The 1,153,433-nt window shown below is 35.0% G+C and overlaps 1 protein-coding gene across 2 annotated transcripts; it reads left to right on the top strand.

The window, feature by feature from the left end:
- Window positions 1-362,326: 362,326 nt before the first annotated feature.
- On the top strand, window positions 362,327-880,319 carry SPOCK3 (SPARC (osteonectin), cwcv and kazal like domains proteoglycan 3). Of its 2 annotated transcripts, XM_045985852.1 has the most exons (12): window positions 362,327-362,465; window positions 362,746-362,934; window positions 533,516-533,524; window positions 533,629-533,674; window positions 587,830-587,944; window positions 683,196-683,319; window positions 702,718-702,832; window positions 824,449-824,568; window positions 868,055-868,276; window positions 873,161-873,223; window positions 875,654-875,791; window positions 878,621-880,319. In XM_045985852.1, exons 2-12 carry the CDS (start codon window positions 362,746-362,748, stop codon window positions 878,791-878,793), a joined length of 1,314 nt encoding a protein of 437 aa, XP_045841808.1. In that variant the 5' UTR covers window positions 362,327-362,465; the 3' UTR covers window positions 878,794-880,319. The 2 variants fall into 2 exon arrangements, with proteins under 2 accessions (XP_045841808.1, XP_045841815.1); XM_045985859.1 differs by lacking the exon at window positions 533,516-533,524.
- The last annotated feature ends 273,114 nt before the right edge of the window (window positions 880,320-1,153,433 follow it).

Here is a 1,153,433-nt window from a genome sequence, read left to right as displayed (position 1 = left end):
CTAATTCAGTTTAAGAATATCAACACTCATTTAGGTGTTTAGATTGTGTATTTTAAAATATCACTAACTCACTGCTTTAAAATCACTGAACAATCTCTATTTAGAGTGTTGTACTTATGAATTCATAATTTTGTGAAGGCCTTCTCAATATTTATATGGCCTCTAGTTATGATTCTTTTGCTATGGGAACACTTACTCTTAAAATTTTATAATACAACAGAGAATGATATCCTCACAGCTATATTAGCCACTAGTTACTAGGTGGGACCAGAGTAGAGGAATTAAAGTAGTTAGCTCTTGAATCAAACTGACTAAGCATTTGTTCTGACATTTCTCTCCTATCAGAATGACCTTGAACAAGTTAGTTAAACTTTCCATCATATAGTTGCTTCATCTGAAAAATGAAGATAAAAATATCCTTAAAGGATTATAATTATATTTCAATAAGATTATATGTGTGTGTGTGTGTATATATATATATATATATATATATATATATATATTCCTTAGGCAAGGTGCTGGCACATAGAAAACACTCAACAAAGATCAGCTATTAATAAACATTATTATTGTTATTGTTATTACACTTAAATGTAAGCCAGTTTGTTTTCATATAACCTACCTTGAATAAATAGTTTTATTCAAATTTCAAAATTATACCCTTGTCAAATAAAGACATCATCAGAGAGAACATATTTTTGAATCTTTCTTTGTTTTTTGGATGTTTTTGCTTTCTTTATTCTATAGTGCAACCTAGATCAAAGAATAGAATATAAATGTAAGTGAATTACTTTAATAATTTTCTCAATTTCCAGTAAAATGGTTACACTATTAGATGCTTATTAAATGCCACAGTTTCTTCTAAGTGCTTTTTGTGGTACTGTTATCTCCATTGTGTAGAATAGGCAACTGAGGCACAAAGAAGTAACGACAAAAGTCACATAACTAGGGGTGCCTGGGTGGCTCAGTCATTAAGCCTCTGCCTTCGGCTTAGGTCATTATCCTTGGGTCCTGGGATCAAGCCCCGCATCAGGCTTCCTGCTTGGTGGGAAGCCTGCTTCTCCCTCTCCCACTTCCCTTGCTTGCATTCCCTCTCTCACTCTCTCTCTCTCTGTCAAATAAATAAGATCTTTAAAAAAAAAGAAGTCACATAACTATTATGAAGTAGAATAGTTTGCCACAGTTTGCCATCTTTTTGAGCATCACAATAAACTGTTTTGTATGTAATTTTAAAAAAGATTTTATTTATTTATTTGTTTGTTTAAGAGATAGAGCAAGAGAGAGAGCAAGAGAGCACAAACAGGGGAGTGGCAGAGGGAGAGGGAGAAGCAGGCTCCCCACTAAGCAAAGAGCTCCATGTGGGATTCTATCCAAGGATCCTGAGATCATAACCTGAGCTGGAAGCAGACACATAACCAACCGAGCCACTCAGGCACCCAGTTTTGTATGTAATTCTAATACAATCTTAAATCTTTTAAAATTATAAATCAGGAAAAATTATGTATTATTATTTTATCATACTATATAATTATTCACATTGGAATAAATGCAAATGATGAGAAATCAACACAAATGAAAATTATTACATATATTTAATCCATCAGTGAAACAAAAATATAGGAAATGTCAAAATTTGAAAAACATTCTCATTAAATAATTAAAATATAATTATTAAAATTTTCAAATGAGACTCTGTGTTTTAAGAAAACAAGTAATTTCAGGGGTACCTGAGTGGCTCAGTTGGTTAAGTGTCTGCCTTCAGCTCAGGTCATAGTCCCTATGTCCTGTGATCTAACCTTACCTTGGGCTCTGCTAAGCACGACATCTGATTTCTCCTTTTCCCTCTTGCCACTCTCCCTGTTCATTCTCTCTTTCTCTCTCTCTCAAATAAATGAATAAATAAAATCTTTAAAAATAAAAAGAACACAAGTAATTTTTTATTTTTCTGTATTTATGTATACAAACATGTATATAATTCATATTTATATATGTGTGTTCATATCTATCTATCTATATATTTTTTTCTGGCTATCTCCTTTTAAAAATGCTATAACAAAATTACTATTGTTTTTTTAAATTATTTATAATAATTTTGTTTTATTTTAAAGGGATAGCCAGAATTTTATATATATATATATATATATATATATATAAATACAAATTACATATATATTGTATTAAAACAAACCTCAAAAAAATAGTGTTCTCTTATTTAATTCTAACTTGCAAACCTAGAGTAACTACAATGGTTACTATTGTGTTTCATTACAAATAAATACACTTTAAAAAATATGTAATTTTTTATATTTAGAATTAAATTCTTTTTCTTTTTTCTTTTTCACCAATTGGCAATGAAAAATTGAAATCTACACAGCAATCTTTTTGAGGGCTTTTTAAAATTTTCACTCATGTAAAAGTAGATTTATTAGAGTTGAATAATTCATTAACCAAGGCAATAGTAAAATAATTAAGTTGACAATGTATCAGAAAAATTGTTATCAGAAAAATTATCAGTCATTTATTATATCAGTTTGTCATATTTCTCATCATTTTGGCATATCACTTGTTGATGATCTATTCTCTCATAGTGCAAAAACTATAATACTTTGTGATTTAAATAACTTTCATCATAACAGCATGAAGTTTTATCAACCTTTTATATCAGCAATACAAAGGTACATTTTGACATGTGCTAATTTGTTTAAAATACCATAGTTAAATTACTACAAAGGTACATTTTGACATGTGCTAATTTGTTTAAAATACCATAGTTAAATTACTTAAATAAAAGTTAAAATGTTTTTATTCAGTTTTGCAAGATTATTTGAATTGCATTCTTTGAGAAGAAAAGGATTCTTTAGAGGTTATATATTTTTCTGTTCTTACTTTATGTTGTGTATATAGTACCTATTTTATATTTTTGTTTCAAGAAATGACACTGAGTTTGGAAAGTCATCCACATCTGAGAAAAATCAGGTACAGAGTTATGAAAATCCAATTCACAATGACATCATCATAATGATAGCAACATTAATGGTATAGTGATGAATAGAAAAAAGTCAAGAGGATATTTGAAAGGTTGAAGGTTAAAATATAAGATTTTTAAAATGATGCCCATATTTCAGCAGCCTATTCCAACATCTTTATTTTACAAATAGGAAACCTGACACTGGTTGTGGTTTATCATGGTTCATGGCTTATGAGTAAATTTTATTCTTCAAGTTATTTATCTCTGTTCGTACAATTAATGATTCTCTTTCACCTTGACAATGCCTAAACTGTACAACAAAAATGGTTGTATGGAACTGAATTAAGAATAACTAAGCAGATCCCAAAATACTACTTGGGAAAAGAAAGAAAGTTTTTCCTATTCTCTACCTCCCTCTAGGCAAGAGTGGCAACAGGAAGAAGTTTGACATAGAATTCCAAGTGAGTGGTGATATTGACCTGCATGAGACTGATACAAATTATATGGAAAGAAGGGATGAATCTGAGATGTGGTCGTGAGGTAAAAGAAGCAGGTTTGTTGGCACAATTGGACGAAGGGGAGCTAAGGAAAAGGAGGAATAAAAGATGATAGGCTTCTCTCATTTGGCATGAGAAATTGGTACCATTTATTGAGACAAGTAGACTCTACGTGCAGTAGTTTCAGAAAAGGAAAGAGTTCAATTCTAGTCATAATTTCAGAAGTATTTGTGACAGTAAAATAGAGAGGTCACTTAAGTAGTTGGATGTAGAAGCCTAAACCACAGAGAAGTGGTTTGTATGCAGAGCATCTGTTCAAGTATCACTATCCTAATGATATGATTCAAATAAATGGAGGTAAATATGATCAATCAAAAGAGAAAATACAGATTGTTCCCCAAATGAAAGTCATAGTAATGATGTTATCTTAATAATTTAATAATATATTAATATATTACATTAGTATTAATGCTGAATATTAATTTATATGTTTATAAAATGATGGTATTAACTATAATGTTAATATATTAACATTAAATACTTATTAATATTTAATTAATGTTAAAACTGCAATAATTGATATAGCTTGGTGGAAATTCAAGGCTCTAAGGATAAAGAGAAAATTTTTAATATCTGCAGGGTAGATTAATATATGTCAAAAAGCTTAAGGAAATGATTTATTTCCAAAAGAATATGGATCAATTAAATTAAAAATTAAATCTATGAGAGAAAAAAACTCTAGACCCCAATAATCTCAGGTATACAAATTTCATAGTAGAAAAACATTCATAAGTACATTTTACATTGACTAAGGTTTAATCCATTTTTAAAAATGAATAGTCATCACTGTATCTTTTTTTTTTTTTTAAAGATTTTATTTATTTATTTGACAGACAGAGATCACAAGTAGGCAGAGAGGCAGGCAGAGAGAGAGAGACAGGGGGAAGCAGGCTCCCTGTTGAGCAGAGAGCCCGATGCGGGGCTCGATCCCAGGACCCTGGGATCATGACCTGAGCGGAAGGCAGAGGCTTCAACCCACTGAGCCACCCAGGCACCCCTCATCACTGTATCTTATCTCATAATTCTCAATTGTTTTACCAGAAAAACAGAAATTTAAGGAAAACTGACAGGTACAAAATTGGAGTGGAAGATTTAAACCACATCTTTGCCATCAAATACTGTATCGAACCATATGAAATTGCCAATATTTGACTATTCTGATCTATAAAACATGACAAAGTAATCAATTAAAAAGAAACATTACAGAGTTTAAAGAACACATTTAAAACTCCACTCTATTTAAAAATAATAAAGAGGGGCACCTGGGTGGCTCAGTGAGTTAAAGCCTCTGCCTTCCTTCGGCTCAGGTCATGGTCTCAGAGTCCTGGGATCAAGCCCCATGTTGTGGGGCTCTCTGCTCAGCAGGGAGCCTGCTTCCTCCTCTCTCCCTGCCTGCCTCTTTGACTACTTGTGATCTCTGCCTGTCAAATAAATAAATAAAATCTTTAAAAATAATAATAATAATAAAGACAAAATCCCTGCTTTCATTGAGCTTACATTCTGGGAACAATAAATAATGTTGACCTAATGGATGTTAAAATGGATTAGAGAAAGATAGAAAGATAAAGCTTTCTGAATTTCTCCATATTTCTGTAAGAAGACCTGGTCTCCTCAAATGTATATGATATAAAGATAGGGAATGTTTGCTTTCATTTTCCCCAGAAATACTTCACACATCACATACCATTAACATTATTTGGTGATCATTTGTCTAGTTTATTTATTTTATCCAAAAGTATAAAAAAACTTATCTCCCAAATAGTGCCAAATGGTTACAACCCAGATTAGGTAAATTCTAGCATGCCAGGGAGACTGGAACATTATCTTTATAGCTATTTACATGACATAAAGGAGAAAGGCCTTGAATAGGAAACCATCGTTAAGTATGAAACGATTAGACATAGAGATTGTCTGGTCCCTGGATAGATTTTATTTATTTAGATGATAATAGTTAAGATTCAAGTCCCATACATTTCAAAGGAAACCTTTTCAGCAAGAAAAAGACAGCTGTCTCCTTCTTTTTTATAAGCAGAGAATAATAATTTTTCTTCATCTGTTGCCTATGGGGCATCCAAGTATCATGTAAAACAATTGACCTGACACTTACTTAATTGCCCTAAGGATAAGGAGTAGGGCAAGTGGAGGGTCAATGAACTGTTTACAGTGAGCTACTTAATAAATTTCTTTTTCACCTGGAATACCTCATGTGATCCTGAGATAGAAACTCAAGAGACTCCACAAAAAAAAAAACTGCTTGGTTTGCTCCTTTTCTGCTTCTCCTCTTGCGAAAACCTGCACCTCCACCTTATACATGCCTTATAGTACAGATAAAATATGTGTTCCTTATAATGGTCAAGGAGTTAATAATTTCTTTGTAGTCTTCCAGCACAATTAAAGACATCTAAGGAGCATCCAGGAGACGTTGCCATGTATGTTTCCCAGTGCTAGTGACTCCAGATATTTTGACAAGAAGACCCCTGGATCCAGACCTAAGTGACTTATGGACACCTGAGCATTTACCCTTGTTTTGACCAGTTCCTGGATTCCTGAGAGGAATGTACACCAGAACACAATCCTCAGTAAAAACCCTATACCTGAAGTAAAGATGAAACTCTCCTTCTCCAAGACGCTGTTTATATCTGCACTCTCCATGTATCTTCAATAAGCTCTGTCTCACTTTCTCTTGGCTCATGTTTGATTTTTATTCTGGACAAAGCCAAAGACCCTCTTACGTGATCCTGTAGGAGCCCTTCTGGGTCCTCAGACCCAGTCAACCTGTCTCAATCATTGAGAATAAAATTAACAAATGCAAATATTAAAACCCAACAGATAGCTTTGTATCCAACAAAAACATACATATCACTTAAACAACTATGAACTATTAAAAATAAATAAATGTCAACAAATTCTGAAGACAGCTATTATAAAATTTTTCCCTTTACCCAAGCGCAAAATAGAATCAATAAGACACTGATTGAATAAATTCTGAAACATCAATACAGTGGAATATGAACCATATTTTTTAAAAAGTCTTTTATTTCAAACATTATGTAGAATTTTTATAGACATACAAGTATAAGGAATCATCATGTACCTAGTATGTAGCCTTCAAAACATTAACCCATAGCCAGTCCCGCCCCTTCTGTAAAGAATTAGGGATAATAACAGTATCTAACTCCCAGAAATGTCATTTAATCTAAGATGAGGTTGCTGTAGCTGGTACTGTACCCACCCCAGAGGATGAATTCTGGATATTAACTTCTTCTGCTTGCCCTGGCACTCACAGAGCTCATCCAGGTTCCACCAAAAGGCATTACCAACAAGGCACCCAGAGGCACATTCCTTCTCATAAAAAGCTAAACTTTTCTGGAGCAGGCAGTACGGAGTAGTGAACTGGACAATTATTTCCATTTCAGTTATTTTCTTTTTATTCATGTAACCAACACAAGATGTTTTCCTTGTATTTTTTAGGTTCCTGGTGTTAAAGAATTCTTAATCTAGTTGATCTTTGAAAGTGCGTTTCAGAACTTGAAAAAAAAGGCTCTAAATTAAGTGCCCACAGCAGTCACTCTGCAGTAGTACTAGGTTATTCGACAGAAATGTTCAAGATGACATTAACATTAGAAGCCCAAAGATGATTAAAATTCACATTTCTCGGGTGCCTGGGTGGCTCAGTGAGTTAAAACCTCTGCCTTTGGCTCAGGTCATGATCCCAGGGTTTTGGGATCAAGCCCCACATCAGGCTTTCTGCTCAGCAGGGAGCCTGCTTCCCCCCTCTCTCTCTGCCTGCCTCTCTGCCTACGTGTGATCTCTATCTGTCAAAATAAAGTTTTTAAATTAAAAAAAAATTCACATTCGTTATTTTGGAATAAATCCTCTCAGTATAATAATTTTACTCTAAACTTTTAAACTTGGTTGGTTTATATAAAACATCAAACTGGTAATAAAGAGCATTTATGTTTCCACATAAATAATGAAAGTCATCTTGTATTTTTATTTAATATGAAATATGTAAAAAAGGCTGTGAAATGATTCTTCTGGCCACAGTCATAATAATTTTTAACTTCCTTTTAAATATATATTTAAACTAATTATACATATATGAGTATGGTTAATTTCATTAAGGTTAGCTCTTAAAATTCATGTTAGAATAAACCACATATTATTAGTCAAGTCAGAAAATGATGTAGGTCTAAAATAATGTTATTTATAATAATCAAAACTGAGAAATTGACTCAAATATTCTGAAAGAAAACAAATAAAAAAGCACAGCAACAAAGAAACAAGGTAAATAATCATTTCCATCAAATGACCTGGCCTTTGCAGGAGATTAAGTTTGTCACAACTCTAAATTAATGATAATTTATTATTGTGAAAAACAAAGCTGCATTAGAGAAACCATTAAAAAGTTTTCTAATGCTCAGAGCATCACTCTCAAGAATTAAAATCTCACGTCACAAGACCCAACATATTCATTTAAGAGAATTGGTCTCCATGCTTTGTGAACTTTCTAAGCAAGCACAATCAATTGAGCAAAGCAGTAGAATCAATGTACTTTCTGTATTAAAAAGGGGTTGATTATAATAACTAATACTTTACATGATTTAAAAATTTATTAAAAGTCTTTACCTATAATAACTTAATTATTAATAATAATCTATGAGCCAATATGTTTTAATAGAAAACTTTTTATTTACCAATCATTTATGGCTATTTTTTTTAAATATTTTATTTATTTATTTGACAGACAGAGATCACAAGTAGATAGAGAGGCAGGCAGAGAGAGAGAGGGAAGCAGGATCTCTGCTGAGCAGAGAGCCCGATGCGGGACTTGATCCCAGGACCCCGAGATCATGACCTGAGCCGAAGGCAGCGGCTTAACCCACTGAGCCACCCAGGCGCCCCATTTATGGCTATTAAATGTTGTTTTGCTCAAGATAGAAATCAAAGTGTTTTACAATTAGCCTTGTTTTCCAGTCTTTATTTTTTCTCCTCCCCCACCTCTACATGCCTTATTTATTAACAAGCCACATCTTTTGTTTTCATTGTTTTTGCAAAAGACCCTGCACTCTCCTACATCCAGAGTCTTATTTAAGCTCTCCTCTCCGAGTTCTCTATTCCTGCACCTGCACCTGTCTTTAAAGCCTTATAAGTCCTATAATTTTCCAATAAACGTTTTAAGATCTCTGCCAGATTTATATTCTCACAGTATGCTTGTTTTGGAGTTATGGGAAGCAGAAATCAGAGACAAACAAGATTTTACTATTGTCCTAGAAATTATTTAATTCTCACAATTAAGAACAAAAGCTATTAAATAATCTGCCATCGTGAGCAAAGATTTCCCTATAAATAACATTTATCACCTCCTGTAAAATTTATTTGAAAAACATGGGTTTGTAGAACTAGTCTACCCCAAATTCTTATAGCAGTCAATTTAAGTTTGATAAGTCTGATAAGACAATAGGAGACCTTCTGAAGTATTTCAGTTTAGGTGAATTATATATATTGTCTTCCCTCACATCTCCCTGGTGTAAGAAGCAAAAATCCTTTTGTCTTCCAAGAGAATAATATATTAAGATTCTATTGTAAGACATAACTGCATTTCTATTTCCATCTGTATGCCTGTCTAGCCAGTGACTTATTAATAGCTATTAAATAATTAGGGTTAAAAAAATTGCAGATGATGGTGTCAGGTGATGGACAAGAGATAGAGAGTTAGGACTTCACCCTTGCATTAAAGTCCTAAGAGGTTTGGAAGACAGATTCTGTACCTAGATGAATGCTCAAGAATTAAAAACAATTGTCCAACTGTGTTGTAGAGGGGGGAAAAAATCACGTAAACTAATAAAATGAAGTAAATTGATGCAAGCATGAATCAGGGAAACAAATGACTAAATTTTACAAAGATATGCCACCTAGGGAGGTTGTTGGATACAGACTCTCATCAATATTTATCCTTTTTTAAAGATGTATTTATTTGAGAGAGCGAGAGAGACCAGTCACATGATGGGGGAGTGGGCGGGGAAGCTAGTCAGGGAGTAAGGAGTAGTCAGAGGGAGAGAAAGGATCCACAAGACCACTCACCGCTAAGCATGGAGTCTGTTGCAGGCTTGATTGCAGCACCCTGAGATCATGACCTGGGCCAAAACCAAGAGCTGACTATATAACAGACTGCACCAACCAGGTGTCCTGTATTTATTCTAAATATTCAATTACCTACTTAAAAACATGTTGGAAATGAAACTTCATTTCTAAGGAAATACATGCATTTCTTTTGAATCTTCACTTGAGAAATCGTTTATGACTTTGATCTCCATTTTAGGAAGTAAAGAAACTTTTATTGAATCCATACTAAATTGCAGATATTCTTTTCTAAATTTTCTGAAATACTGTTGGTGAAGCAAACAGCAAATCTCTGAAAGCCAGAAAGAAAACATGTATTGCAATCTGACCTCTAATTACTTCTCCAAAGATGCATGCCTCTAAACTTTGTGAAAAAACCTCTACCTAATGCAGCTAGTAATTTGCCACTAAACACAATTTCTAAAGATGGCAATTTTGTCATATTTTCTAAACTTGTCTCAAGTTGATTCATGCCTCCAGACTCTTTCTCACACCTCTCACACCATTCTTTCATCAGTAGTATGAATAGAGTGGTCAGCAAAAAAACAGTTGCTTCCTATATTAGTTTTTCTGTCGTTGCTATGACACATTACCATAGACTTAGTGGCTTAAAACAACAAAAATTTATTACAGTTTTATAGAACTAAAGTCCAATATGTATCTCAATGAAATAAATTCAAGGTGTTAGCATGGCTATGCTCCTTTCTGGATGCTTCAGAAGAGAAATTGTTTCTTTTTCATTCAGATTGTTGACAGAATTCAGTTTCTTGTAGGATCAAGCTATCATTTATTTGCTGACAAATATAAAGCCATTTTCAACTTCTGGAGGCTGCTGTAGTTTTTGTCTGTGGCCTCCTACTCTGTCTTCACTGTTAGCAAAACTATTCCTCTCATGTTTTGAACCTATCCTGTTTCTCCTCTTTTTTAAAAGACTTTTTAATTTATTTTAGTGGCGGGTCAGAGGAGGGACAGAGGGAGAGGCAGTGAGAATCTTTATCCTGCTTCTTCTTTAGTCTCATCTATCTTACCTGATCTGGAAAAGATACTACTCTCTTATGGCTCGGATGATTAGATTAGGCCTGCTCAGATAATCCAGGATAACTTCCTTTTCTATAGATAACTCCTATCTAAGTAACAGCTACAGGTTGCTAGGATTAGGGCATGACTTTTTTGGAAGTCATTATTTTGTCTATTACACTGGCGAAGGAAGAAAACTTCTAACAATATTTAATATGCCATTACAATAGCTATTGACACTATGATGAACACACAAAAAAGGACAAATTATGAAAGCAGAGCAAAATTTGTTCAGCACAGAATCTAACCATAAGATAGAGCATGAAATGCACCCAGAACTGATACTGATATAGAGGCACATTTCTTTCTTTTTTTTTTTTTAAGATTTTATTTATTCACTCGACAGACAGAGATCACAAGTAGGCAGAGAGGCAGGCAGAAAGAGAGGGGGAAGCAGGCTCCCCACTGAGCAGAAAACTTGATGCAGGGCTTGATCCCAGGACCCTGAGATCATGACCTGAGCCTAAGGCAGAGGCTTTAACCCACTGAGCCATCCAGGTGCCCCGAGGCACATTTTTATGTACTGGCTCCCTGGTAATCTTGATGGCATGCTTCTCTCTTCTTGGATTTCTTATCTCCTGTGGCATTTTCACCTTTTTATATCTTGTGTAAAAATTTTTATTTCAAATAATCTGAAGCGATTAAGTCTAAGAAAAGCTTTCAAGAATTCCAAAACAAGCCAAGTTTGCCAGAAATACTACTATTGATCATGTTTTCTACCAAGAATTCACTGAGGGTTTTTGTTTGTTTGTTTGTTTTTTCAATGATTAGGAGGATCACAGAAGCATATGCAGTGTAGATGCCATTGGGATGTGAGAACATCCAGACATTATCACATGTCAAATGATTTCCAAGGTGAGAGATGGTAATCTCTTTCTGGAAGTCTTTTAAATATAGTAGATTAAATAGGTCAAAGATGCTGATCGTAAACAGTATTTGAAAAGTAATAATCCATAAGTACTTAGCAGGTTGGAACAGGAAAGCAAGGTGTGGAGTAATGTGAGAACTAAAGGAAGAATAAGAATGTATAAATGCCTTTCTCCGATTGACTTATTTCACTAAGCATGATACGCTCTAGTTCCATCCACGTCGTCGCAAATGGCAAGATTTCATTTCTTTTGATGGCTTCATATGATCTCCCTGATATGAGGACATGGAGAAGCAACATGGGGGGGTAGGGGGATAGGAGAAGAATAAATGAAACAAGATGGGATTGGGAGGGAGACAAACCATAAATGACTCTTAATCTCACAAAACAAACTGGGGGTTGCTGGGGGGAGGTGGGATTGGGAGAGGGGGAGCGGGCTATGGACATTGGGGAGGGGAGGTGAACCATAAGAGACTATGGACTCTGAAAAACAACCTGAGGGTTTTGAAGGGTCAGGGGTGGGAGGTTGGGGCAACCTGAGGGTTTTGAAGGGTCAAGGGTGGGAGGTTGGGGGAACAGGTGGTGGGTAATGGGGAGGGCACGTTTTGCATGGAGCACTGGGTGTTGTGCAAAAAGAATGAATACTGTTACGCTGAAAAAATAAATAAAATGGAAAAAAAAAGAATGTATAAATGCTACCTTTATTTCAAAGAACAGGTAGAGTTGGTCATATTATTTTGCTTGTATTGCAATTACTTAAGGCTAAATGTTTGGTTGTTTCAAGTGTTAGTGATTTTAATGACTTTGTATTTAACAATGAATTGAAATAAACACAGCACAAAAGTATGCTTAAATTTAAGTGTTCCACATTCAACAGAATTTTTTTTTTCATTCAACAGAATTTATAAGGTTAAAATCACAAATGAGTATTTAAATTATTCTTCTTTTTAAGATTTTATTTATTTGACAGAGAAAGATCACAAGCAGTCAGAGTAGCAGGCAAGGGGGTGAGCAGGCTCCCCACTGAGCAGAGAGCCTGATGTGGGACTCAATCCCAGGACCCTGAGACCACAGCCTGAGCTGAAGGCAGAGGCTCAACCCACTGAGCTACTCAGGCACCCAGTGTTTAAATTATTCTAAAAGAGATTCATTTTCTTTTTAAAGATTTTATTATTTATTTGAGAGAGAAAAAGAGAGCGGGAGAAGAGGATCAGAGAGAGGGGGACAAGCAGACTCCATGCTGAGCATGGAGTCTGATGTGGGGCTTGATCCCAGGACCATGAAATCATAACCTGAACCAGAATCAAGACAGATGCTTTACTGACTGAGCCACCCAGGTGCTCCTAGGATTCATGTTCTATAATAAATGTTATTTTGGGGGAAGAGCAAAATGGCAGAGAAGTAGGAAACATAAATATCACTGGGTCCCAGGAGTTCAGCTAGATAGTTATCAAACCATTCTGAACACCTATAAACTCAACAGGAGATGGAAGAGAAGAAAAGCATTCTAGGAACAGAAAAGCGACCATTTTCTGGAAGGTAGGATGTGCAGAGAAGTGAATCTGAGACAATACAGGGGAAGATAGACCACAGCAGGAGGGGCCGGCTCCTGGCAAGTGGTAGAGCAACAGAGCACAAAATTGGAACTTTTAGAAGTCTCTTCCATTGAGGGATGTTATTCCAGAGGCTAAGTGGGAGCTGGAGACCTGTGGGGACAATGTGGTCTCAGGACCCGAGGGGAGACAAAAAGACCAAGGGTGTCTGAGTTTGCCAAAGCTCTCTGGTATCAGAGCAGGGAAGCCAGCTGCAGAGATGGAACTGAGGTGTGGGCTCTCAGCTTGGGTTACCTTAAACCATGATCTGAGGCACAGTCAGGCCACTGCTCTTCTAGCAGTGATTCCACAATTGGCAGATCTGGGGAGACTCACCTTCCTCCTCTGGGAGGAACAGCATGAGAGCATGCTGCAGGAATTAGCTGGGTTTGGAGACTCCAAACAGGACCATGATCCAGAGATAGAAATGCTCAGTCACAGGCTGGGTGAACATGGAGCATGGCTGGAGGCCAGGGAGACAGGAGGGATTCACTGCTTTTCTCTGAAGGTGCACTAAGGAATGTGGCCCTGAGCTCTCAGTTCCTATGGGACAGATCACTTGCTAGGACAGTGTGGTCACAGGACCCACGGGGTCACGAAAAGACCAGGGGTGTCTGAGTGTGGCAGAGTTGTCAGGTATCAGAGAGGGAAAGCCAGCTGAGGAGATAGGCTCTCAGCTTGTAGTTACCTTAAGCCATGATCCAAGGCACAGTCAGGCCACTGTTCTTCCAGCAGGGAACCCACAAATGGCAAATCTAGGGAGACTCACCTTCCTCCTCTGGGAGGAGTGGCAGGGGAGCATGTTACAGGAATTGGCTGGGTTTGGAGACTCCGAACAGGGCCATGCAGCAGAGATAAAAATACAGGTAATAGACTGACTGAGCATGGAGCATGGCCAGAGACCAGGAGGGATTGACTCCTTTTCTCTGAGGGTGCACTGAGGAGTGCAGCCCTGAGCCCTCAGCTTCTACACAGCAGCCGGATATTGGGAAGCCACCATCTTTATTCTCCGCCTCCAAAGCTGTATGAAAGCATTCATGGAACAAAAGTTCCTAAGAGCAAAACTGAGCAGATTACTTAGACTAGCCCCAAGCAAGGGTGGTGCAATTCCCCCTCCAGCAAAGACATTTGAGAATCACTGCAACAGGCCCCTACGCCAGAAGATTAATAAGAACATCCTGCTAAGACCAAGTTCACTAGTCAATGAAAACTACAAAACTTCAGAGCTATGGGAATACAACACATAGAATTCATGGCTTTTTCCCATGATTATTCAGTCTTTCAAAGTTAATTTTTTTTAATATTATTTTTTCTTATTCTATTTTCTAAAATTTTCCTCTTTCCTATTTTAATGTTTTTTTAACTGTTTTATCTTTTCATTTTAAAAAGCTTTTTAAATTTTCATTGTTATAGTAATACTCTATTCCTTCATTGTATTTAACCTTATTTTTTGTCTACATGTAGGTTTTTCTTTCTTTAAAGTTTTGGGATACAGTTTCTTTCAAGAGGTCAAAATACACCCTAAATCTAGTGCGTGCTTTTGTTACAATCTCCAGCCTGATCACATTCTTTCCTCTTTTTTTTCTTTTTTAAACTAACTTCTTATCTTACCAATTCCTTTTTAAGAATCTTTTAATTTTCATCTTTATACTCATATCCCATCCCTTCATCTTGTTTACCCTTATTTTTATATATATACACATTTTTCTTTCTTTAAAATTTTGGGAGGCAGTTTCTTCTAACAGAACAAAATGCATCCCAAATCAAGTGTGGAGCTCTCTTCTCTTTTATGTGTGTGTGTGTGTGTGTGTGTGTATATATATATATTTTTTTTTTCCTTATTTCTTCTCCCCCCAGTTTTGGGCCTCTTCTGATTTGGTTAGTGTATATTTTTCTGGGGTCATTGCTATCCTTTTAGTATTTTGTTCTCTCATTCATCTATTCTTATCTGGATAAAATGACAAAGTGGAAAAACTTACCTCAAAAAAAAGAAAAAAGAGCAAGAAGCAGTAGCAATGTACCAATGGCTAGGGACCTAATCAATATGAACATTAGTAAGTTGTTCAGAACTAGAGTTCAGAATGATGATTATCAAGCTCCTAGCTGGGCTCAAAAAAAGCATGGAAGATACTAGAGATCCCTTCCTGGAGAAATAAAATCCCTTTCTGGAGAAATAAAAGAACTAAAATCTAACCAAGCTGAAATAAAAAAAAATCTATTAATGAGGTAGAGTAAAAAATGGAGGCTTTTACTGCTAGGATAAATGAGGCAGAAGAGAGAATTAGTGATATAGAAGACCAAATGATAGAGAATAAAGAAGTTGAGAATAAAAGAGATAAACAACTTCTGAATCACAAGGGGAGAATTTGAGAGAGAAGTGATACCATAAGATGAAACAATATTAGAATAATCAGGATCCCAGAAGAAGCAGAAAAAGAGAGAGAGGCAGAAGTTATATTGGAACAAATTATAGCAAAGAATTTCCATAATTTGTGGAAGGGAATAAGCATCAAAATCCAAGATGCACAGAGAAAGCCCTCAAAATCAATAAAAATAGGTCAACACCCCATCATCCAATAGTAAAACTTAGAAAAGTCTCAGTGACAAAGAGAAAATCCTGAAAGCAGCTCGGGACAAGAGGTCTGTAACATGCAATGGTAGAAATATTAGATTGGCAGCAGACCTATCCCCAGAGACCTGGCAGGTCAGAAAGGACAGGCATAATATATTCAGAGCACTATATGAGAAAAAATATGCATCCAAGAATACTATATCCAGGGCTGTCATTGAAAATAGAAGGAGAGATAAAAGGGCTCCAGGACCAACAAAAACTAAAAGGATTTGCAAACAGCAAACTGATCCTACAGGAAATACTGAAAGGGGTCCTCTAAGCAAAGAGAGAGCCTAAAAGTAACAAACCAGAAAGAAACAGAGACAATATATGGTAACAGTCACCTTATAGGCAATACAGTGGTACTAAATTCATATCTTTCAAGAGTTACCTTGAATGTAAATGGGCTAAATGCCCCAGTCAAAGACACAAGGTATCAGAATGGATAAAAACAAAACAAACGAAACAAACAAAACAAAAACAAACTAAAAAAAACAAGACCCATTCATATGCTGTCAGTAAAAAACTCATTTTTGACCCGAAAACACCTCCAGATTTAAAGTGAAGGGGCAGAAAACAGTTTATCATGCTAATGAACATCAAAAGAAAGCTGGGATGGCAATCCTTATTATGTCTCTCTCCCACACCAAGCCAAATAAATGGAACTATCTGCTGTATAAACCATTTAAATGATATAATGGATTTTCTGATGTTTTCTTTTTCAAGATTAATGCTGTTTCATTTTTCCTGATTTCATCTGTTTAAAAATGTACAGGTTAGGTTAGGCCTGAAAGGGGCACAGAGTAGTATGGTCACGGATTAGGACTGGTTCTGTATCTCACTTCGTTGAAGATGGTCAGTCCATGGAGTCAATTAATGATCCTATTCTTTTGCTCCATTACTCACCTCTGTGAGCCTTTTTCCTATGCTATTTTAGATTTGTGGCTACCACGCACAAGATTTGTAAAGGAAGAGAATACAAAATAAAATTCACTATTAACGTTATGATTAGGAAGTAATTAGAAAGTACAATTCTGAGTTTCAGTCTTAATTCAACCTATAAATTAATTCAGTAAATCTGCAATAAATGGATTACCTAGTACTCTTATTAAAAATAACACATCAATTTAAATAAAAAATGGACCTCATTATTCTTTATTTGTTCTTTGACCAGTACCAAAATTACAAGTTCCTATCAGAAAAAGACAGGTGGCTATTTGACAGACTGGTCTACAATATCACCACTGCACAAAATTCTCAATCTTTTGATATACTTATCCATCACTGCCAAGCTCTGGAATAATGTGATTGCAGTAATAGAACGAAATGGTTGTGCTCTTGAAGCAGTAGGTGGCTTTGCCTAGTGTAGATGAATTACTGCCAAGGAATACATTGGTCATGCACAAAGTAACTGTATTTTGCTTCCTCAGATTTAGTTAAACTATACTCTGAATCAGTGGTGCTCAAAATTGCTCCAAAGTCCCATCAAATACAGCAGCAATACCAATACAAGTTTAACTCAGCTTGAAATTTGCAAACTGAAGTTAAAAGACTGCTTATGAGAATGGGATTATTTTAAGAATTTTTTTCCTGGTAAATCTTTAAAATATAGTTTAAATGTTTTTAATGTTTTACTAAATACCATAAAAGTAAAAAGTTTGTCTCTCCCCTATTGGTATATAAATTGAGCAATATTTATTTGTTATTTCAAAAAATATAACAAATGCTTATCAGACAATTTTCTGCTCACTGTTAACAAGGAGGACCAAGTCTTGCCCCTTGAGAGACTTATATCTTATGGGGGAAATATACACTATACATATTATTAATTAAAAAAAAGATCTAATTCCCCCCCAAAAGATAATTTTTTAAAAGATACAATTTTAGTTGGAAAAAAAGTGTTATATGAAGACAAAACAGAGTAATGGTTAAAAGTGACATGGGTAGAGAATGACTAACTGAGGAAGTAACATTTGTTTAGAGACCTAAGAAAGTGAGAGCAGAGCCATGCAAATATGAAAAGGGAGAATATACCAGGGCAGCAAGTACAAAGTTCTGTTGAGAAATGACTTTGATTTGTTCAAGGAATGAAAGGACAATATGATGCAGCAAGATGTCTAAGAGATTAGAAAGTGATATTGATGGAAAACAGGACAACTTTCTAAAATTAAGAGATTTTTCAACAAATGAGCTGAAAGAAATATCTTTTAAAGAGTAGGGCAAGAATGGAAGTATCCTTTCATTGATTTAAAAAAGAGATAATAATTGTGAGGAATAAAAGGACAGCAGTGGAGGCAATGAGAAATATCTGAATTTGGATTTATTTTAAATGTTTCAACAGATTTTGTCAATGTTGAGTATGAAAAAAAAGGGGGAGAGTCAATAATGACACTCAAATTTAAGGGCTTTTTTATTTGGGTAAACAGTAATGTCTTTGAGGACAATGAGGGATCCTGGAACAGGAACAGGTTTGAAATGGGGAAATTCATCATTTATACAATACACTCACCTTGAAGATATTGTGGGTTTAATTCTGGACTATTTTTTAAAATATTTTATTTATTTATTTGACAGAGAGAGAGGTCACAAGTAGGCAGAGAGGCAGGCAGAGAGAGAGGGAGAAACAGGCTCCTCACTGAGCAGGGAGCCTGATGCGGGGCTCGATCCCAGGACCCTGAGATCATGACCTGAGCCGAAGGCAGAGGCTTAAACCACTGAGCTACCCAGGCGCCCCTAATTCTGGACTATTTTAATAAAGTGAATATCACAATAAACCAAGTCAAATGAATATTTTGCTTTCCTTGTGTGTATACAAGTTACATTTAACAATACTGTAGTCTATTAAGAGTACAACATGTCTTTAAAAAAAGGAATGTACATGCTTTGATTAAAAAAATACTTTTTGCTAAAAATTACTAACCATCACCAGAGCTTTCAGCAAGTCATAATCTTTTTGCTGGTGGAGGGACTTGCCTCAATATTGATGCCGAAGGGTGGTAGTGGCTAAGTTTGGAATTGCTGTGACAATTTCTTAAAAGAAGACAACAATGAAATTTGCTTCAGTGACTGATTCTTACTTTGACTTCTCTGTAGCATGCAATGCTGTTTGATAGCATTTTACCCACAATAGAACTTCTTTCAGAATTGGAGTCAATCCTTAAACCCTGTCACTGCTCTTATTGACTAAGTTTATGCAATATTCTAAATCTTTGTTGTTACTTCAACAATCTTCATAGTAGCATCACCAGGAGTAGATTCCACCTCAAGAAAACATCTTCTTTGCTCATCCATAAAAAACAACTCTTTATCCATTCAAGTTTTATCATGATCTTGTAGCAATTCAGTCACATATTCAGGCTCCACTTCTATTTATCTTACTATTTCCACCACATGTGCAGTTACTTCCAGTCTTGAACCCTACAAAATCATCCATGGTGTTTGGAATCAACTTCTTTCAAACACTTGTTAATGTTGATATTTTGAACTCTTCTTAGGAATCACTAATTCCTTCATGACTTCTAGAATGGTGAATCTTTTCCAGGGGTTTTTAATTTGCTTTGTCAATATCCATCAAAAGGATTACTATCTAAAGCAGCTGTAGCCCTACAAAATGTATTTCCTAAATAATAAAACTTGAAAGTTGAAATTACTCCCTGATCCATGGGCTGCAGAATGGATGTTACATTAGCAGCCATGAAATTAAACAACAAATTAATCTCATCTCCATCAGAGCTCTTGGGTGTCCAGGTGCATTGTCAATGAGCAATCATATTTTTAAAGGTGTCTTTTATTCTAAGCAGTAGATCTCAACAGCAGGCTTAAAATACTCAGTAAACCATGCTGACAACCAATGTGTTGTTATTCAGGCTTTGCTGTTTCATTTACAAAGCACGGCAGAGTAGATTTAGCATAATTCTTAGGAGACCTAGGTTTTCGGGATGGTCAATTAACACTGGTCTTAACTTATAGCCATTAATTGCATTAGCCCCTAATAAGAGAAGTAGCCTGTCCTTTGATGCCAAGCATTGACTTTTCCTCTTTACCTGGCACCCAGATAGCATCTCCCAATATACAGTTCTTTTATCTACATAGAAAAATCTGCTGTTCTGTGTAGCCACTTATGTTAGCTAGATCTTCTATACAATTTAATGTAGCTTCTCCATCAGTGCTTGCTTCTTTAACCTAACATTTTCTTGTTATGGAGCAGCATAAGCTTAAGCTTAAGGAAAGCAGATCTTTCCTTAAACCTCATGATCAGACCTGTGCTAGCTTCCTGCTTTTCTTCTGCAGCTTCCTACCTATCAGCCTTCCTGGGATTAAAGAGAGTCAGGTCTTGCTTTGTCTTATGGGAATGTTGTGGCTGCTTGATCTTCTATCCAGACCACGGAAAATTTCTCCATATCAGCAATAAGACTTTGACTTTCTTACCATTTCTGTGTTCCCTGGAGTACCTTTTTAAATTTTCTTCAAGAACTTTTACTTGACATCACCACATTGGTGCAAGTGACCTAGCTTTTGACCTATATCATCTTTTGACATACCTTCTCACTAAACTTAGTCATTTCTATCTTTTGATTTAAAATGAACACTGTTATACACAACTAATGAATTGTTGAACACTACATAAAATATTAATGATGGGCTACCTGTTGGCTAACTGAACATAATAATAATTTTTAAAATTGTTTCTACAACCATGAAAAAAAATAAAATAAAATGAGAGATGTGTGACTCCTCCTTTCAGTTAAACACTTAGAAGCCATTGCAGGGTTTTTATTTGGCATGGTTTCAATATTTTTACATCTCAGGGATTAGGGTGGCTCAAGAAGACAGAGAGATGGGGAAAGAGTCAATAAAGCAGTCAGAACATATAATATTTATTGATTAGGTTTACCATTTTATAATGTATCAGTTTGTGGTGCTCCCCCCAAATTATGATAATAATATTAAAGATCTCTGATTACAGATTGAGTATAATTATAATGAAAATTTTTGAAATTTTATGAGAAATACCAAAATGTGACACAGAGACACAAAATTAGCAAATGCTGTTGGAAAAATAGCACTGGTAGGCTTTCTCAGTGCAGTAACAACAAAGCGCAATAAAGGAAAGCTTTATCATAAAATGAGGAATGCCTGTATATAGTGTTCTTATGATAAAAAATAAACATACACAACGATATAGCCAAGAGGTTTAGAAAAGGTACTAGCAGCCCTCAAGATGTTTTAAATAACTGGTGCACTATTCTGACAATAAATATTTAAGAGAAAAATCAAATAATACAAATAACAAAAAAAACCTTTTACATCTTGAAATATCAAAATGCATTTACAACAACACTATGATAAAATCTCAAACAGATTTTTTTTTTAAATTAGAGACAAACTATAACTTCAAAAAATATCAAAAGTTGAGATATCAACTAAGATAGTATTTGGGAGGCAAAGCTTAGCTTAACACCAGTGTTCCAAATATCAAAGACTCAATCCAACTGTCAGTATTGACATTTCTCTTGTTTATTACACACTGGCAATGTTTAAATCTTATATTAGAAAAACAGTGGGAAAATTAAATTAATAAACTAAGCAACCACATTAAGAGACCATTATGCTTCTTAATTTATAAAAAAAAAATGGTGCTAGTTTTTTTTTTGTTTTTTTGGTCAAATTTAAGTGTGTGAAATGGTATTTCAGTATTTTAGGTTGTATTTCTCTGATCATATTTAATCCTCTTTTAGTTTGTTAATCAGTTTTGTGTGTGCCTTCCAAGACCTATGACTGTTTTTCTATTAGATTATCTTTTTCTCATGGATTCTTAAAAGTCAGTTATGTGTTTTTTCAATTAAGTAATTCCCCTACTTATTGCTTTTCTTTCCATTTTTTCATGTTGTCATTTGGCATAAAGGCATTTTAAAATGTTTTATTTAGAATTAATTATCTTCCTTCTTTTCAAATAACTTAAGAAGCTTTATCTCATTGCTATTTAAAAATATTTCCTCATATTTTTGTGCAACATTTTATTATTTTGTTTTTCATATTTAGTCATTTTATATATATAGAAGTTTTTGGTACATGATGAGAGCCAAATTCCAAATTTTATTATTTTGTAAAGGGTAACCACATGCCTTTTTGTGATATGTATTAAATAGTTATCTTGCCGCTATTTACCTGTAAGGTCACTTCATAATATACGTATCTTTCCAACATATGTGACAAATGTTGAGGCTCACTATTTTTGTTTTTATGATGAGTAATTTACCATTTCAAATGCCACCCTTTATAGTTATCACTATAACTCTAATCAAAGTTGTCACTTGAACTCCAATCAAAAATGTCTCTAGACATGGTTAAATGTGCCCTAGGGTGGGAAAATTACCCCTGGATAAAACCACTTTCCTAGACCAGTTAATTTAAAATTATAATATTAGAGCAGTTGAAATGTTGTAAAATTCTTTGCTGTTTATTTTTATGTATCAACATGGCATGTTCATGAATGTCCAGAAAAGCAATGTAGATGTTGATGTTAGGGTTACAAATATACTTTAATGAGAAGGCAAATTCACATATGTGGAATATGTAAAAAAAAATAATGAGGTTGATTGTATATCCTACTGGTCCTGTTTTTCTGGTGAAAATCTGGCTAATTTCTTCTATACATATTCATAAGAAATAATTTTTTTGTGAGATGAGAGGAAGAAATGGCTTTTCCAGTAAAAACTATTCTAAAGTACAGTGATAAGTAGTTTAATATTGAAAACAAGACTGACATTAATAAATAAGATGAAATAGTTGCTGACATTTTCTTTTTTATAAATTATTTCCTTTATATGCATAAATTGTTCTATGTAGAAAATCCCCTTTGTGAGTGGTGCTTGGGGTAAATTAATAAATCTGATTTACTTATAAAGATCATATCTTTCCTAAATGATCTTCATTTTGACAATAATTAATCTAAATTGTTGAATATTTGTTTCCCTTTTCCGTCAGATTATTCTGTCACTAAAACTGAGTTAATCACTAGGACCAATAAAGTCATAGATTTCTCAAAGTCATTATATAAGACAGCCAATGGGAACAAATCTGCAAAATAAGTTTAGGGAATTTCTGGATCTTCCCTCGTTACTTCCTAATTTCTCCATGTTCCCTTTACCTTTTAAAAGATAGTCTAACTAAAATATATTGTACCATTATCTATACATGTCATTGCATTGCCATGACTAATAACTGACACCAAAATTTTGAATGATCATCATTTATAATGTTTGGAGATTATATTTGAGTAGAAAGTCTTAAATTAATGTAGTCTTAAAATACTGGTTTTGCAATTTGTTATCTGTAAGCTTGAGAAAATTATCTAACTTCTCTGAGCCTTGGTGTATTAATTTGTATAAAACCTAAATTATAACTGCACATTTTCAAGGAGAGTCACTGCAAGTGATTTCACTGAAAGTGAAAAGATGGGAAAAGGTATATTATACAATGAAAACAATAGGAAAGCTGAGGTAGCACTACTTTTATCAGACAAAATAGACTTTAACACAAAGACTTTAATAAAAAACAAAGAAGGGCATTCTATAATGCTAAAAATATGAAGATATGAGGATATGACATTTGTATTTGCAAACTCAACATAAAAGCACTCAAATATTTAAAGCAAATATTAACAAAACTAAAGGGAAAAACTGATAGCAATACAGTAACAGGGAATTTTCATACCCCATTTATGTCAATGGATAGATCATATTAGATAGAAAATCAGTGAAGAAACAGTGGCCTTACATGACACATTTGATCAGATGGACTTAATAAATAGATACAGAACATATGTTTATCCCATTCAAAAGAAGCAAAATATACATTCTTAAGTACACATGGAACATTCGCCAGGGTAGATAGGCAACATTAGGTCACAAAACAAGTCTCAATAAATATAAGAATATTTAAATAATAAAACACATTTTTTCCAACCACAGTGGTATAAAACAAGAAATCAGTTGCAAGAAGAAAACTGGAAAATTAACAAATACATGCAAATTGAACAACAAACTACAGAACAATCAATAGGTCAGCAAAGACACCAAAGGGAAAATTAATTTTTAAAAAACCTTGAGTATTTTTGAAATGGAAATATAAAATTACAAATTCTGTGGGATGCAGCAAAAGCAGTTCTAAGAGGGAAGTTTGTAGCAGCACAGGACTACCTCAAGAAATAAAACACATCTCAAAAATATAACTTTATACCTAAAAGATCTAGAAGAAGAAAAAAGAAAGCCAAAAGTCACTAGAAGGAAGAAAATAATAAAAATCAGAACAGAAATAAATGAAATATAGATTAAAAAATAGAAAAAGTTGATGAAACAAAGTCTGGTTCTTTGAAAAGATAATGTATTTTTTTTAAGAAATGTATAAATTCCAACCAATTCCAACAAACGAAAAAGAATATACAATGGGGGAAGTACAGTTGCTTCAATAAGTGACGCTGGGAAAGCCACATGTAAGAAAATGAAATTAAACACTATCTTACACCCATACACGAAATATTATGCAGAACAGATGAAAGATTTGGATGTAAGACTTGAAACTGTAAAACTCCTAGAAGAAAAACATAGGCCATAATCTTTACATCAGTCTTGGCACTTAATTTTTTGATCTGACTCTAAAGCAAAGGCAACAAAAGCTAAAATAAACAAGTAGGACAATATCAAACTAAAAAGCTTCTGCAGAGCAGTGGAAACCATCAACAAAATGAAACTCAACCTAATGAATGGAAGAAAATATGTGTAAATCACAAATACCAGAAGGGGTTACTATTCAAACTCTAAAAAGAACCCCAATAAGTCAATGGGGGAAAATCTGATTAATAAATGGGCAGAGCCATCCAAGCCTCCCTCAAAAACATTGAAAAATCCAGAATACACCAGCTGTCTCTACACCTTAAAGAACTGGAGAATCAACAACAAATCAAACCAACTCCACATGCAAGAAGGGAAATAATCAAGATTAGAGCAGAGATCAATGAGATAGAAACGAGAGATACAGTAGAACGTATCAATGAAACTAGAAGCTGGTTTTTTGAAAGAATCAATAAGATCGATAAACCATTGGCCACACTAATCCAAAAGAAAAGAGAGAAAGCCCAGATTAATAAAATTATGAATGAAAAGGGAGAGATCACAACTAACACCAAGGAAATAGAAACAATCATCAGAAATTATTACCAACAGTTATATGCCAATAAGCTAAGCAACCTAGATGAAATGGATGCATTCCTGGAAAGCTACAAACTCCCAAAATTGAACCAGGAAGAAATTGACAACCTGAATAGACCGATATCTAGTAATGAGATTGAAGCAGTGATCAAAAACCTCCCAAAAAACAAGAGCCCAGGAACCTGACAGATTCCCTGGGGAATTCTACCAAACTTTCAAAGAAGAAATAACACCAATTCTCCTGAAGCTGTTCCAAAAAATTGAAGCAGAAGGAAAACTTCCAGACTCTTTTTATGAAGCCAGCATTACCCTGATCCCCAAACCAGGCAAAGACCCTACCAAAAAGGAGAATTTCAGACCAATATCACTGATGAATATGGATGCTAAGATTCTCAACAAGATCCTAGTATCATTGATACGTTCTACTGTATCTCTGGTTTCTACCTCATTGATCTCTGCTCTAATCTTGATTATTTCCCTTCTTGCATGTGGAGTTGGTTTGATTTGTTGTTGATTCTCCAGTTCTTTAAGGTGTAGAGACCTATACTCGAGGAACTACAGAACACTCATGAAAGAAATTGAAGAAGACACAAAAAAATGGAAGACTGTTCCATGCTCTTGGATTGGAAGAATAAACATTGTTAAAATGTCTATACTGCCTAGAGCAATCTATACTTTTAATGCCATTCCGATCAAAATTCCACCGATATTTTTCAAAGAGCTGGAGCAAATAATCCTAAAATTTGTATGGAGCCAGAAGAGACCCTGAATTGCTAAGGAAATGTTGAAAAACAAAAACAAAACTAGCGGCATCATGTTACCCGATTTCAAGCTTTACTACAAAGCTGTGATCACCAAGACAGCGTGGTACTGGCATAAAAACAGACACATAGACCAGTGGAACAGAGTGGAGAGCCCAGATATGGACCCTCAACTCTATGGTCAAATAATCTTCGACAAAACAGGAAAAAATATACAATGGAAAAAAGACAGTCTCTTCAATAAATGGTGCTGGGAAAACTGGACAGCGATATGTAGAAGAATGAAACTCGACCATTCTCTAACACCGTGCACAAAGATAAACTTGAAATGGATAAAAGACCTCAACGTGAGACAGGAATCCATCAGAATCCTAGAGGAGAACATAAGCAGTAACCTCTTCGATATCAGCCACAGCAACTTATTTCAAGATATGTCTCCAAAGGCCAAGGAAACAAAAGCGAAAATGAACTTTTGGGACTTCATCAAGATCAAAAGCTTCTGCACAGCAAAGGAAACAGTCAGCAAAACAAAGAGGCAACCCACGGAATGGGAGAAGATATTTGCAAATGACAGTACAGACAAAAGGTTGATATCCAGGATCTATAAAGAACTTCTCAAACTCAACACACACAAAACAGATAATCATATCAAAAAATGGGCAGAAGACATGAACAGACACTTCTCCAACAAAGACATACAAATGGCTATCAGACACATGAAAAAATGTTCATCACTAGCCATCAGGGAGATTCAAATTAAAACAACATTGAGATACCACCTAACACCAGTTAGAATGGCCAAAATTAGCAAGACAGGAAACAACGTGTGCTGGAGAGGATGTGGAGAAAGGGGAACCCTCTTACACTGTTGGTGGGAATGCAAGTTAGTGCAGCCACTTTGGAGAACAGTGTGGAGATTCCTGAAGAAATTAAGAATAGAGCTTCCCTATGACCCTGCAATTGCACTGCTGGGTATTTACCCCAAAGCTACAGATGTAGTGAAAAGAAGGGCCATCTGTACTCCAATGTTTATTGCAGCAATGGCTACGGTCGCCAAACTGTGGAAAGAACCAAGATGCCCTTCAACGGATGAATGGATAAGGAAGATGTGGTCCATATACACAATGGAGTATTATGCCTCCATCAGAAAGGACGAATACCCAACTTTTGTAGCAACATGGACGGGACTGGAAGAAATTATGCTGAGAGAAATAAGTCAAGCAGAGAGAGTCAAGTATCATATGGTCTCACTTATTTGTGGAGCATAACAAAGAACATGGAGGACATGGGGAGATGGAGAGGAGAGGGAGTTGAGGGAAACTGGAAGGGGAGATGAACCATGAGAGACTATGGACTCTGAAAAACAACCAGAGGGTTCTGAAGGGGCGGCGGGGGGGAGGGGGGGGTGGGAGGTTGAGGAACCAGATGGTGGGTAATAGTGAGGGCACGTACTGCATGGAGCACTGGGTGTGATGCCAAAACAATGAACACTGTTATGCTGTAAATAAACAAATAAAAATAAATAAATTTAAAAAAATAAAATAAATGGGCAGAGCATCTGAATAGATACTTCTGCAAAGAAGAAATACAGATGGCCAAGAGGCATACAAAGATGTTTAATATGCCTAATTTGAAAAATGCAAATTAAAACTACAAAGAGATACCACCTCACACCTGTTAGAATGGCTATTATCAAAACTGTAAGAAACTACAAGAGTTGGTAAAGATGCATGGAAAAAGGAACCCTCACACACTGTTGATGAGAATGTAAACTGGTGCAGCCACTGTGGAAGACAGTATGGGGGTCCTCAAAAAATTTAAAATAGAGCTACTAAATAATCTAGCTCTTCATTGGGATATTTATCCAAATAAAACAAAAACACTAAGTTTCTCTTTGAAGATGGTGACTTAAGACCCCAAATTCACCTTACCCATGAAATGCACCAAATTGCACCTATTTTTTTAAAAAGATTTTATTTATTTATTTGGCAGAGAGAGAGAGATCACAATTAGGCAGAGAGGCAGGCAGAGAGAGAGGGGGAAGAAAGTTCCCTGCTGAGCAGAGAGCCCGATGCGGGCCTTGATCCCAGGACCCTAAGATCATGGCCTGAGCTGAAGGCAGAGACTTAACCCACTGAGCCACCCAGGTATCCCTAAATTGTACCTATTTATAGAGCAATTCTCCTGAAGAATAATGAAGGGGTGACTGAACATCTTCTGGATGACAAAAGATAGGATAGCAAAAGAAAACATCAAGAAAGACAAAGACACAGTAATGAATCCCTAGCACCAATGCTGGAAACTGCAGTGTGGAAGAACAGTAGCAAGTGATGTGCAACAGATTTTTCTTTGGGCACAGAAAAGGAGCCATATTTAAACGTTTATTCAAGATTTATAAAAGATTCAGTTTATAAAAGATTCAGCCCTAGAATTCTACCAATTTGTGGAGGAGCTGCTGGAACTCTCTCTGGGTCAGAGGGACCAACAAATGACATGGTTTATGCTCCTTCTCTACCTTAAAAGTGAAGACTGGAAGAGGGTCCAGACATCATTGCTTATTTGCCACTTTAGTGAGCCCACACCAGTGCTGAACCCTCTGAAGCACAGAAAATAGGTCATGGTTTTAAAGACCAACTAGAAGATTGAAAATCAGCCCTGGAACTCTGCCAATGTCAAGGTTGCTGATGGGACTCTCTCAAAATGGAAGATCGAGTAAACATGGTCAACACTACCCCTCCCCCTTGAAGGCCCAATTCAGTGCAGGGTTCAAATATTCTAACAAGTCTGATACCTCAGTGAGCCACGCAGATCTATGTGTCTGTTTTTGTGTCAGTACCATACTATTTTGATTATGAAAGCTTTGTAGTATATCTTCAAATCTGCAATCATGATACCTCCAGCTTTGTTCTTCTTTCCCAAGATTGCATTGACTCCTTGGTATCTTTTGTGGCTCCATATAAATTTTGGTCTCATTTTCTCTAAATCTGTGAAAAATTATGTTGGAATTTTGATTGGGATTGCATTGAATCTATAGATTACTGTAGGCAATATGGACATTTTAACAACATTCTTTCAATCTCACAGATTTAAAGCAAATGATAAGTGTTGACAAGAATATGGAGAAAAAGTAACCTTCATGTCCTGTTGGTGGGAATGTAATAGGTAAAGTCAATGTGGAAAACATTATAGAAGTTCCTCAAGAAACTAAACAAACAAACAAAAGCACACAATTCAGTATTTTCACTTCTGGGTATTTACCCAAAGAAAACAAAGTGGTAATTGTATAAGATATGTGCACCGTTATGTCTATCACAGCATTATTTCTACTAGCTAAGGTATGGGAACAGTCCAAGTGTCCACTGGTAGAAATGAATAAGCTATATGTACACAATGGAATATTGTACAGCCATTTAAAAAAGATGAGATCTTATCATTTGTGACAACACGGATTGACCTAAGGGGTATTATGCTAAGTGAAATAAGTCAGGTTGAGAAAGACAAATAGTATATGATTTCATTAATATGTGGAATCTAAAAAAACAAGTGAATAAATAAAAAGGAGTCAGACCTTAAACAAAAAGAATAAACTGATATTTGCCAGAGAGAAGGGGGTTAAGAAAATAGGCAAAATGGGTAAAGGGGGGTAGGAAATAGAGACTTCCAGTTATAAGTAGGATAAATGGCACAGCATAGGAAATATATTCAATGATATAGTAATAGTACTGTATAGTGACATGGTAACTGCACTTGTGGTGAGAGTGGTATAATATATAGAGATGTTGAATCACTGTGTTGTACACCCAAAACTAATGTAACATTGTGTGTCAGCTTTACTCAAATTAAAAAAAGAAAACAAAAACAAAAACAAAACACTAATTCAAAAGGATACATACTCCCTTATGCTCACTGCAGCATTATTTACAATAGCCAAGATATAGAACTAAGTGCATATCTTTGGATGAATGAACCAAGGAGAGGAAGTATATATACACACTTAAATACTACTCAGCCATGAAAAAGAATAAAATCTTCCCACTTATGACAACATGGGTAAACTTTAAGTAAAGTTTAAGTAAAGTTAAGTAAAATAAGTAAAACAGAGAAAGGCAGATACCATATGATTTCACTTAATGAATCTAAAAGTCAAAACAAATCTCATAGATACAGAGAACAGATTGATGGTTATCATAAGGGGAGAAGATTGGGGCAGGTAAAATAGATGAAGGGGTTCAATTGTATGCTAAAAACTGGTAACTATAAACATTGGGATATAGATGGCCCTTCTTTTCACTACGTCTGTATCTTTGAGGTAAATACCCAGTAGTGCAATTGCAGGGTCATAAGGTAGCTCTATTTTAATTTCTTAAGGAATCTCCACACTGTTTTCCAAAGTGGCTGCACCAACTTGCATTCCCACCAGCAGTGTAAGAGGTTTCCCCTTTCTCCACATCCTTTCCAACACTTGTTGTTTACTGTCTTGTTAATTTTGTCCATTCTAACTGGTGTAAGGTGAAATAAGTCAAGCATAGAGAGTCAATTATCATAGGTTTCACTTACTTGTTGAGCATAAAGACCAACACAGAGGATATTGGGTGAAGGGGAGAAGTGAGTTAGGGGAAATTGGAGGGGGAGATGAACCATGAAAGACTGTGAACTCTGAGAAACAAACTGAGGGTTTTGGAGGGGAGTGGGTGGGGGTTGGGAGAGCCTGGTGGTGAGTATTAAGGAGGGCACGTATTGCATGGAGCATGGGTGTGGTACATAAACAATGAATCTTGGAACACTGAAAAAAATAAAATTAAAAAAGCAAACAAACAAAAAAACCTTGGTAACTAGACTTGTGGTGATCATTTTGTAGTGTATACAAAAAACCATTTTTATGTTGTTATACATGAAGCTAACATAATGCTGATATAAATTTTACCTTAATAAAAAGTTTCTTTAAAAAACATTTATTATCTATAATATATTACATGCAGGGTGCTATCTTGGTGTCTGAAAGTATAATGTTATGTAAGAAACATATTACAAACCATGATAAATATACTCTATACAAGTTTAAAAATAGCATTTTAAATATGCATTGGTATATGTAGAAATTTGCTTTGTCACCTGGGTCAAGTTTGGCTATAGAGAATGATATCCATATCAATTTGAAACAGTAACACTGGCTTCAAAAGACCAAGATTTTAATTAGTAAGCTAATGCAGGAGCATCTGTATGGATCAGTTGGTTAAATGTCTGCCTTCAGCTTAGGCCATGATCCCAAGGTCCTGGAATCGAGCTCTGCATCGGGCTCCCTGCTTAGCAAGGGGTCAGCTTCTTCCTCTTACCCTCCTGACTGCTTGTTCTCTCTCTCTCAAATAAATAAATAGAATCTTAAAATATAAGTAAGCTAATGCAATGCAATATGCCTATGACTTTCCAAAATTAAGGTGGTAGTATGGGAAAAAGTGTTATGCCATATAAATAAAATTTATTATTATGGTCACTGAATTTTTGAAAAATATACAGGCAGCTATGACTAATTATTTTCCTTAATTTTATGTATAAAGTTATTCCCTTTTTCTGATTAATGGTCTATTAAGTAAAAAAGTAAAAATAAATGTTCCTGAGGTCTGTGGGTTTCTATCCTCTTCTTCATTAAACTCCACTTGGCAGGGCAAAGAGGAAGATGAAAGTCCTGAGAATGGAAAGAAGTTGTTCTGTCTGAGGATGCATTTGCATCCATCTTGTGATTGAATCTAGTTAGTTTAAATTATTTCCATGTTTCTCAAAGGAATTTCAGTAAATCCAAACAAAATTCTGGCCAATGTCTTAATTTTGGCAGCAAAATATTATAAAATATTAGAAGTCTTCAGCCAGTTGAAGGGACTGTATGCTAAAATACTTTTTACTAATAATTACCAAGTGCTAAAATGTAGGAAAGTTTTTTTTCTGTTAGGATGTAATATCAAGATGTGTACTGCACATGAACAATGATTAAGAATATTAACTAAGTTCTGCACTAAGAAACTGGTTGTCCATAACAAATGCATATTTCAATCATACAGTGGAAGGAAAGACCCTTGGAGTTCTCCAGATAAGCTCTGTAAGAATCAGTTCAATTATATTATTTCATAGAGAAAATGGGCACTGAACAATCTCAATTGCAAAACCCCAGGTGGTACTACCAAGTAAAATTACCACTGACTGCATTCACATTTTAACATTTATCTCAGAACCATCAAGTAGTCAACCAAGGAGTTGTCTGACAATCATCCAAGAGTTAAGCAGCAGATTTGTTAAAATTTCAAGACCTTACAAATAGGAATAGGTTAGTGTATAAATGTTACTATAAAGGTTGATTAAATATTTGCAGTATGTGTATGCATAACTATATACATATCAGTTTGAGCTTAGGGAGAGAAAGAACTTCAAGCAGACTCTCCCCTGAGCCCAAAGGCTGATGCAGACCTCCATTCCATGACCCCAAAATCATGACCTGAGTCAAAATCAAGAGCCCAACTGACAGAATCATCAGGCACCCTTATTTGATCATTTGTAACATAATTTCACCTCAATATTGGAAAATCATTTCGGTAACAGTCACAAAAGTAAACAAATTATAATAATGGCAAGAAAAAAATGCAGATGTTGAAAACCTGAAATAGGATACCGTTCAGTTAACTCTTTTGCATCTGAGAACATTTAACATTTAAGAATTTAGGCAGTCATTTTGCCACACAGCCTTCCTAGGTGTAGGACTCATAATTCAAGGCAACAATTTCATCTTCTGACTCACTTTCACCCACATGGAAATTAGTTATTTTGAAGACCTTGCTGAAAAACAAGTAATGCAGTTTAAAAAGGTATTGCTAAAATTTTACTGCTTTTTTGAGATGCTTAATTGATCTAGAAACCTCTCTTATGGCATCCTTTTAATATCTCTTCTCAGCTGTAATACCAGGACAAACTGCGCTGTGGTGTTGAACATAAACCACACCACCACATCAGCCAGCTCACTAATGCTGTATACCTATCTGCTAATCCCTCAAATGATTTAGATTTACTAAGACTTAGGTGATAGAAACATCACTATCTTTTCTAGAAGAAGGAGCCATTCATTCATCTATGAAAAAAACACATAAATTCCTGATGACATGATATGGAACACCTTTTCCTACACTTAGTTATCATTTGTATGTCTTCTTTGCTATCCTATCTGTGAAGGTCTTTTGACCTATATTTTAATTGGACTTTTTTCTTATTTTTGAATTATAAGGTTGTTTATATATTTTGGACAACCATCCTTTATGAGATGTGGCTTTTGCAAATATTTTCTACTAGTCTGTGGTTTATCTTTTGTCAATATTGTCTTTCACATAGCAGAAGTTTTAATTTTAATAAAGTCTGGATTATCAATTATTTTTTTCATGGATTGTATCTTTGGTATTATATCTAAAAACACATTATCATATCCAACATCATCTAGATTTCTCCTGTGTTATCTTCTAAGAGTTTTATAATTTTGTATTTCATTTTAGGTCTATAATACATTTTAATTTCTGTGAAGGCTGTAAGGTCTCTTGATTCTTTTTTTTCTATACAGATGTTCAATTTTTCTAGCACCATTTGTTAAAGAGACTATCTTTGTTCCACTTTATTACCTTCGCTCTTCTGTCGAAGATCAGGTAACTTTATTTATGCAGGTCTATTGCTGAGCTCTCCATTCTGTTTCATTGATGTCTTCATCTATTCTTTCACCAACATCATAATTTCTTAATTGCTGTATCTTTATGGTAAGTCTTGAAGTTGAGTGTGGCATTAATGTTCCAAACTCATTTTTCTCCTTCAATATTTGTTGGTGTAATATTACAGAGTTTTTGCTTTTTTTTATTTATTTAGATTATTTATTTATTTATTTATTTGACAGACAGAAATCACAAGTTGGCAGAGAGAGAGTGGGGAAAGCAGGCTCTTCACTGAGCAGAGAGCCCAATGCAGGACTGGATCCAAGGACCCTGGGATCATGACCTGAGCCGAAGGCAGAGGTTTTAACCCACTGAGCCACCCAGGCACCCCGAGTTTTTGCTTCTTTATGTAAACCTTAGAAGGAGTTTGTTAAGAGGTGCCAGGGTGGCTCTGGCAATTGAACATTGGCCTTTGGCTCAGATCATGATCCCAGGGTCCTGGGATGGAGCCCCACATCACGTTCTCTGCTCGGCAGGACCCTGCTTCTCCCTCTACCTCTGCCTGTCACTCTGCCTACTTGTGCTCTCTCTCTCTGTCAAATAAATAAAAAAATTTAAAAGAATTAGTCAATGTCTATAAAATTAGTTTTTTAAAAAAATATTCTTCTACATGAAATACAAACAACAGCTTTTTGTTTTCATGGAAATGTCAGCAAATTTGGAAAACTTTTCTATTAAAGAAAACTGCCTGACTAATCTTTAAGTTTTACAATTACTAAAACTATTTTATCTGCAAATCACCAGCAAACATCTATGTAGAAAAAATAACCATTCTCACTCTTCATGTCATTAGCAATAATTATTTTATAACTGCATTTTGTTCTATATGTTATGGTTCTATGTAATTATCTAAATCTGAGAATTTGTGATTTCTGGATATACACTTTCATTCAGTGTGTGTATTGTGTATGTGCATAGACAGATATACACACACACTTCTAATTTATCTAAATTATTCCTAATTGATATTAATTTTATGATCTTTCTATTTTCAAATCAACTAAACTTTTAATATTTTCTTATAGAAGAATATGGCAATGAATGCATTTAATTTGTTCTGATATTTTTTGCTGCTTATCATTTCAGCCACTTTGATATTTTTTTCAATGGTATGTTTGTTTTTTTAAGACACTAATAAGGTTTGTAAGCATTGTTCACTTTAAACTTTAAAAAGTTTAAAGTTTATACTGGGTTAAGTATATTACACAGAAATTTAAATGTAACTGAAAATCATCGCAGATGTTTGTCTTTAGATTTTAGATCCTTAATTTTACATGTGTGAGCCATGATGAGTTCATAATAGTCTTAACTGATCTCTCTTAACTGAGAGATAAAGAAAGTAATGCATTTCCAATAATCTAGGTGACATATCTATATATTTTACCTATGTATTTTCTCATGTGAATTTATCATAATTAACATATTTCATGGATGTCTGAGAACAGTCCCTTTTGGGTATAGAAATGCAGCTCTGCCATTTTTTCTTTTTTCTTTTTTTTTTCTTTCTTTTTTCTTTTTAAAGATTTTATTTATTTAGTTGACAGACAGAGATCACAAGTAGCAGAGAGAGAGAGGAGGAAGCAGGCTCCCTGTGCTGCAGAAAGCCCGATGTGGGGCTCGATCCCAGAACCCTGGGATCATGACCTGAGCCAAAGGCAGAGGCTTTAACCCACTGAGCCACCCAGGCACCCCCATTTTTTCTTTTTTTCGTCTGCCTTACTTTTCATGATCACTAGCACTTTCATTTTTTCATTTTTGTATAGTAATTATATGTCATGTGCCCTTTTTGCAAACACTGATTGAGTCAAAACTAGATAAATAAGAGTCATAAATTTATTTAAATCAGGCACATATTTATTAAATTATGGTACAATCACTGGAATTAAAATCTTGAATCCAGGAGTTACTGACAACCATTTTTCATTATAGGATTCACTCTTCCCTCAGAAAACCTTGAGTTTTCTTACTGACATGGGATTTTCTGACATATATAAGAGGAATGATACCTCTGATTAAAATGATTGTAAACTTTAGCAGCATTCAATGTCTTATTTCTATTTATATAAAAATATAAACCAATGAGGGGTACCTAGGAGGCTCAGTCATTAAGCATCTGACTCCCAATTTTGGCTCAAGTCATGGATCTCAGGGACATGAGATTGAGCCCCATGTCAGGTTTCATGTTCAGTGCTGGGTCTGCTTGAGATTCTCTCTCTCCTTTTGCTCCTCCTCTCTCGACTCTCAATAAATAAATAAAATCTTTAAAATATTATATTTATATCCATATCGATGATCTAATATTTTCTTCGATACTTCAGTATGTAAAAAAAGGATCTCCTTCCCCATATTTCCATAAGTGTTGAGACCTCTTATGGAGGGCCTATTTGAGAAACATTAAGCTAACATGAGACATTTATTTAGTAATATATATTTGGTGATTTTATTTTGTTTAAGTACCAGACTTTACTTTCAGAACAAGTAAGATAACAAGCCATAAAACTTACAGCTCACTGTCAAAGATACTTAGAGAAAAAGTATGAAGGTAATCATAGTATAGAGATGAGAATAGGGACCAAATGATGGGATAACATAAGAGAAAAATTGGCACATCAGTTAGGAAAAGATGGTCTTTTGAATGAGTGTTGTTGGGTCAATTTGATGTCCATATGAAATCAAAACAAGATAACCTTTACCCTTATATCTCAGTGTATGCAAAATCATTTCCATGCGATTTGTAGATGTAAATGTGAAAAAAATCACACAATAACAGATCTACCAAAACCAAGAGAGTATCATCATTACTTTTGCATGGAAAAAAGTTTATTAAACTGGTTCACAAAAACACTTAAGCAGAAAATGAAGGGATTAAAATTTTGACTGTATAAAAATTTAGAACTTCTGTTTATCAAAGGACACACTAAGAAAGCAAGACAGAGGGGTGGGACTTAATATGACTACTAACTCATAGCTAGACTGCATAAAAATTTCCATTAATCAGTATAAAGATAACTAAGTAGAAAAAAAATTTAAAGAAATAAAATTATATTGAGACTTCAGAGAAATGCAAATGTAAACCTCAATAAGATACTGCTACATAGTTAACAAATGGGTTAAAAAAAAGAGACAATAGGAATATGTTGCTGCGGCTGAGGTCGAAGAGGTTGCTGCCTGTGTTCTCCTCAAGGATTTTGATGGATTCCTGTCTCACATTGAGGTCCTTCATCCATTTTGAGTCTATTTTCGTGTGTGGTGTAAGGAAGTGGTCCAATTTCATTTTTCTGCATGCGGCTGTCCAATTTTCCCAGCACCATTTATTGAAGAGGCTGTCTTTTTTCCATTGGACATTCTTTCCTGCTTTGTCGAAGATCAGTTGACCATTGGTTGAGGGTCTATTTCTGGGCTCTCTATTCTGTTCCATTGATCTAAGTGTCTGTTTTTGTGTCAGTACCATGCTGTCTTGATGATGACAGCTTTGTAATAGAGCGTGAAGTCCGGAATTGTGATGCCACCAACTTTGGCTTTCTTTTTCAATATTCCTTTGGCTATTTGAGGTCTTTTCTGTTTCCATATAAATTTTAGGATTATTTGTTCCATTTCTTTGAAAAAAAATGGATGGTATTTTGATAGGGACTGCATTAAATGTGTAGATTGCTTTAGGTAGCATAGAAATTTTCACAATATTTATTCTTCCAATCCAACAAAGAATCCTAAAATTCAAAGGAATTTTCCTTTGAAAATTCAAAGGAATTTTCAAATTCAAAGGAAAATTCAAAGGAATATTGAAAAAGAAAGCCAAAGTTGGTGACATCACAATTCCGGACTCTAAGCTCTATTACAAAGCTGTCATCATCAAGACAGCATGGTACTGGCACAAAAACAGATCCATAGATCAATGGAACAGAATAGAGAGCCCAGAAATCGACCCTCAACTCTATGGTCAACTAATCTTCGACAAAGCAGGAAAGAATGTCCAATGGAAAAAAGACAGCCTCTTCAATAAATGGTGCTGGGAAAATCGGACAGCGACATGCAGAAAAATGAAATTGGACCACTTCCTTACACCACACACGAAAATAGACTCAAAATGGATGAAGGACCTCAATGTGAGAAAGGAATCCATCAAAATCCTTGAGGAGAAGGCAGGCAGCAACCTCTCCGACCTCAGCCGCAGCAAATCTTCCTAGGAACATCGGCAAAGGCAAGGGAAGCAAGAGTAAAAATGAACTATTGGCATTTCATCAAGATCAAAAGCCTTTGCACAGCAAAGGAAACAGTTAACAAAACCAAAAGACAACTGACAGAATGGGAGAAGATATTTGCAAATGACATATCAGATAAAGGGCTAGTGTCCAAAATCTATAAGGAACTTAGCAAACTCAACACCCAAAGAACAAACAATCCAATCAAGAAACGGGCAGAGGACATGAACAGACATTTCTGCAAAGAAGATATCCAGATGGCCAACAGACACATGAAAAAGTGCTCCACGTCACTCGGCATCAGGGAAATACAAATCAAAACCACAATGAGATATCACCTCACACCAGTCAGAATGGCTAAAATTAACAAGTCAGGAAATGACAGATGCTGGCAAGGATGCGGAGAAAGGGGAACCCTCCTCCACTGTTGGTGGGAATGCAAGCTGGTGCAACCACTCTGGAAAACAGCATGGAGGTTCCTCAAAATGTTGAAAATAGAACTACCCTATGTCCCAGCAATTGCACTACTGGGTATTTACCCTAAAGATACAAACGTAGTGATCCAAAGGGGCTCATGCACCCGAATGTTTATAGCAGCAATGTTTACAATAGCCAAACTATGGAAAGAACCTAGATGTCCATCAACAGATGAATGGATAAAGAAGAGGTGGTATATATACACAATGGAATACTATGCAGCCATCAAAAGAAATGAAATCTTGCCATTTGCGACGACGTGGATGGAACTAGAGGGTATCATGCTTAGTGAAATAAGTCAATCAGAGAAAGACAACTATCATATGATCTCCCTGATATGAGTACGTGGAGATGCAACATGGGGGGTTAGGTGGATAGGAGAAGAATAAATGAAACAAGATGGGATTGGGAGTGAGACAAACCATAAATGACTCTTAATCTCACAAAACAAACTGGGGGTTGCTGGGGGGAGGTGGGGTTGGGAGACGGGGAGGGAGTTATGGACATTGGGGAGGGTATGTGCTATAGTGAGTGCTGTGAAGTGTGTAAACCTTGTGATTCACAGACCTGTACCCCTGGGGATAAAAATACATTATATATTTATTAAAAAAAAAAAAAAGAATATATACTCAACTTTTGTAGCAACATGGACGGGACTGGAGGTGATTGTGCTGAGTGAAATAAGTCAAGCAGAGAGAGTCAAGTATCATATGGTTTCACTTATTTGTGGAGCATAAAAAATGACATGGAGGACATTGGGAGATGGAGAGGAGAAGGAAGTTGGGGGAAATTGGAAGGGGAGGCGAACCATGAGAGACTATGGACTCTGAGAAACAACGTGGGGCTTTTGAAGGGGCAGGGTTGGGAGGTTGGGGGAACCAGGTGGTGGGTAATAGGGAGGGCACGTGTTGCATGGAGCACTGGGTGTTGTGCAAAAACAATGAATACTGTTACGCTGAAAAAATTAATTAATTAAAAGAAAAGACAATACAAAATTTTGGAATGATCGTGAAACAATCTCAGCTCTCATGAATCTGTGTAAATTAGTACAAGCACTTTGAGAAGTTACTTTGGACAGTTCATACTAAATAGGAACACTCATGTGTCCTCTATCCTGGTGATTCAACTCCTAACACATACGCAGCCTGTATGTTTGTTCACCAAAGGACATGTAGAAGAAAGTACACAATAGCACTATTCATAAAAACAAACCAAATACCTATCTAGAATTAAATAGAAAACTGAATTTTGTTGTATTCATGCAATCCAAAACAGGCAGCCTTTGCTTTGCATGGTAATGAAAGATCATAAAAGGATCATGAAAACTGCACTGTGCAACATGGTCATAATTATCAATAAGAAACATTAGAATTTTTTCATGACCTTTACAAACTTGTGTCAACCTTTTCAAATCTTACTGTTGAAACAGATAATCATGTCAAAAAATGGGCAGAAGACATGAACAGACACTTCTCCAATGAAGACATACAAATGGCTATCAGACACATGAAAAAATGTTCATCATTGCTAGCTATCAGGGAAATACAAATTAAAACCACATTGAGATATCACCTTACACCAGTTAGAATGGCCAAAATTAGCAAGACAGGAAACAATGTGTGTTGGAGAGGATGTGGAGAAAGGGGAACCCTCTTCCACTGTTGGTGGGAATGCAAGTTGGTGCAGCCACTTTGGAAAACAGTGTGGAGATCCCTTAAGAAATTAAAAATAAAGCTTCCCTATGATCCTGCAATTGCACTACTGGGTATTTACTCCAAAGATACAGATGTGGTGAAAAGAAGAGCCATCTGTACCCCAGTGTTTATAGCAGCAATGGCCATGGTCGCCAAACTGTGGAAAGAACCAAGATGCCCTTCAAGGGACAAATGGATAAGGAAGATGTGGTCCATATGCACTATGGAGTATTATGCCTCCATCAGAAAGGATGAATAACCAACTTTTGTATCAACATGGACGGGACTGGGAGAGATTATACTGAGTGAAATAAGTCAAGCAGAGAGAGTCAATTATCATATGGTTTCACTTATTTGTGGAGCATAACAAATAACATGGAGGACATGGGGAGATAGAGAGGAGAAGGGACTTGAGGGAAATTGGAAGGGGAGATGAACCATAAGAGACTATGGACTCTGAAAAACAATTTGAGGGTTTTGACGGGGCAGGGGGTGGGAGGTTGGGGGAGCCAGATGGTGGGTATTACAGAGGGCATGTATTGCATGGAACACTGGATGTGGTGCATGAACAACAAATTCTGTTACACTGAAAATAAATAAATAATTTTTAAAAACGCTCGCTCAAAAAAAAATCTTACTGTTGGTTACATATACTTAAACAAATGAAACAATAGTAAACTAATATTTATTGGTCCACTATAAATTAAAATATTGGATATTGAGAATTATATTTTATGTGTTCTAAAAAGCTTATCAAGTTCTTTGAATAGTGCTTCTTCTCATCCTGTAAGTTACAATAGAATGTACATTGTCATACTTCTTTCTATCAATAGATGAGACTTTCAAATCTTTTATCCTTTGAGTTTTCAGTGTCATGATATTCATCTGAGAGTTCCTTTAATGTGGAGATTCTGCTTTGTCATTTCCTCTGGGACATCTTCATCCTTTCACAACCATTTTCCTCATTTATGTCAACAAGTTCTCCTTTATTAAGTTCCTGTGGCTGTAACAGCAGAAGTGTCATTTTTCAAGCCAGCTATTCATGCTACAATTCTATTAACATTCTATTTGAATTCTGCAAAGTTATCTTCCCCATACAGTGAAGATTTCTGCCATACTACATGCAGTTCAAAGTACAAATGTGTTAGCTTTATGTTGTTACACTAATGAAGTATCACATGTTTACTGACTTGAAATAACACAGACTCATAGCATTGCAGGTTAGGAGGCTGACACAGATCTGACTGGGTTAAGCTCCAGATGACTGCAGTGTTGTGTTCCTTTCTGGAACATCTGGGAGAGAATCTGTCTCCTTGCTTTTTTTTTTTTTTTTTTTTTTCAGCTTCTAGAAACTGCTAATATTCCTTGGCTCAAATCTCATTTCTCTGTCTTCAAAGCTAGAAACACTACATCATTCTGACCATTCTCCTATACTTCCTCTGACTATAGCCAGGAAAGATGATCCACTTTTAAGGGCTCATGTGATGAGATTGGGCCCATCTGGATAATTTGTTTTTAACCCTTCTACTTTCCTCTCAGGAAGACCCTATGATTACATTAGGCCCAGCTTGATAATCCAGAATATGCCCTCCATCTCAAGGTCCTTGATTTAATGATATCTGCAAAGTCCCTTTGCCAGTTAAGGTACATTATCATTAGTTGCAGCGATTGAGACATTGACCTCTTTGGGGGCCATTAATTCTGTCCACCTCAAGAAATAAGTGCTCCATTTCAATTATAAGCAAAATTTCCATTCCTAGGGCAATTAAGACATTAAAGAGACTACCGTTTTAAAATATATTCATCAGAGGTGCCTGGGTAGCTCAGATGGTTAAGTGTCTTCCTTCAGCTTGGATCATGATCTCCAGTTCATGGGATGAGGCCCCATGTAGGGCTCCTGGCTCAGCAGGGAGTCTGCTTCTTCTTCTCCCTCTGCCTCTCCCCCTGCTCATGCTCTCTCTGAATCTTTCTGTCTCAAGTGAATAAGTAAAATCTTAAAAAATAAATAAATAAAATGAAATATATTCACCATACTTTTCAGTATGGTCTGTATTATAACTCCATGAAAGTCTAGTTTTCTTCCTGTAACTGGTTTGCTGTTCTCATTTTCAGATCTTCCAATGACCAATTTTTCTTCCATAATTCTGACATTTCTTTCCTTTGCTCCTCTTTTTCTTTCTTGGACAATTTCTTATCAGTTTTATACTTTTTCTAATATGTTACATGTGTTTATCACTTTGAGTCAATAAGACAGCACAACTGTGCACTTTGCTATCTGCGCATGAACCAAATAACAGATGCAGTGACCAATCACTTGACAAACTTTGAAAGAAAGACATTAATGGTCAGGGACCATGATGTACAACTGCTATTTACAAATCAACCTGCAGACTGAAAAGCCAGCAGTGAAGTTTCTATTTTATGCAACTACTCACATTTAATACACCATGGAAACTAAATTTGAATTATATCATTGGGGACTGTTGTTATTTAACCAAACTGTGGTAACAAACTTGTGCATATCAGAACCATGCAAGACAGAATAACCTGAACTATATCGTTATGACAATAAACAAATATTACATGTAAAAAATTTAAGAGTCACACAACGAAGCATTCTGTCCAGAAAGAGATTACATTCTCAGATTCTACTCAGATAAAATACAGGAGATGGGGACCTCTTTTTGGTAATAGTCATCAGGATAGGTTTTATCTTAATGGTGAACAGTGGGTTGTAACTTGAAGTTGCATGAGAGAGCTTAAAATATATTAATTTGGTGTAGATTACATGGGTATGTTTAATGTGAAAAAATCTGCTGACCTCTTAAAATTAGTACACTTCTCTGTTTATTTTTATACTTCAATAATGTAGTTCATTTAAAGTTACACAGACCATGTCAGTAAATGAGAACGACTACTGGACTTGGAGTGAGGAAAATGGAATTCTAGTCCTAACCTATCAAACTTATGTCTGACTTTGTAAAAACCAATGGATTGGTCTGGACTTCTGGACCTCAATGGTAAAAAGTAATTAAGGAAAGAAAGAATTTGGGCCAGGTAATCATAATATCACTTCCAACTCCAAGTTTCAGTAATTCTTTGACTAAAGTAAGATGTTAGCTAATAATATATTATCTTTAGACTGGAAGACAGTTTATACAATGTGATAAGAAAATATTTTTCACTATTCACAAAAGAAACAATTATCAGGAATATTTAAAAACAGATAACTTTGATGTTTATACTCTTTGATGTAAACTCTCATAATGGGAATGAAAGGTTTAAACCGTTCTACCTCAAATATAAACAGTAAAACAACTTTGTCCAAATTTGACATCCCATCATCTATTAAATGCTTTTGTCCCATATATGCTGCAAACCACCATAAGTTATAGGCCTTGTTTGGCAACCACTATAACCTGAGTTATGAACAAAAGTTTACATTTTTTAATATCTGGACATAAAATGTGTATATGTGTATATATACATAATGTGTCTATTTAAATGTATGTGAGACTATAACAATTGTACCTGCAAAGGGGAGGGGAGAAGGGCTATAATAGTATTTCACTATACTGAAGGAGTAACTGTATAAGTGTAAAGGTTTTTAGCTTTGACTCCTACTGTGGTCACAGAAAAAGAAACCTATTTTTCATTCCCAGCCAGGAGAAAAAAAATAAATAAGAAGGACTCTGGCTTCTCTGCTATTTCATTCCCTCCCCATGTCCCAAGGAGCAGTGATATATCTGTCTGGTGTGTTTGGAGAAGAAATTGAACATCATGCTTAGTCTTTTTTGGTTTGCATTTTCGATGCAGATATACTTTTAATGTGTTCTCTGCTTCTCCATTTCAAATTTGCTCTAAAGTAGTCTCTACCCCCTGGCTAGGCCTATAAGATTAGAGAATGTCCATCTAGTTCAGGGGTGGTTATTATCAAATCTCTCTATAGATAGGAAACCATATTCTTAATCTGCTTTATTACTAAAAACCACTTATTAGCATTTGGATCTCCACATTTTTCTGTGCCATATTTCTCAATGGTTCTGAACTAAGGATGACCAAAAAAAGTATTATCTATTTACTCTGTAGATCCTCAACATTAACAAATTTTCCAAATTATACAAAAAAGATGGATGGTTTATTGCACAGATAAAAGCTACTTATAACTTCAATCAAGAAAAAAAATTGTCCATGAAGCTATGCTTCTCATATATTTGAATTATTATTATTATTCCTAAAGATTTTATTTTTTTAAAGATTTTATTTATTTATTTGACACACAGAGAGAGACCACAAGTAGGCAGAGAGGCAGGCAGAGAAAGAGGGGGAAGCAGGCTTCCTGCTGAGCAGAGATCCCAATGTGGGACTCAGTCCCAGGACCCTGAGATCATGACCTGAGCTGAAGGCAGAGGCTTAACCCACTGAGCCACCCAGGTGCCCAAAGATTTTATTTATTTATTTGACAGAGACACAGTGAGAGAGGGAACACAAGCAGGGGGAGTAAGAGAGGTAGAAGCAGGCCTCCCACTGAGCAGAGAACCCAATGCAGAGCTCGATCCCAAACCCTGGGATCATGACCCAAGCTGAAGGCAGGCGCTTAACAACTAAGCCACCCAGGTGCCCCTATTTGAATTATTTTTGAGAAGGAAACATGCCTGTTTCCTTTTTTTTTTCCATTTTATTGATTTTTTCAGCATAACAGTATTCATTCTTCTTGCACAACACCCAGTGCTCCATGCAAAACGTGCCCTCCCCATTACCCACCACCTGTTCCCCCAACCTCCCACCCCTGACCCTTCAAAGCCCTCAGGTTGTTTTTCAGAGTCCATAGTCTCTTATGGTTCGCCTCCCCTTCCAAATTTTTTTTTTTAATAAACATATAATGTATTTTTATCCCCAGGGGTACAGGTCTGTGAATCGCCAGGTTTACACACTTCACAGCACTCACGATAGCACTTACCCTCCCCAATGTCCATAGCCCCCTCCCCCTCTCCCAATCCCACCTCCCCCCATCAACCCCTGTTTCCTTTTATATTTCCAATTTTCTCAGGGTAAGTTCTATGGGTATGTGTAAATATATTATTTTTATTTTATCAAAAGTATCTAAAATAATGTCATATCTAAATAAATGTGTAAGTAATGATAAATATCTCTTTATTTTTGCTTTCCATTTTTTAATATTCGTGGAGTCCAATTTTGCATAGGAATCTAAAAGTTTTAAAAGCTTTTATTCTGAAAGGAAGATGGACTGGGTTCCTAGGATCATTTTGTGCCACAAACATAACTAGGTAACCACCCTAATTATACCATAAATCAACCTAAGGATTGACAGAACAAAGTCCACAACTAAAAGGAGAGAAGCAGCCACACTGAAGAAGGTAGAAAGTGCAGAGATGTGGTTTAGAGAAGAGGATCACAGGTGCTATGGAAGAGAGAAACTGTGGTTGCAGAGAAGGATAAGAGAGAGGAGAAACCAGGGGAAAACACAAGGAGAATGTTTCCCCAAAGCTACTGGCTTGGAAAAGGAAGTCTAAATTTTATGAGTTCTTGCAACCAGGAGTGCTTAAAGTCTAGAGTTTTAAAAGTCAGTGAGTTTGGCTGGGAAGAGACCAGAGGTCACTGTGCTGATCCCAAAGAGAAGGCAGGCAAACAACTTAGGGGCAAATGGTATGGAAACTGAATTGAGGAACTCCTTTGGGCATACAGTTTGGAGATTACTCACTATTTTAGGAGTGCTTCCTTGAGAGGCAGCAACCACAGAGATGACTCCCTAAGAACAAGGAGTTGGCTGATGCCATTTCCCTCCCCTGACCTTCAGCTTAAACACAGAGCCACTGAAGGTAAGCAGCACAGCACTGACACTGGCTGCCTAACTTGTTTACACTAAGACCCAACCCCTGTACTCTGGTGAGACTGCTCTTCTCAGTCATACTTGCCTCAGTCCCAGCGTGACAGACCCCTCCCCTAGAACACCAGCACAACCCCTTCCCACATCACATCTTCCAACTAGAGTGTTCTGTGGGGCCTCAGTTATCGTGGAGTTGGTGTTAGGTCCCATTTCACAAGCAGATCAGAGCAGACCTACTTAAAACTTGCCACATTCAGGCCAGGGACCAAATACTACTCACAGCAGATACAGAAATCCTCTGTAGATGACTGACTTAAAGGATGGAGCAGTTATAACACAACACCAGAGTACACACAGAACACACTGGAGGCACATCCTAAAGTACCAGGGCCTGGGCACTAAATGACCTCTTTTTCATAAAGCCGTAACTTTGAGAAGAATGAGACGTAAGCTCTTGCAACATACAGAGGAAAGCAGAGACTTAGCGAAAATCGCAAGATTGGGGAATTCATCCCAAGTAAAAGAATAAAATAAGGCCAAAGCCATAGAGGTAAAACAGATATAAATAACATGCCTGATGGAGAATTTAAAGAAACAATCATAACGGTACTTAGTGGACTTGAGAAAATAATAGAGAACATTGACGAGACCTTTACCACACAGATAAAAGAGTTAAAAAAGAATATATCAGAAATGAAGAATGCAATAAAGAGATTATAAACAGGCTTGATGCAATGAATGGAAGGTTGGAAGAAGCAGAAAAATGAATTAGTGAACTAGAAGTCAAAATAATGAAAATAATGAAGCCAAAGAAAAAAGAGAAAAGGAAGAATTATGCAACATAAGAATAGAGTTAGGGAGCTCAGTGACTCCATCAAACATAATAACATTCATATCATAGAAATCCCAGAAGAAAAAAGGGAGAAAAGGGGGTAGAAAATTTATTTCAAGAAATAATGGAAGAAAATTTCCCTCATCTGGGGAAGGAAACAGACATCCAGAAGAGGAGGCACAGAGAACTCCTATCAAAATCAACAAAAGCAGTCCAACACAAAGACACATTGTAATTAAACTAACAAAATATAGTGATAAAGAAAAAAAAAAACAACCAAAAACCAAAATCAGCAAGACAAAAAAGTTCTTACCTTACAAGGAAAAACCCATAAGTTTAGCTGGTGACTTTTCAACAGAAATTTTGCAAGCCTGAAGAGAGTGGCATGACATATTCAAAGTGCTGAATGGGAAAATTTGCAGTCAAGAATACTCTGGATAGAGTATTCCAGCAAGGCTATATCATTCATAATAGGAGAGATAAAGTCTTTTCCAAACAAACAAAAACTAAAGGAGTTCCTGAATACTAAACAATCTCTGCAAGAGATATTAAAGGGGACTTTTGAGTGCAAAGGAGAGACCACAAGTGACAAAGACAAGAAAGGGTCAGAGAAAATCTCCAGAAAGAATGACAAAACAAGTAATAAAATGGCAACAAATATTTATCTATCAATAATTTCTTTGAAAGCAAATGGACTAAATGCCTCAATTAAAAGATAAAGGGCATCAGAATGGATTAAAAAAACCAAACTATACCCTGCCTAAAAGAGATTCATTTTAGACTTAAAATCACCTGCAATTTGAAAATGAGGTGGTAGAGAAATATTTATCACACAAATCAATGTCAGAATGAAATCAGACTAGTAATTCTTATATCAGAGAAACTAAACTTAAAAATAGGCTGTAATGGGCGCCTGGGTGGCTCAGTGGGTTAAACCACTGCCTTTGGCTCAGGTCATGATCTCAGGGTCCTGGGATGAAATCCCACCTCAGGCTCTCTGCTTAGCAGGGAGCCTACTTCCTCCTCTCTCTCTCTCTCTCTGCCTGCCTCTCTGTCTACTTGTGATCTCTCTCTGTCAAATAAATAAATAAAATCTTTAAAAAAATAAAATAAAAAGCAGACTGTAAGAAGGGACAAAGAAGGACATTATATTATCATAAAAGGAAGCATACAAGAAGATATAACAATTATAAATATTTACAAATCCAACATGGGAGTACCCAAATATATAAAACAATAATATATAAAACAATTAATAAACATAAAGGAACTCATTATCAAACTCAACACGCAAGAAACAAATATTCCAATTAAAAATGGACAGAAGGCATGAACAGACATTTTTCCAAAGAAGACATATAGATCGTCAACGGATACATGAAAAGATTCTCAACATCACTCATCATCAGGGAAATACTACAAGTCAAAAGTACAGTGAGATATCACCTCTCATTTGTCACAATGGCTAAAATCAACAATTCAAAACACAACAGGTGCTGGCAAGGATATGGAGAAAGGGGAACCTTCTTTCACTGTTGGTGGGAATCAAAGTGGTACAACAACTCTGGAAAGCAGTCCTTAGATTCCTCAAAAAGTTAAAAATAGAACTACCCTATAATCCAGCAATGCACTACCTGGTATTTACCCAAAGGATACGAAAATAGTTATTTGAGGGGATACGTGCACTCATTTCTTTATAGCAACATTATCTACAATAGCCAAACTATGGAAAAAGTGTGAGTGCCCTTTGATAATTGGATAAAGAAGAAATAACACACACACATACACGTACACACACAAAGTGGAATATTACTCAGTCACAAAAAAGAACGATATCTTGCCATCTGCAACAACATGGATGGAGCTAGAGAATACTACACTAATTAAAATAAATCAGAAAAACAAATACCATAAGATTTCACTCATTATGTGGAATTTAAAAAAATGAACAAAGAGAAAAAATAAAGAGGGAGGTAAACCAAGAAACAGACTCTTAACTATAAAGATGGTTACCAAAAGGGAGGTGGAGGGGTAAATAGGTGATGAGGATTGAGGAGTGCGCTTGCTGTGATAAACACTGGGCATTGTATGGAAGTGTTGGATCATTATATTGTATCTTCAAAACTAATATTATAGTGTATGTTAACTAACTGGAATTTCAATAAAAACTTTGAAGTATAAAGTTTTATTCTAAGTTTTTGATCAAATATGTATACAAGAGAGTGGTTTTCAATTTTTTAATATTCAAGAGTAGATTTTGAGTCCATGTTGTTCACATTTTATAGGTACATTTATACATTAAAAAAGATATTACTTATAATATGAACTTTTGCTACTGAAAATTATTGAGAGACAATCATTTCTAATATTAAGTATTTCTATGTATTTACTAAACTCAAAAAAATTGAAAGAAATGACCACTTGAATAAGAAAATAGAATGAAGATTAAAATGGCATTAAATAGGTAATAAAATTTGGCTTATATTTTAGATATATTTATTGATTTGTATTTATGTAAGATAACTAAAAATTAAAAATTTATGGAGTCTGTCACAAATAAAAAAGTTTGAACACAGATATTTTAAAGTATAAGGCAAAAGTTATCCTAGACATATGACTAGGATATAATATAGGGATAAAAGTAATAGCATGTGAATATCATTAATAAATTCACATATGAAATTCGGATTAAATTTTCTATTGATAAAGTTCTGTTGAGCATTTCATATGTTCTCTTCTTTCTGTAATTTCTGTGTTACCATCCTCTAATGAATTCACTTGATGGTTTTCTCCACATATTTGTTTCACTGATAATTTAAATTTCATATTTTCAAACCAAAGAAAACATTTTTATTCTTAAGAGACACCATTATAAGTTTTCAGGGCTAACAATACAACACAATTATTGAAAACCAATAATATGTCACTTGAGTAATTTAAAAAAATAAATTGGATTCCCTATGATCTTGCTTATGGATCATACATAAATGGCATATGTTTACTTCTAAATTACTAAGATGATATAAATTGTATATCCATCATAAGGAACAAACCAGTTAGTTGTTTAAAATATTTTTTTTCAATATTTTAACATAACAAGAAATATCAACCTATTTTAATTTGGTTATTCCTCTTTACAGATAATCCAGAACATGGAGTCAAGCATGGAAAGTGTGGTATACAGGTCAACTCCAACCTGGCTGCCCAGCACTGCACAACAGCAACAAGGTTTTTGATAGGCCCAAATTTAACACAGGGAAAAAAGATACACTGAAACAAAGCTTCTTTTCACTTTTGTTCCATGGTGTTCTCTATAATGATATTTAATATTATATGGGATATGGAGCATGTAGTTTTTCAACTTAACATAACATTTTTCTCCCACTATCTTACATATAAACATTGGTTAAGTACAAGTACTTACTTAATACTCTTCTCAGAGGACACTTATTTAGGGAACTATAAAAAACACATTTTGGTAAAGTAATATGATCCTATTAAATTTTCTTTACTTCAATTTTGCTTCTATTGGGATATTAATGATTGGTGTGTGTTTTCAATATTATGCCATTTTGATATCATAAATAATTATATAGTCCCTTTATTTTCTGATATGTGTTGATTAACATAAATAATGTCCAAGGTTTTGTCTTAATCATGTAGGTAATATTTGCCCATTTGATAAGATTAGAGTATACTATACTTAGAATAGTATAACATCACACTGACATGTTGTTTTCCCAAACAATAAAAAGGTGATTTTATAAAAATATATACTGTAACTTATTCTTTTTAAGATATAAAAATGCATACTGTTTGAGCTTATTTAATTAAATTGCCTATATACCTAAATTACTTTTTAATAAAAAGAAAGTCATGGATCATTTAAATTATTTGCTACATTCATTGAAATAAGTTACTCAATAGTACCTTTTCAAACATTCATTTTGCTCTGACAGTGGGAATAAAATATTAGCTTTTTAGAATGGTTTTTAATGTAATGGATTTGTTATTTTTTTCTGTTTAAAATGCTATTCACTAGATGCTTACAAGTATTAAAATTCCATGAAGACTTTATTATGAGAAAAATGTTTCTGCCTCATTCTCATAAGAAACCATGCTTACATCAGCTACCCTTAAAAAATAATCTATTTGTTCATTTCAGTATCAAATTGGAAATCGTCCATCTTACAGTCTCTGCCAACTAAATGTGTCCTCTCTCTTAAAATTTCAATATATGAAAATCCAATTACTCTTTATTTTTCATGCCAAGCTCCTGTCTGTTTTTTCTTTCACTTATTCATATCCATAGGGTGACTATGTATTATATTTCAGAGTGACAGAAGAACAAATATCATCCTGTTTAATAGTCATTTTTAAATATGCTGATACTTTCCCCCCTTATTCCCTTGTTATAACAAACAGAAAAGATCTAGAAGCTAGGAAGGATCCTGCAATTTTTTTTTAAGAATACTTTGGGTGTAAATTCAAAAGCTGGGGGTGCCTTGGTGGCTCAGTGGGTTAAGCCTCTGCCTTCAGCTCAGGTCATGATCCCAGGGTTCTGGGATTGAGGCCCACATTGGGTTCTCTGCTCAGCAGGGAGCCTGCTTCCCCCTCTCTCTGACTGCCTCTCTGCCTGCTTGTGATCTCTCTCCCTGTCAGATAAATAAATAAAAATCTTAAAAAAAAAAAGAGGGATGTTCTCTCATAGGATATATCAATGTTTTGAAAGGTGCTGCACATACATATTCCCAGAAAAATGAAAATTAAGCATTTTTATAAATCTCAAAAGAGAAGATGTTATATCAACTTAAGTATACTAAGTTAATATTTATTACATTTTTTAAAGCCTATAAGTGTTTCAGATAAACCATTAGAAATAGCATCCTTTCTATGCAGATTTAAATTATGATTTACAAATTAGGAATTAAAACCAATGTAGTCATCAGCAAAATGGTGGAGTAAGAAACTCTGGTATTGTGCTTGTCACAAAAAAAAATATAATGAAAAAACTGGAAAACCTGTTAAAATCACTATTGGGAAATGCTGGAAACTAACCAAAGTCTTCTGGAATCTGGATGGGGCTTATTCAAGAAAAATGGAATCTTGGTAAGAACACTGATATTTGTAGCATTTTAACTTAGCTCATTCCTACCCTGTTCACAACTTAGTAGCCTTGAAAATAACATCTTACATTCCCAGTGGTACCATAAAGAACAGAACAAAGCTTATTCACAAATAAGTGCAGTTATTTGTTTTGAATTGTATCATGGCTCCTTATAAGACTGATTCAAAAGGCTTCTCTTTATTTTACCTGACTCAGAACTTGCCCAGTGCTATAGCTGATATCAAAACAGAGAGGGAAATTTGCATATATTGAAAATATTTACAGGTAAATGTTTCACTTGCTGCTGCCTGAAGTTATAAACAGTAATTGAGGCAAACAATAACTGAAATCTTGGAGGGACAATCTGGAAAATAAGAGGTTTGTATATACTTTAAAAAACTCTTTAAAAGAGAATCTGATTTCCAAATTTACCAAATTAAACTATTCAAAATGTCCAGTCTTCAACCAAAAAGTATGAGGCATGCAAAGAAATAAAATGTGGCTCATACACAGGGGAGAAGAGTATTCAATAGAACTATCCTTGGGGTGCCTGTGTGGCTCAGTCAGTTAAACATCTGACTTTGGGTCAGGGCATGATCTGAGGGTCCTGGGATTGTGCCACAGATTGGACTCCCCACTCAGTGGGGAGTCTGCTTGCTCCCTCTGACCCGCTCCCCACTCATGCTCTCTGTTTCTCTCTCTCAAATAAATAAATAAAAATCTTATTAAACAAAGAACTAACCTTGAGGAAGTTCAGTAGACATTATAGATAAAGCTTTAACTCAGACATTTTAAAAATATCTTAAAGGAACTAAGAAAACGATGTCTAAAGAACTAGATGAAAGTATTAGTACGATTTCAGCAGGTAGAGAATGTTAAAGAGATATAAAAGATTCATATAAGAATTCTGGCACTGAGAAGTATGGTAACTGATATGAAAAATTCAATAAAGGGGCTCACCTTTATCAGCAGATTCAAGAAGTCAAAACAAAGAACTAACAAACTTGAAAATACATTACTTGAGATCATAGAGTCTGAAGAACAAAAACAAAAATGATGAAGGAAAATGAACCCAAAGAGACCTGCACACCAAATTATGCATAATAGGAGTTCCAGAAGAAGAGAGAAAGGAGCAGAAAGAATATTTTAAGAAATACTGTTCAGAAAAATCCCACACTTGATGAAAATATTTAATTTGCATATAAAGAAGCTCAGGGTACTCGGAGTAAAATAAATTCAAGATTTCGATAACTAAGTATACTATTATCAACTTCAAAAGACAAACACTTAAAAGCAGCACAAAAGAACTGAATCATCATATACAAGGAATACTCAAAAAAGATTAACAACTGATTTACCTTCAGAAAACAAGGAAGCCAGGAGGCAGTGTATTGACATATTTAAAGTGTTGGCAAGAATAACAACAATAATATTAATATAGCCAAGAATTGTATAAGTGGCAAAACTATCTTTCAAAAATGAAGAAACTAAAACATCTAGAGTTTGTCACTAGAAGACATGCCTGATAAATTCTAAAATATATATATATTTTTTATTTTTTTATTTTTATTTTTTTAAAGATATTATTTATTTATTTGACAGACAGAGATCTCAAGTAGATGGAGAGGCAGGCAAAGAGAGAGAGGAGGAAGCAGGCTCCCCACAGAGCAGAGAGCCTGATATGGGGCTCGATCCCAGGACCCTGAGATCATGACCTGAGCAGAAGGCAGAGGTTTAACCCACTGAGCCATCCAGGTGCCCCTATATATATATTTTTAAAGATGTGTTTATTTGGGTGCCTGAGAGCTCAGATGGTTAAGCATGACCTTTGGCTCATGTCGTGATCTCAGATTCCTGGGATGGAGCCCCACATTGGGCTCCAAGCTCAGTGGGGAGTCTGCTTCTCCCTCTCCCTCTATGCCTCTCTTCCTGCTCACGATCTCTATCCATTTCTCTGTCTCAAGTGAATAAACAAAATCTTTTAAAAAAAGATTTATTTATCGATCTTAGAGAGAGCACACAGCAAGGAGGAGCAGAGGGAGAGAATCTTCAGTCTCCCCACTGAGTGAGGATCTGGACATGGGGCTCAATCCCACAACCCATGAGGTCATGACCTGAGCTGAAACCAAGAGTTGGACATTCAACTGACTGAGCCACTCAGGTTATCCCTAAAGGAACTTAAGGCCGAAGTGAAAGAGACATACCCAAATCTTTTTATTTTATTTTATTTTATTTATTTATTTGACAGAGAGAAATCACAAGTAGATAGAGAGGCAGGCAGAGAGAGAGAGAGGGAAGCAGGCTTCCTGCTGAGCAGAGAGCCCAATGCGGGACTCGATCCCAGGACCCTGAGATCATGACCTGAGCCGAAGGCAGCAGCTTAACCCACTGAGCCACCCAGGTGCCCCAGGACATACCCAAATCTTGATGAAGAAATGAAGAACAAATGTAAAGGTAAGTGTCCAGTAAATATAAAAGGCAGCACAATGCATTTTTTGTTCATGATTCATTTTATTATTTTATCTGAATTAAAAGATAATTGCAAGGAGCAATAATTATATATCTATGTTGGTGACTACACAATGTATAAAGATGAATCTGGGGCAATAATTACACCAAGAAAAAAACAAACTATATAAAATCTAAAATGATCTTATACTATTAAAATTAAATCAACATCAGTCTACATTGTTATAAATTAAGATGCCATTAGTAATCCTAAAGGAAAACACAGAAAATTCAAAAGTTTCTTAATAGCCATGATAAATTAAAACAGTACACTAGAAAATATCTATTTAACACAAAATAAAGCAATAAAGGAGGAATGAGAGATAGAAAGAAAAGAGACATATAGAAAACTAAGAGCCAAAATATGTCCTTTCTTATTAATTATTGCACTAACTATAAATAGATTAAACTCTAAAATTCAGAGATTAACAAAATAGATGAAATCAATTGAGTATATGTCGTTTGCAAGAGAGTTAATTTATTTCTTAAGGGACTTACTTTAGATTCAAAGACACAAATACTGTAAAAAATATATATTCCATATCAGTAACAGAAAAGATCTGGAGCACCTATATTGATATCACACAAAGTAAACTTTGATATAAGAAATATTACTAAGGAAAAATAGTTCATTGTATAATACAAGGATCAATTCATTAAGAAAATATAACTATAACCATATGTGCAACAGCAGAATTCTGAACTATATGTAGAAGAAGTTGACAGAAATTAAGGGAAAATAGATAATTCAATAATAATAGTTTGAATTATTAATATTATTTATTCAATAGGGAATAGAAAAACTAGAATAAAAAACAGTAAGAAAATAGAAGATGTGAAAAAACTAAATACCAACTAGAGTTAACAGACACATATAGAGCAATTCACCCAAGCAGAATATACGGTCTTCTAAATTGGATGTGGATCATTCATAGGATAGACCATATGTTAGGCCATAAAAAAGTCTCAATACATTTTAAAAGTCTGAATTTATACAATTGCTCCCTTGCCACAATGGAAATTAGAAATTAATAAAAAAATGTGGAAAATTCACAAGTCTGTGGAAATTAGCACACTTCTAAATAATCATGGGTCAAAAAAACAATCATAAGACAAATTAGAAAATACTTAAAAATGAACAAAAATGAAAACCATTGGGGAGGGGAGGCGAACCATAAGAGACTATGGACTCTGAAAAACAACCTGAGGGTTTTGAAGGGTCAGGGGTGGGAGGTTGGGGCAACCTGAGGGTTTTGAAGGGTCAGGGGTGGGAGGTTGGGGGAACAGGTGGTGGGTAATGGGGAGGGCACGTTTTGCATGGAGCACTGGGTGTTGTGCAAAAAGAATGAATACTGTTACACTGAAAAAATAAATAAAATGGAATAAAGGCCCGGCAAAAAAAAAAAAAAAAAAAATGAAAACCAAAATATTAAAAAAAAGTATGGGATTCATTAAAAGCAGTGTTCAGTGGGAAATTATAACTTAAATGACTACATTTAAAAAAAACCAAACCCCTAATCTTTTACTTCAAAATAGAAAAAGAACAAACTAAACCTAAACAAATATAATAATATGAATAATGAATAATGAAGAATAGAAATACTTGAAATGAAAAGTAAAGAAATAAAATCAACAAAATCAAAGTTAGTCTTTAGAATTCACATTTAGCTAGACTGACTAAGAAAATTAGAGAGGACTCAAATTATTAAACTAGGAATGATAGAGGACTGCTGAAATTAAAGAAATAAAGATTATAAGAGAACATTATAATCATATACCAACAAATTTGATTAAATAGATTTATTTCGAGAAATACAAGCTACAGAAAGTGACTGAAGAATAGAAAATCCGAATTGATCTATAACAAGCAAAATGATGGAATAAAAACCAACCAAACAAACAAACAAAAAACCAAAAAACAAAAACCTTCCCAATAAATTCAAGTCCAGAACAAGACGCCTTCACAGGTGAATGCTTTGCCTGTTATTCTTTCTCAAGCTCTTAAAAAAGAAGGGGGAAAAAAAAAAAGAGGAAAGGCACTCTTCCTAAACCATTCTATAAGTAATACTCTCTGTATTACTCTAATACCAAAGCGAGAGATAAATATCATGAAAAAGAAACAAGACCAGTACCCTTATAAATATGTATGTGCAAATTCTAAAAAAATACCAGTGAATTTAACAGCATATAAAAATAATGATGCACCATTGTAACCATCCCTCAGAACAACATACTGCTTAAAATATAACTTATGAAAAATTATACCAGTTACCAAGCATGCTTAGATATAGCCCTAAGAAAAACATGTACTGTACTGGCAACAGGCCTCTGGGGGAGAGGACGATGTACATCCTTGAAGCCAAGCAGCTGGGGATGCCCCGCCAGCCCAGGGCAGAATGGCCACCTGCTTCATTTTTCCATTATCTTCCCTTGCCCAGAGAGCATCAGCAGTTAATCAGACAATCCTTTAGTTTGGGCTTGCTCACTATAGGTCATGTACTATGTGACCAGACATAGTTTGCCTTTCTTCTTACATACCTACAAGATTCATGGTCAATGTGTAATTTACTCCAGCTTCTTTGTTGGTTGTTACTCACTTTCTAATAAATATGAGAGTGAGGAGTTGTTTGGGGTGACAGTCTTTTCTACTGTTGCCCTCTGCTCCCATTCTCTTGCAGCTGACTTGTTTGTGCCTCATTCTTCTCCAGTGCACCATCAGGAAGTGTCAAACCATGTCCAAGAAAGATTTATCATACAAATGGAAGGTTTGCTTAGCATATGAAAGTCAATTAATACTATATAGCATATTAATTAAAGGGATGAATCCCACCTATTTATATCAATAGATGCAGAAAAATTTAACAATTCCAATACCTTTTCATAATGAAAACAGTCAACAAAATAAGAACAATAGGAACTTGATATTTTAAAATCTTGAGCTACATTAAGAATGACATAATTTAAGGTATATTTTCTTCAACTGTAGTAGGCTGCCCACCTATCTCATCTCAGGAGAACTTCAGGGAAATTTGTGAAAAAGTTTACCGGGTTTTAAGGTAATCCACTTCTCATTTTCTCTCCTATCTTTTATTCAATCCATTATTCCGTGCTTCTGATCAGCTGCTAGCCCTGTTATTCTCCCTACCAAGTTCAGGAATTTCTTCTCATCTGCCACTTCTTAGTCCCATGTTTGTGCAAAACTTTGAGTCAAGTCTTTTCTTACAAGTTGGTATTTATTTATTTTTTTTAATTTTTATTTATTTATTTTTTCAGCATAACAGTATTCATTGTTTTTGCATAAGTTGGTATTTATAAGTGCCTTTTGCAATGGATATTACTTGTGGCATTAGTACTCAGATGGAGGAGATGGTAAGAAATATTCATAATATCACTATAACTTACTTGAAAGAATAGAATTGAAAGTACAAAAATCACATTTATAGAGTGAAATGTGTACGCTTTACATTTAAATGTAACTGTTTATTAAATAACCCTCTACTTTCAGTGATGGGTAACTAACTCATTTCCAAAGACAGCCATTCCAATTTTTTTGAGTTGTATCTAGTGCACTTTTCAATTAATCATACTTCTTTGGAATAAATAGTTGAATTTATTATGAATCTATTTCTATGCATTGTTATTCAATATACGCTTTTCTCTTTCGCATACGAGGTTAACATGGATGACTTTATTGTATCTAGATATATGTACCTATATTTTATTTGCATCTTGGTATTATACATATTTGTACCTATATAAATTGTTAGAGTGACACTCTGGTGCATTTTTATATTTATAGTGCTCCTTTCTTGCCTCCACTATCTAGCTTATAATATTTTTGCTTTTTGAGTTTTGAAATTCTACATTATCCACATGATACTTAGTATACTTTCTTGAACATGTGTATTTGTTAAGTATCATTTAATTTTGTGATTAAAATATTATTTTCTTATGATTCTTTAATGAATAACTCACTATTTGGAAGTACTAGGGAAAGTGTTACTTCTGATGATATCATTAATATTTTAGTATGCTGAGTTCATGTTGCCAGCCATTACATATCAGTGAGAGACATTGGAGGGTAGTGTGTAAGGTACACTTAGAAAAGATTAAATTTTTTAAAAAGTTACATGAAAAAAAATGAAAAAAAAAGTTACATGAAAAGAATTCAGTCCACTTTAAATACATAAATGAATATAGTGACTGTGTTCACTTTTATATTATATTTTAATCCAGAGTTTTAACTACTACTAATTATATGATATTGGACAAATTTCTCAACCACTCTCAACATCAGTTCACTTATAAAGTGATAATCAAACTATTCCACTGAATTATTTTAAGAGTTAATTAAATAATATATGGCTAGTTTGATACATGGTTATGTGCTAAATATGTTTAATGAAAGCTTAATATCTTTATTAATTACAAATATAGCATTACTCTTTAGAAAGGAGTGTTAACCACTGAGTACCTAAATACAACTGGAAGACCTCTATTAGATATCCAACTTAAGGGAGAAAGTTTTCTAAATTTAGTTTGATCTTTTTTTACACTTTATCACCATCATTAGAAATTTTCCTGTTTCATTTTGTATATAAGTTTGGGTGTATCTTGTTGCATCATCATTCTCTTGTGCCTTCTCTGACTTTAACCTACAAATTATATATAGTTCAATGTAGTTGAAATGAGAAATTTATGTAGCTTTAAAGTTTCATAAAGTATTTATTTTGAAAGGATAAATAACCACCAATGAATTACATGACTTCAAAGTACAACGTACAATTGTCATACAGGCATAACTTCTTTTACTGTTGTTTGCTTTATTGTGCTTCACAGGTACTGCATTTTTCAGATACTGCAATTTTTACAAATTGAAGGTTTGTAGCAACACTGAATCAACCAGGTATATCAGCACCATTTTTCCAACAACATTTATTCACTTCATGTCTTTGTGTTATATTTTGATAATTCCCAAAATATTTCAAAATATTATTATTATTATTGCTATTGTTGTATTTGTTATGGTGACCTATCTATTCCCTGAGACATAACAATATTGACTTTAGGGCAATTAACAACCTTACGATGACCTCAAAATTTCCAAGTGAAAGGAAGAGCCTCAGTGATTTCCTCCTATATCTCTTATTCTAATAATTCTATTTCATCTTATTAAAGTCTCTAATCTTTTGAACTGATCAGCTTTTCAATGTCTATCACTGCTGAAAGAATACAAGTTATCTTCCAGACTAAGATAAATTTAAAATGAAAAAACACTAAAAATAATCAAAATTATCTAATTATATGATGTGTATTTATTAATAAATAAGCTTTACTATATAAACAACCTACATTACTGTCATTTTATATCTAAAAATATGTTGATTTTCTGCTAATTAAAAATAGTATATGCTAGGGGCGCCTGGGTGGCTCAGTGGATTAAGCCGCTGCCTTCGGCTCAGGTCATGATCTCAGGGTCCTGGGATCGAGCCCCGCATCGGGCTCTCTGCTCCGCAGGGAGCCTGCTTCCTCCTCTCTCTCTGCCTGCCTTTCTATCTACTTGTGATCTCTCTCTCTGTCAAATAAATAAATAAAATCTTTAAAAAAAAAAAAGTATATGCTAAAATATACTTTCATGCTACAGATTCATGTATTTGAACCATTTCCATAGATGTAACTATTTCTAAAATTCTAGTATTTATCCTGAATAATTTACTTATTAAGTTAACTGTTTTTCTCAAAATTGTATTTATTACTAATGAATTTGAAATTATTAACACTTTCAAATGAAGAATCTCTCTAGAATATACCATTTTAAATTGAGAAAAAAAATTCTTATGTGTTTAGATACTGATAAGTGAAAAATGAATTGTGCTGAATGAAGGTCATATGTGATTTTGCTTTTTTAATTGAGATATACAGAATTCATAGATACAGTCTTTTTTTTCATAAGGAGAAAATTCTATAAGGATAGGTCAGACTGTTACTTAATTTATAAAACTCCTAGAACTATCTTTAATATTTTTCAAAAATTAATTACTGACTTATAAAGAAAGTAAAGAAACCTAGAATTAAAGATTACTCAAATCACAAATTAAATTTCACAAGTGAAAAATATGTTCAGATCAATATAGTCTTATAGAAATTTTTTTTTAGAATTCTTTAATGTTTTCCAAACCTTTCAATACTCAGTTCACCTTCTATCACTTCTTAAACTTTAGTTAATTGAAGTTATTTCGTTCATTTGACAAATATGTATAGTGTAGTAGGCACTGGAACAGAGCAGTAAACAAAATAAAATAAACCAAAAATCAGTCTTCATGGAGCTTGAATTCTTTTTTTTTTTTTAAGATTTTATTTATTTATTTGACAGACAGAGATCACAAGTAGGCAGAGAGGCAGGCAGAGAGAGAGAAGGAAACAGGCTCCCCGCAGAGCAGAGAGCCTGATGCGGGGCTCGATCCCAGGACTCTGGGATCATGACCTGAGCCGAAGGCAGAGGCTTTAACCCACTGAGCCACCCAGGCGCCCCTGGAGCTTGAATTCTTGTAAAGAAAACAGAAAAATAATAAGTGATTAAGTTAACAATAAGTTAATTTGTAAATTAACTATATAAAACAATAAACTAATGAAATATATGCATGTTGAATAGTGATAGGCATTATGGAGAAAGATAAAGTGGGAAAAGGGAAGAATAAATGAGAGTGCTTAGTTTGCAAAAGCAGATAGGAATTCCTCCATGAGAAGGTCACATTAAAGAAATAAACAAAGTGAATGAGATACAAAGCAGAGTATCAAGTGTTGAGACACAGAGGCAAAACTATGCCTGGCCATGTACAAAGAATACAAAGGAGGCTTAGGTAAGCAGAACTGAGTAAATGAGGTGTGATAGGAACCGGTGATAAGGACATAGAGGAACTGGCAGTTAGCATTCCAGACATTGACTGTTACACTGAGTAAGATGCTAAGCTATAGTAAAATACTGAGCATAGGTGCAACATGATCTAACTCTAGTTTTCCTTTCTTCATTTTTTTCTTTTTATTAAGACTTTTTTGTTTTGAGTTTTTTTTTATTTGTTTTTTTAAGAGTAGTTTACATTCATGGAACAATTGAACAAAAGGTATAAAGATAACTTCTCACATTATCAACATTCCTCACTAGAATGGTATAGAATGGCCTAAAATCATAATCACCCAAAATGCATACAGTATGACTCACTCTTAGAGTCGTATATCCTATGGGTTTAGACAAATGTATAATGACATGTATATATCATTATGGTATCATACAGAGCATTTCACTCCTGTATAAATCCTCTGTGCTTCACTGATTCATCCCTCCCTTCCCCTTCTACCTCCTAACCCCTGACAACTACTCACCTTTTTTATTGTCTCCATAATCTTGTCTTTTCCAGAATGTCACATAGTTCAGATCATACGATATGTAGGCTTTTCAAACTAGCTTATTTAACTTAGTAATAGATGCTTAAATTTCCTTCATTTTTTTTTTCAGCGTAACACTATTCATTGTTTTTACACAACACCCAGTGCTCCATGCAAAACGTGCCCTCCCTATTACCCACCACCTTCATGTTTTTTGATAGCACATTTCTTTCTAGTGCTTAATGGTATTCCGGTTGATACCTTCCACTGACTGCAAAGAACATCTTAGTTGTTTCCAAGTTTTGGCAATTATGAATAAAGGTGATCTAAACATCCACGTGCAGGTTTTTTTGTGGACATGTTTTCGGTTCCTTTGGGTAAATATCAAGGAGTGTAATCGCTGAATCATATGGTAAAAGTAAATTTAGTTTTGTAAGAAATCACCGAACTGTCTTCCAAAGTGGATTCCAACTTTAGTTCCAATTGGATCATTTTCTTTGCTGCACTGGGATATAATGTAGAGTAGCAGAGGTGGAAACATGAAGACCAGAGACTAAGTTTTAGAAAGATGGTAATAGCTTGTACTAGATTGGCAGCAGTGGGATGACAAAATGAGAGTCTGCCTTTATATGATACACAGATGCAAATTCAGTATGAAGTTAATAAAGCTTTAGGGACTCTCTTCTATAAAGACTTTTTCCAAAGATTTGTATTATGAAATGTATATGTTTCTGGCTCCTATCCAGAAGACACGGTGTGTATATGGGGGGAGGGGAAATGGTGGGCCAGTGGGCAGAGGATGAGGAGTGGAGGCAGAAGGAAAAATGGGAGAAACAAGGTTTGAGCCTGATGTTAGTCAATGAAAAAATCTTTCAGCATGAGATATGCAAATGTTTAAGCATAGAATTTTGTTCTCATTGATATCTAGTCAAAACAGAAGTTGCACGGGTTCTTGGAGTGGTTCTTGATCTCAGTGCAGGTCATGACCTTAGGGTTATGAGATTGAACGCCATATTAGGCTCTGCACTGGGCATGGAGACTTCTTGATATTTCTCCTTCTTCCTCTGACCCTCTCCCACCCCTCTCTCTCACAAAAGAAAATAACAAAAACAAAACAAAACAGAAGTTGCCTCCTACCAGAGAAGCATTTGTTTAAAGCTGTATACCCAGTTATAAGCACAGCTGTAAAACAAACAAACAAACAAAAAACCCACAACTTTTTCATTGTTTTAAATGTCGTTTGGTGGAAGAACACAAATTAGAATTTTCCATGATTTCTGTGTTTGTAGGTAAGCAAATTAACAAGTACAATTGTGTTTAAAGACATGTTTATGCTTTCTCATGAAATACATTAATAATAGTAACAAAATTCATAGTGCAATACTGAAGTAAGGACTTCACTGAAAAACTGGATACTGAATGCCATCCTTTTAAAAAGTACTTAAAATTAGGTGCCTGGGTGATCTCAGGGTCCTGGGATTGAGCCCCACTTTGGGCTCTCTGCTCAGCAAGAAGCCTGCTTCTCCCCCACCCCTGCCTGCTTCTCTGCCTACTTGTCAAATAAATAAATAAAATCTTTAAAAGAAAAAGCACTTAAAATTATTAGTAAATTGAACTTGAAATGCCCTGAAATCTTAAGTGTCTACATGTAAAGGAAAATTTATTAAGTGTATTACAAAATTCAAAGATTATTCCAAAGTGATCTAATAAACCTAATATTTATATAGCATTGTCAAAACTAGATTATGAAGCTGAAATTTCACAAATTTTATTTCCAAACTGAAAATGATTTTAAACTTTCAATCGTTATGTGAAAGAGTAAATTGTCTTTTCTTTTTAAAAGATATTAAAGTCATCACATGAGAAGATTATCAATCAGCACACAGCCAAATATGTAAGGAGAAAATACTATAAAGATAGATCAGGCTATAACTTAACCACATTATTTTATTTGATAATATTTGTTATCCAAATTTTATAATATATTGTAGTTTCTTTTCTAATGAAACCAAATACTTACATTTATACTTAATTTTATTTTCTAAAATTTACATTCTGATCTTAAAAGGCCCTTCTAAGTTAAAAACACTTCAGGTTCTGCAAAACCTGGATCTTCACCAGTCATTTGGAGGCAGAACTGATAAGATTTACTGTTGGGTTGAAAGTGGGGCATGAGAAAAAGAAAGGAATTAAGAACCCTCTCAAATGTTTTGGTCTGAATAACTAGAACGTTGGAATTATAATCTATAGATATGGAAAAGACTGTAAGAGGAGCATGTGTGAGGAAGTAATCAAGAGTTAAGTTTTGGACATGTTATCTTTAAAAGTGTTATTTGTTGTGGGAATGTCACAAATGCAGTTTAGGGTCCAGGCTGAACACATAAATTTAAGAAGCAGCAACTAATAGATGGCATTTGAATTCATGATATTTGATAAGATCCATAACAGATATGGAACAGACAGTTGGATCTATGAGTCTGAATTTTAGGGAAGAGATATGGGACAGAGTTAAAAATTTGAAAGTCATCAGCAAAGATGCTTCTTGTTAAATGTGAATGAGATTACAAAGAAGTGAATGTGATAGAAAACATAGATAGTCCAAGGACTGAGCCCTGAGCCATCTACCATGTAAAGGTGGAGGCAATGAGGGGAAACCCACACAAAGATGAGAAAAAGTAGTGAGAGGAGACAGAGGAATAAAAGGGTTAGTGGTGGGGGCGCCTGGGTGGCTCAGTGGGTTAAAGCCTCTGCCTTCGGCTCGGGTCATGATTCCAGGGTCCTGGGATCGAGACCCACATCGAGCCCCACATCGGGCTCTTGGCTCGGCAGGGAGCCTGCTTCCTCCTCTCTCTCTCTGCCTGCTTCTCTGCCTACTTGTAATCTCTATCTGTCAAATAAATAAATAAAATCTTTAAAAAAAAAAAAAGTTTTGTGGTGTCCTGGTGATACTCTATACATACCAACAGGGTATGAAAAAACACATTGCTCCCTTAATGAGGCTCTGGGGAGAGCAGGGCAGATCTCGTACACTGATATGAAACAATTTGTAAGATTAGAGAAAGCAGACTAGGTAGGTGTTTGTTTGTTTGTTTTTATTATGGCTACAAGGTAGGTCCAGGTTTGAAACACTCAAGTGCACCAAAGAAGGGAGCAGGTGAGATTTCTTATCAACTTGCCTAAATGTGGGGGGAAAGGAATGAGGCTTAAAAGCTGTCATCAATATGAAAACATGGAGTCAAACTCCATGACAGAGTGAGGGCAAAAATCTGACCAGAGTGTGGGGCACCTGGGTGGCTCAGTGTTTAACCCACTCCCCAGAGTCCTGGGATCGAGCCCCACATCGGGCTCTCTGCTCAGCAGGGAGCCTACTTCCCTTCCTCTCTCTCTCTGCCTGTCTCTCTGCCTACTTGTGATCTCTCTGTGTGTAAAATAAATAAATAAAATCTTAAAAAAAAAAAATCTGACCAGAGTGGCTTCAGGAGAGAAGGCAAGGAGAGAACTAGGAAATAGGAGGAGAATTCAAATTGTCTGAGAATGGAAGGATAAACAGGAGTGATGCTGGTACTTGAAACTGGGTCAAGATGGAAGAAGTAACAGATATTGATGGGAATTGTTAGAAAGAGAAACTAAGTATAAAAGACAGGAGACAGAACTTCTTGTAAAGACAGAAGGGGAAGTCATCTAAGTTCTATGGCAACTGGATAGAAAGCAGAGTGTGACCTTACAGCAGGGAGATATTTAGATTAGTCAATGACAGCCTGCAGAGACTTGTCTGCTTGCTTCAGTTTTCTCAGGGAAATAAGAAATGACGTCATCTGAATGCAGGGAATGGGGATAAGACTCAGAATTTTGAGGAGAAAAAAACCGAGCGATGGTCATCTCCCCTTGAGCTACAGCTACATTGGAATTCACCCAGCCAATACAAAGAATGGTCTGACACTGTGAAAATGTCTTGTCCCAAATGTTTCTAAATTCCTCTGTGTACCATAAGAATAGTCATTCTTTATGGAATATGTTCCGAATGTAGATATTGAAAGGCAGAAGTGCCTACATTTGTATTTTTTAAAAACTTATTTTTTAAAAAAAGGAAAACTACCTTGCCACTTGTAAATATAAAAAGACCCTAGAAGATTTTATATAATATTCTGCAAGTTTAATCTAAATTGATCTCCACGAAAAAAAATGCATGAAATATTTAAAATGCAATGCCTCAAGGTCACCACCAAGCATTTTTGTATTATGTAGAGGTGCTACGTGCTTCTATACAGCATTTTTAATTTGCATGTTTGTTAACCTCCTGACACAAATGATTCTCTGGCAGAAATATCTTCAATTTCATGCAGTTTTAGAGAGCCATTTTTTCCCATGCATTATCACAATCTTCTGATTAATTGTAAAGTACATCATGAAAGTAATATAAATGTGTACATAATATATATGTACATACATACATATATTTAAATATCCATCATAACCCTAAAAGAAAGAGAGGCATAGGATGTGCCCATTTGAGAATGCTAGAAGCATCCTGTGTAGTGGATATCAAGAAGTCATAAATTTATAATATGAAGCCATTGTGGCTTGAGGGATAAATATTCAGTACCTGGTATTACCTGATAAGGTCATACATATGTATAGTCCCATTTTATGTGATAATTACTGAATCTATTTTAACATCTGCTTTTACCAGATAAACCGAATTTATTATTTTGAATAAGGCAGTCACAATAATTCATAGCATTGCAAAGACTTGGCAAATAAAGGGGTCATAAGAAAGAGGAATGGAGAGTATGAAATTTTGTTAGAAATTACAATCAATATATAAAATGACATTTGTCTTTTTAATATAAATTTTTAGAAATTATCAATTGTATACTTAAGCTGTATGTTCTCTAGGGGGAAAAAAGTTAAAATAAAGCTCAGTACAAAGGTATTTGAAGGATTTCTGAACTATCTATTTTAGTCCTTGAATTTTAAGCTGACTTTTATCATATTTCAAAATAACTGTGCGTCTTCTCTCTACACTTACCAACAAATAATTAAATGTTTCCCTATTTCTTGTTCTTCTGACTACCATATAACAGTGAATGATAAGCTAACAAGTGTATTTTAGTAATGAAAAAGATAAGCTAAAAAATAATGTAGCTAGTTGTTCAAAGATATAGGTGTAATAAATCCACTTTCACATCTATAGAGTTCCCCTGCTTAAAATGATCAACTTTAAGTTGAATTGTTAACTGTATCATAGATACTGCATTGTCTTTCCTTGATATATTTCAAGGCCTCAGATTTACCTCACACTATCATTGTCTTATATATTTTGAATGAAATCAGTGTCTTCTTACTGGCTGACCTATACCAACATTTGAATTCCTACTTTTAACAGAATTGTCATTGCTTTTCAGTGTTGTTGAGATACAAAATTTGGGGGCGCCTGGGTGGCTCAGTGGGTTAAAGCCTCCGCCTTCGGCTCGGGTCATGATCCCAGGGTCCTGGGATCGAGCCCCACATTGGGCTCTCTGCTTTGCAAGGAGCCTGCCTCCCCGCCTACTTGTGATTTCTGTCTGTCAAATAAATAAAATCTTTAAAAAAAAAGGATACAAAATTTGAATAAATGCATAAACAGGAACACTAAAAGAATTATAAGAAATAAAGATGAAAATTTAATCCTGAGCTAGGGATGCACAATCTGTCCTTAAAAAGAGAGTATAATATCATGAAGAAATAATGAATTGTATACGTAATGTAAAAAAACCTACATAATAAAAACAAAGTTCAACAGAAAACTAGAAAGGAACTTAAAAGAGGTATGATAACCAAAATATATAACCAACATTATTTACACAATTCTTAAATACTATTAAATAATGAACATCCAGAAGTTAAAAAAAAAAGAATTAAAAAAAGCATTAAAAGAAGTAGGAATCTCTCCTGAATATCAAAATATGTTCAATCTTCAATTCATCAAAGAAATAAATTTTAAAGTAAGAATGGAGTAGTATTTTCTATCTCCTCATTTACTAACAATCTTTAAAGGTGTAAATTAAAATATGCAATGTTCGTTTGGGGTCCAATTACATACTACTAATGGAATGTCCATAATGTTAAAATTTTTAGAAAAGTAATTTGTCAATAAGTCTCAGAATCCTTTGGTCTAACAATTATACTTGTTAAATTTCATTTCACAGAAAAAAAATCAAAGATACATACAGTAATTGTATCTCCTGGTAGTTTTTAAAAATCTGTACAGAGAGACCTCTCTCTGTCTCTTCTCAGTTTCTCTCTCTTTCTTCCTCTATTTCTGTTTCTCTATTTCTGTCTCTGCCTTTGTGCCCAGACACACATACAATTAGCTGTATATATGAGTATTTGCATATAATACACCAGATTAACATTTTTATCTATTTGAAATATATAATGTATACACATACCCATAAAATAGGTAAATATGTTTTATGTTACTTAAAACAAGAAATCTAACAGTTTTGTCTACTTTGTTAAAGGATCTTTCCACCATCCTCAAAATTCTGTATTTCTTTTATCAGCATCAGTTAGTGCATCCAACATTTGAATACTGTTTATTGCTTATTCATCTCATATATATTTTTTTAATCACCTATTGCATGCCCGACACTCTGCTGGATTTTGGCAATAGAGTATTAAATTAGGTAAACAGAATTCTTGCCCTCCTGGATCATACAGTTCAGTGTGAAATATTGCTATTGAATAAATAATTACAAGCTCAAGGACTTCAATGAAGGAGAAATTCAGAGTGCTACAATATCATTAAATAAGCATAGCTGATGTAGTGTTGAGGGATAAAATAGAATTAAATCAATGAGATGTGAATAGTGGAGGATTGGGAGGTAAAACTTTCAAAGGATGAAGGGTATTACGAGAAAAAGGAAATTCTACGCAGAGAAACCAACCCTTGGTTTCAGGAGTATACATAAAGAAAAATAAAAGGAGACTGGTATATTGAATATTACAAAGGAGGAGAATGCAAGACCTGGGTCATAATGAGGAATTTGTAATGAAATTCATAGGAGGATTATACATAAAAGCTTAAATATATAAAAATTTTTATTATAAAATATTTTTCCAGAATTTAAGAGACCACTATGAAGTTATCACAGTAGTCCAAGGGAAAAATTATTTTTATTTTTGCTAGTGTGAGAGAAATATGAATGAAGAGATGTGGAAAGATATAAACCATACTCTAGGGGAAAAAAAATGATACTTGCTCTTTTTTTTTTATATAGATTTTATTTATTTGTTTGACAGACAGAGATCACAAGTAGACAGGCAGAGAGGGGGAAGTAGGCTCCCTATTGAGCAGAGAGCCAGATGTGGGGCTTGATCCCAGGACCCTGGGATCATGCCCTGAGCCAAAGGCAGAGGCTTTAGCCCACTGAGCCACCTAGGTGCTCCTGATACTTGCTCTTAAACGGTGAAGATGGCTAAAGGAGATTGGTACATCAAGGAGGAACCTCATAGTTTTCTCTTGAGCAACTGACTATCAGTGAATGTGCTTTACTGAAATGTAGAAGATTTGGGTTAAAGAGTAAATATGAATAGTTCAATTTTGGACATATTAAGTCTGAGAAGTTTATGAAACAGCTAAAGAGAAATAAATGTAAAGATAGAGTTTCTAGAATGCAAAAAAACAATGAATTGGAAATATGTATCTGTGGATTTATATTAAATATCACGTATATGGATAAGACAATCTAAAAAGAAACAAAAAGCCCAATCTTTAATAATTAGATCATATATTCCTTCAATTTAGGAACTTATAAAAATATAGAGACCTAACCTCGATCCGTTGAAAATCTTCAGTTAGTCAAGGTTTTGTGGACCAAGAAAACAAAATTTTTAAAAATCCCCATACTTTAAAAAATGATCCCAAATATGTAACAAAAATTCTAATATTTTAAAAAGAATTTAGCCAATTCTCCATAACTGAGACCTTTAATATTTCTCACTCTCAAACTGATAAATAAAAAAAAGATAAAAATTAGCTAGTATTTCAAACAAATACATGAGATAATTAACAAACTTTCAGTATGTATGTATATAAAATCTGAACTCCCCCAAGTAGAATAAGCAATTGTTTTTTGTAGTACTAAATATTATTTTTGAATTGAATCAAAAATAAACCACCAATACTCAAATTCCAAATAGTAAATATCATAAGAACCTGTTCTATGACTACAGTGTAATAAAATTTAAAAAGCAAATCCAAAGGTATTAAAATTTAAAAGTTAATCACATCTAATTAACTTTTGCATTAAAGAAGCAAATACAATAGAAATGATGAAATATTTAAGAGTGAAAATCAAAAATTCCTACTAAAAATAGATAAGATAAAATTCCAAACACTATTTACAGGAAAATTCATAACCTTGGAAATATCAGAGATGTACAATCATACTGAAAATAAACACTTAAAACAGGAAGATAGGAAATTAAAAAAAAAGAACTAGTAATTTCAACGAAAGTAGAAGAAAGGAAAATTTGAAGTCCAAGTAAACATTAATAAAATAGAAAATAAATAATGGAAAAAGACTGATGAATAAAATTAAAAGTTAGCTCTTTTAAAATACAAATGAAGTAGATGCAGATCTAGATAGACTTGTTTAAAAAATGTCCTAAGTAAACAATTTTTCAAATTTGAAAAGTGACAAGATTTATATTTAATAGAGATTTTTAAGGATCATAACAGAAAAACAAAAGATTATAACATAATACTACAAAAAATGATATACCAATAAATTGGACAACCTAGGGGAAATTAGTAAACTCCTAGAAATATACAACTTTCTAAAACTGAATAAGAACTAAACAATCTAAAGAAACCAATAGCTAGTAAAAAATATATATAAATAAAAATATAAATAATAACAATAATAATAATAAATCAGTAATCAAAACTACCAAAAAACAAATGTCCAGAACCAGATGGATACACAGGTGAATTCTATTAAACATTTAAAGAAGAACTAAAAACTGTTCTCCTGAAACCATTCCAAAATATAGAAGAGAGTGGAAAACTTCCAAATAGATTCTGTGAGGCCACCATTACCCTATTATTAAAACCAGATAAGACATCACAAAAAGCAAAATGGGCCAATAACCCTGATGAACATAGATGCAAAAAATCTTCAACAAAATATTAGCAAACTACATTTAATAATTTATTAAAATAATCATTCACCAAGATCAAGTGGGAATTATTCCAGGGATGCAAGGACAGTTCAATATTTGTGACTCAAGCAACATGATATACCACATTAAGAGAACAAAGGATAAAAATCATATGATCATCTCAATAGACTCAAAAAAAGCATTTGAACAAAATTCAACATCCATTCATGATAAAGTTTCTCAAAAAAAAAATGGGTTTAGAGGGAAGGTACCCCAACATAAAAAGGACCATAAATGAAAAACCCAGTTAGCAACATAATCAATGATAAAAAACTGAAAGCTCTTCCTCTAATATCAAGAGTAAGACAAGGATGTCTACTCTTGCCACTTTTATGTAACATAGTACTGGAACTCCTAGCCACAGCAACTAGATAAGAAAAAGAAATAAAAGACATCCAAATTGGAGAGGAAGAAGTAAAACGTTCACTATATGCATACAACATGATACTATATATAGAAAACCCAAAAGACTCCACCAAAAATTCATTAGAACTAATGCATGAGTTTTATGTGGTTACAGGATACAAAATTTAATATCCAGGGGTGCCTGGGTGGCTCAGCAGGTTAAACATCTGCCTTCAGCTCGGATCATGATCTCAGGGTCCTGGGATTGAGCCCCACATCCAACTCTTTGCTCAGCAGGGAGTCTGCTTCTCCCTCTCCCTCTCCTTCCCTGTTCCTGCTTCTAGCTCACTCTCTGTATCTCAAATTAATAAATAAATCTTTTTAAAAATTTAAAGAAATAATATCCAGAAATCAGGTGTGTTTCTATATGCTAAGAATAGAATAGCAGAAAGGGAAATTAAGAAAATAATTCCAAAAAAAAAAAGAAAAAAAGAAAAAAGATAGGAATTCCTACAATTTCACTAGAAAAGAATAAAATACATAGGAATAAACTTAAGAAGGAGAAAGACCTGTATTCTGAAAACTATAAAATATTGATAGAAAAATTAATGATATGAACAAACTAAAAGATATTCCATGCTCATGGGTTAGAAGAATTCATATTTTTACAATGTCCATAATACCCAAAGCAATCTACAGTGTAGATCACTATCAAACTGTTCTATTTGTGAGGGAATGAGCAAAATGGGTAAAAGGAAATATAGGGATCCAGTTATAGAATGAATGAGTCATGGGAATAAAATGTATAGCACAGGGAATATAATCAATGCTATTATAATAGCATGGTAGGTGGCAAAAGGTTAGCTACACTTGTGGTGAGGATAACATAACGAATAAAGGTATTGAATCACTATATTATATGCCTGAAATTAATGTAACATGTGACGATTATGCTCAAATAAAAGATCATAACACTTTCATGCAATATATGTTAATAATTTTTTAAAATAGTGGGATAGATGGTATATTAGAAATAAATTACCAAGGTGTTAAAATATTAATAATGAACATATATAATTCATAATAGTAATTTAAAATAATGTCATGAGTCCTAGAGGGCATTTTCAGAGAGTTTGAGCAAAAATATCAAGACCACTAGTTCCTTCTAAAGATTTCCATATGTTGGGAAAATTGGGATAGCAACCCAAATCATTTTAATAACTTTTTAGAACATTAAAAATCACAAATGATAAAAACAGTAAAATAAAATCAAAAAGTAACACTGTTGTGTCAAAATAGATGAAAAACCCTAAATGAAGTATCAGCACATCACTAAAGTGATATGAATGAATGACCTACCAGCATAAAGAATTCTTCAGAACAGAAGGGTTCTTCGTGTGTGTTTTTCCCCACTGCACTTTGCTTTAAAAGACTTTTAAGGAAATAGGGTATAAGACCCTGCTCTATGACAGCGATGCAATGCATTTAGAATCTGTCAGGATCTGACATGTCTGGATTTCAGAATTTAGGCGAGAGACACTAGCCCTTGAGCTGTGAGTTTTATAAACTGTATGATTTGGGGTAACAAGCCTATTCTTTGGCCTGACAGAGCTTTGTACTGGCTGGGAGCTTTATATTCACAGCTGTAGGATATGGAGGAAGCTTGGCTTCTATCCTTGTTCTCCCACTTCAGCAGTCATGGTTGGGATGGTACCAACCCCTTTCTTCTGGTGTTTGGGGTCTACAGCCTAAGTCCTGCAATTGCATGTGCATGGACAAATAGCTTCCAGTCCTTATCTGCCGCATAAACATTCTACCAGGATTGATTGACTTCAGCACTTGACTTTTCCTGATTTCTGTTAAAGAAAGTTTGTATTTCCAAATTATTGTCCTCTATAAGAGCCAAACTCCTTTTATAGATGCCTGTTTGCAAGTGAGTCTTTTTAGATAAATTAACCACTACCTGTCAGTCTATCACCCTTCTTTGAACTGATGGACTCTGCATCATAGCTCACTCTGTCATCCCCTATGGTACCCTGCAGAAAACATGGAAGAATGCAATTATTGGCACACAGGAAAGGGAATATTATGGTTAATACCTGAAGCTTTCTCAACAATATGAAATAAGACCATATCTGATACTATAGTGTACTATAACCACATTTTATAAGAAGTTTGTTTTTTCACATGAGGGCCAGAGGGTAGTTATGAGAGGTTGCAAGGGGGCCCTAAATAACTTGGAATGACTGAGTGATCAATATTTCAAAATTCTCCTAAACTTCAAAATCTAGGAAATTCTTGTCATCCCATATAGTGGGGGATCTGTCCAACATAACATTGTAGTTAGTTTACTATTTTTGGCATGGGTTTGATTCAAAGGAAAGAGTGATACTGCCTAATGGAGTATACTAAAAAGCTGGTAAGATCTATAAGCAGAGTTGAGTCTTTAAAAGATACTGGAATGGCTACAGCTCTCCCCCTGCCTCATTTAGTATCTAAGGAAAATACGTCATCATAAAATAGTAGAAAAGGCCAGGATCTATGAGGATAGACCAACAAATCCAGGGTAACCTGTGTGACAATCTTCTTGGGATAATCCAAATGTAAGGCAGTTAAAATATGTACAACGGTCTTTCCCTGGCTTTATGGTTTTTAGCAAACATCAATTTCTTGAAGTATCATAGCTACTGATTCACTCCTTAGGTGATCACCCTGGCAAGTTTCTAGAAATTGGAGGCACATTCTTCACTCATATGATTTTTGGTAGTGAGATTTCATTTATTTTGTACCACACTGGAGCAATAACAACCAGCATAGTGCTTATGAGTCACTCTGAGTCACCCACCCAAATGTTTGAATTTGGAATGAGTATCACAAGAGAAAATGTAAAGTTATAAGTGTAGGCTCAGGCTGGAGCCATGATAGATAGTCAGGAGAAAGCAATACCTTCAAGTTGATATTACCTACTCCTTAACACATGATAAAATCCAATATTCCCAAATGCCTGAGAGATCAGATTGGAGGAAAAAAAGAAAAGGTGGAAACCTTAACGTATTTCTATCACTCCAGCCTTTTACTATCTCCCTAGTTTTCTACTCTTGACTCCCCAAAATGTGGGAGAAAGCACAAGATTACATGCAAAGAATGACTTTATGCAGAGTATGTATATTATTAGCCCAGTGGAGGAACGAGTTGCCAATAGAAAGCAAACTTGCATTTGCAAAGCACAAATGCTTCTTGAGGTAAATATTCCCTAGTTCTACTGCCCTTCTGCTTTGTAAGTGATGGGAACAGACTAGTCATCTGACTTCGTCTGTTTGGGTGATATCTACATATCTCAAGAGTAAGCAGAGTTATCTCTCTAAGGCTTCAATTGTGTGTGTGCACACACGCACACGCGCACAAGTATATGCACACATACACTTGCTTCCACAGTTGAGTCTTCATCTCAACATGAGTTATCAGATGACTCTGGACTTCTGGACTCTTGGCATAATTGACTTGAATCATCTTGGGGACTACAATAAAGACATATATATTTGAACTAAGCTAAGCTCATTTATACTAGATATAATTTATGGGTGTGAAGTGATTTTTCAGATGCAGTTAAGGTCCCAAATCAGGTGACGTTAAGTTAGGGATACTTTCCAAATGAGCTAATAACATGTACCCTTTAAACCTAGGTTTAGGGATCAAAACTAAGAAGTCAGAAACTTGAAGTGTGTGAAGTATTTGATATGCCATTATGATCTTGAAGTTAGTGGGTGCTATGGGGCAAGGAACAGAGGTAGGTTCTAAGGTCAAAGAATGGCCCCAGCTCACAGCCAGCAAGAAAATGGGGCCTCCATGTTACAACCTCAAGGAATTTACTTCTTCCAAAAACAAGAATGAACTAGGAAGAAAATTTCTTCCAAGTCTCCAGACAAAAAAATCATCCTAGACATCTTGATTTTAGTCTTGAAATCTCCTGAGCAGCAAACCCAAATATGCCATGCTGATTTGTGATGTACAGAACTGTGAGCAAATAAATGTCATTTTAAGCTACTAAGTCAGTGGTAATTTGTTAAATAGCAATAAATACCTAATGAAATATTGTAAAAACAATATTCCCATTCAAATTTCATAATTAGGTTGCAGTTCCAATAAGAATGCAGGTGTACAATTTAATAGTACTTGACGAAATTAATTCTAAAATATATGGAGGAAAAAATCTAGGAACAGATGAGATAATTGGATAAAAAAAAATCTTCCAGTTATTGAGATTTATTCTGAAACCATATGAATATTATTCTATTGGAATAATAAACAAATACATTGATGTGGTATGACAAAGAGCCTCCAAAGTAACAAACGTGTATATGAAAAATTGGTACCTGCAGGATCAGCATAAAAATAAGTGGGAAAATCATCAATTATAAAATAAATAGTATTAAGACAACTGGATTTCCAAATTGAAAAGAATAAAATTTGATTCCAACCTTATCCAACACACAGTAAGAATTTCTAGATATTTTAAATATTTGTATTTTAGAAGTAAACTTTTGTAACTGTTAGTAAAAATTTAGATAAACTTTGACCTTCATTAGGACTTCAGCAGGAATTTTTGAAATTTGTATGTAAAGATATTTAACAACCAGCAATTAGAGAAATAGAAAAGAAAATAACAGACTGGGTGCCTGGGTGGCTCAGTGGGTTAAAGTCTCTGCCTTCAGCCCAGGTCATGATCTCAGAGTCCTGGGATTGAGCCCCACATCAAGCTCTCTGCTCAGCAGGGAGCCTGCTTCCTCCTCTCTCTCTGCCTGCCTCTCTGCCTACTTGTGATCTCTGTCTGTCAAATAAATAAAATCTTAAAAGAAAAAGAAAATAACAGACTACTTTTCATACATCAGATTACAGAAAAAGCCTACAAATGCCATGAGATGAAGTCTTAGGGCTCTGCTAAAACAGGAAACACTGACATAACATTTCTGTGATGCAATGACATATATTCTAGTAAAATTAAAAATGGCTAGGCCTCCTGACCCAGTAATTTCTCTCCTAAATTTATAATTTGAAGAAACATTCACATCTACTCAAAATCTTATTTTTTTAAAAGATTTTACTTATTTATTTGAGAGAGAGAGAGAGAGAAAGCACAAGAGGGGCATGGGGGAAGGGAAGGAGAAAGAAGAGCTCTGAGCAGGGAGCTGGATGGAGACTCAATCCTAGGACCCAGTGATCCTAGTGACCTAAGCTAAAGGCAGATTCTTAACTGACTGAGCTACACAGACACCCCCAAAATCTTATTTTCAAGAACAGTCATTGCACTATTTTTTCTCAATAACCCAAATATTATAAAACAAAGGAACACACAGAATATTATATACGTATAAAATGGAATATTGCACGATAAAAATAAATTGAATCTCCATGATTCAATATGGACTTGGTCTTAAAAATAAATTCATGAATGAAAAGCATAATTAGGACTACTTGGAGAAATGGTTGATTTTAGGACTGGCGCATATAAATATAAAATAATCTTGGGATATCTTGCAATGTCAGAAGTAAGGAGGTGCTAGGAAAAAAAAACCACCAACAACAAAAAAAAACATAATAATGAGGTCATATCAAAGGAAGGTAAGAGCCTTGGGAACTTCAATGGGAGCTGAATAGCTGCCATTGAAGAGCCAAAGCTTGAATAATGTGAGCCACCAAATACATAAAGTTGTTTTGGATTATAACCTAAAATATAAAATAAGTATCCATGAATGCATACTGACATAAAATGTTTGAATAACTAAAAATAAGAATGGAAGAGAAGAGACAAATATCATTTGCAGAAGATTTTAAAATAATTTATAGATTCTGCTCTCATGGAGGAAGAGCATAACTCCCAATGTAAACTACATGCTATGTACTCTAAAGAGTACAGTATGAACAAAGGGTGGGGAGTAATTTGACAGTGGAGAAATCTAATAAATACCCTTTACCACATGGTCAAGACTAATATCATTAGTGGTAAGTCTATTGGACTTATTTATTAGATAGCTGGTACCCTTGATAGCATGTAACAAGAAAGGTATTTTATGATCTTTCTCCCCAAAACCCATCATCCCTTTCTAATCGTGAAAAAAATAATCAGACAAATGTCATTAGAGAGACATTTTACAAAATACCTGATCAGTACTCCACAAACTTGTCAAGGTCATCAAAATCAAGGAAAGTCTAAGGAACTGTCATGGCCTACAGGAGCCTAAGGACACATGACTACTAAATGTAATGTGGTGCTACAGACCAAATCCTGAAAAAAAAGGAAAGGATATTAGGTACAAATTAAAGAAACCTGAATAAAAATATAGACTTTACTTAATAATAATGTATCAATATTAGTTTATTATTTGTAATAAATGTACCATACTAATGTAAATAGGGGAAACTTGGTGTGGGTATATGATAGCATAAGGTATATGGTAGTATAAAGGTAGTTAATTTTTTTTTAAGATTTTATTTATTCATTTGACAGACAGAGATCACAAGTAGGCAGAGAAACAGGCAGAGAGAGAAGGGGGAGCATGCTCCCTGCCGAGCAGAGAGCCCAATGCGGGGCTCGATCCCAGGACCTTGAGATCATGACCTGAGCGAAAGGCAGAGGCTTATCCCACTGAGCCACCCAGGCGCCCCAAGGTAGTTAATTTTTAGAAAAAAAAAACATAGCTACTTGTTTAGGATGATTCCATTTTTCAAAAAGATGAAAGATAAAATTTTAAAGGTCATTAAATCTGGGGATATGTTATTATATGTAATATCACACTGTACATTCTTAAAAATATTATTTTTGATGTGTTTTTTTAATACTTTAAAAATCAAGTTCACATTTTAAGAAAAAGGAACTCTACCAAATATTCTTTGATTAGATCAGATTGAATAATCACTTACATGAACTATCACAGAACTGCTGACTTGACTGAATATGATGCATTTTTCTCTCCTTTCACATCTATGGATTTTAACTGAAGTAAGGAAGTCAAAGAATTCTATTGATTGTTTTGTTTTATAAGTAATAGTTGTAATACCTTGACAAATGGAGACCTGCTGCAATCCTGATTGCTTTGCAGAATCTTTTACAAGTAAACACTTTAGTTTATAATAAAGCCCCTGAAACCAGGCAACAGAGACTGCAGGTTTTCAGATCCCAAGTGCTAACAGGTAATTTTTACTTATAAAAATACTTCAAGCAGCTGAAAGCCTACTACTCTATGATGATTGGGAAATACTATTAGCATGTATTTATGCTATATTATAGATAACCTGCCTAATTTCCTCCACTTTGTCTCTACAGGGTTCAAGCCTGCAGAGTGTGCAAAAGCAAAAGTGCTCTTTGTTCTCTTCCTATACTCAATGCTCAAACTCACTTTGTACATGAGGACAGCAGAGAACAGCTCCATGGATAATAGACAAGCTTGTCGTTTTCTAAAAGTTCCTGAAAGCCTTTTCTAAAAAGGGTAGTGGTAGCAGGGTGCCTAGCATTACAGGGGGAAAAAAAAACCACACATACACAAAGAAAAAAAAAAGAAAAAAGAAAAGGTAGATATAAAGAAAAAGTACAAGGAGTCTAGAGAATCAAGAGAAAGAAAAACAACAGACTGAGAGTACAAAAATGTGGTTATCCAGACACTAAAAGACGACTCTGCAAAAGTGATAATGTGTTAATTATTTAAGACTGCCCTAAGTGGTCCTGACAGGTAATTATTAATGACATTCTGTGGTTACGGCCCCATCGGGAATACAGATAAGCTGAGGCAAATCATTTGTCTAAGAACATCTGGTTAAAGACTATTGTTCTCTGACCAAATTAGAAACTAGTATTAATTAAAACCAAAGGGATGAATGCTTCTTTACATTATCAAAGTAATGCAATAGAAGGCGGAATTTACTTCATTGGTTCAACCTCATCTTCCATTGCTTGGTTTTAATGAGAAAGTAGCTTCAAGAATACATAAGGATGTGAGGGGGTGTGCATTTTCTAAAGCAAAGCTTTGTCTATTTATAAAACCTGAAGAAGAAAAAAAAACTCCTTTTTTACCCGCAATGGTTCTTAATTTGCGTGTGTGTGTGTGTGAAAGACCCATTAGGAAATGTAATAAAAAGTACATGAACTTTCTTTGCTGACCAGAAAATGTGTGCACATACTGACCTTTAGTATTTTACAAACATGGTGGCGGTCATTCACTCTCTGAGGTCCAACAAGCAGTCATGGGTTTAGAACTTTTTTTTCCTAATCATTTAAACACTGGCAACTGTTAACAATTATATAAGGTGTAAGTGTTTCTACAATCTTAAATAAGAACAATTGTGAAAATAAGCACAATGCTGCATATTTTCTTAAAAATTTGCATGAAACATTTACGCACAGAATAAATTTAGCACTTAAGAGGTAGGACATATATTGGTTTTGATGGGAAACATTATGGCAGCTAACAGCTTTAAAGTGTGGAGGGAAATTGTTTTCACCTTAAATATTTTTTTCATCTTAAAATGATGTGATTGAGAGCAAAGGGTTTACTAATTTAGAAATATAATCAAGAAAATATATCTAGGGATATTTTAAATAATGTCCAGAAACATATATAAGTCATATTTTTAATATATTTATATAACAACAAAAGACAAATCTCTTAATTCCATATAAAGAATTATTACAGGAACATAAAAATCAAATTCACAAATGAAAGATGTAGATTACTAAACCAAAGCAGAAACAACATATTGACACCACTCTTTGTACGTGAATATGCTTATGCCTACAAATAGACCTATACTAATTGTCAATCTAAAAATTGTTGCTTTGTTGCATAGTTCAGAAAACACTGAACATTCCTTTATTTCTCACTTGACAGATACATATGGAGCTCTGGCCATCTTCCAGGGATCATGTTAGGTGATAGGAATACAGTAGCAAAGGAAAAGGCACCATTCTTTTCTTCATGGAACTCTCAAATCCAAAGGGGGCAAAGTAGGGGCTTCCTGCCTTTCTGACATTCTCTTACATAGTTTCCCTTTTTTGTCAATTCTACACATAAACTTTCTTTTAGATCCTTGTCCTCTTTTTCCTGCCTTCCAATATTTTATATTTGATATTCTTTGGAAAATTCTTTTGTGTACTCATCACCAGCCAGCACCTACCAGTTCTCTTCTAGATAATTCCCAACTTTTTTCAGGGCCCATTTTGTTTTTAACTCAAGGTAACTTGAGATTTTGTAATTCCCCAATTTTTTTCTTTACTGTTCAATGTGTCACAAATTATTTACCTCAAATCTGTGCTTTTTACTTACTTCCGTTAAGATAGAGAAACTGAAGGGACTCCATTCTAGAAAGACTCTATTTCTGCTGTTTCTCTGTTAGACCCCATTTACTCACATTCTATATTTCATCTTACATCTGAGTAAACCGAAGAAGCAATGTTCCCACTCCAAGAGGGAAGCAAGAAAATTAGTTATTCTGGGTTTTGTCCTAGGCCCCAAACACCTGACAAGAACTATATCCCAAACACGTTCCAAAAACATTAACTTTAAACAAACTTTAGTGGACACTGGCATCAGTACCCCCTTACCATTAGTGATTTACAGAGTGACACCTATTGTTCAACTGACACTAACTTTTGATTGGACCCTCCCCTGGATTCCTGGAGGAACGTGTATCCTAGATTCCTTTCCAATATAAACTCTTAACCCCAAGTGATGATGAGTCACTTTTCCTTTTCTGAGTCTCCCAGACACTCCAACTATTATGCTCTATCACTTATGCTATTCAATAAACCTTTTATATAGAGTTTATTGAATTTATATAGCTGCTTTATATAAATTTTCTTCTTCACCTTTGAATTACTCATGTATAGTAATACTTTTTTTTTTCGTTCAATGGGCTACCTATTAGAAATATGTGAAGATAAATAGGTTGCATATGTTAAACTTCCTCCTGGCTTGTGTTTGATTTCTATCATGTGGGAAGCCAAGAACTCTCTTGGCTGGTCTTGTGGAACCCCTACTGAGTCCTCAGATCCATACTACTTATGTCACTGTAATCGATAATGACATGGATTCCAAAGCCCAACACATTTCCAGAATAGAGTAGATGGTTGATAAAAATTTAGAGAATAAGTAAATAAAGATAGGAATAAATGAAATGTATTACTGAAAGAATAAAATTTGTAGGATTTTCAAGTGCTCTGTGACAAGAGTGAGACCTATAAAGGGAACATGTAGGTCTGCAGCCAACGGTAGATGTCACTGTCATTACGGGCAAAAACCAAGTGGGTATGGTGTATAAACAATGAATGCTGGAACACTGAAAATAAATAAAATAAAATGAAATGAAAAAAAAGACAAGTGTAATGTTGCATATAGGAGGTCACATGAAAAAGTGATTGCTTCAGACTCTCAGCTCATGCATTTCTCCATCCATTGATAATAATATATTGAATGTCCAAGAAACAGTAAGACTTTGCTCTACATCTGTGTTTTTTGTTATTTCCTAGTATATAGTATAATGCTTGACATATATTAGGGGCTCCATAAATATTTGCTTCTTAAATGGGTAAATGAATGTCCTGAGCTAGAGCCACAAAACTGAATAAAATGAAATAAATTCTAAGATCAGGGTGAAAGGGATTCCAAACCCATACTTCCTCAAATGTAAGTGTTTTAGCCAAAATAATCCATGTTGAATATTTATATAGCATAAACATGTTGGCATTTTTAGAACTTAGACTTTCTTTTCCCTTCATTGGATGTCTTCATTAGCTGATTTATTTCTAATTTTAAATCTATTGAAAATACGTACAAATTAGGAGCAATATAGAATTGCACATTTGCAAACATTTAAAATCAAAACAGAAAAACAGTCATCATCTGTTCCTTTCTCATCATACCTTAATTTGATATGCAAATTAGCATGGGTTCTGCCCATATCTAAATTTTACTTGGCAATTTGCTAATTCACTTTACAAAATACAGCACACAGACACAGATATTTATACATAAAATTATACTAAGATATTTTTATAATTTCTAAGATTTTATTAACAGATGTTGAAAGTGTGATGATTTTTTAATACTCCAAGGTAACCAACCATTTTATTCTAAAATGTTTTCTAATCTTTTCCCTGATTACATGTTTGATTTTATTCCAACAAAATGACCTCATTTTCCTTTTATCTATTTTATATACAAGGGATGAAAAGTTCAATTTAATAACCATAGACTTTTTTAAGGAAGAGGAAATAAAACCCCCAAATAACTTCCTGAATATGAAATCTCCCTGTAATTATCCCTCATGAATAAGGTAATTAGCATCTTCAAACAACATATTAACCATAAAGAATTGGTGGCTATTTGCTGCTTTCATACATGGTTTTATAAGGCAGGGTTATGGACAAATATAATCCAAATTTTTAGCAGAAAAAGTTTAATTATATCAGTTATTTTATCAGCTGCTTTATATAAATTTTCTTCTTCACCTTTGAATTACTCATGTATAGTAATACTTTTTTTTAATTAAATGGGTTACCTATTAGAAATACGTGAAGATAAATAGGCTGTATATGTTAAGCTGTTGATACCATAACTGAAATACATAATTCAAACATGATTTGGCATCATATGGTCTTTTAAATTTATCTAAGCAATAAGAAGTATCAATTATCAAGGACATTTTTTTAAAGGACTAGGAAAAGTCGCTAGTCCCTTAAAAATGTGTAATGATGTGTCTTTACAATTGGCCCCATCTATCAAAAAAAATAATTTAGTTCAAATTGCTTTTATACTCATTTAAAAATTAAAATTAAGTTAAAAATGTTCTCTGCTCCCAGAACATCAGATTGACTCAGAGTCATAATTCTCTGTACTTAACTCTTTAGCCTTTAGGAATATAAATCCTGTACCTCAAACTTGATCAAGAAAACTTGTAAGAGCTCAATGTGATGTCTGAAATAGTTTGTCAGAGGAGAGAGAAATACTTTAACAATAAGATATCAATCTGCCGTTTGACTCCACTTTGACCTTGAACGACTTTTTTAAGCTCTCTTAATTTCTACTTTCCCTTCTGTAAAATGGACACATTCATAATAAATTCTTCATAATGTATTTCTGAGAATTATTTAGATGATACATTTAATGTATGTAGTCAATGCAGTGACTGGTCTATGATAATCACTAGATGAAATTTAACTTGACTTAGCAATAGTATTGTTAAATTAGTTAAATAAGGAGTCTCTAAGACTATGGACTCTGAAAAACAACCTGAGGGTTTTGAAGGGTCAGGGGTGGGAGGTTGGGGGAACAGGTGGTGGGTAATAGGGAGGGCACGTTTTGCATGGAGCTCTGGGTGTTGTGCAAAAACAATGAATACTGTTATGCTGAAAAAAATAAATAAAATGGGAAAAAAAAAAAAAGGAGTCTCTAAGACCAAGCTGGTTCTAATGTCCCAGCAGCCTGTGTTAGCAAACCAACCTTAAGCCTATAAATGCCTGAAAATTAAGAAATCAAAACCTAAAGAGGTACCTGGGTGGCTCTGTTGGTTGAATGTCTGACTTTTGATTTTGGTTCAGGTTATGATCACAGACAGGGTCCTGAGATTAAGCCCACATCACGCTCCACCCTCCAAGATGGAGTCACTTATGCTAAACTCAATATTCATAAATCAAAACTGAAATATATTTTGATGCTTTGCTCTTCCAGGAAAAGAAGTCTTAGGATTACCAATAAATGCTTGCCTGCTCAGCACAAATGACGTGACCTAGCTCCAAGACTTCCATTTGCTCCATGTATGGAAAGCAACCCTACTTTAACCAATCAGGAAATTCCCAGTATAACTTCTTGTTCCTGTTCCCTTTGGTCTAGAAAACCCCCTCACTTTGCAAAGCTTTTGTTGTGAGTTTCTTTCTGCTTTCTAGACTGGATATCTCTAGATTTATGAATCATAACTGAATATTAACTGTGAAATTTTCCTTTACCAACTCAAGGATTAACTGTTTTATAAATAACCAAAACAATTGTCACCTTTAATTTTAATATTTGAATTTCAGAAAAAGGAAACTGCGATATTCCCTTCCACTACAATATCACTGCTATTACTCTGAGGTTCTCTATTGTATTCTATTGTATTCCTATGGTCTGCTTCTGCTGGATATATAATACCACACTGTCAGAGTAAGTACCTAGGTAGTCCTTAACATGATGCCTGGAGACCGGGAAAAGGAGAGTCATCACACACTAGCCAGCAAGTTAGAGACCTGTCTTGGCAGCATTCCAGAAACAAAGCCACAAGAAGCCAGATAAAACCAGACAGACGCAAGACAAGGAAGGCCAGAAACCCTGACCAAGTAAGGAAGGAAAGGCATGAAACTCTGATTCCAAAAAAATTCCTGCCCTGAGTAATAAATATTCACCCCCTAGTTAACAACTGTCAATAAAGGATAGAGACCCAAACCCTGGGGTCAGCTGTCCCTGGAGCTTGCCCACCCTCACATCATGAGAGTGTACTCTCTCTTTTATAAACTCTTCCCTTGCACCACTCAACTACTGTCTGGTCCATCCTTGAATTCTTTCTTGTGATGAGGCTAAGAGCCTCTGGTGATGTCCTGGGGTGGGCTGGGTAGAGACCTCAGGGCCTTGGGTCTCTTCAGTTCACTTGGAAAAAACACTAGGCTCATTCACAGACACTGGCTTACCTTTTCCCTCTGTAAGGACTAAAATAAGAAATAAAGATCCTTTCACTCTGATTTTCTGTAGTAATTCCTTACAAAAGATGGTTGTGTACTACAGACATTTTCTGATAATGTAAGGACAACACAGAGGACTCTAGCACAGGGGAAGCATGCAAATTAATAATAACAGATTTTCCTTGTAGAGGACTCACCTTCCATCTCCAGAGTCTTTTGACCTCTGCCCCATTTTTTGGAAGTGCAAAATATCTCACACTTTCCTATGTAGAACAATTTTCCTTCCAAGGACTCAGCTTGGGGGGTTACTTTCATATAGGCAAAAACTCATTAAAGTTTCCGTTAAGCAGAGATTAATTTACTGTAGAACTCCAACTTTAGCAACATAAAGCTCTGGTAAAAATATTTGAAAGTAAAATTCCCCTTTAATCTAGCAGCAAAATTTTCTAAGCATCATTCCATTCTCTGCTGGGTTATCTAAGTGAAAGGGAACAGAATTAAATTTATCCCTCTCTTAATTTTAATTATGGTACTTATATGGCAGAGCATCTTACTTCACTTCTGTTACTGTTACTCTAAGTCACATTACAAAATCATAGCTATTTATATGATGTTTAGAGAGTATAAACCATGGAAAAATACAGAAAAGAATAATCAAACAAAAGACCCCTTGGCTTTTTTTTCTTTTTTTTTAATTATTATTTTCAATTTCAAAAAGAACACGTTAATCCATAAATATGAAAATCACTCAAATTATCTGTAATCCACCTCTTTAATTCCATTCCCTTTCTTGGAAATAGTTTTATTCAAGACTACTGCAATGGGGCTTTACAGTAGGAAAGAGAAATCAGGCTCAAATCAAATGCGACATAGAAAAGTGGGAATTTGTAGCCAAGGAGCAGAATGGGGATAGGTTGGTGGATGGAAAATTATTTTCTAAAAGGAAACATGAAGGTAAGAAGTGGATTCTGATTAAATATAATTTTTATATATATTTTAATGGGGCACCTGGGTGACTCTGATGGTTAAGCGTCTGCCTTTGGCTCAGGTTGTGATCTCCAGGCCCTTGGATGGAGCCCCACATCAGGGTTCCATCTCAGCGAGGAATCTGTTTCTCCCCTTCCCTCTGCCTCTCCCCCTGCGTGTTCTCGTTCTCTCTCTCTGATGAATAAATAAAATCTTTAAAAAATAATTTAAAACATTAAAAATCTAAAAATAAGAGATTTTATTTATTTGAGAGAGACAGAGACAGGGAGAGCATGAGTCAAGTTGAGGGGCAGAGGAAAGGGAGAAGCAGACTCCCTGCTGAGCAGGGAGCTCAGGGTACCCTGGGATCCTGACCTGAGCCAAAGGCAGATGCTTTACCAACTGAGCCACCTAGGTGCCTGACTAAATGGAATTCCTGCTGAAGGCAAGCAAGTGTCATCAGGTATCACCCACCTGGGGGATAGAGGGGATGATAAATTTGGTCATATTGAAGGTTATTAGAATATTAAGGGTGGGAGATTCTGGATAAACTGATTCAGTACAGTAAGATTTTTGGTAAAGTTTTTCTCTTAAGGACTTGCTCAAGAATAGAGTCTAGCTGAAAAAGAGCTCAGATAAACCTGAGTAGAGTTTGGTCAAAGAGAGAATCTGCCAATCTTTTTATTTATTTGGTCATATTTTGTAAATTTTACAGTATTATCTCTAAATTATTGAAACTAAAGTAGTAAAAAGAAATGTTACCAAAGATCAATTCCACTTTCTGTTTTCCAAGCTGATTTTCTATTTTTAAGTAACTATACCCCCTTTCAGGTCCCTTGGAATGGACTGCTTCATGAGTCAGGAGGAGAGTTACTGAAGGCATTAATGGGAAAGACCACTGGAACTCGCAGGCTGTCAAGCACTGGCTAAGGACAACTCTCCATGGGTTGCACTATGATCCTACTGTTCATTCGTGTGAGTGTTGGGTTTAAGTCACTCTTCTACAATAGTCTGCTAATAGACACCGAACCTTGAATCTGATAGATGTGCCTTCCTCTGTATTTGACCCAGAATGTCTTCATCCACCCTCTCCTTATGCCATTTTTTTCTTCTTGTAGAATTTCCTTTTATCCATTTTCTCTAGTTTCAAAATTTTCTTCCATAGCTAATGTACTTCTGACTACTTAAAAAAATCCAAGAAGCCTGGCTTAAATTAGTGTTTTCTCTTGAGACTTTCTAAATAGCCTTCACTGTCCCTCTAGTTCTGCCTCCTTTCTTTGTAACTGTAATACCCATGTTGCATAAATATGAGATTCTTAGATATAAATGGAACTTCCCTAAATTATCACTTCCTCCTGCACAAAGAAGCATGGCTACAATACATTATAAATTAGATATGGTGGTATTTCATTATACCTATATAATGTATAATATAATTATTATTTAAATTTTTACATATTTACCTAAACTTAATTTTCTAATTAATGAGTTTCAAACATGTTTGTCAGATATTAATTAAGCATAATAGGCCAGATTTTGTGTGTTGATGTGAATCATATTAATTATCACCTAATTGCAAAACCACTTTCTTTTACCTTATAACAGCACCATTCCACCCACTACCATGCAATGAAACTAGATAAAATTATAGCATTAAGATTAATCTTATGGCATATTCTATTTGCCTCAGAAATTTATGACCATTACTCCTTTGACTGTTCTCTAATAAAACATTATTGTATTCTTTTAAGATAACCAAGTCTATGAATTTATTCTGCAATTTCTACTTTCTTTAGACTGGGTTTTCTCCAATATTATTATTTTATATAAACAAAATAAAAAAATAAATGACCATGACATAATAAAGCAATGTTTGTATTATTCTTATGTATCATAATTTATTCACTGTTTGTTTTGCTATGAAAACTTATAATTCTACAGATGAAAATGATAGGAAACATTAGGTAAGATGTGTTTCCAAAGATAAATATTCTCAAACCACTTGCTTCTCCTCAACCACTGTCTTTGAACTGATCCCTGCATAACTCAATATCACTGAAGAGAGAAGCCTCACAAGAAACTTAATTGCTCAAAATATGAATGATGCTAATAGATGGGAGAGGAGGGGGTCGTGTTAAATCCATTACACTTTCAAAAACATTAGATGCTGCCAGGAAAAATGCTCCAGAGACACATAGGACAATAGTACTTAGTTCATAATGAGGTTCCTCTGAATCAATTCTGTATCGTTTCCATATAAACTGTAGAGAGATTGCATATTAAAAGATGGGATTGACACTCAGCAGAACAGTGACAATAGTGTCTCATCCCTCCAGTCTTAATTTATTGATACTGACAATCTAGTTCCTCTACTAGGTGTCTCAATATTAATAAATCTTAACCCCTAAATGTGCCCACCGGTTACATCACATGCTCTACCCTAGTAATCCTTTCCTCTCTTGTGATTCCATTATTTCCACTTATTCATAGAAGTAAGAACAGAAAGAGGTAAAGAATGAATATGTGACATTAATCTCCAATAGTTTCCCAGTTCAAGACCTTAAACCAACCCCTATTTTAAATGAGAGAATTTGAAAGAAGTAAAAAAGTTGAATGCTAACATAGCCACAATTCAGTATGATTATCTTTATACCAACATATTTATGAAAAGACAACCAGTTTTGTTAGCCAACTTACCCAAAGGGACTTCAGTAGAATGTTTGATATGTTCTAGTTATAACCTTATTGATGAGTCAAACATTATCTCTATTTACACAGGGAAAAGCAAACTGGAATTACTTTTTCAACAAATATTTATTCAGTGTAGGCTATTATCCAGTATTGTACTAAACACTGGAGACTCTGGAATCAAAAGAATAGTCTAAAATCTCTGTCCTTGTAGTGCTTATTTTCCAGGGTGTGTGTTTGTAGATGGATATATATGTGTCTGGTAAGAGGGATGGGACTTGGGGAGAGAGACAGACACTAAATGAGATAAATACACACACAAATATGTGCATATGTATACCCATATATGTATATTATATGGAGGTAAGTGCTATTTAAAAAATCAAGCAAAGACCTAGAAATTATGGAAAGGAAAAGGTTTGGGGAGGAAGCAGTTTTAAAATAGGCCTTTATGTAGATTTCACTGAGGTGACATTTAAATGAACACCACGAGGAAATGAGCTGTAGAGGTAACTGGTGAAAGATCTTTCTGACTATAATAATTGAGATCATAGGTTATAAAGTATAACTATGTGAAGAGTTCAGGTAGGATGAAAGGCAAGATCATTAGAGGAGAATAGCCGAGGGTATTGGAGGGCTTTGACTACCTCTCATGTTTAATAGTACACTATTTTCCTTTTAGAAAAAACGTGGTTACCTCATCATTAGACACAAAAGTCATGTGGAATTGACTTCTTTCACACATATAGGTATGGTCCCTGATTATGATCATTCTTGAGGCTATAGTGTTTTCATCTCTAATAAGAAATAATGTAATGAAAGTAAATATTTTACATTTACATTGTGGGGACAAAGAGATGCTTCATCCTTTTCCACAAAACTATTACAAGATATATTTCCCTGACCTGGATTCTATGTGTAAGATTACTTGAAGAAACTGGATGGCACTACCATGAAGAGCCAGCATGAAGTTTCAAGTACGTTAGTGACATTCTAGGAAATAGAAGACCTATTATTGAGTTCCTAGATCAAACCTTGTTTGAAGAACTACCTGTGAATATTTGTCTTCAGAGTTGTGTATATTCTTTCCATGAAAAAGCTAATGCGAATCTTTAACAATTCATGAAAAACTTATTCTGCAGAATCTGGCTATAGCCTCTGAAAAATAGCAAATGACTTAAACTAAAGATTGAAGATGGTATCAGAGACAGACTTAAAGAAGAATATTACAATGTGTGATTTGGAAGGAAATTGAAACTTAACATTGGGCATATTTGGAGATAAAAAATTTAGAAGCAGGTTGAGTTAATGATAATAAAAGAAATAAAAGCTTTAACTAGTTTTTTTTTTAAGATTTTATTTATTTATTTGACAGAGAGAGATCACAAGTAGATAGAGAGGCAGGCAGAGAGAGAGAGAGGGAAGCAGGCTCCCTGCTGAGCAGAGAGCCCGATGCGGGACTCGATCCCAAGACCCCGAGATCATGACCTGAGCCGAAGGCAGCGGCTTAACCCACTGGGCCACCCAGGCGCCCCAAAAGCTTTAAGTAGTTTTTGATAAGAGTTCAGGACACAGTACCCCAAAATGTGGCGCCTTTAGTATATTTTAAAGTGAAGGAGTTTAGCAGCAGAAGAGAAATTTCTACTTTGATCTTCTCCCCGTCCTATTCCTTGGAAAAGATCATAAATCCAGCATGTGACATCATCTGTCCTGTATCTGAAGAAAAAGACCATCCTTATCTTCAAACCCAAAAGAGCCCTGAGAATAATCCAAATAAAGAGGCTTTAGTAGGTTTCTCCTAGTTTTTCCTTGACCTATTATTTTTCTCCATAACTGTCAACTCTTCATCAAACCTAGCATAAAAATACTTGGGTTTGAATGTCTTTATGTCTTCATTTCCTTATAAAGTCTTTGGTGTCATGTAAAACTTATACCAAATAAATTAGCATGCTTTTCTCCTATTGATATGACTATGTCAGCTTAATTTTCAGACCTAGTCAAGAACACTAAAATGGTCAAGGAATATTTCCTCCCTTATGTTGATATATGAAAAAATTAATATTTTCTTTCCATTTGTCCAGTCAATTAATTGGATGTTTGGACAGCAGAAATCTGCTAATTATTTCCCTACCCATGGATTTTTCTTCCTTTCAGAAACAACATGGAGTGTAGTGTTGTAATATGCTAAGTAGAAGTGAGTATGAACAAGACAAAATTCATGCTAGATATCATGAATAAATCCCAGAATAGTTATGATGATATGCTTATCAGAGAAAATACTAGCAAGTGACCTCAACTGAATCCACAATTTTGTGGGCACCTCTGCAATTATTCCCATGTTTTATTGTAAAATCGGCCTTGTTGCAAAGTATTCTTTTAAGACTAACATTTTAATTCAAATCATTTCTTATCTGTTGTTACTTTCACTGCCTGCAATTAATGGTATGCTTTGTTCAATATGTGTAGTTGATAAAATAATCCATTGTTTCATTATAAACAATTCACAAATCCTTAAAATCTGTTAGAAAGTGTGAAAATAATTATTTTATCCAAAAAATTAAAAATGATTTCAAATTTGAATGCAAGAAATAGAAAAATATGAAATATTGTCCTCTACAGACCATTTTCTACTTTTGGAATTAAATTTTAACATTAACAGTTTACACTGACACAAGGTATATAGTCAAGACTTTGTTATATTGTCAGCAAAAAAAAATTATGTTAAACTTATTTAAACAATAAAGGGGTGCCTGGGTGGCACCCCAGTTAAGCATCTGCCTTCAGCTCAGGTTGTGATCCCTGGGTCCTGGGATGGAGTCCTGATTGGTCTCCTTGTTCTGTGGAGGGCCCACTTCTCTGCCTGCCCCTCCCCCTGCTTGTGTGTGCTCTCTCTCTCTGACAAATAAATGGATAAAATATTTTTAAAAAGTAGAAGTGCTTTAATGACAAAAATATATATTTATTTGGACAAATAATAGTTCCGAGTTTTTTTAGGGTTTTTAAAAATGTGAATGATTACTCTTTAAGAATACACTCTTAGATATTTCAAAGAGATTTATAGGTCTGTTTTTCACAAATGATTTTTGACAAAAGAAGTTTTACCAGATTTGCTTATAAGTAAGTCCTACAGATAACATTTCCTTTAGCCACTGTTCCACTCCCTTTTTAACTAGTTTGTTTTCTCATCAAGCCTTTTATCAAGGACAGAAGTAGCAGCTCAGGTTCAACCACCATGAGCTGAGGTCTGTTTCTGGGACTCTTCTGCCAGCCCCAACCCAAGGCAGGGGTTATAGAAAGGAAGGGCATATTAAGATCTTCAGAGGGGATTTAAGGTGATACGAACAAATAAACAAGCAAAATAAAGTGGTACAAACAAATCTTCTGGCCTTGGCCTTAGGAGAGCTCGTGAAAGTCTAGAGTGGTAGAGGGGAAAAGGGTGGAAATTAAACTGAAGTATACAGCTGGAAAATTTCCTCTAGATAAGTCTAGTGCTTCACTACTTTCTCATCTCTTCTGTCCATACATGAACCACAGTATTCATGGAGCAAGACTGTTTCAGTAAATATGAAACTCTGCCAGCTAATTTTTTCCTGCTTTTCAGAAAGCTGACACTAAAATATCTTACATATATTCACTCTAGGCACTGGTGTGCATAGTTCTCACATTCAGTGCATTTGCTTTCTTCTCACAGCTGATTTTCTACATAAAATATTTCTATGCTGTCAAATAAAAAAAATTGAGCATAGAAATGAGAGATTTTATTCAGAAGGATGATTGTAATAAGGAGAGAAGGAGTGTTGCAATCAGGGAAGGAAGATCACTGCAACAGGAAGAATGATCCCACATGAGATCTGAAGGCATCTCAGGAATCAGACAGAGAAAAATTCTATTTTTTTTTCTTGCTTTTATTTACTTACTTGAGAGGGAAAGAGAGTGAACACAACCAGAGGTAGAGGGGAGAAGCAGAAGAAGAGGAAGAAGCAGGCTCCCCACTAAGCAGGGAGCCCAATGCTGGACTCCATATGGGGCTCCATACATGGCTCTATCCCAGGAGTGGGGATCATGACCTGAGCAGAACGCACATGCTTAACTGACTGAGCTACACAGGTGCCCTGACAAATTCTCTCTCTCTTTTTTTTTAATGAATTATTTATTTATTTATTTATTTTTAATTTATTTGACAGAGAGAGATCACAACTAGGCAGAGAGGCAGGCAGAGAGAGAGGAGGAAGCAGACTCCCTGCAGAGCAAAGAGCCTGATGCGGGGCTTGATCCCAGGACCCTGGGATCATGACCTGAGCTGAAGGCAGAGGCTTTATCCCACTGAGCCACCCAGGTGCCCCCAAATTCTCTTTTTTTTTTAAATTTTTTTTTTATTTTTATTTTATTTTTTTTATTTTATTTATTTTTTCAGTGTAACAGTATTCATTCTTTTTGCACAACACCCAGTGCTCCATGCAAAACGTGCCCTCCCCATTACCCACCACCTGTTCCCCCAACCTCCCACCCCTGACCCTTCAAAACCCTCAGGTTGTTTTTCAGAGTCCATAGTCTCTTATGGTTTGCCTCCCCTCCCCAATGTCCATAGCCCGCTCCCCCTCTCCCAATCCCACCTCCCCCCAGCAACCCCCAGTTTGTTTTGTGAGATTAAGAGTCATTTATGGTTTGTCTCCCTCCCAATCCCATCTTGTTTCATTTACTCTTCTCCTATCCCCCTACCCCCCCATGTTGCTTCTCCATGTCCTCATATCAGGGAGATCATATGATAGTTGTCTTTCTCCGATTGACTTATTTCACTAAGCATGATACGCTCTAGTTCCATCCATGTCGTCGCAAATGGCATGATTTCATTTCTTTTGATGGCTGCATAGTATTCCATTGTGTATATATACCACATCTTCTTTATCAAATTCTCTTTTATAGGGAGAAATAAATAAGGCTAGAGGAAACAAGACATAGGGGAGTGAGATGAAGAACAGGTGACTTGATTGGTTGATCAGTGCTACAAACAGAGCAGCTAATCATTTATGAGGCAACAAATGGGGCTTTGGAGGGTCTGCCTCTGCCTTTGTCCTAAGTAAAAATGGAGACATCTTCCAGTCTTATCTAAGTCCTATCTATGGAAAGATAGATAGAAAGAGTGATGTTTTATAGTTAAGCTATTTCCATGAACTCAAAAGTGTTGTGTGTGTGAGGAGGTGAGGAGAGGAAAGAGTTATTCTAAATTGTCACTGTTTTCCAGGAATGCAGGCCTCAGGTGAAATTCAGCATTATCAATTGGGGATGGAGGAGGAAAACAGACAATTGAAAAGTAAGATAATCCATCGATGGGCAGAGTTGTTGGCAAAATGTCTCAGAAGAATCTTTGCTACTTATCTACCAATTATACAACCTACAGTGAATGCTAGCAATAACAAGAAAGAAAATCAGCTGCATAAACATAAAATCCTTTCCATAGAGACAGAGAGTGTAGTAAATGATGTGGAGGAGGAAGAACAGGATTAAAAGCTCTCCCTGACCCCTCAGTCCTAGGACTGACATGTTTAATTTGGGAATCACACAAACTCTGTGGAGTGAATCTCATTTACTGGATGGTTGGAGAAGGCAAAGAATCTATGAGTACTTGTTCATAGACTATAGACCTCTAAAAAACTAACAGTGTTTTCCTAGAGAGGAATACCTTCCTTCTATGAAAATTCACAGTAGTTTGATTCATTGGAATCTGGAGTGATAATTCAAGCCTATGCAAAGTCCACTAAGCCCATTTCCTCTGACTTACTAGTTATGCTATAAGTCTCCAAATCAAATCTCTACATTTCTCTTAAATCCCACAGAAGTGTTTTCTAGATCTTAAAACAGTTAAAAGAAATCTTCTACATCTGTTTTTCTATTAGATTATATTCATCCCCACCCCTGGCTGTCAACTTCCCTCATTTCATGCACTTTAAAACTGCAGTCCTAGCAGCTTATGGCTTGGTGAGCATGTCAAAACACGGTTATGTTTTCAAAAATTAAATTTGAAACCTCGCTGAGCTCTAAAATATCCTTTGACAAGGACATGGCTATAGGATATTTTCCCCTCTGAAATTTCAGAAAAGATGTTTATTTTTATCATTAACATTGTTCATCTGTCCATTCATTCTTCCTCATTTATCAAAAACTGTATTGTGTACTAAATGCTAAGAATATAGAAAGGAAATATACGCCCTCCTGCCCTCAAACACCTGAAAGTTTACTAAAGTCACAAACACAGACACACACAGAATTACACCACTGTGTGCTAAGATCTTAATGTTTGTAAGCTCAAGTATATGGGGGGAAATGTGCTAATTCAAAGCTTTACATTTTAACATGCCACTTAAAATCCATGACAAAGTACAAATTAATCATTTTTATTCTTTTATAAGGTTCTTAAAGTGATTTATCCTTAACAGAAACTATAGATCAGAAATACAGGAAGAGTTTGGCACAACGTGACCGCTATGATGATTAGCTTAGGTAGGGAAAATGCCATTTAGAATTTAGTAAGTCAGGGCCCGGGGATGCTTACACCACCTGTCATTCTCTCTTAACAGCTCTGAACTTGGTCAACTCTACTTAGAATATTATTGCACCATCTTTCAATCTCTGCCTGCAGTAGCTTAACACAGTCACTGACACTTTTTTTTCCTCCCTGCAATCTAAGTTGGTATGGACAAGCATTTTTGAAGGCAGCCCTAAGGCAAAGGAGAGTATTTATATCTACTGCCATTCAGAGAATAACTGAGCCAATAAAGCATTTGATAGATCTTGCACTTTTCCCATTATGTTTCTGAGCTTCCTCTCGGTATTCTATGAAAGACTGTAGGTGTTCTTAATCAAGAAAAACAACATATTTCTTCCATCATTCTGTATTTGCTATGTTTTCATTTACACAGATTTCATGTCAAGTGATATTGAAGTTTCAAAAATATTTTCTTTATCCACTGAAACATGTACAATGGTTCTAATGTATTGGTATTCACTGACCACATTTAATTAATTTTGATAGACTAGGAGATGCATTGTGGCTTTGCATATAAATGTTTTCTTTCTTAATATAAGACTACATGAAATTCAGGCATTGCCGGTGCAGTTAAAAAAGCAAGTACCTAGCAAAGCTCCAGTGTGAATATAAGAATCCCAATTTCTTTATAGTTGAAAACTATGTGAAATGCTGAAGTGTCCAAGATACTAATTGAATTTCATTATTTCAGTATGGAGAACTCTATCTCTAAGGCTACCTGACAGTCCCAACTCTTGGTGCTTCGAGAACCTCTCTAAGATAGATTTGTTAGATAATAGATAGGTAAAGGAAATAAAGGGAAACTAGATATTGAATCTGTCAATATCTACAGAGTACAAACTACACACAGAGTTTGATTTAAGCAATTAAAAATATCTTTTGGTTAAAGAATTAAGTAGGGAATCCGTTACATTCTCATCCATTATGTTCTCTCACACCTGAAGTAGAAACTAATTCAGGGCTATTGAAGGGGGGAACAAGAAATAAAAATGGGCTAAGTCATCAAGTATATCATGGAGATGAATGTACTAAAGAACTCACATCTTTCCACCATGAAAACATTTTTAAAGATTTATTTATTCATTTTTGAGAGAGAGAGAGAGAGAGAGAGAGAGAGCAGGGGGAGAGGCAGAGGGAAAGAGAGAGAGAGAGAATCTCAAGCAGATTGTCCACTGAATGCAGACCCTGACTCTGGTCTTGATCTCACAACCCTGAGATCATGACCTGAGCCAAAATCAAGAGCCTGATACTTACTGACTGAGACACCCATGCAACCCTCCACTGTGAAAACATTTTAATTCATAAATCTGAGATGCTATATCTAGGATCAAAGCAAACAGTGTTTTAGGCAATATTCATTTCTTCCTTTACTTTTATCTCATCGTAATGTGAAGATTCTGAAACATAGTATATGAGGGTTCTTAATAAGATTAAGTCTTTCTATTGATTACTAGATGACAACTCTCCCCTTTAATATATCTACATCTCACCAGAATCTGTAACTGCTGTTTTTACCTAAATTACTCTTTATTTGCTAAGATTATGGAAGACAAAGAAAAGAACTGACCCTGTCTGATGATAAAGTTATGTTTTTTATTGCTCCTGAGAAATGGAAGATGCAAGAAAATCCCTTTCTTAATGTTATATACTTCATTTGGAAAATGATTATTTAGATTACTAGGGAAATTGTCTAATATGCTAACCTCATATTCTGAAATTTTTAGCAAGCATAACTTAAAATATATGAATTCACAGAAACCACATGCCTTCAATTACAAGTCACTGCAGCAGTGATAAATCCTTCATACAGGAATTGCTTGACTGATGCTCTTCACGGATAGTTGGCAGGAAGATAAGAAGAGGGATAACATTTCCTATACTGGTTTTAGTAAACTGATAAATACACAGGAATGTGACAAGTGATCTACACAATCAAATCTATCAGACTGCAGAAAATTGAAACTAACCTTAAAACAGAAGTAAAGCTGGAAAATCCTCTTGAGTTTGCTGAATTCAAATATTCCTTTTCATGTTCTCAGACTTGTAAAAATTAAAATATTATATATTAGTCTAGAAACTCTGCTACAGTTTAATTTATTACAAGCCTTTCATCTCAAGAACTAGGTTATTTTTAAATGCAAACATTAAATAATGCAAAGCATGCCACTAAATGGCCTCACACAATGAAAAAAACTCAAGCTAAAAAAAAAAAAAAAAGAAAGAAAAAACTCAAGCTTATCAGAACAAATAGATTACATAGTTTGCTCCTTTATCATTGTTTTACTATATCTAAAACATTGAGCTTAATGATCCAGTGTGATTCCTTGGACCTAGCAACATAAAGAACCCAGCATCACCTATGTGTCCTAATTTCATAAGGGTTAATAAAGTCAAGGTCATGGAAACTCCTGGAATCCTTTATACATGATATGTATTCATTCACATTGTGTAATTTTTTTTTTCAAACTGTGAACAAAGAATTGTGAAAGATCCTATAGTCAACGCCTTAAAATCACTATGGCAAATTTGAACTTTTTAAAAAGAATAATTAGAATTTGAAAAAAATAAAAAATATGGGTAATGATGAAAGATGATGGAATAGAGCTAATTTAGTCCAGAGAAAATTATGAACCTAAATTTAGCCAACTTCTGTAAGCCAGATGCCACAAACCTAGTAAAAAGAGTGAAGGCAACCTTCTCATATAAGATCATGTATTAATTCATCTCTGAACATTTATGGACACTATATGCATCAAAGATCATTAGACAGCAATGTTTCTGAATGCTTCCTTTTTTTTTTTTTAAGATTTTATTTTGACAGAGAGAGATCACAAGTAGGCAGAGAGGCAGGCAGAGAGAGAGGGGGAAGCATGCTTCCTGCTAAGCGGAGAGCCCCATGCGGGGCTTGATCCCAGGACCCCGGGATCATGACCTGAGCCGAAGGCAGAGGCTTTAACCCACTGAGCCACCCAGGCGCCCCAGAATGCCTTCTTTTTGTCTAAAGAAAAGAACATGCTTACTATTTCCTACCTTCCTTGATTTTTTCCCTTTAGCTTCTCTGCCTCATGATATCTGCCCAATCCCTCCTCTCCAGTCTTCCCTATGGACTAGCTATATTTTTATACATTTAGCAAATACTAATTGAGCACTCACCATACTTCCTGGTCAATGGCAATGCAATACTGAGCAAGAAAATGCCCCTGCACTTGTGGAGCTTACATTCAAGTGGCAAAGTTGAAAAAAAATGAACAAGTAAACTTATAATTTTGGAGCAAGGAGCGCGATGTGGGACTTGATCCCAGGACGCTGGGATCATGACCTGAGCCGAAGGCAGCCACTTAACCAACTGAGCAACCCAGGCATCCCCTTAGGGATAAACTTAACTGAGGAGGTAATAGAACTGTACTCTGCAAGCTAGAAAATGTTGATGAAAGAAATTTAAGATGACACAAAGGGAAACATATCGCATGTTTATGAAATGAAAAATATTGTTAAAATGTCTATACTACCCAAAACAATTTACATATTTAATGCAATCCCTATCAAGATACCAACAGCATTTTTCACAGAACTAGAAAAAACAAACTAAAATTTGTATGGAATTACAAAAGACCCCAAATAGCCAAAGCAGTCTCGAAAAAGAACCACAAAACTGGAGGTATCACAACCCCAAATTTCAAGATAAACTACAAAGCTGTAGTAATCAAAACAGTACAGTACTGTCACAAAAATAGATCAATGAAACAGAATAGAAAGCCCAAAAATAAACCCATTATATAGCCAATTAACCTTCAACAAAGGAGGCAAGAAAATGCAATTGGAATAAGTCTCTTCAGCCAATGGTATTGGGAAAACTGACCAGCTACCTACAAAAAAATCTTCCATCATACCAAAAAAAAATAAAATCTCAAAATGAATTAAAGACCTAAATGTGAGACATGAAATCATAAATATCCTAGAAGAGGGCACAGGCAGTAATTTATCTGACATTGCCAATAGCAACATTTTTCTAGATAGGTCCCCTGAGGCAAGGGAAACAAAAGCAAAAATAAGTTCTTGGGACTACATCAAAATTAAAAGCTGCACAGTGCAGGAAACAAAAAAACTAAAAGGGAACCTATGAGATGGTAGAAGATACTTGCCAATGATATATCTCACAAAGTGTTAGTATTCAGAATATATAAAGAACTTACACAACTCCACACATGATGCACACACACACATGTAATCCAATTAAAAATTGGCAGAAGCATAAACAGACATTTCTCCAAAGAACATATTCAGATGACCAACAGACACATAAAAAGATGCTCAACATCACTTATCAGGAAAATGCAAATCAAAACCACAATGACATATTACCTCACACCCGTCAGAATGGATAAAATAAAAATTGTAAGAAACAGCAAGTGTTCGTGAGGATGTGGAGAAAAAGGAATCCTTGTGCACTGTTGATGGGAATGCATATTTCTACTATAGAAAACAGTAGAGAGAAGTTCCTCAAGGTGTTAAAAACAGAACTGTCTTATGATCCAGCAATTGACCTACTGGGTATTTACCCCCCCAAAATGAAAACACTAATTCAAAAAGATATATGTGCCCCTATGTTTACTGCAGCATTATTTACAGTAGGCAAATTATGAAAGTAACCCAAGTGTCCATTGATAGATAAATGGGTAGAGAAGTTATGGAATATTTTTAATCCATAAAAAGAATGACATCTTGCCATTTGCAACAACATGAATGGATCTAGAAAGCATAATGCTAAGCCAAATAAGTCAGAGAAAGACAAATACCATGAGTTCAATCACATGTGGAATTGAAGAAACAAAGCAAACCAACCAAGAAAAAAAAGAGACAAACCAAGACAAAAACAAAAAGCAAAACAATACAAACAAAAAACTCAAAAACCAAACCAAAACAAAACTAAAAACTATTAATTATAGAGAAGTGATAATTACAAGAGGGAAGATTGGTAAAGGATAAGTGATATAGGTAAAGGGGATTAAGTGTGCACGTCTCATGATGAGTACTGAGTAATACACAGAACTGTTGAATCACTATATTCTACACCTGAAACTAGAATACTGTATGTCAATTATACTGGAATTAAGTTTTTAAAAAGAGTGTTAAAGGGGCGCCTGGGTGGCTCAGTGGGTTAAAGCCTCTGCCTTTCGCTCAGGTCATGATCCCAGGGTCCTGGGATCGAGCCCCGCATCGGGCTCTCTGCTTGGCAGGGAGCCTGCTTCCTCCTCTCTCTCTCTCTCTGCCTGCCTCTCTGCCTACTTGTGATCTCTGTCTGTCAAATGTATAAATAAAATCTTAAAAAAAAAAGAGTGTTAAAGACATAAAGTACGACTGTGGATTTGTTCTGTCTCTTTCAGTTCTTTCAATTTTTGCTTCATGTATTTTGAAGTGTTATTGTTTTATGCATACTTATTTCTATTTCATGTCTTGGCAAATTGACCATTTTATTAACATGTAATGTCCCACTTTGTCTTTGGCAATATATTCGCTTTTAAGTCTATTTTCTCTGATATTAATATAGCTATTTCAGCTTTCTTTTGTTGAATATTCACATGGTATATAATTTTCTCTTTTTATATGTAATCTACCTATCATTATATTTTAAATATGCTTCTTGTGGATTGAATATAATTGGGTCATGTTTTTAAATATTTTTCCAAAGTTCTTACTTTAATTAGTGTGTTTATACCACTCACATTTAATGCAAAAACTGATATCATATGATTTGATCTGCCATGATTTGTTTCCTTTGATTTTTAACTCTTGTTTCTTCTTTCCTGCTTTTATTTAGGTTACTTACCTTTTTTTTTCTATTTTGATTTATCGGTAGTATTTTGAGTATATCTCTGTATATTTAATGGTTTCTTTAGCAATTACAATGCACATAAGTAACATATCATAGTCTATTAGTGCCAACACTTTTTCACTTCAAATGAAATCTAGAAAACTTACCAACAGATCCCTTGGCTTTTCTTATTCATGACATTACCTTAAATATGACCCATGTATACACTGAAATATCAGACAATGCTGTAATTTTTGCCTTGTACTATCAAATATAATTTTAAAAACTCAGAAGTCTATTTTTTCTTTCTTTTGCTCTTTATTTTTAATGTTCCCAGTTTCCTACTTTTACATTTCCTTGATGCTTTAACAAATTCCCTTAATCAATTTTGTAGAGGAAGTTTACAGATGATGCATTATCATAGATCTCTTTTTTTTTCTTTTTTAAATTAATTTTATTTTTTTCAGTGTTCCAAGATTCATTGTTTATGCACCACACTCACTGCTCCATGCAATACATGCCTTCATTAATACCCACCACCAGGCTCACCTATCCCCCCACCTGTCTCCCTTCCAAAACCCTCAGTTTATTTCTCAGCATCCACAGTATCTGATGCTTCAACTCCCCCTCCAATTTCCCTCAATTCACTGTTCATTTCCTTCTTCTAACGTCCTCCATGTTATTCCTTATGCTCCACAAGTTAGTGAAACCATATGATAATTGATTTTCTGTTTGACTTATTTCATTCAACATAATCTCCTCCAGTCTCATCCATGTTGATACAGAAATTGACTATTCATCCTTTCTGATGGAGGCATAATACTCCATTGTATATATGGACCACATCTCCTTTATCCATTCGTCTGTTGAAGAGCATCTTGACTATTTCCACAGTTTGGTGACCATGGCCATTGCTGCCAAGAACGCTGGGCTAGAGATGGCCCTTCTTTTCATTACATCTGTGTCTTTGGGGTAAATACCCAGTAGTGCAATTGCAGGGTCATAGGGTAGCTCCATTTTGAATGTCTTAAGGAGTCTCCACACTGTTTTCCAAATTGGCTATACCGACTTGCATTCCCACCAACTGTGTAAGAGGGTTCCCCTGTCTCCACATCCTATCTGACACTTGTTTACAGTCTTGTTAATTTTGGCCATTCTAACTGGTGTAAGGTGGTATCTCAAAGTTTTTTTTTTGTTTGTTTGTTTGTTTGGTTTGTTTTGTTTTTTTCTTTTTTTTAATTTCTTTTCAGAGTAACAGTATTCATTGTTTTTGCACCACACCCTGTGCTCCATGCAATACGTGCCCTCCCTATTACCCACCACCTGGTTCCCCCAACCTTCCACCCCACAATGAGATATCTCCTCACACCAGTCAGAATGGCTAAAATTAACAAGTCAGGAAATGACAGATGCTGGTGAGGATGCATAGAAAGGGGAACCCTCCTACACTGTTGGTGGGAATGTAAGCTGGTGCAACCACTCTGGAAAACAGCATGGAGGTTCCTCAAAATATTGAAAATAGCACTACCGTATGACCCAGCAATTGCACTACTGGGTATTTACTCTAAAGATACAAACATAGTGATCCGAAGGGGCACGTGTACCCGAATGTTTATAGCAGCAATGTCTACAATAGCCAAACTATGGAAAGAACCTAGATGTCCATCAACAGATGACTGGATAAAGAAGATGTGGTATATATACACAATGGAATACTATGCTGCCATCAAAAGAAATGAAATCTTGCCATTTGCGACGACGTGGATGGAACTAGAGGGTATCATGCTTAGTGAAATAAGTCAATCGGAGAAAGACAACTATCATATGATCTCCCTGATATGAGATCATAGATCTCTTTTAACAGAGAAGGTTTATTTCAAATTCATTCCTAAAGGATAAATTCTTGATTGAAAGGTTTTTGTTTTGTTTTTCCAATCCCCCCCCCCTTTTTTTTGGCCTCCTTTGATGAGAAATCTATTGTCACTTCCTTATCTTTCTATAGGTGAGGTCTTTGTTATCCTCGGTTCCTTTCAAAACTTTCATTGTCTTTAGTTTTCAGAAATGTGATTATGTTATGTGTTAACCTAGATCGCTCCATAATTGTTCTGTTTGGATTTTGCCCACCCCCTTGAATTTTTAGATTTGGATATTTTGCCAGATTTGGGGGTGGGAGTGAGGGGTTGTACCACTATTTCATTTCTTCAAAACAAATTTTTTAGCACCACACTGTCTTTTCTTTCTGAGACACTAATGACAAGAATATGGTCCCACAGGTGTCTGATCTCAATGCATATTGTTCAATCTATGCTTTTTTGCTAAGACTGAATAATTTCTATTTCTTTATCTTCAAGTTCACTGTTATTTTTCTCTGCCCTGGTTATTCCACTAATGAGCTCATCTATATTTTTTCTTTTTCAGTTATTGTTTTATTAAGTTCCATTTTTTTTAAATTTGGTCCTTTATTATTTTTTTTTCTTGGAACTTCCATTTGTTTTAAGAGTGTTCATAATTATTGAAAAATTTTTATGATAGCTCTTTTAAATATTTATCAGATAGTCCCAACATTGTGTTATCTCAGTGTTACTATTTACTGATTTTCCTTTCTCATTTAATTTGAGACTTTCCTTATTCATGTTCAGGTGAATAACTTTGGATTATATCCTGAACATTTTGGCTATTATGTTATGAGATTCTAGTTCCTATTTAAATCCTACACTTTAGGAGGTAGTCAATCTGTTAAGGTCAGGACATACATCTCGGTTCAGTTGTGCTGGTTGTGGTTTAAAGGTCAATTTAGTTTTCAAAGTCTTTGCATGCTATCCTACTCTGACCCAGTTGTGTGTCACCTAGAGGCCAATCTGAAACCTGGGTGTTATTTCATAAAGTACTTCAGTCTGCAAACATTTGTTCTGCTATGTCCGAATGGTTTTACAAATAAGCCACACAAATTCCTACCAGACCTCCATACACAGAGTTAAAGAATCCTTTTTTCTAGCTCCTTCCTCTCTGTATTCTTGCCTAAATTCTCTAGCTAGGAACAGTAAAGAGGTGTGTCTTTGTTGCCTTTCATTTAGGAAAGCCAATAGGGTTCCATCTCATGGTCTCTGCAGTGAATGCTAGATATGAGAAGGAAAACCAACCATTAATGTTGTATGGGGAAGGTTAGCAAGGCTGTACTTATAAGTCTCCATGGTTACAGCACTCAGTGGGGAAACAGAGGGACAAAGCTTTTTGCATAACATTATTCTGAAATGAAGCAGATGTAGTCAAAAAGGTTTTGTCATGTAAGGCTATGCTTCTTTTTCCAAGTCTTTTTCTTCTCTTTTTAGAGGCTTCTCATGAATGTTTTATATTTTCTGGGGTTTTAAGTTGTGTTTAGTGGGGAAAAAAAATGGATGGAATATGCTTGTTCCATCTTGTCCAGAAGTAGAAATCTCATCTGCTCTCCTTGTCTTCCAAAGAAACTAATACCAATAACATTCATTAGGTTGACCAAGCCAGGAACTGAGTTTGAGACCAGGTCCTACAATCCTCTAGAAGTTGTGATTTTTTTCATCACCAATGCCATTGACCTAGTTTAAGTACTGTCCATTGTTAATTATTTTTTGTACTGATAACTGAAAAATTTTCATGGATGTTCTCTGCCTCTAATATTTTTCTATCTTTAGTCTATTCCCTATTCTCTAATCAGAATAACCATTCCAACCTGAAAATCTTCACATATTAATTTACTTAAAAATTTTCAACAGTTTCTGATTGAATTTAGGAAAACTTCTCCTTTTTACATGGTCATTTGCCATCTGGTCTTTCCAACTTCATCACTCTTGCTTTTATACATTCTGTTTCCACTACAGGGAGCTTCATTCACTTTCTAACAGGCCATGCTTTTGCTTTTCCTAGCAACTGTCCACCATTTCACCTGGATGGATATAACTCATCCTTAGGAAAAAATAAAATAAACTGTTCTTAAGTGTTCCCTCTTACTGTTCCTTAAAGAACTCAAAAAGTAGGGCACCTGGGTGGCTCAGTGGGTTAAAGCCTCTGCTTTCGGCTCAGGTCATGATCCCAGGGTCCTGGGATCGAGGCCCACATCGGGCTCTCTGCTCAGCGGGGAGCCTGCTTCCCTTCCTCTCTCTCTGCCTGCCTCTCTGCCTACTTGTGATCTCTGTCTGTCAAATAAATAAATAAAATCTTTAAAAAAAAAAAGAACTCAAAAAGTAGCACTCTATATTAACCAAGGTTCTACCTTCTCCAATAGACTATAAATTTAATGAGAAAGTTACAATTTCAATCTGTTCATCAGTCTCTTTCCAGAACCTGATACATTGTACCCTAAAAAAAAAAAAAGAAAGAAAGAAATGGTTTGAAGGAATGAATGTTTGTATCAAAGAGCTTGAGTCTGGGTGACTGAGCAGATAATGGTATCATTATCTAAGGTAGAGAACCCAGTAGGAGATCTGATTTCCTGGCAGATGATTGGAGTAAATCCTTCTGGAACTTAATGGCTTTGTGTGGCAATAACACTTCCATTCTCTCTCTCTCTCTCTCTCTCTCTCTCTCTATATATATATATATATATACACATATATATATATAATTTATGAGGGTATATGGGTGTGCCTGAATGGTGGTTTCCTACATAAACAAGAGTATAATGTGCAACTAAGCATAAGATGAGGAGATAGAACTATTTTAAGTTCTTGAGGAAGAAATACTTCTGGTGATATAAAGTCTGAACGTGTTTAGTTGAAAAATATGTGCTATTATAAAAGAATTGAATATAGACTTGTAACTCTAAATCCAAGAGAGCAGAGGGAATTTGCAGAGGTCAATAACACATGAGGAAATTATGGCCTCTATAAATGAGTGGGATTACTGAGTGAAAAGTATTGTTTGTCCTTAGGCCTGAGGTTTCTACAATTCAGTGTTTCTTTGGGGTTAAATGCCTAAAACCTAAGGTTAACAAATCTTTACTAGTTTTTAATATATAACAAACAGGCAATATGATATAAAAGAAATCTGAGAAATTAATTATTTTTAATATAAATGTATAAACATTAAAATAGAGCTGTTGGTTGCTGTATTGTCCCTTCTTTGTGATAATATCAAACAATTTATATGGAAAGTACAGTAATGATTTAAAAAAAAAAAGACAAATGAGACTTCCAGTGTCCCTGGCATATAAGGGACTTAGAAGTCATCACTCCAGCCTGCCAAGTAAAAAGATGAACTGAAACAAGTTTTAGTTTCCAGAGCCTCAGGTTTCATATACATATAGTAAGATAGAAATACTTTTCCCATGACAATGCTTGGACTTCAGCTTTATAATAAATGTAAAACATTTACTACATGTATAGGTCAAAATAATCATAAGCAATCATAAACAATAATAGAAATCAAAGAAATCATAAGAAAAAATCTTAAGCTCATTTAAGGGGCTATGACAGAGGGAAGCAAAATTTCTTTTGTAACAAGTATTTTTAAAGTGAGACAGGACACAGTGAGGCTAATTTCATGGAATATTAAATCACTGAAAACTGTTCAGTCCTATTCAGAAGGTTTATGTGCCCCTAACAAGCTTTGTATCAAAATGTTCAGACTCATTTTTTTAAACTTTCTTTCATTTCATTTACTTTCTTATTTACAAAGATTAATTTATTCAAACCAGAAAATATATAAGATGACAAGTTTCCTTCACATTTTGAAGTTCATTTTTTAACGAACATTTTTTAATAAACTCATCTCATAGTCATCTAATTCTCTCAAGGGATAAAATATTTGTTTGTTGTTTTCCAACCCCACAAAGTTAGAAATTAAAATACTGAAAAATGAGAAGCTATAAATTGTGGCCTATAAAAATGATAATCCTGTAGCTTCTGGTTTTGTTACTCTGTAGAAAACTAACCAACTTTCTAATATAACCTAAAGGTAGTTAATCTAATTTAATCTAATATAAAGGTAACTAATCTTTGAGTTAAAAAGTCATTCTTACTGGGGCGCCTGGGTGGCTCAGTGGGTTGGGCCGCTGCCTTCGGCTCAGGTCATGATCTCAGAGTCCTGGGATCGAGTCCCGCATCGGGCTCTCTGCTCAGCGGCGAGCCTGCTTCCTCCTCTCTCTCTCTCTGCCTGCCTCTCTGCCTGCCTCTCTGTCTACTTGTGATCTCTGTCAAATAAATAAATAAAATTTAAAAAAAAAGTCATTCTTACTTTTGCCTTCTTTCTTTAAAGAGTTATTTAGATACCCATAAGTGTGATCTACCATCTTTCTGCTGGTTCATAATTAACAAATAGAGAAAAGTTTTGATCTGAGAAAAACTTAAACAAACAAGAAAAACCACTGAACAAAACAAACCTTTTGAATATTTTTCATTTTCCCATCTTGTCTACTACCTTCTCTTTAACTTCTCCCTCCTTCCTTCCTCCTTACCTTCCCTCTTTCCTTTTTCCCCTTATTCCCTCTCTCATCTTCCTTTCCATTTACTTCCTTCTTTCCTGCTCTTTTCCTTTATTTTTTTCTAACTTTACCTATTTTTGACCAAGCTATAGAGTACTACCAATTTTTTATGCTCTAACAATATTTGTTATCTCATTATAGCCTTGCTATCATGCAGCATGAAGTGCTTGTCCCTCATCTTATTATCTTACCTCTGGAAATAACAGATAAATATAATAAACTATTTAACTTTATAAATTATGAATATTGATTATATTTACTTATCTTGAAAAAGTAAATTAATGAGACATTCAGGTAACCTGGGAAATAGACTCTAAGACCCTTTGCATACAGAAACAAATAGCACTTGTGAAAACTGAGGAAAAAGAATTAAAAAGAGAAAGAATCTGAATTGCAGTTTACTATTTTAGACATTACATATAAATGAAATTGTATCAAAAAAGAAAAAAACGCTGATGCTTCAGATCGGAAAATAAATAATGAATCTCAGTAGGCAGTGAACTTTTTTGTTAGTATCATGAGTTCTTATATAACTGGTTGTGAATGTGAATATTACATTGCAGAATAGGATGCTGCATTACTGGAATACCAATTTAATGCAATCCTCAGTACAAAATCTGGTTTCTGACAAATTTTACTCTTTATATAGAAATTTTACTTTTTATATTATTATTCTCAGCAATGGCTTTGCCTTAAACTGCATTATGAGGGACAAAACTGAAAAAAGAAACAAAATGTTAAAAATGTTTTGCTAATATAAAATTCAGTTTCTAAAGTCCAACAGCTAAAACAAAACACATTCTAAAACAGAAAAATAAAAAAGCATAAACTAAAACCAAATGTTGCTTTGCTAGTAGTGGCACTCATAAGATACCCAAGAATGTAACACTTTTGTAAACTTAACTTGGATTTTAAGGGTCTAACCACTGGGTCATGCCCATGTTTCCTTATTTTTCCATGACCAATATTAGCATGATCCACAAAGCCTAAAATATTTATTCTCTAGTCCTTAACAGATATTGACTGCTGACCATGAGTTAAGACTAAAGGTTTATGAGAGCCTCTGCTTTCTCATAAGCCTAGATTAAAATCATGGGAATTCCTACCCTTCTGGTTAGCTACATGATTCAGAAGATAAAAGTACATATAGACAGTATTGCAGTCAAGATCACAACAAAAAACATAGGTCACTTAAAATTACTTCAAGAGACTTTAGCAATAAAACATGTATTTGCAAGAGTGTGAATGGATATTAAGGAATTATAAAGAATATATAGTAATAGGGGAGGACCACCCCAAGACCCAGAAGTAATGAAGGGAAGAAGCAGTTACCAGAACACAAAAGAAAGAGACTTTTTGAGAAGATTGCCTTTAGAGAAATAGTAATCTTTGGTCCCGGAACTCAGTAATCCTGAGGTACTTCTCAGGGAAAGAACCAGAGCGGTAACACCCTGACCTCACTCTCTCCCTTGCTTGAATCTCTTATTGTGATATCCCACTGGAGATTGAAATGGCAGCGAGAGGTCACAGAAACCAGGTCTTCAGTTGTAAACCAGGTCAGTGTCTTAGGGCATAGGGCCAAATGAAGAAGGGTGAAAAGTAGATCAAGGAGAAGAAATGAGAAGACAGAAAATATGGTTAGAATAATATGAGTGAGTTTTCCAAATAGGTTGGAACACCTGACCAGGTATTAATAAAAATATACCATTCAGTGACCTTTAATATGACTAGCACTGTGTGTGTGTGTGTGTGTGTGTGTGTGTGAAGAACAAGATAACAGCCAAGAATGGCTGCATTTACCCCAATGTGTAAGTACATAGGCTTATACATGCCTATATAGAGGGAAATAATAAAAAAAGTAATTTAGCTGGGGCGCCTGGGTTGCTCAGTGGGTTGAGCTACTGCCTTCGGCTCGGGTCAGGATCCCAGGGTCGTGGGATCGAGTCCCATATCGGGCTCCTTGCTCAGCAGGGAGCCTGCTTCTCTCTCTGCCTCTGCCTGCTTGTGTGCGCTCTCTCTCTGACAAATAAATAACTAAAATCTTTTTAAAAAAATTAATTTCGCTATTCCCCCTAAATACGCAAATTCCTAATATGATTTTTTTCTTGGTTCTCTAGTTGATTTAGAAGTTTACTGAATACTTTCAGAAAACATCAGAGATATTAATCCCTCAGTATGTTTTTTTTCCAATTCTCTATCTATAAACCCTTTACTGGAAAAATTTTCAGTAAAAACTGTAACCAAATTCAAACAATGACATCAAATTTTGGGGAATAGCTTTGGTCCAAAATTATCTCCAGAGGTTGCAGCAACTACAAATTATATCAGCAATTTCTAAAATTCACACTTTAATTCATATATTTATTCCATGAAAATACATTTAACAATTAAAGTCATTTGCTTAGAAGCACAAGTTTTACCTAATCATCTCTTTTGTTAGTCATAGCATCACAAGTTTTGTTTTATTTTGTTTGTTTTGTTGTTTCTGTTTTTGTTTTGTTGTGTTTTCCCTCCCAAGTATTTCCTCTGTAATTTCATAGAGTCAGGGAAATTTCTGAACAACTTTGTAATGGGCAAAAAAGATCGCTGGACTCTGAAAAACAACCTGAGGGTTTTGAAGGGTCAGGGGTGGGAGGCTGGGGGAACAGGTGGTGGGTAATAGGGAGGGCACGTTTTGCATGGAGCACTGGGTGTTGTGCAAAAACAATGAATACTGTTACGCTGAAAAAATAAATAAAATGGTTAAAAAAAAAGATCACTGGGGAGCTATTTTTGTTTTTTTTTTTATTTTCTCTGAGACATTTTGCACATCTGTAAATTGTAAAAAAACCTGATAATATTGTAAAAATTTTGCCCATAAATATGAAAATAAACTCTGTCCAGTGGAAAGGAACTGATTATTCCCTGTGGATATTGACCAGTTTGGGTTCTATTTATAAATTCATCTCAGAATTACTGAGTTACTTACATAAGTGTGGTTATTTGAATTCTGCTTGAAATCAACTGTAACATTTTGATGTTTTCCTCATTAATTATTGAATGAACAAAAATTTTAACTTGTGTATGTTTCCTATTTGTATGAGAGTAATGATTTCACCATTTTTTTTTCTTTACTGATACCATGCCTAGAGCCAAGGGTCATGATTTAAACAGAAGAAGTCACATTGGTTTCTTAAGAAACCTTAAAAGATATTGCTGATTCCCTAGAGTGTGGAAGAAGGATTGCTCAGCAGCAGTTCAAATAAACATCAATTTAAGCACTGTAGGCTTTATGTGTCAAGTTGATAAAGGAAACAACTTAAAAAGACAAACACATACAATGCTTCCTAACTTGATCTGTGATTTTTATGATCAACTACGGTATTTAAAAAGCCTGCTGTGTAGTACACTGAAAATACCTTAGAGAATGACAGGGTATGATTTCTGTTCTTTTTTATGGCAGAGAAAAAAGTAATTTTATTGTTGTTTGAATATTTTTATACACATCCTTCACGCTTGGGCTCCCTTATCATGAAAATTGTGGGTTTCCTACGGTTGCATACTGTTATCGGGTTAAGGACAAAAGGTTTACATCTCATGCAAGATTAACTAGGTTTTGCCAATTTTAAAGGTATCATCTATATCCTGTAGGCTCAGAGAGAATTTGGCAGCATCGTCAATCACGTCCCACTTTGCCTGTATACTAGTATATACAAATAATCTGAAGGCAAGCATGCATTGTGTATAATGAGAGAAATGTGGAGATTTTTCCCTAAATTTTCCAATTCCATGTGAAAATGAACTCACAGTTACCTTTGATAACAGCCCAAAGCTTCAACCTATTGAAGTTCTCATCCTAAAGTAAATACATATGCATATATATATATTTATTGGTGTTCTTTGGTATGGAAATTAGGCTTACTGCTAAAAGCTATTGTTATATGAGATGTGCAATTAGAAATAAAAACTAATGTATCTAAAGATTGCTTAGTAAGTGGCACTGTGGTTCAAAGAAAACAGTATGTGATTAGAATTTAGATCTACTAACCCTTTTGACATATGAGAAAATGTTAAGGAGAAAGGTGATTATTAAATGTTAACATTAAATCTAGTTAGAAAATTCTACAACAGTCAGTTAGAGGTATAATGCTAAGTGAAATAAGTCAGTCAGAGAAAGACAAATATCATATGATTTCAATCACATGTGGAATTTAAGAAACAAAACAAATGAGCAAAGGGGAAAAGAGAGAGAAAGAGAAACCAAGAAAAAGACTCTTAACTATAGAGAAACAACTATAGTTACCACAGGGGAGGTGGGTAGGGGGATGGATGAAACAAGTGAAGTGGATTAAAGAGTGCACTTACCATGATGAGCACTGAATAATGGATAGAATGTTGAGTGACTATATTGTATGCTTGAAACTAATACAACACTGTATATTAATTTTAAAACATTCCACAATTCAATTAGACATTTCTAAATCCTTTATTCATCCTCATTCCCTATAGACCCTGAATCTTTGAATTTATTCTCATGGGTTGATGAAAATAAACACAATCAGGGGTGCCTGGGCTGCTCAGTTGGTTGGTTAAGCATCTGCCCTCAGTTTAGGTCATGATCCCGAGGTCCTGGGATCAAGCCCCACATTGAGCCCACATGGGGCTACCTGCTCAGCAGGTGGTCTGCTTTTCCCTCTGCCGCTCATTCCACTCATCCTCTCTCTCTCTCTTTCTCAAATAAATAAATAAAATCTTAAAAAAAAAATATGGTCCCAATGCTTCTCTTCCTCTCCTTTTAAAAAAAATTTATTTATTTTAGAGAGAGCATGCATACACATGCACAAGTTGGAGGAGGGGCAGAGGGAGAGACTCTTCAAGTGGACTCTCTGTGGAATGCAGAACATGAGCCAGGACTCAGCACCACCACCCATGAGATCATGACCTGAGCAGAAGCCAAGACTAAGACGTTCAATCGACTGAACCACCCAGGCACCTCTACAAACATTTCTCTTTTAAACAAGTTCTGACATATTACTACTGACAAAAACAAACAAACAAAAACCCAAAACTATCTTATTACAAGGATTTCATACTTTGTATGATTTGGGATATCAAATCTTAAAATTAAGGCCGTATCATTTAAACCATACAAGATACACTAAAAATTAATGATAAGATCTACACCTGAGAATCCAATACATATATTAAAATTGAATTTTAGAAAAATCTGTAATTAATCCCCAATTTAAAAGTAAAGGAAGAACAGAACAATAATAATAATTAAAAGTCAAAAAAAATAAATTAAAAAATAAAATAAATAAATTTTTTTTTGTCAGAATAAGACTTAACAGCTAGTTGCTTTAGGATAGGACCAGTGACCTGTGGTAACTTTTTACTATGTTGATTTTAGTGAGTCCCAGTAGCTATGTTGATTTTAGTGAGTCCCAGTCAGCCCTGGAATGTTGCCAAGAAAGCTAAAGTGTTTAGAGGCTGATAAACAGATAAATAACAAGCAGATCCATTGATCTTGATGCTAATTACTAAACAGTTTCTTTACTTGGGTCAGATTAATAGTTTTTCTCAAAGTGGAAGACTGTCATTTAAAATGATACTAGCCATGGGGTAGTCCAAACTTACAAGGCATATGCTTACTAGTAAGCAAGTAGATATTACTTTATCAGCTACCAGTTAGATTTCATGCAACAGAATATGTCTGGAATGGATTGCTTCTATTTGTGAAATGAATTTAAAAAGTTAGCAAGAAGTTAATTTGATAAAAAAAATGAATGATTTAGAAAATATGCCATTGATCCTTGTTATATGTTGACATATTTTCCCATTATCTTTTTGGATGGGTCATCAAGGATAATCAATGGGTTTCTATTCCCAGGGTAAAGTGAATTTGCCTTCATCAGCATTTATAGTGTTAAGATGATGTGATTTGTGCTATTTGATTGAATATAAGGCTAAGCATAAAATGCAGACATATTTTAAATACTACTCCTTACTTCTCACAGGTTACTTTACACTAACATATAGATTTAAAAAAGTATAGGAAAAAAAATACTTCATAGCTTCTAAACCTTCCAAAATAATTTTAGGTTTGAAATCTGTTGGGGTAATAAAAGTCTGCATTAATCTTTTGTGCATTGACCAAACTTATGGTACAGGACTTTTATACACTTGTTTCACTAATGTACAGTGATACAATAAAAGATCTTGAGAACTACACATTCTAATTATGTCAGCTAGACATCATGTTGACTTCTTTTCAGTATCATTTTGGTCTCAAGATTACTTAAAAGATTTATCTTGTGTCAGGTGAATAAGATCTTTGATTTTCATTCTTAATGTGTTTCTACTTTGCCATTCACTTTTATGAACTGGGCACTGTCCATTTTATTTATTTATTTATTTATTTATTTATATTTTTTTAAGATTTTATTTATTTATTTGATAGAGATCACAAGTAAGCAGAGAGGCAGGCAGAGAGAGAGGAAGGGAAGCAGGCTCCCAGCCGAGCAGAGACTCCAATGTGGGGCTTGATCCCAGGACCCTGGGATTGTGACCTGAGCCCAAGGCAGAAGCTTTAACCCACTGAGGCACCCAGGTGCCCTGCACTGTGCATTTTAATATAATAGAAATTTTTGAAAGTAGCATCACTTCCCATTAGCCATGAAATGCCCCAGGATTTCCTTGTTTTTCCAAGTAGAAGGTCTATTTCTGCTGTCAACGAAACTTATTCTTGTAGTAAACTACAGTGTAATGAGAAGATATTCTGGGCATGGGAAATGTAGGTGTGAATCTTACCTGATGGGACAGGGAGGTGACATCAGAGAAGCAGTGACTTAATAAAAGTTTAAAATTTTTAATATCACCTACTATCAGCTTTTCTCATGTTACTCTAGAACATCCTTCAGGCAGTTTATCTACATCATGTTTAATAATGGATTGACTTATAATATTACCCAACATTCTACATTCATATCACACATAGTCAAATCCCAAACTATTATCATCCCTTTGGGGGTAAGGGTGGGGAGCTGTGTGTTGGGGAGTGGGAGTTACTTGTTTAAGGTCCTGAATTTACTTTGAGTAGTCCTATTTCACTTTATTTCTATTTACTAATAACATCTCCATATATGATATGTACAGAATGACAATAGTAACAATTTTATAAGATTGGATTATACTTATCTACAAGTTTTGAAACATACAGAATGAGTATAAACTATAAAAGCAAACTTTTGTGTATTTGAATTAGCATCCAGATCCATCTAATATGCACTAATTGAAAACAGAAAGCAAATCATGGAATTGGTATCATCAGATATTCAGTACAGTCAATGTATGCTCTGTGTTGTAAAGGAAGCAGTGAAAGAGTAAGCATGGATTTTTCTGTGACATTTCATTGCCTGTCCCATTATTTCCTTCTAATCCTTCTCTTGGGATCATTTACTCCAAGTGTCTATCAGATGAGAGTAAGGAGTTTGGGCAGCTTTTCAGACTGACACCACTTTTTATTTAATGACAAACTGTTCTTTCCACGTTGTGAGATAATGCATCTTCCATCAGGGACATGGTGATTGAAAACTGTTTAATGGCCAGATATGTAACCGCAACCAATGATTTTTTCTCCTAAAAATCTATTCCCCATCAGCAACATGTAGCATGCCTCTATTTTAGAAGCCTAATAGTTGCAATCAAATTTTCCCTAAGGTACGATGCCAGCTACTCCAATTTATACAGATTATAACTGACATCTCTTCTATTCCTTCTCTGATGGATGGGCTGCACTGCAGGAAGGGTCTGGTTGATAGAAGTTGTGATCACCAGGCCAAACTCCATCCTCCCCCCCAACCCCCAAAAAATCTTTAAAAAGTCTGTAAGTGGATTATAGTAAGGTGGTAGATTTTATGGCTGATGGGAAGGATTGATGCTACCCAAGAGCATCCAATTTAAAGAAACAACAAAAACACATCATCTGTGCTTATAGCAAGCTTATTTCTAAACTTTACATGACTCACCAAAGCTGGAAAGCCACTTGCTAGTGTGTTTCTCTCTTTGTTTATAATAATTACAGTTCTGATGTGATACATTATCTACATATTTGTAAACAGATCGATATAAGGATGTCCCTGTGAGCAAGAAGAATGTCCCTACAATGCTATAGGCTTTGTCATATATCTACTATCTCTACTGTATAGCCATTTCATATGTTGTCCTCTGTTCCCAAACCCAAAATGCTTCTTCCTGATACTTACACTCAAGTGATTAACTTCTTTGTTTATTCATTAACAAAATTAAAACTGGATAAATCTTTCATAACTTCCTACAATCACATCTACTTACCAGCTTGCCTCTGAGTCCATATATTATGCCCTTCATCCTATTGTTTTATGTCTGCCTAAAGCAATCTGTATATGTGCTGCCGAAGCGAGCACTGCCTAAAGCAATCTGTATCAGTTATTAGCTATAGCCAAAATGTGTATTGTGCCTAGGTTTTCAGTCCTCTTGCTTACTCAGGAGCATTGAATCAAGACTTTTGCCTATGTTATGCATCATTAATGTGTTCCCCTACACTGGATTATTCAAATCAGCATATAGTCATGGCTTAAAATTTTTAAAAATGAGTAAGTGAATTTTAAAAAATGAATAAGTGAAAAAACCTCTCTGGACCCCGCATATGCTTCAAATTACCACACCGTCCTCTTACTCCTTCTCAGCCCTGTCTCCAGTATAAATCTTCATTCATCTCTAAAATATCTTAATTCCACTCAAGATTTTTCTCTTGTTATTCTAATGAAATGGTTTCTTCAGAGTTCCAGTCACATGTATATCCTTAAATCAAAGACAACTTAACTGATCTCATCACACTTGACTTATTAGCAGCATTTGGCTCAATTTATCTGTCCTTTAATACTGTTTTTTCACTTGACTTCAAGGATACCATGCTTCTTGAAAAACAAAGAATGCAGGGCCAATTATGAGAGCATGGGAATGTTAGGGAACAGATTTTTTTAAAGCTCTTACATTTTGTGTTAAGAAGCTTGAATTTGGGTGCCTGGGTGGCTCAGTTCCTTAGTGTCTGCTTTCAGCTAGGTCATGATTCCAGGGTCCTGGGATCGAGTCCTGCATCAGGCTCCCTGCTTGGCAGGAAGTCTGCTTCTCTCTCTCCCACTCCCTCTGCTTCTGTTTTCTCTCTCTGTCAAATAAATAAATAAAACTTTAAAAAAAGAAAAGAAAAAGAAGCTTGAATTTATCTGTAAACCTCCTGGAGCCAAAGCAAACAAAAAAAAAACCCAAAAAACAGAGGGGTTTTAATATTGTTCCCTAAAATTTACTCTCTCCCCTGTAAAAGAATTATACATCTTTATTCTTTGCCATAAGAAGCAAAGTATCTCTTTCTAGATAAATAATATTTCTATATCCATCTTTATGTTTGGTCATGTGACATACCTTGACCAATGAAACAGAATTAGACTTGAATTATGTCATGTTCAAGCAGAAGATTTAAATGTAATTATGTGTTTTGCCTTGTCCTATTGCTTTGAGTTTTTGTTTTGTTTTGTTTTGTCTTTTGAAATGAAAACAGCATGTCCCTGGGGATAGTTATTTCTTTAGCCTGGGTCCTGGAAAGGAAAACACATGGGAGAGGGACAACAAGAGCCCAGCAGTCATAGCCAACTTATAGATCTATAAGCTAAAATAACTTATTATTAAATCACTGCATTTTGGAGTTAAAGACAAGGCTTAGGTGTTTCCCAGAGTAAACTTGAAAGAACTTGGTAATTAATCATTTGAAATATAAGCAAAGGGGAGTAAAAGATTGTTGTTAGGGGAAAATAAAGTTTATTTCAGAAATGTATAAGCACAGTTAAAGATAAACAGTCATCTCTCTCTAGAAATTATATTGAAAGCAGAAAATCAATGGAAGCCAGAAAAACAATGACCATGGAAATGAACACTGTCATTCTCAACACAATGCAAAACTATGGTTGAGAAGAAAATAAGATCCTTGGAGACATATATTTAAATCAACAAACTAGTAACATTACAGCTACTAGCTACAAAATTATTTCTAAAACAACTTCTAAATTTAGGCTGAAAAATGGCAACAGTTTACTGCTAACATTATTGAAGAAATGAAGCAACATTTGTGCTCAAAATTTTGTTAGAATAATATGTAATTTAGAGCTGAAAAATATGAACTTGTCTTTGGGGATTATACATTGTTCTTCTATAAATCTAATAGCCAAGTATCTGACCAAAGTTATTTGGAGAATCTGTTTAACTATTTCTAAATAATGTGAATGACTGGCTCAATATCAGAAACCAGAATGCAGCTCTTTGAAGAATAATTAAATTATTTCCTTTTTGCCTATTTTTAAAAAGTCAAAATGCATAAAGCATATGAACTAATCTTATTTAAACCTGACAATAACCTCATTTTACTTCCTATGCTTCATTTAATCTTCATAATAACCAAAAGTAGATTCTATTTTTATTTTCCCCAATTTTAAAATTGAGCATAGGTAATTTTCCAAAGCTCACACAATAAGATGGGAAGCTAACATCAAACCTAACCTATTTGTTCACTACACAAATGTTCAGCTTCAATGAGAACTATGTAGGCATTTAACCATGAAAATATTATAATTTGCAATTTACGGATTCTAAATACTACATATCAAAAGAAAAGTACCAAATGCAAAATTATGATTGATAGAGAATTTATCTCAGCATAAGCTGAAGATCCATTATTTGAATATTAAAGCACAAAGCCAAGCTGGAGTTCTATAGAATTGCTTAGAGAATAATTTCACCAGACATTTGCCCCTCCCCCCCCATGTATGCTTGCAAATGTGCACCTGTGCATGCACACACAAACACTGTTATCTCATGGCCAATTATTTCCTCATAATTGAGTGGTTACCAAACATCTCTATGCTATTATAATATTACTCTGCCTCCTTGCTATATATAATTTTTAGCTCCAGGATATATGTGAGGCCTATGCCACAACAGAGTATAGCTCTTAGATTTCTAGACCTGAGAAAGTTACTCAATCTTACTTTAGAACTAAAGTATAATTTGGACAACTTAGGGAGTATTGGTGCCATAAGTCTTTCAATGACAGACTCAGTTAAGGAAAAAACAAACAAAAAAACAAATAAGGAGCTTGGGAAAATAACAGAGTAAGAGAATCCTGAGCATGAAGTCCTATGTTTTCAACAAGTTATCATCCATATCCAAGTCAATAAAGTGGAGAGTAATCCAAAGACTGGCAGAATTATTAAAAAAAAAAAAATCTCCACAACGAAATTTAGAGAAGAAGCTGCATGGAAAGGTTAGAAGGGTCATGAATACAGAGGGAGGCTGCCCAGGAAGGAGGGAGCTTCTTGCATGGAGAAGATAGAGAAATGGGCCCTTGCACCAGGGAGCTAAAAGGAGGAAGAATAACCCCTGTAACTTTTGGCTTTAAAAACCAGAGGACCTGAATTCCATTAGTTTGTAAAACTAGTGGAACTTGGAGTTTTTAATGTTAACTGACTCAGCACTCAAAGAGCTGAGGGGTGAGTGATAGCTGGGTCACTTCCTTTATAAAGAGACAGCAGCCTATGCAGATAGGCAACATAAAAGGGGCAGTTTATACAACAAAAGGGGCTAACTGGAGACAGATCTGTTCATGATGACTTTGGATTATGCTGGGGGGCTGTTAACTAACCTGCTAATGGTGTACCACACCATGTGTCCTCCTGAGGACTCACCAATTCCAAGACTGCTAACCTCTGCCCTGGGGCTCAGGACAAATTTTTTGAAAGCTATGCATGTGCCCTGCCCAGCTTCCAAGTGCTCAGCTGCTACCATGCATCATGCCTAGTTATGAAGCTGGGCTCAACTACCACATGGTGCCCCGCCTTGTGCCCCTGAGCATACTGGAACACAGCCACCATCCCATTCAGGGGATCTGGCTTAGACTAGTGGTCCAATGCAAATTGTACTAACACTATTGTTCTGCTCCCAAGTTCCCTTGTCAGCGTGCCCCCTCAGAGTTATCCTGCCTGGATCCCACTAACACCACAGAGAACAAGCACAACCCACAATAAGCAGAAAGGCAGTGCAGAAAACTACTCTGAAAGGAAACATAACTCAGACGCATCAAAAGGATATAAGCAGCATATATAGGATACTTTCCAGAAGTGTCAGATTCTGGTGAATAGGGAACACTGCACTTCAAGGCACTCTAGGACCTTTTTTTTTTTTTTTAAATAAAATCACTACTTTCAAGAGAAGACAAATCTGACTTTCTTAACACAGAGAAACAGATGGAGAGGCAGACAAAAATGAGAAGACAGAGAAACTTATCCCAAATGAAAAGAGGACAAAGCCACAGCCAAAGAGCTAAGTGAAACGATGTAAGTAACATGCTTGATGGAGAACTAAAAGCAATGATCATAAGGCTACTCTCTGGACTTGAGAAAATAGGAGAGGACATCAGTGAGTCCATTAATATGGAGATAAGGAATAACAGCAGAGATAAAGGGCACACTAAGTGAAATGAGAAACATACTTGGTAGAATGAACAGCAGGATGGAAGAAGAGAAAATGAATTAATGACAAAAGACAGTACCAGAAAGTAATCAAGTGGAACAAAAGAGAGAGAAAAGAATCATGCAAAACTAGAACAGACCTAGGGAACTCAGTGACTCCATCAAATGTACTAATGTTTGTATTATAAGTGTCCCAGAAGAGGAAGCTAAAAAAAAGGAGGCAGAAAATTTATCTGAAGTAATAATAGCTGAAAACTTCCCTAAGCTGGGGAAGAAAATAGATATCCAGATCCAGAAGACACAGAGAATACCCCAACAAAGACAATAAAAGCAGATCCACACCAAGATAAATTGTCAAAATACAGTGATAAGGAAAAATTTTAAAAGCAACAAGACAAAAGAAGTCATTAGCTTACAAGGGAAATCCTATAAGGCTAGCAAGAGATTTTTCAACAGAATCTATGCAAGCCAGAGTGAATGGCATGATATATTCAAAGTGCTGAATGGGGAAAATCTGCAGCCAAGAATACTCTATCCAGCAAGGCTATCACTCAGAATAAAAGGAAAGAAAAAGAGTTTCCCTGACAAAAATTAAGGAGTTCATGACCACTAAACCAGCTCTACAAGAAACATCAAAAGGGACTCAACTATAAAGAAGAGACCAAAAGTTACAGTATAGAGATAGGAAACAGTAAAAATGAATATTTCTGTAAATAAATAGTCAAGGAATTCACAAAAAAGGATATAAAACATAATAACATATACCTAAATGTGGGGAGAAGAGGAAAAAACACGGGGTTCAAACTTAAACAAATATCAACTTAATATAGAGATAATAACATAATATACAGTACATGCAAAAGAGGTTATATGCATCCCTAATGGTAACCATACGTATTAAAAAACCACTAATAAATATACAAATAATAAAGAGAAAGCAATGCAAATATATCATTGGGAAAATCATCAAAACATGAAAAAAAGAACAAGAAAGGATTAGAGAAAATCTTCAGAAACAAACACAAAACAAATAATAAAATGGCAATAATATACCATTAACAATAATTACTTTGGGTGTAAATCAACTAAGTACTCCAATCAAAAGACAGTGTGACAAAATAGATGAAAGAAAGAAATGAAAAGGCACAAATACTACAAACAAACAAGACCCATCTATATGCTTCCTACAAGACACTCATTTTAGACCTAAAGACACCTCCAAATTGAAAGTGAGGGGATGGAAAAATATCTCATGCCAATGGATGTCAAAAGAAAACCAAAGTAGCAGTAGATAGATATATCAGACAAAATAGACTTAAACACAGAGACTGTAAGAAGAAACAAAGAAGGACACTACATAATAATAAAGGGGACTCCAAAAACAAGATATAACAATTGTAAATATTTATGTACCCCATATAGGAGAACCCAAATACATAAAACAGTTAATAACAAATAAAAGGGAATTAATTGGTAATAGTACAATAATAGTAGGGAAGTGTAACACACCCCTACATCAATGGACAGTTCATCTAAACAGAAAACCAGTAAGGAAAGAATGACTTTAAATGACACACGAGACCAGATGGATTTAACAGGTATATACAGAATATTCCACCCTAAAACAGTAGCATGCACATTCTTTTCAAGCACACCTGGAGCATTCACCAGAATACATCACCTATTTGTCCACAAAGTAAGTCTAACAAATTTAAAAGATCAAAACCATGTCCTGCATCTTTTCTGAACTTAATGCTATGAAACTAAAAGTCAAACACAAGAAAAAAATCTGTAAATATCACAAATACATAGAGGTTAAATAATATGTTGCCAAGCAATGAATGGTCAACAAGGAGTTAGAAAAATAAAAAAGTACATGAAGTAAAATGAAAATGAAAACACAACGTTTTAAAACCTCTGAGATTCAACAAAAGCAGTTCTAAGAGGGAAGTTTATAGAAATACAGGCCCACCTCAAGAAGAAAACTGTCAGTTTAATCTGGCATCTAAAGCAGATAGAAGAAGAACAGCAAACAAAATCTAAAACTAGCAGAAGGAGGAGAATACTAAAGATTAGAACATAAATAAATAATAGAAATTTAAAAACAAAATAATCTCACCCAAAAAATAAAAACAAGGGAACAGATCAATGAAAACAGGAGTTGATTCTTTGAAAAAAAAAGTCAATATAATTGATAAACCTTTAGCCAGACTTATTTTGAAAAATAGAGAGAGAAGGGACTCAATTAAGATTATAAATGAGAGAGGAGAAATCCAACACCACAGAAATACAATTATAAGAGAATATTATTAAAAACTATATGCCAACAAATTGGACAACATAAAAGAAATGGATAAATTCCTAGAAATTTACAAACTATCAAAACTGAAACAGGAGGAAATAGAAAACATGAACAGACCCATAACCAGGAAAGAAATTGAGTCAATAATCAATAGACTTCCAAAAAACAAAAGTCCAGACTGGCTTTACAGGCAAATTCTATTTAATATTTAAAGAAGTCTTCTCAAACTATTCCAAAGAAGACAAAAGGAAGGAAAACTTCCAAATTTATTCTATGAGGCCAGCATCATGTTGATACCAAAACCAGATAAAGGGACCACTAAATAGGAAAACCACAGGCCAACATCCTTGATAAACATGGATGCAAAAATTCTCAGTAAAATAGTAGCAAACCACAATCAAAAACACATTAAAAAATCTTTCTTCATCATCAAGAGGGATTTATTCCGGGTTGCCTGGGTGGTTCAATATTCACAATCAATGTAATACATCACATCAATAAAAGGAAGGATAAGAAACATATGGGTATTTCAATAGGTCCAGAAAAATTATTTGACAAAGTACGTCTATTCAAGATAAAGACCCTCAGCAAAGTAGGTTAGAGGGAACATACCTCAACATAATAAAGGTTGCCTATGAAAAAACATACCTAATACCATCCTCAATGGAGAAAAACTGAGAAATTTTCTTCTATGGTCTGTAAAGACAAGTATGTCCACTCTCACCTCTGTTATTTAACATAATACTCGAAGTTTCAGTTTCAGCAACCAGATAAGAAAAAGAAAGAAAAGGCATCCAAATCAGTAAGGAAGAAGTAAAATTTTCACTATCTGCAGATGACATGATACTATATATAGAAAACCCTAAAGATTCCATGAAAAAACTGCTAGAACTGATAAATGAATTCAATAAAGTCTCAGGATACAAAATCAATGTATACAAATCTGTTGCATTTCTACATATTAATAATGATGGTACAGAAAGAGAAATTACTAAAACAATCCCAGTTATATTACACCAAAAATAATAAAATACCTAAGAATAAACTTAAGAAGGTGAAAGACATGTACTCTAAAAACTATAAAACACTGATGAAAGAAATTCAAGACAACACAAAGAAAAGGAAAGACACCCTATGCTCATAGGTTGGAAAAACAAGTATTGTTAAAATATCTATATTACTAAAAGGGATTTTCACATTTAATGCAAACCCTATCAAAATACCAACTAGAGCAACCAGTCCTAAAATTTTTAGGGAGCCAGAAAAGACCCCAGATAGCCAAAGCAATCCTGAAAAAGAAAACCAAAACTGGAATCATCACAACTCTAGATTTAATTATATAATAAACTCTTAGTAATCAAAACAATGTGGTACAGGCACAAAAACAGACACATGGATAAATACAGCAGAATAGAAAATCCAGAAATAAATCACAATTAAATAGCCAATTAATCTTCGACAAAGCAATGAAGAATATACAATGGGGAAAAGTGTATCTTTAACAAATGCTATTGGGAAAACTGGACAGCAGTGTGCAAAAAAAAATGAAACTAGACTATTTTCTTATACAATACACAAAAATAAACTCAAAATGGATTGAAAACCTAAATATGAGACCTGAAATTATGAAAATCCTGGAAGATAACACAGGCAGTAACTTCTTTAACCCAGCCATAGCATTTTTCTAGATATGTCTCCTGAGGTGAGGGAAACCAAAGCAAAACTGAACTACTGAGACTTCATCAAAATAAAAAGCTTTTGCACAGTGAAGGAAATGATCAACAATATTAAAGGCAACCTATGGAATGGAAGAAGATATTTATGAATGACATATCTGATAAAGGGTAGTATCCAAAAATATATAAAGAAATTACAAAAATCAACACCCATCCCCCAAAAAAATCTTGTTGAAAAATGGGTAGAAAGCATGAACAGATATTTCTCCAAAGAAGACACCAGATGGCTAACAGACATATGAAAAGATGTCCATCATCACTTATCATCAGGGAAATGCAAATCAAAACTACAGAGTCAGAATGCCTAAAGTCAACAACATAAGAAACAACAGGTATTGGAGAGCATGTTGTAAATAATGAACTTACACACTTCTGGTATGGTTGAAAACTTTTATATCCACTGTGGAAAACAGTAGAGAGTTTCCTCAAAAAGTTAAAAATAGAACTACCTTATGATCCAGCAACTGAACTACTGGATATTTACCCAAATAATATAAGAACACTAATTTAAAATGTTACATGCAACCTTATATTTATAGCAGCAATACCTACAATAGCCAATTTATGGAAGAGAGTGTCCATCAACAGATGAATAAAGAAGAGGTGGTATATAAATGCAATGGAATACCATGCAGCCATATAAAAGAATGAAATCTTGCCATTTCCCATGACACAGATGGAGTTAGGGAGTATAATGCTAAGTGAAATAAGTCAGATAAAGACAAATACAATATGATTTCACTAATATGTGGAATTTAAGAAATAAATAAGCAAAGGGAACAAAGAAGAGGAAAAATCAATAAGCAGACAATTATACACAACAAACTGGGGAGGGGAGGTTGGTGACCAAATGGATTAAATAGGTGATGAGGATTAAGGAGGGCACCTTTCTTGATGAGCACTGGGTAATTTACGTAATTGTTGAATCACTCTATTGCACAAAACTAATACAACACTGTAAAACTAATATAAACTAAATACTAATACTAAACTAAAACTAATATAACACTGTATCTTAACTAACTGGAATTAAAATTAAAACTTAAAATAATACAAAAGTGTTTTAAAAATTTTAAAAACTAAGCAAATTAAAATTTCTCAATTTGATGAATGTGATAACATATTTAATGATAAAGAATTAATGTTTTCCCTCTATGATAGTGAACAAGCTAAGAATGTCTTACCTTCCAACTTACTGATGTTCATAACATTTTGAAATGTGTAAATATTTAAGATGGAATATTTGATGAATAAAATGATGGACAGATGTGAAAAGCAAATTCAGCAATTGCAAATTATAGACTCTAGCTGGTAGATATGTGCATGTTCATTCTGCAATTCTTTCAACTTTTCTCTATGATTGAAAATACTCATAATAAAATGTAGGGGAAAAGATCTGCAAAGTCCTACATTTAAAAATAAGAAATATTTTGTTAAAAAAAAAAAGGAATAAAAGCTAGTCTACCTCAGAAAGAGAATGAAACACAAACAGAGAAAAGAGAAGCCCAGGTGGGGTTCATGTCTCTGATTCCAGTTCCTACATTTCCTGTGGTTTGTTCCACAGTTGCTTAGATTCCTTGAAGAAATGAATTCCACTTTTTGATTAAGCTGGTTTGAGTTCACATTCTATCACTTTTAACCAATGTGTTCTGAACTAAGGCAAAATTTTAGACAGCCCTTATTTTAATTTAATGAAGTTATCTCTAAAACATTTATTACATACACATTGCAGGGTGGGCTCAGAAACTAGAGGACAGAGATAAAGCATCGTGTCTTTCGCAATGGAGAGAAGAGAGAGATGCTGATAAGGAGAAGCAAATGGTTTTTCCATAAATGTATAGAAATTGTTACAAAGAATAATGAACTTTGCATACTTCTAGTCAGTGGTTAGATTTAACAAACTCCTTGGCATCTTCCAGGGTGAATATTCATCATAATCAATGATGAATTGGCTTTTTAAAAAAGTCTATTAATAGGAAATAATCATAAAAATGTCAAGATAAAATTCTCCATCACTTACCCACAGAAAAGTTTAAAATGCCAAACAAAAATTAATCTCAAGTGCTCAGTCAGTAATTAGGAACAAAGGAAATGAACAAAGGAAATGCTAAAACCATAGCATTTATGTTGAGCCTTGAGATGATTAGAAATCATTAAAGTTTTATCTCCCTTCCATAAACTAAAATTTGAACAAACATAGTAAAGTATGTATGTATGTATGTGTGTGTGCATGTCTATATGTATGTGTTTTATATGCCTATGCTCAACTATAATCATCCTCAATTATTAAAATTTATTTTTTTTAAATTTTCAGTGAAATTTAATAATTCTCCCCATACATTTTTTCTTTTTTGTTCATTGCTCTATCCTTCACAACCAAAAATTATTCCTGATGGTGCAGGTATCAATAAAGAATCGCCAAACTGACAGATTCTATTAACAGAAATGATATTAAATAATGTTGAAATGAGATTTCTCAAGAAGCAGTGAAAGAAATAGATAACTGCCACAGCAGTTCATGGAACATTTCTCAGGATCTGGTTTCTAAAATGTCCAATGTCTACCTGAGTAGATTATAAGGTTTTATCTAACAAGTCAAAATTTCGAGCTTCTTTCCTATCTATACACTCACATATTCTGACCAATCTATGATCCCAGCAAGAAGGAAAAAACAAAACTGAAATAAAGAGGAATATAATAAAAATGAATAAATCAGTATATGGGATAATGGTGGCAGAGTGGGATTTTTCAGAAGGTGATCAATTTCTGCTGATTTGTAAGCACTCTTGCACACACATGAAATGCTTACCTATGACAAATGTTTAACATATTTTCCTTTTTTCTATTTCTTTCTTCTGAATTATATTTTCAGAAATTAGTTTACAATGGAAAAGAGAAATTAAATTCCCCAAAGAAGTTTTTTTCAGTATAGATCTGTGAGCCATATTATGTCAGAACAAGGGAGAAAACACATATTTGGATGAGGATGATTGGTAGTATTAGGACAGACTGTGTAATATAAAGGAATTTGTCATAGAAACAAAGTTTTGGCTTTGGTCAAATATATGTATGTTATATTTATTACTGTATTATTTCTATATTGTATATAGAAATAATCTCCTTATAAATAATCTCCTTATTAAGTTTTATAAAATAAGGAATCAAACAGTTGAGAACTCAGCAAGCAAATAGCTTTGTTTAAAAAACATTGAATGTTTTTGTTAAAAGTTTACTTTGCTGTGCAAAAGCTTTTTATCCTGATTAAGTCCTAATAGTTCATTTTCCCCTTGCTTCCCTTGCCTTTGGCGATGTTTCTAGGCAGAAGTCCATCAACAGATAAATAGATAAAGAAGATCTGATATATATATACAATGGGATACTATGCAGCCATCAAACCCCCCCCCCCAAATCTTGCCATTTGTAATGACATGGATGGAACTAGAGGGTATTATTCTAAGTGAAATAAGTCAACCAGAGAAAAACAATCATCATATGATCTCTCTGATATGAGGAATTTGAGAGGCAGGATAGGGGTTCCTGGGACAAGGAAGGGAAAAAATGAAACAAGATCGGAATGTGGAGGGAGAAAAACCATGAGACTCTTAATCTCAGGAAACAAACTGAGGGTTGCTGGGGGGTTAGGGAGGGTAGGCATAGGGTAACTGGGTTATGACATTGAGGAGGGTATGTGCTATGGTGAGTGCTGTGAATTGTGTAAGACTGATAATTAATAGGACTGTACCCTTGAAGCAAATAATACATTATATGTTAATTAAAAATTTAAAAAAAATCGAAAGAATGGTTCATATAGAATCCTTGGATTCATCTCTGATTCAGACTTGATCTTTCACTCAGAAACATATGCTCACTGAATGACACAACATGCTAATTATTTAACAAAATAAAGTTATATTTAATAAGTCCATACATAGTTTAAAAAATCTATTTGGTAATCAGATACTAGTACTTGTATTTGATACTTTGATTAAAACGTATTTGAAACTTTGGTTAAAATTTAAAAGCAAGGTATTTTTATCTTTTCAAATCACTTTTCTTATAATGTTTATTATAGCATAACAATGTGAAGGTTTTCTTCAAGAGAAAACATGTTACTGAACTATTTGTGGATATGTTTTTCCCAGAAGAGTACGAAGTGCTCTAATATTTGTCCACTGAGAACTCAGTAGTCCTCCTGATAGTACTGAAGAAAGGGAAAAAAAAAAAAGAGTATATCAGTTACTGATGAGATTTGTTGGATTTGATCCAGGGTCTATCAAAGAAAAAACAAACAAACAAACAAAAAACCAAGAAATTATGATGAAGTAAAAGGAGAAATGTGGAGTCAAATTAAAATTTACCTCCAAAGTAAACTGGGATTTAGCACCACATATAATAAATAATGCTCAGGATTATTACTCTTACGTAAGCTAAATATTTCTTTTAAAGTATTACAGTAAATGTCAAACCCAAACTTTAATGTAGATGTTATAGGCCTCTATTAGTTATTTATTTCTGAGCACTTTGTCCTCTGATTCCAATCATTTGTATCCCTCCCACAGGCAAATATCTTTACCTTCTCTCAAGATTCCCCAAATCTCATCCCTTTACAGTATTGGTTCAAAGTTCATAATCTCTGTCTCAGGCCTTGGTGGGGATGAGGTATCTGGGGTGTAGATCCTTATGCACAGTTTCTAGAATGTAGTTCTCACTCTCTAAATCTGGTAAACTAAATAGACATGTTATTTGCCTCCCACACACCAAAATAATGGGACAGGTACAGGATACTTGTAGACAATCCAGTTCAAGAGAAGGGAGACGGGAGGCAAAAAAAGTCACTTCATGGGACACCTGGTGGCTCATTTGTTTAAGGGTCTGACTTGATTTCAGCTCAGGTCATGATATCAGGGTTATGAGGTTGAGCCCCATGTTGGGTGTGGAGCCTGCTTGGGATTCTCTCTCCTCTTCTCCCTCTGCGTCCTCCTTCCCTCCCTCTCTCTCAAAAAAAAAAAAGTCACTTCATACTAATTCTGAAGTCTGGCTGTGTGGGCACATGCTGGAAATTGCTTGATTAGGTTTCAAGAATGGAAATAGCTCTCCATGGCCCAGGCTATGCTCCTGGATTCTGGTTTTAGCTGAGTCATCCCTTTGCTACCCACCCCTCTGTGAAAACTAGCATTGGTTTTCAAATGAGTAGTTTTATAAGCCTACTACCTTTTAGTAGAATTTTATGGGTCTGAAGACCACTTTTTTTTACTGTTCAGTTAGAGACATTGTTTAAAGATAATATAAAGACATTATTACTATATTGTGAATATAATTCTCTCAATATCATTGTAGCCCTTCTATAGCTTTGAAGATTATTCATTTAGATGTCAAAAGACACAACCACAAGTCTCTTTGTGATAGGCTCTTCTCTACCTTGGGCTCCTGTTGAGACTGTTGTGGTATAACATTGTTTCTTAGATTGTTTTCTTGTTTTGTTTTGTTTTTTTAATTTCAGAGGATCTGTTATAGATACCCTTGATCTCCTGAAAAAACATTTGGTTTGATACCACCTTTGGCCTTTCTGACATCTTAACAAAAGCCTTTATAATCACATCATAAGCTTAATCTCTAGACCATGTTTCCTGGAAATGTTATGATTTCAACATTTTCTCAGAAACCAATTCTTAATTTTGGTATCATTTTTCATATGAAAAGTTTCCTATTTTCATATTTTACTATAAATAGCACAAAGAAATCAAGTGTCATATTTCCTTAGAAATCACCTTTGCTAGATTACCCAAGTAATTGGGCATATTTTTACTTCATATTTTAGTGTACACAGTAGTGTTGCTAATCTTTTTTATTATATCAGATAGATTTTTCTTCCTACAGTTTCCAGTAACATATTTCTTACTGTTTTTTTGTTGCCTCAAGGATATGATCCTCAATGACCTAGAATTCTATGAACAGCCTACTGAAGGCAACTTAGACTTCTTCCAGCATACTCCTCAAAATTATTCCAAACTCCTTCCATACTCAATTCCAAAACCAGTACCACATTTTAGGTATTTATTATGGCACCACTCAATCTGCCTCTACTTCATATTGGTTATTTATTGCCTTATGAAAAGATACCACACACCCTAGCCAATTAAAATAAGCAAACAACAAAACAAAAACAAAATGATTATTTTCTCATTGTTTTTATGGGTTGGGAACCCAGATATGACTTAGCTGGCAATTCTGTGTAGTCTCCCCTTATCTGCAGTTTTACTTTCCAAGGTTTCAGTTACCCGGGGTCTAGAAGTAGATGATCCTCCTTCTGACTATTATCAGAAAGTCAATAGTAGCCTAACACTACACCCCAGTGCCTACATGATTTACCTCATTTCATTTCATTACATAGGCATTATATCATATCACATCATCATAAGAAAGATAAGTACTCTAGAAGACATATTGAGAGATACTCCACATTCATATAACTTTCATTATAGAATATTATTGTAATTGCTCTATTTTATTATTGGTTACTGTTGTTAAACTCTTACTGTACTTAATTTATAAATTAAACTTTATCATAGGTATGCATGTATGCATAGTAAGAATATAGTATATACAGGGTTTGGTACCATCTGCAGTTTCAGGCATCCACTGAGGGTCTTGGGATATATCTCCTGCAGATAAAGAGAGACTACTGTATCTTGAAGTGTGCAATGAAAATATCAATTAGGGCTGTGGTCTCATCAGATGACTTTATTGGAAAAAGTGTTTCCAATCTTATTCACCTGATGATTTGCAGGGTTTAGTTTAGTTATTTTCAAAACATCTCAGGCTAAATTGAGGAGCACCTGTCTATCCTGAACCACAGCCTGAAAATCACTGCAGTATTCCATTCACCCAAACAATAAACACCTGTGTATTTAGTCATGGAGTTAGTGACCTTATGGCAAGGAAAAGTGAGCTTGGCAAAAAAAAAAAAAAAAAAAAAAAAAAAATTGCTATTGCCTAGCAGAGTCCTGATGATATCTTTTTAAGATGATTATGAAGTAATTCTGTTAGGAAATTCTTAAGTAGATAAATGTCTGTTCACTCAATTATGTATCTTTTAACTTAACTGACTTTATTTAACATTTTATTACTAGGATTTAACAATGAAAATAGAAGCCACTCTAGTTATTCTGGGTGTGAAGATATTCAATACTGGAAATTATATAGCTTTTCAAACCACTGGGAGTGTGGGAGAACAAAGTTTAAGACACTTTTCAGGAAATTCCAAATTATAGTGATGCCAAGGTAACCATCACTAATAATATTAGCCACTTTCAGCTCTGAGGTAAACAGTCCTCAGGAGAATGCTTCAAGCCATAGATATGTGCTCTCTCTCAAAGCCTACAGACCTTCTAACTAAAGCATAGTGGCACTGCTTTTCTTTAATGTCCCCCAAATTTTGCCCCATTGCCTCCACAAATAGAATATAACTAAAGCTCCATACCAAGGAGGTCTTGATATTATAGTTACTCGATTTCACCTCCTTGAAATACAAGGGATAACTTAGAAGAGTGCATTTGGTAGTTAGTAGCAATGAATCCTATCCAAGAGTACACACTTAATTCCCTTGGCATTCTTATACATCCTCTATAGAAAGTGAAAAACAGGGGCACCTGGATGGCTCAGTCTGTTAGGTGTCTGCCTTCAGCTTAGGTCCTGATCTCAGGGTCTTTGGGTCAAGCCCCACATTGGGCTCCCTGCTCAGCGTAGGGCTTCCTTCTCCCTCTCTCTCTGGCTCTCCCTGCTGCTTGTGTTCTCTCTCTCTCTCAAATAAATAAAATCTTAAAAAGCAACAACAAAAACAACAAAAAAAAACCCAAAACCCAAACCCAAACAAACAACAAAGGGTGAATTTCAGAAACTATGCTGGAATACAGATTTGAAGTTTAAAAAAGACGTAAGTAGAAGATGTAGAGACTACATGTCATCTAAGCAGTTTTACACAATGACATTCAAATTCTGATTAAATGAAATGGAATTTTGTACTCTGTTTCCTTCTTATTAAGATAAATTTAAAGGTTAGCATCCCATTGGCCTGGCTCTTTAATTCTAGATCTGTTGGGTCTAGATTTCCAGAAAATATGCTGGGACAATACCCTGAATTCACAAAATATTGTCTTCTAGATGATGTCAACCCGTATTTTAATAAGCCATTACTTTATTCTAAAGGTCACATGTTTCTGTATGTTAAGGTCCATATTAAGGCTGGAAAATATCATACTTACTCCATTGCCTAACATTTCTTACTGTTATGTGATTTTCTCATTCAGAAGCATCACTATGTATAATACTATAATAATTTGCAGTAAATCAAACATAAGTCTGGAAGAAACCTGATTGGCATAGGAATAAAATATAAGTCCAGAATGCGTTAACTTAATTGAGGATAAATTACTACCTTTTGCTTTCTGACAGAAATCTAGTATACTTTACTTAACATTAGGTTCCTGGCTAGTTCCAGTAAAGAATAGCCATTCTGGAAGCTGAGACAAACTGGGCATTTGGCAGTGATGAAATCAGCCTTGGTGAAGTGAAGACCTTATTATCAAGTGATGTATGTTTTTCATTCTTATCTGTAGTCACTTAGTTTGAGAAACAAAATGACCATGCAATGAGGAGCCAAGGAAGAGTAGGTTTACTGAAATGTACAGAAAAGTGATGGATAATAAACAGCCTGCTCGGTAGTAAGGCCCCTTTGGTAAGCACTCCTATGACGCATATATTAACTATGCCTATTCTGAAAAGTCAATTCACTGTGTTTTTCTATATTTTCATTATCAATTTTCTTATCTGTCCTTCCAAGTCCTTGGTTATCAGAATAAGTGTTGGATTCTTGCATCTAACCATCTCTATTTCCATGAAAAGTGGAAAACAAGATGCTCTAATATCTTCTCATGTGGAAGATTTACTTTTTCTAATGTCCCTTAATTTAATTATCCCAAATGGAATTGTAGTATGGTAATAGATCATTTTCAATATATGCTAGCTTATCATCCAGAACTTTCTGAAAAAGGGGCTTTTTTTTCCTTACTCATTTAACTGATGGCCTAAACTTTTTATAGACATATATGTACATGTAGAGATAGAGACTACACTGGGTCAATAGTTGAACCACAGGGCATATCAAGAAATTTTTATCCTGAAATTTACTTGGGTCTGAAGTAACTACTCAAGCTAGACATCATACATGTTAGTTATACTTAAGCAAGTTGTCTCTGTTATTTAGGACTCTGTGGCTAGATGTGTCTGAAGCCACCTGTTTCATTTTGGGCATTTCTGGTCACGTGATCATATGTCACCAAAGAGTCCTAATTCACCCTCTATTAGATCCTGGTAAAAACCCAAAGAACTGATTTGTCAAAGATGTTACTTTTTTTTCTTTTCTCTTCTTTTGTTGTTTTTTGTTTTGTTTTGTGTTTTCTTTCTTTTCTTTTTTTATATTTTAATTTAATTTAATTTAGGAGTGAGAGAAAGGGAGCAAGCATGAGTGAGGGAGAGGCAGAAGGAGAGGAAGAGAGAGAATCTCAAGCAGGTTTCATGCCCAGCACTGGGCCCAATGAGGGTCTCAATCTCACCACCCTGAGATCATGACATGAGCCAAAACCAAGAATCATATGCTTAACTAACTGAGCCACCCAACCACCCCAAAGATGGTACTCTCTAAAGATGGAATGGCTGTGCTTCAAAACCTAGTGTCATTTTCCATCTAATGCAGGCTGCCATCATTATTGTTCAGCATCCCAGCGGACCACAGATACCTCAAGCACACAATATTACTGGGGCACATTGGTGAGTTGAGGAACAACTTATTCTTCAGGGCAGATACCAACTGTGTAGCCATTTCTTTCTTTGCATCTCCACAAAAGTTGGTAAGTTTTGAGCCAAAAACTAAATTAGGTCAAAGCAGAATTCCAAAATGATACATATTTATTAGCAGTAGGTGATTCAAATCAATAAAGGGAATATCACAAAGCAATAATGTTGATAAATTAGAAAGATAATTACAGTAATAGAACTTGAAAGAGGAGAAACAAAGTAGGATGACTTTAGGAAGTCATTTAGTTTGAGTAGGATATATTAAGGTCTATAATAAAGGTCATAGCAATAATAATAGAGGAAATGAGATTCAATTGAGAATTTTCAACATGAACAATAGCTTGGGTTAGTGACTGATTTGTTAGGAAGAGAAAGGACTTGAAATGATGCTCAATTTTCATGTTTTAGCAATTGGTTGAGTAAACGTACCCTTAACAAAAATATGGAATGGAGTAGAGTCTCTGCAAAAGGGATGAAAATGAACAGAGTTAAATTTTTTAACAGGCTTATTTTGAGGTGAAGCCTGTGAGATAAGAAAGGCTGAAGCAGAAAATAGAAGCTTGAGCTACTGATTCAGAAGTCATAATATTTGACTATTGGTAATTAAATCCACTGAGGCTGATAATGTACCCTTTAAGACTGAAAAATAGAGCTATTGATGCACAACTATCATTTAGCAACAGACATATGAATATTTGTCAGTTGGTCACCTCAGTCTATGAGGATCTATAGTTTCAAAATGTATTAATATTAATCTTTAAGACATTTATTTGAGAGACAAAAAGAAAGAGCACACATGTATGAGCAGGGGGAGGGGCAGAGCAAGAAGGAGAAGCAGACTCCCCACTGAGCCAGGGACCCTGACTTGGTGCTCAATTCCAGGATCCTGGGATCATGACCTGAGCCAAAGGCAGATGCTTAACTGACTGAGTCACCCAGGTGCTCTTCAAGATGTATTAATATTCATAAGAGTATGTCATAATAATTTTGCTCAAGTCAATCATTTTATATGTTATAAAGCAAAGTTTTCATGAGATTACATAATGTATTCTAGATAGCAGTGGATAAAGCATAATTAGAACCTGATGTGTCTTGCTCCTAGTCTAGTGTTTATTTAATTATACCACTTGCCCTGCAAGTTAGCAGAAAGTCATTGTCGTAGTGACTCTGAGTTGCAAGAAAAGCAGTGTAAAAGCATTCAGAAAGAGTGAATCAGGATGAAATAGAAAATATAAGCAGACCAATAATGAGTAAAGAAATTAAATAAGTAATCAGAACCCACCTCACAGAGAAACCCTAGAACCACATAGCTTTACTGGTGAATTCTACCAAACATGTAAAGAATTAGCACCAATCCTTCTGAAACTCTTCTAAAAAAAAATGAAAAGGAGGGAAACACTTCCAAACTTAGTCTATGAGAATAGCATTGCCCTGCCATCCAAGTCAGATAAGGATATTATCAGAAAAGGAAACTTTGAGCCAACATCCTTGATGAACATGGGTGCAAAAATTCTTTTTTTTTTTTTTTGAGTTTAGTATGTGAAAGAGATTTTTTTTTAATTTCTTTTCAGCATAACAGTATTCATTGTTTTTACACCACATCCAGTGTTCCATGCAATACATGCCCTCCCTAATACCTACCACCTTGTTCCCCCCAACCTCCCACACCCCGCCCCTTCAAGACCCTCAGGTTTTTTTTCAGAGTCCATAGTCTCTCATGGTTCACCTCCCCTTCCAATTTCCCTCAACTCCCTTCTCCTCTCTATCTCCCCATGTCCTCCATGTTATTTGTTATGCTCCACAAATAAGTGAAACCATATGATAAGGGTGTAAAAATTCTTTTTTTTTTGAAGATTTTATTTATTTATTTGACAGACAAAGATCACAAGTAGGCAGAGAGGCAAGCAGAGAGAGAGGAGGAAGCAGGTTCCCTGTTAGGCAGAGAGCCCGATGGAGGGCTCGATTCCAGGACCCTGGGATCATGACCTGAGCCAAAGCCAGAAGCTTTAACCCACTGAGTCACCCAGGCGCCCCAAGGGTGCAAAAATTCTTAACAAAATATTAGCAAACTAAATTTCAAGAACTCATTTAAAGAATTATACACCGTGACAAAATGGGATTTATCTTTGTGATATAAGGACAGTTCAACATATGCACAATAATAAATGCAATACATCACATTAAAAGGATGAAAGATAAAAATTTCATGATATTTTTGCACTAGATATAGAAAATCACTTGATTATTGTGGAATAACCTAGCTTATCCTGAGAAATAAATATGTATATAAAGTAAATTTGGAAAACAGGTAAAAGTTGGAAGAAGAAAAAAATAACATACATAGTATGTTCAGAAAACTTTTATTTTTGGTGGCAGTTGATATGTTTGTTGTTGAAAATTCAGAAAGAACTTCCCAAAAGAAAATAAAAAATAAAATGATTTATATTCCTACTTCCCAGACATAGTCACTGCTACCATGACATATATCATGAAAGTATATGAAGTTTTCAATAGTAGAGTTAGAATTTGCATATTGTATTGCCTGCATTAAAAAAAATATAATAATCTCAATACAATGTATCTTTTATTCTTATGACAAAATTATAATTTTTTATGAATTTTTAATTACAAAATCTCATTGTATAAAATTGAGTTGCTTATTGTATTACATACTTACGCTATATATTTTTTGTATATTTGGGAAATTAATTATTCTATTTTTATGTATGTTGTCTAGATTTTCTCCCAATGTATGATTTAATTCCAAACTTTGGAGTTATGCAAAGTTATAAAATTATTTAAAATTTGAAGTATATGAAGTCTTTTATGTCATATATTTTTAAAATATTAGTAGAGTCTTTGGATTTTTTTCTTAAATTCTTCCAGGCTCCACATCTTTTTAAAATAAAAATGCTCCATCCAATTACAACAACAACAACAAAAAAAAAAAAAAGAAAGAAAGAAAATGACTTGATAAAATACATATTTTCATGATATAAACCTTCAACAGATTTTGTATAAAAGGAAGCTACCTCAACATAACAAAAGCCACATGTGACACAGTCACAGCTAGTGTTCTCTTCAACAGTAAAAATTGAAAAGAATATTCCTCTAAGATCAGAAAAAAAAAAGGGGTGACCTTTCTCACCACTCACCACTCTTATTTAATATATCACTCAAAGTACTAGCCAAAGCAGTTAGGTAAGACAAAGAAATAAAAAGTCATCCAAATCTGAAAGGAAGCAATAAAATTGTTTTTGTTTGTAGATGATATGATCTTATACAGAAAATCCTAAAGAATACCTAAAATGCTGTTGGAATTAAAGTAAAAGTAAAGTAGAAAGATATAAAATCAACTTATGGAAAAAGTTGCATATCTATACTCAAATAACAAAACATCTCAAAAAGAAATAAAACCTATCTATTCATAATAGCATCAAAAATAATAAAATAAATAGGAATATATTTAATTAAGGAAGTAAAAGATCTATATAATAAAATCTTTAAGAATTTCATGAAAGAAATGGAAGCCATGAACAAATGGAAAGATGTCTTTTCTTCATGAATCAGAATAATTAATATTGCTAAAATGTTTATAATTCCTAAAGCCATTTACAGATTTAATGCAATCCGTATCAAAATCTCAATGGCACTCTCCACAGAAACAGAATAAAAAGCAATAATAAGTTCTATGGAACCATGAAAGACCCCAAATGGCCAAAGCAATCTTGAGAAAGAAAAACAAAGCTGGAGACATCACACTTCCTGATTTTAAACTATACTACAAAGCTATAGTAACTAAAACAGTGTGGTACTGGCATTAAACTAGACACATAGACCAACAGAACAAAACAGAGAGCCCAGAATCAAATACCTGTATTTACAGTCAGCTACTCTTAAAAAAGAGAATCAAAACACCCAATGGGAAAAAGACATTTTCTTCAATAAATTGTGTTGGGAAAACTGGTTAAATGTACAGCAAAATGAAATTGGGCATTTGTTTTACATCACTCACAAAAGTTAACTAGAAATAGATCAAAAACTTAACATAAGACCTGAAAATATAAAACTCCTAGAAGAAAACACAGAGAAGAAAGTCCTTGGCATTGATTTTGGCATTGGATATGAGACAAAAAGCTCAAACAACAAAAGCAAAAATCAGTAAGTGAGACTAGATCATAGATCATATTTAAAAGCTCCTGCATAGCAAAAGAAATAATAAGATGGAAAAAAAAACTTATAGAATGAAAGGACATTTTTTCAAATCACACTGGATAAGGGATTAATATCCAAAATATATAATTCATACAACCCAAAATCAGCAACAAAAACAATCAAATTTTTAAAATAGGTAAAGAACTAAATAAATATTTCTCAAAAGAAGACATATAAATGACCAATAGGTACACACACACACACACACACACACACAAAGCTTAACATCACTAATCATCAGAGAAATCCAAATCAAAGCCAATATGAGATACTACCTCATACCTCATACCTGTTAGAACCATGCCTACCATCAAGAAGATATAAAAAGTACTGGCAAATATATGGAGAAAGGAACCCTTGTACACTGTTGGTGGGAATGTAAATAGGTTCAGCCATACAGAAAACAATATGGAGGTTCCCCCCAAAAGTAAAATAGATCTACCATATGATTCAGCTGTTCTACTTGTATATAGCCAAAGGAAATGAAAACAGGATATCAAAGATATATTTGCACCATTATTCACAATAGTAAAGATACAGAAATAACCTAAGTGTCTGCCAAAAAGTGCATAAATATGCAATATACATATGCATATATGTGTTATATATATGATATAAATACACGTATGCAAACATATATATATGGAATATTATTCACCCACAAAAAAGAAGGACATCCTGCCATTTGTTATACATGGATAGACCTTGAAGATATTATGCTAAGTGAGACAAGTCCAACAGAAAGACACAAATACTATAATGATATCAAATACTATATATCAAATGCTGTACAATATCAAATACTATATCAAATACTATAATGATATTATAGGTGCCATCTTAAAAAAAAGCAAGCTAGTAATAGGACAGATTTTTTTTTCAAGATACAAACTTAAAATGAATACTAAATAAGCTCCAGAGAACTAAGGCACAGTATCACTAGTATAGATTACAATATTTTATTAACATACTCAAACATGATAGAGTAGGCAATTAACTAGATGTGATCAGAGAATGGGACTGTTCCATAGTTGAAAAAGACAGAAACAACCAACCACCTCCAGAATGCAAGCAGCTGGGAAAAACCTCCAGGAATATGCTGTACTCTTCCCTATAACCGCTGCCCTAAAGTAACCTCTAACTTCATTATAATACATTTATATCATGGTTTTGACCCTCTTTGGGAGGATGACTGCCATGACAGTTCCAACAAGGACTACATAAGGCTATAATCACTCCCCACCCAACCAATGGGAGGAGTCCCCTAGAAGATTGGAGGCAATCTCAGAGACCCATAATCCTTGTAATTACAAAAAACAAAAACAAAAACAAAAACAAAACCAACAACATAATGTGCGGTTGCCACCTCTGCCCACTCTCCTTCTCTGAGAGTGAACTTTTGCTTTGACCACTATTAAATTCTTGCTTGCTTAAGACTTTGGTTCTGAATTCTTTCTTGGTGGAACTCAAGAACCTGAGGCCAGGGAACAGAACTATCTGCTAACAAACATGTTTAGAGAGTACATCTTAATTATTTTAATCACCAAAGAGAAATGACAATTATGAGGCACCACAGAGGTGCTAATTATCACAGCAACGTCAATTTTACAATATATAAATGCGTCAAATCACAATGTTGTAAACCTTAAATTTATAACAATTGTATATGTCAAATATACTTCAATTATTTTTTATTTATTTTTAAATTAAAAAAAAATAAATCATTTAGACTCAAGCCTGTTTTATGTTAGCTGTATCATGCTGAGAGAGTGCCATGAAAAGCATGTTCACAATGATGGTACAGCTAAAAAGAAAAGCACAGGCCTAAATTGGGGTCACTTAAGCCAAGTAATTGATTTGGGACTTAATACCTAACCTAATTGCACTTTATACCTTCCCCAGAAATGTAGTCTTAACTGGTCGGTCAGGTATTTTCTGATAAGCACCAATGAGGTAATCTGTCACATGGGCCCTTCCACCGTCCTAACCAAGATAAAGTCCTCTGAATAAAACTTCCTGCCCTTGCCCTTCAGGGAATCTGACCTTCCTGAAACAATTCTGTCTTTCCTTTGGCTAATAATATCTTGTCCCACCCTCCCCTCCATAAAAACCTTCCATTTTGTGAAACTCCTTGGAGTTTACTAGATAGGATTCTGTTCCAATTCATGAATCATTTAATAAAACCAATTAGATCTTCATATTTATTTGGTTGCATTTTGTTTTTTCAGCAGTACCAAAATTAAAACTAATCACCTATAACCACTGTCCACCTTTAAACCAAGCTAACTCCTTTATTATTTTATTTATTTCTTCCCCCGTGGACTTATTTATTTTCAGTCTTTAACAACATAAATACATAATTTTATTTTCCATTTGGGTTATACCTAAGTGCCTCAGTGCTTAGAGCTGGATATATCTTTTCACTTTAACCTGTACTTATTCCTTAAGGACTAAAGTATTTGCTGAAGCTGCAATTCAGTAATACCATATTTTTTTAAAGTTAATTTACTGAGAAAACATTCAGAAACATATTTTTTTTCTTTTTCAAGAGACTCCTTTATTCTTTTATGTTTCTATTAATTCAAAATAATTTTCTATGTTTATGACAGATGGCTTAGGAACACCAATCATATTTCTGCAACAACAATCCACAGAATTTAAGTCCCAATTCAATAACCCACAGGGTAAACTATAAGGTGGTTCTTCAAGCTCTTAAGGTTGTTGTCAGCATGATTGCACATTATATTGGAAAAACTGGTTTATAAGGTGAAAAAATGTTACACAAGGAAGGATTGGATACTATTTCTCTTCCCCTGTTCTTTGCCTTTCTTCCAATGCAGCTATTTTTCCTATAAGTCAATAAAATACCACCTTTATCTCTCCGTATAAAGAACACTTTCAGGGATGCTGTTAGTATATGTTTCTGAAACACTAGAAAAAGGATTAAGTCACACAGAAAAAAAGAGTGTGGCTCAAGAACTGAATTTATCCATGTTGAGAAAAACATTTTGAAGGGCATCAGAAAGCAATGATTTACCAGATATTCTAGGTCAGCTTTTTGCCTACAGGGTAGAAGCAATTTTTGCATATCATTAAATTTGTTTACATTCTGTTCTCTTTGTCATGTCCTCTCACAATGTCCTTATACTGGTTTTATCCTGAGAAAACTGTTGAAATTGTTAAATATACAGATTGCTGCATTCCCCTTCCACAGATTCTGGTGGAGTGGATTCGGGGTAGGTACCAGAAATCTATATCACTGATCTGCCCCAGATGACTCCAATGCAGCCAGTAGATGAACCAGGAAGCAGAGCCCAATTAGAGTTACCTTAAAGTCTGGTCTTAGTAAAGTCATAAAAATAGACCTAAATTTTATTTACTACTCAATTTATGGATTTAAGTCAGTTATGAGACCTACTTATTTTCATGCAATTCCTATACTAGTCTATGAAATTTGCTGAAGTACTTTGTTTCCCTAAGGGACCTGACTCAAATAGCATCATTACAACTGCTTCCTCCACCCCAAATTTTATCTCTTCAAAAATCCTTTTTATCTGAATTAGACCTATCATGCCCAAAGTTCTTATTCATTAAATGTTTCCTTTGTGTTATAGTAAATGAAAGTTGAATTTTGAGAAAGTATTTTCGAGAAATAAATTTTTTTCAACATATAGTTCATGTTTTGCTAGAGTTTCCTCATCTACCCTGTAGACAATGTGCTTAGTATTTACCATATCCTGTAGTGTTCATGTGGAATTGGCTTTCATGCAGTGTCCCTTAGGAGATACATACAAATGACCTCATTAATGATTTGGGTGAAAAGGGCAAGGAATATATCTTTAATCTAATCTCTTAGTTTTTGCACAGAACCTATGAGTTTTACATCACACTGACTTGGCGAGGAATAAGTCTGTTGTAATTTACAAAGTGTTTCCAATATTCGATCTTCTGAGAGGCAGTTATTATTGCCAATATCATTTTACGATAGAGAAACCTGCCTCAAAAGTGATTCTCTGGAAAAGCTCACACAAAATCCTAACCCACCACTTCTCTTTTTTTTTTTTAAACCCACCACTTCTCTTATTGATTTTGCCTAGTGAGTATGCCTGTTTGGTGATGCAGGTGTTTGGGGCTAATAGCCTCTTTCCTTCCTTTCTTTACTTTCCTTTGCCATGAGCCCAGGAAACTCATTTGCAAATGCATGTCCCCACATTCTTCCACCCAGAAAAGGAAATTATGATATAAATGGGATATTCTTAACTGAGTTAGGGAAGATTAGGTCTTTAGGATTCTAATTTTTCTTAAATATCCTTGCCGGGACACACACAACCGTCTCCATCTTTTCCACAGCTTTATTCCTGAGTGGTACCCAAAAAGACTACTACAAACACATACGCTGTGTAGTGTTTAGGACATGAATCTGTATAAGAAGAAACTTCTGTGTATTTAGTAAGTTGTTGCCTTTGCTTACACAAGACTTAATTAAAGGTGTACCACTAATAGCTAATTGGGTCACTAAGTCATAACTTAAAAATAGAAAATATCTAACTTAATTTAAAATATAGTCAAGACATTATCCATAAAAGAATGGATAGGAAATAATGTAATTTGATTAGGTTGAGTCACAGATTGAAATCAATTAAGAAGAATTAAATACTTATAGATTGCATTGATTCTCTGGACTGTCAATTAAAAAACCAACAATTGGAGCACCTGGGTGGCTCAGTAGGTTAGGTCTCTGCCTTCGGCTCGGGTCATGATCTCAGGGACCTGGGATAGAGCCCCACATCGGCCTCTCTTCTCAGCAGGGAGCCTGCTTCCCACCTTTCTCTCTCCCTTCCTCTCTGCCTACTGTAATCTCTGCCTGTCAAATAAATAAATAAAATCTTTAAAAACAACAACAACAACAAACCAGATGAAAACTGGATCTTACATTTTCCTGAATAAAAACGGACAGCCCTAAAATCTAAATATTTTGACTTAAATAACCACAAATAAAAGCAGTACCCACAATCACTTAATCCCAAACCTTTTATCAAATATAGAGTAGAGCTGCCTACCTTAACTAAATTAATCTCTACTATATGCTATGACCTTTCCTATCCCTTTTTATTATGAGATTGCCCTTAGTGAATTTTTTTTGATGTGCCTATACCTTTCAAACTGCAGAGGGGGAAAAAGAAGAAGAACCTAAAGGAAAAGGTCACAGCACAGCACGGTGTGCAGCTCCAATTTCAAGGGAATATGAAATTCAGATACTGAGTAGCTCTGGATCGCTTCCATGAAGCTGTCAGGAGAAAGCTGCAGCCTTTAATGATCACAGGCCTCTATGTTCAATTGAGTGTGACTCGATGAAGCAAGAATTCAAACTGAGTCTCCATGGCGAATTGTCTGCTGATTGAGATGTAGCTCAGTGAGAGGAAAATGTTCCCAAGGGACTGTGATTCTATTGAGAAAGCAGGAGCAAAACCTGATTTCAGGCTTCGGAGTGTACTTCAATTTAGGCTCAGTGTAGGATTCTAATTCAGTAAATAAGGAAAGAACGGGTTGAAGTTTTAAAAGTGTTTTCATTTTCTTGTTTATTAGATATTCCAAATATTGCTGAGGAACTATTTTTTATTTCACAATACCTCAAAAAAATTACCTTCACTTCAGTAAATCATGGCATCTTTATCAGCTTCTTATCTTCTACTATACCTAGATTTTCAAATAGTACATATTACTTAAGTCAAAATAGAACGATTCGTATTGAAATAAAAGCAGGCCAAAAAGTATAATTCTATCCAAATTACTTTTTGTGCATATGTAATAAAACTACATTTTATCACACAACCTAAGTATTGGGTTACAAAATGCTATGAAGAATGTTTAAGCAGAAAGGTATAGAAGTCATGTGATCCAACCCATCCATTTCACAGACGAACAAATTGAGAGTCTATAGTATATATAGTATACTCCAACTGGCACATTAGCATGTTCAACTTCTCTCTTTTTCTCTTTTTAATAAGAACTCTCAATTTTAATAATGAATAATTTTGTGATTATATGATAAAACTTCTTCCTTCTAGTGTGAAAGCTCAGTGAAAATTTCTGTGATTTCTCAGATCATATTTCTCTGCTTCTTAATATTCACTATATTGATAGTATGGCTATATCATGGGTCCTAAATTTATATTTGTTCTGTTAAGTTACTGGGAAAAACAAATATAAGATCTCATAACTCCAATTTCAAATTATCACTAGAGAATCTTGCTAGAACACCTAGATTCAGTTTTCATCAAATCCTGCTAGAGGACTGGACTACATAGTGTAAAAATTATTACCAGCAGAAAAAAAAAATATTACCAGCGTTCCAAACTTGAAGCTACAAAAGCAAAGCAGTGAGTTAAAATGAGTTCAAAATGTACACAAAAGGGAAATTACAAACCTCCTCTTCAACTGTATATGTTCCTTGTGATTTTTACTTCTTTGTAGACAAAATTGCTATTTTTTTCAAACATACCTAGACATAAGCACAAAGATTTGCATATAGAAGGCATTCCCTCAATAGTAAATTTAGTACTCTAAATTTAGATATGTAATAAATAGTAGAATTTTAAAAACTATATCTTTACTTTTATTATCTTCTTTTCAAGGTCATTGTCATTATCTTTACTAACATATAAATTAGAAATAAACTTTTATATATCTATAAAAAATCTATGGAGGTTGAGAGTTAAGATGGCGGAGAAGTGGTAGGCTGAGACTACATCAGGTAGCAGGAGATCAGCTACATAACTTATCAAACCATGGCAAACACCTACAAATCTAACAGGAGATCAAAGAGAAGAAGAAGAGCAATTCTAGAAATAGAAAACTGACCACTTTCTGAAAGGTAGGACCCGCAAAGAAGCGAATCCAAAGCGACAGGAATATAGACTGCGGGGGGGAGGGGTCAGCTCCCGGCAAGTGGCGGAGCAATGGAGCACAAAATCAGGACTTTTAAGAGTCTGCTCCACTGAGGGACATCACTACAGAGGCTAAACCAGGGTGAAGCCCACACAGGGTCAGGGTGGCCCCAGGTCCTGCAGTGTCACAGAAGGATCGGGGGTGTCTGAGTGTTGCAGAGCTTGCAAGTATTAGACTGGGGATACCAGCTGCAGAGACAGGGCTGAGGAGTGAGCTCTCAGCTTGGGGTTACCTTGAACCGGTTGCGGGCTGGGTGAGCTCAGAGTTTGGCCGGATGCCAGGGAGACAGGAGTGACTGGGTGCTCTTCTCTGAGGGCGCACTGAGGAGTGGGGCCCTGAGCTCTTGGATCCTCTGGGCCAGAGATTGGGAGGCCACCATTTTCATTCCCGTCCTCTGGAAATCTACAGAAAGCGTTCAGGGAACGAAAGTTCCCGAAAGCGAACATGAGCAGATTACTTAGCCAGGCCCCTGGTAAGGGGTGCAATTCCACCTCGGGCAAAGACACTTGAGAATCACTACAACAGGCCCCTCCCCCAGATGATCAACAAGAAATACAGGCAAGACCAAGTTCACCTATCAAGGAGAGCAGCAGAATTCCAGAGGATGAGAAAGGAAAGCACAGAACTCATGGCTTCCTCCCCATGATACTTTAGTCTTGCTGTTAATTTAATTTTTTTTATTTTATTTTTTTTCTTCTGCTAAATATTTTTTAACTTTTACACCTTTCTTTTTTAACGTTTTTTAACCAGCTTATCTACTTATCTAATATATATATATATTTCTATTTTTTATATTTTTTCTTTGTTTCTTTTTTTAATTTTTTTTTTCTTTTCTGCACTACTTTTATCCCATTTCTCTCCCCCACGATTTGGGGTCTCTTCTGATTTGGTTGAAGCACATTTTCCTGGGGTCTTTGCCACCATTTTAGTACTTTATTTGCTCCTTCATATACCCTTATCTGGACAAAATGACAAGGCAGAAAAACTCACCACAAAAAAAAGAACTAGAGGCAGTACCAAAGGCTAGGGACCTAATCAATACAGACATTATGTATTAGGTAATATGTCATATTAGGTAATATGTCAGATCTAGAGCTCAGAAAGACGATTCTCAAGGTTCTACCCAGGCTCGAAAAAGGCATGGAAGATATTAGAGAAACCTCTCTGGAGATATAAAAGCCCTTTCTCGAGAAATGAAAGAACTAAAATCTCACCAAGTTGAAATCAAAAAAGCTATTAATGAAGTGCAATAAAAAAATGGAGGCTCTTACTGCTAGGAAAAATGAGGCAGAAGAAAGAATTAGTGATATAGAAGACCAAATGACAGAGAATAAAGAAGCTGAGCAAAAGAGAGACAAACAGATACTGGACCACGAGGGGAGAATTCGAGAGATAAGTGACACCATAAGATGAAACAACATTAGAATAATTGGGATTCCAGAAGAAGAAGAAAGAGAGAGGGGAACAGAAGGTCTATTGGAGAGAATAATTGGAGAGAATTTTGTAATATGGCAAAGGAAACAAGCATCAAAATCCAGGAGGTGCAGAGAACCCCCCTCAAAATCAACAAGAATAAGGCCACACCCCATCACCTAATAGTAAAATTTACAAGTCTTAGCGACAAAGAGAAAATCCTGAAAGCAGCCCGGGAAAAGAAGTCTGTAACATACAATGGTAAAAATATTAGATTGGCAGCAGATTTATCCACAGAGTCCTGGCAGGCCAGAAAGAGCTGGCATGATATATTCAGAGCACTAAATGAGAAAAACATGCAGCCAAGAATACTCTATCCAGCTAGGCTATCATTGAAAATAGAAGGAGAGATAAAAAGCTTCCAGGACAAACAAAAACTGAAAGAATTTGCAAACACCAAACCAGCTCTACAGGAAATATTGAAAGAGGTCCTCTAAGCAGAGAGAGAGCCCAAAAGTAGTAGATCAGAAAGGAACAGAGACAATATACAGTAACAGTCACCTTACAGGCAACACAATTGCACTAAATTTATATCTCTCAATACTTACCCTGAATGTTAATGGGCTAAATGCCCCAATCAAAAGACACAGAGTATCAGAATGGATTAAAAAACAAAACCCATCAATATGTTGCCTACAAGAAACTCATTTTAGAAGTGAAGGCATCTCCAGATTTAAAGTGAGGGGGTGGAAAACAATTTAACATGCTAATGGGCATCAGAAGAAAGCTGGGGTGGCAATCCTTATATCAGATTAATTAGATTTTAAGCCAAAGACTATAATAAGAGATGAGGAAGGACACTATATCATACTCAAAGGGTCTGTCCAATAAGAAGATCTAACAATTTTAAATATCTCTGCCCCTAACATGGGAACAGCCAACAATATAAACCAATTAATAACAAAATAAAAGAAACACATCAATAATAATACAATAATACTAGGGGACTTTAACACTCCCCTCACTGAAATGGACAGATCATCCAAGCAAAAGATCAACAAGGAAATAAAGGCCTTAAACGACACACTGGACCAGATGGACATCACAGATATATTCAGAACATTTCATCCCAAAGCAACAGAACACACATTCTTCTCTAGTGCACATGGAACATTCTCCAGAATAGATCACATCCTAGGTCATAAATCAGTTCTCAACCAATATCAAAAGATTGGGATCATTCCCTGCATATTTTCAGACCACAATGCTCTGAAGCTAGAACTCAATCACAAGAGGAAATTTGGAAAGAACCCAAATACATGGAGACTAAACAGCATCCTTCCAAAGAATGAATGGTTCAACCAGGAAATTAAAGAAGAATTGAAAAAATTAATAGAAACAAATTAATATGAAAACGCAATGGTTCAAAATCTGTGGGACACACCAACAGCAGTCCTAATAGGAAAATATATAGTGGTACAAGTCTTTTTCAAGAAACAAGAAAGGTCTCAAGTACACAACCTAACCCTACACATAAAGGAGCTGGAGAAAGAACAAGAAAGAAACCCTAAACCCAGGAGGAGAAGAGAAATCATAAAGATCAGAGCAGAAATCAATGAAATAGAAATCAAAAAACAATAGAACAAATCAATGAAACTAGGAGCTGGTTCTTTGAAAGAATTAATAAGATTGATAAAACCCTGGCCAGACTCATCAAAAAGAAAAGAGAAAGGACCCAAATAAATAAAATCATGAATGAGAGAGGAGAGATCACAACTAACACCAAAGAAATACAGACAATTATAAAATATACTATGAGCAACTCTACGCCAACAAATTTGACAATGTGGAAGAAATGGATGCATTCCTAGAGACATATAAAGTACCACAACTGAACCAGGAAAAAATAGAAAACCTCAACAGGCCCATAACCAGTAAGGAGATTGAAACAGTCATCAAAAATCTCCAAACAAACAAAAGCCCAGGACCAGATGGCTTCCCAGGGGAATTCTACCAAACATTTAAAGAAGAAATATTCCTATTCTCCTGAAACTGTTCCAAAAAATAGAAATGGAAGGAAAACTTCCAAACTCATTTTATGAGGCCAGTATCACCTTGATCCCAAAATCAGACAAGGATCACATCAAAAAAGAGAATTACAGACCAATATCCTTGATGAACACAGATGCGAAAATTCTCACCAAAATACTAGCCAGTAGGATTCAACAGTACATTAAAAGGATTATTCACCACGACCAAGTAGGATTTATTCCAGGGATGCAAGTTTGGTTCAACATTTGCAAATCAATCAATGTGATACAACATTAATAAAAGAAAGAACAAGAACCATGTGATACTCTCCATAGATGCTGAAAAAGCATTTGACAAAGTACAGCATCCCTTCCTGATCAAAACTCTTCAAAGTGTAAGGATGGAGGGCACATACTTCAATATCCTCAAAGCCATCTATGAAAAACCCACTGCAAATATAATTCTCAATGGAGAAAAACTGAAAGCTTTTCTGTTAAGGTCAGGAACACGGCAGGGATGTCCATTATCACCACTGCTATTCAACATAGTACTAGAAGTCCTAGCCTCAGCAATCAGAAAACAAAAGGAAATTAAAGGCATCCAAATCGGCAAAGAAGTCAAACGATCACTCTTCACAGATGACCTGAAACTATATGTAGAAAACCCAAAAGATTCCACTCCAAAATTGCTAGAACTTGTACAAGAATTTAGTAAAGTGTCAGGGTATAAAATCAATGCACAGAAATCAGTTGCATTTCTCTATACCAACAATAAGACAGAAGAAAGAGAAATTAAGGAGTCAATCCCATTTACAATTGCACCCAAAACTATAAGATACCTAGGAATAAACCTAACCAAAGAGGGTAAGAATATATACTCAGAAAACTATAAAACTTACTCATGAAATAATTGAGGAAGACGCAAAGAAATGGAAAAATGTTCCATGCTCCTGGATTGGAAGAATAAATATTGTGAAAATGTCTATGCTACCTAAAGCAATCTACACATTTAATGCAATCCCTATCAAAATCCCACCCATTTTTTTTCAAATAAATAGAACAAATAATCCTTAAATCTATATGGAACCAGAAAAGACCTCGAATAGCCAAAGGAATATTGAAAAAGAAAGCCAAAGTTGGTGGCATCACAATTCCGGACTTCAAGTTATATTACAAAGCTGTCATCATCGAGACAGTATGGTACTGGCACAAAAACAGACACATAGATCAATGGAACAGAATAGAGAGCCCAGAAATAGACCCTCAACTCTATGGTCAACTAATCTTTGACAAAGCAGGAAAGAATGTCCAATGGAAAAAAGACAGCCTCTTCAATGAATGGTGTTGGGAAAATTGGATGGTCACATGTAGGAAAATGAAATTTGACCATTTCCTTATAACACACACGAAAATAGACTCCAAATGGATGAAGGATCTCAATGTGAGAAAGGAATCCATCAAAATCCTTAAGGAGAACACAGGCAGTAAGCTCTTTGACCTCAGCCGCAGCAACTTCTTCCTAGGAACATCGCCAAAGGCAAGGGAAGCAAGGGCAAAAATGAACTATTGGGATTTCATCAAGATCAAAAGCTTTTTCACAGCAAAGGAAACAGTTAACAAAACCAAAAGACAACTGACAGAATGGGAGAAGATATTTGCAAACGACATATCAGATAAATGGCAAGTGTCCAAAATCTATAAAGAGCTTAGCAAACTCAACACCCAAAGAACAAATAATCCAATCGAGAAATGGGCAGAGGACATGAACAGACATTTCTGCAAAGAAGACATCCAGATGGCCAATAGACACATGAAAAAGTGCTCCACATCACTCGGCATCAGGGAAATGTAAATCAAAACCACAATGAGATATCACCTCACACTAGTCAGAATGGTTAAAATTAACATGTCAGGAAATGACAGATGCTGGTGAGGATGCAGAGAAAGGCGAACCCTCCTACACTGTTGATGGGAACGCAAGCTGGTGCAACCACTCTGGAAAACAGCATGGAGGAGGTTCCTCAAAATGTTGAAACTAGAACTACCCTATGACCCAGCAATTGCACTACTGGGTATTTACCTTAAAGATAAAAACGTAGTGATCCGAAGGGGCACGTGCACCCGAATGTTTATAGCATCAATGTCTACAATAGCCAAACTATGGAAAGAATCTAGATGTTCATCAACAGATGAATGGATAAAGAAGATGTGGTATATATACACAATGGAATTCTATGCAGCCATCAAAAGAAATGAAATCTTGCCATTTGCGACGACGTGGATGGAACTAGAGGGTATCATGCTTAGTGAAATAAGTCAATTGGAGAAAGACAACTATCATATGATCTCCCTGATATGAGGACGTGGAGATGCAACATGGGGGGTTAGGGGAGTAGAAGAAGAATAAATGAAACAAGATGGGATTGGGAGGGAGACAAACCATAAGTGACTCTTAGTCTCACAAAACAAACTGAGGGTTGCTGGGGGGAGGGGGGGTTGGGAAAGGGGGGTGTGGTTATGGACATTGGGGAGGCTATGTGCTAAGCTGAGTGCTGTGAAGTGTGTAAACCTGGCGATTCACCGACCGTACCCCTGTAGATAAAAATACATTAAAAGTTTATAAAAAAAAATCTATGTATATTTGTGGATAACTGTATAAAGTCTGCATGTGTGTAAGTGTTGAATTGCTATATTGTACACCTAAAAATAATATCACACTGTTATTTTTTTTTTAAAGTGTGTGTGTTGGGGCACCTGGGTGGCTGAGTGGGTTAAAGCCTCTGCCTTCGGCTCAGGTCATGATCTCAGGGTCCTGGGATCAAGCCCCACATCTGATTCTCTGCTCAGTGGGAAACCTGCTTTCCCCCTCCCTCTCTCTCTGCCTGCCTCTCTGCCTACTTGTGATCTCTGTCTGTCAAATAAATAAATAAAATCTTAAAAAAAAATAAAAATAAAAATAAAAATGTTTGTGTGTGTGTATATGTATACATACAAATGTATATATATGTGTGCATGTGTTTAAAAAATCAGCATGTGGGGATATATGTATGAAATAAAAATATGTAGCTCAAAATAGCATACAGATAAAACATAGATGAAAAATCAGTAGATGTGAAGTGCATACAACTTTTGGTGTTCAATGCAGATTTAGGACATATACAAAAAAAATTGTCTTTAAGCCTACAACTGGCCCCTCTTTACAATATTTATGTACTTAATTTCTATTGTTATTCTAAAAGTGATCACAGTGCCAATTTAGGAGAGTAATAAATTTTAAATCATCTGATGTTCTTTTTACATTGAATGTATTTTGCACTTATAGAAATATATTGCTAAGAAAGAGCTTCTACTCAAGACTCAGTAGGAGACAAAATTCTTAGGTGACAAAAATTGGGTAAAAAATTCCCCACGTACTTTTCCTGCATCATTGCTTAAACCTTTTTAAAGAAAAACTATGAATTTTAATCAGAAAGTTTAATAGATGCAAATCAAGAAAATGAAAATTAAAAAAGCAGTTAGAATAACATTGTTACATAGGTGCTAAAATAGCAGCGTGATTAAAAAGGTTTCTTAGTATTGCACAATGGATAAAGAGTTGCTTAATTATTGACAGATACCCATACAGCAACACACATTTTAATAAGATTTAAATACCTAATGACTGTCTTTGGTGCAGCCAAAGTGGTATGTTACCTAGTTAAATTCCTTTAAACCCAATAAAACTTGAAATTGTATTAATTGTCTTTGATAGTCAGTGTATTTGAAAAACGGAATAATTAGGCACTCATTCTCAAATTGTAAATGTACTAAAAACAAAACAGAACAAAATTTCACAATTAATATTTCCTATTATTTAAAATTACTCACTTTTCCATTCCTTGCCTCCAATTCAGGTGATTATATTAGAATTTTTTTAAATTCCAGAATTAAGACCCCAAAATTTATTTCCACGTTGGTTTAAATCTTAGTTTGGAGTTTTAAGAGTCATAAAATTATATTACATAGCTCAAAAAAAAATATGTGAGGCAGAAGTGTCAAGGGTGACATATTGTTAGTTACTACTGAATTTGCTTCTGTGTCTAATCATGTGCACCAGAAATTTCATCAGTGACTCCATTCCCAGTTATAAAAGCAATGTGCATGAACATCCCAAGTCTTAATCATCACGTAACAAAAATCATTATGTGAGGAAGAGCCCTGCTTTGATCATAAAATTATAATTTTTAACATGAAAATCTAATATTTATATTTAATAGTCAATCATTAAGCAGATAAATAAGTATTTTATAAGGGAAATACAGTGTTTTCAAAAAGGCAAAATTGTAACTGACTTACTTTATAGCTAGATGTATTCATTAGGAGAAATATTAAAAATATTTATACTTAAAAGTGTTTATATATGATAACTTTGGGGCCAGAATGATGGTTTTATCATAAGTATAACACTAGCTTAAAAAAAAAAAGAAAAAAACTCAAAAAACCTTACAAATGGCTTGCTTGGGAATGGAAGACATTAGGATTTAGGGCTGGGACTAGAACGTAGAATCAGTCTTAAGTATGACCTAATAAAGTACAAATTCCCAGTATCTTTCAATATTTCTTTGTGTCTGCCATCCACTGGTTTCCTTCTAATGTTGTTGTTGTTGTTTGTACCCTTTTGTCTTTAATACTTTTGAGACATAGGGACACCTGGTTGCCTCAGTTGGTTAAGCAGCTGCCTTCGGCTCAGGTCATGACCCCAGTGTCCTGGGATCGAGTCCCACATCGGGCTCCTTGCTTGGCGGGGAGCCTGCTTCTCCCTCTGCCTCTGCCTGCCACTCTGTCTGCTTGTGCTCACTCTTGCTCCTCTCTCTCTGACAAATAAATAAAATCTTAAAAAAAATACTTTTGGGACATAAATAAAATACACCAATCTTACATGTGAATACACCCATGTATTTATCATCAAGATCAAGATATACTATTTCCAGGAGGATTCTTCATTCCCCTTCATCTCTTGAAACCTCAACTTTTCCTTACCCTGAGGTGACTACAATTTTGACTTTTATCACTCATTTGGTTAGTGTTGCCTCTTTTTGAATATTTTATAAATGTGAACTTATAAAGAGTACTGTTTTGTCTGACTTTTTTTGCTCAACATTATGTCTATGAAATTTAATCATGTTATTGTGTGTATCCTTTTTTTTTTTTTGAACTTATAAATTGAAAAAACTGCAGTCAACCTAGTAGAGTGCTCTAAAACAATTATTGCCAAGCAGACTGTTTTATAGTAGGTAGAAGTGGCTGTGCCTAGCTCACACACAAGTTATGGACTTTTCAGGGAAGGATGTAACATTAGACAAAATAGTTCTTTAGTTGAAGCAATCTCCAAAGGAGATGTCCACTGAATGTACCTCATACCACTGGGCAACAAGACCTTCCTTAAAGAGAAATCTGGGTGGTACATCTCGGTGTCTACCACAGATGATAATTTCTGCTCTATGATAATTTCCCAACATCATCCTCATGGATTCCTAGATCACCTGATGAGTACTCAAATCAATCCCCCGCTCCAAAAAAAAAAAAAAAAAAAAAAAAAAAAAAAAAAATTCCACCAAGCTTGACTGAATCCATTTGCTCAACTTCAATGTTACAAGGAGTTAAGTTCCATGTTAAGTTCATGTAAATATTTGTTAAAATAATTGCATTTGTTAAAAGAATTGTATATATTACAGTACAAAAAGAGAAATATCTTTACCCATATCCATGGACCACATCCTCATCAACTTTTACATTTTCATTTACTCTCAGGAAATACATGATTTTTAGGCATTAAAATACCCAGTCCTATGTAAAATTAAAAAATGAAACAGACAAACAAACAAAAAAGAAAAACAAAACAAAACAAAAAACTAAAAAACCTACACTCTCAGTTTCAAATATCCTTCTTCCCTAACATGGTCTTCCTTTCCCCTGGGAAGCCTGTAGGTATCTAGGCACATGATCCCTTTCTCTATATATCACCTGTAGTAATCTGGAGATGCTGAACTGCCATTTCTTATAGAAAATGCCACTTTGATGCTTACAACATATACCTTGCCTTCTTATCTAAATATACATGCCAACATTGTTCTGCTGCTATCGGCCTGCGTCTAGGAACAAGAATCTCTTGTGTGGGGTTCTTTTCAAAATAGCTCATAGCTGATCTTATTTCTCAGGGCCTATGTCTGGCCCCTGAATCCTTAAGCATTCTTTCTTGATCTTCTGTCCCAAATCAGATGCCAAGCTAGAGATTTCAAAGTGAGTCAGATATCGTTCCCTGAACTATTCCATCTCCAGGGCATTCATGCCAAAGTCCACAAACAGTTATCATGAACTTTCCTTCATGTAACTTAAAGTGATATAGATTTATCTCCAAAAGCACGGTAGGCAAGTAATTCCTCTGAAATAAATCCATGCTCTATAATCTCCACAAATTTTGAATATACGTATATATGTTCTGAGTTGGATAATAAACTAAAGGTCATAAACCAGTTTCAAAATATTTTATCAAGTATGACTTAGGGGGTGTAGCACTCATTTTACCTTTCCATAGGAATCCACTGGGATCTCTGACCAATCTTTTAACAACAGAAAAATTCTCATTTAACATATTTGCATATACAGACTATCTTTTCCCAGCTCTGGAGATTCAACATCATCCTTATATTGTTCTTCTGCCGAAGAGGAAAAGTCAAGTCAAGAGAAGAGAATGACCAGGATTTCACAAAGGGAAAATGTCAAAAGAATTAAATTCCAAAATAAATTACATATAAATACTTTGATGGTTCTATATCTCTTGTATAAATACCTAAATGTAGTATGTCAACTATATTCCATGTAATTTGTCCTATCTGATCCTACACTATCCTTGAAATGTGGTCTAATAAATATCTCCATTTATAGGAAACTAAGGATCCAAGATTTGTTAAAGTTCTATAGCAAGAAAATGGTGGGTCACATTTCAAATTCATGTCTATCAGAGTCCCGAGACCATGCATTTTCAAGGACATTTTTCTAGTCAATACTTGTTTTTGATTGTCAATAAACAGAGAAGTTAAAGATTCTGCTTAATCTACTTACACTCACTTATAGATCTAGGTTATTAGAGTCACTTTTTAGTTTTAATGTAACTCCTATCATACAAGTAATAAATGTTCAGTGTCTGCATGAAAAAAAATATCCAAGATTGAAATGGGCAAATTCAAAGAAGATTCTTTGGGTGATAAGACAGATCTTAGTATTAATGATTCTACAACACAGGTATTAAATCATAGTTTGTGTTTGTTCTAATAGGTGGAACTTTATGTACATATATATGACATATATCAATGTACATTATAGAACAGATATATATGTGTGTGTGTGTGTGTTGTGTGTGTGTATGTGTGTGTGTGTGTATAGTACTTGTATAACATTAGTGTATATATGTGGATTTACATAGAAGGACAGTAGAGGGAGAGAGAAAGAAGACACACACATATATAAAAAAGACACAGGGATGTCTGGGTAGCTCATTCAGTTGAGTGACTGACTCTTGATTTTGGCTCAGGTCATGATCTCATGGACTGTGAGATCAAGCCCCACATGGGGCTTTACACTTAGCAAGGAGTCTGCTTGGGACTCTCTGCCTCTCCTCTCTGCTCCTCCCCCCATTCACACATTCTGTCTAAAGTAAATAAAGATAAAATCTTAAAAAAAAAACATGCATTTGCACAAGAAATCAGAACACAAAACTGACGATAGGCAACATTATTTAAATTGATTAAATGAACAGGAAAGTGGTGTTTATTTAGACCACCTCTAAGTAGCCAGTGATTCTAGCCACAATAAATATGTTTCAGGGACTTAGTATATAATGAGTGAAAAATAGAACCATTCTCTGCCTTAATGGACAGAGAATCCATTCTCTGTCTTAATGGACAGAGAATCTTAACTTTATTAGATTCAACACCCAAACAAGTTATAATAAGTATTTTGGTTTAGGTTCATGGTGGCTGCCTCCTCAATGCTTACCACTTAACTTGTGTTAGCAATTAAAGATAATTAGCAAACCCTCTGTTTCAAGCAATTGTAATTAAACTTGCTTAATACTTTCCAAAATATTTAGCAATTTACTTTGTATTCCTTCTTCTGTGAAGAGTCAATCTTAGGTTAGAGAGAATATTCCCTCAGTAGGCAAATAATTCCTTAAGATGAATCTACAAAATGAACATTTAGTGACTAAGGCTATGAAATTAATCAACTAATCTAACTTAAACACTTGTAAAAGCCAATATTATCTTAGAGATCTTAAGACTGGTGAATGTTTTGACTGTCAAGAACTCTTGGATTTCATATCACAGTTATGAAACTTAAAAATCTGTTTATCATTTGGAAGAGGTCAGATTGCTCACATCTTTGGAATATCTTAGTCAAACTTTGGTTGGAAATTGAGTATGCTGAGAAGCTGAATGAGAAAAAGTTACAGTATCTCAGCCTGGACCTAGTAAGAACCTAAATATTTTATGTTATGATCTTAAACAAGCTCAAAATGACCAAGAAGCCAGGTCACGGCTGCTGCTGCTCCTGCTTCTGCTGCTACCACCAGTTGAAGAACCTCATATTGGCAGCACTGATTGGCAAGGCAAGTCTGTTGCAGCAGGGCACCAGCCAGAATGAGCCTTAGAATGAGAACTTAGCTTGCCTAGTGACAGGCTGGAGAAGTTTTGATATATGGCATATAGGTACACTATAACCATGGGGACACTGACCAATGGAAGATGGAAGACAGATTTTAGCAGGAAGCTTTAGGATAAATTCCTCTCCCTCCCTTATTTAGAAAGGGCTTTTTTAAGAAATGGTACTCCAGGGTTGGTTGAGCCTGGTGATGGGTATTAAGGAGGGAACAGATTGGATGGAGCACTGAGTGTTATATGCAAACAATGAATCTTGGAACACTACATCAAATACCAATGATGTACTATAAGGCAACTAACATAATAAAAATTAAAAAAAGAAATGGTACTCCACTTGGTCTCTGTAAAGATATACAGGGAATCAGCATTTGACTACTTCTTGCTGGGATGGAATCTTACAAGATTATTTCTTAAAAGTCCCTCTTAATTTGGTGAAGACTTACCCAGTCTGCCTTAAATAAAACATGTTCTACCAATTTTCCCATAACTAAATCTACCCTCTTATTTATTATTTATTTTTTTTAATTTTACTTTAAAACTATGGGTAGAATGCTTACTGCATGCTAATAACTATTCAGAATATAGCACCAAAAATGACTGAAAAAGCTTCTGCCCCCATGGAGCTTACATTTTTATGTTAGAGAGTAAAATAAACAAGTGAATACACATACATTTCTGTAGCAATAGCAGGTAGCAATACGTGTTATGAAAAAAAATAAAGAAGGGGTGAGGAGGATGCATTGACTAGGGAAGACCTCTTCAAGGACCTGACACTTGACCATAGATATAAATGAACTGAAAGTGTGAGGTGAACAAATGATGGAGGAAAATGACATTCTGGAGGGAAGAGCTAGAGCAAAGGCTCTAGTAGGCTTTGTAGAGTAGAGTAGAGCAAAGGCTCAAAGTAGGTGCATGACCAGCAGTGCACAGCTACACTATACTTTCAGTGTGGCTAGAAAGTAACTGAGTCTGATTTTCTTGTTTAAAGAATGCAGGTTACCCTCTAAGGGCACAAAAGAAAAAATACAGACACAATAATAGCATGTTTTCTACACAATGAAGGATTATTCATGGGTCCCTTAATCTTTGCCAAAATGAGCTTTACATATCTTAGAGGCAGGGCAAACCTTTAGTGATGTGAGACCATGTGTTTGTAGTTACCTAATTAAGCCTCCTTCCTCCAAAGTATTCATTGTATCACACATTTTGTGAATGAAAAAAGTTATCATGTCCTTAGATATCACAAAAGTATTTCTGGTTATTAAGTGTTTAGGGTGGTGACAAAAGTGTCTTTGGTTATTAATTTTTAAAAAGTCTATTAAATCTTAATAGATTTTTTTGTAATAGATTAAAATGTATTAAATTTATGGACTGTTCATTTAACAGTGTCTTGTGAGAGAATGTGAATATGGTATCAATGGATATATGAGTGATTTAGAGATAACAAGAAGAGAATATATAATACATATATATGGTCATATTTCCTCTTTGGCAATAATAATAGTTTAGTTGGTCCCCAGTTCATATTACTATCTATTCAAACTAAGTTTTTTTATTCAACAAATATGTATTATTTGGCTACTCAGTGTCCTGCACTGTCCCAGATTCTTTGGGCACATTAAAAAACAAATGACAAGAAAGCTCTCCCCTCTCAGAGTGAATTCCCTGTTTTGTACTTTTAGATATATATGAAATTTTAGTTGGAATGATAATTTCTTTTATAAAGTAGTAACCATCCTGAAAAGGCACCAAAAGACTACTTTGGGCACAGGGATAAGGAATTAAAACAGCTACCATGGGGATCCTTGTGTGGCTCAGTTGGTTAAGTCTAACTTGATCTCAGCTCAGGTATTGATCACAGGACATGAGTTCAAGCCTCACATTGGGCTCCACTCTGGGTGTGGAACCTATTTTTTAAAAAAGGGGGGGAGGAGGGAGGAAGAAAGAATAGGGAAAAAGACAGCTTCCATGGACGTAACAGTTCTATTTTTGTGTTATCTATTTTTTAGGTCAGTAGCAATTATAAACACAATTTTTAATAAAATGGTATGCCACTAACAGCATTTTTAATAAAACACCATTTATATCATTTTTAACAAAATAAAATACTTTTAGAGATAGACCCATTTTGACTTTTAGTGTACTGGGATTATAAATAAAATATGGCTCTTATACATTAAATTTGATTAAGTGAGAGGAACTAATGAATAAATAGTTACATTAGAATATGACACTTTGCTGTTTTCCCATATTCTTTCACTAAGCAAATATATTTTGGGCTCTATGGTTGGGAAAATAAGAAGCATGGAATCCATTTACAAGGAATCCATGAAATAAATACTTGAAATATCTCAAGAAGATTATATAGAACCATATTATCAATGCATCGTAATAATATAGAAGTGAGTGATATAAGGGAAAATGCTCAGAGCATGTGATATTTAAGCCCAGTTGTCAAGGGCAGGGCATTTATCAGGTAAAGAAGGGGAAGAAAAGCAATTGCAGTAGATGGGATATCATGTAAAACAGGGAAGAAAAAAGGATTATGGAGTTCTGGAAATGGCAGGTTTGTCAGTATGGCTATAGACAGTGAGTGGTTTTCAGCAAGTAAAGATTTTCCTTCTAATAACAGTTGGGTGAATAGTTTAGAGAGTGCTTGACAGAAGGAAGTGAAATATTAGGGACAGTTTTTATTAATAATCCAGAGAAAAAAAATGTGATGCCCTGACTTATTAAAGGTAAAGTATTAAGAAAAAAAAATCTCAAGACATAGTGTAAGTGAAGGGTCGATTATTTTTGGTGACTGGTAGGAAATTGGTAGGTGAGAGAAAGGAGGTATCAAGAAAGACTCTATGTTTTTAGGAAATATTCTTCAAAAAACCAAAAGCAGGAAATCATACTTTCCTGAGACATGAAATTTCAAAAACAGCACAGATTTTGGATATACTATATATTCACATTGGGAGATTGGAGATAGCTAAACATTAATAGAAAGCAGAAGAAGAGAAGGAAAGTGTGGTCGACCATGTCAAATGCAACAGAAAAGACAGATGATAAAATGTTTGAAAGCAGCCTCTCCATTTCCTAAGTAGAACACTTTTTCATTGACCTGGGGGGAGGAGTTTCAATGGAATGGTAAAGAAAATTTATTATTGTCGTGAATTCAACTTAACAATCTGCAAAATACACATTGTTTTGGAAGCAAAAGAGTTTAATGGTAAGCAGGAAATGTATATTCTAGATACTTGATTTTCATTTAAATATGGAAGAGATAGATTTATGTTGAGGGGGAAAAAGTAGTACAGATGTGAAGATAAAGATAGGAATGAGAGTAGATGAGGAAAAGGGCTTTGAAGAGATAGGAAATCATTCAAAATATTATGGGAACTTAAAAGGAGGAAGGTACCTCTTCCTGGGAGAGTTACAAAATGCTTCATGGGTAATGACCCAGGCTACTTATCATATTTAAAGTAGTAACTCATGACATATTCAAGTCTACGTTCTAGATGCCTTTTCTCCCTTTTCATATAAAGGTATAAAATATTACCAAGGTGGGGTCTCTCTTCTGTTGTTCTCTATGTTAGTGTATCCAAGCCAGTGTATCTGGCCTAAACATACCTATTTATAAAATAATGAGAGATTAGAAGACCTGTGAATGATTTAAGTTTCTCTGCTGTAAGTTTTACTCAATAGATGTTATTTTCTATTTAAAGATCACATTGCTAGTGGTGTGTGTGTCTGTCTACCTTGCTCAAACATATTAAAGTTTTACTAATAGCAAAAAGATGGATGAGCACTAAATTGAAGAAGAAGGTTAAAAAATAAAGGTAACATTTTTTGTTTCTTTACAGAATGGGCAAAATGTGAGCCTAGTTTTAGACCTTTATATGACTAAATTTTTCTTAGAAATGCATTGCAATTCACTCTAATCCCATTCATTAAGCTCCTGCTGCTCAAATAAACTCAGTCATACTATGTACTTGAAGGAAGAGCTCCCTCAAGAGGATTTTTTTTTTTTAGAATAGTATCTTCAAGATGTTAATTAGTGTCATCTCAGAAAACTATGAGCAAGAAAATCAGACAATGCTAGGTTAAACAGATTTCATGGTCTTAAAAAATTCAAAGCATCTATGTTGGTTTTAAAACACATCTGCATATTCTTTGATCAGCTTTTCATTGAAAGAAGGAATCTAACCATCCTCCTTTAAATATGAGTTGGCCTAAACAACTTAAATTAAACCAGTAATATGAGGTGGAAATGATGATACATGATGTCTGCCAGGTCATAAAAGCTGCTAGGTCATGTAGATTTCACTGATACTCTCTTTACTCTTTGGGTAGTCATCTTTGAATTATGGCCACCATACTATTCAAAAACCAAACAACCACACGGGAAATCCATATATTGGTGTCCCAGCAATAGCTGCAACTGAGGAACCAGCTGACAAACACATGAACTATGAGAGATACCATCTACTAAAAGTAAAGTTTGTTCTAGTTCCCAGCCTGTGCCCAGATCCAGCTGATGCCCAGTGAGCTGTCCTTTTCTTAAGTTGCAAACAAAATTAATTCATCATGGATTTAAACATTAACTTTTAGAGTGTTTCTTCAGCAATAAATACTAGAATTTCCTTCCATTCGCCAATTATACAATGAACTTCATGAGAGGAATACACTATACACTGCCTTCTGAAATTATTTTCTCAGATCTTTTTCTGTAAGCATTGCATTTGAATAGTGTGCCTACTTTGGGCAATATTTAGCATCTGTCCATATTTTTCTCAGAAATTTTTAAATTCATCACTTTTTTAATTTGAACTTTTGCATAGTGTTATTCAGGATATTTATCTTACTATGTCTGTGGTTTTTCTTTTGTGATTGTTGAGAACTAAAAGACAAAAATATCACACTTTCTATGGAACCATAACTACCATTGTACTGAATATATATATATTTATATATAGAGAGAGATATAGATATATATTTCTTTTTTTTTTTTTGCTGAGTTGGAATTAAAATTGACATGTTGCCTTCCTTTGTTATTCTGATTTCTGAGAGAATAATTTATGGGCAAAATAATTCAAGAAATTCTCAGACACTATATTTTAAGCAAAAACATTCTCAGTAAAGCTGGCTATTTGAAGAAATTCCATGAAAATTTTATCTTCTCTCAAAAACTATCTTTTTTTTTCCCATCTCTATAAAAGCTCACATCACATTCCCTTATTCATATAATTTCAGTCTTATTCTCCCTTGGTTATCAGCAAGTTTCTACCTTCACATTTATATATTTCCATGAAGGTATATGTATTTTTTTCTTCTGCCTCTCCTCTTAAGAAGTTCATTTCTTTTGAAAATGGAATACCCATAGTGCATTGCCATTTTCCAATCTTGATTTCCATTTCACAAACTTACAGTGATAATAATAAAATTGTATTTACTGTTCTGTTTTAGAGTCTCAATTTAAGCCTACTTATTACTCATCCTCACTGTGTTGTATTACAGATACTGAATCCGTAAATATACTGAAATAATAACATCTTTAAGCCGTGGTACTGAAATCCAATTTCAACTCGCAGATGACATTTTCCAAAAGAAATACCTTCTTCTACAATTTTTCTTCTGTAGTCCCATGGCTCTAGAATAATGTGTTATGAGGTTGAGGGAAAGTTTCATTAGATTTATTGGGTTTCTAGATTTAAGACAGAGTAACAAAACAAAAACACTACTTATTAGTTTTATGTTTTTCTTTCTTTACATAGTCACCGCCCTACCTGTAGTCAAATATTGTAATTATAACATTTTAACAGTTTTTATATCTGTGCAAATTCTTTATGAATATATATATGCAATTCCTTTTAAAAGAGTATCAAACCTAGGCAAAAATCCTTTTATTAGTAACAAGGACAACTTTTATCTCCATGCTGTTATTTTTGTAGAACATCTATGAATAAAACAGGAACAAAACATACTCTGAAGGAATATAGAACTAATCGTTAAAATCAAGATAGTAAATTAGATTTTAAGATAATTCAATAAATTAGCTGAATTTGAGTTAGGGGAAGATATAATTATAATAAAACATGTATAGGATCCCAAAATAATAATCTAACATTATTTTTTCAGTTTTTAAAGCATATATAATATTTTTCTAGAAGATATTCTGAATATAAGAAAATTACTTTAAGAAATATTTATTTGATATCTATTCTAACAGTTTAGACAGAGGAATTGGAACATTGAATAGAAAAAAAAAGTTACCATCCTTAGAAAAAGTAAAAGCTACAGACATTATATGTGTAAATGGGAAACAAATAGTATAATTTCAGGAAATGTTAAGTGTTAAGAAAAAAATATGTCAAGAATTAATGAATGATCAAGAGCTAGGTTGGCAGTTACACATGGGTTGGGGAAAGAAACAGACTATTTAGATGGAAAATAAAGCCCATTGTAGTAGTAGTAGCAATAATAATAATAATAATCAATAATATTTGAACTTACACTTGAAAAATGTATGAAACCAAGCCATGCAATGACCCAGACAAAAGCATTCTTGACAGAAGAAAAGGCATTCAAAAGGCTCAGAAAAGAGAGTAATCTTGAATAATGAAGAAACCAAAGAACAGCAAGTCTTGGCTTCAGAAGTAGAAGGAAAAGAGCTAAACCAAGCATGACGTTGAGTACAAAGCCCACAGTCAGAAGATCTCAACTAAATCTTGCTCCACTATTTCATAACACTAAGCAATTTATTTAGTCCCTGTAAACTTAGTTATTTAACCTATCAGAGTGGACTAATAGTACACCTGTCTCTTAGAATCACTGTAAATATTGAATGACTAATATACCAAAAATCCTCAGAAGACACTAGGAGTTGTAGGAAGGTCTTCCTCTGCTGCACTTGTGGTAGATGAGGTCAAAGAGTCAGGTAGGACAAGATTACACCTCACCTTGTAGGCCATATAAAAAGTTTGAGTTTTGTTCAAAATGTAATGGGAACATTAAAGAATTTCAAGCAAGTAACAGATGTGAACTGATTTATAGTTTTGAAAAAAGCAAAACAAAACATTTTTTCTAGTAGAGTGGGGCATGGGAGCATGAGTAGAAACAAAGGAACCAGTTAGCAAACTATGTCACTAATCCCAAACAAAAGGAGGCTGGGATGTGCTATATAGCGAAATTAAAATGCTCTTTTAGTTTTGGTTTTCTTGACCCTAATTTGCCTGCAGACATGAAAAATATCTCCAGGACTTCCAGATGTTATGGTACATTAAAGAACCACCAACCTTTAAAGGCTAAAGAGAGATCTTGATATTAGTTCTGCATCTACTATTACTACAATGTATTAACTTGAGTGATATTTCTAACATCATGTTTATACAAAATCAGTTACTAAACTAGGTGATAATGGCAGTTACATCTGGCTCTAAAATTCAATGATAAAGGTTATTTAGAGTTTTGGAAAATATATTTTAATATGAAAAGAGAAATGTTACATCCTATTATATAAAAAAAAATTAAATGGGGTTCTTAGGTCATGCAGTCAGACCTCTTTGGTTTTGGCTCAGGTTATGATCACAGGGTCATGAGATTGACCTCACATCAATCTCCACACTCAGTGGGAGTCTGCCGAGATTCTCTCTCCTTCTCCCTCTACCTCTCCTACTGGTGCTCTCTCTCTCTAAAATAAACCTTAAAAAAAATAAAATTATCAGTCCACTTAAATTTAGTTATTTTTTCAAATGAATTTTATATGAATTTTGAAATTGAAACTTATGCCAAATAGTAATTTGTAGTACCCCAGTGAATTCCTTATTTTTAATAAGATATGCATAATTCCTTAATTTTAGGACAATGGATTAGGGTAAAATACTAAACACTTCCAAAATTGGCATTTAATGAATTGTTCAATTACTTTCAGAACTATGCAGATCATGTATAAAAATATTTTCAGAATAAAAGCATCTCAAGAGTTCACATACATAATTTCTTCCTGTAGACCACAGTCCCTCACTAGCATTTATTCTCTCTCTGCTTTTGTATCAGCTTTCTCCTCTGTTTATTTCTTCATCCCTTACATATTCTTGTTTATAACCAACAACCAATCTTCTATACCAATTCTGTCCTGTTTTGTCTCCAGACTTCTCATTTGGTCCTTAAGCATTAAGGCATTTTATGGAAATATAGAAGCACTGCAAACTTAGTAATAAAAATAATTTTAAAACTTGTATGACTTAGAGTTGGAATTCCTTCTGAGGCTTTAAATTTCCTGTTTTTTCTGACTAAACTTCAATAGCAAGGATTTTTCACAAAAATGTTGCTATATTTCATTTGTTGCGTGCTTTTTGTTTTGTTTTGTTTTTGTTAAATGATAACATTATCGATTTGTAGCTATAAAGTTCTCAAATAACAGGCACTTGCTATTTAAAATATTGTATTTCCAAGGAGTATTTTTAAACCAGCAAACCTAGTATTAGGCTAGTTTAATCTCTATAATAGTCGCTGAATAGTAATTTGCCCATAGTTCTATATAAAATACAGAATGCATTTTCTTCCAGTGATATCATGTAACTTGATGGGTGTTAGAAAATACTCAATGGTTAGTTTTACTTAAATATGGTATAAATTTTCTTTTTTCTTTTATCATTTTTATTGCTTTGTAAATGATAATGTTAATTATATAGGTAATTTTAATTCTTATCAAGTACATTTTTAGGTAAACATCCATAAGCTTTTCACAATGTGTTTAAGCAAAAATATTCTTGGAGAAAATGCTAGACACTCTTAATATTAAAAAAATTGACTGTGAAATATAATTTATGAGAAAGGAAAGGAAAAGCATAGTTTCAAAAACATACTCCAAAGATTCTCTAGATATAATTAGAATGTTTCTTATACTAACAGAAAGATGGAGAAAAAAATGATACCCATTTTTGAAATGCTTCTGAACTAAGATAATACTGTTACTGTTATACTCCATAGAATATTTGAAATTACATGTGCTCTCAAATTACAATATATGCAAGAAAAAATTAAATGGTGCTTATTATTATGTTGTCTTGAATATGATGAGGCAATTTTGATCCTTGCCATGAAAAGAGTATTTCTGTGTATATTAACATTAGTCTTATAATGAGATGATAGTTACCTTCCCATTTCCTGTATTTTCTTTTTCTTTGTTAAAATAGACTGTAAGAGGAAAGAGAAGAGAGGACTCAGAAGCAATTTTGTTAAGTGTTAAAAACAATGCCATCTGATCCTCCCCAGTTTAGGTGATATGAAGACATGGGGAAGTAATAGAGGGATGCTGGTAGTATTTAAGATAGACTCTTGAAAAATTAAAGTTAAAACAAAATACAGACACAGGTTTTATCTAGAAAGCCTGTAAAATATTCTCCCCATGGGGCGCCTGCTGGGATCAAGCCCCACATCAGGCTCTCTGCTCCGCGGGGAGCCTGCTTCCTCCTCTCTCCCTGCCTGCCTCTCTGCCTAGTTGTGATTTCTCTCTGTCAAATAAATAAAATATTAAAAAAAAATATTCTCCCCAATATTTTGGAAAATTGGCTCTAGAGGTCTATCTAGTTTTAAAAGTGAAGTTAAAACAGTTAAGGTTATAGGTTAAGCCTTTTTTTTCCTACCAAATTTCTCTATAAAACAAAATATTCTTCTACACTTTAGTTATCAAATTAAATTATAACTGTTTAGTAGGGTAGTATTCTTTAAGGAAATTACTTATATTCATTATATATGATGAAAGTTTGCTTTCAACTTTGAATCATATTTAAGCTGATTAATGATTTTGATGTATCTATTGAAAAAAAAAACTCTCATAAATACTTATTTTCCATAGCTGGCAAATTAGAGGTATGCAGCAGTTTGGTAGATAATCTTTTAAACCAAAACAATTACTTTGAAAACAAAGAAATCATATGAAAGCTAAATATATAAAAAAAGTATAGTTCTTCAAGTAGGTACAAAAGTTTATAATGAAATCCTCTGAGCAGAGTATAAAGAATGAAATTTGAACACATGTTAAAATGGTGATAAAGGCCTATGTATTCATTTAGGGAAAAGAAACTTGAAAAACATTTACTTTTAAATCAGCATTTCCTAAGTTGGCTCATTTGCTTGGATTAAAAATTACTAAAGTATTTGGAGCATGAAAAATACACAAGGTGCAAGTTTCAGACTATGTTCTGAGGTGAAATGGGAACAAAAGCTGACTGTATTACTCTTCAATATCTGTAGCTATGCATTAGTGCAAAATTGTCTATATGCAAATAGAGTTTTGTTATCTGAGGTGCTAAGCCTATAGACTATAAGATTTAGAAAAATACATGTATAAAAACTCTTGTTCAACTCATAGCACTGTCAAACCAGTCACCAGACAAAGTTAAACAGAGAAGGGAGAATTCTGTCAAGGCAATCTCAATAAGCACAAACAGCTCTCTGAGCTTAACTTTGCCAAAACAAAAGACAGGAGAGTTTTTAAAAGGGTGTAGGGGGAATCTTAAGTCCTTTGTGTTCTGTAGATGGCCTTTCCAAAGGAAAAACAAAACAAAACAAAGCAAACAAAAAAACAAACACAAATTGGGGCACCTGGGTGGCTCAGTGGGTTAAGCGGCTGTCTTCGGCTCAGGTCATGATCTCAGGGGCTTGGAAAAGAGTCCTGCGTCGGGCTCTCTGCTCAGCGGGGAGTCTGCTTCCCTCTCTCTCTTTCTCTCTGCCTGCCTCTCTGCCTACTTGTGATCTCTCTCTCTGTGTGTCAAATAAATAAATAAAATCTTTAAAAACAAAAATCAAACAAACACAAATTGAATCTTATCTTCATGACAGGAGGCAGTTTTCCAGCTTGAAACAAGGAGCCCAGGAAAGTTGGGTTCTTGCCTACCACAGATACTGGGAGCACTATCTGCCTTGATGGTTTCATTTCAAAGGGATGGCTCTTAGGTCATTGAAAAAGACAATACTGGATTGTAAAAGTGGCTAGAGATTTCAGAAAATTTACATCTCAAAGGGACAAAGAAGGAACTTAGAAGGCTTCTAAGTTAACTGCTCTAAGAAAAAGGGGATCAGGGCCTAAAGTAAGGAAGGATCTTGTATAAAGTTTAGTCAAGGACAATGTTAAGGGCACCTTGGTCAGCATACACACACACACACACACACACACACACTCTCTCTCTCTCTCTCTCTCTCTTTTTCTCTCTGTCTCTCTCTTTTTCTCTCTGTCTCTCTCTCACATACTGGCATAAAAGTGATAGTGATAACAGTAAGAGCAGGAGAATGTGGCATGTTAATTATCTTATTTAGTAATCTGATTTGATCCTCAAATCAACCCTATACTCCCTTCCCTGTCATTATTCCAATTTTAAGATAAAGAACCAGAACTGCCAGGTTGGTGAACAGGTAGAGATGCGGAGAGAACAGTGGCCTGGAGAGGGCAAGGAAGTTGCATGCCTTTTCTGCAGACCTCACCTTCTGTAACTCTTTCACTTAACTGTTCCTCAATTATATCCTTTTATAATCAACTGCTGTGATTGATCTATGAGCTTTATGCTAAGGTGGGGCTTGACTCTAAGATCAAGAGTCACATGCTCTACCAACTGAGACAGCAAGGTGCTCCTGGGGTTCTCACCAGTTGATGGCTCCGGGGCTTCTGCTGCTACAGGTTGCTAGGAAGGAGAGTGCAGTAAGAATAAAATGATGGTGGTGATGATAGTGGCAAAGTTGGTGGCGGCTGGACTGGAAGTGAGGGGGCAGCAAGTTAGTGGAGATGATCTCAAACACAGCAAGCTTGTTTGCTTTTACTCTTCTTTCATGCCAGAAATTCAATGCTGAATTAAATGTAGCCATTGTACTCAATAGTCATCCTACCCTAATGAGTGAGTATTGCTTGGAGAAAAGCATTCAGAGGATTTCCTGTTAGAGCAGATTTCCTGTTAAAGCAGAATGGCTGTTTGAAAATTCTCAATTAGAAATAAAGCTAAAGAGATGGGGAAAAGAATAAGAATCCTGAAGCTCGGGTACTTTAAGTAACTTGGAGAAAAGTGCTAGAACATAAATTCAAATCAAATATCTTGGTTTCTTAAAAGTAGGTACTGTCAGAATGCTCTTGACTCAAGGTTGTGTTTGTTCTTTATGTCCCTCTCTGGGGGTTACTGGGGCACGTTCCTCAGTGATGAAAGTCGTAGAATAATACTGGCTACTTCTATTCAGCCTAGCACTTTTGAAACTTTATTCAGTGAAAAAGAGATGATACTGAGGCATTTCTCCCTTTTGTGTGAAAGAAGGAGGATATTCATTCATACTCACAGGGAGACTTTCCCACCATTTTGTATCTTCTTACTCCTGCCTGTGGGTTTTTGATATGTTTATAAAGGGAAAAGAGTACTTTTCTTCCCTTTCCTCTAGAAAACGTGAGGCTGGAGGGTGAAAACAGAAGCATAGGCCTGAAGTGGAAAGGGCCTTATAAGATTAATTTTGCTCATTTTATTATATTAACGAGGAGACAGGTGGATGAGCCACAAACAGTTTTAAAAAACAGTGCATGCATTAAACACACCTGTAAGCCTCTTTTAAAGCCTTCTGTACTAAGGTAATATTTTCATAACTCCTTTCTACAATGCAAAAGCCTCACCTTAGTTTAGCCAAATTTATTTCCATTTAAAAGCAAGAAAAGTGTAGTTTTTTGTGTTGTACAGCTTAGGTCAAATGATGCAGGGAATTAGGGCTTAGAGCAGGTGTACAGGAACAATAGGGAGTTTTCCATTTAATAGACTTTCATTTGCTCTGTTCTATATCAGAGAGATATGACATCTCCCACCATGACTCTTAGGGCTTTATTCTAACTGATTCTAGCTAAATTCAGCCAACTGAAGATATTGCTGGGAGATTAGGTAATTGTAAATTTTTCACAGTTCTGGAGGTTAGATACCCACAATCAGGGTCAGATGAAAGCTTTCTTCCTGGTTCATATCTGGAATTTTTTCCTGTGTCCACACATGGTGGAAGGGACCAAGCATATTTCTTTCTTTCTCTCTCTCTCTCTCTTTTTTTTTTTTTTTTGTGGTGGGCAGAGGTGGTGACTGGGGTGGGGGAAAGGTCTCTGGCAGGAAGGGAGAATCTTAAGCAGGCTCCATGCCCAGCACAGAGCCTGGCACATGTTCGATCCCATAGCCCTGAGATCATGACCTGAGCTGTAATCAAGAGTCAGATGCTTAACCAACTGAGCCACCCAGGCACTCCAGTCAGTGTTATCTTTTAAAAATCAGTTCATGTTATTCTGCCATTCAAAACCTTCTATCACTCAAAGTAAAAATCTAAGACTGGTGAAAGGTCTTCAAATGAAAATTGAGGAGGTAACAAGTTGTTTCACCTCATAAAAGGTTGTTGTCAGATAAGTGGCATTATTTCAAATAAATTGGGTGAAGAAATTTCCTAAGTTGTTTTAATATCTTTTGTCCTAGCTGAGAATGGTCTTAGCTTTCAGTCAACTTGAAGTCCTTTTCCAGCCCAAGTGAGAGCTTAGATCATTCTCCTCAGGGGACCTAATCAGCCCAGAGGCATATCAATATTTGTGATGTCATATATTAAGTTGTTCAGATCTTATGTTTCTATTCAGATCTTATGTTTATTCTCTTAGTCAAATGACAAGTTTTGGATCACTTACTGGGACTAGCAGCTGCATAAGGACATTTGGACTATGGAGATCACATATTTAAATACTACAACATAGATTATGAAGATAAAAATTATGAGTTTATAGTTCATTTATAAGCAGGAGCCCAGAATTCCCAAACTAAACCGAGAGTACAGATACTATCTCTAATCCAAAGAATCTATAGAACCAGATACTGGACACGTTAGCAAAATCACCTGAAATTTCCTCATTTTTACATTTGTTCCCTGAAATATTTTGGTACATATTAAAGTCCCAAAAAAGTACTGTATTGTTGTAAGTACAATTGTTTTTTCCTCTAAATAGTACATATCACCTTTATCTCTAGCAACTCGGCTTTGAACCACTAACATTCATGAATCACATGAAACTGTTACATGAATAATTCTATGGCCTTTATGATATTATTGGCATACCTGGTAATTGCTGAACCAGAGACTATGGGAATTTCATGACTTTTGGAGTCTCTTATAAAATGTGAAATGGAGTGGCATGAAGATAGAGGACAGCAGACCATAATTTCCCTTGGGTAGTAATTTCTTAGACCCTAAGTCAAGGTCTGGTTTTTATTCTTTTGAAAAAAAATTATTTAATTTTTCCACCAAAGAAAAGTTAAATTTTTTGGTTAGCCAAAATAAAGTCTGAAATAACAAGTTTCCATGTTTCAAGCAGGACCCAGCAGGCTTTTTTTTTTTTTTAACAGCCACATTAGGGTTGTCAAGGTGGGCCAAAGCTAAGGTAACCACCAATAATTCTTTCCTGTTGGTATTCACACGACTGTACCCTTGAGTGAGGGCAGTACCTGTCATCCTAACCAATAGACAATTGCAGAAGTGACAGTATGTCTGTCCTTCCTTCCTGTGATTATATCATGTTATTATGTGAGACTCCATTTTAACAGACAGGAGCTAGAGACACTCTTTGCATGCTTGATGAAGCAAGCAACCACACTGAAGTCAATGTGGTAAAGAAATCTGGGCAGCTTCTAAAAGCTGCAAATATCCTCTTCTAGGGTTGGAGTATGGCAACCTGCAAAAAGTAGGGACCCTCAGTCATATTGCAGAGATATGAGTACTACCAACTTATTTAACTTGGAAGTTGATTCTGCTTCCAGTCAAGCCTCAAGATGAGAATACAGGCTGGCCAATACCTTCTTTGCAGCTGTACCTGGAATTCTGAACCACAAAACCAAGATAACAAATTTGTGTTATTTTAAGCTATTAAGTTTGTGGTTAATGATGAATTATATCCCATTGTATAAGCATATAAAAATCTATTTACTGATGCATCTTTTAATGGATATTAGTTGACAGACTAGGTTGTTGACACTTTTGGCTATTATAATTAAAGCCTCTGTGAATATTTGTATGAAAAATATGTCTTCATTTCTTTTGGATATAGTAGATTGGCTGAATTAGATGGTAAGTGGAAGGTTAATTTTTTTTGTTATTGTCGTTAAGGAACTTCCAAATTACTTTTCAAAGTGATTATGCTATTTTCTATTATATTTTTCCAGGTTTCATCAGGAATAATTGGTACACAAAAACTACACAGAATGTATACAATTTGATGAATTTCAATATATGTATACACACAATATATGTATACCATTGTTTATTACCATAGTCCATGTAATATATATATATATATATATATATATATATATATCTCCAAAAGTTTCCTTGTCTCCCTTTTTTGGGGTGAGGACTATTTGTGGTAAGAACACAAGATGAGTTTTACCCTCTTAATAGAATTTTAAATACACAATATATTACTACCAACTATGGCCACCATGTTGTACAGCAGATTTCTGGCACTTACCCTACCTTGTGAAACTAACTTCATACCCAATAAAAAGCTTCCCAACCTCTCTTTTTTATTCTCTGGTAGTCAACATTTTATTGTCTACTTTTATACCCTTGACTATTTTAGATGTCTCATATAAAAATAATCATGCAAATTTGTCCTGCTGTGACTGGTTTATTTAGTATAATGTCTTCTATGTCCATACGGGAAAACATTGCTGCAAATGGTAATATTTCCTTCTTTCTTAAGGCTGAGTGATATTCTATTATGCATATAGGAAACATTTTCTTTCTTCATTTATCCATCAGTGGACATCTGAGTTGTTTCCATATGTTGGCTATTGTGAATAACGCTGCAATGAGCATGGGAGTTTGGTTATCCCTTCAAAATGTTGATTTCACTTTTGGATATATGCCAAGAAGTAGGATTGTTAGATCATATATGACAGTTCTAGGTTTTAACTTTTTGAATAAACTCTATACTCTTTTCCATAGCATCTGCACCATTTTGTGTTCCAACAGGGTTCTGATTTCTCTATATACTCACCAATACTGTTTTTTTTTTTTTTAAGATTTTATTTATTCATTTGACAGAGAGAGAGATCACAAGTAGGCAGAGAGGCAGGCAGAGAGAGAGGAAGGGAAGCAGGCTCCCTGCAGAGCAGAGAGCCCGATGCGGGGCTCGATCCCAGGACCCTGAGATCATGACCTGAGCCCAAGGCAGCGGCTTAATCCACTGAGCCACCCAGGTGCCCCCTGTTGTTTTTTTAATGGCCATCCTAACTGGCGTGAAGTGCTATCTCATTTGGTTTTGACTTGCATTTCCCTCATGATTAATGTTGTTGAACATCTTTTCATGTACCTCTTGGCCATTTAGGGTCTTTTTTTAAAGGGCTGTACCATTTTATATTTCTACCAGTAATGAATAAAAAGTTCCAGTTGTTCCACATCCTTGCCAATACATGGTATGGTCAGAATTTTTAGTTATACTTTTTCTACTATCCGTATAGTGGTATCTCATTGTAGTCTAAATTTATATCTGTCTAATAAGAAGGTTGTTAGTGAATGTCTTTTCATGCGATTTCTGGCTATTTGTATTGTTTGATGTCAAGATCTTGGCCCACTTTAACTGGGTTGTTGAATTATTGTAATCAAATATTAAGAGTTCTTTGTGTATTCTGAATGTAAGTTCTTTATCTGTTAAGTGATTTGCAAATTTTTTTTACAGTTTATGTCTCACATCCTTTTTCAAAGACCAGAAATTCTTAATTTTGATGTATCCTAGTTTATCAGATTTCTTTTATGGATTGTGCTTTGGTATTATGTCTAAAAATTATTTGCCTAATCCAATGTCACAAAGGTCTTCTTCCATATTTTATTGTAGAAGGCTTTTTTTTAAATTTCATGTTTTATATATTTAGGCCTGATACACATTTTGAATTACTTTTTGGATATAGTATAAAGAATAGGTAAAGTATTTTTTTAAATATCTGTACTCAATTTTTCTAGCAACTTTTTTGAAATGCTTATTCTTTTCTACATTAATTGTTTTGAAACAATTCATAATTTTGTAAACAATTGTTTATGAAAAAAATCAATTCATTAACTATGTGTGTGACTATTTCTCTCCAGAGAAATAGTCCAGAGTTCTCTCCAGAACTCTCCATTCTGTTCTATTGAAATTTTTGTGAATCTTTACAGCAGTACTACATTGTACTGATTACTATAGCTTTGTAATCGATCCCCAAATCAAATGGTGACCATCAACTTCTACAAAGAAAAAAAAAAAACTACTTGTATTTTGATTAGATTATATTCAAACTTGTTAATAGATAACACTTGATATATTGACAATATTGAGTCCCCCAATCCATGAACACAGTATTAGTCTCCATTATGTAGACTTTCTTTTATTTCTCTCAACAACATTTTATAGTTTTCTATGTGCAAGTTTTCTACTTATTTTGCCCTATTTTCAAATATTGCTATGGGGCGATACTGTTTTTTTGTTGTTGTTGTTGTTTGTTTGTTTGTTTGTTTTATTTGTTTTAGATTATACTAAACTCAGTAACAGTGAATAGGGATCACCCGGTGATTTATTTTTTGCCAAAATATTTTTGTTGGGTTGCTACTTCTGTTAAGTTTTAAGCTCTATTGAAGAAGAGTGGGAGCCTGGCAGGTAATAGGATATTAATAAGATATCTTATATCAAAATAGTAAGGTAGACATAGCAATGATATGTGTCATAACATTCACCAAAATATTAAGACTTCTTAGAGACTATTTTGTGGTTGTTTATGTGTACTTTGAAAATATATGTATTCCGTTGTTTGGTTTTCTCTTTTATACAATTAATTACATCAAATTGTTTCATAGTAATACTCATGTTTTTTACTGGCTTTCTATTTACTGATTCAATCAACAAATGAAAAAAAGTTGTTAAAATCTTCAAAAATAATAGTGGATTCATCAACTTCTTGTTTTAGTTTTATCAATTTTTGTTTCATTTGTTTTGAAGCTTTGTTATTATGTGTTCATCTATAATTCTTATGCCTTTTTGCAGACTGACTTCTTTATCACTATAAAATGCCTCAATTTATTTTGTTAATCTTTGATAATTTTAAGGCTATTTTGACTGGCATTAATATAACCTTTCTAGCTTTCTTAGAATTGGTATATGCATGGTTTGACTTTTCTGTTTTTTTACTTTCAACCTACAAGTTTATTGATATTTAAATGTGTTTCTTCTATATAGCATATAGTTGGGTCATCTTTTGATATCCTGTCTGATAATATTTTCAAATAATCAAAAATATTTATGTATTAGTGATATGTTTGGACTCAAATCTACTATCTTGCTATAGCAGTTTTATATGTCTACTTCACTTAGTGAAAATGATATTATTCTACAAACCTTTAAGAAACAATGTCTTTTAGAGTCTGGGCCATGATGCTAAACACTTTGTCATAGTAAAGTGTTTTAGTGAAAAAGATTCCTTATATGTATTATTATTCTTAATAAGTGCAGAAAAAGCATTTGACAAAATACAGCATAGTTCCATAATAAAAACCCTCAAGAAATTGAATACACCTCAACATATCAAAATATACCTCAATGTATTAAAAGCTGTATATGAAAACACACAGCTAACATAATTCCCTACAGTGAATGATTGAAAACACTTCCTCTAAGATAAAGAAGAATGCAAGGATGGCCATTTTCACTAGTCTTATTCAGTATAATGCTAGAAGTCCCACCTAGAACAATAGAAATAAGAGGCATTCAAATTGGAAAGAATGAAAATTGTCATTAGTTCCGTAAAGTAGCAGGAAAAAAAAATCAACATACAGAAATTAGTGGCATTTTTATACACTAACAACAAAATAGCTGAAAAAGAAGAAAACTTTCCATTCACAATAGCATCAGAACAAACAAAACACTTAAGAATGAATTTAATCCAGGAGCCAAAAGATTTATACAATGGAAACTAATAGACTTTGATTAAATACATCAAAGAGGACAAACAAATGGAAAGATTTCCTGTGTTCATGGACTGGAAAAAATAAAATGAAAAAATTAAAATTGCTAAAATGTCCACATTACCCAAAACCATCTATAGATTCAATGTAATGTCCATCAAAATCCCAATGTTATTTTTTACAGAAATAGAAAGGACAAAGAAAAATTTGTGTAAGACCATAAAGGCCCCAAATACCAAAAGTAATCCTGAGAAAGAACAAACCTGCAAACATCACACTTCCTGATTTTAAACTTATTATAAAGCTATAATAATTAAAACAGTACAGTACTGGCATACAAATAGACATACAACATTTAAAAATAATACATAGTCAGGTGTAAACCCCTGCATATCAACTAATATTTAACAAGGTAGCCAAGAACACACAATCTGGAAAAGATGGTTTCTTTAACAAATGCTGTTGGCTATTCTTGGTAGCCAGGGAAAAATAAAATTGCACCTCTGTCATACATCATTCATTAGAGTTAACTCAAAATAGATTAAAGACAAGCATAAGACCTGGAAACATAAAACTCCTAAAAGAAAACCTAAGAGAGACTGGGGGAGAAGTGAATCTAAAACGACGGGAAGATAGACCGCGGGGGGAGGGGCCGCTCCCAGCAAGCGGCGGAGGAATGGAGCACAAAATCAGGACTTTTAAAGGTCTGTTCCACTGAGGGACATTGCTCCAGAGGCTAAACCAGGGTGAAGCCCACGCAGGGTCAGCGTGGCCCCAGGTCCCGCAGGGTTACAGAAGAATCGGGGGTGTTGGAGTGTCGCAGAGCTCGCAGGTATTAGAATGGAGAAGCTGGCTACAGAGACAGAGCCGAGGACTGAACTCTCAGCTCGGGGTTACCTTGAAGTGGTCACGGGCTGGGTGAGCTCGGAGTGCGGCTAGAGGCTAGGGATACGGGAGTGATTGGGTGCTGTCTTCTGGGGGCGCACTGAGGAGTGGGGCCCCGGGCTCTCGGCTCCTTTGGGCCAGAGACTAGGAGGCCGCCATTTTCATTCCCGTCCTCTGGAACTCTACGGAAAGCGTTCAGGGAACAGAAGTTCTCAAAAGCGAACCCGAGCCGATTACTTAGTCCGGTGGCCCTTAATCCCGCCTCGGGCAAAGACACTTAAGAGTCACTACAACAGGCCCCTCCCCCAGAAGATCAACAAAATATCCAGCCAGGACGAAGTTCATCTATCAAGGAAAGCAGTTTCAATTCCTAAGACAGCAGCGCAATTCCAGAGGAGGAGAAAGCAAAGCACGGAACTCATGGCTTTCTGCCCATGATTCTTTAGTCCGGCGGCTAATTCAAATTTTTTTTTCTTTTTTTCAATTTTTTTTCTTTTTTTCTTTTTTCTTCTTCTGCTAAATTTTTTTAAATGTTTACCCTTTTCTTTTTTAATGTTTTTTGACTAGTTTATCTAAATATATATATATTTTCTTTCTTTTTTATATTTTTTCCTTATTTGTTTTATTTTTTAATTTTTTTTTCTTTTTCTGAACCTCTTTTTATCCCCTTTCTCCCCCCCACAATTTCGGGTCTCTTCTGATGTGGTTACAGTGCATTTTTCTGGGGTCTTTGCACCCTTTTAGTATTTTACTTGCTCCTTCATATCCTCTTATCTGGACAAAATGACAAGGCAGAAAAAATCACCAAAAACAAAAGAACAAGAGCCAGTACCAAAGGCTAGGGACCTAATCAACACAGACATTGGGAATATGTCAGATCAAGAGTTCAGAATGACGATTCTGAACATTCTAGCCAGGCTCGAAAAAGGCATGGAAGATATTAGAGAAACCCTCTCTGGAGATATTAAAGCCCTTTCTGGAGAAATTAAAGAACTAAAATCTAACCAAGTTGAAATCAAAAAAGCTATTAATGAGGTGCAATAAAAAATGGAGGCTCTCACTGCTAGGATAAATGAGGCAGAAGAAAGAATTAGTGATCTAGAAGACCAAATAAAGAAGAATAAAGAAGCCGAACAAAAGAGGGACAAACAGCTACTGGACCACGAGGGGAGAATTCGAGAGATAAGTGACACCATAAGATGAAACAACATTAGAATAATTGGGATTCCAGAAGAAGAAGAAAGAGAGAAGGGAGCAGAAGGTCTATTGGAGAGAATTATTGGAGAGAATTTCCCTAATATGGCAAAGGGAACAAGCATCAAAATCCAGGAGATGCAGAGAACCCCCCTCAAAGTCAACAAGAATAGGTCCACACCCCGTCACCTAATAGTAAAATTTACAAGTCTTAGTGACAAAGAGAAAATCCTGAAAGCAGCCCGAGAAAAGAAGTCTGTAACATACAATGGTAAAAATATTAGATTGGCAGCAGATTTATCCACAGAGCCTGGCAGGCCAGGAAGAGCTGGAATGCTATATTCAGAGCACTAAATGAGAAAAACATGCAGCCAAGAATACTCTATCCAGCTAGGCTATCATTGAAAATAGAAGGAGAGATCAAAAGCTTCCAGGACAAACAAAAACTAAAAGAATTTGCAAACACCAAACCAGCTCTACAGGAAATATCTAAAGGGGTCCTCTAAGCAAAGAGAGAGCCTAAAAGTAGTAGATCAGAAAGGTACAGAGACAATATACAGTAACAGTCACCTTACAGGCTAATAATGGCACTAAATTCATATCTCTCAATAGTTACCCTGAATGTTAATGGGCAAAATGCCCCAATCAAAAGACACAGGGTATCAGAATGGATAAGAAAACAAAACCCATCAGTATGTTGCCTACAAGAAACTCATTTTAGATGCGAAGACACCTCCAGATTTAAAGTGAGGGAGTGAAAAACAATTTAACATGCTAATGGGCATCAGAAGAAAGCTGGGGTGGCAATCCTTATATCAGATCAATTAAGTTTTAAGCCAAAGACTATAATAAGAGATGAGGAAGGACACTATATCATACTCAAAGGGTCTGTCCAATAAGAAGATCTAACAATTTTAAATATCTATGCCCCTAACATGGGAGCAGCCAACTATATCAACCAATTAATAACAAAATCAAAGAAGCACATCAATAATAATACAATAATATTAGGGGACTTTAACTCTCCCCTCACTGAAATGGACAGATCATCCAAGCAAAAGATCAACAAGGAAATAAAGGCCTTAAATGACACACTGGACCAGATGGACATCACAGATATATTCAGAACATTTCATCCCAAAGCAACAGAATACACATTCTTCTCTAGTGCACATGGAACCTTCTCCAGAATAGATCACATCCTGGGTCACAAATCAGGTCTCAACCGGTATCAAAAGATTAGGATCATTCCCTGCATATTTTCAGACCACAGTGCTCTGAAGCTAGAACTCAATCACAAGAGGAAATTTGGAAAGAACCCAAATACATGGAGACTAAACAGCATCCTTCTAAAGAATGAATGGGTCAACCAGAAAATTAAAGAAGAATTGAAAAATTTCATGGAAACAAATGATAATGAAAACACAACTGTTCAAAATCTGTGGGACACAGCAAAGGCAGTCCTGAGAGGAAAATATATAGCGGTACAAGCCTTTCTCAAGAAACAAGAAAGGTCTCAAGTACACAACCTAACCCTACACATAAAGGAGCTGGAGAAAGAACAAGAAAGAAACCCTAAACCCAGCAGAAGAAGAGAACTCATAAAGATCAGAGCAGAAATCAATGAAATAGAAACCAAAAAAAACAATAGAAAAAATCAATGAAACTAGGAGCTGGTTCTTTGAAAGAATCAATAAGATTGATAAACCCCTGGCCAGACTCATCAAAAAGAAAAGAGAAAGGACCCAAATAAATAAAATCATGAATGAAAGAGGAGAGATCACAACTAACACCAAAAGAAATACAGACAATTATAAGAACATACTATGAGCAACTCTACGCCAACAAATGTGACAATCTGGAAGAAATGGATGCATTCCTAGAGACATGTAAACTACCACCACTGAACCAGGAAGAAATAGAAAACCTGAACAAGCCCATAACCAGTAAGGAGATTGAAACAGTCATCAAAAATATCCAAACAAACAAAAGCCCAGGGCCAGACAGCTTCCCAGGGGAATTCTACCAAACATTTAAAGAAGAAATCATTCCTATTCTCCTGAAACTGTTCCAAAAAATAGAAATGGAAGGAAAACTTCCAAACTCATTTTATGAGGCCAGCATCACCTTGATCCCAAAACCAGACAAGGATCCCACCAAAAAAAAGAACTACAGACCAATATCCTTGATGAACACAGATGCAAAAATTCTCACCAAAATACTAGCCAATAGGATTCAACAGTACATTAAAAAGGATTATTCACCACGATCAAGTGGGATTTATTCCAGGGCTGCAGGGTTGGTTCAACATATGCAAATCAATCAATGTGATAGAACACATTAATAAAAGAAAGAATAAGAACCATATGATACTCTCCATAGATGCTGAAAAAGCATTTGACAAACTACAGCATCCCTTCCTGATCAAAACTCTTCAAAGTGTAGGGATAGAGGGCACATACCTCAATATTATCAAAGCCATCTATGAAAAACCCACCGCAAATATCATTCTCAATGGAGAAAAACTGAAAGCTTTTCCATTAAGGTCAGGAACATGGCAGGGATGTCCATTATCACCACTGCTATTCAACATAGTACTAGAAGTCCTAGCCTCAGCAATCAGACAACAAAAAGAAATTAAAAGCATCCAAATTGGCAAAGAAGAAGTCAAACTATCACTCTTCGCAGATGATATGATACTCTATGTGGAAAACCCTAAAGACTCCACTCCAAAACTGCTAGAACTTGTACAGGAATTCAGCAATGTGTCAGGATATAAAATCAATGCACAGTAATCAGTTGCATTTCTGTACACCAACAACAAGACTGAAGAAAGAGAAATTAAGGAGTCAATCCCATTCACAATTGTACCCAAAACTATAAGATACCTAGGAATAAACCTAACCAAAGAGACTAAGAATCTATACACAGAAAATTATAAAGTACTCATGAAAGAAATTGAGGAAGACACAAAAAAATGGAAAAATGTTCCATGCTCCTGGATTGGAAGAATAAATATTGTGAAAATGTCTATGCTACCTAAAGCAATCTACACATTTAATGCAATCCCTATCAAAATACCATCCATTTTTTTCAAAGAAATGGAACAAAGAATCCTAAAATTTATATGGAACCAGAAAAGACCTCGAATAGCCAAAGGAATATTGAAAAAGAAAGCCAAAGTTGGTGGCATCACAATTCCGGACTTCAAGCTCTATTACAAAGCTGTCATCATCAAGACAGCATGGTACTGGCACAAAAACAGACACATAGATCAATGGAACAGAATAGAGAGCCCAGAAATAGATCCTCAACTCTATGGTCAACTAATCTTCGACAAAGCAGGAAAGAATGTCCAATGGAAAAAAGACAGCCTCTTCAATAAATGGTGCTGGGAAAATTGGACAGCCACATGCAGAAAAATGAAATTGGACCACTTCCTTACACCACACACGAAAATAGACTCCAAATGGATGAAGGACCTCAATGTGAGAAAGGAATCCATCAAAATCCTTGAGGAGAATGCAGGCAGCAACCTCTTCGACCTCAGCCGCAGCAACATCTTCCTAGGAACAACGGCAAAGGCAAGGGAAGCAAGGGCAAAAATGAACTATTGGGATTTCATCAAGATCAAAAGCTTTTGCACAGCAAAGGAAACAGTTAACAAAACCAAAAGACAACTGACAGAATGGGAGAAGATATTTGCAAATGACATATCAGATAAAGGGCTAGTGTCCAAAATCTATAAGGAACTTAGCAAACTCAACACCCAAAGAACAAACAATCCAATCAAGAAATGGGCAGAGGACATGAACAGACATTTCTGCAAAGAAGACATCCAGATGGCCAACAGACACATGAAAAAGTGCTCCATGTCACTCGGCATCAGGGAAATACAAATCAAAACCACAATGAGATACCACCTCACACCAGTCAGAATGGCTAAAATTAACAAGTCAGGAAATGACAGATGCTGGAGAGGATGCGGAGAAAGGGGAACTCTCCTACACTGTTGGTGGGAATGCAAGCTGGTGCAACCACTCTGGAAAACAGCATGGAGGTTCCTCAAAATGCTGAAAATAGAGCTACCCCATGACCCAGCAATTGCACTACTGGGTATTTACCCTAAAGATACAAAAGCAGTGATCCGAAGGGGCACGTGTACCCGAATGTTTATAGCAGCAATGTCTACAAAAGCCAAACTATGGAAAGAGTCTAGATGTTCATCAACAGATGAATGGATAAAGAAGATGTGGTATATATACACAATGGAATACTATGCAGCCATCAAAAGAAATGAAATCTTGCCATTTGCGACGACGTGGATGGAACTAGAGGCTATCATGCTTAGTGAAATAAGTCAATCGGAGAAAGACAACTATCATATGATCTCCCTGATATGAGGACATGGAGAAGCAACATGGGGGGTTAGGGGGATAGGAGAAGAATAAATGAAACAAGATGGGATTGGGAGGGAGACAAACCATAAATGACTCTTAATCTCACAAAACCAACTGGGGGTTGCTGGGGGGAGGTGGGATTGGGAGAGGGGGATGGGGTTATGGACATTGGGGAGGGTATGTGCTATCGTGAGTGCTGTGAAGTGTGTAAACCTGGCGATTCACAGACTTGTACCCCTGGGGATAAAAATACATTATATGTTTATAAAAAAAAAAAGAATTTGGAAGGGGATGCAAACCATAAGAGACTATGGACTCTGAAAAACAACCTGAGGGCTCTGAAGGGTCAGGAGTGGGCGGTTGGGGGAACAGGTGGTGGGTAATAGGGAGGGCACGTTTTGCTTGGAGCACTGGGTGTTGTGCAAAAACAATGAATGCTGTTACGCTGAAAAAAATAAATAAAATGGTAAAGAATCTTTAAAAAAAAAAAAGAAAACCTAAGAGAGAATCTCCTTGACATTGGTCTTGACAATAATTTTTTGGATAGGACACTGAGAGGACAAGTAACAAAGCAAAAATCAATAAGTAGGGCCAAGTTAAACTAAAAAGCTTCCCCACAGGAAAGGAACAATCAAAAAAATGAAAAGGCAACCTTCAGGGGCACCTGGGTGGCTCAATGGGTTAAAGTCTCTGCCCTTGCTAGGCTCAGATCATGATCCCAGGTTCTGGGATCGAGCCCACATCAGGCTTTCTGTTCAAGCAGGGAGCCTGCTTCCCCCCGTCTCTGCCTGCTTTTCTGCCTACTTGTGATCTCTGTCTGTCAAATAAATAAATAAAATCTTTTTTTAAAAAAAGGCAACTTTCAGAATGGGAGAAAACATTTGCAAACCATATATCAAATAGGGGGTTAATATCCAAAATGTGTAAAGAACTTATACAACTCAACAACAACAAAAATTCTGGCTAAAAAATGACAAAGAAACTAAATATATATTTTTTCCCAAAGAAGATATCTAAATGGCCAACAGTTACATTAAAAGATGTTTAACATCACTAATCATCAAGAAATACAAATCAAAACCACAAAGAAATATCACCTCACATCCATTAGAATGTTTATCCAAGGAGATAAGAAGTAAGTCTTGGCAAGGATGTGGGGAAAAGGAAACACTTATACACCATTGGAGGGATATAAATTGGTACAGCTATGTTCTTCAAAAAATTAAAAATACAACTATCATATGATCCATCAAACCCAACTTTGGGTGTATATATCCAAAGGAAATGAAAGCAGGATATCAAAGAGATATCTGCATTTCAACGTTCACTGCAACATCATTTACAATAGCCAAGATGTGGAAATACGGAAACAATCTAAATGTCCATTAATGGATGAATGGAAAAGTTATTTATATACATATATATATATATATATCATACATATATAAAAGATAATATATAATTATATCATATATAATTATATCATATCATATATAATATAGGTTATATTATATATACATATATATCATATATAATTATATATTATCTTTTATATATATTATATATATATATATATTAGATTATTTAGCCATGAGAAGGAAAGAAAACCTGCCATTTGGAGCAACATTGATGGATACCAAAGGTATATGTTAAGCGAACTATTTCAGACAAAGAAAAACAAATACTATATTCTATCACTTATACATGGAATCTGAAAATGCAAACTATAGGAATTAAAATGGTGGTTACTAGGCACTGGGGATAGAAGGAAATGGGACTGGGAAATGATTTTTAAAGACATAAACATGTAACTAGTAAGTAAGTTCTGAAGTTCTAAAACACAGATAACAATTATAATCAACAAACCATATTAGAAACTTCAACGCTGCTGAGACAGATTTTAATGGTGCTCACCTCAAAAAGGCAATTATAATAATGGATATGATAGAGGTTAGCTAATTCTATAGTGCTAATCCTATTGCAATATATAAATGTATCAAATCAACACATTTTATGCATCAAACTTCCACAATGTTTTATATCAATTATATCTCAAGAAGAAGAGGAAAGAAGGAGAAGGAGGAGGAGGATGACAATGAAGAAGATGACAGTGATGACGAGGGGGAACAGGAGGGGGAGGAGGAGAGGGAACAGGAGGGGGAGGGGGGAGAACGAGGAAGGAGAAGGGGAGGAGGAGGAGAAGGGGAAAGGGGGAAGGGGGAAAGAGAAAGGAGAGGAGGAAGGGGGGGGAGGGGAAGGAGGAGAGGGAAGAAAAGAGAAAGATTTGCCTCCTAGCAACCACTGCCTGGACCAGACTTCACTATCTTGGATGTGTGCCTTGCTCCCCTCTTTCTGCCAGTTCTAAACCCAATATGGCTGAGATGGAGAAAATTTGATAAGTGAAATTAAAGAGAGAAATACAAGAGAAAAATCCATTGCCTCCAAAAGAAATGATGAAAAGGAGAAAAATCTGGCGAATTGTTGTGAGGTGTGCACTGCCCATCTGCATTGTACATTCCACAAGCATTCCCTTCTTATTTTACTTCTTTTAGCTGTTTAACTTTGTAAGATGCAAAGAGGTTGGATCGGGTTTACATGACTGTGATGTTCCTTTCTACATCAAAGAATCAAGAAAAACTGACCACGAAATCCATGCTTCCCTCTCCTGAACGCCTGCTTGGCTGGTAGGGAATGAAAATAACTTGCTTGCTGGTGTGGGAAGAAGCTGGGTGAAATCTAGAGTAAAAACCAAGGTGGTCAAAGGTATCCTGCAGGCTGTAAAATGCAGTTTAAATCAGAATGTCATATTTTCATTCAAATGATTTTAGTTATTGGAATGCACATTTTAAAATATGCAAATAAAAAGTTTTGAAATTTGGAAAAAATTTACTTATCCAAGTTATGTCTTGCTCCTATGATCTAGTATTTCCTTGATCCAATATACCGAAGTTTTAAAAATCATTTCCGGAGCTTTCCTACTCTTACAATCAAGTCTTGAGACTTCATTCTCAGATTTTCTATCCTCCAGTTTTGTAAGATACAAGTCTTCGTAAATATTGGCAAAAAGTTCACCTCTTTCAGCTTTAAATTAGTGGATAATCAACTCTAGCCTCTTATTGTATTTTATTTCTTAAATACATTACTGATTCTCAGAAAAAGCCATCAAATTACATGTCTTTGTAATTCCTACTTCTCAATAACTTCCTAAGTACTTGAGATATGGCATGTAGCAGTGTATTTCCTCCCACCAATATTCCTAGTTTACTAAAAGCAAAAATTTTAAACATTATGGCAGCTATCCAAATTTCTACCTACTATCAATGGTGGGGTCCTCACTACCAGATGGCCCCAGTCACCAATTCCAAAACTATGTTATTGAGTCAGCTCCTATAGACCATTTCTTTCTGGGATCAATCTGTCAGGTTGGCTTCCCTGGGAAACAGAATCTGAGGCAGACATTTGTTTTCCAGAAGCATGTTGGGGAGTGTGCGTAGGAGCAGCACCTGTGAGGGAATGTAAAAATGGATTACAAAAGGAAGAGATGATTCAGTTGCAACTGGGGTTTCATCTGATTCTATGTGGAACCCTGGAGCTAAGATGACCATTCAGAGTTGTCCCAAATTGAGGTTAAAGGCTGAGTCTTTGCATCTTCACATTGACAGTCACTGAAATTGGATTGTCTCTAGGAAAGGACATAACCTTCCTTGGGTAAGTTTCCTTCCACCAAAGGAAATGCCTGGGGAGAGATTTAGCTGTAAGTGATCAGCAGGCAATAAATAGTCCCAGCAGTGAAGGGAACAATTTTCTCAGTCCTGAAAGTGGTGATATGGGGTTATATCACACCCTACACCTCACTTCCATAGTGGACCAAAGGATAGAGTGGGAAGGAAGAGTTACAGAATCATTCCCTAGGAAAGCAGGAAAACAGTCTCACTCTGAACAGTAATAAGATTAAAAGTCTTTTTCAATGCTCATTTGAGATTGTGGATCAGAGTGCTAAAGTGAGACCAGTGGCTCAGACAAGGTTTTAGGAAAGGCCTTATAGTTTTACCAAGGTTAAAATTTTGCTAGGATAGAAGGAATAAAAGAGAAACAGGCAAGGGAGTCAAGGGTAAGTGTAAAGGAATGATAACGATGGCTCACCGAAGCTCACAGAATAAGGAGTACATACAGCGGGGAAATGGAGGAGGTACTTCAGGAAAAATGGTAGAACCAGCAAGTGTTTGCTAGAGTGTAACAATTATGAAGATTTTCTGTCTTTTAACTTTGAAATCACTGCTTCTCCCAATTCTTCATGTGTTTTCTTTCTCCATTTCTATTTTGTGTCACCAGCAAATTAAGGTTGAATGAAGTTATGATTTTTCAGTTTATACCAATTTCTCTAGACAAATATTAACATAAGTAAACAGATCATATTTTAATTTTCCCTGCCCCACGTTCAGTGGGAGGCTTCTAGTTACAAATGAAATATGTAGGAACAACTTATATTGTAATATTCAAAGTTTAAAGGGAATAAATGAAGGCTGAAGCTTTTTTATGATTCTTTGTTAAGTATATTGATAAAAATATTTCCTCATATGAAAACTTGTATCTTTTGCTATAAATAACACTTTATTTTTAATTGTATAACTTGGTATTAATTTTACTGAGTACAAATTATCCATTTTTTATGTTATGACATGTAGCTGCTATAGTTAATATGGCATTTGCAGTATTTTATGCAGTATTTAGTATAGCAGTACATTACCCATAGGTTGATTTCTATATTATCTAGCATTGAAATGGAAATGTTATGGAATTCAATGAACTATTGCTTGATATGCAGGATGAATTATCTCAGATTTATAATAATTTATGTCATAGGTCTCCTACAACAATTTGAACAGTTAAGAATTGATTATAACTTTCTGAGCTTTTCTTTTCTTTTTTTTTTTTTTAACCAAATACTGTTATTGCTGACCTCTTTATGTGTAGTAAAAGAAATCTTTTTGGGTATTTTCCTTTAGCCTATGATTTGAAATACTGGCTATAAGCAAGAAAAAGTTTGCTGTTTTCATGAAGCCCTCCCCATTCCGTGCTTCTAGAAACACCATACAAGAATAGCATTAATTTTTCATGAGAAACTAAAGCAACTCTGCTTGTTCATTCAAGATTCAGGACTTTCAGGAAACCATGATCCATGACATTTTTTTTTTTCTAATTTGGAAAGCAATGGGAAGAATACATAAATGGACATATTTTTATTGAATTGGGTGTGTATGTTACATTTCTATGCAGGTTCAGTTCTTACAAGTTAAGGCAGAGGTCTAGTAATCAGTTTTAGTGGAAGAATGATATTTAGCATTGGTCTTTGACCTCTTCTTATTCTTTCTGAAACATTGTACCTTCTGAACTGATTATAGTTGACCCTTGAACAATGCAAGCGTTAGGGGATCCACCCCCTATCCCCATGTATAGCCTTCAATTCCCCAAAAACTTTATTAATAGTGTGGACCAAATCCTTACTGATAACATAAACTGTCAATTAACACACATTTTACACTTTATTCTTACAATAAAGTAAGCTAGAGAAAAGAAAATGTTTTTAAGACAATCATAAAGGAGAAAAAATACCTTTATAGTACTGTAAAAAATATATACATATAAGTTAACCTATGCAGTTCATATCTAAGGTACTAAAGGTCAACTGTGTAGGTCATGAGGCATGAGTCCACAGGTCAATGATCAGCCTCAAAAACAGTTTGCTCTCTCATATTACACCTAGTCTGTAAGATTTCCATAATGGAAACCTTTTGTCACTAAGGATAGGGCAATTTTAAATATATCAGAACCCCTAAGTATATTAATTAACCAAAGAATACCTGTTCAACTTTGTTCATTCTATGCCTGCAATAAGTTTGTAGTAAAGTATTAATCAAGGTGTAAAGTTCATCCATTAGTTCCTGTGTTTCTCTATGTGTTTCTGCATGTCTTGCAGAGTTGCTTTCTTTTATTTTTATTACTAACCTCATTTCCTCAAATAAAAACTATAGAAAAAAACCCCAAAACCCTTTGATCCAAAGGTAAAGCTGTTGAAAAAACTGAAGTTGATTACTCCTCAGAGCAAAGAATCCCATTTTCCAACCATAAATGGACCAAAAAAAAAAAAAATGCCCACATCTCTGACCTAGTGCTTTGAATTTTTAATGATGACAGTTAACTAATAAAAGTTCCCAAAGATAGCAAACACACAGTAACATGCTGGAGGGTCTCTTTAGTCAGATGTGGAGACAAAACACCTGTGAAAGAAGTTTTTCTTTAATACTATGAAGGATATGATCTTTAAAATGTCTACAAAAGTAGATCTTTAACTACATGCTGAGAAATAGAGGGTAGTATTTACATTGCAAGTCCTTCTATTCATGTAAGTAGGGAAAAGTGGGGAAGTCTAGGGTTATCATGATTGGTTACACAAAGTTAAGAATAGTGATTTCCTTTAACCATCTCAATGTGTTCTTAAAACCATTTATTGCATGGTTCTGTCTGGAGAATGATTAACCATGAAGAAAGTAAAACAAGGGATAATTAAGAACCAAAGACTTATGGAAATGAGTTAAAATGATAAATTCAAGGAATATTGGAAAACTGGAAAAATGTGTTTAAACAAAGTGTTTGAATGGTACCATTTAGGAATAAATATGACTAGAAGACATTTTAACACATTAAATCCAAAAGAAATACATTTTGCAAGTAAAATCTCTTATTGTATTTAAAATTACAATTGATACCTTAAGGGAAATGTTCCTGACTTTCAAACACTTGACTTTCATATAACCTATACTTTCACATATTAAATTTTGATGCCTAAAATTTTCCCATTTATACAGTGTTGTTTTTCATACATCATTTGACCAAATAGTTTCAACCATGCCTGCCAACGTCTGATGTTGGAGGAAAGGTTCAAGTCGCATCCAAACCGAAAAATGGAGTTTGTCAACTTCCAATGTGCCCAACAGGTTGTGCTTAGTGTAAGCATTTCTGCACCCTCTACTTGCTGCTGTGTGAACCATAATTTTATATCATGATTTTAATTAGTTTTGACTCTCTCATATATAATTACTCTCAGAAATACATCTATAAGTGATTCTTCAGATAGTTGTTCTTTTATTTCATAAATACCAATCAGAAACCACCTCTACCTTAGAAAACAAACCCAAGCTAACTTGATTCATATTGTTATTTATCTTAGTAAAGGCATTTCAGGAAATTTATTTATAAACTTCATTAAAAGATTTTCAATATAAGACCAATCACAATTCCATCTTATACCATAACTTGCCTTTCCTGATTTCAATAGCCTATCATTCATCTGAGAAGTTACATAAAAATATCCACAGAATCTCCAGAATATCTGTTTTAATACTAATAGATTGTATGCTATTTTAAAAATCACAACCTTCTAAATGTTGAAAAACAAAAACAAAACTGGCGGCATCACGTTACCCGATTTCAAGCTTTACTACAAAGCTGTGATCACCAAGACAGCATGGTACTGGCATAAAAACAGACACATTGACCAGTGGAACAGAGTGGAGAGCCCAGATATGGACCCTCAACTCTATGGTCAAATAATCTTTGACAAAACAGGAAAAAATATACAATGGAAAAAAGACAGTCTCTTCAATAAATGGTGCTGGGAAAACTGGACAGCGATATGTAGAAGAATGAAACTCGACCATTCTCTTACACCGTACACAAAAAGATAAACTCGAAATGGATAAAAGACCTCAACGTGAGACAGGAATCCATCAGAATACTAGAGAACATAGGCAGTAACCTCTTCGATATCAGCCACAGTAACTTCTTTCAAGACATGTCTCCAAAGGCAAAGGAAACAAAAGCGAAAATGAACTTCTGGGACTTCATCAAGATCAAAAGCTTCTGCACAGCAAAGGAAACAGTCAACAAAACTAAAAGGCAACCCATGGAATGGGAGAAGATATTTGCAAATGACAGTACAGACAAAAGGTTGATATCCAGGATCTATAAAGAACCCCTCAAACTCAACATACACAAAACAGATAATCATATCAAAAAATGGGCAGAAGATATGAACAGACACTTCTCCAATGAAGACATACAAATGGCTATCAGACACATGAAAAAATGTTCATCATCACTAGCCATCAGGGAGATTCAAATTAAAACTACATTGAGATACCACCTGACACCAGTTAGAATGGCCAAAATTAGCAAGACAGGAAACAACGTGTTGGAGAGGATGTGGAGAAAGGGGAACCCTCTTCCACTGTTGGTGGGAATGCAAGTTGGTGCAGCCACTTTGGAAAACAGTGTGGAGATTCCTCAAGAAATTAAGAATAGAGCTTCCCTATGACCCTGCAATTGCACTGCTGGGTATTTACTCCAAAGATACAGATGTAGTGAAAAGAAGAGCCATCTGTACCCCAATATTTATGCAGCAATGGCGACGGTCGCCAAACTGTGGAAAGAACCAAGATGCCCTTCAACGGATGAATGGATAAGGAAGATGTGTGGTACATATACACAATGGAGTATTATGCCTCCATCAGAAAGGATGAATACCCAACTTTTGTAGCAACATGGACAGGACTGGAAGAGATAATGTTGAGCGAAATAAGTCAAGCAGAGAGAGTCAAGTATCATATGGTCTCACTTATTTGTGGAGCATAACAAAGAACATGGTGGACATGGGGAGATGGAGAGGAGAAGGGAGTTGAGGGAAACTGGAAGGGGAGATGAACTATGAGAGACTATGGACTCTGAAAAACAACCAGAGGGTTTTGAATGGGTGGGGGGGGGGATGTTGAGGAACCAGGTGGTGGGTAATAGGGAGGGCACGTACTGCATGGAGCACTGGGTGTGGTGCAAAAACAATGAACACTGTTACGCTGAAAATAAACAAATAATAAAAAAAAATTACAACCTTCTGCTTCAAGCCCTAACAAAAACAATGTTCAGCAATTGGCTTCAAATAACAATATCTTTCCTTTGGATCACATTAATTTTAAAGAATTCCTAGTGTTAACACCCACTCCCAGTGTTTTAGAAAGGAAATAGATTTTTATAAAATAGTTCTTTATTATTATGCTATCTTAATAGAATGGTTCCGACCCCTAAGAACTTTCATTCTTTCCTTCTGATGTTGAATTCATTTTCCTCCCTCTGTCTCTTCTCCCCAGTTTCACTTTAGATACAGAATTGGTATTCTCTAAATCCTTTATAAAATACTGATGTATTATTGAACAGCACAAGTTCTCAGTAACTTAGTAAATTTAATCTGCAATGCTGGGTGACAGAGGAACTGACAATAGGAAGTAAGAGTTAATCAAATGTGCCTTGAGCTTTTTGGGAAAATCTCTACATGCTATTTGTATTGATAAGAGTTGAGGAAAAGCACAAAGAGTTGAGAGAGAAAGAAAGTGAAATGGGGAGAGAGGTTTCTACATTATGGCTTCATTCTAAATAAATAAATAATGATCTGGTGTTGGGCTCAGCTAAACATCTATGAAATGGAGATGGAATTAGTAACACTGACCTCACAGAATTGTTCTAATAATTAAATGAGTTAATGCTATAACCACTTAGGATAGTGTCTGACACATAATGCACAATAAATGTTAGGGATTATTTTTTTGTGTGTGTAAATTCCTATTGGCTTACCACCTATAAAATGTCCAAGTCAGAAAAGGCTCTATAAGGTCACCTATCATAACTACTTAGCCAAGACTGAATCTTTTCCCTCAATATTCCTGTCAAGCAATCATTTAATCTCTGCCTCTACCATTTGTTCTATTCATTTCTCATATACTTCTGAGAGTCATCATTATCCCAGCCCCTCTTTCTTGATCTTAGTCTACCCATGAGCACCCCATTAGAATGTATGCCTAAAGCAAAACAAAAATGCCTCACAATGAAATATCAAATAACTAACTACTAAGTTCAGTGTTCTGAATACTGCTTCCTTTTTTTATTTGTGCAGCTTAAGATAAATTAGACTTTTGGGAGCTATAACACACCATTGATTCCATTTCCTATTCAATAAGCTGTTTCTTTGACAACTTTTCAACAATTAAGTTTGTGATGGACAATATGCCAAGAAGTAGGATTGGAAGTCAATGTTCTTCTTGGGGAACCCAGTCTTGTAAATGAGCTACTTAGAAATGCTGCTGAGGAAATCACTAGAAGTCGTCTAAAATCCCATCTTTTTCATGAATATTAGTAAGACATCATCTCACTAAATTGGTTTATCCTTCACTTTAAGAAAAAAATACAAACACTACCTATAATTTGAGTTAATAATTTTGGCTATGGTCGAGTTTAATACATTTATCTATCTAGGCCAGCAGAAACTTATCTGTTCATTTGGTATATTAATTCTAATATCTATTAGTTTTAATGTTATCTATGTCTTCACTCAAGCAATTAATAAAAATACTATTGCAAGGTAGAATCTAGTCCTGCTCCCTTACCCACAATTTTTCATCCTGAAGCCAGAGTGATATTTTTGACAATAATATTTATCTTTTTATATAATAGGACATTGATAAGAATTGTATTTATTTTTTTGTGAATTGTGTCTAGAATTGGGTATTTGAACTTCAGAGAGATTCACTGCTACTATTTGGAGCTAGTCAATGTTCTGTGGATGCCAGAACTCATCAATCTGCCAATATGCCACCCTTTTCAAGGAAAGAAAGAGGATTGAGAAATGGGATGGTTGTCAGCCTTGTGGGTAAAATGTGCGACATTGTGAGAATTCTCTCCCTTCTTCAAGGGGGAGGCAATAAAGGTATTTTCCCCTTCAAGTCAACTGAGTGGGGGATTCCAAGAAAATCCTTCCTTTAGAGGGATAAAGTGGTATCTCATTCTCCTGATGGATGCTACTGATATGCAGAACCTATAGATCTACCCTAATGCCACCATAAGAGTTACACATAGTGAATTCATAAAAGAACATCTTGAGAGCCTCAGAAAGTGGTGGTTTGTGTTAATAAGGAGGGGTGGTGGCATGCTTAACAAAAGATCTCTGAATTTGGGGACACAAATAAACATCTGAAACAGCCTTCTAGAGTCTCTGAAGGCAGGTGGTATTCTTCAGTGATACATAACAATCCTCTTTATTTTTCTTTTGGTTTTATTTTTTAAATTAAATTTAATTAGCCAAGGTATAGTACATTAGTAGTTTTTGATATAATGTTCATCGATTCATTAATTGAATATAATACCGAGTGCTCATCATACTAATCCTCTTAAAAAACAAACAAACAAACAAAAAATAAAGCACAACTATTTCATTTCTGTTTTCCCCTGCCTCAGGTGATATGCAAAGAGGTCTTGACATCTTTGTGTCTTTCTCCTAGCCCAGTGAATGGTGGTGAGCAGAAGCAATGTGTCTACACAAGCCCACCTTGGAGAAGGGATGAGATATAAACATAGCAGGGAAGGACAGAGGGACACATGAGATAACTCTTTAGGAAGAGGAACATAAGCACACCAACTCAGATACTACAGTATAATCAGAGCCACCTCCATTACACAGATACTAGGTGAACCAGAGGAAGACCCTAGACTTCTTTTTACCTTGGGTTTTCAATTCCACATAAAGAGGCATCTTTTATCTCATATCTTTACTCTCAAACTCAAAGATAATTATGCCTAGAAAACAGAGCAGAAGACAGGACTTTGGAGTCTCACCACACCTTCTTTCCTCTACCCCAAAAAGCCACTGACACTTCAGTAACTGTCTCTTGGAAAGAGGTAAGATTCGTTTTTAACTGAAAGTAAGACCCGATTTTGAAATAACAAGTCTGAGAATGAAATAACAAAATTATATTCTCCCAATAAATCAAAGTGAAAAGGTAATTGCAGAACCAGAAGAACAAAGTGTTATGAAAGATCCAGGCATCCAGTTGGAGAAAGGAACAGTTACTAGAAGAAATAAAAACATAAAATAGCTAAGATTAGTTACACATACAATAGACACTTAACAAATGGATTTTATCTGGAATGCTGGTGTCTACAAAGGGGTTATGGTCACATTGCCCTGGCCTTGGGGTGAGTATATATTGGGATTTTTTTGAAAGAAAACTGACAAGTAGTCAAGTCCTAGTGTGTACAGAATTCCAGAGCACTCATTATCCTATAGATTAGACTAAGACTTGCTGGAGAGTTGTACTGTTAGCAACATTCCCGTAGCAAATTCCCATTACCCCCATATTTTTGGGGAATTTGGAAGAATACTTATGCCTCTATGTAACAATGACAGCACTCTAGCAGCCCAGGGAGGTGGCTTTATTAGAAAGGGGAGCCTCTGGAGCTTAGGGCTGTCATCAGACAATTCTACCCAGGAGTTAACTCAAAACTCCTGAGTCAAATCCCTGCTAAACTCTCAAAAGAGCAGGGGAACCATGGCCATCAGGTCTGTCACACCATCTGCCCTTATGTATTTACATTTTATTGCTATGCTATACCTGTTTTCTCTGATCTGCTGTTCTAGTAACCCTACCCAAAAAAGAAATGAGGTTAGTTGACATGAATTGCACTTAGGTTGCCCATACTAGGTCTTAATGATTAGGCCTTCTTCTCCTAGGTGCTCACAAATCATCTGCTTAATAATTGAATTTAGAGACACTTGGGGAATTGATGTCAAGGTCACATACATGCAGTTTACATAATGTACCTGCTTTCCCCTTCAGAGGATCAGAGCAGCCAACTTCCAGACCCTCTCCTGTTTGCTACCACTCATGCAGAGCCCCTGCCAGTAATCTCTCAGGTGAAATGTTTCAGTGCCCTGAACAGTCCTTGCCTGATCCTGGAGAATGGAACTAATTTAAAGTTGCTAGGGGGGTTCTTAGAAACTCCTCACACATCTGAGGTTCAAATTTATTTCCCCAGTGTTCATTCAAACATTTTTTGGTCAGAAATTCATTCTATAAAAAGAAAATGGAAGCAAAATCAATGCGTTGATATTCCTCTGTTGAAGGAGAGCAATTGTACATCTTACATAATCTGCTGATGCACTGAGGCTTGATGATACTCAATTATGACAACTTACGCTCTCTTCTGCATGAAACATTGCTACTGAGCGTCCCCTTATTACTTAGCTTCGAGAGATCTAACTCATCCATTAGAGCCCTGCTGAGATATATGCAATGTCTAACATTTTTTTAAGAACAACAACAAAAAAGTACAAACGTCAAGCCAAATTTCTAAAATCCAGTTTCAAGAGCTAGAAATAAGTCTTAGAAATACTTGTACTGAGACAAATAATGTATCAGAATCAGCCTTTTTTTTGTTTAAATTTGTCTCATTTTATATCTCACTTCTTTGAGTACCTTATATTTTAACATTCAAGATCCGGCCTTAATATATGTAGCTATTTTAATTCTATTGAATGAACTAGTGTATTTCATCAACAAGCAATGCAAAACCCTATCGTGGAGAAATTTAAATAAAGATGTTTTATTTTAAAAAGTCTTAAATTAAAATTATAAAAATCTCCTTTATTATTTGTAACTCCTTCCTAGATTTTTTTACTGCATATCATAGATTTTTTTAAACTTATTCTTATACTTCACGCATATGGTTCTTTTTTTTTCCTTGGTACAATTTCTTATAATATTTCAAAATGCACCATACTGTTTGGTAAATAGAATAGTTTGTTTTTTGGTTTGTTTGGTTTTTACTTTGTGACACCCAGTGTGAGGTGATTACAGTAGACTGACTTTCACTCATGAAAGCTCCAGGTATTAAAATATTTCCCAATATCAACTTAATAGGGTGACCAACAATGATAGTGACAATGGCCACTCATTCCTGTCTGTACTCCTTCTCACTCTCACTCCCAGGAGTAAGTAAGTATTTGTTGTAGGTCAAATATTTTTCAAGTTATACACCTAGACTAAAAAGTTTTAAAATGTTATTGATCCTAAAAGAACTGCAGCTTAAAATTTTTTCTAAAGTTTTTATGATTAATAAACCTGTTGATTAGCAGCATCAGTAGTAGTAGTAATAGTAGTAATATATAGGAATAGTCTTTTTTTTTTTAAGATTTTATTTATCTATTTGACAGACAGAGATCACAAGTAGGCAGAGAGGCAGGCAGAGAGAGAGGAGGAAACAGGCTCCCCGCAGAGCAGAGAGCCCGATGCGGAGCTCGATCCCAGGACCCTGGGATCATGACCTGAGCTGAAGGCAGAGGCTTTAACCCACTGAGCCACCCAGGCGCCTGTAGTCTGGTTTTTCGTATATTTTTCATGACTTAAAAAATATATCCTAAATTTAAAAATTCAACAAAATGAGTAACACTGTACATAACAGATCTTAAGGTTTTAGTTAGTCTGAACTAATAATACATCAATAAATATTTCAGGGGTGCCTGGGTGTCTCAGTGGGTTGAGCCTCTGCCTTCAGCTCAGGTCATGATCCCAGGGTCCTGGGATCAAGCCCTGCATCGGGCTCTGTGCTTGGCGGGGTGACTGCTCCCCACCTCTCTCTCACTGCCTGCCTCTCTGCCTACTTGTGATTTCTATCTGTCAAATAAATAAATAAAATCTTAAATAAATAAATAAATAAATAAATATTTCAATAAATACTTCAAAAGTTAGGCAAATAAGACAGATTAAGGTTATATATTAATTATAACTTTCATGCGTATAATCACCTACAAAGTCAAACTGCTATCCTGTGAAAATACATATGGAAATATGAAAACAACATAAGCATATGGCTTCTGAAAATATGTGAGACAGTGGAATTGAAAGATTTTTTCCTAATTAATAATAAGTAATAACATGTGTCTATTTGTATTTTCTTGATTTTTAAGCCACACATGCAAAATTCTTGTCAGTTATCCAATAACAATTTAAAAATACCAAACAAATGAAAGACAACTTGTTTTTGAACAATTAGGCTAGATATTTAAAAGATCTCAGAGAGGCATTTATTTAAAAGATTGAGAAGGAGCACATACTACATCATTTAAATTTTCCAGGTGAAATTTGTCTGGGACAAAGCAGGATAAATGGAAACCTCAAAATTTTACTGAGGGGAAAAAATCTTCACTATTTAATTACTTATAACTTGCTTTATTCCAAAACTCCTTGAGGAAGAGTATGGTGCCATCTCTACAACATAAGGACAAATGACTTATGACGTAGTTTGTTCCATCTGGAAAGAAAAAAAAAGGTTCTCATAAATAGATTATAAAGTAAAAAATAAAATTGTACTGATTCATTTGGAAGTGTATGAACTTAATATAGTTCCTAGAATTTAAAAAAAGTTTACTGATGTAAATGGTACAACGGTATAAATAGAGTATGGTGATTGCAACACTCGGGAACATAAATTTTACAGATGTAAACTCCCTCCTATGCAGTCAACTAACATTTAATAGGGAAGCCAGGGATTTCTAGTGAGAAAGAATAGTCTCTTCAATAAATTTTGCTGGGAAAGATGGATAACCAAATTTTAAAAAAACAAATGAAATTGGACTCTTTTTTTACACCACTCACAAAAATTAACTCCAAATGATCAAAGACTTAAACATAAAACCTGAAAACATGAAATTCCTAGAAGAAAACATAGGGAAGAAGCTTTTTGACAGTGGTCTTAGTAATGATTTTTTTTTTATGAGATACTAAAGAACAAATGACAACAACAAACTGAACTAATGGCACTACACCAAACATCAAACTTCTGCATATCAAAGGAAATCCTCAACAAAATGTAAAGACAACTTACAAGATGAGAGGGAATATCTGCAAACCGTGTATATGATCAGAGATTAATACCACAAATCTGTAAAAAATTCCTACAACCCAATAACAATGAAATCTAATTAATAATGGTCAGAGGAACTAAAAAGCATTTTTCCAAAGAAGACATCCAAATGGCCAATGGGCACATGAAAAAGTGCTGAGCATCACTCATCATCAGAGAAATGCAAATCAAAACCATGCTGAGATATCACCTCATCCCTGTAAGAATAGCTATCATCAAGAAGGCAAGAGAGATGGGGATGACTGGGTGGCTCAGTCCATTAAGGGTCTGCCTTTGGCTCAGATCATGATCCCAGGATCCAGGGATAGAGTCTCACATCAGTCTCCTTGGTCAGCGGGGACCCTGCTTCTCTCTCTGCCTGCTGCTCCCCCTGCTTATACTCTCTCTCTGACAAATATAAATAAATAAATAATTTTTTTTTAAAAAAGGAAGACAAGAAATAACAAGTGTTGGTGAGGATATGGAGAATAGGGAAAACTCGTGCCCTGTTGCTGGTAATGTAAACTCGTTTAGCCACTATGGAGAATAGCATGGATGGTTTTCAAAAATTAAAAATAGAACCACCATTCAATCCAGCAGTGCCACATATGGGTATATATGCAAAGGAAATGAAAACATGTTACCAAGAGACATATGCACTCCCATGTTCATTGCAACATCACTCACAATAGCTAAGACATGGAAGACGTAATTTGTTTCATAAGTGTCGGTGAATAGATGAATGGATAAAGATAGTGTGGTATATAGATACACAATAGGATACTAATCAGCCAGAAGAAAAAAAATCCTGCTATTTTCAACAATGTGGAAGAACCTTGAGGACGTTATGCTAGGTAAGAAAGTAACACAGTAAAAGACAAAGACTGTATCATCTCTCTTATATGTGATACCTAGTGAAATGGTGGTTTCTAGAGTTTGGAGGTTAAAAGAACAAGACAGATGTTGTTTAAGGTTACACACTTGCAACTGGTAGATAAAGCCCTGGACCTAATACAGAGCACAGTAATTATACACAATAAAACTGTGTTATAAACAGGAAACTTGCTAAGTAGGAAGATCAGAATTGTTCCCAAAACAACAATAGAAGAAATGATAATTATGCAACATAAAAATAGTATTAGCTAATGCTGTAATGCCAATCATACTACAAACAATCAATACATTTTACAACCTTAAACTTACACATGATGTTGTATACAAATTATATCTCAATAAAAAAATAATGACTTGTTCCTACAAAGGGAATTTCTATAATCTGGCATCTTAATTTATTCTGACATAGTTACAGAAGAATTCATTGTTTCTTTACAAAATATCGGTGCTTTGTTAAGACAAAAACAATCACAAATGTATACTTACAAAAAGTATGAAAACTAAAAGACCAGAGTAAAAATAGTATATTTGAAACTTTAATCAGAAATCACCTTCTGAGGGACGCCTGGGTGGCTCAGTGGGTTAAGCCGCTGCCTTCAGCTTGGGTCATGATCCCAGGGTCCTGGTCGAGTCCCGCATGGTCTCCTTGCTCGGCAGGGAGCCTGCTTCTCTCTCCACCTCTGCCTGCCTGTGTGCTCTCTCTCTCTCTCCTTCTCTCTGACAAATAAATAAAATAAAACATTAAAAAAAAAAATCACCTTCTGAATCAGTTTACTATTCTAAAAAGCCAATATAATTATTTATGAATTACCTCAGTAATTTCTTATGTTAAATGTACAAGGCATATTGATTACTCAAATGGCTTCTCTCTAATAAGAGAGAATTATTATTATGTTATTATGTTATTTATTATTCTTTTTTTTTAAGATTCTTTTTTTTAATTTAGTTATTTGACAGACAGAGATCACAAGTAGGCAGAGAGGCAGGCAGAGAGAGAGAGGAAGAGAAGAAGGCTTCCCACTGAGCAGAGAGCCCGATGCGGAGCTCGATCCCAGGACCCTGGAATCATGACCTGAGCCGAAGGCAGAGGCTTTAACCCACTGAGCCACCCAGGCGCCCCTATTTATTATTCTTAAATGGAAGAAATTGCCACAACTGAAAAGATCTAAAAGTACAATCTAAAATTTATAAGAAGGCACACAAAGAAAGTCCTGAAGCGTCTGTAAATATAAGTGTCACAGAATACACAGAACAGGATCACAAACATCATCAACACAGTTTTCCTACTTTGCAATTATAAGTTTGTAGCATTTATAATTTCTCAACATTTTAAAATATATCAAAATAGGAGAACATGAGTCTTGTGCTGTCTTTTTGTATTAGTGTAGTTTTAAATAGAGTCAACAAATGTATTCTAAAACTTTTACAAATCTAATTTTTATTACTGAAATCAAACAATAATAACATGAAAATAGTTACATGAAACATAAAATCAATATAGTGACAAATTTTCTGCTACTTTAGATTATCTTTTCAAATGTTCTGATATGGACAATCATGAGTTGACTCTTTTCTGGTAAGTACATAAACATCTACACTCTTCAGGGAGATTTTTCTACAGGAAAATAATGAGGATTGCCCTTGATTTTGTATTGCATATTCCCCACAATTGCTATGATGTTAAAAAAAATACACACACATATGTATCGTGTGTGTGTTTTGAGAATAAATTTAAAATTACATCTGCATATTGCTTAAATTCAAATTCAGCCTCCACAACTGTGAGACTACTCTTCAGTTTTTTAATTGCTGTTTCCTGTGTTTTATATGCTATAAAATGAGAATAACTTTAGAAGTCCTTTCATGTGGTTGAGCTTCAAATGAAATGACACATGTAAAAGTGTCCAAGTCAAAGACCGGCAAATAGTGAGCAATTAAAATATTGCCTGTTCTTATCTGTTCTGATTTTTACCTATATATTGGATGACCTCTGTCCCATACACCAAGAGACAAAGAGCAGAATTCAGGGCTTGTGCCTACATCTTTGGGGACACATAAGAGTAGAGGGCTTCAACTCTTTTGTGGATGAGTAAAAAACAAGAGGAAAAAACTCATCATGAAGATGAGTAAACAAAAATAATAAATAGTATTTGGAAAATTACTATGAATGGGAAAAAGGGAGCCTTAGTATATGCTGTTCAGTCTGCCTGGAAAGATTTTTCACTATATATTCTTATGGTATGCTTTCTTTCTTTATTATGGTCTCTGTTAAATATCACCTTCTCAGAAACACCTTCATGGGTAATCTCATCTACTGCTACAACTTTCTTTCCCCTTATCTTGATTTATTTTTCTGCTCTCCTATTAGTTATAACTACTTGGCCAGTTTAAATCTATTAGTTATGGCCATCTTGGCTATCTATCTATCATCTGTCTATCTTGGTTTTTATTTATTCCCACTAATAGATGAGCCTTAACAACAGTAACTGTTTTCTTATTGTTCAATGTCTTACTGTATCTTTACTGTTCAATAAAGAGAAGAGCATCTTCACAATGTAGGTACATAACTGTTTGAGTGAGTGGATTAATGTATACTGTTTGAAAGAATTATATTAGTCAAAGGCAATAGTTCCTCTTAAGGCAAGTCTCTGACCAATGTATACATCGTATAGGGGTATTTGCAACTGAGTATCACTAAAATTTACTATCAACTATAGGACAAATTTTGTGTTATAAACTGCACATGTATTATATTTCTTCACAGAGCCCCAATGAAGCAGGTAACATTTAGATTTCCATTTTGTCAGTAAGAAAATGCAGCTTAAAGAGGTTGAATAACTTGTCCAGTTAATGATTGAAAAAGTCAGGATAATACTTTGTGCCCAATTTTACTTCATTGATAAAGAGATACCACAATTCCACCCTACATATAGAAGACCTACTCAAAGATCACATCCTTCCATGATGGATCAATAGCACCATTTTCAGGTACAAAGCCAAAAATATTATAAAGCACACTTGAAACCCTGACCCACTTAATGCCAGATCAAGGAGTTATGCATATTAGCTAATTAGGAACTAACTGTAGGTCTTTAAATCTTCTAAGTAATGTATTTTATATAGAAATTAGCAAAACCATTGCCAAATTACAGGTTCATTTGGCTGAATGTTATATTTTGCTATTAATAACCAGTGTTCCAAGTATTGAAAGCCTTTAAAAATCAATGAATATTGCTCCTGTGTAAACATCAGGCTGTAGACCACATACAACTACATCATAGATTTTTAGTGAGGTGGTAATTGTGGACAAAACTGCAATGGCAATTTACTCCACAGTGATGTATTTTCATAATACCTGTGCTCACTGAGAATTCTTACAATCTCCTCCTCCCCACCCCGAGAAATAGGAGATTATGGATTGGATTATAATTGTTAAGATTTTATTATCATAATCAGCCTTGCTTCTATTTATAGAACAGGTGTTTCTTACATTCAAAATACTATTGGCCAAGAGAAACTGATAACCATTTTGGCATCTTATGAATTGAGTAAGGAAGTGTTTATTTCTGATTCTCATTATGAAATGTGAAATTTGTGCAATGCAGTTATCAATACCATCAACAGAAATTCTACAATATGTACATATTATCAGACACTGGGACACATGTATAGTTTGTAGATTGAAATTATCTCTAGGGTGCCTGGATGGCTCAGTGGGTTAAGCCTCTGTTTTCTGCTCAGGTCATGATCTCAGGGTCCTGGGTTCGAGTCCCACATCGGGCTCTCTGCTCGGCAGGGAGCCTGCTTCCTCCTCTCTCTCTCTGCCTGCCTCTTTGCCTACTTGTGATCTCTCTCTGTCAAATAAATAAATAAAAATCTTAAAAAAAAAGAAAAAGAAATTATCTCTAGAAGAATGGCATAGGTAAGCCAAAGGTTGAAAGTATGTCAGCTGAGGTTGGAGAGATATCTTAAGTAATTATAATTATTTTCCTTTCTTTGAAAAATATTAGATATATGGAAATAGTGAATAGGTTCAAGAATTAAGTCTGTTACTCATGATCTCTGCAGAAACAGTTTTTCTTTACCAATTATTAATTCTCCCTCTCCCCACTACCCCCCCAACTGGCTTAACTACCACATGTAAACTCAAACCAAGTTTCTTGTTTTAAGTACTATTTTAACAGCCAGTGACAATGTTGATGACTTAAATCCTTCCTAAGCATTTCCTTTCATTGGGTTTTCTAATGCCACATCATACTGATTTTTCTCTTAAAGGTGTAGGTCCTCCTCTTCCTCTTTTGAAGTCATGCCTTTGTTTACTGAGTCATTAAGTGCTGACATTCCTCAGGTTTGGGTCCTAGAACTTCATTCTTTTATAATTTTCAAGAACCATGATATCAGAATATACCTATAAATACACTATACATAAATGTATATCTCTAGTCCAGAAATTTTCTATCAGCACCAAACTCATATTACATCTTTTCATAGGCAATATAAATTCTTTTTATTTCAAAAATGACTTTATGATCTTACTTTCAAGTCTCATCAATTTCCAGTGATACTCATCTTACTAGATTGTGTAACACTCAATTCTGTGATTCATCATTCTTTTTCTCCTCTAATTCCCTGTATTTCATGTATCCCTGAATATTGCCAATATTATATCCTACATCTTGAATATTTTCACTTGGTTCCATTCCATTCACAATCATCATAGCTAGTCTCTTTCCTGATTTATCGAAATAGACTCCAAACAATTAGCAGCCATGACTGCACTGTCCCTTCCTCGAAGCTCTTCTCTACAATGCAACAAAATTATTCCTGAAATCAGGGCTAATAAAGCTAGTACCTTGCTTAACCCATTTCAGTGGCTTCCCACTAAGCTTCATTCAAAAAGGGAATAGGTATTTCAAACAGAGATGATTAATTCAAGAAATTGTTTATTGCCATGATTGAAAGCTAAAAGATCAAAAATTGAGATGATCGAGAGTTTAAACACGGGAAAAATCTACCATATCCAGCATTAAGGAAACAAAAGGGAAAAGTATTATAAGAATTTAAGGACTAGGAGGAGGGGTACTATTGGGATCTTGATCAGATTTCTGAGGAAGCTTCATGCAGCTGGTGCAGAGTGGCAATAGAATAGTGGATCCTACTGCTGCTGCCACAATGTGGTTGGGAACTAGGAAACAGGAAGAAAATCGTAACTTTCTTCTTCCTATATTCCAATTTCCCTCTAGCCTGTTTTGTTTTTTTTTTTTTGAAGGTGAGACTTTTTTTTAGTGTTCCAGGATTCATTGTTTATGCACCACACCCAGCGCTCCATCCAATATGTGCTCTAGACTGCTTTCTTAATGGTAGAGTTTAATAGACTGCAACCCCCACCCCTAGAACTATGTCTCTGTTTATTCTGATTGCTACATCTAAAACAGCATAGACTGAATGGCTTATAAACATCAGAAATTTATTTCTCACTGCTCTGGAGCTGGAAATTCTAAGATAAAATTGCTGAAAGATTCAGTGTATTTAAGGACCTGCTTTCTAGTTCACAGAGAACCATCTTCCTGGTGTATCCTCAACACAATCGAAGGGGAGAAGGAGCACTCTGGAGTCTCTTTTATTAAGACACTAATCTCATTCACTTCTTAAAGGTTGCATCTCTAAATACCATCACATTGGAGGTTACAGTTTCAACATAGTAATTTGGGGGAGGCAGGGGATGACACAAATATTTAAGCTACAGAATTTTCCCCCTGAATATCAAAATTAATGTCCTTCTTACATATAAAATACACTCATTCCATCCAGTAGCTTCCAAATTCTTGACTTATTCCAGCATCAACTCAAATTCAAAAACCCAAATTTCATCTAAATCAGGGACACCTGGGTGTCTCAGTTGGGTGAGTATCCAACTCTTGGTTCGGGCTCAGGTCATGATTTCAGGGTTCTGGGATTAAGCATCACATGGGCTCTGTGCTTAGCACTGAGTTTGCTTGATATTCAATCTCCCTCACTTCCTCTGCCCCTCCCTGTGATTTCCCTTTCTCTCTCCAATAAATAAGTCAATAAAATCTTTAAAAATAAATAAATATCATCTAAATCACATGTGGTGAGAGTCAAGGTGTTTCTCATCCTGAGGTAGAATTCCTCTTTACCTGTGAAACCAAATAAATTGTGTGCCTGGTAGAGGGGCACCTGGGAGGCTCAGTCAGTTAAGCGTGACCTGCCTTTTGTTCAGGTCATGATCCCAGGGTCCTGGGATTGAGCCTCACATTGGCCTCTCCGCTCAGCAGCTCTGCCTGCTACTCTACCTGCTTGTGTTCTTACTCTCTCTCTGTCAAATAAATAAACAAAATCTTTTTAGAAATTTAAAAATAAAATTAAATGGTAGGAAAGGCATTTTTTCTGCCCCTCTCCCCATAACCCACATTGCCTATTCCTCTTCCCCTTCTCACATACAACCCACTTTGCAACAAACACATACTGTGGGCCTGTGATGGGCCTGAAACCCTTTATGGCCTTCAAGGTCATTCTTCCATTGTCTTGGAGAATAGCTCCTAGTTTCTGTTGAGATAGTGGATTCACACTAATCTATCAAGTGTTCCCTCTGAACAAGTTTTCTTATTTTTTTTTTCAGTATGTCTAGCCTGTGAATTTTCCAAATCTTTAAATTCTGCTTCCTCTCTGAGTAATAGTTCCATCTTTAAATCAGTTTTCTCTTCTTGCATTTTATTGTAAGCAATCAGAAAGAGTGAGACTTCACTTCAATAATTTGCTTAGACGTTTCCTTAGCCAAGTATCCAATTTTATATCTTGCAAGTTCTACCTTCCACAAAACACAAGACATGAACATAACTCAGGCAAGTTCTTTCCCATGTTATAACAAGGATCACCTTTCTTCTAGTTTCCAATAACATTCCTCATTTTTGTATGAGACCTCATCTGAATAGCTTTTACTTTTCATGCTTCTGTCAACATTCTATCCAAGATTACTTACTCTCCAACCAGAGAGAGGCTTTCTCTCCAGTTCTTTTTTCTTCTGAACTCTCACCAGAATCACCTCTTATGGTCCATTCACAACAATGTGGGGTTTTGTTTGTTTGTTTGTTTTTGTTTGTTCGTTTTTTAGCATGCACAACCAAAGTCTTCCAGTCTCTATACACACTACCCAATTCCACAACCCCTTCTACGTGTTTATTACTGCAGTCCCCCCTTTTTGTTACCAGTTTCTATCTCAGTCTGTTCTGGTCGCTACAACAAAAATATCAGACTGGGTGTCTTATAAACAACTTATTTCTCACAATTCTGGAGGCTTGGAAGTCCAAAATCAAGATGCTGACAGATTCAGTGTCTGGTAAGATCCCAACCTCCTAGTTTAGAGATTGGCCATCTTCTCCTTGAGTTTTCATATGGTAAGAAGGGAAAGGGCACTTTCTGGGGAATTATACTAATTCCATTTATGACAGCTTTATTTCTATGACCATTATGATCACCTCCCGAATTCCTTAACTCCAAATACTTTCACCAGCTAGTCTCCAGGACCCGACCTTTACTGCATATCTGCTTGTATTCACCAAATTTAGTCCTACATTTTCCCTTAAGCTTTAGTTTCCAGCTTCTCTCTTAACTCAAGCACGAGGCATGACAAGTACAGCAACCATGATGAAAATTGAAACTTCCCATCCAGCAGTAATGACTGCCTGGACATAGAGTGCCAACCAGGCCAGACCACCCAGACCAGGTTGAATTTAACCCTCAACTCATGCCTGTGAAAATATACCATGGAGTGACTGGTGGAGTGATGGAGAATTACGTTTATCATCTCCACCCAAGGAAGAACACAAGCCTCATGCACATAACATATAGGCATACATGCACATGGCCATGTTTCCTTAAGATACATGTGCAACCTTATGCCCACCTCTACATATGATGATAAGGCTCCCCTTTCTAAATATTTATACTAACCCTGAATAAAAGGAATCCATTCACCTTTGTTCAGGGAGTCACAGCTTTGGAAGTTATTCACTGTGATCTCCCTATCTGCCATAAATAAAGCTTTATACAACTCTACCTGGTGTGTTTCTATCCTGTGCTTCACCAAGATGAGAACACAGTTTAGTTACAATACCAATCTGCTGAGGGAAAAAATTCAACCTATGAATTTTATGGCAGGGGGAGGGTGGAGAGGGAGGAACAAATATTCAATTTAAAGCAGACCCTGAAGGGAGACTGAGAAAAATGGTACTTTTCTTGAGAAAAAATAGTATAAACTGCCTACTTGTGATTCTGAAAAGAAATTTCAGTTAAGTTTTTTAAGAGCAGAACCAAACACAAGAAAAAAAATGTGCTATTTATAACATTGACTAAAACTATGGTTACTACAGGAACTGCCAACTCTGCCTTTTTTATCACCAATTTAAGTCATTTCTTTCCTATGATAACTCAGAGCCAAGTTTGGAAACCATAAGAATTAGTCATATTAGTTCTCTTGACATATTTTTTAATGTGATTAAATAATCATCTAGTGCCTTCCAATAAAATAAAATTGAACCTAATGCTTACATCTTACTTTATATGGTCGTATAATGCAGTTTTCCTTCAGCAGGTTACTACAGGGCAAAGGTAAAATTTCCTCATTGAGAGATAATATAGTTACTCTAAATTTCTTGGAGCTGTACTTTAGTGATATATGACAGTTTTCATTAGTAGAAGCAGTGCCTAATAGGTACAAAAATTAAATTGTTGCAGTCTAAAATTCTCCTTGATATCATTAAAATTTAGTTGGAGAAAATTTTAAGTGGGATGAAAGGCAAAATTATGCTGGAAGGTGATATTATTAATAACATATTCCTCATTAGAAAGTCAGGAAAAATGTCATAATTATATATTAAAACCAGTTTAAAGATGTTCCCTTTAGTTGTACTGCCAAAGTACAAAAAGATATAGAAACTAATTGTACTCAAAGCAAAATGTGTCAGTAGGAAGGTTTGTCAAAAGGAGATTTATATCTTCAGGACTTATTCAAAAATTTAATGAAGGATTACAACTGGGACTTACAAAAAAATAAAATAAAATAAAGCACTCTATGTGGATTTAGCCTGAGAAAAACCATTTTAGACTGGAACACTGATGATTTAAGGATTTTAGTATTTAAGCTATTCACTTTTTTGTGTGTATTAAGATTATTTTATAAGACTTTTATTAAATTTTGTCTGAACCATTAAGGAACCATTTGTCAAAATGATTTTTCAGTATTGTCTAGATATGTAGTGATTTTCTATTTCTCTCTTTCTTTTTTTTATAACTTAAAATATTTTCCTTTCAGTTTACATCACTTTTTTAATGTTAAAGCTATGAAAGAAATTATTATCTTAATTTTTTTTCATTTTTTAAATTTATTTTCAGTGTTCTAGCATTCATTGTTTAGGCACCACACCCAGTGCTCCATACAATAGGTTCCCCCCATAATACCCACCACCAAGCTCACACAACCCCCCACTCCCTCCCCTCCAAAACCCTCAGTTTGTTTCTCAGAGTCCACAGTCACTCATGGTTTGTCTTCCCCTCCAGTTTCCCCCAACTCACTTCTTCTCTCCATCTCCCCGTGTCCTCTATGTTATTCCTTATGCTCCACAAGTAAGTGAAACCATATGATAATTGACTCTCTCTGCTTGACTTGTTTCACTCAACAAAATCTCTTCCAGTCCTGTCCATGTTGATATAAAAGTTGGGTATTCATCCTTTCTGATGGGAGCATAATACTCCATTGTATATATGAACCATATCTTCTTTATCCATTTATCCATTGAGATTACCTTAATTTTTAAGACACAGTTTTATTTTTCATGACTCCAACAATCAGTTCACATAAACATTACCTGTCAGTTACTTATGTTAATAACATTATGGATATTTATTAGTATTCTGATTAAAAATATTAAAAAATGGTAAGCACTTTACAATCTTATTATTTGCTCTTGATTATTTAGAAACATATTTTTATTTTGAAAAATGAGATTTTTTTAGAGGAAATGGTTTAAATTACTGTATTTTATGAGTACACAAATGTACATTAGATACTAAGGAAGTAAATCAAACAGGATAAAATTTCAGTGGTAGACTTACTGGTTTGGTGGCATGTAAAACTTTGAAACACCAATTACCTATGTATCAGATTTAGGCTCATAACGTGATTTAATACAAGGACTGAATTTTCCTCTATTTCAGTGTGAAAAACGAAGTATTCCATATTTGGTTATTTGTGCTATTGTCATTTCTTCCGTATCATTGCTTATTAGAAGATGACACTCAATTTGCATTTAAAAATTTTAAGACTGATTTTCACTAAGTATGAGACATCTGCAGACTCTCTGCTGAGACTTTCAGTACTGCAAACAATCAGAGTAGACATATTCTACATCTGCCATCCTTTAGAATCTAAGCTGCTGCAAGAAAGAAAATGCATTTCTATTTCATAATGAAAAGGAAGTATCTGAATGTCAACTAGTACACACAAAAGATTGCTATCTGAGTTGCTAAGCTTGGATTGTTTGACAGTAAATGTTTTAGCAGCTAATTCTTATGAATTATTGATGTTCTCATCATTTAGCAAATGGATCACATCACTATAGTAATTAGCACCCTGCCTCTTCTGCTTATCATACTTAATGTGTCATGAAAGAGCTTAGTTTAGGACTTTAAAAAAAAGATGAGATTTGTTATATTTCATTCCTAAACAGAAGATACTAAATCTAGGTCTTAGAGATAATATTCCACAGGTTAATGTTATCAATGGGGTATGTATGGAGCTACTGTTTTTCTTTCAAATATTGCTTTGGAAGAGTAATAGTAATCTGTTAATTTGGGGAGATTCAACTTTAACATGTTCCCAAGTTAGCAAAAATCAGATCACTTCTAATTATGCAACTGATTTTAGTCAAGCAGAGGAAAATTATTTTCAAAAACAGTTACTACTCTATAACCAGGTTTATATCTATCATTATTCTTTATTACTGATAGTTATAATTGAAAATATTCTACTTTAAAAATACCTTAAATAATACCTTAAATAAATGTTAAATACCTAAAGATAATAATATGTATTATGGGTAGGATTCTTTATTTTTGGTTTTTATCCCTAATTTGTAAAGTAGCAATACTATCAGGATTTCAAGCATCGTTGTTACTCGGATTACATTTAAGACTTTTCAAGAAGACAATAATATAGTCTATAGGGATTTAATAGTCTTACAGTAACTCTAATAAACAAGGTCCATTTTGTTATAAAATTTCTTAATGTACTTATTTTTGCAAAACAATTCACTTTTTTTCAAAAGTCTAGTATCCCTACCAGTCAAGTGATTTTGGCTTCAAGCATCCTCTATTAAGAAATTCATTTAATTTGGGAAGAAAAATATGTCAGCTGCTCTTATACCTTGCCTAACTGAATATCAAAAATGAAGGTCCAGGATTTCTCACAAATAGCTCTCCAGCAATTTGTTCATTTCTACTGGCAATAGAATTGTTTCTAATTTTCAGCCAAGTGATTCCATGTTTTTTGAAGTCCTGGGGTTTTAAGAATGTGATGAAACAAAAACCAAGAAGTATACAGAGAAAATATCTCTGTATTACCTATTTGCTTCTGACCATCCATAAAATGATGAAAATTGCATTTGCTTTCTATCTATAGTTCCCAGGTACTGGGCTGTCAGAACAATAAGAATTGTATAATAAGGAAGTATTTTTATTGACTGATACTAGTTTACCCCTAATAGCTTGAGAGACTACGTATACATGTGGGGAGTATTACATAGAAATTACCTTTGCCTTGTAAACTTTGAAATTTAAGGCAGCCAAAGTTGATCCTGGTAATCACAAAAGATACATACAAATCATGAATACAAATGGTGAGCAAAAAACTAAGTCAAGGTAAAAGTCCCACTTGATAGTGGGAAAATTACAATTTTTTTAATGGATTAATGGTAAGTGCCTTATAAAATTGAAAGCTGTGAATATGAGCTCTGTAACTACAGTTGTATGCTATTTTTCTTTTCAGAAAGTACTCAGTTATACTACTCAATGCTCTTTGATTTCCCTTGAGACCCCTTTTACATCCACCCTAGAGCACAACTCAGACCTGGAATTATCAGGTCTTTGACTCTCTCAAGGAAGATAGCTTGAGATTGCACAAAAACAGCTCTGTATCACAGTTTGGTATGAAGCCTTTAGGCTAGTTAATCTCTTCGGGCACTTAAAACATGAGCAGATTCACCTGAACTCTATTCACTTTAGAAATTCTGTTCTCCAAAGTGACTGCACTAACTTGCATTCCCACCAACAGTGGAAGAGGGTTCCCCTTTCTCCACATCCTCTCCAGCACACGTTGTTTCCTGTCTTGCTAATTTTGGCCATTCTAACTGGTGTTAGGTGGTATCTCAATGTTGTTTTAATTTGAACCTCCCTGATGGCTAGTGATGATGAACATTTTTTCATGTGTCTGATAGCCATTTGTATGTCTTCGTTGGAGAAGTGTCTGTTCATATCTTCTGCCCATTTTTTGATATGATTATCTGTTTTGTGTGTGTTGAGTTTGAGAAGTTCTTTGTAGATCCTGGATATCAACCTTTTGTCTGTACTGTCATTTGCAAATATCTTCTCCCATTCCGTGGGTTGCCTCTTTGTTTTGTTGACTGTTTCCTTTGCTGTGCAGAAGCTTTTGATCTTGATGAAGTCCCAAAAGTTCATTTTTGCTTTTGTTTCCTTGGCCTTTGGAGACATATCTTGAAAGAAGTTGCTGTGGCTGATATCGAAGAAGTTACTGCCTATGTTCTCCTCTAGGATTCTGATAGATTCCTGTCTCACGTTGAGGTCTTTTATCCATTTCGAGTTTATCTTTGTGAACGGTGTAAGAGAATGGTCGAGTTTCATTCTTCTACATATCGCTGTCTAGTTTTCCCAGCACCATTTATTGAAGAGACTGTCTTTTTTCCATTGAATATCTTTTCCTGTTTTGTCGAAGATTATTTGACCATAGAGTTGAGGGTCCATATCTGGGCTCTCCACTCTATTCCACTGGTCTATGTGTCTGTTTTTATGCCAGTACCACGCTGTCTTGGTGATCACAGCTTTGTAGTAAAGCTTGGAATCGGGTAACATGATGCCGCCAGTTTTGTTTTTGTTTTTCAACATTTCCTTAGCAATTCGGGGTCTCTTCTGACTCCATACAAATTTTAGGATTATTTGCTCCAGCTCTTTGAAAAATATCGGTGGAATTTTGATCGGAATGACATTAAAAGTATAGATTGCTCTAGGCAGTATAGACATTTTAACAATGTTTATTCTTCCAATCCAAGAGCATGGAACAGTCTTCCATCTTTTTGTGTCTTCTTCAATTTCTTTCATGAGAGTTCTGTAGTTCCTCGAGTACAGGTCCTTTACTTCTTTGGTTAGGTTTATGCCCAGGTATCTTATGGTTCTTGGTGCTATAGTAAATGGAATCGATTCTCTAATTTCCCTTTCTGTATTTTCATTGTTGGTGTATAAGAAAGCCACTGATTTCTGTACATTGACTTTGTATCCTGCCACGTTACTGAATTGCTGTATGAGTTCTAGTAGTTTGGGGGTGGAGTCTTTGGGGTTTTCCATATAAAGAATCATGTCATCTGCGAAGAGAGAGAGTTTGACTTCTTCCTTGCCAATTTGGATACCTTTTATTTCTCTTTGTTGTCTGATTGCCGTTGCTAGAACTTCTAATACTATGTTGAACAAGAGTGGTGAGAGTGGGCATCCTTATCGTGTTCCTGATCTCAACGGGAAGGCTGCAAGCTTTTTCCCATTGAGGATGATATTTGCTGTGGGTCTTTCATAGATAGATTTTATGAAGTTCAGGAATGTTCCCTCTATCCCTATACTTTGAAGCGTTTTCATCAGGAACGGATGCTGGATTTTGTCAAATGCTTTTTCTGCATCAATTGAGAGGACCATGTGGTTCTTCTCTCTTCTCTTATTGATGTGTTCTATCACACTGATTGATTTGCGAATGTTGAACCAACCTTGCAACCCAGGGATGAATCCCACCTGGTCATGGTGGATAATCTTTTTAATGTGCTGCTGGATCCTGTTTGCTAGGATCTTGTTGAGAATCTTTGCATCCATATTCATCAGTGATATTGGTCTGAAATTCTCCTTTTTGGTAGGGTCTTTGCCTGGTTTGGGGATCAGGGTAATGCTGGCTTCATAAAAAGAGTCTGGAAGTTTTCCTTCTGCTTCAATTTTTTGGAACAGCTTCAGGAGAATTGGTGTTATTTCTTCTTTGAAAGTTTGGTAGAATTCCCCAGGGAATCTGTCAGGTCCTGGGCTCTTGTTTTTTGGGAGGTTTTTGATCACTGCTTCAATCTCATTACTAGATATCGGTCTATTCAGGTTGTCAATTTCTTCCTGGTTCAATTTTGGGAGTTTGTAGCTTTCCAGGAATGCATCCATTTCATCTAGGTTGCTTAGCTTATTGGCATATAACTGTTGGTAATAATTTCTGATGATTGTTTCTATTTCCTTGGTGTTAGTTGTGATCTCTCCCTTTTCATTCATAATTTTATTAATTTGGGCTTTCTCTCTTTTCTTTTGGATTAGTGTGGCCAGTGGTTTATTGATCTTATTGATTCTTTCAAAAAACCAGCTTCTAGTTTCATTGATACGTTCTACTGTATCTCTCATTTCTACCTCATTGATCTCTGCTCTAATCTTGATTATTTCCCTTCTTGCATGTGGAGTTGGTTTGATTTTTTGTTGATTCTCCAGTTCTTTAAGGTGTAAAGACAGCTGGTGTATTCTGGATTTTTCAATGTTTTTGAGGGAGGCTTGGATGGCTATGTATTTCCCCCTTAGAACCGCCTTTGCTGTATCCCATAGGTTTTGGACCGAGGTGTCTTCATTCTCATTGGTTTCCATGAATTGTTTAAGTTCGTCTTTGATCTTCTGGTTGATCCAAGCATTCTTAAGCAAGGTGGTCTTTAGCTTCCAGGTGTTTGAGTTCCTTCTGAACTTTTCCTTGTGATTGAGCTCCAGTTTCAAAGCATTGTGATCGGAGAATATTCAGGGAATAATGTCAGTCTTTTGGTATCGGTTGAGTCCTGCTTTGTGACCCAGTATGTGGTCTATTCTGGAGAAGGTTCCATGTGCACTTGAGAAGAATGAGTATTCTGTTGTTTTAGGGTGGAATGTTCTGTATATGTCTATGAGGTCCATCTGGTCCAATGTTTCATTCAATGCTCTTATTTCTTTATTAATTTTCTGCTTCGATGATCTATTTCTGAGAGAGGCGTATTAAGATCTCCTACTATTATTGTATTCATATCAATATGACTCTTTATCTTGATTAATAGTTTTCTTATGTAATTGGGTGCTCCCATATTGGGGGCATAGATATTCACAATTGTTAGATCGTCTTGGTGGATAGTACCTTTAAGAATTATGTAGTGTCCTTCTGTATCTCTGACTACAGTTTTTAGTTTAAAATCTAATTTATCTGATATGAGAATCGCTACTCCGGCCTTCTTTTGAGGCCCATTGGCATGAAAGATGCTTCTCCATCCCTTCACTTTCAGTCTGGGTGTATCCTTAGGTTCAAAATGGGTCTCTTGTAGACAACATATGGATGGGTCCTATCGTTTTATCCAATCTGCAACCCTGTGTCATTTTATGGGAGCATTTAGGCCATTCACATTGAGAGTGATTATTGAGAGATAGGTTTTTATTGACATCGTGTTGCCTTTGAAGTCTTTCTGTCTATAGATTGTTTCTATATTTCTGTTCAATGATATTCTTGGGATTTTTTCTCTTTTATAGGACCCCCCCCTTAATATTTCCTGCAGTGTCAGCTTGGTGGTTGCAGAGTCTTTTAAGCCTTGCCGGTCTTGGAAACTCTTTATCTCTCCATCCATTTTAAATGTCAGTCTTGCTGGATAGAGTATTCTTGGTTGCATGTTCTTCTCATTTAGTACTCTGAATATATTTTGCCAGCCCTTCCTGGCTTGCCAGGTCTCTGTGGAAAGGTCTGACGTTATTCTAATGGGCTTTCCTCTGTATGTAAGAAGCTTCTTTGTCCTAGCTGCTTTTAAGAGGGTCTCTCTTGAAACATAATTCCCCATTTTAACTATAAGGTGCCGTGAGGACTTTCGAGAATCTAAAATCTTGGGAGGAAATCTTTCTGCCTCTAGTACATGATCATTGTTTCCATTCGTGAGATTGGGAAAATTTTCATAGACAACTTCTTCCACTATATCTTCTAGACTTCTTTCTTTTTCTTCCCCTTCAGGGATTCCAATAATTCTGATGTTGGAACGTTTCATGGCATCTTTTATTTCCCTGATTCTGTTTTTGTGGCTTCTGAGCTGTTTGTTCCAGGCTTCCTCCTGATCCTTTCTCTCTATCTGTTTGTCCTCCAGATCACTAATTCTATCTTCTGTCTCAGTTACCCTAGCTTTTAGAGAATTTAGATTGGATTGGAACTCATTGAGAGCATTTTGAACATCATCCCTGGTGGCTTTCAGTTCTGCCCTAACATTGTGAACATCATCCCTGGTGGCTTTCAGTTCTGCCCTAATCAATTCTGTTTGGTCATCCATGGCTTTCTCCAACCTAGCTATTGCCTGGATAATTGTTAGTCTGAATTCCTTTTCTGACATATTGTCTATGTCGATAGCCATTAGTTCTGTTGCAGAAGGCCCATCCTCTGTATTTTTCTTCTGTTGGGTATTCCTCCTCCTAGTCATTTTGGTAAGAGATGACTAAACAGATGCAGCTGGACTTATCAATTGTGGTGCAGTTAATGTGCACCCTGGAATGCTTCTGTGCAATCAGGATTCCCCACCCAAATGAGAGAAAAATGAAAAGAAAAAGAAATAGAGAAGAAGAAAGGAAAAAAAAAGGGGGAAAGAAAAAAGGAAAAAAAAAGAGAAAGAGAGATAGGAAAAAAAGGGAAGATGTGAGAGAAGGCTCAGCCCAAATGGGCCACAAGGTAAGATTTGTGGAGTATACAAACAAAAACAGACAGACAAAAAGAGTGATAAAAGTATATGACAAGAGAAAAAAATATGTATATATAAGCAAAAAAAAAGGGAAAAACCTCCTCAGAAAGAACCCCAAGTATAAGATTTATATATTATCAGGACAGACACAAATTCACAGAAACACTGACAGAAGGAAAAATTGGGAGAATGGTTGTAGATTCTCAGTGTGGGTGAGGAAGGTTATTTTGATTCTTCCTGAAGGTATCTTGATGTTTTTGTTAAGGGACTCAACTTTCCTAAGTTACAGGGGGATTAGAAACTGGTTTGCCTATAGGGGTAGCATTGATTGGGGAAAGGGGATTACCTTGAAGTTTAACTCTATATGTATAGTAGAAAATAAAAATTAAAAAAAGAATAAACTAGACTAAACTAAGTTAAAATTAAAAAAGAATTAAAAAAATAGAAAAACAAAAGAAAAACACGGGTGTATGTATCAAAAAGTTCAGGTTAGAAGGTTATTAAAGAATTTGATGTACTGGACATCTCAGTGTGATGGTAAATAGGTTAAAAAATTATCTGTATGGGGCGCCTGGGTGGCTCAGTGGTTTAAGCTGCTGCCTTCGGCTCAGGTCATGATCTCAGGGTCCTGGGATCGAGTCCCACATCGGGCTCTCTGCTCAGCAGTGAGCCTGCTTCCCTCTCTCTCTCTCTGACTGCCTGTCTGCCTACTTGTGATCTCTCTCTGTCAAAATAAATAAATAAAATCTTTAAAAAAAATTATCTGTATGTATAAAAAAAAAAAAAGAACCAGAATATTGGTAAAGAGTTAAAAATAAAAGTTGTATTTATGAAGTAGTGGTGGTTGTTCTCTTGTAGTCTTTTTTTTTTTTTTCTTCCTTCCTTGTTGGTTTTCTGGGGGAGGGGCCTGCCACGTGGGTTTTCAGACAATGATGTTCCCTGAGTTAGGTCCTCCCACTCCCCTCAAGGGGGTGAGCTCTTTTTTTTCCAGGAAACTGGTTTTTTTTAGCCTTTTGTTCTCTGGGGTTTTTATGTTCTTTCATCTTTTCATCAAAAGCCTTGACAGCTTTTGATGGTTTTTGGAGGTTTAGAGGAGAGCAAACAGCACCCCAACCTCCCTCTCAAAGAGAAGCCTCAGACTGTTTTGCAAAAGCTGCTGGCAGAGTTGGTTCTGAGTCACTGTCCCTGGGGATGCAGGAGCTCCTCGTTGTGCCCAAAACCAGGGCAGCGGTGGCTGTCTAGGCAGCTCCAGACCGCCAGAGGCAGCTCCAGACTGCCAGAGATATCCTATAAAATCGCACACTGAGATTTTCCCGCTGTCCCGGGCTGGCAATGTCTGGTTTTTCCTGCTGCCAGAGCTCCAGGCTAGCGCCTATGAGCACCTATCCCAAGGGAGGGTGTGGGACGCGCGCGTTTCAGGATTGCCGTCTGGCTAGGCTCCCAGCCCCTCATGGGAGCCAGACCCCACTCGTTCTCGGGCGCGCTGGCATTCAGGCGCACTGGCGGCTCAGGGACGGAGACCTGATTTCTCCCCGCACTCTCTCTGGCTCCGCGCCAGGGGAGGCTGTCCTGCTAACCGCCCAGGTTCCCACTATTACACCCCCACCTCGCGATCCTTTGCTGTTTGTTTTTTGAGTGCTTTCAACCAGACTCCAAGTTAATGCTGGTCCCCAGACGCAGAGCACTCTCGTGTTGGGGTGTTACTTTCCGATCGGTCACCTCTGGTGGCTCCCTCCCCCTTTTGTTTATCTTCCGATATCAGTCCAATGTTCCCAGTCTGCTTTACCTGCCACTGGCGTCTTCTGCTCCAGTAGAGATCCAGATGTGTATAATTCTGATCTCAGGCTGATTTCATGGGTGGTCGGAGTTCTTTGGTAGGTAATCAGCTCACTTTAGGGTACAGGTTGAAATGGTGCCTCCTCCTACTTCCCCGCCATCTTGACTCCCCAAATCAGTGCTACTTTATTGGTCTATATAAAAACATCTATTTTTCTGTTTGACACAACCTTATCCTATAAAATATCGGACAGAAGACAGCACCAGCATTTCTTCAGTGATCCAAACTACAATCTTCAAAGTAGTTAATAATCAATTAAAATATGTTTATTGAAGTGTGCTATATACCAAACCATGTGTTGTAGATACAAAGAATATAACATATAACACACACTGAGTCTCTGACTTTAAGTAATGATCTTTCTTTCTAATTTAGAAGACTTGGGCAGAAATTTACAAAAAGTAGTAAATAAAACCATTTTTGTTACTAACAAAATGGTAATATAGGATGTATGATAGAATTTTGATGGGGGATAGTGGGTGAATGGGATGGAAATTGAAGTGTTCCTCTAGCCAGTCTAATACTGAAGGTCTTTTTGAGAAGATGACATTTGAATTGAGAGAGACACAATCATGCAATGATTTGAGAAAATACGTTTTAGGCAGAAAAGAATAAGGGCAAACAAACTGATATGAGGATTAGTATGGTGTGTTGAATGAACAAGAACAGGCAAATATGGTTAGAGCAGAGGTAATCAGGAGTAAAGTAGATAAATAATGAAAGATAGCCAGGGTCCTGTATCCATGGGGCAATTGCGAGGTAAGAGGTTGACTAAACAGATTTGGATTGACCCACTGGCCTCAAGCATTTATACAAATATCCTTTCTTTTTAAACCAGTTGAGATGATGAGGTTTAGCTCCTCCAAAAATTGATGATACCCTAAGTATTTAAAAGTGATATCTTCACTAGAAAAGTTTCCTGATAGAGTAGCAAACAATGAAAATGATCAATAGTGGTACTTCCATGTTTTGGGCTCACCTCTGCTGGATTTATATCCTATTTTCTCCTTAATTCTATAGGATTGTCACCGAGTCTGGCTTTTTAATTCCTCTTTGACACAAGATACCAGACAAAACAGCTGGAAACCTCAAGGTAACATGACACACAGGTCAAATTAACTAGATTTCTCAAAATAAAAACAACACACTGCACAACATATACCAGATGAAGCAGAGTTACTGAAAGAAAAAAAAATAATTAAAAAGCCAAAATGTACACAAAATGTCAAGGAGTATATTAACAATACGAAATAACACCAGAAATGATAATAAAGGGCTAAGTGAGACTTGATTGGTCAGTAAGATGGAGAGCTAGGGGTCCCAACCCACATCTTTCCCTGAAAAATTACAAACTGATGAGGATTGCTGTGGAGTACAAGAGGGGAATAACAGAAACCCTGTGAAGCTCAAAAACTAGGATGGCTCCATAGAAAAGTGTAGGAAGAATTTTATCTGTCTCACCTCATCCCCCAGTCCTAAGCAGCTCAGCATCAGTTGGGATCCCCTCAGAGGATTTTACCCTATGGGGACAAGGAGAACAGAAGAATCCCAGAAAGACTCACATTAGTGGATGTGTGGAACCTTTGTTACAGAGGACTCCCATAGTCTTCACCAGTGCTAATCACAGCAGAAGAGAGCTGCCAAGAGTCACTGCCACTAAATCCTCTCTGCAGAGATGGAGCTATCACTGCAGTGAGACCTACCTCTGGGGGCTCCAGTCACTGGAGTCACTGTTCCCAGTCTTTGGAATCAGGAAGCCCCAGTTACTCACTATCTATAGGACCAGAGCTATTACTATTCTGAATCCCAAGTCTCAACTTTGGATCCAATATTGTCAAGGCCACACTATTGCTGCTTTGTACGCTTTCCCTGCATTGTCAGTCAGGGTTTTAGCTTATCATTATTGGGGCCATGGAACCAAAGCTCTGCATCCCACCCTCTAGTTCCTAACATATAGATTTAATGGGCAATGACTGCTCCTGTTCTGCTACTACCCCTAGGGCCAGAGTTGGGACATTGACTCATCATCCTCTAAATATGTTGTTACTGCACCTGGACCACTAGTACCAACCACCACCATATTCCATCATATCAGAGCCTGCACAGTTACTCCATCCCTCTCCTAACTGAGTCCCTGATAGAACCCCAGAAACCCATGCCTTGGTTCCTTGGGAGATTCACACATGCTTATACTCCTGATGTAAGCACCACAGCTGCACCAAGTGCACCCGTGATGAAGGACCTAGGTACTGTGTTAGTTCCACATGTGCCTGATTCCAGGACCTTGCCACTACAGCCCCTCTAGGTGTCAGTGCACTGGATCTAGAATCAAGAGGCTAGAAGTTCCTCCAAAGTCTAAATAAGAACAAAAGGAGCCCAACACTTCCTGCCTTTGGTGAACTAAATAATCTTGGCCAGCGCTGCCACACACAGGACTTTACCATTCTTGTTCACAGAAAAGCACTATAGTCTATATTCTCTGCCAACATTAAAGTTAGTTGGTGGAGATGCATAGACATATGATGCTGTGGTAAAACAGAAATTAGAGATGTTATACCTCATCTAGCTAATTCCCTCACATACATCTTTTCCCCAACAAAGTCCATCTTAAAGACTGGAAAATAGGGCTGATCTCTCAAATGCATAGACATCAACTCAAAACCATCACAAACACATGCACAAAAAAGCAAAGAAACATGACCCCACCAAAGAAACAGTAATTTTTCAGTAATTGACTGCAAAGAAAAGACGATCTGGGAATTTATTGAAAAAGAATTCAAAATAATTATTTTAAGAAAGCACAGTAGTACTCAAGAGAATGCAAATAGATAACTCAGCAAACTCATGAAAACAATGCATGAACAAAAAAATAAGTTAAAGATACAGAAATTGTAAAAATAATTCAAAAGATCTGGAGCTGAAGAATACAACAAATAAAATGAAAATGCAATAAAGAGCTGCTATGACAAATTCAATCAAGCAAATAATCTGTGAACATTAAGACAAATATCTAGGTATTTTACAATCAGTGGTGAAAAAAAAGAAGAAAAAATTAAACATGAATAAAGCTTACATGAATGATGAGATATCATGAAATGAATATTCACATTATGGGAATTGAGAAGGAGAGGAGAGAGAGAAAAGGACAGAGAACTTAAAGACATTGTGACTGAGAAATTCCTAAATCTAAGGAGAGATATGAACTTCCAAGGTACATAAAACTCAAAATGCTGCAAAGAGATTTGATCCAAAGAAATCTTTATTGAAACATTATAATCAAATTCTCAAAAAAAAATTGTTTTGAGATTAGCAAGAGGTAAAGGGACTCATTACATACAAGGAAACACCAGTTAGGCTATTAGTGGATTTTTCAGCAGAAATTTGCAGACATGTGAGTGGGATGATATTCAAAGTACTCAAATTAAAAACAGGCAAGCCAGAGTACTTTACCAGGCAAAGATGCCCTTCAGAAATGGAGACATAAAGACTTTCCCAAACAAAAGCTGAGAAAATTTATCAACATTCAGCCTGCCTTACAATAAGTGCTAAAAGACATTCTTTAAGCTGAAATAAAAAGATGCTGATTAGTAACATGAACACATATGAGATTATAAAATTAACCAGTAAAGATAAATCTATACTCAAATTAAAAATACTCTAATACTTTGTGTGTGTAAATCACTTTGAAATCTAACACATAGGTTAAAAAGCAGCAGTGTTAATAGTTATAGCTATATTTTTAAAATAAACATCATATAGAAAATGCAAATTGTGATAACATAAAATGTAGAAGGGGCAAGTATATGTGTAGAAAAAAAATTATGCAAATGAAGCTAAGTTGTTATTAGATTAAAATATGCTATTATAATGTATATTATGAAAAGTTCATGATAATCAGAAAGAAGAGACACACAAGTTTGTAACAGATACACAAATGATAACATTAAAATAGTCAAAGACTATCACTACAAAAAAATTACTAATCACAAAACAAGAGAGGAAAAATGAACAAAGGAATTACAAAACAACAAAAAGGCAGCTAACAAAATGACAATAGTAAGTCTTTACCTATAAACAATTATTCTAAATGTAAATACTTAAATTCTCCACTTAAACACAAAGAGCAGTTGAGCATATTAAATAAGAACAAGAAGAAGAACAAAAACAACTGCAACAACTACAACTACAACTACATGGTGCCTGCAAGAGACTCACTTAGGTTTTAAGAACAGTCATAGGTTGAAAGTGAAAGAATGGAAAAATAAATTCCATGCAAGTGAAAATAAAAGAGAACAGATATAGCTATACTTCTAATAGACAAAACAAACTTTGAATTAAATGTTGTAACCAGAGACAAGGAAGATAATGATATAATGATAAAAGAGGTGAATTAATCAAGAAGTTGTAACAATTATACACACAACCAACATCAGAGTACCCAATATATTAGTCAAATGCTAACAGAAATGAAGGGAGAAATAGACATTACATTAAAAGTAAATGACTTCAATATACCACTTTCAACAAAGGACAAATCATCCAGAAAGAAAAGTCAGTAAGAAAATAGACTTCATTTATACTTAAGACCAAATGGACCTACCAGACATATACACAACATCTCATCTAAGAACAGAAGAATACATATTCTTCTCAAGCATAGGCAGAATATTCTCCATATATATTATAAATTAGGTCATAAAATAAGTCTTAACAATTTTAAGAAGATTGTAATCATGGGGTACCTGTGTGGCTCAGTGGGTTAAAGCCTCTGCCTTTGGCTCACGTCATGATCCCAGGGTCCTGGGATCAAGCCCCGCATCGGGCTCTCTGCTCCATGGGGAGCCTGTTTCCTCCTCTCTCTCTGCCTGCTTGTGATCTCTGTCTGTCAAATAAATAGATAAAATCTTAAAAAAAAAGGAGATTATAATCACATTAAGTATCTTCTTTGACCACAATAGCATAACAAAAATCACTAACAAGAGGAATGTTGAAAAATTTATAAATAATGTGGAAATTAAACAAGAAACATCCGAAAAATAATGTGTCAAAGCAGAAATCAAAGGGGAAGTTAAAAAGAAAATCTTAACACCTATGAAAATGAAATCATAACATAACAAAACATCGCATGCAGCAAAAGCAGTTTTTATTTAATTTAATTTTATTTTTTTCAGTGTTCCAAGATTCATTGTTTATGCACCACACATAGTCCTCCATACAATATTTTCCTTCCTTAATACCCACCACCAGGCTTACCCAAAAGCAGTTTTAAGAGGGAATTTTATAGGGATAAACATCCGCATTAAGAAAGAAAATAAATATTTCAAATAAATAATCTAGACTTATACCTCAAGGAACCAGAAAAGAAAATATGAAGAAGAAATTTAGCAAAAGGAAGGAATAAAGTTAAGAATAGAAATTAATGAAATAGAGTAATAGAATAAATAAAAAGTAATAGAAGTGATCAATGTAAAATTGGTTGTTTGAAAAGAAAAACAGAATTGGCAAATCTATAATCAGACTAAGAAAAAAAGGTGACCAAAATTAGTAAAATTATAAATGAAAGAGGAGACATTATCTGTTATCACAGAAATATAAAGGATCATAAAAGACTGAATAGTTATATATCAACAAGTTTGATAACTTTAAAAAAGATAAATTCCTAGAAACATACAGTTTACAAAGATTAAATCAAGGTTATAGAAAATCTGAACAGAATAATAATAAGCAAGGAATTAAAAAGAGCAATCAAAAATCTCCTAACAAAAGGTCAGAACCAGATGGCTTTATAAATAAATTTTACCAGATATTTGAAGAATTAATATTAATCCTCCTCAAACCCTCCAAAAATTTTAAGAAATACTTCCAAATTCATTTTATAAGGTCAACATTATCTTAATACTGAAGCTGATAAGGTCATTACAAAAAAATAAAATTACTGTCCAATATTCTTAATGAAAACTGATTGAAAAATCCTAAAGGAGGGGGGTGGGGAAGACCTAACAAATGAAATTCAAGGGCACATAAAAAGTTCATACACCATGATCAAGTGGAATTCCTACCCAGGATGCAGAGATGATTCAACAATATGCAAGTCAATGAATATCATATACCACACTAACAGAATAAAGGATGTAAATATTATGATCATCTGAATACATGCATAAAAACATTTGACAAAACTCCACATTCCTTTTGATGAAAAACTCTCAACAAATTAAGTGTAGAAAAAGAAGATTTCAACTTAGTAAAGACTATATATGACAAGTCAGCATATAACCTCATACTCAACAGTAAAAGTTAAAAGTCTTCTCTCAAAGATAAGTGGTAAGGCAAGGATTCCCACTCTTGCCATTTCTATTTAACATGGTATTGGAAGTCCTAGCCAAAGCAGTTAGGCAATAAAAAGAAATTTAAAAACATCTGAGAAAGAGGGAAGAAGTAGAATTATATCTGTTGGTAGAGGACATAGAAAATGTAGAAAATGTAGAAAAACATAAAGATACATAGAAAATGTAGAAAACCGTAAAGATACTATCAAAAATCTTTAAGAATAAATGATTCAATAAAGTTGTAAGAGGCAAAATCAATACACAAAAATTATTTTCCTATCTATAGACTAATGGTGATCTAAAATAGAAATTAAGAAAGCCATCCTTATTATAAAAGCATAAAACAATAAAATATTATAAATAATAAACTTAACTAAGTTGGTACAAAATCTGTATATTCGGGTCTATGAAGACCTGTATTTTTAGGCTTAAAACTATGAGACTGATTTAAAACATAATAAATGACAAAAATAAATGTAATGATATCCTGTTTTCTTGACTTAGAAGAATTAATCCTGTGAAAATGTCATCATACCATTCAAAGTAATCTACAGGTTCAATGAAATTCCTATCAAAATTCCAATGGCATTTTTCAGAGAAAGAGAAAAAGGTATTCTAAAACTGGCATGGAACCACAAATGACCCAAATACCCAAAGAAATCTTAAGAACAAAAAGCTAGAAGTATCATAATTCCTGATTTCAAGCTATATTGCAAGGCTATAACAATAAAAACAGTATGTTACTGCCATAAAAAGAAAGTCACATAGAATAGTGCATTCAAATAGAGTCCCAAGATATGAACCCATGCACATAAGTTCAACTAATTTTTGACAAAAGTGAGAAGAAAACACAATGCAAAAAGGATAGGCTTTTTAATTAATGGTGTTGGGGAAAATAGAGGACATAAGCAAAAGAATAAAATTATACTTCTATCTTATACCACTCACCCAAAATTAACTTGAAATGGACCAAAGACTTAAATGTAATAGCTGAAATCTTAAAACTCAAAGAAAACATAGTAATAAGATTTTTTTTTTTTAACTTTGGTCTCAACAATGATTTCCTAGATAAGACACAAAAAACACAGGCAACAAAAGCTAAAACAGAAAAACAGGACATCAAACTAAAGAGATTCTCCACAGCAATTAATGAATTACAAAAACAATTTATGAGATGGTAAATATACTGTAAACCATATATCTAATAAAGGGTTAATATCTGTAATAGAAAAAGAACTGACACAGTCCAAAAGGAAAATAACAAATAATCCTTTTAAAGGTAGGTAGAGAACTGGACATATTTTATTTCCCAAAGATGATATTCAAATTGTTGATAAGAATATGAAAAGGTGCACACCATCAGTAATCATTAGAGAATTACAAATCAAAAATACAATGAAATACCACCTCCCATCTGTTAGAATTGTTATTACAAAAAAAGACAATAATAGACTGTTGTAAGATGTGTGCAAAATAAGAAGGCTCTAAGATTTCCTCATCTCATGAATACAACTAGTAACTGTTAAATCACCCTGAACACCCAGGAAGTTTACTGAAAACTGGCAGTAGAAGTAGAGAAGAGACCACATTGAAGCATGTATTAGTTATGAACACATGGTTTAGGATGTAAAGAGATCATGGTCACTACGGTGGGGAGGGAGCCATGGTCATGGAGAAGGATGACACACATTAGCATACAAGGAACCACACAGGGAAAATAAAAACCCATATTGTGAGAGGGGCTGAATTTGATGAGTTCTTACTACTAACAGGGCTTATAGTTTGAAGTTTTCAAAGGTGAGCAGGCTTGACTGAGGTAGAGTCAAGAGGACATTACTTTGTCCTTGGTGAGAAAGAAGGCAAACAACTCACAGACATACAATGTGGAAACAGCTATCTTAAGAGCAGCTGGGTAAAAGGGTGAGCAGTTAATTTGCTCAATTTCAAGGATGACCTAAAGGGAGAGCATCCGCATCCACAGAGAGACTCCTCCTGGCACCAATCATTTCCTTCCAGCACCCCTCATCAAAAGCATAGGGCCACCTGTTGGAACCAGCACAGTCAATACTTGCTACCTAATGTGCTTACATCAAGTCCTGCTCCTCTGCACTCTGATGGAACTTCCCCTTCCTAGTCACATTTGTCTCAGTCCCAGCAAGGCAGGTCACCTCCAGCAGACGACTGGCCCAAATCCCTGTTCAAACCATGTTTCCCAATATAGAAATTTTGCAGAGCCTTGATTCTGGAGGTGGCAGTGGCAACAGGTCTCATTTCACAAACAGGCCAGTGCACATCTTGTTAAAATGTGCCATATTTAGGCTAGAGACCAAACATTGCCCCCAGTAGGCAAACCCCACAGACAATAGGCCTGAAGGATAAAGCCGGCAGGACAAAGCAGTAGAGTGCACATAATATACATTGAAGAAGCTTCCAGAAGTGCCAAGCCCTATGGAATAAGGGACCCTATGTAGCAGGGCACTATAGGACCTCTTCTTCATCTGGACATTGCCCTCAAGAATAAGATGTACTAACTTTCCTAATACAGAGAAATAGACATATAGACTTAGACAGAAATCTATCCCAAATGAAAGAAAGGGACAAGGCCATAGGCAAAGATCTAAGTGAAACAGATATAGGTAACATGCCTGACAGAGATTTTAAAGTAATAATCATAAGGATACTCACTGGACTTGAGAAAAGAGTGGAAGATGTGAGTGAGACTTGTAACATAGAGATAAGGAATAACATGGTTGAGATAAAGGGCTCAATAAACAAAATGAACAACATGCTTGATAGAATAAATAGTAGAATGGAAGAAGCAGAGGAACTAAATAGTGACCTAGAAGACAGAGTAATGTAAAGTGATCAAGCTGCACAAGAGAAAAAACGAATTATGTAAAATTATAATAGACTCAGGGAACTTAGTGACTCTATTAAATGTAATAACGTTCATATTATAGAAAAAGAAGAAAGAGAAAAGGGGCAGAAAGTTTATTTGAGGAAATAATAGCTGAATTTCCCAGATCTGAGGAAGGAAACAGATATCCAGATCCAGGAGAACAGAGAACCCCTAAAAAAGTTAATAAAAGGAGATCCACACCAAGACATATTGTAATCAAATATGCAAAATATAGCAATAAAGAAAAAAAAAAGCATAAGGCAAAGGAAGAAGTAACATAAAAGGGAAACCCCATAAGGCTACCAGGGGATTGTTCAGCAGAAACTTTCCAAGCCAGAATAAAATGGCATGATATATTCAAAATGCTGAATGGGAAAAATCTGCACCCAAGAATATTCTACCCAATAAGGTGAACATTTAGAATAGGAAAGATAAAGGGTTTCCTAGACAAACAAAAGTTAAAAGAATCCATTGCCACTAAACCAGACTTGCAAGAAATGTTAAAGGGAATTCTTTGAGTAGAAAGGAAAGGCCATAATTGAGAATTAAGAAAAGGAAAACAAAATTCACAGGTACATACAAATATATATAAAAAATGTAATTGATTAATCACTTATAAAATCAGTATGCAGGCTAAAGCACAAAAGCAGTGACATCAATAGTATATATAAAATCAGTCAAGAGATTCACAAAATAGAGGGATGAAAAGTATGACACCATGTATATAAAACATGAGGGAAGGGTGGACTAAAATTTTAGTGTTTTTAGGGTGGGTTCTAACTTAAACAACTGTCAATCTGATACAGACTACTACATGCATAGAATATTGTATGCAAACCTAGTGATAACTGCAAATCAAAAACGTTTCATAGATATGAAGAAATAAAGGAATTGAAACATATCACTAAAGAAGGCCATCAATTCACAAGGCAAGAAGTAACAGACAAAAGTAACAGAAGATACCTACAAAAATAACCATAACAAGTAACAAAATGACAATAAGTATGAAACTATCAATAATTATTTTGGATGTAAGTGTACTAAATCCCCCTATCAAAAGACATCGGGAGACCATATGGATTAAAAAAGCAAAATCCATTTATGTGCTGCTGACAAACTCATTGCATACCTAAAAACACATGGATATTTAAGGCAAAGGGTTAGAAAAACATTTATCATGAAAATGAAAACGAAAAAAAAGTTGTGACAACAATAATTCATTGAAAAAATAGACTTTAAAACAATGACTGTAATAAGACACAAAGGACACTATATAATCATAAAAGGAACAATCCCACAAGAACATATAACAATAATAAATATTTATGCCTCCAACATGGGATAAATTCAAAGTGAATATTAATAAACATAAAGGTAGTAATAAGCAGTAGTGCAATAATCATAAGGGACTTTAACACTCCACTTACATCATCCAGACAGAAAATCAACAAGGAAAGAGTGACTTTAAATGACACATTGGCCCACATGAACTTAACAGATATATTCAGAATATCCCATCATAAAAAGGTAGAATACACACACTTTTGAGATGCACATGGAGCATTCTCCAGAATAGATGATATGTTATACCATAAAACCAGTATTAACAAATTCAAAAGACTGAAATTATATCATGCATCTATTCAACCACAATGTGACAAGAAATCGATCACAAGAAAAAAATATGGAAAGAACTCCAATACATGGAGGTTAAGTAACATGCTACTAAATAATAAATGGGTCAAATAAGAAGTCAAAGAGGAAATAAAAAAATAAATGGAGACAAATGAAAATAAAAACCCAATGACTCAAAATCTTTGAGATGCAACAAAAGCTGTTCTAAGTCAAAAGATTATAGCAATACAGGCTTAGGTGAAGAAGAAGAAAAAAGTCTCTAATAACACAACATTACACTTAAAGGAGCTACAAAAAGAGCAAACAAACCCCAAAACCAGCAAAAGAAAGGAATCAATAAAGATTGAAGAAAAAAAATGAAATCAAGACTAAAAAACCCCAGTAGAAGAGATCAATGAAATTAGTAGCTGGTTCTTTAAAAGGTCAACAAAAATGATAAGCCATTAGTCAGATTCATCCAAAAAAACAGAAGAGAGAAACAGAGAGATCTCAAAATCAAAAAGAAGAGAAATACAACCACCATAGAAATACAAAGGATTATAAGAGAATATTATGAAAAATTATATCAACAAATTGAACTACATAGAAGAAATGGGTAAATTCTAGTAACCCTCTCAAGGTAGGGAGGAGTTAAGATGGTGGAATAGTAGGGGGAACCTAGGCTTGCCTCATCCCTCAAACATAGCTAGATCAACACCAAATCATTTTGAACAACTAGGAAATCAATCCAGGATTAAGAAAGGAATATGAACAATTGGAAAGAGAGAATTAGGCAGATGCAAGGTTCAAAAATGTGAATTAGGGGAGAGAAAGGTCGTGGTGCTTCATGGAAAGTCCAGGAGAGAGGGAGATAGTGGGAGGGAGAGGAGCCTACATGGTTTGTGCAAGACACCGGTGTGTCTTTGGTCTTGGGGCATTCACTGGGTCATACTGGGAAAGAATGTATCCCTTCCTGGAGTAGATTTGGACAAGTGTACATTGCCTTTTAAAGGACAAAACATCCACCAGATGCCACTAAATGACCATTCAACATTAGGGGACAGATGAGTGTTCAGAGGGCAGATAACCTGGTAACACTTTTTTCCCTGTGATTCATCATGTACTCCAGGCAACAGGGTGACTATGTGACTGCTTTTTAGGGACAGAATGCAACCTGAAACAGTACTGTGGGTCTCTCCTCTGGGAGAGGAGTGGGTCCATGTTTTATCGGCCTTTTAAGACTTGGAGATTTGAATCCCAGCCATTGGCCAGAGATTAAAACATAGAAGAACTATACCTTTAGATGTTCCAACAGCCCAGGCACAGACAAGTTGAGGGCAACGAACACAGGAGGGGATATTGTTCACTTTTTTTGAGGGCCTTTTGAACAGCAACAGCCATGAGTTCCTCTCTCTGGAGATGAGAGGGTGGGGTGATGCCGTTTTCCACATCCCCCCTTCCCAAGCCCACCAGCAGGGTTGGACTTCAGAGAGAAACACAGTGGCTCCAGTGGGGGCTGGAGCCACTTATGCCAAACCCACTCCCCTACACCACCCCTGCAGGGCCATCTTTACTTGGGCAAGTTTGACTGTGAGCCAGTGCAGCAGGCATCTCTCTCAGAAGACCAAAACAGGTCCCCAATATTTACCAAATCTACTGATTATACAGTACATTGAAGTGTCAGCATCAGTTCTGGCAGAAATAGGACCAAGCTTTCTTTCTTTTCCTTCCTTTCTTTATTTTGTATTTTGTATTTATCTGTATTATTTATTTTATTTTAATTTTTTAATTTTTATTTATTCATTTATTTAATTTTTTTAGATTTAATTTTATTTCTTCAATGTTCCAAGATTCATTGTTTACTTTTAAATTTTTTTCTTTGGAATCAGGCTTATAGGTTTTTGTTCATTTATTGATTCATTTGCTTTTTGTTTTTTTTCTATCAGCATATTTTTTCTTTTCTTTTCTCCTTTCTTTCTTTCTTTCTTTCTTTTTCCTTTCTTTCTTTTTCTTTGGAATGAGACTTATGGTTTTTGTTGTTGTTGTTGGTAGTGGTGGTGGTGGTGGTGGTCTGTTTGCTTTTTTGTTTCTTTTCCTTTTCTTTGATCAGCTTTTTAAAAAAATCTGATGTCTCTTAAATAAATCAAGGCACGTATTTAAAAGTCCAAACACTCCCCATTGCAAGAAAGGAGAAACTGCAGAGAACTGACCTGTGAGGAAAAGCAGCCAAAATAAAATAGCAGAGTGCTCCATAAACACTTCTTTAAGTGCCAGGCCCTAAATAACATATTACTGACTCTTAATATAGTATTATTTTCAGGAATAGGAAACATAATAAGTTTTCATAACACACAAAAGAGAGAAATCTAGATGTAATGACAAGAAAGGAATTCTCCCCAAAAGAAAAAAAAATCACAGCCAAGGATTTGCTCAAAACATATATAAGCAATATGTCTGAACAAGAATTTAGAACAGTCATAAGAAGACTATCTGGGTTTGAAAGAAGAATAAGAGGATACCAGAAAAGCCCTGGCTGCAGAGATAAAAGACCTAAAAACTTATCAGGCCAAAATAAAATGCTGTAACTGAGTTGCAAAACTGACTAGATGTAATCACAACAAGGATGGAAGATGCAGTGGAACAAATAAGATATAAAAGATAAAATATAGAAGCTGAAAAGAGGAAAAGAAAGCTATAAGATCACAAATATAGATTTAGCAAACTTGGTGATTCTACAAAACGGAATAATATCTGTATCATAGGAGTCCCAGAAGAAGAAGAGTGGGGAAAAGGGGACAAAAGTTGTATTTGAACAAATTATAGCTGAGAAAATCCCTAATCTGGGGAAGGAAACAGACATTCAAGTCCAAGAGGCACAGAGAACTCCCCTCAAATCAACGAAAACATGTCAACACCCAGATATACCATAGTGCAACTTGCCAAATCTGATAAAGAGAAATATGAAAGAAGATAACAACAACAACAAAAAAATGCCCTTATCCTAAAGTGGTAGACACTTAAGCTTAGCAAAAGATCTGTACACAGAAACTAGGTAGGCCAGAAAAGAGTGGCATGAGATGTTCAATATGCTAAATGGGAAAAATATGCAGCCCAGAATATATGTCCAACAAGTCTGCCATTCAGAATAGAGGAAATAGTTTCCAAAATAAGCAAAAACAAAAGAAGCTTGTGAACACTGAACCAGCTCTGCAAGAAATATTAAAAAGGACTCATTCAGTGCGAGAGACCAAAAACAAAAACAAAAACAGAAAAACAAAGACTGAATGAAACCGACACAATCTACAGGAACAGCAATTTTATGGGCAATACAATGAAAGTAAATTTATATCTATCAATAATTACTCTGAATGTAAATGCTCCAATCAAAAGACATAGGGTATCAGAGTGGATTTTAAAAAAGACCCATTGACATCCTGTTTTAGAAGAGACTCATTTTAAACCCAAAGACACCTCTAGATTGAAAGTAAGAAGGTGAAGAACCATCTATCATATTAATGAACACCAAAAGAAAGCTGGAGTAGCATACTTATATCAAACAAACTGGATTTTAAACCAAAGACTGTAATAAGAGATGAAGAAGGGCAATATATCAAAATAAATGGGTCTATCCACCAAAGTAAGATATAACAATTGTATATATTTATGCCCCCAACTTGGAAGCAACCAAATATATAAATTGATTAATAACAAACTTAAAGAAACTCACTGATAATAATACAATGATAGTAGGAAACTTTAATACCTCACTCACTGAAATGGACAGAACATCTAAGCAGATCAATAAGGAAACAAGAGCTCTGAATGACACACTAGACCAGAGGAACTTAGCAGACATATTCAGGGTTTGCATACTAAAACAGCAGGATACATCTTCTTTCTTGAGTGCACATAGAACATTCTACAAAATAGATCACATATTGGGTCACAAATCAGACTTCGATCAGAACAACAAGATCATACCATGCATGTTTTCAGACCACAATGCTATGAAACTTGAAGTCAACCATAAGAATAAATTTGGAAGGACCACAAATATATGAAGGTTAAAGAACATCCTACTAAAGAATGAATGGAAATTAAAGAGGAAATTGAAAAAGAAATAAAAGAAAAAAGAAAAAAAAAAACTGGAAGAAAATGACAATGAAAGCACAACAGTCCCAAACCTTTGGGATGTAGCAAAGACAGTCCTAAGAGGGAAGTATATAACAATACATGCCTTCTTCAAGAAGTAAAACAAGTCTCAAACACACAACCTAAAGGGGCTGGAAAAAGAATAGCAAATGAAGCCTAAAATCAATAGGAAAAGGGAACTAATTAAGATTAAATTAGAAATAAAATATATAAAATTTTAAAAAAGAACAGATCAACAAAACTAGGAACTGGTTCTTTGAAAGAATTAACAAAATGATAAACCCTTGGCCAGATTTATCAAAAAGAAAAGAGAAAGGACCTAAATAAAATCACAGATGAAAGAAGAGAGATCACAACCAACACTGAAGAAATACAATAGGAGAAGGTAGGGAAATATCAGGTGGGGAGGAGTTGGAGGGGAAGAAAAACCATGAGATATTATGGACTTCAGGAAACAAACTGAGGGTTTTAGAAGGGAAGATGGTAGGAAGATGGGTTAGCCTGGAGCACTGGGTTATACGCAAACAATGAATCATGGAACACTACACCAAAAATTAATGATGTGCTGTATGGCATCTATCATAATAAAAGAAAAACAAAATAAATAAAATCATTGTTATAATTTAAAAAAAAGAAATACAATTATAAGAACATATTATGAGCAGTATATGCCAACAAATTAGACAATCTGGAAGAAATGGATGCATTCCTAGAAACATTCAAACTGCCAAAACTGAAAAAGGAAGAAACAGAAATCTGAACAGATCCATAACCAGCAAAGAAATTAAATCAATAATCAAAAATGTCCCAACAAACAAGAGTCTTGAGCTACATGGGGGAAGAATTCCCCAGGGGAATTCTATCAAACATTTCAAGAAGAATTAATACTGTTCTTTTGAAGCTGTTTAAAAAAATAGAAATGGAAGGAAAACCCAAACTTTTTCTATGAGGTCAGCATTCCTTTGATGCTAGAACCAAATAAAGACCCCATTTAAAAGGAGAATAACAGATCATTATCCCTGATGAACATGGAAAACATGTATAAATTCTCAATAAGATATTAGCTAAAGAATTCAATAGTACATTAAAAATATTCACCATGACCAAGTGTGATTTATTCCTGGGCTTCAGGGGTGGTTCAGTATCTACAAATTTATCAACACGATACACCACATTAATAAAAGAAAAGATAAGAAACATAATATGCTCTCAATAGAAGCAGAAAAAACATTGTACACAATACAACATCCTTTCATAATAAAAACCCTCAAGAAAGTAGGGATAGAAGGAACATACCTTACCATCATAAAGTCCATATGCAAAAGACCTGCAGCGAATATTATCTTCAATAAGAAAAAACTGAGACCTTTTTCCTTAAGGTCAGGGATACAACAGGGATGTCCACTCTCACCACTGCTGTTCAACATGGCATTGGAAGTCCTAGCCTCAGCCATCAAACAAACAAAGACACCCAAATTGGCAAGGAAGAAATCAAACTTTCACTCTTCACAGAATACATGATACTGTATGTAGAAAACCTGAAAAACTTGAAGGTCTCCACCAAAATATATATATACATATGTATATGATTGCTACATGGATTCAGTAAAATTGTGGGATACAAAATGAACATATAGAAATCTGCTATATTTCTCTATACTAATAATGAAGCAACAGAAAGAGAAATCAAGGAATCATTCATATTTAAAATCAGAAATCATAAGATACCTAAGGATTTGGTGCCTGCTTGGCTCAGTCATTATGAGGCTGCCTTCATCTCAGGTCATGATCCCAGGGTCCTGGGATTGAGGCCAACATTGGGCTCCCTGCTCAGCAGGAAGCCTGCTTCTCCCTCTGCCACTCCCCCTGCTGTGTTTTCTCTCTTGCTGTGTCTCTCTCTGTCAGATAAATGAATAAAATCTTTTAAAAGAAAAAAAAAGATACCTAGCAATAAATCCAACTAAAGAGGTAAAAGATCTGTACTCTAAAACTGTAGAACACTTATGAAAGAAATTGAAAAAGACACAAAGTGGAAAAACATTCTATGCTCATGGATGGGAAGAACATTTTAAAAATATGTAAGCTACCCAAAGCATCTACACATGCAATGACATCCCTATCAAAATAAAACCTGTATTTTTCACAGAGCTAGAATGAATAATTCTAAAATTTGTATGGAACCAGAAAAGATTCTGAATACCTAAAGTAGTGTTGAAAAAGAAAACCAAAGTGGGAGGCATCACAATCCAGATTTCAAGCTGTATTGCAAAGCTATAATCATTAAGAAAATAGTACTGATACAAAAACAGAGACATAAACCAATGAAACAGAATAAAGAACCCAGAAATGGACCCAGAACTATATGGTCAATCTTCAACAAAGCAGAAAAGAATATCCAATTGAATAAAAGACAAACTCTGGTCTTGGGAAAACTGGACAGCAACATGAAGAATAATAAAGTCAGACCACTTTCTTACACCATATACAAAAATAAATTCAAGATGGATAGAAAACCTAAATGTGAGACATGAAACATCCAAATACTAGAGTAGAACTTAGGCAGTAACTCCCTTGATCTCACCTGCAGCTACTCTTGACTAGATTCCTCTCTGGAGGTAAGCAATCAAAACCAAAAATGAACTATTGTGATCTCATCGAGATGAAAAGCTTCTGCTTGGTGAAGGTAACAATGAACAAAAGTAAAAGGCAACTAATGCAAAGGGAGAAGATATTTGAAAATGGCATATTGGATAAAGGATTAATATCCAACATCTATAAGGAACTTCTCAAACACACTCTGAGAAAAATAATCCAGTTAGAAAATGGACAGAAGACTTGAATAGTCACTTTTGCAAAGAAGGTGTTGAGCTTGTTAACAGCTGCATGAAAAGATGCCGAACATAACTCATCATCAGGGAAATACAAATCAAAACCACAATGAGATATTACCTCATATCTGCCAGAATGGCTAAAATTAACAGCTCAGGAGACAACAGATACTGGCCAAAATGTGGAGAAGGGGAATCTATTTTATTGCTGGTGGGAATGCAAATTGGTGCAGTCACTCTGGATAACAGTATGGAGGCTGCTCAAAATTTAAAAATAAAACTATCCTATGACCCAGCAAGTGTGGTATTATGTATTTATCCAAAGGATAAAAAAATGCTGATGCAAAGGGACAAAAGCACCCTAATGTTTACAGCAGCCTTATCAAAAATAGTCAATCAATGGAAAGAGCCCAAATGTCATTGATGGAAGGATAAAAGGGATATGTATGAATATATGTGTGTGTGTGTGTGTGTGTGTATGTATATATATGTGTGTGTGTGTATATATATAAATTGGAATATATATAATGAAATATATGTATAATGGAATATTACTTAGCAATAAAATAGAATGATGTCATTTGCAACATGGATGAAACTAGAGCGTATAATGCTAAACAAAATAATTCAGAGAAAGAAAATTATTATTTCAATAATATGTGGAACTTAAGAGGCATAACAGGTGAACATAGGGGGAGGGAAGGAAACATAAAATAAGATAAGAATAGAGAGGAAAGCAAACCATAGTTGAGTCTTAACTATAGAGAACAAACAGCGTTGCTGGAGAGGAGGTATATGGGAGGATGGGCTAAGTGGGTGATGGGCATCAGGAAGGCACTTGTTGGGAGAAGCAGTAAGTGTTATATGTAAGTGATGAATAACTAAATTCTACTCATAAAACCAATACTACAATATATGTTAACTCATTTCATTTTATTTTTTAAATCTTTTTTCAATGTTCCAAGATTCATTGTTTATGTAACACACCCAGTGCTCCATGCAATACATGCCCTCCTTAATATCCATTACCAGGCTCACCCATCCTCCCCTCCCCTCTAAAACCCTTAGTTTGTTTCTCAGAGTCCACAGTCTGTTATAGTTCATCTCTCCCTCCAATTTCTCCCAATTCACTTTTCCTTTCCTTCTCCTAATGTCCTCTGTGTTTTTCCTTATGCTCCACAAGTGAAACCATATGATAATTTATTCTCTCTGCTAGACTTATTTCATTCAGCATAATCTCCTCCAATCCTATCCATGTTGATACAAAAGTTCAGTATTCATCCTTTCTGATGCAGGCATAATATTCCATTGTATATATGGACCATATCTTCTTTATCCATTTATCTGTTGAAGGGAATCTTGGCTCTTTCCACAGTTTGTCTATTGTGGACATCGCTGATATGAGCATTGAGGTACATGTGGCCTTTCTTTTCACTACATCTGTATCTTGGGGATAAATACCCAGTACTGCAATTGCACAGTCATAGGGTAGCTCTACTTTTAATTTTTTTTAAGATTTTATTTATTTATTTGACAGACAGAGATCACAAGGAGGCAGAGATACAGGCAGAGAGAGAGACGGGGAAGCAGGCTCCCCACTGAGCAGAAAACCCCATGCGGGACTCGATCCCAGGATGCTGAGATCATGACCTGAGCCGAAGGCAGAGGCTTAACCCACTGAGCCACCCAGGTGCCCTGCTCTACTTTTAATTTTCGTGGAATCTCCACACTGTTTTCCAAAGTGGCTGCACCAACTTGCATTCCCACCAAAATATATTTCAATTTTTTTTTACAACTTGTAGGTAAAGGCAACAAATATAACATATAAAGTAATGCTAAAATAACTAATAAATTAAAATAATATAGACTTGAAAGTCTTCTTTCAGATGACTGTGGGGATAAGAGCAGTTGAACAGTTTGCAACCTAATGGAATCAATAAAATAAAATATATACATAAAGAAAGACCTCCCAGAGCTAAAGAGAAAAAAAGGCTATTAGTATGAAATGAGTGCAATAAATAAGTTTAGGAGAAAAAGAAAACCTGTTCCCATGAGTTAAAGAAATTTCTTTGACAGAGATGAAATTTGAGCTAGAATCTGGAGATTTGGATAGGCTGAAAAAGAAGAGCACATCACTAACTGTCCTGTATTATGTGCCTGATACCTTACACACTTTATATAATTTAATCCTACCAAAAGCCCATTAACTGAGGCCCAGACAATTTAGATAAACAGGCATCTTTCACACAGCTACCTGTTTGTAGAGTCTTTATCTAGACTCAGATATTGACCCTCAAATCAATATGCTTTCCATCATTCAGTGTTGGGAAACACATCTAGAGATAGGCATGTGAGAGTAGCAAAATTGAGGGAAGCAATGAGATAAACAGTATTAAAGCATCCAGGGTTTGTCCAAAGTAATCTGACTGGATCATATGGTTGGTTTGGGAAGAAAAAGCTAGAAGAAACCAAAAGATAAATGGAAGATAAATCTATAATGGTTGAACTTGGCTTAGGCATTATTGAGAACAATCAATGGCCAAAGGAATGAAATTATAAAAACATCAGTTTAAGGGGCGCCTGGGTGGCTCAGTGGATTAAGCTGCTGCCTTCGGCTCAGGTCATGATCTCAGGGTCCTGGGATCGAGCCCCGCATCTGGCTCTCTGCTCCGCAGGGAGCCTGCTTCCTCCTCTCTCTGCCTGCCTCTCTTCCTACTTGTGATCTCTCTCTCTCTGTCAAATAAATAAATTAAAAAAACAACAACATCAGTTTAAGAAGATTAATACTAATAAGCAGAAGTGATTGAATAGAAAATAAAGGGAAAGAGATCTATTAATTATGGCAACAATAAAGTAAAATATGACAGAAGTTTGGAAACATTTTCTAAGAATCTCAAGATCTGAAGTGTCATAAAAATAAAGGAAAAATATTAATGTTCAATTGACTAGAGTGTTTTTATTTTTAGGTTGATAATTACCTTGGAAACACTTCAAAGAGCAATTGTATCGCTTCTGTCTTGTGATCATAGCAAATACAAAACAGTATAAACAAAATACTGTTTTGTAAATCTCCAATTTTTGGACAGACATTGGCCAATTAATTAAAGATACATACATGGAAAATAAAAGTAATCCTACTTATTTTAATATTTTTACAATGTTTAACCTCTTTGCCAATATTACAAATGTCACTTTATTTAATTCTCACAATTCCATGAGTCTGAGTATTTACTATTGATATAAATTTAACAGAGAAATAAACTTAAGTGCAGATAGATTAAATAATGTATCCAAGGTAATACACAGTGGGATAATAGACCTGTGGTTTGAGCCCGGGTAGTAAAGTTCCCAAGACTAGATTCTTTTTTTTTTTTTTTAATAGATCTATTACTGAATTTTATTTATTTATTTTTTTTGTTTATTTACAGCATAACAGTGTTCATTGTTTTGGCATCACACCCAGTGCTCCATGCAGTACGTGCCCTCCCTATTACCCACCACCTGGTTCCTCAACCTCCCACCCCCCCCGCCCCTTCAAAACCCTCTGGTTGTTTTTCAGAGTCCATAGTCTCTCATGGTTCATCTCCCCTTCCAGTTTCCCTCAACTCCCTCTCCTCTCCATCTCCCCATGTCCTCCATGTTCTTTGTTATGCTCCACAAATAAGTGAGACCATATGATACTTGACTCTCTCTGCTTGACTTATTTCGCTCAGCATAATCTCTTCCAGTCCCGTCCATGTTGCTACAAAAGTTGGGTATTCATCCTTTCTGATGGAGGCATAATACTCCATTGTGTATATGGACCACATCTTCCTTATCCATTCATCCGTTGAAGGGCATCTTGGTTCTTTCCACAGTTTGGCGACTGTGGCCATTGCTGCAATAAACATTGGGGTACATATGGCCCTTCTTTTCACTACATCTGTATCTTTGGAGTAAATAGCCAGCAGTGCAATTGCAGGGTCATAGGGAAGCTCTATTCTTAATTTCTTCAGGAATCTCCACACTGTTCTCCAAAGTGGCTGCACCAACTTGCATTCCCACCAACAGTGGAAGAGGGTTCCACTTTCTCCGCATCCTCTCCAACACATGTTGTTTCCTGTCTTGCTAATTTTGGCCATTCTAACTGGTGTCAGGTGGTATCTCAATGTGGTTTTAATTTGAATCTCCCTGATGGCTAGTGATGATGAACATTTTTTCATGTGTCTGATAGCCATTTGTATGTCTTCATTGGAGAAGTGTCTGTTCATATATTCTGCCCATTTTTTGATATGATTATCTGTTTTGTGTGTGTTGAGTTTGAGAAGTTCTTTATAGATCCTGGATATCAACCTTTTGTCTGTACTGTCATTTACAAATATCTTCTCCCATTCCGTGGGTTGCCTTTTAGTTTTGTTGACTGTTTCCTTTGCTGTGCAGAAGCTTTTGATCTTGATGAAGTCCCAAAAGTTCATTTTCGCTTTTGTTTCCTTGGCCTTTGGAGACATATCTTGAAAGAAGTTGCTGTGGCTGATATCGAAGAGGTTACTGCCTATGTTCTCCTCTAGGATTCTGATAGATTCCTGTCTCACGTTGAGGTCTTTTATCCATTTTGAGTTTATCTTTGTGTATGGTGTAAGAGAATGGTCGAGTTTCATTCTTCTACATATCGCTGTCCAGTTTTCCCAGCACCATTTATTGAAGAGACTGTCTTTTTTCCATTGAATATTTTTTCCTGTTTTGTCGAAGATTATTTGACCATAGAGTTGAGGGTCCATATCTGGGCTCTCCACTCTATTCCACTGGTCTATGTGTCTGTTTTTATGCCAGTACCACGCTGTCTTGGTGATCACAGCTTTGTAGTAAAGCTTGAAATCGGGGTAACGTGATGCCGCCAGTTTTGTTTTTGTTTTGCAACATTTCCTTAGCAATTCGGGGTCTCTTCTGATTCCATACAAATTTTAGGATTAGTTGCTCCAGCTCTTTGAAAAATATCGGTGGAATTTTGATCGGAATGGCATTAAAAGTATAGATTGCTCTAGGCAGTATAGACATTTTAACAATGTTTATTCTTCTAATCCAAGAGCATGGAACAGTCTTCCATCTTTTTGTGCCAAGACTAGATTCTTAACACATTTTACTAAGTTTACTCCTTATTTCTCCTAACTTAAATGATGGATACAATAACATGATAAGCATATTTTAATTATTTTCAGTCATTATAACTTCTTTTTTTAGAAAGTGTAAGTGGTCTATTATTCAGTAAATGAAAATATTATGATTTTTTCTGTAAATTCCATACATGAGGTTTTTATTTTGTGGTCATAACCATAATTTTCCTATATTGGCATAATGTAATTGTTGATTTTAAGAATATGTAGATAAGAGGCCAAATTATAGAGGTTACAGAGGTCCAGTCAAAATTATATAGAAGGAGAGAATGAGGTTAAATGCAAATAAATTCAAATTGAGATATTTGGGGTATCTATTATGATCTACACATTATGACTATTGTGTTATATATATATACATATATATATATATACACACACACACAATTAATCTGTGTTCAAGGAGATGGCAATATAGTGGTGATAAATAATGATACAAATAATGATTCTGATAATGAGTGTCATTAAGGTGTATAAACATAATCATAACTGAAATGAGGAAAATACCAAATTCAGGAGAAAGATTCAGAAAACATTCTCAGCAGAAGGTATTTTCCAATGCCAATTTCAAGAAATTAGTAGAATTTTTTTGTAAAGACTTTATTTATCTATTTGATAGAGGGAGAGAGCCAGAGAGCACAAGCATAGGGAATGGCAGAGAGAGAAGGAGAAACGAGCTTGATCCCAGGACACTGTGATAGTGACCTGAGCTGCAGGCAGAGGCTTAACCAACTGAGCCACCCGGGCTCTAAGAAATGAGTGGAATTTTAACAAGTTTAAAATAATAGAAATATTTATCTAGAGAGAAGCAAAAGTATGGGCAGTAACAGTAGATCAAGACATAGAGGGTGATGCTTTCAGGCATACTGACTTGGAGTGTAGCAAAAATATTAAAGGACCTTCTACATCCCATATGGTACTAGCAAAATAAAGACCGTCAGTGGTTAGACTATTTTCTGTCTCAATACATATGCCTCAGACTTACTAGCACATTTTAATTCGAAACCCTGATGAAAGGAGTCAAAATACAAGAGGTAGAATATGTTTAAAAAATACTTGATATGTCAAAATATGGAAACTCTAAATAGTTGGGAAAAAATTTATTCCTATCATAAAAGTGGGCCACAAAGGTAAAGTTTCAATGAATTTGATAAAATATATTTGGTGTAACTCAGTATTTTCAGCTAGCCCGTAAGAAATGATAAATTGAAAACACATCCTCAAACAGTATAGAGGTTTAAGGACTCTCATTCTGAGTAATGGGATATAGAATAAAAGCTGAACACACAGATTGCTGAATAACAATGAATTATCAGCCAGGATAAGGTAACATGAATTCCAAATGTATATGCTAGAGATTGCAATACTGCCCAGGAAACTTCAGGAGCCTGAAATAGAAGTACAGAAATGGGCAATGAGTTTCTTTCCTGATCTACCAACTGTACAGTTAGTTAGACCAAATCAGTCAATATTTAAAAGTACTTTTGTACTTTTGGGTGGCTCAGTGGGTTAGGCTTCTGCCTTCAGCTCGGGTCATGATCTCAGGGTCCTGGGATCAAGCCCCACATTGGGGCTCTCTGCTCAGGGAGCCTGCTTCCCTCTCTCTCTCTCTGCCTGCCTCTCTGCCAACTTGTGATCTCTCTCCCTGTGTCAAATAAATAAATAAAATCTTTTAAAAAAAAGTATTTTTGTATTCTTAATCCACCCCAACATGTTATACCTGTTAATGATAGAGAAGAATTAAAATACCAGCTACAATTAGAATTTGCTATTTATTTTCACATTGGCTAATTTAGGGTTTAGGATTTTTGAACCATTTAGAGTATGGAAGGATATGTAAGTATATGATCCAGGACAGGAGGTTAAGATATAAAGAGATAAAACAATATGCCCAAAAGGCATAATAATTTGGAACATAGCAAAATGTTATATATAACATCCTAATAAAAGTTTGAGGAGCACCTGGGTGGCTCAGTGGGTTAAGCCTATGCCTTTGGCTCAGATCATGATCTCAGGATGTTGGGGGTGAGCCCCGCATTGGGCTCTCTCATCAGCAGGGAGTCTGCTTCCTCCTCTCTCTCTGCCTGCTGCTCTGCCTACTTGTGATCTCTCTTTCTCTGTGTGTCAAATAAATAAATAAAATCTTTAAAAAAAAGTGTAAGGCATTTGTACTGAACAGGAAATAAAAAAACTTACAGAGCCTTATTTTTGTTTTTCCTTTTGTTTTCTTGTTTTTAAGGTTGCTATGTCTTCTTAACTAATTGACGTATTGATTATTATGAAATGTCCTCCTTTATCCCTGGTGAAATTCCTTAGGCTGTATTCTATTTTGCCTGATATTAACACATATTTTCTTGTCTTTTTTTTTTTTTTGCTTTTAGTGTCTTTATATACAAGGTATATTTTTATAGATGTCATATAAATAAATAAGTCATCATTTCTAATTATATGACAGTCTCTGCTTTTAATTAGAAGGCAGAAAAAATATTTAATGTAATTTTTGATATAGCTGGATTTTTAAAATCTAACTTCAATTAGCCAACACATAGTAAATCATTAGTTTCAGATGTAGAGTTCAGTAGTTCATGAGATGCATATAATACCCAATGTTCATAATGCCCATCACCCAAATACCCCACCCCCCACACACCTCCCCTCCAACAACCCTCAGTTTGTTTCCTGTAATTAAGAGTCTCTCATGGTTTTTATCCCTCTCTGATGACTTCTCATTCAGTTTTCCCTCCCTTCTCATATGATCCTCTGTGATGTTTTTATACTCCACATATGAATAAAACCATATAATTGTCTTTCTCTTATTGACTTATTTTGCTCAACATAATACCCTCCAGTTCCATCCACATCACTGAAAATGGTAAGTATTCATCCTTTCTGATGGCTGAGTAATATTGCATTATATATATACAATAAATTATTATATATTTATATTATATTATATTATTATATATTTATTATATAATAAATTATTGCATTATATATATAATAAAGATAAAGAAATGGTATATATATATATATATATATATACCATTTCTTTATCTTGATATATATATATATATATATATATATCTATATATATATATACCACTTCTTTATCCATTCATTTGTTGAGGGACATCTCAGCTCTTTCCAGTTTGGCTATTGTGAACATAGCTTCCATAAACATTAACGTGCAGGTGTCTTTTTGGATCATTTGGATCCAAATGGATTTTGGATCATTACATTTATATATTTGGGGTAAATACCTAGTAGTGCAATTGCTGGCTCATAGGGTAGCTCTATTTTCAACTTTTTGAAAAATCTCCACACTGTTTTCTAGAGTGGCTGTACCAGCTTGCATTCCCACCAACAGTGTAGGAGGATTCCCCTTTCTCCACATCCTCGCAGACACTTGTTTCTGGTCTTGTTAATATTAGCCATTCTAACTGGTGCAAGGTAGTATCTCATTATGGTTTTTGTTTGTTTTTCCCTGATACCAAGTGATGCAGTACACTTTTTAATGTGTCTGTTGGCTATTTGTACATCTTGTTTGGAGAAATATCTGTTCGTGCCTTCTGTCCTTTTCTTGACTGGATTATTTGTTTTTTGGAATTTGAGTTTGATAAGATCTTTATAGATCTTGGATACTTGCCCTTTGTCTGATATGTCATTTGAAAATATTTTCTCCTATTCTGTAGGTTGTCTTTTAATTCTGTTGACTGTTTTCTTTGATATTCAGAAGGTTTTTACCTTAATGAAGTCCCAATAATTCATTTTTGCTTTTGTTTCCCTTGCCTCTGGAGATGTGTCTAGCAAGAAGTTCCTGTGGCTGATGTGGAAAAGGTTGCTCCCTGTGTTCTCCTCTAGGATTTTGATGGATTCCTGTATCACAAATTATGTCATTCATCCATTTTGAATTTATCTTCAAGTATATAAAATGGTATAAGAAAATGGTCCAGTTTCATTCTTCTACTGAGTCTGTCCAATTTTCCCCAATACCATTTGTTGAAGACATTTTCTAATTATTTGAGAATGGCTTGTGTTGCTATGTACGTCCCTCTTGGGACTGTCTTTGCTACATCCCAAAGGTTTCAAACAGCTGTGTTTTCATTTTCATTTGTTTCCATGAATTTTTTCTTCTTTAATTCCTGGTTGGTGCATTATTTCTTTATTGGGATGCTCTTTAGCCTCCAAGTATTTGAGCTCCTCTGAAATTTCCTCTTGTGATTGAGTTTAAGTTTCAAAACACTGTGGTCTGAAAATATGCAGGGAATAATCCCAATCTTTGGTACCAGTTGAGGCCTGATTTGTGACCCAGCATGTGATTTATTCTGGAAAATGTTCTCTCTATCTCTCTCCTTTTTTTTTCAGATCTTATTTATTTATTTGACAGAGAGAGAGAGAGAGAGAGATCATAGTAGACAGAGAGGCAGGCAGGGGAGGGAGAAGCAAGTTCCCCATGGAACAGAGAGGCTGACATGGGGCTCAATTACAGGACCCTGAGATCATGACCTGAGCCAAAGGGAGAGGCTTAACCCACTGAGTCACCCAGGTGGCCCTATTCTGGAAAATGTTCTATGTACACCCAAGAAGAATATATATTCTCTTGCCTTAGGATGGAATGCTCTGTATATATCTCTGAAATTCATCTGGTCCAGTATGTCACTCAAAGCCCTTGTTTTCTTGTTGATCTTCTGCTTAGATGATCTGTCTATTGCTGTGAGTGAGGTATTAAAGTCCCCTACTAATATTTTATTATCATCAATGTGAATTTTTAAAATTTTGTTATTAATTGGTTTGTAAATTGGCTGATCCCAATTTAGGAGAATAAATATTAATAATTGTTAATTGTTATCTATCCAACAAGAAGATCTAAGTATGATATAATATCCTTCTTTATCCCTTACTACTGTCTTTGGTTTAAAATCTGATTTGTCTGATATAAGGATTGCTATCACAGCTTTCTTTTGATGCCCATTAGTGTGATAAATGGTTCTCTCTGCCCTCACTTACAATTTATGTATGTCTTTGGATCTAAAATGAGTCTCTGGTAGATAGCGTATGGTAGATAGCATATGGATGGGTCTGGTAGATAGTCTCTGGTAGATAGCATATGGATGGGTCTTGCTTTTTTATCTAATCTGATACCCTGTATCTTTTGATTGGAGCATTTTAGTCCATTTATATTCAGAGTAACTATTGAAAGATATGAATTTAGTGCCATTGTATTACCTGTAAAGTCCTTGTGTCTTTTTCTTTCTGCTCTATGTTACTTTTTGTCTCTCTCTTCACTTACAGGATCCCCTTTACTATATCTGGCAAGGTTGGTTTAGGGACCAAAAATTTTTTTAATTACTGTTTGTCCTGGAAGCTCTTTATCTCTCCTTCCTTTCTGAATGACAGCCTTGCTGGATAAGGCATTCTTGGCTGAATGTTTTTCTCATTGAGTACACTGAATATATCATGCCAGCCCTTTCTGAGCTACCAGATCTCTGTGGATAGGTCTGGTGCAAGTTTAATGTTTCTACCCTTGTACTTTAAGGACGTCTTGTCTCAAGCTGATTTCAGGATTTTCCCCGTATCTCAGAAATTTACAAGCTTCACTATTATATATCAGGGTGCTGATCTATTTTTATTGATTTTGAAAGGAGGTTCTCTCTGTCTCCTGAACTTGAATGCCTGTTTCCTTCACCAGATTAGGGAAGTTTCAGCCATGAACAAGATGAACAAAAGAACCACACACACACACATATCATCATATATATTCATACCACAATATGGTATGTGTATATGTGTGTGTGTGTATGTATATATATATTTATATAGATAGATAGATATAGATATATAGATATATATATAGATATATATGAAGAGCTCAGAAACCAGAAAAGGAAAAAAAAAAAAAAGGTGGGGGGAATGAGACTATAATCACAGGTGGACAAAACAGGTTGATACATTTCATCCTGGGTGTATTTTTGTCTGTTAGAAGACACTAAATTCCAAAATTGTAAAGAGAAAAAAACTTACATACATACACAAAAATAAAATTGAATATAGTGAAAGGAATCAAAAATGAAGAATATATCTATAAAACACAAATGTAAGAATGAAAATTTTTAAAAGATTAAAAAACAAAGAGTTGAAAGAATAAGAAACTTGCAAAAAGTGGTCACTTTTCTATTTGTAGAATTGCAACAATTCTTTTCTTACATCTCAGGTTGAATTCACAGGTGTTCAGAATGATTTAATAGATAACAAACTGAATTCAAGGAACCAGATGAAACACAGGTCCCCTATTCTTCCACCATCTTCCCTCTCCTAGTTGATTCAGCTGGGTTTAATCATCCATCTTGTTATTTATTTCTAATTTGTCCCATCTGTTTTTTTTTCTTCCTTTTTCTTTTTTGCCCTTTTTAAATTGAATACAGTTTCTTTTTAAGTACAGTGTATTATGTCCACCATTGGCTTGTTAGCTATATCTCTTTCTTTTGCCTTTTAGATATTTACTCTAGTGCTTTAAAGTAACTTATTTTAACTAATTTTATTCTACCCTTAAGTAACATTTTGTTATTTCACATAATTATAAAACATTTTTAGCAGTGTATTTCCACTTCCTTTTATTTTTCTTATTCCATATATTCGTATATTTTTTAAAAAATATTTTATTTATTTAGGGGCACCTGGGTGGCTCAGTGGGTTAACGCCTCTGCCTTTGGCTTGGGTCATGATCCCAGGATCCTGGGATCGAGCCCCACATCGAGCTCTCTGCTCAGCAGGGAGCCTGCTTCCTCCTCTCTCTCTCTCTCTCTCTCTGTTTCTCTCTCTCTCTGCCTGCCTCTCTGCCTACTTGTGGTCTCTGTCTGTCAAATAAATAAATAATAATCTTTAAAAAAATATTTTATTTATTTATTTGACAGACAGAGATCACAAGTAGGCAAAGAGACAGGTAGAGAGAAGAAGAAGCAGGCTCCCCGCTGAGCAGAGAGCCCAATGTGGGGCTCCATCCCAGGACCCCAGGATCATGACCTGAGCCGAAGGCAGAGGCTTTAACCCACTGAGCCACCCAGGTGCCCCTGTATATTTTTTTCTTTATCTGACTTGATTAATTGTATATACTTTATTTTTCTTTAGTAGATACAACAGTGGTTAATGATAATACTTAAGAAAATATGGATCTCATAATGAAACATCACAAACCCATTTTCTTCTTGAAAGCATTTGGTGATTAGGGGGTTTAAATTTCATTAACATTGTGAAGTAAGAGAAACAGTAATTAAAATGCAGCATTTTTGAAAGTGGAAAATTTAACAAGAAACATCTCATAATAAGCTGGATCCCTAAAGGTCCATTTTGAAGCATATTACAGAAATATACTGCCCCTAAAGCAGAATAAAACTCCCCCCTCAAGCGTTAATCATTTAAAAATTTGGGGCATGCAGGGAAACTTTAATATCAAGCTTTAATATTGATTAAACATTGCCTGAGATTTATCGGGTACCTGGAATAAGTAAATGGTAACTACCTTTGTAGAAATGATTTCTTACTTTTACCTTTGGAATTGCAAATAATTCCAAAAATAATTAGAACATATAAAGTGCTCAGTTAAACCACACAAGACTGAACAAGATTGGAAGGCAATATTAAAGCCAAGAATAAGGGAAACAGATAGAAAAAAAAATGGTAGATACAAATCAACTTTATCAGTAATCACTTTGAACATTGATGGTCTAAATACTCCAATTTAAAAAAAAAGAAAGAAATTGTCAGAGTGCATAAAAATGTCTGAACAATATGTTGTCTATAAGAAACCCACTTTAAATATTAATATACATATAGCTTAAGAATAAATGGATGGGAGAAAATATACCAGGTGAACCCAAACAAAAGAAAGCAGGAGTAGCTATATTAGTTCCAGACAAAGCAGACTTCAAAAGCAAGTAAATATACTAGGAAAAGAAAAGCACTATGTAATGATAAAGGGGTTAATTCTCTAAGATGTAACACTATCAACAGACCATCAACTATGTGAAGAAAAAGTATTGGGATTGCAAAGGAAATAAGATGAAGCCACTATTATCACTGGAGACTTCAAAATCTCTAGCAGAAACTGACAGGTCTAGCAGAGAATCAGTAAGGACATAGTTGAACTCAATATCATTATCAATGAAAATGGTTATAATTGACATCTATAGACTACTTCATCTGACAGTAACAGGATATACATTCTTCTCAAACTCACATAGAACATTCACCACCATAGGCCACATTATGAGTCATAAAACCTGTTTTTTTTTTAAAGATTTTATTTATTTATTCGACAGAGAGAGATCACAAGTAGGCAGAGAGGCAGGCAGAGAGAGAGAGGAGGAAGCAGGCTCCCTGCCAAGCAGAGAACCCGATGTGGGACTCGATCCCAGGGCCCCGAGATCATGACCTGAGCCGAAGGCAGCGGCTTAAACCACTGAGCCACCCAGGTGCCCCATAAAACCTGTTTTAATAAAATTAAGAAAACTAGAAATCACACAACATCCCTTTTAGACCACAATAAAATTAAACTAGAAATCTATAATGTAAAGATAACTGAAAAATATTAATTCATGGATATTAACTTTTCTTATATCACAAGGATCAAAGAAAAATCATAAGAGAATTTCAAAATATTGAACTAAATCTAAAGAACACAACTTTCTAAAATTTGTGGGATACGGAAAAAAGCAGTTTGTCAAGGGAAATTTCTAGTATTGAATTCATATATTTGAGAAGAAGAAAAAACTAAAACCAATAATCTAAGTTCCTACTTTAGGAAACTAGAACAAGAGGGCATATTAAATCAAAGAAAGCAGAAGAAATAAGAATTAGAACCAAACCAATGAAATTTAATACAGGAAAATAATAGAGAAAAGTCAATGAAAACAAAAGCAGGTTCTTTGAAGAGATCAACAAAATCTATAAGCTTCTTGACAGGCTAAGAAAAAAAAAAGGACATAAATAATATTATAAACTAAATAGGGGGATCATTATAGATCCTATGGACATTCAAAAGCTAATAAATAAATACTATTAACAACTTCATGCTCACAAATTTGAATACCTAGATGACATGCACCATTCCCTGGAAGACACAAGTGCCAAAACTCAAACAAGAAGAAATATATAATCTGAATAGAACTATTTTTTTAGAGAGTGTGTACACATGTGTGCGTGAGTGGGGAAGAAGAGGCAGAGGGAGGGAGAGAGAGAGAGAGAATGAGAGAGACAAAGAATCTTAAGCAGTTTTTACACCCAGCAGGAGCTCAGTCTTGTAACCATATGATCATGACCTGAGCTGAAATAAAATGTCAGATGCTTAACCAGCCTAGTCAGCTGGGCACTCCTGGATAGGCCTATATTAATGAAATTGTAACGATAATTGAAAATCTTCTAAAACAGAAACCAGCGGGCACTGATGGGTTCAGTGGTGATTTCTATCAAACATTTAAGGAAGAAATTCTTTACATTCCTTTTTAAAAAATAGAAAGAAGAAATATTTTTAAACTTGTTCTATGAGCCTAGAATTATCTTAATACCCAAACCAATGACACTACAAAAATACTATAAACCAATAATGCAAAAATCCTCAACAAAATAGAAAATCTGATCCAACAATGTATAAAAGGAATGATACACCATGACCGAGGGAGCATTAATGCAGGTATGCAAGACAGACTCATTTTTCAAAAATAATTAAAAATAAGTTTGAGTAGTCTATCACATCATCAGGCTAAAAAGTCACATGATCATATCAATAGATGCAGAAAAAACATTTGACAAAAGCCAACACTTATTCATTGGGGGGAAAAAAAAACAGTCCATAAACTAGGAATAAATGGAAACTTTCTCAACTTGATCTTCTCAAAAGATCTTTAAAAAAACCAACACTTGGGGTGCCTGGGTTAGCTTAGTCCATTCGGCATCCAACTCTTGGTTTCTGCTCAGGTCATGCTTGGACTGATCTTGAGAACAACCCCTGAGTTAATCTGCATGCTCAGTGGGGAGTCTGCTTGAAGAGTCTCTTCTTCTGTCTCCCACCCCCCATTCATGTGTTTTGCTCACATTCTCTCAAATAAACCTTAAAAAAAAAAAAATCCCAAAACCTAACATCATACATATCTCTGAGAAAATCAAAGCTTCTCCACTGAGATCAAGTATAAAGCAAGGATATCCCTTTTCACCACTCCATTTCAACAGTGTATTGCAAGATCTAGCTAATGCAGTAAGACAAGGAAAGGAAATAAAAGTCACATGGGCTGGGGAGGAAGAAACAAAGCTATTTTTATTCACAGAGGATATAGTTGTAGAATATCTGAAAAAATGGACTAAAAACTCCTGAAACTAATATGAAACAATAACAAGTTTGCATTATATAAGGCTATTATGCAAAAGACATTCACTTTTCTATATAACATCAAACAAGTAGAATCTGAAATTTAAAACAATACCATTTATACCATAGCACCTCCCAAAAGCGAAATACTTAATTATAAATTTTTACAAATATGTACAAGAGCCTTATGAAAAAACTATAAAGCAATATCCACAATATGCCTTGCTGGAATTTTGATTAGGATTGAGTTAAATCTATAGATCAGTTGGAAACTGACATCATGACAATATTAAATTTTTACATCAATGAACATTTACTAAGTGTCTGTTTGTTTAATTCTTTCTTGTCATTATCAGAACTTTGGGTGATTATGGTGTATCAATGTAGGTTCACCATAATTGTTATCAATATATTACTCTGGTAGGGGACATGGGTAATGGGAGGCTATGCATATGTGGAGGAAGGGTATATTGGAAATCTAAGTACCTTCCCCTCAATTTTGCTAGAAACCAAAAACTGCTCTAAAAAAGTAAATTCATAATTAAAAAATAATCATCCCACAACCACAGATAAAGAGGCAAATAAGAAAATTAGACTATTTGTAACAGAATAAGAAAATATAAGACAAACAAAATAAATCCTAAAATATTAAGATTCTAAAATTATCACATGAGACTTTTAACCATATATAAATATTTTGTAAAAAGAGGTGAGACAAGATTTAAGATATTTGGGGAAACAAGCCATTAAAAATAAAATTTTGATTAATCAAGAAAACAATTGACTCAGAATTCTGCAAATGTAATAAAAATTATAGGTTTCCTTTCTCTAACTCTTTAATACATCTGAGCTGAAAATTAACTTCAAAATAAAAGAAAAAGGACTATGCTTTCTAGTATTTGAGGAAAAAAAACTTAAATTGGAAGCAATTTCATGGCTACAAATCCAAACTATGAAAGACCGAGTGTCTGACAAAACGTGACATTTATGCCAAGATAAGAATGAAAGAGAAGTTACATATCCTTAGATCTCAGAATGATATTGAAATATCCCTAAAAACATGTGTTAAGGTTCTGGAAGGTCTTTTAAGCAATTCTTTGATTAGAATGAAAAGAGTCTGACAATGAGAGAAGTGAAGACTATATCTGTAGAGATCAAGTATGATATAGAATGGAAATAAAAGTGAAGTCAAATAGAAATCACACTGACACTTTTTTTTTCTTTTTACATTATAGTTTACTATCCAAAAATGACTCTTACTATTGTGGAATTTTTAAAAAGTATTTAATTTATTTATTTGACAGAGAGATACACAGAGAGAGGGAATACAAGCAGGGGGAGTGGGAGGGGGAGAAGCAGGCTTCCCATAGAGCAAGGAGCCCAATGCAGGGCTCCATCCCAGGACACTGGGATCATGACCTGAGCCAAAGGCAGAAGCTTAACTGACTGAGCCACCCAGGCTCCACTTGTGGAATGTTTTTTAACAAATGTTTAATTTAATTCCCATAACTAGTATACAGGAAAAAAATATTGGTTATCTTGAATTTTTGTTACCAAGTCATTTTTGCATATTATTTAAAAATGTTGATTTTAAATTACAATAATTTTAAATATGTAGGAAACATTTTCAATTACATAGATTGTTTTCTTTTCAAGTTTTATTCATAGCCATGTCCTTCTAGGTCATTAACTAGAATTTCCAAATAACACTGATCAATGGCAATCTTGACTACCTATGTTCATTTTCTCACTGTCAGCAACTACACTGCTTCTGTATTCATATCTCCAAGTAAGAGGTGTGCAGAAATCAATTCAAGCAGCAACAATCTACACTGATCTGAGTTCCTACCCAGAACATCAAGTCACATCTCTAAGAATTATACTGAGTTTACTAATAACTCTTTCTCTGATATTTATGCCACTTCTCCCTTTGATCAATACTTCCTATTAAATGATGATAGTGGCCATTTATTTGTAATGATTTCAGTATTTCATCATTGGTTAGGAGGACTGTTATTTCTATTATTTTTATTATGTTCTTGGGCGAATTTTACATAAATCATTGCTAAACTTAAATGGCTCTCTGGCATTTTTTTGATATAACATATAATTTGTTTCACTTTAATTGTTGATGGAGTGTTAATGTTAAGTCTAACACTTGTCAGTAATGAGTAACCTGTGCTTTCTATCTGGAAACCTGTAATTTTTTTTTACATTATCCTTGGCAATTAGTAAGTTCATTAGGATAACTCTAGGGTGATAGAAGATTTGTTAAACAGCCTGGGCTCATTGACCCCATTTAATCTGTAGGCTGAATATATTACTAAGTTTAGATACATTTTCCTTGTTATTTGTAATATTTACTTCTCCTGCTCCAGCTTTTTTTTTTCTTATTTCTTTTATAAACATAGAATGTATTTTTATCCCCAGAGGTACAGATCTGTGAATCGCCAGTTTTACACACTTCACAGCACTCACCATAGCACATATCCTCCCCAATGTCCATAACCCCCTCCCCCTCTCCCAACCCACCTCCCCACACCAACCCCCAGTTTGTTTTGTGAGATTAAGAGTCACTTATGGTTTGTCTCCCTCCCAATCCCATCTTGTTTCATTTATTCTTCTCCTATCCCCCTAACCCCCCTTGTTGCATCTCCACATCCTCATATCAGGGAGATCATATGACAGTTGTATTTCTTCGATTGACTTATTTCACTAAGCATGATACCCTCTAGTTCCATCCACGTCATCACAAATGGCAAGATTTCATTTCTTTTGATGGCTGCATAGTATTCCATTGTGTATATATACCACCTCTTCTTTATCCATTCATCTGTTAATGGACATCTAGGTTATTTCCATAGTTTGGCTATTGTAGACATTGCTGCTATAAACATTCGTGTGCATGTGCCCCTTCGGATCACTAGGTTTGTATCTTTAGGGTAAATACCCAGTAGTGCAATTGCTGGGTCATAGGGTAGTTCTATTTTCAACATTTTGAGGAACCTCCATGCTGTTTTCCAGAGTGGTTGCACCAGCTTGCATTCCCACCAACAGTGTAGGAGGGTTCCCCTTTCTCCACATCCTCGCCAGCATCTGTCATTTCCTGACTTGTTAATTTTAGCCATTCTGACTGGTGTGAGGTGATATCTCATTGTGGTTTTGATTTGTATTTCCCTGATGCCGAGTGATGTGGAGTACTTTTTCATGTGTCTGTTGGCCATCTGGATGTCTTCTTTGCAGAAATGTCTGTTCATGTCTTCTGCCCATTTCTTGATTGGATTGTTTTTTCTTTGGGTGTTGAGTTTGTAATTTCCTTATAGATTTTGGATACTAGCCCTTTATCTGATATGTCACTTGTAAATATCTTCTCCCATTCTGTCAGTTGTGTTTTGGTTTTGTTAACTATTTCCTTTGCTGTGCAAAAGCTTTTGATCTTGATGAAATCCCAATAGTTCATTTTTGCCCTTGCTTCCTTTGCCTTTGGTGATGTTCCTAGGAAGATGTTGGATTGGAAGAATAAATATTGTGAAAATGTCTATGCTACCTAAAGCAATCTACACATTTAATGCAATCCCTATCAAAATACCATCCATTTTTTTCAAAGAAATGGAACAAAGAATCCTAAAATTTATATGGAACCAGAAAAGACCTCGAATAGCCAAAGGAATATTGAAAAAGAAAGCCAAAGTTGGTGGCATCACAATTCTGGACTTCAAGCTCTATTACAAAGCTGTCATCATCAAGACAGCATGGTACTGGCACAAAAACAGACACATAGATCAATGGAACAGAATAGAGAGCCCAGAAATAGACCCTCAACTCTATGGTCAACTAATTTTCGACAAAGCAGGAAAGAATGTCCAATGGAAAAAAGACAGCCTCTTCAATAAATGGTGCTGGGAAAATTGGACAGCCACATGCAGAAAAATGAAATTGGACACCTTCCTTACACCACACACGGAAATAGGCTCAAAATGGATGAAAGACCTCAATGTGAGAAAGGAATCCATCAAAATCCTTAAGGAGAACACAGGCAGCAACCTCTTCAACCTCAGCTGCAGCAACATCCTGCTCCAGCTTTTAACTTATCTGGAAATCCTATAGGGTCCTTTTTAGGTGTCCTGGTTCCTCTTTCTAATCTCTTATCTTTTCCTTTATAGATTTTCATTTTTGTCTATTTTTTAAAGGGTGAGTTAGAGGGACAGGAGTTTTGTTTTGTGTTTTGTGCATATGTGTTTTGATTTCTATTCTTTGTGTTTATTCTAAGTTGTGAAATATTTTCACTTGATTTTACCAATTAAAAACTCAGATAAGCAATGTTTAGTCTCATATTCCATTTATCTATTTAAAAAATTATCATCCTTTAAAAAATGTCCTTTTAGTCATCAAAGTTGTTGAACAGTTGTGTGTGTTAGGTATATATGTTTTATATTGATATCATTAAAGTTATTACTTTTTTGTTAAAACTCCAGATATATCTGTAAGAAAACCACCAGGTCTACTTATTGACTCTTATCTCTTTCCCTCAGATCACTTTTTGAATAGTAATTTTTCTTTAACAGATTATAATGTATGTTCCCCCATAATCACTTTTATGTTTCCTAATAAAAACAAATCAGTTTATTGACATTTCTAGAATAACAGAAAAAGTATTATTCTTAAAGAGGTAAAAGAGCAAACCTTCATCCATCATCTGAAGTATGGCTTGCCTCTGCTGGGAAAACCTGGTAGGCACACCACTGTTAACATGCACAAAACAACATTCAACATAGGGGCACCTGGGTGGCTCAGTGGTTTAAGCCTCTGCCTTTGGCTCAGGTCATGATCTCAGGGTCCTGGGATTGAGCCCCGCATCAGGCTCTCTGCTCAGTGAGGAGCCTGTTTCTCCCTCTCTCTCTGCCTGCCTCTCTGCCTACTTGTGACATCTCTCTCTGTCAAATAAATAAATAAAATATTAAAAAAAAAACATTCAACATAAAAGTTCCCTCCTTAGAGATGTCAGATGGGGGACTAGGGGATTCCAGCTCTTACACCCACACAGAAACATCCATTATAACTATGCATGTGGGAACTGAGAAGTACAGTAAAAAGATTCCTATATCCCATTATAGCAAAAATCAAGAATATATGCGCTGGAAAGGGTAAGAAGAACAGTTTCACTTTTTCATTATTCCTCTCCCCTATAGCAGCACAGCTCAGTGCCAAGAGAGACCCCTTAGCCTATGATTTCTCCCACAGGGGGAGGTAAGAAAGGAGTAAGTGTCTCATTGTGGAATAATGCTCAAGGGGCTCACTTCTGCCTGGTCCCACCCATATCACTGAGGAAACTGGCACGGCTAAACAGTCTTGTAGGAACTAGGAGTAGTGGAGTAGGATGGGAGCTCACAGCAAATGAGCATGAAGTTCAAAATCCACCGATGGAACCCTCAGATTCTAGCAAGGGTCCTGCCCATGAAGTCGATGAGATGTCTGACTTGCAATACTTACAAAACTGGCCAAAAGGCTCTCAGGAAATGGAACATCCAACTACTTCAGATAGTGCATACTCCCAGAATAGTGAATGAAAGCCTCTGCAGATGGTATGTATGAACCTTTAAGGGGATTTTGCAAGAACCTACAAATAGCATCAACTCGACTGCAGGTTTGGGAGAAGCACACAACATTGAACACTACAGGACACTACCTGGAGGGAGAATGGAAGGATCTCAGCACCTAGACTGACTTTGTAGGATTGAGAGAGGCACAATCCTAAGACTTACCTATTAAAAGGGAACAAGAGGAGCAGGGAAGGAACGTCCATAGAAAAAAATCTGAATAACTCTAAAAATCTCTAGCTGGGTGGACTAGTAATGTCTTTTACACCTGACGCTAGTTAGTAAAGACAAATTGGGGACAACTTCTTGAAATGTGAAGAGAGTAATTTAAATCTTCAAGGTACATGAAGAATCAAAACAAAACACCAACCAAAGAAACAAAATAAAGCTCCAGTGACTAACCCGACTAAAAGAGAGATCTGCAATAGCAACAGTAAACCCTTACCTATGAATAATTACTTTAGATATACATAGATTGCATCCTCCTGATAAACAAAGATGTGAAAATTCTCAACAAAATATTAACAAACCAAATTCAACAGCGCAGGAAATGTTTCAAAGACTATGAACAAGTGAAATTCATCCTGAGATGCCAAAGTAATTCAATATAAACAATCTGTAAATATAAAAGACTATTTATCAGAATGAATGGAAAAGGTCATATGATCATCTCACTAGCTATCATTAAAACAGTATGGAAATAGCATAAAAGTAGACATACATACCCAAGGATTAGAATAGAGAGCCAAGAAACAATTCACACATATATGATTAATTATCCCTTGACAAGGTTACCAAAAATACACCACTGGGAAGGCATGGTCTCCTCAATAAACGGTACTGGGAAAACTGACATCCACAATCCAAAGAATGAAATTGGACCCTTATCTCACAAAGTATACATAAATGAACTCAAAATGGATTAAAAACTAAATATAAGAACTGAAACCCTAAAACTCCTAGAATAAAAGAGAGAAAACTCTTTGACATTGGTCTTCACAACAAGTTTTTCATATAACAGCAAGAGCAGAGGCAACAAAAAATACCAACAAGTGGGACTACATTAAACTAAAAACTTCTATACAACAAAGGGAACAGACTCCAAGTTTTGATTTTGTGTTTTTAAGTTCCCCTATCACATCTTGAACAGTGTATTAGATTTAGAAAAGCCAAAATGATACAGAGAACAAGTGCAGAAAGAGAAAATGCAAGTCCTCATTTCTTTTTTTAAAAATTAATTTATTTATTTTTTCAGCAAAACAGTATTCATTGTTTTTGCACAACACCCAGTGCTCCATTCAATACGTGCCCTCCCTACTACCTACCACCTGGTTCCCCCAACCTCCCACCCCCGCCCCTTCAAAACCCCCAGGTCTATTTTCAACATTTTGAGGAACCTCCATGCTGTTTTCCAGAGTGGTTGCACCAGCTTGCATTCCCACCAACAGTGGAGGAGGGTTCCCCTTTCTCCACATCCTCTCCAGCATCTGTCATTTCCTGACTTGTTCATTTTAGCCATTCTGACTGGTGTGAGGTGATATCTCATTGTGGTTTTGATTTGTATTTCCCTGATGGCGAGTGACGTGGAGCACTTTTTCATGTGTCTGTTGGCCATCTGGATGTCTTCTTTGCAGAAATGTCTGTTCATGTCCTCTGCCCATTTCTTGATTGGATTGTTTGTTCTTTGGGTGTTGAGTTTGCTAAGTTCCTTATAGATTTTGGATACTAGCCCTTTATCTGATATGTCGTTTGCAAATATCTTCTCCCATTCTGTCAGTTGTCTTTTGGTTTTGTTAACTGTTTCCTTTGCTGGTTCCTCAAAATGTTGAAAATAGAACTACCCTATGACCCAGCAATTGCACTACTGGGTATTTACCCTAAAGATACAAACATAGTGATCCGAAGGGGCACGTGTACCCGAATGTTTATAGCAGCAATGTCTACAATAGCCAGACTATGGAAAGAACCTAGATGTCCATCAACAGATGAATGGATAAAGAAGAGGTGGTATATATACACAATGGAATACTATGCAGCCATCAAAAGAAATGAAATCTTGCCATTTGCGACGACGTGGATGGAACTAGAGCGTATCATGCTTAGTGAAATAAGTCAATCGGAGAAAGACAACTATCATATGATCTCCCTGATATGAGGACATGGAGAAGCAACATAGGGGGGTAGGAGATAGGAGAAGAATAAATGAAACAAGATGGGATTGGGAGGGAGACAAACCATATATGACTCTTAATCTCACAAAACAAACTGGGGGTTGCTGCGGGGAGGTGGGATTAGGGGAGGGGGAGCGGGCTATGGACATTGGGGAGGGGAAGCGAACCATAAGAGACTATGGACTCTGAAAAACAACCTGAGGGTTTTGAAGGGTCAGGGGTGAGAGGTTGGGGCAACCTAAGGGTTTTGAAGGGTCAGGGGTGGGAGGTTGGGGGAACAGGTGGTGGGTAATGGAGAGGGCACGTTTTGCATGGAGCACTGGGTGTTGTGCAAAAAGAACGAATACTGTTACACTGAAAAAATAAATAAAATGACAAAATCCCAGCAGAAAAAAAAAAAAAAAATAACCAGGTCGTTTTTCAGAGTCCATAGTTTCTTATGGTTCCCCTCCCCTTCCAATTTCCCTCAACTTCCTTCTCCTCTCCATCTCCCAATGTCCTCCATGTCATTTGTTATGCTCCACAAATAAGTGAAACCATATGATACTTGACTCTCCCTGCTTGACTTATTTCACTCAGCATAATCACTTCCAGTCCCATCCATGTTGCTACAAAAGTTGGGTATTCATCCTTTCTTTTTTTTTTTTTTTTATAAACATATAATGTATATTTATCCCCAGGGGTACAGGTCTGTGAATCACTAGGTTTACAAAGCTTTTGCACAGCAAAGGAAACAGTTAACAAAACCAAAAGACAACTGACAGAATGGGAGAAGATATTTGCAAACGACATATCAGATAAAGGGCTAGTATCCAAAATCTATAAGGAACTTAGCAAACTCAACACCCAAAGAACAAATAATCCAATCAAGAAGTGGGCAGAGGACATGAACAGACATTTCTGCAAAGAAGATATCCAGATGGCCAACAGACACATGAAAAAGTGCTCCACGTCACTCGGCATCAGGGAAATACAAATCAAAACCACAATGAGATATCACCTCACACCAGTCAGAATGGCTAAAATTAACAAGTCAGGAAATGACTGATACTGGCAAGGATGCGGAGAAAGGGGAACCCTCCTACACTGTTGGTGGGAATGTAAGCTGGTGCAACCACTCTGGAAAACAGCATGGAGGTTCCTCAAAATGTTGAAAATAGAACTAGCCTATGACCCAGCAATTGTACTACCGGGTATTTACCCTAAAGATACAAACGTAGTGATCCGAAGGGGCACATGCACCCGAATGTTTATAGCAGCAATGTCTACAATAACCAAACTATGGAAATAACCTAGATGTCCATTAACAGATGAATGGATAAAGAAGAGGTGGTATATATACACTATGGAATACTATGCAGCCATCAAAAGAAATGAAATCTTGCCATTTGCGACGACGTGGATGGAACTAGAGGGTATCATGCTTAATGAAATAAGTCAATTGGAGAAAGACAACTATCATATGATCTCCCTGATATGAGGATGTGGAGATGCAACATGGGGGGTTAGGGGAATAGGAGAAGAATAGATGAAGCAAAATGAGATTGGGAGGGAGACAAACCATAAATGACTCTTAATCTCACAAAACAAACTGGGGTTGCTGGGGAGGAGGTGGGGTTGGGAGAGGGGGAGGGGGTTATGGACATTGGGGAGGGTATGTGCTATTGTGAGTGCTGTGAAGTGTGCAAGTCCTCATTTCTTAAGATCCCTACATTTTCTTTCCTTATTTTAATTAAGACTTTTTAGAGTGGTTTTAGGTTCACAACAATATTGAGAGGGAAGTCACAGAGATTTCCAATATACTCTTCTTCCCACACATGCATAGCCTCCCTCATTATCAATACCTCCCACCAGAGAAGTACCTTTGTTACTATTGATGAAGCTACATTGACAAGTCCTAATCATCTAACCCATAGTGTGCATTATGGTTCACACAGTGTTGCACCTTCTTAGGGTTTGGAAAAATGCAATGTATGTCTCCAAAAAATTTATTTCTCCACCACTCAAAAAAATCCTCCATCTTCTTCCTATTCATTCCTCCTCCGACCACCAGCCCCTATAAGCACTGATTTTTTTTTGCTGTTTCCATAATTTTGCTATTCCAGGATATCATACAGTTGGATATGTATTCTTTTCAGATTGACTTCTTTCACTTAGTAACATGGATTTAAGTTTCCTCCATGTCTTTTCATGACTTGATAGCTCATTTCTTTTTAGTGCTGAATAATATTACATTGTCTGCATATACCATTGTTTGTCCATTCACTAAGTAAAGGATATCTTTATTATTTCCAAGTTTTGACAATCATAAATTTACTATAAACATTCAGATCCAGGTCTTTGTATCAATATAAATTTTCAGCTTATTTGGATAACTAACAAAAAGTGCAATTGCTGGATTATATATTAACTTTTATAAGAAAATATCACATTTCCTACCATTCCACCAGCAATGAATACAGTTCTTGTTATTCCTCATCCCCACCAGGATTTGGTATTGTCATTAGTCCAGATTTTGGCTACTCTAATAGTATATCATGGTATCTTGTTTTAATTTGCATTTCTCTGATGATGTGTAGAGTGGGGTGCATTTTAATATGTTAATTTCCCATTATAAATCTTCTTTGGAGATGTTTCTATTGAGTTTCTTGGCCCATTCCTAACAGAAAACTCAAACACAATAAAAATAACTCAATGTATATTTTGGTCAGAGTCATTTATCACATGTACCTTTTGCAAATAATTTCTCCCAGTCTGTGGCTTGTCATCTTTCTCTTGACACTGTCTTTTGTACAGAAGCTTGTAATTTTAATTCAGTCCAACATGTCTTTTTTTTTTCCACAGATGGTGTCTTTGGTGGTGATATATCTAAAAAGTCATCGTCATACCCAATGTCATTTTCTATGGTCTTTCATTTTATATTTGGGTCTAGGATCCAGTTTGAATTAACTTTTGTGAAGAGTATAAAATATGGGTCTAGACTTTTTTTTTTTTTTAATTTTCTAGCACCATTTGGGAAGCGACTCATTTTGCTTCATTGTATTGCCTTTGCTCCTTTGTTAAAAAATACACTGACCGTATTTATGGAGCTCTGTTTCTAAGCTCTCTTTTTTTCCAGTGATCTACAGATTCTTTTACAAATGCCACATTGTCTTGATCACTGTAGCTATATAAGTCTGGAAGTAAGGTAATATTGGTTCCCCAATTTTATTCTTCAATGTTGTGCTGTTTATTTGGGTCTTTTGCCTTTTTATATAAACTTTTGAATTAGTTTGTTGACAACCACAAACTAACTTGCTGGGATTTTAACTGATACTGCATTGAGTCTATAGATCAAGTTGAGAAGGACCGACATCCTGACAATATGGTCTTCTCCATGAACATGAAGCATCTCTCCATTTGTTTAGTTCTTTATTTTTGTCCGGTTTGTAGTTTTTTCTAGACTTAGATCTAATGAGTTATATATAAAATCTATATACCAGAGTTTTGGAGCGCTAATGTAAATGGTATTGTGTTGTAAATTTGATTCCACTTGTTCTGTGTTAGTATATAGGAAAATGATTATTCTTTCTTAATTAAGTTATTTGGTTCTTTTCAATATTTTGTCTTTCTTCAAATCTAAGCAAAAATTTATTAGCATTATGAAACTTTAGTTTTGTGCTCTAAACATTTATATTCTTTCATGTAATTTTTCTTTCTTACAACTATCTTCCATCATGTTTTTCTTTAGCCTTTCAATCTTTAAATCAGATATACACTTTACCTCTTCCATATACCTCCTGTTTACCTCTACTATATACCCATTTAAGAAGGTTTTAAATCAGCTTAATTTGCTAGAATAGTCTTCTTCATATCAAGCTATGTTTATGAATGCCATAATGTCCAGGGAATAAATTTTACTTATTTTAAGAGCTTTTAATTATTTTCATAAATCTGTTTTTTTTCAATATTCCACCCTCAGTTTGTTATATTTTGTTACCTCTCATTCATGATACTGTTTTATAGTAATTAGATACTTTAACAATATTTTGATGTGTATATTTGAAAACTGCTGTTTATCTTTCAATCCTTTTATTGTACATATTTATGACTTATTTTTATTATTTGTTTCTGAGTCAGATGTTGTCTGCCTTCTCTTGTAAGAATTCTTAAAATGCATAGCCTAAAAGAAGCCCACCTTCCTATTTTCTGTGCTTATAAGAAAATTTAAAAGATAGCTGTGTGTTGAACTTCTTATATTAGTTTTCCACTTAAATATTAGTTTTTTTAACCATAAAATTCTGAATTTTCTATTAAGCTTGTTGATATTTCTTAGCTTCTATTTACTTTCAACTGAGCATAAAATCTTGCAAATAATTCCATTAATTAGGTATTTCATATTTACCCCTTATATATATTTATATATCTCAAGTATATAATAAAATCAATTATTATTAAAAATAATTTTCAGTTTTTTCCAGGTTTAATTTACCTAGGATGGATTTTTTTGATAATATTTAATTGGAAATGAAGATAACTAGACATGAAACTGCAATATAAATCACAAATCATGGGGATATATAAGAGATTATTTTTATTGTATTCTTAAACCTTTGAGATATAACTAAAATAATAGGTTAGAGAGAGGAGGGAAAAAATCTATTTTACTTCACTTTATTAAAGAGGTTTCATTAAGCTTAAATGCATGAAAAAGATATATAATAATGCATAACATATGTTAATTTTAAAAGGAAATAATAGTATTATGGCCAATATTAGCAAAGTTTCCAAATCCTATTTTCTATCTGTAATTTTGACAGACTACTATGTTAAAATGCATTGTTAATAATTGTTTTCTTTACAAATTGTTTGTTGTTGTTGTTGTATTGTTGTTCTAAAAAATACTGTAATAACTACAGAACAAATCTACAAATTAAAATACAAATTATTATAAAAACTAAAAACAGCATAGAAGGATAATAATAGTAACACAGTTTTCTAAATGCCTATATAAAATCCCAAACTTATTCTCATTCCCTAACATAGGTTATTTTCAGTTATTATTGATGTTGTGGTTATAACTGATAGATTAGTAAGCAAAAAGTGCTAGTAAATAATATTGGCAAGATAAACTGCAACATTGCAGAGATTGAAGATTCTTCTATATTTTTGTTTAAGGATATCTTTTTCAAAAAATAAAAATTTCAGCTACAACTTGAATATATTAGATTTGGACAAGATGGAATGGTAAGTAGAAATACTGTTGACTCAAACAACATGGGAGCTAGGGGTAGTAGCATGCCACAGTTAAAAGTCCAGTTATAATTTTTCACTCCCCAAGAACTTAATGTTGACCAAAAGACTCACTAATAACAAATAGTCAAGTAACATATATTTTGTATTTATTGTAAGAAAGTAGCATACAACATATATATAGCTAAAGAAAATATTGTAGAATTATAGGGAAAATATGTTTACAGTACTATACTGTATTTATCAAACAAAAATCTCTGTTTAGGTAGGCCTGTGCAATTCAAGCCTGTGTTTTAAAGGGTCAGCTGTACACGTCATATTCATAAAACTACTAGTACACTATTTAGGTGGACAGGAGACAAGGAAAGCATTTTTTGGTTTTTCCTCTACTGCTTCTTCTCTTCCTCTTCGGTTATTCCTTACGTATTCTGCATCTCTTGTTTTCTTAATCATTTTGAATGTTGTCCCTATACATTTGTTCAGTTGCTTGTAAATTGCTTAGTACTTTCAAGGAAAACCAAAAATTGTCTATGTATTTGTCAAGGGGATCAAACAGTTGAGGGAGTATGTTGCCTACACAAAAGACTCAGATTTTTGGAGTAGATGCTGAGTTTTAATATTCTGCTGCTATAGCATGTAGTATTCTCAAAACGCCAATGATTTCAAGCATAATGTTTGTGTTTCTTAGGTCCTGATATGCTTACTTTTTTCCCCCGTCTACTCCTTTTATTGATTAGATACAGGCTTATTAAACTCTCCAGCAATAATTTTGGATTTGTCTATTTCTCCTTTGTATTTTAAAGTTCTCATGGTATGTGAACACACATTAAAATGGTTATGTGTTCTTAATTGGCCCTTTATCATATGTAATTTTCCAGAAACAAAGGGTGACATTATATAGAGATAAAAGTGCCATGCCAGTCTACCCAAAAAATATACCCACCCTTATTGTGTACATATAAAACAGAGTTGAAAAATATGTAAAGTAAAAACTGCTAGATCTAGAAAGAAAAACAAGAGCTGGACACTTCAATACTCCTTTCTCAACAATAGAACAACTGTACACTGACATTCAACTCAGCAGCATCAGCCAACAGATGGTAATTGATACAAAATACTCTCCACGCAAAAACAGAATAAGCATTCACTTCAAGTTCCCACATGCATGAAAACAGACCAAATGCTGAATTGTAAAACAAATCTCACTAAATCTACAGGAATTGAAATTATACAGAATGTTCCTTAGACAAAATGAAATCAAACTGGAAACCAATGTGAGAGGCAACAGAAAAGTCTCCAAACATTTGGCAACTAAGTATTACTTCTAAAAAAAATTCTTGTGTCAAAGAAAGAATTGCAAGTGAAATTAAAAAAAAAAAAGACATTGAACTGAATGAAAACGAAAATATCAAATTTGTAGAGCACAGTTAAAACAATATTGAGGAAAAAATTTATAGAACTATATACGTACATCAGAAAACATGCCTCTAATGAATAATTTATGCTTCCACCTCAGGAATAAAAGTAAAACTAACAAAAAATAAATAAAAGAAAGTAGATATTTGCAGCCATATCTTAATTAATCAATGAAATTAAGAAAAAAGAGATATATTAGTGAAACAAAGTTATTTTTTAAATCAATTTTTTAAAGATTTTATTTAGTTATTTGACAAAGAGATAGAGACTACAAGCAGGGGGAGCAGCAGGCAGAAGGAGGGGGAGAAGTAGGCTCCAAATTGGACACAGAGGCCAATGTGGGGCTCAATCCAAGGACCCTGGGATCATGACCTGAGCCAAAGACAGATGCTTAACCAACTGTGCCACCCAAGCAACCCTTAAAAATCAGTTGTCAAACTTCTAGCATAATTAACAGAGAAAGAGACAAATTATTAACACTTGTAATTAAAAAAATAAGACTACTGCAAGCTCTGAAAACATCAAAAGGATAATAAGGGAATACTAGGAATGATACTACACCCACAAATTTGACAAGTTATTGCAAAAACTCCCAGAAAAGAATCACTAGGCATAGATGGCTCTACTGTAGAAATTTACCAAATTTTTAAAGAACTACCACTACTTCTACAGAATATCATTGAGAAAACATGTAAAGAATGAACATTTAACAATTCATGTTATGGAGATGATAGGACCCTGACATCAAAATCAAACAAAACTAGTAAACACACACATCCCACAGGCTATGATTCATCATTACTGTAGATGCAGAAATTATGAAGTATTAACAAGTACATACATATATATAGACATAGATATAGATACAGATATAGATATATCATACACACACACACACACACACACACACACACACATACATACACACACACACACACACCATGAACAAGTTGAGTTGATTCCAGTGAAGGAAGGTTGGTTTATAAAAATCAATGTAATCCTCCATATTAACAGGGTGTTGAAGGAATCATATGATCATATCATTTGATGCAGTCAAAGTATTTGACAAAACCAATACCTATTCATGATAAAAAAAAATCTCAACATGACAGGAATAAAGGCAGACTTACTTGAAATTATAAAGAATAACTATAAATATCCTACAGGTACCATTATACTTATGAAATACTAAATGATTCTCCCCTACTATCAGGTACATCTACTCTCATCACTCTTATTCAGAATAGTGCTGGACATCCTAGCCTTTTTTAATGAGAGAAGGGAAAAATGGCATATAGATTGGAAGTAAAACTGTCCAAATTTTCAGGTGATATGATTGTCTACATAGAAAATCCTAAGGAAGAACCTCAAAAAAAAAAAAAATCATTAGAATAAGTGAGTTTGGCAAGATCACAGAATACAAGATAAATATACAAAGATCAATTGAATGTATCTCTACTATCTGAACATGCGGATGTCAGAATTACAAATACAAAACCATTTACAATTGCTCAGACAAATGAGTCTTAAGTATGAATTTAATAATCACATGTACAAAATTTGAATGCTAAAAACCACACAATACTAACCAAGCTAAAAAATTTGAATAAATGGAGAGAACTAATAAAAAGACAGACAGATCTTAAGGAGGAAGTTTATAGTAATACAGGCATAACTCAAAAAATAAGAAAATCTCAACCTAACACTACACCTACAAGAACTTGAGGGAAAACAAACAAACAAACAATGACAACAACAACAAAAACCTAAAACCAGCAGAAAGAGGTAATAAAAATTAGAGAAGAAATAAATTGCATAGAAACTAAAAACATAACATTGATTGATTAATAAACATAATAATAAACATAAAAACATAACATTCATTGATTAATGAAATCAAGCACTGTTTTTCTGGGGGAAAAATCAGTAAAATTGATAAATCTGTAGCTAGACTCAAGGAAAAAAAAGACTCAAAATCACAAATTAGAGGAGAAACAACAACAAACACCACAGAAATACAAACAACTATTACAGAATATTAGGAAAATCTATATGCCAAGAAATTGACAACCTAAAAGAAATGGAAAAATTCCTAGGAACATAACCTCCCAAAACTGAAACAAAAAGAAATAGAAAATTTGAACAGATTACCAACAACAAAATTCAATCAGTAATCCAAAAACTCCCAATAAACAGAAGTCCAGGACCAGACAGCTTCACCAAACATTTAAAGAAAATATGAATACTATTTTTCTCAAACTATTCCAAAAAATATAAAAGGAAGGAAAACTTCCAAATTTGTTCTATGAGGCCAGCCTTACCCTGATACCAAAGCCATATAAACACTCCATCAAAAGAGAGAACTACAGGCCAATAGCTCTGATAAGCATAGATGCAAAAATCCTCAATAAAATGCTAGTGAGCCAAATCCAATAATACATTTAAAAAAAATAATTCACCATGATCTAATGGGATTTATTCACGGTTGCAAGAGTGGTTCATTATTTGCAAGTCAGTGTGACACATCACATCAATAAGGATAAAACAATAGGATCAGTTCAATAGATGCAGGAAAAACATTTGACAAAGTACAATATCATTTATTATAAAAACCCTCAACAAAGTAGGTTCAGAGGGAAATACCTCAATATATAATAAAGAAAATCTATGAAAAACCCACAGGTAACATCATACTCAATGGGGAAGAATAGAGAGATTTTCCCATAAGGTCAGAACAAGACAAGGATGTCCATTCTCACCACTTTTATTCAACATAGTACTGGAAATCCTAGCCACAGCATTCAGACAATAAAAAGCATCTAAATTGTTAAGGAAGAAGTAAAACTTTCACTTTTTGCAGATAACATGTTACTATATGTAGAAAATCCAAGAGAGTCCATCAAAAAACTAATAGAACTAATAAATTCAGTAAAATCTCAGAATTCAAAACCAATGTACAGAAATTTGTTGCATTTCTATATATTAATAAAGAAATGGCAGAAATAGAAACTAAGAAAACAATCATATTTAAAATTTCACCAAAATAATAAAATACCTAGAAATAAATTTAGAAGATGAAAGATTTGTACTCCAAAAACTATAAAAAACTGGTGAAAGAAATTAAAGAAAACATAAAGAAATGGAAAGACATTTCTTGCTCATGGATTGGAAGGAAGAATATTATTAAAATGTCCATATGGTTAAATGTCTATTACATCTACAGATTTAATGCAATCTTTATGAAAATGGAGTTATCATATGATCCAGTAATTCCACTACAGGGTGTTTAGACAAAGAAAATAAAACACTAGTTCAAAAAGATATATGTCCCCCTATATTTATTTCAGTATGATTTACAGCAGACAAGATCTGGAAGGAACCCAAGTGTCTATCCATAAAAGAATGAATGGATACAACAGATGTGAACACACACACACACACACACACACACATGAATATTAGCCACAAAAAAAAAAGCATGAGATCTAGCCATCTGCAGCAACATGTTTGGACCTGGAGGTTATAATGTTAAGTGAAATATGTCAGTCAGAGAAAGTCCAATACCATATGATTTCATTCATGTGTGAAATTTCAGAAACAATGAAGAATAAAGAGTCAAACAACAACAACAATAAAATGGACTTAAATACAGAGAAGAGTCCAGTGGATGCCAAAGGGCAGGTAGGCAGGGTGAGGGGTGGAATAAAGGTGATCAAGAGTATATCTTGATGTGCACTGGTAATGCATAGAATTATTAAATCATACTGCACACCAGAAACTAGTATAATTGTGTGTTAAATATACTTCAATATTTTTTTAAAGTATATTTATCTGCTGAGGAAAGTGTCAGGTGTTTTTTTTTTTTTTTTGAATCACTAAATTATTTATTTCCTTGAGAGTACTTTTTTTTCTAATTTTGAGTTCCTGTGCACAGGAAGAAAACAGGATTTGGAAAAGAAATATGAATACTGTTTCTAATTATTTGAAATAGAGGGAAATAAATCAGCAGAGAAGTACATAGCAAGGTTAAAAATTGATAAGTGGGAGGTAATAATTCACAAGGTGAGAGGATGGGACCCAGAAAAACAAGTAATTCACCTTTAAATAAAGTATGGATGACTCATTTTCTTAGAAAATGTGTAACTGGAGATATAATCATAAAGGAGGAGGAAAAAATGAGAAAATTTATATGACAAATTTTTATTTTCTTGTTGAATTGATAGATTAACTTATTTACCAAGAACCACAAGGAGCAAGAAGTAATCAAGGGGTTCAGTCTTGTAAATAGGAGTTACAAACTAAAGATAAGGATAGTAGATGTAAAGTAGTAATGATAGAAATTTAGACTCTTGGATTCATTTGGAAGAAAGCACACCATTTTTTTTCCCTCCCCCACCCCCTGTTGTAGCTTATTAGTGCTGTTAGGTAAAAAAGGGAATCAGGGGTTTCTTCATCAAAGTCACCAGTCCTTCATAAGAATCCTGCTTAAGACAAACCCCCCCCCCAAAAAAAAAACCTCTTGGGGCACCTGGGTGGCTCAGTGGGTTGGGCCGCTGCCTTCGGCTCAGGTCGTGATCTCGGGGTCCTGGGATCGAGTCCCGCATCGGGCTCTCTGCTCACCAGGGAGTCTGCTTCCCTCTCTCTCTCTCTCTCTCTCTCTCTCTCTCTGCCTGCCTCTCTATCTACTTGTGATCTCTCTCTGTCAAATAAATAAATAAAATCTTTAAAAAACAAACAAACAAAAAAAAAACCTCCTATTTATTGTCAAGCATGAATTGAATTTGTCTTTGGGGTTATCTTCTTTTTTTCCTGTTTTCTCATTTAAAATGTCTTCTGGTTATGCGAAGTTAATGCAATATACAGCATGGTGAGATTCAGATCAATTAGGAAATAAAATTGTGTGATCCTGAGAGAAGTTATCTTCTTTTGGACTGGACACTATTTTATGTTAAGTACATTACAGTTTCCTCTGACCAGAGCCTTCCAATGGAAGGCTGTTTAGGAGTAGGTGCTCTGAGCTAAGGAAAGTGCAGTTACAAAGTCATGGACCTGGAGGCTACGTTCTAAGGAGAACAGAAAACATGCTAGAAGGTGATAGAGGGGATTTCTGGTTTTCTTTTCAGGTTTTTTTTCTTATTCTGTGCTGTAATTCCTTCCAGGAAAACTTCATTATACAACAAAACTCAGCATTGGTCTTGTATTAACTGTGACTAGAGAATAATGAAAGAGATCTGTCAGTGTCTGGGACAGAGTGCATCAGTGAGAGAGAGCTTAGAACATCCTTTAGGAAGGGGCTTAGCGCGCTTTCAGATGATTGCAGTGCAGTGCTCCTAGTAGTTAAAATAAGAACGAATGTGCCACACAGATTATAAACAATCTATACTTCAAAAATCTTCAGAAATAGTTTGGTGGAAACTGAGTTTTATATAATAAATTAGCAGTAGCTTATCCCATAATCAGTGAGGTAATGGCACCTCCAAAAGCAAGGTAATCTCAGATGGCCATAAAATTTCAGGATATGTTGAAAGTAAAAAAAAATAACCAACTTATGACTATGTTGCCAATGAACTTTTCCAATATCTTATAATCAATATTAATAAGTCAATCTATAATGTCTTTAGAATTTAAGTAATTTCCAATGGTATTACTCACTCCCTAGTTGCTTTAGGGAGACTCACATTCTATTGAGGAAATAGGTTATAATTTTTATAACTATCTAGATATCTTAATTAGTAGTTAGACTTCTTCACATTCACAAATATATGTGAATTCATTATCAAAATATCTTTTTTTTTTTTTAAATTTATTTGACAGACAGAGATCACAGGCAGGCAGAGAGAGCGAGAGAGGAGGAAGCAGGCTCCCCGCCAAGCAGAGAGCCCGATGCGGGGCTCGATCCCAAGACTTTGGGATCATGACCTGAGCCGAAGGCAGAGGCTTAACCCACTGAGCCACCCAGGCGCCCCTCATTATCAAAATATCTTAATTTGAAGAGAGCTTTATAATTGTCTTATAACTGATCATAGGCTTGAGTTATTAAAATTATTTATGATGAAGAGAAAATATAATTAAGTCTAACTCAGACCACCTTAAAAATGTTCAATTTCATTCCTACTCCAAAAGTGCAGTTATTTCTCAAAAGGAACAGTTAATAACTGGTTACTATCCCATTGCATAAGGATAAGGAACTTTTTTTTTCCAAATTAGTTTATATGACAGACAGGAAAGGTGAGACTGGACCATAGGACATAGAAAAGGAGTTCCAACTTAGTATGCTGTTGAAATGTATTCTTCAAATGACCATCTACTCACTAGGAATTTTATTATTTTAATAACAAATATTTTTCTCCAGTTGGAATTCTAGAAGTTTCAAAAATCCATTTATTCCAAATGATATTCCATAACTTCTAGTATCTCTATCTACAAACATTCTATGGCATTATAACTTACATGCTATATAATCGAGAAATACAAAAGAGTATTTCTTCAGAGAAGTGCTTTTAAAATTAAAAGAATGTATGGTAGTAAAGCTTATGGCATAATATAGAGAACATCAGAATCTGCACCAAACTTTGAGTCCAGTTCTCACAAGACACTCTAATGAACTGTATAAATGGATGTTTATAAAAACTGTACTTTATAAAAGCTATAGTATATAGAGTTTTTAGAGCAAGAATTTAGGTGTTATATAGAATTTATGAGGTAATTTAAGAAAGTAAAACCATTAGCTCATTGATTCTATCAATATTTTAGATCCCTCCTTTTGGTTTAGCACCAGTGCTAAGAATTGGAAAAATGTTGAACAAAACCAGATATGATCTCGGCCACTATGGAGCATACAATCTTGTAAAGTAGGCAGATATTGATCAAGTGTTCAGCAGCTATATATGAAAATCCAAAGGTGATAAATGCATTGAGAAGATTTCTGATGCTATTAATGCTTCTAAGAGGGGAATTTGAGCGAGCCTTGCAATTTCTTTTTATATTATATAATTTCAAGACAATTAAAAGCTCTAGGAGTTTAACAAGAATCTCTTTCTCTTTGCTCTTACATATTTTTCTTTCTTTCTCAACTCTGACTCTAGAAGAAAACATACCATTTATGCAGTCTATTCTATTTTAAATATGTTCTTGCTTAAAGTTACAACAGTGGTGGATGGATTTGTTTTATGAACCATAGTAGAACATTTACTTAAATTTACTCTATCTTTCTGCTGCAGTGTCTATTCCATCTCATATATTTCTCCATTCAAATTGCTTTCTCAGAAACAGGAAATAAGTGCTCTTTACCAGACCTAATTGTACTTGTCAGAAGAAAACTGCGTTGTTGTTACAAAAATTGTCAGACCAAATTAAGTCATAGAGAATGTAATAATTCATTTGGGAAATACTCTTAAAATTTGCTTCATTTTCTGTAGTTTAAAATAATTCTAAAAAATATTGTACTCTTTAGAAAATGTATGAACACCATAAAGGATGACAGTTTTGTAAAAAGCTGTCTCTAGCTAAATGTTACCTACTTCCAGACTTGAAAACAAATAAATAAACAGTATATTAAAGATTGATATAAAATTTATCTTTGACTGCCATATAAACATCTTAGTAATGTGACGCCTTTAGAAGGTATGCTCAAATTCTCTGCCAAAAAAGTTTGTGAGAAAATATAATTAAATGTCTGACACCACATTTTCATCACAAATTCTACATTCACATTTATCACTGGACAGAAAATATAGTGAAATATGAAAAATGATTAAATCTTTTCCAATTTCACTGTTCCAAATTACACATTAAGAATGGAGGATACTAACATAGACACCTTAGAACCAAATACAATATTTTAAGGCTATAATAAATTACATATTCATATAAACTCTAAGTTGATATTTTTATTAAAAGATATTGTTATTAAAACTCAAAAACAGCATTAAAGACAATCTTCCAAATGTTTACTTTTGTGTTGCTACATATTAGTTTAAATGAAAAGAGTTAGAGAGGCAGCAAAAAAAGAGCAGTAGAACATAATATGGGGGCTAAATAACTGGAGTTGAATTCTGCTTCTTCTACTTACTAGCAATACTAAAACAAATATAGCCCATATACTTGAATCTTGGAACAATGAAAACAGTAAGATAAAATAAAATAATAATAATAAAGGTTAGAATACTAAAGCAAGCAACTATACTAATTATACTAAAGTCAGTATAAACCATCTCTGAGCCTCAAAAAATTTAAAAAAAAAAGGGAGAATAATAATGGTTATCTTTCTGGACTATGGAAATGTAAACATAATACTTTTCTTTAAAGATTTATTTATTTGAGAGCACATGTGATAGAGAACACATGAGAGGGGCAGATGGAGTGGGAGTAAGAGAGAATCCCTAAGCAGACTCCCCACTGAGCATGGGGACCCTGAGATCTAAACCAAGATTTAAACCTGAGCCTAAACCAAGAGCGAGACTCTTAACTGACTATGCCACCCAGGCACCCCAAAGATAATACATTTAAAGTGCCCCAAATAGTACTTGGTACATATAAAAAGGCAAGAAAAGGTGGATTTTCCTTGTTCAACAATGTTATCTAAAAGAATTTTGATAAAAACTTGAGTAGTTAAATCATTTCAGGATATTAGGACCTGAGATTTATGCTGGTGATATCTTTAAATATCAGTCATGATCAAAGTACCAATCTTTTCAAAACATTGAACATTGTATTATTTTCTCCAACATTATATTATAAAAAATAAAACATATAGAAAAGTTGAAAGAATTTTACAGTAAGCATTCACAAGCTACTACTTAGATTCTATAATTAACATTTTATATTTTGTCATATATTTATCTATCCATCTGTTAATGCAGCTTATATTTTTATGCATTTTGGAATAATTGCACATCTCTGTTCTTCTCCCTGAATATCTCAGCATGCATGTCATATAGATATCCATATTTGTTTACAGGTTTTTTTACATAAAACTTAGATATAATAAAATGCAAATCCTAAGTGCACATTTACATTTTGACAAATGCATACATCTGTATATCCCAAACTCCCCAAAACATAACCATTACTACCTCTCCACAAAGTAAAACACTTTAAATACAAGATTCTTTAGTCATCTTGTGAATCAAATTAGAAGAATTATGCATTGATTAAAATTCATATTAGAAATGTATTAAAAATACACTAAAAGTCTTGAAATTCTTAACTGTGACAACTGGAGATAACAGAAAATGGAGACATTATTATGAAGAGGGGCCTACATACAAAGATGAGAGTTGATAGGAAAACCATTCACCCAAGAATGAGACGGTACTGACTAAATCGTGCAGGATGGGATCATTTTAAGTCCAGGAATCAGAATTCAAAGAACATGAAATCATTGGATATATTTGTGTATTCAATGACAATATGTATTCACATTCATGTGTACATACTTGGTACTTGTATGTCTCATTCAAAAAGTGAACACTTCGATTTTATTATTAAGAAACAAATTTAGATGCAACATGTCAAGCTGAATTAGGATGAAAGAGAAAAAAAATAATAAAATAAATAAACCAAAAAATTAAAAACAAATCAAAAAGATTTGAGAAACAGGTTTTGTTTTCTTTTCCATTCTGAGTTCTCTATTTCTAACCAATTTCAAGAGACAGATGACTGCAACTAAGTAGCTTCCTAAAAAGTTGACGCTTTTTTGGGACACCTGGGTGACTCAGTCATTTAAGTGTCTGCCTTCAGCTCAGGTCATGATCCCAGGGTCCTGGCATTGAGCCCCGCATCAGGCTCCTTGCTGAGCAGGAAGCCTGCTTCTCCCTCTGCCTACCACTCTCCCTGCTTGTGCTCTCTCTCTCTCTCTCTTTCTCTCTGTTTAATGAATGAATAAAATCTCTTAAAAAAATGTTCCTTTTACAAGTTATTATGCTGACTTCCTTCTTTCTAGTTTTCTGTATCTAGGGCTTTGTCATCTTGATATAAATTGCAATGTTTAAAATTAAGAAATTCAAAGGCTTGAGAGTTGGAGTTTAGTAGAGTAACCAATCATGGAAAACACTGAAATAAAGGGTAAACAGAGTGTAATCATGGATGTGCAAGACAAAATAGCAGTTGGAGTATGGCTTCTCATGGAGCTGCAAAATGTCCTTTGGAATCCCTACCAGAAAAAAAAATGACTGTAATAAAGCCATGTGGAATTAGAATGTGTCACAAGTTCCAAGGTCATTAATAGGTAAATTAGGTCATAACTTGTATACATTAGCAATCAGAAGACTGCCATTGTTCATTCACCATATATATAGCTATCCATAGAAATAGCAAGAACAATAACAATTTTTAATAGCACAAGTTAATGGTAAAAAGTACTCATTACAATAAGTAAAATAAGGTGTTGATCTTTGCTTATGTGATATTATAGCCTTGTCACTCATTAATAGGCTTCAGTATAATCACATGAATTAAATCCTGATGCTATTTCTTCATTTAATATGCCCTATAAACACATACTTACATATTTATAGACACACAAATTTTTTATTCAGCTATTTTAAATACTCTATTTTCAGTTCACTCCCTGGTATTGCCAACTCTCATCTCTAGCTCATTTAATTTCAGTACGTTCATGCAGCTTCCAAAGTGATGAAGAGTCAATCTTTTGCTAATCCACCAGTCCCTAAAAGACTAATGTTTCCACTTTAATACCCCAAATTTCTTCCTCTTGTCTGCAAGACCCACATTCTTCCCACACATTCATAATATATTGACTAAACTTGTTTCATAATTGAACTCCATCTATTTCCCCAAGATCCTCCAAACTATGTAGAACAACATTTTCACTTATCCTGGAAGTGGGAAAATATGGACCTTCTCTGAATCTCACACCTAAGGGCTTCGTTTTCCCCAGACAAAATAATTAATACTTGTGGGAGGCCTCAACTAGAGGGTGGGTGGGTTTGGATGCTGTTGTATTCAAACCCAGCTATTGCATCTCTCTTCTGTGCTTGTTGTCAGTTTGTGTTGATTTTGGGGTACTCTGATGCTTGTTACCAGAAAATTTTCACTGGACATCATGAACGACTGTTATAAAAAATTTGTATTCTTTAGGCACCGCAACTCTTGAACATATCTGTTTGTTCACATCAAATATAGTAAGCTTTATAAATATCCCCTTTTTCTTAACTAGTCTCCCTGTCCAACTAGGGCTTGATCTCCCAGCTCTGAGATCAAGACCTGAGCTAAAATCATGAGTCAGTCCCTTAAGTAAGGAGCCATCCAGGCACCCTTACAAATATCCCACTTTAAACAGAATTTTGCTGGATATATTTAAGATTATTTTTATTGATTAGAATTATATTAAAATAAATTACTTTATGATATACATTTTATTTTATTGACCTAAGTTTAGATAAGCATATGAAGTAATGGCTAAATTATTTTTATGCATTTACTGTTTCTTTACAAAATTGTATTTAAATTCTAGTTGGCTAACATATAGTGCAAAATTGATTTCAGGAATAGAATTTAGTGATTCACCATTTACATATAACATTCAGTGCTCATCAGAAGTGCCCTCTTTAATACCCATCACCCATTTAGCCCATCTCCCCCCACCTCTCCTCCATCAACCCTGTTTATTCTCTATAGTTAATATTCTCTTACTGTTTGTTTTACTCATGTATCCTTTGGTTAAATATATAGTACTATATATTGTTGTAAAAAAATTGCAGTAATCATCCCCTTTCATTTTCCCAGTCAATGGTTTGGGGGAAGTGTTTTTCTTGTATAGTCCCCTGAATGTTGCTCTATTTCTCTCTCCTTTCTCCATGATCAGGGCTCCCTCTAGCTACTGCAAACTTGATTCTTTTCTCCCACAAATCACATCACCACAACTCTTTCCACCTTGTGGCCTCTTTCTCCCTCTAGTTGTTTGGTTTGTTCTCTCAGTGCTCATGGATTTCATGGATGTTCAGAATGATTTGATAATTATCTATCTGTGTTAGATGGATGGGGCAAGCATTAGTCCTCCTAATGTTGGGCCATCTTAACTCTTCCCTCCCATATATTTAATTTAAATTTTCTTTTTCATAATTTAAATTGTATGCATTTATTTATGTTTGTGTATGGTGTGCAAAAATTATGTATGTGTGCCCGTGTTTAAGTCTCAAAAATTTTTCTAGATTGTTGTAAAGCTTTAAAACTCTTGATACTATGTTTATAATACCTAGTCTTTAAAATGTTGTCTCCAAAATTTAACAAACAAAAGAAAAAACAATAACAAAAGGAACTAAAAAACACACTCTTTAGAGAACAAACAGATGGTTATCAGAAGGGTGGTAGATGTGGGAATGCTTGAAGCAGGTGAAGGGGATTAAGAGTACACTCATCTTGTTGAGCACTGAGTAATGTATAGAATTGTTGAGTCACTATATTTCACACCTTACACTAATATAACACTGTATGTTAAATCACTGGAATTAAAATTTTTAAAAAAATCTTAAAAACTAAAAATTAAATAAATAAGTAAAATGCCTACCCCAAGTCCAACATTGATAACATGTTACACTAGACTTGTTTGCAATAGCTGTAAACAAGAGCAGAATACATGACACATGACCCAACTTGGCCCATTAACTCTCATTCCATTCACATTGTCCAATATGAATAGAAGAACAAGGTTCTGAATGCTTTTCCTCAGCTACCCTGAGCTTTCTCAAAGTTAATTTGCAAAATTATGCATTCCTGCTTTTCTCTTAAACTTACATTTTTTTATTTTTTCATAGCTCCAAGTCCCTTTTTTATGTATAACAACCATTTCACATTTTTCTTTTTTTATTATTTATGTGAGTCATCATACATTATCAGTTTTGGATGTAGTTTTCCAAGATTCATTGTTTACATATAACACCCAGTGCTCCATGTAATAAGTGCCCTCCTTAATACCCACCACCAGGCTCACCCATCCCCCCAATCCCCTTCCCTCTAAAACCCGCAGTTTGCTTCCCAGAGTCCATAGTCTCTCATGGTTCATCTCCCACTCTAATTTCCTCCCATTCATTTTTCCTTTCCTTCCTCTAACGTCGTCCGTGTTATTCCTTATGTTCTACAAGTAAGTGAAACCATATGATAATTGACTTTCTCTGCTTGACTTATTTCATTCAGCATAATCTCCTTCAGTCCCATCCGTGTTGATACAAAAGTTGGGTATGCATTCTTTCTGATGGCTGAGTAATATTCCATTGTATATATGGATTATATCTTCTTTAACCATTCATCTGTTGAAGGTTTTCTCGGTTCTTTCCACAGTTTGGCTATTACAGACATTGCTGCTATGAACACTGGGGTGCAGATGTCCCTTCTTTTCACTACGTCTGTATCTATGGGGTAAATACTAGGTAATGCAATTGCAGGATCATAGGGTCACTCTATTTTTAATTGAGGAATCTCCACACTGTTTTACAAAGTGGCTGCACCTTATAGTTTTGGGTACAATTGTGAATGGGATTGACTCCTTAATTTCTCCAAAACTATAAGATACCTAGGAATAAACCTAACCAAAGAGACTAAGAATCTATACACAGAAAATTATAAAGTACTCATGAAAGAAATTGAGGAAGACACAAAAAAATGGAAAAATGTTCCATGCTCCTGGATTGGAAGAATAAATATTGTGAAAATGTCTATGCTACCTAAAGCAATCTACACATTTAATGCAATCCCTATCAAAATACCATCCATTTTTTTCAAAGAAATGGAACAAATAATCCTAAAATTTATATGGAACCAGAAAAGACCTCGAATAGCCAAAGGAATATTGAAGAACAAAGCCAAAGTTGGTGGCATCACAATTCCGGACTTCAAGCTCTATTACAAAGCTGTCATCATCAAGACAGCATGGTACTGGCACAAAAACAGACACATAGATCAGTGGAACAGAATAGAGAGCCCAGAAATCGACCCTCAACTCTATGGCCAACTCATCTTCGACAAAGCAGGAAAGAATGTCCAATGGAAAAAAGACAGCCTCTTCAATAAATGGTGCTGGGAAAATTGGACGGCCACATGCAGAAAAATGAAATTGGACCACTTCCTTACACCACACACGAAAATAGACTCCAAATGGATGAAGGACCTCAATGTGAGAAAGGAATCCATCAAAATCCTTGAGGAGAATGCAGGCAGCAACCTCTTCGACCTCAGCCGCAGCAACATCTTCCTAGGAACAACGGCAAAGGCAAGGGAAGCAAGGGCAAAAATGAACTATTGGGATTTCATCAAGATCAAAAGCTTTTGCACAGCAAAGGAAACAGTTAACAAAACCAAAAGACAGCTGACAGAATGGGAGAAGATATTTGCAAACGACATATCAGATAAAGGGCTAGTATCCAAAATCTATAAGGAACTTAGCAAACTCAACACCCAAAGAACAAACAATCCAATCAAGAAATGGGCAGAGGACATGAACAGACATTTCTGCAAAGAAGACATCCAGATGGCCAACAGACACATGAAAAAGTGCTCCACGTCACTCGGCATCAGGGAAATACAAATCAAAACCACAATGAGATATCACCTCACACCAGTCAGAATGGCTAAAATGAACAAGTCAGGAAATGACAGATGCTGGCGAGGATGTGGAGAAAGGGGAACCCTCCTCCACTGTTGGTGGGAATGCAAGCTGGTGCAACCACTCTGGAAAACAGCATGGAGGTTCCTCAAAATGTTGAAAATAGAACTACCCTATGACCCAGCAATTGCACTACTGTGTATTTACCCTAAAGATACAAACATAGTGATCCGAAGGGGCACGTGTACCCGAATGTTTATAGCAGCAATGTCTACAATAGCCAGACTATGGAAAGAACCTAGATGTCCATCAACAGATGAATGGATAAAGAAGAGGTGGTATATATACACAATGGAATACTATGCAGCCATCAAAAGAAATGAAATCTTGCCATTTGCGACGACGTGGATGGAACTAGAGCGTATCATGCTTAGTGAAATAAGTCAATCGGAGAAAGACAACTATCATATGATCTCCCTGATATGAGGACATGGAGAAGCAACATGGGGGGGTAGGGGGATAGGAGAAGAATAAATGAAACAAGATGGGATTGGGAGGGAGACAAACCATAAGTGACTCTTAATCTCACAAAACAAACTGGGGGTTGCTGGGGGGAGGTGGGATTGGGAGAGGGGGAGCGGGCTATGGACATTGGGGAGGGGAGGCGAACCATAAGAGACTATGGACTCTGAAAAACAACCTGAGGGTTTTGAAGGGTCAGGGGTGGGAGGTTGGGGGAACAGGTGGTGGGTAATGGGGAGGGCACGTTTTGCATGGAGCACTGGGTGTTGTGCAAAAAGAATGAATACTGTTACGCTGAAAAAATAAATAAAATGAAAAAAAAAAAAAAAACAAAGTGGCTGCACCAACTTGCAATCCCACCAGCAGTGTAAGAGGGTTCCCCTTTCCCCACATCCTCTCCAACATTTGTTGTTTCTTGCCTTGTTAATTTTTGCCATTGTAAATGGTGTAAGGTAGTATCTCAATGTGGTTTTGATTTAAATTTCACTGATGGCTAATGATGATGAACATTTTTTCATGTGTCTGTTAGCCATTTGTATATCTTCATTGAAGAAGTGTCTGTTCATGTCTTCTGCCCATTTCTTGACCTGTTTGTCTGTTTTTTGGGTGTTGAGTTTGAGAAGTTCTTTATAGATCTTGGATATCAGCCCTTTTTCTGTAGTGTTATTTGCAAATACCTTCTCCCATTCCATGGGTTGCCGCTTTGTTTTGTTGACTGTTTCCTTTGCTGTGCAGAAGCTTTTGATCTTGATGAATCCCAAAAGTTCATTTTCAGTTTTGTTTCCCTTGCCTTTGGAGATGTGTCTTGAAAGAAGTTTCTGTGGCCAGTGTTGAAGAGGTTACTGCTTATGTTCTCGTCTAGGATGTTGAAGGTTCCCTGTCTCACACTGAGGTCTTTCAACCATTTTGAGTCTATCTTTTTGTATGGTGTAAGAGAATGGTTGAGTTTCATTCTTCTATATATAGCTGTCCAATTTTCCCAGCACCATTTATTGAAGAGACTGTCTTTTTTCCACTGGATATTTTTTCCTGCTTTGTCAAAGATTATTTGAGCATAGAGTTGAGAGTCCACATCAGGGATCTCTACTCTGTTCCACTGGTCTATGTGCCTGTTTTTTGTGCCAGTACCATGCTGTCGTGGTGATCACAGCTTAGTAATAAAGCTTGAAATCAGGCAACATGATGTCCCAGCTTTGTTTTTATTTTTCAACATTTCCTTGGCAATTCAGGGTCTTTTCTGGTTCCATACAATTTTAAGATTGTTTGTTCCAGCACTTTGAAAAATGCTGATATTGTTTGAATCTGGCTGGCGTTGGAAGCATAGATTGCTCAGGATAGAATAGCTATTTTAACAATGCTTATTCTTTCAATCCATGAGCTTGAAATGTTTTTCCATCTTTTTGTGTCTTCTTCAATTTCTTTCATGAGAGTTCTGTAGTTCCTCCAGTATAAATACTTTACCTCTTTGGTTAGGTTTATTCCAAGGCATCTTATGTTTTTTGTTCCTATTGTAAATGGAGTCAATTCTCCAATTTCCCTTTCTACAGTTTCATTGTTAATGTACAAGAAAACAACTGATTTCTGTGCATTTATGTATACTGGCACATTACAGAGTTGCTGTATGAGTTCTAATAATTTTGAGGTGGAGTCTTTTGGGTTTTCCACATAAAGTATCATGTCATCTGCAAAGAGAATATGACTTCTTCATTGCTGATTTGAATACATTTTATTTTTTTGTTGTTGTTGTTATCTGATTGCTGTTGCTATGACTTCTAGTACTATGTTGAACAATAGTGGCGAAAGTGGGCATCCTTGTCATGTTTTTGATTGAAATGGGAAGGCTCTCAGCTTTCCCACATAGAGAATGATATATCCTGTGGGCTTTTAATAGACGGATTTTATGAAGTTGGGGAATATTCCCTCTATCCCTATGCTCTGAAGAATTTTAATCAGGAAAGGATGCTGTATTTTGTCAAATGCTTTTTCTGCATCAATTGAGAGGACAATGTGGTTCTTCTCTCTTCTTCCTTTGTTCTATCACATTGATTGATTTGTGAAAGTTGAACTACCCTTTCATCCTAGGGATAAACCCCACCTAGTCATGGCCATGGTCATCTTTCAAAAAAGATCAAAACTCGACCTTTTTAATGTACTGTTGGATTCTATTAACTAGGCTCTTGTTAAGAAATTTGGCATTCATATTTATCAAGGATATTGGTCTGAAATTCTCCTTTTTGATGGGGTCTTTGCCTGGTTTGGTGATCAAGGTAATGCTGGTTTCAAAGAAAACGTCTGGAAGTTTTCCTTCTGTTTCTATTTTTTTAAGCATATTCAGGAGAATAGGTATTATTTCTCTTTAAATGTTTGGTAGAATTCCTCAGGGAATCCATCAGGTCCCGGACGCTTGTTTTTTGGGAGGTTTTTGATCACTGCTTCAATCTCGTTACTAGATCTTGGTCTATTCAAGTTGTAAATTTCTTCCTGTTTCTGTCTTAGAAGTTTGTAAGTTTCCATGAATGCATCCATTTCTTCTAGGTTACTTAACTTATTGACATATCGCCTTTGATAATAATTTCTGATTATTGTTTCTATTTTCTTGGTGTTAGTCTTGATCTCTCCACTTTCAGTCACAATTTTATTAATTTGGGTCCTTACTCCTTTTTTTTTTTTAGATTAGTCTGGCCAGTGTCTTATTGATCTTACTAATTCTTTCAAAAAACAGCTTCTAGTTTCATTGATGTGTTCTACTGTATCTCTGGTTTCTAACTCATTGATCTCTGCTCTAATCTTAATTATTTCAATTCTCATGAATGGAGTAGCCTTAATTTGTTGTTGATTCTGCAGTTCTTTAAGGTATAAAGAGATTTTGTGTATTTGGGATATATATATATATGTAAATATATATGTATATATTTACATATATATGTATGTTTGTTTTTTTTTTTTTTTGAGTGAGGCTTGGATGTTTATGTATTTCCCCCTTAGGACTGCCTTTTCCATATCCCATAGGTTTTGGACCAATGTATCTTCATTCTCATCATTTTCCAAGAATTGTTTAAGTTCTTTGATTTCCTTGTTGATCTAAACAGTCTTGAGCAGGATAATCTTTAGCTTCCAGGTGTTTGAATTTCTTCCAAACTTTTTCTTGTGATTAAGCTCCAGTTTCAAAGCATTGTGGTCTGAGAATATGCAGGGAATAATCTCAATCTTTTGATATTAGTTGAGACCTGATTTGTGGCCCAGTATGTGGTCTATTCTGGAGAAAGTTCCATGTGCGCTTGAGAAGAATGAGTGTTCTGTTGGTTTAGGGTGGAATATTCTGTATATATCTATGAGGTGAATCTGGTCCCAATGTGTCATTCAATGCTCTTGTTTCTTTATTGATTTTCTGCTTAGATGATCTATTACTGAGAGCAGTGTGTTAAGATCCCTTACAATTAATGTGTTCATATCAATATGACTCTTAATTTTTATTAACAGTTGGCTTATGTAGTTGGCTGCCATATTGGGGGTACAAATATTTACAATTGTTAGATCTTCTTGTTGGAGAGACCCTTTAAGAATGATGCAGTGTCTGTTGGTGGGAATGCAAGCTGGTGCAACCACTCTGGAAAACAGCATGGAGGTTCCTCAAAATGTTGAAAATAGAACTACCCTATGACCCAGCAATTGCACTACTGTGTATTTACCCTAAAGATACAAACCTAGTGATCCAAAGGGGCACGTGCACCCAAATGTTTATAGCAGCAATGTCTACAATAGCCAAACTATGGAAAGAACCTAGATGTCCATTAACAGATGAATGGATAAAGAACAGGTGGTATATATACACAATGGAATACTATGCAGCCATCAAAAGAAATGAAATCTTGCCATTTGCGACAACGTGAATGGAACTAGAGGGTATCATGCTTAGTGAAATAAGTCAATTGGAGAAAGACAACTATCATATGATCTCCCTGATTTGAGGATGTGTAGATGCAACATGGGGGATTAGGGGGATAAGAGAAGAATAAATGAAACAAGATGGGATTGGGAGGGAGACAAACCATAAGTGACTCTTAATCTCACAAAACAAACTGGGGGTTGCTGGGGGGAGTTGGGGTTGGGAGAGGGGGAGGGGTTATGGACATTGAGGAGGGTATGTGCTATGGTGAGTGCTGTGAAGTGTGTAAACCTGATGATTCACAGACCTGTACCCCTGGGGATAAAAATACATTATATGTTTATTAAAAAAAAAAAAAAAGAAAGGGTGAATACACAACTTTTGTAGCAACATGGACGGGACTGGAAAGTGATTATGCTGAGTGAAATAGGTCAAGCAAAGAGAGTCAAGTATCATATGGTTTCACTTATTTGTGGAGCATAACAAATGACATGGAGGACATTGGGACATGGAGAGGAGAAGGAAGTTGAGGGAAATTGGAAGGAGAGGCAAACCATAAGAAACTATGGACTCTGAAAAACAACCTGAGGGTTTTGAAGGGCCGGGGGTGGGAGGTTGGGGGAACCAGGTAGTGGTTAATAGGGAGGGCACGTATTGCATGGAGCACTGGGTGTTGTGCAAAAACAATGAATACTGTTACGCTGAAAAAAATAAATAAATGAGTAAAAACATAAAAAAAAAGAATGATGCAGTGTCCTTCTGTATCTCTGACTAAGTCTTTAACTTAAAATCTAATTTGTCTGATATGAGAATCCCCAATTTTCTTTTGAGGCCCATTGGCATGAAAGATGGTTCTCCATCCCTTCACTTTCAGTCTGGATGTATCTTTAGGTTCAAAATGAGTCTCTTGTAGACAGCATATGGATGGGCCCTGTCTTTTCATCCAATCTGCAACCTTATGCCATTTTATGGGAGTATTTAGGCTGTTCATGTTCAGAGTGATTATTGAAAGATATGTTTTTATTGTTATCATGTTGTCTGTCAGATCCTTGTTTCTATAGATTGTCTCATCTATTTCTGTTTTATATCACTCTTGGGGCCTTTCTTCTTTTATAACCCCCTCCCTTAATATTTCTTGTAGGGACAGCTTCGTGGTCATATATTCCTTTAGTCTTTCCTGGTCTTGGAAGCTCTTTATCTCTACATCCATTATAAAAGACAGCCTTGCCAGATAAAGTATTCTTGGTTGCATGTTCTTCTCATTTAGTGCCCTGAATATGTCTTGCCAGCTCTTTCTGGCTTGCCAAGTTTCCATGGACAGGACTGATATTATTCTGAGTATCCTCCCTCTGTATGTATGGAATATCTTCCCCCAGCTGCCCTTAAGGTATTTCTCTGGTTTTATGATTTGTGAGTTTCAGAATCACATGCCCAGTAGGTCTCTTTACCTTCATTGATCTTGTGGGGGTGTCCTCTCTGCCTCTAGGACATGAACGCTTTTTCCAGTCCCCAGATTAGGGGAATTCTTAGCTAGATTTTGCTCAGCTATATCTTCCAGTCCTCTCTCTCTCCACCCCCTCAGGGATCTGAACAATTCTGACACTGGGATGTTTCATGACATCATTTATTATTCTAATTTTGTTTTCATGGATTCTAAGCTATTTGTTCCAGGCCTCCTCCTGATCGTTCTTTTCTATTATTTTGTCTTCTAAATCACTAATTTGTTCTTCTGCCTCACTTACCCTAGCTATTAGAGTATCTAGATTAGATTGGATCTCATTGTCAGCATTTTTAAGTTCTGCCAGATCAGCTCTCACTTTTGCCTTTAGAGAATCTATGTTGTTACTAATGGTTTTCTCCAACCTAGCCATTGTCTGCATAACTGTTATCCTGAATTCTATTTCCAACATCTTGTTTATGGCCATATCCATTAGTTCCATAGCTGAGGTCACAGTCTCTGAATTTTTCCTCTTTTGGGTGTTTCTCTTTCTAATCATACTGGTGGGATGTGGTTGAGGGGAAGTATAGCTGAAAATATCAACTATTGATCCAAGCAAAGTGCACCCTGGAAAGTTTTGGGGCAATCAGAAGTCACTGCCAAAAAGAAAGAAAAAAGAAAAGGAAAAAAAAAAAAAAAACAGCCAAAATGAGCCCCATGAGTAAAATTTATAAAATAAAAAAAAAAAAGACTAACAAAAGAAAAATAAAAATAAAAACACAAATTAAAAAGGAGGGTGTGAAGGTAAGGTGATTATAATCCCTCAATGTGAACAAGGAAGGGTATTTCAGTTCTTTCTGGGTGTATCTTGTTAGTTTTGTTAGAGGACTCAACTTTCCATAGATACAGGGAAATTAAAACTAGTATATCTATAGAGGTAGTATTGAATAGGGTTAAAAAGAACTACATTGAAACTTATATCTATATATAGATAGATGATAGATATAAAGAAAAAGAAAAAAAAGTATATGTATGAGAAAAGTTCAAGTTAAAAAGTTACTATGGAATATGTTGTATTAAACTTCTAGTTGAAATGGTAAGTAAGTAAAAAATAATAAAAGAACAAGAATCATGAGAAAGAATTTAAAAAGAGAGAGATGTAAGTTGTTTCTAAGAAATATGCAGTCTGTGAGGCAACACCAGGAACTTAATATATTGTTTTCCCCTGGTGTTGGGGTTTTATAGTATTATGGGGAACCTGTGGTTGTTGTTCTCTTGTTCTTTCAGCTTGTCTGGGAAAGGGCCTGTTGCATTGTTTTTCACTCAATCCTTCTTGGGAAGAGTTGCCCCATTCCTTATCAAGGGGCTGGGCTCTGTGGAAACCAGTTTTTTTGGCTTTTGTTCTCTGGAGGTTTTTGTTCTTTGGTGGCTTTTCATGCCTTTTCAGAAGGTCAGAGAAAAGTAAATTGTCTGCGCCCTGAACTCTGTCTCAGAGAAAAGCCACTGTATGCTCCTGTCTGAATGGTCCAGAACACAGACTCCCCCTCTGCAAACCCTTGTGAATATCACATCCTCCCACAAGCTGTGAGCACCCCAGCCACCAACTTAGTGATTGCCCTAGCCCCCGCTTGGTCTCTGTATCCCCATGCCACCAAAACTGTAAGTGACCCCAGTCCAGGTAAACCTGGTCCTGGCTGCTGCCATTCCTGGGATCACTGATTCAAGTCCATGTTGGGTTCCCTCAGGCGCATCAAAGGCAGTGGCAGCAGCAGCGGTGGCAGTGGCTTTGATAACAGTGGCAGCCGCTAGCCCCAAGGACCACCGACTTGAGCCCACACAAGGTACTCTTACCCCAGGGACTATGGAGTAAGCAGAGGTGGCTGTGGTGGTCATGCCAGCTGCCAGCCCCAGAGACTGCTAACTTGAGCCCATACTAGGCCCCTTCAGGTATGGGTGAGTGGCAGCTATAGCCAGTCCCAGGACCATGGGCTTAGGTCTGCTTCTGAGGCTGCAAAGTCTCAGTAAGTGTCCCTTAACTCCCTTTGTTCTGTTTGAGTGCTGTTATCAGTCCCTTCCTACCTCCCAGACACTGGTCTCCAAGCTATCGCTGGTCCCCAAACACAGGACACTTTTACACTGGGGTACTACATTCCAGTGGTTCACTTCTGGTGGCTCCCTCTTCCTTCTCTTTATCCTGTGATACCTGTCCATGCACTCCCAAGACCTCTGTACCTCTCCACTGATGCTTCTCTGCCATAGAGAGCCAGAAGTGTATAATCTTACCTCTTAGGCTGATTTCATTGGTGTTCAGAGCAGAGTGCTCTGGTGGATATCAAGTTCAATTCAGGGGACTGGTTGAAGTAAGGTCTCCTACTCCTCCACCATCTTGTTCCCTCCCACCAGACATATTTTTCTATCTGGAATTTCTCACCCAGTCATTTTATATACAATTTCTACATATTCCTTCAAAAATAAGTTCTATTTCTATCACAAATATCAAGTCATAATATAAATTAGAGAACATTAGAAGCAAAATTATCTGTCAACTTTTAATTTGAATTTAAATAGTTCCTATTCTGGTGTTTTATCTTTACATTCTTTTGCATTTATATTGCATAAACAAATTTGTGTTACTATTTTTAAAATAGTTTTACTGGTTATAATGTTAACAATTGATCATCATAAAAATTTCAGAGAATTTCAATACATTAATTTTTAGTGAAACACCCAGAATCCCCTTAACACAACTACTGTTAATATTTTCCTAAATATGGGGCGCCTGGGTGGCTCAGTGGTTTAAGCCGCTGCCTTCAGCTCAGGTCATGATCTCAGGGTCTTGGGATCGAGTCCCACATTGGGCTCTCTGCTCGGCAGGGAGCTTGCTTCTCTCTCACTCTCTCTGCCTGCCTCTCTGCCTACTTGTGATCTCTCTCTGTCAAATAAATAAATAAAATCTTTAAAAAAAATAAATAAAGCACAGTTTATTAAAAAAGTTCATCCAGAGGTATGGATAAAACATGATTAAAGAGAAAGACTAGAAGTGACTCTAGGAGAGTGTTTCATTAGTGTTCTTTAACTTAAAATACATATTAACATAGAATTTTAATGAAAGAGAAAATAATTTCTTAGTTTTATCTTTTAGGTAATGGGGAGGGCACGTTTTGCATGGAGCACTGGGTGTTGTGCAAAAAGAATGAATACTGTTACGCTGAAAAAATAAATAAAATGGAAAAAAAAAAGAATTGCAAACATTTAAACTAAGGATAGCAGCTAAAATTTTATGAAACATACTGTGGTCTGGATATTGCTACTACTATGTGTGTGTGTGTGTGTGTGTGTGTGTGTGTGTGTGTTAATTCAACAATATAAATATGTAATATCTTATCCTTTTTACAGATAAAGATAGTGAGGCAGGAAGAGGTTACATAATATTCTTTTTTAAATTAATTATCATTTGCATGCCAATTATGCCAGGCCTTGCATTAGTTTCAGAAAATGGAACAGTGAGAAGTACACACAATCCTCTGACATTAATGACGGGCCAGGATTTGAAACCAGTAAGACTCCAGAGCATAGGTACTTATAATTACTCAATGTTACCATGTTTCTGCTTTCCAGTTTTGTGAATTTATAAAGAGGCAAATTGTAATGTCCTAAATGTAGAAATATTTAGCAATTTTTGCAAGTTAGTGAAACAGAAAATATAAATATTTTATGACCATTAAATCTAGCAAAAGACTTCCTATGAAATATGAAGGGAATGTTATAAGTATATAACACATATTATACTAAGATGAAGTGAATAGTAGGATTACAGAAGAGCTTAGGGCAAGATAACAGACAACAAATCATACAATTAGTTTCCTAAATTTGAGTAAAAAGAAGGTCCACAAGAATTTTTATTCTACAATTTCCCTCATTTTAAAACTCTTACTTTCTAGTCCAAGTTAAGCTGGCTAGGGAGTACCTTTAGTAATTCTTTTTTAGTGTAACTATGTGGGTGGTATATGTTCTGAACCATTATTTATAATGCTTTTTAGCTCATGTATGAACAAAAAATTAACCATATGACAACAAATTTTTCCTCAAAACTCTGAAACTACTGCTTTCTTGAATTTAGTGTTTCATGATGGCATGATGTCATCCCGACTGATTTTCAGAATATAGTCTCTTTTAATGATTTCAACACCTATATAAATTAGTTATTCTGATTTTTGCTAGGATTTTTTCCAATTTAAGTCTGTAGACTAGAAGGCACTGATTTCATTTAAGAGAAAATACCAAGATGAAGAGAGGAAGGATGACTAAATATTATATTCTGGATTCTGAATTGTCAAAATTATCTTTTCTTTCATCCTCTAGGCAAGAAGTTAGATATATCTTGTTGAGGAGTTTTACTAATCCTAGAAGGAAAGCCTACTAATAATGAAGTGGAGCTCCTCATTTTAATGCCCATTTAGAATAACCAGTAGTGAAATTAGCAGTTTATCATTATTTTCCTTATATTCAGAATTTCCAACCAGAGTTAGTCTCTAAGAACAAATAACAAGGTAGTAGCTTTGAGCTGTGGCAGCCTGTAGGAAGATGTGAAAGGTTAGGAATCCACTTTCCAAAAATTGAGTATAAAGGTGAAGAAAACAGCCAAAAAGACACCACCATTCTCAAGGGCTTTCTCTACAAATTCCCCAAAACAACTGATAAATGTTTACTTATGAAAAAAATGCTAGAATTTTGGGTGAGAAGAGTAGAAGACTGCTAGCTTTATTGCCTACAGCTGCTACCATTTTCCCAAATCCAGCTCAGGGGAAAGTGTTACTAAGGCACAGCTTACCATGAAAACCAGCAACTTGTGAACAGTATTTTAGGAAGAGTGCAAAAATTCATACCTTGTGTCATTTTTAAACAAGTAGCAAACACAAAAGGAAATGAAGGTGAAGACACACTGCTTATCCCAGAAACTATCCTAACTAAGGTAAGAACATGTCTTTATTGTTAAGGCCCTCTAGACTTCCAATCCTATGTAAGGGGAATGGAGAAGTTATGAGGCTGGAAAAAAGTATTTGTGGAAGTAGAGGGCAGAGAATGTTTTCAGTGGACTTTCTGGAGAAATAGATCATTCTAGGCCTGGGCAGGATATGTAGAGATGTGCCTGAAACATCTTATAGTGACAGAAAGTAAAGAAGTGCTATTTAAAAAAAAAAAGGAAAGGGAAGAAAGAAAAAAGAAAAAAAAAGAAAAAAATATACCCCCCAGCCACTACACACAAACAGACACACACACACACACACACACACACACACACTCACACATCCTCTACAATGCCCATGGTACACATAAACCAATTGAGCTTCCACTAGTCAAATTTGGAGCATTATGAGAAACAAAATAAAACAGTATTACATTATAACCCAAAGTATAAAATAAATGTCCATGACTCCTTGACTCCCAACTACTAAAAGCAAATGAGTGAATAAATAAATGGGAGAGAAGTAATAAATCTGTGCAGAATTCCAAATAACTTATGTAGATACTCCTCCTTCAAAGACATAGAATATAACTCTCAGTCCCTTCAGTGTGGTTTGTGTATTGGGAATTCATCTCCAAAAGTACCTATGGAAAAGGGGGAAAAGAGTAACTTTGCAGTGGAAGAAACTGATCAAAAAAATTAGCTGGGAGATAATATGATAGTTGTCTTTCTCCGATTGACTTATTTCACTAAGCATGATACGCTCTAGTTCCATCCACGTCGTCGCAAATGGCAAGATTTCATTTCTTTTGATGGCTGCATAGTATTCCATTGTGTATATATACCACATCTTCTTTATCCATTCATCTGTTGATGGACATCTAGGTTCTTTCCATAGTTTGGCTATTGTAGACATTGCTGCTATAAACATTCGGGTACACGTGCCCCTTTGGATCACTAGGTTTGTATCTTTAGGGTAAATACCCAGTAGTGCAATTGCTGGGTCATAGGGTAGTTCTATTTTCAACATTTTGAGGAACCTCCATGCTGTTTTCCAGAGTGGTTGCACCAGCTTGCATTCCCACCAACAGTGTAGGAGGGTTCCCCTTTCTCCACATCCTCGCCAGCATCTCTCATTTCCTGACTTGTTAATTTTAGCCATTCTGACTGGTGTGAGGTGATATCTCATTTTATCTCCCTGATATGAGGACATGGAGAAGCAACATGGGGGGGTAGGGGGATAGGAGAAGAATCAATGAAACAAGATGGGATTGGGAGGGAGACAAACCATAAATGACTCTTAATCTCACAAAACAAACTGGGGGTTGCTGGGGGGAGGTGGGATTGGGAGAGGGGGAGCGGGCTATGGACATTGGGGAGGGGAGGTGAACCATAAGAGACTATGGACTCTGAAAAACAACCTGAGGGTTTTGAAGGGTCAGGGGTGGGAGGTTGGGGCAACCTGAGGGTTTTGAAGGGTCAGGGGTGGGAGGTTGGGGGAACAGGTGGTGGGTAACGGGGAGGGCACGTTTTGCATGGAGCACTGGGTGTTGTGCAAAAAGAATGAATACTGTTACGCTGAAAAAATAAATAAAATGGAAAAAAAAATTAGCTGGGTGATTAACGTTAACATCAACCATGAAAGTCACATTGATAGTCTGCAACCTTGATATGATAAAATGAAAATGACATTTCATGTGCTCTTCCTCTCAAAAATACATAAATACAATGCAATGAGGGAAAATATCAGGCAAATCCTAACAGGAGGACACTTTAAAAAAAAAATACCTGATCAAGATTCCTCAAAACAATCATGGCCAGGGTCACAAGGAATCTAAAAAGACATGAGTATTAAATGTAATGGAATGTTCTGAATGGGATCCTGGAAAAGAAAAAGATCATTAGGTAAAAATAAAGAAAATGTCAATAAAGTATAGTGTTAATACTAATGTATCAATTTTGGTTCTAAAGCAATATTTAATAATAAGATAACTGTAACAATTTTTTAGCTAATTTAAAACCATACTAAAATTAAAAGTCCATGAAAAAAAGAAAGAGGAATGTTGAAAGGGTAGAGGAACCAAACTGAGAGATTTCCCAATGTTCAGACTGGAAAAATTTGGGCAAGAAGATGGATAAAATCTCAAACACTCAAAAAATCCATATGTATACTAATATGAATGAATAACTGAATAATAAATACATGAGAAGATACAGAAGAATTCAAATTCAAATTCACAAAGGTAGAATGAATAAAGGAAATAGAAAATTTTCATTAGAACAACACAGAATAATTGTTCACTGTCTCTGTTCATTGTCAAGATCCAGTAATGCATGCTACAATTAGTGAGCAAAAGTTTGAGAAGAAATAGGATATTTGCAGAATGTATTAATATCTCCATAAGATATTTATTGATTACCAAGGGAAAATGGTCACTTTACAGTGGGGAAACCTAGCAGACAACACCTTCTACAAGGGACTAAGGTTAATATCATCATTAATAAGATATATCAACCATACTTACTTTCAGACATGATGAATTTATAGAATTTTCACTTCTGTGGTATTTTTGTCAAAAATAACCTTCATCAAATCTTGGAACAAATAGGACAAATTCAACTGAAAGATGGCTGTCGAAACAAATGACCAGTACTCTTCAAGTTTCAAGACTAAGAAAGATTGAGGAACGTGACTCTCCCCCTGGTGGAACCATACCAGTTTCTGGGCTGGATTCCAAATCTATTAGGGCCTTAGATTACACATCCCTCCATATTCTAACTATCGGTGTGGATTCAGAATACTTGCCATTGGATGAATGCAAATGTTACATCCTTGAGGATAGTGCACTCCAATATGGCATGATTCCAGTGCTAACTTTTTAGCTGAGTTTTTAATAATGTATCCTAATGATCTATTTGGCTGCATCAGAGTGATGTAGAAAACTAGGTGGATTTCATAAAATTGCCTTGAACAAATCCTTTGAGAAACCCATTGAAATAAGTCAGCCATTTTGTAAGATTACTCTGAGAGCAATGAGGCAGTGAGATTAGAGGCAGAAAGGGCAAATCCACATCCAATTTGAGTTATCAATCTAGTAAAAGCTAATTGCAGATGCCTTTAGAGTGGAGAGTTCTAATGTAATCATCTTAATACTAAGTGGCCAACAGTCTTCTTAAGGAATTGTACCATATCAAGGTCTCATCTCTGGTCTCTGCTCTTGACAGGTTGGATGAACAGCAGCATGAGAAACCTTATCAATCTTGGTGAGAAAGAAATACTGTTGAAGCCCAGCTTCCATCACTTGACTCTATTCATGGGTCAAAATGCAAGTACTGAGATGTAGATATTCTGAAAATCAAGCTTGTGGCATACATTATTGCATTTTTTAATAACGTTCCTATGAAAACATTGATATTACTTAATTATATTAATATAAAATGCCTTTTTGAATGAAAAAATATTTTATTGTTTAATATCAGGAATAGTTCCTGATATTCAGAAATCCCTTGTAATCCATTATACTGCATTGATATTTTGTGTAATCCATTATACTGCATTGATATATTCCAAGCATTCAGAGCTGAATTTGGTATTCAAATACAGTAACAAAGTTTTATTTAGTTTTTCTATACCCTCCTCCAATTTATTACATGTCTATTGACGTACTCACAATCTTTTTTTTTTTAATTGCAAGTATAGAGAGAAAGTGTGTTGTAGAATAAGTAGCAATGGAGTTAGATGAAATACTGAAAATTGAGAAAAGCTTCACCATGCAGTTATTGGTCATAAAGTTCTGATCTTTGTGAAATATATATATATATGTATATATACACACACACACACGCACACACATATACACACACACACACACATATACATACATAAACATACCACACGATGCTTTCAGAGAATGAAATAAATTAATCTTTTGTTTATACAAACTATAAGAAATTAAGAAAGTTTGCCATAAATGAAGTAGAAGTTCAAAATACCCTGTGCACTTGAGTGTTCATAATTATATACAAATATATGAGAGATATATAATTGACCAAACCTGAAAGCAGTCTATAAAGTGTCAATCAAATAATTTTCTGTTAACTATATTTTTCAAAAGCCTAGTTATTAAACATATAATTGTAATGTCAGATAAAAGCAAAGCATTGAAATTAGAACAAATAGCTCATTATTTAATCACCCTCTCTTTTTTTTCTTTTCTTTTTTTAAAGATCTTATTTATTTATTTGACAGATAGAGATTGCAAGTAGGCAGAGAGGCAGGCAGAGAGAGAAGAGGAAGCAGAGGGCTGGACGTGGGGCTCGATCCCACAACCCTGGGATCATGACCGGAGCCGAAGGCAGAGGCTTTCACCCACTGAGCCACCCAGGCGCCCTAACTTTCTAATAAATGTGAAATTTTGCATACACTATGACAATTTTTGTCTTCAAAAATTGGCTATTCTAATTTACATTTTTAATTTATACTTTTGTCAAATAGCACTATTATAATCATATTGAAAAAACAATTGATAATCACTAAATTAATAAATAAGGCAATAGGAAAAAAACACAAAATTTTGAATATAATAGCAAATGTGATTTTACCATTCTTATAATTGGTTAATATGTAATTTAAAATTATATAAAATCACACTTCTTCAATTTCAGTCAAAATAATCTAGCGGAGACTTACAAAATGTAATACAGATCATCATTGTTCTGGTATATCCAGTGGACTGAAATAAAAGTTAAATGCAATCATTATAAATTAAAAAGAAAATTTTAGTAACAACTTTTCCAAATTGTTTCTAGACTGAAACTTGCAGCTTCCTGAAAACACTGAACTATGATTCTATTAAAAAATGTAATGCCCACATTTCAGCAAACTGCATCCTTTTGGCCTTCAACAAAAAATGACTAAACAACATAACTTTAAAACTGAATAACTTGTTAATACAAATATTTCTTTAGGTGGGATGCATAAGAGTTTGTAAAGGCTGATCCAAAGGATGTGAAAGATCTGTGATTTAAAAAAAAAAATTGAACTGTGCTTGAATTATTTTATAAGGAATTAACAAATACAAACAACAGAAAGAAAAAAAACATTCAACATAACACCAATATAAACTAGTTTCATTCTGTTCTATGGAAATTAGAAGTGAAGTACTGGGTTTTGATATTTTGAATAGAAGTGTGGTAATAAGTAAGTCTGGAAATTATGAGAATCATTGTCCACAACCCATTCAGTCTTAGCTTCTGAACATGATCACATCACATGTTTACAAAAAAAAAAAAAACTTCAGTTTTGAAGATGCAATAATTAATGAACTGAACTACCAAGTTGAAAATTAAATTACTTTCTCAGAAGAAGTATATTTTAACAAATAGGATCTTAGAACTATCAGAGCAATAAATTGCCTTAGATAATTTTAATCAAATTTAATAACATTTAAATAAAAATCAAATCACTCTGATTATGTCAAAGGATGCATGGCAAATGCATGCTTGCATAATTTTAGCATCTGGAAAGCTTTATGTATTGCAAAAAATGTCTGAAATATAAAAGCATACACTCAACCATTTGAGAATATTTTATTTCGTCTGTTCATTTTTAATTGCTATATCTCAGGTTCCAAAATTCCCAATTTCCCAAGAAAAGCAAATGGATTAAAGTATTAATGACTAATATGTCAATATCTATAATTTATGTCAAATAAATCAACAGGGATAATAAATAATTTAATGCTTCAATGCATACAGTTATACAAATATTTATTCATGTTCTATCATAAACAATGTTCACAGTTGATCAAAAATTATCTAAAGTGAAAATTTTCTCTCTTAATTGTAAGTTTACCTTTGGTATCCTTTTTTAATTTATACATGATAGATAATACATATAATCAATACATATAATATTTGTGTATATAATATATATAATTTTTTCTGATGTGATATTTAAAAGATATTGTGATTTATTAATCTTGACCTAATTGAACTAAAAAATCCTCAATCATTGGATAATAATAATAACTGAACATCAAGTCACACTTTATATTTGACCAAAATGCATACTTAGTATTTGATTAACACCTCAGGACATACCTGTAAATTATAATCAATCAATATTTATTAATAAGTTAGTTATAAAGTATGCTTCTTTGTTGAATTTTAAAGAGAGGAGTTAACACAAAAACACACTCCCATTTCTAAAAACTGTTTTCATAGTTTTCTCTTCAGGACACCAAAATTTAAGTTTTATGAAAGCAGAAACTTGTCTATCTTGTTCTTTGATATATTCTAATCACTAAGAAGAGTGCCCAGAAGAATTAAATGAAACTTTCACAGAGAGGCATTAGTGGCAGGCTATCTACCTCTTTCCTAATCCCGGGATTTCACATAAGGTCATGACCTGAGTTCTGACCATATTTCTTTACTCCATGCCAATAATTGATCATTGAACTACAAAACATTTTAAGAAACAAAATTTTTAAAAAACAAAATTTCAAAACATAAAAATTATATGTTTACACAAACCTTTAAAAGGAATGTGGCTAATGAAAAGTTGTAGAGTAATACGTCTGAATTTTAAATAACCAAAAATCTTGATTAAAAAAATATGAAGGTGGGACACCTGGGATGAAGTATTTGACTCTTAATTTTGACTCAAGTCATTATCTCAGGGTTGTGGGATCAAGCCCTGCATCACACTCCATTCTCAGCATGGAGTTAGCTTGAGATTCTCTTCCTCTCCCTCTGCTCATGCTTTCTCCCTCTCTCTCAAATAAAGAGATAAAATCTGAAATAAAATGTAAAGGTATTAAAGAAATCAATAGAGTAGCCAGGTTGCTTTATGAAATTATAGACTTTGAAAAAACAGAGGATGATGAAGTAGCTAGAAACAAAAGTAAATATAAAATACTAAAATAAACCCAAAATAGCTTCATGACACCTCCCTAGTTTTATCTCTATGTTCTTCCATTCACTGTCCCTGCCTCTTTCACCCACTTTTCTAAAATAAATAAACGCATAAAAATAAAAAATTAAAATAAACCCATATTAATTTTGTCAGAATTATTAAGCATAAAGTATGAATCATGAAAACTAAACACATCTTTTTTTTTCAGTTCTGCCTGATACATGAAAGAAACACATAACTCTAGTACACTTAACAGCCAATATGTTAACAGATAAAGGAAATTAAAAAATTCACATTTCTCATTAACTTCTATACTTTCTGAAGAAAAAGCTAATCTTCAATCTGAAAAAATAAAACAATATATACAAACAGGTTGGGAATTAAAATCTATGGGTGAGGAGGATCTGATTAGAGTTTACCACATCACTTTAAACGTAATTTAGGTTTCCTGGTTAAGGTGAGTTAAATCACAAGAACAAAAGTTTGCAAAAATGATCTTGGGTCAAGACATGACAGTGTATTTGAGCACTCGTATGACATGACAGAGTTGACAGAAGATTCAATAAAGCCAAATATGAATTTCCAAAGGAAAAATTTATAAAGGCCAGACATAATTGCTAAGATTTATATCAGTCTATATATTCACATTCTACTATAATACTATTTAGATAATTTGTGGGGTTACTTAGCAAAGTATAACTAGATTCTAAATACCATTTGTTAAGACTACAATGATAATCACTTTTCTCTTTTCCATATTTTTGATGAAAAAATAGAGAAATGATATAAACATACTCTGCTACATTTATTGCATCTTTTGCATGAATGTGTAGCTATTGTTCCTGTTGGAAGTTCTTATAGTTAATTATAGATTTAGCCAAAGGACATTTCCTAACAATAAGGAATAAAACTGGATAAAAGGTAAGAGGTCTGTCTCTGGCCCTGTCCTATTCTATATTTCAATTAATTGCTTAGATAAAAATACAAGATGCAGGTATATCACAATATTAAATGATGTGCATTTAGTTGAAAGCATATACTGTGAGGGTAACCGGCAAATTATAGAAGATCCAAAGGCAATGGCTAGAAGATAAAGGCATGTAGTCAAAGTAATGATTAAAGAAAAAAATAAATATAAAGCAACTTAAAATATCTAGTCTAGAAAAGAAGAAATGGAGGTTATACAAAATCAGGGACAGATGATGCAGTTTGAGGTCAAAATAAGGGTATTCTAGACTAAGATTTTAAAAATCAGGAATCTTTCCTTATCTCTTAATATATGCCAATCTAGAAGTTCATATGTGTAAATAAGTAACAGAAAAAGGCAGAATGAGGTATGTGTCAAAAGAGAAGAAAATTGGCATAAGACTAGTGTAAAGAACATGGATTTGTGAGAGTGTTGCTGGATGATATACAAATTATGAAATAATGGAAATTTAGTCATATGGTCGTGGGCATTGGGTAGAAGAATTTCCCAGATGGAAGAATAAGCATAGAGAAGGCAGTCATGGGAAAGTTAGAGCTCACTTTGACATAATAAATGTTCGAATTGATTAAGGCTTTCCCATAAAGGATAATAATCACAAAAATTGTTTTGTTTTATGGGAGGGCGATGTAATTAAATCTACACTTCAGAAAACATAATCTGGCAGTGATAATTGAGGCAAGATAAAAGATCATTATAATGAGATTTGAAGCAAGGAAAGAGGTAAGAGTAGAAAAGATGAACCAAAGATATTGTTGACAGAGTTGACAGAACTTTACAACTAACTCACTGTCAAAGGAAGAGAACTCAATAATATTCAGTCATATTTCAAAAGGGTGGGAAAGGTTCAGTGATGCTGACTGGAAAAATTTTGTCATTACAGACATAAGGTCCAGGGAACACCAAGCAGGTGAAAGAGAAAAGGAGAAGACAATTTTGCACATCTCAAATTTGGAGCACTTCTCATACATGAGGTATTTCTATCCGCTTTGAGGAACATTTCAATTTGGACTGCCTTGTTATCCATTTACTTTATTTTGGGTAGCTATAGTTCACATTACACAATATAAATTATCTTGAAGCCATATGTGCACATTTTTTTAATTGCATGTTGACTTACACTCTAAATACACTTTAGAGAAATTCTTCTGATCTTTTAAAAAAATAGTGTAAAACATACATGCATGCATGAAAAAGGCATAAACTCATCCATATACAACTTAATGAATTTACAATAAATGAACTTATCTGTGTAGCCAGAACCTAAATCCAGATAGAAAACATTTTTATTACCATAGAGGCCTCCACTGAACCCCTTTTAAGTATACAGCTCTCCTTCAAGTGTAGCCACTACTTGAATTTCTAAATCTGTTTTATATTTTATGTAAATGAATCAATACAAGATTTCCTCTTCTATGTCTTTTTCCTTTTGCTCAGAAATATATTTATAAGGCAGTCATATTATTGTACACAGTTGAAGAGCTTTCATTCTTATCGTTAAATATGTGTGAATATATCATAATGTATTTATCCAATATACACTTGATGACATCTGATGGGTATTGGTAAACATCAAGATTTTGTATATTACTAATTATGGTGCTGTAAAATTTCTTATATGTGATGCCTGATAAATATATTATGAATTTCTTTTGGGATTATGCCTTATAACTACAACAGGAATCACTGGGTCAAAATTATGTATATGTTCAGTTTTAGTAAATAGTGCTAGATTTCCAAAGTATCTGTACCACATGTATTTCCACAAGCGCTATTGAAGACTTCTAGTTGCTTGACATTTTCACCAATACTTGAAATAGCTATAGATTCTCATTTCAATTATTCCAATGTGTGTGGTGGCTTTAATTTATGTATCTCTAAAGAGAAATGAATTTAAACATCTTTTACACATTTATTGGTCAGATAGATATTCTCTTTGATAAAGTGTCTGCTTAAATAATTTGTTTATTTTTCCACAGATTTTCCTTCTCTATGAATAGTAGTTGTTCTCTATATATTCTGAATGTGAGTCTTTTGTCATATATGTATTGCAAATATCTTCCCTTATTCTGTTTTTTTCATTTCACCTTTTCTTTATGACCTTTGAGAGAATTCCTTTTTTTTAAGATTTTAGTTATTTCTTTGAAAGAGAGAGAGCACAAACATGGGCAGTGGCAGGCAGAGGGAGACTCTGTTTCTGCTGAGCAGGGAGCTCAATGTGGGGCTTTATCCTAGGACCCTGGGATCATGACCTGAGCCAAAGGCAAACGCTTAACGGACTGAGTTACCAGGAGCTCACCATTGACAGAAATTGTTAATAATAACACGATTGTTATAGCATTTTTCTTCCTTTAAAATTTGCATTTTTAAATGAAAAGTCTTGACATATTCCAGGTCATCAAGTTGTTATCCCATATTATCTTCTACGGACTTTATTGTGTACCTTTTACATTAGACCAGGAATGTACTGGCAATTTATTTTCTGAATGCTGGGAGAATGCAGTCAATACTGGTTTTAAAATATGAATTTCTAAGAGACAAAGTCATTTATAGAAAGACTGTGTTAAAAAAAAAAAAGAAAGACTGTCTTTTCTCACTATTCTACAGTGTCACTCTTGTCAACCATTTAGTGTCTTCGTATGTGTAGGACTCTGTTTCAAACCCATTCTGTTCCATTGATCTATTTTTCATCTGTGTAAAAAGAATGTGCTGTTTTAATTAGTATTCCTTTATATAGGTTTTGGAATGCCACTATAAGATCTTAAATTTTGTTCTTTAGGCTGCCTTGATGTTTCTTAGACATTTATTTCTTAATATAAATGTCAGAATCAGCTTGTCAGTTTATTTTTTCTATCTTTATTGAGGACTAATTGACCAATATGATTATAAATTGTATCTATTCAAAGTGTGCATTGTGGAGATTTGATATCTATATACATTATGGAATGATTACCAAAATCAAGATAACTGACAGAAACATCAGCTCATATAGTTAAATCTTTTTATTTAATTTGTTGTTAGAATGCTTAAGATCTATTCTCTACAATTTTCAAGTGTACAATACTATATTATTAACTATAGTCACCATTGTTGTTTATTAGATCCTCAGAACTTAGCATTTCTTATAACTAAAAGTTTGCACATTTTAATCTAGATTTGCCCATTTCCCTTTCACCCCAGCTCCTGATAACTACCATTCCATTCTCTGTTTCAATGAAGTTGTGTATGTGGATATATATAAAATTTCATATATATATATATGGATATATATAATTTTTTAATCCATTCATCCATTAAGGGACATTTAGGTTGTTTGCATATCTTGGCTATTGTGAATAATGCTGCAATGAACATGGGAATGCAAACATCTGTTTGATATTCTGTCTTTATATTGTTTTTTTTGTTTATGGATATGTACTCAGAAGTGGGATTGCTAAATTATATGGTAGTTCTATTTTTTTAAGTTTTGAGAAACTTCCATACTGTTTTCTTAATGGATATACCAATTTACTTTCCCACAAACAGTGCACAAGTGTTCCCTTTTTCCTACATCCTTACCAACATTTGTTATCTCTTGTCTTGAGAATAACCTTTCTGATAGGTATGAGGTAATACCTTCTGTGATTTCGATTTGCATTTCCCTGATGATTAGTGCTGTTGAGCACCTTTTGTGTACTTATTGGCCATTTACATGTCTTCTTTGGAAAAATGTTGATTAGGTCTTTTGCTCATTTTAATTGGATTATATGATTTTTGCTATTGACTTGTATGAGTGCTTTATATATTTTGGATTTAACCCTTATCTCTCTTTGTGTTCTCTCTTTGAGTTTGAGATTTTGATTATATTTTGTCTTGGTGAAGACCTCTTTGGTTTGAACTGAGCATTTTCATTCCTTATCTTTATGACCATAGCCAGATAACCAAATCTTTCCCCAAATTTGGTATGTTTTAAGTAATTATTTCTTTAAATGAGTTCTCTGTCCCTTTCCCTCTCTCTTCTCCTTCTGGCACTCTCATAATATGAGTATTGATTCATCTCATGATATCCCATAATTCTCATAAGCTTTTTTCTCATAGGCTCTTTTCATTCTTATTTGTTTTCTTTTCTCTGATAGGATGGGATTATAAAATCTGTCGAGCTCACAGATTCTGTCTCCCGTTTGATTGTTGAAGCTCTCCATTGCAGTTTTTATTTTATTCATCTGTTCTTCAGCTCAAGAACATGTGTTTGGGTGAGCCTGGTGGTGAGTGTTATGGAGGGCACATATTGCATGGAGCACTGTGAGGGCATTGGCTGATTTGGGTGCAATGTCTCTGGCTCCTGGAATAATGTGTTGCCATAATCTTTGTGTAGCTCTCTCATCTGAGGTAAGTGATGGGTAAGACTGCTGGGTGGGGGAAGGATCTTCTATAGACAAGATTATGGAGATCCTGTATGTGTTAATGATGGCTAGTTCTCTTGGGGTCCTTGGAGATGAAGAGTGCTGCAATCCTCTTGTTTTCCTCCCCCACCCCACCCTTGGGAGGATGTTCTAGCCAAGAGGATCTTTCTTGTCACTGGCACCGGCATGCTGGAACTCAGTAGTAGTGGAGCTGGGATTCTGAGATTAGAGACACACAGAACTACCACAGCTTTTGGGTTCCAGGTCATGGGGCATTTACTGTGGTACAACACCAGAATGTATGGTGCAAGCATGTGCAGATTTCCCATGGAACTAGGATCGGGTTCCCTGGTGTGCACATAAATGATTCATGCCCTGGGTGCAGGACAGGAAGGCAACAATGGCACAGGCCCTAGGATGACAGCCTGGAACAGTGGATTAAGCCTAAGACAGGGTAGGACAGCAGCACATTCTGGGTAGTGACTTAAAGTTCCAGCTCTGTTCTTATGCAGTACTTACAGACCAGCAGCTGCTTACCCAGTAATGGCAATTTGCAGTCTCCACTAAGGATCCTGGAGCAAGTCACAGACAGTAACAAAGTCCCAGGGATGATGGATCAAAGCCAGGACTTGGACCTGGGATTGGGGTGTCTAGCAGCAGCAGCAGCAGCATCAGCAGCAGCAGCAGCAGCATTGTGGTTATGTTGGGTCAAAGCCCCAACCTTGGAATATGAAGTAGAGTGCTGAACAGTGGCACCTCAGTGCTGGTAATGAAAGTTCACAATGAAGACTTGGAACCTAAGGGTGGAGTGCAGAGCAGCATTAGCTTATTTATCTCAGATGACAAGGTGTTGTGGCTATTGGCAAGCCAATCCCAGCAAGCAGGGCATGACAGTGACTAGAGAACCAGGGCCCAGGTCTCACTGTAGTAACATCTCCATCCCCAGGGAGGAAACCCAGTAGCAGGACTCAGGACAGCTCTGTCAGCTGGGTTCATCATCAGTGAAGATGTGGAGGTCCTCAGGCAAAAGCTAAGATATTGGGCGCCTGGGTGACTCAGTGGATTAAGCCTCTGCCTTCAGCTCAGGTCATGGTCTCAGGGTCCTGTGATCCAGGCCCACATGGGGCACTCTGCTCAGCAGGGAGCCTGTGCCCCCACCCCTCTGCCTGCCTCTCTGCCTACTTGTGATCTCTCTCTCTGTCAAATAAATAAATAAAATCTTAAAAAAAAAAAAAAAAAAAAAAGCTAAGATATCCATGGAGTGAAGCTTGCTGGGATATTCCTGCTCTCCATTTCTGAGTAAGGTGAAATCCCACCAAATTGTACTTCTTGGCACCATGCCCCTCTGGCCTGGGATATAGGATGACAAAGGTAATATGCTTCCTCTGTTTTTTTTTTTTAATTTTTAATTTATTTTTTATTTTTTTTATAAACATATAATGTATTTTTATCCCCAGGGGTACAGGTCTGTGAATCACCAGGTTTACACACTTAACAGCACTCACCATACCACATACCCTCCCCAATGTCCATAACCCCACTCCCCCCTCTTCCAAATACCCTCCCCCCAGCAACCCTCAGTTTGTTTTATGAGATTAAGAGTCACTTATGGTTTGTCTCCCTCCCAATCCCATCTTATTTCATTTATTATTCTCCTACCCCCCTAACTCCCCATGTTGCCTCTCCACGTCCTCATATCAGGGAGATCATATGATAGTTGTCTTTCTCCAATTGACTTATTTCACTAAGCATGATACCCTCTAGTTCCATCCACGTCATCGCAAATGGCAAGATTTCATTTCTTTTGATGGCTGCATGGTATTCCATTGTGTATATATACCACCTCTTTAGCCATTCATCTGGTGATGGACATCTAGGTTCTTTCCATAGTTTGACTATTGTAGACATTGCTGCTAAAAACATCCAGGTGCACGTGCCCCTTCGAATCACTACGTTTGTATCTTTAGGGTAAATACCTGGTAGTGCAATTGCTGGTCATAGGGTAGTTCTATTTTCAACTTTTTGAGGAACCTCCATGCTGTTTTCCAGAGTGATTGCACCAGCTTGCATTCCTACCAACAGTGTAGGAGGGTTCCCCTTTCTCCGCATCCTTGCCAGCATCTGTCATTTCCTGACTTGTTAATTTTAACCATTCTGACTGGTGTGAGGAGATAGCTCATTGTGGTTTTGATTTGTATTTCCCTGATGCCGAGTGACGTGGAGCACTTTTTCATGTGTCTGTTGGCCATCTGGATGTCTTCTTTACAGAAATGTCTGTTCATGTCTTCTGCCCATTTCTCGATTGGATTATTTGTTCTTTGGGTGTTGAGTTTGCTAAGCTCTTTATAGATTTTGGACACTAGCCATTTATCTGATATGTCGTTTGCAAATATATTCTCCCACTCTGTCAGTTGTCTTTTGGTTTTGTTAACTGTTTCCTTTGCTGTGCAAAAGCTTTTGATCTTGATGAAATCCCAATAGTTCATTATTGCCCTTGCTTCCCTTGCCTTTGCCGATGTTCCTAGGAAGAAGTTGCTGCGACTGAGGTCAAAGAGGTTGCTGCCTGTGTTCTCCTCAAGGATTTTGATGGATTCCTTTAGCACATTGAGGTCCTTCATCCATTTTGAGTCTATTTTCATGTGTGGTGTAAAGAAATGGTCCAATTTCATTTTTCTGCATGTGGCCGTCCAATTTTCCCAGCATCATTTATTGAAGAGGTAGTCTTTTTTCCGTTGGACTTTCTTTCCTGCTTTGTTGAAGATTAGTTGACCATAGAGTTGAGGGTCTATTTCTGGGCTCTCTATTCTGTTCCATTGATCCATGTGTCTGTTTTTGTGCCAGTACCATGCTGTCTTGATGATGACAGCTTTGTAATAGAGCTTGAAGTCCGGAATTGTGAGGCCACCAACTTTGGCTTTTTTTTTTTCAATATTCCTTTGGCTATTCAAGGTCTTTTCTGGTTCCATATAAATTTTAGGATTATTTGTTCCATTTCTTTGAAAAAAATGGATGGTATTTTGATAGGGATTGCACTAAGTGTGTAGATTGCTTTAGATAGCATAGACATTCTCACAATATTTATTCTTCCAATCCAGGAGCATGGAACATTTATCCATTTATTTGTGTCTTCCTTAATTACTTTCATGAGTACTTTATAGTTTTCTGCATATAGATTCTTAGCCTCCTTGGTTAGGTTTATTCCTAGGTATCTTATAGTTTTGGGTGCACTTGTAAATAGGATTGACTCCTTAATTTCTCTTTCTTCTGTCTTGTTGGTGTAGAGAAATGCAACTGATTTCTGTGCATTGATTTTATATCCTGACACTTTACTGAATTCCTGTACAAGTTCTAGTAGTTTTGGAGTGGAGTCTTTTGGGTTTTCCACATATAGTATCATATCATCTGCGAAGAGTGATAGTTTGACTTCTTCTTTGCTGATTTGGATACCTTTAATTTCCTTTTGTTGTTTGATTGCTGAGGCTAGGCCTTCTAGTACTATGTTGAATAGCAGTGGTGATAATGGACATCCCTGCCGTGTTCCTGACCGTAACGGAAAAGCTTTCAGTTTTTCTCCATTGAGAATGATATTTGCGGTGGGTTTTTCATAGATGGCTTTGATAATATTGAGGTATGTGCCCTTGATCCCTACACTTTGAAGAGTTTTGATCAGGAAGGGATGTTATACTTTGTCAAATGCTTTTTCAGCATCTATTGAGAGTATCATATGGTTCTTGTTCTTTCTTTATTAATGTGTTGTAGCACATTGATTTGTGGATGTTGAACCAAGCTTGCAGCCCTAGAATAAATCCCACTTGGTCGTGGTGAATAATCCTTTTAATGTACTGTTGAATCCTATTGGCTAGTATTTTGGTGAGAATTTTTGCATCTGTGCTCATCAAGGATATTGGTCTGTAGTTCTCTTTTTTGGTGGGATTCTTGTCTGGTTTTGGGATCAAGGTGATGCTGGGATCAAGGTGATGCTGGCCTCATAAAATTAGTTTGGAAGTTTTTCTTCCATTTCTATTTTTTGCAACAGTTTCAGGTGAATAGGAATTAGTTCTTCTTTAAATGTTTGGTAGAATTCCCCTGGGAAGCCGTCTGGCCCTGGGCTTTTGTTTGTTTGGAGATTTTTGATGACTGTTTCAATCTCCTTACTGGTTATGGGTCAGTTCAGGTTTTCTATTTCTTCCTGGTTCAGTTGTGGTAGTATTTGTCTCTAGGAATGCATCCATTTCTTCCAGATTGTCAAATTTGTTGGCGAGGAGTTGCTCATAGTACATTCTTATAATTGTCTGTATTTCTTTTGTGTTAATTATGATCTCTCCTCTTTTATTCATGATTTTATTTATTTGGGTCCTTTCTCTTTTCTTTTTGATAAGTCTGGCTAGTGGTTTATCAATCTTATTGATTCTTTCAAAGAACCAGCTCCTAGTTTTGTTGATTTGTTCTATTTTTTGTTTGTTTGTTTGTTTCTATTTCATTGATTTCTGCTCTGATCTTTATGATTTCTCTTCTCCTGCTGGGTTTAGGGTTTCTTTCTTGTTCTTTCTCCAGCTCCTTTAGGTGTAGGGTTAAGTTGTGTACTTGAGACCTTTCTTGTTTCTTGAGAAAGGCTTGTACCGCTATATATTTTCCTCTCAGGACTGCCTTTGCTGTGTCCCACAGATTTTGAATGGTTGTGTTTTCTTTTTTTTTTTTTAAGATTTTATTTATTTATTTGACAGACAGAGACTTCAAGTAGGCAGAGAGGCAGGCAGAGAGAGAGGAGGAAGCAGGCTCCCCGCTGAGCAGAAAGCCCGATGCGGGGCTCGATCCCAGGACCCTGGGATCATGAACTGAGCCAAAGGCAGAGGCTTTAACCCACTGAGCCACCCAGGCGCCCCTTGTGTTTTCATTATCATTTGTTTCCATGATTTTTTTCAATTCTTCTTTAATTTCCTGGTTGAACCATTCATTCTTTAGAAGGATGCTGTTTAATCTCCATGTATTTGGGTTCTTTCCAAATTTCCTCTTGTGATTGAGTTCTAGCTTCAGAGCATTGTGGTCTGAAAATATGCAGGGAATGATCCCAATCTTTTGATACCAGTTGAGACCTCATTTATGACCCAGTATATGATCTATTCTGGAGAATGTTCCATGTGCACTAGAGAAGAATGTGTTTTCTGTTGCTTTGGGATGAAATGTTCTGAATATATCTGTGATGTCCATCTGGTCCAGTGTGTCATTTAAGGCCTTTATTTCCTTGTTGATCTTTTGCTTGGATGATCTGTCCATTTCAGTGAGGGGAGTGTTAAAGTCCCCAACTATTATTGTATTATTATTGATGTGTTTCTTTGATTTTGTTTTTAATTGGTTTATATATAGTTGGCTGCTCCCACATTAGGGGCATAGATATTTAAAATTGTTAGATCTCCTAGTTGTCCAGGCCCTTTACTATGATATGTTGTCCTTCCTATTCTCTTATTATAGACTTTGGCTTAAAATCTAATTGATCTGATATAAGGATTGCCACCCCAGCTTTCTTCTGATGCCCATTAGCATGGTAAATTGTTTTCCACCCCCCTCACTTTAAACCTGAGGTGTCTTCACATCTAAAATGAGTTTCTTGTAAGCAACATATTGATGGGTTTTGTTTTTTTATCCATTCTGATACCCTGTGTCTTTTGATTGGGGCATTTAGCCCATTAACATTCAGGGTAACTATTGAGAGATGAATTTAGTGCCATTGTATTGCCTGTAAGGTGACTGTTAGTGTATAATTGTCTCTGTTCCTTTCTAATCTACTACTTTTAGGCTCTCTCTCTGCTTTGAGGACCCCTTTCAATATTTCCTGTAGAGCTGGTTTGGCGCTTGCAAATTCTTTCAGTTTTTATTTGTCCTGAAAGCTTTTTATCTCTCTTTCTATTTTCAATGATAGCCTAGCTGCATATAGTATTCTTGGCTGTATGTTTTTCTCGTTTAGTGCTCTGAATATATCATGTCAGCTCTTTCTGGCCTGCCAGGTTTCTGTGGATAAGTCTGCTGCCAATCTAATATTTTTACCATTGTATGTTACAGACTTCTTTTCCTGGGCTGCTTTCAGGATTTTCCTTTCTCACTAAGACTTGTAAATTTTATTATTAGGTAATGGGATGTGGACCAATTCTTGTTGATTTTGAGGGGGGTTCTCTGCACCTCCTGGATTTTGATCCTTGTTCCCTTTGCCATATTAGGGAAATTCTCTCCAATTATTCTCTCCAATAGACCTTCTGCTCCCCTCTCTCTTTCTTCTTCTTCTGGAATCCGAATTATTCTAATGTTGTTTCATCTTATGGTGTCACTTATCTCTCGAATTCTCCCCTCATGGTCCAGTAACTGTTTGTCCCTCTTTTGCTCAGCTTCTTTATTCTCTGTCATTTGGTCTTCTATATCACTAATTCTTTCTTCTGCCTCATTTATCCTAGCAGTGAGAGCCTCCAATTTTTATCTCATTAATAGCTTTTTTTATTTCAACTTGGTTAGATTTTAGTTCTTTAATTTCTCCAGAAAAGGCTTTTATATCTCCAGAGAGGGTTTCTCTAATATCTTCCATGCCTTTTTTGAGCCCGTCTAGAACCTTGAGAATCGTCTTTCTGAGCTCTAGATCTGACATATTACCAATGTCTGTATTGATTAGGTCCCTAGGCTTCGGTACTGCCTCTTGTTCTTTTTTTTGTGGTGAATTTTTCTGCCTCGTCATTTTGTCCAGATAAGGGTATATGAAGGAGCAAGTAAAATACTAAAAGGGTGGCAAAGACCCCAGGAAAATGTGCTTTAACCAAATCAGAAGAGACCCCAAATTGTGGGGGGAGAAAGGGGATAAAAAAAGGTTCAGAAAAAAAAAGAAAAAAGTAAAATAAGAAAAGAAAACAAATAAAGAAAAAATATAAAAAAGAAAGAAAAATATATATATATTAGATAAACTAGTTAAAAAACATTAAAAAAGAAAAGGGTAAAAGTTAAAAAATATTAGCAGAAGAAGAAAACAAAATTTGAAAAAAAAATTAAATTAACCTTAAGACTAAGGAATCATAGGAAGAAGCCATGGGTTCTCTGCTTTGCTTTCTCCTCCTTTGGAATTCCGCTGCTGTCCTTGGTATTGAACCTGCTCTCCTTGGTATTCTCCTTGGTATTCACCTTGGTAGGTGAACTTGGTCCTGGCTGAATTTTTTGTTGATCTACTGGGGAGGGGCCTCTTGTAGTGACTCTCAAGTGTCTTTGCCTGGGGAGGAATTGCACCGGCCTCACCAGAGGATGGACTACGTAATCTGCTTGGGTTCGCTTTCAGGAGCTTTTGTTCCCTGAATGCTTTCTGTAGAGTTCTGGAAGGTGGGAATGAAAATGGCGGCCTCCCAGTCTCCAGCCAGGAGGAGCCGAGAGCCCGGGGCCCCACTACTCAGTGGGCCCCCAGAGAACAGCACCCAATCACTCCCGTATCCCCGGCCTCCAGCCACGCTCCGAGCTCACCCAGCCTACCAGCGGTTCAAGGTAACCGCGAGCTGAGAGTTCAGTCCTTGGCTCTGTCTCTGTAGCTGGCTTCCTCATTCTAATACCTGCGTGCTCTGCGACACTCAGACACCCCCGATCCCTCTGTGACCCTGTGGGGCCTGGGGCCACGCTGACCCCGCATGGGCTTCAACACGGTTTAGCCTCTGGAGCAATGTCCCTCAGTGGAACAGAATTTTAAAAGTCCTGATTTTGTGCTCCGTTTTTCCGCTGCTTACCGGGAGCCGGCTGCTCCCCCCCACCATCTATTTTCCCATGGTTTTGGATTCACTTCTCTGCCAGTCCTACCTTTCAGAAAGTGGTTGATTTTCTGTTTCTAGAATTGCTGTTCTTCTCTTCGATCTCCCATTGGATTTGTAGGTGTTTGCAATGTTTAGATAAGCTATGTAGATGATCTCCTGCTACCTGATGTAGTCTCAGCCTACTACTTCTCTGCCATCTTCCCTCATCCTCCCTCCTATGGGGTTTTGTTTGTTGTTGTTTTGGTTTTTTACATAGCAATCATCAGTTTTTTATTCCTTGAGATTTCTGCTGCTGCTTCATTATAGCTCAGGGCCTTCTATTGAACTATTTTTAACAGTTTATTATTATTCATTTTTTATTGTTTTTATGTGGGAGATTATCATTTGTTCCTTCTAGCCTTCCATTGTGCACCTTGCTGAAGTAACCTTAGCTTACAGTTCACACACACATGCGCACAGACTATGATTTTGATTGTGATTACATTGAATCCATAGATAAATTGGAGAGAATTGTTATTTTTACACTACTGAGTCTTATTATCCATAAACATATAATTACATTTTTAAGATATTCTTTAATTTTTTCAAATAAAGTCTGAAATTTTATCTTTGTAAATGTCCTACATATGTTTTGTTAGCTGTATTTGTAAACATTGCTCTGTTAAAAAGAACTTTTTAATAATTGAAAAAAATACATCATATCCAATTATTTTATAGTTTTAGATGTTTGATATATTGTGTTTACTTAAAGAAGTGTTCTTTGAACTGTTACTTTTGGTTTGTCTTTAGTTCCCATGTGTTATTTCTATAAGGTCTTCTTTTGTGGATATCTTTAGTTCTTTGAAATATTTTTTAGGATTACAAAAGGTTATGAATTCTACTATTCTCATTATACAATTAGGTTGCAGAGTTCTCTAAACCCCATGCTGTTCAACAATTCCTTAGGTCAGCAGTTTTTGTCACAGTTGTCACCTGCAGGAATGACAATGATAAAGTAAACCACTTGTATGCATTGTGGCAAGGTCACAATGACTTTTGTGGGTTTTTTTCTCCCAGCTATAGCAGCTATTTACTTAGGTAACAATGACTAATAATAAGAATATATACTAGCAGATTTCTTTTCAAACATTAATGCCAGGAAGTGAACATCCTATAATATATAAATAAATAATGATGAATGCTTTGAGAAATGCAAAGAGTTTCATTGATATGAATGTTATATATATAGTACATATTTCTCCTTGAGTCATCCATCATAATAACAAAGGTATAAATATAAAGTAAGATAATGTAGGAGAGTAGAAGTAGGAAAATCAATTTAAGACTCTAAAACACAACCTCTCCCTGCCATCCATTTTGAACACAAGTCTTAATGGAACATTGTGGTGATAAAGAAAGCACATTTAATTTTTTCAGTCAGTCAGGCAGTTGGGAGAACAGGGCTTTTGTTTTTGTCTTTGTTTTATATTTTGAGGGTCCATCGTAAAGAAAACAACTGTTTATGAGATAACTGATTCATAAATATCTCTCCAAAGTCACGTGAAGAGTAACAGTGATAAAGTATAGCTGGAAGGGTATGAATCTCTCACTTCTGTAATAAATATTGGTTTAAGCTGGGAATGATTATGACTGCTTGGGTTTAGATAAGATGAAAAGCTGGTTTTATTTTTTATGAAGTACATACTCTGTGTGAGGAAAAAAGGGTGGAAGAAAGAGGGGAAGAATGGGAAAATAAAAAAGGAAAGGAAAAGAAGAGGACATACGTTTCTTGTTCTCTATGAGGTCTCATGAAGTGGACATCTAAAATTTTGATTTATAAATTGTAAGGTGATACTGAAAACAAATAGAATATTATCATTCTAAAATAAGTTATTGGTTTATAACAGTGAGTATATAATGGGGATCTCATATGCAAATTTCAGAGGCAAGAGGTGAAAAGCTCCAGTTAATTAGCATAAGAGAAATCAGGATCTTTTCTATGTTATTGAGGATTCATTTCTGATACTCTGGAGCCAAGGTTTTGAATATTGACTTTGTAAAGTTTTTGGTAATGTTACAAAACACACAGACAAGTGAGTAGTTATCTGAGGCATGCACCTCTTTCACACAACTGTTAAGTTGCAAATGATCCAGAGGTGCATAAAGTAATTACGTTCCTACGTCCGTGGTTTCCTGAGTGTTCAGGGTCATCAAGAATTCCATTCATGAAAATCTATCTTTGCCATATTTCTTAGTGTAATTGTGAAGCTAGGTTTTGGAAGATAATATATATTTGGTTTTATTTTTATTTTTTTAAGGATTTTATTTATTTATTTGACAGACAGAGATCACAAGTAGACAGAGAGGCAGGGAGAGAGAGAGAGAGGGAAGCCGGTTCCCCGCTGAGCAGAGAGCCCGATGTGGGGCTCGATCCCAGGACTCTGGGATCATGACCCGAGCTGAAGGCAGAGGCTTTAACCCACTGAGCCACACAGACGCTCCTATATATTTGTTTTCAAAGACATGGAAAATTTCTAGGACATCTGGCTGGCTCAGACAGCAGAGCACGCTAGTATATTTGATCTCAGGGTTGTGAGTTCAAGTTCCACATTGGGCATAGAGCCTACTAAACAAAAAAACAAGCAAACATGATATTCTAGAACACTATGTAAACAAAAAAATTCAGTATTGTGAATTTTAAAGACTTTTTTGTAAGTTATATTTCTTCTTTGAAATGAAGCAATAAAGGACAGTTAAGTTACATTAGTTTGTTTGTTTGTTTCCTCTTGCTCTGCCCTACATATCAATGCTTATCTATAAATTTATTTTATAAATTTAGTTTATGAAATTGTTCTATGACACTTCATTGAAATCTCTGTCTACTTTATTTGGGGGACTTCATTTTCTAACTATTTCAGAATAATACTGGTAAAATTCAACATCTGAATGACTTTTATATTTTAATTGAATTTAAGAGAAAAGGTTATTTCAATCACAGTTTCAGAAAGCAAAATTCAAGACTTGCTAAGTAATGTTCTAAAATTCTTTTCCATTGATTAATTCTTTATAACCACAGGGAAGAGTTTTTTTTTTAATTTCCTAGATTTTATTTTTAAGAAAAACATCATTTGAGTTATGTAAGTATATATATTTCTGAAAAGAGAACAGGAATTCAAAGAGAATAAAGTAGGAACCAGCAGGAGCCTCTAGATAGTGAATTTTCACTACAGAGCTAAAGACAGCTTCTGAAAGAGCATTAAAAAAAAAGATGAATCAAGAATTTACCCTTAACTATGTGGTATTCTGCTTGATAAATATTTATTTTCACCAGCAAGAACACTGAAAAATTGAAAATGAATTTAAGCCTATAATAAAATATTCAGTGCCCTAGGCAACCTAAAATAAAATGATTTCTAATTTTGGGATTGGCGTCAATCTACTTGCTTTTAATTTTTTTTTTTAATTTTATGATCTAGTAAATAAATTCTAGCTGCTAATTGTGAGATACCTGATAAGGAAAATTACCACATTGATTGCCTTACCTTTTCTTAAATTAATATGTAAAGTACTTTGTTAAGCTGTGGTTCTCAAGTGTTGACATAAATGATCTTGCTTTTGGAAAAAAAAAAAAAAATCAACCTAACTATGCTGTCAGAGATTCTCATAAATGCTTTAAAACTTTCTTTGAGACTATTATTTTTTCTGTTCTAAAAATATTTAACAAAAAAAGAAGTGTCTCAATAGAAATTTATTTTAACATTTTCTTTAGTTGAGTATTAATACTGTAATAATTTATGTCAGTGTACAGTCCAGGATATTCTCTAGAATTTTGTTGATTATTTAACACAGTAAAACAGGTAGGGCAGGGGCGCCTGGGTGGCTCAGTGGTTTAAGCTGCTGCCTTCGGCTCAGGTCATGATCTCAGGGTCCTGGGATCGAGTCCCGCATCAGGCTCTCTGCTCAGCAGGGAGCCTGCTTCCCTCTCACTCTCTCTGCCTGCCTCTCTGCCTACTTGTGATCTCTCTCTGTCAAATAAATAAATAAAATCTTAAAAAAAAAAGTTTAAAAAAAAAACAGGTAGGGCATCTACTCATGTATTTGTTGTCATACAATGACAGGAGGACTCTATTCTCATACAACTATTGCTTTCCTATTTCTCTGTAGATAGTGAACTATTTCTAATGGCTCAAATAGATTTGAATAAATTTGTTAATGCTATACTAATTTTTAACTATTGCTTTTTTTTCTCTCCATATAAACTTTTCCATAACCAGGTTATTAGAGAAATAGACTAATATTAAGCAGGAGTTCTAAGTCTCTGTCTCATATCTTTTATGAGAACATAAGGTACATGTAACAGAAAATGCAATTTTCCTTTGGATAAGATGGGTAAAATATAGAATTAATTCTAAGCATGTGTTTCAGTCCTTGATGTAACATTAACCTCTGAGTCACCAGTACTCTGAGACTGACATATATCACCCTCAATATCCAAATCTTTATGAATAAAATCATATAATATGTCTTTTCATGTTAGTATTACTCTCCGATATACACTTCAGTGATGAGTCTTTCATCTTTCTCTGTGCAAGTTTGTAATAACTGAATGCTGGCCACAAAAAGACCTCAACAAATAATGTAACTTGACATTATAAATGTTTTCCATGTTCTGCTATTGTCCTTACCTCTTGTGTCTACCCTTTCTCCCAAATTTATTGTTATTTCTATTAAGTTCAAACTTTCATCATGTGTAGGGAATCGTTTAGAAATAAATTTCACAAGAAAATTAGATACTGTGCATTTTATTTATTTAATTATTTTTTAAAGATTTTATTTATTTATTTGACAGTCAGAGATCACAAGTAGGCAGAGAGGCAGGCAGAGAGAGATGGGGAAGCAGGGTCCCTTCTTGAGCAGAGAGCCCGATGCAGGGCTCGACCCCAGGATCCTGGGATCATGACCTGAGCCGAAGGCAGAGGCTTTAACCCACTGAGCCACACAGGCACCCCCACCCTGTGCATTTTAAACAAAATATTTACATCATATAAAAAAGTTGGATAGATGATGCAGGTGACATAGTGAGACAGCAAAAAAAAAGTTTTGCTACCTGTGGTGTGACAAATGGGACACTGACAATCTCAGCAATGAGCATTCACTGGGTGGCAGTGACCTGTGTCAGTGCTCCCCTTTCTTCCATTCAATAAAAACATGTTTGATTGAAGGATTTTTCTCAGGTAGGCCTTAACAGTTACCTCACTAATGATCCCAATTTCAACCAGTGACCCAGAAGTGAAACACTACATTTCACAAAACTCCTGGAGTGCGCTATAAACAAGACTTACAAAATGTCATGTCCTTGAAAACATGAAATCCAACATGCTGGTATGTGTCTTTTACTCAAAATTGAGTTCAGAAATAAAATGTTTCATGGGCCACAGAAGGAGTCTAGGTCTAAATATAAAAAGAAACACAAATCTTTTTTCTAGAAGTTAAATAGCAGAAAATCTGAAATGCGAAGTTATAGTGGTACAAGGCCAACCACACAATTCCTTTTGTAACCCAGAGGTACCCTCTCAATATTATTTGTAGCTCTGAGGAGACCACACAAGAGGTTTTATGATTTTTGTACGGTGTTGATTTCCAAAGTCCTAGAGAATCCAGGTTTGTCCACACAAAAAACTATTAAATCTATTTTAGCACTAATTGATTGTCTGATTTTTTTTAAACCCAGATGATAAGTATGCTTATCCTCTTCTGATACTTCTGCATATAAGTATGCAGACCCACTTCTGAAAAAAAAACTTTGCATAAAATTTATATTTTGAAATGTTCTATGTTCTTTGATTCTCACAGCCAGGGAGAAGCACTCATTTAAATCCAACAAATATTCAATTCAAGTATAGTATTAATATACATGAAAATGAATTGATATCAACCTATATAGACATTTTCTTGAGCAGTTAAACATGTCACATTTTAAAATCATAATGCTATGCTTGCTTACCCAAGCAATAGCAGCAATATAGAAGAATTAATTTTGGGACTGTTGATTTGCTGATCACTTTGTGTCAGTGATTGCTAAGTGACTGCAGCTAAAGTGTTCTCCAAAGTGCTCTTCAACTTTTTCACTCCTACAAGCATAATATGTGAGTTCAGTTATACTGTCTTCTCTCCAAAATTTATTATGGCCAGATTAAAAAAAATTTGTAGACATTTTATATGGTTATGGAAACTTTATTGGGTTTCAATTTGTATTTCCCTGATGAATAATGATGTTGAATCTCTTTTCATGTGCTCATTTGTTATGTGCACATCTTTGTCAACCCATTTTTTCAAATCTTTTGTCTTTTTTTAGTTGTTTATTATTGCTATTATTCAGTATTGATTTTTTATGGATTTGAGAAATGTCTTTTATTATATATGTGATCTGCAAATCTTTTCTTGCAGTCTGTGTTTTGCCTCCTCCTTCTCTTAACAGTATCTTTTGAAGTCCAGATTGTCATTTTTTCTGTTATGGATTATGTTTTTGATATTTTATATCAGCAGTATTTGCCTAAGCCAAAGTCACAAAGGTTTATACCTACATTCTATTCCAGAAGTTTTATAACTTTTGGTTTAACATTTAGGTCTATGGTGCAATTTGATTTAAAGTTTATATATGGTAAGGCTTATACTGAAGTTTATTTTTTACATATGGATATCCAGTTGGTACAGCACTATCTGCTAAAAAAATTTTCCCTTTAAGCATTGAATTGCCTTTGCACCTTTGCTGGCAAACATATGTGGTTCTATTTCTAGATTTTCTTTTTAGTTTCATTGATCTACCTATCTATGTGTTTGCTTACACCAAGAGTCAGCAAACTATTTTTGTAAAGGACAAAATAGTAAATATTTTAGACCTTGATGGCATCATATCTTTCTTTTTTTCTTTAATTTTAGTAAGTTCAACTTAAAATTTACATAACATGGGGCCAATGTCTACCATATTAGACAGAGTAGGTCTAGAAAGAGGTAAAAGTCTTAATTTATGTTAGTCTTAGATAACTCAAGGATGCATTAAAAGAAAGAAACACATTTAATTTTTAAGCTTAGTAGGTATAAGAATAGAATAATAAGAATACTCAATCTAAAGGAAATAATTGGGCAAAGGAAAAGTAATAGAAATCAAATACTTAAGGATTAATATATCAGAAATCACACTGAACACAAGAAGTAAATGCTACAATTATGTGACAAAAGTTGTCTAATGAGATTAGAAAAATGGGTGACACAGGAGTGGCTACGTGGCTCAGTCAGTTAAGTGCCTAACTCTTGATTTTAGCTCAGGTTGTGGTCTCAGCATCATAAAATTGAGCCCCATGTCAGTTTCCATGCTCAGAGGGGAGTCTGCTTGAGAGTCTCTTTTTCCATCTCCCTCTGCCCCTCCCCCGGTGCTCTCTCTCTAAAATAAATAAATAAGATATATTAAAAAAATAAAAATAGGTCACACAAATAAAATATAAGGAAATGGAAAAATTAAAACAAAGAACTTGAAGAAAATATGAAATATATGACAAACTATTGTGGAAACACTAACCTGAACAAAGTTGATTGGATTATACAATTAGAAAAAGTAAATATTAATGTAAGAACTACTACTACAGATAAAGAGAATCTTTACAGTGTTAAGGGTTTCAATCTACCAAGACAATTTAATAATTTTATTTTCATAAACCCTAAAATATGAAAAAATAAAAATTGACAAAACTAAAATAAATGTAAAATTTGACAATCTTAGTGCAAGATTTTAACAAACATCTCTCAATAACAGATAATACAAGTAAACTAATAAGAATATAAAAAATGAATAACAACCACTCTGGAAAACAGCATGGAGTTTCCTCAAAATGTTGAAAATAGAACTACCCTATGACCCAGCAATTGCACTACTGGATATTTACCCTAAAGATACAAACACAGTGATCCGAAGGGGCACGTGCACCCGAATGTTTATAGCAGCAATGTCTACAATAGCCAAACTATGGAAAGAACCCCTAGATGTCCATTAACAGATGAATGGATAAAGAAGAGGTGGTATATATACACAATGGAATACTATGCAGCCATCAAAAGAAATGAAATCTTGCCATTTGCGACGATGTGGATGGAACTAGAGGGCATCATGCTTAGTGAAATAAGTCAATCAGAGAAAGACAACTATCATATGATCTCCCTGATATGAGGACGTGGAGATGGCAACATGGGGGGTTAGGGAGATAGGAGAAGAATAAATGAAACAAGATGGGATTGGGAGGGAGACAAACCATAAGTGACTCTTAATCTCACAAAACAAACTGGGGGTTGTTGGGGGTAGGTGGGGTTGGGAGAGAGGGAGGGGGGTTATGGACATTGGGGAGGGTATGTGCTATGGTGAGTGCTGTGAAGTGTGTAAACCTGGCGATCACACACCTGTACCCCTGGGGATAAAAATACATTATATGTTTATTTAAAAAAATAAATAAATAAATAAAATTTAAAAATAAAATGAATAAAAATAAAGATAAAGATAAATAGTAAAAAAAAAAAAATGAACGACATAAACTTTCCCTAAATAACATATGCATAAGTCTGTACAAAAGAACTACAAAAAACCATACTTGTTCAATATACATTTTTTATTACTATTTGTTTGTATGTTAGCAAATGAAACAAAACCCAAAAGTTTTAAGTTATATATGTTATCTTACAGCAATGGTTTTATGTTAGAAATTAAAAATAAAAATATAGTAATTCTGAGGTTTAGAAATATGGAAAACAATTCTTCTTTTTTAAGTTTGTTTGTTACTTTTTGTTTTTTTAAGATTTTGTTTATTGTGTGCCTGGGCGGCTCAGGTGGTTAAGATGGTTTAGCTCAGGTCATGATCCCAGGATCTGGGGATTGAGTCCTGTATCAGGTCCCTGCTCAGTGGGGAGCCTGATTCTCCCTCTGACTCTGCCTCTCTCTCTCCTTGTATCCCAGAAATAAATAAACAAAATCTTAAAAAAAAAAAAAGGTTGTCTTTATTTATTTGACAGAGAGAGAGTATAAACAGGGGTAGCAGCAGGGAGAAGGAGAAGCAGGCTTCTGCTAAGCAGGGAGCCCAATGTGGAACTTGATTCCAGGACCCTGGGATCATGACCTGAGCCCAATGCAGATGCTTAACCAACTGAGCGACCCAAACACCCTTGGAAATTAATTCTTAATAATCAACAGCTCAAAAATATCAAAAGGTAAATGATTATGTACACATTTGATGTATATAATGCATAATATTCAGCAGATAGTGCTGAATATTAAATATAATATTGTTATATAAATATATATTAATTTTAGAATGTAGTTTAATCATAACTAGAAAGAACTCTTCTTTTTTAAATCCATTGTACATATTTGAAAGAGTAAGACAGCAAATCTTTTCAAAACACTTTTCACAAGAAACTATTTTAAAAATTATGTGGAAGTTGGTGCACCGGGTGTCTGGCAAACATCCAACTCTTGATTTTGGCTCAGGCCATGATCTTAGTATTGTGGGATCAAGGCCCATGTCAAGCTTCAGGCTCAACAGGGAGACTACTCTGTATTCTCTCTCTCCCTCTCCCTCTCCTTCTGCACTCCTCCTGCTTTCATGCATGTGCACTCTCTATTGCTCTAAAATAAATAAATAAATAAATCTAAAAAAAAAAGTGGAAGTCAAGAAGGGAAAAGAAGTCAAAGAAGATAAAATGAAAATATTAAAAGTGATATATATATGTACAAATACACACACTCACATACATATATAAAAAGGTAAACATTAGTTCTTTGAAAAGACTGACCAATGTGAGAGTGGCAGAGGAAAGAACAGATAAGAGAAAGCACAAATAATGATGTAACTAGCAAAAAAGGTAGACTAACTATGAATCTTATAAACAGCTTTATGCCAATAAATTTCATGTTTTGGATAACATAATCAAAATCTTAGAAAAATAAAACTCTTTGAAATTAAGAGGAAATAGAAAATATAAATAGCTTATACTTATTAAAAGAAATGTATCTATAGTTAAAAAAAAATACCTACCTTAAAAATAAATTCCATGACCTGTTGTCTTAAGCCATGAATTCTAGCTAAGAATTAAGGAAGAAATAATGCACATTTTGTATAAACTCTTCTAGGGCCTAACAAAAAAGGGAAGACTAACTCACCTTTCTTTTCTTTTAAATCATAAACTTGAGATGAAAACCTGAGAAGGACATTAACAGACCAAATTAGAAAAACATAGTTTTTGTCATAAACATAGAAGCAAAAATTTTGAAATGAAAATATTAACAAACCAAATATAATGAAGTAAAAAATGGCTAATAGTTTACAATTAAATTAGATTTAATCCAGAATGAAAAGTTGACTTTAAATTTAAAAAATCAGTTGCTAGGGGCACCTGGGTGGCTCAGTGGGCTAAGCCTCTGCCTTTGGCTCGGGTCGTGATCTCAGGGTCCTAGGATCGAGCCCCACATCGGGCTCTCTGCTCAGCAGGGAGCCTGCTTCCCCCTCTCCCTCTGCTTGCCTCTCTATCTACTTGTGATCTCTCTATATATATCAAATAAATAAAATCTTTAAAAAAATCAGTTGCTATATTTCAGCTGACTAAAACAAACAAACAAAAAACCCACATAATCATCTTTTTTTTTCTTTTAGATTTTTATTATTTTTTTGACAGATAGAGATTACAAGTAGGCAGAGAGGCAAAGAGAGAGAGAGGAGGAAGCAGGCTCCCAGCCAAGCAGAGAGCCCGATGCGGGGCTCGATCCCAGGACCCTGGGATCATGACCTGAGCCGAATGCAGAGGCTTTAACCCGCTGAGCCACCCAGGCGCCCACATAATCATCTTTATAGATGCATCAAGTCTCAAAATAAACTGATAAAAATTCATATAAGTAAAAAAAAACTTTTTAAAATTTATTTTATTATTTTTTTATTTAAATTCAATTAGTCAAGGTATAGTACCTCATTGATTTTTGATATAATGTTCAATGATTCATCAATACCTGCTCATCATCACATGCCCTCCTTAATGCCCATCACCCAGTACCCCCTTCCCCACCCACTTCCCTTTCCGCAACCATCAGTTTGTTTCCTGGAGTCAAGAATCTCATATGGTTTGTCTCCCTCTCTGATTCCTTCCCATTCAGTTACCCCCACCTCCACCCCTATTGTCCTCTGCTCTATTCCTTATGTTCCACATATGAGTGAAACCATACGATAAATGTGTTTCTGACTGATTTACTTCACTTATTATAATACCCTCCAGTTCCAGACACATGAAGCAAACTCTCTTAATCTGTAAATAATACTGGCAAAATATTTGCAGCAAATTATAATGAATAGGGAAGTTTCAAAAATAGTATTTGAATGGACAAAAGGCCTAAATGTGAGACAGGAAACCATCAAAATCCTAGAAAAGAACACAGGCAATAACCTCTTTTACACTGGCCATAGCAACTCCTTGCTAGATATGTATCCTGAGGCAAGAGAAATAGAAGCAAACATAAGCTAGCAGTTCTTCATCAAAATAAAGAGCTTATGCACAGTGAAGGAAATAGTTAACAAAACTAAAAAGCAGTCTACGGAATAGAAGAAGATACATGCAAATGACTTATCTGATAGAGGGTTAATACCCACAATACATAAAGAACTTATCAAAATCAACACCCAAAAAACAAATAATCCAATTTAAAAATAGGCAGAAGACATGAATAGATATGTTTTCCAAAGAAGACATACAGATGGCTAACAGACACATGAAAAGATGTTCAATATCATTTATCACCAGGGAAATAAAAATCAAAACTACAATGAGCTATCACTTCACACTAGTCAGAATGGGTAAAATTAACAACACAGAAAACAACAGGTGTTGGTGAGGATATGGAGAAAGAGGGATATGGAGAAAGAGGAAACCTCTTACACTGTTGGTGGGAATGCAAGCTGGTGCAGCAACTCTGGGAAACAGAATGGGGGTTCCTTAAAAAGTGAAAAATAGAGGGGCGCCTGGGTGGCTCAGCGGGTTAAAACCTCTGCCTTCGGCTCAGGTCATGATCCCAGGGTCCTGGGATCGAGCCCCGCATTGGGCTCTCTGCTTGGCTGGGAGCCTGCTTCCTCCTCTCTCTCTCTCCGCCTGCCTCTCTGCCTACTTGTAATCTCTATCTGTCAAATAAATAAATCTTCAGAAATACTCTATGATTCAGCAATTGAACTATTAGGTATTTACCCAAAGGATAAAAAATACTGATTCAAAGAGAAGCAAACCATATGATTTCACTCATATATGAAATTTAAGAAATAAAACAGATAAACATAGGTGGAAAAAAAGAGAGAAAAACCAAGAAACAGACTCAACTGTGTAGAACAAACTGATGTTTGCCAGAGGGTCAGTAGGTGGGGGGATGGGTTAAATGGGTGATGAGACTAAGCAGTGCATTGTGATGAGCACTGGGCATTGTATACAAGTATTGAATCACTAAATTCTACACCTAACACTCATATTACACTGTATGTTAACTGCAGTTTAAATAAAAACTTGAAAAAAACTAACAGAGATGAAAGTAACTGTCTTATTCCTGACATTAATGACAAAGTGTAATTTTTAGATAAAGAATGTTTTTGTGTTATGTATGTAGCTTTGTCATGCAAAGGAACTATCCTCCTTTAATACTTTAATTATTTATACTTTAATACTAAAACTTTAATACATAGTTTTAAAAATCAGAAATTTATATTTAATTTCATGAAGATTTTTCATATGTACGGATCTGATCATGTGGCTTTTCTTCTTTGACATATATATAGTGACTAAAATTTGTGTATTTGTTAACTTTGAATCATTGTTACTTTTCTGGAATAAACTATTATACTACCAAAAAAGGTATTATTTGAGATTAGAAAACAGCAAAGACGCCAATGAATTGGGTAATAAAATGAAATAAAGGGGGCGCCTGGGTGGCTCAGTGGGTTAAAGCCTCTGCCTTCGGCTCAGGTCATGATCCCAGGGTCCTGGGATTGAGCCCCGCATCCGGTTCTCTGCTCAGCAGGGAGCCTGCTTCCTCCCCTCTCTCTGCCTGATCTCTGTCTGTCAAATAAGTAAATAAAATCTTAAAAAAATATATTTAAAAAAAGAAATAAAAGTTTAAACTTTGGAAAAGAATTCCTACTAGAAAAAGGGAAACAGAAAATGAAGTAAATAAATGCTCAAAACTGAAACAGTCATATTATAAAAGGTAGCATGCAAATTGTCAATACAAATGTGAGAAGATATTCTCTTTGATTTAACATCAACAAAATGTAGATTAAAAGTACATGGAAACTAAAAGGAAGGTCAATGAGATCGAACTTATACATTCATCAAACTGATTAAATTTAAAAGAATGACAATAACAAGTGTTGCTGTAGATATGGGAAAATGGGTCTCTTAAATAGAGCTGCTGAATAGTTTAAACTGCTACACCCTCACTGGAAAATATACTGGAATTATCCAATAGTGCTGAATATAATGGTGCGGAAATCCGGCCCATAGCTATGTATTTAACAGAAATGAATATATATGTATATATGAATACGTAAATATTACATATGTGTAATTTGGAGTAGCCAAAACCTGAGAAAAAAACTACATGTCTATCAATGTTAGAGCAGACAAATAAATTATGACTTATTTACACAACGGAATGCCCAAGCAATGAAAATGGATAATCTTACCTTAAAGCCACCAACATGGATAACTCTCACAAACATATGTAAAGCCTGACCTGAACATACAATATATATAAATAAAAATAAACATATATCCTTGCATTTATATAGGATTTTCAAAAAGGCAAAACTAAATTATAGTGTTAAATTTTTTTTAATTTAAGGAAGAGATAGACAGTAGTGGTTGGGTGAGAGGGCAGGAAGGAGTCTTCTTGTATACTAGAAATGTTTACGTTCTTGATCTTATGATTAGTGATTACATGGACATTCTCTTTGAAATAATTCATTGCGCTGTGTATTCACATTTGCCTACATTTTTTTCCCATATGTGTATTATTTCAGTATTTTTTAAAGCCAGAAAAGACACAAAAATAAGAGCAATCTATACTTTTTAAGATAATTTTTTTATTATTTTTAAAAGATTTTTATTTATTTATTTGACAGAGATCACAAGTAGGCAGAAGGGCAGACAGAGAGAGATGGGGAAGCAGGGTCCCTTCTTGAGCAGAGAGCCCGATGCGGGGCTCAATCCCAGGATCCTGGGATCGTGACCAGAGCTGAAGGCAGAGGCTTTAACCCACTGAGCCACGCAGGTGCCCCAACATATGTTTTTTAAATTTTAAATCTCCTTTCTATTAGATTCTCCAGAGGAACAGAACCAACAAGATGTGTATGCATAGAGAAAGAATTATTTTATGGACTCAGTTCATGCAATTTTGGAGGCTGGCAAGTCTAATATCTGCAGGGTAGGCTGGCAGGCTGGAGACCCAAGCAAGAGCTGATGTTGTGGTTCAAGCCTGTAGGCTGTCTGTGGGCAGAATTCTGTCTTGTTCAGGGGAGATCAGTTTTTTGTTTTACTCAGGCCTTCAGGTAATTAGATGAGGCCGACCTGCATATGGAAAGCAATCTGATTCACTCAAAATCCACAGATCTAAATGTTAACCTCCCAAAAACATCCTCACAGAAACAACCATAATAAAGTTTGGCCACATTATCTAGGCTCTATAGCCCAGACAGACTGACATATAAAAATCATCACAGTCCTTTTCTAAAGCATATTCATGTAAAATTCTTCAGTTATTAAAGAAATGTAATCCTTCAACTATGTAAAAGTTTTATCATATGAAATGCAAAGGGCTAAAAGCTATTGCTTTCATTCTTTAAACCTCAGTCCTTTGTCCCCTAACTTTTTCTTTCCTATTCCTTGTACTGGGTTTATAGAGACCAGTGATATTTAGGCAATGCTAACAGAGAGCAGTTGAGTAAGTGGAGTGTAACCTGGGGAAGTACACTTAAAAGCCATGCTACCGGTTTTTTGTTTTTTGTTTTTTTTAATATTTTATTCATTTATTTGACAGACAGAAATTACAAGTTGACAGAGAGGCAGGCAAAGAGAGAGAGGAGGAAGCAGGCTCCCTGCTGAGCAGAGAGCAGGATGCGGGGCTCTATCCCAGGACCCTGGGACCACGACCCGAGCAGGAGGTAGAGGCTTTAACCCACGGAGCCACCCAGGCACCCCATACCACCGGTTTTAATGTTGGATAAGGGACATTTTCATTTATAGCCAAGAAAACTTGTTTAGTCCAGTGTAATGTAATTGCATAATGGTTGAATGTCTCTATATCTTAGAATGCTAAGGTTATGTAACCAAATTCCTGCCTGCAAAGAGTTCCGTGTTTATTTAGCAGTGATGTCTAAGCATAATATAAAAGGGTTCTTTTAGAAATTCTGTTAGCAAAATGGGTAGGCTTAATAGTTTTTCTGTATGTTAATTAGAATTCTAAGGATTTACCTTTTGATTTAGTTTAATACATCTGTCAGATGGAGCCTTAAATTATATAGTAAGCTGTGAGGGCTAAATTCCTTTGTAATGGCATTATTTCAAGATTTATTACGCTGATTAATCCAAATCTCTAAATGGCTCCTTTATTGTTTATCTGTAAAGCTTGATTCAGTTGAGAGAACTGTGGGTCAATTGTTCTCATCAGTTAGGTAGTGACTTTCTCCCCAATTGGAACTTGTTTGTGCTAGTGTTTGTTTTTAATATCATTGTATCTTTGACATATTTTGAAATTTGAATTGTATGCTTTGAGTCTGAGTTAATGAAATTGATATATCACAGTTGGGAGTATATTAGTGTTAATCAGAGGGGGAGATGAACCATGACAGACTGTGGACTCTGAGAAATAAACTGAGAATTTTGGAGGGGAGGGGTGTGGGGGGTTAGGAGAGCCTGGTGGTGGGTATTAAGAAGGGCACATATTGCATGGAGCATTGGGTGTGGTGCATAAACAATGAATCTTGGAACACTGAAAAAATAAAATATAAAATAAATGAAATGAAATAAAATAAAATAAAAAATACCAAGCTATGACATATTAGAGATTTTCAGGTACTTTTTATAATTTCTTTTTTTTCCCACAAATCGAGTGGATTTATTTTATTTTATGTTGGAAAATTAAGAACTTGAACAATTAATGACCAGTTAACACACATCATAAAATTCTCTCTACCTGTTAGAAGGCACTCACAGTTACCTCCTACTCTATGATGTTCAAGGTTCTTTTGTACTCTTCTCCAAACCCTTATACACTTTGACCACCAAAAATATACCATAGGAGCAAATTATTCTATTTGTTCATTTGTAAGGAGATACCTATTCTTTTTTCTTCTGTTTTTATCTCCTTTCTCTTTTCTACATTTTACTTTACTCAAGGTAAAAGTGGTTCATAATCTCAGCTCTTCCAGGGACAGAAAGAAGAAAATAAGTTAAAATGATGATAAATCAAGTTAAACAAATGAGACTCATATTCCTCATTTGAATTAGTAAAATAAAATTGCATAAAGACAAAGAAGTAATACGTTCCTGACTGGTAAACATCTTTACAGAAATCTAGAGTAGTATTTTTCATTTTTTTAATATTTTAAAAATATTTTATTTATTTATATGACAGATCATAAGTAGGCAGAAAGAGAGAGGAAGAAGCAGGCTCCCCGCAGAGCAGAGAGCCCCATGTGGGGCTCGATCCCAGGACCCTGGGATTATGACCTGAGCCAAAGGCAGAGGCTTTATCCCACTGAGCCACTCAGGTGCCCCTAGAGTAGTATTTTCCAAAATGTAGTCTGTAACCTCCATGTGGTGATCCCTGGGTATCTTACTTAAATATAAATTTCTGAACCCCACCACAAATATGTGAATTTGAGATTGACAAATCCAGATGGTGTAGGAAAAGAGTGGTAAAGCCTAGGAGTCCATAGATTAATTTGTAATTTTTCTTCACACATAACTTTTTAAAAATCACTGCTCTAGACGTTTTGACAAATGGGTAGGGTTTTCTTTTTTGTTTGCTTGTTTTTTAAGTAAAAGAGGAATGGTAGTATCTGTAAAGCAAGGTTCTTCCTACTACATCCAATCTCATGTGTTTTCAAATGAAAAATTACGAGAAGTAGCATATAAAAGCTAGCTAAGAAAACCTTTATGGGTCAGTTAAACCTAGAATTCTAGGTCTAGAGAAAGCTCCCCATCTCGGCACTATTTCTGCTGCATAATTCTTTGTTATTTGGGGCTGGTCTAGGTATTCTAGATTTAACAGCATTTCTGGTCTCTACCCATTAGATGCCAGAAACACTCCCACCCCATTTGTTGTAACCAAAATGTCTCCAGACACTGCTAAATGTCCCCTATCTGTAAAATTGCCCCACTCTAGTTGAGGAACTAGTCCACGGAAATGTTTATGGGAAACAGATTTCTTGTTGTGTATTCACTTACAAGTACTTTATTTTTTTGAAGATTTTTTTTTCCCATTTTATTTATTTTTTCAGCGTAACAGTATTCATTCTTTTTGCACAACACCCAGTGCTCCATGCAAAACGTGCCCTCCCCATTACCCACCACCTGTTCCCCCAACCTCCCACCCCTGACCCTTCAAAACCCTCAGGTTGCCCCAACCTCCCACCCCTGACCCTTCAAAACCCTCAGGTTGTTTTTCCAAGTCCATAGTCTCTTATGGTTCGCCTCCCCTCCCCAATGTCCATAGCCCACTCCCCCTCTCCCAATCCCACCTCCCCCCAGCAACCCCCAGTTTGTTTTGTGAGATTAAGAGTCATTTATGGTTTGTCTCCCTCCCAATCCCATCTTGTTTCATTTATTCTTCTCCTATCCCCCTACCCCCCCATGTTGCTTCTCCATGTCCTCATATCAGGGAGATCATATGATAGTTGTCTTTCTCCGATTGACTTATTTCACTAAGCATGATACGCTCTAGTTCCATCCATGTCGTCGCAAATGGCAAGATTTCATTTCTTTTGATGGCTGCATAGTATTCCATTGTGTATATATACCACATCTTCTTTATCCATTCATCTGTTGATGGACATCTAGGTTCTTTCCATAGTCTGGCTATTGTAGACATTGCTGCTATAAACATTCGGGTACACGTGCCCCTTCGGATCACTATGTTTGTATCTTTAGGGTAAATACCCAGTAGTGCAATTGCTGGGTCATAGGGTAGTTCTATTTTCAACATTTTGAGGAACCTCCATGCTGTGTTCCATGCTCCTGGATTGGAAGAATAAATATTGTGAAAATGTCTATGCTACCTAAAGCAATCTACACATTTAATGCAATCCCTATCAAAATACCATCCATTTTTTTCAAAGAAATGGAACAAATAATCCTAAAATTTATATGGAACCAGAAAAGACCTCGAATAGCCAAAGGAATATTGAAGAACAAAGCCAAAGTTGGTGGCATCACAATTCCGGACTTCAAGCTCTATTACAAAGCTGTCATCATCAAGACAGCATGGTACTGGCACAAAAACAGACACATAGATCAGTGGAACAGAATAGAGAGCCCAGAAATCGACCCTCAACTCTATGGTCAACTAATTTTTTGAAGATTTTATTTACTTATTTGACAGAGCAAGAAAGGGAGAGAGAAAGAGAGAGAGAGAGAAAGAGCACAAGTAAGGGGAGCAGCAGAGGGAGAAGGAGAAGCAGACTTCCCACTGAGCAGGGAGCCCAACCTGGAGCTCCATCCCAGGACTCTGAGATCGTGACCTGAGCCAAAGGCAGATGCTTGACCAACTGAGCCACCCAAGTGCCCCACTTGCAAGTATTTTATATTTTGATGGCAGTGAAATCTGGATAGTTTGAAGAATATTTACCATTGATATAGTTTATATTAACAGCCTTTATTACAATTAGCCTACAAAAGTTGGTCAACTTCTGACGAATCACCTTTTACTAAAAAGACTCATTCTTCGCTGCTTCCATTTTATCGATCACCCTTTTAATTTACTCAAGCCATATGCCTGTCCTTCAGTATCATTTTTTAACAGTAAATTGAGAGATAACCTTTTTTCATGGGTGGAAGTGGATGTCAGTGCACTGGGAATCAAAAGTTACTTCAGAGCAAGATATTTTTATTACCTATGAATGCTCTTTGGCTTTCTTAAAAAAAAAATAAAGCATGATACTGTGTAACTTTCATTAGCTACAGTGCTCATAAATTATTGACTGACTATAAACACTGGTAAGCATAGTCTAGTAATTTTGCATAAAATCCCTAGTCTTCCATTAACTTAATTTCTTAATTTCTCATTGCTATAGTATTCAGTTAAATGCCACATTGGGATGTTCTCCAATGTCTCCGATCTGCATGATCAAATGTTCCCAAGGTCATGCCATTCTCAGTCCCAATGTAAGCTTTGCTGTTCTTGTGATCTACACAAACAACTCCCCTTTGACATCACTGGAAATCACACTGAGGACTGTGAGGTGTAACATATGGCCTTTCTATTGTGTCCTTAGGGTCATAATGAAAAACAAGTCTGGAACACATCAAAATTATGCCATGCTATCAAGAAAATTCTAATCAGTGTAAGCTCAGCAGCTTTATTCTCTGGAAACAGTGTTCTGTCTGTAGAGAGCCTCCTACATGGGCATAAAAATGGGAAACAGCAGCAGTAGATGCATTCCATTAGCTGGAGTCCTAGACTGTTTAGTGGTTTTCTTAAAACCACTTTCTAATCAATCCCCATTAGCGCTTTATTCTATTTCCAGTAAAATAAATTAAATTTAAAATTAGTTTCATGTCCAAAAAAAATAGCATGTCGTTTGTATCTTAAGAATGATAGTTTTTTGTTTTTTGTTTTTTGTTTTCAGTTAAAAAATGTACCCAGTATTTGTAGCTCTTGCTGCTTTGTATAAGGTTTCAGAAATCACAAGAGGGCACTCTTTTACTAAATACATCAGGAGAAAGGGCAATGATTTAAGAGTTTGACTTTTTTAAAAAAGTAGTTTTTAATGATATAGGAATTCTGCCCATACACAACAAATACTATTTTTAATACTAAATTTAGAGTATTATAAAAATGTGACCCTATCCACTAGAAGTACTTTTTTGTGAAGGGGATTAATGTACTTATCTTGATGAGCACTGAGTAATACAGAATTGAATCACTATCTAGTGTATCTAGTGTATCTAGATAGTGAATCACTATCTAATGTACACATTGAATAACTATCTAGTACACCAGAACTTCATATAATTGTAAATTAACTATACTGGAATTAAAATGTAAAAAAGTACTTTTTTGCATCAAAATGTTAGCAAATTAAATTTTTAAAAATTATAATACAACAAAGAAACTCTTGAAAATGGGTAAGTATTTTGACTGAAACATAAGTTTTAGAATGTTTCTTACCTTATTTTTTTTTTAAGGAATGATTTTTTTTGAAATAACATTTTTTTCCTGATTATACTATGAAGAATATTGACGAGGCTGCCATTTGTAAAAGTTCCTTTTACTGACTAATAAACATTTTATCTTTCTTTGAATTTTATATTTGAGGTGCATTAGGAGAAATCCATAATACATCTTGCATTAAAATGAAATTATATTAATTTCCCTATATGATGATAATTCTATTTTGAGTGATTTGGGGATAATGATATTTGAAAATGAATACAGGTGGATTATTTACCATTATGATCAAAATTGCACGTGGGAATATTAGATGGTAGAAATGGAAATAAACTAAGTGGGGCACATTAAATACAAAAAACAGCATTACACTAAGTAGGAATGTAATCTATTACTTTGATCAATAGAAGTAAAAATAGAAAAAAAACTTCAAAATAACTCTAACAATTATAATTTTATTACTTTCTATGTGAAGAGGATAAGGGCAGTCCAAGATGAACAATAAATGTCATATCCATTGATGTAGTATTATATTGCAATTTAAGATGATTTACTTAGACTTTAAATGTTTCAAATAAAAGATTCTGATTAAAGTTAATCTAATAGATGAAAAATATTATGGATCATAAGTATAATTACATTTTTTTTCAAAGAAAATACCAATAAAACATAAAGAAGAGCCTAGAGTAGTTAGAATTTGCCAGGCTTAACAAAAGGAACCTAACAATTGGAAAAGTTAGCTATATTTTTGGCTCTGTTATTTTATTAGTTGTGCAGCTGTGGGTGGATCAGTTAACCTCTGGGGTTCTCCATTATTCTATTGCAAAATTCAAAAATTAGATTAACTTGTAAGCTCCTTCTATTTCAAATATCTATGATTTTAATAACTACCTTTGATCATATTTTTATCCAATATAATAAGCATTCAGTTGCAATTTGTTCAAGTAATTAAGGATCAAAACAATCAATAAATGTAGCAAAGTACTTAGTCATTGAGTTCTCAAATATCAGGTTACATGCTGACACATTCTAAGATTTCAATGACTATGTCAAAATATAAATAAAATTATTATAGTAGTTTATATTCAGTGTATTCAAGAGATTGGCAGGATCTAGACAAGCTTATCCCAACAAAGTTACATGAATTTCAAAAATAACTATTAAACCAACCTTAGGGATATAACAGTTCTTATCATAACCAGCCATTATGAAGACCTTTTATGGTTTCTTCCCATTATATGGAGATTTGTCTTCTAGAATTTATGCCAGATATCTTCATACCTTGGTTGCAGTTTTAGATATGAATTTGTATTATATATAGATTTTTAAAAAGTTACCATTAACTCTTACACCAAGTACTCATTTTGACACTGGATTTAATCATCAAATTTCAACAATATTTGATGAACTTCCTTTCCCAGAGGCGAAGTCATTTGTCAAAGGCTCACCACTCATTTTAGGGACAGGCTTAGAATTGGAACTCAGGTTTTCTCAAACCCCAGGGATTTTTTAACAAAATGTCGTAGCTATCTAATATATGTTTCTGTGCAGGTGACCCCAAGTATCAGGCTTTAGAATGACACTAAATTTTAAATTTTAAGACAGTTGATACTTGAGATAGTTATGCTTATCATGATTTGCTTCTAATAAAATAAATTTCACTTTAATTGAATGGATTTCTTAGAGAAAACTTCACCCTCTGAAGAGAAAATCCAAATTCCTTGTCAACACATTTTACTAATATTCTATAGAATATATCTATATCATATCAAACGATTCTCTGTTTTGCAGAAATATGATAATAACACTTACAAATGGAAGGTAAAATCAAAATTGAGATGATTGGAGAAGTGTTTACAAGCTCAAGGCCTTAGGAAGCAATAAACCATTGTTCTTCATGACACAATCTATTGATTCATATCTGAAATTCTGAATAATGCACATATGCCAGGAATGATAAATTATATTGAGAAAATGTGATTTATGTAACTGTACAGTCTCTGTGTATTTTATCAAGATTTAAGCCTGAAGCATCTTCTTCCTTTCTTTTTTCTTGCCTTCTCTTTTTCTTCTTCCTTCTGCCTTTCTTCAGCTACTCCTTTGTCTATCTTCTCTTACAAGCCATCTTTCTCATCATCCTTCCCAATCCATTTTCCTAAAAAAAAAAAAGTATTTTTTAAAGATTTTATTTTATATATTTGACAGAGAGAGAGAGATCAGGAGTAGGCAGAGAGGCAGGCAGAGAGAGCAGGGAAGCAGGCTCCCTGCTGAGCAGAGAGCCTGTTGTGGGGACTCTGAGATCAGGACCTGAGCTGAAGGCAGAGGCTTAACCCACTGAGCCACCCAGGTGTCCCCCCCAAAAAAGTATTTTTTTAAGAATACAATTGTCTAATAAACTTTTTCACATTGTCACACATCTGCAATATTTAGGAAAGTATTTTTTAGACATGCTAATGGGAAAATGCATGTATTTCTGTTTCCTATGTTTCCTTCCTCACCTAAGGATTCATTGAGAAATTAGTGATGGGTTAAATCAAACTAGATTTTGATGAATGAAACAACTGGCTGAGTTCTTTCTTTTCCAATACAACTTCTGTGGAGGTGGATGACTTACCATCTTTCTTTAAAGCATGTTTTTTTTTTTTTTTTCCTTTTAGTAAGCAACAATACTCATTAGAAGAAATCCTAAAACAGAAAATCAGAAAGAAAAAACAAAAATGGTCACATTCCTATTATCATTTTACTTGGTACTATCTTTGTTGTTTTATTAGCTTTTTCTTCATATTAATTTTGATAAACTCAGAATCACATAGTTTATCTAGTGTCCTTGTCACTGCTACTGTTTTTGTATGATTTAAAATTTTTTTCCAAATATAATCTCACATTCTTTTATAATATTTGGAAATACTTTTCAATTGTTACATAATACCCCATTGGTTAATCATTCGGTTCTATTATACTAATTTTCAATTAGTTATTATCATTGTACAGTGACAAGTCTACATTTTATCTGAAGCATAAGTATTGCTTATGCCATTGACTAGGTTTTTCCACCCAATTGTAGCTATAGTTGATACTACATAATAACAATAGTAAATGATATAATAATAATAATATTATATAAAATAATAACAAGTGATAATAGATACTTTCAAGTGTACTATTTTGTCACTGTTGATGTTTTACTTCTTTTGGGTACATTCCCACAAATGAAATCATTGTCACAAAGATAGTAAAAATTTTAAGTTTTTGATAATAAATTCCAATACTCTTCTAAAGATTGTGTCACTTTATTTTCCCATCACTTATATATGAAACAGCCCATTTGACAGCATCTTCTTTCAGGTTGTCAGTAATTTCCAATGCTGTGTTAATCCACGATAAGGAAGATGGATTCCAGAACTTGCCCCAATGTTCTATTTGATGGTATTTTCCATAGAAAGCCAACTAGCACAAAAAGAAGCATCCTTTTTTAAATCCAAGTTGGCTATCAAAGAGATCTCTGCTCCAATTCATTAAGAAGTTATTGCTATTAACAAAAGAGTAAGGAAATCCTACCCCTATTTTTACAGCTACGTTCTGACAATCCTTATTGATTCGATGCCCATTTGAGGAATTTCTTTTTCACTCCATTAATATATCACATTTATAATGTCATCAAGAGTATTTTTCTCAGTGCTACTACATTTATTGATACAAACTAGAAAGAGCACTACCTAAGGATAGCATGGTGAACTGTCTGTAGTAAAGGACTTTGATTTTGCTCTATCCCTTCTATGGGTACTTTGCTCTTTCCTACTGTCCACTTTGGGCTGACCCATATTAACTGAAGTTCCAAGCTGACCTATATCATAAACTGAGTCTGTGTAAAATGCTATCCAACAATGATTTGAGGATTTCCACCCTTTTATATAGTAACATCATCATGTTTTTACTTAAGAAATACATATTTAGTTCTGCAATTTGGAGTCAAACACTGGGCACCAAGGATACACAATTAGCAAAGAATCTCCCTGCCCTTATGCAGTTTAGATTCCAGAGGAGGATGATACAGACAGATAATTAATAAGAAAAATCATGGCTTCATGTATAATGAGCACTTGGAATGTAAGAGAAGAAACAAGCATGGTCATCAAAAGGAACTTGGGAGATTTCAGAGGCATTTGAAAGATGATTGGAGGTTTGAGGGGAACTGTCTAGAAAAAGGAAATGGCATATGTTCACGTAAGGGAAATTTTACACATGCACTGTGAAAATCCAAAGGGGAGAGATGTGTAAACAAAGACGTAGCAAACTGTAAACTGCCACAGAGGTGTCAGAGATGAAGATGCAATGCTGTTTGTGACCTCAGGGAGAGATGGCGGTGTGATATGGGCAGAAGCCAGATTGGGTTGAGTAGAGCAGTGAATGGTGTGTGGAAACCAGAGAGAATGAAATAATATGAAAAACACAGATTAACACGTAGATGGTAAACAAGATTAAGAGAAGTTGGTTTTGTCTTTATTTTCATTACTAATTCAGATTTATTGGTCACTTATTCTGAATCTTAAATAGTAAAAATAAAGTAGAAAACAGGAAAGAATATTTGTCAAGTTACTAACTTCCCATTGAGGGTTTTGGGGTACAATATTAACATTTAGAAAATACAATGTCTTAGGTACAGATAGATTCAATACAGAAACAAAACAAGGTAATATGATTGTCACTGGGAATAGCTGTTTGGGCACGGGAGTCAGGGAAGTGATATTTCTATTGAGAATTAAATGTTTGGAGGCAGCCATGAAAATATTTGGTGGAAGAGGATTCTGAGAGACACAAATAAGTGTAAGTTATTTTTGTAAGGCTTGGAACTATTGTGAGCATCACATGTTGGAGGGGCAGAGAATAAGACAAACTACAGTGAATGATAGGAAGAGAGAAGAGAACAGAGAGAAAAAGGAGGATTGGAAGGCATGTACCAGAAGGACATAAGGGGGGGAGCTGGTTGTGCCAATTAGTATTCTGGTTTCAGTAGCAACCGATTAAAGAATCTTAAGTTAGGGAGTGACATAATACATACTCTAGGAAAATTGCTCTGCCTGCTCCATTGACTTTCAGAGAGGCGAGAGAAGAGCATGACACTGAGTGGAACCTACGGGAGTTAAGTTTGCTGCTAATTGAAGCTGCTGCATTGGGAGAGAGTTGCAGTCTTTTGACAGTTGCAATATTTTTTGAGTATATCACCTGCTGTAAATTTGTGCAGACTATTTGAGCTTTATAAGCTTATTAGCCTCCATTTCCTTAACTTGGTAATGGGCTAATAGAAGTAATTTTCCTACTTCTCACTGGTTTGTTGTTTGGATTAAATAGGGACGTCTATGTGAAAGTCCTGAATAAGCTATAAAGCATTTGTCTAGTGTGTTTATGGTCTGCTCTGTTAAATTGTCATTTGTCGAGAACATCTGCTTCCTCAGAATTGATTCTGACATTGAAAAGACTAAAAAGAAATATAACATACAACAGTTTGCTTTGCGAAACCCACCAAAAGCACATATTTTTCTGCAAAATACGACTTCCTGGTACTGTTTTTGATTTTAAGTGACTTATCCAAATTCCCAGTTATTTGGTAGTGGACCTACCACTAGGTTATTTATCATGTTCAAATGTATACTCTTTCCTTCAATATTCAGAGATCAAGTATCAGCATCCCAGTCAGAAGAGTTTAATAATAAGAGGTTATGGGGCATATTTAACATAATCAAGTCAAGAAATACAGCAAGATATTTGATTAGCTATCAATCAATCATCTGTCTAGGTGATAGATCATCTATCTTCTTGTCATTCTGATTAGGTCCAAAAGGCCCAGAATGGCTAAATCACAAGTTACAGATACATTATGGCAAATATTAAAAGTTTTGATGTTCTTACCGTTATTGTCTCTATGGCTACTGGAACAGATTTCACTTTCAAATTAAATAATATTCAAAGCCACAAAGTCACTAATGATATGTTTGACTTCTGATATGTTCTAAAGAACAATTTAACATAAAAAAGATACTGCAGTTATTTTTAACCCGATATTTTCCATTAGTTTTGCCCATTATGTGTAAATCTGAATGTCTCATTTTGGAATTCAGCCAACTTCTTGACTTGTAAGTTTCTAGTCAATTCTAAATTTATCATATTGCTCTACCACATTTAGGTCACAATTTTTTCTTTATTGAAAACTTCTTAGACTCAAATAGTTTTGAATTTTGGGGGCTATGCAACAAATGGTCAATAAATCTATAAGATTACATACTACGTGGAAGGAATTTGTTGTTTTGGAATGAATCGAGTTTGCAATTTATTTAAAAGTTGGATCCTAGGGGCGCCTGGGTGGCTCAGCGGTTTAAGCCTCTGCCTTCGGCTCAGGTCATGATCTCAGGGTCCTGGGATCGAGCCCCACATTGGGCTCTCTGCTCAGTGGGGAGCCTGTTTCTCCCTCTCTCTCTCTGCCTGCCTCTCTGCCTACTTGTGACCTCTCTCTCTGTCAAATAAATAAATAAAATATTTAAAAAAAAAAAAGTTGGATCCTATCTATATGCCAAGAATTATTCTTAACACTTGGTACATCTCAGTGGGCGGGGGGCGAGTCCTGACAGACTTGGAACTAAGTTCCTAGTTGTAGGAGACAAACAATAAACAGTAAATTTAACGTTGAATAAACTGTGTATTATGTTAGAAGAAAAAGTAAATACTATGGCAAAAGTAGAACAGGGTAAGAATATGTACATCTATTTCAATCATCTTTTTTTCTCTGCTAATCCACTTTTACTGAATTGGCAGCCTCAACATCAAACTCTGCATTTACAGTTCCATTTTGGTGTTCAGCCCAGACTGGCAGAAATTTCTCAATTCCATTTCCTAATTCCTGTGGGGGAGAATCTGACTGATACAACTTGAGTCAGGGTTCCAGTCAACTATGGACCAGAGCCAAAACTTGTTCTATAAATCTACAGTTAGAATTTCATCCCTGTGATAGAGAAGTTCTTATAGAAGAGGGATGTGACCTAGACACATACAATACATTGCCTATTTATCCCCTAGTTCATAATCATGAAATGGCTTCCAGGGACCACATTCTCAGAGAATTCATTCAGTATTACAAGTTAGAGGCAAGTTGGCCAGTTTGATAGGGCAATTATATTCACACATCTCTCTCTTTCAGGAATGGATGTCTTCTTCAGATTTCTCAACACTCAATAGTCAGGTCACTGGGTTTGAAAAGTTAGTATCTGGCATTTTGATGCATTTATTTGAGGGACAGGCCATCACCGGTAAGGAAAAAGTGACAGAAGATTTAGGCAGCCCATGATATCAACTAGTCTCAGATTATCAGGTATTTTGATTCTTTACTAATATTTTTATCTTAGATACATTTTTTTAATTTTTTTATAAACATACAATGTATTTTTATCCCCAGGGGGTTATGGACATCTTAGATACATTTTATTTGTTTTTTTACTCATTAACCCTTATAAGGGTCAAAAAGAAGTGGGATTTCTATGGCATTTCATTTTTTTAATTTTTAATTTTTTTATTAACATATATTATTAGCCCCAGGGATACAGGTCTGTGAATCACCAGGTTTACACACTTCACAGCACTTACCATAGCGCATACCTTCCCCAATGTCCATAACCCCACCTCCCTCTCCCTACCCACCTCCCAACCCCTGGCAACCTTCAGTTTGTTTTGTGAGATTAAGAGTCTCTTATGGTTTGTCTCCCTCCCAATCTCATCTTGTTTCATTTACTCTTTTCCTACTTCCCAAACCCCCCATGTTGCCTTTCAACTTCTTCAAATCAGGGAGATCATATGATAATTGTCTTTCTCTGATTAACTTATTTCACTAAGCATAATACCCTCTAGTCTATGACATTTTATAAGGAAAACTGGATTAGTTAAAATTTCCAAGAAACATTAGGAAGTTTGCTGCTTAAATATTGCAAATACCCTAAAAAATATATATCTCACTGAACATATGTAATATATGAAAAGCCCAAGATCTCACATCCATAATTTAATAAATGATTACCAATTATTTTACAGAGTGGCTCAATTATAATATCTAAATTAATGTGTACATCAATAGTATATATATATTTTTTAATTTTAATTCCAATATAGTTAAGAGTCATATTAGTCTCAGGTATACAATATAGTGATTCAACAATTCTATACATTACTCCATGCTCATCAAAATTAGTTTCTTCTTAATCCTCTTCACCTATTTTACCCATCATTTCATACACTTCCCCTTTGGCAACCATCAGTTTGTTTTCTATAGTTAAGAGGCTGGGTTGTTGTTGTTTTTAATTTCTCTCTTGCCCCTCTTTGCTTATTAAATGTTTTGTGTCTTAAATTCCACATATGAGTGAGATCATATGAGATTTTTCTTTCTCTGACTTATTTTGTTCTTAGAAATGGCAAGATTTTATTATTCTTTTATGGCTTAGTAATATTCTAATATATGTAACCTCACATCTTTTTAAAAACCATTCAGATATCAATGGACACATGAACTGCTTCCGGAATTTGACTATTGTAACTAATGCTGAAATAAACATACATACAACCATATATTCTTTTGTGGGTTTTTTTCAAGCATTTATTTAAATTCCAGTTAGTTGACATGGAGTGTAATATTAGTTTCAGGAGTAGAATTTAGTGACTCATCTGTTGCATATAACACCTAGTGCTTATATCACAATGACTTCTTTAATACCCATCACCCACTTGGCCCATCCCTCCACCTACTTCCCCTCAAGCAACTCTCAATTTGTTTTCTGTAGTTAAGATTCTGTTTTATGGTTTGCTTCTTTCTTTTTGTTTTTTTTTTTCCCATGTTCATTTATTTTGTTTCTTACATACTGTGTATGAGTGAAATCATATGGTATTTGTCTTTTGTCTGACTTATTTCACAAGTATAATATACTCTAGCTCCATCCACTTCTTTGCAAATGGCAAGATTTCGTTCTTTTTGGTTGCTGAATAATATTCCTCTGTGTGTGTGTGTGTGTGTGTGTGTGTGTGTGTGTGTGTATCATGACTTCTTTATCCAGTCGTCAGTTGATGGACAATTTGAGCTCTTTTCATAACTTGGCTATTGTTGATACTGCTGCTATAAACATCAGGGTGCATGTATCCCTTTGAATCAGTATTTTTTGTTTTCTTTGGGTAAAAACCTAGGAGTACAATTGCTAGATCATTGGGTAGTCCTCGTTTTAACTTTTTGAGGAAGCTCCATATAGTTTTCCAGAGTGGTTGCACCAGTTTGCATTCCCACCAAGGGTGAACCAACTTTCTTTTACTCCACATCTTCAACAACACTTTTTATTTTTTGTGTTTTTTATTTAATCCATTCTGAGGGGTGTGAGGTGATATCTCATCATGGTTTTGATTTGCATTTCCCAGATAATGAGTGATGTTGAGAACCTTGTGATGCATCTGTTGGCCATCTGTATGTCTCCTTGGAGAAATGTCTGTTTATGTCTTCTGCCCATTTTTAAATTGATTATTTGTTTGTGTGTGTGTGTGTGTTGAGTTGTGTAAGTTCTAATATAGTCCACTTTAAGTGACCCAGTGTCTACCTTGATCTAAATCTAAGGCAAACATTTAGAGTCCTTTAAGAAAATTAGAAATTTTTGAGGAATGAGCTTTTCTTGTACTGACTATAGAGCAAAATCTCAAGTCATTCATGTAAACATAAATGTTTTGTTCTCCATTCTTTGTGAATCACAGGGACATGCTTCCTATAATAAGGACTAAAGAAGATAGTAAGCATGTTACTCTTTCTTTCATTTAATAAACAATTTTGACTGACAGATACTATTCTGAAGCTTAGGGTGCAATGTTAGATTATTCATGTATTCTGGGTCAGGGATTACAACCTTCTGAGAAATATATTGGCATGAAAAAAAATAATTAAAGTAAACCATAAAAGCTCAAATAGAAACATGAACACAAGACACAATATATTCTGGAAGCACAGAGGAAGAGTATTTAGATTTGCATAGAGGAATAGAGGAAGTTTCCAGAGAAAAAGGCCATCTAAGCTGGTCAACGAAAATTGTTTTCCTAGACAGTATAAATGGGATGGTCTTCAATAAAGTACAGAGGAAATTGCCTATTCAGAAGTACTTTAAACTGAGTATAAGATTGCCAATGAGAGGGGTGCCTGGGTGTCTCAGTGGGTTAAAGCCTCTGCCTTCGGCTCAGGTCATGATCCCAGGGTCCTGGGATCAAGCCGCCCCCCCATACCCCGCATTGGCTGTCTGCTCAGCAGGGAGCCTTCTTCCTCCTCTCTCTCTCTGCCTGCCTCTCTGCCTACTTGTGATCTCTGTCTGTTAAATAAAACCAATAAAATCTTAAAAAAAAAGAAAAGATTGCCAATGAGGAGGCAAATAGAGATGAGACTAGCAATGCAGACACATGGCAGTATATCCTGGGAGCATGTGAGAAGACTGCTGTGATGCTGAGTAGTGCAGTTTATTTTGGAAGCCAGGGGAAAGCTGCAAAGTCACCAGAAGTATTGAAAGAGGGACGGTATGAACTAATTTAATTTCTAAGTTCTCATCCTGACATCCACAATGAGATACCATTAAACACCCACCAGATGTCAAAAACTAAAAGGACTAATGACATGAAAAGGTGTCAAGGATATGGAGCAACTGATGGATTCAAACAATTCTGGTGAAAGTATAAAACGTACAGTCACTTTGGAAAAGAGTTTAGCAGCTTTTGACAGTGTTAAAAATATATATAATATGACCCAGGAATTTACCCCAAGAGAAATGTCAACGTATGTTTGGGAAAAAAAAAATTACCCAAGAATTTTCATAGTGACTTCCTTCATAATAGCTAAAAAACGGAATTAACCCAAATGTCTATCAAGAGCAGAGCAGATAAGCAAATTGTTATGTATTGATAAAATGGAATACTACTCATCAATAAAAGGTAATAACCTACTTTTAAATATAATAATATGAATGAATCTCAAAAATATTATGCTGAGCAAAAAAACCACAGAAGAATACCTACAGGTCTAAAGCCATTTATATGAATACTTTTTTGGGGGGGACACCTGGGTGGCTCAGTGGGTTAAGCCTCTGCCTTCGGCTCAGGTCATGATCCCAGGGTCCTGGGATCGAGCCCCGCATCGGGCTTTCTGCTCAGCGGGGAGCCTGCTTCCCTTCCTCTCTCTCTCTCTGCCTGCCTCTCTGCCTACTTGTGATCTCTCTCTATCAAAAAATAAATAAAATCTTAAAAAAAAAAAAAGTTGATTTCCTAAAATAATCAGGATAACCAGGTAGACCATAACAATTATGATCAACATTTAGATAATTTGAATGGTCTATCACACTTTGCTTTTGTTTAGCATATCTGTTAACTTTCAAAAATATTTATCAAAGGGGAGCCTGGGTGACTTAGTGGGTTAAAGCCTCTGCCTTCTGCTCAGGTCACGATCCCAGGGTCCTGGGATCGAGCCCCACATTGGGCTTTATGCTCAGCAGGAAACCTTCTTCCTCCTCTCTGTCTGCCTGCTTGTGATCTCTCTCTGTCAAATACATAAATAAAATCTTTAAAAAACATATTTATCAAACTAATAGGAATAATTATATTATTACGGAGGTGATTTGATGAATAACAATTATTTTTTTAGAAACACTTAAAGCAAGTGAAATTTAGGTTATTTATTTTCTGAAGTGATTTGGGTTGTAATAAGGTAGTTTTTAAGATTGGTCTATATTCCCAAACAAATTCATTTTTTTTTAATTTTTAAGCAATAATTTCTTTTAATCTAAGTGGGCATTTTATTCACTTTTTTTTACTTAAAATTTTCAAATGTTGAAATATATTGTGTAAGGTATTAAAACAAATGTAAGTTCTCAAACATTCATACTCTTCATTTGTGACTATACATAAATGGTGCAATATGTCAGAAATATTGTCCCTCCCAAAAAAGCAGTCCATTTGTATTGCTCTTTTGAGCATAAAGATTAAACTCCATCATATCTTCAGCAAATAAACTCTCAACAAGGTCATGGCATTGTTTACGTTTTCTATTTGGAACAATTCAATCAATCCTGTAAGACGGCTTAAGAAGTCACCAAGTATTCTATACTAAAAAGATCTCTATCAATGAAGTGCTTATCAGGTTATGGTCAATGCAATTAAATTAAGGATGTTAGTTGTCATAAAAAATAATCAGATTGCCACAGGATAATTACTAATAATTGTAGAAAATTCCAAAGTTTTTCAATTTTATCTAGAATAAATGGCCATGAGATAAAAACAAACTTAATTATGTTAATATAGAAAAGATTGGCAAGAATGTAAGTGTATAATAAAGGGTAATTAGTTAACTATACTATAATCATACAATGTGATACTATCTAGCCATTCAAAATTATATGCAAAAGACTATCTAATAATATAAAAGAGGTTAATAATATTTAGGTAAGGGGGAAAATTCTATTTCAGTTCTTTTTTGGAGGAAAGACTAATTCCTGTTCCAATAACAAGTGATGTCCCCCATGTAACTTCATGAGAACTGATCGCAGGCTCACAATGAGAGGAAGCCAATTGTACAGCATTTCTGTCTGTGCTTAGATTGAAGATCAATTCACATGAGGAGGAGGATTTCCACCACTAGGATTAGCATTCTGTCTGTTTCATATACCTCCTTCGATTTGTACAATAATAGAGGAAGAAAGAATTGTGAGAAATATGTTCCCCAAAATGAGATTTTATATATTATATACATAATATATAAAATATATATAATTTTTTTTTCAAATTAAAATCATAGAATGTTAGATTTGGAAAAAGCCATAGAAAATACTTAAGTTTTTTTGGTTATCTTACTGATTAAGGACATCAAAGGATGGAAGAGTAACGTATCCTAAGCTGCACCATTGATGGCACATTTGAGGCTAGAATTCAAGGCATAAGAGTAATTCAAAAATTGTCATAGCTTTTAAATACCATGAACTTGAAGTTCAAGTTCTATCAGTGTTTGTTTGTTTTTGGTATTTAAGACCTATGGTGAATTTTTAATTATACTTATGTCTTGAATTCTGTTTTACACCTCTTAATTTAATGTCTGCCTTTCTATTAGATTGTAAAGCATTTTATTTATAATTTTTTCTGATTTATAATTTTTTTTAAGATTTTATTTATTTATTTGACAGAGAGAGAGATCATAAGTAGGCAGAGAGGCAGGCAGAGAGAAAGGAGGAAGCAGGCTCCCTGTGGAGCAGAGAGCCTGAAGCGGGGCTTGATCCCAGGACCCTGAGATCATGACCTGAGACGAAGGCAGCGGCTTAATCCACTGGGCCACCCAGGCGCCCCTGATTTATAATTTTTTGTATAATAAATTGAATTAGCACTATGTGGTATGTGTCAAATATATTTTCTGTCAGTTTGCTATTCTTTTGTTTTGCCTGTTTTGCATAACTATTATTTCCATTTTTATGTAATCATTTTGGGGGGTTTTGCTTTTTTTAAGATTTTATTCATTTATCTGAGAGAGAGAAAGGGAGTCTGTGAACAAGTAAAAGCATGAGCAGGGGAGGGGAGGAGAGGCAAAGTGAGAGGGATAAGCAGACTGCCTGGGGAGAGGAAGCTCCCCCCCCTACCAGTGCTTGATCCTAGGATCCCAGGATTTTGACCTGAACTGAAGGCAGACACTTAAATGACTGAGCCACCCAGGGCACCCCTTAGTTTTTGGTTTTTGGGGCTTTTGGTTAGCTTAATAACATATTCCCCATTCAAAAATTATGAAGTTGATACTTTTTTAAATAAAGATTCTCTTTCCATGATTTAAAGTGTATAACACATCTAAAATACTTTCTGATTTGATGAGTGAGGTTTTCGATCTTGAAACCAGTGTTCTTTTGGTTTTTACAAGATTTCTTTCTCTAACTCTCAGACAATTTAAATAGCTTCAAAAGCATCTGTTTCTAGGAAAAAACCTTAGTAAAATTTCATCTATGTAAGGAGCTGAGCCTGGTAATTTTTCTCAGTTGCATTTATGATTGTCAGCATTTTTAGTGTAGCTTGTTTTTAGTGTAGTTTGTTTTATCTTTTCTATGGTCAACAAGGATGAATTATATTTTTATTGAAAATCCTCAGTTTCTTCCAAATTTTTAAATCGATTTACCCACAATTGTGTAAGACATACTTTTATTATTAACATGTTTCCTTCAGAATATGTAGTTATTTCTCCAATCAGAAGCCGAATTTGGGGGATCATTTTTTTTGATTACGTGACCTAAATAGTTTTTCACTTTACCCAACCAGTTATCAAAGCTATTTATCAATTTCCTCATTTAATAAGTTAGTATTTTTAAAGGTTTTTTTCTTGATTTTTCATTAGGTTTCCATGGACCTTTTGTTCTTTTTTGTTTGTTCATAAATTTTCCTGAGACAAATGCTTAGTTTGTTATAAGTCTATTTTTCAAAGGCATACACTAAAGGTTATGGATCTCTTCTTTTGACAGGCTTTTTTTTTCCCTAATCTAAACATTTTACAGGTAATTTTCCAGCTTTCTGACTGCAGTCAGAAATCAGTTTGACTGAGATTGTGGTGATGTGGAGCCTCACAGATTTGAAAAGCCTAGATACTTCCAGTCCACAAAAGGAACTAATTACAAATTGCAATGCAACAGCTGTCTTAGCAGAAATGAAGACTGTAACTTCATGTCTTTTTCAGATTCTTTCTGAAGACATTTCTCTGACAACAATAAAATCAAGCTCTCCTTGAAAGTTGTTATGACAAATGGTCTTAAAGTGATGACCAGTATTTAAAAGACAAGGGCAAGTAAGAAGAAAAAATAATGATAAGAACTTTTATATTTAAAATATATATCAAGGAGTGCCTGGGTGGCTCAATCAGTTGAATGCCTGACTCTTGGTTTTGGCTCAGGTCATGATCTTGGGGTCCCAGGATGGAGCCCCATGTTGGGCTTCATGCTAAGTGGAGAGTTCACATAAGGATTCTCTTCCACTTCCCCTCCCCCTACTTGTGTGGACTCTCTGTCTCTCAAATAAAATAAAATAAATAAATCTTTAAAGAGATAGATAGATGATAGATGATAGATATATAAGATCTTTGAGCTTTATTTACTTGTATATGCATCTAAGGAAAAGAAATAGCTAAGAAATATACTACTTTAGGAAAGCTCCTTCTCTAGCAAGTAGCCTATGATGGTCATTCCCTTAAGCATTCTACTGGGCTCCAAACCTTTTTCAGTTCGAATTATTGCCTTACTGGTGGCTGTGGAAGGTAAGAGACAAGAAATAACCTGGCAGAGGGAAGAACCTTGGGGGAAAACAAACAAGATTTTTCCCCACATAAGAGATGAGGATAGTCATATTGACTAATCAAATCAGTTCCTCCTTAAGGGAAGAGTTCTACTGTTGGCAATTCCTGATGCACTAACTCTATTGATCAATAACTGTTGGGTTTGTTTCCTTTTTACAAATGGGACTTTTTATTTAATTATTCTGTTGCTCATCCACCATTGTACATTGGATGTATTGAGGGCAGAGAGCATGTCTATTAGCTAATTGCTAGGCTATGAGTAGCTCTATATGAGCTTGATGGAGAAGATGGCTTATTGCCCAGAAAAATCTAGGAAGTTGTTTTAGAGAGAGAGAATAAACTCTTCTTTTTTTCCTTCCTTAATTCTACTCTTTGAATATGATGTCTGGAACTTTAATAGTCATCTTAGCATGAGAGTCACTCTCCTCAAATTTTTCAGAGAGCTTGAGGATGTTCAAGTATCTAATTAATATGGAGTTGTCTGGAAAGACATGCCTATGTTTGGGATTTTATGATGTACTACTACACTAGTTAGATAAAGACACTGTTAGTTCAGGGTTCTAATATACATTTAGTCAAGCTTAGTCCTAACTGATGTATAAGTTTTTCACCTGTTTAAAATTGTATTATTCAGCTTTTTCATATCCTTGTGTTTGCCTCTTCGGGCTAAGAAATATGAGTTAATATTTCAGTATTATTAAATTTATATTAACCTCTTATATATATAGTCTTTACTGTTTACAAATTTGGTATGATATGATTTGATATAATTATATGCATATTTGTTACAGTAATTCTGATAGCATCAAATATTCCCATCATCATTCTCAGTTAATCTTCTTAATTTACATACTTTTTAAAACATACTCCATGTTTTGTTCCACCAAACATGAGCAAACACCAAGAAAGAGGAAGACATGGGGTGTAGGAAAGGGAAGATTAATTACAGGACAGAGGCATTAGGGCTCTGCAGAATGGTAATGAAGGTTGATCTCAGGATGACATCTGTGTACCTATAGAGAAGGCCAACAATCCAGACGGAAGTAGTCATATGACTGCAAATTAGATTTCTTCAGGAAGATAAAACTGGTGAAACTCTTTTCTCTGGACATCTTGAGAGAAGATTTAAACAATTGGTGAACACTTTTAAAGTGTTAAATTTGAAAAAAAAGTTAAATAAGAAAATTAGTAACTCCAAGAAAACAATTTTAAAAAGGAGAAAAAAAGGAAAGAAAGAAAGAGAAAGAGAAGAAAGAAATTATAATTTATTACATGGTTCAACTGCTCAACTGTAAAAATAATTCACTTCATCAGACGATGGGAAAAGTTGTGTGTTTTTTGTAAGGTTTATTTACTTATTTTAGACAGAGCACAATTAGAGAGGGTCAGTCAGGGTAGGGGAAAGAATCTCAGACTCCCCACTGAGTGTGGAGCCCGATGTGGAAATCAATCACAAGGCCCTGAGATCATGACCTGAGCTGAAATCAAGAGTGGGAGAGTCAACCAGCTGAGCCACCTAGGCACCCCAGTGCATTTATATAACAAAAATTACAATACACCTATACCGGAGTGATGGGAAGGATGATTTAAAAAGTGTGTGTGTGTGTGTGTGTGTGTATGTGTGTATGTCTATGTGTGTTGAGGATGTCGTAGAGAAGAGCAAGAAGCAAGGAAAGCCAATAAGTAATACCTAACACTGGAGAAATAAACAGTAGTAACAAATATAATGTAGAGATGTGGAAATAAAAGCAAAATTAAAAAGCTGAAAGGGATAAAAATGAAAAATAGATGAGGACCAGGAAGAAAAGGGCCTGGTTTTCATAAAAAGCCATGTAAAGTGATTTATCTTTTTAAACTAGAGCATGCATCACTTTGATTAAGGTTAAAAATAAAAAAAAAAGCCAGCTTAGTGTTTTTAAAATTGCATGTCAAACCCATTAGTGAGTAATGAAATTTATATGTCACTCTTTGCTTTAACAAAATGAAATACAACTAGAAGGAACAAAATAGAAAATATCAAGGTAATATGAATTGTGTTATCAATGCAGTAAAGGTGTGTTGTTTTGTGAAACGTGCCTGGGTATGTATATATAAGTACATATACTGTGGGCATACTGTGTCATAATATAAAACACATTTCTTAGTTATTATTTGAAAATACATTGCTTAATCTAATTCTCTAGTTATAAAAAAGGAAGGAGGCCCAAGAAATCATTGACTTTCACACACAATTGCAGACACACCTGAAAACAGAACTCCTCTTAAAAGAAGGTTATTTACAGTATGACTTCTTTTTAATGTAACAGAGTGTCCATAGACTATAAAATTCAAAGACCCTAAATTAATATTCCAGGCTTACCATTTCACTGATTTACAAAATTATTGACCTGTACAGTTTTCTCTCATCTCTTTTCTGTTCTTTTTTGTGCAAATCACTTATAACATGTTTATTCCTTTATTATCATCTTTGAGACTTCCTAAGGAGCCAGAGATAAGTGCATAAACAATCTATCATGATTAAACAGAATTCTGTCTAAGCTTTTTCTGCTATGTCATTATCAGAAAAGATATACCACCTGAGGGATTCTGTTCCTAATCAACTTTACCATTTGGGATAATAGTTATTCTCTGAACTTCAACTTCTCATCTATTAAACAATGAGCTGGACTTGTATCTTTCTTTTTCCATAATCCACATTTCAAAAGTGTAAGTATTTCCTATATCTTATAACACATCCCTCCTCAACCCCCAGTTTTACATTTTTAGAGTCAATGTCTTATAATTTATACAATTCATAATTAATCTCTCATAATTTCATGAGGAATTCTTTTCATTTTTCAGAAAACACACTATGTCAAATGTATGTCTTACCTCTTCACAAGTTTTCCCTACAAATATCTTTTATACCAAATATTTTTCCAGCTACTCCCTGACCTCATGCAATAACTAAAAAACTGTCAAATCATCACTCTAAATATAATCTCTAAGGTAGTATCTTGGATCCTCATGCTAAATGTGGAGGATATTTGTCATATTTTATGATAGTTTTTAAACAAATTTCTGTTTGAAGACCTTTTCTAGGAGTCCTGCTTATCTATGACAGAAGCTGGAAACTTGCTTGTATAGCCTCCTTGAAGCTTGGTTCTTCCAGTCAAACACGAAATATTTATTACTTCTCACACTTCCTGTAAATCAAGAACTCAAGAGCAGCTGACTAGCCAGTTCAGGCTCAGAGACCCTTAGAAAGTTGCAGTCAAAATCTTGGACAGAACTACAATCATTCCAAAGCTTAACTGGAGCTAGAGCATCTGCTTTCAAGGTGGCTCACTTCTATGCCTGGCAAATTGGTCATAGCTAATTGCAAGGAGCCTCGGTTCTTCTCTATGAAAACCTCTTCAGTATTCTCACCACATGGTGGCTAGCTTCTCATAAAGTAGATAATAAGACAGAAAGAGACAGACGGCGTGAACCAGGGAGCCAGAAGGAAATTATTCTTTTTGTTATCTAGCCTCAGAAGTAACATAGCACCAATCCCTCCATGCTATTTGTAAGACATGAGTCACTAAGACCAAAACATTTGCATATTTTAAAACCACCATTCTCATCTTTTTGTTCTGCCATCCTCAACAATTCACTTGCATTCTGAAGATCAAGATGGCTCATGGATCTCTAGTCATCCAGGCCTTTATTTTAACAGCAGGAAAAAGAATACTTGGCAGAATTGTGTGCCCTTTACCTTTTAAGGAAATTTCTAGGAAGTCTCAGGAAATGTTTCTATTTAGGTAGGCTTCAATGGCTGGAACTCTGTTGCTCCCTCAGCTGCAAAGGAGGCTGAAAAACATAATATTTTATTATTTGTGACAATATGCCTTGCTAACCTTTAAGGTTTTGTTACATACAAAGAGGGGTAATGAAAGTGGATGTTAGTGTAGGTAACCAATATTCTCTGTTCAGAGAGCCAATAAAGTAATTATTAAAAAACAATCAAGAGATTTCTAGTTCTGAAGAGGGGGAAGCCCCATTCCTCCCAATGCCTCTTTCTTACAACTGAAAAAACCATGAACATATCTCCAAAAATGAGCTTAAGAAGACTCTGAGAGGTGGAAATTAGAAGGTGGATTGCCTAGGGACACAAGACTCGGGAAAGAACATAAAGACGAGTCCTCTGGGTTCCTTCCTTATTGCTGCTCATATATCCTAGTCAGGGCACTATAGAAGGCTCTAACTAGGAACAGACAAAAACTCACCCAAATATCTTATTTTCTCAAGCCAAAGGACTTGAAAAGGGTGGCCTAATAACTGAATATATTGTTGGCAATAATTGCCCTACTCCAGCCAAACATGTTTCAATGCATAAACGGCAACCCTTCAGTTTCACTGTGGTGCTGGGCTTTAACCTCCACAGACATTGAGAGATTGGGCAAGGAAGTGTGAGTCTGAGCTAATCAGCACCTCCTTGGTGTCAGTGGGTTCCAGGGTAGCTGAGCTTCCATCTTAACAGGAACAGGGAAGAATCAGTTAGCTTTCTACTCATTTCTATACAGATGTCATAAGGGTCCAGCATGGAACTCAGCTACTTCTCTTATTTCCATCCCCCACATCCCAAACTCAGAGGCAGTGAGAAATTTCACTTTTACTTGGAAGATAATAGCAGAAGCTGAGTTTCCAACCCAACCACCTATAGAGGCAGTATGAGTATGAGTTAGTGCCGCATTTTTCAAGTAGTTATTTTGGCAGTGTCCAAATGAGAAGTTGAATTTATACACCTACCTAACACTGTGGCTATCGCTTAACAGAGAATAGTTTACTTAAAATTTAACATAATATCCAAAATGAGAAAGACATTTAACAGATACCAATCATAAGATAAATCAGTTGCTTGAACTATCTGACAAGGATTATGACAGCCTAAAGGGGCTTTGACAAACAGTTACAAGTCCTTTTGAAACAAATGAGAAATTAGAAGATCAAGAAAACAGAAATTATAAGAAGAATTACATAGAAATATGAGAATTATATAACTGAAAACTATAATAATTGAAATTAAAAACTCACTAGATGGGCTCAACAGTAGGGTGAAGATGACAGAGAATAGAATCAAAGAGCTTGAGAATTGGTGAACACATCATTTGAATTTACTTAATCTGAATATCAGAAAATTGACAAAAAATTAGACTCTCAGTGACCTGTGAAACAATAACAGAAGAACTAATATTCATTTATTTGCATTAAAGAAAAAGCCAGAGAAGGAGAAACTGACAACATAGGTATTTGAAGAAATAATGGATGAATATTTCCCAAATATAGTGAAAGACACATACCTACAGATTCAAGAGACTGAGTTACCATTAAATATAATATATCTAAAGAAATTCAATCCATGAACATAAGAAAGAAAGAAAGAAAGAGAAAAAAAAAAGAAGGAAAGTTTAAAATTGGCTTGATAGACAACACTACTTATACAGAACAATTCACATGACAGTGGACTTCTGAACCATGGAGGACAGAAGATAATGACAATTTTTAAGTGCTGAAGGAAAAGAACTGTCAATCATGAATTCTACAGCAGGTGAAATACTACTTCAGGAATGAAGATGAAATAGAGACATTCCCAGATGAAAGAAAACTAAAAGGAAATTTCACTAGCATCTTTGAATTATGGCTAAAGAAAGTTTTCTAAAGAGAAATAAAATGATAATAAAATAAGTCTTGTGACCTCAGAAAGAAATAAGAACACTGGAATTTGGGCTAAAAGTAGTAAACTCAAGAGATTTATTTTTTCCTCACTCATTTCCTAAATCATATTTGATGGTTGTAGCAAAATTGTAATATCACCTAAGTTGTTTCCTATGTATGTGGATGAAATCCTTAAGACAATTATATCTGAAAAGTAGAGAGAGTATTTGGACCTAAATGGAAATAAGGTTTCTATACATTGTTGAGACAAATATACAAGAGATAAGGCTTCCATATTAGTAGACTATCATAAATTAAATATGTGTATTATAATATCTAGAGAAACTAGATAGACTAAACCTTTGATCATAAAATAAGCCTCAACAAATTTAAAAGACCTAAAATCATATAGAGTATCTTCTCTGATAATATGGAATAAAACCAGAAATTATTAGCAGAAAAAGAATAGGAATATCTTCAAATGTTTGGAAATTGAGCAATATACTTGTAAACAATATCTGAGTCAAAGAGGAAGTTTAAAAGAAAAAAAACTATGCATAGAACTGAATGGAAATGAACACAACATATTAAAATATGTGAGATGCAGCTGAAGTAGTGCAGAGAGGAAAATTAATAGCATTAAATACTTTGGAAAGAAGAATGTTCTTAAATTAATAATCTAATCTCCTTTCTTAAGAAATTAGAAAAAGAAATTAGCAAAATAAACTCAAATAAGTAGAAGGAAGGAAATAGTGAAGAAGAGAAATCAATAAAGTTGAAAACAAAAATAGAGAAATAAATGAAACAAAAAGTAATTTCTTCAAAAATCATTAAAAATTATAAATCTCTAGCAAGACTGACAAAATGGGAAGAGGACACAAATCATAGTATCAGGGCTATAACTACATGTCCTGCATCCACTTAAAGGTTAATAGGAGAACAACAAAAAAATACTTTATACTCATATATTTGACAATTTAAAAGAAATTTATCAGTTCCTTAAAAACCACCAACTACCAAAACAACCATAATGAAATATACAAACTTAATAGTTAGTCCTATGCTATTAAAGAAATTAAATTTGTAATTTAAAAAGCTCTCCAAAGGAAAAAAAAAGTTAATAAAAATATCTCAACTCTCAATTCAAAGTACAACATGAATCGAATTGAGCTGTATTGTTGATTGCAATCCAGTGCTTCATTATTAGTATAGCAAATCTTTTTAAGTAATGTTGCTTATTTCAAAAAAAAAAGAGCAAAAAATTTTCCTACAAAAGAAAAAAAAACGGGAGGTGCATTATTGATGTGTTATGTTTTATTTCTTCATATTCTAGAAAATAAGAAAGGTGTTTTCTTGATTCACAGGAGAAATATCTGTGTATCTGTGAGCACTGTATGCAGCCAAGTGAAGAATTTTATATTATTGAAATTATATTGAAATACAATTTCAACATGTATTTTAAAAGAATATTTTTTGCTTTGATATTTTTATAGATATTATCGTCCACTCTATTTGTGTCTAATATTAGTGATTCTTTGATATGGAATAAAATATCTAATAACATGAACAGCACTTCACAGTTCCTAATTTTCTTTTCTCTAAAAGGCATGATATTCATATCACACTTCCCCTGGCTAATAAGTCATTCCTCAAGACTAATAAGTCTTATCCCTTAAATTGCCTGTTTCTTTGCTCCCACAGTATCCCCTGCAAATCTTTGATGTAAATATGTACATTTGCTGCCTATTTATAAAACAATGCTCTGACCTTCCTTCCTTCAGGGAACTAGTCACTACCTACCTCACAAATCAAAGATTTGATAGGGACTGCTGTGTATCACTACTCCTATTATTATTGGGACCTTAGATCCTCCTTGGCACGGACATTTTTTCAGGATTGAGATTGCAACCAAGTCAAAATTAATGTGATTCAAAGAAGCAAATGTTGAAGCTTCAAAGGGGGTGGGGGAACTCCCCTTTGCTTGTGTAGGAGCTATAGGAAGAGAATCTCTCCTTTTCCCTAGATCTCTAGTATAAGGATGTGAGCTTTCCCTCTTCTTTTTTTTTTTTTTTTTTTTTAAGATTTATAGATTTATTTACTTATTTGAGAGAGAGTGTGTATGTGAGGAGGGGAGTGGCAAAGGAAGAAGGAGGGAGAAATTTTAGCAGACTCTGTGCTCAGCACAGAGCCACACAGGGAGCTCAATCTCACTACCCTGAGATCACAACCCTGAGATTATGACCTGAGCCAAAACCAGGAGTCTGATGCCTAACCAACTGTGCTACCTAGGCACCCCTAGTATGTGAGGTTTCTAAGTGTCTGAGCATTCTTTAACGCCATGAACAAACATGAATTTGATGAGGTGGAGTTTCATGTTACTAAGCTGGCTCATGATGGAGAAATGTGGTCTTCAATAGTTTTGTTTGAACTATTTGTCTGAGATCAAGCCTATCTCTAAACTTTCTGTTTATATATCACAGTTCACATTTTAGTGTCCTGGTTTGGGTTTAGGAAAGGACCTGATTGACATAATTCCTATCCTAACATTCAGTCTAGTTAAATTATTAATTTTTGTGTTTTCTCTCCAGAAACAATCTGAGTTCTTGTGGAAAGGGATCATGCATCAGTTTATTCATATATATATTTTTTGTCATTAGAGAAGTTTTATTTTTCACACATTTTATTCTCATCGCCCATGTAATAAGACCAAAGATATATCAAGCACAGATTCAGAATCTGAGCTCTTCAAAGAAAAAAAAAAAGAAAGGAATTGTATCAATTTAATAAATGATATTCCAAGATAAGTAATCATGGTCTTTTATTGCTTTCCTTGCCATTCTTGGCAGGAAGATGTGACTTTTTTTTTTTAAAGCAGCTCTCAACTAACATTTTTATAATTTATTAAAAAATATATATATATATTTTAAATTTTAATTTCAATTAGTTAGCATTCATTATTATATTAGGTTCAGGTGTATTGTATAGTAATTCAACCTCCATTCGGCTTTTATTTCCGTGCATCACTCTATGCTCATCATCTATTTAAACCATCCCCCTGCCCACCTTCCCTCTGATGCCATCAGTTTGTTCTCTGTAATTAAGAGTCTGTTTCTTGATTTGTTTCTCTCTCTTATTTTTTCCCCTTTGCTTATTTGGTTTGTTTCTTAAATTCCATGTATGTGTGAAATCATATTGTATTTTTCCTCCTCTGACTGACTTATTTTACTAAACATTATGCTCTGTAACTCCATCTGTGTGTCATTACAAATGGCAAGATTACATTCTTTTTTATGGCTGAGTGGTATTTATATCTATATATTTATGTCTATCTATCTATCTATCTATCTACACACACACACACACACACATATCTTCATCTGCTCATCAGCCAATGGACAGTTGGGCTGCTTCCATATCTTGGCTATTGTAAATAATCCTACTATAAACATAGGGGTGCATGTATCCCTTGAATTAGTCTTCTTAAAATCTTTGGCTAATTACCCAGTAGTGTGATTACTGGACCATAAAGTAGTTCCATTTTTAACATTTTGAGGAAACTCTTATGCTGTTTTCCACACTGGGTACACCGGTTTGCATTCCCACCTATAGCACACGCATGAGTGTTCTTTTTTCTCCACAACCTTGCCACACCTGTTGTTTTTTGTGTTGCTGATTTTAGCCATTCTGATGAGTGTGAGATGATACCTCATTGTAGTTTCAATGTGCATTTTTCTGATGATAACTGATGAGCATCTTTTCATGTTTCCATCGGCCATCTGAATGTCTTCTGTGGAGAAATGGCTGTTCTTGTGTTCTGCCCATTTTGTTAATCGGATTATTAATTTGGGGAGTATTGAGGTTTATAAGCGCTTTCTGTATTTGGATACTAACTCTTATTGGAAATGTCATTTGCATCCACTTCCAAGCATATTGCTTAACATTTAGAGAGCAATCAATAAATATTTTTAAGGTAAATAGCTAGAGAGTAGGTTTTTAACTTTCAGAGAGGAAAAACTTGTATTACTTATAAATTGTTTCATGTTATTGTTTAAATTTTCACTAAATAGTGAGTCTGGGTGGCTCAGTGGGTTAAGGCCTCTGCCTTCAGCTCACGTCATGATCCCAGGGTCCTGGGATTGAGCCCCGCTTTGGGCTTTCTGCTTAGCGGGAGGCCTGCTTCCTCCTCTCTCTCTCTCTACCTGCCACTCTGCCTACTTGTGATCTCTGTCTGTCAAATAAATAAAATATTAAAAAAATAAAATAAATTTTCACTAAATATGTTCTTTACTTTCAGCAATCCTGTAGAGTATGGGATGCTTGACACATACATATGATCAGTAATCAGAACATTCTCTTTTTTAATACAGCTGCTTCTCATGGAGAGAAATTCCCATTTATCCAAGAGGACAGATGTAAGTATCAAGGATTCGCAATATCACCTGGGACACTTCTTATCCTCTGAAAATAGGTAACCAATACTAATATAATAAAGAATGATATGTAAAGCTTGTTTTGCACTAGTCAGCTAAAAATAACTAAACAAACAAAAATTCAAAAGATAAACATAAAAGATTCTTTGTATATCATGATTTACAAACTATAACTACAGCTGATACTCTACCAGGCCAAAAAACATTCTGATTCATCATACATTCTTATATAAATGTTGCTATATTAATAAATCTGCAGGTCAAACTAATTTGTAAAAAAACATGCCTGTATTTGTCTCAAGAGCAGAGGTATTCTTAAAAGTCTTTTAACTTGCAGATTTTAAAATTTCATAACTATAAGAATACATGTATTTCTGAGCATGTATGTAGAGTTTACTGTTTAAATATTCTTGTACATTTTATTTTAACCATTTTGTGTCAGTATCTTGTATATATAATTAATATAATTTATAATATAATATATTTATATTTTTCCTTAAAATAGTCAAGAAATATATTTCAATATAAAGTAAAAACAAATTTCAATTGCCTTATTGGACACTTTCCAGTACCATCTACTTAGTAAACAATTAATTTAATCAGATTCACCCTCTGGTTTAAATGTTGAAAAATGCCTTCTTAAGAATTACAGTAATTGAACTGATTGATGTGCTTCCCATATTCATTATAGCTTTTAAGTCTGTTTATCTACCAAATGTTTTAGATTAAGATAAATCATAAGTGGGCCTGTTTATCAAATCAGATATCCAGTATCTTCTGTTAGCTTAAGTGAGGTTGGTCTCTGAAAACAAACAAAAAACAAAGACTATATGCTATTCTAACAATTCCATTCTAGTTAAAAAAAAAAAATGTTTACTCTTGATGCCCCTAATGCAAATCTTAGTAATTACTGCTGTTTTCTATTAAATCAAGCACAGATGATGTATAAGACATCTAAGGTTTCGTTAAATAAAATTCCAAAATGAGGACACAGAATGCTATTTCCTGATATGTTATTATGATGATTTTGGCAGGTCTTTATTTCCTTCTGAAATTTTAATACCCAGAGTTTTGCTTCATTTTTTTTTCTCGTTCATATGCTGTATTCAAGCTCATAGGTCATGAGCTGAAGTTCTTGGATTTGACATAAGTCACCACTTTTAGATGGCTGACTTTTATAGATCAATTATTGTTTCTCTTATCTTATAATGAAATATTTCGACATAGCCAAATTGTGGTTTTAGGATAACTCATCTATCATTTAACCAAAACTTCTGGTGACTACATATACTCTACACAGCCCCTTACTGCCCATCTCTCCTTATCTTCACCAGCTGGCTGTAAAGGAAAGGCAAACATTTCTTTCACTGGCATAAGAAGAAGGAGGCAGCCTGGTTTATTTTCTTCTCAGCCAACCAGGTAGACTGCCTGCTGGGTTCCAGGCTTGCTTTTGTTGAGACTGGAGGTCTGAGTGAACAGGTCATTTTGGTCAGGGACCAAGCTGCTCAACATTAAAGCAGAGTGACTTCTGTCTTAGCTTAGCAAGCTCCCTGATTTAACCATCCCTTCTTTCTTTGACTACCAAGAGATGAGTCCTCACTCTTACGGAAATAAAGTTAAATGAATGCACAACAAGTGGGAGAGGAAGGATATGGGGGCAGTGGAACGGAAGAACATAAGCAAAAGATTCAAACGGAGAAGTTTCTATATATAGAGAGAAAACTTAAAAGCATCATCTTTCTCGATGACTTCATAGGCCCTCAAAAATCCTTCCTTTGTGTTTACTATGGTATCCTGCACAAACTGTGAGGAATAAAGGGTAGCATGGATGTAAAGTACCTAGCACATGGAAGATGCAATGATTTGAACTATTCTGTACAGTCTCAGGATAGTTAGGAGTAACACTTTAATAGCAGCTATGAAAGAAAGATAACTTATTAAAGGCAACTAAAGGGGGAGTGTGTGTGTGTGTGTGTGTGTGTGTGTGTGTGTGTGTGTATTTAAAGATATGGAGTTCCATTAAGGTCTTCATAGATCCCAAACTCAAAGATGGTTATAAATGGACCCCTTGTTACCATATATCTGGTATTTATTGTTCTAAACTATAGCAGATCTAAAAACAAGGGTAAGTAAACCTAGAGAAGAAACAGATTTAATATAAAAATTATTTCTAGTACAATATTTTGCACATATTTGATAATAGATGTCTATTAATTGATTGACTTAATGTTTAGCAGAAGAAGAGTTAAAAGGTTAAGGAAACAAATATAGAGGTAAGGTTCAACATTGGACTGGCCTTAATATTGGCTTTTTATAATGTATATGAAAAATTATTTGGCATGAAGTGACAGAAGTGACAGAAAGGGGACTGGGAATGAAAATCCGTGTCTTGCTGTGAGTTTCAATTTTGTAAAGCATGATCAGAAACACAAAACAAGCTCTATCTACTTACTTCTGGTGTCAGTGTCTTATTCTGCCCACCCCAGATACCCTACTCCATTTCGTATTTTTTTTTTTTTTTTTAGCTTTTCCATTTCCCACGAAAGTTCTCAATAAAACCAGGTAGCAGTCAGTGAATTACTCCCCTCTGTGGCAACCTACTTTGACTTGTAAAGTTCCTAACTACCCCTTCCGTATATTACCTCCCACTTAATACTCTTCCTGTATTCTTCCCTGCTGTGTTTTGCTCTGCACAAGTTTTCAATTAATCTCCATTGAGGTGTTAACTGATAACCAAGGTGTTAACTGAAGTGTGAATTCTCTCAGGATTATTTAAATTTTGAAAGCAGGCTCTTTGAAGACCCAAACATTCAGTAATATGGAGAAACTGAAAGGAGACTTCCCTGTGATTAATACATCAAACCATCACACTTAGTAGACTTTTATTCTCACTACTCTACTTGCCCAGAAACAAGGGCAAGGCTTTAGAAGCATGGTAGAGGTTTAAGGAGCTCTGCCAGTAGTAGTAAATGAACTGAACCATAGCTGACCAGCACAAATGCACTCAATCTATTTCTTTTGATTTACAGCATTTCAAACTTGCAGTTTGTTGGCAAATCCTGCTCTACCCTCAGATGTGGAGTTTGATACACTATTAGAGGCTTTTCTCCCAAAATAAGACAAGCAGTGAAAGCTAGATGCGAAGAGATTCTATGAACATGTTAGTGTCAGCAGTGAAATAGATGCATTTGGGGGATAAATATGTATTTATGTTAAAATGTATAACAGACGATAACATTGGGGGTGGAGCAGTGTTAGAGCCTCATCCCTCATCAAATATTTTTTTCTTATTTAAAGATTTGTATTTATTTATTTGACAGACAGAGATCACAAGCAGGCAGAGCAGCAGGCAGAGATAGAGGGGGAAAGCAGGCTTCCTGCTGAGCAGCGAGCCGATGTGGGCTAGATCCCAGGACTCTGGGATCATGACCTGAGCGGAAGGCAGAAGCTTAACCCACTGACTCACCCAGGCAACCCCCATCAAATATTTTATAGCAAATAAAATACATCTTTTTAAAACATTTTTTAAAATTTAAAAAAATTAATTTACAAAGACTAGAAGGTAATTTTCAATTTAACAATTGTAACTTCTTCTGTGCATCATAGTTTCATCTAAGGCATACTTTTTGTGTTTTTTCCATAGATTTAAATTTAAAAAGGAATGAGGTTTTTAAACATGTTAAAAGATTCTCATTGAATTGAGAGTAAAATACTTTAACTTTTATGGTAGAGAGGTGAATATAGGGATGTAGGGGGTTGATGGATGGGGAACAGATAGAGGGGTTAGTGGAGGGTGGACCTACCAATGTTGTCTAAAGGATGTCCTAAGCAAGATAGTGCTTCAGAATATTCTGAAATATATGATATAGCCAGCTGTGACAAAACTGAAATAAACATAATTGGAGAATTAGTATACATCAGTGTTTCTAAAGTTACCTAATGTGAGTTTACATCAATCAGGGTGTCTATGGATTACACTTGTAGATTCTCATTTTCTCCCCATCATCAGAGTGGAAAGAGTGGCATTTGAGGAAAATATCTTTTTTCCCTTTCATTTATGTATTATATATTCATTTTAAGTCCTATATTTATAAAAGATAGAAATCAATATTAATCATGCGTTTTGATTCCTATTTTAATATAGTTTGAAAAGTGTTACACAAATGTTATATGAGATCGAAATAGAAAATAGAAGTGGAAGGTACTGCTGCTATTTAACTATCTCCTCAAGTTTTGGAAACTACACAAAATTTTCAAAGGTCATAGCTTTGGCAGATACAGTTTTAGCTGAAATAACCTCTAATAAATTCAGAGATGCATAGTCTTATTGTGGTCTTTTGGCCTCCATAGATCTCCTGATTTACATATAATATTCACTTCACCTAAATCCTTCCAGTCTTTGGGAGAGATTCTCTTCATCAGACTGTGGTTACAGGGGGCTAATTATTGACTTCCTTCCAGCTTATTCTGAGTATGTGGAGAAACAACGAAAAGCCAAGTATTTTGTCATAAATGGAGGTATGGAGAGCAAAATTAGTGTTCTGTCTCAAAAACGCTGTTCTTCCATTTTTTCAGTAGGGAGACATAGATTAGGGTTTTAAAGTTTTTGATTCTGGTCTTAGAGCATAAAATACAGTTGTCAAGGAGTTTTTAAGGGGAAATTATCTACGGCTGCAGAAAATTTAGGTGTACTCAAACTTCCTACCTAGTAATGATTCTCTGTCGAAAAGAACTTCCACTCTTTAACGTGAAAGTCTGCACTATGTTATAATCCAGAATTCGCTCAAACATTCTTTGATTTTCGGCATTAAGCATCTCCCAAGACCCTACAGATTTGGCTCTGTCTTAGGGTGGAGCTCAGTCCAAGAGGTTTACAGGATTTAAACTCCAAGGGATTCGTGACTTGGCGATGCATAAAGTTTTCTTCAGATCTCATTTCCCACGTCTGAGTGACCAGCTTCGAAATCGCAGACCAGAGACAACTAAGAGAGCTACAGATATTTTGTGTTAAATCAGTCCAGGAGCAGAGAGAATGTTCAGGCAGTCTAGCGAACACGAGAACCTCTTCTGGAGGGGAGAGGTTATAAAGCAGATAAGGATTCCTAGGCGAGCAGCTACCGCATCCTCTGCCTTCAGCCGAGCGTCGCATCCGGACTCGACTGCAGCTCAGATCCAGAGAGAGGAAGGTGGGATAGGAGGAGGTGGGAAAGGGAGAGGAAAAAAATTAAAAAAGGAGCTGGGGGAGGGAGGGGTGAAGCCAGGGGAGTAAACGAGAGAAGAGCGCGCGGGGGGAGGTGGAGATGCGGGGAGCGCGCCTGGCGCAGAGAGCTGAGTGGACCGCTCCAGACAGCGGCGCGTGCAGCAGCTCCTGAAAGCGGCGAGTTGGCAGAGCCGGGCTGCGTTTCCAGCAGGAGCTGCGAGCTCGGTGCAAGCTCACAACAAGGTGATGTGCCTGGAAGCGTTCTTTTGCCCACGCGGGGTGCTGCAGCTGGGGCTTCCTCCCTTATACCCCCTCTCCTCCCCCGGGTCTGCGGGTCTGCGCGTGTGTGAGCGCCCGGGTTTGGGGGTAAAACCTCCGGGGAGGGGGCACCCCGTCCCTGCTTGTCTCCTCCTCCCTCTACCCCTGTCGTCGCTGATGCATGTATTCCCGGGTTTCCCGGTCTTCTTACCCCTCGTTTGACACTGCCCCCCTACCCGCCCCCCGGTTGTGTCTCCTTTCCCAGATGCTCAAGGTGTCAGCTGTATTGTGTGTGTGTGCAGCCGCTTGGTGCAGTCAGGCTCTCACCGCTGCGGCGGCGGTGGCTGCGGCCGGGGGGCGGTCGGACGGCGGTAATTTTCTGGACGATAAACAATGGCTCACCACGATCTCTCAGTATGACAAGGAAGTCGGACAGTGGAACAAATTCCGAGACGTAAGTGCTGCGCACCCCCATCCCCGGACGCAAGAGCGCGCTGCTCCCAGGCGGGGGCCGCGGCGGCTGCGGGTGGGTGGGCGGCGGGCTCGATTTTCCGAGGACAGGGGCGCGGGGAGCCCGGCAGCGCTCGGGGCCGGGGAAGTTGGCGGTGGCGATGACCCCTCCCGGCTAGTGCTCGGGAGAGGCTGCTTGCTGGCTGCCCCGGAGTTCAAGTCTCACCAGGTGCCCTCCTGCCTCCTGCCTCCTCGTCTCCCGCGTACCTCCCCACCTCCCTCGGCCCCCAAAGGTTTCCAAAGTGCTGGCTCTACCTCCTCGACTTTTGAATGGTGTTTCTGGCAGTAGTAAACACGGCAGATGCGCCTTTGCGATGGATTGCCACTCAAGCAACTAGGATCGATCCCGTTACTAATGGTCCATTAAGGAATTTGAGGGAGGAGGGAGGAAGATGTAAGATTTCTAAATGCCGGCTCTCCAAGGGGTGGGAGGTGGTTTGGGCGCACCAGCGGGCAGAAGTTGAACTGCGCTTGATACCATCAAATTGCTGATCAGATTTGGGCTCCGGCATTAACTTTAACACGGAGCATGTTTGTAACGCATTCGATACGGTTTTATTCCGGATTGCATCCCTGCCAGAAAATCCGCCCGGTGAGGGGGGTCGTGGCGGGGGGACTTCCTTAGGGGGTGGCTCTGAAAGGGTTAAACTGTAGACCTCCCCCCCCCCCCCGCACCCCCGGGTGTGTCCTCAAGGGTTATTAAGAACGAGGCAGGTGTGGAGACGTCTGTTTGCCTTGGAGTCGGTGGTGGTGACTTCCAGTCATTTTTCCCACCTGATCTGAATGGAGCCGGGGAAGAGCTGCCGGCCAGAGAAGCGCGGTTCACCTCCGAGCTTTCAACTTGGCTGTCCCAGCGAGGTGGCGGCCGGGGCACCTGATTACCGCCCCCGGCCCCCAGCCCACCTTTTAAAACCCGGGAGGCCCGAAAGGAAGCGAGAGTGATTCACAGACACCCTGCCAACCTTTATGGTGATATTTGAGAGGATTTCTCGTGGAGTCCATCTGCACTGCCCTACGTAGACATGAGTTAACTTCTTTCATCACCTCACACTGTCACGATTTGGGAAAATAAATGGAAGCTTAGATTAGTTTTCATCTTGGCTCCTCTATCCCCTGCTCCCAACACCCCTCACATGAGTCAACTGAAGAGGCAAAACACGTAGGGATTTCTGGCAGAGGGATTCCTGAAGAGACGCTAATTTTTACTTCAAAATTAGATGTAACTCAGAGATACTAGGCATGTGTACAGGGGTGAAAAATGGTAATGATAATGATAATACTTAATGGAGGACTCCGTCTTACATGCTTTAGGAACAAAGCTTCAAATCGTTTTAGTGTAACCAAAATCCTTTACACATTTTTTTAAGTTTATGCTAATATTGAATACAATCAAAAAGCAAGCAAGCTAATGAGATATTTCTAAACCTGGAGAAAGATTTCTGCTTATCATATCCTCATTTGGAAAAAAAAATATTGAAGATTTTGTCATTATGTGAACAATGCTTCACATAATGACATTTTATTTATTGATGGCTGCTTGAAAATCTTTTAAAATAAATGTTAGGCTTTCTTCCACAAAATATATTTTAAACCTTCAATCTTCCTGTTCTCTGACTTTATTCAAATTTCTTTATTGCATTTTTAAAGGCAACCAGTTATGCTTGAGCAGTTTGTAAGTGTGTTTGATTAAAACTATGGAGGTAAGGTGAGTTGCCTGAAATAATTAAATATTCCAGGAATCATTCATCCAACTTATGCAGACACAGAATAGAGCATTTTATTGCTGTAGTACTTTCAGTTATCCTTAGTTGATCTCTGGTACTGGGCGGGGGTGGGGGCATTAAAACTATATGTTAAATTTAAGTAAAGGAATTACTGAAATATTTTTAGCAGATATCTGTTTTGAAGGACATGCAATGATGAAAATATAATAAATTATCTATTTAAACATTATATCAGGTTTTAGCATTACCACTTATTAAGATAATTATGTTTTTGTAAAGATAGCTTTTGGAGGGCATGGAGAAGATAAGTGTTATCTTTTTTCCAACCTTTTAACCACCTGTTGCTTATTCTTAACATGATAAAATGTATAGTGATAGTGTGACATCTCAACTCAGAATGCAGAACCTGCATTTAGACCATTCACCTTACTGCTAATGTACAGATTGTTTTTCCCTTCTTGAGAATCATTAGCTTTTTTTATTCTGTATTTTTTAAGATATTATTTTTTTTTCATTTTCATCTGGAAACCCAAGGTGATGAGGCATTGCTTGAAGTGTTTGTGCTGCATGAATCTACCTTTAAATGTTCTGCATCAGCATTGATATCTTAAATAATGGATTTGCATACTCAGTTTATACAAAGACAAAGAAACAAAGATATCAATCTCTTCTTTTAGAAATAATTTAACTGAAGTACTTATGTCTACTTTTCTCTCCTAAAGACATAGTTAATTTTATTTCCAAAAAAAGGTTAGAAATACCTAAGCATAACCAAGACTAGAATTAGACTTTACTTTTCTTTGTGTGACTATCTTACACAAGCAATATTATTTTACAAGTAATTCCTTAATGAAAGTTTGAACTATATCTTCTTTTCAATTATATTTGAAAACTATTTTGAATAATATTTGAAAATGCAATCCATCATTATATTTTAACTGAATGGCTTTTAAGATAGGTGTACTTTTTATATATTATATGCAATTTAAATATATAACTATATACTATGTATAATAAAGCTTGAGGAATCAGGAACATGGAAAGGAAGTATTATGTAAAAGTAGATGAACATAGGAAACACTGCCACTGATGACTCATTTTCTCAATTTCCTCAATAAAAATCACAGAGAAATAAATAAACCAAAGCCAAACTTAACACAGAAGAAACTTCAAATAATTTTGACCGCTTTATACTAACAATGCTCTTTGAACAAAGTTTTATTGTCCTTTAAAGTGTACAGAATGTCAGTATACACACAGAAAACCTGTCCTTTTAAAAATTAGTATAAAAAGTCCTGTGGACATTCTAATTGCTACCTCTTAGGAAAAATAAAATTTTAACTTAAAGATATAGAGAAGTCAACTCATTTAAAAGTAAGTATAGTAGACAGATCCAGAATGTTATGTTCAGAGTATAATTTTATGATTTTTAAAATAAAGCAAGCAAACAAAAAACTTTCAACAAGATATATTTAATAGATACACTGGTTACATCACATTTGCTACCTTTTGGTTCTGGTGAGTAGTGATAAAATCAAGAACACCAAATTCCTCAGTGGAGCCATTGTGGGATAATACCTTTACCAAGAAGAGTTGCAAGGAATTCCTTCACTCCATTCTTACATGTGTAAATGTATGCATGCCTATGAGGAGAATTGAAAATCTTGATCATTATAAGAAAACAAAGGCATTAGCTTCTGACTCAAGTGGTCCATATAGTGCATATTTCAAATATTTGTGTTTTGTAAGTCAATACAATTATACCCTTAATCATGTAATAAATGAATATGGAATTTGGAAACCAATGAAGTAATTGATAGTAAGTGATATAATGCCTTTATCAGTCTCAACTACTATGACTTCTCCAAAGTACATGCTGTAATTAAAAATGACCAAAAAAAGATATTATATGTTGGAAGCAGTATAATAAAAAGTGTACATGGGCAATGATGGCCATGTTAATTTCAAATAACTCATGTAATAAAATCAGAACTGTACCCATCCGCTGACATTCAAATGCTTCTGATTAAATTTACTGTTCAATAAAAATACCTGGGAGTGGAGGTAGAGGGTGGGAGGAGGGATGAACAGGTACAGCACAGAAGAGTTTTGGGGCAGTGAAAATACTCCGTGTGTTTGTATAATGGTTGATACATATCATTATACCTTTGCTCAAACCCATAGAAAATACATCCCAAGAATGAACTCTAAGGTAAACTATAGACTGAGTAATTACGAGGTTTCAGTGTAGATTCATCTACTGTAACAAATGGAGCACTCTAGTAGGGAACATTCCTAATGGGGAGATTATGCTTTTATGGTGGCATAGGGTATACGGGAAATCTCTGTATCGTCTCTCAATTTCTCTGTGAACCTAAACTCCTCTAAAAAAAGAGTATTGGAGAAAATCATAACCACAGCCTCATCATCTTACAAAACAGACAAATGACAACCTGGGGATCATTTTGACCATTGTTTCAAGAGATGCTTACCATTCTTCTTGCAAAACCCATAATCAACTTCAGTTTGCACTTATTCCTTAACTAATTTTTAATACCCTTTAGATATACTGAAAACAACAAAAAAGTCTTACAATTTGACTTTAAAAAAATCAACCTTAAAGGACAGACTTAAGCATCTCAGCAGCCCTCAAATTAGAAGTTGAATTTTAAAATGCCTGATTTGGATGTATTGGATAGTACGATAACCTTTCTTTCTTTCTTTTTTTTTTTTTTTTGTACGATAACCTTTCTTAAACTTTTTTTCTTTTTATTTCCTTTTCTCATCTGAGTTGAGGTTTCATCTTAGTAGAGTATACAGATTATTTGAGAGGTAATGGCTGATGGGGGGGATATTTCCTGCCACTTAGTGGCTATAGAGAAGTAAAGCTCCCTTAGAGTCTATCAACTTTTACTGCTATTAGTTAGTAAACGAACAATTGGTTTCTATGCCTACTGCAAGTAAAGTATTTGATTGCTTTAAAAGGCATGGGGATTCAAACATAATCTTTAAAGAATACTTTCTCAGTACTTTTCTTAGATTCATGATGTACCCCAGTTGTATTACCTGAACAGTCAGCATACCTTTAGCATGAGGGCTTCTCCTTTGTAGTATGTTAAAATTAATCTACTTACTTGAGGTATAATTGACAAAATTGTAGATATTTAAGTTGTGCAGTGTGATGATTTCATATTCATATATATTATGAAATGATTACCTTTGGGATGTGCTAATAGCAGGAAGGGAAATTTTACTACTTTACTTTTCAACAATATGTAAAAAATAAAGAATTATTATTAATTAGAGAAATTGAACAAATCAAACCACTATTTTCTCTGTTCAGGAACACTTTCTCAATAATGAATATCTAATTCTGATTTTAAAAAGTACATTTTTAGTGTTTCTCACCATGAAACAATATTTTGAACTGTGGTAACCGTTACCTATATTTTATCATACTTGAGCACATAGGCTGTCCTTGGTAATTCTTCAAAGTTAGTCTGTTGCATTCCCACAAGTGTTTTTCCTCTCTTTGATCTTTTTTTCTCTTTCGATCTATTGATGACTATGGACCACACTGTGTTTACAAATCCATGAAAGTGTATATAGTGTATATAGTATACATATTTGCAAATCAGTCCTAGTAAAGACTGTAGCAGGTGATTTTTTTTATATTTGACTAGTATTCATATTGTTTAAATCATTAGAGGACTCAATCAAGAAAGAGGCAATTGACTATAGAGAAGCAATAAGTAGTCTTTGAAGAGTCTGGAGTAAGTGAGTTACTATAGCAGCAAAGGGCTAGCCCCATGCAGTAGTCTAACCCCAATCCGTGACATCTGAGTCCTAGTTAAAGAAAGGTGTGGTACAACCTCCACTACCTATTTCTTAACCCACCCACCCACTATCATGACCACCACTACCAAACTCACCAGTTAAGATTGATTTTTGTCAAGTCAGATGTTACATGAGAAAAGCAGGTCAGAGAATGCCTACTCATCTACTCATTTCTGGGAAGGGACTGTCAAGTAGAACTGCTATCACATTGTCAGACCCCATCTGAATTGAGTACAAAATTTAGTCAATTTGCCTTGGGTTCATTCTAACAGATAGAAATTATAGGGAAGCACGTTTAACTCTCCAGCTCTCATAACTTCTAGTGAATTATTAGGAAAGTGTAACCAAGTAGAATAAGAAGTAAATTACTTTGTGATATATATATATATACATATGTGTATATATATAAAATATGTAAAGTACATTTATATGAATGTATACATAGGTTTATGCATAAATATGTATGTATTATATATATACTTTTTATTGTTTTCAAATAAGTAACAGATTAAATTGTCAGGAAACTAAAGTGATTATATCTCATATTATAAATATTTTTTACATGCTAATTAGAAAATAGGCACTCCCTTGGGGGTGCCTGGGTGGCTCAGAGGGTTAAGACTCAGGTCATGATCTGAGGGTCCTGGGATCAAGCACCACATTGGGCTCTCTGCGTGGCAGGGACCTGCTTCCCCCTCCCTCTCTGCCAACTTGTGATCTCTCTCTCTCTCTGTCAAATAAATAAACAAAAAAATCTTAAAAAAAAAAGAAAAGAAAAGAAAAGAAAATAGGCACTCCCTCTAAAATGTTGTGAAGACATGTTTTAGGGTTTTGTTTTTTGTTTTTTCTCCCTAGTTTAGCTTTCTGCATCTCACAAATGCAAGCACAATCTCCTTTGCTATTATATGTGTGGTCACCACATGCCTTTCTGGTTCTTAAGAGAAGTCAGCTTGCTTGTGATTACACAAGCTTGTGTTTTTCTCCCTAGTTTACACAAGCTTTTTACCTAATATAAGCTTTTTACCTAACATACCAAAAGAACATCGTATATTGCTATGAAGCATCTTTTTTCCTACTTTTACAATAAGACTACGGTAAGACTGCTTTTAGATCTCATGATTCTGACTCAGAGTAACATTTTATATTCTTAGGTAACTTTAGTTTTCATGATCTGGGCTAGAATTATTTTATTATATTTTTATTATTATATTTTATTTATTATTATATATTATTATATTATATTATTATATTTTATGTATTTATTTTCTGAAGTCTGATCTGTGAATCTTCTATGCACAATATCCAACTCCTATAAGTTCTTGGAGTATTTACTTACATTTTCCCCATTTATGAAAATTCTTTCATTTTTTTTCTACTTGTTCTACCTCCCCTAGTTTACAGATTCTTCTCCTTATTAGATGTTGAACTCTCTACAGTTACAGATGGTAGTCTCTTCCCTCTCAAAAAAACCTACAATTCAGAGGTGCTAGGGTGCAGTTGGTTAAGCATCCAACCCTTGTTTTCTGCTCAGGTTGTGATCTCAGAGTTGTGAGTTAAAGCCCTGGGTCATGCTTAGTGCTCAGTGTGGGGTCTGCTTGAGATTGTCTCCCTTTCCCTCCACTCCTCCCGCTCATACTTTCTCAAGTAAGTAAGTAAATAAATAAATCTTAAAAAAAAAAAAATCCTACAGTTTACCTAGCATTAGCACAGTGAAGGCTTAGAGTTAACATTGGAAAAATACTTAATAAATACAGGAACATTATATTTAATGTGCATTGCCATCTGCACAGTCATTAAGTAAAGCCTTTTAGAACTGTATTGCTTTTTATTGACCATTTCCATTTCTGACCACTGCCAGCCAGTTCCGTAATGTAAATGAAAATTTAATTTTAAATAAAATATAAGGTTTCCAGTACAAAACTGGTTTAGTCTATAATCTTCAAAATGCACTAAAATGAAAACACTGTGCCAAAACTGTCATGTTCAATTTTAGAGTGATAACAGTAGATGGGAATTATATGCATCTTGGCACTCCCTCTGCCAGTTCGTCCGATTCTTTTCCTATAATTTCTCTTTGACCACATAATTTTTTGCTCTAAGGTTTTTAAATATATTTTGCTGCCTACTACGTAATGTTAAAAACAAGTATCTCCCCCCTTTTTCAACCGCTGTGCTTCATTTAATGGTTGTATGGCTGAATCCAGATATTTTACAGATAGTCCAGATTTATGTCTTTGACTTCTGCCTCACCTATAATTGTCAGTGCGTTAGTCAGAGATAGGTTAAATTCTTGCAAAACAGGGGCTCTGAATCAACATGCCTGAATTAAGATAGAATTTTATTTCCCAACCATGTGATGGTTGAAGTGAACTTGACAAAATGAGCAGTCCAGGTCTGAACTTCCAGGGTCACTCTATCAGTATTTTCTATCATCAATTGTCATTTCCTATCCAGCAGGAAAGATTGAAGAGAAGGTCTAGGACATGCGCCTTACCCCAGAAGTTATCAGGATGTTGTCACACATATGTGTGTATCTCACAGACCTCAACTCAGTGACATGGCTATACCTCGCTGAATGGGGGGCTATGGACTGTCATCTCTAATGGGAAAGAATTAACAGTAAAAGGAAGAAGGGAAAGCCATACAGCAGGAGGAGAATATTGGTAACAACTATGTCTGCTTCATCCATCTAAGTGTCTCTTGAAATTATTCCTTGTGCCCATGGATAGGAATTTTTGTCAATTCCCATTACTTGTTTGCCTTCTTTCTATCTTATTCCCTCCCTAAATTAAGATTACCCCTCTGTCCTCTATTCAGAGTAGAGCTGGAGTATCCAGTATCTGAGGTTCTGGATGTAGAAGCTGAGGGAGTAGTAGTTTGCTAATATCTAAGAGGAAAGGTTGGAGGTCAGATCAAAGAAGAACACCCACATAGATTTTTAAGGAGAGCCTCATGGAACGACAAGTCCTTTTTCTAATGAAATCATTTAGTATTATCTTCTGTGAAAAGTTTTTTTTTTTTTTTTCCTTTAAGTTATGGATATTTTGTCATAGGTCCAGATAGGTAATGTGATTGGTGGGAAGAAATTAGAATTTATTTATTGTTGGGACACTTGGGTAGCTCAGTGGGTTAAGTGTCTTTCTGGGATAGAGCACCACATGCGGCTCTCTGTTCAGCGGGGAGTATGCTTCTCCCTCTCCCTCTTCCCCTCCCCCCACCCCGCTCTTTCTTTGTCTCTCTGTCAAATAAAGAAATCCAAAATAAATAAAATCTTAAAAAAAAGAAAAAGAAATTACTTGTGTTCACTTAGTTGAGAGAGAATACTCTCTATACAAGGTTTTTATTTCCTCTAATGCGGGGGTGTGGGGAAAGGCAAGTATGATTAAATGCAAAGTACCTTTCCCTGAAATAGTACTAGAAATGACGTCATTGCTGAATTCACACAGCAATTAGTCCTGGAAGCAAGGAAGATAATCTCTTTAGCATTAGTATCTCTGGGAGAGTTACAGGATGGTGTACAAAATAAGATTTGCCAGAAATGCCATAAAAGGGGTGCCTGGGTGGCTCAGTGGGTTAAAGCCCCTGCCTTTGGCCCAGGTCATGGTCCCAGGGTCCTGGGATCGAGCCCCACATCGGGCTCTCTGCTCAGCAGGGAGCCTGCTTCCTCCTCTCTCTGCCTGCCTCTCTGCCTACTTGTGATCTCTGTCTGTCAAATAAATGAATAAAATCTTAAAAAAAAAAAAAAAAGAAAGAAATGCCATAGAAGCTTTATGCTTTTGAGTTTGATTCTTGACATCAGAGATGGCTGAACTCCTTGCCTGGATCATAAGAAGAGATGGTGAATTGCACTGTTTTGTTATTTTTTTTTTAAGAGATCTTTGAATACTTCCTCATACTTGCAAAATGAAAACTTTAGTATTCATTTTTCTTTCATGGCCCAATTATTTCAAAGTGATCACAAAATTGTTGCTTAATATTTTGCTCACACTTAAAATATCTTATAATTAAATTAATAATAACAATATAGCATACAAATATACATGGTAGAAAGGTAAAGAGTCTTTATAAAACCATTTGTCTCTGCAGTCATGTAACTTCTTTCAAAGGACGATATTTTCCTCAACATTCTTCATTGGAAATCACCTGGGTCTTGATATCCCAATCACAAGCTTCTTACTTTATCAAGGATATAATGACCTTTATCAGAAATAGTGTTGCCTACTTCTGAACATTTATAGTGGATTTGTCTACTCAGAATTCAGTCCTAATACACACTTTTATTTCCTCCTTTGTAAATAATACCATGATATTTCATTGGTCTATTTAATAGGTTTAAAGGCAATCACTAATAAAATCTTTAGAATTTAAGTGAGGTAGACTTCTTTTTTTATGTATAGTTTATGTGCTTTGGATACTTCTAATCAGTATTATCATTCTTATTGTAAAATAGAGATAATTCAATACAATTCCATATGTTTTCATGACTGCTTCACTAGAAACATCATTGATTTTAAAGTTATACTTTTTAAATATACAAAAAAAAAAAAATTTGGAAGGGGAGGCGAACCATAAGAGACTATGGACTCTGAAAAACAACCTGAGGGTTTTGAAGGGTCAGGGGTGGGAGGTTGGGGGAACAGGTGGTGGATAATGGGGAGGGCACGTTTTGCATGGAGCACTGGGTGTTGTGCAAAAACAATGAATACTGTTACGCTGAAAAAATAAATAAAATGGAAAAAAAAATAAAATAAAATATGAAGTACCTTGCCATTATAGCAATCTGTAATTTTGTTAGGTTCTATTATTTAATAGTTTGGTTTACTAATGATATAAATTAGAAAAGGAACTTAAATTTAGTATATATGTGTATTTTCTACACATAATCAAATAGCAAGTAACAAATATGTAAGTTTTTTTCCCCCATAACTTTCTTTTAAGTTCTTTATATTAATTTAAGACTTAACTATGTGCTAATGTGTGTATTTTCAATGATTGTTTTGGGATTTTTTCAATAACATAATACCATATCCTTATCTATGTTTTCTGAACATACAAGGTAAAATAAACTACATTTAAACTTGGCTGGGTTATTTTTTATAATGGATAGCCTCTATTTGTCTTGTTTTATTTTTGAAAACTAATCATCTGTGCAAATTATGTTCATATGAAAAACTTTAATTATGTAATAATTAAATATGTATGAAATCTATACCTCTGTGTGTGTGTGTGTGTGTGTGTGTGTGTGTATCAACTAAAATTTCAAAATAATGCAGATGGGAAAAGAAGATGCCAGGGAAACTAAAGGCTCATATTTATAAAATTAAATGCAAATTTATTATACACTTTTATTGGAAATAATTAGAATATTTTATTTAATGAATAGCTATTACTCTAATCAAATGGCTTTTAAAATAGTTTAAATAAATACATTTTTTTATACTTCATATGAATAAGCTACTTTAAAATTTCTACTCATAAATAGAGGGGGTGGAATGGTAAAAATGTACTCATTCAAAATATCAAAAGAGGCAAATATTTTAAATAAAATAAGAAATATATAATAATAAGTAGTGACAGATTATTGCTTGTATAGATATTAATAATAGTGTAATAATAAGCACTTTCATAGAGTTTATCTAATGTCAGTAGTATTAACAGTTTTTATGTATTAATTAGTAATAAACCTATAGGAAGGCCCAATTATTATCTCAGTATGTAGGCAAGGAAACTGAGGCCCAGTGTTAGACAGGTGTTATCAGCAGGATTCTCTCTAGTACTGACATTTTGGCTCTACTCTCTTGTCCTTACATACTGCACTATAACACTTCCTGGTCTGTTTTTTTGGTATCTATTATATGCCAGACAATTTAAATATATCATCCCATTTAGTATAATCTTTAAAAAGTATTTTAGTTTAGGGGCACCTGGGGGATCAGTGGGTTAAGGCCTCTGCCTTCGGCTCACGTCATGATCTCAGGGTCCTGGGATTGAGCCCCACATTGGGTTCTCTGCTCAGCGGGGACCCTGCTTTCCTCCTCTCTCTCTGCCTGCCTCTCTGCCTGCTTGTGATCTCTCTCTGTCAAATAAGTAAATAAAAATTTAAAAAAATAAATAAAAAGTATTTAAGGTTTTGTTTTTAAAGATTTTATTTATTTGACAGAGAGAGATCACAAGTAGGCAGAGAGGTAGGCAGAGAGAGAGGGAAGCAGGCTCCCTTCAGAGCAGAGAGCCAGACGTGGGACTCGATCCCAGGACCCTGAGATCATGACCTGAGCCGAAGGCAGCGGCTTAAACCACTGAGCCACCCAGGCGCCCCAAAAGTATTTAAGTTTTAATGGTAGTAAAAAAGACATGATGTAATGTTTACCAGAACCAGTTTTAAGTACACAATTCAGTAGTGTTAAGTATATCCACACCATTGTGTAACCAGTGTCTAGAACTTTTCCATCTTGAAAAACTGAAACTCTACCCATTAAACAATTCCCCATTTTCCCCTCACCCAGCCCCTGGCAATTACCATATCATTTTCTGTATCTATTAATATGGCTACTTTAGGTATCTCATATAAGTGGAATCATACAGTATTTGTCCTTTGTGACTGGTTTATTTCACTTAGCATAATACTCTCAAAGTTCATCCATGTTGTTGCAAATGACACAATTTTCTTCCTTCTTATGGCTGAATAATATTCCATTGTGTGGATAGACCACATTTCTTTATGCTTTCATCTATTGATGAGCACTTGGATTGTTCCCACATCTTGGGTATCATGAAAAAGGCTGCTATGAGCATGAGTATGTAAATATCCCTTCAAGATCCTGCTTTCAATTTTTTTGAAATATACTCAGAATTGGGATTGCAGGATTATATGGGAATTCTTTCCTTAAATTTTATAAGAACTGCCCATTTTTCAATTGATTTTTCTTAGTATAATATTTTAATAACATAAAAGTAGAGATTATTAATCTCCTCTTGTAAATGGGATAGGCTAGCGTCAATAAACTTAATTAATCTGACCAAGATTAGTGAGAGTTGGACCCACTTTCTCTAGCTCTGAAGATCTTGTTAGTATGTTTGTTTATTCTTATTTTTAACAGCTGGGTGCTTTGAATGAGTCATCATGAACAGCTCAAACTGTTTCTCTTTCGAAATGTTATATTTGGTTCTTTTAAATGATCACAATAACTGTATGTTAATTTCTGCTGGACCAATACATTGATAATGATTTGGAATTTTTATTACAGTTATTGAAGGAGCATCACTTATATGAGATGACAATGATTTCACTATAATTTGATAATTGTTTCTTGAAGCTGCAATAGAAAACTTCTCGTAGCCTGCCTTTTCATTAGTTTTAAAGTAAATCATTATTAGTGAATGAAAAGTCAGTATTTGCATTGTACCTTATATTGTTCAAAGAATAGTTTTTAATCCCTAGAGGCATACTACATATGGCAGTTACACACAGTTGGCATTTTTATTAGTGATTCTTTTGATATCACAATGAAATTCTGAATATCTCAGGTAGGCAGGAGTGGTTGTTAAAGGGACTACTAATTGTTTTTACAATAGGTGGTATTTGGCTTAGAAATACAACTACAGCATCTTTGGAAACTGAGGTGTCATTGTGTTTAACTTCCACCCCCCTACCGTTGTAGATTTATTTTCAATGTAGATAAAAGCGGAAAAGGAAAAGGTTTTTTCTTACAATTAAATACCAGGAATTCACACATTATTATCATATATAAACAAGTGTAATCAGTGTTGAATGGATGCTGAGGCAGCCTACCAATTTCTGTCCATAGTAAACCACTCATTTTCTTTCTTTCTTTTTTTTTTCCCCAAAGATTTTATTTATTTATTAGAGAGAGAGAGAGTGGGCAAAAGAACACACAAGCTGGGGGGGGGGGGGCAGGCAGAGGGAGAGAGAGATAAGCAGGCTCCCAGCTGATCAGGGAGCCCCATGTAGAGCTCCATTCTAGGAGTCTGGAATCATCACATAAGCCTAAGGCAGACACTTAACTGACTGAGCCACCCGGGTGTCCTGATCCCTCATTTTTCTATGTGTTCTATGTTGAATTTCAAAGACTGCTGTAATTCTATTGATTTAAAAAGAAATGAAGTTGTGTTTCTAGCTTTTAAAATAATTTTGTTGTTCACATAAATTCTGGAGACTTTTCCATCTAGAACTTCATTAAAGTTATTAAGTACGAGCCATTTCACTGAAAGCAGATTCTCTGTTTTTCGAGTTTTGTAGCAAGATTAATTAGCTGCTAGACTGAAGAAAATACGGAGTGAATAAAATTCAAAGATTTCTGTGTTTTGTACTGATTGAAGTCAAGTAATAATGAGCTTATTTGGTGCTAGATTTTATACTAAATATTTATATGAAATAAGTCGTTCTATGACATATTCTCTGATAAAAATGAAAATAAATTTATATGATCAATTTTGGAATGTGTTGAATGTTCCAGATAATTCTGTACATTTCTTTTGTTCTTAGCATAAGGAAAGGCCCACTGTTTAGTAGGATTGAAAGAAGGAGAGACACTAAAAATGCAACAACTTAATCTAATTGTGTCTCCAAATATATAAAACATTACAGGGCATTATCTTCCTGAATACGCTAGAATGCTTACTAGCTAGAGCTCCTAAATATAGTAATTTGATAGTCCCTTCATCACAGCTCTCTTTTAGTTTTCTATCATCAGGCTACTTTGTGACTTTCAAAATATTTACATAGGGTACTCTAGGCAGGATACTTTGAAATATGAGCTTGCTAATTGCTTTGGCACATGGTATTAGCATCTGCTGAAGAACCAGTTTTAGAATATCAGGAGAATATTTATAGGCCTTTCATGGCATACAGTATAGTATGAAATTATAGGCAACCTCCTAGTCTTCCAGTAAGACGGTTTAAGGTGCCCTTGGCAACATCTGATATTCTCCACAAATGTCCCTGAGGCAGTCAGATTCATCTATACAAACATTCCTTGAGGCAAAACTTTTCTAGAACATTGTTATCGACAAACGTTAGGCTAGTATTACCTAAGAAAATTTTCTTTGACATGAAATACAGTTTCTTGGAGTTGAGATATTATATACTTTATGGTTTTAAAGAACTATTGTACTTATTGAAACTGTGAATTAAGGCACACTTCACACTGCTAACTGAGGAAGTACTTGTTTGGAAGTTGTGGAATTTGGATGTAACCTTAGGCGAAGTAGTGTTTACATAGATCAACACATTTTAGTATATTATTCCCTGCTTCCTTATTGATTAAACATGCCAACTTTGCTGACTAATGTTATTGTCATTTAAAGTTATTTGTTTCAGAATTTATAGGTGTTTTGTTTTTGTTTTGTTTTGTTTATTTCACACATCTTCTCAAGGAAATTTTTTTGTTTTTTAAATGTGGGAAAATTGCCAATGGAAAATAACATGTTTAATTCAAGTAGCAAGTTAGTAGTAAAGATAGGGGAAAGTACCTTACCTCATTTTTGGGGAATAAGACGATTTGAAAAAGAATTTAATTTTCAGTGTCTGCCATGTATCAAGTTTTGAATATCATTGAAAACCACAGCAGTTTGTAGGTCAGTGAATGAGATCTGGAAATCTAATTTCAGAACTGCTTTGTTTGCTCTGAATAGCAGAAAGCCACCTGGCTTTTGCTGCCCAGAGTCTTATGTTTATTCTTAGAGTGAGTTTTCCTTTACTTACATGTGCTCTTTGCTCTGAGGTGTGGATTTGGGAGACCACGAAAGGAAGCTTACCATCAGTGTCAAAGGCGGCAAAAGTACCTCTGATGCTACTCTTGGTACCTCTGGTACCAAGATGAGAATTAATGTAAAGCATCAAACATCATCTAAGGCAGAATTAATGTCCCTGGGGGCCTGGGACAGTTACTTTGCTGTTCACACACCTTATTTTTTGAGTTAAAAGCAATTTGCTGACTTCTAATTGGTCTGCCTGTATGTCCTTGAATGTCTTTCAAGTTTCTTTACTCTATAGCCTGTCATCTTGGACTCCAAAAATATTGTAGTTCTTTGTGAACAGTCCTTGTAAGTAGTTGGTACTTTTAGGATTGGATAATATTAGGTATAATTATCATGCTTGTTTTTAATTCTACTTGAGTAAGTAATTTAATGTTTACTTTTTTGTTGTTGAACTAGATTGTGATGTTTCTGATTTGTATTTGTGGTTGAACAAAAACCCTTCTTTATTGTATTTTGTGAGTTTAACTTTTTATTTTAACTGGAATGAAACAATAAATTTAAATAACTGTCTCCTAGATGGCATGATAAGAATTCCACAGTTTAATTTTTACAGTGACATAGCAATATTGGTATCACATGAAACTATCCAGTATGTGAAAATATCTAAGATTGATTTTTAAAATGGATATAAATTATATGTTCATTACTAAGTCTCTTTCTTAAATAGATATTGGCTAAATTACATAGAAACCAAAACAAGCTGTTTAAAGAACATACGATGATAGAATTATGTATGTTATACAAATTTGAAGTAGCATATTTTCCAAGTTTTTGTACTTTGCTATATTATAATTTTTAAAAGATTTTCTTTATTTAATATATTTATTTATTAAGAGACAGAGACAGTGAGAGAGAGCACAAGTGGGGAGGAGAGGGAGAAGCAAGCTCCCACTGAACAGGGAGCCCAATGCAGGGCTTCATCCCAGGACCCTGGCTGGGATCTGCCTGAGCTGAAGGCAGATGCTTAACTGATAGAACCACCCAGGTGCCCCAAAATATTATAATTGTAACTGAAATAATGTTGTATATAAAATTGACCAACTAGATAAGGAGATTCAGATTCTTTTTAATGAACTTTTCTTTTTTGAATTCAAATGTATTAATAAAAGGCAATTAAAATAGCAAATAAATTCCATTTCACATTGTTTTACAAATAGATTTTTTTTAAACAAAAACTTTGGAGTAATGAGATATTTGGAATAAGGCAATAATTAGAATAAAGCAGTTTGTATATGTATATTAATTTGGGATAGAAATTTACCTCTATGCTCTGATGTTTATTATATTTATTTTAGGACTACCTGTAATATTATTGTTTGATATTAGGGTTTACTTCTGCAACATAATTAATAAAGTGTTTCTACAGTTATTAAATCATTTTTCTGAAGCTAGTTCTCTGGACCAAAAAGGACAGCCATGACCATTTTCCCAGAAAATGTTCAGACATGTGCAAATTTACATACAACATTCAAGTCAGTCATGATTCTCTGTGATTATTTATAACATAGATATGGGTGAGTTGTGTAATAGAGTCATTTCTGCAGAACTTACGACAATCTTAAATCTGTGCAAAGATTTTTTTTTTTTTAAATGCTCTTGTGGTTACAGGAAATGTTTTATTGAAGGTATCTTGGTGTTTCCCTCCCAACTGTTCCCTAACAAATCACATTTAAGTCCTATCAAGGTCTTCTCTGCAGTACTTTTCAAATCCACTGATTTACTCAAATTCACTCTTCCTTGGCTCACATTATTCTCTCACTTAGGCTAGTCTAGTATAGGACTTTCATGTTTTCAGGTTTTTCCTTGCATGTAGCATTTAAAGCCACATTGATAAATGAATTTCCCCCACATTATAGCTCTGATTTTTTTGCTTCTATGTTCAAAAACTTCCATTCATCCTTTCATTTATTACAGAGTAGGACTGTGTATAACTACAATTGTAAATTACCCTTCAAAAATTTGTGAATAGAATTACCCTCTGTGAGATACTCTGGAATTTCTATATAGAGGATCACTTCATACATTAGTAAAGTCATCTTAGAGGGAGAGGATGTGAGTCCTAAGTCTGTTAGAGTTATTGTAAGCCGTTTGAATATTGCAAAACACACTTGGACAAAGCTTGTTCATTAGGGGTTTAAAATCAGATCGAAAAAAAATAATTCACATAGGCAAGCTTTGGCCATGCTCAGGAGAAAGACAACAGTGTTACTTTAAAAGTTGGTCTAATGTTCTGTAACATTTGGATGACAAAAAAAAGACCTTGTCTTTGATTCCATGTTCACCTAGCAAACTTCTGATTTTAATGTAGCTCAGCCTCAGGGAGAGAATGTACCAGTCATGCTGACACGTGTTTTCTGCTGACAGAACCAGGTTTCTGAGGTGTCAGGGCTGAAGGCCAGATCCTGGATGGTGTTAAATTCGTCAGGTAATATCACAGTGTGAGGTCTTTGGGAGGTAGCCGGAATCTTTCTGGTGACAGACAGGTCTTGCCAGGAGCTTTCTATTTAAATGTCAGTACCGGATAAAATGCCCCCCCCCCCCGAAAAAAATTCTTATTCTCTAATCCAAAAGCCCTTCATGTCCTTCCTATGAACCATATTTTACTTTCTCCTCTTTATGTTCTCTTTCATGTACTTTTCACACTGGTCGAGTTGAGTCATGACCCGTTTTCCTGCTACCTCTTCCCCTTTCTGTGTGAATTTCTCACGAGCTGTGCATCTGGAATGGAAGTCCCTTGCCTGGTTATTTATCTCTTTCCTAATATTTCTCATTTTTCATGGCCCAGTTTGTATTCTCTTTTCTCCTAATCTCTTCTGTGATTTCCACAATCAAACGTAATCTTTCTCTTTCCTTAACTCCTGGGACACTTAGAAAGACAGTTAGCCATGGAGGGAGAGTCATGCTTCCTAAGATGTCTGTGCCTTGCTCTCCAGGAGTATACAAGGAATATTCATAAAACAAGTTACTATGTGGCTGAGTGAATGAGGATGTCATTGATTCTCTTGAGATCAACTATAGGAGTTAATATAGATATCAAAACCCATGTTAGTACTATTAGTTGATATCACAACATTTTATCTTTTTTCCTACAGTTTTTTTGAGTATGTCACTTATGGATCCTGTGCTCATTCCCAGTTTCTAGACAGTCTTTCTTAAATATCTGATTTCTATATTTAAGCTCTCATTTATTTTATAACAACAGTGTTGATTTTTACCATGAATTTTGAACTATAGTTTAATAAAAAAAGAAGAGAAAGAATATTAACAAGGGTTTGCCCTGTCATATATGACACATTTTTGCTCTGCCAAGCAACCAACTCCTGATCTATAATTACTATGAAAATGTCAACAGTAGGCTGCTGGATATTTGCCATAAGTTGTCACAGAAATTAGCCACCTCACAGTAAGCTTTCAGAGTAGGAAAAGGAGTTTCCCTGTCTTTGTCTAAACTCAAACTTTCTAAAAATGAGAATCCTAAAGAAACACTGGTAAACTGCCCTTAAGACTCAAATGATTGATTCACTTGCTGTAGGTAATCTTATATAAAAGGGAAATATAGAGAGATATATTTTCTCTGGAAGAGCATCTGTTGAAAGGAAACTTCCTAACCTGATTTTATAGTAAAAATGAAATGTTAAGAACAACCATTTAGGAAACATCTATTGAAAAGATACAAATGCTCTGGGATAGACTATGTAACCTGATGTTTTATTTTGTGAATTAAGAACATAAAAATGTTAGTACCTCAAATGAAATTTAAATTACAATTTCTCACCTAAATTTTTCTTCTTTTTTACTTGAAATCTTACAATGCGAACAATATGCATTCAATTTGGGAGAATCTAAAATACCAATGAAAGACTTACAACCTATGACATAGATTAAAGTTACTTAACAAAGATAAAGATAATAACTATGGTTTGTGGATATTTTATATTTTAAACTATGTAAAAGCAGTAATGACAACAAATGCAAAGCAAAAACCAAGAATTATAATCACTATGTATTGAGTGATTTTACTTTTATGCTTGCTATTTTCTTTTTTTTTTTTTTTAATTTATTTGACAGAGAGAGATCACAAGTAGGCGGAGAGGCAGACAGAGAGAGAGGAAGGGAAGCAGGCTCCCTGCTGAGCAGAGAGACCAATGTGGGACTCGATCCCAGGACCCTGGGATCCTGACCTGAGCCAAAGGCAGAGGCTTTAACCCACTAAGCCACTCAGGCGCCCCATGCTTGCTATTTTCTTAAAATAGTCTCTTAATTTAATCTTGGAAGATACTCTGAACCAACTATCAGGGAGGCAGCGTATATACACTTAAAATTGAAAAAAGAAATGAGGCTTTTGGACATGATCTGAAATGAAGTCGTGCTCTAATTACTGAAATATTGCATTGCATGTTATAGTGTAGTGGTATAGGATTAAAGTGTTTTATTATTATTGTAATAAAAATTCGAAGTATTTGAATCATGCAGTCTTGTTGGCAGTGCAATAGACGAACTAATGCATGTGATGGAATGTCATCTTGAAGTTTATAATTTTTATCATGACTATTTTTTAATAACAGTATGATAGTTTATATTGTAATGCTCTTTGTTAAAATTTTTGAAGAGTCAAGGACTAAGTACTTCTTAGATTTCAGGATCTGAGGCTTATAATTCAAGGTAGTTGAATTTAGTTACATTGAAGCCATAATTTTTTTTTATATATTTATTTTTATTTGTTTATTTACAGCATAACAGTGTTCATTGTTTTGGCATCACACCCAGTGCTCCATGCAGTACGTGCCCTCCCTATTACCCACCACCTGGTTCCTCAACCTCCCACCCCCCCCCCACCCCCCTGCCGCCCCTTCATAACCCTCTGGTTGTTTTTCAGAGTCCATAGTCTCTCATGGTTCATCTCCCCTTCCAGTTTCCCTCAACTCCCTCTCCTCTCCATCTCCCCATGTCCTCCATGTTCTTTGTTATGCTCCACAAATAAGTGAGACCATATGATACTTGACTCTCTCTGCTTGACTTATTTCGCTCAGCATAATTTCTTCCAGTCCCGTCCATGTTGCTACAAAAGTTGGGTATTCGTCCTTTCTGATGGAGGCATAATACTCCATTGTGTATATGGACCACATCTTCCTTATCCATTCATCCGTTGAAGGGCATCTTGGTTCTTTCCACAGTTTGGCGACCGTAGCCATTGCTGCAATAAACATTGGGGTACAAATGGCCCTTCTTTTCACTACATCTGTATCTTTGGGGTAAATACCCAGCAGTGCAATTGCAGGGTCATAGGGAAGCTCTATTTTTAATTTCTTCAGGAATCTCCACACTGTTCTCCAAAGTGGCTGCACTAACTTGCATTCCCACCAACAGTGGAAGAGGGTTCCCCTTTCTCCACATCCTTTCCAACACACGTTGTTTCCTGTCTTGCTAATTTTGGCCATTCTAACTGGTGTCAGGTGGTATCTCAATGTTGTTTTAATTTGAATCTCCCTGATGGCTAGTGATGATGAACATTTTTTCATGTGTCTGATAGCCATTTGTATGTCTTCGTTGGAGAAGTGTCTGTTCATATCTTCTGCCCATTTTTTGATATGATTATCAAATTATGTTTTGTGTGTGTTGAGTTTGTGTGTGTTGAGTTTTGTGTGTGTTGAGTTTGAGCAGTTCTTTATAGATCCTGGATATCAACCTTTTGTCTGTACTGTCATTTGCAAATATCTTCTCCCATCCCGTGGGTTGCCTCTTTGTTTTGTTGACTGTTTCCTTCGCTGTGCAGAAGCTTTTGATCTTGATGAAGTCCCAAAAGTTCATTTTTGCTTTTGTTTCCTTGGCCTTTGGAGACATATCTTGAAAGAAGTTGCTGTGGCTGATATCGAAGAGGTTACTGCCTATGTTCTCCTCTAGGATTCTGATAGATTCCTGTCTCACGTTGAGGTCTTTTATCCATTTCGAGTTTATCTTTGTGTACGGAAACCATAATGTTTTGATGTATTATTGTGTTGGTTCACAGCCTTGAGAGTTCTTCCTGCTGAAATTCAAAACTGGCTCTGCACTGGCAGGACAAGGAGATTCTTAAGGAAAAGGCAGCCCACTCCAAATTGGTATGTGGCAGGTTTAAGAGGAGAGGGACTTACTTATGAGGCTTGTCGCTGGACCCCAACACAGTAGATTTCTGTATCTGTCTGCCAGAATCTGAAAAGCCGATTTCACAGAAACAGAAAGTCAAGTGTTGGTGGCCAGCGGGTGGGGACCGGGAAATGCGCTGGTGTGGGTCAAAACGTACAAACCGTTGTAAGAATGAGTTCTGAGGATGTAAGGTACAACATGATGCTTGTAGTTAATAATAGGGTATTGTTTACTTAAAAGTGGCTGAGACTAGATCTTGAGCATTCTCAGAAGAAAAACAGCAGAAAAACATTAACTATGTAGATCGATGTATGTTAATTATCCTGATCTTGGTAATCATTCCACAATGTATATGTGTATCAAATCATAGTGTTATGCACTTTAAATACATACATTATATTTGTCAATTTTCTCCAATTACTCTTTGATAAGGTTTAAAAGAAAAGGGAGGGGAAAACGTTTATGCCTTAACTGGGTTCAGTGGTGTGCATGGTCCAAAGGTTCTCAACAACACATTATTCTCTGCAGGCTGCATCCTTGAATTGGCTCTTAGTGTGGGAATAATTGATACAATGTACATTCTAAAAATAGGGGAGAAGATAAAGAACCTTTGATGTCCTGGTCCAGCTCTTGGTTCAACTGGTTGTCATGTCTTTTCAATGACCTCCTCCAACAAATTCACACTGAAATTGATCACTGGGGAAAGGAGATTTCTATTTTCTTCATTGTATTTAAATGAGTTGTTCTGACAACAGTATTTATGTTTCAGACCAGAGCTCTAATTTCTTATTTAGCGTTAAACAGCAGCTGATAGTAGTGGGGGAAAAAAAAAAAACAGGACATAGAATTTTTAAAAAATCTTGCTAAATATTTACGTTTTCTACATTTTTTAAAGTTACTTTTACGATATCACTTAGAACATGTGTTTAGGACATATATTTTAAGGTTATCATTAATGCAGATAAATGGCATGCAGAAAATGGAGTAAATACTTAAAAGTATCTTCATATGGACAAGATAAAAGGTTTAAGAATGATTCCAATGTTTGAAACATCTTTGAATATTGTACATCTATAATATGGAAATATCATAGTAATTTCAAATGCCATCTAATAAAATTTTGTTACATAAAAATAATCAAATTATAATCAGAAAAGAAGCAAATTAAAAAATTTGGAATCTAACTACTGCTCAGGAAAAAAGAAATAAGATAGATTTCATACCATTTCAAAGGTATCAGACATGATGGCAAAATGATAGAAAAGTGAACATTTTAGTTAGGTATCATTTTTTTCCTATATGAAAATACTGAACAACTTCTCCTTTTCCCATATGCCCTTAATCTTGATTAAATAAAGCCAGGATATGTAAGGTTAAAGGTATTTGTCTATTACTGTTGTTATATTGTTAATAGATGCAACCAAATAATTGGTTACAACAGCTATAAAGTAATTGGCTGCTTATTTTTTTTAAGATTTTATTTATTTATTTGACAGAGAGAGAGACAGTGAGAGATGGAATACAAGCAGGGGGAGTGGGAGAGGGAAAAGCAGGCTTCCTGCTGAGCAGGGATTCTGACTTGGGGCTTTATCCCAGGACGCTGGGACCATGACCTGAGCCAAAGGCAGAAGCTTCACGACTGAGCCACCCAGGCACCCCTGGCTATTTATTTTTTATTTTATTTTTTAAAGATTTTATTTATTTGTTGGACAGACAAAGAGAGATCACAGGTAGGCAGAGAGGCAGGCGGGGTGCGGGGGAAGCTTTCTGCTCAGGGCCTTGATCCCAGGACCGTGAGACCATGACCCAAACCAAGGCTTAACCCACTGAGCAACCCAGGCGCCCTGGCTGTTTATTTTTAATTTGAGTTATTTTGGAATTTTACAGGTGGTCCTGCTTTCCCTTTTCTGCACCTCGTTATGACTCAATGTCACCCTGAATGACATCCGTCTTTGCACAAACATAGGATGAAATTACACATATAAAAAGCTCATTTTATCCCAAGAGGAAAAAAAGTAAAAATAAAAATTCTCTTCTATTAGTGGCTGAATTTATTTCAAAAAGCTACAGATGAAGGGCAGAGCTATTTCCTTAGCATGGAACTAAGAGCCACAGGAGCAATGTTGCCATTTACTACGTTATCACTAAGAATAGACTGATAACCATGCCATCTATGCAAAACCTAAATGATTCAAGCACAGGCTGCCGAGAGCGCTAAGATTCCTATAAGTGAATGCCTGGAGGTTACGTGTAGGTCATACTTCAGCATTGTCATTCACAGGCAGTGGTAGTAGCCAAACCAGACATTTTAAGGTAGTTCTTAAATTCATTCTAAAATAGTTTGTAAATTCGTAGTACTTGGATTTGTTTTGCATTTTGTCATACATCTTGAAAAAAAGTTACCTCAATTTTTTTAAAAAATACCTCGAGCTTGTGACAACATTGCTTAGATTATAAGATTTCCAGTGGCATTATGGAAACATTGAAACAATTGTGTTGTATAAATTGAAATGATTGTACCTGGATTTTGAATTGAATAAGGTTTCTGTTCTGTACTATAATCCGCCTGAAGAAATGCGACCCTTGTTGTTGAGTCTCTGATCTAAATGAAATAGTTTACTCATAGCTATAAAACTTTTACTCTTACCGAAGCAAAGGAATAGAAGAACATATAAATTGAGTTAAAATCATTAACATTTTTCTTGGATCCAGCTCTTTACCTGTAGTTGAAAGGCAAAAGAATGAATCTGTTTTATTTTTTTAGAAGATTTTATTTATTCATTTGAGAGAGAGAGAAAGAGATAGCAACAGAACACAAGTGGGGAGGAAAAGGAGAAGCAGGCTCCTGGCCGAGCATGGAGCTGGACGCAGGGCTAGATTCCAGGACCCTGGGATCATGACCTGAACTGAAGGCAGATGCTTAACTGCCTGAATGACCCAGGCATCCTAAGAATAAATCTTAAAAAAAAAAAAAAAAGTCAAATAGAGAACAGCAAATAAGTACTCTATTTACTAAATTCTAACTATGAACATTTGCTAACTTTTAGAAAGACATTCCTGAACTAAAATGAATTTTTAAATAGGTGTGTAGGTTTAATATAGCAATGGTTTTTTTTGTTGTTGTTTCATTTTTGTTTCAAAGAACTTTTTTCAAATAAATAGAAAGGTAGGAACAATCCTAATATGACTTAAACAGAGAGACAATGTTCAATCTATCTTAACTCTGTACAAAGCTGGTTTGATTAACTGTACTAAATTCCTGTTAAGATTGATAGTTAAACCTCTACTCATTAATTATCCATTAAGAGACCATTCAAATAAGTAAAAAAATAATGCAGTATATATACTTGGTCTTTGACATACTCTAAGACAATATTAGCAATTGGCTCATTAGATTACATGGACAAATATTTGCATTTTATTTGAAGAAAGACAATTTGAAATTAGCTATCTCATCTAGGGAAAACAGGGTTGTTCTCATTTCCTCAGATCATTATCTATTCTAAGTGAAGAGATAATCAACATTGGAAAGTAGAGTATCTCTCTTACTAGAGGGTTATGCATGAAAGCTGGCACTTCTTGGACTACAGATAATATTGTGTGTGTGTGTGTGTGTGTGTGTGTGTGTGTGTGTGTAGCTGAGTTTATAAAAATGAGAACTAATCTATAAGAAAAAGTAGAGTTTATTTTGTGTTATTTTCTGAAATACTGATGAAACATGAATGAGCCTATTTAGAGATTCCTAGATTCTATTATTCAGAGCTTCCTATGGATGGGCACCTGTTTCTGAAAGTTCTTCTGAAGTTCTGTGTTAACATCTTAGGACAATCAAAGTCTGATGTTATTGATCTGATTGATTGCTGCTCTGAATACATTCAACCAAAATCAAGCTAGAAAATGCTTCAATACAATCAATACAGCAAGGACCTTATTATAGTCCATAAACATAGTGGAGATCTTATTTAGTTCAATACGACACAATCTTGCTGTTGAATATTGTGAGGTTAAGTCTGGCGTCTGTTATGCATGTATTTAGTTCAATACGACACAATCTTGCTGTTGAATATTGTGAGGTTAAGTCTGGCGTCTGTTATGCATGTATTATAGGATTACTGTCATTTTGCAGCCAGACTCCTTGAGACTGAACCCTGACTTTACCACTTACTGCTAGATTTGTTTGACCTCTGAATCTGCTCCTTACTGCTAAGTGACCCTGGACAAATTATCTTCTGTCCACATTTTCTGGCTCTGTAAAAGGGGGATGATATTAACCTCCTGCATGCTGTTGTATTGGAAGGTTATATATTTATATATAGAAGTTCTTAGTTCACACTGGCATATGCTAAGTACATGATACATATTAATTATAATTATTTCTATTGTCAACAATGCCTTGTTATTTTGGTTTATAATTTAAGTTGAACCCTTAAGAAAAATCATTCAATGTTCAACAACTGAGCCTACATTTTGATTAAGCACTTTGTCTAAAATGTGTAGGACTTGGAATTTTCCAACAAATCCCAGGCATCTATTCAGTAACACAAATTTTATCAGATATTAAGAAGAAAAATATGTATAAATTAAAAGCACTTTGCACTTACCTATATGCCCTAGAGATAATCACTAACATTTGTAAGACTCAGCTGGCTAGAAGATGAGAAGGATATTTTCTCTTTCAGAAAATCAGGATTATTATAAATATCAAATGATCAAATGCACAGGCAAACCCTTTGGAAAATAATAAATTGCTAAACCATGGTATCATTTCAAAGACAAACACTCTTCTTCCATTTATAAATTTGTCTCTCTTTCCTAAATATGCACATTTACTTTTTAATATTTGTAAAATTTATAATAATCATTGAGACTAAAAATAAATAAAAACAATGAGGAAAAGACTGCTTTGTTTCTAAATGATTATGTGTGCCATTTTTAGCCTTCCACCCAAGTCATGTCATCTCCTCCCTAAAGAATCTTTGGATGTTGAAGAGATTGACATGTTGAAGAATGATTAGAAGGTATTGTGACAAGGAAAGTAAGATAAGCACATGCAAATTACATCTGTAGACGTAGATGATTCAGTAAAGCCCTCAGAGAGTTCATGACACTTAATCTGGGTTTTGATGGATTAGTAGAGTTTGCCATTTGGACAAGTGGAAGAAAGCATATGGAATAGGGATCTGTATGCACAAAGGTGTGGAGGTATGAAAGGGCACAGCAGGTGTCATAACTATAAGAAATTAAGCATGGCATAAATGAAGAGTGAATGATACGGAATCATGAAAGATGGGACTAGACCGAAAGGTATTTCTAAAACTTGCTAAACAGATTGGCCTTTATAGACAGTGGAGGCTTCCTACAATTACCAATTAGCTGTGGCTGCTTGGCTGATTTTGATGGGTGTCCACAGGGTCAGAGTAAGACCTTGGCAGATCTTAATCCCTGAATGGCCTCCATTATTTCCCCGTATGCAATTAACAGTAAAAATGAGAGTGTGGAATTAGTATAAAGAATTTCAGCGAAGTTCTGCCTCCCCCCACGATACCTGCTTTGATAATAATTCTTTCAGAAACATTAAAAATGCAAAAAATTTTAACTTTTTTATTTTTTAATTTTATTGTGTTGATACCTCTAGTTTCCTAGGTTGTAAAGCGCATGCTTTATCTCAGGTAATAAATTATTAGTCTTTCATGTAATGGCTTGTGGATGCATTCACATCTTATAGCCTGCCTACTTAGTGAGAATGAAGACTGGTATGATTTTGTATCCCAAACTGGGCAATAAGAAATCCCTAAAAAAGAGGGGAAGAAAAGGGAATATTTTGAACATAAGGACTTACATAGATGTGAAAGTTTTCCTTCTAACCTCCAAGCACAGAAAACACAATTTAATTGCCATACTATATCAGATTGCAAACTTATAAATGTTTGCATTAAGTTTCTTGGAAATAACATTTTTTTCTTTAAAATTCTTATGTGTCTTGAGTTCCGTTCTGGTACAAATGACAAACACTACTCATCCATCAAAACCCAGATTAAGTATCATAAATCAATCACTGTTTCAATTTAAAAATAATATTTTCAAATACCTACTGCTTGGAAAATGAATGTGTTTAGAAAGAAACCACTACTTCTCCAGTGACAACGAACAGCCTACAGCGAGTTGCCCAATACATGGACTTCTGCCTGATGAGCAAAGAGTTAACCAAAGCTAATTCGACTTTCTCTTTATTGAAACGAAATTGCTGATGAGCTTCTGGTTTCAGTTGTGGCTGTAATAGTCTTTTTACAGCAAATGAGAGAGAATAATCTGAATCTAACACTTTTGTCCTTCCAGTGTTTTTGGTATGTTAAAATGTCAAAGGAGAAATTCAGCTGCTAGTGACTCATATGCAGACTACAAATGAATATTAACAGGTGTATATAATTTTAGAAAATTGTAATGTATAGGCTGTTGTGTTTAATGTTTCAAGCTTTTTTTAAAATATTTTATTAATTTGACAGAGAGAAATCACAACTAGGCAGAGAGGCAGGCAGAGAGAGAGGAGGAAGCAGGCTCCCCGCGGAGCAGAGAGCCCAATGCAGGGCTAGATCCCAGGATCCTGGGATCATGACCCGAGCTGAAGGCAGAGGTCTTAACCCACTGAGCCACCCAGGCGCCCCATGTTTCAAGGTTTTAATACATCTTCCTCGTCAGGATGCTGTTTTAGATTCTTATTTCTTATAACTACTATAGGAAAAGAAAGTTTCTTGGCAAAATATCAACGTAATCACTATTCATTTTAATAGGTAAAGTTATGCTAAATTTACAGAACTATTTTATCATATTTTCAAAAAGATCTAAATTGACATTTGACTTACAAGCATGAAGTAATAAGTATATCTTTCCATTTCCAAAAATGTGCTTAGTTCAAAAAGGTATAAGAAGAAAAAAGAAAGGAATACATAAATTCCAGATACATTTGGAAAATAAAGTTCAGAATTTAAGATATTTGCCCAAAGTAACTTACCTGGTAAGACTCAGAGGCAACCTCTCTGACACTCATCCTCAAAATCTTAGTCACTGTTCTCTACTGACTTCTCAAAATAGGTTGAATTTCCCGAAAAGTAAATGACTGTAGTCTCTAACCATTTAGAACGAAATAATAGCTCCAAAATAAAACACCTGCATTTCCCATTATGCCTGCTCATAGAAAGGAATAACTCTAAATATAACAGCAAACTAAAAACAGTTGAAAAAAACTTGTTACCTCTGTTGCTATAACATTTTAATTTCACTTATCATTCAATAAATCTCTACAAAATTGCCCCTCACCATTTTTTTCCCCTACTGTGTTAGGCAATGGTGATTCAAAGACAAATATTTAAGGGCTCTGCCTTCCTTCTTCTTTTTGGTCTACAAATATTTCTTTGTGGAGGTTCCTGTGGTGTGTTAGGAAATGAGAATGTGTTTATCTGGTGTTTAGGGACTGAAGTGTTGGGTAGCATTTAAGTTGAAGCAGTGAGTAAGAGCATAAAAACTCCAGGAAAGTTCAGAAGATTATTTACAAATCAGGCCTCTTAGGCTTCATGTTAAGATGTGTTTGCATTCCCTCATCATAAATTAAATGAAAGCAGCATGGCTCAAATTTTACTGGTAGGAGAGGCAATCTGGAACTTAATTTTTATTATGTAGTTCAAAATATGAGTGATTCTAAACTGAAATGTATATTAACTTACTGAAATAGATTTGCATTTATATTAGTCATTGTTCAGAAATGCCTAGTGCTTGCTTTGGCAGCACATATACTAAAAATGTCTAAAATGCTTCACAATATTTAAAATGACATACTAAAATAAATATTTTTAATAGGGCTATAGTGGATTTGTGGGTGACAACTGAGTAATTTTTCTCATCCTTGACTTTATATTATGCTCAACACTGATTAAAGTATTTAAAGGTTCATATAAAAAATTGTGTGTAACCAAATACCTGCCACATAGTGTAATAATATTATTCTGTTATTTTCTTATATTAGTTTATAGGTTTCTTTATTAGAAAGCAAGCCAATAGTATATTCATATATACTTTATTGCATTAATATCCTTCTATAATACACTCATAACACTATCACTCCAAAAGTGTTAGTATGTAAAAAATTCATTTACTTCTATGATCAGGTCTTGATTTCTTTTGTCAAAGTAAAAGTACCAGCTTACTGTCAGAGATCATACACAAATAGTGTATATCTAAGTAGTAAATCAAATTAATCAAGATTATTGGCTATATATCTTCACATAACTTTATTTCAGAAAATAAAAACAACTTGAAGTCAAAATTCATGGAGTATTTTTTTTTTTTGCGTGCATTTTTTTTTCCATTTTATTTATTTTTTCAGCGTAACAGTATTCATTCTTTTTGCACAACACCCAGTGCTTCATGGAGTATTTTTGAATTGACAGCTGACCCCTTGGTTATTTCATTTTGATAATTTTCAGCCATACAACTTGCTTATTAGACTAAAAACCTGCCAAGTAAATCATAGGAATTGAACAAAATATATTGTAACTTAAAAATTAAAAGAAAATTATAGAAATGTTTGAGTTTTTAAATTGAGTTTATGTTGAATTGATGCACTATTCCTTTTTAATCAAATCTCACATTTCCCTTGAAATATATTTATTTACTTTTTTTTTTTTTTTAAGAAAGAGAGAGAGAGAGAGAAATGCATGATGGGGAGAGGGGCCCAGGAAGAGGGATGGAGAGGAAAAAAATGCATGATGGGGGGAAGGGCAGAGGAAGAGGGGGGAGCAGAGTCTTAAGCAGGCTCCACACCCAGTGCAGAGCCCAATGACCCTGAGATCATGAGCTGAGCAGAAATCAAGAGTTGGATGCTTAATCAACTAGCTACCCAGGCGCCCCTTCCTTGAAATATTTATTTTTCCTCAAGTCTTATTAGGTACCAAAGCAAACATCTACTTTTGTTGAGCAAAGTGACATGTTTCATTCCCCTGGATGAACTTTTTGAACACAGTCATTTTATCTTTTTGTGTTAAGTTTATATATTTTCAAACAACTGTTACCTAGTAGAAATAATTTATTAAATTTTGTTTGCAGTAACAAATGCTTTTTTTCTGAGTGATTTAAAGTACTCAATTTGTATGTGGAACACATATAAACATACTTATTTTAAAATACTTTCTAGAATTATAGATAATGTAATATTTCATAATAAACTTCCAACAGGTAGGAAGCTTAAATAATTTGAAAAAAAGAAACTTTTTCTAAAATATTTACCTAACTAAAGCTAAAAAAAAAATTGCTTTTTTTTTTTTTTTTTCTGTTTAGGAACTGTTTCCATTAGGATCAAGACTATTAAGAAAATAAGAAAGAAAAAAAAAAAGACACCTAGGTGCCCCTGGGTGGCACAGTCAGTTAAGTGGAAAACTCTTATTGGCTTGGATCATGGGATCCAGATCCGTGTAGGGTTCCTTGCACAGAGTCAGTTTCAGATTCTCTCTCCCTTTCCCTTCTTCCCTCCCCCTGCCTGCTCGCTCTCTCTCTCTCCTCTCTCAAAATAAAGGTATCTTAAAAAAGAAAAAAGACATCCAAAAGAACAGTGGTTTTAAGCAGTTAGAGGATTATTTCTCTCACACAGTGAACCAAGGACAATCATGGTGCCCTCATACTGAAGACCAAACTCTGCTTTCCTTCTTCCTTCTTTTCTCAGATAGAAAAACCATTCTATAATTTCTCAAGCAGATTTCCTGTAGGTTTCAATAATCAATATTGAGTCATAAATTTTTGTCTTGGTTACAGAGTCTATTAGTTTTGTCACTTATCTAACTAATGTTTAATTAGTATTTCACCCTTATTGTGAAATGTGCTCTACCAGAAAAGAAGATATATGAGAAAGTCTGCTGGATGACATCCAAGAGTATTTATGATAATTAGGTTACACAATTAAAGAAAAAATAAATATAGATAAGATGTACACTTACTTATTTTAAAAACATTTCTCTAGAATGCTCATCTCTCACTTAATTAAAAAATGGAAGTGTTTTACTTTTTTGATGTTGGGTTTCTAATAAATACAAATTCTTTGTGGCTTTATATTATTTTAGTAGTAGTTTTCCTAAATCTTATTAATAAATAACAGTATATAGTTCCCACATATAATAGTAAAAACAAAATGTGAATAATCTGTAATACCTGAAAAAAATGTCTCTTATGAAATCACTATTTAATTTGATCAAATATTCTATAACCTATTCACATTAGAATAATAATATTTTTCCTTTTTACATTCAAGGATGTAATTTTAATTTTCTTCTTTGTGCTTTTTTTATAATTTCTAAATTTTGTAAAATACATTGTCTTTAAATACATATAATTTGCATTTTGTGTAAAAATGTGTATTAATTAACTTATAAAAGTATTTAAAAACAGGTAGGAAAATATAACAATATAATTAGTGGTTATTCTTTGGGTGATGATGTTATGAGTAATTTTTTTTTGTTCTCCTGGCTTTTTCAATTTTTCTAATTTTAAAAATTATTTTATTAAAACTAAATTGCTCTTAATTTTTAAAATAATCTAAATCATTTTAAAATGGTGCTAGAACAATTAGACATCCATGTATAAAAATATGATCTCAGTCTTCTCATCATACTTTATACAAAAATTAGCTCAAAACGGGTCATTAACTGAATGTAAACACAGAACTAGAAAACCTTTAAAAGAAGCCATAAGAGAAAGTTTCTCGTCCACATTTTTTTGTTCAATTATTCAGGCGTTGATAGTAATTTCGATATAACAAAATTATTTTACAAATTTTATAGAGAAAAAGAGCAAATGTAAGGAACTTAAAAATCTCAAATGGAAGGTTTAAGGGAAAGAAAAAAAAATCACAATATTAAAAAAAATCTTCAAATATAGGCCAAGTAGTTTGGTATTTCTCTTCAGCTAAACCTTAATATTGCTGACCTCTGATTTTGAACTAAAAATGTTTGAATGGAAAACAAAACAAAACCAAAAAAGGGCAGTCTTCCTAGTTTTAGTCATTAAATACTTTAACACCATTTCAGGAATAGTTCTTCCATCAAAACTATAAAAAGACATTATTTCATAGGCAGGAGGGAAACATGCATATCCCTGTGATTCACAGTTGATACTGAGAATATGCTCCCCATTTCCACCATGGAGGCTTGAGGTTTTCTTTTTTAAAGAAAAAAAGTCATATATGTAAAATGATTTTTCATTTCTTAGAATCCCATGCTCTAAAATTTTAGAAGAGTAGCAATAATGTTTCACCAAGTTTTACCCAAGTTCTATTAATTTCAGCTATTAATCTTTTCATGTGCAGTGCTTTTGAACCTTAGCTCCATAACAAAATCACCTAGAGAGCTTACAAAACACTGTAGTCTGTGTCACATCCCCAGAGATTCCAATTAATTATTCTAGTAAATGACCTAGGAGTTACAATTTTTAGAAACTCATCCAGTTATTCTAATATGAAGCCAAGGCTGAGAATTACTCTTACAAAACCTGTTTTTAGACTGCATGCTTTTTAGGACAAATATAAAAAATAAAAGAAAGTGTTACAAAAATGAATACCATTGCAAATCATGATAATGAGACTATTTGAACTGGTTTGTGGCATAAATGCTAGGATTCATGCAGTATCTCCAAATGCCCCAATGCATTGGTGGGAAAAAACCTCAGGTATATAAAGTGTACTTTTTTGGGGTAATAGAAAATATCATGTTTATTTAAAATATGTTGCATAACTACGATCACCAACATCAATAAAAAAAATTCTTTGTTAAAAAAGTGAACTAAGAGCCTTCCCAAATTGGGGGCGCCTGGGTGGCTCAGTGAGTTAAAGCCTCTGCCTTCGGTTCAGGTCATGATCCCAGGATCTGGGATCGAGCCCCGCTTTGGGCTCTCTTCTAAGCAGGGAACCCGCTTCCCCCCATCTCTGCCTGCCTCTCTGCCTACTTGTGATCTTTGTCTGTCAAGTAAATAAATAAAATCTTTTAAAAAAATTAAAAACAACAAAAAAAGAACCTTCCCAAATTGCATTGATTCTTTAAAATCTGTTTTTAGTGAATACCATGATGGCACTTTACTCACATCAAATAAAAGTCAGATAACATTTCTAACTGCCCACAAAACATGGACCCATCCACCAGGGATTCAGTCTTACCACTACATGTTTCAAAGAGCTCATTGGGAAGATTTATTTTACTTACTTTATTTTATTTTTCAGTATAGTCAACACACAATGTTATATCAGCGTCAGGTGTCCAACTTAGTGATTTGACAGTTTTATGCATTAAACTGCATTCACCACAAGTGTGGTTACCATCTCTACCTCTGCCTGTCACATCACTATTACAGTATCATTGACTGTATTCCTTACTTATGCTTTTCATCCCTGTAACTAACTCATTCCATAACTGGAGGCCTGTATCTCCTTCTCCCCCTCACTCATTTTGCCCAACCTCCCACCCTCTTTCCCTCTGGCGAACATCAGTTTGTTCTCTGCATTTATGGGTCTGATTGTATTTTCCTTTGTTTATTTATTTGTTAGTTTGTTTAGATTCCCCTTATGAGTGAAATCATGTGGTATTTGTCTTTCTCTGACTGACTTATTTCACTCAGCATAATACCTCTTGGTTCAGCGTATTGTCTTCAGTGCCCAATCTCATTCTTTCTTATGGTTGCATAATACTTCCTTATCCTTATCCATTCATCTATTGATAGATATTTAGGTTGTTTTCCTATCTTGGCTATTGTAAATAATGTTGTAGTAAACATAAGGGTACCTATATCTTTTCAAGTTGGTGCTTTTGTTTCTGTGGATAAATACGCAATAGTAGAATTATCAGATCATATGGTATATCTTTTTTTTTTTTTTAATTTTATTTATTTACTTAAGAGAGAGAGAGGGAGAGAGATCACAAGTAGGCAGAGAGGCAGGCAGAGAGAGAAGGGGAAGCAGGCTCCCTGTGGAGCAGAGAATCTGATGCAGGGCTTGATCCCAGAACCCTGAGATCATGACCTGAACTGGCAAAGGCAGAGGCTTAACCCACTGAGCCACCCGGGCACCCTGATATATCTATTCTTAACTTTTAGAGGAACCTCCATGCTGTTTTCCCCAGTGGCTCTGTCAAGTTACATTCCCACTGATAGGGCGCAAGGATTCCTTTTTTTCCATATCCTCACCAACATTTGGTATTTCTTGTCATTTTGATTTTAGCCATCTAACTAATGTAAGGTGATATTTTATTACACATGAAAAGGTGCTCAACATCACTAATCATCATGGAAATGCAATTCAAAACCACAGTGAGATATCAAGTGTGCTTTTATGTTACCCGCTAACTAATTAAAATGGTCACTTTCACAAATCTGACTGTCTTTTATGTGTTTTGGATAAAGTGTCATGTATAAAATATTTTTTCCTTTCTCATATTTATTTACATATCTATACCTTATATCCACATCCATATCTGTATCTACTAGTTAAAAGTATGCCAAAATGATAACATGATTCTATTCATATTGCTTTAGTCAGAATGATATTTAACTAGAATAAATAATGGATTGCAGTTCTTGTTCTATAACTGCAATTGGAACATAATTTGATGAAAATTACTTAAGACTTAATGCAAAAATACACTGAGGTTTTGGATGAGGACAACAAGTGGGTTCTAATAATGGTTAAAAATTTTAAAATAACCTTTATTCCCCTGTGATTTAATAATTTGTATTTATATTTTGAAGGCAATATATATTGGGTTGACCAAAAGATCAATAAATATTGGCCTATACATTAAATAAAGTTCACAAAGTTGAACAAAAGTGAAGAATATTAATTATTCCTTCATGAGTCTATGATAACGATATAGCGAACTGAGAAATTGTGCTAGAAAAGTCATACTTAAATCATATCATTAATTGAATTTATTCTGGAAATGTCTGTAGGTACAGCTCTAAACTTTTTTAGCTGGGGTTATCAAAAGATATTCTAGGTTAAATATCATTTTACCACATTGTTAACTTTGAGTATGTCACATTAACTACCCAGTGAAATATTTAGTTTTAATTTCCAAAATGGGCAAAATAACCCTGCATTGGTTGTCATTGTCAGAGAAAAAAAATAACTGAATTATTTTATTATAATACAGAAAATGTGTTTTTAAAATGAATATTATGTACGAATACATTTCCATATTCCATTAATTACATACATTTATACAAATATGCCTACTAATTAGATAGTATTACTCTTGCAAAACCAGACAGGCATTTGTTTGGGCTGTTCATTTCCAGTAAATTTTTGGATTTCAATTTGAGAAGTACATCAGATACATTAAGGAAAATATGAGAGATTTTATGATCCGTTTTTCATATTTATTTTTCCCTCAACTCTCATTTATTTTGTAGACTTTTTGGATGCAGATTATTTACTATACATTGCTCTTTTAAGTGACCAAGAAAGATATTATCATCTTTGTACAAAATAACTTTTAACCCATTAAAATGCTGTAACACAGTACAGTCATTATATTCATTGTACTATTAGAAAAGAGAATTAGAAAAGAGTTTTGATTTTTTTCAAATCTTTTATGTTTTTACTTAGTTCTTAAAACGCATTTTTATTTTTCCTCTCTTGGGCTTCTTTTTATACCTTTCTCTTCCAAGAACTTGCATTCTCTCTTCTGTTCCTCTCTCTCCTTGCTTTTTTCACCACAGTGCCACCAAGGAGAAATTGCCAGTATCCCAAGGAGGAAGTTTTATTCAGCTCAGTTGTCTCAAAGTTTGATAAGAAGCTTTAATAAACTGTGCAGCAAAGTTAAAATTAAGCTGTTTAATTATAGCTGGTGTGTCTGTGCAGAGCTGCAGTAGGGTAGCTTTTGACGAACTGTGTTACGGGTGAAGTAGTATACAGAGTACTCTGGAAATAGGATGCATTCGATTTCTTGTCACCTTAAAAGTTCCAGGTATTTTTGCTCATAAAAATCACTAATTTTTTTTTTTTTTGATCTGTTATGTTTCCTACCGAGTGACTTGTAACTCAACAGAATGTCCAAATTGTTTTCTCTGAATTCAAGGTTAGAAATTCAGAGTCACTGTTGTGGGATCCTGGGTGGTGGTGAAAGCAATTCCGGAAGGCAGCTTGCATCATTTGACCTTCTTTGCTCTCTGGTATCTGCTCATTATTTGATAACTTTACCATTCCTAGATGTTATCAGTTGTAATATTATATGTGTGTTATTACAGTAAAAATGCTTAAGTATAAAATCTATGAAAAATTTGTTGAGAATGTTCTGTAGTGACTGATGGACTCCATTGCCTTTTCAGTTTGGCATCCCCTGCTGTATTTTGCAATTTGTAATTTCAGCCTGTGGGTTTAGTTGTTAATGAGATTGAATATGGCATCCTTAAACAGCATAAAAAGTGTATTTCATAGTTGCATTGTACCTGTTTCAGTGAAATTGACTAGAATCATTGTACTATTCCTATGTGTTTAGGCAAAGAAGAGATAACATTGTATTTCTTTGAATACATAGAAATTTCTAAGCTGATCATCCATTTTAAGCAGGATTTCAATCCATCAAGTAGATGAATCCCCTTTATACTTTTGCCTTTGCATCCTGATATTTCAGACAGGCAGTGATTATTGGAAAAGCGTCGCTGTATTTAACTAATGTACAAATGAATGAATTTCGTGTGTTGGTACTGGTTTTGACTTCTGAAAAATTATAGAAATATACTTCCTTGGCCATTTAATAATCACACAAATATATGAAGGCATTTATTATATCTTCTGTTTTCCAAGACCAACATTTACCCTTAAACATACACCTTCCATACATTGTATATTACACATGGGCTTTTGGGGGGCATTTTTAGTAATTATGCAGTCATTGTTATCCTTCTTTGTAAAACTTCTCTGTAGAGAGAATATTTCTCTTTAAAGCAAAGCTGCACAAATATTCAGGGTTTAGAATACAATATATAGTAAGTATAGAAAAGCACAGAGAAGAAAAAAAATACTACCTATGATTTCATCATCCTGTGATAACCATAATTATTTGTATTGACGCCTAAAGTTTTCACTTTTAAAAATTTCATACAGGGGTGCTTGCGTGGTTCAGTCAGCTAAGCATCTGCCTTTGGATCTGATCATGATCCCAGGGTCCTGGGATCGAGTATAGAGTACTCGATCCCAGCCATTGGGTTTATTGCTCAATGGGGAGCCCGCTTCTCCCTTTCCCTGTGCAGCTCCCCCTGCTTGTGCTCTCTCTCTCTCTCTCTGTCAAATAAATAAGTAAAATCTTAAACAAACAAACAAACAAACAAAAAACATACACAACTATAGTTGTTGTGTTCCCAGGAAGCAGAGTGAAAGATTTGAGAGTGGGAAGTTTATTGCGAAGTATTCTTAGTAACATCACCTGTCGGAGGTGAAGGAAGCAGGGCTGGGCAGAAAGGGAAGCTGACCTGGAATGAACTTGCAACAGAAGCCTCAGTAATAGTTTGAGGAACTGTGGAGCTTAAATGGCTCTCAAGGATTCAGCCCAGTGAGGCAAGGGGGCCAAGACTTTACTCTGGTGCGTTGATTGGGTTTTGAATATGGACTGGCTCTAGGAATGGGATGTAACTGCCACTTAGGCAGCTGCCTTTCAGGGAAAGCAGCGTCTGTAGAGGGACTGACCTGTGGCCATCTTTACCTAATGCCTCACAGATGGGTAATAGGTGCCTGCGTCCTAAAGAGGAGCCAGCAGCCTCACCAACTACACACGCACACAAAAATATTGAGCATTTTGAGGATCATAATTCATACTCTTCTTTGAAAGTTTGTAAACCTAAAAATGATTTCTGTGATCTTATGTATTTAAGATTTCAGGCCACGATAGATCCTCCTGCTGTCCTTGTGTAACTTGAATGCATTTTGAGCTTTTATGATCTGTTTTTCTGAAGATTCTGTACAAGTAATGATTATTTCATGTATTCAAAAATCTAATGGGCAACCCAATATAAAGTATGAGATCTTCTCCATAAAATGTGAAGGACGTTTTTAGCTACTACCTAATATGTCTTTTGGGCCTTCTCAAATTAAGATGCAAGTTTTAGAGCTCTATTTTATAGTCCTGATTAAATAGGATTGAAATCCATTACTTCTGATCCAATTTATTACATTAGAGTCATTAACTGATTGAGTTCATTTTGTAACCTAAATATGTGACTGTCCAAAATCTATACTTGAATGGGATTCAATCTTGGCCGTGAGATTTAAAATATGGTTCTTGGAGCTTGAGCTGGGCAAAGGTAGGGTCAGTCAATGAGATGCAGGGTGTGGACCCATAAGATCTAAATGAGGGCCCGATCATATAAGAGAAGAGAAATATACAAAGAAAAACAATCACAAAAAATACTGTCTTCCTTAGTTTTTGGCTTTATTATGTAAATATTATATGCAAGGTTCTAATAGTAGATATAGTCTGTCACTGTATCAACTAAATGCAAATTTTGGTACTTCTGCATCTATTTGGAAATTTGGTTACCTTAGGAATGATGTGAACTAATCTGCTTAGAAACATCCATGAATTCTCATTTTTTAAAGAAGCTGTAAGGTTCATGAAGGTGTGAATTCATTGTTTTCTTCAGGAACTTTGAGACATCTACTATAACCAGATTACCAGACAGGACTATCACTTTGCAGGGTCACAATCCACTTCAGGGACTCTAGTTTGGTTTTGGGAATTTTGACAGGGATTGGCACAGAAATATGTTTTTTTTTTGTTATTGTTTTTTAAGGCTAAGTAACAAGGAGTTTAAATTGCATTAATAAAGGCCCTATGGATCCCATTTTAGCCCCATTTTGCTATTCTTATCTTCAAGTACAAAATATATTTTTCTAGACCCATAATTCTGTAGTTGGCTGTAAACATTCATGATTTGATTCCAGTTATATTAGAGGCAATTATGAAAAGCTATCGGCATAGATTTTCAAAAATATATAATGTAAAATAAAATAAGCCAAACACAAATGACTCTAAGACATATATTTTATTGAGAGAAGCTGTATCAACAACTTAGTTGCCAAGAGTTTCCAAGAACCCTGCAAAGCTACTCACAGATCTTCCAGAGGCTGAGAAAACCAGGGGTTAGCGTTAGACTCCAGACTTCTGCAGTTTGCTTCAGCGCCTTGTGGATGGTAATGAGAGAGCAATGTTTGTTTTAAGGATCAGGATACTTCTTTGTAAAGGCCCTAAATGGGGCTCACCTCATTTAGCATGCTTATATTTCAAGCATATCCTTGAAGCATAACATGTAATTAAGTGAACTTCAGAATGGAAATAGTGAATGAAAACTTATGTTCATCCTCTTTCTTAATTATTTTACCTCTATATAAGTGACTTATAAAAATTTATTGCCACTTTGGTTTGATGCTTTTTTTTTCTGATTACAAGCAATTAAGACATTAGAGTGCAACCTTCAAATAATTTTAAGGAGATTTAACTTTCAAGTGTTTATGTAGAAATATAAAATTAGTGAACTATAGATATCTCACACTTTAATACCCAATAGTTTATTTTCACTATCTTTGTTAAGTTCACTTACCTTGTAAGTAGTAGTGGAAGATTTCACATATCATAAATTAAAGTATATAAATTTAAATTACATTCTAAATTTTATAACTGTTATGTCTGTTTTGCCTTCAGTATCATTTTTAACAGCCCTGAGTATATTCCTAGATCTGTGACATTGAAATCAATGAATTTATAAAGTTGGACACAATCCTGCCCTTCAGATAGATTGGTGACTTAATGCTACCCTTCTTAATGGTAAATTAGCAGTATGTATGAAAGTCTTAAAAAAATGTCTCTCACATTTCATCCTAAGGATCAAGGTTCCGGATTGGATAAATTATCATGGTACAATGAGCTTACCCAAATGTAGCAGCCATACCTTAAGGTGACTTCTGAGGAGTCCCACGCTTGTATAATCCCCTCCCCTTGAGTACAGATGGACACTGATGTGCTCTGGCTAATGATATTTGGAGAAGTGGTAGATTGTCACGCCCATGAGTAGGGTAAGTTTTGTGGCAACAGTGATAAGTCACTTCTGTGATTACCTTACATCATATGGGACTCCATCTTGGCTGACTATAGGGGGAATTTTACCAGTCTTAAGGAAGTAAGCCTCCAGGTTGTGATAGGGCCTCTGAGCAACACTACAGATCATGCTGACAGCCAGTGAAGAAGCAAAGACTTCAGTCCTACAAGAGCAAGGAACAGAATTCTGCCAACCGCCATGTAAGAGCCTGGAAGAGAATCCAGAACTCCAGAAAGGAAGCAGCTGGCTGACATTATGATCAGAGCCTTTCGAAAACCTGACATGAGGATCTAACTAAGCTGTGCTCAGACTTCTAACACATGGATACTGTAGGATTATCAAGTGCTTGTTATTTTAACCTGCTAAGTTTGTGGGTAATGTATTATGCAGCAATAGAGAACTAGTATACCAGAATGTTGATTATAGCAGTTTTATATCGTTCAAAAAGAAAGGAAACAAAACGCAAGCAACTGAAAAGTAAAATAATAGTATATACTCTACATCTATCCATATATCAGAGTGCTCAGCTATTAAAGAAATGATATTATAGTTTGGTATGTTTTTTAGTGATTAAAAAGAGACTGCAATGGGGCGCCTGGGTGGCTCAGTGGATTAAGCCGCTGCCTTCGGCTCAGGTCATGATCTCAGGGTCCTGGGATCGAGCCCCGCATCGGGCTCTCTGCTCCGCAGGGAGCCTGCTTCCTCCTCTCTCTCTGCCTGCCTCTCTGCCTACCTGTGATCTCTCTCTCTGTCAAATAAATAAATAAAATCTTAAAAAAAATAAATAATCTTGATGAAATCCCAATAGTTCATTTTCGCCCTTGCTTCCCTTGCCTTTGCCGTTGTTCCTAGGAAGATGTTGCTGCGGCTGAGGTCGAAGAGGTTGCTGCCTGCGTTCTCCTCAAGGATTTTGATGGATTCCTTTCTCACATTGAGGTCCTTCATCCATTTGGAGTCTATTTTCGTGTGTGGTGTAAGGAAGTGGTCCAATTTCATTTTTCTGCATGTGGCTTTCCAATTTTCCCAGCACCATTTATTGAAGAGGCTGTCTTTTTTCCATTGGACATTCTTTCCTGCTTTGTCGAAGATTAGTTGACCATAGAGTTGAGGGTCGATTTCTGGGCTCTCTATTCTGTTCCACTGGTCTATGTGTCTGTTTTTGTGCCAGTACCATGCTGTCTTGCCATTTGCGACGACGTGGATGGAACTAGAGCGTATCATGCTTAGTGAAATAAGTCAATCGGAGAAAGACAACTATCATATGATCTCCCTGATATGAGGACATGGAGAAGCAACATGGGGGGGTAGGGGGATAGGAGAAGAATAAATGAAACAAGATGGGATTGGGAGGGAGACAAACCATAAATGACTCTTAATCTCACAAAACAAACTGGGGGTTGCTGGGGGGAGGTGGGATTGGGAGAGGGGGAGCGGGCTATGGACATTGGGGAGGGGAGGCGAACCATAAGAGACTATGGACTCTGAAAAACAACCTGAGGGTTTTGAAGGGTCAGGGGTGGGAGGTTGGGGGAACAGGTGGTGGGTGATGGGGAGGGCACGTTTTGCATGGAGCACTGGGTGTTGTGCAAAAAGAATGAATACTGTTACGCTGAAAAAAAAATAAATAAAAAGGGAAAAAAAAATAAATAAAATAAAATATTTTAAAAAAAGAGACTGCAAATAGTATGACATAATTTTTTTCTTAGGAAAGAATAATAGAGCTTAAAATTGATTAGAGTGTTAAAAATGATGGAATATACACTAACTTGGAGAATAGGTTTATGGTCATTTAAAATTCCTTTTAGCCTATAAATATATATATATTTTAAAGATTTTACTTATTTATTTAATACAGAGAGAAAGAGAGCACAAGCAGAGGGAGTGGCAGGCAAAGACAGAGGGAGAAGCAGGCTCTCCACTCGGGAGCCCAGTATGATGTGGGGCTTGATCCCAGGACCCCGGGATCATGACCTGATGGAAGACAGATGCTTAATGGACTGAGCCATCCAGGCATCCTTAGCTTATAAATATTTTAAACATTTATATAATAATAAGATCGCCATTTGGGTAAGTACTTGGGAATGGGTTTACTGGATCATATGGTAAGTATATTATTAACTACGCAAGAAACTGGCTAACCATTTCCAGAGCAGCTTTCATATGTTGTGTTTTAATTTTCACCTAGTCCAAGATATTTTTAAATTTCTCTTATGATTTTCTTTTTGAATCATGTGTAATTGGAACATGCACAGTTTTACAGGTATTAATTCATCTTTGAATATTTGGGGATTTTCTATATGTCTTTCTGTTACTGATTTCTAATTTAATCTCTTTATGTTCAGAGAAAATATTTTGTATTATTTCATTTCTCTTAAAGTTATTGAAACATTTTATGGTCTAGGAAATGGTATATCTTGGTAAATCTCTTTGCACTGGAAAATGGAATTATTTTGGGGTAGAATTTTCTAATAAAATGTTAAAGTGACTAATAATGTTTCAGCCCAGAGCAGTCTTTTCTCTGTGCCTCACCCTTGCATGGCAACCCACATCTACCTTATTAGTAGTATCTAAGGTAAAAATAAAGTGTCTTACGTGGCCTTGTCTGGTAAGAGTCATCTGCATCATCTCCATGCACAAATCAAGGTGCAAGTAGATTTCTTGCCCCTATATCAATGGCAAATGAGTTTTTTCTACTGTCAGTTTAAGATGGGTAGGCTGGTTTCTTTCTCCCCTTCCGAAGACATCAGTCCTCAATCTGGCATCAGGTCAGGGACTAGTTGGAAGGAGTGGAATTCCCAGCCTTTCCTTCAGGAAGGATCATCTCATGTCCTGGTTCAGAAAGCACAGAACCATGTTTTACAGTCCCTTCCAGCAGCAGAAAGCTCTTTCCTTGTATGAGCGTAGGATATGGAGAGTGGGCCAATCATTATGGCAGTCCCCTAGTGGTAGTCAGTCAACAGCTTGTACTCATGCAGAACCTGGAGCTCACATGTGCTTCCCTGGGTGTTCTCCCTTTGTCATCAAATTTTGTCAGGCCTTTCATGAGGCATCAGGTGAGGGCTCTCTCAGGACTCCCTCTACTCCCTCAGTCTTTTTTGTGTGTAACCAATGGGGTCCTGGGGAAAGAGCTGGTGAGTGGATATGGAATCATCTTGTTTCTGGGACTCTTATTGGTTCAAAACAATCTTGCTAATTTACACTCAGCCTCTCAAAGTTTGTTAAAATTTATGTTGTCTTCTTTTTACCCACTTTTATCCTAGCTTCCCTTCTTATGCTGTCAGAGGTAGAATTGACAAGGTATCTTGTCTTTCCTTGAAGAGGCTTGTTATTATGGAATGCAGTTCTCCTTGTTGCCTTACAATCTCAGAACTCTCTGATGGATTAAAATGTTTGATTTTACAGATTATATGTCTCATTATTATGGCAGTGACAGTGTTCTCTTGTGGATTTCTATATCCTAATCATTAGTGGAAATTTATCTCATTTGTTGAAGATTGTTTGATATAAGGAAAAATGGATTTGCCTCTTTTTTATTATGGCTGCAGAGTACTCCATCATTTGGATATACCATCAGTTCTTTTTTTTTTTTTTATACCATTAGTTCTTTAATCAGTGAAATGGTACTAGACGTTATAGGTGTTTTTCAGAGCTTTCTTTTTAGTTAAAAGCAATGCTGTGATTAATTGTTTCATACATTTTCTTATACTTTATTTAACAGTAAGATACTATGTACTATTGTATTACTTTTTCATTTAAAAACCTCTTGATTTTGAACTTCCATATTTATATATATTATTCTGATCAATAATTTCAGAAAAGTACACCCCCTTTTATCAAATGATCAATCAAATTAAATGGTCATGAGTTTTATGTAATGCTGCTTTGTGAACATTACCTAAGTCACTCTGATATATTAATTACATGAATATCACAATACTGTAACCAGAACATTACATTTAATTCCATTATATATTTCTGAGTAGTTTTATAGAAGATTGCTTGAGGGAAAATCACAAACATAAGTAAGTGATTATTTTATAAATCAGAAGTCACTCTTTTTTTCTTTTGTGAAAAAATTTTTTTAAGATTTTATTTATTTATTTGAGAAAGAGAGAGAGCATGAGAAAGCAAAAGCAAGGGGGAGGGGCAGAGAGAGAAAGAGAAGTAGGCTTCCCACTGAGCAAGGAGCTCAATGCAGGGCTCCATCCCAGAGATCAGGGCCTGAGCAGAAAGTTGACACTTAACTGATGAGCAACCCAGGCATCCTAACAAATTCTTTTTTTTTTTTTAAGATTTTATTTATTTATTTATTTGACAGACAGAGATTACAAGTAGGCAGAGAGGCAGGCAGAGAGAGAGAGGAGGAAGCAGGCTCCCTGCTGAGCAGAGAGCCCAATGCGGGGCTCAATCCCAGGACCCTGGGATCATGACCTGAGCTGAAGGCAGAGGCTTAAACCCACTAGCCATCCAGGTGCCCCCCTCCCAACAAATTCTTGATTTATTTTCATATCAGCTAAATTTCCTACCTAGCACCACCAGGAGACACAGACAAAACCTTTTATTAGAATTTAGGGATATTCAACTACCAGTCCAGTACTGTTTCCTCACCTTTTCCTAACACAATTTCTTTTGTACCAAGAATCCTGTTTGTCTTAAGTAAAAATGAAGTTATCTTTAATTCTTAGAGAATTATTGAAGATTCTGAAAATCCTACATGAATAAATATTTTCATCCCCGTGGGAATAACTGAGAAAACATTCCTTCCTTGGAAACTTTTTTTTTTTCCTTCAAGATTTACTTATTTATTTGAGAGAGAGAGAGAGCAAGCACACGCAATGGGGGGGGGCAAAGGGAGGAGAGAATCTCAAGGGTACTCCCTCCCCACTGAGTGCGGAGTCTGGTTTGAAGCTCAATCTCAAGATCCTGACATCATGACCTCAACCTAAATCAAGAGACTAATGCTTAAATGACTGAGCCATACAGGTGTCCCTTCCTTGGAAACTTTTAAAAACATATTGAAAAAAAAAAAACAGCGTCATAGATAGCCAAGAACACATGCTCAACCTTAGGGGATACCCACTTGGCCAAATACCAACCAACTCAAATGTTATAACAGCAGAGTGGAGAAGCAAGCGACTATATAGAAACTTTACTGAACTTTTATTTGCATGATGAATATTCATTTTTATTGTTCTAAAATGTGAATAGAATATATAGAAATCCTAGAAAACCTTGGAATTACATCAGCAAATAAGCAGATGTCCGATCTATACATATCTTGCTTAACTCTGTGCTGGGTTCCAGGTTTTAATACAATTTGGAAATAAAACCTAATACACTTGAAACACTAATATAAAAATAATTTCGAGGAATATATACATATTCATATGTATGTATTTATTATGTATACATGCATACATATATACATGCATATATATGTATTTATTACACATACATGTATTTTAATATTTGGGTCACAGAGACTAAGTTTAGGCTGGGATGGAAAGTAGACGATGGACAAGTGTGAGTGAAAAAATGGAATATTTAAGGTGTTAGTTTATGGAAAAAGTGTACAACACATTAGTTTTATGATTAGGAAAGTATCATGAGAAAAGCATTAAAGAAAAAGCAGTCTGAAAATCAATACTTGCTGATAATAAAGGAGCAATAATAAAATGAGGGAGGCCATCTGGCAAATTGTTTTGGGGTAGAAAGAATCCTGGAACCTAAAAGTTTCGTTCTAGAAAGAGATGGCAAAGCTTTGTGCCATTGGGTGTAGAAGATGAAATAGAAGTTGGAGCATGGTGTCCTGGATAAATGGTAAGGTCACCGTCATGACTGAGGTGGCATTTCATGGGTATTTTAGGAGAATGAGAGTCTCTACATCTCTGTGAACTGTATTTTTTAAAAATCCATATAAAGCTATGGAGTTATAATTTTGTAACCTATATTATTTTTTTTTAAAGATTTTATTTATTTATTTGACAGAGAGAGATCACAAGTAGATAGAGAGGCAGGCAGAGAGAGAGAGAGGGAAGCAGGCTCCCCGCTGAGCAGAGAGCCCGATGCGGGACTCGATCCCAGGACCCCGAGATCATGACCTGAGCCGAAGGCAGAGGCTCAACCCACTGAGCTACCCAGGCGCCCCTGTAACCTATATTATAATTGTATATTTTATATCCTACAACTAGAGTACTAACTTGAATGGATATTTGTTTTAAATATGAACAACTATTAATGAAACATGAAAAATGTAAAGCTGGAATATGTATTTTTATACCTAAAACAGACATTTTAATTTTTATATTTATATCTTATTTTTCTTTTGCATTTACGTTTTCATATGAACATAAGTTGTAATATCCAGGTCTAAAATTTACAATTAATGGTTTCATGTGGTTTTTATTTTACTGAAGGATGCTTATCTTAAAAAGAAGTTTTACATGTTACAGGAATGTTCTAAATTATTCTTGCATATTTTTCCTTTTTTATAATATCAATATCATATATTTTTATTTTTTTAAAGCACTATTGTAAAATAAATCTGAGCAAATGGGGGAGTGTGGGGTATATGTTATTTTTGAGGATGTACATATGTAATTTGGAAATAGTAAAAAAGCATTTAGCTGTCCTTTTAATATAGTAGGGTTCGTCAGTGTATGGGTATCTAAATCTGGGAGAAAGGTGAAGGAAAGGAAAGATGTAGCATTTGCACTTTTTAAAAACTCTTTAAAGATTTTTAAAAATGTATTTATTTGGGAGGAAGAGAGTGAGTAAGGGAGAGAGCAGGAGGGGAGGGTGAGGCAGAGGGAGAAACAGACTCCCCGCTGAGCAGGGACCCAGATGGATGGATGGATGTGGGGCTAGATCCCAGGACTCTGGGATCATGACTTGAGCTGAAGACAGATGATTAACCACTGAGTTACCCAGGCACCCCAACATTTTCATTTTTATTTGAAAAGACATTTTATTTTAAAAAGTTAATGGATAAAAACGCTATTTTAAAATAATTGATTTATAGGGGCACCTGGATGCCTCAGTGTGTTAAGCCTCTGCCTTCCCCTCAGGTCATGATCTCAAGGTCCTGGGATCGAGCCCCGCATCGGGCTCTCTGCTCAGCAGAGAGCCTGCTTCCCCCTCTCTCTCTGCCTGCTTGTGATCTCTCTCACTGTGACAGATAAATAAATAAAATCTTTGAAAAAAAATAAAATAATTGATTTACCAAACACTGAACTCAGTATTAGTTAAATGTATTTACCCTCAATCAACACTTAAATTTTTTTTCCTGCACTAAGTGTTGTCAGGATCTAAATCCCAATTTGTGTGACGAACACTCTTACTAGGGAAGACTGCCCCTTCCATACTACTGATTTAAACTGAAATATGGAGAGCTTCAATTTATCCTAGTTTTTCATGTTTTCTGTTATAGATGCAACTTCACCAAATACTGTATTTTTCTAATCAACCCAATTATTTGTAGGAGCAGAAGGCACACAACAGATGGCATTTACACAGGGAATCTTGACTCATGGCCACGGCAGAGTTCTGGATAATTTAGAGTTGGTTCAGTGGTGGAGAAAGAGATGGGGGAGGGAAGAAGGGCAGAGAAAGGGAACATGAATTAAGGGAGAGAGCTGGAGAGAAAGCCGCTGTTGTCAGATGTCTGGGTCTAGGTGAGGTGCTTGCTTCCAGAAGTATGAGTGCTCTTGGAAGCCAAGATAAGAGGGCTAATTCATTTATCAAGTGTCAAGGGTGTTACAGTAAAAAATGAAAGTGTGATATACTTGTCAGCTGAGTATAGCCAGTGTACTAATATTTAATTAAAAGTGTTTTCCACTCCTCCTCCAGCATTTCATGTCCTGATGAAAGTCCAATGCCTTGAGAAAGTTCTTAAGATTGCTGTGCATTTCCAAAAACTTAACATTGCCATGATCCCTGCTGCATTTTGGTTTCTGCTTTCTGCTGAATTCATTTAACATATTTACCCAGACATAGAACCCAGACCTTTGATTTCTAAGGTGCCACAATGCATAAAGCAAACAAATATCACTCACACAAGTTTGGTGAATATAGCTAACTTGTTGAAAATATGGAGGGTTTGTATAACACAAGTTCAAACAACTTAAAATTGAGCGTCAGACAACCCCGTTTTTAAAAATAATTTCTATTTCCTTTTCTGCCAAACAAGTGTCCAGACTCAACTCTGTCCCTTCAACACCAGATTGCCATGTATTCCATATATAAAGGACGTTAACGGTAGATTTTATTTTTTTCCCTAGAAAAACTAAAATAACTAATTCTCTCAGCCTCCAAATGAAGAAAATTTTCAGGATTTTTTTTCAAATCAGACTGTTCTCTTCCTAAGATGAAATCTGGTGACATCTGTTTTATTTTCCCTTTTTTTTTTAGAATTGTGAACTGTGTTATAATGGCTAAGAGAGTCAGTCAGCCTGGTGTTTATTCTAGTCTCAATTTAGCAAGGCTAATACCCTTTTGTCTAATCTGTAATATGGAGATGATAGTAAAATCTGTTTTATAGGGTGGTTATGAGTCTTACATGAGTTAATTCTGGTAAATTACCTACAGTGGTATGTGGTTCGGTGTGGTTTGGTGTGAATGCTCAGTAAAAATGATCTGTTCCTAATCCTGCATGAATGTAATTTTTTCTGGATACAGAGGAATGTCAGTTATGATAGGCGGGAATGATACAGAGTGAATTAGGAATAATCGAAACACGGATAACTGATGTTTACGCTGTTGGCGTTCTGACTGCCATGAGTTGAAATATGCCACCTAAAACCGAATTGGCTATTTCCAGATTAAGTTTAGTGATATATTCTCATGTCAGACTAAAGGAATAGCTAATGCCCAGATATATGTGTGATGATTCTTTCAAGAAAATAGGCATATGAGTAAAAAGGGATTAATTTCTAAGCCCCTCCAAACTGAAGTCTCTCTTTAAGAGATATGTTCAGTGTGCCCATAAAAAGGCTAATTTCTTTCAGTGTATATATATATTTAACAAGAACAAATGGGAATTTAGGCAAATTACCTTCACAACCCTTTTGATTTATATCAACTATCTTGATATAAGATGAACCATCTTGATATAAGATCAACCATCTTGATATAAGATCAACCATCATGAACCATTTGGGCTGCAAATAAATGATCCTGGTATGACACTCAAAGTTTTTCAATCAGTGTTTTATGAAAAACTCTAATAAAAGTTTCTATATCTAGATTTTTCTTCTATATCTTTTTTTTTTTTTTTTAAATGGGCCCTGAGGGTAATGTCAGGGTGATTCTGGTTAGCTCTTTTGGCTGAAAACTATTTGCTGGCACTATTCTCATAGTTTTTTAGATAATCTCTTATTTACAGTCTGGTAAATTGCATGCTTCTCATTACATTTTTCAGAGGATAACTTTTATTATTCTGAGAATTCATTTCTTTGGACAAATTGTAGTATTCCATGGCTATTATATGCTAAAATTCTTTGTGGAATGATAAAACTCTAACATCGATAAATATTACAAGTCTTCTATTTTCTTTCCTCCTATTTTGTTTTGTTCAGACTCCTTTATCATGAAAGTACCTCAGTATCTCATTTATTCATATTTTTATAAGAAGATAATTCATTAGAAATTATTGCTAAGCATTATGTTTTTTTTTTAAGTATCATTTTTTTTTCATGTGAGTGTTTTGACCTAAATTTTGCCCAGAAGTCATTTCATATTTTCTTACTTGGTTGAACATTTTTCTGACTTATAAAGAAATCTCTTTTAAGAAGTTTAAAGGAATATTTCGGAAAGAAGATTATACTGACTTGCTCTTGATGCATAATAAACTACCTCAAAACTCAGTGGCTTAAAACAATGATCATTTATTCTTCAAATGTCTGTGTCTTATCTGGGCTGGGCTCAGCTCCATTGAGCACTTTTGGGCTATTGTGGCTGGGAGACTCTGTTTGTCACTGTAATTCTGTGGGCTGCTTGAAGTTCCATATACTTTCTTTTTTCTTGGACCTCCAGAGTAGCCAAGGCCAGCTTTAATCATTGGGATGGCCAAGGAACAAAGGACAACCAGAAACCTGCACGGCCTCATCGATTCTATGCCCAGAACAGGCAAACTATCACTTACACTTTATGCTATTTGTCAAATCAAGTCACATGACAGAGCCTGAAGTTAAGGGATAGGCATCTCCTCTTGTCAAGAACAAAACCACAGAAAGGATGTGGTTACAAGAACATGTGGACAATTGAGATCAATGACACAATCTACCAAAAAAATTAGTTAGAAATGAAACAAGAACTTTGTTTTTTGAGCACTTGTCAGGTGTCAGGTGTTTTTTTTTCATATTTGTAGCTTTTCACCAATCACTTTTGACTCCTTTCAAATATCCTTGAACATAAGCATGAAGAGTAGAACTTTTTTTTTCCTTTATTTTCTCTGCAGAGAACTCCTCCTGACATTTTTTTGCTCACACATAAATGTGAGAGGATTGGGTGGGGCTAGGTGGGGATAGTGTTAATTCTGGCTTCACATTATTATGCTTAAATATGCATAAATCCTATTCTGCTGGAAAAGTGGCAGATATTATATATATCTGTGGTTGTATTTTGAGGATTAGGAAACTAAGCATGGATTCAAACTTGATAACTAAGGAAAATAAAGCTAAGGAAGACTATGTGCAGTATAGTGTCTAGTAATTTGTTAAAAACATAAAATTTTCTAGAACTTTATGGATTGTAACTCTGCACAGTAAGTTATTTAGGAAGTCATGAAAGGATAGAATAAATCAAATAGATTAAAAATTATGAAGGTCTAATTTTTTGCCATTTAGAAATGTTTCCAATAGATCTTTATTGAGCATCTGACATACATGTTCTGGGGATACCATGGTGGACATAATAAACAGTATCAGGACCTCATGGTACTTACAGTCTAGTGGGGGAAGACATATATAAGCAAAAATGAATTTAACTTGGCTGATTATTGCAGTGAAGAAAAATAAAAGGTGACGTTAACTAGAGGAAGAAGACATGTTGTACTGTATTGTAGCTTTTGAGTATAGCTTAGAAAAAAGGGAGCAAAGGAGCCATCTGTATATTTCATTGAATAGCTTTTTAGTTAGAAGGCAAAAGCAAGTGAAAAAACACTCACTTTGAGAGTATGGGAATTTGAGTTATTCCAAGGAGTTCTTGGAGCTGGAATGAAGGAAGCAGAAGAAGAGATTGCAAGAGAAAAAGTAAGAGAGATATAAAGGATATTAAGATAATAATTAACCTTATAGTCAAGGCAAGCATTTTGGATCACATTTTTTTTGGAGAGATGGGAGGCTCTTGGAAGATTTTAAACAGAGGAATCATTTGATTGAATTGTTTGCAGAACAGACTAAAGAGTAGAAACTTGCAGTCAAGCTAGAAAATTCTACCAATGGTCTTATAGATGGTGTCTTTGTAGCAACAGAGATCATGAGAAATGATCAGACTTGGAATATATTTTGGCGGAGGAGTCACAGGACTTGCTGACAGATTTGATGTAAGCTTGGGAAGAAAGGAGCCAGAATGACTTTTTTTTTTTTTTTTGTCCTGTGCATTTTAAAAAATGGAGGTTGCCTTTTAGAAAAGATGGGGAAGTTGCTGCAGGATCAGGCATCCAGGGAAAGCCAAGTTTTATATTGTGCATGTTAAGTCTAAGTTTTCTTGTAGACATCCAAATGTGTCAGCAGACATTTAGATACAAGTACTCATCTAGAGTAAACAGGACAAATATATAAATTTATATAGTTCATAGTTCATATTTAAAGAAATACATCTATTTGAGGCCACTTTTAGTAGATGAAAATATTATGCATCAGAGCATGATGGGTTGGTCCTCTTCAACATGATCCAAATTATAGTAAAAATTTAAAATACAGCAGAATAATTTTAATTTAAGTTAGACAATTTGTACAGATGGTTGAAAATTTATCTGTAGCACATGCTTTTAAAACCAAAATATCATCTCTTATATGGATGCTCTCAAAATGTTAAGCTATGTCTTAACTGAATTTAATTTGACATGTATCAAATACCTGGATTGTTGGGCTCATAGTCATATTCTTAACTATTTTTCCTGTAGCTATTGAATATTAAAAAAATCACTAACAGGGTTATTGATCTTTAAAATATAAATGCTGAAATGTCAAGATGCCCCATTATTCTGTGCATAAAAATGAGACCTTGACATATAGACAGCAATATTTCTTTCTTAATAAAACCTACTTACATATTATAGGAACACAGTCTCAAGGTTCTCTGTATTTTATGCTTTCTCCTCCTGGATAATAATCCTTGAGCCCCTGATTGTGGTTTGATACTAACTCTAGGCTGCTGCTCATACACATATCCCAGGGTCCTGTGTGGCCTCGACGGGGCTTTCCTCCATGTTCAGCCACTCCTGCCATCTGCAGGTACAACCCGGAACTGGAGCAACCTCAGTTCCGCTCCTCGGTCGTCATCGCAAATGCTTAGTTTACTTCGCACGGATAGTTGAAGGATATTCCTTTCTTCTCTGAATACTTTCCACTCAGAAGCATCCCAGCTCAGTGTATTTGAGACCCTGAGTGGTTACTATTTTTTTTTTCTATCTTTTCTTGGCTCTTGTCTCTCTAAGATACCCCTAAGGAAGTGTATGTTGACATGAAACAACCGTGTTGCAATTTCACCCAGAGGCCCCATTCTATTGTAACTGGGTCCGACTGGTTAATTACATCGCTCTGTGTGGGGTGGAGTCACTCCCAGGAAATCCATCTTCCCTTCTTGTAGTATGTCTTCCTTTGGAGCATTAAGCCCTCTCCCCTCTCTACACCCCTGCCAATTTTATTAGCCATTGTATGAGTTATTGAATTCTCTGTGATATCCTGAGCATCTTTCCAAGAAATCTTAGCAGCTTCCATGTAAATCAGTAGATGCAAATAAATTTTAAGAGAAGGTAAAATATGTCTCCTAAGTTCTCCTCACAGACATAATGAAAATTATTCTGGCATAGCGAGGATATCCGCCTCTTGCATATTGTGAATGGAAAACTCTCGGCAAATACAATGTACTATCATTCTGATATGCACAGAACAAAGTGTGCAATGTCCATTTCTTTCTAAGGTTAAAAGTACATTAAGTGAAATAAATATAGATTATCATGGCTGTTCATTAAATTTTTATATTAAGATTATAAGAAATGATGCATAATAAATTAGATAAAATAGAACAGTCATGAATAAAAAAAAAAGTTATTTAATTATAAAAAATATTTCCTCTGGGAAATCATTCTAGCAACTCAAAGAGGTTTCTGGGACCAAAATTGCCCAGGGACAGAATGGAAAGTAGATTTATATTTGTGTGCCTGCTCTGATAAATTTTTAGAGCCTGCCTCTGATGTTATTTTGAGCATTGCAAACTGGGTACAGGCTCTGCAGCAGAGCTGAGGCGCATTGGCTGTGGTTAGCATGAACACGGGAGAGTGGAGGCTCTATCTTATGCATTTACCACTTTGGCCCATAGGGGTGAAAATAAGGAAAAGGAATTTCAGTAACAATGAATGGACTCGTAATATCTAATCAGGGCCTATCATCAGCATAAGTGCTGGGACCCTAGGCTCCTTGTGTTCCTTTTTTCAGGACCCCAGGGAGTTTAGTAAGCTGTCTTTTACAAACAGCAGCAGAATAAATCAGTCATTTAAAAACATCTCACTCATGTAATCCCAAAAGAAGTAACTGAACAATAAGTAACTAGTCAAATTAAAAAAAAATTAAAAAATTTAAAAAAAAATTTAAATTGTCATTTTAATTTTTAAAATCAAGTATTGTTAAATAAGTCATAATTTAAAACATAAAGATTAATACTTGAAAAAAAAATCAACTTTATAGAAAATTTTAACTTTTGGAGAATTATCTATTGAACTGAGTAATGTAACAACTAGTAAAATAACAACCATCTGAACTATTCTGTGTTGATTCAAAGAGGGACATATATTATTAACTTGTTCCAATAGCTATTAGTATTTAAAGTAAGAAAGGATTTGGAACTGAGACTGTCAATGAGATGGGTAGGAGTGTTTGGTGCCTTGATTAAAAATAATTTCAGGGATGGGGCACCTGGGTGGCTCAGTGGGTTAAAGCCTCTGCCTTCAGCTCAGGTCATGATCCCGGGATCCTGGGTTCGAGCCCCGCATCAGGCTCTCTGCTTGGCAGGGAGCCTGCTTCCTCCTCTCCCTCTGTCTGCCTCTCTGCCTGCTTGTGATCTCTGTCTGTCAAATAAATAAATAAAATCTTTAAAAAAAATAATTTCAGGGGCACCTGGGTGGCTCAGTCAGTTAAGCCTCTGCTGATTTCAGTCAGGTCATGATCTCAGAGTCTGTGGGGGTCCGTGCTCAGTGGGGAGTGGGGGGGGGGGGTCTCTGCTCAATAGGGAGTCTGCTTGGGATTCTTTCTCTCCCTCTCCCTCTGCTCCTCTCCCACTTGTTCTCACTCTCTTTCTCCCTCTCTAAAAATAGATAAATCTTTAAAAAAGGGTAATTTCATTGACAACAATATTTTGAATTTTCCTTTTGACTTCCACTTCAGTTTTCTCTATCTTGAGGCAATGCTCAATCCATAGTAAGACTCTAGATAAATGAAGATTGTTGTTTAAATAGAAGACTATTACTGTATAAATGTCATAATGATCAGTGTGAATGTTGTCGTGTGAACCCAACTTATATAACTACAGGTGTTCCCCCTTAAAGTCTTTGACAAGAGAATAAGGGTTGGTTCCATCTGAGGGCTGTGAGGGAAGGATTTGTTTTAGTTTTTCCCCTTGGCTTATAGATGTCTGTCTCCTCATCTGATCTTCACACGGTCTTCCCTCTGTGTGTGTTTCTTTGTCCAAATTTCCCCTTTTTATGAGGATACCAGTGAGCTTAGTGTGAGGTCCACCTTCATGACCTCAGTTTAACCTGATCACTCTAAAAATCTCAACTTCAAATAAAGTCACACTGTGTGGTACTGGGGGTTAGGATTTCAGCATATGAATTTGGGGGCACAAATAATTCATAACAATTATTAGGTGCATTAATTTTAATTTTTTTTTTTTTTTTAGTAATCCCTACACTCATTGTGGGGCTTGAACTCATGACTCTGAGATCAAGAATCACATACTCTTCTGAATGAGTCCGCCAGTCACTCTTTATTATGTGCACTAGAAAAAAAAAATCCTAGAATGTAAAATCTATGACTATATTCTTATATTCTCAGAAACAGAAAAAAAATTAAGAATTATTTTAACCATAACTTTCGTTTGACTAAGGTAGTGCTTTTAAAGGGCAGCATGGCTGGGAGTTTGCCATGTTGTAAAGGTACGTGACTTATTGGTTTAATAAGAATTGGGACCATTGATACTACAACTGGGATAGAGTCTCAATTATGGGAAATGACAATTTAATAGTTCTAAAAACTACTCCCTTTTGTAATTATAGAGAATTTCCTCAGTGGTTTTGGAAGTTCTTTAAGTCATTCATGTTTTCTCATGAGGTCTGCTTAAGTATGTGGTTACTATATCATTTTGAGCATCCCCAGTAATTCTGCAGGTGGTAGGCAAAAATCATGTATAATACACTAGAAAGTGGCAGCTGCATGCTGCTATAGAACAAGCAAACCATATCATACTTACCCCTGGAATCTGGCTTTCATTAGATTTGTCCTGGATTAATGGGGCTTAAAACTTCAAGGAGTCCTTTGAGAATATATGTTACAAAATAGATTGGTTTCTCACCAGGAAAATGCTGTGTGTGTGTGTGTGTGTGTGTGTGTGTGTAAACACAAATTTTACAAAAATGCCAAACCAGGTGAAGCTGCTTCAAAGCTTATTTAGGACCCCCCCCCCCCCCGGGGCCCTACTCTAAGACTCCCTCCCTCCCTTCCTTCCTTCCTTTCTTTCTTTCTTTTTTCTTGTGAGGTAGTTTCTGCTGAAGGTCTCTTGTTTGCTTTAGCCTCATCTCCAAATTTGGCTTTCTAGATTTATTGCTTTATTGCTTTCTAGATCCTCAGTTCAAACCCACAGGCTCTAGGCTCATCTCCTTCCTCTTGGTTCTGTATCAGCACTCACTACCTCATATCTGACCTCACTGGTGCTTGGAAACATCTCTGAATGCCACACTTCATAAGCTGCCTCCTCCTTATTTCATTGTAGAATACGAGAAATCAGTCATGGTAAATCCCTGCACATTTTGGCAAACTATTGCCTAAATTATCTATTTTCTTTAGGGAACTTACTGGATTTTTTCAAAAATTTAGAGTACAATTTGTAGTGCATTTTTATTAAGTATGTTTGTTCAAATTTGGTTCCCTGAAAAATAGACTGTGTCTTTAAAATGCATTTTTTCTCCTATGTAGGATCACATGTATCACTATTTTAAGTCCTACACTTTTTTCTTTTTTATTCCTAGACTTTATTTAAATTCAAGTTATTTCACATATATAGTGTTAAGTCCCACACTTTTTATTAACCTTTGAAAAACACATAGAATTACAATTCTGCTATAATGGGAATACCATAATGGACAAATCATATAAAAATACATCATATGCATATATTGCATTTTATGACTACTTTGAAAAGCAGTATCAAATAATTGTTTTATTTGGATTTGCTGTTTCATTATATTCTTTCCTAAAGAACTGATAAATAAAATCACATTGTATTGTTTCCAAAGCTACCAGAAGTGCATCTATGTACTTAAGTGTCAAGAATTGCAAAATATGCAATATTATCTTTGCTCCAGCTCTTCCTTCTGCCTGGACTGTCTGGTTTATCTCCTTTTCCTCTGAGATGAGGCTCCGTCCATGAATTATTTCCTGAATCATTCAATGCAATACGGTCTCTGAATCTGAGTACTTCTGTTTCTGTAATTATCTCATTACATTATAATCATTAATTTTTTCTTTCTTTTTTATCAGCCTCTCTCACTGTACTCAGATATTTGAAGATGGTTAATATTTGTTACCCCAGCATGGAATACAGTGCCCTTTATTTAGCAGGCACTCAGTAAATGCCTGTTGAGTTAACAAAAGGAAGCTTAAGTCAGTAGAGAAATACTGGAGCAGGGGATAGGGCACTCTTCATACTATGACAGATGTTTCTTTTTGTCATTGTCACTATAGAAGCGTTTTGAAGGTCATATGTAGAAATTCAGTAGCAGTAGATATCTAATAAATATCCTTTAGATTCCTAGTATTGGCTAGTATTTTTTTCAGGAAATTTACAAGGTAGTTGGAAATACAGGCTTAAAGTGCCAGAAAGAAAAGTTACAAAATGCAAAGGAACTTAAAAATATGTAAGGCAATATTGTGCAAGCTATTTACATATATATTGAGAAGCTGTAATAACAGTGATTGGACGCACTATAATCGAGCAGAAAATAATGAAAAATAAAAATACAGAGATATTTCAGTTTTTGTACTGCCGTTTCAAATCATCAAATGGAGTGCCACTTATGCAGAGATCCGTTCACCGTCTTTCATCCTCATGAACGAAAGCAGGAAGGCACAAAAATATAACTAAGGCAAATGAAACACAACATGGATTACAGCCCTGGTTTGCAGATGCCTGGTGCAAATGAATGATAGAGATGGGAAAAAAACTTGGTATTTGCATACGATTCTGTAAATTTGCAGCCTGATTAATGTAAAGAATATGAAAACAAAGTAAGAGACAAGGATTCATCCTTGTGATCAATTTTGCCAGATTTTTCATATTTAGTATATGAAAAATTGTTTAAAACAACTTACTCCTGAGAAAGTATGAACTCTGAAATCTTACCACGTTTCCTGAAACCTTTGATGAAATGTCAACCAGACTTCTTTCCCAAATGAAATGCTTGCACAGATACACCCACACAATGCCACCCCACACACATATATGTGCATACAGAGATATGTGTCTATATCTAGATATATCCATATACATCCATATATATTATTTTAAAGCTTTTATTGTACTATAGCCAATTTATTAAAAAATTATGTACCTACCTCTAACTTGGGTAAATTATATATTAACTGATTTAACCAATTCAAACACACTGGGAGAAATTAGTTTGAAATTACCTTGTGTGTTTAGGAAATACGCTTTCTTTATAGCTGTCTATAGTGATTTGAGCTACAGAAAGGAAGATATAATTATCGGGGGTCCTCTTTCAAAAGATATGAATGGTTAGTTGTCGGTTTACGTAAACATCAGCTTGAGCAGCTTCTGCTGTTACTGAAGATGCATGATTTTGGGAAGTGGATGTCTCTTAATTGGGTAAATATTACCCTGAAAAATGATACTTGCTAATTACTTGCAAATTGAGAAACTAAAATTCAATAAAGTCTCTGTCTGAATAAGGACAGATATTAAATCAATGAAGTTTGTAACAATTGCTCAGGGAGAAAATTCTGATTATACATTTTGGTTACAACTAAGGATAAGGAGCATTGCATTTGTAAACACAATGCATGTTGTGTTTACATGTCTTTCTCTCACTGTCAATTTCTGAGTGCCTTTCCCACTGACCACTATTTTAGGGACTCCAGACTGGCCCGCACAAAGACCCCTACCTGGAAATTTACCACAGACAGCGGACTTGCTGTACTCCCCGTTACCTTTTCTTCTTTCTTCCCTAAGTCCATTTAAGTTCACACTGCTCCATACATTCTTAGGTCTGTCCAAGATCTCTGTAGTGCTTTCCTGACCCTCAGTTTTCTTCTGTTGCTTTTTAAGTTATTAACTTTTAAATTAACTTTAAAATTTTTCTTTTGGATCTATTTAACCGTTTCTCATTCCGTATTTGTGAGAATAGAAATAAATGAGCTCAGGGTGCCTGGGTGGCTCAGTTGGTTAAGCATCTGCCTTAAGCTCTTGTCATGATCCCCAGGTCCTGGAATGGAGAGAGCCCTGTATCTGGGCTCCCTGCTCAGTAGGGAGACTGTTTCTTCCTCTCCCTCTGCCCCTCCCCACTGCTTGTGTTCTCTCTCTCTATCAGATAAATTTAAAAATCTTAAAAAGAAAAAAAGAAGCAAGTGAGCTCATGGAACGATACCTAATAACACAGAGATACTTTCATATTAAGGAAAAATAATGCCATAGATTGAATGTAAAAGTATAGAAAACCTAAAAATAGTGTCATGAATTTTCAAAACATTCGTAAATTCTTAGGGTCTGCTTTTGGATGGTCTCCTCTGCCTCTTCATTTTCCTCTAATTACACCTATGTTTTTTTCTCAAGCACTCAAATATTTCCGAGAAAATATGAACTTTTGTTATTATAATGACTGCATTATACTATTATCTGTTGTATTATAAATATTAATATTTCAGCTAAATTAAAGGCCTGATTAAGCCATTGATAATAAGCTCAAATAAAGACTTGATTAAACCTTTGATGATGGACCTAAACACATTTTATACATTTTTTTTTTCCATTGGAAAATATTCAGACAAGGACTTCAAAAACTCTTTTGGAAGCCAATATCTTTCTTATTTGGAGACTTCTGTATTATCTTTTTTTTTTTTTAAGATTTTATTTATTTATTTGACAGAGGGAGAGCTCAAGTAGGCAGAGTGGCAGGCAGAGGGAGCAGGGAGCCTGATGTGGGGCTCAATCCCAGAAACCTGGGATCATGACCTGAGCCGAAGGCAGCCGCTTAACCAACTGAGCCATCCAGGCGCCCAACTTCTGTATTATCTTAAGCTGTTATTGATGAATGGGGTACTTCATGCTGTTTAATAGATGTAGTTTTTAAAAATTTTATAAATTCAGCTTTTATCAACCTATGCATATTGTACATATTTTTTAAATTTATAACTGGGTATTAAGAAGAATCAAAATAAATCATTTGTCAAACAGATAAACTCTCCCTTCCCAACTTATCTACTTAATAAGTCCGATTTTTATTTATAGAAAAGTTTTTTTTTTTGTTTTGTTTTAAGATTTTATTTATTTATTTGACAGAGAGAGATCACAAGTAGGAAGAGAGACAGACAGAGGGTGGGGGAAGCAGGCTTCCTGCTGAGCAGAGAGCCCGATGCGGGACTCGATCCCAGGACTCTGGGACCATGACCTGAGCCGAAGGCAGAGGCTTAACCCACTGAGCCACCCAGGCGCCCTATAGAAAAGTATTTTAATAGAGAAACATAGGGAGTTGGATGACTTGGTCTGTCAAATCATCTGTTCTCAATATAGTTTAAAAAAATGCTTGGAGTTAATCTTTAGTGGATAATCTCTGTTTCTTTGTCTCTTATTATTTGCGAGTTTCTCTTTTTTGTCCTCTTCCTCTCATCCCACTTGCCTTTCTTTGGAAATCATTTATTTAGAGAGCTGACTTGATTTCTTTCCAGCTATCAGTCAGACCTCCTGTGCTGTCTTGTGATTTTCTAACACAGGAGACAGCATAATCCAAAGCCTGAACCTGGCACAGCTTCAGTGGTTGAAATTTGACTCGTCTTCACTTAGGGGACTCTCATTTACTTCACATTCTGAAATGTAATGTTCCTTCTGGGGTATTTTCAGGCTTCAGATGATTGATTATTTTGTTTATCAAGTTTTCTTATAAAATAATAAACATAAAATTGACACAGAATAGTAGCTTAAATCTAGGTTGGTAGCTCTATTGTCAGAAATCAAAGATAAGCTGTACCACTTCTTGGTTGTGTGCCGTTAGCAAAATATTATTAGCTGTGTGTGGCTCAGTTTTCTCAACAGTAAACCTAGGATAATTTGGGACTCATAGTGAGGATTTAATGAGTTCATAGAAGTAAGGTGCTTAGATCAGTGTCTTTCTATTGAAATTAATCAGTACATGTTTGCTGTCATCATGATCTCAGCTTGAAAAAGTGTGTAATAACATGGGCATATATAGCAAATACTTGAATGAATCAATGAATGATGTTTCAACGCAGTGTTCCCATAAACACTTGTGCATTTTTAGAGTGTTCTCTTTGACGTACTTAAAGATATTAGATGTATAAAAACTGTCTTAGAGTTTGTAAAATTCAGGTTGATTTATTCTGGCATGCATTTTTTGTAGGTCAAATCAATTAGACAATAAATTTATATTTAAAATGGTGAAACAGTAGCTTTCACAAATGATGACCCTGGGCATAAACATGAAAAATGACTAGTCTTTTGAATTGAATTTTGGCAATTTTACCACTATTTTACTATTATTATATATATTATTATTTAACATTATTTACATGTATGTTAAAGGTGCAATAAGGCCAGTACTCTGAACTCCCAATGCTTCTGATAATATATTTATGGATATATACACAAAACTAAAACTATTTATTGATTAAATAAATCTATTATTCTCAATCACTTGTTACTAGAATTAATGTTCCCTGTCTACATCCTTTCCTTCACTGAATTATTCAAATTAAATCAAAAGATCTTGTTTTTCATTAGACTCAATTTATTCCTATTGTACCTTCTCAATATGCAGATCCTCTGTCATAGAAAACGGGGTTTCATATTTCTTAGCCTGGACTCTTACACAAAAAATATGCTATTATTTCTTACTCTCCTCCTCATAATAGTGGGAAATACCTGACCCTCTAAGTTGATGATTTATTGTAATTTTCCAAAACTATTTTAACAGGTAGATGAAGTTTGACTCAAGGTAATTATATTGAATTGCAATGCACTGACAGAAATAAGTCCCTGCTTTTGAATCATATATAATAATTAGGAATTGCCCATGGCAGCTGGTGAAGGAGGAATATTGCTAAAGATCACCTCCTATTCTCACTAGAATACTCAGTCAGCTTTCATAATGACAAAGGGACAACTCTCTGGATCCCCACTCAATTCAAAATAATTTATTATAAATTCAAGTTCAATACTGTGAATATGCTTTTTGTATACCTATTTGTCGAATTTTTGATGATCCATTATATTTCTTCATAATCTAACTGTATCATTTTTAATCAAGAAAGATATAGAAATAGGGTACTAAATACTGAAATGGAATTTGCAGGGAAAAAAATATGTGAAATGTTATTTAAGGAGTTTAGGCTGGCCCAGCAAGAATTAAATAAAATGAGATGTCATGTGAGGGCAATTTGCTTTGGGAGTATTCTGTAAACTTATGAAAATATACAGGAATTTGATTTTTTTGTCTTTCTTCTTTGAACATATATAGAACACGGAACTCCATTTTAAGTATAATTCATTATGAAAAAAGTCTGTTTTTATGATTAAAATCTTTGGGAAATACTCAGAATAGACCTGCTTTATACTTTATTCCACTATGGAACCATGGTATAAAAAGACTGGAGTATTTTCAAACCACTGCCACTTTCAAAATCCCATGCATGTATTTTTAACAGTTTTCAAAAGAAATATGTAAACTGCTGTTCTCCTACTGAGGAATGAAATTAATGATTGGTGGGCTGCATTTCAACAGACCATTTACCTTCCATTGTCATAAATATTAGCTATCTGACAAGACACTATTAACTAGTCCCCAGGAAACTAATTGCTGAAAAGGCTTACAGGTGATTTTTAAAACTAGAGCTATAAAAATGCAGAAATTCTGACAGTAAGAACACATGAACTCTTGAGAGCTTTGCAAGAAAATCAACATTTTCCTGCTCCTGAGAGATGGATCATAGTACTTGTGTCATTGACAGATCAGTTTACCTTTTAGTGCAGTACAAAGAGAGATGGTTGTAGGCTGTCAAACATTTCAGCAAGCAAGAAAAATGGTAGAGCCTTGAGGTGAGGTTGAAAAGAATTTTGCCCGTTGGATTCTGTGGAACACTCAGTTATGTTTTAATTTCTTAGAATTTAGCAGACATTGATTTCTCAATTTAAAAGACATTTCATTTGAGATGTTTTATTTTTGTCTGGAGAATATTGAAATAGTGCAAATATTTTCAGTTCTCTACAAGATTAAAGAAAATAGTCATTTGGGGTTTTCTTAAAATAAAAAGTTTGATAACAGTAACATTGTTCCCCTTATTTTTTTTTTCTCCACAGAATGCCCATTTGAGTTATGAGTTACTTGGTTTTCTTTGGTTGTCTGTGTTGAATAATAATCTGCCTTTTCTCTTAGAATGTGTTGCCTTCTCAGTAAGATGTTATGTAAAACATGTAAGTTTTCATAAATCAGTTACCGGAATTCATTGGTTTTTACTCTTCTCTTTCATTGGTTTTGTTAATGATGCTAATTATTGGATAAAAATAACTACAGAAAATTTAGCCCTCCTCCAGTACCCTCAATCTTGAAACTTTATGAATGGTGATTTTCTTATTCTCAAATAGATCCTTTCCTAAAGGAATGCACATGCATCTTCTCAATTATATCTTTATCCACCGACATTTGGATTTTTCTTGATCTCTGATAACTTCCACTTGCATGCAGTATTTTTGCAGTCAAATATGCATTATTTTTGGATCTATAATATTTTGCTGTGCTTAACATGTGTTCATGTTATTACATTTTCTCATAATTAATATGATGAGGATTACCTAAAATTAAGATCTATAAAAAGTCACCATTTTTTTAATTGCAGGATTTAGATTGACTAGTACAAAAACTGTATTTGAATGAAAAATATAATTTGAGTGCATGGGTGGCTCAGTCAGTTAAGCACCTGACTCTTGATTTCAGCTCAGGTCATGACCTCAGGGTCTTGAGATCAAACCCTGCATGGGGCTCTGTGCTGAGTGCGGAGCCTGCTTAAGATTCTATCTGCCCCTCCCACCAGCATGCTCTCTCTCTCTCTCTAAAAAATAAAATAAAAAAATAAGTGAAAAGTATAATAAATAAAAAAACAAGAAATATTTACATAATTAACACAATTTAAAGAGATTTTAACATTTACTATGAAACATAACAAAATATAGAAAATATAAATCAAGTATTTATATTTTATTTAGTAATCATAAAGCAAAAACCATTTCATTTAGTCTTACAAAAATATTTGAGAGTAAATATAGTTGTCATTTATTGACCATTTTTCAGGATGTCATGGAATCAGCATGCCATGGTATCATCCTAGCTCTAGTCCTGCTTACTAGCATGTGGTTTTGGGTAAATTCCTTGATCTTTCTCTGAATTTTTTTTCTCTATTATTAAATGGAGATATGTAATAATATATAAACATATACTTAAGAGCAGTGCTGTCCAATAGACCTTTCTGTGTTGATGGAGATGTTCATTTTTCTGTGCTATTTAACATGGGAGCTACTAGAGGTATGTGGCTCTTGGACACTTGAAATATGACCAATATGATCACCAAATTAATTTTTAATTTTAATAATTTAAGATTAAATAACCACATGGGGCTAGTGGCTATTTTATTGGAAAGTCCAGACTTGGGGAGTTGTTGTTTAGTTGTTAAATGAGATAGTACATGGGTAGTGCTTAAAATACTGCCCAACATATGTTATTATCATACTAATTATTATGACTCACAGATGGTTAAACGTGTTTAACAGACAATATTCACAATTATGTGAGATAGCCATTACTTTTCAGATGAGAATCCCAGTTTCTTTGGATTAAGTAACTTCCCTCACGTTATAAAGGATTTAAGGTTCATACCAAGAATTAAGGGTTGATGTAACCTCTAATCATGCTAGTTCCCAAGTTTTTCTAACAAATACCATCTTAATGTGTGCTTAATAGTCAAGCTCAACTAACATGTTCAGTTTTTAAAATTCTGTCTTTATCCATGTCTACATTAACATTTTTTCTAGTTGACTAGCTCTTCCTTCCAATATGCATGAATGGATATTTTATCCTTACTGAGATCCTTCCAAGGAAAAAATAAACATACAATAAACAAAAATATTTTGATGACTTTTACCTCAGTTATATTTTTTTAAAACCTACCTTTATCAGACATTTGGAAAATGAATTCAGGCATGAAAAGTTGATAATATTTATAGATATAATTTTACTATCCTTTTTGTTTTTCCTATACTTTTTCAAGGGAAGAGTTTATTTGAATTGAACTGTGACAAGTAGAATATTCTTTGACTATTGTTAATAACTATTACACATCACATTCCTAAAGAAAATCATCTGGGAGTTGGTTCATATCCTAGAAGCTCTCAGAGGTTATTTACTTGGTTCAAATAGAATAGTAGCCTGGTAAGGAGAGTGATCTCCTGTGTGTAGTAACACATCCTGACAAAACTCCACTATTCATCAGAATGAAAATAAGAAGGGTGATGGATTTTTGCTGACAAGTCAGTGATGACATCCACTGAATTTCTTACAAATGTGTATGTGCAATCTCATTTGTTGACTATGCTTGGTCTTTTGTTTTAACATATTTTTAGTATTGGAAATATTTTTAAATGATTGTGTTTAAAAGCACAACAAAGAGTTGACATGATGAAGCCTCTCTATCTCTGTGATCTGATGCCAATGACTATGACAATGACTATGTTCTCTATTTCTACACTTACAAAAGCAAAACCCAAAACCCCATATTACGGCAGTGTTTTAAAAGATGATAAGCTACAACTGAATAATCGTAGAATTATCTTCTGTGTTCCTATAGTCCTTCTGTTCTATATTCTCCTTTGTCTATAACCAATCATGTTAGCCTCAAATAGCTACGTTAGGATTAGGAATGTAAAATCTGTTAGGATATAGTGATTTTATACTTAATTATATAGGACCCCAAAGTATTTGCCATTTTTAAGCGAATATTGTAAAAGATTAAAAGGAGGATTTGGATTCTTAAGGATAAAAAAATATGCAATGACTTATACATGTGGTTTATTAAAAATTCTGTTATTACCATGAAAACTTCTCAGTGCTTAGAATTGTGGGACACAGAAAAATATAGTCAGAATGAATTATAGAAGTTCAAGATTTTGTGAAAGAACAGAAAAAACAAAACCAAACTTTTGTATGTATATAATCAAGATAGTTTAGGGGGAACATTTCTAGAATTTTTCTTCTCATAACTCTAGATTAGTGGTATTATTACTGATGTAGCACAAAAAAAAAAGGTTAAAAAAACTCAACCTACTAAACATTTATTATGGGATTCTCAAAAACTGTCACTGTGTGAAAGTGTGTGGCAAAATGATCAGGAAATAGGATATAAAATGTCACATTTCCCAAACATTAACACCAGAAACAGCATCTCCCCCCCTTTTCTCTGTTGATCAATCAAAGGACTTATTAAAAGTTTAGAATTTTATGAGTGCATTATTGTTCAGGGACATTTCTAAATACTATTTGCAAGTTTTATTTTATTCCTTTGCATGGGTGCAATTTGAACAGTAAAGTGTGAAATTGCTTTAGATCTTTATTTGCTTCATATTTTTAACTCCACATCTCCCTTAGTCATGATATTTCATTGTATTAATATTTATTGAACTTGGGAAATCTAACCTGCCAGTCTTTGTAAAGTTGGGTTGTTCTCAGAGATATAACAGCTAACTAAGCTTTGCAGTTTTGTATTTTTCCCTCTTTTTCCCTCTTTCTTTGGTCCATATCTTATTTCGTAAGTTTTAAAGCAGAATTTGGGACGGGGGGAGGACAAACAAGGGTTTCTGGGTGTTTCAGTTTTTCAGCTTAGGTCATGATCCCAGGGTACTGGGATTGAGTACCACATCAGGAGGGCTCCTTGCTCAGCAGGGAGCCTGCTTCTTCCTCTGCCTGCTGCTCCCCCTGCTTGTGTGCTCTCTTTCTCTGACAAATAAATAAATAAAATCTTTAAAAAAAAAGAGAGAGAGAGAGAGACTTTACATTAAAAAAAAAAAGGTACAAACAGATTTTGAAAGCATGGTTCTGGAAATTACATTCTCTGCACCACCACTACTCTCCCAGAATAATGCAGTGACAAATGTTTGTGAATAATTTCTCTGCTGGAGAGCCTGCATTTTACTCTCAGAATCTCAGATTAACATACAGCCCCTTGATATTTGTTAAAAAAACTACAAAACATTTTCAATGAGTGCTTTGAATAGAAAACCAGTGTTTGGCTAAATTCCAGTTCAAGTAATTATATTCTCCTTCCCTAAATCTTACCCTGTAATTTTCATTCTTGAATTGTGAAAGAGTCTTAACAATTGGGATCATTTAAGTCTGTTCTTCAGTTTTAAGCTCTTTAGATATTTTGGATGGGAAGCTCTGGTACTATCAATGCTTAAAATGATATCAGGTTAGTTGGTCAAGCTTTAGGGCATATTTCTAAGACATTCCCTTAAAAGGACTAGAGAAATTACACAGACATTAGTGAGTTACATGATCTCATCTTAATTATGTTTTTACTTTGAACTAAATCCTATATTTTAATTTTTTATAATGAAAAAAAAAACCTTCTTCTGTACCTCACAATTTTTCTCTATGAGGTTGCTGTTGCACGCCTTCTCATGTGCCTGAACTACAAAAAGGGGGCTGATGTCCCGTAGGATGAACACCCACCCAGCAAGCAGCTGTTTCTGGGGCAGAGGAAGTAAAGTTGCACATGTGTATTTACAAGTGTAGATATTTAAGTTATAGTATAAATGGGAAGTGATGTAGAAGAAAAAAGTTACTAATGTTGTGTGTTTTTATAAATTGAAGTTGGAAGAGTGAGGGAAGAGAGTCGCTATGATTGCACTCTAATTTCTCATTAACTATCACTATTGGCACCGTACCACATGGTGTACTGAAAACCAGTGATGTGGCAGTGTAAGTTTGGGAATATGCTGTAAATATGCCATAGAAAATAAATTCAAAGACTTAGTGTTAAAATTAATGTAAAATACATCAATTCTTACTTTGAATGGATATTACATATTTTGAATGTATGGATTAAGTAGAATATATTATTAAAATTAATTTCACCTACTTTTTTTGTTTCTTTTTGTTTGTTCGTTTTACTTTTTATACGTGGCTACTAGAAAATTTAAAGTTGTATATGTGGTTTGCGTGACATTTCTATTAGGGATGCTCTGTATCTTCAAAATATGGCAGTCATATTTTCTCTGCCACTTTAGTTAAATTTTTTTGATCTTTTCAAGTCTTTTGTATTTGCTTGTTAACAATTCCCTATTAATACCTCCTGCCCAGTGATTTAAAATTTATTCTGTGAAAGTGGTAAAACTCAAGTGAATTAACAGTGTGTTCTATGATCTTTAGACTTTTATGAATTGAAAAGGGATAGTTTTGAATTACTTTATACAGTAGTCTTTATTGCATCTCGTGTTATGTTTTTTTCCAAGCTTTTGTTACAACTTCAGCTAAAATGACTTGGGAATACTGCTTTGTTTTGTTTTCTGCATTTTAAGTGACTAGACACATGATGAGATCCTGGAATAAATTATAAAATATTACGAGACACACCATATAATTTAATGTTTTAAATTAGTCATTTACTTGTATGGTCAATTTAACACAGGTAGTACATTTAAATAATTTCAAGGCAAACATTAGAATAATTGGGTGCTGCTCTTCCTCCCATTAACACAACTACCAAGCACAAAGAGAACAGGAGAAATCAGATAGCACATTATTGTCTCTGGTTTGCTAATGGTAGTAACTTCACCTAGGGTTCATGTGATCAGATTTTGGAGCAGCTATTCTGCAGAGCCTGTTTCTCAATCATTGACTCCAATAAAAATGGTATCGTTTAGAGGTGTCCTCAAAATCTGCAGCAGTTTTAGAACATGATGAAGATCGATTTATTGAAAAAACACAGGAAGGATAGAAATTTTCAATTTTTGTTGACTACCTTGTAATCATAGGCAGGGAGGATTTTTGAGGAGGTCATGGCAGGATTGTAGTGTTAAAAATGAACGTTGAACAGACTTTTATTCCCTCCTTCTATTGATATAATTTGTTTCTTTCGCTCAGTTGCTTAATTCTATGAGAGCTGGGTATAAACTGAGAACTCAAATACTCTTTTAGCATGGTAGATAGCTATTATTTTTCTTTCCTCTAACTCATGTTGGAACAAAAACCTTATTTCTCTTGTTGCTACACCAGATTCACTTCACATATATGATTTCTAGTGGAGCGTTTGTGTGTTCATAAGCACCTGACCTATTTGGGTTGCTCAAACTTTTCAGGGGACGGAATTATGGAGTTGACGCCAGACAGAATATAATTTTAATCTCTTTCTAGATGCAACTGTTCATAATTTATTTATTTTTTTTTGTCACAACGATCACTTTGATGAAATGCACATAGTAAAATGCTTGGGGTTATAAAGAAAACAAATTGTATTGAAATAACATTTTTCAAAACATAAAAGAAAATCCCAATTTGAAATAGTATTATATGTGGTTATTACCAGAGAAAATAACACTGGCATTGGGGAGTGGGGCAGAAAACAAGAGTTAAAGAAAGATGAAAATGTAGAGACAGAGTTCTGACAGCAATGAAAACACTGGTTCTAGATTATCCCTGAAACCCAGATACATTGCTGTTGTTTTCCAACACCCCAACATGTAAATTCTATTTGTTAGTTGATGACTTTGAAAAAAAAGAGAGAAAAAAGTACTTCTTTGTGCTTTGTAACTGTGTCATTTGAATGCTAATGTTATGGTACCTGTATTATAGACATTAAACATGTTAGGAAAATTGTCGGGGCGCCTGGGTGGCTCAGTGGATTAGGCCGCTGCCTTCGGCTCGGGTCATGATCTCAGGGTCCTGGGATCGAGCCCCGCATCGGGCTCTCTGCTCTGCAGGGAGCCTGCTTCCTCCTCTCTTTCTGCCTGCCTCTCTGCCTACTTGTGATCTCTCTCTGTCAAATAAATAAATAAAAAAAAATCTTTAAAAAAAAAAAAAGAAAATTGTCGCTAAAATTTAGAGTCACAAAGTCAAAGATCACATCATACTTCCTGAAGCTAAGATTTTTAAGATAATGTTATATAACGCTGTCCACCAGAACCTTCTGCAATGATGAGAATATTTTATATCTGCACTCTCTAATACCGTAGCAGCTAGCAATGTGTGGTTATTGAGCACTGGAATGCAACTAGTGTGGCTGAGGAGCTTAATTTTTACTTTTTTTATTTTATTTTAATTAATTTGAATTTGACCTCAGATAGTTATATATGGGACAGCAAAGTCTACAAAGCAATCCTCTTTAAATTATGTAATAACAGTTTCCTAAGCAGAAATGTCTCAAATTGATGCCAAAAGTTGTTCCAGTTACTGTCCCATTTATTTTGGTTTTTTTAGAGGGTTGCTAAGTGAATTGTAGGAAGATAGGCTCATGTAATGGACAGACCCGTGGTTTAGAAGTGTAGTCCTGTCCAAAGTCAGAAGACTGTGCAAAACCTCGGCCTCTGACTTTTTCAGTGTGGCAGAAAGCACTGAGTCTCAAACTTGGCAATGTATTGTAATCAACTGGAGCACACGTCCAAAAATTAATGCCTGGAACCCACAGCAGAGATCCTGATTTAAGTCACTGTGGGTGTGGCCTGGGCATTGAAAATCTTTTTTCTTTTCTTTTCTTTCTTTTTTTTTTTAATGTCTCCAGATGATTCTAATATGCAGGATGCTTTGAGAACGACAGTAAGCATCTTAGTCTGATAGATCATGCTTTACCAGGTGATGGGCTCAGTGTTACCTTCAGCTGCTTCAGATGAACAGATAACACAAGGCATTCAGTTCCTTTGAATATTTTACTCTCAGCATGGTGCTCTTAAAATAAATGGCATACTTATCACCCTTAGTAATTTGGACATCCCTGTTGATGACTTCAGATTCCTTGAATTCATTGTTTCTCTTTTTTTCTTTTCTTGACATAATGAATGCACCAACATTGGCCACAGTACTAGCTACCCATCAGGAAAAGCACACTTGGGAAATCCCACTTCTGGGAGCACTAAGTCCATATTTGTATTCTGGCAAAACCAGATGGGCCCCTGGACTGTCTTACTTTCTCACTTTGTGGACCAAACATAAAAATCTTTACATCATCAGCAATATGAAATATTTGTTTCTTGTTACACATGCAAGGCTACACATGCAAGTCGTCACCCAAGCTTTGTGTTCTTCGCTTTTCCTACTATCTCTGTTTATCCTTTTCAGTAGCATGAAAGCCAGTTTGCTCCCATCAGACAGATCAGCCTTTTGCTCTGTGTCCCACCCATTCCACCGTCTTCAGAGTATCTCTTACTCCAGTCACTTTTATTTTTTTTTTATTTTTTTTCCCTTTTTATTTATTTATTTTTTTTTCAGCGTAACAGTATTCATTCTTTTTGCACAACACCCAGTGCTCCATGCAAACCGTGCCCTCCCCATCACCCACCACCTGTTCCCCCAACCTCCCACCCCTGACCCTTCAAAACCCTCAGGTTGTTTTTCAGAGTCCATAGTCTCTTATGGTTCGCCTCCCCTCCCCAATGTCCATAGCCCGCTCCCCCTCTCCCAATCCCACCTCCCCCCAGCAACCCCCAGTTTGTTTTGTGAGATTAAGAGTCATTTATGGTTTGTCTCCCTCCCAATCCCATCTTGTTTCATTTATTCTTCTCCTATCCCCCTACCCCCCCATGTTGCTTCTCCATGTCCTCATATCACCTGACCCACCCCAGTCACTTTTAATTCCACCTTCTCCTCTATCCATCATTCCTGGTGGTGCATAAATTTTCTTTTTTAAAAATCTGTATCTACTTCTTTGTCACCAATTGCCACCTACTCCCTCAATAATTTTTCTGCCAAGCTTTTCTAAAATTTGAATTAAAAATCATTTGTCAATAGGATTATCATAGCCTAAAGACTGGCTTTCAAACTAATCACTCTTCTAATACTTCTCTTTAAAAACTTTTAATAAATTCCTTATTCCTAAATTAAAGGACATGATTTCAGGACTTAAATGGTCTGGGAAAACAGAACAAAAACCTTTATTTCATTTGTGCATTACTTTAAACAGTTATAGAATTTCTACTTCATAGAGGCCTCTTGAGAAAGAAAATCGGTAATCATTAAGAGAACAATTGAGCTAATGTTTATTGAGCTGTTATTGTCTATGAGACACTTTGCCCAGATCATCCCATTTAATCCTCATGACAGCCATTTAAATGAAATACCTGAAACTTAGAAAAGGTAAGGAACCTGCCCAAAGTCACAAAACAAGTAGTGGCCAAGCTCAAATTCAAATCCAGTTCTTTCTAATGGCAGAACTCAAGCTTTTGACATATCTATGTCTATACTTGTACCTATAGCTAAATGTGGAATGTTCCCTATAATTAAGGAGCCCATACTTTAATAATAGTGATAATATTTAGTGTTTGGTTAGCATTTTACAATAATGCTATCTTTACACTTTAGTTTTTTTTTTTACTTCCCCACTCAGAAAAAGCACAATGTGTCCCATAACAGTAGCAGCCATGTATTCATGAATAAACTCTAATAGACCTAATAAACATTTAACATTTCCACTTGACTTGAAAATGTTAGTGTATAAATTAGCTATTGAAAATTCTGCTTTAATGAGCAATGCCACTGAGTAGAAGAATCTATATTTTTTCTTCAAAACATAATAATGAATCATAGTCCATTAACATGCTTCCTTTGACAGATAGCCCCCTTGTGAAGATGTCACAGGAATCTTAATCGTTTACAACTGAACAGTTTTTAACAAGAAGGATGGTTCTCTATAGCAAATAGGGATTACTGAGAAAAAAAATAATTTAAAAAGTGTGTAAGTATATTCAGCATGAGGGCAAAGATCATGCCTAACTTATTTACTGTTGGGTTCTCAGTACTCAGGAAAAATTTTGATCTTAGATGGTAAATATTTGCTGTAGAGAAGAAAGAATGACTAGAGAATTAATGCAAGAATGGACAGTATACAATTGTAATTCCTTTCCAATATCTCCTAGACCAAAAGCAGTCACTGCTCTCACAATCATATGGTCTAGAGTTCTTTTTTATTTAATTTTTAATATGCATTTTTAATGCTTAGTGAATTGAAAAAGACATATTCAGATATTCCTTTTTATAAAATACATATTCAAAAGAAGTTTTCAAACTAAATTAATCCTGTCTTCAAAGTGAAATAAAATGTTTATTTGGAACTGTTACATAGCTTATTTTAATTATTTTTAGGTGTCCTTTGTTTCTTAAATGCTGTTCTACATTTTTTTAAACTTTCCAGAACAAATATATTTGCCTTATTCTCTTTGTCTTGCAAATTATTTTTAATATGCACAAACAATCCTATGACATTAATTTATTCAGTCTGGTTTTGAAGAAGACACAATATTCAAAGGAAAATACAATTTACTAAGTGATTTCAAAATCTGAAATGAAAAAAATACACATATCCCTAAAGGTTCTTGCATTGCGTCTACACATACAGTGTTTGTATGAGACTGCGCGCCAGTGCTGTATTTACAAGGGGGCTTAGAGAGACATCACGGTAACAAGACTCCTGTCAGAGAATCAGTAACTTCTTTTTTTTTAAAGATTTTTATTTATTTATTTGACAGACAGAGATCACAAGTAGGCAGAGAAGCAGGCAGAGAGAGAGAAGGAAGCAGGCTCCCTGCTGAGCCGAGAGCTGGATGCCCTGCTCCATCCCAGGACACTGGGATCACGACTGAGCCAAAGGCAAAAGCTTTAACCCACTGAGCCACCCAGGCGCCCTGAGAATCAGTTACTTCTATGGAGAAGAGAATCTAGTCTAGAGCCCTCATTTTAATGATACAACAGGTGAGAGGTAGTAGAGTAATACTGGTTAAAGTCACTTAGATTTATTGCTTCGTAATACTTAAATTTAGGATGCCTCATTTGTAAATCCTGAGCGTTATTCTGTCTCAGAAGGACCAGGTAGCAATAGAAGATTCCTGTAGAAGAGGGTTTTTCAATCTCATCACCGTTGACATACCTGGTCAACTGTTTCCTTGTTGTGAGGAGCTCCTTCAGTGTATTTTAGGACATTGAGCAGTGCCTCTGGCCCATAGCCACTCGACATTAGCAGCAATGCCCCTACCCAAGTTGGGAAAATCACAGCTGTCTCCAGATATTGCCAGATGTCCTCTTGAGGGCAAAATCACTGTTTGGGAACCATCAGACTACCGCTGAGAGTGAGGAAATAGGGAAACGAGGCGTTTGCGTCAAGAACTGCAAGGCGATTTCTTTTTTTAAGATCGCCAAGACCTTCAGGTTGCGGTGTTGTTGGACCTCAGTATACTGATCTATCTGCTGCATTTGTCTGTTATCTTGCTTCCTTAAAATGCCTTTGTTCCCTGGACTTCAGGAAGCCACGTTCTTGATTGTCCTCATCCCTCACTGGCATCTCCACTCGGATCCCTTCCCTGATTTATTCTTTTCCTTGGCTTTTAAATGTCAGAGTAATGCACAGACCCCCTCCTCACAACTCTTCTCTTCTCACACATTTCCTTGGTGATCTTATTGAGTGCCATGACTTTTCAAGAGCATTCACATGCTTCCTGCATTTATGTCTTCAGATCTTACTACTAACTCATGTATCTAATAGCTTAACGATTCTTCCACCTGATTACATAACAAGCATCTCAAAATTACTATGTCCAAAGCAGGAATCCTGGTCTTCCCACCCTACCAATCTACTTCTTCCAGGCTTCCCTACGTCAGTAATGAGAACCCTGTTCTTTGATTCACTCTGATAAAACAAACAAAGAAGGTTGGACTCATCTTTGACATCTCCTTTCTTTCTTCATTATTGCGCTTTCCATCTATCAGGTAATCGTGTTGGCTGTACCTCCAAGCAAAAGCAGAATTCACTGGTTTCGCTATAGCTCTACCACTACCCCCCTGCCTGTGTCATCATCTATCCCGTGGATTAATTCAGTATCTCACAATTTGTTGTCCTGCAATTTTTTCTTAACAGCAATTTAATGTTTTTTAAAAGTTAAAGGATAGTATATCAATGTTTTGTTCAAAACCCTGTAATGATTCCCTCTTTCACTGAGGGTCTTTTGTATGCTTGATAACTGTGCCCTCTGTGGCTCCTGGTTAACTCTGACCTCTTCTCTCTTCAGTTTCACCTTCCACTTCCTATCATTTTCCTTGTACCTGTTTTTCCCTTTCCCTAAGATTTTTTTTTTAAGATTTTATTTATTTATTTGAGAGAGAGAGAGAGAGAGCGAGAGAGAACGCATGAGTTGGGGGAGGGGCAGATGGAGAGGGAGAAACAGACTCCTTGATGAGCATGGGTCACAACTGGGCACTGGAGGAGGGCTCCCTGGGGGGGTCGACCCAGGATCTGGGGACTCCAGCCTGGGATCCCTGAGAGGCTCAGTGAGAGACTCCACCAACTGTTTCCATCCCAGGATCCCTGAGATCCCTGAGATCATGATCTGAGCTGAAGCAGACATCTAACCGACTGAGCTGTCTAGAGATGGCCCTCTCCAAGATTCTTTTTCCCAAGATATCTGCATGGGTAGCTTCCTCATATTTCTTTCAAGACGACTTTTCCTGACTACCATGTTCAATGTTATAACCTCTCACTTTTTCCTCATCTCTGTTCCCTTCTCTTTTTTTTCATATAGTTTTATCACCTATCGTCACTGACTCTATGCACTAATAGTCTCTTTTCCCTACTTTTATATCTTATGCTCCCTTGTTATACCCAAAACCTAGAGCATTTGTCTGACCAATTGTAGACTTTTAAATATTAGTAGAGTGAGCAAATGTATGTATGAAATGTAAGCACTATTGAGCAGTTACATGTATTTTTTCAGTAGACATCAAGCATTTGGAGTTATTTGAAGATGTTAGTGCATAATTTCACAGAACATGTTTCCTATGTTTGGGTGTATTATATTGTATTATAATATTATATAGTATTATAATATTTTTATATTATATTTATATATTTATATATTCTATATATAAAATATATATTTTATATTATATTATATTATTATAATATAATTATTATATATAGTATAATAATATATAGTATTAATGTGTATTATAATGTAAAGTATATTTTTAGTCTAGTTGAGTGGATATTTCTATTAAAGCACAAAGGTAATTGTCAGGGTGCTCTTTGGCAACTTATTAATAGGAAAACAGAGACTATTCACAGAAGTTCCTCAGTTGTCTGAATTGAGGCTATTGTAGATATCACTGAGAGAAGAGGAAGAGATAAAAACAGGAGGAAGGGAAGACTCAAAACAAAACTGTGAAGCAAGTGAGTAGCAAGTAACGTTCTGAGGGACAAATACTGTGACTCATTTGCATATCAGTGCATCCCACAGCACCTGGAGTATGACGTATGCTCAAAATTATTAAATGAGTGATTTGCTGAATAAATATCTTCACTGCTTTGAACCGTCATGAACTGCCTTACCCATCTGGCTGGCCTCATACTAACTCTCATGTACCACTTTTCCACCCTTGCCAGACCTGTCATTTTGTTGGTTAAATACCTAACTCTTTTGTGAAAGGAATTATGCACATAAAGTCTTATTTATACTATTTGGCCTACTTTACATTGAAAAAGTTTTGCTCTTTTGGGCACTGGGGTTGTAGTGCCTGAGCTAGAGGTATGTTCCAGTATGAAAACTGATGTTTTAGATCATTTTTTATTACAATATTTCATGGTATCCAAGATGTCAGCTATCATAAAGCAGCCCAATGTCAGAGATGATAAAATGTAAATGATGGTAGCTGGTAATTGTAGGATACAATTATTTCATATATCTTCAACTTGGTGAAGCTAAAGTTATATTTCGAACAATAAAAGATAGTAGTGGCTTCTTACCTACTGCCTGCATTGTGTTGTTGAGGATAGGAGGAAACCCAAAATACTGACTGTTACCATGTGCCAGATACGTGTTGAGGGCTTACCTTTTCTGTCATTTGATTCCTAACAAGTAATATGATCAGACTAGGAGACAGATAAAATACCAAATTCAGAAAATGAGATCCAAACCCTTGTCTCTCTAAATCCACAATCTGTAATCTTTCCACTTTACAAATTACATGGATATGTCTGAAGGATAAAAGTGTATTTGGCACCTTGCTCAGTTTGCCTGTGATTCTGCAAAAAACTGGGAGAGATGCTTGGTCTATTGGACACAACTAATTTAGTGTTTTATTTGTATGCATTATTTATTAACTAATCAAAGTAACACAAGCACAGAGTTTTAAAGACTCAAATATGCTCCAGGTACATAACAAAATATACGTTTCTGCTCCTTTTTGAACCATTATTCTGGTGTTTACACATATATGTATTTCTAAATAAATGTGAAAGCAGGTAACTCTTGAGTCACCAGTTTGTGATATTATGTATTGACACCCTGTTGTCATAAATGAGGATTTGATTGTTTTGCTGTCATGCTCCATCCTCCAATATATTTGGTCAATTTTTTTATTAAAATGGGTTTATATTATTATTATTATTCTTGTGCTCCTTCTCTTTATATCTGGGCTCTATTGTATGCTGTGATCACTTTTCATACTTACTTTTTCCCCTAAAATTAATAATTAGGCAATTCATTTTCATTTGCTTGGTTTTCTTTGCATCTATTGCTAATGTCCCCCACACCTTCCAATAAACCTTTTGTACACTTTTCATCAAGGCCAACCATATAAAATAATCTGTTGATTCCATTCTTTTCTTCAAAACATCTCTCCTAAAAGTAATGATTTTTTTTTTTTTTTCTTTCTGAGTCCTGCTGCATGAATGGCATTCTTGGACATTTTTTATTAGCATATTATAATTCTTTTGCTTCTTTCTGTTGCTGATTTTTTTTTTCTCATGTCTTGATCTTTCCTAATTTACTCATTTGTTATGGGAAAGAATAGCTTCCAGTAGTTTCATTACGTCCAAAGCATGGTGACGCCATGCCCATTGATTAAGTCTTAATGGATTAACTTATTATGTCTGATAAATAGTTGGCATCCTGGTTTCTCATATTATTTTGGACATTGTCTTGACTTCTGTCTTGTGAATCTCTAGTTTTCTTTATCTTGTGGTTGCCCTTTATTTTTCTTATATTACTCAGAGGACTCTTCCAGTAACTTCCTGTGAAAGAAGGTATTAAAATCAAAATTTTGAGACTTTGTATGTCTGAAAGGACATTATATTTCTCACATACTTGGTTGATAGTTTGGCTGGGTAGAAAATTCTAGATTGGGAATAATTTACATTCGGAAAATCGGAGGTATTGTTCCGTTGACATCTTCCTTCCAGTGTTGCTGTTTGAGAAAGCTGAAGTTATTTCAAGTCATCCTTTGCAAATAAGCTAATACATTTTTTTTCTCTCTAAGATTGTTAGACATTTTCTGGTATACCTACAACTGCTCTGTACCAATACAACCATTCTGTTTTCACTTTCAGTTCTGTATTCAATAAATTACAAGAGCTATTCAACACTTTATTATAAAATGGGTTTTGTTTTAGATGACTGCCCAACTGTTGGCTAAGGTGTCTTCTGAGCATGTTTAGAGCAGGCTAGGCTAAGCTGTGATGTTTGGTGGGTTATCCATATAGATTTTTGACTTACAATATTTTCAAACTATGATGAGTGTGTTGGGATCTAATCCCATCGTAAGTCGAAGAAGATCTGTATTCATATAAGATAACTAACTTGATTTAGTTTTGTTATGATGCAAACTCAACTGTGCATGATACCACTTCTCACTCCCCATGCATACTCTGTTTAACTCTCTTCAGTGACTAAAACTTCATACCTTTTCCAGAGTTGGGAGAATAACAATAATCTAGAGATTGAATTGTTATCAAACACGTTTAACTCAATCATCTTTATTTTAACAACTCCATTTATCCCAAGTTCCAAATATGCCTAGCGCTGCTGATTACTAAGCTTTTGTAGATTCTATTATCTATGTCAGTTTGGTCTTAGGTCTTGGGTTTCCTGCCATGAATTTCAGTATGCCCTCCATCCATCTGCTTCCTAGCTCACAAGGGTTTTGTTTTGTTTTGTTTTGAAGATTTTATTTATTTATTTGACAGAGAGAGACACAGTGAGAGAGGGAACACAAGCAGTGGAAGTGGGAGAGAAAGAAGCAGGCTTCCCGCCCAGCAGAGAGCCCCATGTGGACCCTGAGATCATGACCTGAGCCAAAGGCAGATGCTTAATGACTGAGCCACCCAGGCACGCCTTCACAAGGCTTTGTCATTATGTCTCCTCTTCTGGTTTTCCCAGCTTTGGGGCTTACAATTTGAAAAATTCTATCTACTATATTGTTTGTGGGGTTTGGAGAGTAAAATTACATACACCTCAGAACTAAAAAATGATTTTCAATCTTAAAAACTTAGGCTCATAGTAAGTTGAATCTTAAGGTTTAAAAACATAAAAATAAAAGCACGAATTGACTCATGTAATAATAATGAAAGCAAAAGCCGCTAACGCTTAAGAAGATGTGTTACAGAACAAGTGCACTTTACATGCTTTATCTCATTTCAACCTCAGAACATCTATTAGAGATAAAGGCTATTAATAGCCCATTTGCAAAAGAAGAAGGTGAAACACAGTGTTCAGCTAATTTGCTCTACTTCCCAGATCTAGTATAAGGCATAGCTCAAATTCAAACTCAGAAGTCTGGTTCCAGACTTACAGCTATTTACCCCTTTGTCATATGTCCTCACCATAGAGTTGACTCACTTGGCACATTATAAACCCTAAACACTTGGATTCTGTAGTTGCTATGATAGAAGAAACTGTGATTTTGATTCTGATCAAAGAAGTGATAAAAGAAGAAGTGATTTTGATTCTGATTAATAACTGAGGCCGTATAATTTATTACTAACTGATGTAGAAGAGGAACAGAGGGTGCATATTAGTAAAATTAGCTTATATAGTAAATGCGGTTCCTTAATGTTTCTTAATATTACATTATAGTTTAGTGTAGAAAACTATACCTATGTATTGTCAGTAAATTGAAATATTATCAGTTCTCTGTCAGTTTCCTGTTATAGGTATACATTATTAGGTTGAAAAAAGGATTTATTTGAAGAAGAATTAATGATTTGCTATGCATTATTTTAAGTGCAGCCAAGTTATATGCATCATAAGACTAGATAGATATAAACTGCATTTATTAAGATAAATGTGTATAACATTTTTAAATAAAATTAATCTTCCAGAATATTTACACTTGTCACCAACAATGTTCTGGAAGCTTTATTGTCTTTAATACATTTTGGGGGGCATATACTCTCATCCAGTATTATCCAGGAGTTCTTTGTGTTACAAGCACTGAAAAACAAACTCAAATTCTAGTAAATCGATTCATCAGCTCACATAAAGAAATCAAAGGAAAAATAGCTCTGTCTGGTTCATTCAGCTCAGTATATGTCTGAGAATCCAGATTCTATCTAATATATTCTGCTATTTTCTGTGGCAACTTTGCAGACTTATATATATCATGATTCCAGACATGTCCAGGTACCGTACCAATATATGAAGATGACTAGGGGAGTGTGAAGGGTTATTTCTGTATCTCTTGGTGAGAATGAGGAAATTGTTCCAGGAAACCCTAGCACAAAATTGGTTCACATGGCCACAACTGGGGCACATGACCTTTTCCTAACATAATAATTAATTAGGGTAATGTAAGTTACCATGACTAACTTGGAATAACTATCTGAAATATAATGAATATAAGGAATAATGGATATGTTACTTCCATTATCTTTTTTTAAATTGAAGTATAATTAACGTACAGTGTTATATTAGTTTCAGGAATACAGCATATTGATTCGACAATTCTATTACTTAGGGCTCACCACAATAAGTATAGTCACCGTCTATCCTATACAATGTTATTACAATATTATTGACCATATTTCCTATACTGTACTTTTCATCTTTATAACTTATTTTTTTTTAATTTATTTATTTGACAGAGAGAAATCACAAGTAGGCAGAGAGGCAGGCAGAGAGAGAGGAGGAAGCAGGCTCCCCGCTGAGCAGAGAGCCCGATGCGGGGCTCGATCCCAGGACCCTGAGATCATGACCTGAGCGGAAGGCAGAGGCTTAACCCACTGAGCCACCCAGGCGCCCCTCTATAACTTATTTTATAACACGAAGTTTTTACCTCTTAAGCTTCTTTATCTATTTCACCTATCCCCAACCCACTTCCCCGCTAGTAACCATCACAGTTAGTTCTTTGTATTTAAGAGTGTTTTTTTTCCCTTCTCTCTTTGCTTCTTTATTTGTTCATTTGTTTTGCTTTTCAGAATCCACATGTAAGTGAAATTGTATGATATTTATCCTTTTCAGACTTAGTTCACTTAACATAATACCTTCTAGGTCCATCCATGTTGCTGCAAATAGGAAAATCTCATCCTTTTTATGGCTGAAATAAGATTTTATTAGTTATGCATTCATCTGTCAGTGTTCTCGGGTTGCTTCCATATTTTTGGCTATTATAAATAGTGCAATAGACAGAGAAGTCTATATATATATTTTTCAAATTAGTGTTTTGTTTTGTTTGGGTAAACACCTAGAAGTGGGATTGTGGGATAGACAGTATTTCTATTTTTAAATTTTTGAAGGGACTTCATATTATTTTTCACCATGGATGCACCAATTTACATTCCCACCAACAATGTATGAAGGTTCCTTTTTCTTCATATTTTCATCAACATTTGTCATTTCTTGTCTTTTTGATTCTGGCCATTCTGTTAGGTGGAAGGTCATAACTTACTGTGACTTTTTTTTTTTTTTTTTTGCTTTCCAATATATACCTGGCATTTCTTTTAATTTATTTATTTTTTCAGCATAACAGTATTCATTGTTTTTGCACAACACCCAGTGCTCCATGCAAAACGTGCCCTCCCTATTATCCACCACCTGTTCCCCCAACCTCCCACCCCTGACCCTTCAAAACCCTCAGGTTGTTTTTCAGAGTCCATAGTCTCTTATGGTTCGCCTCCCCCTCCAATTTTTTTTTTTTTTATAAACATATAATGTATTTTTATCCCCAGGGGTACAGGTCTGTGAATCACCAGGTTTACACACTTCACAGCACTCACGATAGCACTTACTGTGATTTTGATTTGCATTTCCTTATTGGTTAGTGATGTAGAGTACCTTTTCAGGGGTCTGTTGGTGAATTGCCTTTTAAACATTTAACTAAAATAAATTTATTCACTGAAATTTTTTAGAATTACTTAAAGTCTCACAAAAAATGCCTGTAAAGGGGCACCTGGGTGGCTCAGTGGGTTAAGCCTCTGCCTTCAGCTCAGGTCATGATCTCGGGGTCCTGGGATCGAGCCCCACATCAGGCTCTCTGCTCAGCGGGGAGCCTGCTTCCTCCTCTCTCTCTGCCTGCCTCTCTGCTTACTCATGATCTCTCTCTGTCAAATAAATAAATTTTAAAAAATTTTAAAAAATGCCTGTAAAATATGTCATTGCTGATTGTATTAAGAAAACTTTTATTTTGATCATATTATTTTGAAAATCCTTAGGATCATAGTCATTTTTACATTTAAAGAGAAATAAAAGTTATTTTATACATTAGAAGTATATCAAGAAATTGATGATTAGCAATTGATGATATTGTGTAACATGTCTTCTTTCTTGGCTCAAATGTCTCTATTCTAGACAAACGTAACCTGCAGAGTGACAATAATTTTAAATTCATAGTTTTTCTGGAGTTATTTTCTGTTCTTTCCATTAGAATTATTTAGTGTCTTATAGAAATTTAAGCCACGTTTAGAAACAAATTTATACGTGTATCCCTTTTCTTTCTTTCTTCTTTCAGTGTCGCTCACTCATGCTTGTGTATCAGTTGAGTGAATAACATTCAATTATGAACAAATAAATTATTTTGTAATCACTTTCTGAAAAATTGGTTAATATAATAATGTCTTTAGATTTACACACTCAGCTTTTTAATCTGATTTTTTATGTGGTTCTAAATGGATCATTAGATGAATGTAGCTATTATATGGGTTTACAAATGAAGCATGGATTTAGAATTTAAAGTCTTCTGCCAGAATCACTCATATTATAGAAAAGCAACTTAGAAGTAAGGTCTTTTTAAAAAATGATCCTATTAAGTGAAATTTTCCATCATTCTAAACTTCTAACAGAACTTTTAATGCTGTAGTGTTGACCATTTTTGTTGTTGAAAAGATAATGAAGTAATTAAAATGTAAGTTATATTAATTGAATATCATAGATCTATATTAATTTACTCCACTCCTGTGATTTTGTTTTTACTTGTTTCTCTCTGCATGACTGACTACTGTAAGTATTTGGAAGAGAAAATATCTGGGATAAAAACTTCCTTCCAGTATATCTCTTCTTCATTTTTTTTTCATTTGTTCTTTTCCTTTTTGAAAAAGCAATAATATTTCCAGGAATGTCTTAGCCATGCAAATATGCTTTTTCCTAAGGTAACCTTTTTTTTTTTTTTAAATTAACTTATTTATTTGAAAGAGAGAGAATGCAAGCAAGGGAGGAGAAGAAGGAGAGAGAGGGAGAGAAAAAAAAATCCCCATGCAAACTCCCTGCTGAGTGCAGCTTCCCACCTGGTGTGCTTAATGACCTGAGCTGAAAATCAAGAGTCAGAAGCTTAACTGCTAAACCACCTAGAGTCCCCTTAAGGTCACTCTTTATTATGGGTAGGTAAGCTGCAAAAAACAAGTACTTATATCGTCCAACATTATGCTCCTGTGATATGATTCTATTTATAATTTTTTTTTTTTTTTACTGTGTGCACAATGGTATTTTTCTCATAGGACCCTTACAGAGTAATCCTGGATTATGGCAATGTAAGCAGTCTTTCCTTCTACTGAAATAATGTTATTAAATATCAAGTCTGGAAGAAGAGATGAATGAAATCTTGAATCTAAGTACTGCTTTTCAATTATCTCCTAAAGGCTCTGTCCGTGTCTCTTCAAAGACAAAATCAATCTTCAATAAAATTTTGCTTTTTGTAGAAACAATTACTAAAATAATTAAAATGTTAAAGAATCTCATTCACATCCAGAAATTTTGTAAATAAGGCTACACATTATAGGAAACATTACTAGATATAAGAGAAACTCAGATTAACACTTGGAAGTTTTTATTGTTTCCTCACTTCTCTTCTTCACCTCCCCCCTCACCTCCCGCTTTATCATTCCTGATTATGTCAGGTGAAAACAGGAATGTCCTTCAAGGAGCTTGCATTCTAATTGTCTAAAAAATAATTTGAGAATGGTGATTTCTCAATGAAAGGTCCTGGGATAATTGGTCACTTATTGAAAGATAAATTTAGAATATGTTTAATGTCAAAACTAATATTAAAATAAATTTGACATTTTTTTATTTGAGATTTTAAAAAAATGTTAAATATATAAAGATTAAAGATATAAATATCTTAGAAAAAATGGATATTTGAATTTGGATTGCATAATAAAGAAGAACCACCTTAGCTTAAAACTACTAGAAGAGTCACATCAGAGCAGATGGATAAATTTGAGTACATAAATATGTGTTGAAACTATTCGTATCGAAATATGAATAATTTGGGCGCCTGGGTGGCTCAGTGGGTTAGGCCGCTGCCTTCGGCTCAGGTCATGATCTCGGGGTCCTGGGATCAAGTCCCACATTGGGCTCTCTGCTCAGCGGGGAGCCTGCTTCTCTCTCTCTCTCTCTCTCTCTCTCTCTCTCTGCCTGCCTCTCTGTCTACTTGTGATCTCTCTGTCAAATAAATAAATAAAATCTTTTAAAAAATATATGAATAATTTAATATACACTAGTGTAAAAAACTGAACATACTTAAATCAAAATATTTTAGTAGATTTTTTTATTGTTTATATATATATTTAAAATTGTATCCCTATCCTTTTCTGTATTTTACATATTAACTACTTTGGCCTTGACTTAGCTGTATAATACAAAAATAAACAACAAAAAAATTGAGTCCTTTTTGAAAGTGTTGATGATAGTTAAGCATGAGGTCAGGCTACAGTATTTGATAGCTAAGATATCCAAATTAAAATTTCATTTCAGATTTTAAATAGCATATACACAAAAATTAAAATCAATCTAAAAATTGAATCAATACAAAGTAATATTAACTTTCAATTTTTAAGTGAAAGTAATGGGTTTTAAAACCTATTTTATCTTCCTACATAATAAAGTCTTAAAAAGATGCAAAGCTGAGAGTAACATTATCAAATCTATCATACTCTATTAATTCATGTCCTTTTTTTCACTTGATGCCATGGATGAGAAATACTCAGAAAAGAAATCACTGTAAGGACTTATGATTCTTAATTTTACTAACTTTACTTATGTATATATCTATTTACCTACCTATGTATGTATGTATTTGCCTCAAGATGTTTTAAGAGGGAATACAAGTTCCTCCCTGCCCTCTGTAGGTGAGCTTCAGAGAAGCACATGCCTAACAAAGAGGAAGAAGAATGAGGCTCATTTTTGGACAGTTCTGTATTATACATAAAAATTTCTTATAGTAAGTATTTGGCAAAATAGCTTCCCTGTGAGTCCAGAATAATAATGCTGGGCTGTTATGTAATCAAAAATGTTAATTTTATGGATGAAAGAATTGAGATACCAAGCAGTTAAATGTCTTGATCAAAGCTATTTATTCAGCAAACAATTACTGAGTATATACCCTGGGCCAGCCACCTTCCTTAAACAGGAAACCTACCATTAATATAACATGAAACTATCTACTCTCCTGGAACTCACATTCTAATGGAAATGGCCCAATTTTCCTAAATGCTATTTCCCTAATATACTATTGTGCAGCACTCCCTTAGCAATTGAAAATTTTATGAATATGAGTGAGCACTCATGTTTGGAATTTTAAAAAATCATAAGTGAAATATTTCTCAGCTTTTTTGCTGTTCAAATCATCTCCAGCAATTCTAAATATGCCGTAAGTACCAGAGATTCAGCAAAAATAACTCTACAATACTAATCATAAATAAATTTGAAAATGTTTTGATTGATAGATATTTATCATTACAGTCAACACTGGTGATTAAAATCAATGTTAGGAAATATGATTGATCAATATAAAATCTTTAATATGACAATAAATGTCACTTTCTCTCTTAACTACATACCTTACTTGAATGCTTTTATTGTCACATTTATTTTATAATTTTATAGATATATATGTTATTGTCATAAAGGTCCACAAAAAAGCCCTAAGAAGGAATTTAAAAGCACTCATACTCTCAGAACTAGGAAGGAAGTGGGAAGATATTCTTTGTGTCATATCTTCATTTTTTAGGATATTTTTATGGTCTATACATCATGTTCTCTGAATATTGAGTATTTTTAGATGATGACACACAGTTTGATTTTCTTATTAATTATACAACGAACATTATAATGATTTACATGTTTGTTTTAGCTTTAAAAATAACTAAATTAACTTAACATATACTGATCAATTGAACATAGCCCCATATTTGCACAATTAAAATATAGCCATAAAATTTGTATATAGAAAGAAAATTTATAATAAAAAACTTATAAAAACATACTTTATAATTTTAATATATTAAAATTTTCATTTATTGGCATTGTTGTCTAATTAAAGTTTCCAATGAGCAAGTATATTAGAATAGCAAAGTTTAATCCATATTAACTTAGTTTCATGTGTAGCCTTTACTGATATTTTGGCAAATACATCACTGGATAACATCAGGAAAATATTAAAGTTTTATGCTTTTGTTCTCAAAAGTTAACAAAAGAGTAAAAAAATCTATAAAAGTTGAATATTCTCATCACTCAACACCTACTCACATGGAAATGTGACTCTAGAATAAGGAGAAAATATGAAATTAGCTGGCTCTAAATTACTTAGGTATGAAAGGAATTAGTATTGTCAGTGCATTCATATAAATATCCCCAAATATAGGCACCTCAGAAAAGTGTAGAGGCCTGTTATACAACACCATGGAATCTTTCTAAGTGAAAAATGAGTCTCCTGTAAAATGTGAAAAAATATATAAAATATGATTTATATTCTATTGACAATTCACTGTTGTTTAAAGTGTTTACTTTTAGTGAGCCTGGGTGGTGTTGTCAGTTGAGAATTCAACTCTTGGTTTTGGCTCAGGTTGTGATCCCATGGTCATGAGATCCAGCCTCTGGCAGGCTCTGAGCTCAGGGTGTAGTGTGCTTGAAATTCTATCTCCCTCTCCATCTCCTCTCCCACTCATGCTCATGCTCTCTCTAAAATAAATAAGCAAATCTTAAAAAAATAAAATAAAATGGTTACTTCTATGAAGACATGACATTGAGGGATGCCTCCCTCCCTGACAACTTCCTAGCCGAATTCTGCCAAATGTGGAGATGTGGTTGCTCAATCAACACAAACACTTGCATAGCACATAGTTCCTTGTTTACTTGATATTTTTACATTGCTGATTTTATAGTAGTATTTCCATTATTAAATGGTAGTTTAGAGACCAGGCAGCAAATGAGTGTGTACTATTTACAAGAATGCAATTCTGAGTGTGAGAAAACACACACACACACACACACACACATATTCAGGTATCTTTATACATGGTCATAGAAGAGTGGTTCTGAAACTTTAGCTTCCATTAGAGTCTCATGCAGACTTTGAAAATCCCTGGGAGCTACTACAGCAGTTTCTCAACTGACTGGTTTGGGATGTGGTTAAAATTTGTTTATCTAACAATATCCCAGGTGATGCTGATGCTGTTAGTTTTGTAGTTTTTTGGTTTGTTTTTTTTTTTAAGATTTTATTTTATTTATTAATTTGACAGAGAGACAGTGAGGGCATAAGCTGGGAGATGGAGAGGGAGAAGCAGGCTCTCCACGGAGCAGGTAGCCCAGTGTGGGACTTCATTCCAGGACTCTGAGATCATGACCTGAAGCCGAAGGCAGCTGCTTAACCAACGGAGCCACTCAGGCGCCCCTGTACTCCACGTTTTGAGAACCAGTGCTTTAGAGAGAAAAGTATTGGGCATAAACACATTTGGAGAGTAGCTGGAGGGTGCCATAGTCCTTTTGTTACTTTTGTGTTGCTTTAGGAGGATTGCTTATTCGTATAATACATTGAAAAATATGGTTGTTCTTTTTGCTCATTGATAGATCAAATCAGAGGTGGAATAACACCTAGACCAGCATTATACACACTGGAAAATGATTTTTTTTCATACAGTCATTCCCTTGACAAATATTTATTCACCAGTAAATCATTAAAATTGGTGTTGGAGTCTCTGTTAGATTAAGACAGCCTAACCTAATTTCGCACACATGCATACAAACACACATATTTTATATAGGGAAAGAAATATATTGATGTGTCTAGGTTGGAAAAAAATTGTGAAATATTGCCTGTGTGCCTGGCTTTTGAATTGCTTCGAATTTCTGGTCAATTCTCAATGACATGACTCACATAGTATCTTGGTAGAATGTTATTAAGTGGCTAAGACAAGCGACCTCTCTCCAGTGAGCCTGCTGAAAGATGAGGAAGATTACAACTACTTGTGATTGAAACTGATTGAAAATTATTATCTTCCACTGAGGCAAATCCCAGGCTATTCTTTTTGATCTGTGCACTTTCTTTGGGGAAAATGGAGAGAACAGGGATTATTTCTTTTTCCTTTAGTGTGCACCAACTTTTGAAGTTGAAATTGTAAAATTTCTAAATCTTTAGTATATTTTGAATATTAATGGATATTAAGACTTGAAACAAGATGTTTTCAAAATATGCATTGTTAGCCCTTATAGATTAAGTGATAGAATGAATGGCTTTTTCACTTTTCTTTTAGACTTTAGTATATAATATTGAGAAAAAATTCAAATCTAAGAATTAAGCATTATATGTTTATGGAAGAAAATTCGAGGCAACACATGCCCTTAAAAATAGTCCCTTATGCTCTACTCACAAGTAGAAAGCCAAAATAGTGTTGGGGTTGATCTTTTTCACTTTATGGATCTGTAAACTCTAAATAGACCTAGGCATAAGGTATTAAATAATGCTGACCAAAGAACTAGGGAAAAGTCAATAAAATGAAGTGGAGAAATAATCCAAGTTACTAAAGTATACTTGTTTCATAAGTATTTTCTTTCATATTACTTTTTTTTTTAAAGATTTTACTGTTTATTTATTTGACACAGAGAGAGAGGTCACAAGTAGGCAGAAAGGCAGGTGGAGAGAGAGGCAGGCTCCCTGCTGAGCAGAGAGCCCGATGCAGGGCTCAATCCCGGGACCCTGAGATCATGACCTGAGCTGAAACAGAGGCTTAACACACTGAGCTACCCAGGCGCCCCTCTTCCAATACTTCGATAACCTCTGAGATAGATTTTTAACTTTAAAATGGAAATTAATGTTTGTGATACTTGGAAACTAAAATTTAAAATGGAAATTAAAGTGTGATAAAGTGGTAATTAAAGTGTGTGAAATCAAAAAATTTTAATGTGACATGTATTTATACAAGATATAATATGAATAACCATTCAGATTTAATTTTCATGCTATTAAAATAACATAGGTATGGAAAAATGACAGGAAACAAAAATTATATGGAGAGACCAGGTCATTAATATCTGTACTTCTTACCACCTCTTCTCTCCACCAAACATGCTACTTTCTTTCTCAAAGGAAAGTTTGAATAAAAAGTCTAGAAGCCTTCAAAATTATAAGGCAAGATATAACAAAGGTAGCACGCTGGAATCTTGATTTTTTAACGGTAATTGATCTTATTTTGAAGTAGAAAAATAGGTTATTTTAAAATTTAACTATTAATGCTGTCAAATGAGTTTTGAGTAAGTATACCTATTTATCTCATAGTTTTAAAAGAGATAAGAATTTTAAATACTGCCTTACTGAGAGGGCGTGGACTCATGAGAGTCATCCTACAAAATGCTGTGTCCATCTGTTATGTATCTTTTTGTAGGATTAAACACAGTTATTATCTAGAAGCGAAGGAAAAACAGAACAAAACAAAATTCAAATTCTTGATTATGTTAACATTGAACTCAACTAATGTAAAATAATTCCTGTGAGTAAAAATAGAATAGGTTTTACTTCACTTTTCTCAAATCAGATAGCCCTAGCAGTAAATTAAAACCATGGTAACTCAGGCTCTGTTCTTAAAGTCATACACACAACTTTAATATACCTTAAAAATTAAAAAAAAAAAAAAAGTTTCCTAGTGTGTTATTTCCAATGCCTTGTAACAATTGCCTCAAACTTAGTGGTATAAGGCAACACAAATTTATTATATGACATTTCTGCAAGTAGAAGTCTGAAATGGTTTTAGAAGGTTAAAATCAAGGACTATGTTTATCTGGATGCTGTAGGGAGAATCCATTCCTTGCTTTTTCTACCTGCTAGGGGCTGCCTTCATGCTTTGGTTTATGGACCTATCACTCTGACCTCTGCCTGTACAGCCACATCTTCTGCTCTGAACTTCCTGCTTCCCTCTAATTCTTCTGATTATATTGGGTTTATCTGGGTAATCCAGGACAATCTTCCCACCTCAAAATCCTTAACTTAGGGGCGCCTGGGTGGCTCAGTGGGTTAAAGCCTCTGTCTTCGGCTCAGGTCATGATCCCAGGGTCCTGGGATCGAGACCCACATCGGGCTCTCTGCTCCGCGGGGAGCCTGCTTCCTCCTCTCTCTCTGCCTGCCTCTCTGCCTAGTTGTGATTTCTCTCTGTCAAATAAATAAAATATTAAAAAAAAAATCCTTAACTTAATCATGTCTGCAAAAGCCCATTTGCATTATAATGTAACATACTCTGAGGATTAGAATGTGAACATCTTTCGGGGCCAATATTTTTATTACCACAGATAAGAACAAAATTTTCATGTAACAATAATAATACTTAGTTTCTGTCATAAGTCAAATGGTGTTCCCCCAAAAGGTATACCCATGTCAAATCTCTGGAAATTGGGGATGTTGCTTTATTTGGAATAAAGGATCTTTGCAGATTTTAAGTCAAAAATCTTAGGAAATTTTAGCCATTCTGACTGGTGTGAGGTGATATCTCATTGTGGTTTTGATTTGTATTTCCCTGATGCCGAGTGACGTGGAGCACTTTTTCATGTGTCTGTTGGCCATCTGGATGTCTTCTTTGCAGAAATGTCTGTTCATGTCCTCTGCCCATTTCTTGATTGGATTGTTTGTTCTTTGGGTGTTGAGTTTGCAAAGTTCCTTATAGATTTTGGATACTAGCCCTTTATCTGATATGTCGTTTGCAAATATCTTCTCCCATTCTGTCAGCTGTCTTTTGGTTTTGTTAACTGTTTCCTTTGCTGTGCAAAAGCTTTTGATCTTGATGAAATCCCAATAGTTCATTTTCGCCCTTGCTTCCCTTGCCTTTGCCGTTGTTCCTAGGAAGATGTTGCTGCGGCTGAGGTCGAAGAGGTTGCTGCCTGCATTCTCCTCAAGGATTTTGATGGATTCCTTTCTCACATTGAGGTCCTTCATCCATTTGGAGTCTATTTTCGTGTGTGGTGTAAGGAAGTGGTCCAATTTCATTTTTCTGCATGTGGCTGTCCAATTTTCCCAGCACCATTTATTGAAGAGGCTGTCTTTTTTCCATTGGACATTCTTTCCTGCTTTGTCAAAGATGAGTTGACCATAGAGTTGAGGGCTAAAATTAACAAGTCAGGAAATGACAGATGCTGGCGAGGATGTGGAGAAAGGGGAACCCTCCTCCACTGTTGGTGGGAATGCAAGCTGGTGCAACCACTCTGGAAAACAGCATGGAGGTTCCTCAAAATGTTGAAAATAGAACTACCCTATGACCCAGCAATTGCACTACTGGGTATTTACCCTAAAGATACAAACATAGTGATCCGAAGGGGCACGTGTACCCGAATGTTTATAGCAGCAATGTCTACAATAGCCAGACTATGGAAAGAACCTAGATGTCCATCAACAGATGAATGGATCAAGAAGATGTGGTATATATACACAATGGAATACTATGCAGCCATCAAAAGAAATGAAATCTTGCCATTTGCGACGACGTGGATGGAACTAGAGCGTATCATGCTTAGTGAAATAAGTCAATCGGAGAAAGACAACTATCATATGATCTCCCTGATATGAGGACATGGAGAAGCAACATGGGGGGGTAGGGGGATAGGAGAAGAATAAATGAAACAAGATGGGATTGGGAGGGAGACAAACCATAAATGACTCTTAATCTCACAAAACAAACTGGGGGTTGCTGGGGGGAGGTGGGATTGGGAGAGGGGGAGGGGGCTATGGACATTGGGGAGGGGAGGCGAACCATAAGAGACTATGGACTCTGAAAAACAACCTGAGGGTTTTGAAGGGTCAGGGGTGGGAGGTTGGGGGAACAGGTGGTGGGTGATGGGGAGGGCACGTTTTGCATGGAGCACTGGGTGTTGTGCAAAAAGAATGAATACTGTTACGCTGAAAAAAAAATAAATAAATAGAAAACATAAAAAAAAAAAAAAAAAAAAAAAAAAAAAAAAATCTTAGGAAAATCTTCTTACACACTCCCTTGTCCTTGAAATGTACCTTTGAACTACTATGCCCATGCTAACAGCCCTTTCAAAGATGCAGTCTTGTGTGAATAAGGTATACTTTAACCTATATTTAACCTATTGAGTAAAGTGTTGTTGAGAGCAAGATTTGGGGGCACCTGGGTGGTTAAGTGTCTGCCTTTGGCTCAAGTCATTATCTCCAGGTCCTGAGATCCAGCCCTGCATTAGGTTCGCTGCTCAGTGGGCGGTCTGTTTCTCTTTCTCTCTCCTTATGCCCCTCCCCAATGCTCATTATCATTCTCTCTCTCAAATAAGTATATAAAATATTAAAAGAGAGGGAGAGAGAGAGAGAGAAAGAGAAAGAGCAAGATTTTGTTGAGAATAGATAACTAAACCCAGTTAAATCCTCTATATAAACTTTTATTTATTTATTTATTTATTTAATATGTGCAGAGTCTGGTGCAGGGCTCCCTCTCACAATGCTGAGATCACGAACTGAGGGGAAATTAAGAGTCTGATGCTTAACTGACTGAGCCATCCAGGCACCCCTAAACTTTTAAGATCCTAGTGGGCATGTGTGGAAATCTTCTTGTCTTGGGGCTACCCAGGACAGCCTCATATGTAAGTTCCCTTGTTTATTAAAACTGCCACCTACCAATCCAGAATCATCTACCTCTGTCTTTGGTCGCTCGCAGTCCTCTGTATGTGGGGGCCAGTTTCAGATTTCACTGAGGGAACCTCCAAGGTTGTAAACCAACGTTATAGCAGTCATAGGAAATTAACATAGTCTCTAAATGTAAAAGTTTTTGAAAGACATACTTAAATTCTAGGAATTTTTCAAAAGAAGATTAAAAACAACTTTAATAGTTACAAAATTCATATACTATACATTTATAATCTTAAAGATATTCACAAGTTAAGACACATCTTTAAAAGACTGTATAGAAAGGGTGCCTAGGTAGCTCAGTCAGTTAAGTGTCCAACTCTGAGTTTTGGCTCAGGTTATGATCTCAGGGTCCTAATGTCAAGACTTCTGTTGGGCTCTCTGATCAGTGCAGGGTCTGCTTGAGATTCTCTCCCCCTCTCCCGCTCATTCATTCTCTCTCTCTCTCTCTCTCATCTAAATAAATCTTTAAAAAGAAAAACCTGTATGGAAATATCATACCTAGAGATATACCCAAATGGGATTTCTCATTTTTGATCATTGAAAGATAAATACTTACCTCTGTTATGAAATGTTTCAGGAGTTGAGTAAAATTTTACAGGTTTAAAAAAAAGAAGAAGAAGGTTTACCATAGTTTGTTGTTGTGGATTAAGCAAAACAAACATATAAATCTCTTTCATACTGGTTGACTAAAAATAATTTGTAAGAAAAGGAATAGATTCTATATGACATTGTTACTCTGGGTACCAAATATAAACTTTTAAAAAATTCACAATATGATGAGTCTTTAAGATAGTTGATAGAGTGAGTCATTTTTTACTGGTGCCATTGTTTATGTTTCTCATTTTCTACAAATATTCTTGGAGAGATGCTGGGTGGAAAAGTAAATTTCAAATGTTTAACACCTGGGCTTCATTAAAATTTTCTAATGAGAAATCTTATACTTACAGACGTACTACATACTATAGGAATACAAATTGCAGATGATTTTTCTTAGTTTTTGAAATTAATAGTACTTATACCTTGTAGGCTCTTTTTTGTTATTTTTTCATTATTTCTTTTGAATGCTTATCTTATTTTTACCCACGTCTGAATAGCGTCTAAATTGTTTCCAACCCAGAATAGTCCCATGGCATAAAGGAGTGCAAGAACCATACATGAAGTATTTGAGGCAAAGTGGCCTGAAGTTATCAGAAGAGTTAATGTCATAGAACTGTTATCTGAAAAGTTCTGGTTTTTATGCCATGGCTTAGAATATTTTTGTATTTGGTTTCGTTCATTTGTTTTTGTTTATTGTTTTAATAATTTAATTATCAATGTGCTGGGGAAGAAACAAAATTTTACCCCAAATAACGAAGATAAATTGTTCTTTCACCCACCATGAGATCTTGCATGTTTCCGTGTGTGTGTGTTTGTGTGTGTGTGTGTATGTAATTGATTTATAGCATTTGCAAATATCTGGGTTTTAGGATTATTCAAATCATATAAATTTCAGGTATATGTTCCATTTGGGGTTTGTTGATTTTTGCCCATCATAAGTTCCAGAGTCTCAAAACTGTGCATGGATTTAGTATATTTGCTTTGATGAACATAGTTACAAATGACACCTATAACTGCTTATTAGTAATATTTCTAGCTGTAGTTAAAACACCTTTCAAATATTCAATTTTATTATTTTAAACTATATTGGGATCTAAAATTTCCTAATGACATTTTTATAATGCAGTATTCTATAATTCAATCATTTCCTTATAAAACATAATTTTACTGACTGCAAGACACACTGATTTAAAGTAGCATATATATATATATACACATATAAATATGTATATATTTTAATAGTGATTTTACACAGACTAATGTGACATTTAATTGCAAATTTCTGGTGGAAAGATATTTCAAGTACAAATACATCTAAATTGCACACCCCTTTTATTTGAAGCTCATGAAATTCACCTTAGGTTAAAATATTGGTAAAGAGTGCAAAATATTGGTAAAATATTAGGATACCAAATCAGAAATTTATGGTATTATAGTGAATGGTTTCACACCTTTTTTCTCTATACTGACTTTGCATTATATTTCTTATATTCTGATGTTGTTTAGTAGTAGTATTTTAGATGCTTTTCCTTAGTAAAAAAAATAAGATCCCAAATTTTGATGTCTAATTAAAATAAATTTATCTTTGCAAGTTAAAAACTCTATTATTGGGGTGCCTGGGTGGCTCAGTGGGTTAAGCCTCTGCCTCCGGTTCAAGTCATGATCTCGGGTCTGGGATTGAACCCCGCATTGGGCTTTCTGTTCAGCCAGAAGCCTGCTTCCTCCTCTCTCTCTGCCTGCCTCTCTGCCTACTTGTGATCTCTCTCTGTGTTAAATACATAAATAAAATCTTTAAAAAAAACTCTATTATTAACTTTATTTTTGGAATCATATTTGGAAATATGTTTTATCCTTAGATTAACTCCAGACACCACTGATGTTTCATCATAACTAGATGACTTCCAAATTTTCAGTATGGAAGCCCAAATGATAATGAAATCAACACCTCACAATTTGAGGTCAAGAAATCTCAGCACGAATTTTAAATAATTTCTATTCTAAATATCTATGCAACTTAAAAATCAATAGTTTCCCTCTTTTCATTATGGCAAATTTATATTTTACTTTTTATTTAGATTCTTCAGCAGTTGAAATACAGACTCGTAAATCTGCAAATTCTCAAGTCCATATTTTAAGTGTGTTTATTGACTGTGTTTTTATGATCCTACATAGCAGTCTGTTCCGTAACTATTGTATTTTTAAAATATCATTATACTTGGAATAACAAAGACAGAAGGAGGTATTGCCTGAAAAAGGAAGGAGAAGGGAAGGGTAGAGAGAAGAGAGAAAAAAAAGGACGCTTGGAATTACAAATGGAATAGATCAGAGATGCAGAAGGAAGAGGGACTGCCCAAGCATTAAATGGAACAGGATGAAAAAGATGAGTCAGGACACTGGCGAGGAACAGCGACAGGAACTAAGGAGAGCTGTGCCGCCTCCATCCATGAGGATGAGCAGATGATTGTGGAGACAGGGAAGCAAACAGGTGTGCATTCCCAGCAGTGTTACTGAGGGCTGATTCTAGTGTCTGAAGCCAGCGTGCTAGCACTTAATCCTGGTAGGAAGCAGTTGTTTGTTTGTTTTTTCAAACTCGGACCTATATTAGAATCAGATGGTGGGTTAGTTAAAATACAGTTTGCTCATAAGTGACTCTTAATCTCACAGAACAAACTGAGGGTTGCTGGGGGGAGGAGGGTTGGGAGAGGGGGAGTGGGGTTATGGACATTGGGAAGGTATATGCTACGGTGAGTGCTGTGAAGTGTGTAAACCTGGTGATTCACAGACCTGTACCCCTGGGGATAAAAATACATTATATGTTTATAAAAAAATAAGAATAAAAAAAATTTAAAAAAATACAGTTTGCTGGGGCCTTCCCCTAGAGTTTCTAAGTAAGTAGGTCTGGGGTGAGAGTTGAGAATTTGTACTTCTAGCATTTTCCTGGGTAATGCTGAACATACTGATCAGAATCAATCCTTTGAAAATCACCATTATGTACCATTCATACTCTCATGGCCCTCCTGTTCTTTTAGTGTTTAGGGGATTGATGACAGTGGAAGACAGCCACCAAATAATGGGTATGGGTCAGGGATGCAATGGACTGTAAGGGTCATTGTTCAAAAATTCATTTAACACCTCAGTCCAGTGCCTTGATGCCCACAGGAATCCAGGAAAGCCAAGACATCAGACTTGAGTCCTCCATCCAGGATGGGTCTGAGGGATGGCTGCTAGGATGGAGTAGATGTTCCTGTTAGATCTGGCAGAAGAGATAAACGACACATGTGGAGTGGGCTTCAGATTCTCTCATGGACATGGCAGTTGGGAGTAGAGCAGGTGTCATAGAAATACACTACTGGCACAGAATATAGGAGCCAGAGGGATGGATTTTGTGAAGATGAGGCCCACTGCTTTGTTCCACAGTGTGGTGAATGGTGGGGTGTCCCAAGAATTCATGTGGAGAAGAATCAAAAGGGAAATGAGATTTACAAAGTGAGACATGACAGAATTTCAGTAAGATAAGGGATGAAAAGTCTAGATTTGGCAATAAGGGAACTAATGTCAGAAGAGTTTTGGCAAAGTGATCCTGTGGTCCGGATAGTAGCAAGATGGCTTTGGGCTTATGAGGTAATGGAAGGAGAAGCAGAGAGCTTTTCAAATGCTTGAGTACGCAGGGGACAAACTAGAAGATCTGAATACTTTTTGCAATTTAAGGGTGGAAAAAAGCTTGAACATTTTTATCTGCTGAGAGTAAAGATCTGGTAAGGTGACAGTCTGAAGACACAGGGGGAAAGGGGTAATTAATTCCAGAAGAGGAAGGGGTAAATGATTTTGTAAGTTTCTTTAGGAAGTCAGAGGGTTTCCGTGTTCAGAACATCAAGGAGCTATTAAATGTCACATGCTGTTTCTAAGGGTCTTTCTTGGGATTATTGTTATAGGTATGTGATAATTTATTTTGATATTTTCCTTTTGTCTCAGCTATAAAGGGAAATTACAGTTTGGAGGAGTTTAGGGCAATTTTTTTAAATTTTTTTCTCAACTTACCCAAGGTATGGTTATTTATCATCACTCTCTTCTTATATATTTCCATTAGGTAAATAATTGGTCACCAACTAAGAAATTTCCCAACACAGACTTTTTTGGTTGTTTTGCTTTTGTTCTTTCTGCCTTTTAGGTGGCTTACTTGATTTATTTTTTCCTATGTTATAAAAAGTAGTCTTGGAAGTACCTCAAAGTAAAAAGATCAGTTTGGTTCAATTAAGTGTGTATGTTTTGCTTGTATGTTTGCTTTTGCTTTTGTCTTTTGTTTTGCTATTCTCTATTAAGTTAGGATACCAAACTTTAAAAAAAAAATAGTATCTGCTTACACATTTCATGTTAAGAAAGTGCTAATACTTGATTGTGGATCAAACCTTAGTTCTACCCTTCAGGAACACTTTCTTGGAAACCATTATATCATATCTCCTTTTAAACTGATTTTTCCCCTAGAACATAAATAATAAATAAATAAATTCTCTTCAGCCACTTGACCATTCTGTAGATGGTTCATAGAAATCTGAACCATCTTTCAGCTGGGCATGTCTGGGTGTCCTTGCAGGACAAGGGTGGAGTTGCCAGAAAAAGAGAGAGGGAGATATTTGGGCCCAAACACAGGGCAAGTTTTTTGTTTTATTTTGTTATGCTTGTTTTTCCCACCCAAAACTGTGTGAGACTCTGTAAGGAGAGAAAAGTCAGGGGAGAAAGAGAAGTCAGGGGCTGAAAATGGAAGTTGAAGTAAGATTCCAATGCTTGGAACAAGTAAAAGCCAACAGGTTTTGCTGATTTTATTGCATATGTGTCTTTTTTTTTTTTTTAATAAGTCATATGCTAACTAGTACTTGGTCGGAAGGATGAGTGATAGGCACGCTCTAGCTGAGGTAGAGAGGACTTGGGAAGGAGATTGCTAGCCATTAGAAGACTGTGTTTTCAAATATTTCAAGAGTTGCAAACTCACGGAGACATCAAGCTTGTCAATGTGTCAGCAATCAGGTTTATTTGCAGGATTTCCATCAGACTGGATTGACTGGCTTTGCCTTAGGTGCCAATCATTGTGCTTAAACAGGGTTGGGTGTTAGAAGGTTGGGCAAAAAATTTTGCCTGTGTTATCTACTAACATTTTCATCTTTTTTGTTTGTTTGCCTGTTTTTTAGCTAAGTATTTAGTAACTAAGGATAAGTCTGCATTTCTAATCTTCTGCTAAGGTTAGATTATTTTGAGTAGGTTACTGCCAACGATACATAAATAGAAATAAGGTGTACAACTGTAGGGTTGGTTTCTGGGAGGGAAAGAAGATCATGCCCTCCACTTCTCTTTTCCTTTCCTCCCTTTAACTGAAAATCAGAAGTAATCATTGTGAGGGCATCTTAGACTGCAAAACGAAGCCAATATAGGGAAGATGACAGGGCAATATGTTAGAAGCTGCATAAATCATCAGTGTTGCCCCACTGACCTACCAGTTAGTTCTCTATTGCCTGCTCAGTCATGAGATAAGGTGAAAGAGATAAGGCAGTTTTGTTTGTTTGTTTTTGTTTTGAAGTACTACCTTTTGTCTTTCAGTTACAGCTGTGTATAGCCTGATCAGTACGTGTCTCAAGATCCATCATCAATTTGTTTGACAAGTAGTTATTCAGTGTTACCTGTCTGGCCCTTTTCTAGTAACAGTAAATAAGAACACAAAAATCCATGCCTTCAAAGAGGATATATTCTAGTGAAGAAACTAGCCAGTAAAAGGATAAATTTAGGGAAATATATCATTTTTAATTTAGTACTATGGATAAAATATAGTAGGGGTAAGAGAATATTATGAAAAACTCTATGCTAACAAATTGGAAAATGTAGAAGAAATGCATGAATTCCTGGAAACATAAACTACTAAAAGTGAAACAGGAAGAAATAGAAAATTTGAACAGACCAGTTACCAGAATTAAAATTGAATCAGTAATCAAAAAAAACTCAACAAACAAAAGTCCAGGGCCAGATGGATTTACAGGCAATTTCCACCAAACATTTAAAGAAGCGTTATTGGCTATTCTTTTCAAACTATTTCAAAATATGGAAAAGGAAGGAAAAGAGATGCCTGGGTGGCTCAGTCAATTACACACCTGCCTTGGCTCAGGTCATGATCTCAAGTCCTGGGATCGAAGCCCAGTGGGCTCCTTGATCAGCAGGAGCCTGCTTCTCCTTCTCCTGCTGCCCCTTCCCACTGCTTTCTTGATATTTCTTTCTCTCTCAAATGAATAATTAAATCTTAAAAAAAAAAGAAAGAAAGAAAAGGAAGAAAACATCAGATTCATTCTATGAAGCCAGCATTATCTTGATACCACCCAGATAAAGGCACCAGTAAAAAGAGAACTACAGGCCAATATTCCTGATGAATAGTGATGCAAAAATCCTCAGTTACATACTAGCAAACTGAATTCAACAATAAATTTAAAAAAACATTCACCTTGATTAAGTGGGATTTATTTCCAGTTTGCTCAGTCAATGCAGAGAAAACATTTGATGAAATAAAACATCCACCGATGACAAAAACTCTCAACAAAGTAGGTTCAGAGGGAACATACCTCAATATAAAAAAGGCCACATATGAAAAACCAATAGCTAACATCATCCTCAATGGGGAAAAAGAGAGTTTTTCTCCCAAGGCCAGGAAAAAAGACCAGGATGTCCACTTCCACCACTTTTATTCAAAATAGTACTAGAAGTCCTATCCATAACAATTAGACAACAAAAAGAAGTAAAAGGCATCCCCAATCAGTATGGAAGAAATAGGTTTTCACTATTTTTTAGCTGGCCAGATACTATATATAGAAATCCTAAAAGATAACACCAAAAATGGCTAGAATTGATAAAATGAATTCAGTAAAGTCATAGGAAACAAAATCAATGTACAGACATCTGTTGCATTTCTATATACCAATAATAAAGGAGTAGAAAGAGAAATTAAGAAAATAATACCATTTATAACTGCACTAAAAATAGTAAGATGGGAACATTAGCTACACACACAGTAATATTAGTCATAAAAAGAATGAAATCTTGCCTTTTGCAATGACATGGATGGGGCTAGAGAGCATAGTGCTACGTGAAATAAGTCAGAGAAAGACAAATACCATATGACTTCACTCATATGTAGAATTTAAGGAACAAAAAATGCAAAGGGAAAACGGAGACAAATCCAGAAACAGACTGTTAATTATAAGGAACGAACTGATAATTACCAGTGGGGGTTGGGCTAAATAGGCGATGAGGATTAAGGAGTGCAGTTGTCATGATGAGCACGGGGGATGTATACTCTACACCTGAAACTAAAATAGTGCTCTGTGCTAAGTAATTGGGATTAAAGTAAAAGCTTTAAAGAACAAAGCAAACCAAATAAATAAATAAATAAAATAAAACAAAATAAAATAAAAAACCCAACATAGAAACAAAAAATATGGTAGGAAAAGGGGAGGGGTAAATGCTAAATGGGAATTGACCTTTAAGATAACATTGACAGAAAAGACCTCACTAAAAAAAAAAAGTGATTTTAGAGTTAAATCCTGAAGTAGGTAAGAAAGCAGCCATGCAGAGATGGGATAAGGAGGGAACACTCTAGGCAGAGGCTGGATGAGTAGGAAGACATTGAGACCATATTGTGCCCGGTATAGTAGAGGATGAGTGAAGGAGAGAGTCATGAGGCATGGGGTAGTGTGATAAGGGGCCAGATATAGTAAGTCATGTTAGGGACCATGGGTCAAATGTGAAAACAATGGAGGACTCCTATCGGATGACATAATTCAATTATATTTTAAAAGGATTACTCTGACAGATTTGCAGAAAATAGACTGAAAGTTTCAGGAAAAAAAGCAGGCAAATCACTTCGGAATCCCTATAATACCACAGGTGAGAGGTGATGCTAAATGTACAGGATGTATTTTAATGTTACAGCCAGACGAATGGGGGACACGAGAGAAATGATTCATGAAGATGTTTTCAAAGACTATTATGACTGACAGAAGAATAGAGTTGTTATTAACTATTTTTTTTTTTATTTAAAAAAAAAGTAGTGCCAAGAAAAAACTGATCCTGAGGCTGGGAACCAGGCAATAACCAAGTTCTGGACATGTTGAGTTTGGGATGCCTGTTAAGATATCTGAACAGAGAGTCTGAGTAAAGAATGGTATACGTGTCTGGAGTGTAGGGGGACTCTGAGATGGAGAAATATTTTAAGAAGTCTTCAACATATAGACTATATTTTAGTCATAAGTCTGATTGAGTTCCTGGAGATTGGAAGGTAGAAAGGGAAAGGCATTCAAGGACTAAACCTGAGGTATGGGCTTTTCTAAGACTCGACGGTCAGGGAGATGAGCAGGAAGCAACAAAAGAGAATGAAGAAAGTGGCTAGAAAGGTAAGATGAATACCAAGTGAGGATGGTATCCAGGATTCTCTGAGAAGAAAATGTAATGTAAGTTATGTCTTCCAGGCTCTGCTTATAGCAAAAGGCACAATTAACATGGATAGTATGTTCTATCAGACATGCCACAAGTTAACGGGGCCATCAGCCCAGTTTAGAGGTGGATGAAATGCTATATGACTAGCCTAGAAACATAAAACAACTTGATGGGTGCCTGGGTGGCTCAGTGGGTGAGCCTCTGCCTTCGGCTTAGGTCATGATCTCAGGGTCCTGGGATAGAGACCCACGTCGGGCTCTCTGCTCAGCGGAGAGCCTGCTCCTCCACCCCACATGCCTCTCTGCCTACTTGTGATCTCTGTCTGTCAAGTAAATAAATAAAATCTTTAAATAAATAAATAAATAAATAAATAAATAAATAAAACTTGATTTAGGCAGAGAGTTGACAATTTGGAAGCATGACTACATCCAGCCTAGAGTGTAGAATATGAAAATTCCTGCAGATCTGTATGTTGTAACCTTTAATTCAACTACCATTGCTTTTTACACCCTGCTTAGAAATGTGAAGAAGCTAGCCTGGATAGCTTGGCCCACCATTTTCAAGAGATTAGTTGTGAGAGTAGATTTAAGCTGTGATACCTCCCTTACAAAATGATGCTGGGCCTGTAACAATACACGGGTACTGATGATGGTCCTTAGCCTGTGAATTCCCATGCCATTCATGTGTAAAATTCATAATAAGCAATTTTCCTATCTTTGCACTGTAGTATAATTTACCATTTTAAATGCTATTTACTTTTTCTATATTACTGTGTTTTGGCTCCCTCATTTGAAACTATGTGTCTTAAAGCCTGGAATAATGTTTTTAAACTTTTTATATTGCCCTCTTCACTCCTTCTCCTTCTTTTTGCTTTCACAACACTAGTCTTAATAAGAATATTTTCTAAAACTTTGTTGTTATTGTTGTTGTTGTTTTTATCATCCCTTTACTTCTTAAAACCGTAAACATATTTTTATTAATTATTTGGTAACATAATCTCTAGTTCTGTTTACCATTATTCTAAGGCTTGGACTGCTATTATTTTGAACACAAGATAAAGATATTTTTAAAAAAACACTGCAATAGTGGGTAAGTTTTAATGAGTTGATTATCGTTCTTTAACACTACTGATGTGAAAATATTGATAATGTATTCTTTTTTTTATGTTCTCCAGGAATTCTAAATGAGTTTTACAGTAATTATGAGGCTCATCTAAATATCTCATCACTGTATTTACTTCATCTTTCAAATGCCAGATAAAAGAATGATTGATATAGGGGCGCCTGGGTGGCTCAGTGGATTAAGCCGCTGCCTTCGGCTCAGGTCATGTTCTCAGGATCCTGGGATCGAGCCCCGCATCGGGCTCTCTGCTCAGCAGGGAGCCTGCTTCCTCCTCTCTCTCTGCCTGCCTCTCTGCCTACTTGTGATCTCTCTCTCTGTCAAATAAATAAATAAAATCTTTAAGAAAAAAAAAGAATGATTGATATGTATGAATATTATGTCAGTGGTTCATTTCATTTGTCTGAATAAGTGATAATCTCACCAATACAATATGACAGTGTTTTCATCCTACACTGTAGTTTTGTAATGTTCATTAGATATTCAATTTCTAAAGGAAGCAATAGGGATACCCCACCAGTGTATAGGAAGGAAAAAGTTAATGAACAGCCCTTTAAATTCATTTGCTTGGACAATGTACTAGCTAAACAAATGTACTCTTGAAAATTATTAATGGGGAACCTGAAAAAACACTTTTCCATGATTAAGTTCACATGTTTCCTTTTGTATTATTTTGCTTTTATTTGTGCTTATGTGAGCAGTTTTACATTTTATTCATACTATGTATTCATAATGTATTTTTGTTAAGGATATAGGAATTAATATGCTAAAATTGCCCATATTAATATTTCAGAGGGTATGACTTCTTTGTTTCCTCAATTTGAGAAAAATTTCAAAATAACTGAAAGAGGATTGTTGTTTCAAATCATTCGTGTGGACTCCTCCTATCGTTTGATTTAGCTCTAATGTACAAGAAGTAATCTCATCCAGATTCTTTTTTTTTTTCTTTTTTAAAATTTAAACCTAACAGATTCTGGCATCTCTAACCCAGCACTGTAACATAAAACTCAAGGGAAAATTTACTGGGTTGCTAACAGAAAGCAGGATTAGAATTGGCTAAAAGAAATTTCTGTGAGGAAGTAATTATTATTATCCATCTTGTGATCTGATGGGAGAGATATAAGCTATTTACATGAAAAGAATGAGCTTCTTTGGGGTGCCTGAGTCAGTTAAGCGTCTCCCTTCAGCTCAGGTCATGATCCCAGAAACCTGGGACAGAGCCTCACATGGAGCTTCCTGCTCAGCAGGGAGTCCGCTTCTCCCACTAGCTCTACTCCTCCACCCCCACTTGTGTGTGCTCTCTCGCTGTCAAATAAATAAATAAAATCTTAAAAAAAAAAAAGAATAAGCTTCTTTAACCTAGAGAGGTCTTGTGCACTAAATGTCAGTATTTCAAAAACCACTTTAGGTATTCATATTTTTATACAAATTGTATATTATTTAAATATATTCTTAGATTTAGATATGAGGGCCCTTGATTCATTATCAAATTTATTTAAATTTTAAAAATCCAACTTTGTTTGATTTTTATAATAATACAATATAATATTCAATATAATAATATGGATTTTGGACCTGCATGAAGAGTACCATTAATCCTGTGGAGAGGATTTTAATATTTTTTTTTAAAAAGAGATTTGTTACAGAATTACATATTTGTTATAGAAATAATTCTCGTATAAACTGTTATGCAATGCTGAAATTAATTCAAATGGTAACATTAAGAAAATAATTCTACATTCTATAAGACATGACATAAAACAACATAAATGAACACTTTCATTCATTTAAGGATAATAATTTTTGACAATAAGTTTTTTAAAAAACGCATTGACCTTAAAATGGATGCAATTATGACCACTTAAAACCATGTTCTTCATTACATCATAGGATAATATCCATTAAAATGTATAGCTAATACTAAATTTAGTCACAAACTCTAAATACCAGGGCAAAAAAAATCTTTTTTTAAACATTTATTTATTAATTTGAGAGAGAGATACAGAGAGAGGGAAAGAGTAGGGGGAAGGGCAGAGGGAGAGAAGCAGGCTCCCCACAGAGCAGCGAACCCAACACAGGGCTGCATCCCAGGGCCCTGAGATCATGTCCTGAGCCAAAATCAAGAGTCTGATGCTTAACCCACTGAGCTACCTAGGCACCCCTCCTCCCCCAAATCTGCTAACTTGGTGTGCTAACACCTAGGTGTGCTAACTAGGTGTGCTAACAGACATTACTACGTACAATGCTGAGTATAATGCTTGAGATTGATTAAATTACTTGTTTTCAAAAATCATTTTAACAGTGTCTGATTGTCAGTTCATCACTTTAATATGATAGAAACATCAATGTAGTTCTCCTCATTTTTACAAATGTTCTTTGGACATGGTATTAATAATAACTATAATATCTAAAATTTGCATAACTATATATGTATCAGATACTGAGCTATGCTCCTTCCAAATACTAACTAATTTGATACCCCACAACCAACTTCTAAGAAAAAAAATATCATCACCATTTTATACTTAAGAAAATTGAAGCACAGATTACTTTTCCAAAGTCAACCACAGCTAGAAACTGATAGGACAGGACTCAAACCCAAGGTAGCCTGGCTCCAGAGTCATTCTTGTTAATCACAATGCTATTGTGCCTTTTAAAATTTAGTGTAATTTTGGAACATACTTTTTTTTAATATTTTATTTTTATTTATTTATTTGACAGACAGAGATCACAAGCAGGCAGAGAGGCAGGCAAAGAGAGAGGGAGGAAGCAGGCTTCCTGCTGAGCAGAGAGCCCGATGTGGGGCTCGATCCCAGGACCCTGGGATCATGACCTGAGCCGAAGGCAGAGGCTTTAACCCACTGAGTCACCCAGGAACATACATTTTAATGTGCACAGAAATCTATGCATCTGGACTCATGACCCTCATTTATAGAAACACAAATCCTACCACACTAAAAATTAGAAGTGTGTACTTCTTAAATAAAAGATATTTCAGCAGAAATCATTTAACTTTTTATTTTTATGTAGGTATTTTCATCAGCAAGTAATTTTTCTTTAGTTTCCTTATCTTTTCTTCTCTCTCTCTCTTTTTTAAAACACCTTTGGGGCACTGGTAAAAAGAGCAAGGTTTATTGACAGTAGTGGTGATCACACAAGATTACAATCCACATGACTTCAGGGCTCAGGCAGGTAATGAAAATGATTAAATATATAAGACAATAGGGAATAATGGATCCCCTGGTAAATTACAGACATAGCGGTCTCTTTCTACACACTTCAAGTTCAGTGTTCTTATGGTATGCACCAAACAACAAGTCTATGACTGATGTCAGCCTCGAGCCTTCAATTTTGCTGCATATTTCTGCTTTAGAATTCTGTTAAGTGTTCCAAGTATTCCTCTTGATGGTTTAAATGACTTCAATAGAAATTATTTTAGAAATGATTGTTGGTCAGAGCTCAAGGCATAATATCAGCAGGCATTTCCTTTGTTATTCTTTCTGTCAAATTTTAGTAGCCTTTTATTTTCAGATGGTAAAAGTAATTTTTAAGGAATATTAGAAGGAAAACCTTCTCAAAGACTCTTCTTTCTAAGGCCCAGGAATGTTCCACCCTAAAACATCTGTTCTAACATGCATTTATTAGGAATTGTTTCATAAGCTCATTCAGTCTTTTCACCAAAGTCCTCTTTTGTTTATACACTCATTCTTGGATCATGTCTTTTATGTGTGAGTGTTGGTTAAAACGCTGTTTTCCACTAGTCTTGGAGCCTACATTCCCACAAAACCAATAGAAACGTTACTTCTATTTAACTCCAGGATTGACATTACAAATAATTCTTGTGACCCTCCATAGCAAAAATGAAATTGGGCTTTTTTCTGCTTCTTCTAGTTCAGAACATAAAATTGCAGTGAACTAGCTTTTGTGTATTATAGTTATTTGTGCACTGCTTGTTTACTCTGGGGTTGTAGTGAACTTCTCTATTCAGTCCTGACTTCTGGTATGTGGATTAATCATAAGACTGAGATTGATGTCAGAGAGACCAGTTAGAGCTTGTAATAAACTAAGTACAGGAAAGAAGAACAGGAACTGAAGAGATAATAGAAAAGGAGTGATAAAAATTGGAAAGTTGGTGTGGATTATTTTAAATCCCTTCTCATAGATTTGCTGTTGACATTTGAGTATTTAAGAAGGAAGGAAGAAAACAGTCCAAAGAAACCAGTATTTCTGTTTCCAGTTTTTCTGTTTCCTGAGCAATGAATGCCAAGTTATCCTTTTTTCCCCCCCGAGGGAAAAAGAGCTTAACATACTTGTAAAACAGGACATAATGCCACTTTGATGAAGCTTTTTCAAGAATAAGAGTACATGAAGCATGAGAAATTTGTCTATTTAAGATTTAACTGGGATGGCACCTGGTGTTTGGAAAGATTCATTGACATGAATTTTAAAGTTGAAAATGCTACATAAACCATCATAAAATATAGACAGTCAAAATAAATGAGACGGACTCTTAAGGTTTAAACTAGTCACAGGAACACTTCAACCCTAAAACTATGCAGCCTTTAAAAGTGAGTAATATGGGTATTTCTAGGTTTCATTAGAATGAATTTATTTAATTAAGAACAAGTCTTAGTGATAGGCATTCTTTGAAATCTAATAGCGCAGTAACGAAAAGAAAACCAAGGAAATAATTATGTTGGATTTATAGGTGATTATGGAGATCCTCAGATAAGAATGCTTTTAAACAAGATATGTGATTCTCATTATATCATATAAGCTTTAAATCTCTTTTAGCAGCTGGATCTAGCAGGTTGTATTTTGGATTAATTATAATCATATACATGTAAAAAAGATACATTACAACCAGATACATTATTGCTCAGCAAAATTCAGAAAGCCTGGAAAATAGGAGATGGCACATTTTAATAAGACGATTCTCCACTGGTTTCAAATGAGTGAAACCAGGAATTTCTCTGAACTTACAATATTTCCATATTGGCGGCTCCGGAAATCTCTCTATGCTTTACAACTCTCTATGTCTTGGGTGACAGGATTTTACTTTGATCTCCAGCATGTCCCTGGGATTTCCACTTTCTCAGAGAGCCCTCCCACCCTCGGCTCTGCACCCAGACTTCAGTTAGTTGCTGTTTTGCCCTTGCTGGCCTTGACAGAGAGAGACACAGTGAGGGAGCACAAGCAGGGGGGATGAGAGAGGGAGAAACAGGCTGCCCCCTGAGCAGGGAGCCTGATACAGGACTCGATCCCAGGACCCTGGGATCATGATCTGAGCCAAAGGCAGATGCTCAACAACTGAGCCGTTCAGGCGCCCCTAAAACAGATATGTTTTTATAGGTTATCTGACTTGTTCTCATTAACTATAATAGTAAGTAGTTCTATGAAGACACATTTATATTGTTTCCAATTATTAGAAAATTAAAATTAATGTTATAATAAATTTTATTATCAACATCTTTTGGCATATTTGTGTATGTGTGTGTGTAAATACCTCTTGGGTATATCTTTAGGAATGGACTTCTTGATCATAGACTATAGGTAAGTCCCACATTTTAATTTTACATACATTTTATACTCCGTGATATTGTTATTGTGCTTAAAGTTATGATTTACTTATATTTGCCCACATATTTTTTTTTTCTTTCCATTACTCTATTCCTCAGTGATTTTAGGGTTTTTCTCTCTTTTCATCTCCCAGTACCAAAAGAACTACTTTTAGTAATACTTTCAAATGAGAGTCTACGGCTGATGAATTCACTCAGTTTTACTCTGGTTCCAGATACTTACTTTATTCTTCAGTCCAAAAGATATGGATATAGAATTCTTTTTGGCAGTAAAGATTAGTCCATTATCTTCTGACTTTCATCATTTCAGTTGATAATAGTTAATTGTCAATTTTATTGTTGCTCCATTAAGGCTAAACCTCTCCTAATGCCACCCCACAGCTGCTTTTCAGTTTTTAATTTCTTTTTACCTTATGTTTTAATATGCTCAGGTAGCTTATGCTTTTGGTTGCCTGTGTTTCCCTGCTTGGCATCTATAATAATTCTTGAATGATATATTTTATCATTTTTAGAAAGTCTCAATCATTATTTCTTCAAGTATTATGTTAATATCACCTTCTCTCTTCTATTTTTCTTCAGTTACAATTACACAAATTAGACATTATTCTCTATTAGAAAAAATATTAGGCACATTTTATCTTATTCTTCCTCCCTTTTTTTCACTTAAAAAATTCTTCCAGTGCTTTATTCTAGATATTTTCTCCTGAACGTTATTCTAATCATCTATTCTTCTTTACCTAATCCATGGATCAGTGATCTTCTTTTGTAAAAGTCTAGATAGTAAATATCTTATGCTTTGTAGGATATACAGGTTAGAAAACTCTGAATGTAATACACAAAGAGTCAGAGACATTATGTAACTAGGTGGATATGACCGTGTGCCAATAAAATATTAGCTATTAAGTTGCCATGTTTGGACCATAGTCTGTAATTTGACAATCCCATGTCTAATATAACCTGTAGAGTTCATACTTTCTATTACTATATTTTTTATATCTAGACTTTATGTTTGACCATTTTTATAGTCTCTAGTTCTCTGGTGAAGTTTAACATGATACTGAATATTTTCTGATCACATTAATTGTTATTTTAACATTTGTGTATGATAATTTCAACATTTGAATCAATTCTAATTCTATTGCTTGTTGTGTGTATCCCCCTCCCCCCCCTTAGCCATGTCTCTCGCTGTGTCTGTTAACTTTTCAGGAAGCTGAAATCTTAGTATGAAAACCAGTAAAGGCTCTAGATAAAACATTATCTTGAGCACGTAGTTACCACGGAGACACAGCACCTTAATACAAATCAGGTTAAGCTAGATCAAGGCTGAGTTTTAGTGCTTATAAGGCCTGGTGTATTTCTGCTTCTCCCTTATTCCCATAGTTATTTATTTCCAGGTGTCCCAAGTGAAAGTCTTGGGGATTTATTAGGATCCCTATTCAGGGGCAAGCCCTGCATGCTGCATTTTTCTCTTCTGTATTATGTGACTGCTGATAATTGCATTTAAGTCTTCACTTCTTTACCATTGGATTCTGTATGGCTTATCTGTACCTTCACAGCTTATGAATTGGTAAGTGTCTAGAGGAGATATACAGTGCTTGCTTACTTGGTTTTTCTTTCCCAAAGAGATCTCATTACTCTATCCTGGCTGTCTTGGGAGCCCTGGGGTTCTGGATTTCACCTACCAGTCTTAAGAAATGGGGAGAAATTCTATTTAGGTTTTCAGTCTCTTAGGAGTCATTCTGCTCAGCTTCTCAGCTTCATCCCTTCCTGATCAAAACTCTTCAAAGTGTAGGGATAGAGGGCACATACCTCAATATTATCAAAGCCATCTATGAAAAACCCACTGCAAATATCATTCTCAATGGAGAAAAACTGAAAGCTTTTCCGCTAAGGTCAGGAACACGGCAGGGATGTCCATTATCACCACTGCTATTCAACATAGTACTAGAAGTCCTAGCCTCAGCAATCAGACAACAAAAAGAAATTAAAGGCATCGAAATTGATAAAGAAGAAGTCAAACTATCACTCTTCACAGATGATATGATACTATATGTGGAAAACCCAAAAGACTCCACTCCAAAACTGCTAGAACTTGTACAGGAATTCAGTAAAGTGTCAGGATATAAAATCAATGCACAGAAATCAGTTGCATTTCTCTACACCAACAACAAGACAGAAGAAAGAGAAATTAAGGAGTCAATCCCATTTACAATTGCACCCAAAACTATAAGATACCTAGGAATAAACCTAACCAAAGAGGCTAAGAATCTATACACAGAAAATTATAAAGTACTCATGAAAGAAATTGAGGAAGACACAAAGAAATGGAAAAATGTTCCATGCTCCTGGATTGGAAGAATAAATATTTTGAAAATGTCCATGCTATCTTTCTCATCTTAGAAATGGATATATGCCTTGTAGTGAAGAGTGGCATAGGGTATCATGTTATCTTCTCTTGGGATTATGACCTTTCAAGTACTTACTTGCTACTCTTTGAATGCCTTTAAATAGATGTTTGATTTTGCTGTTTGTTTGCTTCTTTGATTAATTTCTAGCTCCCTGGTTTTTGGTTTTGGTTTTTCCTAGGTCTAGTTTCCATTTGGTTCGTGTCCTGTTGCTCTGCCCCTTTTATGTACTTTAGGCCTAAGTGTAGGTGATTGGGTTTCTTGCTGTTGCTTAAAACTTGATGTTTAGCTTGACCTTGGTTATTCTCTTAATCCAACAAGTTACCCTTTTAATAGCCCCTTAGTTAACATTTCATCAGTTAACCTTTTGAATATGCCATCTGTTCAGACCCTGACGCATACACATTCATGTTCCTCATCGGGGTAATTAGAGGGTTTTTTGAGGATATATAGCTAGGATGGTTAAGTTCTTGCCCCAAACTACGGACCTTTAAGTAATGCACACCTGTATTCGACAGAGTAAAACCTAAAAGATAATAAATAGTAATAATTTTATAAAAAGAATTCCTGAAATGCAAGTGTACATTAATGGGAATTGTAGAGCTATAAGACACAGGATTAAAAAACAAGACGTTAGTTATAAAGCAGAACAAGAAATGTAGAGTTGTTAAGTAAGATTCCAAGTGACAATGTACTACAAAGATAAGTCAGTAATTAAAATGCATTGGCCTGGACTAGAATGGGGTGGAAAAAGCTCAACTGGCTTTAGTTTGTCAGTGTCATTGACTTTGAGTATTTTTCATTACTACAACAATTAGTCTAAGATTTGCAGCTCTTCCCTTGGCATGCTGACCTTTTTACATTGATTCTTTTTACCTGCTGCTAAGATACAAAATCAATATAATCAAGCAGGCAAATCACTTGATACTGGAATTGCCTGATAATATAGGAGAAAATCTAGTTGCCCAGTGTCCTTGGATGTGCTTATGTATAAAGACAGGCACATAAGCCTGCTTTAAAGTAGGCCTGATTTACACTCACATATCTAATATAGGACCTTTATTTTTAAAAGAGTGTTACTGGACAGAAGTCAGTGAGCAGACGTGTCAGGTTCATTTTTGATACCATCGGTCTTTGATGACATCATATGATATTTCTTTTTTCTTTTACTTGTATGATAGTTTTGTTAGATTTCCTCCAATCCTCATTTTTCTCCTATTTCTGCATTTCATCTGATATAGAGCTAGTTGAAACCAGATCTATAATGGAAAAATTTTAAAGGGATGATGCAAAGGGTTGGTGTACCCTGGTCACTTTTCTTCCTTTTCCATCTTTCACCCTTGTGGGAGACATGCTGGTTATTTGAAGTATTAATAGCAGCCCCCTCAAGCCCTGTGTTTTTCCTGCCAGAGTCCTGGATCTTGTTCACAAAAATCCAAACTAATTGCTTCCTTGGTAGGAGTACTCTGACAATTCCTTAAATCATAGTACGTTAGCCATCATAGCCATCTATGTACCAGTTAGCTTTAATATACTACTAAACAATCTGTATTTAAAAAAAAAAGAAAAATGGCTGGAGTACTTGTAAAATTGGTGAAAAATCATATTTATTTATTTATTTATTTATTTATTTTCAGTTAACCAGCATATAGTACATCATTAGTTTTTGATGTAGTGTTCAACAATTCAGTTGCTTATAACACCTAGTGCTTATCACAAAATACGCTCTCCTTAATACCCATCACCTGGTTCTCCCATCCTCCCACCCCACTCTGTTCTGTAACCCTTAGTTTGTTTCCTGGAGTCCAGAAACCATGAAAGCATGGTTTGTCTCCCTGTCTGATTATTTTCCGTTCAGTTTTCCCACCCTTCCCCTATGGTCCTCCACTCTATTCCTTATGTTCCACGTAAAATCATTTTTAGAACCCTGAGCTCTATTTGGAAAGTCTTGACTATTACCATTTTACCCTCTGAGAAAGAATATATATCCTATAGGGATTCCCATGATTTAGGTATTTACTGTAAATTATATTTTATTTAGGTGTGTTATGCGTTAATCATTTTTAAGAGTGATAAAACATATATGCTGATTTAAGATGGTAGTACATTTCCTTTTGAATATATCATTAAAATTAAGTTTTCTAAAGTTACTTTTTAAAATAGTGGTGATATATTTTGTAATCATTATTATGAATTCAGGATCAACCCAGTAACAGGAAAATTTAAAAAATTTGCAACACATTTTTCCCTTTGGAAGCAATCTTCACATAACTCATCTATGATAATGATATTACATATTCTCAAAATGTAATGCGTTAACGTTAACTGGTGATAAGTTGAGATATTCATTCTTAATGTCTGGTTGGAAACTAGTCCCAGATTTTTAAAATTGCTGTTTAACAAATTATACAAGTCTTATGTAGAATAATATATTTTTATAGCTTATTTGTAATTCATTCCATGAATAGGGCAGATGGGGCTAGTTGGAATTGTCATCTCAACTAGTGCCTTATATTTGCTGAGATTGGGTCTCATGACTGTAGTATAAAAATGCATTCTGACTAAAGACCGGTTGTTTATCTCAACTTTTAGTGGAAAAAGAGTGATCAGTGTTGGTGTTTAAATTATGAAAATATTTCCGAATTGAACTGCAGTTGAAAAGTATATTCCTTTTTTTAACTTTATTATTTTAAGAGTAGTTGAAGCTTCACAGCAGAAATGGGAGGAAGATAGAGATTTCCCATGCATCGCCCACTGCCACTTGTGCATGGCCTCTTGCATTAGAAGCATCACTCACTAAAGAAGTGCATTTGTTACCAAGGATGAGCCTACATTGACCTTTAAATCATCCACAGCCCAGAATTAACCTTAAGATTCACACTTGCTCTTGTACATTCTGTGGGTTTAGACAATTTTATAATGACACATATCCATCTTTCTAATATCATATATAGTAGTTTCACTGCCCTAAATATTCTCTGTGCTCTGTGTATTTATCCCTCCTTCTATCTCCAAACCCACGACAACCACTGATATTTTTACAGTCTTCATATTATTTTTCTTTGCCAGAAACATATAGTTGTAATCATACGTATATGACCTTTTCAGACTGGCTTATTTCACTTAATAATATGTACTTAAGTTTCCTCCATATATTTTCATGGCTTGATAACTGATTTCTTCTTAGCACTGAATAAAATTCCCTTCTCTGGTTGTACCATGGTTATCTTTCCATTTACCTACCGAAGATGAGTAAATAAAAAACCGATGGACATCTTTGGTTGTTACCAAGTTTGGGCAATTATGAATAAAACTGCCTTAAAGATCCATGTGTATGTTTTCGTGTGTACGTGTTTTACAACTTTTTTGAGTAAATGTCAGGAAAAGTGATTGCTGGATCAAACGGTATGTTTAGTTTTGTCAGAACCTGTCAAATTATCTTCCAACTTAGCTGGACCATTTTGCTTTCTCATCAGCACTGTCTGAGAATTCCTATTTTTCACATCCTCACTGGCAATTTGTGATATCAGTGTTCCAGATTTTAGTAATTCTATTAGATGTGTTGTGTGGTATCTTATGGATTTTCCTGGTGGCATATGATGTGGAGCATTTTTCATATGCTTATTTGATATCTGTATGTATTTTTATATTTGGCCTTTTATTTAATTGGGTTGTTTTCTTAATTTTATAATTTTATGAGTTCTTGTGTATTTTGGATAGCTGTCTTTTTCAGATGTATTTTTTGCGAATAGTTTCTTCTGATTTGTCTCCTAATTTTCTTGACATTGTCTTTCACTGAACAAAAGCTTTTAATTTTAATGAAGTTCAGGTCATTGATTATTTCTTTCATGGGTTGTGTCTCATATCAAAAAAGCATCACCATATCCAAGATTGTCTAGGCATTCTCCTATGTTGTCTTCTAGGAGTTATTTTCTAAAAGATTTTATTTATTTATTTGACACAGAAAGAGAGCATGAGCAGGGCGGGAGGGAGTAGTAGGCTCCCCACTGAGCAAGGAACCTGATGCGGGGCTTGATCCCAGGACTCTGGGACCATGACCTGAGGTGAAGGCAAATGCTTAACCAACTGATCCACCCAGGTACCCCTCTTCTAGCAGTTCTATAATCCATTTTTTCTTTGTTTAAGAATTATTCTAAGTACAAGTTCCATATAACCACTTTTTAAAATATATCATATTAGAGAAAAATAAATGACACATTGTTTTTATGTTGGATTATATTTAGATTTTTTGACTATAAAAGTAGCCAGTGTCTTATGAAATAAAATATATTTGCATGACATCTGAAACATGGTTATTATAAGTATTTAGCATAGATACTATTGCTAATTTTAAAATTTTAAATGAAAAATATAGTAAGTTATATAGTACCATTGAGGGTACTGATGGAGTCATCTTCACTGATGGGGATAAATATTAATAATTCATAATTTTAAGTTAAAGGATTATTTAGCTATTTTGTTAAAAGCTTCCTGGAATTTTGTGCTATATTTTATTTATTTATTTATTTATTTTAAAGATTTATTTATTTATTTATTTGACAGAGAGAGATCACAAGTAGGCAGAGAGGCAGGCAGAGAGAGTGAGAGGGAAGCAGGCTCCCTGCTGAGCAGAGAGCCCGATGCGGGGCTCGATCCCAGGACCCTGAGATCATGACCTGAGCCGAAGGCAGCAGCTTAACCACTGAGCCACCCAGGCGCCCCATTGTGCTATATTTTAGAAGTTCTTCCTCCTACCTATCGATGTATTCATTCATTCAACCAGAAAATATTTATTAAGTACTTTTGTAGACACAAGAGTGGTTCAATGGATATTTGTATTATGGATAAATGTTTAAGTAGAATGCAAATGAGAGTGATACACATTCTTTCTTTGATGAATACTTATCTATCACCTTTTATTTTTTGGCTCACTGATCTTCCATTTATGAAGTCTTTCATATATTAACCCTTACATATTAAAAGATCCTCCATTTATGAAGAGTCTTTCATAAATTAATCTTCACCTGTAAGTCATATAACTAAAAGATAAGTATTCTTTCCATACATGGGTGTTTTTTAAACAAAGTAAGATTTTTAAAAGACATTTTAGAGTTCAGATCCCTTTCTATCCTAAGAGGGAGAACAAATATGGTGGCAGGAATTTGTGGGACATCTCTTCTTTCTGTTTGTTTGTTTTCTCTGAGAAATAGGGAAAATAAGCATCTGTAAACTCAATAAAGATAGGAGAGGATGTATTGTTAATTTGAGGAGAAGAGCTCTGGCCTAGTCTTCTAGAAATGTAGAAGAGTAAATGGAATAGGAAAAAGATACTGGGTACCACAGGTACCACAGAGGTGAGTGGTAAGACTCAAATTGTGACACAACTCATACGGTAATGTGTTTTTCTCTAGCTGTATGAAGCTTTGTGAGTTCAAACCTCAAGGAGGAGGAAATTTGGCTTAAGCTAGGATTGTGACTTATCCAGACAAGTGGTTTGAAGGGAGCATAACATAATGGAGTTATGGATACATGCCTGAAAGAAATTAAAACTTACCTTGGAATGTAAGCCAGTGAAACTAGAGAGGAAAGCATAAGGATGGAGTCATAAAGAATACAGTAGATGCACTAGAAATCATGGATTGAAAGTACAAGTGGGTCAGAGGGATTTTGGGAATTAAAGTATTAGAGGAAGAAAGCTGGAAAGAAGTACACAAAAGAGTAAGAAAAATATTATAATTATGGAGGAAGATAAGGAGTATAACAAGGATAAGTAATTCCTGAAGATTATTATCAAAACCGTGACATTTTAGGAAGGAGAAGGGGAGAGAGCATGCTTTTAGCGGTGATTTACAGGTCTTGACAATTTCTGAGACTCCAGAGGAACAATTCTCCCCATTCACCTCCCCCAACCTTTTTCCTTGTTACCCAGGCTTTGTGGAAAGAGTGCAATGGAAGAAAGAGCCACCACTTGAGAAGACTTTAGGAGAAGTGATATCCTCAGTGGAGAGACAGTTTCAAATAGGAAGAATATTGATAAGAATGTTGAGCTAGGGGTTAAAGATATAGGCAGTTTTACCAAAGCCTGATAATGGATTTTGAACGGCACTATACAACAGTTTCAGGAGATATATGTAGGGGCATTACAGAACAGAAAGGGAATTTGAGACTATGTCAACATATTTAGGTTAAATCATAGAAAGTCATTATGAAAATGTTAAGAAACTATGAAGATTTGCTTAATGTTGCAACATGCCCTGTTTCTCAGGAATAAATTTTAGAAATAGATTTCATTGGTTACTTGTTTGGAAATAATTTGGTTTGGGAATAAAATGATCTGATTGATGAATAGTTTGCTTAACAGATCATCTCTTCATAAACTAACAAACATTTCAATAATTAGTATAAATAGAAAAGAAACATTAAAACTGTTTTGAAAATATTTTCATCTTTTTTATTAGAGTACATTTAATGCTTTTGAATTGATATTTTTACCCTTTTTTATATATTCTAATTATTGCTGCAGACTCTTGATGCAGAAGGATTGGGATGGATAGGTAGGATGATAAAGTTGAATTGACATTAACTCCTTATTAAATCCAAGAAATAATATTCTGAGAGAAAATGAGGTAGTATTTATGTGTGTGTGTGTGTGTGTGTGAGAGAGAGGGAGAGACAGAGACAGAGACGGAGACAGAAAGAGAAGCAGAAAGGGAGAGAAGTGGAAGGAGATATGGCATAGATATCTTTCATGATTTTTTTTCATCACTGAGTTAAGCAAGCAGGGAGAAAATCACTTTTAGCTATAGAGAGGAGAAGGTTGGCAGCTACTGAATAGAAGTTGGTTAGAATGGATCAGTAGTCAGAGAAAGAAAAAGAGAAAGAACATCTAACAATAGCTACCTAGGTTAAATGGCATTTGAAATTACCGAGATAAGAGACCTTGGTAAAAGTACACCTTGAATCACATTATTTATTGATGGAAATAAAATATGTTATAAGAAGTAAGTTGATAGTGGGAATTTGAGATTCATTACTTTGAAGAGGACAGCTTATGTTTCAGTAGCACAAGCATAAATTGATACAAAATGTGAGAATAAATGAATTCTGAGCATATTATAAGACAAAAAATAAGGATTGGGTGATATTAGTTTATACTAATTTTGAGAGAACATACCAAACTACATAACTGAGTGCTGTGTAGAAAGAAATTAATATGTCAAATTGTTCTTCAATTTTGATAAGATCTTCAACTATTTTCTGAAGTGATTTTGAATATACTATCTAATATCATTTTCTCTATGAAGTAATAAGTGAATTATTGAGAAAGGAGAAAAAATTAAACCAAGTAGAGAAAAAATTGCGGGTACTAGCAGATGTGATTTGAATTGAAGTCCATTAAATGCCATTCAACATTTTTCTACATTAAAAGAAAAAAGTAGTAACAATTCTTAATGACCTGTCCTTTTTGCGACACTCTTTGTTGGTTTCAGGGGGCAAGGAAAAGGACAAATCCTGATCAAGAGAAGCTTTAAACTCATTATGTAAATGCATAGGATAAAATAGAAAGTAATTTTTTGTGTGTGCTCCCAATTCCTGAGCCTTTACAATGTCCTGTCAGTCAAATATGCTTGCTTTACATTCACTCCAACTCTGCAGGATTAAGGTTCCATATACCTCTTATCTGCTAAGTTACATCACATATACATCTAATTTTCAACAACAGAAGTTCTGTTGATATGTCTTTTTTGCTCTGATCTGCATTATATGTGTCCTTGTATGCTTATATTTTTGTACCTTTACAATCACTTCAGTAAGAAATCAGGAAACATATGCTATTTTAAGTTTGCAATATTTAATTCCAAGTACTTTTTAAGTATATAAATAAAAATAAACTAAAAATCATAAACCTATTGCTGACAAATGAAGGACATACTGAAATGTTGCAGTTTGTCTTGGTTTCAATACATGAACCAAGATTCACATTTATAATTGTTTATATTAACTATGGCATGCAGGATGAAAATAAATAGGGAAAATTCTCTGAAAAGAATCAAAACCAATTACTCTATTTTTACTCTTTCAGAACATAATTATTATAGATATTCTAGGTGAAGAACTTTACTTGGTGATTTGGAGATTATAAAGATGGATTAGACAGTGATCCCTGACTTCTAGGGGTATAGAACTTAGTAAAAGAAATAATTCATGAGATAAATAGCCATAAGATCTTTGATAGAAGAAGACCCATGGAACCATCCTACACTGTTGGTGGGAATGCAAGCTGGGGCAACCACTTCGGAAAACAGCATGGAGGTTCCTCAAAAAGTTGAAAATAGAGCTACCTTACGACCCAGCAATTGCACTTCTTAGTATTTACCCTAAAGATACAAATGCAGTGATCCGAAGAGGCACATGCACCCGAATGTTTATAGCAGTAATGTCCACAATAGCCAAACTATGGAAAGAACCTAGATGTCCATCAACAGATGAATGGATAAAGAAGAATGATACACACACACACACACACACACACACACACACACACACACAATGGAATACTATGCAGCCGTCAAAAAAAAAGAAATCTTGCCATTTGCGCCAATGTGGATGGAACTAGAGGGTATTATGCTTAGCTAAATAAGTCAATCAGAGAAAGACAACTATCATATGATCTCCCTGATATGAGGAAGTGGAGATGCAACGTGGAGGGTTTGGGGGGTAGGAAAAGAATAAATTAAACAAGATGGGATCGGGAAGGAGACAAACCATAAGAGACTCTTAATGTACAAAACAAACTGAGGGGAGCCGGGGGGGAGGGAGGTAGGGAGAGGGTGGTGGGGTTATGGACATTGGAGAGGGTATGTGCTATGGTGAGTGCTGTGAAGTGTGTAAACCTGGCGATTCACAGACCTGTACCCCTGGGGCTAATAATACATTATATGTTTATAAAAGATATTTAAAAATTAAAAAAAAAGAAGAAGTCCCATGCATCACAAAGTTATGGGCAAAATATCCTGGATATTTAGGAAAAAAAAAATGAAGGTTTTTGTTTGTTTGTTTGTTTGTTTCTGATGGATTTGAAAAGCCTTTATGGAAAATTGGAATGAGGTTGGTCATCAAAGTATAGCTAAAATATGGAGTTGGTGACAGTCACAAGGGTAAGAATGGACCTATCAAGAAGGAGATAGGAGCAGGAATAAATTAAAATTCTAGAACAGGAGGCTCAGCTGAGTCAGAGGGCCAGAGATGTAGAAATTTCTTAAACTTGGTTATTTCCTTCTGTAGACAGTAAAGAGCTTTAAAGATTTTAACAAGGCAATGAGATGATAAGAGTAGTGAATCAAGGGCTGCCTGGGTGGTTCAGTTTGTTAAGCATCTGCCCTTGGGTCAGGTCAGGATCCCAGGGTTCTGGGATTGAACCCCACATTGTGCTCTGCTCAGGAGTGAACCTGCTTCACCTTTTGCTTGCCTCACTCTCTGTCAAATAAATAAATAAAATCTTTAAAGAAAAAGAAAAGAGAGAGAGAGAGAGGTGCATCAAGATTAGTTTTGTAACTGTAGAATGTTTTATTAAGTGGGGAATTATTATCCAAAAATTTACAAGTAAAAATTTCTTTAAATCTTTACATTTAATAAATACATTTTATTATTTATTAAATTTTATTATTTATTTATTAAATGTATTGATTTAAATAAATTACAATTTGATCTTCTTACCTGGAAAAGAACCAGTGAACCATTAACTGGTAGGAACACTTAAATAGTCATTGAGAGAAATTCCTGGAGACAGAGTGAAGACTATCTAAGAATGCAGACACTCCTGTGGGCAGGCTGTCTTAGTGGGAACCAACTCCATGATGTGTTTTACTTATATACCCAGAGCATTCTTCATAACAAAGACTAGTCTTAAGGGGAAAAGTTTTTACAAAAGCCCATTTCTAGGGCTGTAGCATAAGGACATATCTCTTACTAATAGATACTCAAGCTTTCCTATTACTCCTGAAAGGAGAAGAAAAACTCTACCACTGGAGAAACATTTATGAAAGTCACAGACAAGAGATACAGGCACAATAAAAGACTGAGATTTCATCATAAGGTAATAGAATACTTTCCCTCACAGACATCTTACCAACGCACCAGTGAGGTTGATGCAATAGTAACTCATTATAATAGAAAGAGATGCAAAACATAGACTCTGAGGTGACTAGGGAAACCATAGTCAAGAGGAGAGAGAATAGGAAGGACACTAGAGGAGAAATACTATTGATATGCAAGAAAGGAAAAAAAAAGTAATTATATAGATGTCCACATAAACCTAGAGTGCAGTAAAAGAGGTGTTAAAGAGCAAATGCAGGTGTGCCTGGGTGACTCAGTCCTCAGGCATTTGCCTTTGGGTTGGATCATGATCCCAGGGTCCTGAGATTGAGCCCTGAACCAGGCTCCCTGCCTGGCAGGAAGCCTACCCCTCTCTTTCCCACTCCCACTCCCCCTGCTTGTGTTCCCTCTCTCATGCTGTCTCTCTCTGTCAAACAAATAAAATCTTTTAAAAAATGCAGTAAATAGAAATAATTAGCATGAATAAAATAGAAAGATGAAAACCGCTTTGAGAAAATTTTTTCTTTATTAGAAGTGAATTTATAACTTTTGAGTTGAGATACATATATGTATATGCATACATATATATATCTCCTAGTAATTCTTTTTCTTTGAAGAACTATGACTAATACACTGTGTTTATTCATAGATGAGAATATTGTATAAGTAGAAAATCCCAATGTATTGACAAGAAAATTTCCAGCATGATAAACAAAGGTACAAGACAATATAACTTACAAGAATAATACACAAAAGCTAGGGGCGCCTGGGTGGCTCAGTGGGTTAAAGCCTCTGCCTTTGGCTCGGGTCATGATCCCAGGGTCCTGGAATCAAGCCTCGGGTTGGGCCGCTGCCTTCGGCTCGGGTCGTAGTCTCAGGGTCCTGGGATCGAGTGCCGCGTCGGGCTCTCTGCTCAGCGGGGAGCCTGCTTCCCTCTCTCTCTCTCTGCCTGCCTCTCTGCCTCCTTGTGATCTCTCTCTGTCAAATAAATAAATAAAATCTTTAAAAAAAATACACAAAAGCTAACTACTTTCCCATATCTCAAGGAACAATTAGAATTTGACTTTAAAGAAACAAGGTCATTTACAATATCACCAACCAAATGAAACACTTAGGTATAAATCTCACAAAATATTTACAGAATCTATATAAGTGAAAGGAATATAACTTAAATGAAAGAAGTGACCTAAGTAATGTTGAAATATGCCAGGTACATAGGTAGGAAGACTCAATATTATTTATATGTCATTCTTCCCAGTTTTATCTACAGGTTCAGTGTAAACCCAATCAAAATCAGGGAAAGCTACTTTTTAAAATAGACTTCATTATTTGGAGAAGTTTTAGGCTCCCAGCAAAATTTAGCAGAAGATACTGAGACTTCCCATATGCCCTTGACCCTCACACATGCAGAGCCTCTCCCATTATCAAAATCTTGGACCAGAGTGGCACATCTGTTAAAGTCAATGAACCTACCTTAACTCATCTTAATTACCTAAAATCCATAGTTTACACTCCTGATGTTGTACATTCTACAGGTGTGAACAAATGTGTAATTAACCCGTGTCTACCATTATGGTATCATACAGAATAATTTTTAAATTAAATTTTTAAATTCTCTGTGCTCTGCCTATTCATCCTCCCTTTCCACTAACCCTGGTAACCCACTGACATTCTTTACTCATTCTATTGTTTTTCTTTTTCTAGAATGTCCTATAATTAGAATCATACAGTATATGTCCTTTTCAGATTGGCTTCTTTCACTTAGTAACATGCATTTAAGATTCTTCCGTGTATTTTTATAACTTGGTAACTCATTTCTTTTTAGTGCTATATAATACTCAGTTATCAGGATGTACCACAGTTTATCTATACACCTACTGAAGGACTTCTTGGTTGATTCTAAGTTGTGGCAATTATGAATAAATTTTCCATAAACACTCATGTATAGTTTTTTGTGTGGATATAAATTTTCAACTCATTTGGGTAAATACCAAGGAGAGTGGTTGCTGGATTATAAGTAAGAATGTATTTAGTGTTATATAAAACTGTCAGCTGTCTTGGAAAGTGTCCGTGCCATTTTGCATTTCCATCAGCAAGGAAGGAGAGTTCCTGTTGCTTCACATTCTTGCCAGCTGTTGATGTTGTCAGTGTATTGGGTTTTGAACACTTTAGTGTGGGTAATGATATTTTGTTTTAATTTGCAATTCTCTGACTACACATGATATGGAGCAGTTTTTCATATGCTTATTTCCAACTATATACATTATTTAGTGATGTGTCTATTCAGAACTTTTGCCTATTTTTAAATCAGGTTGTTTCTAATTGAGTATCAAGAGGTTTGCCTTTCTTTCCTTCTTTCTCTTCCTGTTTTGGATATAGTCCTTTGTCAGATATGTATTTTGCAAATATTTTCTCCCAGGCTAAGGCTTGCTTTATCATTTTCCTAAGAAAACTATTTTTTACTATGTAGAAAAAGTGATTCTAAACTTCTAAACTTAATATACAAAGGTAAAACTCTTAGAAGAATTAACACAATGCTGAAGAAGAAAAACAAGGTTGAAGACTTACAGTACCATATTAGAGGTATTATTACAGAACTACTATAATGAAGACAGTATGACACTGACATAAATAATACATATCTAGGTGTCTTCATCTGCTTAAGCTGCTATAACAAAATACCACAGACTGGGTAGATTATAAACAACATAAATTTACTTTGCCAATTCTGGAGTCTGGAAGTCCAAGATCAAGGTACCATTCTGGTGAGCACCCTTTTCTAGGTTCAAAGCTGGGGCCTTCTCACCATGTCCTCCAATAATGCAAGAGGGCAAGGGATCTTTCTGGAGACTCTTTAATGAGGTACTAGTTCTATTCATGAGGGCTCCACTTTTATGACCTAAGTAACTCCCAATGTTCTACCTTCTAATACCATGATTTTGGGGGTTAGGATTTCAACATATGAATTTTGGGGATAACAAACATTCAGACTATTGCAATATGTCAAGGAAACAGAAGAGTCCTGAAATAGACCAACACAAATATGTCAACTTATCTATGAAAAAGGAGCAGAGTCAATATAATGGAGAAAGGAATAGTATTTTCAACAAATAATGCTGGAACAATTGGAGGTCTAAATGCAAAACAAATGAACAAAGAGACAAAAATTTAAATATAGACTTTCCACAAAATTTACTTGAAATGGATCATAGATCTAAATGCAAAAATACAACTATAAAACTTTTTAAAGGAAGCATAGGAAAAAATACATTACCTTAGGCTTAGTGATCAGATTTTAGATAAAACACTGGAAACATAATCTATGAAAGGAGAGAATGATAAAGTGGACTTTATTAAAGTTAAAAAACCTTTGCCCTGTCAAACTCACTGCTAAGAAAGATAAGCTATAAATTAATAGAAAATATTTGCAAAATATATGTCTACTAAAGGACTTGTATCCATAATTAACAAATGACTATTAAAACTCAACAATAAGAGAACAGATCCATGGACAAAAATATGAACAGACACTTCACCAAAAATGATGAAGAGATGCCAGTTAATCATATAAAAGGAAGTTCAACATCATTTGTTAGTAGGTAATTTAAAATTAAATGAATAATTAAATACCATCTATATACCTGTTAGAATGGTTAAAATTTGAAAAAAACTGACTTCAGCTGTTGGTAAGTGTGCAGAGCAATAGTAATTCTCATTCATTTGCTGCTGGGAATGCAAAGTGTTACAGCCATTTTGAAAGACAGTTGGGTGTTTCTTACTAAGTGAACTGTAGCGTAGGATCCATCGATTTATATCCACAAAAACATTGTACATGAATGTTTATGGCAGCTTTATACATAATCACCAAAAGTCAGAAGTAACCAAGATGTCCTTCAATAGATGAATATATAAATAATGTACACATATATAGTGGAATATTATTCAGCAATAAAAGGAAATATATGATCAAACCCAGGGAAGACATAGGTGATTTGAAATGCATAGTGCTAAGGCCTGTAAGATGTTATTAATAGGAGAAATTGGATGTGGGGTACTCAGGAACAATCTGTACTATATTTTCAGTTTTCTGTAAATCTAATACTGTTTTATAATAGAAATTTCATTTTAAAAGTCAAGCATATTAGAGGCTACCTTAATATATTTCGGAATCATGAGTTATGGCTAACCATAGAAATTTCATGATTATTGTTCTCTGTTTCTTCCAAAATTAAAAGAAGAAAATAAAAACAGAAAATCATATCCAGATTCTTAGAATCATCATGTTTTTGAAATCCCTGTGTTTCCCAGGCTCATCTGGTGAATTAAGTAGAGAAAACTCATGTAGTTATTAGAGTCTAAGTTTTTCAAAATTGTCAACTTTTTTTTCATGGTGTCATGATAGCTTATTCAAAGTAGAATTCTCAGACACAGAACTATCTTAACTATTGAGAGGTTGAAGTTTTTTTTTCATATTTGGTAAAATGAACAAAAATTCCCTGGTTTCAAATATGGTAAATTGAATTACCTGATAATTATACATATATTAATATTACACAGAAGCAATTTAAATAAGTACTTCTTATGTCTTCATTATGTACAATATAGTAATCTAATAGTTAAATAGATTGATAGAGTTTATTCTTTGAATTCCGGTAATCAAATGCTACAATGATTTAGAATGACGATAGCCCTGATTCATATTTCAGGGTAATTAAAATTCCTGATTGTTGCTTTCACTCTGTATTGTTTGCATTCTGCCAAACACAATAGTTTACTTGATCCAGTTTATATTTGAGATTTAAAACAAATGATGGCATGATATCTTGTGAGTCAGTCATTTAAATTGATTGTGATATCAGTGTTTGAATTTTTTATGGATTCTTAAAAAGAAGTGCTTTTATTGCTATGGAATTTTGAGGAATTTTGTTAGATTTTTTATTAATTCATTGCACTAATCTTATAGCTGTCATTAAGCAGAATCTAGGAGCTGACAGTTTCATTGTGACTATTAATTACATATTTTTTCTGATTTTTAAAATTTTATTCTATAAGCATTATATTCCAAACCCAGATTTTGCATTTATATTAACAATATTTGAAGGAAATATGTATTTATAAGCTATTTTGTTAATAGAAGCCTTAGGGTTAAACTTCTTCTTCAGCATGGGGTGTTATGTCCTTTACCGATTTTTCCAAATAGCTTTTTGTGGAAGAGTTGAGATATTGAGAAAGTGGTAACATCTTGGTTAGTCTGTTTATAATTACATTTACATATACTTTTTTTTAAAGATTTTATTTATTTATTTTATTTTATTTGAGAGAGAGACAGAGCGAGAGTGAGAGAGCGCGCGAGAGAGGAGAGATGTCAGCAGGAGAAGCAGACTCCCTGCTGAGCAGGGAGCCCGATGCGGGACTCGGTCCTGGGACTCGATCTTGGGACTCCAGGACCATGACCTGAGCTGAAGGCAGTTGCTTAACCAACTGAGCCACCCAGGCACCCCTCTACATTTACATATACTTTATAGCTTAAGAAATGTATCCCAGTTGTTCTTTTTCACAGAAGCCATAGATCAAACTCTTACTTTTTTTTTTAAAGATTTTATTTATTTATTTGACAGAGAGAGATCATAAGTAGGCAGAGAGGCAGGCAGAGAGAGTGAGAGGGAAGCAGGCTCCCTGCCAAGCAGAGAGCCCGATGTGGGACTCGATTCCAGGACCCTGAGATCATGACCCGAGCCAAAGGCAACGGCTTAAACCACTGAGCCACACAGGCGCCCAAACTCTTACTTATTTTAAAGCTATGGTAAATAAATGCACATCATTTTCCTTGTGTAAATAATCAATTTTAATTATCATTTACAATGAGAAAAGTAGAAGTAAAGAGTTCCCCTTTTACGGAAAGGGAATCTTAAGGGGGTTCCCCCTTAGTATTAAAAGCAGATTCTCTTTGATGTGCCTTCTGGATCATTCCTTCTAATTTCCCTCTGTAATAGTCCCAGCCTCCTCCCTGATCCTCACATACTCCTGGTAAACATTCTCTTTTTATTTTAATGGCTTTCCAATGAATTATCTCTCCTCAAAATTATTGCATTGATCGGACTTGATAAAATGCATTTGAAACTTGGAATGATTTGGTTTTGATCTTCTTTTTAATTAGGTAGCTCTTAATTCTTTATGGAAATTGGGAACAGTGATAGCTTGGAGAATAAATTACCAGAATATTCTGAAGATTAACTTTATCCAGATCTTTCAATGTCTTTGTCACTATTTTTATAAACTTCCTGCTCTGTTCTGTGCAGTTGGTAAAGTTCTGCATCTTTTTTATTTTTTACTTCATTTCTCTATACACTGAGGGAGATACTGATAAGTAGTAAAATGTCCAACTGTAAAGAATAATGGAGAGAATTTTTCATTCAAAATTTGAGTAATCCATTAATTTAACAGCCAACTCCTAAAATTATTACCTTTACCAACCTGAAGATTTCTCCAAACCACAATGTGGTCTCTTTTTAATTTTCATAGTCCTCATAGCATCAGGTAAACAATAGGACTTTTTCTTTGTTTGTCTGTGCATTCCATTTTTAATTTTGCCAAGCCATTTGTAAATTTTATAAAATCTTACATATAAATGATAGAAATATTTTAAAAACTGATTAGGTGGTTATTCTGCTCAATTATTTCAGTATTTTCCTACTATCAACATCATCATCTTAAGTTATTAAATCCTAAAACTTTAAATGTTGCCTATCACAATGGAAAAATGTATTATTTACTTTGTTTTATTATACCTGTTATAATGTATAACTGTATCATAATCATTTCAAAATCTTAGATCGGATAGTTTTTGTTTGTTTTGGTGATTGGGTCAAATTTGTATTGTGAATAATCAATAAATATTATAAGCGATTAAAATAATATATTCCTCATTTATGTCTGTTTTATTTTATTATACCCTAAAACCCAAATAAATAAATGTGTAATATAATTTCAGGTATAAATGCTATCTGGAAAATGAACTCAGTCTAAATGGATAGAGAGTGATGGGACAATTTCAGCAAGGGTGAGAGAAAGCACATTCTGAGATGACATTTTAGTGAGGTCTGATAAATGAGTGTAAAGCTCTGGAATAGGAACAATTATGATTTGCTCATGAGTGTCGTTACTGTGGATGAAGAGAATGATTAGAAAAAACTCCTAAAGGAAGGTAAGGGGCAGACTGTTTAGGAACTTGTACAACAGATGTGGATAATTCATAGAAACCACTGAATAATAAAATGGAAATGAAAACTCCTTGGGCCCAGATCCCAGTTCTCAAATAACATCAAGGACAGTTTCTAGTGAACAGGTGTAATTTATAAATAAATTAAATTTATAAATTAAATTTTATAAATTAAATACATTGTATTTATAACAATAAATAAAAGGGTGAAGAATCTTTGAGAATTATTGCAAGCACACCCCCTTCCCTTCCTGCTGCTACTACTGCCCCTTCTCCTCCTCCTCCTCCTTTTTCTTCTTTAATTAAGGAGATGAAAGCTCTTGAGATTATTTTCACTTACTCATAGGTCCCTAAATTCAGTGCACTTTCCAATTTACAACTATAAACTCAAATGGAAATTTATAGTTGGAAAATTCTTTTTAGGACTTAAACGTCATATGATTCCACTCAACACTTCTAAACCCCTCAGATAATCAAATCTTTCACGGAATGATTTTTATTTCATGTATATGGCTTTTCTAATGTAACATACATATCTTCAGGTTTTTCTCCTGTCCAGGACTTGTGGCACTGAATATTAATTATTCATTTTAAACATATTTTTGTGGAGGTTCATGTGGTTATAATAGAATAAGAAACTTGAAATGTAGATACTTACACTGTTTTATATTTTTGATGTCTGAGGACTTTGTCAATCTATGACAATGTAGTTCAAGAACACAAAATATTTGACTGAATATTGAAGATATATTCTAAGTCAGCAATCCCATATCTTATGAGTGCCCAGGGGAGGCTATTGCCAATAATAAAGCAGAAGTCTGCCCAGCATTCTCAATCCCCTTGCCCTGTTCTATTTTTTCATACTTCTCATTAAATCCTAACATATACCTAATGTAATACTGCAATTAATCTATTGGAGAAAAAAATTGTAGTCTTTCTCACTCCCATCATCTTATAAGCTCCACAAAGGTAAGAAGTTTTGTCTTTATCATTCTATGATGTACACTCTTTCAAAAAAAAAAAAAGGCATTCAGTAGTTAATAGACATTTGGATAAATAAAAAAGTGAACATACACATAAAATTATTCCTTGATTTTTCAAATAACAGTGAAGATAGAAGACCTTTGTATATTCTGTAGATATAATTCCAGTAAATAAATATATTAATAGAATCTATAACATTTTATATTCTATATTGTAGTATGGTGAAGTATTCATTCACTAAAACACTATACATCAATGATAAGTAAGAAAAAGCAATTGTATATCATGGAATGTGCATATCATCACATTTAGCAATGTGACAGTGTGCATAGCTCTGAATAATGAGAATTTTACATCTATACCAACGCTTGGCATTATGAATATAAAAATAAAATAAATAAAAGCTAGTATACTGGCTAGTGTATCATGTGGTTTATATTTTCCTGACTTAATAACTTTAAGACTTTTAAAAAATTGTTTTATGGCTACTAGTGCTTTCTGTTCTCTGAAATGTCTATTTATATGACTTTTACTTATTTTCTGGTTTTCTTCAGTTCACTTTAAAAAGAAACCTGCATATTTTTGTTGTTGCTCTTGATTTTATATGTTGCAAGTAATTTCTCTTGCTTGGTGGCTGCTTTTTATACTTTTATTAATGAGTAACTTTGATGACATAACTTTGAATTTTTAATGTGTTTAAATTAGTAAATATATCCTCTTTCCGTTTTTTTTATTTTTTGTTTTTTCTTTCTAATTTAAAGAAATCTTGCTAATTTTGAGGTCACAGTGATAGTCTTCTAAATGCAGTACAAACATCTTCAATATTCTCCCATCCAAGTACTAACCAGGCCCGACCCTGCTTAGCTTCCGAGATCAGACGAGATCGGGCGCATTCAGGGTGGTATGGCCGTAGACCAAACATCTTCAATATTCTGCTTTTAATTTTAAAGTTGAGAAAGTATTTTTGTGTAGATAAAGGATGAGCTCATGATCCAATTTGATTTACTTCTTTATGGATAACCTGCTCTGTCAGACCATTTTCATAACAATGCCTTGAAAAGCAATCTTCGGTGAACAACCTGTATTATATAGTTTCCTCATATGCATACATCTGTTTCTGAGCTTTCTAATCTCTTTGAATTATCTATTCACACTAACATCAAACTACTTAATTACTGTGTGTTTATAAGTCTTTTTAACATAACTTGGTATCTGTCAAGACAAATCATTCCCACTTTGTTCTTAGATATTCTTGATTTTTCGACTTCTGAAAGACTTCTGGTATCAAACTGTTAAATTTCATCAATAGATCATGTTGGGGCTTTAGAATGAACTATCAATTTAAAAAGAAATGGTATATTACTTCAAGTTTAATTTCATCTTTTCTATAAATATAATGTAGTTATCCATCTATCAAGGTCTTCTGAATGGCTTCTAATTTACTAATTGTCTCTTTATGTGTCTCTAATCAATTACTTAACATATTCTAGGGCATCTGGGTGGCTCAGTCTGTTAAGTGTCTGCCTTCTTCTCAGATTGTAATCTCAGGGTCCTGGGATCACAGCCCCAGGTTAGGTGTTCTGCTCAGTGGGGAGCCTGCTTCCCCTTCTCCCCCTGCCTGCTGCTCCCCCTGAGTGTGCTCTCTATCTCTTTCTCTCTCTGTCAAATAAATAAAATCTTTAAAAAAAAATAACATATGTGAGGTGATATCTCATTGTGGTTTTGATTTGTATTTCCCTGATGCCGAGTGATGTGGAGCACTTTTTCATGTGTCTGTTGGCCATCTGGATGTCTTCTTTGCAGAAATGTCTGTTCATGTCCTCTGCCCATTTCTTGATTGGATTGTTTGTTCTTTGGGTGTTGAGTTTGCTAAGTTCCTTATAGATTTTGGATACTAGCCCTTTATCTGATGTGTCATTTGCAAATATCTTCTCCCATTCTGTCAGTTGTCTTTTGGTTTTGTTAACTGTTTCCTTTGCTGTGCAAAAGCTTTTGATCTTGATGGAATCCCAATAGTTCATTTTTGCCCTTGCTTCCCTTGCCTTTGCCATTGTTCCTAGGAAGATGTTGCTGCGGCTGAGGTCGAAGAGGTTGCTGCCTGCGTTCTCCTCAAGGATTTTGATGGATTCCTTTCTCACATTGAGGTCCTTCATCCATTTTGAGTCTATTTTCGTGTGTGGTGTAAGGAAGTGGTCGGACATGGAGAAGCAACATGGGGGGTTAGGGGGATAGGAGAAGAATAAATGAAACAAGATGGGATTGGGAGGGAGACAAACCATAAATGACTCTTAATCTCACAAAACAAACTGGGTGTTGCTGGGGGGAGGTGGGGTTTGGAGAGGGGGAGGGGGTTATGGACATTGGGGAGGGTATGTGCTATCCTGAGTGCTGTGAAGTGTGTAAACCTGGCGATTCACAGACCTGTACCCCTGGGGATAAAAATACATTATATGTTTATAAAAAAAAAATTGGAAGGGGAGGCGAACCATAAGAGACTATGGACTCTGAAAAACAACCTGAGGGTTTTGAAGGGTCAGGGGTGGGAGTTTGGGGGAACAGGTGGTGGGTAATAGGGAGGTCACGTTTTGCATGGAGCACTGGGTGTTGTGCAAAAACAATGAATACTGTTACGCTGAAAAAATAAATAAATTAAAAAAAACATATTCTTTAATGTTTGCAATTATTTAACTTATTTCAGGAAATTCTATTGGCTCTTTTTCAAATCTTTGTAACATAGTCCTTTGTTGCTTGCTTTTTTGTATAATATATTTATCTTGATGTCTATAATACATAAACATTTTGTATTATTAATCTCATAAGCTAATGTATGAAACTTTGGGTCATGAAGACTTAAATTCTTTTGTTATTAATTGTGATCTCTTTGTCTTAGGCTAGTTTTGGCTTGGTCCTTCATGTTTGGGTACATAATTATGAATTTGTTAAATTTCGTCTCAGGAAACTGAGGAACTTGCCTTAGTCGTGCTTTTATCTTAAAGAAGATTTGCTGCAGATTCACTATCTGAGTCTACTTTAACTGGATATCCTCCTAACACTCCTATAAAGTGATAGTAGTGTATATTAATGCATGGGGTGCATTGGGCCCATGTAAGAGAAAGTCTATGGTTGCAAATTACAGCAGAAGTATTATTATTGCTGTTTTTAATTTTTTTCACAATGTGGATTTCTTATTGGTTCTTTCTTGCCTGTAACTAGGGTTTTTACAGCTCGACCTCTTATAATATGTAATTACTCATTTTAAGTATCTTGACTTTTTTAAGAGCCTCTAACTCAACTGCTCTCAATAATGCAAACAGGGTTTAGACTACTATACTCCTTACATGACTAAAAACATTGAGATTCTAGGTTCCTAATACTTGTCAATTCTTCCAAAGTAGCTTAAACTTTGTCTTTCTTTCAGTGTATTGATTTAACATCGTGTGTGTGTGTGTGTGTGTGTGTGTGTGTATTTGCCTTTGGAGATTTCTTGCAAGCTCAGTAATACATTGAACAATATGTTTCTTACAGTTTCTCTACCAACCAGGTATTTTATGGAAGCAAGATCTCTCAGACCATCTAGTCTTCTCATGGATATATGTAGATTTAATGATGTTAATTCTGTTACCTATGAAGTTGATGGGTCATATTTGGTATTTGATGAATGTTTACTGTAATGGGCTAAATTAAATTTTTTAAACATTTTCACTAACTTTTTGTAGAAAAAAATTTAATTCCTTTTTTTCTCTCTTATTCTATTATTTTATTCTTACTCATCTTTCCTCTTATTGTTTCATTAGAGGGAAAAATTTCTATAATTTCATTTTGTTATTATTCAGCAAAATTATGAGGTTAAAAATTGTTTCTCCTATAACATAAGTAATTAGGAAATGGGTAGAGAGAAATGGATATTTGGAAGATTTTCACTATATCTATATTCTTTAGAATTTCATCATTTGTCCACAGTATTGCAACAATTTTATAGTGTCTTATGTCTTTTATGTTATTCTCTATGATTCACAAGACTGTGCATGTGTTTCCGATGGAAGCATTGTGTATAACCCACCAAGCTTTGTGTCTGCTATACCATTAAACAAAACAACATCCTAGTGAGGGTTGTGAATTTCATAATTTTAATAATATATAAATAGAAATAGTATTAATATTTAAGTATCAGTATTTAGTCTAGAACACGATTTTACATTTTAAATAACCCTGTGAGATAGATATTGATATCAATATTAGAAAAATGAAAAAATCAAGCCATGAGAGTCAATATAAGCTTATCACATAATTAATAATTTACAAGGACACAATTTCATGCTTACTTTCAATATCTCTGATCCTACAGATATTTAACACTTGATTATCAATTAATAGCTTAGTGTCTGATTAGTGCTTGTAATAAGTTCATTGTCAATAATACACTATTTATGATATTACATAGGTATTTAAACATTTCAGTAATTTAATATGAGTGGAATGCATTTTCTTTATTTGTTGTTTGAGGCAAAAGAAAGTGAGAGAGGCTTTCCAGGTCAGTCCCTTAGGGGACAGTTGTAGCAGTTTAGTGTGAAATGCTTAAAACGCATGATGGTTTTAACTGTCATATTTAATTCTTGTAAGTGTTTTGCCAAGTATGAAGCAATAGGAATCAGAGACATTTTTATGTGGTTGAAAACTGGCTGATTTTTATTAGTTATTGAAGTTTTAAAGGTAGTGATTATTGATCTCTGAGATATATCCTCATTTTTACTTTAACACTTTTTTATTAGCTAGATCTGAACTATTTATTATAACAATGTAATGTTAATTATGAGGTTATTATTTTTGGATTTTAAAATACTTGAGTTTACTTATACTTGGGTAGTAAAATTCTTGTAAAACTATTCATATCTCTTTATAATTCCTCAGAAATTAAAAATATTATGTGACAAAATTTGTTTACAGAGACTTCATCAAAGAGGAGATATGGATAGCATATAAGGACATGAAAAGTTGATTGGGTTTATTATAGTCATTATGGCAATGTAAATTAAAACTAAAGTGAAATACCATTATATACCATTGAATACCATTAAATACCATTAATTATTATTAGAGTAGCTGGGAAAAAATAATAATCCCAAGTGCTGATGAAGATGCAAAACAATTGTAACTCTTATACATTGATAGTGGGAATATAAAATGGTTCAACCTATATGGAAATCAATTTGTCAGTTTCTAATGAAGTTAAACCTACACTTATATGACTCAGCAATCTTGCTTTTAAGTATTTATCCTACAGAAATGAAGACAGCTGTCTACACGAAAACCTGTCAAAAATATGCATAGCAGATTTATTCATAATTATCACAAATTGAAAACTACCCAAATGTCCCTTAGCTGATGAATGGATTTGTAAGTTGTGGTACACACATACAATTGACTTTTAATCATATCAATAAAAATAAAATAAAAGAATGACTACTGACATATACAATAAAATGGAAGAACCATAAAAGTGTTATGCTAAGTGGGGCGCCTGGGTGGCTCAGTGGGTTAAAGCCTATGATCCCAGGGTCATGGGATCGAGCCCCGCATCGGGCTCTCTGCTCAGCAGGGAGCCTGCTTCCTCCCTCTCTCTCTACCTGACTCTGCCTACTTGTGATCTCTGTCTGTCAAATAAGTAAATAAAATCTTAAAAAAAAAAAAGTGTTATGCTAAGAGAAAGATGCCAGAATTGAAAGTTTACAAACTCTATGATTCCATTTAAATAACACTTTGGAAAAGACAAAACTATAGGGGCAGAACACAGGTCAAGGGTCACTAAGACCTGGGGAAAGGAGATTGACTACAAAGGGCTATGAGAAAACATTTTCAGGTGACAGACTGCTTTGTGTCTTGATTGTGGTATAGTTACAAATCTGTATACACTTTATAAAACTCATTGATCTAGAAACTTAAAAACTTAAACGATTGAACATTATGCATGTAAATTTTGCTCTGATAAACCTGACAAATTAAAACATTCATGATTTTATTTTTTTCAAAAGTCTTATGTGTGGATTTAAAAATTCCCAAATGTACTGAAAGAGTAGAATTAAGTATTATGGGTTGAAGCTGCCAAGACCTCGATTTTAGAATTTGTTTAAAAGGCATATAAAATAATAATAATAATAATAAATAAAAGTCATGTAAATTTGAGAGTCAATTATCATATGGTTTCACTTATTTGTGGAGCATAACAAAGAACATGGAGGACATGGAGAGATGGAGAAATGAAGGGAGTTGAGGGAAATTGGAAGTGGAGATGAACCATGAGTGACTACGGACTCTGAAAAACAACCTGAGGGTTTTGAAGGGGCGGGGGGGTGGGAGGTTGGGGGAACCAAGTGGTGGGTAATAGGGAGGGCACGTATTGCATGGAGCACTGGGTGTGGTGCAAAAACAATGAATACTGTTATGCTGAAAAGAAAAAAAAAAAGTCATGTAAATTTTCCAAGGGGTGGGTGGGGGGAAAGAGTGCCTGGATGACTCAGTTGGTTAAATATCAGCCTCTTTGTTTCACTTCAGGTCATGATCCCAGGATCCTGAGATCCAGCCCCATCCCTGAGTAGGCCCGGTGGGGAATCTGCTTGATGATTCTCTCCAGCTTGTCCCTCCCCCACGTGTGTATGTCCTGCGCATGCTCTCTCCTTCTCTCTTTCAAATAAATAAATAAGTAAATCCTTTTTTTAAAAAAGGCATATTAAAATTTCAAAATAACCACTCAAAAAATGACTTCTGTATCATGTAAGGTTTAAAGGAATTAGAAAACAAACACACAAAACAAAATAAATTTGATTTTTTTTTCATTCAGTAAACATTTATTGAGGATTTACAATGTGCCAGATACTGCTCTAGGCACTGTGGATATAGACAAAAGGCACACTGACTGCCCTCAAGGAATTCATTATTTAGTTGGGGGTACAACTAAATAAACAGTTAAAATACAATGTTATTAAAACCATTCACTAGAGGGGAGTGAATGATTTACTTCAGTCTTGGAAATGGAAGGCTTACTGTATGATTTTAAAGAACTCTTATTCAAATACATCTGAGTTCAAATCTCAGCTCTATCACTTGTTTAATATTATATATTCAGGCTAATTATTCATCACTCTAAGCCTCAGTTCCCTTGCCTGTAATATGGGGAGAATAAGAATTACCAGTTCACTGATACATGCTGTTTTATTTTTACTGAAGCATAATTGACACACAGTAGTATATTAGTTTCATGTGTACAGCACACTAATTAGATATTTGCATATATTGAAAGATGGTTACCAGAAGTTTAGTTACCATCTGTCACCATATGAAATTAATGCAGTAATACAACTGTGTTCCATGCCGTGCTTAATATCCTCATGACTTATTTATTTTATAACTGGAAGTTTGTACCTCTCAATCCCCTTCACCCGTCCCAAATCTCTTCCACTCTGACAATCACCACTCTTCTCCTGTATCTATGAGTCTGGATTTTTTCTTCTGTTTGTTGTTGTTGTTTTTTGATATGTGTATATATTCCACATATAAGTGAAATCACATGATATTTGTCCCTATCTGACATATTTCAAAAGGTCCATCCACATTGTTACAAGTGGCAAGATTTTTTTATTTTTTTATGCCTGAATAGTGTATGTGTGTCCATTCATTTATCAGTGGACACGTAGGCTGGTTCCGTATCTTGGCTATTGTAAATGATACTGTGATGAACGTAGGGATTCTTATATCTTTCTAAATTGATGCTTGTTTTCTTTGGATAGATATATAGAAGTGTAATTGGTACATCGTATGGTAGTTCTAAATTGATGTTTTTAAAAATCAGAGAAAAATAAACATTGGCAAACTAAAATTCAACAAGTGAGATGAAACTCTTGAGGCCTTAACTCGTCACTTTCTGTAGAAAGCCTTCCGTAGACATCCTATCTGAAATTGCAACATCCCAGACATTTTTTATTTCCTTTCTGGATTTTTTGTCTGCTTTACCAAATATGCTACCTCAAATATTATATTATACTTTATTTTTTTTAAGATTTTATTTATTTATGAGAGAGAGAAAGTGTGCACAAGCAAGAGCAGGAGCAGGGGGCCAGGCAGAGGGAGAAGCTCCTCAGCAGCTCCAAGCTCTATCCCCAGACTCCAAGATCATGACCTGAGCTGAAGGCAGATGCTTAACTGAGCCACCCAGGCACCCTTCAAATATTATATTTTAAAATCATTTTTAATCTTAATTGTAAATTACACATGTGAAGGTTTTATTTATTATTCTTTAACTTATATAATACCAGCACCTAATAACTAAGTACAAGTTTAGTATGTATTTATTGAATGAATTAGCAAATTATTGAACACAATAAGCTTGGTTTTTGACATACAAATAATAACTACAAAAAGAAACAAGTCATTCTTTAGTGTGTAGCTGCATAATTAAATGACCTAAACTAAACTGCATATTTACAACCTGCCTAATACAACTGCAAGAGCTGTGAAGGTATGAGTCATTATCAAATGTAGTTAACAGCTACCATTTTTTAAAATGAATTTTTTTTTAATTTTTATTTGTTTATTTACAGCATAACAGTGTTCATTGTTTTGGCATCACACCCAGTGCTCCATGCAGTACGTGCCCTCCCTATTACCCACCACCTGGTTCCTCAACCTCCCACCCCCCCCCCACCCCCCTGCCGCCCCTTCATAACCCTCTGGTTGTTTTTCAGAGTCCATAGTCTCTCATGGTTCATCTCCCCTTCCAGCTTCCCTCAACTCCCTCTCCTCTCCATCTCCCCATGTCCTCCATGTTATTTGTTATGCTCCACAAATAAGTGAGACCATATGATACTTGACTCTCTCTGCTTGACTTATTTCGCTCAGCATAATTTCTTCCAGACCCGTCCATGTTGCTACAAAAGTTGGGTATTCATCCTTTCTGATGGAGGCATAATACTCCATTGTGTATATGGACCACATCTTCCTTATCCATTCATCCGTTGAAGGGCATCTTGGTTCTTTCCACAGTTTGGCGACCGTAGCCATTGCTGCAATAAACATTGGGGTACAAATGGCCCTTCTTTTCACTACATCTGTATCTTTGGGGTAAATACCCAGCAGTGCAATTGCAGGGTCATAGGGAAGCTCTATTTTTAAAGGAATTTTTTTTTTTAAGATTTTATTTATTTATTTGACAGAGAGAGATCACAAGTAGGCAGAGAGGCAGGCAGAGAGAGTGAGAGGGAAGCAGGCTCCCTGCCGAGCAGAGAGCCCGACGCGGGACTCGATCCCAGGACCCTGAGATCATGACCTGAGCCGAAGGCAGCGACTGGGTGGCTCAGTGCTTTAAGTCGCTGCCTTCGGGAAGCTCTATTTTTAATTTCTTCAGGAATCTCCACACTGTTCTCCAAAGTGGCTGCACTAACTTGCATTCCCACCAACAGTGTAAGAGGGTTCCCCTTTCTCCACATCCTCTCCAACACACGTTGTTTCCTGTCTTGCTAATTTTGGCCATTCTAACTGGTGTTAGGTGGTATCTCAATGTTGTTTTAATTTGAATCTCCCTGATGGCTAGTGATAATGAACATTTTTTCATGTGTCTGATAGCCATTTGTATGTCTTCATTGGAGAAGTGTCTGTTCATATCTTCTGCCCATTTTTTGATATGATTATCTGTTTTGTGTGTGTTGAGTTTGAGAAGTTCTTTATAGATCCTGGATATCAACCTTTTGTCTGTACTGTCATTTGCAAATATCTTCTCCCATTCCGTGGGTTGCCTCTTTGTTTTGTTGACTGTTTCCTTTGCTGTGCAGAAGCTTTTGATCTTGATGAAGTCCCAAAAGTTCATTTTTGCTTTTGTTTCCTTGGCCTTTGGAGACATATCTTGAAAGAAGTTGCTGTGGCTGATATCGAAGAGGTTACTGCCTATGTTCTCCTCTAGGATTCTGATAGATTCCTGTCTCACGTTGAGGTCTTTTATCCATTTCGAGTTTATCTTTGTGTACGGTGTAAGAGAATGGTCGAGTTTCATTCTTCTACATATCGCTGTCCAGTTTTCCCAGCACCATTTATTGAAGAGACTGTCTTTTTTCCATTGGATATTTTTTCCTGTTTTGTCGAAGATTATTTGACCATAGAGTTGAGGGTCCATATCTGGGCTCTCCACTCTGTTCCACTGGTCTATGTGTCTGTTTTTATGCCAGTACCATGCTGTCTTGGTGATCACAGCTTTGTAGTAAAGCTTGAAATCGGGTAATGTGATGCCGCCAGTTTTGTTTTTGTTTTTCAACATTTCCTTAGCAATTGGGGGTCTCTTCTGGCTCCATACAAATTTTAGGATTATTTGCTCCAGCTCTTTGAAAAATATCGGTGGAATTTTGATTGGAATGGCATTAAAAGTATAGATTGCTCTAGGCAGTATAGACATTTTAACAATGTTTATTCTTCCAATCCAAGAGCATGGAACAGTCTTCCATCTTTTTGTGTCTTCTTCAATTTCTTTCATGAGTGTTCTGTAGTTCCTCGAGTACAGGTCCTTTACTTCTTTGGTTAGGTTTATGCCCAGGTATCTTATGGTTCTTGGTGCTATAGTAAATGGAATCGATTCTCTAATTTCCCTTTCTGTATTTTCATTGTTGGTGTATAAGAAAGCCACTGATTTCTGTACATTGACTTTGTATCCTGCCACGTTACTGAATTGCTGTATGAGTTCTAGTAGTTTGGGGGTGGAGTCTTTGGGGTTTTCCATATAAAGAATCATGTCATCTGCGAAGAGAGAGAGTTTGACTTCTTCCTTGCCAATTTGGATACCTTTTATTTCTCTTTGTTGTCTGATTGCCGTTGCTAGAACTTCTAATACTATGTTGAACAAGAGTGGTGAGAGTGGGCATCCTTGTCGTGTTCCTGATCTCAACGGGAAGGTTGCAAGCTTTTTCCCATTGAAGATGATATTTGCTGTGGGTCTTTCATAGATAGATTTTATGAAGTTCAGGAATGTTCCCTCTATCCCTATACTTTGAAGCGTTTTCATCAGGAACGGATGCTGGATTTTGTCAAATGCTTTTTCTGCATCAATTGAGAGGACCATGTGGTTCTTCTCTCTTCTCTTATTGATGTGTTCTATCACACTGATTGATTTGCGAATTTTGAACCAACCTTGTAACCCAGGGATGAATCCCACCTGGTCATGGTGGATAATCTTTTTAATGTGCTGCTGGATCCTGTTTGCTAGGATCTTGTTGAGAATCTTTGCATCCATATTCATCAGTGATATTGGTCTGAAATTCTCCTTTTTGGTAGGGTCTTTGCCTGGTTTGGGGATCAGGGTAATGCTGGCTTCATAAAAAGAGTCTGGAAGTTTTCCTTCTGCTTCAATTTTTTGGAACAGCTTCAGGAGAATTGGTGTTATTTCTTCTTTGAAAGTTTGGTAGAATTCCCCAGGGAATCCGTCAGGTCCTGGGCTCTTGTTTTTTGGGAGGTTTTTGATCACTGCTTCAATCTCATTACTAGATATCGGTCTATTCAGGTTGTCAATTTCTTCCTGGTTCAATTTTGGGAGTTTGTAGCTCTCCAGGAATGCATCCATTTCATCTAGGTTGCTTAGCTTATTGGCATATAACTGTTGGTAATAATTTCTGAGGATTGTTTCTATTTCCTTGGTGTTAGTTGTGATCTCTCCCTTTTCATTCATCATTTTATTAATTTGGGCTTTCTCTCTTTTCTTTTGGATTAGTGTGGCCAATGGTTTATCGATCTTATTGATTCTTTCAAAAAACCAGCTTCTAGTTTCATTGATACATTCTACTGTATCTCTCATTTCTACCTCATTGATCTCTGCTCTAATCTTGATTATTTCCCTTCTTGCATGTGGAGTTGGTTTGATTTGTTGTTGATTCTCCAGTTCTTTAAGGTGTAGAGACAGCTGGTGTATTCTGGATTTTTCAATGTTTTTGAGGGAGGCTTGGATGGCTATGTATTTCCCCCTTAGAACCGCCTTTGCTGTATCCCATAGGTTTTGGACCGAGGTGTCTTCATTCTCATTGGTTTCCATGAATTGTTTAAGTTCGTCTTTGATCTCCTGGTTGATCCAAGCATTCTTAAGCAAGGTGGTCTTTAGCTTCCAGGTGTTTGAGTTCCTTCTGAACTTTTCCTTGTGATTGAGCTTCAGTTTCAAAGCATTGTGATCGGAGAATATGCAGGGAATAATGTCAGTCTTTTGGTATCGGTTGAGTCCTGCTTTGTGACCCAGTATGTGGTCTATTCTGGAGAAGGTTCCATGTGCACTTGAGAAGAATGAATATTCTGTTGTTTTAGGGTGGAATGTTCTGTATACATCGATGAGGTCCATCTGGTCCAATGTTTCATTCAATGCTCTTATTTCTTTATTAATTTTCTGCTTCGATGATCTGTCTATTTCTGAGAGAGGCGTATTAAGATCTCCTACTATTATTGTATTCCTATCAATATGACTCTTTATCTTGATTAATAGTTTTCTTATGTAATTGGGTGCTCCCATATTGGGGGCATAGATATTTACAATTGTTAGATCGTCTTGGCGGATAGTACCTTTAAGAATTATGTAGTGTCCTTCTGTATCTCTGACTACAGTCTTTAGTTTAAAATCTAATTTATCTGATATGAGAATCGCTACTCCGGCCTTCTTTTGAGGCCCATTGGCATGAAAGATGCTTCTCCATCCCTTCACTTTCAGTCTGGGTGTATCCTTAGGTTCAAAATGGGTCTCTTGTAGACAACATATGGATGGGTCCTGTCGTTTTATCCAATCTGCAACCCTGTGTCGTTTTATGGGTGCATTTAGGCCATTCACATTGAGAGTGATTATTGAGAGATAGGTTTTTATTGACATCGTGTTGCCTTTGAAGTCTTTCTGTCTATAAATTGTTTCTGTATTTCTGTTCAATGATATTCTTAGGATTTTTCCTCTCTTATAGGACCCCCCCTTAATATTTCCTGCAGTGTCGGCTTGGTGGTTGCAGAGTCTTTTAAGCCTTGCCGGTCTTGGAAACTCTTTATCTCTCCATCCATTTTAAATGTCAGTCTTGCTGGATAGAGTATTCTTGGTTGCATGTTTTTCTCATTTAGTACTCTGAATATGTTTTGCCAGCCCTTCCTGGCTTTCCAGGTCTCTGTGGAAAGGTCTGACGTTATTCTAATGGGCTTTCCTCTGTATGTAAGAAGCTTCTTTGTCCTAGCTGCTTTTAAGAGGGTCTCTCTTGAAACAAAATTCCCCATTCTAACAATAAGGTGCTGTGAGGACTTTCGGGAATCTAAAATCTTGGGAGGAAATCTTTCTGCCTCTAGTACATGAACGTTGTTTCCATTCGTGAGATTGGGAAAATTTTCATAGACAACTTCTTCCACTATATCTCCTAGACTTCTTTCTTTTTCTTCCCCTTCAGGGATTCCAATAATTCTGACATTGGAACGTTTTATGGCATCGTTTATTTCCCTGATTCTGTTTTCGTGGCTTCTGAGCTGTTTGTTCCAGGCTTCCTCCTGATCCTTTCTCTCTATCTGTTTGTCCTCCAGATCACTAATTCTATCTTCTGTCTCAGTTACCCTAGCTTTTAGAGAATTTAGATTGGATTGGAACTCATTGAGAGCATTTTGAACATCATCCCTGGTGGCTTTCAGTTCTGCCCTAACATTGTGAACATCATCCCTGGTGGCTTTCAGTTCTGCCCTAATCAATTCTGTTTGGTCATCCATGGCTTTCTCCAACCTAGCTATTGCCTGGATAATTGTTAGTCTGAATTCCTTTTCTGACATATTGTCTATGTCGATAGCCATTAGCTCCGTTGCAGAAGGCCCATCCTCTGTATTTTTCTTCTGTTGGGTATTCCTCCTCCTAGTCATTTTGGTAAGAGATGACTAAACAGATGCAGCTGGACTTATCGATTGTGGTGCAGTCAATGTGCACCCTGGAACGCTTCTGTGCAATCAGGATTCCACACCCAAATGAGAGAAAAACGAGAAGAAAAAGAAATAGAGAAGAAGAAAGAAAAAAAAAGGGGGAAAGAAAAAAGGAAAAAAAAAGAGAGAGAGAGATAGGAAAAAAAGGGAAAATAAAAGAGAAGGCTCAGCCCAAATGGGCCACAAGGTTAGATTTGTGGAGTATACAAACAAAAACAGACAGACAAAAAGAGTGATAAAAGTATATAACAAGAGAAAAAAATATGTATATATAAGCAAAAAAAAAAAAAAAAAAGGGAAGAACCTCATCAGAAAGAACCCCAAGTATAAGGTTTATATATTATCAGGACAAACACAAATTCACAGAAACACTGACAGAAGGAAAAATTGGGAGAATGGTTATAGATTCTCAGTGTGGGTGAGGAAGTTTATTTTGATTCTTCCTGAAGGTATCTTGATGTTTTTGTTAAGGGACTCAACTTTCCTAAGTTACAGGGGGATTAGAAACTGGTTTGCCTATAGGGGTAGCATTGATTGGGGAAAGGGGATTACCTTGGAGTTTAACTCTATATGTATAGTAGAAAATAAAAATTAAAAAAGAATAAACTAGACTAAACTAAGTTAAAATTAAAAAAGAATTAAAAAAATAGAAAAACAAAAGAAAAACACGGGTGTATGTATCAAAAAGTTCAGGTTAGAAGGTTATTAAAGAATTTGATGTACTGGACATCTCGGTGTGATGGTAAATAGGTTAAAAAATTATCTGTATGTATAAAAAAAAAAGAACCAGAATATTGGTAAAGAGTTAAAAATAAAAGTTGTATTTATGAAGTAGTGGTGATTGTTCTCTTGTAGTCTTTTTTTTTTTTTTTTCTTCCTTCCTGGTTGGTTTTCTGGGGGAGGGGCCTGCCACGTGGGTTTTCAGACAATGATGTTCCCTGAGTTAGGTCCTCAGGCTCCCCTCAAGGGGGTGAGCTCTTTTTTTTTTTTCAGGAAACTATTTTTTTCAGCCTTTTGTTCTCTGGGGGTTTTTATGTTCTTTCATCTGCTTTCTCTTGCCTTGACAGCTTTTGATGGTTTTTGGAAGTTTAGAGGAGAGCAAACAGCACCCAGACCTCCCTCTCAGAGAGAAGCCTCAGACTGTTTTGCAAAAGCTGCTGGCAGAGTCGGTTCTGAGTTACTGTCCCTGGGGATGCAGGAGCTCCTGGTTGTACCCAAAACCAGGGCAGCGGTGGCTGTCTGGGCAGCTCCAGACCGCCAGAGAGGTTCGGAGCAGAGATCGCACACTGAGATTTTCCCACTGTCCCGGGCTGGGAATGTCTGGTTTTTCTGGCTGCCAGAGCTCCAGGCTAGCGCCTATGAGCACCTTTCCCAAGGGAGGGTGTGGGACGCGCGCGTTTCAGGATTGCCCTCTGGCCAGGCTCCCAGCCCCTCACGGGAGCCAGACCCCACTCGTTCTTGGGCGCGCTGGCGTTCAGGTGCACTGGCCGCTCAGGGACAGAGACCTGATTTCTCCACCGCACTCTCTCTGGCTCCGCGCCAGGGGAGGCTGTCCTGGGTCCGGGGACTTAGGTCCCTGACCCTAACTGCCCAGGTTCCCACTATTACCCCCCGCGATCCTTTGCTGTTTGTTTTTTGAGTGCTTTCAACCAGACTCCAAGTTAATGCTGGTCCCCAGACGCAGAGCACTCTAGTGTTGGGGTGTTACTTTCCGATCGGTCACCTCTGGTGGCTCCCTCCCCCTTTTGTTTATCTTCCGATATCAGTCGGACGTTCCCAGTCTGCTTTACCTGCCACTGGCGTCTCCTGCTCCTGTAGAGATCCAGACGTGTATAATTCTGATCTCAGGCTGATTTCATGGGTGGTCGGAGTTCTTTGGTAGGTAATCAGCTCACTTTAGGGTACAGGTTGAAATGATGCCTCCTCCTACTTCCCCGCCATCTTGACTCCCCCCTAAAATGAATTTTTTAAAAAATGAGAAGAGTTATAATGCCTGAATTGACCTTAAAAATGCAAATGATTCATTCAGATAATATAAATATTGCAAAGGTCTTATTTGCAAGACAGTCTACATGGTTTCCTTCATGGTTAGAAAAATGTCTTAAAGTTTGCTGGCCTTTCCTCAGCAGAGTTCCAAGATAAGATGAAGCTCTAAAATCTTAAAGCAGTGACTCTCAAAGTGAGGTCACAGGAGAATCAGGATCACATAGAAACTTATAAGAAGTGTAAATTCTCAAGCCTCACCCAAGACCAGTTTATTTTATTATTTTATTTTATTTTGAGAGAGAGTGAGTGAGACAGAGAGAGAGCACAAGTGGGGAAAGGGCAGAAGGAGAGGGAGAAGCAGACTCCAGCAGGAAGCCTAATGTGGGGCTTGATCCCAGGAGCCGGGGATCATGACCTGAGCTGAAGGCAGACACTTAACCAATTGAGTCTCCCAGGGACCCACCAAGACCAGTTTAATCTGAACCACTGAGTGTTGGTTCCAGAAATTTATTATAAAAGTCCTCCAGGTGATTTCATTTAAACTAAAGTTTCTGAATATCTTAAGGGATCCATTATGTGTTAATTTTTCTGCAACACATTTTGAATGGTACTAGATATATGTCATCCTTAGGGGAAATTAAGAAAATAGTCATTTTTCTTTTTGCTTCTGAAATATTTTTTTCTTGAATAATTTGCCTTCCTCTTGAATGACATCATTCAAAAATTCCCTTAGTATCTCTGTATTAGTAATATATACTATTAGCTTTCCATTCCATAAAATCTAACAGGAAAAGAAAAAGAAACAAACAATCTAAATTTACATCACTGATTTTATTAGGTGCAGTTGTGATAGCTAAAAACATAAAGCTTTTATTTGGATTATAAATAAGCAATGTTCTGAAGCAGGGTGTTCCAGGATTCTATCATGAAACACCATTTTAGCTCCCTAGTATGTGGAAAGTAAATGAAACATGAGAAAATGAAGTATCTTCCATGTCAATAATGGTGTTTACTTTATATATGATAACTTGAAATAAAGTCAATAACTTGGGGCAATTTACGGGAGGAACAGTCTCAGATGGCATGTATTCACCATTGAGCAGTTCTAAATGAGACTGAACGGTTCCCAACATTTATTTTGTGAGCAATGTTGTAAGATTTGTTTAAGCACCTAAGGGAAAAGGAACAGAGCTGTTCTTGGCATAAGATTTGTGGATGAAGTATGTTCTGTTACCACTAATAGTAGAAAAAGTAAATTTCTTATCAGTAGTTCTTGCAGGAACCTTAATATATTTATTGTAAAACTCAGAAGAATTACACTCTGTATTTTGAGAGGGCAGTGATGTTACATTTTCTTTTTTTTTGAAATATCACATCATAATATAATGGTTAGGAAAGCAGAAACTGAAGATCCTCTGCCTAAGTTTAGATTCTGGTGTTGCAATTTTCTCATCTATAGAATGGAAAGAATAGTAACACCATGACACCTAGGTTTGTTATGATTATTAAATGAATTAAAATATTAAGTTATTTCAAATACCCTTGGATCAGGATATGTATTATGTAAGTAATAAGGAAAATGATGTGCATATAAGTTACCTAGAAAAATTTGTTTAAGAAAATGTTTCTTAACTATATACCTATATATGTAGGTAGGCCAAATATATTCTGTCCTTTTTGCAGCATTAATTTAATCTAGGTGCTTCATTTCAACAATGAATGTTTATTAGTAAGCGCTCACTGTATGTATTGATTTCTGAAGTTGTAAAAGTCATATCTGAAATAGTTTCTATTTGTTGTATCATTCCCTAACCCAGTGATCAAATATTTCTTAATCAACTGTTTGTGTATGACATTGTGCTAGGGAATGTAGACAATATGAAAAGAATGAAAACTTGTTGGTCTTGAGGAGCTTTTCAATTCAGTAAATTAGATATAGATGCAATACAGCAGATGACTAACACATGTGGAAGGTGAATCCTTCCAGCTTAAACAGGAAAAATTTTAATGACATTTCCTCAGTGCTTGGGAGGATAAAGGACAATTGAATCTTACAAAAATCCTGTGAAATAAAAATATGATTGTTATTCCCATTTAATAGTTATGGGAATGACAAATCAGAAATTGTAAGGTAACTTTTCAAGTTACAAAGCCTGTCACAGTTGACAAAACTCAGAACTGTATTGAGACTGATTTGGTTCCAAAGCAAATCCTTTTTTGTCTACTTCATATATAAAAGGATGACAGAAATAAAATCAATTTCAACTTCTATAATAGCATCCTTTTGTCTTAACCTCTGTTATGTCTTATTGGTTGATCTTTAGTGATTGGAGAATACTGACTACTTAGGTCCCACTTCAGTAAATGAATGTGTTTTATGAAACCATGATGTCATTAATGTTGCTCATTGTGCAGTAACAAAACAAGAACTGAAATTAAATTCTTCCGATGTACTATTATGGTAGAGTATCTTATTTCCTAGAGTCCTTGAGAAAATATTAAAACCAATGAGCTCAGTATTAACTTTACCATTTTATTACGTTTGTTAAAGAATAGATAAAAATAAATAATCACTTAAATATGTTGGTGAAGAAATGTAAAAATAAAGTTTCCAAAGAGAATTTAAGTAATTTCTAAATATCCAGATTGGCCAAATACTCGATTCTGTCCTGCCTTTCTGCATTATCATTGTAATCTGAAGAGTTTATTTATCCCAACAATAGATTTTTTTGGTGAAGCATCTACAATACATTGCATGTCATGATTTGTTAGACATAAATATCTACATCATAATGAGATGTAGTTTGTGTTCTGGGAATGTAGCAGAAAAATATATCAGCTCTACTTTAAGGTTAAGGACTTAGCATAATATCAAAGGAGTTGACATTTGTATGGGGACTTTAAGAAACAGAGTATCTTGGGGTGCCTGGATGGCTCAGTCAGTTGAGCACTTGCCTTCAGCTCAGGTCATGATCCCAGAGCCCTTGCGATTGAGCATCAGGCTCCCTGCTCAGTAGGGAGCCTGCTTTTCCCTCTCCCTTTGCCTGCCATTCCCCTTGCTTGTGCTCTCTTTCTGTGAAATGAATTTAAAAAAAAAAAATCTTAAAAAACAAAACAAAACAAAACAAACAAACAAAAAAAAATGGAGTGTCTCCCCAAGTAAAGATGGTAAGAGAAGGCATTTTTGGGACCCAATATGACACAAAATGAAAATCCATGCTGTGCTCTGGAATTCCTTCCCGAGTGTATATACAATGGATTCCTTCTTTTTTGACTATGACACATCTCCAACCGTGTCAAGTGATTTATCTTTATAAAGCATACATTTCACCATATTTCTTTTTTTCCATTAAGAGAAAAATAACCTCCAGTTAAATAAATAATGAAATCCACAGTTTTAGAATTGCAACTAAAATAATATTAACTCTGAAAGTTTAGAAAATTCTTCCTTGTATTAAAGGGCTGACTTGTAACTTCTGAGACGTCCTAGGGCTGGTCTGTATATTGATGTGGTGATAGTTATATCATCATCATCGTCGTCGGCTGGTCTGTATATTGATGTGGTGATAGTTATATCATCATCATCGTCGTCGTCGTCGTCGTCGTCATCATCATCATCATCAACTACTACTAATTAAAGAACTCTACTCTCGGCCAGGCGTTGTAATTGGAATTTTACATAAATTATCCCATTTAATCTTTACCTCAGTCTTCCAGGTTTGCTATCACACTTTTGGCAAATAAGAAACTCGACAGACAGTGATTACATAGTTGTCTTGAGTCAAATCACTATTAAGTTAGGACGTATGTATTTCAATTTAGGATTGTTAGATTTTAAAACCATCATACATCTTGGAACTGGCTGTGGAAAGAACACTGAAACTGAACGTAGAAGTCTTGGTCAAATTTAACTTTTGCCTTTTAACTGGGTACTTGCCATAGTTCTGTTCCGTTTGACAAGCAATTTAATAATGATTGAAACTATCTCTCTCTCTCTCTCTCATCTCATTTTTTCCCTTCTCTCTCTCTCTCTCTTCCTAAGATTTGTTTATTTGAGAGAGAGAGAGAAAGAGAGGAGGAGGGGCAGAAGGAGAAGGAGAGAGAAACTCAATCACAGACTCCACGCTGAGCCCAGCATGGGCCTAGATCTCAGAACCCTGAGATCAGACCTGAGCCAAAAACCAAGAGTTAGTCGCTATAATGGACTGTGCCATTAAAGGGTACCCCTCCTTCTCTTTTGAATTCTTTTTTTTCCCCCCCAAGATAAGCATCCAAATTCATATGGTCATTCTTTATAGGACAGGTTTCCTGGATTCTACAATGAGACCAGGGAGGAAGGAACCGCAGCTATTACTTCTTTTAATCCTGACATTTCTTCCTTACCTAGATGACATTAGAGTTTTTATTGAGGTTAACCATGTCACATGGTTGACTTATATAAACTTTCAGTCAAGTAAACTAATCACCCTGGAACCCCCTGGACAAAAGCAGTGGGAGAGAGCCAAAAAAAGATTCTTTAATTTATGAGGCCCTCACCGGCCAAACCAAACTTCCAAGGCTGTTTGTACCTACAAGATATTTGTCATGTAATAGGCTCCTATTTATGATTATCCTCATCGTTGATATATTTATAATTTATATTTATATTATAATTATATTTATAATTCCAATACATCGTTGATATAATTCCAAATGTCAGTCACATTTTAACATTTTAGTATAAGACTTTAAAAAACTATAATTTCTTGTCAATTATCACTAATAAATGTGTAATTTATATTTGTTTTTATTCTAACTTTGCCCAAAGGTACCAAGGTGTACAGAGGATTATCAGGAGTGTAAGCATTTCAAGGTGCTTCCTATGTTCCTTTAATATGGGTCACCGTAAGACTTCCTGCTTCTTAGGAAAGAGAATATAGGACAAGTTCAAGACCAAAGGCCATACTAATACTTATTATGACATTTTTGGTCACACAGTCACATAGGTAAGGATGATTGTAAAAGCAGCTGTCAAGAAAATTCTTCTGGACTATGCAAGTTCTATGCAGATTTTAGTTGACATCAGTGTACTAACCTCAGGGCTATGCAGGGGCACAGAGTACCAATAGCGATCTTATTCACAAAGATGGAAGAAATATAAATGAGAAAGATAATCTTTATGAGTTACAAATTTCACAAACAGAAGATTTGTTCTCCATAGTTGAAGTGACCTTGGAAAACATGACTCCCCTGTTAAATAGTCACCCAAGTTACAGACATTTCATAGCAATAGAAAACTCAGCCTAACTCATGTGATGTATCATTATTTAATATTTAATGATTTTAGTTGAAAGAAATAATGTAGCAGTTTTGTAGCAAGTTTAAATGTAGCAAGTTTAAATGCCCTATGGTGAAAGAAATTAACTTCTGGGACTCCTTATTACAACTGATATTCAGAAAAATATGAATAAAGAAAACCAAGAATCTGCATGAATTTCTTTTACCTTTTTTGATTATCACTATCTTTCTGAAATTAATCTTAATATACATTTTGTTAATGGCTTTTCATGTCACTCATTAATACTCTGCTGAATTACACAACCTAGTTTGACTAGAGTGTTTCAAGTAGACAATTTTCCTAGCAAAAGTCCTAAGCTAGGCCTGCCCTGAATACAAATATATAAGGAATCTGAAAGGAGGGGCTTGTCTTGTTGTATAAACAAAATGGTGATAGAGTACTTCCTGAAATTTAACAGGTTGCATACTTAGCTATTTTGCAGATGGGGTTACTGGAAAGGAACTGCCAGTGTGCTGTATCTAAGCACCATCAGGAACACGGATAGTTGAACAGGATGGGTTTATTAATCATTATAGCAAGAGAGGACACACACCATGGGAAACTGTTGTATATTTCAGTAGGAGGGTGTCCTAAAGATACTGCTGAGGATTTGGCTTTGATTGGGTAACCTTAGAAAGGATCTAAGGAAGTAGAGATTCACTTTGGATTGGGTGTTGTTGGGAAGTGTGGGCAACTCCAGAGTTGTCTATCTCAACAAATTTAACTTACAGGGAAAATAGTCGAGAGAGAGGATAAAGCTGTAAGTAGTAAGGAAGTAATAGTCACTCATTTAGCAAGAGAGGAGGATATTTTTTATTTTGTAGTTTGTACAGTGACTTGAAAGCACATGTTTTGTGAGATTGTTAATATCCAACAGAGCAGTATGCCTTAGCTGTAAGTCAGAGAAGTAGGTAATAATATTGAGACCAAGATCAACTCAGGTTAAGTTCTGGATGTTAAGACTATCTTGTCTTTTCTTTCTCCCCTCCTTCCCTCCTCTCTCTCTCCTTCCCTTCCTTCCTTCCTTCTCTCCCTCCCTCTCCCTCTCTCTTTCTTTCTCTCTCTTTCTCTCCTCTCTTAATGGAAAAACAAAAACAAAAAAACAAAACAAAACAAAACAAAACAAAAAACAAAACAAAAAAAGCCCTGTTAGCCTGGCACTCTTGGGATTGGTGTTAAGAACTCATTATAAGGCAATAGAACTCATTATGCTCTTAAGAATTCTTAAGAACTCATTATAGGGCAATAGAGGCCTTGCTCCATCAACCTCACCAAGATGTGAGAACAAAGAAGTCTTAAGCCGTATCATGCCATATTTACCAAATTCATTTTAGGCAGCAGGCACAAAAACTCTCATACACCCTGACCCTCTATGCTTAGAAAACCCTTGCATCCTCAATCCTCAGACTCACCAAGCTCCTTACAAGAGAGGTTCTCATTGAGAAGAACACAGCGAGGTAAAGCACAGCTCAGAAAGCCTTTTCTGTGAAGGTCTGTTGGTAGATATATAAGGTTTTCTGGACTACGTGGTCTCTCTCACAACAACTGAACTGTGCTGCTGAAGTCCCCAAAGAAGCTAGAAGATGAGCTGTGTTTCAACATAACTTTATTTAGAAAACAGGGGTCCTTTTTCTGGCCTGTGGACTGTAGTTTTCAGAACCCTGACAAGGAGGCCAGATGAGCCTGTCTTCTTGTCATATGGGGGCAACTTTCTGTGAAAAGAAATGATAGAGAACCAAACAGATCTCACAAGGGCTTTAGGGCTCATGGACTTTCTCTCTTTCCTTTTTATTTTTAGATCTTTTTTAAGATTTACTTATTTATTTAAGAGAGAGAGAGTGAGTGGGGGGAGGGACCAAGGGAGAGGGAAAGAGAATCCACAAGCAGATTGTGCTGAGCACAGAGCTGAACAAGGGGCTCCATCGCAGGACCCTGAGACCACGACCTTGGCCAAAACCTAGAGTCAGATCTTAACCACCTGAGCCCCCAGACTTTCCTCTTTTTTTTTTTAAGGTTTGTTTATTTATTTTAGAGAAAGCATACCAGAGAGTGAGCAGGGGGAGGGGCAGAGGGAGAGAGAAAGTCAAGCAGACTCTGCACTGAGCACAGGAGCCCAATGTGGGAGTGGATCCCACAACCCCAGACCAGGACCTGAGCTGAAACCAACAGTGGGACCCTCAGTCAACCTGACCTGTACCACCCAGGCGCCCCAGGGCTCATGAAATTTCTATATGGCATATGGCTATCTTATGGTAATTAATGAAGTATCTTATGTAGATTTTTATCCCCAAATCTGCAGTGAGTCCACAGCTGTCCCTACAATGTTGCTTCTTGTTTAAGGTAATTCCAATTCTAACTAATCACCCCCAGGGTTTATACAAAAGTTAACTTATCTGTGATTCAGACTATTTTTACCAAAGTACTTTAAAGTAAATTCAAATGATTTCTCTATTAGGCTTTTCTTTGTTAGGATAGAACTTTACTCTGATACTTTAGGTATTAGATATTGAATGTGGAGATACGTGAATTGATAAGAAAGACACACAGGGAGTTCTTGGGGGGACCAAGAACCGTACTACATTCCTACATTCCATCTTTAGGAAGGTTGTTTGGAAAGGAATGTCATGCAAGGTGACGGGACAGGAAGTACTCAATTTCTGTTTTGTTTTCCCTATCTTTTTTGTCTTTTTTAAAGATTTTATTTATTTATTTGAAGAGAGAGAGATCACAAGTAGGCAGAGAGGCAGGCAGAGAGAGAGGAGGAAGCAGGCTCTCCACTGAGCAGAGAGCCTGATGGCCGACTTGATCCCAGGACCCTGAGATCATGTCCTGAGCTGAAGGCAGAATCTTAACCCACTGAGCCATCCAGGCACTTCTCCCTATCTTTTAATATGACTCAATTCTGCTCTTTCACTGATCCACTGCTTTATCTATTCAGTACCTATCCTTTTGCCTTCAAAACTTTATATTAGTCATAGGTTTTTCTTATGCATCCTTTTGGCTTTCTCCTAACTTTGGCTCTGTCATTGCCTCTCCCTTTCAGGTATTTCCAAGGGTGTTCCTGCTTCCAAATATTTAGTTCTCCATACAGTTCCCATTCAAATTCTGCAGAGGAAGAGTTAATTGATAAAACATGAAATTGTGGTGAAAGAACTGTTCTGCTAGTGTCTGTTTGTTTGTTTAAGATTTTGTTTATTTAGAGAAAGAGAGAGAGCATGAGAGGGGGAGAAGGTCTAAGGGAGAAGCAGACTCCCTATGGAGCAGGGAGCCTGATGTGGGACTTAATCCTGGGACTCTGGGATCATGACCTGAGCCTAAGGCAGTCTCTTAACCAACTGAGCCACCGAGGCACCCTCTTGTTTGTTTTTTAAACAAAAGTTTTTTTCGGGAGTGGAGGTTCTATATAGTATACTGTTGTCTTTTTTCCCATATTAACTAGATATTAACATCTTACATATTAATATACCAAATTACAATTCCATGGATGAGTGAGAGATTGAGCGAGTGAGTGAATGAATGAACTAAAAGTTGAAGCTGTGAAAGTATTAACTTTCATTGTCATGGGAGTGCTGACAATTTTTAATTTAAAATTATTTGAGAGTCCGAAAGAAAAGCAGCAAAGCTTTATTCATTTGAGACCTCATTAAATGCCAGAAACAGAGCTTGATATATTTTCATGTTCCCTTATTGAATATCCAGAAAGCCCTGTAAGGGTGATATTATCTAGAGTTTTTCACTTGAGGAAATTGAAGCTAAAAGTGTGTAGCCTTTTTAGTATACTTCACTAGTTAATTGTGGAACTGGACGTCTCTCCAAGGCTATATTATTCCTAAACTTTTTGTTGTACCATGTTGCCCCAAAAGCCAGAACAGTGGCAGGAACAGGGATTTATGGGGTGAGCTTCCAAGAGTTGTCCTTGAGAGAGGACAATTATCAAGTGCAGTCATCAACAAGACAAATCAAGAAGTGGCATAGCGAGCAGAATGTATTTCTGATCAAACTGACTCCTTTCAGTTTTCCATGTTGGTGCCTCTGCCTATCCTTACTGACAGGAAGTAATCACAGCTCGTTTTTCAGTGTCAGGTAGGTAGAGGTAAATCCTATGGTTTTATTCCCCAAACCAGAGACAATTGTATGGCAGATGATAGATTTTTGCCATTTCGCTCATGCTTCTGTATCTCACACTTAGCCCAATCCCCTCAAGCTGCCCTGTAGATTTCCAAGCACTCTGCTTAGACTTCTTTCCAGGGCTCTGCTCTCCTCCAATGACTTAGGAAATTCCCTTGCCCTTTATATTTCCCTTTGGTGCAGGCACAGGAGAAAAGGTCATTCCCATTACTGAGAATCTAGTCCTACTAACATTACTGTAATTGCTTTTTAGGAATGACTGATTGCATGCACTCAGGGGACATTTGCAATATAAAAGGAGAGTTTATCAATCCAAATAGCAAATTACTGGGAGTGTTAGAAACTTGTTTGCAGGTGGCATTCCCAGGGTCACTTGACCTCCTTCAACCATCTCACTCCCACAGCTCCTAGTACAAAACATAGGTCACTGGATTGGGACTACACTGGTGGGAAACTGCCCTTTCCCACGTAAGAGTGTGGAATGTCTTACCGTAAGAGACTGACTATTAGGGACAAATATGGTTATATCTAGGGGTGAAAACATGAATAATAGTCAGGCTGAGGAAATTGCAGGACTGGAGAACATTTGTAAAAGGAGAATTTGCCATCAGTGCATTTGCAAGAGACCTTCTAAGTGAGGGATTACCTGCTCCCTCCCGCCACGGATATATTTACTTACTTTCTTCATAACAGTGATTTTTAATTATTTGCTGCTTTTTCAACTGTCTGAATCCTTTTATCTTTATAGCACATATGTCCTCCCACCCTGAAGCTGACAAACACAGTCCTGATCTAATTTAATACCTACGTTATAGTACGTTTTAGATAGCATATCACCGAGACCATGAACAGCTATGCTAATGTATGAAGTAACAGCACTGCTCGAAACACACTGCTGTTGCCAACACCATAAAATCCTATTTACTTTTGCTTAAAAGTGTTTGATATTGAATTTGTTTTCCCCTGGACTGTAATTAACAACATTCTCAACTGCTTACAAGATTCAATTGACTGGCAATATTAATCACACAACACAGGGAAACTGGCTATTGTATTTGATTTTTTTCCCTTATGTGTTCTTGGCATCTAATCACTGATTAAAACTAAGGAAATGGCTCTTTTTACCATGCTCCATGGACATTTATTTTCTTGGTTTGTTTGGTCTATAAAGATCCCCCCTTCCCATCATGTTGGATCTTGCTTCTAAATTTCTATAGACATGGAATAAAACCAAGAAACAGTATTTCTTGTCAAGAGGAACAGTTTATTCCAGATAATTAAATCCAAGAATGTTCAAAGAAAACACAGCAAGGAGCATAAATTAGGTCCCATCAAGGGATGTAGGTCGTTCCTCATGAATGGATACTGACAAAACAATTTTATGGGAAGCTTTGAAAAGTCATTAACAGTTTTGAAACTTTTGGAAACTAGCACATTTTGTAGAGGAAAGCAACAAGGCTTCGTTTTGTGTTTTTAAAATGTCCTTCAGACATTCACGAATGTTTCATCTTTATATTTGACTGTATTTTGGGGCTTGCATCTAAGATTTCTGCACAGATACTCTTATGAAATCTAGGGTAGATATTTCTTTTTTCCCACTCACATTTACCCAAATATCATTTGGAGAAACAAAGAAAACAGTGTAAATATCAAAACAAAATAAGTTTAGAAAGACAACAATTATCTTTCCAATGACTATAGAACCTCTTTGTTACTCATAAATATTATATAGAACTGTACTGTGTAACAGCACCAGAATCAGACCCTAAACTCCAGGAAGACAATGACACTTTATTTTATTCACTGATTTTACCTTCAGGGAACAAAAATAATTTAGGAATTCCAACTTAAATGAACTTGCTCCCTGATTTATTTATTACTAGGTTGAAATTCCTAAATAATTTTGCATAGCACTTTGCTACTTGCATTTGGAAATTGACTAACAAAATTAAAACTTAGGAAATAGAAGCATAATAAAGATGATTAAGAGAATGGACTCCAAAAGCAGGTGATTTGGGTTTGAGTTTTATGTCTGACAGTCCCTGGCTAGGTGACTAGTCTCATAGCCTTTCTTCATCTGTAAATTGAGGAAAAGAATTATACCTTTGTATACCTTTTTTATACCTTTATAAAGGTATAAAAAATTATACCTTTGTAATTATATAATTACAGAGTGATTACAATGTTTGAAAAGTGACCAATATAGAGTAATTACTTTGTTAGAGATTGTGGTGAATATTATTGTCATTAGTGTATGATTCTGGACTCTTTAGGTATAAATGACTCATGTCAATATACTGATATCATAATGTTTCTAGAAGCCATGTGACAACCTTAACACATTTAGACTGGTTTTAAATCTGCAAATAAAGGAAGAAAAAATATATATATATATCTTGCAATAATATATCTAGTTATGAGTTTGCCTATCTCCCTAGCCACCTTATTTATCACTATACCACCCACTCCCATCACAATTCCTTTCTAATATACCTAGTCCTCACACACACACACACACACACACACACACAGACACACACACACACACACACAATTATGACTAAGTGATACTGGCACACATAGATACACACTTATATTATGATCCCATATCCTGAACTACTTGCAGTTTTCAGATTTCTCTGAGCTTTCGTGTCTCTACCTACATGTCTTTCAATTTGCTGGACCTTCTTCATGACACATCTCCATTTGCCGGTTTTCATGTTGCAGATCTCAGGCTACATACTCTGACCACGATTATATCAGGATGACGCAGATTTAACACTTTGTATGTAGCTACATTATGTTCCTACCATGACTGTGTTTTTATAGGCTGTTAATTACATGAGAAAAGAGACTATGTCTCTGTATTTTCATCTTCTAGCAGCCTGTCTACCATAGTACCTGGCATGTAAAAAGTGTTACATGAACATCTGCCTAAAAATACCTTCTCCCCTCTCTCTCTCCTTCCCTTATCTCCTTATCGCCTTAGTTCCTTCCATTTTTTCCCCTCTCTTTCTCTTACAAATGGGCTCAATACAATAATTAAGGGCAATAAAAAAATGAAACCAAATATATGAAATATATTGCAGTGGTTACTAACATTAATCTTTTCTTCCATAATATTTAAAACCTACTTAAATCTGGGCCTTATTAAAGGACAAATGAGGAGCCCAGAGCCCCAATAAAAGTAGATATTACATGTTAAACATTACCATTGAGCCATATTAAAAATGTGTTTGTTTTTGTGTACATTCAGAAGGAGGAAAAAGGAAGCAGAATTGTATGTTCTGTATCTCAGATGTGTGAAACTTTCTCTTGGAACTTAGAACACCTGTAATACAGCGTTTCTTGCTTTACATCAGATATTCTAAGTGGAATCTTGTTCACTTAAAGTGTTCTGGTGATATGAGCTACAAGGTGCAATTAGGTGAGAACATCTTGTGCATTTATGAGTTTTATTTCTGTACTCCTTACTTGAGCGATAACTTTTTGTGTTTTCTTTAAGGATGAGATAGCTGTAGTGCAAAATAGTAGGCAATGTAGGATTATTTGTAAATCTGAAGAATTGTGAAAAGTGTATATATTTATACAGACATGCATGCATACTTCTTGAGAATTATTCTCTTTTCAAGTTGATATTTGTCAAATCATAAAATAAATTAAATACATTTGTCCATTGAAAGTCATCTTGGGGGCGCCTGGGTGGCTCAGTGGGTTAAGCTGCTGCCTTCAGCTCAGGTCATGACCTCAGGGTCCTGGGATCGAGTCCTGCATCAGGCTCTCTGCTCAGCAGGGAGCCTGCTTCCCTCTCTCACTCTGCCTGCCTCTCTATCTACTTGTGATCTCTCTGTGTCAAATAAATAAATAAAATCTTAAAAAAAAAAAAAAAAGAAAGTCATCTTGGTTCTTTCCACAGTTTGGCGACTATGGCCATTGCTGCTATGAACATTGGGGTAGAGATGGCCCTTCTTTTTGCTACATCAGTATCTTTGGGGTAAATACCCAGTAGTGCAATTGCAGGGTCAGAGGGTAGCTCTACTTTTAATTTCTTAAGGAATCTCCACACTGTTTTCCAAAGTGTCTGCACCAACTTGCATTCCCACCAACAGTGTAAGAGGGTTCTCCTTTCTCCACATCCTCTCCAACACTTGTTGTTTACTGTCTTGTTGATTTTGACCATTCTAACTGGTGTAAAATGATATCTCAATGTGGTTTTGATTTGAATCTCCCTGATGGCTAATGATGATGAACATTTTTTCATTTGTCTGTTAGCCATTTGTGTGTCTTCCTTGGAGAAGTATCTGTTCATGTCTTCTGCCCATTGCTTAATGTGATTATCTGTTTTGTGTGTGTTGAGTTTGAGGAGTTCTTTATAGATCTTGGATATCAGCTCTTTGTCTGTAGTGTCATTTGTGAATATCTTCTCCCATTCTGTGGTTTGCCTCTTTGTTTTGTTGACTGTTTCCTTTGCTGTGCAGAGGGTTTTGATCTTGATGAAGTCCCAAAAGTTCATTTTCACTCTTGTTTCCTTCGCCTTTGGAGACACAAGTCAAGCAGAGAAAGTCAGTTATCGTATGGTTTCACTTACTTGTGGAGCATGAGGAATAACATGGAAAACATGGGGAGATGGAGAAGAGAAGTGAGTTGGGGGAAATTGAAGGGAGAGATAAACAATGAGAGTGGACTCTGAGAAACAAACTGAGGGTTTGGATGGTAGGGGGATGGGAGGTTGGATGAGCTTGGTGGTAGGTATTAAGGAGGGCATGTATTGCATGGAGCACTGGGTGTGGTACATAAACAATGAATTCTGGAATAAACAGAAAAACAAACAAAAACAAATAAACAAAACTGAAAAGAAATAAACAAAAAACAAAAACAAATAAATTAATTAAATACAGGGGATTATCATATTTTATTATTCAAAGTGCATGTATCATGTAGTATCTTGTTTAATATATAATGAAGGAGGTGAATTTCAACCATACTTTTTGTTTTTTCTTTTGATTTTGACGGATATATTTTAATGCAATTTCCTGAATATCAACTCAATTCAGTGCATACTCTTACATGTTTGTTAAGTGTCAGATTTTATTTTAGTCTCTTTTGTGTGGACTTGTTATAACTATGATAATTTGGTCTTTGTTGGTAGGGTGCTAAAAAGGTGTAAAATAGTAATCTACATTATGAAAAATTATAAATTTAAAGTTTTTAATTTTTGGCTACTGGTATCTGAAGTCAACCTTTTCTGACTTCCTAATTGTATATTTTATCTATTAGAGTGCTAATGGGAAAAAAGTCTCACAGTGAGACATGAGCTTAATTAATTAGCAGACACTTCATAAAAGCAACTTGAGCTGTTTTAAAAAATTGTTTATTCTGTAGATTTCTTATTGTGGAAGAATCTATTAGCAGTCATGTAAATTATAATTTTTGTATTGGTTCCTATCATGTGTAATTTAAGAGTGATTTAAAGTTTTCTATTGTGCATAGCTTATGATTAAAACTATAAAATGCACAAGTTGTTTTAAGATTACCTGTATCATAAAATTTTACTGTGATTTATTTTAATGTAAGTTTTAATGTGCAAACCCATTTTCCCATGGTTACATTTGTTGATAGTTCTTACTTTTTGACAACTATAGTCTAAGGGAAGAGAGAATGAACTGATGTATGTCCTAAATCACAAGCACATTAGAAAAAAAGCAGAGAGAGTCAATTATCATATGGTTTCAGTTATTTGTGGAGCATAAGGAATAACACTGAGGATATTAGGAGAAGGAAAGGAAAAGTGAATTGGGAGAAGTAAGAGGGGGAGACGAAGCATGAGAGACTGTGGACTCTGAGAAACAAACTGAGGGTTTTGGAGGGGAGGGGAGTGGGAGGTTGGGTGAGCCTGGTGGTGGGTATTAAGGAGGGCATGTATTGCATAGAGCACTGGGTGTGATGTATAAACAATGAATCTTGGAACACTGAAAAAATAAAATTAAAAAGGAGCAAAATATTGTTACTGATTTTATCTCTGTCATAAGGAAAAATATTTTTGTAATGTAATTTTTTACAACTACCAAATTAGCTAAAAATTTTCAGACATTTAGTGTTGTGGTATTTTATCATTCATTGGATTTACACCATTTTATCTGTAAACAGATGCATGAAGTTTAGGAAATGTGTATAACTGCATCTCCCATATTACAGCAATCAATGTTGTGCAAGGTGTATGGCCCACAAATGGATTCTGGTCCTCAAACTGTGTGCAGGAAGTACAGAAAGAGGGAGTAAGGATTGAAACAAATGCCCTAGCAATCTGAGAGAGAAAAAAAAATTATACTAACTTCAATAGTAATGAATTTGGGCTCATATTTTATGTCTGTTTTTATTTCATCTTTCAAGTAATTCCTCTTATTGTCTTTTGTAAAAGACAAATAAAAGGAATTACTTGAAAGGTTTGTTCTATAGCAGATTTGGAAAAATAAAACAGATTCTTTACCACAGATAGTTTTTGAAGCACTGCTATGTAGTATATTCATACAGAGTGAGGTTTACCGGATCCTGAAATTAAAAAATGAATGAGATTTGAAATACCTTTTCTTGAAAATGTTGACACTAGAATAAGGAAGTGTCAAATGAGGAAAAGAGTTCCCAGACCCCGCTGTGGTTTAACACCTCTCAGAGGGCCCCCAGGGATCCCCATACCTGGTATTTGGGCTCTGAACTTTGGAAGCTGTTGCAATAAACAGACACTAAATTGTGGCATAATTTAGTACCCATAGACTGTTAATATTCCCCTCTTTGAAAAGAAGGGAGGAGGTAATCTCCTCTATTACCAGTGGGCAGGAAGTCAGGTGGATTCCTGGGGACTACTTTTTAGCCACCATTTTCCATATAATTTTTTACTACTGACTCTAACTCTTTGGTATATTGGACTATTTAAAAAAAAAAAAAAAACTACTGGGTTGACTTTTTGGTGATATTGTTACATCAGTGTTTTAAGACATCTGAAATCTAAAACTTAAATATTGGAACAAACCCCAAGACATATATATTACACTAAATTTTTAAATTGAACAAAGCCATGTTTTTTGAAAGTTTTCTGTCTCTGTAATCCTGAAAAGGAAAGAGAAGATAATACTCAAAAAGCAAAGCTGGTAGGGCCAGAATAAATCGTACTTTAGGTCCAAGATTTTGCAAACCAGTGAGCTATGAATGTAAACACTCTTACTATAGATAATAGCAACTATGCATTAGACTCTCCATGTATATATGATGAAATAAATGATAACAATAGCAAAAAAACAAATAAAAAATGCCTTCAAAACAAAAATGAAAATTCAAAGTGAGCAAAACAGCTTCCAGTTTGTGTTTAAAATAGATATTTTCAAAAAAGTATTCATAGGTATTCCATGATAAAGGACCCAGATGAAGTCACTGGAGTTAATTTATAAATATTGTTCCTAACTACTTAGTCTGAAGAGCTTATTTTTTTCTGTGAAAGAGAAAAAAAAGCACAGAAGTATACTCTTGACTCAATAATGAAGTAAATAACACATTTTGTTTCTTAAGATAGCACATTCTAAAAATAATAGTTTGCTTTCATTTATGATTAACTTTATTTTGCACAATATTTAGCTTATATTTTGAATAGTACTACATTGTCATTGACTATATATGCTAAGGATTTATATCAGACTGATAATATGTGTTTAACATTTTTACATTATATAAATTTATTTTTATTTACATTTGGTATGGTGAACAATTCTCATATTTGTACTATATTCAATATTTAGGTAAGTAGTTTTTTTAATCACAAATTATGAATACTCAGAAAGTGTTGTTATAGATACCAAAAGAATATGAAGCAAATAAAGGATGTTAATATTTTATTACATATGTTATTGGCTACTATTTTACTATTAATATTTTACTATTTTGCTCCAATAAGTACAATAACTATAGTTTCAGTTTACTAATCTGAGAAGTTTTCTAGAATTAGAAGCACTTTTATAATACCTACAGGCATTTTTTACTTTAATTTATTCCTTGGTTTCCACTTTATTTTTTTTTTAAACTTGCTTGATTTTTCTTTATATTTTTAAAGATTTTGTTTATTTGACAAAGAGAGAGACTCACAGTAGGCAGAGAGGCAGGCAGAAGGAAAGGAGGAAGCAGGCTCCCCGCTGAGCAGAAAGCCCTGACATGGGGCTCAATTCCAGGACCCTGAGAGGATGATCTGAGCCAAAGGCAGAGGCTCAACCCACTGAACCCCCCAGGTGCCCCTTGGTTTCCACTTTAATCGAGAATCATGATGTCGTATAGAATACACATTTGCAACCTGTTCCTAAAACACTTTTTAAATATAATATATCTAAAGATTTTGAGAATCATATTCTTACTTGCTTACAAATTATATATCTTGATTTCTTGTGCTGAAAATATGGACCACTCACCTTTAGATTCTAGCCAAAGCTAGATGATATATTTATGGTCAGAAGGAGGAAATGAAATACTTGGAAAATTTATAAGCTTTGAGATTTGAGGAATGAATCACACAGATCCAGAACATTAAACACCATAAACAGTTTTTCTTCCTTCAAAAAATTTTCTTTCCCTATGCGGAAATAGGTATCCTATTAAATATTGTTTTCTCATTTTTATTTTTATCTGTTTTTATTTATTTTTAAAGATTTATTTATTTATCTGACAGAGACAGAGATCACAAGTTGGCAGAACAGCAGGCAGAGTGAGAGGGAGAAATAGGCTCACTGCTCAGCAGAGAGCTTGATTCGGGGTTTGATTCCAGGACCCTGAGATCATGACCTGAGCCGAAGGCAGAGGCTTAACCCACTGAGCCACCCAGGCACCTCTGTTTTCTCATTTTTAAATAAATGTTCTTTTATGGGCGGCAGCACAGTATAGGATAGTAGTACAGGGGTCTTTCTCAGCAGAAGACCAGCTTGGCAAAGGACTTCCCACTTCTTGGCCTCTGGTCTCAGTCGTAACTACTCTCTGCTGTGGGAAGCACCTGAGCAGGCGTAAACAATGTGTCAAAAGATGGTTGTGGCTGTGTTCCACTAACACTTCAGTTATAAAGCAGAGGTGGAGCCTGGCCCATGAGCCTTAGTTGCTGATTTGTGGTATGGGGAAATGTTTAAGCATACAGGCTCTCGACCCTACTTCTGGGGTTCAAATCCCACCTCTATTTCTAACCTGCTATGTAAGCTTGAGTAGATTACTAAGTCTCTCTGCTTCGTTTTCCTCATTTGTAAAATAAGAGTGATGTTAGAAACACTTACCCCTTACAGATGCTCAGAATAAAGTGCTTAGAACAGCTCCCAGTATAGGGTCAGAGAGCAGTGACTTTAAGCCACTGTTTTACTCAATTTCTTTACGTGTGTTAGTTAGTGTCCTTATACTTATAATGAAGATTCCCAGTATTTAAAAGTCCTTATTCTTTACTTATTAAGACAAAGTATTTTTTTTGCATTTTCCCTGATATTAATGAATTATGAGTTTTGTGTATCAAGGAGGGAGTTTAACTTCAATTTGCAGAGATTTTCAGAGACAGATGAGGAATTTGCTCAGTGGCACTGCCCTTTCACACAATTCATTTTATTTATATGTTTAATCTGTGGTGAGTCAGGGAGCATAAAGTGTTTTCTAAAAAATAAAGGACTCATCAAAGTGTTATAAATGAATTCTTTCAGGGTCCTACGACATCACTTAGAAAAATGAGTGGTACTTGGGTAATAAATGCAACATTTGGGGCCTGAAGCAGATAGTTTGTCTCAATAGATAATTCCTTTATATCTAGACAAGCTTACTTACTCTATCTTATGATCTAATCATGTGTTAAGTGTTTCTGTACAGGGAGGTTTCCCCTTTTGTGAAATATACTGGCATAACTATTAGACAAGGCATTCTTCCTATCATATGGTGAATGTGTAAATGAGTTTGTCATAATATATAGCATATTTCCAAAAAAAAAAAAAAAAGCAGATTTCCATTGCTATTTTTTAGCTCATAGAACTAGCAGTGCATCATGAATTGGCTTAGCTATTGAAACACAGTAAGCAGTAAGTGTTCCTGTTAGGGAAATTCTGCAGTTTTGTACAAGAGGGTTTGGGCAACATAATCACAAAATACAGAAATCCTAGGAAATTTATCTTTCTCCTCCTCAACACAGATTCACATGATTGGCATCGTAGTGTCTTTACTTCTGTGGACGTATAAAAAGGCTGAAAGAGTTTTTGTCAATAAGCGGAGCTATCGCTTATTATACTCCCTCGCTTTGATTCTAGAGATTGGAATCAAAAAACAAAATTGTTGTCAAAAGGTTAAAAGTTAGGGATCTTCCTGTATTTTGTATTTCCCCTAAATATCAATCTTTTGCTGATCTACTTGTTCCATGGGAATAAATGGAATCCTTCAGTGTGGGACTTTTGTCCCAGGCTCTCCTCCCATGAAAAGGACTAGGGGCCAGAAACACTCTGCCTAATTCTGATGTGTTTGTGTCCTCTGAGCCTGAATTTCTCCAAATGAAGGCATTTCTTGCAGTTTTCCAAATCCCAGGTTGGCTTATTTTTTATCTAAATTGAAGCTTGAGAACAACCAATATTCACACAAAGCTTTTGAGACAAAAGAAATTGTGCCTGAATGAACACTTATGTGAAAATACTTTTATTTCTTATTCTGGCAAAATTCCTAAGGTAATGAGGTGAAACAATTTTCAGAAAAAAAAATCTAGTGATGTGAGAACAAAAAGAAAAATATCTAAAAATAGTTAATAGGCTAACTACTTTGCTTTTCTAAACTATGTCAGATCCCCACAATGGCCAAACATTGACATTGCTCTTATCCAAAAGAATTAGGTTCATGGTTTACATTATAATTTTTTAGATTGCTATGGCCCCAAACTAACCCAACATGATTGTGTTACTCTATTTTCCCCCAATATTTATATTTCTTATTTGTAAAGCAATCTTAGAATATGGCATACTTCAAATAAGATCAAAATCGTTACTTTTTTAATTAAGTTTTTAATTTTAGTTCTAGTATGCTTAACATACAATGCTATAATAGTGTCAATATAGTGTACCATATAGTGATTCAAGTCTATACATTTCTCAGTGCTCATCATGATATACGCTCTAAATCCCTTTCACCTATTCCCCCATCCACCTCCCCTCTGGTGACCATCAGTTTGTTCTCTGTGGTTAAGAATCTGTTTCTTGATTTGTCTTTCTCTCTCTCTCTCTCTCTTTTTTCCCCTTTGTTAATTTGTTTCATTGTTTCTTAGTTCATTTGTTTAAATTCTACATATAAGTGAAATTGTATATTTGTCTTTCTCTTATTGACTTATTTCACTTCACATTATACTTTCTAGCTCCATCCATGTCGTTGCAAATGGCAAGATTTCATTCTTTTTTTTTTAAATTTTTTTTCCATTTTATTTATTTTTTCAGCGTAACAGTATTCATTCTTTTTGCACAACACCCAGTGCTCCATGCAAAACGTGCCCTCCCCATTACCCACCACCTGTTCCCCCAACCTCCCACCCCTGACCCTTCAAAACCCTCAGGTTGTTTTTCAGAGTCCATAGTCTCTTATGGTTCGCCTCCCCTCCCCAATGTCCGACTGACTAGTATTCCATTGTGTATATATCCCACATCTCTTTATCCATTCATCTATCAATGGACACTTGGGTTGCTTCCATTATTCGGCTATTGTAGGTAATACTGCAATAAAATAGAGATACATATATCTTTTCAAATTTGTGGTTTTATATTATTTGGGTGAATACCCAAGCAGTGCAGTTACTGGATTGTAGGGTAGTTCTATCTTTAAATCTTTCTCCAGCGGCCGCACCAGTTTGCATTCCCACCAACAGTGCATGAGGGTGCCCTTTTCTTCACATCTTTGCCAAATCTTGTTTTTTATGTTTTTGATTTTAGTCAGGTGTGATTTCTGACAGGTGTGATGATTGTGTTATTCTGAAGGAAGTTATTTAAATATGGTTAATATTTTACCTCTGTCTACCTATGTATCATTTATCTATCTATCTCCGCTTAATTCCTGCTCATCTGTACAAATGCTTGGTATTTCTAACACGGTGTGTTGCATCACACATGTTGCTTTCACATTGTTGAGCTTCAGTGCTAATGATGCAAGTCTCAGATCTATTCCTTCCTTTACTTCAATTTGATATTTATACGGATGTAGGCACTGTGGCAGAGAAAACTTACCGTATCTTTTTGGGGGATGTTACTGATAGCTCTGCTACTTCAGAAGGGTCTACAGTGGTAGCAGAAAACTTGACTTCTTGCATTAACTCAATCATAAATGGTGGGTTTTTAAAAAAAATGTTCACTACAGCTAATGTTTGATATTTTGGAGGGCATTCCTTTCAAAAATGTTATGAGGAGTTCATAGTTCTTTTCTAAGCAATCACAAAAACTAAAGAACTTTGTTAGCAGTAATGAAAGGTTGTCCAATGGTCATGTTGCTCAGAGATACTAACAGAGATAAAACCGATAATTCCAATTAGCAAGTATGTTTCAGTAGCTCCTTTACGTCAAATATTGTGTGGATATTTATATTTTTTATAACTAATCCGCACAGCACCTTTGTCAGTGAGGCAAGCATTTTTTTCCCCCAACTTGAGTCACAGAATCTGAGGTTTACATCATTTTCCTTCTCTTTCTTTTTCTTTCTTTCTTTCTTTCTTTCTTTCTTTCTTAGATTTTATTCATTTGAGAGAGAGAGAGAGAGAGAGAGAGAGTGAGCGAACATGGGCAGTGGAGAGGGTCAGAGAGAGAGGGAGAAGCAGACTCCCCATAAAGCAGGAAGCCTGATGTGGAACTCATCTCAGGACCCTGAGATCATGATCTGAGCTGCAGGCAGATGGCTAACTGACTGAGGCACCCAGAAGCCCCTGTTTATATCATTTTCTAAAGTAATACAGCTAATAAGTGGTAAAGTCAGACTTAAATTTAAGTCTCTTGTCTTTAAATACACCACTCATTCTCATTGTCTAGTTTAATTTTGTGTTTTGTCTTGTTTCATTATGCTTCAAGGAGAACTTCAAACTCCTCTCCATGCTTTGAATGAGTACAAGACATCATCCCCACACAGTTGAAATGTACCTTAAAAAAAAAAATGTTATTAAATGAGCGTATTACGATGTTCAGCCAAAGTTTTGAGACTTGAGTGGAAGGATTTAATTTGAAAGCTTAATTTTCCAAGGATTCTATCGTTCTATAATTTTTTTAAAAGATTTTTATTTATGGGGCTCCTGGGTGGCTCCGTGGGTTAAGCCTCTGCCTTCAACTCAGGTCATGATCTCAGGGTCCTGGGATCGAGCCCCACATCGGGCTCTCTGCTCCATGGGGATCCTGTTTACTCCCCTCTCTCTGCCTGCCTCTCTGCCTTGTTGTGATTTCTCTCTGTCAAATAAATAAAATATTTGAAAAAAAAAGATTTTTATTTATTCATTTGAGAGAGAGAGAAGGCACAAGAAGGGCAGAGAGGCAGGAGAAAGCAAACTCTCTGCTGAGCCGGAGCCCGATGCGGCGCTCAATCACAGGAGCCTGGGATCACCACCTGAGTCAAGGGCAGATGCCCAAACATCTGAGCCACCCAGGCGCCCCTCATTCTATAATTTTTTACAAAGATATTTTTAAAAGAGCCTAAGCAATCAGTATTTATTTAATCATCCAGTGGTGTTATCGTCTTTTCATCTGATCCTAGAAAATTTATTGCATAACCCGTCAGTGTAGACTTCCATAAATGCCACCGTCTTAACATAACCCTATCCCAACCTAAATGCAAGATTGACAGAGATGATTGCTGAAGTTTTTCTTTTGTTTTTTCTTCTTCTTTGATCTGAAATTGGTAAGGTGGGAATACAGAAAGTGGTGATGAGTGATTAGTCACAATAAAGAAGAGCTTTTACAACAATTTAAAATTTTTGAATAAGTTACTTAGGAAGTGTACTTATTTCCATAATTAAAAGGTGCTACATTTTCCTTTTTGTACAAAAGGGGGTTTTAGCAAAGAGGTTAGAAAGAAGGTTCAAAGAATCTCCACCTAATCTTTTTAGATTCCTGGGTTCTTAGATTTCCAATGCATTGACTTTAGTGGGTTTAAGAGTGTGGAGTTTAGAAATGTTTAGTCAAGGAGCCTCACCATGATGTACCACTCTGTCTTACTATAGTGAAAATAGCTTATTAATTTCAACAGTTAAATGTGTTTTATTGACCATAAAATATGATATAGCTTATTAATTTGAACAGTTAAATCTGTTTTATCTACCATAAAATATGATATGTGTGTAGTTCATCTACAAGGCTTTTAAGGTGGTAAAACAGTAAATACAATTGAGTTGGTCAATGTGTTTGGTTTTTAAAAAATCTTTTAAGTACACATTGCCCCACCTTAGTGTTGTATAGTCATGTTTATTAAATATACATATAGTAAGTATATTGTAATGATTCTTTTCCATATTAGATATTTAAATTTTAGGCAAGATTTTAATTAGGTGTGCATTTTTTTTCAAGCTTCCAATTGCATTTTGATGAACTCCTTAGATATTCAATTATCATGTGGCAGATTTGCATAAAGTCTATTTATACTATGTGGGCTAAAGCACACTCACTTGGTATTTTTGCTGCTGTATCGATTTACTATTGAAATGTACTAGTGGAAAATGAAGTTGTATAACTGGAAACTGGTAAGATACTTTTGTAGCTTATTAGCTTAGGGCAATTACTGCATGTTCTATTACATATTGAATTGCAATTGAAAGTATTGTTTTATAATATTTAGGTGAAGTGACAACCAAATATAATTAAATTATTAAACATTGACTTGCAATGAAAATGAGCAAACTTACTGAAAAACATGTCTATAACATGTAAACAATGTGTTCCCTTTTGATAACTATTGTTTTTCTCTTGTTCCTTTTTTTATTTTTTATTTATTTATTTATTTATTTATCTATTTATTTATTTATTTATTTTATACTTTGCTGCTTGCCATTACAGGAAGTAGAGGTTTGTATTCAGCTTCTGTATTTCATATTTTAGTTTAGATTTTATAAGAGTCTTTACAATTTAATTACTCATAGACACTCAACTCACATTCTTTTCCTCCTCAGGATGATTATTTCCACACTTGGAGTCCAGGAAAAGCCTTCGACCAGGGTAAGAATCTAATTGTTTTAAAATAAAAAACTTTACATATTTATAATCACTATATGTTCAACATGATATTTGTTGTTGATTAGATTCTTAAAATACTAAGTAGGAGAGCATCTTTAGGTAATGGAAAAGTTTGTACAATAGTTAATTTCATTACAGAATAGTGTAGTCAGTAATAAGTGAATAAGATATCATGATTATGTCAGAAGGTCTTTTTTTTTTTTTTATTTGTTTATTTACAGCATAACAGTGTTCATTGTTTTGGCATCACACCCAGTGCTCCATGCAGTACGTGCCCTCCCTATTACCCACCACCTGGTTCCTCAACCTCCCACCCCACCCCTGTCCCCGCCGCCCCTTCATAACCCTCTGGTTGTTTTTCAGAGTCCATAGTCTCTCATGGTTCATCACCCCTTCCAGTTTCCCTCAACTCCCTCTCCTCTCCATCTCCCCATGTCCTCCATGTTATTTGTTATGCTCCACAAATAAGTGAGACCATATGATACTTGACTCTCTCTGCTTGACTTATTTCGCTCAGCATAATCTCTTCCAGTCCCGTCCATGTTGCTACAAAAGTTGGGTATTTGTCCTTTCTGATGGAGGCATAATACTCCAGAAGGTCTTTTATTTTTAGATACATAGCTTAGATTACTGATTTGGGCTTCTGAACTTTATCCTGCCCATTTTTGTTAGCTAATCCAAATCTCTTCATCCAGTTTTCAAATACAATCAAATGCATTCAGTAGGACATAGATTTATTTGTGCAAAATTTCAAGACAAATGACTTTGCAGTCTATGTTTCAGTTAATAAAAGCTTTCATTTAAAACAACACAGCCTGATAATTCTACTCAGCTCAGGTCTTAGTAAGACCCAAAAGGGAAAGTCCTATATAATACAAAGGTTCTCCCACCTCCATACCCATTTTGTACATCTGGTTATGTACTTGAGAGTGAGAAGCAGGAAAGATGCATGGGAAAGGAAGATGTGAAATGGAAACTTCAAGTGCAATGCAATCATAATTATATAAGTAATTAAACATATTTGTTTGCTAAATTCTACAATATTAGAACCAGAGACTCATCCTTTTTAAGTCTGGTACAAAAGAAATTTCTACTTTACATTAACTATAATAACCTTACAACAAATATTACTTCCTGAAGTAAGACCATTTAAAAACAGAAATCATTTTTAAGAATGAGTTGTAATATGTTATTAAGAGAATCTTAGGGAATTTTGGTATGTCCCCAAATTTTTGATTAATATGTGCAATGACTGCTACAACAGCTAGTCTCTCTGATTACCAACCTGGACGGACCTAGTTGGGGACTGTCATCAACATTGATATTTGCCTTCAGTCTGAAACAGTCATTCACATCCAATCCTCCTTTTAATATTAATTTTTTCTGCTATACTTCATGTGATTTCACTGTGATTACCCAGAGTGTTTATTTGTGGAGTCTGCATTTTACAATTCTAAAAAAGTATTTCACTAATAATTTAAGTCAAGCCAAATGTACTAAAAAACAGGCAATAAAAAAACAATGACATACAGACCGAGATATATTTGCAAACTTCCTTGGGAAATGAATTTTTATGATGGAATCATAAACCTTGAAATAAACAGAATTATCTGTGAAATGGGTGTTAACACTTAAATTTGCCATACTTAGTGCATCCAGTTGCAATGAAGATGGTTTGGGTTTTGTGTGTGTGTGTCTGTGTGTGATAATTTGTTGAACTACAATTTATCTCCTGTTAAAAAAATGAAGAAAAAAAAAGATTGCTATAAGGAGGTTTCCAAACCTTGGTAAGATTGACTTAGTTTAATTTTCAAAGAGATTTTTAACCTACTAATTTGTCAAAAATATCATATTTATCAGACAAAGAGAAGCTCATGACATAATATTAGCTAATGGTTAGAATGCCCAATATCCCCTCACTATTCTAAGTATTCAACATATGAGCTCATTTAATCTTTGCAATAAACCCTGTCAAGTAGATGAGGAAGGTGAAACACTTAAGCTTAAACTCCTACTCAAGGTCATGTTCCTGTAGAGTGGCAGAGTCAGAATTTGGATCTAGGCAATCTGACCCCTGAGCGCCATTTCCTAACTACTATGTGACACTCTCACTCATATAATACCATTAAAACAAAATCATGTATTAGTGGTATTTTGGAGTTTCTGTTTTAAAAATGAATGTTTGTTTGAGTGAATGTTAGAAATAGAGCTAGTAGCTGTGCTTCTACATTTTAAATAATATTTTGTAGATTATCAGAGCCAAGGTTTTAGTTGATTGAACATACACAGTTGATAAACATGTATAGGAAAGTTTAGTATCAAAAGAAAAAAAAGGAAAATGGAAAAAAAAATAGATTGAGATGCATGTATTTGTTTTGGCCTTGAGTTATATTATCTAACCCATTGGTAGACCATACTGAGGAGTGAGGAAAAATTATCCTGTCCTCATCCAGCTTTGAATAACATAGACAGTGTGCATCACTTGGATAGAAGAGACTTGAGATAAGTTGATTTCTAATGCTTCTTGGTTTTCTTGATGAAAGAATATTCTGTTAAGTACTATTTTCAAAATCTGATTACAGTAATTTATAACTTTTTAGAAGTATTTATAATTTTTAATATATTTTCATGCTATATGGACATCCATATCACATATTAGTATACATTGATTTTCTGCAGTTTCTTTTTGGGGGACGTTTGCATATTTCTTGAAAAGAATGAAGAAAAAGTTGCCTTAGTTTTACTTTTTTTAGCATTGTATTTTTTATGCTGATACTTATACCATTTTTACCACATACATTTTAAATTGTATCTTGCTTTCTTTTCTACGCAATGGTCCTCAAAATATGCAGAAATTAAAGGATTACTGATGGAAAAAGTAATGTTTCATGACAGAAATGGTGCAGTTTCTCATTGCCAAACCATTTCTACAGGTATGCATAAATATGCACATGCATACATACATAAGCATATACATAATTTGCACATGCATAGACACACATATTTGCATGTATAAGCTTTCTTCTAGTTAAAACTCACTGATTGTTGAGATAAAGTTTATCTAACTTGTGGTTTAAATTTTTTTTTTTTTTAATTTATTTGACAGACAGAGATCACAAGTAGGCAGAGAGACAGGCAGAGAAAGAGGAAGGGAAGCAGGCTCCCTGCTGAGCAGAGAGCCAGATGCGGGGATCGATCCCAGGACCCTGGGATCATGACCTGAGCAGAAGGCAGAGGCTTAACCCACTGAGCCACCCAGGCGCCCCCTAACTTGTGGTTTAACTGTGACAAAGTTTTCATCTTGTGAGTTTCTTTCCATAAATCGGAATGTTTCTAGATTGTTTTTTTGGTTTACAGTAAAACAGCAAGAGTTTTGGGAAAATATAATAGATTCAAGTAAATTTCAGTAAAACCATTTTGGTGATGGTAAAATCTGCTTTATAATAAAGGAAAGCATACTGATGCCAAAAATAAATTTCTTTTTATTTCTCCACATAGAATTTTCTGTGCCATTACTTCTGCTCATTAGTGTGGCTAATCATGAGTTGACACACAGGAATTGACAAAGAATATTAATGAGGAGATGCTTCATCTTCTTAAATATGACATGAAAACTTAATGTTTACTATGACAAAGTTAAAGGGGAAATGCATGGATGAACCTGGAGTGGTAGCGTGATAAATATTTTAAACAATTTAATAAAGACTTTAAATAGATAGGCTGTAGCTTAAAACAAACAAACAAACAACAGGTTTTTTTTTTTTTTTCTTTTCATTTCATTAACCTTGCCTTGTTTTTGGTTACGGATTAATTTGGGTTTATAACAGATAAGTTAATGAAATTTTTAACAGGAATTCCTGTCAGTTGTTTAGAGAATCTACAGGTACTAAAGTGCTATCTGTACAGGGAATACCTTTTATTCAAAAATTCTTTTTCTTCGTGATAGGATATTCAAGTCCCCTGAGATGAAATAGCTGTAAGCAAAATATATTTTGTATATATTTTCCTAATTTTATTATCCAATCCAGCCTGGAGTGGTTCCACTTGGTATTCCTCATGGCAGTGAATTATAATCAATAGACTAATAGTAAAGAAGCTAAATTTAAATAGATGGAGAGATTTCAAAACAAATCAATTTCACTTTATTGATGTGTTTCTCCTGCTGAGGTGGATTTCTGAAGTTCGGAAAGGAGGGGGAGGATTGTGCCTGTGACTTAGATCAGGATCCTTCAGCCGTTTCACAGCAAACCAGTCAGCGGCTCTCTTCTTAAATCTGGACCGCTGTGCGAAGGTCAGCCTGAATTCTTCTGGCTCATTGGTGGCATGTAATTCAACAAAAGTTCCTCGGCAAGTGGTGTGCTAGGAGGCCATTGCTAAACTCAAACTGCTGAGTCTAGGCAGGAGAGAGACATGTGCACATGTGCGCATTTTATCGATAATATCGATATATCGGTACTATTTTGTATTACCGACGCTCTCTCTCTCCATTCTTGCAAGGATAGGTGGGAAGTGAGAATAAAGACTGCACTCTTTGAAAAGTCAGTGGGATGCTAAACGTTATACTTACACATTGTTTATTCTCTTTTCAGGATCAGTTCGTAGAGCTTCATTTGATTCCCATAAATTTTATCATCCTTTGCAAAACATCTCACATATACCAACAGTCAGATCCTGACATGTCCCTTTGCAGTCGGTCTCTGGTTACAAAGGAAAAGCTTTTGAGATTTCCTCTGGAGTTTTTACTCCCTTCAATGAACAGAGCTGTTCATTGTATTATGGCCGTAATTATTTTTGAAACTGAGTAAGACTAGTGTTTGAGAAAGCACACCCCCAAATTATCTTTCCCTTCGTAAACTATACTACCATACTTTTTAAGACGTAGTACATGTGTATTGCAAAATGGAGGTAGTGGCTCTCTCCCAGATGACTTTAATTTTCACTTGTCTACATGAGGATCTTTTTTCTTTTTTTAATATTCTTGGATGGTATTTATTGATAGTAGTCTGAAACAATAGATAGATCTGATCCATGCTTCACAATAGGGGCATGGTAGTATCATAATGCTGCTTTGTGTCAGTACTTGGGGCCTTTTGGCACTTTTCTAGTGGAGAAATTGGTGTTCTCAGAATTGAAATTCAGTGGGGACCATATGCAAAGATAATTATATGATCACAATATTTTCTAAAAATGCTTTCAATAATTTAAAATGTAAATTCTGAACTGTGATTTGATCTGAATCATTATTTGATCAACTCACAAGAATTGATTTAGTATTTTTGTATCATTTTGGACAAATTACTTGTTAGGTATTCAAGTGCTAATAGCTGTGTCAATTTGCATCCTACATTAGTTATATCATTCATGGTGGCAGCCTTGGCTCATAGAAGCCTTCTAGAAAATCACACAAAAAGGGGTGCCTGGGTGGCTCAGTGGGTTAAAGCCTCGGATAGAGCCCCGCATCGGGCTCTCTGCTCAGCAGGGAGCCTGCTTCCCTTCCTCTTTCTCTGCCTGTCTCTCTGCCCACTTATGATCTCTGTCTGTCAAATAAATAAATAAAATCTTTTAAAAAATCAAACAAAAAAAGTAATATTCAGCCTAGAAATGAACAGTGCCACTTTATTTATTCTGTCAGGTTTAGGACGTAACACTACATAGGGCATATAACCAAGAAATGTATTTTCTCTTTTTACTCAATTTTGATTTTTTTGAGAATGGTATTTAACTTGTTTTACCCCCACAATCTAGGAAAACAAATATAGGAGTATTCCATAAAATGTAGGAATCAGGAATCTTACATTGCTCTATTCTGTCAGTGCTATTTTCTCAGTTGAATAATAAATACTGCATAAAGGTTTGCATTTTTAATTTACAAGATAGAATCAAGATCAATAAAGCTTCATTTGGTTCATATCACAGTAGCTTACATACATATGTAAGAAGGCAAATTATATTTATTTCTTTTCAATGACCTTATGTTACTAACTTGTGAATCAAATTTATAGAGCAAGAAATTGATTACATATACCTTAAAGATGCTCAGATTTCAAGAAATAAGATTTTTATCTCATACTTTGTTAACATAGTAATAAGTATTATGAAAATTGAAAAAAACAGTAGCTATATAGGAAGTCACATTTTTTTAAAAAGATTTTATTTATTTGACAAATGGAGATCACAAGTAGGCAGAGAGGCAGGCGGTGGTGGGGAGCAGGCTCCCTGCCAAGAAGAGAGCCCGTCATGGAGCTTGATCCCAGGACCCTAGGATCATGACCTGAGCCAAAGGCAGAGGTTTTAACCCACTGAGCCACCCAGGCACCCCAGGAAGTCATATTTTTAATAAGAAACTTCCGCTGGTTACAAAGTTGATGTTCATTCCTGCCAACACATGAAATTTGCTAAGCATCTTATAAAAAGTACAGTTACTAATCTGGGTAGATTCTGGGCTCTTCGTGTATGTCTTTGTGTGTGTGTGTGTGTGTGTGTGTGTGTGTTAATTTTTACCTGGGTGGCTCAGTGGATTAAGCCGCTGCCTTCGGCTCGGGTCGTGATCTCAGGGTCCTGGGATCGAGCCCCGCGTCGGGCTCTCTGCTCCTCAGGGAGCCTGCTTCCTCCTCTCTATCTGCCTGCCTCTCTGCCTACTTGTGCTCTCTCTCTGTGTCAAATAAATAAATAAAATCTTAAAAAAAAAAGAGTTATAATAAATTATATATAGCATAAACTTTACTATTTTGACCATTTTTATGTGTATCAGTCAGTGGTATTAATTCACATTTTTGTGAAATTACCACCACTTTCTCTCTCCAGAGCACTTTTCATCTTCCCAAACTAAAACACTATACCCATTAAATCCATTTTCCTCTCTTCCGAGTTCTTGGTACACAGCGTTCTACCTCCCATTTCTATGAATTAGACTATTCTAAGTATGTCCTATAAGTGGAATCATAGAGAATGTGTCCTTTTGTGACTGACTTATTTTACTTAGCATTATGACCACAGGGCTCATCCACATTGCAGAATGTCAGAATTCCCTTCTTTTTAAAAGCTAAGTCATAGTCTATTGTAAGTATACACTACATTTGTTTCCCCATTCATACATTGATGGTTACTTGGGTTGCTTCCACATTTTGGTTATTGAAAAGATATAACTATGAATATTGACATACAGATGTCTATTTGAATCTCTGCTTTCAATTCTTCTATATATATACTTATAAGTGGAATTGTTGGATCACATAGTAATTCTATGTTTAATTATTTGAGGAATCACCGTATCATTCTCCATAGTGGCTGTACCATTTTACATGCCCACCAGAAATACAGAAGAGTACTAATTTCTCCACATCCTCACAACACTTGTTTTGTTATGTGTGTGTGTGTGTGTGTGTGTGTGTGTGTGTGTTTTAATAATATTCATCCTAATGGGTGTAAATGTGTTTGTCTTTTAACCTCTACAGTTTATTATTTTAAGCAGATACAGTTGAAAATCACAGAGTATAAGCAACGCCTTATCACAATAATTCTCCTCAGTGATTCTGTTTTGTAGTACAAATAGATTTTTTGTCGAGATGGCTGTTTTTTGAAGGCAATCACAAATGTCAGGGAATTTTAAATAACCTAGTCACCTTTTCAGATCTGATGCCAGAAGCAAGTGCTAAAAAGGTTTGAGAATGTATTGTGTGTATCAAGGAAGTCCCCAAAAACAAAATCATCATTTCCATTGAACAAGTACTTCCTCTGTGTCAGGTATTATAAATAAGACAATCACTGTACTAATCTTAAAGGTAAATGTGTTTCTTAATTTTCAGAGGAAACTGAAATTGAGAGGTGTTAATAAAGGTGACGGAAGTGTTGTAGTTGGGTTTGAAACCTTGCTATCAGTGGATTGAAGCTCATTTGCTCTTTCATTATGCAACATGGCTTTAGATTTAGCTCATCTGTGTGCACATCTTTGGTCTGTGTCTCCACTCAGAGATACATCTTTTTCATAAAAAAACATGGTAGGAATGACACAGGGAAACATGGGTAGCTGAAAGGTCAACCATCAGGTACACATTGGATCACATTTAGAATTGCTCCACTACAGAGGAAAGGAGGTGTTTGTAACTTGTATTCTAATTTTCAGAATGGAGGAATATAGATTTTTAAACTCAGTTATAGAATTGTTATCTAATAAGTACAAGGGTTGTTGCTTTGGGGTGTATTTTCATCACTTGGGAATAACTTAAGCATATCTGTGAGACAAGAATGTATTTCAAAGATGTACAAAAGCTCCTGAAGGAGACCTTCTTGGAAGTTACTTTTCTTTTTCTTTTATTTTTTTTAAGATTTTTAAAATTTATCTCTTTTTTATTTTATTTTTTTAGTGTTCCAAGATTCATTGTTTATGCACCACACCCAGTGCTCCTTGCAATACGTGCCCTCCTTAATACCCACCACCAGGTTCACCCAAACCCCCTTCCCACCAAAACCCTCAGTTTGTTTCACAGAGTCCACAGTTTCTCATGCTTTGTCTCCCTCTCCTTTTACTGAAATATCCTGGCCACGCTTCTTACCACACTCCCTTTATATGAAAGGTGGAAAAGAAATATATGTGTTTTTAGTATATTAAGTTATTGATATTGAAAGTTAGAGGCAATTTTGGCCCAGCCACTTATACAGTTAAGGAAATTTTGCCTTTTAACTGTCTCTGATGTCTGGTTTGACTTTGTACATGGATAGGCTATTCCATCTTTACGTAGAACTCATTACTTGAAAGTTGCTTCTTAAATTGAAATCTATTTTCTTATGTCCAATTCTTGCTCCTGTATCCTTGATCAAGAGTGAGTAAATTCATCCTTCTACATGAAAATTATGTGAATTTATGTGAGATTATGTGAACTTATGTGAAAGTAGCTAGTATAGTACTCTTTCTAGAAAATTTTTAATTGATTGATTTTTTTTTTAAGATTTTATTTATTTGACACACAGAGAGAGATCACAAGTAGGCAGAGAGGCAGGCAGAGAGAGAGCGAGCGGAGGAAGCAGGCTTCCTGCCAAGCAGAGAGCCTGATGCGGGGCTCGATCCCAGGACCCTGAGATCATGACCCGAGCCGAAGGCAGCGGCTTAACCCACTGAGTCACCCAGGCGCCCCCAATTGATTGATTTTAAAGTTAATGAAAGATTTTGATTAGAATTTTGAAATAGATTAGGAAATTTGCTACTAGCTCTACATATTTTTATTCTCTCCTCCGCATATTTCTTGATAATTCTACTGGGTTCTCCTCTTCTGTGCTCTAATATTACATTGAGATAGCAAAAATAAATGGTTGATAGGCAGGATAGTTGAGTGGGGATTTGATTGGATCACCTAGATGAGTTTAAATCACAATTATGGTAATAAAAGCTGTATTACTTTATGCAAGTCATCTAATCATTATAGAGTTGTTTTCTTTTCAATAAAATGAGTAGATTCCTATTTACAAAGCCGTGAAACCAGATAAAAAAGTATGTAAAACCTATGCATACAATAATATTTGAAATGTTCAGTATTTTTCCTTTTCTCTCATATTTCTTCGGAAGACAATTAGTAAACTTTGACTACTTAAAAGTAGTGCATTTGAAAACAATGTTTTTGTCCTGCCATAATAGTTTTTTCCTTCTATACAATATTTCAATAATCAGAGTGGCCATGTAAATTGTTGGGCTTAATACTGTTAAACAATATTTATTTTGAGAGTTTTTATGAAAAATTATCTTCCTCGGCACATTTGAAGGAATTTGTAATTTTCAAGAGTTCGGATTAAACAAACTGTTACTTTATTATATTAAATACCATACATTACAATTTTATAACTAATGCAATGAAATGTCTTAGGTTTATAAGTAATACATACGGCATGGTAAAAAAGAATACCAGTGTTGGAATCAATAAGTCAGGTTTTGTTTTTCCAGCTTTTCCAGTTGTTAACATAAATCTCAATTCTATACAATTTTAAAAAAGGACTTTTTAAAAGAGTAATATCAGAAAGTCTCCCTTGATTTATTACTTTTCATTTTTTAACTTTACATAATAAAAATATTATTAAGGCTTTTTTTTTTTTTTTTAAGATTTATTCATTTGACAGAGAGATAGAGGGCGCAAGTAGGTAGAGTGGCAGGCAGACAGAGAGGGAGAAGCAGGGAGCCTGAGCATCAGGCTGGAGGGCTGGACCCTGGGATCATGACCTGAGCCAAAGGCAGCTGCCCAAACAACTGAGCCACCCAGGCACCCCAGCAAAGGCTCTTATTACCAGACTTTCTTTTTCAGAGCCACTTTAAACTAATAGAAAAATTGAGCAGAAAGTACAGAGATTCCCACACACTTGCATGATCTCCCCCATTATTAACACCTCCCACCAGTATGATGAACGTACACAGACACATCTTTATCACTCAGTGTCCCTCGTTTGCATCATGGTTCATTCTTGATGTTATTATACATTCTAGAGGTTTACAAATGTATAGAGATATGAGTCTATCATCATGGGATCATACAGAGTACATTTACTGCCTTACCAATTCATCCTTCCCTTCCCCTAACCCTTAGTAATCACTGATATTTTTACTGTCTCTATAGCTTTACCTTATCCAGGATGTTACAGAGTTGGAATCATGCAATGTGTAGCCTTTTCAGACTGACTTCATTCACTTCCAGTATGCATTTAAATTTCCTCCATGTATTTCCATGGATCAATAACTCATTTCGTTTTAACATTGAATAATATTCCATTATCCGGATGTACCACAATTTATTTATTCATGCACCTACTGAAAGACTTCTTGGTTTTTCTTGTTTTGGCAATTATGAATAAAGCTGCTATTAAACAACTGTGCACAGGGTTTTTTTTTTTTCGTTTATTTGTTTATTTACAGCATAACAGTGTTCATTGTTTTGGCATCACACCCAGTGCTCCATGCAGTACGTGCCCTCCCTATTACCCACCACCTGGTTCCTCAACCTCCCCCGCCCCCCGCCCCTTCAAAACCCTCTGGTGGTTTTTCAGAGTCCATAGTCTTTCATGGTTCATCTCCCCTTCCAGTTTCCCTCAACTCCCTCTCCTCTCCATCTCCCCATGTCCTCCATGTTCTTTCTTATGCTCCACAAATAAGTGAGACCATATGATACTTGACTCTCTCTGCCTGACTTATTTCGCTCAGCATAATCTCTTCCAGTCCCGTCCATGTTGCTGCAAAAGTTGGGTATTCATCCTTTCTGACGGAGGCATAATACTCCATTGTGTATATGTACCACATCTTCCTTATCCATTCATCCGTTGAAGGGCATCTTGGTTCTTTCCACAGTTTGGCGACCGTAGCCATTGCTGCAATAAACATTGGGGTACAGATGGCCCTTCTTTTCACTACATCTGTATCTTTGGGGTAAATACCCAGCAGTGCAATTGCAGGGTCATAGGGAAGCTCTATTCTTAATTTCTTCAGGAGTCTCCACACTGTTCTCCAAAGTGGCTGCACTAACTTGCATTCCCACCAACAGTGTAAGAGGGTTCCCCTTTCTCCACATCCTCTCCAACACACGTTGTTTCCTGTCTCGCTAATTTTGGCCATTCTAACTGGTGTCAGGTGGTATCTCAATGTGGTTTTAATTTGAATCTCCCTGATGACTAGCGATGATGAAAATTTTTTCATGTGTCTGATAGCCATTTGTATGTCTTCGTTGGAGAAGTGTCTGTTCATATCTTCTGCCCATTTTTCGATATGATCATCTGTTTTGTGTGTGTTGAGTTTGAGGAGTTGTTTATAGATCCTGAATATCAACCTTTTGTCTGTACTGTCATTTGACAATATCTTCTCCCATTCCGTGGGTTGCCTTTTTGTTTTGTTGACTGTTTCCTTTGCTGTGCAGAAACTTTTGATCTTGATGAAGTCCCAAAAGTTCATTTTTGCTTTTGTTTCCTTGGCCTTTGGAGACATATCTTGAAAGAAGTTGCCGTGGCTGATATCGAAGAGGTTACTGCCTATGTTCTCCTCTAGGATTCTGATAGATTCCTGTCTCACGTTGAGGTCTTTTATCCATTTCGAGTTTATCTTTGTGTACGGTGTAAGAGAATGGTCAAGTTTCATTCTTCTACATATCGCTGTCCAGTTTTCCCAGCACTATTTATTGAAGAGACTGTCTTTTTTCCATTGAATATTTTTTCCTGTTTTGTCGAAGATTATTTCACCACAGAGTTGAGGGTCCATATCTGGGCTCTCCAATCTATTCCACTGATCTATGTGTCTGTTTTTATGCCAGTACCCCGCTGTCTTGGTGATCACAGCTTTGTAGTAAAGCTTGAAATCGGGTAACGTGATGCTGCCAGTTTTGTTTTTGTTTTTCAACATTTCCTTAGCAATTCGGGGTCTCTTCTGATTCCATACAAATTTTAGGATTATTTGCTCCAGCTCTTTGAAAAATGCTGGTGGAATTTTGATCGGAATGGCATTAAAAGTATAGATTGCTCTAGGCAGTATAGACATTTTTATAATGTTTATTCTTCTAATCCAAGAGCATGGAACAGTCTTCCATCTTTTTGTGTTTTCTTCAATTTCTTTCATGAGCATTCTGTAGTTCCTCGAGTACAGGTCCTTTACCTCTTTGGTTAGGTTTATTCCCAGGTATCTTATGGTTCTTGGTGCTATAGTAAATGGAATCGATTCTCTAATTTCCCTTTCTGTATTTTCATTGTTAGTGCATAAGAAAGCCATTGATTTCTGTACATTGACTTTGTATCCTGCCACGTTACTGAATTGCTGTATGAGTTCTAGTAGTTTGGGGGTGGAGTCTTTGGGGTTTTCCATATAAAGAATCATGTCATCTGCGAAGAGAGAGAGTTTGACTTCTTCCTTGCCAATTTGGATACCTTTTATTTCTCTTTGTTGTCTGATTGCTGTTGCTAGAACTTCTAATACTATGTTGAACAAGAGTGGTGAGAGTGGGCATCCTTATCGTGTTCCTGATCTCAACGGGAAGGCTGCAAGCTTTTTCCCATTGAGGATGATATTTGCTGTGGGTCTTTCATAGATAGATTTTATGAAGTTCAGGAATGTTCCCTCTATCCCTATACTTTGAAGCGTTTTCATCAGGAACGGATGCTGGATTTTGTCAAATGCTTTTTCTGCATCAATTGAGAGGACCATGTGGTTCTTCTCTCTTCTCTTATTGATTTGTTCTATCACATTGATTGATTTGCGAATGTTGAACCAACCTTGCAACCCAGGGATGAATCCCACCTGGTCATGGTGGATAATCTTTTTAATGTGCTGCTGGATCCTGTTTGTTTGTTTATTTGTTTGTTTTTGTTTTCTGTTTTTTTGTTTTTTGTTTTTGGTGGGCATAGGTTTTCAACTCAATTGGATAAATACCAAGAAATGTGATTGCTGAAAGCTATGGTAAGAGTATGTTTATTTATGTAAGAAACTGCCAAAGTGTTTTCCAAAGTGGCTGTACCATTTTGCATTCTCTCTAGCAGTAAATGAGAAGCCCTGTTGCTCCACATCCAAACACCATTTATTTTCATAGTTTATTTGCCCCCTAGGTATTTCAGTCTGTAACCCTTTCAAAGCTTCCAGAAATAAATGATCATTTATTTTTCGATTTTATCTAGAAAATCTGCATGCATGTTCAGAACCAGTTATTATTTTTGATTATAGAATAGCCTAAGTATTTTTGATCTTAAGAATTTATTATTTTATTTTTTGGAGAGGGTTTTAAGTATGAAAAACTCTTAAATATAGATAATTTTTCTTCCTACATGTTAATTTTTGATATGTTGCTAGATTAGGGATAGTACAATCAAGACATATCAAAATCAGGTGGGGACGTTTTGTATAACTAACCCCATAACCTACCCACAGCATCATTAGTTCAGGGCATGGATCCCTGTACTTTCTACTTTTCACAAACTCTCCAATGAATGCATCTGTCCTAGATCATTTTGAGCTTCAGGTTAAAAAAAAAAAGTTATATAACTCCTTATTCTATTTTTTAATTTTTATTTTATTATTGTTACTATTATTTTTATTTTATTTTTCCTGTTTTTGTTCTTTTAACTCAATGCTCTACAAGTAACAAATATATCTGTTATTTTGACATATTTATTAATACATTTGATATATCTAATTAAAGGACTGAATAAAAGTCTAGAATGGAAGAATAGAATTTTGAGTATGATTTTTTTTCATTCAAATACAAGCAGACAGATTTATTTGATATTTGCTTATTTTTGAGGAAGCTGTGCTTGATTTTATTTAAGTTATAATTTACATTTACTCTTTTTTATTGACAGTAATTTGACTTCTTTATGTAGGAACATTTTCCTAGCATTTTCTCATACATTATTTCATTTGAGCTTTACACACAAAAAAATCTTTCGAAGTTTTTAAGGGGGGTAAGATTGTTGCTAAATGCAACATGGAGAAACTGGGAATAATTTGGGTTTTGATTTCCTCAGGCTCCAAAAATATTGATAAATGCAATTGTAATTAGTATCCAGATCTTCCAGATATTAAACTTGTTATTTTTCAAGGTATCATGCAGTTTCTGTTAATTTATTAATGGCTTAATTACAAAACAACTTATTTAGTTCATTTTGTTAAAGCATCATTTTCAAGTCCAAAAAACAAAACAAAACAAAACAAAACAAAAAAATGCTGTGATTTGTTGAATACTTACTGCATACCATAACCATTTAGCTTTTATCTCACTCAATTCTCAATGCTAATTTTCATTTTTGTTGCTTTTGTTTTGCTCCCATTTTTATTCCTTTCATTGCTCCCATTACAATGTGAAGGAAAACTGATGTTCAATGATCATTTAGCTATTTGGAGTAAGAATCAGAATTCATATCTATCTCATTTGATTCCAAATTCTGAGGCTTCTCCAGATCTGGAGAAGACCCAGACCTGGATCATCATAATTAAGACTGGGTTATTTCCTTGATTGTTCATTGCAACTTTAAGTTAGAATTTTTAAGGAAATTGCTGCTGCTACTAGAGAACGGATGGAATTCTTTTTACTTACCGAAACTTTGTGTAAAATTTAATTAAAAACATTTTGTTTCTAATTTCTGATCTTTAAAATGAGAAAGTTGCAAAGAATGATTTCTAAGCTTCCTTTTATCCACTAGGTTTTATTTTTCTAGTGTTCTGTAAACCCTGTGAATGGCATGCTAATGACTAGATCTTTGAATATAAATTTGACATGTTTTAACAATTTTGTCAATATTTTTATTCATATTATTTTAAAAATATCAGTAGTTTGTCATTTGAAGGATGTTTTTAATTTTTATGGAATTTTATGGAAGTAATATTTTAAAATAATATTTGGAGAAAAAATTGTTAGCAACTTAATTTATCAAATTGATTTTGAAGTAGTTTATCATCATACATGTAGCTGGCTAATTATCAGTGAGTATGTATTAGGTTTATAATATTTTACAATGTTCTTATATGTTTCATAGGAATCACCTTCAAGAGATTGGAAGAATGGGGCTTGCTATTGCTAAATCTGCAATTACTCAATCAGTTAACGGACTTCCCAAAGTTACATTAAAGAACTATAATGCTCGCTGTTTATATTAAGTGGCACATCTAGAACTAGACTTTATGTCATTTATCATCTACTCCTGTGCCATCTCTCTATACTACAGACGCCACAGTTATTACCTATTACCTTTACGCATCACCGTGAAGACAAGCTAATTATGGCTGTGTTGCAGTGCAGTTGGTTGTATATCCAGTTAAGAACAGAACACCTAAAACTTAAAATAAATTTTAGGGTAAGATCGGCAACAATGTGTTTAAAACTCCAAAATTTAAGGCAAGACAAAAGGTAGCATTATTTTAGGAAAATTGTGTGGGCTTGGAAATCAGGTAGTACTAGGTTTGAGTCTTTCAAACTTGGAAAATTTAATTAACCCAAGGCCAAAGGTAATATTTGCAGATTAACATTAACTTAAGACTTGAAGACCTTCGAGAGTTAATAAAGAGGCAGGGGAAGAGAAGATGTAGGACAACTCACAGGCTATCATTCAGTCTGAAAGCATCTTAATTATTTACACAACAGTGTCATATGTATTTTTTCCACACATTTTAAAAATATTTTCTCAAGAACACTTAAACTTATGCACAAAAGCTTTTATCCTAAAATGTTAAGAATTCCTGTCATAAAAGATACAAACCAAAAACCAGACTCTTAACTATAGAGAACAAATGGATGGTTACCAGAGGGGAGGTATGTGGGTGGGGCTCATCAAGATAAGTACTCTGAACGTGTGAAATAGCTGAAGGGGATTCAGAGTACTTACCATGGTGAGCCCTGAGTAATGTATGGAATTGTTGAATCACAATGTTATACACTTGAAGCTAATAAAACACTTAGTTAACTATACTGGAATTTTTAAAAAAGGTATTCCTGTCAAAAAGTGGAAATAAAGATTTCCACTTAGTTTTGACAGTCTATACTGTAAATTTTGTGCAAACTCTGAGCACTATTTTTTATTAAATGGAGGTAGGAACTGCACCTATGCACAAGTTTCTATTCCCTACCCATTTTAAATTGAAAACATTACGAATAAAATAAAGATTAATTATACTTATATATATCTAATTTTATATGTACACACGTGTGTGTGTGTGTGTGTGTGTGTGTGTGCAGTCTGCTAAGTGTTAGTCCTGGAATTAAACTGTTTCTATTAGTTAGGCTCTAATTATTAGATTTTTTTTTTTAAGATTTTATTTATTTATTTGACAGAGAGAGATCACAAGTAGGCAGAGAGGCAGGCAGAGAGAGTGAGAGGGAAGCAGGCTCCCTGCCGAGCAGAGAGCCTGATGCGGGACTCGATCCCAGGACCCTGAGATCATGACCTGAGCCGAAGGCAGCGGCTTAAACCACTGAGCCACCCAGGCGCCCTAATTATTAGATTTTAATCACTATTGTCTCTTGTAAGAGTCAGTATTATGGGTTGAATTATGTCTCCCTAAAAGATATATGTTGAAGTCCTTGTCCCTCACACATGTATTTGTGATCTTATTTGAAAACAGAGTCAGGCGCCTGGGTAGCTCAGGTGGTTGGGCATCTGCCTTCTGCTCAGGTCATGATCCCAGGGTCCTGGGATCCAGTCCCACATTCGACTCCCTCCTTGGCAGGAAGCCTGTTTCTCCCTCTCCCTTTGCTGCTCCCCCTGCCTGTGGTCTTTCTCTCTCTATCTCTCTGTCAAATAAATAAATAACGTATTTTTTAAAAAGCTTTTATTTATTTATTTGACAGAGAGAGAGAGAAGGCAGAGGGGGAGGGAGAAGCTGGCTTCCTGCTGAGAAGAGAGCATGATTTGGGGGCTTGATCCCTGGACCCTGAGATCTTTACCTGAGCCGAAGGCAGAGGCTTAATCCACTGAGCCACCCAGGTGCCCAAATAAATCATTAAAATCTTAAAAAAGAAAAGAAAGTCTTTGTACATATAATCAAATTAAGATGGGATCATACTAATTTAGGATAAGCTGCAATCCAATATGGCTGATGTCTTGATATAAAGAAGAGCATAGTAACAGATGGACACAAAGGAGAAGGCCATGTGACCATGGAGGTAGAGATTAGAATTACGCTCCTACAAACCAAGGAACACCAAGGATTGCCAACAGTCATCAGCAGCTAGGAGAAGGCGTGGAATAGATTTCTTTCTTTCTTTTTTAAGATTTTATTTATTTGTCAGAGAGAGAGAGAGGAGTGAGAGTGAGCACAAGCAGAAAGAGTGGCAGGCAGAGGCAGAGGGAGAAGCAGGCTCCCCGCCAAGCAAGGAGCCCGATGTGGGACTCAATCCCAGGATGCTGGGATCATAACCTGAGCCGAAGGCAGCTGCTTAACCAACTGAGCCACCCAGGTGTCCCTAGATTTTCTTTCTTAGTACACAAGAAGGGACCAATACTTCTGACACTTTGATTGCAGACTTCAAGCTTTCAGAAATGTGAGAGGATAAATTCATCTCCTCTTAAGCCACCCAGTTTGCAATACTTTGTTATGGCATCTTTAGGAAACCAATACAGTTAGTGTCATCAAAATGATGTTTAAATAATTCCTATAGGGTGCCTGAGTGGCTCAGTCAGTTAAGCACCTGCCTTTAGCTCAGGTCATGATCCCAGGGTCCTGGGATCTATCCCCACATCTGGCTCCCCACTCAGCAGGGAATCTGCTTCTCCTTCTCCCTCTGCTACTCCCCTTGCTCATGCTCTTTCTCACTCTCTCAAATAAATAAATAAAATCTTAAATAAATAAATCCTATAATTACTGAATTGATTTCATTTCATAAGCGTTAAGAGCTGATGTACAAATAGAGACCAATGTCTTCCTTTGATCTAAATATTAAAATAATGTATATTAATTATAACTTCTAACTCATGAATTTTAGAGTATATAACATTTTATATAAAGTGTGTGTGTGTGTGTGTGTGTGTGTGTGTGTGTGTGTGTGTGTTGGATGAATGTTCTTGCTTAAGCAGAATCTGTTTTTCTGGCTTTCTTTTGGAAAAACATACCTCACTCCACGGGTTTTTATAGATCAATGTCACCCAAAACCTGGAAGGGCTTATGGAACCTACATCTGACCAAATAGCATCTCCCTGGTCCCTGTTCTCAGCAAATAGTTTAGGGATGAGATCATGACCCAAAACAGGTCACTTAGGTTTGGGAGATGTGCAGGCGAGTTATAGGAAAAAGAATCTCTTTTTGCAGGCATAGCTATATAATATGACACAAACCTGGAAATATCCAGAGCGACCTTGACAGGAGCCCAAGCACAGAAGTTCAGTGTTACAAAATGAAGCAAGTAGAACCTCATCTTGAGTATGGTTTGGCCATGTCTGAAATGGGTTGTCACAATAGGTTCCTTTAACTTTTCTTTCTTTGGTGAAGTGAATTTTAACCAATTTCTCTTATGTCCAACTAAAGTATCCACACTATGTAGAAACTAATCCCTGGAACGCAACTGTAAGAAATCCTAAGTGTTTGTAGCTGGCTGAGGTGAGAAAGGGACCAGGGAAGAGAGATTACCCAAACCTGTGTAAGAAGTAGTCGCGCCATCCTGTATTATAGGAATACCATAGCTATTCTATGGTCTGTTGAATCTGGAGTTTCATGACATGTACATATTGAAGCTGGTCCTTTTCTGGACCTGTGAGTTACTTGTGCTTTTTCCTGAAGTTTCTGTGTTGATAACACGTATGATTGCATATTTCCACAACCTTTGCTTCATTTCTGTGGCTGCTCTTGTCATTGCCTCAGCAGCTAGAACACACACACACACACACACACACACACACACACCCCACAAAAGTTAAAAGAAAGGACATGAAAAGCTTTTGACCTTTTTGAAACCGTGAGGTTCAATTTATGAAATTATATTTGGACGGAGGTTCAGGAAAATATTTAATTTTTCTGTCAGATTAAGTAGTTGGTGTGAACCAGATTTTCTTCAAAGGTCAGAGCCACTTCCTCTCATTAGTTGTTTGAGGTGACACATTAATCTGTAACAGCTTCCTGGTTTCTCTTCTTGAGCCCTTGTGTTGAGAGTTTGAGGGCCTCCTGGGAGCTTATGCTATAGCAGTGTGCATATGAAGCCTGACTTCTGAAAGTAGTGAACTCATCTGAAAATGCCTTGGGATGTTTCAAAAAGTCCTTGAAGAAGTTTGGACAGTGTTACTGTAAAATCTTTGATCTGGATAATGTGAATGAAACACAGGGAAATATCCTTGCTTTCTCCCTGTTTTGAGAATGACAATGATTTGCCTCAGTGGAGAGAGAGCTAAGCAGCAACAGTCTCCAATCCCCAACCCAAAGATCTCTTCTCTGAGAAATGCCTAATTTATAAACCTAAGTCATCAGCCTGTATGACCACTTGACAAGTCAAGCTGTTTCAGGCAGTGAGAATAGAATATGGAACTAGATCCAAAATCTTACCCAGGGAGAAACAAACATTTAAGGTATGAGACTGAAATCACAAAATACAGAGGCAATATGGACCTCTTGAAATCATCTAGTTGTTGGCATCTGGTAACTGGGCATCTGGAAAGCCATATTGATTTTTATTAGACTCTAGAATGATATAAACAATGTTATGACTCTAACTGTGCTTAGCCGCTAGTTGTATATTTTCATTGTAATGGGTTATGCTTGGTAGAAAAGGGTAAAAAAGCAAATGCAATTTAAGAGCAGATCCTTCTACTTAAGACGTTTTTTCAAAGGACTTGTTTGGAAGGCATTACCACAAGTCTTTTATTTGAGAGCCTACTGAATTACCATCTGAAACCATCCCAAATAACTGTATCAGCAAAAATATTTTAAAGTCATTTTTTGTATTTTCTTCTGCACCTGGCTTACAGTAGGACTGAAAATTATTTCTGGTTGGAGCTGGGACTCGGCACAAGACTGCAATAGAGATAAAAATAAAGAAATGAGGTCAAGGAAGATGAGTGGCATGCTTGAAGAAGAAACTCTCAAACTTTGTGTGCTTTCCACTTAATTTAGAACACAGAAGAAAAGCAGATAAAGTCAGCTGTGAAGCTGGACAGTCAGTCTTAACTATCCAGGGAAATTTGTTAATTTTGGCCCATCATAAGGTGTACTAAACAGAACTCAAATAGTTGAAGCAATTTCTCTGTCTTACTAGGAATGTCATCTTCTATCAGTGGGTATCAGGAGGGTGATTCTGACTGAAATTTTTTGACAAGATATGGTAAATGTTTTTTCATAAATATTTAAAATATGAAGGTAGAAAACAGGATTATCTTATTGAGAGTTTCATTCAACACAAGGTCAAATACATTCGTATCTTTAATGATTTTATTTAAACTGTGATAAGGAATTTAATTCAGTCCCAATCTGAAAGAGATAGAGAAAAGAGAGGTTATTAAGGTAGATGCCTTCAAAAGAATGACCTATACAAAATGATGTGGGTTTGTAGAAATCTGGAAAAAAAAAAAGTTGCAGAACTCCTGATACTATGCACAAGTTTAAAGAGAGGATATCTAATCCATGGAGAAGAGAATGAAGATTTGGCTAAACTGGAACAGGTTAAGTTCTAGAGCCAGGAAACTAGGAAGAGTCTCATAATAAGGATTCTGGCAGGGAAAAAAGATGGAGAACTAATTACCAGGACACAGGAAATTACAGACTAGGTCTCAGTATCAGAGAGCAGGATGATATCACATGAGAGACACATGATCAGAGGTAGGTTTGCAGAAGTAGTTGTATATGGTTAACCCTCTGAGAATGTTAAAGTGGACCTCTAGGGAAGCAGGTCCTATAGGGGCTTCTGTTGAGCTAGCTGGCAGGGGACATTTCTTTTTCATACCCTCGGATATAGTTTTCATCATCTCCTACATAATTTCATCTGCTAATCATGATACTTGAAACAGGCCCAGCTTCAGTCCATATATGGAGTCACACTTAGGTGTCATGATAGCCATATAGAAATAATGAAAGGCATAAGGCAAAAAAAAAAAAAAAAAAAAAAAAAAATCAAATCCCCAGATAAACAAAAATGTACTGCTATATCAGTTCTATGAGGGATTTATATTTATAGGGGAAAAAAATGGCATGTTTTTGGTTTTTTGACCTTAACCCAGAAGACTTTACTCATGTTCATATATTTTTTTTTTCTTTTTGGAGATGACCTACGCTGAAGTTGACATTCAACCCTCTCTCACTAATCACTAGTTTGTTTACTTTTTAACCTACACTGAGTGGGTTCCTACAGAGTTTTAAACTGGCTTATGTAAACAATGTATTTTATCACTGAGTAGATATTAATTTGGAAATTAATACATTATTCAAAGTATGCTTAAGTACAAATGTATTTGTTGATAAAATAATTGTTGAATATATGAAGTTTCAAGATTTAAAAATTCTATATGGAGATAAATTACATTTTTATTCAAATACCGTGACATTTTTGTCACCCTGAAAACTACATTACTTTTGATTAGTCTAAAATATCTATGCCTTTTCAAATAAATTAGCATTGCTTTATATGCAGTGTATTTAACACCAATATTTTTTCTAGCTAGAGCATTATTAGTTTAAGTTAAATTGAAATTCTCACCAGATTTAAATCTCACAGGCCATATTTTATCTTTATTAAAAAGTTTCCTATTGACAGTGCACATGTGAGAGCTATAGTTTTAATCACAGAACATGACTTAAGTCTTGCTGAGCTGATAAAAACTGAATGACCATGCTGCCAAGTTAGGTTCCATATTGCAGCCCTGTTTTTAATTAGATGGTTAAATTGCTGTCAGACAGTGCTTTTAACCTTATCTTCATTTTTCCATTAAGCAAAAAACATTCAGTATCTCATACTGAGAAATACAAGAATGTTCTTTTTTTTTAAATCAGTTATTCCTTTTCCATACCTATTTTCTTTAGTTTTTAACAGTTCCTTTTTTTTGTGGATTTGTTTTTGTTTTTGTATTTTTTGGAGCTTGAGTATTTGGATTCAAGTTCCAGCCCTAATTTCTCAGTTTATTATTTTTTTCAAGAATGACTTTTGGGCCTTGAAAAATTAATAAATATTTTTTTATATAAGGATCATTTTGCCTCTTAATCCTTAGTTGACTACACTTAAATAGCTTTCTAGAATTCAAGAGAACTCAGAGGCTTGTGAGAATCTGGAAGTCATTAGTTCATCTATTCAGATTCTTTCTTGAAGTTACTCTTATTATAAGACATTTCAGAAAGAAGATAGTGGCTACTTCTATACTGTTTATTTTCTTAAATTACATGTAAATTCTGGTGGATGGAAGGGAATCCTGAAATCCAGTAGTATTTAGTTCAGTAGCATATAATAAAATTAATAATTAAGAATATATATATAAGATACTTTTACTGAGCTAAAACAGCTGATGAATTTGAAATACAGTCATTGGAAGAAAACATAGATGATTATAGTTTTATAGAGGACAGACTTCAGTTAAGTAAATTTGAATGGAGAATAAAACAGTTTACTGACAGTAGAAACCTTAAATTTACCTTAAATTCATATAAAATTTTTTGTTAGCATGCAGAGGCAGGCAAGGAGTATTCCGTTAGCATCCTTGGTAATATTGTGCCATTGTGTTGAGAATTACTCTGAGACTCCCAATGGATGGGCCGAGGACATGCATGCCATATGCGTACTGATTCAGCATAATTTTTTCAGTCATTAAGGGTTTGTTTCTTCCCACTCAATTTCACTTTTACTTTCCTCTCTGAAAATGAGTGATAATTCTTATCCCATAAGTCTTGTGTGAGGAGTAAATCATATATATGAAGTTTTTAGGACTGTACTTGGCCCATATAAATACTTTATTATTGATAATAATACTAATAATATAATTACAGTAAGATGGGTAATTATATAATTATAATGGCTAATAACATATTAGTCAGTAATTATAGGTCTTGACTTATATTTCAAAGTACAGCTTTATATTTTCTTTTTAAAAATGATGCTATGCTATCTTGAGCTAATTATTTAAAAATATAAACCCTTAAAAATGCCCAAAGGTAAATTACTTTAGCACTAGGCATGGATTTTTTTTTAGTTTTAAAAAGTCATGTATTAATGCTTAGCACTCCAAATTTCCTACTGCTAAATTAGTAGTAATGTTTATTATGATGATGATGTCATGATACCATGATATTATGACTAATGTATCCTGCCAATGACTCTGAACTAAATTAAATCACAGTGGTAATAATGGGCAATCCTGCTGAGTATCTCTGCTAAGCACAGACAATTAAGAAAGAAAATCATTAGTTTTAATTGAAGAATTCATGTTTGTGTGTAGAAGTTTTCACAGGAAACTAAAGAAGATGAATCCAAATAAGCCCAAAATGATGCAATAATCAATCCTCATTGCTTCATTAGCATCTTAAGAGATAGTGACAATTGAGCCCTTTAGTGTGTATTCCGGAACCTAATTAAAAATGCAATTTATAATTTTTAAAATTGATTATGAAACAAGTATTTGTCAAAATACCATTTAAGTTGAGCTCTTTTCTTCTAAGCTTTTTTGTTTTTTTGTCTATGATAATAATAAAATTCAGATGAAATAAACTCATGTCTTTACAATATTTTCCTCTTTATAAAGCTTGGATGTTTTAGCTGTAAATACACAAGTATGTTTGTATATAGTAAGGTCTCCACAATCAGCAAGCATTAACTTAGCATGTAGTATTTGCTAAGGATAATATAAAATACTTTGTATGCTCTTAGGAATTGCACAAATCAGTTATATGGCTTTACTGATGAAGAAGCCAAAATTCACTGGTATTATAATATGTAAGCTGGTTAACCTTCAGCCCTATGTACCATCTTTTCTGATGGTTGGGCAGCCTCTTACCTTCATTCTTCGGTTTCTTATTTTTCTTCCCATTGCTAGCCTGTTTACTATGCCTTGAAGTATTGCCATCTCCACTTTTGCCTATGAAACTCCAACCAATATTTATTTATATTAAATAATTAAATCATATATAAAAATAAAAATTAGACTTTTTATATTTGCCTCACATATCCCCCCAAAAATGCCCTAAAATCTTGATTAATGAATAGTATTTATGTTCTTGATTCCTCAGACTTGTAAGTTTGGACTGTTTTCAGCCCTTTCCACCTCACCCATAACTGTTAATTTGTTGAAGTAATTTAGCCGTTTTTCCCTCTATAGTAAATATATATTAAATTTTGATTTTTTTTTAATTTTGATTTTTTTAGAGAGGGGTGAGAAAGCAGGGGAGGAGGGGCAGAGGGAGAGAAAACCTTAAAGAGTCTCCACGCAGAGGAGCCCCCAAGGTGGGGTTCAATCTCACAACCTGGAGACCTAAGCCAAAATCAAGAGTCCCATGCTTAACTGACTGAGCCACCCAGTTGCCCCAACTTTGATCTTTTAGTGTCAAGTAAGACAAACTAGCCCTGGCTAAGTTAAGCAAAAAGGTAATGGATCAAGGAACTCTGAATAATCAAAGTTTAAGAACTAAGATCACCAACCCTTGGCTTGGTCTAGACTCAAAATCCTGAGAAAGCAGATCTCATTGACAGAAGGTAGGTGACATATCCACTTTATGACTCAGGTAGTTTCAGTTTCAGTTTGCCCATTGGAATAGAAGCCACACTGTGGAGGGGCAGACTCTGCAAGGTAAAAAATTATGTGCGAAAAGGAGTGGGAATGATTGCTGACAAATGAATAACAGTGTCCTTCTTCTTCTTTTTTTTTTTTTTTTCCTTTCTGTCTCCACTCCTAGGTAATAATACTGAACTTCAGGTCTAATTTTCTTTATGTCTAGTTTTTGGGTTTTCTTTTCCCCCTCAAATCTATAATCCATAGGAGGTGAGCAAACATCCTCGACTGGGTGGCTCAGTGGGTTAAAGCCTCTGCCTTTGGCTCAGGTCATGATCTCAGGGTCCTGGAATCAAGCCCCACATCGGGCTCTCTGCTCAGCGGGGATCCTGCTTCCTCCTCTCTCTCTCTCTGCCTGTCTCTCTGCCTACTTGTGATCTCTGTCAAATAAAGAAATAAAATCTTAAAAAAAAAAATCCTTAGAGTAAAATTACAGTTCTGTGAACCAACTGCCTCTTATTCTTCTCTGCCACACTTTATCTTAACTATGTAATTTTCTTTGGTCACTTATCACTTATATTAATATCATAAAGTGTTCTTAAATACTTTGACCACAGAAACTGATTTTCATGACATTGTATTGTTGTTAGAGGAAAAAAAAACACTTTAGTAAAGTGAAGGTATATTTATATTTGCTGAAGGTAATAATAAAGCAGATGTATTCCCTTCATTCTCAGCAAATGTTAATATCCCTTTACTAAAATAGATTGTCTTAGAATAAAATAATTAAAAATATTTAGAATACAATATATGCGTTTATTCTACTTACCTTTGTCTTTTTTTTTCAACTTCTAATAGAGGCAATATCTTTTGACAGAGTAGGACTCAATAAATATGAAAACTTTATTAGACCAGATTTTTATCAAATGGGATTTTATCAATATGAATATTAAAACATATAAATAGATAAATTCATAGAGGGATTAATATATAAATTCATAAGGATAAACAGATAAAGTTGAAAATTAAACTCAAATTAACTTCTTATGATGTTTACTTTTAAAATTTGTTAATCATGCTTCAAAAATATTATAAATAAAATATGCAAAACAAAACATGGTCTTATCGAACACAAGACAAACATGTCATGGATAAAAATGGAGCTATGAGCTTGGTTGAAGCTGTAGGTTCCTTGACTTAAGATCTGACATTATGCAGAGGAGATCAGGAGTTGAACTTATTGGGTTAATGGATTAAAGGTGCCCTTGCACAGAACTTTATTTAATAATTAGAATTACTATTTGAAAACAGGGTTAAGAATAGGGTTCCTTCCTATAAGTCAGGTGGTAGATGGAGGAATTCAGCATCTATTTGCAATCATCTCATGGTTGAAGTTCAGGATGACATAAAGCTGCATGTTTAACCAAGATAGAGACTTGTGTCCAGGAACAAATCTTTCAGGGACTATAAGCTCAGTGACTAGATTGATTATATCACTAGTAGTATCATTGGATGGAAGTTGGATCACCAATTTTAACTCTAGCTCTTGTATGGGAGCCTTGAAAGTCCAAATGGAAGCAATTGTTCAAAGAATAAAGGAAAACAGAGAAGGAGATGGACACAGAGAGAAAGAGATTGTTTCCTGACCAAGACAAATCTCAAAGTTCTAAAAGACATGTGGAAAAAAATACAGCAGAAAAACATTAATAAAATTAAGCAGGAAAATTAGAATAATTAAGGAAATTATGTACTGAAATATATGCTTCAAAAGAACAATAAAATAAAATAAAATCTGGGACTAGAATAGAATGCAAAACGAAAAATATAAGTAACTTAGAGGGATACCAGAAATTGATAAGCTGTGTTGGTAAATTTGACTCTAAAAAGAAAAGGTCAAAGACTAATTTTATATTGCTCAAATTTTTGAGAGAAATGTTAGAAAACAGTAATTAGTTTAAATGTAGGTGGTAGTTGATAAGCGACTAAAGATTGTTAAGATCCTAGTGTTGTTTGGGAGAATAGTTAATGAAAGCTTAGGTTTTCGTTAATGAAAACATAGAGTTAATTCAGTTTGTTAAGTGGAAGTATTGCCCCTTAAAGACTCTACCTATGACTCAAGCTTCCATGGCAGGGACACTATACGCCCCCATTTGTTTCTATCATCTGTTAGTAATAATAGAACGTCAAGTGTCTGGTGGGCACATTGCAACTCAAACTGAAGATTACATTTCTGAATCTCCTTGGAAATTAAATATGGCCATATGACTAAGCTCTGGCCAAATGGAGAACTATTAAAAATGTCATATGTGACATTTGGCAATTACATGTCAACAGAATTCAGGAGGTCATCATGGACTAGGAACAGAAAGCCAGGAACCAGGGATGGCAGAACAGCAAGATAAGACTTGCTCAAGTCTGTTTCACCATGTAGCATTGTAATTGGCTCAGACTGCTTTTTTTTTTTTTAATTTTATGTGAGGAAAGAGTAAGCTTATCTATTTAAGCCACTTTTTTTTTTTAATTTGAGGAAAACTTTATTTTCTCTCTCTCTTTTTTAAATTAACATATAATGTATTATTTGCCCTCAGGAATACAGCTCTCTGAATCATCAAGCTTATACATTTTTCAGCACTCACTATAGCACATACCCTCCCCAATGTCCATAACTTCCCCAATCTCCACATTAATCCTACCACCCTACCCCCCAGCAACCCTCAGTTTGTTTTGTGACATTAAACGTCTCTTATGGTTTGTCTCCCTCTGGATTCCATCTTGTTTCATATCCCCCCTATGACCCTCCACCCTGCCTCTCAAATTCTTCATATAGGAGAGATCATATGATAATGCTCTTTCTTTGATTGATGTATTTCACTTAGCAGAATACTCTCTACTTCCATCTATGTCATTGCAGAGGGCAAGATTTCGTTTCTTTTGATGTGTTTAAACCACTATTATTTTCTTATTTCAACCATGCAGAGGCAGACTCTTTGTTAAGTGATACAAATTACTAGTCAGAAAAATTAAAAGAGGGGAAGGAGCAAAGAGAACATAACCAGTCTCATAGAAAATAAAAAGAAAAATAGAGGCATGGTAAATCAATGTAGAATAAGAAGATAAAGAGTTCAAACATGTCTGGGATCACAATAAATGTAAATGTATATAACTTCATTGACACACTGAAGAAAACAGAAAACTAAATCTTAAAGGCAAAAACAAAAATGATGCTACATTTTTAAAGTAACACAGTACTTTTTTTTTAATAAGGGGATGAAGTATACATCCTAGCCTTCCCCCCCAAAAAAAGGCAAAAGAAAGGACATCGCCTAATGATAAAAGGAATTTTGCTCTAAGAAGCATCAAGCATCAGGGTATTACATGCACCACATCATGTAGTCATTACTTTAACATGCACGCATTGACAGGATTAATGGGAAAATGGACGACAGCTACAGATTTGGAAGAGAAACTTAACACATTTCTATGAGAAATATCATAGAGCAAGTGGGTAATGTGCCAAACTGTTAAAAGTGTTATAAAGAAATTTTCCAGGGTGTGAAGGGGTCATATAAGAAGGAAATCTGATCTATTCTATCTGACCGAGTTGTCAAAGACTTCTCTGAAGAATGACATTTTGAAAATATGTTAAGAATAATTAAGAATTAATCAAGGTGCGAGGATGGCCAAATTTCAGGCAAAGGAAACATGAAAGAAAAGATGTGGTGACTTCGCAATTCGATTAGAGACTGAGAAAGAAAATGATGCAATAGGGAATGGAAAATTCTGCACAAACTATGTTATACAAGGTCCTCTCTGCTTCTCTCCAGATCACCTCATAATGTCATACTGTGAAAAGGAAGATACCTTTCAGTTTAAAAATAAAGGCCAGGAAATTTGAAGAAGAAGTAGAAAAAAAAACCTCTAATGCAAGAATTTATTTTCAATTAGTTCTGTGCATTTAAAATAAAAATAACGAGTTTAAATTTGGTAAACAGTATGAATTACATTCATAATGCATACATCTATATGTAAAATCAATGTGTTGTCATGAGGTATTTTCACCTTTACCATTTATAGAAAATCTTACAGTTTAACTTGTTTTTATATTATCTTCAGTGGTGGCAAACAGCTGATTTCAGAACTTAGTGGTTCATTTGCTACTATATATTGATATTTGCAATGTGTTTAGAGCTATTATCAGAACTATTCAGAGGTCTAGTCTAAATGTTTCTATTTGGCAAAAGGCATCACTCCAATGATCATCCTTCTCTGTCTCTAGTCATCAGGAAAAAATTGCAGATCTTTTTCCTTCTTTGTGTTTTTGTTTTTGTTTTTGTTTAGGAGAGACATAGAGCACATTGAAGTGTGGAGGAGAGGCAGAGCAGAAGGAAGGAGACAGGTAGATCTTAAGCATGCTCCACACCCAGGACAGAGGCCAACTCAGGGCTCTATCTCACAACCCTGAAATCATAACCTGAGGGCAAATCAAGAGTCAAACGCTTAACCAACTGAATCACCCCGGTGCCGCATTGTGTTACTATCTTTGCTTCTTAGTAAATACCCAGTATCCTCTAATATGAAGAATATCTTATGAAATAGTTATCTAACATATAACAACTAAGAAATTCCAGCAGAAAGTTTTATTGAATCACCTACATTCAAGTGGCTGGATCACCCTGACCAGTCTCCCCTTCTCCGTAACATGTAGCCATTAATCAGGCACAGGGCTCTACATATATCCACAGTAATTATTTTATAGTAATTTTATTAAAAAATGTTAAAAAGTTTAAAGAGATCATTGTAATTCCAATCATTTGCTTGGGGGAGCTATTTGATAGATTTTATTTGTAACAGTTTGGGGGCATGTAGTGTTGGTGTGAAGTTCCATGAAGGTCAATCTCGGTGGCTACCTCCTGCCTTTAGTTCCCACAGATCTAAGTACCTGACCCCAAAGAGAAGGCTCTGGATGATCAAATGGGCCTCACCCAATAGTTTTGTTGATATTTGTATATATAGTATTTCTAAATCTGTCATTTATTTCTAAAAAAATTATTTATTTGACAGAGAGAGAGATCGCAAGTAGGCAGAGAGGCAGGCAGAGAGCGAGAAGCAGGCTCCCTGCTGAGCAGATAGCCCGATGCAGGGCTTGATCCCAGGACCCTGAGATGATCCCCTGAGCCAAAGGCAGAAGCTTAACCCATTGAGCCACCCAGGCGCCCCTAAATTTGTCATTTCTAAATGACATTTGACACTTTCTAAATGTCATTAATTTCAAAAAGACATTGTCTACGTATTTAAGCCATGGGTGTAATGTATTTTTATCAATTCTACTTGTTTAAGACTGTCAGTTTCATGTCAAATAGTTTAGTTTCATGATGACTCTTTTCACTGATTTATAGTTTTGGGGGGTTTGGCCTGCTGATTATTATGGGAGTTTGGGCCTTCATGCCAGAGTGAAACCTTCTGGGACTAAGGAGAGCTATCTGAGGAAGGATCACTCAGTGGTCAAAGAATTGCTCATACTGGCCAAAGATCAGAGGGTGGCCATGGAGCAAGGGTAGAAAAAAGAGGGCTTATTTTACTGGGATAAAAGGGTATCTCATTTCTACCGCACCTACCCACACTGTATCTATCCTTAGAGGACTATCCATATATTTCCCCCACAGCCTTCTTCTCACAGCCTTGTCATTCAATCCAAGTTCCTTATCAGCCAGCCAGAGAGCTTTTTACAACACTGGGCAGCAGTCTAAGACATAATAATTTATAATTCTACCATTTAAAGGTAAGCACAGTTCCAAACATTTAAGAAGCAAATAATTAAATAGGACATTCATAAACTCAGGATTTTTTTGTAAAGGACTACCTAGTATATTACTTGATATTATTTGGATATGCCTTGATGTATTGCATTAAATTCCTACTAAAGAATATTTTTCTTTATATGTTTTGTTCAGATATTATCCAATTATTATTTCAGGATTTATTTCTAGACACGTAATTGCTGGGTTAAAAGGAATTTTTGGTCATTTCATATAAAATTTAATAAATCTTATCAAAATAAATTTATAAATTACTTAATATTGATACTTTTATACAGTTTAAGCTCTTGTTCTCAATTGAAAAAGAAAATTTATTTGAAAATAATTTCATAATTGAAATCAGTATTTATATGATATTTCTGAACTCTTAATTCTTAATTTTCTTTCTCTAAGGGAACCTTTCATTTTTAGCCAGGAAATGTCAGGAAATGAGTTCTGCAAAGAGGCTATTAAAGAAAGAGGCAGTGGGGCGCCTGGGTGGCTCAGTGGGTTAAGCCACTGTCTTCGGCTCAGGTCATGATCTCAGGGTCCTGGGATCCAGTCCTGCATTGGGCTCTCTGCTCAGCAGGGAGCCTGCTTTCCTCTCTCTCTCTCTCTGCCTGCCTCTCTGTCTACTTGTGATCCCTCTCTGTCAAATAAATAAATAAAATCTTAAAAAAAATAAAGAAAGAGATAGTTAAACAATAGAGATTATGCAGAAAGGTGTGAGCAAGGTTAAGGATCCCACAGGGATGGTGGAGCACTCAAAGTAAATCCTAAGGGACAAAGAGCATCTAGTCAGACTTGTTTCTCCTGGAGAGATACTGTCCAACAACAGTATGGTCATAGGTAGAGATTTACAGATAAAGTGATGGAGGGAGAAGGGGAAAAAAAAATCCCATATTTTTTTTTAATTTTTTTCCATTTTATTTATTTTTTCAGCGTAACAGTATTCATTCTTTTTGCACAACACCCAGTGCTCCATGCAAAACGTGCCCTCCCCATTACCCACCACCTGTTCCCCCAACCTCCCACCCCTGACCCTTCAAAACCCTCAGGTTGCCCCAACCTCCCACCCCTGACCCTTGAAAACCCTCAGTTGTTTTTCAGAGTCCATAGTCTCTTATGGTTCACCTCCCCTCCCCAATGTCCATAGCCCACTCCCCCTCTCCCAATCCCACCTCCCCCCAGCAACCCCCAGTTTGTTTTGTGAGATTAAGAGTCATTTATGGTTTGTCTCCCTCCCAATCCCATCTTGTTTCATTTATTCTTCTCCTATCCCCCTACCCGCCATGTTGCTTCTCCATGTCCTCTTCTCTATCCTTGATTCATTAATCTCTGCAGAGGAGAAGGAAGCTAAAATGGTAAATTTCAAAGAGGTCAGATTTACAGCATTAAGTAGGATGGAAAAGGATCTGGATTTGCAATCACAGAATATTTAAGCTCAATCCACTATCCTTTCTCATGGTATATAGTTTTGCCTTTATCTTGCCCTTTTCCCCAAATGGAAAAAATACATAAGCCTGGTAACCTGCAATACCACTGTGGGGAATGTTCATTTTTTTCACTCCTTACAGAGCCAAAATTGAAACATTAACCACTACTATTGCTCTTTATAGAACATAGCAGAGAATGCAAGAGAAGAAATTATTAAAGAAATGTAGCTAGTTAAGTCACCACTTCTATCATGAAGTCTAGATTAATAATTAATCACAGCTTCCTACTTCATCCTCCTAAACTCCTCACCCCCTTGCTTTTTGCTAACAACTTTCAGCTGGTTGGGTATTCCTCTTTTCCTTCCTCCTTCTCCTCCACTCCCCTCCCCTTCTTTTCCCCTCCCCCTCCCCTCTCCCTTACTTCCCCTACCTCCTCCCCTCCTTCTTCTTTACCTTCCTCCTCCCCTCCTCCTTTTCCTTCTTCTTTCTCTTCTTCCTGTACTTCCTGTTCCTCCCTCTTGTCCCCCCTCCCCCTCTCCTTCCTGCTTTCTTCATCTTCCCTTTCTTCTCCACCACTCTCTCCCCCCTCCCCTCCCCATCCCTCTCCTTCTCTTCCTCCTCCTCCTTCTCATCCTCCTCCTCCTTCTGATGAAGTTCTAGAACATAGGTGAGGTTCGGTGGGGTGAGGTCTGGAGCCAATGACAAAGAAAGAATTCTTGAGACATCTTTGGTGCAAAATGGTGGTTTATTAAAGGACGGGGATAGGACCCATGGGCAGGAAGAACTGCTGCCCCAGGAATGTGAGGAGAGGTCTATTATATCCTTGTAAGTTGGGAGGATATTAGGGATGATGTAAGTCTCTAAGGAATTTTGGAAGCAACTTTTCTAGGACCTTGAGGGGCTAGCTAGTGTCTGGGGAAAGGTTATTCATTACCAGTAACAAAAACCTTCTCGTGAGACCCTTTAGATGTATATCAGTGGGTAATATGCTTGGGAATGATTGTCGACACTATCTTGGTGGTTTAGAGATAAAGTTTCCTAAAGGAATTGTTAAAGTAGACTTACAGCATCCTGGTTGGGGGTAGGGGGTCCGTCAGGCTAGGATTGTCCTTTGCCCTTAGCAAAGCCTTAAGGTGGGGGTAGTTGAGTCCCTAGAGGAGAGTCACTCTGCCTGTTTTAAGGGCTTGTCAGTAGGTAAGGAAATTTAGTAATTTTTCTTCTGCCTCTGTTTCCCACATCACTTCTACTTCTTCTCATTCTCCTTCCCTTCCTCTTCCTCTGCCTCCTCCTTCTCCTCTTTCTTCTTCTTCTTTCTTCTTCTTCTTCTTCATCCTCCCCTCCTCCTCCCTCCCCCTCCTCCTCCCTCCCCCTCCTCCTCCCTCCTCCTCCTCCTCCTCCTCCTCCTCTTCTTCTTCTTCTTCTTCTTCCTCTTCTTCTTCTCCTTCTTCTTCTTCTTCTTCTTCTTCTTCTTCTTCTTCTTCTTCTTCTTCTTCTTCTTCTTCTTCTTCTTCTTCTTCTTCTTCTTCTTCTTCTTCTCCTTTTTTCCATGGTGGAGTGACCCAAATCTTAATTCCCACAGGATCTAATTCCTTACACCATCCTTTATTTTGGTACTTGCAATATACAACTGACCAGTACTATTAGATATAGCAGAACTCAAAGGCATCTGAGTATATTTTCTCGTTTTCAGACACAGTCCCCTGACCATTAATAAGGTCCTTTTTCTAAGTTTATGAAACATAGTCAAGCCAGAAGCATTTTGGATTCCAAGGGGTCCAATGGTCCCTGTGAAGAATGGTGCCATATTGAGACCTCAACAGTGACATCTGTTTCAGTCAGTTTCTGCAAATGCCAGTAATAGTACCAAAGTAAGCCTTGTGGGAGGAAGACCGTTAGTCAACATGGACTAAACAGAAACCCATTTAGTCAGCAAAACTTCTTGTGCATAGTCTTTATGCATGTTGCCCTGGCCATTCTGTATACATGGTATTCTTGAATGAAAAGTGGGAAGGATGAATGAAAAATATTGAGGGATTGGAGAAATGGCTAACTGACATCATAGGATTGAGAGCTTTCTCAGGTTGACATTTACATGGAACATAAGTATCTATTATTCTGTGTCTATTCCTAGGACTACGGATATGTCTTCTCCACTGACCTCTTATCCCCATTCATTCAGTTTTGCTCTTTCCATATCCATAACCAGACAGCCAGCATATTAGCCACAGCTTATGATTCAGTATCTAATTGTAACTCAAATTATCCCTCCTCTCACCAGAAGTGGATAATATGATGTACAGCTCTATACTGCCTAATGGAATTTACCTTTATCCCTATATTTCAAGATTATCCCTGAATAGGGACATAATGCACTGGAATTCATTTCAGACCTATCCATAAACCTGAGCCATAGTTTTGATCTTATTTTTATCACCACATGAGGCTCTTGTTGTGGGTTGAAAGAAATTTGGTACAGCAGTAAGACCAAGTACCACAGGTATTTGAGTCCCTCATTCACTTAGCTTATTTTGTTATCCTACTTGGACCTGCTATTATATATACAATTTTTATTTAATAATAAAATGTGGTTACACATTAGAGATGATCCATTTTATGATGGGCCAATTAGGCTACCTAGTTGTTTGGTTTCTTTTTGTCAGGCCTTGGAGATAAGCTATAGAATATTTTTCAAGTGGAGAATAGTTGACCACAAAAGATTTGTCTCCTGTGAAAATCCTAGGGTTTTGTAGTACGATTCTCCTATTTTGATAGTTTAAGGCTCAGGTAGAACTACTGCTTGCATCTTATGCTGCATCTGATACAGATCCTTTCTTTGTTCCAGATCCTACCTAGACAAGCAGCCTTATGGGTTATTCAGTACGTAGTTAGGGGCAGCACATTCAAATGATGTGGGGATATCATATGGTGCTCCAAACTAACAGAACTATAAATGTTACCAATGTGACAAGTCCCAGAACTTCTGCAGCACTTACTTCCTGTTCTCTTGCAACTAAATGAATAACTGAAATCTAAAGGTAGTGTGAGAGTAGTCCAGGTGTTATTTCTGATTTTATATGGTAAAGTGCCTTCATATAATAAGTGGGGTCCCCAAAACATAGGCAGTTAAAATGTTCTTTTTGTATTATTATGGGATTTAGGAACTATTCAGGCATTTCTGAGTGTCTGGTTGTCCGGCAGCTCCATGGGTTCAGTGGTGCCCTCCCAAATTTTCTTGATTGGGGTTGCTGTTTGATGCCACCTGGTGGTGACTGTTGGACCTGTCTCCACGGAGTTAATGGAGCATGTGGCTTGCTGACAATACTGTACAGTGGCTATAATTCTAGGAATCTCCCAGTTAGTTGTTGCTAATTTTGTCATCCTAATCTGGGGAAATCTAGCCGGACAGTAGTGAGGATGTGAGAGCTCACTGCTTCCTGATATTTCCCAGCTCTATCTTTCTTGACTAATTTACCTTCCCTAGGTAAGGACTTCAGGCACCCACTTTTGAAAACTTGACTAGGGAGGAAAAGTAAGAGTATATTGCCTGTCACTGTTTATATCTTCATTCAAAGGATGAATAGGTAGGCTAACAGAGATTTTAATATAATTGTTTTTCCTAGTATTTTTCTTCCATTAGGACTAACTGACAAGAAATGGTGACAATTAAATTTGGGTTACTTTCTTTAAAAGTAAATCATTTAAGATAACTTAACTAAAAATTCAGTGAATAAGTGTATGTCATTTTTAATGTTTTTGGAATAATATTTGCCCTAAAAAACAAAAAACAACATTTTTTTATTATTTCAAAAACTAATTTTTTCACTATTTGTTTCAAGATGATTTTTTTTCAAGCTCCAACATTCTTACCACTTATACTTCATGAATTGCATAGAGCTATAATACTGTATTAATCTGGTTTCTGTGTAAGCCGATTTGACAAATATTTCTTCAATTACATGTTCAAGAGTAGTCACCTAGTTTAATGAATCTAACAAATTGTGAGATACTTTCAATTAGGATTTGGAACTGACTTTTTCTCTCTTTTTATTCTGGCTCAACAAACTGATGCACCCTAACTTTTTCCATGCCTTTTCCCCACACTACCAGAACCAATTTTGCTTTAATTATTGTTTTGCTTATATTAGTGGTAATTAGAGGTGAGATTGGTTTTTTCTAAGGAAAGTAGGGAGGTGATTATTTTTATGAAAAAGATGTTAAACAATATCATTGAAAACAATGTGACTTAAAGTTACTTTTCATATTATTGCAAACCTAGAGACTGGGATATGGTAGAGAAACTTTAAAACGGTATTGCTATTCTTTTTAGGAAACCTGCAAGTACTATTCCAAAAACTTCCTTAGAGCCTAAGTAGACATTTTATTTGCCTTGAAAGTCATAACATACGACTTTTATGAAATATTTCCTTACTGCATAACATGGGTCTCCATTTTTCAAAATGGCTTTATTTCCAGACTATCTGCTACCTGACCCATAAGATGATGTCACACATTTTTTGTTACGTTGGCACCCCATTTCCATATATTAAGATCCATGTCAGGGAGGTTATTTTAGGCTGTAGTAGCAAAGGGTCAGTAAGTTAATATCTCCGTTCAATTAAAGTTCCACTCATGTAACATCCAAAAGCTTTTCCAGGTTGTAGGGGCTTGTGCTCCAATCAATGATGTGGGACTTATACAAATGCAGCTTTGCCCTCTTCAGTATCTGATTTTCTAAAACCTTGAGAGATAACCATGTCAGTTGAAATGGAAATATACCATGGAGGATTGTGAATGAGAGATTATTTATGTGGGAAGTCTGAAATTGGTGCACATCTTTTCCTTTACATTTTCATGGAAGAAGCCTGAAATTGGCATACAGTTCCTTCCTTTATATTTTATTGATTAAATTCAATCACATGGTTACAATTATTGAGTAGAGAAAATAAAAGAATGTGGTTGAACGATGTGTTCGGGAGAGGAAGGAATGGAATTTAAAGAATGGCTAGTATTCCCCAACATATGTATTTTAATATTGTGTAAAAAAATAACTTTTCTGTCTATAAATACAAAGAATTAAAGAATATATGTGTTTTGGTTTAATGCTTTTCTATTTAAAACATTAGGATAGGGGCACCTGGGCAGCTCTGTGGGTTAAGCCTCTGCCTTCAGCTCAGGTCATGAGTTCAGGTCATGATCTTCATGTTCTAGGATCAAGCCCAGCATAGGGCTCTCTGCTCAGTAGGGAGCCTGCTTTCCCCCTTCTCTCCCTGCCTGCCTCTGCCTACTTGTGATCTCTGTCTAGCAAATAAATAAATAAAATCTTAAAAAAAAACATTAGGATAAAAAACTAAAGGCAAATTATTTAAAATAGAAAACTGTGGGGGCACCTGGGTGACTCAGTCATTAAGTGTCTGTCTTTGGCTTAGGTCATGATCCCAGGGTCCTGGGATCAAGCCCCACATCAGGCTCCCTGCTCCATGGGAAGCCTGCCTCTCTTCTGACTCCCCTGATTTCCCCCCTTGTTTTCCCTCTCTTGCTGTGTCTCTTTCTGTCAAATAAGTAAATTTTAAAAATATTTAAAAAATAAAATAGAAAACTGTGCCCATCGGAACATACATAAAACATGCAATAAAATTATATGCACTATATATATACATTATATAATTGCATACATTTAACACTATATAAATAATACATGATAATAAATGTTGACATACGATTTGTACATATTAAATATATATTTATAATAAGTAGAAAAATCATAGAAACCACACATTTGTATCATTTTACCATAACCCTGAAACTTTTCTGAAAACTTAAGCTTTTTATTCCTCAGTATATAACAGGAGTTATTTTTGTCTCTTTTTGTTGCTTAAGGGTTTCACTGGAGGCCTCTAAGACCATTCACAACAGAGTAGGTAATAAATACTCAGAAATTTTAAGACTAATCCAAGTGTAAGACTACTTATTTGGGAGGTGCAAAGAAATCATGAAACAGCTTTTGTCAACCGCAGTTTGAAGTTTTGTGTGTGTGTGTGTGTGTGTGTGTGTGTGTGTGTGTTTAAATAAAATTTTATTTATTTATTTTACTTGTAGAGACACAGCAAAAGAGGGAACACAAGTAGGGGGAGTGGGAGAGGGAGAAGCAGGCTTCCTTCAGCAGGAAGGATCCCAGGACTCTAGGATCATGACATGAGCCACCCAGGCGCCCCTGTAGTTTGAAGTTTTGTTTTGTTTGTTTTTTTTTTAAGATTTTATTTATTTATTTGACACAGAGAGAGAGAGATCACAAGTAGGCAGAGAGGCAGGCAGAGAGACAGGAGGAAGTAGGCTCCCTGCTGAGCAGAGAGCCCCATGCGGGGCTGGATCCCAGGACCCTGAGACCATGACCCAAGCTGAAGGCAGAGACTTAACCCACCGAGCCACCCAGGCGCCCCTGTAGTTTGAAGTTTTAAACAGAAATGGAAGGTGATCACAGATGGAGTTGCATTCCCCTCTAGGGAGCTGTTAGCGAGCTGTGGTTCATCCACTGCCCCCTGATGGTGGGAAAGAGAGTTGATTCTTGTGGGCTGAAGGGGCTTTCTGGGAACAAAATGGAGAGCCTTGTCTATAGTTTATCCTGAGGGATCTAAGGACCGGTGTTAACTCTAAACTGAATATTTTAATGGTGAAAATCACTGGAAGTTGCTGCTCCTGTTCATCAGAGTGTCACATTGGGGTGGCTCCGCTGAGAAAGAGCAGCTTTTCCACCAAAGTTAAGGCTAATGCTTATTTTGTGGGGCACTCTGCTGACAGGGTTTATCATAAAGATATTTCAAAATACATTTATAGACCACCATCCTAGTGGACCACCTAAAGAGTGGTGGGATTGAAACTGGGAGACAGTTGATAGGGTTTCTGGATTCCCATGGGAGAGTCAGAAGTGCCCATCTAGACCATCTTCAATCAGAGGTGCCCTGCAGGAGAATTTCCATGGAAACCACAACAACACCCATGAGAAGAAGAGTCAGCAACTGAACATTTCTCGCACATGTCAGGAGAAGTGTGTCCTTTTCCACTGTTGTTTTATTTTAGACCAAGGACTATAGCTGTCAGAAACACATATTAGTGAGTCTGCAGGTAGGGCAAGGGTAACAAAAACTTTACTTATTCTACTCTAAAATTCCAACACTGAAGTGGGACCCCCGTTGGAGAATGAATGTGACATGAAGACATTCTAAATTGTATGGTAATGAAAGTGTTAATCTTTTCATTATATAAAAAACAACTGAAAACAGTTTATTTTTTCTCTTTTTCTCTTTAACTCATAAGTTGAGGTGCGTTAGTGTCAAAAGATGGGGTAGAGATGGTCAAATGATCCTATATGTCTTCTGATTTACTCTCATTCATCTGAGCATTGCCCAAGGGTTAGCTGGCTTGAAGGAAACCTAAGAAAAGGGAAATAGAAAACAGAGACTCATTTTTTTTTTTTGTTTTTTTGGTTTTTTGGTTTTTTGGTTATTTGTCATTCTTCCTCTTCCCTTCCCCCGCTTCCCCTCATTCACACCAAGACAGAGAAAGAAAAATAGTCTCTTAATCATTGTGGTGGGACACTATAACAAACCACAGGCTGGGCAGCTTACATACAACAGACATTCTGACAGTTCTAGAGGCCACAAGTGTAAGGTAAGGTGCCAGCATGGTGGAGTTCTAGGGAGATCTTCTCCCAGTTTGCAGACTGTTGTCTTTTCATTGTATCTTCATTGCATTCTCATGTAAGAAACAGACAGAACTCCCTGGGGTCTCTTTGAATAGGCACTAATCCCACTTATGAGTGCTCCACCATCATGATCTAATTCTCTGCAAAGTCCTTGCTACTTATTACAGGGGTCCTCCCTTATCCTTGGAAGATATGTTCCAAGACCCCCAGTGAATGCCTGAAACCATGGATAGTACCAAACCCTTTATACACTATTTTTTTTCTATATGTACCTATTTAAGATAAAGCTTAATTTATATATTAGACACAGGACTAGATTGACAACAATAATTACTAATAACGTAGAACATTACAATAATATGTTGTAATTAAAATTATGTGGATATGGTCTTTCCCTTCCTTTTTCAAAATATCTTATTCTACTGTGCTTACCTCCTTGTGATGATACGAGATGATGCAATGATAAGATGAACTGAGATGAATGAATGATATGGCATTGTGATGTAGTTATTAGGCTACTATTGGCCTTCTGATACATGAAGAAAAACTATTGTTTCCAAACTGCAGTTGACCATGACTAGCAGTTAACTAAAAACTACAGAAAGTGAAACCTTGGCTAAGAGGGGACTACTTCACCAACACATTGCAGGTAAGGATTTCAACAGATGAATTTTAGGGGCACACAAACATTTAGTCCATGACAAATAAGAAAGTTCTTCTTTCATTCTTCCCTTGTTTTAGAACTTTTCTCTACTATATGGTTAGTCTAAAAGAGACCCATTCCATACCACAGAACAGGCCTATGATCAGAGTCTTTCAGACTCACTGTTAATATGCTTAAGTAGGGAGGGCAACGGTGTAATTAGAATCTGGAAAATACTTTTCCCAAACCATTTTCTTACAAATTAATTAAATCTGCAAGTTTAAATTGAGTATTTTCTAGATTATTCCTCTTGCGTCTCACAATGACATATCACAGTTTCTTCGTGGGAATATTAATATACAATAGAATGGAGATTTTTATGTCCAAAAAAGCAATATTAACATTTTCAAAGTATTTTAGCCATCATGTAAGTTTCAAAGTTGAAAAATAATATATAGCAACATTGTTTCCTTTTTTCTTTGACCTTGTTTCCCCACTGATCAATCACGGAGTCCCTTAGAATTTACCGTGTTTCAGTTTCGTTGTCACTGTTGCATATGGTATACTCTAATCATTTATTTTAAATAGCTTACCAAGAAAAATATATTTCTAATATTTAATATCAAAAAGTACTTACAGAGTTAACATCATAGCCATTTGTATCCACTGGTCCCATCGTGTTTGATATTGAGCTCCATTTTGTAATTCTGTAGTCATTTTTGTCACTCACTAAATAGGACTCTGCTCTAATGATTTGAGTCAGGCCCTATTGGATTCTATTGCATTATCAATTTACAACCCCAAGAATATGACTAAGAAGACTTTTTTAATATTTTTAGTATTTGGACAAATACCTTAGGCAACAAAAATTTCCAGTATTTTTAGATTTAAAAATTAGACATTTTGTACTATTAAATTACCAGATATGGCAAACCATTAATTGGATAGATCAGTGCTAATGATGCAGTCCTTTAGTAAATAGCAATTAGAAATTTTCATTTGCACCAGACTTAAGTACAGATTAAACTGTCTAACAAAATAAGCTTGCTGAAAGGTCTGTATCAGAAAATGCGCCCTCATTTGATTTAGTCATCTGAGCAACCTAGAGGTTTTAATCTAAAAGCACCTAAGTAGGTGGCAGTCAGTGAAAGCTTCATTTAACAACAGTCGGCTCAGTACTTGCAAAGGATTTTTGTGTGTGTGTGAGCGATGATATTAATTAGAAATGACAAACTGAAGGCTATGAAAGACCCATAAGGTTTACTGACTTACCTGCCAGGGTAATTATCACCATTGCTTTACTAAGGAAGTCTGCTATTGTTGAAGCTGCAGTTCTGTTTAAGCAGCATCAACTTGCTGAAATTAGAAATATTTGAAAAAAAATTTTAAGAACGTTAATTCGTAGGAGTGCCTTGGTGGCTCAGTCTGTTAAGCATTTGCCTTTGGCTCAGGTCACAATCTCAGGGTCCTGGGACTGAGCACGGAGTTGGGCTCCCTGTTCTGCTAGGAGTCTGCTTCTCCCTCTCCCTCCTACCCTCTCTGCTGCTTGTGCTCTCTCTCTCACTCCAATGAATAAAATCTTTTAAAAAATGTAATTCAGGGGCGCCTGGGTGGCTCAGTGGGTTAAAGCCTCTGCCTTTCGCTCAGGTCATGATCCCAGGGTCCTGGGATCGAGCCCCGCATCGGGCTCTCTGCTTGGCAGGGAGCCTGCTTCCTCCTCTCTCTCTCTCTGCCTGCCTCTCTCCCTACTTGTGATCTCTGTCAAATAAATAAATAAAATCGTTAAAAAAATGTAATTCATAAAATACATTCTGAGTATTGTGATGTATCTTAAAAAATATCCTGAGTTTGGGGCACCTGTGTGGCTCAGTCCGTTGAGCATTCAACCTATCTCTTGGTTTCAGCTCAGGTCATGATCTCATGGGTGCTGAGATCCAGGCCCAGCTGAGGCTCCTCACCTGGCATGGAGTCTGCTTGTGATTCTTTCCCTCTGCCTCTCCCTCTCTCACTCACTCATGAATGCTCTCTAAATAAATAAATAAACAATCAGATCTTTAAAAAGTGAAAAATATTCTTAGTTATAAATTCCATCAACTTGTTTTGTCGGTCATTATTACCACTGGTTCTATAAAATAGTTTTCAAGATTTGGGGGCATATGTAAAAGCTCTTTTTCTTTTTATGATAGTTAAATTCTGGCAGTTTTATCTAAAGTTTTTTATAGACGCTATAGTATCTGAATGCAGATTTGAAAAAATGAGACCCTGTTCTACATTCTTTTTCCAATTATGACTTGTTTTTCATTAATGTAACCTATCTGCATTGTACAGTATTCATTACAAAAGAACATGCTCCATTGATGGAGAATTGATTTTTAGTATCTAAATTTCAGTGGTGAAATTTGTCACCTTTGATTTTTGATTGTATGCTTTGTTACTCTGAAATTGTGGATTGAGAAGACCTTAAATATTCTCATGGAGAATGGAGATTTTTTAAAAATGCCTCAGGAGAAAACAAAAGAAAACTGTTTCTTTATAAATGTATAATTTACATACAATAAAGTGCAATAGTTTAAAATACACAGTTTGATACATTTTGGTGAATGCAGATAATTGAATTAACAGTAGCTCAATTAAGGTAGAGGTCATTTTCATCACTCCAGACATTCTTCAAACTACTTACTCTACGCCACTCCTCCCAGTTTCTTAACCCCAATCCAGGCAATCACTATTCTGAGCTGTTCTGATTTCTTTCACTTTAATTTAGTTTAGTTCATCCTATAACTTGGTACAGATGGAACTATGTTCTTTGTATATTTTCATTTATGCCATTTTTGTTTGATATAATGTTTTTGAGATTTATCTAACATTATTGCAAGTTTCAGGGGTTTGTTTTGTTTGATTGTTGAGAAGAATTCTTTTTGTATAACAACAATCACCCATTGATGGATATTTGGGTTAGTTCTTATAACTAAATATGCCATGAATATTTTTATAATAGTCTCTTTGTGAACATTCAAAATATTCTCTTGGATAAATTCAAAGATGTAGTATTGTTTAATTACACAACACACTGCCAAAATATTTTCCAGAATGATTGTGCAAGTATTGATTTACTGCCTCTTATCTCTCAATTCACTTTCCATTGCCTGTTCTACAGTAAGAGAACTGGATCTCCTAAGCATGGCCTGTAATAAACCAAATGTTTAGCTTCGTCAATACAGGGAACTGCAAGGGTCTGCAGAGTGAAGGATTTCTCTTTCTGCCCCTGGAGTACTTCTGGGTCTCCTTCTACTCCAGTGATGCTTGAAGGAGAGACGTACAGGGGTCCTCCACCACAGATGCATGACTAGTGTGTACAATTCCATGGCAAGCTTGCATACCTGATCTTGGTGGGCACTGTCTATCCCAGGTATACACCCCACTCTCCCCACTCCATGGGGAGAGTGCCTCAACTCTGCCCATGCACCTGTCTGCTGGCTTCAGCCCATCCCATACTGGATGAGTGCCGTCTACTTGCCAGTCCCAGCTGTGTTTCCCTTCCCTCCAGCCTCTGGGCACCTATCCCAGATAGGAGGTGAGAATGGGTGTGATGTCACCTACTTTGCAAGTGACTATGGACCAACTGGCTCTGGCCCTATCAACCAAATAGACTTCTGGGCCATCCAGTGCATTGCAACCTTCTCCAAGGAGAACTGAATCCCACATCTGGGGAGGAAGTGCATCTTTCTAGTCTGGCTCTTCTGTTGATACTCTCTTTCATTATTAGAGTATCCCTTAGAGGGGGATTTTACTCCTTGACAGTTATTCTTCTACCATAATTAGAAATTCCTTATTTTAAACTTTTTAAATTCCTTATTTTAAACTATTTGAGTTACTATGTCTTTTGTCTCCTAATTAGACCTGGACTAATAACAGTAATTATGGCATTCTATACTCCCACCAGCCACATGTTTGGTTAGTTGATCTACATTCTTGCAAACACTTCTTTGTTCAGTTGTTTTGTTTGTTTGTTTTGTTTGGTTTAGTTTTTTAACATTCCTTCTAGTGGTGAAGTGGTAACTTACTTTACTTTTAAATTTTATATCACATTGAGTAGATGATTTCAGGGCACTATCTCCTGATTCACATCCAAGATTAAATGGCCATTGATACAATATCCTGTTATACATATACATCTCTGTGTGTGCATACAAGTGTGTAAGCTATCTAATGGTAGCAGTGTTTGACACAGCTTTCAGAGGAAACAAATCTGTGTTTGGAAATTTCATTTTTTTTTTTAAGGATTAGCTTCATTGTTCTTTAAAAGAGTTCATTTAGAAATTATTATTTTAACTTTTAAATTGGTAAAAATAGAAGAGTAAACTTTATTTAGGAAAACAGTAACTTTAGAGCCAGTGGCTTTTATCAGACAGAGGTAATTCTGTGTCCTAATAGAGAGCTGAGAAAGGCAAAGTGTCACCACTCAAAGTCAGCCACATATCCTCCCGTTGGGTAGTTAGTAGAGCTGTATAGCAAATTACAGGAGATTTTGTAAGACCTTTATAGCTATCAATAATAATACAAATGATATTGCCAAATGTGGTGCTTTCTATATGTCTGGAAATATTTAAGGCACTTAACATACAGTCATGCAGAGTCACATGAATATTTTTTCAACTCAGTGTTAATTTTTAAAAATATTTCCTCCTTTTTGTACAACAGCTCCTAAATGAGTTAAAGTACACAATTATAGAATATGTTATTTGGTATTTTAGAATTAGCTCGATTTCCTTAATTCCTATATGAAGACATTAAGGTATAGAATCATTGGGGGACATCATCAAAGACCACAGGTAAACATTATTTCAATAAGCCAAGACATTATTGCCACATTAGTAGGATCTCTTCTTCATGATTCTATTTTAGGCACCCTCTTAGTAAGTGTTAACAGAATCATAGATATCTTTAGATCAAATATTAGAAAGAAAATCCTAAATTTAAATCTTTATGATGGAGATTCAGTATCCTCACTTTTGTCTATCAAATACAATTTTGAAATTGGAAACTAGTAAAAATAATAATTTTTTACATATAATCAAGTATTCTGATGCATCTTTTCTGTAAAAGAAACACTGTTAACATTTATCACTTTAAGAAGTTTTATAGATAATATAATATGTGGACAAAATAACAAAAAACAGAAAAGAATGACATTTTTAAATTGTCATCAATACTTTAGTACCAGAGTAGAATGACTGTTGGATGAAATTCTGTCTTGCAATAGTATCTAGAGTTCTTATTAACTTTGAGTTATCAATGTAGTAGTCATTTGCATTTCATACAATTGTATAAGATATGCTATTATTGAAAAAACATTGTGATATTTTGATATATATTTATGACAAAATAAATTAATTCAGCAATTGCATCAAAACCTGGCAGTGGTATAGACCTCCACATTTAATGTTTGTAATGAGGAGACCAGAGTTAGAGTGGAAGGATTTTCTATAACTAACGTAATGTTAAGGTTTAAAACTAAGAAAAGTCACTCCAAATACTTGCAGCCACATTTAATCACATTTAGCGCCACAAAATTGGCTGTCAAAAGTCTAATTAACTATCAAGCATTAGCTCTATTTTCCATGCTGCTCACTTGCACAGCCTTTCATTGTAACATCTGGCAAGTTTAAAAAATTTCCCTAGAAAACTATCTCTTCCTATAGTTTTACAGAGTAGAGTTTTAGTGAAATGAATTGTTGTTAAAACATCAACAAAAGCATATTCAGTGCTTCATTGTTGAACCTTGAAGGTTTTTAAAACATGTTTGAGTTACCGGTCACTTCATTTTATGTGAAAACACACAATTAAGTTTAGAGAGATATTTCACCAAGAGAATGCTGATGTGTACTTTAATTTCACTATTTAGTGATATAAATTTTCCAACATTTTTCTAAAATTGAAACCCAGCCTTCAATGGCACATGATGAATGTTTAACTTAGTTTTTGTTTTCTTGATTTTTTTTTCAAATGGCTAAAGAGTTCTTTCATTACTTAAGTATACTTATGTTACTAGTTGAAATTCAAAGAGAAGGTCATATTTGCTTATGTCTTTGGTGTAACAGTTGAAGATAAGCATTTCACAACACAAAGTTTTGATGATAAGAAAATATTATAATATCCAGGGAGTAAAGGCCAATTTTTTACACAGTACTACAGACTGAAAATAGAGTTATTAATTAATGGCAACAGAGGGCAAAATAACATGAAATAATACTTTTTACTGTGGCTAGAAAAAAGTAATTATCAAATAAGAGTTCCAGACACAGCTGAATTATCTTTTAAAAATGATTAGGGGGGTACCTGGTGGCTCAGTTGGTTAAGCATCCTGACCTTTGGCTCAGGTCAGGATCCCAGAGTTCTGGGATCCACCCCAGTGTCTGGCTCCATACTCAACAGGGAGTCTGCTTCTCCTTTTCCCTAGGCCTGTCCCCCCGCCTATGCTCTCTCTTTCTCACTCTCTGAAATAAATAAATAAAATCTTAAAAAAAAATAAAAATGATTGGAAAATAAAGATACATTCAGAAAAATATATAAAAGGTATAATACCAATTGCACATGCCAAAAGAACTATAAAACAATATGCTTCCACACATAAAATTATACAAGAGAACCCAAGGGAGCCTGGGTGGCTCAGTGGGTTAAGTCTCTGCCTTTGAATCAGGTCATGATCTCAGGGTCCTGGGATAGAGCTGCCTGTCGGGCTCTCTGCTTGGCGGGCAGCCTGCTTCCCCTCTGTCTCTGCCTGCCTCTCTGCCTACTTGTGATCTCTTTCTGTCAAATAAGTAAATAAAATCTTTAACAAAACAAAAACAAAAGCAAAAACAAAAACAAACAAAAAAAAAACAAAAAACAAGAGAACCCAAAAAGGAAGTGTAAATTCCAAGAAGCAGTGATGGGTAAATGGCAGATTTTATAATTTTAAATAAGCTATATCAGTAAGAATAATAATATTTATTATTATTATTTGTGTGTGTAAACATCTCAAGGAAATGACTAAAAGAGATTTTTAACTTCCAAACTAACAGAAGAAAAAAGATACTAAATAAGATATAATTGGGTGCCTGGGTGGCTCAGTCTGTTAAGCATCTGCCTTCAGCTCAGGTCATGATCTCAGTGTCCTCGGATCAAGCTTCCTGCTCAGTGGGGAGTCAGTTTCTCCTTCTCCCTCTGTCTGTCCCCCTGCTCCTGCTCTCTCTCATATGCTCTCTCTCTCTGTCTCTCTCTCAAATAAATCCATAAATAAAAAGAAAAGTTAAAAAAATATAATTAACACACTATGAGGCAGGAAAGAAGAAGTAAAAACAAAGAAAAAAAAAACACTGCAAAATAGAAAGCACAAAATAGGGGCACCTGGATGCCTTAGTCAGTCGAGCATCAGCCTTGGGCTTCGGTTGGGATCCTGGGGTCCTGGGATCAAGCCCTGCATTGGGCTCAACCTCTACTGTTCCCCCTGCTTGTGTCTCTTGCACTCTCTCTGTCAAATAAATAAATAAAATCTTTTTTAAAAGCACAAAACAAAGTGAGAAGAAAGAGTACAATTATATATTTTTTAAAAAATCACATTTGAAACAGAAGAGGAGATAGGTCACCTTGGACTGGGCTTGTAAATCCATCTAAGAATTCTTGAGAACAGCCTTAAAATAGAAAAATTATGAATTAAAAATAAAGGAATTCAGACAAAAGTTAACTGGTAAAATACTAATAAAAAGAAAATTAGTTATAACAATATTTTTAAAAGATTTTATTTATTTATTTGACAGAAATCACAAGTAGGCAGAGAGGTAGGCAGAGAGAGAAGGGGAAGCAGGCTCCTGCTGAGCAGAGAGCCCGATGTGGGGCTTAATCCCAGGACCCCGAGACCATGACCTGAGCCGAAGGCAGAGACTTAATCCACTGAGCCACCCAGGTGCCCCAGTTATAACAATATTAATAACAGAAGAAGTCCACAAAAGGGTGGAAGTGAGGAATTGGATGTTTATTCAATTGATTCAGATTTGGTTGTCTCAGAATACCTTCAGACAGACCAGTGCTTGACCCTCTCAAAATCCTTTTTTTTTCTGCTCCAAAGGTAGCCTTGTTCCCATATCCATCTTTACACTCAGTTCTCCTAGAGTGGATTCTTATTCTTTCTCTGCTGGACATTCATTCTTAGTTTCCTTGCCTTGATCAAATATTATTCAACGCATAACCAAATTTTATGAGTGATCTCTTCACCATAAAACATAATTATGTCACTCTCCAAATTAAAATCATTGAGTGACATGGCATTTCTAAAAAGGAGAGCTCCAAAAGGTAATAAGCTTCCATCTGCCTCCCAGTGTTTTTTCATAATACTTTCAGGTAGCATGCACATTTTATATTTCATTGATCGTGAACTACCTGTCATTCCAAGGATAGAGCATACTTTTTATATTTTATGCAATTCATACTATCTTCTTATGTGGAGTTTTCTTTCATTTTGCTTATTGTGCATAATTCAAAACCTACCTATGTTTGCATTCATCCTAATTATCTCTCATTCACCACTATATGACTCCTTAAACTGTGTGTGTGTGTATGTGTTTTCACATAGCTAAATGTATATACACAGTAAATAGGCATAATTTCCACTTAACAATGTATTCTAATTGTTTATACACACACATATGTGTGTGTGTGTGTATATATATCTGTATATATATGTATATCTTTTCCAATTAAAATGTTGAGTCTGTTGAGGACAGGATCCATTCCATGTAGGATATCTGGTGCCAAAAATGCATGCTGAAATCTAATAAAATGTTTTGAAAGAAGAATGTTAATTTGAAGTTCAGTCCAAAAGCTTGACTTTTATAGACGAACCCATCAAGCTACATAAATATTACTAGTTTTTACCACATTTGTCTTTGAAAAATCTGAATCAATATTGGGAATATTAAGTTTTTATTATATTTGTCAAGATTTTAAGAAATCTTTTCTCTGGTGTTGATTTAACTAAGGTAACTGGTTCAACATTAGCCCCACTAAAAGTAAAATGCAGAATTATTTAAAAGTGCTTTAGCCTAAAGTCATTGGGATTTAATCTTCTAAAGAGCTAGGCATTTTTTGTGGATAAACACTGTTAAATTCCAGAAGTGAGTTTGTACAGATTAAGAGTTCTGATCTTGAAGTTTATTTCAGTTCTTGATAGAAACAATAATACCTATCTTTGCACCTTAATGACACCACGTTTTGCCTTTCCCTCTTTTAAGACCACCTGCATGAAACATGAAAACTAATGATTCTTCTGCTGCAATGGGAATTCAGCACCTTTCAGTCATTTTCCGTGTTTATTTTCTTGACCCGGCATTTGTATTGCATGTCCTTACTTTTTGGTTACCTTGATGTAAGGACCTGTCCTCAAGAATTAGATCTTTTTAAACTGACATACTTGTCTACAGTCATGTTTGTTTCCTGCTCTCATTGACCCTTGCTGTCTCAGGTACTTCCACCATTAGCAGCTGGGTCAGGCTGGATATGTCCTAGCTTTCTCTGGTCTAGCAATGAGTGGGGGATTCTGGACTAAAAAACAAATATTCTGGTGAAAGAGTGAGTGAAATCCTATATCACAAGTGAAATGCAACCACATCACAAGCGAAAGTATAAGGCATTCAGACTGTCTTTTTTTTTTTTTTTTAACAGAACAAAAAAAGTATTAGTTATGTCCCCAGGTTAGTTCACATCAGTCAGAAAGATTATGAAAGATTAAGACAGAAAGAACATGGCCAGATGAATTCAAGTGTGCTAGCTGAAATCTTCCTAGGGATCATGGTACTGGATGCTTGAGAAAAAATACACTAATACACTAATACAGAATAGAATAGAATAGGAGATGTTAATTTGAAAAAGATGGAAAAAAAGAGGATAGCAACAGAAGGAGGTGATGAATTTATGCCAGGCTTTTTTAAAATACAGGATTGAGTCTAATCCATGGGCTTCAGCCAAAGGGAAGATGGTTGTGTTATTGTTGTGATTTCAAGAATAAAATCTCAAGCATCTGTATTTACAGTGTGTGATGTTTTATAATTTTTAAGCTGCCAACAATGTAAGTTCTACTCAAAAATACAGATGGTTAAAATCACATGCACAGAAAGTGATCTTTTCCTTATTGTAGATCCTATGTATCTGATTCTTCATGTTCACTTTCTATATATTTTCAATCTCCTGACAAATACTACTACTCTTTTCTTTGATCATTTATGTAGAATTGTATGTAAAATTTTATTAAATTAATTTTCATGTGCTGTATTTGTTCTGATAATTTCCTTCTCATTATACATCGATTTTGGGGTTATTTTATTTGCACTTTTTTTGGTACTTTTATTAAGTAGATATAATGTAAGAGGTGTCATGGAACTTTAGAAAATTATCTAATGTAAGCTGTATAGGATAAATAAAACTAAAAGAAATAAGTAAAAATAACTATTAATGGTCTGAATTTGGTATGTAACTGGATTAGGTTAATCCTGACAGTTTCACATGTCCATTATTTTATTTCAAAACAAATACACTCCCTTTTCAGAATAATATATGCTAGGTTAAATATATTCACAATGAGTGTAGGACATATAAATATAGATACAGTTGTATGTATAATAACTTTTTTTTATCCAGAATTGTTTAATTTCAATCAATATTTGAAAGTGGTATTAACAATTAAAAGTCAAGGGGCGCCTGGGTGGCTCAGTGGGTTAAGCCGCTGCCTTCGGCCCAGGTCATGATCTCAGGGTCTTGGGATCAGGTCCCACATCGGGCTCTCTGCTCAGCAGGGAGCCTGCTTCCCCCTCTCTCTCTCTGCCTGCCTTTCTGCCTACTTGTGATCTCTCTCTGACCAAAAAAAAAAAAAAAAAAATTAAAAAAAAAAAACAATTAAAAGTCAAAATAGGGGACACCTGTTAGTTAAGCATACAACTCTTGGTTTCAGCTCAGGTCATGATCTTGGGGTCCTGGGATCAAGCCCTACATCATGGAGCATGGAGCTAGCTTGAGATTCTCTCTCTACCTCTCCCTCTTCCTCTGCCCTTCCCTCTCATGTGTCTCTCTTTCTCTCTTTCAAATAAATAAATAAAATATTTTAAAAAATCAAAATAGGCTAAAATTAGAAATATCACAAACATTTTAATGCTTCTAGGTTATTGTATGTATTTTCTTTTATGTTGTCTGACAAGAAGTCATACAGGTCTAAAGTGCAAGAGTTCAGTGAGACAGTTTTCTAATTAGTGAAAGTTTAAACTGTGTAGTATAAGAATGTTCTAGCAACTTGCATTTGCATGGTGAACAAAGTATATTCAACATTTCATAGAGAATAAAATAACTACTTTTGTTTATCTTAAGTTTTAAAATTTCTCTGAAATTAAGAGAAACTATAATTGATCTAATCATTGTTAAAATTTTTTCTCAGAGGAAACTTAACAGATGCACTTGAACATATTACTATGATGTAAGATGTCTGCTAGTGAACATATTATCAACTCTATATGTTAGTATTTTTAATTTTAAATCTCATGAGTATTTGAAATCTCAAAGAAGAGTTTTGTAGAAATATACTTCTTGGAGAAAGAAAATGTGTAAGTTGTTATAAGATTGATTGTTTGATTTTAGAAAGAGAAACAGCATGAACGAGGGTTGGGAAAAGGAGAGAGAATCTCAAGCAGACTTCCCACTGGGTGTGGAGCCTGACACAGGGCTCAATCCCATGACCCTAAGTTCATGACCTGAACCACACCCACTGGGTGTGGAGCCTGACACAGGGCTCAATCCCATGACCCTAAGTTCATGACCTGAACCAAAATCAAGCACTGTTGGGTGCTCAACAGACTGAGTCGCCCAGGCACCCCAAAATATGTTTTCATATATAAGCATCTATATATATAGTTTATATCTGTATTAGATTGAAATTGGGTTTATTTATTAAAATGTATTAACTCTAGTTAGGTTACTGATTTAACACATTCATAAAACTAAATTTGATTTGTACACTAGATGTTAACTCTATTTTAAGTTTAAGATTTGAAGAGACCAGCTCTTCCATCATCAGTGAAAAGCTCAGGACTCTCCCAAATACTTCTTCATATTCTAAATACACATCTTTCAGGTCACCTTTGCTCCATTTTTCTACATGCATTAGAATTTTATTTTCAGTTTCCATCTGGTATGAGTTCTTTTTCTCTCAGTTGTGACATATACTCAAAGTGGACATTCAGTGCCTGTTTCTTATTTGTGCCAACTCCCTCCCTGGCTTTCCACCCACAAAAATCACAAAAAAATCACCAAACATCACTAATAGTGATTACCAATAACAGTATTATTCATAATAAACAGAATGTAGAAACAACAAAATTTCCCTCAACTAGTAAGTGGATAAATAAAATATGGTATATCTATATAATGATATTTAGCAATGTAAAGGAATGAGGTTGTGTTGGATGCTAGAACATGGTGGGACCTTGAAAACATTGCCCCAGACAAGGGAAACCAGTCACAGAAAACCACATAATGTATAATATCATGTACATAAAATACTCAGAATGGGCAAATCTGTAGAGACAAAAATTATACTAGTGGGTACTCCTATTAGGAGTTGTGAAGGAGCTAGGGTAGTTGGGCTGGTAGTTGGTAGGTGATAATTAAAGGGTATCATTTCTTTGAGGTAATAAAAATTTTCTAAAATTTATTATGATAATAGTTTCATAGCTGAGAATATACTGAAAGCTACTGAATTTCAAAATGAAAAGAATTATATGCAAGTTATAGCTTATTAAAACTGTTATTTAAAATATCACCAACAAATCACACAATCTTTGTGTTGGCATCCACCAAAAGAGACATTTTGTTTAGAAAAATAGTGGTTCAAATGTCAAGCAAGATTTAAAAATGACAATGCAATATCTCAATTATTACCATGATGCACTCAGCCAGTTCCTAGTGTAGCTGTAGACTTTTCTTATATATCCAAAGACTTATTAATGCCCACTAACATCTTTTGGGTTTAATCCTTTATCTCTACCAACCTGCCTCTCTCTAGGGAAAACAAAAGTAGAAATTGTTATTGTCCACTGACAGAAGTATTACAGTAACACACCCCAACTTTATCTCTGCACCTTTACTGCTTAGAAAACACTAACAACTATAGAAAATTTTGGTGTTGAAGTTTCTGTTTTGTTTACACATTGTTTGATCGTAGGCAGATATTTTATCTTCTGAATAGAATAAATAAGACTAAATTGCAGCCATCTATGAACTCTGAGTTAGGAAGGTACAAATAGAAGCATCTCAAAAGAGGAAGAGTGTGAAGAAAATTTAGAGCTGAACTTCTATGTAAAGTCCTTGATCAAATTGTTTGATGAGAGTAGATGCCTCCATTTTTCAGAAACATATCTTAATATTTTCTGAACAATTTTTTTTAGTTTTAGATCCAGCTAAAGATCCATGCCTAAAGATGAAATGTAGTCGCCATAAAGTATGCATTGCTCAAGATTCTCAGACTGCAGTCTGCATTAGTCACCGGAGGCTTACACACAGGTAAACATTATTAAATTAAATTCCACTGATTGAATAGTATTCCTTACCATGAATAACTGCTGAGTGTAAATATTTGGCAATATCTGCTAAGCTTTTATCCAGAGTTTTATTGAAACAATTTTAGAGGCTTGGTTAATACAATTATAATTCACTTGGGTTAAACATTGTAATCAATCAGAATTACTATGGATTACAGAATTTAGGCATATATTATTAAATAAAGAGGATTTTGTGAAGATTGGATTAAAGTGTTATATATGCATACTTACATTTTTTCTGTTTTAAGGAATAAGTACAATTTGTTACCCTCTAAATATTTATGCTTATGCCTTGTCAAATGTCATATTTTCCTGGGGGAATAATTGGAAACCAAGCCAAAGGGGAAAAAATGAGAGATGTTCGTAAAAAAAGATGAAAAGTCACAATATAGAAACATGGACCTAGAACCCTTGAGGACACTTTCCTCTAAGGAAGCACTCATACTGGCAGAGTCCTTGTAGTCTGGAAGCTTACTCAAAATTTCAAAAGAAGAAAGGGTTTTAAGTATTTTTTTTTTAATAATGATATCACTGCTTCTGTCAGATAGGTTCTATTTCGAGGAGGATTTGTGGTTTAGAAATATCCTGTGTAATTTCATGCTGAGTTCTAAGGATTGAAGCATGCCACAACCAAAAATAAAATCACTGGGTAACTGACTGAAGCAAGCAGGCATATTCATTCCCTTTATTACTTTCAAAAGAATTCTCTTTATGAGAACACCTATTTTTTTTTTTTTTTTTTTTTTTTTTTTTTGGATATTGGACCTGCATTGCTCTCCCATCAAATGAGCAAGGGAATTTCACTATTTGGGTATGTTCAGAGATTAATTGCATTTTGACTTCAGTGTACTTATTTTAAAGTCTATTATTCAAACACACCAACAGAGATTAAAAACATTAACTAATAAGAATGTAACATTTCTAGAAAAAATGGAAAAATTTAAATTTTGTTGACTTTTCTTATTGATATAAAAGCACATATGCATAAAATCCTTTATTGTATGCTGAATGGAGTCAAGGAAGAGCTTATTCCATAATGCCACATCTGCAATGGCAGGTTTCCAGTGTCAAGGCAGACTAGTGCAACCAAGATAAAGAATTTAGGAATGAGTTCACTTGGGATGAAAGAATCATGGCATACCAATAGTGTATTTGCAGAAGTAAGAGAGAGAGAGGAAGAAAGAGGGCAACGGTTTCGGAATTTGAATTGTAAAAGATTTCTAGGAAACAGCGCTGTTACAAGTTACTGCACTGTGGGAGGACACAAAATGGGAAAGCGGAATTATCAACAAAATATTCCCCACTCAATCATGTCCTCTATGTTAATTTTACCAAGGGCCTCCAAAACTTTGGGCCATAATTTAATTTTTCTATTTATTTCCATAGGATTTTAAAAAGTTTCTGAATTTCTTGGACCCATATTAATTAATCATCAAAATTTTAAATATTAATGTGGAAACATATGTATGGTGGGGATGAGGGAGAGTTAATTTTTACTTCAGGAATGAGTAAGAGGGTAATATTGAAAAGATTTCCTGTATAATCCCTCACCTAAATTGCAGAGATGTAGTCAATTCATTTCATAAAAAAGCCAAAACTGTTTTTATCACAAGTTTCAGAGACCCTGGGAAAGATTTTCATCTATACACATTTAACACTTCATTGGCCATTTCACCCCTGGTCCTCTGAACCAAGTCAAAGAGCAACTGAAGACCTCACAGCTAATCTCATGCCTGGGGCAGAGACTCCACAATTGCTGAAAGCTGAAGCCAGGAGAGGTTAAAGTAACTGACTCAAGATCACAGAGCTGAGAATTTTCAGAACATTGATCCAATAAGTACATACTGACACCAAAGTCCATGCTTTTTACAACTGTACTATCTCACTGCTTCTCTAAATTATTAAAAACAAAGCAAAACAAAAACAAACAAACAAACAAACAACAAAAACATGTAACTACAGACAAAAAGAAACTTTCTTAACATGATAAAGTCTCAGAATCAATAGCTAGAATATTTCTTAATATAAACAGGTGAACTGTCTTGAAGAGAGAACCATCTATCTCTATTGGTATAGTAGGAGGGTGGAGCAGTTGGGGAGACTACTATGTCTTAAGTAGGTGGAATTCTAAGTGTTCTATGTAAATAGTATTTAGCCCTGTTCTATTCTGATAGACACTACTATAAAATTTGCACTCAAGGGGCGCCTGGGTGGCTCAGTGGGTTAAAGCCTCTGCCTTCGGCTCAGGTCATGATCCCAGGGTCCTGGGATTGAGCCCCACATCAGGCTCTCTGCTCGGCGGAGAGCCTGCTTCCTTCTCTCTCTCTGCCTGCCTCTCTGCCTACTTGTAATCTCTCTCTGTCAAATAAATAAATAATATCTTTAAAAAAAATTTGAGAAGAATCAATGAAACAAGATGGGATTGGGAGGGAGACAAACCATAAATGACTCTTAATCTCACAAAACAAACTGGGGGTTGCTGGGGGGAGGTGGGATTGGGAGAGGGGGAGCGGGCTATGGACATTGGGGAGGGGAGGCGAACCATAAGAGACTATGGACTCTGAAAAACAACCTGAGGGTTTTGAAGGGTCAGGGGTGGGAGGTTGGGGGAACAGGTGGTGGGTAATGGGGAGGGCACGTTTTGCATGGAGCAATGGTGTTGTGCAAAAAGAATGAATACTGTTACGCTGAAAAAATAAATAAAATGGAAAAAAAAAAGAGGAAAAAAAAATAAAATGACTGAGAAATCATAAAAAAAAAAAATTTGCACTCAATACACACTCTATTCAATAAATAAATAACTAGTTTCCAAAGAATTGATTTTAAGATTAATATTTGATATGCTTTATTTGCTTTGAGGATGTCATTACATAGTGAATGTTTATACAACACTTAGGGAAGGAAAGTTTTACCAAGCAGTTTGATCAATAAAAGTTGGCTAATATAAATATAGCAGGTCTTAAATCTGGGTGTTGTGTGTATGATATGGGGATGAGGTACAGAAAACAAGGAAAACAGTTTAATTAATCAATTCTGGTCACTTACATAGTTTAGATTAGAAATTATTACTGTTTGCATTTAATGAAACCACTTATCATATCTTTCCCCATAAAAGAGAAAATGGAATTTTCTATTTGCTTCTGTAGGAAGAATCCTATTTTTCAAAGGTGTCTTCCTAATTTCCCCACCTCTCTCAAACTAGATGACATATCCATTTTTCCATTACCTTAGAATGCTGAACTCATTTTGAAATACTCATATGCATTTGTAATATATGTATCTATTATGTATATATGTTATATATATATATATAATATTGTCTAACATTATGTATATATAATATATTATCTAACATTAATCTCCATCAACTGACAGGAAGTATCATGAAGGTAGTGTCTATGTCTTACTACTTTATACTCAACTTGACATGCTGGCTAGTATATATTTTCTTTGAAGAATGTATTAAAATAGCTTTTATTTTTGAATGCTTAGAGAAGAAAATTGAGTAGTTTGATCATTTGAACTGGTCAACCTAGATAATCTAAGTCAAAGTTTTTTTCTGTGTGCGTTGTGCTTACTTGTTGAAGATAGTCTGGAAAGGACATAGAAGTCATCAACAAATATCTTTAAATAAATCTGTTGAGAAAGAAGGGTTCAAGATGGCAGTGTAGAAAAATCCTAAACTTACCTCCTTTCATGGACACAATAAATTTATAACTACATGTGGAATAATTTCCTCTGAGAAAGACCTAAAAACAATGAACAGAGCCTCTCCAACAAAGGAAAAAAGGGTATGCTCGAAACACACACACACACACTCACACCAGGAATGGTAATCCATAATCAGGATGGATCTCAAAATATAGAACTTTTCCTTAAGAATTGAAGGGTCTAGTCTCTGTGTCAGGCACCCCAACCCCTAGGTCCTTCACAGGACAGGTGAGTGCCCCAAAGGTCTTGCTTTGAAATCCAATGGGAATTACATCCAGAAAAACCATAGAACTGTAAGGAACAGAGAACATGTTCTTAAGGGGCTTGTGCACAGGCTCACTTGCCCTGAGATCCAGCACAAAATCAAGTGTTTGAAAAGTACCCAGAACACATGAGAAATAGATGTAATTATTGATCTTAAAACATCTGCTGGAAAGACAATAACTTGGGATTCTCTCAGAGGACAAAGGCATTCTTAGGTGCCATTTTTACAAACTAATTTCAAATGCAGGTGCTGGTGGATACTATCTTAGAACTCTACCTCTAACCTGTTAGCACCAGAAGGTATTCCCTACTGAGGGCCCACCAACTCTTATGCTGCAGCCACACATCACACTCGAGTGAGAGACATACCCACCTCTGTGCCACATAGCCACATGCTACAACTGGGCCAGGGGAGATCCTTGCCCACTCCCATCCTGTAGCTGCAGCTTCACAACAGCAGGTGGATGCACACAGCTCACGTAAGGGATACCTCTGGCTGTCAGGGAAGATAGCACTTCTGAACCCTACACTATCTCCTACATTAGGATATATCCTACATGAGACCACTCCTTTAAGATGGGGAATGTTAGCTGATTTGCCTAATACATAGAAGCAAACACAGTGAGTCAGGCAAAATGAGAAAAGAGAAGACTTTTCCAAACAGACAAGACAAAGCCTCAGCAGAAGACCTTAATGAAACAGAAATAAGCAATTTGCCTGATAAAAAGTTTAAAGTAATGGTCATAAAGATGCCCCCTGAACTGAGCAGTAAGATGTATGAACACAGTGAGAACTTCAATAAAGAGATAGAAAATATAAGAAAGTGCCAAATTAAAAAAAAATTATAAAGCTGAAGAATACAACAACTAAACTAAAAAATAACCTTTGAGTAGCTCAAAAGAAGACTGGATAAAGCAGAAGAATGGATCAGTGAGTTGGAAAACAACTCAACAGCCCTCACTGAAACAGAGCAACAAAAAGAAAAAAAGAATTATAAAAAATGAAGATATTTTAAAGGACTTTTGAGAAAGAATTAAGCAGAATAACATTTGCATTATAGAGGTGTAAAAAAGAGAAGAGAGAGAGAAGGCCAGAAAACTTTTTTGAAGAAACAATGGCAGAAAACTTTACTAATTCTGGAAAGAAAACAGACATACAGGTCCAAGAAGCCCAGAGAATTCTAGACAAGATGAATACCAAGAGATCCACGCTGAGACATACTATAGTTAAAATGTAAAAGTTAAAGAGAAAAAACAAACAAACAAACTTAAAAGCAGCAAGAGAAAAACAACTTGTTATAAAAAAGGGAAACACATAACGTTACCAGAAGATTTTTGACACAAACTTTGGTTGTCACAGGGAGTGGCATGATATATTCAAAATATTGAAAGAAAAAAAAAACTTTCAGCCAAGAATTCTTTACCCTGTAAGGTTATCCTTCAGAATTGAAGTGGAGATTAAGAGTTTTCCAGACAAGCAAAAAATGAAGACGCTCATCATCACTAAACCAGCCTTACAAGAAATGATAAAGGGACTTCTGTGAATAGAAAAAAAATGGCCCTAATTAATCACAAGAAAACACATGAAAGTAAAATAGCTCACTGGAAAAGGTAAATATATAGTATAGACAGTGAATCCATCAATTATAAGACAAGCATGAAAGTTAAAGTCAAAAGTACTAAAATTAACTAAAACTACATTAATTAGTTAAGGGATGTGTAATATAAAAAGAGCAACTTAGAGGCATCTGGGTGGCTCAGTCTGTTGACTTTGGCTCAGGACACGATCTTGGAGTCCTGGGATCAAGCCCCACATTGGACTCTCTCCTCAGCAGGGAGTATGTTTCTCCTTCTTACTCTGTCTTGCTCTCGCTCTTCCTCAAATAAATAAATAAATAAATAAATTCTATAAAAAAAGAACAACTTAACCACCTGCTACATACACAGGATGTTATATGTGAAACTCATAGTAACCATAAAGCAAGAACTTACACTGAAACTAAAAAAATAAATAAATAAAGGAATCTAAACATAACACTAAAGAAAATCACCAAACCACAAAGAAAGAGACAGGGAAAAAAGAAAAAGACAGCTAGAAAACAATTAACAAAATGGCAGTAGTGCATACCTATCAATAATTTTTATAAATGTAAATGGGCTAAACTCTTCAATCAAAGACACAGAGTGGCTGAATGGATAAGGAACATAACCCACCTAATATGCTGTCTAAAAGAGACCAATTTTATTTTTTTTAAGTTTATTTATTTAGTTATTTAGCCAGTTAGTTATGTAATCTCAAGAGCCAATGTGGAGCTCAAACTCATTACCCCAAGATCAAGAGTCACATGATCTTCCAACTGAGCTGGCTAGGTGCCCTGAGACTCACTTTAGAAGTAGGGTCATACACAGACTGAAAGAGGAGGAATGGAAAATGATTTCCATGGAAAAGGAAATAAAAAGCTGGTTTAGCCATACTCATATCAGAGAAAATAGACCAAATTAAAGACTGTATAACAGACAAAGAGGGGCATTACATGATGATAAAGGGACAATCCAACAAGAGGGTATAACAATTTTAAATATCTATACACTTAACATGGAATACCTAAATATATAAAGCAAATATTAAGTACCTAAAGGGGGGAATTGACAACAATACAATAATAGTAGGAGATGTTAACATCAAAATTATATCATTTCATGTATTGTTCAGACAAGAACTCAATAAGGAACCATCAGACCTAAATGATAACATTAGACCGAATGGACTTAATATATACAGAACATTCCATCCAAAAGCAGCAGAATATAGATTATTTTCAAGTGCACATGAAATATTCTCCAGGGTAGATCACATGTTGAAACACAAAATAATTCTCAATAAATTCAAGAAGGTTGAAATGATATCAAGTATCTTTTCCTGCAATTACAGTGGTGTGAAACCTGAAAACAATTACAAATTGAAAACAAGAAAAAAAAAAACATAAAAATGGGGAGATTAAATAATGTGCTATTGAACACAAAAAGGTCATTGAAGAAGAAATTTTAAAAAAGGTCATTGAAGAAGAAGTAAAAAAAAAAAAGAATACCTAGAGACAAATGAAAACAAAAATAGGATATACTAAAATCTATAGGATGCAGCAAATGCAGTTCTAAGAGGGAAGTTCATAGCAATAAAAGCTTACTTCAAGGGGTAAAAAAAAGGAAAAAAACTCAATAAAAAAATATAAATTTATACCTAAGGGAATTAGAAAAAGAAGAACAAATGAAGCCTAAAGTTAATAGAAGGGAGAAAATAATAAGGGTCAAAGTAGAAATAAGTGATATAGAGAGTAAAAAGACAATAGTAAAGATCAGTAAACTGAGAACTGGTTCTTTGAAAAGATAAGCAAACTTGACAAAGAATTAGCTAGACTAACCAATAAAAAAAAAGACAGAGTGTTCAAATAAATCAAATCAGAAATAAAAGAGTAAGTTATAGCTGATACCATAGAAATACAAAAGATTATTTTAAAAAATTGCACATCTCTATCAACAAATTGAACAACCTAGATGAAATAGATAAATTTCTAGAAACACATGATCCTGCAAGACTGAATTATGAAGAAATAGAAAATCTGAATAAACTAATTTCTAGTGATACCAAATGGGTAATAAAAAATATTCCAAGATATGAAAGTCCAGGACCAATGGTTTCACTAGTGAATTCTGTCAAACATTAAAAATTTAACAACTTTTCTTCTCAAACTCTTTCAAACAGTTGAAGAGGAGGAATACTTCCAAACTCATTTTATGATGCTAGCCTTAACCTAAATCCAAAATCAGAGAAGGACAGTACACACACACACACACACACACACACACACACACACACACACGAAGAGCAGTATCCTTCATGATATAGATCCCAAAATCCTCAACAAAATATTAGCAAACCAAATTCAACAATATATTAAAAGGATTATTACCCACAATCAAGTTGGATTTATTCTTGGTTTGTAGGGATGGTTCAACATCCACAAATCTATTAACATAATACCCCACATTAAAAAAAAATAAAAGAATAAAAATCATATGATCATCTCAAAAGATGCAGGAAAAAAAATGGCAACAACCAGCATTCATTTGTTATAGAAACTCTCAATAAAATGGATACATAGAAGAAATGTACCTGAACTTAGTAAAGGTTATATATAAAAAACCCACAACTTACATCATTCTTAATGGAGAAAAATTGGATGTCTTTCCATAAGATCAGTAATAAGACAAGGATTCTCATTCATTCAACTACTTTCATTCAACATAATATTGGAAGTCCTAGCCATAATAATAAGGTAAGAAAAAGAAGTAAAAGCCATCCAAGTTAGAAGGAAATAAGTAAAACTGTCACTATTTGCATATGATATAAATAATACTATATGCATAAAATTCTGAAGTTAAAAAAAAAACAACCTATATAGCTAATAAATAAATCCAGTAAAGCTTCAGGATACAAAAATGTACATACAGAAATCTGTTGCACTTCTATATGTTGTAACAAACTATCAGAAAGTGAAATTAAGAAAACAATTTCATTTAAAATCACATTGAAAAGAATAAAATACCTAGGTGTGAATTAAATCAAGGAGGTGATTATAGCTGAAAACTATAAGACGCTGATGAAAAAAAGTGACAAAGATGCAAAAAATGGAAAGATATCTATTATATGATCCATCTGTTCCACTTCTGAGTATTTATCTAAATGAAAACATTGATTTGAAAAGATGAATGGATGTCCATGTTCACTGCAGCATTATTTACCAAGATATGGAAAAAAAACCAAAATAAGTATCCACTGATGGGCAAATGGATGAAGAGGATATGGTACACACACACACACACACACACACAGGAAAATACTATTCAGCCCTAAAGATAAATGAAATCTTGCACTTTGTGATAGCATGCATGGAACATAAGGGTATTATCCTAACTGAAATAAATCAGAAAGTGAAAGACAAAGACTATATGACCCTTTCATATGCAGAATCTAAAGAAAACCAAACAAATGAATAAACAAAATAACACAAAAATGAACTCATAGATGTAGAGAACAGACTGATGATGACCTAATGGGTGAAGGGGCTGTATTTTGTGGTGATGGGTGGTAACTAGACTTTTGGGGGTATTCACTTTATAGTGTAGACAGATATCAAAGTATAATTTTGTATACCTGAAAATTATATAATGTTATATACCGATTTTACCTCAATAAAAATAAATGTATTGATTACATGACTAAACAAATAACTGCCAACAAAAAAGTAAGAGGAGTATATAAAGATATGAGGGAGAGATGAGTCCCTAACAATTGGTTTTAGGAATCTAGTAGACATAGACCCTTGCCTTAGATTTGTAAATAACTGAAGCAATTGATAATGCTTTAGTTAACAATACCTCGCTTTGAAATCAGAGAAGTGGACTGATCGGGAGGCTCATGACATATCTTACAACAGCTTTGAACATTATTGCTCAAGTGGAGAAGGGCGTAATCTCTCCAAATAAACCGTGTTCAAAAAATCACATGTTTGGCTATTTGTTCCTGAAGGCTTTTTTGTGAGACTGGCCTCAAACAAGCCTGATACCTGTGTGCTTGTGCTGGTTTTCTGTAGCATTATCATCACCAATTAAGACAAAATAGTTTTATGAATGATGAGAAAAACTTAAACTGTATCATGTTTTCTAAAATTTAGATGTTTGGTATAAAATATATGATGGGCTTGCCAGGCTTTGAAAATGACCCACTTATATTGTTATTATGGGGAAGAGTTCTGGAGATGCTTACAGCTGAGGGTTTGTTTCATTGTTTTTGTACATTGTGAGCAAGAAGCCTAGTGTTTTATGCTCCCTTTGCTGCCTGTGCAGCTGCAGATAATTAACACTATTTCTAGATCCATGTTTCAGGCACCAATCAATGGATGCTGCTGATATTAAAAAAAAAAAAAAAAGTTTTGGCATAACACAACAGAGTAAGGTTGAGGAAATTATTGTAGGACAAAATCATCTATGTTAATTTCTGCTTCATTTACACCAAAGGTTGAAAAAAGAATCAATAAGAAAATGCTTTGGGCCTTGTATTAATGCATTGTATAAAAGAATGATGAAACTAATTTAAAGTGTTATTTATTAAAAATAGATACCAAAAGAATGTGGGTCCTAAAACTCCTCTATTTAAACTATGCACTTTTAGAATTCATAAATTTAATGACTATTTTTGAAAGATTTGTATTTCTTTATATAATGATTAAATGTATTTTTATAGTATTTATATTTCCATTCCTATAATGTTGAAATATTTATGATGAAAAGATTCAGTCACAGAGCTTAATTTATAGTGAGTCTCTAAAGTATTTGTTGAGTGAAATTGAACTCATAACTATTTTAAAATAATGTTCCTTATATTTGTGTAAGATTTAGCCTGTATGGTATATGAACACACTAGTATTGTCCTCAGGGAGAATGAAATCCAGCATTTACTGCATACTTAATACACAAAGGTTTTTTTAATGCCTTAAATTTATATATTTTTATAACACTCCAAAATTTTTAGACTATAGACTATTATGCTCAATTTACAGAAACAAAAAGTGAAGCTCAAAAATTCTGGGTATTCTTCATGAGATTAGTTATACAGAAAGATGGGAACTAGTTAGCCAGCTAGATTAAAGGGACAGATTTAGGTTTTGGAATAAAGTTTATGTTTTATATGTATACCTTCCTTTTTATAATTACAAATTAATTATATGTTTATGAAAAGATAATTGGTTATATGTTTATGAACTGATGTTTATATAACCTTTTTATGACCTAACTGTCCATAGATCTTCCAGTTAGTATAAAGTATAGAGAGGTTTTGCAAAACATTTTTAAAAATAGATTTCATTTTTTTTAGAGAATTTTTGGGTTTGCGGCAAAAACAGAGCAAAAGTTACAGAAAATTTCCATATGCATAACCTCCTCCATTACCAACAGCTCCCACCAGGATGGTACATTTGTTATATTTTAAAACCTGCATTGCCACATCACTATCATCCAAAGTCCACAGTTCACATTAATTTTTTAAATATTAATTGCATTTAAATATAGGTCATAGTATTTTGGATAGTGAATTAGTTTAACTCTTTAAAATGCAGACAATATCTAAAGTTAATCATGTTTCATTTATTTCTTGAACTTTTCTAAAGTGTATACACACACACACATGCAGGCATAGACACAGATTATATGTACACACACACATGCTTTCATATGTATGCATAACTAATTTAATCTCACAACAATGTGAAGTGAAGTGAGTTAAAATTGTTACCGCCCTTTTACCAATGATAAAAGCTGAGGCACAGAATTTACATAATTTGCTCAAGTGGAAGACTTGGACATTTATCCTGGCAATTGAGATTTAAGAATTTGTTCTTTTAATTATTATATTACATCTTTTGATGCATAGTATTTAATACTTTAAAAATGTCATATAATTGAGACACTCTTCTGTATATTTTATAGATGTCAAAACATTTTGTATTACAACAACCCCATATACCTTTAAGAAATTCACTGAGTAACTCTTACCTAATGTACAATTTCTCAGCATATTTTAATCCACATTCTTTTTTGCTAAACATATAATTCTTAGATTCTCTATTCTTATATCACCTTCAACAGGGCATAATTCCTAGACACTTGAGAGCTGGTCACAAGAAGAAAATTTTATTTCATTAGACTGAACATTTAGATCAATCATTATAAGGTGGTCAAATTTTACTTCAGGTGTGGTGCACTGGAAAAACAAAAAGCATGTTTCTCAAGAATAAAAATAAGAAAACACTGTATTTTTAATACACAGCACATCTTATCATTACTATCACATTATCTCTAATCTTGTTGAAAATCAGGGGCTTATTGATTAAAGTCCCAAATCCCTGGCATAGTCCCTTATACCCAGAGGTAGGCAGCTTCACAATATCTGCAACCTTCTGTTGGCACAATGCACTCTTATCATAGAAGGAAATTCATTGTGTGGAGTGATGTAACAGAACACAGAGGACAGAGCTGGCCTGCCTGACTTCACGGTCTAGCCTCACCCTACTACCTGTGTGATCTTAGCAGGTTAATTAAATTCTCTGTGCTTCAGTTCTCTGTAAAGTAGGGATGAAAAAAATGTACTTTCTGATGATGGTGATGTAATGATTAATGAGTTGATATACAAGAGCCATTTTAACAGTACCTGATCCACTGTAAATATTGTGTTGGGGTTAGTTACTACTATTTTTTCCTAAATGTGTTAGATATTTTATCATCATAGACTTTTCCTATGACTAAGATCTTTTACTAGGGAAATGTTCTGTACATTTTTTCCCTTGTTCTGGCAAATACTCCATTTCTGAAGAGCCTTTTAGCATGATGGTTACTAGTATGTAATTTGAAATGATTGCCTGGCTTTGAAGTTTGTCTCCATCTCTTGGTTACAAAATGATTTTGAGCATATTAAACTCTCAAAGAATCAGTTTTCTTGTTTATACAGTAGAGATGATAGTTGTACTATCTATCTCTCTTTGTTTTTGTGAAAATTAAAGACATAATTTGTATAAAACCCTTTGCAAAATGTAAGCACTCAATAAACATTAATTGTTGAGAAATTTCTTTACAGCTTTCTCCCACACATCTCCTAGCATAAGGTAGATTTAAATTCTCCTTTATCATTGTGTCCATAGCAAATGAAAAACTCTTCTTATCTACCTGTATTATAGTAATTTGTTTATATACTTAATAGTTTAAAGTTGAGCTGCAGTTGACACAGTTTTGGGGAAAAAAAAAGGATGACATCTGACATGACTATTGGTGTTGAAATTTCAGGTTACTTTGTTTTTCAAGTAAAAGGAGTTATATGATTTTGCCAGTTAAAAATGGAGAAAATGGGGGGAGGAGTCAAGATGGCGGAGAAGTAGCAGGCTGAGACTACATCAGGTAGCAGGAGATCAGCTCAATAGCTTATGTAAACATTGCAAACACCTACAAATCCAACGGGAGATCGAAGAGAAGAAGAACAGCAATTCTAGAAACAGAAAATCAACCACTTTCTGAAAGGTAGGACTGGCAGAGAAGTGAATCTAAAAACGACGGGAAGATAGACCGTGAGGGAGGGGCCGGCTTTCGGCAAGCGGCGGAGCAACGGAGCACAAAATCAGGACTTTTAAAAGTCTGTTCTACTAAGGGATATTGCTCCAGAGGCTAAACCGGGGTGAAGCCCACGCGGGGTCAGCGTGGCCCCAGGTCCCGCAGGGTCACAGAAGGATCAGGGGTGTTGGAGTGTCGCAGAGCTCGCAGGTGTTAGAATGGAGAAGCCGGCTACAGAGACAGAGCCAAGGACTGAGCTCTCAGCTCGGGGTTACCTTGAACTGGTCACAGGCTGGGTGAGATCGGAGCACAGCTAGAGGCTGGGGATACGGGAGTGATTGGGTGCTGTCCTCTGGGGGCGCACTGAGGAGTGGGGCCCCGGACTCTCGGCTCCTCCGGGCTGGAGACTAGGAGGCCGCCATATTCATTCCCGTCCTCCGGAACTCTACAGAAAGTGTTCAAGGAACAGAAGCTCCCAAAAACGAACACGAGCAGATTACTTAGTCCGGCCCCCGGTAAGGGCGGTGCAATTCTGCCTTGGGCAAAGACACTTGAGAGTCACTACAACAGGCCCCTCCCCCAGAAGATCAACAAAATATCCAGCCAGGACGAAGTTCATCTATCAAGGAAAGCAGGTTCAATTCCTAAGACAGCAGCGGAATTCCAGAGGAGGAGAAAGCAAAGCATGGAACTCATGGCTTTCTCCCCATGATTCTTTAGTCTTGTGGTTAATTCAATTATTTTTTCTTTCTTTTTTCTTCTTCTGCTAAATTTTTTAAAAACTTTTACCCTATTTTTTTAATGTTTTTTGACTACTTTATCTAAAATATAAATTTTTTCTTTCCTTTTTATATTTTTTCTTTATTTGTTTTATTTTTTAAATATTTTTCTTTTTTTTTTCTGAACCTCTTTTTATCCCCATTCTCCCCCGCCCCCCACAATTTGGGGTCTCTTCTGATTTGGTTACAGCTCATTTTTCTGGGGTCTTTGCCACCCTTTTAGTATTTTATTTGATCCTTCATATCCTCTTATGTGGACAAAATGACAAGGTGGAAAAAATCACCACAAACAAAAGAACAAGAGGGAGTACCGAAGTCTAGGGACCTAATCAACACAGACATTGGTAATATGTCAGATCAAGAGTTCAGAATGATGATTCTGAACGTCCTAGCTGGGCTCGAAAAAGGCATGGAAGATATTAGAGAAACCCTCTCTGGAAATATAAAAACCCTTTTGGAGAAATTAAAGAATTAAAATCTAACCAAGTTGAAATCAAAAAAGCTATTAATGAGGTGCAATCAAAAATGGAGGCTCTCACCGCTAGGATAAATGAGGCAGAAGAAAGAATTAGTGATATAGAAGACCAAATGACAGAGAATAAAGAAGCCGAGCAAAAGAGGGACAAACAGCTACTGGACCACAAGGGGAGAATTCGAGAGATAAGTGACACCATAAGACGAAACAACATTAGAATAATTGGGATTCCAGAAGAAGAAGAAAGAGAGAGGGGAGCAGAAGGTCTATTGGAGAGAATTATTGGAGAGAATTTCCCTAATATGACAAAGGGAACAAGCATCAAAATCCAGGAGGTGCAGAGAATCCCCCTCAAAGTCAACAAGAATAGGCCACACCCCGTCACCTAATAGTAAAATTTACAAGTCTTAGTGACAAAGAGAAAATCCTGAAAGCAGCCCAGGACAAGAAATCTGTAACATACAATGGTAAAAACATTAGATTGGCAGCAGACTTATCCACAGAGACCTGGCAGGCCAGAAAGAGCTGGCATGATATAACAGAGCACTAAATGAGAAAAACATGCAGCCAAGAATATTCTATCCAGCTAGGCTATCATTGAAAATAGAAGGAGAGATAAAATCTTCCAGGACAAACAAAAACTGAAAGAATTTGCAAACACCAAACCAGCTCTACAGGAAATATTGAAAGGGGTCCTCTAAGCAAAGAGAGAGCCTAAAAGTAGTAGATCAGAAAGGTACAGAGACAATATACAGTAACAGTCACCTTATAGGCTAATAATGGCACTAAATTCATATCTCTCAATAGTTACCCTGAAAGTTAATGGGCTAAATGCCCCAATCAAAAGACACAGGGTATCAGAATGGATAAAAAAACAAAACCCATCAGTTTGTTGCCTACAAGAAACTCATTTTAGACGCGAAGACACCTTCAGATTTAAAGTGAGGGGGTGGAAACAATTTACCATGCTAATGGGCATCAGAAGAAAGCTGGGGTGGCAATCCTTATATCAGATCAATTAGATTTTAAGCCAAAAACTATAATAAGAGATGAGGAAGGACACTATATCCTACTCAAAGGGTCTGTCCAACAAGAAGATCTAACAATTTTAAATATCTATGCCCCTAATGTGGGAGCAGCCAACTATATAAACCAATTAATAACAAAATCAAAGAAACACATCAATAATAATACAATAATAGTAGGGGACTTGAACACTCCCCTCACTGAAATGGACAGATCATCCAAGCAAAAGATCAACAAGGAAATAAAGGCCTTAAATGACACACTGGACCAGATGGACATCACAGATCTATTCAGAACATTTCATCCCAAAGCAACAGAATACACATTCTTTTCTAGTGCACATGGAACATTCTCCAGAATAGATCATATACTGAGTCATAAATCAGGTCTCAACTGGTATCAAAAGATTAGGATCATTCCCTGCATATTTTCAGACCACAATGCTCTGAAGCTAGAACTCAATCACAAAGGAAAGCTGGAAAGAACCCAAATACATGGAGACTAAACAGCATCCTTCTAAAGAATGAATGGGTCAACCAGGAAATTAAAGAAGAATTGAAAAAAATTCATGGAAACAAATGAGAGTGAAAACACAACAGTTCAAAATCTGTGGGACACAGCAAAGGCAGTCCTGAGGGGAAAATATACAATATACAAGCCTTTCTCAAGAAACAAGAAAGGTCTCAAGTACACAACCTAACCCTACACGTAAAGGAGCTGGAGAAAGAACAAGAAAGAAACCCTAAACCCAGCAGGAGAAGAGAAGTCATAAAGATCAGAGCAGAAATCAATGAAATAGAAACCAAAAAAAAAAAAAAAAAAAAGAAAAAATCAAGGAAACTAGGAGCTGGTTCTTTGAAAGAATCAATAAGATTGATAAACCCCTGGCCAGACTCATCAAAAAGAAAAGAGAAAGGACCCAAATAAATAAGATCATGAATGAAAGAAGAGAGATCACAACTAACACCAAAGAAATACAGACAATTATAAGAACATACTATGAGCAACTCTACACCAACAAATTTGACAGTCTGGAAGAAATGGGTGCATTCCTAAAGACATGTAAACTACCACAACTGAACCAGGAAGAAATAGAATACCTGAACAGGCCCATAACCAGTAAGGAGATTGAAACAGTCATCAAAAATCTCCAAACAAACAAAATCCCAGGGCCAGACGGCTTCCCAGGGGAATTCTACCAAACATTTAAAGAAGAACTAATTCCTATTCTCCTGAAACTGTTCCAAAAAATAGAAACGGAAGGAAAACTTCCAAACTCATTTTATGAGGCCAGCATCACCTTGATCCCAAAACCAGACAAGGATCCCACCAAAAAAGAGAACTACACCAATATCCTTGATGAACACAGATGCAAAAATTCTCACCAAAATACTAGCCAATAGGATTCAACAGTACATTAAAAGGATTATTCACCACGATCAAGTGGGATTTATTCCAGGGCTGCAGGGTTGGTTCAACATCCGCAAATCAATCAATGTGATAGAACACATTAATAAAAGAAAGAACAAGAACCATATGATACTCTCAGTAGATGCTGAAAAAGCATTTGACAAAGTACAGCATCCCTTCCTGATCAAAACGCTTCAAAGTGTAGGGATAGAGGGCACATACCTCAATATTATCAAAGCCATCTATGAAAAACTCACTGCAAATATTCTCAATGGAGAAAAACTGAAAGCTTTTCCACTAAGATCAGGAACACAGCAGGAATGTCCATTATCACCACTGTTATTCAACATAGTACTAGAAGTCCTAGCCTCAGCAATCAGACAACAAAAAGAAATTAAAGGCATCCAAATCAGCAAAGAAGAAGTCAAACTCTCATTCTTTGCAGATGATATGATACTATATGTGGAAAACCCAAAAGACTCCACTCCAAAACTGCTAGAACTTGTACAGGAATTCAGTAAAGTGTCAGGATATAAAATCAATGCACAGAAATCAGTTGCATTTCTGTACACCAACAATAAGACAGAAGAAAGAGAAATTAAGGAGTCAAACCCATTTACAATTGCACCCAAAACTATAAGATACCTAGGAATAAACCTAACCAAAGAGGCTAAGAATCTATATGCAGAAAACTATAAAGTACTCATGAAAGAAATTGAGGAAGACACAAAGAAATGGAAAAATGTTCCATGCTTCTGGATTGGAAGAATAAATATTGTGAAAATGTCTATGCTACCTAAAGCAATCTACACATTTAATGCAATCCCTATCAAAATACCATCCATTTTTTCAAAGAAATGGAACAAATAATCCTAAAATTTATATGGAACCGGAAAAGACCTTGAATAGCCAAAAGAATATTGAAAAAGAAAGCCAAAGTTGGTGGCATCACAATTCCGGACTTCAAACTCTATTACAAAGCTGTCATCATCAAGACAGCATGGTACTGGCACAAAAACAGACACATAGATCAATGGAACAGAATAGAGAGCCCAGAAATAGACCCTCAACTCTATGGTCAACTAATCTTCGACAAAGCAGGAAAGAATGTCCAATGGAAAAAAAACAGCCTCTTCAAAACAGCCACATGCAGAAAAATGAAATTGGACCACTTCCTTACACCACACATGAAAATAGACTCCAAATGGATGAAGGACCTCAATGTGAGAAAGGAATCCATCAAAATCCTTGAGGAAAACACAGGCAGCAACCTCTTCAACATCAGCTGCAGCAACATCTTCCTAGGAACATCGGCAAAGGCAAGGGAAGCAAGGGCACAAATGAACTATTGGGAATTCATCAAGATCAAAAGCTTTAGCACAGCAAAGGAAACAGTTAACAAAACCAAAAGACAACTGACAGAATGGGAGAAGATATTTGCAAACGACATATCAGATAAAGGGCTTGTATCCAAAATTTATAAGGAACTTAGCAAACTCAACACCCAAAGAACAAATAATCCAATCAAGAAATGGGCAGAGGACATGAACAGACATTTCTGCAAAGAAGACATCCAGATGGCCAACAGACACATGAAAAAGTGCTCCATGTCACTCGGCATCAGGGAAATACAAATCAAAACCACAATGAGATATCACCTCACACCAGTCAGAATGGCTAAAATTACCAAGTCAGGAAATGACAGATGCTGGTGAGGATGCAGAGAAAGGGGAACCCTCCTACACTGTTGGTGGGAATGCAAGCTGGTGCAACCACTCTGGAGAACAGCATGGAGGTTCCTCAAAATGTTGAAAATAGAACTACCCTATGACCCAGCAATTGCACTACTGGGTATTTACCCTAAAGATACAAACATAGTGATCCGAAGGGGCACATGCACCCGAATGTTTATAGCAGCAATGTCTACAATAGCCAAACTATGGAAAGAACCTAGATGTCCATCAACAGATGAATGGATAAAGAAGAGGTGGCATATATACACAATGGAATACAATGCAGCCATCAAAGAAATGAAATCTTGCCATTTCTGATGATGTGGATGGAACTAGAGGGTATCATGCTTAGTGAAATAAGTCAATCGGAGAAAGACAACTATCATATGATCTCCCTGATATGAGGACATGGAGATGCAACATGGGTGTTAGGGGGATGGGAGAAGAATAAATGAAACAAGATGGGATTGGGAGGGAGACAAACCATAAGTGACTCTTAATCTCACAAAACAAACTGGGGGTTGCTGGGGGGAGGTGGGGTTGGGAGAGGGGGAGGTGGCTATGGACATTGGGGAGGGTATGTGCTATGGTGAGTGCTGTGAAGTGTGTAAACCTGGCGATTCACAGAGCTGTACCTTGGGGATAAAAATACATTATATGTTTATAAAAAAAAAAAATTGGAAGGGGAGGCGAACCATAAGAGACTATGGACGCTGAAAAACAACCTGAGGGTTTTGAAGGGGCAGAGGTGGGAGGTTGAGGGAACCAGGTGGTGGGTAATAGGGAGGGCACTTATTGCATGGAGCACTGGGTGTTGTGCAAAAACAATGAATACTGTTACGCTGAAAAAAATAAATAATTTTTTTAAAAAATGGAGAAAATGGGAACAATGTGTTATATTTGTGCTGGGGGAAAAATGTGAGTGACAGATACTTCAGTGAAATAGCAAGGAAGGAACCATAACTTTGCTCTCCTGGAGGTTATTACGGTGCTATATTTTGAATAAATTCACTACTGAATTTACTTAATAAATTCTACTTAATAACACTTACCACACAGCACATCTTATCATTACTATCACATTATCCTTATGCGTAGAAAAAAGGTCTTCAGATCAAATAGCTCAAAATATATGAGAAGTATTCATGTGTACTAAATACCACCTCTAATACTGTTATTTATGACGGGCTACAGATAAGTCCTTTCCTGTATTTTCAGATAGCTCTTATCTCCATAGTGGGCCCAAGCACTTGCACACTTCTTCTGCTTAGCTCAGCTCCTCTTGTGTTTGGAGGAAGAAAATGCTGAATCTGAGTGGAGATTTTTTCTGGCTCTTCTTCCCATACACACTGGCTTTGAAGTTTGTAAAGATTTTAATGTTTTAGATTTCAGGTGTGAGGACAGAGTTTGAGTTATGCTGGTTAATAGAGAAGGGCAATCATAGCAGCCAACCTCAAGAAGCTAAACTGTAATGTCACAGGGGATAGATAAAACTCAGTTGATTGCATACTATGAACAATGATCATAAGACATTCATTCAACGTGTAAGCCATTTTCTCTGCAATCCAGATCTTGCTTCATGAATGTCTGTTATGCAGGGAAGACAGTAAGAGAAAAAATGCAATGAAGAGGATTCAAATATTGCTTACTGAAACATGGTGTCCAAAATAAACAAGAAGATAGTGACCCTAGAAGAAAGGAAAACCTGGGTAACTTATGAAGAAGGTAACTTTCAAAGAAGTAGTTTAGATGGAACTTAGTGTCTCCTTGGCCATCGTCTTTAAATGGTGAAGACTAAAATACTCAGGTTCAAAGTCCAATTACATTACTTAGATTTCTGATTTATAGAAAGAGAGATAATTACATAGGTCAAATAGATACTTTTTATTTTAAAAGAATATCCCATCCTTTGTCTCTAAGGAGGTTAAAACTAATTGCCTATTAAGAGCAAGGATTATTCTTGCTTTTCTAAATATATATCTTTTTCTATAGTTATAATTTACTGTTTTGAAGGAACGGAGAAAAACCATGATCATTTATTAGCTAAATGTGAAAAGGTAAGAAAATATTATATAAAGATGCTATAAACAATATCAATTTTTAATATTTTATTTTCTTTAATATTTCATTAACATTTAATATTAATATTAACAATTAGTATTACTTAATATTTAATTTTTATTATTTAATATTAATAATATTTGATATTTGATTTTTTAAATTTTAAAGTTTACAAAAATAACATGTGGATAAGAAAAGAACTTCACATGATAGAAAAGGGAGTGCATATTGTATTCCTTCCTTCGCTAGCCTCTCAGTTTCACTCCCACTCTTGCACAAATTTTCTACATGCACATATTCATACAAACATAATTATCGCCTAATGGGAGTATTTTATGTATATTGTTGTACTTTGTTTAATTAATTTTATTTTATTCACATTTGCAATTCAGAATATGGACTTTTATCATACTCCTCTAAATGGCCATAAAGATACCCATTACATATATGTATCATAATTTATTTAAGCAATGTTTCATTAGTGGGCATTAATGTTATTTTTAGTTTTTGTCTTATATGCTACTTACAACAATCTTGAGGTTGCATCTTTGCATGTTTGTGTGCATATTTTTGCCATGAATTTCTAGCAATTGAGTTCCTAAGTAAAACAGAAAATATATTTAAATTTTGATAGATATTGTCAAATGCCCTATAAGTAGAGTGCACCAGTTTCTCTGCTTCAAGCAATGTGTCCTGATGCCTGTATGATCACACCTTTGCCTTTAAAAAATACTGTTTAGATATTAGTAATTTTGAATTATCAAGTGTTACAGCTTATTCTTGACTTAAAATTGGTATATATAAAATCACAAGATCTATCAATAGATGCAGAAAAAGCATTTGGTAAATCCAACACCCATTCATGACAGAAATTCTCAGTAAATTGGGAATGCAAGGGACTCCCTCTACTTGATAAGAGCATCTACAAAATCCAACAGCTAATATCATACTTATTGGTGAGAAATTCAAACTTGCCCTCTAACATCAAGTACAAGACAAAGGTATCCTCTCTTAGCAATCTTTTTCAACATCATATTGTAATTTCTAGCTAATGCAAGAAAACAAGAAAAGGAAATAAAAGTACACAGATCAGGTAAAAAGAAAACTGTCTTTGTGCACAAGTGATATAATCATCTATGAAGAAAATCTGAAAGAGTGGATAAACCAACTCCTGGAATTAATGAGCAATTACAGCAAGGTTTCAAGATTAAAAGATAATGTACAGTGGTCAATTTAGTCCCAAAATACCAGTGATGAATAAGTGGAATTTGAAATTCAAAACTACAATATATTTTTAACAATATTAATTCTTCCAATCCATGGATAGGAAAAATTAATATTGTTAATATGACCTTACTATCCAAAGCCATCTAGAAATTCAATATAATCCCTATCAAAATTCCAGTGGCATCTTTTACAGAAATAGAAAAATATTCTAAAATTTGTATGGAGGCACAGAAGACCACAGTTAGGCAAAGCAATCCTGAGAAAGAAGAACAAAGTCAGAGTCACTACATTTCCTGATTTTGAAATATACTACAAATCTGCAATAATTAAGCAGTATAATACTGACATAAAAATAGACATATAAGCCAGTGGAATAGAATAGAATGCCCAGAAATAAAACCCTGCATATATTGTCAACTAATATTTGACAAAGGAACCAAAAACACTTAGTGGAGAAAGAATAGTCTCTTCAAAACATGGTGCTAGGAAAACTGGACAACCATATGCAGAAAAATGAATTTGGACCCCTATCCTACACCACTCACATAAATAAACTCAAAATGGAATCAAGACTTAAATATAAAATTTGATACTATAAAAGTCCTAGAAGAAAACATAGGAAAGAAATTCCTTGATAATGGTCTTGGTGATGATTATTTTTGGATATGACACTAAAAGCACAGGGAACTAAAGCAGAAACCGACAAGAGTGACTACCTCAAACTAAAAATCCTCTGCATAGCAATTGAAACAATAAACAAAATGAATAGGGAACCTTGGAAATGGGAGAAAATATTTGCAAACCATATATCAGAAAGGGGTTAATATCCAAATATATAAATAACTCAGACAACTCAATGATAGCAATAACAAAAATCTGATTTAAAAATGGTCAGAAGAGAAGAAAAGGCATTTTTTTCTTCAAAGAAGGCATCTAAATGGCCAATGTGTACAGAAAACTGGGTTCAACATCACTTAAATCATTCAGGAGGTGCAAATTAAAACCACAACGAGATATTGCCTCACATCTGTAAGAATGGCTATCATCAAGAAGGTAAGAGGTAGCAAGCTTAAATAAGGGTCTGGAGAAAGGGAACCCTTATGTGCTGTTGAAGGAAATGTTAAAGAAGATGTAATGTATATATACACAAAATATTTTTCAGCCAGTGAAAAGAAGGAAATCCTGCCATTCCTGACAACATGGATGGACCTTGAAAACATCATGCTTTTTGAGATAAACCAGGCAGTGGAAAACAAATTATTCTATGATATCATTGACATGTGGAATCTAAAACAGCCAAACTTGTAGAAACAGATAGTAGAACAGTGGTTATCAGGAGCTGGAGGATGGGGAACTGGAGAGATGTTGTTAAAAGGCATAAACTTGTAATTAGAAGACGAATACGTTTTGAAGACTCAATGCATAGCAAAGTGATTAAAGCCAACAATACTGTATTATATACTTCAAAGTTCCTAAGACATTAGATCCTAAGTGTTCTCACCACAAAAAAAAGGTTAATAATTATGTGATGTGATAGAGTTGTTAGTTAAATCTAAGGTTATAATCATATCATAATATGTAAATATATTAAATCAACCTATGGTACACTTTAAACTTACACAATATTATATGTAAATTGTAAGTCAACAAAACAAAACAAACAAAGCAAAACACACTGCCATTAACATTAGCACCCCAAAAATGAAATACTAGGGATAAAACTAACAAAATATGTATCACATTTATATAAGGATTACTACAAAGCTGATGAAAAAAATCAAAGAATAACTAAATAAACATTCCCTGTTCATGGATGAAAAATCCAATGGTGTCAAGATGTCATTTATTATCAAGTCTATCTGTAGATTTAATGCAATCCAAATCAAAATCCCAGAGAGTTACTCAGTGGACATTGAAAAACTAAATCTAAAGTTTATATGAAAAAGCAAAAAACCCAGAATAACAAACACAGTTTTGAAGAAGAACAAAGTTGGAGAACTGATGCTACTTGATATCAAGATTTAGAATAAAATAACAGTAGTTAAGATAGCCTGGTATTGGCAAAAGAATACAAATAGATATAAGAAGTAGAATAGATTGCTCAGAAAGAGACTCAGATAAATGTAGTCAATTAATCTTTGACAAAGTAGCAAAGGCAATGGAGAAAAAATCATCTTTTCAACAGATGGTGCTGATACAACTGGACATCTGAATGCAAAAAATATAAATAAAAGCAAAATAACAACAACAACAACAAGCACAGACCTTGCATCTGTCACAATAATGAACTCAAAATGGATCCCGACCTAAATATAAAACACAAAACGATAAAATTTCTACAAGACAACATAGGAAAAAACTTAGATGACCTTGGGCATTGTTGACTTTTTATATGTAACACAAAAAGCACAATCCATGAAATAAATAATAAGCTGAACTTTATTTAAATTAAAAACTTCTGCTCTGTGAAAGACAATATGAAGAGAAGTAGAGGCAAGCCATAGACCAGGAGAAAATATTTGCAGAAGACACATATGATAAAAGAATGTTATCCAAAATATACAAATAACTCTTAAAACTCAATAGCCACTCAAACAATATGATTTAAAAATGTACCAGAGAACTTAACATTATAGAAGATACATAGGTGGCAAGAAAGCATATGAAAAGATGCTCCATATTTTATCATCAATAGAGTAAAAATTAAAATGACATGATACACTACGTATCTCTTAGAATGGCCAAAACTCAGAACACTGAAAAAACATCAAGTACAGGAGAGGTTGTGAAACAACGGGAACACTTGTTCATTGCTAGTGGGGATTTAAAACAGTTTGGTGGTTTCTTACATAAATAAACGCAATCTAACCATGTTTCAGCCGTCACACTCCTTGGTGTTTAGCCAACTGAGCTGAAATCATATATTCACAAAACAACCGACACAGATGTTCATAGAAGCTTTATTCATAAGTGCTAAAAGTTGGGAACAACCAGGATGCCCTCCTGTAGCTGAATGGTAAGATAAACTGTGGTGTATCCAGACAATGCAATCGTATGCAGCACCAAAACACCATGAGCTATCAGCCATGAAGGGACATGGAGGAATATCAACCGCATATTATTGAGCAAAATAAATCCCATCAAAAAAGGCCACATACTGTATGATTCCAACTATATGAGATTCTGAAAAAGGCAAAACTATAGAGACCAAAGATCAGTTACTATCAGGGATTGGGGTGAAGGCACAAGGTCAGATAAATAGATAAATAGGGACAAAGAGGATTTTTAGGGCAGTGAAAAAACATTGTATGTTGACCTACGATGGGTACATGTCATTATACATTTGTTTAAACCTAGTGAATGCACAGCGCCAAAAGTGAACCATAACGTGAACTATGGAGATTGAGAAATTCTGATGTACTAATTAAGTTCATCAACTGTAACAAATGAACCACTCTGTAGAGGGATGTTAATAATGGGGGAAGCTATGCGTGTGTAGAGACAGGGGGTATATGGGAAATCTCTCTACCTTCTCCCCAACTTTTCTGTGGATCTTACACTGCTCTAAGGAAATAAAGATTAAATTAAAAAAATTAGTATAAAGTCTTACTTCAGTTTTAAGAACAAATGTATGTGTGTGTGTCTTTAATAATGGATAGGTTGTGAAGACAGTGGTGGTGGTTTAATACCAGTAATTCTTTCCAAGTTGTTGCATGGTGAAGCATGATTTAAAAATGCTGAAAAATTAAAGAAATTTGTACTAATAACATTTTTGGAGTTGCAGCTTTTTTTTTTTCAGACAATAGGATAATTTTATTACAAGATAAGGAAGTTTAAAATCAGAGTCCTCACACTGAGAAAGATGTGCTAGATATTTAAACTGTAACAAAATTTGCCTAATTTACTTATTCCCACTATTATTTAGACCTATTATTTTTAAAGCAGTTGATGCTTGTTAGACAGGTGCTGTGATGAACCTAATTACTGTTTTACATGTTTTGTTTTTGGTAATCTCATCAAATGCATTTTTCTTGTTCTAAATACTTCCCTCTCTAGGTAATCAATTTTATTTCTTAGCATTTTAGAAAATGTAATATTATTATTCTTAAACTGATTTCTAATGATCAATTCTGCTATGAATTCATTTAACTTTAATCATGACATTTAAAATATTAAACCCAAACTTTCTATCACCAAGTTTTTGTTAAAGGATCCAACATTTTGGATACATTACAGCTGAACTTCCTGCTAGCAAAATGTTGGCAGAGAGATAGTATTACTTCTGGGTAATGAAAAGGCCAGAGCATGTAAATTTTTTAAAGTTAGTAAAAAACATTTTTTCATACAGCTGACTAATATAGATAAATAATTACATAATTTAGAGTCATGTGCTGCTACATTTCAGTGAATTGTTTGTCTTTTTCTAGATTCCTGCTTTATTTCCTTTATATTTCTTTAAAATATTTTAAAAACATTTTTAATGCTGGGCTTATCTAGTGTCAAAATACAGAACTCAATACTTACTATTTTATCTCTTTTAATTTTGTGATTTTGCATATGTCATCTATATTCACTGACATCCACCTGTTGGCAGAGCCAGCTAGCCTACAACAAAGGATCATGCTCCCCTTGTATATGGTAGATACATAGCTCCAAAATGGCTTCCAGGCCAGATACTGCAGTCTTCAGCAGCTCTTTCCACTAGACTTTACATGGGAGGTCATGTAACTAATTCTTGCTTGCTGAACCAGAGTGAATATGATGTTTGTCACTTTAGAGTCCAGATTATTAAGAAATGAGTGTGCTTTAAAGAATTTGTCTACTGTGGACTTCATCTGGACATGATCTAACGTCATATAGGTACCACTGACATCCCAAACATGATATACCTTATAATTGCCCATAATTTATTCCCAAATGTAGGTACTTTCTTTACTCCTGTTGATAAAATTGTAGCATAAAAGACATGAGAACTACTGATTGGAGCCTTCTGATGATTATAAATAATAACTCCAGACAATGGGGGCTCAGTAAAGTTAGAGTCATTTTAACTACATTACAAAGAAGGTTTTGTCAAATAGTATATAAGTTGTATTAACTTGAGGCTTCAGTCCCAGTTGTAAGTTCAAAACATAATTATTTAAAATGGCTATAATTTAATGACAACATCTGTAGGTGCTGGGCATTTCTGATCCCTTTCCTAGATCCTCTTTTTGTTTTAGCCTTGAGATCCACTGATATTATATAATTTGTAACTAGAATGAAATAATTTTGCATAGAAAGCTCCTTAAAGATAACTTAATTCCATCTTGCATCTTAAGTGTAAGGCAATGGTTGTTGTGATTAAGACAATGATGATGATGAGAATGAGGCTGAGAGTCACAGAAACAACAATGTCTAAATACTTATCGCTAACAATTTACTCGGGAATTTGTAGGCATTTCACACGTTATTTCTAATTTGTAGGTAATACTGTTATCCTCATTTTATAGATTAAGGCATTAAAACTCAGATTGTTTATAAGAATTGCAAAAGGCTATACAAATATTCAGTGATAGAGTCAAGAATTGAATTCAGGCCTGTTGGATGTCAAACCCTCCATTATTTTTTTTAATGTTTTATTTGTTTGACAGAGAGAGACACAGTGAGAAAGGGAACACAAGCAGGGGGAGCTGCAGAGAGAGAGGGAGAAGCAGGCTTCCCGCTGAGCAGGGAGCCTATGATCCAGAATCCCGGGATCACGACCTGATCTGAAGGCAGACGCCTAACAACTGAGCCTCCCAGGCGCCCCAAACCCTCCATTATTTGTTGCTATAGTTTATTGCTTATTAACTGACTTGCCTGGAGTCATACAGCTCTCTTTTCATTAATATATTTAAGACAAAAATCTAAGTCTTCCATGTATAGATATTACTATTGAGACTTGTGTGGCTGTAAGAAGTGATGTCACTGTAGATGGTGTCTCCTCCTAGTTAGACCACTCTCACTTTCTGATAATCATTCTGTGTGTCCTGAGTCATATTTCATCTCCATTTTTATAAACTCCTACTGTAAAAGTATCTACTCTTGTTAAGCTTTATATTTTACTATATATTTTTTTAATATTCTCATTGGGTGAACTCACTGTCTTGTTCACAAAGATAAAAGCAGCCATCAGATTTGGTCCCCTGAGGCCCTCTCTGACACTCAGTTTATTAACTTACAGAGTTATTAGTTCAATTAATAGTTGTAAAACACACTCAGAAAAGTGTTGTTTATTATTATTGCTTTTATTACTATTATTATTGGCTGCCTTCATCAGTCTTTCCCATATGACCCAAATCCCTCACTTTGTGTTCTAGACTTTAGGCCTATTATTTCCTATCTCTATAATCCTCGTTCTAGTAATTATCCTTCCATATAATATCTTAAATATTTCTATACCTAACTTAGTTATTTGAACATATAAACAGATTCAAGTTCTTGCCATCTAAAAAACAATAAGCTTGCAAAATTCCATATCCTCTCTTTATCTCAGTCCCCTTCTAATCCATAATGTGGATTTTTATTGGCACATGCAGGCAAATCTCTTAAAAATATCTCATTTTTATTTCATTATCTCTTCCTCTGTTTCCTCATCTATTGCCCAGGATTATAAAAATTCCTGAAGTCATCTAATTTTTCTATAGAGACTTTTATTACTTGCAATTTTTTCCCTTATTTAACTTATAATTTTTACACAGCTAAAGCAATGAAACTACTTTTTCATAAAGCATTGGTAATTTTTATGTTGCCGAATTCATTTTGTTCTTATTAGAACTTTCTATTATACTCATTTATTTATAATTCATTCATCATTGAACACACATATTAAGCATGTATTGTGAGCCCATCATTATATAGGCACTTGGATTCCGGTGTTAAAAGGACAGAGAAAACCCCTAGTTTCATCACTTTCACATTTTGGAGTGAAAGACAGAAAACAAAGAAATAAAACAATACTCAATATACTGTAAGACAGTGATTAATGAGAAGATGAAAATAGAGCTGACAAGGGGGAGAGACGGGCGGTGGGGAAGGAAGGCTTCTCAGAAAACTTATCCAAGTGAAATCTGTCATTTTCAGATTTAAGGGAAGAATGATCCAGGCATAGGGAATAAATTTCGCATGTCCCTGTAGAACAGTGAAAAGGTCACTGCGGCTTGACGAAAGTTAAGATAACAGTTTTGAAGAGTAGAAAGCTCTCAGATCTCATAGGGATTTGTAAGCCATGTAAGGGTTTTGGATTTTATCCTAAGGAAAATAGGTGAACCATGGGAGGACTTTAGCTGAGAGTGATAAGAAATTGTATTAAGGAGGGCAGGTATTGCATGGAGCACTGGGTGTTATATGTAAACAATGAATCATGGAACACTACATCAAAAACTGATGATGTACTGTATGATGACTAGCATAACAAAATAAACAATAATGAGAAATAGGAAAAAATAAAATAATAATAAAAGAAATTATCTTTCCTTCAAAAGGATCACTACAGATGTCCTGAGAAGCAAAAGTGTAAGTCTAGGTCCAGCTGATTAGAAAGTGAGTCCAGTAACTCTTGGAGATAGGTGCTAGTAATGTGGGGAAGTGAGAGGTGGGAGTTTACAGAGCAGATTTGGAATGCAAAACTAAATGAACTTGTGGTTGGACGGGATATCTAGTTTTGAAGTGTGTGTGTTGGGGGGGGCATTGGGGGTCTTGTGTATTGTGAAATAATTGTGTGTATTGTGAATTTGTGGTACATAATTACAAATAGCCCTAGACTTGTTGCCATTACTATGTAAATCATAGAACAGAGTCATATAGCTCTTACATCACCCTGGATATATTCTATTATTTCTCTTCTTGGAGACTGGAGTCCCTTCCATTGCTCTAGTTTCCCTAGCTCAGTTGCTAGCAATGGTCACAAATTGTGAGCCTGCTTTTGTAAGGATACACAACACAAGATTCATGTGCTGTAAAATTATAAATGAAAGCATTAGAACCTAATGCTGGTAAGGCACAGATTTCTATGCCATTCACCATGGCTAGGCTGGTAGGAAGTTGTGACTAGGTAATCTGTGCCCTATTTGCTCCTTTGTGGCCAGGATGCCTGGTATTATAATTGGGAGTTCCACTAGGATCACATGGAACATGGGGAGGACAATTGCAAGAAGTATGTGTGTGTGTGTGTGTGTGTGTGTGTGTGTGTGTGTGCATGTCTGGGTGTGTAGGGAGAATAGAAGCATATTCTTTGTGAACAAAAATCACTGTGGAAAATTTGAGAAACAATTTCTCCGAGAATTTTAAATTGTTTCCCAGAATTTTACTTTGGCTCTGAACCTGTGAGGATTTATAAGAATGATGGGTTTAAAAGTTTAGAAAATTTGAAAAAATTAATTTTTTAAAGATTTTATATATTTATTTGACAGACAGAGATCACAAGTAGGCAGAGAGAGAGGAGGGAGCAGGCTCCCTGCTGAGCAGAGAGCCCGATATGAGCCTCGATCCCAGGACCCTCAGATTATGACCTGAGCCGAAGGCAGAAGCTTTAACCCACTGAGCCACCTAGGTGCCCCCAAAAAATTAATTTTGAAGTAACATTATTTCATTTGTAGATTCTCTCTGTGATTCAAAATCCCATACATTTTGATGCACTCTATAGAATAAAGAGGAAAAGCATGTTAAACTTTTAGAGCCTAGGGAAAGAAATATATCAACTTAACCTCTAATCCATTTTTTTGAATGAATGTACAAAACGAGTACAAAAATCTTGTTATTCTAATGTTTGTGAGATTAAGATTTTCCATTGAGATATCAGAGGTATCTCCTTTTCCCATTTAGCTTCATTGAATAAATAACTCTCACTGGAAGTCTTTATATATTTTAATGTGAAAATAAAATTGTCTATTTCTCACCTGACTATGTTATTCTCATTTTAATCTGAGTGCCAGAACACGTGGTGCATTATGATTATTTTAGGCTCACACACCATATTGAAACTTCGCAGCTTGTAGAATGCTTTCCAAGGGTTATGATTATTGTAGGTGTTTTTCCATTTATAAAATTATAATATTGAGCACAATATTAAGTCTTGAATTCTTTCTAAAAATAGAAAAATGAGTACAAGTTGACATGTACTCTGTGAGCACTTTTCATTAAAGGAGGTAGTGCAATACAATGCAAAGTGCCATCCCATTTTAATAAAATGGTTTGATGCAAATACAAGTTTCTACTGGAACCTCCATGTGTTCAAACTAATGAGTCTTGAGCAAGATATAACTTGTTGCCATTTGGCCTGGCCAGACTAGTCTAAACTATACCAAGCTAACGATCTTTGCAAGCATTTTTTTTTATTTTATTATAGTTGACACACAAGTTACATTGGTTTCAGGTACAAAACATAGTGATTCCACAATTTTATAGATTATGCTATGGTCACAGCAAGTGTCACCATGCAAAGTTACATTGGTTTCAGGTACAAAACATAGTGATTCCACAATTTTATAGATTATGCTATGGTCACAGCAAGTGTCACCATGCAATGTCATTATAGTATCACTGACTCCACTTTTATGCTGTGTCTTTTATTCCCATAATTTATTCATTCTGTAACTGGAAGCCTCCCCTTCATTCAGTTGCCCATCCCTCTACTCATCTTCCCGTGGGCAACCATTAGTTTGTTCTCTGTATTTATAGGTCAGATTCTGATTTTTCTTTCTTTCTTTTTAGATTCCACATCTTAGTGAAATCATATAGTATTTGTCTTTTTCAGTCTGACTTATTTCCCTTAGCATAATACCCTGTAGGTCTCACTCTGTTGTCACAAATGCAAAATCTCATCCTTTTTTTATGACTAATATTGTGTGTGTGTGTGTGTGGTGTGTACCACATCTTCCTTATCCATTCATCTATCAATGAAAACTTGAGCTGGTTCCGTATCTTGGCTATTGAATATAATGTTTCAAAGACATGTGTGGTGATGAGCACTGGATGTTATATGCAACTAAAGAATCATTGAACACTACTTCCAAAAAAAAAAAAAAAAAAGGAAAGAAAAGAATGCTGCAGTAAACATAGGGTTGAATGTATCTTTCCTAATGCTGGTTTCAATGTTGAATTTTCATTGTGAAGGATTTATTAGGTCTTTAGTTTCAAACAATCCAGAGCTACCCTATGAGAAAATAGGCTGGAACATGTCTATTTCTTTCCCAGTCTCAGTAGTGATTCAAAAAACTAATAAATATAAATAATAATGAAACTGTCAATTATAAAGAATATTATGGCTGAGGCTTCTGTTCTGGAAGTTAAAGTACCTATTTTTCTTTAATGTAGACAATCTTCAGTTTGTATTCTGAAAGTCTCCTGGATAATAGTTACCTATTTTTTTTTCAAACTAAATGTTTCTATACTGCTTCATCTGTAAAAACAAATAGATGTATCCATACAATGAACTAAAAGCTTGATCATAAAGACAAAAATTGAAAACTTCCTACTATAAAACAAAGTTATTAGAAATGAAAAACATTAATTTTTAATGAAACTGTAACCGAGATATTACTATAGGTATTTCATAATCTATGGTTAATCATATAGAAAGGGTAAAATGGGGGTGCCTGATGGCTTCATCCCTTAAGCATCTGACTCTTAATTTCAGCTCAGGTCATGATCTCAGGGTTGTGAAATCAAGTCCTGTATTGGGCTCTGCTTTCAGTGGGGAGTTTGCTTGAGAGTCTCTCTATCCATCTCCTTCGGCCCCTCCCCTTCATTCTCTCTCTCTCTCTCTCAAATAAATAATTAAATTTTAAAAAGCATGGTTGCCAAGAAACAAAAAGAAAGAAACCATAAATTGTTTATTGTCTTAGACTAGAAAAGGATCTTGCATGTTTACTCCATCTTTGCACTTTGGAAATGGACTCTTTTACTTTATGTCTGTTCATCAAGTTTATGCTATTTTGATGATCAGAAAACTCTCCCTCATACTGAGATAAATCTAGCTATACCATCTATCCTGTCGATCCTTATACCAAGACTTTTTTAAAAGGGGACATAACTACACTTGTAGTGAGCATAACATAATGTATAAACTTGTTGAAGCACTATGTTGTACACCTGAAACTAATGTAACATTGTGTCTCAACTATATTCAGATAAAAACATTAAAAAAATAAAAAATGAAGAAGAGGATGTCAACAAAATTTAAAAAAACTTCTCAATATTTTATAATTAATTTAATACAAAGTGTTTTGTACTTATAAATTCAATAGTGACATTGGACCAATTTAGGAGTTGATTAAAATGCACAGCCCCAGGAGGGCCAGAGGGCTACTTATGTTGGAATTGAATTATATAGTTTATCAAATTATATACTTGACTTTTTGTCTCTTAGAATTATTTCTATAACTTGAAGAACAGTTTATCAGAAGATGGTGAAAGCAGTTAATTTTTTTAAAAAGTAATTTAGCAACCCAGTTCTATAGTGTGCATTATATAGCACAGGGTGCAAATGCTGCTTTATGGAAATCTTTATTCACATCTACTGAAAAGTTCTGTCTTCTTTGTTTTGCTTTCAGTGTTTCAGATCCCAGTGACCAATTCTCAGATTTTAATGAATTCTGAAAAGTCATTTAACCTTATTGTTCAATTTAGTAAATTATCAAAATAAAGATGAATAAATGATTGAGAAAATATGAGCATAATAATTTAAAATGAATTTAAATGTATTCGTAGTATTAGATTTATAAGAAGTATCATTTTCTAGGTAGAAGTACAGCTGGTTCAGTTAGCTCGAATTATTCTTTTTAAACATAATTGTCTGAAGACTGATTAACATATTGCTGAAAGGAGATACTATTTCTTAGGTTTTCTGCAATTTTCCTAAGAGAAATCATCACTGAATTACAAATATCTCTATGATGCATGGACTTTTCTTCCTGTTGCTTTATTATATCCAAGTAAATGGGGAAATATATTTCCAACTCAGTGCATATTTATTAAGCACCTATAAATGTGTAAGGCATGTTGTTAGCCACTGTTGGAAATCCAAATTAACAATAAAATATACTGCAATCATGGCTTCAAATAGCATTAATTTAATGGATATATAACTGCATAATTCCACAAAGAGACAATATATGTTTAAATATAAATGTAAAGCTTTTGTGAAAGCATAATTTAATATATTTTAGTTTTATACAATCCTGTGCTATGCTATGTATGTAGAACTAAATAATGATAATGACAAAGGCAGAAACTGGCAGAGATGGAATTAATGGTCATTAAAATAATCTCTCTTCTACTATACCATTGTTATATTTTACTTCATTGAATATAGACTCATTCCATATGGAAAAAAAAATCCTAAAAGCTAATGATTATATGATTAAAATGGCAATCTATTTTATGTATTTGTACATCTCTACCTTACTATTTATACTTACTCCTCCAGGAAAGGACTTGGGAAAAAGGAATCAATAAATCATAAATATTGCCAGTTATCTTTTTTTTTTAAGATTTATTTATTTATTTGACAGAGAGAGAGATCACAAGTAGGCAGAGAGGCAATATTGCCAGTTATCTTTATCAGTAGTTGACTACTATCCTGGTTCCTAGGAATGCATTATGTAACTGCTGACATGGAATCCCTAAATATAGGGATACCATATTCTTAATAAAATGTCTTAAAGTAAATATGGCTTAAGTTTTACATCTTACATCTCTACTTGTTTTAACTTTGTAATTGTAGTGACTCAAATTTATAGTTCTTCTAGGTTGTGAATGGAAATGTAATCATAATAATTCTAAAATCCATTTTCTCCAATTAGTATAATTAAGAGTTGATATGAAGTCATTTATTTGGATGAACCTAAAAGTTGATATTTTCAGCTGTAAGGATGATTATTTAATGTGTTTACTACTATGTGGGATTAAAAAAAATGTTTTGGTTTTTCCACATAAGTGAGAGAAGAAAAATAAATATCAAATCATAGAAAGACAGCTTTATATTATCAGTAAAATGTGTATTAAAGACGTGGAACATCTTCTACTGTAATGAGGTCTCAGCTGACCTGATGAAACAAATTCTTGATGATGATAATGGCCAAAGGCTAAATAAGATTACTACATTTGTTTGTTTGGTTGTTTGTTCATTCATTCTCTCATTTGTTCATCTATTCATCCAGCCATTAGTTATTATCTGAAATATGCCAGTACTTCTTAACATGACATACACACTAAAAGCAGTATATATTTTACCAAACGGGAAGTTTGGTAAACTGGGAGAGATTTATTAATAATATATATTATTAATTATATATATTTAATTTTTTTAAGTAATGTAAAAAAAGAAGTAAGACTTTTGGAGAATAAAGCTCAACTGTCTTAACTTGATTCAATATGATATTTCTAGAATAAAGAATGGGCATGTAAATGTAGGAGATCACTGTATGAGATCAATGTTTGAGACAGTATGAGATCACTGCTGTGATCAAGATGAAACTGGTATGATACACTAATTGATAGAGATGTCAGTGTTCTTGAAGGTATGACCTCAAGGCATGGACATGGAGGACTAAATGGAGGCCACCAGGCAAAGTACAGGAAAAAGAGTGAGGCAGAGGAAACAGTATATGCAAAGGCTCTGAGGAAGGACAGAATGTGACATGTTTTTTAAAATTTTTTTTTAATTTTATTTATTTATTTGACAGAGAGAGATCACAAGTAGATAGAGAGGCAGGCAGAGACAGAGAGAGAGAGGGAAGCAGGCTCCCTGCTGAGCAGAGAGCCCGATGCGGGACTCGATCCCAGGACCCTGAGATCATGACCTGAGCCGAAGGCAGCGGCTTAACCCACTGAGCCACCCAGGCGCCCCCAGAATGTGACATGTTTGAAAAATTAAAGGGAGTGCAGTAGAACTCTCATGGACTAGTATAGTAACCAGGCATAGCTGGAGAGAAGTAGATACATCAGTGATATATTTTGAAGACAGAAACAATAGGACACACTGGTTAATTGCACATGAAGAGAGAAGACAATGTAATAATCAACAATGATTTCCAATTTATTGTGTTAATTATCTGGATAGATTGTGACATCATTGTAAGTGTCAGATAAGCCTAGAAAGGGAGAAAGAACAATAATCTTCAAAAACAATGAATACTGTTATGCTGAAAAAACAAATAAATTAAAAAAAAAAGAACAATAATCTGGAGCTTCATTTTAAACATGTTAAGTTTAAAAGGCCAATGAGATAGCCAGTAGAGATGTGCAATAAACAGTGAGTTTATGAAGTCAGGGAAGTTTGGTGTAGAGTTAGACTTCAACATATGAATGATACTATCACTCACAGAAATGGATAAGACAGAGCCTGAAGACAAAGAAGAAAAGAGAATAGAGCCCTGGGAAATTCCAGTCTTTAGAGGCAGACATTGAGGAAGAGCCTACCAAGGAGAACGGAGAAGGAGCAACTAATGTAGTAGGAAGAAAAGCAGGAATCCGTGGTGAAACAGAAGCCAAGAGAGACATTTTTAGTGGGAGGAAACCACTGACCATGTCCCTTCTGCAGAGAGGCTGAGTGAGATATTTATAGGAATATAACTATTGAATTTGACAATTCGGGTTTGGAATTCATAACAAAATAGATATGAGAATGCAGGAAAATAAGGAAATTGAAAATATGTTCTGGGGAGAAAATAATGGGAAAGTCTCATTAAAGACCAAGGGGTTTTTGTACTTTTTGTTTTGGTTCATTTTAGGATAGGAGCTTACTGTCAGAAGACTGGTATCAACGGGAAGTTTGGTAAACTGGGAGAGATTTATTAATAATATATATTATTAATTATATATATTTATTTTTTAAAGTAATGTAAAAAAAGAAGTAAGACTTTTGGAGAATAAAGCTCAACTGTCTTAACTTGAGAAACTGCCACTCCTAATATTATAATGTGGTCTAGGTCCAGCATTAGTGAAAACATTCTTATGATATACTTGATGATAGACTAAATCACAAACCCTGGATCAATATCTGCTTCCTCTATAATGGAAGACTTGTCCTTTCTTTCAAAAGAGTCAATGGAGACTTTTAAGCAGATTTGTAGCAATAATTTGAATCATGGCTAGACGTGAGTCAAAAGCTTGTGTTACTAATAGGAATCTAAAATCTTGAGTATATACATTTGCAGTTTTGCCAAGAGAGAAAATTGATGTAATGCTGTACTGATTCAAATCTATTTCACATCCTTCTTCTTAAAAGAGAAGAGCTTGGCAGCCTTCCCAACTAATGGAAGATTTCCAGAGCAAAAGTTAGTAACTATCAGGTTCTGCCTTCACTATCAATGGAACGATCACATAAGAAGCATTAAGTTTAAATGACTTACTCCAGAATTTTCATTCAGACTTATCTGATACCAAAACCCTCCAAATATCCTTGAAAGTATGTATTATGAAATTGAAAACAGGAGCATTCAGAATCAATCCAATGCACATCACTATGAAAGTAATAGGGGGAAAAAAAGCACCCACAACACTGGAATATTTGTAACTTAAAATGGTAGTTTTTTTAAAGCTTGGCCAAGAAAAATTATAATATTTTGGGGGAATGATATGCTTTGAAACTTTGATGAGACATCCTTGCTTCCTCGTTTAACAACACAGTGAATGTTTTAAAGTATTCATGAGATTTACAAACCTTCATACATTTTTGGTCTTTATCATTCTATCTAAATTTTCATAACTGAGATTACATATGAATAACTGTGAGTTAGTTTAACTGACTCCACAATAATAAAACTTTTTAAAACAAATGAATCAACCCCTAAGTTGTGTACTTCTACTAGATATGTGATCATAAAGAGGTTAAAACCTATAATGTAAAAAAATCCTCAGATTTAATAGAAGGTATGTTCTGAGTAAAATGTCTGAAAATAACAACAGCAACAATCCATATTTGAGTGCATTTAAAAAATACAGAAACATCATCAGATGCCTTGCATTATTGTGAAAATAAATTAAGTTGTCAAAATAACTCATAATAAGACTTTGGCCTGAATTTCTGCTTTACTTCTTATTAACTCTCTGAACTTGGGCATACTGCTCAATCTTTATGAATCTCAGTTTCCTGACATAGAAAAACTGGATAATTTTTAATAATAGTTTAAAATTAACTTTAAAAGACAAATGATATAACAAGAGAATTAGACAACGTATTTACAATATCTGGGCTATCTTCAGTGAATATTGGCTTTCTAAAAATGGCAAGTTTAGAGATAGTGAAACAAGTGGTTAGAACATTTAGTGTTTAATGGCTAGAGTGAGTTCTCAAAACTAGAAATAATAGTACCAGTCTGCTCCTTCAGTAAATATTTATTAAACAATTCTTTGGTTTTTTGTTCCTTACGAGACAGTACAGGTATAAAAATGAGTTTTATGTATAAAAATAAAGTAAAAGAAGGAGAACAGAGAGGGTTTGTGAGGTGGAGAGACGCTGTCAAGTTTAAATAAGGTCCCTAGGAATGGCTGCTAATTAAGAAGATAATAACCTAAAGACAATGAGAGTTTGAGTCATGGTGTATAGATAAATCCTAATCTGAATATCAAATTTTAAAGTAGGAGTGAGAATTCCAGCACCCACAAAATTCACGGTCATAATTAGATTAAACTTTGTTTAAGCTTTTAACTATGCTGAGACCAGAATGAATTGGCAAGGGCAGGAGCATAGAGACTAACTGCAGTGATTCAGGTGGCAGATGATGACAGATTAGGCTGAGATTATAGTCGTGCAGGGTGTAAAAAGGGATGAAGTTCTGGAAATATTTCTATTATAAAGCTAATAGTGTTTACATGGGATATGAGAGAAAGGTTGAATGTAGGGTATGAGAGGAGGCAGTGATGCCTACAAAAATTTGGCTTGGGCTACTGGAAGAATGAAATTGCTATTAAGTGAGAGAGTGATGAAGAAAATTGTAGGAACAGTTTTTTTTGTTTGTTTATTCGTTAGTTTTTTGTTTTTGTTTTTATTTTTGTTTTTTGTCAGAGAGCAGGGTGTTATATGTGGGGGATGAATAGCTCACTTTAGGACCCATTGAGACCGAGATTTCTAAGCTATTGGACACATAACTATGACATTTAGGGTAGAGGTTTATAAACAAATTATGTATAGGAGAATGTAATTGAATAATAGCAACAACAACATAGGGTATATAGATAAAAGTTCCAACTTTAGGGCAATGAGGAGGCCCAGTACTGATAGGTGGGAATGAAGTCGAAGATACTGGGATACTGGAAAGGAGTAGCCATTAAGGTCGCATGAAAACCAAGGAGCATAGTGTAATAGAATCTAAGTAAATGTTTCAATGAGTAGTTTCCTGGACTGTATCAAATGTTACTGAACAGTCAGATCAAGGACTGAGAAATTAACATTTGGGTTTTAGTAATGTGAAGATCATTTGCAAACTTGGTAAGAGTAGTTTCAACGTGAAGGTTCAAGAAAGCTTGGCGAAAAAGATTAGAATGTAACTAGTTTGAGACATATTATGAATTACTATTAGCTTTTAAAACATTAGTTATAACGATTAGTTTGTAAATATGTTTTAATTAATCTAAGTAAATAATATTCAAGTAGATAACAGATGATTTGATTGTAAATGAATTTTGCATGTTTTTGCAAATTATCTGAAGTATTTTGATGTTGTTTTAACATTAATAATTTAAAAGCTAGAATTACAACCCGACCACCTGTACTGAACTCCAAATTCCATAATCTTAGTATGCTTGAAAGCATTTCATAACTAAAAAGTAGACGTTGGTTGATATTTGATTATTGTTTTTAGTGGAGTTGGCATGACCCATGTGAAAATTAATGTTTATTCACAATAATCTTACCAATTTTAAAATTATATTAAAGAATTATGGGACACCTGGGTGGTTCAGTCAGTTAAGCCACTGCCTTCAGCTCAGGTCATGATCCCGGGGTCCTGGGATTGAGTCCCGCATAGGGCTCCTTGCTCGGCAGAGAGCCTGCTTCTCTCTCTTCCTCTGCCTGCTTGTGTGTACTCTGTCTCTGACAAATAAATAAATAAATGAAATCTAAAAAAAAAAAAAAGAAAAAAAAAAAGAATTGCTAAGGCTTTGTTGGATTTCTTGAAAATGACTTTTCAAATCTGTCGCCTGAGGGAAACAAGCTGGTAGGTTCTGACTTTGATAATATTTTTCAGTTTGCTATTTACCCCATGAATACTTCTTTGGCAGTAGCTTCATATTTTAAAGAACTCTTGTATGTGTATGTATACAAATAAGCAATATTTGTCCATCAGGTATATTTCTCAGCTATAGTTAAAGTGTTTTTATAATTAGAGTATTTGAAAATATATTTATATATTTTATATATTCTAAAGACACATAATTTTTCTTGGTTAAAGTTGTTTTGTTACTTTCAAAATTTAAAAATAACTCTCATTTCCATTGAAGTTATCACTTTTCACTCTTAAATCTTTTTTTTTTTTAATTTATTTATTTATTTGACAGGGAGAGAGAGATCACAAGTAGGCAGAGAGGCAGAATCAGGCTCCCTGCTAATCAGAAAGCTGGATGCAGGGCTCAATCCCAGGACCCTGAGATCATGACCTGAGCTGAAGGCAGAGGCTTAACCCACTGAGTGTATTGAAGGTGTCCCTTAAATCCATCCTTTTATGTGGTAATTAAATACCACTTCTTAAAGGGTAATTAAATAAACTGGTGATCAAATGACTTTTTATTCTATCTAATTGTCCCATGGTGATATAATTAAGACAAATATATATAGTGCGTGAAATTTAATCTAGGAATAATGAACAAGCATTTTCCCTTACATTGCATGTTAGTCATATTTTTAGTAAGTTATTTGATAATATTTAAGAATTTAATTTAGAGAACTCAACTTCTTCCAGTGACAACAACCTGTAATGAAGTAAATTGCTACTTTCTAGATAGCAAAGAGGTACCCCTTCACCACCACCATTACAAGTTGTTTACACTGCAGAAATCTTGAGTGTATTTTGGAGACACTTTTTAAATCACAGCTATTGTGTCATGGTAATAAAAACATGTATATCTGGAGATGCCTACGCTATTGTTTGTTTAAAATAGGGAAAATAGGGACACCTCACTCGCTCAGTCAGAAGAGCATGTGACTCTTGGTCTCAGGGTCATGAGTTTGAGTCCCATGTTGGGTGCAGAGATTACTTAAATGAATGAATAAACCAAAACTTTAAAAAAACTAAAATAGGGAAAACATACTCTTTGCAGGCAGGGATTACTTAAAGAAATGAATTATTTTTGGTGTGATTGAAATCCATTGTAATGTGATTCATTTATGAATATATCACACACTTAGCATTTAGCTGTTTTATATATTATTAAAACAATTCTACATATTTTATATATTTTGAACTATTTCATATAGTTTAATATATTTCTATGACTTTAGTGTAATTGGTTCCACTGTTAAATAATTTAAAAAATAATAAAAGCATGTGCTTACTTCAAAATAATTAGCTTTAAAACAATATTGAGGCTTAACTGGGCAAAATTTAGTATATATAAAATAGGTTATACATTTTTAAAAATAAAATTAAAGAGCTTTTTTATTAAGTACAATTGATATATAATATCCTATTAATTTCAGGTGTATACCATAGTGATGTAATATTTGTATACATTATGAAATTATCCCCATGATAAGTCTAGTTACTATCTGTCACCATACAAAATTATTACAGTATTATTGACCGTGTTCCTTATGCCATATTCCCTATGACTTATTTATATTATAGCTGGAAGTTTGTAACTCTTAATCCTTTTTATTTTAATACTATTTTGGAATTTTAAGAGCTATCAATATGGAAAAATTATCATTTATGCCTTTGTTTTTCCCTCTCAAAGTGTTAAAAAATGGTTGATGTTCTTTTGATTTGTCAGTTTTTCTTTATGATGTGCTTGTCAAGACAGGGAGCTAACTTGAGACAGAGTAATCTGAAGCTGCCAACACAGCTATTTAGAATATCATCATTTTACATTGTAATGTTGCTGTGTGATGAAGGCCAGCTGGTGCATTTAAGTTGCGTATTGGAAAATTTCATCTGATTCGTTATTGTGATTTGTGGTTTTGTACAGAAACACTTAATCATTCTTATGTAGCAAGCACTTCTGAAGCTGCTGAAGGCTTTCTCTTTAGCTGAGTAATGTGTGCTATCAATCTGCTAGTTTGGAAGAGTTTCCAACTTGTATTATCAATGTTTGTTTGCACAGGAAGTGATGTACTGCGGAGGCTGAATTTATAGTAATGGTTTGCAATGGACTAATGAGCAGTACTGAGTACTTTGTGATGATATTAGTATATAACTTAGATTAGCATAATTATTGTGTACCTATCCAGGCATAATTCTCTCACACCATCTCAAGATCCAACAGGGAACCACTTGTTTCCTTGCAAAACTGTGTTCCTTTATTCTAAAGATATTGAAACTTTGTAATTTGGTATGTTTCTTTAGAGGTAATAATTTACCATTGGTAATTAGTAATCACATAGATTAATTCTGCTTTTCTATATTCAAAATTGTTTTAACATTGTGTTCAGTTGTAAGCTGAAGCTACTGATGTTTAGTATGTTTCAGAAAAATACATGTAAATATATTGTTTTTATTGTATTTATGAAGTGTTAGATTAACTATAAAGGGTCATATTTTCAACCATTTCATGTTCTGGGTTATATCTTTTTTCAGATTACTTCCTAGAAGTTTTGGACAAATGAAAGGGATTCACAGAAAATCAAGAATGAAAAAAAAGGATTAATTGCTTTAAAATATATTTCATTATGGGGTACAGGGGTGGCTCCATCAGTTGAGTGTCTGACTTTTGGTCTCAGCTCAGGTTATGCTCTCAGGGCCATGTGGTCCAGCCCCTCGCTCTGCTCTCTCTCTCTCTTTCAAGTAAATAAATAAATCTTTAAAAAAAATCTTTTGTTATTAGTTGAGAAAGCATTTTTGTGAAAAAACATATGACTAGATACTTTTTAAAAATTTTTTTAAAGATTTATTTATTTGACACACAGAGATCACAAGTAGGCAGAGAGGCAGGCAGAAAGAGAGAGAAGGAATCAGGCTCTGTGCTGAGCAGAAAGCCTGATGTGGGACTTGATCTCAGTACCTGATCATGACCTGAGCTGAAGGCAGAGGCTTAACCCACTGAGCTACCCAGGTGCCCTAAAATTTTTATTTATTTCTTAAAATTTCTTTTCAGTGTCCCAGAATTCATTTTTTATGCACCACATCCAGTGTTCCATGCAATATGTGCCCTCCATAGTACCCACCACTAGGCTCACCCAACCCCCAACCCTGCTCCCCTCCAAAACCCTCAGTTTGTTTCTCAGAGTCCACAGTCCTCATGGTTCATCTTCCCCTCTGATTTCCCCCAACTCACTTGTCCTCTCCATCTCCCAACGTCTTCTGTGTCTTTCCCCTGTCCTCTGTGTTATTCCTCATGTTCCACAAGTAAGCGAAACCATATAATAATTGACTCTCTGCTTGACTTATTTGAGTCAGCATAATCTCTTCCAGTCCCATCCATGTTGATAGAAAAGTTGGGTATTCATCTTTTCTGATGGAGGCATAATACTCCATAGTATATATGGACCATATCTTCTTTATCCATTCGTCCTTTGAACAGCATCTTGGTTCTTTCCATAGTTTGGCAACTGTGGCCATTGCTGCTATGAACATTGGGGTACATCTGGCCCTTCTTTTCACTACATCTGTATCTTTGGGGTAAATACCCAGTAGTGCAATGTCTCAGGGTAGCTCTGTATTTAATTTCTTAAGGAATTAATTAAGGAATCTCCACACTGTTTTCCAAAGTGGCTGCACCAACTTGCATTCCACTAACAGTGTAAGGGGCTTCCCCTTTCTCCACATCCTCTCCAACACTTGCTGTTTATTGTCTTGTAAATTTTGGCCATTCTAACTGTACATCCTTTTTTTTACTAATTGAGAGAAATAGGGACACATTAAACATAAATGAAAATAGAAAATGTCAGGTAATCTCCAAATACCTGTTAAAGACATCTTTTTCTCTCTTTCCTCACATCTGCCTCCCACAATTATCAAGCTCTTTAAAAAACAAGATCTTTTGGGGCGCCTGGGTGGTTCAGTGTGTTAAAGCCTCTGCCTCGGCTCAGGTCATGATTCCAGGGTCCTGGGATCCAGCCCCACATCGGGCTCTCTGCTCAACAGGGAGCCTGCTTCCTCCGCTCTCTCTGCCTGCTTGTGATTTCTGTCTGTCAAATTAAAAAAAAAATCTTTAAAGAACAAAATCTTTTTAATTAATCTGCTAAACACTACCAAAATGTTACTGAAGCAGGACACAGAAGACAAAATAAAAATCCATGTTAGCATAATTTTTTTTAAGATTTTATTTATTTATTTGACAGAGAGAGACACAGAAAGAAAGGGAACAGAAGCAGGGGGAGAGGGAGAGGGAGAAGCAGGCTTCCCAGGAAGTAGGGAGCCCGATGTTGGCCTCAATTTCAGGACCCTGGGATCACGACCTGAACCAAAGGCAGCCGCTTAACAACTGAGCCACCCAGGCGCCCCATTAGTGAAATTCTTGATCCATTTATGAAAACTCTAGGAAAACTATCTGTAGAAATATTTATGTCTCAAAAAAACCTTTGGATCTTTTACCCTTCTCTGTCATGTCTTTAGAATCTCTAGCTCTTTCTTCTGAAATGTGTGACTTGCACACTGAAATCCAGTACTAGAAAATCTCTATACTCATGATCTATTTCAACTTTCATTTCTTAGCTTAAGAAGTCATATGACAGAAACTGGAACTGTAACTAATTACTTGATGTATTTTATAGGATTATGATTATGTAATTTTTATGACATACTATAAATTCTGAAGTCCTATATTACTCTATTTTCTGATATCTTATCTCTGGAACCTATAGTTATCTGTAGACTTTTGTGAGTATTGCAAGAATTTAAGAGACTGTGATAGTACATTGATAGTGCAATCTCACAAGGATTCGAAATAGAAGTGTAGACAGTCTATAAGTCTAAACCTTAAATGTTAAAGTTAGGGCCTAACGAATGTCAGGCTGAAGGTCTGTGTAACTGAGAACTGACCAGAAAAGGAAAATTCCTATAGATACATGAAAAAAGTCAATGAACTCAAACAAGAATCTAGCAAGATGATGAAGATACACTAGACAATGGTTTTCATGGATTGGACCAAGGTTGTATGGGACTCTAGCCCCTGAGAGAAGTGGGATCACATTGCTGGGCATCAGACAACTGTGTAGATAGAACCCAGGACAGATTGGTGTGGCCAAGGTGGGTAAGGGACCTCAGAGATTGGGGTTGATGGGGTGGCTAACATTTGAAGACTGGGGGAGGAGAGAAAAGAGAACTGCATAGAGGAGGAGCTTCATAAATCTACATAAAAATATCTTTTCATCTCTGGCCAAATACACAAGATTAATAAGTTTAGAGCAAGATGTGTCTCATAGGCAGCTGTGAGCTAAGTGGAAATTCTGGAGGTTGTACCATGCTGGTAGGTATCCATAAGTCAGAATATAAAGATCTTTCTATGGAATCTGTGATGGTTCAGTTGACACTCTAGGTGAGTCAGGCTTTGGAATTAGGGGTAATTTAACTTTTGCTGTACTCTCCAAGTATTATTCATGAGCTTCTGGGGATCTCTTAGATCCTTCTAGGGTTCAGTGAGCTCAAACTATTCAATAATAATAATAATGCTGTTGCTGATGTCAATAAGTTATTTGACACCTGCCTTTTTTTCCCACTTTATTAACATCTGCAATTATATTGTCAAAGCATTGTGAGTAAAATGTTAGTTATTTTGGCATGAATAAAGACAACAGTGACAAACCGTGGTAGTAATTTTATTCTTCACAACCTTGAAATTGCAAAATAAAATGACAGTTTCACTTAGGAGTATCCTTGATGAAGTAGTAAAATATGTTATTTTTATTAGCCTCATACTAGGTTTTATTTTTAATAATCTGTATGATGAAATTGGAAGTATGCATAAAAACTTTCTGCTGAGAAATGAAGCAAAATGATTGTCTCCAAGGAAAGCACTTACCTGATGAGTGGCAAAAAGATCTAACTACTTTTTTTTTTCACAGAATAACAATTTTATATGAAATAATGACAAAGAAAAAACTATGGTTATTCTAACTTAGGTATTTGGGAGATGTATTCTTAATAATGAATGGAATGTATTTGTTACTTTAAAGGGGGCATCTGACAGAAAGAGCTGACAGAAAAAAAAAAAAGATATTTGAATTAATAGTGGCAAACATTTTCCAAAATTGGTGAAATACAAAACTTAAGGATTCAAGAAGTCCAGAAAATTCCTAGCAAGAGAATTATATAAACCACAAAAGGGAACAATGATATAAAAAATGGCTAACTTTTCATCAGAAACAATGGAGGCATGAAGACAAGGGAAGGACATATTTTGAGTACTCAAAGGATAAAAAAAATGTTAAACTAGAAATATCCTACAAAATTTTCTTTCAAAATTAAAGATGAAATAAAGACATTTTCAGAGAAACAAGAACAGAAAATTATTTGCCAGCAGAACTTTCCCTATTAAAAAAATCCCTAAAGGACCTTCTTCAAGTAGAAAGGAATTCAACTACATTAAATCAGATCTGCAGGAAGGAATGGAACACATTTGTATATTACCTACACAGGTAGATCCATATGTAAATGTGTACATTTTCTTAATGTGTTTAAAAATACATATGAATTGGGAGACTTGGATGGCTCAATCAGTTAAGCATCTATGTTAGGCTCAGGTCATGATCCTGGGGAGCTGGGATGAAACCCCACCTTGAACCCCGGTGGGGCTCCCTGCTCAGTGGGAAGTCTACTTCTCCCTCTCCCACTGTGCCTCCTCTGATTGTACTGTCTTTTAAATAAATAAGTAAAATCATTAAAAAAAATGAAAACTTGGGGCACCTGGGTGGCTCAGTGGGTTAAGCCTCTGCCTTTGGCTGAGGTCATGATTCCAGGGTCCTGGGATCAAGCCCCGAGTCGGGCTCTCTGCTCTGTGGGGAACATGCTTCCCTCTCTCTCTGCCTGTCTCTTTGCCTACTTGTGACCTCTGTCTGTCAAAAAAATAAATAAAATCTTAAAAAATAATAAAAAATAAAAATAAAAATAAAAATTTGGGGCATCTGGGTGGCTCAATGGGTTAAGCCTCTGCCTTCGGCTCAGGTCACGATTTCAAGGTCCTGGGATCGAGCCCCGCATTGGGGTCTCTGCTCAGTGGGAAGCCTGCTTCCACCTCTCCCTCTGCCTGCCTCTCTGCCTGCTTGTGATCCCTCTCTCTGTCAAATAGATAAATAAAATCTTTAAAAATAAATAAATAAATAATAAAACATACAAATTTAAAATACAAATTACAGTGTTCATTGTGGGGTTTATGCACATTTGTGTATGTGTGTAAAATTTTGGTATATATACTTATTATACTTACTTACATATATATTTTACATACATGTTTTTCAGTTAAATGTATTTTGGGATTTAAAGTCTGCCTATTGAATATTATGTGATGGGGCAGAATAGAAATACATCATGAGGACATTAGCTGAAATTGTGTGTACCCGAATTATTTTAAATTATCATGATCTTGTGTTCATTCTGAGTTGCCATTTTTTGAAGAGTTCATCAAAGACCTGATATATAGAAGCAACTATACAGTTGAGACTTCAGAGAGCTGATGTCTGAATACTTTTAAATGCCATAGTATTATTACAGGTTGATCTGTTGTGCTTTAACTTGCATTCCTATTTTTAGTCAGCTTTTTTTTCCCCTCTGAAAATATTGAATAATGAATACTGATAGAAAGAAAGGAAATGTTTATGCATAGGCAAGTTCTTAAGATAAATTTAAATTGTTTAGGAAATAATATGTTTAAGAAGGCAAGCTTATGTTTATTTTTATTTCATTTATTCATTCAAAATTTATTTACAACCTAGTACATATTAACTATAATACAACATAGTGCTTTGCTTTCAAAGACTATACAATTTAATTTAGGCATAGAAAATAAGGATATAGTGGGTTCATTATTATGTAAAGGTGAGTGCAGATGTTGTGGAAACAGAGGAACATAACACATGGACATAATTTTCCATCGTGAGAGTCTGATGACAAGAATACTCATTCATAATATAAATCATATTATTAATCAAGATGTTTTATCCAGTGACTCATGGTATCTAATATTTAATATAATAATGATCTATCTCTCATTCATGTTTTTGAAAGGAGAAGCAATCTGATATTGGGATAAAAAGCATTTCAAAGTGTGCTGCCATTGTATTTAAATTCTTGTCCTTCCATAGATAAACGGATGATGTGTGCCAAGGGCTTTGTATCAAAAGGAAATCAACGTTTTGTGTCCAGAATATTTAATAGCACATTTTAATTTGTTTTTTTTTAAACTGAATTTAAAAACTGTCAGTTTTATGTGAATTGTAACTATTCAGTATTATCTCTTAGTGTTTAAGTTAATGAATTTGAATACCAGAATTTTTTGGCTGTTTAAAAATCTTAGTATTACGGTGCTAACACTAAATCTGTTTAATATATCTTATTACCAACAGTGATGATTGGTGTATAAAATTCTGATAAGATATAATGTTAACTTCTTATAATGAGTACAAAAGACACATTTGTGTCATTCTGGTAATGTTGACATCTCAATTTCCAAATGACAAGAAGACAAAACAAATATCCTTATTTACTCACATTTCTTTATTTCTCCAAATCATCTGCATTTTCAGCCATCTTTCAAAAATATCAATAAGGTGGTCCTGCCTATTTTTAGTAATGATAGTAAAGGTACAGAACAAATAACTATAGTCAGGGAGATGGCTGGGAGATCTTATTTCACAGGGACAAGGAAGTAGTAGAGCTAAGATTTGGAAGAGTCAGTAATTAAGATTTGATAATTCACATTGCTGGGGCAAGAGGCAAGATATATGTTGGAGAGTTTTTTTTTAATTAATTAATTTATTTTTTCAGTGTAACCGTATTCATTGTTTTTGCACAACACCCAGTGCTCCATGCAATACGTGCCCTCCCTATTACCCACCACCTGGTTCCCCCAACCTCCCACCCCCGCCCCTTCAAAACCCCCAGGTCGTTTTTCAGAGTCCATAGTCTCTTATGGTTCCCCTCCCCTTCCAATTTCCCTCAACTTCCTTCTCCTTTCCATCTCCCAATGTCCTCCATGTCATTTGTTATGCTCCACAAATAAGGGAAACCATATGATACTTGACTCTCTCTGCTTGACTTATTTCACTCAGCATAATCACCTCCAGTCCCATCCATGTTGCTACAAAAGTTGGGTATTCATCCTTTCTTTTTTTTTTTTTTTTATAAACATATAATGTATTTTTATCCCCAGGAGTACAGGTCTGTGAATCACCAGGTTTACACACTTCACAGCACTCACGATAGCACATACCCTCCCCAATGTCCATAACTCCCTCCCTCCCCCTCTCCCAACCCCACCTCCCTCCAGCAACCCCCAGTTTGTTTTGTGAGATTAAGAATCATTTATGGTTTGTCTCCCTCCCAATCCCATCTTGTTTCATTTATTCTTCTCCCATTCCCTAATGCCCCATGTTGCATCTCCACGTCCTCATATCAGGGAGATCATATGATAGTTGTCTTTCTCCGATTGACTTATTTCACTAAGCATGATATGCTCTAGTTCCATCCATGTCGTCGCAAATGCCAAGATTTCGTTTCTTTTGATGGCTGCATAGTATTCCATTGTGTATATATACCACATCTTCTTTATCCATTCATCTGTTGATGGACATCTAGGTTCTTTCCATAGTTTGGCTATTGTAGACATTGCTGCTATAAACATTCGGGTACACGTGCCCCTTCGGATCACTACGTTTGTATCTTTAGGGTAAATACCCAGTAGTGCAATTGCTGGGTCATAGGGTAGTTCTATTTTCAACATTTTGAGGAACCTCCATGCTGTTTTCCAGAGTGGTTGCACCAGCTTGCATTCCCACCAACAGTGTAGGAGGGTTCCACTTTCTCCACATCCTCACCAGCATCTGTCATTTCCTGACTTGTTAATTTTAGCCATTCTGACTGGTGTGAGGTGATATCTCATTGTGGTTTTGATTTGTACTTCCCTGATGCCGAGTGATGTGGAGCACTTTTTCATGTGTCTGTTGGCCATCTGGATGTCTTCTTTGCTGAAATGTCTGTTCATGTCCTCTGCCCATTTCTTGGTTGGATTATTTGTTCTTTGGGTGTTGAGTTTGCTAAGTTCCTTATAAATCTTGGATACTAGCCCTTTATCTGATATGTCGTTTGCAAATATCTTCTCCCATTCTGTCAGTTGTCTTTTGGTTTTGTTAACTGTTTCCTTTGCTGTGCAAAAGCTTTTGATCTTGATGAAATCCCAATAGTTCATTTTTGCCTTGCTTCCCTTGCCTTTGCCGATGTTCCTAGCAAGATGTTGCTGTGGCTGAGGTCGAAGAGGTTGCTGCCTGCGTTCTCCTCAAGGATTTTGATGGATTCCTTTCTCACATTGAGGTCCTTCATCCATTTGGAGTCTATTTTCGTGTGTGGTGTAAGGAAGTGGTCCTATGTTGGAGAGATTTAACCTGCAGCAAAGTGGAGGCAAATTGTACCTGTCCTGAAGTAGGCATAAAAGACTGAATGATCAAAGGAATGGTATCTATTCAATTATGACCCTAAACAGACTATACTAAATAACATACAGCAAATTTTGAAGCTAGCCATATTGAGATGCTTACATGTTGGTATTCTCATGCCATAATAAACTAGTGTTTCCTATTTTGAAATGAGACTATAGTCATCAGAGTCCTGTGGAATTTCATCTGGTGATTCAACATGACATTTCCCACAGTTAGACTTTGACAATGATTTTTTTTTTTTTATAATTGGAAATAGAATATGTCATTTTCAATAGCTACCTAGGGCTGTCCCTCTGTTTCTGTGAGATTCTGGGATCTGTGAAAGTCCAAAAAATATTTTCCTACGTAATTATCTGACCTTGGAGCACTTTAATGTAGTCCAAGATAATATCTTTTCATTTATATACAAATTCAAACAAAATAGGTTGCCATCATAACATTTTTCTTCTTATTTACGCTTCCTTTCTAGTAATTTGTTACAGGACTAACAGAAAACTAGTATGTGAAGACTGTTATGAAATCTGCACATTTTCCCCAGAGTGGAAGAACTTTAGGAAGTGTTTAATTTCTTTATAACTTTCAAGTTCCCTTTTATTCTCTTCTAAGAATAAAGAATGTCTTATTTTCTTAGCCCTGATAATCTATATAGGGATCCCATTCTGTTAATATTTTCTGGGACACATGCAATTAGGGGACACATAATTGTGTTAGGAACCAGTTAATTTTGCCTAGATTGGTGGTAGTTCTGACCTTGGAGCCCAATAATAAACAAAATAAATAGATAAGATTTTATTTGGTAGTTGAATGGAAGAGTCCCTATTGGTAATATTAGCAAGACATGCATACAATTCTTTCTATGGAACAGAAAATCTGCAGAGCAGTTTATTGAAAGTATTTTATTACAGAATAGAGATCAACATAAAACTACAGGAAAATGTCAAATGTCTGAAGAAAGAATGATAGTCCTAAACAAACTAAAAAGCTCAAAATAACCTGCTACTTATCACCATTACATGCTGAGGAATACTGGTATACCTTAACATATTCAAATGTATGCTGCTAGATTAAGAGCTGTTTTGAAATTATCTTCCAGATTGTATGTCGATAGAGTGCAATACAATGTAAATTTCATTGTAGTTTGTGTGGTTCATTATATAGAAGGCTCTGTCTAAGTCCAACCAGGAGTGATCTTGTGCTCATCAAAACAAATAATGCCATTAACTCATGAGTATGTCTGAACATGGAGAAGCAAACAGTTCTCAAATAGTAGTGTAGTACTCAAGAGCAATCATACAATTGAGATTAAAAACTGTAAGTGAGACATTTTATAATGAAAGACATATTGTTTACTGGCAATTGTTTTGCAATAATGAGAATAACCATAACATGCTATGTTATATATATGGATGAACTTCCTTCATCCACAAAGAAACTATATAACATAGGACCCACCACAACTTCCATTTTCTTGGTGAAGATACTCAGGGTCAGAGGAGCTGGCAAGGGAGGAAGATGATTCTGAATGCCATCACTCTTACCCAAGGGTTTATTTTCTTAACGATTATTTTATACTTGTTGAAATGATGGGTGTGATTTTTTTTTCCTTTGATTTTTTTGTCACTGTTTTTGTTAATTGCAATATAGGAAATCTCTGAAACTGTCTTTTGAAAGTTTGGGGAAATTATCTTTTATAAGGACTAAGGAATAACACCTGAAACTCCAAAAGAAAAACTGATTCAGGCTTCAAGGATAAACAAGCCAGGTATTTGAATGGCATCAGAACTGCCATTATTTTTGCACATCCGTTTCAATTTACTTTCTCAAAAGAGAATGATATTGCTCTTTCTCTTCCTGTGACTACAAGGTTTACATAAGATGTCAGGAGACCAGCTGAATGGATCAATTGGAGTACATGTAGTTTATTAATTTGTTTGTTTATCTGTTTATTGTTCAGTTTTTATTTCATAATGATAAACTTAACTTCACAATCCAGTTATAATTGAAAGGTGTAAGGAAAACTCACAGAACTGCAGGAAGAGCACAAACATTACTTGATATTTCAAGATGAGAGTGAAGATGTGCTCTCCTGAGCTACAGAAGGAATGATCTAGTTTTTAAGATAAAAGAGAAGTCAAATTTATTAGATTTGTCAGCAATGGTGATCTTCCCACTGGTCTTGCCATCCCTGGATCCGAAGAATTCTATGGCTTCCACAGTATTCATGCCCTCTTTCACCTTGCCAAAGACCTCATGCTTGCCCCATCCAGCCACTCAGTCTTGACAGTGTAGACAGCAAGTTGGGAACCATTTTTGTTGGGTCCAGCATTTGCCATGGACAAGATGCCAGGACCCTTGTGCTTCAAGATGAAATTCTCATCACCAAATTTCTCCCCATAGGTCAACTGAGAGTGTGAAATCACCATTCTGGCACATAAATCTCAGAATAATCTTGTAAAACTGGAAACTTGATAACCAAATTATTTCTTCCCACTGCTCAGTGTATGAAACTCTGCTCTGTCTTTGAAATTTTGCAAATAGCATGAAGGAGATATAGCCCAAACATCCTCCTCCACACAATATCCAAGAGCATGCAGTTGACCATGGCTAGGCAGTGCTCTTCGCTCTGGAATAGCAGTGTCAGAAAAGCTTCATGTATTTGTATTTTATTTTCAATGACTCTTGTTAAGTTATTCTCCAAAAGTTTTCTTCAATTAATCTTCAGTAATAATATTCTGAGAAGACCCAACTCTGTACATCTTCATTTATTTTTAAATTTTATTTATTTAGGTTTTTGTTGCTGTTGTTTTATTTTGTTTGTTTTTGTTTGTTTGCTTGTTTGTTTTAGAAGAGAATGGGGAGGAGGGGAAGGGTAAAGGGAGAGAGGATATCTTAATCAGGCTTCATGCCCAGCGTGGAGCACAATGTGAGCTGGATCTTACAACCCTGAGATCATGACCTGAGCCAAAATTAAGAGCCAGATGCTTAAGTGACTGAATCAGCTAGATGCCCCTGTACATCTTCATTTAGGTTGCATGTTTACATTTAAAATGTGTATACATGTCTGTGGGTGAAATATTTATGCATCCATGTTTAAATATTTTGTGTTTATTTATTTTTATTTCATGGTTACAATTCACATACTTAAATTTTTTAATTTTAAAAATTTATGCTTACTATGTGAATTTCACAGGTTCAAATGTTATCAGTTTAATTTGTGCTTCATTGTGGTTGAATTCATTTTCTTTTCTTCTTTGTTTTTTTGCTATTACTATTTTTCCTTTATTGTTTGAGTGTATCATTTGCCTATGTTTGCATTTTTGTTAATTTTGAAAATGTATCCTGGATACTCTATTCATTATTTCAATATATGCAAAATTCTAAATCTACAACTGCTAGATTAATAATTCTTTGGAACAAGATTGGACATCTCTGTCCCAATTTTACAACCTTTGTTGAATCCAATTTCCTTATATGCAAAGGATTTCTCTCTCAGCCCTTCAGTCACTCTACCATATGGACTCCATCCTCATTCCAGTTAATTTGCCCTTAGATCACTACAGAACCGACCAGATTAGATTTCTTAAAACCTGATCATTCTTTGCCTGCACATTGCTATTGTTTTCCTCCTGCTGTTACTTGAACATAAATATTCACACACGCCTCTCCAGTTACCAGTGTTTATTCTATTCTCATTGCAAGCACAATTTGTCACCCCCTGATCCAAGCATTGATTTAGCTGACCTAGCTAACTGGATAGGACCTCTTTTGTCTTTACAATTACAAATGCAATTGTCATACTCAGTGAAGAAGTTGACCTGACAGAAAAGTTCTTTTATTTCTATGGCATTGTTTGAGTAGCTGTCCTCCCCTATCAAAGTCTCTGCCAAAGCTCTTAAGATTGATTATTTTATACCCTGGGATAATGAATATTCTGAGATAACAGATTCATATATCTATTCTTCTGAGTAAATTCCAAGTGCTTTATATTCAGTGAATTTTTTATGATGTTTCCTACCTTGCTATTTCTCCCTATACTATATCTCATAGAAATTTATATGCCTCATTGTGGCTTTTCACTATTATATGCGTTGTACCTGCCATCTGCCAGGGTCTGCAACTCTCTTTGTCGTTTTTTTTTTTTATAATTCTTGCATTCTTCATGTCCAACTTACATAAAGTCTTGCTTTGATGTTAACATGTAAAAAAAAAAAAGAATTGGTATAAACTGTTAAAAGAGTAATCCTTAAATTATCAAAGGATTTCCCTTTTCAAATAAAACATTTTATGTTGCTTGTTGATTTTACAATGAGTATATACTACTTTCATTATCAGAACAATAAATGATTTTCATGTGTATTTTTAGATTTGTACCCTAGAAGTAGCTTTATGAGAGTGTTCCAAAATTAATCTAATTAGACTAAAATGTTTCAATTATTATACCAGTATATTTTTACTGTGCTTCATTTTGAAGACAGCCACAAAAGGGAAATAGAATTTTTAGTCTTTTTGTGTTTGCTCCCTTAATTAAAGTCTGTGTTTACTTCTTATTATGACCATTTCTTCCATTTTATCATACATTATATATGGCATACTTATAAAATACACTTAGTATAATTGTGATAGCATTACTAATAATAAATAATATATCTAGACCTATCTCTATAAAGTCTAAAAACTATATTTCATTGTTAAATAAAGATGGTGTTTCATATTTTTTCTAATTATGTTTCTCTCCTGTTTTTCCTCATTCTCTGATAATTCAGTCTGCTTACTTCCCCAGTTAACCTATTTTTTTTTCATTTCTCTCATAAGCATTAATTAGTTGGAAAAATTCATAGGCTTTATTTTCTAACTTACTCCTATCTTCCTTGATCACTCCTTATTTCCTTTTCTATTTTTTGCTTCATTAATTTAACAAGAACCAGGTAAACAGTATCAAGTGAGCAAACTATATTTGCAATGAGCACAACATTTCACACTACTAAAATCATTAAAAAGCAATTAATGCTGTACTTAAATCATCAGTTCGATGCTTGTCAAATTTTCTAAATGAAAATTAATCTCTTTGTAACTAGTTATGATTGAATGTAAGATATTATCAAAGATTCAAGTAACATTACTTAAGCTTGTCATTCTCCCCCCTTTCCCCAACTTATTTAATGACTTTAAGTTCAAAACTGAAGAAAAGACATTTTTTTCTTGGACATTCCTTTCTTGTGCCTATGTGAGTGTCCATCATAAACATTTTTTGAAGGAATGAATTTGTCAATTCTAGGGATAGAGCAGTAAACAAGATAGTGATGTGTCCCAGTCTTCATGGACTTTACCTTCTAGCAGGAGAAAGAAAAGAAGCAAAACAAATAAATCTTCACCTAAATATTACTTTTACAATTTGGACTTCCATATTAACTTTATTTCAATTGTAATCTTTCTCTATGCCCACTGTACCCCTTTTCCCCATTCCTGATTATTCTCCATAAGACTCTATACCTTCTCTATATTGCATTATATAATTAAGGTAATAGAGGAAAATAATGACAGCAGATGATTGTTTGAAAAGCATCATGGAGTCAGGGACAAGAATTGAGGCAGAGACTCTTGTTAGGAAAGCTACAGCAATAATCCAGATGAAAAATGTTGATAGCTTGGTTCAGTGCAGTAGCAGAGGAGGTTAGGATAAGTGTCTAAGTTTGGAAGATATTTTGAAGAAAGAGCTAAGCACGTTTGCTTCCGGTGGAGAGAAGTACAAAGTCAATGATGACTCCAGAGTTTTTGCTTAAAAGAAGAGAATGATAGAGTTTTAATTCATTGGGGTGGGAAGACTGAATGAGAAACACATTTAGGGGCAAAAAAATCAGGAGTTCAGGTTAGGCCACGTATTTCTTTTTTTTTTTAATATTTTATTTATTTATTTGACAGAGAGAGTTAACAAGTAGACAGAGAAGCAGGCAGAGAGAGGGGGAAGCAGGTTCCCTGATAAGCCCTGATGTGGGGCTCGATCCCAGGATCCTGAGATATTGACCTGAGTCGCAGGCAGAGGCCTAATGCACTGAGCCACCCAGGTGCCCCTAGGCCATGTATTTCTGTATGATTTTGTCCTTTAAGGGAGAACAAAGGGCAATGTTCTATGAAAATACTGTATGATTTCAGGACCCACTTGCATTTATTTATTTAATTATTTATTTTAAAGGATTTATTTATTTGAGAGAGAGAGAAAGCCCACAGTGTGGGGTGGCAGAGAGAGGGAGAGAGAAACTCAAGCAGACTCCACGCTGAGTGTTGAGCCCAACATGGGTTTTCATCTCAGGACCTTGAGATCATGACCCAAACCAAAACCAAATCAGCCACTTAATCTACTGCAGTACCCAGGTGTCCCTACTCTTAAATTAAGTCTCTTTAAATTAAGATTAAATATTCAGACTGTGTGTTTTCTTTCAAACATATACATCTGCCTGGACACAAGGGCAGAACTGGAGTTTTGGGTACTACATATGATGAAGTGAAAGAGTAGAGAGTGATTGCAGTAATTGGACTCTACGCTGGGTCCGTAGAGAAGGGAAGACATAAGCAGGCTGAGGAAGATGGAGAAGATGGTGGTGGGGTCAAAATTGCTGGAGCGGGGCTAAGAGAGAAAGAGCTTGGATTTGAAATGATTGGTAATGGACAGTAACAGTTGTAATAACACAAACTATTGTACAAATAAAGAAGTGAATGGATGGAGAAAGGGATCATCATCATCGAGGGTATCGAACATGCCATCTATATAGATGTTAAAATCACCAAGAATGCTTTTGGCTTGAGTGACAATGTATCAGGAGCAAAGACCATTGAGAAATAATTAGGATACAAGGTCTACAGATGACTGTTAAAAAGCAAGGATGGTAAAATCTGATGATGTAAGATTCAGGACTTGGAGTTTTTAGGGGGAAGTGACAAAGAATGAGAAGCAAGGAAGACATCTATATTGCTTATGGTAGGAGTCACATAAGAGAATACAAAAGTTTTAAAGGGTTGAATAAGCAGTGTCTTTAGGGGATGTGAAAGTTTGCTTAGGGCAAGAATATGACGGAAATGTATAAACTGTTACATATTTTTTTAAAAAAACTATTCATTACTAAGTTATATCTGCATGTTTTCAGAGGTATTGGGAACTATGCTTATGAGCCACTCAAATGTACTGAAAAGCATAGAGGTCCATCTATGATGTGGCAGTGAAGACTTTTGAGTCCTATGCTGAAATGGCTATCAGTGGCATAGCAGGCAGGCCAAGCAAGTGAATGGGAATACTTGAATAGAGGAAATATAAGAATTATGACAGTCCAATATTCTTTTAAAAATTCATTTCTTTTACAGACAAAGAAGATCATATATATCTTTTTCTGCTCAAAATCACAAATATTGGGACACTTGAGTGGCTCAGTAGGTTAAGGCTTAGTCGGTGAAGCATCTGCCTTCGGTTCAGGTCTGAGCCTAGAGTTTGGGATCAAGCACCACATCAGGCTTTCTGCTCAATGGGGAGCCTGATTCTCTCTCTTCCGATGCCTGCCCCTCCCACTGCTTTTGCTCTCTCTTTCTCTGTGTCAAATAAATGAATAAAACATTTTTTAAAAAGATCACAAATATTAACAAAAGCTTTTGCATGTCAATATTTAAAAATATTTTTATAATAAATTATGGGAATCATGAATTCATATATGAGTGATTTTACTTTTTTTTTAAAATGAGTGATTTTACTTTATAGTTGCCCAGACAAAAATCCTGGTTCAGACTAAAATACTGTGAACATACACATGGTAAATGTAAATTTTAACTATCAAGAAGAAGTAAAGACTAGGTTGAACCTTAAAAATTATGCTAAGTGAGAGAAGCCGGATTCCAAAGATCACATATTGAACAATTCCATTTATGTCAAATGTCTAGAAAAGGAAAATCTACAGATGGGAAATATATGACTGGTTGCCTGGAGGTGGTATAGAGAGTGACTGCAAATGGCCACTAGAAATTATTTGGAATGATAAAAATGTTCTGAAATTGGACTACAGTGATAGTTACCTAATTACTAAAAATCATTGAATTGTGCAATTAAGGGGCCCCTGGATGGCTCAGTTGGTTAAGTATCATGCCTTAGGCTCAGGTTGTGATCCTGGGTCCTGAAATCAAGCCCTGCATCTGGCTCCCTGCACAGAGGGGAGCCTGTTTCTCCCTCTGCCCTCTGCCCTCCCTCTGCCCCCAACTTATGTGTGCCCTTTCTCTCTCTCAAATAAATAAAATCATTTTAAAAATTGTGCAGTTAGGGGCACCTGGATGGCTCAGTCGGTTAAGTGTCTGCTTTTGTATCAGGTCATGATCCCACGGTCCTTGGGTCAAGCTCCACCTGGGGTCCTGCTCAGTGGGGAGTTTTCTTCTTCCTTTCCCACTCCCCCTGCTAATGTTTACCCTCCTGCTGTCTCTCTGTCAAATAAATAAATAGAAGTCTTTAAAAATAATAAAATAAAAATTATGAGTTAAATTAGTGAATTTTTAAGTAAGTATGAAATACCTCAGTAAAACTTTTTCTTTCTCTTTTTTTAAAAGATTTTATTTATTTATTTGACAGATAGAGATCACAAGTAGGGAGAGAGGCAGGCAGAGAAAGAGAGGAGGAGGAAGCAGGCTCCCTGCCAAGCAGAGAGCCCGATGCGGGGCTCGATCCCAGGACTCTGGGATCATGACCTGAGCGAAAGGCAGAGGCTTTAACCCACTGAGCCACCCAGGTGCCCCAGTAAAACTTTTTCTTAAAAGAAGCCATAGAGAGAATATTTTAAAATAACATATAACAAAACCAGACTAAAAAATAAATACAGAGCTGGTGAGTTTTAGTAGAAAAAGTTACTATGGTTATTTTCTCTTTGTCAGTGATTTTGTAATTGAAATAGTAATACATTATATCCTTTGATTCAATAATCTCATTTCATAGACTATTTTCTAAGAAAATAATTCAAAAGAGGGAAAGCTATGTGCACAACTTCACTTGCAAAAGCATTTTCTTCATTAACGGTAGTATTAGAAATGGATAAGGATAGAAGTATAGTATCATAATGGATGAACACTAGATTATGCAATATTTGTAGTGTGGAATGTTCATAACATGATCATACTAAGAATTTAGAAAACATATATGCGGTAGTGGAAAATGTGGCATGCCCAGTATGTTTAACTGTGAAAATATGTTCATATGCATAAAAACTCAAAAGTTAAAAGGTTATAAAATCCGGGCCACTGGGTGGCTCAGGTTAAGCTTCTGCTTTCAGCTCAGGTCATGATCGCCAAGTCCTTGTATGGAGCCCCATGTGGGGGGGCAGCTGGGCGGGGAGTCTGTTCTCCCTTTCCTTCTGCCTCCCCGACTGCTTGTGCTCTCTCTGTCTGTCTCTGTCTCTCTCAGATGAAAAACTAAGATCTTTTAAAGAAAAGCTTAGAAAATTATTGGGGAATTAGGGGGTTATTGATTCATTTATGTAATTGAAATATCATAATTTCTGTTTATAATGGTGCAAAATAATAAGAGATGAAAATATTTGTGTTATATAAATAATAGCTGATTTCAAAAGTGCAAGTAAGTTAATATTAGGAGGTAAAAGAGAGAGTACTTCTGATTTCTTTAAAAATTTGTTCTTTATGGTAGACTATCAGGTACAAAATTCAATGATATTTTAAAATACATTTTAAGTATACGTGGTATATTTATATAACCTTATTGACCACAGATTAAGAAAATTATTGCACCCTTTAAAGCAAAATATTTGGGGATATTTTAAAGGTGATATTGACTGGTTTGTATTACAATTTCACTTGCTTCTTCAACAGCTGTTTATTGACCATCTACTATGTGCCAAATACTGTTGCAGGTGCTTAGGAGATGCCTATGAGCACAACAGACACAAATTCCTTCCCACGTGACACTTACATTACCACATAGAGGGCAAAACTAATCATTTAAGATCATAAATAGAATATTTTTTAAAGGGCTAAGTACTATAAAAAGTGAGGGGTAAGGTAAGAGGGATCTTACATGGTAAGGAGAAGGGGAAGGACCAGATTGCAGCAGTAAAAGGAATGTCCAAAGGAGCTTCATTGTGAAGGAGGTAATTGAGCAAAGATTGGAAGTAGTGAGAAGCGATCAGTTGCCTATCTGTTGAAGAGTATTTCAGGCTGAGAGAAAAGCTAGAGCAAAGGACTTATGGCACACATGTTGAAAAGAACATGCCCTCTTGCTCTGGAACATCAGTGAAGCTAGTGTGACTGGAACAGTGTGAGCCTGGAGCATCACACTCTATCAGCTCAGAGAAGTAAGGGAGGTCTGATTATGTAAGACCACCTACGTTCTGTAAGAACATAGTTGTCTTTCACTCTGAATGAAATGAAGAAGCATTGCGGGATTCTGAGCAGAGTATATAGCCTGGGCTAGTTTTGAGATTACTTTGGCAGTTGTGTCAAGAATATATGGACAGGTTTGGGAAAGGGAGGAATGGAGATAGGAGAATGGTGGAAGTGGAAGCCGGGTCCTGTTAGGAAATTCTGCAGGAATCCTAACATGACTCGGGTGAAGGCGATGCCATGGAAATGGGAAGAACTGGTTTCAACACATGCAACAGAATTTACAAATGGTGGAATGCATGCTGTGAGAAGGTAATTCTGAGATTTTTGCTTAATAAGCCTCTTTAGTGGTCCTCACCTGGGGGGAGAAAGCTGAAAGAGGAACAAGGCCAGAAGAAAGGACAGAATTCAGTTTTTAACATGCTGAGTTTAAGATTCCCATTTGTTACCCAGGTGAAATGGTCTGCTAGGCATTTAGATATATGTATCTGAAGTTCAGGGTAGAGATCTAGGCTAAATGATATACATTGGGCAGGTGTAAGCAGATAAATGGCTCTTCAAGGCCACTGACCTGAATGAAATCACCTAGGAGTGAGGGAAATAGAGTAGAAGTGAGTACTGAGGAGAGGGCCTTGGGGCAAACTCAGCCTTTGAATATGTGAGGGGGAAGAGGAGAAAAAATTAAATGAGGGAGAATTGGAGAACCAGCAAGTTGAACTCAGAAACTAGGGAGTCTAGCTTTCTGGAAGCCGAGAGAAGCAGTTGCACCAGGGAGAGGCCCAGATCAACTTTGTTAACACTGCTGAAAAATCAGCTTAATATGAGTGAGAATTGACTGTTGGACTTAGCAATCTGACGATCAGTATTGGTAAGGTACCTACAATTTACTGCCCAAACTGGAACACATTTACAAGTGAAACCAAATCAAGTAGGCATGTCCTGGATAAGTAGGGCATATGGTTATAATGGTTACTGGTGGGCCTGACCACCAAAATAAAAGAAGTTTTGGTGGAGAGGTAAGGGCAGAAGCCCTTTAGAAAGGCATTTCAGAGCAAATAGGCTGCTCTTCCTTCTGGAATACTTCGGAACAATTCAACCCTAAAGCCTTTGGGAAACTCAGTACATGGTAGGTGTTCACATCAGGTAGGCAAGCTGTGAAGGCCCAGAAAGAGGATCAGTTCCATGCAGGGTGAAGAGGGTATTCACATGGGAATGACTTTGTGGGAGGTTCTGAAACCTGAGCAGGAGGAAGAGGGTATAGTTTCCTAGGGACATGCCCTACAAGTGTCAGCTATTCCTGTGGAGTGATGACCTACAGGGTATCAAAGCCCAACCAGGGTGAAGATGTGAAGATGGCATTAAAACTTATTAGTGGTCCTATCGTGAGTGCTGTGAAGTGTGTAAACCTGGCGATTCACAGACCTGTACCCCTGGGGATAAAAATACATTATATGTTTATTAAAAAAAAAATTTTGGAAGGGGAGGTGAACCATAAGAGACTATAGACTCTGAAAAATAACCTGAGGGTTTTGAAGGGTCAGGGGTGGGAGGTTGGGGGAAGAGGTGGTGGGTAATAGGGAGGGCACGTTTTGCATGGATCACTGGGTGTTGTGCAAAAACAATGAATACTGTTACGCTGAAAAAATAAAATGGAAAAAAACAAAAACAAAAACAAAAACAAAACATATTAGTGGTCAGCTGGAGTAAGAAGGGGATCCACGAGGGACACACGGTGGTTAGAGCATGGTCGGAAAATGTGGATAGCCATGCTTTAGGGAGAGCTGGAGCAAGGAGTTTATCTGTGTGAGGTTGAAGGCAGAGTCTGTGATGAAAAAATGATTACATTCAGGGGCATTTATCTTATGGATAATATGGAGTGAGGTTTTTTTTCTGTTAGAAAGTTATATTCTGTTAGAGAGTTATAAATATGGAAAGGGAAAATCAATTAGATTCGAGTATCATTGTAATTCATGGTTTTAAACTCCTGTAGATAGTAATAAAAATAAATATGGACTTAAATGTGAAGATAGATAGATATAGGTATAGATATAGATGTTATACTGTGTCAGATACATGTAATTTCCAGCTCTGTTCACTGAGAGGGCCTGGGAACAGTGCCACCTTAATTGTAATGAGCAAATCTTACACCTAGGTATTGTTTTCTGAATGCCGTCCTCAGCTAAATATCAAGCCTCCTTTCAGTTATGGTTAATTCCAAGCAGGAACAAAGAACAAGATGAGTCTGAAACATTTTATTGTGCCAGAAAGCAAGGAAGGGATCAAAGAGTGGTGGGGGTGTGTCAAAAGGAGACAGAAGCCAGTTTGAAGGGGCTGTGACAGGACCCAGTCTTCAATGATTTGAGCGTGCTCATAGTACTAAATTATAACCTGCAGAATAAAATCAGAAATCATGAGAACACAATAACATAAATGAATTGAATAAAATGTAGTCTTGATGAGAAATTGGCTATTTACGAAATCCCAAAGCATTTCCACCACAAATACTTACATAGAAAAGTTCAAGTGAACAAGTTAAAATCAGTATTAATGGAACAAATTGAAATCATGGGCTGTATAATACAATTTTGCAACACTCCTGCCAAAGTTGCATAAGTTAAATCTAATCATGAGGAAACATTAGATAAACCCAAATTGAAAACATTCTGTAACATACTTGGCCTATAATGTTCAAAGGTGTAAAAGTTATGAAAGCCCAGAAAGGATTGAAGAACTGTTCCGTATTGAAGGAGGCATTTTTTTTTTTTTTAATGTCTACTAAAGGCAAGACAATATAATTCTGGATTGCATTCATTTCCTGAAAAGGATATTATTGGACAATTATCAAATCTTGAATGGGTTTTGGGAGTATATGGAAGTAATGTGCCAATATTAATTTTCTTATTCAGATGGTTGCATTGTTGTTAGGTAGAAGATATGTCTTTGTAGCAATTACAAAAGTGTTGTCGGAATTGTGGGTTAGCATGTCAGCAACTGTTACTTACGCTTTTGTACAATCTCCCCTATTTGATATAGGAAAATGTTTCTTCAACTGTGGAAAGCTTTCTAGAAAAGAATAGTGAATTGAATTGTCTTTGTGACAATTCTAATATCATAGTTATTTATATCAATATACAATAATTCAAATCAAATTAAAAAATAACTTCCATGCCTTTTATTTTGTACCATTTTTAACTACATGTAAATTAGATATAAGTGGTAAAATACGTGTGAGGTATAAGGAGAAGTGAACTACCATTATTTAGTACTACCCTTCCTCTTTAATCTGAAAATTAATGACTTAACCTTTTTTTTAGTTGATAATTTAAAAATAAGAAAGTGCAATTTATACGTACAATATATCACCACATTTAGTAATTGTCAAAGCAAGTCACAGGATAAAAAATGTATTATTCATTAACACTGAAATAGTTCAAAATATCTAACATAAGCAAAAAAGAAACCCCTGTTATATATTTCAAATCAACTCTGATAAGTACTTTTCCCCCAATTTTATCTCTTTTCACCTAATTGTCAAAAATGAGAATTGTACTTGATTTTAGCCTAATATTTCTGTGGTTTAATGATGTGTCTTCTTTTGTAAAATTTTAATGTAGTTTTTCACTAAATAATATTGGCTGAGATTCAGTACAATCTGACTTTAATTATTATAATTCTCTAAGTGGTTCTATGCTTGGAGATCAGCCCCCACTGGTCAAAAAAAAAAAAAAAGTTCTCTTTTACTAGTAGATGTGAGTGGCTAGCACTTAATTCTTCATTTCTGGTGTTAACATCATGGCCTTGAATGGCAAACATGAAAGAAAATCAAGTAGCATTTTTTTTTCTTTTTCTTTTTTTTATCTCTACACCCAATGTGGGCCTTCATTTTTTTTTTTTTTAAGTTTTGTTAAAATCACACCCATACGGGGTTCCTGAGTGGCATTTGTCTTCCTCAGATCATGATCCCCAAAGTCCTGGGATGGACCCCAGGTCAGGCTCTCTGCTGAGTAGGGGTCGTCTGCTTCTCCCCCTGCCCTTTCCCACCTTTGTGTGGATGCCCTCTCTTTCTTTCTCTCAAATAAATAAAATTGTTAAAAAAAATCACACCCATACACACAAACACACACACACACACACACACACTCACTCATAAACTATTTAAACAGAATGCAATCAATGTTTTCTTCCTCTACATGAAAAAAAGGAAAATGTGCACATATTTTTCTCCCAAACTAACTGATATAAACAGCTTCCACATGTCAAAGTTTTACATAATGATGATTCTAAAATGGCTTAAAATTGCAACGAGTCACTTTCATTAAGCCATGAATATTGAATAGCAATTATTGCTTAATAGGCTTTTTATAAGACACTATTTACAGTACAGCTGCTAAGTTGCTATAAATTCTGCTTGAATGTATCATGCAAATATCAACACCTGTGAAACCTTCAAAGTATTAAGTCAGATTCCATAGGGTATTCTTAGTCTAATCTTTTCTGCATCATAGCTTTTGAGTTTTTGCTTATTTACATTCTTTTTTTTTTTACATTTTGCCTCAATAGAATAGCATTCATTTATTGCATAAAAATTATATAGTCTTCTATGAATATTGGGAGGTTGTTTTAAGGGAAAATATTTCTCAATATTTCAGAGATCATTATCCTCTTTACCTTAGCAGAACAATTCATTAATAAAAAATTTATTTCAAGAAATAAGATGAATCTAAATTCCAACTATGGATTTGTTAGCTACAATTTAATGTGTGGTAATTTTGTTAGAAAGACTGAAGAAGATAACATTTAAATATTTTATAAAATATCTTAAACATGTCAAATGATTGTATTAGTTATCTGTTTCTGTACAGCAAATTATTTGAAAATTGAGTGGCAGAAAACCACAAATATTCTTTGATTTAAGATCTCATTAGGTTGCGTTCAGTCTGCTGCCCTAAGTTGGAATCATTTCAAGACTTGCCTGGGGCTGAAAGATCTACTTTCAAGTTCACCCATGTGTTTCTTAGCAGGTTTCAGCAACTCATTGGCTATTAGACCAAAGCCCTCAGTTCTTTTTTTTTTTTTTTTTTAAGATTTTATTTATTTATTTGACAGACAGAAATCACAAGTAGGCAGAGAGGCAGGCAGAGAGAGAGGAGGAAGCAGGCTCTCCGCGGAGCAGAGAGCCCAATGCGGGGCTCGATCCCAGAACTCTGGGATCATGACCTGAGCCGAAAGCAGAGGCTTTAACCCACTGAGCCACCCAGGCTCCCCCAAAGCCCTCAGTTCTTATGATGCCATGTGAACCTCGCCATAGGACTGTCTACTTACAACACGGCAGCTTGCTCCCCTAGCACAAGTGATTCAAGAGAGATCAAGGGAAAGGGATCACTTAAGACCGAGGGCAACCACGCTCTTTTTGTAACCTGATCTTTTCACTTTTATTGTGATCTCTGTATTAGACACGAGTCCATGAGTTTAGCCCACACTGAAAGGGAGGCACTACCGGAGGGTATGAACCAGGAAACCGGAAGGCAGAGATCACTGAGGAATATCTTAGAGGCTGCCTACCCACAGATGAAATGTTAAAAGGATAATGGGTATTGGTGGTGGTTCACCTTTCAGCCTATGGAAAGAGTAATGCTACAACTGGCAAAAAGTGAAAAACTTGCAACATATATGGAATCAACCCCCTTCAAATATTTCTGTGTTTTGTGCTGGACTTAGTAAATGACTTTTCTCTTAACCTCACTTCTGCTAATTCCAGGACAAAATCACAACAAAAAAGAAGAGATTTTTCTGTTTCTGTCATTCACAGATCATGATTTTGTTTTCTCCCCATGGAGATTGATCAGGTATTTCTACATTGTCTGGAGGCATAAATTTGTTGTCTATCTTCTGTCTGTTGTCCATCCTGAAACCATTTTAACTGTGACCAAGCATGACTGCAGGGCCCACATCTGTTTGTGTAGGACTTCCAGGTGGCTGTTTTGAGGGTGGGTAAGGGAGGCTATAATGGTTGAATCTAGCCCATATCATCTGTTTGGAAAGAAAAATAAATGTAATCTGGGCACACACTTAAAAGATTATTCCTTCAGATTATTGTATTATGATGGTCAGAAGGATAACTGAGTCACCAGAAGGAAAATTCTATTTCCTTGAAAATCATTCCTAGGTTGTTTGAACAATAGTAGGAAAGATGTTATTGACCATTCTGACTATTCTCCATATATGACACATACAATTGACCATTGTGTTGTTCCTCATTTTTCTGGTTTTTTATTAAACTTGTTTTAAATCTCTTTCCTTTAGAACTATAGAAAATGTAAAATTTTCGCATCATTAAATCACTTACTCTTTTATATCACCAAATAAAATCTTGGAAAAAAGCAAAATCAACTAAGGGATTTTACCTTATGTGTTTCTAGTTCATTGTAATTTCAATAATTGATAGCTTTCTAGCAGCGATGGTTTTTACAAGAGAAAATAAATTGTATTTACCAATTTTATTTGGAATATATTTTGGAAACATTCCTTTTTCCTATTAAAAATAAAAATAAAATGGCTTATTATTTAGAATATTGTGAACAGGTTTGGGGATATTTTTAAAAATTGAGGGAATTATGGCTGCCTGGGTGGCTCAGTGGGTTAAAGCCTCTGCCTTTGGCTCAGGTCATGATCCTGGGGTCCTGGGATCGAGCCTCACATCAGGCTCTCTGCTAAGCAGGGAGCCTGCTTCCTCCTCTCTCTCTGCCTGCTTCTCTGCCTGCCTGTGATCTCTGTCGGTCAAATAAATAAATAAAATCTTTGAAAAAAAATTGAGGGAATTATATGAGTAATTTAGAAATAAATTGTCATTTATTAAGCTCCTAATAAATGTACTAGAGCCCTCCTCCCCATAGTCACAAACAAAAGCATGTTTTGTCTGGTAAATAACGCCTCTTCCTTCAGATCTCAGGTCAGATACCATTTTCTTCCATAGAAATACATGTTTTCTTCTTGCACTACCACAGTCACAATTTTGCATTTATTTGTCCTTATTTATCTGTTTACTTATGAGAGCGAAAGAGAGAGAGGACGGCAGAGGGAGAGAGAGAATACTAAGCAGACTTTATGCCCAATGCAGAGCCTGACATGGGGCTTCATCTCATGACCGTGAGATCATGACCTGAGCTGAAATCAAGAGTCAGACGCTCAACTGACTGAGCCACCCAGGCACCCTTATTTGGCCTTTTCTTAAAATTCACAATCGTTTCCCATTTTACTGTTATCTTCCTAAGGAGAAAGTTCTCGTGATTTTTTAATTTCTTCATTATTGCTATTGTGCCTATGTTGACATTTTGTTCCTCATCATCTTGCATAGTTCACTTTTCATAATATTGAAAAAAAAATGAATGAAAGAAAGAAAGAATCCACATTATGGGTGTGCTCTCAACTCTCCACATTCTCTAAGTACGTTTTTATGATCTATTTTCATTTCTCCTTAAGTGTAGCAAATTATAATTTTCAATGATCTAAAATCTGTCCTGTGTGAGAGAAGGTTTGGAATCAGAAGATCCAGGTTCTATACTCTACTAAGGTTTGATAGGACACACCATTTAACTATAGAGAGCCTTTATCTCTACTTTATCAATACAGATTATAATACACATATTATATGGTTCTTAGAATTTAATGAGAATTTCCCTCTCTCATTCTGTGTGTGTGCATATATATGTGTATGACTTTATTTACCTAATCAGACATATAGTAGTCCCTCAAAATGTTGGTTCTTTTTCCTTTGATCAGAGATATTTGTTATTGTACATTAATACATCCTTTCTTGGAATTCTTTCCTTCCTTGACATTTGTAGTATTACACTGTATAACTACTCTCTTTAACTAGTGTGTGGCTATTGTTCTACTGTATTTGTTGACTATCTATTGATTATGTCTTCTCTATTCTCTTCAATTTCTTCTATTTTTCTCCTGTCTCCTATTTATATAAAACTTTATACATTGTTCACAGCCTTGATCAAATCTCTTGATGAAATTTCTAAGGTTCTGTATGGTAATCCTGGGGGGAAGTGACTTCAGCAGTTTCTAAGTTTCCAGAAATGTCCTATATTTTACTTTTATTTGCTACTCACAACTTGATGTTTATTGCAGTTATTTTCCATACACATATGTTGTGGGATAATCCCTGTGACTTTGACTTTGTTAGGCACTTTTGCTTATCAAGTTCGTATGGCTTATATAGCTTATACTGAAAAAATTAACCTTTTGTAATGAGCAGATCAAAGTAGGTATCTACTAGCTATTCATGCTGTTGTTTAACAACAGTGAAATTCAGATAAAAGTAATTAATATTAAAAAGTATTAGAAAAGTACAAAATGTTTAAATATCAAACAATATTCTTATAAATAATCTATTACCAAGGAAAAACATCATAATTAAGGTTAGAAAATATTTTAAACTGTAGTAAAATAGCAAATGTCAAAATATAAAGACTTCTGGGATCTAGCTTAATCTGTGTTAGTGGGGAATATACGGCCATAAAAAATGGATTTATTAGAAAATAAGAAATGTTGAAAGTCAAAGTCCGTTTTCAACTCAAGTATTTAGAATAAGAGTTGAAAATTAAAATCAAGAAAGTAGAAGTAAGGAAATAAATATAAGGAAGGTTATTATTTAAATATAAATCAGGTATTCAATAAAGAAAATCAACTCAACTAAGCTCGTTTTTATTAAAAAATCTTTTAATAAAAGATACTCACCCCTAGCAAGAATTATCAAGAAAAAGGAGAGAAGATACATCTCCAATCTATCAAACATGGCCAAAAAGTACAGCAGCAGTGATATCATAGACATTATAAAGACCGTAATAGCATATTAGTAACTATTGTATATTAATGAATATGTCATTTTTGGTCAAATATACAAATTTTTTGAAAAAGGCAACTTATCTAAACCAAATTGTGTTTTTCTGTGTTTTGTGCTGGACTTAGTAAATGACTTTTCTCTCAACCTCACTTCTGCCTATTCCAGGACAAAATCACAACAAAAAAGAAGAGATTTTTCTGTTTCTGTCATTCACAGATCATGATTTTGTTTTCTCCCCATGGAGATTGATCAGGTATTTCTACATTGTCTGGAGGCATAAATTTGTTGTCTATCTTCTGTCTGTTGTCCATCCTGAAACCATTTTACCTGTGACCAAGCATGACTGCAAGGCACACAGAAAGTCTTCCCCATGTTGTGAGTGAGACAGTTCTTAATATATTGCTTAGAAATCCTGTACTTTTTAATATATACAGATAAAGAAGCAAAGTAAAAAAATTCAAAATGATTGAAAAAAGCATCTCTCTACTGTTATCTGTCATCTCTCTAGCTATATCTATCATCTATCATTGTCTATCCATCTATCCAACCATCCATCCCTCTATAGATCAAATAGACTCTTCTATGAGAAAGTTAAAATAATTTTAAAAATTCAACATACTTCTTATTTCAGGGAGAAACCAATCAGTTAATGTCCATCAACACTGACATCTTAGTGACAAAAGGCTTCCAACATTACCTGTTACTTATAAAACAACTTCAGAGGAGATCATTTGTGGGTGGATTTTCTGAAAGAAACTATATTTAAAAACAACAGTCATTTAGGAGATAAAATAAATACTTCAATAGATATTGGCTTATCATAATATTGCTTGTAGTTTTGTTGTAACCAAAAATAGCCTGAACTTGACTGAAATTGTGAGGAATATCAGAACCCTTTGTTAGAAAAACACTCTTTAGAATATGACTAAAGATTAATACTCAAAAATTTGCACTTTAGGAATTTTCCTGAAAAAAAAACTGATGTCTTATTATTATCAAAATAGTATAATATTAATTAATAACTCTAGAACATCTTTAATTGTACCTTACTGCATAAATTGTGGACTTAATAAGCACTGATAAGTTAAACAATGCAATGAGTTAACATATTTTTCAAGTTTATTTCTGTGGTTCAGGGATATGTGTGAACCCCTAAGAAATGCATGTCATAAGCAATTTTCCAAAGCAGTAATGGCAATGAATGTGAAATGTGAGTTTCTGCCACTATTTAGGAAATATCGCAAATCATTATTCTGCTCTATGTCTCTGTATCCACACACTTTAGTGTGTAAAAATGTGTGTTAGAAGTCCCAAAAAAGGAAGAGAATAAAAGACCTAAGGAACCAACAGAAATCCAGAAGGCCCTGTAATAATGGAGTTGGATCAAATTCCCAAGAGTTTTCTGAGTAAGGTCCTTTGAGAACCCAATACTGGGTTTAAGGATTTTAATTTAAGGAATTTAGAACATTTAACTGTATCACCTGTAGCAAATTCAACATCAGAAAATATACCATAAGTGGTTAATATTAGGAAATAAACTTTACAGTGACAACACAAAGCATAAATTTAATGCTCTAAATGAAACTAGCCGTATTTAGAGAAGAGATACTAATTACTACCATTTATTCATTTTTTTAAATAAGTATTTTTTGTACTTATACATCAGGGAGTATTCTAGTCGCAGGGAATATAGAACTGAATAAAATATGCAGAAATCTATGCTCTGAGGGAGCTTATATCCTAGGGAGGATAGACTGAGGATAAACAAAATTAAAATTTTTGGATGGATAGTAAATATCAGGTAAGCTAATGCAACATAAATTGTTTTTTATGTACAGCAATAGGTTGTTTTAAGATGATATTACAATTGCAGGGCAAGGGAATACAAAAGTACTCAATATATGTGACTATAGAAAGTCCTGTGTTTCTGTGTGCATCATATCCACAAGAGAGGTGGGTAGAAAAAGACATTAATGTAATTCCTAAAACAGCCCATTTACTCTATTTGGCAAGTGACAAGTTGACATATTTACATTTTTTAATGCAAATCTAATTAGATATTTTTAAAAATGACCTTAACAAAATCTTATCAAATATATGATATTTGGGGGCAAAAATAAATCTCATGAAAGCATGTCTTATAGGATAATGCAGGTTAACTTTCTTGTCTCTACTTCATCTTATGATCACTGACAGGAGATGCAAATGTTTTCCATAAGTGCTTTCTATGTTAATCTAAGTGTCTGACCTTTTCATAATGCAGTAATTTTTTTAGAGTCTTTTCTCTTTGATTTATCTTCTCTCATGAAAGGCTGCTTTCTTTTTCTTTTTCTTTTTTTTTTTTCCATTTTTATGGTGCCAGCAGAATTATTAAGGAGCTGTCAATCGAACTATGGCTGTCATGGTCCTTTTTTACAAGGAGAGAATGTTAAATAGGACCATGTCGATTTTGTAAGAATAGCTAGCTCCTTTCTACATACAACAAATACACTTGTTGCTTTTAATAATAAATACAATAACTAATGTTGATTTAAAAAAAACCTGCAGGGGCACCGGGGCGACTCAGATGGTTAAGCTTCTGGCCCTTGATTTCGGTTTAGCTCTTGATCTCAGGGTTGTGAGAATGAGCCCCAGCGTCAAGCTCTGTGCTGGGTGTGGAGCCTGCTTGAGATTCCCTTTCCCCTCCTTCTGCCCTTCCCCACCCAAACAAATAAAAATTTAAAAACCTACATGAATATAGCATAAATAGTAAATGAGGTATGTTGACAGTTTTTAAATATGTAAGCATTTATTACTTTGTGTTTATGGATCAGTCTCTGCTGTCCTTCTCCCTCCCCTCCACTCCAGCTGTTTTGAGAAAAAGAAATCACATATTGCCTCCATAATTATATCGCAAACTACTTTACTTTTGAAAGGGCAGTCATGTTCTAGCCAAAAAAAAAAAAGTTTCTAATGACAGTCACTCAAATTTATCTATCAGTAAAAAGATTAAGGTTTTTAAAAGTGTGTAGAATTAAGGAGTAAGAGAGCTAAAAATTTATTAGGAAATGTCCAAAAAAAGTGTAATTAAACTGAGCACCATGGTCCATATTCCTTGCTGAAACATTTTAGTTTGCTGTTTTTTAAATGAGAAGTTCTCAACATACTGTTGATGCTGGTCAGCAATCCCTGTACCTCTCTAATGTGGACATAGTTAGGAAAGATTATTTTTCTCACTCTATTGATTGATGTACACCTTATACAATAACAATTTCAAATATTATACTGAAATCTTTTGAGAGTTATGTTCTTAGACGCAATAATTCAAGCTGGTTGTAGTTTGGGGATCAGCTTGAAAGAAAAAACATATTCCTACGGAGTCCCTTTTTTCCAGTTGAGCAAAGGAATTGGTATAAATCTTGCTACTGTATTAAAATGAAGCAGCACATCCTAAGAGCTCTCTGGACCCAAACAGGTATTTGGGGAAAAAAAAAAAAAGAGTTCTTGATTTTATGAAAAAACTACATAGAAATGGCAGATTTCTAAGGGAAAAATTGACCAGGATTCACAACCTCAGCATAAGGATTTACAAACAATTGAAATATCTTTGTTCTTTCTGTGTATCTTATTAAAATCTTCTACGGAAGATCCTAGCTCAGAAAGAAGATTAAAAAAAAAAAAAGTTAAGTGTGATTTAATTATATTGGTTGGCAATCTCTGTGCATCTACATTGTGGACACAGTTAGGAAAGGAAAGATTCAACTCCACACTTTGATATTTCTTGGAATAAAATGAAGATTTAGAAAATGTACAAAAATCTACCAAATTGCTATCAAATCTATCCTTCCTGCATTGAGAAAGATTAGAAAATCACCTCGAAGCCAGTGCTCTCAGGACTCCATCCAATCCATTCAAGCCAGAATATGGAAATATTTTAAGCATAAAACTAACATTTTTAAAAATTTAATAACAGATTGGTCAGATAAAGAAAAATCAAACATTATTGAGATAAGTGAATCTTTAACAAAAGTTTGTAAATTCTACTCTTCCATAGTATATAGATCTTAAATAGAAGGTAACTTAATTGTTCCTTAGCATTTGTTCCTTTTTATCTAATTCTTTGCTTATGCTTCTCAAAATTTATTTTGGAATTTTTAAAAAAGATTTTAGGGGCGCCTGGGTGGCTCAGTGGGTTAAAGCCTCTGCCTTCGGCTCAGGTCCTGATCTCAGGGTCCTGGGATCGAGCCCCGCATTGGGCTCTCTGCTCAGCAGGGAGCTGCTTCTTCCCTCTCTCTCTGCCTGCCTTTCTGCTTACTTGTGATCTCTCTCTCTATCAAATAAATAAATAAAATATTAAAAAATGGTTTAAAAAAAGATTTTATTTATTTGATAGAGAGAGATACCAGACAGGCAGAGAAGCAGGCAGGGCGGCGGGGGGTGGGAAGCAGGCTCCCTGATGAGCAGAGAGCCCAATGCAGAGCTCAATCCCAAGACCCTGAGACCATGACTGAGCTGAAGGCAGAGGCTTAACCCACTGAGCGACCCAGGTGACCCTGGAAACTTTTTTAAAGTTGTATTCAACACAAATAGAAAAATGGTAAGGGAAAAATAGAAATTAACAATAGAAGGGGGCGTCTGGGTGGCTCAGTGGGTTAAAGCCTCTACTTCGGCTCAGGTCATGGACCCGGGGTTGTAGGATCGAGTGAGCCCTGTGTCGGGCTCTCTGCTCAGCAGGGAGCCTGCTTCCTCCTTTCTCTCTGCTTGCCTCTCTGCCTACTTGTGGTCTCTATCTGTAAATAAATAAATAAAGTCTAAAAAAAATTAACAATAGAAGAAAATAAAACCAAAATTATAAAGAAAATTATATTTACTCTCATTGATCATTACAGCAATTTATAACAACAATGCTCTACCATTTTTAATCAAGAATCCTTAAACCAATTATATAAGGTCACTTATCATTCAAATGATGAAGACAAAAATTTTCATTGGAACTTAACTTGTAGTAGTGAAATATTTATTGGATGTAAATGTGACCCTGTCTGCACAAAGAATTCCAGCTCACCAACATTAATTTATTTCATAATATAAGAATCTCTTCTTTCAGAATTTTTTAACTTGATGGCTATGAATGCCTTAGAGGCTGTGGAGTTACTGCAAGGCATTTACATATTACATATACAACACAAAATATTTGCATCATTTTTTCAAAACATTATGATTAATAAAATAAGAAGATGCCTTATGTCATTATATAATTTCTCAATGAACCAAAGTAAGAGCTCTGTCAAATGGTAGTCCAAGGAGGTTTTTGTTGTTTTTTTTTTGTTTTAACTTTATTGGCTATTTTTACTCGTCAAGTTTGCAAAATACTCTTATAAAAGAATGTCTTTGGTATCTTCCTATACTATTTCTGCACATAATAAATCCCACAGTATCTATCTGAACCTCTTATTAGGCATTCTTTTTTCATGACTCGTGGCTATGAAATACATATTGGATCTTTCTTTAGAAAACTTACCACCCACTACCACAGGCCACCTTACACCTATTTTAAGGGATTTAAGCACTATAAAGCTTTAAAAGAAATCATTCTAAATTTTTCTCCTTTCACATCTGATCAAAATGTTCAATCTAGAGACAGACTAGAAACTTCAAAGCAATATGAATGATGAGGACAAGAAGATTTTTGACAAGCATAATGAATCATCAACCAGAGAGTAGAGAAGGAAGAATTTGAATGTCAGAAGAAAGAACTGGAGGAAGTCTTCAATTCCATCATTATCAAACTATTGCAGAGTTCAGGTCTCATGCCAGTTGGAATGCCCAGGGGCTTCTGGAGCACCAGCTCCAATGCTGCAGTGAATGTGTGTATCTGCTTATTTCCTAAGGACAAGAAGTGTTAGGGGCATGCTGGGGAAGACCTGGAGGCTAACAATAGATAACAATAACCACACTACCCTCTAAGGGGCCACAGTTTCATGGTCCTTCAATGAGAGCGAGCTTTCCCTCACCAAGCAGCAGAATCCATGTTTATCTGTTGCCAGTCTGTTATAATAGCTACTGTTTGGCTACTGTGTACCAGGTATTTCAGAGGCTAGTCCTCAAAACCTGGGCAACTTAGTCACTGAAGTTTTAAAGCCCACACTTGAAATAGCGATTAAGTACTAAATAACTTGTATTTGTGTGTGTGTATGTGGTGTGTACTTCAGCACTGTAAGTTTGTTTGCCTGTTCCTCTTTCATAAATACTCTTATTTGTGATGTTTGAGTGTTGATTTTTTTAAATTTTTTAATTTGTTTATTAACATACAATGTATTATTAGTCCCAGGGATGCAGGTCTGTGAATCATCAGGTTTACACACTTCACAGCACTCACCATAGCACATACGTTCCCCAATGTCCATAACCCCACCACCTTCTCCCTATACCCCTTCTTCTGGCAAGCCTCAATTTGTTTTGTGAGATTAAGAGTCACTTATGGTTTGTCTCCCTCCCGATCCCATCTTGTTTCATTTATTCTTTTCCTACCCCCCAAACCCTCCACGTTGCATCTCCATTTCCTCATATCAGGGAGATCATATGATAGTTGTCTTTCTCTGATTGACTTATTTCGCTAAGCATAATACACTCTAGTTCCATCCACATTGTTGCAAATGGCAAGATTGCATTTCTTTTGATGGCTGCATAGTATTCCATTGTGTATATATACCACCTCTTCTTTATCCATTCATCTGTGGATGTCCATCCACAGGTTCTTTCCATCGTTTGGCTATTGTAGACATTGTTGCTATAAACATTCGGGTGCACGTGCCCCTTCGGATCACTACGTTTGTATCTTAAGGGTAAATAACCAGTAGTGCAATTGCTGGGTCATATTTTCAACTTTCTGAGGAACCTCCATGCTGTTTTCCAGAGTGGTTGCACCAGCTTGCATTCCCACCAACAGTGTAGGAGGGTTCCCCTTGCTCCACATCCTCACCAGCATCTGTCATTTCCTGACTTGTTAATTTTAGCCATTCTGACTGGTGTGAGATGGCATCTAATTGTGGTTTTGATTTGTATTTCCCTGATGCCGAGTGATGTAGAGCACTTTTTCATGTTTTTGTTGGCCATCTGGATGTCTTCTTTGCAGAAATGTCTGTTCATGTCCTCTGCCCATTTCTTGATTGGATTATTTGTTCTTTGGGTGTTGAGTTTGCTAAGTTCCTTATAGATTTTGGATACTAGCCCTTTATGCGGTATGTCGTTTGCAAATATCTTCTCCCATTCTGTCAGCTGTCTTTTGGTTTTGTTAACTGTTTCCTTTGCTGTGCAAAAGCTTTTGATCTTGATGAAGTCCCAATAGTTCATTTTTGCCCTTGTTTCCCTTGCCTTTGACGATGTTCCTAGGAAGATGTTGCTGCAGCTGAGGTCAAAGATGTTGCTGCCTGTGTTCTCCTCAAGGATTTTGATGGATTCCTTTCTCACATTGAGGTCCTTCATCCATTTGGAGTCTATTTTCATGTGTGGTATAAGGAAATGGTCCAATTTCATTTTTCTGCATGTGGCTATCCAATTTTCCCAACACCATTTGTTGAAGAGACTGTCTTTTTTCCATTGGACATTATTTTTTCCTGCTTTGTCAAAGATGAGTTGACCATAGAGTTAAGGGTCTATTTCTGGGCTCTCTATTCTGTTCCATTGATCTATGTGTCTGTTTCTGTGCCATACCATACTGTCTTGATGATGACAGCTTTGTAAGAGCTTGAAGTCTGGAATTGTGATGCCACCAACTTTGGTTTTCTTTTTCAATATTCCTCTGGCTATTCGAGGTCTTTTCTGGTTCCATATAAATTTGAGGATTATTTGTTCCATTTCTTTGAAAAAAATGGATGGGATTTTGATAGGGATTGCATTAAATGTGTAGATTGCTTAGATAGCATAGACATTTTCACAATATTTGTTCTTCCAATAACTGCTTATCTTTGGTATTTGAACATGGATATAAACAAGGAAAGGAAAGAACATTGCACTTTATAAGCAAGGTATTGTATGTGAAAAATGTAATGTCTTAATTGAACAGCATTTAAAATCAGATAATAAATTGTACATGTATGTTCAATAGGGCTATTGCCCCTCCAAATTTAATCCGAGAGGGTATTCTTACAGAATTTGAGGGAACAGTTTATTAGTAAATTATTATTATTATTATTATTATTATTATTATTCTTTTAAAAATTTATTTATTTATTTGAGAAAGAGCAAGAGTCCAGGTTGTGGGGCATCAGAGAGAGAGGGAGAGAGAAATTTAAGCACATTCTAGTCTGAGCACACAGCCCAACTCGAGGATTGACCTTATGACTCTGAGATTACAACCTGAGCTGAAATCAAGTGTCCAATGATTAACCCACTGTGCCACCCAAGTGTCTCTATTAACTATTAAATTATTAAAATAGAAGTTGAGATTTTTTTTTGGTCTGAAAATAATTGTGACATAAATGCCTGTTGTTAGTTTCTTCTGATACCACTTGGGGTGGAATTAAGAGGTCACAGGGAAATGGCAGAAGTTAAAATCTCTCTTGCCAGCAGTTGGGCTGCATGGAAATGAAAGCAGCATTTTAAAATTCTGTCAAGGACAGAAGTCTGAAAACTAAGTTTAAATAGTTCATTAGAGAAAACAGATCTAAAAACCTTTCCACAAAGTTATTTCAAATGATATCTGCAGAATGTAGCCTGAAGCAAATGCCAAAGGTGACAATTTTCTGTTAAAAGATGTATAATTTTCCTCATATCCTCGAGAAAACTGAGGTTCCGCAGATGTGACCATGCATGCTGTGGGGCTCTAAGTATGCCGACAGGATCCTGAGAACCCACAGGGTTCTCATGGTTATTGAATACAAAACTCAATGAATAATTCATAAACCACATTTTAATTTCTTCTCATGTTCTATATTTAGTAAAGCTTCACCAATTACTCAACATCTGCATTTCATTCCAATCTAAGGGTTTGTAAAATTTAGCTTCACCAAAGGGATTATTATATCATAATTTATTTTCTCTTGATGACAATGATAGAGATGCTATTTGAACAATAATCTTCACATAAAAAAAAATGCCTTAACTTTGAAAGGAAATCTGTCTCCTAATCGTTCACTCAAGTGGTTGTGTAAATTGATGTGTGGAACTTTGAAAAAAATGTTAGATGATTTCTCAGTAGGATTGAGACATACTCACATACTTGCTTAAAGTGAATTGTAAAAAATAACTTTAATGCTCTAATAGTTTATTATTATTATTATATATGTCATATATATTATATGTTATTAATATAGTGGTTTATATTAATTATCCTAAAATAGAATGGATTTTCAAATTCTCATCTTGCATATTAGGAAATTCACAAGCATGGTATTGACTTTAACATGTCTTTTGCTGAGAATGGCATTTCTGTTTTCTTTATTTCTTCACAGTTTTAAATCCAAGATTGCAGTTCTATACTTGGGGAACTTAGAGGAGTTAATAATTATTTTTTTTAAATCAATTGCACTTATAGGGATGCCTAAGTGACTCATTTGGTTAATCGTCTGCCTTCAGCTCATGTTATGATCCCAAGCTTCCTGGGTGTGAGTCCCAAGTCGGGCTCCTTGCTCAGTGAGGAGACTGATTCTCCCTCTGCCTGCTACTCCCCCTGCTTGTGCACTCTTTCTCTCTCTCTGAAAAATAAATGAATGAAATATTTAATTAAATAAACAAATAAATAATAAGTAAAAATAAATTGTACTTAGAATGGGGGGCTTGATGTCTGACTTGAAATCAATCTACCCTTTTCTTGTTATTTATGGCTATATTATATTTAGCCACTTTACCCTCCAATGTCAGTGGTATAACACAATAAAAATTAATTTATTATATACATATTAAACCAAGAGGAATATTCCTCAGTGAAGGGAAATGAAGGGAGGCTGTCTTCCTTCTGCTGATGTAGGGACAAGACTCTTAACTGTAAGCATTTTTATAGAGTTCCTTTTTCTACATAAGCCATAGTAGTACATAAACATAGATCTATATTTATATCCACTGAAGTTTATAAGACAGGATTACTATAAGGATATATTTGGTCTGTCATAGGAAGTGATTAGAGGAATTCAAGAATACTGAAAATTCTCACCAAAGGACATACAGGTAAAGAAAAAAATGTGAATAATTAATACTTACCCATGCTGGAGCTTCAGCACAAAACCCCAGTGCCTGCCAATCTGCTATGCTACCACCTAAGATGCACTTCTTTACCTAAACTTGGATGTCTGGATAATATACCAATAGGATTAAAATAAGCCAAAGGCTATTTTACGTATTTGCACCCAAATCCTAAGTAATTCAAGTTTAATTTTTGTCAAACCAATGTAAATAAACAAAATAAGCAAACACACACCCAAGAAAATATATTTCCAACAAGAAACATAGAATACACAAATATTTGATCTAGTCCACAGCTATGGGGCACTTTGGTGACTCCAACAGACAAACATCTGACTCTTGGTTTTGACTCAGGTCATAATCTCTGGGTGTTGGGATCTAGCTCCATCCAGTGGCAGCAGGGGGTCTGCGTGGGATTCTCTTCCCTCACCCTCTGCCCTTCCCTTGCTCGCTCTCTCTCACTCTCTCTCAAATAAATAGAAAAATCTTAACAAATTTAAAAAAAAAGTCTACAGCTGTGTTGCAGTAGATTATGTTACTCATTTAAACATCTCTTCAATACAGAAAGACACTGGCCAACATTTATGTGTGCTTCTTAACTTAGCCTTGTAGTCCCACACCTAAGGATTCACCAACATTTTATTCAGCCCAGGAATTCCACTTCTCAGCCTTTGGTCAGTATTGTAACAGTAAACGTGATAAATCATTAGCCAGCATTCTACTCCTTGTAGTCAGTGCTAATGGGGAACTTGGGAAATGTAGAGTGCTCTTTGTCTACTTTATGTTTTATTGCCTTTAAATAGTCAAAAAGAAAATAAAAAGCTGTCAGAAGGACAAAAGACACTGTGGCAAATTATTTTTCAAAGAAAATTAGCATGAGATTATAAATTAAATAGATTCTATTATTCTAAAAAGTTAAGTGAGAAGCAAAAAAATTCAGTAAATTCACAATGTTTTTAAGAGTTAAAGTATTGTTGAAAAGAAGACGCCTGCATAAATCACTTCTCCATACAGTTGTGAAGAGCCAAGTTGCTCATTTCCTGGTGTTTACTTGCTACATGAGTAATAGAGAGTATGTTAAAAAAAAGAGTCCTTGATAGACTGAAGTTGCTGAGGGAAATTATGTAAAATGTCCTTCACATTTTTTTAATGCTATAGCATAAAATGATTGCTAGGAAAAATAAGACTCTTGTTTGAATTCAGAGACAATTCTATTATTTTATTCTATTCAAATTCATGAGCTTTTAATATGGCAAGCCATAATGACTATTAATAAGGACTTACTTTACAAATTATATACAACAACTTTATCTAGTAAGAAATTAAAACTGTAGAATTTCTGCTTTTTTTTTTTTTTGAATTTCTGCTTTTTAAGTAGACAGGAAAATAGGAACCATCCTTTGTGGTCAACCAGGGAGCCCTATCCTCCCTCTTCTCTTCCCTGCTCTTCTCCCTCCCTCCTCCTTTCTTTCTTGCTTTCTTTTTGTTTGCTTTCCTTTACTTACCCATGCAATGATACTGAGTACATACCTTGTGCCAGTCTCAGGGAAGTATACTGGAGGAAGAATGAGGAGTTGTATTTAAAAGGAAGGAGACAAACCATAAATGACTCTTAATCTCACAAAACAAACTGGGGGTTGCTGGGGGGAGGTGGGATTGGAAGAGGGGGAGGGGGCTATGGACATTGGGGAGGGTATGTGCTATCGTGAGTGCTGTGAAGTGTGTAAACCTGGCGATTCACAGACCTGTACCCCTGGGGATAAAAATACATTATATGTTTATTAAAAAAAAAAAATTGGAAGGGGAGGTGAACCATAAGAGACTGTAGACTCTGAAAAACAACCTGAGGGTTTTGAAGGGTCAGGGGTGGGAGGTTGGGGGAACAGGTGGTGGGTAATAGGGAGGGCACGTTTTGCATGGAGCACTGGGTGTTGTGCAAAAACAATGAATACTGTTACGCTGAAAAAATAAATAAAATGGGGGAAAAAAAGTCTCCCCCCCCAAAAAAAAAGGTCAAAAGATTAATGGAGAAGGAAGAGAGCTCGTATAAAGTTTTGGAAAAGAGTAGCAGAGCACAAAAACAGAAAATCACCCCTGAACGTAGAACGAAGTCTATGGACCACACTTTCTTAAATAAATTCCTGGTATAATGCAATGGCTTCTCTCCGTAAAGCCTGGATTCCTTGGAGACTATATTTTTCCCCATCACATGACATTTTGTCCATCTACTTACTATTATCTTTCAACTTGCCCCCAGTGGCCACTACTTCTAAATGCCAAAGAATTAAAAGGAGTCTCCATTGCCTTTATCACTTGTTCTTCTACCAGTCAAACTGAGAGACAGATGAGGCACATTGGTAAGACTGTTGTTTTTATTGTTCTTCAAAAAAAAAAAAGGCAATTTTAGATATTTCCACTCTTCAAGACTCTAGCACTCAGTTTCCCTAAAGGTAGTCAAGTAAGAAGTAAAAATGGTGGCATAATGGACTGAGACATAAGGTGAGTTTAAAGTACATTCTTCCTGACGGAAGAATAAATGAGATCTGGCTATGTTTCTGTGGTTGAGACTAAGTACATATTTGCAGATTAGTACAGTCTTGTGATGGTTGAAGGACAATACATAGTCCCAAGATATTGCCATGGGCCATACATTCCTCTTTTAGATGTAAAGGGGGTCATTAGAGTAATTGTAGGACAAAATACACTCTTACGGTGAATTTCTATAGGATTGAGTAAGATATCTCTCCAAACTAGAGACTTCATTACTATAGTTCCCTTCTTGTGAAAAAGATAAGATCTCTCTTCTTCCAAGTATCCTTCCAGTAATAGGCTGAGTGGTTGTCCAAAAGATATGTCCATAAGTTAATTTCCAGAATCTGTGAGTACTATCTTATATGACAAATGAATGACTACTATTTATATGGCAAAACTGTGATTAAGTTAAAGATCTTGGGAAGAGGAGGTCATCCCAGGTTGTTGGAGTGGACCTTAAATGCAATCACAATGTCTCCTTTTAAGAGAGAGACAGAGGGAGTTTTGACAGAGACACAAACAGGTTGGAGGGCAAGACCATGTGAAAATGGAGCAGAGAGAGATGGGTCACAAGCCAAGGAATGACAGCCATCACCTATAGCTTCTCAAGTGTATGTAGTTCTGCCAATGCATTGATTTTACTCCAGGGAAACTGATTTTGAACTTTTGACTTCCATAACTATGAGAGATTAAACTTCTGTTTTAAACCAGAAAGTTTTCAGTAATGAGTTCAGTAAACATAGGAAACAAATTTATTCTCGAATTTTGGAAAGTCTATTTCTGGAAGCATGATCTAACCAAAAGAAAATCAGGAATGTGAGTAAGCAAATAGCACATAGGCTGAAATGCTTGGTATGGTGACTCCAGAGAATGCTGTGCTTAAATTCAATTTATATACAATCCCATGCTGTGACTGAGATGACCTCTGTTGCTGCTCAGCTGCTTGCTTGTGAAGTTAAAAGTATTTTTAGGCCACAAAAGGTAGGACTTTGCTAAAAGTGGCTCCTTGTCTCCCAAAGTCAAAGCTAGAAGAAATAGAAGAAGGAGGCTCAGAGTAGGTATCAGGCACAAGTACGTCTCCTGATGGTTTAGTAGATGTTATGGGGGCAATAGAGACTCAGAACTGGGGGTGGGGTGGGGTGGGGTGGGGAGTGCATGAGTAAGTCTGGATTAAATGAGAAAAATAAGCATATGGATGGCTGTTAGGACATAATTAATAAGTTAATAAAAGGTATAAGTTACGAAGGGAGTCTGTGGGATACCAAACAGGTGGTAAAAGTGTACTTAGAGAGCTGTAAAATATTTTGTGACCTCAAACATGAGTAGGAAGTTGGCCATATAAGCTCTAAATTGTCCTTATTACATGTTGGACCATAGGAAAACCTCACTGCAAACTATGCTCATCTTTTTGTCTCCAAATTGTGAGCTCTATGCATTCAATGACTCTACCCACCTGGTACCTTCAGACTGTAAAATACTTTCTGGACACATTATCAGTATACTCATGAGAAAATTAATAAACAATATTTAGAAGGGTGAATAGCTACTATTTATAGGTTATCAGGTGAGCTAGTGATAGGATTGTAATAATGCCTAATTCAGTTCCTAGGACATGGTCAGTAGCTATAACTATAAGTGATAACATATTATAAATGAAAATAAACTATTTAAAAGCACTTTCTGATAACCTTTTAGATATTGTACACATTATTGAGATGTTTCTTGAAGAAAATGTCCTTGTCTGGCTGATTCTGATTCTATTCCTTATTGCATCAGGAGTCAACACTTGCTTAGAAGTATATGCTTTCAAAATAAATAAATAGAAGTATATGCTTTCAGGACAGGAATTGAATACAACCTGCTGGAGAGAAAAATACTCTGGAGTCAAAAACTCCCAACTTACTTTATAATTTTATTAATTAGTTTACCTGAAAAATGAAGGCTAATGTAAGAGCTAATGCATAGTGAATGTTTTGTACTCAACCCTTCTCTCAGGCTATAATTCAGACTCAAGCACAACATGGTAGCTTCTTTCTCCTTTCTTATTTCTATAACTTTCCTTTTCCAATGAAGCAGTAAGCAAAGCAGAGGTCAATAACAATGAAGTTCATAAAGACAACACATGAAGAAAAAGCTATTTTCCTTCCCTGAACTTTAAATGAAATTTAGTGACTGTTTTCTTAAATAAAATGTGGTATTTAATTGCTGAAAGCTTCGCAAGAGCTGTCAGGTCTATTTGTTGAAGAGGAGCTAAAAATATTTCCTTCTGTTTAGAAAAAAAAATCAAAAGAATTTTTCATAATCAAGACACATTTTTGGTCTTGAGATCCAGAAGTTCTTTCTGTAGTTTGGATATCAACCCTTTAGTGGATATGTCATTTGCAAATATCTTCTCCCATTCAGCAAGCTGTCTTTTTGTTTTGCTGATGGTTTCCTTTGTTGTGAAGAAGCTTTCTGTTTTGAGGTAGTCATCAATAGCTTATTTTTGCTTTTGTTTCCCTTGCCTCAGAAGATATATCTAGAAAAATGTGGTTATAACACATGTCTGAGAAATTACTGCCTCTGCTCTCTTCTAGGATTTTTATGGCTTCAAATCTCATATTTATGTCTCTCGTCCATTTTGAGTTCATTTTTGTGTATGGTGTCAGAAAGTGGTCCAGTTTCATTCTTTTGCATGTAGTTGCCCCATTTCCCCATCACTTTTTATTGAAAAATTTGCCTTTTCTTTATTGTATATTCTAGTTTCCTTTGACATAGATTTATTGACCATATAAATGTGGGTTTATGTCTGGACCCTCTATTCTGTACTATTAACCTACATATCTATTTTTGTGCTAGTACCATACTGTTTTGATTACTACAGGCTTGTAGTATTTCTTGAAATATGGAATTGTGATACCTCCAGCATTGTTATTCTTTTTCAAGACTGCTTTGGCTCTTTCAGGTCTTGAGGGGTTCCATCCAAGTTTTAGTTTATTTGTTCTAGTTCTTTGAAAAATGCTGTTGGTATTTTGATAGGGTTTGCATTGGATCTATAGATGCTTTGGGTGGTAAGGGCATTTTAACAATATTAATTTTTCTATTTCATGGGCTTGGAATCAAAAAGACATAACAAGGGGCACCTGGGTGGCTCAGTGGGTTAAAGCCTCTGCCTTCGGCTCAGGTCATGAACCCAGGATCCTGGGATAGAGCCCTGCATCAGGTTCTCTGCTCAGCAGGGAGCCTGCTTCCTCCTCTCTCTCTCTCTGCTTGCCTCTCTGCCTACTTGAAATCTCTGTCTGTCAAATAAATAAATAAAATCTTTAAAAAAAAAAAAGACATAACAAGTCTTGGTGAGGAGGTAGAGAAAAAATAACAAGTGTTGGTGAGAATGTGGAGAAGAAGGGACCCCATGCATAGTTGGTAGAAATGTAAATTGGTATGGCTATTGTGGGAAACAGTATGGAGTTTCCTCAAAAAAATTAAATAGAAACACCATATGATCTAGTAATTCCACTATGGATTATTTACTCAAAGAAAACAAAAACATTAATTTAAAAAGACGTTTGCACCCCTGTTTATTACAGCATTATTTACAATAGCCTAGATATGCAAGCAATGTCATCATAGAAAAATGGATAAGGAAAATATGGCATATATGTATAGGAATACTGGTAAGCCACAAAAAAGAATGAAATCTTGCTATATGTAGTGGAATATTACACAGCTATAAAAAGGATGAAATCTTGCCTTTTGCAACAACATGGATGGATCTAGAGGGTATTATAGTAAATGAATTAAGGCAGACTGAGAAAGACAAATACTATATGATTCCACTCATACACGGAATCTAAAAACCAAAACAATTGGCTATGCAAACAAAGAAAAAACAGAGTCTGACCTATAAATATGAAGAACAAACTGAGGGTTGCCAGAAGGAAGGAAGGTGGGGAGATGGGCAAAATAGGTGAAGAAAAGTGGAGGTAGCTGTGTTCACCACTATACCACCAGCGCAGACACAGGTACAGAGAAGTGGAATACACAGCCTTTCCCTTATAGAATGAATAGGTGGCAAAAATAAAGGCACAGCATAGGGAATTTGGTCAATGATACTGTTGTAGTGTTGTATGTGGACACACGGTAGTTATACTTGTAGAGAGCATAGCATAATGTATAAATACATTGAATCACTATGTTGCACAACTGAAACTAATGCAATACTGTGTTTATACTCAAAAATTAAAAAGAACAAAAATATGGATTTGATCACACAGTATATTTTCTTATGTCTCTTGATAAATATTAGTTATTTTCTTTTAGTAGATATTTATCTCTTCTTAAGTTACGTATCTGTCATTTTTATTTTTTTAACATTCCTTTTTTTTTATTAACATATACTATATTATTTGTTTCAGGGGTATGGGTCTGTGAATCACCAGTCTTTTTTTTTTTTTCTTTTTTTTTTCCATTTTATTTATTTTTTCAGCGTAACAGTATTCATTCTTTTTTTTTTCCATTTTATTTATTTTTTCAGTGTAACAGTATTCATTCTTTTTGCACAACACCCAGTGCTCCATGCAAAACGTGCCCTCCCCATTACCCACCACCTGTTCCCCCAACCTCCCACCCCTGACCCTTCAAAACCCTCAGGTTGCCCCAACCTTCCACCCCTGACCCTTCAAAACCCTCAGGTTGTTTTTCAGAGTCCATAGTCTCTTATGGTTCGCCTCCCCTCCCCAATGTCCATAGCCCGCTCCCCCTCTCCCAATCCCACCTCCCCCCAGCAACCCAGTCTTACACAATTCACAGCACTCACCATGGCACATACCCTCCCCAATGTCCATCACCCAGCCACCCCATGCCTCCCATCTACCTCCCCTCCAGCAACCCTCAGTTTGTTTACTGACATTAAGAGACTCTTATGGTTTGTCTCCCTCTCTGGTTTCATCTTGTTTCATTTTTCCCTCCCTTTTCCTTTGATAAACAAGACAGAGTGTCATTTTTATTTTTAAAATGTGACTATGTTTTTTCCAAATATAGAATCTCCTTAATCTTTAAGAGTCACCCATTCTTGTGAACTCAAATTTTAGGTCAGACTTTGCTCAGTGTTGGCACTCTAGAACAACTTCATGTTAAAGTAATAATGTAGTTAATGTTTAAAACTTGCCTTATTGGGGTGCCTGGGTGGCTTAGTTGCTAAGCATCTGCCTTCAGCTCAGGTCATGATCCCAGGGTCCTGGGATAGAGTCTAGCATGGGGCTCCCTGCTCAGCAGCAAACTTCCTTCTCTCTCTCTCACTTCCCCTGTTTGTGCTTCCTCTCTCACAGTCTCTCTCTCTGTCAAATAAATGAATAAAATCTTTAAAAAAATAAAAAAATAAAACAAGGCTTCCTTTATGAACATTAATAATTGAAAACAACAATTTCTGAATTTCTCAATTATTATTTTAAATATAGGAAACTAGAATTTATAAACATTCTCATGTCTAGAATGAAATTACACCTGTCAATACAAATTAAATTGAGCCAATTCATGTATTAGTAAATTAATATTTGTATTGATTCCCTAAATCAGAATCACATATATGGCGATATATTATTTATTATACTGTATGTAATTTCAGTTTTAATTAGCCAGATATGTTCTCTAGACAACACTTACTGGTGTAGATCTTTTTTTAAGTAAAATTAAAATAATTGTAATTTTTCACCTGTTAAGTTAAACAGGTATAGAAATTTATGTAATATGGAATGTGGTTTTCATGACATTTAAAACTTTCTATGCACATTATGGCAAAGAAAACATTAGTGACAAAGTAAAAAATTAAACACTGAAGTCCATATCTGTAATCATAACCACTAGAAACTTGAGCAAAATAGGTAAGCTCCCTCCACCCCTCTGTTTCTAGCTTCAGAATGTAAAGAATAACACATATTATATATGACTGCCAAAACAATAAATAATATTACAATATGTGAGTGTAACACATAATAGGCTATCAACACACATGAGAACTCAAGCTTTAATTTGTGTAAATACTTGACTCAATTCCTAAAATATTATTTGATGAAATTTTATTGGCTTGAAAACAAAAAGTAGCTTTCCAGCTCTTTTTCTAATGAATACATTTATATATACTTGTTAATTAAATAATTCATTTATCATCTGTAAGATCATGAATTCCCAATCTGTCATTCTGTATTTTGCTAGAAGTAGATTTAAGGACATTTCTAATCCATAATAACTCCACCAATGACTTAATCTTACACAATCAAGATCCTCTGCAGTTGAATATACTTTTTCCATAGCTAAATAAAGAGGGCTTTAGTAATTAAAATAATGTTTGAAATTAATTATGTGGAAACAGTAAGAACTACAATCTGAATTTGACATCATCTACATTTTATACATCTTAAACCTTTATTATTCATTTAGTTTATTGGGGATCAGATTGAGAGAGAGATTATAAGTGTCATTTATAGTAATGTCTATTTTGAAATTTGAAGTTATTCATTGATGTCTTTAGTAATTGTGAATATACTGAGTTCTTAATAAAAAATTATTTATTTGATGGACTATATCATTTAAATATCATAACTGGGGCGCTTGGGTGGCTCAGTGGGTTAAAGCCTCTGCCTTCGGCTCAGGTCATGATCCCGAGGTCCTGGGATCGAGCCCCACATCGGGCTCTCTGCTCCGCGGGGAGCCTGCTTCCTCCTCTCTCTCTGTCTGCCTCTCTGCCTAGCTGTGATTTCTCTCTGTCAAATTAAAAAAAAAATATATCATAACTGGTCCATGATTCAAATCTCATAAAGATAACATAGCTTTAAAATGAGGTCAGGAGGGGTGCCTGGGTGGCTCAGTGGGTTAAAGCCTCTGCCTTCAGCTCAGGTCATGATCCCAGAATACTGGGAGCAAGCCCCACATCCTCCTCTCTCTTTGCCTGCCTCTCTGCCTACATGTGATCTCTGTCTGTCAAATGAATAAAATCTTTAAATAAAAAATAAAATAAAGTCAGGGAAGCATTCTTTGACAGAAAATTAGCCTCACTAATTGATTTATTGTGTAGCAAGATCTATGTTCAAATATTGGTCGTTGAAATAAACCTCACTTAAATTGTATTCTACTTAAGTGACAATATAACTCTACAATATTATTTTAAGATTTGTTTAAAGAAAGTGTGAAACATTATTAATTATCCACATCTCTTTAAAGTCTAAATTCTGATGTTTAATTTTATTACTCTATAAAAAATATGCTCTCTAAATCACTGATCACTTTGATTTCTTGGCAACACTTCTGTATGATATAAGTTATCTTAGTAAATACAGTTGGAATAAGAATTTATTACTATAATTGATTTTTAGAATGCATTCGATTTATGCTATGAATAGTTTTTAAAGATACATTTTATTAATTACTCATATTATTGACTTTTGAAATACATTTACAAGTGAGCTTTTTCTACGAATCTTAGTTCTTTGTACTCTGTAAGGAATAAGTAGAGTTTCTGTTCATATTGCAGAATAAACTAAGCCAATTTATTTTTAACATTTGTAGTTTAGTAGCCATAATTAATAATGTTTTCTAATATAAATAAATGTTTGTTTTGTATTTGTAGAATATGTCTTTTTATTTAAAATTAAAATTGCTTATGCCTTGATTCATTGCTTAAATTACTATCGTACATGGTACAATAATCACAAGAAGCAAATAGTGGCCATTACAGTTTTAATAAGTTCTGGATAGGGTTTTTGAAATTTCATGTAACTGTGTTTCTCCAAAAGATCATTTCCTGTACTTTGCTAATGTCATCTGTCCTTTTCCAAGACCCATGGTGGGAAAAAAAAAAAAAAAAAAAAGGTAATAAGGGCAGCCTTGCCTTGTTTCTTAATTAAAGAGACATGGCCAATAAGGAACAAATCAGAAGTTGTTAGTTGTGTCTTAAGAAAGAATTCTTCTACAAGTCTGGCAGAACTTGAAAAACTGGCTCCCTAAAGGTACTGAAATGTTAGGGGTATTAACAAAACAAGAAACATATTACATCAGGCTGATCTCAGCTGAGATAGTCACAGAACACCTGTATTCACTTGAATATTGTTTTATCAGATTAAAATAAAATTCTTTTGTTGAAGCAAAGTTAATATAAGTGCATATAGAAAGAAGCAAATACACTTAAGGAATTAAGGCTTAAATACTGATGATTCTCCTCCTAAGGTAAATATATAATGAGTAAATTGGTATCCTTTTCTGTTTGCATATTTATGGCCTAAATAAATGAGAATTTATTATGTGTGATGTCAGATTTAGGAACTACAGAATTTTAGAAAAATATCTAGGGGCGCCTGGGTGGTTCAGTGGGTTAAAGCCTCTGCCTTCAGCTCAGGTCATGATCCCAGGGTCCTGGGATCAAGCCCTGCATAGGACTCTTTGCTCAGCAGGGAGCCTGCTTCCCTTCCTCTCTCTGTGCCTGTCTCTTCCTACTTGTGATCTCTGTCTGTCAAATCAAATAAATAAAATATTTTAAAAAAAGAAAAATATCTAATTATTTATAGTATAAATATGGTATTCTTTATTTTTATGATTTATTGATGATGCTTTTTGATGTTATAATATAGGTATTATTTAATTCTTAGGTATACTTTCATGGAAATTACGCCTCTTTAAACACAGCCATGTTTATCTTCCCTCTTTCATTAGTTATCATAAGACTGGACTTCCTCCTTTCATTTGGTACCTTGGGATAGGTGAAGTTTGCACCTTCAGCATTCCAACCTGTCTCTTGCCCCCACTCAGCATCATCCTTCACACCATAATGATATATTTGTTTCACTTGGTAACACTGTCAAGTTCTAAAATCATAACATATGGCACATATGCACTGTCTCTGCTTCTAATTTTTTAGTGTCTTTTATAAGTAATTTTATTAAAGATTTATAAACTCATGGATTGCTCAAGATCAAATGATCCATACTGATGAATCTTAGCATTGTATAAAGGAAGAAATTAAGACCCAGGGAGGTTACTGACTTGTCAAGACTGATTAATGACATGGTCATGTATAAAAATTAAATCAAACTGGAATGAGATTTTTTTCCTGCTAATAATTCTGGTAACATCATTTGGGTTCTTTCCAAAATCAATGTAAATCCTAAAACATGGACATTGTGCTCAAATTATATTGTTAAAATGCACAACATGATTAACTAAACAGAAAACCAAATAGACCATAATTGAATAAACAGATGTAGCAGTAATTAACATTGTAGTTATTAGAAAAATAAGAGACTGTTGAGCTTTCATGTGTGACTGCTGCTTCAAGTCTTAATACTGAAGACCACAGTGAGAGATAAATCAGGAGCACAGGAGACAACTCAGGTAATAAGTTCATACTACTCAACTGCCTCAAAGTAAGTTCACGTAATGGAGCACTAGCAATGGTACCAATTCTTCTGAGTAGTTTAATTTTCCATCTACTAGAATCATAATAACAGATACATTGGTATGAAGCTAACTTAGTGTCTGAAAAGTTGAATATTTAAATAAGAAGATTTTGAGAAAAATCCTTGACTTTATTTGTCATAGATTATCATTTAATTGCTTCAATTATTTGGGTTCAAAAATACGATTTTTTTACTCTTAAGGGAAAGGATTATCACCATATATAGGACGCCACTGTAAAGTCAGTAAATAAATTTTTAACTCAAGTCTCCAAAATTGAAGTATGTATTTTTGAAAAAGGTAGACCTTTAAGAAGTTTATTTGAGAAGAGTTGCCTTTGGAAGCATAGTTTCTAAATAATTTCAGCATTTTTTCAGCCAACTTGAATTTTGTACTTCATTAATGGGAATATTTTATTACCCTGTTTGATAATAATTCAAAGTAATTAACTGCTAATGGCTTTTGATATATCAAAAAAATAGACATACTTTTAAAGGTTAACAATCTTTTACATTTAGAATACTCGGAAAATTATGCCTAGTGATGTTTTTGCTTATGTTAGTTTCTTACCTGTCATTCCTCCTGTCATGGATGCCAGACACTCATTTCGATAGCCTGAGCCAGTTCTGCCTTTTCCTAAGCCCTTCACTTTGCCCATCTTGGGCTGCCTTGACTGTCTCTCACTTAGAAGCACAATTGTTCTTCCTTAACTAGGACCTTCAAAATGTAATTAAAAATCAAACAAAAAAAATAATCTCCAACTATATGCAATTATATATATTTATGTATTACATAAAATACATAGATATTAAACATTAGACATTTTTAGTTATGACCTCATCTACTTCACTAATTTTCCTAAGAGCAAGATAAATATTTTATTAGACAAGATTGTGAGTAATGTTAATTCTGAGGAACATTCCTGATACCAAATCAAACAAGTTCTGAATCACATGATAACATTGATAAAATAGACTTTGGGTCACAAAAATGTTTTCCATGGTGAATGCAGTGAGTAGAGACACCGCATATAGCTAGCTGACGGTAAAAGTCTACAAAGTGTGAAGGGGCAGCAAGATGTTTGCAAAGCCTTGCTCAACTCCTGCCTTTAGAAATGATCAGCATTACTCAGAATCTGCAAGTCCTTGTTAATGATAGTTTATTTGTCCTCCAGTCAGTACATTGTTAATTAATTCATGAATCTGTAGTAGTGTTTTTTTTAGTCAAATAAGATTCCTAAAAATTCATTTGTATTTATACCTTAATTCTAACATGAAAAATGGCTGGAAAAGGTATATTCTATATTTCCCTTTATGTGCTTAAATGTAATTTGTCTTTCTACAGAAAAGGAAATAATTTTCTTTATGTGAGAATTACATCAGTTGTTCATTCTCCAGGTGTTATGGTATGAATCGTATATATTAAATTATGAATATTGGTTAGGTTAACCTCATCTAATGCATTTATTTTAAAATAAACATAAGTAAATACTGTTTTCCGAATGGTGCAGTTGGCATCAACTCTTATTCAAAATGCTGGTACAAATACATACAATGTTATTATGTTTATAATGTTGATGGTACTTCAGCAAAATCTAACCAGGATAAAGTCTAAATAAAAAAATACCATTTTTACTGATGCACTTTAGAAATTGGAAAGCAGCTCTGGCTTTGAAGGGAATAAGGATAACTAAAACGGTTGTTTTGTGTGTTTGTATGTGAATATAAGTGTATATGTGTGTGTGTATGTGTATCTCAAATACATATGTATTTGTATACATATATATCCCAATATATACATCTGTATATACATCTATATCCCAGGTACATATACATATGTATCCCAAAGCATACAGATTCTTCTAATAAAATACTTTCTGTTGATGAGGAACCGGAACTTGGCAATAATTTCTCCTAAGATATCTGATTGCATAATTTTATGCCTTATTTTGTTTTTACAATGTGAAAAAACAATGCAAACAGAATATATATTTTTTCCCTCTGCTCCATTTCCATCATTTGTAAGTCTGAAGTGGTACAGAGTAATGTTCCATGTTTTCCAGTTATTGTTTTAATTCCCATTAGGCTATTGTGCCCATTATTTACTCAGTAATAGCAGCATGGTTGCTTTTCCCATTTTATTCTTATGACATGAACTCTATAGCCAGACAAAATCTTAAAGTATGCTTTTGGCAAAATTTAAAAAATTAAAATAAAAAGAAGTGTTTAGAGCTATGATAGTTTCATGAAAATTTTTTGAGAGAAGCATGGTTGGGGGTTAGAGGGGAAGAGAAGATAAAAAAAACCTTTTTTTCAGTGTGCATTCAGATTTTATCAATATTTGAAATACATAGTTTGAACTTCTTTCCCTACAATGAAAATTAATAATGTATTTCAGAAGAGTGTTTTAGGATTACTTTTTTGTAGGTTTGACTTATTCATGAAAAAAATGAAAAGGAAATAGAAGCAAATGTTTCTAGTAAAACATCTTTTCTCATCACAATAGACACATCAAATTACTCTCTTTATAAGCAATTTTAATGAATAAAAATGAGTACTGGTTTACTAAAGAATTTCTAATATTAAATATTTTAATAGATTCCCTGTTGCTTTGTTTTTAGCACTTTACCCTCTGTATGTAAATCGTTTGCACAAATAGGCAGAGCAATAAGTAGTTTAATCAAAGTGGAAAAACAATTCTAGGTTAGAGAAAAGAATGGGTTTTCCCAAATTATTCTGGATCAAATCCTCAAAATGGATCTATTTTAAGGTATTTCTACATAATAAAAAGAGAACTGGCTATCACTAAACCTACTAATTTGGCTTTCTAAATTTTAACCATTGCTGAAAAAGTTCTTTATTGCTGTTTTCTCTCAAAATAAGCTTCTCTTATTTTCAGGCACATTGGGTACGCCTGGGGAATTAAGTGTTCTTTTCAAATACTGTTCTTAATGGAATAGTTCTTTATTGTCAAGCAATTGTTGCTTCTTTTTCTGGGATTATCAAAAACACAGCATAGCTACAAATTAAAACAAAAAATATGTATCATGAAATATAACTATGTGATCAGTAGACCAGTTTAAAGGAATATATTATTTTATAATGGGAAAATCTTGATATGTAAAATAAAATATTATAATGAAGAATATTGATTATTACTTTGAAAATAAGCATAGAGTTTACTGATTATATAAGTTACCATCAAGAGTTGGAATGGCATGCAGACAAGGCATGATATTAATATCAATTTATGTATTTTTAAAAATGCACTAAGTATGGTTATTGTTGTTTTAACAGCATGAAAGATGCAGGAGTAGGCCATAAACAATGGAGGGGTCCCGTATCATCCACCTGCAAGCAGTGCCCAGTGGTCTACACCAACCCTGTGTGTGGTTCAGATGGGCACACCTATTCTTCTCAGGTAAAGACAATTGTAGTCATTTCATATGAAACATATAATTTGCATTTACTATTAAGTGAATAAAATGATTATTTTTCCCATGTAGTCATCCAAATAATTTATTTAACTTTTAAAACAATGCAAATAATCCCACTGGTTTGGAATTTGATTTAATGTGTATTTGTTGCTCCTATATCAGAATTTTTAAAATTTGAAATATTGAAGATGTGAACACTCTCAACACTCAAGTATTAAAAGCAACATTTCCTTTGTTGCTACTATGAAAGAGTTCAGAACTGTAACCATGTCATTCCATAATGTTAACAGTTAGTGTTACTATAACAGCAGTAGCATCTACCATCTGTCATTATCATTACTTCTTTTATCTCATATGTTATTTCCTATAGTATTACTAAAAAGCCTCCAAAAATTCCTTTCAACAAATGAGAAAACTAAAGATCAGAAAGATATAGAAAATTTTCACATATTTACTGACATTGAAACCAAGATGTGTTGCCATCTCTGATTTTGTGTGTCTCTTCTCTCCTTGACATTATTCTGCCTCTTTATTTGGTGTCCCATATTAACTCGGATATATAAGAGCTTTTAAGAACTTTACCTCATAAGACATTGATAAGTTTTCTTTGATTATGTGACAGGAAAGAATGTGGGCTCACAAACTCTTACGTGAAACTTTGGGACCAGATAAATTTATGAAATTTGATTTTTTAAAAAATATATCTTTTTTAAAAAAGATAAGGTAGCATATTTACTGTGTCCCCAGTGGGACCTTGCCCTTTTATTAACCATATTAATATCTTATTAAGGAACTAGATGAATATTCACATTAAATAGAATGCATGAGGGGCGCCTGGGTGGCTCAGTGGGTTAAGCCGCTGCCTTCAGCTCAGGTCATGATCTCAGGGTCCTGGAATCGAGTCCCGCATCTGGCTCTCTGCTCAGCGGAGAGCCTGCTTCCCTTCCTCTCTCTCTGCCTCCCTCTATTGTGATTTCTCTCTGTCAAATAAATAAATAAAATCTTTGAAAAAAAAATAGAATGCATGAAAACTATAAATAACTTTACCTCACTTCATATCTGAGTTTGCTTACTGCAAGGGGAGTTCCAAAAAATTTTTAGTTATCTGATTATTTTGTTTTGTAGATACCTCTTTATGAACCATCCCTTCTCCTAGTAAATATGTCCTCACAAGTTCCACTTGAATTTATAATCACTAATCTAAACAGTAGCACTGCAATGATAAGATAGATTCATTCAGTCAATAAATATATGCATTGTACTTATTTGGTGCTAAGTACTGTGTTATTTTGGTGAAGCTGCCATGTGCTAATTTGCCGAGATTTTAAAGGATTGCATTGCTGGGAGAAAATGGAAAATGTTACTGGTCATTTCAATATAACCTTGATCTTGGTGAATTTTCCATGGTTCAGAATCTCAGCTTTGCAAGTTAAGAAAATTCATATTTCTGACACAAGGGACAATGAATCTATCCCATATTATCAAATCCTACATGATAATGTGTAAATTGTTATACTGATTTATTCAGTGACAATGAAGGTTGCAGATTGCAATATTCAAATTGGTGGGTAGAGGTACATGGCAAACAAATTTTAATCTTAATTGTACTTGATGAACACTGATGGCTGAACAGTTTGAATGAAGGGAGAAACTGTAATTTTTACTGGCATCTAGCTAGGATAAGCATGTCTTTCTCAACCCTAGAAGTATATGTGCTGAGGTGGTGGTATGTTTATGTCCAGAGTGTCCCTGGTGCATGTTAACACTAGTCTACCACCTGTTTGTTTGGGTCTCTCTTAAGGATGCTACTAGTAGATGGTCAGGTCTGTTAAAATTTAGTGTCACAGAACACAAAGTTATCATCATGAGTGATTTCTTCCTTTTGGAGCCACATAGGAGGGCTTGCTTGATGATTTTAGAGAAATACAATCATATTCTACCCAAGATTAAATATACATATGATAAGTAGATTAATTCACATATATTTCCAATTCTGTGGGGTTTCCCCATTCTTCTTTGTACTAAGCACCCTTGAACCCCCCACCTTACCAAACATATGGTTTTATGAATATTGTTAATAAAGCCAGTCTAAGTAACCCATTGAACTGTAACCATTCTAAATAATCTATTGAATAATAAACCATTGCATTATTATTTTCATATTTATTTACATATAAATCACTTTCAATAGATGTCTTGTTGGCAAAAAAGATGTGAAAAGAACATGGTTCAAATAAATATGAACTTGCAATAAATCCCAAATCACCATCATTATTTCTGTTGATTTAAATTTAACTTGGTGATTTTTCAACTTTGGACTACCAATACTAATCTTAGAGCAGTGAGGCTGAGCTTTATAAAACAATGCAAACTAATTGGATACCTTAGCCCAGTAAGAACTTATATTAAACAATCCTTAATAATACTTTTCAGAAGTTTATAGGATTTGAAATTCATAATAAAGCTCTTATCTTTTTTTTTTTCCTTTTCTGTAAGACAAAATATTGCCCTAGTCTATTTAGGTACTGGTATTTAGAGACCACAGAGGTAAATGCTTTCTTGAAGTGGTAATTTTATTATTTCTCCACCAGATGCTTACCAGAGATAAAAACAGAAGATTGGTGCAGAGAGTCACAGATTTTTATTCTGGTACTTGGCTCACTCAACTTTGTCAATAAGTTTAGCAAATTTTGACAGGGGAAGATTTAAACAGCTTTGGGGGACTCATGGGCATTTGAATTCACGGTAATGTGAACTCCAAATTCTAGGTTTAGTAAGGTCCATGAAGCTTCTTACCTGAGGTATCCAATCCGTCAGCTAAGTATTCCCAATATGTTAAATACCAACCAGAAGCCAGGTACTATCAGCCCAGAGTGTGGGACCTTACATCCAGGATGGAAGCCCAGTCCTGTTGTCCTGGTCTTCCAATCATTTTTCTGTATTTTGGCTCCCTTGCATATACAGTTGTTTGATTGTTTGTACTAGAAATAATCTTCCTTCAGGTTCTATTTTAGACCCATGATGTTTCCTCATTACCTTCAGTTCAACTTATGGAAAGGAAGTTAGAAATCATGTTTCCACTGTATAACATAATTGGAGACAAGGTTATTACCAAGTATAACAGGTGCAGGAGCTGAGGGGTGGGGTGAGAAAGAGGTTTTCACAAGGTATCCAAAGGAAGACTTTAGTCAAATGCCTTAAGATATAATTTTGGAAAGTTCATCTCATTACACAGTGTGACCGACTTAGAATCATTATTTTAGTGGAGTTCAAGCTCTGGACTTGTCAGCTTATCTAGAAATCTTCAGCAGAGTATTTTAAAAATGTATAAGTAAAAAGGCAAAGGAATGGATGGAAAATTAAGAAAAAAAAGTGATTTACTTGAAAAAAATGCTGGGACTTTTGTGATTTTTGTAAGAACTATTTTTGTAACATCTGATTTTTTCTTCCTATGAAGAAAAACGATTGACACATCTTATAGAAGCCTAGTTCATCTTCTTTTTAAGAGAACAAATGTTTTCTGAATTCTTTTAAATTCAGTAATGCCAGAAAAATCAAAATATAAGTCTGTTCAAGTTTATTTGAGAGGTAATTGTTCCTGAAATTGACATAAAAGATAAAGGTCTTTGTTTCTTTACTTCTGGCAAAGTCTATTTTGATTGTATTGCTTCAGTAAGAACTAGGAATTGTTCTCCAATATAGCATCCATATTATACCATGGATCTATTTTGTCACTGACTTGTGTAAAAATGGATACTGCATTTACTGGGCAGAAGTCAATAAATGGTATTAATATTTAGAACTCAGCGTGGCATCGGTAATATAAACTCCCTGGGGACAACAAACTGGATGATTTTGACCCCCCCCCCATATGTAGTCATGCACTGCTTGGCAATTGAACTTAATAATGGTGAATTCCTTAGGAATTAACACTGTTTCTAAGAAATTGTGTGCGTGTGTGTGTGTGTTTTGAGGGAGGGCGAGTATAAAGCTTAACCATTTTATACTGGAGTTCCCAACTCTGGCTACAGACATGGTACTTGAATTGGTTCGGGATAGGATCCTGTGAATCTGAATTTTAAAACTCCTTGGGTGATATTTATGTGTAGGCAAGAGAACCACTGTTGCATCCCTACACGTTACTTTTGAATTCTTTTTTTTTTTTTGATAAACTAGAACAACAAAACATTAATAAGGAACCACTTACTTTTTGTCACATCTTGAGAAAATCCCATTTTGTTTCAACATGCTACTGTTGTCTTATTTTTTTTTATTTTCCCCATATTTGAGGCATTCTATTACTTTCTTTTAATAATGGTTGCTGATTCCAGCAGCCCTATGTACATTTTAGAAGATAAAAAGTTTCGTGAGATTAAGAGTCATTTATGGTTTGTCTCCCTCCCAATCAAAACAAACTGGGGGTTGCTGGGGGGAGGTGGGATTGGGAGAGGGGGAGGGGGCTATGGACATTGGGGAGGGTATGTGCTATCGTGAGTGCTGTGAAGTGTGTAAACCTGGCGATTCACAGACCTGTACCCCTGGGGATAAAAATACATTATATGTTTATTTAAAAAAAAAATTTGGAAGGGGAGGCGAACCATAAGAGACTATGAACTCTGGAAAACAACCTGAGGGTTTTGAAGGGTCAGGGGTGGGAGGTTGGGGGAACAGGTGGTGGGTAATGGGGAGGGCACGTTTTGCATGGAGCACTGGGTGTTGTGCAAAAACAATGAATACTGTTACGCTGAAAAAAATAAATAAAATGGGAAAAAAAATAAATTATATGGTCAAAAACCCCATATCTCCATGTAGGATCCTAAATCGCAGGTTCATTATATACCTGTTGTTTCAATAAAGATGAAATAAAATTTAGCATGTGATCATTCTAGGAAAAAAAAAAAAAAAGTTTCGTGACTGGGGCGCCTGGGTGGCTCAGTGGTTTAAGCCTCTGCCTTCGGCTCAGGTCCTGATTTCAGGGTCCTGGGATCGAGCCCCGCATCGGGCTCTCGGCTCAGTGAGGAGCCTGTTTCTCCCTCTCTCTCTGCCTGCCTCTCTGACTACTTGTGACCTCTCTCTCTCTCTGTCAAATAAATTAAAAAAAAAAAGTTTCGTGACATTTCACCATTTTGATGTGTTGTATCTATGAATATTAATATTTAATTGTCCTATGTACCTTCTTCTGAATATTTGTCTAAGCTGAGATAGTTTCATGTTGGAAGATCAGCCTTCAGAAATAGATGTGTACTGTTTCTATGAACTGCTTTTCAGTGTAGGCTAGGTTGCACTTTTGGCTTAGGTATGCCAGCTTGATCAAGATTATAACTACAGCACGTTAACAGAGTCATTGACTGGGAGAAGCTTTCATTAAACCGCTGAACATCAAAGGAAATAATATGGCTGAACTTCATCATAAAATCTCAGATTTGAAAGGAACTCAATAGGACATCTAGTACAAAATTCTACACAATATGCAGCTGCCTGATAAGATATTATGTTCTGTGAGATAAATGTCTATATTTGTGGGGAGTTCTAATTATCAGAAATGCTTTCCTGTCCTTACATTGATTTGGCTTCCAACACTCCCCATTCGTACCCCCTTACCATATATTCAAGCACAAAAGGCAACCTCTCTTGTCTTTAGTTGTTGGGAAAAAGTGAATTCCTAAATTTTCACTTAAAATGGAACAAGAATCTAAAAGACAGCCTCGTAGGTAGAATATTATTTAATTTTTACAAAACTCAATTCCCAGCCTTTTAGAATTTTTTTGTACCTGTTTATTTAGATACAAACTTTGTAAAGAACATTCACCTTCATTGGATCTGAGACATCCAACATTGTTTTCAAGGAAACCCAACAATGTATTATGCACTGATATTTAAGCATATTAAGTCATGTTTAGTTAATTTATATAATTATGTTATTAACTTGTTGGACAGACTTCAGGAACAAAAATAGTGAAGTGGTAGTAAGCATGAAACTCAGCTGACAGAAATGAGAATGTTTGGAGTCGTTTATTAGTGTTCAATGTTTATTTAGCAGACTTTGGAAATCAATTATTTCCCTGGAGGTCAACTGAGGTAAACTTTCAATGTAGTTTTCTTGTCAACCAAAAAAAAAAAAAAAGGCACTCAGATGAAACCAACTAATATGTTCTTCTTCTGTAAATATTACACACTTGGGTTAAATATCATTACCAAATAAAGGTGAAATATAATTTCTAAATCAGCTGAATATGAACAAGCAGAAATAACCACTGAATTTTCAGAAGGAAATTTCATAAGTAAAATATTGCATAAAAATAAATATTAATTATTTTTCATCCTTCTTCAATCCTTATTTTCTTCTCAGTATATTTTATATGTATGGAATATAAAGTGCTGGGCATTTAGTGTTTTCAATCTTTATTTTCTTCAATCCTTATTTTCTTCTCAGTATATTCTATATGTATGGAATATAAAGTGCTGGGCATTTAGTGTTTTATATATACTAATTCATATTATTAGTGTATTTAAATGTACATAGAACGGTAAGGGAAATCATTTATAGTGATCAATGATTTTTGTTTTCCAAAAAAAAAAAAGGAAAATTAAGAAAACTAAGTTTAAACATGAAAATCATGTGCCATGTCTATAAAGCATTGTTAGAACAAGATAACTGCTTCTATTGTTAAATATTCAGACAATTCTTCCACCCTCTCAGTTATAAATAATGCAACATGTTATTGCTGTGGCAGTGGGTAATTTTGCCTTGCTTCTAAACTGTTTCACTCACTAAATCATTTTTCTGCAACTAGTATTATATTGAAGAAATTTAACTTCGTTTTTTATTTTCTAGTATAATACACTTTAATACTGTAATTAACTTTGGAAGGTGACTTGCTGAAGTTAAGCAAGCACACTGTATTTTTGAGTGTTAGTGCTGTAATCTCTCTCCATGCTCTAAATATCTGCCCCCTCTTCTCCAGGAGATTGCTTTATGGATTATGTTATAACTCTCTTTCTTTAACCTTAACATAGACATAGGAATTCTTTCTTGGCTTACGACTCTTGAGTTAACTTGAGTTAACTTGAGGTAACTGCCATTCAATGAGTGTAGAATAAAGTTTTAACTAACTTCTAAATTTATATTTTGATTTGTTTTTGAGATTACAACCTTTTTATTTTTGTGTTAGTGACTGTGACTTTCACAAAACTCAAGTGATATTTATAGGGTTTTTTTGGTAATTATACTAATTAATTATTTTTAACTTCTTAGGAAGATGAAAATTTGGCAAATCTATGTCTGTTTCACATGTTTGTCTTTGAAATATTGATAATCAATAATCTAAATCTAAAAGATTTTGATCGAATGGTCGGTGACTGCCATACTCTTTTCAGCGATTACATGGGCAAATTATGTATTTCAAGAGAAAATATTGTCTAAATTTCCTACACAAAAATCCTTGAAAAGATTGTGAGGAACAAAACAGCCAAGGCTTCTGACTGCAAGATATGCAGAAATATGAGTGACCCATAGAGACTTACTTCCAAACAATATCCCATTTCTCATCTCCACATATTTTTGGCTTCCAGAGAATTTACCTATAAGTATACCATGCCATCAACCATTCCAACTAAAATGATCAACAGATGCTGGGACCAAATCCATTCAGTTTATGTCATACAGCCTTTAATTAAGGCTAACAGCCAGGAAGCTCCAAGCAGAAGAATGAAACCAGCCTACATATGACATTGACCTCAATGGCTCCCTTCCTTCTCTGGGGTCGTGGACCAATTACCTGACCAAATCCTACAAACCATCAAGGTTTACCTTAGAAATCTAGGTGGCTTTTGCCTAAATTTTCTGTCTCAGTCTTTGTCCTTGGCTTGAGGATTTAATCCATGTAAAGCAGGCAGCTTTAGCGATGGCACAGACTCGCCCTTGGCCTACAAGGAGGAACGGCTATCCAAAAACCCCTGGTCAGTGAGTTGAGGGTGATCTGAATGCCTTCTAGGAACAATGTGGTATCATTGATCTCTTCACTTAAGACCAGTGACAACTTTATATCAACTTTTTTTTTTAAGATTTTTTATTTATTTATCTGACACAGAGAGAGCACAAGCAGGGGGAGCAGCAGAGAGAGAGAGGGAGAAGCAGGTCACCCGCTGAGCAAGGAGCCGAAGCGGGACTCGATCCCTGAACTGAAAGCAGAGGCTTAACCATGTGAGCCACCCAGGCGCCCCTATATCAACTTTTCTAATCAGGTATCTTGTGTTACAGAGAGAAATTCTTGCTAGGTGTTCCTAAAAAATGAGTCCATTATGCCACTTGGAACTGAATAAGTGTAGATTCATTTAGGAGAGATCACGGTTTTCTGAGTTAACCTGATTTACTGGTGGTGCTTCCTACACAAGTGCAGTTCTCTTAGACCACTGCTGAGTTGCAAATCACCATGTTTACTGTACGGAGGACTATTCATGCCTGGATTCCATTCAAGAGAACAGTCCCAGCAGTGTACATGGTGTCCAGGAAACAAAATATTATTAAAAATGTTGTGACCTGGAAGTAAGAATTACATTTTTCATGGGACACAGATTGACAGTACATCAACTGTGACCTTCCAGCCCACCGGAAGATGCTTGATTTTCCAACTGAATTAGTATAATTGATTCTACTCCTTGTTTTTTGGAGTGATGCTTGAAAGCAGTCTGTTCAACCTGTCCTATTTTTTGAAGCAAGCAACTGGTGGGATTGAGCCATCTCATTGAATGACTGAAAATGGAAATGGGAAAGACTTTGAGAGGTACCGGCAGGTGCTTTGTGTGGAATGTTCAGGAGCTGGTGCCACCCCTTTCTCTTTCTTTCAGTTAGGTTAAACAGAATAGAGAAGGACATGTCTAGGAAAAAGAAAATCCAGTAGTTACATTTCAAGCACTTGCAACACTTTGGGAAAACCATACAAGGGCACATTCCTTGAGGAGGAGAGAAATATGGATGGCTCTGAAAGACAAAAGATCATTAATGTCTCTCCTTTGGCCATTTCTCGCAGGGTTTAAGTTGTTCCCTCCCTTTGGGGTTGTTGCTTTCCCTCCATAAACACAAAATTACATTACAAAATTACCATTAGAAAAGGTAAAATTCCCATTTCTTCCTCTCAACATCTAAACTCTCTACATAAATGTTATACCTATAGGAGTCCAGTCCAGCAGGGACAGGGAAGTAAAAGTTGGAGAGACACATGGTGCTCCCAAATTTGAGCTGCATGAGCTACTGTCAGGAGAGTTGGTGAGCACCGTGATCCAGGTCCCTGTTAATCCAACAAGACAATCCAGGTGTCTGAGTCAGAAGTAAGCTTGAATTCCCAAGGTCCCCTTTAGACAGGCTGTGACCTTTAGGATACAGCAACCAGGCCAGCATGAGGGAGCTATTAGAAGAAGGAAAGAAAAAGCCTGAGTATTTAAGATAGGTAAGTACAACCTCTTTTCATCCTATTCATTACTAAGAAAACAGCTGAGAGGATAAGTTCCTTTTCTGGAGACAGCAAAATTCGGGGAAAAAACTGCTTTGCTAAAGTGAGAGATGCAGAGTCAGAAAAATTTTTGAGATTTTTTTTTTTTAAGAGACCATACAAATACTTACAATATCAGATGCCCATGGACAGTAAAGGGGCATGGAAGGTCTGTTAGATGCCTTACTTGCCAGCCGGTTTAGTAACTTGATGATAAAACCTGCAATGTTTTCAGGCTACAAATTGTCCAAAAAGTCAAACATATGACACATGTTGGTTTCACAGGACAAAATGTCATCACCAGAATCAACAGATAGAACTGGAATAGGAAGAGCATGATCTGAAAAAAGTATCAACAGAGACTTGTAGCTGAAAGGGTCCTTTAAGATAGTGGGGCCCTAAAGGTCAGGAGTATAACATAGCTTGTTGGATAGCTTCTAAATAAGCCTGCTGGTTTGGCTGATATAAAGGGAAAAGGTAAAATGACCAAGGCAGGAGCATACTCTTTTCAAAACCCGAAGAGCCCAGTTAGGTGCTTGGACTGCTTTTTGGTGGTGATGACTCGAGATAACAGTTTCCTTCACTATTGGTGAGACTGAGTGTTGTGAATCCATCCAAATGGTCATTAAAAAAAAAAAAAAAAGACGTTTACTTAGCAAATGGGCTTCTGAAATTTGTCAGGAGTTCATTCAGCCATTCTTGCAGACAGAAGTATAATAATATTACAATCTGAATCATTGAGACTGAAGCTTCTGACTTTCCAACAATAGGAAATCATCTGTGTAGAGAACGTTAGGGTTTCTTATAGTACATCAATACCTATTACACATTAGGCTGTAGAAGCAACAGCAACATGCACTGAATTGGTTAAAAAATCCCCACAAGAAATGTCCTGTTGGCTTACCTTCAATATGGAAAGTGTGCCCAAGCCCCATCAGTTGAATCTAGGGTCACCTTTCCCAACAGAGCCAAGTGTGATGGATGATGCTTGCATCCAACATAGTCACAGATTTTTTAATCTCTCACCTACCCCCAAAGTTCTTCAATACAATTTGGATGAGTGTACATGGCTTCTGTCTCTATCAATATAATGCTAGATTCCTCCCACCTGCCGGAGGCTAGTGAACAATAACCAGAGCACTATTTGAACAGTTTCAGCCAATCCTACTTCTTGCTGCTCAGGCTCAGAATTTTCAGTAGCAGATAGAACAGTAGGGTGATCCTTTTTCCACTTTCGGCTCATGACTCAGGTGAGAGCATTCCGAATATTCACTCCTGGATCAAGGATAGTCTTCTCATACCTTCTGATCTGGTCCATTGTGCTTAATATCCTTTCACTTCCAGAAAGCCATATCTCCAGAAGCATCCTATCCTCATTGACAAAAGAACTGTGAAAGGTCTTAGATTTTTACCCTACTTGCAACTACATGCCACAGTTTAAGAATACTGACAGAAGACCTAAGACTCCCGGGTTAGAGACAAATCAACTTATTACTTATGACACAAGGAGAATAATGTTTATATTTGTGACAATTCTCCTTTCCTTACAAGTCCCAAAGGACTATGCAGAGTAGCCTAGTTGGATGTTCCACACACACTGGGTTTGTATCACAGCTAAGGAAATCTGGATATTTCTTTTTTTTTTTATTTTATTTATTTATTTGACAGACAGAGATCACAAGTAGGCAGAGAGACAGGCAGAGAGAGAGGAAGGGAAGCAGGCTCCCTGCTGAGCAGAGAGCCCGACGCGGGGCTCGATCCCAGGACCCTGGGATCATGACCTGAGCAGAAGGCAGAGGCTTTAACCCACTGAGCCACCCAGGCGCCCCAAATCTGGATATTTCATACTGGGCTGCAAACAAGCCTGCTCAAATGTTGCCCTATTGGGAGACATTATTTTTATTTTACTGGGAAGAAAATGAACCTGCCCTTTCTTCCCAATAGGAGGCAGAATTATCTCTACCTTTCAAAGATATTACCATACAAACAGAATCAAAGATACAATACCAAACAAAAGGCTATCAAATGTCTCTGCTCCTGACATATACAGAAACAAAGGAGATCTTCAGGGACTTGTCTTCCAATACTACAAAATAGTAGGGTAGCTCTACAGGGTCCAAAAAAACCCCTAGACTTCCCAATGAAAGCCATAAAAGATGAAGAGGATTACTACAGAACAATTATCATATTAATTCACCTAGAAAATCTACTAGAATAAATCTCATCTTATATGTATATAATAAAATAATTTCAAGATCTGTAAAGCAATTTCTATAGGGAGACATTATCGAATCTCACTCATACATCATAAGATTCCAACACTCTTCTCTTAGTATTAGTGGAGATTCAGGGAAAGAAAAAGGAAAGTTGGGTTCCTTTCTTCCTCTTCCTGGCCCAAAGTTAGTGGATCCACTGCACAGTGGTGAATAGAGAAGGGCTGAACTTTGTAATATAGCGTGGACAGGTGGGGTATTTAGCGGGGAATGTTCCTGGAATTTCTATGCTTAAGAGATGGTCAGCAAGCTATGAGATTGTTCTCTTAGACAATTAAGAAAATAGAATGATCATATAAGTAAATCTGTGTTTCTCATATTGGAGAAAGTACTTACAAATACAGAAAATGGGAGGCTGGAAAGAATTCTGAGATGTTGAATTGGAATTGGAAGTATCAGTATGAACTCATATTGAGTTATGTTTATTTTGTTTTGTTTTGTTTTTTAGTTTTAAAACTGTATATATTTTATATATTTTAATGTGTATTAAAATATATAGAGAGACACACTTGGAATTACTTGTATAGTTGTATTCATGTGTATCCTAGAAGGATACTATCCTAGAAGGATAACTTCTGAAAGGTTAACTAGGTTTTTTCCACTATCTTTGTCTCACCTTACTCTTGTTGTTTTTCCTTTTTATCTTCACCTTTCCTATATAAACTCACTCCTCATAATGAAACTCATCCCTCATAATGTTTTCACCACCCCAGTTAGCAGGTCCCTCCTCTTTTCCATAGTCAACATTGCCAGGATTCTTCCTTTCCAAAGGTGCAGATGAGCTGTGGTCTTCGATGCACATGTATTCCTGTAGTGAGTCAATAGAGGGCGCTCCAGAAGTAATGTCTTCCCAAGTTTACTCCCTCAGGTTTGCTCAAGAGGAAAAGTTTACATAGTGGAAAAAGGAAGTCTTACGTGATTATACCTTTTTGTTAAAACTACGTGCACCACTGTTTCCCTATCTTTCCATTCCAGGATATTCCAAAGTTTATCACTGATATCAGTGCATAAAACTGTTCAGGAATGATAGACCATTCAGCGTGTATCTTAGCTATAAGTATAGTACAAAATTTTAAATAGGTTCTCAGTATTTCTTAAGCATAATAAACAAGAAATTTCCTCAAACTTATGTTCATTGAAATAGTTAATATGAAAATTTAATTGTGTAAACCCCATAGATATTGAAATGTATGCCCAAACTTAACCTTAATATTTTTGTTTATATGATCGTTAAAGTCATTGAAAACTTTGAAGTCTTCAGAGTCTTTTCTCTTGTTAGCTAAATTTAACTTTCTATTCTGAATCTTTCATGCCTTTGTGTGTTCTTTTAAAATACATCCCTTGTTACTTGTTACCATTCTTTTATTTTTTATTTATTTATTTTTTTAAGATTTATTTTAAGAGAGAGATCATGCTCCAGTGGGAGGGGCAGAGGGAGAGAATTTTCGAGCAGACTCCCTGCTGAGCACAGAGCCCCACACTGGGTTCAGTTCCATGACCCATGAGATCATGACTTGAGCTGAAACCAAGAGTCAGAAGCTCAAATGACTAAGCCACCTGGTTGCCCCTTATTGTCATTCTTAAAAAAAAAAAAAAAATCACTCCCATTTATATCTGTAAAAATAATTTATTCTCATATATAAACCTAATTATTTGGAGTACTTGGTATCATGACCTTCTATTTTCACCACTTCTTAATTATTTTTAACCACTCTGCACCCTTCTTGGAAAGTTTGAGTGCTTATCTGTCAATGCCCATATTTTATATCAACATAAACAATGAAAATAAAAATCAAAGTAAGTTAAAATGATTTCATTGACGTTATGTATATATTATATACGTCATCCAACTGTGTTTTGTAGGTTTTATTTTAATTGAAACTATTATTTATAATTGAAAGCATGTTTTGTCTGGAATAATTGAAACAAGAATTTTGATTTGGGGTGCCTGGGTGGCTCAGTGGGTTAAAGCCTCTGCCTTTGGCTCAGGTCATGATCTGGGGTCTTTGGATCAAGTCCCACATCGGGCTCTCTGCTCAGCAGGGAGCCTGCTTCCTTCTCTCTCTCTCTCTGCCTGCCTCTCTGCCTGCTTGTGATCTCTGTCTGTCAAATAAATAAATAAATAATCTTAAAAAAAAAAGAATTTTGGTTTGATGACAAAATTTGTACAACTTACGAGAAGGAAATAATTATAAAATAAACACCCTGTATTTTTGATTCTTAAAATTTCCAAATCTATTACCAGGTTTTGTAGTCTAAGATATCTGTTTACAACATCCTGACAAGGAGGAAAATGCATATATGAACACTGCATTGTGAACACAGATCACAAAATCAAGACACTTGATAGCACATGACCTTATAACTCAAGTAAATCAGTTAGTCATATAAACAACAGCAAGGTTTCTTTATATGCATATATTCACAATTTCAGCTTAGGTGAGGGAATATACAATCCTGACATCCTAGGACTACATTGGGGTAAACTGAATTTAAGGCAGAATGTAATACAGTCATCCCATGTACATACTCAGGTACTCTTCAAAGAGAAACCATTCGAAACAGTAGTGCATCAGTTCTGAGTCCATAATCCATGTGTCAGGTTGCTCTCTCCTTGGTATGTTCTCATGTTGCACTGTAAGATACTGTAAAGTCAGTGCCAAATGAGAAATTTCTTTTTGATATATTGAGATGCATTCAATTTGGAAAGAAAAATAAAATATGTGTAATAATAACTCCTGTTTGGAAAATCAGAGATATATTGATTCAAAAATAATGTACATTTGTTGCTTTATTGTTTCCTGGCTGTTCTCCTTAGTCAGATAGTCTAGTTCCCAGCTGATACAATATTTTAACTGGTTCATGACTACATGACGAGGATTATAAATTTATTAACCTGAGTTAAAGGGTCCTTACTGTCCTTATGTCATCTCATCCCAGCTTAAACAACTAATCTTTTTAATACCCAATTTCTAGATGTCTGATAGAAACATTTTGAGGTGTAAGAGGAAATCAACTTGATATCATCTAGCCATAAATATTGCTTAAATTAAAGACTTTAACATTCTCAGGACTCTTTTGGTTCTTTTCTCATTTTGATTTTGCTTAATAGCATCTATGCTCACATCTCTAGTGTTGTCTCTCTAAAGGATTTACCTCTCTCTCAGAGAGACTGTGGACTCTGAGGAACTAACTAAGGGTTTTGGGGGGTAGGGAGTGGGAGGTTGGGTGAGCCTGGTGGTGGGTATTGTGGAGGGTATGTATTGCATGGAGCACTGGGTGTGGTGCATAAAAAATGAATTCTGGAACACTGAAAAGAAATTTAAAAAATAAATTAAAAAATTAGGAAGATGAGTTTAACCTGCCTCATGTCACAGGTTGACCCTGTGGTAAGAGGTATGTTATAACATTGGTATGTAAAATTTAGTTGCCCAAAATAAAATTTCTGGTGAGAAAAGGAGACATTTGTCCAAAATAAATGGGGTGTTATTTCTTAATGAAAAGTAGAGTGACAGAGAAAACAATGGGGTAGTGTCCACTTTAGGGCATAGGGTTTGCCAAAAGTTTTTGCTGTGCTTAACTCCCTGCTTGTTATTTATGCTACAATAATAACATGTGCATGTTATTGGTAAATCCCAATAGATGAATAGATTAAAGTCTAAGTCAAGTCTTTTTTTCCTCCTCTGGTTGTCTTTGCATGGGAAACACCAAAGTGCGGATCAGAAAAACTAAAGAGAAGACATATACTTGCAAAGGAGTTAGAGCAGATTATGAGGAATTCTATTAATAAGAGCTCAGATCATGTCTCAGATATTGATAAAGATATATAATGTAATATTTTAGTCCAAGGTAGATTAAAACAAACACTAAAGTAATTCATGATATTCCAAATTTTCAATTTATTTTTTTCATTTGAATCAAAATTTTTATCATTACAAAAAGAAGCAGAACATTGTTGCAATTTTTAGCAACTGCTAATTATATACTTGTTCTCCATGAGAAGCACTATAAAATAGTGTTCAAATTCCATGTTAGCCATATATTTTTTTATCAGTTGCGTAAAATTTTTTTAGCTTTATTTGAAAGACTTTATTTATTTATTTATTTAAGATTTTATTATTCATTTGAGGGAGAAAGAGAGAGCACAAGCAGGGGGAAAGGCAGAGGGAGAGGAAGAAGCAGACTCTCCTCTGAGCAGGGAGACAAATGCGGGGCTCGATCCCAGGACGGTGAGATCATGACCTGAGCCGAAGGCAGATGCTTAACCATCTGAGCCACCCAGGAGCGCCTGAAAGACTTATTTTTTAAAAAAAATATATCTGTCTTACCTCAGTGATCAAAATATAATTCATCAAACTGCCTAACACAGTGTTTGACACAGAGGGTTACATCAGTAAAAGTCATCATTTATAAGCTGTGTATTTTGTTTTAGCTGATTTGTCTTTTGTTTTTTCTGTTTTCTTTTTTTTCTGGATAATTTAAGAACTTGTAACTGATAGTTTACGCCATTGTTTTTTTTGTTGTTGTTGTTAGTTTGTTTTTTTGTTTTGTTTTGTTTTTTTTTTTTAATCTTACTGCGTTACTTTAATGAATGACCAAGAAAAAATTCCTAAGGAAATATGGAAGGGATTCTGAGAGTTCAGTTAATTATTATTCATTCATATACATATATATATATATATATTCATATAATTGTTATTCATTGTCCAGAGCTAAATCAGGACACTATTGACATTTGAGGTCAGATAATGCTTTATTTGGGGGGCCTTCCTTATTTCTTGAAGCATGTTTAGCACCATTTCTGGCCTCCAGTAAGTGCTAGCTACAATCCCTCCTTCACAACTCTAACAACCAAAAAGGTTTCCAAGTGTCCCCTAGGGGTAAAATGACTTCAACTGAGAACCTCTGATCAAAGCCATTCAACAAGACCATGGTGATTGCATTATCTTAAAAATCTATAATAATTGCCTGTCACAGTGTCTATTACCCTGATGGTTGGGGTCTTTGGTATGGACAGACCAGATCTCTCCTATAGTAAGATCATATTTTCTTCTTTGATCCTGTGATTAAACAAATGACTTTAACTTGCTTTCCCTGACAAGTGTCAATTTTGACCATTAAAAAATCATTTTGCAGGCTTGCTTTTCAGAGTAACTCCTATCTTAAATATTCTCAATGCTCAGGGTCTTAGGTAATCAGGAATGCATTAATCATGTCTTTCTCTACAGAATTTCCATTTTTGGGGTAATTATAAACTAATGAGCATGCCCTTTATGTGATATTTTAGTTCACTTATACCTTTATAAATATTTCAGCTTTGTGATAATTAAGTAAATTGAATGTCATTAATTAGAAATCCAATCAGTGGGTGTAGCTAAAAAAAATATTTTAAAATAGTACTTTTAATGTCCTAACATTCTTTGGATAAAATTCTTCATGATGATGTTTTTTGAAAATCAATCCATAAGTAAATAAAACTAACTGGTTTTCTGATTACAGGAAATAGATTCTTACAACTATCAACATGGGGTAGATTTGCTTTCCTTCTGATTCTGTTGGTCTTTATAGAAATGTATACAGGAAAAAAAGTGTTTGATAGAACCATTCTGAAAAAGAAATTGTTTTATCTATAAAGTAATTCTTTTTCAAAGCTGTAATTTCATCACATGCAAATTTTAGACAGCTTAGAATTTTTTTTTATGTCAAAGAAAGTTATCTAAGAGTTGAAACTTTTTAAACTCACAACTCATGTATTTTTGTTGTTCACTCAGTTACTTTCGGGCTTTCATTTTCTTTGAATTAAAAAAATCACTTTTAAAATAAACCACATTTAGAATATAAATGAGTATGCATAACACATTTTTTTTAAGTTTTTATTTTATCCTTTTTTTTCCATTTTATTTATTTTTTCAGCGTAACAGTATTCATTCTTTTTGCACAACACCCAGTGCTCCATGCAAAACGTGCCCTCCCCATTACCCACCACCTGTTCCCCCAACCTCCCACCCCTGACCCTTCAAAACCCTCAGGTTGTTTTTCAGAGTCCATAGTCTCTTATGGTTCGCCTCCCGTTCCAATTTTTTTTTTTTTAAATAAACATATAATGTATTTTTATCCCCAGGGGTACAGGTCTGTGAATCGCCAGGTTTACACACTTCACAGCACTCACGATAGCACTTACCCTCCCCAATGTCCATAGCCCCCTCCCCCTCTCCCAATCCCACCTCCCCCCAGCAACCCCCAGTTTGTTTTGTGAGATTAAGAGTCATTTATGGTTTGTCTCCCTCCCAATCCCATCTTATAACACATTTTTGAAGACAGCTAACATATTTTCAAATTTTAAATTTTAATATTACCTATAATTAATATTGACTTTTGACTTTGTCTGTTCACATACCATTTACAATTGTTCTTGAATTTTTCTTAAATTATGTCATGAGTCAGAATTTCATATAACCAGATCCAGGGTTCTAAAATATTAAGTTAAAAGAAGTTAGAGTAAAAAATATTGCATTTAAGTTCTCAAAGTTTTATATAACTTATCTGGCTTTCATTAAAGTGCTTTTAATTTCTTATCTATTTTTACTTTTGATTTAGCCATTGGGCATTTTAATTACATTCAAAATTCACTGTGATTTTACAAGTCAAAATCATTTCCTTAATTACTGAAACATTGAATAATAATAAAAAAATTATTTTTTGAAAGAGTTTATTCCTCCAAAAAGGCCCATCAAGCCATTACATATATAATCCAAGTATAATAATTTTAACTCATTTGTTGAAAGGCTAGTTATGAATTTTGCCTGTCCATTAGAGAGTTATTTGACAATGAAAAAATGTTTTACAGATATGAGTAATGTGATTAGTCATGGGGTGTACTCACTGTTTCTTGGTATCAGCTGAAGCTGAATTAAATTAGTCACTGGTGCATTTGTCGATTGGAGCCAGAAAGTCTGCCCTATTAAATTTGAAAATAATTTGCACTGAGTACATTTATGGACGTAGCCATTAAATAAATCACATTACTTCAGAATTCGCAAGATCTATTTCTTTTAGAGTAGGAAGGCAATTATTGCCTCTTAAAAGATGGAGTAGGTTTACAATTTTTAAATCATGTTAAATTGAACAGTTCTGAAATATTAATGAATTAAGGATACTCAGGCTTAAAATGCTACAAAGAGTAATGTTTACAAACAAAACCAAAACAAAATTTAGTTTAACTAAAGAAAACAAAACAAAACTTCATGTGCCATAATAATTTTGACTAATTTAATTCAGACTTTGTTAACATTTGAGAGTCCAGTTCATGGTAGCTACCACTCTAGGAAGATCATCTGTTTAATTCTTAAAGCTCTGTAGATTCAGTGTTATTATTCCAATGATCTATATGAGAAAATCAAGGCTGAGAACATTGAAGAAACCAACTCCAAATGTCACATTTAGGAACTAGTACTCATAGAATTGAAATCAGAATGTAATGTTCTTCCTTCCATACTATTTTTCCATTTGTCTTTTCCATAGCATGTGTAATAGAATTACCAGTGTGCTGTTGCCCCTTTCTTGACTTTGTATTGATATAACTAAATGTATCTAAATAATTTTTTTTTCTCTTTGTATACAGTGCAAACTAGAGCATCAGGCATGTGTCTTAGGAAAACAAATCTCAGTCAGATGTGAAGGACGTTGCCCATGTCCTTCATTTAAGTCCACAAGTACAAGCAGAAATGTTAAGAGAGGTAAGTGATGAAAATTTATTTATAGTTTTGTATTTGTTTTCCCTATTAAGATGTTTTGCAATAAATGTTGTCATTAAATACAAAATGAAGTTTACTACTTAACAGTAATACCCAACAGTAAGTACGTTGTAAATGAACTTTCTTTTTAGTTGCAAGTACTATAGCAAATAATATTTTTCTAATTTCTATTTATCTTGATAGTAACAGTTGGATGTTTCTTTCCTACATGTTCATCATATATAGGAAATCTAAAGCTATACCTTCTATAAATTATTGTACCTAAAATGTGTTTGATATTCCTTTTTTTTTTTTTTAAATTTTGGAGCAAGTCAGTGGTAAAGTAGTAAGTGATAAAGTAGTTTGATCAGATGTGAAACTAGTCAGTTTCTGACTGACTGGTACAATCCTTTTAAAATAAAAATGTCTACCTCATATATTGTGTGTGTGTGTAGAAATTCATACCAAAATGATTTCATAAATTAAACTTTCTTTTGAATAGGCCTGGAGTCCTTAGATCTTTCTTTTTATTGGTTTGATGTCTAATAATAAAATAATGAAATACATTTAACTCCTTATGTGTTATTGTATACAATTTGATCTTTTATAGATCATTTATTGTAACTTATACAGTATCATATACATGTTTGAATACTGTTTATGCCTTTAAAAATATCTCCATGGCAGTTTCACTTCTTCACAGCTATAGATAAGGAAGGAAATTTAGGGAATAGATGTTCCTTTAAGCCAAAGACTATTTTATAGAGCATCATCATCATTTATCATATATTTTGCAATCATATGAATCTTGTAATTTAATAGTTATTACTGTGGGTCCTTAATGCAGAGAATTGAATTTTTTGTTGCCCTTTTTATGGAAAATACAATTAATTGATTAGCAGATAGGAAAAATCTCAGTTAATATGAAGTTCATTTGCTATAAACTATATATTTTGTTAAGCAAGCACGGTATACTTGATATTCCATGTTACAGTACCATAACAAATTTTACAGATAAAGTACAAATTATTACAGATAAAGGGTATTTTTCAAAGTTTTTGTTTAAATTCCATTTAGTTAATGTACAATGTAATATTAGATTTAGGTGTATAATATAATGATTTAAAACCTTTGAACTTTAATCATACCATTTATATTGGTCTTTACTTATTAGGTAATATTTAATATTTAAAAAGTGGAAAACTATGTTATCATATCACCTTTAATAAGGCAACTAAGTCAACTTTAATACTAAAAAGCAAATTGACTGGGAAATTCATGGTGAGCTAGTGCTTAAACATTAGGCAATGTGCACAAAGACAACATGTGGTGGAAGAAAAGGTCTAAGCTGCCTTCCAAGGACCCTGTTCTTTAAGCCTCACCTTTGTTCCCTATACCAGCTTATGTCCAGCTTCAGAACTTGCTTCCTTCTGGATTCCCCACCCTCCATATCCCCTATCCACTCTTTCTAGCATAGTCCAAATTAGGACATTCAGCATGACCTTGGATATATTAATCAGCCCCCATAAATTAAGAGCTAACTATAGTTTTCCTTCAACTGAACTACTTTTATATCTCTGTCTTCCTTATATCCACTCCCTATTTATATAATTGAATACATTTTCCTCTGAAAATCACTTCAGGTACAAAGTAAATCTTACCCTGGTATTCAATATCCATGTCTCATTCTTTTCATTGGAAACTATTAAGAACATTTGAAAAGGAATATCATAATTAGCATATTCCTCTGATTACATCACACTCTTCAACAAGGTTTCCCTTCAAGAAGACTCCTACTTTTGGGGCGCCTGGGTGGCTCAGTGGGTTAAGCCTTTGCCTTCAGCTCAGGTCATGATCTCAGGGTCCTGGGATCGAGCCCCACGTCTGTCTCTCTGCTCAGCAGGGAGCCCGCTTTCCCCTCTCTCTCTGTCTACCTCTCTGCCAATTTGTGATCTCTGTCTGTCGAATAAATAAATAAAATTTAAAAAAAAGAAGGCTTCTACTTTTGAACTTATATTTGAATGAGAAGGTATGTTTGATGTTGATCAATATAGCCTATCCTCCCACAAACTGCAAAAGGAACTTAATATGCTTTAAATATGAAAAGTAACATATTTGAGAAGAGGATTCTTGTGAGTAAACAATTATTGTTTCATGTTGCTCAGATTCTCTGGGCGATGTTTATATTAATATGTCCAGAAGGAAACTTTTCTTAAAGCCATATGTCAGGGGATAAATTGTGTGTGGAAAGAGAGGCAAGAAGAATTTAAAATAATCCTGTTCGATGGATTGTCAGGGCAAAGCGAGTACAGGATTTTGTTAGCTGCTGTGGAAAAGCAGTACAAAAATTGTGAATGCCATTTCTACAATGTCAAAGGCCAAGAGACATGGGAAATTTAAAACTTAGTTCAGTATCTTTCTAATCTTTCAACTGCCATTTACATTAGAAGCATGCCTTCGGTAGACTGACTTTGGCAGTGCAGGAAATTCTGTTTAATAACATCTCTGTTTTAGGAAAATGAGGAAGAAACTACCAATAATGAAATAGTTTTAAAATCTTTCTGGTTTCCTGCATTTGAGATCAAATTGATACCATATTATGTTTTCACTATATTAAAGCAGAATAAATTCTTCAAAACTACCTGTAATCTATAAAAACTAATAAAAATGTATTTCCTTTATGAAGTAGAAAAAAATTTTCCTCTGTTCTCCTAATGTATTCAACAATGAATATGCACAAATTGGTCCAAGTATATACAGTCAACTAACAAAAATTTTAAAAATTGCTTATATTTTTGAAATTCCAGATTCTGAATTTACTTAGGTAAATAAGCATACCCCTTCTTCAATTGGTAACTTAATGATACACTTTTCTATTTTTCGAACCCATAAAATCAAGATTACAAAGGCCATATGCTTCTAGGTTCCTATAGTGTATTACTTTCTGCCCATCCCAGTCACCATTTTTTTTTTAATATTTTATTTATTTGACAGAGAGAAATCACAACTAGGCAGAGAGGCAGGCAGAGAGAGAGGAGGAAGCAGGCTCCCCGCGGAGCAGAGAGCCCGATTTGGGGATCATGACCTGAGCCGAAGGCAGAGGCTTTAACCCACTGAGCCCAACCCAGGCGCCCCTCCCAGTCACCGTTTTTTAAAGTTTATCATTTAGTACACACAGAGAATGATTATTTAGAAGGTTAATCAATTTCATTCAAAGACAATTGACATTTCAGATGATTTTTTTAAGCTAATATATTTTATATACTCAGGTTAATAAGAGATTCAAGTTGTGACCATGGTCTATGAAAAGAACATTTTCCATAGAACTTGCATATAATATACAATCCTACATCTTAGGAGGGACTGGCAGGACCAAAGATTAAGAGCAATGGAAAGGACCTTAGAAAGTGTTTATTCTGTAGCTGGTAAACTTAGTTTCAAAGGAATATACCCTAGACATATTTTAGATGATCTACACAGCAGTGGTCTGTAAGCACATAAACTGTAGACCTATGATATGTCATAAGTGTTCCATTAGGTTATTCACTTGACTGGCTAGATTCAGAAGACCCTTAAATGACATATCCTTTTAGTTTCAAATTTGAGTATTCTAATCTCCCAAATACTTTAAAAAAAATAATTATGTATTCTATATGGCTATTATGGTTTTGTGTATCTAATCTCTTAAAAATTTTATTAATTTTAAATAATATCATTTTAATGCTTTTTACCCTCACCTCAACATACATTTAAACACACTCACACACCTTCATAATTTGAAACATTGACTTGGAGTGGAAACAGCAAGAGAAATGAAGAGAATCCATAAAATATTTCAACATTATCAAAAATATAAAAGAAAACAAGTGTTGATGAGGATGTGGAGGAAAGGCAACAATTGTACACTGTAAATTGGAATAGCCATTGTGGAAAATCGTATGGAGCTTCCCCCAAACACTAAAAAAACTACCATATGATTAGCAATACCACTTCTGGGTATATAACCAAGAAAATGAAATCAGTATCTCAAAGAGATGTCTGTATTCCCATGCTCACTGCAGCATTACTTACAAGGTATGAGAACAACCTAAGTATTCAGTGTTGGGTGAATAGAGAAATTGTGATATGTAACATTCCATTCCGTGTGTACACTGAAGCAGAAGATTCTGCCAAATGCAGCAACATGGATGAACCCAGACAACACTATGCTAAGTGACATAAGCCAGAAGAAGAAAGAAAAAAAATGCGTGGTCTCTCTTTATGTAGAGAATCTTTAAAAGGTTGAGTACATAGAACCAGAGAGTAGAAAATTGGTTACCAAGGGTGAGGAGATTGGGGAAGTGGGGGAGAGGTTGGTCAAAGGGTGTAAAATCCCAGTTAGGAAGGTTGAGTAAGTCTAGAGATCCAAGGTACCGCACGTCAACTGTGGTTAATAACACCATTTTGAATATTAGAGACTTGCTAAGAGAATAGAAGCCAGGTGTTCTCACCATACACAGCATGCACACAAAATGGTAACTATGTGAGGACATGACATGTAAATTAGCCTGACTGGGTGATTTATAGAATGCTAATAAAAAATACCAGGTTGGTTTTTTTGGTCCTTTTTTTGGTTCACAGTTTCCATTACATCCTCACCTGAATTGTTTTGTACAACTCAAGTTTCCTTTTTACAGAAATTGGGACTCTTGCAACTCAATCTTTTTCTCATTTTGCTTCCTTCTCTAAGAGTATCAGAATTATTGGATGCTCAATCACTATAATTATTAGCCTGCATACTAGACTTGCTTGCTTCTAATTTTGATTGTGTGGGTATGTTTGTGTGTAACTCCTTTACAGAACTTCCGTTTTATGTGGGGTAGCATAATTTATTGGCTGAAAGTATAGATTCTAGAATAGTTCTACACTGGGTGTGTAACCTTTGGCATTATATTTAAATTTATGACTCCCGGTTTTTTCGTCTGTAAAACAGTATATATATATATATATATATATATATATATATATATATATATATGTGTGTGTGTGTGTGTGTGTGTGTAGACACACACACACACATATATACATATAAATTGTAAAAACTTATGGATGCATTCCCTCAAATTAAACCATCTTTGAATTTCTATTTCATTTTAATCGATAACACTTGTTAAATGCTGTTGAATTCTAATAAAGTATATAATTTTTCATACATTAAAAGTCATTTTATTTTTTTAATATGTTATTTACTTATTTGAAAGACAGAGATCATAAGTAGGCAGAGAGGCAGGCACAGGGAGAGAGAGGAAGAGAAGCAAGCTCCCCGCTGAGCAGAGAGCCCAATGTGGGGCTCTATCCCAGGACCCCTGGGATCATGACCTGAACAGAAGGCAGAGGCTTTAACCCACTGAGCCACCCAGGTGCCCCTTAAAAGTCATTTAAAATTTTATTCTTATGCTTTTTTATCAGATTGGAGAGTTTTCATTTCTTTAATCCATAGTATTTATACACGGGAAATTAACTGTGCATTGAATGCTTGACATAACTTAGCATTTGAATGCTGTGGTGAAGGAGCTATTATGGATTATTTTATTTGATAAATCTTTTACATTATTTTTATAACTACTGGTCTTTGCAGAGTGTATGTGTGTGTTTATTGTGTGCACCTATATCTTTTTCATACAATTGTGCTAATTTATGCTTTCTCAAATAAATGTCTGCTTATTAAGATTTTAAATATATTAATGCACGCTGTCCAGGATATTGTTTTTGTTAACTAAAAACACTCTCTCTCGTCATTTAACATCTTCTGGAAAGTTATATTTTTAACTACAACTCTAAACACATTTGTTAACACCTGTACCTTAATTCCTTCATTGTTTTTGTGATTATAATCTTGTGGAGTTTATTTAAAGATTCTTGAATTCTTCAGTACTTGCTTTTGCTATTTAGTTTGTATCAGAATTTGTGTGTATTAGTGTTAAATTGGCACTATAGAACCAAAAGTTAGAAGAAAGCAGTTTTGATTCATATGTTGCTGCCGAGGGCAACATAAAAACCTATTTTTCAAACATTGAGCCTTGATATCAGCCACACATTTTCAAGCACAATGGGTTTAACCACGAAGTACGAGGACATTGTGCTTGCTTTTGTTCTTGCTTGGGACCCACATCAGGCACAAAGTAAAGAAGACATTGTTCTGAGTCCGTCTTATATCAGAGATCATAGTGCTCACCAAAGTCATGTGTGGAGTCACAGATCATTCAAAAATAGGGAAAAAAAAAAAAGAGCTCTTCTTGTAATGAAAGTTACTTCATCCAAGACTGATTAAAATGTTTTTAAATACATGTGGGAAGCTATAGGTTTGTAAAGTCTTCAGTTGTCTTTTTTTTTTCTTCTATTTCATTTTTTTTTTAAAGATTTCATTTATTTATTTCACAGACAGAGATCACAAGTAGACAGAGAGGCAGGCAGAGAGAGGAGGAAACAGGCTCCCTGCTGAGCAGAGAGCCCGATGTGGGACTTAATCCAAAGACCCCAGAACATGACCTGAGCTAAAGGTAGAGGCTTTAACCCACTGAGCCACCCAGGCGCCCCTAAAATTAATATTTCTTAAAAAACAGAACATAACAGGGTGTCTGAGGGGCTCAGTCAGTTAAGTGTCTGCCCTTTGGCTCTGGTCATGATCCCAGGATCCTGGGACTGAGCCCCACATTGGACTCTCAGCTCGGTGGAGAGCCTGCTTCTCTCTCTCCCTCTGCCTGCCACTCTTTCTAATGTGCTCTCTATCTCTCTGTAAAATAAATAAATAAAATCTTAAAAAAAAAAAAAGAACAGAACGCAGAAATGGACTTTTAAAATTTATTTTTAATTGATATATATGTGATACATAGCACTATAAACTTAAGGTGCATACATGTTGATTTCATACATTTATATATTGTAACATGATTGATATTGTAGTGATAATTAGTACATATCATGTTATATAATTATCATTTCTTTTCAGTGGTTAGATTAAATTCTAGTCTCTTAGCACATTTGATGATTATAATACAATATTGTTCTCTATTTGCTATACTATAAATTAGGTCTCTAGGACTTATTTATTATTCATTGCAAGTTTGTACCCCTGAACAACATATATCCTATAACCCCATCCCTCATCACCTAGTAACCACCATTTTACTCTGTTTTACAAATTTGGCTTTTTTTCAATTTCACAAATGTCTGATATAATACAGTATTAGTCTTCCTCTACCTGACCTGTATCACTTAGCATAAAATGCACTCAAGGTCCATCCATATTGTCACATATGCTGGGATGCCCTTCATTCTCCATGGCTGGAAAATATCCCATTGTCTGTGTGTGTGTGTGTGTGTGTGTGTGTGTGTGTGTGTGTGTGTATGTGTGTGTACATATATGTATACACACACATATACCATTTATTTTTTGTAGTATACTTGACAATGCAACATTAGTTTCAGGTGCACAACATAGTGCTTCAACATCTCTATAAGTTATACTTCTCAACAAAAAAAAAAAGTATCTACCTTCTGTCATCATGTAACACCATTACAATATCATTGACTATTTTTGGAAAGGGATGGTTTTAAATGTGGAGATAGCTGTTAGCTCTTCCTTGAAGAAGTATTTTTTTGTGTTGCTATTTAGGTGATTGATATCAAATTTTACATAAAAAATTTATTTTCTGCATAAAATTACTGTAGGATTAATCTTTATCTTCCCTATAAATTCTAGTTTATGCAAGTTGTATGTTATCAGGTATAAAAGGGGGATATAGCCCTGTATTAGTTCTTACTAATACAAGTTCTTACTAAAGGACAGTTTATACATAGTCTTTGTTAACTCCTTTCAAGGGTATATCTAATTCATTGTTTGAAAATAATTCTTTACAACGTGTAAGAACTCTTTTTTTTTTTTAAGATTTTATTTATACATTTGACAGACAGAGATCACAAGCAGGCAGAGAGGCAGGCAGAGAGAGAGAGAGAGGAGGAAGCAGGCTCCCTTCCAAGCAGAGAGTCCGATGCGGGGCTCGATCCCAGGACTCTGGGATCATGACCTGAGCGAAAGGCAGAGGCTTTAATCCACTGAGCCACCCAGGCACCCCGTAAGAACTCTTTTTAAAAGCAGGAGTGATAGTCACAATATTTAACAGCAAGTATGGAATAGGCCCCAACAAATCAGAATTGACACAAGCCCAGTCAGAATCAGCGTCCACCGTGATATGGTCTGTCATCACTTTTAGTTAAACATTAGATTCGAACAAGAGATGAAGTCAGACCCTGAACATTTCTGGATTCAAAATGGATATGTTGAGACATCAAGAGTTTGATATAAGCCAATTCTTTTCCTGATATTTGCATAGTAAACTGTGTACATTTCTTTGAAAGAACATTTCTTGAAAGAACAAATAAAAATGCACCAAATAGAGGGATACTGTCATCCAAACTGTTCTGCACTTGAACCTTTATTATACTAGTCTCATCTTCTTTTTACTTTAGAGATTTAAATCCTAATACAGAAGCCACTTTATATTTAAGCATAGTGCAAGGAAGAAAAGAAATAATAATCGCATAATCACAAATAAAAATATAAAACAATACTATTTCCAGTAATACACATGCCCTCTGTCTCCCATTCACACAATACGTATCTAAAAAAGTATAATCTCCCCCATGTTAAACAGTATTGTTCTCCACCAATATTGAAGATAATGTAAGATTATGAGATGTTTGCTATTCCACTTCTAATATAGAATTATAATTTTTCAAAATGTGGAAGTAAGGCCAATTGTTTTATATTTAGATCTCCTGAGAAATTTTTTTTTAAGTAAAGGAACCATAAAATACATTTAAAGTTAGCATCACATATTCTAAATAGTTGTTTGGAATAACATTTCAGAGTTTAAATTATAGTTTCTTTATGTAGCTTACTAGCTTTTTCCAAAACTTTCAATGACTTCCCAGAATCCTGATGATAATTTTAAGCCTCAAAATAAGAAAGAAAAGCAAAGTCAATGAAGTATTTATATAGTTCCATAAAAAATTGATGTGTTATTTTGGAAGATAGGAAAAAATAGACCATCAACTTTAGATACATATATTTTATAGAAGAAACCATGAAGCCAGATTGAATACAAAAACAACAACAAAAAAATGAAAATAGATTCTTTCTCTGTAGAATATATTTAGAATAAGTAATTTAGCTGAACTAAAGACACTGTATGTATTACTTTATATTTCTTTATTTGCTGATACTACTTTTAATAATTTTGATGAGTTACTGTTAGGGAATTTACTAAATAAATTACTTAATCTTAGAAATAGAATAGATTCTGTATCAAATTACCTGTTACTTTGCAAATGTCTAAAATGAGAAAAGAAAAAAAATAATGCAATTGTGTGATTGATTTTCTATTCACAAATTAAAGAATGTAAAATATGCCCTATTTCAAAATGCTTATAAAACTAAAATTGTATTTCATCGTATTCTATATACCTCCACAACTAATTTTAGAAGTATATTTTGAAGTTCTTCGTGATTTTTGTGTTTTTTTTACAATGTATCTTTTCACTATTAGTTTGTTTAGTTTATTTGGAAATCATAGTTTAAAAGAAAATGAATAATGAATAACAAAGAAATAATATTTTGCATAAATGTTTGGACAAACCAGTCTACAAAGACTTTCAGTGAATTCAACATGTAGAGAAGGGTTATATTTGGATTTTTAAACACTGAAATAAGGATGTGTGCAGGTTAAATATGAGAGTTCAAGAATGGAAAAGCAAGAGCAGTTGGGAGGTTTACAATAACTGAGGCTTGAGAGGATAGTGATTAAAGTATTAGGTATAAGAAGCAGGTGATGGATTCGAGAAATATTTTAGAAGCAAAATGGTCAGGAACTTGTTGATTGTTTGAACTTAGGGAAGGTGATGTGGCCAGCAGTCAATGACAACTTCTGAGAAGATTATGATCATAAAACCAAGATGGAAATTTGTAAAAATATCTAGTTTAAAAGGGAAAAATCAGTAGGTCCAATATTAGTGTGTTTAAAGAGTCTAGAGTCTATCCAAATGCAGACACACTTGTGTTTATACATCTGAGGGAAGAGATCTGGTTGGAAGAAACACTGGAGACCTCTTGAGGTGCCAAATGTGAGAGGTCTGGAAAAGACTGATAAGCACAAGCCCATAATGGAAATGAGAATCAGGAAAGAATGGTGTACCAGAAACTGAAGGATTCTGCCTTAGAAGAGATAATAAACTTGACTCCCAAATTTAGGAGGAATGTTCTGTCATATGAAGCTTAAGAAATGATCACAGACTTTGGCAATTAGAATATCAGTAGTGGTTGTACTTCAGCATACACCAGGTAAATGAAGAAATGCAAATGACTTGGTGTATGTAATTGGTATTCAATAAATGTTTTTCCTTCTACTATTACTCATTTGCCATTCCTAACATATAATCCATCCCAGCCAATCTGGTGAGATTGAGAGAACACAATAAATATGTAGACTGTGAAGGAAAATGGTAAAAATAATATATATCTGATATCTCTTACGTGCCAGATACTTTGCCTCTGTCATTTCATTTACTCCTCACAATATGTAGGTGTTATTGGTATACAAGTTGGACACAAGAGGAACCTGAACATCACAAAGTTAATGGATATATACAACTTAAAATACACCATACCTCATTTTATTGCAGTTTGCTTTATTGTGCTTTCCAGATATTATGGTTTTTAGATTGAAGGTTGGTGTCGACCCTGCACTGGGCAAGCTTATTGGAGCTATTTTTCTAAAATCCTTTGTTTACTTCAAGTGTCTATATCACATTTTGGTCATTCTTATAATATTTCAAAGCTTTTCATTATATTATTATACTTTTATTATATTTGTTATGATGATTTATGTTCAGTAGTCTTTGAAATTACCACTGTAATTATTTTGGGGTACCACAAATTGCATCCATATACAATGATGAACTTAATTGATAAATGTGTGTATCCTGACTTATCCACTGACTGCCTCCTATCTCTCGTTCCTTGAGACTCCCTCTCTTTCCCTAGAAATAGCGATGCTGAAATTAGGCTAATTGATAGCTCTATGATGGCCTCTAAGTGTCCAAGTGAAAGTAAGGATCACATGTTTCTTACTTTAAATCAAAAGCTAGAAATGATTAAGAATCCTAAAGAATGCATGTAGAAAGCCGAGACAAGCCAAAAGCTAGACATTTTGTACCAATTAGCCGAGTTGTGAATGCAAAGGAAAAGTCATTGAAGGAAATGAAATGTGCTATTCCAGTGAATACTTGAATGATAAAAAAGTAAACTATATTGCTCATAGGAAGAAAGTTTGAGTCGTCTGGATAGATCAGACTACTTACAACATTCCCTTAAACCAAAGCCTGATCCAGAGAAAGTCTCTAACTCTTTACAATTCTATGAAGGCTGAAAGAGGTGAGGAAGTTCTGGAATAAAGGTTGGATCTTAGTAAGTGTTGGTCTGTGAGATTTAAGGAGAGAAACCATCTCTGTAACAGGAAAGTGCAAGGTAAAGAACTTGCTGATGTAGAAGTTGAGGCAAGTTATCCAGAAGAGCTAGCTCAGATAACAGATGAAGGTGGCTACACTAAGCAACAGATTTTCAGTATAGATGAAAGTCTTCTATAGGAAGAAGATGACATCTAGGACTTTCATATCTGGGGAGGAAAAGTCAATGCCTGGATTCAAAGCTTCAAAAGACAGGCTGATTCTCTTGTTAGGGGCTAATGCATCTGGTGAATTCATTAGCATTCAATGCATTGAAATTGAATGCATTGAAGTTGAAGCTTATGCTCATTGACCATTCCAAAAACCCCAGGGCCCTTAACAGTTATGCTAATCTACTCTGACTGTGCTCCATAAATGGAATAACAAAGCCTAGATGATGACATATCTGTTTGCAACATGTTTACTGATTATTTTAAGTCTATTGTTGAAACCTACTGCTCAGAAGAAAATATTACTTCTAAATATGACACTCATTGACAACGTACCTGATCACCAAGAGCTCTAATGGAGACAATGAGATTAATGTCTCATGCCTGCTAACACTAATTCTGAAGCCCAAGGATCAAGAAGTAATTTTGACTTTCAAGTCTTATTTTTTTAAGAAATGCATTTCATAAAGCCACAGCTCTGGGCAAAGTAAATTGAAAACCTTCTAGAGAGGATTTCTCTTTCTAGATGCCATTAAGAACTCTTGTAAGGCATGAGAAGAGGTCAAAATATCAACATGAACAGGAATTTGAAAGAAGTTGATTCCAGTCCTCATAGATGACTTGGAGAGGTTCAAGACTTCAATGCGGGAAGTGTGTGCGGAGAAAGAACAAGGGAACTAGAACTAGAAGTGGAGCCTGAAGATGGCACTGAATTGCTACAATCTCATGATCATACTTGAATGGATGAGGAGTTGCTTCTTATGGCTGAGCAAAGACAGTTATTTCTTTTTTTTTCCCATTATTGCTATTTTTATTCTTTTTTTTTCCACTTTTAAAAAATTTCTTTTCAGCATAAGTATTCATTGTTTTTACACCACACCCAGTGCTCCATGCAATACATGCCCTCCCTATTACCCACCACCTGGTTCCCCAACCTCCAACCCCCGCCCCTTCAAAACCCTCAGGTTGTTTATCAGAGTCCATAGTCTCTCATGGTTCATCTCCCCTTCCAGTTTCCCTCAACTCCCTTCTCCTCTCCATCTCCCCATGTCCTCCATGTTCTTTGTTATGCTCCACAAATAAGTGAAACCATATGATACTTGACTCTCTCTGCTTGACTTATTTCACTCAGCATAATCTCTTCCAATCCCGTCCATGTTGCTACAAAAGTTGGATATTCATCCTTTCTGATGGAGGCATAATACTCCATCATGTATATGGACCACATCTTCCTTATCCATTCGTCCGTTGAAGGGCATCTTGGTTCTTTCCACAGTTTGGCGACTGTGGCCTTTGCTGCTATAAACATTGGGGTACAAATGGCCCTTCTTTTCACTACATCAAGACAGTTATTTCTTTTTTTTTTCTTTTTTTTTTATTCGTTTATTTGTTTATTTACAGCATAACAGTGTTCATTGTTTTGGCATCACACCCAGTGCTCCATGCAGTACGTGCCCTCCCTATTACCCACCACCTGGTTCCTCAACCTCCCACCCCCCCCCGCCCCTTCAAAACCCTCAGGTTGTTTTTCAGAGTCCATAGTCTCTCATGGTTCATCTCCCCTTCCAGTTTCCCTCAACTCCCTCTCCTCTCCATCTCCCCATGTCCTCCATGTTCTTTCTTATGCTCCACAAATAAGTGAGACCATATGATACTTGACTCTCTCTGCTTGACTTATTTCGCTCAGCATAATCTCTTCCAGTCCCGTCCATGTTGCTACAAAAGTTGGCTATTCATCCTTTCTGATGGAGGCATAATACTCCATCGTGTATATGTACCACATCTTCCTTATCCATTCATCCGTTGAAGGGCATCTTGGTTCTTTCCACAGTTTGGTGACCGTAGTCATTGCTGCAATAAACATTGGGGTACAGATGGCCCTTCTTTTCACTACATCTGTATCTTTGGGGTAAATACCCAGCAGTGCAATTGCAGGGTCATAGGGAAGCTCTATTCTTAATTTCTTCAGGAATCTCCACACTGTTCTCCAAAGTGGCTGCACTAACTTGCATTCCCACCAACAGTGTAAGAGGGTTCCCCTTTCTCCACATCCTCTCCAACACACGTTGTTTCCTGTCTTGCTAATTTGGGCCATTCTAACTGGTGTCAGGTGGTATCTCAATGTGGTTTTAATTTGAATCTCCCTGATGGCTAGTGATGATGAGCATTTTTTCATGTGTCTGATAGCCATTTGTATGTCTTCGTTGGAGAAGTGTCTGTTCATATCTTCTGCCCATTTTTTGATATGATTATCTGTTTTGTGTGTGTTGAGTTTGAGAAGTTCTTTATAGATCCTGGATATCAACCTTTTCAAGACAGTTATTTCTTGAGATGGTATCTACTCCTAGTGAAGATACTATGAACATTGTCAAAATGACAACAGACAGTCTAGAATATTACATAAATTTAGTTGGTAAAGCAGCAGTAGGATTTTAGAGATTCATTTCAAGATTGAAAGGAGTTCTACTGTGGGTAAAATGCTATCAAAGAGCATTGTATCCTACAGAAAGATTGTTTGTGAATGATAGAGTCGATTGATGTGGTAAACTTCAGAGTTGTCTTAAGGAATTGCCACAGCCATCCCAACCTTTGGCTCTCATCACCTGGGTCAATCAGCAGCCATCAGCATTGAGGCACGACCCTCCACCAACAGAAGGATTATGATTCACTGAAAGTTTGGATTATTATGAACAATTTTTAACAATGAAATACATTGTTTTTTAGACATACTATTACACACTTAATAGACAACAGTATAGCATACACATACCTTACATATACAGTAGGAAACCAAAAAATTCATTTGACTCACTTTATGACTATATTTGCTTTATTGCAATGGTCTGAAATCAAACCTGCAATATCTCTGAGGTACCTGTAGTTACCAGGTGTTTTTTTTTCCGTTTCCTAAACCCACACTCTGCATATTTCTTTCTAGGAATAAATATATTAATTTCAACCCAGGTTTGCCACCTTTGCAAACTTTGAATAAATCCGCTAAGTTTGTTGAGCTTAACTTTTGTCAATTTAGAAGAAAAGGAAAGGGCCAATATCATTTAGCCCTCATTAAGACAGGCTTGACACATCAAACATTATTTCATTTAATCTTCACAAAATCCTATGAAGTGGATTATATTTGAATCCTCACTTCAAAGATGATTAATTTGAATCACAGAGAAGTAACCAGTCTAAAATCACATAGCTACTAAGTGTCAGAGTGAGGAATTGAAGCTGTACTGGCTGCCCCTTAACTACACTGTCATTAGTGGAAGCTATTAAGGTGTCTCATCTATTAAGGTCCTATGTCATATGCTTTATTAATAACAATATATATTTTGGAGTATATGTGTAAATAACATAGTATTTGTATTATTTTATAGTTCCCAAGAAGAGATAAAGAATGACCTTAGATTTTCATAGTGAATTGAGTACAAGCAAATGTTTCTGTATACGTTTAAGAGAAGCAATGTTTAAATCATTTTAGGTTGCTTGTTAGAAGTTTAAAATTTTATTGCCTAACTATGTCTATAATCATAGCCATCTACTGATAGTATATATTTTCTGAAGCCAAGTTTTCACAAAATATTGCATAATAAACATTCTTAGAGACCAATCAGGAAGTATACATCATTTAGGTTTTGTTTTTTTTTCCTTAGATGTTTTCTTTGTACTTTCTTTAGAAACATTTAAATGTTTCCAGGGTTAGGTGGGAAGGTAGATATTTTAGCAATACATAATTTACTGAATGTATTACTAATAAGTCTCTGTGCATTCTATTCTAAAGTATATTCATGCCAGTTTTCTACTTATTGGCAAAATGATTACTGTTTCTATTATTTTTACAGAATTACTAATACCAGGTAAATATAAAATCACTGATCATAAAGATATTACCAGGAATAAAGTGGGCTCAAGAATTTTAATGTATGATTTTCTCCAAATCATTTTTAATAATGAAAGTATGCTTTATCTCTGAACAAAAATGACTGGATGAGAACTTTTACATTATAATGTGCTATTAAATGGAGTATGGCAACACTTTATTTGATATTCACTGTCTTTTCCAGTTTTTCATTATTTTTTCCTCTGTTTATCTTCATGAAAAAGCTGATAAGAGATAGCATTTATTTGGTTCAAACTTATATTAAATTTTCCTTAAAATGTATTTATATTTACTTTCCTTAACTTAGATTTTCTGAAAGAGCTCTGATTTTTTTCATGAGAAGCTTTACTAAGAATGTGACAGTTGTATCACCATAAAAGAACATATTTTAACTCTAATAGTAGAACTCATCCTAGACAGAAATAAATTAGCAAAGAATATATTTTTTAAAGATTTTATTTATTTATTTGAGAGACAGAGATCACAAGTAGGCAGAGAGGCAGGCAGAGAGAGAGAGGAGGAAGCAGGCTCCCTGCTGAGCAGAGAGCTGGATACAGGGCTCTATCCCAGGACCCTGGGATCATGACCTGAGCCAAAGGCAGAGGCTTTAACCCACTGAGCCACTCAGGTGCCTCAGCAAAGAATATTTAATAATACCAAAGAAAATAGCTACAAAGAAAGCTACTTTTTGAAACACAACAAATAAGCTTAAAATATTTATAGAAGATTCAGAATTTCTATTTCTATAGATGATAGTTTTGACATTTCAGAATGATTCATGCACATCATAAAATACTAATGAGCACAAATCAAGCTATAATGAGAACAACTGTTCCCTGCCCTGGCCCTTAAAAATCCTGTTCTACTGATTAGAACCGCTTTGGCATTTAGTTCTTTTAGTTGGTCTTGTGTTATTCTGATATATTTATCCTTCACTGATGCTATACCACTTCCAGACAAAATCCACTGTCTATTACAAAAGATAAAGTTTTAGTTTATTTCACTACCTCAATTTCCATGTCCCAATGATGAGACTAAAATATTATTACAGTTATTCTATTGGTGGTTTTGTAACTTTAGCTAATATATGTAAACTTGTTTCCTTGTTCCATCAACTTAAGAAAAGTGTCACTGGACTCCCTTAATTCCACACCTTCTACTCATTCACCTCAGTTTCTTTCATCTTTATATACTTTGTTTATTACATTTAAATACTGTTTTCAAGAATATCTTCTCTGATTTGTCTACAGCTTGATTCTAAATGTTGAAAATCAACAAAAACTATTCCTATTATTATGTCTGTAAATAATTTTCACAAGTGTGATCTCTTATGTTATAGATACATTCCCACCATCACTACCTAATTATATGATCCTCGTGCCACTAAAATGAGAATGTCAAGATCAAATGGATTATTTTTTCAACACAAGCTGTTGCTTAAAATAATCCCAAGTTGTAGCCAACTTTATAAAGTTTTAGTTAACTTTAACACAACTCCCTTTCATGAAGCTTCTGAATAACTCTCTTTTTCACCCCGATACAAGAACAAAATTGTAAAAAACTGCCATTCAGGTTTCAGGGGTGTCGGAAAGCAATTCTCCATGGTGTTTTCACAAGTCTTAAACAATCTTTTCAAGGTAATATCCTTGGACCCTAGATATAGGGTGTCTCCAGGTTAGTGGGCAAATTTATTTAATTACAGGATTGTAAAGCCTCCTACTTCTATGAGGATATTTACTTATATTCACAGATCCGCTGTGGGCAGTGTTCCACTGACCCTCTATGGGACTTGTGGGGGGGGGGTCAATGAGAACCAGGTGAAGAAGAATCTCATGTGTCCTATTGTTCCATGAGTAATAAACTGTCTAAATTTCCTTAGAATTATTTTAATCACTTACTGAATTTATGGAAATGTGGTAAGCAACATTCCATTTTCCTGCAACTACTTGCCTTCTACTTGGCTCTTGTCTATTCCAAAACTTTCTGTCATTCGGCTTCAATCTAGACCTGCTTTGTCTAAGCCTGCAGTAAAACCCCATCTGTAACTCTTAGAACATATATTCCTACTCCATATCCACAATTGTTGGATTCAATATCTTCCTTTTTCTCATGTTGTCTCCTTCAGTTTTTGTGACTGTATCATTTAACATATATTTTTTAGAGTTTTTGTTTATTTAAGTAATCTCTATACCCCACATGGAGCTTTAACTCACAACCCCAAGATCAAGAGTCCCCCATTCTTCCAACAGAGACACCCAAGTGCTCCTCCTTTAATATTTCCTTAAAAGGGATGTGTAGATGTTAGACTTTTTGAGAACTTCAATATCAGAAAAATCTTTATTTTGATTTTAGGATTGGTAAATAATATAGCTGAGAAAAAAAAATACCAGATAAAATATCATATTCCTTCAGAAATTAAGGGCACTTGTTTTTTGTTGTGTAATTTCTAGTGTTGGTAAGAATATTTTTACATTATTTCAAATGATATATTAATAACTGAAAAATATTATAGCTATTAAAGTGTTATGCCAATAACATTAATCGTATGCTGTAGACTAAAGAACTTGTACCTACCAGAAAATCCAGAGCTAAATATTTAACTAAATAGGGATCTAACTTCATCCAAATGAAAATATTTTGATCATACATAGTTTCTGCCTCTTTTTCTTTTAAAGACACAAGGACACCACAGAAAAGTGATGTTGATTACCAAAAGTTATGACCAATATGTTATAAATCAATGTTTTATGTTGTTAATGATATACATACTACAAGTATGACAAATATATCTGCATGTTCTTTAAGAAACTTTGTATAGCAGCCACTCCTCTATCAGATAATTTTCTTACAGATTTTAGACACATTTGAATATAGCAATCAATGAGTACATAATTAATTGTTTAGGAAAAAATGCTCCACCATTTGGACATATTAGAAAAAAATCTTCTAAGATTCTATTTATAAAAAGTGTTGAGACAATTACTTAATTAGGTTAGTCAGATTTTAATAAAAATTAATAAATTAAAAATTTTAATAAAAATTAAAATTCTACACCTTTGGACTTCTTTCAAGAAGATATTAAATTTGCATCTGGCCTAATTTCTGTCATTTTGCATATATCTCATGTACTGAATCAAGATCTATAATTTACATTTCTAAGAAACAGTGATCATTATAAAGTCTTCTACTTAAAAATTAAATGTCCAGGGAGTCAGTTAATCCTAATGTTTAAACTCTCAAGTGTTGTGGTTAAACCTCCATTCTGTTTTCCAGAATGGCTACACCTTTGTGGTGAAAAATCTGTTCATATCTCTGGTCTGCTTTTTAATTCAGTTGAATTTTAGGAGCTCTTTGTATATTTTAGATACAAGTTCCTTGTCAGATATGTAATTTGAAAATACATTTCCCCAAGTCTGTGGCTTTTCTTTTCATTTCATACCCTTAAAAATGACTTTTGGAAGTCAAAGTTTTAAAATTTAATAAAATCAAATTATCTGTTTCTTTTTCTTTTATATGTCATGCTTTTGGTGTTGTATATAAAAATTAAACCCAATGTTATGAAGTTTTCTCTTATTATTTTTTCCAGAATCTCTATAGTTTTACATTTTATATTTAGGACTCTGATATGTTGTAAATTAATTTTGTGTATGGTGTGGAGTCTGTGTTTATTTTTTTTCTTTCTTTGAAAATGGACATCCAATTGTTCCAGCAATTCTCCATTGAATTGTCTTTGTATCTCTGTCAAAAGTCACTTAACTATATTTGTAAGGGTCTATTTCTGAGTTCTCTATTATGTTTCTCTGATAAAAAAAACTTTTTTTTCTTTTTTTTTGCTAATCCCGTGTTGTCTCAATTACCGTGGCTTTATAGTAAATTTTGAAATTCAGTAATATGAATTCTCTCACTTTATTAGTTTTCAGAATTGTATTGGGTATTTTAGTACCTTTGCCTTCTAATGTGCATTTTAGAATCAGTTTGTCAATATCTACAAAAAACTTGATGAAAGTTTGATTGGGATTGTGGTGAATCTATAGATCAAAATGCAAGGAATTGCCATCTTAACCAAACTGAGTCTTCCAATCAGTGAACATCTGATATTGCTTCACTTACTTAGATTTCCTTGGATTCTGTAATCAGTATTTTATAGTTTTTTACATACACAAATACTGTACATATTAAGTAAAATTGACACATTTGACTACTAATTTGGGGAGATGTCATTGTAAATGGTGTATATATATATATATATATATATGTATATATATATATATATTTTTTTTTCTTTTTGACTTCCAATTGTTCACTGTTAGTATTTAGGAAAATGTTTGACTTCTGTATATTGACCAGCAAACACATTATATCTTCTTACTAGTTTCAGGAGAGGTTTTGTTGTTTGTTTGTTAGTTTTTTGGTAGATGTTTTATTCAGTCTTTTATGTACCCAGTGATTGTTGTCTTTGAATAAAGACAATTTTATCTTTCTATTAACCATACACATACTTTTTAGTTCTTATTCTTTCCCTACTGTACTAGCTAGGACTTCTAGTGTGCTTTGGAATACAAATGGTAAGGGAAAGTATCCTTCCTTGTTTCCAATCCTAGGCAGAAATTGTTCAGTCTGGCATCATTACATGTATTAGCTATAATTTACAATATAATGAATGTATATAGAGACAGAGTATATAATATAATGAATATACACTTTCTTCAGAATGAAAAACTTTCCCTTCATTTTTAGTTTTTATAAAAATAGATTTTTAACTTCACTCAATTATGTTTAGGTATCAATTGATATGATCACCTCCCCCCACCATAAGCCTGATTGATTTATGAATATCTAACCAGCCTTACTTTTTGGAATTAATCCTATTTGTGATACAGTAACTCATTTTTACATATTGTTGAATTCAACTTATCAATTTTTTCATCAATAACATTTTCTTGTTTTTTTTTTTTTAAGATTGTATTTATTTATTTGACAGACAGAGATCACAAGTAGTCAGAGAGGCAGGCAGAGAGAGAGGAGGAAGCAGGCTCCCCGCTGAGCAGAGAGCCCAATGTGGGTCTTGATCCCAGGACCCTGGGATCATGACCTGAGTCAAAGGCAGAGGCTCCAAACCACTGAGTTTTAATAGAATCGTAATAAGCATTTGAATTCTCTCAATTTTACCAATCTTTATTAAATTATATATTTAATATATATACAATTATATATAAATATAATTAAAATTATATTTTACATCTATATTCATGATAGGTTTCAGTTTGTAACTTTCTTCTAGTATTTTTATCTTGTTTTGGTATTAAAGTAATGATTGTCTTTTGAAATTCATTGGAAAGCACTTATTTCTCTTTAAATGTCTGGAAGAGATTATGTAAAATTAGTAAATTTTTTTCCTTGAAAGATAGAATTTACCAGTGAAAATATCTGGACCTGATATTTTATATTTACAATGCTTTACTAATAATTCAACTTCCTTGACAGAAATAGGGTCATTGAGGTCATAGCTTTCTTTTTGGATGAGTTTCATGATTCTGTTTTATCAAAAATAATCAAATTTATGAGCACAAAGTTGTTGATAGCATTCTCTTATTACCCTTTTAATGTCTATGAAAGTAGTAAAGACCTTTCTTTCTTTATTAATATTGCTAATTTTTGTCTTTTTTTCTTGATTAGCCCCTCTAGATATTTATCAGTTTTATTAATTTCCTGTACTTATTTACTGTTTTTAGTTCCAATGAGTTCTGCTTTTATTGTTCTTGTTGTTTTGCTTGTCATGGTTTAATTTGATCCTGTTACTCCAATTCTGTTTTGTTTTGTTTTGTTTTAAGGTGGAAACTTATGTCATTTTCTTCCCTAATATATGCACTTACTCTAATAAATTTTTCTCTAAGGACATCTTTAGAAGCATTTCACAAAGTTTGATGTTACATTTTCATTGACGTTTTTCTCAAAATTACTCAGTTGCTCTTGAGCCTTCTTTGACTCATTGATTGTTCACAAGTTTACTACTTAGTTATTGAGTATTTGGGAATGGCAGCTATCTTTCTGCTGCTGATTCCTAGTTTCTTTTGGGTTCTGAAAATATATTTTGTAAGATGTATGATCTATTGCATTCATTAAATTGGTCTATTATGGTCAATGTCCCATGCATACTTTAGAAGAATATGAATTCTGGATAGAGTATTCTGTAAATATCAATTATATTTGAGAGGATTAGTAGACTAGTATTTATGTCATCGAAATCCTTACTGATTTTCCCTCCACTCTATCTATCAATTACTGGTAAAAGAAAAGTCTTCAAGGATAATAGTGGATTTGTCCATTTCTTTTTTCAGTTCTATCACTTTACCTCATATATTTTTATAGTTTCTTGTTAGGTGTCTCATTATTAGGAATAATATGACTTTTTGAGAATTGGTCCTTTTATCATGATTTCACTTAATTTTTTAGTTTCTGGTAACTTTAGTTGTTCTGAAATCTGGTATGTATTGACATTAAGATTTTACTCTGTGTTGTCTTTGATTAGTATCAGCATGGTCTTTCTTTAGCATATTTTTTGAAGTGGGGTCCTATACAGAGGATATCGATTGGTCCTGTTTTCTTTTTTATCCAATATGAGACTCCATTTTCTTAAGTTCTGTGTTTTAACTATTTATTTATTTATTTATTTATTTATTTACTTACTTACTTATTTTAGGAAGAGAGAAAGTGAGCAAGGGTAAGGGGCAGAACGAGAGAGAGTGTAAGCAGTCTGACTAGGGGCTCAATCCCATGACCCGGAGATCATGACCTGAGCTGAAATCAAGATTCAATAACTTATATGACCGAGGCACCCAGGTGCCATTAATTATTTATTTTTAAAGTGATTAGTCATCTATTTGGATTAAAATCTATCATCTATAGGGGTGCCTGGGTGTCTCAGTTGGTAAAGCAACTGAATCCTGATTTTGGCACAGGTCATGATCTCAGGGACATGGGAGCCAGCCCCTAGTCCAATTCCTTGCTCATCACAGAGTCTGCTTGGGATTCATTCTCTAGCTCTGCACCTCACCCTATTACTCTCTCTCACGTTCTCTCTCTTTCACTCTCTCTCTAAAATAAATAAATAAATTTAAATAAATAAATAAAATACATTTTTAAAAAACTAAAATCTATCATCTTTATTTTCTTTTGGTTGCATTTATTTTTTTTCATTTCTTTTTTAAAATATTTTTGTTTTATTTGTTGTTTTTTTTAATTTTTACTTTTTACTTTTTTATAAACATATAATGTATTTTTACCCCCAGGGGTACAGGTCTGTGAATCGCCAGGTTTACACACTTCACAACACTCACCATAGCACGTACCCTCCCCTGTGTCCATAACCCCACCCTCCTCTCCCAAACTCCTCCCCCCAGCAACTCTCAGTATGTTTTGTGAGATTAAGGGTCACTTATAGTTTGTCTCCCTCCTAAGGCCTTCTAGTTTCATTTATTCATTTCCTAACTCCCCAAACCCCCCCATGTTGCATCTCCACGTACTCATATCAGGGAGATCATATCATAGTTCTCTTTCTCCGATTGACTTATTTCACTAAGCATGATACCCTCTAGTTCCATCCATGTCATTGCAAATAGCAAGATTTCCTTTCTTTTGATAGCTGCATAGTATTCCATTGTATATATATACCACATCTTCTTTATCCACTCATCTGTTGATGGACATCTACGTTCTTTCCATAGTTTAGCTATTGTAGACTTTGCTGCTATAAACATGCCCCTTCGGATCACTACGTTTGTATCTTTAGGGTAAATAACCAGTAGTGCAATTGCTAGGTCATAAGGTAGCTCAATTTTCAACTTTTTGAGGAACCTCCATGCTGTTTTCCAGAGTGGTTGCACCAGCTTGCATTCCCATCAACAGTGTAGGAGGGTTCCCCTTTCTCCGCATCCTCACCAGCATCTCTCATTTCCTGACTTGTTAATTTTAGCCATTCTGACTGGGGTGAGGTGGTATCTCATTGTGGTTTTGATTTGTATTTCCCTGATGCCGAGTGACGTGGAGCACTTTTTCATGTGTCTGTTGGCCATCTGGATGTCTTCTTTGCAGAAATGTCTGTTCATATCCTCTGCCCATTTCTTGATAGGATTATTTGTTCTTTGGGTGTTGAGTTTGCTAAGTTCTTTGTAGATATTGGAAACTAGTCCTTTATCTGATATGTCGTTTGCAAATATCTTCTTCCATTCTGTCAGTTGTCTTTTGGTTTTGTTAACTGTTTCCTGTGCTGTGCAGAAGCTTTGATCTTGATGAAATCCCAATAGTTCATTTTTGCCCTTGCTTCCCTTGCTTTTGGCAATGTTCCTAGGAAGAAGTTGCTGCAGCTGAGGGGAAGAGATTGCTGCCTGTGTTCTCCTCAATGGTTTTGATGGATTACTTTCTCACATTGAGGTTCTTCATCCATTTTGAGTCTATTTTCGTGTGTGGTGTAAGGAAATGGCCGAATTTCATTTCTCTGCATGTGGCTTTCCAATTTTCCCAACACCATTTATTGAAGAGACTGTGTTTTTTCCATTGGACATTCTTTCCTGCTTTGTCGAAGATTAGTTGACCATAGAGGGAGGGTCTATTTCTGGACTCTCTATTCTGTTCCATTGATCTATGTGTCTGTTTTTTGTGCCCGTAATACTGCCTTGATGATGAAAGCTTTGTAATAAAGCTTGAAGTCTGGAATTGTGATGCCACCGACTTTTGCTTTCTTTTTCAATATTCCTAAGGCTATTTGAGGTCTTTATGGTTCCATATAAATTTTAGGATTATTTGTTCCATTTCTTTGAAAAAAATGGGTTGGATTTTGATAGGGATTGCATTAAATGTATAGATTGCTTTAGGTAGCATGGACATTTTCACAATATTGGTTCTTCGAATCCATGAGCATGGAACATTTTTCCATTTCTTCGTGTCTTCCTCAATTTCTTTCATGAGTACTTTATAGTTTTCTGCGTATAGATTCTTAGTCTCTTTGGTTAGGTTTATTCCAAGGTATCTTATAGTTTTGGGTGCAATTGTAAATGGGATTGACTCCTTAATTTCTCTTTCTTCTGTCTTGTTGTTGGTGTACAGAAATGCAACTGATTTCTGTGCATTGATTTTATATCCTGACACTTTACTGAATTCCTGTACAAGTTCTAGCAGTTTTGGAGTGGAGTCTTTTGGGTTTTCCACATATAGTTTCATATCATCTGCGAAGAGTGATAGTTTGACTTCTTCTTTGCCGATTTGGATGCCTTTAATTTCTTTTTGTTGTCTGATTGCTGAGGCTAGGACTTCTAGTACTATGTTGAATAGCAGTGGTGATAATGGACTTCCCTGCCGTGTTCCTGACCTTAGCGAAAAAGCTTTCAGTTTTTCTCCATTGAGAATGATATTTGCAGTGGGTTTTTCATAGATGGCTTTGATGATATTGAGGTATGTGCACTCTATCCCTACACTTTGAAGAGTTTTGATCAGGAAGGGATGCTGTACTTTGTCAAATGCTTTTTCAGCATCTATTGAGAGTATCATATCGTTCTTATTCTTTCTTTTATTAATGTGTTGTATCACATTGATTGATTTGTGGATGTTGAACCAACCTTGCATCCCTGGAATAAATTCCACTTGGTCGGGGTGAATAATTCTTTTAATGTACTGTTGAATCCATTTGGCTAGTATTTTGGTGAGAATTTTCGCATCTGTGTTCATCAAGGATATTGGTCTGTAATTCTCTTTTTTGATGGGATCCTTGTCTAGTTTTGGGATCAAGATGATGCTGCCCTAATAGAATGATTTTGGAAGTTTTCCTTCCATATCTTTTTTTTGGAACAGTTTCAGGAGAATAGGAATTAATTCTTCTTTAAATGTGTGGTAGAATTCCCCTGGGAAGCCGTCTGGCCCTGGGCTTTTGTTTATTTGGAGATTTTTGATGACTGTTTCAATCTCCTTACTGGTTATGGGCCTGTTCAGGTTTTCTAGTTCTTCCTGGTTCAGTTGTGGTAGTTTATATGTCTCTAGGAATGCATCCATTTCTTCCAGATTGTCAAATTTGTTGGCGTAGAGTTGCTCATAGTATTTTGTTATAATTGTTTGTATTTCTTTGGTGTTTGTTGTGATCTCTCCTCTTTCATTCATGAATTTCTTTATTTGGGTACTTTCTCTTTTCTTTTTGATAATTCTGGCCAGGGGTTCATCAATCTTATTAATTCTTTCAAAGAACCAGCTCCTAGTTTTGTTGATTTGTTCTATTGTTGACTATGTTCTATTGTTTTTTTTTTTTTAGTTTCTATTTCATTGATTTCTGCTCTGATCTTTATGATTTCTCTTCTCCTGCTGAGTTTAGGCTTTCTTTCTTGTTCTTTCTCCAGCTCCTTTAGGTGTAGGGTTAGGTAGTGTATTTGAGACCTTTCTTGTTTCTTGAGAAAGGCCTGTACCACTTTATATTTTCCTCTCAGGACTGCCTTTGCTGTGTCCCATAGATTTTGAACAATTGTGTTTTCATTATCATTTGTTTCCATGAATTTTTTCAGTTCTTCTTTAATTTCCTGGTTGACCCATTCATTCTTTAGAAGGATGCTGTTTTGTCTCCATGTATTTGGGTTCTTTCCAAATTTCCTCTTGTGATTGAGTTCTAGCTTCAGAGCATTGTGGTCTGAAAATATTCAGGGAATGATCCCAATCTTTTGATACCAGTTGAGACCTGATTTGTGACCCAGGATGTGATCTATTTTGGAGAATGTTCCATGTGCACTAGAGAAGAATGTGTATTCTGTTGCTTTGGGATGAAATGTTCTGAATATATCTGTGATGTCCATCTGGTCCAGTGTGTCATTTAAGGCCTTTATTTCCTTGTTGATCTTTTGCTTGGATGATCTGTCCATTTCAGTGAGGGGAGTGTTAAAGTCCCCTACTATTATTGTATTATTGTTGATGTGTTTCTTTGATTTTGTTATTAATTGGTTTATATAGTTAGCTTCCCCCACGTTAGGGGCATAGATTTTTAAAATTGTTAGATCTTCTTATTGGACAGACCCTTTGAGTAGGATATAGTGTCCTTCCTCATCTTTTATTATAGTTTTTGGCTTGAAATCTAATTGATCTGATATAAGGATTGCCACCCCAGCTTTCTTCTGATGTCCATTAACATGGTAAATTGTTTTCCACCCCCTCACTTTAAATCTGGAGGTGTCTTCAGGTCTAAAATGAGTTTCTTGTAGGCAACATATTAATGGGTTTTGTTTTTTTATCCATTCTGATACCCTGTGTCTTTTGATTGGGGCATTTAGCCCATTAACATTCAGGGTACTATTGAGAGATATGAATTTAGTGCCATTGTATTGCCTTTAAGGTGACTGTTACTGTATATTGTCTCTGTTCCTTTCTGATCTACTACTTTTAGGGTCTCTCTATGCTTAGAGGACCCCCCCTTTCAATATTTCCTGTAAAGCTGGTTTGGTGTTTGCAAATTCTTTCAGTTTTTGTTTGTCCTAGAAGCTTTTTATCTCTCCTTCTATTTTCAATGATAGCCTAGCTGGATAGAGTATTCTTGGCTGCATTTTTTTCTCATTTAGTGCTCTGAATATATCCCTGCAGTTCTTTCTGGCCTGCCAGTTCTCTGTGGATAAGTCTACTGCCAATCTAATATTTTTACCATTGTACATTACAGACTTCTTTTCCCGGGCTACTTTCAGGATTTTCTCTTAAGACTTACAAATTTTACTATTAGGTGACAGGGAGTGGACCTATTCTTATTGATTTTGAGGGGGGTTCTCTGCACCTCCTGAATTTTGATGCTTGTTCCCTTTGCCATATTAGGGAAATTCTCTTCAATAATTCTCTCCGATATACCTTCTGCTCCCCTCTCTCTTTCTTCTTCTTCTGGAATCCCAATTATTCTAATGTTGTTTCATCTGATGGTGTCACTTATCTCTCAAATTCTCCCCTCATGGTCTAGTAGCTGTTTGTCCCTCTTTTGCTCAGCTTCTTTATTCTCTGTCATTTGGTCTTCTATATCACTAATTCTTTCTTCTGCCTCATTTATCCTAGCAGTGAGAGCTTCCATTTTTTTATTGTACCTCATTAATAGCTTTTTAAATTTCAACTTGGTTATATTTTAGTTCTTTTATTTCTCCAGAAAGGGTTTTTGTATTTCCAGAGAGGGTTTCTCTAATATCTTCCATGCCTTTTTTGAGCCCAGGTAGAACCTTGAGAATCATCATTCTGAACTCTAGATCTGACATATTACCAATGTCTGTATTGATTAGGTCCCTAGCCTTCAGTACTATCTCTTGTTCTTTTTTTTTTTTTGTGGTGAGTTTTTCCATCTTGTCATTTTATCCAGATAAGAGTATATGAAGGATCAAATAAAATACTAAAAGAGTGGCAAAGACCCCAGGAAAATGCACTTTAACCAAATCAGAAGAGACCCCATATCCTGGGGGGGAGAAAGGGGATAAAAAGTTCAGAAAAAAATATTACAAAAAGAAAACAAATAAAGAAAAAAGAATATATATATAATATATACATATATTTATATATATTAGACTGGGTACTAGAACAGGGTCACCCACTCAATTTGGGGAGTATTTTGGTCTCTTAGAAGAAACTACCTCCCCAAATTTTAAAGAATGAAAAACGTATATAAGGGTAAACACAATGAAGGGATAGAATATGCCTATAAAGACAAAAAAAAAATTTTTTTAATTTCTAAAAAAGGAGTTGATAAAGGAAGTTGTTTGGGAGAATAAAGAAAAAGAAAGTGGAGAGAATTTGCTTGAGCTGGAGACTAGAACAAGCCTAGTGCTAGATTTAGGGTATATTTTGATCTATTAGAAGAAGTTGTACCCCAAATTTTTTAGAAGAAAAAACCCTATGTGTATACAAAAAATAAAGTTAAATACAATGAAGGATAAAATATGACTATAATAATGAAGGTTCAAAAAGGATTATTATGAAAGGTATTGTTACGAGAAACTAGTTAAAAAAAGTTAAAAAAGAAAAGGGTAAAAGTTAAAAAAAATTAGCAGAAGAAAAAAAAATTAAATCAACTGCAAGACTAAAGAATCATGGGGAGAAAGCCCTAAGTTTTGTGCTTTGCTTTCTCCTTCTCTGGAATTCCGCTGCTCTCCTTTGTAAGGGAACTTGATTTTGGAGGTATTTCTTGTTGATCTTCTATGGGAGGGACCTGTTGTAGTGATTCTCAGGTGTCTTTGTCTGAGGGGGAATTGCACCACCCTTACTAGGGGCGGGCTAAGTAATCTGCCCCGGTTCACTTTTGGGAGCTTTTGTTCCCTGAAGGCTTTCAGTAGAGTTCCGGAGGACAGGAATGAAAATGGCGGCCTCCCAGTCTCCGGCTCAGAGGAGCCCAGAGCTCAGGGACCCACTCCTCAGTGCGCCCTGGATAAAAGCTCACAATCACTTCGTCTCCCTGGCCTCCAGCTGTGCTCCGAGCTCACCCATCCTGCAACCGGTTCAAGGTAACCCCGAGCTGAGAGCTCTCTCCTCAGCTCTGTCTCTGTAGCTGGCTTCCCCAGTCTAATACCTGCAAGCTCTGCGACACTCAGACACCCTCCATCCTTCTGTGACCCTGAGGGACCTGGGGCCATGCTGATCCCGTGTGGGCTTCACCCCAGTTTAGCCTCTGGAGCAATGTCCCTCAGTGGAGCAGACTTATAAATAAGTCCTGATTTAGTGCTCCGTTGCTCTGCCGCTTGCCGGGAGCCAGCCTCTCCCCCCACGGTCTATCTTCCTGTCCCTTTGGATTCACTTCGCCGCCAGTCCTAGCTTTCAGAAAGTGGTCAATTTTCTGTTTCTGGAATTGCTATTCTTCTTCCTTCAATCTCCTGTTGGATTTGTTAGGTGTTTGCAACGGTTTGATAAGCTATCTCGCTGATCTCCTGCTACCTGATGTAGTCTCAGCCTGCAACTTCTCCACCATCTTGACTCCTCCTCCTTATTTGTTTTTTAATTAGCATTACTATGATTCAAACTGATGTCTTCTTTTGACTTATCACTTTTACTTCTTTTATGGACTGCTTAAAACATTGTCCTAAATACATGTTTAAATAATTTAAGTGTACTTTTAAATAATATTGTGGTAATTAATGTGCATTGTTAAGTACTTAATAGTGAAGTGTTCTCAATTCTTCCCTCCTGTTTCTTGTTACATTAAATTTATTCATTTCACTTATCCATATATTATGAATACACAATACTTTGTTACTTTTATTACTTCAAATAGACAACTAAATTCTGGAAATAAATTGCTTCGGTTTCTATTTGTCTAAGAGAGTCTTTAGTTCTTCTTCACTTTTTTTTTCTTTAAGGATTTTATTTACCTATTTGATAAAAATCACAAGTAGGCAGAGAGGCAGGCAGAGAGAGAGAGGAAGTGAAGCAGGCTCCCTGCTGAGCAGAGAGTCCAATGCAGGGCTCAATCCCAGGATACTGGCATCATGACCTGAGCCGAAGCCAGAGCCTTAACTCACTGAGCCACCCAGGTGCCCCTCTTCTTTACTTTTGAGGGATAATTTCCCTGGTTATAGAATTCAAGTTTGGCAATTTTTTTCTATGAATATTTTTAAAGATTTCTTTTTCTCCATTTCTTTCCATTTTAAAGATTTCTCTCCATTGTTTGCATTGTTTATTGTGAGACATCAGCTACCATTCTTATCTTTTTTTCTCTGTAGGTGAGCTCTTCTGTCCCAGGTTTCTTTGACTTCTTTAATGTTTTAGTTTCAATATGATATATGTTGGTTATTTATTTTTGTTTTTGTTTTGTTTAGTGTGTTTGTTTGCTTAATTTCCCTGAACAACTTGATTTGTGGTTTGGTATCTGTCATTAATTTTGAGAAGTCTTGGCTAATATTTCTTTAAATGTTTTGCTTTCCTGTTCTCTCCTTCCTCTGGTTTTCTGGTCAAGCAAATGCTATATATTTTTGATATCACTTCATGGTTCTTGGATGTTCTGGGTGCTTCTTTGTTTTTTTTTTTTTTTTTTTTTTTTGGCTTTTCTTTCTTTATTTTTATTTATTTATTTTTTTCCTGTTGGCATTTTACTCTGGGGATTTTCTTTTAACCTATCTTCAAACTCATTGTTTTTTTTTTTGTTTTGTTTTGTTTTGTTTTAAATTTTTACTTGGCTGTCTTAAATTTACTGGTGAGACTGATGAAAGCATTCTTTATTCCTGTTACTGTGATATATGTATTTTTATTTCTACTATTTCCTCAAATTCTTTCTTATATTTTTCCCTATGCTTATATTAACCACCTACTTTTTCATATTTCCTCTTTTCTGTCATAGCCTTTAACGTATTTAATGATGTATTAATAAAAGTTAACATGTTAATAATGGTTATGCTAAATAATAGTTGCTCTAATGATGGGTTTCTTTGTCTCTTGAGACTGCTTCTTATTTTGTTTAATTTTATCACATGTTGTAATTTTTTGTTGAAAGCTAGAAAGGACATATAGTGTGGCAAGCTCTGAGATAAATAAGTCTTTATTGTGAAGATTATGTTAATATGGCTGGGATTTGAACTTCATTCCATGCTGATGGTAGCTATAGGCTTAAGAGCTTTTAACTCTTGTGCCATTGTTTTGTACTTTCCTCTTGGTTTCAGAGCTTCTTTTTGTACTACTCTCAGAGAAAATCAGCATCAGTCATCTTTTTCACCTTTTATTTACTTTTATTATTATTGGAGTTATGCAAGATTGATAGTCGGATGTGGGCGAGTGAGAATTTTTTAAGTTTTGGATTGTCTTTGTCTTTTAGTGAAATGTTTCTTGGGAAAGTGGTCTTTGAAGCAATTCTTTCCCTCCACCCTGACCCATAGTTCTTTCTCCAACTACAAGATTACCAGTCTCATTCTCTAAAACTCTATCCCCTGAAAATTATAGTATTTATTTATTTGCTGACTGACGGTTTGCTTCCTTATGTAAAATTGGAAGTTTGGAGGAGGCCATGGAAGGCTCTGACGAAATATTTTCCCTTGGAAAGTAGATTTCTATTATGGAGAAGGCTTTGGGATTATTTCAAAATGCTTGTTCTTTTCTTCTCAAACCAGAGCCACAAAGTGAAATGCCTTTAGGTTCCTAGAAGAAAAGCCCATGAAAGTGGGCGCTTCCTATGACTGCAGCCCCTAAGAGTTTCTCATTTTCATGCTAGAAGTCACTCAGCCTTCAATATTTTGTCAAAATTTACCATTTATGTGACCTTGTCAGTTTATGCCTCCAGAAGCTTCTGCTCCAAACAAGCATATCCAGTTGTACCTCTCTAGCTGGTGTAGAGCAGAGTTCCCTTACTTAAGCTGGGATAAAGTATCAGCCTTACCCTCTGCTGGTCCCTGAAGACTAAAACTTTGTTAGGAAAAAGGGTTAAGAAGACTTCAGGATGGCTACTTTTCCCTTCCCACTATCAGGGCTATGTGGAATATTTTCTTATATCCTCTTCATGAGAACATTGTGGAGTTCCTGGAAGAAAAGTGTGCAAAAGCATGAGCTCTGCCTCCTTTGGCTTTAGCTTCCTGTAACTTCTCACTCTTAAGCTAGTCCACAGTCAGCCTTCAGCAGTAAATTAAAATTACTATTTAAGTACTTCTACTTATTTGTGGCATCCATCAGCTTATGTGTAAAGTAAGTCACATGTGTTGTATCTCTAGATTTTGTCGACTCCTAGCTTTGAGTGGTGGTTTGCCCTGTAACTTCTCTACAGAGCCCAAGAAAAGTAAGTGATGTTCAGTTTCTTCAGGTTTTTGTTTGTTTGGTTGGTTTTTGTATAAAGATAGGAATAATGACTTCCAACTCATTTACATATTGAATCTGAAATCTAAAATCTCTAAAAACACTTTTAAAATATAAATCACACAATTGTTAATTCAGTATGAGTTATTGCCATATAATTTGAATATGATGCTCATACTCAATTGTCTTTTGAACAAAATAAAAACACTGTGACTCAATAGTAAAAAAAAAAAGACACAGTGATATTTCCTTCCTATAAATATTACATATGTTTGAATGTATTCATCTTCTGACCTAGATTTTCTGAAAACCAGTATCACAAGTGTGCAAAAATATAACTGCACTTGAGGGTTTGGTTTGTAGCTCCACAAGAGAGTAAAGAGAGACAAAGATCCTTATTTTACTGGTTTATTAGATGGCCTTACACTTACTACTGTAAGATTTTTTTTTTAACTATATAATCTGGCATGTGTCTAACTCTGATGGCTTTAGCTTAAAAGACCATACATTTTGTAAAATGAACAGTACTGTCCTTTTAACTATTCTTGCTGATCCTGCAAGATCAAGCACCAGTGAGGCCTCTCAGGCATTTGTCAGCAGTTGCTCGGTTGAGTCAAATTGAGAGCTCTGCTCCATTAGCGTGGGAGCAGCTTTGTAATTTTCTGAATAATTAATGGAAACACCAACTCACAGTTCTCTCCTCTAACTGAAAATTTTGTTTTAACTGATTTTCTTAGCACACAGCTCTTAAAAACTTTATTTAAAAAAAAAAAAGCCCTTAGGCTCAATTATCAAAACTATAAATTGTACTAAAGAGTGTAAAGAGTAGGGGCACCTGGGTGGCTCAGTGGGTTAAACCTCTGCCTCCTGCTCAGGTCATGATATCAGGGTCCTGGGATCAAGTCCCACATTGGGCTCTCTGCATGGCAGGGAGCATGCTTCCTCCTCTCTCTCTCTCTGCTTGCCTCTCTGCCTACTTGTGATCTCTCTCTCTCAAATAAATAAAATCTGAGAAAAAAAAAAAGAGTGTAAAGAGTAAACAGAAAATCACACCAAGACATCTTAGCATAGGAAACATAAGATGGAGACATTTTTTTATAGACCATTTGTTTGGTTTAGATAGGTCTTGATTCCAAATAATATGAGCAATTTACATGTAAAATAGTGTTATTGTTTAGCTTTGCTTTGTAGGATTAAAGGAATAAAAATGTATTGATAGAGTTTGACTTTATGAGCAAGGATATCTTTTTTTTTCCCAATTTGTTAATAGATAAAAGGATGAATAAGTTTATAACCTAGATTACTATATCACAAGGAGATATGAGTTTTCTAAGACTTACTATATTTGAATATAATGAACATGCTCTTATACATATCTGGATATACTTTTTTCCATTTTCAAAGTTTTTATTTAAATCCCAGTTAACATATAGTGTAATATTAGTTTCATGTATAGAATTTAGTGATTAATCACTTACATGCAACACCTTGTGCTCATCACAAGTCACCTCCTTATTCCCCATCACCCATTTAGCCCATCTCCCCACCCAACACCACTCCAGCAACCTAGTTTATTCTCTATTGTTGAATCTCTTGGTTTGCCTCTCTCTCTCTTTTTTTTAAATTTATTTTCAGCATAACAGTATTCATTGTTATTGCACCACACCCAGTGCTCCATGCAATACGTGCCCTCCCTATTACCCACCACCTGGTTCCCCAACCTCCCACCCCCCACCGCCCCTTCAAAACCCTCAGGTTGTTTTTCAGAGTCCATAGTCTCTCATGGTTCATCTCCCCTTCCAATTTCCCATAACTTCCTTCTCCTCTCCATCTCCCCATGTCCTCCATGTTCTTTGTTATGCTCCACAAATAAGTGAAACCATAGGATACTTGACTCTCTCTGCTTGACTTATTTCACTCAGCATAATCTCTTCCAGTCCTGTCCATGTTGCTACAAAAGTTGGGTATTCATCCTTTCTGATGGAGGCATAATACTCCATCATGTATATGGACCACATCTTCCCTATCCATTCATCCATTGAAGGGCATCTTGGTTCTTTCCACAGTTTGGCGACTGTGGCCATTGCTGCTATAAACATTGGGGTACAGATGGCCCTTCTTTTCACTACATCTGTATCTTTGGGGTAAATACCCCACTGTGCAATTGCAGGGTCATAGGGAATTTCTATTTTTAATTTGTTGAGGAATCTCCACACTGTTCTCCAAAGTGGCTGCACCAACTTGCATTCCCACCAACAGTGTAAGAGGGTTCCCCTTTCTCCACATCCTCTCCAACACACGTTGTTTCCTGTCTTGCTAATTTGGGCCATTCTAACTGGTGTAAGGTGATATCTCAATGTGGTTTTAATTTGAATCTCCCTGATGGCTAGTGATGATGAGCATTTTTTCATGTGTCTGATAGCCATTTGTATGTCTTCATTGGAGAAGTGTCTGTTCATATCTTCTGCCCATTTTTTGATATGATTATCTGTTTTGTGTGTGTTGAGTTTGAGGAGTTCTTTATAGGTCCTGGATATCAACCTTTTGTCTGTACTGTCATTTGACAATATCTTCTCCCATTCCGTAGGTTGCCTTTTTGTTTTGTTGACTGTTTCCTTTGTTGTGCAGAAGCTTTTGATCTTGAAGTCCCAAAAGTTCATTTTCACTTTTGTTTCCTTGGCCTTTGGAGACATATCTTGAAAGAAGTTGCTGTGGCTGATACCGAAGAGGTTACTGCCTATGTTCTCTTCTAGGATTCTGATGGATTGCTGTCTCACGTTGAGGTCTTTTATCCATTTCAAGTTTATCTTTGTGTACGGTGTAAGAGAATGGTCGAGTTTCATTCTTCTACATATAGCTGTCCAGTTTTTCCAGCACCATTTATTGAAGAGACTGTTTTTTTTCCATTGTATATTTTTTCCTGTTTTGTCGAAGATTATTTGACCATAGAGTTGAGGGTCCATATCTGGGCTCTCTACTCTGTTCCACTGGTCTATGTGTCTGTTTTTATGCCAGTACCATGCTGTCTTGGTGATCACAGCTTTGTAGTAAAGCTTGAAATCAGGTAACGTGATGCTGCCAGTTTTGTTTTTGTTTTTCAACATTTCCTTAGCAATTCAGGGTCTCTTCTGATTCCATACAAATTTTAGGATTATTGCCTCTCTTTTTAAATTACCCCTACATTCATTTGTTTAGTTTCCTAAATTCTGCATGATTGGATATACATTTTAAGAAAAGTTAACTTCATAAACACAGGTTATTCCAGATGATATTCAATGTACAATTTAATCCAGAATTTTGTTTCCAGAATGTTTAACTATAGAATTAAGAAGCAATTATGTAGTAGTTTGTAGTAATTAATTTTCTTAAAATTACAAGTAAAATGCAAATAAAGCATTTCAATTCCTCAAATAATTATTTTTTAAATAATGTCAGGTGTTCCTAATTAAACAAAGAAATTATGCCATTTGCATATATGATATGCATATAAAAGGTAATAATGTAAAACACTTATTTTTTCTAAATTTTATTTGATTTTAACTTTTTTCAGTGTTCCAGAATTCATTATGCACCACACCCAGTACTCCGTGCAATACGTGCCCTCCTTAATACCCACCACCTGGCTCCCCCAACCCCGAGCTCCCTCCCCTCCCAAACCCTCAGTTTGTTTCTCAGAGTCCATAGTCTCTCTTTTACTGATGTATCTATTTAGCGGTTATGAATATTTTGCCTTAAACTTAATTTAAATAATATTTTATTTTCCTCACCAGTATTAAACTTTCTTCTTTTCTCTACCTCATTCTTATGTATTTTAAAGACATGTGGATTGGATACAGGAAAATCCTTTATAACAATATATCTGGGAAATTATTGCCTTTATCATTATAGTTATTATTAGTATAATCTTCATTCAAAATACCAGAGGGCAGAGTGATTTGAAACAAGAGTATAGGCTGTATTATTTCACAGAATCTCATTAAATAATTCTACTCCACATTCTCCAAATTGTAAAATAATACCTTCAGCAACTGTCTCCTTTTTAGTTTTCAGAAGGAGCTTTTAACTAATGTTAATGGTGCAGCAAGTGGTGTTTAAATTTGTTCACTCTTTATAGCTACATAGTCATGATCCACACTATATAGAATTGAGATGTACATCATATTTATTCAGAAAGTCAGTATTGTGGGAGGTAAATACACTTGTTTTAATGTTTTATTTATATTTATCTTCAAGTATGATCAATCTAGAAATAATATGTATATGCAATATGAAACTGCTTATTTAATAATAATTAATGAACAATAGAAGTTTTTCAGAAAGATATTTATACCTGTATTTTAATTAGCTAATTGATGACTGTATATAAAATACTTTTCAGAAATATATCCTAAAATTTATCAATTTTCATAATAATTTTCAACAATACTCCTTGTTTGACCATAATCTAATACTATTTCCCATCCTATTGGTGAAGGTGGAATACTACTTTCTTCAGAAAATTGGCAAAGTATAACATCTGAATTAACTGATGATCAGTACTTATAGAAAGCTCAGTTGAAAGATGAAATACTGATAATAATAATATTAATAACAGTAATAATAATGGGAGAAAAGTAAAATAAATAACTGTTCTGAAGTTGTTTAATTGGATTTTTATAAATCTTTTCCTGGATTATGTTAGAAGGGTTCAATCTATATCTGTTTTTCATTCCACAGTTATTTATTGCGGTTAAAGGATTGTTTTTGATGTGATGTTCTGGTTAATAGATCTGAGGAGAACTTTTTATGTGAGCTTATTGACAACATTAATTATTTTATATGATGACCTCTTTATGGAGTACTCCCTAGAAAATTTTATTACTGGGGTTGTTTTTGACTGCCTGAATTTACAAAGAAAAATAATAATAATAATTAATAAATCTTACAACAAATAACATGCTTTTCTTGAGTACATTCTCTTTAAGTTCAGGAAAACTGTAAGAATATCTTTTATTACCTCAAAGTGCTATTGGAAATGCTGGCCAATTATTGAAGAAATGGCAATAAATATAAAGATCAGAGGGGAAGATACAGACTCATTGCTATTAGCAAATAATACAATTATGTCTATTATTCTCTTAGAGAATTGTAAATTTGAGAATTTGAGAAAAGAAATGAAAATTCAGGAATATCTGGATAGAAGATTAACTTATGAAATACATAGTTTTCCTGTATACCAAAATAATCAACTGGATAATATAAATAAAGTTTCAGTTTTTTTAATAGAAAGAAAACCTTTATAGAAATAAATGAATGAGAACTTTGAATAGAAAATAATATATATTAGAGGACAAGAAAAATATCTAAAAACTTGAAAAGATATGCCACATATGTTAGTAAGATATTTAACATTGTAAAGATATTTATTCTTCCCAAATTAATCTATAAATGAAACACAATTCTAATCAAAGTTAAAATGTGTTTTTGAAGTTAAACAAAAATATTTTTCTAAAATGTGTACTTCAAACCAATTTTAATTAAGAATAACATAGGGAAAAAAGAATAAGGATACTTAACAGCTATTAATACATTATAGAAAGTGTAGTCATAAAAGTAGAACTCTAGTAAATAAATATATAGAATATAATGATAATTCAGAAACAAGCAAATGTGAATATGGAATCTTGACAGATACAGAGAAATACAAAGTTGGACATTTAGCTTATAATGTGTATCTCAATCTTTAGTTGCATTAAATACCTAAATTTAAAAAAGAAAAACTACAAAGTTAATAGAAGCAAATATAAGAAAATATCCTTATGATTCTAAAATATGGAAGGAGGGTCGCCTGGGTGACTCATTGGGTTGGGCCTCTGCCTTTGGCTCAGGTCATGATCTCAGGGTCCTTGGATGGAGCCCCACATCAGGCTCTCTCTCAGCAGGGAGCCTGCTTGCCCCTCTCTCTCTGACTGCCTCTCTGCCTACTTGTGATCTCTCTCTCTCCGTAAATAAATAAATAAAGTCTTAAAAAAATAAAATATGGAAGGATTTTTTAACAAAGCTCTAAAAATGCAAACTGAATGTGAAACATTGATGGATCTTATTACATCATATACAAGGATTTCCGTTCAAAAAGGACATTTAGTTAACATATGTGTGACAAGCAGAATATATTTAAAATCCATATTTAACAGGACATTAATAATTATGTGGGATTCCTGTAAACCACCAAGAAAAAAAAAATTACAGCTGCTAGACAATTGCCATATACACACATATGTATATATGTATGTATATATGTATATGAGATAGAGTACACTTAAAATTTATCATTAAATAAGAACAAGTTGATTTCTAAAACAATAACATTTATGTGAATTAAAATAAGTAAAATCCATCATCTATATTTCATAAGTATATAAAATCTTAAAATGCATACCTATGCAGAAAAGGAAAGGATATAGTGATCTCTGCTGAAGGGGAACAATATAATGAGAAAAAGGAAAAAAAAAAAGAGTTTCCATGGTCTGAAGGAGATAGTGTTCCTTGAACTGAAGAATATAATTAACTCTGTTCTCTGAACCAGAAGGCACGAGAAAAGTGAACTGAATACCCATCACTGACTAATGAAACAAAACCAGATAAATTAATTTTATGTGAATTTAAGGTTATTTGCTTACATGAAAAGTTATATGGTGAACAAAATATCCTGACAAAATGGGGAGGTGAATAAAAAAGAAAAATATAAAATGTGGGATACATCATTAAAACTAAACAGAAAATGTATCAATAAGTATAATTAATACCAGTGAACTAAATATTCCAGTTAAAAAAGAAAGCTTACCAGTATGATTTAAGGTAACTGCTTATTGAGATGAATTTTATATATTTACCTATTTTCCATAAAAATCAAGTATAAAGACTCGAAAAAGATATAACAGGGAATTCCTAACCAAAATAAATCTGGTATGTCTGTATAATTGCCTCATGAAAAAAAAATTAAAGAAAACAAAAAAATTGCTTGTAATGAAGAGAATTCAAATACTAAAGTTCAAAGAACCATAAAGAGGAATTTGTAAATTTATGTACATTTAGCAAAATACCATGAAAAAATACAAAATGAGAGAATATTGACAAGATTAATGAAAATGACTATAAAGTGATTTTACATTTCCTAATAAGCAGAGAAACAAAAAATTAGAATATATACTGCATATTACTTAACAATTTTAATATCAATGATATATATATATATAAACATATCCATAAGCCAATATCAATAAAATATGTACTTTTCTAGCATTCCTGGAACATTTATTAAAACTGACCTCATGTTTATCCACAAAAAAAGTCTCAAAAATTTCAAAGTATAGTCTATTCTTATTATTTATGGCCGCCATGTTCTATAAATATTTGCAGATACTGAGTTAGTGAATACTGAACCATTGCTCCTAAGAGGAACAGAGGTAGGTTCATGCCAACCTCTGGTTACAACGTTTTTGTCAACTGATCAACATATAGCCTTCTTTAGAAAGAAAAACTTATTTAACATATATTATTGATGTATTGATGTTAAACTCAAATCTAACAGCCTTGTAATTCATGCATGGATGAAGCTTATCTAATACCTATTTTCTCCAGAAGGTACATTACAGTATTCTTGTGCTCAGGACCACTATACAGAACTTGGCATTATGTTTGGGGGCCATTTTAAACAGTGAAATTACCAACAAGAAGCAAAGAAATACAAAAACATGGAACTAAATAGACCATGAAAAAGACATTTTTTAACAGTATGAAAACTGAAACGGGAAGCCAGAGCATCTTGTAGTTGATCTCAATTAGGAATGTGCATGCTAGGTGACTCAAATTTTCTCTCACTCTGCATACATCCATGAGTGACTTTGAAAGAACCATGAGTATTGATTTAGCAAGTAAACAAATTTGCAAATACAGAGTCTGCTAATAAAAAATATTGTTATAATTTAGATGTGTGTTCTGAACATAATGGACTTATTAATCAAACTATAAATAAAAATATAGGTAAATCATGGTTTAAATAATATTAGAAAATCCTTAAAACCAAAAATAAGTAAAATAGTATTATATATCATTTAATTTGCAGGATGAATTTATAGCAGAAATCAGAGGGACGTTTTAAATTTAAATACTTATTTAGACAAAGAATAAAGCTAAAAGCAAAAGGGCTAACTATAGAATTTTGACTATTTTTTTTAAATGGTAAAGACAATGAGTATAAGTGGAACAGAAACAAGAAAAAAAATTAATGAATTAGAGAAAAGAAAATAGTATTGAAAAACAGAAAGCTAGTTTTTTAGACTAATCACATAAAGTATTATCTTATCATATTACATTTGAAAATGTACCTGAAGTGGGGGCACCTGGGTGGCTCAGTGGGTTAAGTCTCCGCCTTCAGCTCAGGTCATGGTCTCAGGGTCCTGGGATTGAGCCCCACGTTGGGCTCTCTGCTCAGCAGGGAGTCTGCTTCCCTATCTCTCTGCCTGCCTCTCTGCCTACTTGTGCTCTCTGTCAAATAAATTAAAAAAAAAAAAAAAAAGAAAGAAAATGTACCTGAAGTGGATAAATTCTAAGTACTTCTCACAAAAAGGATTAACAAAAATGGGATAGAGCCATAATATTAGATAAACTGAATCAGTGGTAAAAGCACTCAGAAAGAAAGTAACCATTCACAAACTGTTTCACCATACACTCAAAATGCAAGAAACCTCTAATTCCAGTCTTACCCACAATATTCCAGAGATATCCCCCTTGAAAGAGGAGTCACTCCTTAATTCTTTGTGTGATGTAACTCTTAGTTTCAAAACTAGGCATAGTGTGAATTAAAAAAAAAAAAAAATCAGTTGTAAATGTCGATGCAAAATTTCCAAACAAGTATTAGCAAACTTCTTGAGGTAATAACATATATGATGCAGCAAATGTATTTAGAATTTATCCCAGGAATTCAAGACAAATTTAATATATTCATTTTTCTCTATCTGACAGAAACATGGTGAAGAAGACTCCCAAGTTTTATATAACCTGTAATGCCTACCTTTGGAAAGTGGTTTTCTTTTGTTTTTTGTTTTGTTTTGTTTTGTTTTGTTTTGTTTTGTTTTTGGAAAGTGGTTTAAATAGCTAGCACTGTATGGTATTCTTACAAGTCTTGACAGATAGAAATAAATCTCTGTAGATGGGCATTTAAGAGGGGGAGGTAATGTTGCTCTGTGAGACTCTCTCTTCATTAAGAACTGCTTCCTTCCAGATTTTTGTACCTAAAATGAGAACTACATGTGGAATAGAGATACACTGCTGACCTACATTTGCTCAATCATGTAACTCTAAAAAATGAACCTAGAAGCATCTTTTGGAAACTAACCTCTCATAAGTAAAAGAACTTTTGCTTTGGGATTTAGTTTCTGATACATGAAGCAGTGTCACAAATAATGGAAAAAGAAAGCTCACCAAACCAAACAATATCTAGATCACCAATTATGTTTTGGGGAAAAAATTAATTCTTATTTCCTACTATTAAACAAAATTAATGATGGATGAAATGAACATATAAGCAAACATTTTAAATGAGAAGAAAATATAGGTAAATTTGAAGCTGATAGCTTGGTATAGATACTTTTAAAGGTAAAAACAATTAAAGAAATGAAGACATTGTTTACATTGCTAGATAATTGTTCTGGATCAAATTACCTAAACAATTTCAATGGCAAATAAATAAACTGTAAGGAATATCAACAACGAATATTGTAGACTAAGACTTAATACTTTTAGTATATTAAGGATCACACCTTAATAGAAAACTAACCAATTTAATAAAGAAATAAACAAAAGGATTTAGCCAGAAATTTTTTCACGGCGCCTGGGTGGCTCAGTGGGTTAAGCCTTTGCCTTCGGCTCAGGTCACCATCTTTGTCCCTGGGACTGGGCTCTCTGCTCAGCGGGGAACCTGCTTACCTCCCGCCCCCGCCCCCCACACTCCCGCCTGCCTCTTTGCCTGCTTGTGATTTCTCTCTTTCTTTCAAATAAATAAAATCTTTAAAAAAATGTTTTTCCAGAAATTTCACCCAGAAATCAGTTCAACTTCACCAATAATCCAACAAATCAAGGAAGAATATGCTATGGTTTTTGGACTTTCAAATTAATGAAACCATAATTATTAAATTATAATACCCAAGCTTGGAGAGGTGTTGGGAATGAGAACTGACGGACAGAGGGCACTATAAAAGTATAAAACTTTGGAAAACCAAGTCACACCAGAGGACTTAAAAAACTCTTAACCTTTGACTTAGTATAAGTGCTTCTGAGCATTTATTTAAAATGATGGTAAAATCACAAAATTATTATTGAGCCCAAGTGTTCATTGATGAAAAAAATATGACATAGGAAATTGGAGAAAATCTAAATGTCCAATAACATGGAGATGGGTAAATAAAGCATGTATAGTTTTTAATGAGGCCATTAAGTTAAGCTTTAGGAATATTAAATGCTGTATTCTAAAAAGTATGTAAGACTCCAATTATGTTACTGCATCCATATCAATATTTATCTTTCCAGAAAAAAGTAATTTCTAGAATATTATACATATTAATCAACAAATTTTCTTCTCTAAGACAAGAGAGTATTTTTCTTCTTTATACATTTATACTTCATCCAAATTTTCTGAATTATCATATATCTTTATTTAGCAAAAAGATACAAACTAATGAGTTAAATTATTTTTAATGACTTAATAGAGTCAACAAGAGATGCTGGTACTGTGCTTTAAGAGTAGACATGCATTTTCTGATCAAATGAAGAGGAATTTATTATAAATATTCCTGATTTTTTAAAGTAAAAGAATTGAAATAAGACGTACTTCACTATAAGTCATATAATTCTCTATGACTGGTATATTTCATTAAATTATTCCACACACTTCTTAAACAACACTGTATATATAGCTATAATTTTTGAAGTTGTTTTCTTAATACACTCATTCTCCTAGGAATTTGGTTTATATTTATGAATATTCTACATTTGTCTTACTAACTTAGCTACAATTATTCATCTGATTAGTTAATAAAGGAAAATTATAACAAGGATTTTAAAGATTATTTATTTATTTATTTGTCAGGCAGAGATCACAAGTAGGCAGAGAGACAGGCAGAGAGAGGAATGAAAGCAGGTTCCCTGCTGAGCAGAAAGCCCTGGGATCATGACCTGAGCCAAAGGCAGAGGCTTTAACCCACTGAGCCACCCAGGTGCCCCTATAACAAGGATTTTAATAATTAAAAATATTTTACAGTTATCTAGAAATAAAGCTTTATGACATTTTATAATTTGATATTTTGGAATCTTATAGAAGATAAAATATTATACCAAAGGTTTTTTTTCTTATTAAATGAACAAAAGCCCAAATAATGTATGTAAATTGACTAATGCTATTTGACTAAGTAGTTGTAAAATAAATTTAGCTGCATGTCCTATTCCTAGCCAAAGAAATGTGCATTAAAAGGGAACAGTACTAATTATACAAAATTATACTATTTGTGGCCACCAATTGCAAATGATAAAATAAATGGAATCATTGGGTGAACCTAAGTCCTATTGTAGATGAGAAAGGGCTATTGGAGGCTCTTAAAAGAAAAGTAAAGAAATGATATAAAGATCTGGTTCAACACTCATTTCACTTTCTTTTCCTGCCAGATATGGGGAAACCAGCATCACCAAAAATCCAGAAGGAAAGTTTCTATTTAGGTACTTTTTTTTTTTAAGAGAGAAAGAGAAAGAGTGTGCTCTTGAGGGTGGGGGCAGGGGCAGAGGGAGAGGGACAGAAAGAACCTTAAGCAGGTATCACACCCAGCAGAAAGCCCCATGAAGAACTCAATTTCAGGACTCTGACACCATGACCTGAGCCGAAATCAAGAGTCAGATGCTTAATTGATTGAGTTTCAATGTTTCAAGTTGGTATCATTTTGTTACATAAGATGTAGAGTTAATGACTCAACTGATTTATAACCAAATTGGCTATTTTCTCTTAATTCTTACTTCTCTTTATTCTCCAAATATCATATTGTTTGTCCATGAACTTGACAGGTATATCTTCTTTAGGTTATTTTCCATATAATTGTCTTCATTCAAGTATTTTTCATAGTCTTTTTCTTCTTTGCCTTTCTAGGACTCTTAACTATGCAATCTTCAAATATTCCATGCCACAAAAGACATATCCTGTGCATGGACTAGGAAATCTACCTCCTACCTGCCTTTTCTAAACTTAATCATTGTACTCATTTTTAAGCTTCTATTTCTGGCTTTTGAGGGACCTGATTCGATTCCAACCTCTTTGCTGCACGAACTCCTGACGTTACACACATGTGCAGTTTTAGTTTCTGTGCTAACACTACTAACTTACAGAAGGAAGGAGGAAAAAAAATTTGATTAAGCACAATAAGATGAACAAATGCCACCATTCGGGCTAGTTAGGGCATGCAACGTTAATGTGTCAGGGGGAGAGAGAGGGACAGAAATTCATCTGGGAATTATTGACATCGAGTTAATGAATCCACAGATAAGACAATTTCTTACAATTTGTGGAAACAAACGGCTGAGTGTCAAGGGGAATCACATACCACTTGAGTGTGGGATCACTGCCAAAGCACTCACCTTTGTGCAGACTTTCCTGAAGTGTTTCTTGTAATGCATATTGCAAGGAAAATTTTCAATCAGGCCAGTCTTCACAAAGGAGAGTGGATTTTTATCCCACAGAAAGATAATTACAACAGCCTCTCAGGAAGTCCAGTGCAGATGAGAAGTGTGGTTTGGAGGTCAGTGCTGCTGGAAAATACCAAATATTAGAGCACCACATTGGAGAAAAGCCACAACATAAATTGCAGAGAAAAGGCAGTGGGGATCCCACACTATAAAGAACATTTATTTAACATCATTTAATCTTAAACAAACTTACTGCTTAAGGCAATCTTGGCATAATTTTTAAACATCTATTGAAGGAGGATTTTGCCATTTTAAAAGTGCTGACCTAGCATTTTAGAGTGGAATTCAATAAAGTAGGATTTCCTTTTCCTGAGGTATATCGAGGAGAAAATGTGTTTCGTGTTGTTAGTAGAGGACGTTGAGAAAGGTGTGGGGAACGGAAAGTTGAGAGAGAGAGAGGCGGGCTGTAACTTTGTTATTCATGTTTCAGTGATCATTTCTGTGAGACTAATTCAAAGCAACCAATTTTTTGCCTGATGCATTTCTCAAAAGATCTGTATGTAAACAGTTTCCTAGTGTATTTTGAATCAGTCATGCCTTTTGGATGATGATCCCAATGGTTATTTCATTCTCAGCATAAGGAGAACTGATTACTACAGCTTCTTGTCCAGGGAACCGAAAGCCATAATTGCTTTTTGAGACCCTTAACATTAAAATACTTATATGTAATTATATCCAAAATTTTCTATATTTATATGAATTGTGCATGTGTGCATTAAGAATGAGGAATGTAAGAGGGTTTTGGAAATCCTCAGCTACTCTCCACCTCAGCTGCTCCACACCCTGTTCTTATTGAAACCCTTAGTCTTATGTGGACAGAGTAGCATCTCTGAGTTGCTCCCTGTCTTCTGTCTTCCTGATTCTGTATTCTTATCTTAAGAAGAGTGAGCTTCTTCTCTATATACCAGGTTCTTGATAGGTGCTTGCACTGTTCTACCAGAAACTTTAAACAATTTAGGGAGACTTAACAGTTTTTCTGTTTGCAGTATTTAGACTTCAGTAGAAGTCTTGTTAAATATTTAAGGTCTAGTTTTCTCTCTCCCAGGAATGATTTCTACAACATGGTGTATGCAGTTGCTCCCTAAATAACAGCCCCCCCCCCACCAAGTAACCCCCTCTTCCCTCTCTCTCTCCTTCTTTCCCTCTCTTTCTCCCCTTTCTTTTTTAAAGCTGTGAGCTGTATTCTATGCTTTTCTCTAGTGGTAGTCTGCAAACTATTGTTGCCAAATTTCTCCAGCCATAGAAATTTTGCCTGGCAGATTATACTTGGAAATGCCTCCACCATAGGGAAGAAGTGATTGACATTAGGATAGATAACAAAGAAAATACCTTAATGTGAACACCACCGTCATAGCTATGTGTGCATCCATGCTAGTATGTCACTCAAGCATAATCTTTTCTAGAGGGTTCTAGAGATTCACAGCCAATAGGTTGCTCTATTTGAATTACCACCTCTTGAGGTTATACACCTAATTTGTGAGGACACAAAATCTGTCACACATTGATACCTAACTGAATAGATTGCAGTTTTTTTTTTTTTTATAGTTTTTGAGTGATTTCTTTCCACTTTTATTTTTTTTCCCTTTTTATTTATTTATTTATTTTTTTCAGCGTAACAGTATTCATTCTTTTTGCACAACACCCAGTGTTCCATGCAAAACGTGCCCTCCCCATCACCCACCACCTGTTCCCCCAACCTCCCACCCCTGACCCTTCAAAACCCTCAGGTTGTTTTTCAGAGTGCAGTTTTATTAGAATCTCTTCTATTTCATTGGTATTTTTTATAAGGTAAAGCCTAACCTCCTAGCTTAGTCTAAATAGATCACACTTGCCCTTATTGGTAGGTACTGGTACTTACTTTGTTCTTGACACTAATGCATGTATAATGCTGTTTCTTGGTAACTTACTTTAAAAAAAAAATAGACGCTTCTGGTATTGTTGGCTGTATTTTTACTAGACTAAGTGTCTTTGGAGAGTGGCATTTCCAAATTTGGTGCCCTGTTTCTGAAGGTCTATCCTAGTTAGTACCAAGAAATTCCCGAGTACTAATTATACTTAAAACAGTCCCCTTCTTACCTTTCTCATTAAGGGAAAATAATAGTTTCATTGTATTTCCCAGGCACAAGGGGTAATTTACCCAATTCATAGCAACAATTATATTCCAGTTGGTTCCAAGACATGTGAATTTTTAACAAAAAAGATCACATTACTAGCATATATGTGTGATTAAAGATATTAAAATGTTCATAACCAAAAGTATTCACTGTTTATCCTATATTGTTTTATTGCTTGTCAAATATTACATGGGCTTTCCCAGACAAGTCTATTTTCTTTGCAATTATTGACTAAAGAAAGGTAAATACATTTGTGCAATTTTAAACTAAAGTTGATTTAATAGAAACTAATTGCTCCCATGGAGTAGATGTGGTTAAGATATAAATCTCTGTTAGAGATAATATCGGTGGCTATTTTTCATATCTGAATACCAACTCAGGCCATCCATATGTGTATGTATTTGAGACATCATATATATATAGTGTGTGTGTCTCTATATACGCATACACAAACATGTGTATATATATAAATTTATCAATGTTCATAATTTTAAAAAGGGCACCAGAGAGCAGAAAAGAAATAATATACTTATATATTTCATATTTATCTTATTTTAAATAAATTATTAGTTTTTTCCTTGTGCAATATATCTGTTGGTTGTCCTCTGTCTTCTTATAAAATGTCTAAATTATTCTCCTTTCCATTTAAGTAGATGACCACTGCATCTCACATATGTTATACTTCATATTAATATAAAATATTTGCAGGGAGTTTAAGTCTACCTCCATTTAACAATCAGTAAAAAAAATGTTCTATTGAATGTTAAGTAGTGTTGCCAGATAGAGTTTTGAGAAAGATGTAGATATTTTTTCTTCTCCAAGAATTCACAGGCTACGCAATCAGTACATAAATACTCTAAGAAGTAAAGACAAATAAGTGTCATGAAATAGATGCAGATTAAGTTCTGTGGCAGTTCTGAAGAAATTAGGAATAAATAGAACCATTAGCATTGACATAGACTGAAGATGATGTATTGAGATAGAAGCTTGAAGAATGCAGACAGAGCAAGGAACCTGACCAAATTCTAGCAATAAGATTTCACAAGGAGTTTGGCAAACAGGGAACCTCCCAAATTCTGAGTAAGATGTTCATCCTTGACCCTTTCAGACATTGCCTTCCAGATGTCAACTACTATAGATTTGGCATTAAATTGGATCTGAGTGGCCAGTGAGTGTAATGGAAGACATGACATTCAATTAAAAGATATCTATAAAGTATTTTGCATACACAGGTGTTATGTTAAGTGCTACAGGAATACACATAAGCATCTAATTTCCATATGTTCCATTGTTATGTTATGAAATCAGTATTGTTGATGCCAGAATCAAAATATGCTGGCTAACAATGTTGTTCCTCCTCGGTTAGTTCTATTTATGGACTGTAAGTTGAAGAGATGTATTCCGTTGTAATTTCATTCCCAAGGTACATATAAAAGGAGAATATAGTTATAACAAAATGGGATGATCCTGCACACTCTGTTTGGTAAAATGGGCTAAAGCCCAGCCATAGAACAAATCCCTGAAGGACTGCAGTTGACATATCTGGCAGACAACTCTCAAAGAACACTTCTTCCTCTGCATATGAATAGATTACTTGAAAGATTCCATGTGTGGAGCTATTAACCATAAAAGGAAAGATAGTAATTTTAGCTGTGACACCTTTCCAGAAAATTAATTTTTTCTTAGTCTGTCAAACTACCTATGATAGGAAATTCAAATTCAACTTTTTAATTCTCTCCCGAGTTTTATCTCAGCTGCAGAAAAGAGGATGACTCTGAGACCCCTGTTTATGATTATTTGTTGGACAAGATGGGTCTGAGGCATTCTGGACTTCAGAAATGAATGGAGAGAAAACCTAGTTTCACTCTAGACACAGGAAATATTGAAGCTGGAGCAACAGGAGTTTCTTCTGGCTCCTGTAGATGCTCAAAAATCTTGTGTACCCAAAAGCCTCCCTCTTCTCCCCAGCTGTACCAACTATTTGGTATACACTTTTGTATCCACCAGTATGAACTCAGTGCAGAGGTGGGGCCTGAGCCTGGGGACAGTAATATGGAGCCGTGCTTCTGAGGGACCTCAATACAGTTCTTGCTGACCTTTGAATAGAGGACCTGCCCCTCTGCATGAGTAAGCTGAGAAGCCAGAAGAGAGAAATTAAATTCTTGAAACTTTAAATGACAGGTTTCTGTGTGATGTAATTTATCCATTTTAGGATCAGAATAAGAAATCAGTGCCTTTGATTGATTGATTTTACCCTTGAAAACTGCCCAGATGTGCCTTCCAGATGATTTAGTGATTTTTATTTGGTTAGTATAGCAGGCCTAGTAATCTAGCCATGGACATGTAGAATTGGAAAGTCACACTGCCCAAGAGAAAAGGTGTTACAGTGTGTATGTGAATTCAATTCAGCTAATTTTGATTGACACCATAATAGGCAAGTTGCTCTTTCTACTAATCTGTTCAAGTTTTCCCCCAGAAGGTAAATTTGATGAGGAATGACACTATGTCCTCCTTGTCCCCATAACTCTTACCTCTATAAGAGTGTTTCGCTAGACCAGCAACATCACTATCACCTTGGATATTGTTAGAAACTTGTTAGGATCAGAAGTGCATATTTTTATGCCCCTCCCCTTATCTACTATATAAGAAACTCTGGAAGTAGGGATACAACAATTTGTGTTATCATAAGCACTCCAGGTGACTTGGTGCAAGATATTCCTGGCACGTAGTAGACATATAAGAGGATGTGTTAAAGGGGGAAGCAGTAATAATGACATGAGAGAGTGAACATTTCTCTTTTGTAAAAACATACACCAAACATTGACGAAGGGATTTCTCTCACAACATGAATTTTTGTAAGGTAAATAAGGAATAACTGGACTGATTTGTTAAAAACACAGTTTGCACACATGGAAAAATTCTGGTTAAAATTTCAGAGCAATCAGGAGTTACCTCTAAGCCTGTATTATCAGTGAAGTTCTGTTGTTCAGGGCAAGAATGTAGTTGCTTTGTATCTGTAGGTGGCCATTTAGCTTTTGTTTCATTCTTTCATATATGAGTGGTTGTTGTCAGCTAGAATTTATTTTGATTTTTGCCTATGTGTGTTTTTAACTTAAAAAATAATTCATGTCTTAAACAAAGGCAAACTTTATAAAACTTGCGTGAGAAACACTGAGCTGATGGTCTTGCTGGTGATTGAAGAACAAATTGTCCAAGCTCTTGCTGATCAACAATCTATACCAAGCTTGCCCATTCTTTAGTGGTGGCTCAGTAATCATCCATGTATATACAGATAGATACATCCATGTATCCATCTGTAAGGAACTTACTGACTATACTCAGCTTGTGCTATCCTCTTTAGTATTGTAATTGCAACTGGAAAATGAATTTGCTATATCTGACACTCTGGCCCTCTCGACCTTCCCTTCCCATTTAAATAATGGGTTCAGCAACATAGTTTGATAACATAATTTTTTTAGGAGCTTAATTTTTAAATTATAACAAAGTACCATGTAATATTCTAAAATGAATGGACAGTCTAAAAATATTATTGATAGGAATTCTGAAATGAATCCTAGCCGATGACAAAGCCGTGCATCTTCTATAACTTATTCTAATAGAGTCAAGAATCCAATTTGTTGAAACTCTAGGTTTTTCTTAATTATTCTGCTCAGTGAACAGAGCTGAGCAAATAGTACCAAACATAATCTGTTAGTTAAATCAGGATTTAGACAATTGAAAATAGATTATATTTGTATTCCAAATCAAATCACATATTTATTCAGAACATACAGTGTACAGATTATGATTTTAAAGTGCTGGTAGGAAATATAATGAGTATCAGAAACCTCTTCTGACCCCAAGAATTGGCATAAAACATGAACTCAAATACATTGAGAATTCTAAGATTCTATGAATAATATAGGACAGTGCTATTTTTTAAACATTTATTTATTTAAGCAATTAAGTTTATTTATTTAACACCTGACATGGGTGGCTTGAACTCACCACCCCAAGATTGAGCGAGCGAGAGTCACACGCTCTACAAGCTGAACTAGCCAAGTGCTCCAGGACAGTTCTATTTTTCTTTGGGGAAGGAGGGTTTATTTATGTATAAGTTCCATGTGCCCATAATGGTGGCATGCCAGTAAATACCAAATATATTGAATTGGGCTATATGAAATTGTCTTTTGTAAAACGTCAAAAATCGTAGAATCTTAGCAATGTCATATGGCTCAACAGAACATTGTTTCAAAAGGTTGCTTCACATTTTTGAAATACTGTGCTTTATATGTTTGACTAATGTTGCTATGAATTCCTTCTCTGGATAACTTTGAGAAGTCTGCATAATTTCTCTTTAGTTGCATTCCCCACGCCATAATGTGCTTTGAAAACATAAAAGTTAACATTTGAGGGAGATTTTTAGTGCCTTGTTGCATCACAAATTAATTATATTGGGTGGCTTTGAAGAGTTGTTTAAGCTTCAAAAATATATAGTCCTCTAAGAGAATAGTTCATCAAATAACAGGAGTCCAACACATAGGAGACATTTTATATGCTTAATATTTAAGTTTTACCTATATGTTATAAAATTGATGTAAACAATTTAGAAAGTGATCTTATGGTCATTTTTACAGTAAAATAATTATTGAATTTGTTACATTTGAATTTGAATTTTACATATAGCTAGCTTTATTTTAGTGCCACTTTAGTCACTGTTCTGTGAATTAAATAAATTAAAATATGCAATTAAATTTTTATAAATACTAACAACCTATTTTAATATTCAATTTGATAAAATCATCACTGCATGATAGGATTTGAGACTTCTGTTTTTGAAAATTTGTGAATTTAGAGGTCATGTAAGTTCTTTATTTTGTAAAAGAAAAAAAAATATTTATAAGTAAAAAGTAACTAGCCCAGAGACTGAGCTTAGAACCCAAACCTCCTCCGGGCACCTGGGTGGCTCAGTGGGTTAAAGCCTCGCCTTTGGCTCAGGTCATGATCTCGGGGTCCTGGGATCAAGTCCCACATCGGGCTCTCTGCTCAGTGGGGAGCCTGCTTCCCTTCCTCTCTCTGCCTGCCTCTCTGCCTACTTGTGATCTCTGTCTGTCAAATAAATAAATAAAATCTTTAAAAAAAAAAAGAACTCAAACCTCCTCACATGTAGTTCAAAGAAAGTTCCATTAATTCAGATTTTAGAGGTAGGCCATGTACTTCTTTATACTTCTATGTTATAATTCACCATAAAATTTAATGATGACGATTTTAACTACATTTTGAATGCTTTGTTTACTCTATTCAATTTCATGTAATGCTTCTATACATTGCATACTTCTTTTTTTATAATCTCTGCTAACTTCCTTTTCCCTAAAATAAATTCCAAATTGTTTAGCTTCATATTCAAGGTCCTTCAATATCCAGACCCCACCTATCTTGCAACATTATTGCATAGGACTTTCATTCCATTCAAATTTGTTTATTGTTATTAAAACGGCAAATAAACCATAATGAGCTACCACCTCACATACGTTAGGGTGACTACTGTCAATAAAATGTAAAGTAACTAGTGTTGATGAGGCGGCGCAGAAATTGGAAATTGTTAGTGAGAATGTAAAGTGGTGCAGCTGCTGTGGAAAACAGCATGGCAGTTCCTCAAAAAATGACAAATGGAATTACTGTATGAACCAGCAATTTCACTACTGGACATATATCCAAAAGAACTGAAAGCAGAGTCTCAAGGAGATATTTACATACCTCTGTTCATAGAGTCATTTACAATGGCCAAAAGGTGGAACCAACCCACATCTATTCACAGATGAATGAATAAACAAAATGTAGGGTTTTTTTTTTTTTTTTTACAAATAATCAAATGCTACTCATCCTTTAAAAAGGAGCTTATGACACATGCTCCAACACAGATGAACCTTAAAGATATTATGCTAAGTGAAATAGTCTGTCACAAAAAGACAAATACTATATCACTCCGCTTACATGAGAATACCTAGAGTAGTCAAACTCATAGAGACAGAAAGCAGAATATTTGTTGCCAGGAACTGAAGGAAGGTGGAGAGGGGGAGTTGTTTAATAGGTATAGAGTTTTAGTTTCACAAGGTGAAAAATTTTGAAATTCTGTGTCACATTGTAAATGTACTCAACACTACTTAACCATGTGCTTAAAAATCATTAAGATAGTTAATTTTATCTTATATATATTTTGCTACAATTTTTTAAAAAGCCAATGAATAGATACATTTTTAATGTTGTTCCTATATCTAAAGTAAGACTGCTTTAAATTTCCTGTTCTTTCATGAAGATTTCCCTGAGAGAACAAATATTGAATGATTTTCCTCTAATTGTGTACATTATCAGTGGTCTCTCCAGTGGAGTGCACATAGCCCAGGGTGCATAAAACAATCCACTGAAGTAAATAAAAAACAGATTTGAAATGTCATTGTTTATTTTTGCTAAAGGAAGCAATTAATATATTTTAATATGTAATATACAGAAGTACATGCACATATGCATAACTTATAAACACGTATAGAAAGAGGCAGAATGAATACAAAAATTTTACTGATGAGGATGCTGGGTAAATCACAGCCCTCTAAGACTGGTTGGTTCATACTATGTCTCTGGTTTATTTTGGAAAGTACATGTCATACTTCCGCAGTTAAATTACGGACTCCTCATGACGAGGCATGCGCTCTAGATACTTATATATTTCTAATTCTATAACTGCATTTTTTTACAAATTTAAGAAAGATGTTAATATACGTTGGCCTCTTATACCATTTCTTGTGTCCTCAAGAAAAATGAAATCTAATCATGCCCCTGCTATTGGCGAATACAGAAGAGGAAACAATGACATGCTTTACCTTCTAGAAGATAAAGACTAACAAAAAATGATAAGCATGTGATGATCCATGTCATGCTTATGGATCAAATGATCCATATAATAGTACAGAAAGAAAAAGAGTTGGGCTTGGAACCAAGGGAGGGACAAAGAGGATGTAAGCAGTAGCCTGCGGGAAGGATTGTACCATGAACTGTGCATAGGTCCTCCTCAAACACTGCCAGCAGGCTGGCTCCTGGGATCCCATCAGTGCTCACTAGCACAAGCATCTCCTACTTCAAGCTCTGCACCAAGCAAGGAGCAGCAATTGTAGCCATATTCAATTAGAACATAGGCAGAGTTCAAATATTAGGTTGCTTTTGATCATCTGGCTGTTTTGAAGTACCTATTTCAGGAAGTCAGCCTGGAGCACTCAAAGTACATGGCAGCTCACCAAGCGGTTCAAATCACTGTGCTTTCCTAGTACATCCAGCCAAGGATTTTTATTGACCATTTCTCTGTTGTATTTTACATCCCAGAGCATTTCTAAACATCAGTCTGCCTGCCTTAGGGCCAACTAATTCAGGATGCTGCATACTGACAGAAAGGAAATGGCATGCCTGTGTTTTATCATTTTTTCCCCTTTTCCACAACTGTGTTAATAACACATTCGCTTGCTCCCTTCCCCAGTCAATACCAGTATATTTGTGTTGTAGTCATTTGAAGAGCTAATTGGTTTTTTTTTTTAAAAAAAAAGACAACTGTATTCTCTATTCCAGCAGTTTGTAACTTGAAAACTTTAGTTTTAGTCCAAACGAATAACTGAAGTATATGTAAAACTAAATGTTGATTTCCTTTCTGTATTTATGGATCTGTTTCTGCTTTTTGTTTGTTCATTTGTTTTGTTTTTTAGACTCTAAATATAAATTAAATCATGGTATATGTCTTTCTCTGACTTATTTAATTTAGCATAGTACCCTGTAGGTCCTTGCATTTAATGGTGAGATCTCAGGCTTTCAGTTATGGGATGAAAAAGTTACAAGGATGAAAGGCACAGTATAGGGAGAGTAGTGAATGGAATTATAATAGCTTTGTGTGGTGACAGATGGTGCTACACTTGTGGTGAGCATAGTGTGATGTACAGTTTTCCAATCACTATGTTGTACACCTGAAATGAATGTAACATTTTATGTCAACTATATTTCAGTAAAATGAAATTTGAAATTTAAAAATTAAAAATTAAATGCCAAAGAGATGGCTACTGAAATTAGTATGGCAGTTATAATCTACTGTTAGAGTATTGAAGTTTAGATTTCTATGCACAATACATATTTTTCCTTTTTCTTTTCTTGAGAGAGAAAGAGTATGTGCACATGCAAGTGGTGGGGGGGGCAGGGCAAAGGGAGAGAGAGGGAAAGACAGTCTTAAGCAGGCTCCTCACACAGGACCAAAGCCCCATGTAGGGCTCAATCTCATGACCTTGAGATCATGACTCAAGTAGAAATCAGAGTTGGATGCTTAACTGACTGAGCTACCCAAGGGTCCTTCTATGCACAATATTTTTGAGCAACTCCATAAGAGCTCTACCATCTAATAGTCTGAATTAACTATAAGAACTATTGTGTGCAGGTCATAGGAAGTTAGATTATGATTTCATTCAGGTTATAAGTCAGATGGCTCCCAGCTTTGATTTTAGTAGTTTCACGAAAATGTTCAGAGAATTTAGATAATACTGGGGTGCCTGGGTAACTCAGTGGTTAAGCCTCTGCCTTTGGCTCAGATCATGATCTCAGGGTTTTGGAATCGAGCCCAACATTAGGCTCTCTCTTCAGCGGGGAGCCCGCTTCCCCCTCTCTCTCTGTCTGCCTCTCTGCCTACTTGTGATCTCTTTCTCTCTGTCAAATAAATAAATAAAATCTTTAAAAAATAATTTAGATAATACAAATATTTCCCAAATTGGGCTGCACAACTAGAAATCACTGAATCATTTATGTGACTGATATATGAATCCTCAAAGCTTTATTGATATTGTTTTTGTTTTTCTGCTTGTTTTATTGCATGTAGAGGAATTGCTGCTTATCAGCCTTCTTTGAAGCTGAGCTATACAGTGATAGCTGGTGTTTAATTATTAAATAATCCTGAGAACTATAATTTCAAAAAGTAAAAAAGCAAACATAAATCATAATTTTAAAATCTACGATTCCCCTCTTTTTTTTTTTTTAAGATTTTATTTATTTGTTTGACAGACAGAGATCACAAGTAGAGAGGCAGGGGAAAGCAGGCTCCTGCTGTGCAGAGAGCCCAATGCCCGGCTCGATCCCACGCTCCATCCCAGGGTCAATCCCAGGGTCCTGTGATCATGACCTGAGCTGCAGGCAGAGGCTTTAACTCACTGAGCCACCCAGGTGCCCCTAGGATTCCCCTCTTATACTGTGGCTTAATTTCAATGCTCTGCTTTGTCCAAAGTCCAAGACAATATGAGAGTAGTTTATCCATGGTTAAAGAACATGATCTCAAGTTGCTGTTTATTTCTTCAAAGCACACAGGTTAAGGATAAATATTTGCATTTTCTTGAAATGAACAGCAATGCTATTTTCCCTCAGACTTTCAAATTTAGTGTGTTTAAACCATATTTCTTTAAGTTACTAGAGACCCTGAAATATTAAAACCCTCCAAAATCTTTAATCTGTATGTTACTGGTTTGAAGGAGGAATTTTAGTAACTAATTTTTCAGCAAGCTTCCATATCCTAGATATCTGACTAAAGAAAAAAACAATCTCTATACTTGCCTCAGCTCTTCTATGGTCTATGAAATGGTAAATGAATAATGTCTAGCTCAAAAAAGAAACACATCTTTCTTTCTCCATCATATCACAATGAATTTTGTAGTATGAGATGCCATATCAGTTTCTATTTTGATGTAAATTAATGTTGATGTTTTTTCTTCTTTCTTTTTTTTTCCCTATGTGATCATTCATGGCTACTGAGATTAGCTTTTTTATGTATAGATCAAACTTCTCAAATTGCTTACTCATGAGGCACTATTTACCTACAATTAAAGGATTGATTTGATCTAATATATTTTGTGATTTAACTAAATTTTATGAACACCTGATTGGGTTGATATTTTTTAGTATATATTTATTGTCAAATTCAGATTAGAACAAGTTTTCTCTTTAAATCATCCATTGTTGTGTTTCATAAATATATACAGATTATGCATAATAGTGATATTTTTAGATTATTGATAATTTTAAAATTGCCTTACAAATTATCATACATATAAGAAATTATACCAAAGTGATTAAAATATGAATAAAAAATAAAAGTTGCACTGTACAGCATTAAACAACTATGACTTACTTACAGTATTACAGTATACCAATTTCAGGTATGTGAAGGAAAATGAGCTAATGAGGGGGGAAAAAAGACTTTAAGCTATTTTATCAATTATCTGACAAAATATATTAATGATATTCTCTTCTGGCCTAAAATACTAATCACAATATTTTTTCATGCAAATTGGATGAATTATGTATGTTTTACCAACCTTTTTTTTTTTTTCAGTTCATTCTTAAGATGTTTGGATGAGGATATTCAAAATTAAAATTATGATCTATGGTAATAATTCATAATAATCCCCAATACATATAACAACATTACTCGTAATTATATCATGCATCTTTTATAGAATGAGCCAACATGAACCTGTAATTCATAAGATGAGAAGTCAAAACACACTAGACATTTTTGTTGTATCTCTACACAATTTAATACAAAAACATTCCTTGTTTTCTCTCCTAACTGTAGTCCCTGGCAAATATTTCAGGTCAGAATATACTATTACATAATGAAAGCTATTATATCAAAGAGTTATGTTTTTGATCCTATTGTTTTTTTTTAAAATCACCTAGTTAATAATGTAATAGAAAAAATTTAGAGCAGGAGCATTTTGGATTGAGTCTGAAGTTGTTGAACCATTACTTGGAACTGTAAAAGCAGTTGGCTGGCCACTTGCAAATAGAGCTCACAATCCCGCTTCCTAACCTCTGGTAAATTTATTTATATTGTTCTCCTAAAAACTTATTTAAAAAATAGAAACCATTAAAAAATTCCTTCAATTCCATATACAGTACTCAGGAAGTTTTGTTTTGTTTTGTTTTGTTTTTTTACATAAGAACACATGAGACTATAGATTTTGGCATGAAGCAAAATATTAAATATAAATTATATCCAAGATTAGATTATTTTTATAAGGCAGAAATTATCAAGGGACATATGGTTTCCTGCTGAAATTTCATATGTGCATTATCCATCCATTTCTTATGTTAATAAGCACTTATTAAATGATGCATTATTTTAGGACACATATTCTTTAAAACAGTTCAGACATAAATTAGTAATTAGTGAATAATTTCAACATTTAGAATTAGAATTAGAATTTTTATACAGTTAATTCTTTGTTTTTTAGGATTTTTTGTAGAGAGAAAGAGCATGCAGGGGGAGGAGCAGAAGGAGAGAGAATCCTGAAGCCTGATGGGGAACATGATCCTAGGACCCTGAGATCATGACCAGAACTGAAATCAAGAGTCAGTTGCTCAGCCCACTAAGCCACCCACGCACCCCCAGTTAATTTATTTTTATCCATGGTATTTGAAATATTAATTACTTAATACTACTATTATATTACTGAATAAGGTAGGTTAGGAAATAAAATTTTATATTTAGCATAATTCTTTTTCATTACAGTAAATTCAGTAACATTGCTTATGAATTTTTTCATACAAAGCTACAGCTTTCAGGAAATCTTTTACTCCTGATAATAGCACATGAATTATATTTTGCCCCAATAATACAGGAATCAAAGTAAAGAACAAAGGTAAATATGACTAGAAAGAGATGTCACTAAGTGGATAACAATTTCAGTGGTATTTTGAGGACATATAGCCCCCAAAATATTAATAATTATATATACCATAAAAGTCAAGGTTCTCCAGAAAAACAGAACTGAGACAAAGAATGAGAGAGATTTTAATTAATCAGCTTACACCATTGTGAAGAAGAGGCTTGGAAAGCCCAAAATCTGCAAGGCTGGCAAACTGGAGACATGGGAAAGAATGGTAGCTTGATTTCAAAGGTAGTCTGTTAGAAAAATTCTCTCTTCCTCTTGGGAGATCAGCTTTTTCCTAGTAAACTCTTCAACTGATTGCACAAGGCCCACCCATTTATGGAGAGTAAGCTGCTGCTCTACTCAAAGTCTACTTACCTCTTTATTTTTTATTAAAGATTTATTTTTAAAGAGTGAGAGAGAGCACGTGCATGAGTGGAGGGCAGGGCAGAAGGAGAGAATCCCAAGCAGACTCTGTATTGAGTGTGGAGCTCAATGCAGGACTCTATCTCACAACCCATGAGATTATAACCTGAGCCTAAACCAAGAGTAAGATGCTTACCATCTGAGTCACCCAGGCTCCCCAAAGTCTACTGACTTAAATGTTACTCTAATCTATTAAAAGAACAAAAAAAATAATAATAAAAAAACCACAAGGAAACCTCCAAAAAAAGACAAACAAACAAACAAACAAAAAACAGTTCACTTCAATGTCTAGAATAATGTTTGACCAAAATTCTGGGGATGGTGAACTAGATAAATTGATATATAAACTTAACCAACACATATACTATGTGTTATTTTCTAAAAAGTTACTACAAAAATACTCTAAGATAGGCATAGGCACATTATGTACTATTTATATATGAGAAAAAAGTGGTGACTATAAGTCAAAAAACTAGTAGATAAAAATGGTTAATTTTGAATTTCGAACTCCGGTTCTTATTCTATTACCTTTTTTTTTTTTTAATCCAGAGAAATAGACTATCAATAAGCTTTTGCTATTAAATTAAGCTCTCCACATTTGGTTCCATAAGGCCATTTCCAATTGGGGTTGGATCAGCCACATTCTGTTTGTCTTTGTTGAGCTGGTTGCTCAGCTGAGGCTGAATGGTCTAGAATGGCCACATTCACATAGGGGGCCATTGGCTTGATGCCTCCTGGGTTGATGAGGATAACCAGACCATGTGCCTTTCCTCTTCTGTTTGACAAACTCATCCTTGCCCTTGTGGTGCTCTCAGAGTTTTAAATCCCACCCTGGAAATGTTGCCTAAGCCTTGTTAGTGTTACATTTTACAATATCCCATTAGCCAAAGCAAGTCACATTGCCAACTCAATCAAAAGGTGAGGAAAAATGGACACTGTATTAGTGATTCTATCGTTGAATAATAAATTACCACAAATTTAGTGGCTTTGAACAACATGCATTTATTATTTCTCAGCTTCCATGAATTAGGAGCTCAGACAAGTCTCAGGTAGATCTTTTGTTAGGGATTCATAAAACTATAATCAAGTATGGGTCAGGGATAGGGTCTTATATGAGGCTTAGGGATCTTTTCCACACTCAACCTGACTATTGACAGAACTCATTTCTTTGAAGATATAAAACTCATGGTAGTTTCTTTAGGTTTTGTTCTGTAGGAATGCATTTCCTGCTTTACCTTTTACTTTAACTCTACACATTTTTAAAGGGCTCACCATTTTACGTTAGGTCAAGTTATATTGTTCTTCCTTTTGACTTAACTCAAAGCCAACTGATTAGGGACCTTAAATATCTCTATCTCCAAGATCTCTTCAACTTTGCCATATAATACAACCTAATCATGAGAGACATATCCCATAATAATGGCTGTTCCTGGTTATACCCAAGGGGAAATACTATAGGTGATGTAGAACAGAGACTGCCAATGATGGTGTTTATCTTAGACTTTTGTCTAACATAGATGGGAGGGTGCGCAATATCATATTGTGATAGTATATGCAAAAAGAGGAAAGTTTTGCTGATATTTTAAAAATCTCCCACAATAAAAAAAATTACACAGATTAAGGAAGAGAATGTTAGAAACCTATTAAAAAATGGGAGACATATAATTACAAGCTAGAAAGCACAGGAAATCTCAGTAGTTTAAGTTTAGAAGTCAGGTGGTACTTGGGAGCTGTGGAACTCTTTTGATTTTGATTGGATCTACATTTAATACCCTTCTTCTTTTGTGCCATCCTACTGCTATAGCTAATATCTAGCATACCACACTCGACTAATCGGGAAGTGACTGGAGAAAATAGGAGTTGATAACCGACCTTAAGTTAAATAACTACAGCTCCATATTTAAAAACCCATTTTACCCAGTTTTCTGGTATATTTACATTGGTCTTTAATAATTGAAGAGGTAAACTTTACACACCATACTTACGGTTGTCTCTAACATATTTATCTTCTCAATGTTAGCATCTACTGGTTCTTTTTTATTCAGTTCGGTATTTTTAAATTTTTTTTGAAAAGACTTAAAGAATCATTTTTTAAAATTTTATTTATTTACTTATTTTTATGTAGGCTCCATGCCCTGTAGGGAACTCAATCAGGGCCTGTACTCACAACCCTGAAATTAAGACATGAGCTGAAATCAAGAGTCAGGCATTTAACATACTGAGCCACCCAGACATCCTTCAAAGAATCATTTTAAAATTAATAGAAAATTTCTGCTTCTGGGAAGATACACTAGATGTATTTTTCCCTAGTTCTCCTGTTAAGTACAACTAGAAACCTGGAAAGTATATATAAAACAAAATAGGAAGATTCTGAATCCTGGAGAGAAGGTAGACTAGCTTGGAACCAAGGAATGACATATAGGGGTGAGTTCCTTGGGTTTTCTTTTAGCTTAATATACCCAAAACATGGGTACACCAATAAGAACAGGAGGGGAAAAAAAAAAAAAAGTTCTAACAAAAGCCTTTTCTCTCTCTAGCCAAAAAACAATGAAAGGATCTGATTCCTGTCTTCTCAGAAGACTCAAAACTCAAAAATCTCAAAAGACTAAAAACTTTTTGGAAATAATTACTCTATTACAGCTAAATAAGATAGAAAAAAAAAATATAGTCAACCATCACTCAAACCAGAAAGGGCCAAGTGGGTAGCTTAGTCTTTAATGAAATACCCCTACCACCTGCCAGGGGATTGTCAGAGAAGCAGAGCAAGGAGTTGTGACTTTCATCCCCACTGGGTTGAAATGTTCCCACACCCTCAGCCTTCAACTGAGCTATCAGTGCAGACTATGCAGTGAGCCTAGACTTCTACTCCCACCTAGAAATAATGAGGCGCCCTCCCTATTTCTCACTGGAGTTGTATAAAAGGAAGTATGGATAAAGTCAACTTTCAGTTCACCCAATGGTAATGAGACCCCTCCACACTATTGTCAGTGGAAGTCACATGAACAACCGTAGTGGGCACTTGCACCACTCGTCACTGATGGCCTACTAGGAAATAGGAACACCCACACCTACTCAATAGTAACCAGGCAGCATAGACCCTCAGTGGTAAACAGCTTGAGTGAGGAAGCTGAACTTCTGATACCATCTGGTATGAGATAGTGACTCCCTTAGTTCCCCTGCCAGACCAGTGTCAGAAGTAGTTAGTTAAAATAGAAAATTGAGATCATACCCACTGATGATGTCATTAATTTTATAAATACATTATTTGGTATTTTATAAATACCAAAGGGTCTAGGTTTTCATAGAAAACTGTTCATTATTCCAACAACCAAGAAGATAGCCAACTGAATGAAAGAGAACCAATAGATTTTAACATTGAGAGAATAGATATGTTAGAATTATATGACAAATATTTTAATTTAGCCATGATAAAAATACTTGAATGATCAATTACAAACATACTTGAAACAAATAATAATAAAGTTTTAGCAAAGAAATGGAATGGCTCAGCAAAAGAGAAGATATTTAAAAATAAATGGAAATTCTTTAGTTGAAAAGGACAACAACCAAAATAAGAATGTCAATGAATTGATTCAATGCATAATGTAGGAAACAGAGAGAAGGCTCTGTGAACTTGAAAATGTAACAGTAAAAATATGCAATATAAACAGAAAATATACACACAAAAAATTAATAAAAGGAGATCTCCTAGCACCTGCAGGATTATAACAAAAGATCTAACATTGTGTCATTGAGTCTTGGAGGGAAGACAGGAATCAGATAGAGGGCTGAAGAAGTATTCAAATAACAATGGAAAATTTCTTAAATCTAGTGAAAGACATCAACCAGCAGATTCAAGAAGCTGAGCAAATCTCAAATAAGATAAACCTAAATAAATCCATACCAAGATGTATCATAGGCAAACTTCTGAAAACTAGACAAAATGAAAATCTTTAAAGCAACAAGAGGAAAACAGGATTTACCTAAAGGGGAAAAACAGTTTGAAAGACAGTGGATTTCTCATCAGAAACAATCAGGCCAGAAGAAAGTGACATACTGTATCTCCTATGCTAAAAGAACTGTCAACCCAGAGTCTTTTGCCAAATGAAAATACTCTTTGGCAACACAGAAGTAATCAAACTCTCAAATAAAACAAAACAAAAAACAACAGAGAATTTATACCCACCAGATCTTCTGAAAAATAATGGCTATTAGGAGATCTCAAAATAGAAAAAAAAAAATATATATGTATATAAACACGTGTGTGTGTGTGTGTGTGTGTATATGTGTGTGTGTATATATATATATATATATATATATATATAAAAGAAGGAACCTCGGAACTTTAGAAAGAAAAAAAAAGGCACAGGGTAAAGAAAAATATGAGTAAATACAAAAACTTTCCTTCTCCTATTGAGTTTTCTCAATTATGTTTGATGGTTGGAGCAAATATTATAACTAATGTGATTCTAAATGTTTATAGAAAACATATTCCAGATAATTATATTGTAAATGGTGTAGGGTAAAGGGGCAGAAAAGGAGATATATTTTCTAGAGTTCACTCAAGCTGGCAAAATGACAACACCAGTAGATTGCGATGTTACATGTATATAATGTAATATCTAGAGGGACCACTTAAAAGAAGCTATGAAGAGATACACTCAAGAATGCTGTCAAAAAGTGACCAAAGGGAGGGGTGCCTGGGTGGCTCAGTGGGTTAAGCCTCTGCCTTCGGCTCAGGTCATGATCTCAGGGTCTTGGGAGTGAGCCCCGCATGGGCTCTCTGCTCAGCGGGAGCCTGCTTTCTCCTCTCTCTCTGCCTGCCTCTCTTCCTACTTGTGATCTCTCTCTGTCGAATAAATAAATAAATAATTAAAAAAAAAAAAAAAGTGACCAAAAGGCATGAAGGAACATTTTACTAAAGAGGATATACAGATGATAATAAGCACATGGAAACATATTTAGCATCACTACCCATTAGGGAAATACAAATCAAAAGCACAATGAGATATCATCACATATCACTATGCTAAAATAAAAAAATAGTGACAATGTTAAGTACTATTGAGGATGTAGAAAAACTGGATCACTCCCATGTTGCTGGTGGGAATGAAAATGATACAACAACACTGGAAAACAATTTGGCCATTTCTTAAAAGCTAAACACATAGCTGCTATATGACCCAACAGTCATAAATTCCTGGGTAATTACCCAGAGAAATGAAAATTTATGTTCATATAAAAACTAGCACATGAATATTTATATCAGCTTTATTAATAAGTCAAAAACTAGAAACAATCCAAATGTACTTCTTAGGATGAATGTTTAAATAAACTATATTTCATGTATACCATGAATTAACACTAATAATAAAAAAGGAATAAACTGTTAAAACATGTAATAATTTGGATGAATTTCTAGAATACTATGCCCAGTGAAAAAGGCCAGTTTCAAAAGATTATGCACTATGTGATTTTATGATATGGCATTTTAAAAATGACAAAATTATACAAATGAATAAGAGATTAGTGATTGCCAGTGGTTAAGGGGGGGTTGGCCTAAGAGGGAAGTGGCCATGACCATAAGAAAAAATATGAAGGATCCTAATGGTCACGGCAGTGTTCTGTATCTTGATGATGCAACCAGGATATTGACATTGAAATATTGTATTATAGTTCTGCAAGATGTTACTATTTTGGGAAATGGGGCAGAATGTATACAGAACTTTATTATTTCTTACAATTCCATACGACTCTAAAATTATCTCAAAGAGTTAAAAAAATAATGAAGATGTTTAAGTAAAACACCCTCTGAGGAGCATCTGGGTGGTTCAGTGGGTTAAGCCTCTGCCTTCGGCTCAGGTCATGGTCTCAGCGTCCTGGGGTCAAGCTGCATTGGGCTCTCTGTTTAGCAGGGAGCCTACTTCCCCCTCTCTCTCTGCCTGTCGCTCTGCCTGCTAGTGATCTCTCTCTCTGTGTCAAATAAATAAATAAATAGATAAAAGAATACCCTCTGAGGATCATGAAAAATACTCAGAGATAAAATTTCCATTCAGTATTTTGAAATTATCTGACAGAGAAAGAAATATATAAATATATATTTTTAAATATGTAAGCTTAATTATAATTTATAATTATATAAATATATAAGAAACACATAGTATGTAATAAATATAAATTATGATATATAAATATTATCAATGTAATTTATAATTATAAATACATTATAACTTAATGTATTTATCATTATATTTATATTTATTTAGTCAAAACGTATTGGCAAGCTCAATCTGGAACTGTTTACAAAGGGCACTGACACTGTTAAGTTACAATGATGAAGGCTTTTGGGTCTGACGTCACAGGACTCAGAAAGGGGAGCTGAAACTGAGCTACCTGAAGTGAACCGGGTAGTTAAGGTCTCAGAGTCTTTAAAGGGAAATAAGCAAAACTCTTCTCAACCTCTTAGAGAAGTAGTAATAATGGACAAAGTCCTCACTGGGTACTGAGTAAATGAACAGTCATCTGGAAGATATTAGATATTCTCTAACCCTGTAGGGTAGGTACTGGATTCAAGCAAAATAGCATGGAAACTGAGAACTAGGGAATTCCACAGGACCCTAGAAGAAGTAAAGATAAAAATGATCACCCCCAAGGATGCTTTTTATTTTGTTTTTTAAGATTTTATTTATTTATTTGACAGAAAGAGCATGGACGGGAGGGGGAGAACAAGGGGAGAGGGAGAAGCAGGGTCTCCACTGAACAGGGAGCCCAATGAGGGACTCGATCCCAGGACTCTAGGTTCATGACCCAAGCTGAAGATAGGACGCATAACTGACTGAGCCCCCAGGGCCCCCCCAAGAATACTTTCATCTCCCAAGAAACTTGGAAAACAAAACCATGGAAAACAAAACAGTGGGAAACAAACTTCACTGAAATAGATTCACAGAGAAAAAAAGTAAACCACTTAAGGAAAAGGATATGTTAAGAGATTCAACTGAAATACTAAATTTCTTCCCAAGATCTAGAAAGAATACCATATGGCGATTTTAATATAAATTCATTTCAGTTGCATCTTTTTTTTTTTAAAGATTTACTTATTTATTTTAGAGAGACTGTGCCTAAAGCAGTGTGAGGGGAGGACAGAGGGAGGAGAGACAACCTTAAGGATATTACACACTCAGCGTGGAGTCTGACGCCGGGCTGGATCTCACAACTCTGAGATCACAACCTGAGCAAAAGCCAAGAGTCAAACACTTAACTGACTGAACCACCCAAGTGCCCCCACTGTATTGCATCTTATGTGAAGTTAGAGAAAGATCATGAAAAAAATGGGCAACCAAAGTATTTATAATGTTATTTTTTAATCTTTTAAAGAATCCTCAATAAAATGACTAAATGCTGTTGATTTGGGGATCCGAATATATGAATGCTGGTTAAGTTTTGCTTTCCAAAACTTTTTTGTGCTTTAAACTTTTAGAAGAAAAAGCAAAACTCAAAAAGTTGAGTAGTACTGGAATTAGTGGAGTACTCGGCTTAGGGCAAAGTGGGGCCTTGATTCAGCTTCTTTTCTTTATTAGATACAGACAACTTGAGAGCAGAAGAACCAAGAATACAATTTACAATAAAATGGTACCATGCTCTGGTTGATAGACTTAACATAACAATACACTTTATTGAAGTCATCTCAAAGGTTTCAATAATGAAACAGAGCTTTCTTTGCAGGAATATCTATAATGTAGCAACAAATTCCTCTGATGGTGAATAAAAAGGGCCTACAAAGGATAAACAATGTTTAAAATCCACAAAAACAAGCTCACTAAAACTGAAATCTAAAACACCATGCAAGATAACAAACAAATTATTTAAGAAATCATTTGGCAGGAAGGGAACAGTGAAAGTTTCCATACAGAGAAATGGAAAATGAAGGCCTAGTTTCACATTGACTATGCTCTATTTGGCTCATTTTGAGTAGTTTAAGACATAACAAAAAATAACCTCATGCTTAAATATACATATAAAAAGAATTTGTTTTGTTTCCTTAGATAACGTTTTTTAAAGTTTTTATTCAAATTTCAATTAGTTAACATACGGTATAATATTAGTTTCAGGTGTGCAATGTAATGATTCAACACTTACATAGGACATCCAACAAGTAAACCCCTTGATCTCCATCACCGATTTCACCCATTCCCCTACCCACTTCCTCTCTGGTTTCCATCTGTTTTCTATAGTCTATAGAGTCTTTTTCTTGGTTTTCCTCTTTTCCTTCTAAGATCCTTTGTTTTGTTTCTTAAATTCCAATCCTTAGATAACTTTTCCTTAAATATCCTTGATCTGAGGGGCCTGGGTGGCTCAGCTCACAATCCTGGAGTCCTGGGATCAAGTTCCACAAGACTCGGTGGGGAGTCTGCTTCTCCCTCTCCCCTTCCTGCCTCTTCCCCTGCTCCTGTGCATGAGCTCTCTCTCTCTTTCTCTCTCTCTTGTTCTCTCTCTCTCAAATAAATAAATAAATATCTTAAATGATTAATTAATTAATATCCTTGATCTTTCCAACAAAATGCTGATGCCATTGTTGACATTAGAAGAATTCTGGCTGCATGAATTCAGAAAATGGAACAAACAGAGGGTTTTTTTGGACACGATAAATAATACTTAACAGAAATTCAAACTACAGGAGACAGAATCTCAATATTAAAGATTTTTAGTACCTCATGCCCTAAGATATAAATTATCATAGTCAATTAGTTCAGAAGCCTTTACTCTTCTATGGCTAAAAACAATTTTATAGATAAATGTATGACATCATTATTGTTGACCATACTTACATAAATATAATAACAAATTAACAGAACTTTTTTACTGTTAATCTGTTTATACATTGAAAATTCAGATTTGCCATATTAATGGTAAATCTTCATAGGTATAAATAAAAAAGAATAAAACTGCTTGCATTCTCCCAGAAAAAGGTTATTAAACTTTTTATATATTAAACAAAATAAAGGTGTGTTTATAGAACTATTCAACATAGTAGAGGTGTTAATTGTTAGAAGCACAGTCAAATTTCTCTAATTAACAGAATGATAAAGAGGGAAGGGAGAGAAAGAATGAGAGAATACTTCAAACTCTAATCAAAAATGTTCTCAAGATAAATACAGCATTCTGTAGTCATATATATCTTTTGGAAACAAGGGGTTAATTACCCAAACCATTTTTTGTTTGATTATGTGTTTTTTTTTTTAATTCTTGTCAAATTTCTAATACCTTCTAGCAAAACAGATATTTTTAACATACACTTGGATAAAAGATGCTGAAGAGAGCGTCTTAGACTTATATGAGAAAATAAGACTTGGGCTACTTAGGATATAGAAAGTCCCAAAAGAAAGTTATCCTCACTTGAGTATTCCCATTTGAACATAGAGGAAAAAAAAAACCAAATCTAAAAATTAATATTTTTTCTTTAGCTCATCAGAAAGCTATAGTAGTAAGATTATAAACTAAATTCCAAAGAAAGACAAGATGTCTCTATTGAGGACAGGTCACATGAACTGTTTGAGAATGTGTGAGGAAAAGATAGCTACCTTCCAAGCAATGAACTATTGGGATTTCATCAAGATCAAAAGCTTTTGCACAGCAAAGGAAACAGTTAACAAAACCAAAAGACAGCTGACAGAATGGGAGAAGATATTTGCAAACGACATATCAGATAAAGGGCTAGTATCCAAAATCTATAAGGAACTTAGCAAACTCAACACCCAAAGAACAAACAATCCAATCAAGAAATGGGCAGAGGACATGAACAGACATTTCTGCAAAGAAGACATCCAGATGGCCAACAGACACATGAAAAAGTGCTCCACGTCACTCGGCATCAGGGAAATACAAATCAAAACCACAATGAGATATCACCTCACACCAGTCAGAATGGCTAAAATGAACAAGTCAGGAAATGACAGATGCTGGAGAGGATGTGGAGAAAGGGGAACCCTCCTCCACTGTTGGTGGGAATGCAAGCTGGTCCAACCACTCTGGAAAACAGCATGGAGGTTCCTCAAAATGTTGAAAATAGAACTACCCTATGACCCAGCAATTGCACTACTGGGTATTTACCCTAAAGATACAAACATAGTGATCTGAAGGGGCACGTGTACCCGAATGTTTATAGCAGCAATGTCTACAATAGCCAGACTATGGAAAGAACCTAGATGTCCATCAACAGATGAATGGATAAAGAAGAGGTGGTATATATACACAATGGAATACTATGCAGCCATCAAAAGAAATGAAATCTTGCCATTTGCGACGACGTGGATGGAACTAGAGCGTATCATGCTTAGTGAAATAAGTCAATCGGAGAAAGACAACTATCATATGATCTCCCTGATATGAGGACATGGAGAAGCAACATGGGGGGGTAGGGGGATAGGAGAAGAGTAAATGAAACAAGATGGGATTGGGAGGGAGACAAACCATAAATGACTCTTAATCTCACAAAACAAACTGGGGGTTGCTGGGGGGAGGTGGGGTTGGGAGAGGGGGAGCGGGCTATGGACATTGGGGAGGGGAGGCGAACCATAAGAGACTATGGACTCTGAAAAACAACCTGAGGGTTTTGAAGGGTCAGGGGTGGGAGGTTGGGGGAACAGGTGGTGGGTAATGGGGAGGGCACGTTTTGCATGGAGCACTGGGTGTTGTGCAAAAAGAATGAATATTGTTACGCTGAAAAAAAAAATAAAATGGAAAAAAAAAAAAAAACAACCCAGGAAATGTTCTAAGTTACTAGAGCTGAAGTATGGGAATATGATCAGTGTGAGACTCTTGGGACCCTCAACATAACAGGGGTTTACATCCGCTGTTATGTTCTTTCCATGGGCTTTCATTGGTGCTCAGGAGATAGATTTGGGACAGGGCCAAGATCTGAGAGACCCTGAGTAGTACAGGTGTGTAGAAGTGTTAAGCCTCTGGGAGAGGGGCAACAAACCCTCCCATCGTTAATGAGATCCCTTGGTCTGGGAGAAGGAAGACTAAAAGCAAAACTTCTTTGCTCTAGAGCACAGATTGCAAAACATTTTGCCCCCTAGCCAGTTTCCTTCTATAGCTGAAGAAGACATAAAATGGGTTTTATTTGGGGGGGAGTGGTGAAAGGCAAGACCCCTCCAGAGCAGAGGAACAAGTAGAACTGAATTACCTCTAAGAGGGTGGGTAACACTCACATACCCATGAGTAAGCACAGTCACAGAGAGAAGACAGAATTTGACCATAACTGAGAAGAGAGACAGTGCTAAAAAGGACACACCCAAAAGGCCTAAGAGATATAACTAATAAACCACTGGTGGAGCTAGATTCAATTCAAAAGAAGGAGAATAGCAATGGGAAATAGATGGGGCAAATAGAATTCAACTAGCAATATCTTAGGTTTAAATCCAACCATATCAATACTTACAACAATGTGAATGGCATGAAAAATGTGTACACATCTAACAAGAAAACTTTAATACACATGACGCAAAAACTAATAACATTGATAGAAAAAATAAATCTACTCTTATCGTTGAAGAATTCAACATTTGTCTCTATAATCAATAGAACAAACAGGCAGAAATCAGTAAGGTTGTATAAGACTTGAATAATATTATTTTTTAAAAGATTTTATTTAGATTATTGAGATTTAGATTATTAGATTATTGATAATTTAGATTATTGAGATTGAGATCACAAGTAGGCAGAGAGGGGGAAGCAGGCTTCCTGCTGAGCAGAGAGCCTGATGTGGGGCTTGATTCCAGGACTCTGAAATCTGAAACCTGGCTGAAGGCAGAGGCTTAAACCACTGAGTCACGCAGGCGCCCCTTGAATAACATTATTACAGGTGGTGGGTAATAGGGAGGGCACGTTTTGCATGGAGCACTGGGTGTTGTGCAAAAACAATGAATACTGTTACGCTGAAAAAAATAAATAAAATGAAAAAAAAAACTTTTAATAAAAAAAAAACAAAAAACAATGCAACTTGAAGTACATGACATTTTTCGAACATACTACCCAATAAGAGCACAGTGTACATTCTTCTCAAGTGAACATGGGACATTCACCCAGGTAACTTGTATTCTGGAACATTAAACAAATTTGAACAGAACTGAAATCATATAATGTATATTATCTAACAGCAAATAATTTAAACTAAAAGTCAATAGCAGGATGACATTGGGCCATTTCACAAATATTTGGAAATTAACACGTATCTAAATAAGCCATGGGTCAAAGAGATAGTCACAGGTGAAATTAAAACATATTTTGAGTTAAACATAAATTGAAGTATAATATGTCAAGACTTTTGGGACACCACTAAAGCGTGATAGAGTGAGATTTATAGAATTAAAGGTTTATACTAAACAAAAGACAAGAGTCAAAAGTATATTCTAAGCCTCTACTTTAAGAACCTAGGGCAAATTAAATACAAAATAAGCAGACAGGAGAGAATATTAAAGATAAGAGCTAAAATAAATTAAAAACGAAAATAGAGTACGTTAAAGAAATCAAAAGATTGTTTCTTAAAAAAGTCAAGAAAATAGATAAAACTCTACCCAGACTGATCAAGAAAATGAGAGAAGACATATACTACTTTAGACAATATATAGAAGGATAATGAGCATGTTGTGAAGAACTCTTGTCAATGAATTTGATGACTTAAATGAAATTGATAATTATTTCAGACACAGACTACCAAAACTTAACCTGGAAGAAATGTATACCCTGAATAACCTTCTCTCTTTTTCCCCCATACATTTAATTAATAATTAAAACTTAACCACAAAGACAACTCCAGGCACAGATGACTTCACCAGCAAATTTTAACAAACATTTAAGGAAGAAATTTTACCCCAGATCCTCCAGATCATGGAAGAAGAAATACATTCCACCTCAATTTATGAAGTTAACATTATCTTGATAAAATTTAGTGCATTAAATGATTAAATGGAAATGAAAAAAATATCATGAGAAGGACAAAGATTTATATAGAGATACGTACCATGTCAGTAGGTTCAAAGTTTTCTTTTTTCTTTTTTTTTTTTAAGATTTTTTTTTTTTTCTTTGACAGACAGAGATCACAAGTAGGCAGAGAGAGGGAGGAGGAAGCAGACTCCCTGTCGAGCAGAGAGCCCGATGTGGGGCTCGATCCCAGGACCCTGAGATCATGACCCGAGCCGAAGGCAGATGCTTTAAATCATTGAGCCACTCAGGCGCCCCTAGGTTCAAAGTTTTCATATTGCTAAACTATTTCTCTACTAAATTATTCAATAGATTCCACAGAATAACAAAATGTCCACAGTTTTTGTCTATTTTTTTTGTTTTGTTTCAGTTTTGTTTTAGTTGAAGTTTACATACTGATTCTAAAATATGTGAAAAAACAAAGCAGCTAGAACAGCCAAACCAATTTTGAAAATTAAAAAAAAAAAAAAGTGAAGAACTCGCACAACCTGATTTTAAGATTTGAGCTACCTTTTAATTATATCTGTGCAAACCAATGAAGAAATGACAAAAGAAATTTTTTTCTTGAGGAAGTTCCCTAGCTTTTTTCACAAATTAGTATATCGCTGGTCCTAGCCTGTTTATCACAGTTGCCCTTTATCACAGTTAGAAAATATGCTTATCAAATCTATCAAACAAGACTGAGAAGTGCAGGTCCTTCTATGGTGGTACACTGAGACTCAGACTTGTTAAACCAAGCCATGGAGTAACTTTGAAGGAAAAAGTTTTAAATGAATAGAAACATTTATAAAGACTTGTATTTAGATTCCTAAAAAATAAATGAATAAATAAAGATATTTCATAAATGACAGACCAAAAATGACCTCACTGGAAACAATTCATGTGAAAAGTTAATTTATTGTGGCTTCCAACATGCTAGAAAGAGACACCTGTCTGGATTATCATTAATGTATTAATGCAAACTTGTATTCAGAAAAAGAGATGCAAACCTTGGAACAGACAAGGTGCTGATAATTATTTTATGTAAAAAATGATTTAAAGAATTAGGATATTTAATCTGGAGAAAGTGAAACATTTCTGGTTCAGAGAGGTGAGCATTTTAAAATTTGGAGGGTTGCTACATGAAAGACAGATGAGATTAAAGTTGTCATAATACAAATTTCCAAAAGACGCAGATGACATGACCAATAACACGGCTCCTACTTGTTTAGAGAATTTGAATTATCAGCAATCAGACTGTCCTACCAAGCAGGGGTCTTCTACAAGAGACTTTCTGGCTCTCTGTGCCAAAAATGTTTCTGTTCTGAGAAGAGTAATAGGTTAGGGGACCATTCCAGAGTACCAGTACTTTGAAAATTGCTTTTCCTCTTCTTACCTCTTGCATCATACTCTTTACTCAATTTGTTTAGTTTTTTATTTTTACTTTTTTTTCTTTTCTCAATTTTAAATATTAATAAATCAAAAGAAAGGAGCACTCATGCACTATTGGTGGGAATGCAAACTGGTGAATACCACTGTGAAAAACAGTATGGATATTCCTCAAAAAATTAAAAATAGAACTGCCACATGATCCAGTAATTGCACTGGGAATTAATCCAAAGAAACAAAAAAATACAAAAATGCTATTTTGAAAGTATATATGTACCTGTATGTTTATTGCAGCATTATTTACAGTAACCAAATTATGGAAGGATCCCAAGTGTCCATTGATAGATTAATGGATAAAGAAGATGAACTGATAATATCCCATCATGTATTTCTATGATTGAATAATACTCCATTCTGTATATATATTCATCTATAAAAACAAATGAAATCTTGCCATTTGAAATAGCATCAATGGAGTTAGAAATTATAATGCTAAGCAAAATAAGTCAGAGAAAGATGAATACCAAATGATTTCACTGGTATGAGGAATTTAAGAAACAAAAAAAAAGCAAATGAAGGGGTGGGGGAGAGAAAAAACAAACAAACAAAAAATAGTCTTTTAATCACAGAGTTAGCAACAAACTGATAGTTACCAGATGGGAGGTATATGGGTGGGGTGATGGGTGAAATAGGTGAAGGGGATCAACAGTACACTTATCTTGATGAGCACTGGTCATGTGTAGAATTGTTGAATCACCATATTGTACACCTGAAGCTAATATAACACTCTATTTTAACTACACTGGAATAAAAATTTTTTTAAAAAATGATAAATTAAAAAATGAAATTCTGAAGTTACAAGGAAATAAAGGGAGTTTAAAATAGTCCCTTTTCCCTAATAAATAACACATTGAGTCCTGTTTACAAAAAGAAGTGAAATGTTAATGGGTACGTGGTCTGCTGCTAAACTCTAGATAAGATAAACTCAAGTTAAATTTATAACAGTCTTGTTTATACTAAGCCATATTAATCTGATGTAAATTATGCAATCTTTATCAACAAGATCTAATCTAATACATGTTTTGGAGTTTATGTACATTTGCCTATGTATATGTGGTGAGACTGTATCATTTCTTTCAAGTTCTTGATTTGGAAACTGGCTACATTAAAAAATAGATAGTATCTCGTAAGTAAATTGTTTACATTGTCTCATAATTCACTTTACTTTTCTTAAATAAAGGCCTCTACACTATTTTCAATATTTCAGATAAAAAGATTCTTTAATAGGAAAACATACTAGTTATGTCAGTCTCCTTAATGTAAGTATGACATCTTTGAACATTTCTCCCTATTATTTAAAGCAAAGTACATTTCTCTTGGGAGATTCTAGACTTTTAGGAAAAGTTTGAGTAAAGTGAAGATCAATGGTCAAAAGAAATACTTGCTTTTTGAAAACTGTTACTTGTAAATTCAGCAGTAAGAGCCACTATACATATGATATCCCGTAGGCTTTAGGCATTTTTGTTCTTAATGTGTACAAATGAAAATGAAAAGAGAATTTGCCTACATAAATGTTTATTTTGCACTGCCATGATGCGAAACAATCACTTTCTCACTCTCACAAGGTCAAGGAAGAAGGTTTGTCCTAGAAATTTGATTAAACCTGGTGATAAGAATAATCACTTTGCCTTGGGAGATAATATCATACTTACAGAATCCCTGGTGTAAAGCAGTAACTGAGAAAAATTCTTGCCCACATAATATGAAACATCATACAATATTATGTAATTCCCACGTATTACTGATAATAAATATTTTTCTTCTCTAGAAATAGTCAAAAAGTATAAATTGTAGCTAAACTGCATTTTAAAATAGATGTAATTTTCTAATTAAATACAAAGGGAATTTTTGAAAAATATGTAAATCAAAATTATTTGCATATAAATGTATCTTAAAATCATAAATTTTGGCACAAAATCCATAAAATATGACTAATAACTCTCTGTACTTTGTAATTTATGAAGAGCCAAGCAATATTCACTTAGTTCTACAGGATTTAGAATATATGTAAGGAAAAGACTGTAGGATGTATCAACCAATAATCTTTAAAAAGCTGAAAACAGTATACTAAAATATATGATAAAATTAATTAAGCTTATAACTATTTTAAAATAAGGAAAATAGACTATTGAGAATTGTATTGTTCATGTATTTCTCCCATTTATTTTAAATAACTAATTCAGATTCGATTGGGAAATGTAAATCTTACATCTATAGACTACTATAGTTTTTCTCCTTTCAAAAAGAGAGATACTCTGTGATAGATGAAAAGTGTTTAGCACTGTATATTTGAATTATTTATTATTTACATTTTGTCATAGAATTTCTTTTCTAGTAGAAGGGAAGTGTATATAAGGGCTACTATTCTCATGCTCAGATTTGAAGTCCATGGCAGGCACAAAATGGTGTATGAGGAAATAGTTGGTTTCAACAAGTTCTACTGATTTACTGCTATTCAGAGCAAGTAACGTAGCTGGGAAACAAGCTGGCCATCATGTACACATTTTTATGATTTTGAAATGATGTGGTTCTCGTGTTTTTCCTGCAGTTTTCTCTGAATACTGACCTGAAGCCCTATATTTTTTATAGTAAAGCTGAGTGATAACTGAAGGAAGCTCTATTTTGCCAAAAGTAACTGGAATTTAGAACTTTTTACCATAAACAAAATACAACTTGCTACCAGAGAATCCAAGCACATGGTACAATGTGTGTATTAAATGCTGTTAAATTTCATTTAACCGAGTGAATAATTTTTATGGCTTGTAATCATTTCAGTGCTCATTTCCTGCCAGCAGTGTTCCCCAGCACTTTGCATACCTTATGTTATGTAAACACAAGTCTCTTAATTATGTCTCATTATCTCCTTTTCAGAGGGCAGAATGTGATCTCAGAGAGTGGCTATATCATAATTAAATTACCTTTCAAATATTAAACATTTAAGGAAATCTCAGCTTAGAATTAGTTTAATTTGATAATATTATTTCTTTAACCACAGCTAAATTAATCCCACTTTTCAGAATACATGCTCCAGAAAAACTCCAATATTGGGGGGAAATTAAAACTAAATAGAAAGGTGCCTGGGTAGCTCAGTGGGTTAAAACCTCTGCCTTCGGCTCAGGTCATGATCCCAGGGTCCTGGGATCAGGCCCTGCATTGGGCTCTCTGCTTGGCTGGGAGCCTGCTTCTTCCTCTCTCTCTGCCTACTTTTGGTCTCTGTCTGTCAAATAAATAAATAAAATCTTAAAAAAAAAAAAAAACTAAATAGAAAACACCATCAAGGGGTATCTGGGTCAGTTGCTTAAAAGTCTGCCTTCAGGGGTACCTGGGTGGCTCAGTGGGTTAAAGTCCTGCCTTTGGCTCAGGGCATGATCTCAGGGTCCTGGGATGCCGCATCGGGCTCTCTGATCAGCAAGGATCCTGCTTCCCCCCCTCTCTGCCTGCCTCTCTTCCTATTTGTGATCTCTGTCTGTCAAATAAATAAACAAGAATCTTAAAAAAAAAAAAAAAAAAGAGTCTGCCTTCAGCTCAGGTCATGATCTTAGGGTCCAGGGATGGGCCTGACTCTGGGTCCCTGCTCAGTGGGGAGTCTGCTTCTTGCCCTTTCTCTCCCTCTGCCCCTCTCCCCCTGCTAGAGCTTTTGCTGTCTCTCTCAAAATGAATAAATTAAAAAAAAAATCTTAAAAAAGAAAGGAAAAGAAAAGAAAACACCATCAGAAAAGTAAAGCTTGATTGAATATATAGATTCAGGTCTACATTTTCCTTTAAGCTCTAGATAGATAAATAAACAAATAAAGCAAAATAATGTGGTACTTTATTTTTTCATAAACCCAGCAAATTTTAGTTTTGATTTTAGCCTCATGTTTATTGAATCTCTGAACGCAAGCAAGACTAGACATTTTGATTTTCTGGTCAGACCATATGCCCTCCTCCTGACCTTACTTTCCCTAAAACACAGAGATTTCTATGAAATGGAGGTTAATTTAAGACTTACAGAAAAGGAAAAGAGAGAGAAAAAAAGAAAGTCACAAAGACAAAAATTATATTACATTAAGGTATGGTGCTTCCAGTGACAAGGACACTTGTCACTTATGTAATCTTATGTAATCCAGGTTTAGATATAAATTGAAAAACACAATTTATTTAGTGAATCTAAAATTGAATATACCTTTTGACCCACTCTTCAAGCTCTATTGCTTGAAAATTATCTTCAATGTATACTCAGAGAGTCCTCCACAAAAATTTTAATCAGAGACAAGATGATGATAGCACAGAGCTAGTTTGATCATTCTCTTTATTGACACGATGTCTCTTTCTTGATATTTGAATTAAAGAATGATTATTTTTAACTTGGCAATCCATTACATTATCACATTTCAGTGAATCAAAGATGCAATTAATGCATCATTATTTTATATGACACTAAGATTTTACTCATTTTACTTTTAAAACACCCTCAATAGCCAACATTTGAAAACTATTTTTATGAGAGAATAGTTATAATTGAGGTCATACAATAACACAAAAAGAGTACAAAATATAACTCAGTGTAAGTTTCTGTTTCATAGACTATTCTCATAGGGAAACATAACTTTTTGCAAGTTGTGAAAGATTTTTATTTGACAAGCCTATCTGTTAAAGACAAGTAGAGATAAACTTTGTAGTGAAGCAGCTTAACAAAAATAGGGTCCTAATACCTTTACTTTTTATTTCAAAAAACAGAGTGGAAAGACATCAGAAACCATGATAAAAGGATAAAGTCAAAAATAATATTACTTGAGACTTTTATCAAGTAGATGATTTGCTTAGGTCTCTTTTTTTGTCATATAGTAGTGACCATTTTTATTTGCATGGGTTATAAATATTTGAAATCTTTAGCTATCTCATGAGCATAAAAGTGTAATGCTCAGCACGATCTCTGAATAAATGAAATATTTCAAGGTCAGAAAATTATTCCATACTTCTATGTAATTAAATTTGATTACACTCTTATAGGGAGACTGATACTCCTAATTTGGTATTTTCCTAGAACATGTTTAATTTACACTGTTTCCCATTGGTAATACCACTTTAGTAAAGTGTATCAATTAGGGTAACTTTCCCTGCAAGGATAGACGTCCAGTTCAACTACATATAAAATAATGGAATTTGTGATCTCCTATAGTGTGTATAGAGGGTGGTGCTCCAGGACTCATGAATTCTGTAAATATCATTAAAGGCCCAGGTTTTTTCCATCTTTCTACCCTTGTATTTTCAGTATTCTTCTCAAGATGATGTACAACAAAGTATGGACCCCCCCTCAGGTCCAGGAATCACTAGTGAAAATAGCAGTGACTAGCAGAAGACATGTTTCTTCCTTACATCTTCTCCCCCCCCACCACCAAAGAAACTTGTCATGGAAACTCCCTAGTAGACTTACTATCATGTCCTTGGTCAGAGCTGGCTCACATGCTCAATAAGAAACATGTCACCAGCAAATTGCCTTAGACAAGTCTGATATGATCATATTGGAAAGAAAAGGTAAGCTCTGGAATAAGATCGAGCTGCTGCAAATGAGGAAGAAAGGAAAAGTAGCTATTGGGTGGGCAAACATCAATACGTATCTCAGCAACCCACTGTTCCAGGGCTCTGTTTTTCAGTTGCAAATGGGGATAATCTATTGGATGTATTGTAAGGGTTTTGAGGAATTTGGATTTCATCAAGGAAAGAGATATGACAATGAGAAGTAGTAACAGACAAGCTTTACTGGGCAAGAAACCACGTAACATTTGCACAGTGTTGCCTGAGAAGAAAAGTCCCTCACAGCACAACTGTCAAGAGGCTTAAGGTCTAAGGGCCACCCTCTAGAAGGGGAGACGGACAAGGGAACTTCAGAGGAGAGGGGTGCTGGAGAAGTGGTTCTGTGTCTAGGCGATGTCATTCAGTCACATACCTGGGGATCTCAAGATCAGAGAACTCGGAAGGACAACAGCAGATTAAGACCTAATAATAGCAAGGCCCTATTTTATCAATAGGTAACAACTATTGTGTGAGGTTTAGTGGAGTATGCAAAGACAGCAGACTCTAAGTGACCAAAATTGGCTTGTTGGGGCTATTTTTAAAATAACTGGATGTATAAAAATTTGAATATGGTGCCAGCAGACTTTTGAAGTAACAGGTTTCAGCCTGCAGTGGAGATAATCAAGACCCAAGGGGCCAATACACAGGATTCATCTTTGGCCTATTTATTTAAGACTTATCTCATAAAGTCATTGTGTTGGGGTGAAATGAACAAAGCATATAGATGCAGTCGGTATTCACATTTTTTTTTTAAAGATTTTATTTATTTATTTGACAGAGAGAGAGATCACAAGTAGGCAGAGAGGCAGGCAGAGAGAGAGGAGGAAGCAGGCTCCCTGCAGAGCAGAGAGCCCGATGCGGGGCTCGATCCCAGGACCCTGAGATCATGACCTGAGCCGAAGGCAGTGGCTTAACCCACTGAGCCACCCAGGTGTCCCTCGGTATTCACATTTTTAAAAAAGATTTTATTTATTAATCTGAGAGAGAGAGACCATCAGTTGGGGCAGAGGGTGGGGAGCAGTAGAGGGAAAGAGGGACAAACAGACTCCCTACTGAGCAGGGAGCCCAATGTAGGGCCTGGATCCCAGGACCCAAGATCATGACCTGAGACATTGAGCGCACCATTTTTAAACTGGTAAAAGTTAGTTTGTCTCCTCATTGCATTGTATACCACTACTACCAATGTTTTCTGGCCCTTAAATCAAGTATTCATAAAGAATGGGCCAGACAACTCTCTTCAGTCAGGGCATGCTGAAAATAAAAGATAGGCCTCAGTCAGAGTATGCTAATCGTTGCAAAAAGACAACTCCTAAATCTCAGTGACTTCACACAACGTGCGTTTCTTGTTAACAGAACAATCTAGTCAAATGTATGTACATCACTCCAACGTTTAATGTGACTGAGGCACCCACTGTCTTTTCATCTGGTGTCTCTGCTTCAGAGTCCTCTATTGGACCCTTTGGATTTGGTCAGAAGATGAGGAAGATGGTATAGAAAAGATAGACCTGTTCTCAATTGTGTCAGCTTGGAACTGGTTATCACCTCAATTTATGTTCCATTGGTGAAAATGGAAGACTTAAAACAAACAAACAAACAAACCCAGAAAACAAGAAACACAACTTCAAATATTTCTATTATCTTCCCAGCAATATTCTTAAATATGTTATAAATGAAATCACCTTCTCTAGAAAGTACAAAGGATGTCATAGTGCAAAATTTTGAAGGAGCAATGAGTCAAATCCTGAATATCAACTCCAGAAGTATTTGTGTGGGACTTCATAAGTATCCTTTTTAGTTAGTTATTTGCCAATATAAACTTTTTTTGCTTATTTATTTTTATTGTTTTTATTTTCATTAATATAAAAAGAGAAAAATGTGAGCTCTCTCACTTTCATAAAAATATATTAACAAACAAAGGAAAATGTACCAGAATAGATCAGATTTTTTTTTAATGTATCTTGGGGTGCCTGAGAGGTACAGTGAGTTAAGTGTAGGACTCTTGGTTTTGGCTCAGGTTGAGAACTTAAGGTCATGAGATTGATCCCATGTTGGGCTCCATGCTTGGCACAGAGTCTGCTTAAGATTCTCTCTCCTTCGGGGCACCTGGGTGGCTCAGTGGGTTAAGCCACTGCCTTCGGCTCAGGTCATGATCTCAGGGTCCTGGGATCGAGCCCCACATCCGGCTCTCTGCTCAGCAAGGAGCCTGCTTCCCTCTCTCTCACTCTGCCTGCCTCTCTGCCTACTTGTGATCTCTCTCTGTCAAATAAATAAATAAAATCTTTAAAAAAAAAAAAAGATTCTCTCTCCTTCTCCCTTTACCTCTCCCACTTGTGCACATGCTTGCTCTAGCTCTCTCTCTCTCTCTCCCTCAAATAAATAAACAAATCTTAAAAGTAAAAGTATCTCTACTTTTACATCAGGGGTAAAAAGTCCCAAACTATTTCACTGTTTTAGTTGGACTGTAACAAGACATATTTGTACTTAAGAGAAAAAAAAAAAAAAAAGGATGGCGATTTCAAGAATAAAAGTTTTCAATTGTTATTAGGATCTCTGCCCAATCACGTTTGACAGAAACACTGAAGTATGGTAGGGCTATTGAAGAGGATCGTTAGGATATCCAAGAAAAAGTCAACCTAGCTGATAGTTCTCAGCATAACAGAGCAGACCTCTCATGAATGCCTAAAAATAACAAAAATAAAAACCCTTGAAAAAATTAGGAAATTGCTTCTGAATCTATACAATTTAAGGCCTGAAAATATTACAGATACTTAATAATAGCTAAACTATACTGAGTGTTATGATGGTCAAATAGTGATCAAAGTGTTTTGTTTGTGATAATTCCTTTAATTCCTATAATGACTATCTGATAACTACTGACACACACTTTCACATAAGAAAATTGAGAGCCAGAAAGAAAGCAGATTGTTCAAGTTTATTCCATTGGTTAGTGGAAGAGCAAGAATAAGAAGTTAGACTCATATCAGAGTAAACGCCATTCACGATTGTACCATGTGGATTCTCATGAAGAAATGCAATAACTTGGAGGAGTCAAGATGGCGGAGAAGTAGCAGCCTGAGACTACATCAGGTAACAGGAGATCAGCTCGATAGCTTATCTAAACATAGCAAACACCTACAAATCCAACGGGAGAGCGAAGAGAAGAACAGCAACTCTAGAAACAGAAAATCAACCACTTTCTGAAAGGTAGGACTGGCGGAGAAGTGAATCTAAAACGACGGGAAGATAGACCGCGGGGGAAGGGGCCGGCTCCCGGCAAGCGGCGGAGGAACGGAGCACAAAATCAGGACTTTTAAAAGTCTGTTCCACTGAGGGACATTGCTCCAGGGGCTAAACCGGGGTGAAGCCCACGCGGGGCCAGCGTGGCCCCAGGCCCCGCAAGGTCACAGAAGGATCGGGGGTGTCGGAGTGTCGGAGAGCTCGCAGGTATTAGAATGGAGAAACCGGCTGCAAAGACAGAGCCGAGGGCTGAACTCTCAGCTCGGGGTCACCTTGAACTGGTCGCGGGCTGGGTGAGCTCGGAGCGCGGCTAGAGGCTGGGGATACGGGAGTGATTGGGTGCTGTCCTCTGGGGGCGCACTGAGGAGTGGGGCCCCAGGCTCTCGGCTCCTCCGGGCCGGAGACTGGGAGGCCGCCATTTTCATTCCCGTCCTCCGGAACTCTACGGAAAGCGTTCAGGGAACAGAAGCTCCCAAAAGCGAACCTGAGCCGATTACTTAGTCCGGCCGCCGGTAAGGGCGGTGCAATCCCGCCTCGGGCAAAGACACTTGAGAGTCACTACAACAGGCCCCTCCCCCAGAAGATCAACAAAATATCCAGCCAGGACGAAGTTCATCTATCAAGGAGAAAGCAGATTCAATTCCTAAGACAGCAGAGCAATTCCAGAGGAGGAGAAAGCAAAGCACGGAACTCATGGCTTTCTCCCCATGATTCTTTAGTCTTGCGGCTACTTCAATTTTTTTTCTTTTTTCAATTTTTTATTTTTTTTTCTTTTTTCAATTTTTTTTTCTTTTTTCTTTTTTCTTCTTCTGCTAAATTTTTTTAAAAACTTTTACCCTTTTCTTTTTTAACGTTTTTTGACTAGTTCATCTAAATATATATATTTTTTCTTTCTTTTTTATATTTTTTTATTTGTTTTATTTTTTAATTTTTTTTCTTTTTTTTTTTTTCTTTTTTTTCAGAACCTGTTTTTTATCCCCTTCCCCCCCCCCCCCCACAATTTGGGGTCTCTTCTGATTTGGTTACAGCGCATTTTTCCGGGGTCTTTGCCACCCTATTAGTAGTTTATTTGCTCCTTCATATCCTCTTATCTGGACAAAATGACAAGGCGGAAAAAATCACCACAAACAAAAGAACAAGAGACAGTACCGAAGGCTAGGGACCTAATCAACACAGACATTGGTACTATGTCAGATCAAGAGTTCAGAATGACGATTCTGAACATTCTAGCCGGGCTCGAAAAAGGCATGGAAGATATTAGAGAAACCCTCTCTGGAGATATTAAAGCCCTTTCTGGAGAAATTAAAGAACTAAAATCTAACCAAGTTGAAATCAAAAAAGCTATTAATGAGGTGCAATCAAAAATGGAGGCTCTCACTGCTAGGATCAATGAGGCAGAAGAAAGAATTAGTGATATAGAAGACCAAATGACAGAGAATAAGGAAGCCGAGCAAAAGAGGGACAAACAGCTACTGGACCATGAGGGGAGAATTCGAGAGATAAGTGACACCATAAGACGAAACAACATTAGAATAATTGGGATTCCAGAAGAAGAAGAAACAGAGAGGGGAGCAGAGGGTCTATTGGAGAGAATCATTGGAGAGAATTTCCCTAATATGGCAAAGAGAACAAGCATTAAAATCCAGGAGATGCAGAGAACCCCCCTCAAAGTCAACAAGAATAGGTCCACACCCCGTCACCTAATAGTAAAATTTACAAGTCTTAGTGACAAAGAGAAAATCCTGAAAGCAGCCCGAGAAAAGAAATCAGTAACATACAATGGTAAAAATATTAGATTGGCGGCAGACTTATCCACAGAGACCTGGCAGGCCAGAAAGAGCTGGCATGATATATTCAGAGCACTCAACGAGAAAAACATGCAGCCAAGAATACTCTATCCAACTAGGCTATCATTGAAAATAGAAGGAGAGATCAAAAGCTTCCAGGACAAACAAAAACTGAAAGAATTTGCAAACACCAAACCAGCTCTCCAGGAAATATTGAAAGGGGTCCTCTAAGGGAAGAGAGAGCCTAAAAGTAGTAGATCAGAAAGGTGCAGAGACAATATACAGTAACAGTCACCTTACAGGCTAATAATGGCACTAAATTCATATCTCTCAATAGTTACCCTGAATGTTAATGGGCTAAATGCCCCAATCAAAAGACACAGGGTATCAGAATGGATAAAAAAACAAAACCCATCAGTATGTTGCCTACAAGAAACTCATTTTAGACGCGAAGACACCTCCAGATTGAAAGTGAGGGGGTGGAAAACAATTTACCATGCTAATGGGCATCAGAAGAAAGCTGGGGTGGCAATCCTTATATCAGATCAATTAGATTTTAAGCCAAAGACTATAATAAGAGATGAGGAAGGACACTATATCCTACTCAAAGGGTCTGTCCAACAAGAAGATCTAACAATTTTAAATATCTATGCCCCTAACGTGGGAGCAGCCAACTATATCAACCAATTAATAACAAAATCAAAGAAACACATCAATAATAATACAATAATAGTAGGGGACTTTAACACTCCCCTCACTGAAATGGACAGATCATCCAAGCAAAAGATCAACAAGGAAATAAAGGCCTTAAATGACACACTGGACCAGATGGACATCACAGATATATTCAGAACATTTCATCCCAAAGCAACAGAATACACATTCTTCTCTAGTGCACATGGAACCTTCTCCAGAATAGATCACATCCTGGGTCACAAATCAGGTCTCAACCGGTATCAAAAGATTAGAATTATTCCCTGCATATTTTCAGACCACAATGCTCTGAAGCTAGAACTCAATCACAAGACGAAAGCTGGAAAGAACCCAAATACATGGAGACTAAACAGCATCCTTCTAAAGAATGAATGGGTTAACCAGGAAATTAAAGAAGAATTGAAAAAATTCATGGAAACAAATGATAATGAAAACACAACAGTTCAAAATCTGTGGGACACAGCAAAGGCAGTCCTGAGAGGAAAATATATAGCGGTACAAGCCTTTCTCAAGAAACAAGAAAGGTCTCAAGTACACAACCTAACCCTACACGTAAAGGAGCTGGAGAAAGAACAAGAAAGAAACCCTAAACCCAGCAGGAGAAGAGAAATCACAAAGATCAGAGCAGAAATCAATGAAATAGAAACCAAAAAAACAATAGAAAAAATCAATGAAACTAGGAGCTGGTTCTTTGAAAGAATCAATAAGATTGATAAACCCCTGGCCAGACTCATCAAAAAGAAAAGAGAAAGGACCCAAATCAATAAAATCATGAATGAAAGAGGAGAGATCACAACTAACACCAAAGAAATACAGACAATTATAAGAACATACTATGAGCAACTCTACGCCAACAAATTGGACAATCTGGAAGAAATGGATGCATTCCTAGAGACATATAAACTACCACAACTGAACCAGGAAGAAATAGTAAACCTGAACAGGCCCATAACCAGTAAGGAGATTGAAACAGTCATCAAAAATCTCCAAACAAACAAAAGCCCAGGGCCAGACGGCTTCCCAGGGGAATTCTACCAAACATTTAAAGAAGAACTCATTCCTATTCTCCTGAAACTGTTCCAAAAAATAGAAACGGAAGGAAAACTTCCAAACTCATTTTATGAGGCCAGCATCACCTTGATCCCAAAACCAGACAAGGATCCCACCAAAAAAGAGAACTACAGACCAATATCCTTGATGAACACAGACGCAAAAATTCTCGCCAAAATACTAGCCAATAGGATTCAACAGTACATTAAAAGGATTATTCACCACGATCAAGTGGGATTTATTCCAGGGCTGCAGGGTTGGTTCAACATCCGCAAATCAATCAATGTGATAGAACACATTAATAAAAGAAAGAACAAGAACCATATGATACTCTCAATAGATGCTGAAAAAGCATTTGACAAAGTACAGCATCCCTTCCTGATCAAAACTCTTCAAAGTGTAGGGATAGAGGGCACATACCTCAATATTATCAAAGCCATCTATGAAAAACCCACCGCAAATATCATTCTCAATGGAGAAAAACTGAAAGCTTTTCCGTTAAGGTCAGGAACACGGCAGGGATGTCCATTATCACCACTGCTATTCAACATAGTACTAGAAGTCCTAGCCTCAGCAATCAGACAACAAAAAGAAATTAAAGGCATCCAAATTGGTAAAGAAGAAGTCAAACTATCACTCTTCGCAGATGATATGATACTATATGTGGAAAACCCAAAAGACTCCACTCCAAAACTGCTAGAACTTGTACAGGAATTCAGTAAAGTGTCAGGATATAAAATCAATGCACAGAAATCAGTTGCATTTCTGTACACCAACAACAAGACTGAAGAAAGAGAAATTAAGGAGTCAATCCCATTTACAATTGTACCCAAAACTATAAGATACCTAGGAATAAACCTAACCAAAGAGACGAAGAATCTATACACAGAAAATTATAAAGTACTCATGAAAGAAATTGAGGAAGACACAAAAAAATGGAAAAATGTTCCATGCTCCTGGATTGGAAGAATAAATATTGTGAAAATGTCTATGCTACCTAAAGCAATCTACACATTTAATGCAATCCCTATCAAAATACCATCCATTTTTTTCAAAGAAATGGAACAAATAATCCTAAAATTTATATGGAACCAGAAAAGACCTCGAATAGCCAAAGGAATATTGAAGAACAAAGTCAAAGTTGGTGGCATCACAATTCCGGACTTCAAGCTCTATTACAAAGCTGTCATCATCAAGACAGCATGGTACTGGCACAAAAACAGACACATAGACCAGTGGAACAGAATAGAGAGCCCAGAAATCGACCCTCAACTCTATGGTCAACTCATCTTTGACAAAGCAGGAAAGAATGTCCAATGGAAAAAAGACAGCCTCTTCAATAAATGGTGCTGGGAAAATTGGACAGCCACATGCAGAAAAATGAAATTGGACCACTTCCTTACACCACACACGAAAATAGACTCCAAATGGATGAAGGACCTCAATGTGAGAAAGGAATCCATCAAAATCCTTGAGGAGAACGCAGGCAGCAACCTCTTCGACCTCAGCCGCAGCAACATCTTCCTAGGAACAACGGCAAAGGCAAGGGAAGCAAGGGCGAAAATGAACTGTTGGGATTTCATCAAGATCAAAAGCTTTTGCACAGCAAAGGAAACAGTTAACAAAACCAAAAGACAGCTGACAGAATGGGAGAAGATATTTGCAAACGACATATCAGATAAAGGGCTAGTATCCAAAATCTATAAGGAACTTAGCAAACTCAACACCCAAAGAACAAACAATCCAATCAAGAAATGGGCAGAGGACATGAACAGACATTTCTGCAAAGAAGACATCCAGATGGCCAACAGACACATGAAAAAGTGCTCCACGTCACTCGGCATCAGGGAAATACAAATCAAAACCACAATGAGATATCACCTCACACCAGTCAGAATGGCTAAAATTAACAAGTCAGGAAATGACAGATGCTGGAGAGGATGTGGAGAAAGGGGAACCCTCCTCCACTGTTGGTGGGAATGCAAGCTGGTGCAACCACTCTGGAAAACAGCATGGAGGTTCCTCAAAATGTTGAAAATAGAACTACCCTATGACCCAGCAATTGCACTACTGGGTATTTACCCTAAAGATACAAACATAGTGATCTGAAGGGGCACGTGTACCCGAATGTTTATAGCAGCAATGTCTACAATAGCCAGACTATGGAAAGAACCTAGATGTCCATCAACAGATGAATGGATACAGAAGATGTGGTATATATACACAATGGAATACTATGCAGCCATCAAAAGAAATGAAATCTTGCCATTTGCGACGACGTGGATGGAACTAGAGCGTATCATGCTTAGTGAAATAAGTCAATCGGAGAAAGACAACTATCATATGATCTCTCTGATATGAGGACATGGAGAAGCAACATGGGGGGGTAGGGGGATAGGAGAAGAATACATGAAACAAGATGGGATTGGGAGGGAGACAAACCATAAATGACTCTTAATCTCACAAAACAAACTGGGGGTTGCTGGGGGGAGGTGGGATTGGGAGAGGGGGAGGGGGCTATGGACATTGGGGAGGGGAGGCGAACCATAAGAGACTATGGACTCTGAAAAACAACCTGAGGGTTTTGAAGGGTCAGGGGTGGGAGGTTGGGGGAACAGGTGGTGGGTGATGGGGAGGGCACGTTTTGCATGGAGCACTGGGTGTTGTGCAAAAAGAATGAATACTGTTACGCTGAAAAAAAATAAATAAAAAAAAATAAAAATTAAAATTAAAAAAAAAAAAAAAAATTTCAATAAGCCTGCAAGGAATCCATTAAATTCCAAATCATTATCATTAATTTTTATTAAGATGCATGGACAACAAATATATTCCATTTCTTATAGTCAGTAGTTTCCATGATCTATCCGATTAAATTATTGAGAATAGCAGCCAGGTCTTGGCTTGTGCCCTTCATAAATAACAATGGCTTTCAGATCAGACGCATGTAGATATTGTGATAGTTTAAAACCGTTTATTTGGGTATAATTAAAATACAAAAAACTTCACATAAAAAAAAAAAAAAAGAAATGCAATAACTTCATTATGAGATAAATATCAATTGATTAGTTTGATCACTTAATTCAAAATCAAACTTCAATATTATCTGTACTGTCAGGATCAAATTAAATGAAAAAGGGGCAGAAATATTTTCAGAATGTGCATTTTTAAAAAGCATCCTAATGCTATTCTAGTTTAACGCCTGCTAGGACACTTGTGGATTTTTTCAAACATTCAATGCTATCAATTTATTAGAAATAAATAACAGCAGATGTAATTGCTGAATAAAATCCATTGTATGGACATAAAATATTTTTTTACCCATTTATCAGGAAATGAATGTTTGAATTCATTTCATCTTGGGGCTATTATCAATAATGCTGCTGTGAGCATTTCTATACAAGTCCTTGGATTGACATATGTTTTTATTTCTCTAGGAGTGGAATTGCTTGATCATATGGTAAATTTACATCGGTTTTTAAGAAATTACCAAACTCTTTTCCAAAGCATCTTCACCATTTTACATTTCCACGAGCAAAGTATGAGGTTCCAGTTTTAACAACACTTGCTTTTTATAGACATCTTAGCATCTGTGAAGTGGTATGTCATTGTACTTTTAATTTGCATTTATGCTTAATAATGTGCATCTTTATGTGTACTTCTTGGCCATTCACATAGCTTCTTTAAGAAAATACATATTCCAACCCTTTGCCAAATTTTAATTGGATGATTTGTCATCTTATTATTGCTTTGTAAGATTTCTTTATGTTTTCTAGTTATCAATATCACAGATAAGGTTTGCAAACACTTTTTCTCAGTCTGTGACCTATCTTTTCATATTCTTTATGGTGTCTTTTAAGTTTAACACTTTTTAACTTTTGTGAGATCTAATTTATCACTTGTTTCTTTTGTTGCTAGTATTTTTTATTTTTATGACTAAGAAGTAATTACCTAACCTAAGGTCACAAAGATTTATGCGGGGGGTGGGGGGGGGGGTTGTTTTTGTTTTTGTTTTGTTTTCCCCCAAGTGCTTTGTAATTTTAATTCTTAAATTTGGGTGCATGGTCTATTTTAAGTAAATGTGTTTGGTGTGAGATGGCATCTTTGTTGAAAATCAATTGACCACAGAAATGCAAATCAAAACCACAGTGAGATATCATCTTACATTAACCAGAATGGCTAGAATTGAAAAGACAAGAGCTAATAACTGTTGGTCAGAATGTGGAGAAAAAAGGAACTTTATTGGAGGAGCATATAAATTGGTATACCAACTGTGGAAAACAATATGGAGATTCCTCAAAAATTAAAAAAATAAAATTAAAAATAGAAATGTCATATGATCCAATAATTTCACTACTGAGAATTTACCCAAAAAAACAAAAACCCTAATTTGAAAAGATATATATACTCCTTTGTTCATTGCAGCATTTTTTATAATAGCCAAGCTATGGAAGCAACTTAAGTGTCCATTGATAGATGAATGGATAAAGAAGATGTAATATATATGGAATGGAATATTAGCCAGCCATAAGAGAGGATGAGTTCTTATTGTTTGTGACAACATAGATAGACCTAGAGGGTATTATACTAAATGAAATAAGTCAGACAGAGAAAGGCAAATACCATATGATTTCACTTTTATGTGAAATCTATAAAATAAAAGTAATTTAAAAAAATGGAGTCAGACCTATAAATAAAAACAAATTCGTGTTTGCCAGAGGGAAGAGGGGTGGGGGATTGGCAAAAATGGGTGAAGGTGAGTAGGAGTTACAGGCTTCCAGTTATGGAATGAATAAGTCATGGGAATAAAAGGCAAAGCGTAAAGATTATGTATACTCAATGGTATTGAAATATCATTGTATGGTGACAGATGGTAGCTACATTTGTGAGCACATTATCATCTATAGAGTTGTTCAATCACCATGTGTATATGGAACTAATTAACATTGTGTATCAATTATACTCAAAAGAAAATCAATTGATTTTAAGTATATGGATCTATACAGTAGCATATATAAATTCTTATATCTGGACTCTCACTTTTGTTCTCTTGATCTAAAATGTCTATATCAGCACTATAGTGTTTTGATTGCTGTAGTTTTGTAGTAAATTTTGAACTCAGGAAATGTAAGCCTTTTAACTTTGTTTTCTTGAAACATTGTTTTGGCTATTCTAGGTCCTTTGTATTATATATAAATTTTAGAATCTGTTTCTGAAAAAGAGCCTATTGTTTTTTGATAGGTATTTCATAGGATCTATACACAAATTTATGGAGGATTGCCATCTTTATAGTGTTGAGTTCCAATCTGTGACATAGAATATCACTCAATTTATCTAAAGCTTCAGTTTTTTTTTATTAACCAGTAATCAATCTGTAGTGTCAGTGTATACTTGTTTTGTTAAATTTATTCATAAATATTTCATTATTTTGATACTTTTGTGAATGGAATCTTTTTCTTGATTACATTTTTGGATTGTCCATCATTAGTAGTACAGAATTATCATGGATTTTTGCATATTGATTTTGTGTCCTTATGATCTTATAGTTGTGTGGCTGTGTGTATGTGTGTATATGTGTGGGTATGTGTGTTCCTTAGGACATTTTATAAACAGGATCTCATTGTCTGCAAATAAAGACTTTTACTTTGTTCCTTTCCAATCCTGATACCTTTATTTCCTTTTCTTGACTCATCTTTCTGGCTAAAAGCTTCTTATACAATGTTGTGTTACATGGTAAAAGTAGACATCTTCACATTGTTCTTTATTGTAGGAGGCAAGCATTCAGATTTTCTTCTTCAATTTTGGTATTAGTTGCAAGGTTTTTGGAGATACCCTTTATCAAATGGAAGAAGTTCTCTCTTACGCATTTGTTGAGTTTTTATCATGAATGAATGTATATTGAATTTTTAATGTTTTCACATGATTATTTTGTATTTATTGAAATCATCATGTCTTTTTTTTTTCTTACTGGATGTAATTTTAAACTAATGACAAAGATAAATGAGGGTTTGGTTTTTATTCTTTTATTTTTTGCAAATGCTGGTAGTATTACGGTATGCTAAAGGTCAGTGAGAATTTCACAATTAAGTATTAAATACTGGGAAGGAACTTTTGTATCTCAAATTATAATAAGGTCTAGAAACTTTTTAAAAGCAATTCATGTCCTGCTTAATAATTTTCTTTTATAAGTCTTTTTCAGTTATAAAAAGAGGGAATTCATAGGGTTCTATTTTAAATCCTGGTGATTGAAAACCACTTTAAGAATCCTATCAGGGGTGGGAGGTTGGGGGAACAGGTGGTGGGTAATAGGGAGGGCACGTTTTGCATGGAGCACTGGGTGTTGTGCAAAAACAATGAATACTGTTACGCTGAAAAAATAAATAAAATGGAAAAAAAAGAATCCTATCTATAGTTACAATAAGCTTTAAAATAAGCTGACACATTTTTAAATTATTGTTAGTATGAATATAAGTTTATATATTTACCACAGAATCTTTAAATCAGGTGGAATTTTTAATAGCAGCTTTTGCATTCTGTATGATAAGTGAAGTATGTGTCTATTTTATTGGTAACGAGAGAAGGATAGAGGAATTTAATGAATATGATGATTCAAATTTTATTATGTACAAAGCAGTACAACCAAGAACTTATGACCCAGATAAAGCTCTACATATATTAAAAAAAAGTAAGTTAAACCTAATACTGCCAAGAGAAAAAAAAATGAAAGCATTTCTTTTTAAATATATAACTATTTCATAACTCTGATCAAAGTATCTTCACTATGGGTCTTATTATGTTAAGGCATTAGTACACTACACTAAACAATCCCATAATTAGATCTAACATAATCTAACTCTAAAGAGTGCCTTTCTAATTATAGGTACTTTACTGAGAGATTTAAAAGGTTTGACTAGTTTTCAAAGCAATTATCTAGCAAATAATATTTATTAACTGTAATCTTGAACAAATTATTTAAGTCTTTGTGCTTTGTCTATTTTTTTTTTAGTAACCTACTTCATGGGATTGCTGAAATTATTAAAATTTTAAAGAGTTTATAACACAACCAGATTTATTACATGCACTAAATATTCTCATTTTCTATTTTATAGAAAATACTGTTAGGTCAATTACTGTTCTTTTCTTAATCTACTGCTCTTAAAATTCCCTCTCTACCCTTTAAGCTGTTTCATTTCTTTTTTTTTTAATAGTTCATTTTTTTAAGATTTTATTTATTATTTGAGAGAAAGCACAAGAAAGAGGAGTGGCAGAGGGAGAGGGAGAAGGCAGGCTTCCTGGTAAGCAGGGATCCTGATGAGGACTTGATCCTAGCACCTCGGGATCATGACCTGAGCTGAAGGCAGATGCTTAATGGATGGAGCCACCGGTGCCCCTAAGCTGTTTTATTTCTTGTATTCCATTTTGTTTGACATTAGTGTTGTTACTCTGGTTTACTTTTGATTTGAATTGCCTGTTTTTCTTTTTATATTCCCTAATTTTATATTTCTTGATCTTTCTCAGAGCTTCTCTCTCCAGATATATTGGCTCTAACCTCAGTATGGATAGGGAGGTATTGACAAGGGACCAATTAGGAGTGGAAAATGTGTTTATATTAATTATAATCTGCTTTTCACGCATATTAAACTCTGTTTCCATCCTCATGACCCTGAACTTCTGCTATTACTATTCTGGGTACAACTCTGCATGAGTCACTCATGTTTATGACATTTTATGAGTGAAGATACTGAGTGGCGCTGTTTGGACTGTCTTTCCAAGGATATCTGTATGGTGAACAGCCTTTGAAGGGGGGAGAGAGTGTGTTTCTCTTCAAAGCAAAAGCATGTTTGCTTATAGTCTTGAAAGATAAGAGTTAATATTCCCACCCTGGGAAAAGGAAGGTTTACTTATAGTCCATTATAAATGATGCAGATGTTCTCAGCTCAGGGCTCCTATCCCATAACGCAACACACTGTGTATGCAGGTATCACCTGTTCTGGTTATATCACTGAGCCCTTGCCATGTTGCCCTGTGTGAATCAGGGCTTGGGGAAATAGCAAGAAAATTATTATTCTCTAACTACTCCTATTGCTGTGTAATAAGCTAGCCTCTGTTTCTGGCCCAGAGTCTAGGTCTTCTGTCACTATCCATAAAATTGTGAGAAACTACTGGGTAAGTAGGGTAAAGACCCTTCTCAGTTCTTGACATTGTTTTTCTCTCATAAAGTATTGAAAGGGTAGAAAAGTATCCAGCCCATAAAATATTGAAATAGAGGAGCATGAGACTCCTGGAGCCCAGTCCTTGAGCTAAAGTTTCTGCTTACCCCAAACACAGAGGGCTTCTGTCTTCTAGATCTTGGATGATGTTTTTCTTCATGGTTTCATCCATATGTGTTTCTTTCTTCTGTAGTTTCTCCAGGTTTGGGGAAAGGAATATGGATTATGTGCTTTTTCAACATCTTGTCAAACCGTGTAGAATTTCTATGATTTAAAATTAGTTATGCATTCATCTCAACAGAACATGTTTGATTTGTATATAATTTCCTTTCCAATTAACACAGTGATATTATGTGCTCCAGAGGAAGCCTGCCCTCTCAGAGTGAAAAAGAGAGGGGAAAAAAAAAAAGAACACATTTGGCAGACTGGAAAATTGCAGCCTTACAACGTATACAGGATGCTTTATAAAAATGCTACTTGATGGTAATGAAATTAATTAAAAATTTGCAAGGCCAAGATGTACACACACATAAGAATCATTTTGGCATGAATTAACAGAATGAATAATGAAGTTTATAGCACCAATTACACAGAATATATAAGGAAATTTGAGACAGCCTTGAGGAAAAACACATATTAAAAATTGCATATGTGTACACAGTTAAAATCACATCTATGAGCAAAGACAATGTATATTTCAAAGCTAGAAAAGAGATAGAAGGATAACAATTTTTAGAAAAATATAAGCATTTATGTGAAAATGGCTTTAAATGATTTGAGATGAGTTTTTTTTTTACTTTCTGAATGGGAAAGAAAAGGACAATATGAGCTACAATTAAAACAGAAATTATTTAAGTTTATTTTCTAGATAATTATTTTATCTTCGTGGAAGAACTATTAAATAGTTCCTGCCAGATTATGCAAGAATTTTTTAATCTTTTATTATTGTAGGAATGCTGAAGCATAATATTAAGAAGACCATGAGTTTAAAGGCTTAAATAACTGGTTATGAAGCATAGTTATGGAATTTAACTAACTGTGTGGATTTGGGTTTACTATGTAAATATTCTGGCTTCATTTTTCTCATCCTTAAAATGGGGATAATGTCTCTCAGTGTTGATTAGGTCAGATAATTATACTGAAGGCTTATTACAAGGTTCAGCATCTGTTAGAAAAGGATGTGCACCTCTTTATTAGGTCATATTAGTGTTTAGGGAAGAACATCTAATTAAAATTATACATCTAATTAAAATGATTTTAATCATTTTAATATCATGCTTTTGACATAATACTTTGAATGTTTAATTAAACTAATAGAAAGATAAATACAAAGTAAATAAAAACACTGTTTCTAGAAATAGAACCTATCACCAAAATCCTTCAAGTTCATTCAGTTGTAATCTCTTTCTGCATTTAATGTGAAAATGTTTATGTTAAATTTTCTAAGTGTGACAATTTCTAAGTGAAATCTCTAATCATTGGCACACTTTTTCTTGACAGACCACCATAGGTACCAATTTATTTTACTTTTTTCTAAATGAAATATAAATATTAACTTTACTTTTCCTATAGGGCTGATTAACTTAGATTTTATTTAAACAGATTTATTAGAATATTAAAGACCTAGTAGAAAGTGGGACATTAATATTAATAATATTGATATAATGTTAAGTGTTACATGTCATGTACCAGGTCATAGAAAATCATCTTTATCATGGCAAAAACTCCTTGTTTAATTTTGTGCACTATGATGATTTGGGTGAGGCACTGAACTACTTAACAACAGGAGTTCAGATGAACATAGGGGAAAAAAGAGAGAAGCAAACCATAGCAACGACTACCGCCTGGGTTGCTCAGTGGATTGAGCCGCTGCCTTCGGCTCGGGTCATGGTCTCCTCTCTCTCTGCCTGCCTCTCTGCCTACTTGTGATCTCTCTCTCTGTCAAATAAATAAATAAAATCTTTTTAAAAAAAAAAAAGAACAAACTGAGCATTACTGGATGGGAAGTCAGTGGGGGGATGAGTTAAATAGGCAAGGGGTATTAAGGAGAGCACTTTTGATGAGCACTGGGTGTTGTATGTTAGTGATGAATCACTAAATTCTACTCCTGAAACTAATATTAAACTGTAATATTACACAGTTAACTATTACACTAATGTTAACTAACTTGAATTTAGATAAAAATTTGAAAAAAAAAAAAAGAATAGGACTTAAATTTTCAGTGAACTTGTTAAATCATGGATGTTGCATAGAAAAATGATTACCAAGGAGAAACATTGATTGGAAACTTTAATTAATTAATATTATGAAATGGTCATTTCTAGATATTTTCAAATGTTCCAAAAATTAAATATATTTTTAAATGACAAACTAAACAGATCTTAGAAAAAAATTAGAGAGATAGTGTGCATGCATGTACTAGCTGAGAGGGGGAGAGGCAAAGAGAGGAAGAGAATCTATGCTAAGCCTAGAGTTTGACATGGACTCAATCTCACAACCCCAATATCATGACCTGAGCCAAAATCAAGAGTCAGATGCTTAACTGACTGAACCATCCAGGGACCCTAAAACAGATCTTTAATTTAGAAAGTTGATTATAGTTTATTATCTGTGTGCAGTTTGAATAAAATAAGTGCTAGATAGTCCTATTACCTAATCTGGGAAGTCTCAATCAAAATGATAAAATCAAAACATTTTTCTAAATTTCTGTTTTCTCCAAGTAGTGAGCAGAAAAATGAAGAGATCCTTTGAACTGGTATGTTTTTAAAGCTTAAGTTTGACTTGAAATATTATAAAAGAGAATTTTGACCAAATATGAGTAATTATATTACTCTTAATAAGGTTAGAATGTTGCAAGTAATAACAGTTCTTTCTAGTCATTGTCTTGGGATAGCTGTGTTAAGCTCAACATCACACTGCAAATTACTGAATTTAATAATCACTGGTCTTTTAACTTTATGACCCCTTTGTAGCCTTTTACACAATAATTACACCAGTCTCCTACCTGAATCATCCCATGCTCTCTAATCTTGGTACCAGTAAGTTAGAAATCAATAATACCTAAGATTGTATTACAATCCCCTACACATTTAAACATCAAAAAAAAAAAAAAAATGCTTTTACTGCTATATAATGTACAGGCCAGAGGAGAAATCACAATGGAAGTAAAAACATTATGAAACTAGAAGGTAATGAAAATAGTAAATATCATAGTTTATGGGATGAAGTGAAGTAAATTCCTAGAAATCTTTAGCTTGAGGTACACATACCAAAAAAGAAGAAAATGAAAATTATCAATTATCAAACCATCTATCAAGAAGTTAAAAGAGGGGAGGTGGGATTAGGAGAGGGGGAGCGGGCTATGGACATTGGGGAGGGGAGGCGAACCATAAGAGACTATGGACTCTGAAAAACAACCTGAGGGTTTTGAAGGGTCAGGGGTGGGAGGTTGGGGCAACCTGAGGGTTTTGAAGGGTCAGGGGTGGGAGGTTGGGGGAACAGGTGGTGGGTAATGGGGAGGGCACGTTTTGCATGGAGCACTGGGTGTTGTGCAAAAAGAATGAATACTGTTACGCTGAAAAAATAAATAAAATGGGAAAAAAAAAGAAGTTAAAAGAGCACATTAAAGCCAAAGAAGAAGGAAGAAATAATGAAGACATGAACAAAATTAATACAAGAAAAAATTTTTTAAAAATGAGAAGATCACTAGTATCTGGTATTTGCTAGTATTAAAACAAATGATAACCTAAAAATGAAACAGAGTGAATGCATAAATAAAGAATATCATGAATAAAAGAGGAGGGATTATAACATAGCCAACAGAAATTAAGAATATAATCAAGTGAACATCTTTTAGTTAATATATTTGAATACCATTAAATAAGCTAAAGTGGACAAATACTGAAGTAACAGCAAACTCTTACTTAAACTGATAAAAGAAATAAAAAATCCAATCAAAAGAAGATCTAGCCCCAGATATTTAAGGAAAAATAAAAATTATACTAAATTTATTTACACACTTTTGGGTAAGACACACACACACAAAAAGTAGCACTCCCCAGTTTATTTTATGTGTCCAGCATTAGTCTGATAATATATATATTATATATATAATATATATATGAGACAAGGAAATTAATGAGCTCTTCTCATTCATAACAGCAATTGGAAAATGCCTAATAAATAACAAAATTAGTCAAATTATATGTTTTAGAGAGTATGGTATATCAGGACAGAGTTGAATGAATTCCAGGAAATAAAAGGAGCTTTAACATTTAAAAAATTGGTTTTGTTTATAACACTAAAAAAAAATAAAAATCACATGTTTAAAATTATTTAATCAATTTCAATGTCCATTTCTGACAAAAAGTTTCAGAAATTAGTGATCAAGTAAAAAACCTTCCTTAATATGATAAAATTCATATCGTTTTTGAAAATAGGTACATGACAAGGATTCCTGTTATAATGATTTACATTCAATATTTTATCCAACTGTCCTAGAAATACAGTAAGTCCACAAAATTGAATAAAAGGACTAATAAGAATGGAAGAAATTAAACTACTTTTATTCACAGACAATGTGAATATATATTAAAAATCCAAAGGAACCTGGAAGTAAACTTCTAGAATAAATAAGTGAATATGAGAAAGACTGCTTATGCAATTTCATTGTAAAGCTAATTTTATTTTTATTTATAAGAAATAAAGGGAAAATTAAAATGTAAGTGTTATCACTTAAATGGTATCAAGAAATATCAGATACCTAGAAATGAATTTTATTAAAAATACACAAGACCAGAGGTTCTAGGTTGCTCATTCTGTTGGGCTTCTGACTCTTGATTTTGGCTCACATCATGACCTTGGGATCATTAGCTTCAGCCTTGCGTTGCCTTCCATGCTCAATGGGGAGTCTGCTTGAGATTCTCTCCCTCTGCCCCTCACCCCCTCTCTAAAAATAAATAAATCTTTAAAAATATGTGTATACACACACACACACACACACACACAAACCACCACCACCACCACCACCACCACTACAGAGAAAACAAAATATGGAAAGCAAGAAAAACTTAACTAGGGGTACATTCTATGTCGATGAATAAAGAGCATCAAAATTGATCTTTGAGAACAAAACAAACAAGAAAAAAAGACACAAAAAAAACAGACACAGTTATAGAGAACAAACTGATGGTTACCAGAGGGGAGATAGGTTGGGGGCATGGGTGAAATAGGTGACAGGGATAAAGAGTGCACTTATCATGAGCACTGAGTAATGTATAGAATTGCTGAGTTACTATGTTGTACACCCAAAACCAATATAACACTGTATGTTAAGTATACTGGAATTAAAATTTTAAAAATTAATCTTTTAAATAAATGTTATCCTAGTCAAATCCTAGGTGAGCTTTTGTGGAAATTAACAATCTGTTTTTAAAATTAGTATGAACTGTGGGGTGCCTGGGTGGCTCAGTGGGTTAAAGCCTCTGCCTTCAGCTCAGGTCATGATCCCAGGGTCCTGGGATCGAGCCCCACATCGGGCTCTCTGCTCAGCAGGGAGCCTGCTTCCTCCTCTCTCTCTCTGCCTGCCTCTCTGCCTACTTGTGATTTCTGTCTGTCAAATAAATAAATAAAATCTTTAAAAAAATAAATAAATAAAAATAAAATAAAATTAGTATGAACTGTAATAGTCCAAGAATAGCCAAGCAACTGAAGCAAACAAGAATCGCATATATGAAAATACTTCTAAAAATTTAGATACTGTGAAGCTTTAAGCAATTATAAAAGCAATGGTAAGCATTTGATTATAAATTTTCTATTGGATTTTCTTTAAGACTTTATTTATTTGGCACAGAGATAGAAAGAGAGCACAAGTATGCAGAGAGACAGGCAGAGGGAGAGGGAGAAGTAGGCCCTCTGCTGAGCTGGGAGCCCAACACAGGGCTCCAATCCCAGGACCCTGAGATCATGACCAGAGCCGGAGTTAGACGCTTATCCAACTGAGCCACCCAGGTGCCCATGCTATTCGGTTTTTTAATTAGGAAAATGTATATTGAGGGTATTTCAGTGGTACTCTGATCAAGTGAGAGATTTTGTTTAAAGAGACAATGAAAACACCTGGGTGACTCAGTCATTAAGCATCTGCCTTCAGCTCAGGTTATGATCCCAGGGTTGGGTGATCAAGCCCCACATTGGGCTCCCTGCTCGGCAGGAAGCCTGCTTCTCTCTCTCCCACTTCCCCTGCTTGTGTTCCCTCTCTCATTCTGTCTCTCTCTGTCAAATAAATAAATAAAATCTTTAAAAAATAAAAAATAAAAAGACAATGAAAATTTTCAGTATTATAAGTTAGTAAGAGGAGAAACCTCTCCACACTCTCCTCTCAAATATATAATATGTTTTGTGTATATATATTATATGTGTATTTTGTCTTTTTTTTAAAGATTTTATTTATTTATTTGAGGGAGAGACAGAGAGAGAACAAGTGGGGGAGGGAGGAGGGCAGAGGGAGAGAATATTCAAGCAGACTTCCCACTGAGTATGAATCCCCACATGGGGCCGATCCCACCACCCATGAGATCATGACCTGAGCTGAAATCAACAGTTGGACGCTTAACTGACTGAGCCACCCAGGTGCCCCTGTTTTGTTTTTATCAATACATCCCACGTGTTAGGTGAGCAAGCTAGTGATATACTAGGAATTTAATTATATATTATTTTCATAGTTTGGATTGTAATACAAGGATCCCAATTTGCCATTTAAATCTCTAAAATGTCTTAAATCTATTTCACAATGACAAGATGTACACAAGCATGCACATACTCACAGTTTCTATTAAATCTCCATGATATTGCTGGCAGAAGTTATTTGTCTAGTATCTCAACAAAAATCATGCAACAAATATATTTCATTGATTTAGGTGGTATGTGAAGAGAAATTAAATGAAACTACTATTAGGTATATATTTTCACATTTTATATGCTTTATCCAAATGTCAATTCCCTCTAGAGAAATACTATCAAGGCCACACCTGTAGTCAAAAAAGTATGTTGGTCGGTTCATTGCAATATAGGAGAACATGCTTTTGGACTTGTGTTAAAAGGCTTTAAAAAGTATTCTGAAAGCTGGGACTTAGCTCTAGATTAAATATTGTGAGAAGAGAACATAATACCATGTTTGTTTTGCTTAAGAATTTTTATCGATAGGATGAGAAGAATAAAGTAGAACTAAAATCATAATGGATAAAATTGCAGTAGTTACCCATATTAGGAAAAGGCTAGGGCAGGAAGTTACTTGGCTAATTTTGTAGTGTGGACACATGTTTGTTTTGTCTGTGCTCCGATATAAGTACAGTGTAGTTTCAATTTTTATCTTGTTCCATCATGGTCACACAGTGGCCTTGTCTGGTGGTGTTCTCTTCTGTGAAATAGCACAGCTTAGCTCTGAGGCCAGATGGACTCCAAATAACACCATCATGTAAGCATTAGTGCCCAGCCATCTCTGGCTCTCAGGGACTGCTTTTCTCTTTCTCACATACTATATCAACTGTTCACTACATCAACACAGTGAGCTCCTGTTATTAGCTCTATTTTAAGATTAAGCTGTAAAACCTCAGAGACCAGTGCCTGGGCGGTTCAGTTGGTTAAGCCTCAGACTCTTGATGTAAGCTTAGGTCACGATCTCAGGGTCATGAGATCAAGCCCAGGATGGAGCTTCATGCTCAGCAGGGAGTTTGCTTGAGATTCTCTCCCTCTGCCCCTCCTGCCCCCAAATAAAAATCAATAAAAATAAAACCTCAGAGAACCATTTGCCTAAACTGAATGCAAGATTTGAACCTTAACTCTCTGACTCAAAGCATATTCTCTTTCAATCCGTCCACATTGGTTCATAGTGAATGCAATAAACATAAATACCTCTTAAAATGCTCTGTGAAATTCTTTATTATCTTTATTACCTTTGTTCTTTATTATCTATTATCTTTATTATCTTTGTTCTCATATTAGCCGGAGTATAATGAGCATGGAACAGAGGAAAGGACTAAAGATTAGGAATAATCACCTAGAAAGATGATTAAATTAATTACTATTGTAACGGAACTAATGTGAGTTAACTCCTTGGCAAGTTACAGGTAGAGACTACACCACGTGCAGTTGTCACTCAAAGGAAACTGTATTTACTGCAAATAAGGAGATCATGGGAATGATTTCCAAAGCCATGATTCCCTGAGTGGGAGTGAGTGGGTTCCTAGAGTTAGGATGAATATTCAGAAAGGGGTTTTGTTTCTTTGGGAACATAAGGTTACAGCAGGCAGGTGTACTTAGAAAATGTGCCAAACATACATCATACCTTATGTTGGTGAAGCCCCTGCTCCAACTCTGATGGAGATTTTAACATTACATTGAAGCAGAGGTAACCAAAGACAGGTGAGGGGCTGTGGGCTTGCTTCCAGAGCTAGTATAAACTGGATGGGGCCTTGGGATCCTTACCTCAGGTAAGGAATACAGGGTCTTGCTTATTTTCAAACAACCCTGGAGAGTTTTACCATTCATTTCTTGTCTCCAATATGGTTAGGCTATTTCCAAGCCCCATAGAGACTGTGAGCTTTTGCATTCCCTTTGTTTCCTTAGAATTCTTAACTACTGAGGTTTTTGCATTTCTTTGTAGTTCTGACACCTCCTAGGAAGTGTGCTGGAGCAAGTAGCTGGGGATCTAAAATAACTCTCCAGTGTCATGAAAGCAGTTTTCTTGTCTTTCCCTTTTGCGGGGGACTCCTAACTCTATTTGCTTACAATATTGCTTAAGCAGTAAAGAGAAGTAGCACTACAGTATATAATCTATTTAACAAAAGATCTTCATGTTTTCTGATCAGTCATCTGTAATGACACCTTGTATTATTAGCTGCAGTAAGAGTAATGAAAGGATCAAAAGATGGAAAGAAAGTGGAAAGAGAGGGGAGGTCAGACCAGTGGGCAGGCACAGAATGGAAGAAAGAAAAAAATGCACATTTTTCCCAGGCCCAGCAGTCTGCTAATATTCATCCATTTATCTTTCACTATTGAGGGTCAACCCTAAATGAAGGATGTGTAACAAAATTCCTTTCTGAACTTTTTATACTTCATTTAAATGCATTTCAATTCTCATGTTTTCTTGTCACTCTACTGTTTAAACTAGCAAACTGTTTTTTGGTTTTGTTAGTTTAAACACTAGAGTGACAAGAAAACATGAGAATTGAAATGCATTTAAATGAAGTATAAAAAGTTCAGAAAGGAATTTTGTTACACATCCTTCATTTAGGGTTGACCCTCAATAGTGAAAGATAAATGGATGAATATTAGCAGACTGCTGGGCCTGGGAAAAACCAAAAGACAGCTGACAGAATGGGAGAAGATATTTGCAAACGACATATCAGATAAAGGGCTAGTATCCAAAATCTATAAGGAACTTAGCAAACTCAACACCCAAAGAACAAACAATCCAATCAAGAAATGGGCAGAGGACATGAACAGACATTTCTGCAAAGAAGACATCCAGATGGCCAACAGACACATGAAAAAGTGCTCCACGTCACTCGGCATCAGGGAAATACAAATCAAAACCACAATGAGATATCACCTCACACCAGTCAGAATGGCTAAAATTAACAAGTCAGGAAATGACAGATGCTGGCGAGGATGTGGAGAAAGGGGAACCCTCCTCCACTGTTGGTGGGAATGCAAGCTGGTGCAACCACTCTGGAAAACAGCATGGAGGTTCCTCAAAATGTTGAAAATAGAACTACCCTATGACCCAGCAATTGCACTACTGGGTATTTACCCTAAAGATACAAACATAGTGATCCGAAGGGGCACGTGTACCCGAATGTTTATAGCAGCAATGTCTACAATAGCCAGACTATGGAAAGAACCTAGATGTCCATCAACAGATGAATGGATAAAGAAGATGTGGTATATATACACAATGGAATACTATGCAGCCATCAAAAGAAATGAAATCTTGCCATTTGCGACGACGTGGATGGAACTAGAGCGTATCATGCTTAGTGAAATAAGTCAATCGGAGAAAGACAACTATCATATGATCTCCCTGATATGAGGACATGGAGAAGCAACATGGGGGGGTAGGGGGATAGGAGAAGAATAAATGAAACAAGATGGGATTGGGAGGGAGACAAACCATAAATGACTCTTAATCTCACAAAACAAACTGGGGGTTGCTGGGGGGAGGTGGGATTGGGAGAGGGGGAGCGGGCTATGGACATTAGGGAGGGGAGGCGAACCATAAGAGACTATGGACTCTGAAAAACAACCTGAGGGTTTTGAAGGGTCAGGGGTGGGAGGTTGGGGGAACAGGTGGTGGGTAATGGGGAGGGCACGTTTTGCATGGAGCACTGGGTGTTGTGCAAAAAGAATGAATACTGTTACGCTGAAAAAATAAATAAAATGGAAAAAAAAAAAAAGACAGGTAATAACAAACGATGGCATGGATGTGGAGAAAAGGGTATCCTTGTGCTCTGTTGGTGGAACTGTACAATGGTACAGCCACTACGGAAAACAGTATGAAGGATCTTAAAAAAATAAAAAAGTAGAACTACCATTTGAGCCAACAGTATCACTTCTGGGTAAAAATCCAAAGGAAATGAAATCACTCTTAATCTCAGGAAACAAACCGAGGGTTGCTGGAGGGGAGGGGAGTGGGAGAAATGGTGTGGCTGTGTGATGGACACGGAGGAGGCTATGTGCTATGGTGAGTGCTATGAATTGTGTAAGACTAATGAATCACAGACTTGTACCCCTGAAACAAATAATATTATATGTTAATTAAAAAGGAAATATCTGCAAAAAAAAAAAAACTAGCAAACTGTATCAAAGCAAATTTATATCTATTTACTAACAACAGATATTTGTTAAAAAGGTCATTGAAATCAATAGTCTATTGTACTGATTCTTATATTAAAGTGAGAACAAAATGACTTTGTTCTCTTTGAGAAATAATGAGATTTTCATGTCATCAAGCAGAAATACTTTTAGTCCCAATGGAACCCGTTTTGCCTGTACATGAGGATTTTATAGACAGGGCTCAGTTAGAAATGCATGAGCCACTCTAGGTATTTCAATGTAATTTAATATATTGTCACACCACTGAAAGTATTGAAAAAGCAAAAGTCAAAGAAGACAGATACTCGATTTCATGTTTTTGCTAGCCAGCAGGGAGTGAGACTATAGATACCGAAATAAACTAGAGGTGAGTGAATTTTAGGAAATGAAAATCTGAAGGGGCAGCTGTAAAATTTCACATGTAACAATGTTCTTAAGTGGGCTTGCTCCTGCTAGAGAAATAAAAATACTGATACTGCTCCTGTTCTGAATTTGAAATACAGGGTAGTATCTCGGCTCAGTGGAATCTACTATGGAAACATGCTGGTAGGGATTCCGGAAATGGAGTTTAAAGTCTTACTGCTCTGCAACACACTAGAAAACACAGAAGCAGGGAATGATGGCCCTGATTTGTCAGCAGTTACGATGGAATTGTGATTTTCTCAAGACTAAGATATAAGAGAAAATCGTGAGAAAATTTTATCAACTTCCCGAGGGCGCCTAGGTGGCTCAGTCAGTTAAGCATCTGCCTTCAGCTCAGGTCATGATCTTGGGGTTCTGGTATCTAGCCCTGCATCAGGCTCCCTGCTCAGCAGGAAGGCTGCTTCTCTCTCTTCCCTTCCCCTTCCTCATATTCTCTCTCCCTCTCTCTCTCTCAAACAAATAAATAAAATCTTTAAAAAAAATTCTATTAAATTCCATGGAAAGAAAATTTTAGAGCAGAGGAAATATTGTAAAACTCAAATGCTATCTGGGACCAAGGGTTAGAAAGGGAAGGAAGGCAAATAGCAAGAAGGATTTTTTTCTTTCTTACTGGATGAACAAAAGGGTTGAAATAGATGATCATTAATTTTTAATTTGTTTTTTCATGTAACGCACCTTACTCAAACTGTAGTATTGGGAAAAGAAACTAACAGAAGTGCAAGTTTAATCAAAATATATCATTAAGTACAGTGTTCACTTTGCTCATTAACATCAGTAGTCTTGGGTTCACAGTGATATTCAAAATAATGATACCAATAGGTTTTACTTATTATGTGTTCACTTTGCTTTAATAAAGGGCAAAGGGCAGGCAACAACACTACATGCATCACAACAGCATGATGGAGGTTTCCAGACATGACCTCTGCTATGCTCACTCTACCTGGAACATGCAAGAAAACCAAATGACGAAGATGACAGAGCATGAATCATCTTAGATCAAGAATCCGTCTGCAATGGTTTCCTTTTAGTTTTTATGCATAATCACAGCCCCATAGCTAGTTACGAAGTCCCTTGAGAGTTTTGTGACTCCTTTCTGTTCTCCAAGCCATTGGTGTCACCTCACTATAAGTTGCTTATCACTTGAAACACTCAACAATGAACTATAGATGCCTGGTCTGGCACATGGTCCTTGGCTGGATTCTCATTAATTTTTTCAAATTGATATAGATGTACTACTAAAACTTCCTTGAGTTAGTGTTGCAAGTATTTGAAACTTGATCATAATAATGTGCAGTTTAAGACAAATAAATCATAATAAAAATGCTAATAATCCAAACATTTTTAAATTTTAATGAAATTTTTTTCTTACCTGATATATTCACATATTTGATTCATATAGGAGTAATGATGTTTAAGGTTTTTAGAATAATATTTTATCTTACAAGAAATATTTTCATGAAAGTCATGCAAATAGCTTTTCAATTTCACCATTGTATAACTTAGCTCATTTGCATGCAAAATAGAAGCATCATCCTCCATCTGGTGGAAACTCCTCTTAATTATAGGTAAACTGCCTAAGAAATAAACAATCTCCAAGGAGATGACCTTGTTAACAAAATTATTCACTTATGGTGAACTGCAAAAAAGAAGCTATAAAATGTATAGCATTACATACTGCTGATAATCAAAAGACTTAAGTTATTTATTATTGAGGTCACAACAAAGACTAGAGACTTAAAAAATACTTTAAGACACAGTATAAGGACATTTTCTAATTTGTGGATTCAAATTGAAATGCAACATGCATTTAACTATTCTATATTGCTTATTTATATAATATTTAAGTAGAAGTAAAGTAGTAATTAAGAAAAATATACCTACACCTTAGCAATATTGCATAATTTAACTGTTTTTATCAACATTATGTTTAAATAACACTGCTTTCTATAATTCCTAATTACCTTTGAATCCAGCATAAGCAGTACAAATTTACTATCCTTTTATTGTGCTTTTTGACGAACAGGAATTATATGCTAATATAGTATTAGCTTATATCTTTTAGTATACATGAAAGAAAATTGGTTACACCATTTAAATAGTGTTTATTGTAGGAGATTTTCTGAAATATGCAGTGTTTTATAAACTTAAAAATTCTCCCATTTTTTTTTAAATATTTTATTTATTTATTTGACACACAGAGAGAGAGAGATCACAAGTAGAGCAGCAGGTAGAGAGAGAGGGGGAAGCAGGCTCCCTGCGAAGCAGAGAGCTCGATGTGGGGCTCGATCCCAGGACCCTGAGATCATGACCTGAGCCTAAGGCAGCGGCTTAACCCACTGAGCCAAAAATTCTCCCATTTGTTTCAGATTTATATATGTTGCTCTTGAAAAACCAGTCAGGTTTTATTATTTCTGATGATTGCTGAGTATACTGACCTTTGCAGTTATGACTTCCTTTTTACCCTACAGTAATTTCCTTAATGGCTACTAGAATTGATTGCAATAGTAGGCATGCCTTCTGTTAATATTATGCAAGAATAAAAAGCAGTTCTTGGCAGGTTCCTGAATGGAATTCATCTGTTTAAATATGCATTTTTTACTACAGTCTAACCTTCTAAAACCTTTAATGTCTATCTTTGCCATTAAAGATTAATCCACCAGTCTATCAGATAAAATAATAATCCAAGTGGATCTGCATTACTTCACCTCATCTATTAAATCAGATAAGACTACTATTTGTTACTATTTATAGATATATATGTCACCATAAATCGCCATCCAGTAGGAAAGAAAACCTAGTATAATATAATACTGTTTGCAAAATATATGGATTGTCAAATATATTTTATGAATATCCAAAATTTTTTAGACCTGCAAAGGGAGACTCTCAAAGAAAATTAACAACAATAACAGCAAAAAAAAAAAAAAAATAGCAGCTTAGTTTCCTTTGATTTATCCATTTACCCATCCATCCAACCAATAATTTCTGAAGTCCAATTTGTTTTTCTATTTGTTAATTACGCTGTGCAGAAGACTAGGCATTCATGAAAAAGATAAGCGTAGTTCTATTTACCTTTTGTTAAGTATCTAGCTGTCTCTATATGTCTATATCTCTTCCTATCTATATAGACACCTATATCTGTATACCTATATGCAGATAGAGATAGATATAGGTATAGGTATCAACATATATCTCCATAGATCATTACTGCACAGAATAAAATATGGTTCATAAAATAAGTAAATAAATAATTTTTGATAATGTTATATATTTTATCACTCTTAGAGATGCATATTGTTGAAAGCATTTAATAAAACTTCATAAACTTGCAGAAAATAATGTTTAAAATTTTTGCAGCTCTGTGTCTGTTAAGCTCTTTTCACTGTGGAATCCTTTTTCATGAAACAAAATGTAACAGAAAATGTGATCTGTGAGGCATATGGAAAATGCTGTGGCAGAATATACTGTTTAAGCAGTGTATTTTTCTCACACTGGCAGTGATTAGAAACCAACTTGGAAACAAATGGGAAAGACATGCTCTCTTTTTCATCACTTTCTTCAATAATTAAAAAAAATCACAATTATGAGTGATACTTAACGATATTTAATGTTTAAAATACAGAGATATAGGGGTCCCTGCGTGGCTCAGTGGGTTAAAGCCTCTGCCTTCAGCTCAGGTCATGATCCCAGGGTCCTGGGATCGAGCCCCGCATCGGGCTCTCTGCTCCGCAGGGAGCCTGCTTCCTCCTCTCTCTGCCTGCCTCTCCGCCTACTTGTGATCTCTGTCTGTCAAATAAATAAATAAAATCTTCAATAAAATCTTTAAAAAAAATAAAATACAGAGATATAGAGGGAGATTAAATATACCTGAAAACATACATTTGAGAAGAAGTTTTTAACCTCCACCTTATAGGCTTTAGGTGATTTGAATTACATTCTGTGACACTATGATAATGTGACAATAGCTCAATGCAGGTCTCCTGTTACTGATTGTGTCCCTCAAAATTCATGAGTGTAGAAGTCCTAATTCCCAGTACCTCAGAATTTGACTGTATTTGGAAAGAGAATCTTTAAAGAGGTGATTAAAGCAAAATGGGTCATAGTGGTGGGCCCTGATCCTATGTGACCAGTGTTCTTAAACAAAGAAAAGATGAGGACACAGCTGACCCAGACTGGGAGATGACCAGGGAAGACAGAGTTGGAATGCAACCTTCTGCAAGCCAAGGAGAGATGCCTTAGAAGGAATCAAACCTGTCAACACCTTGATTTAAGCTACTCGATCTATAGTATTTTATTATGACAGCCCTGGAAACCAATATACCTACTAACCATTTTCTTTAGGTCATATGATCCAGTGGGATCCTCAAACCCAACGTGATGCTGCATTCACCCCTCACCAATGAGAATAATCTTTAAAGCCCCCTTCTTCCATAGAAGCTGCTAGTGAAACCCATCTTCCTTTTGGTTTTATAGAGTACTTCATGGTCTGTGGTTTCCAAATTAGTATGGTGTTGTTACCAAAATCAGTTAAGGCTTTTTCTCTGATTAACTCTTCAGTTAATCTGCATTTAATAAAAGAATAGAAATAATCCTTTGTATATTTGGATGAGTTAGATAAATATCTCATTGTTCCTTCCAGAAATATAAATTAATAACTCTGGGCATGGAATACTAATAGCCTTTCTGGTTATATGATTATTAAATGTCAAAGATAAGTTTAAACTTTAGTGTAATATTCCATTAATAGAAAATATCTGCTAAAAACTATCAGAAATATCAGCAGGTATTTGAAGTCTCAAATACATCGATTCAAAGACCTTAGTTTAAAAAGTGCTGACACGACTTGGTATTTATTCTCCTCCTCGCCTCACAGAAATGGATTTATCTCTGTTGTGTAAGACATTAAATATTCCAACAAAGTTTGTCATCTTTAAGATGTTTGCCTAGAATGCTACTGTGTCACTTGATCCCGTCCCTGTTGCTCCTGCTATTCAGATCCTCTTTAAAACCCTAAATGCCACTGACTGTCAGCAGGTAATGAATCATGTATTACTACTGCCCAAATGCCTGCTTGGAGACTCATTCATTCAACCTGTGCCCTCTAATGTCTGAACAGAATGCCTCTCAGAATAAAACACCTCAGTCCTTAGGCTGCTTCTCAAAAAGAAAATTATTTATGAATCAGAAAGTTTCTCATACACTTGTGAACATCAATATACTTTAATGGCTATAGAAATCGTAGCTCATGTTTTAATAAAACTGTGTGATTTATAACAATGCTGAAGACTCGTGGTTTCACTTCCATAATTTATCACTTACAAATTTTAGTACAACTTTAATGCACCACACACACAGACTGAGATAATTCTCAGTAAGGAATTATTCTCTAAAATGTATACGGGCACGTGCTTCTCTATGCATTTGTATTTTTCAGAGAGGATTTGGAGGACAATTTACCTGATTTTGTACTTTTGTGTGGCAGAGATATGAGTATTGTATTATAATAGGATTGACCTCAAAACCTTCTGTCCCTCTGTGACAATGCCTGGGGAATTTTAAAATGAGCTTTTTCCTTCTTTCTTTTTTTTTTTTTTTAAGACTTTATTTATTTGTCAGAAAGAGAGAAGGAGATTGAGAGAACAAGCAGGGGGAGCAGCAGGCAGAGGGAAAAGCAAACCCCTTGCTGAGCAAGGAGTCTGATGTGAGACTGGATCCCAGGAGCCTGGGATCACGACCTGAGCTAGAAGCAGACACTTAATGGAGTGAGTCACCCAGGTGTCCCTTAACGGAGGTTTTTAAGAAAGGCATGGTTTAAAATTGGACCCTACTTTGGAATGAGACTCATCTGAATTTTATTCTATAATTAGGTAATTATGTGTGTGTATATGTGTACATTCCCATTTACATATATGTTCTTTAAATTTCAGATCCTCTTTATTTCAGGCAAAGCTTCTAGATTTTCTTTGATGAGGCATCCTCCTTTTTTCTCAAAATGTCAGAGACTTGATGATCTTTTCCTATGTGCATGCTATTCTTGTTCTTCCTATCTTTCTTAACATCTTTAGTCCCTGCTTTTGAATTTTCTTGCATCATCTTGAACTATTGATTCTTGAAGGAGACATTCTGAAACACCCACAAAATTTCCAGCATCGTCTGCTTACTAATCAGGAAAAGTTCTCTTTTCCTCTGATTTATATTTTCTCTAATTTACATATTCTTTGTGTTTCATGTATACATTGTCTTCCCCAAGGCAGTGATGCATATATTTTTACATTCTGCCTTGAGAATAACTTTCTCATCAGACTCCATGTTGAAAACATAATTCATGATGAAGAAACTGTCATTTATTTTGAAATTTAATGACCATATTCCTGGGGAGTGTTCAGGCCTCTCACTTTTTTCACTGTGTGAGGCCAGTTCTTCTGTAGAATATACATGGTATAATTCATTTTTAGTTAGATTGTCCTAGACAAATATAGAACACAAGCCATTTTTTGTGCTGGAGAACTATTCCAAAATTCATTAAGTTTGTGTAAATCATTACCTACCTATACTACTTAGTTTCTCAAAAATTAGAATATATATAAATAAAAACTGAATGGGTGTACATTTTAAATATGTTTAAAATGGTTTGTGAGGTTAAAACTTCTATTTTACAGAGATTAGCTTCTATATGTTCCCAGAGTCTTTAAATGTTCATATGCTAACACCCAGTAACTCCATTTCTAAGATTTTTCAGAGACAGCAATAATTATTGAATAAAGTTTTATCCTAGATCTTTTTTATATACACACAAATTGGAATATTGTATTCCTTATATATAATATTTATTTGTGGGAATTTTTAACAAGTTGTATATTCATATAATGGATTTTTTGCACCTACTGTATATTTTGCTGTCAGATGTCTTAATAGCCTAAGAAAACTATCATTTTATAATGTAAAGCAGAGGAATAATATTATGAGACCAGTGCTCTAACCCCTGAGCTACGGAGCCCAGAGGAATAATATTAAAAATTATTTGTCTGACATGGCACAAACTATGCAAAATTTACATAGCAGATAAGCAAACTAAATACTGAACATTGATTTCCTATTAGTGAGGGTGTTAAATATATGGTTTTATTATTATTATTATTAATATACATTATAAAATATATTTGTTTACAAAGTTGGCATCTCTTACATTGGTAATCAGGAAGAAAATGGGTTTTTAATATTACTGTAAAAATAACTTTTTAAAAAAGTAAAAAACAAAAAAATAAAAAGGTAAAAAAATCATCATCATGTAAAGTGAACTGGAGTTTAAATTCTCTAACAACTAGATAGTTCATAAATGGCTTTTCAAATATAGCATTAAACAGTCATTATGGGTGGATGGAGTCTAGAAAGTGATGATGGAGATTCTTAAAAGGATATAAGGCAAAAGTTTTACACACAAGAAAGCTGAAAGACTTTTTCAAGATTATGCAATTTCATTTCATTTACATATTTGAGGGCATCTTGATCTGAATGTGGATTGAAAAAGAAAAGATCAAATAAAGGAAATACACAAGGTTTTGTGGTAAAGACATTCAGAAATGTGGAAAGCCATGCCATTGATTCATCAAATATTTATTAATCATGTCTTTATGCGCTGGCACAACTAAATATAAAAAATAAAGAAAATTCTGGGGCCCCTGTGTGATTCAGTCAGTTAAGTGTCTGTCTTTGGCTCAGGTCATGATCTCAGAGTCTTGGGATGGAGCACTCCCCACTGTCCAGGGGCTCCCTGCTCAGTGGGGAGTCTGCTTCGAACTCTGCCTCTTCTCCTCCCTCTGCTTGTGCTCTTGTTCTCTCTCTCTGTCAAACAAATACATTTTTTAAAAATCTAAAAAAAAAAAAGAAGAAGAAGAAGAATTCAAGAATAGATTATCTGTACCCAAATAGTTAAAAGTGGAATTCAATAAGAAGTAAACTCTCCCTACTCCTCTTTAAGCTGAAGTAACCACTATGCTCTTCAGAGCCTTTTCTCTTAGTGTTGTCTTTTTCCTGTCTCTGGGACATCATGGCCTATAGAATGGGAGTGCAGGAATTGATGTTGACAGGAAAGTTGGTTAGACTTTTCTTTGTGTAATAGACTTTGTCTTGTAAAGAAATATTCACAGGAAGGAAAACTTAAGCCCTTTTCCTTATAGAATGGTTGTTTCTACAGGATTTCACTATAGCACATTCACATACCAATCTAGTCCCCTGGAGGATATGATGAGAATCTCTGCACTTTAAAATGGTTAGAAGGGGGTAATGGCATCAGTGAGGTGTGGTGATGTTTTTCTTCACTTCATAGCAAATCAGAGACTTAGGAAAAATCTCTTCTTAACCAAAAGCTCGTGGTGGTGGGGAGATACCAAATATGTTTGAACACTCTCTGTAATCATTTTTTTAACATTTAGCAAAAATGAATGATTTGAGAAAGATTGTTTAAAACCTTATGTGTCAAGCCTAGTAGAGACAGATAGTAGTCGGTTTGCTAAAGCTATTGAACACTTTGAAACAAAACGTAATATTCTCTAAAGTTAGAACACAATTACAGTGTGGACCTCATGACCCCAATCTGAACCTTCCAGAGCCTCCTCTCTGCCTGCAAGTATTTAGATCTGAGCTTCTTATTACATAACATTGTTTTGAAAAACAACTCATAGTGACAGACATCAGTATTCTTTCTTCCATAAATGATGATCTTATTAATTACATATGTATGTTATAGTGTAAACATATCAAGAGCTTTTAGCATTTTTTTGTTAAAAGGAAGAGTATGGTGCCTATTAAAATGTAAAGCATATGAAAATGTTTGAGATTTGAGGAAGTATTTATTGTCCCTAAAATACAAAATGGAAAGAAAAATGAATAGTTGGAATTAAATGTTAATAGTTATAAATATATCTTCATTAATTTTTAAATTTTATATTTATAAAATTAATTAAGGGGCACCTGGGTGGCTCAGTCAGTTAAGCATCTTTGGCTCAGATCATGATCTCAGGGTCCTGGGATTAAGCCCCTCTCCCACACCCCCCATCACATGGGGCTCCCTGCTCAGCCAGGGAGTCTGCTTCTCCCTCTCCCTCCCTCTGCCTCTCCCCCAATTGTACTTGTTCTCTCTCTCTCTCAAATAAATAGATAAAATCTTTAAACTAAATAAATTTAATTAATTCAATTTTAGGAAGTGTGTGGGTTTTGATGTGGCAAGAATTCTCCCTTTGCCCAATGCTTTCAGATAAATCAATGCCAATTTTAAATGAGTTAATTGTTAGCAAAAGAAAATTAATTTGTGCAATTATAAAAACATATTTTCAAAGACTTTATACTTAAAATTTTATTTTTAATGTACGCAGCTGGTTAGGGCATCTAAAAGTAAAATATCTAGGACTTCTGGAAGGCACTGGAATGTTCCTAGTATCATTTCATCAATTCTCACTCTACGTGATTTTCTTTGAGTAATGTCAAGAACCTGGAATGTTGAATACAGAGTAGCTTTGTATAGACCTGTCACAGATATCCTATATTGTTTATTGGCGAGGAAGAGATGCTAGTTGAACATAATAGAAATTGTTCTGAATTAGGAGTACCAGTTTTGCCATGAGATACTATGATTTCAAATGAGGTAACAAGTTCTCTAAGCCAACAGATGTTATAAAGGAAACTAATATCTCAATGTCTGATTTAATGATTATAATCAATAAATGTTAGCTGTCCTCCCTCAGCTCTTATGCCCACAATGTACATTTGGAATTTCCCAGCAGTTTCCATGAAGGAGAAAGACAGTTCATGGAGGGGAGGGATCCTCTACTACTGATCTTTAAGCATGGGAATAAAAGGGCAAAATGTATGGAAGGGATTATAATGAAAACCAACAAGCAACCTCCTGCCCCCTTTTTCTCATCCCATCTCTGGGTCACAGAGCTAATCATTTTTAAGCCTTGCTGGTTTTCCCCATCTGATGATGAGCTCACTTGTGAAATAGCTCTTTATCAACTTCAAACATTACTTTTAGATTCCCTGCTTTGATAAATGAGAATATATTTCACTTCTCTCCCACTTTCCAAAATAATTACATGGCTATTCTTAGTTTTCCACTGCTTACAATTTAAAAAACAAAGCATCAGTTAAAAAATAAAAGAAAAACAAAAACATTTAAGCATCTGTTTCCAGTTCCATAGGTATCTTTGGCCTCCTTATTTTGTAAAATGAACACATAGTTTTGCCATGGTTCCCATTACGTGTCTTCACTTCCACCTCCTTATTTCTGGTGGTTATCATGGAACTATTCACTGCCAAAGTTGATAACAACTTAAATTATATTCTATACCCATTGTTTTATAAGTTCAATCAATTTGTATATCAGAAGTTTTTATAGTATCATGATATAAGTATTGTTCGCTGAAAGTGATAATTTATGCTAGAATTATATCTGTTAAAAAAAAAAGTGTTTTCTATCTCAACAGAGAATATTACTAACATCACTCTTAAATGTACTCTACCATTCCACATCCCAGCTGTCTTTATCATGACTCTGATAACTTTTTACAAGTTGTCAATTAGAGTCTATTTGGTCAAATCACACTCTCCCCTCTTGCTGTCCATCAGCTTTGTTCCATCTTTAGATGCACTACACAGGTAGTTTCAGTAGTGTTCTTCGAAGTTTTTCTTGAATGGAATGCCTTTTGTGAATCTCCTACCTTTTTCTTAATTTCCTTTCGTTTTGTTGCAGCCCATTCTCATGGTGGCATGGAATGCAAAAATCTTCGAGTTCTTATGTATCTGAAGATGCCTTTATTCTGTCCTATTTTCTTAACAATAATATATATGAGATACTAGATTAAAATTAATTGTCCTTAGAATTTTGAAGGCTTGCTTCCAGTTCTTCTATAATCCATTATTGCTAATGATTTTTTGAATGCTGATTTTTTGCCTTTGATAATAACCTTTTGTTTAGTTTTTGTTTGATTGCTTATTTTTGTTTTCTTCCTGAAAGCTTTTATAATCTTTTTCTATTTCATAGTCTAAATTTTAAAACATGTCTTAGTGTGGGTGTATGTGTATGTTTAATTCATTCAATTAACAGTTCAATGGTCCACCTTTCACTGAAATCTCTGTTATAGGAATTATTTTCTATATTTTAAGATGTTTTTATCAATTTCAAATTCTCCTTTCTCTCTTAATAATTTCTGTAAGTTGAATGTTGAGCAAATCCTTCATGTCTCCTATTCTTTCTTTTATGTTCTTCCTCTCTCATTTCCCTCTATTGTTTTAATTTTACATTCTAGAAATTTTTTTTTGTTTTATCTCTGCCCATTCTATTATATATTTTGTCTTGTCAAATATGTGACTGTGTGTGTGTGTACACAAGTATAAATACATGTATACCTTTTCCAAGACCTCTTTCTTTTTCACTTGTTTACTTTATATAATACGATGCTCTAATTAATAATTTGGCCATAACTATTAATAATAATTTCACACAATTGAAGAAACTTTAATTGAAACAGATCTTTTAAATTCAAATTTAGTTTAAAGCCACATTTATTACATTATGATTTATTATTTTGTTACTTCTTTGACTACAAATTCAATGAGTACTTGGTACTCAAGCACTGTTTTAGTTCACTATTGGCTATAAAATTTGGAGCAGTAATTTAACTTCTATGTTCCAGTTTCAATAGCTATAAAAATGATTATAATCCTTAACCTAATCTTCCAGGCTTGATATTAAAATCAAGTGTAAAGCCTCATTAAAGGCATTTCATGAAATATAAATGCAGGATATTATCTCCAGAAAAAGAATCCATGTAGTAGAACTGTTGGAAAATATGAAGAAAAGACATTAATTAACTTGTGGAAAAGAGCAGTAGAAAATCACCGATGACTTGTAGACACTTTAAGGGTGAGATCTGACTGGTCGTGCTCCAAATGGAACATGTCTGCAACAACAATTTGGTAGCCAGTGAAGTAGAAATGTCATCCCATAAATAAAGCCATATTTCTATACTGTTTAAGCTAAGCATTTCTTTTGTATGTGTGTGACTAGGACAGTTTGACTCATGATCTATAAAAAAATAATGACACCATTGTAGCCTCCTTAAGAAGAAGAAGAAAAGGCAAGCGTCATTGAGTTACCTCCATTCAGGGCTCTTGTTAACCACTGCAGGATATGTGGTAACATAAACTGTAACTTACTGTTCAGTAAGATCTCTGTGATGTTGTTTGCCATTAAAAATTGGACTTGAGGATACATGATTCCTTTAAAGTCGAGAGACATATTTATACAGGTTTTGTGTTATTGTCTTCTAAAAATGAGTTCTGCTAATATCATATATCTTTGCAGTGATGTTCATCTCAAATCACTGCCATCATAACTTACTGAAATGGAAATGTATAAGCTTTGAGTGAAGCAATGCTTGACTTGTTTGGCCTAGGTTGGAGTGTATTACTTTCTTGTTCTTGGTGTTTTTATTATGGATTTGCTACTGGACTCTGAATTCCATGTTTTTGAATTCATAACTTGTTTCTGCCACTTACCTGTCTGACTTCAGGCAAATTAACTCTACAGCTCTCAATGCCTCAATTTCCTAACACTTAAATGGGTTTAATATTAGTTTAATCTTCATAGAGTTTCTATAAGGATTAAACATGTTAATGTATATAACAGTTAGTATGCATTACTAGCTGTTATTATCATCATTATTATTATAATTATTACTGCAGGATTCTTAATTCCTGAAATATTTAATTACAGTAAATGCACAAACTTGTATTGAAACTTAAGCTAAGATGTGTGTGACACACAATAAATATATATAATGTTCATATTTGGGTAAATTTTTAAAAATATGTACTAACACTACATTAATGATATAATAAATGTTGTATTTACTAACACAAGAAAAGAAAATATGTGCCAATCTGTTCAACAAACTTAATCATTCTTCAGCAGATATTTTATTGGATAAAATTTTGCTTTTTGCTGGTTGTGGTTTTGGGGAAAAAATAAGATGGATCAAGGAAATAAAAAACCAAAATTCATTTTTAAGTGTTCATTTGTTTAAAATAGGTAATGCATTAACATGCCTTAACTCTTTTTTTTTTTTAAAGATTTTATTTATTTATTTGACACAGAGATCACAAGCAGGCACAGAGGCTGGAGAGAGAGAGGAGGAAACAGGCTCCCTGCCGAAAGCAGAGGCCCAATCCACTGAGCCACCAGCCGCGGCCTTCGGCTCAGGTCATGATCTCAGGGTCACGGAATCGAGTCCCATATCGGCTCTCTGCTCAGCAGGGAGCCTGCTTCCCTTCCTCTCTCTGCCTGCCTCTCTGCCTACTTGTGATCTCTCTCTCTCTCTCTGTCAAATAAATAAATAAAATCTTAAAAAAAAAAGAGTATAAATGTACATATATTGATATCTCTGGGCAATTTATATCCCCCTCCCACCCAATTCTCATTGCAGAGGTGACAATGTTTCAATCTCTTATGTGTATTTCCAGAGATATTTTAAGGATATGTAAACAAATGCATTTCCCCCCCTTTTATCCAATGAAAACATACTTAATACACTCTTTCTTCCTTATCATTTTTTTCGCCAAATGCTATATTGTGTATTGAAGTCTATATCAGTGCATAATAAGCTTCTAAACTTTATTAATGACTTATACAGCCTTCATTGGAAGAGGATATACCTGACTAATCTCACCAGACCGCAGCTGAGGGCCAATTTTGTTGTGAAGATACTTGCTGTTATAAAAGTGCTGAATAAATAATAGTTGTACAACTTAAATTAGTTGGTGTATATGTAGTATACTGTATGATCATTTTTAAGAAAAGGAATTACTAGGTTGGGGGTTAATGCGCAGTAAATTTTTGAAAGAAATTTTAATTTTAAATTTATTTGTGAATATTAATACAGGCAGATAGTGCACAACTCAAAAAGAAAAAATGAATGGTAAAAATAAGACTCTCTCATATCACTTTCCTATATTCATCCAGTTCCTCAAACTAGAGATAATTAGTCTTTTTCATTTTATATATATCCTTCCAAAGACATGTGATGTATGTATGTGTATGTAGAAATTCCTTTTTTTCAAGTGGACTTTCGTATTCTATAGCATAAGAGTTTATAGCATTAGAAGACTCTTGCCTAGATGTTTGTATAAACACGGATACTGGGCTACACTGTAAATATTCGTACTAGGAGCACACTATGTATTGCCTTATCCCTCAGTCTCAGCCACTGTAGATCTTATCAGTAAAAATGATGTTTTCTGGAACTTTCACTATAGCTCATTGTTTTCCCTGGATGGATGAATAGTGATGAATTCTGTACATCGCTCTGTCCTCGAACAAGGATTTTCAAATCTACTACCGTCTGCCTCCACATTTGGCTCGCAACATGAATTCTTGGATTACTCTTTAACCTCATCCTAAAAATTACTTTCATTTCTCGCTTAAATCTTTTATTTCCTCAGCCATCCTCTTTCTTAGTTCTCTTTCTGCTGTTATCACATCCCCCAGGAGCTTCCTAAAGAGACATATGGGGGTGGGTGGTTAGGTGTTTTTTTTTTTTTTAATCTTGTATATTAAAACATCCCTTTAGCTTATTCACTCACATGATTTTTCTGAACATAGAATTCTCAGTTTAAAATACGAAGCAATTTCTCAGTTGTCTTTCTGATTGCCAGTGTTGCTAATGAAAAAATGAAAACATCCTGATTCCTTATTCTTTGCACATGACAACTTTCGTTACTCTTCCCCGTGACAACTTGTGAGATCTTTTTTTGCCGCTACTGTTCTAAAATATCAGAACACTTTTCTGGTATGGACGAGCCACCCTACTGAGTACTTGGAAGGTCCTATTAATCAAATTTGATTCCCTTTAGTATTAGGAAGTGATCTTAAATTATATTTCATTATATTTACTATATTTATTATATATGTTATGTATAATACATAGTGATAAAATGTAGTTTATATTAAATGTAATGTAACATTTATAAATGTGCATGTCAGTTGTTTTTTTTTTTTTTTAACAAAATGAACAAGAGTACTATTAAAGAGTACTTACCAGTTCAGGAAATTGCATATGTGCTGCGTGCAGAAGAATTAGCCCTCCAGTAATGATGCCCTCCCAACAATGGAAATACGTATTCCTTATATTTTAAAGTATTTTGGAAAGAAGTGACTAAATTTGACATACCACATTTTAACATTGATCTCTCACACATGAACACATAAATAAATATAATATATTCTACTACTCTTTATGGTAGAGACTATACTAGAGAATATAAGTATTGGTAGGTAACAATAGTTTTAAAAAGAGGAATTAATTTAAGTTCCAAATGTCAAAGTTACTAACACCTTTCTTAAAAGAAATTTATATTATTTTCTTAAATATTTTACAATCATTCCTCATGTTCAATAAGAGAGCTTTTCCTTTTCTATGCTTAAAAAATACATATAGGGTTAAAGCAAATAGAAACAGCATATATTTATAATTGATAATTCCTATTTGGGTTTAATATACTAATGCAGATTTACAAAATCATAGCATATAATAGCTATGGTCAACAATAAGTATGTAAATATTCATTTTGGATTTTCAGCCCTTTATTTCCCCGGATCATCTACCTTCTTACCATAACAGAAGTGTTCAGTGCACAAATAGTATGACTGAATGTATGTGATATTAACAATAAGAACATTCCATCAAGTGGTATATTCCACTGAGGACTGGAAGTAGAATTCACTAGTAATTTTCGTTTATTTAACAAAATGTTATCATCATCTTACATCTAGTTATATTTGAAACATATATTTATTTTTCCTTTTTAAAAAGCTGAAATATACTTAAAATTGTATTACATTTTTTATTATTGTTACTTTTCAGTTCTTGGAATAGTGTGAGAACTAGCATTGGCATTATGCTATTATTATTCAAGATTTGTGTCATTTCTCTTTGTTTTCAGCATGCAGTGACCTGGAGTTCAGGGAAGTGGCAAACAGATTGCGGGATTGGTTCAAGGCCCTTCATGAAAGTGGAAGCCAAAACAAGAAGACAAAAGCAGTACTGAGGCCCGAGAGAAGTAGTAAGATTTCTAAATTTCGTGTGCCCTTGTCTTTGATATGAGATTTTATTTTCAGTGAACCACTTAAATCAAAGCATATATTTCAAAATTTATTCTTTGTTTAGGTGCTGAACAAAAATCAGAACATTGTGCCTACTTCCAAACACACTCATAGTATTTTGCAAGGAAATAAAACATTTGTGACAGCTCTGATTGGTTAAAAAAAAGAAATAGTCCCTCAGAGACATTAAGTAGCAGTTGAAGTGAAAGTATAGGAATATTTTTCAGTGTTTTGATAGCAGTGGGAAAGAATAAAACAATACAGGAAATAAAGGTAAGATTAGTAGAGTACTCGAGATTTTACAGACACAATTAGTCCCCATTCCTCCACAGGTTACCCTTTTCATGATAGATTTGCAGATATTTCTGCTTTGATCTAGCAAAGCCAGTAGACAAAAATGATGCTTTCAAGGGCACAGTGCAAATCAAATTCATAAAGAAAGAAGAAAATAAGAGCCTTATGAAGATTATATCATTCTTTTATCATCTGTATAATTTCCTCAGAGTGTTTTCTAATTCCTTAGTAGAAAATGGCAACTGAAGTAAAACACTTGTCATGAAAATTTTATGAGCTTTTCATTTTATGTTTTTTTCATTTATTAAGAAAATACACTTTTAATACATGTAAAACAAAGATATTGAAATATAAGCTTAATTTGGGAGCTTTCAAAGATTGAAGTATTTTCTCTAAAATACAAGAAGTGGTGGCAGGATAGTAATTAGATGCAGCCTCTTGTAGTTGACAAAGTCCCAAGTGTTCCCTTTGCTCATTTGTGACATGACCCATTCACTCTACCTTGCAATCCTCAAATACCATTTTCTAACAAAATCATTTCATAGATCAGCATGGTTATCTATAACCTGTATTTCCCAAAATATCTCACTTTCTTTTCTTCTCATCAAGAAATTTTCTATAATCCCAACCTTTTATATTTATAAATCTTATATATGTCCTTAAATAATTTAATAATTCTTTTTAATTAAACTAATTCAGCTATCACTGATAGACATAATAATTATCTTTGGATGTGTGATGACTATGTATATAGGTTTCTTCTTATGGATGTCAGAAAAAAATTATTGTACTGTCCCTGCCCTTTAGGAGTGTTTCTTAGGTTTGTCTTTGGAATTTTTGATTACATTTTTGGTAGATGTTAATTTTTTGGATGCTGTGAGTGTAAGTAAAATGACTAATCTCATTTAATAGAAATAATAGAGTATATTTGGTCTTGTATTCATAAAGCAACTATATCTGAGGTAGGATAAAATTTGTTCCAGATCCTAGCATATTGCTCTTTTAAAATTCATGTCTAAACCTATCCTACCTATTCCCATACTTGAATATTTTTTTTACTCTTTTTTTTTTAAATTTCTTGATCTCAAATTTCTCCTTTGATTTTAAGTTCAAACTAGTGATTTCCCCCATATTTGGAGATGGATAAAAGGAGAGCTTGTAGTACATTCACCATATTGCCTAGTTAATTGTACATATTCATAAATATCATTTCCCTTTCCAGCTTCTTTTTTCCAGAAATGAGGCATTCTCAATACAGGGGTTATTTACAAGAAACTCTTAGGTAGTTGAATAGCATTGGAAAGTAAATGAAAAACTGGGTAAAGGATTATTTATACTACTTGTAAGATTAGAGACTAATTAAGAGTAAATTTCCAAAAGGAAGTAATCTATTAAAACAGGCAAGAAAAAAATCACTAGAAGAAAAATGGCTAATTCCCTCAATTCCTAAGATCTACACATCATCTGAGTTCTTTCCTGACTCCATCATATTTAATTTGTAAACCAACACATAATATTATATTCCCTATTTCATTTCTATTTTCATTTTTCCTTCATAACATTTTATACTACCTACTATAGTAAAAATCTACTTGTTTATTTGGTTTATTTTCTCTCTTTCTCTCTCTCACTCCCTCTCCCTTCCCCCACCCCACACATACTAGATGATTGTGAACTTAGTGAAGTCAGAGATCTTTATTTACCACTATATTATCAAAATACAGAATTGTTTGACACATAATACTCCTAAATAAAAATGAGCAATATTAATGAATGGAAGAAACAAAGAAGCAATCAAAATACTACATTATCTGGATATACCACAAATTAATCAATCAGTTTTTTCCTAAGAATGATTGTTTTTGTTTATAATTTGTTTATAATTCCATTATTTTCTCCATGATAACCAATTATGCAGTTGACTGTTATGCTTTTATTTCTAAGAAGTGGAAGTGATGGGTCAAAATGTACATGCATTTCAAATGATAAATTATAATAGATGTTACAGGCTGCTTTGCAAAAATCTTAAGGTATTTCTAGTTTCTAACAGCAAAACACGAAAGTTAACTTTTGTCTTAATCCATGGCAGCAAAAATATTACCATTCCTTTTAACTTTTCCATTCTGGTGAGCATGCTATCATAATTCATTGTTAATCTAATTTTAATTCCCTTAATTAACAGTGAATTTGAACACAAAATATTAGTGGGGGAAACTTATACAGCAAAACAAAATAAAATGACTCTTTCAGTTCAGGCTACTCTACTAAAATATATAGACTAGATGGATTAAACAATAGACATTTCTCAAATTCTGGAGGCTGGGAAGTCCTATGTCATGGTGCTGATAGATTGGATTCCTGGTGAGGGCCATTTTCCTGTTTGTAGACAGCCATCTTTTCCTATGGCACTCAGAGAGCAATCTCTCTAGGGTCTCTTCTTATTAGGACACTAATCCTCCCATGTAGCCTGTGCCTTCATGACCTAACTACCGCTCAAAGGCCCCATTTCCAAATGCCATGAAATTGGGGGATAGGACTTCATCATATGAATTTTGGGAGTACACAGTTTAGTACATAGCAAAAATAAAATAGCACACATGCATGAAACACATGTAAAACCACTAGTTATGTCAACTTACATGTTTAATTCTAAGAAAGGTATATTAATGGATTCCATTATAATTGTATTTAATAAATCCTTCTAGTATTTTGGGGGGGTTGATATGTGTTTCTACTCTATTTTTTAGAATGTATAGATTTATTTCTATTCTAACCATTAATAAATTACACTTCATATCACATTATTTTATTACATTATATTCTACTTACTGCTTTTTTTTGCACAGATTTCACCTAATCTCAAAGTAATATTATCAATTCTACATTTAATTTTATTACACTTGCTTGATATACTTGCTAACATTTCATTGCCAATTTTTCTTTATTACTTAGGTCTAAATGTCTTTCTTGTAAGCAACTGTAGTTGAATTTTGAGTTTTCAATATGACAGTGGGAAAACTTGTGATTTTTTTAATAATCAATGTATAATAATAAAGTCAACATAAAGCACAGAAAAATATTCTGATAAAACACAGAATGTTTGCCGTTTAGGAGATTACCCAGAAGACAAAGAAAATCTTATTTTCACAATTTCTTATGAAGAACATATCAATAATCTAAGAAAGTGTTGTCATTTTAAAAGAGAGACAAATTTTAGTTTCGTATCTGTATAATATTTAATACTAATTTTAAAAATCTTATATAATAAACCTTTCAAATATTAATGAGCACTGACTGTGACAAAAAATTGAGGGATCCTTTTATAATTTTTTGTATTATATAGATTTTGTCATATGTTTTTGGAACAATGAGTCATTTTATTTTAGAGTAAAATATGCTCTTTAGCAAAATCAAATCTTGCATATCTTTAATATCAAGTTGCTTATATCATTATTTTTCCTAGTAAAGTATTACTTATATAGATATTATAATTTTAAATTATAGTAATTTTTATTTTATATAGAAAACTATGAGTTAGATATTTTAAACTCTTATGCATTAGCATTTTGCTGTAGATGAACAGAATTTGTAAATATGTATTTTATACTTTTTATAGTAATACTCATTTTTATATGTAGCTTTTTAATCAATAAAAATGAACATGTTTATTAACAGACCCAAATATGTAAAACTTGAACTATAAAATTCATTTGAATTGTAAAATTTAGAAGCAAAAATTTCAAAAATTTAAAAACATGCTTTGTCTTTTTTAGAAGTGATCTAGATATTTAATGAATATACATTAATTTAGCATGATTCAAAGATTTTAAGCTATGAAATGATCTTGAAAATATTTTTAAATTTCAAGTTGGCTTTTATAAACATAATTACTGTTGACATAGAATTTATCATAGTGAGGATTTAACTTGTTAGAAAATATTTTAATATGTTAAAACATATTTTTTATAATCTTAAACATCTAGTAGATACAATAGTAATCTATCAGTCAGTATACCTATTGATAGTATCTATCAATCTAGTGATCTATCTAGTATCTAGTATCTAGTAATCTATCAATCAGTATACCTAAATAAAATTAGGGCAACCATGTCCATAGTAAAAAATGTGTGCTTGTATTTTATATACACTACTATATAATATAATATTATATATATATATATATATATATATATATATATGTATCTACATCTCTCTCTCTTTCTCTCACATTTTCCTTATCTTTTCATCTATTGATGAACATTGCTCCCATATCTTGGTTATTGTAAATAATGCTGCAACAAACATAGGGGTGCATATATCTCTTTGAACTGGTATTTTTCTTACTTTGGGTAAATACTTTATGGTTAAATTATTGGATCATGTGGTATTTTTGTTTTTAATTTTTTGAGGAATGTCCGTACTGTTTTCCACAATGATGGTAGCAACTTACATTCTTACCAACAATGACAAGTGTTCTTTTTCTCTACATTCTCACCAATACCTGTTGTTTCTTGTCTTTTTTATTTTAGCTATACTTACAGGTGTGAGGTGGTATCTCATTGTGGGTTTGATTGCATTTGATTATGAGTGATGTTGAGCATCTTTCATGTATCTATGGTCATCTGCAGGTCTTCTTTGGGAAAAAATGTCTATTCATGTCCTTTGCCACTTGTTAATCAGGCTGCTTGTTTTATTTGGTGTAGAGTATATAAGTTCTTTGTATATTTTGGATATTAGCCCCCTATGAGATATGTCATTTGCAAATATCTTCTCCAATTCAGTAGGTCACATTTTTGTTGATGGTTTCCTTTGCTGTGCAAAAGCTTTTTATTTTGATGTGGTCTCAATAGTTTATTTCTCATCTTTGTTTTTGATGCCTTAGGAGACATATCTAGAAAACATGGTTATGGCTAATGTCACAGAAATTACTCCTTATGTTGTCCTCTAGGATTTTCAGATTTCATGGTTTCAGGTCTTTAGCCCATTTGAATTTATTTTCTGTACATGATGTTAAATGTGGTCCAGTTTCATTCTTTTGCATGTAGTTGTAGTTTTCCCAACATCATTTATTGAAGAAATGGTCTTTAAAACATTAAGTTTATTAGGAGGTTATTTTTTATTTCTAAAAATTTTAGTAATAAGTAATTTATATAAGCACTTATTATTCCTAAGCCAATCACAATAGAAATTTCTTTAGAGACTTTATAAATTTGGTAATACCCTCTGAAGATAGGGGAAAATACACACACATACACATGCACACACATCCCTACACATTCATGCATACCCATGCACATACACACACAAGTCGAGTTTAAAGTTGTGATATTTTAGTCGTGAGTCATGTACAAGCATAGAAATGTAAAACTCACTTGTTTATATCAAAGAACTGTCTCTCATCCTTGCCTCACATTTACATTTTTATAAAGATTGTGTTTATGGAGGATGAAATAAGTTGTAGTTTTGTAGTTAAATATGAGAATTGATGCTCTATTGATATTTAGAGAAGAGACCTTTAACATTGTTTTCATTCTGATATGCACTCTTATGGAAACTGTGGATGAAATTTTGCTTGAGGGACTGAGGAGAGTTCAATTGTCCATTTGGGCTTTTCCAAAACCCATCTCAGAAGACATAATGTCTAGCCTATTTCCAGTTAATTCTTTTGGCTTTAGATGGTTGCACTTAGAGTCTCTGGATCCCTTGAAAGACCCTGATGAGGCAGAGTCCTAGAAAGACCCTGCTGAGGCAGAGTCCTAAAGTTTGAGTGGTAGCAGGAGGTTGAGGGGTACAACTAAGGAGAAAAACCTTCATGAATACCAGGGCGAAGACCATGGGATCCAAAGGATGTTAGCACTCCGAGTCTCAGCACTATTAAAAAAAAAAAAAAAAAAAAAGTCAAATAAATACAAATCTGGACTAAATGAAGAAAGACTTTGGCATGAGGGAAAAGAAAGGAAAAAAAAGGGTAAGGGTGTTGAGTGAGGATAGATGAAAAGATTTTAGGGAACTGAAAGAAAGGTTGAAAGTGATAAAACAAAACAAAACAACACAAGGTGGAGGAAGAACAAGAACTGATGGGAAGGCAGAGTTCTTAGATGCACCATTGTAAGGAGATCCCAAGTTTTGCAAAATTTCTTTGTAATGTCTAATTATCTTTAAACAATTTTTGCCATTTGTAGAGCTATTGGAAGGAAAGAATGGGAGTAAGAGTCCTACTCAACAGAAAGAGTCAGGGTTTAAATCCCCATTCAAGAAAAGTCAAGATGTCTTCAGTTTAAGAAGATTCTCACTCAAATGGAAACTAACAGAGAAAAGCACTGGTTAACAGAATCAATATAACTTACAGTATCATGACAATTATCCCATGGCTCTGGGTTGTAAATTGTGACTTACCATGTTTCCCTAGCCAGGAAGGACACAAAATATATGAGGAGCCTCTATGAGTACCTGAAGACAGTGGGATCCAAGGGGTATTCAGCCCTTCAAGCCACAGCACCATAAAATGTCAAATAAATGCAAGTCCAGATTAAGTAAAGAAAGGTTATTCACTTTTAATTTCATGAAACAAACTGAGGGTTGCTGGGGGGTGGGGAATGGTAAAAGGGTGGCTGGATTATGGACATTGGGAAGGGTATATGTTATGGTGAGTGCTGTGAAATGTGTAAGCCTGATAATTCACAGACCTGTACCCCTGGGGCAAATAATACATTATATGTTAATAATAATAATAAAGGCTATTGCAGTACAGAAAATACTTCAACCTCAAGATCTGCAACATGTCAAATCGAAAAAGAAAAGGTTTTTTTTGTTTTTTAGGCTTTATTTAAATTCAAGTTAGTTAACATATAGTGTATTATTAGTTTCAGGGGTAGAATTTAATGATTCATTATTTACGTATAACACCCAGTGCTCATTACAAGAAAGTGCCCTCCTTAATGCCTATCACCCAATTTTCCCAACACCATTTGTTGAAGAGACTTTCTTTTTTCCATTGGATATTCTTTCATAAGAATTAAGGTTAAGATTAGTTGACCACATTGTTGAGGGTTTATTTCTGTGTTCTCTATTCTCTTCCATTGATCTATGTGTCTGTTTTTGTGCTAGTACCATATTGTCATGATGATTATAGCTTGAAGTATGGAACTGTGATGCCCCCAGCTTTGGTTTTCTTTTTTAACATTATTGTGGTTATTCAGGGTCTTTTTGAGTTCCATACAAATGTTAGAATTGTTTATTCCAGCTTTGTAAAAAATGCTGGTGTTATTTTGATAAGGACTGCACTGAATGTGTAGATTGCTTTCAGTAGGGTATACAATTTAACAGTATTTGTTATTCTAATCTATGAACATGGAACGTTTTTTCCATTTCTTTGTCTCTTTATTTCTTTCATTAGGATTCTATAGTTTTCCGAGTACACATGTTTGGTTAGGTTTAGTCTTAGGTATCTTATATTTTTGGTGCAATTGTTAACGGGGTTGATTCCTTGGTTTCTCTTTCTGCTGTTTCATTATTGTTGTACAGAAATGCAACAGACTTCTGTGCATTGATTTTATATACTGAGACTTCGCTGAATTCTTGTATCAGTTCTAGCAAGTTTTTGCTGGAGTCTTTCAGGTTTTCTACATAGAGTATCATGTCATCAAAGAAAGCTGGAGTACCCATACTTATACCAGACAAACTAGATTTTAAACCAAAGACTATAATAAGAGATGAAGAAGAACACTATTGATACTATATCATACTGAAGGGGTCTATCCAACAAGAAGATCTAACAATTGTGAATATGCCCCTAACTTGCAAGCAGCCAAATATATAAATCAATTAATAACAAACTTGAAGAAATTCATTGATAATAATATAATAATAGGTGAATTTAATATCCCACTCGCAGCAATGGACAGATCATCTAAGCAGAAGACTAGCAAGGCAACAAGAGCTTTGAATGACACACTGAATCAGATGGACTTACCAGATACATTGAGAGCATTTTGTCCTAAAACAGCAGAATACACATTCTTTTTGAGTGCACATGGAACATTCTCCAGAATAGATTACATACTGGGTCATAAATCAGGCCTCTACTGGTACAAAAAGATTGAGATCATACCATGTATATTTTCAGAACACAATGCTATGAAATTTGAATTCAACCACAAGAAAAAAACTGGAAATATCACAAATACATGGAGGTTACAGAACATCCTACTAAGAATGAGTGGGTTAAGCAGGAAATTAAAGAAGAGTTAAAAAATACATGGAAGCAAATGAAAATGAAAACACAGCAGTATAAAACCTTTGGGATGCAGCAAAGGTAGTCCTAAGAAGAAAATATATAGCATACATACAATTCTTCCTAAGGAAGCAAGAAAAGTCTCAAATACACAACCTAATCTTACACTAAAGAGGCTGGGGAAAGAACATCAAATAAATCCTAAATCCAGCAAGAGAAAGAAAATAATAAAGATTAGAGTGGAAATAAATGATACAGAAAAACGAACAAATTTTAGAACACATCAATGTAACTTGAAGCTTTTTTTTTTTTTGAAAAAATTAACAAAATTGATAAACCCCTGGCCAGAGTTATCAAAAAGAAAAGAGAAGGGATCGAAATAAATAAAATCATGAATGAAACAGGAGAGATCACAACCCACACCACAGAAATGCAAATAATTAAAATAGAATATTAGGAGCAAGTATATGCCAACAAATTAGGCAATCTGGAAGAAACAGAAAAATTCCTAGAAACATAGACTACCAAGAGTGAAGCAGGAAGAAATAGAAAATCTGAACAGACCCATGACAAGCAAAGAAATAGAATCAGTAATCAAAAATCCCTAACAAACAAGAGTTCATCGCTGGATGGCTTTCTTGTGGGATTCTACCAAACATTTGAGAATTAATATGAGCCACTGTGGGAAACAATACAGAGGTTCCTCAAAAAGATAAAAATAGAGCTACCCTATGATCCAACAACTGCACTATTAGATATTTATCCAAAGGATAAAAAATAGTGATTCAAAGGGGCACATGCACCCTAATATTTATAGCACAATGTCCACAACAGCCTAACTATGGAAAGAGTCCAGATGTCCATTAACAGATGAATAGATAAAGACTTCACACACACACACACACACACACACACACACACACACACACACACACACAGTGGAATATTACTCAGCCATCAAAAAATGAAAAATTGCCATTTGCAACAAGGTGGATGGAACTAAAGGATACTATGCTAAGTGAAATAAGTCAGTCAGAGAAAGATAAATACTATATGATTTCACTCATGGAACTTAAGAAACAATACTCATGGCCATAAGGAAACATAAGGACAAATAAAATAAGATAAAAACAGAGAAGGAGGCAAAACATAAGAGACTCTTAACTATAGGAAACAAAGTGAGGGTTGTTAGAATAGAGGTGGATAGGGTGATGGGGTAATTGGGTGATGGATATTAAGGAGAGCATTTGATGTAATAAGCACTGGGTGTTAATATGTAACTAATGAATCCCTAAATTCTACCCCTGAAACTAATAATGTACTATATGTTAACTAAATTGAATTTAAATTAAAAAATAAAAAATAAAATAAAATAAAAAGGAACAAATAATCATTCTACTGAAACTGTTCCAAAAAAAAAAAAAAAAATAGAAATGGAAGAAACACTTCCAATTCATTCTATGAGGCTAGCATTACCTTGATTCCAAAACCAGACAAAGACCCCACTAAAAAGAATTACAGACCAGTATCTTTGATGAATATGGATACAAAAATTCTCATCGAGATACTATCTAATCGAATCCAACAGTACATTAAAAGGTTTGTTCACTACGACAAAGTAGGATTTATTTCTTGGCTGCAGGGTGGTTTAAAATCTGCAGATCAATTGATGTGATACAGCACATCAATAAATGAAAGGATAAGAACCATACAAACCTCTCAATAGATGCAGAAAAACCATTTGACAAAATACAGCACCTTTCTTAATAAAAATCCTCAAGAAAGTATGAATAGACAGAACATAGTTCAACATCATAAAGTCCATATATCAAAAACCCACAGATAATATCATGCTCACTGGGGAAAAACAGAGCTTTCCGTTAAGGTTAGGAACATGGTGGGGTTGTCCACTTGCATCGCTGTTGTTTGACATAGTACTAGAAATCCTAGCTTCAACAATCAGAAAGCAAAATGAAATAAAAGACATCCAAATTGTCAGGGAAGAAGTCAAACTATCTCTCTTGGCAGAAGACCTTCTTTTACAGAAAAGAGTAAGCAGGACCAGCAGTGCTTTTGTGGATGAGGAGACCAAATGTGTGGGGTAAGCAGGTAGCAAATTTGAGCACTTTAACAGGAAATAATATTTACCTGCTCAGCAGATTCTCAGAACATCAATTAAGGGGGGATTTTGTACATCTGAGTGCTTTTGTCCTTGCTCAAACATATGAAAAAGCCAAAGTTTAGGAGTCTAGAGGAGGAGAAAAGCTGGCTAAAGTTTGGTCAAGTCAAAGTTCAGTGGCTAAGTAATGGACAACTGGGAGTACTTGGTCAAACTTTTTTCCTAAGTGTAAATGACTCATTTATCTACCAAGCAAGAATATGAGAAAATTAATCCTCTTATTTCACTCATAATTTCCAACCTTCTATATATTTGGTTTGTGTTTTGATACATTCCTTGCACTTAATTGTCTAGACCACTAATTCGATACTTCACAGTGGCAATTCTCTACAATTCACCCATAGAATTACTGGTCTGGGAAATTATGTTTTTAAGTCTAGAAAGTATTTTTGTACATTTTTTTTTAAGGTCAAGCAAAGCTTTATTTTATTTTTTTTATATTTTATTTATTTGACAGAGAGAAATCATAACTAGGCAGAGAGGCAGGCAGAGAGAGAGGAGGAAGCAGGCTCCCTGCGGAGCAGAGAGCCCGATGTGGGGCTCGATCCCAGGACCCTGGGATCATGACCTGAGCCGAAGGCAGAGGCTTTAACCCACTGAGCCACCCAGGCACCCCTTTTTGTACATTTTTTATCTGTGTACTCTTAAATATTGTTTTTTTTTCATTCTTTTTTAAAAATTTCTTTTCAGTGTTCCAAAATTCATTGTTTATGCACCACACCCAGGGATCCATGCATATGCACCCTCCATAATACCCACCACCAGGTTCACCCAACCCCCACCCTCCTCGGTCCAAAACCCTCAGTTTGTTTCTCTTGAGTCCACATTCTTTCATGGTTTGTCTCCCCCACTGATATCCCCCAACTCACTTCTCTCCACCTCCCAATGTCTTCTGTGTTATTCCTTATGCTCCACAAGCAGGTGAAACCCTGTCATAATTGACTCCCTCGGCTGACTTATTTCACTCAGCATAATCTCTTCCAGTCCCATCCATGTTGATACAGAAGTTGGGTATTCATCCTTTCTGATGGAGGCATAATACTCCATTGTATACATGGACCATATCTTCTTTATCCATTCATCTGTTGAAGGGCATCTTGGTTCTTTCCAAGTTTGGCGATTGTGGCCATTGCTGCTATGAACATTAGAGTACAGATGGCCCTTTCCTTCATTACATCTGTATCTTTGGGATAAATATCCAGTAGTGCAATTGCAAGGTCATAGAGTAGCTCTATTTTTAATTTTTTAAGGAATCTGCACACTGTTTTCCAAAGTGGCTGCACCAACTTGCAAACTTGAATCCCCACCAACAGTGTAAGAGGGTTCCTCTTTCGCCAAATCCTCTCCAACACAAGTTGTTTACTGTCTTGTTAATTTTGGCCATTCTAACTAGTGTAAGGTGGTATCTCAATGTGGTTTTGCTTTGAATCTCCCTGATGGCTAATGATGATGAACGTTTTTTCATGTGTCTATTAGCCATTTGTATGTCTTCTTTGGAGAAATGTCTGTTAATGTCTTCTGCCCATTTTTTTTTAAGATTTTATTTATTAATTTTGACAGAGATCACAAGTAGGCAGAGAGGCAGGCAGAGAGAGTGAGAGGGAAGCAGGCTCCCTTCTGCCCATTTTTTGATGTGATTATCTGTTTTGTGTGTGTTGAGTTTCAGGAGTTCTTTTATAGATCTTCTTTATAGATCTTGGATCTATAAAGTAGTGCCATTTGTGAATATCTTCTCACATTCTGTGGGTTGCCTCTTTGTTTTGTTGACTGTTTCCTTTGCTGTGCATAAGCTTTTTATCTTGATGAAGTCCCAAAAGTTTATTTTCACTTTTGTTTCCTTTGCCTTTGGAGACATATCTTGAAAGAACTTGCTGTGGCCAATGTCAAAGAAGTTACTTCCTATGTTTTCCTCTAGGATTTTGATAGATTCCTTCCTCATGTTGAGGTCTTTTATCCATTTTTGAGTTTATCTTTTCGTATGGTGTAAGAGAATGGTCGAGTTTCATTCTTCTACACATAGCTGTCCAATTTGCCCAGCACCATTTATTGAAGAGACTGTCTTTTTTCTACTGTAAATTTTTTCTGCTTTGTCAAAGATCATTTGACCAAGAGTTGAGGGTCCATATCTGGGCTCTCTATTCCATTCCACTGATCTAATGTGTCTGTCTTTGTACCAGTGCCATGCTGTGTTGGTTATCACAGCTTTGTAGTAAAGCTTGAAATCAGGCAACGTGATGCCCCCACTTTTGTTTTTCTTTTCCAACATTTACTTAGCAATTCAAGGTCTCTTCTGGATCCATACAAATTTTGGGTTTGTTTGTTCCAGCTCTTTGAAAAATGCCAGTGGAATTTTGATTGGGATGGCACTGAACATAGGAATTATTCTAGGCAGTGTAGACATTTTAACAATGTTTATTCTTCTGATCCATAAGCATGGAAGGCTCTTCCATCTTTTTGTGTCTTTTCAATTTCTTTCATGAGTATCCTGTATTTCCTCAAACAGATCCTTTACCTCTTTGGTTAGGTTTATTCCCATGTATCTTATGTTTCTTGGTGCTATAGTAAATGAAATCAATTCTCTCATTTCCCTTTCTATATTTTCATTGTTAGTGTATAAGAAAGCAACTGATTTCTGTGCAATGATTTTGTATCCTGCCACATTACTGAATTGTTGTATGAGTTCTAGTAGTTTGGGGGTGCAGTCGTTTAGGTTTTCCATATAAAGTATCATGTCATCTGCGAATGGAGAGAGTTTGACTTCTTCATTGCCAAACTGAATACATTTTGTTTCTTTTTGTTGTCTGGTTGCTCTTGCTAGAACTTCTAGTACTATGTTGAACAAGAGTGGCAAGAGTGGGCATCCTTATTGTGTTCCTGATCTCAGAGGAAAGGCTGTCAGCTTTTCCCCATTAAGCATGATATTTGCTATGGGTCTTTCGTAGATAGATTTTATGAAGTAGAAGAATGTTCCCTCTATCCCTATTTTTGAAACGGGAATGGATGCTGTATCTTGCTAAATGCTTTTTCTGCACCAATTGAGAGGACCATGTGATTCTTCTCTATTCTCTTATTGATTCATTCTGTCATGTTGATTGATTTGTGAATATTGAACCACCCTTCCATTCCATGGATAAATCCCAACTAGTCATGGTGGGTAATCTTTTTAATGTACTGTTGGATCCTATTAGCTAGAATCTTGTTGAGAATCTTGGAATCCATATTCATCAGGGATATTAGTCTGAAATTCTCCTTTTTGGTGGAGTCTTTGCCTGGTTTGTGGATCAGAGTAATGCTGGTCTCATAAAGTGAGTCTGGAAGTTTTCCTTCAGTTTCTATTTTTTGAAACAGCTTCAGGAGAATAGGTATTATTTCTTCTTTGAATGTTTTGGTAGAATTCTCCAGGGAATCTGTCAGCTCCTGGGTTCTTGTTTTTTTGGAGGTTTTTTGATCACTGCTTCAATCTCCTTGCTAGATATTGGTCTATTCAAGTTGTCAATTTCTTCCTGATTCAGTTTTGGAAGTTTATAGTTTCTAGGAATGCATCCATTTCATTTAGGTTGCTTAAATTATTGGCATATAACTGTTGATAATAATTTCTGGTGATTGTTTCTATTACCTTGATGTTAGTCATGATCTCTCCCTTTTCATTCATAATTTCATTAGTTTGGGTCCTTTCTCTTTTCTTTTGGATTAGTTTGGTCCATGGTTTATTGATCTTACTGATTCTTTAAAAAAAACAGCTTCTAGTTTCACTGATGTGTTCTACTGTATCTCTAGTTTCTATCTCATTGATTTCTGCTCTAATCTTGACAATTTTGCTTCTTGTGTGTGGGGTTGGCTTAATTTGTTGTTGATTCTCCAGTTCTTTAAGTTGTTAAGAGAGCTGATATATTCTGTATTTTTCAATTTTTTTGAGGGAGGCTTGGACGGCTATGTAATTCCCCCTTAGGACAGCCTTTGCTGTATCCCATAGGTTTTGGACTGAAGTGTCTTCATTCTCATTGGTTTCCGAGAAATGTTTAAGTTCTTCTTTGATTTCCTGGTTGACCCAAACATTCTTAAGCAGGGTGGTCTTTAGCTTCCAAGTGTTTGAATTCCTTCTAAAGTTTTTCTTCTGGTTGAGTTCCAGTTTCAAAGCATTGTGATCTGAGAATATTCAGGAAATAATCTCAGTCTTTTGGTATCAGTTGAGCCCTGATTTGTGACCCAGTATGTTGTCTGTTCTGGAGAAAATTCCATGTGTGCTTGAGAAGAATGAATATTTTGTTGTTTTAGGGTGAAATGTTCTGTATATATCTATGAGGTCCGTCTGGTCCAATGTGTCATTCAATGCTCTTGTTTCTTTATTGATTTTCAGCTTGGATGATCTGTCTATTACTGAGAGAGGCATGTTAAGGTCTATTAATCTACTATTAATGTATTCATATCAATATGACTCTTTATCTTGATTAACAGTTGTCTTATGTAGTTAACTGCTCCCGTATTGGGGGCATAAATATTTACAAATGTTAGATCTTCTTGGTGGATAGGCCCTTTAAGAAGGATGTAGTGTCCTTCTTTATCTCTGACTACAGTCTTTAGTTTAAAATCTAATTTATCTGATATGAGAATTGTTAGCCCAGCTTTACTTTGAGGCCCATTGGCATGAAAGATGCTTCTCCATCCTTTCACTTTCAGTCTGGATGTATCCTTAGGTTGAAAATGGGTCTCTTGTAGACAACATATGGATGGGTGCTGTTGTTTTATCCAACCTGCAACCCTGTGCTGTTTTGTGGGAGTATTTATGCCATTCACGTTGCAAGTGATTATTGAAAGATACGTTTTTATTGACATCATGTTGCCTGGGAAGCTCTTGTTTCTATAGATTGTCTCTGTAAATTTCCATTCTATGACATTCTTGGGTTCTTCCTTCTTTTATAGAACCCCCCCCCTTAATATTTCTTGTAGTTCTGGCTTGGTGTCTGCATACTCTTTTAAACCTTCTTGGTCTTGGAAGCTCTTTATCTCTCCATCCATTTTGAATGTCAGCCTTGCTGGATAAAGTATCCTTGGTTGCATGTTCTTCTCATTTAATGCCCTGACTATGTCTTGCCAGCCCTTTCTGGTTTGCCAGGTTTCTGTGGACAGGTCTGACATTATTCTGATGGACCTTCCTCTGTACATAAGGAATCTCTTCCCCCTACCTGCTCTGAAGAGTTCTTGTCTAAAATTATGATTCATCAGTTTCACAATCTAGTGTCTGGAAGTCTTTCTAGATTTGTTGATACTGGGGGTGATCTTTCTGCCTCTAGGACAGGAACACTGGTTCCATTCCCCAGATTGGGAAAATTTTCATGGAGAATTCATTCAACTATATCTTCTAATCTTCTTTCTTTCTCCTCCTCCTCAGGAATCCCAATAATTCTGACACTGGAACATTCCATGGCATCATTTATTTCCTTAATTCTGTTTTCATGGCTTCTAAGCTGTTTATTCCCTGCTTCCTCCTGATCCTTTTTCTCTATCAGTTTGTCCTCTAGATCACTGATTCTATCTTCTGCCTTGGTTACCCTAGCTGTTAGAGAATTTAGCTTAGATTGTGTTATGCCTGAATAATGGGTCCGTGATTAAAGGAGTGAGACTGATACAAAGCGAAGGTCAAGCAAATCTTTATTTCACGCCAAGCATCAAGAATCAAACTGGCTGGCCAGTGCCACACCTCTTACAGAGAGGGCAACCCCACTCTCCTTTATGGACTAGCTTCAAAGGCCATATGGTTGGGCCTGGCCACACACAGGTGGCCAATGAAATTGTAACACACAGAGAAAATGGCAGTGTTGCTAGGTGACCAATTGAATTACAATTTCACCTTGGTTAGGATTGGCGCCCAAAAGGCTCCCAAAGGGTGGGGCCCATACTCCTTGGTAGCTAGGGAGACAGTATGCAACCCCCCACTGATCGGATGTCTCCACCTGGCCTGACCCATCCTTGTATCTGTGCTTTGTTACCTGAGGCTGGTTTCCAGAACTTGTTTTTAAGTAAGTCCCCTGGGGAAAGGGGAGCAGGGACAGTTTAAGGGTTAAACAACAAGGTTATTGTTTAACCTCAATGGAAGCCTCTGGCTAAAATATAAAAATATAAAATAGGTCCTTACAATTGGATCTCATTGATAGCATTTTGAACTTCTTCCCTGGGCAGCTTTCACTTCTTCCCTAATTGATTCCATGTTGTCATTAATGGTTTTCTCCAATCTAGCCATTGCTTGGGTAATTTTTACCCTGAATTCCCTTTCTGACATACTGTTTAGGTCCATATCCAAGAGCTCCGATGGAGCAGGCACAGTCTCTGAATTTTTCCTCTGTTGGGCATCCCTTCTCTTAGTCATTGTGATGAGAGGTGGTTGAGGGGATATGTAGCTGAATATATCAACCATGATCCAGGCAAGGTACACCCTGGAATTCCTCTGAGCAATCAGAAGTCACCACCAAAAAAGAAAGAAAAAAGAAAAAAAGAGAGAGAGAAAGAGACCGAAAAAAAAAAAAAAAAGAGAGAAGACCCAACCAGAATGGGCCCCAAAGGTAAGATTAATAAGGTATACAAACAAAAATATAAATAAAAGTAAATGACAAGGAAAAAAAAAAAAAGAACCCAGCCAAAATGAACCTCAAAGGTAAGATTTCTATAATACCAGAACAGAAACAAATACACAGAAACACTGACAGAGGAAAAAGATGGGAGGGTGGTTCTAAATCCTCAATGTGGGCGAGGAAGGTAATTTTGATTCTTCCTGGGTATATCTTGATATCTTTGTTAAAGGACTCAACTTTCCAGAGATAAAGGGAGATTAAAACTGGTATATATAGGGGTAGTATTGATTAGGGAAAGATGATTACCTTGAAGCTTATATCTATATGTATATTAAAAAAAATAGAAAAGCAAAACAAAATACATGTATCTGTATGAAAAAAGTTCAAGTTAATAGGTTATTATAGAATATGTTATATTAAATCTCTAGTTGTAATGGTAAGTAGGTTAAAAAAATTAAACAGAACAAGAATACTGAGAGCAAATTAAAAATAGAAATTGTATCTATGAAATATACAGGTTTTAGGGCAATACTAGGAGCTTAATATATTGTTTTCCCCTGACATTGGGGTTTTACAGTTTTATGGGGACACTGGGTGGTTGTCCTCTCATTCTTTTTGCTGGCTTTCTGGGGGAGGGGCCTGCCACATTGATTTTCAGGCAGTCTTGCTTGGGTTGAGTCCTCCTGCCCCTTATCAAGGGGCTGGGCTCTGTGGAAACCAGTTTTTTAGGCTTTTGTTCTCTGGAGGTTTTGTTTTGTTTTGTTTTGTTTTTCTTTAGTGGCTTTTTGCAGCTTTTTGGAGGTTTAGAGGGAAGCAAACAGTACCCACACCTCTGCCTCAGAGAGAAGCCTCAGTCTGCTCCCCTCTGGGTGGTCCAGAGCACACAGATCCCCCTCTGAAAACTCCACTGAGTCGTGCAACCTCCCACAGGCAGAGCACATCCCCAGCCACTGTCTCAGGGGTCACCCGAAGCACCCACTTTTCTCTGCTCCCCTGTGCCAAAACCATGAGTGATATTGGTCCAGGAAGCCCACTTCTGGTGGCTGCCTTTGCTGGGACTACAGACTTAGGTTGCTCTGTGGGTGATTGCACTGAGGCTGGGAGAGTCCAGACCCTTGGCCTGTCCTAGATACCACCAGATAGCTCCTGGATGGAGCTTTCTCAGGGCCAGTGAGAAGTGGGTCAGATCCCAGCCAAGCAGTGCTCAAAAGTTCTAGATAAGCACAGGCTGGTGCCGTTACCAGACTCCCTCATGTGGGGCGGGAGTATGCCCAGCTGAGCCATGATGCAAGCCAGCACCCCTGGGGCTCAGCCCCACTCTCTCTGGCACAGTTGTTTGCTGGCAGTGGCCCTCCTGGGTCCATGGGCTTAGGCCTGTGCCCATGACCTTCCGATTCCACCAGTTGCCCCTTAAGATCTTGTGCTCTTTTTGAGTGTTTTTAACCAGACTCCAAGTTAATGCTGGTCCCCAATCACAGGGCACTCTTATATTGGGATATTACTTTCCAATGGATCCTTCTGGTGGCTCCCTACCCCTTCTGCTTATCCTCTGATATCAGTCTGATCATTCCCACTCTGCTTTACCTCTTCATTGGGGTCTTCTGCCCCTATAGAGATCCAGAAGTGTATAATCCTACATCTCAGGCTGATTTCATGGGTGTTCAGAGTGTTCTGGTAGATAATTAGCTCACTTTAGGGGACCGGTTGAAACAAGGTCTCCTACTTCTCTTCCATCATGCCCCTACTCTCAATATTGTTAAATTTAAGTAGACCATTTCTTCTCTTATTTATTCAACTCAACATGAAATTGAGTTTTCTTTTTCTGGCTACTTGAGCCCTTTAGATATGTGGTGCTTTCCCTTTGTTTATTCACTGAACCCCAGTCCATTTGGTGACATCCCTTTATTGACAATAGTCCTACATGGGATAGAAAACAGTCTTATATTGACTTTGCCTCAAAGCATCAGGAAGGCCACTGGTTTCCAGCCATTGAAGAAATTACTTTATTCGTGTATCTCTTAGACTGTCCTGGCTTACTTTATGAAAACTAGCTCCCAATATAGTGAATTGATATTGGCCTTCACCCCAGGAGTCTGTGGTTTTCTGTGAGTCAGGCTCTTTTTAGGGTCTCTCACTTCCTATTCTCCAACCTTGATCCACATTCTGTTTTCCGTCACCCACCTAGCCCATGGGGGAGAAAGAGCTTTATAACAATTTTTACCCTTTTGTCTTTAGACTCCAACACTCATTTGACTGTGGAGAGTGTTAATGGATTGAAGTTAATCAGGGAGAAAAAGCTTTCTGCACTTGGGTGGTCAGAACACTTTTGTTATGCTTAATCAACCAACTTCAAATGTAATATAAAAAGAGTATCAATTTTGAGGAACAATTTAGAGAAAAATTCTTGTTTGTATTTAAATATCAAAATAGGAATGCTAAGGGAAATATATAAGAAAGACCCACAATGCATATTTTTCTGTGTGTGAAAGAAGAATGCTTAAATACCAATATTTTTGTTTAATGTATTACCTTTGAGATAGATATTTGTCTTTTAATGGATCCATATCTCTAGTGACATTTAAATTGATGTAATTTTTAAAGAAATGGTCACTTTGTATTTTACTATCTTTAAATATCAGTTTGCTTTCTATGTTATTAGAATATTTGTGACTAGAATATGTAGTTTCTTATAAAATAATTCTCAAAAATTGTATCTGCTTGATTTACTTGTAGACCAACATAGAGTAAAAACTTAATAAATGAGTTCAAGAGGTAAATCTTAGTTGGCACAGAGCTAGTTGGCAGGCAGGAAGAGAGTGGAGAAGAGATCATAGAGCATGTCTTCTTTGCCAGTATTTTTTATCCTTACATAATCTGAAAAATTCAACATTCTACTCACTTCATACAAAGCCTTAGATATGTGCTACTTCCAGCCAGAAACATAGAGCAATAAAGGCTCATAGGAACAATACAGAAAAATCTGCCTCTAATATTGTCTAAAAGAAACAGGTGGTTAAGCATCTCCCTTCAGCTCAGTTCATCATCCCAGAGTCCTCGGATCCAGCCCCACATCAGGCTCCTTGGTCAACCAGGAGCCTGCTTCTCCCTCTCCCTCTGATGCTCCTCCTACTTGTGCTCTCTTTCTCTCTCTGTCAAATAAATAAATACAATCTTTGGGGGGGAAAAAAAAAGAGAGAGAAGAGCCAGTCTTTATCAAACATCAGTGAACATGAATGCATATTTTAGGTTGAACCAAATAAAATTACCACTTTTGGAATTAAAAAAAATTCTCAAAGGGTCAACTTAATAAAAATCATCTGAAAATTCACTATGTTATCCATTTTTACTCATATTTAATCATCTATTTTTATATGTAGGTTACTCTGCCTACTTTAATAGTCTAAATTATTTTCTTTTCTGAAGTAATGCAAAATTTTTATCTATTTAATATTTCTGCTGTGTTGTAATGAGCAAAAATACAAATTAAGCCACAATATCTTATGTTTTCCTTTATCGTAGTCTCATAACCCAACCTCATTATATATGAACTACAGAGCTGCTAATGATCCTGAAGCTGAATGCAGAATATGTAATATGTTTTCTAGCTTATTTTTCTTTTCTATTCTGAAGTCAGATTGCTAAATACAATTAGTACAAATTGCTCGTGGCTTAACAATTGCCTGCTGACCTCTGTGTGGATTCTAGGAGGTATTATGGGATTTTTGATTAATGCAGTTCCTCACAATAGAGATACTTGCTTCATACTTGCTGTTTTTGGGGGAGTTCAAGAATACTTCACCCTGTTATCTGTACTCTCTCACTTCATTCTGCTTGTTGCTTAAATACCCGGAATCAGAGGTTCTCCCTTCTACCACATATGGAATCATAGCACCAGGATGAGCATTTGCCTGAATGTTATGCTTCTTTGCGTTTCTTTATAGCAAATACATTTATTCCAAATAAGTTGTAAGTTCATTGAGGCCAGGAATTTTCTACTGTGGAGTCTCCAGCTACTGGAAATGGCCCTAGCAGATAATAATGACTCATTGACTAAGACTAATAAAGTAGACTGTAGCTGCTTTCTCATTGCTGAATGACACACAGGTTCCAGAAGGACAAATCTTTGATAGTAGGAGGATTTAACTTAAAGAGTCAAGATTTGATGAAACTTATATGGGAAGACTTTCTACTTTTTATAAGGCAATGAGCTTTGAATGTGCACTATGGCTTCATAAAAAGGGCAAAACTTGCTAGCTTCATATACTACCATCAAATTAATAATGTCTATTTTTTTATGTTAAACATCTTATTACACTGTCAGAAATATTTTATGGTATGGTGCAAAATAGTAGGTTTTCCCCTAGGGGTTATTTTAGTAGGTGTTCTCAATTCTCTAACACGATAGGATACTAACTTGAGTTTTTAACTGACCAAATTTGATTACCATTACATGAAACAGTATAACCAGTCCCCAAGAAGAATTGATTGTTTATCTGAATCTTGGGTAAATATTTCATAGTGAAATGTTTTCAGTTGACAAAGGAGATCAATGATGTTACAGCTTTTTAGGAAATTAAGCAAGCTCATAAAGTTTGCCATTTTTTTTTTTAAGATTTATTTATTTGACAGATAGAGATTACAAGTAGGCAGAAAGGCAGGCAGAGAGAGAGAGAGGAGGAAGCAGGCTCCCAGCCAAGCAGAGAGCTCGATGCGGGGCTCGATCCCAGAACCCTGGGATCATGACCTGAGCCGAAGGCAGAGGCCTTAACCTGCTGAGCCACCCAGGCGCCCCTGCCATTATTTTTTAACAACCATGTTTACTTTACATAGAAAATCAAATTTCCTGGGGGACCTGGGTGACTCAGTTTGTTAAGCCCCAGACTCTTGATCTCACCTCAGGTCTCAATCTTATAGTTGGGATTTCAACCCCAACACTGGGTTCCATGATGGGCATGGAGACAAAAAAAAAAAAAAAGGTTCTTTGGTATGTTTTGTTTGGCTCTGTTTTAGAGCTATCACTGTCCAATGAACAATTATAGAAAAGCAACTAAGATGGTTAAAAACTCAAAATGTATTTTATGATGAGTAGGTGAAGAAAATCAGCTATTTGGCCTCTGATTCTATTATCTTTATACCATTAATATACTTGTTTGAGTCTTTTTTCAATAAGTATATGTTGTACACAATGTAATCCGTATACTGGCTATATTTTATTATTTAAATCTCCAAAAATTTAAGAACAGAAATACTGTACACAGTTTTGTTTTGTTTTTTTTTGTTTTTGTTGTTGTTGTTTTTTAATATGGTGCTAGTTGAGTATGTGTGTGAGGGGGCATCCTTCTTTGAAAGAGACATTTTATTAATTTTATTTTTGTCAATTTGGAAAGCATCAGGACATCAGATCATACGCAAAAACCTCAGATTAACAGCCTAACTGAGAGTAAGATAATCTCTCTCTCTCTCTCTCTCTCTCTCTTTTTTTCTTTCCTAGGTACCAAATGCTCTCCTCAGTCAGAGAAAATGACAAATTACTTAAACCCCCAGGGTCAATGAATACATCTTAATTTCTTACTGAGATATTGCTCACTTTGTGTCATGCTGTCTTCACATTGAGAGTAAGATTGAATTTGAAATCAGATGACTTAAAAACAATGCCCACATTAATGCAATTAGGAGATTTTTAGGTACAGCCTAGAACTTTATCTTTTGAAAACAAAGATTTGTAAAGTTGGTAGATAAATTTTCTTCTATTTCAAGTAATAATGGAAGATCCAGACATCTGGTATTTTGTTCTTTAATTTGTTAGAAACAATACATAGAATTTGATTTTATACTTTGGTATTACTGTGGTATTATTTCAATATTTAGATATTATAATTTTATAGAAATTTATTTCCTATTTAGCTAAATTAATATAATTCTATATAAATTAAAACTATAACTATAAAATAAAGATGCTGAGTGAATGAATATTATAATAAAATCATTTTGTTACAATTGTGTCCTGGGAAATATTCCAGTTGGATTTGTTAAGCACAAAACTTTTGGTGAGTCTCTAGTCTTTAGAAACTATGTACCCGAAGGAATTACAATTGGCATTGGAAATTTTGGAATTATTAACAGGCAGTTGCTTCTTACAGGGTAAGTGAAATGTTGTCAAGTGTATTACATTTCGTTTCAACAAAATGAATACTTTCATTTCAGAATATAATTATGTTGGGTTTTCAGAGCATGTTTAACAAGTGATTTGAACTATTAGAACCAAGTCAAAAATGAAACACCTTCTTCCCAAAACAAAAAGACTACAACAAAGAGATCTAAAAAAAAAAAAAAAAAACTGTGCAGAAAAATAAAATGCAATATAAATACAAACATTTCATATACATTCAGTTTTTTATAACATAAGCATTACTTCTACTGAATTTTACTCCAGTGCCAGTTGAGAAACACCCAAATACCTGGTGCATAATAGGTATCTTAAAAGCATCAGAATGTGATAGCTTTCTGGGGGAAAGTATAAATAAAAAGGAAATAAAATTGTTCAAAAGCATAACTCTCTGGGGTTATTTAATGTGGAAATAAATGGTTCTATACACCACAGCAGTCCTTGGACCATATGCTAGCCAATAGAAATAATAATAATTTTATGATGATTCCTTTGAGACATTGAGTGTTAAATTATTTTAACATATCACAGATATAAAGGAAACATATATACAACGTTGTTGTTTTCTATTTCTTTCACTGTTATATATTATAAATTTTAATGACACTTACAATACATGATGATTTTTAAAATGACTTGTGAAGGTATATTTGAGAAAGTTAATATCCTTTCATCAACCCAATCCATTCCTCTCATCACAAGGTAAAAAATTGTTAGAGCTTGATATATTTGGTTTTTCAATCCTACTTTATTCTCATGCAACATATATTCACATATTTTTTATTTAAATGAGATCATAAATTTTTGATACAAATGAGATCATACAATATATAGTATATAACAACATGATTATTATTACTATGCACCCACTATTAACTTTTTAATCCTTTATTGTATTGCAAGTATTTTCTCACTACATCTTCTCTATTTTGATTTCAGAGTTCTTACTTTGTGTTCCTTAAGAAATTTCTCCCATTGGAAAAAAAAATGCCCTGGATATCTTCTAATGTATATATTTTTGCATTTAAATCTGTTTATTGAAAGCTATCCACAATTCCTTCATGTGAGACAAGATTCTGGTAATAGATCATGTTTCCTCACTGATAAAATAATATCTTTGCAATTATTTAATCCATGCTTACATATTTTGTTTCTATTTAAGTTTCCTGTATATTTTTTGTTAGTTCTTTCTGTTATTCATTTCTGTTATGATTTTATTATGTTCTGATATATTTTTTATGATTTCAGTTCTTTCAATTTTTTTATGATCTGTTTTATGGTTCAGAACATGTTTCATATGCACTTGAAAGGAACTAGTATTCTGCCATTATTTGTTAGAGTGTTTTATCAATATAAATCATTTCAAGTTTGTTGATAGTGTTGCTCAGACTTTCTAATACCTTTACTGTTTTTCTATCTACCTGTTCTATTAATTATTTATAGAGTAGTGTTGATGTCTCCATTGGGAATTTGTCTATTCCTCCAGTCAGTTGTTAGTTTTTTCTCATGAACTTAAAACTTCATTTTAGATACAGATAAATTCAGGGTTGTTATGTCTTCTTATTGAAATATTTATCATTATGTAATATCTCTTTCTATTGTGGTAACATTCCTTATTCTGAAGTCAAGTATAATATTAATATTGTCAGTCTCACTTTTTTTCCATTAGTGTTTTCCTAGTATATTTTTCCAGACTGTTAATTTCAACCTACTATGCCATTTTACTTAAAATGGTTTGCTTGAGAACAATATATAGTTAGAATCTAGGGTATTTTTTGTATTTTGATACATTTTTTATATTTTTGTTGATATGCTTACTTACATTTAACATAATTAATGCTATGGTTTCATTGTAATGTACTTTCTTGCTAGGTGTTTTCTCTTTTCCATCTTTTCTTTGCCCATTTTTCCTTCTTATGATGCTTTATTTTGGACCAAGTAAGTATGTTTAAGGTTTCATTTTATTTCAACTCTTGGTTTATTATTTTTACCTCCTCATGAAAGTTTTTTAATGGCTACACTAGGATTTACTTACAAATTTAATTTATCACAGTCTGCCTTCAAATATTTTCCCATTTTATATATGTATTAGAAGTAATTACAAGTCTGAATTTATCCCATCTTTCGTGCTATTTTGACATATGTTTTGCTTTAATATATGCTACAAACATGTCGTTAATAACTTTAGACATTCCATGATATTTATTTTTATTGAAGTATAATTAATGTATCATGCTATATTAATTTCAAGCATAGACCATATTGATTCAACAATTCTATACATTATTTAGTTCTCACCATAAGTGCCATCACCATCTGTCAACATACAATATTACAATATTATTTACTATATTCCCTCTGCTGTGCTTTCCATCTCTGTGACTTATTTATTTTATAAGTGGAATTTGTACTTCTCAATCCCCTTTATCTATTTCACCCATCTGCCTATCCACCTCCTCTGGCAATTTAAGAGTCTGTATTTTCACAACAAACAAATCTATGGAGGTTCCTTGAAGAATTAAAAACAGAAACACCATATGATCTAGTAATTCCACTGCTGAGTATTTACATATAGAAAATGAAAACACTAATTTGAAAAGATATATGCATTCTCTATGCATATTCCCTATGTTTATTGCAGCATTATTTACACCAGCTAAGAATTGCAAACAATCCAGTGTCCATTGATAGATGAATGCATAAAGAAGACATAGGAGATTATTTATATATATATATATATATATATACACATACATACATATATGTGTATATATATAATAGAATATTACTCAAATTTTAAAAGAAATGAGATCTTATCATTTGTGACAACATGGATGGGTCTAGAGGGTATTATGCTAAGTGATACAAGTCAGACAGAGAAAGACAAATACCATATGATTTTACTTATATGTGGAATCTAAAAAACAAAACAAGTAAACATAACCATTTAATTATCTTTTAAAACTTTTGAATTAAAAAAATGCGAATTTCACATGCATCTTCATCTATGATACTTCCAGAATTCTTCAGGGTTTTTTGGTTTGTTCTTAACAATCCAAATTTCTGCCTAGTACCAAATGTATTCTGCCTACAGAATTTCTTTCTTAACATTTCTTATAGTACACATGTGCTTTAAATGAATTTTCTCCCATTTTTGTTTGCTTAAAGGTATTTCTCCTTCCTTTCTCAAAGATATTTTCTCTGGGTAAAGAATTTTTGGTCTAGAGCTCTGGTTTTTTCTTTCAGCACATTACAGATGTCTTTCCATCATATTCTGGCTTGTAAGATTTCAGTTTAGTAGTCTGCCATCAATCTCTTTTCTTCATTTCTCTACAGGAAAATCAATTTGCCTCTAGCTGCTTTAAGGATTTCACTCCTTATTAATTGGTCTTGAGCAGTTTTGACTCTGATGTGTTTAGGTTTTGTTCCTTCCTTTGTTTGCTTGGTTGGTACTTACCTTGTTTGGAGTTAAGATTCTTATCTCTGTGATTTAATGTATTTAATTAACTTTGGAAAATTCTCCATTAAGTCTTGAAATATTTCTTCTACACTATTTTCTCTCTCTTCTACAATTTCAGTTACTTTTCTGTTGGACTGTTTAATAATGACTAAATAATGTTTAATAATGATCTGCAGCTCTTGTATGTTCTTTTTTGTCCTTTTTTTCTCCTCCCCTTCCTCTTCCTTTGTTTTCTCTTTCTCCTTACCCTCCTCCTTCTTCTTCTCCTGGCATGCCTATTTGTTTCTTATTGTTTCCATCTATATTTCTAATGCAAATTTTGCCTTTATACATGTTAATTTCAAGTTATTTCTCAGATAGTTACTACATATGCTGTACCTGAGTGTAATTCTATTAAGTGCTTTATCTCTTGGAATTTTTTAAAAATCTTTTTCCTTTTTCATTTGTGTGTCTCTATTTTTTTGCATAAAATTGGACATATTATATAAGACAGTAGGACTTATATAAGTAGTATTTATGCCTAATAATAAAAATCTTTCTTTTGTGTTTTTACCTTGGCCTTTATTATGATGATTAAGTCAATCTAGTCATATATAGAACTAGGTTTTGGTTTTGGTTTATTATTGTTACCCTCAGTGCATCTAAAGGCTTCAAATGCCTTTGTGTTGTCTCACGCATGTGGTGAGGCTGAGTTGCTGTACTCTTTCTCCACTTGCTTCTTCATATTTTTCCTTTGCAACTAAGTCTTAAAGAGGGTCCTTCACCACAATCTTCCCTCTCCACTATTGGTAGACTTTTGGTACTTGTTTTTCAACACTTGGCACCCAGATAGTAGGAGCATTCCTTTAATATTCTTGGTAAGGGATAGCTTTAGGTAGGTGATGTGTACCTGGGTCCCAGAGGTAGAATTTCCCAGAGATGCTATCCCTCCTTTAGTTCAGGTATTCCCTAATGAGCTATACTCAGGATATTGTCCTGCCTCTTATTCAGAGACAGCTGTTTGTTTGTCTTTTCCAGTATTATGGGTACAATGTATCCTCACTGACATCCACAGGGTGATGAGTAATCAATTCTCATTTTCCTAGTAAATTAAGGCTTTGTTGGGATACAGGGAAAAAGGATATGGTTGAGCACTCATACTTTTCTCATAGCAGTTTCTGTTTCTTAGGTGGCTTTATTAGCTCTCTTAACCTATCCTAAATCTTCCTTGAAAGCACTTGCTGAGGTTTTTGGTATATGTGCTGCCAACGCAAGCACTTGCTGAGGTTTTTGGAATAAAATATGTCAGTGGTTATGGATTCCTCTGCCTTTTGTGGCTTCTAGGAGTTGTTTAATGTCATGCTAACTTCTACTTAGCCTTTAGCAATTTATTGAATATTTTAGCTGAATTCTCCTTATTGGCTTATATAGTACTCCATGGCTATCTCAGGTGAGCTGTTCATACCACATCTCTTGGAGAGAGATACTTAGTTTTAGATTCTGAGTTACTGCATTGCCCAGAGACAGAATTCCTAATGGGTTCCAAATAATTGTGGTTTTGTAGATTATTCATATTTCTTTTATTGTTAGGGTGAGAGTAATACTTTTCTCAATTTTCCCCAGAGGTGAAAACAGGGAGTCCCAGCCTTCATTCCAGATTATTTTCACTGGATGGAGATTTTTCAAAGTATACTTAATTTCTTTTTCTTTCCTCATTTAAAGATATTATTCAACACTTGGACTTCACAATTAAAGCCTGATGAGATGCCCAGCTTTAATCGAATCACTGTTTAATTATGATATGTCATTTTCTTCCTGCTGATTTCAAGTTAGGTGTTTATGTTTAGGTCTTAAGGATTTGCTAGAAATGCCCTTTTTTGTGTTTATTTTGCTTGAGAATTATTGTAATCTTTAACCTATAAATTTAGATATTTAAGCAAAATTTCTACCATTATTTCCTCAGATAATAATTATAATAATAAAAATTGTTATTATTGTTATTTCCACCATTATCATTCTTTTCTCTTCTGGGGCTTCAGTTACATGTGCTTTACTCCATGTATTATCCAGCCATTTCCTTAGACACTATTCATTTCTTTCTCGACTTTTCCTCACATTATATCATTGCAATTGATCCATATTCAAGTTAAGTTTTTTCTCTGTGAACCCATTTCTGCTGTTGAATCCATCTAGTGTTTTTTTATGTTTTGTAGGTTGCTTTATTATGTTGTTCTTGAATTTCCATTTAGTTCTTTCTTACAACTTCTATTTCTCTACTAATAGTTCTTATCATTGCAATTATTACCAGCATATTTTCTTCTCTTCCTTAAAGATAGCTATTTTAGTTGCTTTAGAATCTTGTCTGCTAATTCCAACAACTAAATCTCATTTCAGATGCTCTCTTAATTGATTGTCTTTTCTTTTAAAAACATGTTCATTTTCCTTGGTGCTTTGCATGTCTCATAATTATGGATGGTGTTCCATATGTTATGGATACCAAATTGTGGAATGCTTTATTATGTTACTTTAGTCCAATGAGCATTTTTTATTTCAGCAGATGATTAATTTTGTTGGACTCAAAATGAAAAGTCTTATTTCTTGGGTTCCAGCTCTAATCTCAATTCAGATGTGTAGTCTCTAGTGTAGGTGATTGGAGTCCACAGTGTGCGTGTGTGATTGCTGGATCATCATAATCTGGCAGAAAGTACCTGGCTTTCTGGCTCTTTTCCTGCCTGGATTTCTCTCTTGATTTTCAATGGTTGTATACAAATTTTCTAATTTTCCAAGCTAGAATGTCTGAATCATTTTTCTACCAGTGTTCCTACTGCCTTTTTTTTAAAGATTTTATTTTATTTTATTTTATTGTTAGAGAGAGAGAGAGTGAGAGAGAGAGAGCTCACAAGCAGGGGGAGCAATAAGCAGAGAGAGAGAGAGAGAGAGAGAAGCAGGCCCCCCATTGAGCAGGGAACCCTACATGGGGCTTGATCCCAGGGTTCTAGGATCATGACCTGAGCAGAATGCAGATGCTTAACTGACTGAGCCACACAGGAGTCCCACCCTCCTGCCTTCTCCCATATCAATACTTTGTTCCCAGGCTAAAAAAAACAAAAATTGAGAATTCATTCCATATAACCTCCCTTTCAAAATGTGGCCTTTTCACCAATATCTGTCAGTTTCTTAATCATTCTTCAGTGCCTTCTTATTTTTTTTTAATTATGTGCAGAACTTAATGATTTATGAGTAGGAACATCTGTCCAGAAAATGTTACTCAGTCTTTATTGGGAACAGAATCTAAAATAACTATTTAAATGACAAGTTGGGCAGAAGATTTTTGCCTTATCTTTCTTTGAATCTAGAAGAACTAGGAGCATAGCATATATTGAAGCCAGGATGTGCTAAAATGCTGTTTTACTTTTAATTACTTACTCATGTCTACCCCCACTCCTTTCCCAAATCTAGCAGTCTTTTAATTTATTTATTTTGGGTGTTATAGTACTTTTTAACATTATAAATGTTAAAATGAGTGAGCACAGTCATTCCATCATTTTGAATGTCTTGAAATCGACATTTCCTGAGTTTTTCTTTCATTTGAATAGTTTACATTGTTTTTATGTTAATTGCAATTAGGCTAATATATTAAACAAATGCAGTTATTAATATAGCCTTGTTATTTCATAAGATTAGGAAGTGAATTCCTATGTGCTTACAGTCTAGAAGTGGATAACCTCATTTTCTTTTTTTTTCTGATAAACAGTAAATAATTTTTAATAAATACATACCATATAATATTTTGGAAACACTTATGTGAGAAAACAATCTAACATGCATCAGAAGCAATAAAAAAATGATATTGCATTATATTTAACCAACAATGTCATCAAAATTCTGGAGTATTTCTTCAGATTTCTAAGGAAAGAAAGCAGATGAAAATGAAAAATTGTGTGAATATACAGAGATATATAAAAAAGGGATAAAGTCATACTAACTCATTTCCTTGAAAATATAGACCTATTCATTATGTCCTATGCAATATTCAAATAAAATATAAAGTAGCATATATACCCTCTAAAAATAGAGGGTATATTATTACATTATTCGTCTCTAGAGTACATCAGTGATAACCTCATTTTCTACAGTGGCATAAACATTCGAGGAATATTGAGAGATATTTTTCAGTTATAAAGACTATGTCTGATAGATTTTTCCTTTTAGAAATTTGTGCCACATCTTTGAAGAGAACAGAGATAACTAGATATTTCTTAAGTAATTTTAAATGTTTAATGGGGGTTACGTTGTTCTCCAAAGGATAATAGGAATTGGTGAGTATGGGAGGAAAAAGGGGTAGAATGAACAAATAGGTTCTACCCATTAGTGAGTACAATGTAGTGGTTTGCACATAGACCATTGTAATTTAATATCAGTCCCATGGGATTAAGTCATAAAAAGCAATCATTTATATTGTTTTATATAGTCCCTTCAACAACCTTGCAAAGTGGATTTTTTGGTTCCTCACTACAGTTGAAGAAGCATAAGAGGTAAAACCTAAAGTCACATAATTAAAAAGTGATAAAGGGATTTGAATATAGATTTTATGGACTCTGAACTTATAAACATGTTCTTTGACTCATCATATAATCTTTCAAAGGAATCTCTCAGAATTCAAGTAATACTAAATCAGTTCAAGTATATAATTCATTTGGATTGTGATAACTGCCTCCAATACACTGTACACACAAACATATTTGCACAAAAAGGATATTTTCCTATTTAATTTTGGCTAAAGATTTTAGAAATATTTCAAAAAATTACTGTTTTTGGCCTTTATAATAATATTTTTAAATGATTTTTTGTTTCCTTTCTTGTAAACATAAATAACATATAGAGTGGGATTAATACATGTATTTAAGGCTTTCTTGAATTTATATTGATAAACTATACCAACTCTCCAGAGAGAGATTTTTGCTTATTGAATTCCTTCTATGTCAAATTATTTATATTTATTAGTCTTAGTGGTAAATGTTGAAAGTGTCAAAAATTTACCCAGGTTTTAATAGCTTGAGATTTTATTTTTTAAAACTATATTATAATATCTATACTTTCCATAATTAAAAAATATTTATTTTAGTGGCCTCATTTTTCATAATAAAGATGTATGCTTATAAAGATATTTTGAGTAGATGCTTTTCATAAATAAACCATTTATTTCATTATTTTGTCTATTTCTTTAACTGAAGATTTCATTATGCTAAATAGTCAATAAGTTATGGGATATATAAGTGGTTGAAAAATTCAGGCGATGCTACATAGTGACTTCTTTTTCTTTTCTAAAGTGAAGGATAATCTCTTATCTTTCTAGCACTGTTCATGATTATGCTTGGGATATTGATCTTTTTACTCAAGTGAGTTGTATTTTTTTTTTAAAGATTTAATTTTTTGACAGGTCAAGTGAGGTCTTGAGTGAGTGTTGTCTCAGTGTTTCCCTTCCTAGACCATTTCTTGAGCTAATGAACCATTGTATTGTTTTGGGTTACCTTCCCCTAAATTCATTTACCACATTGAAACAAACAATCTTTTATTGTCCAAAGTTTTTGTTAATTTAATTTAATTTTTAAATTTTATTATGTTATGTTAGTTATCATACAGTACATCATTAATTTTTAATGTATTGTTCCATGATTCATTGTTTCATATAACACTCAGTATTCCATGTAATACCTGCCCTCCTTATTACCCATCACTGGGAAAACCCATCACCCTCCCCGCTTCCCTTCTGAAACCCTCAGTTTGTTTCCCAGAGTCCATGGTCTCTCATGGTTCATCTCCCTTTCTGATTCCCCCCTTCATTTTTCCCTTCCTTCTCCTAATGTCCTCCATGCTATTCCTTATGGTACATATAAGCGAAACTGTATGATAATTGTCTTTCTCCTTGATTTATTTCACTTAGCATAATCCCTTCTAGTTCCATTCATGTCAATGCAAATGGTGGGTATTCATCCTTTCTGATAGGTGAGTGGTATTCCATTGTATATATGGACCATATCCTGTTTATCCATTTGTCTGTTGAAAAACATCTCAGCTCTTTCCACAGTTTGGCTATTGTGGACATTGTTGCTATAAACATTAGGGTATATATGGCTCTTCTTTTCACTACATCTGTATCTTTGGGGTGAATGCCCGGTAGTGCAATTGCTGAGTCATTCAAACACTTGCAGTTTTATCATGAAACCAGCAGAAAATTCCTCATCTCCCTTACCCTTCACATTTTTCCCCTACATCTAATATCTCTCCAACACAAGTTATTGTTATTGTTTTGTTTGTTTGCTTGTTTTCATTTTCAAATCTCACCTCGGGTATTACATCCTTCTACTTTACCTTGCTGACACCTCTCACTATTTTCTCTGCTCATATATAATGCCTACTCTAGAACTCTGCTCTATATATTTTATATTGTTTATTGAGTGTATATTTGTATGTTCCATATCTTGTCTTCTTTATATATATGTGCATCCCACCTTTATACTATCTGATATGTACTTATCACTTAATTCATTTAATTGGCATATATGAAATACTTTTTTTTTTCATTTTATTTATTTTTTCAGTGTAACAGTATTCATTCTTTTTGCACAACACCCAGTGCTCCATGCAAAACGTGCCCTCCCCATTACCCACCACCTGTTCCCCCAACCTCCCACCCCTGACCCTTCAAAACCCTCAGGTTGCCCCAACCTCCCACCCCTGACCCTTCAAAACCCTCAGGTTGTTTTTCAGAGTCCATAGTCTCTTATGGTTCGCCTCCCCTCCCCAATGTCCATAGCCCGCTCCCCCTCTCCCAATCTCACCTCCCCCCAGCAACCCCCAGTTTGTTTTGTGAGATTAAGAGTCATTTATGGTTTGTCTCCCTCCCAATCCCATCTTGTTTCATTTACTCTTCTCCTATCCCCCTACCCCCCCCATGTTGCTTCTCCATGTCCTTATATCAGGGAGATCATATGATAGTTGTCTTTCTCCGATTGACTTATTTCACTAAGCATGATACGCTCTAGTTCCATCCACGTCGTCGCAAATGGCATGATTTCATTTCTTTTGATGGCTGCATAGTATTCCATTGTGTATATATACCACATCTTCTTTATCCTTATAGCAGCAATGTCTACAATAGCCAGACTATGGAAAGAACCTAGATGTCCATCAACAGATGAATGGATAAAGAAGATGTGGCATATATGAAATACTTTTGAATGCATATCTTTTGCCAAACATTGTCTCAGGCATTTAGGATATATCAGTGAATAAAAAGATCCCACTTACTTCATGAACCACTCCTGAATCTCTTTTTCTCATTATTTATCATCTATTTGATAAATAATATTAGTAGTTCCTAAGGCAATATTTTTCTCCTAGATGTGATAATTAATTTTATGATTTTGTTCAGTAACCTATTTAAAAATAAGATACACACAGATGATACCCAAATTATATTTCTAGCCCCAATATTCAGAATCCTATATTCAAACTTCCCATTAAATTCTCCTCTGAAATTTTAATAAGTCATCACTTAAGCTAGCCAAAGTCCAATTTAGATGTTCCCCCATATAAATCTGTTTTTGTGTCTTCCTCCAATCAGTAAATGTTAAGTTCATTATTTCAGTAGCTCAAGCCAATCACCTGAGAGCCATCCTTGAGAAAAAAAAAAAAAATTGGAGACAGATGGGAAGATCTCCCCGTAAAAGCCTACATCTTTATTGTGACCTGTGTGAGTGAGTAGACCATTAATTCTCTAACCTCATTTCTTACAACTTTTTCCTCATTCATCCAATTCCAATTCCAGTCATGTTGCTTCTTTCTCTTGTACAGTGGCATCAAGCATGGCCTGATCTTAGATCCTTTTTGCTTGCTATTTTTTCTACCTAGAACGTCTTTCACCCCCACATCCCAGATTACTCATACCTACACTTCTTGATATTGCTGTTAAAAAGTGTGCTAGGAAGAATTCTAAAGATAACACTTTTAAGATCCACCTCCCTATTATTCAAACAAACACTAATCTACATTGTGCAGATGTAAGCCAGTTGCCCCTAAAATATGGATCCAAATGAGGATCTAAAAGAATAAATCAAAAAGATGGCAATAGCATTTATGAAAGTGTTTTATTGGAAAGAGCCATACTATGATTTCACTGCTTCTCTAAGAAGATGAGGGTGCTTCTTTTTATTTCAAATTGAGAGACAGATTTTAACAGAGTTACTGTTCTATATGTGTTTCCAGACAAGTGGGTAATGGCCTGAATTTCACCAGGAAAGTCTACAAGTCAGATAGCCATAAACTGCTTACTTTTTTGGTGTCAAAGCAAAGGAAAGTTGCTGTTGCTTTGGAATTTTATTTCTGGACAGGAAGTGCAAAGATATTTATTGTGGGCAATAGTTGAGTCATATGAGTGAGAAACAATGTAAATTCTTCCCATCAGAGTTGTTTGAATATAGAGTAAACCCTGACAGAAAAATGGATCCCCAAATTTCTAGGGACTAAGAGGTGGGGGCCAACCAAAGGAAAAATCTCATATATTACTTGAAATACAATTGGACCTGAAACCCCCCCCCCCAAATAAAAGGATCTGGAAGAAAAATAGATTTCAAAACCTAATTGGACAATACAGCATAATATCTTCCTAATTTTAAGTCATTGATTTGGTAAGAACCTCTCTGCCCACACTTATGTAACCTTCATTCACTCCAAAACTGGAGGTCATCATAAAGAAGGTGGGAAAGGGGAGTTAGAAGAAAAATGGAAGATTAAGGAAACGTCATATTCTTGCCTAACTTTGCATCTGCAAAATCCCCAGCTAGGGGGGCACCTGGGTGGCTCAGTGGGTTAAGCTTCTGCCTTCATCTCAGGTCATGATCTCAAGGGCCCGGAATCAGGCTCTCTGCTCAGTGGGACGCCTGCTTCCCCCTCTCTCTCTGCCTACCTCTGCCTATTGTGATCTCTCTCTATGTCCAATAAATAAATAACATCTTAAAAAAAAAAAAATCCCCAGCTAGGAAGAATCATTTTGGAGTTGTGACCATTACATGAGATTAGACATTTTGAAATTTTGAAATGCCAATTAACCTTTATTTATTGCAGTCTGTTAATAGTATAGTAGGTATTAAATAGTAACCTTAAAGGGACAATGCAAGTTTTTGTTAACTGAAGCTGAGATGAAGAAATTAAGTTTTCCAGAGGAGTTCTTCAGAGAAAATCTACCAATGAGCAAATATGCATCAGGGAGAAAACAAAACAAAACAAAAGTAGATTCAGATCATATCCTATAAGCATTAACTTGTCCAACTAATTTGTGCATTCTGCAATAAATATTTTAGTTAAAATGCAATGTATGTGTGGGGTGCCTGGGTGGCTCAGTGGATTAAGCCTCTGCCTTTGGCTCAGGTCATGATCTCAGGGTCCTGGGATTGAGCTCCACATCATGCTCTCTGCTCAGCAGGGAGCCTGCTTCCACCTCTTTCTCTGCCTGCCTCTCTGCTTACTTGTGATCCCTCTGTCAAATAAATAAATAAATAAATAAATAAAAATCTTTAAAAAAATTTAAAAAAATACAATGTATGTGTACCTGTGCTTATACTTATGTTGTATTATGCTCAAAAAGGTACATGGACCGGTCATATAGATCATGAGTTATGACTCATGTTGGTTAAATATAAGTGAATAAGCACCCCAATATGACTAGTGTGGACTAAATTAAAAATATATCAGCTGGAAAATGAATGTTAGCAAGACCAATATTTAAGGGATAGTTAAAAGGATAACAAATGTAGAAGACTGAAAAAAATTGAATGAATAAATAGGAGAGAATGTGGTCAAATGTCTTAAGAGTTAAGCATTATCTTCTACAAGGTCAACTGTGATTATTTTCAACACAATGCAAAGTAGTTTTAAATCCTAGAATCCTATTACTGATTGATGAAAAAAATCTAAGTTATAAAAACATGATTAATTGAATAACACTGTGAAACAAAATATTACTTCTTAAGGTAATCTTTGATAGTCTTAAAATATGATAAAGCTTAGTTTAAATTTTGCAAGTATTTTAAGATAATGTCAAATTTATAATATTAACATAAATTACAAAGCCTTTACTTTACTTTACATATCCCAAATATAAGTAAAATAGAGGAAGACAAATGTCTTATGGTCTCATTTATATATGGAACCTAAGGGGGAGAAAAAGACAATAGCAACAACAACAACAAACAAACAAACAAAAACCTCATAGCTACAGAGAACAGATTGGTGGTTCCCAGAGGTGAGAAATTAGCAGGGAGTGGAGCATGTGAAAATGAGTAAAACTGGTCAAAAGGTAAAAACTTTCAGTTATAAGATAAACGAAATCTTAGGATGTAATGTATAGCATTACTCTGGTTAACAATACTGTATGATATATTTGTAAGTAGCTAGAAAGTAGATCTTAAAAGTTCTCATCATGAGATAAAAAATTTGTATGTGAGGTGATGGGTTAACTAAACTTATTGTGATAATCATTTTGCAATATATGCATATATCAAATCACTATGTTGTATACCTTGGACTGATACAATGTTCTACATCAATTATATGTATCTCAATAAAATTGGGGAGGGAGAGAAAGTAAATGAGTCAACCTCAGTCACTGTAAATGTAGGTCCCATCCTTGTCAATGTACAAACATGGTGATTTTATGCTTTTTAACTTGACTTATGCATATAATATTTTTTCTACATTGATTTAATCCATATATTATCTGTCATTTATCTATCTATTATCTATTTATTTTGAGATTTTATTTATTTGTTTGACAGAGAAAGAAAGCATGGGCATGAGGAGGGTCAGAGGGAAAAGCAGACTCCTCATCAAGCAGGGAACTTGATGTGGGCTTGATCCCAGGGCCCTGAGATCATGACGGACCTGAGAGGAAGGCAGACACTTAACAGACTAAGCCACCTAGGTGCCCCGCGTATTTATTATTTTTAACGTCACTGAAGATATGTATATCCCAAACATTACATTAATTATAGATTGAGCTCTGGGTTACCTCTACTTAGAAAATTATCATAACATTTTGTGAAAAGAGTAATATTCAAGAGAGGAGAACTTTTTAAAAACAACGATCTAAGCATAAACTTTAATAAAGTCAAGGAATGTCAAAGTCCTTAAGTTCAACACATGTAAAATCATAACCAACAATCTACATCTACTCTTAATTTTTACACAACTGTGTATTATTTCCAAATTTGTAATAAGGCAATTTTAAGCAATATTCAGACTCTCAAGGTTGTTTTTGACTATCCTGTTGTATCAAATTCCTAATATCTTATTCCAATTCGTAAGTTTAGATTGTCCCTTAGTTATTTTTTTCTCTCTCATCTTGTACAGATAAACTAGCAGATTTGATCATATGTGATGACTGTCAGAGAGCATTCCATATATAGATCCTCTACACACACACACACACACACACACACACACAGTCCTATTTGCCATACTTAGGGGGTCACATTATACTTCAGACACAACAATACAGACACATTCAGAATAGTGAAGAAAAAAATATAGTTATTTTTACAATCCATGTATACTAATCTCATCATCATTGCAATTTCTGAGTATTTTCAAGATTATAATTTCTCCAAATTATGGGTCATATTTTTATACTTCCTGGCATGCTTGGTCAATTTTAATTGGATCTGAACATTGTGAATTTTAAATTACTGGTTGCTGGATTTTGTGATATTTCTCTACAGTGTTCTGTTTTGTTCTGGCATGAAATTAAATAACTTGGTATCAACTTGAGTCTTTGAAGGATAGCTTTTAAGCTTTGTATGGCAAGTGCAGAACAGACCTTTAATCTGGAATTAATTTAGCCCCAACACCTATGTTTATACTATTCTCCACATAGATATACAATCCTTTGTTTATCCATTCACCAGCTGAAAGACATTTGGGTTGTCACCAGTTTTGTAATTATAAGTAAAATTGCTGTAAATATTCACCTATATGTTTTATGTGAGCACAAATAAAATGGGATCATTTATAATAATTCATAAATATACTAATTTTGCATGATTTTCTACAAAATCTTGGATTGATTCTTGATTGCAGTTCTCATGGATCTTTATCATTAAGAACGTGGGAGGAAGGTGGATATACTGGGTTAGTGGGAAATGCCCACTTGGATGTGGTTTTCACATTGAGAATGTGAAAAAGTAAAGAAGTTAAGTGTACTCTGACAAATTTCTTATCACATAAATGAAGTCGTACAATATTATTTAAAGGTAGATTGTGGTAAGTTAATGATGCATGCTGTAATCCATGGGCAACCAGCAAAAAACAAAATATAGTTCATAAACTACATTAGTTTTCTCTTATGAATGTAACAGATTACCACAAAATTTAGTAGCTTAGGCAACAGAAATTTATTATTTCATAGTTCTGTAGGTCAGAAGTCCAACACAGGTCTCCCCACACTAAAATCAGGGTGTTTGAGGGAGGCAACATGCCTTGCTGGAAACTCTAGGAGAGAATCCTTTTTTTTTTCTTTTCTTTTTTTTTAAGATTTTATTTATTTTTGAGAGACAGAGAGGGAGAGAGAGACAGAGAGACAGCATGAGCAGGGGGAAGAATATAGGGAGAAACAGACTCTACTGAGCAAGGGGCCTGATATGGAACTCAATCCCAGGACCCTGGGATCATGACCACTCTGAGTGAAGGCAGAGTCTTAACCAACTGAGCCACCCAAGTGCCCCAAGAGGATCCAGTTCTATAAACAGCTGAGTTGTTGTCAAAATTCAATTCCTTATGACTCCTGGGTGCCTAATCCAGTTAAGCATCTGAATCTTGATTTCAGCACAGGTCATGATCTCAGGGTTGTGGGATCTGCTGCAAGGCCAGTTTTGCACCCAAGACAGATTTTGTTTTGTTTTGTTTTTCTATCTCATTTCTTCCTATTATCTGGGAGAAGTTTCTCTTTGTTTCATTTCTGCCTATTAGCTGGGAGAACTTTCTCATCCTTAAGGTTTTATTTAATTAAATTGGGTTTATCCAGATAATCCACAATAATCTCCCAAATCAACTGATTAATACACTTAATTCCATCTGCAAATTTAAGTCCCTTTAGTGATGTAATATCACAAAGATCCAGGGATTAGAATGTGGACATCTTTGAGGGGCTATTATTTTGCCTACCACATAAACTAATAGTGGAAATTAAGTGGGAATAATAAAAATACAAAAGCAATACATTTACAGTTTTTTTTTTTTTTTTTAAGATTTTATTTACTTATTTGACAGACAAGGAGGCAGAGAGGCAGGCAGAGACAGAGGAGAAAGCAGGCTCCCCGCAGAGCGGAGAGCCCAATGCGGGGCTCGATCCCAAGACCCTGGGATCATGACCTGAGCTGAAGGCAGAGGCTTTAACCCACTGAGCCACCCAGGCGCCCCAGCAATACATTTAATCCAAAAAAGAACAGGACAGGAGAAATAATAAGAACAAATAATAAGAGGACAAATAAAAGAGGACAAATAAAATAACATCAATATGAAGGGTTTTTTGTTTTGTTTTGTTTTGTTTTAAGATTTATTTATTTAGGGCACCTGGGTGGCTCAGTTGTTTAAGCGACTACTTTCAGCTCAGGTCATGATACCGGACTCCTGGGATCAAGTCCCACATCGGGCTTCCAGCTCTGCAGGGAGTTTGCTTCTCCCTCTGACCTTCTACCCTCTCCTGCTCTCTCTTATTCGCTCTCTCTCTCAAATAAAATCTTTTTAAAAAACTTAAAAAAAAGATTTATTAGTTTATTCATTTTAGAGAGAGAGAAAGAGAGAGAGCATGCACAAGTTGGGGAGGAGGCAGAGAGAGACTCCACAGACTCCCTGATGAGTGCAGAGCCTGACTCAGAGCTCAATCACGAGACCCTGAGATAAGAGCTGAAACCAAGAGTGGGTTGCTTAATGGAGCGAGCCATCCAGTCCCCCCAATACCAACATCAAGTTTTAAACACAACCATATTGATATAATATTAATGCCTATAGTCTGAACACTTTAATCAAAAGGCAGAGATTTTCAGACTTGGAAAAAATGCAGTACTCGATGCTGTACTCTTTCTAATAAACTCTTAATATAGGGGTTCCTGGGTGGTAAAGACAGTTGAGTGTCAAACTACTGGTTTCAGCTCACGTCCTAATCTCAGGGTCCTGAGACTGAGCTTTCCATGGGGCTCCAATGTAAGCATGGAGTCTTCTTGAGATTCTCTCTCCTTCTCCCTTTGCCTTCCCCACTTGTGCTTTCTCTTTCTCTAAAATAAATAAATAAATATTTATAAAAAGAAACTCTTAGTATAAAAAAATACAAATTATTTGAAAGTATAATAATAGGAATTCTAGTTATAAATAATTCAGAATAACTGTATTTATGTAAGACAAAATAGGCTTCAGAAACTGGGTGAAACCTTTAAGTTTTTATTGTGGTGACAGAAGTGAGCTCTCTACCTAGATCTAGAATTTTTTGTTTTTTTTAAAGATTTTATTTATTTATTTGACAGACAGAGATCACAAGTAGGTAGAGAGGCAGGCAGAGGGAGAGGAGGAAGCAGGCTCCCTGCGGAGCAGAGAGCCCGATGTGGGGCTCGATCCCAGGACCCTGAGATCATGACCTGAGCCGAAGGCAGCGGCTTAATCCACTGAGCCACCCAGGTGCCCCAAGATCTAGAATTTTTTGTGTGTGTGTTACATTGATCTTGCTGCAAAAGTCAAGAATATTATATATATACATAATAAATACAATAAATAATTATGCATACATACATTATTTTTGTTATATATATATAGTGACTATGTGTGTGTGTATATATATATATAGTGACTATGATAGTGTTATCTAAGAATTCTCAAACTCATCAATTAGTATGTACTGCTCTAAAAGTTCAAGATAAAATAGGAAACAACTTTTCCAAATTAATTTCATTTTATACTTGTAGCATCAACTAAATTAAATCATATTGAAAGTATATAATTTAAAATATTAAAATAATTTTGTCTATTCCTTTTCTGTTACTTGTGATTCTGATGACTCTTGTAACACAGTTTTGTGTCTAAACATATTATTCAAATACCATAAACTCACTGTATTTTGATCTTCAAAGTAACATAGAGATCGTGTTTGAAAAATCCTCATATTATCTATATATGAACATTAAAGTCTAGATATAATAACTTAACCAAGCAAGGTAGTGCCAGGACCTGGGCCAGTGACCTGAATGTAAATCAGATACCTCAATGTTCTGGATCTAAAACATTATTACACTTCAACAAATTTATCACTCACCAGACATGCACTCTGCAAGAATTTCATTTCTTTTTGAAAGGTAAACTCTTAGTTCTATTGTGTTTAAAATTTATTAAACCTATGTGCATGTTTCAATTATTTATACATCTTGGAGTATAAAAAGTATTTATCAAACTAGGTTACACTAGAATATAAAATTAACTGCATGTGAGAATTTCATTCATAAATGGTTAAACTACTCTTCAACCCCTGCTGTTGAAGATTAAATTCTTTGAATATTCAGTTTTCAAAAAGTCTCTACAATTCCAAGAACATCCCCTTTTTCACACAAGTTAGAGTTATTTAACTTTCACTTGTAAAGAAGGGAAAGTAGCAAATAAAACAGCAAGTGGTCTACCAAAATACCTGTTAAAGCTGATTTAAACCTGACAAAGACTAGTTGAAAGTAAATTTTAAAATTATGCTTCGAAACATTGACATTGCTTGTAATGCTATTTAAGACATGGAGCTTTAGTGGGGCCTATGGCTTATCCAGAGAAACCCACACTTCTGTAGTTTGCACCTTAGGTGCCAACCCAGTCTGTCATCCCTCTATATCTGTGCTTATCCAGTGCTCTCTACTGTCTCCCATTATAGCATATTTGTAATTGTAAAAATTGCCTTGAGTGAAACCGAAGACAGAGTACCTGTGTAAATTACATGATGGTTATTCTTTGTCAGGATATGTATTACTTGTGAAATACCACAATCACCATGGTTCCACATAGATATAGAACATTTGATGTTATTATTTAGTATGTGTTCACTTTACTTTCCTTAAAATTTTACTTTTCATAAAATTCCTTGGGATGAAGATGAATTGTATTTCTTTATTAATAGGACATTATTATTCAGTAATACCTATATACATCTAAAAATGCATTCATCATGACAATCTATTAAGAAAAAGTTTGAACACTCAAAAGAATGGAAATATATCTAATAAAATTACAGTAATAAGTGCCATTGAGTGAATGACTAATTAGTACTAGCTACTTTATATTCTGGTTAATTAATCTTCGTAACTATCTTGAAAGGTAGGTATTACCATCCCCACTTTACTTTGAAATGAATTACCCACGATGAGTTAAAAGCCTTATTTCTGACTGTTAAGTAGGTGCTCTGACAGAAACCAACTGTTATGTTCCCTTATATTGCTTGCTGCTGATTGTGACTTCTGGATTTAGCTAATTATTTTCTATCTTTGCCTTTAGGATTTGATACCAGTATTTTGCCAATTTGCAAGGATTCACTTGGCTGGATGTTTAATAGACTTGATACAAACTATGACCTGCTACTGGACCAGTCAGAGCTCGGAAGCATTTACCTTGATAAGAATGAACAGTGTACCAAGGCATTCTTCAACTCTTGTGACACATACAAGGACAGTTTGATATCTAACAATGAATGGTGCTACTGCTTCCAGAGACAGCAAGGTAAAAGATGAGACACGTACTGATGCAGATAGTTGACCTGCATGTCACATTTTATCTATTTCTTCATGATTTAAAAAAAATATATATATTTTACCCCATTCATTTTAGTAGATATTTTTCTCATTAGAGTATTTAATAAAGGAGCAAATAAGCAGCATGCTAAACAAAATAACTCTGCTAGGGATACAAAACATGCTAAACAAGATGAAAAATAGTAATTAATATTTCATATTAATGCACTTCATTATAGTTTCCATTATGAACCACCAAGAAGCACATAGAGATATGAGAACATAGATATTAAAAGTAATCATTAAAATTAATTTTCTATCTGCTTTGCCCATGGTGTAAAATAAATGGTTTTTTTATCACTATACTGTGGAGTTTTAATGTTCTATTTTGTGATCTTATTAAATGAGCTGAATGAACCACTGCATTCACCATAAAGCTATTTTTACTCATTTGATTTTAAAATGACTTGGCCTTTCAAACTTTTAAAAATAACCTGGCTTTATAAAAATTCACTAGCAAGGAAAGTACCTTGATTCTCTGGAAGAGGCAAGGTAACTGGAGGAGTTGGGGTAATGCTAGTTCTTTAGGCATCCTTCTTTACTGGGAAATGCAATGTAACATTGAAACCATGCTTACACAAGCAATCTAAGGGTGCTTAGAATTATGTTGAGAAGAAGATCCAAAAAACGCACATTATGATAAAATTTGCAGAAACTATGGAAAAATAGTACATGTAATTTTGATGCTAACTTAAAAAAAAAACTGGGAGTTAGTCTAATGTGATACACCTGATATTGTCACCTCATTTTAAAATTCTTGATGGCTATGAGAATGTACACGTTACTTAAAACTGTTTTAGTTATTCTCAGCTTTTCATATGAAAAACTAATACCTTATGTAGGGACTTTTACTATCTTAATTACTTATCCACATATTAGTAATAGTTTAGTAACTAGGGATGAGATGATTATCCATAAGTTAATTAGCAGTGAATCAACAGCAGGATCTGTAGAGTAGTTTAACTACTTATAAATAACTTTAAGGTTTAAAACTAGATTTTCCTTATTAAAATACTTTAAATCACACACACACATACACACACTGTTGATTTTATTATTGCATATTTGCTTACTAGGCAATTGCCACTTCAAAAAACCTACATGATAGTTTTAACAACCAGTGTGCATTTAAATCATCTAAAGAATAGAAAAGCAAATCCTGGTAAAAGACTATAAAATATATGTGGTCTTTTTATGTTATTTCAGTCAATTTTTTTAGTATTGTGATGTCCATGTTTAGTGTTTATCCATGAACATTTAAAAATATTATGAAAAATTCTGGAAGTTTCTTCCACAGAAATGAATACTTTCATTTTGAAACATTTCTGGTTTTGCAGCTGTATTTGTAGAACTGATTAAAGGTCCTCAAAGAAAAATTTTGCTTTATATACTTCACATTTATTAAGCAGTATTCACCCAAAGGGCTAAAAACTTTATAGTCACATGAAAATATTCTCTGAAATCATTTAATACATGGCAGAAATAATTTAATAAATGGTACCTGAGCAAGTGAAAGGATGTATACATCTTCCCCAAAGTTTGGAGAATTTGGCTAATTATGCTTACTACTTTAATACACTAGAAAATGTTACAAAAGCTCTTATCAATAAGAATAACAGTAACAGGGGCGCCTGGGTGGCTCAGTGGGTTAAAGCCTCTGCCTTCGGCTCAGGTCATGATCTCAGGGTCTTGGGATCGAGCCCCACATCGGGCTTTCTGCTCCGCAGGGAGCCTGCTTCCTCCTCTCTCTCTGCCTGCTTCTCTGCCTAGTTGTGATTTCTCTGTCAAATAAATAAAATATTTAAAAAAAAAAGAATAACAGTAACAGTTAGCTCATTAATTAATTTCATGAAAAATAACCATTTATTTAAAAACATTTTTTCAAATGTTTCACCTTAGAATGTGTTTTTCCTCATTATTTATTCAATAAAACAAATTCCTTTGCTGTAATTAGAGTTATATATAATATATTTGACTATATGTTAAATATATATAATATATAAATATATAATATATAAGTAATAATTATATATGCACAAATATCTTTGCAAGTTATTTTAAATGATAGTTGAAATCTTAATTAAGCATTCCAAGTGTACCTAAGTTAAAGGCCAGACAGAACTGTCATAAATAATAGGAGAAATATTTCAAAATCAAATATTATGTGTAGATGAATAGCTGAATCTGTCATGTGTCATGATTTTTCTTGAAATCTTTTTTTTTTTTTTTGAAAGAGAGAAAAAGCATGAGCATGATGAGTGGCACAGGAAGGGACAGACAGAGGGGGGAGGGAGAGAATTCAGGCAATATCATAGAAAATATATAGAGGTAATATTTTACTTTGCAATAATTAACCCATAGCAATTAGAAAAAAATGCTTTCAATATAATATTGAAACTTCAGCTCAAATTTTTTCTCTGGGTTCTAAATATTATATTTTGAGGGCAGTAAATTTTTAGATTTAATTTATTTATTTGACATAGAGAAATCACAAGTAGGCAGAGAGGCAGGTAAAGAGAGAGAGAGAGAGAAGCAGGCTCCCTGCTGAGCAGAGAGCCCGGTGCGGGACTCAATCCCAGGACCCTGAGATCATGACCTGAGCTTAAGGCAGTGGCTTAACCCAGTGAGCCACCCAGGTGGAGGGCAGTAAATTTTTAAATGTCTAGTCTAGAAGCTCATACTATGTAACTTGATTCCTATTATTTTAATATCTAGTATAAGACATCCATATTATTATTAGGAAAACAAAGAGATGAATTAGATCAAAATGAAGTAGAACAATTAACTATTTCAACTTTTCAAAAATAATTTTTATTTCTTTTGAAAGATTAGATCCTTTTTAATTTCTAGAAATTAAGAAAATCCAAAATACCACAAGAACAATTTAACAAATATCCATGTACCCACCCAGAAATAAAAATTATCAATATTTTATCATATTAACATCAAGATTTTTTTTAATTAAATTTTAAAAGCATTATAAAGTTGAGATCTCTTTTGCATTCCATCCCAAGCCAATCTCCTCTCACTCCGCTCTGGTAGACCATCAAATCTAGTTTCCAATCCACTATTTGTACATTTATATGAACACATATGTTTTGATGAAGAATTCACACTATTGTGTTTATTATAAAATATGCATAGAATGTCATACTGTTTGTACCATTTTGCAACTTGCTTTTCTCTCCCTAAATATCACTACATTTTTTTTAAAGATTTTATTTATTTGTCAGAGAGAGAGAGAGAGGAGCACAGGCAGACAGAGTGGCAGGCAGAGGCAGAGGGAGAAGCATGCTCCCTGCCCAGCAAGGAGCCCATTGTGGGACTCGATCCCAGGACGCTGGGATCATCACCTGAGCCGAAGGCAGCTGCTAAACGAACTGAGCCACCCAGGTGTCCCCATTTTTTGAATTAAGTTTTTCTACTTTAATTCCAGTATAGTTAACATACAGTATTATATTCGTTTTAGGTGTACAATATACTGAGTCATCAATTCTAGACATTACTCAGGGCTCATTACGACAAGTGTACTCTTTAATTCCCACCCCCTATTTTCCCCATCCTTCCACCCACCTCCCTCTGGTAATGCTCAGTTTGTTCTCTGTAGTTAAAATCTGTTTCTTAGTTTGTCTCTCTCTCAAAAAAACTACTTTTTCTTCACATTTTAGATTTCCCAAGGAAAAAGACTTGTTGGTCTTATAAATTTTAATTATAAAATATATATTAAGCACTTTGTCTCATTTCCTCATTACGCTGTTACATGCAAATTTAATAACTGGATATTATAAAATTAGTGTAATACTTTTTAAATTATTTCAGTTAGCTATACGTTGACTTTTTCCTAAAAAGTTTTAGTATGGGAAAATAGGAACTAGTTTGTTGGCTTGCTCTTTCAATAATTTATGATGCATTGTCATACAAGTTTTAGAAAATGACCTAAAATACATTGACCTGCTTGAATATTATAAATTAGAAAATATATTTATTATATAGGAATATATATAATTTTATATATATTTATATTTATATTTGTATATTTATACCAGGCTATAGTGTTTCTATTTAGAATTTTGTATTTCTCTGAAAATATTCTCCTTTAAGTGGTTGAGTTTGAAAAAAAGACATGCTTAATTTTAAATTTAGGTTTTTTTAAAAGATGGCATATCAGAAATTATGGTATATTATGTTTTATTTCCACATTACATGCATACTTGAAGTATCTAGATGAAACTAAAAAGACTAAAGCCTGTCAGGATTATTCAGGATCAAAATTTATAATAGTATGTCTGATATAACTAGAAAGAACATTGACTTTTTTTAGATTACTTTTTTAATATAAATCTATTTCTCTGTATCATAAAGACTGTTTTAAATGTGGGAAAAACATAATCAGTTAATCATTTGGGCACTAGTCCATCAGTTGGATTTACATTGCTGAGTTGATTGACCCTTTAAAAGTAAATGATAAGAACCATTTTCCATCATATGAGTATTTCATATCATCCTTTTTTTTTTTCCATCCAATTTGGTCTCTCTGCAGAAAATCAAGGTATTCTAGTATCAGTAATTAGGAAAGCCATTCTCTCTCTCTCTCTCTCCTTCTCTGTCCCTCTGTCTCTGACTCTTTCTTTCTCAGGTGTATATAGATAGATACATATCTGTGTATCTATATATATGTAATCTGTAAAAGAAATTGACGTATAATATGTTTCTTTTTAAGCCATATAAAGACCAACATAAGTCTGATAACATAAAAATTATACTTCTTTGTTTAAATATAATCCTTGAAGTAACATTTTTAATGTCACTGCAGACCCACCTTGCCAGACGGAGCTCAGCAATATTCAGAAGCGGCAAGGGGTAAAGAAGCTCCTAGGTGAGTAATAGATCATTCTTCTGAAGCCTTTATTGCTTACATAAATAACCCCAGGGAAACAGCAACATAAAATCAATATTAATCCAACAAAGATAGACTACACTAAATTTCAGTAACAAAATTTATGAAGTTTTTGAAAGCCATTAAACTTACTTTTATTATCTTACCTATTGAAAGATATTATTTCTGTTTTATTACCCTAATATAATGTTCATTTTGAAAGTTATTAAGTGAAAAAGAGATTTAAACAATGCCAAAGTTAAAGCATCAGCAGAAACTTTAATCCTAATTCTATTGTTAACAATTCAAGAATAATGGCATGCATATATATAGAGAGTGGGAGAGAGAGAGAGAGAGAGACAGAGACAGAGAGAGAGAAATGGGTGAAAGATGGATAAAAGCATCCCCTGAGTACCTCAGGGAAATTCAAAAGACTTTCTGTTTTTCCTCAGGACTTTTTACTAACTTACTTTTAGCAAATAAATATATATGTACTAGATAGTTGATCGATAACAAATTTCACCCAGAGCCTTAAAATGTTAGAACAGTCAAGATTATTAAACTATTATTTATGATTATTTTGTTTATTCTTTTAGACATACAATTTTTAAATAAACTCTTTTTTTAGGCAATTTTAAAGAAATTTTACAAAGGTTAGTTTGCCTGCATAGTTTGCATATATCCTTTACTCAGTCTCCCCAAAAGTTACCATCTTACTGTATCAAGCAGCCATTGTCTATTTGTTAAGTCTAAGAAATAAACATTGCTATAATTCCATTTATTAAGACTTACACTTTATTTGGATTTCACCAGTCTTCCCACTGATGTCCTTTTTCTATTTTAGGATCCAATGCAGAATACCACAGATGCAGTGTTTTCTTATGGGTTTTTTTTCCCATATATGTTAATGCCCTTAAGTATTTAATGGCACATAATTTTATAATGTTTTTGAGTTTGAATATTATGACATGCTATCTTTGTAATTACAATATTGTGTGTTTAGATGAGTTTTTTTTAATATTACTTGAAAATCTATAGTTTAAAATGAAAAGGCCAATTATTTTTGTTATAAAGCATTTTTAGATGTGAGGAATACCAGTGATAAAATTACAGTGTGTCATGTTTCTTTTAGCTATGTTACAAAATTCATATCATACCAATTCCAAAAGTGAAATAATACATTCATGCATAGCTTTCTTTGTTTCCACAAAGCAGAGTTTATCCACTTACAATAGAAAAAGACATTGAAATTCAGTTAAAAAATATTTTAGATTTGATCAAGGATTAAAATTCGGGATTTAATTATTTGAAGTTACCAAATAAATAAAAACATATTTAGTGCTCATTAATGTCTACTTCATTGAAAGACCAAATCTTTCAAAAGATTTACAATTTTAAAATTAAATTATTTATATATGAGAATTTTGGCATTTTTTAAAGAGATAAAATTATGATCCCATGTGGTTATGAGACTAAATGAAATTTGAAAGAATTTCATGTTTTATCAACTTATTCTGCACTTTTTTTCTTTCACTAGATTACTGTAGTGTGTCTTGTCACTGAGAAAAAAAAAAAAAGTCAAGAAAGACAAGAAAATTTTCTTCTCTCCTAAATCTTACATTGTTGTATTGATGTAAACATTGAAGAAAGTGAATTCACTTCTAAATTATCAGTTAAACGTTTATCATTAGCAATGTGCCAGATACTATATTAAGTATTGTAGATGTGAAAATAAATGTCTGTCTTTCCCACTAGATTGACTTTTAGAGTTGTTAATATGACAATCAAAACCAAGAGAACCTAAAATTCCCAATATAGAGGATATCACAGTATAGCGCTGGGAGCAAGCGATGATAAAGTACACACACAGACACTCACACACAGTTGAAGTATATCAAAAATCCTCTAGCTTAAGAGAAGTCTTCATATTACCGGTCGTATTTAAGTCAAATCTTAAAATGTAAGGGGGAGGGAGGGTAGATGGATTCCAGATGAGAAAAGATAAATGCAAAGGTCAAAGCAATATTGAATTTGGGGAAAACAGCCTGATGTGGATGGAAAGAGCTTGGAATATATGAACAAAAATTTGGGGAAATGAAAGTAAAAACTTGGCAGCGATGATGGTAAAGGGTCTGATATGCCATGCTGAGGGGACTGGATGATGTAATACACATGGTGTTAACTAGGTTCTAATTCTGTATTATGCGTCTGAGAATAGTAAATGTGCTTAACAAAAGAAACAATGGCCTGCTCCATGATAGCAGTGACCTTACCTATTTTGTTCAACATGAATCATTAGTTCACAACCTGGAGTGCAAACTCCATGTGTGTGTATGTCTTGAGTGAATTAATGCATAATTGGTGACCATCAAAAAAGGAACACAATTTATTTATAATCTGTGTGTGTGTGTGTGTGCGTGTGCTTCACAGGACAGTACATCCCCCTATGTGATGAAGATGGTTACTACAAGCCAACACAATGCCATGGCAGTGTCGGACAGTGCTGGTGTGTTGACAGATATGGAAATGAAGTAATGGGATCCAGAACAAATGGTGTTGCCGATTGTGGTAAGAAGAAGGGTTATTTAGTACTTTCTCAAGCACTGGATAAGTTCTTAAGAATCTCGTTCATTTGTTCAAGCACTTAATGAGGGCATACTCTATGCAAAGAATAGTAAATATATGGGGGGAGGCATGACAGAAAGAGTCACTTCTAGCATAGGAAAAACTTGCATAAATAATAAATAATAAATGGAGTGGCACAACTCAGATATTTTAAGGTAGGTTCTTTTCATTACTTTAAACACAGAAAGGATATTAAATATCTCCTGTTTTCCTCTCAAATAAGGCAGACTCTTGTCATCCACTCTATTCCAGGTCAGCTAACCTTAATACGTGCCTTGTCCTCATATGACACCCTTCTGTCTGTGTACCTTTGAAGAAATTGACTTAGAGAGTATGCAGGCAAACAAAAGAAAAGCTAACATTTTAAGAGTAAACGACCATCAGTTGAAGCTATCTGAACATATTTCCTTATATTTGGGTGGAAAAAATATAGTTTAAATGTTTGAAGGGTAATTATAATTAATATTCTAATTCCTTTTATGAACATGATATTATATATAGACCTAAAAATAATATTACAGTTAAATTGAGCATCCCATACATGTATTTTAGAGTCTTAAATGTGGTATCTTTTTTGCTTCACAAAATATTTTTTCAGAATGCAAATTTCAAATGAGTATTTTTGTTTGTACAATGGTGGTTTTCATTAAAAAGTCATTTAGTTGTATATAAACAAAACACAACATGCACACTCACATGCTCGTGCACAAAAGTATGTACGAGGAATTAATGGATTGTGTCTCAATTAATATACATGACCAAAAATGAAAATAAAGTACTTGGTCAGTCTTGTATTTTAGTTAGATAATACTTAGTTGTCTCCTTTATGCAATTAAAAAAATATATTTTATTTATGAGAGAGAGAGTAGAAGGAGGGTGGGGAAGAGTGGAGGGAGTGGGAGAAGCAGACGCCCTGCTGAGCAAGGAGCCCAAGGCCAGGTTTGATCCAAGGACCCTGGGATCAGGACCTAAGCCAGAGGCAGACACTTAACTGACTGAGCCACCCAGGTGCCGCTCTTTTATGCAATTTTTAAACTGACAGACTGTGATTGTTTAAAAAATATAAATGGTAAACTATATAAAGGAATCTCATCTAGTGCTTAAATGCCTGTTCTGCCTTTATTTATTTCATAATATTTTTAATAGATTTGTTTTGGTTTTCTAGCTCCTGTTATTAGATTTAAGTGGGAGGAGGAGTATTTAGTAAACACCTAATGTAACTTTACACATAAAGAACGTATTTTTGTAATATGTAGTTTAAGATGGTTGCATTATTGGGGCGCCTAGGTGGCTCAGTGGGTTAAAGCCTATGCCTTCGGCTCAGGTCATGATCTCAGGGTCCTGGGATCCAGCCCCGCATCGGGCTCTCTGCTTAGCAGGGAGCCTGCTTCTTCCTCTCTCTCTGCCTGCTTTTCTGCCTACTTGTGATCTCTGTCTGTCAAATAAGTAAATAAAATCTTAAAAAAAAATGGTTGCATTATTAATTACAACAATTATCACTGATGCCCGTGATGGATAAAGAATTTTAACTTTTTTTATGATGTAATAGAAGTTATATTGGAGATGAATTCAATGAGTGAGCAGGGAAATTGTTTTGAGAACATAACTTCTGAGTTTTCTTAGCATGTTGAAATTATTAAGAAGAAGCATGAGGTAGGAGGATAAGAATAACATTGTCCTCACATAAGATACGGATTTTAAAGTGTTGTATTGTGATATCAATTTATAAACATTGGATTACATTAATAGGATTTGTTCTAAATATTTTTAAAGTACTGACTTAGCTATGTTAGTTTTCTATTGCTATTGTAATAAATTTCCATACATTTATTGACTTAAAACACACAGATGTATTACCTTACAGTTTTGTATGTCAGAAGTCCAACATGGGTCTTCTTGAACTAAACATCATCTCCATACTTTGTAGAGGCTCTAGAGGAGAATCTGTTTCCTTGCCTTTTCCACCTTCTGTAGGCAGCTCAGATTTGGCTCATTGGACCCTTTCCTCCAACTTCAAAATTAGCAATGTTGCATCTCTCTGACTCTGTCTGAGAAAGGTTCTTTGATTTTAAGGATGCACTTGATCACCTGAGCCCACTGAATAACCCAGGATAATCTCCTCATCTCAAGGTCCTTAATTTAATCACATCTACAAAGCCCTTTACACCATTTAAGGTCACATTCACAGTTTCAGCAATTAGGAAGTGATGATCTTTAGGGAACAATTATTTTGCTTACTACACTAGTAGAAGAAATTGAAATTTTTTTTTTTTTGTAAATTTCAGTGTTTCACATGGACCTCTAGAAAAACTGGGTTGAGATCAATATTACTGAACTGGAGGTGTTTCGTATCAGATACCATTATTCTGCTTTTTAGCACACAAATTTCAACAAATGATAGAGAATGGATTTTTCCTTATCTTTGCTAAATAAACTAAAAAGCAAAGTAAAATTTTATTAATTTGCTTAATTTTCCTTTTTTTAAGATTTTATTTATGTATTTGTCAAAGAGAGAAGGGAAAGAGGGCAAGCATAAGCAGGGGGAGCGGTAAACAGAGGGAAAAGCAGGCTCTCCACTGAGCAAGGAACCCAATGCAGGACATGATCCCAGAATTCTGGGATCATGACCTGAGCCAAAGGAAGATGCTTCACAGACTCAGCCAACCAGGCATCCCTAATTTGCTTAATTTTCATCACAATTTTATATCCCCCACAAAGTAGCCCACTACTCAAATAACATTAATAACATGAATGCTTACCTTTTTTCCAAAGCTATTGATTTTGAGATCTCTGGAGATTTTGCAAGTGGAGATTTCCATGAATGGACTGATGATGAAGATGATGAAGACGATATTATGAATGATGAAGATGAAATTGAAGATGATGATGAGGATGAAGGGGATGATGATGATGATGATGGTGATGATCACGATGGATACATCTGATTGATGAGAGCTGAGATCAATAAAATCTACATTTCTGTTATTTACAAAGTGATAACCTATTGAGAATGACCTTCTTGCCCCAAAACAAAATGATTCTAAAACTCACATATATTTTGTATAATTATTTCAAATATTGGAGCTAATGTCATAGAACTTCATGTTTAAATAAAAATCATTTACTTTGAGTTTTTATATGCCTTAGAGAAAAAGAAAACATATATCAAGTCTAGCCAGGCAAAAGAAAGTGAGGAAGATCTACTGATATAAACAAGAAGTTTTCATAAAAACAAACTATATACATCTCCCACAAATAAAACAACAACCAGTGCTTGAGGTTGTATACATTATTTTTCTGAGAGAGATTGTAAGTTGAAGTTACAGGAACTTATTTGTGGCCTAGGCCCCAAGGATTTTATAAAAATAAGCATGACCTTAATTGCTATTCCAAAGTAGCATCTTCCCAAATCTACAGTGAGTGAGGGGATACCACAGGGTAAGAAAAACAGTGACAAGTGTAGAGTCCTCCATCGTGTTTACATTAATAGTGATGCTTTCAATTACGACACTATTCTGGAAATACTACGATATTTTACAAAATGGCAAGTACAGAAAACCATGGATTCTGAAAGTTAAAACCTTAGTTATCCTTTCTAATTTTTATTTTAATTTGGATAGCATTCTCATGTAGATTTTTTTTTTATACTCTTAAACAGCATAGTTTCTTTACCTTTCTAGATTTCTTTATCTTTCTGACCAGCAATTTAGGGTGCAGAATTTAAAGTAGGAAGACAAAAGGAAAGATTCATTTGAATCACATTTTCACTAAAGGTTTGTCATTTGCCTCGGTGTCAAATTTAAAAATCTCAATTCTTATTTTATTTCTTATTTTAGATAAAAATTTGCATTTAATCCTAGAATTATGCCATTTTTATTACTAGTGTCGCAACTTAGAGACCGTATTGTATGGTGCCTTGCAAAATAGAAATAGAAAGGTTTTAGCATGCATACAAATATAGGATATTAGGCAATATATATAAGCACACCTAATCAACAAAGTAATACCAGTAAAGGTACTGCTGCTGGAATGAAGAAAATGGAATATGTTTCTTTTTTTCTATTGTTACATAATTGCCATGTGGACTTGTTTATGATTATTGTGTAGAGCAGCATTTAAGATTTAACTGTAACAAAAATTACTTTAATTGCTGTATTTAAGTTAGCATGTTAATTAATTGTGTAGACATTTTGACAAACCATCACTTTTAAGTACATCAGACCTATGGTTTTGTGCCCATAATACAAATAGAAAACCCTATTGAATATTACACATCGGTATCATATTTTAAACAGGGGGTCAACTTTTCTCCCAATATACAATTCATTGAAAGTAAAATTGGTGAATTATTTCCATTTGATTTATACACACTAAAAAATAAACTTTAATGTTGACTTTATGTAATATTTAAAGTACAATGCATTTTCTTTTTTACCGGTTATGTATAGTTTACAAAATAAAGAATCTTGTAACCAAATTAAATTGTTTCTTAATGATTTTCTGAGTTATAGATAGAAACATGAAAAGTTTTAAATATTTTCTTTGATTTTTTTAAATGAATATATCACAAACTAGCTAGGAAAACTTTTTGAATTTTTGAATTTCAAAATCAGAGTTCTTGGCATCTTGGATATTGTTTTCCTGTATATGTTAAAAACGATTTTTGTATGTTCATTTAATTTTTTCATTTGTCATAGAATTGCAAAGTAGATAATTTTTTTGTTGTTGAGGGTATTATTTTTAAGCCCATTTTTGTGATATCATATTTAAAATATTGGGCTAGACTTCTATAGTAGCAGAATTTTTGAAGAGGGCTAGAATAACCTTACCTACTTAACAAATGTATAAGAATTATACGATGAAACTTGTGGATGGTTGGAAGAGGACAAAAAATCTTACAAATTCTAAATAAAAGTTTAGTAAATGGATTTAAAGAAACAAATATAGTGGCCTTGAAATTAAGCTTTTTTTTTTTTTAATTAAACTAGTCTTTAAAGCAAAATTATCTTTAAGGCTCCCAGAGAAGCAACCAATTCAACAATAAATATAAAATTGAAAATATTTACAATATTAAACTTTTTATAAAGTACATGTTTGTGTACAATATATATTTGTATGTATGTGTATAAAATTCTATTTGTGTTGTATATTGGTCTCATGATCATCACTTAATTTATTTTGTATATTTTAATTCAATGCAACTATATTATTTATTCCAAAAATATCAATATTGAGCACTGACTCTAACCTAGGCACTATTCTAGGCACTGTAGATTCATTGGTGAACAAAATCATTATGAAGTTAATATTCTAATGTGGAAGATAGGTGATACATTTAACCCTAGCCTATAACATAATATAATTGCATTCAACACAGGAAAAAATCAAACAAGCTATTTCCTAGATTTCATTTGGCTAAAAAAAATATATTTTGAAATCTTTAAAAGAATCCTTGATAAAGGATACAGGATAAATCCTTTGCTAAAGGATAAATCTTTGATAAAATCAAAAGTCTAAAGAAGGATTTTTGCTAAAAAGAATCAAATTACCTTAACATTTTGTGCTTTTGTGTATTAGAGACAGCACACGTCCAGTTTAAAAATTACAAAAACAGTGGGGCATCCTGGGTGGCTCAGTCAGTTAAGCATCTGCCTTCAGCTCAGGTCATGATCCCAGCATCCTGGGACATAGCACCGCATTGGGCTCCCAGCTTGGAGGGAAGCCTGCTTCTCCCTCTCCCACCCACCCCCGACCCTGCTTTTTATTTTGATGAAATCCCAAAAGTTCATTTCTACTTTTGTTTCCCTTGCATTTGAAGACATGTCTTGAAAGAAGTCGCAGTGGCTGATATTGAATAAGTTACTGCCTATGTTCTTCTCTAGGACTTTGATGAATTCCTGTCACACATTGAGGTCTTTCATCCACTTAGAGTTTATCCTTGTGTATGTTGTTAAGAGAATGGTTGAGTTTCATTCTTATGTATATAGTTGTCCAATTTTCCCAGCACCATTTTTGAAGTTTGTTTGTTTTTCCCCCCATTGAATATTTTTTCCTCCTTTGTCAAATTTCAGTTGACCATAGAGTTAAGGATACAAATCTGGGCTGTCTATTCTGTCCCATTGATCTATGCGTCTGTTTTCACGCCAATACCATGCTGTCTTGGTGATCACAGCTTTGTAATAGAGCTTGAAATCAGGCGACATGATGCCCCCAGCTCTGCTTTGCTTTTTCAACAGTTCCTTGGTGATTCAGGGTCCTTTCTAGTTCCATACAAATTTTAGGATTATTTGTTCCAGCACGTTGAAAAATGCCTTTGATATTTTGGTCAGGATAGCACTGAAAGTATAGATTGCTTTGGGTGGCCTAGACATTTTAACAATATTTATTCTTCTGTATCTAAGAGCATGGAATATTTTTCCATCTTTTTGTGTCTTCTTCAATTTCTTTCATAAGTGTTCTGTAGTTTCTAGAGTATAGATTCTTAACAATGTAACTGTAGAAAGAGAAATTAGGAAATCAATTTCATTTATAACAGCACCAGAAACCATAAGATATCTTAGGATAAGCCTAACCAGAGAGATGAAATACATATTTTGATGATATATTTTGTATACAATGATACTGTGGCTATTATGTAATGGGTCATTCAGGGCTCTGTGCTTAGTCAACTAGTGAGACCACTAATAACTGAGGAAGAAATGGAGAAAGAAAACCAAACCAAACCAAATTGTCTTCAGTAATGTACTTGTTTTGTCTGATACATAAAGGTACTTGCATGCACTGATATGCACACACACAATTAATAAAATTTTTGTCTTTCATTTAAAAAACAATGGCTAGATGAATTCACATTTATTTCTTCTCTTGCTTGTTCATGATGAATGAAATATAGTAGATCATACCAGATTTCTCAGATGAAGCAAGAAAATGCTAAAATCTACCATAACTATAGTTGTACAAATATATAAATAAATGATAATATGAGTTCCCTGTAGTTTATTTTTTAACATTATAACTGATACTTTTAAAAACATCATAACTGATATTGAGGTTAATATAATGAAAAACCATTTTCATTCATACTGGTACACATTTTTTTTTAAGATTTTATTTATTTATTTGACAGACAGAGATCACAAGTAGGCAGAGAGGCAGGCAGAGAGAGGAAGGGAAGCAGGCTCCCTGCTGAGCAGAAAGCCTGTTGCAGGGCTTGACCCAGGACCCTGGGATCATGACCTGAACCAAAGGCAGAGACTAACCCACTGAGCCACCCAGGTGCCCCATACTGGGACACATTTTGATATGAATAATGTCAGCTTTTAACTTCTATGTTTTAAAAATATTTCAAAAATTATAACGACTTCATGAAACCTTTATTAATGATTGAGTCAATAAACACTTTAAAGAGAGCATCATGGTGTTAGCTGTAAACAGTACACACCTCATCCCTTCTAGAGCAAGGCAATTTGGAATAGTCTTTTTTAGTAATCTCTAGTTTCTCTCCTCAATTGTATTTGAATTTTTGCCATGTTTGTACTACCTAATGCCTGTCTTACCTGATTTGCTGTATGCCTCAATAAAAGTTTAACGAATAATGAATACCAATCAGTACATCATGAAGCATGAATTAAAATGACAAAATGAAAAATTGTAGGTGAGAAAAAATAAAACCTTTCATCAAACTGTACATCCCATCATACCTATATTCAATTTTTTCAAAGATATCCTTGGGAAATTTATTTTTATATATTTTTAAATGATGAATCACCCTCTCAATCTTTAAATGCATAAATACACACACACACACACACACACACACACACACACACACACACACATACCAGGGTTTGAAATCTATGTCTCACATTCCTTATAAGTCAAATGTGGCTTAATGTAGTTAATCCAAGAAAATTGGTGTGAATATTACCTGAATAACACATTTAAAGCCGGAGCATCATGTCTGTCATATAGTAGGTGTCCATTAAATATTATTTGTTTCTGTTAAGTCTTTAAAATTGGATAACAATAGATGTACCGAAGTTTTTAAAATATACTGACAAAATTAGTTTCTCTTTTTAAAGCCTTTTCCACATCCATTTAAGTAGATAATCCAGTTTACAATACCTCCATATACTAAATAGGGATAATAAATAGTTCTTACATCATAAGGTAATTGTGAGCATTAAAATCAAGTACCACCTAGTATCTGGAACACAGTAAATACCAAATAAATGCAATTATTACCATTGTTATAGGCTCATGGAATAACAACATCCCATTTTTTCCTTTAAATAAACCTCAAGCCCAAATATCTTAGCTGGTTGGTTTTCCTAAGTATTTCTCTATTTTCCACAAGAGTAATATTGATTAGTATCTGTGTACATTTACTGCATGTACCATATATTAAATGCTAAATACATTAAATCCATGCAATAAGCTAGGAGAAGGGTATCATAGTTTTATATTAGAAGTGAAGTATTATAGAAATCACTAGTACTCACTGTACTCAATTCTCCTCTCCTTCCAGTGTACATTTACAGTCAAGTTGGAGCCAGGTGACCAGTTTGACCAGTTCTGGCCAATAGACAGTGAACTGCAGTCACGAGTGGTGCTTAACAGGACAGGTGTTCTCTACTTACAGGCAGTGGAGATTACACAGTGATGGAGCTCTAACTTTAGCCCATGTTCCCATTTGCACTGGTCATTTTCCCATGTCATGCTACTTTCCACATTTCAATCAGTAATAATTATACAAACTAATGCATTATTCTTATACAACATATAACATATTTTTAAACATCTCAAATCCCTCTAAAGTGAAGCAGAGTATTGGTAAAATAATTCAGTTTATTAATGACATGTATTTGTACGGCATATAGCACCATAAGAAATGCAGCTTCTAGAGTAAGAATTAGTGAGTTCATTCTGGTGTTGCTACGTGACACAGGGAAAGCTATTAACTTTGTTGTATCTCACTTTCTTCACCTGTAAAATAATACTGTTGGAATTTACTTGATAAAACTATGATGGAGCTTCAGGGAAAATCCTAATAAAACACCTAGCTCAAAAAAGTTAACTACATAAAAAAAAAAAAAAAAAAGAGTATGTAGAATGGTAAGAAGCATGGATACCATAGCCTAACTGCCAGGTCTTGATTCCTATTCCACCGCTCACTGGCTGGATGATCTTCGGTAAGTTATTTGACATCTGTGGCTCAGTTTTCTCATCAGTGAAATAGCTATGAAATTAATTCTCACCTCAAAGTTATTTGAGGGAGGGTTACATGATGTAGCACTTTTAGAAGCATTTAGAACAGTGTTTGGTACTTAGTAAGGACTAAATAGTAGTTACCACTAAGAAGAGGAGAAAGAAGAAAAGTAAAATCAATATATTAGCTGCTTTATTTATTTATTTATTTATTTATTATGTTATGTTAGTCACCATACAGTACACCATTAGTTTCTGGTGTAGTGTTCCATTGTTTGCATATAACATCCAGTGCTCCGTGCACTCCGTGCCATCCCCCTTAATACCCATCACCTTAGCTGCCATTTTTAGATCCATCAGATTTTGTTTTAAGATGGGAAAACAGAGATTATTGTTCTTATTTTCTTTTCTAGGAGCCTCTGTTCCAGAAAAATTAGGTAACCTCTGAACAGGACCAAGAACATCAGTATGGAAACTAAATCACAAATTTGGGTAGCATTATCTCAGTGCATTCCAATATTAACTTGCTTTTGTTATTTCACCATGCTCTTTCTTTTTTTTTTTCCCATTTTATTTATTTTTTCAGCGTAACAGTATTCATTCTTTTTGCACAACACCCAGTGCTCCATGCAAAATGTGCCCTCCCTATTACCCACCACCTGTTCCCCCAACCTCCCACCCCTGACCCTTCAAAACCCTCAGGTTGCCCCAACCTCCCACCCCTGACCCTTCAAAACCCTCAGGTTGTTTTTCAGAGTCCATAGTCTCTTATGGTTCGCCTCCCCTCCCCAATGTCCATAGCCCGCTCCCCCTCTACCATGCTCTTTCTTAAAATGTACTTTCTATTTAAAGACGAATCTTTCTGAAACATTCATTATGCAGAGTTTAAGATGTTCTAGCCCAGAGTGGTTATTGATAGAAATTTTTCAATATAGGTTTACCTTTCACTGTAAATATATATATTTAATTGAGATTTGATCGAGATACTAAAAATATAACCAAATTTCACTATTTTTTTTAGTCCCTTTGGGGTAACATTTAGAAGTTTCAGAGTTGATGGGGTGCCTGGGTGGCTCAGTGGGTTAAAGCCTCTGCCTTTAGCTCAAGTCATGATCTCAGGGTCCTGGGATGGAGCCCTGCATCAGGCTCTCTTCTCAGCAGGGAGTCTCCCCCTTCTCTCTCTGCATGTCTCTCTGCCTACTTGTGATCTCTGCCTGGCAAATAAATAAATAAAATCTTAAAAAAAAAAAGACAAAAGAAGTTTCAGAGTTGAAAGAGAAGCAAGAATTAGATACTATACATCTGTTTTAGGGCTTAGCAATGGTTGTAGCAATGTGCCATTTTGAATTTATTAGACTAAAAAACCAAAATTTGTGAACAGCATTACTTATACTTTAAAAATAATCTAGCATTTGGGGAAGAAAAAGTAGAGATAGAAAAATGAAGGTATGAATAAGGCAATTTAACATAGCTTCAAATAGAGTATGAATCTGTGACATGAATCATTTTATATTTGGCCCCAATTTGAAAGTTCTCATTTCTCCCTGCATATAGACATTACTGGTCAACTATTTCTTAATTTAATTTAACCAGATAGTTTTTCCTGATATGACATATAAAAGTTAAACATTTTTCTCTTTTAGGATAATGTGTTTGAGATGCTCATCATTTCACTGCAAACAACAGATACTTTTTCTGAACTAATTTGACCACTTGAAAAAATATAGATAAAAAATGGGCTAATCTTCGACAAAGCAGGAAAGAATGTCCAATGGAAAAAAGACAGCCTCTTCAATAAATGGTGCTGGGAAAATTGGACAGCCACATGCAGAAAAATGAAATTGGACCACTTCCTTACACCACACACAAAAATAGACTCCAAATGGATGAAGGACCTCAATGTGAGAAAGGAATCCATCAAAATCCTTGAGGAGAATGCAGGCAGCAACCTCTTCGACCTCAGCCGTAGCAACATCTTCCTAGGAACAACAGCAAAGGCAAGGGAAGCAAGGGCAAAAATGAACTGTTGGGATTTCATCAAGATCAAAAGCTTTTGCACAGCAAAGGAAACAGTTAACAAAACCAAAAGACAACTGACAGAATGGGAGAAGATATTTGCAAACGACATATCAGATAAAGGGCTAGTATCCAAAATCTATAAGGAACTTAGCAAACTCAACACCCAAAGAACAAACGATCCAATCAAGAAATGGGCAGAGGACATGAACAGACATTTCTGCAAAGAAGACATCCAGATGGCCAACAGACACATGAAAAAGTGCTCCACGTCACTCGCCATCAGGGAAATACAAATCAAAACCACAATGAGATATCACCTCACACCAGTCAGAATGGCTAAAATGAACAAGTCAGGAAATGACAGATGCTGGCGAGGATGTGGAGAAAGGGGAACCCTCCTCCACTGTTGGTGGGAATGCAAGCTGGTGCAACCACTCTGGAAAACAGCATGGAGGTTCCTCAAAATGTTGAAAATAGAACTACCCTATGACCCAGCAATTGCACTACTGGGTATTTACCCTAAAGATACAAACATAGTGATCCGAAGGGGCACGTGTACCCGAATGTTTATAGCAGCAATGTCTACAATAGCCAGACTATGGAAAGAACCTAGATGTCCATCAACAGATGAATGGATAAAGAAGATGTGGTATATATACACAATGGAATACTATGCAGCCATCAAAAGAAATGAAATCTTGCCATTTGCGACGACGTGGATGGAACTAGAGCGTATCATGCTTAGTGAAATAAGTCAATCGGAGAAAGACAACTATCATATGATCTCCCTGATATGAGGACATGGAGAAGCAACATGGGGGGATAGGAGATAGGAGAAGAATAAATGAAACAAGATGGGATTGGGAGGGAGACAAACCACAAATGACTCTTAATCTCACAAAACAAACTGGGGGTTGCTGCGGGGAGGTGGGATTGGGGGAGGGGGAGCGGGCTATGGACATTGGGGAGGGGAAGCGAACCATAAGAGACTATGGACTCTGAAAAACAACCTGAGGGTTTTGAAGGGTCAGGGGTGGGAGGTTGGGGCAACCTGAGGGTTTTGAAGGGTCAGGGGTGGGAGGTTGGGGGAACAGGTGGTGGGTAATGGAGAAGGCACGTTTTGCATGGAGCACTGGGTGTTGTGCAAAAAGAATGAATACTGTTACGCTGAAAAAATAAATAAAATGAGGAAAAAAAAAAAATGGGGGTGGGGGGAGAATGCCCCTCAGTAGAAGATATATTTGTGAGGACATCAAAAAAAAGAAGATTCTAATCTGGACCTCACATTCTTCTTATGAAATAAAATGACAGCAAAATAAGTTGTACATATATCTTGCCAAAATAACACATATTTTTATTTCAGGATTGGTCCAGTCAGTCATGTGAATCGTGAACTATCAAAAATACTGATTTATTAATTAAAATGTATATTTGTATCAGCCTCATAATTACAGAAGTAATGAGTGTCTACATCAATCAGTTTACTTTCTAAAATTTGTGATCATTTGAATAAATGTATATTTTCATGTCAGTGTATGTGTGTCTATGGTCTTATTTATTTATGTTGATTGAGTCTTCCTGGAAGGACCACTATATAAAATCAAACTATGTCCTGAAAACTTAAATTGAGGAGGAACATAAAAGAATTAATAAGATTAAGCATTTCCTACATTAATTACTATATACCATTGGAATTTATGGATTTAGCATTCAGCGTTTGAAGTATTCCACACACAGGCATTTTTAACTTGAATCCCTCATGCCGCTAAGCAGGTGGGAATAAGTAGTTCTTGACTAGTAACAAAGCCTGGCATTCACTCACCATCCAATTTCAAAATAGTTGTACAAGAGCTATCTCTTCTATTTTGAGGAATTCTCGCTTATGTTTTAATCTCATTTTACGAAAAAAAAATTAAAACCGTAGTATGTCAAGGAAACTTTGGCAAATATCCCTAAAGAATGTTGAATGGGTCCCAACCACCTGCCAATAGTTGCTAGCTGTGTTTATAACTATCCCTAATAAGAAGCGAATTCACTACTGATGTTAGCTGGATAATAACTTATTCTCTAGTTTGATTATGGAGCAGTTGTGCCAAAATCTGGTCTAGAATATTGCAAAAGAAAAACACAATTGATAAAGCAGCTCAATTGTATTCTTCCCCAGGTGGCTGGAACCTGAGCCTCTTTAATGCCAGGAAAGACACTGTCATATCTTATCAGCAAAAACAACCTCAACCTCACTCTGCCCATGTAGTGCCTCAGGCAGGCTATTGTTAGGTCTAGACTTTGATGGAGCTCTACTCAAAGAGCTGTTTGTTTAAAACATGGTCTAGGATATACTGTAAGGGAAAGCTCTCAATGTTTAAAAATATCAGTCTCTATTTTAATTCTTCATGTTGAAGGAAAAAAAAATAGACAATAAATGAAGTCCAAAGTGAAAATTAAATTTTTATAATAGCTGTTTTATTATATCACAGTAGTACCCAGTTAAAAATATAGCATCTGTACTAATCACTTTCAAAAGACATTTCTAAAACATTATTTATGCTTGTATAATTACTGATGTGGCTACTTCCAGATTTATAATGTGAATCTTTCATGTCTCTCATTTCTTTGACTCCTCTTTCTGACTTCTGGGAATGAAAATGATACATTAAAAAAGATAAACACGGTCGCCTGGGTGGCTCAGTGGGTTAAAGCCTCTGGCTTCGGCTCAGGTTATGACCCCAGGGTCCTGGGATCGAGTCCCACATCGGGCTCTCTGCCCAGCAGGGATCCTGCTTCCTTTCCTCTCTCTCTGCCTGCCTCTCTGCCTACCTCTCTGCCTACTTGTGATCTCTGTCTGTCAAATAAATAAATAAAGTTTAAAAAAAAAAAAAAAGATAAACACAAACCAGTCCATTTTACATTGGTTGGTGCCCAGACAGGAAAATGCTAATATTAACAGATAAAATAAATCTGGAACAATTATATTGGGTTGTCATACTCATTATAATATCTGTGTCCCAATAGCATATATCTTCAAATGAATGGCCACTATAAATGGAACTCTAAGTGCAGAACACATGCCCTTAAAGAGCAAGTCTTCTTGGAGAGGGATTTGGTGAATAGGGACATCCCTTTAAGAGAAAGAGAAAGTAGCTGAGTCCCTGGGGACCAGACATGAGCAACAAAGGGAAGTTCTCAACAGTTACTTAAAAAAAAAATCAAAATCATGTGATTAATATAACATGTTAGTGAGCCTTCCTCTCTCTTTTTCAACTTTAGCCAAAATATTGCCCTAGTCATCAAAACACTTTTTGCCAGCACGTTTTGTGTCTGTCATATATCTCTAGCCAGGTGACTATTCTGTGATACTAGACACAATTCGAGGTAAATAAAATTATGAAAATTTGCTTTTTAATTGATCAACACCCTGGGACGCCAGGGTGGCTGTCATTTGAGCATCTGCCTTCAGTTCAGGTCATGAACCCAGGGTCCTGGGATGGAGCTCCACATTGGGTTCTCTGCTCAGGGGGAGCTGCTTCCCCCTCTGCCTGCCGCTCCTCTTGCTTGTGTTCTCTCTCTCTGACAAATAAATAAATAAAATCCCTAATCTTTAAAATCTTTAGAAATAAAATAAAATCCTTAAATAAAATAAATAAATAAATAAATAAATAAATAAATAAATAGAAACTTTAAAATAAATAATTCCTTAAAGGAAATCTTTTAAAAAATCATCATTCACCACTCATTTCTTGCCGTTACCACATAGTGGCATGGCAGCTGGTGCAGGCCAGCTGACTGACTGAAACCTTGATTTCAGAAATTTCAGCAGCAATAACAATCCCTTAGCCTTTCTTTTCATCAGTAGAGAGGCCAAATGGCTCGAGATTATTTTGTTTCATGGTAGTGTACATGGGGAAGCCCTCCATATGGATATTTGCAGCTGGCAGCAAGATGATTGATTGTTCTGCCTCATCCTCTCTCATACATGGTGAGCCATGCTGATTTGTCCTTTTCCTCCAGTTCCAGTGCCTCAGAAATGGCTGAAGGTTGGCATACTTCCCTCTCATTTACCTTTATTGTCTCACTTTTCTACTCCTCTTCTTGGCAAAGCATTAAAAAACATGTGTTGATTTCCAAAGTGTGTGCATACACGTATGCATACACTTGCATACATGTGCCTACACACACAAACACACACAATTTTTCTCACACTCACAAACACTAAAGAGAAAGAAAATACTCACACACTTACTTTATTTTTTTTTAAAAGATTTTATTTTACTAGAGAGAGAGAGAGAGAGCACGAGTGAGTGGGGGAAGGGGTCAAGGGACACGGAGAGAATTTCAAAGTAGACTCTGCCCTGAGCTGAGCTCTAGCCCCATGCAGGGCTTGATCTCAGGACTTTGAGATCATGATCTGAGCTGCAATCAAGAGTCTGACACGTAACTGACTGAGCCACACAGACGCCCTCCCACATTTATTTTTTTAATCAGGGAACTTATTTTGAAACATTTTTGCGTTCTCATTTCTCTTTTCACAGTGTGCATAATAAGCAACATACAGGAATATAATTACACATGGAAAGATGTTTATTGATTTTAGCATGTTAAAAACTAATTATCCTATAAGTTCTATCAAAGTTGTGTTGGTATTGATGGAGCCTTTAATGATGTCTTCCTTGCATGAACATACCATAAAAAATTGCTGCTGCCTTACAAGCGCATTAATTTCTAATGTAGGAGGAAGCTTCTTTTTTGACAGAACTGAGCTTGCAGTACAAGCATTACCACCTGCTTAATCATAAAAGCATATGACATGATATAATTGAGTTCTAAGTTAACTCCTTTATCAAATTAATGAGTAGGTAAGTGATTGGGTATTAAAGTACTGAATGATTATTTTATATTCCTACATAAATGCCTATGAAGTAAAACTATTGGTAAATTATCTACTAAGCCTAGGTAACATTCTGTGATAATAATGTGAATTGTCTGACTCCAAAATAATTCACTTTACAAGGACAAATGTTTGGCTGAAACTCTTAGTGTATTTACCCTAAAGTAATAGTGAACTTGAAGTTTACTATCTTGGAGAAGAATATTTGACAAATTTATGGATAATAATATTTAATCTTTTTTTAGGGTAGGTAGAGCCCCGTTATGGTTGGAAAAGAGAATTTTTTTTTTTTAATTTAACTTAGTTCTTTGACACAGAGAGAGAAAGAGATCACAAGTAGAGAGAATGGCAGACAGAGGGAGAAGCAGTCTCCCTGCTAAGCAGGGACCCCAGTGCCGGACTTGATCCCAGGACCTTGGGATCATGACCTGAGCTGAAGGCAGGAGCTTAACTGACTGAGCCACCCAGGTCTCCCAAAAAGAGAACGTTTTCAAGCAAATAAAAGAAATTAAACCCTAACTGAAGTCTCATCTTAGCTATGAAGTCTATCCCAAGAATTACCACCTCTTTCAGACTGAGTTAATCTGTTCCCTATCTGTTTTTCCATAGTGATTTATAACATCTCTCTCACAGAACTTACTATATTGGAATGTAACTATTATTGGCACATCGATCTCTCAAGCCCGCTAAGACATGATAGTGGGTTGCTCTTTTTTAGATGCTAGCAATAAACACAACTATAGTTGATGCTTAAAACTTGTTAAGGAGGGAGTGAGAGTGTTAGGCAGAAAGCAAACAGCTCAAACTGCAGAAGGGATAACAGAAGAAAGGATATGGCGGGATTGAGTTAGAGCGTGGGATGGGTGGAGGAGGTTGGCAATTGAATCAATTATAGAACGGCAAGTCTGATCATTGCTGGGCTTTGGGAGTACTTTTGCAGAGAGCTGTTGTAAAGACGGTCCAAGTTTTGAGAGTTAGAAAAATTTTAAAGAGAAAGAGAATTTGTTAAAAATGCAAGTGTGCTTTGTAAAATAAGGAGTGTTAATTGCCATTGTATAGAGTTTTGGCAAATATGATTTTAAGTATATTCTTCATAGAACACTAAACCCTAAAAATGTCTACTCCAAAATATTTTGATAAACTCAAATATGTCTTAATGCTAATTCGCTGGAAAAATCAAGTGTTAGTTTCACATGGATGCTTCTGCTCCTGATGACAGCTATGACACTTTTTTTTCATTGTAGAACTCAAGGATAAAAATCTGATCATTGGCTTCAGGACAATTCCCTTATTCTCTGAAACCTAATGAACAGGAATTGAACTAAAACAAACCATTTATTTCAAGGAAATATTATAGTTTTGCCTATACTATTTTCTCATGAGTAAAGAGTCCCAAGGCAAGATGACTTCTGAAAGAATATTCTGTTAATTTGATTATTAGGATTGAAAGTGAAAGCAACCAAACCCAAACTACTAGAGCAAAATGGGAAATTATTGCATCTTCTAATGAGAGATCCATGATGAGACAGCCTACAGGCACAGCTTAATCTAAATATTTAGAATCATTTATTAGGGTACTGTTTCTCTCTCCTTCACTTACTCCACTTTCCTTTATATTTACTCAGTGATAAAGTAAGGTTGCCTTGGGTTGTTGCAAATATTAACAGTTCTAGCTAACGGTTAATGGTTGGTTTAATAACCAAGCAGTAAGAGAGGCTTTTCCCTAGTAAGGTTCTAAACAAACACACACACGAATTAACCCTGATTGGCCTCATTTGTGTGCCATGTGATTTTTGAAACCATCACTTAGACCTGGGCAATGTGGTTTTCTCTTTGATTCTGCCTCAATTATGTGCTCAGCTGTGGCACCACAGAGTGTGATTAGGCCATGTACATGGGCTAAAGTAATAGATTCTCCAAAAAGAGATGTAATAAAGTTTTGTTTACGTGGGGAATGGGGAGATTGCAGATACTAAAAAAAGAGATAAGATACAAAAACAAAATTTTGACTTGTCTCTTTCCATGAAACTTTAGAGTACAAAGGAAATTATTATATATATTTATTATATATAATATAATACTATATTTATATATATAATATATATAATAAATATAATATAATACAAAGGAAATTATTATATATATTTAGAGTACAAAAGAAATTATTATTATAGCCAATTCCTATTAGCTTTCCGTTCTTGACTATTTGTAACTTTTGCATGTAGCAGCACATTCCTGTGCCCCGGACTCTTGAATCCTCTGCTCAACTCTTGCCATTATGGACTCATCAACATTATGACAAATTGCCTATCATAATGTAAAATTCTATAAAATGCAACATATTCTCCTCATGAGGCTGTGAGGAAATAGGCACATGGACATGTCACTAGTAGGAATACAAACTGGTAAATCTTTCTGGTGGGGATCTTGCTATACCTAATAAAATACATATCCACTTACTGTCTAACCAGCAATCCTACTTCTAAGAATCTACCCTGAAGACAACTTCCAAAAATCCAAAAGTACATATGTATCAGAGTCTTTATAATTGCCAAACACTGGAAACAATCTAAAAGCTCACACATGGAAGAATGGGTAAATAAACCATGGTATATCCACACACACACAGTGGAGTACTTTGCAGGTTTAAAAAATGAATGAAGAAGATATCTTTGAAGCTATGCAAAGTGATTTCCAGGATATATTTTTAAGTGAAAAAAAAAAAGAATATTTATGGTCTCAGTATCTCACACAGGTACTTATTTTAATTAAACAGGATAAAAAGTATAACTTTATAAATATGGATATATAGAGAGGATAAATATGGCAGACACCATCTTAGCTATGAAAACATAGTTGATATTCCCAGTAATAGGATATTATAAGTCCCCTGATATCCCCCCATGGAGAAGGACACCATATTACTTCAGTGATCCTTTTGCAAAAATTTATAATGACAACTTAATCACAAGGAAATATCAAACAATTTGAATGAGGGGTATTCCATAAAATAACGGCCTGGACTCGTCAAGATTCTTAAGGAGATGGAAGACAAAGAAAGATGTGAAACTGTAAAAGCTTGAAGGAAGCTAATAAAACATAACAACTAAATCCAATAAGAGACGTGAATTAGATTCTGGACGAGAGAAATTTATTAGTAGGAAAAATTGGAAAATTTGAATAATTCTAGATTAGTTAATAATATTGCATTGATGTTCATTTCCTGGTTTAGATCCTTTTACTATGATTAAGTAAACTGAGGAGTTGAAGGAAGGGCAATAAGAGAGCTCACTGCACTTTTCTGTAACTTTTCTATAAGTTTAAAATCATTTCAAAATAAAAATTTAAAGAGAGTAAAAAAAAATCTACAGATTCATATGTAAGAGCTGATCATGAACATTTCAGAATTGGCCATAGTCTCTTGGAGCCACAGACTTTCTTCAACAACCCAGATAACAAAATGTGTTAGTTTTCTATGGTAACTAGAATTAATTGTCACCAACCTAGTAGCTTAAACACTGAAATTAATTGTCACAATTCTGGACACTAGAAGTTAGCAATCAAGGTCATCTGTAGCATTCGTTACTTCTGAGGGCTGTTAGAGAAAGGTCTTTTCCTGGCCTGTCTCCCAGCTTCTGGTAGTTCTTTTGTGACAACATAACTCCAGTCTTCATGTAGTAATTATCCTTATGTTCATTTCTGTGTTCAAATGACCCCCTGCCTTTTTTAAAGATTTTATTTATTCATTTATTTGTTAGAGAGAGAGAGCACAAGCAGGGGGAGTGGCAGGCAGAGGGAGAAGCATGCTCTCCATGGAGCAGGGAGCCTGATGCTGGACTTCATCCCAGGACCCTGGAATCACAACCTGAGCCAAAGGTAGACGCTTAAACGACTAAGCTACCCAGGCATCCAAAAATGTCCCTTTTTTTATAAGAATATCAGTTTTACTGGTTTATGGCACTACCCTACTTTAGGTTGACCACATCTTAACTAACCAGTTGTAACAACCCAATTTCCAGTAAGTTCACATTCTGAAGTACTGTCTGTTAGAACAATACGTCTTGGTAATGATGCCTTGAGGGGAAGACACAATACAACCTATGACACAAAGACGTCTCTTTGCTTTAACATAAGCTAAGGAGAGATGTGTCTCTGTTGCTTGGAAGTAACTGGACATGTTCTATCATATGTTAAATGTTCTCATAAAACTACTTTTAGGAAAATACTACGATCTTTGCAAGGAGAAGGAAAATTGGTTAGAAAAAATAAACAGATCCAAAATATAGAAGAATTAAATATGTTAAAAAGACATATAAAATTAGTAGGGCAAGAATCCATAAATCAAATAATTAGTAAGCCTTCTGGGAGGAAATGTAGGATCCATACTTTAACTCAGACATATAACTAGGTAAGTTAATAAATGTTAAACATTTAAAAAATGAAATCATGAAAGTACTAGAAGAAGAATCTATGTTTATTTATATGATCATTGCACAGAAGACCTTCCAAGGTCTTGATATTTTCTGATGTTTCAAAATCAGAAACTCTAAAGAAAAGATTGATAGATATCATTATATTAAAATATAATAACTATACTAAATACATTACTGTCATGAAATATAAGGAAATATTATATCGTATGAAATATAATACTGTTAACCTATTTTAAACTCAAACAACAGGGGCACCTGGATGGCTCAGTTGGTTAAGTGTCTGCCTTTGTCTCAGGTAATGATCTCAGGATCCTGGGATTGAGTCCCACATTAGGTTCTCTGCTCAGCAGGAAGTCTGATTCTCCCACTCTCTCTGCACCTCCCCACCACTCATGTTCCCTCCATCTCTCTCTCCTAAATAAATAAATAAAATCTTTTCAAAAAAATTTTAAAACTGAACTCAAACAATTTTCACAAATATTTGCTGCAAAAAATGGACATAGGGCTAATATCTTAATTAAATAAACATTATTTGATTATGTAAATTATAGACACCTTTCAATGATTCTATTTTTAAAGCAAAACACACACACACACACAAACACACACCCCTGTAATAGCAACAAGATTCCAATAAAGTGATGATCCTCCAGTACAAAGATAGGATAAAAAATAATTAAGGACAATTTGGCAACTTTCACCTATCCGATATGTATCATGAAAATTATTTAAATGTTTCTGAAGAATTTATCTATAATATAATCAACATGGTGCAATTTATAATGCAGATAATAAAAAACAATTTCAATGTCCTAATGAAGAGAAAGCATTAAATCAGTTCTGTCCTGTATTTAATTTTTCACTATGTAGAGCATAGAAAAACTTATTCCATATATAAACAAATACATATATACACATATATATACACATATATTTATAAGATTATAATACATACATATGTACACGTATACAAGTATATCTATTCAAATATATGTATGGGTATACATCATGAAAATAGTATTCTCTATACATACAATATACATAAACATGCACATAGATACATATATATTTGTATGTTGTAGAGCTATCTATAGGCAGTACTGTTTAATTTTACTTACTATATAGAATAATTACATGTGTACATATAGTGGTGAAATTTTAAATTATTTCTCTTTTCCCTTTCACACTATTCTGTACTAGTTAATGTCTTCTTAATTTCTATTATTAATTTCTAAATTTACTGAAAATATTGTTTTCTAATTTTAGATTGTGTAAAAGACTGCATATGCAGAGCTATAGATTTGCTGCTTTAGTGCAGTTGGTTGTTTCTGTAGTTGTTTTGTAAGTGGAGTGTGTCTGCTGAAGAACAGCAGATAACCATTCTGTTTGTTTTTAACCATAGTCTCTTTTGAACATTTTTTTTTCTTTTTTAAGATTTTATTTATTTTTTATTTTTTTTTATTTTCATTTTATTTATTTTTTTTCAGTGTAACAGTATTCATTCTTTTTGCACAACACCCAGTGCTCCATGCAAAACGTGCCCTCCCCATTACCCACCACCTGTTCCCCCAACCTCCCACCCCTGACCCTTCAAAACCCTCAGGTTGTTTTTCAGAGTACATAGTCTCTTATGGTTCGCCTCCCCTCCCCAATGTCTTTTGAACATTTTAATGTACCAGTTCACTCACATGAAAGGGAGCCGGTCACATGGAAAATAAGCTTTCCTTTGTAATTCCTCATGCCTGCGCCCCCAGACTCTTGAATTCTCAACATGCTGATGTATACGGTTCTGGTCCCATACCTCAGATTACCATTTTGACTATTTTGACATTTTAGACCATGCTGACATATGGTATAGCTTTCTGCTTCCTTTGCTTTTCAGTTTCACTTATTCCTTTTCTACTCTTCTCTTTTTTTCCACCTTGGTGAAAAGCTCTATGTTTTGCCACGGACAGACTAACCAGACCACTTAAAATATTGAAAATATGGGGCGCCTGGGTGGCTCAGTGGGTTAGAGCCTCTGCCTTCGGCTCAGGTCATGGTCCCAGGGTCCTGGGATCGAGCCCCGCATCGGGCTCTCTGCTTGGCAGGGAGCCTGCTTCCTCCTCTCTCTCTGCCTGCCTCTCTGCCTAGTTGTGATTTCTCTCTGTCAAAGAAATAAAAAATTAAAAAAAAAATTGAAAATATATTTTAAACATCCTATTTAATAACTAACAAAAATAATAAAAATATTTTAATTCCTATTTTCATTAGTTGATTCAGTTATGCTATAAAAGTACTTATCAAAAAATCTTTAAATTGGTTAAAATAGCATATGTTGTTGAATAAGTGATGATTTCTATGACTTCTGATACAGTTTATTTTATAACTGTGGTCTCTGATGCTAATTTCAGCATTTTTATTTATATAGACTTTATATAGCACATTGATACATATGAGAATGCAAATAAACTCTTAAAATAGATTATACACAAACATTTTGTAGTGTATCAGATTGGAAAGAAAAGAATATTATTGAATATTTACTACCTTACGAAAAATTTACAAAGACTTCTAATACAAGGGCCACATTACGGTTTTCCACAATCTCTGGATTAAGATGTAACAATTAAAGTCGCTATTTGTGAGTTTAACGCTGCATTATTTCCAAACTGTGGATGACATTGATGGCAATTCTCACTTTTTTTATTTCCTTTGAAAAATCAAAGCACCCAGATGTGCTGAAGGTATGAGATCTAGAAAACTGGAAGAAGACTTAGAATATGACAGCCTCTTTTTTTTTTATTTACAAATACCTAAAAGTGTGTTATAATTTCCTGGGGTCATGACCCTTATTTTGCAAACAACAACATCAAAATACTCTTAAACCTACGAAGGTGATGACACTTCTCTAATCTTACTATCCAGGATCCAGAGGAAGGAAAATTAAGATTCTTTGGCAACCTCTCTTCTTCTTATTTTTCAAGACAAAACTTTCTCATTTTTCATCCTAGATTAAAGTGATATAATGATTGTATAAGGCAATTAATAATGATAATACATCACAGAAATGGCAATGATAATAATTTGCTATGAATACAAAAGTCCCAATGACCTTTTTTCCAAAGATTCAATTTGCCCCTGCTGAATCATTTTCTCTATATCCTGAGTGGAAAACTTGAAATTGTATAAAAGCTGAATTACCTGGAACTCCTCATAAGGCAGTGAATAAAAACTGAAGCCGTATAGAAAACCAGACCTTTCCTGTGGCCCTCCTCTCCTCTGTTCACACAGTAGTTTCCATACCTCTGTCCCTAAACACCTTTTACCAAGATTGTTGTAATTGTCTCCTAACAAACCATTGCTCTTCCAGACTCCCCTGGTCCCAACTCCTACCAGAAGCTTCTTCACACAACTGCAACATACTTTTATGGCATTGGCCTCTCAGTTTGGAATCATTTAATGATTTCCAATCCCTGGGGATGGCTTCTCCACTCTACCCAGGCATCAGCCCAGCCATATGTCTGTCCAAAGACTCCATGTTCCTAGTCAGAATAAATTACTATGATTTTATTTGCCTCTGTGCTTTTGCATAATACCTGAAATAGTCTTCTTCCCTCCTCACTGTATAATTCTAACTCATTCTTTTAGTCTCTATACAAGTCAGGGTTGAATTCTGTCCACGAGAATACAGTGTCAATCCTTGAAGAGCCTGTTCCCATGGGAGGATTATGCATGTCCACCCTGCTTAACTCAGATGAAACTTGGTGACTTGCTTTGCCTACCGGGATATATGCAGAAATGGCATGAAGCATATGGTCAACGTGTGTACTTCATTTTCCTTTTCCTGTGCCATGAAACCAAGAATAACGCAGATAAAGCCTGCCTATCAGCTTATATATCTGAATGAAGATGATGCAGAGCAGATCTGACCTACAACTGTCCTGTGATAGACAGGTAGTGCTGAAGTTCCTAAGATTTTATAGACCTTTGTTGTCATAGCATAAACTAACCTTCATGACTGATGCATTATCTATTTCTACATTGTAATTGCTAGCTTTATTGTTGTTTTTGATTATGTTTCTCTCACTAGCCTTTGAAGTCTTCCAAGAAAGGCACTGCAATTTTCAACTTTTTTTCCCTTAACAAATAATAAAATGCATTGTACATAAAACGAAGGAGATAATTGCCTGTTGACAGAAGAAATGAGAAGGAAGATTTGTTGTACAAATATAAGTCAACTATCCCATACTATCTCTAGGATGCAGATAAAAGTACAGACAATATATCAACATTTTGATCCTCAGCAACTAGCTTATTCAGATTGGACAGAATCTATGTAGACAGACATAAGCACACACATTTGGTTCCATTTCTTCAACAATGACCTATTGTGTGCCTAGCACGTGTTTGGTACATGCTAGGCATGTCAGTACTGTGAAACAATCCTGCCGGCAAGCAGTGGAGAAATCTACAGAAACCTGAGATATGGCTGTGTATAAACAAAGCACTCAAAAATCGCTAAGATTTGGGCACCTGGGTGGCTCAGTGGGTTAAACCTCTGCCTTCGGCTCAGGTCATGATCTCAGGGTCCTGGGATCCAGTTCCGCATCGGGGTCTCTGCTCAGAGGGGAGCCTGCTTTCTCCTCTCTCTGCCTGCCTCTGCCTACTTGTGATGTCTCTCTGTCAAATAAATAAGTGAAAAAAAAATAGCTAAGATTTAATTAGGCACAAAGAGCACGGCAGGCATTTTTGGTAGAGGAAAGAGGCAGCATAAATGTAGAATATAGAATCAAGAGAAAGCATGGAGAATGGAGAACATTACAGTCGATGAATAGAATGTCAGGCAATGAGTGGTGAGAACAGGACTAGAGGAATAGTAAGGCTAGGTCATGATGCACAGACATGCTACATTAGTCAGTTTAAACTTTATCACAAAACCTCCAAGGAATGCATTGAAAAATTTTTATTAAAGAAATGACAAGAGCAAATTTATGATATAGAAGTTGCAGTCTCTAAGCCTGTGGAGAAAAGATTGTAGTGACAAGGATGGTGAAACTGAAAACATGGCCAAAGATTTTTAAATGGTCAGTCACCTTGTGTAAAAAAGATGAGTTGAGGCGAGTATGTTTTCTTTCTAATGAATTTGGGAAATTAAAATAATTTATCAACTGCTGTGCAAGTTGGTGTTGAAAGATGGTTATGGCTACTAAACTCATGAGCAGACAGTCTCATTGATGATTAGAGACAAATATATATCTGCTGGAGTAGTGAGAAACTGACAATGAATGATTCATATCAATCATGGACCATTAGAGGGGAAATATGCAAACCTGGTGCTTAGGTGTCTAAATCTGCCTCAGCTCCAGCTTCGGCTCCCATGAGCTCTGCCTCTACCGTAGGTTTTCTTTTGGCTTCAAGCAACATGTCCATCTCCTATATTCTTCCCCAAAAAGTTATTCATCCATTTTGGAGTGTTTGAGAGTTTTTGCTCTTTATAAATAGACCTTAATAGGCAATAGATTTATAGACTTATGTTATCAATAATAGCTCACATGAACTTCATATAACCAATTATACTGGAGAAGGTATGGCCTTTGGGTATAAATCTTACCAGGGACAGTGAAAAGATCTAAAGGAGCAGGCAATTTTTTTTAAGTTACATATTCTGAAACAAATATATACTTCAGCCATTGGGAAATTAATCAATATGTCCCTGTATTTCAGTATAGAGGAGTAATTCAAATTGCACAGCTTGTAAAAAGCACCTTGAGATATTTTCAGATGAAAGATGTTATTTTAATATAAAAGGCTATTTTTCACTCCTTGGTATTATATATTTCTCTTTTAATGAGTTCACCTGCTTCAGGGCAATAACATTTTGTTACATGTTGCAAAGTGTTTTGATGTGTATCAAGATTCCTGTTCAAAATTTTATCTTATTTGAGATCCCATTGCACACAGTTATTTTGCACCTGGGGGAAAAGGGATCTTGGGTGACAGATGACAAATTGAAATATTTGACAATCTTCTTGCAGTTTTTGTTCCCACTGGGATCTGATGTCAGTAAAATTGTGATGATCCAATTCATGGCACAGTGAGCTATAGCAGCAGAACAGGCTCAGGTCACCTGGGAAGTGTAGTTGCAAGTCAGTGATACATTAGAAATATATGTATATGATATTATATAAATATAATATTTTACAATATATATTATATAAATATATGATATATAATATAATATTTACTATGATAACATGGGATGAAGGATCTGATGAAGACATGAAGGATTAAAGGAGGAAATCTTTTCTGCAAAGCTTCATGATCTAGGTCAGTCTTTGGGCAGTCACAGTGGTTGTTACTCACAAAGGACAATGTAGTCTAAAGGTTAAGCACTAGAATAGAAATCAGAGCATCTGTTCACACATTTGGCTATAGGAATCTTACCATTGATCTTTAATTTCTCTCTCTTTTTTTTAAATAAAACCATAGCCCTGTTTTCATAAGTGGAAGAGTATTGTAATAACTATGCAAAGCTCTGAAATAAGAGGTTACCATCTCTTCAAGTATATTTGACAAGATGTGCCAGACCTAGATTATGAGATAGTAAATTTCAAGTGACTGCCTATTACTTCAAAGAATCACTTGTCACATTTTTTTTTTTAAAGATCTCATTTATTTATTTGAGAGAGAGCAAGTGAACAAGAGAGAAAGAGAGCATGAGCTATGGAGGGGGAGGGAGAAGCTGGCTCTCTGCCGAGCAGGAAGCCTACCACAGGGCTTGATCCCAGGCCCCTGGGACCGTGACCTGAGCCAAAGGCAGACGCTTTAACCGACTGAGCCACTCAGGAGCTCTTTGCCATACATTTTTAAACACACATCTAAACAGTGCAATTCTAAACACATATATAAATATAAACATTGAAACTGTATAGCAAATATTGATTATTCAGATGTTCTTAAGAGAACATATATATAAAATATATTACATATACTAATTTATACAATGTGCTATTAATATATTATCACAATATATTATATATCAACATATATTAATATATTGCATTACATATTATATGTATATTAATATATTATATATTAATGTGTGATTATATACTAATTAAAATATTATCTAATATATATTAGGTAATCATAAAAATGAAAAATAGGATATTTTAATTTGTATTAGTTTATTTATTTTAATGGATCATTTCATTATAACTTGATGCAAAAATTAATAAAATTCCAGTAGCAAATTGGTAATTTCTGGAAAATATTTGTGGATCCAGCTAGACTGTCCTAAAGAGCATTTTTAAAAAATATTGATTTGTTAATTTGAGAGAGAGAGAGAGAGAGAGTGCGTGCTTGAGCACACAAGAGCAGACACATGAATGGGGGAAGGGGCAGAGGAAGAGAATCTCATGTAGATTGCCGCTGAGCTGGTAGCTGACCCGGGGCTAGATCCAGACAGGGCTCAGTTCCACAACTGGGAGATCATGACCTGAGCCAAAATCAAGAGTCAGATGCACAACTAACTGAGTCAACCTAGGCATCCCCTAAAGAATATCTGTAATGAACACTGCTAATATTTGATTTGATGGACTTCATCTGATTGAAATAACGCTACAGAATAACAATTCTTTTAATTTGTTTTGCAAGTAAATCTTGTTGATCTTGCTGGGAGCCCGTCAGTCTTTTCAGATATGTCTATCTACTTTTTAATCACTTTACTGTCTGCTAATTTTAACTTTCTCTACAAGTTTGGGGATGCACTCTACCTTTCACTCTGTGTATTACCAGAAGTTATAATGGGCATAAGGATTGTAAGCATTCTCTATACATCCATGGAGATGGTACAATATCTCTCTCTAAAACTATGATATAGATACTGCAAGCTCTGTTGCTTTTCTCTGCCTTAAGTGGGATAGCGTTCAAGTAACCAGGAAGAGGAATTATCCAAACTTTCCTAAAAATTAGAATGCCAAGTCTGTTTATTTAGAATCTGTGCTATACAATATGGTGGATTATTCTAGAATCTATATTGTCCATTTTTTTAAGGGTTTATCTTAGTTCTAGTTAGTTAACATACTAACAGGTGTACAATTCAGTGATTCAAAACTTCCATACATCACCAGGTACTACTCATCACAAGTGCACTTCTCAATCCCCATCACCCTCCACATGGTAAGCATTAGCTTATTCTTTAGAGCTAAGAGTCTGTTTCTTGGTTTGCCTCTCTCTTCACCCCTACCTTTGCTTGTTTGTTTTGTTTCTTAAATTCTGCATATGAGAGAAATTGTATGGCATTTGTCTCTCTGACTGACTTATTTCATTTAGCATCATACTCTCTAGCTCCATCTATGCTGTTGTAAATGGCAAGATTCATCACTAGTCAGTGTGGCTAGTGAGAACTTGAAAAGAGGTTGGTGGAGGGAGAGGGAGAAGCAGTTAGTGCTTCCAAGGTTAGTGCACCCAAGGAACAACTGAATTTTTAAATTTTGATTACTTTAAATTTTAATACTAAAGCAGTGGTGAAACATTTTCCTGCTAAACACAACTTTAATGTTTTCACAGAGTACATCTCACTTTAAATGTGCATTGAGCAAGGTATGTTGCATTGTAGTACATATTTGGGTCATATACATCATTTCCAGCTTGCAGATTAAGTTCAGGAAGTCACATAAAATTTTAAACAAAGAAATAATCCTGATTCAAAAATCAAGTGGAGATACAGAAACTAGTACTGTTATCAGAAAAGTAGAAAGAGAGACAGAGAATATGCTTTATATGTTTCATGATTAAAGACAATTATAATCCAAATATAACAGAAAAGAATAGAAAAGTTGGTGTTGTATAAAACAAATATGTTAAAACAGACAAAAGGGACAATATTGAGATATTTTCAGTAAATGGAAATGGATTTGACAAGGATGTTCCTCTCAACACTCAAAGGATGTTCCTCTCAACACTCAAAATACTATCAATAAGACTAGTCTAGAATCAAAATTAATTTTAACAACAACTGTAATTTCTCTGACATTGGATGTAGTAGGTATGTCTTCTTCTAAGGCAAGGGAAACAAAAGCAAAAGTAAGCTACCAGGAGCACAACAAAATATAAAGCTTTTGTATAGTGATAGAAACCATCAACAAAAGAAAAGGCAACTTACTGAATGGGAGAAGATATTTGCAAATGATAAACCCATCGAAGGGTTAATATCCCAAATACATAAAGAATATATACAACTCAATGCCAAAAAACAGTCTGTTTAAAAAATGGGCAGAAGACTAGAATAGATATTTTTCAAAGAAGACATAAACTGGCCAGCAGACGCATGAGAACAACATCACTCATCATCAAGGAACTGCAAATCAAAACCAGAATGAGAGATCCGCTTATACCTCTCAAAATGGCTAAAATAAAAAAAGATAAGAAGTAACAAGTGTTAGTGAGGATATGAAGAAATAGTAACCCCTGTGTACTATTGGTGGGAATATAAATTGGTTCAGCCACTGTGGAAAACAATATGAAGTTTCCTTAAAAAATGTACTTATTTTATTTGAAAAATCAAAGCTGTCTATAATAATTGACATGTTGGGGTTGCCTGGGTGGCTCAGTGGGTTAAGCCTCTGCCTTCGGCTCAGGTCATGATCTCAGGGTCCTGGGATCAATCCTTGCATCAGGCTCTCTGCTCAGCCAGGAGCCTGCTTTCCCCTCTCTCTCTGCCTGCTGCTCTACCTACTTGTGATCTCTCTCTCTGTCAAAGAAATAAAATCTTTTTAAAAAAGTAATTGGCATGTTGTATTGATAAAGCCATCAGGAGGAAATTAAGAAACATATTGATAACCATACCTGCATTATCATAGAACACCAAATTATGCTTGTCTGCTGAGATTCATGTTTTCTATTTCAAAATGATAACTTGCCTTCTAATAATTTAATTAATGTAGAATCTGGAATTTCAGGAAAAGAAAGATCAAATTAATTATTTTTATTTGTTTTTTATACATTTCCCCCCCTGGTGAGCCTATGGGTTCATTCATTAATTCAAAAGTATTTGGAAATTCATTTTTTAATGTATTCTTCAAATCTCTTCCCACACCAAATTTAGTGATATCATGTTGGAAACTTGAAATTGGTCATAATTGAACTATTCATGCCATGTTAATGGCAGAAGCCACAAATCATCTTTTTCTTTTTTTTCACTGATAGTTTGTTGTAAATTACTTATCAGCACTGCCCAGTGAAGGTACCAACTCTTTTGGAGTACTACTTTGTATGATACTCTAAGAATGACTATAAATTCTCATCTTAAAAATTAAACAGGCTCAGAGGACTTTAGTACTTTATAAATAACATGCACAAAGCCAGAAGACTAATAAAAGGCTCACTACTAATCTCTTTGTTCTTTACAGTGGTCCATGGAAATTAAAGGACTGAAAAAAATCTTCCTGTATCTTTTAAGAGGTACTCAGATACAAATAGCATTCTCCATTGACAGAGCACTAGGACATTCTCTGCAAATCTATTCCATATCTCTATGCTAAGGCTCCCTCCCCCAGCTGAAATGTTACACCTCCCTCCTGATTTCTAGTTAATTCCTAGATCTTCATGCTTCCTGATTCAGCTCAAGAATCCGGATTGAATTGAAAACTCTCTTGGCTTCCATAGCTCCCCAAGTTTACCTCTACTGTGGCATTTATTGGATGTTTATCCTATGAAAGAGAACAAGGATGTTTGTTTTTATACCTTCCCCACAAGACAGTATAAACCCAGACAGCCAAAATATGTCATTTCCAATTTCATATTCCCATAGAAGAGTAGACTGACTGGTACAAGCTGAGCACGAATAAATGTTTGTTGGAGTATTAAGCTGCCTAGTAAAGCTCTGGATTTGGATAGTTTTTTAAACAAGCCCTTCTTCATATTATCTTCAGGTTCTGTGTAAATTGTAATGACTGCCTCCATTCTCCAGATTTTACTGGAGGTAATCTCAGTGCAATTCTTTTAGCTGGTTTTCATCCCTATAAATGATAAAATGCCATAAGTGACATATTCAGCTCATCAGCTGGCAATTTGGTACAGAGTTTAAGACTGATCTTTTCCCTTCTGAGGACAATGTAACTTTAAATACCATCATATGAGAACTAAAAACATACGGTCAATTACAATATTGGTGTATTTTATTTTTCTGACAAAGATATAAACATTCAATCAATAGTACAATCATTAGCATGAAAGATTAGTCATTTCAGAATTAATTGTATAAAATATAATATAATCAGAATCTGTCCATTAGAGGCATATTTCCTTCAGGCTTAATATAGACTTGTCTCAGTGAGGAGAGTTTTAGTTTTTTGAGATCAGCTCTACCACTCCATATGGATGTATTTTAAAATTTGATTATTCTATTTCATTGGCTGAATGAATATTTATTGCACCCATAGGATAAGTCATTTCTTAATTATGTGAGAGCTTCTAGACAAAGATCCTGCTGATGTCTAGGGCTTTTCACCTGCTTTGCTGTGAGAAGTGACAAATTGATGAAGGTCCTCTTATGATATGCTTCTACTGAGCACTCTATACACTAGGCAACTTAATGTCTTTGTGTTACCCTAATGTGGAAGAGAAGATAATTCCCAAATGACACAGATAAGAAAAGAAGGACTGTATGCCCACAAGCAGCAGACTTTACTTGCTCTGAGAAACTTGCCTTTGGGGAAGGTGCATGTGTGTGTGCACATGCACACACACTCATGTTTATGTAGGATAGAAGAGGGAAAAGTTGTCTCAAATAGGACATTACATATAGTATTGGGATAAGAATCAAGAGGCCCAAATTTTAATCAAAGATTCACCACAGCTTGTCTATTTGTCTGCAAACTGCAAGGTCCACACTGATTGCTAAATTTAGGATGCACTTTGAAATGAAGTGTTCTGACAGAGGTACAGAAATTACGCACAGCTGACTGATGTTCATATACACGTCTTCATCAAACCACAGGACCTGGGCTTCAGAATCAGTGCTCTCGGCCCACATCCGCTTCCCCATGTGTTTATTTCAATGTCTTCAAATGTACTTGTTCTTCCTTACTTCACGTTTTCTTGACTTTCCTTTATTTATTTTTTTAAAGATTTTATTTATTTATTTGACAGACAGAGATCAGAAGCAGGCAGAGAGAGAGGAAGAAACAGGCCCCCTGAGGAGCAGAGAGCCCAACGTGGGGCTCGATTCCAGGACCCCGGGATCATGACCCGAGCCAAAGGCAGAGGCTTAACCCACTGAGCCACCCAGGCGCTCCCTTGCTTTTCCTTTAAAAATATTTATTTAGTACCTATTAAGACCAAGTCTTTCACTATGTAATGAGAACATGAAGGTAATCCAAATCAGTTTTATTCCTGGTATCACAGAGCTTAGACTCTTGTGATTCAAATGGATATTAAGCAGATTATCCCTCCTATAAATCATATAGTATTTCCTCCTTATCCATAGTTTCACGTTCCATGATTTCAGTTACCCATGGTCAGTCAGTTGCTGTTGGAAGATGATGATCCTCCTTCTGACTATTTGTCATCAGGTCAGCCTAACAGTATGTTGCATTGTCATGCATATGTCATCCACCTCACCTAATCTCATCACATAGGCATTTTATCATCTAACATCATCGTCACAAAAAGAGCGAGTATGACATGATAAAATATTTTTTTGGGGGGGGACCACATACACATAATTAGTATAGCATATTGTTTTACCTGTTTTATTTCACAACTAGTTATTCTTCTAGTTATTGGACTAGTCTAGTTATTGGACTGTACCTACTTTACAAATTGAACATAATACATATGTATTCATAGGAAAAACAGTTTGTATAGGGTTTGAAATTATTGATAGTTTTAGGCATCCTTTGGGGCTCTTGGGATGTATCCCTGTGGATGGGGGGGGGGCTGTTACTGTAATTATAAAATGAGATAGGTATTACAAAAGAGAGATACAGATATTATAAAAAGTGTATCATGTACTCTGAGAAAACTATTCCACACTAGAGATTCTAGAAAATGTCTTCCCTCACAATCATTTGATCTGAGATTAAAAAGATAAGTCAGACCTATTTAAATAAAGAACCCGGGAAAGAAAACGTCTTGGTAAAGCCCCAGCATGTGCAGACTATGAAGTACAAGAAAGTATAATGTGTTCAAGGACATGAGAAAAGTTTAGTTGAGACTGGTTTAGAGAATGAAGGACACATCAGTTTAAGTTAAGCCTGAAAAGGGAAGCAGAACTCACTCTTTAATTTCTCATATACTGTGTAAGATATGTATGTGGCTTTATATAACATATATACACATATATATGTAAATATATATTTATAATGTATATATTTGGATATATGTGTAAATATGTATATGTATTACATATATGTGTATATAAAATTGCAGACTACATTGAAGATATACATATTTAATTTATTAGCAATGGGAAGATATTAAAGATTTCAGCTTTTCCAAAAAAATATTTTTACAAGAAAGCATTTATTTATTTTTTTTTAAGATTTTATTTACATATTCTGCACAGAGAGAAAGAGAGAGACCACAAGTAGGCAGAATGGCAGGCAGAGGGAGAGGGAGAAGCAATCTCTCCACTGAGCAGGGAGCCCGATGTGGTGCTCAATCCCAGGACCCTGAGATCATGACCTGAGCCGAAGGCAACCACTTAACTGACTGAACCACCCAGGCACCCCGAAAACATTTACATTTTTAAAAACACCACACTCATTATGGTTTGGAGAAAGATTGAGTACATGTGTGGAAACCAAAAAGCAACTATTGGTAACCACTTACAGGAGAAATGACCACAGCTTGGATTTATATGGCAATGTTAAAGATGAAAATAAGGGGCACCTGGGTGGCTCAGCGGTTAAAGCCTCTGCCTTCAGCTCAGGTCATGATCTCTGTGTCCTGGGATAGAGCCCCAGTCCTGCACTCTGCTCAGCAGGGAGCCTGCTTCCCCCTCTCTCTCTGCCTGCCTCTCTGCCTACTTGTGATCTTCCTTTCTCTCTCTGTTAGATAAATAATAATAAAATAAATAAAATCTTAAAGGTGGAAATAAACTGACATATTGGATTTAAGAACTATAATCAATAAGAAATATGCATAGGAAATGGAAACTAAGATATCAGGTTGTGATCATTTATTTAGAGTAATATTGCATCTTTCTCCTAAGCTATAGAAAGATCTAAGAAAAGAAGTTAAGGCAGGATTATTATATTAGATGATTTAGCATTAGAATCCCTAAAATTACAGAAAAAAAAGGAAAGTATTCCATTATTTTTTAAAGAAAAGGAAATGTTGCAGACAAGAGGTTGACAAACATTGATAGCAAAAATATATTTAAGGTTGTTACTTAAAAAAAAAAGGTATTTTATTTTACCTGATAAAAAATGTGTTTTTGGTCGTTATAATCAAGTAAAAATTCAACCTAGAAAGAATATCATAAAGATGTATTTAAAGACTTATTTAAGCTCATATATATGAGTGTTTTCTGAAGTATCATCTGTAATGTGGCTTTGATGAAAGTCAAGCAAATAAATGACTGTTCATGCCCCTGTAGAGGAAGAACTGTTTTGATTTATGAATTGATAGCCTCTGCATTAATCTTAACAATGCAGGATGGACCACAGACAATTTTATTAAAATAGGAGCCTTTTATTTAAGAGTGAGAAGAATAAACTACATAGAATAGTGCATTAGATGTCCATATCAAGATCATGCCATAGTCATAGAATTTAAGTGCAGCTATCAAAATTCCCTTACATTTTTTTTTTAAATGCATCAGACAGGTTTATCACAAGCATAGCCATGAAAGACCTAGAACAAAGGTAGAATTGGGGGTCTTTTTCCCCTTATCTAACACCTGAGAAATAAAAAAGAAAGAAGAAGGTGAGACCTATTGTTTGATACTTAGCCTTTCTGTCACTGATTAACAAAGAAAAAGTAACAGCCCCAACAACAGGGGATGTCCCAAGAACAATTCTCTTTGAATGCAGAGGCAAAACTTACCTATGGAGCTTCATTAAACTTACTTTTTAAACCACTTAAGTGATTATACTCCTGACATAGAAGTTTTGACAAGCCAAAATACATGAAAGATACCAGAATCTGCTCTGAAGCTGGAGCCCAATGCTTGACACTAATACTGTCCTGTGGGTGTACCTTTCCCACTTCTGTACTCTTGGTCTCTTGCCAGACCAGGTGGCTGTCACTTACTACTGCAAATAATTCTACCCAGGGATCTCATTCAATCTTCATCTGGTGCTTCAACTAGGGAATTATTTTGCCTAAAAGTACTCTGCCCTTCTTAGTGATTTATATAGTTGACCTAAAATTTGAACTCCATACACGTATGTTAGCACTTAACCATGACGATGGAAGCAAGGAGTGTGCTTACTACTAAGTGGTACGCACGTTAGAGGGAGAGATACCTGTGAGTTGTATATCCCCAAATTATTCCTCATCACGTTACTCTCCTCCCCACTAACAGGATACCGAAAGAACTATGTTACAAATAGGATGGATGCTTTCACCGTAAGGCTGAGACTACTTGGATTTTTTTTTTCAAATTTATTTATTTATTTGACAGACAGAGATCACAAGTAGGCAGAGAGGCAGGCAGAGAGAGCGAGAGGGAAGCAGGCTCCCTGCCGAGCAGAGAGCCCAATGCGGGACTCGATCCCACGACCCTGAGATCATGACCTAAGCCGAAGGCAGCAGCTTAAACCACTGAGCCACCCAGGAGCCCCTTCCTGTATCATGGCATTTACCCAATATTACATCTTTTACGCCATATCCAGCATGGCTGCAACCTTCTCAGTCTTACAAAAATCCCCAGGGAAGAGAACATTCTTATTAAAATGGACTATAACTTGCTGAATCAACTGTCTGCTTTTCCAAGCATTTGCTGTTTATACATAAGACATGTCATCTTTCTTCGAATATATGAGGCATGTAATTGGTAGCAGATTTTTATTACCAGCCATTTGATTCATTTTTTGTTAACTTTAGATTTACATATAGTGTTTATCAAGGCTGACTGGGAGGAGTGTGAATGACAAATGAATAATTTGACATTCATTACTGGAGAGATCTGCTTTGGTTTGGGCAACTTGAAGAGATACAATGTAGATTACTTAAAGTTTGAAAATAAATCTTAAAGTAAGATAAATAAATCTTAAAGTAAGATTTATTTTCAAACTTTAAGTTTATATATATACATATATAGTTGATTATAAATTAATTGATATAGAGTCTAACAAAATTTATTTCCGTTCTCATTAGCCTTGGTTAAATAAATAATAGCTTTTCATGGTTGTAACCTGATAGAACAACACAGTTATCTTTTCAGCAAAATGAGGACTGGTTTAAGCATTTGACTACCTTGGGAAAATATTCAATGTAATTTTGGCCAGACACAGCACAATGACTACATTAAATTATAATTTTTTCTATTTTTTTAAAGATTTTTATTTATTTGTTTGACACAGAGAGCAGATCACAAGTAGGCAGCGAGGCAGACACAGAGAGAGGGAGAAGCAAGCTCCCTGCTGAGCAGAGAGCAGGATGCAGGGCTCGATGGATCCCAGGACCCTGAGACCATGACCTGAGCCAAAAGCAGAGGCTTAACCCACTGAGCCACCCAGGCAACCCTATAATTTTTTCTATTTACACAGTATCCATAATCAGTTATATTTTTCTGGCTATCTGTTTAAATATTTACACATGTACATAATTTGTGTAGTTAATTAATAATAGAAGCAGATTGGACTAAGTTCAAAGAGTCATTGTGCATGCCTTCTGTGTCTTTAAAATTTATTTTTTAGTCCTTTGTGTGTGTGTGTGTATACATATATGTGAGTTTAAGAGTGAGGACAGAGAAAAGAGAGAGAAAGATTAGGATAGTAAACACTGATGAGTAGAGAATAAAGATGTACACACTGAAACTCTAATGGAGAGAGAATACAATCACCAATTATTGAACCTTTACTATGTGTGAAAATGGTTACATCCACATATGCTGTCTTACTTGACTTCACTACAACCTATGGTTGATTCCACATTTTACACATTTATGAGCAAACTGAAGGTCATAGAGTATCTTTCTAGGCCATGGAGTGAGTACTGAGGTAGGATTTAAATCCACATTTGCCTTTTTGCCTGATTCTGTACCCATGATATGTATGCTATATCATATTACCAGTTTTAAGGAAATGAGGCAAGCTACATTTTATTATCTTGGAATGATACCTCAAAATCCAAAAACTTATTTGTTGATAATAATATACATTTCATTTCAGATCAATCTGAACAGAAAAGAAAAAAATAAACCAGTGTGCCTATATTTTTCAAGTTTCTTCAGGGAAAAAAAATAAAACTATGTCATGAGAAAAAGTGTAGGCTATTGTAGGCTATTTGGGTCAGCAATTATTTCCAAGAATTTTCTCTCTCTCTCTCTCTCTCTCTCTCTTTTTTTCCATTTTTTAAAATTTTATTTCTTTTCAGTATTCCAGAATTCATTGTTTATGCACCACGCCCAGCGCTCCATGCAATACCTGCCCTCCATAATGCCCACCACCAGGCTTACCCAACCCTCCTACCCCTCTCCCCTCCAAAATGCTCAGTTTGTTTCTCAGAGTCCACAGTCTCTCATGGTTTGTCTCCCCCTCCAATTTCCCCCAACTCACTTCTCCTCTCCAACTTCCAATGCCCTCCGTGTTATTCCTTACGCTCCACAAAACTCTCTCTTTGTTCAATTATGGCTTTTCATTAATAAAACAATGAATTTCATACAACTAGGAAAATAACTTGTTTCTACTAAAAAAATCAGAATACAAGTGAGAAATGTAAAGATTAAGATGTGTTTAAGAATATTTTAGGTTTGCAAATAATAACTAATCTGCTTTGCAAAATTTAAGGGTATATTTTTATTTTGTAAAAGAATATATTTTTCCAGAATCCCAAGGAGAGGTAAGAACAAAAGATGTCCTTAAATTTAGAGTTCTAACAGTTTCTTCTTTTTATTAAGCAGAACTAAAATGTTGAAATATTTGTTTCTTTTATAAATGTGAAAACATTTGAGTGCATTTAATATTTTAAAGTGTATTTCTATCGTTTGTACAAGAATGTAATCATTCAGTCTAGGGTAATAAAAAGCAAACAAGACTATAGCCTTGAGGGCAATAACTTTGAAGAATATTACAAATTTAATTTAAAATAATGGTGCTATATTTCTTATTGACATTATTTTATAAGCATTCAATGTGAGTGATCCTTTTTCTAAGTCCTTTGCTAGTTATTGACCTTCCATTTTGTTTGTGTGCTTAAACCCTTGCTACCAAAGAAGATGGCTGAGTTTGCCATGAATTCACTGAGATATGAGGAAAATTGGCGTTGAAAGTCACTAGTGTATTTTGTAAAAAATGAAGAAGCATACTAACCCAACAGTGAACCATACTTTCCAAACTAATATGCCTTTGAAGCATATAAAAAACACATAGAGTTGTTTGAAGACTGTGTCCATAAAAGACAAAACTATTTAGTTTAAAAATTCAGTAAAGTTCTTAGGAATTGAAGAACCAAGGAAATTTTTATGTCTATGAATCATTCTAAAAAACCTTTATGAGTCAGACAGCATAAATCCAGAAGAACAACCACATGTTGAAATACTTGAAATACTAAAAAGTCTGCAAAGACCAGAGAGTCAGAGGTAAGATTGAGGTCATCCTTATAGATTTGTTTTTGTAGCTGAGCCGGGAGAAAGTGGTATTGCAATTGGACAAGTAACTGGGAGGGAGGTAAGAGGGTGGGAAGGTGAATGGGATCCCTGGGAAGTGCCCCCAGACAAGTGAGGGAGTTTGGTTTGTCCCTCCCCCACACTCCCATATTGGGGGGGAAGGATGAGATAGTGGATAAGAACATACTTTTGTTTCAAATCAAAAATGGGTAAGAACTGCAAATTTTTAACCATATTCTATGAAAGTTTAAGGTCTCTGGCACTGAAGAAAGTATCTTACTACATGTTTATTTTCTATCCTCTTTCCTTTTTTTTTTTTTAAGATTTTATTTATTTATTTGACAGAAGGGATCACAAGTAGTCAGAGAGGCAGGCAGAGAGAGAGAGAGAGAGAGAGAGAGAGAGGAGGAAGCAGGCTACCCTGCGAGAAGAGAGCCTGATGTAGGGCTCGATTCGAGGACCCTGGGATCATGACCTGAGCTGAAAGCAGAGGCTTTAACCCACTGAGCCACCCAGGTGCCCCATATCCTCTTCCTTTTCTATTCTCTACTTTTCCTTTGCTGGTTTTATGTTTTATGTTGGTTGGTTTTCTCCTCTCCTTCCCTCCCCTCCTATTTCCCCTTCCCTCCCCTCCCTCCCTCCTCTTCTCTTCTCTTTTCTTCATTTTCTTCCTTTTTTTTTTTTTTTAAGATTTAAGGAATTACCTGAGAAATTACAAGCTACTATATATCCCAGGCATGAGGAATCAGAGAAGTATGATTTTGTGTTATTCCATTACTTTCCCCCCACCACATCTGTGTAAAATCTCAGAGATATTTTGAGCCAAGATTTGTGATAACTGGGGCATCTTGCTGGGTTGCACTTTTTGAATTTGGAGAGGTGGAGGTGCTCTCAAATGTCAATATCCAGTCGCAAATTGGAGCGAGGCAAACTTCTTCCTCATGTAATCAGAAAACTTAACAGTTCAGTGGGAGTGGTTTATTTATTTTTAATTTTTTTTTTAAACATTTATTTGACAGAGACAGATCACAAGTAGATAGAGAGGCAGGCAGAGAGAGAGAGGGAAGCAGGCTCCCTGCTGAGCAGAGAGCCCTATGTGGGACTTGATCCCAGGACCCCTAGATCATGACCTGAGCCGAAGGCAGCAGCTTAACCCACTGAGCCACCCAGGCGCCCTATTTTTAATTTTTAGCTCAAATTTCTAGACACGTAACTCTACTTCACTCTAATAAGCGTTCTTTTCTTTTTTTTTAAGATTTATTTACTTATTTGGGGGCAGAGGGAGAGGGAGAAAGAACTTAAGCAGACTCCCTGCTGAGCATGGAGCCCCATGTTGGGTTCCTTGTGGGGCTTAATTTCAACACCCTGAGATCACCTGGGTGGAAACTGAGAGCTGGACATTTAATCGACTGCACCACACAGGCACCTCCACCCTAATGTGTTTTGTTTTATTTTTTCTTCTTTTTTAGCCTTGAGGTTATAAACCCCCCCAAAAAAGTTTTGCTTTCAATTTGGTTATGTTGACTTTTTAAAATTATTTTTTATTTTAATTTCAGTGTAATTAACATAGAGAATTATATTAGTTTCAGGTACACAATATACTGATTCAACAATTCTATATATTACTCTGTGCTCCTCAAGATAAATGTACTCTTAATCCCATCACCTATATCATCCATTCCCCTACCAATCACCTCTCAGTAACTTATTTGTTCTTTAGAATTAAGATTCTTTTCTTTTGTTTGTCTCTTTTTTTCTTTGTTCATTTGTTTTATTTCTTCAATTCCATATATGAGTGAAATCATATGGTATCTATCTTTCTCTGAGTTATTTCACTTAGTGTTATTCGCTCTAGCTTCATCCATGTTGCTGTAAATGGCACTTTGGTTATGTTTTGCTCCCTTTATCATGTGGTTATGTATGCATTTTTTAAATTTTGATTTCTTAATACTTTGTTACACCAAATTCCTTCTCTTAACATGCAATTCTTACCCTACCCTAAACAGACTTGAAGGGGGATCTATAAATTCCTTGACATAGTATACAATATTTCACTTGGTGTTTATACAATGAATATGAATTAGTTCACTTAGCTTCAAGTAATGGCATAACTATTTTTTAATCCAATTAAATATGAATTTGGTTCTAACTGCCTGATTGAACATCTAGTTTCATATAGTTAGTGGTTTCTCTTCATATATAAAAATTAAGCTGTAGAGAAAACAATCCTAAGAAAGGGATTTCTTTCAGGATATCAACATTTTAAAGAATGCTTGAGAGGGCAACAGGTACAGATTCCAGGATGGAGTTTCACTTTGACTCCCTGGGTTGACCACCAAAGGAGTTATTAGCTCCAAACTGAGAAACTGCCACTCGAGTTGCTTGTTCTAGAACCACACCTTCCTGCCTCTCAGGTATTCTCCACATCAGGAAGCTTCTGCCAGCTTCCACACCAAAAAAAAAAAAAAAAAAAAAAGGGTCCCCACACAAACCATCAAATGCCTGTGGATAGAGTTGGGCTTGCACGATGAGTAGCAGAAGCCTTGGGAGCACTGCTTCTGCCTCAGTTTATACCTCCACATCTTATGTGACAACATATGATTGGCTAAGAATAGGGACCTCATTCTGAACTCCAGGTGGAATTGTTAGCATTCCCAGCGTTCTGTATAGGAAGATACACTCAGAGGAGACTGGGATATATGCTGAAATTCAAACCACCATATCCATCATATTTTCCTCCTCTTCCTTACTGTTCAAGAATCTTGCAGATGATGACAATCATAAAAAAAAATTGTCAAAGACCTCTGATCAGTTTGGTATAGTCCCTGATGAAATATTCATGTCAAAGTCTGTATGGACAGTGCCATTATGCCATGTTTTAGAGAGTCACTTACTTCAGTGGGCTTTACTTTCAGGTCCCAAGTACATGTGCAATTGCCTTCATCAGTAAACCAGTCATCTTAGCATTTGGTCACCAATACTTAGGGACTACTCAACTTCTTTCAAGGTTCTGCGACCCTCTTTCCATGTGTTTTCATCCAACTCTTGATTCAAAAATAAAAGCTTCCTCTCCCTTCTCTCCCTTCTACTCTGAGACAATTAAATTAATCTTCTTTTGAAGACTGAAATTATTAGCAGTCTCAAATTCAGAAAACCAAAATATTCCTCTCAAGTGAAAGAAAAAGAACTTACAATTTAATTCATACTGCTTCTTTTCTGATGATGAAGTAAAGTAAAAAGACAAGATAATAATCAATTTTGCAATAATTTATACTGTTAGAATTCCATGTGCATCTTGAGGGTTGAGCGGGGGGTGGGGGGGATGGCCATGGCTTTCTTTGGAATATTGAACAGAGTTTGTGAATGTCAGATATTAAACCCACTGCTCTAGATGACCCAGCCCATATCTATGAATGTTCTTTATGATTATTTCTCTGTCTCTAGGTTCTGCCAAAGACATCTCATATAAGATTGGCATTCCTTTTATTATATAGCCTTTAGCATTCATTCCAGACTTAATTTGACCAACTCATTTTATCCTTTGGCCTATGGTGTTGCCTGCTACAAAACTTCACTTAGGATTCAATCTTTCTATGTACCCATAAACTTAAATTTCTGATTTCTTATAATTTTCTCAACTTCCTTTTCTGGAACTCAGATACGAGATCTCCAACCCAGGCTCAGATCCTGAAAATCCAGACTTGGGCAATATCCATCTTCCCACTGTTACTGCCAATAATTTTCTGCTTGCTTGAATGGGAAAAAAAATAAATGTAAACTGCTGCTAAATATATTATGTATATGAGATTGCAGGGTTAAAGTTAATATCTATCAAGTATGAATACTAGATTCATTATATGAAGTTAATTCAACTTTATTTTATATTTATTTTTGATAATATGTTCAAAACAGCTTAAAATTAGCATTGTACTCTGTTACTAACATATGATTTGATATTAAAAATCCATTTAAAGTATTTAGAGAATAGGAGATATTGCCATAGTAGCTGTAACACTGAATGGTAAGGCATAACACATCCAAGACTGACCCCCTAAAGATCGGTCTTCCAGAAAAGAAGTTCTTTTCCTGTAATGCTCCCATAAACCAGATGCGGTGGAGTGCTTAAAGCATTCAATAATAGCAAGTATAAGATATGGAATTTACCCACTGATCATGCTAGGGGAGGGTTTTGTCCTTTTCCAACCAGGAAGGTGGGTGTGGCAACTCCTAATAGTAGCTTGCAATGCAATGCAGCTGTGAAGCTTAGAACCAGATTCTGTAGTAATTGCAGTGAAGATCTAGCAGCTCCCTTTCACTGTGAACACTAACCTGACCTATTCTGTGATGTCATATTGTTATAATATCCTGGACCTTCATCTCACCAGAAGTTGGACCAGTACATTTTTAGGTATAAGATCTCTACTTCTACCATATCTCTAATAATAATAAATTCTTTGGGGTTGATAAGGAAAGGTCTGGAATGATATGTTTTCAAAATATAAGAGGAGATATATTTCCTTCCAAATCTACTAACTGATTGAGATACACTTTTTTTCTGCTTCAATCAAAATTATTTGTTGTCATATACTTAGATTTCTCCTTTTTTCAATATTTTAAATGACATAAATAACGAGTTTGAATAGAATAAAAGTAAAGGAATAAGTAATACAGAGCAGAAAACTTTCTTATATACCCTTGTTTACATACTGGTGTTGTATCCTTATTGTTTTCCAAACCTCAACTTCTTTCTCCTTTCCTCTAAGATTTTTATACCCAGTGGAATCACACACTATAAAATTCAAGGAGGCATATTACTATATATTGGGTGAATTTTCCATCTACTTTATCGAGTGGACTTTGTTGCAGAAAGATTGTGTCTCTCTTTGGAAGGTAGAGACAAGGGTTTAGTTTAACATGAAACATTTGAAAGATAAAGAAAATGTTTGGCATTAATTGTTACTTGCAGTTGATATTTGATGCTCTTGAGAATATTACATTAAATGTCCTTATGATAATTGACATTAGGCAGATAATATTAGATAAGTTGATTTCAAATTGTCCAATAGGATGGTGAATTCTATTCAAAGAGATTTTAGTGAGCAAGTGGCAAGTTTGTACGCTTTGCTCACTTTCTTCTACCCAGCAGGACCAAGTTGAATTGAATCGTGGTCTGATATGTTGCTTGTTTATTGTGCACTCGCGGGGGCACCTTTGAACATTTGCCACTTTAAAAAAGAAAGCTGTCAATCCATCTTGATTCGTAGGTCTCCTTGGGCAATGAACGTTTCTTTGTGGTTAAAAGGCTCAAAAAACATATAACCCAGATGGCTGCTATCTGAACTACATATCTTTCCTTCCCTTCAGGTTATTATCTGTAGTAATGTTTATTACAACTACATGCTTTCTGTCAGTTGATATTTTCCCATTATTGGCTTAAGCTGATAGAAATCTCAGCATTGCTCCATTCTTTGCATGCAGAACAATTGGGGATTAAAAGATATAAACTAAGTGTATTAAGGACACTTTCCTTCTAACAATGCAGAAGGATTTTGAATAAGCTGAATTTGAAGCTTTTTGTTTTCTATTACTCTATAAGCCTTATATTTTAAATTATTTTAATTTGTGGCAATTCTTTATTCACATATGTATACACATGTATAATTTTTGTATGCTTCAATATGCATAATTTACATACGCATGTATTCATATACATTTAAAAATCACCTTTATTGAGGTATAATTTACATTTAACAAAATGAGTCACACTTAATTGTATATTTGAAGGGGATTTGAAAAATTTGTGTACCTGTGTAGTCACAAGAACAATCAATACACAGAATATTTGCCTTAACCTCAAATTTCCTGCATGGCTCTTCCTAATCACCTCGTCACCTAGTCACATATCTAGCTTCAGCTATGACTGGCCTCTCTCACTAAAGATTATTGTATCTTTTCTATAGTTTCATGTGGAATACATGTATTCTTTGTGTGGGGCAGCTATCTCTCAGCTTAATGGTTTTGAGTTTCATCCATGTTTTTACTTGATTATCAGTTAATTTCTTTTTCTTGGTGAGTGATGTTCCAACATAACTATGTACCACATCTTGTTAAAGGACATTGAGGTTATTTCCACTCTTTACCTATTATGTTAAAAAGCTGTTATAAATACTCTTGTGAAATATATTTATATTTTTATTGGGTAAATTTCTAGGAATGGGAATGCTATATGAAGTATGTGTTTAACTTTATAAGAAACTGCCAAACTGTTTCTAAAATGATTGTGCCATTTTATATCATGCCAACAATGTAAGAGCATCCCAGCTTTAAGTCCTATTTTAAAAGGAATACTTACAGTGAAATGTAGTATATAAAAAATTATATAGATCATAGGCCTACAGCTCTTTAGAAATCCTCCTCAGGCCTTCTTCTAGTCATTACAGTGCACTGGCAATCATTATTTTGGCTTTGAATGCCTATGAATAGTTTGGTTCAATTTGAAGTGTGCATAAATAGAAGCACACAATGAGTATGTTTTCATGTTTATCTTATTTTTCTCAGTTCTGCATTTTTGAGATTCATAGACATGTTGCATATTGCAGTAGTTTATTTTTTCATTGTTCTATAATATTCTTTTGTGTAAACATAATATAGTTCCATTTTTATTCTACTATTGATAGAGATTTGTTTGGTTTGGTTTTCTTTTGTCCAATTGATGACCATTACAAATAATGGTATTATATACACCCTGGATCATGTCTTTTGGTGCACAAATGTACATTTTTTAATTATTTTAATAAGCATGCAACTAGCAGTAGAATATTGGGTTTTAGAATAAGCTCTATTCAGTTTTAGTAGGTACCATTAATTTTTCAAAATAATTGTACCAATCTACAAAACCAATAATAGTTGGTGAAAATCAACCCACTCTATATATTTGCCAGCGTTGATGTTCTCAGTTTTCTTTTTTTTTTTAATTTTTTATAGTTTTCTTTTTTATAGTTTTGGATATTCTGGTCTGTCTAATTGTGTCTATTATATTTTTATTCATTCAATCATTATTATATATCTTCTTTGTGGAGATATTGTTCAAGATATTTGCCCATTAATTTATTAAGTTTTCTCTCTTTTTCTTATTGATATTTGATAGTTTCTTTCACATTATAGATACAGTTCTTTATTGACTGAATACTTTGGAAATTTTTCTTTCATTTTGTCTTCTATCTTAACTCTCTTAGTGGTTTATTTTGATCAAGAGAAGCTCATAATTTTAATGAAGCAGAATTTATCAATCTTTTATGGTCTTTGAATCTAATTTAGAAAATAAGGGCCAGTGCCAATGTCATGAAGGTAGTCTTCAATGTATTATTCCCAAAACTATTGCTTTAACATTTACATTTAGATTTCAAATCCATTTGAAATTGACATTATGCATGCTATAAGATTTAAAGGTAAGATTATCATTTGCATGTGGACATCAATTGATCCAGCACACCATTTGCGGATAATATGATATCATCATAACTCTGTTGTTACATAGTAACAACAGGTAAAAAATATAAAAGCAAGTACAAAATACAAAAATATATGTTTAAGACTCTCAAGAATATTTCATTTATCTGTCTATCCTTGAAATATTATTATACCATTTACAATACTATAGATTTATAGTAAGCCATAATATCTGAAACATAAGACCTGCATGTTGTCTAACTTCTTTAAGATTGCCTTGGCTCTTCTGAACCCTTAACATTTCCACGTAATTTAAGATAAACTTGTGAATAACCACCAAAGACACACACAGTTTTTATTGAAATTTCATTGAAACTATAGAAATTGGGGATCAATTGAACTTTTAAAATACTTAGTCCAACAACCATAAATAAGCTAGTCTTCCAATTATTCTATTTTACAATGTTGGTATTTTTGAGCAGAGTTCTTACTAAACTTTTTCTTAAGTTGAATCATGAGTAATTATTCTGTTTATAAATTTTATTGGCTAGCTTTTTGTTACCACTACACACTTAATTTTTTATGTTAACATTGAATTCAGTAGTCTTGATAAATTCACTTAATTTGTAAATTATTTAAAGTCTGCATAAACAAAGATGCTGGCTGTAAAAAAATTTTTTTAATATTTTATTTATTTGTCAGAGAGAGAGAGAGAGAGTACACACAAGCAGGCAGAGAGGCAGGCAGAGGCAGTGAGAGAAGCAGGCTCCCCACCGAGTAAGTAGCCTGATGCGGACTCAGTCCCAGGACCCCGGGATCATGACCTGAGCCCAAGGCAGCAGCTTAACCAACTGAGCCACCCAGGCGTCCCGATGCTGGCTATAATTTTTATGTAGCCCTTTTATAGACACACACACGAACATAAATTTTATCTATCTATCTATCTATCTATCTATCATCTATCTATCTATCTATCTTTCTATCTATTCACACATACACACTTTGATGTCCTTGCTAGATGCTCTAGTACAATGTTCAAAAATAATAGTAGAGGTAGACAACCTGGCTTCTTTCCAAATTCTACTTTCAAAACTTCACTATTAATCATGAAGTTAACTGCATCTTTGTAGACACTATATATTGGGTTAAGGAATTTTCAATCAATTTCTATTTTCCTAAGAGGTGTTATTTTATATATCAAGTGCTTTTTCTACATCTAGTGTGTTAACCATTTGTTGTATATCTTTATTATGTTAAATATGTGAGTTATATTATTTGATTTCCAAATGTTCAACTGACCAAATCTTCCTGTAAAAAACTCAATTTTATTCTGTATATTAACTCTTTTATATTATTGGATTTAATATTATTTGCACTCAGATTTTTGTGTTTAAGTTTGTAAGTTTAACTCATACTTTTCTTAGAATGTTCTTGTGAGATTTTGATATAAAACTAACAGTAACATCACAATTTAAAATGTTACCCATTTTAACATTTCATAAGAGATTCTTTAAATTTAATGCTATATTTTTTACAGATTTATTTATTTGACAGAGAGAGAAAGAGTACAAGCAGGGGGAGCAGCAGGCAGAGAAAGAGGGAGAAGGGGCTCAATGTAGGGTTTGATCCCAAGACCCTGAGATTATTTCCTAAACCAAAGGCAGATGCTTCACTGACTGAGCCACTCAGCTGTCCTTTAATGTTATTTTATTTAACATTAGCAGTTAACATTTAACGTTAACATTTAACATGTCATTTTTAAGTAAATATTTCACATAATTCTGCAAATATAATCAACTGAGCATGGAGTTTTCTTGGTTCATAACTTCAAAACTTTCAAAACTTCAAAAGTTATGAAGTTCCTTAAGTCCATTTGGACAAATAGTATTTTGCAAAAAAAAAAAGTAACCATTTCATATATTTATTAAAATTACTAATATAAAATTACTCATGATACATTATTGTTATATTTTAAATGCCTATACAATTTGGAGTCATGTTTCTTGTTTTATTTTGTTTATATGCATGACTCCACAGACACTATTCCTATCTTTAAAAGCAGCCAATGTGACTTTGGATGTTTTCTCATATTTATAGTTTCCAAACTCTTCATATTTTACAATAACATGCTTCCTCTGGGAACATTTTCAACATGCCTAAGAAACTCCTTATAGTATATTATGGGTCTCTATCTGCTCACCACAAAAATTTGTTAATTTTTAAACCATCTGAAAAAAAAATATTTTACTTCCATTTCTGACGGTTAATTTGGCTGAATTTAGAATTTATATTCACTAGCTCTTTAATGACGTCATGTCATTGTCTTTGGACTTCCATTGTCTTTGAACTCCTATTAACTGTGGTTCTTCGGTGAACATTGCCTAATACACCCTCTCTTCTGAAATGCCCCAAACTCTATTTTCTTGTGTATGTTCTTGAGTCTGTGAGATGGTTTAAACTCAGGCATCTTGTTTAATCTCTTAGCAGGTTATTTCTACTGTGTTTCTTTTGACCAGAGCAATCTGAGATTTTCCACATGCCTTAAGGACAAATCTGATCAAAATATCCAGTTCATTTCTCCCAGTGATCTGTCTTGTCTACAGTTTTGTCCAAAATCTGCCTTCTAGGTTATTTTAAATTTCCATTTTTGCTTCCATCCTAGCAAAGTTGCTACAAACTCAGTGTCAGTTTCAGTGAAGGATCTAGAGCCTTAAATAAGTAATGGCAAATGCACCAGAGGGAAAGAAAAAGTGACAGTAAAATGGATCTCATATAAATGAGTTTACAATATCTGTTAAATCTTTTTCCCTATTTAAGCCAGGTCTTAGCTGCCTCAGTTGCCCTACAGTGTAACCAAAAAGTTGTTCTTAAGATTCATCCAACTTTTATACATTTTGGTGAGCTATAAATAGAAATCTCTTCAAGCTTATTTGCAGTTTGACACAATGGAAAATTGATTTCTATTGATTAATCTATGCTGATATTTTCTAATGCATTCTAATTCAATTCAAGTGACAAATATTTTTAAGACTTACATAGCTGTCATTTTTATAGTATTGACAAAATATATTTCCTTTCTCTAAAGACTTTAAGCTTTAGGGATGATTTTGAGCCATATTGCTATAAACTTTAATCCCAGGTAGAGTAAAATCTATTAAAGGAAAATATTACCAGTAGTTCTGGTGATTCTGGTATTTTCTCAGCCATATTACTCATTGTTTTACCTCCTGTTCTAAGAGCATTTCCCTCACACGTTCTAAATACTGAAGTCTTCTAGTCATCTGTTTGTAACCTGTGTCTGAGTGAGGCAGCCATGCTGCCATCTGTTATATTTCTTGAATGATGGCTGTTGCCCTCGTTATTGGTTACTGCATGTCTCCAAGGGCTAGAATCTCTTTGCCTTTGAGCCATTTTCTAACAAAATAAAAAAGGCTTGCCGTTCCTCCTGTCACTGAACAAGCCGTAGTGTAAAGATTGCCCCAATTACAGCATTGCTTATGTTATCTTAAGCAGAATTGATTTTGTTTTCATGTTGTAGGGATGAAAGTTGGCTTAGTAAAAGCTTCTGTAAGTACTAGGTTGCTGTACCAGAATCTTCGTATCACTCTGATTTTGCATAACGATAATGACATTATTTAGTATTTATTTTGGATATTTATACAGAAAAACCTTTTGAGATACAATCTACCATCTGTATACTATAGGAAGAAGACATTCTTTAGAGTTCATTATCACTAAATTAAAGTAACAGGGAAGTTCTTTCAATTTAGCATTAAGACACTAGTGTCATTTATCGTCTGTTATCCTGGACAAAGCCAGCCAATTTTTATAGTAGAATAAAATGAATCTTGTCACTCATCTTTTATAGCTTTGTAGATAATGTGAAAGGCATATTATCTGTTTCTGAACATTTTTCAATTCATCTTTCTTTTTCTTCACAAAGATAGAGCTAAAATATTTTTAACTTGCTAAAAGCCTAATGCCAGATCCTGGATACTGTTAAAATCTGATAACATCACTATGCACCTTTACTCTCAACCTTAGCTCTTGATTTTTCTGTTTTGTTATTTCTGAATTAACTCTGAATGGAGTATAGGTATTTTTTCATTAATTTTAGGGGAAATGGCATTTATCAATTAAAAATGTGAAGAAACAAAGTATAGAATAATGAATAAAACACAAGCTAAAATCCAAGAAATCAAAACTCTACTTTTCATTCTACAGTTTAACATATGATCATGAAAAGTCATTTGATCTGGCTTAAGATACTTTCATTTGTAATGTAGGTAGAATATGTTTGATAAGCTTTGTTTCCTTCACATAAACTTGGCGACCTTCCCATGTAAGGATTTTATGACAGCTGGCATAGTCCTGGCTACATTTAAACAATCTCAGACAAATACTTTGTTATTCTATTCTTATTTTTCCATCTCAGAGCACACATATTTTCTTCTGATGTTTGTATGTTTATAAAATCATTTTATTTATTTAAAATATAAATTTGTCTTTTCTTTTCTTTTCACCAGACTTGGTGTTCTTGAAGTTTTTACATTAGGATCTGTATTCCAAACCTTTTACAATTTTCATTATTTTTCTCTAAAATGTGTGTAATCCTCTGATTTATAAGTTCATGTCAACATGTCCCAACTTTCTTCTGTCTTTATAGAATTCAAATCTTGTACAAGGGAATATTTTGTAAATGAAGTAGATTAAGTTTTGTGTAAAGTTAAGTCACTTTTAAAGTTGAGAAAAGAAAGCCCAAATTGCAAATCACCTCCATTCTAGATGTTGAATATAGATGCCACCGATACAGAGTATTTAATTTAGTGTAAAAAAAAATAGTAAGTGGGATGAAAATCATATGATAGGCATATTTACTTTTTATACAAGTTAAATATTATGTAAACTTTAAGTAGTAACAACTAATGTACCACTGATGGTATATGTAAGTAGCTATACTTTTGGTCAATATCCTAAATCTAAGTACCCTCCCCAAATATTTTGGTCTCTAGCCTCATAAAATGTACTGAAAAAAATGACTAATTCAAGGAGGTTTCAAACTTTACATTTCCTTGACCAATCTAGGAAATAGTTATCTTATAATATTCATATGCATTTATTAATTGTGTTGTTTATCCTTTTTTTCTTGCTTTTATATTATCATGGTATAAGCAATTGACATGTAACGTTATATAATTGATATATGATATATCCTTTTTATTATTATTGTGTAGGAGCCATTTGTATATTGGAGATATTAGCAATTGTTAATTGTTCATGTTGTAAATATTTTCTTCAATTTTTCACTTTTATTTTGAAAATATTATGTCCCATTTTTAGAGATTTATGTTGAACTTTCATGCTGTTTGCTCTCCTCTTTGTTGTTGTTCTTTGTATTTCTGAGTTTCTGGTCTTGCTTATGAAGTCCTCCTCCTCTTCCTGACTAGGATGGGTGTAAGTATTAGCAGTCCATTCATGTCTCTTCCACAATCTATAACAGTGAAACTGATTTTCTTTAAGTTCCTCATATACCAGAATAGCACTTTCTCCTTCAGACTTCCATTATGACTGTGGATGGAAGTGGATGTTCCTGCAATAACAATCAACCTTTGATGGGGAAAAAGTATGGAAGCAATGGTGATTGCTTTGCAGAAACAGAAGCTTTTATAAAAATTGTCATTTTAAAGAGAGAATGTAGACTGATGGGAAAGAGAAGTCTGTTCCAATGCATTTCAGATAGACAATTTTAAAGGTATAATCTTTGCTTAAATCACATGAGACTGAGAACTTAGTAGTTAATACATTTCAAAACAATTTGGTCTTGATCGGAACTCAGTCTTCACTCCTATATTAGGAGTATATATAGAGGAATAAAAGGAGTATATATAGAGGTATAAAAGAGGAACTTAGTAGTTAATACATTTCAAAACAATTTGGTCTTGATCGGAACTCAGTCTTCACTCCTATATTAGGAGTATATATAGAGGAATAAAAGGAGTATATATAGAGGTATATATACCTCTTTTCCACTGTTCACTTTTCATATTCCCTTCCATAAAGATAATGGGGAAAAGAAATATATGTTGTCACTACCATTTTAAATAATTTATTTATCAAATTTCTTGTGAATTATTTCAGTTACATAAAGTGTCTACGCTGTATCAATAACAACATGGGGAAAGTTATGTCTCAATGATAAGTGAATAAATTCACATTAGAACATTGAAAAACTAATCTGTAAGATTAACAAAATTAATCATAAAATTCACAGTTGTCAATGATGGTAGGAAATAGACATTCTTAAGCACTGGTAATATAAATCATTATACTATCAGAACAAATGAGAAATATTAAAATATGCATACACTTTAATCAGAGAAATTTCACTTCTAAGAATTTATCCTAAAGAAATTATTAGAGATAGCATCAAATACACACATACTATTTTTTTTATTTTATTTATTTATTTAAAGAGAAAGAGAGAGATCACAAGTAGGCAGAGAAGCAGGCAGAGAGAGAGAGAGAGGGAAGCAGGCTCCCTGCTGTTCAGAGAGCCCAATGTGGGGCTCGATCCCAGGGCCCTGAGATCACAACTTGAGCCGAAGGCATTGGCTTTAACCCACTGAGCCACCCAGGCGCCCCACACACATACTATTTTTAACAATAAAGTATTTTAAACAAACTAAAATCTATCCTCATTACTTATTGCTATGTAACAAATTACCTCAAAACACAATGACTTAAAACAGTAAGTACTATTCTACTATTTTATTATATCTCATCATTCTGGGGGTTGATTGGATTCAATCAAGCATTTCTCATTCAGCATCTCCTATATGGTGACATTCAGATTGTGACTAGTACTAAAACCATCTAAAAACTCATACAGGGGTCTGGCATGTGTGGGACGCCGGGACGCCTCGTAGAGAGAGAAATAGTCTTCTCAGCCAGTCCCTTCATTTATTTGCGACTTCTTAATGTAAGCAGCTTCTGGATAGACATGCTTCTAACATGTGACTCAAGACTCCAAAATAACCATCCAGAAGGAGCCAGAGAGAGAGAGAGAGAGAGAGAGAGAGAGATTTTTCTTTCCCTTATTCATTTATTTTGTTTCTTAAATTTTACATATGAGTGAGATCATATGGTATTTGTCTTTTTCTGACTGACTTACTTCTCTTAACATTATATGCTCTACCTCTATCCATGTTGTTGCAAATGTCCAAGATTTCACCTTTTTAATGGCTGAATAATATTCCATTGCATATATATATATATATATATATATATATATATATTTATATATTTTCCATTGCATACACACACATACACACATACCATATCTTCATACATTTATCCATCAATAGACACAGGGCTGCATACATAGTGTGGCTATTGTAAATAATGTTGCAATAAACATCAGGGTGAATGTGTGCCCTCAAATTAGTGTTTTGATTTTGTTTTTTGTTTTGTTTTGGTAATAATTCTCAGTAGTGCAATTACTAGATTTCACTTTAGTCCTACTTTTAACTTTTTGAGAAAACTACACTGTTTTCCACAGTGGCTGCAACAGTTTGTATTTTCACCATCAGTGCAAGAGGGCTCTTTTTTCTCCACATCTTTGCCAACACTTGTTTCTTGTGTTTTTTATTTTAGCCATTCTGACAGATGTGAGATGATATCTCATTGTAATTTTGATTTGCATTTACAGAAGATGAGCCATATTGAGCATCTTTTTACGTGTCTGTTGGCCATCTGGATGTCTTCTTTGGAGAAATGTCTGTTCATGTCTTCTGCCCACTTTTATTTATTTTTTTTTATTTGTTTATTTACAGCATAACAGTGTTCATTGTTTTGGCATCACACCCAGTGCTCCATGCAGTACGTGCCCTCCCTATTACCCACCACCTTGTTCCTCAACCTCCCACTCCCCCGCCCCTTCAAAACCCTCTGGTTGTTTTTCAGAGTCCATAGTCTTTCATGGTTCATCTCCCCTTCCAGTTTCCCTCAACTCCCTCTCCTCTCCATCTCCCCATGTCCTCCATGTTATTTGTTATGCTCCACAAATAAGTGAGACCATATGATACTTGACTCTCTCTGCTTGACTTATTTCGCTCAGCATAATCTCTTCCAGTCCCGTCCATGTTGCTACAAAAGTTGGGTATTCATCCTTTCTGATAGATTCTGCCCAGTTTTAAATTGGATTATTTGGCTTTGGGGTATTGAGTTGTATAATTTCTCTCTATATTTTGGATGCTAACCCCTTTTTGGATGTATCATTTGTAAATATCTTTTTCCAATCAGTAAACTGTCTTTTAGTTTTGTTGATTGTTTCCTCTGCTGTGCAGAAACTTTTTTTTTAATGTCCCAATAGTTTATTTTTGCTTTTATCAAGAGACATATCTAAAAAAAAGGGTTTGCTATGGTCAGAGAGATTACTGTCTGTGCTTTGTTTAAGGATTTCTATGGTTTCAGGTCTCACACTTAGGTCTTTAATCCTTTTGCGTTTATTTTTGCATATGGTGAAAGAAGTGGTTCAGTGTCATTATTTTACATGGGCTGTTCAGTTTTCCCAGCATCATTTGCTGAAGACACTTTTTTTTCCCCAATAGATATTCATTCCTCTTTTGTCAAAGATTAATTGGCCATATAATTGTGGGGTTTCTATTTCTACATTTCTATTTTCTATTTCTGTATTTCTGGGTTGTCTATTCTTGTCCATTGATCTATGTTTATTTTTATGGCAGTACCATACTGTTTTAATTACTACCATTTTGTACTATAACTTGAAGTCTGTAATTGTGATACTTCCAGTCTTGCTTTTCTTTTTCAAAATGGCTTTGTCTCTTTGAGGTCTTTTATGGCTCCATAGAAATTTTAGGGTTGTTTGTTCTAGTTCTGTAGAAAATGCTGTGGCTATTTTGATAGGGATTGCATTAAATTTGCAGCTTGCTTTGGGTGGTATAGATATTTTAACAATATCTGTGCTTTCAACCCATAAGCATGGAACATTTTTCCATTTTTGGCATCATCTTGAATTTCTTTCATCAGTGTTTTATAGTTTTCAGGGTACAGGTCTTTCATCTCCTTGGTTGAGTTTGTTTCTAGATATTTTATTAGTTTTAGTGCAACTGTAAATAAGATTGTTTTCTTAATTTCATTTTCTGCTACTTTGTTTTTAGGGTATAAAAATGCAACAGACTTCTATACATTGATTTTTATCACCATTTTTTTTAAAAGATTTTATTTATTTTTTTGACAGAGAGAGATGACAAATAGGCAGAGAGGCAGGCAGAGAGAGAGAGGAGGAAGCAGGCTCCCCATGGAGCAGAGAGCCCCATGTGGGGCTCGATCCCAGGACCCTGGGATCAAGACCTGAGCTGAAGGCAGAGGCTTTAACCCACTGAGCCACCCAGGTGCCCCTTTTATCACCATTTTTAAACAGTTTTATTCCTTCATGCATCTCCAATTTTACACATAGGATCATCATCCTCTACCTGGAGATATCTTTAGAATTTCCTTTCTATTTTTTTTCTAAATATGATATTTCTTTACTATAATTCTTGGAAGATTTTTTGGGGGGAAATGTAGATTTCTAAAACATTCAGGACATTGAAGATCTTTCTTATCCTCCTTTCTTTTGTCTCTTACTATAGATAGAACAATTTTTTAAAGAATTTTTTCTCATATTCAGAGAAATTCAGACAGAATTCAACCCATAACACCCATCCACTGATTTCTTAATTTTGGTTACTTTTATTTTTTTTTTTATCCAGAATTTCAATTTGCTTATTTCAAAAAAAAAAAAATCTGTCATTTAACTTTCAATAGTTTCTAGTTTTTAACCCAAAATGTCCAGTTTTAACTTATTTCCCTGAATGTCATGAGCATAGTTACTTTATAGTCTGTCTACTAATTTTAATATCAAGAGTCATCATAGGCTATTTTAACTGATTTTATTTTTCTGATGGTTCTTATTTATGTTGTCTCTATTTTCACTTATCCCTAGTTAACATTGCATTTGCCCAAATAACTTGGGAGTTAGGATAAATGCTTTCTTTTTCCTGAGAGGATTTTTACATGATTCTAAGATTTCTATTAAATATATGTTGATACAAGCAATCAGGTATTTTCTCAATCTAATTTTCAATGGGGGAAAAAAAAAAAAACGAACGTGCTGTACAATTTACATAAAGGATTATTTCTTTCTGCTTCATACTTGCCCTAGTGATGCAGGGGCATGATTCAAAGCACAAGTGGTGTATCAGGACTATGGCCCAGAAAGGCGCTGGATTTCACCTACCTCCCTCTCACCAGTCCTGCCAGATTTACAAAGGCAATACTCAAAAATCTTGTGTTTTCTGTTTTGTCAGTTGCATTCAAGCCTAAAATGGCCAAAATACTGTGCTTAATTTCCTAGTTAATGGAACACTATAAAAGTCAAGCCGAAAAGGCTGATATACCTGCAAAGGGTAGGAGTTAGAATATGCTAAAAGACCAAGTGAGATAAAGGGTGATAAGTATCCATTAGATTTAGCAATAGAGAATCGCTGTTGAATTTGATAAGAGCATTTTGAATTACTGGATTATTATAAGAATTAGAAGTTGGAAAACTAGAGGTAAATATTTAAAATCCTTTGCTTTTCAGGAAAAAAATATCAAGACAGGCTTTAAGTTTTTATTTAAATATGCAATTTCAGGAGTAAGCATATTAAGAGTGAGATTAAAAGGCAGAATAAGAAAAACACAAACAGGGGCACCTGGGAGGCTAAGTTGGTTAAGTACCTGCCTTCAGCTCAGGCCATGATCCTAGGGTCTCAGGATGGAGCCCCACATCAGGCTTTCTGCTCAGCAAGGAGCCTGCTTCTCCCTTTCCTTCTGCCTGAGTCTCTGCCTGCTTGTGCCCTCTCTCTCTCTCTCCCTCTCTCTCTCTTAAATAAATAAATATATACATATACAAAATCTTAAAAAAGGAAACCATGGATAAGTAAAGGTATCTTAACATTAAAAAAATCAATTAAATAAGAAAATAGGGAAAATGTGGGAGAGTTATAATTAAATTAGATTATAGAAACAAATCCAAATATATCTAAGCAGAAATTAATTGATTACATGCAACAAATGGATTCAAGTATTTGTTTAAAAACTTCATTGCATGCTTTTTGCAATAATTGCATTAATACTAAAGTATTAATGACAGGGAAAGCTGCAAAATATATATATATTTACACATTCATATACTTAAATACATGAACACATATATACACATATACATATAAAAAGAAAGTTGCTACAATTATATAAGTGTAAGACAAACATTAAGCTATAAGAAAAATAAATCATTATTAGGGTTAGAGAATATTTCTACTAATTTTGTTTTATTTATTTTTTAAACATTTATTTATTTGAGTGAGAGAGAGAAAGAGATAGAGAACTCACAAGCAGGGGAAAGGACAGAGGGAGAGAAAGAGAATCTTCAAGCAGACTCCTCGCTGAGTATGAAGCCCCACCAAGAGCTCAGTCCCAAGACCCTGAGATCATGGCCTGAGCTGAAATCAAGGGGCAGCCACTTAACAGACTGAGCCACCCAGGCACACCCTCTAACTAATTTGAAAAACATCAAGTGAAGCAGAAGATCTAGCAATTTAAAACATGTATATTCTTAATAGCATATGGAATAAAAATGATTAAACTAGACAGATAAATTTATAAATGTACCTCTGTGTAGGTTACTTTACCATAACTCTTTTCATTATTGATAGGTCAAGAGACAAAACCAACCAGCAGTTATAGAAGATTTGAACACAATTCACAAGCTTAATCCAATGAACATACATAAAGTATTAATGTAAATAATTAGAGAGTACATATTCTTAAGAACATTTGGAACGTCTATGAAAGTTAATAATACTATGAATCACTAAGTAAATCTCAACAAATTTCAAAGAACGGTTTTCATACAGTGTTAATTTTCAATGTATTTAACAACATTTGGCTGATGAATTTAAAAAGATCCTTGGGGCACTTTGGTGGCTCAGTTGGTTAAGCGTCTGCCTTAAGGTAATGATCTCAGGGGACCTGGGACAGAAACCCACATTGGGTTCTCTGCTCAAAAGAGAGTCTGTTTCTCCCTTTCCCTTTGAGATTCCCCCAACCTGTGCTCTCTAGCTCTCTCTCTCTCTGTCAAACAAATAAATAAAATCTTAAAAATAAAAAAAAATAAAATGATCCTTGCTACTCAGATTGAATGCCTGGGTAATAAAAATATGTGCAGCCTGTCATTACTACAAACTGACTGTCAACCCTAATAAGGCCATGTTCTTTGACTATTAGGTTATTACATTAATAGTAATAAAGAAACACTTGTGTATGTGGGGACTTGCAAACATTTTCTAAATAATTCATTATTCAAAGAAAAAATATGAGATTTAGTAATTATGTATAACAAAATGGTAATTAAAACTCTGTATCAAAATTTGCTAGGCAGAGGACATCTGTTTCTATTTATAATGAAGCAGCTTATGACACACAGTGACTATCTTTTTTCTCTTCCAAACACTTTCTTCACTTTGTGTTTGGGACAACACTCTTACCTAGGTGTTTGGTTTAGTTCGGTTTTATTTCTATAACTGCTTTATCTCATTCTTACTTGCTAGATCTCTCATTGTATTCCCTACATATTAGAATTCCCCAGGGATCTATTCTTAAGCCTCATTTCTTTCTTAACTACATCCTCCCCCTTGGTGATTTCATTCAGACTCAAATATTAAATATTATCTATGGACTAGACTCCCCAATGTATACTTTTAGCCATCTTTTCTGCCCTGAACACCAGATCAACTATCTACTTGGTATCTTCTTATGAATTACCTAAATCTAAAACACTTTAAAGTGAGCTTCTCATAGTCAGTTGCCAACCTGTTACAGCTACAGTCTTCCAAACTCAGTAAATGGCAATATTTAACTAGTAGCTCATGCTACGGTATTCTACTCTCTTCTCTTTCTCAGCATATCCTGTGCGTTTTACCTTCAAAATCTGTCCAAAATATAACAACTTTTCACCACTTCCATTGCACTGCTTTTGTTTAATCTCTTATTCTGCCTCGCATAGATTGCTTCAGGAGCAATCTATTCTCCTTACTTCTGTCATTGTCCCTTTTCATCTATCATCAATAAATCACCCTGAGTGCTTTGATTAATCTTAGCTAAATTAATGTTGTTCTTCCTTAGTCATGCAAATAACTGTCTATTTAAATTAGTAAAAGCTCAAGTCTTCAAATGGCCCACAAAGAATATGTGAATGTGTTCTCAACATACTCCTATCTTCTCCCTGACCTTATTTTATACTATTCCTTTCACTCACTCTGTTCCAGTATTGTTAACCTCTTTGCACTTCCTTGAACCCATCAAGCAACTTTTTCCTCAGGACCTTTGCATTTGAATACTTTCTTCCAAATGTCCTTGTCCTTATCTTTTTTTTAAATTTAATGACTTTACTCAAATGTCAATCAATAAGAGGATTTCTCCGGCTGGTCATACGGTATAAAATTTCATCTCTCCCCTTTCCATTTCATCGTCCATGGATTTTCATGCCGTATTTCCCTCACAAACCCTTAAACAAGATTAGTATATTTATTATAAATCTTCTTTGTTTCTCTTTGGTAAATAATAAACTCCATGATGATAGATTTCTCTCTGTCATTTTTTGATGTATTTGCAAACTATAGAACGGTTCCTGACCATATTTATTGGCATTATTTAATGGCACTCAAGAACTATCTGGTTAAGTGAATGCATCCCCCTCGAGACCCCAAGAAAAGACCTTTACTGCCCACCTGCTTGTACTCACTAACCTCTGTTTCACATTTTTCCTTAAGCTCTATTTTCTGCTGAACTCTCAACTCAGGCAAATGAAACCTGAAACCACTCCTCAGGTGATGTTGACTATCCTGAGGGAAACTCTTGTTGGCCCAGATGCCCTAGACATTTTGTTTTTTTGTTTGTGGTTTTTTTTTTTCCCAATTTTTATTTTTTCAGTGTTCCAAGCTTCATTGTTTATGCACCACACCTAGTGCTCCATGCAATAGGTGCTTTCCTTAATACCCACTGGAGGCTCACTCATCCTTCCAGGCCCCTTCCTTCCAAAACCCTTAGTTTGTTTCTAGGAGTCCACAGTCTCTCATGGTTCATCTCTCCCTCCAATTTGCCCTAGACCTTTTGAACTAAAAGCCTGATTCATACCGGTACAGATGAACTCTGGAGTGACTTCTGGAATGACCTATCATTACCTTTACTCCACTATAATACTAAAATCTTTACCCAAGGAAGAACTTCAGCCTCATTCACATGACATACATTGTTTCTATAGGCGTATTTCCTTTAGGCATATGCATGACCTTCTGCCTGCTTCTAACTAGCCTGACAAGGCTTCCCTATCTAAATATTCATCCTAACCCTAAACAAAAGGAATCCATTCACCCTTTTTGGGAGTCCTGGCTTTGGAAGCCATTCCTGGTAATCTCTTTATTTGCTACAAATAAACATTTTCTTTGTGAGTGAAACAACTCACCAGGTGCAGTTTCTGACTCACCAAGGAGGGAACTCAGTTTGGTTCTGTTATAAGTGGGTGATAGAATGAATGAGTGATGCACTACAGAAAGAGGGATATCTCGTACTATGAATGAATATAACCTTAGAAAATGGTGAGTTTAGTTAAACAAAGAGCTCTGTTCTGGATAAAGCAAAAATATTATACTAAATCTTAACTTCAAAATATGCTTAAGTAGGTTAATTGGATTTACCATATTTTATCTCCATTAATAGAACATTTAATTAGATTAAAGCCCTGCAATATAAAATACATGTTCGAATTTCTATATGCAGTGTTATTTGGTGGGCAATTATTTCTACAATAATTTGAGTTACTGTACTGGGCTTTAATCTTAATATCTAAATAGTGCTGAATTAACATTTGAATCTATTTCACCAGTTGTTTGCTGGTGCTATTCTCAAGATTTTCGAAAAGAGTATTCTAGGATTTCCATGACCACCAAAGAGTCACATAATTAGAAACACACTTTAAAGAATGAGAAGTTCATACCTAAAGTAGAGAAGAAATGGATTTGCTCCAAATTTAGGTTAGGACACACACCAAATACATCTTAAAATTAACATGTGGAGCAGAGAGCTTAGAGAAGAAATGGATTTGCTCCAAATTTAGGTTAGGACATATACCAAATACAGCTTAAAATTAACATGTGGAGCAGAGAGCCAAGATTAGTCACACCTGGAGCCACTCCAATTGCCCTAATAACAGCAGGCAAGACATCTAACTAAAATCCCTACCATGGAGACCAGCTGTTGGAATTTCACATGAGTCAACTTGAGGCTGCTTTTGTTAAATGGTTTTAACAAAAATATGAGAATCATTTTTCTGAGAAAGAACTTGGGGAAAAGTGATAATTAAAATCTCAATACTAGCAAGGTTTAATTTTGTGAATTAACTCTTTAGACAGGGCCCAACAATAAATGATTTCTGTCTTCTGTTATTTAAGTTTTTTTTTTTAATTTATTTGACAGACAGAGATCACAAGTAGGCAGAGAGAGAGAGACAGAGAGCGAGGAAGGGAAGCAGGCTCCCTGCTGAGCAGAGAGCCTGATGTGGGGCTCCATCCCAGGACCCTGGGATCATGACCTGAGCCGAAGGCAGAGGCTTTAACCCACTGAGCCACCCAGGTGCCCCTCTTCTGTTGTTTAAGATCAAAAAGATCAGCTGTAAGACAGTTTAAAAATAATAGTTAAAGGAAAGACAGCCATTTATTTTTACTAAACTAGAAAAAAAAAAAAGCATCCTAACCCATACCTTTAGTTTTTAAGAATTATCAAGAACTTATAATCATCTGACTTCATTGCTTTCTGGTTTTAATATTGTTTTTCTCAGCAATATTATAAATCAGCATCACACAAACTGGACTTCTAAACATTAATCATCATTGACTAGCATTTTCTGTCTGCAGGCGGAACTGAAAGTGTTTATAATCATCCTTGTGAATTAGTCATTGGTTATGAAGTAATTTAATTCAGCCAAAGTCAGGTTCCTTTGGTATCCCCCCCTTTTTTTTTTGACTCAGCAACATAGTGAGATAGAAGTAATATATAAGTATTTATATCCATAATGTCACTGTATTATCATTGGTGCTTTATAAGCACAGCATATGACTTATTGTAGAGGTTAAGTTTTCATGATTTCTTCAGGGAAAGAAAGAAAGGAAGGAAGAGAAAAAAACCTGTTAAGTGAGTGAGCAAAGCAAGATAGGGAAAGGAAACCAGCTAAATGAGATTGTGGCCTCAATTCTAGCATTGGACTAACTCTTGGGAATAGGGATAGGATTCTAAAGCTCAAATTACAACAGACTTGTCCCAAATTTAGTCAAGGGGTTTGAGTTTATATCCCTTTATCAGTCAGACAAGAGCTACTCTGTAGTTGAAAGTTACAATCTCTCAGGTATCTCTGGTGCTGTTTGATCCCCTTTGCCCAAGGCAAGTTGTTCCAAGGTCACAGATAGAAACCATTAGCCATTGCACTGGCAGTCACTAAGGGATGGATGCACCAACTGGAAAATGGGAACTGGAAACAACATCAACAGCATCTATAGGAATTCCACTTCTTGCATCCATGTTAAATTCACTACATCTGGGCACCATCTATGCAGGATTTTGAGTGTTCAGAATTTCTTTGGGGGAATATTGGGCTTGGTAGAATAAGCTATAGCACAAACGCTACAGTTAGTCTTAATACTAGTAGCTTAGATTTATCACCTCCTCTACTACTCGTTTGATCTTCCCCTCACCCTTGGCTATCACTTCTATTATCAAGGTGTCTTTCCTGGTGGTCTGACCCAGACCCACATCCTAGAGAGGTCTGAACTCCTGATTTCCCTGCTTTTATCTGGTTGTGGTCACTGTATTTGCAAATTTACATTTAACAATGGACACAGGAGTAGCAAGAGATACCCAGTGGATCATATGAACATCAAACATGCCTTCCTGATCCCATTATGGAGCACCAGTAGTCCTACATCCTCTTAATAGTCAGTTTCCATTGCCCCTGCAAGTGTTGTAACTCCTTTTTGTGCTTTCTGGGCTACTGACATGAAAAATCTAAATTGCCTAATCACTGGCTATTGATTTAAAATTATTGAAACTTACCAAATCCCTTGATGGATTTTCCCTTTCTCTGGAAACCAGGCCCTCCCAATACTTTAAATTTAAAATTGTGGGATGAGAAGTATAGATTTCCACAAGGGGTGAGAATTTAGAGCCACTTCTACATCTAGCTCTCGGTTGCCAGAGTCATGTCTTCTTCCAATATGGAACAAATAATGATATGACATAGGAGAAAACAAAAGAAAGAAAACAGGAATGATACAATGGTCATTGGCCTACTTTATATTCCATATCCTGAAAGATATCCTGTTCTCCAAGACATCATTTCCAAGTTGGTTATTCAGCATTGTCAGCAGTCCTGTTCACCACTTTACTAATCCAGCCAGGCTGCTTCTTGGTGGTATATTTTATAATAGGACCACATAGTTATGTGGCCACTACGACATCACTGTTATAATGTTATGTGGGCTCCAGTGTTGGTAGTAAAGATACTCGGTAAGCCTTTGAAAGGAGTTTTGGCAGAGGCACTGCCGGTGAGCTATGCATATACATCCCAAGAGTAGATACCAATCTTGATTGGGATGAGTCACTGATATTTCTTGAATGGGAAGGGTTACATGTAATTAACTTTCCATCAGCAGGGCCTATTTGCCTCTTTGAGAGATGGTATTGTATCTGGGATTCCACCTTAATATCTCATGATGACAAGAGAAATATTCAGCAGGAGTGCTGAATAGATTAGATTTTTTTAATTTTTTTTTAGATTTTTATTTATTTATTTGATAGAGATCACAAGTAGGCAGAGGTAGGCAGAGAGGTGGGGGGAAGCAGGATCCCCGCTGAGCAGAGAGCTCAATGCAGGGCTCGATCCCAGGACCCTGGGATCATGACCTGAGCTGAAGGCAGAGGCTTTAGCCCACTGAGCCACCCAGGTGCCCCAGTAGATTAGATTTTATGAGAGAAATCCATGGTGTCAGGCCCATGGATATACAATATCTCTGCCACATGGTTATTCCATTCATGAGCTTACACCGTAAATGTTGTGGAGGGGAGGATAGAAACTGGCTGCTATCTATTGACTAAGTCATCCTGTCCACATGGATGTTTAGTGTTCTAGAATGAATAATATCTGGTGGGAATAAAAAATCATCTCATGAAAAACCATTCCACTTTGTACCCAATTCTATAGATTTATTCAGATGCCTTCTCTCCCAGACCTCCAGGCTCCAAATAATTTTAAAATCTCACCCTTTAAAGGTTTCAGAACAATCATCTAAACTATCAGCTACTATTAAGTATTACTCTTTGTCTACATACTTCCCTCAGGTTTTTACTCACTCTCCAAGTGTGTAAACCATAATGACTACCTGAAGCTCTGCTCCATTGGGATGATTTCTACACTAATTTGTCCCTAACGTAAGATTGTTTTGTACACAAATTTTGGCAAAAGGCAGTTTCAGGTTTTACCTAATGCTACAAAGTGGTCATTCTAATTTTACCAGATCTTATGCTCCTGGTTCTTAAAACCCAATTATTCTCTGGGCAGTGTTTCTTAATTTGGTGATCTAGACTTTGTATATCTATTTGTAATCTATAAATGTCCATAAATTTTCAACTCATTTTGTTTTTGATTGGTAAGAAAAACTTCTTATGTACTTTAGTTGGAGAAGCTTAGTTCAGATGAAAGTTTGCATTTTCTAAAGTATCTTTATATATTTATATGATATTTCTAAAGTAAATCTATACCATTTACAGTATAAGGAACTAGTTCTTCTAGTATCTTATTGTGAACTCTAATTTTTTGACAGCATTTATTTTAGAAGGCATAAAGAAATCAGGTAATTCAGGTACTTGCTCATTTTTAAATGATACCTGATGAGTTTGAGGCTTCTTTGCTTCTATGCTATTTCAAAGAAATAAATTATTTTAAAATAAAAACTGTTACTGGTGTATATATTTACTGTTTTATTTCAGGCAATTTGGCATGCCTTAAAAAGTGTCATAGTTCAGTTCATTTAGCCTTTGGTAAGAAAGCTGATTCTACAGTAGAGACTAGACTATTTTAGTGAACTCTGATATTTTCCCTTTATATGTTTGTTACAAAAGGCACCAAACCAAACATATTAAGTCAGATTTGGGTTTTTAAATGTCCAAAATTCTGTTCTAACTATGAGCAACTCTTTAATTACAGATACATAATCATGTGGTTTTCCTTCATGGATGTTAAAGAGTTATTCTATTAAGAGTATTGTTGGCGCCTGGGTGACTCAGCCAGTTAAGCCTCTGCCTTTGGCTCAGGTCATGATCCCAAGGTCCTGGGATCGAGTCCTGCATCAGGCTCCCTGTTCCATGGGGAGTCTGCTTCTCTCTCTGGCTCTGCCCCTCTCTCTCTCTCTCATGAATAAATAAATAAAATATTTAGAGATGAAAAAAGTGTTGCACCAGAATATTGTAATATGGAAGGTAAAAATAACAATGATTAATAATTTGTTAATTAGTTAAAAAATATTGAGTAGTTTCTGTTAAGAACATGAAATTTTACCATATGTAGTAACATTATATTTAAAGATGATAAACTTTGGCTACTGGGTCAGAAATAGTTTCATTAAATGTGTATTAATTTACTGGTTTAACACTCCTGTATGTGGATAGTCTCTTCATGTTTGTACCAAAATTTTTTGATAATTTGAACTCCTTTTTTTCTATTTTAATCCATCTGTTTATATCTGTAGTCTTTTGACCATAAGATTCTGGAACAATAGAAGATTTCTGGGTGGCAAGGAAAACAAACAACAAGATGGAAAATCTATGAAATTGGGGAAGATATTTTTTAAAAATGTATCTGATAAGTGGTTAATAACTAAAATACATAAGCAACTAATTTAACTCAATATCAAAAACCCCCAAAAACCCAATTAAAAAATGTGCAAAAGACTTGAATAGACTTGTCTCCAAAGGAAACATACAAGTAATCATTAGGTATATGAAAAGGTATTCCCCATCACTAATCATCAGATAAAATGCAACATAAGACCACAATAATGTATGACCTCACTTCTGTTATGAGGACTATTACTTAAAAAAAAAAAAAAAAAAAAAAAGGAAGATATCAGATGTTGGTGAAAGTGTGGGGGAAAGGGAACCCTGGTATACTGTTGGTGTGGATGTCAAGTGCCACAGTTATTATGGAAAACAGTATGAAAATTCCACAAAAATTTAAAAATAGGATGATAATATGATCCATCAATTCCACTTCTGGGTATATATCTAAAGTAATTGAAGAGATATCAGCACTCCCTTGTTCATTGCAACTCACTCACAAGCCAAGATATGAAAACAACCTAGTGCCCACCAACAGTTGAATAGATAGAATAATGTATACACAATGGGATATTATTCAGTCTAAGAAAAGAAGGAAATTCTGCCATTTGTGACAATATGGATTGACCTGGAGAGTGCTATGCTAATGAAAGAAGCCAGATACAGAAAGATTATGCGATCTCACTCGTATGTGGAGTTTAAAATAGTCCTAGAAACAAAGAGTAGAATGATTCTCAGAGGCTGTGGGGAGGGAGAAATGGAAAGGTGACAAAGGGTACAACATTTCATTTATTCAAGATAATAACATAAGTTCTGGAGCTCATAGTGCCTATACCTAACAATAGTGTATCACATATTTAAAGTTTGCTAATAGGGTGGTGTGTTCTTATCACACCAAATGATAATTATAATCATAATCATATTATAGGGAGTGGAATGAAACTTTTCAGATGAGGGATATGTTTCTGGCCTTGATATTGATGATGGTTTCAGGCTTTGCCAGTAATGATGGTTTCATGGATATATACTTCTCTCCAAACTCACTGAGTTATATACATTAAATATGTACATCTTTTTAGAAGTCATTCATACCTCAATGAAGTGGTTATGAAAAAAATAAAATAAGCCATTCATAAAAGACCAGAGATTGTATGATTTCATTCATATGAAATGTCCAGAGAAGGCAGGTCTACAAAGAAAGAAAGTAAATTAGTGGTTGTCAGAGGCTAGGGAAGACAGGGAACAAGGATCATGGCAAATGGATGCAGAATTTCCTTTTTAGGGCAAAGAAAATGTTCTAAAATACTTTGTGAGAATGGATGCATGATTCTGTGAATATACTAAAAACTATAGAATGGTACACTTCAAATGGATAAATGTTATAGCTATGTGAATTGCATCAAAATAAAGTTGTTAAATATTGAATTGTACTTCTATCTCACTTTATTTAAAATAAAACATAAAATTTACATTTTTTCCAAATTACAAGAATTAAAGTAGCACCTCCCCAATGTAAAGTAGCACCTTAAATTGGGGCGCCTCGGTGGCTCAGTCAGTTAAGTGTTCAACTCTTGATTTCAGCTCAGGTCATGATTTCAGGGTTGTGAGATCAAGCCTGCTTGGAACCCCATGGCAGGCTCCATGCTCAGTGTGGAGTCTGCTAAAGATTCTTTCTCCCTCTCCCTTTCCACCTCTCCCTGCTCTCTCTCTATATAAAATAAACAAATAAATCATTGAAAAAATAAAGTAGCACCTTAAATTGTTAGATTTTGAACTCACATAATATTTCTAGAGCTATTATATTTATATTCAAAATGCATGGTATTTCTAGATTAGCTTATTCTCAAAATAAATTCACTAAGTGTTCTCTACAAATTCAGAAAAAAATTGTTAATTAGTTATATAAAATTATATTATAAATTAAATTATATGGCTATAATTAGAATTTTTAATAAAGTTATAATTTTTATAATTAAATATATATTTTTATAATTAAAGGCTGATAGTGCAATATTGGCCATTAATAATTTTGTTTATTGTGCTATTGACCAAATAAAAGGAAGTTCTCTGTTCCCATATGTAAGTACTAAAAATCTCTGTATGCGAACTTTAAGTCAAAAGACTAAAATATTTTCTGAAAGAAAACCACTAAAACTGGAGATGACAACCACATTAACTAAAATCAGTGCATTTATTTAATTTCCACAGGTACATCATTTTTATTTTGAAAATGCTTTTTCTGAACTTTCTCTGAACATTGTATTTCTTCATATAGTTTTGACATTTAATCCATTTTCACTTTTACTTGTATTAGAGTTATAAAGTCATCTCTAGCTTAGTTCCTGAAACATAGTAAGTATATTTACTGGTAATATGGATATTTATGATTTCAATGTCAGGTTCAAAAGGAAGAAAGTCTGACTAAACTGACATTAGAGTAGTACAGTATAGTGGAAAATAGAAAGTAGACAGTATAGTTGAAAGTTGTATAACTTTTTAATTTTCAAAGTGTTTTCATGTGTAGTATCATTATTTTAATAATTATTTTGAGCACTATTATGTGTCAGGTCCTGTTCCAGCCACTGATGAAATTATTTATGAATCAAACAGAAAAATATATTTGCACTTGTGCAATATATGCTTACATTCTAATGAGGAGAGAAACTGACAAGTAGTATAAAAATATATTTTATATCATATATTGACAAGTATAATGGAGAGAAAAATAAAGCAGGGGTGGGAGATAAGGAGTGTAGGGATGGTTGCAATTGTAAACATGGTGATCAGGTAAAGACTCAAAGAGGTTGCAATATATAAGTAAGATATTGAAGGAGGAGAAGTACCAGCTTCTAGGTGAATTGCATTCCAGGCAGTAGGAATAGCAAGTTAAAATAACCAGAGGTGACAGAAACCTGGATACATTGGAAAGAAATCATACAGATCCTTAATTATAGGCTTATGTAAAGGCTTCAGCAGAGCCAAATAATGTAGACAACTATAAAAAATGTATCATCCTCTGTGACTGAATAGGAAGCTGGGGAGAATTTGAGTAGTTAAGTGTTGAGGTCTGATTTAAACTATAGGTGAGTCTGAAGATGAGTCAAAAGTTTATGTAATAGGGGTGCCTGGGTGGCCCAGTGGGTTAACCCTCTGCCTTTGGCTCAGGTCATGATATCAGGGTCCTAGGATTGAGACCCACATCAGGCTTTCTGCTTGGTGGGGAGCCTGCTTCCCTCTCTCTCTACCTGCCTCTCTACCTACTTGTGATCTCTATCTGTCAAATAAATAAATAAAATCTTTAAAAAAAAGTTTATGTAATAATGTAAGATAGAAAGGGTAATGGCTTGAACACAAGTGGTATCAGTGGAGGTAGAGATATATTTTTTTAAAGAAAACCCAATATGAATGGCTGCAGGACTGGACGCGGTGTGAGTGACAGAGATTAACCAAGAATGACTCTCGAACTTTGACCACAGCAACTGGAAGATTAAGTTTGGCCAAGAACAGAGAAAAGGAAATCTGCAGGGTGTACAGATTTTGGGTAGGCAGATAAGAAATTTATTGTTGAATGTCGTAGGCTGAGAGTAAGCAGATACTTTGAGAAAAAGTAGAAATGCTTGCGTGGAATTTTGTCAAGCTGATCAGGCTGAAAATATAATTTGGCAATTCATTATCATATAAATGGCAGTCAAAGCTTTGGGGTAGGATAAGTTTACTACAGAAAAACAAATAGTGCCTGGTGGCTCAGTTGGCTAAGTGTGGGACTCTAAGTTTTGGTTCAGGTCATGGTCTCAGGATTGTGAAATCCAAACTCTCCTCAGGATCTGTGCTCAAGGGGGAGTCTGATTGAAGATTCTCTCCTTCTGTCCCTTCCCCCTGACTCTCCCAAATAAATAAATAAATAAATCTTTAGAAGAACAAATAGAAAAGGATAGAAGTCTATGAACTGAGATTTGGGGCACTTTGGTATTTAACAGATGGGGAGAGGGTGATAGTAAGAAAGAACGAGTAGTAAAGGCAGAGAAGGGGAGATGTTGTAATAAGAACAACCAGAAGAGTAGATTTCCTGGAATCAAAATGGAAAAATATTTCAAAGAGGAAAAGATCAAACATGAATGTGAATGAAGATTTAAGTAAGTTGAAGATGGGTCATTTCATTTATCAGTGGCGATTTTGCAAGAGTTACTTCCGTGGCAAGATCTGGCTGGAGTGGTTCAAGAGTAAATAAGAAAGGAAATAGCTGAAGACAGTGAAAAATGACAGCTTTTTAGGGAAGGGAGAGAAAAGGCACAGGGATGTGGCTTTTAATAGATAATCATGAAATAGGAGGCAGTCTTGGGGCATAGAGGCTGAAAGGTGGTATATATATGGTGATAAAAGATTGTGGGAATCTCTTTGATTATTTGTATTTTCCCAGTGAATGAAATGCCAAGTTCCTGAGGGTGAGGATGGTGTTGGAGGGGCTAGAAGTTTGAGAAGAGAGAAATCATCATCCATAAAGAGGGGTGGTGTGTGCATGGTCTAGAAGCTTGCAATAAATTACTGGACAGTAATAATGTTTGATTCAAGGCTAGAGGTCCTGCATTTAAAGTGAGATCTTATATTCCTATACTTCTCTCCAATTATATTTGATTGCATAGGTGTAGGCATAGGCTGAGAGAAGAATACATTGTAAGCACATCTTTGGCTGACATGAGACAGAGATAGGAAACCTGAAGCAAAATAGTTTCCAGGATATGAGAGGGCTTTGGAATTCAATTGTTTATATAGGATAGTGAGACTATGGGGGAAGAGTGAAAATATGTTAGCATCAATGGTTTATACATACCAGTGGGGTCCAAAGTTCACAAATAATTATGTATATGTGAGGGAGTATATATAATTTTTATTTTTTCAAGATTTTATTTATTCGACAGAGAGAGAGATCACAAGTAGGCGGGGGGTGGGGTGGAGAAGCAGCCTCCCCACTGTGCAGAGAGCCTGATGTGGGGCGCGTTCCCAGGACCCTGAGATCATGACCTGAGCCGAAGGCAGAGGCTTAACCCACTGAGCCACCCAAGTGTCCCTATATAATTTTTATTTTTAAATGACAAAATAAGGAACAGAAATTTTAGATGAAATGTCTGTGCAGCTAGCTCATGTCAAGGACAAAACTGAAGACAATTCTGACCCACACTGGGGTGGGTCAGAATTGATACGTTTTTTTCCACAAGGTTAATTTCTTACTGTTTTTTTCCACAAGGTTAATTTCTCTGCAATAATAATGAAAAATGCCTTCTGAAAATATTTTACTTTCAAAAGATCACTACTTTGTAATCTTCCAGTGAAAACCCAGGCACTGTTTTAGTAAACACCTACTTTTGAGCAGACATCTCTTGACTTGATAATCTCTCAGATGAGTGTCTTTACACCTAATTCTAAATGTGTCTAAAATAATAAAGGCACTAGACTTTTAAAAATGTGACCTTGTTTACCTTGTACTGAGCATATTATCAATATCTCATGCCAATTAAACTTGCTTTGCTAACCTCATGTTTCTCTTTAACCATCTGGTCATTTAAAAAATAAGATTTATCATTGATAACATGCAACACTAATTTATTGTTATTCATGAACATTTGTTAGGCTATATTTATTCAATCCCACAAACTCAAAACTGAATGATAGAAAGGATTTATAAGGATTTGTTAGCTAAAATAGAATTAGCTTTTTGTGCTATCTATTCCTTGCCCAATGGCTGGAGATAGATTGATCTAAAGTGGAAAGGAGTATGTACCCACTGAAATTAATTGGAAAATGCGATAGTAGGAGAGGAAAAAATGTAATAATCTAAAATGGTTCCACAAGATGGTTTTTATAAGAACCACTGTTCCAGGAACCCCTCTATGCATCAAGCCTGCAGCCTGGCAGAATAGCATCTGTGATTAACCATGGGGAAACTTCATTATCAGCATGTTTTAAAAATAATAATTTGATGTAATAGTCATCACTTTATTACAAATGCAGAATTTAATTATGTTTCCTGAAGTTATCTTCTATAATATGCTATGGTAAAAACCATACAGAACCCGAGATTTTACAGCTAAATTTCCAGAGTGGCTTTTTGTCCAATAGCTTTGGTTCCTTGGGTAAGTCAGTCTACTTCTGAGCCTCAATTTACTCATCTATAAAATACAATTTTAATTATAGTAAGAGTAGGCATACCTATCCCACAAGGTTGTTTAAAGAATCAAATGAAGTAATTTATACATAAGAGATTTCAGAGGAAACTATTCAGTGAATGACTTCTATGTGAATTGTGTGTCATATACACAGGAAGTAAATCATCTTCCTTTCTTTATATGTGAACTTACTGGAGACAGTTAGTAGATTAACTAACTTTGTAATCAAAGATTACAAAATAAAGAGGTCCATGCCTGTCTAAGATGATGGGCATTTTCTACTGCAGTTTGTAAACTGACAGTAAACTTGTGACAGGGATACTTCTTTGGGTCCTATTGCTCCATGCTTGGATGCATTCTGTGATTAAGCACCTGTTGTTTCCAGAATTTAGCCCTTTTAAGGGCATGCTTGGGAGTTAGTATGTATTGCTAAGCAGATATATGCAATCAGATAACTTCATGTATGTACCAATTTAGGATGTAGTTGGAAAAGCCATTAAGAGTGGTCAAAGGTTGATTTTTAAAGCTTCAGATGTAGAATTAGAATTCCTATGAAATCATAAGAAAGTATTTAAAGCAATGGCTATCCATGGAAAAGATGAAGGAGATCAATTATATTAATGAATATTCTGGGTAATTCAAAGTCCATTTTGAAGTTTAGGTTAAGGTCTTCAATTTAGCTGTCTAAAGCTTTATTTAACTTAAAGCATTTAAGTTAAATGAATTAAACAGAAGGATATTTTAGTATTTACTTTGTTTCTCTTTCTTAATATCCATAAAGATTATGTTAGAACCTCAAATTATAGCACATATTTTAAAATGTTTTAATTCACAAATAAAATTATATATAAAGATTAAATGATTTACTATTTGACTATTATCCAAGATCCAAGATGTCTACAACCATTATTATGCTTCATAATCCCACTTATTATTTCCTTTACTATAATGTAAAATAAATTGGAAAATTATGTCCTTCAAAAGTTTTTGACTTTTGTCCCCCCCCAAAAAAGACTTTTTGTCCCATCAAAAGTCATAGCTTATTTATATCTATACAGTCAAACAATTTCAATTGTTGGTATTTTTAGGAGAAAATGAACATATAATTTCAGATTTATATTTAAAGCTATGCTTGTATAATAATTTTAAAATCTTTTTTTTAAAATATAGCAATATAAATGCCTACAAGTAGGAATTTGGTATAAAATACTACAGAAAAACAGTATCTATGTCTATATCCACGCACACACACATACATACATGCACACTAATCAGAAATAATAAAAGTGGCTTTTTTCCTGGATAGTGGAATCCCAGGAAATGTTAAAAATTTTCTTTGTGCCTTGAAGTAAGTTATAAAATTTTTTCTTGTTTATATAACTTTTATAACTAAAAAAGATGCTACTCAGGGAAAAAAATTCAATGTTTGACTGTAAAAAAGTACTTAGATAGCTGTCCCCAGGTTTTTTTTTTTTTTTTTTTAATTCTACAAAATTTCATTATTCAAAGATTGGAAAAGAACATTAAGTACCAGGCCATTTCCTAAGAGCTATCAGAAGAAAAGTATGTTTAGCAAAATTACTGCCATTCCAAGTAATCATACAAGCCAAAGAAAAGGAATTTTCTTTGGTTTCCTGTCATCACAACTATAAATTAGAGTCTTTTTTTCTTTTTGAAAATATATGTTTTATTTCTGTGTAGCTTAGAAGAAGATCATTTTGTGTGAATGTCTCATCTCTATGGGAACTCTAAGAAATTAGAGAAAGAATTGGCAAAGTTGGAACAAAAACAAACAAATTTAGTTCCTTTAGTCCTTTTGTTGACTGTAATTGTCTAGTCCATCTATGGTTTTTCTTGTTCTTATGCGGAAATTCTTCACCTTCCCACTTTTTATTGCCTCTGCTACCTGTGAGACAGATGGTCCTTCTTAGACCCTCATTGTGAGGAGAAAAGAATTTGCTATCATAGGTAATAGTACCAGCAGGAAAGTTGCTTTCATTTCGGCTAAAGTGTTTCAGAATCTGAGATAAAGGAAATGTTCTTGTTCTAGTGCTTTGCTTTACTTATTTTCTTTCTCCTTGATTAAAACTAAAATTCTATGGGGAGCCTGGGTGGCTCAGTGGGTTAAAGTCTCTGCCTTCGGCTCGGGTCATTATCCCAGGACCCTGGGATTGAGCCCCACATGGGGCTCTCTGCTCAGCAGGGAGCCTGCTTCCTCCTCCTCTCTCTCTGCCTGCCTCTTTGTCTACTTGTGATCTCTATCTGTCAAATCAATAAATAAAATGAAAAAAAAACCCTCTAAAATTCTATAAGTGGCTACTTAGGTCTATAAGTGGTTATTTTTCTGCTGATCTTCAAATCAGTCTTTAGCGTTGGTGGTATAGTGGTGAGCATAGCTGCCTTCCAAATCAGTCTTTAACAGTGTTATCTCTCTGTCGGTAATGTAACACCAACATGCATTCAGATGGCCCCCAACTTACAATGGTTTGAATCACAATTGTTCAAATTTATATGGTGTTAAAGGGATATGGTTTCAGTAGAAAATGTATTTCAAATTTTGACTTTTGTTCTTTTCTGGGGCTAGTGCTGGGCAGTACAATTCTCCCTCCTGATGCTGAGCTGTGGCAGAGAGCTGCAGCTCCCAGTCAGGCATGGGATCATGAGGGTGAACAACTGACACATTTACAACCATTCTGTACCCATACAGTCTTTCTGTTTTTCACATTCAGCATAGTATTCAATAAATTGCATGAAACATTTAACATTTTATTATAAAATAAGCTTTGTATTAAATGATTTTTCCTGACTGTAGGCTACTGTAACTGTTCTGAGCATGTTTAAGGCAGGCTTGGCTTAAAACTATGATGTTCAGTAGGTTATGTGTATTAGATACATTTTCAACTTACACTATTTTCAAGTTACAATGGATTCATTGAGATGTAACCCTGTTGTAGGTTAAGGAAGATCTGTAAATAGATAAATGTGTAGATAGATAGATAAATAGATGAAAGATAGATAGATATAGATATACAGATATAGGAATAGGGATAGGTGTAGCTATATCACACACACACACACACACACACATATACAAACACACACTTACACATACATCCTAGAGAAGGACTTTCCTAGCAAATATCTCAACATGAAATTATTTAATATTTTTAACAGTTTCCAAAATATGTACTGTTAAAAATTGCACAGAAAAATGATAGCTGAAAAGATCCACTGACACAATAATAGATATAAGAAATCAATAAGATGATAGGTATAAGTTCAATATATAAAGAGAAAGCCAGAATAAAAGAAAATAGTATTCTTCTTATATATCAGCAAAAAACAAAATACACAAAACCATACTGAAGTTGCAGAGCTGTGTAGAAAAGAAGTCAATGAACCCTCTTGTTCAGCTATAGACTCCAACAGTTACAATGATTGGAACAATAAAATCCCTGATAACAACAGAATGCCTAGAAGACTACACCCCACATATCCTCTTCCCTGCCCATAATTGTGAGGTGGGCTGAACACGTACTGACCCCCTACCTATGACCACATACTGTCTGCCTGCTCTCTCATGCCTACCCCCTGAACCTCTCCCTGTGAAACTCTAGGTGTTCATCTTGTAGATGCAGAGGTTAGTTGTTAAGGCTACCTAGTTTCTTCAACAAAACTGTTGTCAAATCCAGCCAGGAACTCTGCTTCTGATTTGTCCAGTCCCCTTGGGATTCCCTGGGTTGGAGCAATGGCTATAGTAATGTGCTAAGTCTTACCCATTTTTTTCCCCCAAGTTAAGAGCTATGATAGATCATTCAGTAACATGTATTTAGGGAACTTCAGGATTTGTATAATATTATTAGATGTATCATCCTATATAAAAATAAGTAATAAACTGCTAATAATAATTAGCAATAGGTTTTTTTTGGGGGGGGACTAAGAAAATGGCATAATTGGAGGACCCTTGTCTCATCTCATCCTTCAAACATAACTAGATAAGTATCCCATCATTCTTAATATGAAAGAAATCAACCTGAGGACTGATAGAACAAACTCCATAACTAGAGAAAGAGAAGTCACATCAAAGAAAGTAGGAAGTGCAGAGACATGGTTTGGATAGAAACAGATAATAGGTACTGAGGAGGGCAGGGAGGGAGTTCTGGTCATGGAAAAAGGAAAAAGAGTGGAGCACACAGAGATGCACACAAGGAGAACACTTCCCCAAAGATATTGGCAGGGGAAACAAGAGGGGCTGATTTTCAGGAGTTTTTGCAACCAGCAGGATTAGAAGACTGGCATTTTAAAGGTGAATAGGCTTGGCTGGGATAGAGAGCTGAGGGTGCTGCCCTACTCTACTCTTAGAAAAAAGGCAGGCAAACAACTCCTGGGTAGATAGCACAATCTGAGGGTTGCCTAAAAGGTGCGTGGGAGAAACTATTCACTCTTCTTGAGGACATCTATGAGAGGTGATGTTCACGGAGTCACCTCTCAGGGGACAAAAGAGTTAGTGGGTGTCATTTCCCTCCCCAACTACTCAACATCAGTGCAGATCACCCTGCCAAGGGCAGCGTGGCCCAAAACTGGCTGCCTAACTTGCTTGCTCCAAGTCCCACAACTCTGTGCTCTGGCAAAACCGCCCTTCTTGGTCAACCCCGCAACAGCCCCAGGGTGGTAAGACCCTCCCCTATGCAGGCCCCAGACCAATGCAGGCCCCAGATCACACAATGTCCCTAAAGCCTGGAGTTTTAAAAGTCAGCAGGCTCTGCTGGGATAGAGTCCAGAGGGCACCGTGTTGCTCCTGGAGAGAAGGAAAGCAAACAAACAACCCAGAGGCAGATATGTGGAAACAGTGATCTGAAAAATGCCTGGACTCACAGTGGGGAGATGATTTACTCTTCTGGGAGTGCCTCCCCAAGAGCAACAAGCACAGATACCCCTCTCCTGGAACAAAGGAGCAGACCAGTGCCATATCTCTCTCCTCTTCTCAGCATAAATACATAATCACCTTCAGTAAACAGTAGAGCTGCCTAATCTGTTTACACCAAGACCTGCCCCCTTGTGCTCTGTAGCTGTTGCTTTTCTCAAGCAAGTATGCCTGAGAACCAGCACAGTGGGACCCTTCTCCAGAAGGCCAGCACAAACCCACAAAACCCAGAGAGTTTTGTAAGGCTTTAGGTCTAATGGAAGTAACATCAGGTCTCATTTAAAAAGCAGTAAAGAGAACACCTAGTTCAAAGTCCCCACACTTTGGCCAAGGTCCAAATACTGCCCACTGCAAGCAAGGAGGGCATCTGCAGATGAATTGTGCCACGTCCAAGATCACTATCTGACCTATTCTTCATAAAGTCATTACTCTTAGAAGCAGGAAACATAACAGGCATTTTTTAAAAGATTTTATTTATTTATTTGAGAGAGAGAGAGAGTGAGAGAGTGCATGAGAGGGGAGAAGTTCAGAAAAAGAAGGAGACTCCCCATGGAGCTGGGAGCCCAATGAGGGACTTGATCCTGAGACTCTGGGATCATGACCTGAGCCAAAGGCAGTGGTTTAACCAACTGAGCCACCCAGGAGCCCATAACATGCTTTTCTGGCACAGAGAAGACAGGGACTTAGAAAAAATGCCAAGTTAGAGGAATTCATCCCAAATGAAATAAGATAAAATTGCGACTAGAGATTTAATTAAAACAGATATAAGTAATATGCCTGATGGAGAATTTAAAGCAACAATCATAAGGATACTCATTTGGGTTGAGAAAAGAATTGAAGACTTCAGGGAGACCCTTACTGAAGAGATAAAAGATAATCAGTCAAAACAATCAGTCAAAAATGAAAAATACAATTTTTGTATTGTATTTGAGATTTGAAACAGACTGGATAAAATGAAGGATGGAAGAAGCAGAAGAATGAATAAGTGATATAGAAGATAAAAGAGTGGAAAATAATGAAGCTGGAAAAAAGAGAGAAAGAATAATTATGGAACATGAAAATAACTTTGAGAACCCAGTGACACCATCACACCTAATAAAATTCATATTATTAGAGTCTCTGAAGAAAAAAAGAGAAAAGAGGGTAGAAACCAGGAGCTAGTTCTTTGCAAAAAATTAATAAAATTTACAAACCCTTAGACAGTCTTATCTGAAAGAACAGAAGAATGACCCCAAGAAACACAATTGCAAGTGAGAGAGGAAAAATAACCAATACCACAGAAATACAAATGATTACGAGACTATTATGAAAAACTATATGCTAACAAATTGGACAAACTAGAAGAGATGGATAAATTTGTAGAAACATATGAACTACCAACACTGAAACAGGAAGAAATAGAAAACTTGAAAGACCAATAACTACCCAAGATATTGAATCACTATTCAAAAATCTCCCAACAAACAGGAGTCCAGGACTAAATGGCTTCACAGGGAACATTTAAAGAATGTTGAACACTTAAAGAAGAGTTAACACCTATTCTTCTCAAGCTGTTCTAAAAAAAAAAAAAAAGAAACGGAAGGAAAACTTCCAATTCATTCTATTAGAACAGCATTCCCTGATACTAAAGCCAGATAAAGACTCTACTAAAAATAGAACTACAGGCCGATATCCCTAATGAACATGGATACGAAAATTCTCAACAAAATACTAGCAAATTGAATCCAACAGCACAGGAAAAGAATCATTAACCATGATCAACAGTATTTATTCCTGGGCTGCAAGGGTGGTTCAATATTTATAAATCAATCAATGTGATACACCACATTAATGAAAGAAAGGATAAAAAACTGTAGGCTCCTCTCAATGGAAACAGAAAAAACATTTGACAAAGTTCACTATCCATGGTAAGAACCCTCAACAAAGTAGTGATAGAGAGAGCATACCTCAAAATAATAGAGCCCATATATGAAAAACCCATAGCTGATATCATCCTCAATGGGAAAAATTTCTATGGTCAGAACCAAGACAGGGTTATCCACTCACACCACTGCTGTTTAAAATAGTACTGGAAATCATAGCCACAGCAATCAGAAACACAAGGAAATATAAGACATTCAAATGAACAAGGAAGAAATAACTCAGTATTTGAAGATGATATGATACTCTATACAGAAAACCTAAAAGACTTCACAAAAAAATTGCTACAAGTAGTATACAAATTCAGTAAATCTGCAGGATACAAAATCAATGTACACAAATTTGTTGCATTTCTATACACCAATAATGAAGCAGCAAAAAGAGATTTCAAAGAATCAATCCCATTGACAATTGCAAGAAAAATCATAACATTTCTAGGAATAAATCTAACCAAAGAAATAAAAGATTTGTACTCTGAAAACTATGAAGCATGGATGAAAGAAACTGAAGATAACACAAAGAAATGGAAAAACACTTCATGCTCATGGACTGCAAGAACAATTTTTTTTAAAGATTTTATTTATTTGTTTGACAGAGATCACAAGTAGACAGAGAAGCAGTCAGAGAGAGGGAGAAGCAGTCTCCCCGCCAAGCAGAAAGCCCAATGCAGGGCTCAATCCCAGGACCCTGAGATTGTGACCTGAGCTGAAGGCAGAGGCTTTAACCCACTGAGCCACCAAGGCACCCCGCAATTGACTTTTTAAAAAATGGGATCTTATTAGTCTAGAAAAGAGGGGAAGTTGAGAATGATTTCTGAATGTGACGAGGAACACGGTGTCTAAGTTGGCAAGGAAGATTCACTTTTCGATTTTCTAAATAGAGCAATGGGTGTAGCAGGAGGGATTAAGTTCAGTTTCTACTCAGAGACTTATTATTTAAGTTTTAAAATAATACTCAATATAAAATCTTCAAACTATACAAAACTTTATGTTAAAAAGGAAACCTCATGGTGCCCCCTCAGCAATTTTTAGGGTTATTTACAATTAAAAATTTAGTCTGTATCAGTGTACATTTGATAATGCATATATGTGCATATGTTTGTCAATATATTTTCTGATTTCGAATGGGATATATAATTTTCTTCTTCAACTCAAAATTTTCATTTTATATTGTTATATTTTATATTTTATATAAATAATATATGTTATATTATGTTATATTGTCATCTCATATCCACATTCTTTAGATGGCTGGATAATATTTTACATTGTGATTTATAACTTCTTTATTGGTTGCTTCATTAATTCATTCAATATTTATATACTACTTTATACTCAGCACTGAACATATAGTAGTAAACAAGATAGAAAACTCCTGGGCGCCTGGGTGGCTCAGTGGGTTAAGCCGCTGCCTTCGGCTCAGGTCATGATCTCAGTGGTCCTGAGATCGAGTCCCGCATCGGGCTCTCTGCTCAGCAGGGAGCCTGCTTCCCTCTCTCTCTCTGCCTGCCTCTCTATCTACTTGTGATCTCTCTCTGTCAAATAAATAAATAAAATCTTAAAAAAAAAAAAAGATAGAAAACTCCTTGCCTTCACATAGTTTTATAAGGGGGAAATATATGACAAATGACTTTCAAAATATTTATTTTTAATGGACATTAATGTTTTTAATTTTCCCCAATTACAGACAATGTTACAGTGGATAAAACTACCCATTTCATCAAACAGGTATGAAAATATCTGTAATATAAATTCTTAGAAGTAGAATTGCTGGAAATACACATATTAGAGATAAAGTACTTTTAGGGAACAATCAACTAACATCTTCGTTAATGTATTTTACATAAACTTTTAAAAAGCTTTTGCTTTTGAAGAGATGTTTTAATTTATAATTTGTCTAGTGGTAACTAGTTTCTTGATAGTATTTTCCCCCCACACTGGGATAACAGTTTAGTAAGAATGTCTTTCATGTTTTTAAATGGTAAATAAATATAAACTTGAAAGTACTACTTTTAAATTATTTTAACTTAAAGGTTAATGACAAACAGATTTTGCTTGATGTAAATTCATGTGAGTTAGCCTGGAAAAGGGTATAAAATAGTACATTTCAAAGATGAAAATACTGTAAGATTTAGAAACATATTTTGACGAGGAAAGAGCTCATCAGTAACTTTATTGACAAGGAACACAAGATCTGGTTATATTTATTTAGTATTTAAATGAAAATTTTATTTTTTTAGATTGTAGTCTAAGATCTGAATCACTTCAGATAAAGTCAGCAAATTATTATTAATGTTTTGTGGTTTTTAGAGCACTAAAATGGATGACTAAAAGTAGATTAGTAATAGTAAAATTGGAAAAAAAGGAATGGTAATTTTGTCCTGGCTGACAGAGGGGATGAAGAAAGCATTTATTATTTCCTAAATGCTCCCCCACTAGTCTAAAACTTGAAATTCACTTTTCACTATAAGATATGACTTTTACCCCCTCACTTTAAATCTGGAGGTGTCTTCGCGTCTAAAATGAGTTTCTTGTAGGCAACATACTGATGGGTTTTGTTTTTTTATCCATTCTGATACCCTGTGTCTTTTCATTGGGGATAAAAATACATTATATGTTTATTTAAAAAAAAAAATTTGGAAGGGGAGGCGAACCATAAGAGACTATGGACTCTGAAAAACAACCTGAGGGTTTTGAAGGGTCAGGGGTGGGAGGTTGGGGGAACAGGTGGTGGGTAATGGAGAGGGCACGTTTTGCATGGAGCACTGGGTGTTGTGCAAAAACAATGAATACTGTTATGCTGAAAAAATAAATAAAATGGAAAAAAAAGATATGACTTTTATTCAATAATGATTTTCAAAGATGAAGCTTTTTTTTAACTACTCATATATTGTGTAATATGTAGATGTTTCTACTACTTTGAAAATAATATCAAATACCAGGTCATTTTTAGGAGAATAGATTCTGATGGATGGAAAAAGTGAAAAATAAGAAAGCTATGAATACTTAATGCCGACACAAGAAACACTAGAGTCTGAAGTCACTACCCAATTCTTACCTTGTTACTCTCATCAGGCTTTGTTATCAGTCTTCTTTGCCAATTCCTACCTATTCCCAACTTCCAAATAAATCCCTTCCCATGTTCCCTCTAGAAGCCACTGTACGTCATCAGCAAATCTTCCTGTATCTTTAAACACATTTTTGAATTTTCCAACCTCATGTTCCAATGGACAAAATCTCATTTCCTACAGGAGCACAGTGTCTCTTATCGCCTTCGTAGGAGCTACCTGATTCTCCTAGAGAGAGGGTGAATGTCATCCCTATTCTTCATTCTCTCCTTGATAAAAATCTTCAACATTAACTATCGTCTTATGAGATTTACCACACAGTACTGCTGTATTTTGAATTCTCATTCCCAAAGACGCTTGTCCTATATCCTACTTCAGCCAAGTGTTCTATGGTAACACATACTCATGATCTTATTATAAATGACTTCAAATTCTCTATAATCTAAAATGTATATATCTGCTATATTCTGTGAGAACCTCTTATTTTTTCACTTCCTTTACTCAATTACCCTTACTCAGATACTCTTTTATTTAGAATAGGAATCTCAATTTTATTGTCATAATTCTATGAACTGCCCCTCACTCCCTTTACATCTTCTCTCCTCTCCCTATTAACCTTTAACATTATGTTCAATCATTATAATCAGTCCCTTGCATATCGTTGATTCCCTTGCCTCACCTGCTTCCTTGTACTCAAATTCAAAACTTTTGTTACTTCCAATTTCCACATAACCTATGCCTGCTCTGGTTGGAGACTGCTGACTATTCTCACTTTAAATTTATGTCCATGGACCTCAAGTGGCTCGAATGCAATCATACTATACTTCCCCAGTCAATTCTTTTTTTCATACTCTCAGATGACAATTTTACTCTCTTCTCAAACTTGTAAGACCTTCTCCATCATCTTCACTCTCAGACTATGATGTTGTTTGGGGTTCACAGAGAAATTAGAAGCAATCATGAGAGATGGAAACTCTAAGAAAGAACAACACATTTCTAGAAATCAAAAACACAGTAACAGGAGTGAAGAATACTTTCAATGTGCTTATCAGTAGACAACAGAGCCAAGAATTAGAGATCTTGCAGGTAAGTCAATAGAAATTTCCCAAACCAGAGGCAATGAAAAAAAATGGAGAGAAAACAAACTAACAAACAGAACAAAACATCCGAGAAATATAGGATGGCTCTAATAAAGTTGTCCTTCTTCCATACCCCAGAAAATGTATGGGAATGTTCTGAGTTTATTTCATGAGAGCTACTTCTACTCTTCTATTGCAAGAGAAACAATAGTATCATTGGCAGCTTTTTTAGTCTGACATTCTAGTAGGACTCCTGGATTTAAAATTCACCAAAGTGTGGGGGCCCTCTTCTCTCAAGCTATCCACACTCAGCATTCAGAAACTTAGCAAAATGACCATTTAAGTGTTTCCACTGGTTTAAGCTCCAGTGGCTTCTGTTCCAGGTAAACAGACCTCAGCTGCCTCTCTCTGAATGAACTTGTCTCTGGATTTCAGGACGGTACTTTGTTGTAACACCTCATTTTACTGTTCAGTCTAAGAAAAAGTATGGATTTTTAGTTTATTCAGCTTTTTCTTCTAACAAGAAAAAGGAATGTAAACTTCCTAGTTCTTTACGTGTTGGAACTGAAACCAGAAGTCTGAGACTCTTTTTTTTTCCTTTTCTTTCTCTATACATATTTAATCAAAACTATATTTTTTTAACCAACATGGCAAATACTGGGTGAGTTTCTAATGACCTTCAGAGAAATTGGCCTTTTTCCTGAAGGCTCTCTGATTTCTGAAATAATTTTTTACTCTTAGCCTTTTTTATGACATAATTGAGTTAGTTTATTACTGCTGTTGTAATATACTGCCACAAAGTAGGTGACTTAAACAATGCAAATTTATTATCTTACAGTGTGTGGGTCAGAAGTCTGGTTTAGGTCTCACTAGGCTAAAATCAACATGTTGCCAATGCTGCATGCATTCCTTTCTGGAAGCTCTAGGGAGGATTTGTTCCCTTGCTTTTCCCCATTTTTTTAGGTTAATCACATTCAATGTCTCATGGCCCTTTACCTTCATCCTCAAAGCCAGCAATGATGAACTGAGTTCTCCTCACAACACATCTGTGTTTCCTCTTTTTCTTGTAGATCCTTGTTGATAACATTGGACCTACCTGCATAATTAAAGATAATCCCCTTAGTTAAACTTCATTAGCAATCTCAATTCTATCTGCAACGTTAATTTCCCTTTACATGCAAGGTAAAATAGTCACAGGTTCCAGGGATTAGCACGTAGATATCATTGAAATGCCATTATTCTGTCCACCAACTATATAAATAAATTTTAATTATTTAGGAATAATGAAAAAAAACTGCAGTGGGGATAACCATAAGAGGGGCTATTTAAAATGTTTCTAAGGCTGCTCTGACGTGTTCTCATAAAAAAAACACTTATCTTTTTTCATCAGTTCTTTTTATTTTTATAATTTTTGCTCATTTAACTGAAATGACATTATCATTGAAAATACTGTGATTCTCAGATTGCCAATTTTCTTTTTTTCTAAACAATTTCAGTGAATTACCAAAAAAGAACACTTTACAGTGGATTTGGGGTATGGTTCAAATTCCAGCAATACAAAATATTTATTTAGGCACTATTTTCTTACTAAGATCTAGATGTTTAACCTAATGGTAACAAAACATTCCTCTGAGAGTATCATACTGTATGGACCAGGACAATTTAGATGTTGACCTCATCCTCCATATACAATAAAATAATTATATATTCTTTGATTTTGATATGGGCATGTAAGACATAATCTTCTATATAATTATTTTCTACAAATGTGTTTGAGGTTTATTAATTCTGATAGTTTGTCTTACGGAAGTTGTGTAAGCTGTGTAGTTATATGTTAATGAGAAGTCAAATCTCTGAGGATCTTGTTCTGTGATATGTGAAAGAAAAGTGGATACCTCCCAAATCTACATTGTTTGGGCATTTTTAATGTTTTTCCAATATTCAGAGGTAAATTAGCTGTGTTGCCATGGTAACTTTCCCACACTTCTCTTCAGCCATATAATAGTGCAAGGTGACATTGATAACCACTCCTATATACTTAAGACATGAAAAATTACAACTCTCAATATGGGCTAATTCAATCATTCATTCAAAAATATTTATTTTGCAATCCAAGCACAAAAAGTCATATTCATTGAGTTTGAATTCTAATGAATGGTTAATTTTAAAGCTTCATACAATATTAACAACATGTCAAGGAAATATTCAATCATTGCTATTGTTTTTCTATACTTATAGAAAAGTATAAATCAGCAAACTGATCTGACACTAAAATGTATCAAATGCCAAAGTTAATATTTACAGTGAGTGGATTTTCCTTCCTATAATGAGAACTCTGCTCCTATTGGGCCAGTCATCCTACAGAAAACTTCTGTGACTTGTGAAAAAAATTATGAAAAATTAACCTCTAAAAGAATTGGTATTTGACCAAAACACCAAATTAGACCAAGGAAATTAAATAGGGGTCATCCTTTGCCATTCACATTAGAGAAAAAAAACAAATTTGGAGTTTGAGATAAGCCAACTTAAGTGCTTGCTAAAGCAAAAAATAGTAAAATAAAATGAAATAATAATATAATATAAACTAATAAATAAAATGTTTATCAGTACAAAAGAAACAAAAGATCCTTCAGATAAAGATTTCCACAGTAGCATATCATCTACTAAATTTCCAGAATAGGCTTTGGAATTACTAACCATAAAGATTAATAGGGAAATGTAAGTCATAAAAAAGAAAAGCCAATCAATGGAAACTGAAACTGAATGACATTGACACTGAATTTAAAGCATCTATAATAACTGCTCAAAGAAGTACATGGTAATGGACTTGTAATATATTTTTAAAGGAAATATCATAAAAGAAGAAATAAAGAAAGAATAAGAAATGAAGGAAGGAAGGAAAGAAAGAGAATCAGGTAGAAATATAAGACATAGTGTTGTATCAGAAATAGAAATAATACAAGACAGAATTAAGAGCAATTTAGAGATGACAGAAGAGTAAATATAATTGATAAATAGAAATCATTCAGTTGGGAAAAAAGAAAGAAAAGAAAAGTTTTAAAAATTATTAGAGTTCAGGGACACCTGAGTGGCTCATTCAGTTGTGTCCAACTCTTGGTTTTGCTCAAGTTGGGATCTCACAGTTATAGAACGGAGCCCCGCACCAGGTCTGTGTCGAGAACAACGCCTGCTTCCGTTTCTCTCTCCCTCTCCCTCCTGCTCTCTCTTCCTCTTAAATAAATAAAGAAAATATTAGGGGGGAAAAAAAGCTATAGAAATGAGCATAATGCAGTTTTGTGGCTATAGGACAATATCAAGTGGTAATTGGAATGCTAGAAAGAGAAGAAAACAGAAAAAAAAATTGGAATTATAGTATTTGAAAATTACCCATACTTGGTTAACTGAATCCTTCCAAGAAACAGACAAGTGAGTTTGGAAGTGAATTCTCTCACCAGTCAATCTTTTTATAAGACCAAAGCCCCAACCAACAGCTAAACTAGTCACATGAGAGACCTTCAGACAGAAGAATTAACTATGCTATGTCTGGATCTCTAACACTTTAAAAATAATAAATATTTGGTTTTTTAAGGTGAAAATTGGGGGGAAATTCATTACATGCAATATATGACTAATATATGTAATAAAGTTAAAACTAAAAGGATGGTGTGCTAGATCAAGTTCATACAATTTCTCAGATCCACTCACCCATGGATTTTCTACTTGACGTTACTGACGGATCTCTCAGAACATCATGGAGCAACAACAACACTCTTCAGCTCACAGAAGGTATGATTAACTCTTAAACATGCATTTTGTGATGAACTCTGTTTTGTCATGGTTCCAATATTATATTAATTTTATGTTATTTTAGTTCTTATGAAATTTTGATTTATAGGCTCATTTTGTCAGAAAGGACTTATTTTCATTTTTGTGATTTTGTGGTTATGTAGTTGGCTACCTGGGCTTTTATTCCTATATCCCAACACAAAACAGGTGTATTTCAGAGTTGTGCATGGGTCTCATCTGATGCATTGTTTTGTTTCTCGTCTGTAGATTCTATCTGCATCTTCTTCTGGGCCCTTTTCTCAATTGAGGTTTCACAGTGCCCGAGTTTAAGTACTGAACATAATTCTAGTTTCCTACTTTTCAAGGAGCACTCTCTCCGCTTTACAGCACCTGAATTCAACCCTGCTTTTGCAGTTTCTCAGAGTGGCCACATACTGTATCTCCTAAACCAGGCTGCATTTAGGAATGAAAAATGGCACTACTAGTAACTATGTTTAAGAACAAGCATAGGGAGCCTGGGTGGCTCAGTTGGTTAAGCGATAGCCTTCGTTTCAGGACATGACCCTGGAGTCCCAGGATCCAGTCTTACTTTGAGCTCCAGCTCAGCAGGGAATCTGCTTCCCCCTTGCCCCCCCCATGCTCTCTCTCTTTCTCTCAAATAAGTAAATGAAATCTTTAAAATAATAATAATTAATAATAATAATAAGTATATAAAAGTAAACTGTACTAAGACAGAGTCTGTAGATAAACATAATTAGCACATGGTTTCAAAACTTCACTTTGTACCACTGATTCATTCCATCTATTTTGGTTTTCCTTTCCCTGATTTTTTTCCATTCCTGTATGTTGGAATTGATGAGGTCATATCAAGCTTGACTGAACTTGAAGTTAAACTACTTCTCAATCTTATTTTATAGCTTCCATTTTTATGTGCTTTCAATTATTACACTAAACTCAGATTGGGTTTCACACATTGCCATGTGCATTTCTCAGGTCCATATTCAGCAATTCCTGCCATAGGGTGTTAGGAATTAGTCATTAGTACCTTCATATAACAATTCCTATAATTAAAATACAGTTTAATAGAATTTGTCTATAGTGGTATTTTCCTATCTCACTTTCAAATTGGTGAGAATTTGATTGTTATTCTCATGAGATTTTTAAAAAATAATTTCCATCAGTTGGTTCAAGCACTTGAGTGTAAGTCTAAGGAATTGTTATTTATATTTTATTTCTGCTTTCTTTCTTCTCCTTTTTTGATCACTTGTGTGATTATGTGATTTTATGACATTATAATCTGCCTAGATAGACATTATTGTGGAGTAATTTCATATCACCCTATTTATCTAAAGATAACTATATAGATATCTCTATCTAGCTTTCTATCATCTATCTGTTTTTGGGAACATATTATCTGTCAGCTTTACTATAAGATTATCAAGGGAGGTAACCATATATTACTATTATTTTTAATTTCTCCTTAGAGCCTTTGCATTTTAGTCATTTTAAGGACTTATTAAAGAGAAAAAAATTGAATTGCCACAATAATTTAAAATCCATGAATACTTCTTAGATTAATATCATGAAGACATAAATCCTGCTTTATAAAATAACATTAAGAATTGTCTCAAAAATATCGAGACTTCATGGTATATAAAAGATTTTAAGTAACTACTGAACTAACTCTTTAACTCCAGATTTCTTGAAACTGACGTAAGCATTAATGCTTGCATTTTGACAGGGAGTTAACAATTTACATTCTGGTAAAATCAGGTAAAGTTTATTCCTTCTTACTTTAATTAAGCCAGCCCTTCTATAGATAAGACGCAAGTCAGGAGGCTGGTTTTTACATCGATTGGTATCTCTCATGAAAATTAACAAGGGGCAAAAAACAGCAAGATGTTTTTGAATGTTCTTAATTCTCAACAAATGAGAATTTCTAGCAAAGTATTCATTTTAGATAAAACTGAAAAATGATATTAAAAGTGAAATTATTTTAACAAAGGAAGAGAAGAAACTCTGATGGAAAAATTGTTGAATTATTTTGTCAATCTCAGTGAAAGAGTACTAAATGTTTAATGGCATTAAATGAGGATAAGCTTAGAATGAGATTGTTCTAGCAAGATTAATGCCTCCAGAGAATACTTAATGTACTTTTAAAATGTCATGTTGGTGTGATTTCCATAGATAGGGATATTAGACACACATATAGATATTAACTAATATTTGCTTTGCTTTGACAATTATTTATTACTGCAAGTCTAGGACAGGACCCAGAGCAATAGATTAAAACACTTTATACAGCCAGTGAGAGTCAAGTTAACCAGTTGCCAATAGGTTTTTTAATTGGAAAATTGCTGACTAGACCCAGGCATGCTAATTTTTAAAAATTATTGCCTTTCTATATGAGACAATTCTATTCAGTTAAGTTGAAGTTATGAGAAAGAAGCAGACACTTTCCATCTCCCATATTTTGTAATTACATAAAAAGGATGGCCAGATATTCTACAACTAGGCCAAGGTAAGACAGTTTATCCCCAGAAAAACAAGCAGTATCATATAACTCTGTTTCTTTGTTCACATGGAGCTTTACTATTTCCTGTGAACCAATTTAACTCTATTCCTTTGCTATGAGTCTCATGGTTGTGAATGAGCTAGTAGTGATAATATCCAGGAGCCTAGTTTAAAATGTTTCATCTAGAAAACTGTAGTGAATGCCCCTGGAGTTTATGTAGTAAAAGAAAAAAAATAAATAAAAATCCTTCATTTGAAATCACAAGCTCTTGCCTATTTAATAAACTGCGTTGTTATCTCTTCTTAGTAATGAATCCTTTAGTGTTGCAAGCTATTGTTCTTATCAAAACCCTAATAAAACTTCCAACAAACCAGGTGAATTAGGAAAAATATTGACAAGTAAAGAAATCCATTTTCTTTGCTATGAGGGAGCTCTAGATAACAATAATCGACAGAAACATGTTCATTCCAGACTGTGTGACCACAGCTAATTGCACTTTCCTTTCTTATACATATGTAGCCATTTAACAATTCTTTCTTTAAATGAAGTTTTATACAGATTATAGAAGCCAATGCACACAATTGAGGTCTTAGAAGCTGGAACAGGATATTTGGTCTATTAAAATGATCATATCACAAAACTTCAGCAAAGTTCTTTGTATTTCAGGCTTACCAGCTCCTTGTTGACTATATATGTTTTAATAATGCAAGACCCAAAATAAAACAGAAGCTGGAAACCCACTGCTTGCTTTGATTTGAAGAATTTATTACCAAAACAACATTTTAAATATTTAACAAGAAATGGTGAAACCACTGAAACCCTCTAGCTCTTCTGGGCCGTAACTGTCAATTTCTTCTAGATAGTTTTATTTTTTTTTTCCATTTTATTTATTTTTTCAGCGTAACAGTATTCATTCTTTTTGCACAACACCCAGTGCTCCATGCAAAACGTGCCCTCCCCATTACCCACCACCTGTTCCCCCAACCTCCCACCCTTGACCCTTCAAAACCCTCAGGTTGCCCCAACCTCCCACCCCTGACCCTTCAAAACCCTCAGGTTGTTTTTCAGAGTCCATAGTCTCTTATGGTTCGCCTCCCCTCCCCAATGTCCATAGCCCGCTCCCCCTCTCCCAATCCCACCTCCCCCCAGGAACCCCCAGTTTGTTTTGTGAGATTAAGAGTCATTTATGGTTTGTCTCCCTCCCAATCCCATCTTGTTTCATTTATTCTTCTCCTAGTTAGTTTTATTTTTAACATTGGCTTCCAAACTCTATTTCAGAATTAATGCGCTTGTCCATTAAAGACAACTAACTCTCTGAGTGGTCTCTGAGACAGGATCTAGGGCACTTTTCTGTTCTTGATATCATTAGACGAAGCAAAAAGCTAGCACAGCACACCTTGGATAACTTATTCTTGGCCTATGGATTGATCAGATCTGTTTTTATATGGAAATTGCTGAGAATGAATGTGTGTGATTTTACTCACCTAGCAAATTCACGATACCTGTACATTTTGTTCAGGGTATCCAAGAAAAGGCAAACGTAAACTGTATTACCAAATACTTCAAAATAGTCTTCCAACCAGCTGAACTTGATAATACGGAAAACACTAAACTAGATAATACCTAGAACCCTGGATCTCTGCAGGTCCCAATGTCAATTTTGCTCCTCCTACACATTGACCACCTAACAAAAAGTATCAGATCTTTGGTGCCTGCCATGGTTCCCAGAACATAGCAAATGCTAAATTAATATTGTTGAATGCATAAGTGAATATCACTCTCATGACCATGAAAGACAAGTCCAAGTCTACAGCAAAAAAAAAAAAAAAAGAAACCAAAGAAGAGGAAAAAAAAAATTGTCTGCTCATCTGATAAAGCTCATCCCTACAAAATTTGAGTTAGTGGTTTTGATATTGCATGAAAAATAAACACACAAAGGAAACACCAACGACATTAATGTTTTTCATGGGAGTACAGTGAGGGGAGGCATCTTAGTCCATTTTGGCCTGCTATACCAACAAAGCACAGACTGGGCAACTTAAAAAAAAAAAAAAACAGAGATGTATTTCTCAGAATTCTGGAGGCTAAAGTCCAAGAACAGAGTGCCAGCATGGTTGGATGAGGACCCAACATGTTCAGTTGTGCACCTTCTTATATACTCTATGGGGAAGAGGGGGTTAGGTTGCTCTGGGATCTCCTAGGGCACTAATCCTTTCATAAGGGCTCCAGTCTCATGATTGAAGCACCTTCTAAAGGCCTGACCTCCTAATACCATCACATGAGCTCTAGGATTTCAACATTTGAATTTTGCGAGGATGCAAACTTAGCAGAAGGGAATGTGAAACTCTTTGGGTCATACTTTATAGTTATTGTTCTTTTTCTCCCTATTAAATGGGGTGAATATAAAAGCAAGATATGTGGCCCACCAGGATTATTATTATTTATTATTTTGTAATTAGTACACTTTACTTGTTAGAGTATTTTCATGGTTGAAGCAAAATTGAGTGGAAAACACAGAGTTTACATATACTCCTCTCATAATCTCTCTTACCATAAACATCTTACACCAGTGTGGTGCATTTGTTATAATCTATGAACCAAACATTGACACATACTTATTAACTCAAGTTCAGAGTTTACATTCATGCTCACTCTTTTTGTTGTGCATTCTGTGCATTTTGATAAATGCATAATGCGTGTAGCCACTATTATCATGCAGATTATCATATAGAGTAGTTTCATTGCCCTAAAAAAAAACTCCTGTGTTCAACCTTCTTCCTTTCCTCTGCCCAAACTCGGAAATCATTGACTTTCCTAATCCATAATTTTGCTTCTTTCAAAATGTCATTTAATTGGAATTATAGAGTATGTACCCTTTATAGATTGGTTTGTTTCACTTAGGAATATACATTTAAGATCCTTCCAGGTATTTCCATGGTATAATTACTCATATCTTTATTTCAGTAAATAATAGTCTAATAATGGTTACTCCTCTTTTATTCATACATTCACCTACTGAAGGACATCTTGGTTGCTTCTAAGATTGGGAATTATGAATAAAGCTACTATAAACAGCTGTGTGCAGGTTTTGCGAACAAAATTTGTAATTCATTTGGGTAAATACTAAAAAGTGCAGTTGCTGGGGTGTTTGGTAAGAATATCTTTAGCTTGGTAAAAAACTGCTAAACTGTCTTCCAAAGTGGCTGAACGATTGTGCATTCCCACCAACAGTGAATGAGAGTTTCTGTTGCTTCACATCCTCCCCAGCAATTGGTATTGTGAATGTTTGGGATTTTATCATTCTAGCAGGTTTACAATGGTATCACATCATGGTTTAAATTGAAATTCCCTAATGACATATAATGTCGACTATCTTTTCTATGCTTATTTATCAGCTATATATTTATCAGCTGTATTCTGTTATATTTCAAGATGTTTTCTTTTCCTACCTTCTGTAAAAATATTAATGAATTTTTCACCTATCTTTGATGTGGGAAGATCCTCGAACCCCAAGAGATATGTCCCACAATATCATAAGGGTATCCCTATGGTTAGATTTTTTAACTCTCAGACTTGTCTACACTTAGCCTCAGGCAATTCATAAATTCCAACTCAGATTTCCTTATCCTGACATTGGTTCTTGTAGTTTCCACTTATGAGTCTCTGTCCAGATATTTCCCTTCTCCTGCGTGGAATGGAGCTGTGTATTTTCCTTCACTCAGGTTAGGCAAGCCCTCGTAAAATCCCAGTATGTGAGTCTCTCCTTAAACAGTTTCTCTTGAGGGCGGGTCTTTTTAAGAAGAACAAAATGCTCTAGGATATTCCAAAATGACAATTTCCCCCCTCTTTCTGCCAGAAGCATGAGAGTATTTTTCTCCAATCTCACCATGAGAAATTAGTGCTTTTAGAGATACCACACAAAAATTGTGTCTTTCCCTAAGATTGGAACTCCTTAAGTTTTTAACTTTCAGACTTATCTGCACTGAGCACCTAGCAATTAATCATTCACAATTTCAGTTTTCCTACTGGGTATGACTTCTAGAAGTTTCAGGTCCCGATTTTCTGCTCAGATAAGTTGTAATTCTTTGTATCTGCTTGTCTCTCTGTCCAATTTCGGAGGCAGCTATTTCCCCCCATGAAAAAAGGAATAAAAGAGAACGTTGTACCATAAGACAGATTCAAGGGCTTCTTCTGAAAGCTTTTCTTTAACCTTCCCAAGAACTGGGTCAATCTTGTCTTTGAGTTAAGAAAACTTACCAAAACTTTGGTGTGACCCTTCTCCCTTGATTATAGTTAAAAACTAACCCAATATCTACTCCCATTTGGGAGCCAGACCCGAAGGATTGCCCCACCCTAAGCTTGTGTTCTCCTGATGACTGTCAATTTTACATCCTTTCCTCTGACTATAATGATATAGCCTTTCTCACAGGTGAGGGTATTCTTTACATGTCTTTAAACCCTTAGTAGGTGACTAGAGTCTTCTAAATGGTTGAATTTGCTTTTCTTGATCCTTGATTTTTGTGTAGTTTTCATTTTCAATGTTCTGATGATTATAAAATAAAACTTGCTACTTAATTTCTATAAATTGATCATTGTGCTTAAATGATTTTTTCTTCAGAGACTTCTTAAAGGCAGTTTGTTGGACAGTTTTATGCATAAGATATTTTTAGATCCCCATTCCTTAATGTAATCAAACAGTATCCTTCTCTCAACATATTTTTTTAGCAATGCTGGTATCCAGAAAGTCATCCCTGCTTTTCAAAAGAGTAGATAATTTTACCAATATACTTAGTTGTTCTATATCATAATGGAGCATAGTGGTATGGTAGCATTGCAAAATAATGATACTCAAATATGAAAATCTCAAGCAAATAATCAAGTTAATGAGAAGCCCATGTAGGGGTAGAAGCAAAAGTAAAATTGGACATTAGATTTTGACGTGATTTATTCAGTATGTTGCTTCTTATATAATAGTGTGATAGACCAAGGTGTTACCAATTGATAGGACTCTTGCAATGACAGTTTTATAATAATAACCTTTCAAATATAGTTTTGTTAGAGTTAGTTCAACTTCATCCTCTTTATGCCCAGGAACTGTACATAGCCAGTAAAAGCTGAGTAGAAATATGTATGAATAATGCAAGGAACCTTGAAAACATAAGTATGTGGGCAGGATGTTATGAACTTCACAGTAGACAAGTCTATGTTAACAACTGGTTGTCTTGGAGATGAGATATTCAGGGCCACAGAGGAAGACAATTCAGACCGCATGTTTATCAAGGCCTTACAAACAATACTGTTGTGAAATGACACAACCCGTAAACAACACTCTTTTGCTAAGAACCATATGAGTGTCTCCTTCATTTATTTTTTGTTTATGTAGCTTATTGTTACCCAAGATATTGAACCACTTTGAAATTTTCATGTTACCTTGTTGAATATAGATATTGAGAAGCATTATATCAGATAACTTTAAAAGGCACCTAAAATATGTTAGTAGATTATGTTAGCAGATTGAAGAACATTTCTATTTTCACCTGACTCATTCTTCTCAAAAAGGTCAACATTTTTGTGGTAGGATTTAAATGGTGAACTGAGACCAGAATCTTATTAGAATTTCTCTTCCCGGGGCGCCTGGGTGGCTCAGTGGGTTAAGCCGCTGCCTTCGGCTCAGGTCATGATCTCAGGGTCCTGGGATCGAGCCCCGCGTCGGGCTCTCCGCTCAGCAGGAAGCCTGCTTCCTCCGCTCGCTCTCTCTCTGCCTGCCTCTCTGCCTACTTGTGATCTCTCTGTGTGTGTCAAATAAATAAAATCTTAAAAAAAAAAAAAAAAGAATTTCTCTTCCCTTGGCTGATAACATATACAGGCAACAGTGTTAGACACCTGCAAACAACTCAGAAGTCCTAACTTCTCTTGTCAAATGATAGTTAACCCACTGGTTCCAGATATAAGAAAGAGCCTTCCCTCTAAGAAGAATGTAACTTGGAAAGGCAAAGTTCATTTTATATATTTTTTAATTAATTAATTTATTTTTTCAGCGTAACAGTATTTATTGTTTTTGTACAACACCCAGTGCTCCATGCGATATGTGCCCTCCCTATTACCCACCACCTGGTTCCCCCAACCTCCCACCCCCGCCCCTTCAAAACCCTCAGGTTGTTTTTCAGAGTCCATAGTCTCTTATGGTTCGCCTCCCCTTCCAATTTCCCTCAACTTCCTTCTCCTCTCCATCTCCCAATGTCCTCCATGTCATTTGTTATGCTCCACAAATAAGTGAAACCATATGATACTTGACTCTCTCTGCTTGAGTTATTTCAGTCAGCATAATCACTTCCAGTCCCGTCCATGTTGCTACAAAAGTTGGGTATTCATCCTTTCTTTCTTTATTTATTTATTTTTTATAAACATATAATGTATTTTTATCCCCAGTGGTACAGGTCTGTGAATCACCAGGTTTACACACTTCACAGTACTCACGATAGCACATACCCTCCCCAATGTCCATAACCCCCTCCCCCACTCCCAACCCCACCTCCCCCCAGCAACCCCCAGTTTGTTTTGTGAGATTAAGAGTCATTTATGGTTTGTCTCCCTCCCAATCCCATCTTGTTTCATTTATTCTTCTCCTATCCCCCTAACCCCCCATGTTGCATCTCCATGTCCTCATATCAGGGAGATTATATGATAGTTGCGACGACGTGGATGGAACTAGAGGGTATCATGCTTAGTGAAATAAGTCAATCGGAGAAAGTTCATTTTATATTACCTAATAACTCAACATATACTACCTACCTGTTTACCAGTTTCTTCAGAGGTTTTAATCCTTGCTTCATGGCAGTAATAAAAGGAAATCTTTAATTTCTTCAGATTACTGTGTTTAACAGTTCCCAGAAGAATTATATTATTGCTACTTATTTGGGAATCTGACTTGGAGTCACGCAGTTGGAAAATAGATAAACCAAGATTCCAACCCAGACATTCTGGCTCCAGAGGACTCCCCACCTCCCACAAACAAACACATACAACACTTTCTATTTCTAGTCTCTTAAACATGAAAATTCTTAATCACATTATTGTGCACCATCATTTCAAGTTCTTCACTTTCTTTTTGTTTTCCTCTAAAATAAAATCTCTATTTTATTCATTTATTTGAGAGAGAGAGACAGAGATAGCAACAGGAATAGCAAAAGAGAGCATGAGCAAGGGGAGGAGGGAGAAGCAGACATCCTGCCGAGCAGGGAGACTGACATGGGGCTGGATCCCAACCCTGGGATCATGACCTGAGCTGAAGGGAGATGCTTAATTGACTGAGCTATCCAGGTGCCCCTTAGGTTCCTCATTTTCAAATTAGTTAGTTAAGGAATTATAAAGACCTTCATATTGCTTCCTTCCTTAATCTTTCCATTGAAAAAAATGACAATTTTCATTTAAACGTTACATGTAGGGGCACCTGGGTGGCTCAGTGGGTTAAGCCTCTGCCTTCAGCTCAGGTTTTGGTCTCAAAACCAAATGGGGATGGAGCCCCATATCAGGCTCTCTGCTCAGCAGGGAGCCTGCTTTTCCCTATCTCTCTATGCCTGCCTCTCTGCCTACTTGTGATCTCTGTCTGTCAAATAAATGAATAAAATCTTTAAGGAAAAAAAGTTACATGTAAAGTAAAATGGATTTATATTCCTTTCTTGTTATAAATGAACTTAATGTTATGTACTTATGAATGGATGAAATGGATGAAGTTTTTTGTTGTTGTTGTTTTTGTCTGCTTGTTTGTTTTTATCCATTTGGTTGGTATACTAAAACCTTAACTACTTAAGTAGTTTTTCTATACAGTATTTTAATGCAGAGTGGGTGATACTTACCTGGCATAAGCATGATGCTTGCATGGTGTTGCTTCAAATGGAGTTGAATTTTTTTTAATTAAATTTAATTTTATTTATTTGACAGAGAGAAATCACAACCAGGCAGAGAGGCAGGCAGAGAGAGAGGAGGAAGCAGGCTCCCCGCGGAGCAGAGAGCCCAATGTGGGGCTCGATCTCAGGATCCTGGGACCATGAACTGAGCCGAAGGCAGAGGCTTTAACCCACTGAGCCACCCAGGCGCCCCTAAAGTTGAATTTTTAAAAAAATGATCTCAATTATCCCATACACCACTTGATACTCATCAAATTCAGAGATAGAATAAAAGGAAAACAAGTAACTGAACTGTATTAAGAATCTGAAATTTCACTGCTTTCTGTTAAAAATTACGGGAAATGTGGGGCACCTGCGTGGAGCAGTTGGTTAAAAGTGAGACTCTTGCTTTCAGCTCAGGTCGTGATCTCCTAATCCTGAAATGCACTGTGTATCAGGCTCTGCATTCAGCATGGATTCTGCTTGAAATTCTCTCTCCCTCTCCCTCTGCTCCTCCCGCTCGAGGTCTCTCTCTAAAATAAATAAATAAATTTTAAACAAAAGAGAATATATGTGAATAGTGTTTATGATTTAAAAATATATGTATATATTTTGATTCAGAAGTATAGAAAAATGACAAATAATATAAAAGTTCTTTTTGATGGAATGAGTTATGGAGAATACTGTTTGATATTAATCATAGAACTTTAATTGTGAAACCATTTCTCCGTGATTATTCCGTGTTAGAGTAAAATGAGTAATACTGTTTTATTATTTAAAATTAACTGACTTTTGGGGGCACCTAGGTGGCTCCGTGGGTTAAGCCTCTGCCTTCAGCTCAGGTCATGATCTCAGGGTCCTGGGATCGAGCTCCACATTGGGCTCTCTGCTCAGCAGGGAGCCTGCTTCCTCTCTCTCTCTGCCTGCTTCTCTGCCTGCTTGTGATCTCTCTGTGTCAAATAAGTAAAATAAAATCTTTAAATTTAACTGACTTTTGGGAACAGATATAATAAATGGGGAGGATTTTTCCTAGAAACAAAAAGTAAACAACTAAAGAAATTTTACGGGGTATATAAATTGATTTATCCCTTGTGTCTGTATTCATTACTCCTCTATGCTATTTTATCCTCTTCCATTCCATTTCACAACAATAATTATGTATAATCTTAAAGATTTGTCTTTCTGCTATCCATCTGCTAGACAGTTGTCTAACATAAAATCATCATGTTCAGAAATGTTAATGGCAACAAAATGGTCCAATATTCCTTTGCCTTCATAACTACTGAAAGAACATTCATCAGCCCATCTCTCTATGGGCACATTGAAAAAATTAAAAAGCTTGCTATGTGATCTCTACAAATCTGATCTTTTGGCACAAGGTTCATGATAGTAAAAAATGTAGCATTTGAATATTGCCACTGTTGAAATCGTCTCCAATTTTTATTAAAATTTCAAGTTACGTTAAAGCTTTTGGGTAATGAGAGATTCACAGTGAAGATTTCTATAATTTTGTTGGTAATTTAGGAAATTGCAATGTTATTAAAGTCAATATTCTACTTGTGCAAACAATGAAAAATCTCCAAATTTAAAAAGATAGCAGAAAGTTCCCTAACTTTAATTGCAATAGAAATGCATAAATGCAATCACACACAATAAACATATTGCATGATATTACTGAATGATTAATTTTAAAATGTAAACACTTTAATAGATTAACTGAGCTGCCAAAACATTTGATAAAACTCAGTACCCTTTAGTAATGAAGTCAAATAAGATAAAAGTTGTTTTATAGCATATGAACACATGTCAAATTAAAAAACATTATTAAGAAAAGTATGTGTGACATTCTCATTAAAATTACAACAAAATGATTTTGCGCCTACCATTATTTGTTATTGTTTATGTATTCCTGACCAGTGCACTCAGATATGGAATAAAAACAAGAGATTTAATAAAGATCAAAGAAAACATAAACATATGACTTGATTGATACCTAAAAAATGCAAACATTTATATTGAAATTTACAAAGGATTTTATCATAAAATAAGGATTAGTTGTTAGGTGCTTACTGTTTCCAAACACCATACAGTTTCCTGCTATCAAGTATAATGTTTCAACAATAAAAGTTATGTGACTTAGCTTGTATATCTTAGCATACTATATTCATTTTTTTTTTTTAAATTTATTTGACAGAGAGAAATCACAACTAGGCAGAGAGGCAGGCAGAGAGAGGGGAGGAAGCAGGCTCTCTGCAGAGCAGAGAGCCCGATGCGGGGCTCGATCCCAGCACCCTGGGATCATGACCTGAGCTGAAGGCAGAGGCTTTAACCCACTGAGCCACCCAGGCACGCCTAGCATACTATATTCTTAAAAAAAAACTATGAATTTTAAGTATCCATGTGTAAGAAAATATAATATTTTAATAAATGATGAATTTATGTAAATTTGAATTTATGTAACACACAATTATATTTATATAAACAGAATTTATATAAACTAAATTTATATAAACACAAATGCTCTGATCATGTCTTCACTTTAATAGTCTGATCCTGATAAAATTGGAAAATGTTCATTCTGCAAATAATAGTAAACTAAATTAATGAAAACATTAATTCAGGAATACAAGGAAAAAAAAAACAAACAGTTCATGGCAAATCTTGCAAAAGTACCCTTTGTTGTTGACCAGACTTCAGTTGAATTTGACATTATCCATGTTGCATATAAGTGGAAGTTCAAAAAAAGCTCCATGTTAACATTCCTAGAAAAAAACAAAAAATAAATAAATAAATGAGATGGATCCTATCAAAAACATTAAACAAAGAAAGCAAGCATTCTATCATTATATCAGTGTCCCATAGAAAGCATCTTCCCCAGGGGTTATTTTCAAAATATTTAATCACCTATAGGGCATGGACACTGACATATGGAAACATACGATGACAATAAAACTACAGCAGGATCCTGGAACACCCACTGAGTCAAGGTAGATGGAGGACTGGGGCACGGAGGTGGTGGTGCTGTGGGTATTCAGCCCTGATAAAGCCAGCAGGTGAGTAAGTACGCATCAAAGAATGTACCAGTTTTTCCTGACTTTCTAATACTCCCTTTGTCTGGAAATGAAGATTATTAGAAAACTGTTCAAGGTGCTCTTTTAATACTAAAATAAAAACAACAACAAAAAAAGAAAATAATAATAATAAATAATTAATAATAATGAGAAATAGCTTTTTAGAAGCCCACTATATTTTCTCCATTTGCCAACAATTCTTAGTATTCTAGAAAAAATAGTTAACTCTATGTTAATAGTCCAAACTCATTGACAGGTTCACTATAATGTCTGAAATTATTAGTGGATATTAGTAAACATTTTATATAATACATAGCTAAGTGCATTAATTTACATGACAGGGGAAATTTTGCATTGTTAATATGTGATTTTGTACAAGAAACATTCATCCTATTTTTTTTAATTTTATTTATTTATTTGACAGAGAAAGAGATCGCAAGTAGGCAGAGAGGCAGGCAGAGAGAGAGGGGAGGAAGCAGGCTCCCTGCTGAGCAGAGAGCCTGATGTGGGGCTCAATCCCAGGACCCTGAGATCATGACCCGAGCCGAAGGCAGAGGCCCACCCACTGAGCCACCCAGGCGCCCCTCATCCTATTTTTAAGAAGATTTTCAAATTAACATTATTTTAATTATAGTGACCAAGACTATTTTCCTTTATTTGAAGATGGCAATCAGTTTAACTCATTCTTGGTGAGCAAGTTGTAAAATAGATCTGGAATTATCTACAATTTTAAGTAATATTCTTCAGAAATTGTTCTCATTACAAGAATGTCTGAACAGATTTTATTTAGATATTCCAAGATGGTAAATTATCATATTATTATTACATATGGCTTCACTCTTCCAAAAGTTATCACTAAAGATAACTAAATTTCCAGGAAAAAAGAATAATAATGAAAAGACTATCAAAAAAATCTAACAATATTTGTATCATTATTTAAATTAGCACACTATTCATTAAGCTTTTTAAGAGTATCTCATTTCCAATCTTAACCCATTGTGGGGAAATTAAAAGCTTTCTTCTTAAAACTTAAAAATTTGCAATTAATTTGAAGGTATAAATATGAATTTGAATATATATCATGTAATTTTAATCTATTTTTAATCACACAGAGGCAAATTAGTTTCCTTAAAATAATCTATAATTGTCTGGCCTAATCGTTTATATAATCAAATAAATTTAGATTCTTATATATGTATATATATGTATATATGTCAAATGCACACATACTGACATATATGTAACATGTATTAAATCTATTCGTTATATAAATTATATAAATTTATTTGTGCTCCTTTTTTTTTTTTTTTTAATTTATTTTACTTGATAGAGATCACAAGTAGGCAGATAGGCAGGCAGAGAGAGAGGAGGAAGCAGGCTCCCTGCTGAGCAGAGAGCCCGATGTGGGGCTCGATCCCAGGACCCTGAGATCAAGACCTGAGCTGAAGGCAGAGGCTTAACCCACTGAGCCACACAGGCGCCCCCAATTATATAAATTTATTTTAATAATAAAACAAATTATACTTATTAATTTAAGTATATGCATATGTACATTTATATACATACATAAAACTGACATAGACTAGGTTATTAAAAGTCCTTCCTTATGATTTTATTTACACAAAGTTCTAAAGCATTCAAAGCTGTTCAGTGAGTTGGAATATGGTGTCTGTCCCTCTGAGGGACAGAGGGAAGGGGTCAGTAGTAGCTGACTGAAAAAGACTACAAAGGAGCTCTGGGATTCTGATTATATTGTGTTTTTGCGCACATTACATAGATACTTACAGTTTGTGAAAAATCCCTGAATTGCATAAACAAAATTATGTTATTTATGTATGCAGATATGTACTTCCATATGAAAAGTACCAACCAGTAGTTACAGGACTTCCTTTTCTGTTGGTAGCATGGAACACTCTGAAATGCCCTGCAGAACTCATTGTCAGCTGTGTGCTATTTCCCCTGGTCACTGGATCATAGCAAGCAATGCCAGATCTTGCCCTTTTCCTCCTCCACTCCCCCCACCTATGTTCTCATATAAGTGCACACATGTTCTCTCTCTCTCTCTTAAAAGCTGTTATATAAAAAAGAAACAAAGTTCCAATTATAAATTATAATTAAGAATAAAGGTAAATCATAATTTTTTCTAGATTTTTTCTGTTTAATAGTTTACCCGAGGTGGTCCAAATATAGGTATCCACAGCACTTTAACAACTTCCATGGAACTCTGGAGGTACTCCACAGAGAAAAAATATGCAGTTTCCATGGTCACCTAGAGGGTCAGCCTTTTTCTTCCACTGCAGTTAATTTGCAAATCTTCATGTTTATGAAAACAAAATGAAACAAAACTTATTTTCTGGGGGCGCCTGGGTGGCTCAGTGGGTTAAAGCCTCTGCCTTTCGCTCAGGTCATGATCCCAGGGTCCTGGGATTGAGCCCCGCGTCGAGCTCTCTGCTTGGCAGGGAGCCTGCTTCCTCCTCTCTCTCTCTCTCTGCCTGCCTTTCTCCCTATTTGTGATCTCTATCTGTCAAGTAAATAAATAAAATCTTTAAAAAAAAAAACAAAAAAACTTATTTTCTGTACTTCTATTTCAAAATTCTGAAATTTGCTTGAAAAAAAGCTACAAATGGAAGAGGGTTCATAACTTAACTATCACTTCATGCTTGTATTTTCTATTGCTGACATAAAATTATGTTAATTACCACAAATTTAGTGTCTTAAACAACACATATCTATTATGCTGAATTCTATAGATTGGAAACCAATGTAGTTCTCACTGGGTCAAAAATCAAGGTGTTATCAGGACTGTGTTCCTTTCTGGAGGCTCTAGGAAATATGTTTTTCTTGTCTTTTCCACCTTGCAAAGATTGCTCACATCCCTTGCTTCTGATCCCTTTTTCCATCTTCAGTGTTCACAATGTTGCATCTCTCCACAATCCCATCTCTAACTAACTCAAGCCAGGAAAAGTTCTTTACTTTGAAGGACCCATGTGATTACATTAAGCCCACCTGGATGATCCAGGCTAATCTTCCAATCTAAAGGTGTTTAACCTTATATCCATCTGTGAAGCCCCTTTTGCCATGGGAGGTAACACATTCATAGATTCCAGGGTTTAGGGCATGGTCCACAATATTCTTCGATCATCATAGGGTCCTTTATGACTCAATAACTTCAATTTAACTATCTTTAATTAATTATTTATTTTTTCCTTCCTTCCTTCCTTCTTTACTTTTTCCTTTCCTTTCCTTTCCCTTCCCTTCCCTTCCCTTCCCTTCCTTTTCCTTTCTTCCTTCCTTCCTTCCTCTTCTCTTTTCTTTCTTTCTTTCTCGGTTTGTTTCTTTCTGTGATTTTGTTCTTTATGGCACTTTTAGGTTCACAGCAAATTGCGGGAAGATACAGAGATTTCCCAGATACTTTCTGCTCCTACACAGCTTTCCCCACTATCAAAAATCCACTCCTCCCTGCCGCCAAAGTGGTACATTTGTTACAACTGATAGAATTACACTGACACATTATGGTCCAGATTCTGTAATTAGAATTCACTCTTTCACTCTTTGGATTGTACATTCTTATGGATTTGGATAAATGTGTAATGGCATATATCCATCATTATAGTATCATACAGAGTACTTTCACTTCCCTAAAATCCTCTATGCTCCATTTATTTTCTCAACCCTAAACCCTGGAAACCACTGATTTTTTTTTTTTTTTAACTGTCTCCATAGTTTTGCCTTTTCCAGAATGTCATATAGTTGAAATCATACAAAGGTAGCCTTTTCAAATTAGCTTCTCTCACTTAGTAGTATGAATTTAAAGTCCCTCCATATCTTTTCATGACTTGATAGCTTATTTCTTGTTGGCACTGAATAATTTTCCATCGTCTAAAGTAGCTATACCATTTTGCATTCCCACCAACAATGACTCAGAATTCCTGTTGCTCTTCCACATCATCACATGAATTTGGCAATGTCAGTTTTCTAGATTTTGGTCATTCTAATATGTTTATAGTGATATCTTATTGTTTTAATTTGCATTTCCCTAATGACATGTAATATAGAAAATCTTTTCACAGGCTTATTTGCTATCTATATATCTTATTTGGTGAGTTGTCTATTAAAGTCTTTGACCCCCTCCTTTTTTTTTTTTTAATTGGGTTTTTTGTTTCTTATCATTGGGTTTTAAGTGATTTTGTATATTTTGGATAACAGTCTTTTATCAGATTTTTTATTAAAAATTAAAAAGATAATAGAAGACAAATTTGAGATCACAGTAAAAATGTCAAAGATGTGAGGCAGGTATACTTAGATTCCCTGGTTGGTTATGCTTATGAATCGTGAATGTAAAGAAAAAATACATTATATTGAATTTGTATAAAATAGAGTCAATGTTAATGGAGTTATTCATGAAGGAGACAGTTTATGAATAATTTACCAAATACTACAATGAGGATATATGAAAGGCAGGATTACTACTTTATTTCATAAAATAATAGACTAATTCTGTCCAGATAAGTTACTTCTCTGTATTATCAAAATATGAACTTAATTCTCTGAAATTCCTGGTATAATTTTGATAAAATTTTCTTCTTTTTGAAAAATAATTAAGTTCTTAATATTCATTGTTTTTATTGTTGTGTGTTTCTTTTTTGTTCTTGTTTTGGTATGTTTTCAAAATAATTCCTATAACTACTTCTTTTTTAGCTACTATAATTCTGTTAATATTTGTCTCTTTTGACAGCCCCTCTTGGTATTTTTGTTTTTTCCAATCCAGGTCCCAAATTTCAAAACCAATAAAACTTAAAAAGTTTTGTAAAATAACTATTTTTGGGTTCTCTGGAATATTCACTAGGTAACATTAAGTTCTGTCCTTCTTCGTGTAAAAGGAAAGTACCAGAAGCAAGTGGAATTCTTTGGGATTATTTAAGTTCTAATTAAGTCAAAAATACTGTGAGAGCTCTTTAGTTGTTCATATCTGAAATAAAATTCATGCCTCAAACGTGAGTTTCAGTTGCCTTAAGTTACTTACGGAGAAATAAAAATGAACATTTCAATGATTGTGCATAACTCAAGAACATACTCATTTTCATATTCAAAGACTGGTTAGAGAAATAATTTTACCAAAAAAATGTTTTTCTAGATTATTAGGTTCCAATTCACTTTTCAAATATGCTACATTTTTATCACATACTTTGTGATATAATTCAAGAATCCCAGAAGATTTTAAGTGTCCTTACTTGATGCAGTATTATTTATTCCTAGGGTAAATCACTGAGCACTTCATTATAAATTTTGTGCTACCCCTCAAAAGATAATTCCAATCTTATAATTCTGATTTTGGCTTAGGAATTTTCATCTTTTGGGTGAACATCAGTAAATATGTGTACCAAGCCTCAATGAAAATAGCACCAGAAGCTCTCAAAAACTAAAGCAACAATAAAAAAGACTGTTGAACTTAGATCTCAATCTATAATTGAAGATATTTAAAGACATCCTTGAATCACAAAAAGCTATCTTAGAGACCTCAGTCCAGGGCTCTTAGGAAGTTTCCTGTCAGTTTTGAGGGGACATAATCTTTATCCCAGAACATTGGTCAAGATGACAGCATAAAGGAAACAGTATCTATATAAGATCCAGAAAACAAGCACCAACTGATTAGAGTCACTGATTGTCATGTTTTAATCTGCTTTCATTTGTTCTTTTCTTTTATCATTATTTTCTTTCTTCACTTACTTAAGGATCTGGATTATTAAAAGATATTCAAACTTCTTATTTGTGATGTCTATAAGTTTCTTATCCTTAATTTTGCGTTGTATGTGTTTCTGATTAAAATATACATCCTATATAATTACTGTTTATAACTTACATTCCTTTGGCTGACAGCCGGCCTGTTCTGATTCCTAGTGTGTTCCGGTAAAAATGATGATTTTCGGCGCGCCTCGGTGGCCCAGTGGGTTAAGCCTCTGCCTTAGGCTCAGGTCAGGATCTCAGGGTTCTGGGATGCAGCCCTGCATTGGGCTCTCTGCTCAACACGGAGCCTTCTTCCTCCTCTCTCTCTGCCTGCCTCTCTGCCTACTTGTGATCTCTCTCTCTGTCAAATAAATAAATAAAATCTTAAAAAAAAAAAGAATGATGGTTTTCTGTGTAATTTGAATCAAATACTAAGTGATTTTTAGGTGACAAAGAAAACAATGAGTCAGATGGCCAGAAAAATAAAACTCCCATTGAACCTAGGTGTGAAGGTGTCTTTCTCAACAATAATAAAACCTGGCAATGTTTCCTAGGAGTTGTTCTTTGTAGTCAGCCTTTCACAGAAATAAAGTTTGGGCACTCTTAGCTCCTGCTTAAAATATGACTATAAATCCCAAATCATATCATTCTCTCAGTGTTATTATTCTATGTTTCTATGCTCAAATGTGTCATCTTCAAAGTCTGAAATATTGCTGCTGAACATTGTCCCTTCAAGGAGTCCACCAAATGATTTTCAAGCAAAAGTAATAATAATAATAATAATAAAAACAAACTCAAACTAATAGATGTTAGAAAAACTACTAGTAGAGCCATTTCATATATCTACAATGCAGCAAAAAGTTGTGAATTTTTAAATGGGTTATATTTATAAGCAACAATGTTGTAATCTCCATCTTGGGCTAACAAGTGACTAAAAGTGGGGAGAAGCTGAGAGCTTAAACCAATGTAATTTCCCTCTTTGGTGAAAAATACAACTGTCAGGATACTTTCCTGTTAGTGTATGAGGACTGAGAAAAGTGAAAAGTATCTTAGAATCTTCTCTATGAAATACTTATGCCTTGAAAATAAAACATAAATCATATTATTTACAAGACAATTATCAATTATCAAGACAAACATAACAACCTATTGATCAAAACTTGGTTCAGGATTTTATCTCACTATCCCATTACTGGCCAACTGTTATGTCTTACCCACTGTTAAGTAGTTCCCAACCTTGCAACATTTGTATTAAAATCCATCACCCAGCCAGATCTTAAAAAATCATCATTCTCTAGTTTCCCTTCTGAAGGTGTTGTTAAAATTCTGTCAAGGTATTTTTTTTTTTTCTTATTTCAATAAATCCAACAAAGCAAGCTTTGCTGACTCTATAGGTGTTTTTTGATGGTGTTTCACTAAGCTGAAAGTTGACAAAAGCTAAAAACACAGAAATCAATAGTTGATCTGTAGGATAGCAAAACATGCCTAGAAATAGAATTGGGAAACAATTTTTTCCACAATTGATGCAATAACAATAAAATGATTAGAAACAATGTCCACCACAAAGGCACAGGACCTGCATAGATAAAACAATCAAATCATACTGAAAGACATAATACAAAATGTCAACAGGATAAAAAAGTGCACCACATTCTTGAATGGGAAGATTTCAAAGAATAAAACTACCAGTTTCTTGCACTGTTGCTAGGAATGCAAACTAGTACAGCTACTGTGGAAAACAGTATGGAAGTTTCTCAAAAAGCTAAAAATAGAACTACCCAAAGACCCAGTAATCATACTACTATTTACCCCCAAAATACAAAAGCACTAGTTCCTATGTTTATTGCAGCATTATTTACAGTGTAAGCAGCCCAAGTGTCCCTTGATAAATGGATTAAGAAGATGTGGAATAGATATACAACAGAATATTATTCAACCATAAAAAATAATGAATTTTTGCCATTTGCCATGACATGGATGGAAGTAAAGAGTCTAATGCCAAGCAAAATAAGTCAGTCAAGGAAAAATAAATACCATGTGATTTTGCTCATATGTGGAATTTAAGAAGCAAAACAGTGTGCAAAGGGAAAAAAAGAGAGAGAGAAGCAAACCAAGAAACAGACTCTAAACTAGAGAGAACAAACTGATGGTTACCAGAGAGGAGGTCAGTAGGGTTGAAATAGGTGATGGAGGTGAAGGAGGGCACTTGTGATGAGCACTGGGTGATGTAAGGAAGTGTTAACTAACCGACATTTAAATAAAAACTAAAAAAGAAAGAAATTAAAGTCTTAAAAAATAAGATAAAAACAATAAATAAAAAATATCAATTTCTCCGGTGCCTGGGTGGCTCAGTTGGTTAAGCGACTGCTTTTGGCTCAGGTCATGATCCTGGAGTTCCGTATCAGACTCCCTGCTCAGCAGGGAGTCTGCTTCTCCCGCTGACCTCTCTCCTCTCATGCTCTCTCTCTCGTTCTCTCTCTCTCAAATAAATAAAATCTTTTAAAAAAAACTAAAAAAAATCAATTTCTCACAATCAAAAGTTCATCAATCTTAAAGGACGATTATAGTTTTTTTTTTATTCTAGCTTGAAGTTAGTATGAAAAATGTAAAAGAAAAAAAAGGAAAACCATAAGGTACATTTTTCCTACTAGATATTAGCATACTACAAAAACACAGTAATTAAATCCAGATCTATTGTGCTGTATGTAGGAAAAAGAGTAATCTCACAAATTACTAGTGAATATGTATATTGTTATAATACACTATATGAAAAGCAATATGTATATTGCTATAATTTCCTGTTTGGAAAGCAATTGGGTAAATATCTATTAAAATTAAAAAAAAATACATATACTCCATGGTTCAGCAATTCTACTGGGAATCTTTCTCACAAAAATAAAAGCATAATGGTCCTAAGAACATATTTATTTCAGGGATTTTCATAGCAGCAAAAACTAGCAAACCTAGCCAATGTGCAAATAAATGTTTAAACTAATGAAGCTACATCTAACCAGAATATCATACAAGCATTGAAAAGAATATGCTAAAGCAGCAGTTCTCAATGAAAGAAGTGTGTTCCATGCACCCCTGTTAAATATATATATGTATAATATAGGTAGATAAACAGATACCATATCATCCTGTAATGCAATAACCAAAAAATCTTTTATATGTGTATTAATGCATGCACACACACAAGTATGTTTGTATATAATTATCAGAGAAAGGATAAAAATTTTGTTGAGTATTCATGTGGGTGTATGGATATGAAAGGTATCTGTTGTGCATGGAGGTGGAGAATGGGAAAGGGATGAAAGATATTTTAAAAGAGCACAAAATTTAAAATATATGTAAACATACAGGTGTATGTGTTCACTATTTATACAAATAAAATCTTTCCTAAGCTGAGAAAAAGAAACAAATAAAACATATTTAAAAAGTAAATATTTTTTAAACTATCTCAATGCCCATGACCCCCCAAACTCACAGGTAAAGGAGACTATTTGAGAGCTGTCTTCATATGAATTTCTTTGTTTGTTTGCTCTTTTGTTTTGTGAGCTCCGGTGAGTGTTATCCAATGAGGATTTTACTAGTAGATTATAAATATACCAAGGCAGAGATTTTTATTTGAAACTACACATGTATTCTTGAAAAAAAAAATTCTCACTTTTTGGCCCAAGGAATTTTGAGGGCTGGAACTGGGAATTGACATCTGGCTTCTGGACACTATTTGGTGAGGGTTGGGCAGCTCAGCAGAGGGTATTAAAAGTGAGCTTGGGCCAGTGTGTATCAGAAGGAAAGTAAACCCTGCCAAAAGAATACTGGGATATGAAATGGTAATTTAGTTATTATCAATAGTTGATGTGCATGTGCACAGGTATACAACAAGCTTCTTTATACTACCCAGCATCCCTTGCAATTATTTTGGGACCAGGCAATAAATCCAGTCAATGACCACTAAGCAGACACTATATGTGTCTCTTGGGCTGAAATGACATGCTGCTTCATTCTTCTCAACCATAGTAAAGCTGGAAGACATGCATTTGTTCCAGATGAAACAAATATAGGATAAAGGTACAATCCAAAGGTTTGCAAATTTGACTTTATATAGTGTGACTAAGGTGTAAGTTTTTATCTTGAAATGGGGTGCTGCTTAAAAAAAAAACGTATTTTTAGGAGCAATAAGTAAAAAAGGGGGGCGCCTGGGTGGCTCAGTGGGTTAAAGCCTCTGCCTTCGGCTCAGGTCATGATCCCAGAGTCCTGGGATCGAGCCCCACATCTGGCTCTCTGCTCCTCGGAGAGCCTGCTTCCTCCTCTCTCTGTCTGCCTCCCTGACTACCTGTGATCTCTCTCTCTCTGTCAAATAAATAAATAAAATCTTTAAAAAAAAATAAGTAAAAAAGGAACTGATTTGGGAAGATAGAAGATGATGTAGCAAAAACTTTAGGGAATTTATCAATTGAAATATCTTTAGAAGCAAATATATTGAGTGACTTGGAAAAAATAGGATTAATAATGAAACATTTCTTTTTTTAAATTTTTTTTAAGATTTTATTCATTTATTTGATAGATAGAGATCACAAGTAGGCAGAGAGGCAGGCAGAGAGAGAGGAGGAAGCAGGCTCCCTGCTGAGCAGAGAGCCCGATGCGGGCGGATCCCAGGACCCTGGGACCATGACCTGAGCCAAAAGCAGAGGCTTTAACCCACTGAGCCACCCAGGTGCCCCAATAATGAAACATTTCTTATCTGTGTTTGGTATGTTACTACAAGAAAAGGAAAGAATCTGAGAAAGATAAATTTTGTTCTTTTTGTTTCTTTCTTGTTTGTCTGTTTTTTCCTTTTAGACCCAAAGAATAATAGAAGAGATAAAAGCAGTAAAAATGGTTCATTGGAATTAAAATGCCTCCTGAAAAAATTCAAATTTAAGGTGTGGCAAATATAAAATCTCAAGTGACTCAGAGAAAAATTTTGATTAAATGTTTGGCTTTCTCTTACAAACCTAGTAATCTCAACCAAACCAGGCTTAGGGTGAGAGTGGTTAGCATGGGGGCAGAGAAGCAAAGGAATCATACATAAGACAAGTTTTGATTGGAAAGGCATATGAGCTTTATTCAGGAGGCTGATCACTTGGGGAGAAGGGGAACTCTTGTCCAAAAGCCAACTCTGAGAATTCTGCCTGGGCCAGAGATTTTTAAAGGGGTTTAATCAGAAGGGAGTGTGGCAGTCTGTGACGTTTCTTGATTAGTGCAGACTTGGCCATGTTAGCTACAGAGTTGTCTTGGTGCCTGGAGATTGTGGAAGAAGTTCTGGTTCCTTGGTAGTTGGGTGTTGTGTGTACTCTGTTCTTTCTGTCAAGGAGGCCAAGGCCTACGGACGTGCAAAGGCAAGTCAATAAAGTAATTTGTGTGCCTTAAAAAAGAAAAACATATTGCTAAAAGATTGCTGGGCTAATCAGGTAGCCAAGTTGGCTTCAAACAGACTTGCTGGCCTCTGCAGCCTGAGAATGTTCTCGTCCTTGATTCCCCAAGGCCAATGGTCTGCAAATCTCAAAGAAAGTAAATTAGATTTTTTTTTAAAGATTTATTTGTTTATTTGAGAGAGCTTGAGTGAGCAGGGGGGAGGGGCAGAGTGAGAGGAAGAGAGAGTCTTAAGCAGACTCCGTACTGAGGGCTGAACTCGGAGCTCAACACTGGCTTGATCCAGGACCCTGAGATCATGACCTGAGCTAAAATCAAGAGTCAGATGCTTAATCGCCTGAGCCATCCAGGATCTCCAAATGTAAATTAGCTTTGTTGCAGATCAAGGGCCTTAGGTCAGGAAGCAGGGGAGTGTGTTAACTTAAAGCAAGTTAACTCATAGGATTTGCTGGAATGCTGTTAAACTTAATACTTCTTCTCAATAAAGAAAGTTGAATGCATTTAATGTTGAAATGCCTGGAAGCCACAGACAAAACCTACAAAACTCTTGAGTAAACCATATTGCTAAAGTAATCAAAAACGTGGATTAGAAACATTTTTTTTTTCAACTTTACTAGCCTAAAAGCATTATTTAAGCATTTATATTTTCAGTTGGAATGGGCTTTATGAAAACTAAGCAGCACTCAAGGAAGACATATTTCCCCAAACCCACTTCATATACAGCCCAGAAGAAATAGATAAGGAAGGACGAAGAGATGGATCTAGAGAACAGATTCAGATCCTAATTAAAGACATCTCCCCCACCCAATGAAGCAGGCTTTCCTAAGACCTGTCAAAAGTAAACATTTTAGAGTTGCTAAGGACCAGTGATTTCTGTACCTTACAGCTTTTTCCCTTTCTAAATAAAGTGATTATTGCTGTTTACCAGTCCATATTTCACCACTTGATTTTGAGCACATTTTGTGGAGAAGAGGGAAATAATTTGCTTCTTTATACCTTTTTTTGACTGAAAGAAGAAAATTATGGAGGTGATAAAGGGGATATTGAGCATCATTTAGAAATCTTAGATGTTCAGATGAATGCATTGATGAGAGGGGACTTTGAGTGGTTTCTCTCAGAGAAGGAAGGGCCATTGTTGGGATGGGAAGAAAAGGACAAAAGAACATTTGGTGACTAGAGAGACAGGTTACGGGAATTAATTCTCAGTGATTACCCAAGAACTATTTTGCATATTGCAGCACACTTTGGAGTTAGGATTGAGGTTAGCTTTCTTCAATGGATTGAGAGTGGAGGTAATATGAGTTACTTCTGGGTTCTAGCAAATACAAATCAGCATGGCTCCTCCATCACTGTTCCTCTTTGGCAGTGATGATGAAGCCATGGCTTCCAGATGATAATGATGATTCAAGAGGAGAGTTATTTATCTTGCACCAGAGCTTGGGTAGCTGAGAAATAAATTTTCTTTGTGTAAAGCCACTGAGATTTTGGGGTTTTTCTGTTGTAGTGGGCAGCTTAAATGACACCGATGGGTATACTGAACAAACTGACTTAGTGTGGGGCTGGGGGAAGCCTTCCCAGGAAATCAATATTTGAATGAGCTCTGAAGGATCTGTAGACATTTAGGAGGCAGAAGGTTTCTAGGGAGGGGGAGAGGGTCACATATAAGCACATTGTGATCCTTGGTACTGGGCAACTGACTCTTCACATATTACAAATGCAAACAAATAAATTTAATAAAAATACATGGGTGGGATGCCTGGGTGGCTCAGAGGGTTAAGCCTCTGCCTTTAACTCAGGTCATGGTCTCAGGGTCCTGGGATCAAGCCACACATCAGGTTCTCTGCTCAGCGGAGAGCTTTCTTCCCCCACCCCCCTGCCTCTCTGCCTACTTGTGCTCTCTCTCTGTGTGTTAAATAAAAAATCTTATAAAAAAATACATGGGCACCTCTGTCACTCAGGATATGGAAATTTGTACTGACCTGATGCAGCCTATCAGCCCAGCTATGCATCCTCATGACTAACATACATCAGGTCACAGAAACTTCTCCATATTTCTTTCACTACGTGCTTGAACCAGAAGAGGACGGTGTCTGAATACCATGAAGGTTTGTAGATTTTTTTTGCTGCCAGTGTCAGGGATAGATGTTTAAGTTTGTAATGCAGTAAAGATTTGATTGGTGGGGACTCTTAGGTAGGTGAAAAGACAAATTTATTAACTTGTCAAACTCTTCTTCTCAGCAAGAATGTAATAGATTCTTACATTTAAAAAAAAAAAAAGAAAAAAAAAACCTATTCCTTCTTAGTGGTGCTGATAGTCTATTTTCTTGTTGTTGTTGTTTTTCCACATGCCAAATGTGCTTCTCGGGTACTCACGAATTAGCACTGCATTCATAGCAATTGTAGATGGTGGCTGAAGAACATTTGACAATATTGAGCAACTGGTATCATTCTTAAATTTATAACTGTAGATGAAATCTGAGTGAGGTATTACATCAGTAATTTATTTTGGCAATTAAAAAGAAATTGAATATAGATTTGCATTTGTTTGATTTTTATAAAAATAACTAAGATTTAATTACATTTTCAAAAATATTTAAATTCAGCTTAATTTAAATAATTCTGATTCAATTTTTAAATATTTTTTCTTTACAATCTGTATTTTAATTTTAATAGGCAATTTTGATGAAATTTAATTATTATTGGGCGAGCCTAGGTGTTGTATTGAAGGGAAGGGATGGTTAAATGGAAACATTTTTGGAAGAAATATCTTGTAAACTTTTCTTACTTTCTTTTTAGTAAAATCACTGCTTTCAAATATCCATATAAATACCACTTTTCCTTCAACAAAACTCCTGAACTCATGTAATGACAAATTTAGTAGTCAAAATTTGTCAAATTTTCAGCTGTTTTCAATTATTCACTAATAAATAATGCTCTAATTAGATCCTTATTCACAGATTCTCATGAATAAAAGTATTCCTAGATATTTAATTAAAGAATTGAAGTATATTTGGTAGGCTGAATAATGTTCTTCCTCCCCTACTCCCAAGATGTCTATGTCCTAATCTCTAAAATCTGTAAATGTTACCTCATGTGGCAACAGGGAATTTGCAAATGTGATTAAGTTAAAAATCTTGAGATGGGGATATTTGGGATTATATGGATGGGTCCTAAGTGTAATCACAAGGGTCTTCATTAGGGGATGCTAAGATCAACAGTAACATATAATGTTACCATGTACCTTTCCTATCATGAGATGAAAAGGTCACCTGGTCTGTGTTCTTCTATTGCCCAAGCCCTATAATGCAGTTTCATGAGAAAATATCAGACAAGCCCTGAACTGAGGGACATTCTACAAAATATCTAACAAGCACTTCTCAAAACCATCAAAATCTTAAACAAACAAACAAACAAAACACTACACAGAAACACTGAGAAAGTGTTACAGATTTGGAGACTGACTAAAAAGACATGATGACTACATTCAATATGATATACTGGAATGAATCTTGGATTGATCAAAGGACATTAATGGGAAAACTGGTGAAATCTAAAAGGCAATAGTTCAGTTAATGGTATCATGTCTAGGTTTCAAAGCTAGATAAAGGGGATAGAGGAACTTGATAGTATCTTTGCAAATTTTCTATAAATCTAAACTTATTCCAAAGAAAATTAAAAAAGAAATAGCAACAAAGTAATCACAAAAATTGTATCAGGTCCCAAATGTCGTATGGGAAAACACTATCAAACCTTGAATAATATCAACCTTTTTCTTTAACATAACAACCAAATCAAACATCATAGAACTTCAGTCATTTGTTTCCTACATGTCATTCTAATTACCTCTTCCCTATTGGAACCGTTGGGGGAAAGATATCTTAGAGCATGGAATGCAAAGACCATAGTATTATTGAAATAAAGATTAAATTTTCCATTTTCTTTAAAGTGATTTTTTTTCTGGTAATGGCTAACTCTCTAATTTTTATGTAAAAATACTCACTCCATTAATTTACTACCACTACTTTCTCTTCATAAATGTTTACTTTAATGATTCTTTTTAGGTTCTGCAAATCCTGCTGAGATTAGTTTAGTGGATATTTCATTTTTCTCCATGATTGAAAGAACACACAATACTCAAGTGTAAGGTGCTATTAAATTTTCTATGCTGAGGCATGTGGACTTTTCCCCCAAAATACTATAGCCTAATAGCAAAGCAGAAATTGTTCACGTTGCCACAAAGTTCAAAAGTGTTTTCATGAAAGCAATCAGTTTTCAATTCTCCCCTTTTCATTCCATCTAAAACCTAAACACAATACCTTTGGAGGGAAAAAAAAGTTAACAGAATTAAAGCTCTCCCATGGACTAAATACATGACTGTTGTCATTATAACCTGTAGGAGTGAAGACAAATCTCAAAATATTGCCCACTTCAGAGGAAGTTTTTTTACAACACTGAACTTTACATTCTGTAGTTTTCCCTAAAATATATTATTAAACTAGGTTTCTGCTAAGAATTAGGATTCTATCCTTTCATCTTGCCGGAAGATTTCAAACTGGATCTAGACTTCTTCCCTGCCCCCATGCCCAGTATTGGTCATAAGTATCTTCTATTTTTCTGATATTAATAGTATGTTGTAGATCTCAAAATTTTTTTTTCAGTATTTAAATTTATTTATTTTTTCAGCGTAACAGTATTCATTGTTTTTGCACAACACCCAGTGCTCCATGCAATACGTGCTCTCCCTATTACCCACCACCTGTTCCCCCAAACTCCCACCTCCGAACCTTCAAAACCCTCAGGTTGTTTTTCAGAGTCCAGGTCTCTTATGGTTCGCCTCCCCTTCCAATTTTTTTTTTTTTATTAACATATAATGTATTTTTATCCGCAGGGGTACAGGTCTGTGAATCGCCAGGTTTACACACTTCACAGCACTCACGATAGCACATACCCTCCCCAGTGTCCATAACCCCCTCCCCCTCTCCCAACCCCACTTCCCCCCAGCAACCCCCCAGTTTGTTTTGTGAGATTAAGAGTCATCTATGGTTTGTCTCCCTCCCAATCCCATCTTTTTTTTTTAATTTTTTTTCATTTTATTTATTTTTTCAGCGTAACAGTATTCATTCTTTTTGCACAACACCCAGTGCTCCATGCAAAACGTGCCCTCCCCATTACCCACCACCTGTTCCCCCAACCTCCCACCCCTGACCCTTCAAAACCCTCAGGTTGCCCCAACCTCCCACCCCTGAACCTTCAAAACCCTCAGGTTGTTTTTCAGAGTCCATAGTCTCTTATGGTTTGCCTCCCCTCCCCAATGTCCATAGCCCGCTCCCCCTCTCCCAATCCCACCTCCCCCCAGCAACCCCCAGTTTGTTTTGTGAGATTAAGAGTCATTTATGGTTTGTCTCCCTCCCAATCCCATCTTGTTTCATTTATTCTTGTTTCATTTATTCTTCTCCTATCCCCCTAACCCCCCATGTTGCATCTCCACGTCCTCATATCAGGGAGATCATATGATAGTTGTCTTTCTCTGATTGACTTATTTCACTAAGCATGATACCCTCTAGTTCCATCCACGTCGTTGCAAATGGCAAGATTTCATTTCTTTTGATGGCTGCATAGTATTCCATTGTGTATATATACCACCTCTTCTTTATCCATTCATCTGTTGATGGACATCTAGGTTCTTTCCATAGTTTGGCTATTGTAGACATTGCTGCTATAAACATTCGGGTACACGTGCCCCTTCGGATCACTGCGTTTGTATCTTTAGGGTAAATACCCAGTAGTGCCCAGGGCCAGACGGCTTCCCAGGGGAATTCTACCAAACATTTAAAGAAGAACTAATTCCTATTCTCCTGAAACTGTTCCAAAAAATAGAAATGGAAGGAAAACTTCCAAACTCATTTTATGAGGCCAGCATCACCTTGATCCCAAAACCAGACAAGGATCCCACCAAAAAAGAGAACTACAGACCAATATCCTTGATGAACACAGACGCAAAAATTCTCACCAAAATACTAGCCAATAGGATTCAACAGTACATTAAAAGGATTATTCACCACGATCAAGTGGGATTTATTCCAGGGCTGTAGGGTTGGTTCAACATCCGCAAATCAATCAATGTGATACAACACATTAATAAAAGAAAGAACAAGAACCATATGATACTCTCAATAGATGCTGAAAAAGCATTTGACAAAGTACAGCATCCCTTCCTGATCAAAACTCTTCAAAGTGTAGGGATAGAGGGCACATAACTCAATATTATCAAAGCCATCTATGAAAAACCCACCGCAAATATCATTCTCAATGGAGAAAAACTGAAAACTTTTCCGTTAAGGTCAGGAACACGGCAGGGATGTCCATTATCACCACTGCTATTCAACATAGTACTAGAAGTCCTAGCCTCAGCAATCAGACAACAAAAAGAAATTAAAGGCATCCAAATCGGCAAAGAAGAAGTCAAACTATCACTCTTCGCAGATGATATGATACTATATGTGGAAAACCCAAAAGATTCCACTCCAAAACTGCTAGAACTTGTACAGGAATTCAGTAAAGTGTCCGGATATAAAAATCAATGCACAGAAATCAGTTGCATTTCTGTACACCAACAACAAGACAGAAGAAAGAGAAATTAAGGAGTCAATCCCATTTACAATTGCACCCAAAACTATAAGATACCTAGGAATAAACATAACCAAAGAGGCTAGATCTCAAAATTTTTAATCCATAATCTTACTTCTCTAATTTTATAAAAATTTTTGAATCAAAATTAAGCTTTTCACTGATCAATTCTTATAGTTCAATTATTGACTGAATAGTGACCAGCCATTTAAGATAGGAGAAAAGAAATACAAATCATCATTAAATAAATCATCATCATTAAATAAATGTTTCATCCATCCCTAGTTGTTTGTTACAAATACAACTAAGACTACGAGATCAATCTATATAAGTCATTTACTTACATTACCTTTTAACATTTTTGCTACTAAATATTTATTGAGAATATCCTAGGAACCCACCAATGTACAAAAATAAAGAGGTGATTACTGGCAACAAGTTGCTTATGCTCTGAAGATCTTAAGTTGCCAATATATCTTACATATCATTAACAGTAGTCACAAAACACATTTGTAATTTTGCTGTAAAAATTGAAAAAAGGAAACAAAAAGTCTATTTTAAAATGTTAATATTTGGGGTGCCTGGGTGTCTCAGTGCATTAAGCCTCTGCCTTCTGCTTGGGTCATGATCTCAGGGTCCTGGGATCGAGTCCCACGTCAGGCTCTCTGCTCAGTGGGGACCCTGCTTCCCCATCTCTTTCTGCCTGTCTCTCTGCCTACTTGTGATCTCTCTCTCTGTCAAATAAATAAATAAAACCTTTAAAAATGTTAATATGTAACTTGACTATTATAAAAAAGATAAAAAGTAAATACTTTCTAAAAAAAGACCTATTGTTTCTTGGTTTATCATTTAATTTTATACTTGTATAACAATGACTCAACATCACTAATTGTTTACTTTGTGCTATGCGCTAGGTACTTATATAAGTTAGGTCCTACATACTCATATGGTTTTAGGAGGCAAAGTTCTTATTTATTGATTGATTAGTTTTTTCGTTGAGGTATAATTGACAAAACTGTGTATATTTAAAATGTATAACATGATTTGATATACATATGCATTTTGAAATAATTACCATAATGAAATTACTTAACACATGTATCACCTCACAAAGTTCTATTTTTGGTGTGTAAGAATGCTTAAAATCTACCCTTCTTAGCAAATTTTAAGCATGCAGTATAGTTAATAATAATCACCCATGCTTCGCTTAGATTCTAAGAACCTATGCATCTTATAACTGGTCGTTTGTACCCTTTGACCAATATCTCCACATTTCCTCCAACCCCCAAGCTCTGGTAACCACCTTTCAACTCTCCTTTCTATGAGTTCAATTTTTTTTTTTAAATACATGCATACAGTATATTTGTATTTCTCTGCCTGACTTGTTATCATGATGCCTTCATGATCAATCCATGTTGTCACAAATGGAAGGATTTCTTTCCTTTTTTTATGGATGAATAATATTCTGGGGCTGTGAGGGGCAGGGAGAAAGAGAAAGTGTGTGTCTCACATTGTCTTTATCCATTCATGCAACAATGGAAAAAGGTTGTTTTCGTGTCTTGACTTGTGAATAATGCTACAGCAAACATGGAAATACAGCTGTCTCTTTGAGATACTGATTTCACTTCCTTTGGATATATACCGAGAAGTGAACTTGCTAGATACGGTAGCTCTATTTTCAAGGTTGTTTTGTTTTGTTTTGTTTAAGATTTTATTTATTTATTTGACAGATAGAGATCACAAGTAGGCAGAGAGAGACAAAGGGAAGTAGGCTTCCCACCAAGCAGAGAGCCCGATGCAGGACTCGATCCCAGGACCCTGAGATCATGACCAGAGCTGAAGGCAGAGGCTTAACCCACTGAGCCACCCAGGCACCCCTATCTTCAATTTTTTGAGGAAGCTTTATACTCTTTGCCATGATGGTTGAACTAATTTACATCTCTATCAACAGTGCAGGAGGGTTCCCTTTCCTTCCAGCATCACCAGTAATTGTTATTCTTGTCTATTTAATGATAGTCTCTGTAAATGCTGTGTAAATCCTTGTGATTTTGATTGGTATTTCCCTCATGATCAGTGATGTTGAGCAAATTTTCACACACCTATTGGCCATTTGTGTATCTTCTTTAGGAAAATCTATTCAGGTATTTTAGATGCAAAATTTCTATCCACTTTAATGTTGATTTGAGGCACAATAACCAGAACCAAAGTCACCCAGCCCTTAAGTGATGAACTTGAATTCAAAAGCTTAGCTAGCTATGATGCATATTTCTTGAGCACTCTGCAACATGACTTTTCTCCTGTCTCATTTTTTGAACTTGAAGTTGTAAATATAAAAATTATTTTAATTTAATTGTAAGTATACTACTGTTTTAAGATATTATCATATAAGTAATATTCACTGAAAGCCCATTATGGCACAGATATTCTTTTAAGGATTGTACACATATCTATTCTTGTTATATTAAGAACAACTCTGTGAGTTTAATACCATTGATACCTCATTTTACAGATAAGAAGACTAAGGCACAGAGAGGTTACACAATTTCTGAAGATCACAAAGCTGAATGGGGGAACAGGAATACCCATACTGTCTTTTTTCAGATACCCTGCTCTAACCTGTATTCTGTAGGAATTATAACAATATTTCACAATACAAGAAAAACAGAAAGTTCAGTTTTATGTTTTTGTGAATTTATCAGCGTTCTTATTTCATATCCATTATTATGTCCTTAAATCTTGGAATTTGTGATAACGTTGCACTTATAAGAATTGAAATTGTAAACCAAACCGTTCAACAAAGTTTTTTAAAGATGTTTTGTGGTTTAATTACTCACATTGTGATGCTACATGTAAATCTTACGTAATAATGCTATTCAAAAATTCTGTGGGGATTTATATTACATAGTTATAAAAATTTCATGGCATTTTAAAAATAAAAACTTAAAGGTCGGGGCGCCTGGGTGGCTCAGTGGATTAAGCCGCTGCCTTCGGCTCAGGTCATGATCTCAGGGTCCTGGGGTCAAGCCCCGCATCGGGCTCTCTGCTCTGCAGGGAGCCTGCTTCCTCCTCTCTCTCTGCCTGCCTCTCTGCCTACTTGTGATCTCTCTCTCTGTCAAATAAATAAATAAAATCTTTAAAAAAAAAACAAAACTTAAAGGTCTTCACTATAAACCGATGAAAAATATGAGAATATTAAGAAACTAGATGTTCATATTATGCCACATTTTATTTATTTATTTTTTATGCCACACTTTAAAATGGGGGTATTTTATATTCTAAAAGTAAAAATTAAATTTTCAAGCAGGTAAGTCACTTGTTAGGCCCAGACTGTTATTTCATACCAATGAAATAAAATGCAATAAATAATCTGGACCTGAAGAAATTCAGACTTGTTTTTTGGGGAGACTGAAGGGAATTTAAATTTCAGAACAGGCCATAATTGACTAGATGGCATGTAGCAATATTTCTCCTGACATGTTTTTACTAGAGACAGTGGTTGGGTCTATTTTATTGTCTGAATCAGCAGAAAAAGATGTGTTGAAAATGTATAAGCTTTGATCTTCTGAAGGATGGGGCAAGGCCTTACAAATAGATTTTAGTGTACAGAGATTTTCATCATCTACAGTGCTGAGTCAACAATTTCCAGTAAACTGGACAATTATGGTTTGCTTCCATTACACCATGTTTTGATCAGGGAAAACCAAATAAATTTAAGTGTAGAATTTAGTCTTTCAATAAAGGAGCCTCATAGATAAAAATAGTAATCTTATTTTGGATTCATATCCCTAAAAATATAGCTCGTATTTATTGAGTGGTTTATGTGTACTTAGCATTAGTACACGCTTTAAATGCAGTGTCTAATTTTTTTGTGTAATTTAAAAAGGTTGGATATTAGTATTTAATTTTCCATTTTCATGTAAATTTCTAAAGTTATGGAGAATGGAAAAATTGAGTTATTGTATTACTTAAGTCGAGAAAAGGTGCAATAATTGTGGATTTGATGCAAAAATACATTATCTTATGGACATATTCTGCTAATATGTTATTGGACCAAATTCACAATTCATCTGAATTCAACAAAGGTAATCATCCATGACTAAGAAAATCTGTACAAATATCTCTCACATCAAGTTAATCTTTTTTTTTTTTTTAATGACCTTGCTAACCTGGGAACAAAGATGAATGTGTCAGCATGTGTCTAACAGAAATATTTAAAGTGATATTTTTAAAAAGATGAGGACAAATTTGAATTTTTACATTTTGAAGAAAAATACACTTTACTTTGTCAATTATACATCTTCTAAAACAGGCTTACTATCAATAAGGTTTAATGAATCTTTGAAAGTATGTATTAAGTCTGATCAAAATGATGTTTGACAGGAAAACATGTTAGAAAGTCTCAGCAACACCAATTATTTAAGACACCACCAGGGTCCTGAGTCAGATTATGTTTACTGTTTAGCAGTTGCCAAGAAGTCATTCCACTGACAAGGCTGGGCCAATGCTTTAAAATGAAATCTGTCTTGGACAAACTGATTTTCACTATATTTCCTCCAAATGAAACTCATCATAGAAATAAGTTTTTACTTATTTCAAAATTTATCTTCCATTATTATCTTGCTTTCATCAAAATCAGGGTTGTAGGATGTATTCTGGTTTGAGTTTATAGCTTAAAAAACAAGAGGTCACTCTAAAATTGTAAAATTCCTTGTCCTAGCAGGAGGCCTTGATTCTTGATTCTTGAATTCTGTCAATACCTTCTGTATTCTGACATATAAATCTCTTATTCCTAGGAGTTAACATAGTATATTTCATAATAGAGAGCATCAATAAAGACATATGGAATTAATATTTTTGCAAACACAGGAAAATACAGATCTTTTTCATTTTTATATGACATCTTCATTTATTTTAATGTCACTTGTAGCAAATTTAGAACATTCATCAACTCTATTCCATGTTGTTTAAAGATTTTACTTATTTATTTGACAGAGAGAGATCACAAGTAGGCAGAGAGTCAGGCAGAGAGAGTAGGGGGAAGCAGGCTCCCTACTGAGCAGAGAGCTCAAGGCAGGACTTGATTCCAGGACCCTGAGATCACAACCTGAGCTGAAGGCAGAGGCTTAACCCACTGAGCCACCGAGGCGCCCTATTCTGTTATTTAAAAAAAAAAAAAAAAAAAAGAAACTACTGGTATAATCACTATTAGGAGGAGGATTTATCAGAGTCCTCATCAGAACTGAGCCAGATAGATTACTGTCTGAAGATGTGGGCGATGCTTTATATGCGGTTGATAAAAATAGGGTCATTTTTTTTTCAAATTCATTGAGATATAATTGACACGTAACATTTTGTAAGTTAAAGGTATACATTAGGATGATTTGATATACTTATGTATTGTGAAATAATTACCATCACTTTGTATAATTACCATTTCTTTTTTGTGGTGAGAACATTTAATATCTTCTCTCTTAGCAACTTTTAAGTATATACGCCCTATGCCAGTCACTTTCCTGGTTGACTACACAGGCACACACATACATACATATTCAAAGAGACAAAGAATGATCTCTGCTGTTAAGAAATTTATATTCTAGGGGCGCCTGGTTGGCTCAGTGGGTTAAAGCCTCTGCCTTCGTCTCAGGTCATGATCCCAGGGTCCTGGGATCAAGTCCCGCATTGGGCTCTCTGCTCAGTAGGGAGCCTGTTTCCCCCTCTCTCTCTGCCTGCCTCTCTGCCTGCTTGTGATCTCTGTCAAATAAATAAATAAAATCTTTAAAAAAATTTTTTAAAAAGGAGTGAAATATTGATATATATAATGTATTCTAAGAACTTTGGAGAAATCTTATCCTTGTGTCCTTTCAGCAGTAACAACAACCAAAAGCATCCATTTTATGTAGACATTTGTTTATATTTGTCTAAAAGGGTAAATAAACCCTTTTCCTTACTGGTTGAGTATCTGTCAGTCACTTAATCTCTCTAGTTCTCTTCTTCCTGAAACCTAGTATGAACCAACTGCTTCTAAAGAACATATGATTATGAAACAAATAACCTGATGGGTATATTACATATGTATGAGGACAAATGATAAATGAATTACAGAATTACAAAATTATGGTTTGGAATTTCTCCAAATACAGTTAACTCTTGGATTGGCTTAGATTGTGGAGCACTGAAAGGTAATCCTATGGGTTGTTATAAGGGATAGCGGGTCTTTGTGTGGGATGGCTTCAGAGCCATTGTGAACTCCACACTAACCCATATGGATCTTACCTTCTGGAACCTGGGCTGTCTTCAGAATAGAAGATAACTCCTGGAGGGCTCTCCAGTGTGCTATTGATCTTCCTGTTGAAAGGCCCCTTGTGCTGTCCTTCTGGAAACAGTGATTAGTTTCTCTCAGTCTCAACTTCTTCAGCTTAGATCTTGCCAGGCATGGCCTGTGATAACCTCACAAGTCAGAATGTGTTAGCTGAGCAAAAGAAGAATCTTCTCCCAGGTAGGCAAAGCAACATTAAATGCCACAAAACAGCAATATATTATAAATGTCATAAATTATGTTTTATCTTCCTCACTTATGTTTGAATCTTTTCTGTCCCCAGAGGTTAGGGATAAGAATCTCTTAAATTAAACCAAAGTACATTAGAGAAAAATAAATATTTGAGAAGGATGAGAATATCACAGAGCATTTCCAAATATTTATTAGATTATGCAGACCCAGTACTAAATCATTCCATGAATTTTTCACTTTTCTCTCAGTTATAGATACTTTTTAAGTGACCCAAGATGCTGCTGTTGGTGACCTACAGAGAAACAGGGTATCTTTAATTATTACATGAAAATTTAGAAATGTAAGTGAATGATTATGTATGTATATTTGTATATTCACTACAACTTTCAAATTTTTATTTAAATATTTTAGACTCAATACTAAGTGGATATATTAGCTTGTGCTGTAGGAAACTTTTTTTTAATTTTCAGTATTAAATTACTATAATTATTGTGTTTATTTGAGCTGAACAAAGATATCACCGATTTAGAATATAATTGTGTACTTAAAAAAAAAACCTCATGACTATTTATTAAAACAAAAGAATGCACATCAGTATCAGGAAGGGGAAAAACACATTTGGTTAGGTAGGTAGTGGGGATGTTATGGTACTTAGTTATGGGGATGGAAGAGGTAGGAGACATGCACTGAACACATTTATTCTTCTAGCACTAACTGTAATGTCTGCCATCAAGTTTCAGTATTTTTCTATTAATGAAACAATTGTCCAAATAATGAGATAAGAATAAAGTCATCTTTAAAACTATATATCAGAGAAGAACTATCTCATTAAAGTAATTTATAACATAAGAAGCAACTGCATTACTAATTAGACATTGATTAAAGTTATAATATGACCCCAAAATACTCACACAGAACTGTTGAGGAAGAGAGAAAAAGTAATAACAGTACATCGCAGTATTATTTGCCCTTTTCAAAGTTGAAATATTTCTTAAAAATTCATGTCTTTGCCTATATCTCAGCACCATTTCTCAATGATTATCATTGTGATTTATCATTAACAACTATGAAAATCACAGAAAAAGAATTCTTTCTAAGACACTCATCTTAACCACCTTCAACTTCTTTTAATTACGTCAAAACAAAACCTTATCATCCTTTCACCTCATTGTCATTCATCCCTTCATCTTTGGACTTCATGTATATATGTATATATATATATATATATATATACATATATAAAATTGTATATATAGTGTTGTATATATATTGTATTGTATTGTATATATATATTGTATTATGTAATATGTATATTGTGTATTGTAATATGTATATATATTGTATTGTATATATAATTGTATATATAGTATATATATATAATATATATGTATATATATAATTTAAGATTTCATGTATTTATCTGACAACGAGAGCAAGAGAGCACAAGCAGGGAGAGCAACAGAGGGAGAGGGGGAAGCAGGTTCCCCACCAAGTAGGGAGTCTGACATGGAGGCTGATCCCAGGACATGGGGATCATAAACAGAGCTGAAGGCAGATTTGAGCTGACTAAACAACCCAGGTGCCCCAATTTCTGTTATTTTTGAGGCAAGAAAAACTTAAGAGAAGAGTCAAGCAAATAAATTATTACATTGTTTTCTATGCCGTGTGTTTGTGAATGGACGGTGATTTCTGACATTTTCCACAACTTGAGTTTAGTTTTCCTTTAGTGGCTTTTACTTCACACCTTAAATGTGTGCTGAGTTTTATCAGAGAAAATACTGCTCTTAAATAAAATCCAGTCTCTTCTTTGAAATCTTTCAGAAATGTTTGGCCTTGTGTGAACAAAAGAACAGAAACCATGTAGAACAAATGTGAAACTGTAATACCTGAACTGTGTTGCTCCACAAAGAAAGAAACAAGCTTTAGAACAAAATGTTGTAATCTAATAAAAATAAACCTGAGGGTCACAGAAGGATCAAGCAGTAAAATTAAAAGAAATTCTTTAGCATTGGAAGCAAGACAATCAAGATATGGATAATCCAAATGTGTGTGCTCAAACAAATTATTTAGTCCACTTTCGGAGTGAAATACAGTCAGTTTGTTTAAAGATTCCATTTTTATTTAGACAGACTTCTTCATATTAAATACAAGTGGAAGATATCCATAATTTATATTATAAATGCACCATAATGATGTGATATCCATAATTTGAAAAATTCTTGGTTTGTGTATGGCCTAGATTTAAACAAAAAAGTTCACTAGAAATCCAGAGCTAAAACTAAATTTTCCCCAAAAGTCAATAGTATTCAAGATAAAAAGACAAAGGTCTGGGGGCGCCTGGGTGGCTCAGTGGGTTAAGCCGCTGCCTTAGGCTCAGGTCATGATCTCAGGGTCCTGGGATCGAGCCCCGCATCGGGCTCTCTGCTCAGCAGGGAGCCTGCTTCCCTCTCTCTCTCTGCCTACCTCTCTGTCTGCTTGTGATCTCTCTCTGTCAAATAAATAAATAAATAATCTTTAAAAAAAAAAAAAGACAAAGTTCTGGTATATCAATTAGCAAATATGGACTATTTTAAACTGTTATCAATGAATATTATACTTTTTTACATGAATAAATACTGAATTGCTTCATAAAGCTATATGATAAACACAGTGACCCCCCCATAAACAGCTTGGTGTCCATTTCATAACATTAAAATTAAAAAGAAGAAAGAAATATTTTTAAAAAGAAAAGCAGACACATCAAAAACACAATGTTGGAGAGAGGACTAGAAGTATCCTGATCGTTGTTTAAATGGCATATTGATTCAGTATTTGCTCTGATTGTTATATTCAGCCTTTTATTTTTAAATTTTTATTATTTTTTAAAAAGATTTTATTTATTATTTTGCAGAGAGAGAGACATAGGGAGAGAAGGAACACAAGCAGGGGGCGAGGGAGAAAGAGAAGCAGGCTTCCCACTGAGCAGGGAGCCCATACCCAGGACCCTGGGATCATAACCTGAGCCCAAGGCAGACGCTTAATAACTGAGCCACCCAGGCGCCCCTACATGTGGCCTTTTAAATAGTTTCATCTATATCATCAATGTGCCAATTTTTATTTCCGTGTCATTTACTGTGTCACCAGAATTGGGTCACTGTACTTTACTAATGTTTCTGACATCGAGCTTTAGTGTTGTGAAAATGTAAAAAAACAAAAACAAAAAACAAAAACAAAAAAAAAATACAAGAGGATATAGGCAAAGATGTATGTGGTCTTGCACAAAATATTATTTACTTACAGGATGCACATCGTTGCTTTAAAAGTACCAGTGCTGGTGATATTTCAAATTCCAAGATGTGACTTCAAAAACAGAAATTATTGATAAGTAAAAATTAATATATTAGCAGTGATAGAAAATTAGCTCTTTCCTCACCCCACTCCCATAATACCCACCAACAGGCAACAATGAACCAGTAAATTAAAAAAAAAAAGACAAAAAACAAAAAATTCTCCCCTGCTCTTGCTCTCTCTCATTCTGTTCTCTTTCCCAAATAAATAAAAAACTAATGCCATGTTTTCTGCTTCTCCCACAGAATTTTCCCCTTACCTTCAATAACTATATAAATTTATCTCTATAAGTATATCCCAGTGGGAACACTGCTTAATACAAATACTTAGAAGCAGTCTGAATCCCCACCCTCTCACTCCCCAAATAACAGAATGCACCCTCCAAGGGGCAACAGGGTTTAAAAAAAAAGGACACTTACCAAGATGTGGTCAGGTTTAAGGAAAGAGTAGAAGGCTCAGCACACCCACAACTCTGACTATGGAAGAAGGCCTGCCTTGCAGGAGTTGTGGCCTAGCGCGAGTAAGGCAGCCCTCATCAAAACTGTATCCACACAGGTGGAAGAATCCATATCCTGATGTGTCTTACCTTGTACTCTCTGATCTGCTAAACTTAACTGGAAGCCAAGGGGCAAGGGAGCTGGGGTAAAGCCGTTCACAGGGATTGGCTTCCCCTGGGAAAGGGTGCTAAAGAAATGAGTAGGTGGAGGACGAGTGGGGGAAAAAAAAAAGCATATGCAACACAACTAAATATTGTGAGAGTGGTTCTTCCATGCAAGAATGACTTGAATATGTTCAGTCCTGTACTTTCTAATAAAAATCTTGCAAAAGTAAAAATGACTGTGATGGAAATAACTGTATTTAATATGAATATTCTTGAGTATTTCTGAGTTTCCTGTTTTCTCAGAAAAACTCATTTGGTACTCAAATAGTACCTAACATAATATACTTAGTAGTCATGGCCAGGTAGAATAACAAGACACTGGGTAAATCTTGGAATCAAAGGTCAGGAACAGACCCAGGATCAGCTCCTTTTCACCACCAGGGAATTAAAATATGTAAAGAAGAATCTGAGACACTTACAGATGCATGTCTAATTTGATTTTTATTAGTTCATTAGTTAGTAAATTAATTAATTAATTCATTCATTCATTTCACACTATTTCATTCTTCGACAGTTTATGATGCTAATTGTAAGGGAAAGTAAATGGTAACTATGTTTCTAGGCTGCACTATTAGCTTTTTATATATTATCTCATTCAGCCTTACAATAATCTTGAGAGATATATTCTATTTTCTGGAAGGACTTACTATTGCTACCTTATTAACTGTTTCCTGACTGTTTCATAGTTTCTTTGTTCTCTTCTCCCACTTTTGCTTAGATCAACTCGGGGAGGCTTGGAGGTTGAGTCCACAAGAGTGGGCATGGTACCTGGGCCTGCAAGTGTGGGATTTTATCCTGGGTCCTTGGGGCTTGGTCTGACACTGGGGTACACTGGGATGATCCTAATGACCGCAACTATTGGGGCAGATCCAAAGTCTGGATCTTCAGAACCTGAGTTTGTGGAGCCCACTCTGAGACTAGGGTAGGCCCGGCACCTATGTCCACCGAATGGGTTTGGTCCTGAGTCCATGGAGACAGGCCTGGCATTGGGGTCCACTGAGATAAGCCAATGTCTGATACTGATGGTGTAGGCCTGGGGCCCACTTCTGCAGGATAACCCTAGAGCTTGGTTCCACAGGGGAGGTTTGGACACTGGATCTTCAGGGGTATTCATAGCAGGTGCTATGATCCACTGCAATAGGCTTGGTGCTTGGGATCATAACAGCCTGTATGGCTGAGGTACATGGGGACTGTGCTGAAGCTGGATTCAGCAAGAGCAAACTTGGAATGTGAGCCTATGGGAATGAGTATGTGTCCTCGATCCACAGGGGAAGGCACAACTCCCAGTAATGGGGTTCCTATTAACTCCATGGCAGGCCAGAAACTGAAGCTGTGTGGGCCAGTCTCGTGCTTGGTTGGGCCTGGAGCATGGGCCACAGGTGTCACCCTGGAGGCTGTATCTGCAGCCTGAAGCCACAGGAACATGGCTGGTGCCTTGTACCACCAATGCCAGTCTGGTGCCATGGCCAGATTGAAGCTTAGTGCTGTAGGAGACAGCCTAGTGCTGAGGTGGGCTTAGAGCCTGGGTTTGCAGAGCTAGCCTGGAGCCTAAGGCCAGGGGAGCCAGTATGGCTTTGGAGTTTACTGTGGTATGCCTCATGCTGGGGTCCACAGCAAATTCAGGTGCTCACCTCACTCCCCCAAGCAGGGAGTATCTTTGTACTGCATTGCATATTGACACAGGTGATGTGTGAATGTGAAGGATGTGAAATTATCTTGCCTATCTTCTTCAATGTGTCTTTTCTTATTTCTGTGCTCCACCCAGGTGCTATAATCTCTCACTGGGAATTCTTAGCTCTTGTAAAGGTATTTTCAAGCATGGATGATTATTCAAATTGACATTTCAGCAAGGGATGAGCATTGGCAAATTCTATTCTGCCATCTCACTCAATAATAGTATATTTTCAAATAATTTATTGTTTGCCAATTTTGGAGAATATATACTAATAATATAATGGTAAAGTATTCAAGACCTATACTTTATATTTGAGTGGCAACATAATACAAGTGATTTACTTAAAATTTTATCAATTTTGATCTGATGCTTGGGAAAATTGTAAGTTTTTTAATCTTAAATACATTTCCTAAGGGACGCCTGGGTGGCTCCGTTTGTTAAGCGTCTGCCTTTGGCTCAGGTCATGATTGCAGAGTCCTGGGATCGAGTCCTACATTGAGCTTCTTGTACAGTGGGGAGTCTGCCTCTCCTTCTGCCTGCTGTTCTTCCTTCTTGTGTTTTTTTCTCTCTCACAAATAAATAAATAAAATCTTTAATTCTTTTTAAATTTTCTGCATTGTTTAATTGTTTTTTTTTATTTTAACCAATGTTGTTTGTGTGCTTAAAATTATGAAGTATGTAATTTAAAACAATAAGATACTTTAACAGTAATTTTTTTCATAACATATACAATAGCCATCTTTTGGTACTTAATTTCCTCTCATAATATTTGTCTCTAGTTATCCCAAATATAAGGAAGGACATAGTTTTCCAAAAGTAAGATTTTTTTTCTTCTTTCTGGTCATCCAAGAGTCCCTCATTATCATACATTGAATTGCATTCAATTCAAAAATATTGCTAAAGTAGCTTTCCCTCTTTTGCTTAATGGAAAAAAAAAAAAAAAGAATTACTTCTTTTAAGTGAACTTCTTTCTACTCTTCAGGTCACATGCAATTACGTTTTTAAATAGAAAAATAGAATGCAGTTTTATATATTCAAATCTTTTACATTTCTCTCAATTTAAAAATTTTAAGCCCTCCTTTTTAATACATATGCAGTATATCGAGCACTTTTTTTTTTTCTTAAATTACCATTAAGCTTTTCTTTTTGGAGAATAAGACATTAGTCGTCATGGTATTGCACTTGACTTGTTTAAAAATACAGTTCTCAATAGCATTCTTTTACTTGAAAAAAAAAAAGTAGCAAGTTGCTACCTGGTTGAATTAGCAAAAGAAACTAACTGTGAGAATTGAAAACTAAAGTATTATTAAAATATGAATAAATTCATTGCTGTTTTTTGAAATCACTGAAAGCATAGAAATATTATTAAAAGCATAAAATTTCTTCAAACTATAAGAATTCTCATGTAATGTGTATAATTGCCACACAATACATAATTAAACATGGTCTTATAATTCACATGGGCCAGTTCTAATCATGAAGAGTTTGGCTGAACCCTTAATTTTATTCATGCAAGTTCTAATTTAGGCCTTTATCTTATGTGACATAACACTAAACTGTTCTCATTTTCTCTTGATGAAGCATTGTGTTCATCTGATGGGATAGATTGCAAAGAATTGTCACAAATGCTTTGCAGGTCTTTGTAAAAGAGTTGGTTTCAGTTTTCAAATTCTTTAATCTGCTAATGACCAATAGCATGTGGTAGATGTTTTGTGAGCTCCGAGTCTAAGTCTCGAGAAACATTGCAGAGTTTCTGTATTGGAAAATTTTACCATGGGGACAAGTTAAAGCTGCCTTCTCATAAGACAGAATACCTTGTGAGTATAGGCCTCAGCCACACCAGCCTTCCCAGCAGAAGGCCCACACATGTCAATGAGCCCTGTTGATTTTAAGAGGAGCAAAACCAGACCATTTCCACAGAGACTAGGCAATCCTGTCAGCCCACAGAATAATGAGTAAATAAATATAAACTTTAAAGCCAGTAAATGTTAGAAGAGATGGTCATAGAGCAATAGACATTTAATACACTTGTCTTTCAAGACACCTATCCTTTTTTCTTAAAATTCTGTGACCATTACTTTTTAGTCTCTTTTGTTGATTATTCCTTATTTTTCTCTTTTTGATGGGTTGTCTTCTCTATCATTTTCTTTATAATCTCATTTAATCAAATGTCCCTAAATTCCAAATACCACCAATACATCAACATGCTGACAACTTTCTCTCTCTCTCTCTCCTTAGGAGAACGTTCTAGATTCATATAACCTAATGTCTGCCTATTTCTACTTAGATATCTAAAAAGCATCCCGATTTCACACATCCAATATCATACTCCTGGTTTTCCTCCCTCTCTCTGCTTTTTTATGAGTTTTGCTCTAAGTGATTGAGAACTCTAAGGCGAAAACTGTGCCTTTTTTGACTGCTTTCTTTCACTCACACTCCACATCCAATCCATCAACAAATCCTATTTGCTCTATCATAAAATTATCATCTAGAGTTTTGTTATTTCTCATTATTTCCAAACCACTGCCCTGGTTCAAGGTACCTTCAACTCATCTGCAATAACCCTATAGATGAGCTCTCGACTTAATTCCTTGTGGCACAATCCTCTTCCCGGTATAATCTGTTTAACAAACAATTCAGTGTCACTCTATTAAATTCTAAGTCAGATTGTGTCACTGGTCCCCTTAATTTATGAGGTACTTCATTAATCCCCTCTCATAATGCTTCAACCTCACTTGCTCTTATTTTTCCTGTTTGTACCTCATCTTCAGTGTACTTCTACCATCTTCCAGAAATCACCAATAACAATTCCAACTTGTTTCTCCTGCTGAAAACATTTTTCCCCTTCCTATGAGCATGGTTCACATGCTCACTGTCTTCCAGTCTTTGCTTTACTGTTATTGTCTTAGTGAGGTTTCTCTAACTACTTTACTTGAAATTGCATTGCATTCTCTATTCAAGATCCTAGTATCAATCTTTCCTTCTTTATTTATTTTCATGTCATTTATGACTTTGTACTCTGCTATACTATAGATAAATAGATACCATAGAAAGATTGTTTCAAATATTTTTCTTGTTTCTCTAACAGAAATGTTTATTCAATGAGAACTGAAATTTTTGTCTCTTTTGTTCACTGGTTTACCTCTAATGCTTAGAATAATATAGTATTCTAATAATAATATGATATTGGCATATAATTGTTGTCCAGTATTTTGGAATAAGTGTACTAGTAAAAGTAGTTTGGATTATAAATAGAAATGAACTTGTAAAGAGTGATCGCAGTTGTTCAAGGTGATTTTAAAAATTATATGGTCACATTAATGACTGAATTAAATTAGAATGCTGATGAACTCATTGTCTGAGTACTTCTCATTAAGATACTTGAAAATTGATTTTTAATTTCATGTGGTGTTTTTGTTTTCACCTTTTGATTTTACCTTATTAGCTCTACTTAATACACTCTATTAACTTAGTCTGTGCATCAAATTTTCGATCCCCTATCAAAGACATCATCTATCTGGACTAAGCCTTATGGGTAGGGTTATTCCAAAAAGATTGAAGAGCATCCTATTTTCTGACATTATTGCAAGTAGACCTACAGCCACAAACATAAATGTAAGTTATTTGGATTTTTGTTGTTTTAGATTCTGTTTTCTCTTGTTCTGTTAAAAACAAAATCACAATGTGATGTTAAGAAAGAAAATCTTGGAAATAGACCAACCATTGTTAAAATCCTGGCGTCAAGAGAAAGATGTTTGGGTAATTTACTGAATAGCTCTAACACTCAGTTTTCTCATACATAAAATAGGTATAATGATAGCACTTTCTTGAAGTTACTGTGAGGTTTTAATTAAAAGAGAAAGAATATTGATGGTATGAATATTCATAGTACAAAAATGTGTTTTGTTGTATTTTTGATGTTTTTATAACCTATGATATAAAATGAGGAATAAAAATATTTTGTTGCAAAAATTATAAATATTTTATTAGAATATAGTGGTTAAAAATTCATGCAGAAGGAAAGGTCATGGAAATGAACAATGATTAAATCCAAAAGAAAAGAGAAATTAGAGGTTCAGAAAGAGGCCAAAAGGGATATTGAGATCAGGAATAGAAGGTGTTCACATACTAAGACCAAAAGAGGGAGCAAAAGTAAAAATGGTCTCAATGTCTGACTGAAACTCCTGGCAGTTTCCTCCATTCTCCTGTGTAAGTAACATCTCTCATCTAATCCCTTTACCAGTTAAAGTTCTCCTATGAATATTCCCATACAAGTCCTTGTGTGGACATATGTTATCTCTCTTGATATAAATATTTAGAAGTAGAATTGCCAGGTCATGCAAGAAATATATGTTTAAATTTAAGAAAATGCTAAGCTGCTTTGTAAAGTGGCCATAATATTTACATTTTCACCAGAAATGTATGCGGGTTGCAATTCAATTAAATTTCTTTACCTGATATGGGTTTATTCCAATTTTTAATTTCCTTTTCAACACTTTTGGTATTTGCTTCTTTCTAGGAATTTGTCCATTTCACCTAAGTTGTCAAAAATTTTATCATACACTTAAAAGATAATATTCCCTATGACTCCATTTAACGTATGCAGTTTCTGTAGTGATGCCCTCTTTCATTCTTTTTTTTTTAATATTTTATTTATTTATTTGACAGAGAGAGAGAGGTCACAAGTAGGCAGAGAGGCAGGCAGAGAGAGAGGGAGAAACAGGCTCCGCACTGAGCAGAGAGCCCAATGTGGGGCTGAGAGCCCAATGCGGGGCTGAGAGCCCAATGCGGGGCTCGATCCCAGGACCCTGAGATCATGACCTGAACCGAAGGCAGAGGCTTAAACCACTGAGCCACCCAGGCGCCCCTCCTCTTTCATTCTTCATTCTTGGTTTCTGCAATTAGTATTTTGATCCTTAGTATAGTTGAAAACATCAATTTTGATGATTTTTTTAAATCAACTTTTAATTCTGTAAATTTTCTTTTTTGTCTTTTTTTTTAAATTTCATTGATTTATGTTCTGATTTTTATTGACCATTGTCTGGTATATCCAATTTCTAAGTCCATTTTAGCCAGGTTAAATTGACTCTCTTTTATTCTTAGTACTTGTAAAACTTTCTGGTATAAGATAGGTAGATAGATAGATAGATGACAGATAGTAGATAGATATATATTTTATACTTATGAAAGCTAGATATTTAGATAACATTTTAACAACCCTGGATCATGTGTTAGTTTTTCCCCTCTCCAGGTATAGCCATTAGTGTCTCTGATCAATTTTTTATTCTTATTTTCATTTTTTAGTCAGGAACCCCAGTGGTTGGAATTCCCCTGAGCAACCCCAGCTTGGCAGGCAGGCTGAGTTGTGTGAAGAACTTATCTCAGCCCTTCTATGGTTTCCTTATTTCCAGTTAAGTTTCTGGCTGGTCAATTTCTTACCTTAAAATAGACCACAAAATGTTCCCAATAAAATTGTCAATTTTATGAGATTAAGAGTCATTTATGGTTTGTCTCCCTCCCAATCCCATCTTGTTTCATTTATTCTTCTCCTATCTCCTACCCCCCCATGTTGCTTCTCCATGTCCTCATATCAGGGAGATCATATGATAGTTGTCTTTCTCCGATTGACTTATTTCACTAAGCATGATACGCTCTAGTTCCATCCACATCGTCGCAAATGGCAAGATTTCATTTCTTTTGATGGCTGCATAGTATTCCATTGTGTATATATACCACATCTTCTTGATCCATTCATCTGTTGATGGACATCTAGGTTCTTTCCATAGTCTGGCTATTGTAGACATTGCTGCTATAAACATTCGGGTACACGTGCCCCTTCGGATCACTATGTTTGTATCTTTAGGGTAAATACCCAGTAGTGCAATTGCTGGGTCATAGGGTAGTTCTATTTTCAACATTTTGAGGAACCTCCATGCTGTTTTCCAGAGTGGTTGGACCAGCTTGCATTCCCACCAACAGTGGAGGAGGGTTCCCCTTTCTCCACATCCTCTCCAGCATCTGTCATTTCCTGACTTGTTCATTTTAGCCATTCTGACTGGTGTGAGGTGATATCTCATTGTGGTTTTGATTTGTATTTCCCTGATGGCGAGTGACGTGGAGCACTTTTTCATGTGTCTGTTGGCCATCTGGATGTCTTCTTTGCAGAAATGTCTGTTCATGTCCTCTGCCCATTTCTTGATTGGATTGTTTGTTCTTTGGGGTTGCTGCGGGGAGGTGGGATTGGGGGAGGGGGAGCGGGCTATGGACATTGGGGAGGGGAAGCGAACCATAAGAGACTATGGACTCTGAAAAACAACCTGAGGGTTTTGAAGGGTCAGGGGTGGGAGGTTGGGGCAACCTGAGGGTTTTGAAGGGTCAGGGGTGGGAGGTTGGGGGAACAGGTGGTGGGTAATGGAGAGGGCACGTTTTGCATGGAGCACTGGGTGTTGTGCAAAAAGAATGAATACTGTTACGCTGAAAAAATAAATAAAATGAGAAAAAAAAAAAAAAAAAAAAAAAAAAAAAGAATTAAAAAAAAAAAAAAAAAAATTGTCAATTTTATTTAGCAAAACCAAAGGTTTTCATATGTCTGGATCTGGGTTTAATTTTCCATCTCTGGCACCAAAGCTGATATGTTGTCAGCCAGTCTCAATCTGGTATCACTGCAGTTTATACCTGAAAGCTGTAGGGGGAGGGTGAGTGGGATGATGGGGGATAGCCCTCAATAGAAGACCAACACTCTAACTTCCCTCAGTTTTTCAAAGATAAGTGCTTCTCCATTTGTTTCTAATTCTGGTCAACATCCAACATCCTGAAATGTAGTTTTTGACAAACTTTGCCCAATTTTATACTTGTTTTCTGCAAATTACCCGAATTGGCAACCTCTTCAGGTTGCTCTTACCTGAAGCGTCTCTTATATTCATAGCAAATAACTCATATATGCTACATTTTCAAGAAGAATCTCTAAATTCGGTGCCAGAGGTATTGAGATTTATATAATAAATGAAGATATGGATAATATCAAAGATTCTCAGGTATATAGATATCTAGAATAAATAAAGACACAAATTTTTTTTTAAAAGCTGCTAGGCTACTGTGAACTTAATTAAGGAAGTGAAAACAGGAGTTAAAAAAGAAAAAATAACTTTCCTATGATTTGGATTAGGCATATGCCTCTGTGGAAGACATATCTTCAGTTTAACAAGTGTTAACTAAAATTAGTGTTTTGATTTTTTTTTTTCAGTGTTTCAAAATTTGAAGCACTGGAGTAGATGAAGGAAGTACAACTAAATTGTACAGATTGTCAAATTTCTACTGAATTACTTTCTCCCTAGTTGACTCTGCCTCTGGCTCTTCCTTAAAACTACAAAATATGGAATAGAAAAAACAAAGACTAAAAATCCCGAAGCTGTTGATCTGGACTAATGAATTTCAGAACGTATTTTAATGAATTTTAAGAGTGAAATGAATGAATTTTAAGAATGTAAGTGAATTTGGGGCGCCTGGGTGGCTCAGTGGTTTAGGCCGCTGCCTTCGGCTCAGGTCATGATCTCAGGGTCCTGGATCGAGTCCCGCATCGGGCTCTCTGCTCAGCAGGGAGCCTGCTTCCCTCTCACTCTCTCTGCCTGCCTCTCTGCCTACTTGTATCTCTCTCTGTCAAATAAATAAATAAAATCTTTAAAAAAAAAAAGAAAAGAATGTAAGTGAATTTTAAGAATGTGAGTGAGTTCGTAGAACTCGTGCTCCTTCAGCCATTCCCTCTTGCTTTCGACTTTCTCTAAGCGCCCACCACCAGAGAGAAACCTATTGGCAGAATTCCAGGTTGACCCTCCAGGTTTTCCACTGCTCTTAAGTCCTGTGCTGCCTTCTCTGTCTTGAACCGACATTGAAGGGGCCACCGACAGGGGGGCACCAGGATGGATCAGTCCGTTGGGCTCCTGACTTTGGCTCAGGTCATGATCTCAGAATCCTGGGATCAAATCCCATTCCGGTCTCCCCATTGAGTGGAGAGTTTGTTGTTCCTCTCCCTCTGCCTCTCTCCCCGCTCCTACCCTCTGTGTCTCTCTCTCAAACAAATAAAATCTTAAAAAAAAAAAAAAAAAAAGGATGGAGGACACGACTGTACTCAGGAAGCTCAGTGAAATGGAGGGAGCAACTGCCACAACTGCCATTGACTCTTTGCCCCTGAGCTGATTCTGTTCAGATGTTCACCCATTGAACAAACATTGCAAAGTCATCTATTTTGGCTCATCTTAAATAATTTGTAAAGTCAAGTTTGATAAGTGATATTTCTGTGACTGTAATAAAGTGGATAAATCCAGTGAAAAATCAGAGAGCACTAAAGTGTATTTTCCTCCCTCCGAGGTTGCCAAGGAATGGTCTTCTGCAATGTAAGAAACGACCTTCAGTGTTTGCATTTCTCATTGATGCTTCTCACCATATTAATGACTGATTTGAAAACCAACTTCTTTTTTCACTTGCTTATTGGAATGAATTAGGTTTCACTTTCCCCAAGTGAGAAATGTTTGATCTCACCACCTTTTTTTAATCCAGTGGTGTTGGATATTAAATTCCTCTCAAAAAGTAATTCTCATGCCTTCCTTTACTCAATCTTTAAAGTTAACCCTTAAATTTCTTTCCTTAAAGTCTAGACAACTAACTACCTTGGGCCTGTGTAATTCAGAACATGGTGAGGTCTTATGGTAATTTATAGTTTGCTCATATCATCTGAAGTCACTTTTTATACTATTTCTTCCTCATAATGAGAAGAAATACTTCTTTTCAAATTACCAAAGTTTCAGAATAAATGAAAATCAGAAACCATGTTGATTAAATGTTATTATAAATGTTTTCTTTTCCTTTTATTTAAATGTAGGAAAATTGAGCCACAGAGAGCTAATCACGCATTTGATCAAGTTATAATTTGAATGTAAGTTATGTAGTCAGTCATGCTCACCCATTCAACATACTACTTTATCATCGTGGGGAAGATCATCTTTGTCCTTGGACTTAATGGTAAAATAATGGTGTTGATTCACATCCCAGGATAAATATCAGTTCCAAAGAAATAATGTACAATAATTACAATACACATACAGACTTTTTAGTCTGAGCCAAGAAGCACTGAGAATAGGAAATCATATCATTTATCACATTCTGATATGAAAGACTTTTTTCTCTCTCTTTGCTGTTGCTTGTTTACAGTTAGTATCAGCAGGTGAGGAGGCAGAAGTAACTCACTGCCTGCTCTGCTTCAAATTGATTTATATAATTCTCAGCAAAGCAGACAATATATATGATGGATGGGCTATTTAATTAGACTGTTGTAGAAGCTGTAATTACATCTACTAAGTGCACTTTTATGTCTGCATACATAAGCAATTTCAGGAAATGTCAATTCTACTCCACAAGGCATTGTCTGGGCTTCTGGAATTGGTTTCGGGTATATATGTGTGTCTTCTGGGTTTTTACTTTGTAATCAATAACGACTTCTAAGTAAAATGATCTATTCAGAAAGATCCTTAGAAAATACAGAAGACAAGGAAAATACTAAAAACAAAAAGATCTTTAATATGATCTATGGCTTTTGGACACAAACATTATGGATTCCACAATTTGATTTAAGCCACTTGAAAACATCCATTTTGAACATTAAAAAAAACAAAAAACTAAAACAAAAACGACCTGATATCCCAATCTGTTGAACAGCTTATATACATATTAGCAGTAAAGTCTAAAGAACTAATGGTGTTCACTATATTCAATTTAGACTAACATTTGTGTCATGTTCTTACCCTCTTTGTGATCCATTAGTGAAATGGCTTTGCCTTATTGCATAGAATAAAAGTGATTTATTTTAAGGTTGCTATTAGTCTTTGGACTCATGCTGTATCTTCAGCTGTTAGAGAGCTATTGTAGCCAATAGATATGCATTCTATGTCTGAGGCTGATGAAAAACATTTGCCATAAGGCAAAATAAAATTGACTTGAGCAAATCAGAGATTCTATGCAAATGAGCTTCTGTTCTTTTATTGTTCTTGTTTCAACTTTCCTTTGCATTATAATCTATCAATAACAGAGGTAGACAAACTATAGATGCAGTGTTATCAAATTTCCATTAAATTATTTTCAGAAAATTGTAATTTTTACCACTTAAACAGAAGCTATTTATAAATAGAAATATTGTTACCTAATAGGCCTAGATGATCATAATTACTTGAAACAAAACAAAATAATTTAAAACCTGGAAAAACCTACATCTGGAGACCTAACTTATATTACTCATTTTATTGTTCCTACTAACTCTTTTAATATTGGCCTCTGGCCCCATCCTCAAATCTCCTTCATCAAATATTGCACCCTTTGTTATAAACCATGCCAGGGTTACCAGTTAGGGTGCTTGAAACCTCCCACCAAGAAACCAATATTTTGGCAACTTTTATATGATTTGGGACAAAGCTATGAACTGATTTACTTTGTTATACATTGATATGAATAACGGTTGAAGCTGCAAAAATTGAGAGCAACCTGCTCCCTCCAAACTAATTGTATTTGATTATACTTGTTTAAGTTTCTTCACTTTAAATATTATTACAAGGAGAATAACTTGGTTGTAGAACATAGGAAGATGATGAAGTTAACATACTTCATTCTTACACAGTTGACCCTTGAACAATACAGGTTTGAACTGTGCCGGTCGACTTATACCTGGATTTTTTTTTTTTAAAGATTTTATTTATTTATTTGACAGAGAGAGATCACAAGTAGATAGAGAGGCAGGCAGAGAGAGAGAGAGAGAGGGAAGCAGACTCCCTGGTGAGCAGAGAGCCCGACGTGGGACTCGATCCCAGGACCCCGAGATCATGACCTGAGCCGAAGGCAGCGGCTTAACCCACTGAGCCACTCAGGTGCCCCTATACCTGGATTTTTTAACAGTACAGTATTATGAATGTGTTTTCTTTTTTGATTTTCTTCATACCATTTTCTTTCCTGTAGCTTTCTTGATTATAAGAATATAGCATATAATATGTATAACGTGCAAAATATGTGTTAATTGACCATGTTATTGGTAAGACTCCCAGTCAACAGTAGGCTATTAGTAGTGAATTCCTGGAGAATCAAAAGTTATATGCTGATTTTCAACTGTACAGGGGTCAGCATCCCTAACCTTCGCACTGCTCAAGTGTCAACCGTATATCCAGGACTCTGCCAGTGTCAGTCTTCATAGGTACTAATGTCCATAATGTTCCACTATGAGTGGAAGACATTTTTTTCATTAAAAAACATTAGTACCTATGAAGACTGACATTTGAGAAATGATGTCAATTTGAGAAATGATGAACAATAGAGATTAAAATTTTTGTATAACCAGTAAGTATCAATTTTTCTTCCATATCTTATTTTGATTTGGTGACATTGTTTTAGGCACAGAAGCTTGACTTTGAGATAGCTTTATAAAAATTAAGAGCACATCATCCAAATGTGTTATTAAAATTCAGTGACTTTTGAAAATTAGAAAATATCTCATTGCTTTAGACCTTTTTTGTTTATATGATTTCCCAAGTCCTTTCTGGAGAATCAAACAATCATGACCAAGGTGACTTTAGAAGGTTATTCCACAAAATAAAAATTTCAATCATAATTTATAATAAAACACTTATAAATCTGCTTATTTACTTGTAGCTCATAATTTAATGACCAATCCAGTTTGGAAAGCAGTATTGCTTACTGGTTCAGAAGGGAGGACTTTGAAGCCAAATTTTCTAGGTTCAAATTTTTATTATAAGACTCATTAGCTGTGTGACCTTGAGCAATGTGAGCTTTCTAAGATTAGGCTGCAAATTAAGAAATAAAGATGAAAAGATTGATTTCATAGTGTTCATGTATTAGTCACAGTGTTTTATAAAATGGTTCCTATTATTAACTGCAAAGTAGAGCTATTATTATAAGACATGTAATTCTCAGAATTACATTCATATCTTTGCCCTTCTGTAATTTCTTTCTTTAAGAGCTCCATACTAGTTTAGATGATATTTCCAGTATTTGTTAAGCACCTACTTTGAGCCAGACATACTGTTCTATATGGTGAGGAAGCAGCAGTAAAGAAAACAGGAAAAAAAATTTGTCTTTTCAAGGAACTGATGACTACAATGAATCATGGGCTATTTGAGACCCGAGGATAAAAGAGTAGAGGACCTATTTTTCTGAAGCTCTAACAAGAGCCAAATTGTTTAGCAGAGGGGTTGTCACATGGTAAGTGTTAATTAAAGATTAGTTCATACTATTTACTATGTGTCCCTTTTGAAGATAGCATTATGACTGTTCTCTTATTTAAGTATGACATTTCTGTTAATTATTAGATTTAATTTCCATGATTTTTGTAACCTCGCTACACCAAAGTCAAACTTATTTTTCTTTCTCCTTAGTCTGATATCCAAAGGAATGATATAAATGTGATCTTTCCCTCCCATGGTTTGCCTGAATTTCTTTTTAATCTGCATTTCCCCCCAAAACTAATCTTCAACAAGGTGAGCTTTCACAAACAGAGTTCTTGGTCAGAGATTAATGTTTTTGTGAAAAGAATGGTGGGTATCTAGATACAGCCTAGAGTATTTACATTGTACTTTTTCCACTATTAAAACTAACATTGAAGTCCTCAATCAAGCGGTGCAGTTAAACCAAAGTAGAAGGCAGAAATAAAATATTCCAGACATGTCTTGTAATCTCAGTCATAGTCTTCATATACCATGCCATGATATGTTGTGAGGCTTATTATAATTTTTATTATAATTATAATTTATTATAGCATTTAAAATATGACCATGGCTTATTTCCTGAAGGAAAAACAATAGAACTCTCTCTTAGATTTAACTAACAACCCTTGATTAGTAAGAAGATCATATATTAAGTATTAGTTTTGACTTTATGAACATGTGTGAGAACAGGGACAATGGGAAACAAGCTGGAGGGCATTAGCAACAGGCTTAAGTGAGTGTGATCTTCAGAGACTTTTCAGAAGCCCACTTTATCTTTTTTCCGTGTTCCCTCTGCTCAAAATAAGGCCTTGTTACAAAATAATAGAGAGACACAGAAGTGTTTGGACTATGATTGCATTGTCTTAATATTCTGTAAAATTTAGTGGAATGCTATTTCTAAGACAGTTGGAGCTAGGCATGGAAAGTAGTCGGTCTTCTTCAGATGTTACAAAACATAGTAGAAAAAATAAATGAAAAGAAAACTTTTTAAAATTAAAACATTAATTAATATTTAAATAAACTTTGATGGGACATCTATGAGTGGAAGACATTTTTTTTTCATTAAAACACCTATCTAAATACATAATAACAGTAAGAAAAATCTATCCCTCATAATTTCCACACACCATAAAAAGCATTATTGAAGAAGTCTAAGACATTATTTCCCAAGTAGGAAGAGGATCTAACCAATCATGAGAAATACATTGATTAGCAGATGTCAGCAATCATAAGAGATTGAGTTCTTAAAGTATTCACAGTTCAAAGTAGGAAGAGAGAATAAAGAAGTGTCCACATTTATTGACCTTTATGATGTACTAGAAACTTTGTAGATGCATTGACAATTTTATCTATTATTAATGGAGGTATGACTAATCTTGCTCATCATTGAGTGAGTCACCTCAGAGATCAACCTTTTTCCTTAAGTTCAGTGTACAAAAATATAGACAAAACAATGTAAGAACAGTTTATGCCTTCATAGATTTGAGAATCCAGTGGGAATTCTTAATCTATGTTTCGTGATGTAGCTTCAAGATTGGGCAAAGTTTTCATTAAAAGGTTGATAAATTCGCACTGGGTGTTATATGCAACTGATACATTATTAAACACTACACTAAAGACTAACGATGTACTATATGTTGGCTAATTGAATTGAATCAAAAAAAAAGTTTGATAGCTTTGTCCAGGTGTTCTAAGACCCACCCCAGCTACAAACCCTTCTGTGGCTGTTACCATGTGGAGTAGTGTTTGCAGAGACTTACAGAGCAGAAAATAAATATCAGATCCTTTAAAAGCAATCCGTAATTCAACTTTACACCATTACAAGGGGTAATGATGATCATTCTGAGCTTCATGATGATTCATCTATGCTCTCAAAATACAAATATCACAATAAACTAAAATTCTAAATCCTAAAATTCTCCAAATTATTTGGAATTAGTTGGGTCTTTATGAGAAGAAAGGCTTTGACATAACTCAAACTTTGGTCCATCTTGCATTTCTATGTTTCTATAACAGAAAAGGTTTTGTTTGTTTGTTTTTTTTAATCTGTTCTCCAAGAAACTAAATGATGTAGAGTTTTTATTCATTAGGTTCAGGCAATATGATAAAAGGGAATTAAAAAAATAAAACCTTGGTTTTCTGAGATAATCTGGCAAATGATTTGTATCATCAGAAACTGTGAGACTTAGGTTTATTACTGCTGGAATATTAATATACCTTATAAGCATAGAAGAGTTTATTGGTACATATATACATTATTTGGCATAATCTTGTATCAACCAGTGAGACAAATAGTTTAATAGCTCTGACAGGAAAATTCCTCACCTCTTGATGATTATGAATCTCCATAACATTCTGAACACTTTTTAATGAATTTCCTTTGTCCCCCTTGCCCTACTTCTCTGTTGATTGACAGTGACCTACAGCTCACAAAGCCTAAGCTCTGATAGAATGATGAAGGGCTGCTCTCTTTCTTTTTCCAACGTGGTGTCTTTTCATCTCTTTCTCTATTCTCTGCTTATTGTTCATCTTTGGCATCATTAGTCACCCTGCAATAGGGTTTACAAATACAGGTGTGACAGAGGAAAAAAATTGTCAATCCCATAATATAAAGTCTATCAAATACCTGCCAGGCTGCTGCTTAAAATTCCTTCTTTAAGCTTCAGTGAGAGCCAGAACAGGACTTAGATAACAGTTTTCCTTAAAAAAGCAAATAGATTTTTTTTCCACTCTCTTTGATGACTTACCATGAGTATGAGATGGCCTATCCAAGGCCCTGACCTTCTTTTGTTGGACAGAGGATGATCAAATTCTGAGAAGCAATAAACAGAGAGCCAGTGACACCTGGGTTTCTCTTTGTTAAAGCAAGTCTACAGAAGGCCCACAGACAAAATTCATATAAATACTTGGCTTTTAGAAAAATACAGTCTAATGGTGATTATTAGATTCAAAATGAAAATAGAGTAACTTCATTGTAGAATAAGTATTTCTAAGAACTTGCAGATTTTGATCAATAGAGTTGAATGAAATCATTTTACCAATAATAAATTTTCACTGTTTTATAAATGTCTTTCATTTCTGTGATTAATCTATTTTTACCATAAAAGTAAACTCAAGTTTGATTTAAATTAAATTTAACTTGATATTCATTCAGTATTATATATTTTATATGTTTTTATATAGAGATTTTTACTGAAAAATTAGGCAACATAGTTTTAAAAATAGGAACTATGCTACACATTTTTCAGAATTGTACAAAACAAGTAGAGTAATATATGAATGTGATTTTACTCAGGGTCTAGAACATTATGCATCCTCAACAAAAAGTAACAATTTATATTATGATTTTATTTTTATTCCTGTTATTAAAAATCCTGACATTATAAATTTAGTAAAGTGTAAATAAAATTGTAAATATAATACATGCATAAGTAAATGCACAGTGAATCTGTTGTGTTGTATGTCAATTATAAATAATAGAAAAATAAATGTACATATGCAAGCTATTTTTATAAAAATTTACATTTAATTAATATGGTTCAATCAGCAGAGGTGGAATAAATCAGTATTTCTGAGTTACTTAGTAATGTCTGATGGTATTGTTCTTAGATATAGAACTAGAAGAATTTAGGAGGTAAGAAGTTTTGAGGACAATATGATTAAAATCTGTGTTCAATAGGAGGAAAACTTTATTCTTAGTACAAGAAAAAGCTATAGTAGAGAATTATATTTTTCTCTGATAAATTTATAAAATGAATCATTATAGACATTATTTGAGTAAAGCATGTCCATGATGGATTAAGTAAAAAAAAAAAAGTCTGGAAGTCCATTAATTTACTAATTTATTTACTCACACAGTAAAGGTTACTGAGTGATCACAACAGGCACTGAGAGTTAGAAAGAAGATACAAAGATAACTAAGGTAAAGTAGTGCATTTTATGACTCTGTTTCTGTTTTTGTTATTAATAGTCTTGAAGAGCATTTTTCAAGATATGGTAGGCCCTGGCACTGAGATTTCACATGAGCCCTAGTAACACAACTATACAATAAACAATGAAGTAAGGTTGTTATGAAACACTCATGCTAAAAAATTATGTAGCTGGAACTGGATAAGAACATCAGGCTTTGGACAATACCAGGAAGGGACCCAGGAGCCTCAAACATTTGTTTTATCTCTACCTATAGTCTTCCATGTATCCTTTGCTTTGCTTGTTAGTGTAAACAAAACAGGAGATGTAATCTCCAATCATTAGAGCTAGCCCGGTTTCCATGGCCATCATGAATTCTGATTTTGGCAATGTTGTTGATAAAGTTTAACCATATCTTTATTTATCACAACATAGAGAGGAAAAAAAAATTATTATATAATTATATAATGTATCTGTAGCTTAGTGAGCAACTTTCTCCAAGGGAATTGAATAATGTTTATTATCAAATTGGGCAGAGATTTCCAGAAACAAACCACAGATTCCATCGTCAAATTTAGATCACTTTGTGATTGTAATCAACAGCTCAGTTAAGTCACATAGGGCATAAGTACTAACTTTGCAAATGACATAAAAAGACCCTGAAATAATGGGTAGCAAAATTTTGGAACAAAACTTCAACCTTCCGAAATGATGGATTAACATAATTATATAACATTGGACTTAAATAACAAGTACACTTCATAAGATCTGGATTGAGGACTAATCAGGTATAACAGTTTTTGGTGTGATAAAGCCATAAGGTTAGCCATCCCACACTGTTCTGATGTGATCTGTGAAATAACATATGGTGGTCTGGATATAACGTTTTTGGAAATTTTTTAGAATGTCCTTCCACATAAATGTTTACAGGGAGGTGTTCTTAGTGTTAGAAAATCTGAAAATCACATCAATGAAGCAACAAAATATGGAAAAATCTAAGAATTAACCTAAAAAATAGAACCTTAGTGAGGAAATAATGGTTTATTTAAATTTTAAGCCTGCCATGTTACAAGTGGTAGTTACACTGTGTGAAGTATCAAAGAACAATATTAGGAGCTGTGCTTAATTATTAAAAGGATTTGGCTCCAACATAAATAAGACATTTTAGATATAAAAGTATGGAAGAGTTTTCTACTAGGAGGTTTTATTGGTTCAATCTTCTGGCAAATAACAATAAATTCTAGATGAAATATAAAATCAATTATCTGAAGTTACTGAAGAGTGAACAAAAGTAGAGTGAACAAATAAAGAACCGAACCTGTAAATGTTGACTCTTGAAAGAAGAGAGCAGCCTGTTAGCCTGGGGGTGGATTCTGGGCAGCTCAATCATGGCTCAAGTTAGATGGGAAATCTGTAATCCTACTTGCTTGAAGAATTAGGGACAGGTGTATTAATTTCCTACTGCTCTTGTGACAAATTATCAGAAGTTTAGTAGATTAAAACAATATAAATTTATGTATTAGAATGAATTATTCTTCTTTGTAGATGGAGATACTGAGGTTGAGGGAAGCTGAGCAGCTACTAGGAGTCACAGATTTCGTAAATGGAGGACTCCCATGGCCATTTAAACAGACTGTTTGATTTTTCGTGATGCAGTCACATTGGGGGACTCACATGGTGAACTTTCATTTCCACATAGCGAATCTAATGATAATAAGAGCAACTGAAATATTTTAGCTTAATAAGAAGGAAATATAGTTGCACATTAGACCATGGCTTTGTTGTCTGATGTAGATCATATACATATATACATATATACACACTGACTTTAGAAAAAAATTCTACTTTAAAATTGGTTTTTCTTCATGAATCATGCATGTTCTCTTCTTAAATTTTTCTTCATCTTTGAACATTTTACTTATTTTATTGTAGTCCTTAATATGCTTGTCATATCTTGAAAAGTTCATTTTGATTTTATCTGACACTGTATTTTTCTGATGCCTTTAAGTGAGAGTTTGCAAAACTTAGGTTCATGGACAGTAGAATGGAAAAGAAAATGGCACAGCTAATGAGGAAAAAAAAGAAGAAGATGAGGAAGAAGGAGGAGGAGGAGGAGGAAGAGGAAGGGGAGGAAGAGGAGGAGGAGGAGAATGGGAGGAGGAAGGGGAGCAGGAGGAAGAAGGAGAAGGACAGGAAGAGGAAGAAGATGGAGGAGGAGGAATAGGAAGAGAAAGAAGAGGAGGAAGAGGAGGAGAAGCAGCAGCTCATGGAAAACCAGTTAATTTCATTTTGCCATTTAAATTACCTAACAAAAATTTGAGATTGAAATTAAAGGAAAGGGCAAAGAAAAGAAAAAAAAAAGAGTTAAAAATCAAACTGTTTTCTCTAAAGGTGAGAAATCTTAGTCTAACAATTCTACTGTTTATGTACAAATAAAAATCCATCACACAGAGGCAAGTGAACATATATTATCCTTTATCCAAGAAAGAACAAATGAAAATGTAGTGCTATCCCAGTAGGACCATTTTAATTAGACATAAGAGCAGCTCACTATGTAAATAGACTTTTACAGTTTTCCATAGATTAAGAGTTGCATAATTGTGATGTGTTAAGAACTTGTATAGTGTAATAGAACAAGGTTATTACTACAATAACTTTATGATCTTCAGTATCAGATGTCTATGCTACCCTACAATCTCTCTCAACTTCCCTGTGAGTTCACTCTTCCAGGGGATATTTCAAATATCTGCCACTCTTTAAAAACACCAGGTCTTCACTCCACAGTAAGTGATCTCCTGTCCTGGCTTTGTAGATAATATCATATAGCATCTCTCTGACTTTTCAATCATGAAATTGGTTAAAAACAAAATTTCATAGACAGACTTATCTGAAGAACTTATTAAATGTTATTAACTTGCAGAACAGAAAACAGAATTGCAACCAAAATTTTGCCATTTCAAGAGACAGTATGAAAAAAGAGGTGCCATTTCTAAGAAGGTATAAAATATTTCACTTTTATAAATAAGCAGCTAGTTTTTTTCTTTTTAAGTAAGAAATGTTTACTTAATATTTCACATTTTACATATGTATGTATGTATGTATATGTATTATATATCCATAAAAGTTCTTACAAAGAGTGTCTGTGGCAAGATGGTACAAAATGGTATCTATATCTTCTACCAGAAGAAAAAAAGCACACAGAAAAAGCTAATGTTAAGGATAGATATGTATATGAAGTTAGAATTCTAGTTTGATATCCCAGACCAGCATTAGTAGAAGATAGAGTCAGCAAATAGGAAAACACGAAATGAGAGCAGACAGAAATCAAAGGCAGAGCACCAAGCAGTAAGTTCTCATTTTAAACAAGCTGACCTTAAAGATTTGTTTCAGGCTGAAAAGATGCAGGACAGTTTATTTATGATGTGTACTACAAAGCTTTCTTTTGGCAAACCTGTAAACTCACTTGCTCAAAGATTTCTTCCTTCTTCTTTGTAATTAACAACAATGGAAGGCAGTTTACGTCTTTCCTTTAAAGACATATCCTTCCCTTACCGATCGTCCTTGAACTCCCATGATCTGCTGCAGCTTCACGTATTGAATCATAATAATTGATATTTACACATTTTCAACTCTCTTTTGAATTGAACAACACCCACCCTAGGCTTTGTGGTCTCTCCAGCTCGTGGCTGGCTTCTTTCCTTGAATTTGCAGTCAGTTGTTGACGGCGCTCTCTCTGCCTCCACAACTCACCGAACATATGTTTCCCCATGCCATTACTATTGTCTCTTTGCTAAGTTCAATGTACACATATATCTACATAGATATAAATATTTAGATACAGGTTATGTGTATATAATTCCCACCTTTTATTACTTGAAGAGTTATTAATATTAATAATATTCAATAATGTCAAACCTCTCTTCCATTATCATGAGTAATCCCTCATCAAAACCAGAGTAATTCCTCAACCTCTCTCTAAATGATATGGGTTGAAAAACTTGTATCCACCACCACCACTTTCCTCTCACACAAGTGCTTCCTCTTTCTCCCTTTCTCTCATGATGTTTTTCCCCCTTATATAAAGCCTTTATTTTCTCACATAGCAGGAGAAATTGGCCTTAGTCGCTCCCTTGCTATTCCACCATCAAGGTAATTCTCTTCCAGTCCTACTACTAGATTGAAGGCCCTGGGAAAGTATTTTAATTTGATAGCCTCAATTTAGATGCCCGTTCTTGTGATTTACACAGGTGAATGCAGTGACTGTGAAACTTAATTAAAATAATATGATAAGGCACATGGGTGACTCAGTCGGTTAAGCATCTGCCCTCAGGTTATATCAGGGTCCTGGGATCATGCCTGCATTGAGCCACGCATTAAGCCCTGCATCAGGCTCCCTCCTTAGCAGGGAGTCTACTTCTCCCTCTCCCTCTGCCCCTCACCCCGCTCATGCTCTCTCTCTCTCCCTCTCAAATAAATAAACAAACAAATAAATAAAATCTTTAAAAAAACCACAAAACCTTATGATAGAAATCATTTCCGGATTTCCCGAAGTCTAAAGGGCACTGCTTGTAGGAAACAACAGATCCCAGTATAATACCTGGGAAGATTTATGTCTCCACACTTTGATCTCTCATGCTCATGCCAATTTCTCTTTATATATTCTAGAATTTTTTTTCTGAGACCAAAGTTATAATTAAGTTTCTAATCTATTTTCTCTGAGGCCACCTCTAGTAAGCAATCTTAACACTTTTCCCTCTTTTATTTGTATTTGCAAGTTTTATTATCTGCATATATTCCATTAAATTAAGACTTTTGAAGATGAGAGAATGAGACATCTCTATGTTTTTCGTTGCTGTCAGCAATATCTGTGGTATAGTGCTTAGCAAATAGTAATTGCTCAGTATCTATTTAATAAAGAAAAGGGTAAATTAATGGATAATCTCTAACTCTTGCTATGGCTTTTCAACATTAATCTAAATACTGTTCATGCTTAGTTCTAGTTCCTTTCCTTTTAGAGCTCTCTAACTTACTCTAACTCTCTAACATATTGTCTCCATATTCTCTAGCTCCTCTTAAATCTAAACTACTCTCAATGAACTTGGGCTATTGCAACAGTTCACATTTGTTGTACGCCATCACCTCCAGCTCTAATGTGTTGTCCACAGTGCTGCAGGATTACCTTTTTCTAAATGCAAACCTGATTGTATCATTCTTCTTAAGCAAGTTGATACATGTGTGGTGATATTTTAAAATATGCCCACAAAGTCTATGCTATGCTTCCTTTTCAAGGTGTAGAACCTACTTCCTCTTCTCATAAATGGGGGCTGGACTTAGTGAATAACTTCTAAGAGTAATACAAAGTGCAAATGACAATGCGCAAATTTGAAGACTAGATCACAAAAGTCCCTTTTTCCCATTTACTCTCCCTCAGGTCATTTGCTTGAGAGAAGTGAGCTGTGTTATGAGGATACAGCTTATGAAAAGGTTCATGTGACAAACAAAGTAAGACCTCCCGCCAACAGTGGACCACACTGAAAGCAGTTGCTCCAGTCCTCATGAAGCCTTTTCTGACTATAGCCCCTGATAATATCCTGTCTGCAACTACAAGAGAGACATTGACCCAGAGGCACCCAAGTACCTCATTAACAAAAAGTGCGAACAAAAATGTCTCTTTCTTACTTAAGCCACTAAATTGTGTTATGAAGCAAATGATAACTATTACAGTATTCTAATAATTCAGTTTTTTAGCATTATCTTAAAATGTCTGCAGTTTGGTTTCTCTTACATTTCCTGCCTCTCTATGTGCTATGATTTCCTGCACTTGCACACTTCAGCCACAATGGCGTTCTTTTAATGCCAAGTAATTTCTGTAACTCCTACAATCACAAGGCTTTTTTTTTTTTACATCATATTCCCTTTTTAAAATGTTTTTCTTATCCCATTATTACCATAGTAACATCTGCTCGTCATTTAAAACTAAGCTAAAATACCATTCTTTCCAGAGCCTTCTGGGACCTTTCTATTATTCCTTTTACTGTACCTGCACCTCTTTGTGGTCCTTTTCACGTTGTGATTTTATCAGTGTTTGTGTTGTATTTGATTACTATTACTAGTAGTAATAGTAAACTCCATGAGTTTGTACGCACCATTATATTCCGAGTGTCTACTGTAGTGGGCACTATAAATAAGTCAATGGATGACAAATATCAAGACTCAACACTATAAAAACAATAGACATTTTGAAACTGCATTTTGGTGTGTTAAGTACAGTTATATGGTACAAGTAGAACGGCTCTTTCAGAAATGTATTAATGTGTACAGACTTCAAATGTATTATCCTTCAAAATAGATGAAAATGAAGGAGAATAAAATACCAACTTTTAAAAATCAAAATAACTAGTTTGATTAATGGGGTTACCTAAATTTATGATTGAGTGTTTTCATCAGATCACACAATTATTTCAAATTTTTTTTAGATACACACGATATAAAGTATTTCTTCATGAATCTGTAGAAGAAAGCTTGCAAAGAGCACTCTTGCCAAAACTCTCAGTTACACATTTCAAAGTGATGGCAGTAAAACTGCCTATAGGACTCCCATTAATGTCAATGATAATCACTGACAAATTCCCAAGCAATACTTTGAAAACATCTTCATTGTTGCCTTGGGGCTGTTGCTAATGCTGTGTGCCAACAAGATTTAGCTCTTAAAGAGACAATTGCTTCTCTACTGCTGAGCCTGTATCTTCACAGATATAAAACAGAGAAGGGGAGCGGGCTATGGACATTGGGGAGGGGAGGCGAACCATAAGAGACTATGGACTCTGAAAAACAACCTGAGGGTTTTGAAGGGTCAGGGGTGGGAGGTTGGGGCAACCTGAGGGTTTTGAAGGGTCAGGGGTGGGAGGTTGGGGGAACAGGTGGTGGGTAATGGGGAGGGCACGTTTTGCATGGAGCACTGGGTGTTGTGCAAAAAGAATGAATACTGTTACGCTGAAAAAATAAATAAAATGGAAAAAAAACAAAAAAACAAAAAAAACAGAGATGGCAACATGAGACGGTGTCAGTACTTATCTGAAAGGCATATTGCAGTCTTTCTCAACTGTTTCCTGATTTAAAATAAGCAAAACAAATCCTTCGCAAAATGAAGCTGCAATATGATTAAATAGGGATGACTTTTTTTTTAAGATTTTATTTATTTATTTGACAGACAGAGATCACAAGTAGGCAGAGAGAGAGAGAGGAGGAAGCAGGCTCCCCGCTGAGCAGAGAGCCCAATGTGGGGCTCAATCCCAAGACCCTGGGATCATGACCCGAGCTGAAGGCAGAGGCTTTAACCCGCTGACCCACCCAGGTGCCCCAATAGGGATGCCTTTTTTTTTTTTCACATGCTTACATTATAAAATTCTACTTAGTCACCCTATTAATGAACCAGTTGCTAAAAACTCTCCTTGTATACACAAAACAATAACTCAGACTAAAATTGATTTACCATACTGACAATACAAAACTACATTTTATCTTTATTTTTGGTCCAAACATTAGATTGCAATATTAGAAGACCAAAACAGAAAGAATATTTTTATGTACTCTCTAGAACTCTGATCTCTAGTTATGATATTTTAAGGGGATATTTTCTATATTAGTCAAAACAATTTTTCAAATTCTAGATGCTAGTATTCTGAGTGCATATGTATAAAGCATTTAAATAAGAAAAAAGCAATTTAAAATGGATGTTCAGGAAAACTTTAAATAGTGTGAGTGACTATTGCACTTTTGCTCTGTCACTTCTCCCGTAATTGTTTTCTGAGCTTTCAATTTACTACTGGGAAGTGAGGATTTTGAAAATAAGCAGACTTGCCTTTTAGAACTGATTAAATGGAGAGGAAAAGGAGAAAGAGGGACTGACTGTTCATTAATAGAAATCAATGAAAATGCTTAGTAGCTTCAAAAGGGTGTTGGTCTTTTTATATGCTAAAAGTCTGATTTGTATTTGTTAACATTCAAACAATTAGATTTCTATTTTAATGGTAGTGTACAGTGCTCTCTGTGCTTAATCCAAACAGAAGATATTAAAAGGGTCTGTTCAATATTTTCACTGGAAAAATGGCTGCGCAAAGATGGATGGTGGTGAATGACTAAGATGAAGACAAATTAAACTGTATCACATGGCCGATGGATGCTGAATTACTGACAGTAAGCCTGCTTTGAGTTGTCATTTCACTTCGGTATAATAAAGAGGGAGCTGGCAAACAGCTTTGGCTTGGAGGAGATTTCTGGAACATTTCTACAAAAACATTCTCCACCAACTTGTTCTTAGACAATATTTTTGAGTTGTTGAGTATAGCATTTCTATAGTACAAAATAATATGGGATCATGCCACTGGGATTCTGTTTCCTGCAGTGATATTTAACTTGTTCTTTATTCTCATTTCCTGTATAACTAACACACTGGTATAGTTAAAGTATATTTTTAATGTCTGTCTTAGTTTCTCATTTATTCATTCCTCTTGAAGATAAATATTTCTTCTATAGTGGGTATTGACTCTGGGGACCTCTGTACGTTAAAGCCAAAATATAAAAAAAAAACAAAACTACATATATTTTATTATTAAAAATACTCAAGTTCTTGGGGCGCTTGGGTGGCTCAGTGGGTTAAGCCTCTGCCTCTGGCTCAGGTCGTGATCTCAGGGTCCGGGAATCAAGCCCTGCATCAGGCTTTCTGCTGGGAAGGGAGCCTGCTTTCCCCTCCCTACCCTCTCTCTGCCTGCCTCTCTGCCTATTGTGATCTCTCTGTCAAATAAATAAATAAAATATTTTAAAAAAAACTCAGGTTCTGTAGAAACTCCAGATTAAACATCCCTGAATCTCTCTACCTTACAGTTCTCTACAAAAAAAAAAAAAAAAAAAAAAAAAGAAAAAAGAAAAAATCATAATCCAGTTTTTTAATCATCTTGAGGAAAACTGAACTTTTCCAAATTCTACTTATGGTTCTGGGAGGTTGGCCCAATCTTATTGATCCTTGTAGGCCTAAAGGAAAACATCAGAGGTGAATTGAGTTTACTTCAGTACCTGGAAAGGAGAAAGAACTTGTACTAAGACACAGTGAGTCCCAGAGACAGAAATGCCCTCCATTCCTTAGCCTAACAGTTGTCAACCATTTCATGGCAGACCTCAAATCAGAAAGTGTTGTACCTTCCACCTTTTCTGGTCTGCCATCTTTTCCAAAGGGTCATGAAGCTTCATCTGTAGAGGTTCAAGGGAACACAAAACCATGAATAAGTAAAGAAACAAATTCCATTGAAGGAGGCTCAAGGGTAGACACTCCACTGATTTTTTTCATATGGTTGCTATAAATGACAAGTATTAGATGAGAATGAAGTCAACTTTAACAATTTAATCATTAGACTTGCATTTTTCTCATGGACTTCACAACCCACAATGTTCTTATTAAAAATAGTTTAAAAATATTGGATGAACTATTACATCCATAAATACATAGATGAGTTCAGTAGAAAATAAGGTAAATCTCAATGAATCAAAATGATGCTGATGGGGAATTGTAATTGAGTTCTTTGTATAAAGCTAAATATACCCTCAATAAGAGGTAGTCTAGATAAAAAAATCAGAATCCAGAAAGAGTAAGATGTAATGGAAGCCTGTCTTCCTTGACTTGGGCTGCTTGAAATTTCAGAATCACGGTTATGCCCTCATTCAGTTTGTGATGTGAATATATATTATTGACTTGCTCAGGAAATTCTACACAAATAAATAAAGCATAAGGTAGTCCTAAGGCATAAAGAGACTTTGACACTTGGCAAAAGCAAATGCAAAATTCATTTGGACAGATACACCCTCAATCTAGATTACATAAGATTAAAAAAAAAGATAATGTAGAATCAGAAAATAACCAAAAATAATCTCCCATGAAAAATATACATTACATATAATGGACCAATATGGATTTCAGGTAAAGGAATAATTAAATGAAGTATATAAAGTAAGCATATTTGTAGCAATAAAGACAAAATTGCAAAAATGGAAGACCTAAGAAGAGAACAAGACAATATTTTTAAAAGGTCAATTTAAAAAGAAAATTAAGACAACTTGATATTAGAAATAATAATTGAAGTATTAAAATAAGTGAGTTGTTTAAACAGCAGATTAAGTATAACTAAGAAGAAAATTACTGTAGCTGACAATTATTAGAACACAACACTGCATAATAAAGTTGGAATATATGGAAAAGAGCTTAAAAGACATGGAGGATGGAATAAGAAGTTCAATGTATGTCCAGTAGAAGGTACAAAAATAATAAAAACAAAGGGAAAAGAAATAATGACTGAAGTTTTTTTTTTTTCAAACCTGATGAAAAACCTGATATTCACAGTATGTAGCATGAATCCAAAATATTTAAAGCTAGTTCCACACCCAGCTACATTGTAAAACTATAAATAGCCAATGCCACAGATTATCTTCAGGTAAAAAATGAAGAATAAATGAATCTTCAGAAATAAATAAAATTTCTTTAAAAATTAATGGAAATTGGCTGACAGAAGGCTTTTTAACAATAAGCTTACAGAAGAAAATAGAATATGTTCTAAGAAGGGTAAAAAAAAACTATTATTTAGCATCCACATCATGTATGTATATAGTGTGTATTATACTATCTTATATATGTTTATCTGTATGTGCTATTATTATTCACATATATACCATAAACATTATTAGTCAAGATCTCTATATGATACTATATACTATATACTATTATCCAAAATGACATTGCAAGGTTTGCCTACCTTTGCGGTCTTTAAGTCTTTTATCCACCTACTTCAACCCGCTGAATACCAGGTTCTAACCATACTACTTCTCAGAAACCCTTCTTTTTTTTTTTTTTTTTTTTAATTTTTAAATATAAAAATTTTAATAACTCCCTTTGACCATTAAGTGACTAAGATCAAACAAGCAAATAAAAAGACTGGAGAAGACACAAAGCCCCTGCTACACAATAGGCTCTGTCAAAAATATCAAACAAATAAATGATAAAGCTCAAGGAACATAAGTACCAAGTCACCTTGTAAGTTACACTTACCACTGAAATTAATAAATGAGCCATTTATACATTAGACTTTCATGAGTGTTATTGGTGTGAGCCAGTCCTTTGGAGCCCAGTCATATCTGCATTTTTTTTTAATATACTAATAATATTTATTTTTTTTTTCAGCGTAACAGTATTCATTCTTTTTGCACAACACCCAGTGCTCCATGCAAAACGTGCCCTCCCCATCACCCACCACCTGTTCCCCCAACCTCCCACCCCTGACCCTTCAAAACCCTCAGGTTGTTTTTCAGAGGGGGATAGGAGAAGAATAAATGAAACAAGATGGGATTGGGAGGGAGACAAACCATAAATGACTCTTAATCTCACAAAACAAACTGGGGGTTGCTGGGGGGAGGTGGGATTGGGAGAGGGGGAGCGGGCTATGGACATTGGGGAGGGGAGGCGAACCATAAGAGACTATGGACTCAGAAACCCTTCTTAATGAGAGTGAGCCCGAATTACTTTGCTCTCACCAATGTTAATTTAACCTTTTAAAACCAGAACTCCAGCATTAGGTACCACTGATATTACTTCTTCCTTGAAATATTATCTTCCATTGTTTTCTATGACATCACATGCTCGTGATTTTCTCCCCAGCCCCATACCTCCTACCCAAGTTCCATGTTTATTTTTCTCAAACTATTACGAAACTGTCAGCTTTCTCATATCTGTACCCCAAAATCTCTCCTATCCTTTCCCTTGGCTCTTTTTGTCTTCTCCCAAGGTGCATGTAATTTATATATATTTTTGTAACCTCTTGACAGAGCATGCCCTTTTGTTTCTTTTCTACTCCCTGTGTATTTCTATGGAAACTAAGTTCATGCATGCTTGTTTCTTTCCTGCATCATGTGGCATTAGAGTTCATGGTGCCTGTCTAAGCTCTTTCCCTGGGCTGCTGTATGCTGCTAGTTCCCAAATCTTTACCCTCATTCCAGACTTCTCTGTTCCACTCCTGACCCATATATGAAAGTCGCTCTTAGATACATCCTCCTCACAGTGCCTTGGATACTTCACCTACCATGTCTAAAATGAATTCCTCTTTGTCTTCAAATCTGTTTCTTTCCATCCTCCTCAGAACACATTTTAGTGTCATCTTTCCTGTTTCTTAATATATAACTTTGAGCATGATTCTTTATTCCTCACCCTCCCCCACCCAACACTTCTCCAGTTCTAGCATTTCTCTCCATCTCAACATCCATCAATCCTCTCCCTTCCATCTCCACTGCCCATGCATAACCACGAGCATTTCAGAGCTATATTACCTCAGCTGCCTCTTAATTACCTTTATCTCTCCAACATTCCATTATGGATGCTAGTCCCAAAGAAATGCTTCAAAAATGCAAACCTCATGGGGCACGTGGGTGGCTCAGTGGGTTAAGCCTCTGCCTTCGGCTCAGGTCATGATCTCAGGGTCCTGGGGTCGAGCCCCGCATCTGGCTCTCTGCTCAGCAGGGACCCTCCTTCCCCCTCTCTCTCTGTCTGCTTCTCTGCCTACTTGTGATCTCTATCTGTCAAATAAATAAATCTTTAAAAAAATTTAAAAAATGCAAACCTCATTATGTCGTTCCCTCGTTTAATATCGCTCAGTTGTTTTGCATTGTCTGTAGAGTAACGTGCAAATACCACAATGTCGTTTACAAGGCTTCTAATGAGGTTACTTCTGCTTAGTTCCTCAAGCTTAACTCCAACTCTGCTTCCACACATCTACGACATTTTAACCTGTTTAATTATATTATTCATTATAAAGCTGTCTAATATCTGAAGTAAAGTTTTTCCCTTTGTCTTTTGCCATAGTTAGTTTTATTCCTTCCCTGATAATTGAGTAAAAAAATGAAAACTCCTTTAAGGAAACATGTCTGCAGATAAGATTCTGCAAATGAGGTTATGGGAAAAAAAATTAAACTTAAGATTTTTGATATTTGGCTTGAGGACCACTTGCAACATAAAGTTCACATTTTTCCATGTTTACTAACAAATACTAAAGTTCATAAAATGCAGATTAAACAGTTTAAATATTTAGCCATAGACCACCAGGAATATATCTATAGAGCAGCAACAAAGAATTCTTTGTAATAAAGTGTGAGGTGGGACTTGTTAAAGGATTATGACTTATTTTGATTTATTTATTTATTTATTTATTTTTTTGCAATGGTTGAAGGAAGCAGAAGTTTTCTCTGAACTGAGTGCTCACAGAAATTAGGAGTAATTCTGTAATTGGGTATCTTAATAATTTTTTTCCTTTCCTTTTTTTTTTTTTTTTTTTTTTTTTTTTACAGAAAGGGAAGTAATGGCAGAAATTTAAAGCCATGACTGGTAAAGAAAAAACATTAACTAAGTTACAAGGGGAGAGGAGGCAGTTAATTGTTTTTGGTGGTTTACACAGTTTCTTGTCTTGATCTATGCTCCATGAAAGTTATAAAGGGTTTTCCTGCTTCTTGGTCACAGAGTGGCCTCCTCTGTGGTCTATAAAATAGTTTGTAAAAAAAGAATGCCATGGCCCAGCCCTTGGTATCTTTCCAACTCACAAATGAAAGCTGTCAGAGCTGCTTTTATTCATTCTGAAAAAGAGGGAGTTGGAGATCATACAAACCAGAAAATGAAGGCTGTAAACTTCCCTAATAGTGTTCATTCAATCCTCCTTTTTCAGTGTCAGAAGTGACTGCAATTAGTGATGAAGAGGGATGGAAAATAGATGCTTTGGAATGTAATTTTAATGCTCACAGAATCTTTGTGAAAGTATTTCTGTGCGTAGAATTTGTTCCAGGACATTGCTAACTCCCATGGTGTGGAGAATACTGTGAGAGCAATCATTTCTCCTGGGATTCTGCTTTCTACTGGATTCTGTCCACATAGAGGCCAGAGTTAAGAGCAGGGGATGGTGAGTAGGTCAGCAGGTATTGTGTAAGCCCTGTATAGATCTTGATTATCCATAAAACAGGTTTATTGATTAAATTTATAGTTGGTTCCATGAACATACCAGTCTTGGAGTTTTTCCAATTTTCTTTCTTACCTTGAGCTGTTTTCTCCCCACTTCTACCAGTTGAAGTCTATTTGTATTTTAAGCTGCTGGTTAAAGTTCTCCTTCTCTGGTAATTTTTTCCATGCTGTCATGATTGCTTTCTATGCTTTTCTCAGGACTCTATACTTTGCTCCCAAGTACTTAGGATGATTTATTGTAATGGTTTAATTATCTGCCTTCCATTGCTAGAATCAGAGTGTAGTGCAGGTAAGAAAGGCACTGGTCTTGCTGAGGATTATATATTTTGCAGTAAATATAGTGACTGGTTCATGGTGGGTACCCAATAACAGTTGTTGAATTAAATTATTAGTAAAATATATAGGATATAGCCTGGCATGTATTTAATAAACTGGAATATTTGTTTTTTCCTCTCCCTTTTCCATGTGTTCTTTAGCATATCAATAACATTTGTTCATTTTGTCTTGTTTAACTGGCATACTATGTGATAAACATTTTGCCAGGAATTTTGCCAGGATATGATGTAAACCTGACCTAAACAGGGCCTTGGTACCCCAGGGATCTTCTGGTGGCTTCAGAGGAGAAAAGTAGCAGTATAATGCCATATAGTGGCATTACACTTTGCTGGGAGAAAGCTAGGTTGTTATGGAAACACATAAGAATGTTTTGAGACAGACTTGTTTGTAAGAAAAAGCACACTTAAACTAGCACAAGGAAAGGAGTGTTTACTGTAAAGATACACAAGAAATCATAAGGGAATCTCTTTGAAATGCAAAAACAAGAATGGTAGTACAGATATCAATATAACAGTGGTTAAAAATGTAGACTCTTGAAAGCGACTGAACAGATCAGATTCATGGTAACCATATGGCCTTCAGAAAGTTGATTTAACTTTCCTGTGCCTTGGTTTTTCCATAGTTAGATGGGGATAATTGTGGTACCAACCTCTCAATCTTTATGGGAATATAAAATGAGTTAATCTTTGTAAGCCACTTAGAATATTACCTGGCACAGTATTCACTTACATTTGTTGTTGATTTTAATGGGGCAGTGCTTCACTGAGATGAGTTTAGAAAGAGGTTCCATATGCAACACAAATCTGGCCAACTCAAAATGTCATGAATGCTGACTCTCAGTTATACTCCGCATCCCTAATTGTTTTGCTACCAATCAGCTTCTTTGGCTGGTTTTTAGTTCATTCTCCCCAGGGGGATTCTCCAGTCTAGACAGTAGTCATGACCTTTTAGCTGCAGCTTCTAACAATTGTTGCCTAATTTTTTCGGAGTTTTTTGTTTTGTTTTGTTGTATTGTGTTGTTTTCTGTTTTTAGGTTACCATGGGAGAGAATAAGTTTGTCTAATCTTCTGTATCGCTAGCCACAAAACCAAAGGTTTCTGGATTTCCTTTAGTGTGGACGTGTCATCAATATCTCAGTCGTTGTTTATGGAGGAATCGTGATACAAAGGAGAAAATAATGTAAGATGGAAAAGATTGACAAGTAGACCAACTCAAGGTTGCCAAAAAGAATTAGGTGTAAAGCAATTAAAATTGTGTACATAATATTAAAAATCTATTTTTAAGTGTATCTCTTAGCTAAGAAGAAACCAAAGGAAATCATTATATGTCAAAAACTGAAGGAAAGCAGTAATCCATATAGGTAAGGGAACTCTGTGGCTCTCTGAGGACTCTTTCCACTCCTTACTGACTCTAATTTTTTGTTTTAAAATCTGTAAGTGTGTGAAGATGGGAAAAAGCCCAATGTGTGCTTGGAGATGCCACCTTAAAAACTCAGCAGAAGGACCAGCTCAGCATTGAGTGACAGGGTATATTAATTCTCACCTAAGAATTGATAAACTCTTTATGTAAATTTCAGCATCATATAAATTTGGGACCCACCTTGGTGGTTCCCCAATCTCCAAGTGCATAGATGTTTATTTAGTGTACTAGAGTACATAGTGCTTATGAACATCAAAAATAAATGCCATGTGAGGGGCCCTGGGTGGCTCAGTGGGTTAAGCCTCTGCCTTCGGCTCAGGTCATGGTCTCAGGGTCCTGGGATTGAGCCCCACATCAGGCTCTCTGCTCAGCAGGGAGCCTGTTTCCACCTCTCTCTCTGCCTGCCTCTCTGCCTCCTTGTGATCTCTCTCTCTCTCTCTGTCAAATAAATAATTAAATAAAATCTTTAAAAAAATAAATAAATGCCATGTGAAGGGAAAATATCAACACATATAGGACAATATATTTATTAGTGATGATAATTTTCAGTATATCAGAGATTATCAAAATTTATTTCAGATATCTTTACAGATACTTGTATTTTATATTTTTAATCACATTTGTATTGATATTCATAATATTTATTTAAGGGGGTGCCTGGGTGGATCAGTTCTTAAGTGTCTGCCTTTGGCTCAGGTCATGGTCCAGGGATGCTGGGATCTAGTCCCACATCAGACTCTCTGCTCAGTGGGGATCCTTCTTCTCCCTCTGCCTGTCACTCTGCCTACATGTGCTCTCTTTCTCTGTCAAATAAATAAATAAAAATAAAATAATAAAATAAATAAAATCTAATATATATTTATGATATATATGTATATATAATATATTTTAATATATTTATGTACATATATATGTTATATATATATTTATATATATATTAAAGAACAAAGTTCTGGTTTTCCAATTTCAATGTTTACTGTTACTACTTTTATGGGAAACATTACTTAATCCTAAGTTACTTGATTTTTCATTCAAATTCCATTGCCTGAATACCATGTAATATCTGTATAAATGTCTGTGTATGTGTGTGTGTGTATTCAGTTTTCAGAAGAGCAGTACGATGGTACACTGAATTTTCATATACCAAAGCATGTCCTTCTGTTTTAAGAACTTATAAAATATAGTATAACAGGGTATATTATTCTTGAGTCTCAATATCTTTGCTGAAGTCATTAGTCATTGCTTTGCATTTTTAATCTTCTTGTTACTCAGTAAAGCATGACTTTTACTGTTTTATGGGAAAACTTACATTTTTTTCAAGCATGTTTCTGGAAAACTTTTATCACTGCAATTCAAAATTTTGTCAGATTAAATTCTAGGGTTTTAGATTCTCTTTCAGGTTTTAAACTGGACAAGTGACTGAAAGTAACAGTCCTTGATTGCTTTCTTATGAGAAAGCATTGTATTCTAAGACATCTCAGGCATTCTTCTACATCTAGAACCACAGAATAAAATGCTTTAACTCCCAAAGTGGACTGTGGTTTAGCTCTTCCTGAGCCAGCACCTTTTCTTAGCTGCCTTCACATTCCTATAATATAAGCCAGTCATGTAGATGTATAAGGAAAGATGTTGATCATCATGACACGTGCCCTCCTTAACACCCAATACTTGGTTACCCCACCCCCCCACCCTCCTCCCTTCTGTAACTCTAGTTCCCGGAGTCCAGTGTCTATCATGGTTTGTCTCCCTCTCTGATTTCTTCCCATCAGTTTTCCCTGTGGTCCTGAGGGCTATTCCTTATGTTTTATGTATAAGTGAAATAACTTGATAATTGTCTTTCTCTGCTTGCCTTATTTCACTTAGCATAATCCCCTCCAGTTCCATCCATGTCAGTGTAAATGATGGGTATTCATCTTTTCTGATGCCTGAGTAATATTTCATTTTATATATGAACCACATCTTCTTTACCCATTCATTTGAATGGAATCTTGTTTCCTTCCAATGTTTGACAATCATGGACATTGCTACTATGAATATTGGGTTGCATGTACCCCTTTTTTCCACTATGTCTGTGTCTTTGGGGTAAATACCTAGTAGTGCAATTGCTGGGTGGTAGGGTGGCTCTATTTTTAATGTTCTGGGGAACCTCCATATTGTTTTCCAGAGTGGCTGTATCAGCTTGCATTCCCACCAACAGTGTAAGATTGTTCCCCTTTCTCCACATCCTTGCCAACACTTGTTGTTTCCTGTCTTGTTAATTTTTGCCATTCTAACTGGTGTAAGGTGGTATATCATGGTAGTTTTGATTTATATATCTCTGATGGCTTGTGATGTTGAACATTTTTTCATGTGTTTGGAAAAACGTTCCATGCCCTATCAAAATACCATCAACCTTTTTTCACAGAGCTAGCACAATCCTAAAATTTATGTGGAAAGAGAAAGGACCCCAAATTCTAGGGGATTGTTGAAAAAGAAAACCAAAGCTGGGAGCATCACAATGCTGGACTTAAAGCTGTATTTACAAAGCTGTGATCATCAAGACAGCATGTTACTGGCACAAAAACAGACACACAGATCGTAGAACAGAACAGAGACCCCAGAAATGGACCCTCAACTCTATGGTTAACAAATCTTTGACAAATCAGGAAAGAATATACAATGAAAAAAGACAGTCTTTTCAATAAATGATGCTGGGGAAATTGAACAGCCACATGCAGAAGAATGAAATTGGGCCATTCTGTGATGCCATACACAACAATAAACTCAAAATGGATGAAAGACCTAAATGTTAGGCAGGAATCCATCAAAATTCTATTGGAGAACATAGGCAGTAACCTCTTCGACTTTGGCCACAATGACCTCTTTCAAGACATGTCTGTAAGGCAAGGGAAACAAAAGCAAATACAAACTTTTGGTACAGTGTTCAATGATTCATTAATTAAGTATAACACCGAATGCTCATCAAAGCATGTGCCCTCCTCAATATCCATCACCCTGTTACCTCTTCCCTCCACCCTCCTTCCCTCTGTAACCCCAATTGTTTCTCTGGGTCTATAGTCTCTCATGGTTCATCTCCCCCTCTGAAGTGCCTAACTGAACATTTTTTAAAAAGTAAAAAAAAAAATAAAATAAAAATAATAAATAGATTAATTAATTAATAACTTTGGGGGCTTCATCAAGATATAAAGCTTTTGCACAGGAAAGGAACAGTCAGCAAAACTAAGAGGCAACCCACAGAATGGGAGAAAATATTTGTAAATGGCATTATGGATAAAGTGCTGGTATCCAAGATCTATAAAGAACTCAGAATAAACACCTAAAAAACAAATAATCTGATCAATAAATGGGCAGAAGACATGAACAGACACTTCTCCAAAGAAGACACACAAATGAATTTGATAATTTCTATCTTCTACAGTAGCTATCATATATATATATATATATATATATATATATATATATATATATAATCATCTGTGAATTGATTAAGAAGGAAGATAATTTGGTTCAAGGATTCATCTCAATTCATCTTTTAGGTACAACTAATTATTTCTGAAAGAAGATAAAGTATGGACATATTATAATTCACATTCCAAATATTCTTCATATTTATACCTAACATTGCTCCTGAAAGTCTAGAAAGTCTAACTTCAACATGCTTTAGGTAAAGAAAGAAAGAAACAAACAAAAAAGAAAAAATGAAGGAAGGAGAGAAGAAAGAGAAAGGGAAGGAGTGAGCCTTACAGACAGGCTAGTTCACTAAGGATAACTACCCAAGGATAGCTGTCAATCCTTTAGTTCTTATTACATTGAAATGGACTTATAGAGTTGAATTAAATACACTTAATTCAACAACAGTTGAATTGTTCAACTGTTCAACAACAGATCATCATTTTTGTCTATGTAGACTTTATTTTTTCTGTATATAAATTCTGTATATAAATTTTTTCTGTATATAAAATTCAAATAAAGTTCAAGGGGAAAAATTAAAAATTTTAGGCATAAGTTAAAATCCTTATCTTTTTTTCTCTTCAGTAAGCAACTAAAATGAAGTTGCAAAAACCCACTTCTCATAAGTAAGATCTTGCATGTAGGTATTGCCTATTTTTGTTTAAGGTTTCTTTATTCCTCTCCAGTATAAACCATAATGCACTATTCCTGCTATTAATCAGTATTAGTTCTTTAGATACAGTTTATCACAATGAAATAACTGAAGAATAAACTTGATTTCCTTTTATATTTATTATAAACCATTGCAGCTCAGTGAACCATTATCTGTCTTTAGCGTTTGCATCTTTTTGTAATCTTCTTAAACAAGCAAATGAGTTTGGCTAATGTCAGTGTTGAGTCTGCTCTGTATTCACCTAATGTTGTGTTCAATGCTTAATCTTTTCCTCATTAATGGCTTCAGTAAACATATGGTGATATTCAGCTGAGGTCAAATGTAAGTAGATTTCTCTTATCAATTCTGTAGAGAATCAGTTTAATACTTTGAAATTCTCTTTTGAGAAAAACATTGACAGTTATTCTTATTCACAAATGAACATCATAAATCCTTCACTTCTAATTGAACTGTCATCTGGCATGACTTAAATCAGTTTAAGTGATAGCTATTAAAGTCTTATATGATCAGTGAACTTGATCTGATGGATTTTCCCAAGGATCTACCCTGCCTTTATACAAATAATATTCAAAAGTTTTATCTTGTCCCATCTCTCTTTCTCTTTGGTTTTATGGTCTCCTCCAAAGACCAACTTAAAAACTCCTGATTCACCTTTTGCACACTGTTTTCCACCTGACCTTGTTCTCTTGTAACAGGGATCATTAATTAGGAGCAAGTTAAGGGGAAGGAGTGTCAAGTTAAAAAGGATAACTAAATCTTTATTTTATTTCCCTTTTCCCACAGTTACCAAGAATTCACCTCTCAATGGAATTCATGCTTCATCCATTTGATTGATGTGCCCTCTACTATAGTTTCATATTGCAAAGTTCGCAAATTGTGGAGCAAATCTAGAATATGAAGTGCCAACATTACTTAACATGAGCAATTAGATGAAATCAGGGCAAAGAAAACACATTTAGGGTGACAACTGGTTCTACCACATGTCCTGCCACTTGACCAAAACAAAACAAAACACTGAACTCTCACAGACTGAAATGATCACATGTGGAAGTGGAGAGTAAAATCTTTAAGATAAGACATAATAAATTGAGAGTAATAAAATAATAAATCTTAGTACTGTTATTAAAATAATTACAGAAGATATGATTCTATTATGATTCAAGACAACCATGAGGGATAAATAGTGGTGTAAATCAGTATAGCAGTTTTCAAAATGTTTAGTCTCAGGATGTATTTGAACTCTTGAAATTTTTGAGGAATTGAAAGAACTTTTGTTTATGTGTACGTAGACTATTGATAATAACTGCATTAGAAATTAAAGTTAAGAAATGTTTAAAATATTGATGTGTTAACTCATTTTCATGATAAAAATAAATCCATTAATTATAAAAATAACACATTTAACTAATCCAATTATATTTTTGCAAAAATATGAGAAAATCAACATTGTGTTTCATTTATCAAATATCTTTAATGTCTAGCTTAATGGAAGAGATCTGGATTCTCATATCTGCTTCTACATTCAATCTATTGTGAAATTACCTGTCATATAGTTTCTGGAAAAGACATACATCCAAGTGTGTACACTTAGAAAAGACATACCATCTTCATATTATTAAGAAAATAGCTTGCTCATCCTGTATTCCTTACAGGGTCTCCAGGGAATCCTATACTCATTTGACCTGTTTGTAACCATCCATTTTAAGACAGTTATTGTTTTAAATGATAGTTTTTTATTTGTCCTACACAACTGTAAAACCTAATGAACGATGGTGTTCCCTTTATAGTCAACAGGTTTCTATGTGTGTATGAAACAAAGTCCTTTCTCTTCGAAAAAAAAAAAAAAAACACAAAATAACAAAAGAAGAAGAAGGAGAAGGAGGAGAAGGAGGAAGAGAAGGGGAAGATTAAGGAAATAAAATGAGATAGGCATTTGAAAGCCATTGAATAAACAATGACTTTTTCAAAATGGTGTTTGTTGGTGTAAGACACAATCCCAATGCTTCTCTTAAGATATATTTTCTAAAATTCTAAGTAATAAAAAAGCATAGTTTTGTGTGTCAATAAATTAAGTAGTAATCCCATGATAAAATATATTTGAAATATTTATCACTAGAAACATTGTAAAAGCATGTAAAATGTAGCATAACCAGTTAAAAAATATTCACTTCATTTATTTCTTAAATAGGAGTAAAATGAAAGCTATAAATTGCCAAAGGTTAAACATATAGCAATTATGCTTATTACTGTAATTAAACAAAATTTACAAAAGAGCCAAGCTGACATATGTGTCCAGGACTCATAATGACTATTGTGCATAATGTTAATTAGGCAGAGAACATTTTTTTAAATGCTGATTTCACATATATGAACATAATCATTATAATTACATGTTTAATGTTTTATTTAAATAAATATTTATTTTTATTCTTCCTGATTTATTTTGCTATGTATAAATGGCATGTTTTCAATAGTTTTGTGTATGTGTGTGGTAAGAACACAACATGAGAACTATTCTCTTAAAACATTTTGTGTATAATATAATTTTGTCAACTACAGGCATAGAGTTATATGGCAGATCTCTAGAACTTATTTATCTTGTGTAACTGAAATTTAATACCCATTGAATAGAAATTCCCCATTCCCCTCTTCCTCCAACACCTGGAAATCACCATTCAACTGTCTGTTTCTATGGGTTTGACTATCTTAGATACCTCATATAAGAGGAATCATACAGTTGTGGGTTTTTTTTGTAAATTACTATTTGTGCAGTCAAAATACACATGATATCCTGTTTGTTTTCAAATGGATTCCCAGCAGTCAAAATTCCTAGGTATCCAGTGTATTCCTCCTTTATCTTCTCTCATGTGAATTTTCTGTTCAACACGTGCTGGCATTCTTTTCCATCTGCACCTTGCATGCTACCCAGATATGGATGATCCATCTCAGCAGTTTTGAATGCTTTAAGTCATGAGGCAGTGGAATCCTGGCTCATAAATCTACATAGAACTGGGGCGAAGGGACAGTGTTTACTTAGGACCTTCATTCATTTTTCCTTACTGACCATAGATGACAGAACACAGCTGTTATGCCCGAGTTTTCACGTCTGAGAGACCACCCAGGAGCCAACACCGATGTAATCACATGAGGTTTTATTTGACAAGCTTAAGCTTGGGCCCAAGGATACCTTATGCAGCAGAGTAGGGACTTGGACCCTGAGGTGACATGCTTAAGCTTGGGCCCAAGTATACCCGATGCCAGAGTAGGGACTTGGATCCTGAACCAGATTACAGTCAGGGTTTTAAAGGCAGAGTAGGGGTGGACTCAGCAGTGGGTGAGGACAAAGGGAATGTTCAGAAGGGCTATGAGGGTAAAGAAGTCTGTCAGGTTATTGGAGGCCTGGTTATTACCACGCCAAGGCCATTTTTCCCTCTAATGAGGCAATAACATGAAGACAGTTGGGAGTTTCCTGATGGAATATCACATTCCTCCTATCAAGCGTCCTTGTTAGTGAGAGTTAGTACTGGGACATTTGTAAACTGAGGGAGACTTCTGTCTTGCAGGATTGTGATCTCTGCAAGTTAACTATCTGTTCACACATACCACCGAGGGGAGGGGAGCGGGTGGAGAAGGGGTGCAAGGTGCCAGCTTTTGCTTTGTCAAGATGGCTGTACTTATGTCAGGGTTAGACTCGAGGTGGGTACAGCCTCGTTTTTCTTGGCCTCCACAACAGTGAAAACAAGACAGATCTCAGATGGACTTGAGCTGATCTCTTGGAGAAAGTTAAAAAATCTGCACTTAGAGCAGACAAGAGGACCAAACCTCAGAGAGGCATGAGAGAAAGAACTAAAAAAAGGCAAATAGGGAAAGCTACTAAATCTGTTTCTGGTAGAATTCCATGATTCTTAGTGTGCCTGGGTGGCTCAGTCAGTTGAGCATCTGCCTTTGACTCGGGTCATGATCTCAGGGTCCTGGGATCAAACACTTTACCCCATGTCAGGCTCCCTGCTCAGGGGGTAATCTGCTTCTCTCTATCACTCTGCCCCTACCCCTGTTCATGTGAGCACTCTCTCTCTTTCTCTTTCTCTCTGTCTCTCACATAAATAAAATTAAAAAGAAAAAAAAAAAGAATTCCACATTTCTTTTGTATCTGGGAGTGTTTTCTTTCATCCCAAGAGAGTCTTGTGATATCCTCCAGGATTCTTAGCATAAGCAAAATGGCTGTAAGTACTTTTATAACCCTGAATGAATGAGTTTTTGAAGGAAAGGGGGGACCCGGAGAAGAGACAATAATATTCTCTTTAGACATTCTAAATGGATTGTTTCAATCTTACCTTCTAGTCCAGGCTTATGAGTAGATTGCTGCCTAATGTGATTCAGGAAACTTCACATGCCTCAAATTATGCTTTCTTCATTTACTTGCTGACCCATGAAATTATTTTAACACAGGTCATTGGCTTTACTTCTATAATTAAAATGTAAAGGATTAAAAGATAATGGCCTAGCCATAGGAGGAAAAAACACATTAATGGTGAAAACTGCTAAGTACCTCACATCTTTCTTAAAAACTGACTGATACTTTCCAGTACAGGGGAAGGAGAGAGAGAGAGAGAGAATTTAAGATCATATGAGTAAAACCCAGGAGAAAGAATGGAAAGATAATGTTCAGGTTATTAAAAACAAAAACCCAAGTATTTCATATCAAGTCCATTTATTTAAACCTGGTAAATACATTTAGAAATGTATATAACACAGTCTGGTTTCCTCAGTTGCCTAGAATAATGGCAGCTGCAGGATTCAGAATCTTTTCCCACATCTTCAAAATAGCAACAACCGAAACATAAAGATTAATAAGGAGAGCAAATAAAATCACACATAAACTTACCTTCAGCATAATCAGGAAACACAGAATACTATGTACTGCAAATTTCTTATAAATAGAGATCTAAACACCAATTCTCCATCTCCTTCATGTTCACAGAGAGGAAAGGAGAGCTCAATGCCACTGGAGCACAGAAAAAATCAACAACTCTAAAAGTTCTACACCAATGCAAAGTCCTAAGAACATCCTGAGATATGGTAGATCAAAGCACCTCTATAAGAAAGGGAATTATGAGTGTATGGGATACATTAAGAAATTACTCAAAACTTGATAATAAGGCAAAAAGATGGATTTTGGTATTAACTAATAATAAGTTATTGATGGGTCATTTGACTAAGGAAATATAACTTTTTATTTTTACTATTTGCTATTAATTAGAATACAGATATTTATAACTTTGTGAGTTAGGTGCTAATTTTAAAAGAAATTTAAGGTGTAAATGAATCTGTTCAATGGAGATTCAAATAATTTCTGTCTGATAGAAAATAAAGATTATGAAGTTATTGTCCTGTAAGATATTTAGTTGACACCTTCATATCAACCTATTTAATTTTATTCCACCATTTTGTTAGTTTGGTTGTTTGCCCCTTCTATATTTTTACATATATAGAATAAATATATTCAATATAAATACATATATATAGAATATAGGCATATTCTCTCTATATACATATATCTTAGTTTTCTCATATATTACCTTGAAAGTTCATTACATTGTTGTTATCCTGTTATCCTACTAGTTTCTTCATTAAGAAACTAGCAAATTAAACATAGACATGGGAATGAATCTCTGTGTATTAATATTATTTTGAAAATAATACTTTAACAGACCTAAGATTTAGTCTTGGGAAGTTATTGCTTCTAGCAGAAAGGATTTTAACTAGGAAACAAGCAATATTTGAGATTTGGCAGTGGAAGAAATCTGTTTCAAGAAATTGGGTTATGTGGTTATGGAGGCTGCAAGTCTGCAATCTGTAAGGTAGGCCAGCAGACAGAAAACTCAGGCTGGAACTGACATTATAGTATTGATGCAGAATTTCTTCTTCCTCAAGGAAATGACAATTTTGCACTTAATTCCTTACAACTGATAGGATGAGACCAACTCATTTTGTCAAGATAATCTCCTTTTCTTAAAGTCAACTGATTATGCATATTAACCACATCTACAAAGTAATTTTATTGCAACACCTATATTAGCGATATTAGTGCTTGCTTGAATAACTGGGTACAAGAGCCTACATAGTTGACATAAAGAACTAACTATCACAGTGGTAAAGGGAAATAAAAACATAAAAGGAAAAATTAAATATCCTGAAAAATAAAACAAAACAACACAAAAATTGAAAGATACACTAAGACTTCCCAAACCCTTGAAAACAATTCTATTTAAAAATTGTGTGCTTACCGAAGATTAGTTGACCATAGAGTTGAGGGTCGATTTCTGGGCTCTCTATTCTGTTCCACTGATCTATGTGTCTGTTTTTGTGCCAGTACCATGCTGTCTTGATGATGACAGCTTTGTAATAGAGCTTGAAGTCCGGAATTGTGATGCCACCAACTTTGGCTTTGTTCTTCAATATTCCTTTGGCTATTCGAGGTCTTTTCTGGTTCCATATAAATTTTAGGATTATTTGTTCCATTTCTTTGAAAAAAATGGATGGTATTTTGATAGGGATTGCATTAAATGTGTAGACTGCTTTAGGTAGCATAGACATTTTCACAATATTTATTCTTCCAATCCAGGAGCATGGAACATTTTTCCATTTTTTTGTGTCTTCCTCAATTTCTTTCATGAGTACTTTATAATTTTCTGTGTATAGATTCTTAGTCTCTTTGGTTAGGTTTATTCCTAGGTATCTTATAGTTTTGGGTACAACTGTAAATGGGAAAGAATGTCCAATGGAAAAAAGACAGCCTCTTCAATAAATGGTGCTGGGAAAACTGGACAGCCACATGCAGAAAAATGAAATTGGACCACTTCCTTACACCACACACGAAAATAGACTCCAAATGGATGAAGGACCTCAATGTGAGAAAGGAATCCATCAAAATCCTTGAGGAGAACGCAGGCAGCAACCTCTTCGACCTCAGCCGTAGCAACATCTTCCTAGGAACAACGGCAAAGGCAAGGGAAGCAAGGGCGAAAATGAACTATTGGGATTTCATCAAGATCAAAAGCTTTTGCACAGCAAAGGAAACAGTTAACAAAACCAAAAGACAGCTGACAGAATGGGAGAAGATATTTGCAAACGACATATCAGATAAAGGGCTAGTATCCAAAATCTATAAGGAACTTAGCAAACTCAACACCCAAAGAGCAAACAATCCAATCAAGAAATGGGCAGAGGACATGAACAGACATTTCTGCAAAGAAGACATCCAGATGGCCAACAGACACATGAAAAAGTGCTCCACGTCACTCGGCATCAGGGAAATACAAATCAAAACCACAATGAGATATCACCTCACACCAGTCAGAATGGCTAAAATTAACAAGTCAGGAAATGACAGATGCTGGCGAGGATGTGGAGAAAGGGGAACCCTCCTCCACTGTTGGTGGGAATGCAAGCTGGTCCAACCACTCTGGAAAACAGCATGGAGGTTCCTCAAAATGTTGAAAATAGAACTACCCTATGACCCAGCAATTGCACTACTGGGTATTTACCCTAAAGATACAAACATAGTGATCCGAAGGGGCACGTGTACCCGAATGTTTATAGCAGCAATGTCTACAATAGCCAGACTATGGAAAGAACCTAGATGTCCATCAACAGATGAATGGATCAAGAAGATGTGGTATATATACACAATGGAATACTATGCAGCCATCAAAAGAAATGAAATCTTGCCATTTGCGATGACATGGATGGAACTAGAGCGTATCATGCTTAGTGAAATAAGTCAATCGGAGAAAGACAACTATCATATGATCTCCCTGATATGAGGACATGGAGAAGCAACATGGGGGGGTAGGGGGATAGGAGAAGAATAAATGAAACAAGATGGGATTGGGAGGGAGACAAACCATAAATGACTCTTAATCTCACAAAACAAACTGGGGGTTCCTGGGGGAAGGTGGGATTGGGAGAGGGGGAGCGGGCTATGGACATTGGGGAGGGGAGGCGAACCATAAGAGACTATGGACTCTGAAAAACAACCTGAGGGTTTTGAAGGGTCAGGGGTAGGAGGTTGGGGGAACAGGTGGTGGGTGATGGGGAGGGCACGTTTTGCATGGAGCACTGGGTGTTGTGCAAAAAGAATGAATACTGTTACGCTGAAAAAATAAATAAAAAGGGAAAAAAAAAAAAAAGTAAAAAAAAAAAAAAAAAAAATTGTGTGCTTACATACATGCTCTTGAATTGGGCATTTAAGTTATCCAAAATCATCTCATCTCCATACAACCATTATTGAGAAACCATAATCATAACAGATAGAGTCAAAGGGTAATAGATGTGATTATAGTCTATGAGAAATGTTGAATAAAAGCCTGAGCAGTGAATAAAAATATAACAAAGAAATAAAAGATAATATAAAAGATATTCCATATATATATATATTTGGAATCACTAACTTTTTAAAAAAGCTATAGGAACAGAATAAATATCTAAGCAATAATCTAAAAAAATTCCAGAAAAACCCACAAAATTATAACGTATATAATGAAAAGACTAATAATGTACATAGAGAATCTAATTTGAGACTCTTACCAGAATCCCAGTAAAAGAGAAAAAAAATTACATTACGCATTTAAGGTAATAAAAATTCTCAAGATCTTCAAGTTACTTTCAAAGCAAACAAATAAGTTTAATGTCAAAATTCTTTGTATTAACATAAAAAGCATCAAATGAGTTCCATGAATTTGCATCTTTAGATTACAGAAGAGTAGAGGAGATGGGGAGATGTTGGTAAAGGGTACAAATTTCCAGTTACAAAATAAATTCTGGTGATACAATACATAGATTGCAGGGTGACTACAGTTAGTGATATTTTACTATGTACTTACTATGTACCCAAGATCTTAGGTTCCTAAGATCGTAAATGTTCTCACCAGGAAAAGGAAATATATGAGATGATGGTGACATTTACTAACCTTATTGTGGTAATCATTTGAAACATATATGTTCAGCAAATCATCACATTGTACACTGTAAACTTAAACAATGTTATATGTCAGTTACTTTGTATTTCAAAAAAAATGCAAAAAAACCCTAGAAAGATAAAGGAAAAATATGGCATGTACTGACAAAGGAATTCTGGTAACAAGATTTATGTTAAAATTATAGAAATAAAACAGTGATGGTAGAAAAAAGTAGGATATGTTCATTTTAATGAGAAAATGCTGAAAGATAGCAGTAAGCTTATATTTTATCAAAATGTATTAAATTATATGAATTCAACAGTTGTAGAATTTTAAGAATTTTATTCACATAAGGAAAAAATTTATTAAATGTTTACATTGTCTTACATTTTACATTATATATTATATATTATATAATTACATATTTTCTTTCTTTTCAGCCCTTTAATAAGGTTGAGGAATATGTCTACTATATTTAAATAACCCCAAATTGATCCATATGCCACTTCACACTTACATTTATATTTGGGTTTTGTGGAAATTTTTCACTATGCCTAGAGATTCTTTTTTTTTTTTAAGCTGTAAAATGCTCTTATTTATTTATTTTTATTGTGTTATGTTAGTCACCATAAAATACATCATTTGGTTTTGATGTAGTATAACAGGATTCATTGTTTACATATAACACCTAGTACTTCCTGCAATACGTGCCTTCCTTAATACCCACCACCAGGGTCACCATTCCCTCCACTCCCCCCCACTCTAAAATCCTCAGTATGCTTCTCAGAGTCCATAGTCTCTTATGGTTCTTATAACCTATGAATGATTATGTGGCACTACCATCAATCAATTTCACTTCAAGCTGTTTTTGAATTAAAGATTATTAAAATATGAATAAAGATGAAATCCTTGAAACACATATCCTTTTTAATGATTTGCTTATGAGAGGTAAAAAGAAATTGATCCAAATCAGATTATGTGTAAAACAATATCAGTGAAATAATGATCAATTACATCACTTTTCTATTTTAAAATATTTAATGTTAATATATTTTTCAAATTCTGTATCTGTGAGAATTTGAACTTCAAATACTATATTGTCCATTATAAGATTGGCTTGTTCAAATATCTTTGATTTGAGTTTTGAATTTCTCACTCAGGGGTGGAATGATCTTATTAAAAATTAATCTAAAGCATATCTAAAATTTAATGTTTCATGCATTAAATATATATATTTATATAATTCTACCTCAGAAATAAGGAAAGGGAAATATTGTATTGAATATGAAGAAACTGGCTTTTGGATTCTCGTGCCTGCTCAGCACCAAATAACTCTATAGGATGCATGGCTTTATGTAACATTTAAATTCCTTGAGTGTGTTCCATCTTTATCACAAACTAAAGCTACAGTTTCCAAAGATTTAAAAAAAACAACCTTTTTTTATAGAAGGAAATGCACAACTTCTCCACTTCCCGGGGTGGGGAGGGAATCTTACTGGTGTTTTTATTTGGGTTATAATAAATTTATAGATTTAGGGAGAATTGAAATCTATATAATACTCAGCTTTTTTATCCAAAACCAAAATTTACTTTTATGCTATACAATCGGTTTTATGTTATACAATGTTGAACATTGAGTTTGTATCCTAAAAACTTGCTGACTTGTTTGTTAGTTCTAATATTTGTTCAGTGAATCCCTTAAGATATTCATTGTACAACCCCATGTCTTTCCCAAATAGAGATAGTTTTAATTCTGGATGCCTTTTTTTGTTTGTTTGTTTTGGGTTTTAGAGTTGAGAGAGCAGAGGGGGAGAGAGGAAGAGAGGGAGAATCCTAAGCAAGCTCCAAGTGGAGCCTAACATGGAGCCCACCAAAGTGGAGCCCAAACTGGGCTTGATCTCACATCCCCAAAACCATGACTTGATCCAGAATCAATTTTTTTTTAATTCCAACAATTTTTGTTTAATGTATTGTGAAATTCAATTATTAGGCAAAAATGCTTTTATGATTGCTTTGGCTTTCTGATTAATTGGGCCTTTTATCATTATTAAACAATTTCCTTTATTTTAATGATATACTCTTTTTCTTAAAATATATTTTATCTGATATTCAAACTAACTTCTCCATCCTTCTTCTGCTAACTATTTGCATAGTATGTCTTCTTCTATCAATTTTATTTCCACTTGTATATTTCTTCATGCTCAAAATGCATATCTTCTAAGCAATACATAATTAGGTCTTGCTTTTTACCTTATCCATTCTGAATAACTCTCTGTTCATTGCGTATTCAATGTAATTATTAATACAATTGGGTTTGAATTTATCATTTCATTATTTGTTTCCTATTTGGCCAGTTGTTTCTCTTTACTTTTCTCTATTTTGGATTATTTGACTAGTATTAGAATTTGAATATTTTTTGTTGTTATTGTTGTCCAGGAAATTATAATAGACATCCCTAACTGTTCATAGGTTACTGGTAACATTGAAGTACTATGTACAAAATATGGAAATCTTGCAGGCACAAGTCCACCACCCCTTTCCTGCCTTTTATACAATAATGTTCATACGGATCCATTTACACACACTGCAACATCTAAAACTATGCTACATATTTAGCTTTAAACAAATTCATGAATTAAAAGCAAAATAGCAGGGGCGCCTGGGTGGCTCAGTGGGTTAAAGCCTCTGCCTTCAGCTCAGGTCATGAGCCCAGGGTCCTGGGATCGAGCCCCGCATCGGGCTCTCTGCTCAGCAGGGAGCCTGCTTCCTCCTCTCTCTCTGCCTACCTCTCTGCCTACTTGTGATCTCTGTCTGTCAAATAAATAAATAAAATCTTAAAAAAAAATAGCAAAATAATTATTTTGTATTTACCCAGATATTTATAATTCCTATGCTTTCCAGTTCTTTCTGAATATCTCCTTCTTCATACTTATAATCCCTGTCAACATTCACCTTCTTTTGGTCACTCTTCACTGCCTTCCTGTATCTACATATACACCATGTTCAGGTTTTATAGCTGTTTTCTGCTGGCAGAGTTGAAGACCCATGTAGTAGAATCTTGAAGAATCATTAGCAGAAATGTGAGTAAATTAAAGTTCTCTTTATGTTGCTAAGTTTTATGATCCCAAGGCCATGATTCTCTCTTATCATACCCTACAAATAACAATTGTCATTAATGGGTTAATATGTAAGTGTATGAAATTGAAAACAGTGTATCTGGGAATCCTGAAAAATTAACATTTCCCTAAAACAATGTGTTATAAAAACATTATCTGCTTTAATCCTAACAGCATTATATAATTTAAACCTAAAAGCAAATCTGTGGAGTAAGTATTTATAATACAGATTTTATAGTTAGAGTACACTGAGTTTTAATAACATGTCTGACTTCACAATTGTCCAGCTCTAAGGCCAATAATTTTTCCAGCACACTGTGGTGCAGCAATTGAATATGGAGGCAATTCAATGGAAAAATATATAAGCAGCCAAAAGAAAGGTACATGTCGTTTATTCCAGAAGCAATTCTGAACATGAAACTTAGAATGCTCTGATACATTTAGCCCACTACTTGCATCTTGACCCAGGACAAATTTCATCCATTGTCTATAAGTGATGAAGGAATATTTTTTACAAACAAATAAAGGGGTCTGCCATATGCTTCAAATTATTTGCTTAAGATGTCTTGCCAACTCACTCACATAGAATGTTTTCTGCTAGATGAAAGCCCAAATATTATAAATTGTTTTACATGAAATAAAACAGTGTCTCCCAAATGTGGGTACAAAGCTTATCTATAATATGCATGATTTACAGAAACTTAAAGTATATAGATTTTGGACTAGGGAGACCAAATGAGCTGACTTAGTAGGTTTACAATAAGTTCTGCCAGTTTTCATTTGTAAAAATCTCCCCAACTGATTTTGATGAACATTGAATTTATAAATAATTGGAATAGAACATCTCAAAATAGAGGCTGTAATGAAAAAAAGATTTTTGTTTTGTTCTTATAATACATAAAGCATACATTCCTGCCTTTGAAGAGTTGCTTGCATTTTCATAAGTAGAAAAATCCAATTCGGAAAGGGGATGCTAAATTTCTGAAATTATAATAATCTAAAAACTGGCAAAAACAATTAAATAGCTGAGTAAGCAAATAACTTTATGTTGGGTCTATTATAGAATCTACATTTATGATAAAAAGAAAAAAGCTTAGTGCGGCTTTCTCACAGTTTTTGTACCATTTGTTTAAATATAAGACACATCATCTGAGGTCATCCTTAAGGTGAATGAAGTAAGAGATTGTACTGGGGTGTGTGTGCACATAGGGTTACCTGTACATAGAAGTGATGTAGGAAGACAAAGGTGTTGCAGGCTTCTGCTAGAAAAAATATCAAGATAAACAAATCATTATTTATCTGTATTCTTTTCAACAACAAACTTAAGTGGGTAGGGTTTCTCCTTTCCTCCAGAGTTGTGAGGTGGCCCTTTGTTACTTTTCAAAGTTAAGGAGAAAGCCAGTGGTATTTAACTTTATTTATCCTCATTAAAACGCTGAAATCAATGAGATTGAATAAGACTGTATAGGTTTCATCGAACACCAAATTATTGTAGTTAAGGACTTCAAGTCTATTCTCTTATAAAACAAAGGGATAAAATTTTATTTCCAAGAACAATTCACAAAGAGAACAAATCAAATGCAGAACACTAAGATTAAACAATTAGTCTCCCTGCTAACAAGAAATTGAGAGTTGAATTGATTTTATGGTTAAGGCTACAGATTGCATCATGATTTAATTCAAGTAAAATAAATAAAAATGAAAATTATTGGTTAATTGTTGAGAAATAGCCTTATTGTCAGAAATTTAAGAGTCAAATAAGGCTGTATAATATGTGGAAAGCATGGCATTTGGAATCTTAGGCAACACAGAGGATATTGAAGATTCATTACTTTAATGACATAATTTAGTTAAGAATGAACTAAAAAATATAATTTTGGAAAATTATTGCTTAAAAATATAGAGGACAGTAAAGTTGTTAGCAATTCTCCAACAAAGAAAGCAACTGTGCATAGTGAAAGTCTGAACTATCATTCATGACACTTGATGTCATACAAATCATCTAACCCCTCTCAACATAAAGGGTCTCCCCTAAAATCAGGATATTATACTTCCTATGGGTTATTGGAAGGATTTAAAATAATCATCTAACCAGAACATAATCCTTAATAGAAATACGCCATAATCGTTATTTCTCTTTCTTCCTTTAGGACCATATGAGAGGCACCATCCTTGAAGATAAGAAAAAGAAGCAAACTAGAAATCAGGATGTCTGCCCTATAGTCACTGTTTGGCTATTTACTCTTTGTTCCTGGGCAATCATTAGATACTCTTTATTCTTCAACTTCTGTTGAATAGACTTCATACCAGTTGCTCTAACCACCACTTATATTTGCTTTTAAAAAGTCTGAAACACCATCCAAATACACTATTACTATTAAATGGAAAGTTGAAGAAGGAAAACAAGATATTTTGATGTCAAAAGAAACAAGAACAACCTGTATTTTAGTCTAAATGATCCAGATTCACTGCCCATGTTGATTGCACTTACCAGGAATGAAATGTTCTGTGCTTCCACTTCACATTGCTTATGTAAGTGCAGCCATGCAGTTTGAATGTGAAGAAAGGAGCAAAAGATATGAGAATACGTCAGAATGCACTGGAGTGTTTAAATATGTGTGTGTGTGTGTGTGTGTGTGTGTGTGTGTGTGTATCTAAGTTCTGAGCTGGATTTCTACTGTTTCAGGAAATTGTTTGTTAGATTTAACTAATACAGATCATAGCAGTGAGCATTCAGTGTGCATTAGAGTTATAATGTCAATGTCTTTGTTTTTACTCACACTGAAGAATTATTTGGATTATGAATTTTATGGCTTCAAATCCTGGCAATTATATATTTAGAATGCCAAATAAAGGCTTTGGGATTTTTGTTTTGTTTTTAATATTATTGAATAGGAAATTTTTGCTAAATATTCCAACTTCAGATGGGTGCCATAGAAAAGATATGACTCATAATTGTATGCATATTTTTCTTAGGACTTAGTACCTTCAATAATATAAACTATAGGTAAGAAGAGTGGTGATATTATATAAAACAGTAAAGTGCTTTCAATCTGAAAGTGAGTTGAATGATATATATGATTTGGTTTAGTCAAAATTCCTTGTCTACTACTACTCTCTTTCATTGACTCCTTTATTTAATTCAAGACTTCATTGTAGGTGCTGTAGGGAATAAAGATAGAAGATTGAACATGATATTTGCCATTAAGAACTCAGAGTGGATTCAAAGAGACAAATATGTATATACCCAATATGAATTTAAATGAAGAGGTACTATGTGTTCTCAAGGGTACACAAATAATATGGAATTTCAGAAAAAGAAGGAGAGATAGTGGGTTTTTGAGTATAGAGAAAAGTTTCAGAAGAAGCTATTATTTAAACTCTGCTTTAAAAGATAGCTGACTATTGACAAGAACAGAATATCCCTTCAATATATGGATCATTATGTAAATGTGACTCTGATACCTAAAACTCAGGAAGGAAAATGAACTACTTGAGGGAAAAAAAAAAAATTCTGATTTCTTTTTTCAATCCCTTGTCACGTAGAAGAATGTAATGTAGGGTGAATTAATGGTATGTATTCAACTTTAAAATAGAGATTAAAACCACAAAGAAATAAAAAAAATGTAAGACTCTGAACTGATTTTAAATGATTCTAAAATAAATGTAAGATTATGTTTGAGATGATTTTAAATGATTCTAAAATAAATGTAAGACTATGTTTGAATTGATTTTAGGTAGATGTTGAATTGGTTCTGGTCTGATATAAGCACATAAACTTAGGCACAAGTGTTCTGTTCCTCCTACAGCACTTCCATATTACTAGGAATTATGACCTGCTTCTAGTAAAACTCAGAGGTTTTCAAGTGCCTAAGATCTTTAAAACCAAGGTAATAATGCAGTATAAAGCACTTTGAAAGCAAGTAAATTCTTGAAACTTAGATGAGTGCAATTTCTGTTGGATGATTAATAAGTAATGCCGACTGCTTTAGAAAGGATAATGTCACCTAATTACATCAAGGACAGTGAGCATGCCTTTTGTGCTTAGGGGGTATATAACGAAAGGAGGCTTAAGATGTTAGGCACTGACATGGCCCTGGAACAATTCTCAAGAGAGTGTGTTCAATCTAGTGGGGAGTGGGTGACATCTACTCTACTCTGCCTCAATCTGCCAAATTCAGCTAACACAGACCTCTGTAATGTTTGTCCTATCATACTTCCAGTCTTATCTACATAGTCATGGCTAAGAAGAACTTTACTTTAACTGATCAAGTCTTTCCATGCCCTTGATTTTACTGAGGATTTTGCTTTCCAAATCTCAAAAGCTTTTGACTGTTTTACAGAAATAATGGACATAATCTTTTATATACACTAAGGACCTAAATGGCAGGGAAAAGTAAGGAAAAGGAGGATCACAAGTAATATAATAAACAAACAAAAAACTGAGAGAGTGTATGAGGACCAAGATGGTGACGTAGAAGGCTTCTGATTTCCTTCTTCCTATGGTCACACTGAATATACAATATACCTTCACACAGAGCAATTTGTTTTCTGAGAGAAATCCAGAACCTAGTAAGTAACTCCCACACATCAGTCAATTGAGAAAACATATCAAAATGGATAGGAAAGGCAGAGGCATACTCTAACCATAAACTCCATTCCCAGTACAGTGCCATACAATCAAGAGGAAAACACCAACACTTAGCTTTTAGCTGAGGAGTGAGGAATTTGTTCTTTTTTCTTTTTTTTTAATTAAGATTTTATTTATTTATTTGACACAAAGAGAGATCCCAATTAGGCACGAGGCAGGCAGGGTGGGGAGGCAGGAAGCAGGCTCCCTGCTGAGCAGAGAACCTGATGCAGGACTGGATCCCAGGACCTTGAGATCATGACCTGAGTTGAAGGCAGAAGCTTAACCCACTGAGCCACCCAGGCACCCAGAGTGAATTTGGATCACAGACCAGTGTTTTGATTTTTAGGTCTGCCACCTGAAGGGACAGGCCCCAAATCACCTTGCTCCTCTGGTAACCAATGGAGCTTGGTTCACAAGTGCCATAAGACAAGAAGAAATTTTTAGGGGTACTGAGCAGGCTCAGTCAGGAGAGTGTGCAACTCTTGATCTCAGGGTTGTGAGTTTGAGTCCCACACTGTGTGTAGAGATTATGTAAATAAATGTTTAAATAAAAAACAAAAGCAAAACAAGACAAGAAAGAATTTTTAAACAAGTACAGTTTCAAGTTTTACAACTATAAATCCAATTCGGCATGAAAGGATGAAACAACAAACTCCATTGTTCAGTTTCCCCCTGAAAAGGATTTGACTGCATAGTTTCCCAGATGCTGCCTGAGGGTCCAGCTTCTAATCAGCCTCATCTAGGCACTAATTGTGATCCTTTTTTTTGGGGACACTGATGGGTCTTGGCATACCACAACTACTGGAAACCATTAAGAAAAAATAAAGTGGTTTGGGCATTCACAAAGTTTTCAGAGAAAACTAGGAACTTAGGTTGAGCTAATTAACAAGTTTCATCTCCGAAATGAGTCCTATCAGTCAAGAGTGGAAAAGGTGCATTATATAATGCACAGAAACCAACACGAAGAGGCAAGAATCTTCAGAATTGAATCTTAATGAATGGAGAGAGTGATTTATCTTATAGAGAGTTCATAGTGATGGTGATAAGTGAGAATTTCAAAGAGAATAAATAGAAAGAGAAAATGCAAATAAATGGAAATATATAAATAAGTAGAAAATATAAGTAAGTATCAAACAGGAATCATAGAGAAGAATACAATATTTATACTGAAAAATTGAATAGAATTGTTTAATAACATACTAGATCAAGGGAAGAAAGGATCAGTGAACTCAAAGACAGGGCACTATAATTCATCCAATCACAGAATCAGTATACATATTATAGAGGTACCAGAAAGAAAAGAGGGGTAGAGTAATTCCAAGTAATCTTATTCAAAGTAACAATTGTCAAAAATTTCCTGAATCTGGGGAAAGAAACAGATATCTGGACCAGAAAGCCAAAAAATATCCCAAGTGAAACCAGAGACCCCAAAAAGCCACAGTGTATTTAAATTGTCAGAAATTAAAGAAAAATAAGATTAAAAGCAGCAGGAGAAAAGTAACCTGTAATGAGCAAGAAAACTCTATTAAGACTATCACTGGGATTTTCTGCAGAAACCTTGCATATCAGAAAGGAGTAGAGTGACATATTCAAAGTGCTGAACAAAACAAACAAACAAACAAATACCCCTGATTACCAAGAACACTCAATCAACAAAGTTGTCCTTCAGAATTAAAAGAGAGGTAGAGAGTTTCCCAAATAAACAAAAGCTAAAGAGTTCATCATCATTAGACCATCCTTAAAAAATGTTAATGGGGGATGAGAGTCAAGATGGCAGAGAAGTAACAGGCTGAGACTACATCAGGTGTCAGGAGATCAGCTCAATAGCTTATCTAAACATTGCAAACACCTACAAATCAAACGGGAGATCGAAGAGAAGAAGAACAGCAATTCTAGAAACAGAAAATCAACTACTTTCTGAAAGGTAGGACTGGCGGAGAAGTGAATCTAAAATGATGGGAAGATAGACCGTGGGGGGAGGGGCTGGCTCCCGGCAAGCGGCGGAGCAACGGATCACAAAATCAAGACTTTTAAAAGTCTGTTCCACTGAGAGATATTGTTCCAGAGGCTAAACCGGGGTGAAGCCCATGCGGGGTCAGTGAGGCCCCAGGTCCTGCAGGGTCACAGAAGGATCGGGGGTGTCGGAGTGTCGCAGAGCTCGCAGGTATTAGAATGGAGAAGCCGGCTACAGAAACAGACAAGGACTGAACTCTCAGCTCAGGGTTACCTTGAACTGGTTGCGGGCTGGGTGAGCTCAGAGCGCGGTTAGAGGCTGGGGATACGGGAGTGATTGGGTGCTGTCCTCTGGGGGCACACTGAGGAGTGGGGCCCCGGGCTCTCAGCTCCTCCAGGCCAGAGACTAGGAGGCCGCCATTTTCATTCCTGTCCTCCGAAACTCTACGGAAAGCGTTCAGGGAACAGAAGCTCCCAAAAGCGAACCCAAGCGGATTACTTAGTCTGGCCCCCGGTAAGGGCGGTGAAATTCCGCCTTGGGCAAAGACACTTGAGAGTCACTACAACAGGCCCCTCCCCCAGAAGATCAACAAAATATCCAGCCAGGACGAAGTTCATCTATCAAGGAAAGCAAGTTCAATTCCCAAGACAGCAGCACAATTCCAGAGGAGGAGAAAGCAAAGCACAGAACTCATGGCTTTCTCCCCATGATTCTTTAGTCTTGTGGTTAATTCAATTTTTTTTCTTTTTTCAATTTTTTTTCTTTCTTTTTTGTCCTTCTGCTAAATTTTTTAAAAACTTTTACCCTTTTCTTTTTTAACGTTTTTTGACTAGTTTATCTAAAATATATTTTCTTTCTTTTTTATATTTTTTCTTTATTTGTTTTATTTTTTGAATTTTTTTCTTTTTTTTTTCTGAACATCTTTTTATCCCCTTCCCCCCCCACCCCCACAATTTGGGATCTCTTCTGATTTGGTTAAAGCGCATTTTTCTGGGGTCTTTGCCACCCTTTTAGTATTTTATTTGATCCTTCATATCCTCTTATCTGGACAAATGACAAGGCAGAAAAAATCACCACAAACAAAAGAACAAGAGGCAGTACCGAAGGCTAGGGACCTAATCAACACAGACATTGGTAATATGTCAGAACAAGAGTTCAGAATGACGATTCTGAACGTTCTAGCTGGGCTCGAAAAAGGCGTGGAAGATATTAGAGAAACCCTCTCTGGAGATACAAAAGCCCTTTCTGGAGAAATTAAAGAACTAAAATCTAACCAAGTTGAAATAAAAAAAGCTATTAATGAGGTGCAATCAAAAATGGAGACTCTCACTGCTATGATAAATGAGGCAGAAGAAAAAATTAGTGATATAGAAGACCAAATGACAGAGAATAAAGAAGCCGAGCAAAAGAGGGACAAACAAATACTGGAACACGAGGGGAGAATTCGAGAGATAAGTGACACCATAAGACGAAACAACATTAGAACAATTGGGATTCCAGAAGAAGAAGAAACAGAGAGGGGAGCAGAAGGTCTATTGGAGAGAATTATTGGAAAGAATTTCCCTAATATGGCAAAGGGAACAAGCATCAAAATCCGGGAGATGCAGAGAATCCCCCTCAAAGTCAACAAAAATAGGTCCACACCCCGTCACCTAATAGTAAAATTTACAAGTCTTAGTGACAAAGAGAAAATCCTGAAAGCAGCCCGGGAAAAGAAATCTGTAACATACAATGGTAAAAATATTAGATTCGCAGCAGACTTATCCACAGAGACCAGCAGGCCAGAAAGAGCTGGCATGATATATTCAGAGGACTAAATGAGAAAAACATGCAGCCAAGAATACTCTATCCAGCTAGGCTATCACTGAAAATAGAAGGAGAGATAAATAGCTTCCAGGACAAACAAAAACTGAAAGAATTTGCAAACACCAAACCAGCCCTACAGGAAATATTGAAAGGGGTCCTCTAAGCAAAGAGAGAGCCTAAAAGTAGTAGATCAGAAAGGTACAGAGACAATATACAGTAACAGACACCTTACAGGCTAGTAATGTCACTAAATTCATATCTCTCAATAGTTACCCTGAATGTTAAAGGGCTAAATGCCCCAATCAAAAGACACAGGGTATCAGAATGGATTAAAAAAAAAAAATCAGTATGTTGCCTATAAGAAACTCATTTTAGATGCGAAGACACCTCCAGATTTAAAGTGAGGGGGTGGAAAACAATTTACCATGCTAATGGACATCAGAAGAAAGCTGGGGTGGCAATTCTTATATCAGATCAATTAGACTTTAAGCCAAAGAGTATAATAAGAGATGAAGAAGGACACTATATACTACTCAAAGGGTCTGTCCAACAAGAAAATCTAACAATTTTAAATATCTATGCCCCTAACGTGGTAGCAGCCAACTATATCAACCAATTAATAACAAAATCAAAGAAACACATCAATAATAATACAATAATAGTAGGGGACTTGAACACTCCCCTCACTGAAATGGACAGATCATCCAAGCCAAAAATCAACAAGGAAATAAAGGCCTTAAATGACACACTGGACCAGATGGACATCACAGATATATTCAGAACATTCCATCCCAAAACAACAGAATACACATTCTTCTCTAGTGCGCATGGAACCTTCTCCAGAATAGATCACATCCTGGGTCACAAATCAGGTCTCAACCGGTATCAAAAGATTAGGATCATTCCCTGCATATTTTCAGACCACAATGCTCTGAAGGTAGAACTCAATCACAAGAGGAAAGCTGGAAAGAACCCAAATACATGGAGACTAAACAGCATCCTTCTAAAGAATGAATGGGTCAACCAGAAAATTAAAGAAGAATTGAAAAAAATCATGGAAACAAATGATAATGAAAACACAATGGTTCAAAATCTGTGGGACATAGCAAAGGCAGTCCTGAGAGGAAAATATAGAGCGGTACAAGCCTTTCTCAAGAATCAAGAAAAGTCTCAAGTACACACCCTAACCCTACACCTGAAGGAGATGGAGAAAGAACAAGAAAGAACCCTAAACCCAGCAGGAGAAAAGAAATCATAAAGATCAGAGCAGAAAGCAATGAAATAGAAACCAAAAAAAACAATTGAAAATATCAATGAAACTAGGAGCTGGTTCTTTGAAAGAATCAATAAGATTGATAAACCCCTGGCCAGACTCATCAAAAAGAAAAGAGAAAGGATCCAAATCAATAAAATCATGAATGAAAGAGGAGAGATCACAACTAACACCAAAGAAATACAGACAATTATAAGAACATACTATGAGCAACACTACGCCAACAAATGTGACAATCTGGAAGAAATGGATGCATTCCTAGAGACATAGAAACTACCACAACTGAACCAGGAAGAAATAGAAAACCTGAACAGGCCCATAACCAGTAAGGAGATTGAAACAGTCATCAAAAATCTCCAAACAAACAAAAGCCCAGGGCCAGACGGCTTCCCAGGGGAATTCTACCAAACATTTAAAGAAGAACTCATTCCTATTCTCCTGAAACTGTTCCAAAAAATAGAAATGGAAGGAAAACTTCCAAACTCATTTTATGAGGCAAACATCACCTTGATCCCAAAACCAGACAAGGATCCCACCAAAAAAGAGAACTACAGACCAATATCCTTGATGAACACAGATGCAAAAATTCTCACCAAAATACTAGCCAATAGGATTCAACAGTACATTAAAAGGATTATTCACCATGATCAAGTGAGATTTATTCCAGGGCTGTAGGGTTGGTTCAACATCCACAAATCAATCAATGTGATAGAACACATTAATAAAAGAAAGAACAAGAACCATATGATACTCTCCATAGATGCTGAAAAAGCATTTGACAAAGTACAGCATCCCTTCCTGATCAAAACTCTTCAAAGTGTAGGGATAGAGGGCACATACCTCAATATTATCAAAGCCATCTATGAAAAACCCACCGCAAATATCATTCTCAATGGAGAAAAACTGAAAGCTTTTCTGCTAAGGTCAGGAACACGGCAGGGATGTCCGTTATCACCACTGCTATTCAACATAGTACTAGAAGTCCTAGCCTCAGCAATCAGACAACAAAAAGAAATTAAAGGCATCCAAATCGGCAAAGAAGAAGTCAAACTATCACTCTTCACAGATGATATGATACTATATGTGGAAAACCCAAAAGATTCCACTCCAAAACTGCTAGTACTTGTACAGGAATTCAGTAAAGTGTCAGGATCTAAAATCAATGCACAGAAATCAGTTGCATTTCTGTACACCAACAACAAGACAGAAGAAAGAGAAATTAAGGAGTCAATCCCATTTACAATTGCACACAAAACTATAAGATACCTAGGAATAAACCTAACCAAAGAGGCTAAAAATCTATACTCAGAAAACTATAAAGTACTCATGAAAGAAACTGAGGAAGACAGAAAGAAATGGAAAAATGTTCCATGCTCCTGGATTGGAAGAATAAATATTGTGAAAATGTCTATGCTACCTAAAGCAATCTACACATTTAATGCAATCCCTATCAAAATACCATCCATTTTTTTCAAAGAAATGGAACAAATAATCCTCAAATGTATATGGAACAAGAAAAGGCCTCGAATAGCCAAAGGAATATTGAAAAAGAAACCCAAAGTTGGTGGCATCACAATTCCGGACTTCAAGCTCTACTACAAAGCTGTCATCATTAAGACAGCATGGTACTGGCACAAAAACAGACACATAGATCAATGGAACAGAATAGAGAGCCCAGAAATAGTCCCTCAACTCTATGGTCAGCTCATCTTCAACAAAGCAGGAAAGAATGTCCAATGGAAAAAAGACAGCCTCTTCAATAAATGGTGCTGGGAAAATTGGACAGCCACATACAGAAAAATGAAATTGGACCACTTCCTTACACCACACATGAAAATAGACTCAAAATGGATGAAGGACCTCAATGTGAGAAAGGAATCCATCAAAATCCTTGAGGAGAATGCAGGCAGCAACCTCTTCAACCTCAGCCGCAGCAACATCTTCCTAGGAACATCGGCAAAGGCAAGGGAAGCAAGGGCAAAAATGAACTATTGGGATTTCATCAAGATCAAAAGCTTTCGCGCAGCAAAGGAAACAGTTCACAAAACCAAAAGACAACTGACAGAATGGGAGAAGATATTTGCAAATGACATGTCAGATAAAGGGCTAGTATCTAAAATTTATAAGGAACTTAGCAAACTCAACACCCAAAGAACAAACAATCCAATCAAGAAATGGGCAGATGACATGAACAGACATTTCTGCAAAGAAGACATCCAGATGGCCAACATGAAAAAGTGCTCCACATCACTCGGCATCAGGGAAATACAAATCAAAACCACAATGAGATGTCACCTCACACCAGTCAGAATGGCTAAAATTAACAAGTCAGGAAATGACAGATGCTGGCAAGGATGCGGAGAAAGGGGAACCCTCCTCCACTGTTGGTGGGAATGCAAGCTGGTCCAACCACTCTGGAAAACAGCGTGGAGGTTCCTCAAAATATTGAAAATAGAACTACCCTATGACCCAGCAATTGCACTACTGGGTATTTATCCTAAAGATACAAACACAGTGATCCGAAGGGGCACATGTACCCGAATGTTTATAGCAGCAATGTCTACAATAGCCAAACTATGGAAAGAACCTAGATGCCCAGCAACAGATGAATGGATAAAGAAGAGGTGGTATATATACACAATGGAATACTATGCAGCCATCAAAAGAAATGAAATCTTGCCATTTGCGACGACGTGGATGGAACTAGAGCGTATCATGCTTAGTGAAATAAGTCAATCAGAGAAAGACAACTATCACATGATCTCCCTGATATGAGGACATGGAGATGTAACATGGGGGTTAGGGGGATAGGAGAAGAATAAATGAAACAAGATGGGATTGGGAGGGATACAAACCATAAATGACTCTTAATCTCACAAAATAAACTGGGGATTGCTGGGGGGAGGTGGGGTTGGGAGAGGGGGAGGGGTTTATAGACATTGGGGAGGGCATGTGCTATCGTGAGTGCTGTGATGTGTGTAAACCTGGCGATTCACAGACCTGTACCCCTGGGGATAAAAATACATTATATGTTTATAAAAAAAAAAAAATTCAAGAGGAGGCGAACCATAAGAGACTATGGACTCTGAAAAACAACCTGAGGGTTTTGAATGGTCGTGGGTGGGAGGTTGGGTGAACAGGTGGTGGGTAATAGGGAGGGCACGTATTGCATGGAGCACTGGGTGTTGTGCAAAAACAATGAATACTGTTACGCTGAAAAAAATAAATATATTAAAAAAATGTTAATGGGGCTTCTTTAAATTGAAACAAAAAGACACTACTTAGTAACATGAAAATACATGAATGTATGAATCTCACTGGTGCAGATAGTTTAGTTTAACTATGCATAGTTTAACTTCTACATATTCTAATGTTGTGATAATAATGGGTATATAGCTTGTAACTTTAGTATGAAGATTAAAAGACAAAATTATTAAAACTAACTTTAGGGGCACCTAGTTGGTTCAGTCTGTTGAATGTCTGCCTAGGGCTCCAGTAATGATCTTGGGGTCCTGGGATCTAGCCACACATTGGGCTCTCTATTCAGTGGAAAGTCTACTTCTCCCTCTCCCTCTGTGTTTGCTTTCTTTCTCTCTTGCTTTCTCAATAATAAATAAAATCTATTTTAAAAAGTAACTGTAATAATAATTTTTTAATGGATATGTAATATGAAAAGATGTAAATAATGACATCAAAAGCATGAAATATGGGGTGGGGGGATGTAAAAGTGTAGTGCATGATTGTGTATTCAAAGTTAACTTGTTATTAACTGAAAATAGATGGTTATAACTATAAGATATTTTATGTAAGCCTCATGGTAGTCACAAAGCAAAAATCTATAGTAGATACAAAAGGAGATACATAAAGGAGAAAGAAAAAAAAATCAAAGCATATGATTACAAAAATAGCTAAATCACAAAGGAAGAGAGTAACAAAGGAAGAAAGGAACAAAAAGATTTAAAAAAAGCCATAAAAAATTTACAAAATGATGATAGTAAGTCCATACCTGTGATGAATTTCTTTAAATGTAAATGGATTAAATTATCCAATCAAAAGACACAGAATAGCTGAGTGAATTAAAAAACAAACAAAACAAAACAAAACAAAAACAATAACAGCAAAAAAACAAGACCCAGACCGAACTATACACTGCCTATAGGAGATTTACTTAGCTTTAAGGACAGATATAGACTGAAAGTGAAGGGATAGAAAAAGATATTTCATATAAATAAAAACCAAGCAAGATCAGGGATAGCTATACCTATGTCAGACACAATAGAAAGTAAGCCAAAAACTGTAACAAGGAATACAGAGGGTCAGCATATAATGATAAAGGGTTCAGTTCATCAAGAGGCTATAACGAGGATATGACATTTATAAACATATATATATGCCCCAAAATAGTGCATCAAACTGTATAAAGCAAATATGGATGTATCTGAAAAGAGAAATGAATGACTTAAAATGATAAGAGATTTCAATACCTCACTTTCAGCAATAGTAGAACATCCAGACATAAAATCAATAAGGAAGTACTAGACTTGCTCCACATACTAGACCAGCTGAATCTAAGAGACATATATAAAACATCCACCCAACAGTAACAAAATGCTCATTCTTCTCAAGTTTACATGAAATATTCTCTATGATAGATCATATGTTAGGCCACAAAACAAGTCTTAACAAATTTAAGATAACTGATATCTTATCAAGTAACTTTCTGACTACAATGATATAAAACCAGAAACCAATTACAAGAGGAAAACTGGGAAATTCACAAATATGTGCAAAATAGACAACAAACTCCTGAACAATCAGTAGGTCAAAGAAAAAATCAAAGGAGAAATTTTAAAAAGTCTTGAAATAAGTAAAAATGAATATATGACATGCTAAGGCTTATGAAATGCAGCAAAAAGAGTTCTAAGGGGGGCACTTAAGGCAATAAATGATTGTACTAAGAAAAAAGAAAGATGTCAAATAAATAACCTCAATATAACCATACATACCTAATGTCACACTTAGTGAAAAACTGAAAGCTTTTCCTCCAAGTCTAAGACAAGAGTGCTTGCTCTCACCTTTTATTCAACATAATACTGGAAACACAAGACAGAATATTTTGGCAATAAATAAATAGATAAATAAATAAAAATAAGAAAGAAGTAAAATTATTTCTATTTGCAGGTGATATGATATTGTGTATATAAATACCTAAAGACTCTACCAAAAGAACTAATAAATAAATTCAGAAAATTTTCAGAATACAAAATCAATATACAAAAATCAAATCCCAGATTCATAGATATAGAGACAGAATGGCGGATATCAGAAGGGAGGGATGTTGGGGATAAGGGGTAACTGGGTGGGGAGAATTAAGAAGTACAAACTTCCAACTATAAAGTAGGTAAGTTATGGGCATGTAATGTACAGCCTGGGAAATATAGTTAGTAATAAACTATTAACTTTTAAGCTGACATGATAATTAGATTTACTGTGATGACCATTTCTCAATGTATACAAATATCAAATCACTATGTGTACACCCAAAACTAATAAAATAGTGTACATGAATTATATATCAATTTAAAAAACCAGTAGCATTTCATACACTAAAAACAAACTATTAGAGAAATTAAGAAAAAATACCATTTAAAATATCATCAAGGGGCTCCTGGTTGGCTCAGTTGGTTCAGTGTCTACCTTCAGCTCAGGTGGTGATCTCAGAGTCCTGGGATCAAGCCCTGGGTTAGGATCACCACTCAGAGAGGAGTCTGCTTCTCCCTCTGCCCCCCCCCCGATTGTGCTGTCTCTCTCTTTCTCTTTCTCTCAAATAAATAAATAAAATAAATAAATAAATAAAATCTTAAAAAAATAAAATATCACCAAAAGAATAAAATCTTTAGCAATAAATTATGCAAAGATGTGAAATATATATACACTAAAAACTAGAAAATATTTAGGAAAGATATTGAAGACACAAATGGAAAGATATCCTAGGATCATGAATTAGAAGAATTAATATTATTAAAAAGTCCATACCACTGAAAATAATCAACAGATTCAATGCAATCCATATCAAAATTCTAGCGACATTTTTTACAGGAATAAAAATTATAATCTTAAAATTTGTATGGAACCACAAAAGACTTTGAATAGCCAAAGTAATCCTGAAAAAGAAAATAAATGAACAAACAAATCCAGAGGTATCATACTTCTTGTTTTCAAACTCTACTGCAAAGCTAAAGTAAAATTTTAGTAATCAAAAGAGTATGGGTGGGCATAAAAATAAACACATCCATCAATAGAATAGAATAGAGAGCCCAGTAATACACCCATCTATATATGGTCATTTAAATTACAATAAAGTAGCCAAGAATATAGAATGGAGAAAGGATAATGTCTTTAATAAATGGTATTGGGAAAACTGAACATCAACATGCAAAAGAATGAAAAAAGCAAATCAAGGGCTGTCTGGGTTGTTCAGTGGGTTAAACTCTCTGCCCTTGACTTAGGTCATGATCCATGACATGGTCATGACATGGTCCTGGGATCCAGCCCCGCATTGGGCTCTCTGCCAGCAGGGAGCCTGCTTCCCTTCTTCTCTCTCTGCCTGCCTCTCTGCCTACTTGTGATCTCTGTCAAATAAATAAATAAAATCTTAAAAAAAAACAAAGAGGCAACCCACAGAATGGGAGAAGATATTGGCAAATGACAGTACAGACAAAAGGTTGATATCCAGGATCTATAAAGAACTCCTCAAACTCAACTCACACAAAACAGATAATCATATCAAAAAATGGGCAGAAGATATGAACAAGACACTTCTCCAATGAAGACATACAAATGGCTATCAGACACATGAAAAAATGCTCATCATCACTAGCCATCAGGGAGATTCAAATTAAAACCACATTGAGATACCACCTTTACCATTAGCATGGCCAAAATTAGCAAGACAGGAAACAACATGTGTTGGAGAGGATGTGGAGAAAGGGGAACCCTCTTACACTGTTGGTGGGAACGCAAGTTGGTGCAGCCACTTTGGAGAACAGTGTGGAGATTCCTGAAGAAATTAAAAATAGAGCTTCCCTTTGACCCTGCAATTGCACTACTGGGTATTTACCCCAAAGATACAGATGTAGTGGAAAGAAGGGCCATCTGTACCCCAGTGTTTATAGAATCAATGGCCATGGTCGCCAAACTGTGGAAAGAACCAAGGTGCCCTTCAATGGATAAATGGATAAGGAAGATGTGGTCCATATACACTATGGAGTATTATGCCTCTATCAGAAAAGATGAATACCCAACTTTTGTATCAACATGGACGGGACTGGAAGAGATTATGCTGAGTGAAATAAGTCAAGCAGAGAGAGCCAATTATCATATGGTTTCACTTATTTGTGGAGCATAACAAATAACATGGAGGACAAGGGGAGATGGAGAGGAGAAAGGAGTTGAGGGAAATTGGAAGGGGAGGTGAACCATGAGAGACTGTGGATTCTGAAAAACAACCTGAGGGTCTTGAAGGGGTGGCGGGTGGGAGGTTGGGGGAACAAGGTGGTGGGTATTAGTGAGGGCACGTGTTGCATGGAGCACTGGGTGTGGAGCAAAAACAATGAATACTGTTATGCTGAAAAGAAATAAAAAAATAAAATAAAAGTAAATTTTAAAAATCTTAAAAAAAAAAACACAGGACAAAACAAAAAGAAAAAGCAAATCAAAGTGGATTAAATTCTTTAACATAGACCTAAAATCATAATGGATGGTAATCTCCTTAACATTAGTCTTAGAATGAATTTTTTGATTTGACCCAAAACCAAGGTCAAGCAAAAATAAGCAAGTAGGACTATGTTAACCTAAAAAGCCTCTGTGCAGCAAAGGAATCCATCAACAAAATGAAAAGGGAATCTATAGAAGGGGAAAAATATTTACAGACTATGTATCAGAGAAAGGATTAATATGCAAAATACACAAAGAACTCATACAACACATTAGCCAAAAAAAAAAAAAAAAATCAAAGGAAATACGTGAGGTGTTAGGTGAGGTGTCAGTTATGTTAGTTAATGATAGGTCTGTGATCAAAGGAGCAAGACTGATACAAAGTGAAGGTCAAGCAAAACTTTATTTCACACCAAGTATCAAGAAGCAAACCGACCATTCCGGGCCACCTCTTACAGAGAGGGTGACCCCTCCCTGCCTTACGGACTAACTTAAAGGGCAAAGGCCATGTGGTTGAGCCTGGCCACACACAGGTGGCCAATGAGATTGTAACACACAGAGAAAGCTGCAGTCATGCTAGGTCACACATGGGTGACCAATTGAATTACAATTAACCCTATAGTATATATTTGAATTAGCCTATCACCATGGTCAGAATTGGTGCCCAAAAGTCACCCAAAAGGCGGGGCTCACACTCCTTGGTAGCTAGGGAGACAATATGTGTGCTCCACTGATTGGATGTCTCTACCTGGCCTGACCTGCCCTTGTATTTGGGCTCTGTTACCTGGGACTGGTCGACCATATTTTACTAGTTTCCTGGACTTGCCTTTAAGTAAGTCCCCGGGGGAGGGGGGGCAGGGTCAGTTTAAGTTTTACTGCATAAACAACAAAATGGCTATTCAACCGAAATGGAGCCGCTCTGGCTAAATAAGCCCTTACAGTTAACTCAATGGTGAGAAGCCTTTTACAATGTATATGTTTATCAAATCATGATTTTGCAATATACTACAATTTTACTTGTCTACAATATCTCAAAAAAAAAAACTGATTTTAAAAGTAGGAGAGATAAGCATCAGTATGTATTTTGCAAAATACTATTCCAGGGGTGCCTGGGTGACTTCGTGACTTAGTTGGTGTCTGACTCTTGATTTCAGCTCTGGGCATGTCTCTCAGGTGAGATCAAGCCCCATATCTGCTCTGTGCTCAGCAGGGAAGCTGCTTAAATATTCTCTCCCTCTGCCCCTCTCCCCACTTGCACTATTTCTCTCTCTTTCTGTGAATTGTGTAAGACTGATGAATTACAAACCTGTACCCCTGAAACAAATAATACATTATATCTTAATACATTTTAAAAATAAAATAAAATAAATAAAAATAAAATAAAAAATGAATCTTTAAAAAGTAAAATAAAAAACAAAATATTCCATCACAAGTATCCCAAGGTTATCTTTGCTAACCTTAACATTATATGGAAATGAACCTGACAATATCTTTCTGTTTGTTTTTCACTATAATTTCATATCCTGAGGGAAAACCTAAAGCAAATACAGTTATGGAGAGAGCACATTTTAAGCATACTGATACCTATTTTGTTTTTAAAAACTCTTTCTCAGAATGCAATGGGAATCAGTTACAGAGCAATCTTTGCTCTTCATCTTAAAGCTGTGACCAAAGCCATCATGTTGGAGGCAAACAACTGATGATCCAAGATGGGTAAGTTTGAAAAATAGATTGAGCAAAGGAGAGAAAAATAGAAAGTCCCTGGAGCTGAGGCCCCAAATGTACTGGTTTTCCAAAGGTGGACCTGGCCAGTACAAAAATGATTTATTTTTGACATTTATTATTATGGCCTCTGAATTCCAATATGCTAATTCCAAAATACTTTAATTAAATCAGCATAAACCGAAGCTATTTGGGAAGTACACCAGTCTTTAGAGCTGTACTCCAAGTTGTATACATCTGAGTTGTATTCATCCAAGTTGTAGCTACTGGAAATAATGAGGGACTGAATTGTATCTGATGAGATGGAAAGACAGATTAATCATGAAAAAGAAGCCTTAATATTATTTCTTGCTTGCATCATTTCATAAGCACTAAAATTCAAGTTAAACATTTGTTTCTTAAGATTTCAGCTTGTGCCATTCTGGAATGAGAACATGTAAGTATAGATGTGATTTACATTTGCATTTATTCAATTTCTTTAAAACTGTACATTAATAGTAACCAGCATAAGTTTTAAATCATGTTATTTTTGCATCTGCAAATTCAGTTTTAATCCTAATATATATCTCACTCATTACATGTGGGATCTTTATTTCCTGATACTTATGAAAGCTTCTTTAAATATCCAAGCATCAGGGCCCCCCATATGTCAAATGCAGCAAAACTTTAGTAATGTAATATGTCTACAAATGTACTTGGAATAAAAATATTTAGCTAACTGTGGTTCATGTTATGAAAACATCACAAGTCTGACTGTTGTTACATAATGAGCATCTTTTCCTACACACCCCTTTTGGTAGTCAATTATCCAAAACTATAGATTTGATAATCTACTATCTTATATCTAAAGACTACAAAGAGGGTAAAGTATTTGAGTTAATGCAGTTTTAGTTGTGGGAGAAATTGTAAAACATGGTAATAATAGCTGCTTTGACCTTGAACAGGAGGTCAATTTTTGCAGGTCAGAATATTTATTATTAGAAAACTCTCTGTTATATAATCTAATTCTTCTGCAGTTTTGACTTAAATGAAAGGTTGCCCCTAAATGCCCTTTCTTTCCTAAGTACACAGCAGGGAAATCGGGTGACGAAATGATTGTCTGATAAGTTTTATTTCAGCAAGCAACAAAATCAATCAAGGATGTTCGATGGAAACCACAAAGAGGAGAGGATTAATGCATTATTTAGGGAAAAGGAGTCTTTCTACTTCAAGCCCATTCCACAAGTGTGAATATAATGAATGGTTGCCTGAATTCTTCTTTTGTTTGCACTCTTCTTTTCACTTGGTTATTTTTCATTACAGAGATTCCCAGAGGGTTTATTTTCATCTCAGCTGATTTTTACTTCAAAGCACCACAAAGGCAACTTCTAATTCACATTGATTTTAGGAAAAGGGTATCTCTGTTCATTCACAGAATGGAAATCAAGTTTAAGTGTATAAGCTGCACAGGAAATGAAAAAGACATTTTCCAGAGGTTTTCTTGTTACTATTTCAGGTTTTAGAATGTTTACTCGTAGCACAGTAACATTTAGAACTGTCAGATTATTTCATCATTTTCAAATGACTTAAATTTAAAAAAAATCCTGTACGTGGTGCATTGCTATATCTATACAGAATCTGTAATGAAAGCTTCCCAGTAACATAATAGGGTGTCCCAAACTGCACCTGGTTTGTTTCCCTAGTAGTTCACTCCATTGTTTTAGATATGTATGCCAAAAAAAGCAGCTTTTGTGGGTCATCTGATTCTGTCTACACATTAATACCTTCTTCATACTGTATTGGAAACCCATTCCCTTGTTTTGCAAAATTAATTTGATGAAAAACAACTGTTTGGCCACATTTGAATAACATTTTCTCATATCCTATTAAAGTTATATGCATAACGTGAATGTATTCTGTTTAATAGTTAATTATTTAGTTCTATGGGCTTTATGCCCTCATTTCAGTCATATTTCTATCAGTTACCCAGTATACACTAACCCCAGTACTAGGCACTAATAAACATAACAGATCCTGTGCTCAAAGAACTGAGTCTCATAACAGAATCAGAAACGTAAAACATTTTCATAGAATGCATGATGATTTAAAAATGTAAATCTTGGGGCGCTGGGTGGCTCAGTGGGTTAAAGCCTCTGCCTTCGGCTCAGGTCATGATCCCAGGGTCCTGGGATTGAGATCAGGCTCTCTGCTCAGGGGGGAGCCTGCTTCCTCCTCTCTCTGCCTGCCTCTCTGCCTGCTTGTGATCTCTGTCTGTCAAATAAATAAATAAAATCTTTAAAAAAAAAGGTAAATCTTATCATTATGGAAAAATAGGAGGAAAAAACCAATTCCATTCGTGAGAAGGCCTTTGAGTTAGGAGATATCTAAATTAGGTCTGTCCTTGTAAGGATAAATAGCAGTGCAAGTGTGTAAAGGCACAGAGACCGTAACAGCCTGGATTCATTCAAAAATTGGTAATAATTTCTCTTTTGTGTGAATTTAAGCAAGGGAATGGGGAAGAAATCAGTATGATCATGAAAACGTATCCAGGAGTAAGATTCAGTTAACAATATTTGTGTATCTTATTTGTCCAGCAGAGTTTCTCTCCTAGGTGTCTATGATTCTTAAGATTTTTTAAGTTAATTCTTGGTTGACTGGTAGCACAAATTCCATAGGCAAGTAAATTTCTTTAATTATCTTTTCTCATGGGAAATGGAATTTAGGACAAGCAAGATTTTATGTTTTCTAAAGACACAGTTTTTATCAAATATAACATTATGAAAACAGAGGAGCTATCAACTTTACAGGTAAATGGTTCAATTAGAGCAATAATAATATAATTTTTGTATCATTAAATTAAGTATTATTAAAATATATAAATTAAGCATATATTTACAGAAAGAGTTCTATTGTGAAATTTAATAAGGTCATTGTAAAACGATTCCTCAATCAGTAATGTGTTTTATGTGGGTTACTTTGTTTCTCTGAATAGTAATAAAAAGTATTGCTTCTATCATTTACTACTGCTGTATGTCAAAACAGCTCAAAATTTAAAGGCTTAAAACAATAATAATTTATTATTTCTTATGATTCTGATGGACAGTCCTTCAGCTGGTTCTCAGTGGGGTCACTCTTACATCTGTATTTAGCCAGTGTTTGTACTGGAGTTATTGACCAAATACCTTGATTCTCTTCCACACAGCATGTCTTCACAGCATTAGCTTAGACTTTCTTCAAAACCTGTTTGCTCAGGGTTCCCAGAGTATGAGAGCATTAACCATGAAACTTTTAAAGCCTTGGTCTGGAACTGGCATCATATCAATTCTATTACATTCTGTGGGTCAAACAAGGAAACTAAGCCAGGCCAGATTTAAGAAGTGGGAAAATAGTCTCCATTTCTTTATAAGAGATGTAAGTACCCTGTGCAAATAAGAGAACATTTTTTTCTCAATACAAAATTATTTTTAAAATCAATGAACAGTAACTCTTGCATAATTTTTTTAAAGACTTTATTTTTTTATATATTTGTCAGAGAGAGTGAGAGAGGGAGAGAGAGAGGGCACAAGCAGGGAGAGCAGCAGGCGGAGGGAGAAGCAGGTTCCCAGTGGAGCAAGGATCCTGATACTGGACTTGATCCCAGGACTCTGGGATCATGACCTGAACCAAAGGCAGGCACTTCACTGAACCATGCATTTCTTCTGAGTTCATTTGTGTAGCCACACGGTTCCCATTTTATGCTATATGATTTTAGAATGTTTTTAAACCTTCCAAAACTGTGGTTAAAATTATTTTCTCTATTCCATACTGTCTGATTTTTCTTCATTAAAAAAAAAAAAGTACTCAAGTTTTCAAGGCAATTATTTATTTGTGTTTACAAAGAAACACCTTCTAGATGCATTAGTGCTTTTTACTATTTATTTGTTTTCTATTCAATAATATCACTTTTGTATTAGCAACATCTCTCTTTCTTCTTTATATCAGTGTTCTCTTTCTTCTTAATTTGAGTACTCTATTCCTTCATTTTTTTGATCCTTCTTGGAATTAAATAAATGTTCATTTAGGGGCGCCTGGGTGGCTCAGTGGGTTAAAGCCTCTGCCTTCAGCTCAGGTCATGGTCCCAGGGTCCTGGGATCGAGCCCCGCATGGGGCTCTCTGCTTGGCAGGGAGCCTGCTTCCTCCTCTCTCTCTGCCTGCCTCTCTGCCTAGTTGTGATTTCTCTCTGTTAAAGAAATAAAAATTAAAAAAAAATAAAAATAAAAAAAATAAATGTTCATTTATATGTGTTTTTTGTTGTTTTTGTTTTGTTCTGCAGAGTTTTGTAATGACAGTTATTGTGGTACATGGTATACACCATGTCATTGTTTTCTAACATCTAGATGGTATCTAGTATCTTTTGAAAATTCTCTTTGATCTCAGTTTTTTTTAACGTATGAATTTCTTAATTTCTAAGCATTTTTTTCTGCGAATTAATTATTACATATTTCTCATTTGATTATACTTTCATCATATAATCTATCCAGCTAAGGGTCTACTTTTGATTAATTAATTAATCATTTGGACCAATTATTTGTTTATTTATATGCTTAATTATCCATGAACATATGGAAATGTACAGGTTCTACTCAGATATGTGAGATTGGTTCTATAAATTTATAATTCAGCTTGATTAAATATAGCATTTAACTCTTCTGTCTTTATCATCTTTGGTTTACTAGTATCTAATTCTAAAGAGATATATTGAAGTCTTCCACTATATGTGATACTTTTTTAAAAAGATTTATTTATTTATTTTCAAGAGAGAGAGTGAGAGTGAGCAATTGGTGGGAGGGGCAGAAGGAGAGAATCTTCAAGCAGACTCCATACTGAGCACAGAGTTTAGCAAGGGGCTCAATCCCACAACCCCTGACACCATGACCTGAGCCTAAACCAAAAGTTGGTTGCTCAGCCAGCTGAGCAACCCAATGCCCCATCTATGATATTTTTTAAACTAAGTTATTCTTGTGATTTAGTAGTTTTTGGCTCATGCTTTTTGTTACTATGTTTCATACATATAATTTGCAATGGTTATCTCTTCTTTAGATTTACATCTTCTTAAGTTAATGTTTACTTGTATTCTGTTTACTGACTTTAGTTTACATGTATCTGTAATAGTTATGCCAAATTCTTTATTTTCTACCTTTTTTTCTACTTTTCTTTGTCACTTTAAGAATTTTTGTTGCTTAGCAATTTTCAGGTTCTGCATTTTAATGTGTTTCTAGTCTATTCACATGTAATATATAACAAGCATATTTTATTTTTACATTTTACAACTTACATTGTTTCCTTCATTTTCAAAAATCATTTTCATATGACCAAGATTTTTTGCACTATATCCCCCTACCCTGAGTTAGTTTATGAGATCTTCTCTTCCTTTCTACCCCTTTTAAACTTATTTTTTATATCACACTTATTTATAAGATAAAATCAACTTGGAATACTTTATAACTGGAAATTTAGGTGGGAAATTCATGCATTGTGGAAACTAAGCATGCTTCCTCTTAGATGAATATCACTTATAACATTTAATGATAATGTTAATAATTCTTTCTCAACCATGATACACCTTTCCAGATACTGGTTTTTTTGTTTGTTTGTTTGTTTCATTTTGTTTTGTTTTCCCATCATACAGAAAGTTGAAGATAAATTTTGGCTCTTGAGGTATCATCCTGAAAAAATGGTTACGATCTGTATTTAGAACACAGAGAAGTGCCTACACATTAGATTTATAATAAATGTTCTACCTCTGTGTTTTAGAGGTCACTACCTTAATCCATTCTTATAGGTCAAACAATGTGTTAGAACCTGTAACTGGTTAAAACACATGCTCCTCTCCTAAATGTAAAGTTGACAAAACAGAGAATATTAATAAAATCACATGCTGACCTATTTTTAAAGTCCTCATTTAGAGCTGCATCACTTTCAAAGGTTTCAAAGGATCTGCCCTATATATTTTTAGGTCAGAATAACAGTAGAAGTAAAGGTTCTCCTGATGGATGAGCTAATTTTGCATTTCACTAAACCAGTTATAAATAGTTACTAATGATTTTTTAGAGGCTTTGATCGCTTCTAGCACACTATACGTATTAATTATCTAATCATTCTAAGCTCTTTGATTTTTCTCAAGAGGAAGATGCTACAGGAAGTCAAAAATTTATAGCCTGAGCCTGTAGATCCATTAAATAGACACAAGCATGGATCACATGGGTCACATGGGCAGGCAGAGCTGTGCAATGGTGAGCAGCAGTTTTGCTAGCCATACTGCATTCATCCAGGTTCCTTGGAGGCTTATATAAAAAGAGTATACATTATAAAACTGTGTTGTCATTCCAGAACATTGCAAAGAATACTACAAGGTCTTGAGGCAGAGAGAGAAGACAATGTGAATGTATTCACCAGGATAAACCAGGGTATGCTGTGGTAACCAGCAATCTCTAAATCTCAGGGCCTCCTATTGGGATAGTCTTTCTCTTTCCTTCCCTCCCCTTCCCTTTCCTTCTTTCCTTTCCTTTTTTTTTTTATCTTTTGCTTCTCTTTTCTTTTTTCTTTTCTTTTTTTTTTCCTCACATGATCTGCTGTGTGCAAGTTGCTGAACACTGATATTACAGTATTTTGCAGCCCTGGGTTAGTTAGTTAACCACTTTATTGAATATTACCCATTGCCCTGTCAGAAATAAGAGGCTTTTGGAGAGTCTCACACTAGCAATTAAAGGCGCCCCTCATATCCATATATTATCCATTTACAACTCTTTGACCAGAAATGTCCATGTGACTCCACCCACCCTAATGTGAGCCATGAAGTACAATTCTTTGGTGGTTAGCACTATCTTCCAGCATATGTACACAAGCTGTTTGCCTTTATATTTTCCTCATGAATGTACTAGACTGAGTTTTCTGATATGCGCTGTTTAGTGCTAGTCTTTTTTTCGTGGAGATTGTGTAGTAGGTGATCTATCAAATACCATCAAGTTAATCATGACCAGTGCCCAGTAAGGACCATGAGGTGTTTCCTTAAATTTATCTGAGGTAAATTATGTCTGTTAGATAAATATATGACAAGGAACTTTAGGACTTTATAAAGACAAAGCTTTTAATAGAAAAGAAAAAAATATTGACTAATGTATAAATAAGTGTAATAAAACAAAAATAAACATAACCTGCATATCTTCTTTGTGTATGTTAATAAAATAGTAACTGTATACTATTTCATTTAATAGATGCATCATAATATATTACCATTTTCCTATTTGGAAAGTTGTATGCTTCATATTTTCAAGGTCATTAAAATGGATATGTAAGTGCAAAGTGTTTTTTCTGAATTTTTAAGTTCTTCACATAAGATAAATTAAAAAAAGAAAGAAATTACTGAGGCAAGTATTAGTATGTTCAAAGCTCTTTGTTAAATTACTTAGCTGTTGAATTATTTATTCATTCAAAAATATTTCTGGAAGACAATGCCCTATGCCAGTCACTTTCCTGGTTGACTACACAGGCACACACATACATACACATTCAAAGAAACAAAGAAAGATCTCTGCTGTTAAGAAATTTATATTCTAGAGGCGCCTGGGTGGCTCAGTGGGTTAAAGCCTCTGCCTTCAGCTCAAGTCATGATCACAGGGTCCTGGGATCGAGCCCCATGTCGGGCTCTCTGTTTGGCGGGGAGCCTGCTTCCCTTCCTCTCTCTGCCTGCCTCTCTGCCTATTTGTGATCTCTGTCTGTCAAATGAATAAATAAAATCTTTAAAAAAATGAAGTTTATATTCTAGTGGGGTAAAACTAATAATAAGAAAGTAGATTAACAAGATAATTTCAGACTACCAAAAGTGCTCTGAAAACAGTACACCAAGATACTTTGATACAGACTGGGAGCTGCTTTAAGAAATGGGGCAAGGGCCTCTCTAAGGAAGGTTTATTTCAGTCAATGATAAACTATCATGGGGGGGGGGGAGCTGTCCAAGTGAAAGGTTTGTGTAAGATCTTTCATACATACATGAATGCCAGTTTTACTGTGTAGGGGCAGCTATAAATTATTCTTAGTTATTTAATTTTATAAATCTTATAGGTGAAAATTTGTGCATGATTTTGTTCTCATTTGAAATGTACATAGTCCTAAGAGGCAGAGTAAATAAAATGATCCCTCATTCACATCTGCTGTAAACTGATATATCAAGTCCTAAAGTAAAGGACAGGCAAAGTGGGTTTCTGATGATAGACAGTAGGTTTGGAGCATGGGATGTAGTGCCTAGAAAAGACCAAACTGGGAGTTACAAGCTGATGGAAAGAGATCTGAGCCACAGGAAAGAGTGACTGTAAAAACAGGTGAGTAAGCAATGATTATTTATTCTCTGCTTTACATTTCAGCCACAAAAAAAGCCTTGCCGATAACCTGTTTCTTTTATTCTTTGTCAAATTCTCTCTTTACATTTATCGCATCATCTCTCCCCCTCATTTTATCAATAATTGCAATTTCTTCTTTGGTAAAAATGCATTAAAAACACATCATTACCACTCTGCTTGATTATTACATTGTTTTTCCACCAATCCATAAATATCCACCAAAGAAATTATCCTCAGGTGAATAAGCCGTGGTGACATCCTGAGACTGAGAATTTTAATATGGGCTTTCTTTAAGTGTCTGAATAGCTTCTGGGTATCTCTTATTTACTAATTACCTTAAGTTATCTGGATGCCTGATTTAACAGAAAATTATCTTTTTCCCCATGTACACAATTTAATGAATTGAAATACCACAGTAAAATTAAGCCAATATTTCTTCTGTGGAGAAGCCACCCATCATTTTTCCAGAGAAGACATGTTCCTCACACTTTCAGAACTCATAAACAGAGGTACTCCATATAGAAACACTGTCCACAATCCACACCAGGTCTTTCATTACCAGACAAGGGAGTGTGAGTCTCTCAGTGGTCCAAAAACATACATGGATTTCCTTACCTGTATCACAGAAGCAACACTTCCATTGTCAAAACTGAATGTCTTAAATGGTTAAGATAAAAAAAAATAAAAATTAAAAAAAAATAGTTACGATAGGCACTAAACTTGTTAAGATAGGCATTAAAACTACAGTAGAATTGCTTATTTTTCTAGAAATAATTTTCATTTCAAAAAGGCTATGCATACAGATTAAGTAATTGTCTGCCTCTGTTTGGTACCTAAAATATTTAAAAATAAGATGGAAAATACTTGGTGGGATTCAATATATAAATTAAAGTCCACATCTTAGTGAAGACCCCTTGAGAATCAGATGTGCTCGGCACATTTAAGTTGCCATTTCCTCAAAACAGCTCAAGTTCAACATCTAAAGTGCATTTGCTTTTTCTTTCACAAAATAAAATTTTGTTTCTTATCTCATGTATCCTATCCTCCCAGTTCCCTGAGATACCCTTAGTTAATCATCGAGTTCTTTTTCTTAAAATAGTACATCCAGCTGGCTACATTTCTCTGTAAATCTTACCTTTTTTAGTATGTCTAAAGTAAGTATATTCAGTGTAGCCAAAATACACTGATTGTTTTTTTTAATCCTGCAAAAATTCTGCTTAAAATTTATTTGGTTTTATCTCTTTCGTTTCTTTGCCAAAGCTTTCTGGCTTCTCATTCACTTCAAGAGTGAGAAGGAATGTATTAAATATAATAGATTTTTCCTCTCCTTGAGAATGTTTTAATCTATGATTGATAGTTGAAACCAAAAAAGTTAACATTGTTTGAAGGTGTTTTTATTATATGAGTCTGAGTATATAATAAATAGAACCACTGAAACAAAAGGGGAGAAAACAAAAGAACTTATAGTGTGGAGGGTTTTCTATATCCTATTTGAAGTGGTCCTCCATAGAATCTATATTGTAGCTACTAAATAACAAGAACTGTTGTAACAACCAACGAGACAAAAAAATCATTATGCAAAATGGTTAAGTAAAACACACAAAGGATACATTAAAAGAGAATACTAGAAACCATTTGGCTGTCTCAAAATAAGTCAGGAAAGTGGAAATTGTTGGTCAAAAAGAAAAGAAAACAGTAATAAAATGCTAACCCTAAATCCAAATGTATCAGTAAGTCCATAAAATGTAACTGGTTTAAGAACACCAATTTAAAGACAGAGATTGTTATAAAGCATCTAAAGTGTGAACCAACTCTATTTTGTCTACAAGAAATTCAGTGCTAATATATAGCATAAAATAAGGAAAGGAAAAAAAAAGATATATCATGTGAATTAGTCTGGGATATCTAATGATACAGAACCAACAGGGAATCTCTTTCCTTAAGTAGATGATAGATGACAGATAGATATAGATTCATAGATATATAGACGTATAGAGAGATAGTTATTATATAGAGAGAAAGAGAGAGAGAGAGATTTCATATCTATTTATAGATCAATTGATTTTATAAGGAATTGACTCATACAGTTATAGAGGCTAAGAAGTCCCATGATCTCTAGTCAGCAAGCTGGAGACCCAGGATAGCCTATGGTAGAGTTTCCGTCTGAGTTCAAAGGCCTGAGAACAAGGAAGGCCAGCCCGTGTGTGTACCTTCCAGTTCAAACCTGAGTGTAAAGGCAGGAAAAGGCCGGAGTCCCAGACCCATGATAGATAAGAGAGAGAATTCTTCCTAACTCAGACATTTTTTTAATCAGACAGACATTCAGAATTGGATGAGGTCATTACTTCTTGGCCTTTTGACTAAGATCAAGTGCAAAACTGGATGAGGCCTACCCATATTAGGGATGACAATGTTTTACTGTCTATAAGTTCAGAGATCAGTCTCATCCAAACACCCTCACAGATACAGCCGAATAATGTGTTACCAACTATCTGAGTCCAGATATTTTGGCCTAATTAAGCTGATAAATAAAATTAACCATCACATTATGAAAATTCTAATCAAAAGTAAGCTGGAGTGCTATAATAATGTCAGACAAAGCAGATTTCAGGGCAAAGGAAATCATGAAGAATAAAGAAGGAAATTACTTTACAAAATGATAAAAGATGAAATCATTGAAAAGACATACCAATCTTAAGCATGCATACAACTAACATAATGGTTTAAATACATGAAACAAAAACTCACAAAAATGGAAGAAGAAACGAGATGAATCCACAATTATAGCTAGAGACCTTAACACTTCCCTCTCAGAAATTGGTAGAATTAACATAGAGAAAAATCAGTAAGAATATAGAAGAACCGAACAATACCATCAATCAACTGGATCCAGATGATATTTACTAACAGACATTTACAGTTTTTTTTATTGTTTTTAAGATTTATTTATTTATTTGACAGAGATCACAAGTAGGCAGAGAGGCAGGCAGAGAGAGAGAGGAAGGGAAGCAGGCTCCCCGCTGAGCAGAGAGCCCAACGTGGGGCTCGATCCCAGGACCCTGAGATCATGACTTGAACTGAAGGCAGAGGTCTTAACCCACTGAGCCACCCAGGTGCCCCTACTAACAGACATTTACAGAACACACCACCCAACAACAGAATAATACACATGCTTTCAAATGCACATAAAACATTCACCAAGATAGGCTATTCCTTTACTCATAAACTAAATTATAACAAACATAAAATAATTAAATCATAAAGAGGTATTCTCTAATAATAATGAAATTAAACTGGAAACCAATAATAGGAAGATAATAAGAAAATCTTGAAAATAAATAATTAAACAACAGGGGCACCTGGGTGGCCCAGTGGGTTAAAGCCTCTGCCTTCGGCTCAGGTCATGATCCTGGGGTCCTGGAATCGAGCCCTGCATCAGGCTCTCTGCGCAGTGGGGAGCCTGCTTCCCCCTCTCTATGCCTGCCTTTCTGCCTACTTGTGATCTCTGTCTGCCTAATAAATAAATAAAATCTTTATAAAAAATAAAATAATTAAACAACAGAGTTTTAAATAATCCATTGTCAAAGAAGTTTCAAGGGAATTAATAAATATTATGAATTGAGCATAAATTAAAATGCAGTACATCCAAGTTTGTAGGATGTAGTTAAAGCAGTGTTTAGGGGAAAACTTTTATCATTAAAAGTTTGTATTAGGAAAGTTAAAAGGCTACATTGAGTAGCCTTTTATTTTTATAAAAAAATATTTATAAAATATATTTATAAAAATATTTATAATATTTTATTATAATTATAAAAAATATTTATAAAATATAAAAATATTTATAAAAATAAAAATACAAATTTCCACCTTAATAAACTAGAAAGTGCCAAGTAAACTCAAAGCAAGGAGAAGAAAGGAAATAATAAATGTATAAATCAACAAAACAGAGAACTGGGAAACAATAGAGAAAAATCAAAGCAATTAAAAGCATATTCTTTTTTTTCTAAAGATTTTATTTATTTATTTGACAGAGATCACAAGTAGGCAGAGAGGAAGGCAGAGAGAGAGGAGGAAGCAGGTTCCCTGCAGAGCAGAGCCCGATGCCAGGCTCAATCCCAGGACCCTGAGATCATGACCTAAGCTGAAGGCAGAGGCCCAACCCACTGAGCCACCCAGGCACCCCTAAAAGCATATTCTTTAAAAAGAACAATAGAATTGTTAAACCTCAAGAAAGATGTAAGAAGATAAAAAGAGAAGACACAAATTACCAACATTAGGAATGAAAGAGAATATCACTTCAGATCCTATGGACATGAGAAAGATATCTGCAGGCAACATAATTGTCCATGTAGAAAACCCCAAGAAATTTACAACTAAACAAAATAACACACACACACACACACACACACACACACGAAACCCTCCTACAACCAAAAAATGAGTTTATCAGAGCTATAGGATAAAAGGTCATCACATAAAAATTAACTGTATTTCTACATCCTGTTTAATTGGAAACAAAATAAAAAATGACATTGCACTAACTTTGCATGGGTACAGAGAGTAACTAGACTTCGTGGTGATCAGCACAGCAGTGTATATAATTGTCAAATCACTATGTTGTACACATGGAACTAATATAAATTATATTTCAATTATAGCTCAATAAAAATAAAAATAAGTTTAAAATGAGTAGGGGAAAACCATAAAATATGGTGTCACCACTTTTATATTTTTATTTTATAAGATTTCATTTATTCATTTGACAGAGAGAGAGAGGGAGAGAGAACAAGCAGGAGGAGATGCAGGCAGAGGGAGAGGGAGAAGCAGGTTCCCTAGTGAGCAAGGAGCCTGATGGGGGGCTTGATCCCAGCACCCTGGGATCATGACCTGAACAGAAGGCAGATGCTTAACAGACTGAGCCCCCCAGGTGCCCCTGGGTCACCACTTTTAACGTAGAATTCTTCACTTCTTACAGTACCATTTCCCCATCAGTTTTAACAACGTTAATGCAATAGTAAGTGTAAGAGAAGGGATGTGACGCAAAAAGAATATGAAGAAAACATACACAAGCAACAAAACTAGGTAAGTTTAGTCAATAGTCCACCATACTGGGAAGAGAAAGATGTCATAGTTAATGCCACAAAGTGGTGGAGTAGAGTTATTATGCTCGTATGACCTGGGAAAGACATGGGTGAGCATCCTAGGATTTTGCCTGGAAGTGACTCTGGCTTTCAGGCAAAAAGTACAGATTCCTGGGAATTTTACTGATCTAGATGCTATGTCCCTTTTGTTATGACCATTTAAATGTAACCTTTACAAAAAGTGTATTAAGCAAGACAAAACATGTCTGGTATCTGTATTTTGCCTCAAGAATTCCTGACTTCTGTTCTTTGATACCCCTCACATGTCAATTTCTTTAATTCTCCTTCCATATTTAATTTCTGTTTTTCAGCCACTGAAAGATTCCTGTCCCTTTGGTGAGGTGGCCCCTCTGTAATTCACACTCACCACTAAGCCTCCCATTGTATGTTGGAAGAGATCAGAGGAACCCAGATAATCAGCGATCCATTTTAGTTAATAATATAATCATCAAAAATATTTACATTCTTATCTATGGTGCTGTGGAATGCAGTGAGACAAAAACAGTAGCATTCTCCTTTACAAATAATCAAAGAAAAAGCAAAACTTTCAATCTTTCTTTTGAAACAGAGTAATAATTTCCTACTTAGTAAAAGAAACATGGAATTTGGAAATACACAAACAGGTACTTAAATATAAATTTTGCCTTACACTGGTCTGTTTTTGGAAAACTAACTCTTAGAGCCTCAGTTCCTTCATAATAATACCATAATAGCCACCAAATTATAGAGTTTATATGAGGATTAAGGAAGATAGTAATTTTGCTAAAGAAACTTGAACAGTTGGAGCATGAGGTGAATTATAAACTATTATAATTATTATTTTTCTGTGGAATTTATAAAGCACTTTCAAAATAATCCTGCTATTAGATAATATGTGTATATTCCATTTTGTCTAAACAAATGATCTTGCCTCAATTAATTGATATAGAAGTATATTGGACTTGTCCATTTATTGTCCTGAGTATTGACAAAAATATGATAGAAAATCCCTTAAAGTTATATTACACTTTATAAAAGTAAAAGCAATGAAATCTTACAGGTATCTACATAAATTATTTTGAAAAACTATACAGGCTATCTAAAATGTTTACTGTGGTATGCTTTAGTGTGTTCAGTTTGACACTCTTGTTAGATTTTGTACCTAAACTTTATTTTTAAAAAATTAGTTATTTTACTACTTATAATTAGTTATTTTCTCTTTAATAGTATTAGTATAGTTATTTTCTCTTTAAAAGTATTAGTACAGTAAAGAAGGAAAATTTACAATGAAGGGAAAGTGTACCTTTAGTAATTATGGGACTTAGAACATAGGAGTGGTTGAAGAGTTCAAATTTAACCAGGTTTCTACCATATTGTCCAATTTACCTGCTCATACTGTTGTTGACCTGGTGATCTGGGTAAGATTACATTACTGTTGTTTTCATTTACAGCAACACACCTAAAAGGCTAGACTTACAAAATTCACAAGAGGCCAACCTATTAAGAAGAAAACATTAGTTATAGCATAGGAAATGAAGGCTTTCTGTGTCATGCCACCATAATTAATATTAATAACATTTACTAAGCATTTAGTTCTGTTCGAAGAAGTCTTTTTTTTTAAAGATTTTACTTACTTATTTTAGAGCAAGAGTGAAAGAAAGAAAGCATGAGCAGGGTGAGGGGCTAAGGGAGAAGCAGACTCCCTGCTGAGCAGAGAGTCCCATGCGGAACTTGATCCTAGAATGCTGAGATACAGACCCGTGTCAAAGGCAGATGCTTCACTGACTGAGCCACCCAGGTGCCCTGTGCAAGGAGTTTTATGAACATATCAAAATTTAATTTTCACAATAATTTAATGAGACAGTTATAATTATTACCTACCTTTTGCAAACATTTCCAGGGATTTGCAGATAGCAATGTCAAAGTTGGGGTTTGAGCTAGCTGACATCATGTCTAGACTTGAACATGAGAGTAAAGCCATACACAACTTCTTACCCCTTTTCAATCTGCATAAACATGTTCTGTAATTCTGCAAATATCCACTACTTATAAAAATTTCCCGTTCATTTGGAGATTTGTTAATGTATCTGTTTTGCTCTTTCTAAAATTATTTGGCAATTTGAGTAGTTCCTCAGAGTAATGAAGGATATACTAAAATATTTTGGAGGGGATCATTTATGCACTGAGAGAGTTTGTCTCAGTGTAACTGTGCACAATTTAGTGGAGAACCATTTTACTTCTTTAACACTTTTATGATCAGAAAAACTATATGTTAGATGTAGTTACAAAGATAAATTACTCCAGGTATAAACTACATACCATAAAAAAATTGCAGCTGCCCTATTTCAATTGATAGGGATAGATTCTCTTACCATCTTTTCTAGTGGTCTTCTCTCTTCCTCTTTAAAGCCCTGTCACTGGGGCACCTGGGTAGCTCAGTGGGTTAAAGCCTCTGCCTTCGGCTCAGGTCATGATCACAGGACCCTGGGATCAACCCTGGGATCAACCCTGGGATCGACCCTGGGATCAAGCCTGGCATCCGGCTCTCTGATCAGCAAGGAGCCTGCTTTCCCCTGCCTCTCTGCCTACTTGTGATCTCTGTCTGTCAAATAAATAAATAAAATCTTAAAAATAAATAAATAAGGACTTGTCATTAAAATTCAACTGTGCTATAACATTCATGATGCCCATAATTCCACTGGGATGTGAGAAGCCCATAATATGTGAATTGGGACAGTTCTATCATATTGTCTTGGGCACTGTGTACCTTGTATGTCTAGTTTATAGAAATAACACTAACACTTTGCCTTCTGTGTAAGACATAAGAGAAAGATTCTATGTTCTGAATACTGGATTGAGGAAAGGTCTTAACTTTTGCTGTTGTTGTTGACAGTGACTTTCTACCTTACTCCAAAATTATCAAGTGATACTAAGTTACAATAGGAGTGATTTATTTTTTCTTATTTTTATTTTTTGGGGGGAATGATTTATTTTTTAAATGATTTTGTCAATTTGCAATACTGAACTATGGTTGAAATAAATAAGAATATGGCCCCAGCCTGCAAGAAATTCATCCATTATTTTGATAAATTGCCTGAAAAATAAATAAATCTGGGATCATAATAACTGTTTAATGGAAGAAGAGAGATAGAATCAGTACATGGCAGAGATTGGAAAAATATGATAGACCTCACTGGAGATTTTGTTTGTGGATTTAACTAAGTTTTAGACTATCTAAGGGAAGTAAATGGTAAAAAGGGTAAATGTACTTCCAAAAAAAAATTTTTTTATCTAATTGAGGCAGAAAATATCTATTAGATCAAAAGTCTTTTTTTTTTTTTTTTTTTAGCATAACAGAACTCTGCTTCCCTGCTTCAGTTGTGGTCTATATTACCTAGAAAACTTCACAATGAAGACGTAACATGTCCTTCTCAGTAGACTGAACTGAATAGTCAGTTTATCTTCTCATGATCATTTTCAGCAGTGCAGCCTAGCAGATCCTCAACATTAGAACCTTGATTAACTGAACATTTTTATTTTTTCAACACCATTCTAATAGTGATTTTGGAATATAAAGGAAGAATAAATTCCTTGCTCATATTCAAATGGAGGAATATTGAAACCTTACCAGATGCAACCTTAAGGGTGTGGAATTTGCAAATTGCAAACAGAATACATAAAGAATACTACGTAAATATCTTTTTAAATATGGGGAAATTCTTAATTATACCTATTTTGTCTCCTTTGTCCTTTCTATTTATATGCTAAATAAGGCTCTTCACACATAGATTACCTAATGTATATAAAGTGTGATTGGAATTAAAATGCCCCATTGTACTGCTGTGTTTAGAGAAAGAAAGGAAAAAGTGAATTTATTTGATGGAGTTACACCTTAACTTAAAACTTGGTGGGCTTCCTTAAGTTCTATTCTTATAAGGTAACTTAATGACTGTAGACTATTTCAAAGAAAATTAAGTGTTATTTGAAAAGCTAGATTGAAATGCAACAAATTAAACATTCCAGTTTAAGCATAAACATACAGCCCACGTGACAAAAATGATTCCTTATATATGTTAAGTAATAAACAATTCAAGAAAAATATTTCCTTCGCTTAAAGTAAGAATTCAACTATTATATTAGAGGACATAAAATTATCAAAGCATCCTTAAAAATAGTTAGGTTTCTTCAGGCTGAAAGATAACTATTAATTTATAGATTCTTCTTCTGTACTCCTAATTTTTCAACTAGGTCATTATATTCTTCTTTACATAGATCTTAACTTTAGACACTATTTCCACGAAACAAACATATTTTATGAAAATGTTAAGAATTCATATATATTTAAAATATATGTTGAAAAATCAGCAACAAAACTTATGTTGAATAAATAGTTCCCTGAATTGGTTCTAAAAGAAGTCATATATTATACATAAATTCATTTTTTTCCGAATCAGTTTCATGTAACACACTAAAAATAACATTATATATAGCATATGATAACTCTGGTGATAATTTTCAAGTAGACTATAAAATTTTCATTAAATCTCCAAATGTTGAAGACATAAGAAATTAACATTAGATACTAAACTTTTAAAATATAAATGGATATGTCTATTTAACAAATCAGTTGTTTAGAGCAATAGCTGATATATTTGATATACTATTTGTAACATAAAAATCCATTTATGGCTTTTATATCCCAAAAGATATCCAATGACCTTTGGGGCAAAAAACAAAAACAAAAACTTTAAGAATTTAAATTGCAGCAGTGTTTATAAATACCATAAAGAGTTGAAGTCAGCTAACATTAATACGATAATTCAAAATGAGAAAGATATTTCTGGGTCACCTGGGCGGCTCAGGCTCTTAAGCATCCTACTCTTGATTCCAGCTCAGGTCATGATCCTAGAGTCCTGAGGCTGAACCCGACATAGGGTTCTGAGCTCAGGGTAGAGTCTACTTGAGATTCTCTCTCTTGTCCCTCTGACCCTCCCCCTGCTCACACACACGCTCTTTAAATAAATAAATAAAATCTTTTTAAAAAATGAGAAAGATATTTCTAAGTAATTATGAAGGACAAAGTATTTTGATTCAAAATCTTTAAGAGGCTCTGCCTTCAGCTCAGGTCATGATCCCAGGATCCTGGGATCGAGCCCCGCATTGGGCTCTCTGCTCGGCAGGGAGCCTGCTTCCTCTTCTCTCTCTGTCTGCCTCTCTGCCTGCTTGTGATCTCTGTCAGATAAATAAATAAAAAATCTTTAAAAAAAAAATCTTTAAGAGGCCAACTCCCTTATAAGGAAAAGTTTCAGAAACACTCTGGTGTTTCATAATAAATAAGTATTAACTTATTTATTAAATAAGTTACACTTATTACAGTTACTTATTAACAGTTATACACTGTTAAATAATACTGTTATAATACACTGTTAAATAATAATGAAGAATAAAATTTGGAGTAAAGAGAATTAAAGTTTAGTTTAGATAATGTTCAATATACTCTGGAAAGATTTTGGACCACAGTTAGCGTTGATTTCTGTGAAGCTATTTGCAATGTATTAACTCCAGAAAGTTTTAGAATGTGTCATGGGAATGGTTCTTTGCACAGTGAAACAACACTGATTTGTAAATGCCAAAGAATGTCTCAGAGTAAACCGTGAAGAATATATTCTATTGACAACTTTACCTTGAGGACATACACTGTATGCACAGAGATTTCAACTTTAAAGGATATTATTTTTCATGCTGTTTCCTTTCAGGTCAGGGGTGGATGGAGAGGGTAGGATAACACTGATCTGCTGTTTCTTCCTGAAAATAACAACTCACAATGCAATTAGGAGCACCTCTCTAACAAGTGAATGAATTTCTTTCACTTAAGATTCTTCTTGCCAAACCTAACTCCTGTCTATAAGAAGGCTCTTGAAAGGTTTATTTTACCTGTCTTATAATGGAATAAAGTAACAATAGACCTTCAACAACCCAAGTAACTCCCAGGCCCCAAGAAAATCCAATCTAGTCTGTTCTAAGCGTTACAGCTTTGAGACCTGATGATTTCATACTGGCTCCCTTAAGCACATCAGCACAGAATAAGTTAGAAACCAGGGAGAATAGACCTACTTTTATTCTTATTAGAATACATATTAAAGTTTATTCAGTTCCTTGATTAGTACATCCTCTTTCTCCCCACATCTTCTCCCTGCTCACCTGGACAAATATACTTGTGCTTCAAATCTTAGATATTTCTTCTTTCTTTTGCAGTTTTCCTGGAACTTTCCTGAAATTGAGTTACATGTCTACTTTATGTTTCCCACAGGACCCTGTAATTATCATACTTGCTTACACTGTCCTGTTTCTCTGTTACAGCTTTCTTCTACCAAACTATAAACTCAAGTTTACCGCTAGATATTCAACATCAAGCACTCTGCCTGGTATCAAAGGAATCAATACTCACTGAAGAAATATTCACTTGAGGAGATTTATAATGACTTGTGTCCATTTGAGGGATGGAATAATTGAGTTATCTGGATTGTTAAACCTCATGCCATCTTTATTATACTATACTAGCTTATTTATTGTCTGTCTTGTCCACAGTATGTGATGTTCCCAGACCAAGCATATGACTGATGCTTAGTATCCTCTCTAACAGATAGTGAATGTGTACATTAAGGAATAAACAAAGGAATGACTCTTGCTAGACAGATAAAAATTTAAAAATCATACTTATTTTCTTTTTGTACTACTTATTGTTCATTTTCAAGCATGTGTAAGGTATAGAAACTCAGAAAACAGTATTTCTGGCTAAGGAAGCATTTAGAAAGAGACACAATTCTTTTGGGAGGAAAAAAGCTAATGTTTGGATGGGATCCAGTTAGTTGCAGATTTTTTTATTCTCAGCACTTTCTTTGATACTTTATGAAGACAACTAAAATATTTATTGAAAATTATTTAACTTAAAATATTAAATGAGCACAGATCATATATATTTTTTAAATAACCTACAAATATATACAGACATTTGTTATTTCTCAGCTTAGCTTTAATATTTCCTTTCAGTGAATCCATTGGTATAGAAACTCCTGTGTTCTGGGACTCCTCAGTGGCTCAGTTGGTTGAGGAACTAACCCTTAATTTGGGCTCAGGTTATGATCTCAGGGTCGTGAGATTGAGCCTCAAGTCAGCTCTGTGTTGAGTGCAGAGCCTGTTTAAGATTCTCTCTCCCTGGGGCACTGGGTGGTTCGGTCAATTAAGCTTCTGCCTTTGGCTCACGCTCAGGTCCTGATCTCAGTGTCCTGGAAATCAAGACCGCCTGTGTTGGACTTCCTACTCAGAGCTTACTGTTCAGCGGGAAGTCTGTCTCTCTCTCTCTCCTTCTGCCCCCTCCCCACAGCTCATTCTTTCTCTCAAATAAATAAAATCTTTTTTTTAAGGGGGGACTCTCTCTCCCCATTTCTCTGCCACTCCCCCAACACCGGCACTCACAAAAGTGCACTCTTTCTTAAAAAAAAAAAAAAAAAGGGAAGAAAGAAAGAAAGAAAGAGGAAAAAAAAAAAAAAACAACTTCTGAGATACCTGTATGTCTCAGTCAGTTTTCAGCTCAGGTCATGATCCCAGGGTCCTGGGATTGAGCCCCATGTTGAGCCCCCCTGCTTCTCCCTCTCTCTCTGCAGCTCCCCTTCCTTGTGTTCTCTCTCCCTCTGACAAATAAATAAATAAAATCTTAAAAAAAAAGGAGAAGAAAAGAAAAGAAAAAAGAAAAGAAGATTCCGTGTTCTTTTGCTTTTTATGTTTCTGGTTCTTTGGGGTCAGTTTGGGGATGACTACTTCTTTCTATAGATACAAATTATAACCCAAGTTTTAGGTCCTGAAGAGGATGTATTTTTGCAAAGCCAAATCAAGCTTGTGTATAGGTATACAGAGGAGGCAGCAGGCCTATGAAGAAAAGAACAAAACTGTGGGAGGATCAAGCTAGAGTATTGTAGACCATCTAAGACCAGAGTCCAAAAGAAACAAAACCGGGGCGCCTGGGTGGCTCAGTGGGTTAAGCCGCTGCCTTCGGCTCAGGTCATGATCTCGGGGTCCTGGGATCGAGTCCCGCATCGGGCTCTCTGCTCAGCAGGGGCCTGCTTCCCTCTCTCTCTCTCTGCCTGCCTCTCTATCTACTTGTGATCTCTCTCTGTCAAATAAATAAAATTAAAAAAAAAAAAACTGTACTTGGCAAAAGAAACAAAACCAATGAAGAGGTCCAAAATTGTAGCTTTGGTGAGTGCTCCCCGTGTTTCTTGTTTCATTCATAAATGTTTTACACTGACTGTTGAATTTCTTAGGAATTCCATATTGTAAATTTTCCAAGAAGAAAACCAGTTTATAGAAGTAGTGTAAATATTTCCTACATTCCTCCTCATGTCTTTTGATCTTTTTGAATGACTGATCTCATACTGAACTAAGTTTTACTCTTCCTCATCAATAATGACTAATTATCTTTTACCAAATTTATATCATCCCACTTCTCTAGTCCCTTGACACTGAAGTAAATAGATCTTGCTAAATGCAATTCCTTTGTTCCTTCAGAAGAGGAGTCATGAAACCAAGGTTATGGTTCAAATATAGATTTCTACATGTTTTGTACATAGTTTCATTGCAATATATATGATAACACTCATTCCTTTATGCATTATCTATGGCTGCTTTTACCAAAAACACAGTTGAATAGTTGAAATGGAGGCCATATGATGCAAAGACCTAACATACTTACTATTAGCCCTTTACAGAAAAGTCTCAAACTACAGCTTTTACATCAAGTTGAATTCAGAATATAAAACAACTCTCCTGAATGTAGCTCCTTTATTTTTCCTAGATGTTCTCTCATCTGTTTATCTGCAAAGAAGAATAAAATTAGGATAAGGACTGAACACATTCAATTGATACTAAAGCACCTATGCATGATTAATGTGCCCATAATTAGTATGGGGTTACTGAGAATTTTCCATTTATAGTATTTTCATTATGTGAGACCAGACTGTATCTTAAAAGTAATGCAAACTTGTAAGAAGGACACAGACTGTATCACTAATAACTTTCTACAAAGAAATGTCTTTTCATTTCTTTAAGCAATTTATAGTTTATAATTTAATTTGGTTGCGTATGGACCATTAACAGTTGACAGCTGTCAGAGAAGGTCACATAGAATGACTCATTGTAGTTGTGTTTAAAAAAAATAAAAGTTGATAAATAAAATTTTAAAAAGTAAATAAAGTCATGTTTTTTAAAAAGTCTGACCAACTGTTTTGTTTCCTATAGTTAGTTACAGACTAACAATTTTGGCAAAAATTTTCTTTTTTAGTCTCATGGGTTCACAGAGTACATAAATACTCATGTGATATGGGGTTAGTCATACCAGAGACATTTTTAGAATCCAAAGTTAAAATAAGTATAATTTAGATTGATTTGGTAAGTACGAGTGTGTGCACATGCAAAAGGGAGCTGTGCACATGTTCCTGTCAACTTTGAAGTACAGAATTTTTATTGTAAAACTTGATTTCCATCCAATTCAGTTCACTTTATTTAAGAATGACTTATGGATAATTTAATTTATTAATTTATTTAAAAAAATTTTTTAAAGACTATTTATTTGAGAAAGAGCAAGTAAGAGCACAAGTGGGGAGAGAGGTAAGCAGAGAGAGGAGGAAGCAGGCCCCCTGCTGAGCCCAATGCGGGACCTGATCCCAGGACCCTGAGATCATGACCTGAGGCAAAGGCAGAGGCTTTAACCCACTGAGCCACCCAGATGCCCCAGTACTTCTTCTTTTTTTTTTAAGATTTTATTTATTTATTCATGAGATACAGAGAGAGAAAAAGGCAGAGGTAGAGGGAGAAACAGGATCCCCGAGAAGAAGAGAGCCTGATGTGGGACTTGATCCCAGGACTCTGGGATCACACCCTGAGCTGAAGGCAGATGTTTAACCATCTGAGCCACTCAGGCACCCTCAAAATAGTTTTTATTTACTATCTTTTTAAATTAATAAGTCCCTGTATTAGTCAGTTCAGGCCGTCATAACAAAATACCACAGACTAGGTGATTTAAACAACAAAAATTCACTTTCTCGCTGTTCTGGAGACTGGAAGCCCAATATCAAAGTTCTTGCTCATTCAGTGTTTGGTGAGAGCTCTCTTCCTAGCTTGTGTGTAAGTGGCTAACTTCTCCCTTTGTGTCCTTAACATGGCCTTTCCTCAGTGTAAGAAAGAGAAGGACTACTCTGGTGTCTCTTCTTATAAGGACACTAAATCTGTTAGATCAGGGCCCCATTCTTAGGATTTCATTTAATCTTAATTATTTCCTGAGAGGCCCATTTCCAAATGCAACCACTTTGGAGATGAACTCTCCAGTGTAGGAATTTTGAGGGAACACAACCATTCATTCTATAATAATCCCATATGAAAGCTTGTTTCATTCAATTTGTTCTCCAGAACTGGAGTCATCTGCTCTCCTTGCTGAAGGAGTTTCTTTCATCGTAATCTTTATTGAGGATTTGCTATTTTTGCCTCTTGACAGATGCTTTTGTGTCAAGGATCAAGGTTTTGATGGGTTAGTAGAAATAGAAAAGGCATCTGAAATATTCATAGGCAAGGATAAGTGTTGCCTAAAGTGTAAGATGAAAGCAGATATCCAACTATAAAACACCATGCCACTTCCTGGGTGTAATATTAAATTACCCACTGGAGGAAGTGTCTTGAAAAATTATTTCCCCAAAATATCTTATTATCTCAAAATTACACTAGAAAAACTCGTTGCATTCCAAGCTCTTATAGGTCAAAGGACAAAGATAATGCTCTCCATATTTCTGGAATAAAATTTAGTATTATCTCATTCTTTAGTTTAAGAGTCTTAAGCCTTCGTAAAATAAATGGAAATACTTGTGTCAAAAACTAGGCTCAAAAACTGTGAGTGACAACTCACAGTAAATTAAATTTATCTGTGGAAGTTTTAGATCTGTGAACATTTTTATGGGGTTAAAACTGCTCACCAGTAGAATAATTAGATAAAAAGACAAATAACTTCCAGGTGTTCCTCTTGGTCACCAGAAAGTAAAATGTTACATGGTTGACAGGGTGAAAGCAGTTTTTGTCTTTCTCAAATAACAATTGCATTTGGCTTTCCTGGAAGATGTCAAAGATCTTCAGTTGGAAAAGTAATACTACGGTTGAAAAATAGTTATTAATTTTCATGGCTTACTGAGGAATCTTGAACAAATCATTTGACTCAAGCCATATTATCATCTAAAAAATAGAAATGAGAATTTCTGTGTTAAGGTGATATAAATGAAGTCAGATGAACAATACCTAACGGTATTGTAATATGTACCTCTTTACATATAGTTGATGTTACTCACTTTGTCTCAATCAAAATAAATAATATATAGATTACAATCTGTCTGGCACAATTCGGGTTTTAGAATTTTTTTTTTCTCTTTTTCTTCAACTTGTCAATTTGTTCTGAATTTAGAGAATACTATCTCTCCTGAATAATATTGTCTTACTTTAGATAAGAAAACAAAAAGGAACTAAAATTTTACATTCAAATTTTCAATGACAACAGAAGAAAGACTCTTCATACATTTTTCAAGTACAAGAATTTCTTCAAAACCACAAATGAAGTCTTCTGTTAAATGTGCTAACTTCTTACTCCATAAAACCTACATTTTCCCCAGAAATAATATAAAAACTAAGAATAACATGCTTTTCCTTCCTTTTATAAAATCATCACTTTGTAAACTAGATGTAGATTTATTAAAACATAATCCGAAGTATTTGAATCCCAACCTGGAATTAAATATATTTGAAGGTAATCCTTTTGAGTGGTTGAAATATGCCTTGCCAGCTAATATGCTTTACCCGCTATATCCATATCCATATATGGATAAATACGTCTGTTAAAAGTTTATTCGTAGATTTATGAATAAAAAGAGTTCAAACTTGTATAACAATTGCAGCATTGGCTCACTTTGGTGAGGGATAAAAAGGGAGGAAAAATGTATTCTTATTAAATCATTTCTTGTTTAATAGCATATTAATTATTTTGACTGATGTTCACCTATAAAATTTTAAAAGAACTAAGATATTTATACAAAATCCAAAGTGAAAAACATTTCATAAGAAGAAAAATAAGGATTTGCTTAAATAAACTCCAAATATTTTAAAAAAAATCAATGAATCAATGAGTACGGGGCACCTGAGTGGATCAGTCATTAAGCATCTACTTTTGGCTCAGGTCATGATTCCAGAGTCCTGGGATCAAAGCTTACATAAGGATCCCTGCTCAGCAGGAAGACTGCTTGTCCCTCTCCCACTCCCCCTGTTTGTGTTCCCTCTCTCGCTGTGTCTGTCTCTGTCAAGTAAATAAAATCTTTAAAGAAAAAAATATCAATGAATGGAAAAATTTTCATGACACCATTATGCAACAAACTTTATAAGAAATAATGAATGTGTTATTGGAAAAACGATCTAATCATCTGTGCCTGGAATCTATAAGCACGAAGGGGACATTTTTCTAAGGGAAATATGTCCAAAAAACTATATTAAACATTAAAATTATACTCAGAGACACTTACACAGAGTTTCTATGATAGTGAATATGTGAATTAAATCCACAGAGGGGACCTAATTTGTAATTTTTAGATAATTAAAGTGTTCAAATAGTAAGCTTACAAAAGACATTCCACATTTAATTTGGCTTTTTTGTTAAATTAAAAAAATGACATTAGAAATTAGATTTAAAAAATTAACTTTTAAAAAACTTTCCCTGAAAAAAGTTGGTCTATTTGATACAAAAAATATTATACTTTTACTTATTCTCACCTTTCCTTATGTTCTGTGTAGTAATAGGTGACTCTGCAAGTAGTAAGATAATCCAACTTGCCATTTAAAGCCACCAGTAAATCATAATGAACGTAAACATTAAAAATCGCACTCTTGGGGCGCCTGGGTGGCTCAGTGGGTTAAGCCGCTGCCTTCGGCTCAGGTCATGATCTCAGAGTCCTGGGATCGAGTCCCGCATCTGGCTCTCTGCTCAGTGGAGAGCCTGCTTCCCTTCCTCTCTCTCTGCCTGCCTCTCTTGTGATTTCTCTCTGTCAAATAAATAAGTAAAATCTTAAAAAAAAAAAAATCGCACTCTTTATAAAGGGGAAGAAAATGGAAGGATACAATTCGTGTTCATTTCCTTTGAAGTTTGCTCTATGTTATATAGCAAACATTTGTATGTAGCATGCTCTGGGGAAAATCTGAAAGCAGAAACAAATCATGACATTTATAACCATTTACTAACACTTGGCTAGATTATTTCAGACTGTTGTAAATTTGTGGAGAGTCACCATCTGTGTCTCCTTAAAATTTGTAACAGTGAAGAAAGGAGAATATGTTTCAAGACTTCAAGAGTCTACCTCTCAGAGTGCCTGCCTGGCTCAGCTGGAACAGCTTGCCACTCCTAATCTTGAGGTCATGGATTCAAGCCCCAGGTTGGGTGTAGAAATTAATAAAAAGAAATGAATAAATTTTAAAAAATATTTTAAAATTTTACTTCTCTACATGGGTTTGAACGATCCATTTTTTACCCTAAACCCCGAGACTTTATATGCTTGTGATTTTTCCCTACTTGTCCTTCAATTACTAGAAAAACCAATATAAAGGTCTTATAGTACAGAACCTGTTTTTACTTATGGTCTCTATTTGACAATTTAGAAATTATTTTACCTCCCTGTTATTTTATTATTCTCTTTAGTATGTGTGTGCTCTTATTTCTCCATAAGACTGTATGCTTATAAGAAAGATTTAATTGCAACTGGTTTGTAAAAAGTACCCAGTAGGTTTTAACATTCTAATATACTATTTAGTTGTCACTACTTTCACGAACTTGTTTTATCATAAATGAAATTTTAAATCACTTCAATCGGAAATGACAGTGATAATAGCATGAAGACTTTTAATTTTAACCATACTACTTCAGTACATAAATTGAAAGTACAGAGACAGAGAACGACTGAAGATTTTTTATTTTCTTTTAAACAACTTATCACTCAGATTATTTTTTTTAATGCTCTTATTACTTGTGAAGTACTTCTGAAGTGAAAAATGTCTCCTGTGATGGGGTAGTTAGGTTCTTGGGTCTGTGCTGAAGAAATAAGCTTTTCAAAGGTCAGTAATTTTAGCTTAGCATTAGAGGATTATCTGTATTTTATCTTTCTTTATTTTTGATTTCTGTGCAATTGTATTACTGGAATAATTTAAGGATAGTCATACTCTATAGTGCCTATGAACAAAGCACTTTACTTCCAACTTAGTGATCAGTTGCTTAGCAACTATGTGGTTGATGAAACCTATCAGATCTGGTGTCTCTTGTCTGTTCAAAAAAATGTCAGAAACTAGATGGAGTAGATTAGATTTTTCAAAATATTTTAGCATGTTATAGTATCTGAAGTTTCATAAGTAGTTTTATTTTATATTTTTGTTCTTCAATTTTTTTTAACTTTCATTATTTGGAAATTAGATATAACTTTTTACTCTATTGTCAAGGGATATTATTCCTTATATTTTAAGATTTTTACCATGTATTAGTTCCTAGAGAAATCAATCAATCTTTGTAAGCAACCAATCAAATTATTTTAATTGAACACTTGTTATGTTAAAAATATAATGATAGATTAGTTGGTGGAGGTAGGCATGATTTCTACCCCTACCAAAGACGTTTAAAATTTATTTGTAATCATACAGTTTTATAGTTGAATTGACAAAGAAGGCAGAGGTTGATAAGTGACCAACAATATAGAAAACCAAGGAGTTAAGGAAAGGAAGGAAAAACATATCCTTAAATGTTATTCAGGAAAGGATAATGATGACAGAGTTCTTGGTTGCTACAGATGGATGAGAGTATACAGACTTTTCTAGACAGAGAAAATACAACTTTCCTGAGTGCCTTTTAGACATATAGCAATAAGTAAAAATGACAATACTTGTAACAGCATTGATATATTTCTCCTAAACCATTTTGGTGAAATTAGTAATTTAAATAAAAATTCCTATCTTTTGCATGCATTATGTCATTAATGAAATAGCTAAAAAGGATGTTTTAACTCACCTAATGACATATGGTTGAGATATCTACAGGAAAAAAGTACTAATGTTATAGTTGAAGACATACTATTTTCTACAAAGACAGAATGTGGTAATTTATACTCTGAGTTAAACTAGTGCATTCACTCATTTAACAAATACTTACTAAGTGCATACCATCTACAGAAACCGGTATAGACCATGAAGTAAGAAGCGGAGGTACAACAGTGTATATGGCATATTTAATACTCTCAGGTAATTACATAATTTTACCTTTCATCCTTACATCTGGAATACATTGGGCAGTAATTTTTTGTTAGATTCCAAAACATAGTTTTTCCATATACTGATCTAATTAACCCAGAACCACTCATTGAAAAGTCATTTTTTTTTTCCCATTGCACTGTCCCCTTTGTCATAAATCAGGTTAACTGTGTGTTTCTTTCTAAATTCTCCATTCTGTTCCATTAGTTGGTTTTTCTATCTTTGTATCAATTTCTCACTTATATTGCTTATTTTACAATGAGTCTTCATGTATGTTAATATAAGTCCTCTAAATTTGTTCTTCTTTCTCAAGATTGACTCAGATATGCTAAATTCTTAGTATTGTCATATGATTTTCGAGTTATCCTGATAATTTCCACAATAATTTATACTAGAACTTTGATTAAGGGTTCACAAATCTATAGATTAATTAGTTTCAGGAGAACTGATATACTTAAAAACTGATATTTTTTAAAATTTTTATTTTATTTATTTTCCAAGTCTTTATTTAAATTCCAGTTAGATAACATACTGTGTAATATTAGTTTCAGGTGTGGAATAGAGTGATTCATCACTTACCTACAATATCAGGTGCTCATCACAGATGTACTCCTTAATCCCCATCACTTATTTAACCCATCCCCTCATCCTTATCCCCTCCAGCAAACCTCAGTTTGCTCTCTCTAGTTAATAGCCAGTTTTATGGTTTGCCTCTCTCTTCACTCACCCCATGTTCATCTGTTCCATTTCTTAATTTCCACATATGAATGAAATTGTATGGTATTTGTCTTTTTCTGACTGAACTATTCTTCTTAGCATAATACACTCTAGCTCCATCCATGTCATTGTAAATGGCAAGATTTCATCCTTTATGATGGCTGAGTATTATTCCATTATGTATGTATATAATTGCTTTATCCATTCATCAGTCGATGGACATTTGGGTTTTTTCCATAATTTGGCTATGGTTTATACTACTCCTATAAACATCAGGGTGCATGTGTCCCTTTGAACCAGTATTTTTGTTTTCTTTGGGTAAATACCTGGTAGTGTAATTGCTAGATCATAGAGTAGTTTTCTTCTTAACTTTTTGAGGAAGCTCCATACTATTCTCCTGCTGGCTACACCAGTTTGCATTCCCTCAAACAGTGCAAGAACCTTCCCCTTTCTCCACATCCTCACTAGTGTCTATTGTTTCCTGCATTGTTAATTTTAGCCATTCTGACAGTTGTATGGTGGTATCTCATTGTAGTCTTGACTTGTATTTCCCTGATGATGAGCAATGTTGAGCATCTTCTCATGTGTCTGTTAGCCATTTGTATGTCTTCTTTGGGAAAATGTATATTCATGTCTTCTTCCCATTTCTTAATGGAATTATTTTTTGTGAGTATTGATTTTGATAAGTTCTTTGTAGATTTTGGATATTAATACTTTATCAGATATGACTTTTGCAAATATCTTTTCCCATTCTGTAGGTTGTCTTTTAGTTTTGCCAATTGTTTCCTTCACCGTGCAGAGATTTTCATCTTGATCAAGTCCCAATAGTTCATTTTTGCTTTTGTTTCCTTTGTCTCTGGTGATGTGTCTACTAAGAGGTTGCTGCAGTCAAGGACAAAAAGTTTGCTGCCTGTGGGCTCTTCTAGGATTTCCGTGGTTTTCTTTCTCACATTTAGGTCTTCCAATCCATTTTGACTTTATTTTTGTGTATGGTGTAAGAAAGTGTTCTAGTTTCATTCTTTACCATATAGTGAACCAGTATTCCCAACACCATTAGTTGAGGAGACTGTGTTTTTTCCATTGGCTCTTTTTTCCCCCCATTTTCTTTTATTTCTTTTCAGTGTTCCAAAATTCATTGTTTATGCACCACACCCAGTGTTTCATGCAATACATGTCCTCCATAATACTCACAACCAGGCTCACCCAACCCCCCACCCCCCACCCCTCTAAAACCCTCAGTTTCTTTCTCAGAGTCCATTGTCTCTCATGGTTTGTCTCGCCCTTCATTGGCTCTTTTTTTCTACTTTGTCAAAGATGAATTGACCACATAACTGTGGTTTATTTCAGGGTTTTTTATTCCATTCATTGATCTATGCATCTGTTTTGTGCAGTACCATACTCTCTTGATGACTACAGCTTTGTAATATAACTTGAAGTCTGGAATTGTGATGCCTCAAGCTTTTTTTTTTTTTTTTTAATTTTATTTCTTTAGCTATTTTGGGACTTTTGTCGTTCCATATAAATGTTCAAAAAATTTTTTTCTAGTTCTGCCCCATTTATTTTAATGTGATAAATTACATTAAATCACTTTGGTGTACTTATTCTTTTAAAGATTTTATTTATTTATTTGAGAGAGAGAGAGAGAGAAAACAGAGTAAGAGAGACTCTGAGCAGGGGGAGGAGGGTCAGAGGGAAAGAGAAAAGCAGGCTCCCCACCAAGTGGGGAACCAGACTCAGGGCTCCATCCTAGGACCCTGGGATCATGACCTGAGCAGAAGACAGACGCTTAACCAACTGAGAAACCCAAGTGCCTGGTTTATTCATTTTTAATAGTAAATCACTCTTGCCTAAATAAATATAATATATTGGACTTTTACCTTTCATTTTACTCAATGTATTATGTCTTTTTTCCCCTCATTTTTTAAATGTTTTGGAGTGAACAAAAATTTTTTAAATGAATTTACCTTAATTTTTCTGTTAGTTATGTGTTCTTTTGCTGATTACCTTTGGGATTTAACATGTTTTCTTCCATGATTTATCTAATGAAAACTATTGCTTTTGCTAGTTTCCAGACACTGCTTGATATTAAAACTATTAATTAACTCCACTTATTCCATTCTATTTTGCTATTCTTGTTGTGATTTTTAATTTTCTCAATACTTTAACTCCATAAAACATACTATCTTTACATTGTCACTCAACAATTATTAATAAATACTCACATTTTTTCCTTATCTGGTGTGTTTTAGTCTAGTGACATTTACATATTTCCTTCAGTAACCTTTATCTTCTTCCTAAATTACTCCATTTAGTATTTCTTTTAGAGCAGTTCCGCTGAAAATAAATGGACAGTGTTTGCTTACCTGAAAACTTTTTTTCACCTTCATATTTTTTTTAAAGATTTTATTTATTTATTTGAAAGACAGAAATTACAAGTAGGCAGAGAGGCAGGCAGAGAGAGAGGAGGAAGCAGGCTCCCTGCTGAGCAGAGAGTCCGATGCGGGGCTCGATCCCAGGACTCTGGGCTCATGACCTGAGCGGAAGGCAGAGGCTTTAACCCACTGAGCCACCCAGGCGCCCCTTCACCTTCATTTTTGAAGAATACTTTTACTTGACTACAAGTAATGTTTTGGGGTACTTACAGTATTTCATTCCATTGTCTTCTTTACAATGTCACCTTCTTTGAAGTTTTTCATCTTCCACAATTTGACTGTATTTTCTGACTTGTTTTGTTTATTATAGTAATTTATTTTTTATTTACGTATATGTATGTATGTAATTATTTATTCTATTGAAGTTTTCTAAGTTTCTTGAATCTGTAGCCCCTTAGTGTGATGCTTTTCATTATTCCTGGAAAACTTTTGGCCAATAGCTCTTTCAGTATTTCTACTGCCCCATTTTTCTCTTCTCTTATCCTGGAGATAGATATATAGAAAGATATAGATAGATATACATATAGATAGATATTCACATCATGCTTTTTTTCTTGTTGATTTAAAATGTTCTTGTAGGTATAGAGTTAGCTTTACAGGTAGAATGGGGAAACTATCATTCTCTCTGGGGGAAACTTTACAACCTTGTGCTCAAAATAAGGATGAGATATGCTGGCTAGTGATTTATTATATGCTTTTAAAGTTTTAAACTTCCATGGAAACATTTTATACTACCTTGTCTACATTGTTCAGGGAGGAATGGGTTGTTGGTTTGCATGTGATGTAAACAGGTAATTTGGTTTTATCAACAGGACCAGTAGAACATAAAAGACCCCTAAGGAAGCTTGTGCCCAAACTTCACTGTAACTATGATATTTTGCACATATCTGGATAATTCTTCATTCAGTGAAGTGTATCCTGTGCAATTTGGGAAGGGCCCTTGAGAGCCTTGATCTGGAAGTTTTTGTAACCATCAATCATTGATTTTCAGTTCTTTCTCCTGCTGCACTACTAGTTTTACCTTTATATGAATATGCTACATGGAAGATTTTTAAATAATTTCAAGTTATATTATAATGGCTGTAAATTGGTTTGCATCTTTTCTATTGACCTGTTCAGAAATTTAATTCACCAATCCAAATTTCTACCCTTTCCAATGTGCCCTTGAAGCTAACTATTGAGTTATTGGTTTCATATATTAAATATTTTAATTTTGAATGACTTTTTAAATTACTTAACAGATTTCATTTTTCATTTTGCACCTCTCTCTGCTCTTTTCTTAAACATGTCAGCTACATTCATTTTACAATTCCTGTCTTCCAAAATCAATATTGGAATAATTTCTGAAACTATTCCTTTTTATGTTTCCTTTCTTTAATTCAAACACATTATCTTGGCACTTCACATGTCTAGAAATGTTTATTCAATGCCAGATATTGTATGTATAAACACATAAACACATAGAGCTGAGAGGACCTACATCATATTTTTCCTCCCACAGATGGCTCCCTCTGTCTTCTGCTGGTCATGTAGAGTGATCAGGAGACCTAACACAGATCAGGGTAGACCAAGATTGACTTCATATAGATGAGGGTTGCAGAGACAAGACAGTTTATGTCTCTACTCGTAGAGCACAGCCCTGCAGTTCTCTTATTTGATGTAATTTTTTGTATTTCTTTCTTTCTGATTTCTTTAAATTTAATCCACTATTTCTAGACTTTTTATTCTATTTTCTTGGCCTGTCAGTCTATTTGTTCACAAAAATTACAATATTTTAATTATAAATACTGGTGTATATTTAAATAATAACTGAACTAGGTACTCCTCATCACGCTGCATTTTCAGGATTTTCCTAGTTATTCTTTATCATTTATCTTTCATATAAGTTTAGAACAATTATTTAGCTCCAGAAAAAAAATAATTTTATTGTTATTCCAGTTTATATATCCACTTGAGAAAAAAATGGTGTATATGTATGATGTTGATACTTCTTTTTCAAAAACAAAGAATGGTGTGCTTTTATTCTATTATTATTTTGGTTCTTTTAGAAACATTTTAAACTTTTGTCATATAGACTTTCAATACTTTTTTTTTTTTTTTTGGTTTATTCTCCACCATTGAGCTTAGTGTTACAAATGGATAACATTTTAATTTTAGTTCTATCTTAACTTTTACTATTTGTGTATTTGAAGACTTAAATATTCTAATTCTACATATTGATAACTTCCTGAATTTCATTTTGGTTTTGTGTGTGAGTACTTTGTTTTTGTTTGTCTGTTTGTTTTAGTACTGCTTCTCTTGGGTTTTGCTTATATAGTATACTATCTTGTGGTAGAGATAATTTTATGTCTTCTTTCAAATTCTTACACCTCTCTTTTCTTTGACTGATTCTCTAGTAAACCTCTAATAAACCCTCTAATAAAATGTTAACCAGAAAGTGAAAAGTAATCATTGTGTTTTACTATGAAAGAGTCCAACTTCCAGTTCATTTAAATGATTTTTATGAGTTAAGTATGTTGATTTTGTCAAACAGCTCTTATAAAGAGATAATTATGTTTTTTGCCTTAGAAATATCAATTTGATAAATTGTATGAATGATTTATTAATACTGACTCCATTAATATTGATTTATATTTTCAGTTATTCAAAGATACCACATGGTCTTGATACATTATTTTACTAAAAAAAAATCAATGCTGTTGGACTTTTTTGCTGATGTTTTACTTAGAACTTTCAGTCAGTAATCATAAGTGAGACTTTTCTATGTGGGAATCTATTTTTTTAAAAGATTTTATGTATTTGCTTGAGAGAGAGAAAGAGAGAGAGCACATGAGAGTGTATGAGTGGGAGAGGGGCAGAGAGAGAATCCAAAGCAGACCCCACTCTGAGATCATGACCTGAGCCAAAGTCAGACACTTAACTGACTGAACCACCCAGGCACTCCTGTATGGAAATCAGTCTTATACTTAAAAGTGATTTGGAAATTTCATGATCTATTATCTGGAAAAATAAAGTAGTGTTAAAATTATCTGGGGTTTTAATGTTTGTTAGATTTTCCCTATGAAAACACCTGTATGTAAGACTTTCATTGGAAGGATAAAAAAGAAGCAGCTAGCAGTTCTTAGATGATTTTATTTTCTCGTTGTAAAGAGATGAGTCTGTTTAAGCTGTTTTTCTGTGATATAGTCTTTAATTATTCATTTAATCTATAACATCAAGTTTTTTTGAAATTAATTGCACAAATTATTCCCTCAAGATTTTTTTTTTATAATTCTCTTTAAGGAATTATTTTCTTTCTTATAATTTTTTTTAAATTTCATATTTGTGATATTTTACTCTTCTGTGATTTTTAAATTTGCATGTTTTTGTGCTACTTATTCTTTTATTGGAATAGCTAATAGATTTATCCATTTCATTAATTTTTTGAAAAGATTTGAACTTTTGATTTTTAATATTTGCCTTTAGTCCTAATTTTATTTTTTATCACTTTAAATTATATTCTGTACTTACTATTAATTTTAATCTTTTTGGGGGGTAAAGAGTAATTCTGTTTTTCTAGTGTAAAGAGTTTAATTATCCTTTCATTGTCTTTCCTTCATTTTAACTGGTAGTATTTGAGGCTGGATTTTCCAATGATCACTGCTATAATTCTATTTCATACATTCTGATATTGGTTGTTTTTATTATCATTTTCATTAAATAGTCTGCAGTTTTGTTTTGAATTTTCTCTTTAACCAAGTTTATTTATTGTAATGATATTAACTTTATGGTGGAAGATCTATTTTATGGCTTCTAATTTTTTAAGGTTTTGATTAAAGTAGTGTCTGTTTTATAGCTATCTTATCAAGTTTATTAAGCTTTTACATAATACGTTTTCAAAGATGTGTAAGGATTAGTTAAGAATCTAGTGTATGTTGGGGCACCTGGGTGGCTCAGTGGGTTAAAGCCTCTGCTTTCGGCTCAGGTCATGATCCCAGGGTCCTGGGATCGAGCCCCACGTCGGGCTCTCTGCTCCGTGGAGAGCCTGATTCCTCCTCTCTCTCTGCCTGCCTCTCTGCCTAGTTGCGATTTCTCTCTGTCGAATAAATAAAATATTTAAAAAATTTTAAAAAAAAGAATCTAGTGTATGTTAATATATCAGGTTGTAAATATAAAATGTAGTGAACAGTTCTATATCAATATTTATATTAATATGTAATATTCTTTTTTAAAAAGCTTTTATTTATTTATTTGACAGATAGAGATCACAAATAGCAGAGAGGCAGGCAGAGAGAGAGAGAGAGAGAGGAAGCAGCCTCCCTGCTGAGCAGAGAGCCTGATATGGGGCTCAATCCCAGGACCCTGGAATCATGACCTGAGCCGAAGGCAGAGGCTTTAACCCACTGAGCCACCCAGGCACCCCAATATGTAATATTCTTATATCTCTTCTCTTATTTAAGAATTTGGTCCATTAGCTTGTCTTGGGCTGAGAATAGTGTTTTAAAGTCATCTAGAATTTGTATAATTTCTGTTTCTATTTATTTATCCCTTAATTTCTCATCATTTCTAGTTTACATGGAAGGTTTCTATGTTACCCTGTGGAAAAATATACATTCTTGCATCTTTACTGTAATCTGTGGGCTTTAGCATTGTATAATGATTTCTCTGGGTCAGCATTTTTTTTTTTAAGCTTGAATTCTATCGTGTCTCATATTGAGATTTCATCCCATGTGAGGTCAAAGGTTGAACTGACAAGTTACACTCACAGAAATAATATGTTTTTCCATAACCAGAATGTTTTAATGACTCAAAAGATGTGGGGAGGGAGCCTGGGTGGCTCAGTCAGTTAAGTCTCTAATTCTTGATTTTGGCTCAGGACGTGATCTCAGGGTCATGAGATCAAGCCCCACAGTGAACTCCCTGCTCAGCAGGGAGTCCGCTTAAAATTCTCTCTCCCTCATCTCCCTCTGTTCCTCCTCCCACTTTCTCTCTCTAAAATAAATAAATAAATCTTTTAAAAAAAATTTGTAAGGAATCAAAAGCCACAAGTTAAATACCATTTTCTCTGAGAAAACTAATACTCTTCATAAATGCACCTTTTCCCCACCACAATAGGATATGCAATGGTTTCATGATTTGTGCACATACAACATCGCACAAAGGGAGCCACTTTTGGGGGGAGTATCTGTAATTTATACACCATTAATTAGAAAACTAGACAGACTATCCTACTTTCTCCTGCCAACCATGACCCATAAATCTTTAAGATCAAGTTTTCTTGATTATAAGTAGTCGGTATCCACAGGAAATTTCCTGCGGCAATGCAATGACATATAGTTTAAAGTTCTTACATTACAAATAAGTAAGAAAATCTAATGGGCACTTCAATTGAGAAAGATGATTATTTTTAAACTAAGTAAGTACTAAGTAATAAATACAGATATTACTGATATATAAAGAGATTGACTGAGAATTGAATACTTTTTTTTTTTTAAAGATTTTACTCATTTATTTGACAGAGATCACAAGTAGGCAGAGAGGCAGGCGGGGGTTGGGGTGGGAAGCAGGCTTCCTGCTGAGCAGAGAGCCCAATGTGGGGCTTGATCCCAGGACCCTGGGACCATGACCTGAGCTGAAAGCAGAGGCTTTAACCCATCTGAGCCACACAGGTGCCCCTATTTTTTTTTCACTTTTTGGGTTTTTAAAGCTACAGAATACAGATGTGGTTAAAATGTGTGCATATTATTATACCCTAAGATAACAATAACAAAAATGGACTGGAAAATTTGAGTTTTAAAGAGAATATATATATTTTATTGATTCCAAATCTTTATACCTGATTATAACTGAGTAAGTCATAAATTTACATTTATTTCCTTTTAAAATATGAACTTACGTTCATTCTGTACTATAATCTTTTTTCCTTTAAGGGTGAAAATAACAACTTTTCTTCAGTGCACCACACACACACACGCATACACACACACACATACACATACACACAGAAAGACAGACAGACACACACACACACACACACACACACACACAAAGCATCCAAAATAGGAATGATGCTTTTACAAATAACATTAAAAAATTACTCTCAGAAATTACATGTTATCTAAGTTAGTAAAAATAAGAGACCTAATATTAAGTCACTTTGAAAATCTTGACTTCTTTTTTTTATGTAAAAGCCATAAATATTTCAATTAAAATGTAATTTCTTCATCTTGTTTTTTAAATAACATTTGTATTCAAAAAAACAACATTTTTCTTATATTTTTTCCAATGAGGAAAAGTAGCTTTTCTCTCCCCAACATATATTAAACATGTGATTTCCTCGGAATATTAAAAATCTCATATCAATAAAAAGTTTATGGGTACAGTTTTTTTAATTTTAATTGCATTGAAATATATGTAAAATAAAATTTAACATGCTAATCATTTGTAAGTCTTAGGTGCATTCACAGTGTTTTGCTACCATCATTAACATCCATTTTACCTTGAAAAACTGAAATTCTATACCTATTTAAAAATATTGTCATTTGCTTCCCTATAGCCTCTGGAAACAACAATTCTCATTCCTCTCCCACAGTGTTGGGTCACTCTGAGAACCACAGATAAAGCGAATCATGAAATATTTGCCTTTTAATGCTTATTTTATCTCACATAGCATCATGTCCTCAAGGTTTATCTATGTTAGAGCATATGTCAGCATTGCCTTCATTTTTTTGTTGTTTGTTTCAGGGTTTTCAGTGCTGAACATGACAAGTGATTTCCTTAATCCCCACCACCTATTTAACCCACTCCCCCACCCCCGCCACCTCCCATCTGGTAACAATCAATTTGTTCTTGATAGTTAAGAGTCTGTTTCTTTTGTGTGTGTTGAGTTTGAGGAGTTCTTTATAGATCTTGGATACCAGCCTTTTGTCTGTACTGTCATTTGCAAATATCTTCTCCCATTCCGTGGGTTGCCTCTTTGTTTTGTTAACTATTTCCTTTGCTGTGCAGAAGCTTTTGAGCTTGATGAAGTCCCAAAAGTTCATTTTCACTTTTGTTTCCTTTGCCTTTGGAGACATATCTTGAAAGAACTGTGACTGATGTTGAAGAGGTTACTGCCTATGTTCTTCTCTAGAATTCTGATGGATTCCTGCCTCATGTTGAAATCCTTTCTCCGTTTCAAGTTTATCTTTGGGTATGGTGTAAGAGAATGGTCGAGTTTCATTCTTCTACAAATAGTTGTCCAATTTTCCCAGCATCATTTATTGAAGAGACTGTCTTTTTTCCACTGTATATTTTTTCCTGCTTTGTTGAAGATTATTTGACCATAGACTTAAGGGTCCATATCTGGGTTCTTTACTCTGTTCTGCTGCTCTATATGTCTGTTTTTGTGCTAGTACCATGCTGTCTTGGTGATCACAGCTTTGTAGTAAAGCTTAAAATCAGGCAATGTGATGTCCCCAGTTTTGTTTTTCTTTCTCAACATATCCTTAGCAATTTGGGCTCTCTTCTGGTTCCATCAAATTTTAGGATTTGTTTGTTCCAGCTCTTTGAAAAATGCCAGTGGAATTTTGATCGGAATGGCATTGAAAATATAGACAAAACAGATAATCACGTCAAAAAATGGGCAGAAGACATGAACAGACACTTCTCCAAAGAAGATATACAAATGGCTACAAGAAACATGAAAAAATGCTCATTATCATTAGCCATCAGGGAGGTTCAAACCAAAACCACATTGAGATACCACCTTACACCAATTAGAATGCCCAAAATAAACAAGACAATAAACGACATGTGTTGGAAAGGATGTGGTGAAAGGGGAACCCTCTTACACTGTTGGTGGGAATGCAAGTTGGTGTAGCCACTTTGGAAACAGTGTGGAGATTCCTTAAGAAATTAAAAATAGAGGGGCGCCTGGGTGGCTCAGTGGGTTGGGCCGCTGCCTTCGGCTCAGGTCATGATCTCAGGGTCCTGGGATCGAGTCCCACATCGGGCTCTCTGCTCGGCAGGGAGCCTGCTTCCCTCTCTCTCTCTCTCTGCCTGCCTCTCTGCCTACTTGTGATCTCTCTCTCTCTCGCTGTCAAATAAATAAATAAAATCTTTAAAAAAAAAAAAAGAAAGAAATTAAAAATAGAGCTTCCTTATGACCCTGCAATTACACTATTGGATATTTACCCCAAAGACACAGATGTAGTGAAAAGAAGGGCCATCTGTACCCCAGTGTTCATAGCAGTAATGGCCATAGTCAGCAAGCTGTGGAAAGAACCAAGATACCCTTCAATGCACGAATGGATAAAGAAGATATGGTCCATATATACTATGGAGTATCATGCCTCCAACCCAACTTTTGTATCAAAATGGACAGGACTAGAGGAGATTATGCTAAGTGAAATAAGTCAAGCAGAGAGAGCCAATTATCATATGGTTTCACTTACTTGTGGAGCATAAGGAATAACAAGGAGGACATGGGGAGATGGAGAGGAGAAGGGAGTTGGGGGAAATTGGAGGGGGAGACAAACATGAGTGACAGTGGACTCTGAGAAACAAACTGAGGGTTTTAGAGGTGGAGGGTGGGAGGATTGGGTGATCCTGGTGGTGGGTATTATGGAGGGGATGTATTACATGGAGCACTGGGTGTAGTACATGAACAATGAATTCTGGAACACTGAAAAGAAATTTTTTAAAAAGAGCCTGTTTCTTGGTTTTCATCTTTTTTCTTTTATTGTCTATGTTTGTTTTGTTTCTTAAATCCCACATGAGTGAAAATTATAGTTTTTCTTTCTCTCACTGACTTATTTTGCTTAGCATCATATTCTCTAGCACCATCCATGTCATTGAAAATGACAAGATTTCATTATTTTTTACAAAGTTGCCTTCATTTTTAAGACAATAATATTTCATTGTGTGTATACAAATCTTATTTATTTACAAAAGAACCCTTGGATGGCTTCTGCATCCATTACAATAATGATACTGTGAAAATGAATGTACTCACTCTTTGAATCTCTACTTTCAATTCTTTTTGATACATATGCAGAAGTGGAATTGCTGGATCTTATGGTCATTCTATTATTAATTTTTTGAGGACACCCTAATGCCTTTTCCCAAAGAGGTTGTATCATTTTATATTCTACCAACCAGTGCATAAGGGTTCAATTTCTCACTTTATTGCCAACATGTACTTCTTCTTCTTCTTCTTCTTCTTTTTTTTTGGTAGCCATTCTGATGAGTATGAGAGAGTATCTCACTGTGGTTTCAATTCATATTTTCCTTTGATTAATGATGTTGAACATCTTTTATTATGCTTTCTGTTTTCTATATTTCTATACCTTCTTTCTATATCTTCTTTGGAGAAATGTCTATTCAAGTACTTCACTCATTTTTTAAAAAATTGTTTGTTTGTTTTTGTTGAGTTGTAGGGATGCTCTATATAATTTAGATATTAACCCCTTATCAGATGCATGATTTGCAAATATTTTCTCCACATTACATAGATTGTCCTTCACTCTATTGATAGTGTCCTGAGATTCATAGACACTTTCATTTTGATGTAGTCTAAATTATCCATTTTTTTAATTTGTTGGTTATACTTTTGATGTCAAATCTAAGGAATAATTGGCAAACTGAGTGTCCTACAGCTTTTAGCTTAGGCTTTATTCTAAGAGTTTAATTAGCCTTACATTTAGGTCTTTGATCCATTTTGAATTAAGTTTTGTGTGTAGAATTAGTAAGGGCCCACCTTCATTATTTTGCATGTGGATATCCACTTTTCTCAGTAATCACTTATTGAAAAGATTGTCTTTCCCTATTGAATGATCATGATACTCTTGTCAAAAATCATTTGACCATACATGTATGGGGTATATTTTTGGAGTCTCTATCCCATTGTCTTGGTCTATATGACTGTCTTTATGCCAGTACCATCCTGTTTTGATTGTGTAGCTTTGTAGTAAACTTTAAAATCAGTAAGTGTGATACCCCCAACTTACTTCTTTTCCAAGACTGTTTTGTCTAATGAGTCCCTTGAGATTTCATATGAATTGTAGGAAATTTTTTTCTGTTTCTGCAAAAAACATCATTTGGACTTGGATAAGGATTTCGTTGAATCTGCAGATCACTTTAGGTAGTACTGATACTTTGACAATATTAAATCTCCCAGTCCATAAACACAAGATTTTTTTTTTTTTTTAGTTATTGGAATTTTCTCTAATTTTTTTCAGTAGTGTTTTGTTTTGTTTTGTTAATTTCAGTGTAAACGTCTTTTGTCTCCTTGGTTAGGTTTGTTCCTAAGTATTTTATTTACTTATTTATTTTGTGATTGCAAATGGACTTCTTTTCTTAATTTCCCTTTCACGTTTTTCACTGTTAGTATACAGAAATGTAGTTGATTTTTATGTGTTGAATCTGTACCCTGTAACTTTGCAAATTCGTTTACCAGTTCTATCAGTTTTTTTTAATATTCTTAGAGTTTATATATAAGGTTATGTCTTTTATAAAATATCATTTTACTTCTTTCTTTTTCTATTTGAGTGACTTTGATGTTATTATTTTATTTTAAAGAGTCATTATTTAACATAATATGTCATTTAATTGATCTTTAAGAGTTATACATGGTCTAAAACTATCACCAGAGCAACTAGAAAGAGACAATATTATTATCCAGATTTAACATACACTTGGAGAAAATGAGTTATAATGTCAAGTTATTTTTGGCAATCAGATTGATCTCATGAACCTACTTCTCAAAATGATTTCTTAATTGTTTATTTAAACAAAAAATCTCTACATGTTATCAGTTTATAGAAAATGGTCATAGCTGCCCTTCTGCTGCATACACAAACATTTAAAATGAAGTAGCCCTCAATAATCATGATTCAGGTTATATTCTCTCTGAGACAGCTGACCTAGACTACATTACTTCATATTTCTAAAAAAAAACCTAAAAGAATGGAGTGCAATGCTTTGGAATTAGATATTCTCTTTATATTCCACTTCAGGGCCAGATCTTCCCTAACTAAAATTGATAAACATTTAAAACCTTAAGTAGGTTGATGTATTTCGTGGTGACTAACATAACACAATAAAATTTTAAAAATTAAAATTAAAAATATAAAAATAAATAAAACCTTAGGTAGGACATTTACCAAGTAGTAACATAGAAATAAACCTATATTATCTATATATGCTTTATCAGGGGATAAAACAGTGGTTTTCTGTTATCTTAAAATTATATGTAGTTTTCATTATATATTTTTGTGGATATTTTTACCAAATAATATACTTTAGTATATGATATTGATGCCTTTGAGCCATGAGAAGTAGATATTAAAGATATGGTAAATTTGGAAATGCAAAATACTTTTCCCATGAAGCCTTTTTAATGTGTGTGAAAGATGATATGTAGAATAGATCTAATTAACGACATAAATTAATTTAGTCTGAATGTATTTAAATGTTTCGTTAATTTGACTTTCAAGAACTTTTCCTACAACTACAATAGTACAAGCATGCAAAGGTGTGTATATATTTTTATTTATAAATATAACATTTTTCTGAAGCTTTATTTATGATACTGAAATTTTGAAACTGATTAATAAACAAATATTAAATGGTCATAAACCAATAAATTAGCATATATCTATAAAATAAAATATTTAAGGATTCAGGAAATTTATATAATAATGTTAATTTTAAAACAGTTGAGAAAATATTATTTTCTAAAAACTATATGTGTTTTTGTTCATCTAAATGTTACCTACATTTATGTTAATACACAGGATATTATACTAAGAAACAAAAATCTTAGATATATAATAAGGTTTTTTTTAAGATTTTATTTATTTATTTGACAAAGATATGGCAAGAGAGGGAATACAAGTGGGGGGAATGGGAGAAGCAGGCTTCCTATTGAGCAAGGAGCCCAAATCAGGGCTTGATCCTAGGATCCTGGGATCATGACCTGAGCCAAAGGCAGATGCGTAACGACTGAGCCACCCAGATGCCCTGATACATGATAAGTTTTAATGTGATTATGACTCAGGAAGGATTTTAGTGTGGAAATACTCAGAGTAATTTTGTAATTAAAATTATATAAAATTTTAATAACTTAGATGTAGCTTTTAAATATATTTTCTTTCTGCCCTTGCTAATGGCATATATGAAAACAGTACCTAAATACTTTATATCTATATACAGGTATAAATATAAATGTACTTGAAATGAAATGAAATTTCAAAAGTGTTGTTAAAAATATTTACTATTCAATACTGGTGCAACATATGAATAAGCTTTACCTGAGAAATACATTCTGAGGCAGCTAGTGTGGCATTTTTTAAAGTAAAACATTACAAAAGCAATTGTACCATGAATAAGTTTACATCAGGTCTCCGCTCTACCCTGGATTTAAAAGGATCATTAACTTCATTGCAAATTTTAAGCAGGTGGTATGCATCAAGGATAAACATTCTAAAATATATGAGTCCATTGAGGATTCTCATGTAAACATTGTGATCAAGAGGCTAGAAAAGTAAATACAGTTATTTGCTTTGAGTCTGCAACAAGCCAGGTGGTACAGCTAAACCTTCTGCCCTGAAAAGCTGCAGGTTCTGCTCCCACCTCATATGTGACATGGGAAAGCTAGATGACAGCCTCATGGTTTCTGCTTGGGAATCACTCCTGACAGTCTTCACATTATTTTCCCTCAGAGTCTTAAGAAAAGTTTTATGCTACGTTTTAGGCCCTGGTGTGCTGGGGAGGAGGTAGAGGGTCTCAAAGGGCCCAGATTTGTAGTGTTGGCTGATTTCTGTGTCATAAATCCTCCCACAATGGCTACTAATATAGTCATTGAATGAACATGGAGTTGGAAAGAGATGTGAAACATGAGCTGATATAAGCATTGCCAGCCGACTCTAGCATATCACCAATTTAAGATACATTTGATCTCCCTTTGCTTCTTTATAGATCCTGAAACTACTGCTTTGTTAGATTGTTACAATGACACTTTATTGTGTACACTCTATAGGTAACCACAGGCATGAATGTGTCTGTGTATGGGTACTTTTGTATGAGAATGTGTATGTGTATACTTATGTATGTCTGTATATATAAATATATATATTTTTTCTCATACTTTCCCTATGCCACAATAGCATAATGGCTGGTTATATGCCATAAAGAGGCTGCTGAAAAACTCAAAGTCCCTAAGTGAAGACGGCATGGAGTGGGACCACAGCTGAGCCACTATGGACTATGTAATGAGCAAAAACTAAGCCTTTGTTGTTGCAAGCAACTACTATTTGGGAGTTATATTTTTCCACACCACAACTAATCTCCAGGACTAATACAAATTTATTATCAGATTTCTGTTTAAGGACTTGTTCAGGATAATTATATATGTAATTATAGAAAAATAAATAGAGAAATATATATAATATAGAAAATTACATATACACACATATAAATTACATATATACATATATACATCTCCTGCTTTCAAAAGCAAAAGTCTGAGGAAGGATTTGAGTGAGCATAGTCTTTGCCCTAAATGAGGGCACTTGAAGCAGTTCAGACCATGCCAGATGGTCATTGTGACCTGGTAAACTACCCTGGGGAAGAACAACAACCTGAAAATGACAGAGATTAGGGTTAAAATTTCCTACTGGAAGAAAAATAATCTTTCCAAAATTGGTTTATAAAGTGTCTTGCAGTGTGGTTCCTCATGGTTTGAACTACACCTTTCTCCTTGTTAAATAACTGAGAATTAGAAATCACAGCGACAGCTTACAGTATCTTTTTAAGTAGATAAGAAGTTATCTTCATAAAGGGCTTTACAGCACAATCTCAGCTCAAGTAAAATTTTATTAACAAGTCAAATAACCTTGATTTTCTCTCTAAAGCATCTCTGAATGAGGTATGATATAAGATCTTTACTTAAGTTATCATAATCCCTTTTACAACAAGAAGCCTAATGCATAACTTACATTTAAATGCACTGCTGATCTCTCTCATCAAGCCAAGCTTTAAAAGAATTACTCTGCTGTCAGAACTCCCCAACTACTTTCTCTTAGAAAAGCCTAGGATCAGTCTTCCCTTGCCTGCCATTCCTAGCATTAACCGAGCCCTTCTGACTTCAGAATGACTACAGGTAAGAAGGATACTGTAGACCTTGCCAGATTTCCAAAGGAATCACAAAGACATCGTAAAACACCTGAAAACGCTATCAGAAGTATGACAGTATACATACAGGCACATTGAACTAGACCCTTCTTCTATCTTCCTTTATTTAGCCCCTCTCAAAAGTCTCCAAGTTCCCCACACTTCTTCACATTTTATTGTGGCTGAATCCTAGTTAGTAGTTTTCTTCTTTGGGGTGAAAATTTTTATTTGATTTGACTTTTTAAATTTTTCTTCAATTGTCTTCTCCTTTCTTCCAGATTTATTGAAATATAATTGACATACGGCATTGTGTAAGTGTAAGGTATACAACATGGTAACTTAATATATGTATACATTACAAAATTATTTACTGTCTTGCCTACTTTCAAATAGGTAATACAGTGTATTAACTATGCTTGCCATGCTGTACATTACATTCCCAGGACTTAATTCATCTTATGACTAGAAGTTTACACCCTTTGACCAGTTCTATGCATCCTCCCTCTGCTCAGCAACCACAAATCTATTCTCTGTTTCTATGAGTTTGGTGCTTCAGGTTCCATATATGAATGAGATCATATAGTATTTGCCTTTGTCTGACCTATTTCATTAAGCATCAAGGGTATTGGAAATGGCAGAACCTTTTTCTTTATGGCTGAATAATATTCTATTACTTATATATACCACATTTTCTTTATTCATTCATCCATTAATGGACACTTGGGATGTTCCCATGTTTTTGGCTATTATAAATAATGTTGCAAGCTACCTCTTCAAGTTAGTGGTTTAATTTCCTTTGAATATATACTCAGAAGTAGAATTGCTGGACTTAATGATAGTTGTATTTTTAGTTATTTGAGGAAATTCTGTACTGTTTTCACAGTGGCTGTACCTATTTACATTCCCACCAAAAATGCACAAAGGTTCCCCTTTCTCCATATTCTTGTGAAGACTTGTTATCTCTTGTCTCCTTTGGTGATAGCCATTACTATTGTTCTAGATTTATAGTTCCCAAACTTGGTTGCATCAAAATCACATGAAGAAGTTTTTTTTTTCTTTTATTTATTTTATTTTATTTATTTTATTTATTTATTTGACACCCAGAGAGAGATCACAAGTAGGCAGAGAGGCAGGCAGAGAGAAAGAGAGGAGGAAGCAGGCTTCCTGCTGAGCAGAGAGCCGGATGCGGGGCTCGATCCCAGGACCCTGAGATCATGACCTGAGCCGAAGGCAGCGGCTTAACCCACTGAGCCACCCAGGCACCCCTGTTTGTTTGTTTTTAATGTTTAGGCTCATCCTGATCTAATAAATTTGAATCTTTGAAGTTGGGGTTGGAAATCTAGTATTTTAAAAGCTTAAAAGTATTTTTTTCAAGATTTTATTTATTTATTTGACAGAGAGTGAGCAAGAGATCGAGATAGAGAGAAAGAGTGCACAAGTCAGGGGGAGGGACAGAGAGAGAGGGAGAAACAGCCTCCCTACTGAGCAGGGAACCAGATGCGAAGCACCATAAAACATAAATAATTCTGATACAGATTCAATACTTTAGATTATTTCCCTGCCTCCAGAAAGACAGCTGCTGCTGGATAAATCTCATATTCTGACGTTTTTGACTAAAATCTTGTGAGATCTGCAATTCAATACTGTGGTGGAATAATTTCTAATTAAGTCTGCCAGATACCTCTAGTAGCTAGATTATTTTCCCTAACAAATCCTGATTCATGGTATACCAGGTTATCAATGAACTACCTGTACCTCCATATATATGAATATGATGTCTACTACCTTATGGAATATATTAATGTGTCAAGGGGCAACTAGATGGCTCAGTGGGTTAAGTAAGTAGCCAACTCTTGATTTTTGCTCAGGTCATGATCTCAGAGTGGTGAGATCAAATCCCTCGTCAGACTTTGTGTTTGGCAGGGAGTCTGCTTGAGAATTTTTTTCTCTTTGTATACCCCTCTGGCTGCCTGCTCTCTCTCTCTAAAATCAATCATCAATCAATCAGTCAATCTTAATATGTCAAAAATATGAACAATTCCTAAGTCTACAAATCAGTTCTGACTGCTGGATGTCACAAAGTTGTAGAGATTTTAAAGAACCAAACCAAATTTATTAACATTTAGACCTAAATTTTAACAGTTTTTCTCTATGCAATTTTCCAATCAAATTTATCTTGCCCAATATTCTGCATAGATGCCTTTATCCATCAGTCTCCAATGAGCTCAAAAAGACTGTTGTGCCTCATATGTGGCCATATTCAATAACTCATCATCTGTTAATAATAACAGATAATAATAACCTGTTTTGCTATACAATTTTTTTAGAAGGTTTTTTAATGCAATGATATTATTCCTCGGGTGACCCTTCATTCAGTTTCATGCTCTTTTTGACCACTTTTCACTGCTGACTCCTTTTTAAATCTTCTCTGTTTCTGGGATGGATTCAGGAATCTCAACTTTCTGAAAATCAAGGAACTAGAGCTACATTACATTTCCAACCTGTAATCCTGAAGCCAACTGACTCCACCGAAGTTAGTGCTCCTCTGTTGGTGAATCATATAACAAAAAGTCCTAAAGACTTTAACCTACCTTGAACTAATTATTACACATATTGAAGATTGCATATTTATATTAAGTATGTGAGAGGAGTAGGGGAAGAAAAGTAAAATATTCTAATTTCATGCAATCCTTATCAAGTACAAAACCACATTTTTCTTTTAAATCATGGAGTAAATTTTATCTTAAAAATATGTATATAGAATATTTTTCATTCAGCTACAAGTAATGTAGCCAGCATCCCAGAACATTCTATGCTTTCTGTCCCAGGGTAGAGTGGTGTATAAGTGAGGTGCACATGTTATTATCTCATACAATGGAGATGGAGGTGTATTTAAGTTATGAAATATCTTAAGACAGTTGTATAACTTATTCAAAATTATCCTGGGAAATATGCTTCATAAATACTTAAACACTATTTATTTACTATACTCAAACTTTATCCAGAGACATACGGTTAAGAACTTTCTATAGGTAAGGACAATCTTCCTACCCGAATGTTTATAGCAGCAATGTCTACAATAGCCAGACTATGGAAAGAACCTAGATGTCCATCAACAGATGAATGGATCAAGAAGATGTGGTATATATACACAATGGAATACTATGCAGCCATCAAAAGAAATGAAATCTTGCCATTTGCGACGACGTGGATGGAACTAGAGCGTATCATGCTTAGTGAAATAAGTCAATCGGAGAAAGACAACTATCATATGATCTCCCTGATATGAGGACATGGAGAAGCAACATGGGGGGGTAGGGGGATAGGAGAAGAATACATGAAACAAGATGGGATTGGGAGGGAGACAAACCATAAATGACTCTTAATCTCACAAAACAAACTGGGGGTTGCTGGGGGGAGGTGGGATTGGGAGAGGGGGAGCGGGCTATGGACATTGGGGAGGGGAGGCGAACCATAAGAGACTATGGACTCTGAAAAACAACCTGAGGGTTTTGAAGGGTCAGGGGTGGGAGGTTGGGGGAACAGGTGGTGGGTGATGGGGAGGGCACGTTTTGCATGGAGCACTGGGTGTTGTGCAAAAAGAATGAATACTGTTACGCTGAAAAAAAATAAATAAATAAAAAATAAAGAAGCTAAAAAAAAAAATAATAAAAAAATAAAATGGGACATACCACTAGTGGAAAAAAAAAAAAAAACAAAAAAAAAACTACTATTAGTTTCAGTTATTTTGTTAACAAATAAATTAAGCTGCATTGCCAAGTTTCTTTTTCTTTTACTTTGAACATACTTCCTTGCTGTACCCACTCAGCAAAAACACCCAAAACATGAAAGTGCCACAGGTTGTATGTTTTAACTCCTTCCTCTCTGTATGAATTTCCTGTTGTTGCTGTAACAAAATTACTACAAACTTAGTGACTTAAGCTAACATAAAGTTATTGTGTTAATGTTCTGTAATTGGAAGTCTGACATGATTTCACAGGGAGAATATCAGGGTTCTTTAAGGCCTGGTAAATTTAAAGACATAAAATAAACCATCCAAATTTTGATACAAAGAGAAAACAAAATCTGAAGAAAAAAAAAAGTGGTGTGTGAACAAAATCAAGCAGTCTACCTGATATGTAACTGGAATTTCAAAAGAAGAGAAGGAAAGGGAGAGGTAGAGTGTGTTGACAAATATTTGAACAGCTAATGGCTAAAAAGTTTCCAAATTTGATATTATAAATTCAGAGATACATGAAAATGAGTGAACTCCAAGCAAAGAAATGTAAGAATACACAGTCACTACATAATCAAGTTGCTGAAAATCACTGATAACAATAGAAATCTTAAATATAGCTAGAAAAAAAATCAGTGTATAGTAAAGAAAAAAATAACAGTAAAATTATCATCAGAAAATATGAATGCCAGAAAAAGAACAAGTGTAAGGGAAAAATAAACAAAGACACACAAAAAATTGTCAATCTAGAATTAAATACCAAGAAAAAAATTAAGTCTAATTCAAAACTATTTTCAGAACTAAAAAACTGACTTTATTATTGACGGAACTTCAGTGCCAGAAAACCATATTAATATTTCACAAAATAGACCTCAATTCAAATAGCCTATTACTATGGAGAGTGGTTACATGATGATTAAATATTTTTTAAAAAACAGGAAATTAAGCAATGATAAACTTCTATAATAAATCTTAACTTTTGCCCTGAGTAAGTGGAAAGATGGCTTTGTGACCTTTGTATTGGGAAAAGCTACACAATATACAGGTTTAGAGATAGATGGGAAGTAAATTTATGGGTATGTTATCTTTGAGATATATTGAGACATCTCAATGGAGGTATTACATAGGCAGTTGGATATATAAGTCCGAAATTTAAGAAAACATTCTAGGCTGGAGATATGTACTTATAAGAAATTGTCTTATAGATGGTATACACAGCCTTGAGACAAGATGAGATCAACGAAAGAGTGAAGGTATCCAGGTGCCTGGGTGGCACAGTTGGTTGCCCATCCGACTCTTGGTATCATCTCAGGTCATGATTTCAGGGTCTTCAGATCAAGCCCTGTGTTGGGCTCTGTGCTCAGTATGGATTCTGCTTAGGACTCTTTTTCCCTTTCTCTATACCTCTCCCCATCACTTTCTCTACAATAAATAAATAGTTATTTAAAAAGGGGAGGGGAGAGAGAGAGAGTGAAAGGACCAAAGACTGAGACTTCAGGCACTTGCTTGAAAAGAAATTAATTAAAAGAGGAGGGTATAATGAACCGGTTTTGGATTGAGAGGCCAAATAAATAGAAAAACTAGAGTGTGATGCCTTCAAAGCCACATGGAGAAGTTTTTCTAGGAGGTGAAAATAATCAATTGTTCTGTGCTAATAACAGGCCAAGAAGGCTGAGTTCTGAGAATTAACCATTGAATTTAAGAAACAAATTATTTGTGACATTGACACAGTCACAGTGGAATGGTAGGAGAGTCAGAATGACATGGGTATACAAGAATGGAAGGGGAGGGGTGCCTGAGTGGCTCAATGGGTTAAAGCCTCTGCCTTCATCCCAGGTCATAATCCCAGGGTCCTGGGATCTAGCCCTGTATCAGGCTCTCTGCTCGACAGGGAGCCTACTTCCTCCTCTCTCTCTGCCTGCCTCTCTGCCTACTTGTGATCTCTGTCTGTCAAATAAATAAATAAATAAAAAGAGTGGAAGGAGAGAAGTTAGGGACAGAAAGTGTAAACATCTCTTTCAAGAAGTTTGAAGACAAAAAGAATTTTTTAAAGGTAGTATTTATAGTATGATTATAAGTAATGGGAAAATACCGTTGTGAGGAAAATTAATAGTGAAGGAATTAAATGGGGCAGGTGCTGAGACAGAAGAATCATGCAGGAGAGAGAAGATGTAAATAAAACAATTGCTTTTGGATAATCCATACGTATCATCTTTTTTGTTTGTTTCAAGTTTTTATTTAAATTCTAGTTAGTTACCATATAGAGTAATATTGGTTTCAGGAGTAGAATTTAGTGATTTAACATTAACCTGTAACACCCAGTGCTCATCACAAGTGTCCTCCTTAATACCCACCACCTATTTATCCCAGTTCCTAAGCCACTTCCCTTCCAGCAACCCTCACTGTGTTCTCTGTAGTTAAGAGTCTTTTATGGTTTGCCTCTCTCTCTCTCTTTTTTCTTTCCCCTGTGTTCATCTGTTTTGTATCTTAAATTCCACATGAGGAAAATCATATGGTACTTGTTTGTCTCTGACTGAATTATTTTGCTTAACATAAACCACTCTAGCTCCAACCACATCATTGCAAATGCCAAGATTTCATTCTTTTAGACAGCTGAATAATATTCTGTGTGTGTGTGTGTGTGTGTGTGTGTATCACTTCTTTATCAGTTCATTTGTTGACGGACGCTTAGGCTCTTTGCATAATTTAGTCATTGTTAATGACGCTGCTATAAACATTAGGGTGCATGTGCCCCTTAGAATCAATATTTTTGTATCTTTTGAGTAAATACCTTGTAGTGCAATTGCTGGGTCATAGGGTAGCTCTATTTTAACCTTCTGAGAAATCGTCACACTGTTTTCCAGAATGGCTGCACCAGTTTGTATTCCCTCTAACCCATACATTTAATCTTAATCAAAGGAAAGATGGCTGAATTTTTAGGACAGATTGTTACCATGTGGATGAATGTGATGGTAAGAATCCGTGATGGTTCTCTTCCTACTACTTATACCTTATAGTAAAGAGGAAGACAAATTAATTAGCTGATAGTGAAGATGGGGAGAAAAGTCGGAAATTTAAGGACAGAAGAGATGATGTGAAGTAATCGTAGGGAGAAGGAAATATAGTATGATTGCCAGACAACACGCATGCTCAGATTATATTCATACTCATAATTTAAAGTGGGAGTAATCAGTGTCATCTTGTAAAATCACAGTCAGCTGGGCAGATGAAGAGCTGCAGTGGGTGAACAGCTGAGTTTAATCAGGGTTGCAGGTACTCCATGATCACATGCATAATATATAGAACAAAGACTACTCAGTGTCATTCCTCCTTCGGACTCAATTTTCTAGCTCACTTATGTGAGCCTAGAGTAAATGAAAATATATTTGGGACTAGAAAGTGCTTTCAGTATGGTAAGAGAAATATCTTGGAAGCAATAGAATAGTATTTCATTGTGAGCTAAGCCTCATACTTTCTGTCACTTATTCAAAATCCACTGAGCTGAAAGTAACAGAAATTGGATTACTATTGAAAATTGAGAAAATAATATGGTATTCCAAAAGCAGTATACAGCTCTTAGTTTTATATATTTTTCTGACAAAGTGTTTAAAACAAATAGAAATTTCCCCTCAAGAGTTTATTGCTGCAGTGTAGTTTTATTAGGCAGATGGTCAACAATAAAATACAGCTACAGAATATGTTCTACAAAGTCAAAATACACTGCACTGTTTTGTCAGTTTACTTCCTATGGTCAAATAATTCATTATATTGTTCATTCAAGTGATGAGAAGCTGCATCAAAAAGTTATAGAAATACATGACACAAACCTGTAATATTGTTCTTTTCTCTCCCTATCTCGTCTTACTAATTATGCAATTATTAAATTCTTTTTTCTTCCTATTATGCCCATATTAAAAAAAAAACCTCTGCTCTCAAACTTGTATTATGATTCTCTTCTAAGATTTTTAAATTTGAATCCATCTCTGATGCTTCCAATTTAGCCGTATTGTATCCCTTCCAAAGACATACAAACAGTGGGTAGTTGCAACTCCTTTCTGCACAGTAGCTATTGTTACCATGGCAGCAGTGGACAACAGTGAACAGCAGCACACCAGTAAGTTCCTTGCACTTTAATAAATGGTTCTCTTTTATCTATTGCTATATTCTTAGCCTATACAGAATTTCAAATCAACGGGATGCTAAAATTTGCAATACCCATATAATAGTATAAGAAAACGTCATTCTATTTTCCCTCAACTTTTTATATACCCTCCACAATAAGTGCTTTTCAGTATGCAGATGAGTCATCACTCCACAATATCATGATTTGCTAAAATAGAAGAGTGGTAAACAGAAAGCAATATAAACTGAGCAAACCCTCACTATTTTGTTTAGCTTTTTTGAATATATATGTGTCAGCATAGATCTCTTTCCCTGAAATTTATATGGATGGCGTCAAAGATCCAACTCCATCAGTTATTTCTTTTTTCCTTTTAGATTCATTTTTTTTTTTTTTGTCCCCACCTGCATAACATAGGACTTTCAGCCCCCTCAGAATCTCACTGTTATTTCTGGAGGAATCCATGAAGGAGAGTCACATGTACAAAACCACTTTTTTTTTCCCCTTTTCTCTACAACAGGATCAGCAACAGTGACCCACACTCCAGTGCACTCAAAGTCTAATCCAACCTCATCCTCAGACATGCTCTCTATGACCTTATTTACTTCTTTCACCAGTGCCCAAGGCCCTCTGTGGTTCCGCCCTATACCTTTGCTTTTATTTCTGCACATTCTCTTAGTACAGAGCTACATGTGGTTTTCAAATGTATCATCCTGATCCCTCTCCCTAGGATAGTGTTCTTATGCTTGTAGGCTTGGGAAATTTTTTGTCTGCTTTAAGAGATCATCCACCATCTCATCCAGGGGTCCTTACATGACCCATTGACCCCCTGACCTGTGAGTGGATACTTCCCTTTTAGAATCATTTTTTTTTTAATTTATTTGACAGAGATCACAAGCAGAGAGGCAGGCAGAGAGAGAGAGAGAGGGAAGCAGGCTCCCTGCTGAGCAGAGAGCCTGATGCGGGACTCGATCCCAGGACCGAGATCATGGCCTGAGCCAAAGGCAGCGGCTTAACTCACTGAGCCACCCAGGCACCCCTAGAATCATTTTTAATGAGATTTCTACCTCTGTTGAAAATGGAACATTTCCTAATGCAGGTGCTCAGTACCATTGTGCTTGATTACCTGATTGCCCTGGCTACAAGTCTACTCCAGTACAATTTTGAACAGAAGTGATGAGAGTGGACATCCACTTTTTGTTGCTGATCTTAGGGAAAAACATTGAGTCATTCGCCATTAGGTATGATGCTGTCTGTGGGTTCTCATAAATGCCCTTCATGTTGAGGAATTTCCTTTCTATTCTTAGTTCGCTTTGTGTTTTTTGTTTGTTTGGTTTTTGTTCAGTATTTTTATCACAAAAAGCTGTTGTTTGTCAAGCCATCTACATCTATTGAGATTATCATGTGATTTTTTTTTTTCTTTTTAGTGTGCTGACAGGATGTATTATATTGGTGGTGATTTCAACATGTTAAACCAATATCACATCCCTGGTGTATGTATGCACGTATGACCTGGTGGTCATACTGTATAATTCTATTTACATATCTATGTATATTTCTCAACATATTATTGAGAACTTTTGTACCCACATTAATAAGAGCTCTTGATCTGCAGTTTATTTCCTTGTGATATCTTTGGTTTTCTGCTAATGAGGTCAGTTCCTCTCAGAAGATATTAGGAGCTATATGTTTTATGACCTGCGTCTTCCCCCAGACAAATCTTTGATTTAGGGCTCTGAATCTAGAGCTGGGGACAATAGCAAGCTTCTCTTTGAGTGATATCTTCACTTAAAAAAAATGAACACTTACTGGGGGAAGGGTACTAGCCAGTGTTCTTCTTGGTATGGATCCACTACTTATAAACTTAAAGAATTGCTATTGGCTCCTCAGCATTCTCAGCATGTCATGCCAAATGTAGAGCCTCCAGCGTGTGAGTGGGAGTGGGGCAGAAAAGGAGAACCTTCACGTATCTCCAGGATATCTGAGAATTAGCCTCAGTAATAGATACCTGGAGGCAGGATGAGAATCTTGGAGTTCCAGTCTTCCTGTAAATAAAATCTTCTGGCTGGGAGTTGGTGGGGGGAGAATCTTTGTTCATTAGCTATCTAGAGTGGAGTATCCACCTCCCTGGACCATGTGTATTGAGGGAGGGAGCAGACCCCATTCAAATATCACAGATTTTTGGTTTTTTAATTGAATTTTTGTAGATTTTTTAATTTGCATTTACCTTCAGATTATTTCCAAGGGCTTTAAATGTTTTTTTTTTAATTGCTGTTATTGTTTATTTTTGTCCTTGTTTTAATAATTTTTACTAGTTTCATTGGGGAATGGCTCACCAGAACTCACATTGTCATCCTGGGAGTCCATTCAAAATTAACAACAGAAGTTAAACAAAACTATTCTAAATGAGACATGCTAATATGCCATTCTAAAAGAATTCTTAGTCAAAGATAGCACAACTGCAAATATAGGCTTTTTACAAAGAAATGAGAAGGGAATATAAATAATGGGAAGTGGTTAAATGGCATAGGGCAGTGAAGTAGTGTTTTCTAGGAATAAATTCCTGTTTTGAAACTTATTTGTCCTGTAAAATTTGGTAAGTTAATTTAGCTCTTAAGCCTTAGTTTGTATAATTATAAACTATAATAATAATAACCCCTTGATGATAAGAGTTTTATCTGGTTTCATTGAGATGATAAGTGCTTTACGCACTTAGTATGGAGTCCGGCATAAATAAATGTTTTATAAATATTATCTACAAATACTTTTTACTAGAATACAATCAAAGCTTTAGTTAAAGATAAATTTATAGAATTAAATATTAAATAAATTATTACATTAAGAAGAAACACTAAACTGGTTTAACTCCAGAAGGATGAAAACAGAAAAGCAAAATAATCAATGAAAACTTAATCTGAAATTAATCACCAGAATTTTTTTAACAGGTTTTTTTTATTTTTTTAAGATTTTTATTTATTTATTTGACAGACAGAGATTACAAGTAGGCAAAGAGGCAGGTAGAGAGAGAGGGTGGGGAAGCAGGCTCATTGTTAAAGAGAGCCAGATGTGGGGCTCGATCCCAGGACCCTGAGATCATGACCTGAGCCGAAGGCAGAGGCTTAACGCACTGAGCCACCCAGGTGCCCCAATCACCAGAATTTTAAGTGTAGATAAATCTGCAAGATGTGACAAATCTAATTAAAATATTGAGAATGAATACTCAAAATTATGACTGAAGCAATGAAATCATTGACCATTGACTATATAAGGAACATTTCTACTGAGGCATAATGCAAAACAGCTATTAGGAACAGAAGTAAAAATCGTTCATAGTAGCCAGCAACTCTTAAACTCTTACATCCAGGGTTTATTGCGACCTTTTATAACTTTATATCTAACTTGAGCAAAATGACCCAGAAAGGGCTTTTAGAGACTTATGTGCATTCTCTTGCTGAATGTTGCTTCTTCATCAAGAGAAAATTGTTTCATGGAGACAAAGATCCCTGTCTGCTTTAGTTCAGCAGATTGAGCAGAGGCTTGGCTGACCACTGTCTGGAAGATCCAAAGACAAAAATGAGAGACTGGCTGTCTTCTCTGCTAGTAGTCAGTGATATTGACTAGATTGAGTGTAGATTGATGTATTTCCTGAGTTTTCCAGGGCAAAGAATGAGTGTTGTTTGCCTGTGGACCAGATATGGAACCATGCAACAAAGAGAGCAGTATATTACAACCTGTTGAAAAAGGCTGCCTGGATGGGACAAATATACATGATCAAAACCAAAATGGATTTCTTAAAATCTTTAAAAAAAAATTAAAAAGAGACACCTGGGTGGCTCAGTGGGTTAAGCCTCTCTCTGCCTTCAGCTCAGGTCATGATCTCAGGGTCCTGGGATCGAGCCCAGCATCAGGCTCTCTGCTCAGCAGGGAGCCTGCTTCCCCCCGCCCCCCGCCTGCCTCTCTGCCTACTTGTGTTCTCTCTCTGTCAAATAAATAAATAAAATCTTTAAAAATGTTTTAAAAAAAGAAAATAGATTTTTTAGACATTACTGTGGCCTGAGAAGAAAACAAGTGACTAGAAGGAAAAAATAAACTTACTCATGTCAAGGAGGCTGCAGTTGAGAGATCCCAGCAGCTGGGGAGAAATTTCCTCAAAAAACTACTGAAGATATCCAGGAGAAAAAGAGTCTGGCTATAAGCCTTTCAGTTTTAGGGAATCTCACGGTTAAAACTGCAAGCTTACTAGTCAAGAGAGGAGATTTCCACTCACCTCATCTATTTTCCTTCCAAGCCTCAGTCATGGCAGGGTCAAAAAATAAGGTTAAATGGATCAGAACCAGATAAAGAGATCTGAATAAGGTTGATTCCTGGATTGTAGAATATTTACTAACTATCCCAGTAACTCTGAACAGAAATAAGATATAGAGAAGCTTAAAAATTGCAAGACTATTACAAGCAAATTTATGCCCTCATAATTGTCCTTCATTTTAGATAATCAGGTTATTTGCTTAAGAAAATAGTTACCCAATAAATATTTTGATTTAATTGTTAAAGAAACTTTAGTGAGGTATTTTCATATAAAAATATTAGTTAATTTAAAATATGACCAAATTTATAGCGATTTTTAAAATATTAACCATAATTTAAAACATGCCCCCAAAAATCAGCTTTAAACCAAGAGAAATCCTAAGCAAAACCTATAGGAATAAAACCACAGAATTCATTTTCAGATGAAAGAGAAAAGCTGAATAGAATGAAGATTTAAAGAGCATGGTCCTAATGAAAAAGAACACAATGTTTGTTTTTATTTTTTTTTTCATTCTCCATGTGTCTGACCTACCTAGAAGGGTAATTATAATCAACATACTAAAGGGATTCTTCTACCTGACAAAATCATTCTACTTAATTTGTAATTTAAAAAATACATAGAAAAAGTCAATAAAATATTTTAAAGTTGTCTGATGGGATGACTTAAAATAAAAATTAAAAGTCATTTTATAAATGTATAATAAATAAAAGAGGGTTGTTTTAATGTGAATAAACATATAATGGGACAGAATAGAAAATCCAAAGATACCAAAAGTCTAATATATTTAGTATATAGTGAAAAGATAATATTTCCAATGGAATTATTTGGCAAGTTCTTCTGGGGTAACTTGTTAAATAATGTATTCAGAAAAATAATATAGATAAGATAAAAACCAAAAACAGAAACTAATATCATATAAAATGATAAACTAAGTTCCAAAAGGAATGTAAAAATGAGACAGAAAATAAAGACAAGTATACACTGATTTGATTTTAGGGTATGAAAGGACATTTTTGTCATAAAAACTATAAAAGAAACAATGAAGGAAAAATTGACAAAATTGACCATGGTCAAATTTTTAAATTCTTCAATTTAAAAATGTCACATAATAAAATAAGCTACCATGAATAATATCAAGATAAGTAAAGTTAAGAAAAAATGTACATTTGTAGCATATATAATAAACAACAGGTTTATAACATTAATATTCAAAGAAATCTAATAAAACTAAAAGAAAACAAAAATGACCTAAAGATATGCATTTTTCAGAATACAAATGTACAACAGAAAAGGATGTTCAGCCTAATTGGTCATAAGAGAACTTCATTGGTATTAGAGCAAGCAAGCTAGTTGTTACAATAGACAAACATAGAAATTTCAGAAGTTTAACAGAATGAAAAGAATATATTTTATCTCACTCATAGTCTATGTTATACATTGGTTTCCCATGACAAAGTATCAGAGTGGGTTGATAAAATACCAAAAATGTATTTTCTTACATTTCTCGAGGCTATCAGTCCACAATCAGATGTTGGCATGGTTGGTTTCTTCTTAGGCCTCTCTCCTTAGCAGCTCCTCCCTGTGTCTTCACATGTTCTACTCTTTGTGTGTGCCCGTGCCTTAATCTCTTCTTTTTCTTTTTTTTAAGATTTTATTTATTTATTTATTTGACAGACAGAGATCACAAGTAGGTAGACATGCAGGCAGAGAGAGAGAGGAGGAAGCAGGCTCCCTGCTGAGCAGAGAGCCCAATGTGGGACTCGACCCTAGGACTCTGAGACCATGACCTGAGCTGAAGGCAGAAAACTAGAGCGACTGTATTATTAGCAATTCCACTTCTGTGTATTTATCCAAAGAAAATTAAAACATTAGCTTGAAAAAATATATATACTCCCTTGTTCATTGCAACATTATTTACCCAAATCTAGTGTTCATCAATGGATGAATGGTTAAAGAAAATGTCTCTCTCTCTCTTTCTCTCTCTCTCTCTCTCACACACACACACACACACACACACACACACACACGAATACTTTGCAACCATTAAATAAAAGAATGAAACCTTGCCATTTGCAACAACATGGATGAGCCTCAGGGGCATTATGTCTCATGAAATAAGCCAAACAGAAAAAGACAAATGCCATATTCTCTCACTTACATGAAGTGTCTAAAATTAAAAAAAAAAAAAAGTTACGTAGAGACGAACTCATAGATACAGAGAATAGATTAGTAGTTGTCAGAGGTAAAGGTTGGTGGGATGGGTGAAATGGGTGAAAGGGGTCAAATGTTACAAACTTCCAGTTATAAAGTAAAAAGTTTTTGGAACTATAATGCACTGCATGATGACTACAGTTAATAACACTGCATTGCATAATTCAAAGTTGCTAAGAGAGATCTTAAAAGTTTTCATCACAAGAAAAAATGTGTAATTATGTATGGCAACAGATGTTAACTAGACTTATTGTGGTGATTACTTCGTAATTTATACAAATACTTTGTAGTTTATACAAATTTATACAAATAAATATACTATGTTATTGACTTGAAAAAACATAATGTTATATGTCAATTATACTTCACTTAAGAAGAAAGAATTGACTGTGATAATTTCATTTACTCTTACTGTGGAAAGACTAACTCATAATAATCCCAAATGTAGATTGCAGGGTACAGTTGAAGACCACTGAAGAACCATTACAGAGAGAGGTGAATCTGGTTTGCTGCTGAATGAAAGTAATGAGTGAAACTTGAAATTGTATTTAAAAATTACAACAGTTCATAGTTGTGCTTTGTAATATTTTTATTTCTAGGAAAAATATTTTGATGGGCTCCTTATTTTAAACTGTAAATAATGTTTTACAGTAGAATTGAGTGGCATTGAGAAAACCTGCTTTGCAAAAATTTTTTCCTAAGCATAACTTTATTTTTATTAATTTCAAACCTAGAAAAGAAAGGATTATTTTATGTGAGGACATATAAAAAGTATTCTTTTTTCAAGATCTTATTTATTTATTTGATAGAGAGAGAGCATGAGAGGCATAGAGAAAGAGAATCCTCAAGAAGACTCCCTGCTGAATGCAGAGTCATACTTAGGGCTGGATCTTATGACCCATGAGATCATGACCAGAGCCATTCCCAAGAATCAGAGGCTCAACCAAAAAAGCCACACAGGCATCCTTTAATAAAAGTTTTTTTCCAATAAAATTTTCATGCTTTGTAGGATCCAATTCTTAAGAATGAGTGATGGGGAGCCTGGGTGGGTCAGTTGGTTAAGCATCTGACTTGATTTTGGCTCAGGTCATGATCTCAGGGTCCTGAGATCCAGCCCTGCCTCTAACTCCATGCTCACTGGGGTGTTTGCTTGAGGACTCTCTCTCTTTCCCTCTGTCCTTCCCCCTATTCTTGCTATCACTCTCTCCTTCCTCTCTCTCTAAAATAAACAAATAGATAGATAAATAAATAAATATTTTTTAAAAAAATGAGTCAAACATTGCACATTCTATTCACAATATAAAAAAGTGTCAAAAAACAAAATGTCCATTTTTAATGAAAAATGTGATTTCTATGGAATATACCACTTAGTAATGGGTATTCATTCACCAAACATTTGATTTCTTATCAATTTTTTAAAAATTGTGATTATTTATATATGGATGATATACAATGCAGACTTTAAATTTGATGTAACATACATAGTAGTCATAAATATACACACCATGTGGGACGCCTGGGTGGCTCAGTTGGTTAAGCAGCTGCCTTCGGCTTGGGTCATGATCCCAGTGTCCTGGGATTGAGTCCCACATCGGGCTCCTCACTCTGCAGGGAGCCTGCTTCTCCCTCTGACTCTGCTTGCCACTCTGTCTGCCTGTGCTCGCTCACTCGCGCTCTCTCTCTCTCTCTCTCTGACAAATAAATAAATAAAATCTTAAAAAAAAAACACGAAATCTTAAAAAAAAATATACAAACCATGTGTGACTATTTTTCTTTTTTAAAATATTTGTTGAAAAAATACTCTGAATAGAATATTCAATGAGTTTAAAATTTATCAAATATAAAATGCAAGTTTGATTATATTTTCATTTAAAATTTTGAAATAAAACTATATTTAAAATTCTATCTTCAGAAAAAATACAAATGATATAACATTAAAGACAGATATGTCTAAGAAAATGATTAAAGTGTGTAAATATCAAATCAATTATTCTTTTGTTACTACTTTTTTTTAAAGATTTTATTTATTTATTTGACAGAGAGAGAGATCACAAGTAGGCAGAGAAGCAGGGGGAAGCAGGCTCCCCACTGAGCAGAGAGACCGATGTGGGTCTTGATCCCAGGACCCTGGGATTATAACCTGAGCTGAAGACAGAGGCCTTAACCCAGGCGCCCCTGTTACTACTTTTAAGAAAGTAGTTACTACTTTTAAGAAAGATAATCAACCGAAGGATTTTTTTTTTTCAGGTTGAATTTAGACAGATTTAGTAAATTATTCATTTTTTGGAAATAATTTTAATTCTGAAAATGGGGTCTGAATAGAATGGTTTTATAGCCCCACAGTATAATAAAATCAATTTTGGATTATGTAAAAAGTTTTTTAATTGTACATTCTTAATTATCTTATAACTTCTAATACTCTTACAAATCTCCATATTTAGTTTGTAAATTATGCCGTCACTCTATCTGTAGAACAAATATCGTATTTATCTTATATTTTTATTCTAAAATAATAATATAGCGTTATATAAGTTGAAACAAACTTGTCATACTGGTTTGCTTGTTGTTTTCTCTCTTGGCTACTGTCCAACTCACATGCAGCAATGAAAATTGTAAATAATCCATCAATTTAATAGCACAGTTAAATTTGTAAAATAAACCACTAGGCAGGAAGTAACCTTCTTGTTCATTGACAGAGAACTTAATACATATTAATGAAGGCCTTGGGAAAATCTAGGTTGAAATGATGAATACAATAAGACATAATAAAGACCACAGTATTAACTTGAAAATGGTATATGTTTATTTTAAGTTTATTGTAATGTTTGTGTATTCCAATTGCTAAACATATTATTGAAGGTTACAGAATATTTAAAAAAGTGATTTAAAGTAAACAGATTTTGCTTCAACAGTTAAAGGCTCTGGTGACCTCTGTGTGAGACAGGTCTGGTGCATTAGCCTAAGTAATAGTTCAGAGCAGTCAGTTGTACCACCTCAAACCCTACTTAGCCTGTGAGCACTCTTCCTGGATTTGACCAGCAAACTAACCCCAGGTTTTAACATAGTCATTTAAATGTTTTTCCTTTAAAACGTATTTTTATAAAATTTTAGGCATCCTTTTTATTTATTTATTTTTTTTTTAGCAATACATTGAGGAAATTCATTCCGCTGATGAATTTACTGTAATTCATTTTCTTAGCATTTCATTATATTTCACGGTGTGGAGGTGCCTAGTTTAGACATCCGGGTCCCTCCTGCTGCACATTGACAGGTTGCCAGCTTTTAGCTGCTCCTACAAACAATACTACATACAATAAATCTGCTTTCACCTATGCGCCTAAGTGCTGGAGTTTTTATTTCTAGGGGATGGAATCCAGGAATTAAATTGCTGGGTTGAAGGACATAGGACTTTTCTATTTTGTTTTAATTGAATTTGCCACATTACTTTTCAAAAAGCACAAACACGTTCATATTACCATCTTGTGATATATAAAAGTACTTTTCCACCAAAACCCACTATCAATTGGAGTTTCTTAAACTTTTTCAATATCAAGAGCTTACAGTATTCCATTTTTACTTTAGTTTAAATTTCTTAATACTGAGTTTGATCGTATTTCACTTATGATAACCTTTGACAATCCAATTTGATCTTTTACTATATCTCCATTCACATATTTGGCACAATTTTGATGTACTTTGTGTTTTGTTTTATTTTGTTTTTGTTTTTAATGGATAGTTGTAAACTTTGAAAAATAACAGATTTTAGTTCTTTGTATTTTGTCTTTCCATTATAAATATATTTTTCACAGTATATCTTTCCCTGTTCACTTTTTCTTTTTTTTGGAAGCTTTAAATTATACATTTAATATATATAGTTATATATAAACATATATATTAATATATATAAATAATACATACATATTTTTCTCTATATAAAAATATCTCTATATAAATAAGATACAAATTTTAAGTATAGACTTCTAGTCCCCTGTGTTATATAAGCAGTCTCCTAGATTTTACTTACATTTTATAGTTTTACTTTTATACTTAGTTATGTAATTGATAAGGACTTTATGTGGTATATGGTATAAGTGCCTTCTTTCATTCTGTAGCAGGTCAAGAATTACAAAAGCTGTCATGATTCATTAAATACTTTATCCATTTCTCTCATTTTAATTCCCATTTTTCTCATGAATTAATTCTCATATCCATAGGGACCAATCTGAAGGTTTTTTTTTTTCTGTACCATTGATTGATTAGTACATTTTCACTAAAAAAAAAGATTTGATTTCCCTATGCAGTTTGTTTTCATTTTTGTCTATTTTTGAACATTTATTCTTCCAAATAAACTTCTGAATAATTTTATATAACTGGAAGACAAACTCTATTAGATTCTAATTGAAATGGAATGAAGCTTAAGTATTAATTTTAGAATAATTGACATTTCCATAAGATCCTACCATAGAAAAATATGGAATGTCTTTTCACTTGTTTATGTCATGTTTTACGTATTCAATAGAATTTTACACTTTTTTATGTAAGTCCTGAGCCTTTATTACTAAATGTAATATTAAATGCTTAATCATTTTAATTGGCTTAGTAGGTGGAATACAATTTCCTTTTCCATTTTTATTGCTTTTTGTGTCATGATAGAAAATTGTACATTTATTTTATATCCAATACCACAAAATTCTCTCATTTTAATGCATTTTTAATAAATTCTTTTGGGTTTTCAATACTTTATAATATTTCTTATTATCTCATTATTTTATTAAAAATTCAAAGACTAGGGACGCCTGGGTGGCTCAGTTCGTTAAGCAGCTGCCTTCAGCTCAGGTCATGATCCCAGCGTCCTGGGATCGAGTCCCACATCGGGCTCCTTGCTTGGCAGGGAGCCTGCTTCTCCCTCTGCCTCTACCTGCCACTCTGTCTGCCTGTGCTTGCTCGTGCACTCTCTCTCTCTGACAAATAAATAAATAGAATCTTAAAAAAAAAAAAAAAGAAAGAAAGCCATATATGTTAAGCTGTTATGTAGTTCTACTCTTTCTGTTTTCTACTTAATTAGTTTTTGTGTTTATTATTTCCTTATCATACTTTTTAATTTTTATTTTGTTCTTTTTCTAGTTTTTGAACTGGGCATTTAATGCACTTATTTTAATTTTTTCATCTTATTGGTAAAGTTGCTTAATGCTATACATTTTTCTCAGGTAAGGGCTTTAAATCCATCCCTTAGGATTTCAGATACATGATTTTATCATCAACGTATTTTAGAAATTCTGTAATTTCAGTTTATTTTAAACATGTCACCCATCTTGCTTGATGAAAAGTTTTAAATATCCAAGTGCTAGAGGTTTTGTTGTTATTTTTTATTTTGTTTTAATAATAATTGTGTGTGTGTGTGTGTGTGTGTGTGTGTGTAGTTGTAGAAAGCAGGCAAAATGGGCTCTAGGGTGGCTCAGTTGGTTAAGCAACTGCCTTCAGCTCACGTCATGATCCCGGTGTCCTGGGACTAAAGGAGCCTGCTTCTCCCTCTGCCTCTGGAGCTCCCCCTGCTTGTACTCTCCTACTCTCTCTCTCTGTCAAATAAATAAATATAATCTTAAAGAAAAAAAGGGAGAGATTCTTGAAAGCAGGGAAAATGTAGAAAGCAAATAATTTAAATAAAAATAAAGTTTCAAAACCTGGGTTTAGTGTTTATTCTTTTTTTTTAGGATTTTATTTAATTATTGGATAGAGAGCACAAACAAGGGGTGGGAGGTGGCAGGGGAGAGGGAGAGGGAGAGGCAGGCTCCCCACCCAGCTAATTCCAGGACCCTGGGACCATGACTTGAGCCAAAGACAGAAGCCCAACTGACTGAGCCACCCAGGAGTCCCCTTATTATTTATTCTAATTAAAAATATATTGTTTACAGAGCAAGCCAGTATTATTATTTCATAATAAATATTCCCTAGTATAATGCTAGCTCCTATCATTGCAAAGTATTTTGAGTTAAATTCTCATTTACAGCATCATAGATAAATAAATACCCTTCTATAACAAAAAAATGCATTATGCAATCAGAAGTCTCAAAATATAAATGTTAATGGATTTAATTTCTGCCAAGGCATCAAATTAATTCTTGAATAAAGCTTTTTGATATACCTAAATAACTAAAAAATATAATTTTGTGGACTACAGAGGCCAGAACTGTCAAGAAAATGCTCATTCGTAGGGAAAACCACACTTGTAAATAACATTTGCCCTGTGGTATTACTGACATCTCATGGCCTAGAGCCTGAATTTTAATAGACCATATGCCAGTGAAAGGAGCAGAGTGAAAAATCATGCTAAAGATTTCTGCATTAAGTTCTAATATCTGAAGGGGGATCTCTTTATAATTAAACTAAGGAGAGGCGGGGAAGCCTATTCTATGGGGTGAAATAATTGGGGACAGTTGTCTTTCTTTTTAGGCTCTTTGTAGAATAAATGATAAAACTATCTCTTCAGAATTTCTTTTTTTTTTTATCCATTTATTTGACAGAGAGGTCACAAGCAGGCAGAGAGGCAAGCAGAGAGAGAGGGAGAAACAGGCTCCCCACTGAGCAGAGAGCCCGACGCGGGGCTCAATCCCAGGACCCCGAGATCACGACCTGAGCCGAAGGCAGAGGCTTAACCACTGAGCCACCCAGGCGCCCCTCTCTTCAGAATTTCTTAACACAAACTGATATTCACATGTGTTTGGGGCTATAATTCACATCACTTATATATTTTGAAGAACCGTATATCTCTATGTCTTCCTATGCTTTTGATATTCATTCAGACTGTTGGGGTCCGTTATCAAAGGAACGAGACTGAGACAAAATGAAAGTTATGCAAAGCCTTATTCTATGCCAAGCATTAGAAGTTAGACTGACCGGCCAGGGCTACCTCCGAAGAGAGCGACCCCCTCCCGATCTCACAGGCTGGTTTTATAGGGCATAACTGCAGACCCAAGGTACGTGACTTCTATTGTTAAGGCATTTACTCCCAGAATCAATACCCGGAACCATACCAGGAACTACTGGGGTGTTTATTCCCGGAATGAAGTCCATGGATGTAAGCAACAATATGGCTGCCTAGGCAATATGGAGTTGCTCTGGCTAAGCAGGCCCTAATAGTTAAACAGGTTTTAACATTAAATTGGCCCTAACACAGACATAGTCACATTTTTTATTTTATTTTATTTTTTTTAAAGATTTTATTTATTTATTTACAGACAGAGATCACAAGTAGGCAGAGTAGCAGGCAGAGAGAGAGAGGGGGAAGTAGGCTCCCCGCTGAGCAGAGAGCCCGATGCGGGGCTTGATCCCAGGACCCTGAGATCATGACCTGAGCCAAAGGCAGAGGTTTTAACCCACTGAGCCACCCAGGCATCCCATAGTAACATTTTTTAAATGTGTCTAAATCACCTAGACAGCATTACCTAATATGAATCACTACATTCACAGTTCTTGATACTGAATCCTCAGATGTATTTGAAAATGTGCAAGTATATTTCTGGTTGTCACAATGATGAGTGTATGTGTTCCAGGAGGGGTGAATATGCCTTGGCCTTTACTGAGCCTACAGTAAGTATACACAATAGCATGCAGTGTACAGCAGAGATGTACACAAATGAAGAATTATCCTGTCTATGGGTCAATAACACCCATAGTACAGAGTTTAACTCACTGATAACATCAATAAAATTCAGTATTAACCAATATCACCTTCTGTTCATATGTTCACTCACAAATCTTTTTACCTTATTTTATATTCCAAGCTTTAATTATTCAGTGAGGATAAGAGAGGAAAAAAATATTCCTTTTTTTGAAGAGTAAACATTGGTTAGAGTGAATGGAAAATGAAACAAATTAGTTTATACATATTTTTTTCTTTTTGATGAGAATGGATTGAGGCACAATTTTCTTCTTTTTAAAATCTTGCAGTCTTTTTGGTATGTGTATCAATGCATGTTAAGGTAATTAGTTATACACAAAACGATTATATAGATATTTTCTTTTTATTGCTTGCATCCACCAATCATAAGTACTGGACTCTCATCTAACAAAATAGTACACTTTTATCCCTCCCACCCTGTTCAAAAGAGGTAAGTTTGGAGTCCTTTCATTCTGTTAGTTTACCACCCAAAGAAGCTGGATTCTCTTTCCAGGTCAAGATAGCAGGAGCATACCAAACCATTTTTTTGGGTGATAGGCCATAGTGGTCTAAAGACAAGACAACATAAAAGTGATTGCTTTATCTTAGAAACAGATACCACACCCTAGAGGAATATAAAATTGTTCATATACACAATAAATACATTTTTTTAATAAATACATTTTTAATGACTCATTTGCACCACACAGAATTCTTAAGATGGCACCAAGAGTCATGTGTCTGGTATTAAATGTCCTATATAATTCTCTCTCTTTGAGTGTTGATGGAATTGGATGGCATTTCATTTCCATGATAGTTTAGGTTATATGGAAAAATGAAGGGATTTTGAAAATATAATTAAGGCCACTAATCAATAATTTTAAATTAATCAAAAGGGAAATAGCCAGGGTAGTCCTGCCCTATCAGATATGTACTTTATTTTTAATATTATTTTAATATTTTAATAATTTAATGTGAGATCTACCTACTTAGCAAATTTTTAAGTGTACATTACATTGTTTTTGACTTTAGGGAGAGTGTTGCACAGGAGATCTGTAAAGTTTATTCATTCATTCAAAGCAGATTCTTTTAGTTATTTTTATAGTTCATCATGTACTTAAAAAGGGAAAGAATGATGTCAAAAAGGAGGGAAAGGATATTCCAAGTAGCCAGAAAAGGATGTGCAAAGATATGAGAACCTGAGAAATTAGATCATGTTTACTACATTTGGTAAAGTGTAATAGTTGGTACAACTATAGCATATAGAATGATCTGGTGGAAAATAAAGTTGGAAAGTATTAAAAGAAATCTTTGTGGTATTCTCAGGCTATTCCATAATAAAAGAAATTGGATAATAAATAGAGCATAATATTATTTTGCTTATAGATAGGTTGTTATATAATTAAGCAAAATATTGACTTAAAATCTTGATCATAATCAATTATTTCCAATAAGATACTTGCCTTATCTGAGAATTTGTAAAAGTTCTGTACATGTTGTCTTAAGACTCTCAGAAGCTTACAGTTTTGACAGGTGTGCTCTACATTGATACTATTAAGTTGGATAAAATGTAGTAACACAGCCTTAAGTACTTAAATTTAATATCTTAAGGTTGTGAATAAGGTAATGAATATGGACCAAATGATGACAAACCCTTTGGCAAAATAGAGAAATAGGACAAACAAAATTAAAAAAAAATTCATAGTATGCACTTAGTATATTTTATTGATCTCTCCATAGAACTCTATATTTTAAAGTTCATTTAATTCATTTGTGTCTCTTTCATATATTGTTTCAATAGATCAAATATCCTGTACTTCTTTTGTCAGTCACTGTTCTGGCTACTGCAGATGCAGAAATAAGACAGACACAATACCTGCCCACCTGAGTCCTCAACTGTGGTTGAAAGACATTTTTATAAAAATTACATTTTAAAAAATGTCTCACCATCCTGAGAACATGATCTGAGCTGAAATCAAGAGTCAGGCACCAAACCGAGTGACCCAGGGCCCCTATGTGAGTTCAATATTAATAATCTACAGGGTTAGTAAATTATAGGTTGTTGTAGGAGGTGAAGAATCAGCAAGCCAATTATTATGTTAGCACTGTCAGAGTTTTGGTTAAATAGACTACCTAAGTTTTGTACACAAATATGGTCTGCACAATTTAAATATGAAAATTTTTACAAAGTTCAATGAAAAGAAATAACTAAGAAGAAAGATTGAAGTTCTAAATGATGTCTGTCCTGGAAAGGTTTATACTTGACAGTAGAATTATTTTCTTCAATAATTCAGGAACTAGAGGTTTGTACCTAATGACACTGAGAATTTCAATGCCAGCGAAGCTGATTTGATGTACTTTTTGTTTTCTTTTCAGTTATAGCTGTAATAAAAATTATTTACTTATACTTAGCTCTTCTGAGGTTTAAAGGAAGTCTCAGTGTTGGCTTATGAAGGTGTGCTCCAATTCCTAAATTCTCAGTAGTCTCATATTACTTTTCTTTTTGGTATAACATGATCTCCATCCCATCATTGCTTATATTCTGCATATGATGGCAACCTGGGAAGAATGTAACTTTCTAGAAATACTGCACACACTGTTTAAAAATCATAAACCCAAATGGGGTGTCTGGGTGGCTTAGTCCATTAAGCATCTGCCTTCAGATACTGGTCTCAAGCCCCACGTCATTGGGATCCTTGATCAGCAGGGAATCTGAATCATCCTCTCCCTCCACTCCTCTCCCCTGCTCATGCTCTGTCTCTCAAATAAATAAATCTTTAAAGCACAAACAAACCATAAACCAATATTCTAGAAGATATTCATTTATGCCAGCCTCAGGAAATCACCTTAAAATTGCCAAATGTCATTTGCGGAGCATAGAGAATAACACAGAGGACATTGGGAGATGAAGAGAAGTGAGTTGGAAATCAGAGGGGGAGACAAACCATGAGAGACTGTGGACTCTGAGAAACAAACAGAGGGTTTTAGAAGGGAGTGAGAATGGGGGGTTGGGAAGGCCTGGTGGTGGGTATTAAGGAGACCACTGGGTGTGGTGCATAAACAATGAATTTTGGAACACTGAAAAGAAATTAAATAAAATGAGAAAAAAATTGCCAAATGTCTTTTGGATAAATATTCTCACATGTCTGTGTTCAAGATTGCTATTTCACTGTGCAGTTGTTTGGGAATATGAAACCAGAGTCATTAGTCAGTACCTTGTCCTCACCTGTGACGACAAGGACACATGTTGCGTAGGAAATGTTTCATTACACATAAAATCTGCTAGTTCTTTGCTACATGAATAGAAGTGTTCTTATTCTATGCCATAGCTCCACTAGGCTCTTAATTTTTATAAATTCTATCCAAAGAACAAATAAATAAATCTTTAAAGCACAAACAAACCATACTTCCTCCTGACAATTTAGTCTAGTAAGAGCTTTTGCAGTTTATCACTTCTATTTCAATGTGGATACCAAATATCATTCTATAGAATGCATCTGTTAAAAATGCATACGAACCTCGCCAAAACACACATACAATGTGATATTTAAATCTAGTTCAACATCTCATTGTAGACATAATACATGTACAGGTATTTCCATGTAAAAAGAATTCGCTATACATAGAAATAACAAGTACATATAATGCTACCACCTAAAAGTAACCGTGGTTAATAATATGGTCTGGGGCACCTGGGTGGCTCTGTGGGTTAAGCCCCTGCCTTCAGCTCAGGTCATGATCTCAGGGTCCTGGGATCGAGCCTCACGTTGGGCTCTCTGCTCAGCGGGGAGCCTGCTTCCTCCTCTCTCTCTGCCTGCCTCTCTGCCTACTTGTGATCTCTGTCTGTCAAATAAATAAATAAAATCTTTAAAAAAAATAATATGGTCTGTAACTCAACCTGTTATGTAGGCATAGCGGTATATACATATCTTGGTATTATGGTTTAGATAATCAAATCAAATGACACAGACATCGATGACATTGTATATTCTTGGAGAGAATACATTTAATGGAATAGAGTATATCAAGCAAGCTGGCTATCTACATCTACATATGTAACTATTTAATTATTTATGTTTTGTTCAGTTGCTATTTTTTTAGACACTGAAGTTGTTTCTAAGCTGTAAGTACCATAAATATTCTTGTTCTATTTCTTACTTAATATTAAGTATGCAGATTCTTAAGTTCACTTCTTTGAAATACTGTTATCAACATTTACACGCTAAAAAAGATAATTTACTAATTATATTTTCTGCAACTCGGTCTGTCATTTGCAAAATGTGGAAATTTATAGTACTATACAGTGCTGTTCAAGTGAGAACACATAAGATGATATTACCACAGTGTGTGACACATAGTAAATGCTCAATAAAAGTTATTTTATAGTTGATAGTATTATTGTGAGCATATTTTTTTTTATTTCTATCTGTTACTACATCTAAATAAATTTTTAGATGTGATATTACTAGGACCAAAGGCAGAAGAGGTTTTAGAGCTATTCTATATGTTGCTAAATGGACATCTTGTAGTAATTTGTGATTTTTATTTTCTAAGTACATCGTAGAATTTTCAAGCCAGTCTTTGTTGTAACTTTTCCAAGTATTTTTTTTTCTTATCCTTTTAAATTCTTTTGTCTAGAATGTTCCTTTGACAAGATACATGGAGTGAAGTTAGAAAGCAGAAGCTATGAGATGAAAGAGTGGTGCCTGGGTGGCTCAGTCAGTTAAGCAACTGACTCTTTGTTTCTGCTGAGGTCATGATCTCAAGGTCATGGGGTCCAGCCCTTCAATGGGCTCTATGCTCTGCTTGGCGTCTGCTTGAAGATTTTCTACCTCTGCCCCTATCTATTCTCTCCTCTCTCTCTCTCCTCAAATAAATAATTTTTTTTAAAGAAAGAGATGATATATTAGAAAGAAAGCATTTTTTAAAAAAAAGCTAGTTTCCACGATGGAAAAAGCAGAAACAGAAACTCAGATCAACAGCATCAGTGTTATGATCAGGGACTGAGGTAGCAGAGCAGGAGATGGGCTGCTTGGCAGGACTGCAAGGAAAGGTGAGGCCAGAGATGCACAACATTCTGAAACATGCTGCATTCTCTGTGAGCTGTCGTTATTTGGTAGCTCAGACCATTTTCTGTCATCTTTACTTTCACTGAAAATAAACTCTTATTATGTAAGGTAATCTGATTGTGTTTCTGTTTCCTGATACTTGAAAGAAACCTAACTCAGCCAGTGTGCATACAAGCAGCAGCAGGATATTAGCCAGCCTGATGATAAACAAACACGAGCAGCCTTTTGTCAATACTACAAAGCACGGATCGTATCCTGCAGGCTTTGGGAAGACGTTGTACCACTTTAAGCACAAGACTGATGTGGCAAGATGGGTGGCTTTTCTATTTTTTGTTTTGCTTTGTTTTATAGATAAGCATACAGGCAATGAAAGATAGAAATATATAAAGGGGTTGATAGAATTAGAGTCAGAAAGAAAGAAATCAGCAAGAGAATCCATCAGAGAGAGATTTAATATATGGAATGATCCAAAATTTGAGATTCGTTAAGATAAAAATTAGTCCTCAGCTTTCAGGCCTTCAGGGTCATACAATAAACTCTCGTTGGAATTGAAGACTAGGAAGGGTGGACTTGAGTTTGGAGATGAGTGATGATGAAAGAAGGCAAGGGTCAGCTTTGGCATGCTGAGTTTGAGGGACCTCAAGGACACATTCGTTAGTGTCTTTTGGGGAGCTGGATATTTGGAGCACAGCAGAAAGGTTCCCAGAGTGATAGTCTGTGTCTTCAAGCATGCATATAAATTGTGACCTCTTTCACGGAGAAGCTACAGTGTTTTTAGCAGCAACATAGACCACGGACTATATACCAGCCTCTTCGACATGCTCGCAAGATGAAATATAATCACCAGGACACCTTCTGGAGAAGGAAAAACTAAACAACATCTCTAAAAAGAGAACAACAAAGCACAATCTAAAATGGATATTTTCAAAAATGTACTTTTCTGAATCTTCGAAAAGAATAACAAAACAACTTGTTGCAAATGTTAGATATTCATTTTATGTAAATAGCTTTTAGTTGCTGAGGTAAAAAATAATTCTACTTGGACAGGAAAAGAGTGCCTATGTTTTCTACATATCTGCAGTTCGTGTTTACCATCAGTAGTTCCGGCCACTAACCGGGCCACTTTCTAAAAATGGTTGGTTTTAGTGGGGTACATTTCCTCTTAAAAACAAAAAAAAGTTAGGGGTGCCTGGGTGGCTCAGTGGGTTAAGCCTCTGTCTTTTGCTCAGGTCATGATCTCAGTTCTGGGATCAAGACCCGCATTGGGCTCTCTGCTCAGTAGGGAGCCTGCTTCCCCCTTTCTCTCTCTGCCTGCTTCTCTGCCTGCTTGTGATCTCTGCCAAATAAATAAAGAAAATCTTAAAAAAAAAAGTTTCTATATAAGAAAAGTCGAGTATCAAAAAGATTATAAACTTTATAATCTTTGGGGCACCTGGGTGGCTCAGTCAGTTAAGCATCTGCCTTCAGCTCAGGTCATGATCTCAGGGTCCTGAGATCGACCCCCATATCAGGCTCCCTGCCTAGCAGGAAACCTGCTTCTCCTTCACTCTCTGCTACTCCCACTGTTGTACTTTCCTGCTCATGCTCTTTATAGAGTATTGCTATAAAGATAATTTCCAAAGGTAATTTTATATATTTCTTTCTTTGTAACTTTGATTTCATAGAAATGATATGTTAATCAAATGGCATCACTTCTTCCATAAAACATTCTATTATGTTTCTAATAAATATTTTGTATAATTTAGCCCCTATACTGAGAAATTATTCTCAATTAAGTAAACTGCATGATACTAAGGCCATTAGACAAATGATATAGGAAATACTAGAAAGAAAACCAAGAGACCTCAAAAGAGTCAATACATTTTTTTAAGAATCTAAGAAAGCACTCAAGCATCAAGATTAAACCAAGGTAACTCAAATCATCTTTTTAAATAGAATTAGTCATATAATGTAATAATTTTAGTTAAATGTTGCTGAACAACACATCTGAAGAGCTTAAAACTATCTTTTATATACATTGAAACAAATCAAGTGATTAATGACTGAGTTTGGCTGAAATTGGCAAAGATTAAATTTAATTAAATGCATATAAAACAAGCCACTTTGGTTTTCACATTTATTTACTTTGTCTTTACTTGAAAATCATTTTATTTAAATAACAAATCCTCCCTCCCCCGGTCATCAGAAAAGTCCATTTTCTATCTTAATTAAATCCAGTAAAATCAGACAAGAACAAGAATATAATAAGAGCCATTTTGCACAATATTCAATTTAATATTAAAATATTGTTGTTCCAAATAAGTTGCATTAAGCCTCACATTCCTGGAAAGAACCAATTTGCTTTTGTGATGGGAGAAATGCTAATAGAGGGAATGCTGTGGAAAGACATCATTTACAGAGAATAATAATTTTAGGAGAATATATAAGCCTTCATTGAAGAGATTTTCTAATATCTATGATTATGTGACAAAGGACTTTTTATCTTTTGTGTGCAGTCAAATTATGAAAAACAAAGACTTATCAGTATGCTAAACACATTTTTAGAACAAGGAAGAGAAATAAAGCAGTATCAAATGAATTTAAAAAACCCCGAATTCATGAGAATTCAAATAAAAATATTTAAATGAAGGTTAAACCAGAGAGGAAACCCCTATAGGCGTTTCCACCAACATCAGAAACAAGACAAGGATGCTCACTACTATTATTCAATATTATTATTATTATTATTATTATTAAACATTTTACTGGCAGTATTAACCAACACAGTTAGAAAGTAAAATCAATTAGAAATCAATGTGTAAAGAGGGAGTAAAACAATCTCTGCTTGCAGATGGTATGATCACATATCTGGAAAATTTCAGACAATCGATAAGATAAAGTAAAAAAACAATTCAGTGAAGTAGTAGAATAAAAGTTTGATGTACAAAGATTAATTGCATTCATATACACCAAAAATAAACACCTAGAGAACATAGTGATCAAAAAAATCATCTTTACAATAGTACTAGAAAAGATTTACTACTTGAAAAGAGAATTAACAAGAAATGTGCAAATATATCTTTGCATTTTGATTGCATTTTGATTTCCAGAACAAGGAAACATTTTAAAACATCCCTGAAAGATAGCAAAGTAAACTTAAAGAAGTGAAATCATATTCTTTGCTCCTGAATTAAAAAAACCCCAACATCATAAAGAAGTGAATTCTTTCTTACTTAATTCATATATTTAATCCAATTCTAATAATCTGCAAAAGCTATTTTGAAAACGTATTTGATACAATAGTTAATGTGGACTGTTGTTGAAAGAGCATGGTACTGGTGCATGGGTAGATACACCATGGAGTAGCAGAGAAAATCCAAAATTAGACCTAAATTCATACCAAAATTTAGCATATGACCAAAATGGTATCTGACATTATGAAGGTAGGGATGGACATTTTAATAACTATTATGGGACAACTGGGTGATTGTTTGAGAAAATATCAAATTAAAACTCTCTTGTATCATACACAAGAATAAATTTTAAGTAAATCTGGGATCTAAATGTTAAAAATGAAAACTTATTCATGCCAGAAGAGGTTAAGAATAAATATCTTTTTCATCAGGATTTAGGGAAAAGCTTTCCTACTCTGACTCAAATCTGAAGGCAAGAAAGAAAAAGTTTAACCATTTGACTACATCCTACTTTTCTAAATTTGGTGAAAATCACCATCAAAAAGTCAAAAGATAACTGACAAAACTGTGAGAAATTATTTGCAACATCTAACAGAAGGAGCTAATAATAGGAGATAGAAGAAGTAGTCCCCCCACACTGGCAGTTTAACTTCCTGAGGTTTTAGTCACCCACGGTCAACCAAGCCCTAATGTTGGAAGGGCTCTACCAGCCTAACAGCTCCTCACATGCCTATACCATTTACCTCACTTCATCTCATCATGTAGACATTGTATCACCTCACAGTATCACAAGAAGTGTAAGTACAGTACTGTACGGCATTTTGAGAGAGAGAGACTGCATTCACGTAACTTTGATTATGGTATGCTATTCTATTTTTTTCTATTTTATTATTAGCTATTGTTTAATCTCTTCCTGTCCCTAATTGATAAATTGAACTTTATCACATACAGGAAACTTTATGAACTTTATCACATATAGGAAAAACATACTATATATAGGGTTCAGTACTCTCTGAAGTTTCAGGAATCCATTGGGAATTTACAAACATGACCCCTGTGGATGAGGCGGGACTATGCATAAAGATATCTATAGAACTGAGGGTCAAAGCACCAAAACCCCAAAAGAAAAATGGCAAAATACATTAAAGGACAAATCATAAGAAGGTGTAAAAATGATTCCCAAATGTATAAAAATATGTTCGCACTCACTCATAATCACAGAAATGCAAATGAAAAATTGAGATACAATTTCTCATCTATCAGACTGGCAAAAATTAAAAACTAAGATAATACATTCTTTCATCAAGATCATGGGAGTCTCATATGTCACTGGTGGGAATTCAAATTGGTACATTCCTTTTGAGGGAAATTTGACAATAACAAACAAAAGGTCACACCCCAGTACTTGTATTTCATTTCTAGGAATATACCGTAAAGTTAGACCTACAAAATATGAAAATACACAGGTACAAGTTACTTCATTGCAGCACTGTTTGCAATTGTAACCATTGGAAACATTTTAAATATCTGTACATAGGAGAATGGTTAAATACCTCCTGGGGATCTATATACCAGAGTACTATGCAACTGTAAAAACAAAGGAGAATATCTCTACAAATTGATATGACATGATTTCTAGGCCATAATGTTCAGTGAAAAGAACAAAGAATAAAGCAGTGTCTATAGGATATACTTTCTTCCATTTAAGAAAAATGAGACATAAAAAAACACACTTTTCTGCTCGTTAGTATATTAGAATTACAGGAGAAATTAATCAGCAACTAAAGAGACCAGTCGCCTACAAGGAGAAGGTGGGGAGAGGGTGGAGGAAAGGGTGAAATGGTATCATGGCGGCAGTGATAAGGGACATTCCTTCTCTGAGTCCATTATTTGTATTTTGCTGATTTTCAAAATGTGTCATTCAAAAGGGAATTAGCAATTGTTCATTGTGAGTTGTCAACATTATAAATCTGTATTACATATACAGGACAATTGAACATATGAATATATTGTTGATAATAAGAGTTGAACTTTTCAGTCTTGGAGAAATAAATACAATTAAGGAAAGAGGAAAAAGCTAAAATGAATGCTGTTGTATTGAATTGGAATCAGAGATATCAGCATGAATTTATGATAGGATCCACCCCCACACACAAATACACACACTCAGAAAGATGCAGACATGTAGACATGTATAAAGGCGTAGTTAGCATACTTACATATATTTCCTGGTTTTGTCGACTGAGATGGCCTAGAAGCAATCACACTTCAGTAGCGAGGAGCACATGTAACACTCAGATCTTAGTTTTAAAATATAATTCTCTAATAAAAAGAACCAGGATTCTTTGAAGAGGGCTAAGGCAGGGAAAATGCAAGATGACCATGAAATCTCTATCATGCAGAAAAAAGCCAATTCATTATGCACATGATGCAGAAAACAACTTGAAGATGTTTCCAATGACCAATTCTGGGATGATTTACACAAACAAAAAATAAATAATAACAGTAATTTATTATGATTCCTACAATAAAATATATAACCTTTGGTTCATGTTGAAATAAATATAAGTAAATAAATAAACAGGAGCAGCTCTCCCTCATTATAGAATCCCAATTAATAAGTTAGAGGAAAAAGAGTAATATAAAATTTCCATGAGACAAATGCCACCATGATCATTGTTGCAGTCAAGATGGATGTTAAAACTTGTTGATCTGGGGAAGGGGTAACAGGGTACCTGGGTGACTTAGTCAGGTAGGTGTCAGACTCTTGATCGCAGCTCAGGTCTGGATCTCAGGGTTGTGAGTTCAAGCCGAGCCTGGAGTCTATTAAAAAAAAAAAAAGTAGTTGGT

The sequence above is a fragment of the Meles meles genome, chromosome 2 (assembly GCF_922984935.1).
Source record: "Meles meles chromosome 2, mMelMel3.1 paternal haplotype, whole genome shotgun sequence".
Lineage (NCBI taxonomy): Eukaryota > Metazoa > Chordata > Mammalia > Carnivora > Mustelidae > Meles > Meles meles.
This window is presented reverse-complemented; position numbering and strand designations above follow the sequence as displayed.

Excerpts from the sequence above, each read along its gene's own strand:
- SPOCK3 (XM_045985852.1), top strand. The coding sequence starts at position 362,746 with ATGCTCAAGGTGTCAGCTGTATTGTGTGTGTGTGCAGCCGCTTGGTGC. Across the intron at positions 587,945-683,195 it reads CACCGGAGGCTTACACACAG|CATGAAAGATGCAGGAGTAG; the intron begins GTAAACATTATT and ends TTGTTTTAACAG. Across the intron at positions 873,224-875,653 it reads AGGGGTAAAGAAGCTCCTAG|GACAGTACATCCCCCTATGT; the intron begins GTGAGTAATAGA and ends TGTGCTTCACAG.